General features: G+C 41.9%; 1 protein-coding gene across 2 annotated transcripts; it reads right to left on the bottom strand.

Moving 5' to 3' along the window:
* Window positions 1-42,060: 42,060 nt before the first annotated feature.
* LOC126278124 (low-density lipoprotein receptor-related protein 1) lies at window positions 42,061-730,959 on the bottom strand. Of its 2 annotated transcripts, XM_049978009.1 has the most exons (76): window positions 730,705-730,954; window positions 512,010-512,030; window positions 378,873-378,995; window positions 364,377-364,511; window positions 364,139-364,285; window positions 363,057-363,170; window positions 356,838-356,960; window positions 349,982-350,233; window positions 331,336-331,498; window positions 328,376-328,601; window positions 328,102-328,273; window positions 323,732-323,872; window positions 323,460-323,637; window positions 323,128-323,358; window positions 322,799-323,012; window positions 322,515-322,713; window positions 317,910-318,185; window positions 312,335-312,580; window positions 306,061-306,203; window positions 295,925-296,171; window positions 289,288-289,461; window positions 284,301-284,546; window positions 277,181-277,381; window positions 273,802-274,006; window positions 273,481-273,651; window positions 273,078-273,322; window positions 272,826-272,954; window positions 271,579-271,806; window positions 267,260-267,562; window positions 260,298-260,534; window positions 255,223-255,396; window positions 252,587-252,718; window positions 228,824-228,955; window positions 226,594-226,874; window positions 212,826-212,974; window positions 203,838-204,082; window positions 198,415-198,648; window positions 194,912-195,086; window positions 194,564-194,768; window positions 193,280-193,469; window positions 183,829-184,083; window positions 182,988-183,215; window positions 176,165-176,305; window positions 169,036-169,173; window positions 166,403-166,522; window positions 162,118-162,305; window positions 159,570-159,750; window positions 159,345-159,473; window positions 158,222-158,470; window positions 149,260-149,465; window positions 147,997-148,184; window positions 142,644-142,861; window positions 133,017-133,211; window positions 129,679-129,881; window positions 127,490-127,651; window positions 126,741-126,893; window positions 126,453-126,577; window positions 126,217-126,360; window positions 118,775-119,020; window positions 116,556-116,765; window positions 116,057-116,145; window positions 111,387-111,650; window positions 104,271-104,578; window positions 98,450-98,628; window positions 98,144-98,367; window positions 96,172-96,348; window positions 95,903-96,048; window positions 90,315-90,521; window positions 87,236-87,374; window positions 84,694-84,839; window positions 81,771-81,876; window positions 72,062-72,281; window positions 60,822-61,055; window positions 55,348-55,527; window positions 51,417-51,543; window positions 42,061-44,331 (listed from the first exon to the last, which is right to left on the bottom strand). In XM_049978009.1, the coding sequence occupies exons 1-76, from the start codon at window positions 730,793-730,795 to the stop codon at window positions 44,173-44,175; spliced, it is 14,082 nt and encodes a 4,693-aa protein (XP_049833966.1). In that variant the 5' UTR covers window positions 730,796-730,954; the 3' UTR covers window positions 42,061-44,172. The 2 variants fall into 2 exon arrangements, with proteins under 2 accessions (XP_049833966.1, XP_049833967.1); XM_049978010.1 differs by lacking the exon at window positions 512,010-512,030 and having other exon boundaries at window positions 730,705-730,959.
* Between the last annotated feature and the right edge of the window lie 285,847 nt (window positions 730,960-1,016,806).

The following is a 1,016,806-nucleotide window of genomic DNA, read 5'->3' as shown; positions in this document are numbered from 1 at the left end:
ACACACGCGAGACAGATAGATTAAGGATATCAATCCGTTCCATGGTAAATATTCGCATCTTATGTTTGCAAACATCTCCCATTGAGATACACCCATGCTTACATCATTGTGATCTCACTGCTAGCTCCAGCACTGACAGCTGGTTATTGTATTCTGCAGGATAATTATCCGGGAGACACACTTGTGTTCCACTGTCCTTAAACATCACACCAATCGATTCTCCACCCCATTCATTCATCGCAATGTTCTCAGAACTGTTAGCCTCTTATGCATTGATAAACTTTTAGTGGAGTGGACATTATTTACCGTAACTGTCTTGTTAACATGTTACTTTACATTTGTTGACTTACATTAGTTTGTGTGTGTGTGTGTGTGTGTGTGTGTGTGTGTGTGTGTGTGTGTGTGTGTGTGTGTGTGTGTGTTGTTTCTTCCTGTACACGGTATTCATGTTTATCATAGCCAAACGGATTCCCCTTAATTACCTTGCTATTTTTTAATATCTACAATGTTGTACACTTGTTTTACCAACTGGGACATTGCAAGTGACACTTCCACTGCGTTCAGTTGAGGTAATCTGCTCTTCACGTATGGACTGTCAAAAACCTCATAAAATGTCTTTTATCTCAACATTAACATTGGAAGATTTTTCATGGTCTTTCATTGAACTTGCCCTATTTGGAAACAGATTCTGGCATTTCAAAAGCAGATTCCTTAACTCTCCATTTAGACTTTTATTAATTACTCAAATTCTCTGTACATAAACCCCTGTTTCATTGTTTGATACACTTGTTCCAATATTGATCTGACTATTCTTTCCTTTCTGTGAGGTATTTCTATTGAAAAGATTCAATCATCTCCTTCACGTAGCATTCATTGTGTGATTATTTGTGAGGACTTATTGTAATGTCAATCTTTAAAATAAAGTTTGTACTATTTACCTTCATGGACCTACTACCATTCTCAAAAACATATCCTTCGCTTTAACAAAACTGATACACAGATCTGGTACCACCATGTCGATTTATTGATTGTTAGTCTGATGTCATCTTCAACCATAAACCTCTGTATTGGTAATACAAGTACTCTCTCTGTTTCTTATTTATATACCTGTGAAGTCTTTCTGCATTGGTGCTTAATTTGCTGAAAGTTTCAGGGACTGCTACTGCTTCAATACTGATCATTTAATATTCACTGTAAAATAATAATCCTCTTAACTCTGCTTTCGTCCTATACATGTTTTTTTGACATGGTCACTGTCCTATCTATTACAATGACAATGTTAACTCTTCCCATCTGTATGTTTTCTCTGCCACAATCATTATGTAAGCTATTATCATGCAAATGTGAATTCTCACCCCTGTTTGCTCATTATAAACATTGTTTTGTCTACTATTATGGAAACATGAACCGCTTCATTTCCACATATTCCTTTTCCAGAAAAATGGTCTCTCATTCTTAATTGTGAGAACATTGTTACAGTTTCCATTCCCAGTATCCTTTGATTTCCATGTTGTGCCCTGCCAACTCTTACCCTTCGTTGCTTTTTCTGACAAAGCAACCAACTGATACAGTACCTTCAAAACATATTGGTCTTCTGTCTATTATTCCTGATGTGGCATACTTTTCTTATTTTTTGGAAGGTACCAACTTTTCAAGCAGTGGTCGATATTGCTGACATTTCTACTGTTATAAGGGGTGATCAAAAATTTTACATTTGAAGACTGTAAGGTCCAGAATCGTTATGCGAGCCAGGCAAAATCATTGTGAGTGTTGAGGCAATCATCCCACTAATGCACCACATTGAAGATACTTATTTGGTAAAATACTGTGTCCTTCCGTGTGAAGAAGTGCGTAACTGAATGCTACCTATCTACAACCGACAGGAATCGTCCCTGCTTCGAGGTCTATGTAAAGGGACTGAAGGGGTGATAATCACATGGGGGGAGATGGGGACTTTAGGATGGGTGCATGACTGTCCCCCACTTGAATTAGTGTAACTTCTGCATTAGAACATTTGCGATAGGGGGACCGTGTTGTTATGAAGCAGCAGCAGCCCTTGTTGTAGTTGTACCTTAATTGCACACTTTCTTCAATCTCCACTTGTGTTTGTCTTTCTGTAGCCAAGAAAACAATAACATCATTTTTGTTCTATCTAGAGACATTTAGTAATAATGTCACCATAAATCACACTTCAATATTTACTGCACACACATCGGAATGCCACGCTAATTATTTGCCTACACGTTGGTGCTAATACAGGGTGGTCAGAAACAGTCTCAAAAGCTTCTAAGGGTGTGCAGGGTGGGTTGTGCTGGGAAATGATTGTTAAGAAAAAATGTGATACATTCTGCTGTTCTGAGTTAATTACCATTGAAGTTAGCCAATCAGGGCCATTTAACGTGTAAATTCAAGCAGCCTGCCAGAGATGGTGTCACTAAAAGTATTCTCCATTTGGTTTTGTAAAATTGGACAAGAGAGCGATGTAAAAAATGAACACAAGACGGTAGCAGGGATCAGACTCAGCCATATGCTGACCAGTCCCATGCGCTATCATCTACACCATGAGAACATTTGTTCACATTTGAACGTGTAGGGCCTGACTGGCTAACTTCAGTGCTAAAAACTCGTATACAGTGCAACATACTGAATTTTTTTCTCAACAATTATTTCTCATTGTAAAATTTGTGGGCTTATTGTAATTTTTTTTATTATTATTATTATTATTATTATTATTATTAGTGCAACCCTACTTTTCAATTTTTAATTTAACTTTTTATTTACATTTTCAGCAGAAAGTTCAGTGTCTGTGTTACTAAGATCACTGATCTCATGCCGAATACCATTAACCTTCTCAAACACCTGTTTTGCATTACTGACCCTTAGTTTGCAAAAATTAAAAACATTCTCATCTTCATTGACATATTTATTTTGTTCAGTCGTAAGGGTTTCACTAGTACTCACTTTTTTTTACAAAGTTATTTTTCGTTAACATTTGCTTTACCATGAAACCAGTAATATTTTTTATTTAATTGTTTAAAGTTTTCCTTTCTATTCATAGCAGGTGTGCCTCCTCTCTCTCTCCCCCCCCCACCCTCCCCCTCCTCCCTATCTCTCTCTCCCCCTACCCTCCCCCTCCTCTCTCTCCCCGCCCACCCTCCCCCTCCTCCCTATCTCTCTCTCCCCCTACCCTCCCCCTCCTCTCTCTCCCCCTACCCTCCCCCTCCTCTCTCTCCCCCTACCCTCCCCCTCCTCTCTCTCCCCCTACCCTCCCCCTCCTCTCTCTCTCTCTCTCTCTCTCTCTCTCTCTCTCTCTCTCTCTCTCTCTCTCTGTCTCTCTCCCCCCCCCCCCCCCATTGAAAGCTGCTTCCATTTTTACAAATTTATTTCTAGTGTCCTTTGTGAATGCTCCTTGATATCTTTCCTTATTAGATCAAACGTTTTATTAGTGTCCCTAGAAGATTCTAGCCTTTTTGATATCCATTTTTATTTCATCTAACCCAGTTTTAAATATCTGCACCATTCCCCTTATACTGCTTTCCTGCTTACGTTTCCTCTAGTACTTCCTTATTAATAATTACCTCAGCACTTGTCTCAGCTATGTTATCTCTTGAACCTACAGTTTCTAGACCCATGTCCTGCTCTTTGATTTCTTCTACGGTATTCATTCTAGAGCTCTTTCCCTTCTTAGAGCTCTTAAGCAAATACATATATAACAATATTTAATCAATAGTATTTTGTCCCCTCTCATAAGTAATGTGAACTTTGACTTGCTTTTTGTACGCTGTGGATGATGTTGGTGATTGAAGGCTGCACTGGTGCTGCATCTGCGTACTGACTAGGCCTCTATATGTGTGCCTCAACTACACCCCCTCACTGCTCCCAAGGCAGCTTGAACTGCCTCCCATGTGCTCCCTGCGCGTAGCTATTCTTCCTTGCCATATCTGCTGTCACTGTCTTCTGTCATCATCCTCGTGTTGCCCTCTTGATGACTGAGTGTGATGTCACTTGCAAAATGTGTGTAATCCTGGGATGCAAATACAGTTTTTCAGTGAAGCAATCGTATTACTTCCCATGACACACACTGGTACAAAAAATTGCATAATCAGATTACTTTACATTTAGAACTCTATTTCACTCTTTGCATCATCATAACTTCCTTTGTGGAAATTTTGATCTTTCTAGATGTACCGTGCCTTCCAGCAATATTGTAGTTTATGCTTTGAAGTATTTGTATCTATATATCCCAATACATAATGAAGGAACGAAGATAATTTCAAAAACTGTGGTTTGAAATTTACAGAGAAGATACTGCTCTAAAGTCAATCAACATCAAAAAACCCAGAAGCAACAACTGAGATCCCATTTACTGTGCTAGATGTGCATCAGATCGCCATTTGCCTTTTGAGCATAAAGCTGTGAAGTCCTTCATTCCTCTAAATATTGCACAACTAGGAGTTAGCAAAAGACACAATGTGCTGTGGCACTTTATTGTGTTTTAGCAAATATAAGCTGTATGCTATGGAAGCTGTATGGCCTCTGAAATAGGAAAGTGATAATTTTTCAACATAATGGGGGATGTTTTGTGGTAACAACCCCAAACCATTTCCTTCTAAATGCAAGAATCATCTAGTGTTGTTCTGCAGTTGCAGACCTACTTCAGTAGAAAGTGTGCTATTTTTCAGTAGTAAGTGTGCTATTTAAACATTTTTTTCATGTTCCATATGACAAAGAATGTTCATCAGAAGCAGCAGTCAGGTGAACGAAAGTCCTTCGTGGAATATGCAATGGCTATTCAGAAAGAAACTTATGTTTAGTCACTGCTTGACAACAGATGGCACTAGTGTCTCCTTCTTGAATGTTGGAGCATCTATTGAATTTGTAAGCTTCAGGTTGTAATCGTTTGCAGTTCGTGTTGGCTTTGTTTGTTGTGAATGTTTAAAATGTGTACTGCAATAGAAAATAATCAAGTTGTGAAGTGTGATCAGTGATGAGGTTTTTGTTCACAAAAAGTTGGAATAAACTGAAATTTGTCAGGAACTTTATATGGTGTATGTAAATGACACACGAGCAAAGAACACTTAGTCTTTCTAGAAAGACAGAAAAAATCTAGGAAAATTAGATCACTCAGCATATGCCGTATAATTTGACAAGGAAGATGTATGCAGGCAGTGCAATCCTGTTTATGATCATTCACATCAGTAACCAAACAGTCTGCTCCAAAGACTGATGTGAGCATACAAACAGATACCACAACTACCAGAGTCCACACCTGCACCTGTTAATGTAATTTGTGGGGGCACCACCTTTAACAACACATCAGTGATGGCAAAATGGCAAAGAGCAACAACAAATGTAACGAATGCTGTCCAGGTAAGCATTTTCCCTCAGCAAATAAACAGGCAAGCTCAAAGTGCAGCCAAGCCTCTGACCACCCCAAAACCCTCACAAAATAAAAATGTAGAAAATGGAACCTTTAAATCCAGAAGATCAGCTCCCAAAACTATCTGTCCACGTCTCACTTTTGTTGGCTGATGACCCAAGAAAGTACTCATAAAAAACATGAACTTCATATCAGTGATTGCTCCAGTGAATGCAAAAATCTGACTCAACCAGATATCAGTTAGTGGTTAAAGGAACCATGTACACCAACATGGAAGCCGATGCTGTCTTCAACTCTGGTGGAAAAGGACACCCCACCCAAGAATCAAAATTACATCAGGAGAGAGAAGAAAAATATAAAAGTCAAAGTGATCCAGCAACACCAGCTTTCCCTGCTACAGCCTAACATAAACAACATAATATGAACATTGACAATGCACCCCTCAACCAAGCAGTGCAACAATTTAAATTCTAATTATGATACTGCTTTAGTGGAACTGCCATGACTGTTTCTGCAATTTAACTGAGTTCAACCAACTATCTGTAACCTATTTAATGGTAGATGCACTACAGGAATGAGTTTCCCAGAAGATTATCGTCACATCATCAAAAACTACACAGCAAACCATAAAAACCACACAAATACAGTCAGAGCAACTTGAGGAGAGTGTACATTAGTAAGCTCATACATATTCAATGAAATTGCACTCCCCAGCCACTGACATACCAGGAGCAGTAATGATTTCTGTTTGTTTATAAACAGGATTTAGTGTAGTCATTCTCACAAGCTTCTGCAAAGAAGTGAAATGTATCTCTGAAATGTACCGTGTTGACTAGTGTATACTGCCTAATTCTAAATTTTTGTGCATTTGCCTTGTGCAAGCTGACTCTGTAGTGTAATAGGGGGGGGGGGGGGGGGGTGTAGCAGTGTAGCAGAACAACTTAAGAGTGTGCCCAGTGACTCTTTGAGTTAGTGTTATATTACTTGTGGTTAGACAAAAATTGATTAAAGATGGATAGGGAGTGTGTCTGTTGTGTATGGATCCAGGGAGACTTGGCCACTGCCTGTAAACAGATGGAGGTTGTGTTGGCAGTGGCAAACCAGCTTCAGGCTGCTGCCTTTGGCTGCAGTGGGATTGGGGCAACTCGGAGGAATGCTTTGGAACCTCTGGAACCTATAGTACCACCTGGGATCCGTGATTCCACATCATCTTCCATTTCAGACATCCCAGCCAGTTGATACTTACCTGACAATGAAGAGAAAAAGGTGGTGGCATCACAGATCTCTGGACAGCAGGCAAAAGTGGGTACTGGCCATACGTTTGTCATCCTTTGCTTTAAAATCTAGTTTGAGGTGGTGTCCATCTGAGCCAGCACAGGATGCCTCATGTGTTGGGACTGGGGCTGATCTGTCTGAAAGATCCACCCAAACACAGAGGGTTGGATTACTTGTCATTGGGAACTCCAACATTAGAAAGGTGATGGAGCCCCATAGTGAAATAGCAGGTCAGGAGAGAAGTCCAGTATCCATTGTTTGCTTTCCAGGGGTGGTCATGTCCGAGACGTAGAGGAGGCTTTGCTGGCAGTGATTTGAGTGCTGCTTAAACCATATGCTTAGATGATTCTCTGACAATCTTAGAGGTGGCTTTCGCGACCAATTCTGTCCGGTGGAGAACTGTATGGCACTCTTAATAAGTCAGGCAGCCACTACATGCAGGATAGTGGAGTGTATGTGGTATGCACATGTGGATTTTTTTACTCTCGAGGATTCTCTCCATAAGCCTGATAGATATGTTTTCATTTCTGACAGGGAAGAATATTTTCCAATTTAATTACAGGAAGTAGCATTCGTTCTGACAGATTGAGTAAAGAAAATATTATGGTAGCAGCTAACTGCAGCAGCGTCTGTGGAAAGGTCCCAGCCTTAGTCTTGCTTATCAACAATAGAAATTCACATATAGTACTAGTGAGTGGACGCTGGATGAAACCACATCTTAATGACAACGAAATTCTAAATTTTGATTGGAATGTATATCACAAACATAGACTCAATCCCAATAGTGGAGGGATGTTGATAGCCATATAAAATACAGTTATATCTAGTGAAATTAGTACACATTCTAAATGTAAAATAACTTGGTTGAAAGTGGATCAAACATAGTCATAGACCGCTCCCACAGGAGTAGTGGTGATGGAACATGAAAGGGGAAACTTGGAGAATATTTGACATAAATTACCTAGTCAGGTTATAGTATTAGGTGTAGTTTTCAACATATCAGCTATAGACTGCGTGATTCAAGTGACTAATAACTGCTTTAGTCATAAGGAAGTATCTGAAACTGTTCTTCATGCCTTATACGAAAATTACCTTGAGCAGCCAATCGGAGAACCAACTCGTGAAAAAAACACATTACTCTCCTGGTCACCAACAGGCACAAACTTTTCACTCAGTTTAAAGAACAGGGAATCAGTTGTCATACAGGTGCTGCAGCATCACAGAATACAGCTGTAAATAGGAATATAAAGAAAAGTGAATAGGTATTTCTGCTTAGCGAGTGTGACAAGAAACTGATGTCAAATTATTGAGCACTCCCCAGGAAATTTTCATCTATTGTTCTGACAATGTTGAGTATTGATGGACAAAGTTAGAAAGCAAGAAGACCTGGGTTCGAGTCCCGGCTGCAGCACAAATTTTAATTCATTACTTCTACTTCAATCATTATCGTAGATAAAGTATTGCTGGATATGGTAGAGACAGTTAAGTGCCAAGCACAGTTGTGAGAGATAGGAAAGATCCGTTGTGATTCAACAACCAAGATAGGAAGCTACTTAAGCAAAGAAATGATTACTGCAAATTTTTAAATACAGCCAAAGGCTCACAAACAACAAAAACTGACCGAAGCCAAAATTAGTGTAAGGAGAGCAATTCATGAAGCATTCAACAAATAAAAAAAATCTAATTACTCACCTGAAACTAGTTCAGTCTTATGTTAAATTAGTAAGTGGGTCGAAGTCATCTGTCCAGATGTGCAGCAACCTTAATGGCATTGGAATGGAGGATGACGTGGAGAAGGCCAAAATACTAAACATCTGTTTCCAAAAATATTCCACAGAGAAATATTGTACTGTAGGTCCTCTATAAATTTTCACATGAACATCAAAATGATAGATACTGAAATAAGTTACCACGGTATAGGAAAGAAACTGAAACTGCTGAATAAAGGAAAGACCATTGGATCTGACATGATACGAATATGATTGTTTTTAGAGTATAGGCAAGAACTTGCTCCTTCTTTTAGCAGCAGATTATTAATCCCTGTTATCTATGACCTGTATTGCATCACAGTTGTCTCTGTGCCAGTTGTGGGTAGAACCATTTTGCCTCGCACAGTATGCTTAAATCACAGCAGCACTCGAACAGTTGACAGACTTAAGTTATTTCAGAAATGCTTCCACCCTCATCCCAAAAGCCTATGATCATGCCCTTTTGGGTGTTACATAAAGTGCTCTGTTTCCACATTATGATAATGATTGCACTGTTTTCACCATCCCCTCCAACCCCAAACATTTTTATATACCCTGTCCTGCTAATGCTGCCAAGTGCCATCTGTGAGTTGTTATTGCACATTGACATAAAACACAGGCGGTGGTCATATCAATGTGATTAGACCACGTAGAACTTTGCTTCTGAATGTATGGGTGGAATGGTGAGAAGGAGAATGATGTCTTGTATGGTGATTTTACGTCAGTTGTATTTTCTGATGATGTCAAATGGTGAGCAAGCCACTACAAAAAAGCAATACAGCTCCTGCAAAGTCAGTTGGTGGTTAAGAGACAGTGCTCGTGGCTACTGTGGCAGTTATTGGGAAGCATTTCAAGTGCTCTTGGCCCATGGGCTGGATGCTGCTGGGTTCCAAGACAATGGAAATGACTAACCAACATCAATACAACTGACACATTCCTCAGTATCACATGGCAAAGAAATTCAGTTCATCTGTGAGTGCTGATTTGCACACCAGCATCAAAATATTATTATTACAAGAAAATGTGTTACAGTGAGACAGTAGCTAACAGTAAGTTCTCAATTATGACCACTGAAATTAATCTTTGTTTGCGCGTCTGAAAGAACAGACCTTGTTTATGATCCACGGCTGTATAAAATAATTCAAAATTTATTCACTGACTGAATTCTTTAACATCAGCTGTATTAGATATAGATGTACTAGTAGGTAGGACATCCCTTCCTACCTATTAGTACATCTATATCTAATACAGCTGATGTCAAAGAATTAATAGTCAGTGAATAAATTCCAATTTATTTTGTACAGCTTTGGATCATCAACAAGGACTCTTCTTTGTCTGTTCTTAAACACATGCAAGTAAGTATTACAAACCTAGATTGACATACAGCAATAACAACATTAATCTCGATTTCATGTAGTCTCATTCTCCCTGGAGCAGGAAGCCAATTAATAATGTTGCCGAGCATTAGGTGATGAATATAATGGACTATGGCACAAATATGTAGACAAAGTGACATATGGTGGTTTGGGTCGATGTGGGGAGCATGCATGGATAGCCGAAGTGATTAAGATGACTGCTTGCAATAAATGGGAAATTCAGTTTAAGGTCCCAGTCCAGCATGAATTTTCATGTCGCTTACAAGCAGTACATTTGTATGAAATATTGCTGATGTCAAAGAATTCACAGTCGGTGAATAAACAGAACAGATAATGGCAGCCTACATAGCAGACAACTAGTTAAACCAGAGTAAACTGCAGAATGCTAATATATTAAATAATCTAAGAAAACAAACATAAATGCAAAAGCAAAAACTCACACAAAGAACACACTTACACATTTTACTTCAGTAATCAACTTGCTTCAATTGTGAGTACATGGTGAAAAATTCTGATACTGGCTCAAAGATAGCTTTGATGTAAATGAAATCTTGTGTTTGTTATGTAGGTACATAATGCACAGTAACGTAAGTTAAGAGTAACTTGGTCTATGAAATAATTTTGATTGTATGGCTTTATAAGTACTGATGGACAGTTGTCCAAAATTTATTGAGTTTTATTTGGAGTGTGCTCTTTCATTTTTAGCTAACTGCTAAAAACAAATATAGAACTGAGTTCAAAGGTGGCTGTACTTCTTTTGAAACTGACCCACAAGAAGGATGGTCCAAATATGAAGCCACAGATAACATCTAGATAATATAACTGAGGTCTTGAACAATTGGTAATTGAAGAAAGGCTGACACACACTTACTTTACATGGAAAAAATTTCTGGAAGAAAGATTTGGGCATTAGGGACTGTGCATTTGTTGAATGCTGACTCAAAATGGTCAAAAACAATATCCAGCAACATTTTAAACATTTTAAGTAGGATCAAACTCATTTTGTGTACAGATTTGTTACTGTGGATAAGATATGGATTGACTAATTCATGTCAAAAATTGAACAATAATGAAACTATTTTGTAGAAATTTGGTGACAGTAAACAAAGCTAAATGGGTTGTGACCAGAGTGGTCTGCAATGCAAAACAGATCATCTTGCGAAAGTTAAAATAATAACCAGAAAATATCATGTTAGTGTTTTCAGACCATGTGGATGAAAACAGTACACACAGAGTGTCTGGATCATAAAAGAAAAAAAAAAATCATATTTCATCACAATAATGAACCTCTTGACGGAGCTACTTTGACAATGGTAAAACTGAAAGCTCTGGATTATGAGTTGTTCAAACATCCACCTAATCTCCAGATTTGGCACCTTTTGTCTTTGACTTACTTGCAGCTGCAGAACATTTTGAGTTCAATGAAGGGAATAGTGGACAATTTGTTTTGATCTAAGAGCATTTTTTTTTTATTTAAGAAAGACCACCATTCACTTGCAGACCACAGGCCTTTCCCCTTCACCTTGCCTTTTTATCAACTGATAGAGGAATCTGTGTGTTCAGAATTAGATTTATTTTCTTTAATGATTTTTGTCCTATGTTACGTAACTTCTAGTTATTTGTAGCCATTCACATAAATAAATTTAGTCAAGAAGAAGAGCCAATTGTGTTAGGGACTTACAGTACAGTGAAGCAATCATAGTGTTTTCCAACTCCAAGAACACTCTTAGTTAAGGGGCTATGACATTAGGTGAATTGCTGGAAATCAAACATTATAATTCAGATTGATTTCTTGCTGATTGTTGGCAGTGTTGACTAGCAGACAACACTTTGTCTGAGGCATCTATATATATGAAACCAAAAGTCACACATGAAGTTCACCATTGCTTAAATGTGTGTAACTGAGTTTGAAATCATCCTATTTGTTGTCATATTAAATATATTAAACTATGTGCTGCTTACTAACTTAAATTCGTAGCCACTGGAAAGCATTCAATACTAGTCAATATACACTCATGGAAATTGAAATAAGTACACCGTGAATTCATTGTCCCAGGAAGGGGAAACTTTATTGACACATTCCTAGGGTCAGATACATCACATGATCACACTGACAGAACCACAGGCACATAGACACAGGTAACAGAGCATGCACAATGTCGGCACTAGTACAGTGTATATCCACCTTTCGCAGCAATGCAGGCTGCTATTCTCCCATGGAGACGATCGTAGAGATGCTGGATGTAGTCCTGTGGAACGGCTTGCCATGCCATTTCCACCTGGCGCCTCAGTTGGACCAGTGTTCGTGCTGGACGTGCAGACCGCATGAGACGACGCTTCATCCAGTCCCAAACATGCTCAATGGGGGACAGATCCGGAGATCTTGCTGGCCAGGGTAGTTGACTTACACCTTCTAGAGCACGTTGGGTGGCACGGGATACATGCGGACGTGCATTGTTCTGTTGGAACAGCAAGTTCCCTTGCTGGTCTAGAAATGGTATAACTATGGGTTCGATGACGGTTTGGATGTACCGTGCACTATTCAGTGTCCCCTCGACGATCACCAGAGGTGTACGGCCAGTGTAGGAGATCGCTCCCCACACCATGATGCCGGGTGTTGGCCCTGTGTGCCTCGGTCATATGCAGTCCTGATTGTGACGCTCACCTGCGTGGCGCCAAACACGCATACGACCATCATTGGCACCAAGGCAGAAGCGACTCTCATCGCTGAAGACGACACGTCTCCATTCGTCCCTCCATTCACGCCTGTCGCGACACCAGTGGAGGCGGGCTGCACGATGTTGGGGCGTGAGCGGAAGACGGCCTAACGGTGTGCCGGACCGTAGCCCAGCTTCATGGAGACGGTTGCGAATGGTCCTCGCCGATACCCCAGGAGCAACAGTGTCCTTAACTTGCTGGGAAGTGGCGGTGCGGTCCCCTACGGCACTGCGTAGGATCCTACAGTCTTGGCGTGCATCCGTGCGTCGCTGCGGGCCGGTCCCAGGTCGACGGGCACGTGCACCTTCCGCCGACCACTGGCGACAACATCGATGTACTGTGGAGACATCTACATCTACATGACTACTCTGCAATTCACATTTAAGTGCTTGGCAGAGGGTTCATCGAACCACAATCATACTATCTCTACTATTCCACTCCCGAACAGCGAGCGGGAAAAACGAACACCTAAACCTTTCTGTTCGAGCTCTGATTTCTCTTATTTTATTTTGATGATCATTCCTACCTATGTAGGTTGGGCTCAACACAATATTTTCGCATTTGGAAGAGAAAGTTGGTGACTGAAATTTCGTAAAAAGCTCTCGCCGCGACGAAAAACGTCTATGCTGTAATGACTTCCATCCCAACTCGTGTATCATATCTGCCACACTCTCTCCCCTATAACGCGATAATACAAAACGAGCTGCCCTTCTTTGCACCCTCTCGATGTCCTCCGTCAATCCCACCTGGTAAGGATCCCACACCGCGCAGCAATATTCTAACGCCCCACGTGTTGAGCAATTCGGCGGTACGTCCACCCGGCCTCCCGCATGCCCACTATACGCCCTCGCTCAAAGTCCGTCAACTGCACATACGGTTCACGTCCACGCTGTCGCGGCATGCTACCAGTGTTAAAGACTGTGATGGAGCTCCGTATGCCACGGCAAACTGGCTGACACTGACGGCTGAGGTGCACAAATGCTGCGCAGCTAGCGCCATTCGACGGCCAACACCGCGGTTGCTGGTGTGTCCGCTGTGCCGTGTGTGTGATCATTGCTTGTACAGCCCTCTCGCAGTGTCCGGAGCAAGTATGGTGGGTCTGACACACCAGTGTCAATGTGTTCTTTTTTCCATTTCCAGGAGTGTATTTCAGCTTCTATCGATTCAGCTATTCCCATCAGCCATTTCACCAAGAGTCTTAATAAAGTGTGCAATAGTTACGAGCTTGTCTACTGTAAACAAAAATATGATGATATAATGACCAGAAGTTATATTGTTAAGAGACCGTTTAGTCTGAAAAGTTCAAGAACAAGCTTTTACTGAATGTTTTGTGAGCAGCAGCAGTTTTGCTGTTATACATTTTTATAAGTATACACTGGGGTAATGTTAACTATTGATTGTTTGTATTGTTTCAGTTTTGTTTTAGGGCGCAAAAGCTACTAGGGTCACATGCGCCCATGTCAAAACTGTAGAACACGAAGATGAAGAGAGGAGTTAAAAAATGACTCCATGTCAATTCATATCGATGGAAGAGAGTACGGATAAAAACAGGGACATGAAGGAAGGTCTATAAAATACTCCATAGAGAATCTTGGAGGTCCAGAACTAAAAATTAAATGGCTTTCGCCATACTGCTACAACAGATAAGAAGTAAAACTTGTTTGACAGCCTGCATAGCTTTTGCTAAAATAGCCAATAACTCAGATGGCAAACACGAATAGGATGTAAGCAGTTAAAAAAAGGCATTCCAGACAGTCCAAAATTGAGAACAATGTGCACAAAGTGGTGAGGGAGCACCAATTAACAAATGGTAATGGCTAAAAAGACAGTATGTAGTACGCAATCTAGTTAAAGTGATCTCTTCGCTGCGAGGGGGAAAGAGGATGTCATCTAAGCCACTGGGAGAGTCTTAATAACCTGCACCTTGTTCCCATGAAGGGAGGTCCAGTGGTGATGCCAAAATGACACCACCTGCTGACAGACAGCAACACAGAGATCATTGGAGGGAATTAAGAAGTAGCAGGCTGAAGTGCGAGGATTGCAGCCTTGGCAACAGTTTCAGCAAACTCATTTCCTGTCTGAACGACATGATCAGGAGTGGAGTGTGTACAAGACCATATGGGTGGTGGGCAAGGGGGAGTAGTTATACAGTTTATTTAAGAGCTCAAAGAGATTAGGTAGTGAATAAAATACTTACAACACCAAAATTAACATTTGTGACAAGTTAAAATTGACTGGTCCAATGGTGTACTACCAGCCAATAGTGTCTAATGGGCACAACATTTCACTGATCAGAGGTATTGCCATCTTCAGATGCACTGATGAACTGAGCTCCTGAGGACAAGTAGCTGACTTATACCTCCTACCACCAGAAGCCATTCCCTCTGTGGTCCGCGCCCTACGGCTCATGTTTGCAGCTGCTGCGGAGACGCTTGTGTTGGCGCCTGTGGTAGCATTGATGTAATTGCTTTTACCACCCTGGTTGCCAGATCACTGTTGTGTACTGAGAATCTTCTTAATTAAATCCAGTGTTGGTTCCCAAGTCTTGCTGAAATGTCCACAGGAGATGTCCTCAGAAGCTTAGTTCTTCAGTGCACCTGGCAATGGTGATACGTCTGATCCCCAAAATATCGTGTCCGAGCAACATATATGCTGGGAGAAACAGAAGAATCCCAACTTAAAACTTGTTTCATACAAGCAATTGAACACGTGTAAATATTACTCTGGTCATAAAAAGCAGATACCAGTATCCAAGTCCTGGTATGGCAGAAATTTCAATTTGTGAAAAATGTCCATTGCACTGTATAGTATGCTAATGAGTGAATATATATGTGTGTGTGTGTGTGTGTGTGTGTGTGTGTGTGTGTGTGTGTGTGTGTGTTTAAGTGAGCTGCACACTGTCCGCGAGGTGCAATAAACTTGTTCTTTTTCCTAAGTGCCATTCACACCATTTAATAGATATACCAAGCAGATTAAGTTGCATAGAATATTCGAGACACTGTCAACATATTACAATATCCAGGGAACAAAGTTTTAAACTGCATGGAATCTGGTAACATGGGTGAGCCAAGGAAATAAGCAAGCTGATATTGTGGCAAGTTCTTTTGGAATAGGTAGGATTAACAGAGTTAGTAGAAGATTCAAAGAAGACCTGCATGTTTCATCATGGCCTCAATTGGTCGGCCATAAGAGCATTGTAGAGATTCTCATCCAACTTCACTGGCCAAGCATTGTGAGAGGCACTGGACACCATACATAAGCTTGCTGTAGAAGTTTTGAGCTCTGGTTTCTCTTACTTTATTACTGTGGAATCATAAAAGGATAGCAAGAAGTGGTTAGGAGTGTACAATGAAAATGAATATAGGAAAACCAAAGTGATGAGAATTACATAAAATTAAGTGCCAGTTAACATATTCTTAGACAGAAAGAAGATAGAATGAGTAAAATATTTTCTGTACTTGGAAAGTTTAATGACATGAAACAGAATCTGTATAGAAGAAATAAGGGGGGGGGGGGGGGGGGGGGAGGGGTAACTATGGGAATTAGAGTATTTGAAAAAGTGAAGAAGTTACTAACAGTTAGAAGAATTCCAATGGAGTTGAGGAATAGAACTGCTAATTGTGTTATGTCAGGAGTGTAGTGTTATACAGCAATGAATCATGACATATGAAAAGAAAGAAGAAAGATAATTAGAAATTGTGACTATGGAAAAGAATGCTTAAGGTGTAGTGAACTGATGGACTTAAGAATGAAGAAGGAATGCAAAAAATGGGGAAGAAAGATGAATATTGGAAATGATTAGAAAAAGGAAAAAACCTTGCCTGGGACTGTGTAGCAATTGCTTCCAACACATGATTATAGAGAGAGAAAAGTGGAAGAAATGAAGGGAAGAGAACTGGAATGGTTGATGACATTAGAAATGGACAAATGTACAAACAGATGAAGAAAGATGGGGAACAGGACACAATGGAGAATGTCTAGTTGACATGTGTTATGAGACAGATACAGTGAGGAAGAAGAAGGTGGGAGTCAATAATATACTTTTGGATTCAGATGAGAACCTGGCGATTAACATTTCATGAAAAGAGCTCATCATAACAAAAAATGGCTTTGTTTTAATGACTGCTGCTCCAACTTACATATCATATCTGTGACGCTCTGTCCCTGTATTGTGGCACTACAAAATGAGTTGCCCTTCTCTGAACTTTTTCAATGTCCTTGGACAATAACATCTGGCAAGGACCACACAACAGTACCCCAGAAGAGGAATGACAAAAATAGTGTAAACGGGCTCTTTTAACACACGTGTTGCACTTGGTAGGCATTCTACCAATAACATATAGTCTTTGGCTTGCCTTCCTCAAAACATTTTTTATGTACTGTCATTTCCTTTCCTGCTTCACTTGTGAATAGAGTAAGGGGACTGTGTATATGTAGCTCCCCATCCCCAATTTATCTTATTTTTGATAAGAAGCTTCCTGTGAAGAACAATGTCAAAAGCCTTCTGGAAATCTAGAAATGTGGAATTAACTTGAGATCTCACATTGATAGCACTAATTACTTCATGTGAATAGAGAACCAGTTGTGTCTCACAAAATATTTTGTGAATCCTTGCTGGTTATATGTCTTATTGACTGTTTTCTTCTACATATATGAAAATGTTCAAATGCAATATATGTTCCATAATCCTACTGAAAACTGATGTCAATGATATTTACAATGTAAAGAAAAGACAGCCAATGGCCTTGCCACAGTGGTAACACTGGTTGCCATCAGATCACCGAAGTTAAGTGCTGTTGGGCTGTGCTAGCACTTGGATGGGTGACCTTCCGGTCTACCAGGCACTATTGGCAAGTGGGGTGCGCTCAGCCCTTGAGGCAAACTGAGGAGCTACCTGATTGATGAGTAGCGCTCTAGTCTTGTAAACAGACATATGGCCGGGAGAGTGGTATGCTGACCGCATGCCCCTTGATATCCGCAACCAGTGACGTCTGTGGGCCGAGGATGACACGATGGCCGGTCAGTACCATTGGGCCTTCCAAGGCCTGTTTGGATGGAGTTTAGTTAGTTTAAGTAAAAGACAGCTTGTTACTTACCGTAAAGATGACATGTTAAGTTGCAGACACTTCACATTATCTTGTGGGAAAACCCTTCATCAGAAAAAAAAACCACACAAACACACACACACACACACACACACACACACACACACACACAAAACCACACTTCTGTATACATAACCGCCATCTCTGGCAGCTCAGACTGTACAATATGTTTTGCTGTATGTGGTTAGAAAATGAATTACCCAAAGATTTACGTCAAATTGCATCATCAGTTTTTTATTGGCTATGCAATACAGATATAGAAAATAAGTGTATGATGAAGTTGTTAACTGACAGTTGTTGTGGGAAAAAAATCAAGTTATGATTGCCATGTTTAGAAGAAGTAGAAGTTTATTGTCTCATAACATACAATTGAAGCCACTGACTTAAAAGTACAGGAGACTCGTCAGAACACAATTTTCCTTATAATACAGCAATATAATATACAGTACTGAATAATTACTTAATTAAGCAATTAATAATTTTTCTTCAAAAGTAGCAAACTTTTAAAATCAACAGTCCTAAGTACTTGCTCTCTCCTGCTTAAATTTTCAGGTTGTCATTTATGAATTCTTGTACTGAATAGTAACGTTTCTGCATTAGTTTCTCATATAAGGATTTTTTCAGTGTTTCTAAATTTATGCTGAGCAATTGTCTTCCTTTCACTTTGTTCTAAATTTTCATACCCATACAATGTGGAATTTGAGCATAAATTTTAAATGGTGGGTGGGCAACATAAAATTATTTTAATTTCTGGTGTTGTAATCAAGTTGAAAATGATTTGCAACAAATAAATCAGGGTTACTGTGTACAAAATAATCATTTCATATATGTATAGTGAGGGAACACTTAGTATACTCAGAATTTGTAGGAGTGGGCAACATGATTTCCTTCACCCTACATTGTGCATATTTCTGATGATAGTATTCTGAAATTTTAGTATTCGACACATATGGTTCGAGTTACCCCAAAATACAATTACATACCTTACTGCTGACTCAAAGTAAATGTGATATACTACTTTTCTTATGCCCATAATGGTAGCATTGTTCAATATTCTCATTGCATATGCCAGGCTACTTAATTTATTTACAAGGTATGTGTGACCCCCATGATAGATTTTTATCTAGTTGCATTCCTAGGATTTTTCACACAGAAATCCCGATTTCTGTGACTGGCCAGAATATCATTTAATTTTGCTTGTTTTTTTAAATAATTGCATTAACTGAGTCTTTTCCATGTTTAATTTTAACCCATTTAAATCAAACCAATTATCAAAATTTTCTAAGCTATTTAATCCAGTTTGTGAAATTTGATCTGGAATGTTACTTTCTATGATTAAAGAAAAACATCAACCTCATTTTTCTGGTTGTTGGCCATTCATATATTCCCCATGTGCACATATTTTGGCAGACTGGAAGGAAGTACGTTCAAAAAGCAGTATCTTGAATCTCAGTGACTTTATGTCATCATCGGAAACTTTAGAACAATCTACAAACTTGGATCAGATGTAAATGTTGCTGTGTTAAAAATGCCATAAAACCTCCCCTTTCATTTCACGTCAAGCTTCCAAATAGAATATTAATTAAAAAGAAATATCAGAGCACAATTACTATTCAAGGAGAACAAAATTAGAACACTGGTGCAGGATGTGGTAAAAGTATCTGCAAGAAAGGTAAGTCACGGATGGTCATAAATCCAGCAGAGACAGCTAAAGGTGTTGTGGTAAAAGTAGAAAAGAAATCAAAGATGTAACAGCCACTTTTACAGAATCACTTTGGATCAGGTTATACAGACATTCATGAACCTTTATTTACTCAAGAGCAGATTTGCTGAGTCACAGAAAGGCACAACAAAGACACTGTTACACAATTAGCTTTTGGCCAACAAGGCCTTTCTCAAAATTAGACAACACACACGCACACGCACACACACATGCACGCGACCACAATCTTTGGCAGTTAAGAGCCAGACACGCATTATTACATTTCATCCTGGATTTTCCATTGTTTTGTTTTGCAAAAATATCTTCAACAGCAATATGGACCTGAACTTGAAGAAGAATCTGATTTGAGAGAGCTACATTATAAGGCTTAAGAGCATATCAGTAACTGATATAAAGAAAGCAGTAATCTCATAATAATGTGCTACTTCAATATGAAGTTGATTATAATTGTTCAAGAAAATTATTTACTATGTATATATTATGCTGTTTTTTTTTCTAGTGGTCACTAATAATTTTGTAATAGGAATAAATATTGTGAAAAGTTTGTTATTTTTCATTTGTACCCACAATTTTAAAATCAAAACCTTTCCAGAAACCGTTATGTCCATGTTACATTTCTAAAAGCCATTATGTTCAAAGTACAACATTTATTTTAAATGAAAATTTTGTGGGAAGGATAAATACAGATCCAGAATATTGTCACATAGAGGAAGGTGTAAACAAATGAATGATGAACACTAACTTCACTTAATGAAGGTTTATTCAGCACTTGCACATACAAGAGTGCAGAGCGAACTGCCTCCTATACAGCTACAGAACATTCCAGTACAATGATTCTTGCCATTTATGGAATCTTCTAGAATGTACTTCAACCGAATATAGAAATTAAAATTGCACAGTCCAGGCAAGGTTTGAACTCGCGACCTTCGGTGCAACAGTTTAATATCATATCCACTACACCATGGTACTGCTCAGCTTCTTCTGTGACATTGCTCCCTCCTTACAAGAACATCATCTCTGTGTTATTTCCTCATAGTCCAAGAACAAGTCAGTGGTCCTGCATACTCCGACTCCCAATGACTGATGTTCACCCTGGCAGTGATCTTCTTAGAACTTCCCTTGCCGCTACATTCTTTGTTACCTTTCTGCTTGTTGCCTGTCGCTGGAGCTTCAAATTTACCCTGGGTTGCAGGATCCTTACAGGGCTTTATTCGAAGGACGTGGACCATATCTCTTATCTTTCGTCGTCTCGTGTCGGGGTCTAAATCTTCAACTTCATAAGTAACATCAGACAACTGTCTTACAACCTTATAAGGTCCAAAGTAGCGCCTGAGGAGCTTCTCAGAGAGACCAACCTTCCAAACAGGAGTGAAGATCCAGACGAGGTCACCAGGCTGGTAGACAACAGTGCGGTGACTCGCTTCATACCTTTGGTGATTGTTTTGGCGACTGCTAACTGCCAAGCTTCCTCAGCTTTGGTTAACACCTGGCTGATGTAGTCATCGTCCATGTCATCAGGATATAACGGAAACACAGTGTTTATCGTCGTCGTTGCCTCGCACCCATGCACCAGGAAAAATGGCATAAATCCTGTGGAGTCTTGTTTGGTGGTGTTGTAGGCAAATGACACAAAAGGTAGCACCTCATCCCAGTTGCTCTGCTCAACATTGATAGCATGTTGGCCAAGGTCTTATTAAGGCAATCAGTTAAGTCCATTAGTTTGTGGATGGTAGGCAGTTCATCATGTGATGAGTAATGTTGCACTGATGGTTTACCTCTGTCACAAGATTCGATTGGAAAAACTTTTCCTTGATCCGTAATTAATGACCTTGGGACACCATGTTTTAATGCAATGTCTTCCATGATGAATTTGGCTACCTTGAATGCTTCAGCTGTTTTCACGGCTTTTGTAATGGTATTGCATGTCAGATAATCAGTGCAAACAATAATCCATCTATTGCCACTAGCAGAATTGGTATGAGTCAGCCAGGTAGTTTCTAAGGGACTGCTTTTCTCTTCTGGCACTCTCGACAGTGCGACACATAGTGACAGACACTCCTAAATAAACCTGGCCAGAAAAATCTCTTGCGGATCCTATCGTATGTCTTATTAAATCCTAAATGTCTGGTGTCAGGTGTGTCATGGAATTTCTGTAGAACATATAAGCGCATGTGTTTAGGAAGCACTGGTAGCCACCTCTTTCCAAACGGATCAAAGTTTTTCTTGCAAAGTAATCCATTAACTACCTTAAATTGTGCTTTCAGATCCTCTGTCCGATTTAAGGCAAGCATAATTTGAGGTATCTTGGCGTCCTCCTTCTGCTCAGCAGAGAGATCCTGGAGTGCAGCGAAACAGTCACTATCTTCATCAAAGTATCAATGGTCTTGCACAGGGTTTCTTGAGAGACAGTTGGCATCTTGGTGTTTTCTCCCACTTTTGTACACTATGGTAATGTCATACTCTTGAAGATGTAGCACCCACCTGGTGAGCCACCCTATTGGATCCTTAAGACTTGTCAACCAACAAAGTGAAAGATAGTCTGTAACAACTGTGAATGGCCTTCCATAGAGATACTGTCGAAATTTGCACATCGTCCAGATCACAGCAAGATATTCTTTCTCCATAGTTGAGTAGTTTCTTTCAGCTTTTGTAAGTGTCCTAGAAGCATAGGTTATAACCCCTATTCCATCCGAAATTTGCACCAGAACAGCACCGATTGCATACCCACTGGCATCTGTGTGTAGTTCTGTAGGTGCTCCCTCATCATACAGACCAAGTACGGGGTCAGTTTTCAGAGCCTTTTGCAGCACATCGAAAGAATCTTGTTGAGCCCCCCCCCCAGATAATCTTGGCGTCGGCTTTTAACAACTCTTGATAAAACAACAGTAATAAGAACACAATCCAAGGAAGCTTCTCACATCTCTAATACTTTTAGGAATAGGAAATTCCGTTATAGCTCTCACCTTGTCTGGATCTGGCCGCACACCTTCGTTTGACATGAGGTACCCACGTATTTTGATTTCTTTTGCTCCAAAGAGACACTTTCTTGGATTAAGTTTCAGTCCAGCTTGTTGGAGACACTTAAGAATGGCCCTCAGTCTTTTTACGTGTTCTTCAAATGTCTCTGAGAACACTATAATGTCATCTAATAACAAAGGCACATCGTCCATTTCAGGTGCCTTAGAAGATTATCCATCATCTGTTCAGCGTTACCTTAAACTCATACAGGCCCTCAGAGGTGATGAATGCACTGTTCTCACGATCAGCCTCATCTATTTCGATTTGCCAGTATCCCGAGTACAAGTCCATGGTTGGGAAAAACTGAGCCCCCTTAAGACAATCTAGTGTATTGTCAATTTGTGGAAGAGGGTAAACATCATTTTCAGTTATCTTATTAAGCTTCCTGTAATCAACACAAGAGGGGCCAACTGCCATCCTTCTTCCTGACAAGAGCCAATGGTGACAACCGCGGGCTCTGCAAAGGCTGAATGATGTCATTCTTCATCATTTTCTCTATCTCGTCACGAATTATTCAACGTTCCATTGCTGACACACGGTATGTTCTCTGGCTTATTGGTTGATGGTCCCCAGTGCTAGCCCGGTGCTTCACCGTCGATTTGTCTAATTTGCTCTTCACCTGTGGATTGAAGCATTCAGAGAACTCTTGACGAACGGCAAGTAGCTTCTTCTGTTGTTTCTTATTTAGATCTGGTGATAGTTAAGCTAGGAGATCTTGTCTCGTAGAGGTAGTGCTAATTTCACCCACAGGCTTGGCATGGGAGGTTTTTATGACAATCAGTTGTTCTGAAATTAACGGCTCAGTATTTGCTATGCACATGCGTCATGGAAGAATCTGTGGTTCTAGGTGACAGTTAACTATCCAAAGTTTGCCGACAGAGGATGGGATAACCAAATTATTCTTCAGTGGTATGCTTCTCTTACATTCCACTAAGAGATCCATGGGTTGATGCATGGCATGATACGTGACAGTTACATTTCTAGTGCTGACTGCAGGAATGATTCATCCAGCACACATAGTCTCCACACACTTATATGTGCATCTTTCTGTCCACAGTATCTCATCTCGTCTAGCATAATCTTCGAGCGCCCACAATCTTTTCTTTGCTTAAGAAGCTTTCAAAAAGTCCCATCCTAGAATGATGTCATGACTACAATCTTGTAAGACGATGAATTCTAAGGACTGTGGTTAGCCATTTATACACACATGTATACATGGAAGAAACCTGGAGATACTGACAGGTTTCAGATAAATTATACAATGGTAAGACAGAGATTTAGGAACCAGGTTATAAACTGTAAGACATTTCCAAGGGCAGATCTGGACTCGACCACAATCTATTGGTTATGAGCTGTAGATTAAAACTGAAGAAACTGCAAAAAGGTGGGAATTTAAGGAGATGGGACCTGGATAAACTGACTAAACCAGAGGTTGTACAGAGTTTCAGGAAGAGCATAAGGGAACAATTGACAAGAATGGGGGCAAGAAATACAGTAGAAGAAGAATGGGTAGCTTTGAGGGATGAAGTAGGTAAAAAGATGAGGGCTAGTAGAAATCCTTGGGTGACAGAAGAAATACTTAATTTAATTGATGAAAGGAGAAAATATAAGAATGCAGTAAATGAAGCAGGCAAAAAGGAATACAAATGTCTCAAAAATGAGATCGACAGGAAGTGCAAAACGGCTAAGCAGGGACGATAAATAGTTTGGACAAGAAGAGAATAGAAGCTTTCGAAATGTGATGCTACAGAAGAATGCTGAAGATTAAATGGGTAGATCACATAACTGATGAAGAAGTGTTGAATAGGATTGGGGAGAAGAGGAGTTTGTGGCACAACTTGACAAGAAGAAGGGATCGGTTGGTAGGACATGTTCTGAGGCATCAAGGGATCACCAATTTAGTATTGGAGGGCAGCTTGGAGGGTAAAAATAATAGAACGAGACCAAGAGACGAAAAAACTAAACAGATTTAGAAGGATGTAGGCTGCAGTACGTATTGGGAGATGAAGAAGCTTGCACAGGATAGAGTAGCATGGAGAGCTGCATCAATCCAGTCTCAGGACTGAAGACCACAACAACAACAACCTACATGAATGACACATCTTCCTGTAGGTTTTACATATTTCCCATTAGCCACCTTCAGCAGAGATGTTTTGTTGTCGACGAATATTGTTTTCTGCACCTGGCGACAGTACTTCTCTGAAATGACTGAATACGATGCTCCAGAGTCCACAAGAGCTTGGGCTGGTTGGCCATCCATGAGGATATCAACATAGTTTCCTACCATTTTTGTAGTGATCAACGGCGGAGGGTTTTTCTCTTCAGCAGCCTCACCTCCAAGGAAGGTCACACCCTTTAGTTTTCCAGGTTGCAGCGGCTAGATCATCAGCTGGAGCTTCTAAACGGTGATGGAGACCTCGAGCAGCATCTCCAGCAGCTAACTTGTGGCGATGGTGACCTATGTCGTCCTGCACCCACATCTTATAGTTCATCTTCGTCGTCCCAGAGTTGGCATTGGCTAAGATCGGTCTGCTGTCTTCTGGCACAGGTGTCATCAAATATCCACCACCTCTCTCGACAATAGCAAACCACATGTCCTTGTCGACTGCAGTGGAAACATACTGGTTGGTTATCCTGGGTCCTCCAGACACCAGTCTTCCTTGGTGTCCAAACAATTTCCTCATGCAGCATTGTAGGAACGTAACTTCTCCTGGGTCTTGACTTTTTTTACCATTTTAAAAGGAAATGAAGGATGAGAGATTGGGTTCAGTGTCTGTTCCACTTCCTTCCTTATGACCTCTTGAAGCGTCTTGGTTTTTTTGCTTGTCTTGCAATCCAAGTGCCTTCTGAACTTCCTCTCTTCCTATCTGATGAAGAACACTTGTGAAATCAGTTTCTTCCTCTATCACAGACATCGATACAACATTTGGAAGCCATTCAAACTTCTTGCATGTAATTCTTTTTTTATGCATTGTCTCGATATACTGGCACCATTTTATGAAGTCGTCTGCTGTCAAAACCTCCTTCAGGAGTAGGGCTTAATACATGTCCTCAGCAACACCCTTCATGTAATGTGCAACTTTATCTTCCTCCTTCATTCGAGGATCCACTATTTTACACAGCTCCAAGACGTCTTGAATGTAGGATGCTGTTGTTTTTCCTCGATGCTGTGCGCTGCACTTTAATTTATCTTCAGCCTTGTGCTTCTGCCATCATGTGTCACCGAAATACTTGCACAGTTCTGCCTGGAATATTTGCCAGCTTGTGAACTTCTCCTCATTGTTCTCATAACATTGCTTGACAGTGCCCTCCAAGTAGAAAAATATGTCAGCCATCCACAGTGTCATCCTATTTGTTAAATTTGGCTATACCATCTTATACCTTCAGCCACTTGTTTGGATCTTGGCCATTGTTACCAGAGAACCCAGAAGGATGTCTCATGTGGTGGCACACAGTTTCTGTCATCGTGACGTCCTCTTCTGCTTCTGTCTCTGATAGATTGCGATCTGGTGAATATGGATCAAACTCAGGTTTCTTGCCATGTAAACGGCAGCTCTGTCATGGCCTGATGGGAGTCACTGCGTTGTTGATGTGTGGTACCACATTTCCGATGCCCAGTGTTTCCACCAGAATAATGTCACGTAGAGGAAGGAGTAAGTAGATGAAATATGAACACTAACTTCACTTAACGAAGGTTTATTCACATTTGCACATACAAGACCACAGAGTGAACTGCCTCCGGCCAGAACACATACAGTATATATACAGCTACAGAAAATTCCAGTACAATGATTCTTGCTATTTGGGGATACTTCTAGAATGTACTTGAACCGAATATAGAAATTAAAATTGCACATTCCAGGTGAGTTTTGAACTCACAGCCTTCGATGGAACAGTTTAGTATCATATCCACTACACCATGGTGCTACTCAGCTTCTTCTGTGACAATACAACAAGCAGTGTGATAAACATACAGGTCAAGTAGACTTTTTGTTTAGACAGTTATATCTAAATCAGATAAGTAGAGTTTTTGCCCAGTAATAGGTAGCACATTTAAACAGCAGCTAGTTAATGGAAGAGGAATGAATGTTTTCAAAGCAGCTACTTTGCTCTCTATAGATGAACTGAAAAAAAAACTTTCCATCACTCCACTATCTATCACAGTTGTGGTTTTATTGGAAACATGTATCTTAATATTCTCTCAATCACAGTACATAACAACCTACAGCCACCTGCATATAATGAAGCTGCACCCTCCATGCAGCCCAATACTGCATGATGTGTCTCAGCTGAAACTGGGGCATTGTGGTGTTTGTACACTGTTCAGTATGCTATGTTCTTTGACAGGACATTTTAAGCTTGCACTTTGCATACATTGTCATTTTACAGGAAGGAGGGCTGTCATCATGGAAGTTGCTCACCAAATATGTATGCACTACAGCAACATCAACCACTGCTGTGAGAGAGAAAACACTGAATATATGTACAGCCAAGGCCTGTCACTTTCAATGTAGACCCATAATGTTTATTGTATTTCCATTTCTCATTAACATTTTACTCTCCATACTGAGTCATTCTAGCTGAGTACATGTGTTGCTATGTAAGTGTTACATTGATGGACCCCCGAGCCTGAACAATAATGCAGCCTAATGCACCATTCTTTTAATGAGCAATCAGGAGGCTTGGAAGTGTTAAGAAAACTTCTAAAATCTGCGTATTTTTTGTAATTGTTTGTGACACTACACAGAATACATTACAGCACAAGGCATGTCTGACTTCATATTTTATTTAAACAGTAACCAACTCATATTGTTCACTTATTACAAGAACAATTCATTGATACCAATGTGGCCTTACATTAACAGGCACATATTGCTTTGTTTACTACACTCTTTTTAAAAATATCAACACATTCCCTTTGCTATCTCACAAAACATTTGTAACCATATTCTTCTACCTGTTGCTTTACAACACTGTGTGGATTATCACCTCTTTAACATTTTCCTTCCATTCTGATCATTCATTTATTTTCCTTCTCCATCCTCTGATTCCTAAGATTGTGATGTTTTCTTCCACGTCATCATTTACTTAGTAATACTATCAATCTTCTTCCTGTTGGTTTCCACTGGAAGATTTTTGTAGGTCTTGTGTCCTCCATCATCTGGGTGTGCCACAGCCAGGCTCTTCTTTTGCTTTTTATTAGCTTTATACAGTATCAGCTCCTTGTATGAGACAACCCAATTCATAATTGATTCTTGTTCTCCAACTATCTTCATTATTTTGGATCCCTCCATAGACCTTCTATAGTAGTCTTCATTCAAATATTAAGAGTTGTTATTCATCAGTATTGGTTAACATCCAAGATCTTTTTGAGCTGTCTCATTTACCATCTAAGATGTCATTAGCTTTTGTGAGTGTGTGATAACACCTCTGAAAATATATCTATTAAACAAATAAAAGATTTTAATTGTAATTAAACAAAAACTTTTCTTTCAGTCTTTTAAAAGACTCTTTTGGAGATGTTTGTTTAGAATGTCAGAAAGTTGTTCTTGAGTTTGGCAATATTGTACGAGGGTAATCCTGAAAGTAAGGTCTCCTATTTTTTTTATAAGTACATAGACCTGTTTATTTCTACAATGGTTTACATCAGTTTACAGCTTGAACATTTAGCTATTTTTCGACATAATCACCATTTCTGTTGATGCATTTTTGTAGATGCTGTGGCAGTTTTCGTATGCCCATGTCATACCAGCTCGCCGCCATGCTATTTAGAAAGTTATGAACCTCTTCTTTCACTTCACCGTCAAAGCTGAATCGCTGGGACCACAATTAATGCTGACAGGTACTGTGAGACTCAAACGGGCAATTCAGAACCAGAGAAGAGGAATGTTGAGCACAAGAGCATACTCATTCTCCATAACACTCACCCACAGGTCGCCTGGCAAACCGTCGCTCTCCTGCAACAGTTTCAGTGGAACATAATCACCCACCCACCCTATAGTCCTGACTTGGCACCCAGTGACTATCACCTGTTCCCTGTTAGAAGAACATTTGGCCAGAAAGCGATTCAGCTCCGATGACAAGGTGAAAGAAGTGATTCATAGCTTTCTGAACAGCATGGTGGTGTCATTTCCAAGTTTTTATTCAGCAATTCTTCAGTGAAAGTCTTCAGTACCTTTATCTGTTGACAACATTGAGCTGCAGATATGTCTGGTGCAACCACTCACCATTTTTTGCAACACCAAGTGACTGGAGCATTATTGTATAGAAATCTACTATATATCCTGCAGTACTTTTCCTGTCTTTCCTGTTCCCTGTAAAATCTGTATGAAGTAAGCCGCTATTTCATGTTCTTATTTTTCTGATGAGTAAAATATTCCATTACCCATTGTTGAATTCAGGTATCTTAAAGTTCTCTTCAGATGATATATGTCTGTGTGATTTAGATTACAAATTGATCTGCTTTCATAGTCCACTTTAAATGTCAGGTTCAATCTGTTTTACATGCTAAATTCAATAAACTGCCTATCACTTCACAATATTGAAAGCCTGATTTTGTTGCACTAATTGCTTCAGTTTCTCCTTGTGGTGAAAATGGAGTTGTTATGGTTTTTGATTTTTCTATTCAGTGCCCTTTCATTATTTTCTTAGCATATTTTTGTTGGTGAATATAGATAACTGCTTTTATTCTTTTGATTCAAGTCCAAGACTTCCTGGATGGTAAATATCCCCCTGACCCACAGTTATGGACAACTTTTCCATAATTCTGCCCATTTCCTAAACCTCAATGGTCCTTTGCCTTCATCCCTCTTCCTTGCCCATCAACTCTTCTGCCACAAGAAGGATCAACTGCATATTTCCTAAACTTTTGTACGTGTTTGCTCCTGCCAGCTCTTGTGAGTAGATTTTTGTCTATCCAGCTATACTATATTTTCAAAAATTGTTTTTTTCATTAACATACAGTGTTGGTTCTCCATCAATTGTCAAAATTTTTCTTCAATTTTTGCTTGAGATTTTTTCTTTGACAGATGTCTTCTCCAAATAGAATCCCATCATCAACGTATACAGCAAGATATATTTTCTGCTCGGTATCTGATTTGTAAACACATTGGTCAGATTTCAGTTGGATGAGATTTTCACTCTTAAGAAATTCACACAGTTTTTTATTCCATTGCAAAGGAGCTTGTTTTTTAATCCAAACAGTGCCTTTTTGAGATGCCTCTGGAACTTCCATGAAAACTTGTCCGTTCAGATCACCATTAAGAAAGGCTGCTTTGACATCAAATGTTGTGATTATCAAATCTTCTTGTGTAACAAGTGTAAATAGGGATTTCAGGCTATTAATTCATACAAAAGAAAAAAAATGTGTCTTTAAAATCCAGTTTTCCATTATCCCCTTGACATCCCGTCGCAACTAGGCTAGCTTTTGTACTTTCCACTATCTTTTTTCCTTGAAAATCAATTTTCCTTAGTTATTTCTCTTCCATGAGCAGTTTTTTTTATTTACCAGAGATCACATTTAATTGTTCTTCAATAATGTTTTCTCTTTATTTGTGCCCCCAGGGGCTCAGCATTCACTTGCTGAGTACGGGCTTGGCAACCCCGGGGTCCTGAGCTGGGGACTGGTCAGCTCCACCAGTCTCCTGTCACCGTAACCCCCGGACAAGCTTCAGCAACCACCGTACGGCATGGAGGTGCAATGTTGTGTGCTGCGGGGAATGGTAATCTTGGCTTGACCGCCTGGATTGCGAGGAGGGCCAACCTCTATAAAAACCCCTCAATCTTTCGGTGTGCTCCGCGCCTAGAAGATGCATGGCTGTTGGGGTGGAACAGTCGCAAGCGGGCAACCTCTGGGGCACCTGCCGCACCCCAGTTGTATAAGGCTTACTCAGGCACGTGGGGCTCTGTCTGAGCGGACCTTTAGTTCCCTAGCTGCTAGTGGGACCACAATGGACCCTTCGACCTCTACATTTCCCCCTACCAGTGGCTTGGGTGGGCCACTGGTAGGAAAACACACCCCATCGAAAAAGCGGCTACGTGCTGCGAGTCCTCCAGCACCTGGTGTTGCTAGAGATTTACCAGACTGTCGTAACGGAGCACATGCTGATAATCAGAATGTGTTTTTTATTATTAAATGGAAGGAGGGTAGCTTTGAGAGGGTTTCTTCCTTTTACATCCACAAGGGTCTTGAGGGAATTGGAGGAACACTGAAATCTGTGAAGCGACTGCGCAATGGGACTCTGTTAGTTGAGACTTCTAGTTCCCGTCAAGTCACTTCCCTTCGGAAAGCAATCTGTCTAGGAGAGTACGCTATAGAGACCAAGCTCCACTCCACTTTCAGTTATAGTAAGGGTGTTGTGATGTGTAGGGACTTGGTGGATATCCCCATAGACGAGTTAAAATCTGAGTGGGCTGACGAAGGTATTGTTGACATGCAGCATATTATGAAACGAGTCGATGGGGACCTCGTCAAATCTGACTCGATTATTCCCACATTCAGTTGCTCGAGACTCCCAGAGCATGTTAAAGCGGGGTTCTTATATTTGCCAGTACGGCCATATTTCCCCAAGCCAATGCGCTGTTTTAAATGTCAGCGCTTTGGGCATACTACGTTGGGGTGCAATGGGATAGACACTTGTGGTAAACGTGGTCAGCCTGCACATGACGGAGCCGATTGTTCATCGCCTGTGAAGTGCGTGAATTGCTCTGGGAGTCACCCTGTCTGGAGCCAGATCTGCCCCATCTATCTCGAAGAACGGAAGGTACACGAGATTAAAACATCTAAGTGCATCCCCTATGGTGAGGCCAAGTAGCTCTTTAAGGCCATGCAACCTCCTGTGTTTTCAACATCTTTCGCTTACGCTCTGAAAAAACCGGTACAAATGGCCACTGTTGCTAGGCAAACGGAGATTGCAAGTGTTAGCACTAATACCTGCGTTTGCCAGTGCACTTGTGCTGCTGCGGTTGTTTTGGAACGTGCGGCTCTCCCCGCTACGTCAGACAAGGCTGTGGTTGCTGACATTGGGGTACTTCCTGCCTCTCTCCATATGGCGCCTTCTGCCCAGGCAAGTAAAGCTCCAACTGTTGACAAGGCTCTGCATTCTAAGCCCCCCAAGACAAAGTTGCAGAAGGTGAAGTTTTTGCCACCTGAGGAGACTAGTCAGGGTTGGTCCGATGATGAGGCCATCGTACTGTCTGACACCTCCCGTGGGTCGTCATCGGAGCTTATGGACATTGATGTCGACCGGGGGCGATCTTCTCGCCCCAGGAATAAATCTCCAGCCATTACGGGCTCTCCTCCAAAGCACAGAGGCAGGGTGAAAGTTCAGCCACCCTGATCACTGGCTCCCATATTACAGTGGAACCTGAATGGGTTCAGGATGCATGTGGCCGAATTACAACTCCTTGTACGAGAGTGCCCTTTGTGCTTATGTCTCCAAGAGACACATTTTCTGGCCACTGATGCTTCTTCTTTATGGGTCTATACCGTATATCGAAATGATGATCTGACGGGGGAAAGGGCAAAGGGTGGTGTTGCGGTTTTTGTCCTTGACATGCACCCCTCATCTGAGCTCCCTCTCATCACCGACTTGCAAGAAGTTGCAGTTGACATTCTTGTGGGTTGGAGGCTCACAGTCTGTTCAGTTTATTTACCGCCTCAGGATGCAATAGACTCTGAGGCTCTCACAGACCTTATTTGCCTTTAAATATGTCTGCTTGTGTCTGTGTATGTGCGGACGGATATGTGTGTGTGTGTGCGCGAGTGTACACCTTTTTCCCCCCTAAGGGAAGTCTTTCCGCTCCCGGGATTGGAATGACTCCTTACCCTCTCCCTTAAAACCCACATCCTTTCGTCTTTCCCTCTCCTTCCCTCTTTCCTGAAGAAGCAACCATCGGTTGCAAAAGATAGTAATTCTGTGTGTGTGTGTGTGTGTGTTTTGTTCATTGTGCCTGTGTGCCGACGCTTTCCCGCTTGGTAAGTCTTGGAATCTTTGTTTTTAATATATTTTTCCCATGTGGAAGTTTCTTTCTATTTTATTTACATCATCATTATGCGGGAAAGTGCCGGCAGACAGGCACAATGAACAAAACACACAAACACACACACAGAATTACTAGCTTTCGCAACCGATGGTTGCTTCTTCAGGAAAGAGGGAAGGAGAGGGAAAGACGAAAGGATGTGCGCTTTCCCGCTTGGTAAGTCTTGGAATCTTTGTTTTTAATATATTTTTCCCATGTGGAAGTTTCTTTCTATTTTTTACCAAGCGGGAAAGCGGCGGTAGACAGGCACAATAAATAAAACACACCCACACACACACAGAATTTCTAGCTTTCGCAACTGACGGTTGCTTCTTCAGGAAAGAGGGAAGGAGAGGGAAAGACGAAAGGATGTGGGTTTTAAGGGAGAGGGTAAGGAGTCATTCCAATCCCGGGAGTGGAAAGACTTACCTTAGGGGGGAAAAACGGATGGGTATACACACGCACACACACACACACACACACACACACACACATCCATACTAACATATACAGACACAAGCAGACATATTTAAAGGCAAAGAGTTTGGACAGAGATGTCAGTCGAGGCGGAAGTGCAGAGGCAAAGATGATGTTGAATGACAGGTGAGGTATGAGTGGCGGCAACTTGAAATTAGCGGAGATTGAGGCCTGGTGGATAATGAGAAGAGAGGATATACTGAAGGGCAAGTTCCCATCTCCGGAGTTCGGATAGGTTGGCTTTGGTGGGAAGTATCCAGATAACCCGGACGGTGTAACACTGTGCCAAGATGTGCTGGCTGTGCACCAAGGCATGTTTAGCCACAAGGTGATCCTCATACTACAGTTCTCTGCATTGTAAACTCAAGACATTGCAGAATCATGATAAGTCTTATTAACAAATATTGAATCTAATAGGAATACCACAGGAAACTACTTACCTATGAATTACATCACAAAAAATATAATAAAGACAAATACACAGAAAAAAGGAAACATACATACATGAAATATATAACAGTTTACATGAGTAAGTAAAAAAAACTACAGACAACCTTCAACATACACTACAACACTCAGCATTGCAAACTCATGAGATTACAGAATAATAATACTGAATCTAATGGGACTATTGCAGAAAGTGGGAGTTTTGGGTGGGGACAAACCAAAATGTAACACAACCGCAAAGTCAAACAAATAATAACATACACAAAATGCAAAAATGACAGTACACAAAGTAGCAGAAAATCAACACAGAAATCATAAAAGAAATCACTGCACACACACACACACACACTCACACACACACACACACACACACACACACACACACACACACACACACACACACAATGAAAATTAACTGAACGTGAAATTGACAAGTAGAACTCACCTATGAAGGTCAATTGTAGCTGCTTATTCCAAGGTTTGTTATTTTTTGTATTTTTGCCGTAGGTGTACATCATGCTTTCATTTTGAATTTTGAGTCTTGGTACCATTTTATTATGAAAACATAATTAATTCTTCATGTGTTACAAACCGTCTTTTGTGTAAATTTTGTTGTGTGTAATGGAACAAATATTTTGCTCACAGCATTGCTTCTTCAGGAATTATTGTCAATGACATGGTTCAATGAGATTATTTTCTGTATGAGTTTGCTTGTAATATACAAGAACGTCTCTCAAATATAATCTTGAAACTCCACTGCATAAGGAGCCTTCATCATCATCATCTTGTGTTGGCAAAGGAACAAGCAAATTGCTGTTGTCCATGTCCAAACATTACAATATTTTTTCGTTCTGTCACATTAGAAGATTTTCACCCACAACGCCACAAAACACTATTTCCTGCTTCAGCATCAAATGCTGAAAAGCTACTACAACCACATCCATCCCTCGCATAAGGTGTTGTATCCTTTCAAACTATTGTGGAATTCACCAGAATCTTTTGTCGCCAAGTAGCTGTGTCCTGCTCCACAGGTAATTCTACTAATGTAAACATTGGACCAGTGGCGTGAGATTTTGGTTTTAGCAACTGATGTCAACTAAAAAGTTTGTAAACACATGCAAATAACATGTAGTGTTAACTTTCTCCACGAAAAGGTAATGTCACTCAGGGAAGTTCAAAGCTGATTTTCTCGATAATTTTTGAGACACACATGTAACTGCTTTCACTGGTCGATGTTTGACTTCTGAACTCCAAATACCATAAATATTTAAAAAAATTACAGAAATCCAAGTGTCCTGTGGTCACCTTGTGAGACACTGACTTTTAGCACAAAAAAATTCAAAAAATGAAGGTTCCTCAGGGAGAAAAGGAGGCCCATGTTAGAAATTGCTATTAGAGAGAGAAACTCACCTGAAAACAGAATTGAATGGAGAATATAATGATATTAATGAAAATGAAATGGCGGCAGAGAGACATGCAGCCCTGTGAGTGAATGGTAGACAGACTAAGAAATTTCTTTGCTATATTGCAAGAGACAAGGAAAGATAATATGACAACATAACTGAAGATGGGTTAGGTGACATTAAAAAGCATGCACAATCAGAATGAATTGTATTGCTGAAAAAAGCAATGAAAGGAAAAGTTTAGAGGATACCTTTAGCCAGCAGTGGATGTCAAATGGCTGATGATGATACTTAATTAACGCATAAATTACCATTTGCAGCCTTTGGTGCCCATATAAATCCACTGCTTTTCTTTGGTGTGACCAAAGTCTTTCTGAACATCCAGTGGGTTCATCGTATAATGTTACATTATGGTGCATGTTTTCTGTCAGTAGATGACAGCATAGGATGGATGGTACAAACAAACAAATTCACTTGTGTGCTTTATGATCTGATCTACATCAGAGAAATCTGAGGGTATAAATATTCGGTTTTAAGTGGACCCTTTGGAAGAAATTGTGTGTAAATTGAGGCTATATCAGAAGAAATACATAATATTTATAGTACTTCCAGATGTCTGGTTTATGAGATGAAGTGATACTATATTGGCTGAATGGTAACATCCTTTTATTTCTCTATATCTTTTAAAACACAGGCTGGTTTATGAGATGAAGTGATACTATATTGGCTGAATGGTAACATCCTTTTATTTCTCTATATCTTTTAAAACACAAACTCACAAACATTTCACAACACTGTAAGTGTTTCAACCAGTCATTGGTCATCTTCAGACTACAGGCATTTCCTACATGTGGCTTCTGTTGTATTGTTAACAATGGATCAAAACTGGTTAAATCACTTGGAAATTATCATGGGACTATGTACCAAAAAAATATAAAAAACAAATTGACACTAGTCAGTCACTGATAAACCAAGAAAGAATGTCATTTTTTTCCCCAAAATGAAAGCATTGTTCTGATGAAGGCCTCTATTTAGGATATTTCAGATAAAATGACTCCAAAATTAGTATTAGATAGAAATGGTACTGATGAAACTGAGATGAACTTTGTCATGAAACAAAACCTCACATGTACAAGTTTTTGATCCTACTATCAGTCATTAACCTAACGGACAAAGAGCTTATAATTATACTAATGATTCAGATGATTTCTGGTATTTTTTCTATTGAACAAGAAACAGATTTTATAAACTCTGAATCGACATTCATTTTGTAAACCATGTCAGTCTTATCTACTAAGAGATGGCCCAAACTGTGACAGGCTATTCAGTATTTGTCACTGTACTGAAGTAAAATCTTAAGAACACAGAAATCGAGTAACATCTGTTTGTACCAATTACTTATTCCCTTCAAATTATGTTCTTCACACAAGCAGTTCAAGTCGTGGTAGTGGTGGGGTGAGGGAAACAGTGAGGAAGAAAAAATTCTACACTAATAAGTAGCCACAGAGTTCTGCATGTTTTTGAAATATATTTTGGTAAAACATATGAATCAAGGATTGTGCGATTCTAAGATTGACACAAACAATACCAGGCCACAAAATATAGAAAATTGATTTTGAACCTGTTCTTCCTTTTCAGTTAGACCCTTTAGGATGCGCTCTGAATTTGGATGAAAGTCTCGACGGGAAACAAGCAACCAGTGATATGAAAATTGATGAAGGTAACAATGTAGCCTTTGTTTTACTGTTTGACAATAAGACAGAACACTTCACATACACTTGGTGTTGTACCCTCTGACAATTTGAGGAGCTGGTCAGTGGAGGAGAAACAATACATAGACAAACAAAACTATACAGAATAAATATGAGGACTAAATGGCATTACCTGAAAATACATTCCACCTCACAAACTTATGTAAAATCAATGCCTGGCTCCCCATAAGTGATCTAAACAGCAGAAAGAGTAGCATAACTTTAGATGAAAATACCCAATGCAGTCTTCAGACCAGGAAACTCATCAAGAGAAAAAGTAGTTGTTAGACTAATGAAGCAGATGATGTATTCTATGTCTAATAACGTGTACAGTTCACTCAGCATCAGTCAGTGTTGTAATGTTTGGCTATCTTTGACAATGGCTTTTGCATAGTAACAATAAATAGTGGAGAAAGAAAAGTCATCAATAAGGTGCTCAAAATGTAATGCTGCATCAAGTTCAAATGACATAAAGAAATGTTAGAATGAAGTTTTCCACAGTAATGTTCTTGGATAAAACTTTGAACAGATTTCTAGTCACACCAGACTGGTATGTAAACTTAAGCTTCCAATGACTTCTTCTGTTATCATTGTCAGTACTTATCTATAGACCACATGGGACTTTACTTAGTAGGCTGCGTTATGTCATGCAGACATCACAGAACTTCCACGTATCATCAAGATTGCTGACATCTGTGATGGGGATACATAAGTAGCAGTTGTATGGTGGATACCTCTGCTTATTTCTCTGTAATCTTTCTGTGACACTTTTCCATGCACCATTGAGGGTATAGCCCCTGTCCTGATGAAAATTGTTGCAGACCAAGATCTCAATGGCTTCTTTGATAACAGAATCCCACTAAGCAGATGTAGTAGTAGTAGTAGTTGTTGTTGTAGTAGTCTACTGTCCAAGGACTAGTTTGATGTAGTTCTCCATGCTACTTCTTCTTGTGAAAGTTTCTTCATCTCTGAATAACTACTGCAACTTACATCCTTTTGAATCTGCTTTGTCCTATCAATGGATGGAACACCACTTTAAGTCTGGTGGGAAATATCTCAGATAGGGTTCCCCCATTTCAGGGCATTATGATATGTAATCTAAGCCCTGGTGAAGGTTGTGGTTCAGTTGTTCCAGTTTGGGGAGGTACTGGGTGACAAAGAAGATACTATTTTGTGGCTTGTTCTTAGGGGTTGTTGGAGAATTGGAGGTGTGAGTGGAAATGGTATGGCAGATCTGTTTACAGATTAGGTCTGGGGGATAGTAACTGTCAGTGACCATCTTTGTGAGAGCCACAGCATACTGAGCAAGGGAGTTCTTGTCACTGCAGATATGCTAACCCCAGGTGGCCAGGCTGCATAGGAAGGATTTTTTGGTGTGCAAGGAGTGACAGCTGTCGAAATGCAACAGGTACTGTTGGTGGGTTTAATGTGGACGCAGGTGCGGATGCAGCCATCAGGGAGGAGGAAGTTAACATCTAGGAAGGTGGCATACAATGTTGAGAAGGGCCACATGAAGTAAATGGGACAGAAGTTATTGAGGTTGTGAAGCAATGAAGATATGGTGCCTTGGCCCTTGTGTCCAGATCATGAGAATATCCTGAACGAGCCTCAACCAGACCAGGGATTTGGCATTTTGCAAGGCTAGGAAGGTCTCCCCTAGATGGCCCATAAACAGGTTGGCATAGGAGGATGCCATGCAGGTGGGCATAACTTTTGTGCCGCAAATTTGTTTTTATACCTTTCCTTCAAAGTGGAAGTAATTGTGGCTTATGATAAAGTCAGTAAGGTGAATGAGGAATTAGGTAATGGGTTTGGAGTGTGAGGAACATTCGGAAAGGTAGTGTTCAATGGCAGTAAGACTTTGGGCATCAACAGTGATGAATAGGGATCCAGGAGGTAAAGGAGTGGGGATGGTGGAGATTTGGTGAAGGTGTCTTTGATGTGGGAGGCTAGATTATGGGCAATTGATTCAAGGTGTTTGTCAATGAGGGCTGAAATCCACTCAGAAGGAGTGTAACAACCAGCCACAATGGAACATCCAGGCTTGTTCGGTTTGTGGAGGATGTAGAAAGTGTGTGTGTGAGGAGTCATACAGGTGAGGAGGGAAATGGATTCAGGGGAGGTTACGAATAACAGTGATTACCTGGCAGAAGACATCTACTGATTATCAGAATCCTCCAGTTATGAATTTTGTCCATGAGATTCCATCCCAGAAGTCTAGAAATCTCCTATACCTACTTAAAGCCTTAGGCCTTCCCAAAATCTCTGCCCTGAAGACACCATCATTTCCTTCAGCAACTCTCCACCATCCCTACCCCTTTACCTCCTGCATCCCTACTGGTCATGCCTGATGCCACCTTCCTATACAACCAACATCCCTCAAGCCCATGATCTTACCATTACCGAACACTACCTTTCCCAATGTCCATTAGACGTTTCCCAACGTCCTTCAAACACCAAACTCACTACCTCATTCCTCATACATCTTACTAACTTTATCCTAATCCACAATTACTTTTCACTTGAAGGGAAGGTATATAAACAAATCTGCAGCACAGCCGTCGGCATCCACATGGCACCATCCTTTGCCAACCATTTTATACACCATCTAGAGGAGGCCTTCCTAGCCTCCTAAAACACCAAAGCCCTAAGTCTGCTTCAGGTTCATTCATGATACCTTCATGATCTGGACTCAGGGCCAGGACACCCTATCTTTGCTCCTTCACAGCCACACCACCTTCTATCCCACTTCACATGGTCCTCCTCAACCCAGCATGTCACCTTCCTAGATGTCGATCTCCTCCTCTCTGATGGCTCCATCCGCACCTCTGTCCACATTAAACCCATCAATCGTACCTGCATTTCGCCAGCTGCCATCCCTTTCACACCAAAAAATCCTTCCTATACAGCCTGGCCACCTGGGGTTAGCATATCTGCAGTGACAAGAACTCCCTTGCTCAGTATGCTGTGGCTCTCACAAAGATGTTCACTGACAGTTACTATCCCCCAGACCTAGTCTGTAAACAGATCTGCCATACCATTTCCACTCATACCTCCAATTCTCCAACAACCCCTAAGAACAAGCCACAAAATAGTATCTTCTTTGTCACCCAGTACCTCCCCAAACTGGAACAACTGAACCACAACCTTCACCAGGGCTTTGATTACATATCATAATGCCCTGAAATGAGGGAACCCTATCCGAGATATTTCCCACCAGACCTAAAGTGGTGTTCCATCCATTGATAGGACAAAGCAGATTCAAAAGGATGTAAGTTGCAGTAGTTATTCAGAGATGAAGAAACTAGTCCGCAAAACAGATCTCCCATGCCATTTCCCCTCATACTCCCAATCCTCTCACCACCTCAAGAACAAGCCAAAAAAAGTGTTCCATTCATCACACAGTACCACCCTGAACTGGAACAACTGAACCACATCCTTTGTCAGGGCTTTGACTCCCTATCATCATGCCCTGAAATGAGGGACATACTACCAGAAATACTTCCCATCCCTCCTAAAGTGGTGTTCGATCACCCACCCGACCCCCACAATATCCTAGTCCATCCCTCTGCCACTCACAATCCCAACTCAAGACTTGCACAATTCACCCAGTCAGCACTTCCTATTCCAGGTGTGTCACAGATTTATCCTACCCCATCAGGGGCCACATGTGAAAGCAGCCACATTATTTACCAGCTCTGCTGCAGTCATTTCACAGCTTTTTATGTTAGTTTGACTACCAGCCAGTTGACCACAAGGGTGAATGGCCACCCCCAAACTTTGGCCAAGAGTCAATAAGTCGACTATCCTGTGGCACAACGTGCAGCTGAACATAACATGCTTAATTTCATAGCTGCTCCACCACCAGCTTTTCTGAACTGCATAGTTGCAAGTTATCCTCACAATACATTCTCTGCTCCCATAATTATCCCTGCCATAACCCACGGTGACGTACTGTTCCCACGCCTCCCGCTCTGTGCCAAAGCACCTACCTGTTCTTCCCTGCTCCTCTCCTTTTTAGCACTCCCTGCCCCATAACCTCCTGCCTCAGTGCCTGTTGGCATTCTAGTCCCTGTTCACTCTATCAGACAGTGTGTCTCGCTCCTCACCCAAACACTACTATCCCTTCCTGCTCTCCACCCCCTCCAGACTGCTACTTGCATCCCATGTGATAGTTCCATTCTGGCCCAAGATGCTCAAATTGGCAGTCATGTGAGCATGAGGTGTGTTGTTTGCATGTATGAATGACATGTGTTTCTCTTTTGCTGATGAGGGCTGTGGAAAAAGGCTTTATGTAACTGTATTTTAATCGTGCTTGTCTGCAACTTAACATGTCTTCTTTACAATAAGTACCAATCTATTTTCCCTATATTGTTGATAGTTCTAACTGAAGTTTCCATAGTTTGATTTTGTCAGACCTAGCCTTAATTCCTGACAATGTAATCTGGAACACAGCATTGTATGGCAGTAAATTCAGACAGGGGAAAAACTGAAAAAGAAGAGAATTGAAGTAGTTGACATTTAATGTTACACAAGCAGGCTGAGAATTAATTGGAGCAATAAGGTAAGAAATTAGGATTGGCATGGAAAGAAACGTGAAAAGCATTAAGCAGAAGAATGCACAGAATGATAGGATGTATTAAGACATCGGGGAATACCTGTAGGGAAAGACAGACAGTGGAATGTATTCAACAAATAATTGAGGACACTGTGTGTAAGTGTTGCTCTGAGAAGAGGAGGGGGAGGAGAGGAGGAAGACAAGCAAAACAATCATCCAGTCTCTTTGGACTGAGAGAGATTCACAATGGATTTGCTGTAGTGTTAATAACCCAGTCACCTTCATTCTACTGATGCATGACTCACCTTCTCTAGATCAGTACTTTAGAGTACAATGGAAAAGTAGTGGAAAAGTGAGCATAGCTTCACGACAATATAAGAATTCTAACACAAAGAGAAGGTCCAACGAAATTGAAGTTGTTCCACTGAGTCTTGAATACTAAAATTAGATAAAGCTGATATGGTATTCTTCCTTTTGTTATTCATTATCTTCTTCACCTCAATTCAAAGGCTTTTGTCTCACCAAAAGCAAAAATAAAAACTAGAGTCAGGTATCGCTCCCTGACAGTCTTCCTTTTCTTTTTTTTCATCACAGAGCCAGCTATCATCGCATAATACTATTATTTCCAACAGCTATTATTTTCACAATTCTGCTATTTACTTATATAACAATGATACTTATTTGCATTATTAAAGGAATTGGCACAGTGGTTAAAGTGCTAGAATTATAATTACATTTTCTATGATTCCCTTAGCCTTACTATTGTAAATTCTGAGATGGACCTTTGAGAAGGACGTGTACGAATTTGTTCTCCATCCTTGTCCTAGCCAAGATTGTGCAGCGCTTATAATGACTTCATCACTGATGAGATGTTAAATCCTAAACTTTTTTCCTTTGGATCTTGTTGATCTGTTCAGAATATGATTTTAGGGCAAACACTGTTTTTGTGATTTTCTTTTGCTACTGCAATTGTTTCAGAATTTGCTTGTTCAGGTAACTGTAATCTTTGTTTAATTTACAGTTAATGGAAAAAAGTATCTTAAAAACATACACCTTCTGTATAATGATAGTAACATTTATATACAAAAATATTTTACATATTACAAAACAATTTATATGAATACAAAATAATTCACAGCACATAAATAGTACACCACTCTACTAAACATAAAAGTCAAAACATTGGTAGGATGAGCAACAACAAAATGTACAGCATCATTTTGTAAGAATGTGTAAAGTTTAAAAATTGTATGTTGTTTGGGAAAATTATGCCTATAATAAAATATGGCAAAGGATTCACCTTGGTTATGGTCTTCAACATTGAAGACACTACAATGTCAACATCTTCCAAAAGATATGGATTTATGTTTCTCTTGGTGTTTTGTCCTTTGTAGCTCTTTAGTGAGGTAACTATTGTATTAAACATTTCAAAACACACTCCTCATTCACACAGAATTACTTATATCATATAAATTCATATTTTGTTATAGCAGATATTGTATTGACAGGTCTGTGAAATCAACTCTTCTTTTGACACTGACATGTACAAACTCATTTACATTTTAATACAAACAGGAAGAGTTGTTTCATACACATACAAAAAGATTGCCTGCTTCAGTGGTGCAGTAGCTAGTGTCACTGCCTACTAAAATCAAGACCTCCGTTTCAATTCTTAGAGATCCCATCAGATTCTTCTGAAAATGAATACTTTAGGAGAGGGTCTATGCATTTGGTTCAGGCTCATAATAAAGCAGCAGTGTCACTTGCCTTGAAACCCACTGAATTAGTAACAAGCCAGTGGGTCTGCACAGGGCCGTGAGTCACATGACATTTCTTTATTACAAAAATAAAAAGCAGTATCTGCATATAAAATTGTTCAGATGTAGTTTTGGTATTTCAATGTAATCAGCAAGATGAATGGAAATTTATATACAATGTAAGTCTGTTATAAGAACTCAAAATATATACAACGTGTTTCAATTCTTAACCTTACATCACTACACACACAACACACACACAGAACATTAACTTCTGATCAAAAAATACATATAGATCAGTGAATCATTGGTAGTGAATCACCTCTCTCTCTCTCTCTCTCTCTCTCTCTCTCTCTCTCTCTCTCACACACACACACACACACACACACACACACACACACACACACACACACACACACACACACACACACATTCTTCCTGACACTCACTCACTGAGATGCTCATCAAATGCTGATTTTTGCCCAGTCTTTTCATAATAATGCATAGTCAGATAGTCAGTTTGGTTTATGCGATATGTAAAAGCTATTAATACATCTTGAAACCCCATACTTGGCCCTATATGTGCAACCATTTTTCACTTGCTCTTAATTAGAGAACATCTCACTTGACTCAAGTAAAATCCCCTGATTATGCATTCAATACTGCTAAAAACAACATGCAAAATGTATTCTCATATACATAATACTTATTTATAAGTGTGATTAAAGCTTTATTTGTAACAAAATTGGGTGTTCAGTAAAGCAGAATGACAATATATGTCACTGATATGTTGTTGATATGGCACAGAAATGATGTTGCCTAGTGAACATATAATGGATAGAGTTTTGCACAATGTAAACAGCAGCTTCCATTGTTATGTGAAATGAAGATAATTTCAACAATGTACTTTAAAGTTATTTATCAGTATTTTTTGAACTGACTTGCTGAATGCTGTTCTCCATGGAACACTCTAAATAAATTCAAAACACAGAATATTACCTTATAATTTCAATGGAACAGTGAGTTGGTACACATATTTTCACTTCTTGTCTTTCAGTTTCAACAGTGACTTATCCCCTCCTAAGGGACAAGAATTACTGATAATAAGGACAGTCAAGGCTGATCAAAAGGAAACAAATAGAAATAATTTTATCTCCTCTTTCTGAGCTACTATCAGAAATTGGAAGAGAACATGTTGATGCCATACATACAACACACATGGTGCTTCTTATAACTACTGCATGAAAATGAGAGCATCATGACTGGTGGCAAGAGTGCTGAGATGTATTCGGTATACCAAAAGTAGTTAAAGCTAATATTCAACATTTGTCCACTGTGCCAGTTAAGACAAAGTATTATTTTAGGACATATGCTTTTGGCTTTGGAAAGTGAATTTCAGTTAAAAATGTCCACAGCTTATAGCTTTTCTCTGCTTTCAGCTGCTAACAAATGAGAATCCTTGTTGTATTCATCATTATGGAGTAACCCTGTTTTCTCTTCACTTGCAGCAGTGCCTGGTTCTATACCAGTGCTGCTGTACATTGAGTCATATACCGGATTTGCAAAATTGCCAGTCTGTAAAAAAAAAAAAAAAAAAAAAAAAAAAAAAAAAAAAAAAAAAAAAAAAAAAAAAAAAAAAAAATAAAAAATAAAAATAAAAATGAGAGACAAAATTTGAAATAAAGAAAATATACATCAGATGAATGGTTTTTGCAAATTTACACTAGATAATAATTAAATGAGAGAGAGAGGGGGGGGGGGAGGTGATGGTGGTGGCTTGATTAGGGGTCAATTTCACAAGATGCAACTCTCAGTATGGCTCATAGAAACATATGTGGAAAAATCAAACACTTCTAGCTTTTTCAGCCACAAATCTGCTCTCTGGGTAGAAAGGAGGAAAAGAGTTGGGGTGGAGTAGGAAATAAGAGTAGAGGGTCACTCTCTCATAAACTATATTAAGAGAGATGTAAGTTTATTTTATCAGCTATAGTGAAAAAAAATGAAGAACACATTACTTTTATCATCTGATAGCAGTATCAAGCTTTTAATACCTACAGCTATAAAGAGCAAAAGGACTACAAAAGAAAGGTTTACAAATAAAGAATGGAAAATTATAATGAAGTCTGCTAAGGAAATAAACAGCTTATTTTTATATATACAGCATTGGACAGTTTATATTAAATGTAAATGAATAATTATAAATGAGATGTTGTTTCAATAAAAATGCAGCAGAGCCAAAGGTTTTTAACAAAACTGACATGGCAAGAAATCTGTTGAATCTACAATATAACCCAGCTTTTATGTTCCCAGAATTGTTTTCCTGCTGCTTATGACATTTTTTATCGTTCCTGCCAAATTTCCTATGCCCACAAATTAATTTTCACCCAATTTTGCATCAGCATATTTATAATTTTCCCACAATGAGAAAGTGTTTGTGGAGAAAAAATGTTGCTGGCATGATGTTAGACATCCAATAGTGTTTATAAAGATTACATGGTTAAGCTTCTTTACACCAGAGTGCTATACTCAGCGGATATCAAACGGTAAACATGTAACAGTTGGAACAATTCGTGCCGTATCTCCAGCCACTGCCCAAACTATATTTGGCATCATGGATGATGGAAGTAACTAGATTCGTTTGAATAAAGCTATAATGACCAATCACAACCATTTCCAAACTGTCTCTACTATGCAAACACATTTTTGTAGTGGTTGTGATCACCACGACACCTTTACCGAATCATATTTAGTGTGTTTCAGCTTTTGGCCACTCGCAGTGCTAGCTGACACCGTCATTCACTTTTGCATTGCTCAAATGTTTGTACTTTATAATATAAACACAGTGCTGGTTAAGTAATGTTTTCATGCTGACCAAAACGTGTTTCAAGAATTTGTTGTCAAGTGCAGTATTTATGTATGATTTTTTTGTGATTTTACATAGACAAGGTGGGCGATAATTTGTGTGTGTGTGGTTTTCTACATAACTGAGGAGGCACAGTACCTGATAACCTCAAAAAGAAGACTACAGGAGAGACGCAGAACAACACATGCAAATGCAATGCAAAATACTTGTCTACAATATTTGCACTTGATAATAAGAAAAAACTCTCGAAATGTGCCACGCAAAGCATGAAAAACTACATAACTAGTGCAGTATTTCATTATTTAAATGACAAAAGACAGCTACAGCCTTTAAAAAACATTGATTATAACGTATGAAATTGAGTAAAACGTTCCTACTTTCCAGACAATTGTCAATTCTAGTTACATCAGCAGTTTTTATTAGATAATAAACCTTTATTAGGTAATAAATAAGTCCCTGACAAGTCTTTTGATGCATGTTATGTATGTATATCACACATTAAGTGCAAAAATGCAAGGGGGTATCCTATACATAACTTCTATAGCTTAAAACATTATTTCCCACATTTTACATTTTCCCGCATTTCACACCATTTTTTTAAAGCCCCTTGAAAAGTGGAAAGGTGGGATTTCACAGTATTAATCATACTGAAACAAAAGCACGTGTCACACAAACTGGCAATGGCCAAGAGAGAGGTGTGCTGACTACATGGCCCTCTATATTTGCATCTCGTGACTCCATGCAATGCAGATGTCACAATGCTCAATTGGCTCCTTTGGGCCTTCCGAGGCCTCAATTTAGTTTAATTTAGAAAGAGCTGCAAAAGGGTCCAAGAATCCATACATATTATAAAAATGTACATACATAAGTCTGTGTTTTACACATCTCCTCCTAAATCACTGGACCGATTTTCAACCAAATTTGGTACACATATCACTTATTGTCCTGAAAGAATTGCTATGGGGTAACCACCACTTCCTATCAAATGGGTGGTGATGAAAAAGCAGTGTAGCCCACAACACACTTCATCCATCCATCCAATATTTCAGAATGAGAGCACATATTAACTTCCAACAAAATTTATACATAATTTCACACCTTTACTAAAATTTTTCTTGCTGACAACCCCCCCCCCCCTCCCCCACCCCAAAAAAAATGAAAGAAAAAAAGGTTATCACACACTCCTTTCTCCTGTTCATGCAGTAAAACTGCTGCATGAAGCATGACACTTTTACTTATTATGTCTTTACTACTAACTTTATTTGCCACACACTTTGCAGACAGTATCCACATACATGTCTGAATCTATCTACAAAAATATGTCAGTGTACAACACACAGTTTAGTTGATATGACATCATAAACATTGAGCTACGTGAAAATCAAAGCACAGGGCAAAATTCAATAGAGATACAAGTGAAATTTGTGTACAAATATGTGTGAAATATGTAAAATATATCTGAAATATGTTTGACATTGTCTATACTGTCAAGGGCATGAATAAAAAGCTCATACTGAACCCCTGTAACAGTTTCAACCACATTTGGTACACATATTAGTTAAGATCTGTAAAGAAATATTTTGGGGGTAAGAACTACCATCTTCTTCATGTGGTGGGGTGGTAACATGGAGAGAGAAGGGTGGGAGGAGGAGACAAACAGAGAGGGGGAAGGACATGATAAGAGAGAGAGAGTGGGGAGTGGGAAATGGACAGAGAGAGGTGAGAGGAGGAGATCGACAAAGGAAATTCAGTCATTTTGGACTAAGGAAAGGGGGAAACTGCTACAACTGACGTGGGAGCAATGTTGTAAAATATGTGGTGGAAAGCAATGGTGGAACACAAAAAGGTTGAAGGAAAGGCAGGAAAAAACACTATAAATAAAATACCTTTAAAGGAACTGAATAATACTTCAGATAAGACAAAGAAGAATAAGTGTAGATCACACCAAATCCTAGAATATGAAGCTCTGATTTAAAAGACTTTTCTTTGTTTCAGTGATGCAGAATTATGGTAGACAGGAATTTTCGACTGTTTGTACCATGCTGTCTCGACTGTTTGTACCATGCTGTCACTCACGAAACTATGAATGAGAAATTGTGCTATTAATAAGCATATACATCTTCTGATTCTAATTATTAAATGTTAAAATAAGGACAGATAATTATTGATCTCTCATATAGCAGCATCATAGCTTGCAAGGCTGGGACGTGAACCAGATCCAGATCAAAGTGTTGTGGTAGATTAATGAATGTTGGCCCGGTACACCAACCAGCCTGAGAGTGGTTTCTAGGCAGTTTTCCACATTCAAAGAGGCCTCCAATCCTCACCTCAGAAAATAAGATATATAAACAATTAAAATACGATAATAGAGAGAGGGAAAGAGAGAACACTGTTTCCATCGCTTAGGTAAACTGACAGTTGTAACGACAGGGAGAGCTACCAGCCACAACATAAAATAAAATAAATTTGCCAAATAATGAAAACAGCAGACCACATATGACAGGACAAATCCTAGGATATGAAGAGTACAGGTAATAGTTAACATCAAGTTTGAAAAGCAGCAAAATGGCTTCTGAAAATTCATGTTGAATATTGATAAGGCCTATACAACAACAAATAATAGATAAATAACAAGGATATAGCTTAAAAGTAGTGTATTAAGTACATCAATTCTTGATTTTGAAGCTACAGAGGCAGTAGGTGCTAACCACATATGTATGTGAATCATGTTTATTTACAGAATGAGATTTTCACTCTGCAGCGAAGTGTGCACTGATATGAAACTTCCTGGCAGATTAAAACTGTGTGCTGAACCGAGACTCAAACTCGGGACCTTTGCCTTTCGCAGGCAAGTGTTCTACCAACTGAGCTACCAGGAGTGCTAGTTCTGCAGGGTTAGCAGGAGAGTTTCTGTAAAGTTTGGAAGGTAGGAGGTGAGGTACTGGCAGAAATAAAGCTGTGAGGACGGGGCGTGAGTCGTGCTTGTGTAGCTCAGTTGGTAGAGCACTTGCCCGCGAAAGACAAAGGTCCCGAGTTCGAGTCTCGGTCCGGCACACAGTTTTAATGTGCCAAGAAGTTTCATGTTTATTTACGTCCCACCTACAGTTTGGTCAATGCTCCTTCTTCAAATTATAAAACCGACTAATATAGATTACAATAGCATGGACACACTTAAAAATGGAAGACCACATATTTGTCAATGCGAACTCCTGAGAATTCATTAGAACGAATTTGAAAATTTCGGCAAATGAGACATTAGTGTAACAATGAACCAAAACATAAAAAAGTGCCTAATTATGGTATGGTTACAGTGATGAAGAAAGGCAGGCTAAGAATGTTTGAAGCCAAGGTATGGAACGGATGGACAGGGTAAAAAAGAAAAATGGAAGAGAGGAGGAAAAATGGAGAGGGGAGATTGGAAAGATTGTATAAATTTGGGACTAACAGATTTTCAAACCAATGGCTTCAGAGGGCCATAAAATGTAAGAGGGACATTTTTTTGATGGACATTTCAAAAGTTGGTTTTGTGATTGTTTCTGTAGGAGAAGGTGGTAAACCAAGTGTCATGAACAAATGCCATATCAATCCACATCCATTGCTGGTTCAACAAGACAAGAGGTGCCAGTGAAGGAGGACTGGCACATGTGCAGAGTGCTGAAGAAGAGTAGCAGGAGATTGGCATGCCCAAGGCTATTCAAGTACATGTCACAGTGGCAGACGGACATGTGCTAACAATGACATTTTGAAAAAAACAGGACTTCTGCTGGATGTTCGCGTCATTCTCACACGATATTTTGACAGCATAACTCACTGTCTTTTTCAGGTGCTACATGTGAGTGGTACTTAGGCAGCTCGAGTCCCATAATTATGCCTGTAAAGTGCTCGGCATAAATACAGGACTCGATCCGTCCAAGGACCATTCATGGGTAGCAACTGAAGAAGACAGCGAGCTGTTCCATCGAAATATCATGCGAGAGCAATGTGAACATCCAGTAGAAGTCGTGTTTCTTCAAAATGTCAACAGATCACCAGGAAAGCCTGAAGAATATCATGTACTAACAATGTGATAACCAATGGTAGTGCGTGCTGTTATTCAGTATGAATGGGCTTGAGTGGAACTACTGTGACCATCATCCATAAATGACTACAAACTGTGCATGGTGAAGAGGTCATGTCTTGCCAAATGGTTGGTCACTGTTGTTGCACATTCAGAGAAGGAAGGAAGCTGTTGAGGATGAAGACTGAAGTTGATGTCCCTCCACATCCATAAATGAAAGCAACACTGCTACAATACAGGACACTGCTTTAGAGAACCAGCACGTAATAGTGTCAGATGTGATATCCACACTGCATATTGGCCATGCTCAGGCCCATTGCATGCTCCATGGTAATGTGAGTCCTGAGAAAGCTGACCCTGGATTACAAGAGTGCAAGAATTAGAATCAGCATCAAACACCTGATGCAGTATGTGTGAGAGGAAAATGAGTTCCTTTTCAGAATCATTACAAGTGATGAGATATGGGTGCACCACTATTCCCAGAATCCAAGGCCACCTCAATAATGTGGAAGTATCCCAGTTCATCAGTGAGGGAAAAATTCTAAGTGTCAGCCTTTGCAGGAAATGTTCTGTTCACAATGTTCAAGAATGTGGAAGGTGTGATTTTCCTTGATTTCCTCCAGCAAGAGACCATCAATAAGGCACCCTATTATGACAATCACACCAATCTTAGGTCCACCATTTGAGAAAAGAGACGACAGCAACACAAAACCACACACTGCAAGGCTCACACAAGATCAGATTTATCACTTTGGATGGGAGAGTTTGGGTCACCTGGCCTACAGCCCCGATCATGGCCCATTGGACTTTCACTTGTTCCCTGCATTGAAAGCTGTGCAATTGGGATGTCACTTCCACACCAATGCAGAGATGGAGCAAGCTGTGTGACAATTCTTTGCATTGTAGAGCACTAAAGTTTTATCAGAGTGGTTTCTTCAAACTGATTGCATGCTGTTACAAATGTCTTTATGTCACTGGTGAATGTATTAAAAAATAGTGCAAGGTGTATAGTGCATGATGCCATTGTGTATTTGTTTTTGGCGATAAAGCTTCCATGTGAAAAAGATGACAAAACTTACTTTTGGAACATTCTTTGTACTTGGAGGAAAAGTATCTATTGACCTATTCAGTTAATAGGAACTGTTTATTTATTTATTGTGGGTTGGTGTGGGGGATGTCCTTGCGGAAAGAGTCACAATGTATTTTTAAATTGTGCTGTGTTGAGCAGTATGTTCCCAACTTAGTTGGCTATGGTTGCTGGTCAGCAGAGTTTGCAATTTTGATTCTACTATTGGGGCCTATTTGGTGACTGAGTTACACAGAATACTGCATTATAACAACAGCAGAGTTCATAGGTGATATGGCTGCTTTCACAGATGACTCCAATTGTTGTCCAGTATAAATTACCTAATACAGGTAGAAGGTAGAGGAAGGTGGATACTTGGTATAGTTCCTACACCTGAGTTGCATACAATCATCCATAGGATATCAAGTAAGAGAAGCATAATGAATTGATCACAATAATACACAGATTACGTGAATGACAGAATAAAACTTTCATATCCTGTATCTTGAAAACTATAGTCTGAATTTGAAGTTAGCAAGCAGTATCATTAGCTTTATTATGTGACTGTCACACACACAGCACTTCACATTGAAGGTGTGTAGCAGTTTTTCCTTGTAATTACTGTGATATACTTCTTTTTCTTTTAAATAATTTATAAGGGTAAAACTGCTTACCTTATCTGCATCAAGTGTAAAACTCCTATCCAGAACATCTCCTTCATCTTCAGCATCTTCACGCAAGTACATAGGATTACTTATTTCCACATTCTCCTGCATCCTAGTGTGCATGAATGGCTTTCCACTACGAATAACAGAAATCATAATCATTATTTGTACGCTTCATTATTTGTTACAGACGAGATTACTTAAAGGAATATGTTAATTTCAATGTTGCTAAAATTAGACAATAAATATTTATCATTTATCACAGCACATCAGTGAGCAGTCTGTTCATTCTATTTTGCCATATCCATGGAGAGGAGAAGTATCTAATTATTACTAAGAGTTATAAATCATGGCCTCACAAGCAGTAAAAACACTGCCATTTGTCAGCAACTGGGAACCTAACACAAACAATGTAAAAGAAGACAATAACAGGAGATAAGTTAACTAGTGAGTAAATTAAAGCGTATGCAGTGGGAAATACCAACCTAACAGCAGTAACACAGGTGACAAAACCCTCATAAATCAAAACACAATTACAAGAAATATATATTGCCTACCACTGACTACCAATCTATATTATTTACAGAATTATAGCACGGGAATGCGTAATGGTACAGTTTTCTTTTGATACATCCACAGGTGTCACTGAATGCGGTTATGGAGGGGCATGTGGCCAGCATACCGCTCTTCCGGCCGTATATCAGTTTACAAGACTGGAACCGCTTCTTCTCAATCAAGTAGCTTCTCAGTTTACCTCACAAGGGCTGACTGCACCCAACTTCCCAACAGTGCTCGGCAGACGGAATAGTCACCCATCCAAGTGCTAGCCCAGCCCAACAATGCTTAACTTTGGTGATCTGATGGGAACCGATGTTACCACTGTGGCAACGCCGTTGGTTTTTGCAGTAATGTAGTCATGTGTATTAATGACACAGTATGGTTCCAATTAAAAAGATTTTCATGTGCTTCAGATTGTAATTATCATTAATATCAGTCATTCACAGTCTGCAATACATCCTGTTCTGTTCATAAATCATTGATTATGTTCGCAAGAAGCTTAGGCCTACTGTTTCATACGTTACAGTTTTTTTACACAATAATTTTATTTGCCAATATTAAATTATATTTATTGTGTCTTTTAACAATGGTAGCTATGTAACAGTACACTATTTACATGAATTGGGCAGTTCACAATTGTTGAATATTTCTGTTATCAAATTCTGCTGCTGTACGCCCTTTTCAATTTCTGATGATCTCATCATTAACAACATGTTGAATATTAACCTTCATTCTTTTTACTATTACGTTCTTTTGGCTCCTTACATTTCTTGCTGGTAGCATTATCAAAGCAATGACATCACTTTCATTGGTTATAACAAAATTAAGTTCCTTTTAAGTTCCCATTAATATAAACAAACTTTTGAAGGCAAAGGCCCCTTTGGTTTCCAATTGAGTAGTATAAGCAACCACAATTGTGATTCTGATATAGGAAACCATATTTCAGCAAGTGTCTTGCCTACATATTTTTGTGAATGAAATCTGTTCCCAATCGTCAAAAAATATTTATGAAATATATATTCAGCAGTTCTTTCTCTGATTATTGGTGATCAAGCTTCAACCTTTCTATCAACAAGAGAAGTTTGTTGCAAGAAAGTAATCTGGACTTTACTTCAGCTGAAGCTTTGTTCTTTCTCCATCAACAGATTGTGTAGCCACTGGGATACAAACCACCACCATTAAGCAATAGATTGACATTGTTACAATTGATGTAAGTAAAATATCACATAAGCAATTAAACCAATGTTGGATATTCTACAGTACTAACAAAATCATCAGAGGGTTTATTTATAAAAGCGTTTTTTCTAACTCTTTTTTGGCTTAAAATGACTTGAAAATAAATGCGGGATCCTTTTGTGATCCTTAGAACACTCCTTTCCAACCAACGACACTGTTGCTTCTTCACAGTGGACACATAATATTTTATTTTTCATTGGATTTTAGAAGCATATTATTTACTCTACCTAATTTACACTTGTTTTTAGTGATATCTTTGAAGTGAATGGTGATCTCGATATTTTTGTTGGTAATAAATAGCTTCAATTATGTACTGTTGAACTGGATATCAAAATTTTACTGTTTTACAAAACAAGTTCTTCTTAGAAAGGCAGAAAAAATGTATGTAAATAGTTCCTACATTTCAAATTTTTACAGGCTCTAAAGCCTCTCTCCATATATATCTATTGGCATCTATTTCGGCTGAGGCCTTGCGCTGTGGCTGACTGGATTGCCTCAGAAATTAACCATTAATACCCTCTGGCATCATTACAGCAAACTCCCCTTCAGTTATGAATGACTGAGGGAGATGGTTTGACACTTTTTACTGTCTTTTAATTTTTATATATTTTTATTAAATTTGGCTTTTAATTTTTACATAAGGTTATTTCTTCTCCTTGATCATTTATCAACTTCTGTAGAAATTTATTTCAGTTTATCTCATTTTGGTAAAGTCTAATGCCATACTGATAATGGGACCATCACAGGTCAAGCAAAAGTTCAGATGAAAATTGAAAAAATAATTTGAAACCTAAAACAAAGGAGACTGATTTGAACCTTGAACCTCCTAGATATGAGTAGAATATATATATGCCACTGTGACATCTTCATTTATGATAAGGCAGAGCATGCAACTTGATGTTTCATTTGTTTGTAAATTAAGCAGCAGTGGAATAATTTAATTAAAGGTATGATGTTTTAACAGCTGAACTGCACTTGTATATTAAAGAATTCACTGTTTAAGATAACTGGGATTTCTAGATACTATTCTTTGCAAACACCTGATATTTCACTGTTTTACAACAATACAGTTCATCTAAAATTAGAAATTAATTTCTGCTTCATTTTTGGGTGAACATTTTAATTCAACACTAAAGTCCTATATTCTCTAGGACAAGAAGCTTGTACAGCTGTCACAACAAGACACATAATCCTACCTTAAATGTTATAGAGACTGTGAACAAAGTAAATGGTGCAAATTTATAAATTATCAACAGCTAAAACAGACTACTCAGCTAGCTTTGATGTTACAAATAAGATTTTGTACAAAATGTATCGGAAATGCAGCATTAAAATGTATAATATTTTCCTTTGTTTCATGCAAATGATGGGCTGCAAAGTTTTGAACACAATAGTTTCATTTCCAAATACAACACATTTGTTTATGCCAAGGTACAATATGGTATGACAGGAAATTTGAAGCCCAAAAGTGTACAGCAATTAAAATAAATTGGTAAGTCTTGGAATCTTTGTTTTTAATATATTTTTCCCACGTGGAAGTTTCTTTCTATTTTATTTACAAAATAAAAACGGATGGATGTGTGTGTGTGTGTGTGTGTGTGTGTGTGTGTGTGTGTGTGTGTGTGCGCGCGCGCGCGCGCGCGCGTGTATATACCTATCCTTTTTTCCCCCTAAGGTAAGTCTTTCCGCTCCCGGGATTGGAATGACTCCTTACCCTCTCCCTTAAAACCCACATCCTTTCGTCTTTCCCTTTCCTTCCCTCTTTCCGAAGAAGCAACCGTTGGTTGCGAAAGCTAGAAATTTTGTGTGTGTGTGTGTGTGTGTGTGTGTGTGTGTGTGTGTGTTTGTGTGTTATTTTATTGTGCCTGTCTACCGGCGCTTTCCCACTTGGTAAGTCTTGGAATCTTTGTTTTTAATATATTTTTCCCATGTGGAAGTTTCTTTCTATTTTATTTACAAAATAAATAATAAGGTTCGCTGCATGAAAGAGTAGTAATTGCAGCATCTCTTGAACATTAAAGTTAAACAGAAATCTAAATTAGTAATTTTTCTAAAAAATAATGTATTACTAACATACATTATAATATCTTTTGGACAAAATCTCTTAAAATGCCAAATGCTCTACAGCACAGAAATCTTCACTTACCCACGTCGTCCACGGAAAACAAAAAATGCAGCTGCGGCAGCAATTAATACCAACAGTGTCACTACTACAATCACAATCACAATAATAACAGGCTGCCTATTGTCTTCTGCCTTGCCTGGTGTGGCTGTACCTAAGCTGACTGGTGTCTCACAACGTGCACCTCCAAATTCTGGTGGGCACCTGCAAAAATTTTAACACAACAATTAAAATGCTGTACAATAACATATTAGCAGCATACATTTAGTTTTAAAATGTAAAAGAGAACTAAATTTGCCACTATCAAAATGCAATCCTAGAAAACGAAGTGCTAAAGTTACTACAAATATGTAAGGTATCCATCTAGCATATTTCCATGTGTCTACTCTTTGAATGTGTATTTAACACAGGATGTGTGATTTACGATAGTTGCTAGTAGAGGTCGTGCTTGACGCTTGCATTGAGACAGGTTAATTAATATGGATTTATTAAATGCAGTAAGAATAGTGAACCTGCTACAACAACTCAAAAGAGAAATGATGATGTATTAATGCACCAAAACTTGTGCTGTTCAACAAGCAAGTTAATGGCAATGCTGTCTAGCAAAAGGATAAGTAATGACAATAGTACACCAACAAATGTTAAAGCAGTATGGACAGGATCAGAAGATGACAGTGTGGAAGAAGAGTATAGATGAAAGAAGCTGTTTAAGTTGACCAAGCTCAACAACATGTACTACAACTGAACAGATGAGCTTACAACAAGCAACACGCCAATACACTAAGATCATGGAAGTCACATAGCAGAGGCAAAAAATGCTTGCATGCTTGTGTGTGATAGGTCATCCAGCTTCATGCCCACTGTCACAGGAACTTCTACATTAATAGCAAAAATAATTTGTTGCACCTAACAACAATTTAAAATCAGAGATGGAATAACAATAATAAAAAATAGATAGTTTCTTACTCACCACACACAGTAGACACTGTGTGGCAGACAGGCAATGTGTGTGTGTGTGTGTGTGTGTGTGTGTGTGTGTGTGTTCTTCATTTGAAGGGGAACCGTGTCTGACACTTTATAATATCGAACAGTCTTCTTTTGATGTGTCTGTCTGCCACTCAATGCCTCATCTAAGTGGTGACTAGCAATCTACAGAGAACTCCAAAAACAACCAACAAGAATAGATTAGCACTAGTTGTAATTTGCTGTGAGTATTCTTCACAGAATGAACCTGCAACGGGTGCTTCTGCCCATTAATATGCACTGGAGAAGAAAACTGGCCTGCCCCAGGAAACACCATGCCAATACAGTGTTATACAGCCTCCTGTGCTTAATAAGACCTGAATTCGGTGAGGAAGAGAGACTAAGGCCAATCACTGATGATGAGGTCCTGTCAAGACAGCGAATCGCGGGGATTTAGATTGCTACATTTCACCTGCTCCAAATAGTCCTTCATATTGTCTAAGGGATTAAGTTCAGGTAATTCAGTGGACAATTTGAGGTGATAAGCTGCCCAAGATTTTGTCAGACCAGGAATGTAGTAGTGTGCAGTTCTTTGAACACATCTGATGTCACATTGGAAGACAGTGCAACCCTCTATTTCCCTATTTATATAAGGGTTATCCAGAAAGTAACAGACATTTTGGTCTGTCATGGCAGAGGACAGAGCTGTGGCCACCATCTCAACACCAAAAGTTATCCACTCAGTACGCATCCAGCGGTGGTAGTGTGTAGTCTGTGGCTCTGCTACTTTGCTTTGTGTGACATGTTAAAATCTATGCTGCAACAGAAAATCCTGCCACTTGTGAGGTGTGTTGGCAAAAACTGCAAATCAATTGAAATTTATCATGATGTTTGTCATGATAAATGTATGGTGTGTGTACAGAGATGGGATAATGAGTGAGAGCCAAGTGAGACAATGGTGCATTGGTTTTAAACATTGCTATACTAATTTTCATGATGACTGCAGTGGTAGGTCTGACTTTGAGACTGACAAACTGGTGATGAAAATCAATGACAAAATTCATGAAAATCATCCTTTCATGATTATGGAGCTTTTGCAATATTTTCCCCAAATTTCACATAGTTTGATGCATGAAACTGAGGTAACTTGGTTGCCACAAATTTTGTGCTAGGTGGGTTCCCTAAATCCTAAAGGAAGACCACAAAAAATGGAGACTAGCTGCAGCACTGACCTTCCTCACGGATTACAAGAAAAATGCTAATGAAGTTATCAATTGTATCATAACTGGGAATGAGACTTGTGTGAATCATGCCAATTGTCAAACAAAAAGGCAATTGACAGAATGAAGGCACACAAATTCTCCCAAGAAACCAAGGAAATGTTTGCAAACAATGTCAGCAAAAAGATCATGGCTGCCATGTTTTGGGACTGATTCTTGTTGATTTCCTGGAATGTAGTACAACAATTAACTCAGAGGGGTACTGTCAGCCACTGACAACATTAACATGGGTGATACAAAATAAGCATTGAGGAAAACTTGGCACAAAAGCTTTGTTTTTTCATGACAACACACGTCCATACACTGCCAACCGTATCGCGAGAGCTCATACGGGGTTTTGAATGAGAAGTGTTTGATCGTCCACCATACAGCCTGGATTTGACATGGTGCAACTATCATGTCTTCTCAGCAATGAGGACTTGGCTTGCTAAACAACACTTTGACACTGAAGCCTAACTGCATGCCAGTATAAACCAGTCGTTGCAGTCGCAGGTGGCAGATTTCTTCAGATTGAAAAACTTGTGCCGTGTTATGATATTGAATGGCTCCTATCTGAATGTCGTTTATGTATAAAAATAGCTGAGAGTGTACCTTTATAAAGTATATAACAAAATTTGGTTTTTCCATACCATTATTTTTTTATTTCAAAACATTCATTACTTTCTGGATAGCCCTCGCAGTGCAATGATCGGATGTGGGCATGGAATTTTATTTATTCCTGTATCAGAAGCGTACATATTATACACAATTATGATGATTACCTTTGCCCAAAACTTTGCCAGCTCCAATATATTTCTGTTCCTTGATGAAGTTTATCTTCTGTGCAGGAGGCTGGGAACAGACAGCACTGAAGCATATGATAAACAGTCTGGTTTTCTTCACAGTCACACTGAATATCATCTTGATCAGTGTAGCTCCATCTTGCCAGATTAACCTTTGATCCACCAACTCCAGATCTGATGCATATTCAGGGTCTTCCAACTGTCCATACAGGAAGTTCCCGCTATTGGGTGCTATGGATTGGTCATTCGTGTATTGGATGGTTAACAGAGAGGGCACACTTCATTGCAAAATGGACCTAACCATGTTGCCTAACATACCAATGTGTCTCTTTATTTCAAGAATATTGAAGTTACTCAAATTCACGTGGAAAATGTGTTCCACTTTTGCACCAAAGTTTGCCACTGCTGTATTGCTCCTGTAAATTAATCTTTAAGATAATGACTGTCCACAGTAGTATTTCCCAGTTTACGTGTTGTTCACTGAAGCGGCCACATTCACTAGGGATGGCATATTCAGTCATCACAATGAGCATTTGTGGTACCAGAAAATCTGCACTGTGTGCAGCACCAGACAGCACATTGCTTCGCAGTTAATGTGTGGGCCGTTTTGGTTGGCAACTGCTTAGTCAGACCATAGCTTTTACCATCCCACTTGGCCGCCATGAACAATCAGGTGTTTCTTGAACAGCATAGGGTTCCAGCATGATGAGGTGCCTGCTTATTTTGGACTGGCTGTTCATAGGCATTGATTGTTTGGGCGTGGTGGATCATAAACTCACCAGACTTAACGAGCCTTGAGTTCTTTCTGTAGGGACCCATGAAGCCTCTAATGTATCGCAATCCTGTGGAGTCTGAAATGGATGCCTTCACAAGAATCATCTATGCAGCTGCTACAATAAAAGAAAATTCCAGAATGTTCGAGCACGTCCGGCGGTCAGTGGTCCATTGGTGTCACATACATGTGGTGTCTTATGGTGCAAATGTTGAGCATCTGTTGTAACACTCTAGCTGTATATTCATGTCGTACACCATGGGTACTGACGGGATCCAATAAATATTTCAAATGAATAATTCCTTTCTGATCTCCAACCTCTGCTACCACTTAGCTACATCAGCATCTACATCTATATCTATACTCTGCAAACCATGGTGTGGTGCATAGCAGAGGATACATCCCATTATACCACTTATTAGGGTTTTTTCCTGTTCCATTCACATGTGCAGGAAGAATGATTGTTTGAATGCTTCTGTGCGTGCACTAATTATTTTAATCATCCTTACACTCCATATGTTGTTAACAGACTTACTAAGGATAGTTTATGTCCATCTTCATGGGTCTTCCACTTCAGTTCCTTCAATTTTTCTGTGACACACTGCACTGGATCAGACAAACCTGAGGCCATTAATGCTGCCCTTCTCTGTATACATTTAGTATCCCCTTTTAATCATATTTGGTACGGGTCCCACACACTTGAGCAACATTCTAGAACTGGCCAGACAAGTGATTTGTAAGCAATCTCCTTTGTAGACTGATTGCAGTTCTCCAGCATTCTACCAATAAACTGAAGTCTACAACAGGCTTTACCCACAACTGAACATATGTGATCATTTCTTTTCATATTGCTACAAAGTGTTACACACAGGTATATGTATGGGTTGGCTGATTCCAACAGTGACTCACTGATGTTATGGTCATGGGATACTACTTTTTTCATTTTGTAAAGTGCACAATTTTACATTTCTGAATGTTTGAAGCAAGTTGCCAATCTTTGCACCACTATGAAATCTGATCAAGATCTGATTGGAAATATATGCATTTTCTTTCATACGCTACTATGCCATACATGGAACTTCAAAGTGACCAGTGTGCTCTTTCACAGGACTGACTAATATCCATTCCACATATCTGAGCACTTTCCTTTGCAATGGGATTTATGAAACACAAAAAATATGCAAATGAAAAGATGACAGGTAAGTAATAACCTACATAATACTTAAAGCAATTTGATATTTATTTAACAATATTATGAAAAGAAAAGTTTCAATTCACCTATAGTGGAGATGCTGAGACACAGAGAGGCACAACAAAAAGACAGTCACAAATAAAGCTTTCGGCCAGTAAGGCCTTCACCAAAAATAGACGACAGACACACCACAGTGGATACAGTTGCCTGAGACTGCAGTCATGGATGTGTGAGTTGCATTTGCTTAAGCATATATATATATATATATATATATATATATCTGTGTGTGTGTGTGTGTGTGTTCTCTATTCTTGATGAAGACCTTACTGGTCGAAAGCTTTATTTGTGACAGTCTTTTTTGTTGTGCCTATCTGCGATTCAGCATCTCTGCTATATGGTGAGTGGCAACTTTCCTTTTCAAATATTTTTACATTCCATCCTGGATTTTCCATTGTTTGATATTTATTTATACATTTGTAATGCCAAGTAACATATTTCTTTGTACTCACAAACATGCATGCTGAACGCCGCCTGCCTGAAGATTGCAGGTACCACCATTTAAGCAAAGTCCACGGCACGCAGTTGTTATTTTGATTTCACACCGTAGACCTGTCCATCCAAGTGGACAGATGCATGTTACCTTATGTGTTTCATCTTCTTTTTGACAAGTGCCACCGTTATGGCAAAATTCACTGCAGGGATCAACTTCACGACAGTCTGCTCCTCTGTAGCCTTCGCGACACCTGAAACACAGTGTTGGTTTATGCAGCAGGAAATCATAAATGGCGACTGCTACTATAACAAAAGATACTATAACTTTTTACAGCAGCTGCTTTCTGTCTGGGTTCTTTTATATGTGCACATTAGCTTGTGCAACTACAAATGGTATATATCAGAGTAGTGAAAGTTTATTGTAACCAAACTGCACAGATTTTGTTTCCAACAGCTGCTCCTCTTTGTTAATATATACCTTGACCTGTTTCACATCTAGTCAAGTTTGATGGCAGGAGGAATAGGAGTTCTGGTCAGGTGCATACAGGGGTTATCAATGCAAATTCCAGTAGGGGTAATGCAGGAGTGGGTTTTACAATGAATAAGAAAAAAGGAATGCAGGTAAGCTACTAAGATCAGCACAGCGAAAACATAACTACATCCAAAATAGACATGAAGCCCACATCTACAACAGAAGTATAAGTTAATATGCCAGTTAGCTCCACAGATGATGAAGAGAATGAAGAAATGTATGGTGAGATAAAATAAATTCAAAAATGGCTCTGAGCACTATGGGACTTACCTTTTGAGGTCATCAGTCTAAAAGATAGTTAAGGGAGATGAAAATTTAATTCTGGTGGGGGGCTGAAATTCAATAGCAGAAATAGGAAGAAAAGGAAAAATTGTAGATGACTATGGATTGGGGGAAAGGAATGAAAGAGGGAGCTGGCTGGTAGAATTTTCCACAGAGCATAATTTAATCATAGCTCACACTTTGTTTAAGGATCATGAAAGAAGGCTGCATACCTGGAAGAGACTTAGAACCACTGGAATGTTGCAGAATGATTACTTAATCATAAGACAGATATTTTGGAATCAGATTTTAAATTGTAAGGTTTTTCCTGGGGCAGATTTGCACTCTGACCACAATTTATTGTTTGTGAACTGTAAATTAAAAATAAAGAAACTGCAAAAAGTTAGGACATTAAGGAGATAAGACTTTGATAGGGTGAAATAACCAGAGGTTGTTGAGAGTTTCAGAGAGAGCATTAGCCAATGACTGACTAGCAAAGGAAAAAGGAATACAGTATAAGATGAATGGGTAGCTTTGAGAGATGAAATAGGGAATGTAGCAGAGGAACAAATAGGCAAAAAGACACGGCCTAACAGAAATCCTCGCATAACACAGCAGATATTGAAATAAATTTAAAAAAGGACAAAAGTAAAAATATTGCAAATAAAGTAAGAAAAAGGGAATACAAATGTCTTAAAAAATGAGATGACAGGAAGAACAAAAAAGCTAAGCAGGAATGGTTAGAGAACAAATAACAGGATTTAGAAGGATTTTTCACTAGGGGAAAGATAGATACCACCTAGAGGAAAATTAAAAAGGGCCTTGGAGAAAAGAGAAGCAGATGTATGAATATCAAGAGCTCAGATGAAATCCAGTCCTGAGCAGAGAAATGACAGCTGAAAGTAGAAGGAGTATGTACAGGGTCTATAATTATATAAATGCAAGAGGATGTGAATGGAGATGAGATGGGAGATATGTTGCTGGGAGAAGAATTTGACAGAGCACTGAAAGACCTAAGTCAAAACAAGGCACCGGGAGCAGTCGACATGACGTCAAAACTACTGATAGCCATGGGAGGGCCAGCCATGAGAAAACTCTTATATCTGGTGTACAAGATGTATGACACTTCAAAAGGAATTTAAAAAGTCAAATTCCTAAGAAAGCAGTAGCTGACAGCTGTGAAAATTACTGAACTATCAGTTTAATAAGCCACAGACACAAAATACTAACATGAATTCCTTGTAGAAGAATGGAAAATGTGATTGAAGCTGACCTCAGTGAAGATTAGTTTGGATTCCAGAGAAATGTAGAAATACAACAGGCAATACTGACACTACAATTTATTTTAGAAGATAAGTTATTTGAACAGCAAAGATTTGTTTATAATGTTTGTAGGCTTAGAGAAAGCTCTAAACAATGCTGACTGGAACATTCTCTTCGGAATTCTGAATGTTGAAGGGGTAAAATACAGGGAGCGGAAGGTTATTTACAACTTGTGCCAAAACCAGACAGCAGTTATAAGAGTAGAGGGGTATGAAAGGGAAGCAGTGGTTGAGAATGGAGTGAGACAGCATTGTAGCTTATACCTAATATCACTCAGAATATTGGAATGTAGCTGAATTAAATCACGTGATATTGAGGGAGATAGATAAGGAAACAAGACACTTAAAGTAGTAGATCAGTTTTGTTATTTGGGCAGCAAAATACTGATGATGGCAGCAGAAGGGAGGATATAAAATGTAGACTGGCAATGGCAAGAAAAGTGTTTCGGAAGAAGAGAAATTTTTTAACACTGAATAAAGACTCAAGTGTTAGCAAGTCTTTTCTGAAGGTATTTGTCTGGAGTGTAGCCATGTATGAAAGTGAAACATGGACAATACACAGTTCAGACAAGAGGAAAATAGAAACTTTTGAAATGTAGTGCTTCAGAAGAACGCCAGAGATTGGATGGGTAGAGCACATAATTAATGGGGAAGTACTGAATAGAAATGAGGTGGTAAGAAGTTTGTGGCACACTTGAGTGAAAGAAAGGATCTTCTGTTGCCACCCACTTCATACATTGTATTGCCTACTGTATCAACATCCCACTTCACATCCAATCAACGCAGGATGCCTGCATCACAGGGCATACTTTCACCAGGAAAACCTATGTGGGCTGTGTTGTCACACAAATATTTACTGGCGGCCACAACATAAAACAACACCACGTCTCCACCAAACCAATGGCCACCAGGGACCACTAACCATTCGCAGAGCCTGCAGAACACCTTCATTAGAGGTCACAGCTAGCCCAGGAACTACGTTGATACACCATGCACGTGATCACAAATAGATTCGGCAGATACATCCACTAAACAGGCTTTATAGGGCAGCACACTGCCAGCAAAGTACAGAGTTGCCCCTCCGCCCCCGGCAGCCCCGGCCAGACACCTCTTCTAGGTGGCCAGTCTCTTGCAGATGGACTTAGTGTAGTCGACAAACCTCTTGACATTGTAGAATTGTTTCATTGTGATCTCTCCCTGTCCTGTGAAGAGACGGATCTTTTCTATTATTATTATTATTATTATGTTTTTTTTTTCTTTTCTTTGGGATTAGTTGCTAAAACACATTTTGAGACATCAAGGGATGACCCATTTAGTAACCAAGAGATGAATACAGTAAACAAATTCAGAAGGATGTAGGTTGCAGTAGTTACTCGGAGATGAAGATACTTGTATAGGATGGAGTAGCATGGAGGGAGGCATTAAACCAGTTTTCAGATTGAAAACTGCAACAGCAACAACATGACTTCCATGCACAAAAAATGGTAAATAAGTTGGTCACTACTGTTGCATATTTTACTAAGGAATCCTTTATGCTCTTTATTTTTATTTTTCTTATCTCTCTTTTTTTATCACTGCTCTGAAGAGTCAAATCTATCTACCTCATATTGATTCATGCTATTTTTCTCTTTCTCTTTCTTTCAATCTTTTATGGGTCTTTCTTTCCTTAAAAGCATGTATGAAAATTTACATCATCCACTTTTTTGACATTATTCAGTTCGACCTTAAACCAACTGGGTTCTTCACAGCTTGGGATCTGACGGATTTGCCTCCAGCAGCCCCCCCCCCCCCCTCCCCCTAACCATTTTTCCAACCTACCTAACTAATCCTTCTTTCATCTCTGAAGCTGTTCTGAAAGCTGGGAATATTATTTTCTATTTACATTGCTTTCATCAGCAATATTATGAATTGTACCATCTGAAGGTGGATATGAGGTAGCCTTTCTCACTCTCTTTGTCTGTCTATCTATTTTACTTTCCTCTCTCACTATATTGATACTATTAAGAATGATTGAAATCCTTGCTATCCATGGATATCGTATTTTTAGCTCTTTAGATAACATCTGCTACTATATTTCTTGGTCTCACTGGCACAGCAGCTACATTCAAAGAGTTTTGTGCCCATTATTAATACAGACTATCACGTTTATAAATGAGGAATTTGAGAAGATAATTATTGACCTAAGACTTTGTAGAGGACTCTTCTTTTATTGTTAAATTTTCTTTCCTACTCTAAATACCATTATGTCATGCGGTTTATGCCACCAGTTAATCTCTCAAAGACAGGAATGGCGCAATAGGCATATAAGATTTAGCAAGTCTTGTTACTGCTCATCAGTCTTGGGTATGCTACTGTAATTACAACTTATCTCTTGCACCAGTCAAACTTTTCAAACTTGGTTTAGTTCTGTAGTATTTACATCTGAGATAGGCTCCCCCCCCCCCCCCCCCTCCTCTCACCCCACTCCTACCAAATTTTAAATGACATCAAGACAATGCAGACGTCTATGAGTGTGGAAAAAGTATATTTCTGAGGAAGTAACACTGTATTGGTATTGTTACTTGTTACTTCAGTGAAGGAAATTAGTCAGTTGTGTCACTCATTGATTTGTATTACGACTAGCTGTATTGTGATGATGCAAAATGTTAGTTTTTTTCTGTGAAGGCAGAGAGACTCCAAAAACAGCAATGTTCTAGACTCTGCTCATAAAATGGTTGACGTCCTGGACAAATGTTGTAGGCATTCCTGTTGCAGACAGCACATTGTGCATACCAGATACCATCATTTAAGAACATTAAGTAAGCAATGGATATAGGAAAAACAATGATGCAATTTAAAAGTACTAATTAACTGAACAAATATTTATCAGCATTAGAGCAAATATTTCACACTCAGGAAATAAATTGTGCTGCTGGCTAACAAGGGATATACTTCACGTTTCAATTATAACACAGTGGCATTTCTGTTGGAGAAAAATATGTACAGATGTCTAAAACATGATCCTAATCTGTCATACAGAAAGAGGCATTAAAGTTTTTGAAAAACTCTGGCCTATCTGGCAATTTTGTGAAGAAACTTACAGCCTGAACTCCTAGACCTCCCAAGCTGCAAGGCTTTCTTAAATCGATAAAAAGGAGTCCCATTATGGTCAGAATCAATTTGATCTCTCTTTCTGCTAAACTCCTTTTTGAAGGAACTTCTAGGCAGACTACTTCCCTCCTCAGACTATAAAGTTGTTGTCATCAGATTTTGATGATCATCTACTTTTCACAGAGAGGAATATTTAATGATATGACTAATGATACGGTCACTGGCTTCTCCAGTTTCTCCAACTCTTGCTAACTTAAATTTGGCTCCATTTTGCCCACAACTATTCTGTTGTTATGACAATGATACATTTATGAATTGGCCACATCATGTCAAAGATCTTCACCAGTTTTTTGATAACATGAATAATATGCACATGGCTCAGTTCCTCAGTAAACCATTGGCTTACAGCACTGACATATATCTCACTAAGCAGAGCTTCCACCATCCAGTCTAGAATAATGTGTTTTCAAATAAGTTCAAACACAGAGCTACAGCACCTTGGGTTCTGAGGTAAAACATATTTCTTCAGTGTGAATATAACTATATTGCTCAACAATTTGTGTAATTGTCAAATCTGCAAAGAACACAAAGGGTGCAATAAAAATACAGATTTAATTTAGAAAAATCAGCTACTGTTGAACACTTACTCACAATCATGTAATTATGATTGGTGAATGAAGTTACTCTCATATATCAATCTACTGGGACTGTTGCCAAAGAGACCATAGGGATCAGAAAATGCTACAATGCTTTCAACTTGGACAATGGCCAGGATCTCAAAGGAGGTTGAGGAACTAAAAGAAAGGAAGATCAGGGTGTAAGGTTCATTGACAATAGGGTCATTAGAGATGGGGCATAAGCTCTGGATGTTTCAAGAATTGAAAAGGGAAACTGTGGCGCCCTTTCAAAGGAACCATCCTGGCATTTTATAAGAGCAATGTATGGAAATTGTGGAAAAACCTAAATCTTGATGGCTTGATAGTTGAGAGACTAAAGAAACATTCATAGGAAAACAGGTTGTTACAAGGCCACCGTGGTAAAAATTATGACAGTCAGCTGTCCTGATGAAGACAATGTAGGTAACTGACAAAAACCCAAGCTTTTAGTCTGATTTGACGAGCAATAAGATTGTGAAGATTGTATACAATGATGATGACAGGAGAAACTATGTTCACAAACCATATTTGTTTAAAATTAAAGATTTCAACTCTTCATTTTTTTAGTATTGCATAACATGGAGGGCAAGACAAACTGGCACATGAAGCAAATGTTCGCACACAACTAACAGTCAGATGGCACCCACAGACAGCACATAGATAAAACTTTAGTTTCAGCTGAGAAAACATTAGTTAACACATCTATTCCTTCTTAACATCAAGCTGAAATTTACCAGCCACCTTATTACATTTCTGATATTTCTATAGGGGTCCATTAGTGTCTGTTTTGCTTTTGTTGCTTACAGGTGAACAGTTCTAGGAAGATAGCTCTCACAGCATATGCTTCATTCATTTGTTAGCATATACTAAGAAGCTTCAGTAACAGTAAAATGTATAGAAATATTAAAAAAGAAAGTGTGAAAACAGACCTTCATATACAGTGCCTCAGAGAATGATGTTATGACAATAAAACACAACATGTTGCCAATATATAATTTACCACAGAATGGCACCATGCATATTCAAGATATAAATGACAACAATAAGATATAATGTACGCCCAACATAAATTGCTACTCAGAAGACTAAAAATGTATAGATGAAAGGAAAAGAAACTTGTGTTTTGCAAAAGTACATTTGTAGTCTAAAAACATTCTTACTCTACAAATAATGTACAAGGGGTGATCAAAACATAGGGTTACATGGCTGATATACCTGGAGCTTCATTTGTTACAGTGACATTAGTAATGGGCAGAAACTCTGATGCATGAGGTTGGCAATTGTGCAGAGTGTTTTCAGCCACCCACCACCTACAGTGCTAATTGTAGGTAAACACATATGGCGGCCAATTTGGAAAATTGGTCTCGCAATGAAATCTACATCCACATATATATTCTGCAAACTGCTATGAAGTGTATGGCAGAGTGTATATCCTGTTGTTGTACCAGTTACTAGGGTTCTCCCCATTCCATTCAAGTGGAGAGTTGCAGGAAGGATGACTATTTAAATGTCTCTGGTCATGCTGTAATTAATCCAATCCTGTCCTCATGATTATTATGGGATAGATATGTATGGAGCTGTAGAAAATTCCTAGAGTCATCATTTAAAATCAAATCTTGAAAGTTTATAAATAGTCTTGCTCGAAATAGTTTATGTCATCTTCAAGAGTCTGCCAGTTCAATTTCTCTGCTCAGTTATTCGATTTCTGTAGGTAGTGGAAATTTTCTGGCAACTGGTAGAGGATTACAAAGAGACTAATGTCTTGTAAGCATATTGCAGAATGACATCTTGAAGATTTTGGCTGGTAGAGAAAATGTCATCAACAAGGATCACAGTTGTCAATCCAGCATGGCATCAACAGATGTGAATACAGCTCACAGGAGTAGCTGACTGGCTGATTGAGGGTGCCAGGTGGATCACATTATGGGATATGATGCTAGAATTTTGTCTGGAAGCATCCATGTCATTGTTCACAATCTTCTGCAGTATTGGAAAGTTCATTCCTGACAGATTCTAAGAAAACTGCCCAACCAACACAAGCAGAAGTACGAGGGGGAGGTCTGCAAATTTCCATCAGATCTGCACAGAAGGGCACAGTTTTTTGAACTGCATTGTCACAACTGACAAAACATGAATTTACCACTACACTCCCAGCAGTAAGCAGCTGTCAATAGAGTGAAAACACCCCTTCTCTCCAATGACAAAGAAGTGTAAGGTGATGCCACCTGCCAGGAGGATGATGGCCTCAACATTTTGGGACAGCATGTATGTCAAACTCATGGAGTTTTTGGAAAGAAGATACATAGTGACAAATACTGCAAAACATTGACACAATTTCATGAAGCAATCAGGAGGAAGTAGACAGGATTTTTCAAGATGACATCATCTTCCTTCATGTCGATGCATGGCCTCATACAGCCAAGGAGACCACCACATTGTTGAAGCAGCTTCACTGGGACATCATTGACCACCTTCCCTATAGCTTGTATCTCGCCCCAAGCATCTTTCATTTTTGTCCTTACCTGAACAAGTAACTAGGGGGCCAACGATTTGTTTCAGATGTGAAGCATTTCACAACATGGCTGAACACATAAGGACAGGATTTTTACCAGGAGTATATATTCACAACCTATCCCATGAATAAACAAGTGCCTAAACCAACATGGAGATAATGTTGAAAAAGAACTCATTGTGTGTACCATCAGTTGGCTGTATTGGTTGTACGAAATTAAAAATACATGTTTTGCTGCAGGCTTTGTAACTTAAGTTTCTAATCACCCCTCATAGTAACAAAATCCACAGTGTGTGTTATTTTCACAGAGGGGAGCATACATGACAGTAAAAAACAGCCATTCTCATGTACTGACTTGCAGTTCCAGATAGTTTGAAAAAGTCCTTCAATTGATATGACAGTTACAAACCATTCACAATCAGATGGGTCCCTTCGCAAATTGCTTCTGATAAGTAACAAATAGTTTTAGCTTGTTAAAATCACTACTTTATAACTCCTTTCAATTTGAACATGCACATGATGACTGGAAATTGTTGCTTGAATGAAATTCTTGTTTAATTGCACTATCAGTGCTCAGTCACCAGACTGTCATAGCTATCAAAGTTTAGGAGCATTCACTGAGGACATTTTAAGATGAAACAACTACACAAATCTGATTTGCTGGAAAGGAATATGTTGACATTCACAGGAAGAAAACTAAAAAAGTATTATTCATTCAGAATCCTGACAAAAGTGAGTTAATGAGAAAAATCAGAAATATGTACATTTTATCATGGAGTTGTTTTGTCACTGCAAGAGAATAGCAAAAATGCTCCATAAACTTCAGTGGCAGATGTCAGTGTAAAAAAACAGATGTTGTGTCATTGAAAGGGTCACTATAAGCAGCCATTTCAAGAGGAGTTAGAAAAATAATACTGCCTGTAATACATCTTTTATAATGATAATGCTAGTGAAGTAAAAGAAATTACAGGTTGTACAGAAGAGTATTAACAGCCACTATTCCTGTCAATTATCTGTAAATTGAACAGTTAGGGACACAAATAATACTAGCACACCATGTTCTGACTATCACAAGTCATACACTGGGTTTTATGGTACAAGTGTAAGTGCAGAGACTGGCGAAAAAAATAAAATAAAACAGGTGGGCTCACATTCTATGAATTGACTGCTTAATGCAATGTCACGAGAGCTATTGCACTTTCTTTTGAGTAAGCAATGTTCAAAGCTTAATGCTTCTGAGAAATGCAAGTGACAAAAATTGCAGATTTGCTGGAGTCGTTTAGTTACACTTTTGGCTATGTCATAAATTCAATAAAAGTTTTACCTCTATCATGCAGTGGAAAGTCCAGGAAGGAATAACAACAGTGTGGGAATGGATAGATTGCTACTCACCTCACTGAGGAGGCATTAAACTGCAGACAGTGTACTGACTGCTTCCCACTTCTCCTTATTGATGATGACAAACAGCTAATTCTGCAAGGCTATTTGATTTCACATGCACAGCCACTCTTTGGCATGATAATATTAGTTGCATCAAAACTCACGTGAAAGTATTCATAACAATAGGCAGTTAACAACAGCCAAGAATAATAATAATTCATTATAAAGGCAAAGAAAATTCTTTCAAGTTGTTAATATGTGTGACACTATGTGCAAGTAAGTTGTGTGCCCAACACTATTAATCACAGTGCGTAATAAGCACTATGCTTTGCCCGGCAAAAACTTTTGTGCTACTGAAGAAGCCAACATTACAACACATCTACATAACTAAACAAATTTATGGGGAACATATGCTGACCTTTGACTGAAAATACTACTTTATGTTTTCAGATGGTTCAGTAATCCATTAGTTTATCACCCAGGTTTGTTCAGAGATTATTTCACAAATTTATTTTGTAGCAAGACTTACCAGATTGGAGCATTATGTATTCTCATCACAGCAGCTATTTCAGTTAATACTCTGTTGGTCAAAAAATGATCGGTCTAGCTTTCTCTCTCAAATAACACAAACTCCCCAGCTGTATTTATTGGGTGGAGCTCGTAATATTTGAAGTTAAGCTGTTCGGGTGTAATTGCAGCTGATGGCCACTAAACAACGAAGCTTTAATGGCAGAGCTTTGAAAAGCTAGAAAAATTCTTATTATTCAATTCCATGTCACAGGAGGGAAATGAAGGTAAAGGAAACCATGAAAGCTCGAAATTAACAGTTGATGTATTATCTGAACACATTCACATAATACATACAGCTTCAACAAGATGATAATTCCATCACTTAGTCAGATATGCTAGTACAGCAATGATCTCTGTCTTTCTCAAGAGCAGCAGCCAAATCAGAATGAACAAAAGTTAACACATAAAAGATAAGATTTCGCTGACATTACTTTCAATATTGTGTGATACTACTATCACTGTAACACACCCTTTTTCAGCACAACAATTTACACTGCATTTTATTCAATATTTATCAAATTACCAGGGGACAGTACAACAGGTACAATGAAAAAGAGCACTACAAATGTTAACCTATAAGACTACGCCCTTCATCAGAAGAGGAAAACACACACACATTCACACAAGTCACATACATCACCTTAGTACCCATAGATACCTGTGTCCATGTGTGTGTCATTTATGTGAATGTGTGTGTGTATGTATGTTTTCTATTTCTGGCACTCTTTTTCATAGTGTCTGTCCATGAAGCAATACTTCCTCTAGGTGGTGAGTTGCAACCTATTCTTTCCATGTTGTTATTACCTCTATCAAGATCATATGTAATTACTCGGCTCATATCTGATAATTATTTATTATCTGAAGATATAATCAAAAGCTCTAAAATGAAACTCATAATGAACTGTGAACTGTAACATAAGTGTAAAATACAAACCGACAAACAGTGCGATCATTCACAACAGAACATGTTCCACCATTGGCACATGTACTGGAAGTACACTGTGATACTGTGTTGAATTCACATTCTGGGGGGCATACGCAGTTTTCTTCACCAGGTGAGCAATTGCAATCACATACAGCTTTTTCACATCGCCGTCCTGTGTACCCTGGCTTGCATTCACAGACACTTTCCTTTGCATAAGCACGGCATACCCCTGGAAAATAAATAAATAAACACAAATAAAATAAAATAAAATTTGATATTACACACCATTCACAGAGTGGGCTCTTAATATTAAAAATATTGTAAAATTAATGACACTGACATTATCCTCCAAGTTATTTTCTCCATTAGATATAATGGATGTATGTGTACAAGTTACAATATTACTTGCTTAAGACATTTTTCAGTTAAATTTACGCAAAGGAGGAAGATTTATAAGGAATCTAATTCTTACTTTTTTGTTCTGTTTCAAAGGACTGGGAACATCCTTTTTATTGTTGTTGTTGTGGTCTTCAGTCCTGAGACTGGTTTGATGCAGCTCTCCATGCTACTCTGTCCTGTGCAAGCTTCTTCATCTCCCACTACCTACTGAAACCTACATCCTTCGGAATCTGCTTAGTGTATTCATCTCTTGGTCTCCCTCTACGATTTTTACTCTCCATGCTGCCCTCCAATGCTAAATTTGTGATCCCTTGATGCCTCAAAACATGTCCTACCAACTGATCCCTTCTTCTAGTCAAGTTGTGCCACAAACTTCTCTTCTCCCCAATCCTATTCAATACCTCCTCATCAGTTACGTGATTGATCCACCTTATCTTCAGCATTCTTCTGTAGCACCACATTTCGAAAGCTTCTATTCTCTTCTTGTCCAAACTAGTTATCGTCCATTTTTCACTTCCATACATGGCTACACTCCACACAAATACTTTCAGAAACGACTTCCTGACACTTAAATCTATACTCGATCTTAACAAATTTCTCTTCTTCAGAAACACTTTCCTTGCCATTGGCAGTCTACATTTTATATCCTCTCTACTTTGACCATCATCAGTTATTTTACTTCTTAAATAGCAAAACTCCTTTACCACTTTAAGTGTCTCATTTCCTAATCTAATTCCCTCAGCATCACCCGACTTAATTTGACTACATTCCATTTTCCTCGTTTTGATTTTGTTGATGTTCATCTTATATCCTTCTTTCAAGACACTGTCCATTCCGTTCAACTGCTCTTCCAGGTCCTTTGCTGTCTCTGACAGAATTACAATGTCATCGGCGAACCGAATGTTTTTACTTCTTCTCCATGAATTTTAATACCTACTCCGAATTTTTCTTTTGTTTCCTTTACTGCTTGCTCAAGATACAGATTGAATAACATTGGGGAGAGGCTACAACCCTGTCTCACTCCTGTCCCAACCACTGCTTCCCTTTCATGCCCCTCGACTCTTATAACTGCCATCTGGTTGCTCTACAAATTGTAAATAGCCTTTCGCTCCCTGTATTTTACCCTTGCCACCTTCAGAATTTGAAAGAGAGTATTCCAGTCAACATTGTCAAAAGCTTTCTCCAAGTCTACAAATGCTAGAAACATAGGTTTCTTTCTTCTAAGATAAGTTGTAAGGTCAGTATTGCCTCACGTGTTCCAACATTTCTACGGAATCCAAACAATCTTCCCCGAGGTCGGCTTCTACCAGCTTTTCCATTCGTCTGTAAAGAATTCGCGTTAGTATTTTGCAGCTGTGACTTATTAAACTGACAGTTTGGCAATTTTCACACCTGTCAGCACCTGCTTTCTTTGGGATAGGAATTATTATATTCTTCTTGAAGTCTGAGGGTATTTCGCCTGTCTCATACATCTTGCTCACCAGATGGTCGAGTTTTGTCATGACTGGCTCTCCCAAGGCCGTCAGTAGCTCCAATTGAATGTTGTCTACTCCCGGGGCCTTGTTTCGACTCAGGTCTTTCAGTGCTCCGTCAAACTCTTCATGCAGTATCTTATCTTCCATTTCATCTTCATCTACATCCTCTTCCATTTCCATAATATTGTCCTCAAGTACATCGCCCTTGTATAAACCCTCTATATACTCCTTCCACCTTTCTGCTTTCCTTTCTTTCCTTAGAACTGGGTTGCCATCTGAGCTCTTGATATTCATACAAGTGGTTCTCTTCTCTCCAAAGGTCTCTTTAATTTTCCTGTAGGCAGTATCTATCTTACCCCTAGTGAGATAAGCTTCTACATCCTTACATTTGTCCTCTAGCCATCCCTGATTAGCCATTTTGCACTTCCTGTCGATCTCATTTTTGAGACTTATGTATTCCTTTTTGCCTGCTTCATTTACTACATTTTTATATTTTCTCCTTTCATCAATTAAATTCAATATTTCTTCTGTTACCCAAGCATTTCTACTAGCCCTCGTCTTTTTACCTACTTTATCCTCTGCTGCCTTCACTACTTCATCCCTCAGAGCTATCCATTCTTCTTCTACTGTGTTTCTTTCCCCCATTCCTGTCAATTGTTCACTTATGCTCTCTTTGAAACTCTGTACAATCCTCTGGTTCTTTCAGCTTATCCAGATCCCATGTCCTAAAATTCCCACCTTATTGCAGTTTCTTCAGTTTTAATCTACAGGTCATAACCAATAGATTGTGGTCAGAGTCCACATCTGCCCCTGGAAATGTCCTACAATTTACAACCTGATTCCTAAATCTCTGTCTTACCATTATATAATCTATGTGATACCTTTTAGTATCTCCAGGATTCTTCCATGTATACAACCTTCTTTTATGATTCCTGAACCAAGTGTTAGCTATGATTAAGTTATGCTCTGTGCAAAATTCTACCAGACGGCTTCCTCTTTCATTTCTTAGCCCTAATCCATATTCACCCACTCTGTTTCCTTCTCTCCCTTTTCCTACTGACGAATTCCAGTCACCCATGACTATTAAATTTTCGTCTTCCTTCACTACCTGAATAATTTCTTTTATCTCATCATACATTTCATCAATTTCTTCATCATCTGCAGAGCTAGTTGGCATATAAACTTGTACTACTGTAGTAGGCATGGGCTTTGTGTCTATCCTGGCCACAATAATGCGATCACTTTGCTGTTTGTAGTAGCTTACCCGCACTCCTATTTTTTTATTCATTATTAAACCTACTCCTGCATTACCCCTATTTGATTTTGTATTTATAACCCTGTATTCACCTGACCAAAAGTCTTGTTCCTCCTGCCACCGAACTTCACTAATTCCCACTATATCTAACTTTAACCTATCCATTTCCCTTTTTAAATTTTCTAACCTACCTGCCCGATTAAGGGATCTGACATTCCACGCTCCGATCCGTAGAACGCCAGTTTTCTTTCTCATGATAACGACGTCCTCCTGAGTAGTCCCCGCCCGGAGATCCAAATGGGGGACTATTTTACCTCCGGAATATTTCACCCAAGAGGACGCCATCATCATTTAATCATACAGTAAAGCTGCATGTCCTCGGGAAAAATTATGGCTGTAGTTTCCCCTTGCTTTCAGCCGTTCGCAGTACCAGCACAGCAAGGCCGTTTTGTTTATTGTTACAAGGCCAGGTCAGTCAATCATCCAGACTGTTGCCCCTGCAACTGCTGAAAAGGCTGCTGCCCCTCTTCAGGAACCACATGTTTGTCTGGCCTCTCAACAGATACCCCTCCGTTGTGGTTGCACCTACGGTACGGCCATCTGGATCGCTGAGGCACGCAAGCCTCCCCACCAACGGCAAGGTCCATGGTTCATGGCGGGATCCTTTTTATTATATGTGCTATTTTGATGAATAAAATATTTTACAGTGACTCTGTGTTTTAGCTAAAAGAGGGTAATTTTTAGGTGGTTCAATATGACAGGAATTCAGTTTCGAAATATTGGAGAAACTGTCTTAAGTGCTTTTGAAAATAGCTCACACTGCAGAAAAGTATCAGAGATACTTTCCTACTGTAGTGATGGATGGTAAACATTTGTATCTTAGTTTGATCATGTTAGTATAATACTTACATCATACAGTGTAGCAATCATAAATATTTTAGGGTTGGGATTTCAATTTCCTTCATTGCCTGTTTGACAAATTTTGAACAAGTCCTTCTGATTGGTATTTTAACTTTTACTTTTTAAGTATTTCTATGGAAAAATACAGCTATATAGTCTGAACAGTGGCTGGACCATACTAACAGATCTGTTAGATTATGAATTTGAAAAATGGAGAGTAACACATAAAAAACTGTAGAGGAGTTGCTTAAACTAGTTGTTGCTCGATTTCATTTGGTAAAAAAAGTGGAAATAAATTTAAAAAAGACAAAACACTGGGAAGTGAGGGGAAAGGGACATGTGTGATGAAAATAAATAACAGAAAGAATTTCATAAGGAATTATCACAGACAAGGCAGAAGCTGATGGTAATGGAAAAGAAACTAAAGTTTAATGTGTGGCTGACTTAATATTACAAACTGTTAAAGAAAATTAGAAATTAATATTACATTCGCAAGTCAAGTGTATATTTACCTCTCCTGCAAATTTCTGTGAGTGGCTACAGACAGCATAGTTTGTACTGTGACTGCTAGGTGTCAGCACCAGCTAACACAGGTGCAAAAATTTGTAATTGCTGTAAATGTTTGTTGTTGTTACTTCATAGACATTAACTAGCATATGTGAACCCTATACTGCACCATGAATGTTGAATTTCATTATGATCTTGTGTTTTATGTTTGCTTGTCATGCAAATTGGACAGGAAAGTAATGTAAATAAAAATATTATCTGCTTACTTATGTATTTGAATATAACTATTATTTTTCAATTTATTTTCTTCAATAAATATTACTTAACTGTGCCCAGTTTCAACACTACAAATAACAAGATTGATGTGTTCAAAGGCTGCTGTACTGAGACTACTAGATGTCAGTAGCAACCGACATAGGTGTAAAAATTTGTAACATAATTGTCTTTTGTTGCTACTTCACAGAAATTAACTAGCATACATATACACATTACTGCACTACAAATGTTGAATTTCAAAATGATATTGTGTTATGTACGCTTACTAGTCATGTAAACTGGGCTTGAAAGAAATTTGAATTGAAATATCATCTGTTTACTTATGTAGATGAATGTAATTACTATTTATCAATTTCTATTCTTACATAAATATTACTGAATTGATGTTTCATCTCTGTGTCCAGGTTCAAAGCTATAAATACCAAGATTGGTGTGTTCAAAGAAGGATGTACAAAAAGAATAACAATATTTAGGAAATCCAACTACAGATTTCTACAAACAAGTTATAACTTCTGGAAAAACACAGAATTTATAAAGGTAATGGCAGATACCTACAAGACCAGCACTAAAAGTGTTAAGTCTGGATGGATGGCAAATGCCATGAATATGTTGGAAAGCATGTTTCTATACTCAGAATCGAAAGAGTTTTGTCACAGACAGTGAGGTGGGACAGGGATTTTAACAATGCAAATGATGAAATAAATACCCAGGTGTCTATTACTACCTTGCAAAGTACATACACTATCAGGAAATTAAGTGCTGCCCCTATAAATTGTGCATCCAATGAAATTTGTTTTAACTGAGACATCAGTCTTGTTTTTACCAAACAGCTCCAATGAGGTAGTCGGGGCATTTGGTGGTTTGGGAAGTATGGTAAACTCATCCTGGTGCTCTTTCAACCTTGCATATTTACTGTGAGCTGTGTGACATGTTGCACTGTCCTACTGGCAGATGCCATCGTGCTGACATTAACAAACTGTATGTCGGAATGGACATAGTTCCCAAAGATAAATGCATAAGATGTATTGTGGCTTCCAGAATGATGAAAACGCCCAGAGAATTCCACAAAAACATCCTCTGGTCTGGACCTTCTGACAATTGTTGCACAGTGTTTGCTTTCAGGTGTCTCACGTTGTACATACCAGTGGCCATTTGTACATGTCATTTGAAAAGGCCACCTGACTCCACTCAGTGGATATCCACCTGCAGCTCTGTTACAGAACTTCCAGCCTCTGTTGCTGATGAACAGCAGTCAGCATGGGTACATTAACCGGGTACCTGTTGCAGAGGCCCATATGCTCCAACATTCGCTAAATGGTCACTGAGAAGTCAATGTTGGTAGCCCCTTGGTTCATCTAGTTGATCAGTAGCTCAACAGTTGTACACCTATTCGCTCATGCACATATACATTCCATCATTCATGCTTTCCATCCATGGCCAGTGATGTGCTACTGTTGCCTCACCATTGGTTTCAGATAGTACCAGTCTACCACACACAGTATATTTTAACCACAGTTGCACATGGGTGATTTTTAAACTTAGACATTTCAGAAATGTCTCCACCCTAGGCCCTAAAGCCAATGATCATCCCCTTTTGGATGTCAGATAAGTCACTCTATTTACAATCATTCTGTTTCCACGTTACAACAATGGCTACACGTTTTCCGCATCTTCACCACTTACTTTATATGTCCTCTGTGGTCATTGATGTTGAACATAGGTGGTGGTCACATTAATGTGACTGGACTGTATAGTAAACATGATTTCTCAGTGCAGTGACTGGCTGCTTAGCTGAGTGGTAACGTGCTTACCTACCATGCAGCAGGCCCGGGTTCAATTCCCGTCAGGTCGGAGATTTTTTCCGCTTGTAAACTGGATGTTGTGCTGCCCTCATCCTCATCCTCATCATCATCACTGTCATGCAAGTTGCCCAATGTGGCATCATCTGCAATAAGACTTGCAACTCGGTGGCTGACCCCCCCCCCCCCCCCCCCCCTGAAGGGTTATACGATCATTTCATTTTTTTCTCAGTGCGATTTGGCAGAGGATAGTGCCTGAATGGTGAAGGGATGCTCCACCTTGTGTACACTATTCTGTCTGCTTACATAATTTACAGGCTCACAAAAAATAGCTTCTTTGGAGGCCATCTGATGCTGACAATTGAGTTTTACTCTGTAATTGGTTTTTGTACTAAGCACTTTTGTATTAAGTCACAAGTAGCCTCACACTCCTGCCTGCTTTAGTAAGAGCGAACAAGGTGATGAGAAGAATGCAACCATAGCACTACCATTCACAGACGCACCAGACATGTGTACTGTAGTGGGAAGGAAGCAAGCCAATATATTACTAATATAAATGGCACCTCCATTTCTAAAGTACGCAATGCACAACATTAGATTCATACTTGCTCTGTTTCTGATCTCTAGTATCTACAAATCTACTTCTAGGAATCCTGATTGCAAGAGAACTGCGTGCTGCCTTTCAGATGGCGGTAACTGGGAGGGCCATGTTGACAAGATGATGTAACACTCTTCGCACGATCAACATGTCGTCTAGACATCCATTGTGAACGATAGTACAACCTCTCCACCTCCCCTCCTCTTACCCAGTGATGTACAAAGAAAACAGGTACTGATATACTTTCACTAAACCTGACTCAAAGGTGTCATGATCTCTTCACCCATAAGTGCAGGTTTATATGATGCATGGTGATCATCATAGAAGTGGGTAGGGCAGCAAGGAGCCAATGTACACCTCAATCATGTGGTTTCATGAGTTTAGCAGAGAGGTAGGTCACTCATATTTTGGGCAGTATAAATTACAAATGTTAAGCGCAATATTTGTAACATCAACTTGACTGAGCTTGCTTAGAACAAGCTAAAATTTGCCATGTATCATCACTGGAATCGGCCTCACCTACTTTACAACCTAAGGAGGATTGCCATTAAAGAGTGCAAAGGAGGATTTCCATTAAAGAGTGCAAAAGACTGGCGCAGCAACACCTTCAGCATCTCATGGTCAGCTTAACAGAGTGTTCCAAATAGAATATATGTATTCTGAATGCATATATTTATTAAACAATAAAAGGAAAAGGATAGATTGCTACTCACAATAAAGATGACATGCTATGTTGCAGAAAGCACAACAAAAAGACTTCATGATCTAGCTTTTGGGCAAAGAAAGGAAAGAAAACACACACACACACACACACACACACACACACACACACACACACATTCATTTGCAGATGCAAGCACACCTCATGCACACATAACTGCCATATCCAGCAGCTAGGACCAGTCCGAGCTGCCAGAGATGGCAGTCCTGCATGTGAGGTGTGCTTGCTTGTGTGAATGAATGTGTGTGTTTTCTTTGAAAGTTAAATCATGGTAGTGTTTTCACTGTGCCTGTCTGCAACACATTAACCTTACAGGGAGTAGCAGTCTGTCCTTTTCCTTACACTGTTGATATTCCAACCTGGAGTTTCCATTGTTGTATTTATTAAAGTGTACAACATACAATTATGAAACTTGGAACACATATTTACGAATCTCCAAGTTTAGACTATAGATGTTCAATATGTCCTCCACCAGTGACATGAACAATATCACATTGATACTCAAATTCCTTCCATACTCGGCTAAGCATGTCCATCAGCATGACCATTAACACTGATGTTATGATAGTACAGATCAACTCTTCTACATTCTTTGGTAGTGTCGGTGCATAAACATTGTCCTTAATTAAACCCCACAGGAAAAGGTCATAGGACACCAAATACGGTCAGTGTGGAGACCAGCTGAGAAGTGCTAAGTAACCAACTCAATAGCTAAGAAGAGTTTCATTCAGATATTCACGCACTTGGCAACTCAAGCGAGGGGGTACCCTGTGTAGTTGAAAAATAAAGTTATTCTGATTCAGCCTTGGAAACAACCAGTTTTATAATACTTTATGAAAAGGAAAGTTGCTACTCACAATGTAGCAGAGATGCTGAGTCACACATAGGTACAACAAAAAGGCTATAAGAAAATGAGCTTTCGGTCAACAAGGCCTTTGTTGGAGATACACTCACATAAATGTAACTTGAATACACATGACCGCAATCTCTGGCTTAATAGGCTTGTTACTGACATTTCAAAGCATGCCAAATTGTTGTTGTAAGCAGTTGTAACTCCCGTCGGGCATGACAAGTTGATTTTGTAGGACTATGCTAGAAAGAGTTTGAATTCAAGTGACATTTTTGATGGAAGTATGAGGCAGCCAGGACACTTTCCTTTACATATACATCCTGTGTCTACAAGATGTCAATACCATCTGTAAATGTTCCATCAATTTGGGGGATCAGTTTGGTACCTCAACCTGAAACATCTCTGCATTGTCATCTTGGAATTACATTTTGCAAGCTTGAGAACACAAGATGATTTCTGTTCCAGAGTAGCCATATTGCAACATGAGACCACAGCCAAGCAAGCAGAGGACAACTGAGATCTAACAGTGATACATATAAATTAGACAATGTATTTGCTCCTGCAGAGATGGCAATCAATATGTTTTGACAACATTATACTTCGTAATACACTCTGTACTTTATAAACGAAATGATGGAGCAGCAGATATTGAATGAGACCCAGCAAATTTTGATTTCACTTATGTGCACTTACAAACAGACAGTCTCAATTTTTGTGATTATTTTTTTGGCTTTAACAAACAGGTATCACTTCTGAATTCATATTTGCATGTTGTCTATCTGTGATTACTCCAATCTCTTTTCCCATATTTTATGTCATTTACTTCTGACAAATGTGTTGTGTTTGTTTGTACTTTATCTACTTACTTTCATTTCAGCTGTGTAATTATTAACTTTCTACTTCAGCAAGTGAAAAATCATAATTATGACTGTACTCACCTCCATTCAGACAGATGCCTTCGCAATTAGGGATTTCACATCTTCTGCCAATACGACTTGGTGGACATACACAGCGAGGTTCACTTTTGTTGATAATACATATACCCTGAAAGTAAATTGAAAAAATTATTGATAGAAATTTTGTCAGTATTGTGGATGGAGGCAAAATCACTTTTTTCTAATCTCAGAGTTAATAGGTTTGAACTGAAATGTTTGCTAATTAGATTATACACTCCTGGAAATGGAAAAAAGAACACATTGACACCGGTGTGTCAGACCCACCATACTTGCTCCGGACACTGCGAGAGGGCTGTACAAGCAATGATCACACGCACAGCACAGCGGACACACCAGGAACCGCGGTGTTGGCCGTCGAATGGCGCTAGCTGCGCAGCATTTGTGCACCGCCGCCGTCAGTGTCAGCCAGTTTGCCGTGGCATACGGAGCTCCATCACAGTCTTTAACACTGGTAGCATGCCGCGACAGCGTGGACGTGAACCGTATGTGCAGTTGACGGACTTTGAGCGAGGGTGTATAGTGGGCATGCGGGAGGCCGGGTGGACATACCGCCAAATTGATCAACACGTGGGGCGTGAGGTCTCCACAGTACATGGATGTTGTCGCCAGTGGTCGGCGGAAGGTGCACGTGCCCGTCGACCTGGGACCGGACCGCAGCGACGCACGGATACACGCCAAGACCGTAGGATCCTACGCAGTGCCGTAGGGGACCGCACCGCCACTTCCCAGCAAATTAGGGACACTGTTGCTCCTGGGGTATCGGCGAGGACCATTCGCAACCGTCTCCATGAAGCTGGGCTACGGTCCCGCACACCGTTAGTCCGTCTTCCGCTCATGCCCCTACATCGTGCAGCCCGCCTCCAGTGGTGTCGCGACAGGTGTGAATGGAGGGACGAATGGAGACGTGTCGTCTTCAGCGATGAGAGTCGCTTCTGCCTTGGTGCCAATGATGGTCGTATGCGTGTTTGGCGCCGTGCAGGTGAGCGCCACAATCAGGACTGCATACGACCGAGGCACACAGGGCCAACACCCGTCATCATGGTGTGGGGAGCGATCTCCTACACTGGCCGTACACCTCTGGTGATCGTCGAGGGGACACTGAATAGTGCACGGTACATCCAAACCGTCATCGAACCCATCGTTCTACCATTCCTAGACCGGCAAGGGAACTTGCTGTTCCAACAGGACAATGCACGTCCGCATGTATCCCGTGCCACCCAACGTGCTCTAGAAGGTGTAAGTCAACTACCCTGGCCAGCAAGATCTCCGGATCTGTCCCCCATTGAGCATGTTTGGGACTGGATGAAGCGTCGTCTCATGCGGTGTGCACGTCCAGCACGAACACTGGTCCAACTGAGGCGCCAGGTGGAAATGGCATGGCAAGCCGTTCCACAGGACTACATCCAGCATCTCTACGATCGTCTCCATGGGAGAATAGCAGCCTGCATTGCTGCGAAAGGTGGATAGACACTGTACTAGTGCCGACATTGTGCATGCTCTGTTGCCTGTGTCTACGTGCCTGTGGTTCTGTCAGTGTGCTCATGTTATGTATCTGACCCCAGGAATGTGTCAATAAAGTTTCCCCTTCCTGGGACAATGAATTCACGGTGTTCTTATTTCAATTTCCAGGAGTGTATTTTTAATTTTTTGAATGGGCTTATTATTCAAAATTCATATTCTGACAAAGGCACTGAAGATCTGTGGATGAACAAGAAAGGAAAAGGGGGAAGAAAAGGGGACTGTGATTAGGTGAAAACTTGTTCTTCCAACTGTAGACTAGGCTGAAACATTTATTGGAATATGGATAGACCAGAGAAGAAATGTTGGGTACCAGTAGACATCACAATTAGGTTCTTATCTGAAGCCCATTTAGAAAGACACTGATTTTTCAACATTGGATAAGGAGGAAGCACATTTATGGCAGCTTGACACTCCATACCCATGAAAACTGCATCTTCTGTATGTACCCCTGCCTTGCAGTGTTGCAACAGCAAAGGTCCTTTTCATACCTGGGTCTGAGTGATATGTTCTTCCTTTTTACCTTGCTTGAACAATTATGTTCTGCTTTTCTGTATGTATCAACAATTGTGTCTTGAATGTGACATCATTTTTTTTATGTTGATCATTCTCATTACCACAGCTTCTGTGTAACTACAGCACATATGTACTTGAAGGCTTCTGTTCCTCCACAGTGATGACACGTTTTTCACATAATGAAATTTTGTGAATATTGTGAAAAAGACAGATTGCTAATCACCATATGAAGGAGCTACTCAGTCACAGATAGCCACAATGAAATGCCTGCTGTACATTAAAGCTTTTGGCCAAACGGCCTTCTTCTACAGCAGAAAACACAAAAACACAATCACACAAGCACAACTCACACACTTCTACTTTTCTACTTTAGAAGAAGGCCTTTCGGTCAAAAGCTCAAATGTACAACAGTCTGTTTGTTGCACCTGCCTGCAACTCAGTGTCTCCTCTACATGCTGAGTAGCAATCTACCCTTTCATAATATTGTCACTATTTCAACCTGGATTTTTCATTGTTGACAATTCTAAATTTGTATACAAAATCCTGATTAAAATGCCTTATTTTTCAAATTGTTGAAGTAATTACCCCATCACAGCAGTGAGCACTGCTTGTTATATTTTCTCTGCTACTGACAAATGGACTCTTAAGAAGCTCCAAAATAGTACAATGGAAAATTCTGCCAGTTACAATTAGTTTTTGTTTCCTGTAATATGTGTTGCTCTTTACCTATGCTGTTTTCTTTATCCTGATTCCACATAATCTGCAGATTTCTTCTTTTATGCTCAACAAATACCATTGCCTTTTCCAGCTAAAGAATATACATGTCTGAATAAATACTACATATATTTATATTTCTTATTTTCTGCCTTACATGTTCACAAAATCCAGTACAAGCAGACATCTCACAGCGGGTTCCATTGTATCCTGGTGGGCATATGCAGTGTGGGGCACCGCCTTCTAATGAGCAGACACCAGTGTTCATGCACCTCAAGTTTTCACAGTGTTGACAGTTTGTACCTGTTTAATAACAAATAAAAGGCACTGGAAATGACTGCCACTCACACAAGAACATCAGAAAACAATACAGTAGTGATAAAAAAAACTAAAAAATAAACAACATAGAAGCAGAGCACTTACGTACCACTTGCTGCAACACAAAATAGGATACAAGAAATATTTAATACATGGAGGTGCTGGTGGCAATAAAAAGTCTTTCCAAATACTTTATTAACAGAGATATAAGGTGCAGGGAAGGACAACTGACATTTAAAAAAGTCCTGTCCTATATTTTGCCCCTCTCATCATCCAGAGTTTGGAGACACAATCCTTCGCTCCAAGATATTACATATACTTTTTCTTTGCCACTCTATTTTCTCTGCTGCTGACTAACAGGCTCTTTAAAAGTTACAAATACTATAGAAAGGAAGAAGAAGAAGAACGAGAAGACAGGTGATTACTTACCAACAAATGATGTGGATGCCAGATAGATAACGAGCTTTTGAACTTTCATTCTTTATGTGTGTACAACCAGGTGCTTACCTCTATGATTCATGCATCACTTGATGCACCTTCCCCCCCAATCTCTCTCTCCTCTCTCTCTCTCTCTCTCTCTCTCTCTCTCTCTCTCTCTCTCTCTCTCTCTCTCTCTCTGTGTGTGTGCGTGCGTGTGTGTGTGTGTGTGTGTGGGCGAGCGCGCGCGTGTGCGCGGGGGAGGGGGCTTGCACTAATGCGTGGCTGTGAGTGTGCAACGTATCTGTGCAAATGCCACAAAAGGAAAGAGAATGAAACTCTAAATCTAGCAGATCTCTGGTCCAAATGTTGTTGTATACCCATGTGGTATCCATATTTCATCTTTAGCAGAGTTATTTCTTGTCCTCTTTTGTTGTTGGCAAAAATTAAAACTGTTGACCACATTCCATAATTTGTTGACCTATATGCCCTATTCCATTTGCCCTTGTATGGTGACAGTTAATAGACACTAGATTCTTCTCAAATAGTGACAATAGAGCCCCCTGGAAATGTTATCAACAAAAGAAGTGTATATTAAACAATATTTCTTTTTAACACATCACAATTATGTATATTTGAGCATCGTTAACAGAAATGTGGTGGAGGGGTGGTCTCCATTTCATACACAATAAATTTCATAACATTATAAGTACTGTATTTTACGGACTACAAGATGCACCTTAATTTTAATGGCTATCAGGACATATGACATGTAAGTTCAGGAGACATATGTCAGTTTCTAGACTGTAACTGACTTCTTATAATATTTACTTTATTATGGTGTTTTTACTATTTTTGACAAGTTATATTTTGACATTACTTAATTTCCATATTACATAACCATTTTCATAATAGATGAAATCATACTAATTATTTTATTTTCATTGCTCTGATCAAGTTTGAGGACAAACTGTTTCTAAACATTTGTGTTTTTTAATTGTTGCTAATGATGCTTATTGCTACAGTTTGACTAATTCTGCTGTACCTTGATGTTGGATACTACGTAGACACCACTAGATACTGACTTGGCACCAAAAGTACTCATGATTAAATTAAGAGACAAGTGCAAATGGTGCTGACTTTTTATTCAAAATTTTTCAATTATTTATAACCTTGAAAATTGTTTATTAACGACCAGTAATAACAACAAACAGGTTTACAATAGTGTTGGTAGAAATAGGCAACTAAGTAATGTTGTTTCAGAGAGACACAGCAATGCAAGCTCCTCCTATTCCCAAAATCTTTTCCACGTTTGCAGTAAACAGCTATGGGAAAATAAAAGAGTCACTTAAATTTCAATTTTTGACTGGTTTCTGAATTAATTTTGTCTAAACACAAAATCAGTAACCCTCATATTAAATGCAATTCCTCTTAACTAAAGCTTTTTATAACCTCTGATATATTGTGTGTGACACTAATTTCTGTTATACTCAGCTATAAAACAAGCTAGGTCTCTGTTCTATTGAAGATCTATATCTTTCTTTTTTCTCCAAAACAGCCAATGAATATTTTGGTAAACATCATGAATTCTACAAACAAATGACTACACCTTCTGATCCATATACCAATGAAAATTAAGTTGAGCATAGAATGTTAGAGGCGTGGTGTTCTTCCCAGATACACTAAAATTAACATAAAAAATATTTTAACGTAATGTTGAAAAGTGTGTTTTTGCTTATTGTTCCTTATTTCATAGGGCTAATGAAAATTAATTAAGCCATTGGTTTAGCCAACAAACAGTATGAATGAGCACTGAGGGATAACCACTATAGTCAAATTCAAATTACAAAGTAAATATTATTGAACCTATAGATGCATGCTGTTACCAGTTCTGTTACTGGAAAGAAATATACTGAAAATGATAATGGCAAAATAAAAAAGGACAGAGAAGAAGCACGGCTGACCTGCATATCCTTTGGGGCATCGGCACCCAACAAATCCTGTGATGCTCCATTGACAAGTTCCGTTGTTCAGACAGTGTCCATCACAAGCATTAGCTGGTGTTTCACAACGGTCACCAGTCCACTGAGGTGGGCAGTTGCACTGAAAGTATAGAATAATATAGAATAACATAAGGCATACTTTTTTTACTCAAATAAACACACATTACAATCCATAATGAGATTTTCACTCTTTAGCAGAGTGTGCGCTTATATGAAACTTCCTGACAGATTAAAACTGTGTGCTGGACCGAGACTCAAACTCAGGACCTTTGCCTTTCGCGAGAAAGTGCTGTACCAACTGAGCTACCCAAACACGACTCACAACCCACTCTCACAAGCAGAACTGAAGCTGTGAGAGCAGGTCGTGAGTTGTGCTTGGGTAGCTCTGCTTCTATGTTTTGAAAAACAAAATACTTGTCTAACAACTAGCTGGCACCCAAAATTCTAAAAACTAAATACGGAACAATCAAGAGTTTTTCAATTCAAATATTTAGGCATACTCATTCAGAAACCTAGCCTGGGAAACACTGTTTACAAAATACATCATCATGAAATGCAAATAGCTTTTAGCCTTTCAAAAGATATCTGTAACACAAAATGCATCTCAAAATACACCAAACTGAGAAACTACAATGCAGCGATCAAGTCAGAGTGTCTTTAGGGGCTGAAATACTCATTTTATACAAAAGGTGGGACATTAAAGAAACCCAAAAGACAGAACAAAACATAACCAGGAAAATTTTAGATCCAAATTATACTAAAGGAGAAGTGTACAGACAAAGAAAGTAGAAAAGTATACCATCATTTATTAGGATATCAAAAAAAGCTAAAATTCTGTGATCATATTAAAAGAATGGAGCCAACTACATTAACTAGACATGCTGCGGCATTCTGTGAAACCCACAGTTAAGCTAAAACTGAGACAATAAAACTGATCAGTGCAGTTAAAGAAGAGATAAAGGGAGCAGGAATGACATGACTTAATATACCAGATAGCACAAATATTTGGCGGAAAATTCATGACTGAACAGTTAGCCTATGACGAAACTCCTAAGAAGACTGAAACAGCTTGCTCCGATGAGCAAACAAGAGCCCATTCTAAAGAATGAAAGTAATAAGGGCAAAAAGAAAGCTAAAACAAAAGCCTGAAAATACCCCTTGCTGTACATCACGTGGACTAGTAGGGCCTAAAGATGAATAATAATTGAATTGTAATGAGTGAATCTTGTTCTCTGTTTGCACTCTCAATTGACATTTCATACAGGGTTGAGCAAAGTGGTCAAGGGTGTGACTAGCAATGGGCAGGAGAGGACACTATACTCTCTCAGATAAGTACATTTTATGATAGTAGGTGTCTGTAATAAAGTGGTGGCATTAGTATGTTTGGTGATTAATAAAAACAGTGTTACAATTGTTTGGAGCTTTATTTTGTAAGATAGTTTACTTTGTCTCCCTCCCCCCTCCCTCCTTCCAAAGAACTAATATGAATTCCCCCCCCCCCCCCCCCCCCCCCCCCCCAACCACTCAGCTCAGATCCTGGGTGTGCTCTTGGTTGAGAAAGCTGTTTTTCTTTGTTTTACTGTAATTTCACATTTTTATCTTGCTTTAGTAAGGAGGTCTCCATTTTCATGCACAGCTTTGAACATTACCCATGGGGTGGTTGAAAGTTATAGGTTTCCTAAGTTTCCTTATTGCAGGATACAGGATACATAATAATATCCCACGTCTACTGTAATGTTTTGAAAGTAAATGTTGTCTGTGAAACTGTAACAATTGACTGCACCACTGCTTCTGATGGCCAGTCACTTTTAATCAACAAAAATTATGTTACATTTGGTACACCACTGAGGTTAATCAATTATGTCATCCTGTGAACTAGTATGTTCAAATTATCCTAATTAGTTAAGAGTTCTCTCAAATGTTATGTTAATGACACAAGACAATCAAGTGCTGTAACTGAATGCCTCCTGAACCTCCATATTTGTTGCCTAGCACGCACAGATTAGCAATAGGTTTTCATAATGTTTGCCACAATATGAAACACTGCAGAAACTATCATCCAAAATAAAATTAATGTGAGATTTACCAGAGAACGCAATATAACACTATTCCTGCACCCGACTCTGACATTCTGTTATGCAGTCACAGCTCCTGAGCAATGGAGAAGGGCCAAACAGAGCTGGTGAAGATTAGGTTTAAGACACTACTAGACATGGTTGAGGAGTGAGGCATATGGTAACCTCCTCTCTCTATGGCCTTTGTGAATGAACTGATGTGGTGTGTATGTATCTGCCCAATATAACCTGATATTTCTTCCTGTGTCAGCACTTAAAGGCATCATAATATTTGCAGTGCCTTTGATTAAATAGAAGGTCATAGGAATTAATTGTGCAGCTTCGCAGATGACAATGAACACATAGGGTGCTGTGAGTAGAAGCCAGACATCTATAAAATATTTTGTTCTTAGAGAAACTGGCAAATTCAGTGGAGACTTTGGTGATCTTTCACCTACCAGGGTTATGCATTTGGTTTATGTGCCATATGATATTGTATTCTGGGCTGCGAACATTATGATATATTTGTGACTGTGTATCCTGTATAATGATGCTACAATCTTGGTCACTGATATCTTAATTGCTGGTATATGTTCTTTATCTTGTGGACATCAAGGAGCTCCTCATTGGTTTAGCAGTATTGATGTCTTATCACTTTACTAATTTTATAGCAGATAAGGTCATTAAAATAATGAAGTCAGTGATTTGATCAGAAGAGGGAAGGGAGTAAGGTTACGAGAGGATTGGGGGGAGGGGGGGTGCGGGGGGGGGGGGGGGGGGGGGGGGGAAGGGAGCGTTAGGCACAGGGGTTGATCATCGAAGAAAGTTTGCTACTTTCTTTTAATTATAGTGTGTATCCTATTAAAATCTATGTTTACTACAGGATACAACATGTATGGCACAATTCTCTCAGTAAACAGTTCATGAAAAGTTACCAGCAAAATTAATAAATATTAATAGTGGAGCCATGAGAAGTGTTCTCTTGCCTTTGGTTGTGGTGTCGATGACAAGAGATCAAAATAGCACATGCCCTTGTTGTGGCAGTACTGTGAGCATCGATAATGCTGGCAATGATCTCCATCGTACTGTGGAGGACACACACATTTTGGACCATCAATACCTATCTCACATCTTCCCTTGTGACAGTTCAGATCGCAGGCCTTGTTCCTTGTTCCATTTGATTTGCAGACAGTCTGAAACACAGAGGAAATGTTTGCACAATGTCACTATAACAGATGCAAGTATAATTATTAAACAATAAAGCAAAATTTATCCAAAAATGAGGAATAGTAACCAATCACCTGCAGATGATAAATGAACTGCATTCAAACTTTCGTAACGGCAAAGAAAATTTCAGTTTCTCTACAGCAAACCAAATCTTTGCTTTATAGTTTAAATACCCCTCTCTCTCTCTCTCTCTCTCTCTCTCTCTCTCTCTCTCTCTGTGTGTGTGTTTGTGTGTGTGTGTGTGTGTGTGTGTGTGTGTGTGTGTGTGTGTGTGTGTGTGCGCGCGCGCATATGAAAAAAAAAAAAAAAAAAAAAAAAAAAACTGGAAAGAGAGGAGCAGCTTAGTTGAGAACTTTCCTATGGTGTTATCACTGTATAATTGACACACATCAATTAACTGCAAGTGGGTGGCTGCTTTTCCTCATTTTCACCTATCATTCCATCCTGGAACATCCATTACTCTAATTTAAAACTTTCTATTATTTCAGTAATACTAAAAGCAAATTTTCTTGCTTTTTGCATTTCGCTCATTCTCTGATTACCATTGATTATCACAACTTGGTAAATTTTTTATTAAATTTAGATATATAGAAAAATAATGATATGATATGGAGATCCAGAATTTTGTGGTCTACTGACCAAGCTTATGCTTCCATCAATGAGTTCAAACTGGTACCTGCATATGATCAATGATGTAGTTTACAGATGAAAAATTGGCTAATGCCTTCTTCAGAAAACATAACACACACACAAACACACACACATTCACACAAGCAAGCACATCTCATGCACGCAGGACTGCCATATTCAACAGCTCAAAACCGAATGCAAAAGCCACATTGGACAGCAATCTGTAATGGTACAGTGAGGGGGAGGAATAGCAAGGTATGGTTGGGGAGAGAGAAGAGCACTGTCTGGTGAAATTTTCAGGGCCACATGGAGGCGCGAGAAGACTGACAGATGCAGCATCAGAAGGTTGTACGGCAGAGTGTAGGATGGAAGGTGGGGTGAGGGCCTCTCCATTCTTCCCTAGGTCCATATCTAAGAACACCAACCTTTCAGCAGAAGAAATGACAGCCATACAGAACCTCAAGACAAACCATGACCTAATCATGCTACCTGTAAACAAAGTTTCCAACACTATCATGAATTGCAGTGACTATCTGGCAGAAGGCCTCTGTGAATTATTTGTCTACTCCACCTATAAACTCTGCCAGACTAATCCCATCCCAGAAGCACAATTGAAAGTGCTGGGTGAGTTTGACAGGACTGGAACATGAAATTCTGGGTGTGTGGCATGGGCAGGTCTTGCACCTGGGTCTTCCACAGTGATATGATCCCTGTTGGCAAGGGGCTGGGATTAAGAGTGGCATAGCAATGGACTAGGATGTCGTGGAGGTTGGGTGGGTGATGGAAGACCACTTTAACAGGGGTGTGAAGGATCTTGGATAAGATTTCCCTCATTTCAGGGCAAGACGAGAGATAATCAAAGCCCTGGCAAAGGATATGGTTTAGTTGTTTCATTACAGGATGGTACTGGGTGATGAAGTGAGCATCCCTTTTAGCTGGTTTTAGAGGTGGTGGGATGACAGGGTGTGTGTGGTGAGATGGCACTAGAGATCTGTTTGCAGACTACGTATGGGGGGATACTGCCTGTCTGTGAAAGCTTTGGTGAGGGCCTCAGCATACTAGGAAAGGGGGTTCTTGTCACTGCCGATACACTGTCAGCAGGTGACCGCACTGCATGGGAGGGATTGTCTGGTGTAGAAGGGATGACAGCTGTTGAAATGCAGCTACTGATGGTGGTTGGTAATTTTAATGTGCACCCAGGTGTGGATGGGGTCATGAGAGAGGAGGAGCTCAATGTGTAGGAAGGTGGTCCAATGAGTTGAGGAGGACCAGCTGAAGCAGATGGGAGAGAAGGTGTTGAGGTTGTGAAAGAATGAGGGCTGGTTATCTTCACCGTAAGTCCAGATCATGACATTACCATCAATGAACCTGAACCACTACAGAGGTTTGGAGTTTTTGGAGGCTAGGAAGGTTTCTTCTAGAAGACCCATAAACAGATTGGATTATGGTGGGTGCCATGTGGGTGCCGACTACTGTGCACAGATTTGTTTGTATACCTTCCCTTCAAAGGAGAAGTAGTTTTTGGTTCAAATGGCTCTGAGCACTATGGGACTTAACAGCTATAGTCATCAGTCCCCTAGAACTTAGAACTACTTAAACCTAACTAACCTAAAGACAGCACACAACACCCAGTCATCACGAGGCAGAGAAAATCCCTGACCCCACCGGGAATCGAATCCAGGAACCCGGGCGTGGCAAGCGGGAACGCTACCACACGACCACGAGATGCGGACAGAAGTTGTTTTGCATTAGGATAAAGTTAGTAAGGTATATGAGGAATAAGATAAGTTAGTAAGGTGCGTGAGGAATAAGGTAAGTTGATAAGGTGTTAAGGAATAAGGTAAGTTAGTAAGCTGTTAAAAAATAAGGTAAGTTACTAAGGTGTATGAGGAAAAGGTTAGTGGGTTTGGAATCTGAAGGACATTGGGAACATTAAGTGTTCAATAGCTGCAAGTCCATGGGCATGAGAGATGTTGGTATGTAGGGAAATGGCATAGACAGTGACGAGCAGGGATTCAGAAGCGAAAGGGGTAGGGATGGCAGAGAGTCTGTGAAGGAAGTGGTTGGCATCTTTGGCATGGGAGGCTAGATTTCGGGTAATTGGTTGAAGATGTTGGTCAAAGAGGAACAAAATTCTTTCTGTGGGGGCAAAGTCACCAGCTACAATGCTCTGTCCAGGATTGTTGGGTTTGAGGATTTTGGGGAGCATGTAGAAGATAGGTGTGTGGAGTGTCATCCCAGCCCCTTGCCAACAAGGATCATATCCCTGTGGAAGACCCAGTTGCAAGGCCTGCCCAATCCACCCACACAGTCCTTCCTGTTCCAGTCCTGTCACAGGCTTGTCCTATTTCACCAGAGGCTGGGCCATGTCATACACCAGCTATGCTGTAATCATTGTTCAGCTTTTTATATTGTTATGACTACCAGCTAGCTGTCCACAATGATGAATGGCCACGGCCAAACTGTGACTAAGAGTAAGGCAGACCACCCCATGTCACAACACGCAGGTGAACAAAACGTAGCGTATTTACATGGCTTCTTCACTTTCTGTGGCATTCAGATCCTCCCGTACACCACCAGCGTATGTGAACCGCGAAAATGGGAGTTATCCTTACGACACATCCTCCGCTTCCGAAATTATCCCAGCCTCGACCTACAAAGAACTTACCGCTGCTGCACCAGCCGACCAACAGTTTCTGCCCAATCACCTCTATCTTAACATCCCCTAATCATCATTGTGTGCTGGCCTCTTCCAACACAAAGCTCCCCCCCTTCTCTGCCACACAGCCACCCAACGCTGCACCTGTCAGTCTTTTCATGCCTCCACCTAGTCACTGCACACTCTGTCAGACAGCACAATCCGTACTCCATTAATTCTTCCCCCACTCTGCCCACTACAGATTGCTGCTCAACATGACGGTTGCATTTCGATCCAAACTGATGAACTGATGGAGATGGTGACCATGTGGGTGCGAGGTGTGCTTGCTTGTGTCAATGTGTTTTCTTTTTTGAAGAAGGCTTTGGCTGAGAGCTAGATGTGTAACAATCTTTTCATTGTGTCTCTCTGCAAGTCAACGTGTCATCTTTATGATGAGTAGCATTCTGTTCTTCATATTGTTGATATTTCATCCTGGAGCTCCGTTGTTATAGGCGTTTTCATAGCACATCTATATTTCTGACTGTCTCATATATTTTACACAATTATACAAATGAGCTGGCACATTCCAAATGATAAGAGCAAGATGCCAGAGTGTATTGTTGACTAACAAATTAATACACTGTGACACAAGGAAAATGTTAAGAATAAGTGAAAGTTAAATTTGCAGCCAGTTCAGCCAAAACAAGTTCATTTGGTATCTTTTACAAAGCTTTGTTTATGGCATCAGAAAATTATAACATTCTACATGAACTAATGTGGACTGTCAAGTATTTCCTGAAAATGCATACACACTGCTGGCTGCCAGAATAGTGTATATTCAGAAGTATTTTACAGCAGTAAGGTGTAGTATAATAACTGCTATCAGTCACAATAGAAGGTGATTTTATTTAATGCACGGCTGTTCCAAAAATATCTTGACTTTTTACATGTTAACTGTTGTATTGGAACTTATGCTGGTTTACCTATGTTGGTATGGTTTTATTTTTTTCTGTCTATTTTTATCCATTCATTCATCTAAGTAGTATACAGCAAAGATTAAAACTTAGTTTGCCCGCAGCAGTCAGGCCTGTGGAGCTAACATGAAAAGATGAAGAACACTACTTTTCTTATGTTTGTAAAAACTCCTGTTGGATGTTTTATCAGTCTTGTACCGTCTGCCTTTTCCCTACCATGACAGAGAGAGGACATAGATTTCTGCTTAGTTCACTAAAAATGTGGAATATATTAATTCTCATTGTTCTAGTTCCTTATTTCACCTAATCTATCTACACGCATTGCCAGTATCTGTAATACTTTGGAGAAGCAAGAAATTTAAACAGAGCAAGCTGGACACCACAACATCATTTTAAACAAAGAAGAGCAGGTAAATGAACTGTCATCTAATAATCGAATATATATGTTTGAGACTTTTCATGCATATAAAAAATCATAATCCGGACAGTGGAGTGTGTGTCGCTGTGTGTAAATTAGCTGAGACAAACACTCCTGAGCGAACTCACTATTGTTGCACCTCTTGTGCAGTGCCAACAAGTTCCCATCATAATTATTATTCATAAAATTATTAATTAATCAGTAGATTATATTAGTCACCACTGTAATTATTGGTTACAATGGTGACTAGGTACAATGTTAATTGACACTGCAATTCATATTCACCATCGAACTTTGCTGTGTTTAATTCATCTGACTTCAAGGCCTTCTCGTTTAGCAAAAACTGTGAAACCCCATTCAGATTTAGACAGTCTGGTCAAAATTTAAGCACAACACCTAAACTGAAACAACTTTGATCTAAACATGCATCTAACAAAAGTATTTTATCTTTTATACTGTGACATTTGACACATTACCTCTTTTCTTCATCCAAGCCTCTTAGTAACAACAAGAAACATGTATCCATAGCAACAGTAGTAAAACTGTTTGCAGACATAGCTGCTTGAATACTGGTTTGCATGTTATTGTTCAGTGCAGTAACACACACACACTCTCTCTCTAAATATATCTGAGCAGCACATTTTTCCACATATTAAGTTCAGCTACAACAATAATAGTTTCACTTACATAGCCACTTGTATCATTTACTGTAGTTTTTGTGAATCCATCAGGACAAAGGCATGATGGCTGAGGCTCCATAGTTGTTTGATTCATTCCAATCACACAAAGTGCACTTTTATGGCAAACGAATTGGAAGGCACAAATGTCAGAAACTGAAACAAATTAATTATATGTAAGTTTCAAATACTGACACTGAATGAAGCATTTCAGTTTAGCAACAAATTTCTTCCATTCATAAGAACAGAAGTAAAGGTGGCACACATTGACACACTTACTGTTGTGATCCTGTTTGATCTTGTGGGCAATTATTATGTCAGTAATTCTAAACATGCTCTGCACCATAAATGTTGGGTCCCCATGGCCAAACTTATTCAGACGAACCACACTGAATGGACGGTACATGCTGACATACAGCGTGTCCTCGAACACATCCACTTTATATGGTTTCATTTCTGAAATACAATCAATAAGAATAGAACTGTAAACAATTAATAAGATCAAATTAATAGTTAGAATAAATTAAGATAGAAAAATTATTCAATTTGGTACACTGTTACTGGTTCATCAGCTGTTTCAGCAGAGACTCCTAGTTGGGAGTCAATGCAAACATGGTGTAGAAAATGCTAAGGTGTGAAAGTAAACATGAGTGCTCTAAGAATTCAATTCACAACAGAGCCACAAAGTATCGATGAAACAATAGTAAAATAACATGGAACAACAGAAGAGAGCCATGTTTTCAGTGAACAAGGTACACACACCAACAAAAGACAAAAAAATCATAACAACTGAAGCTGTGTACTGTATTAATCACTACACTTCTTTGTACTTCACAGTCCACTCACATTAATAATGCCACTGCCTATGTTCAATGTTAACGTGCAATAATCGCTCACAGATGGCAGGTGTCAGCACTGGCAGTGTAGGGTATATAAAGCCTGTCAGGGAGGGGGGGGGAGGGGGGGAGGGGAGAATACAATGAGGGATTTATCTGATTGCAAAAGGGTTAAGGGTGGATGCATTTCCAAACCAGCTAATTTTATAAACTATTTGCATGCGGCCATAGCTTATACTGTGCATGGCAAAATGGTGCTATCCAAAACAGGCACTGGGGCAACTGGGGTACACACAGGCCATAGATGAAAGGGATGAATGATGGCAGCCAAGATGTGTACAAGTAAATAGACATGCAACTGTTGAGCAACTGACAGAACAGATGAACTGAGGGGCTACCAACAGTGTACATGGGCCTTAGGAGTAGATGCCTGATCATGAACACTTGCTGATTGCTGTTCATTGGCTACGAAGACTGGAATTTGCACACCAGTACCACTGGAATTTGCACACCAGTACCACAACTGGATGTCCATTGAGTGGCGACACATGACTATTTCAAATGAATCACATTTCACGCTCCATCAGACTGGAAGCGAACACCTTGCAATGATTACTGGAAGGGTCCAGGCCAAAGAACAGAGCGTTGTCGTCTGGGGAATGTTTTCATGGCATTCCCTGGGTGATCTTGTTATTCTGGAAGGCACACTGGATCAACACAAATATGCTTCTATACTTGGGGACCATGTCCACCCCTACATGCAATTTGCTTTTTCTTTTTCCTCATCACAATGCCATTTACCATAAGAACAAGAAAATGTGTCACACTTCTCACAGTGTATGTGCATGGTTTGAAGAGCTTCAGTATGAGTTTAATGTACTCCTCAGATTTAAATATATTAGAGATGCATTAGTTACTGGGATACAGAATGGCAAAGTTCAGTAAAAGAGAACATAAATGATAGTAAAGAAAAGGAAAACTCAGAACTATGGTACACAAATGCTGTAGAGTACAAAAGGAGAACCAGCACAAGTGAAAACGATAAAAAAGGACACTGTAATAGAAGAGATATAACCAAACTAATACAACAAAAATACTGGATGCATAATTGTATACCTGTGTAATGAGTTGTGATGTATTAAAACACTACATAGTGACAGATGCATCCAGGTCCTTGTTATTTTAATGTACAGGACACTGAAAGCTGCATGAGAATAATGCTAATTTAAAAACTTAACACAGTACTTGAACAAAAATGGAGAAGCACATGAGATACTCTTTACGTTCTTTCCAAGAAGTATGAATGAGATGGTAGGGAAGTAGACATGACAAACTTTCTTGGAAGCCACAAAACTGAATCTCAAAATATGGAATGCCTTATTGTAATGATTACCGTACATGTCATAAAAGAATACCTGAGGGAAATATATGGACAATTCGTCGATCATGGCCATACAGATCAACACTTTCTACAGTAAGAGCTTTTGGATCACTCCAGTAGAGGCGACGAGCTGGATAATCAATTGCTAATCCAGCTGGCCATTGCCCAGATGCATCAATAAGAGTGTGGCGGTTTGTTCCATCCATTGCAGCAACTTCTATTCGAGCCTTTTTTCCACAGTCTGACCAGAACATAAGCCTAAAAAATAAGAAACAAAATAAGAATAAGCAATAATAATATCGTCACAGTATCAAGGCACCTCTACATGGGAAATACATACCCAGATTGTGGATCAACAACAATATCATGTGGCTGGTCCAGATCTGTACTGATGAGTGTTGTTCGTTCAAGACCATCAAGTTTTGAAACCATAACAGTGTCAGCTCCTGCATCTACCCAGTATAATCGTTTTGTAACCCAGTCAATTGCAAGACCTTTTGGATCTTGCAAATTCTCAAGCTGTACAAATATTTAAGAATTTTTTTATAATTATCTCATAAACAAATTTTCAATAACTATACATAAGCTATACTAAATTTAAAAAATTGTCATAATTTTCTCTTCAACAAAATCAGGGAGTAACAGAAAACAGTCATAAAGACCATTTGTTGTGACTCACAATACAACACTGTGAGGTTTTAGCTGAAGAACCTGTAGACATTTGTGTTACAGTATTTGTTCATTCATACACTGTTTTCTACACATTCAATCAGCAAAGGAAACATTCAGATACATGGGGATGGCCAGAAGAAGTTTCCACAATGTACTGTTGACTGTACTATAAATTAACTATAATTTATCTGTTACAGTCAGTTCATGTTTAAAACTGCTATAAATGTGAATATAGGAGAAAAAAGTATTTGTTATTTCAGTATTGAGAATCAATATTTCTCTGTGGAAGATTTTTATTATTATGGAAAAATTTTGTAAGGAATGAAGATCAGCAAAATAGATCTCAGCAATATTTGTACTTATCAATTTTACACAATATTTTTATTGCTCATGATTTTAGGATAAACACTTTATTTACTTTGTCTCCATCATTCAGAAAATAATTCAATAGAGCTACTGAAAACATGTTGTTTGCAGATAACAAATTGACATATATTTTTAGGTGTGTAACTCATCATATTTAGCTTCTTGACCAGATCATCAAGGAGCTGATTTTGTTGTCTCTTGTAGTCTATCTGTTAATCAATATTTTTTCACTGAGGATGTCAGTTGTCTAATTGCATCTATTACTGGTACTTATGATCATTTTATTTGTTGAGGCTGCCTAATATGAGATGTGTGGGAAAGAGATTTTAACTGTTTACTGTGAATATTTAAGCTTATACCATCACCCAAACATTACAATTTTCAAACTATTCTTTTTGTTTTTTGGGTGAAGAATTCTGTGGAACATGACAATACACTACTTGGAAAATCACTCAGGGGAGAGGACACTGGCACATGGGCGTGTGACTGATGCAGTACCACGCACTCAGTCACCTTATTCACAGATTTAGAGAAAATTCATTTAGTGCCTTCTACCAAAACCGAAGACATCTTAACAGTAAAAATGATGATATTCTCATATCCATATGGAAAAATGAAAGTACATGGTGACGCAAAGCATCCTTCATAATTTAAAGTTCAAATGAGGGAAAAAAACTATATTAACATGGATGATATACACTGAAGCACAAAGAAAATGGTAAAGGCAGAATACAGTGCTGGAGGAGGCAATGCCTATATAAGATATCAAGTGTCTGGCGCAGTTGTTAGATCGGTTACTGCTGCTAAAATGGCAGGTTATCAAGATGTAAGTAAGTCTGAATGTAGTGTTATAGTAGGCGTATGACTGAAGGGATTTGGCATCTCCGAGGTAGTGATGAAGTGAGGATTTTCCTGTATGACCATTCCACAAGTGTACATCGAATATTAGGAATCTGGTAAAACATCAAATATCCTGCAAGAACAGGACTAACGATGACTGAAGAGAATCGTTCAATGTGACAGAAGTGTAACCCTTCCACAAATTGCTGCAGATTTTAATGCTGGGCCATCAACAAGTGTGAGCGTGCAATCCATTCAATGAAACATCACTGATAAGGGCTTTTGGAGCCAAAGGTCCACTTGCGTACCCTAGACGACTGCGTAACACAAAGCTTTATGCCTTGCTTGGGCCCTTCAACACTGACATTGGACTGTTGATGACTGGAAACATGTTACCTGGTCAAACAAGTCTCATCTCAAATTTTATCAAGCAGATGAACATGTACAGGTATGGAGACAACACAATAAATCAATTGGCACTCCACGTCAGCAGGGGGCTGTTCAAGTTGGTGGGCGCTCTGTAATGGTGTGGGACATCTGCAATTTGAGTGACATGGGGACCCTGATATGTCTAGATATGACTCTGACAGGTGACACATACGTAAGCATCCTGTCTGATCACCTGCATCCATTCATGTACATTGCACATTCTGACGGACTTGGGCAATTAAAGCAGGACAATGTGACACCACCCACATCCAGAATTGCTACAGAGTGGCTCCAGGAACACTCTTCTGAGTTTAAACACTTCCACTGGCCACCAAACTCCCCAGATATGAACATTCTTGAGCATATTTGGGATGCCTTGCAGCGTGTTGTTCAGAAGAGATCTCCACCCCCTCATACTCTTATGAATTTATGGATAGCCCTGCATATGATTTTTGCCTTAAATCACAGTTTAAACATAGGGGTCCCAGAGACCCCACCTCATGCCATACGCTACAGAAATGTCAACAAGTTAACATAGCGATAGGCTGACATCGCGATATCAGAACACCAGCAGCAAAGATTGAATAGGACATTTAATACATATAACTGACATTCAGGTAGTGCAAATTACAATCAGTAATGAATTCCAACCATACTGTGGATGGGTAAGGAAAGAGCTTGCACTGAGGAATCATTTATGGTAAAAGGTTAATCTGTTGTTGCTACTGAGCAGGTTAACTCTCATCATGTAGTTCCAGATCAGAAAACCATTAGCTTGTGTTTATCACACTTTAGTGCAACTGGGATGCATTAATCAACAAAATTTCTGATATTTGAGTGCACGGAAACCTCATGAACTATATGAAAAACCACTGCATAATGATTGTGTTACTGTATGGTAAGCATTTGGAAGAGCCAAGATAATTGATCCTTACTTTTTTGAGCAGATGGTGCTACTGTGACACTCAGCTCTCGACAAGACACTCACATTATCAATACTTTTTTTTGTACAAAGACTCAATGTGCTGCAGATTGACCGAGTCTTTTTCGGTAGGGCAGAGCTACCATTCACACGACTCAGATTTCTCTCCAAATGCTAACATAGATGTTTCCTGGACACTTAATTTTTCACTTGGCAACATCCTCTTCTGGCTAGCACAATCACCAGGCCTTACCCCCTGCAATTTTTTTCTATGGGGTCTGCCTCCAGTAGCTGAGTGGTCAGCGAGACAGAATGTCAATCCTAAGGGCCCGGGTTTGATTCCCGACTAGGTCAGAGATTTTCTCCACTCAGGGACTGGGTGTTGTATTGTCCTAATCATCAACATTTCATCCCTATTGACGCACAAATCGCTGAAGTGGCGTCAAATCAAAAAACTTCCACCTGGCGAACGGTCTATCCGACGGGGGGGCCCGAGTCGCACAACATTTATTTATTTATTTTTTTCTATGGGGCTCAGGTGTCCAAACACTTTCCGAGATCTGTGCCAGCCCAAAGAAATGCAATATATGAAGAAATTGGTCTTATTCCTCAAGAAATGCTCATTAGAGTGGTGCAGAATTTCCGATGTCACATTGATACTGGAGGACACCTCTTGAGTGACACATTGTTTAATAAATGAAGAATTACCACCACATACACTGAAGAGGCATAGAAACTGGTACACCTGCCTAATATGGATTAAGAGAAAGTTTTGATCTGTTGGAAGTTTATCCCATTTCTGTCAAATTTTGCTGAAGCAAGAGAAGAAGGCTGTAGTATGTTGAAGATTTAGGCTGGTGATTGAGGCAGTTTGGGTAGCACAATAAGGTGCACATCATCTGCGAAAGGCAAGTACTCTGGTTCGTGTTGCACTCTGGTGCCAGATTTTAACTAGTCACACAAAATATATACAGTGTAGCTCTGCAATAGAAAAGAAGAACTCCACCTCTAGGTATTTTAGTTTTAGCTAAACTAGGTTCATCCAGTCAGTCAGTTGGTGAGTTCTTGCATCCGAAAGCTTCTGTCTTTTTATCCCATAAAAGGTCTAGTGAGAAATAAAATCTTGCATCAGTGGGTTTTTATGGATACTATATGAACCAGACTTAATGCTTCTGCCAATTAGGTGTGACAGTAACCCAGTATCAGAACCATTAGACAGTGTCATGCATGGTATGGCCAACTGAGAAGCAATGCATCAATTGTATGAATGTGTGAATGACACTTATCTTACAAGTGAATCACTAAGATTCACATCAACACATTCCACAGCACACTACATTGAGGGATCATTGTACAGCTTACAGAGTGACATTATGTCCTCACTGTTATCGATTTCATAAAGACTGATCCCTGGCTTCAGGCTCCTTTGAATTTATGACTATTCTCTATTTACAGGCAGATGTTCATTATTTTCTAATTAGTTGTTTCATTGCAAATTAAAGAAGCTGCAATGAGCTTACCATTATAGCTCTTATGGTGCAGAAAACAGTGACGTAAAGTTTGAACTTTTGCTGGGCACATCATACATCATTACTAACAAATAATACCGATGTTTGTTAGTTACGAGAGTGTAAAGCAGTTGCAGTCTATATGAGGCTATGATAGAACACATTTGTCACACCAATATCTTGCCACTGTAATACATAATACGCACCTATTCCATCTGCAAAGAGCGTCTTTGTTTTCATGTTCCAATACAACAATGTCATCACAGCTAGCAGCTGTGTGTGTGTGTGTGTGTGTGTGTGTGTGTGTGTGTGTGTGGAGTGCAAGAATCTGGCTTTTCAGAAGCAATAAAACTGGAAATTGTGCATGAGCACTAGATATATATACAGCTATGAATAAATGGATGGTGAAATTTTTTGCATATTTTTAATAATAAATGAAAATTCTATCTATTGTGTGCACTGATGAACTCGAGTAAAGGGTTGCTGCATAAAAAACAGGAATGCCTGCACTTCATTTCTCAACTTTTCCATAATGCCCACTACCACTGAAAACTGTCTTTCCACTTGGGTTTTCCTCCTTAAGGTCTTGATTGAAATCTGATTATTGTACCTTTCCTAATACTGATGTAACAAACAGTTGTCTTTACTGAGTGTAGCTCACAACTGTTAGTGCCATGTTCCTTTTCAGACCCATGATAAGCAAGTGCCCTGATAACTATTGGGCTCTCTCTATTCTGATCTGGACTTTCAATTGTTTGAAATGTCAAATTGTTTTAAACTATAATGGTAAATGCTTTGTTTTGACAAGCATTTAGTGTTCCTAGCATACAAAATATAGCCACATAAACTACATGGTGAATCTGACACCAATATCACAGCATTTGTATTGTAGAGCATGACCTTTGACGCAGAACTGTTTATTACCAGTGTAAACTCACTGTTACATGTATTCATCTTTATTGGCAACTCTATTGATCCTCAAGATGGCATAAAGGAGTGAAGCATGCAGACTACATATATAGATGTAAGTTGATGTATCCATTAAGTAACAGGGCAAATGTGGCCTGAAGGATATAAATGACATGGCACATAAATGGGCTGAAAAGCAGCACAGAATCTGGCCATGATATTGTAGAACTACAGGGAGTAGTCAGTAGAATGGACCTTAATTTGACATACGATTTCAGAAAAACAGAACCCTGGCAGACAAAGTGATTATGCATTGCAAATTATTTTGAGATAGAGGATTTACAAGCAAGAAATGATTAGAAAATAACAATCAACTAATACATACAAGATTAAAATTCCTGATTACTGCTAATAAGCAGTTGTTGGTAACTGACAGATAAAAGATGAGCACTCACTTAAAAGATAGAGCAGCAAATAAATGCCTATCTTTCATTTACATTTGCACAAATACTTACTAGTGTTCGTATATGATCTTCTCTTCGTGTTCTCCTGTGACCTGTAGTAGTAGAATCACTACTGCCAGCAGGTGCGGATGGGAGAAGTAAAGGCATGCTTTGTATATGATGGTGTTGATAATCAGACCAGAAAATTGTGCTCTCATGGCCCTCCCATAGAACAGCCACTGATTCAAGCTTGTAAGCATTTAATGTGCCACCATTAGCCTGCTTGACAGTTAAACTATTGCTCCATTCTTCACTTGGTTTATATGCATTTAGAAGACGTAGCTCAGCATCGTTAGCTACAATTAATGTGGGTGGTCCTCCTGTCAAAAACAAGAAAAAGACATTTTTGAACCAAACATATAACAATAATGATGTTACAATGTTTGAAATTTCAAGTACAATGCACAAAGTTCCATATACAGATATGCAAATATTTTAACATGTTGTTCTACAACTAAAACTAAAGAAAAAAGTTCAGATAAACATAGGTCTGCAAATGTTTAGTTACGGAGTTACAGTTAATAAACGATTCTGTCTGAAATCTAGCAACATCGCTAATATGAAGCCATTGCAAAACTGTACGAGGATAAACTAAAGCACGATTTCCATTTATTTTGTTGTTATTGATCTGGTGAATCTAATAAAACATGTCCCAGACATTTATCTGCAGTAGTTTCCAGAACATCCAGAGAAGCAAAGAATTTTGTAAAATTATCACTTTATTAACTGTTGTTGTTGTTGTATTTGTAGTCTTCAGTACTGAGACTGGTTTGACGCAGCTCTCCATTCTACTCTATCCCATGCAAACTTCTTCGTCTCCAAGTAAGTACTACACCCTACATCCTTCTGAATCTGCTTAGAGTATTCATCTCTTGGTCTCTCTCTATGATTTTTACCATCCACGCTGCCCACCAGTACTAAACTGGTGATAGCTTGTTGGCTCAGAACCTGTCCTACCAACTACTTGGCCCATTTTTTAATTTCAGGCAATTGCACTAAGTTTTCAACAGAAGTTGTAGAGAATTTAAGTTTGGAAAAATGATGGTAATAATGTTAACTTAAACTGTATGAACGTGTCAAAAAATGTCTCCATCGAGTTCATTCATTGGTACATGTATGAACAGATTTTGCTGCTCATTACAGTTTTACAGGGTTGTTCTTAATTTTGTCTGTTGCATCCATAATGATAGCAAGTAATACCTCCTTGTATTGACTTTGTCCTCATAAACTATGCCTTTCATCCATCCCCATATACAAAAATCCATTGATGTTAGATCAAGTGATCTGTGCAGCCACAGATGTGTAGCACTATGACTAATCCATTTCTGGAGAAAATCTTCATTTAAATGTGTAGTAATGGCATTGGTGAAATGTGGAGGTGCGCCGTCATGTTAAAAATACATTTGCAATCGCGTAGCAAGTGGAACATCTCCGAGCAAGCAGGGCACTTCTTGTTGAAGGAATTGTAGGTATGTCTTGCCAGTTAGATGTCCTGGGAAAATGAATAGTCCAATAAAGTGTGTGTTGAATATACCACACCACACATTTACGCTAAATCACAGCTGTAAATTGTGTTGTACTATTGCATGTGGGTTTGCTTCAGATCATATGTGCTTGTTATTTAAATTGTTTATACCATCTCAAGTAAACTGTGCCTCATCAGTAAATAAAATGTATTTGTGTAACTGCCGATTAGTATTTAACCAGTTGCACAACTCCAAGCAAAGGGGAGGATCTCCCAGATGTAAATGATGGACTTTTTGTTTATAGTAAGGATACAGATTATTGTACTTCAGTGTACGCCATGCCTTAGATTGTGTAATGCCTAATCGTTGAGGTATATGTCGTGTGCTGGTACCCAGGCTACGTGGAACAGCATCCAAAATATCCTCACCATCATCTTCACGTACCAAATGCTCGTACTGATTATGAATACAAGGTAGAGGACCTGTCTCCCATAAGATTCGAAATACTCCAATAATGGTCGTACATCTAGAATCCTCCAAGATGGGTAATGTAAGCGATATTCATTAACTGCAGCTGTAGCATTACCATCACATTTGCCATAAAAAAAACATCATATCGGCATATTCCTCTGTCATAAATTTGAAAGGCTACCTATTTCATAAATAATCCACAAACTAAATCTACATCTACATCTACATTCATACTCCACAAGCCATCCAACGGTTTGTGGCAGAGGGCACTTTACGTGCCACTGTCATTACCTCCCTTTTCTGTTCCAGTCGTGTATGGTTCGCGGGAAGAACGACTGTCTGAAAGCCTCCGTGCGCGCTCGAATCTCTCTAATTTTACATTCGTGATCTTCACGGGAGGTATAAGTAGGGGGAAGCAGTATATTTGATACCTCATTCAGAAACGCACCCTCTCGAAACCTGGCGAGCAAGCTACACCGCGATGCAGAGCGCCTCTCTTGCAGAGTCTGCCACTTGAGTTTGCTAAACATCTCCATAACGCTATCACGGTTACCAAATAACCATGTGATGAAACGCGCCGATCTTCTTTGGATCTTCTCTATCTCGTCCGTCAACCCGATCTGGTACGGATCCCACACTGATGAGCAATACTCAAGTATTGTAAGCCTACATGGATGGACTACATTTTCTAAGGACTCTCCCAATGAATCTCAACCTGGTACCTGCCTTACCAACAATTAATTTTATATGATCATTCCATTTCAAATCGTTCCGCACGTATACTCCCAGATATTTAACAGAAGTAACTGCTACCAGCGTTTGTTCCGCTATCATATAATCATACAATAAAGGATCCTTCTTTCTATGTATTCGCAATACATTACATTTGTCTATGTTAAGGGTCAGTTGCCACTCCCTGCATCAAGTGCCTATCCGCTGCAGATCTTCCTGCATTTCGCTACAATTTTCTAATGCTGCAACTTTTCTGTATACTACAGCATCATCCGCGAAAAGCCGCATGGAACTTCCGACACTATCTACTAGGTCATATATATATATATATATATATATATATATATATATATTTGTGAAAAGCAATGGTCCCATAACACTCCCCTGTGGGACGCCAGAGGTTACTTTAATGCCTGTAGACATCTCTCCATTGATAACAACATGCTGTGTTCTGTTTGCTAAAAACTCTTCAATCCAGCCACACAGCTGGTCTGATATTCCGTAGACTCTTACTTTGTTTATCAGGCGACAGTGCGGAACTGTATTGAACGCCTTCCGGAAGTCTAGGAAAATAGCATCTACCTGAGAGCCTGTATCTAATAATTTCTGGGTCTCATGAACAAATAAAGCGAGTTGGGTCTCACACGATCACTGTTTCTGGAATCCATGTTGATTCCTACAGAGTAGATTCTGGGTTTCCAAAAACGACACAATACTCGAGCAAAGAACATGTTCTAAAATTCTACAACAGATCGACGTCAGAGATATAGGTCTATAGTTTTGCCCATCTGCTTGACGACCCTTTTTAAAGGCTGGGACTACCTGTGCTCTTTTCCAATCATTTGGAACCTTCCGTTCCTCTAGAGACTTGCGGTACACGGCTGTTAGAAGGGGGGCAAGTTTTTTCATGTACTCTGTGTAGAATCGAATTGGTATTCCGTCAGGTCCAGTGCACTTTCCTCTGTTGAGTGATTTCAGTTGCTTTTCTATTCCTTGGACACTTATTTTGATGTCAGCCATTTTTTCGTTTGTGCGAGGATTCAGAGAAGGAACTGCAGTGTGGTATTCCTCTGTGAAACAGCTTTGGAAAAAGGTGTTTAGTATTTCAGCTTTATGCGTGTCATCCTCTATTTCAAAGCCATCATCATCCCGGAGTGTCTGGATATGCTGTTTCGAGCCACTTACTGATTTAACGTAAGACCAGAACTTCCTAGGATTTTCTGTCAAGTCGGTACATTAAATTTTACTTTCGAATTCACTGAACGCTTCATGCATAGCCCTCCTTATGCTAACTTTGACATCGTTTAGGTTCTGTTTGTCTGAGAGGTTTTGGCTGCGTTTAAACTTGGAGTGAAGCTCTCTTTGCTTCCGCAGTAGTTTCCTAACTTTGCTTGTTGAACCACGGTGGGTTTTTCCCATCCCTCACAGTTTTACTTGGCACGTACCTGTCTAAAACGCATTTTACAATTGCCTTAAACTTTTTCCATAAACACTCAACATTGTCAGTGTCGGAACAGAAATTTTCGTTTTGATCTGTTAGGTAGTCTGAAATCTGCCATCTATTACTCTTGCTAAACAGATAAACCTTCCTCCCTTTTTTTATATTCCTATTAACTTCCATATTCAGGGACGCTGCAAACGGCCTTATGATCACTGATTCCCTGTTCTGCAATTACAGAGTCGAAAATTTCGGGTCTGTTTGTTATCAGTATGTCCAAGATGTTATCTCCACGAGTTGGTTCTCTGTTTAATTGCTCGAGGTAATTTTCGGATAGTACACTCAGTATAATGTCACTCGATGCTCTGTCCCTACCACCCATCCTAAACATCTGAGTATCCCAGTCTATATCTGGTAAATTGAAATCTCCACCTAAGACTATAATATGCTGAGAAAATTTATGTGAAATGTATTCCAAATTTTCTCGCAGCTGTTCTGCCACTAATGCTGCTGAGTCGGGAGGTCGGTAAAGGGAGCCAATTATTAACCTAGCTTGTTGAGTGTAACCTCCACCCATAATATTTCACAGGAACTATCCACTTCTACTTCACTACAGGATAATCTACTACTAACAGCGACAAACACGCCACCACCGGTTGCATGCAATCTATCCTTTCTAAACACCGTCTGTGCCTTTATAAAATTTTCGGCTGAATTTATCTCTGGCTTCAGCCAGCTTTCTGTACCTATAACGATTTCAGCTTTGGTGCTTTCTATCAGCGCTTGAAGTTCCTGTACTTTACCAATGCAGCTTTGACAGTTTACAATTACAATACCGATTGCTGCTTGGTCCCCGCATGTCTTGACTTTGCCCCACACCCTTTGAGGCTGTTGCCCTTTCTGTACTTGCCCGACGCCATCTAACCTAAAAAACCGCCCAGTCCACACCACACAGCCCCTGCTACCCGTGTAGCTGCTTGCTGCGTGTAGTGGACTCCTGACCTATCCAGCGGAACCCGAAACCCCACCACCCTATGGCGCAAGTCGAGGAATCTGCAGCCCACACGGTCGCAGAACCGTCTCAGCCTCTGATTCAGACCCTCCACTCGGCTCTGTACCAAAGGTCTGCAGTCAGTCCTGTCAACGATGCTGCAGATGGTGAGTTCTGCTTTCATCCCGCTAGCGAGACTGGCAGTCTTCACCAAATCAGATAGCCGCCGGAAGTCAGACAGGATTTCCTCCGATCCATAGCGACACACATAATTGGTGCCGACATGAGCGACCACCTGCAGATGGGTGCACCCTGTACCCTTCATAGCAACCGGGAGGACCCTTTCCACATCTGGAATGACTCCCCCCGGTATGCACAAGGAGTGCACATTGGTTTTCTTCCCCTCTCTTGTTGCCATATCCCTAAGGGGCCCCATTACGCGCCTGACATTGGAGCTCCCAACTACCAGTAAGCCCACCCTCTGCGACTGCCCGGATCTTGCAGACTGAGGGGCAACCTCTGGAACAGGACAAGCAGACATCTCCGGCCAAACATCAGTATCAGCCGGAGACAGAGCCTGAAACCGGTTCGTCAGACAAACTGGAGAGGCCTTCCGTTCAGCCCTCCGGAATGTCTTTCGCCCCCTGCCACACCTCGAGACGACCTCCCACTCTACAACAGGTGAGGGATCAGCCTCAATGTGGGCAGTATCCCAGGTGGCCACAGTCGTAATCCGATCGGAGGATGCGTGGGACGAGCTGGCCGTCCCCGACAAACCCCCATCTGGACCCCCGCAGTGATGCCCATTGGCAACAGCCTCAAGCTGTGTGACCGAAGCCAACACTGCCTGAAGCTGGGAACGAAGGGATGCCAACTCAGCCTGCATCCGAACACAGCAGTTGCAGTCCCTATCCATCAGTTACTATGTGGTTTCACTTAAATACATTGTTGTTATTATGTTCTTTCACTAAACAATACAGAAAACTAGCTCACTTGGAGATTAGAAAATGACTGAACCACCTCACTAATGGTTGCCAACAATGACATTAAAGTTTCTACATTTTTAATAGAAAGTAAACAAAATTACTTGTATAACAATCTTTGCTTCTCTGGATATTCTGCCAATACATGCCTGGGACATGTTTTATTAGATTCCTGGGGCATACTTTATTAGATTCATCAGACCAATAACAACAAAATAAATGAAAATCGTGCTTTACTTTAACCTCGTACAGTTTTAATGGCTTCATATTAGCAAAATTCTTAAATTTCAGGCAAAATCTTTTGTTAGCCATAACTCCGCAACTAAACATTTGTGGACCTATGTTTATATGAACTTTTTTCTTTAGTTTTACTTGTAGAATAACATATTAAAATACTTGCATATATTCAAGAATCACCCTGTATTTTCGCAACAATTAAGCCCACATAATTGATGGAAGATATGACTACAATGTGCATTTACTGGGATCTATAATAAAATATGAATATATCTGTGCCTACGCAAAATCACAGAGGTAGTGCTGCAAATAAAAAAGTTGGTTCTCAAATATGTCAATCTATGCTCAACGGTACAAACTTGATCTCACCACAATGATAACCATCCTGTGCAGCTTCAAAGGATGCAACAATTATCTGATTGGAAATAATGATCCACTGTTTCCTTAGTAAAGGATTCTCTCCACGTGAAGAATGTGCTAAACAATGAGACAGTTTCTTAACAGAAAGGATCTTTAAATCTCAAATGATGATGACGTTCGGCTCCTTGATAAAATGTGGAAAAGTTACCTTGACAATGAGTTTCAAAATCTGACACTGAAATTTGTTATGTGTCAACAAATGTGTTTTTGAAACCTTTTCAGAGAGAGTGTGTGAGTTACTAGCTGCCTTTTCAACCAGTGGAACATCTTCCACATACTTACTTTTCTTAAAACTATATAGACAAAACAGTCAATTAATCAACTGCTACTGGTACTTAACAAAAAATGTTATCCTATGGCAAATCAAACAGTAGATAACAATATAAATACCTTCTGCTAAGCAGGTTCGGTTCTTCTCTAATGGGTTTCCAGTGGCCATTGTGTAGCCAGCAGCACAATGGCAGCTGTAATTTCCTGATTTCTTCTCAACACACATTTGCGAACAGGTGCCAAATGTACATGGTGGCTCATCACACCCTCTTTCATCAGAATTATCACCACAATCATTCATACCATCACAACGAAGCACATTGCTTATACAAAATCCATTGTCACAAGCAAACTGCTGTTCCTTACAAATACCAAAAAATTTACCTGAAAAGTTTCAGAACAAATTTTTTTAGAATCAGAGAGGATTAATTAATTAGAATACAAGTTGATCTGGGAATTTTGTAAGCAATATAATGTCCAATTAATTTTAAAAATAATAAAAAATATTGATTAGATATTAAAGACCATCTGTACATGCAAAGAAGCACTGCATATTTCTGTTCAAGCATTGGAAAATCCAGAATGGAATAACAATATGAGTTAGGGCAGACTTCTACTCATGATATAGAGGAAGTGTTGAGCAGCATATACAAAAGTAGACTGTTGGAGGTTAGCTTTCAAACAAAGTACTTAATCAGATGAAGAAGAAACATCTGCACACATTCATGCACAGATAGCTTACACACCCAACTCACACACATATGACCACTGTCACTGCTTGAGGGGTCACAGGTCACAACAACCAGACACAATGGTGGCCGTGTGTGTGTGTGTGTGTGTGTGTGTGTGTGTGTGTGTGTGTGTGAGAGAGAGAGAGAGAGAGAGAGAGAGAGAGAGAGCGCTATGTATTTATAAATGAGTGAATATGTGTTTCTTCTTTATCTGATAAGGGACTTTGTCAAAAGCAAACCTCCAGCAGTCCACTTTTAAATGTGTCTGTCGGATGCACTCAACACCTTCTCTATGTGGTGAGTAGCAATCTCTCTTAATTCATGTTAATATCTGTGATCTTGTAATATTTTTCATTACTAAATTCATTTATTGATCTCATGTAAATTGTACTGCAAGAAGATACTACAAACATCTGTATAGCTGCCAGCAGTACCTTTCTTTGCAGCATCAATAAATACTAAAACACAAATATTTTTTACAATGTTAGTTGTGGATTATGGACCTGGTATGTGATGGCAGTCGGCTGACAAGTACTTGATATGTGCATCATTGCAGACTCTCATGTTTTTGTCTAGGAAGTTACGTGTTGCTAAATAGCACTTTGTTAACTATTAGCAGTTACTGTTATTTCTAATTCCAGTCCCTGTGGTTCACAGCATCTTGAAAAATGTGAAGAGTCTATAAATTGTTCCTCAGTTACTATTTTATATAAGAATAAATATTAGCCATCTTTTGTAACTTTTGCAACAAAATCTAATTGAACATTCAGTTGTAAATGACGTATAATATTTAGTCCTTACCTATGTGATAAACATAAAACTTGTGGTTCTGTGTGTTTAAACTAATTTTTGAAAATCAAAGATCAGAAAATTGCATAAGCTTTTGTTCTTTCACACACACACACACACACACACACACACACACACAGAGCCCCTTATGTTCATCCTCAAATTCTCCTGTGTAGCCTTCCAAAAGAACTTGGCATTTATTACTACTTGACTCTCAGCAATCTTTCCATAAAGACCAACACCTTTTGAATTCTATTGATTCATAATCCTCGTGAGCCTGGTCCTGCATCATCTCACCCCTGCCTGGGAATAACACTATCCACGAAAGAACCCATCTCTCTCATTCTCAGCCACGTCAGTTTAGGCTTGAATATGTGAGGATCATGGCTAAGATTTTTTAATTCTTCTGGTAGCATACTGAAAATGGATGCAGCAGAATACTGCACTCCTTTCTTCACAAGAGTCACAGAGGTGTGATCCAATGTAGATTTGATTTCTGCTACAATTTAATTACGAAGTGACAAACTACTAATAGGAATAAGCGCATACTGTCATTCTGTCAACAACATTTTTATTTTTTATGTTTTAAAGGTCAATGTCAGAATTACCCGACTCCTGAAAAGGGGTCACATATTACTTGAACTGCCCTTTCCTAGACAGGATTACCCTCTATGAATGGGAAGAGTTACCCCAGAATATAATGCCTCACTTCATAAGTCAATGAAAAGCAGTATAAAGTCTACTAAATTCTGTTTGTACTTTCACTTATTGCTGACACTATTCTAGCAGCAGATACAGCAACAGTCAGTTTTTGAACAAGCCCCTGGACATGGGCTTTCTCTGACCACTTAACTTCTATACGAACTGCTAGAAATTTGGATTGTTCAGATCAATCAATCATAAACTCATTCTATTAGTTGAACTGTGTGTTAGAAAATGTAGAAACTGAATCTTACAATGATTTAGCATCAATTTATTTTCTACAAGTTATGCACTAATGTCCTGAACTGCACTGTCTGATACATTGCACTCAGTATCCTTCACTAACAAGTAGTATTATCAACAAATAGAAATATTTTAGAATCGCCCGTCACATTCGACAGCATAGCATTCTTACGTAGTAGAAACAGTAGTGGTCCCAGCACTGACCCCTAAGGCAACCTCCACTTAATCATGCCCCGATCGGACACTATCTCACAGCCATTCTCAGTACTGTGGTGAATGACCTTTCACCATCTGTTCTTAAAGAGTGAGAAAAACCAACTATGAGCTACTCCTATTATTCCATAATGCTAATAGACAGTCATAAAAGGAAAAGTGATAACACTGCCTAACTTTTGAAACTAATAGTACCTTTCTCAGGGAGGAGAGAGCTTTAAGTTGAGGAGGCTGAAAAGGAAGGGTAGGTTCTTCTCTTCACAGTGTTTACATGACCTGCCTTTCCTTTTCAATCTTCCCCAAACTATGCCTCTCTCTTACCCATAAAAGGAACTAAAAGTTCCAAAAGTTAGGAAGTGTATCACTCTTACCTTTTTTATGTGTCTCTCAGCAGTACTACACATTTTGCTTTCTGAAAGTAACTGCTAGCCATCACTTCTGTCATACAATTCGTTAGTTTTATCAATAAACCATTCTTTATTCAACTTAAGTTTACAGTGTCTGCATTTTTTTCTTTTCATTATAACCAAGTTCTGTACAAATCTCTAAGTGATCATGCAATTTTTTAAAGAGCAGTAAGGATCACAATGGAGTGGAAGCATTAAAATGTTTTTATAATAACACAGTATACTAAGTAAAATAAAATAATAATTTCCTACAGGATATGCAAATGTTCAGTTTTTGTGAAAGTGTGATTTGTCAGCTAAAGTTAAAATTTTAATTTCATTTACTTTATAAAATTAGAGGCTTTTGTAGCCACTAACTGACATATTGCCTTTTGGCTTCTGTCTTGGGTTCTTCAGCCAACATTAATTTTACAATTTTCTGGACTTCACACTTCGTAAAACCAAGGTGGGGTACAGATTCATTGACAATACCTTCATCATTGTGGAGTCATGGTGAGAAACTACTCAGTGACTTCCTAAGACACCTCAACAGTCTGCATGTCAACATAAAATTTGCTACGGAGGTAGAAAAGGTGTGTGTCTCGAAAACTGACACACACAGACCAATACCTGCACAAACTGTCGAATAATCAACTGAGCTAGGAAAGAGAAATGATTAACACACTCTTAATATGTACAAGATGAAGAAGTGTGCTGCAGAACCTCAAAGTGAGGCACAGCACCTGGAAAGTGTTCTGACATGCCTGAAGAACAAATGTCGAATATGGCCTTAAATCCCTGGGGTGATGTACAGAATGGGCTGTATATGGTGCAAATATTGTTTAAAGATTATTTACAAACCAACCAGTAAGATCAAAAAGCTTCTCAGACTGGCAAAAAATGAAAGAAACCCACTTGCAGTGTAGGAAATATGAATTCCCTGTGGAAAAGTCAATGCAGATGGGACGGATGGAGAAATTGGTCATGGTGGAGCATGCACCATGTGAGACCAAACAAGTAGCAAGATTCACTGACAAGGAACCTCTTGGTGTTGTGAATAGCTAATATGCCCACTTGTGCAGGAAAGCCAATGAAATCCATGAACTTGATAAGAAAGAGGAAAGTGTTAAATAAATTGACCCTGAATTCTCACCACGCCATGAATGACCATTGCAGGTAGCTATGGGGAAACCATACCAGCAATGACCAGTGAAAAGCACTCAGGCCTTGGCGTGACAGGTACATTTAATCTCGGACCGTGGGCTCAATTCCAGTGTGCCACAAGCAATGGAGGGTGAAGCTTTGACAGCACCAGCCACTCATGCCAGAAAAATCATTGGGCAAACATCAGCCAAGGAACCAGAGACAGGAGCCAACACACAATATGTTCCTTCACCTTCTCAACTTATACCAAACAACTTAGGAGACTTTATTCCCATTTCCTAATGGTATGTTGTACAAATTATGAAATGTGAGGAGTGATACCACAAGCTGGTGTATTTCCTGCCATACCTCTTATTTTGCCTTAAAAGTTGTCTGCATTTAACAAAATTCAACATTTTATTTGGAGGTGACATCAGCAGAAAGCAGCTCTGTATATTTATGGTGTGTTTAATAAACTAAACACCAGATCATAACATGTAAGCTATTATTGCAGGGAAATTGTTTATTCAAGTTACTGCTTATGGGTAGCATTACAGATAAAAATGAGTGATTTCTCACTTACATATTTCAATATCTTCATCAGAATTATCACCACAATTATCATGACCATCACAAACACTTGTTGCAGGAATGCAGACATGATTTTTACACCTGATAAGTAACAGAGATAACCACATTAATAAAACTTGCATTGCTACAGTTATGCAATTTAATAAAGGTGGACTGAGCATTTTAATTGGTTATAATGTTGATTATGTACATTTTAAACGATACAACTTGAGACTATTTCTTTCTTATAACTGCACGTAACAGCCCACTACACCATTGGCAAATACCTAAGCAAAAAAAAAAAAAAAAAAAAAAACTGTTTATGTTTTATAGAACCCAAAACATCATGACCTGAATATGGAAAGATTGTACACACAAGTTTAACCAAATATCCTAAATTTTCATAATCTCATCAGTGGAATCATTTAATATAACAGATATGTTCTCTTAACAATTTGTACATGTAATATGTGGTTAAATACACCAGCTACTTCTCTGCCTGACATACTGACCTGTGTCTTCCTGGAGGGCATGGAACATTTGCACAAAGGGTCTTGGATTCATCAGAACTATCACCACAGTCATCATCACCATCACAACGCCACCTCAGGTTAATGCACTGTTTATTGTGGCAGGTGAACTGCCATGGTGGACAGGTGTCACTACAATTCATTTCATCTGATGCATCACTACAGTCAGCATCACCATCACATTTCCATTCACTAACAAGCAAAGAATGCAATTACATATTAATATGATAGTCCACAAAGAATAATAAAGCACTGAAGACAACAGCTGACTAAACTTTTACTAAGGTTTTACAACATAAATTGTGAGATTTATGATTCAAAAACATCCTTCATGTAATACAAATAATGGAAGGAGTAAAAGTAACCATTCATCATATAATTGAGACACTGAGCAGACCACAAGCACAAAAACAAGATTGGAAACAATGGTGAGATTTAGCACAATGTCCTCCTTCAGAACTAACTTACACAAAACACACACACACACACACACACAAAACCAAAGTGGCAGCCTTGCAGATTCCTTTTCTCATTACATCTGTGTTCAAGTTTCCATGCTTTCACTATTCTGATCTATATATGTGTTAGAAAGAAATATGTTATGATGCAGAATGAGTTTGAAGACTGCAAAGAACAACATCTCTGGCTCACGTCTTCCTGTTGATGATTAAAGATTTATCTCTTCATACAGAACTGATTCTATTCCACATTTGTACATACTTGGTTGTAATTACATTTTTAAGTATTCCTTTATTTATAGAAAGTTTAATTTGCACTATTTCATCTTGTTTAATTATATAAAATATTTTTAAAAGGGAATTTAGAAGGCTATTTGGTAACCTGAGCAGAAACTATACTACAATTTTTATGAAAAAATTATGTTGAATGGGGTGAATGGTAAAAACAAACAAATACATTACACAACTATTACACCTGTTCATAATGGTTCACCCCAGAAATACCAACAGAGAGTAAAAACGAAGACAAGATATAATCTCTTTTACTGTAAATGGGAGAGTTATTCCTCCTTCGTTTCATTCTATGACTTCCTGAACAGATGCAGTGCCACATTCAAAAGCTTTACAGTACGATTTTTTTCTTGTCAGGTTTCAAAAACAAAATGAAAAATTTTCATTTCCTATCATCAATTAACTGGAATAGTGTATATAGTCAATAATTTTCACCACTGTTCTAATCTCAAATTTATTGTCCTACAGAAAGGGCACAAGCAGATGGTGAACCACATGTAGCAGAAATATTAAAACAATGCCGTCATTCTGAAGCTGTTAAGGAATTCTTTGGCACAGAGCATGTATGCAGACAAGTTATAACAAATGTATGGGAAAAAAGTGCATTTCAGGGTGGGTACTCAAACTTAGGGGGGGGGGGGGGGGGGGAATCCTTGAGAATTCCAGGTATGAGAAGATGGTGTCAAGAAGCTCCTTATAAATTAATAGCGAGCAGGGGTTGGTGGGTGGGGGGCAGCATACTACAATAATGACTTTTCTTTCCTCTCAGCTGAGCTTTGTACCAGCCATATGTAGTTATTTAACCACAGTTTTCAAAATCAATAATTTATGTGGAATAATATTCAAATAATGAACTCATTTTGCGATTTTAAGTATTTTAAAATTTGTAGTTTATGAAATTCAATAAAATTCAATTATAATACTTGGTTAAAAACACAGAATTCTCTGGGATTTTGTGAAACTGTGGACTTCACTGAGATTTCCCTGATTTTTCCAGGTAAAATGCAATTCCAAGAATTCCTGTTTTTCCAGGAGAATTGTCACCCTGCATTTGCAGTTATTACAATACCACAACAAAATGGGATAAAAGCACATCTTAAATTTGAAGGACACTGCAGAAGAAGGTACCATATACTGTGAGACTGTTGATGGAATATGTATTCAAATCACAAAAAGATGTGATTTTTGTGCGAAGAGATACTAAGAAGAAGAGAACAGTGGTAAATTTTTTGAACCACTCTTCTGTTACTAACAAGCTGTTGAAAGCATATGTAGGTAATAATTTGTGGATGTTACTATACCATACTTAAATTATTTTTCCCACTGCCGTTTCCCTATTCTCCTCCTCTCACCTTCCCATCAGATTTTAGTAACTTTTAACTATTTAAGTACAACTTTCTCTATGGCTGAGCTCCATGTTTAACTACTTAAATCAACTGTTATTTTGCTTACATGTAGATGCAGTAGTGAGGATTTGCACACTGGAATTCAACACTACTGCAAGTGTTATTGCAGTCAACTTCATCACTATGGTCTTCACAGTGGAACTCCCCATCACATCGCTGACTGCCACGTATGCATCGGCCATTGTGACATTGAAATTCTGATTCACTGCAATTTCGTGGTTTGCAGTCCCTCTCATCAGAATTGTCACCACAGTCATTATCGTAGTCACAGCGCCATCGTCCAGGAATACAACTGCAAAGAAAAAAATAATTTGTATCAATAGAAGTGCATGAACTATTTTTAAAAATGTGTTCTTCACAAAAACAGTATTGTATTTAAGTCATAGGGAAATATTATTCAGTCCCCCACCCCCCAACTCCCCCTTCTAACACACTGACAATACTGCTAAATAATGTCAATAATTATAACTTCGTGCTGGAATCCAGTTTGCATTGAGTCCAGACATGTTACAACTGCTATATTCAAGGCCCTCAGGCAACAAATGAATGAACAAATCTAAACCAAAAACTTCACTTGAAGCCTTAACGATGCAAAATACAGTAATGTACTGAATTCAAACTAAGATTTGATAACAGACTTCAGTACATGAAATAAGCTGGAGATTCAAAAGAATTTTCCAGATATCTGTAGTTATTAATGAAATATTTAGTTTTTCTTCAGAGAAAATGATAAAGATTATACTTATTTAAATGATCAAAATCCGCCGTAGAATGTGTAGTCTGATACACTACGTTGCGAAATTTGTTTGCTATGAAAATAGCATGATCATCCAAATCCAAAGGATCTTGTGTGGCATCCTACACTGCGAGATCCAGCAAGTGGCTACAAAAAGGTGTGTAAACAATGGCACATAATCGTAATCAGGACAATTATGACATGCTCTTCCACTTGAATTCAGCAACAGTCTATGAGTAGCCATGCATGGAACTGCCAGAACATCTGTTGAAGTCATATCTCTTAAGAGATAAAGATCTCCCATGCACATGGAACACTAATAACTGAAACTGATACAAAGTAGCGGTCTGAAGTCACAGGAAGGAGCAATGACAAGCTGTAGTGTTTCGAGAATTTCTGCATAAATTCTAGAACCACTCAGCCTTCTACCATCTCCAACACATGACATTTTACAGGAGAGTGTGGACTGACAGAATCCTACCTACTGCGCGTCACATGTTTGTCTGTGCATGTTTGAAATTCAGTTGTGAGAGGAATCTAGACATGGCAGTCGGACGGTAATGACAAGTACATGTCAAGTAATCCATGGAAGTTTTAGTGAAAGTGTACAGAAGAACCATGGAGATTCTATGTTATTCTTATTTTTATAAGTAGAAAGAGTCTTAAGAGATTCCTGTGAACACTCCAAACACCTAAACCCACCACTAATGAGATCTAGACAACAGTTAAAAAAGAGAAATTTTCCAAAATGCTGTGAACACAAATGAAGTTGTCATTAGTGACACTAGACCATGGACAAGGTTTCATGATCACAGCAATATTTTTTTTGCTCGTTCAAACACTCAGGTGATTGAGATATCAGACAACAGTTAAAAAAGAGAAATTTTCCACAATGCTGTGAACACTAATGAAGTTGTCATTAGTGACACTAGACCATGGACAAGGTTTCATGATCACAGCAATATTTTTTTTGCTCATTCAAACTCTCAGGTGATTGAGATATCAGCACACATAAACCTTGCCTGTAATTTAACCAGAAACTCAGAAGGCTTGACACCTTCTTTCAAGAGAAAACAAATTATACTGTTTTGAACAACAGAGGATTTGTGATCTGCTTTTAGTACTGTACAATATGATGTCAATTTGGATGATAAATATGTTGGACAATACTGCTGTCTGATGTTAACAACTGATGAGTGAACAGATACTACAGCAAGTTATGAGTGCTGAGGCCTTCCATATAGTGTCACCATTTCTAGCATACCACTCTACCACTGGAATGAATAGAATAAAAGTCCAGTTTAAGCTGGAATGACCCTCTAACGTGGATCACATGACAGTGACAACTGGAAGTTTTACAGATATAATCAAATAGGAATGGGAGATGACAAGAGAGGTTAGTTCTTAAATAAATGTACGTGACATTATGAATCGTATCAATTCCTAGCTGTCGCTCATGTCTGCCAATAATGCATGTATGTTTCCTGCCTAGGGGGCTTTAGGTTCACATGCAAAAGAATTGTGTGCCAAGATAAACCAGAATGAAACTCATTACACAGACAGGACACCATAGCATACAAAGCACTGTAATATCATATGTTCACTTTAATGTGACGATTTAGAGAGATAATTATGAAATAATCCTCCTGCTGATCTAGGTACTTAAAGTTGGATGATGGTCTTAAGTTACCATATCATCTGGTCATGAACATGTTTGCTGGTTGATACTTTATAGATTTTTCAGAATAAGGTAACAAATAACCACATTCAATGCATTAAAACAATACTAATCTTGCATAAGTACAGGCATTATCCTTCTGAAATATGGGTTTCAGGAGCAAGTCTAGAAATAGGAAAATAGAGTTGAAAAAATTCTGAATTTGCCACTGTGTTATAGCTGAAGGCAATAATTTAACTTGCAGTCATATATATACACAATGACACCATGCATTCTGAAGACAATCTGTAATGAGAATTTGGTTCTCATGCAAGACTGGACATTTATATGCTTGGATTTCTCAGTAATGTGTATGCAGAGGATTCGGTTTGTCTACCAAGCACACAGCATCATTCTGCTTGGTAAGTTGCTAAACACTCAAGACTGAACTGCCAACAAACCTGATTCTGTGCTGGTATTAATGGGAAACGATGTATTTGGTGACCGAAGAACATCTTTTGCAGTTGATGGTACTGTTACAATGATTCTGTCAACATACAATTTTGCACTGCTGTTACGTCATGGTCAGGAAGAGAGGATATCAATGACCTGCTATTAGTACTTGTCTGACAAACACAGAGATGATTTTATAGGCACCTTTCAGATTTTGATACTGCTGATTTTCTTCATATTCTCTAGCATGCACTGGTATTACAAAGAGTACCCAGGACTGTCCAAGAGGTAACTAATTTACTTAAGTGATCAGCTTGCATCACTGTATTGAACTTGTATTTTCTTTCAAACTTTCATGGCTATTATAAACTACATAAAATACTTGACCAAAGTGGGCTGACATGTCTTCACCCTGTTACATGACTAAATACCCATCTGCCATGGCAACTACAAATCATACAGTACATATTGAACAACACGAATGAAATGTTTAACTCTCATCATGCATAAATGATATCTCCCTCTTATTTGCAGGGGTACATCCTGCAGTAATATGAAAGATTGTCCTGAATAAAATCTTTGTAAACAGCACCTGTAAAGTGATGCTGGAAGAACACATGGACCAAAAAACTGCTGTTGGTAACTAGCTCAAATTCTGTCAGAAGTCCAAGTGCATTCTCTTGTTGTTTCTTGCTAGAATAACATAATTATAAGTAAAAAGCACTATATTGTGTACATTATAATGGATTAATTTATTCAGTTAATCAGTTTTCAGTTTATGAGCCCATTATCATATTTTAACTCACTACTGTCGAAGAAGTTACAATGATTGTAAACTACCTTGGAAAATATGTTACTCATCTAGACCAAGGCACAAACACACAGTAAATGTCATCTTTGAGAGTGCAGCTTTATAAAAGGTAAAAGTTGAATAATAAAAGAAGCAACCAAAGTAAGATACCTTAAGTCAAAAACAGTGTCTACATAACACCATTAAATCAGAAATCCCAGTAAAATAAAATTACTATCTGACAAGACTTGTTGAAGAGGGATTACATATGGAAAGTGATACACAAATCTGTTACACAAAGAGATATGAAGAAATTCTTTGACCTAATTTTTCTGTTGTTGTTGTGGTCTTCGGTCCAGAGACTGGTTTGATGCAGCTCTCCATGCTACTCTATCCTGTGCGAGCTTCTTCATCTCCCAGTACTTACTGCAACCTACATCCTTCTGAGTCTGTTTAATTTTATCACCTCTTGGTCTCCCTCTACAATTTTTACCCTCAATGCTGCCCTCCAATACTAAACTGGTGATCCCTTATTGCCTCAGAATACGTCCTACCAAGTGATCCCTTGTTCTAGTAAAGTTGTGCCACAAATTTCTCTTCTCCCCAGTTCTATTCAATACCTCCTCGCTGGTTATGTGATCCACCCATCTAATCTTCAGCATTCTTCTGTAGCACCACATTTTGAAAGCTTCTATTCTCTTCTTGTCTAAACTATTTTTCGTCCACGCTTCACTTCCATACATGGCTACACTCCATGCAAATACTTTCAGAAACGACTTCCTGATACTTAAATCTATATTCGACGTTAACAAATTTCTCTTCTTCAGAAACCCTTTCCTTGCCATTGCCTCTCTACTTCGACCATCATCAGTTATTTTTCTCCCCAAATAGCAAAACTCATTTACTACTTTAAGCATTTTATTTCCTAATCTAATTCCCTCAGCATCATCTGATTTAATTTGACTACATTCCATTATCCTCGTTTGCTTTTGTTTATGTTCACCTTATATCCTCCCTTCAAGACACTGTCCATTCCATTCAGCTGCTCTTCCAGGTTCTTTGCTGTCTCTCCCTAACACTGCTTCCCTTTCATGCCCCTTGACTCTTTCCAACATTTCTACAGAATCCTAACTGATCTTCCCTGAGGTCGGCTTCTACCAGTTTTTCCATTCGTCTGTAAAGAATTCATTAATTTTTCTAGTAGAACAAGAAAGAAATGATAGATGGAAAGATTATTCAAGTAGAAAATGAATTACTGTCATTACCTGCCAGTGGGTATTGATTTAAATCAATGGGGAAAGTTGAAAATTTGTGCTGGACCGAGATTTCAACCTGGGTCTCCTGCTTACAAGGCAGATACACTGATCGCTACACCATTCGGACACCATAGCCATCTGGCCATTGCAACTGCATGGACTACCCTAGTGAGCCTCCCATCAGAATCAAATTCTCAGTCTATCCACATACTACTGATGCAGTGCCCCTTGTCCTGGTCCTCATTACTCATGGCGTTTCACTGATTTCCATCAGAGTTTGAGTGTGGAAATCAAACAACATGCAATTCCTGGCCATTGCAGTACATTAGAACAATAATAACCAGTTCTTAATGTTATATTATCAACGCAATTCTATAATTGAAGTGATCACTTGATCCTACATACTATGCGGTGTCAGTTCTTTCAGACATGTCCAAAAGAACAGACATCATATATATGGAAATATTATTGGTCAACAGATCATCTAATAGCTACCCTAAAATTTTCACTTATTATGATTTGCAATGGGTTTGAACAGATCTGGAAATTTTGAATAAATCTGGACATTCTGACATTCTTCAAAGTTCAGCCTGCATTGGATTATTTCCTCAATAAATTCGGGATACTTTACAAACCAAAACAACAGTTGCCTTTGGACATAGGGATGATTCCTTGGAGAGGATGCCTGAGGTTTTGAACATACAACCCTACAAAGATTACGATTTATGAGTTAGTTGTTACTTTAGCGTGCGAGAGGGAACAGACTATATCTGCAATATGGAGATTTATACCAGTGAAGGGTAGAAATAGGAAGAATCTGTTCTCATACAGTTCTTGGCCCTTATCTCGGTATGTGGCACCATATCTATCATGATAATTATTACAGCAGTTCCTCTATTGCAGAGTTACTACTGCAAAACAAACCCAAAATTTTGTGGTACTATTAGGATGAACAGAGGTTTATCACAAACTCTGAAAGCCAAAGCATCGAAGTGACACACTTTTCTGTAGAAAAGGTGACATTCTTCTCCTCATATGGAAAGACAAGCAGGATGTCAGAATTATATCAACAATTCATGATACTTCTGTCCCAAGCACAGAAAATAAAAAGAGAAAAACCAAAGGGAATCAATGAAATGGACAAAAAAATAATAACCTATGAACTGTTCAATTTGTTTAGAATTTACAAGTCCTTGAAACCAGAGAAAAAAAGAGTATATGTAGTTTCTCCTTTTGGAGGCAATATATGGGAGAGATGATAATGAAGACTCTCTGGACCCAGAGAGAGATTGGCCCAACCCACCAGCCCATCCCCTAGTGCAACAGGGAGAACACAACTTAAAGATCCAGCTGGAAGGCTCTCAGGTGACATGATGCACTATGAACCAGAGTCCATTTCAAACAACGGAAAAAAGAAATTTCCTACCAGTGCCTGTACAATTTCTGCTGCCTGTCGGGAAAGAAGTGATACGAGATATATTTGCAAATTTTGTATGGTTTTGCTTCACAGAGAGAAATGTTTACACAATACCATACATTAAAAAAGTACAAGAAACTTTTCTTTGTATATAGGCTCTAAGCCAAATAGATTATATGAAACAATAGTAGCTGCAAAGGATGAGGTCTTCTCAACAAATCAAACCAAAAGATTCAGTGATAATATCTGCAGACTGTTTCTGTGCCTGAATGCATTGCTATATGTATAGCAACTATACTAAATTTTATATCAAAGGAACAGGTCAACAAACAGACATTGCAGAAACAGTGTATTTTTGTGCATGTGATAAAAAGCATGTATTGTTATGAGCACTAATGTGATGGATTGTGACAATTATTTTTACATGCAGTTTACAATTACATCATGATTACAGTTTATAAATGTGTTACTCTTATGCATGCATTAAAAATTATTGTTTCATAATGTGGATATGTTCAAACACTGAAAGTTTAAAGTACAAATGATGCAAAGTTGATGAAATATAAATTTTTTTATGGTTGCAAGCAAAAACAAAACAGTTACAGTTAAGATGGCATAAGTCAATCCCTGAAAGCTGCAGAGGACTGAGCATGCCAGCTGCATGCAGCTGCCTTAACCAATAAAGTAATATTTGGAAGCCACATCTGTGGCAACTGGTCAAGTGTTGTCACAGCTCTTTAGATGACTACTGCTTTTGCCAGCAGCCGTTAGTGCTTGCAACTATACTGCAATCTCTCAGGTATGTTGTTATGCCATTTCTACTCAACCAAAAAAATACCATTTTGTATAGTCAAATGACTGTACCGAAAAGAGACAGATGACCTGCAAGACAGTTACATTGTGCAGACTGCATGGAAAACAAACAACGTGCAATTCCCCGCCACTGCAGTACATTAGAACAAAAATAACCAGTTCTTAATGTGTTAACTTATATTATCAATGCAATTCTATAACATTCAATTATTGGTTGCAAACTGCAACTGCTGGATTTTACCTTGAAAGTGATCAATAATTAAAAAAAAATTAAGAACTTTTCCATTTGGATGAAAGGAATCTGCTACCAAAGTTTCTAAATGTACTTTAGTACATTTTGTACTTAAATGCTGCAACAATACTTACGTCCCACTTGTGCATTTAAAGTAGGTTGGGTCACAGCTTCTTGAAAAATGTGTCAAACATGATTCTGGTTCATCTTCTCCTGAAGAGCAGTCCGTATCTCCATCACAGCGCCACGTATTTGGTATACAGCGTCCTGAATTGCACCTGTGCAAAGTAGGTTCTATTTTTTATTAACTCAGAAATCATAACAACATTTATAGCTAATAGGTTTGTTGTCATTAAACAATTTATGTCACCTGAAATGGTTGCTAGGACATACTCTATCCTTGCAATTAACTTTTTCATCTGAGTTGTCACCACAGTCATCATCTCCATCACAGACCCAGACTGATGGGATGCATTTTAAATTGCTGCAGAGAAACTGAAAAGTAATTTTGTATTACAGAAATATTTTCATATGAAACAGCTATTGAATGTTGCAAGCTTCCTGTATCAACAACACTACTGATTAATTATGAACATAGTTTCAACATGATTTGATGTACTCTTCAGCAAGCAGTTTGAGCCAACTGAGTTATGATTACCTGGTTATGTGGACATGTTTTTGGGGGGCAGTTCTGTTCATCTTCACCAGCTAGACAATCAGGATAGTCATCACATTTTCTTGTGAGTGGAATGCAGTGATCACTGACAGTTTCATTGCCTTTACATTTGAACTGGGTGCTTAAGCATGTGTACTGGAAGAAAACAAATCTCACAGTCACAGTAAGTGAAAACAACTTTAGTTTATAATTAACATAGTGCCCCTTTTAAATTAACTAACTTTCAAAAGGTATAGGGCAAAAAACAATAAAATGAGATCACTACCAAATAAATACAAAGTATATATATTACTGCAATACACTTCACAAATTTAGAGACACATGAAAAAACTAAAAATGAAATGAATTAATAAGTCACAACTTTTTCATAAATCAAATGCAAATGAGGCTTAAATTCCACACCTCTGTGATCAACCCCCCCCCCCCCCCCCCCTCCCCTTCCACCTCTGTTTCTCTCTCACTGACTGACACACACACACACACACACACACACACACATTCATTCTGCATTAAAACGCAGAGCAACATAGGTTTTTAAACTGGCTGTTATTCAGTCTGTTTCACTTTACATTATGTCTGAAATAGTTTGCAGTTCTATTTGTTACTCCATGCTTTAAGTTCAACAAAAACAGATTTTTACACGTAACAGAAAATGACAATTTTGTAAGGTGTAAATACATCTGTAAGTAGTTCATCAAGGGAAATATATGTCATTAAGTTTCGTAACTTACATTATTACAGTCTTTTTCATCTGAGTTGTCACCACAGTCATCTTCACCATTGCACAAATATGATGGATGAATACAGCGAGAATTGGCACACTGGTACTGCCCTGGACGACACGAAAACTTTGGGCAGCCTTTGGGTTCATCAGAGCTGTCACCACAGTCATCCTGCAAAGAAGAAATTTTAGAGAACCACAGTTTCAGATACCTTTGTCTTAAAATACAGTATTAACATAAAGAACATGAAAATTTCTGAATTTTTCTGTGACATAAAATGCAGTTTCTTTATACCATTTTTGTGTAACATCCTTACACACCATAATATTGTGTGCTGGTAAGTGCACTCCTCCAATCAAATATGTTTACCTTATGTCACTGATACATTTGTAACTGTTGGCTGAGCCTCCTAATTTGTAAGTCTGTATGTTTCTCTCCTTGCCTAATAAACCTTACATGAAATGTGTTGGGACTTGCAAGCCAGCATACTGTGTACTACTCTATATGTCTATGTTAAATTAATATGCATTAGTACACATATAGAATTACAAGACTGTGATATACTGTAAAGAGTTGCAGAACTGTAACAAATTAGAAACTGCATGAGCCACACTGATTCCTGTTTGTCTGTGCCTTCGATGAAAATGTAGGTAAATGTTTATGGCTGCAACCAGTCATATGAAATTATTAATTCAAATATTCTTATAGTTTGTAAGGGCATAGCTCTATGCATTTCGGATTTTTGCCCTCATCCAGTACCTTCTATGCTACAGTCTAACAGCACAAAATAAATCCTTTCCTATCCTTAACAGTATTATGAAAAGGATGAAGAGCGTTTGTGGACTTTCCACTGTTTGATCTTCCGTAACAATACTTGAAGTAGTAATCTGTTTGCCATTGCTGGTGCCTCTTCTTTGTTTAACAACTGCAGGGTAAATTCATCTCATGTTGCATATTCAGTATAACAAAAATGAAGTCACATTTTTCAGCAATGTCAGTAAAAGACGTCAGAAAAAGCATCTGTCACCACAAATCATGCGGTAGCAGTATCTGGTGTTGTAGCAATGGATCGTTTTTCATCTTGTGATGCGATGTAATAGCATGACACAAACTCTTTTCTATAACATCCATCACTTTTGCAGACTTAAGTATTACAACTTGTTTTTTGCAAACACGTCTTGTTTTACATATATCCACACTTTCCACACAGCACTGTTTTATATTTTGCTCCAAAGACACACACTTTCCTAAACTATGGTAATCAAAGACGTGATATCTGACAGTGTGAGTTAGGTCTTTTTTGGCGTTCTCTTAGAAACACACATTTCTGAGCAATAGAAAAATGTAAACACACAAATGCATTTAACAATATTTGAAGTCACAGTTTTTTTACTGATGTAGATTTTTGTTTACACAGAAAGGTCCTTAAAATTGCTGAAGAAATGACTGCTGCAGAAACTGACTGTTTCATTTACTATTTTCCATTTACAAGAATTATTAGGTACATATATTTCAAGTTCCTCTATCAGGTCTAATTTCTTCCCCCTTTATAATAATGTGAAGTGGCTGGAGGTCATTTATCAAAAGTAGGTGGATTATGTTTTGGATGTAGGTAGTTACTGAAAATTTGTGTGCTTTATCATGTCTGAAGCAGTCGACATGATCTAAGAAGACACCACCATTAAAATATGACTTCAGTCTCATTATCCTGAATTTGCAGCATCAGTTGAATGCATCCAGATGCTGTGAAACAAACAACAGACGTAAGCAACAGCAAATAGACAACTAAAATTAGGACTGATTTCATTTAATTTTATATTGTGGCATGTCAATTTGCTGTGTTAGATTTTAGCAAGTAAGTCCAAAAGCCAAGGTGCATATAGCTACAAACAAATTTCAAATTCAGGCAATGAAATTTTTTTATTAAATCGGAAATACACAACTCTATTTTAGTTCTCTTATCAAGAAGACATCCTTAGCAGTACTGGGGATCACTCAGTCATTCAGTCAATGATTCTCCACATAACAGGTATGCTGAGTTCTTAGTTATGGCTGAAATTGTTATTTTCTTTTTCTAATAGATTTTGTGGCATGTTGGGGTAACTATTACACTAATTTTACAAATTACTAAAGTGACTATGTGATGACATGGTTTTCCGTGGAGACCAAAGCCACACATACTCAAATATTTAACACACCTGTGTGTCACATCGCCACCAAAATGGAATACACTTGTATGTTGTGGCACATACAAACTGAGCTGATGTGCAATTGGCAATGCAACTATATCCATCCTCCGCAAGGACAAAATGTTCAGGGCAAGAACAGCGACGACCTCCATTTGGCGTCAATAAACAAAGGGTGCTGCATCCACCATTGTCTTCACATGGATTATGTTCTACTGCAATATTTCAAAATAAAATTAATAATATTTATATGAAGGCAACATCTATAGATTATCTAACATACACAATTTCATACATGAACTAATCAAAACTTTAAATTAAAAATTTAATATGTTTGTAGATAATAATTCATTTCTTTGGATCCTTTTAGTTTTCTTACTTTATCAGTTTTCCTTCCCCTTCAACCCTTCTGCCAGAAAAAGGAGCCACTGGCTCCAAAAGCTTGCACATTAACTTAACCTTTTGTTTTCCACTGTTGCTGTTTGATAAGTAGATATTTTTTGTTTATTGAATTACACCATATGTTCAAAAATTGATTATATTCATTGATATACATGCCTACCATGGAATTCACACATAAGTGCCAGGCTTAGGGTTCCTCAAACCACCTTCAGAATATATCTCTATCGTTCCACTCTCTAACTCTGCACTGGAAAACTGAACACTTAAATCTTTCTGTACTAGCTTTGATTTCTATTATTTTATTATGATGATCATTTCTCCATGTGTATATTTTGGGTACAATAACAGATTTTTGCATTCAGTCAATAAAGCTGGTGACTGAAACACTGTGAAAAGACCTTGCTGCAATGAAAAATGCCTCTGTTTTAATGATTACCAGCACAGCTCGCTTGTCGTATCCACAACACTTTTTTCCCTATTATGCAATAATACAAAACAAGCTGGCCTCCTTTGAACTTTTCTTATGTCTTCCGTCAATTGTGTCTGCTAAGGATCGCATACTACACAGCAACAGTCTAGAAGAGCATGGAGGAGAGTAGTGTAGGCAGTCTCTTAAATAGAACTATTGCAACTTCTACGTATTCTGCCAATAAAATGCTTTTCGAACACACTTTTCCTTATTCAGAGACAGTTGCCACTATTCGCAGCCAGCAAGTATCATCATTTTGCAATTGGTTTTGATGTTCTGTTAACTTTAATAGAGGATAAATGACACCATCAACTGCAGACAATCTAAGAGAGCTTCTCAGATTGTCCCCCAAATTGTATACAGATAAGGAACAGCAGAGGACCTACAACACTTCATTTGGGATTGCCAGATATCACTTTTGTTTTACTCAATGATTTTCCATTGACTACTATGTACTATGACCTTTCTGACAAGAAATCACAATTTCCTGTCAGAAAGGTCACAGTATGCAGCGTCTCTTGTGAGGAATAATGTCAAAAGCCGTCTGGAAATTTAGATATATGGAATCAATTTGAGATCCCATGCTGATAGCACTGATTACTTTGTGTGAAAAAAGAGCTACTTGTGTTTCACAAAAGTGATTTTTTCTGAATCTGTGCTGACACTGTGTCGACAGACCGCTACCTTGGAGTTGGCTCTTTATGTTGGAACACAGTACATGTTCCAAAAACCAACTGCAAATCAGTATCAGTGATATGGATCTGTAATTCATTGAATTACTCCTATTTCCTTGTGTGCTGGTGTGACCTACATAACTTTTCAGTCTTTTGGTATGAATCTTTCACTGAGTGAGCAATTGTCTATGATTGCTATGTATGGGACTATTGTATAAGTCTACTCTGAAAGGAAGTGCATTGGTATACTATATGGACTGAAAGACTTGCTTTTGTTAAGTGATTTAAGTTGCTTTGCTACAGCAAGGAACCATTTCTAAATTACTGGTGTTGGCAGCTGTCCTTGATTTGAATTCTGGAATATTTACTGCATCTCCTTTTGTGAAGGAATTCCAGAGAACTGTGTTTAATAAATCTACTTTAGTGGCAGTGTCATCAGTAATATTACCTTTGGTACTGCGCAATGAAGGTATTGATTGTGTCTTACCACTGGTGTTCTTGACAAGGAAGCAGAATCTCTTTGGATTTTTTGTAAGATTTCATGACAGAGTTTTATTGTGGAAGTTACTAAAAGCATCTTGCAATCCTATTGAGATAGCTAGCTTCGACCTGATTCCTAACTGAGAATTCATTAAACTTCTGATTGCTTCATGACAGGATATATTCTTCATACCTTCTTGCCCTTGTTCTGCTCTTGTATTCATATTATGAGGGATCATTTGGTTACTGTCCAGTGACTTAGATATTGGGTTACAGTCTTTCATATTGAATCTGTTGAGAATTTGCTCTAGATATTGTGTCAAGCCTATTGACAACCTTCTTTGCAGTTCCTATTAACTGGCATACACAAACAGTTAGTAGCTTCACCATTATCTTTGCATTAGAATTTTTCTCTTAGTCTGTTTTTGAAGATATCTTTCTCTTGTGGATTGTTACTGAATATTAGTATGCCATCCACATAAACAGGTACTATTACATTATTTGAAATCCAGGTTTTTGCAATAGGTACATGGTCAGCTGTTTGATGTTGTGAAGTTTGGATCCTACAGTAGAGAGAGTACTGTCCAGTGGCCACCATGCTTCAATCCGTATAATGCCTCTTTAAGTAAATTAACACCAGTAATATGAACATTTATTTGTGTGGCTTTTTTCAAGCACCTACAAAATATAAAATCCTACAAAATGGAAAACTATTTTTCAGTGGAAGATGCTTTACAACAGAGGCATTTTGGCATTACAAAAGTTTTACATGGTGGGACATTCATCTTTAGGTAAAATGACCACAAAAGCTAAATATATTTAGGGTCTTGTGAACAAAGACAAAAGAGAACCAAATAGATCCTGCAAAGAAACTCTACAAAATCATACAAAATAAAACATTTACATGAACTGAAATGCATAAGAGACTAAAGATGGTCACAATTAATGGGAGGGATATTGGTAAACTGAAGTTTATCTTCGAGGGAGTCTAACAACAAACTATTTGAATTGCTTGTTCTTGATAAAGCTGCATGTTGGATGTTTAATGGCAAATTTTACAAATGGGTGATAATCAGATGGCAGAAAATTAGGACTCTGATGAAATAAAAGATCTTTTTGTCATTTTCTTTTTTGTTTTTGCTTCAGTCTCCTATAAGAAGCTGTTACACAGTGTCTATTCTGAACACAACTAAAAAATTCCAACAAAGTTGTAATGTTTTTCATTCAGTTCAAATATACAAGAGCATCTTATATTTTTTCACAATTCAATTAATTTTCAGATTAACTTTTATAGTTAATACGGAAAGTAAAACAATTTTACTTACAAGGTTGCTGTCTGAATGGATGAAAAACATGAATGTCCATTGGTCGATGTATTAGTGTTTTCAATGTCTTTGTATCATTTCCAAAATATTTATGAGCACGTTCAACTGACTTTGTTTCCCAGTCTGTCCAATATAAGTAATCTTCAAATACAGTAATAGCAAATATATGATGTGGAAGGTTCTTGGAATTACTGTCTGAAAAAGAAATTAAGATACATGAGAAAAAATGACTTATTTTTTGTGAGGAGACAAGATTATTTTATTCCACAACAAAACAAATGGCACTAAAAGATTTATCTCATGTTTTTTGTACATACGTAATTTTAATAGTGTATACGCTTTAGAATTATAGATGTTATTGGTGTAATTAGTCCCTTTAAACTTCTGGTTTAAAATTTTGTATGTTATAATAGTCATCTTTACAGCTAACTATCAATGTTTTCTACATCTACATCTACATGGATCCTCTGCAAATCACATTTAAGTGCTTGGCATAGGGCTCATCAAACCACTTTCACAATCCTCTATTATTCCAATCTTGTATAGCATACCGAAAGAATGAACACCTATATCTTTCCGTGCGAGATCTGATTTCCATTATTTTATCGTGGTGATCATTCCTCCCTATGTAGGTTGGTGTCAACATAATATTTTCACATTCGGAGGAGGAAGTTGGTGATTGGAATTTTGTGAGAAGATTCTGTTGCAACAAAAAACGCCTTTCTTTTTATGATGTCCACCCCAAATCCTGTATCATTTCTGTAACACTTTCTCCCATATTTCACGATAATACAAAACATGCTGCCTTTCTTGGAACTTTTTCGATGTTCTATCGGATAGGTTGGTGTTGGTGGGAAGTATCCAGATAACCCGGACAGTGTAACACTGTGCCAAGATGTGCTGGCCGTGCACCAAAGCATGTTTAGCCACAGGGTGATCCTCATTACCAACAAACACTGTCTGCCTGTGTCCATTCATGCGAATGGACAGTTTGTTGCTGGTCATTCCCACATAGAAAGTGTCACAGTGTAGGCAGGTCAGTTGGTAAATCTGTGTTTGAGGGGATGAGGAAGTGGCTCTGGTTATTTGCTTCTGTATCATGTCGGGAGGGTAGTTGCGGGAAGCGAAAGCTGTTTTCAGGTTGTTGGTGTAATGGTTCAGGGATTCAGGACTGAGCAGATTCGTTTGGCACAAAGGCCAAGGCTGTAGGGAAGGGACCATTTGATATGGAATGGGTGGCAGCTGTCATAATGGAGGTACTGTTGCTTGTTGGTGGGTTTGATGTGGACGGATGTGTGAAGCTGGCCATTGGACAGATGGAGGTCAACATCAAGGAAAGTGGCATGGGATTTGGAGTAGGACCAGGTGAATCTGATGGAACCAAAGGAATTGAGGTTGGAGAGGAAATTCTGGAGTTGTTCTTCACTGTGAGTCCAGATCATGAAGGTTTCGTCAATAAATCTGTAGCAAACTTTGGGTTGGCAGTCTTGGGTAACCAAGAAGGCTTCCTCTAAGCGACCCATAAATAGGTTGGCATACGAGGGGGCCATCCTGGTACCCATGGCTGTTCCCTTTAATTGTTGGTATGTCTGGCCTTCAAAAGTGAAGAAGTTGTGGGTCAGGATGAAGCTGGCTAAGGTGACGAGGAAAGAGGTTTTAGGTAGGGTGGCAGGTGATCGGCGTGAAAGGAAGTGCTCCATTGCAGCGAGGCCCTGGACGTGCGGGATATTTGTGTATAGGGAAGTGGCATCAATGGTTACAAGGATGGTTTCCAGGGGTAACAGACTGGGTAAGGATCCCAGACATTCGAGAAAGTGGTTGGTGTCTTTGATGAAGGATTGAAGGATGGGAGACTGCGTGTAATGGGTCGAAGGTGTTGATCTACGTAGGCAGAGATACGTTCTGTAGGGGCTTGGTAACCAGCTACAATGGGGCGTCCAGGAAGTTTGGGTTTGTGAATTTTAGGAAGTAGGTAGAAGGTAGGAATGCGAGGTGTTGGTGGGGTCAGGAGTTTGATGGAGTCAGGTGAAAGGTTTTGTAGGGGGCCTAAGGTTCTGAGGATTCCTTGAAGCTCCGCCTGGACATCAGGAATGGGATTACCTTGGCAAACTTTGTATGTAGAGTTGTCTGAAAGCTGAGGCAGTCCCTCAGCCGGGAGCGGAAAGACTTACCGTAGGGGGAAAAAAGGACAGGTGTACACTCGCACACACACACATATCCATCCGCACATACACAGTCACAAGCAGACATTTGTAAAGGCAAAGAGTTCGGGCAGAGATGTCAGTCAGATATATATAACGCTTCTGCAATTTTAGAGTTATATCTGATCAGATATCTACCTGTAAAGAAATTTATTCATTTTCTTGATTTGTTTCCCCTGTCTCATTTTTTTACTATAATCCAAATAGTTGTCACCTTGTTGCTAGCAGAGTTTTTTTTCTTTTTAAGTACACACATTTTGAAGCTCTAATGACTTAGCTTGGAAGTTCACAGTATAGTTAGTAATGTGATTGGATCTTCTCACCATTCATGTCCATATATGCCAAGTTGAGTCTTCTCTTAATTTTGCACAATATTCTGATCCCATTTGTAACCCAGGATTTAGGTGCTTTTAATGCCCTGCCACCAATTAATGTCTTCAGAAAACAGTTTTCAAGTAGCCTATGACTAGAACTTTCAAGTAGTAATATTAACGATGTAGGAGAAGACAGATTGCTATTTACTGTGAAGAAGACAGTGCTCTGATACCCATGACAGATCTTTCACAAACCCCACAGAAATTCTCGTCGTATCTAAAGGCTGTTAGTGGCACCACAGTTATGGTCCAGCCCCTGGTGAATGAGACAGAAACTGAAAGTGGGAGTGGTAAAGCAAAAGCTGAAATGCTAAACTCCATTTTTTAAATGTTCCTTTATAAAGGAAACCCCAAGAGAAATGCCCCAAATTAATCCTCAAACCACTGAAAAGATGAATGAAATAAGTATTAGTGTCAGTGGTGTTGAGAAACAGCTGGTGTTGAGAAACAGCTAAAATCACCAAAAATGAACAAAGCTTCAGGTCCCGATGGAATCTCTGTCAGATTCTGTACTGAATTTGGGGCTGTGGTCATCACTCTTCTCTATAATCTATCGTAGATTCCTTAATGAAAGGCCATGTCCAGTTCTTGGAAAAAGGCACAGGTCACACCCGTCTACAAGAAGGGTAGTAGAGGTGATAGACAAAACTACCGTCCAGTATCCTTTACATTGATTTGTTGCAGACTTTTAAAATATATTCTGAACTCCAACATAATGAGGTATTTTGAAAAGAATAACCTCCTCAATGTCAACCAACAAGTATTTCGGAAACACTGATTGTGTGAAACCCAACTCACATTTTTCTCGCATGACATATTGAAAGCCCTGGATCAAAGAACCAGGTAGGCACAGTATTTCTCGATTTCGGAAAAGCATTTGACTCAATAATGCACCTACACTTATTGTCAAAAGTGCAAAATACGGGGAATAAAGTGAAATTTGTGACTGGATCGTGGACTTTTTGGTAGGGAGGACACAACCTGTTATCTGAGATGAAGAGTCATCATTAGATGTAGAAGTAACGTTGGGCATGCCCCAGGAAAGTGTGTCAGGGCCCTTCCTGTTCATATTGTGTATGGATGACCTCGCAGACAATGTTAATAGTAAAGTCAGGCATTTTGCAGATGATGCAGTTATCTATAACAAAGTATTGTCTGAAAGAAGCTGCATATTCAATCAGATATTGATAACATTTCAAAAGGATGCAGAGATTGGCAACTAGCTCTAAATGTTCAAAAATGTTAAAGTTAGCACTTCACAGAATGAAAAAATGTAGAATTCTATGACTACAATATCAGTGAGTCACTGCTGGAATCAGTCAACTCATACAAATACCTGGGTGTAACACTTTGTAGGGATATGAAATGGCATAGTCACATAGGTTCAGTTGTGGGTAAAGCAGGTGGTAGACTTCGGTTTATTGCTCGAATACTGGAGAAGTGTGATCAGTCTACAAAGGAGTTTGCTTACAAATCAGTTGTGCGACCCATCCTAGAATGTTGTTCAAGAATGTGGGACCTGTACTGGATAGGACTGATAGGAGACATTGAATGTATACAGAGAAGGACAGTACGAATGATCACAGGTTTGTTTGATCCATAGGAGAGTGTCACAGAGATACTGAAGGAACTGAACTGGAAGACACTTGAAGAGAGATGTGAGCTATTCCAAGAAAGTTTATTAACAAAGTTTCAAGAACTGGCTTTAAATTATTGCTTTAGAAAAATACTACAACCCCTTACATTTTACTCACATAGGGATCATGAGAATAAGATTAGAATAATTACTGCATGCACAGAGACATTCAAACAAGCATTCTTCCCATGCTCCATACGTGAACGCAACAGGAAGAAACCCTTATAATTGGTACAATGGGGTGTACCGTCTGCCATGCACTTCATAGTGGTTTGTAGACTACTTGTGTAGATGTAGACTTCTTGCACATTGTATGAGGGGAGCTAGATTATATGAAACATAGCTGTAGAATAGGTATGGTCTAAAATTTTAAACTTGAACCTCCACTTAATATTACCTCATTCTGCTTGGGAGTCAATAATACACTAAGTAGCTTCATATATAGCCCAAAATTAGCAGATTGACCCCTGTGTAATGTGATTATTAACTTTGCATGAAAATGCTGAACACTGCAAAATCTATGAGTATCAATGTACTGTATTCACATTTACATCCCTTCCTAGTGTAAGTGACAACACTTCCTTTCTCCAAGCCTGACCTGCAGTAAACGGATGCTAAATCACATCCATCCATAATTAGTATTCCTGTATCTACTGCTGATTTATTTTTAGAAACACATATTGTAGCTGCATGATTCATAGGCTGCAGTTCATCTACACGAGTGGCAGTGCCCCCTTTAAACATACTCCTATCAACCCACCAATTGCACTTGCCCACTCCTGTTCAAATGTAAGCCATGGCTTGTAAATATCCACTTGGTCATAGCATCAATAGAAATTAAACTTATGTTTGATCTGGCAGCTGACAGATGCAGTTGATAACTCCATGTTTACCTGACTCACAGTGCTTTAACACTTTGGTGACGAGTGGCATAGGAGCTATGTGGCATGGATTATACACACAACATGTGATTTGATGTACATTGGCTGCTTCTCAGCTCTGTAAATGTACTTCCAACATTTATACTACTTCTGTTGCCTGTATAAAGATACTTCATGACGCTTCTATTACACACACACACAAACAAACACACATACGCATGAAGAGAGAAAGAGAGAGAGAGAGAGAGAGAGAGAGAGAGAGAGAGAGAGAAACTCAGATGACATAGTTTTTCACATCTACTGGCAGAAAAGGAATACATACACTATCGGATGTTACTTGTTTTGTGGAGTTCACATTCTGCTTCGTTGCCATATGCCATACAAGGGGTTACACAGAGTGCAAATGACAGTTCTTGTTTTCTACACACCTCACATCTATTTTCAAGATGGGCTTACAGTACTGTATTGAAAAATAGGAAAGGGCTAGCTAAAGATCTAACTGCTCAGAAGCTGGATAAAAATGAACTTTCATTCCGCAGATGAGACCATTTGCTGTTTGTGAAATGGGAAGATTCTAAGAGTGTATTTCTTCTGAGGACGAAACAAAAATGAAACCTACTTGTACTTTGGATTATAATAAAAACAAGGCTGATGAGGGCCACATTTACCCGCTAATAGGCTACTATCGGTCTGAGAGGAAACAAACATAGTGGTGGAAGAAAGCTTTTTTTCAGATTTTCATGATGTTGATTGCAAATTCGTATGTTTTATATAAAAAGTCCAAGCCTACTAGCAAACATTTTGTTGAATTTGTCACTGAAATGGCAGTGGCTCTGATGAACAAAGACACTTGGTTGAATGAGTTTGCACTCAATATAGTTCTTCTGTAAACTGAATCTGAAAAATATTCTTAAATTTTTTCAGCTACAGAAATATCAAAATGCCCTCTGAGGAGAAATAACGTTTATGTAGAACAAACCAAGGCAAACTAGGGAAAATGACAAGAAAAGATACCAGGCACTATTGTGAAGAATGTGACATAAGACTTTGTTTTCCAAATTAAGACGAAATTCTTCACACTAAAGCAAATATTTAACTAAGTAATTTTCAGTAAGAAATTACAATTTTCCAACAGTATTGTTTATAGTACCAACCCATTTTTATTCTACATTGATTTAGCAAATGAAACATAACAAGTTTTTGTTGTAGCGAAAATAAAACATTTTCATTTCCATGTAAAAACATGGTCACTGACATATTTCTGTGTTTCTTCTTCACATGCATGGGAAAAAGGCCACTCTTCCAAATGAAATAAACTGACTTTAATCCTGTGCAGTAGAACTTACAACAGAAAACTCAGAAAAACTATGAAAAACCACAGTCTCCACCATATGAGCTACAACCTAGTTGCCCAACTCTCAAAGTGTTAACTGATGACTCTATGAGAAATGCACTTTCTCCTGAGTGAAAATACACTTTTTCCTTGTTAAGTGCAGTGGTGGATACATATGGGGGTGTGCATCCCTCCCTTGTGAGGCCGCCCACATTGCCCCCACTGCTCATGTGCAACTCAACTGGATATGTGCATAAGCCTACCAGCAACTACTCAAACGAACCAAATGAAACCATTGTGACGTCACACCCATTGGAAGCAGTTTCTTGTTATGAAGTATTGCAATGTCTTTGTCCTAAAGCTTTTGACACATTTTGCTGTTGGCAGATGCTTGTGTGTGAACTGTGTTTTGTTACTGTAAATGGCACATTTCCTTTGCAACTTAGGTTCTATTTTGTTTTCCTTGTTTATGTTTTATTGCTGCAGTAGCAGGCTAAAGTAAAATTCTTTGTTAGAGTATCAGTTCTTACCAGCCAAAACTACAAGAATTTAACTGAAAACTAAAACAACAAAAAGTTCCCCAAATTTTAAAAATTCCCATGTTTTTCCCAGTTTTCTGCCAGATGAAAAGATTCCCGGGTTTTTCCAGGATTTTCCAATTGTATATGAGCATATACACCCTGTATCAGTTCCATGCAGGTTGTGAGGACAAGGTTAGATTAATTACAGCACAGAGGCATTTAAACAATCATTCTTCCCATGCTCCATGTGTGAATGGAAAGGAAAAAACCCTAATAACTGGTAAAGTGGAACATAACCACTTCACAGTGGTTTGCAGAGTACATATGTATATGTAGGTGTAACAACTGATGTACACCTCTTCCACAGCTATTACCTAACAGTAGGACTTTCCTCCTGTTTCCCAGTTTTTCTGAAAGCACTGGTTTCCCACTGAAAGTCGGCTGTGAATTAGCTACACTTCATCTACAGGGAACTCTTCCTTAGTTAATGGATAGAGTGGGCCTACGTTACTTTTTGTGCCAGTGACAAAGGTGTCTGGTAATGTTCTTTTCCTGTGGTCCCTGTTCCCTGCTACCACTTCCCATTACCCTTCACCATCCTTAACCTTTCCAATTCCTTTCTAGCACTTTTAAGTTCTGCCTTAAGAGCTTTAATTTTTCCTTCTTTTCCAGCTGTTTTCCTGTCTTGTACATGGACTCTCTAATACCTGGCAAACTTATGTCACCACTTCCCAGACCACTACATTCTCCCAATGAAGCCATCTATCACCACAGCTGCACTGTAACCTAGAAGTAACTTTTCTATGGCAACTAAGGCACTTCACAGTCATGTCTGTTTACGGACAGAACTGAACCTGGGCCATCTAAAAAAAAGTAAACTGTTAAACACTATGGTTATAAACATAAGCAATTTAGTATCTTACATGTACAGTTACCCAGTCACAAGATGAATAAAATGTGGGATAAGGAAATTGATCAGTCTCTGAGCAGTGTAAAATTAGGCCTAGAGATGTGTATAGTACAGATGAAATTTAAAAGATATTTTAAAAAATACACCTCAGAGGAAGAAATCTTTGATCACTCCTGAAAAATGTTGGTGGATGCCGCCACAACTAATTTCTGCTGTCTAATATATGTAGCACTACACAGGCATGCTTTGTAGGCACAAAGATATATACTGGCGCCAAAACCTCTGCGTCAGCAAATAAATTTAAAAAAAAAGGAGGAAGATGAGCTTATTTCTCCGCCCCGAGTTGGACCACTGCATTTTCATACATTATCCAAGGAAGTAAATACAAATTCCGTATTGTTCATCTTCAAATGTAGCAGCATTTCAATGTACTATAAAATCCGACTGGCGAGACTGTTTGGGATGTTTGTCAATATGGGCAACTCTACGTTCTGAATTTGTTCCTACCTGTGAGAAGAGATGGTTACTAATAGCAACTTTTATGAATTGTGAATCACATGCAGTATTCTCTTCACCATAAGAATAATATGGATATCAACATTTTGCCATGTAATGTTTCCTGTTTGCTGCTACCTCATTTAAATCCTGTCTGCCTAATAAACTACGAAACTAGAGTGAGACAACAGCAAACGCGGAAGAATATACATATCATGTCATGTTTATATTTGTATTATTCTTATGCCTAATAGTGATACAGTCAGAAATGAAGCACGGCAATTGACTAGATTTTTAAATCTAAGATGACTAATTTCTGTGCAAAATGTAATGTAATAAATAGGCGCCTGCAAAGATTATCAAACGGAGAAAATTTTTCGCTAAACTCTCATTCAGAACATCATCTATCATACGCAGTCTATTATTTGATTCTTGTTGATCACTATCAAAGAAAGCAGCAGTGTAAGTAACAAAAAATAGTAGTCTCTTGCCATTGTTTCGCTAATGAGACAATTCCTCTTTCTTTCTTTCTTTCTTTTAAATTGTAAGCGGCGGTAGCGTGCACAAAAGCAAGCCATGCCACTAGCGGTGACAGGCCGTAAACATGCACAATCAGAATGCAACAAACAATGCATGACACAGTACAGTAATGCAGTTTAAACTTAGAGTGACATAAACACCTATAACAAAGAAAACGGCGCTTATCAGATCGAAGAAAAATAAGCAACCAATTCAAACCAGATGAAGCACGTGAAAAAGGAAGGGTACTCGTATAAATACAGACGGAGCGCCTGATGCAAAGCAATGGCTACCTGGTAAAGCATAACTGCTAATCTTACGACTCGAACCAAACTCCTGTAGCTGTATCGTCATTCATTCGACCTAAATTGTGTCTCATATTACAATGGACCAACTTTGTTTCGATTTGGAGATGCTGCCAAAAACTTTTATCTCTCCTTGAATTTCGTGTCTCAAATTTCAGGTGTGGCTTAGATTCGGGAAAATTTTTTTCCTTGATTTCGAGTCTCATTTTTCAGGTGCGGCTTAGATTTGAGTGTGGCTTAGATTCGAGTAAATACGGTATGTATAGAAAGCCAAATCTCTTTACATATTACACTTATTAAAAATTCATTTTTAGTGCAGATAAAATCACAGTGCAGACAGTCAAAGGTATCAAATTTCACATAATCATTATTGCTATAACTAAAAAGAAAAGATATGAATGACAGATGAACAAGTTTTTCACAAAAGTGTTTTCTAAGACACAGAAACTTACTGCGACTTATTATAACTCTTCTTTTGTTTCCATTCAGATCTGATACTGCTATATAATCCTCTCTAGCATCAGCCCAGAACAATTCATCTGTTTCAAACGAGATTGTTATAGCATTTGGCCATCCAAGAGAATCATTTATTAAAACACGTGGAGATGAGCCATCCATTCCTGCCTTCCCAATGTGTCTTTGGTCACCCCAGTCAGTCCAATACATATATCTGGGAAAAGAATTTAACTCATTGAGGCTGCAGAACATCAGCACAAAAAATCTTTATACATCATCTTTAACATAATGGAGCACCTTTTTACTCCATCCTCATCATCAGGTACAAATGCATTCAATACTTACTAAATATCACTGTTCTCCAAATGTATGTTTCTACATTTTGTATGGTTACAGATTGTGGATAACAATAGTAAGTGCATGGTGAGGACAAAAATAGTTTTTGTAGTTACAAATTATAGATAAAATCCTTAATAGCATTCGGAAGGTCCATGTTGAAGACAGAAATAGTTTTCAAACAATGGAAAGTCCAAGTAGGAATATCAACAGTATGAAAAGACTTTTGGCCAGAGCTTTCTTCAAAAAAGAAAACATACACACATTCACACAAGCAAGACACATCACGCACACATGATTGCTACCTCTAGCTGCTCTGGCCAAATTCCTATTGTATATTAATGACTTGGCAGACAACATTAATAGTGACCTTAGCCTTTTTGCAGATGATGCAGTTGTCTATAATAAGGTACCAACTTAAAAGATGCATAAATACCCATTCAGATCCTGGTATGATTTCATAGTGGACCAAAAATTGGTAACTTCCTTTAAATGTACAGAAATATAAAATTTTGTGCTTCACAAAAAGCAGGAAAGCAGTATCCTATGGACTATAACATCAGTGAGTCAGAGGTAGAAGAGGTCAACTCAAACAAATACTTGTGTGTTACAATTTGTACAGGTGTTAAATATAATGACCACAGAGGTACATCTGCAGGGTAAGCATGTAGCAGATTTCAGTTAATTGACATGATACTGGGAGAAAACAAACAGTCTATAAAGTAAATTGCTTACAAAACACTTCTACATCCCATAATAGAATACTGCTCTTATGCATGGGATCCACATCAAATAGGAATAACAGGGAGTACTGAATGTATATAAAGAAGTGCAGCAAAAATGGTCACAGGTTTGTTTGACTCTGAGAGAGCATCAAGCAAATGTTGAAAGACCTGAACTGACTGACTCTTGGAGAGAGGCACCAGTTATCCCACATGTAAACTTACTATAAAAGTTTAACAAACCTGTTTTGAGTGAAGAATCTACGCAATCTTAACAAGTAGTACCATGCCAAGTACCCTCTACCATGTTGTTCACAGTTACTTGTAGAGTATTTATGTAAAAGTAGAAAGCTGCAAGAAATTAATTTCTCTCATCTGTACGGCCAGTGCATGTTATCAGGTTCCAAAAATTCTGCTATTTTACAGCAGACTTTCTAGCTAAAATCACCTGTTTTTAGGACAAACAAACTTGAGGCAGTGAAGTTCACTGTGCATCAGATGAGCTGTCAGGTCCAACAGTGCTATAGGTAGTCAATGTTGGGTGGTTGTATGAGACAGCCACTGAATGAGATCCTACAAAAGTAGTGCCAGATGGTATATTTACAAGTGATCTGATAATGCTCCTCACCACACCAAATCTTCCTGACAAAAAATGACCATTTGTAAACAGGTTAACTCTATAGGGGAATAAACATAGCATCTTACAAATTGTGCCATGTATCTGGGCCAATTTATGTAACGATTGTTTGGATCTAAATTCTACAGCACTTGACACGCCTTGTAGTTTTTCTTAATTGAGTATTAGTGGTTAATCACTTGGCCTTGTATTCATTACTGGTCCCAAATGGAAATTTTATGGGGAATAGATCTTTCATTATTATTGTGTATTGATTATGCTCATGAAAGACATAAACAATTAGAAGTAATGTTAATACTTGTGTGCAGGGTTGCCAACACTTGCAAATACAGTATTTGAAGTACCAACTGAATGAATACCACATTCAAAGATGCCATATAGCTATACCAATATTTTACTTATCAACACTGGGAAATGTTTATGGATGAATCAGTTATTGAAAATCAGCGGCATTAATGGTGTTTACATATGGACATCATAGCACAAGTACTTCTTAATTGTTAAATTTTTACTATGACATCTGTATGTAAACATTTAATTCTGCATATTTTTATGTCAGACATTTGACAATAAGTTTATCCCAGACGATGTTCAGGTGTCGAGAAAATAAAATATTGATGCAGATGTACTGTGTCTGTGAATATTACGTAAGTCAAGAAATGTTCGTTCACTCTAAGGGGTTGAGTACAGAAAATGCTTAAGTATTTGTAGCATCACACTCCCCTGGTCAACACGTATTTGTGTTTTTATGTGTGTATAGTTATTTCCTAAATGCACTGAAAATAGAATGTAAATAACATTAAAAAAACATTATTATTCAATTATGTACAAATGAATGGGATGAGGCAAAAGATTTGGCACCATTTATTATTACACTTCAACTAATGGGAAAATTGTATTCCAACCCCTTTACGTGGTAATTCCATTCTTTTTCATCGCTGTTATTTCCACTGTGATTTATCAAATATATGATATATGCTTATAAATCATTTGGTTCAGTCAATGCAGATAAAAAAAAAGTAATTGAAGTTGATCCTTAATAAAGCGCACTGGATAAATCTAGAATAATAAAGTCCTCTGTGTACAGAAACAGTTACATAACACATTTAATACAAAGTCACATCCTGGCAATATAATTAATTCAATGGTCATAAATTCTTCCTCTTCAAGTATTATTTTGGTACCAGAACATTCCATAACATTATTTTTTGTCTTTCAAAGGAAATTAGACATAATTTGGCCTATTAATTTATTGTAGATCTTCTTTCCTAAACAAGGTGATTCAGAATTCATATTACACTGTTATAGGTATTGTACATGTGACTCAGAACAGCAATACTTGGTAATAAACCCACATACAGAAATGCATCCTTGAAAGATAAATGACTGAATGATCAAAGTAAATATACATGACAGAGATCAGTGTCTCATTACAGGTGATGTGCTGTGTGACATCATGATACATCATCAGAGAACAACACAATGAACTGAAGTGCTTGTACATCAGCTGCCACTGAATGATAGAGAAAGACAGAGCATTACAGAATGGCAGAGTACACGTTTTACAAGTATACCAATACGTTGCTCATCTATGGTGAAAATGGACGAAATTTTCATGGTTTACTCCACACTGTGTCAACATTTGGACTTTCCTTGGATCATTATTTTCATAGATGAAGTGTATTTTGCAAACAAATATTTCCTCAACCATCATAACAGCCACATTTGTGATGAGGAAAACCCTAAGGGCACGCATCCCTACAGATTTCTACATCATTTCTGTATTAATGTGTCTGCTGGTATACCGATGATCATCTGATTGACCCATGTATTCTACTGCACCACACCTAATGGGTCAAAGCTACTTGCCTTTCCTGCAAGACATCCTTGTGCAGTATTTGGAGGATGTGCCAGTGCTTATCCATCACACAATGTGGATCCAGCATGATGGTGTGCTAGCCCACTTCTCATGCAATGTCTACCAGTGCCTTTACCAAACATTCAGACACAGTTGGATAGGTCATGGAGGGCCGATTCATGGGCCACCACAAGCACCCAATTTAACACCTCATGACTCTTTTCTGCAGGCCTACATGAAGAGTATTCTTCGCTAGACTCCTGTCAAGTCACAGTATGATCTCTTTGCACATGTTTAATGGTTGCAGTGGAGGTCTTTCAGGACACTCCAGAACTTTTGGGCCATGTATATGTGAATACTGTTCACAAGTATGATTTGTGCAATGAAACTCATGGTCACCACTTTTGAGCATATGCTGTAGTTCACACAGGTACGAGTTGGTCAGTGTATGTGCTGTGTTTCTTTTCATGTTCTTTTAAGGTTGTTTATCTTCCCAATTACACATTTCTGGACATGTGTTTATTACCAAATATTGCTGCCCTGTGTCCCCCCCTACACCTATAACTGCATAGTAAAAATTCTGAATCGCCTTGTATAAAGTGAAGTCTGAGCATATAACTTCAAATAGTGTATAGCGAAGCATAAAATTTTCATTGTTTTTTGTACTGCAATTACAATGAAAATTATTCTCCTCAAGCAATTCCAGGTTCCTGAGTAAAAAGATTATGATTTCAAAGTTATGTAGTGAGTGGTCAGTTAAAAGATATAGATTTTTTTATTAAATAATGGACAACAGAAATCTTCCAAACAGTGAAAAGAATAAAAGTGACTAGTCATCATCATATAGTTGAGGATTAAACAGACACATAAACATACTTGAACTTGTACCTATGATTCCAGACAATATCCTTTCTCAGAACAAACACACCCATGCAACCCCCCCCCCCCCCCCCCCCCCCCGCCCCATACACACATATCCACATAGACTTTGAACTGAAGGCTGGGGTGAGGTGTTGCAGCTGTTGGAGGGGATGAAAAGAACAAAGAGAGTAGAGGAAGGGGGCTGCAAAAGGACAGAAGAGAGAGTGTTATGTAAAGGGAGGGGAAGTAAGGAAACAGGATGGGATGGGGTGCCTGAAAACTTACCTCTTTCTGCAAGCAGGGAAAGTCACATGTAGTATGGCTTTTCTTATTTAAAAAATAATTGGTTTTTGGCATTTTAGTGAATAATTTTGTGAGCTCTGATATTCCTGAACTTAAGAAAAATTAATACACATCTTGCCCTATTAGCTTTTCATATTATTTCCAGCCTGAATATGTTCCTTAAATATGTGGGGCAGTCAATAAGTAATGCAATACATTTTTTTTTCTGGAAGTAGGTTGGTTTTATTCAGTATTCCAATATATCATACCCACTCTTTTGGCTACAAAGTCCAATTTTTCAACAAAATCTCCAATGAATGTGACGGAACTTCACGAAGCTATGGGGGCTGAAGTGGGAATATTCCATGATGTCCCACAACAAATTACACATTTTTTCAACTGAAATTACCTGGGAAAAATAATTTGTGGCATTACTTATTGAATGACCCTCGTATTATGAGATGAACTTTTGTTTCGGAGCTTTTTGAATCAATGTAGGTTAGCATATAACAACAACAAGATATTAAAAAAAAGAGAGGGGTGAGAGGGGGGGGGGGAGAGAGAGAGAGAGAGAGAGAGAGAGAGAGAGAGAGAGAGTTAGAGTGAGTGAGTGAGAGAGAGAGAAAGAGAGAGAGAGAGAGATAACTGCTTACCCATTCCTCGGATCAAGAGCAATAGCTCTAGGTTCTTGTAGACCACTGTTTATTAAGACCTTACGATATCGCCCATCAAGTCGTGAGACTTCAATTGTGTCAAAACCTTTGTCACACCAATATAAATTATGTGCAACCCAGTCAACAGCCAGACCATCAGCATTTCTGAGTGTTGCTGAATGTAAAACCTGAAAGAAGCACAGCAATGTGCAAGAAACATTGAGCTTCGTTAACACTGTGTACATAAATAACTGGAAAAGTAAGGAGAGTGCAAGAAAACATGAAGATGTAGAAGAATTATTTTCATTCATGGTAATTTATTTTTAATCTGTGGATTTGTCCAATCAATTTTAAAATAAATTTATTAAAACCCACTTGGAACATAAGAAATATAAAACTGAACTGTAATAAGCAAGGATCTTACAGACCACTAGTGTTGGTACAATTATTCATAGACTAAAAATTGCAAGCAGATCATCTTGCTAGTTTTTTAAATCTTAATTACTTTTCTCTTTGTTTAAACATTCTGTACTGAAGAAAACTGCATCACAGATTCAAAAGAATTCTCAAGCCCTCAGACCACAAACAGTTGAAACCCAAGGACCAGCCTTCACTGGAATTCCTGGCTGTGACACATTTAAGGTTACAGTTTCCTAGAAAATATCTGGGGTAACTATGTGTTTATTACAAAAGGCTGCATGACAGGCTTCTGACCTACGCAGGTGAAAAATTCATTATACAAAACTATCAAAGACCACAAGAGCTTTTGGTGATATGTAAAAGAAAATGTTTGTCAACTGCTAACAGAAACAGCCTGCACTGAAGCCAGTGATAGAAAGATGAGAGATGAAATTACAAATTCTGTTTAACAGAATACTTTCAGTAATGGAAACTGTACTACAGTTTCTCTGTTACATCGTCCCCTGATGTGAAACTGTGGAACTATCTTTCCACAGAATTAATAAAAAAAAAAAAAAATGGAATTGGAAGATAAAAGTATGAAAACTGGTTGAACTGGATTGTCAAATTTTCTTTGGGCTATCCTGTAGAGCCATCCCCACATCCTGTTTGCAACAGGTTACTCCAGTAGAAAAGACTGTAATAAACTAAAGAGACAACATTTAATTACGTATTTGCATTACTGTTAGCCACAGTCTATAGAAACTGTGCACATCCCTAGTATTCCTTTGTAGTATTGCAATTTCCTCAAACAGGAATGCAGTAAAAGCATCATTCAAATACAAATATTTACATTATAATTACCTCATGAGTGGCGTTTCCTCCAGGACACAATCGCTTTAGACTGGACCCAAGTGGTGTAACATCACTCCAATATATACACTGTGTAGACCACTCAAAATCAAGAGCAACTGCATTTGTCATGTTGTGAACCAGTAGTGATGCGTGTCCAACAAGGTCCATTTCCCGTATGTAATAGCGGTTTGAGAATATCAGTTTTGGCTCAACAGCTGTGCAATATTAAAATCATTGTTATAAATCGAGAACGTTACTATAAAAGTACAATGCTCATTAATTTCCATGTAACTGATGCGTGAAATATACTGATATACCACTAATAGCCACTAACCATCTTCCATCCTTACATTTTTCACCTATGTTACACTCTAAGCAGTGATTTAATTATAGATACTATAGCTGCAATTCACAGCCATCACAAACTGTCTCTGTCTTAAGAGAAGGCCTGGACATAGGCAGGGAGTGAGGGTCAGAAGAGTGGTGGGAGAAGGAGATACACTATCTGGATGGGGAAGGAGTGGTGTGGGCAGAAGAGAGAATGGAAAAGGTAAGGTGAGACAATAGGAAACAGGATAGTGGAGGTGTAGGCAAGAGGCATTGCAAGAGCACAGAATAGGCTGTAGAGACAAGTCCCACCTGCATAGTTCAGAGAAACCTGGTCTACCTTCCAGCACAAGTTTCTCTGAACTACACAGGTGAGAACTGTCTCTCTAGCACCTCTTGTACTCTTGGGTGACCAGATTGTTGATACTATCACTATAGATGAATATAATAGAGGGAAACATTCCACGAGGGAAAAATATATCTAAAAACAAAGACAATGTGACTTACCAACTGAAAGCGCTGGCAGGTCGATAGACACACAAACAAACACACAAAATTCAAGCTTTCGCAACCCATGGTTGCTTCGTCAGGAAAAAGGGAAGGAGAAGGAAAGACGAAAGGATGTGGGTTTTAAGGGAGAGGATAAGGAGTCATTCCAATCCTGGGAGCGGAAAGACTTACCTTAGGGGGAAAAAAGGTCAGGTATGCACTCGCACACACACACACACACACACACATATCCATTCACACATACACAGACACAATGTCTAATTTCCTTGTCCTGTTCCAGACCTCACGCCACCCTGCGTGAGCTAAATCGTGTGCCTTTCGGCCTCCTCTAATAACACGGTGTTGGCTCTTCTGCCAACCACAACATTGGCGACGAGGCAAAACCGCGTTCTTCTCTAAACTGTCCTGATTTACTTGTGTAATGGCTTCGTCACAATCTCCAGATGTACTGTCCGAATTTTATCGCTTACAGAATCAGCAGACGCAGGCCTTACTGGATGCCCTTGGACAACTCGTCCAGGGTCAACGTGCAATGCAAAATGATGTGGCAGCCGCCGCTCCACCACTAACGCAGCCACAAAACACTGTTGCACCCACTTTTCGACCTTTGGATGGTGCACTGGACAGCTCGACGGAGTGATCACGCCAATTTGGCCTCCATCTTGCCGCCTACAGAATTCAAGGTAACGAGCGGCAGCCTTTTTTGTTATCTTCTGTCGGGGTGAAAACGTACCGTGTGATAGTCAAATTACTTCCCCGACACGACGTAGCAACTCTGTCCTATGAAGAAATTTTGTCTGCATTAGATGCATATTTCAAGGAATCAGTCAATGTTGTTGCGAAAAGGTATACCTTCTTTCGCACAAAATGTACGGCAGGTCAGACTAATCGGGAATGGGTTGCAACCTTGCAAGGCCTTACTAGGGATTGTGCCTTTGAGTGTCAATGTGGACTCCCTTATTCAGATACTATGGTACATGATGCAATTGCACAGAATGTTTCTGATGTTGGTATAAGGGAACAGATTTTGAAACTAGTCAATCCCTCCCTTCAACAAGTGATGGACATATTGGATCGGCAGGACACACCTGACTTTGCTCAGGAATCATTTGAAACTTCACCAGCAGTGTGTCAGTTCAACCTGCCCACCGGGTGAGCTGCGTGAAGCAGTAAACAGCCCTCGCACCCAGCCACGCCGCTGCCGCCAGGCTCTCAGCCACATGTGCCGCGCCAGCAAGCAAATGCAGTGATCAAATCATTCCCAGGGTGTGCTACTAAACATTCGCGTGAGAATTGCCTGTCACGCCAAGCTATTTGCTTTTATTGTAATAAAAAAGGACATGTTCAGAGTGTTTGCCAGAAAAAGCTCAAATCGGAAGCTCAAAACCGTTCCAGGCCCTTTGCTTCGCGCCGGAATCGGAATCGAACCAACGATACTCAGGCTCGCGAAACTTTGCCCATGGAAATTCATGTAGTTCATTCTACTCCACCCAGTGACACTCTCTGAAGCAGTGACTGTGTTCATCCCAAAAATAGTGTGCATCAACATCGCCGGAACCCCCGTCAAGTCGCAAGTGAATATGTACCGTGTCAGTTCACGCTGCAGGAGACAGTCGCTCTTGTCATCAGCAGGACAATAAACTTTTTGTAGACTTGGACATTAACGGCAAAGTGATACCATTCCAGCTCGATACAGGAGCTGCAGTTTCACTGATCAATCAAGACATTTACAAACTGCTGGGCACACCTCTGTTGCGTGTTGCAAATGTTAAGTTAACTAGCTATTCCGGTCAAGCGATTCCTGTGTTACGACAGTGCAGCCTTCTTGCAACATACAAAGTACAAACAAAACTTATGTCATTTTACGTCCTTTGTTCTTCTTCTACAGTGAACTTGTTTGTTTTCGATTTATTTCAGTTGTTTTACTTGTCTATAGTAAATCAGGCCCTATCAGTGAACCAGACTGTGCCTTCAGACAGTGTTTCTCATATATGTGAAGAATTTGCAGACATTTTTGCACTCGGCCTCAGTTGCGCTAAGAACTATAAAGCACATTTGGAACTGAAAGTAAACGCGCAACTGAAATTTTTCAGAGCGCGCAATGTTCCCCACGCATTGCGTGATAAGGTCGCAAAAACATTACACGATTTGGAATCACAAGGTGTGATTGAACATGTGCAGGCTTCTCTCTGGGCATTGCCCTTAGTAATTTTGCCAAAACCTTCTGACAAATTGAGACTTTGTGTGGACTTCAAGGCAACAGTGACAACTAGTGATTGCAACTTTTCCTTTACCCCGCCCGGAAGATCTTTTTGACAAACTGTGCCCGGGTAAATATTTTTCGAAGTTGGACCTGGCAGATGCGTACTTGCAAAAACCGGTGGCGAAGAATCCCAGCACGTTTTGGTGGTTAACACGCATCTTGGGTTGTATCAATTCAAACGACTGCCACTCGGGTGTGCATCCTCCCCTGCATTGTTTCAGCAATATCTACAAACTGTTTGTGCGTCGGTCCCTACTGCAGCAAATTATCTGGACAATATTGTGATCTCTGGAAAGACGGAAGAAGAACATTTGGCCAATCTCAGAACATTATTCCTGGTCTTGTGACAAAATGGTCTTCGCTTGTGGAAGGACAAATGTGTGTTTTTTGCTCGGGACTTGCCATACTAGGGACCTGTACTCAATGCCCAAGGCATACATCCCAGTCCCACACACCTTCGTGCCATACAAGATTTGCCGTCGCCGCGGAGTTTGAAACAGCTACAGAGTGTGCTGGGTCAAATTAATTATTATCACCCGTATATACCACATGCTTCTTCCATTTCAGCTCCGCTTCATCGCTTACACCGTAAGGGTGTTCCGTTCGTCTGGACGACAGAATGCGAACACGCCTTTTTCCAGTTAAAATCGGCGTTGCTTTCCAATACTTGCCTTACACCATTCGATCCCCAGAGGCCCCTTTTGTTGATGGTGGATGCATCGGATTTCGGGATCGGTGCTGTGCTTGCGCACAAAGATGGATTGCACTATCGCCCTATTGCCTTCGCGTCGAAATTGCTCTCGTCTGCTTAAAGAAATTATTTACAGATCGATAAAGAAGCATTGGCTCTCGTATTTGTTGTTACAAAGTTTCATGATTTCTTGTACAGTCGTCACTTTACCATAATCACAGACCACAAACCTTTGACATCGCTTTTTCATCCGACCAAGCCTGTACCTCCACATACAGTGCAGAAATTCATTCGTTGGTCTATTTTCCTCTCGCAGTATCGCTACAATATCTTGTATCGGTCCATTGCTAAGCACGGAAACGCCGATGCGTTGTCCCACTTGCCTGTTGTTGAGGATAGGGCATTCGATTCCTCCGAACTTGCTTGCATGTTCATTGATGCAGAAACCAATGATGTGGTCGAATTGTTTCCGATTGATTTTTGTCGTGTAACTACAGCCACAGCTGCTGACCCTGTCCTTCCTCCCGTTCTGTGTTTTGTTGCTACGCAATTACCCTTGTCAGAGTCACGGATCGGGGACCCGTTGGTTAGCCGAGTTTTTGCTCACAAGGAGAGACTTTTTGTACGACGTCGTGTTTTGCTGTTACATTCTGATAATGATCAGTCCAGGGTCATGGTACCACGTTCGTTACAGTCCCCTGTCTTACAGCTTCTCCACCAAGGACATTGGGGTATAGTGAGAACGAAACAACTTGCTCGTCAGCATTGTACTTGGTTCCGAAATGATGCCGCAATTACGATATGTGCTCTTCTTGCATGGTGTGTGCCGAACAACAATCAGCACCACCGTGGAAATTCTTTGCATGGCCAAAAGCAACTTCCCCTTGGCAACGCTTACACATCGATTTTGCTAGTCCATTCTGGAATGCTCGATGGTTGGTTGTGGTAGATTCATTCAGTAATTTTCCTTTTGTTGTCCGGATGTCTTCCACGACGTCATCTGTTGTCCGGATGTCTTCCACGACGTCATCTGCCACCTTCCAAGTGTTAACCGCTATCTTTTACATTGAAGGTCTTCCACAGACTATTTTTTCCGACAATGGCCCACAATTCATGTCCACAGAATTTCAATCATTCTGCAAGGCCAATGGTATTCAACATCTGACGTCCACACTGTTTTCACCACAGTCAAACGGTGCCGCTGAACGATTGGTCAGGAGTTTCAAGCCACAGATGTTGAAGTTCAAAGAGTCGCATTCTCGGGAGGACGCGTTATTGCTCTTTTTGTTCTCATATCGCTCTCAGCCCCGAGATGGTCGCTCGCCGATTGAGTTGCTCCACGGTCGTCATCATCGAACCTTGATGTCTTTGCTACATCCGCCGCATCAGGTTCCTGTGCAGCGGCAGACACCTGCTTTTGCTCCAGGTGACGTTGTCTACTATCGCCACTATCAAGGTTCACGGCGTTGGCTCGAAGGGCACATTTTTCGCTGCCTCGGCAGCGCTATGTATCTGATTTTGGGGGCCGCTGGTGAGGTGCGTTGGCACCTCAATCAGTTGTGCCTCTGTCGTCGCACGGGATCTGCCGCTCGCCGTCTGCTTTCAGCGACGTTGCCGTCTGGTCAGTGCCCCAGGGACCCATCTACTGGCTCACCTCAGCCCCAGGTGTTACCGACGCTGCCTTCCATTTTGCCCTATGGCGACGCCCGAAGTGGACGCGTCGCTGCAACCGATGGGCACCTCCCTGGGTCACGTGCCGCCGATCGCTTCCCGTGACCAGTTGTCCTCCGACATGGAACTCTTGCCCGGTCCGGACCATATGTCGTCTTCGCCCATCGGGTGCCCCAGCCCGACAGAGGTTGACCCTTCGGCCCCTCCTCTCTCTCTACGGGCGCATACAGTGCATGTTGGCGTGCACCCTGGAGCAGGTTCTCAGGCGCTTCCTAGCTCCCCGCAGTCCGAATGGTAGGGTGCGGGTGGCACAGCTTCGCCTGTTGTTAGGCTCCCCACCTCGTCGCGTACGTCAATATGCGGTCCTCCCCACGGCGGGCAGAAGCCTTATGCCACAACCATACGCCGATTTGCGGGGGAGGAATGTGGTGTCACCGCCAGACACCACACGGTAGGTAGTAGAATTTAAATCGGCCACAGCCCGGTAGTATACGTCGGACCCGCGTGTCGCCACATCAATGATTGCAGACCAAGTGCCGCCACACGGCAGGTCTAGAGAGACTTCCTAGCACTCGCCCCAGTTGTACAACTGACTTTGCTAGCGATGGTTCACTGACTTCTATGCTCTCATTTGCCGAGACAATAGTTAGCATAGCCTTCAGCTACGTTATTTGCTACAACGTAGCAAGGCACCATTATCAGTTTCTATTGATATTGTGTATCATGTACCGTCAAGACTGACGTTTGTCATTAATGGATTAAAGTTAAGTATTCCACCAGCTATGTCCGTTGTTTCTAAATTCTAATTCCCTTGTCCTGTTCCAGACCTCACGCCAGGCTGCGTGAGCTAAATCGCATGCCTTTCGGCCTCCTCTAGTAACACGGTGTTGGCTCTCCTGGCAACCACAACAATACTTGCAGTACACTAGGTATTGTGGAGGTTTAGCTAGAAGGAAACACTGAAAACTGATGTACAGTGAAAGTGACATCTAACTTTTGAATGGGTTACCAAAATGGAACCATAAGCTACTCAAGGAAAAGCCATCTTCACATGTCTGCAGATTTGTAACAACCATTAATTCACTGACAAGCCTCTCAGTCAGACACTAATTTTTACACCTACAATAATGTTCATCTGCACAAGATAAATGACACAAGGACACACTGAAGAAAGCACTTCATAAATATTCTGTACAGAGCGAGGCAACCCACATGGGTAACCTTGGCCTGCGTATAAGATTAAACACAGGCTACGTAGTTCAGTTAGATGCGGTAGACAAAAATGATGTAGTACTCAGCTTGGCATGTGGCAAGCACATCTGCAGAATTCAATCAGTTAATCACTTCCATTTCCGCACTGACTGGACACTAAATATAACAAAAACAGTGTGGTGTGTATGTGTGCCACTCATAGTTTCTAAGCCTCAAATTTTATCATCTGTTAAAAGTAAAATTTAACTTATATTTTGGTCTGTCTGTGATGTAATGGTGTACGTAAAAACAAGACCATAAAAGTGACTAATTCAATATGAATCTTTGAAGTCCAGAACCAGTCATGTAGCATCATTAAACAAAGATTTACTCAAATTTGTGAATGGATACTGTTACTAAAGTTAAATCTTTTATATATTGTATACAGCAACATTTCTCAGCGTACCACAAGCTACAACACGATGTGTATTGATGCACTGCTCTTTTTAACTTTATTGGCCTCTAACTTCTCCGTTCCACTCCAACCCATTACTTTTAACTGATGACTTTAAAAACAAATTGACTTCCAGTATCAAATGGATGACAATTTTTATTACAACCAATTTTGTTTTAAAGTCCACTGGGAAGAAACAATTCACTTACACTGATTAGCCAGAACATTATGACCACCAACCTAACAATAGTATGTCCACCTTCGGCACAGGTAATAGCAGTGACACATCATGGCATGGAAGCAATGAGGCCTTGGTAGGTCGCTGGAGGGAGTTGGCACCACATCTGCACACACAAGTCACCTAATTCCCGTAAATTCGGAGACGGGGTGATGAGCTCTGACATCATGTTCAATCACATCCCAGATGTGTTCGACAGGGTTCAGATCTGGTGAGTTGGGGGGCCAGCACATCAACTGAAACTCACCACTGTGTTCCTTGAACCACTCCATCACACTCCTGGTCATGTGACATGGTGCATTATCTTATTGAAAAATGCGACTGCAGTTGGGAAATATAATCATCATAAAGGGGTGTACATGATCTGCAACCAGTGTATCATGGTCCCCTACATGACCTCCACAGGATCCATGGAATGCTATGTGAGTGTTCCTCAGAGCATAATGGAGCCACTGCTAGCTTGTCCCCATCCCACAGTACAAATGTCAAGGAGTTGTTCTCCTGGAAGACGATGGATTTGTACCCTCATATCAGCATGATGAAGATGGTATCGAGATTTATCAGACCATGCAGTGCTCTGTCACTGCGCCAATGTCCAGTGCTGACGGTTATGTGCCCATTTCAGTCATAGTTGCTGATGTCATGGTGTTAACATTGGCACATGCATGGGATGCCGTCAGCAGAGGCCAATTGTTAGGAGAGTTCGGTGCACTGTGTGTTCAGACTCACTTATATTCTGCCTAGCATTAAAGTTTGAGGTTCGTTCTGCCACAGTTTGTGACCAGTTCTATTTTACCAGACTGTCCAGCTTACAACATATGAAATATGTAATGAGAGATGGCCGCCCAGCTCCACAACATCTGGACCTGCTAAATTTTTAATCAACAATTTTACTTAATAACAAAATGTTAAGTGCTATTATATAAATGAGGATTTTTAGCACTCAATGTACCCTCCGCCACACACCGTCAGGTGGCTTGTAGAGTATGGATGTAGATGTAGATGTGGTTTCATCTTCGTTTGCCATGTGTTGAGGACACTCACCACAGTACTCCTTGAACACCCAACAGGTTGTGCAGTTTCTGAAATGCTTACACTGAGCCTTTGGGCCATCACAATCTGCGCTTGGTCAAACTCAGATAGACGGAGGTCCTTCACCATTCTGCACATGCACAGCACACTCAATAATATTACATGCTCCATGTGCTTGTCTGACAAGCAGTCATTCCTCACTAGATTATGCTGCCATTGCCTGGACGAGTTTATACTGATGGTGAGTAAGTGGTCATAATGTTCTGGATGGTAAGTGTACTGGGTAACCACCTACAACTTTCATCTTGTACATATTTCTTTACTTTGTTCCTTGACAGCAGACAATAAAAAATTAAATTTTTAATCAACAATTTTACTTAATAACAAAATGTTAAGTGCTATTATATAAATGAGGATTTTAGCACTGAAAATTCATGACAGATAAAAGTATGGAAGAGCACTGTACTGTAAATGCATACATCTGAGTTCCAGTTCAGCACAGAACATTAAAGTGTCATTAAACTGTTATGCATTTTTAAACTTATAGCTGTTTTGAATCATGGTTTTTGTTAGCCTTAAATGTGAGTTACTTACTAGTATTGGCTTTGCAAGAGTGTTTATCACTGCGTAATATGTAACCATCAGCACAGGAACAGACATATGAGCCCATTGTGTTACGGCATATCTGACTACAAGGACGATCTGCACATTCATCAACATCTGCACAGAGATGCCAATCTTTTTGATTTACTCTGAAGCCTGGGCGACAAGTACATGCATAGCCAACTTTAAGATCAACACAATCATGCATGCAAACTTTAGAATTGGCACACTCATTGATATCTGTAAAAGAATAAAAGAAAAATCTTCATTAATGACACCACATCCATTCTCATTTTATGGGACTAAAAGAAATAAGCTTACTTCTACATCTAAGAAACCCGTTTTTGTACATAACTGCGTCACAAGTATGACAATGAATACCTGTTGTCATATTGTTATTTTTAAATATCATATTCCATGCACAAAAGATTGAGAGGAAAAACTAGATACAATCTTAATTTAGAGCCTTCACAATCTTACATAACTACGTTTATTGGGTCATGGAATGATAACAATAATATATGTACACAGAGAGTAATCATGACTGGAATGCATTCGACAACTAAGTTTGTTTTGTGCTCTTTTTACAACAGGGAAAGATCAGAAAGCTGAACATAAGAAATATAAATGAATATCCACCAATATTCTGGGGGCCAGGGAAGATGTATAACACTAAGAATACAAGAGCCAGTCCATTTGAAAACAAATTTTAAATTCCAGTTCCTTTTCTCTCCCTGTAACTTTGCTGATGGTAACAAAGAAAACACATGTACATTGTCATCACAAGGCTTCCTTAGTAATCTTTCTTTCATACTGTTAACATTACAAGTAATGTTCATACCTGTAAAACCTTTAAACTTCTACCAATGTTTGTTGTGTTTGACATGGTGGCATGAACAGTGGTGTTTCTTTTATAAGCTATTAGCGAAAAGACATAAAATTAGTAGAGACAGAATCAGAAATGAAATCTACAAAAACAATACATGGAGAATTTTGTTTTAGTACAATTGGTCATTACTGCCAATTACTTTCTTCGGGTTAATAATGTAATACACATCACAAAACAGATTAAGTGAATCAAACAAGGAATTTAGCTGTAATTTTCTGAACTTACTGCACATCTCTTCATCACTATAATCTCCACAGTTGTCCTGGCCATCACACAGCAAGGATTCATTCACACAGATGCCATTTGTACATGAGAATAATCCATGATCCTTACATGATATTTCTGTTTCATTTGCTGTAAAAAAAAATATTGTGGTAACTGGATGAAAATTACACAACTTAAGTCAGAGGAGAAAAAACAAAAGGCTATTTAAACAGTTGAATATCTTACAGCATGCCTTTTCTGTCTCGTCTGAATTATCTCCACAGTCATCTGCACCATTGCAGGCCCACGTTGAAAGAATGCAGTTACCATTGTCACAGCGAAACTCATTATTCAAGCAAGTTTTTAAACAGTGCTCATGTTCGTCACTGCCATCTCCACAGTCATCATCACCATCACAGTAAAAAATCTGTACAAAAGAGAACCAATAATTTATATTAACAGGATCTTAACTTAATAGCAGAAAAATAAATGCACAAAAATCTTGTTTATCTGGACCAGGTGGGACGTGATGTCATCCATATCACCGAAAACCCAGATAATCTAGATATATTCTACTAAATCTAATGACTCTAATATGTACTAGAATATACAAACCTTTTATTTTGACATTAATAAGAAAAACTTTTTTGGCACTTATATATACTTTAGTCTACTCATGTTTAATTATTGAAATAGTGTATGTTTCTTTTGTTTCAAAAATGGGTGGCATTTTAGGGCAGCATTATTGTGTAGATACCTCACTAACACCAGTTCGGCAGGAGTTGTTTCTGGCTGACATTCTACATAAACCATTACGTTTTCCAGCTGAGCCATTGCCTCTGCATGCTCTCTTTTCTCACTGAACCAAACAAATAATGCTCCATCCAATGTTTCATTGTTGCTTTCTTCATCATACCGTGGTTCTGCAAATAGTCTTCAGTCACAGTTTTAAAACAGAAGTGTTCAATCTCTTTTCGGTTCTTCTTCCTGTCTGACACAGCTGCTGCCCCTACACCATATGTTGCAGCTGTGTTTTTCAGCATTTCTACTTTGTCTATTGCATTTAGTATTTCCAACTTTTTGGTCACCAAAGAAACCACATTCTTTCACTTCGAAACTATTTCACACATGCTTACTCAAAACCCAAGAACACGAGTAGTACAGTTTCTTAACTCTGTAAGGACGAGATCTACAACGACCGTTACAATGGCAGCTGGAAATGGGGGATTGGCAATCCCTATGCTGCTTGTGGTGCTAAAATAACAACTGTATATATACTGTACCACAGCAACGGCATACTGCACCTTTTCAAGTTAAAAAACAGGAAAGGAAACACACAAACAAAAATAGTGGATGGATCAGAAAAACTTATTAATGAAGGGCCAGGTGAATGAGGCTCATGTGTAGTGCTAATTTCAAAATAAAAGTTTGCCAAATTATAGTAAACTAACAAAGTGTCAAAAAACAGGAAAATATTACATATTGCAGTCCCACAGACAACAAAGTAGTCTGTAAAATAGCAATAGTTTAGAACTATGGTATCCTAGGCAGTGAGACAAGGATATGGAGAAAAAGGTTGTTAACACTTAGCAAATTGAAAAACCTGGACAAGAGAAAGATGACCATTTCTCCCCACTGTGTGATGAATCTGGCATCCACACCATAATGACACCTACTTTGAGATTCTTCTTGTCAACCACATATATTTGGTAACATCCTTGTGTGACACTGCATACTCCTCAAATAGCCACAAAGACATTGCTTTATGACATTGTTGCACAGCTCTTTAACACTAAAGACTATTGATAAGATTTACTCCATTGAAAAGGGCAACCAGAATAAATGTTGCCATATGAAAGTTGCCAACTAATTTCTCAACATTTCCTGCTGTTTGTCTCTTTTTAAATTTCTCACCTTCTCTGCTATAATATATATCATGCAAATGTAAAATTCTGAGAATACTATAAACAAAAGTGTGAGAGAAACCATTTGTCTCTCCATGTAGTGGAATCTGTAAGGACCAGATGGGTAAGTAAACAAAGTGATGAATAAACTGGCTCAGCTTCAGAACTTGGGTTCTTCATCTCACCTTGATGGCAGATAGAAAATTCTGTTTTAATTATTCTTTGTTTCCCATCTTTATATCTTTTTTTTTTTAATTTTATGATCTGTTACTTTTTCTTGTTTTTGTTTCAAACTTCTGCTGTCAACTTTTGATCCTCTCTCCTGTACTGACTCTGTTGCCTCTTGTTCCTATTTGCCTTTCTCTCCTAACTTCACACTCTATTACCTATCCCCTCTAATACATTTCTTTTTCCAGATTCTCAGGTTTTTGAGTATTCAACTCTCTCTCCTCTCCACCTAGTTCCACAACCTGCACCTGACAACTATGTGATATTAAAATAAAATCTCCAACTATTTTATTTGTTTATAGTAATACCATATAATGTTGGGCAGTAATAAGAAAAAAGTCAAGTTTCATTTCGTAAAAATATATATGTGTATATACAGTTTAATTGACCTTCTTCTAAACAGTTGTGTACTGTCTTCTGGACATAAAGCTTGATGGGCACTGCATTAATTTATTGTCATATTTGCATCAATAATTATTTTAGTAACTGGAGAATAATCATCATACTTTTATTTTGTCAATGATAAGTAATATAAAATAAATAATGCTATAAATATTTTATATCTTCCATCTGATTTTATATAATTCAGCTAACACAGTAGTTATTCTTCTTATTTTTGTTTTAAGCATTACGTATTAGTGTCCTTAATGCATTAAACTTACCATGGATATACATTGCTGATTAAGACACTGGAACTCCTGTGATAAACAGGGTGCCTGTAAGCAACCCTGCTCTATGCTTTCATCAGACTGGTCCTTACAATCATCTTCATGATCACATACCCAAGCAAGAGGAATGCAACGTCCAGTTGAATTACATTTATAATCTGTCTCTGGACATTTCCTGTGCCCTGTGTAAACATTATAGATTCATTTGTTAGTGCAGTGTGCATAATGCATTTGCAAATGATGACCCAAATTGAATGCGTGTAATAACATATAAGATATTAAAAACATGCTTGAAACTTTAAGGCACAGGTTGTCAAAAAAACTGTATAGTCAGTACACATTTCATGCCTGGGTACTGTTGATACTAAAAATTATCTTTCATCAGAAACAAAAATAGCCTTAAGGATACTGCTTGTTACTACAGAATGGAGATTCTGAAGCTCAAACTGTGCAACATACTGGCTGTGGTCTGCACTGTAGCTGACTTTTAAGTCAAATTTTGGATACCAAGTCATCACTGTAGGTTACAATTACTGTAAACTCCTTAACAGTGATAGGTACCTTTCACAAGCTAGTCTGAAAACTGTTCAAGAAACACTATTTTTATGTTATATGTCTTAATATTACTCCAAAAATTACTAAGACAACATCAGTGGGCAATTAAGTGTGTGCTCTAACAAAGCAAGCCAACAGGTAATGCTAGTAGTGGCATATCTAAACCAGTGGCAACCCAGATGGACAGACTACATCAAAGAGACCACATGTCCAAGGCAGCCAGGACCTTGCAGTGTGATCAGGCCAGTTTCCAAAAGGGTGAAAACTTTTAGATCAGAGAGAATCAAGTGAAAGCCCTACTATTGGGTTTACAATGAACATCTGATATGCAGTAGGACTGATTATGAGCAGTTTAACAGCCCTTTTAAATTATTACAAATTTTTTGAACAGAAAGGTGGATCAAAGTACTAGTGTGATATGTATGGGTTATGTGTCACAAACAAACAAAATGCAAAAGGAACTACAAATTTTGAAGGTGAACGTCATAATAATTTCAGAAAGTAAAAATAAAGTGATATGATCTGTGGACTAAAAGTGTTCATTATTATATACAACTTTTACATGCATCATTTCCATGGAGTTTCTGCATGTTTTCCACTATCACCTACTAACCTTCTATTAGGCCACCATCTCTTTCCTGTCTTATATTTTGGAATACAACAAATGACTCCTTTTTTACCACGCATTTGCCAGGCTCCATGTCCCACCATTCTCATTTCATTCTCTTTCTGGTCTTAATTACATCTCCAACTGCAGTCTGTTCCCTTATACATCTGTTTGCTTTATGCCTTTCCTATTAATTTCCAAAATGCATCTCTCCATTGCCCACTGAACAAGCCTCTCATACTGAGTGGTTTTAGCATCAAAAATCCATGTTTCAATGCCAAAATTAAAAACTAGTAATACACATAGATTGTAAACTCCCCTTTTCAGATACGTAAGAAGCTTAGTTTGGAAACCTCTATCTACTTTACTGTCTGACCACACTAGAAATATGTTTTAGGTGAATCTAGAGGCAATCTTCAACAGGGGTTTATGATAGTGGCACAGGTGTACAAAATTAAATATATTTACAAAAAAGATAATAGTTATGGGATTTATAGAAGTGAGTTAGTTGTTATTAAAGAAAATGAAAATATTGAGAAATTGTTTTATGGTTACGTTAAGATTTCAATAACACATTAAATGATGACTTCAGCAAATAGGTCCCTAAATTTCAGTGTTTCTAAGGGACAATGAAAATAGAAGCAAGAGATAGGAAACAACGCATCAATTCTAAACAATAATGGCTGTGGGACCACTGCATGTGACTGTAAATGTTGAATACTGACGAATTAAAAAGCTAACAAAATAGAGATAATAGAAGGAGATAAAAAATACATACGCCTGAGAAAGTTAAACAATACTAGCAATTTTAAATATGACTGACAGAATAGTAAAATACAGAAACAAATGAAAGAAACATGCCGCAAGAATAAATGAAATCAGAATACCAAAGTCAATGGTGAACAACAGGCTCAAACAAGGAGAAAGTAAAGATGGACAACCAAATAAATAGGAAGCTGAAAATTTACATTTGCAATAAATGCAAATATAGACGCAAATTCTGCCTCAAAATGCATATTTATGTAATAATTTCTGTTTCACAGACTACTGTATCCATATGAACAATTTTATCAGAGATTGCTGCAATAAATTTTTTTAATACGAGGTTACTGGTTTTGGTCTATTTGAGACCATGTTCAGACTTTGCACAATGCTGGTAGGTGGTCGCTGTGAATGGAGCAGGTGCTACACCTCCACCAATACTATGTGCTAACTGTTAGCATTTATGGAGGCAGGGTGCCTGCTCCGTTCAGAGCCACCATCTGCCATCACGGTGCGAGGTCCGAAGATGGTCTAAAACAGCCCAAAGCCAGTAACCTCATATTAAAAAAAAGTTTACTGTAGTTGTGACTGTTCATATTCATTTTTAAGTAATAAATTAACCACTGTACCACAGAGAGACATATTCTCAAATATTGCTGAGATAAATTTTGATTTCTGGTACTGTGCAATGACTGGCGAAGCTCAACTTGGTAAGAGAATGTGCATAAGAATGCATTTACAAAATAAAGAGTGTACCTGTGCATGAGTGCAACAACGTATCAAAGTGCTTGTACATTATGCTCTGGTACCACGTCAAACAGCGGCTGAATGGTCTCTATGAGATACATACTGCATAATGACAGTGTAGGACTCAGCTGGAAGTCCTAGCATCTTAGAACAAAGAAATGCATACATTTTTGTACAAGCTAAACATGGTACTATGTGAAATCGTGGATACTATAACATAGTGCAGGTTGTTCTGAACTATGGTTGCATGAGACACTGTAGATGTCAGGCCTGATCTACATCATTTATGACACTGCCAATTTCTGCAAGCAACTGTGTAGTAGCCACTACCAAATGCTTTGTGCACTCCACTTTGCTTTACATTATGCATAGCTTGTTGTATTCGTTTCTTATTTTGAAATGAGGGTGCGTATATATCATGCTTATTTTGCCAAAATTTCTTGCTTATTACACCACCAAAAGTAGATTCCAATTTTGCCCAATGTTAATGATAATTTCACCAAAAATATGTTTTAAATTTTCAGGTCCTACAAATAAAAAAAATGGACTAAGATTTTTTGAGATATAAGGGCCAGGAATGGTTTAACCCCAGTTGCTACTGCTATACATATTTTCTACAGTTCATCTTGTCAATATCCATATTTTAAAACATGAACTTTTATTTAAAAAGACCTCTATTAGACTCAGTTAGGAAAGATAACTCTGTCCTAATGAGGTTTCTAAGGACTGATAACTTTTTGTTCAAATGGTCATTTAATAAAAATCAACAAACTTACATACAGAGCAAACAAATACCTCCTACAACGAATAATCTGTTAAAAATAAATAATTGAGTAAACACCATTTGTATGTGAAATGAGAAGGAACTAATCTGTAAAGGGGGAAGAAAGCTCTAATGTTTGCTAAAGAATCAGATGTATACTCCAGAAAAACAACTGTGTTGATACCTAGTCACTATTTGCGAAACAGATTATACTTGCAAAATGTAATATCTCATTTGACAACATTGAACAATCTAGACAGCCTCTTAATACAATGAATTCATCAGGCACTGAAAACTTGAGAATATTGGATCCTTTGTCTCTATTCATGAACTATATCAACATATAAAATCTTAAGCAACGACAATGTCATTCATTTTATATTTTCCAAATTTAAAAAGAAATGATAAATTTCAAAGTTTGATGTAGGCTGCTCTCTTTTATTTAGTATGTCAGGGGGAGGCAACTTTAAAATGTCTTATGGTCTTTTTTTCTCACAAATGTTTTCCTTCTGACAAAGATCATATTTTTAGATAAAAAATTTATGTAATGCAGGGGTTAAAAATATTTTCTGAGAATGTTCTTCAATATGTGTCAGATATAGCTTTTCGACTTTAGTCACAAATTAGTTAAATAAAAGAACAAATAATAGCTTACTATGAGAGGAAAATAGGTTTTCTATAGTCTTTATTGTACACTGTATGCCCACTTGTGAAATACTCATTTCTTCTTTTGTCTTCTGAGGTTTACTAAAATATGTTTGAAAGTAAGAAGGTTACGGAAATGATCTAGAAATAGAAAATGCATAACTATTATAGTATTTGTTTCCATAAAATTATAGACTTACGGCAAAGTTCAGATTCATCTGAATTGTCAAGGCAGTCTGGCAAACCATCACATTCCCATGATGATGGAATACATTCGGAGTTGTTGCATCGAAACTGATCTGAAGGGCAGCTTTGCTGTGCTGCAATAAAAAAATATCAAAATTACGATTCATCCCGATAATGATAATAAATGTAGGTCTCACATTATCAGAACACTTTTACTCACAATTAAGCACATTAAATTAAATTATTTTCAGGATTAATACTGAAGAACCAGTTTTGGGAGGTAACCGAAAAGTTAAACACCACAAACTTGATTCTGTTCTACTTTCAGCAATACTGAAATACTTTTGGGTCTTTCTTAGAAGTATTTAATTCTTTTGATGAGTACATGCTACTGAGTATGATAGTTAGATGGTATTTCAAAACAATTTTCTAAAGCTACTTGTTTATAAGAAACTTAAGATTGTCTCATAATATTCTCCACAGATCATGAAGTGCCATTTTGGTTCTATACATAGCAGTTTCCTTGGTTATTAGTTGTACCTGCAGCAGTCTATCAACATCTTAATTTTAAAACTAAATTATCCACAGGATCACAAAATACTTTTGACTCTTTTTTTTTTTAAATCCACACATATTTTCCTGTTCTTAAACTCAGTTTTCATTGCTAACAGCAAGAACAAAATTGTAACTTGATAAGGGGGTAGGTGGTTTGATTGGAGAGATTCTGTTACGGATTTCTGATAATTTGTTTAGTTAGTGTAGTCTGGAAGTAAATACCTTAGGAAATCAGGGCAATTATTGTGTTTAATACTTTTCTGACATTTCCACTTCATAATAATATCTCTATCAGTGGCCCCAAATACTGTGAAATCAGTCTAAATGATGTATCAGAAATTGTAAGCTTATACAATCATGACCCATTTAAACTCATTCAGTTCTTTATTGACACTCTAACAAGAAATTGGTTAATGTGTTAACACACTGTGTCTACACTTATGTAGGCCTACTCTAGGTTCGAAACTTGACATAACACGGAATCGATTCAGGGAGTTTCAGATACTTTTCACATACAGAGTGCACGTGTAATGGCCATGGTGGTCTAGCAGCTGAGTGCCTTACATCAGCCCCTGAGGTCCCATCTAGGAGCAGGGATTTTTTTCCCATTCCAGTTCCTCTGGCATAGCCCCAGGTCCATTCAGCCTGCTACCAAACTGAATATAGGAGATCCTTTCCAGAGGTAAAACACATACAGGATGATGACTGACTTGCCACATTCCCCCTAGTAGAGTCGCAGCAAACACAAAGACTATGCTCTACATGCAGTCAGGGCAGAAGTCAATTCACAGATTGAGCACCACAGACTTTACCTTACCTTTTTAGTGTATTTGCCTTCCCTTTTTAGTGCAAGTATGATTTGACAGTCTACAGCAAGAATTATGCTGTTAAAGGAATTAATGTAATAGGTACACAGATGTTTGATCGTAGAACTATAACAGTTCATTTTTATCTTTTGTAACTAAATAAGATATTTTGGTCTCTTTGTATGATTTCTTCATAAATGCAGCTCACTGATAGTATGAGATTCAGTTGGCTACTTGCATAGTCAACATCAACATCATGAAGAACATCTGCATGGCCCATGCCATAAAGGCTATTTGTATATCCCATGCCATAGGACAGACAACAAAACAGAAAATATTGGCAACCATGAAACTGATCCAGCTAAGAATCAAATTTTAAACATTTATTTGCTATTGTCAAGTAGTTTCTGATACCACCATTTTACCGTCACAAATTGCAAAAACATTTACATTGAAAGAGAATAATAAAGACCGATTATTTATATATATTTTATGAAATTTGAGTCAAGTGAGCAGAAAAGACTAAAAAGTCGACGCTGATTTATCCATTGTTCTGGTGGTTGACCTGCATTGGCTGCGGATTGTTACTGGAAATACCACAACCAGCCAAATGGTCACTATAGTTCTACAAGTATTTTAAAAAGTTCTTTTTTGTCACTGGAAAGAAATAATATCATAACTTGGAAGAAACACTCCGAAGTGTAAATCGAAATTTTCTTTCATGGAATGAAATGAGTACAAACAACCATACAACCATTCATCACATTGTGGAAGTGTTGAGAAATATATACATACACTAAGAAGAAGTTAAGGAGTGTGTGTGTGAGTGTGTGTGTGTGTGTGTGTGTGTGTGTGTGTGTGTGTGAGCTCGCATGCACGCATGAGAGTGGAAGACATGTATGTGCATGAGTGAGTGTGTGCTCGAGTTTCTTGTTGTTGTAGTTACTCACTGCACAGTGTCACCATTATACCACAGGTGGTTAGTTGTCTTTACTCATTGCATTATTTGGTGTCCATTGAGACACTTCAATTGTATTTTTTTATGCATAGAAAGAAACAGGCACAATTTACTTCTTAAATAATAAGAATTGACTAAAAACAGACTGATACTCTCACTTCCTCTTGTATCATATCAGTGATGTGTGATCCACTCGTCACCCATGATTTCATCTGCAACAACTATGATTACCAGCCATTAACAGAATAGGGTCTCTGATTTCATACTTTATCCCCTTAAGGTTCCTCAGACAAAAGGAAAGTAGGTAAATTCCAGAATCAATACTTACCACAGTTCCTCTCATCTGAACTTAGATTATCTTCACCAACATCATCACAGTCATTAGCATTATCACAGCGCCACTGCAGACTGATACATTTTCCATTTTGGCATCGGAACTGATCATCTCGGCATGCGGAGGTCGTCACTAGAATGTATAAAAAATCACACATTCTTCTTTGCACAGATGTTTAAAATTTCACTACAAGATAAATCCCCCAATTTTTATCACTCATATTGTCTGTTTCTCTATTTTTGTTTGAGGATGAGGTCTTTTTGTGATGAACATACTGAATAAAAAGTACTAAGCTAACTTCCCACAGCACGTAAACTAAGAAGCTTTTATTCATTACTTTTGTTGGCTTGAATTTGAATACTATGCAACATGTACAGTACCAAATTAAGTAAGTATTTGTATGTGACTTCATTTGCCCCTTTCAAATTTATGCTTTCCAGTTCATTTTTATAAATATGAATGCTGGGAGATATCTTACAGGTAACTTTGAAGGTGACATTGCATTATGAGAAGCCAAACAGATTGAATAATATAGGTCATTCCTCTAACTTCAACCAGTTATTAATAAATTTTTGAGGGAGACAGTGTCAATTTTCTATTTCTATGAAGTGCTTGCTTATTGTTCAACAGAATGTCATTTTGCAGGCTGGGATGGGGAAGGGGATTGGAATATTGGGCGTAGAAGATGATTCCATTTAAAACACAAGGAGAGTGATAACAGCAGCTTGGGCGGTAGGGTGGAGGAGAGTAATGAAATGTGGGAACTGAGATACATAATATAGCCTGTACGACAAAAGCGTGAAATACATAGGATGCAAAGAATAAGGACTGCAGAAAAATGGATTGAGGAATAGAAAGACATTAAATCTAGCTAGTATTTCAGAAGCAGAATCTCCAAATACTGCCAGCACAGACACATTTAAAAAAGAGTCAAACAGCTGTTAGCTTTCAGAACAATATATAGGGTATCAAAAACTGTATGTTTTAATTTTATAAAATTTATGGGAGATAAAAAGAAACATATTTTTATTGGACAAAATGTCACAGATGTGTCATTTCTCCACTAGAAGGTTTTGACACTACCGATTTCATGGACTGTTCGAACTGCCATGTGATGAATATTGTTTTAGAGATGTTGCTGATGTCCTTTTAATTTCTTTTTGTATGGGGAAATGAAACATTTTGTGTATGAGACACTGGTAAAAACTGCAGATGAGCTGGCTGCCCATTTGGCTGAAGCTGCAGCCATCGTTCATGACACATCTGGTTGTTTTGAGTGTGTTAGACAATCATTAGCATGCAGATGCTAGATGTGCATTAATATAAATTGACAATATTTTCAACAACATCTCTAAAAAAATATCCATCACATGGCAGTTTGAACACCATCTCTGAACATTACTAATGTCACAACTTCCATGTACCCTAATGGGTACCGGTGTTCCTGTGACATTTCTGTCACATAAAAAATGTTTCTTTTTATCTCCACTAAACACTCTTATAATTTTGTACACATGATTTTTTTATATACTGTATATCTTCTACTGGGAAGGAAGAGGAATGGCTTGTGGGAGGTTCCTTCTCACAATAAATGAATCACTCTTAACTTGCATTTGGAGTGCCCCACACTTGTTAACTAAGGGACGTTATAGAGATAAAGTGGCCTATAGCAAGCACTAGTGGTTCACCAATGTATTTTTTCTGCCAAATAGCTTCCTTATTAAAACTGTTGGTAGGAAAATGTAGTCACCACATTCATAATTTCATGGATTTTATTCAGAGACTTAGCAATGCCAGGCTAAATAGTTCGGATGGTCTCGTTAGTTTTGACATGGTATCATTACATACCAAGGTACCTTTAAAGGAACATTACGGCCTTATTGGAACATGTGTTTTTGTCATCTTATTTTCAGTTTAATGGTGAATTTTATGAGCAGATTGATGGAAGTTCCTATAGAAAGCCCCCTCTCCCCTCTGGTAGCTAATTTATTCCATGGAAGACTTTGAAGGTATGACACTGGACACAGCATGTTTTAAACCAACAGTCTTCTGGAGGTATGTGGAGCATGTTTTAAACCAACAGTCTTCTGGAGTTATGTGGACGACACATTTGTAATATGGCCACATGGGATTCATGTATTACATCAATTTCTTGAGCATTTGAAATCTATCCATGCTAGTATCAAATTTACTATGGAAATAGAAAAAGAATGGCTGCCTCTCCTTTTTGGATGTTGTCATTTGCCTTAGAGTTGATGGTACATTAGGACATGTTGTGTATTATAAACTAACACATACAGTCTATAGCTACATGCCTTTAGCTGCAATCATCCTTCGCAGACCACGGGTGTCCTTAAAACCTTAGAACTTAGGGCGCATTGTATATCTGATAAAGATAATTTGCAAGAAGAGCTCACATACCTCAAGAGTATTTTTAAAATGAATGGATTTTCTCTGTAACAAATTTGTTGAGCATTCAATGTAAAACCTAGAATGCAGGTATATGATGGGGAAGAAGACAGTAATTCCTTCAGATCAAGGGTGTTTTTGCCCTATGTGGCTGCTCTTTCCTCAAAGATAGACCATATTCTCGAGAAACACTGTGTTAATGTGATCTTCTGGCTCCCATGAAGATTGCAGCTTTACTTGGCTCTATAAAGGATGATTTATTGCTTCATAAAGTGGGTGTATATCAGATTCCTTGCGGAAATTGTGAGAAGTCATACATAGGCCAAACAACATGCACTGTTCATGAGATATGTGTGGAACATTGAAGACACACGCTTATCACAGCCAGAGAAGTCATATGTGGTTGAACATCGTACTGATACTGATAATGTAGTTCAATGAACTACAGTGATGTGAAGATTCTAACATCCACCTCTTCCTTTTGGGATTCTGTCTTTAAGGAAGCTATAGAGATTAGATATAGCTAATAATTTAATAATTAGAGATAATAGTTTTAATTTGGACACAGTGTGGAATCCAGCTCTTGGGGTAATTAAACTGCAGAGAAGTCATCATGGTATCACCACCACTAAACATACATCAATGGACGAATCGAATGTCTGTACACCTTCGCTATACGTGGCGTGTGTCTAAGCGTATCTCTTTGCCGCTGACTAGTGACCTTCATGCGCAATACTGCCGTGGTGGAGGATGTAAGGCCGCACTCGGCACCTTCTCATCAGTCTTGCGACTTACTCTGGGGATGGCCAGACAATATGCATCTGAAATATCAGTGGAAGAAATTTTATTTGAGTGGCTGCATGCCCAAAATTTAATGGACTATTCATTATGCCATGAGAAGTTGAAAATGCAGATCAAGTGTGGTTTGGTAGCTCACTGAGAAAGTGACAGATCAGTAACTCAAAGTCTAAAGTTCAGTTCCTAATTTGTCGTAAAAGATTTTCCTGTCATTCATGACTGTGTTGCAGCAATTATCACAGTTCAGACTTTGCAATATGCTCAGATGCATACAGACAAGCTGCCTACAAAATTCTGCTGTTGTGTGCCAAAATACTGCTGGCACAATACTCTACAACAGTGTGTGTCTGCCACAGTGGTGGGCTGGATTTTCACATCCCGTGGCGCAACACTATGCTTCTGTGGTCACACCTGTGACCTAGGATGCACTCCAGTCACAACATAGCTGGACACAATTCTGCCCTTAGCAGCACTTGTATTCATACTACAACTGGTACCTTGACTTCCACCTACAGTAAACACTGTAACAGTCTCCATGTCACCCAATGGCCACATTTAGGCACTTCAGCTTCACTTGACAGTGTAATCAGCCTAGTTAGTGGACAACAAGACACGGTCAGATCTGATGGGTTCTGGGTCTTTAGCCAATGTCACTGAGGGGAGACCTGCGCTAGGGTCTCTTTGTCAGGCACTCCAAGTGACTCCAAGACTCCTGGGTTTGGCACAGGGCATCTTCATGCCAGGCTTGCTATTCGCTGCCACTGCAGGGTAAGCCCACAGGCCACCAGAAGTGCCTACCTCATTTGAATACAGCCAACACGCTGACCTGGGCCTTCTGCTGAGCCAGCACCATTGTCACAGTGTGAATGTGTCACAAACCTGGGAGTCATGCACAGGTAGCAACTATTGCCTGGATTACTACACATGCCACTGAAACCCTGTCATCAATCTCTGTACGGACGTCTTGCACGATAAAGTATGTTATTACTAATTGACATCTCCTGATTCTGCACTCAACATGGTCCTGCCACAATGTAACTCAACATGGTTCTGCCACAATGCAACTCACCACACTACTCACACCATTCTGAGGCAAAATCGACCATTCTGAGGCAGTGTATGGCAATCCCTCTAGCTGTTATTGCCAGTAGATGAATCTTTCTTGTGCTATTTCCTCTTTATTCAAGCAACTCTTCATGTGGCCTCACAAGGTTCAGCAGAGAGCATTCCGGGACTGTAAACTGGTCCTTCTGCATCAAAGGTAGCAATGCTAACCATCTGATAATGAAGTGCTGCTGTCAATAGAACAATACTAATCTACAAAACGTCAGTCATGAAATTTAATGCTTACAGCCAGACAGTTGATTTCTTGCATTAAAACTCCAATTACATACCCTCAGACTTCAAGAAGAATATAATACTTCCAATTCCAAAGGAAGCAGGTGTTGACAGATGTGAAAATTAGCGAACTATCAGTTTAATAAGTCACAGCTACAAAATACTAATGCGAATTCTTTACAGACGAATCGAAAAACTGGTAGAAGCCAACTTCGGGGAAGATCGGTTTTGATTCCGTAGAAATACTAGAACACATGTGGCAATACTGACCCTACGACTTATCTTAAAAGAAAGATTAAAGAAAGGCAAATCTATATTTCTAGCATTTTTAGACTTAGACAAAGCTTTTGACAATGTTGACTGGAATACTCTCTTTCAAATTCTAAAGGTGGCAGGGGTAAAAAACAGGGAGCGAAAGGCTATTTACAATTTGGCAGTTACAAGAGTAGAGGGAGATGAAAGGGAAGCACTGGTTGGGAAGGGAGTGAGACAGGGTTGTAGCGTCTCCTCCGATGTTATTCAATCTGTATATAGAGCAAGCAGTAAAGGAAACAAAAGAAAATTCTGGAGTAGGTATTAAAGTCCATGGAGAGCAGTTTAACGGAATGGACATTGACTTGAAAGGAGGATATAAGATGAACATCAACAAAAGCAAAACGAGGATAATGGAAAGTAGTCTAGTTAAGTCAGGTGATGCTGAGGGAATTACATTAGGAAATGAGACACTTAAAGTAGTAAAGGAGTTTTTTTGGGGAGCAAAATAACTGATGATGGTTGAAGTGGAGAGGATATAAAATGTAGACTGGCAATGCCAAGGAAAGTGTTTCTGAAGAAGAGAAATTTGTTAACATTGAGTATAGATTTAAGTGTCAGGAAGTCGTTTCTGAAAGTATTTGTATGGAGTGTAGCCATGTATGGAAGTGAAACATGGACAACAACTAGTTTGGACACATGGATGATAAATAGTTTGGACAAGAAGAGAATAGAAGCTTTCGAAATGTGGTGCAACAGAAGAATGCTGAAGATTAGATGGGTATATCATATAACTAATGAGGAGATATTGAATAGAATTGGGGAGAAGGGGAGTTTGTGGCACAACTTGACCAGAAGAAGGGATCGGTTGGTAGGACATGTTCTGAGGCATCAAGGGATCGCCAATTTAGTATTGGAGGGCAGCATGGAGGGTAAAAATTGTAGAGGGAGACCAAGAGATGAATACACCAAGCACATTCAGAAGGATGTAGGTTGCACTAGGTACTGGGAGATGAAGAAGCTTGCACAGGATAGAGTAGCATGGAGAGCTGCATCAAACCAATCATCTCAGGACTAAATACCACAACAACAAACAACATACTTTGTAACCACCTTCTGAGTAGAAGACTGTTGCTGTATCCCAGGCATTGTAAGTGACTACTCCCAATAAAAAAAATTTAATTGTAACAGTTATCTTAAAAACAGTGAGATGATAATGAGAATTAAGCATACTAAAAGTGCAAGATTTTGTTACTAAGACCATAGCACCACTAAATAATCTATATCTCTGATACACCATACTGATATCCACTTAAGTAGGTTAGTGGTGGGACAATGCACAACGGCAAGGAGTAATGTATGGCAAGATACTTCAGTCAATAGCATCATTCTGCAGTGTCTGTCTGTAGTGCGCGCTTTGGGTCTTGTATAACATATAGCGTTGATTTTCACGTATGTTCAAGTGGGTGAGAGCACTCAGCCACTGTAGTGTTCATTATGGGGGTCATAAGGCAAACACAATAAGTATTACATTAAGAAGTGACAGCCAGAGTTTTCTGAGCATATACTTTTTTCTAGAGAGAGAGAGAGAGAGAGAGAGAGAGAGAAGCACAGGCAGTGGTCTCACCCCACCATTGTCAGTTAACAGAGTAAGAAATGACTGGAGCATGAGAAAGAGAAAAAGTGTATACTGAAGCTGCTAAAGGGTATTCTGTACTCCTCTCTATGTAGAATACATAATGCAGAGGCGTCTTTACTTGCAAACCACCATAAAATATGACTGTGTCAAAATCCTATATTTCTGGGACTTAATTATTAAGGAATTTGAGAAAATAGGCCTGTTGGTCAATGTAAATCATTTTTATTGTGATATCTGCCTTGATAAATCTGTGTACCTGACCCTGAACATAATTCACTACCACAAAAAAAAAAAAAAAAAAAAAAAAAAACTGCAGTGTAGTTACACAGATCAACAATATAGCATTATTTATGGTGGTGGACACATATGTTTCTAAGGGCTGCAGCCTATGTCACAGAATGTCACACTTTTAAAATATTTGGGTCTAAGGATTAATTTCTATGAGTTTCTCATATCTGTGACATATATGCTTTCTCACTTAATGAGAGCATAAACTTTCAATGTGTGGATACAGCAGCAGTCCCCGCATCATTCAGTACATGACTGCAAGAAATGCATGATACAGAGTATACAACAGAGAAAGTAAGACCAATAAACAGGGAAAATTTAGGACAGAACTGCTACAGAGTCAAGAATTATGATAATATGTGAAACACAAAGATTTTTCCACAAAACAGCAGCACTTACCTTCTGGACAGTTTGCTTCATCACTAGAATCCCAGCAGTCATTTTCACCATCACATATCCATTTTGGGTGAATACATGCAGTCGTTGTATTGCAAGGAATTGTAGGAGCTATAACACCTAATCCACTGCAGTCACGTGGAGCTGAAAGAATTTGTACACACTATCAATTTTCTTGAACAGATGCTGAAATGACAACTACAATCATGTAATAATATCTATATCTTAATCAAACAATGTAATTTCCAGGATGGAATGTAACAATATTATGAGGAGGAAAGTTGCTACTCACCATACAACGAAGATGCTGAGTCACAAATAGGCACAGCAAAAAGACTCTCACAATTAAAGTGTTCAGGCAGTCTTTGTCGACAATTGCCACACACACACACACACACACACACACACACACACACACACACACACACACACAAGCAAACGCAACTCACACACACAACTGAGTCTCAGGAAACTGAAACCACACTGCAAGCAGCAGCAGCAGTGTATGATGGGTTTGGCAACTGGGTGGGGGTAAGGAGGAGGCTGGGGCAGAGAGGGGGAGGGATAGTATGGTGGGGGTGGTGCACAGTGAACTGCTGCAGGTTAGACCAAGAACAGGGGGTGGCAGGGAGGTTGCGAAAGCTAACATTCTGTGTGTGTGTTTGTGTGTTTTATTTATTGTGCCTGTCTACCGGTCCTTTCCCGCTTGGTAAGACTTGGAATCTTTGTTTTCAATATATATATATATATATATATATATATATATATATATATATATATATATATATATATATATATATATTGGTTAGTAGGTTTGATACAGACAGAAGTACTGATGTGCACAATGTCACCTCAAAAAGCTCTCCATCCTGCTCACTTCCTACTCCTGCCTTGGAGTATCACTGTCCACCACCTCTACAACAACCTCCAAACCTCCTCCATGTCCCCTCATAGCTAACAAACCCAGTTTCATAGATCTACTAATAACCCCACCCTCCAAGACTCCCTCCTGCCACCACACAGAATCCAGAACCTAAATAGACCTGCAACACAGTCATGAACTTTTCCTCCAGAAGCCTTAGTGCCACAGAAATGTCAGTCCATACCAAAGGCCTCACCTTTTGCCCCACTCCCAAATTCAGTCATGCAGGACTTGTTGAAGATTTTTTCTCCATACAGTGGAAATGCTTTTTCGCCACCAACCCTACCAATCAGACTCAGCCAAAGACCAATACTGAAACTTGCCTAACTCAGTTCATTCCTCCTTCCAACCGTGACCCATCCCCACTGCCCCCCAACCACCCTGTTAACTTTCCAGAATTTCTTAAACTCAAACCCTGCCTGACCATCATTCCCCAAATCCCACAACATGCCAACTAACCTTTCATGCACAGGAAGAATCGCAGTCCACCATCTAAAAACTGCCGACAAAACTACACCACTTTACAACGATTACCTGGTGGAAGGGCTCTGCCAGCTGTCAGATACTTCCACCTACAAACCTTGCCACAGTGACCCCATTCCAGTAATCCAGCCACTACTCAAATCCTTAGGCCCATCCCAGGACCTCTCCATCTCTCTAGTCACCCCTATCACTCCCCACACTCCTGCTTGCTAAATGCTTCCTAATGTCCATAAACCTAACCACCCAGGACACCCCACTGTGGCCAGTGACTGTGTTGCCGCTGAGAGAATCTCTGCTCTTGTAGAACAACAACTTCAGCCTATTACCCAGTACCTACCGTTCAATATAAAAGATAGCAACCATTTCCTCCATCAAATCTCCACAGCTCATGTGCATTAACAACATGGTGCCCTGCTCATCCCTATTGATGCTATCTCCATGCACACTAACATCCCTAATGCCCATGGCCTTACGACTACTGAACACTACCTTTCCCAACACCCGATCGATTCCAAATCAACAACTTACTTCATAGTGCCATGACTATCTATATCCTCACCCACAATTACTTCTCATTTGAAGGAATTATCTACAAAAAAATCTGGGTTAGATTTATGGGCACCTGCACGGCACCATCCTAAGCCAACCTATTCATGGGCCATTTAGAGGAATCCTTCCTAAAAACCCAAAATCCTAAACCCTTCACCTGGTTCAGATTCACTGATGACATGAAACTTCCTGGCAGATTAAAACTGTGTGCCCGACCGAGACTCGAACTCGGGACCTTTGCCTTTCGCGGGCAAGTGCTCTACCATCTGAGCTACCGACGCACAACTCACGCCCGGTACTCACAGCTTTATTTCTGCCAGTACCTCGTCTCCTCCCTTCCCAACTTTACAGAAGCTCTCCTGTGAACCTTGCAGAACTAGCACTCCTGAAAGAAAGGATATTGCGGAGACATGGCTTAGCCACAGCCTGGGGGATGTTTCCAGAATGAGATTTTCACTCTGCAGCAGACTGTGCGCTGAAGGCCTTTGTCAAAATTAGACAACATACACACACACACTTGGCCACAGTCTCACTGATGACATCTTTGCTATCTGGATTGAAGGTGAGGCCACCCTATCCTCATTCCTCCAGAACCTCAACAACTCGTCCCCCATTCACTTGACCTGGTCTCACTCGACCGAACAAGCTACCTTCTTAGATGTTGATCTCCACCTCGAAGATGGTTACATCAGAACCTCCATACATATCAAACCTACTAACCGCCAGCAATACTTCCACTTCGACAACTGCCACAAGCTCCGTACCAAGAAGTCCCTTCCATTCAGCCTAGCCACCCATGGTAGTCGCATGTGCATGGAGAAGCATTCGCTCTCAAAATAAGCCGAGCATCTCACTGCAGCCTTAACTGATCGTAATTATCCTCCCAACCCTGTACAAAAACAAATCTCCCGTGCCTTTTATTTCAGTTTCCCAGCACCTCCCACAGACCAACCATCCGGCCACAGAGGATCATTCCTCTCGTACATCAGTACAGCCCAGGACTGGAGCAACTGAATTACATTCTCCACCAGGGTTTCAATTACCTCTTTTCATGCCCTGAAATGAGAAATGTCCTGCTCATTATCCTCAAACCCCCCCCCCCCCCCCCCCCATCCACCCAGTGGAATTCTGTCGTCCACTGACGCTACACAGTATACTTGTCCATCCTTACACAAAATCTGCTCCCAATGCCTTGCCACATAGCTCATACCCCTGTAATAGATCCAGATGCAACATCTGTTGGATACATTCTCCCACCATCACCTACTCCAGTATGGTCACTAACATCACCTATCCCAACAAAGGCAGGGCTACATGTGAAAACACTCATGTGGTCTATAAACTAAGGTGCAACCACTGTGCTGCATTCTATGAAGGCATGACAACCAACAAGCTGTTTGTCCACATGAATAGCCACTGATAAACTATGGCCTAGAAACAATTGGATCACCCTGTTGCTGAATACACTGAAAACATGATATCCTTCATTTCAGTGACTGCTTCACAGCCTGTGCCATATGGATTCTTTCCACCAACACCAGCTTTTCTGAATTGGGCAGGTGGGAGCCCTCTTGGCCCCAACCTTCGTTAGTCACTGTCCTCACCCATCCAGCCCCTTCCCTGTTCCCATTACAGCACTGTACAGCCATCATTCCACCATCACACCCAGTCTTTTTACTTCTCTCCTTTTCGCAACTCCCAACTCCAAATCCCTCTGGGCCAATCCCCTTGCTTTCGTTTAACCTGCAGCAGTTCACTGTCCGCCACCACCACCATACTATCGTTCCCCCTCCCTATCCCAGCCTCCTCTTTACCCCCACCCAGGCGTCAATCTCATCATGCACTGGTGCTGCTGCCTGCAGTGTGGTTTCAGTTTCCTGAGACTGCATTCGTGTATGTGAGTTGCGTTTGCATGTGTGTGTGTGTGTGTGTGTGTGTGTATTGTTGATGAAGGCCTTAATGGCCAAATGTTTTAATTGTGAGAGCCTTTTTGTTGTGCCTATCTGCGACTTAGCATCTCCACTATATGGTGAGTAGCAACTTCGATTCTCATAATATTATCTACATCTTAATTAACATAAATCTTCATTCAATGTAAAATAGGTTGTGAAGTACAGATAACTGTGCTTTACATTCCACAGGTTCACTTAGAATATTAATATTTCAAAGATGTAAAATCCCATCCCACATAGGAGTAACACTTATGATATAAGACTTGAGTTTAATTTCCTAGTGGCAACAAGGTCATTAGATCATCATCATCACCACCATCCCACACCATTCCATCTTATTTGGTGGGTCAGCAAAGAAGGCTTCTCCGCCAGTTATGGTCCTCAAACTTCTCTCCTCCTTCAGTGCTATTCCTGATATGTCCTCTGTTCAATGTCAGATTTCGCCATATTCTTTTTTTTCTTTCTTTCTTCTTTTTTGCCTTCTTTTTCTTGTGCCTTTGTCTCATATCAGCACATGTTCAGCATAGTCATTAATGGATTTGGCATTATTAGTTGAAGAGGTGGTCAGATGCCTTTCCTGCCATCACCCTATTACCCTCTGGCATAGAACACACATATGTCAACTGTCTGTGTCTAGTGCTATTCATGTGAAAGCAAGTGAACGTTTTCTAAATGTTTGTGAATCATGTAACTGGGACAGGACTTTAGTGCCATCTGAATATTCACCTAATGAAAGCGGGAAACCGGCTAAGAACTACATCCAGGCTGGCCAACGCACTGTCCCCCATTGTTAATCTACCTGGCAGATTCAATCTGGAGCTGGCGTACCTCCTTGTCCCAGAAATGGTGCTCTAACATGCAAAATTACCTGGGCACGTTACTCTTGGGACTTTATCTATTCCACATTACTACTGATAGCTTGTTAGCTTCTGTGTGTCACATGTCAGTAGAAAATGCTGGACAAAATATGTAGGTCAGTTGATGGACCGCATTTTACATGCGCACGTGCTCGTGCACTCGCACAAGCACACAGACAGACAGACACACACACTAGCCTCTGAACTCCTTTGGCATTATTGTGGAGCCACTGAGTCATCTGTCAAACTACCTGCCTCACTCTATCCCACTAATGTCTCCTTGCCTCCTGCACCCTTCCTACCCCATTTCCACCTCCATCAGCCCACACAACCACTTCCAGTAATTGATAAGCAATAAGCAGTCATGCTGCAGCCACAGCAGTGTACACTTAGGTGTCTGTGTGTGGGAATCTGTGTACTTTTTACAAGAAAAAGAGCAAAAGCTCAGAAGCTAATGTGAATACCCTTTTCTGTTACATGTTTGTATATTCCATACACATCAATCCACTATAGATGAGTGATTGCCTTTCCCTTGTATACAGTATAGTTAAATTTGCCATTTAAAATAGTAAATATATATATTTCAGTATAATTAAAAAGGACAGTTGCTACTCAGCAAATAGTGGAGATGGCTGAGTCGCAAAAAGGCACACCAAAAAGACTGTCACACAATTAGCTTTGAGCCAACAAGGCCTTTGTCAAAATTAGACAACATACACACACGCACACACTCACGCAAGCACAACTCACATGCACATGACCACAGTCTCCGGCAGCTGGAGCCAGAGACTGGTCATTTGCATGTGAGTTGTGCTTGCATGAGGGTGTGTATGTTGTCTAACTTTGACAAAGGCCTTGTTAGCTAAAAGCTAATTGTGTGACAGTCTTTTTGTTGTGCCTTTCTACAACGCAGCATCTCTGCTGTATGGCGAGTAGCAACTATCCTTATAATTATATTGTTACATTCCATCCTGGATTTTCCATTGTTGGAAATACAGATGTTATGATTTTTTGTATAGTATGACGAATGATATGTTTGCAGTAGATGGTGTTGACCTTAAGATGATGAAGTGCACTGTTAAAACTGGTCAGAAAGATACGAAGCCTAATACATATAGCTGAATGTATTATTATTTCACATTATTGCACATGTTCTTATTCATGTTTGTATACCTCCAGCGATATCCTATCACTCATCCCACACAAAATTCACATTTACCCACTATCTAAATCATACTGCAACATCCTGGATGTAACATAAATGATAATTTGAAATAAAAAAGTCCATTTAAACATCTATCGACTCCAAATAGTTCCCCAGATAAACCATTGTAAATATTTATTTGAATTATAAATGGTTCAGTTTTCTTATATTTTTTGTTTTAATTACTATTATTTAGGGCACCAACTCAGTAGTGGACATACTACAGTTTGTTGACTTAATGTGGACGATTGTGTGTATATTCATTTCCACCTCCCATATTTATTTGAAATTAAAGATTTATTCTTCTGAAACTAAGGAGTTAGAAAGATAGGAGATGCAATTAAAGAACAGTATGTAAATACTAGAATATGTCAAATGCTTTCTGACTGAATTAGTCTTCTCCATACACTGTGTCTCCTTTAGTATTTCTATGTTTTCCTGACAAGAGAAAACGTAAGTATTGTTTTTATTTTACAAGAAACAACATTCTGTTTGCAGATACGGTGCCTGACTTATTGCAAAGTATTTTTTTTTTTTTTTTTTTTTGACTCAATAACTTTTTAATTATCACTCATAACTTGTTTTGGCTTTCAAAGGCAATCTTCAGATGCTATGGCAGCATTTGATGAAAACTGTTCATGCATTATAACACATGAGCACTTGTTCATCAAACACCACCTGTAGCATCTGAAGATGGGCTTTGAACGCCAAAGCTGGTTACAATTATGCCATAAAAAAGTGAAAGAGTCAAAAATACAAAAATAATGCCTTATAAATCTTTGCCTGTACTTAATTGTACAATAAAATTACATTAAAATAGAAAGGTTAATCTTCCACAAACAATGACTGAAAGACTTACGACAACCAATCTCATCACTGACATCTGGACAATCCGGATCATGGTCACATCGGAAGTCACCAAGAATGCAATGACCTGAGTTACATCGGAAATAATGATCACCAGAGCAAAGGCAATTTACTTCATCACTTGCATCGCCACAGTCATCCTTATTGTTGCACGTCTGGTTACGGAAGATGCACCTATTATTTCCACATTGGAAATAATCTTCAGGACAAGTGCGAAACTCTGTTGAAAGTTTAAAAAATTGGTTTTTGTTAGGTTATTATAATTATATTTGCTTTTATTGATACCATTATGTAATTGCTTTGCATTAAGCTAAAATAATGGGTAAAAGAACTACTAACCATTAGTGGCAGATTGAAACTGTGTCTACGGAAAAAATCAAGCTGAATATCTGTTCTGGTCTGCCAGTGTTATTAAGCAGAGAGTTATCTGAGCACCTTCATGGCCTATAACATACATTCAGTCTCCATAAATTTCTCATCACTTATGTTATCACTTCAGAGCATAGGCCTTTACTTATTGAGAAACTGAAGCTGTGTCCATGGCTATGAAGTGCAGCACTTATTCATAATGGCTGGGCTGTTGACAGCAGTACACAGTTTAAACCTGCTGCTAATGGTTGATTTCAGTATTCACTTTATTCTTGACTGAAAGGCACATCATTCATATCAGAGAATATTTATTTTAAGCACAGAACAACAGAATTATCACAAAGTCCTTATATTATTCCTAAAAATTTGAAACATATCAACTGTTTGCATGGAAAAGTGTCACAAGAAATGTATGCAAAGTGAAGAAAAATTAAAGTATACTGCATTGTGAGTTTATTACTTACCACACACGGCTGTGTCCTCATCAGATCCATCTTCACAATGAGGAACTTCATCACAAGTTAAATGAAATGGTATGCAGCCTCCAGAAGCACAACTAAACATGTTAGTGTTACATTCAGATTCTGTTACTAAGCAGCTGGCATTGTCAGCCTGCAGTTTCCGGCCAGAAAAACAACTGCATATGACAGACCCTGCCTCATTTAGATCACATTTGTCTTCACAACCACCATTCCTATTGCGGCAGGCATTAGATGTACCTGTTAAAATCACATACAGTTGTACTAAAACTGTATTCCTCACACATAAAATAAATCAGAGAAATATTGTATCTATAAGCTATACTGTATTTCCCTGAGCCGAAGGCAACCCTGAATTTAAGATGGCCTCTCTTTTTTTAAGAGGCTCCTTGAGAAAAATTTATTTTTACATATTTCGACTAATCAAATTTACAAACTATTTAATTGACACAAGCCAGTGGCCTTGCCACAGTGGTAACACCAGTTCCCATCAGATCATTGTTGTTAAAGTGCTGTTGGACTTGGCTAGTACTTGGATGGATGACTGTCAAGTGTACCAAACACTGTAGGGAAATGAGGTGCACTCAGTCCTTGTGAGAACAATTGAAGAACTGCTTGACTGGGAAGTATTGGCTCCAGTTACGAAAACTGACAAGAGCCGGGAGAGCGGTGTGCCCCTCAATATTTGCATTCAGTGATGCTTGTGGGGTGAGGATGACAGCAGTCGGTCAGTACCATTGGGCGTTCACGGCAGCCGGACGTAATTTAGATTTAGTTTTATTGACATGAAGTATCTGCCTAACAAGTTAACAATATACCTAACCTAAACATATGGAATTTACTAGTTGTCTACATTTTGATAACAGAAGGAGAAAAAAAAGATGAAAAGAGATGGTTTACGTAACTTTTTATCTTCACTACCTTTTCTGCTTACTATGCCTGTCATCTGTGGTATCACTATTATTAATCATCATCACTGTCATAATAGCAGATATATGAAATTTATATCTCTGTGGTTACAAATATTTGGGTTTTTCTTTTATATAATTACAATTTCTGAGGTAGCAGTGGAAACTGAGAACACAGCTTCTTTTTCTGAATACGTGGCAGATTTTAGTTCTGTGCTGACATGAGAATGTTATAATGTCTCTCACTTCCAAACATATCATCTGCTCGCTACTCTCTTATTGGCTGTGTAGAACCGGCAGTTGATGCACCCCCTTTGAATCCTGTCATACCTCACCTTGAGCATTGCCAACATTGCTGGAAGAAACATGTAAGTGCACTCCTGGTCCCTATCCACACTTCTATAATCTCCTGCAGAAATATATGCTATTGTTGACCATGTATCCAATTCAAACTACAAATGAATTCATGCAAACTGCAGATTAAACATAGTAGATGTTCACAAAAAGCCAAAGTATGTGGTATATATTTCCATGGTTGGCAGCATGATGACATTTTTTGTCTACGCACCACTCCCTTCCCTGCTCATTCTTCACTAAGCTAGTGTCACTTTTCTTCCTTCGACCCTCCCATAGTGTTGTGCTTGAACAACTGTGAAGTATGAACTGCAATATCTTCTAGGGTGCATATCATATGTAACAACAGAAACTAATACATAAATAAAAGATTGCTGTCATGATTTAATCCTCTTCTCGAACTTTAGTGATGTCTGTTAGCACTATTTTCATGACAGGTCTTACTGCCATAATTTACTCTCTTGACAACAATTAGTTACTTTAGTACGATTTATTTTGTTTATTAGAGATTTAATTCTGGATTAAATTTGATTTCTGATGTCATCTGAGCGTCACCATCTCGTTCTAAAGTTGATAAAAATTTTGTTAGTGTTTTTACCCAGTATTTTAATAGCGGTTCATAAACAGAAAGAAAATTTCTCTTTTGTCAACTACTTGCTAAATCATTATGGTCTCTCCTAACCAAATAAAATATTGATGTGGGTTCAGAATCAAGTAATGCTTTTTGAAGGACATTTTCTCATCTGAATGTTACTCTTACATTTTATAAAAATATAGTATCAATACACGTATGAGAACTTTATTACAAATCTGTTCAACTACAGCATGAGCTTGTAAGATGATGGAATTTCATGATATTTCCTCTCGTGTGAACAACAAAATTGTCAGATTTTAAGGAGAGAAACATTGTTGTAGTGGCTAGCTCACAGTTACTCACGTATCCCCTAGACTAGTACTGCACAAGACAAATGTCACATGACTGTTCAAGCAAAGTCAACACTGTGTGTAGTGCTTAGGCACAACAGGAAATTTGGAGTTTGTTCAAATGTATCTTTTGTCCAGTCCTACCTTTCTGAATTCTTCACAATAAATCTACATGTGACTTGAATATCCAAAGATTTATGTAAGATGAACCCTACAGTAATCAAACAAACAATGCAAAAATGTTGGCCTCAGTAGCAATAGTTTAATCTTTGAATATGACAATCCTGTATTTTTAGAATGAAAAATTTAGGAAAGACGCTCTTCTTGTAATTGGGTAAATACAGTAAGTCTTGAAAGTAAAAATTTAAGATCATTAAACTCTGTTATAATGACTTTAGTGCTCAAAAGTCTCCACAGAATACAAATTTTAAATATCTTTGCTGTACTTTACTTATCAGCTATACCAAGACAATGAAGATATGAAAATATCATCAAGTGCAGTGTATAGTACTGCAAAAGCAAGAGACAAATTTTGGAAAACAATGGCTGTTACCACTTTGTGATACGACATCATCAAAACCTCAGTAGTGAAGCATTAAAGGTTGTATGGTTGGGGACTAACTATATCTTTAACACATTAAAATCAACTGACAATATTTTCTGCAGTTATATATTTCATGTAATTTTTACGGGTGTATTAACTGTGAATCTGAGGTAGTTTCTTAGAAATCATGAAAATTGTGAGTTCCAAGATGTAAATGGATGTGTACCCAATCTTAAGTTCTGCTTGGAAAGTACATTCTGATTTATTGGTAAGAGAACAAACTTCCAAATGCTGCAAACATGGAAATAATATTTATCCATGAATCTTTGCAATGCCTGAATGTAAGCCTTCAGTTGTAGTTCAAATATAAATGATTGGTAGTGCGTTTACTTCAAGATAATTCTCTAGTTTCTGCTCGCAACTCATAATTTCACAGTGAGCAGTTGATTTTACATGCAATTTAGTCCTACAATTATAGCTGGGCCAGGGCAGTTGCTAATATTATCATTCATGTTAGTTCCAAGTTATACATGCATTTAGGGATAAGCCACCACTTAATTTGTTTTCAAAAGGTATCTCCAGGCAACATTTTAACATAATTTGGTAGCAAATTATGAAAATCAGCTCCTTTGATGTAAGGACTTTCTGCTGTTAACTTCAACCTTCTATTACCATATGTAAAACTGTATTACGCCTTACATCATTACTCACTCTGAGTTTGCATTTTTCTGTTTCTGACATTAGTGCCTTCTTTCACTAACAGAACAGTTTCAAACAATAGATAGCATAAAGTGTGAAAATATTAAATCCAGTAAATAGGTTTTGAGAAGACGTTCCTGTTTTCACTTTCACTTCATTCCTCAAGCCTCTCATTTACAGTAAGAAAACCCTTTTCATATTTGTTTTGCAGGTCCTATCCCATGCTACATTCCATAAGACCAGAAAAGACGTACACGGTTTGTCCATAAAGTAATATCACCAATTGTATTCCGACACTCCTGCTGTTTGGTCTATCCACCAGGGCAAGTTGGCAGGGTTTGCTAAGTTTCCTCCTAGCTCCTTGAGAATAAAGACATGTTCCTGCATGATCCTCCATTTGATGGTCTGGTTCCACCTGTGATGCAATGTTCACTTGAACAGCGTGCAATGGATCTGGGAGATGTGTTATTTTCTACCGGATTTGTCAGTACCTAATCTAATGAGGGAGGTTGTAAATTTTTCTTATATTTTTGTCAGAATATTTCTTGTGAATTGTAATTTGCCTTATTTTATGCTAATTTGCTTATATGTTCGAGAGTGAGAGCATATTGATTAATATTAGTAAATGTGACGAATAATATCAAAGAGACTGGTTACAAGTGGAAACTTGTGTGTTGTCTGAAATGTCTTTGATGCTGGAGTCGTCTTTGACCATAGTCAGTCAGCAGTGAACACTCGGTGTGTGATTGTGGAACAATGTATAGGTCCCCGTTATAATAATTTGCATGTGACCAGAAAAAATGAGTTATTCTATCTACTTTTTTATATAAACAACAAGAAGGAAGCACATTCGTAAAAATGGTATTTGAAGCACCAAAAATGAGACAAACGCATTGAACCAGACATTTCCGCAGCCGACTAAACAGCATTAGGAATCATACTTTCACTAGACGACTGAAGACAACACAAAAAAGTCAAATATCATCTTACAAACATCCATGGAAAAGTGAGTACTGTCACGAAATCTGCTAAATTCAAGTGTATAAAAATAGTGAGCATATTTCAAGCGGTATCCAATCAAATTTTTCGTTAAACTTTGGAAATATCATCTTATAAACATCCATGGAAAAGTGAGTACTGTCACAAAATCTGCTAAATTCAAGTATATAAAAATAGTGAGCATATTTCAAGCGGTAAGCAATCAAATTTTTCGTTACACTTTGGAAGTCTATGGCCAAAACATTTCCAGTGATTAAGCAGGTATTTGGGAATAAATGTCTGTCACAATAGTTGGAACAAGACATTTTGGAAGGCCAAGATGGGTCGACAATGAGATTCATTCCAGATGTCCTTCAAAGCTGAAAGGTGACAGTAGGACTCGTGTGTTTGAAATTTTGAACACAGACGATAGAAGAAGTGTTTGTCTGATATTTAAGACTTTGGATATACCCAAAACCATCTTCCACGAGACTGTAGCTGAAGAACTGCAGACGACGAAAGCGTTTACAATACTTGACCTGAAAATTCTGACTACAGACCACAAGTCCACTGGGTCAGCATTTGTGAAGTACTTCTGGAATTGTACAGAAATGATGCTCCTGTTTTGGATAATGTTTTACTCAACACCAGTTTTGGGTTTTTACATGACCCTGAAATACAGAGACAGCCTCAAATGGCACAGATCACAGTCACCACACCATGAGAATGCTTATATGAACAGATCTAAAGTGAAGGTAATACTCATTGTCTTTTTTGCTGCTAGTGGTATAATCCACCACTAGTCTGTACCACCTACAGACTGCCAATACTGCCTTTTATGTGAAAGTGATAAAAAAAAGGGCACTTGCATCAGACCACACATCACTGATTCTTGGAAGTTCCACAAAGGCAATGTGCCTACATCATGTCAGCTTGTTCTATATTTTTACATGTTTGCTTGCTCACATGATCCATCTGTGGATCACAGGCTGGTGCTTTGGTCACCTGTTAGTTGACTCTTTGGTTGTAGTTTCTTGGGGCACATTGTTGACCACATGGGCAGGCAGTCGGTCGCCATCACTGAGTGAGAGACAAGAGGCACATGTGACATATGGTGAGCTGTTCATGGAGCTTACGGATGCATGGTTGTCTAAGCGGCCGGGGGTTAGTAGAGCTGTGTCAGATAGCAGTACTTGGGCCGACTGTCAATGCAGTCAGTTTACCCTGGATTAAAAAGGCATAGTTGCTGATGCGGGTGTTGGGGTGCTTTTCATTTTCTGGTGCTGTCTGTTCTGCTCTTTGGGGGTAAGGTTACTTGATTGACATATGTGCTCCCATATTGAAGTTACTCCCGCTACACTGGATTGCCTGTGGTTCTCCATCACTCTGTCTCAAGCATTAAATTTACCTTTTGTGCCTTTGTTTGAAATTATCTGACTGCCATAATGGATGTGTTTTAAAATTTGTTTTAATTGCAACTTGTCCAATGTCGGCTTATCTTGTCATTTGGGCCTGAAATCAATTGTGTCATATGTTCTAGGCCACCACATGTATTAGTGACCACTGAGGTCAACATTGAGTGTTATTTAAATTGGAAGTTGTTTTTTCCCTGAATGAGGTAATGACTATAAAACTGCCTATGGCCTTCGTGAGCAACACTAGCAGTCCAGTGAATCTTGGCTCAATTGGGTAGTTAAGTTCCATAGCTCTGGTGAGATTTTCCCCCTTAAAAAAATTAATATCTGTTGTTCTAAATACAATTACTATTGTAGTAGTTTGAGTGTTAGCCCTCAAGATTTGCCTGTTGCCTTTTAAGTTACTAAACTTATGTGTTTGGGTAGCCCTGTGAATTCTTGGGTATTAGATTAACTTGTAATATTTTATGTAAGATTAACTGGTTACTCCTCTTAGTAATTTTTATCATAATATTCTTCTTGCAATACATAATGTTTGGTTGGAGCTTTGAGCCACCCTCACACTGAGTTTCTTAATTGTTTTGAGTATTTTTATAAGTTCTATGATTATTATGCTTGAAATTATATGTCTGCTTGTTTGCTCTTGGCTACCTGAGCTGTTTGTTGCATTTGGAGGTGCTGCCCTGGCATGTTATCAGTCACCCACCAGTGCAGTGGGCATATCCTGTCCACATTGGCTATGTACGTGCATGGGGGCAGTGCGCTACTTCCCATCTCACTGTAGCCTCTGATATGTTGCAGCCTCCAAGCTTGCTGCGGCATCCCTCATATGTTGACATTCAATCTCGTAGCAATGTTAATTAAACATGAAGGGCCCGTTATTCTAAACTGTCTTACTCAGAGCTGGCCAGCTGTATCTGACCCTTCCATGTTTTACCTGTTTGAAGTCTGGTTTTAATGTAATAGTTTTAATATTAGTGTAATGCTCAATTTTTTACATTGTATTTCATTATTTTCCATGGCAGTATCTCAAGGAGCTTCTCTGATTATCAAATATTGGATATTTGCCTTGCAAATAGTTCCTGTGCATGTTGCATAAAATAATAGTAACTAACGAGCCTCAGCTCGTCAGTTACTAGACTTGCATAATTTTGTGTTACTACGCTTCTTGTAATGATGATGATAATGATGATGATGATTGGTTTGTGGGGTGCTCAACTGCGCGGTTGTCAGTGCCTGTACAAATTCCCAATCTTTGCTCACTCCAATCTCACCACTTCCATGAATGATGATGAAATGATGAGGACAACACAAACACCCAGTCACTTCGAGGCAGAATAAAATCCCTGACCCTGCTGGGAATCAAACCTGGGACCCCATGCTCGAGAAGCGAGAACGCAACCGCGCGACCATGAGCTGCAGTCACTTCTTGTGAGTTATATTCATTAATGTCAAGCATGCCCTTTGACCAGTGAAATGTTGGAATTGTAATCTTTAGTATCACTGCTGTCACTGTTTGCCCAGCACTAAGCACATGTTTGAGTTATATTTAATGGTACTACTTGCTTGTTAGTCCTTCTTAAATTGGTGCATTTTATTTTTTTAAATTAACTAATTAATTATTATTAGTTTAACTGAAGAAATTTTGGAGTAACTACTTGAATCATTTGTATTTTATTAGTGTGCCTGAGCAATAAAAGACTTTTGGACTCTTGTGAAGAAAGAAATGACTTAGATGACTTGCACCTTTCCCATGCCCACTTAATTGTTTCTTTAGCCTGACATTTCAGTGCCCAGCCACACTGTTCCTTGCTGAGAGATTATCAGGTCAAAAACAGAGTGGAAACACTACCCCAGACCCCCTAGAGTCCTGACCTTGCTCCAGCAGGCCTGACACTACATTCCACACAAACCTTGTACTAATACAAAACACATGGCTCTTGGGGTTTCAGAATTAAGGTACAGTGATATTGCCCTTGATATATTTTGACTGGATGCCCCTCCTCTACCCCCTAATATAACCAACCTGCTGCTTCCACAAAAGTTGGGCATCTATACTGTTCCAGAGTAATGTCAAATGCTAGCATGTCAGTCAAGAACGTTAGACAGAGAGGGCTCTAAGATGATGTCAGCCAATATTATGCAGACCGACCTCTCTCTAGGACGACTGCAAGACAGCAGCGGCCTCTAGGCAATGAGAACATAAGCGCCGCTCTGCCTGGCCGCAGCCCACTGGAATACTAACTAGCCGTTCTACGAATGCAACTGCAGCGACTCATGAACTGTATTGTTTCACTTGAATTAGGAGTTGTATATACTGAAGAGACTTCTTATTTAACTATTGCCAAGTGCTTGTGACATACCATTGTAAATTCCCAAAGTTAAGTATTGTCATTCATCTAACTGTAATAAAAATTCATTAATACAATTTGCTTGAATTGTTGTCAAAAATTTTTATATGATACACTAATAAACATTCAACTAGACATACTGTAGGCTATGTATTTTTGTAAATGAGTATGTTGCATTTATGGCTTATCAGTTAATGCTTATACTACTACTACTACTACTATTACTACGGAATATGAAACTTTGTAATCCTACCCATACACAGATTAAAAATATGCCAAATACTGCTGTTGAAATTACTATCCTCACAGATCCAGCAGCTTGAGAGGACTCTCTCATACCATGGCAATGATCCCAACCAATTTGCCCATCCATTTAAAGCAACTTCAATTTCCTATCAAGGTTTTGTTTGCAATAACAATAAACAAGGCTCAAAGCCGCAGATGGGCAAAGACAGGTGGCAGGAGGTAATGCACAAACAGAGAGCGGGGAGGGGGGGGGGGGGGGGGAAGATGGACAAAGAGAGAGGGAGGAGGAGATGGATACAGAGGGGGGAGGGGGGAGAGGAATTATGAAGTATATCCAATTCCCTTAGATATTTATAACTTGCAGTGCAAGTGGGTATTTTATGGCAAAAGTTAGTTGTGGTGGCACCTACCAACATTTTACAGAACTTCCGCTTACTTTGCACTCGATTCTAAGCTGCAGGCGGTTTTTTGGATTACAAAAACTGGGGAAAAAGTGTGGCTCAGATTCGAGTAAATACGGTAAACACAAAAATTTATATCCAAGTTGTTACTCTCGAAGTGAGCTCTTGCCTTATCAAGAAAGTTTTGAACCCCTTCAGTAAGGCTGACCTCACTGCCTATACAACAGACACTAGATGTATCATCAGCATACAGTGATTAGATGCTTATTATTTAAAGAATTTGACAAAACATGTAGTAACATATGAATAGGACTGGATCTAATATTTATCTTTGTCACAAATGAATTGCTTTTTTATAGCAGAACCTGTAAGAAAGAATATTACTATGTTAAAAATATCTATTTACAAACTATATTCATGTTCTGCAATCTATTTTGGAAAAAAATTAAGGTTAAAGACAGATACACTTATATCATTCATAATTATGACGTTTCCAAAAGTCATCAGTTTTATCATTCTGCCACGAGGCCAATGTTGCTGTTCAATTTAACTACTTTTACTGAATTACTGTATGATACAAGCAAGTGTAATTATACTTGTTGAACTGAAAACTCACAGTCATTTGTATCATTTGCAACTGCAATAATGCCCATTGGCCGAGGTACATCTCTCCTTAGCCATACTACATCATCTCCAGTGTATTTGTTAGCTCTAATGACAGCATGCAATACCCAGTCTGTCCAGAATATGTAATCCCCATACACAGCTATATCAAATGTGTGTTGAGGCTTTACCCTGCTTAAAACCTGTGAACAAACAATTCTGCTACACAAAAACACAGTATAAAATTGCATGAATGCAATACAAGAAAAGACAAAATTATAAGTGGCATTCAAAAAGAAACAAGCCGGAGGCATAATTACATAAATCAGTACCCCAATGTTAGAAGTATTGACCCTGGCTGTTGAGACACTGTCCCACTGTGACACAAGGTGGTGAATGGCTGTCTCATAAAATTCCCAGGGCTGCAATGTTATCCAGTTCTGCACCTGCAGCTGGACGTTGTCGTCCGAGGTGAATCGTGTGCCCCTCAGAGCCTTTTTAAGGGGAACAAAAATGGCGTAATCCCAAGGAGGGTGGCCGAGAACCTACCATTTGAATTTCTGCAGGACTGCCGCGACTATGTTGGCTGTACGAGACTTTGCATTGTCATGGAGCAGAATCACCCCAAGTGTGAGACTGCCTGGTCGTTTTGCTTTGATTGCTTGGTGAAGGGTGGTCCAGATTTGCGTGTAATGCTGGGCATTCACTGTTGTCCTGTGCTGCAGGAAGTGAATCAGACGGGGCCCATCTTGGTCAAAGAAGAGTGTCAGCATAAGGACAAACAATTCACTTCAGATGACAACATCCAGCTGGACGTGGGGAACTGGTTAACATCACAACCCTGGAAATTTTGACAGCTGTTCACTGCCTTGTGTCACAGTGGGACACGTGTCTCAACAGCCAGGGTCAATACTTCTAACATACAGGTACTGGTTTCTGTAATTATGCCTCTGGCTCATTTCTTTTTGAATGCCCCTTACACTTCTGAAATTATTACAGTATATAGTTCTTGTTCTGGGATTTCTCTAGCACATAAAATTGTTATAAAGAACATGTTTAAGGAACATAGATAATTTATCTACCAGCACTTTTAAAGAATTATTAACTATTAAACAAACCTCATTTCAAAATACTGCTTCCTATTTCATGCTCCTTTGGGATGAAGTGACACTTTTAATATAGTAGGTAATACCTTACAAGGCAGCACTGTAAATTAGACTATTACTGTAGGTATTTCTATGTACAAAACATAACATCAGACTCTCATTTTGCTCTAAAGAATGAAGTTGCTCTTTACCACTCTGTTTGTGCCATCATAGTTTGCTCTTTCAATCTTGTCAAATCGTGCATCACTCCAGTACAGCTTCTGTGCTTTGTGGTCCAAGGCAAGAGCATTGGGCATCCGAATGTCTTTTGTAATGATTGATTCAAGACCTTGTCCATTTACAAAAGCCCTTTGTATCGATGGATTGTGCGAATTCCAGTTTGTCCAGTATATACGTCTGCAAAGAAGTGATAGCAGTCAGCACACATAGAGAAGACTGACTTCATGGATTATTGTTATTACTATTATGAAGAGTACACAAGTGCTACTTCAAAATTTCTATAAAAGAAATTTAGAAAACCACTACCAGTAAATACTTACGCTTCACAGCTGTCTACATCAATGCCTCTAGGTTTATCTGTCTGCTCTAATTTAATTACTGTTTTGATAACATTGTTTGTTAGATTGATCTTGCTAATAGTTGGATCATTGTTGCAAGTCCAGTACAGCATGTTGTCAAATGCCTCATATGCCAGGCCTTCAACTAACCCCTGACCTGAAGAAAAATTAAAGTGAAACACTGAATTCAAGAATGAATACAGGGAAATAAAATAAAAAAATGCATTGCAACATCCATAATTCAAGAAAAAACAATCTTGGAAAACTGTGAGGCAAAGGTATTGACATATACTACAAAGAACCCTTCACTCTGCAGTAAAATGTGTACTATGTCTCTTGACATTAAAGCTAACGTTTTGTGTCTGTGTTTGTTTTTAAATAAATGTGTTTTGGAAAAGGAATCTGCCTTGAACAACACAATTTTCTTCTTTTTCAACCCATACATGTTTGAGTGAATAGCATAGATTGTTCAAATAATGACAATATCATGAAAAGGACACATTGCTACTCACCGTATAGTGGAGATGTTGAGTTGCACATAGGCACAATAAAAGACTAAACAAGTAAACTTTTGGACAAAAGGCCTTCTTTCGGAGTAGACAACACACATACACATTCATGCAAACACAGCTCTCACACACATGATCACTGTCTCTATTTGATTTTGCATATGTTGTTCAGTTACATGATCAACAGTATGTACGACTGAGGTACATAATTTGGTAATACAACATGAATAAAGTAACCACTCTCCCAAACCTATAGTATTATTATCCAACATTTTACTTGTTATTTGACAGATAACAAAGAGAAGCCACTGAAATTCCACTGAAACATGTATAGGTGAAGAAATTAAAAAGGTTTGCTAAAGACAGAATGCTTTTCCAAACGATATTTATGTGTAATATTTAGAAACTTCCTGACAGCATGATATTTTGTCCCAGCTGAGAACTAAAATCCGCCTACTTCTTACAGACTGAGCTATCTATGCACAACTCACAACAGCCCCTCACAGCCTCATTCCTACCAGTACCTCTTTCCTACTTTATAGAAGCCCAGTCACATAACCTGCTGAACCAGCATTGTCTGTGAATGGTTGGGTTCTGGTTTGTAGTCCAGATCAGGCACACAGACTTAATCCATTAGGAATTTTCATACTGTAATATTAATTAATCTGATAGATCATAGTGTTATCTCTGGCCATCTTATCTTTCTCAGTGTTACTTTTATCTTCTATCAGAAGATAAATAAAGTGTGGTGGGTAAACAAAGAACGTTCAAAAAAGCAGATAAAAATTTGCTTGATGGCTTCCTGAAAGACAAACTCCAATCCTCCGAAGCTAACATTGTAACTGTAGTCCAGATGTGGCTTGAATTGAAAGAATGAGTATTGACAGCAGTTGGGCGATTTATACCAAATAAATTGACAAACGATGGAGCTGATCCCCCGTGGTACACAAAACAGGATACAACAGTGTTACAGAAACAATGAAAAAAGCGTGCCAAATTTAAACAAATGCAGAACCCTGAGACTGGCAATCTTTTACAGTAGCTTGAAATTTAGCTCAGACTTCAATCTGAGATGCTTATAATAGTTTCCATGTTGAAACGGTGTCTCAAAACTTGGGAGAAAATCCAAAGAGATGCTGGTTGTATGTAATGTATGCTAGTGGAAAGACATAATCAGTGCCAATCCGGGGCAATAGCAATGGAAATACTATTGATGACAGTGCTGCTAAAGCAGAGGTACTAACACAGCATTCCAAAATTTCTTCAGCAGATGGGATGATGTTAATATTACAGATTCGAATCAAGAGCAGCTGCCAACATGAGTAACTTACAAGATGATATCCTCGGCATACTGAAGTGACTTAGATCACTTAATAAATACAAGTCTTCAAGTCCACATTGTATATCTATTAGGTTCCTTCCAGAGTATACTTATGTAATAGCTTCATACTTAAGAATCAGCTTGCTCGATGAAACATCTATACCCAAAGACTGGAAAGTTGCACATGTTACTCCAATATTCCAGAAAGGCTATAGGAGTAATCCCCTAAATTACAGGTCCACATCATTAATACTAAATTACTGGCCCATATCATTAACATCAATATGCATCAGGATTTTGGAACATACACTCCTGGAAATGGAAAAAAGAACACATTGACACCGGTGTGTCAGACCCACCATACTTGCTCCGGACACTGCGAGAGGGCTGTACAAGCAATGATCACACGTACGGCACAGCGGACACACCAGGAACCGCGGTGTTGGCCGTCGAATGGCGCTAGCTGCGCAGCATTTGTGCACCGCTGCCGTCAGTGTCAGCCAGTTTGCCATGGCATACGGAGCTCCATCGCAGTCTTTAACACTGGTAGCATGCCGCGACAGTGTGGACGTGAACCGTATGTGCAGTTGACGGACTTTGAGCGAGGACGTATAGTGGGCATGCGGGAGGCCGGGTGGACGTACCGCCGAATTGCTCCCATGCCACCCAACGTGCTCTAGAAGGTGTAAGTCAACTACCCTGGCCAGCAAGATCTCCGGATCTGTCCCCCATTGAGCATGTTTGGGACTGGATGAAACGTCGTCTCACGCGGTCTGCACGTCCAGCACGAACGCTGGTCCAACTGAGGCGCCAGGTGGAAATGGCATGGGAAGCCGTTCCACAGGACTACATGCAGCATCTCCACGATCGTCTCCATGGGAGAATAGCAGCCTGCATTGCTGTGAAAGGTGGATATACACTGTAGTAGTGCCGACATTGTGCATGCTCTGTTGCCTGTGTGTATGTGCCTGTGGTTCTGTCAGTGTGATCATGTGATGTATCTGACCCCAGGAATGTGTCAATAAAGTTTCCCCTTCCTGGGACAATGAATTCACGGTGTTCTTATTTCAATTTCCAGGAGTGTAGTTGTTCATTTTTTCTCATGTGCTGTTCAAGAGAGGGACGATAAAGAATTAGTGTGAACCCTCTGACGGCACTTAAGTGTGATTTGCAGAGTCGCCATGTAGATGTAGACATAGTGTAGATTTATTATCTTTGTGCCATAATCAAAGACACTTTGTAAAATAATAATAGAAATTTCTGGATGGAGCACGGAAAAGTCAGTCACTCACCTATAGTGAATCGATCAGTGGAGCACAGTAATACATAAAAGAAAAGAGCGTTCATGCTAGTTTTTGAGCACTAGCTCTTTTCCAGCAATAGTACACACCTTCAAACACACAACCTCACAGGTGCTGTCTCTGTGTGGTTGTGTGCATGGATGTGTGTACTACTGCTGGAGAAGATCTAGTGCTTGAAAGCTAGTGTGAGTGCTGTTTTTCTATTATATGTTACTATGCTCCACATAGTGGTTGCCTTTTCTTTTCTTTTACACTTTGAAAAATGATGCTCTTGTGCTGTACATATGCTTACTCCTTTACAGCTCCATATGTTCTACGCAAAAATATGCTTAATATAGCATTTATCATACTTACTGCTTACAATGACTGTATGATTCGTCCCATTGAAGTAAACTGAATTGATGCTCCCTTTATGAATATCAGAGTAAAATATCTTCTTTCTATTGAAATCAAAAGATAATCCTATAGCATTGTGCATGTAATCTTGTGACTGAATGCTTGGAAATGGAGCATTCAAGTTTCTTTCATCAAACATATGAATACTGTCAATTCGTACAACACGTGAGTACACTAAAAAGCTGTCATAATCTGAAAAGCAAAATACTTATTAGTATGATGGAAACAAATAAGAAAAATCAGACGTATGGTACATATCTTCACTTTAGTTCACTAGTATACATTTAACAGGAGAAACAGCCGCAGAATAAAACTTTTTCACACAGAATGCAAGGATTTCAAATAAATGTTCCTTGGAAGTAAGCAAACACACAAGTCAGTACAATTTCCATTTCAACTGTTACCTGTTAAAAATAGATACAGGAAAAAAAAAAATGAATTAATGAGGAAAGGTAATCACTCATGCGTAACATTCACAACATAAGGGTTATATTTAATGGTATTTTTTTCTGCTACTATGTAGTATTATTTAGGGTGAAAATGAAGAAAGCTCTTCTTTATAATGAAATGCCAACTCTGGTAAATGACTGTGCTGAAACGTTTCTTACTGTGGAAAAAATGACACACTGTTCATGGTGATTAAACGATAGACTGATTACATTCTTTTATATCTTTTGTGACATAATCACAAGTAGAATATGTGCCAGGGTGGAACGTGGATGTGTTTGGAAGGAATGTGACAGGTACTGACACAGGGAGATAAGGAGACCTTGTAGTCAGGTACATGTAATACACTGAAGAGCCAAAGAAACTGGTATACCTACCTAATATTGTGTAGGGCCCCTGGGAGCATGCAGAAATGCCGTAACGCAATATGGCGTGTACTCAAGTAATGTCTGAAGAAGTGCTGTAGGAATCAACACCGTGAATCCTGCAGGACTGTCCATAAATCTGTAACATTACGAGGGATTGGAGATCTCTTCTGAACAGCTTGTTGCAATGCATCCCAAATATGTTCAATAACATTCATGTCTGAAGAGTCTGGTGGAGAGCATAAGTGTTTAAACTGAGAAGAGCATTCCTGGAACCACTCTGTAGCAATTCTGGACATATGGAGTGTCACACTGTCCTACTGGAATTGCCCAAGTCTGTTGGAATGCACAATGGCCATGAATGGATGTAGGTGATCAGACAGGATGCTTTGGTACGTGTCAGCTGTCAGCGACATATTGGGGATCCCATGTCACTCCAACTGCACATGCCCCACACATTACAGAGCCTCCACCAACTTGAACAGTTCCCTGCTGACATGCAGGGTCCATGGACTCATGAGGTTGTTTCCACACCCCTACACTTACATCTGCTTGATGCAATTTGAAATGAGACTTGTCCTACAAGGCAACATGTTTCCAGTCATCAACAGTCCAGTGTCAGTGTTGGTGGCCCCAGGTGAGGCATAAAGCTTTGTATTGTGCAGTCATCAAGGGTATACGAGTGGGCCTTCAGCTCCAAAAGCCCATATCAATGATGTTTTGTTGAATGATTCACACATTGTCAATTGTTGATGGCCCAGCATTGAAATCTGCAGCAATTTGTGGAAGGTTGCACTTCTGTCACACTGAACAATTTTTTTCAGTTGTTGTCAGTCTCATTCTTGCAGGACCTTTTTCTGGTCGCAGCGATGTTGGACATTTGATGTTTTGCAGGATTCCTGATATTCATGGTACAATCATGAAATGGTGCACAGGTAAATCCTCACCTCATCACTACCTCAGAGATGCTGTGACCCATAGCTCATGTGCCAACTACAACACCACGTTCAAATTCACTTAAATCTTGATAACCTGGCATTGTAGCGGCAGTAACTGATCTAACAACTGTGCCAGGCACTTGTTTCTTATATAGGTGTTGCTGACCGCACTGCCATATTCTACCGTTTACATCTCTCTGCAGTTGAATAGGCATGCTTAAACCAGTTTCTTTGGCACTTAAGTCAATGTCAAATTTTATGATTGCTCTGATGTATAATTTTAACCAGTCACTGAAATTTGAATGAAGCATGTATTTTACTGCTGGGAAACAATATTTGTTTGTCTGTTGTAAAATGTTTTCTTCCTGGTGATGTGTGACTCTAGTAGCCTAACAGTTGTCTTATGCATTTCAGTGAATATAGAACTGCACCTTGTAATAGAACTAGTTATGAAGTAGTTAATGAATGCTTTGACACCACTAAAAGTTTAGAAGATTGTATATTACCTGATCCACAATATGTAATGGATAAAAGTTAGAAAGTATGGTTTTTCTTAATTTTTATCAGCAAATTAAAATGTATGTTTCACTTATATACTGAATAAACATCATTAACATTATTTCAGATCATTTAACTGTGATTAACATTAGTTAGAAAACCTGATGTTGTGAATTAGCATACTGTCATAAATTTCAGAAAATTTATAATTTCATTTTTAAGATTGCATTATTACATTCCCATAGAAATGTTAGGAGAAATATCTATGTTGTAATTAAACCAACAATTAATTAGAAAAAATCATAAATTTCAATTTACCTACAGACTTTTTTGAATATTTATCAGTCATCTGATGTATTTAACATGACTTGTGCACTTTATGCATTATGTCAATAATGAAAAACCAATTACATCAGTTGTAATTAACTTTTTCATTAACAATGCTCGAACATTCTGATGTAAACACTATTGATTTTCAGTCATTTTGATACTATGAAATTATCATACAGAACTTTAACATAAAATTCTGTTTTGGCATTTCTTACTGTACCTCAGTAGTTGTTAGGAATAAAATCCAACATGAAATAAGAAGTAACTAATGATTTTACAATAGCTAATGTAAGTTTTTGTAACATGATAAACAAATCTCCTCACACAAAGGTCAAAAGAACAATAATTATAAATGTACCTAGAATGAATGATCATTTATTGTCTTTAAATCTGTACTAACAGTTTGTTGTAAATCATCAACTTTGCATTGTAAAATCAGTAAATATAATTATTTATAGGCCAAAGAACAAACACTGTTAAGCTATGGTATGTAATGAGCAGTGCAAAGCACTTGCAGTCTGTCACAGTTTGGCTGAAGTAATAATGCAAAGTCTGTAACAGTTGCTGTTTTGTCCAGTCATGTTGGTAGAAGACAGTTTATGTGAGAACATCTTTGTAAATGCTAATGGAAAATACATCTGTGGTTAAAAGGATACATCAGTGTGTTAGAAAATATTATTTCAGTGTCTAAGGCAAATCTGCAATATACAATCCCTAATGGACTTTACTGGTAGAGGAGATTCAACAGTTCAAAGCTAAGTATTGCACTGCAAAAAACTACATCACTCTCATCCTACAATGAAGCTTTCATAATGAGGAGTATTTCAAGGGGGGACTGCAGTTAAGCAACATTAAAACCTCCATGAAAATTTTGATAACAATTTTAAATAAAAATATCTTTCAATCTTTTTATTATGCATAAGAACCACTTCATTCAAAACATGTCAAAGAACATTAGAAGATCCATTCTTTTGTGATTCTGTATTACATGGTTTAAATAAATAATACAAATGACTTTAATGTCTTTGGTTTTATTCTACATGCTTGATGATCTGCTGTCTGTGTGTCTTTGGAATGAATAGTAAATCAATCCTTCTATAAAGGACAGTTTTGGAGCTGAGTGGGTGATCTCTTACAATGTATTTTCTTTCTCAGGGTTGTTAATTCTGAGGAAGATGCAAGAGTAGTTTCAGGAATTTGAAACAAATATTTCAGGTTAATTCAGCAAGTCGCCCCCCCCCCCCCCAAACAAAATTGAAGGGAGGGGGGGGGGGGGAGCGTGGGAAATACTATACCCCATGGATTTGTCACTCTGTTATATTGTGTAAATACCACAATATTTCTTTGAAGCAAATGTTTGACATCTCTAGGTGTTGCAGCAATTACTACTGCAAAACACAAGAAGAGATATTTACGTGGTGTCATCTAAATCTGACAGAGCCTGAACAGGAAATATGCATGCATGAAAAATTTCTTACACTTTGATGAAAATACTGCTCATTGTGGCCTCAGTCAGGAGCAGAAGATAAGCCTATCTACATGTGCACCATCGGCAGAGATTGTGCTGATGTAAAGTGAAGTGCTTATATGCACAGCAGACAATCAAATCAATATGGATACAGGATTTCAATTGGAATGCAATGCTAGCAGCTCTTAAATTCAAATGGGGAAACATGAATCTCCACTTACAGGTCTGACACAGTGCAATACATGGTTTTTATTGAGCTTGTAACTACGGTATCTTCGGCAGCACAGTCACTGCCGACAGCACATGTACAGAAGGCCTCTCTTTTCCTCCCCGCAAGGAGGCACTATGAGCACTATTTTTGTCCAACTATGAAAGCTTTTGAGTCTCTATGTGATTCTTGCTTCTGGCCTGAATAATTTGGATGCTGCCATACCAATATTCCTGCTCATATCTTGCAGGAGTAGCTATCAAAGGCACCTTACAATCTCTTAACAGTTTGATGAAATATTGTGAGACTTACACAATGTTACCTGGTGTCAAATGCAACAAGAGTATACATAGATCCACTGGGAAAACATGAAAAGTTAAATGTGAAAACTATTTCACTATGTTTGCTTCATATTCACACAATATGGTTCCTCCAGCAATACTATGGTCAAAAATGAGGTATTTCAAAATGCCAGTCAATGATAAAACAGAATGGTGGGTTGTGTAGTCATACTTCAAGTAAAATAATTTGCAGCAATACACAAAGATAATTTGATAACAAAGCACTTACAAATCTAATGCTCATAATATTCACTACATTACAATAGCCAACAAGAAAAAGTGCAAAAATCGAACACAGTGGGCAGATAGGGTTTTTCTATCCTATACATTGTCTTCAGTACTAAAATAACATAAAATCAATAAACTAGCATGGATCATTGCATCCTGGAGAATTAGATATGGAACTTACATTCTTTGGTATACACAAGTTTACTTGATTTTGAACATGTTGCCACTGTAACTACAGGAAATAGTAGGATTATCACAGTAACCAATTAATATACTGTGATTAAAATTCTGTAAAACAGAGTTGATCACAACAGATATTTATTTTGGTTGGCAACTTGTTTCAGTCTATCATTTACATCATCTTCAGACTGCAAGCACCATGATATAGCTGCTATCATGGTGCTTACATCCTGAAGATGGTCTAAATCACAGATCAAAACTGGATGTCAACCAAAATAAACATCCGCTGTGATCGAGACTATTTTACTGAATTTTAATATTTCACACTGATCGCTATTCATTCTCTGTGAAAGGATGTTTTCTAAAATTTTAATATACCTTCACAAGTTTTTCCATCTGCAGAAACTTTACCATGTGCACATGCACAAACTGGATGTGTACCATTAAACAAACAAAGTTCTGCACATCCTCCATTATTTTCAGCACATGGATTTGTTCCCTGCTGCTTATATTTTGAAAAAACTTCAATATCCTTTAGTGAATCACCAAGCCCACGCATCAGCACTGTGTAATCTGAAAGATTTGATGCTTGTGCTGATTTGACACTACCACCTTCATGTGTTCTGGAAAAAAAATTAATTTCATTAGATAATGTACACATAAATAAGATAATATATTTAATATTGAGGATTTCCTTAGTATAATTAAAGCACAATATTGCCAAATAATTAACACAGAAGGAAAAGAAGTTCACACAATCACACCAACATGATTTTAAAAGCTGCTTCTCCCTGTTACAGTTTTTAGACACAAGATATGCACACTGTAACAACATTTCATATATATATATTAATTTTTTTCGGAAAAATTTTTCGAGATTTTTTCGGAAATCTTTTTCAAAACTTTTTTCGAAAAATTTTTTTCGAAACTTTTTTCGGAGGATTTTTTTCGAAATTTTCCTGAATTTCCCCACCCTTTAACGTGTTTTGGAGACAACACAACTACCTAACCTTTGCACCCATTGTTGTTCACCAACCTAAGTTCATTACAGGATCAACATAGCTCATCTCAAACCAACACTTTTTCGACTTTTTTCACACCTTTATCTCTCCCTATATATATTTCTATTTATTTTCACTTTAACCTCATATTACCCTTTCCACCTTCTAATACCATGTCAACCTCACAACATCCCTACAACAACCCCATTAAATTTTATTTACATTCCCTCTGCAAACATGCCTTCACCCTAGCCAGATTACGCTCCCATATTTTATTTACTCAGGCTTGTCTGACATTTGGCATTACCCCCAAAGGCCTCACACTTAAAGTTCCCATCTCTGGCTGCAATCCTTCTTTACATCAGTCCTTATACCAGTTACAAACTGCACAATCCACAGCCCTCACCCGCCTAATCCTTCACTTATACACCGACTCGGCCAATGAACACACCCATCAACTCCTATCCCAAATCAAAGTCCTCAATCTTTCCTCTCCCACATCCACACCGGCTGTTCATAGCATCATCCTACAGGCCAACCGCAAATTAGAACAGCATGCCCCCCTCCACCTTAAAAAACTATCCAATCTCCTGGTTTCCCACCTCTGGAAAGGCAACTCACTCAACCTCCACAACCTTTCCAACAAACCTCAACCTCCTCTCATTGCACACAGAACCAGTCTCTCCCATCTACTCAATCTCCCACTTCCAGCTCCACTCCCTCCAACACCTCAAAATTCTAGTCAACACAATCTGGAACCACAACACCCCAATTCAGTAGTTAACCTTTCCTCCAAACCTCTCTCCCAATCCGAAACCTCTGTCCTATCCAAAGGCCTCACCTTCAGCCCCAAGATTTACTGTCCTACACTCGTAGTCTCTGCTGGAAATATCACTTTGCCACGAAGAAAAATAATCCTGATCCCACTCCTAATGATCCAACTCCCCAAGACACTATCCAAATTGAACCCTGCCTGGAACAGTTCCGTCCTCCATCACAGCGGGACCCACCTCCTCTTCCTCAAAATCACCCTCTCCAAACCTTCCAGGAATTTCTCACTTCCAGCCTTGCCTCTCAATCTTTCTTGAAAAACCTTAATCCTACTCCCAACATCACCACAGCCGAAGCCAAGGCTATCTGTGATCTGAAAGCTGACCGATCCATCATCATTCTTCCGGGGTTCCACAACCGTGGTACTTGATCGTCGGGAGTATGTGGCTGAGGGACTGCGTCAGCTTTCAGACAACTTTACATACAAAGTTTGCCAAGGTAATCCCATTCCTGATGTCCAGGCGGAGCTTCAAGGAATCCTCAGAACCTTAGGCCCCCTACAAAACCTTTCACCTGACTCCATCAAACTCCAGACCCCACCGACTCCTCGCACTCCTACTTTCTACCTACTTCCTAAAATTCACAAACCCAAACATCCCGGCCACCCCATTGTAGCTGGTTACCAAGCCCCCACAAAACGTATCTCTGCCTACGTAGATCAACACCTTCAACCCATTACATTCAGTCTCCCATCCTTCATCAAAGACACCAACCACTTTCTCGAACGCCTGGAACCCTTACCCAGTCTGTTACCCCCGGAAACCATCCTTGTAACCATTGATGCCACTTCCCTATACACAAATATCCCGCACGTCCAGGGCCTCGCTGCGATGGAGCACTTCCTTTCACGCCGATCACCTGCCACCCTACCTAAAACCTCTTTCCTCGTCACCTTAGCCAGCTTCATCCTGACCCACAACTTCTTCACTTTTGAAGGCCAGGCATACCAACAATTAAAGGGAACAGCGATGGGTACCAGGATGGCCCCCTCGTATGCCAACCTATTTATGGGTTGCTTAGAGGAAGCCTTCTTGGTTACCCAAGCCTGCCAACCCAAAGTTTGGTACAGATTTATTGACGAAATCTTCATGATCTGGACTCACAGTGAAGAACAACTCCAGAATTTCCTCTCCAACCTCAACTCCTTATATATATATATATGGCCTAAATATGTCTGCTTGTGTCTGTGTATGTGCGGATGGATATGTGAGCGTGTGTGTGTGTGCGCGAGTGTACACCTGTCCTTTTTTTCCCCCTAAGGGAAGTCTTTCCGCTCCCGGGATTGGAATGACTCCTTACCCTCTCCCTTAAAACCCACATCCTTTCGTCTTTCCCTCTCCTTCCTGAAGAAGCAACCATCGGTTGCGAAAGCTAGTAATTCTGTGTGTGTGTTTGTGTGTTTTGTTCTTGTGCCAGCAGATATATTTTTAGACTTAGTTTCACACACAATAAATGAAGGCAAATTATTATATAATTTTGTTTTGTGGCTACATGTTAACATTTTACAAAAATTGTTTATCCTTGTTTAACAAGTGCGGACCTTGCAACAGGTTAATTAAACTTGGAGCTTTTTTCCAAGCATTCTAAATTGTGGTTCCCTTGGCACGTTTTCAGTGGGAAAGATAATGGTACGCTTAAACAGTACATTTGTGGCTCCAGGCGAAGTTGCAATATGTTAAATTTGAATTACACCACTTAAAGCAACAAGAGCTGAGAAAAAATTAAGAAGCGAAGGGTGAATGGGAGATAATAAGTTATTAACATATCTGAACTCTAGTTTACCAATGGATTTTGTTTGTCATGAGTGCTGGAGAAGGATGAGCATCATATAGATGTAAAGAATATAGGTTGCAGCAACCAATGGCATGAATTGTAAAAATAAACTGGTAGAGAAGCAGCATAGGAAAAGAAGAGTTTTGCTGCCAGTCAGAATTCATGGTGGTGGCAGCAGGCTCAGTATACCAGTTTGTAAAACTTAACACTGGTATCAGACAGGTAATGTCACTTGTGATATATGTGTATGTATTTTTGAAAAGAGGACAATATGCTGGTAGTAGTGGAAGCTCTAAAAAGCATTATGGCTATTGGGGTCAGGTGAAATATGTCTTTTTCATTAAATTCAGTTGGTTAATTCAGTACTGCAGAAAATTAAACTGACAGACTGCAAATAAAACCAGCAAGTTTTAAATCTCTATGGAGTGGGTCTGTCAAGGTTTCAATGCTTCTGCTATTCAGTGAGTGGTCTTCTTTACTCCTAAAACATTTACATTATGGAAAATTTTTGGGAATGAGATGAGGAAAGTACCCATAGAAGATATCACTCTTCCCATTAAAGAGAAAGCAAACATTACAGAAGACAGTTTATGTGCAAAGATATTTACAAAGGATACATACTAAAAGCAGATGAGAAAACTGATGCTGGTGATTCAGAACATACAACAAAACAATCTATGAAGAAATAACGCACAGAAAACTTGGTGAAATAAAAGTTTCAGAAGGTGAAATTGTAAATACTGATGACAGGCTCATTTAAAAACAGAAAAAAACTACGGTTAGCTTGTGTAGCTGTTAGTTACTTCCTCAGGGAGGAAAGATGAAAAGGTCAGAGAAGGTTGAAAAGTAGTGATGGGTCATTCAAATCCAAAGTTGAGAGATACAACAGGTGAACCTGGAGATCTGACAGACCTGCTCCTCCTTTCCTAATTTCCTCAACCTATCACTCTTTCCTCTGTGAGATAGGAACAAACCATCCCAAAGCCAAGGATAGATTCCAGGCTTTAGGAATCGGAGACCCTTTGGCTGCACTGAGACTGCTACAGCCACAACTGTTCCCGTATTTACAGGGTGTGTACGCGGACAAGGAGAAAAAATTCCCAGATTTGTCCCATGTTTGTTCCAGGTTAAAAATACACTTTCTCCCGGGTGAAAGCAAATTTTTTCACTGTTTACTGAAAGTATATTTTCTCTCGGAACTGTATAACTTATCAGTCCTTTGAATGGTTAAGGTTTTCTACAAGGGCGTAGAATTTCCTGGCGCTTTAGAAAACTAAACACAGGGAAAAGAACATGTTTTGGAAACATCTTTGATGTGCAGCAACATGTATGCTGCATATTTTTGTATTACGAAAGTATACATTTGAATTCCACCAAACATTGCATGTTACTTTCCGAAGCACTGAAATCAAAATTGCGACGCATATTTGTAAGTGAGTCATAGCTCATGTCACTTGATCTCGCCAGCTAATGACAGCGGGTATTCAGAGCTTAGGACACGTGATGTAGTCAGCGAATAGCAACATCACTGTTAGGAAGTACGAACATACAAACAGAAAAAGTTAATGGTTTAAATTAATATACCTAGTGTTGCTACACGAAAAGCAAAGCTTTCACATATAATATTGGTCTGTAAGATTAATACGCTGCAAGAGAAAATAAGCTTTCACATATAATGTTGTCTTTCATTTGCGTATTACAATTTAAGATATATGACACAAATGTGGCAGTAAAATTTTTAGTAACGACATAAATATGTCTTCTGGGCTCAAAATTCATCTAAATGGCCCATTATCAAAGAGCTGATTCTTAAATGAGAGTCAAACGCTCTGTGATTTAAGAAATTCATCGTACATTCTCGCACATAGTTCAACTTGCGTAAAAGGAAATTTACTTTAATGGTAATGCTTTTCAAACCACTCTTCAGAATATTTTCCTGCGACCTGTTACAAATAGATTCATTTCTGCAGTTGCCAGAGAGTGCCAGAAGTCAGGCATCACCACACTTGAGCAGCCATTTTGTAATTACAGAACATAATTCATAAAGTACCAATATCAAATGCTTATTAAGCCTACTACAAGCAAAAGGATTTACATTAGGAAATAGTTTCACACTTCATTCATACACTCCAGTTTCTCAAGCATGAGATCGATAAGTAGTAGTACAAAATTTTTATACAAACTTGGAGTCGTCATATTGTTCCTTAATTTGTATGATGTACCCATTTCTTCTCTACCTCGTTCTAACAAAGAGTCTTGTTATCACTAATTCCGTAACTATTCCTGTCAATGTCAAAGCTTATTCATGGGTTAACTTCACTAACTCTGCCAGAATCACCAGTTTACTTACCCGTGATTATTTTCTGGCTAAGCGTTGTTACATATTCATACAACGCGTTTTTTGCCCTTCTTCCAGAATATAACTTAAAGTGGCTGCTAGCCGGGGACTGTACAACTGCCCTGACTAGTATTTTCTGTCAAAATTACATTTTATTGGATACACTGAGAACATAATACGTAATATTTCTTACCTGTTATTCATTTATTTGCACTCCTGTAGTCTGAAGCTATGGATTTCGCTAGTAATTATAACAATGTTCATCATTCGCAAACCCAATCAGCCACACAATCAGACAGCGGTTGGTATTCATCAGTTCGGCCTTACTCTGCTCAGCTCATACAGTCCCGTCCCCTTTTGTCTGTAGGAAAGTTTGTTTCCCATGCGACGAGGATTCCCCTGACAGGGACATCTTGTACACTATGCACCCATTCACAAATCATCTTACGATTCTTTCAGAAATCAACTTTGTTCAAAAATGTTCAAAAAGTGACAGGGATGCGTTTCAAAGTCATATGAATAATCGATATACTAACATACGCTGGATGCTAGGCGCTATGTTAAACAAGGTTTTTTTCCCTCAAGAATATGAATTTGCCCCCCCCCCCCCCCCCCTCCTAGATGCCTGCTGTGCATGCATGAATCTGGCAGCTTGGGCGTAGGCGCTCCAGTAAAATTTTCCCGGTAGAATCTAACTGCTTGCTGTGACTGCTTACACAGCCAACCAGCCAACAGTCACATTTCTGTAGCCAGAAGCAGGAGAAGGTAGTACTCAACTGCGCATGTGCATGATCCCGCTCGTAGCTGCTAAAACAAATCTAATGTAAACAGTTGTGACATCATGCTCACTGGAGACAATTTGTTGTTACAAAGCATTGCACAGTCTTCCTAAAGCCTTTGACAACTTTTGCTGTTGGCAGATGCTTGTATGAGCATTGTGTTTTGTTGCTGTATATGGCGCATTTCCTTTGCAATTTAAGTTTTATTTTCGTTTTTTTCTCTCGTTCATGTTTTATTGCTGCAGTGTTATTCTGCAATAGCAGGATACAGTAATATCCTTTGTTAGAGTATTGGTTCTTACCAGCCAAAACTATAAAAATTTAACCTAAAATGAAAACAATGAAAAATTATCGGGTTCTTCCCGGTTTTCTCCCAGTTGAAAAAATTCCCAGGTTTTTCCCAGATCTCCCAGTTGTCCCGGGTCATATACACCCTGATTTAGCACCATTTGAGTACCCTGTCAAACTTTTTGGGAGCTGGTACGCAATTGTACAGATCATGTTGCACTCCCAGACACTTCTGCACTTCTGGTGCACAAACAGATACCAACATGGTCATTAGAAATCCAACTACTTTACCACTTGTTGTTTTGAGACAGTAAATTTAAGAAGTTTAGGACCCAAAGATAGGCCAGCAGATTTGGTAGAAAAATTAAAAAGGTCAAATGGAATTTAGTACAGTTATAAGAAGTGTGGCAAAAAATGCAGAGCAAACGTAATTAATCTTCCTACCAAAAGGCGGCGTCAGATTCGACATATCTCATTTGTTTTCATTCAACTGTAAACAGTGCTAGTGTGCAGTAGTATGTATTATGTATGTAAACCAAATGAACTTGATTTATAAAGGGAAAAAAAAAACAGATTTTTAGTCAAGTGTCATATATGATACAGTCTTGTGACATTTGTCCTATTCCACCTTGTGGCAGGAAGATTAAAATCAAGACATATGTTTTGCTAGTGAGGAACAGAACATGGAGAAAATTCAGGTTTAGAATTTACTGTAAAAATAAAAAAATACATAAATAAATAAGTAAGAAAAATAATTATTGCAAGTATTGAGGAAAACTCGAACAGAATAGCAGAACTCATTTCATACATAAACAAAAGATATTCCACAGAAATATTCTAGCCTATGTCCCAATGTTCTATCATTCTGATGACGATTCAGGTGACCTCTGTGAAGAGTTATAAAAGCTGAGAAAAGACAACAAATCCCACTACAAAATCTGCTGGATTGGTAAATTGTCACTTATCCATTCATTCATGTAAAAAGATGATAGATTGTTAACACATGAGCTATAAATAAGAGGCCAAAAATTTAGTTTTAACCTTCATCATGAAACGAGGAGAAACAAAGAAGAGATGGAAGAATATTAAGATTTAATATCTTTTTGATAATGAGGTCACTGATATGGTGCAGCAAAGAAGAAGAAACAAGGAAACATCATTTGCAATGTTCTCTATCTGCATCTGATCTTTGGATAACAAACTGGAAGTTGTATCATTTAAAGGCAAATTACCAGAGCCCCATCAACAGGACTATGTATCCCCACTATTACATACAGATTCAAGGTGAGTTTGATGAACATATTGCTTGTGGTAACGTGAAATCTCCCTTTCAAAAATAGTTTCAGAAGTTCTTTGTGTCCTAGTGTAGGAAGTTATTATCCACAGGAAAGACTGGCTGAGTGGTGGGGGGAAGTTTCTACTAAAAACAGAGAGCAAATTCACAACAAAAAGGAAAATTTACTTGTTTCTCAATTTACATGGCAGCTTGCCACCAACAGATAAACATTTTGCAACTTGATCACATAAAAACTCTAAAAAATTATCCGATTATTTTTGTTTCCCCATGTTGCATTTTAAAGATTTATGTCTTGTAGTGTAGGTGGAAATCTTCCTTTTCTTATAAGTGATGATGCACTACAATATGTAAGTGTGAAACTTTTCCTTCTGTATGAGAACCACAGTTGTTACAGTCAGCAGAAAACAACTATAATTTTGTAATATTAGTATATTTAGTTCTGAAACAAATACTAACAAAGAGATAGAGGGGCTAGCCAGTACTTACCTCAGCTCAGTATATGCCTCCATCTTTGCTACCCTCCCTGTTTACCTTTACCTGTTGCTTCATAACCTGGGTTGTGAGTAACTGAATCCACTTTCCCTTCTTCCTCTTTTCCCCCCTCTCTCCTCCCTGACAAAGGAACACAGTTCCGAAAGCTAGGGATGTAAATTTTCTGTTCTGTTTTGTGTATCTATCAGCTGTACAGAGCTGAGGTAAGTACTGGCCAGCCCCTCTATCTCACTGTTAGTATTTGTTTCACATCCTTATATGAGACTTTCCATTAATCATTTGAAACTTTAGTTCTAGTCTACTCAAGTTTTTCAAAAATTGTCACTTTAATTCTTGCCGTATAGTAATCAATAGTTGCCCTTTAACATAAGGATATGTTTACTCAAACAAACCTTGTATATTTCACGACTTAACAATATCTCCAACTGAGAATGAAGGTATGTTCCAGAAATACATAACTGGGGATAAATAATATTGAAGTGAGTAATGGAATTTCTTTTATGACCCAGCACCAGTGAGAAAACTACTTTTTGTTCTTTGAATATCCCTTAAATGAATTATACTTACATATCAATCCAATAAACCGTGTTGTTGTAAACACTAATGGCAAAAGGATTATCCAATGAGTGCTCCAGCAGAACTTCTTTCTCGCTTCCATCATAGTTCATTCTTTGAATGACATTTGTTATTGACTCACACCAGTACAATTTCTTTGCCTAGAATGATCAAACAGATAAAGAGTCAAATTTCAAACATCCTTCGCATGTGCTAAGTAACTAAAATCAATAAATATAATAGAACATTCCACGTGGGAAAAATATATCTAAAAACAAAGATGATGTGACTTACCAAACAAAAGTGCTGGCAGGTCGATGGACACACAAACAAACACAAACATACACACAAAATACAAGCTTTTGCAACCAACGGTTGCTTCTTCAGGAAAGAGGGAAGACATTTTCTGCTTGTGTCTGCGTATGTGCGGATGGATATGTGTGTGTGTGCGCGTGAGTGTACACCTGTTCTTTTTTCCCCCTAAGGTAAGTCTTTCCGCTCCTGGGATTGGAATGACTCCTTACCCTCTCCCTTAAAACCCACATCCTTTCGTCTTTCCCTCTCCTTCCCTCCTTAATGAAGAAGCAACCGTTGGTTGCGAAAGCTTGAATTTTGTGTGTATGTTTGTGTGTCTATCGACCTGACAGCGCTTTTGTTTGGTAAGTCTCATCATCTTTGTTTTTAGATATAAAATCAATAAATGTTATATACAGTTCACAGGCTGAAATAAGTCTTTGGTACTGTGAGTGACTGAAAGAAAGAATTGATAAATGCCTCAATTTTATGAGAATAAATACAAGATTACAAGTGAAAGAACCAGAAGATTGAGGTATTGCAAGTTTACAACAATGTAAGATAAATGTTGGAAGGCTATGAGGCAAATATATCCCTTATGCTCTTCTATTCAGAATCAGTTGTCAAGTTCAGTCCAGGACCCTGGAGGAACCATCGTATCAGTCCTTGAGTCTCTATTTTCAAATCATATTCTACTTACCAGCTTCATTGCTAGGAACAAGAGGAGCATGGCTGACAAAGCCACAAATTACCAAATATTGTTGAAACTCTATCTTCCAGAACCCCCCAAAATCTTGTCATTAGCCAAAAGAAATATATTAGCAACAGAAAATAGAAAGATGGTTATGTGCATATACTGGAAGAACCAATAGCCAGGATTTCAATTCTCTTCAACTAACATTGAGCTGTCAGTAATCAATAGAGCAAATGTGAATGCTAAACTCTAAGCAAATCATGTGGGACAAACAGAAAACGAAGGGCCTATGAAAAGCATGGGAAAGTGAACTGAGTCAGTGACAGAGGATGAGGGCAGTGTTCTGCTTTGATGTGTTGTGAGACAGAGCAATGAGAGTATTCAGCACAAATGGAAATGGAACAATAACAACCACCTTTGAAACTAATATTATGCTCCCCTGCGTAGAAGAAATTTCTTACTGTCCCTTCCTCGTAAAACAGTAGTTATGCTGTAATGTTAATATAACTATCGGGTTTGAAGTAAATTCAGATTCAGATTGTTTATTAGCCTTCACCACATGTAATGGAATGGGCTTCATATCAATGGCATGATCCTATGTCATCCTATATTAACCAGTTGTACAGAATTGTAATCATAATTCCAAAAATCAATTTCTACACTACTAGCATCCAAGAATTCTCTGAAACTGTAGAATGGATTGTTTATTAACCAGTTATATAACTTACTTTTTAAAGTTCTGACTGCAGAGTGTGACAATATATTAAAAATTTTCAAACACTTCACTTCGTGAGGATTGCCTGCTTGAATGTCGATGCTCCTTTTGTTTCTAATGTCATGACAGTGTATGTTCTCTTTGGTGTCAAACTTTGCTATGTTGTTTTTAACATATATCAATGATGAATGGCTATAAAGATTTATCACTGTCATTATTTTGATATTAGTGAATATACGGCAGTGTTTCCTTCGACTGATGTTACGCATTTTTCACAGCATCTTTTTCTGAATCACTAGTACATCATGGACAGAACTGAGTGACCCCATAACAATAGCCTATAAGATGTGTAAGACAGAAAAAGTAAAAAATAAGCTGTCCTAAGAAATTTATTTCTCACTGGATCAGATAGTTTTCATACGGAATAGGACATCCTTAGTACCTTTCTGCAGACAGGATTAACAATGGGATTGACAGTTTAGTTTGAAATCAATATGTGTTCCAAGCAGTTTTACAGTTTTTGCTTCTATGTCTTTAGCTCGTCCCACCTGCAGGTGTTGAGTTTTTTCTGGATCCCACAGTAGTTTATTTGATGAAAACCAGTTTAGTGTTAAGAAGAGAGTGTCCTGTGATTTCTGGTGTGCCCTAAACATATCTCAAATTGTGGTGATTAAAGTTGTGTTGTATTCACAACACATAACTAAATGAAGTGAAACATAATGTGGCAATTTGTTGATTGCAATAATGAACCAGAATGGTCCAAGGTCCAAGGATGTAGCCCTGAGGCACACTAAACGTGACTTTCTTCAGGAAAGAATGCCTAATATGAGTTGACACAAACTGCCTGTGGCAACTCCTTCTATAGTCTCCACTTGTATCAGCAGATGACAAACTGTGCAGACCAGAAACCAGACCCCAACACCCTCAACGATCACTTACACAGGAAAGTTTAGATGTCTACACTTTCCAGATGCCACACATAATCACGTAATGAACAATTGCTAGAGAAGTCTCTTGTTCCGATCTAATGAGGCAACACCTCTTGACCTTGCTCTCGGCAGCTTGGCCACACTACGACATGTAGCTCATGTGTTGTCTGCTGCACTTCACCGGGGAATGCGCAAACGGCATAATTATTACCCCATGTTTAGGGTCAGTGTTTTTTTCTGGTTCATTTAACAAGAGGAGTGCTACCACGTTTTTCCACGCTGACTTTCCGAGCTTCATTCCCTTGAGGTTCTTCTATTGACTATGGGTGTACAAAGCCTGATGCCAGAAGCCTGTTTCTTCCTTCCAAAATACTGCGAGCAGTGTGGTGTAAATATTTCAGTGAATGCAGTGTGTGCCAGGAGTACCAGGTGGGTTTATTATCATTCCATCCTCTGCCATTTTGGTACCCCTTTTGCTCCCAAGTGCGCCACTGAAGCAAGTTTTCTCATGCCTCCATACGACGCCAAACAAAGGCTGTAAGCCATTCATGGTCCACCTGTCCAGAGACTCCGCCCTGGGTGAGGGTCCTCCTTTATTAAGAGATATTAACATGTTAAATTTTACTGTAGCTGTTAGCTTTCAGCAATACTATCTCAGAACCAGTTCAAATGGCTCTTAAAGCATGCCCCATTATTCATTCTCATAATTCTTCATTAGTGCGCCACTTACCTACGTATGCCCCTTAGGAGTATAGAAGAGAACCTAAATCGTTCCTTCATTGTTGACCCCTTTAAAGCAAAGTGCTAAGACTCTTTACCAAAACATGTTGGTTTTTCTTTTTTATTATTCTGACAGCACTACCCATATGGTTGCAAACTCAATTCCCTTTAACTCAGCCAGATGCATCCCACTTGCAGCCTCACTCCCTCCTTGCCTTCTCCACTCCTCCCACACCCCTCCACACATGCCATCTCACTGCATGCATCACTGCTACCCTCCTGCACCCCTCCACCATGCCCTTCCTTTGAGCACAACACACCTCTCCTGCATCCCTTCCCACACCCCTCTGCGATATCCCCCCACTCACACCACCATGCCCCTCGATGCCTCAGCCACAACTGACAGCTGCACACCCAAAAAAGCCACAGTATGGCTTGCTGAACACTGTTTCCCATAACAACACGTAGTAAAGATTGTATTGCTTGGTGCACACCATGCACATCCCGCCTACCTTCTTCTCTGCAATATGTTGGACCTCTGCACGCAACTGTCAGCACTACAGAATTGCTTGATTCAGCTGACCAATGGGGCAGCAGGCCCAGCACAACCCGACTCTTCAGACCACTCCCCTCTGTTACACTGCTACTCACTTGCTCCCCTTCAATGTGAGACCCACACCTGTGGCATGCTTCCATTGAGACAGTTTTCACAGGTTACTGTATAACGAATGATGTAACAAAACTTGGGATGGTTGTCAGTCACCTCAATCCGCTCACTGCCACCCAAGTGTGGGGCGTTATTTCACATCCACATATCTATGGCAGCTACACTAAACTAAAAAAAACACATCATACCTAGCTTTGTGATTCAGGAGCTGCAACAAGCACATAATTTGTTATCATTAAAGCAGTGCAATGAAATGCACCTGTCCCTGTTGCTGGATCACATCTGAACACTCACCAAACTACACACACTCCATGAAAGCCCGTTCCTAAACTGCTGGCTCATGTCACTTCCCACCCCCATATATTCCGTCCTGGCCTCCCAAGCCCATTTATCGTAAGGTGTCACAATGGTCTTGCCCAATAATCTGTACAAAACCCTGAAATCCTTACCCGCTAGGGCTGCAGCAGACAATGCTGCCTAACCCTGTGGCTCTGGCCGGGTATTCACCCAGTCATCCCACCCCACTCCAAGTCGCCACATGTATGATGTCACTCACGCCACCTGTGCACTAACAAGTCTCCAACTAGCATGCAGGGCCCCAACCTCTACCACATTCTGATGCACCTGAGCTCTGAAATGGCTGCACTTATCGTTAGTGTTGCCCACCTACACCTCACACACCTACAACCAGGTGCTTACTGCCCTACACATGCGATAACAGCTCAGGCGAAAATAGCCACTCTCACATGCCCAGTCCTAACCACGCCCCCTGATGATCACAACCACTGTGAACTAGGCATAGCTGGCTGGTACCACCAAAGGTTTGATGAGAATGTCACCAACTGCAGACTTCTGTGCTTCTGGTCCCCAAATCCCAGCAGCCACTGGCGGTAGGCCTGCCTGGTTGCTGCACCACTTCACAGCACCTATTCGTATGGGATGTGAATCCAATAACTCAGCCATCCCTACTTATGCAGTACATACCCTCTCATTTGATCTAGGCTTCTAGCTCGAATTACCATGGACCTTCATGGTTGCAGACATTACCAACCCCATTTTGGGCACCAACTTCCTCGGACATAACAGTCTACAGGCCGATGAAGCAAAGCGCTGTTCAATTGATGGCACCTTTGGTAGGATCATACAATGCAGCTCCCACCCCACCACATGTCTTGCTGTTAAACAGCTGGCAGTTTCAGGCCATATGCCCAGCTCCTTGCACAATTCCCCCTTCTCATCCCCCCCCCCCCCCCCCACCCACAATGTTCAGCATCACACTATGCATCACATTGCCACTACACGTGCTGTCCCCTCCCCTCTTACAAACGCAACATCGCACAAAAGGAGTTCCAAGAGCTCCTTGCCAGTGACGTACTTCACCCTTCCAAAAGCCCTGGGCTTCCGCTCATCACCTTGCCCGCTGAGAAAGATGGTTCCCGATGACCTTACAGCAACTACCGTAAACTCATACCCACATAATCCCTGACCGCTATTCTGTCCCACACCTCCACACCTAAGATTGCCATCTCAGGAGCTACTACCTTCAGTAAGATAGACTGCACTAAATCCCACACATAAATTCCAGTTGCTCTGCTTTCACCTACTTAGATAATATATTCATCTACTCCAGTGACCCTACTGAACACCACCTACACATTACAAAAAATTTTACCACCTACAGAAAGCGGGAGTGATCCTTAATATGGCATAACGCATTTCTGGGGCAAGCAAGGTCAAATTTCTCAGACATTTAGTCTCTGCTGTCGGCTCCTGCCCCCTTCCCTAGACAGTACAGGCAGCAGCAGAGTTTCCACACACTACTATCTTCAAAGGCCACTGGCATTTCACTGGCATGGTCACCTTTTTCTGTTGCAATCTTAAGGATGCCTCTGCCACCCAAAAGCCCTTACCACAGAATTCCATGGTATTAGTCATGAAGGCAACAAGCTGGTCCCTTGGATTCAGGGAATAATTGAGAGCTTCAAAAAAACAAAACGGGACCTCACCAATGCAGCCCTTTTGGCCCACCCTCACCCTAATGCCCCCCTTGCAATAGTGGCGGACATAAGCCATAAAGCTCTCAGGGCCATCTTACAACAACACGTGGACAACATCTGAATGTCCAGCAACCACTCTCCTTCTTTTCACTGAAACTCTCTGAAGCACAACACTGCTTGGGCGCATATGACCATGAGCTGCCCTGACAGTTTACACCCCAGGAGTATATTGCACAATTCACTACCAACATCCAGCATGTTGCGAGCATCAATAAAATTCTGGCAGATTGCTTAGTTGCTCCTGTGCCATCACCCAACCCTTAGACTACAATGCCCTGGCCATTGCTCAAGAGGGAGAAACAGACCTAGCCCATGCCCTTCAGAATGCAGACTCTGGCCTCAACCTCCAGCTAAGATCTGTACCTCACTTTAACCGTAAGATCTGGTGTGATGTTCTCATGGACCCTTCACAACTTGACAGTTGCAAAGATTGCTCCCACCCCTTCCTCTCTTCTGCCTTCTAAAACCGGCATTTGACCACGTCCACAGCCTCGCACACCCAGACATCTGTGCTTCCACCACTCTCATGAACAACGCTTCGTCTGGCCGGGCATCCAACATGACTACAGCAAATGGGCACAGTCCTGTGTTCTGTGCCAGCATGCCAAGATCGGACGGCGCGTTCACTCCCCTGTGGCCGTCTTTCCCCCACACAATACCGGTTCCCATGTGTTCACCTTGACATTTTCAGTCCACTACCCACCTCCAATGGATATCAGGTCACCACCGTCCCCTCCACTGTACCCAATGTGCCACCAGCTGATGATACTCCCGACACCATGTCCAATATGCCATCAGCTGAAACTGCCTCTGATCCATCACCAAATGACTATGTGACTGACCCACTTTCCAATGCCTTGGACCCTGATATTGCCATCACACTACCCTTTTCACAGCCTCCAGCCAAGCAGACAGTGCCCCACCCCACAGGCACCCACCACCACCAACAGAGTATTGTCACCACTGTATTAGCACGTGCACCATGGAAGCAGTGATGCTATTTCACATGCTCCCAATGCCGTGCACAGGAGCTGCCCATGTTCCTCCTCTCGCTGGAAAGCACAGCACAAGCACAGCAGCAACAACCTGTGAATGCCACCCAGCAAGAATCCTATCAGCTTCAAATGACCCTTTGTGCAGTTGGCACCGGTGTCTTCCTCTCAAAAGGGGCAACTGTGTGCTGAGTCCCTTCATAGCCTCCACCTGTAGCAGCACATGAAATGCTGTGCAGACTGGAAACGCAGCCCCCAACACCCTCAATGGTCACTTTCACCTGAGGGGGAGGTTAGATGGCCACACTTTCCAGATCCACGTATGCCAAACTGTGGCTTGAGGCATCTCTTGTTCCACTCTGATGAGGCAACACCTCTTGGCCATGCTCTTGGGAACTCGCCCATGCAATGACACATGGGTTGTATCGTAGCCTGTTGCACTTTGCGATGGTATGTGTGTACAGCAGAATTCCTACCCCATGCTCAGTGTCAGTGTTCTGTCATGGTTCATTTAATGAGAGGTTTGTTGGTGTGGAGAGGGGACCAAACAGTGAGGTCATAGGTCCCATTGGATTAGGGAAGAATATGGAAGAAAGTTGGCTTTGCCCTTTCAAAGGAATTATCCTGGCATTTGCCTGAAACGATTTAGGGAAGTCACAGAAAATCTAAATCAGGATGGTTGGATGCAGGTTTGAACCATCATCCTCCTGAATGTGAGTTAAATGTTTTGACAGGAGGAGTGCTAGCACATTTTTCCACATCGCCTTCCCAAGCTGGGTCCCCTTGAGGTGGTTCTAATGACTATGGGTATACAAAGCACACAAAGCCTGATGACAGACACCTGTTTCATCATCAGCACTTGGAATATTGTATGCAGTTTGGTGTAAATACTGCACTGTGTGCCAGGAGTACCAGGTGGTTTATTATCATTCCATCCCCGGCCATTTTAGCACCCTCTTTGCTGCCAAGCATGCCACTGAAGCAGGTTTTCCATTGCCACCAGATGACACTGAACAAAGGCTGTAAGCCATTCATGGTACACCCTGCCCAAAGACTCCACCCTCGGTGAGGGTTCCTTGATTAAGAGGTATTAACTCATTAAATTTTACTGTAGTTGTTAAGCCTTTGGGAATAGTATCTTAGAACCAGCTCACATGGCTCTTCCACCATGCCCCATTATTTATTATCTTCCATAATTAGCACACTGCTCAAGAATGTATGCTCCTTAGTGGTGTAGAAGGGAACCTAAATCATTCCTTCAGTCTCCATGTTATTTAGGTAAGAATTAATTATTTCTGATGTTATATTACTTACTCCATAATACTGTAGTTTGGCTAGTAAGAGGTCAAAGAAGATACAGTTAAATGCCTTACTAAAACTGCAAGCTCAAGAGAGACCACATCCTTATTTACAAATGCAGTTAATGTGTGGATGATGGCCGACCGGAGTGGTCGAGTGGTTCTAGGTGCTACAGTCTGGAACCGTGCGATGGCTACAGTCGCACGTTCGAATCCTGCCTCGGGCATGGATCTGTGTGTTATCCTTAGGTTAGTTAGGTTTAAGTAGTCCGAAGTTCTAGGGGACTGATGACCTCAGAAATTAAGTCCCGTAGTGCTCAGAGCCATTTGAACCAATGTATGGATGTAGTCTGTCTCCCTTCTTGTGAAGGAGAATAAATAGAGGCTCTCAGTTTGGAGAAACTGTCTCCTTTCGTAATCATTCTATGGAAAATTTTAGTAGTTCCTTTTATATGGTACTAAAGGGAAGGTACCTTGAGATGATTGTGTTTCAAAAGAAATTATGGGAGTGGGGAGAGAGGGGGCTGTAATATCAAAGGAGCTACAAAATTTTTCACAGAATGTTTGCAAAAGAAGAGAATTTCCCTGAACCAGAAGTCTTTAATTATTCTTCTTCACAAGAAGGGAGACAGATAAGACATGAAAAGCAATAGACTTACCAGCCTCCTCCCTGGTATGTACAAGATATACGTAAAGGCCATCAACAATAGTACAAAATACACGTTAGATTTCAATTAGGGAAGGAACAAGCTGGCTTTAGAAGTGAATTTAACACAATGAACCCTTTGCAAATCATGAATGAAATTATAAAATGGAGCAATGAATATGAATTACTACTTTGTATGGGATTCATGTATTTCAAGACTGAATTTTGGCCCTATTTCAACAAAATCCATAAAACTCACATTGATAAAAAGGAATACAAGGAAATGGAACATACATGAACCACCTCTGTTTTTATGTTGTGTACTGTTTGCCTCTGGATCAGATAAACTTCAACAATGAATTAAAGAAATGAATAGAGCAAGTATGAAAGTCAATTACAATAAGACTAAAATAATGTACAATCAATATATTGAAAAGAAATTAACAATGTCATATAACTGGCTGACAAGTTAGTGCATTTTGCAGAGCTGAATACAATAATTAGATGGACAATGTAAGAAATAAATACAGGAATAAAACTGACCTTTTAGTGATTTTGGTACAATAACTGAGGTTTTTATAACTATGCTTCCATTGTGTCTGAAAGTAAAGTTTAAAAATGTATAAATTACTGGTTTTGATTTGTAACAGTGTGGCAAGAAATCTGAATGTGAAAACCAGTGAGTAATGAAGAGGTGTGTGTTGCAACTGCTAGGAGAAACAGGAAAAAAAGCAAATTACATCTGGAAATAGCCTGTAAGGAAAGACATTAGGTTTTTAATAAAAATGAAAATAAATGGGCAGGATTTGCACTCAGGTAAATGTATGATAAAAGTGCCAAGGCAGTTCTCTGCTAGATTCCAAGAAATAAGAAAAGACTGAGGCAACAACATAGTAGAAGGTGAGTGGGTGACATCAGAAAATATGCAAGAGTGACATGGATCCATAAAGCTACAGGCTGTAATACTTGTAAAAGTCTAGAGGTGGCCCTTATCCAACAGTGGATGTCAAACTGCTGCAGCTGTTCATTGTTCATGATTTCTATTCAATAAATGTCCTTAAAGATTATTCAGAGAAATCTAAGTGATATAAAGGGTACTGAAAAATAAGTGTTTCACATTATTAGAGGAGACTGTACTGATCAAAATCAGACAAAAAAGTCCTATGAACACACCTGGAAACAAATGCGCCTTTTTGTTTTATGATAGCCATCTCTCTGTTGACACTACAAAAAGTGTTCAATGAGGTTATCACTCATTCTTGCCTATCTTTTACTGCTCCTCCTCAAGGAACCAAGAACTTGTGCAAAATCACCTGGCTGCCCATGGATTTGGTCACAAGGACGAAACACATGCCCTGATAATGTGTACATTTTGTTGATGGTTGTGGAATATATAAAAGTCTTGCAATGTCCCACAGCTTGAAATCTCACAGGATTATGGTCAGATGAATAGTGAGACCAAGCTACTGGATCTCCTTGAGCAGAACATTGCTCATTAAATGTTTGTTACCATATATCCACAAATCTAATGTGCACTCACTCACTCTCTCTCTCTCTCTCTCTCTCCTTTTATTATTATTATTATTATTATTATTAATGCAGTATTCAGAATTGGGGTGCACATAAGATTCTATGGTGCATTAGATTCGAGAACAAACTTGAATCTATTGTTCATCAGCAAAATAATTGAAATTTAGGTGTTGTTCCTTACATCACAATGCAGTGCTGTGATTTTTAACTTTGTTACATTACCACTGGCTTATACTGCATAGTGTGTTTACATAAGGTAGTCACAAAGCAGAGAACATTGCATGATGCTACTTTCAAATGTAAAGTAAATCTTTATATAAAAAATGGTAACAGGAGGATGGGGCAAGAGGTCAATGTAGCTAAGAGTAACGTCCACTTATGGGAGATATGGAAATTGATATTATTTGCAACTGCTGCTACTAGAAAAAAATTCACTGGCCCTCACAAAGGAATACATCCCGATGTTGAAGTAAAAGTTTTGAAATTTGTCCATGAAAGGAGGAAGAATGGGAAACCTATGACCAGTGACACCATAAGAAACAAAGCAAAAGAGGTGGCTGTAGTTCTTAATATACCAAGGTAAGAGTTTAAGGTTAGACACGGATGGGTTGATCACTTTATGAAATGGGTGGGCTTATTTCCTACGATGCTGTGCCGACAGTATGCCAAAAGCTTCCACAGGGTTTTGAGAAAACATTTTGGAGTTTTTTTTTTGGTTCTTTTTTTTTTTTTTTTTTTTTTTTTTTTTTTTTTTTTTTTTTTTTTTTTTTAATGGGCCAAATCGGCGATGTTGATAAGCGGCCAAATTTGGTTTGATATTCTACATAATTACATGACTGATGTGTAGGAGACATAACAAGTTGCTGTCAAACGATCAGGGAGTGAAAAACACTGCTTAACTGTAATGCTGGCAGTCACAGCAGATGCTGCAAACTTTCCAATTTCTTAATCTTCAAGCAGAAAACAAGCTTCAAGAACTCCAAAAACTGGTCCCTGATGACGCCATTTTTCGAAATCCACGGAGGGTATGGATGACTGAAACTTTAATGATTGACTTGCTCTAAAAATATGGGAACTTCATCCTCACAGGCTTTCCAAATTACCATCAATGCTTTATCTTTATGCATTTCATGGACATCTCCCTGACAATGTAAAAAACAAGATCCACAGCCTACCCAATGATCTTGTTATTATTTCTGGAGGAATGACTTCTGTGTTAGAACCCCCTGGCATTAGTACAAATACACCTTTTAAAGGTTATGGTCAGGAACAGTGCAACAAATGGCTTTGCAAACCAAACCATGAACTGACACTGACATGAAAAATTAATCATGCTGCACCCCACATTCTTGCATAATGAGTTTCAGCTGCTGGAAAAGCATAAAAGCACCAATGATCATAAAATCATTCAAGAAATGCTATATTTTAAATTCCCTAGATGGCAGTGTAGATGGTGTACTCTGGAATAACACCGAGGATGATGCGGAAAGAGGAAATGAATCTGTTTCTGATGCAGACTCCTCAGAGGATATTAGTAATGATGACATTTTGAATAACAATGTCTAATGCCTGAAAATTACAGCAGGTCCGTTTGCATGTCATGTAGGTAACCAAGTTGGGCATTGTTTTATGATAATGATAATGACTTTGTCACTTAACAATAGGTCACCGAAAATTGTTGTTGTTTTGGCTGTTTATGTATACATCCATTGTTGTGTAAAATAAATGTAGCGTACCAGTGATGTGCCAACAAGCTCTTTATTAATGATTTTAATTTATAAAATTGGGGTGCACAATACATTTGATTGTGCATCAGATTTGTGTAAATACATTAGTCACTGCCATATGAGGTGTAGAGAATGAGGTAGTACCCCCACTGTGGACAAAACACATCAGTTGTCTTTCTGCAAGGATAGTGTTCCACCAATAGTGTGAGCAATCTGTCATACAGAAATTGGTTACAACCAGCACATGTTAATTTGTTTGGTAAACTGTGTGGCCTTATGAATCTTTCACCCACAATTCCTGCATACACATTTAAAATAAATCGAACCATATGCTTTGTATTTATGAATGCTTGAGGGGTCTGAATTGCCCATACATGATTTGACATGAATAAAATGTCTGCCCTTACAAAACTGACCAACCACAAGAATGTGGTTTGCATCTTCAGCAACTCAAATTCTTTACAGACTTGCTTCAGGAATTTCTTGACTTGCAAACTGTGCAAAGGCTATCATGATCCCTTGCACTTTTGTGAATAAGCAGGTGTCTGCAAGTCACTCGAATATGCCAAAAATTCCTTCAGATGGAATGTGATATAGTGGATGCTGTTAGGGATGTAAGGCATGTGACTATTAATGAATGCCATTAGCTAAACCACTGCAGAATACCATGCTTGTCATTTCCCACATGAAATAATACAACTCCATTTCACAGTTTACATTGTTCACTCTCCACAGAAACACTAATCTTGCTCTGAGGGCAGCACATCTCGTAACAATAGATATGGAATTCCTGAAGTATGAGACATTTGTTAAGAGCTATGATAACACAATAACAGTTACAGAACTAAACACAGAGAGAAATACACACAATAAGAAATGTGTGAGTAACACCAACAGGAAGACAGCCCACACCATTCAGTATTGTCAAATCTTGACTAAAGCACATTAGCTCAGAGTTCAACAATTATTTGTTTTCACACATATGTTTACATGACTTTTTATGCCAGGTTTGACCAGTAGTATCTCTTGTAAGAATATTGGACATTTCTTGTAAATTTGCTTTATAAGCTCAAGACATAATCCTCCAAACATTTTAAAATAGAAGGTTGTAATTATCTTATTATAAACCCTTTGAATACCTGACAGAGCTTATGAACGAAAGAAGTAACTACATTATAATAAGTTAATTAACTGTTGGCCTATGAGGTTTGCATGTTTCTCAGATATTATGTAGAATAATTAACAAGACAATATGAATAGGATATTGCTATTTGAAAAGAGGCTCTTCAGACAGCTCCTCAAAGAAGCCTTCATAAGTGGACAACTTACTGATCTAAGGACCTAAAAATCACCTACTTTTTATTTTATTTATTCTTGGTAATGTAGTGATTTATCTCCTTGTTCAAAAAGCTAATAACTGTTAGTCTTATAGTACCAACTGTTATCAACTACTTACAGAAGAACTACTCCAATTCATAAACCAAAATACATAACAGAACACATCAACAAACCTGATAATCAATAGCAATATCGTTGACATGGATGGTAGTGTCATTTAAGAGAATTATTCGATCAGAACCATCAAGTCTCGAACGTTCCAACCTTGGTTCTTTGCCTATATCACTCCAGAAAAGGAATCCTGCAACTGGGTCAACAGCAATGGCTGCTGGCCTTGACAGATTGCCATTTATCAAAACATAGCGACATGAGCCATTTAGTCGGGCGACTTCAATTATATTGAATTTTGGATCAGTCCAGTAAAGGTTTTTGCCAATCCAGTCAACTGCCAACCCTAAAACCAGAAGGAATAACTTGTATTACCAGTAAAATAGAGGGAAATCGCCAATAGCAAATGTCTTAAAGAGACAATGAAACACAGTGTTATCTGAAAACTGTTTTAATTATATATATGAAAGAGAGAGAGAGAGAGAGAGAGAGAGAGAGAGAGAGAACAGGAGTGTCATGATAGAGTGTGGATTTACAGATTGTGGTAGCTAAACATTGTCAAGGAGCAATTGCAATAACAAAAAGTTGTGAAAAAATTGTTTAACAACAATTGTTCCAAAACAGTACACTTTCATGTAGCTATTCTCTATTTTTAAAATTACTATTCATAAGAGAAACACCCAATTATAAAAAATAAGGCAGAACAAAATTATTTGAGTGAAAACTTTCTATATTCTAAGAATTTTTACTACTGAATAATTTATTCTTAGCCTGTTTCTGAATGATTTAAGATTATTTAATACAATGCACATGATTCAACATAAAGCCTTGAGCCTTCCAAGATCATTTTGCAGTTTAGGATACTAATGAAAAAGCTGGAGAAGAAAAAGTGCAGAAAAGTACCAGAACAATAAACTCTAAACAGGTGTGGAGTGTCACAAAAACATGTGATGAATGCCTCAACAAAATTCTAAAAACTTGAATGTTTAGTTAGGTTCTGTTATGAAGAACAGAGAGAACTTCCTCCTGATGCCACTTGATAAGTGCTCACTGTTTCAATAAACTTGCAAAGTGTTCAATGCACAACTTTAGAAAAGTAAGTAGCAAAACTATGTCACCTTAGCTTAAGACTTATCAGGCCTTTTAGTTTCAGTGAGTGCCTTCATAATGATGACAGTACCTGATTGTCTGTATCTATCTTGACTGTCATTATAACTCTATAGAGAGTATAATAATGACAGTTTCCAATAGCATGGTCTTACCTTTGGTTATGATGCTTTGGGAAAACTTTACTGATCTCCATTGTGAGTCATCCATACACTTATCAGGAGATTATCTTGCATTAAAAATATTCTGTTTCTTGAATAGCTTTGGTGTCATGAATAATCAATAGCCTTCATATATGTTTCAAACTCAACTGACTTAAAACACCAATGGAACTATCTAGATCACCAAATATGTGCTGGCTATTGTATTGTTTCAGTCCAATATTCTCGACCTTTGCTCTCACTTCTTTTCAAATAGGATAAAACTTACACTGACCAATCTGCAGTTTCTTCTTTTGTAGATGACAAAGCCTTAGGTTCTAAAACCTGGTATCGGCATTGCTTTTTTGTAAGTGTAATTTTTTATGCTACTTAATGAAACCTATGATTTTCCATCTTTATTTAAATGGCTTGATACTACAATAACAACAAAAACATTTACAAATACTGTGCACACTTTTCTTCCACAGCACCTCCACTCCAGTCCAACTGAATTATTCTCTCTCTCTCTCTCTCTCTCTCTCTCTTTATTCTTCTCCATAATTATCTTTCACCCATTTGTACAACATCCAACAGGGCATGAGCCTTTATTTCCAATTGTCTATAAATCCATGACTCTTTTCTCTTTGTATCTGCAGATCAAAATTCTTATTACTGCTGGTTTGAAATCTATAATGTTTAAGGGGCTGCAACGAATCCACAACAGTGCTGCACCAAGTTCTCTTTTTGTAAATAGTAAACTCAAGCTTACAGAAGGTAAATTATTTGTATAGCATTACACTTTTTGCTCAGAAAATTTTTACCATAGTCACTATTTCAATGCACAAAATACTGACTACAATACATCTTCAGTTAGGAAAGAAATACTATTTAAACCTATAAATAAAAATTCTTTTCTGAAGAACTGTTATTTAATGAACTTGTGTATGGCATCTTTCTGAAAAGCAGAAACAAATCCACACAACTAATAGTTTTATAAAGTGAATCATAAAATTAGATAAAGTTGTAAATGCTGATTAAAACAGCCTACCTGATATCCAGTCAATAGGAATATTCTCAATAGATTCAAAGTGTTCCACAACTTCTTCTCTGCCTGTGCCATCACGGCGGATTCTTGTAACTGTCCCATGGTCACTGTCAGCCCAGTACAGGTAATCTTCAGCTGTGAAAATTGAAAAATTATTGACTGTAAACAAACGCCCCCAAAAATGTTTCGTTACAAAATGTCTTCAGATACTAATCATGGAATACTACTGAACAATATGGATAGAATTTTATTGTTACTTCATCACTGGTTTCAGTTTGTACATCATCATGAGACACTTTAACCACTTAGGAGCAACAATGTCACAATAAGTGGGCCAAAGGCACCAGTCAACACTACATACATTTTAAGCAATTGTCCATTATGTATTTTAAACTGTCACATGAGTACAGAACCAAAAGGTTGTTTGCTGAAATAGTTTTCTGGTAGACATAAAGGAAATGTGGTCACTGGGAATACTTAACCGGTCATCTCAGTTAGATAAAAAGATGAACAAGATGGTGGAAGAAATCAAATTATTATTTGAGTGGTTGGAGGAAGTAAAAATTAAAACAAAGTAGAGGACAGACCAAAGTTTGAAGTAAAGACCCTAATAAAATTCCCTGTGCAGTCCTAATAGCATCATTACATTTTGAACATATCTACACTGAAGAGCCAAAGAAACTGAAAGATTTTCCTAATATCTTGTAGGGCCACTATGAGCATGCAGAAGTGCCGCAACAAGACGTGGCATGGACTCGACTAATGTCTGAAGTAGTGCTACAAGGGGGTGGAGATCTCTTCTGAATAGCATGTTGCAAGGCATCTCACATGGATTGATGAGGCAACATGTTTCCAGTCATCAACAGTTCAATGTCAGTGTTGACGAGCCCAGGTGAGACGTAAAGCTTTGTGTCGTACAGTCATCAAGGATACACAAGTGGGCCTTTGGCTCCAAAAGCCCATATCGGTGATTTTTCATTGAATGGTTCACACACTGATGCTTGTTGATGGCCCAGCACTGAAATTTGCAGCAATCTGCAGAAGGATTGCACTTCTGTCATGTTGGATGATTCTCTTCAGTTGTCGTTGGTCCCGTTCTTGCAGGATATTTTTCCGGCCACAATGTGTCAGAGATTTGATGTTTTACTGGATTCCCGATATTCACAGTAACCTCATGAAATGATCATATGGGAAAATCCCCACTTCATCACTACCTCCGAGATGCTGTGGCCCATCACTTGTGCGCCAACTGTAACACCACATTCAAACTCACTTAAATCTTTGTTGTTGTTGTCGTCTTCAGTCTAGAGACTGGTTTGATGCAGCTCTCCACACTACTCTATCCTGTGCAAGGTTCTTCATCTCCCAGTACCTACTGCAACCTACATACTTCTGAATCTGTTTAGTGTATTCATCTCTTGGTATCCCTCTGTGATTTTTACCCTCCACACTACCCTCCAATACTAAATTGGTGATCCCTTGATGCCACAGAATATGCCCTACCAACTGATCCCTTCTTCTAGTCAAGTTGTGACACAAATTTCTCTTCTCTCCAATTCTATTCAATACCTCTGCATTAGTTATGTGATCTACCCATCTAATCTACAGCATTCTTCTGTAGCACCATATTTTGAAAGATTCTATTCTCTTCTTGTCGAAATTATTTATCGTCTGTGTTTCACATCCATACATGGCTACATTCCATGCAAATACTTTCAGAAACAACTTCCTGACACTTACATCTATACTCTATGTTAACAAATTTCTCTTCTTCAGAAACCCTTTCCTTGCCATTGACAGTCTACATTTTATATCCTCTCTACTTGGACCATCATCAGTTATTTTGCTCCCCACATAGCAATACTCATTTACTACTTTAAGTGTCTCATCCTGCAATTGTGGCAGCAGTAACCGATCTGACAACTGTGCCAGACACTTGTTGACTTATAAAGGGTTTGCCAACCACAGTGCCATATTCTGCCTGTTTTCGTATCTCTGTGCTTGAATATGCATGCCAATATCAGTTTCTTTGGTGCTTCAGAGTAAATCTCAAAAGAAATTACGTGGAATAATACAGGAGCTATTCTGCCTTTTGCAACTGTAATAAAAACTTAATTGGACCAGGTATGTTTTGCTGTTTGAAAGCATCTTCAGTGGTCTATTTTGTGGCTCCTACTGACCACTGAAAATGCATTAAATAAAACGAAATGTTTCTGGTCCAAATAAGGCTTTATTACTATTTCAAAAGACCAGATAATGCCAATATTACCTTAAAACTGTGACTGTGGAAGAGAGGCCTTGAAAACAAAGAAATTATAAAGTAGACACGTATAGCTGTGACAACGTGACTATTCTTAAACAAAGAAAATAATATCGTAGACAGTATGCCAGTGGATCACAACTCAAAAAGACATACTTCATACTTGCTTCTACATCTATGTCTACATATACATCTATCAATGTGTGTGTGAGTTGCGTTTGCATGAGTGTGTACGTGTGTGTTTGTCATCTAATTTTGACGAAGGCCTTACTGGCCAAAAGTTATATTTCTGACAGTCTTTTTGTTGTGCCCATCTGTGACTCAGTATCTCCGCTATATGGTGAGTGGCAACTTTCCTTTTCACAAATATTGTTGCATATACATCTAAATACATACTCCACAAACCACTATATTGTGTGCAGCAAAGGGTATCCTGTATCAGTCCTAGTTTTGTCCTTTCCTGTTCTACTCGCAGACATAGCAAGGGGCAAGTCTGTAGGCCTCCGTATGAGCCCTAATTTCTTGTATTTTACCTTTGTGGCCTTTATGCAAAATGTATGTTAGCAGGAGCAGGATCATTATGCAGTAAGCTTCAAATACTCGTTCTCTCAATTTTCCCAACAGTGTTCCTTGAAAAGAATGTCATCTTCCATCCAGGGTTTCTAAGCATCTCCGTAGCACTTGCATGTTGTTCAAACCTACCAGTAACAACTCTAGCAGGCTGCCTCTGAACTGCTTCGATGTCTCCCTTTAATCTGACATAGTGTGGACCCCACACACTTAAGCTGTACTCAAGAATAGGTCACACTAGTGTCCTATATGCAGCCCCCTTTACAGATGAACCACATTTTCCTAAAATTCTGCCAATAAACCCAAGCTGACAATTCATCTTCTGAATCACAGTCCTCACATGCTATTCCATTTCGCTTTGCAATGTTATGTCCAGATATTTGTATGACATGATTACATCAGGCAGGACACTACTAATGCTGTATCCAAATACATGGATTTGTTTTTCCTATATATCTGCATTCATTACATTTTTCTACATTTAGAGCTGGCTGCCATTCATCATACCAACCAGAAATTTGGTCTCTACAGCACCATCAGCAAACAACCACAGATTCCTGCCCACCCTGACTGCCAGATAATTTATGCATATAAAAAATATAGCAATATTCTATCACGCTCTCCTGGGGCACTCCTGATAATACGCTTCTCTCTGATGAACACTCACAACTGAGGACAACATACTGGGTCCTATTACTTAAGAAGTTTTGCAGCCTCTCGCACATCTGTGTACCTATTCTGTATCGCCATATCTTCATTAACAGTCTGCACTGGGGTACCATGTCAAATGCTTTTTGGAAATTTAGAAGTATGGAATCTGCCTGTGCCCTTCATCCACAGTTCACACTATATCATGTGAGAAAAGGGCAAGCTGAGTTTCACACAAGCAATGCTTTCTAAAACAATGCTCATTCATGGACATAAGTTTTTCAGTCTCTAGGAAATTTATTATGTTCAAACTCTAAATATGTTCTAGAATTCTGCAGCAAATCTTTGAAAGAGTCCCAAATGAATTATGAAAATTACTCAGAACATTTAAGAAGCTTCTCATACACATGTCCATACCTACACATATTGTATTCAAGTAGAACTATCACTATACTTACAGAAATATAGTACAAGAGCACATCAGATGCAAAACTAACATGTTTTTACTTATGTCAATGTGATATGTTGTCACCTCTCATAATGAGATGGAAAAATTTGCAATCTTATTCATGTGCTATGAAACTACAGAAACTGCCTCACTAGCTTACCTTAACATATTTATTAAGGGAAAAGTCAACCACTCCCTACATTAGATTGAATAGGGAAGGCCAAATTATATTGTCTTTCATCTTTATTTTTCAACGCATCACATTAACAATAGCACATGGATGGTGTGCTAGATGTTGGCTATTGTGTCTATCAAACAAAGATTTGCAGATAAAGTGAAACTCTTTTTGCAGAATTTCTTCAGCTGTGGATGTAAGTACCCACAATTTCAGCATGCACTACAGTTTAGGACAACTGTAATAACAGAAGTAATCGAAACATAACAGAAAAGACCAAGAACTGCATTACATCTAACTTGCAAAAGGTATAATCTACAAAAATGAAAGCCAAATGAAACATTCAGTATCTGCAATTTTCAATGTACAATCTAACTTTCTTTGGTCACCAGTCCAAACCCTGAAACCAGCAATTATTTACTGTTTAGAATTTATTATTTCTAGAAGATTCCTGAAATGTCTCACATTTGTAATGTTTATATTTTCTGGAATATCTTATGTTTGTATAAATAACAAGATTCTGAATATTTGGTGTTTCTATAAATAACTGCACTCTCTGCCCGTGAAGTCAGCTCGGTTTTGGCTGTACATTGGTGTCAGCAATGAATGTGCATTCAGTTCTAAGTGCCATACTTCATTCACAACGTTGTCTTTGAATTTGGATCTGATCATGGTTTTGACAAGACACTGGTGGCTCCATTTAGGCAATGTAGGGGCAGTTGCCTACGTAGACAGCAGCCAGAGTACAAGCAGTACATTGTTCCTAAGATCCATTTATTCAGGAGACAGATGCATACCAAAACAACAATGCGCACCAGGCATGCATCTGTTTTTCTGAAGACACTGGTCAGGGCCCAACAAAATGGCTGAAAGGAAGCAACTGAGTTGCCAAATACAACAAGTGGGATGACTTGATGTGTTTGGCAAATGTATACATTTACTTCAATGGCACAGCCAAACAGTGGTTCAATAGCTCAATAACTGGGACAAATCACTGGTCAAACTTATGTAAAAATTTGGCAACAATTGGCAGCAAGTCCACTTATCAGAATAACAATTGAAGATCAGAGCCTACCTTCATAACATGACAAAAGCTGATAAAATCACACAATGATTAAAGAAGTCAGAGAAGAGATGTACCAAGCTCTTCTCATCCAAAATGCCACAATAACAGAATAATTCATCAAATGGTGCTAGAAAGTCATGAAAAATCAACAAAAAGAGTAAGATGAAAGATGTATGGCTGACTGATGAATGTGGTCAGTATGGCTGACATTCATGCTCTCACCTCTCTCATAAGTCACAAAGTAAGACAAGAGTACACAAGAGAAAGCAGCCTCGAATGTCAAACTGATGCATCAAGAGACAACAGAGAAAGTCGAAGAAGATGTGAATCAATCTCTACCATGAATCTGTGCCACAAGCTGAATGTGCCTCGAAGAATGGACTCTGTCAACTTGGACTTACACTGTGAATGTGAAACAACAACCCAGCTTCTGGCCAATGCAAGTACAACCAAATTCTGTGAAAAGTAGAATGCCCAACAGAAGAAAAGGCATTTGGAGGACAAAGAATAACCTGCCAATGTGTTTTCATTGTAGATGCCCTGGACACACTGAATGCTACTGCAGAGAAAGTTCTATTCATGTCAGTCAGCCACAGTTGATTATAATTGAACTCTGGGACAAGCTCATTGCTTCATCCTGGACAAAGTCGCTCCCCAATGCTCCACAGCAATTTCCCGTTGCCCTACAGAGGTACCAGCCACTTGCTTGGACTCAGACTTCAGGAAAACTACGTGAGGCGACCACTTATGTAGGTGAGGTCATCAAAGATGCAAATCCTCCATGGATGACAGTCACCAAGAAGTCAAGATATCTCACTGACACCATCATCGATGGCCAACATGACAGGGTGCCAGTCGGCTCAAGAGCTTCTGTTTCTGTAATGTTGGGTGGTTAGCATCCAACTAAAGAAGCGTAAGTTATGTAATAAGAAGGTGATGGAGCTGAAAGTCGCAAATGAAAAATATGTCTAGTCAACAGGAACATGTACTGCTAGAGCAACTATCAATGACAGAACACAGTGGTTCAAATTTTCTGACTTATTGAATTTGTAGTCATAATGTAGTTCTCAGATGGGACTTCTTGTATGCATCGAAAGTATCATAGACTGTGGAAGATCAGAGCTCCAGACTTACTAAACTACTTCAATGAGCACACATAATAGTGATTGTTCTGGGCAGCTGTTTGCTGTTGCACACATTGTTATCATGCCATCATCAGCGAGAAGAGTTTCAGTGATCAACTGAGATGTTTGGTTCAACTGTGAGGATTCTGTCAATTTCAGAAAGCTACTCAGACTTACAAAGAAATTCTATATGCCAATAATGATCATAAGCATCTTACATGGTCAAGTAGAACTTTTGATCACTTAGTGTGATGAGCAGCCACAACTCATCCCTTAAGGTATGATCATAGGGACAGCTGAACCATTCAAGAAAGCACAGCTAAGTGTTACTGATGGAGACTCATATTCCGCTGTCACTATGGGCAACACAGAGCAGAAAGCTACTATTAAACTGCCACTAGGATTTAGCTTGATCGAGGAACACCATCAGTGAATGATAGTTATTCCATGTCAATTTTGGATGCTTTCTGATCCAGAGTGGGGAACAGCCAGTAAAACACCATATCAATACTGGGGATCATCCATCAATCAGCCAGCATTCATATAGTTTTGCCAACTAAATGATGGATAATCTGGAAGGAAGTGGCAAAGATGCTGCATGATGATATCACTGACCCTTTAGAGAGTCCTTGGTCCTTAATTACAGTACTTATAATGAAGAAGGACTGCCTTTATAACTCCTGACAGCCTTTATGAACTCAAAGTTATGTCGTTTTGACTGTCACCTTTGAATGTATTAGAACAGCCTGCTTCAACACCTTAAATGTACGATATCTCGTTGCTATCTGGAAGACATTCTTTTGAACACATTTGAAGAATATCTCAGCCTCGCAACAACCATGTTGAAGTGTGTTGAGACTGCAGGCCTCCACCCAAATCTGGGAAGTGCCTTTCATCGCCCATGAAATAAAGACCCAATGGCATCTAGTGAATGGTGACTCAGTCTGTCCCAATCCAAAGAAAATAAGAGCAGTCACAGACTTTCTGATTACTCAGCACATTCATGATGTGAGACATTTTCTTGGAAAGTGCTCATACTACCAACAACTCATAAATGATTTCTGTATCAAGGCACATCCTTTGCAAGAACTACAGTGGGGTAACACCAAATTTGCCTGGAACAATGTGTAACAAAGATCTTTACTTGTCCTTAAGGTGATGCTACCATCATCTTCAGTCCTAGCATCGTATCACGAGAATGCCGAGGCAGGACCTCACACTGACACTAGAGGAATGGGATAGGTGCAGTTAAGTGCATATTCAGGAGAGTGCTGAAACGATGACAGTTCATGCTTTCAGGGAACTCTCTAAGCCCAAGAAGAACTATTTTACAACCGAGAAAGAGTGCCTCCCAGTGGTTTGGCCAATTAACAAGTTCTGACTGTACTTATTTGGCAAACAATTCACTGTTTACAGGGACCACCTTTCTTTATGGTGGCTAACCAGCATGAAGGATCTGTTGAGATGATTGGCACAGATCCGTTGTGTCGACTGGCAAGTCGGGCACTGAGGCTTAAGCAGTACAATGTCACAGTGGTATACAAAAGTGAATGCAAGCACAATGATACCAACTGACTTTCAAAGAATCCTTTGGCAGAACACAGCAGAGTGGATGAAATCTCAGTCATCACTGCATAAAAGGACATCCTTCTTGAAGAGAAGGAGTACTGAAAACTAGAGGAGGACGAGGAACCAACCAAAGGAAAATTTCAATTATTTAATGGCGCAGCATATAAGAGGAACTATGATCCAATGGGGAAGAAATGGTTATTCGTCCCAGTCCGTCTACTACCAGCTATTCTGGGCTATTTCCACAACACTCTAACATCTGGTCACCTGGGATTTATGGAGACTCTAGACAGAATCAGACGCATTTATTACAGACCAGATCTGTACCAGTCACTTATGACACTATGTAAGCCATTGTAAGGAATGTAAATGATGGAATCAAGTGCCAAAGTTATCTCTGGGGCATCTCATACCAATTCTGCCTGCAGCAACACCATTCAACTGAACTGTATTCGACCTCTTGGAGAGGTTACTGAAGAGGACAAATGACAATCAATAGATAATAGTGTTGACCCACTACCTCACCTGCTATGCTGTCACCAAAGCTGTGCTGAGCGCTGAGGCTCCAGAAACTGAAGAAGACATCATTTTGACGCATGGAGCATCCTTCAGGATGATCTCTGATCCCGGAAAAACTTCGAAATCAGAATTAGTATTAGAGGTAATAATGGATTTTAATACCTACTCTGAATTTTTATTTTGTTTCCTTTACTTCTTACTCAATGTACAGATTGAATAACATTGGGGAGAGGCTACAACCCTGTCTCACTCCCTTCCCAACCACTGCTTCTCTTTCATGCCCTTCGACTCTTAAAACTGCCATCTGGTTTCTGTACAAACTGTAAATAGTCTTTCGCTCCCTGTATTTTACTCCTGCCACCTTTAGAATTTGAAAGAGAGTATTCCAGTCAATATTGTCAAAACCTTCCTCTAAGTCTACAACTGCTAGAAACGTAGGTTCGCCTTTCCCTAATCTTTCTTTTAAGATAAGTTGTAAGGTCAGTGTTGCCTCACGTGTTCCAATATTTCTACTGAATCCAAACTGATCTTCCCCGAGGTCGGCTTCTACCAGTTTTTCCATTCGTCTGTAAAGAATTTGTGTTACTATTTTGCAGCTGTGACTTATTAAACTGATAGTTTGGTAATTTTCACATCTGTAAACACCTGATTTCTTTGGGATTGAAATTATTATATTCTTCTTGAAGTCTGAGGGTATTTCGCCTGTCTCATACATCTTGCTCACCAGATAGTAGAGTTTTGTCAGGACTGGCTCTCCCAAGGCCATCAGTAGTTCTAATGGAATGTTGTCTACTCCGGGGGCCTTGTTTCGACTCAGGTCTTTCAGTGCTCTGTCAAACTCTTTCGTCTTCATCTACATCCTCTTCCATTTCCATAATATTGTCCTCAAGTACATCGCCCTTGTATAGACCCTCTATATACTCCTTCCATCTTTCTGTTTTCCCCTCTTTGCTTAGAACTGGGTTTCCAGCTGAGCTCTTGATATTCATACAAGTGGTTCTCTTGTCTCCAAAGGTCTCTTTAATTTTCCTGTAGGCAGTATCTATCTTACCCCTAGTGAGATAAGCTTCTACATCCTTACATTTGTCCTTTAGCCATCCCTGCTTAGCCATTTTGCACTTCCTGTCGATCTCATTTTTGAGATGTTTGTATTCCTTTTTGCCTGCTTCATTTACTGCATTTTTATATTTTCTCCTTTCATCAGTTAAATTCAATATTTCTTCTGTTACCCAAGGATTTCTAGTAGCCCTCCTCTTTTTATCTACTTAATCCTCTGCTGCCTTCACTACTTCATCCCTCCGAGGTACCCATTCTTCTTCTACTGTACTTCTTTCCCTCATTCCTGTCAATTGTTCCCTTATGCTCTCCCTGAAACTCTGTACAACCTCTGGTTTAGTCAGTTTATCCAGGTCCCATCTCCTTAAATTCCCACCTTCTTGCAGTTTCTTCAGTTTTAATCAACAGTTAATAACCAATAGATTGTGGTCAGATTCCACATCTGCCCCTGGAAATGTCTTACAATTTAAAACCTAGTTCCTAAATCTCTGTCTTACCATTATATAATCTATCTGATACCTTCTAGTATCTCCAGGATTCTTCCATGTATACAACCTTCTTTCATGATTTTTTAACCAAGTGTTAGCTATGATTAAGTTATGCTCTGTGCAAAACTCTACCAAGCGGCTTCCTCTTTCATTTCTTAGCCCCCCCCCCATGAACCATGGATCTTGCCGTTGGTGGGGAGGCTTGCGTGCCTCAGTGATACAGATGGCTGTACCATAGGTGCAACCACAAGAGAGGGGTATCTGTTGAGAGGCCAGATAAACATGTGGTTCCTGAAGAGGGGCAGCAGCCTTTTCAGTAGTTGCAGGGGCAACAGTCTGGATGATTGACTGATATGGCCTTGTAACACTAACCAAAACGCCCTTGCTGTGCTGGTACTGCAAACGGCTGAAAGCAAGGGGAAACTACAGCTGTAATTTTTCCCCAAGGGCATGCAGCTTTACTGTATGGTTAAATGATGATGGCGTCCTCTTGGGTAAAATATTTCAGAGGTAAAATATTCCCCCATTTGGATCTCTGGGTGGGGACTACTCAAGAGGACGTCGTTATCAGGAAAAAGAAAATTGGTGTTCTACGGATTGGAGCATGGAATGTCAGATCCCTTAATTGGGCAGGTTAGAAAATTTGAAAAGGGGAATGGATAGGTTAAAGTTAGATATAGTGGGAGTTAGTGAAGTTCGGTGGCAGGAGGAACAAGACTTTTGATCAGGTGAATATAGGGTTATAAATACAAAATCAAATAGGGGTAATGCAGGAGTAGGTTTAATAATGAATAAAAAATAGGAGTGCAGGTAAGCTACTACAAACTGCACAGTGAACACATTATTGTGGCCCAGATAGACACGAAGTCCATGCCTACCACAGTAGTACAAGTTTATATGCCAACCAGCTCTGCAGATGATGAAGTAATTGATGAAATGTATGATGAGATAAAAGAAATTATTCAGGTAGTGAAGGGAGATGAAAATTTAATAGTCATGGGTGACTGGAATTCGAGAGTAGGAAAAGCGAGAGAAGGAAACATAGTACGTGAATATGGATTGGAGGAAAACTATGGGTGCTATAAGCTATAATGCCAAGTAACAGTTGGGAGGCAGGGTATGGATTTTTGCCTATGCAGAAAGCAGGATTATCAGAAAAGATTTTGGGCTATTGTTGAATCCTTTGGAAATTGTCAGCTCAGCTATCACATATAAAGCTGAGCATTATGAGCTTTCATCAAGATGACAAAAGGGCAAATGTTGTCTACGTCCTCCATATGAAGCCCTACTATAGTCCAAAGTTGCAGATCGATGATGGGAGGTTCGAGAAAACTGAAGACCCACTCAGTTATCACGAAGCTTCAATGGGGAGGTTACATTCAACATTCACCACACTGAAGAGAATGTAACAACATGACTAGAACACATGGATAGACCAGCACTGTCACACAGAGAACCACTGCCAAGATGTAGATCCAGAGTGTTGTAGTCAGCTCCAATGAGAACTCCTGAAACAGCTAGTTGCTGTTTCTTCAGGAGAAAGAGCAAACCCAAGAGCTCTGGTGTGTACAGTGGGCTTCCAGCATAGCAGTTCAAACCATACCACCAGAAATTATTTGTTATTTAGAATTTATCATTTCTGGAAACTTCTTTAAATGTCTTACATTTGGTATGTTTGTATATTCCATAATATTCAATGTTTGTGTAAATAACAGCAGTCTTGAATATTTGGTGTTTGTATAAATAGCTACATTCTCCATCCAGTTCTGTTCTGGCTGTATGTTGGTGTCAGTAAGAAACATGCTATTAGTTCCAACAGTTGTGCTTCACTGGACCCTGCCTTCAGATTTGGACTTGATCAGGATTTCGACATGACAATATTCTGTTTCATTTTCCATTAATAGAAAAGTAAAAGTATTAGGCATTGTTACCATACCAACCAGTTGGTTGCAAATGCAATAATTTTTATCGCTCAGTCACCAACTAATTGATCTGGTGACAATGCCAATATTTTCCTATAGCTCGGAAAATGTATGTTTTCAGTCATGAGTTCTCATTCATTATTATTACTCCAAGTACAAGGCCTCAAAGCGTGCAATGGGAAGAAGAAATATGTATTAAAGTAGTGAAGTTTGAAGATGCTTATAAGCTTTCTAAGCCAACACGTCAATGTTCCATGTTCTGGCTCTGGCTCTACTTGGGCCCACTGATCACTGTGTCATCCACAGCCAACAGTATTATTGGATGTAGTTTGAACAGACAAGTGATCAGCATACCAGTCTCCCATCATTGTTGGGTTTCTTGTCCTTGGAACCTCTACTAATTGGTCAAGTAGATGCTCAGTTATCATCACAAAGCTGAATACCAGTCCTCTGACAAAGAAAAAATCCCTGGCCATACCAGTAATTGAACCTGGCTGCCCAGTGCATGGCAGACAGCCACACTAACTACTTAGCTATGGAGGTGGACAACCATATTAAATACCCAAGACATATCAACACACTTACAACAAATATTGTTCTCAATGTGAGACTCATTCCTAATAAATGCATTACATGTGACACATTCATACAAATGAAATGCTGTTACCATCTACTGCAATAGTAGAATAGTCAGCATTCTGACTGCTATGCAAAGAACATGAGTTCAGTTCCTTACGTTACATATGATTTTTCCTTTGTGGGAACACTGGAACAGTTTACAATCAGACTCAAAGACAATGGCACAGCAGTTCGTTTACAATACATGGTCTGCAACATCTGTTTGAAGAGATGTAAATTAAGTGTGTGAAGAAGGAAGGAACAGTAGTAATGAAATCGAGAGGAAAAACCAGGCAGTATAGGCCCAAACTTCACAGAGAAAGAACTGAAAGTGTAAAAAGCTTCAGTCATGTTGAAACTACTGTATCAAACCAGGGAAATGGTGAGTTAGAAATCCAAAACAGAGTGTCAAAAACTTGCATATCCTTTTACCAAGTGGGAAATCTAGTTGGGATATAGCAGTTCCCATAAAAATGCAAACAAACAAAGAATGCTCAAATCGTAGCTTCTGCCAATCATGACATAAGGCTTAGAGAGCTGCATGTTACCATGAAGAGACATCAACAAACAATAAAACTAAACCCCATCCAAACAGGCCTTGGAAGGCCCAATGGTACTGACCTACTATCATGTCATTCCCAGCCAACAGGCTTCACTGGATACAGGGGAGAGGGGGGGGGGGGGAGGGGGGGGGGGGGGAGGAGGGGGGGCATGTGGTCAACACACTGCTCTCAGCGTCTGTGACTGGAGCCTCTGCTTCTCAATAAAGTAGCTACTCATTTGGCTTCACAAGGACTGAGCAGCAAACTATAAGCATGCAAAATTAGATTGAACAATCTGCTATGCAAAAGTAAGATGAAACTGAATTACAAATGAGTGAATTAAGGATGACTAGCACAATGGAGGAAAGATTATACATTACACAGCTGAAATGGTTTGGATATGTGCAAAAGATGCAAGAGACTAGAACCTCTATACATTACTTGGACATTACAGAAAAAGGTATCTCGACCAAATAATTGAACACCTTTTCCATGAAGGAGCAACACTGCAAGATGTAAAAGGAGAGGAAGTTTACAGATACAGATGAAGGCAAATTTTCCACAATACAGCAGAGGCCCCCCAAATTCAGTACTCGATAACTTGGAAGTCCACATAATTTGGCCATCTGCTCGCAGGGTAGAAAAACATTTTGTCTTGCATCACTCTTCCATTCCTCCACTACATGACTGGCACTGGCACATGCTCAGTATGTCTGGAAGAAGGATATGACAAGTGTGTTAAGTAAATTTGCACAGAAATGTTGAAAGAGGAAAAGTATGAAGGAAAGCAACTTTCATGAGGTAAATGAAGCACTTTACATTTAATTTTGCCAAACAAGAGAGAAGGGAATGCCAATTAGTGGGTCAATCTTGCAAGAGAGGCCTTGAAATTTTATGAATAGTTAAAAAAAACATGATGATCCTAAATTTGTCACAAGCACTGGCTGGCTTGATCATACAACAATATAGTGTCTGTGGGGGGAAAAGTATCTGGTGACACCAAGGGTATGTCTCAGTTTATGGAGAAGTTTCAGAAAATTATTGAAGTTAAAGGTTTGAACAAAGAGTAATTGTACAACTGTGATGAAACAGGGTTGAATTATAAACTGTTACCAGCTACAAGTCTTCCTTTCAAGGAAGAATAGTAGTCCCTGGTTTTATGAGGAGCAAGGAGAGGGTTACAATCCTAGCATGTAGTAACTCATCAGGTGACCACAAACTAAAACTTGGTCTCATTGGAAAATCAAACAACTCATATGCTTTTAAGCATATTGAAGCCCATAAACTTTCAGTTTGGCACCAAAACCAATCAAATGCCTGGATGAGTGGTGCACTTTTCAAAGAATGGTTTCATAAAGTATTTGTCCAATTGCTTGAGCAATTTTTAACATCTAAAAATCTGCCAAGGAAGGCTTTTCTGATTTTGGGCAATGTGTCTTCACACCCAGATACTGAGCAATATTTCTACCACCCAATGTCAAAGTGCCATGCCAACTCACAGACCAAGAAGTTTGGGTTAGTCTCAAGAGAAGATATAGGCACAAGCCATTATCCTCCTCCTCTCTTTCTGCAAATGATGATTGCCAAGGTCCTATCCAGAAATTAAAGAAAATTGACCTATTGGATGTTGTTAGATAGGAAGCAGACTCCTGGAATGAATTAAAGTGTCACTAAAACCGGTCTGTTTCTGAAGAAAACTTCCTGATCATGAGGGGAGTGAGTCCATTGAACATCATGATGAAGAAAATGTGAACTTAATCAACCTCATGAACAAAGTTCCTGGATGTGAAGAGGGCAATGAAACTGAAGTTGAAGAGTGGTTCCAGAATGATACCGAACAAGACATTATGTCCTATGTAGAAATTATTGGGGCTGTTAAAGTTAATGAAGAAATTTACAAAAGTGATGAAGACATTGATGTTTAGTATTCCACTGTACAAGACCCTAAAATATCACATAGTGTAAATCTGCCTTTCAGTATTTTGAACAAGAATGTGCATTGATAACTGACTTACTGTTCCTTCATCACCTTCATGATGAAGCACCAAGACACAGAGTGCAATGTGGAAAACAACAAGACAATACAACTTTTAAAAAGTTGCCTTTTTTATTTTCATTAGAGAAAGCTTCATGCCTTTGTAAAGTAATTTTCTGAACTCTGCCTTATCAGTGAAATTACCATACTCATTGACTTTCATTAGTAAAGTCTCTGTGCCTTCATAAAGTAACATTCCTTCACTATAAGGGTCAACTGAAATATTTGTAAGTTACATTTATATACAGTTCAAGTATCAGGTATTTTCTTAAGTTTATTCGGACAATTTGAGTTTTGACTGATAGCTTTTTTCATAAACTGTTGTATTCCCAGGCAACAAATAAAAGTTTTTTATGATGAAAAATATTATTCATTCTTTTTCTTAACAGTTTTCCTGAAAACCCAACATTTCCAAAAATTTGGCCCCTTTCCGTCCATCGTAGGCCTACCTGACTCGCTTGAGATACCCAGATGATGATGATGATTATGATGATGATGATGATGAAGGAAGGACAAGGTCTGTCTTCTATAGCTTACTTGAGATAGTTATTTGTGCAAGTTTATGTAAATCATAGCCAGCAATATGATGAATGTCAGACACAACGACGTCCAACACCATTGCCTAAATTGTAAATTTATTACAATGGCCACGAATACATGCTAAAATGACACCAAATCTTGAGTAACTCAAGCATATGGAAAATACAAATCAGTCACAGGTTTTATTTTAATAACACTTTCATTTTAATACTGAGTAAAATGACAGCAGCATTTACCTTAGATTATGCAGACTGTAATCACCAACTTCTACCTGTGTGTGCCACAGCTACTAATGTAAGCCCTTCCTTTAGAATAGTGTGTGTGTGTGTGTGTGTGTGTGTGTGTGTACAATACACAAATTTCATTGCCAGGTAGTAACTTTGTTACCACTAGACAGTATGCCTACTTTGAATGGAAAGTCCGCTTTTCTACCACAATCTATCAGATGACAATTCCAGCCATAATATAATATGACACACAAATTCATCATTGTTATCATTATTATCAACACAATCTCTAGCAAATTAAAATCCACTGGAAATAAAAGCCTCCTCACAACTTTTTTGTCTGTAGAGATATACATATAAACGATTCTTTTGCATGTTTCCTAACACCACCTACCTAAATTCCATTATGTCACTGTCTCAACCTATACTTATCTCTTGGAATCTACCAAGAGGAACTTTTGGTCCATCAATCATCCATGAAGTTAAATGTATGTCTTGTTTCCCCTGGGCAGCTGGTGAAGATTTTGCTGAAACAGAGTCTAAAGCTTTCTCAAACCTATGTGCCCTAGATGACAGAATTATACTCACTGCTCCTCTCTATAATTTCATTCACAACTTGCAAATGGCCCACTGCACTAGATCCACTTCTAACACCAGTTTGTTAGTTTGCCTAATTAAAATTTAATGTTTTTACACTCAATTGGTGACAATTTCTGTAATATGTTTTACATCACAGAGATGAAACTTACAGGTCTACAGTTTTGTCTTGTGTGGTATTGCCCAATGATTGCATTGCCAACCAAAGCTGGCAACACATTTTTATACTACAGGCATCAGTAATGTCTCATTGCAATGTGTGATGATGAATGGAAGGTGCTCCTGAAAAGACACACCCTCTCTCGCAGCACTGCTGCATCGTCACATGCAAGTTGACACAAAGCCGAGCATGGACTCACTCTGACCAGTTCGTGATCACTGCTGGAGCAGTCGATATCCTCTAGTCATGACGCCAGTGCTATTCAAGTCTCAGATGGAACTGTACCTTTGTAAATGTTGAACTTTTACTTCAAACATTTGACACACCCCTAAAGTCCTCTCCCAGAGCAACCAAACAACCCACAGTTATGACTGGACGATTGTAGTTTTGTTGGGTCATAACATCTTGTCTGTCTGTGTTCTAGTAAAGGGCACATTTACAGTTTCATCCCAGTATTTGGAAATAGTCTTCATTCACAAAAAAATCAGTGAACCCTTTTGCAACTCAGTTTAGTACAAATTTTCCTCAAAGTTTAAACATTTCTTTAGAAATACCATTATCTCCCGGTGCCTTTCCTTTCTTCATACCTAGAATAGCTTGTATAAACATAATCAGGCATTAATTCTGGAATCTCAATATTTTCATTATTATCCATGTTTCTGGCTCATCTCTTGAGCAAGACTAACCCTTAAAAAAATCTTGGAATTCTTGTACGACTTCTTTTATGTAGCTGTTCCAAGTGACGAAATGAAGTGCCTGCCCAACATAAGGTTCTTTTTCCCTTCCCTTAACCTTCATTGTTTTCAACTGTTTCTCTAACCAAACCTTCACTACAAATAATCTGAAATGATAGTGACAACTCACTAAAAAAGTTGAGGTGTTTAGTAGTTAATAGGCACAAACACACGACTGAAAACTTCGCTAGCATTGGGACAAATCCTTAATAGATTTAAGAATGTTGTCATCCCCCCCCCCCCCACACACACACCTTAAGAACACATTGGGCCTGATAAATAAACAAGTATTAACATTTTTCCAGAACTTACAACACCATAACAAAATGTCAATTGTACCTTCTCGACTGGAATACTCTCTTTAAAATTCTGAAGGTGGCAGCGGTAAAATACAGAGAGTGAAAGGCTATTTACAATTTGTACAGAAAGCTGATGGCAGTTATAAGAGTACAGGGGCATGAAAGTAAGCAGAAGGAAACAAGACAGGGTTGTAGCCTATCCCCGATGAAATTCAGTCTGTGCATTGAGCAACCAGTAAACAAAACAAAAGAAAAATTTGGAGTAGGAATTAAAATCCATGGAGAAGAAATAAAAACTTTGAGGTTTGCCGAGGATAGTTTAATTCTGTCAGAGACAGCAAAGGACGTGAAAGACCAGTAGAACGGAATGGACAGTGTCTTGAAAGGAGGATGTAAGACAAACATCAACAAAAGCAAAACAAGGATAATGGAATGTAGTCGAATGAAATCAGTTGATGCTGAGGGAATTAGTAGATGAGAGTTGCTATTTGGGGAGCAAAATAACTGATGATGGTCGAAGTAGAGAGGATATAGGCTGGCCATGGCAAGAAAAGCATTTCTGAAGAGGAGAAATTTGTTGATATCGAGTATAGATTTAGGTATCAGGAAGTCTTTTATGAAAGTAGTGTAGCATCGATAATAAATAGTTTAGGCAAGAAGAGAATAGAAGCTTTCAAAATGTGGTGCTATAGAAGAATGCTGAGGATTAGATGGGTAGATCATGTAACTAATGAGGAGATAGTTAACAGAATTGGGGAGGAGAGGAAATCATGGCACAACCTCACTAAAAGAAAGGTTTGGTTGGTAGAACACATTCTGACGCATGAAGGAACCACCAATTTAGTACTGGAGGGAATAATGGAGGATAAAAATCGTAGAGGTAGACCAAGAGATGAATGCACTATGCAGATCCATGAGGATGTAGGTTGAAACAGTAACCTGAAGATGAAGGAGCTTGCACAGTATAGAGTAGCATGGAGAGCTGCATCAAACCAGTCTCTGGACTAAAGACAATAACAACAACCATCTCAAACCCTCTCTAAGACAGCTGCAAATAGTATCATCTAATACAGCACACTTTCATCATGTTCCTATTATTACTTGCTTTAATCTTTTGTTTTCTCTACATCTACATCTACAGGGTGTACATAAAGTCTAGGAACACTTTCAATTACTTATTGCACAAGAAACAAACATTGTACAAATACCAATGTGTGTCATTTTGAAGTGAAACCCTGAAAGTTTTTTTCATGTATACCGTCACAGTGTAGTTTTGTAATTTGCTGATAGTCAGCGCTAGTTGCAAACATGGCGAGTACAGGTGCGGAGCGAGCTTTCTGTGTGCTAGAATTCGACAAAAACAAGTGTGCTACAGCTGTTCAACGGATGTTTAAAACCAAGTGCAGTACGAAGCCAGCAACAAGGAAGGCCATTTACCACTGGCTCAACAAATTCATTATGACAGACTGCTTGTGCCCGGCAAAGAGAAGTGGATGTCCGGGTGTGAGTGAAGTGAATGTAGAGTGCGTATGAGAGACATTCATAAGAGTCACTCGTGGTTAGCATATCAAATGTTTGTAAAAAAACTTTAAGATTTTCTCGTCAAAATGCAATATGTATGACATCTATACAATGTTCTTGTGCAATAAATAATTGAAAGTTTTCCCGGACTTCATGTACACTCTGTACATCTAAACTCTGCACATCACCATGACATGCGTGGCAGAGCATACATCCAATTGCACCAGTTATTATGGTTTCTTCCTGTTCCATTCACTTAGGAAGTGTGGATGAATGATTGCTTGAATGCCTGTGTGTGTGCAGTAATTATCCTAATCTTATTTTCACAATCCCCAAGCGAGCGATACATAGGGGATTGTAGTATATTCATAGGGTAACCATTTCAAGATAGTTCTTGAAACTTTGTTAACAGACTTTCTCAGATTAGTTTATATCTATCTTCAAGAATCTTCCAGTTCAGTTCCTTCAGTATCTCTATGACTCTCTCCCACATACTAAACAAACCTATGACCTTTTGTGCTGCCCTTCTCTGTATATTTTTAATACCTCCTGTTAGTCCTATATGGTATGGATCCCACACCCTTGAGCAATATTTTAGGATGGGTCACATGAGTGATTTGTAAGCTATCTCCTTTGTAGACTGATTGCATTTTCCCAGCTTTCTACCAATAAACCAAAGTCTACCTTCTGTTTTACCCACAACTGAGTCTATATGATGATTCCATTTCATATCCCTGCAGAGTGTTACACCCAAGTATTTGTATGAGTTGGCCAATTCCAACAATGACTCATTGATATTATGGTCATAAGATATATTTCTAAACACTTAAAGCAAGTTGCCAATCTTTGCATCACTTTGAAGTCTTCTCAAGGTCAGGCTGAATATTTATGCAGCTTCTTTCAGATAGTACTTAATAACAGATAACTGCATCATGTGCAAAATGCATGATGTTACTATTAACACTGTCTGCAAGGTCATTAATATACAACATGAACAGCAAGGGTTCCGACACACTTCCCCTGGGTTGCCTCATCCAACTTGAGTTTCCCTCTTCTTTTGCATTTTTCATATCTTCAACTACTCGTGCTTACTACATATGTACCATTGTTAAATAACTGCCTCATTCTGTTATTTCTGTATAATCTACATTTTTAATATCCTGACTTTGGGGCTTTTAATATGATACACCTTCCATTTTTTGACAAATTCTATGAATCGAAATTTCTGACTTCCTGCCTGATGAATCTGTTCATTTCTAGCTCTCTATCTATTTTTACTCTAACAAGCCCATTGCCACCTGCAATTCAAAAATGGTATAAGACTGTCACCTCCTATGCAATTACTTTATTATTTGATGACATTTAGTCAGTTTCATATTTAGATCCATTTGAGCCTAAAATTATTTTACTTTAATGAATAAACATAGATACAATTTTACATACACTGGCTGTTCATTTTAACTGAAGTTATTGAAATATCTTGAAAACTACACATCGGATCATAAAAAGTTAGAATTCCAATTTGTTTGTCTTGGAGGGGGACATTCAATGATACCACACTCAGCCCCCCCCAGCCCACCCAATACATGGGTGGCTGGGTGTATCTTTGAAATCTTCAATGAGAAGCCCCCTTTTTTTATATAAAATTATGATTCTATGGCAAAATCTGCATATGTTTTGTCTGAAGCATTTTCTTTTTCATTTCACGACAGATGGTGCTGTAATTGGTGGAACAGAAACAGATATACAATCATAAGTTATAAAATGCTACTCAAAGACCCTTGAATATCCAATGGCCCTTCAGATCCCACGGCCATGTTGCGATGATAGGACAGCCCAGTATTTCATAACTTCTAAAAATTGGAAACCCCATTCGCGATGTTCTATTCCTCCAACATATCGGACAGGGGACACTTGGTGCGTCACTGTGGCCATGTAGCGACTATGACGTATCATAACTGGCAGTACACTGAGACTGGAGCTCACATGTTGTGCACAAGTAAAACTGATTGCAGCTCTAAATGTTATGATATGTGCACAGTGTTTCTTGCCTGCACAACTACCTATCATATGGAGAATAGTTGTGCAAGTGAATGATGAATATTGCAACCAAAAAAGAAAACGCTAAAATGATCCTGATTTATGGAGAATGTAGGAGAAATATTGAGGCTGCTGTTGCCTTGTATGCCAAGTGTCTTCCGCACTCATTTGTTCTTTTACAAGGCTGTGAACACCTTTAAGTCAGATGGCAGCAAATAGAACAACAAAAGGAAATGAAGCAAACATGTACAAGAGAAGCCAGTGAAATAGCCGTACGAGCAGCAGTGCACCGCAACCCACGGACAAGTGCCTGTCAATGCAATTATACCGTGACTCCAGTACGTCTGTAGGTACAGTGAAGAGCCAAAGAAACTGTTACACCTGCCTAATACCAAGTAGGTCATCTGCGAGTGTGCAGAAGTGCCACAAAATTATTTTGCAAAGACTTGACTTGTGTCTGAAGTAATGTTGGAGGGAACTGACACCATGAATCCTGCAGGGCTGTCCATAAATCCATAAGAGTACAAGGGGATGAAGATCTCTTCTGAACAGCATGCTACATGGCATCCCAGATATGCTCAATAATGTTCATATCTGGGGAGTTTGGTGGCCTGCGGAAGTGTTTTAAGCTCAAGAGTACTACTGGAGCCATTCTGTAACAATTCTGGACATGTGGGGTATCGCATTGTCCATGGATTCACAAGGTTGTCTCCATATCCGTACATGTCCATCCGCTAGATACAATTTGAAACAAGACTCTTCTGATCAGGCAACATGTTTCCAGTTGTCAAGATTCCAGTGTCAGTGTTGATGGGCCCAGGCTCTGTGTTGTGCATTCATCAAGGGTACGCAAGTGGGTCTTTGGCTCCAAAAGCCCACATCGAAGATATTTCATTGAATGGCTCACACACTGACACTTGTTGATGGCCCAGCATTGAAGTCTGCAGCAATTTGTGGAAGTGTTGCACTTCTGTCACATTGAATGAATCTCTCCAGTCGTCATTGGTCCCATTCTTGCAACATCTTTTTCTGGCCGCAGCAATTTATCAGATTTGATGTTCTACCGGATTCCTGATATTCACAGTTCACTCGTGACATGGTCGTACAGGAAAATCCCTGCCTCATCGCTACCTCAGAGCTGCTGTAGCCCATCCCTCATGCACCAACTGTAATAAATCACGTTCAAACTCATTTAAATCTTTATAACCTGTCATTGTAGGAGCAGTAACCAATCTAACAATTGTGCCAGACACTTGTCTTATATATGGATTGCCGACCACAGTACCGTATTCTGCCTGTTTACATATCTCTGTATTTGAATACGCATGCTTTTCCAGTTCCTTTGGTGCTTCAGTATAGTATTGCCACAATATTGCATCACCTTAAGTATCATCCATACCAAGTGTCACTGCATCAAGAACTTCATGGCACTAATTTCCATAAGCGGGTGGTGTTTTATGAATGGGCATATCAACAAATGCAAATAACCCCCATGTTCTTTGCCAAGGACCTATTACTGATGAGTCTACATTCACAAACCATGGTAGCATTAACTGGCACAGTATGCATTACTGGAGTGCAGACAATCCCACTGGTTATGGTAAGTTGGCCATTAAAATCCTTTTTTGGTTATTTTATTGACGGCACACTGAATTGATGCAAATACAAAATGGTTTTGGATCAGGAACTACTAGTACAACTGCATGATGTTGCCCTTGACATCTGATAACATATGTGGTTTCAGCATGACGGCTGCACAGCACATTACACAATTGAAACACAGTAGATATTAGTCTGTGTTTACACTGGCTGGTGGATTGGCAAAGCTGGCCCTGTTACTTGGCCCACTAGGTTGCTGTATTTGACATCACAATATTTCTTTCTGTGGGGATATTTAAAAGATAAGGTGTGCAAGCAAGTGCCAAAATACAGTGATGACATGGTTGACTGCATCAGAAACTCCAGTGCTGACATTCCCACAGATATGCTTCTGCCCTGTGCATGGTCATTTGAAAAGCAGACCACTAAGTGTTTTGAAGTTGGCAGTATTATGTTTGCACACTTACTCTAGCTGGAAAAGTAGAGCAGCATTCGCCTCAAGCCACAGCCACAAGCCTGTATGTCGAGTAGTCCTCTGTTCAATAGGTCAGAGGAATACCACATTGCAAATTGAGTTTCCCATTAGGAGTTATGAAATACTGGCCTATCCTATCATCACAGCATGGAGGTGGGGTCTCATGTGTCATTGGATGCTCAAAGGCCAATTAGTAGTACATCATAAATTATGATTGTATACCCATTTCTATTCCTCTGATTACAGCACAATCTGTGGCAAAACAAACATTGTGAATTTTGCCACAAAATTATAACCTACAACAAAAAATGGGGGTTCCCATTGAAGATTTCAATGTTGCCTCACCACTGATGGGTACGGGAGGGGGGGAGAGGGGTGTTCGAGTGTGATCTCATTCAATGTTGCCCTCCAAAACAAACAAACTGGAATTACAACTTTTTTTATCCAATGTGTAGTTGCCGAGACATTTCATTGTCTTCGTTTACAATAAACATCCTGTATATCTTCAGGTTTACAACTGTTTAGAAGACCAACCTGCATAGAAGTCAATGCTTGTTGCAATTGAAACTCGAGAAATTGGCCCCAGTATATCAGTTGTGTTGTCCTCAGAAAGGAGCATCCCTTTGATTTCTGATGTCATTGAGTAGAACAGAAATTCTTCAATGCCTGAAACATAATATAACCAACATAAACAAATAAGTAAGAATTTCACAAGTTCTCTATATAAGGTACTAAAGATGAAAATCTGTTAAAATTATTTACCTCAAAATTTTCCATTTAATTAAAGGTAATTGGATGTGAAGAGCAACCACTAATAATAGAACCTGATAGTAATACCACAATTTGGAGGAAAAGCAGATACATAACTACTATCTGTCCGTGATGTACAAATCTGTTTTTCCCTGTTACAATTTTTAGTATATTGTATACAAACAGCAGTACAGGAAAGAAGCCTGATATTCCTTGAAAGACATGAAACATTGACTAAATACTGCACCAAGACTAGCTAACCAGAGAAGAAATATTAGACAGGTGTCTAGGTTCAAGACTTAGTCTTCCCAATTGTTTCAAGTTGTTATAAACATTCGGAACAAAATATGCTCTTAGATGTTTAAAAATGTGTAACACACTACATGGCAGGAACATAATTCAACAAGGTGCTGGGTTATAAAAATATTTCATTTTAAACCTTGACATATCTCCTGTACAATGAATAAAACAACTTGAAAATTGTATGTAACGGGACGAATAAATCACTTTGTACATTTTCATTTCATTGCAGTAATATTACTGCGTCAAGTACGAGTATCTACTATTTCTTCCTCACTATGGTCTTAGCATCACAATATTTTGGCAGAGGATCTTTGGAGTTTGGAGGAAACTAGTGGAAATTTAAAGCTTTATTGTTCAGTCTGAGGAATGTGTCAAGGCAGATCAATTAATAAGAGCACTGTCTGAGAAAGTATGCATCTAGGACTAAATCCAGTTCTGGGAGGCAATTTTAACTAGTAACAAATATTCAACACAGTACATAAATTGCTAAAATCTGCAGATTCAGTTTCAGCAAAAGCACTGAACTGTGGCTAATACAAACTCTCTGCTTTATTTCTATTCACATAGCATGGCAGGAAAGCCACTGTGGAGTGCCAAATGTACCTGAGTTCATGAGTATTACCCTGCTGGCTCATTTTACAGGAAGGAAGAGTAGGGTTTAACATGCTGTTTGCAATGATGTGGAGATGGAGCACAAACTCAGAATGATGAAGGAAATTAACTGTGTCATTTTCAAAGGTGTTCAGAAGTGGTTATGGCGAAGGGTCTCCACAATGCTCATAAACTACTGCTAAACCTTCTGTGGTGGTAATTTCCTATGGGACCAAACTGCTGAGGTCATGGGTCTAAATCTTCTGTCCTAAGGCATCAGTGAACAACAGTATTAAAGGGTCATGTGATCAGCACATGCTGGGCAGACCACTATTTTAAACATAAGGTTCTGAGCAAGAAGAGAGACGGAGAGGGGAGGGTAGAGGGGGCAGAGAGAGAGAGAGAGAGAGAGAGAGAGAGAGAGAGAGAGGAGGGAGGCAGACAGAACCAATAATTTTTCAGCATTAGCTAATTTAAAAAAATAAAGTCTAAGACTAATTGTTGTAACACATTATATGGTGTGGTTTCCAATCAGTTTGTTAATCATAATTGGTACATGAAGCAGAATGCAGTCATGCTCTAGTTCAGACACCCTAACATTTTTATTGAGTTATTTAGCATTCGAAATAATTACATTTCATTTTTTCTCCTCTCATGTAGACTAAACCAACAACAAAAATATCAAACATGAAATTACTATGCTAAAAAAAAAGGAGAAAATGTCTTGTTTGATGATCTGAAAACATTGAATTAATTTTACAAGAAGTGTAGACTCTGACCAAATCTAATGTGCACTTCACTTGAGTGACAGAACAGCAACACAACAGCACTATGTGAACTTTTGTCAGGAAAAGAAAGAGCACACTCTTAAGTCTAAATACTTTGCCATAAAGCTGGATTGGTCACTGATCTGTATAAAGATTTTAAGAAACACCTAGCAGAAACTCAATAAAAAGAATGTTTTGAATAAATAGCTAGTGCTTCATGGGGAACTGATGCAGCTGTTCTCTAGGCCAGTCCTCCTTGTGCTCTAACACCAATGTACCCAATGATAAGATTGATTTCCATCTTAATGAACACATGATAGCCATTATAGTAACACTGAAGTTAACTCTTATACCATGGCTGCATAACAGGAGTAACATTGTCAGTAATAAATACTTATATCTAAAACTTATAGTTACGACTCACCATATAGTGTAGATGCTGAGTCACAGATAGGTACAACAAAAAAGCTATGAAACAAAGCTTTCAGCCAAACAGGCCTTCATCAGATTTACACAAAACACATACACACACACACACACACACACACACACACACACACACACACACACACACACACATTCTGATGGTTTGTTTGGCTGAAAGCTTTGTCTGACAGCCTTTCATTCTGCCTATGCAACTAAGCATATCTGTTATATGGTGAGTAGCAACTATTCTTTTCATAATATTTTCACTATTCCATCCCAAATTTTCCATTGTTTGCTTATAGTTATAAAATACATATCAGTAATATTACAAACCAACACACTCTTCAGGCCGTTCCGAATGAGCAGTGTACCCAGTAGCACACTTGCAAGCTCGCTCTGTTTCTGACACTGGTAGGCAAAGATGAGCACAACCACCTTTATTATCAGAGCATGGATTTTTGCCAACTTGTTCATTTGGGTCATAGATCCGCAGAGATAAGACATTGGCTGTAATAATGGAAGAAAAATGTTACAAAAAAGTGGGGTGAAACCTCTGTCTTACATGTGCAACTAATACAATAATAAAATAAGTCAAGTTCAGTCCCATTTCCACCTATATATGAGTGTTCATGTGCCCATAAGAATAATATTATCATGTTTCAGCTCTTGCTGATGAACCCTCCTCCCCATATTAATGCCTCAACTAATCAAATATCTATTTAGCAGGCTCTTTGTGCATTTCATTGTATCTATTCCACCAGTATTTTCCTGTTTTGTATTGACGTATAGAAATTTGTATCATTATTCATGCTAGAATATACTATTGAATTTGTAGTTTCTGTCATATGAACTATTACTTGCAAGTTGCAGGAAAAACACTTACACAAACAAATGACTAACAAGCGTCATGATTACATCCATCTTAAGAAATGGCACAATAGGAACAAGAGGTACTATTAAGGGGCTAGATAGGATAGTTACTTGGTGCTACTTGGCAAAGGAGACACACCACAGCAAGATAGAAAATGAATACCCAACAACAGAAAAGATTTGAAAATCCAAAAAATTACAATTAGAATTAATGACAGTTGGCAAGTCAAGAGATGAAGAAATTAAGTACTTCAACATAAATGGAAAACAATCAGAACAAAATTATGATGTAACGCAAACATAAATAGAATTCAATAAAATATGGGGAAAAATTCATGAGAATAGCTAAAATCATGTAATATGCTATTCGAAAGAATTATTTTTGAAAAAAAATATTCAAGTCTAACAAGCAGGAGAATAATATTTCAAATTAAAAAGGCTAATGGTGATTAATGAACGGCAAACAGCCACTGTTACCTGTTAATTTGTCACCATGAAAAACAAGCAGGATTTTTGCCCCATTTCATAGATATTTGTCTAGATGAGAAGACTGAAATTACCTATAATTTGAAATATTACTGTATCTCATTGCTACCTATCAGAAACCCTCGGAGAGCATTAAAGATAAACACCAGTCCTAATTGCCCAATTGTAAAGTGACCTGTTTCCAAATTAGATGCAAAAATAACCACTATTTCATTATACATATAATTAGAAAATGATGCTTTGCTGATTAACATTGTTCTTCTGTGAGAAACATGATATAAATGTGAAATTAATGCTGTAACTAATCGAAAGAAATGTAGCACATCGACAGGATGTACCAGTAAACCTATCATTACAAAATTACTACAGCAATTTAAATAGAACATATAAATAAAGCACATTAATTGAATCTCCAATATATGTTAGCACTAAAATTCAGGCAGTAGTTGGTTTGTCATAAACAAATTTAGAAATGTAATTGTTACTTGTAACATAATTGGTCAGAAAATGTTATATTAACTCGTATCCAAGTTGAAAATAGGTTCACATTGTTCAGCACTGAGATTGTAAATTTCTAGCAATGTGTAGCTCATATTCGGTTTAACTTTTAATTGTGATTTTACATAAAATTGTAAATTTCATTGTAGGTAATTGTTAACAAAAGTACAAATAGAGGCCACAAAGATGCCTTCGGGCACTCGTTTTTTGGCTAGGGTTGCGAGAAAAATGTATTGTAGGCTCACTCGTTTGGTGATTGTTGTGAACTCTGTGTCGTTTGATGTCAACTTTGGATACATGTGATGTAACCGGTACAGTTCACCAGGCTCAGACACCAGAGTCCTGGAAATATATTGGTATTAAAACTGCACTGTACTTTGGAATTTATTTGGGAGTCTTCCGCAATCCTTTTCAGAGGCTGTACAGCGACGAGACATGAATCCAGGAATTTTGCAAAATCCCGAGAACTAAACAACTCTCAATGTTGGTAGAATTGACATGAAAACAACAGTGCATCGACTGGGCATTTCACTCAAAACATTTGCAACACGGAGGTGGGAAAATATGAACATCTCAGATTCAAAGCAATTACTGTGACCTTACATTTCCTTACTTAAAGATAGATTCAATTGAATTGGTGTTCTTATAGTGAATAAGAAAAACAATAATACAGAAAAGACAGACTGCTACTCACCACAGAGGAGGCACTGAGTAACAGAAAGGCACAATGCAAAAGTATGCTAGAAATATTTAAGCCTACAAACAAACCCCTTCCTAAGTAGAAAACTCAAATACGTTCACACAAGCATAAGTCACACACACATGGCCAGTATCTATGGACAATAACGTCTGGAGACAGTGGTCATGTGCATTTTGAATCATGCTTCTGTGAATGTGTGTCTCTTGTCTATTTCTGAAGAAGAACTTTGTCTGAACGCTTAAATATTTATAACATTCTTTTTCATTGTTCATGTCTATGACTCAACACCCCCTCTGTGTAGTGAGAAGTAATCAATCCTTTCCATATTATTGTTATTACATCTTGGAATTTCCATTGTTTGAATAATCAAAACATGTAGAACTGCTTAAATTTAGGGATCACAACAATAAACAGACATTAACAGTTAACTGAGAGTGATAGAATAAAAGCCACTGAAAAATGAAGAGAACTTTTATTTTTAAGACATGTTTGTATTGTACAACTTAAGAAAACTGGAGACTTAAATTTTTTCTAGTTATTTAGTTAACCCCAGCAAAGACAGTGATACTGAAGCAAAAAGACAGTGAATGATGACAAAGAACTAATTCGAAAATCTTTGTCGACAGAAGTGAATGACTAGACACAAAAATTTATGAAGCTTAATATAGTCCTAAAACATGAAATTATTCCATCATAAATATGGTTTTACCTACATCTTGGACCCCTTTACTTATATACCACTTTTTCAGATTAACAAAAAAAAAAAATAATCAGTTTTTGACACTGTAATGTAATTGGAAAGATAAAAAATCCACTTACCAGGACAACACACATATAAAAAAGGTATTATGTATGCAAGCTTTCGGAGCCAGTGGCTCCTTCCTCTGGCAGAAGAGTTGAAGGGGAAGGCAGAGGGGTCGAAAGATAACGACTGGAGAGGTTTAGGACAAGGGGTAGAGTTTGGTAAAGTCACCCAGAACCTCAGGTTAGGGGAGATGTACTGGACGGGATGAGAAGGAAAGACTAATTGTTGAGGACTGCAGCAAATGAGATTTGGAAACCTGAGGGCTTGAAGGTGGAAGATTAGAAAATATGCAAGACAGAGATTACTGCTAAAACAATGGGCATGAGTTAATAAGAGTGAAAATCTCAATGCATAGTAATCTCTGTCTTTTATATTAAGCTGTCTTCCACCTTTAAGCCCTCAGGTTTTCAAATCTCATCTGATGCAATCCTTAACAATCAGTCTTTCCTTCTCGTCCCATTCGGGTATGTCTCCCTTGACTTCTGAGCGACTTTTCTGAAATCTACCCCTTTTCCTAAACCTCTCCAGTTCTTTTCCTTCACCTCTCTTCCTTCACGTTCAACCCTACTGTCAAAGGAATGGACCACTGGCTCTGAAAGCTTGCATACTTAACAGGTTAAGTACTTAATCTGTACCGCACATCATTCTAAACTTATCTGGCTGTTAGCAGTGTCCTATCATATACACACTTTATAAGCACGTATCACAATGTCATAACTTTGATAGTTTCAAAATTTGCACTTTAATTTTAAGATCTTATTGTACAAGATGTGATCAGAAAATTTGTGATTAAAAGTCTAGGAAATGAAGATCATCAATGATCTTAAAATGATGGTGAAACATAGCATAAACCAAGATACTGATTTCCTTAACTTTGGAACTAATCTTCTCATTCAAGATGGGATCAAAGTGATAAGCTGCTTGAAAGACATCAAGGACCTTCAACTGTATTATCTTTGCAGTTCATTACCCTAGTGAAGTAGATTTGGAAAAAATGATATCAGCTTTGTTTTCAAGGTCCTAAATGGTTATTCATTCCATAACTATTGTGTGTTTCACTGAGAAGGGATCTTTGGAAGGAAGGTGGAATCAGTTTGGAGGTGAGGAATTTCTGGAAGATTATCAGCATATGGCTAGGATAAAGGAGCAAAAATCACATTTGGAATGGGTTGGAAGTCTAGGACACAAGATTTTATCCATGCTTTCACTTGACTGCAGTCTATAGGCAGGGTGATACAGAAACGCTTTCACTGAAGAATATGAGTGCCATAAAGCAATTCCTTTACGGCTACTTCATAACTGAACCTGTGTTTTAAACAAAAGGTGAGGACTTTTGAGACAACTGAGACTTCTGAATGGGTCAGGCTTTTCAGAAGATGACCATTTTGAAAGTCTGAGAGGGTATTCAGGAGCAGTGCATTTTCCGGGGGTGAAAGAGGTTTCTAGAGATGTGGGAGATGGAGAAGGTGAACAACACAGGTCTGACAGCTGCAGCTGGTTGACACAGGGATTGTTTGGTACTGACATATGTAGCTGAGATATCTGTTGGGAATGTTGTTTCAGCTGCATGTGTGTGTGTGTGTGTGTGTGTGTGTGTTTGTAGGTAAAATACAAAATGTGAGGTAGCTCAGAAGCTAGTCATGTCTCTACAGTGTTCTGTTTCTGTGCAGCATGCATCAATCATTTACAATTACTAGTATGTAGTTGTCCTTCCTTATTTTTGCTTATTGTTTTCATTTTGGAAATGTAATAATAATGTACCACAAAAACTTGTTTCAATTATGTATTTCCTTTGCTACATCACTTGATTGTTCATTTTTCCTGCATGCTATTTGAGAGTGGAATGGCAGAGAAATACACTGATAGAGGTATGATAAACCCTCTGCCAGGCAATTAAGTGTGAGTCATGTAGATGTAGATGTGAAGCATTGGAGAGAAGGTTTAAAGATATGAATAAGATTACAGGAATGAAGATAAGGTATCAGGACAATTACAAGATCCATATTACTTTATAAAGAAAGTGTCACTGATAAACAAATGTAAACTCACCAGTATTACTACGCAATATAACATCATCCAAGCCAGTTGTCTTATTTGCTATATGGATTGCTGCATCATCTTGATTTGCGTAGTAGATGAGACCATGGTAGATCACAAGGGCTGACTTCTGTCCCGGTTGTAGCTGAATGGTTTCCACAGATTCAGTCTTAAAATCATAATACTGAACAGAATGTGTCATAATATTGACCCAGTACAGTCTCCAGTCTGCCAAATCCATTGCAAGACCTAGTGAAATAAAGTTTGGCTGTAATTTACAATTTCTGTTGCTTTCTGAACATATTAAATCTCAGGATAACAATAATAATAATTATAATAAACACTTACTAATACAATAACCTCTTTCCATGACAATATTCATTCCACTCAACTGATTTTCCAAATCTTTGAAGTCTCTGACAGAATCACAGTGTCATCTGCAAATCTTGCAGTTTTTATTTCTTCCCCCTGAACTCCAGTTCCCTTCCCAAATTTCTCTTTGGTTTTCTTTACTGCTTGCTCAATGTAGAGATTGAATAACATGGGGGAAAAGCTACAACTCTGTCACACTCACTTCTCAACTACAGTCACTCTTTGACTCTTATGGCTGCAGTATAATTTCTATAAAAGTTGTAGAGAAACGTCCCTCACAGTACATTATCCCTGGACTTTCCCTCACAGAACTTTCAAAATTTCAAAGAGAGTACTCCAGTCAACATTGTGAAACACTTTCTCTAAATCCACAAATACTGTGATGATTTTTTAAATCCATCTTCTTTTCTGAAAACCTCTGTCTGGAGTGTGGCCTTGTATGGAAGTGAAATGTGGAAGATAAATGGTACAGACAACAAGAGAACAGAAACTTCTGAAATATGATGCTACAAAAGAATGCTTAAGATTAGAGAGTAGAGGTACTGAATCAAACTGGTGAGAAAAGAAATTTATGCCACAATCCAACAAGAAGGAGGGATTGATGGATAGGATACCCACTGATGCACGAAGAAATCATCAATTTCATATGGAGGGAAGTGTGGGGAGTAAAAACTGATGAGGGAGACCAGAATTTGACTTGAGTAAGCAGATTCAAGTGAATATAGGTTAAAATAGCAATCCATCTTGATCACAAGGATTTATTAAAATTAATCACACATTCAAACGGTAATCAGTTTCAATTTTATCAAAAATCATCTTCAGACCATGTCTCACCAGATGGTGAGCACTTACCAGTGGTGTCCCGCAACACTTATCAATGCTCCAGCTGTCATCTCTGTTCACTGCCTGATGAGACATGGTCTGAAGATGAGTTTTGGTAAAATTGAAACTGATTACCATTTGGATGTGTGATTGTTAATTTTAATACATCCTTGTGTTCAGGACCGATTAGTATTTTAACTGTCTATAGATCACTGATTTTTTCCAGTACTATTTTCAGAAGTTATGAACAGAGATTGCAACAGCTATGCAGAGATGATGAGGCTCACACAGGATCCCACCAAGGAGAAACTATCACTGAGTGCCCAGAAACCACATTTAGCCTTTGAGTTGTGGACCACTAAAACAAAAACTCAATTTTCATGGTTGAGAATGCACAAATCATACCATCATTAAAGTCTCACTAGTAACTTCCCACACATTTATTATAACTATTTTGTAGATGCCCATGAGAAACAATTTATAATATACAAATATGTCCAGAATTAGAATGAGAATTCTATATCCATTCACATGTGGGGGAATGGACAGTTATGCCAAAACTGAAGTTAGTAGAATGCCCGAACATATAAAATTAATGTTAATTTCTTGGCACGAGTGTTTCACACTTGTGTATGTGACTTCATGATTAAAATAAAATAGAAAGAAACTTCCACATGGGAAAAATATATTAAAAACAAAGATTCCAAGACTTACCAAGCGGGAAAGCGCCGGCAGACAGGCACAATGAACAAAACACACAAACACACACACAGAATTATTAGCTTTCGCAACCGATGGTTGCTTCTTCAGGAAGGAGAGGGAAAGACGAAAGGATGTAGGTTTTAAGGGAGAGGGTAAGGAGTCATTCCAATCCCGGGAGCGGAAAGACTTCCCTTAGGGGAAAAAAAGGACAGGTGTACACTCGCACACACACACACACACACACACACACACACACACACACACACATATATCCATCCGCACATACACAGACACAAGCTTGTGTCTGTGTATGTGCAGATGGATATATGTGTGTGTGTGTGTGTGTGTGTGTGTGTGTGTGTGTGTGTGTGTGTGTGTGCGAGTGTACACCTGTCCTTTTTTTCCCCTAAGGGAAGTCTTTCCGCTCCCGGGATTGGAATGACTCCTTACCCTCTCCCTTAAAACCCACATCCTTTCGTCTTTCCCTCTCCTTCCTAAAGAAGCAACCATCGGTTGCGAAAGCTAGTAACTCTGTGTGTGTGTTTGTGTGTTTTGTTCATTGTGCCTGTCTGTCGGCACTTTCCCGCTTGGTAAGTCTTGGAATCTTTGTTTTTGACTTTATGATTATATATATTCTTTACGGATAAAAGGTTTTATGCTGTAAGTTACTGAATTGAGTTAGACACTCAATTAAAAGATCTTTATTGGAAGGTAATTGTAGTTCTCAGTAAAGAAAATAGTGAAAAGACCAGTTTCATAAACAAGTTGATGGTGTTGTCTGAAAAATGTGTCACCACAAAGAAGCATATTAAACCCTGCTCTTTATAGCATATATGCTAATGAATAACAACTTCCGGACTGTGCCAGAATTATGAAAAAGCTCTGGCACTGACAACTCAGGCTAAGTTCTTTGAAGACATGGAAGTTTATCTAACAGATACTTCAAAGAAGATAAGTATTTATTATAATAGTAATCAAGTTTGCCCAAGCCTGTGTTCATCTTAAATACAGATAAGCACATCATAAACTCAGTGTCTCATGGCTAAGAGTAGAATTAGAAGATACACCACACCCAAGATACACCACAGTTGATTGCATCTTGAGATACAGCACACTGCCATAACACAAAGGTGGAAGAGGAATTATCCTTAGGAATGTAGTTGGTAATACATGGGGATATCATCCACTAACAACATTATAATAACATAACAACATTATAAATCTGCTACTCCATGGCAGAATACATATTCCCTGTCTGGTGCAAGTCTGCCCATGCCAAAGAGATCAACAAAGCACTGAGTGAGATGTGCAGGTTTATTACCTGATGTTTGCATCCTACACCACTTTTCATAGTATATCAATTGGTAGGTATTGCTCCTCCAGATATCAATTGTGAGGCTTCCATCACTGTGGAAAGCTCAAATCTGGCCACCAAGTCTAGCCACCCATTACATCATTATGTATCAACTGCCCAGAGATTAAGGTCCATGAAAGTCTTACATAAACCACAATCATCTTAGAAATGATTCCATCTGAAGCAACAACAGAAATAGGGAATGTATCAGCTGTAAAAGATACTCTTTGGCCTCAAACCACTGAAAATCAAGAGAAGTGGACTACTGCTTGTTTTGTGCTGTCAGTTATCTAAGATCTGGAATCTGAAGGTCCAAATGTAATTTGCAAAAATTGGTCTCTCCGGTGACAACTATCAGCCATGAGTACAGAGAAGTGCAAATATAGCACACTTAACCACTTGCTCTGTCCTGCACCAAGCACTAATGCAGATTTACTTCTGGTCTGTCCAAACTTTTTGCAGGATACCTTACTTTAAGTCATCCATGGTGAAATCTTGCATGCTCCTAAACCTGGACTTGCTTACTTTATGTAGTTTGTAGTTTTTCCCTTTGTATTTATACTTCTGATATGACTTTTTTTTAAAGAAAGGAGAAGGAAGAAACCACACAAACGTTTACACAATTTTTTTCCACTTCATACTGACTTCCAGAATACGCTAACAATCTCTGTTCTCCCACACACATCTGGTAGCTACATTTCCCTATAGGTGCAGCAAAGCATTCCAGTCAAGATTGTCAAAACCTTTCTCTAAGTCTACAAATGCTAGAAATGTGGGTATGCTTTTCCTTAATCTATTTTTTAAGATAAGTCGAAGGGTGAGTATTGCCTCACATGTTCCAACATTTCTACGGAATCCAAACTGATCTTCCCCGAGGTCGGCTTCTACAAGTTTTTCCATTAGTCTGTAAATAATTTGTGTTAGTATTTTGCAGCTGTGACTTATTAAACTGATAGTTCGGTAATTTTCACATCTGTAAACACCTGATTTCTTTGGGATTGGAATTATTATATTCTTCTTGAAGTCTGAGGGTATTTCGCTTGTCTCATACATCTTGCTCACCAGATGGTAGAGTTTTGTCAAGACTGGCTCTCCCAAGGCCGTCAGTAGTTCTAATGAAATGTTGTCTACTCCTGGGGCCTAGTTTCGACTCAGGTCTTTCAGTGCTCTGTCAAACTCTTGACGCAGTATCGTATCTCCCCTTTCATCTTCATCTACATCCTCTTCCATTTCCATAATATTGTCCTCAAGTACATCGCCCTTGTATAGACCCTCTATATACTCCTTCCACCTTTCTGCTTTCCCCTCTTTGCTTAGAACTGGGTTTCCAGCTGAGCTCTTGATATTCATACAAGTGGCTCTCTTTTCTCCAAAGGTCTCTTTAATTTTCCTATAGGCTGTATCTATCCTACACCTCATGAGATAAGCATCCACATCCTTACATTTGTCCTCTAGCCATCCCTGCTTAGCCATTTTGCACTTCCTGTCGATCTCATTTCTGAGGCGTTTGTATTCCTTTTTGCCTGCTTCATTTACTGCATTTTTATATTTTCTCCTTTCTTCAACTAAATTCAATATCTCTTCTGCTACTCAAGAATTTCTACTAGCCCTCGTCTTTTTACCTACTTGATCCTCTGCTGCCTTCACTACTTCATCCCTCAGAGCTACCCATTCGTCTTCTACTGTATTTCTTTCCCCCATTCCTGTCAACTGTTCCCTTATGCTCTCCCTGAAACTCTGTACAACCTCTGGTTTAGTCAGTTTATCCAGGTCCCATCTCCTTAAATTCCCACATTTTTGGAATTTCTTCAGTTTTAATCTACAGTTCATAACCAATAGATTATGGTCAGAGTCGACATCTGCCCCTGGAAGTGTCCTACAATTTAAAACCTGGCTCCTAAATCTCTGTCTTACCATTATATAATCTATCTCATACCTTTTAGTATCTCCAGGGTTCTTCCATGTATACAACCTTCTTTTATGATTCTTGAACCAAGTGTTGTGCTCTGTGCAAAATTCTAACAGACGGCTTCCTCTTTTATTTCTTAGCCCCAATCCATATTCACCTACTATGTTTCCTTCTCTCCCTTTTCCTACTCTCGAATTCCAGTCTCCCATGACTATTAAATTTTCGTCTCCCTTCACTACCTGAATAATTTCTTTTATCTCATCATACATTTCTTCAATTTCTTCATCATCTGCAGAGCTAGTTGGCATATAAACTTGTACTACTGTAGTAGGCATGGGCCTCGTGTCTATCTTGGCCACTATAATACGTTCACTATGTTGTTTGTAGTAGCTTACCCGCACTCCTATTTTTTATTCATTATTAAACCTACTCCTGCATTACCCCTATTTGGTTTTGTATTTATAACCCTATATTCACCTGACCAAAAGTCTTGTTCCTCCTGCCACCCGACTTCACTAATTCTCATTATATCTAACTTTAACCTATCCATTTCCCTTTTTAAATTTTCTATCCTACCTGCCCGATTAAGTGATCTGACATTCCACGCTTCGATCCGTAGAACGCCAGTTTTCTTTCTCCTGATAACGATATCCTCCTGAGTAGTCCCAGCCCGGAGAACCGAATGGGAGACTATTTTACCTCCATAATATTTTATCCAAGAGGATGCCATCATCATTTAACCATACAGTAAAGCTACATGCCCTCGGGAAAAATTACGGCTGCAGTTTCCCCTTGCTTTCAGCTGTTTGCAGTACCACAACAGCAAGGCCATTTTGGTTAATGTTACAAGGCCAGATCAGTCAACCATCCAGACTGTTGCCCCACCAACTACTGAAAAGGCTGCTGCCCCTCTTCAGGAACCACACGTTTGTCTGGCCTCTCAACAGATACCCGTCCATTGTGGTTGCACCTACGATATGGCTATCTGTATCGTTGAGGCACGCAAGCCTCCCCACCAATAGCAAGGTCCATGGTAATGGGGGGTTAACTGGATTATATACATGCAAAATTTTCAGTTACTAAGGAAAAGTAAGAACTGACTGACAGAACACTGAAGGAAGGTGAAAAGACACAATCAAAAAAAGAGGAAAAATGACATGACATAAGAAAATAACTACCCTTTTTTTTTTTTAGCAATGATAGCATCAGAATTTCATTTATCTGTATAAATAAATGAAGGGAAAAAACACTGAAACTTGCTACATCTTTTTTCTTTAATCAATGGTGTTTTTTGTTTTTTCCCCCCAATTAAATTAAGCCTGGCACCTCAAGATGGTTCGGTACGAGGAAAAATAAAGTATTTGTGCAACAAAAAATGTGACTGGCTCTCACATTTATTCTCATTGGTCATTTCTATGACTTAAGCATACATATATATTCTCCCATGTCACCCAGTGTGTAGTATCATTAATAGTTTGTAATTTCATTTATTTTTCATTTCTTTTCAATAGTGTTTTATATGAAAGAAATACAGACTGCATGCCATTTCATACATGTCAACAATTACAGAAGTTGATGAGGTACATGAAGATTTGCAGAGAGAATTAATATTATTGTATGAACTAAATGTCTTATTTACTTGACTGAATAAGTATCCTTTACAATGATCAACTAAAGACTAAGAACACAAATAATGAACTAAGAGTAAATATGTCCATAGGCCTATCTCTGAAAACTAGAAACTTTATCCTTAAGCACAATGAAACTAAATGCAAACATACAAAACTTTTTAAATAAAAGTAATTATTAACTTACTTTGAGGTGACACAAGCAGTGGATTTTCCCGTTGGGTAACAATCATTTTCCTTTCACTGCCATCCATACGGCTGCTTTCAATTACATACTGACTATCTTGCATATGACTCCAGTACAAGCCACCTCGTAAAGGATCCACAGCAAGAGAACGTATTTGAAAGACATCATCTGGTCCAACCACAGCAGAAATATATTCTCCTTCAAGGTTGCATACTAGTATGTAGTTATAGACAGCACCCCATGAACTCACAAACATATTTCCAGAAATCCAGTCAATGGCTAAACCTGTTGGCTGTTCAATACCTTGGAAAAATTCAGAGTTGTGAATTATTTATTTGATACTTATCTAAGTTACAACATAGTCTAGAAATGGAAACTCAAAAATTTCCAGTAATATTTTGTTACATATAAATCTAAAAAATAAGAAGACATTTCTTCAATTAAAAATGAAGACACAATGAATAGTGTAAATACTTGAACCAACCTAAAATCCACCCACATTGAAACAATGAGAGGTTAATGTGCATAAACTAGGAAAATATATTAATATTAATGTATTTTTCTCTTAACAAACCAAAGAACAAAGCCAAAGTGCTTCATTTATTCTTATGCTGATAGCTAGTAAGTAGGTACTTGTACTTAATTTTTTTTAACTACCACATATTCATTGATCTGTCATTTATTCCTTAAAATGTCATTTATTTCTTCCAGTGATTTTATATACTCGTTTAATCTTTATCTTACTTGTGCTTAAATTTTTTACATATATGAGACACTATATACGAAGGAAGTTAAAAAGAGATTTTCTGTTAATATGTTCACAACAGACATAAATCCTTCTAAGAAAGTAAATGAGTCAAAATTAGGATAGAAAGCAAGCTAGATAATATAGCAAACACAACTTTACAAAGGATTATGAGAAACCTGAAAGTAAGAAATTAGTGCTGCTATTTCAAGCCCTATATACAAACAACATTGTAGTAATCATAATTTATTGGGGGAAAGTAAGTGACCAAAAACTGCAATGAAAATAATACTTTGAGCTTGCAATTTATATTACAACAAGAAGAAAATACAAAACTATGCAGTGTTGGTCTGAACAATAACACAGCATCCTTTGAACAATATCCACAGAAATCTGCTTATGGGCCCAATTCATGAATTTTTACTTACAAAACTAAGAGCAGTAGTTCAGTATTATTTAGTCAGTTCTTAGCTATCTATGTTTAACTTTTAACCCTGACAGGTGAAACTAAAAATAAAGTGAAAAGAAGAAAAATATTATGTTTATGGTGGATGATGTTGATAATGACATTAAATGAAGTTGGACAATGACAGTAAGGAAAGTACATGTGATTTTGATGAGACATACAAGCATCTGGAAACAAAATCATCATGTGGTGAACCTATGACAGTAAACTGAAAAGTCATTACGTAGGTCCTTAATTACAGATGGAAACTGTTTGCAAGAATGCAAAACTCTGAGCGATGAATCACTTGTGCTTGTCAATTAGTCTCATCAAAGTTAAAAGTGAAATATTCGGAGAGTGGGCTGTGTGAAAAGGTTCAAAATTAACCTGTGACGTTCACTGTTATGTTTGACAAATGTCACACACTGGCATTGGGGAATAAGTAAACCACAGACCCGCTGTCACATTTTTTAAAAATTCATTATTTAGCAGATTATAGAGCTATAGGAGTGTTAAATTAAATGATCCTGTGACATTACGGATCTGGAGACCCCATTTGGAGTTGGTCGACTGTCTGCTGCAAGTCTCTTTCTGACACCACTTCGGCAATATTCATGTCAATAAAGAGGAGATGAAATGGGGGTTGGGCTGTTTGGGGTAAGGGACCAAACAGCGAGGTCATCAGTCTCATTGGATTAGGGAAGGACGGGGAAGGAAGTCAGCTGTGCCCTTCAAAGGGGAACCATCCCGGCATTTGCCTGGAGTGATTTAGGGAAATCACGGAAAACCTAAATCAGGATGGCCGGACGCGGGATTGAACTGTCGTCCTCCCGAATGTGAGTCCAGTGTGCTGGAGATGAAATGATTAGGACAATGCAAACACACTGTCTCCCAGCAAAGAACATGTTTGACCCAGCTGGGAACCAAACCTGGGACCCTGAGATCTAGAAGCAACAATGCTAACCACTAGATCATGAGCTCTGGACTTTTGAGGGTATCATAACCACATATAGCCCACAATATGTGCATGATATCATTTATTTCAGCAAAAGTCTATTCACCTCAAAGAATACCGGCAACACAATTCTCCAAATTGTGAAGTGTATTATCTTTGGCTATTTTTGTTTATTTGTGAGATTCTTGTAAGTGAATGGTAATAATTACAGTGACAGGGTACAAACAATGAACACCAAAGCTGTGATGGAAGAGAAGAAAATTATGAAACTGTTAACATGAATGTTCCTAACAGCAAGACAGAGCTCAGATTGCAACAGAACAGCTTTAATATACTTGGGGCATGGAGGGGGTGGGGATAGTGGAAGAGAGGTAGGTAGGGAGGAGGGAGGGAGAGAGGGGGGGGGGGGGGGGGGGAGAGAAAGAAATAATAGACTGTCATGAGTCACATTAAAGTTGGCATCGTATACTGCCTTATAAATGTTGGTGTTTGTTTCATCAGGGAGAAACCTTGAAAAATATATCCATGTAAATGCATAGTATCTTTTTAAATCATATGGGAGGCTCAACAGCTCATGCTAGTTTCACAGACCAATTGTACTGAATTTAGCAATATCTGCTGCTTCTACCTCTTGGTTTGGATACACTGTAATTATGTGATTATTTTTCCAGTTGTTTCTCTGATAAAAAGTGATGCACATTATGACAACTTGGATATGATTGATGCAAGTGCAAGATTCTTGATGATAGCATAGTTTTGAACAGTGGTTGAATAACAGATCATCTGCAAATAGCTTAAACATGTTGTTTTCAACAAGGTGTCAGAATATCGGTCAGACTTTGAATAATAAAATGTAATTACTACAAAAACATAATTTAGAAAAAACCCACTTCAGCAAGAAGAAAAGCAGGAAACTTTTCTCATTCATTATTTATAAGATATCAGTTTACCAATATCTCACAATGTGCAACAGACTGTTTATAGGAGAGCATCCAATTACGTGGGTACTTCAAATTAAAAAATAATTCTCTTTCTGCAGAATAGCTGTAAAAAAGTAATATGCATGTTTCATTACACCATACATAAGCCATTCAACTCTAATGCATCCTACACTTGCTGAAAAGTAAGTATACTTTGAAGAATGCACATAGTGGGTAGGAAAAATTGGATTGTTCCAGCAATGATTAATTGGCTTTAATTCAAATAATTAAAGAGATAGAGAAGTACTGAAAATGTCTTGTTGTGTCCTTCCAACTACTTATAGGTGTGTCTAGCCATTTGGAACATCAATACAACACTGTAAAGTTCTGAGTACAAATAAAATTGACATGTTGAGTGGTTGATATACACACAAATGACATTTACATTCTTACGAAGTTTTAAAACAATGCCCCAAAACACACACACACATTTCATCCCTCCCCCAATCGTGAGCTTCAGTCCTTCATCCATTTGGGATATCATATTATCTTGCTGGAAGATGCCTCCTGTATCGGGAAAACCATCAGTATGTATGTCTGTATGTTACTAGCAAGGTTAATTTAAACCCAAAACAACTGTGTGTGGTGGAATGGGTGCCATGAATCCATTCACTGGATCATGACAGCAATAACAGAGTTTTTTTATAGCAATGACTCCAAATGTTGTTCTCTGGTACTTCTCATACGTAAAATAACATAAAGCTGTTTCAAGGAAAAGAAAAGAGCACTCTTAAAATGAAGTTACCTTTTATTAAACAAAGATGTGATATTATTTTCACACAGCTAAACACACTGAAGGCTTTAATATTGCTAGATCTTTATTAGGGTACGCAATGTCGATTCAGTTCCTCTGAGGTCCTACAGTCTGAAGTGCAGGCTCTACTGTCGTTTTGTGAACATTTTTGGTAACCCAGTGGTTTATTCTGATTGTGTCTCTAGTTGGTTCATTTGTCTCACAGTGGCTTATGCTTACTTCTCACAATAATTAACTGTGATGCTTACAATTACAACATTGGTTACTTAAAAAATTTTACTCTCGAATAAATAAATATTTTACAATAGCAGTTCACCAATTGGATTAGAAACATGGCCACATTTCATCAAGAAGCCATTAAAATCTCATTTTGCAACAATTATAAATCATCCCTTTTATTTTCAAGGAAACAGGCAAAGTTTTTACTCAATATAGCTTACCTTTGTCTATGATCCTCTCTGTTTCTCCACCAACCAAACCACTTCGCTTCACTTCATTGACTTGAATATCTGTCCAGTAAATCTTGCGTAATTTAATGCTGTAATCTAGTTGTGAAGGTGACAGGACCTGTGGTAAGCTGATTGTCGGTATTGTATGATAGTACGGCATGCCGAGATCCACTCCACGGATCTCGCTAGTGCGGGAGAATAGTAGCACCTGCTCATTGACTGCAACACACAGAAAGGGGACGCCACACACACAAACATAACGCCGAAAAGATTAGTTATATGCTTCAGAATAAATCCACAGATTAAGAAGCAAAATAACAACATATCAGAGAAGCACACTTCAGAAAAATTTCTAGGTTTTAAGGATCGATACTGATGGAATAACATGTGGTCTAACAATAACAAAAGATAAACCTTTTTTTGTAAATGGTGTTGCAAGTGAAAAGTTTACTCATTGATTCTATTCAAATAAAAACAAAGTTCTGCATCAAAGTCCTTCCTGAAGTCAAGAAATATGATATGGACTTGGCTAGTACTACTGATGGCCTTCTGCATCAACAAAAAATGAGAAAGGATTGTCTCATGTCTGTTCTTTACTCTTTATTTACACTTTGTTATTGTATGAGTCATACTCCCCGATAAATTTAAGCACCATTGAAAGTAAAATAATTTGGACAAACTTTTGTCAATGGGGAATGAAATAGACACCACTGCAAAGATAGTCCAGCAGCACTGCAGACCTACTCCAACATACAAAATCCACAGAATAACTTTAAGCTGTCACTAAACAGTTTTTTGTCATTTCTTGCCTCTAGATGTGCTAATCCAGCATGATGTGCAAGAGAGCTTTTGTGAAAGCTGGAAGCACATGACAGAGTTATTAGTTGGTTAAAGCTTTGGTATAAGCTTTATGGTGCAGACAGATAACTCAGTTGCTATTGAGTGTTGCTTGTGGGAAGCAAGAGTCCAGGTGTGAGTCCTGCGCCATTACAGAAACTTATGAAAAATTTCGGGTACTAGCCGATTCTCATAAAATATGGTGTAAATGGTTCAAGTCCCAGATGTCTAGAATGGATGTTAAGCTATAGACAGCGTTGATAATGAGAATTCAAGATCTTAAGTAGCATAATTAAAACCTTTACTGACATGCTAAATTAAAAAGTGGTATTATTATTCATGTACATGTGCTTGCACTTAAATTTTCTTGTTATGAGACTCAGTGATGTACTGCAACTTACCAATGCAAGTTCGATTATCTTCACTGAGCCGCATGACATGAGGACAGTCACATTTGTATGTCCCAAACTGGTTCAACAGACATAAATGTGAGCAGTTTCCATTGTTATCTCCACAGGGGTTGACTACATCTGAAATTAATTATAGGTATTTGGACTATTTTGTGTGAACATACTATATGAAAAGAAATAATTCAAAAATTTAATGCTTTATGACCAAATTTTAAAAAAATAAACAACCAAAAATGAATTTACCTCTTGGCTGTCTGCTGGGATGCATTATCTGTATGTCAAATGGCTGAGTCAACGTCCTTTGTATGACACTTATATCAGATCCATTCCATTTATTGCCTCGAATAACAGCATTTGTCCTCCAGTCTGTCCAGTAAACATAATTTTCATACAGTGCAATAGCAAATGGATGTGACAGTGTTTCATGGCCTCGTATGACTTCATGATGTTGTAAACCATCATAAGTGGTAGTGTGGATTGAATCTGACCTGCACATTGTTCAAGTCCATTGATGGTACCCATACTTTTATACGAAAAATAATCAGTGCAACTGCCAAACCAAACATTAGCTACATGATTATCAGAAAGTAAGCTGTACGCAGATTTATCTGTTGGGAGTGAATTAAGAGGATGGAGAAAAACTCACCTAGCATCAATCCAGTAGATTCTACGAAGCACATAGTCGAGTGTAAGACCATTTGGCCAAGCTCCATCTGTAAGCTGATCAACACGAACAACGACCTTGCGATACTGACCACTCATACTACAACGCTCAATTCGGGGAGAGTTGACATCCCAATCTGTCCAGAACAACAGTCTGTGAAAATCCATAAATGTTAAGGGTAATATCTTACCTATAAATGCACAGTGAATTCACTCCTTAAATATATTTAAGAGGCATGACGCTTTCTTAATCAAAGTTTTGTTAAAAGTCTACCAGCTGAATAAGATTCTGAAATGTATGTACCCATCTCTTGGATCCAGAGCAATGGCCCTTGGCGATTCCAGATCACTAGCTATCAATGTACGTCGGAAACTGCCATTTAAACGAGCCACTTCAATCTGATCCAGGTTACTTTCTACCCAGTACAGATTTTCTCCAATCCAATCCACTGCCAAGCCTTCTGCTGTTGAAAGACCAGTCTGGACCACAACTTCAAAGTTACTGAGAGCTGCAAAAGTACAACAAATTAAACTAAAAATTTAATTAAATTAAAAGCTCTTATAAGTTATGGTATGGGTAATTAGTTAATTATCTATGACTGGTGCCAATTCCTTTTTGTGGTGTGGTGGTAGAAGAGAAAGTTTCTTCCGATAATGGGTTCGACAAGTTGACGCACTAACCCTTTGATGCACGATGGAGGCCTTTAAAGCCTGGGAGTGAATTAATCACCCATTTAATTATATTAAAATTACATATAATTGGACCATATTTTATGTTTACGATTAAGAGAGACAATAAAGTTGTATTTAATGTCGCAAGGATTTTATGAAATCAGTGTTTTCTTAATGCTATGTGCATAAAGCATGAAGGGGGCCTTTCAGGCCTGATGTAACCTAATGCTTTGGCGAGCACTTTTTTCCCAGTTTATGAATGTTAGTACCTAGGATATTTTTATACTGGCAATTGTTGCATGGATCAGAATCCAGTGACAACAATATTGAACTTACTACCTGTTGCAGAAGTTGACCTCAGATATGAAAGAAGACGCTCTTATAGATGAAGTAAGTAATTGTGTTTGTTATTCTCTCTGTTTTCCTTCCTTTTCTCTTCCTCTGATGAAGTAACTATTTAGACTCTTTCTAATCAAGGAACATTCGTTTCTTACACATGGAATCATCCAGTACTTCTAGAGAGAGAGAACACAATTCTGCTGTAAATGCAGATGATCCAAATGCTTCAATGATTATTTCTGAATGGTTGGATGAATGTGAATCTAGTATTCCTTCAAAAGATGGAACTGATCTCGCATATACATCTTTCTCAGACAATCAGAATCTGAAGAAAGTGGTAACCACTATTCTGATGTAAATGAAGTAGGCTTACCAATGAAAGTTTGGCCTGATAACAGACGGCTGCCAGCAAATTCAAATAATGTAGCAAGTACACAATAGCCTTCAGACTTTTTTATTGGGTGCAATGGGACTCTGGGGAGCAAAATACCACCTCCTTCTAGCAGAATACTTACACACAATATAATGAAAATTTCTCCGGGTCCTGTCAAGTGAAGTCACTACAAATACCAAGAGATGCTTGTAGTTACTTCATCACAAATAATATTGTGGATGAAATAGTTCACTGCACAAATCTGGAAGGATGATGCTCAGCAGCCATAAAAGGTCAAACATGGTGTAACGTCACAGACAAGGAAATGAATGTATTTTTTTGGAATTCGTCTATTAGCTGGCAGTTAGAAAAGCTGGGATGTTCCTATAAGGGAATTATTTCGCAGCTTTCTGGCAACCCTGTTTATATGGCAACTTTTTCTATAAACAGGTTTGAAGAAATAAGGTTCGACGATGGACATACTTGACAAGCTAGGAGCCTAGATGGTAATATGGCAACTTTTCACAATGTGTGGGAACTATTCATAAGCAACTGAAGGCAAAGGTTTCATCCAAGAGAGAGCTGCACAATAGATGAGCAGCTAATGTCTTTCAGAGGGTGTTGTAAATTTCTAGAGTTTATTCCAAGCAAACCATGAAAATATGGAATAAGGATATTCTGGATCTGCGACTCTTTGACATCATATGCTGTGGATGGGTTAGTGTACTCAGGAAAAACTCCAGATTGCCCTTGTTAAGCTAACATTGCAGCTCATGTGATAAAGACTCTGGCAAAGACGCTCAGAGGAACCTCAAACAACATCACGATGGACAACTACTTTACCAGTGCTTCCATGCTTCAAGATTTATTGAAGGATAAAATTACAGCAGTCAGCTCTCTTCACCATAACAAACAACAAAATCCACGTAAAATGAAACCATGTAAGAGGTTTTATCTTCAACATTTGGATTCACAGATGATTTGACTATTGTGAGCTAGGCACCAAAGAAAATAAGAGTGTGGTTCTACTAAGTTCCATCATCACAATGCCACACTTGATGAGACTCATAAGCGAAGAAACCACAAATGATTCTATTTTATAACAAAACAAAATCAAGTGTAGATTCTTTTGATCAAAAAGTACATACATACACTTGCAAAAGACAGACAAGGAGATGGTTATTTGTAATTTAGGCAAATGTAATGGATGCAGCAGATATAAATGCTTTCTGTTCATTCATGAAACAACATCCTGAACATAACAATGGAAAATCACATAGAAGGAAGCTTTCCTTGAAAGACTTGGCCCTACAACTTATTAATCCACACATGCAGTCCAGAGCCAAAACTCGAAATTTGCAAAGAAATGTCATATGAGCATTGGCTAGATGTGGGATCAAAAGGTGCCAGGAAATGGATATCAATAACCAAAGAAAAACGCCCAGAAGAAGATGCTTTTGTGCCCACATGAACCGCAAAGGAAAATTGCTCACTACTGTTCAAAATGTTCTAACAATGCATGCAATGAACATAGTGTGCTCCTTTGTGAAGATCGTTTCCAGTGATGTCAAAATTTTGTGACAGGCAGCCTAATCTGTATTTGTGTAATATGCTGTGTATCTCAATTTTCGTGTGCGCATGTTACATGCAACTTAGCCATTTTATTTCTTTCAATTTTGTATCTGGATGCTTTATGCATACTGATTTGCAATGTACCTTTCCAATGTACGATTCATAGTTTATTTGAATATCAATAAAAGTTGTTGCATACAATAATAATACAATTCATATTCATTAAATTAAAACTTATTCCATTGAAATTATGGTCCACACTTTTTCTTTAAATTTTTTTCTAATTAAACTATCTATAGACATGTTTTGTAATAGTAGGACTTCATAATAAATAATGTAATGGAGCTGAGAAATAATCATTTTTATGGAAACCTCAATGCGGCTTCTGAGGCCTCCATCATGCATTAACGTCATTCCAAACACTCTTGCATCCAAGGGTTAAGTACAAATGTACACAATGAGATTATTACAAAAAGCATGAAAGAAAATTTCAATCGAGAAATTACTGGCCAGTAATTACTTTCTCAATTAAAAATGTTAATTACTGCTGACAGGCACATGCAAAAGCAAAAGAGATGGCATTATCCTATGTTTCAGACTATTAGCTTCTCTTTGTGGAGAAGGGAGAGATAGATCAGGGAGGGTTAAAAAGGATGGAGGGGTCACTCAAACACCATGATAAGAGGGACTTACCACTATTAAAAAATAACTATACAGATTTACTTACAGCCACCAATAAGTGTCCCTCTGTAAATTTTGTCATCAATTACATCAGTCCAGAATATAGTACTCGTATTATCTTTATAAAAGAAATCTAATGCTATTGTATTCTTCAAACTCATTATGAGAGCTTTTACATTGAAGGTGTTAAGGTCAACACTTCGTAATTCATGACGATTACTGAAGATCACATATGGAATAGCTGGATCTGCAACAATAATTAAAATGAGAAAACATAAACAGGATGACAAACAACACCTTTAGGCCTTAGGTACCATAAATGCACACAGTTGCTAATAAATCATCAAACAAATTTAAGTTTTTAACTAAATACAAAGTGCAATGGAAAAGTAAAGCAAACAAGAGTTACAAATAAAATACCTTTATTGGCCTCCAATGTAATCACTATTAGCTACAAAACACTTTTGTCATTGGTTGTAAAGATGTTGGAAACTGTCAGCAAACACTTCTTGTGGAATTGCTAGAAACACCATGGTCACGTGCAAAATCTGCTAACCATAACCCTTTCAAGGCTAGTTTAAGCCTGTGAAAAAAAGAAAAGACTGCTGGTGCAAATATGGGGAATAAAGAGGGTGTTGAAGAACAACCACCATATAACTGGCAACAAAAGTGAGCATGCAGATTCTGTGGATATCCAACAAAGCAAGACAATAGTGCTTTGAGCAATTCCACAAGAAGAGTTTGCTGATGGTTTCCAACAGCTTTACAACCAATTACAGAAGGGTGTGGTAGATAATGGTGATTACTCTGGAGGTCAGTAAAGAAATTTTTTTGTAGCTCTTGTTTCTTTATTTTCTGAGACCATTCACAGAAGTTTACACATGCATCTTGTACTTATTATTTTCTGCATGCTCAATGCTCAGAACATTTTTTTTTTATTTTTTTATTTTTTTTTATTTTTTTTTTTTTTTTTTTTTTTTTTTTTTTACTATCAAAAGGTACATGTCTCTCTTAGGATCAATATCCAACTCTATTAAAAATATGTAACATCTTACAATTCACAAATCTTGCAAGTAATGTCTCAGCTATCAAAAATTCATAAGCTGTGTGTAATTTCTCAATGGATTTTAAACATTTTGATGAGAATCTAGTATCTCCTCCTCCCCCTCTCACTGTTTATCTCCTCTGGCTCCTCCCCCCCTTCCCTTCTCTATTTCCACAGTCAAGCCTGTCCACTCACATGCCACCTGGAATGCATTCCAATATTCGGGTGCTCTCCAAGGGAGTATTATTGGACAATTACTTTTTACAATATATATAAATGACCTAATCGATAACGTCAAGTGGTCCATGAGACTTTTCGTAGATGATGCTGTTGTATATAAAGACAAAATGCTACAAAATTGTAGCAAAATGCAGGAAGACCTGCAAACGATCAGCACTTAGTGCATGGAGTGGCAACTGACTCAACATTAACAAATGTAAAGTACTGTGCATACAAAGAAAGGAAACGTAGTTCATCAACAAAGGAGATTGCTTAGAAAATCCTCATTCAACCAATAATTGATTATTGCTCGGCAGCCTGTGAGCTGTACCAAACAGGATTGATAGATGAAATAGGGAAGACTCAAAGAAGAGCAGTGCATTTCTTTACAGGTTCATTTAATTTGCACACACGTGCCAGCCAACTCCAGTGGTAGATGCTGCTAGAAAGACATTCTATAATATGGTATCCTTTACTGGTAAAGGCGTTCTGCATCATGGCATACTGTACTGTTATAGTTTCAAGAGCATACATTCCTAGAAGTGTCAGTCAATTTATTGGTCCCTCCTACATATATCTCGTGGAAAGATCATGGAGATAAAACTAAAGATATTCAAGCCCACGCAGCATCTTGCCAGCAATCGTCATATCAAAAAATCATTAATGACTGGAATAGCAAATGGGGGAAATGTCACTGATGCACAATGTGCACTTCTCCAGTGGCAGCCTCTTTCACACCCACTTTCACCCCTACCAACAGACTGACACAAAAGAAGTTAATATTGTACTGCCATCCAGCCCTGAGTTATGTTTAAAATTTCAGGTTTCTAGCTCATCTGGAAAATTTATACAGAACTAACAGAGAATGACCTTGTGGATGACATCGGAAGTTCACTGAGGCTTTTTGCAGATGATGCTGTGGTGTATCGAGAGTTTGTAACAATGGAAAATTGTACTGAAATGCAGGAGGATCTGCAGCAAATTGACGCATGGTGCAGGGAATGGCAATTGAATCTCAATGTAGACAAGTGTAATGTGCTGCGAATACATAGAAAGAAAGATCCCTTATCATTTAGCTACAAAATAACAGGTCAGCAACTGGAAGCAGGTAATTCAATAAATTATCTGGGAGTACGCATTAGGAGTGATTTAAAATGGAATGATCATATGAAGTTGATCGTCGGTAAAGCAGATGCCAGATTGAGATTCATTGGAAGAATCCTAAGGAAATGCAATCCAAAAACAAAGGAAGTAGGTTACAGTACGCTTGTTCACCCACTGCTTGAATACTGCTCAGCAGTGTGGGATCCGTGCCAGATAGGGTTGACAGAAGAGATAGAGAAGATCCAACGGAGAGCAGCGCGCTTCGTTACACGATCATTTAGTAATCGCAAAAGTGTTACGGAGTTGATAGACAAACTCCAGTGGAAGACTCTGCAGGAGAGACGCTCAGTAGCTCGGTACAGGCTTTTGTTAAAGTTTCGAGAACATACCTTCACCGAAGAGTCAAGCAGTATATTGCTCCCTCCTACGTATATCTCACGAAGAGACCATGAGGATAAAATCAGAGAGATTAGAGCCCACATAGAAGCATAACAACAATCCTTCTTTCCACGAACAATACGAGACTGGAATAGAAGAGAGAACCGATAGAGGTACTCAAAGGTACCCTCCGCCACACACCGTCAGGTGGCTTGTGGCGTATGGATGTAGATGTAGATGAAACTGACCGAACGAAAAGGTATTAAAATATGAAAAACTGTACTTATTGTAATTGATGATTGGGCCATGAGATTTTAGAACAAATAATTCTTTTATTTAAATATTTAGTGAGAAAAGGAAAATGAAGAAGTTACAATAAGGAGAAGATATGGAATTTGTTTTAAAAAAAAATTAATAAAAACAGTTAACAAAGCCAATGTTCTTCTCATATCTACAAGAATTTTGGAGGGATATTATAAGTGTAAATGAGATGAAATAAAATATTAAAATCAAGTGCCAAGAAGAAGAATGGAAAACAAATGAGTCAATGATATAAAGAGATAATTAACAACATAAGGATCTAATGAGATATGTGAGGGCAAGAAGAAAGTACTAAATGGAAAGAATTGGCAACTTGCATAACTGAAAGAATGGTCATCCTGAAAAAGTATGACGTGGCATACAGGATTTGTAGCTTATTTATCATGAATGAGCCAAGATAAATATTCACCGCACATATGTAGCAGTTGATGTAAATGAAACAGATGTGACCATAACAAAGAACTGATGGCCAGGAGAGAAAGGAATAGTTGAAAATTACAGAATGAGAATGCACTGGGTCCATTAGCGAGATGGTTGCAGTATTTAAACAGCTAACAGTGAGACAGTAAAGACATTTCTCTCAGGCTGTCCCTAGTTACAAAAATCCCTTCAGATCCAATACTCTGGAACTATTAACCTTTATGAAGATCAAAGTGTAAAGTTAACTTTGTGAATTATGATAAATGATGCATGCATCTTAATATCAAAGAAATTGTAGAAGAGAAGTTACTCATTAAGGGAAAACTTTGTACCATGTATAAAATTCCTTAGCAGTATTAGAACATTTCCACTAGAAAAATACTTTATGAACCCACGTTGAAGGTAATTGAAATACAAGTTCCTACCTTACAAAACGCCATTTTTTTTTCATTCAAGGCCTTTCTTAGAAGTTAATGTTGGCAGTGCTATTAGTAACATAAAAAAGGAAAGAATATTAGTGGTTAACATCCTTTCATCAAGATCACTGGAGACAGAATACACGTACTCCGATTATGGAAATGCCCTTTCAAAGGCACCATCCCACTATTTGACTTAAGTGATTTGGGAAATCATGGATAACCTCTGATAGGAATTTGAAGCTTTGACCTCACAAATGCGAGTCCAATGTGCTAACCACTGTGCCACTTCACTTTGTCAGCAACATAAGGATGACCTACTGCCTTTCCACACTGTAAAAGAGTGGTAACACAAATGATGTTTCACTACCATGTAGCTCTCCCTTCAGTCACATGGGACATGAATCTAGTTTCTAATTGGGTGAAATTTGGAGAAAGGTGGAAGGAGGGATCAGCTATTGCATATATATTTGGGCCAAAATCTCTCTGAAGAGTGATGACAGAACGTATGATGTCAATCCCTTTGAAGAATCTACACCAGATCCTATTGTAATAATTGTCCTAGCACATGGAGGTGGAGAAGATTATAACTTGTCTAAATTTCAAGAGGAAAGAGGAATTCACGCAGCTGCAGATATATCTATAACACACAAAAACTATTAGTAAATGAACAAGAAGTTAGGACCCAAGAGTCTGATAATAAGGACAAAATAGTTTTTGAATTTCTTATTAGAAAGAACGATGTGAGAGGGAAATTGCTGATTCCTGAAGTAGCTATTCAGTAAGGAAATATCAAATGAGGAATCCGTTTCATGTTCAACAGTACAATTGTTTCCAGAATGAGATTTTCACTCTGCAGCGGAGAGTGCGCTGATATGAAACTTCCTGGCAGATTAAAACTGTGTGCCCGACCGAGACTCGAACTCGGGACCTTTGCCTTTCGCGGGCAAGTGCTCTACCAACTGAGCTACCGAAGCACGACTCACGTCCGGTACTCACAGCTTTACTTCTGCCAGTATCCGTCTCCTACCTTCCAAACTTTACAGAAGCTCTTCTGCGAACCTTGCAGAACTAGCACTCCTGAAAGAAAGGATACTGTGGAGACATGGCTTAGCCACAGCCTGGGGGATGTTTCCAGAATGAGATTTTCACTCTGCAGCGGAGTGTGCGCTGATATGAAACTTCCTGGCAGATTAAAACTGTGTGCCCGACCGAGACTCGAACTCGGGACCTTTGCCTTTCGCGGGCAAGTGCTCTACCAACTGAGCTACCGAAGCACGACACAGGTCCCGAGTTCGAGTCTCGGTCGGGCACACAGTTTTAATCTGCCAGGAAGTTTCAGTACAATTGTTGTTAACAGAAAAAAAAGGGAGGGCGAGGAGTGCAACAGAGATTTTCTTTTGCACATCTCTTATTTTTGTATTAGTGTCAATATATTACGTGTAAATGTAAACAATCTCTACCCATTGATGGTTGACTTTATTTTATTTAAAATAGAAAAAAATGAATTAAGAAATTTCTGTAGTTCAATTTGACATACATTTCATGTCATAAATATCCCAGAAAAATCTCTGTTACACATCTGTATCATTTCTTGTGTTCTCTCCCTCAATTTTAAGACCTCGATTTTCTATCTTCAGCGCACATAACAACAGCCCATGTGTATCATATTTTGGACCAGCTGCGCCATATTTAAGAACTCTGACCCAAAAAAATGTTTTTATTTTTTCTAGTCCACATTTGTAACTTTAAAGACTTAAATAAAACATCATTTTAAAATAGCTTACATTGTCTAACATATATAATTTTCTCTAACAGTTAATCTTTTTCTTTCAAAAATACAGACAATTTTTGTGATTTTGTATCAAATTTAGGTTGCCATACTCTACACTTACAGTTATTTTTCAATATACTTATCACAATGATAGGCATTTGTCTTACCTGTGGACTGGCTTTCCAATATCTTCTTTATAAAATGTTGCTGACAATTAATTAAAATGAGTAACCTAAATGTTCTATAGTAATAGAATATGAAAAAGATTTTGAAACTTCTGGAAATTCCATATACAAAGCACTTACAGTTAACCTACAGCTTTTTCTAAACATTTCATCAACTCAATGAAGAAGGTCCCTTGTATTGACAGACTTGTGTCCTGAGTCCCTTCATCACGCAAGTCAGTTTGGCCATCTTTAACTTTTCAACACCATCCATGCACAAAAATCATCACTTAATATTTTCTCCGTGCACTCAGCTCATTCTCTGAGGAATTTCTGCTGCACTATTCCTTTCTGTTTGCATGAAATGAATAATGCTTCAAAATTCACACTTGTTGGGAGAAATGTTGATGTGATTGTAGCTCAGCACAGACTGATGTCTTGAACTCGGCTGTGACAGAATGTGTGGTGCGGGAGATGTTCAGTTGCATGCTCCACATGCCAAACACCTGTTGTTTCTCAGCCATTTATGCTGTTCAGTTGTATATAATGTACAAGGAGAAAATGGCTATCAATGAACATAATATCTTGTTCCCCAATCAATCAGGATCATAACTGAGTGAGCGAGCAGGTAACTGCCACGTTATCAGCACCATTAACTTTTGAATTATTAAATGTCTCACACTGTGGTCATTGGATATCTACCACTTTCTGCCAAATGTGTATCTACAAAGATTTATTTAATGTGTTATGATTCATAGACATCACACTATGTCTTCTGGAAATTGCTGAGATCACTAACAGTAAATTCTTCAAAAAATAATGCCTTATGCAAAAAATATTTCTCTTTTCATCTCTCTAAGAAAACTGTTGCTTGAACTACATAGCCGCGTGATCTCAGGCATCTTGTACTGTCTGCGCAGCTCCCCCTGTCGGAGGTTCGAATCCTGCCTCGGGCATGGGTGTGTGTGTCATCCTTAGCACAAGTTAGTTTAAGTTAGAGTAAGTAGTGTGTAAGCTTACGGACTGATGACCTCAGCAGTTTGGTTCCATAAGACCTTACCACAAATTTCCAAAAACTACATAAAACCAAATGCAGATTGTTTCTAGATAATAGAAGAATCGTCTGTATGAGGAAATGTTTCCATTCTGGTACACAGGGGAAGAAATCTTTGTTTGCAAGTAATATAACTGAAATTATAAAGATGTGTAATTTGGCTACGTAACTCTTTATCTTTAAGAACAATATGCGTGATGCTTAAATTTCCTAAAAGTGTAACTCACAACCTCATCCTCATATATTTGTTCTAAAGCATTTTGAAACTTACCTGTACTTTTGCATGTGAATCCATCAGACTGCAAAACATAGCCTGGTTCGCAGGAACATTTATGTCTGGAACCATGCTGCTCACAACGCTGAGAACATGTTCCCCACATATCACAAGGATGCCATGGGGAACATGTAGAACCATCAGTTTGTAGATACATTCCTGCAGGACAGGAGCAAACTCTGCCCTCTGGTGCATTATGGCAAGTATGTGTACAGACATGCTGAATATCACACATCCGATCATCTGAAAATATATACAGAAATCGCTCAAGGTGAGAAACTACACCCAGAAAATATGGGATTGGAAAATATAATTGTAAAAAAAAAAAAAACAAATAATATCCACAACCTCAACAATGAACATAAAATTAACCATATACAAAGACAGATCCTGTGTTTAGCCTGAAACTGGAATAATGAATGTCCCTGTACAATAATTTTTGCACCTGAAAATGAGCTCATGAATGTTGAATTTAAACAAATTATTCACTATATTAAAATATGTTATACTGTCCATGGTAAAATATTGTCAATTAATTTTGTGCCATACAATTTAATACTATTTTAATGTTGTAATTCATATAATCAAAGTGAATTCATAAATTTGAGAAGCATTAACTCCAATTTTAAAGTAATTTCACTGAATCTGTAATTTCCTTTTTATGCCATGCCACATATTTCTGAATTTTCCAGCCACAAATTTATCATTAACACTGGAAAAAAAAATATCAGAAAGAAAACAACAGGGGAAGTGACGTTACAAACAGCAAATGTTTTGTTTGTGATTTCGGTGAAACAGTTTGTCTCATTAGCACTGCAACATTAGTAATGCAAATTTGTTAGAAAATATTTCAAAAAACACCTTTGTCTTATACGACAGTAATTGCTGTACACTAGAATGGCTTCAGGGTCTTAGTCTCACCATCTGCTGTGTCTGAAAGTTGGTGTTCTTTTCAACCACAATTTGGAATGTTATTATGATGGTCCACCGGTTACAGAAGTTTGCATGCTAGTTGTTTGGACATGGACATGACATCCTACTACTGCTAGGTAGGCTATTTTTTAAATTATTTCTTCTGCTTTTTAGTTTCTAAATTTCAGGTTTTTTTTTTAATTTTTTAATTGTTCAATGGAGTAGGTCACAAATATTGTTTTACAAAATCAAAGACAGGCTGTACCCCCAGTCTAGCCAACAAAAAATGCTATGTTCCATTCCCCCTCATACCTCCAATCCATCCACCATCCCCAAACCACCCACAAAGGAGTGGCCCTTTCAACGCCCAGTCCCATCCCACACTGGTACAACTGCACCACATCCTTCACCAGAGCTTTGATTATCTCTCATCATGCCCTGAAATGAGAGACAGCCTACCCAAGATGCTTCCCACCCCTCCTAAAGTGCTGTCCCAGCATACACCCAACCCCCTGTCATCCCAGTCCATCCCTACACTAATCCCAATCTCAATCCCTTGGCACAAGGATCATGTCCCTGTGGGAAACCCAGGTGCAAGACCAGCTCAATCTATCCACCCACGACTTCCTGTTACAAACAGGTTTACCTTACCCAACAGGGGACGGGCCATCTGTGAAAGCAGCCACATCATTTAGCAGCTCAGCTGCAATCATTGCACAGATTTTTATATTGGTATGACAACCACCTGGTGTCCACCAGGACAAATAGCCACTGTCAAACAGTGGCCAAGAGTACAGTAGACCAACCTGCAGCAGAATATGCAGCTGAACACAACGCGCTTGATTTCAATGAATGCTTCACTATCTGAGCCATCTGGATCCTTCCCTCCACCACCAGCTTTTCTGAACAGCACAGATAAGAATTAGCCTTACAACACATTCTCTGCTCACGTAATTATCCCAACCTCAACCTATGGTAACATAGTGTCTCCACACCCTCCAACCAACAGTTTCCACCCCATCTGTACTATCATCTCCTCCCCATTCTCATCTCCCATCCTCTCTGTTTGCTGCCCAATGCCACTGCGCCCGCCCATCTTTCTTCAATCCTTTTTTCCTCACTTCCACGATCTCCTGGCACCGCACCAGTTGGCATTTTAGTTCCTGCACACTTTGCCAGACAGTGTTCACCTCTCCCCTCACCCATACAGTACTATCCCTTCCCCTTCCCCGCCTCCTCTAGATTGGTACTTGCATCCCACATGATACTTGCAGTCCGGCCTGAGCTGCTAGATTGGCGGTCATGTGTGCATGAGGTGTGCTTGCTTGTGTGTATGAATGGTGTGAATTTCTCTTTGTTGATGATGGCTGTGGCTGAAAGCTCTATGTATCTTTTAAGTATCTTTTAATTGTGCCTGCCTGCAACTTAACTAACAATTTACTTTAGATCTCAGCTACACCTGATGAAAGGGCTAAGAGCTCAAAATGGCCATGACAATGTTGCAGAACAGTTTTGTATGTCTCACAAATAAAAATGTGTGACCTTTGTATTACTTACATACAATACAATCATTCAGATCTAAGTATTTATCATGTATCTTTAGAAATTGACAAAGTGTTTTTGCATAAAATTCTGATGTCTGAGATTTCCGTCAGCCTGTGACAGCATCTTTAAGTCCTTCATCAGAGTCAAAGTACTGGAGACAAACTTCATCATGTACATATAAAGAGGGAAATCATTGGTCATAAGGAGAAATTTCTCATTTGAACTGATACAACAATTCTTGTGTTTGCGGGACAGAGAGTGGCAGAATATTTTCATGCAAAAACATGACACTAGTAGTCAAGAGACCATGTTATTTCAATAATTGATCCATTTTGTTGTGTCATTTAAGTTCTCAGTTGTTAATGTTTCATAGAAGGCTGCAGAATTGATTTTTCTCCCACATTCTGTAAAATCTACGAACAAAATTGGTTTAGCATAGGAAAAAAAGCAGTTGCATTAACCTTTCTGGCTGAAAAAATATAGCATAGTCTTCTTGGTTTGTTGAGCAAGCTGGTATGACCCACATCACTGACTGCTGTTATGTCTTCACTCTATCATAGGAAACTCTTGTCTCACAACTGGTCATGATTCTGTTCAATAGGACTTCTCCTTCCACATTTTAAAGCAGTGAAGGAAAGCCCAGAGAAGGAACTGTCTTAACATTTATGGCTATCGAGGCAGTGGCAAAGACAGGCTGTGCAGTGAGTGGGGAAAAAAAGGAGAAGAAGAAAATGCAAGAGGAAATGTATGCCTCTCAATCTTCTAAACAGTATCCAGTGAAACCTATTTTAAAAGAGCAGCTGAACTTCAAGTTCCGCAGTCAACAATAGATGATCACATAAAAAAAAAAAAAAATAAATAAAAAAAATGGAAATGAAAGTATTTAGACCAATGTTTAGGAATGAATTATCAGACGACCTCAAGTGGTAGGTTGCTGTGCTCGATTGGCACAATTTCCAAGTGCCACATCTCACACTGTAAATTTATGATCAATGTATGACATATTGCAGTTGACACAGGAAGGATATGATGTTATGTTCTACAGAAAATCACCATTATGTATGAAAATTAGAAAAGACCCCCTCCCCTTATATTATAATATAAATCATTGCAATACTGGTTGGGACCATATTTTTTGGAAGGGTGTGTGAAAGGGAAATCTTTATTTGGACTTGTTACAAACATGGTTAACACCTCAGCTTGCAGACAAAGAAATCATGGATCATGTGTGGCTACAGCAAGACAGAGCTGCAACACACTTTGCTATTTAGATGCACGAGTCCCTAGAACACTTTTGATGGCACTGGACTGTGCATGGTTCAGCAACATCTCCTTCACCACTGAAATGGTCAGCATGAAGCCCCGACCTTGCCATGCCAGACAACTCATTATGGGGAAGTCCTATGTTGCTCAACATCAGTGAAGAATTTTGCAAAACTCTTGAGGAAGCCTCTTGAAGCAAAACTCAGCAAGATGTTAGGTGGACATGGAGATCTCTGAGTAAGACACAGTGGTGCACAAACAGATCCACTGGATATATAGTTCTTACATACAAGTACTACAACATGCAATACAATGTTTTAAGCCAGTGATATGGGGACTTGTCAGACACACTTTAGGATGACAGCAAAAATGTAAATTAAATACACTGAGAATTCAAGATAGCAGATTTCACAACAAAATTCATCAGTTATGAAAGACAAATAAAAGGCACTGGGGTAGCAAACAACAGCTATGTACAATCTCTTCTCTACTATGAACAAGTGTGAAACATGCTCACAACAAGGAAAGAATTTGTTACACCCTTGCAGTAAAATGACTGTATATGTCTAAATGGAAAGTGTCATCTGGACTCTGCCTCTTGGTTCAATAAGACACTGAACCCTGATCTTACTTCGAGTTAATGCTTTTATTCATATTCAAAGCATTCATGGAACAGAAAGGATATTCTATTCCTATTCTGATACTTCTTCTCCATTTTGTGAATCTCATTACTATTTTGCTTTTTATTATAAATTGTTGGTTTAGTAACTACAGTAAACAGTAGTAAGGCATTAATAAGTGCAATGAATTTCCATGTCTTCACCATACTTCTGAAGGATTCAAGTGAGCTCCTGCAGGGTTCAACATTTAATAGAAATATGATGTGCCAAAAGAAAGAAACTGAGATCCTGTGTTGAATTTCTAACTAATCCCAAGTGCAAATAACATTTTGAATTTCACAATATATTCTCAGTCTTCTTACAGTTGGCAGAGGAGAAGAGAGCACACAGTCTACATTAAAACTATGCTTTCCAGAGCTCAAATTATCAACTTTACTGATGACTGTTACTTTAGGAGATACATACAGCAATATCTGCTTCCTTAGTAATTGTGTTCCAGTGAATACAGAACTTCTACATAAATGTTGTTGACACTGAATAACTGTTAGTAGAAGGTTACACCAAAAGAAAAATTCAAAGAAGGAAACATGAAGTTGTTTTCAGAATAAAATTTTGGTACATACATTTTAAATGCTAATACATACCACAACGCATGCCTTCATCTGACCCGTCTTGGCATTGTGTTTTCCCGTCACAGAGCAACTCAACCGGAAGACATATAGTATTGTTATCACACACTCTATTAGGATGTTCACACTCATAGGGTGATCCATACAAACTTGATACAGTAGTAGTAGCTGGAGCCATGGACACATTTCCTGAAATATTTTAAATTTTGGTATGTACATTTTTTTGAGAAATGTTTGTTTATTGTAAAGAAAAGGAAAAAGGGTCATAGCATGAAAAACAAAACATCTTCTATACAAGTGAGGATAGCAAATGATGAATGAAAGAGGTAAGCACAAGGCAGTACAATGCTGAATAAGACACAGTAACATAAATACAATGTACGCATTACAAAGCAGAATACACTTCTCTTTTTTTCCTTCTCCTGTCTCTTTCTACTATCTTACATACATTTAGTTAAATAAAAGTGTTAATAAATATTCAGCTACAGCATTTACACATAGTTAACTTCATAAACTAAAGCATTGGCAGAATCTGGCCAGGTGCTTTACCCAGTTAATGTATTGGTTTATGCATACATTAGGTGCCAAAATTAAACATAATCCCTCAAATTATGAAAGCTATTAAATATGCTATAATTGCACATCATGAAAATGTCATCATTTTCCTCCATATCTTCCAGGTAACTCAAACAAAGTTTTCATTTACAAATTATCAGTGGAAATGCACAGAGATGTTGGCTGAAAATAACATTTAGAGTGTATTATATCCTATATCTTTGCACGCAGATGATGAATGACTTCCATATTTTGGGGAGTTAACATAAGGTACAACACTAATCTAAATACACATGATCATGATTGGATGAATGTCTTGTTATTTAACCAAAAATGGTGGTTTTAATAAAATGGTAGAGCTATTGTGCCAATCAAGATTTTTTTTCTATTCTTAAAAGCTGTAAATCTTTGTTCCCTTAAAATAAAATAAAATGTTATATTAACAAAATTCCTAGACACCACAGTTAATATAAGCTCTTTGCATCGTGACTGTGATAAATCCTCTACAATAGGTGTATTGTAAAAATCAATATGGAAAATAAACAGTGGTGAAAGTCAGAAAATACTGTCATCACCAAAATATGAAGATTGCCTCAACAAATACGGTTTTTAAAAGACACAACAGACAAATAAATGCAGGGAAATGTGCTTTTAGCAATATCCAGATTCATATATTTATGCCAGTAAGCACTGCTCTGTGTTCTGCATACTCTTCATCTCTCAAGCACATTATATCAGTACCTTTGCAAGCATGCCTTCGCTAAAATAGAGTTTGGCTAACACATCATGTTCCTTTAACACTGTGTGTTTCTTGGTATCATTTCTGAGGCCCTTGCTCTAGAAGTATCTTTCTCTAGATCCAACTGTTCAATGTACCACTTTTCACACAGGAAAACTTCTGTCTCTACCCAAAATTCTATGATTATGTGCCTCTCACATTCCATTGGTTGGTTTCCACTTCAGAATCCATAACAGCTTCCAATTAATGGCTACATGTCACTTCAAAACTGTATGAAGTCTCTTGGCCGCCCACTTTCATTTCTTACAAATCTGTCTCAACTAACTCCCAGTACCTCGTGTATTTCTAAGCTGATTAAACTTTGCAACGACAATCCTCTCACTGCTGCTGCCCCTAAATTTTAAATCTGTACATTTTTAAACTGCTTATTGACAGCAAAAGAAAAACTGTAGTTCTTTCAAGACCTCAGAGCTGAAATCATGGTGTGTTTTACTCCAAATAAGTTGAGTACTCTTACTTTTTACCTTCTTTTGAAGATATAGCAACCCAAGTATATTCATCAACCTAGAGCTGTGAATTGTGATTTATTAGTCTCATAACATACACTTACAAATCATGTGATTATGGTGCAAGAGACACATCAAAAATACAAACTAGAATCTAATACTAATTTTTAAAACTATATTAAGTCTATGTAGCAGTGTCTATATTTTCTTATTTTCCAGCATAGGTAAATATCTTTCTTGATAATGGACAATTGTTTTTTTAACCACAATATAATGCTAATTTGCAGTTGGATTCTGCTCAAATTATCAGTTCATCTTCCATGAACTCTTCTAATGAGTAACAACATTTGTGTATAAGAATTTCATGTAGCTTCTTCTTTAGTATCCTTAGTTCCATGTTTAGAATGTTTTTGCCTTTAAGTTTGTTGTAGACTTTCATGCCCATATATTGTGGGGACTGAGCATATAATTTCAATCTATGGGCAGGAAGCATAAAATTATCTTTATTCCTTGTACTGTATGGATGATCAAATTGGTTTCTAATGAACAATTCCGGTTTGTTGTGTAAAAATATTATTACCTCGTATATGTACAGAGAATGGACAGTCAAAATTCTTTGTTTCTGTAATAATGGATAGCATGATTCTATTTGCTGTGCAGTGCACATATTTTGGGTAATTTTCTTCTGGAGCTTCAGTACACGAGATATACACTCCTGGAAATGGAAAAAAGAACACATTGACACCGGTGTGTCAGACCCACCATACTTGCTCCGGACACTGCGAGAGGGCTGTACAAGCAATGATCACACGCACGGCACAGCGGACACACCAGGAACCGCGGTGTTGGCCGTCGAATGGCGCTAGCTGCGCACCATTTGTGCACCGCCGCCGTCAGTGTCAGTCAGTTTGCCGTGGCATACGGAGCTCCATCGCAGTCTTTAAGACTGGTAGCATGCCGCGACAGCGTGGAAATGAACCGTATGTGCAGTTGACGGACTTTGAGCGAGGGCGTATAGTGGGCATGCGGGAGGCCGGGTGGACATACCGCCGAATTGGTCAACATGTGGGGCGTGAGGTCTCCACAGTACATCGATGTTGTCACCAGTGGTCGGCGGAAGGTGCTCGTGCCCGTCGACCTGGGACCGGACCGCAGCGACGCATGGATGCACGCCAAGACCGTTGGATCCTACGCAGTGCCGTAGGGGACCACACCGCCACTTCCCAGCAAATTAGGGACACTGTTGCTCCTGGGGTATCGGCGAGGACCATTCGCAACCGTCTCCATGAAGCTGGGCTACGGTCCCGCACACCGTTAGGCCGTCTTCCGCTCACGCCCCAACATCGTGCAGCCCGCCTCCAGTGGTGTCCCGACAGGCGTGAATGGAGGAACGAACTAAGACGTGTCGTCTTCAGCGATGAGAGTCGATTCTGCCTTGGTGCCAATGATGGTCGTATGCTTGTTTGGCGCCGTGCAGGTGAGCGCCACAATCAGGACTGCATACGACCGAGGCACACAGGGCCAACACCCGGCATCATGGTGTGGTGAGCGATCTCCTACACTGGCCGTACACCTCTGGTGATCGTCGAGGGGACAATGAATAGTGCATGGTACATCCAAACCGTCATCGAACCCATCGTTCTACCATTCCTAGACTGGCAACGGAACTTGCTGCTCCAACAGGACAATGCACGTCCGCATATATCCCGTGACACCCAACGTGCTCTAGAAGGTGTAAGTCAACTACCCTGGCCAGCAAGATCTCCGGATCTGTCCCCCATTGAGCATGTTTGGGACTGGATGAAGCGTTGTGTCACGTGGTCTGCACGTCCAGTACGAACGCTGGTCCAACTGAGGCGCCAGGTGGAAATGGCATGGCAAGCCGTTCCACAGGACTACATCCAGCATCTCTACGATCGTCTCCATGGGAGAATAGCAGCCTGCATTGCTGCGAAAGGTGGATATACACTGTACTAGTGCCGACATTGTGCATGCTCTGTTGCCTGTGTCTATGTGCCTGTGGTTCTGTCAGTATGATCATGTGATGTATCTGACCCCAGGAATGTGTCAATAAAGTTTCCCCTTCCTGGGACAATGAATTTACGGTGTTCTTATTTCAATTTCCAGGAGTGTATTATTGGACCTCCCCCAAGAAAATAATGCCATATTGTATCACTGATTCAAAGTAACTTAGATATGCTACCTTGCGAGTGGACATGTTAGTAGCGCTTGATAATATATGCATGGCATATGCAAAGCTACCCAGTTTGCTGCACAGGTACTCAATATGTGTGTTCCAGTTTAAATTCTTATCGAGGTGTAGACCTAGAAATTTGGCAGAATGCACTTCTGTTAATTCTTCACTTTTTTGATTTATACTATTTTCTTGGTCTCTTGACTGTTTGGTTCTGAATTCAATCAAGTTTGTTTCTGGTATGTTAAGCTTCAGACCATTTAACTGGAACCATGACTCTAGCCTGTCTAGTGTACCAGTGACTCTATCAGGAATCATTTCTGTTTCTTCGCTTTCTATCAAGACAGACATGTCATCAGCAAACAGAACGGATGGTGATTTTATGTTTAATGGTAAGTCGCTGACATACAATAGAAAGAGAATTGAACCGAGGATCGAACCTTGTGGGACACCCTGTGTTATTGTTTTCGTCTGAATGGTAGTTTACACCATTTGAGGAGATGATTGTTCTTTGTTTTCTATGAAATAATTAAGAAGTAAGCCATTGAAGTACTGCACCCTTAATCCCATATTTTTCTAGTTTGTGGATTAGCAAGGAATGGTTTACTTAGTCAAAAGCCTTTGTCAGGTCGCAGAAAATTCCGGCTACTTTACTTTTTTTTTCTAGAGCTGTGCTAATTTTTTCTATGAAATTATTTATGGCATCTGTTGTATTTTTCCCTTGCTGGAAGCCAAACTGATTGCCTTGAAAGAATCAAATGAATATTTCTGATAAATGTTTGAACCATTTTCATTAGCTACTGAAATCTATATGCATGCCCCCTCCCCTTTTCCTCATCCCCACACTTTATCTTACACCAACATCGCATACTTAGTAGCTGCAACTGAACATTTGCTCAGAATGAACACTTCCTGAAAGTATTATAATGCCTTACCTCCTTCTTCCCTTTTTAACTACAAACAATAAGTAATTCACCTTTTAGAGCTTGGCAAACAGATTGCTCACATTGGCAAATAGATTGCTCACATTTACATTGCAACCTCTTCATGAATTTTGTAGACAGGATGTTTCTGGACTTTGGGATCAACAGTCCTTTGTGTTTATGGTACAATGATGATAAATTCAGCATTTGGGATTGTTCTAAATCTGAGTTTCTAATTTTTCTGGAACATCTTAACTCAATTTCAAATGTAAGGTTCCTCAGTCTCACACTACATTTCTAGTTAATGACCCTCATCTTGTCACATCCTACCTTCTGTAATTGATAAGCCTATCAATAAACAACAGTATTACCATTCTGACAACTGCCCTGTTTTGCATGTTAACAGGACACGTCAGCAGGATAATTTGCTAACTCTCAATTCCAGAAGGATTAGTCTCGTCACATTAACTGCTGTGTTTTTGATGCACAATAGATTGGTAATAGGTATTATCATTTGAGCTGCTAGAAATAACTGCCTACTACATAAACAGTTTTATTTTACTGCAGATATGTTCTTGTACTTGGATTTAACCAACATACAAGGTACATTAAGTCAAAATGACACTCTTGTGTGTTGGCACTGTCTTCTGTTGACTGCTTCAGTTCACTACTTCTGTATATACAGCCAAGACATAAGTGGTAAACATGTCTGTATTAATTGTAATTTTCTATACAATTATAGTCAGCTCAACAAAGGCTTTCCTTCTTGAATCACCCTACTAGCTTGCTACTTACAAAACAACAAGTGAATGTATTTCACATTACACAAGGCTATACTTGTTTGGAACTGAAAAGCACTGCCACTATGTAAAAATTGGTCAAGTTATGTGCTACACACAACGACTCCCAGTATTAATAAGCAGTTGCACCAAGAGTAACTTTCAATAGTCCCAAATCTATTTCCCTGAAATATGTTCAAAACTTTTTTGTCTATGCTCATCCATTCAATTTCCTTGATACATTGTTACGACTCCTGCTTCAAAACTTGTTTTGAATGTTCTCTTACAATTGTCTTCTTCAAGTATGGGATGGTGAGAGACACTTCATCAAAGGGAAGGATACTTTTGAGCTGATTCACAACACATACCAGCTGTAGATGCAGTCAAAGCTCAACTTTTAATGTCTTCAAAGCTGCAAGTAAGGCTGAAAAGATATAATAAGACTCACCAAGGATAATAAACAAAAAGTTTTAACAAAATACACTGTGCTGCAGGGTGGCTGTGACCCTGATGTGCCCTTCATTATGCCTGTGATATAATTTCTTGCATCCGATAATCTAAATCCAGAATTACACAGATGAGAAGCTACTTAAGAAGTGTGTTTGGTTCTTAGCATTAAACTAGTCTCTCTTTTGCTGTCAGTTGACATCTCACTCCTACCACAGGATGCAATTTGTCAGTCAGTTCAAGTTCTGGAGAATAAATGGATGTGCCACATTGATGAAAGATATAATATTATGTGACTGAAGTGACAACTCTCCTTAATTCCTTGTCAAGGATATCAAATAATGTAGCATACAACTGAGCTATGGTTCTTATTACTTTTTTTCCAGATAGTAGACAAATTTAATAACAAGTAAATTGTGGGAAAAGAAATTAGTGTTAGACTGTTCCATGAATCTTCACTACATTCAATGTCAAATAATCTACTGTATAAAAGGCATAGCACAATGTACCACAGGAGGCTTCATCTGAAGAATCGGAGCAGTCTTCATGACCATCACATACAAAGGTGTTCCTTATACACAATCCATCATTACATTGGAACTCATGAGCACCACACAAAGGCCTGATGTCTGTTGGATGAACAGGACTGGTGACTGTTGTATTACATCCCTGCTCGTCGCTACCATCAGAACAGTCTTGATGTCCATCACAATGAGCTGAACTTGGAAGACACCGATCATCTCTTCTGCAGTATATCTATAAATTCAAGACTTCATTGAAATAGTAATCATATATTAAAGATTTAGTACAATTACTGTATAACACTGTACACAAATAATTATTAAAAATAAATAACAGTGGAGTCAATTACCAATTTGAGCAAACACACAGTGAAAGACATTTTACTCATATTACTGCATTATTTGTTTTATTTTAAACACTACATAAATAATTATCAAATATTAATAACAGTAAACTCATGACAGGTATAGTCAACACACTGTGACAATTTGCTTATTCATATTATTGTATCATTTGTGTTATTTTAAACTGTCTGTGAAATGGAAATATAAAATCTCTTGTGCAGAGCTGGTACATGATAGCATAATTGGTGTAAATGAAATAGGACACAAGAGTGTGTGTGTGTGTGTGTGTGTGTGTGTGTGTGTGTGTGTGTGTGTTTGGAGGGGGGGGGATAAGGAAGAGGATGACAACATGATAAAAAACAACATTTGGCACAACTTGTCATCCAGGAACACTTCACTATGAATCAGGTACTGGTACAGAAAGGTAATGATGGTGCTTACAAATGTATTTTTAACTAACACTGGTGGGATGTACATCAAATGAAAGTCGATTACAAGCAAGGTTGGGTACAGGTTGGAGGAAGCACTGGAATTCACTAGGAATATCTTAATTAGATAGCTAGTTGAGTACTAGCTATGAGCTTAGTTGAGCACTAGCTATGAGCTGTTGAATGACACTGTTTGGTCACTTTTTTGCCTTCAAACAACTGTCACACACTGATTCTTGCTGATCAAAATCACTAATGTTTTATTTACTGTCCTGCTATTGTCACTTTACAGCACAAGGAACACTCTAGTTCCAGCTACATCTAAAATGGCTTGAAAACACCACAGTGTTGAACTCCATCTGAGAATCTTTGAGATAATATTAAGGACCATTTTATTCACTGGAAACATGAGTTAAATATTTTGAAGAGCACTAATGGAATCTGAGAAAAGAGTTCCTACTCCAAGCTCTTGTCATTCCAGCCAGAGCTCTAAAGATGGGATAAAGCTCTGCATCAAAGGCTGTAAATTAATTTTGTAGATGAACCCTGAGAACAATTTCAGGAGGGCAGCCAAGCAGCTGATAGCCTCTGAATAAAATGTGGTGTTCACCCATGGACATCACATAGATAACTCTTTGAGAAGCTACGCATTTTAACTGCACAGTCACAAAATATATATATATTCAGTAATGAAATTAGTCATAAATAATCCATCACTATTTGAGAAGAACAGTGATGTCAATATCTACAATACTGGAGGTAAAAACAACTTTTATTAGCCGTTATTAAAGCTGGCAGTGGTTCAGAAAGGATTTAAATACGCAGCAACAAAAATCTTTAATCATCTGCCCAATAATATAAAATGTCTGACAGGCAGCAACTCAAATTTTAAATCTAACCTAAAAATCATTTCTCCTGGACAACTCCTTCTATTCCATGGATTAATTTCTGTTTAAAAACTGGTAGCACATTGGGGGAAAAGACCTTTGTTTCTAAGCAAAGTTGCGCGAGAGAGGTGGAAAATATAGTGTGGTCATTAATGTTAACACTAATCATGAGAACATATCCTGTAAACTCACTTGTTGCACATCATTTTAGTGAAAGAATTGTCCAGATGTTCTATGGAACACATAATTGACTGACTAACTACAGCATTCATCTGGTGAAGGACTTAGTCCAATAGCTTAATAATATCCAGCAGCCTGTCTACCACTCAGTGCTTCCTCTGTGAGGTGATTAGCAATCTATCCTAATTCATGTTCTCAAACAATGGAAAATCCAGGATGGAATGTATCAATATTATGAGAAGGAAAGTTGCTACTCCCATATAGTGGAGATACTGAGTCGCACCAGTTGCCTGAGACTGCAGTCGTGTGTGTGTGTGTGTGGTGGGGGGGCAGCGCATATGTGTGTCTAGTGTGTGTGTGAGTGTGTGTGTGTCTATTGTTGACTAAGGCATTAATCGCCGAAAGCTTCAATTATGTCTTTTTGTTGTGCCTTATCTGTGACTTAGCATCTCTGCTATATGGTGAGTAGCAACTTTCCATCTCATAATACTGGTAATTCATGTTCTAGTGATCATTAACCCTTCAACTGTTTTTGACATGAAATTATGTTGAGCTAGCTGATGATATATGTATCTCTGTTTCAACATAATATTACACCCTGGCACATAGCCTTGTATTTTGTTTGTTTTGACATAGTAATTCAATTGGATAGATAAAAAATTCTCCTGATAAAGTAGTAGCAGGAAAAAATATATATAAAGGTTGTGGAAATGTGCAAGCTTTCAGAGCCAGTGGCTTCTTCTTCTGGCAAAATGGTTGACAGAAAATGAAGGAAAGGGGGAGAGTTACAGAAAAGTCATCCAGAAACATGGATCTGGGGAGAATTACAGGATAAGTTGGAAGGACTGATTGTCCCCTGACCTACCTAGTGGGCGACTTTTCCATAATTCTCTCCGTTTCTTAAACCCCATCAGTCCCTTTCCTTCATTCCTCTTTCTTTCCCTTCAATCATTCTGCAGGAACAAGAGACCACTGGCTCCAAAAGCTTGCTCGTTTCCTTATTCTTACACATGTTTTCTCCTGCTGCCACTTGGCAAGTAGATATTTTATGTGCCCAATTATATTATATTTTCAAAAATCAATTATTTTTGTTGATATACTGACAACACAATCCATCACAGGAGAATTAAAGAGTCCTTTGGAGAAAAGAGACATAGTTATATAAACAGCTAGAGCTACGATGGATAGCTAGTACTAAACAAACAAGGGATTGCTGAAAGATGGAATGAATATACAGAGGGGCTCTGCAAGATGGAGTAAACTTGAAAGCAATATTATACACCAGAAATAGAAACTAGCTGAAGATGAGAGGGGAAATATGACTCTGCAAGAAGAATTTGATAGAGCACTGAAAGATCTAAGCTGGAACAAGGCCCATGGAGCAGATGCCATTTTCTTAGAAAATTTGATATCCATGGAAGAGCGTGCCATGACAAAACTCTTCCATCTGGTGTACAAGATATAAAGACACAGGAGAACTATCCTTAGGCTTGAAAAAGAAAGTAAAAATTTCAATTCCAAAGAAAGCACATGCTGAGAGGTGTGAATATTACTGAGCTATAAGTTCAATAAAACATGGCTGCAAAGAACTCACACACATGGAGAAAATGGTATAAGTCGAACTTGGGGATGATCAGTTTTGGTTCTGAAGAAATGGTGGAACATTTGAGGTAATGCTGACCTTACAATCTATCTTAGAAGAAAGGTTAAAGAAAGGCAAACTTACATTTATAGTTTATATATATATTAAGAAAGCTTTTGACAATGTCAATTGGAATGCACTCTTTGAAACTCTAAGGGTAGCTGGGGTAAAATACAGGGAGCAAAAGGTTAATACAACTTGTACAGAAACAAGACAGCAGTTATGACAGTAAAAAGATATGAAAGGGAAGCAGAGGTTGAGAAGGGAGTGAGACAGGATTGTAGCCTATCCCCAATGTTATTCAATCTGTACACTGATCAAGCAGTAATGAAAGCAAAATAAAAATTTGGAGAAGGAACTCAAGTTCAGGGTGAAGAAATAAAAACTTTGTGTTTGCCAATGACTGTCAGAGACAGCAAAGTAATTAGAAGTGCACCTGAATGGGTGGACAGTGTCTTGAAAGGAGGATACACGATGAACATTGTCAAAAGTAAAACAAGAGTAATGGTATGTAGTCAAATTAAATCAGGAGATGCTGAGAGAATTTCATTAGGAAAGTAGTGGACAAGTTTTGCCACTAGGGCACTAAAATAACTGTTGATGGCCAAAGTAGAGAGGATGTAAAATGTACACTGGTAATGACAAGAAAAGCAATTCTGAGAAAAGAAATTTAACACTAAATGTATATTTTAGGGTTAGAAATTCTTGTCTGGAGGTATGAGTGTGTTGTATAGGCTTGTAAAGAACTGAAACATAGATGACAAGCAGTTAAGACAAGAAGAGAAAGAAGCTTTTGAAATGTGTTGCTACAGAAGAATGCTGAAGATTAGATGGGTAGATTGCATAATTAATGTGAAGAAAATGAATGGAATGAGGAATAAAAGAAATCTGACAATAAGAAACTAAAAGAAGGAACTGGTTGATAGGACACATTCTGTAGCCTCAAGGAATTGTCAATTTAGTACTGGAGAGAAGTTTGGGGAATGAAAATTGCAGAGGGAGTCCAAGAGACATGTACAGTAAGCAGGTTCACACGGATGTGGGCTGCAGTAGTTATCTGGAGATGAAGGGGCTTGCACAGGATATAGCAGCAAGGACAGTTGCATCAAACCACTCTTTGAACTGAAGACCACAACAACAACAATTCATCACATGACCCATTTATGAGAGGTGCTGCATTCTGCCCATCATCAAAACTATTTCAGCATTCACTCCACCTCCTTCAGTAGGTAGGTTTATAAAGTACTTATTTAGAATATGGTGACTTAGTAGCTGGTAGGTGTGTGTGTGTGTGTGTGTGTGTGTGTGTGTGTGTGTGTGTAAAAATCTATGGGCTATGAGCTTTGGATGATTCTGAATGTGTTATTTTGTGGCCACAAGCATGTATTGATGAAGAATATATTGAAACATCCAGCAAAAGAAATGAAGCTTGCAGTGGAAGCACGATAAGTAATTCACAGGACAATGAGTTTGACAACTAAGCTGACTGCCTACTTTGTGTGAGCATGTACAGAACTTGAAGTGAATTTGTTTTGATGACATTTGTGCAGTACCAATAAAGTATTCATTTATTGGAGTTTCAGGACTGAAAATTGCAATATACAATTCATAGGATTATTGACAACTAATTCTGAAGTACCAGCTAGGTAAGGAAGACAGATCTGGAAAATGAGACTCCTTGTCAAATGTTGATTATCTTCTCTGTCTAATTGAAAGACATTTTCTGGTATATGTGCCAGCTACAAAGAGAAAGGTGAATGCAATGGGAACTTGCACTGTTAGTGCATCAGAAATATTAGAAGACAATCAATACACCATAGTAAAGAGAGTGATGTTGAACTGTGTGCAGCTACCTGTCTGGAAATCTTTCCATAAATAGAGACAATTTTAACTTACTGGCCAAGTTTTTTGTAATTACAGTGGTATGAAACATCTTTTGAGTAAGTTGCAAAATTTCATGTCTGTAAATCAAACATAAGTTCAGTTATCCTACAACCACCTTGCCCATATTGTTCAAGTCCTAAGAATGGAACACTGGGAAATGCAAATGTGTCTCAAACAGAAACAATGAAGACATTAAAAATTGATAAAATATTTGTGAAAAAAACTAATAAAGTGTAGCAAACATTGTGTACACTATAAATCCAAACACCACCTCAGCCTTACTGATTACCATAGGAGATATTTATTCCATTCTTGGATTAGGATATTCATGTAGACTGGCAATGGCAAGGAAAGCGTTTCTGAAGAAGAGAAATTTGTTAACATCGAGAATAGATTTAAGTGTCAGGAAGTCATTTCTGAAAGTATTTGTATGGAAGTGAAACATGGACGATAAATAGTTTGGGCAAGAAGAGAATAGAAGCTTTTGAAATGTGGTGCTACAGAAGAATGCTGAAGATTAGATGGGTAGATAGCATAACTAATGATGAAGTATTGAATAGGACTGGGGAGAAGAGAAGTTTGTGGCACAACTTGACCAGAAGAAGGGATCAGTTGGTAGGACATGTTCTGAGGCATCAAGGTATCACCAATTTAGTATTGGCGGGCAGCGTGGAGGGTAAAAATCGTAGAGGGAGACCAAGAGATGAATACACTAAGCAGATTCAGAAGGATGTAGGTTGCAGTAGATACTGGGAGATGAAGAAGCTTGCACAAGTCTCAGGACTGAAGACCACAACAACAACAACAACAACAACAACAACATGTTTGACACATTTAGATTTGAGAGCAGCTCCACTGCCTGGATTGCAAGAAGGTCTCATTGTTGCTCTACCACTTAGGAAGACACATTCAGATGCTGTTTGGGCAACAACATTAAATACTGACAATTGTGAGAACTACTGTCCCATGTAATCATATCTCACTGTAAGGAAATTTTTCTACATGGAGACCACTAGTTCTATAGCCTAAGACCTCCATGGTGGATGATGTCTAGCATTCTTAGATAAGGTCCTACTATCCATGATCAATTAGGGCTTCAAAATCTTTAGAGCCCTAAAGTTCTTCTTTTAAGAACTTTTAGGTATATTAGCCAGTTAAATTTCTCATCAAATATATGAGCGAAAATAATGTTTTCAAGTCTCAATGTCATTGCATTAAAAACATGTTAACACATGAAGACAGATTAACACACACACACACACACACACACACACACACACACACACACACACAAAAAAGCTTCATCCCAAATCTCCAGTCTCCTCTGTGTTATTTGTATTTAGTGGGCATTATCATCAATCTCTAGATTGGGGCCTCAACAGAACATTTTAGAATCATCCATAAACAGAAAACAACCAACTAGGCTCCTTATTGTTTATACTATATTGTCTGTTCCTATTCCAAAAAATTGTGACATTTAAGAATCCCCCCACCTTGTTACGAACTCATCATTTGAAGTAGCATTGGCTATGAATAATTGCAGTACAATTGGGAGACAACTACAAGATCCCAATCGTGTTCCTGTCGTAGGACGTTATATTGCCAAGTTGTATAACAGGTTTTATTAAAATCAAGAATATGCCTAGTAACTGTTTCCTGCGTACAAAGTCCTCTTGTTACACAGACTTTAGTAAGGTAAGTTTGTCAAGTGTTGAGTAATGTATGTTGAGCCCAGACTGGACTTGACATAGTAGCTTTCTGTATCCAAGGGCCCACACAAAGCAGCAGATGATCTTGTGCTCAAAGTTTTCCTCATGCATCTGCTGAGAGTCATATTTTTATAGCTAATCAGTTTTTTGCAGTTAGCTTTTGGGTTCGAGAGAGGGACAATAGCTGCCTCTCTCCATGAGTTGGAATTCACCTTCAATCCGAATTCAGCTAGAAAAAGTGAAGAGATGTTCTTTTGAACTATTCCTTAAATCCTTTAATATTCATACATCACTCCACCTAACTCTGCTGGTGTACTGTAGTTCACAGACAATGTGTGTTCTAATGTCCACATAGTGAAAGGGCAATTGTACTTTAACAAATTCAATGAACTCGACTGGGTTTCGATACTAAAGGTGTATAAAATCAAGGCTCATATTTTATGAAAGTCTGTGTACATGACTGGTGGTTTCATAGCCTTAAACATGATAGCATTTGGAGAGGGTGTAGTTCACCAATTAATGGTATTCCTTTGAGTATGATTTATTCAACAAGAAGCATGAGTACCCATATCCACATTACACTGTCAATGTATATCAGCAAAGGAACAGTGTGTGAAAAGTGAAGTCATAGAGAAGCTCTGAACAATATTTAACTTTAATGCATACGGATATTCAGAGGTGTTTGACTGCTTGATAACAGTCATACATAATCAAAACAACATATCTTCCAGCAACCATTTTAAAATGGACAGTAATAAATTTTTTACCCTATCTTATTCCAGGTTTACTTCCTAGATATATAATCATCCGTGATACTGTTTCACACACAATAAGCAGAACAATAAACCAATTTTCTCTAGTTTGTTGCAAAGTAAAATACAGAAATAGCAGGCAAGCAATCATGTAAATTATGAGACAGATCTAATAAAAGCGGAATATCTGACACAAGTTAAGGGGTGGCAATATACTCCTGTGCATTCCACGAATGACATTTAGAAGGAAATATTTGTTACTCTCCATTGGCCACCATATCAGTCATAGTCAAACTGGGCAAAGTGATTTGGAATCTCATTAAAATAAAGACATATAATCAAAATGTGTCAAGCATTGCACTTCTGGAGATGAGAAAAATTATGGTTGATACTTTAGTTGATATGACATTAAAAAACAAGGAAAGCAAGTCACACTTGGAAAATTTTGGCAAGAGAATCAGTCTGCACACTTTCAAATAAAGGGTTGTCATTAGTGTCAATAGAATTTCAATGGCAGATGAAAGTTCCATGGACAAAGGAAACAATGCCTGTTATATCATTGTGGAACATTCACAGTAGTAATGATGCTAGAGAAATGCAGTGAGAGGGTAATGAAAGATAAACGAATGTCTCATTTCTACTCTTGTTGTTACAGCAAAATGGGTATTTGCATCACAGAGTGTCTAGGAATATATTTTGTATGAGACAATTTCACATTTAAGGGAATGGTAGTGTGAATAGTTGCCTTATGACTCCATTGTTCTGATTCGAAAGAGTAACAGTCAAATCCCTGTCCAGTCATCAAAATTTTAGTTCTTTGTCGCTTCCCTAAGTAGATTTAAAAAAAAGTTAGTATAGTTTCTTGAGCTCTGTCTAACAACTTTACGAGATGCATTCAAGTTATAACACCTCTGATTTTTTTTTTTCCTCAGAAACTGATTACACAAAAACTTCGAAATTTGTGTCAGTTCTCAACATAATCTCCCTGCAGCTGTACAAATTTTTCACAATGTTGATTCCATGATTCCAGGCCACTGTGAACGCTCCCCTAGGAGTCTGGTTCGCCCACTGTCTTAGCAATACTGGCATGGTTAGTGGATGTGTAACCAAAGAGTGTGTTTTTCATAATTGAAAACAGCCAGAAGTTGCTAGGAGCTAGGTCAGGTGAGTAGGGAGCATGAAGAAACTATGGCATCTTGTTCGCCTGATAGGCTGGTACATTGTGTTGGTGAAAAAGCACACATGCAGCCTTTCCCAGCCATTTTTCACTCAATGCTGGATGGAACTTGCTCTTCAAAACATCTTGGTAAAATGCATCTGTCACTGTAGTGCCCTTTAGAGCACAATGAATAAGGATTATGCCACTGCTGTCCCAGAACAAAGCCACCAAAGCTTACCCCGAATTTTTTGGTAACATAAATGTGCGTGCTTACACCGAGCTGACTGGCTCGGTTTTCAGGATTTGAAAACAGCATCCATGTCTAACTAATTGTCACAATTTATGAAAAGGAAGTCCCATTCATGCCATCATCATGCATCAACATTACCAGGCAACATGCCCACTTGGAAGACACTTTTGGAACTTTCAGGTATTCATGCAGGATTGTGAGCAGAGAACCCATAGAAATGTCAATTTCAGAGGCAGTGTATTCCATGCTCATTTAGCAATCTTCCAAAACAACTTTCTCAACTAGCTCAAACACATCATGAGACTGGCTGGTGTGAGGCCAAAACTGTCTTAGTTTGTGTCATATGACGATTGGTCTTCTTTGAACTGCTGCACCTACTAATGTACATTAGAGTCAGCCGTGACACCATCACCACATGTCTTACTCAACTGGTAATGATTTTCAATCAGTGTCACACCACACAAATGAAGAAAATTAATGATTACACACTCTTATTGTAATGAAATCATTGCACTTTAAGTATCAAAAACACTTCTCATTCTAGCTGCTGCCACTAGACTTCTGTATGCTGAAATTTCTGTCATGATTTCAAAGCAAGAGCATGCATATTTTAAAACAAATCACATGTTTCTATCTGTTCCCTGTCCTGAGGGAAAAAATAAAAAATAAATAAAAAAAACAGGATGCACTGTGGCTTGAATGCATCTCTTGTTGATGACATGCAAAATCCTAATCTTCATTTCTGTCTTTCTTGGGTGTAAACAGAATGATGCTGCCACTCTGGCTGAAGCACATTTCATAACAATTCTTAACTTATAACAAAGAGAAACTTCCATTCCACCCAAAGCAGTTAATAAAACTGAAGTAAAGTGATCAACTAGTCTGTACCTGATCACCAGCTTGGCACTTGGCACTGCAGTCTGCTTCGTCACTACCATCATCGCAATCATCAGATGAATCGCATCTCAGTTCAAGTGAAATGCACCTTTTGTTCTTGCATGTAAACTCTGTTATACTGCATTTTGGGTAAACTGTAAACAATTCAAGTGTCAATCTATACAATATAAAGAGTACAGGAAATTTCTTAATGTGTATTGGTACATAATCTTTCATTTTATTTTTACAAACATCAGAGATGATTAAAAATAATACTAGCCTTGAGAACATCTGATTTATGAACTTCTTTGCATCAGTGCTTAAAATGGCTGCCAGGTTGGAACTATTTGGAATGTACAGCTTTGGGGAAGAAATGGGTTTACCATAAACACTTCTATACACACTAATGTTTGTGAAAATCACAACATTAATGATACATTTGAATGAAATTAACTTTATAGTTCTTGACAACACACAACTGATTAGAATTTCAAAACTGTAACTGCTCTCTGACAATGAGAATTCAGTATGGTGTGAAGTTCCCAATTACTGCAATTATGAACCTCTAAACCATTTACATGCAGACAACATCCAGTTGTATCTAATGGCCAGTCATGCAAATATTTCCGCTGCTGGTATGAATGACACCATTTGTTCAGTCTCACGATGGTCACAAACCCTGAGTCTTCAACTAAACCCTAAGAAGTCATATGTCATCCTCATACTAAACTGAAATAGTTCCTCCAGCATACCTTGATGGTGTCCGTCCAACTACCCACTGAAAAACAGTAACGGATATTGGAATAATCTTGGATGAGGATCTAAATTGAAGAGAAGGAACTGACACAGCATGCCTCTTGCCTACACACAATCCAAACTATTTAGAAAAATATTTGCACCTTACATAAAACAAAATATATTCCAGTCTTTAGTCCAGCCAAATCTTTACTACTGTGGTGTAGTTAGACCTGCCCAACTAGTGAAAACTCCAAGATGACTTGAGCCAGTTAGGAATGAAGATACGTTTACAACACTCGAGTCTTTGATCACATTAATCCTTCCTATGCTCAGGTTGGATGGGACTGGGCAGGGGACATATTTTTTACATGCTCAGGTTTCTTTATCAGTGTTTTTAGTTATATGTGTCCTCAGTATACCTCCTCCAATATCAAATACCTACCTTCATTCCACAATTACAAAACCAGATCAAGTTGGCAATTTGGTTGCACCTATGCATAACACTAAATCCATGCCCTTCTCCATTTCAGCCATATTCTTAAACCAACTACCCAGTAACATGTGTCTCACACATAACCATTCTACATTCAACAAGAGATTGAAGCTTTATCTGTCATCACTGGCGTAGCTTCCCTCTCGGCATATCCCACCGGTTTCCCATCTGTCCAACAGTGAAGCCATATCTCTGTCACATTGTTAACACTATCCATGGCTTTCTCTTCCCAATCTATTTCTGTTTCCTTCCTTCCATCTCATCTGCTAAGCTCACCATATTATTCCTCCAACTTCTTCTACAAATTTGATTCCCTTTGAACTACTGCCACACATATCTGTTGGATTTCATTACTCACATAAGGCAAGAAAGTAATAACAAAATTGCTTAACACAATGTACTTCTGAAATTTCACATACTTATTGCTCTTATTTATAATCACTTGCTGCTTATGCATATTGTAATGATAATTCAATAAGAATATCTGGTTTGATGTAAGAGAGGGTGTGAAGGACCTCACCTTGCTAAATACATAAATAAATAAATAAAAGAAGACTTGGATACATTCCAGGGGAAACCTCCTTCCACATTGTTGCCAGAGAACAAACAGAAACAAGTTCCCAACCAACTATATCCCAGACATGTTCCGTGGATGGCATGCAAACCAGGAGTCAGCATGACTGCTTTGGCATTCATAGGCTAATTTCGGTCTGATGTGTTTGTAGTTTCTTTATAATCAGAACTGACAAATTGCCTTGTGTGCTACCTGCCCAGTCCACTGCAGTGACATCAAACTATTCATCAACAGGGGCCCACACCCACATTGGTGTTCCCGTGCCTTGCAATTATTGTGTACAAAACATCTGTGTCATGTCATAAGATGTTCTTAATCACAAGTTATGGACACAATAATTGATCCAGTGTTCATTCACTGTTGCGTACAACCTTTGCATGCTTTCACAGTTGCAATTAATTTTATGGTTTTTCATTAATCCAGTTTGTTATAACTCTGATGTTTCTAGTCACACAGCAGAGGACATAGGTGAGTCTCCTCTGGAATGTAGCCTCTTCTCATTGGTGTGCTGATTTACATGTCCTTCCTGTTGGTGTTCGTAATGGGCATTCTTCCTGATGTTGTAATTTTCACAAACATTAGTGTGTTTCAAACAATTGGGTTTGTTTACTGGTATCATCTTTTTAAAAAATAAAAAAAAATAAAAACGAAAGCGAGACTAAGACTAACTAAAAAATATAATAATTAAATTTTGCAGTGTGTAACTGGTGTAACATCAGCTGTAAAAAGCTTCAATGATCACATAGTAACACAGAGAGAGTCTAAAATGAAACAGATCAGTTTATGAAAAACAGCTGATTAAAAAAATACAAAGGGTAACTTGTTTGGGACATTCATAAATCTGTAACATATAAAGTGAAAACTGAATCAGATTGGGTGATGAAGCACATGTTAATCCCCTGAACAGAAATATTAGCTTGTAGATGTTGATATTTGTGAAAAATAATTATAGCTGAAAATGGTACACACTGTCTCCCTTGCTTCTGAAATATGAAAGAATAATGAGTGAAAAAAAGGAGTGAAAATGGAAGTAAATTAGCATACAAATCAGAATACTGGATTATTCAAGAAAATGATCTTATTTAGCAACCTTTGAGTTTTTGTAGATCTCTCATTGTGGCATTTTTCTGTGATTCTATGTGAAAGATATGATTATGTTTGCCCATCACTCACTGACCTGGAATACCTTAAATATGGGGCAGCAAAACAGCAACTAACATAATATTTGAGAATATCCTGTAATGTATTTGGGAGTAACTCTCATATTTTGTTCATCCTTGCCATGTTATTAACTGCTGTGTTGTGATCACAATGTGGCTGATTAGATAACCATAATAGTCATGTCATGGCAATATGAGATTACACAGAGGGTATTCACAGTCATTCTTTCTACACAACATCTGTGAATGTAACTGTGGAGGCTTTTGATAGAGGCAAATGATATAATCTGCAGATAATTTTAGTTTCAGACCCCATACATTTCCAGATAGCTAAGTTTAAATTACTACCAAATAGTAATCTAAATACTCCAATGTAAGCAGAAATATCTTATTGAAAGAAAGCATATGAAACTCCACCTAGCACAATATTTCGACAATTTCCAGTAGCACTTGAGCTCTGCCTGTTCTCTGTAAATATTTATATGTGCAGCTTATTAACTGTAACAACACAGAAGAATTCCCTTAAACATCCCAAGTGCGTGCTAGTACTCCAGTTTTCTTGTGTAGTCTAAAATAAAAACTATCATTATGATCATCAATATCATGTTCTATGCAGACTTACAACGACCAAACAAAAAGTAATTGGGTTTTCAGCAATGCGGAAAGTGTGTACAAAAAATACTCTAATAAAAACATAAAAGAGAGATTTGAAGAACAGCAGCAATGATTTCATCTTATGTTGTATCTATTACACTTTACAAATAAAGTGAAGATTTTATGTAATGTATACCACATCCTACAAAGAAACATACAGTGTGCATCACCTAAGACTTGCACCATAAATATTATTCAAATAAAAACTGCTATTTTGTGCAGTTTTTGCATAATGGATTGGTACTCAGGGGCTCTTACTCTTAGCCAATCAACATGATGTAATAATACTTAGAAAACATACATTTTGCCCAAACATACACTTTTTAAATGAAAAAATGGCTATTGACATTGATGGACTAAAAGTACATTTTCTAGCATCTGTGGACGATGGTCTGCTAGAAGGCTGCAATACTTGTGCTTGTTCAGTGTTCTGTCTATGAAAAACACGACTATGAGCTGAAGGTTCACTATTCCAACATGACATGTCTAGGCTCCATGGACATTGATGTTCCACCTGATGAAGCCAACAGAGATTGTCAGCAGACCAATAGTGCATTGGTAAACCCCATCGTCCACTCACAACCTACAACTTGTTGGACTGTCACACACTAACTGACTAGCAAGTCACAATGCTGTCTAGGAACACAGAAGCACATTGTAAGCAATCATAACATCATACCTAGGAGCCATGCTGGCCGAATGGCACGAACAAGTGTCAACCTAGGTCAGCCTAGTAACTATGCAGGTTGAATGGCACAAACTAGTGACAATTTGGAAACTTTGCAAAGTATGATATCTCATAAATGAATTGCCCTAGAATCATGCAACAATCACCACTGACATTCTAATTTACCCTACTTTTAGTTTGTTAATATCAACAGTCTTTGCTCCATTTTCAAAAAAGTGTATGTTTGCACAAAATATACACTTTCTAGTATTATTACAATCTATTTGTTAGCTATCAGCATGAGCCCCTGACTACCAATCTATTCTGCAAAAACCACAAATCAATACCACATTTCATTTCTGCAATATCTGTGGTGCAAGGTTTAGGTGATCTACCCTGTATATTTTCCTTAGAAAAAATTTATTTCATAATCAAAACTGTATTTAATTGCTACACAGCTATGTTTGTTGAAATTCAGAATACAGAAATAAGTTAATTTAAATATACTTTCTGTCTATATTTGTCATTTTATGTGTCTGATGCCATTAAAGTGGAAGGAACCTCTTTCTTCTTTAATAAGTAATGGTAAGAAATGTAATTATAATTAATTTCATTAAAGAATATACAATAAAGAATAACACTTTCAATTTTCTTTGAAAGAGCACTTAAGTTATTTAATACCTACTTATTTTAGATCTGTTAACTGGTGGGGCGAAAAATGCTTATTTTTGAATTCACAGTGTTTAAATATATTCATAAATATTATAATATTATGTTTAACATAGACTTAATTTTAAAATAAAGAAGTAAATGAAACAGAAAAGCTTCTCTTTACCAATCTGCAACTGGCACAAACAAAAGATAACAACTCTTTTCTTTTGAACAATAGGTTTATTACATCTAGAAAAAGAAAATAACAAACTGAAGGGAGAATTCAACGGTTAGAGAGGATAGTCATACGAAGTTATACAACAAAAGAAAGACAACAGGACACAATAGTGTGAAAATCAACAACTGAAAGCTCACAATAGAAGAATTTTGAATATTTGGGGGCTTAGAAACAACCATAAGGCTAGTCAGAGAACATGGGAATGTTTGGTGAACATGAAATATACATGCAACAAATATTGCCAACTAGAAAAAAATTTAAAAAATCAGGAAAGAACACATTACAGACAGTGATAATTTCGGATACTATTATTGTAGGGAGTGTGAACAAGCTCAGACTGGTGGAGTTGGGTAACAAAATCAACCATGTCCTTTGAAAGGAACCACTGTGGAACTTTCTTAAATCAGGATGGTTGGACAGGATTTTGAAACACCGTCATCCTGAATATGATCTGTCACTGGAAAGAAGGATTTGAAGAATACTTGGTCATTGCCATTTTCAGAGAATGCAACTGAGCAGGATATTATGTATTCTCACTTCTGAGGCAGACACTTCATGACCTCACACCCTTGCTGATAAGTTAATGGTTATTATGAAGACATAGAAAGCTGAACAGTGGCTCCATATCAGCTCATGTATGACATAAATCATCCTATGGGTGTACCCTCTTTTCATAAATGATGCCTTAAACAGTGATGTGGGAAGGAAACTGTTTGAGAAAATGTGTAGTATCTGTGTAGGATGCTACAAAGGTTGACTGGGGCAACAAAAAGCTGTGTCGAGTTGGGGAGGATAACAGTTGGTAGAGTGTATATGATTTCAGATAATTATTCTTTCATCTGTTGCTTGCATCAGTTGTTAATTATGCTCTTTCTTTGCCATGGTTTGTTCTGAGTTCCTAATATTATTGTTACAAAATACTCAAACAGTCCCTCTTTATCCAAAACGTTGTCCTCTTTCACCTGATGAAGGAACCATCAATACCAAAAGTGCTTTTATTTCACCTCGTGTTCTACCTGATATAAAGAACTATTTCCTCTAACAGTTTAATTTTCATTATTGTATTCTCTATTATGCAAAATTGAAAAATATGAAAAAAAGTTTGACAAACCACAGTGTTCATCAGAGTCATCTCCTGGCCCACAGTCATGAGCATGATCACAGAACCAGGCAGCTGGAATACAGCGACGAGACACTTTACAGGTGAACTGAGTAATGCTGCAAGTTTTATTTTTACAGCGTTCTGGGTCTTCATCTGTGGCATCTGCACAATCTCTGTCACCGTCACATACCCAGTGGTTCGTGATGCATCGGTTCCCATCACATCTAAACTGATCCTCACGGCATGGCGTATTCTCTGTCAACATGATATTACAACTGGATAATAATTAATGTAATTTTATTAGATACATGCTAAGTTAACTACTTTCACACCAACTGTGCACAAACACCTATGTGTTACATTATCTCTAACTCAACAATATTTAGCACCAATTAAATAAAAAATTTAATCACTTTAAATCACAGTTCTCTATGAAGGAAAATGTTAATTAGATACAAATGAAAATAAATAGGTTGCAGCTATGCTGAGAATTGAATAATCAGAAACTCAGTCACAGGAAGAAGGTAATACTTCCCACACTTATCTAATACCCTAACCCTTTTTGTTTATTTTTTTATATGGTTCTTTATTCATGGCTACAAGCACACCATAACATGATGAATAACATTTTGTAATGAAGCTCCATGATCAGGCCCCAAGAGGGCCACACAATGTTACTGACTGCAGTTCCAACAACTGCCTAAGGCACTCTGGTCAAGTATTCTGGATGGATATGAGGTTAATATACTGCTCTCACAGCTGTTAGTATCAGTTTCTGAAACTTGAACTATTACTTTCTTTCACATGCATCCTAAGTTGTTATGGTGAGACTGAGTGGCTCTCGTTGCAGTTGTCCCACCAATGAAAAATCATTAGAATAGTGAAGACTGAACCAAATTCTTTGATGTAACTATCACATATGTTAAGCACTCAGCTGTGGATGTGGTCTATACCCTGAAGTACTTCCTCAAATCCATGAAATTCGCAAATGTATCAGTGGAGAACTTTGTGGCATACTGGTGAACTACCAGTTTTCCATTTTAATTCTGTATAATATTTTATCATTATGCTCTGCAACACATTTCATTGGACAACCATGAGCTCAGTTTTATAGTAGTAAATGGTTTGCACATTACTTCACTCTTGTCAAATATAATGTAACATTTATGCCCTTTAATCTAAAATTTGGACTCCATGTTTCTTAAGCTGCAGATATCAGATATCATGTCTACTGATGACAATCCCCAACAAGAAACTGTTTGCTTAAAAAGTTTTGCTCCCACATTTACATTGTGTTGATAATTAGCACCAGTTCATTAATTCATTTAAATACTGAATCACAACTGAGAGCCTTTAGAGACATGGACTGAGATAGATACAAATTTACAAGAGAATAGGTATCAGAGTTACCATATCAACAATTACCTAGCATTAATCTATGGAACACTATTTGTTCTTTTAGAAGAATTTTGAGCGAAAATAATATAACATGCAGAATAGCTTCTATTGAGAATATAAGTACTGCTTTCACAGTTATATTGAATATCTGCTGTATATTATAACTCTTCTTGTTTAATGAATACATGAGTGCATTAATAATCCTCTCAGGGCAATAGTTATTAAAGTTCTATATTAATGGAGTTCTATTAGCCATGATAGTTGTCACAAACATAGTTTTTAAATACGCAAAACTGTATAATAAAATAAATTGGGGGGATGTTTTTAATTTTGTTTTGAATTTGCATTGGTTCTCTCTTTCTAGCTAATGCATGCTGTAATCTTGTAGCAGAACATGGAACTTCACAATAAATGCTAAATAAGAACTCAAAATTTTCATAAATGTTAGTTGTGTATCTTATATAATGGTAACGTGAATATTTATCTGGAGTGGGTTTTTATAACTAGCCAACATACTATTGGATGATAGCGGTCTTGGAAACTGATTACAAGAACGGAATAACCGTCAAAGTGATTCTGCAGTTACTGTTCACTTTTGCATGTATTTGACTGATACTGCAGAGTGTCCCACATAGAACTGGTACACCTCACATAGTGGTTTATCATCTCTAGTCAAATTGCTTATCAAGGAGCAACACCGTCTCGAAAGTTGGCTCCATCAAGAAATGTAAAGAAACGTTTAAAGCAATGTATGCTGGTAGGAAACCCCCAATGATCAGCACTAACCAAGATCTGAACAAGAAATAGAGGGCTGTATGATCCATTCAAAGTGTGCAGAGGAATGGGTGACTGACAGCAAGGACCCCTGAAACTAAAGACATAATTCGCATGGACATTACGAGAAGTCGCAGCAAGTCAATAAGAAGGTTATCGCAACAGGTTGTTGTATCTCATGCATAATCTACTAAAACATATGAAATTAAAAGACTATCATGTGGGTATGATGCAAGAGTTGAAATCTAAGGATCAGGGGAAAAAAAGAGTTCATTATTGTAATTGGCAGTTAATATCATCAACCGCCAGCAGTAAATCGGACCCTTTGCTCTACTTCATGTGAGTTGAGGCCTAGTTTCATTAGTTAGGTTATGTATACTCTGAGGATTGCAGATATTGGCCATAGGAGAACCTACATGTTCTGTATGAAGAACCTCTCCACTCAGAAAAGATACATTGTTTGTCATGTGCATTGTTGGCCCCATATTTTTCAATTACGTCTTTAACAGTGTCAGATATCTAGAGATCTTTGACTCTTTCTATTCACAATTAACAGATGCAGAGAAATTGTATGCAGTATTCCAACAATATGGAGCAACTGCTCACACATTCTACCAAAGTATTGCCCACATCACCAACATATTCCTTGAAGACAGACTTGTCAGTAGAGGCCTCTACCCCCCATCCTCCAACTACCCTGGACTTAATGTTGTGTGATTTTTATTTATGGGGTACACTAAAAAGCAAAGTATATCCTGATAACTCTCGCAAAACAGAAAACAGAAGCTCTTAAACAGAACATTACTAGGGAATGTAATATCATCACACCTGCTGAATTACAGCATGCTGCTGATAACATCATCAAAGTCAGCGATGCCAGGGTGCCCATGGCCACCACCTCCAGTATCTCTTGTAAAGAGGTAACTACATGTTTTTTAACACTATTATTATCTGTTCTTTTTCAGTTAGTTCATTGTTACTTGACTCTCGTGCGTTAGGTGTACTGGTTTTATGCGGGACAAGCTTTAGCTGTGATACTTCAGAGGGTAGCTTGCAAGAAAAATTATGAATGAAAATAATCTACATAAATAAGCATTTTTACCTGGAAGTCAACATAATTAGTGAGGTTCATAGGTGTAATATCTTTCAAGTGTTACTATATTGTATTTGCAGCTACTTTTCACTGCAATCAGATACTAATACAAATTTGAGCAACACTTCATTTTGTCAGATTTTATTAGGATCAACAGAGAAATGGTATTGCGTGCCCTATATCACTAAAAAATGTTAAGAATTCACATTTCATACAGCTGGTTCCTTTATAAGCTAGTTTACATTCTGATTTTCAGTAATTGCTTACTACTCTACTACTACTACTACTGCAATTACTGCTACTGCTACTATAAAGAAGACCAACGAAAGCAATTTGCCTATAGAAATAATAATGATGTCAAACCTTGACATACAAATGCCATCTTCGATAGTATCACAATGGATATTATATATAAAATTAATTTCAAACAATAGCTGCAGCTGTATTTCTTTTGGTGAAAGGGGAAATCAAATCAAAGACAACCTTAAATTTAAAGAAGATATACTGCAGCAACAATGCAGAAAAAAGTGCTGCTGTCACTGAGTAAAGCAGTTTTTTTGTTTTGAGAGAATGGTCCCTATATCCTTTAAAAACAATGATTCTTACATTTTTGGAAAAAAGTTGATGCAATTATTCAAACTGATCGAGAATAATTACCAAATGAATTGATGGTGAACTGGACATAATCAGTTAACAACATTAAAAAAATGTGTCAATTGCACCTCTCAGATGTTAACTGATGACCTCATAAATAAAGAATGTTCATCTGCTTCAAAAATATTGGTGACGTTGATTATTTTCTTGTGTCTAGACCACTCATCTTGTGGTTAAGAAAATCATGAAGTGCCATTCCTCATGTATTCATAGAAAAAAAGTTCAAGACAGTTACACCTGATGTGGCAGTACAATGGAAACAAAGACTTCTGAGCATGTAATGGAAGTTCCCCTACCGCTGTCACCCAAGTGTCACTATATCCCTATAGAGGCAGAAGCTCCATGAAAATTGGGCCTCCACACTTGTTACATAATGCAAGGCTGTTCCAGCTGACGTGCATGCCCACAGGCCATGCCTGACAGAGCGCATGCTGTCGGGTCTCAAGGGTGTCCGTTCCCCATGCAGCAGCTTTGGAACAGCCTGATACACAGGCTCTTAATAACAAGATAGCACCACATCACAGGTTTTGAGCAAAAGAACTATTAGAAGTTGTGCGCGCGGGCTCTTCCTCCTGTGGTGCCACATTGGAGTGTGAATGTATAGTGCAAGAGGACTCACTGTCCTCCCCTTGTTTCCACTCACAATAACTAGACGGAACAAATTGTCTGTTATAAGTGTTTATTACACTAAACTTTACAACTTGCACGCCAACTGCTGCTCCTGGCTTAGCTGGAAGACATACACGCCCGTCCGCTACGGGGTCTTGCAGCTACCTGCCCGGCCGTTACAACGACTAATCCTACCTGTGCGCACAAAGGACCTGGGAGGTCCACTTCTGCACATAGGTTGCAAATTCTTCCGACAGGGAGCAGACTATACTGGACAGTCTGACCTGCCCAGTTTGAAGCTGCCACTAGATGGCAGTTGGAGTGAGTAGCAGAGTCCAAACAGAAGTTTTTTCTTTGTAGTACAAACATTAAGGAATAAAGTAATACAAAGTAAACTTTACCAAAAAAATAAAAGCGAAAGCAGGCTTTTGTGGCACATATTGCTGATGAAATATTCTCAGGCTTCCTACCAGGTGGCTGTGTTCAAATTCTCTCACGTTTTGATAAGTGACATTCTCATCATCTTCTGGTGAAGTGAAGATGATGAGAATGATACTCATCAAAACACAGCCACCTGGATGGAAGCACAATATGATTTCATCAGCAAGAAAATAAAAGTTTCATTTTAAAAATGAAAGATTCTTAATAGAAAATGTGGCTAAATAAAATAAAAAACAAAGTATATAGTAAGTTTTATTTCATTCTCACCTGAAAGTACATGAAATGCCATTTTATTCACAGTATTTTTTTTTTAAGAAAAAAGGATAACGTGTGTTAACTGAGTGCTATTGTTGGCTACATGGATTTAATGAATGATGGAACGGTTCATAACACACTGGAGTAGTACAAGTTTACATTCAATCAGCTATGTGTACCCCTATTGCTGCACACTGATCATGCATAGTACCTTAGGACAAATGTCAACTTTTAAGATAAAAACAAGTATACATGAGAACAATGTGTGACTCAAGGATTCTTCATCAAACAAGATGAGGAATGTTGTCTTCAACATGTTTTTGTGCATGACTGTCAACATCTAGTAAACAATCTACTCACTGCATCCAGAACCAAGACCAATAGTCTCATCAGAACCATCTTGACAATCTGCATCTCCATCACAAACATATCGCTGGTCAATGCAGAGGGCCTTGTTTGTGGGTGTAGCACAGCGAAATTGACCAGGTAAACAGGGAGACATTGAAGAGCTGTTGGCAGAGACCTGCCCACTTCCAATTTTAAGATGGTCATCATGTGATGAGCAAGTGTGGCCATCTGGGAGACTCAGACATAATTCAGGACAAAGATCACGATTCCTGGAGCATTCATTGTCCCCTGTAAAACGTAATGCACATTACCACACTAAAGAACATTCACATCTTAGCTAAATGTTGCTCAATATTTACATTTTTTCTTCAGAGGAAAGCTCTCTCCTTGGTGAGTTCAATGGTATAAGTTACAAATTTCTTAAATATAATACATTTCTTTGGAGACTTCTAGTATGGCTTTGAACTACCATCAAGCTTAAGGTAAATTGATATACAATTGTTACTTTTTCCTCTGCAGAAAATCTCAAGTACTATTCAGTGGATGATGCTTATTTTGATTATTACAAGACTTTCGACAGAAGTTGCACTACCAAATCTGACACTTACACAACACTCATCTATTCAATTTCAAAAGGCATTTTTATTTAATCTGAATTTATAAATTTGGTTGAAACAAAACAATATCTTAAGTATGAGTTAAATTAATACACACCAAATATTTACCAAATAACTGTAAACTAAATATGACTGTCAATGCCTAATATTTCATCATCAATTTGTCGGACTGGTATGTGAGCACATCCTCGTAATAATTTCATTGGTAATGGAAGAAAAGGATACAAAGAAAACCCTTGGACAGTTGTACAAATATTAAAAGTATGCAGACCAGTTATTGGTAATTTTTATCTCATTAGTACCTGCTAAAGGTTCCATAGAACATTACCAAAGATATGATTGCAGATATCAGAAAATGAGCCACTGCAGGTTTTCATGACTGGTGTTTATATTTCATTGGTGACATATAGCTTTTGGGATTTAGATCATGGACTGAGGTTTAGTTTTGTGGCTTAAGTTATTGTCTTCAGATATAGGACACATCAGCACAGATTACAGTTACCTGAACTCTATACCCAAGCTTTCAAGCCGACTTGTTGACATATTGCCTGTTGGCTTCTGTCTTGAGTTCTTTGTGTGACATTTGTTTAATGATTTTCCTGATGTTTTGCCAGCACACGTGATTGGCACACGTTCACCCATTATATCTGTAGCAGACCAGAAAAGAGCTCTTGTCCAAGCATTACATTTACTGATGCATCAACATTTGAAGGCTTTTTCCTGGTTATTACCACTGCGGTTCTCCCCTTGCTACCTGCAAAGATCGTTTGCTGCAGCATGAGAAACCAGGATCTGTTTAGCTTGAGGCTCTCTTCTTCCTTGTTGAATTTATAGTCATGTTTGTGGATTTCTATGACTTTCCTGAACAAACCAGTATGGTGGCTCTTCTCCACAACGAGAACCTCGTGAGTCGGTGAATTTTATTATGTGGTTAGTCTCACAAAGCATGTTCTCTGCCAAGTCTGATTTCTCCTCCTGTCCAAACTTGCAATATACCATTTGTATTTGGTGATCTTGGTATTGATGAATCATCCATTCAGCCCAACATACAGTTTACCACATTTACATATTATGTGATATATTTCCGTCAATGGAAATGGGCCCTTTTGACATTTGCTGATCTGAGACACACTTTGATCTTCTTGGTTGGTTTGTAAACAGTCTTTATGCTGTGTTTGTGCAATTCATGGCCAACTCTGTCTGTCACCTTGGGATGTATATAGCAGAAAGCCTGTATCTAATGTTTCTCCTTCTGACATGCCACTTTGCTAAATGTTACGTATTGTGACACTTCTTATGCAGCAGTTGGAGTACCCACTGCTCCTCAGAGTGCATTCCAGGTGTTGCACCTCACATTCGAAGTACTGTGGTTCACATGTTTGTGTTGCATGTGTTGTGAGCATATTAATCATTCTCCTTTTCAGACTCGGTTGTCAGTTTTCGACAAATGTGTCCCAGGTTCTCATCAATCCTTGCAACTACCAAAGGGCATCTGTTGGTTATTTTTTATCTCCATAGTATATTTTAGTTGGCATGAAACTGTTCAGACATAATAGGAAGTCACTGAACTGTTCCTCACCATGGCTCCAATATATGTGTTCCAGACCTTAGGTTTCCACCACCTATCTTTCAAAATGTTCCACAGAGAAATTAGTAACCACTGGATTAAGTGAGCTACCCATGTGCAGCTGAAGCTGAGGTGCCAAGTGTTTTGCCAGATTATACATTACTGAGGTAGGGGCACTTACAATTTGTCTTAATGGTATAAGATCTTCACAGATTTTTCATAACCCTTACAGCTAAAGTAGTATGGCTTATGTGTTGTGCAGGTTTATCTGTATATTCACCAACAAAGAAGATACCTTGATTAAATGATTTGTATTCCAAGTGATCCAATGCACTAAGTCTGAGCTTAGCTTTTGGTACATTATCAGATCTAACAGAGCAAGTATCACAGTCTTCATCCTTCATATTTTATTACAATGGTCACATTTTCCTTGTTGACAGAGAGTATCAATATATGCTTTTGTCTAAGTTAAGGCTCTTGGTAGCTTCTAACTCTTCTTTTTTCAAGTTGCAAGATGGTAGCATAGCTCTATGTAGTATCCCGCCACTTTCAGTGCATATTTCCTCAGCTTTTTCACAATGCAGGGTCAAGATGACCCCTTTGGTGTTAGCAATGACATCCTCTCGAATTAAAAGTTCTAGGGATGACAGTGACATTCCCTCCTTTTTGGGCAAAGATTCCTTTGAGGTCACTGGTCACTTGCATTGTGTCTGACATGTCAGGAATCAACTTGTCAATCTGTTTACTGCATCTTTCATATTTTTTTCTGCCTCTCGATGCAGCAGTCAAGTTTATCCTGCATGCTCCTGCGAGTGATGCTGTTGATCTTATCCCAATCATCTTGATGCATGTTGCCATGGAATTGATAGAAAATGCCCAAAAGTTGTCCATCAGTTCTTGCCAAGTCTCACTGTGTTGCCTAACTTGCAAAGACCACAGCAATACAATGTAATTTGATTATCTTAAAGTCCACCAAGTCTAATCAAATTGTATCTTGGAGTATTTTCAGTGAACAAATCAATTGTTTATTTCAGATCAAAGGCCACAACATATCTAATTTGAGTCATCGTGTTTTCTTGTTGAATTTGCTCTCACATGAGTGAGTAAACTGGAGGGTTTAAATTAGATAACCTCTTGGCTTGGTTTTAAATAAAGCAAGTAATGCTAAAGCACCTACTGATTTAGTTACAGAACAATATTTGGCTTAACCTGACTGTCTAACACATCATTCAGATGAGGCCGTGGTGTAGTGGCAATTATATAATTACTAATAAAAATGTGTGTGTTCTTGCTAGTCTTACCTGTAATGTATTTGAATTTGTTAGCTGCAATTAACATCATAAAATTCAAGTATCTATTAGAATATCATCTGAAGACATCCTCTGCAATAGGAAATCAAACTAAATGGTGATGATACACATTTTTATTACATACCTGTACACTTTTTGTATAACTGTGTAAAATTCTCTCCCTTCTCTTCCTATTAAAATTTCATTAACAGTAAAAATTCTTTGAATGAGGTAGTAAATTTAAATGGTGAGTACAGTGTTTGTTTCATACTATCTTAAGAGTGATGCTTCGGTATCAATTAGCAATATCTACGGACAACAATGAAGTAAACTTCTAATTCACATGTATTGGATAGCAAATTATAAGAGAGAATAAGACTGCACAGCTACCTGGAAACTTTGAAAAGAAAAAAACTGGGGAGCCTACGTAAACAAAGGAACTTACAGAAAATGGATTAATGAGAGTAGTACCTGTACGATTATACACAGACTTAACTACAGTGCACATCACATTGAAAGGTGCCTCTGTGCAGAGAAGGAGAGCAACAGGGAAAGAGGGAGAGGAGACAAAGTTTGTTTAGGCACAGCAGCAGAGAGGGGCCACAGATGTTGCCAACCTTTACAAAGTACTGATGCAGGCAACAACGAAAATAATTGCATTGCCACTGTAGTGTATGAAGGAGATCATTTATTTATTACTGTTTAGTGCTGTTCACGGTAAGGCATTAAGATGAAGACCAGCCTAATTGGCTGCCAGTAATTAGTAGAGGGGGATGTGAAGAACAGTTCAAAAATGAGACATACACTATATCACTATTTTGTTTAGTTTTGAGGACTGTATGAAAATGGCTTTAATGAAACAAGAAACTAAACAGGTAGCTGAAACTACTTGGAGACTATGCTGCCTGTCTTGTTAGTTTCATTTACTGACAGGATTGAGTATTGTAACTTTAATTATTAAAGCTGCTCTGAAATAGTCTGATACATTATCAGCTTTCATTTTCCCTTTTTCATTACATTCAATTAAGCTCTGGTATGAAACCATTATGACAGATCTCTGTCACACCATCCAAAGAGTAATTGCATTAAAATGAATAAATGAAAAAAAAAAAAATAAATAAATTAAAATGGTGGGAACACTCACCACCTTGTGCATTCTTAGAGTACACCTTAACTTCAAATAATGTTGTTCCTTCATCAATTAACAGTTCTGAAGTTCCATTCCCTATGCGCAGTCGGTGTATAGTGCCCCTCTGAAATTCAGACCAATAAAGTGCGCCATCATGATACACTAACCCATATGGGCGGTCTAAATCAGGATCAGTTTTCTTGTTGAGCACAACCTATTGATAAGAAAAGAAGAGGAAAAAAATCAGATGCTGATAAAAGAAGAAAATGAGATGCAATAGAAGCACAGCAGTTACTTACTTCTGTGGTGGTAGTATCTAATGTTATACTTTCTATAGAGTTCAGGTAAGCATCACACCAGTAGAGCACACGGTTCTGAAAATCAATTGTCAGTCCACTGGCCCATTTGATTCCACTACCTACAAAAATTTCTCTGTTTGATCCATCCATCCACGCACGTTCAATCTGTCCTTCCTTGCTCCAAAAACTGTCCCATTCACTCCAGTACATGTATCTGCAATAAAACAAGACATATTTGAAACAGATAAATTAAGACAAATTTGAGAGAGATGCAAGGCAGAGATAAGCGGGGAAGGGTGGGGCTGATAAAGATTTAAAAACATAATTACCCATTAACAGGATCCAGTGCAATTGACCTTGCAAAGAAAACATTTTCGACAATTAGTTTCCTCTGTTTGGGATTTTCAAGCTGTGCAACACTAATGGAACTAAGTCCAGCATCAGTCCAATAAAGATTTCGTCCTAGCCAATCAACAGCTATACCCAAACAATTGCCAATAGCTTGGTCTATGAAGACAGACCTTCCAGTACCATCAATTTTCTGGCGTTCAATAACATTCCTGTACACAAAAAAGGACAAAAATCATTTCTTTTTTGAGTTTTGAAAAGCAAATACTGAATAAATTTAGTGTGATAAGTTACATTTGCTAAGCTGCTTTACCTGTGACTGTCAGAAAAATAAATGTAGCCTGTGGCCGCATCATAATCTAGGGCGACTACCCGAAGGACATTTGTAACTGGTACCATAACTTGGTGATCAGGATTTTTTGTCATTGGCATTCCTTTGATAACTGATGGAGATTCTTTGCTATAAATCAGGAACTCTGGTAATCTTGCCTCTGATGAAATTAGAAAGCAGGTTTAAAACTAATTAAAAGCAGTTCATTGATGCAAAAGGAAATAACCATTGACACTACGTAATGTTAAGCATACCAACACATTTGGTCCCATCCTGGAGTTTAAAACCAGGCTGACAAAGGCACTGAGCAATTCCTTCACTTTTACTTTCATTTTTCCATGCAGTAATGCATATTTGGTCACAATTTCCATTATTGTTTTGACATGGATGCTGCACTGAAATACAAAACACATAAAACAATAAAATGCAAAGAAGATTTTGCAGAGACTTTGCACACAGTACTGAGCAATGGTATATTAAAGTTCTAGACTTTATCTTTGTCTATATTTATCTCGTAATTTATTTCACCATTCAAAGCAAGTCTCAGTTTCCATACCAGATGGTAGCACTTGCCCAAATAAGTTATGAGGTTGACCACTATTTACACCATAAACTACTTTACTGACTTGAGTAACAGACAGAGAACAGAAATATAAGTTTAGATTAAGGCATCTGAGGAACAATTCTCCTCTTGCATTTGCTTCATCCAAATGTGGATATTAAAATGTACTGGAAACTGTAAAAAGGAATAAGACTTCCCAAATTCTTTGGAGAACAGAGATAAATTTTTTTTGCAGATGTCACAACCATCAGAAATGGAAGCAGAAGGGAGGGGAAAAAAAGCTCTGCTTCTAAAATTCTCCTTTATTACTAGTTACAAGCACAACCAGGTAATTTCCGCCTGCATGGTCATTCTTAAGTATCTTCATCAGAATGAATGTGCAAGCAAAACTTAGGCAATATTAAACAGCACATAGCCCATCCACATGTGAAGGCACCACAGGCAAAATCAACCCAGTCTAAATCTTTATGCCACCATACAGGTTAAAGCACATTTCTACATCTACATCTACATAATAATCTGCAAGCTACCATACATTGTGTGATGGAGGGTATCCAGAAACCACTACCAGTCATTTCTTTTCCTGGTCTGCTTGCAAATAGAGGGAGGGAAAAACAAATGTCTATTTGCCTCCATATAAGCCCTAATTTCTCTTATTTTATCTTTGTAGACTTTCCAAAAAATTTAAGCTGGTTGTAGAAGAATCGTCCTGCAGTCAGCTTCAAATGCTGGTTCTCTAAATTTTCTCAATAGAGATCATCAAAAAGATCATCACCTTGCCTCCAGGGATTCCCATTTGAGTTCCTGAAGCATCTCTGTAATACTTGCATATTGTTTGAACCTGTTGGTAACAAATCTAGCATCCCGCCTCTGAGCAGCTTTGATGTCTTCCCTTAATCTGACCTGGTGGGGATCCCAAAAACTCTAGCAATACTCAAGAATGAGTCTCACTAGTATCCTACGTGTGGTCACCTTTACAGATAAATGACACTTTACAAAAGTTCTTCCAATAAACTGAATGAAGTCAATCATTTGCCTTACGTACTACAATCCTTACATGCTCATCCCATTTCATATCACTCCACAACTTAACACCTAGATATTTAATCAAAGTGACTTTGTCAAGGAGTAGTACACTGCTAACGCTGTATTCGAACATTAAGGGGTTTATGTTTCCCATTCATTTGCATTTAACATAGTGTGCCATAATCAAATCAGTATACAGTAACTTATGGGAGAGAAACACCTTCAAAGCATAAAACTTAACTGCTGTTCTGCTGTATCATCAACCACACTTTATGAAGCCTATGTAGAATCTCCATGCTATTTGTAAAGATTTGCACTTTATATGTCAGGGTTACCGCAAGTGAAATTCCCTGATATTTCCCTTCCTATAAACATGAAAAAAATACATTTCTTCAGGGACTTCAGCTAGTATGAAATATTCTGTATGACCTATTTAAGCTCTGTGACATCATCATCATCATTAAAAAAAACTCAGTCATTGTAAATGTTTTCAAATATCACACCCCAATTTTTCTTAACAGCAAATTCGTAATTTGTTGTTTGTTGGTCATTAACATTTTGCAAAACTCTCTGTTCACTCTTGTGTTTTATTTATGTTGTTGCTTTTAGTTCCTTCAGCCAAACAATTAGTACTTTTGCATGTAGTCTCAATGTACACACATGCGGCAAGGTATGAGCAGTTGACAGTTATGTTTTGAAGTGGAAAAAATTCTCTTGCAAAAGCTGCTGCAAAAACAGGTTTACACATGGCACACTACATGAACACAATAGGTCCTATGTGATAACATATGCTTTTAGACTGGGTTGGCAGTAACTAAGATGGTAACACATGTAAATGGGTTACAGTTTATCAAATATAATTAACATTTTGCTTGTATATTGATTCTGATAAAGATTATTGCAAATGGTCCTGTTGACCGAAACTGACCAGCTGTGTTCATGTTGAGGACAAAGTAAAATATTAGCAGCTGCTCAGACATGAATTAAATAATATACAATTTAACAAATTATAATAACTACAAATTTCAAACAGGAAAAATAATAACATCATTAGAAGAAATGTGCAAGGTGGGATTGGGGCTCATTGGCTTTGCAGTTTATCTTGAACATTTAAAAATAATGAAACAAATTAAAGATCAAGAAAGGAATGAAATGCAAAGGGGGCTGATAACAATGAATAAGTAAAAGGTTCATAAAAATGTCATTAGAAGGAATAGATGAAGTACTTGGAAAATTAAGTTAATTAAAGAAATAAGAGACAAAACTGATTAACAGAGCCCAGAATGATAATGGAGGTTTGCTACATATTGTATTCAATAGGTGTGCTGACATTCGAGAGCAGTTATTATAACACGGTGAAGAGCAGCGGAAGGGCAAAATTGTACAACTGAAAAGACTGTAATTCATCATACAAAATATTGCATTGTGCATTGTGATATGTTTATAATAACAATGTGCCTTTTATTCAGTGAGAGCTGCATCAAATGACCAGATTTCATTATGTACAGTCATTAAGTTACTTTTTAGCATCTGACACTGATGTAAAGGATATTGTATGTCATTTTCACAACAATGTTACCAATAAAGATGTATGAGCAAACTTTCTACTTTTATTTTGTTGAAATGAGTTAGTTTAACACATATATAAAAATGGAGAGAGGGTGGTTGCAATACCATGCAAAAGGAAGACAGAATTTAATAAAAGAATGAATCCTTTTTAAAAAGGATCTATAACATTATTAACCAGCAGAGCTATAAAAATAGTGTCACAAATAAGAGAATTTCCTGACTTACACTGTGGCACATAGCAGCAGAACAAAAGCTTTGGCCACTAAATCAATGGGTTCTTTTTAACTGTGGCACTAAATATAAGGACTACAAAATAAAATTCAGTGGAACACTGGATTTACTTGGGCAAATACTGCAAGCCCCACTGACAGATACCTACTTCAAAGACACTGACAGCAAAGTGATTACCCTTATTGCTGAAAATTTGCAAAGGTAAATACAGCAACATATTAAAATACTGTACGTACTTTCAAAACTAATCAGTCAGTGACCTAAGGTACCACTCCTAAAAGACAAATATGCAGTAGCTGTGTAATTACAATAATGGAGATAATTAACTATGAACTTTCTTTCTGCTGATCCTTCTCATTTTCTCAATAACTTCTTACAAAGTAATTTATGACAGAACAAAGACCCATTTGTACTGTAAGGATCTTTTGGTTTGACTTCTTTAAATGCTTCATTCCAGAAAAAGTACATTTTGATCTCACAATGAAGTTTGGCTGTATTGAACAAAACAAAAAAAAATTATCCTGTATCTTGTATAAAATGGAAAAGTCAATTCATAAAATTGAGAATTCATAGTTAATTTTAAAAAAATTTACTCAACTGAGATTTCCATTTTGTACACGTATATAATTTTAACAAGTCTTTAAACTGAATTTTCTATTTTATAAAATTACCCTGCTAAAATTTTCTGTGATCTTCTCAAACGCTTTCAGTGTACAGATCACAAAATTTTAGTTGAAAGAATTTAATATATGATGTCAATGGCACACCATGTGTAAGGGCAGAATTTTATATACCTAGTAGGAAATAGGATAAAGGAGTAGTAACCCATTCTATAGTTTCTCATAATGTTTTGTTAAGACTAAAAGAAAAAAATTAAACAGTAAGTAAAGGTTCATGCTTATTTCTGTGCCAGTCAGATTAGTGATACTACGGCAGATTTAAGTTCGCAAGGAAAAATGTCTTTCATTGACTAAAAACAGGCATTGGCATTCTACCAATTTTTGTACACTCTAAAAAAGATGTATGTTAGAAACATGTACGTTAGAAACTCAATGTCTGACAGTTCTGTGTGCAGTGCAGCTACATGTGATTGCTTATTCTTAATTCCTATGTTTACTGCCACTGTTAATAAGTTTTTCATTCAAAATCATGGATAGTGATTTCAATGGCTAATCACTTCTGCAGCAGCTTTCATTGTCTGGAAGCGTATGTTGCACTAATATGAAGTATACTTACCAGATGGCTGTCGCTGTCGATGGTAAACATGAATAGTAAATGGTCTTCCAATATCTGAAAATGTCATTTCAGTCTCATGGGTAAATTTGTTTACACGTATTATGCTATAATTTCGCCAACTTGTAACAAAAAGGGAATTTTCAAAAACGGTCAGCCCATAAGCATTTTGTATCTGTGGAATAGGTAAGATGCCAAAATTAAGTACATCATCAGTAACAAATCATTGTAAAAGTCAGAAAACACTATAATTACTGTCTGTAAACATGAACATTACCGGTGGGCCCCTTTTAATGATAACTCGGTTTGATCCATCATAATTAATTCTCTCTACGACATCCAAATAAGTGTCTACCCAATAGACTTGCTGTGTTGGATAATCCACTGTGACTCCATAAGGGTACACAATCTTGTGAGTCACTAATTTTGTACGTTCTGATCCATCTAGCAAGCTACGTTCTAATGCTGCTGGTGAACCTCCCCATATTGTGAAGAACATATAGCTGAAAATTAAAAAAAAATGTTAACATGTAGTTTGTGGTGATTCACTATTATTGTGATTAGACACAGCATTCCCTGCCTAGTTCTGTCATCTGGTAGAGCTATGTTAATTCTGATGTGACAAGAAAATTGTTCAGGCAGAGGTTGTTTGGTTTCAAACGATTGCTTTGCTTGCATTACTAAAAATCGCATGAGCGACATATTCTCAAAAACACAACGGTCATTAGCATTTTTGTAAAATGGGACAATGGTATTTGTGCATTAAGTTAGCAGATCTGTATGAGGCAAACTCAATTATATAACTTATTTGCATACTTGACAAGAAATCATAAAGTAAAAATACACTGAACATCACAACTTTTCTGCTGGTGTTGCAACAGGTTGAATGCCGCATCACGCACACACTTAATGCAACTCTTCACAGTATGTCACACCACCAATGAAAGTGATGCATGATATTCAAAACTCTGAACAGACAGTTATATTAATCATTTATTTTTACTACCCTTAGTGCATGGATACATCTTATGAAATATTGTAGAATCTAACACCAGGGTGTTTGTTCCACATTGATCTCATTTAGATCAGAGTTACAAGTACTGGAGCAGAGATAGTCCCAGACCCAATGTCTCTGTCTCTGTCTCTGTCTCTCTCTCTCTCTCTCTCTCTCTCTCTCTCTCTCAGACACACACACACACACACACACACACACACACACACACACACACACACACAAACATTTTGCCCCCATCCACAACTTGCAGCTCACATTTCTGCTCCTGTCCCAAAACGATACTCTTGATCACTAAGAAGTCTAAATTTTGGAGTCAATTTAACTTCTACTTCTCACTACTAGTGTAAACACTGTGGCCCTCTTTACAGGATTTGTATAAAAAGTATTGAGACTGAGATTTTGAATCAAAATTTATTGTAGATATTGCTACAAGCACTTAGTACTCTTCAATGTGTGATCCTTGAGAGCCAGCAACCTACTGCATGCAAGATTTCCATGCTTCAAATGCGGTCCTGAACACTGAGTCCGGGATGGCCGTCAAAGACCTCACTGTGGCAGCTTGGACCTCCTCCAGGGTCCCATGATGGTGTCCTTTGAAGGAAGTTTTTAGTTTGGGGAACAAAAAAAAGTCTGGCGAGGCCACAATGGGACTGTAGGGGAGCTGCGGAATCGTTGGAATATCTTTCTTGGCATAGCTGTCCATCGTGAAGCAGGTATGATTCGGTGCATTGTCATAATGCAGCTTCCAATCATCGGCAATGGCTGGCATCCTGTGATGGACCTTGGCTTCCAGTCTCTTGAGCACTTCACAATAAAAAGCACAATTGACAGTTTGGCCTTGGGGCTCAAGATGAACCATGCCCCTGACGTCGAAAAACACAATCAACGTGGCTTTCACCTACGGTTTGCTCATGCAAGACTTTTTTGGACATGGGGATGCTGCGGTGTGCCTTTCAGCACTCATGCATTTTGTCCCAAGGTCATACTGAAAAACCCAGGTTTTGTCTCTGATGATAACATTATCTAAAAATTCCGGATCAACTTCAAAGATCTGGAAATTGTATAGGCAGGCATCCACTCATGCTTGCTTTTAAACATCTGACAAAATCTTCTTGGCACAGATCTTCCTCATCGACAATTCTTTGGTGATGATGTTGTGCACTGTCATTTTATCGAGTCTGAGGCCATGTGCTATCATCCTGGCACTCATTCAACAGTCAGTGTTCAATAAAATGCGCACACAGTTGATGTTTTCATCAGTTTAGCTGGTTGGTGGGTGTCTGGAGCGTTCCTCATCCTCAGCACTGTCCCTGCCCTATTCAAAGCTCTTCACCCACCTGAAAACCTGGGTCTTTGACAGCCAACCATCGCCATAGGCTTGTCGCCACATATCCAATGTTTCCGTGCCCGATTTTCCTAGTTTCACAAAAAGCTTGATGGCATAATGTTGCTCTATCTTTTGCTGCATGTTGTGCCATGACTGACAACTTTGCAATGTGTCTACTTAATGCATGATGCTGCTGAAATGAGAGCCCACAGGCGACTGGCACTCCATGCATTTATGGCCAGACACCCCCACCACCAATCACCTCAGGTGAGTATGGGCAGTAAAGTACAGTCATGTTAGCAAAAAAATCAGTCTCATTACTTTTTATACAAGCTATGCTTAACTGTCATGGGATCGTAACAAATGAAGGGTGAGTTCCAAATTTTTGTATCTTAGGCAGTTCCACATTCTTTTAGCTCTACATGATCATAAAAGTTCAAATGTCTGATGAGTACACAAACTCATTTCATACTTACATTTTAACACTTTATGCCAAAAAATGTATTTGAAAGCTCCAAATTTTTAACTGCTGCTCAGATTTTCCAGTAAATCATAACCCCAATGTGTTAAATGTCAAAATTTTTTGCAGATTGTTTCTATGGTCAATAACTCACAAATAATGGTGTAATCATACATAATTAAATGCCACAGAACATCCAATCAAGCTGGTTCTATTTCATTAAGATGATGACATTTACGTTGTATCAGTCAATACCAAGCTTGCAACCACAATGAGTGGTTACACCCGTATATCTTGATATGGCTAGAAGTCCAAGAATAATTCGTTTTGTCATACTATCACAAGATCATGCAAGTTATGTTACAATATCAAGGCAGCACCTTGAAACATTAATCACAGATTTTGTATGAAATATTATAAAGTGGGGTAACATACCCTTTTGTGGGGTCAACTGCTATCCCTTTTGGCTTGCTCAGACTACTATCAATGATAACAGTGCAAATCTTCAACATCGACGTGCATAAAAATATTATTTCACGAGAATCATCAACAAAGTACCAATTTCCAGAGACCCAGTCAAGTGCAAGGTGTGTTGTTGCTGAAAATAAATAAAAATGTTTACAAGCGACAGTCCTGCATTTATTTACTATGGTTCACTTTAAGCATTGACAAGAAACAAATAGTGAAATTAAATCAGCCAGCAATAAAAGCTTTAAAGTTCTGGAAACACCAAATTCCAAGTTAAGAACATACTTCATCTGCTGTATGAAAAGGTTTATTAGAATCATGCACAAGTCTGAAAATTACTCCATACTGAAAAATTTCCTTATGACATTTTAATTTACCAATTGATGGTCGGAAAAAAAAAAATCAGCAATATACTTAAAGTTTGGGTTTTTCTGGACAGGCAATTGGTTAATTTATAACATTGCATGACTAAATTCAGTTGATATCCAGTTATTAAACACAGCTTCCTGTGGTGTAAAAAGAGAGACCGGGAGGTCAGGAATTACTAAGAACTAAATTTTAATTTTTGAAAATATTTGCCACAACCGTTAAATTTCTCCTGATGGTGAAATACAAGTACTTTTGACAATGTCTGCTAGAATTTCAAAGTTTTCTTCCTCGCACCAATGGCTGCACTTCATAAATTGAACTATCAACAATGCTCATATTTTATATGAGGGGCATTCAATAAGTAATGCAACACATTCTTTTCTTTGCCGATTTTGGTTGAAAAAATGCAGAATTTGCTGTCAGACAACACAGAATATTCCTGCTTCAGCCCCCTATAGTTTCATGAAGTCCTGACAGGTGATGGCCTATATGTAGCCTTCAGAAAGGCGACTGTAACAGAGGTGTGTTCCAAGCAGAGGGCTGTCACCGAGTTTCTTTTGCTGGAAAATCAGAGCATTGCAGATATTCATAGGCACATGCAGAATGCCTACGGAGCCTCGGCAGTAGACAAAAACACAGTGAATCGGTGGGTGAGGCATTTGTTGCCTTCGCAACAATGTCGTGCAAACCTGTCTGGCTCCCACGTGCTGACCGGCCACACACAGCTGAGACTCTTGCAATGTTGGAACATCTGAACACTCTCATTCAAGATGACTGTCAGATCAAAAACACCTCGTTGCACATCTCCATTGGTAGTACTGACACAACCAACCACCAGTGGGGTGGGGGGGGGGGGCTGTGCCCGCTGGGTTTCTAGCCACCTAACGGAAGACCATACCTTCACACTACTGGGTTTGGACGAATGAAGGATGCACTCCTTGGGAAACAGTACAGGGATGACGGGGAGATTATCGACACAGCAAGATGTTGACACTGACATCAACCAGCAGAGTGGTAGCATGTAGGCATTCAGGCCCTCTCAGTAAAGTGGTGTAAGGCCATCACACTGAACAGAGATTATGTTGGAAAATAAGGTTTTAAGCCAAAAGAGTGGAGGACTATATGGAATACTGGAATCCTGAATAAAACCAAACTGCTTTCAGAAAAAAATTGTTGCATTACTTATTGGATGCCCCTCGCAGTTGTGAACAGAACAGTATTATGTTGCACACAGAAATAGAGGTCCACTTTTTTATTTATTTCATTTTACAAAGAAAAGATTGATATTATACACTGATAAATAATTACATTAACCTGCAGCCCTGATAATGGCACATTGCAGTGTGGCATGGACTTGGTGAGACACTAAAGGATTTTCATCAATCATCTCTCACCCATTACCTAAAATCACAGGCGCTGGTTGCAGCTCGGTCCTAGACACAGCTATCATTCAAAAACTGGGCTCATTTCATATGAGAATATGAAATAATATATGGACGTCTCATGACATGTACTTTGACAGTTGCTGCCTTCTGTTGTAAATTTCTAGAATTATTTTGAGAGAAACGTTAGCAAATGTAACAGCTGCTGTTGCAAATGGCTGAGCCAGTATTATCAGATTGATGTAATTTCTTGCATGTATGCATTACGTTTTGCAGTTTGCTATAATTCTGCTACAAATATGTCAGGTTTGTTGAGTGAACAAGAAATTTTCAAAGTTCGAGAGGAAGAAATGTTTCAATAACTCATCTTGCTCTCTCTCTCTCTCTCTCTCTCTCTCTCTCTCTCTCTCTCTCTCTCTCTCTCTCTCTCTTAAGGTTAATGACACTTTCTTTCAAAATTATTTTAAAATTTGTAATCTATCAAAGAACTAAAATGAATATGAAAAATAAATCTTGAAGCTTGGTCTTTTTTAGTATGTATTACTCCTGGAGATATATCAATTACATATGTGCCACTAATGCTTTAAATAACAGCATAAATCAATGGTTTTTCTAGGTTTGACATTCTTCTATGTGTTTGATATTCACAGTGTTAAGAGCTCAGTAAGATAGAGGTCAAGTGATCTGGGGGCCACACAAACATAAATATGTTTGCAGAGCAATCCTCACACCATTCTGACACTGTTGCAGTGAGGAAGTGGTGCATTTTCTTTGCATATTACTGAATTGTGCGTCCTCTCATTCACTGGCGAAGGGTAATGGGAAGTATATCATCCTATTGTAAACAACCTCTAGATAAGAATACCTTCACCATCTACCTAAATGGAACCTTGTTGGCAAGTGATATGTACTGCCTCATGTTGTTGTTGACATTCTCAAGCCCTAGCTCCATTGAATACCAACATGCATCATGACTTACCAGAATAGCTAAACATTTTGCAGTGCTTCAAGTGCTCAATGTGAACAAAAAAAAATCCTGTAAACAATTCCTTAGGCTGTTGTCAAGCCATTTCTCCACAACATCCTTTCTTCCAGGTGTGCTAGTTCCACAAGGTATGCACAGTATCACCTCAGTAAAATTTGGAAAGTAGAAGAGAGATACTAGTGGACGTAAAGCTGCGAGGGTAAGTTGTGAGCCATGGTTGGATAGCTCAGTTGGTAGAGCACTTGACCGTGAAAGGCAAATATTCCAGGTTTGACTTCCAGTTCGTAACACAGTTTTAAGCTGCCAGGAAGTTTAACTCAATGTTAATACTCCTAGCTCTTCCTGACTGCTGTGCCCTGGGAAGTGCACTGAGCTCTGGTACACATTCACTAGTATCATCATTCATCACTTGTTGAGCAGGGAACTAATGAGTAATCTCCTGCATTGCTGTCCTTCTATCTGCTCTTACATTTCACAATAGATAATGCCAGCTCTCTCTCTCTTCAATATTTTGTTACACAAGGCATTTGATTCTGGAGACAGCAGTTTTCCTAATACCAATGTACTCATTTTCCACTTTCGATACAGTGTCATTTGTACATCCAAGTGCTTGCAAAACTCCATAGTGGTGTCCTCTTGCCCATCTTGCACTTGACTGTCATGTGAAGAGTCAGCACATAGTCTGACAACAATCCAGTCATGTTGAAATGATACTTTAGCCCAACCAACAAAGACCAAAAAATGTTAACCTGGGGAAAAAATTCGCATAGTTGCAAATTTTTGTGCATTGGTATAGGGGAGTGTCATCAACAACATACTAAAAGTCCTGACCAGTGGGGTGTGAGAGTGGGGACTGTGACGTGTGAAAAGGTCATTTCTTGAGAGCAAAATGTTTCCCAGTACAAAATTCAACTACTTTAAATTTCCTACAGAAAAGATCCTATTCTATTTTCTCTAGGTCTTATAGTTTCCACAATGCAAGAGATGGCAACATCACAGATTATTAAAAATAGTGTTACACTGGTATAGAATTGATGTTTATTGTTAAACTAGCCTTCTGCCTGGGGATTTGTTAGCATATGCATTCAACACACAGACAAACTATGTGATCAAAAGTATCCAGACATCTGGCTGAAAATGACTTACAAGTTCGTGGCACCCTCCATCAGTAATACTGGAATTCAATATGGTGTTGGCCCACCCTTAGTCTTGATAACAGCTTCCACTCTCGCAGGCATGCATTCAATCAGGTGCTGGAATGTTTCTTGGGAAATAGTAGCCCATTCTTCATGGAGTGCTGCACTGAGGAGAGGTACTGATGTCAGTTGGTGAGGCATGGAACAAAGTTGGCGTTCCAAAACATCCCAAAGGTGTTCTATAGGATTCAGGTTAGGACTCTGTGCAGGCCAGTCCATGTTATTGTCATGTAACCACTCCGCCACAGGTCGTGCATTATGAACAGGTGCTCAATCATGTTGAAAGATGCAGTCGCCATCCCTGAATTGCTCTTCAACAGTGGGAAGCAGGAAGGTGCATAAAACATCAATGTAGCCCTGTGCTGTGATAGTGCCACACAAAACAACAAGGGGTGCAAGCCCCCTCCATGAAAAAAATGACTACACCATAACACCACTGCCTCTGAATTTTACTGTTCGCACTATACACAATGGCAGATGACGTTCACTGGGCATTCACCATACCCACACCCTGCTACCGCATCACCACATTGTGTACCGTGATTTGTCACTCCGCACAATAGTCCAATGTTTATGCTACTTACATCAAGTGAGGCATTGTTTGGCATTTACTGCCATGATGTGTGGCTTATGAGCAGCTGCTCGACCATGAAATTCAAGTACTCTCACCTCCAGCCTAGCGGTCATAGTACTTGCACTGGGTCCTGATGCAGTTTGGAATTCCTGTTTGATGGTCTGTATACATGGCTGCTTATTACACATTACGACAGTCTTTAACTGTCGGTCGTCTCTGTCAGTCAACAGATGAGGTCGGCCTGTATGCTTTTGTGCTGTACATGTCCCTTCATGTTTCCACTTTACCATCACATCGGAAACAGTGGACCTAGGGATGTTTAGGAGTGTGGAAATCTCACGTACAGACATACGACACAAGTGACACCCAATCACCTGACCACATTCAGGGTCCATGAGTTCCAAAGAGCACCCCTTCCTGCTCTCTCATGATGTCTAATGATTACTGAGGTCGCTGATATGGAGTACCTGGCAGTAGGTGGCAGCACAATGCATCTAATATGAAAAACGTATGTGGTTCGGGGTGTCTGGATACTTTTGATCACATAGTGTATATTGAATATATCTTCCCCTGACCCTCTCTGTGTCCACATCTTCCTCCCCCTGTCTGACCACCTCATCCTCCCACCTCTATCTGGCTATCTCCTTCTCCAGAGCCCCTCTGTCTCTTTGTCTCCTCCTCTCCCTCTCTTTACCAATTTCCTTAACTCCCTTTCTCTGACCATATCCCACCCCCCACCCCCCTCTCTCTCTCTTTCCATCTCTGTCTCCCTCTTCCTTTTCCATCAGACCATGACACCTCTACATCTTTCACTTGCCTCATGTGTATCCCCTGCTCTTCCCTCTGTCCATTACCCCCTCCTCACTCTGTCCATTCCCTCCTCTGTACATCTCAAACTGTCCCCAGCCATGCTCATCATCAGCACATTTAACCTCTGCAATATAGTTCAAAGAAGGACAGTACTACTTCCTTGATATGTCTGACATGCAGAGCAGGCTACACATTGTGAGCTCGAAAATCATTTAACCGCCCCCAATGTACCGAGCACCATACAAAGCAGCTCAATAAAGCAGGCTGATAGTACTCGAACACAACATACCTTTCATGTAGGGTAGCCTACATGTCAGGCCCGACATGCAGGTGCCTTGCAAAGCAGGTGATCTGGCAGACTGATACTGTTCCTATGCAACATGCCTGTCATGCAGGGCAACATATATACCAGATGCTGGGAAAAAACATGTTTTCAGCTGTATCTGCATATTACTGGAGCCAGGAGGTTATGAACCCCATAGTGCTGGTACTCATGAGGCCTACAGTTTCTGTGCCAAACTTGGTTGAAATCAATTCAGGAGCATGGGAGGAGATCTTAGACATACATACATACATAGAACCTGTTCTACATGTGTAACAGATAAAGCAGGTTAAAAACAAATATTAAATATGTGTATCACATCTAAGTGGAGTAGAACTGTATTAGACGATAAATTGTGTCTTGGGGATGTGATGGGTTTAGATGTGTGATGGAAAGTAGGTCACTAGACTGTGGTCATACACTTCCCTTATTCATATGTCCGCTAAATGATGTGCGAGCAGGCAATTCCTCATTCTCTCTACTGCACTGTATCACAAAAAGTTACTATAGGGTCTATTATGTGTTTCACAAAGTTAAACCGACCTTTATTAATCACCTGGCAACAGAACGTACAGACATGCCTGGATGTATTAATTTTCTACAAAATGGATACAGATATGAACCACTAATCATACAAACACAAGAAAAACATACAGACAGATTCTGTGCAAATTTCTGCACACTTTTCTGCACTGCTATAGAGGAAATTGATTCTTAATCATCCCATACGACAGTTGTAACATTCAACCCAGAAAGGTGACTTCCTCACCATCAGCATTAATCTCTTTTCAGTTTACAGGCAGACTATCTCCTCTGCATTACCTGTCTGGTTCTCTTTTATAAGTAGACTAAATAACTTCACTAAGCTCGTTTTGGTATAATGGAGTTATTTTCAGCTTATTAAGTGAGTACTTATTCACAGTTATTACGTGAGCTTTTGTGTAATTTATGTTCCTTTGTAAGGGCGATGTTGTCAATAACCTATGTAGTGCTGGTAAGAAAGAGATTGGATTGGTAAATGTGGCATCTTGCTGTTGTCTGTTATTGACAGCATATCATAAAACTGTGTAACCATGTTGTAGCCACTTGCTTGTGAATTAATGAATGACCAGAAAACTATTGCAGTTCTCTCGCCCTTACTTATGTTACTGGCACACTGCATAAATCCCTTCCATTCAGGAATTGGTGTCACCTGTAGATTGGGCTGCACTGAGTGGAGCCACTTACCACACATTCACAGTAAATCTTGCAAGGTGGGCGTCAATAAGTCTGGTGAAACACGACTGATCGTGTTGAAATCTGGAAGAATAATCTGCTGTATGTTATTGCTTGACTTGTGTTAAAATATCTGATGTTTCATAACACCTAGATGGTCTACTACTGTTACAGAGGGAACCTATTTAAGCTAATGCTGAGCAAGTGGTTAAGGAAAAATATTGCACTTGAGGCACACTCCTCAGTGTGAAGACAGTTGACAGATCCAGCTGTAAACTGAAAAGCTGACAGCACTTGTTGTGGAGGAACCTGTGTTTCCCTAAAGAATGCTTCAGCTGTCATACATGATGACTAAGTATCAATTTCCCTCTAGCATTGTAGACCAGTGTGCAGAGATTTACATAGATTCTGTCCATGTGACTTTCTTACATTAATATTGTTAGTAATTAATATCTGTATTCCACATAGCATTAACATACTTTGTGGAAGAAAAACACCCCTGGATATGTATTGACACTATGTTGCTGGTAATTCATAAGGTGCACTCCAGCGGTTTGATATAACTTTGTGAAACACCTTGTAGTTGCTATTTGTGATGTAGTGTGGTAGGGAGAATGGGGAACTACCTGCTCACTTGTCATTTTGCAGACCTACGAACGAGGGAATTGCATGACCACAATCCAGCAAATACCTTTCCTCTTGCTTCTAACCTCCACCTCCACTTTTCCACCCTAAAAACACAGTTTATCCCTAACAGTTCTTCTGTACTTAGATGTGATACAAATATGTAACATTTGTTCTCTACTCATATTATTTAACATAACACATTATTTATACACCATGCTATTTTTAATAATCTGTGATTTTTCCATCCCCTGTAACATGCAAACTATTAGTCCTATAGAAAAAAGGACTAGGACATTTTTTGTACGAAATTTAATGTAATCTAATTTGGTACTGAGAAACATTTTCACTAGAAGTCACAGTTTTCAAGATAGACAAGAAAAACATAAAAAGCAACCTTTAAATGTAAAATCAAACAATGGAAAACCCAGGATGGAATGTTAGAATATTGTGAAAAGAATAGGTGCTTCTCACCATATACTGGAGACACTGAGTCACAGACAGAAAGTGAGCTTTCATCCAACAATTACTTCATCGGAAATAGTCAATATAGACACACACACACACACAAATGACCACGGTCTCTGGCTGTTGGTGCCAGACTGGGAACAGCAATGCATGATGGGAGAAGCAACTTGGTGGTGAGGGGGAAGGGATAGCAGGGTACGGATGGGAGATGATCCAAGTGTTGCTTGTGGGAGCATAGAGGCATGAGGTGGAGAGAGGGTAGGGCCGCTAGGTGCAGTTGGAAAGTTAGACAGAGGGCAGGGGTTGGAAAAGAAGAAAAGTAAAAAGACTGTGGGTGTGTTGGTGGAATAGAGGGCTGTGTAGTGCTGGAATGGGAATAGGGAAGGGGCTAGATAGGAGGGTTATGGAAACATACGATATATTGCAGGGAGAGTTCCCATCTGTGCAGTTCAGAAAAGCTGGTGTTGGTGGGGCAGATGCAGATGGCAGAGGCTGTGAAGCAGTCACTGAAATGAAGAATATTGTGTTGTTCGGCATGCACAGCAACAGGGTGATCCAGATTTTTATTAGTCACAGTTTGTTGGTGGCCATTAGTGTGGACAGATAACTAGTTGGTTGTCATGCCCAGATAGAATGCAGTACAGTGGTTGGAGCTTAGCATGTAGATAACATGACTGGTTTCACAGGTTGCCCTGGATATGATGGGACAGGTGATGCTTGTGACCAGACTGGAATAGGTAGTGGTGGGAGGATGCATAGGGGTTGTGTGGGGAAGGATGAGGAAATTGTGTAGGTTCCGTGGGCAGTGGAATACAACAATGGGTAGTCAAAAGGCGGAGTGTGTCATTCAGTTGCTCCAGTCCTGGGTGGTAACAAGTTACGAATGGAATGCCCCTCTGTGGCTGGACGTTGGGACTTTGGGAGGTGGTGGGTGACTTGAGATAGAAGGCACAGGATGTGTTTTTGTACAAGATTGGGAGTGTAATTATGGTCTGTGAAGGCCTCAGTGAGGGCCTCAGTATACTTAGAGATGAACCACTCGCCACTACATATGCGATGGCCATCGGTGGGTAGGCTGTATGGAAGGGACGTCTTGCTATGGAATTGGTGATAGCTGTCGGAATGGAGGTATTGAGATTTGAAGTTGTCAGAGGCACTGATGTAGCCATCCTTGAAGTGGAGGTCAACATCAAGGAAGGTGGCTTGTTGGGTTGTACAGGATCAGGTGAAGTGAGTGGAGGAGAAGGTGTTCAGGTTCTGGAGGAATGTGGATACGGTGTCCTTACCCTCAATCCAGATCATGAAGATGTCATCAATGCTTCTGAACCAGATGAAGTGTTTGGGATTCTGGTTGTATAGGAAGGACTCCTCTAGATGACTCATGAATAGGTTAGCATAAGATAGTGCCTTGTGGTTCCCCATGGCCATACCCCAGATTTGTTTGTGGATAATGCCTTCAACCACAAAAGAAAATGGTATAATAGGAGTACGATCGTTATGAATAGGAGGATAGGGCACAAAGTGTGTTACTGTGAACAGTTCAGTGATAGAGTTGTTGTCATCAGAATCAACAGCAAGCGAACACTGACAATAGTTCTGGTATACATTACGATGTCGCAAGCTGAAGATGAAGAGGGAGAGAAAGTGCATGAGGATGTTGAAAGGGTGATACAGTATGTAAAGGGAGATGAAAATCTAATACTTATGGGGAACTGGAATGCTGGTGTAGGAGAAGGGGTAGAAGAAAAGGTTACAGGAGACAAGTAATGAGAGAGAAGAAATATTAATTCACTTCTGTAATAATTTTCAGTTAGTAATAGTGAATACTCTGTTCAAGAATCACAAGAAGAGGAGGTGTACTTGGAAAATGCCAGGTGATAAAGGAAGATTTCAGTTAGATTACATCATGGTCAGACAGATTCCGGAATCAAATACTAGAATGTAAGGCATACCTAGGAGCACATACAGACTCAGATCACAATGTAGTGGTGATGAAGAACAGGCTGAAGTTTAAGAGATTAGGCAGGAAGAATCAATACGCAGAGAAATGGGATACGGAAGTACTAAGGAATGATGAGACAAGCTTGAAGTTCTCTTTAGGCTATAGATACAGCAATAAGGATTAACTCAGTAGGCGGTACAGTTGAAGAGGAATCTCTAAAATGGGCAATCACAGAAGCTGGAAAGAAAAACAGGTACAAAGAAGGTAACTGCGAAGAAATCATGGGCAACGGAAGAAATACTTCGTTGATCGATGAAAGAAGGAAGTTTAAAAATGTTCAGGGAAATTCAGGAATACATAAATACAAGTCGCTGAGGAACAAAATAAATAGGAAGTGCAGGGAAGCTATCACGAAATGGCTGCATGAAAAAGGTGAAGAAATCGAAAGAGAAATGATTGCCGTAAGGACTGACTCAGCATGTAGGAAAGTCAAAATAACCTTTGGCGAAATAAAAAGCAAGAGTGGTAACATTAAGAGTGCAATGGAAATTCCACAGAGGAGAAAGTGGATAGGTGGAAAGAGTACATTGGAGGCCTCCATGCAGAGGAAGATTTGCCTGATGTGATAGAAGAAGAAACAGGAGTCAATTTAGAAGAGATAGGGGATCCAGTATTTGAATCAGAATTTAAGAGAGCTTTGGAGGATTTAAAATCAACTAACGTAGAAGGAATAGATAACATTCCATCAGAATTTCTTAAATCATTGGGGAGGTGGCAACAAAATCACTGTTTATGTTGGTGTGCAGAATATATGAGTCTGGCAACATTCCAGCTGACTTTCGGAAAAATATCATCCAAACATTTCCAAAGACTGGAAGAGCCAACAAGTTTGTGAATTATCATGCAATCAGCTTAACAGCTCATGCAGCCAAGTTGCTGATAAGAATAATATACAGAAGAATGGAAAAGAAAACTGAGGATGTGTTAGATGATGATCATTTTGGCTCTAGGAAAACGTAAAGGCATCAGAGAGGCAATTCGGACACTGCGGTTGGTAATGGAAGCAAGACTAATGAAAAATTAATACAAATTCATCAGATTTGTCAACCTGGAAAATAGGGATAAGCTATAGGGAGAGATGGGTAGTATACAATACGCACAAGAGCCAAGAGGGACTAATAAGAGTAGACGACCAAAAACAAAGTGCATGAATTAAAAAGGGTGTAAGACAGGGATATAGTCTTCCACCACTACTGTTTAATCTGTACATTAAAGAAACAATGATGGAAATAAAAGAAAGGTTCAGGAGTGGAATTAATACTCAAGGCGAAATGATATCAATGATACGATTTGCTGATGATATTGCTATCCTGAATGAAAGGAAGTAGAATTACATGATCTGTTGAATGGAATGAACAGTCTAATGACTACAGAACATGTATTGAGAGTAAATCGAAGGAAGAGGAAAGTAATGAGAAGTAGCAGAAATGAGAACAGTGAGAAACTTAACATCAGGACTGATGGTCACAAAGTATATGAAGTTTAGGAATTCTACTACTACCTAGGGAACAAAATAACCAATGACGGACGAAGCAAGGAGGACATCAAAAGCAGACTAGCTACGGCAAAAAAGGCATTCCAGGCAAAGAGAAGTCTGCTAGTACTAAACATAGGTATTAATTTGAAGAAGAAATTTGTGAGAATGTACGTTTGGAGCACAGCATTGTATGGTAGTGAAACATGGACTGTGGGAAAACTGGAACAGAAGAGAATTGAAGCACTTGAGATGTGGTGCTACCGGTGAATGTTGAAAATTAGGTGGACTGATAAGGTAAGGAATGAGGAGGTTCTGCACAGAATCAGAGAGGAAAGGAATGTTTGGGAAACACTGACAAGGAGAAGAGATTGAATGACAGGACATCTGTTAAGACATCAGGGAATGACTTCCATGCTGCTAGAGGGAGTTGTAGAGGGCAAAAACTGTATAGGAAGACAGGGACTGGAATACAGCCAGCAAATAATTGAGGACATAGCTTTTAAGTGCTACTCTGAGATGAATGGGTTGGTACACGAGAGAAATTTGTGCCACACTAAAATCAAACATGTCAGGAGAGTAACTACTTTAAAAAAAGGGGGGAGGGAGGAAGGAAAGGTATTGATTGATAGTGCTATGGTCATGGGCATTTGGAATGTAAAGGGAGGTGGCATTAATAGTGATGAGCAGTGCACCATTTGGTAAAGGAACAGGAACTGTGGAGGGTCGGTGGATGAAATGGTTGATATCTTTTATATAGGATGGTAGGTTGGGTGTAATAGGCTGAAGGTGTTGGTCTCCAAGAGCAGAGATTCTCTCAGTGGGGGCACAGTAAGCAGCCACAATGGGGCATCCTGGATGGTAGGATTTACAGATTTTAAGAACCGTGTAGAAGGTAAGAGTGTGGAGAATGGTAGGGATGAGGAGAGAGATGTGCTCTGGGGAAAGGTTCTGGGATGGACCCAAGGATTTGATAAGAGACTGGACATCCTGTTGGATTTCTAGAGTGGGGTCACTGTGGGCAGGGTTTGTAGGTGGATGAATCAAAGCTAGTCGACTCCTTCTACCAAGTAATCCTTGTCATTCAAAACAACAGTAGTGGAACATTTGAGTCTCTGGTCTCATATAACAGCACCTTCAGCCTATTACCTACAACCTACCCTCCTATTTAAAAGATGCCAGCCTCCACTGACTCTCCACAGTTCCTGTTCCTTTAACAATGTGCACTGCTCATCACTACTCATGCCACCACCCTTTACACTAATATTCCTAATGCCCATGGTCTTACAAGTATTTAACACTACCTTCCCAATGTCCGACAGATTCCAAACCTACTATCTCCTTCCTAGTCACCATGACCAACTACACTCCTGGAAATTGAAATAAGAACACCGTGAATATGAATTCATGTCCCAGGAAGGGGAAACTTTATTGACACATTCCTGGGGTCAGATACATCACATGATCACACTGACAGAACCACAGGCACATAGACACAGGCAACAGAGCATGCACAATGTCGGCACTAGTACAGTGTATATCCACCTTTCGCAGCAATGCAGGCTGCTATTCTCCCATACAGACGATCGTAGAGATGCTGGATGTAGTCCTGTGGAATGGCTTGCCATGCCATTTCCACCTGGCGCCTCAGTTGGACCAGTGTTCGTGCTGGATGTGCAGACCGCGTGAGACGACGCTTCATCCAGTCCCAAACATGCTCAATGGGGGACAGATCCGGAGATCTTGCTGGCCAGGGTAGTTGACTTACACCTTCTAGAGCACGTTGGGTGGCACGGGATACATGCGGACGTGCATTGTCCTGTTGGAACAATAAGTTCCCTTGCCAGTCTAGGAATGGTAGAACGATGGGTTCGATGACGGTTTGGATGTACCGTGCACTATTCAGTGTCCCCTCGACGATCACCAGAGGTGTACGGCCAGTGTAGGAGATCGCTCCCCACACCATGATGCCGGGTGTTGGCCCTGTGTGCCTCGGTCGTATGCAGTCCTGATTGTGGCGCTCACCTGCACGGGGCCAAACACGCATACGACCATCATTGGCACCAAGGCAGAAGCGACTCTCATCGCTGAAGACGACACGTCTCCATTCGTCCCTCCATTCACACCTGTCGCGACACCACTGGAGGCGGGCTGCACGCTGTTGGGGCGTGAGCGGAAGACGGCCTAACAGTGTGAGGGACCGTAGCCCAGCTTCATGGAGACGATTGCCAATGGTCCTCGCCGATACCCCAGGAGCAACAGTGTCCCTAATTTGCTGGGAAGTGGCGGTGCGGTCCCCTACGGCACTGCGTAGGATCCTACAGTCTTGGCGTGCATCCGTGCGTCGCTGCGGTCCGGTCCCAGGTCGACGGGCACGTGCACCTTCCGCCGACCACTGGCGACAACATCGATGTACTGTGGAGACCTCATGCTCCACGTGTTGAGCAATTCGGCGGTACGTCCACCCGGCCTCCCGCATGCCCACTATACGCCCTCGCTCAAAGTCCATCAACTGCACATACGGTTCACGTCCACGCTGTCGCGGCATGCTACCAGTGTTAAAGACTGCGATGGAGCTCAGTATGCCACGGCAAACTGGCTGACACTGACGGCGGCGATGCACAAATGCTGCGCAGCTAGCGCCATTCGACGGCCAACACCGCGGTTCCTGGTGTGTCCGCTGTGCCGTGCGTGTGATCATTGCTTGTACAGCCCTCTCGCAGTGTCCGGAGCAAGTATGGTGGGTCTGACACACCGGTGTCAATGTGTTCTTTTTTCCATTTCCAGGAGTGTATATACTCATCCACAATTACTTCTCCTTTGGGGCATTCCCTACAAACACATCTAAGGTATGGCTATTGGGATCGACATGGCACCATCCTATGCCAACCTCTTCATAGGCTATCTTGAGGAATCCTACCCAAATGCCCAGAACCCCCCCACCCCCCAATCCACCACCTGGTACAGATTCACTGATGACATCCTTGTGATCTGGATCAAGGGCGGGGACACTCTATACTCATGCCTACAGAACCTCAACACCTTCTCCCCAATTCACTGCAACCCAACATGCCACCTTCCTTGATGTTGACCTCCACCTCAAACATGACTACATCAGTACCCCTGTTCAACTCAAACCTACCAACCACCAGCAATACTTCCACTTCAACAGCTACCACTCATTTCATAGCAAGAAGTCCCTTTGATAGAGCCTTGCCACCCATGATTGTCACATGTGCAGTGATGAGTGGTCCCTCTTGAAATATACTGAGGCTCCCACAGAGGCCTTCACAGACCATATGACCTTCCCAACCTTGTACAAAAACAAGATGCCTTATCTCTACAGTCACTTGCCACTTCCTAAAGTCCCACCATCCTGCCACAGAGGAACATTCCCCTTGTGACTCATAAACACCCAAGACTGGAGCAACTGAATCACATTCTATCCCAGAGTTTTGACTACTTCTCATCGTGCTCTAAAATGAGGAATGTCCTACCCACTATATCTCCCACCCCACATCCAGCCACAATGGTATTGTGCCGTCCACCAAACCTACACAATATCTTCATCCATCCCTACACAACCCCTGCTCCCAACCCCTTGCCTCATGGCAATATCTCTGTAATAGACCTAGATGCAAGGCCTGTCTCATACATCTTCCCTCAACCACCTATTCCAGTCTGGTCACAAGCATCACCTGTCCCTTCAAAGACAGGGAAACTTGTGAAACCAGTCATGTTATCTACAAGCTAAGCTACAACCACTGTGGTGCATTCTACGTATACATGGCAACCAACAAGCTGTCTGTGTGCCTGAATGGCCACCAACAAAACTGTGGCCAAGAAACAGCTGGACCACTCCATTCCTGAGCACACCGCACAACACAATGTTCTTCATTTTTATGACTGCTTCACTGCCTGTGCCATCTGGACCCTTCCAACCAACACAAACTCTACTGAACTGTGCAGGTGGTAACTCTCCCTGCAATATATCTTATGTTCCCATAACCCTCCTGGCCTCAGCCTTCTTTAATCACTATCATTATCCATCTAGCACCTTCCCTGTTCCCATTCCAGCACTACACAGCCCTCTATCCACCAATGCACCCAGTCATTTTACTTCTCTCCTTTTCAACAAGCACCCCCCCCCCCCCTCCCCCGCACCTTCCGTCTAACTTCCCGACTGCACCTAGCTGCCCTATCCTCTCTCTACCTTGTGCCTCTATGCTGCCACAAGCAGCAGTTAACTATCCACCAACCCTAACCTGCTATTCCTCTCCCTCCCCACCCCAGCCTCCTCCTTAACCCCACCATCCAGTTGTTCTCCCATAATGCACTGCTGCCCACAGTCTGGCCACAGTAGCCTGAGACTGTGGTCATGCGTGTGACTTTGAACGAGTGTATGTTGTCTTTTTCTGAGGAAGGCCTTGTTGGCCAAAACTCACTTTCTGACAGTCTTTGTTGTGCCTATCAATGACTCAGCACCTCCGCTATATGGTAAGCAGCAACTATTATTTTCATAATATTGTAACTTTCAAAGGTTCACGCCACCCCCTTGCTCAGGAGTTTTAGTGGGTTACTCATTACACTTCCCCCAACCACTGTAGAAAACTTGTCCTGGACATATTTTTCCACTAATTTTCCTTTGTTGACTAGACTACTTTCCTCATTATTTATGATGACATGATATCATACAAACTATATCTGTCCATGGCTGAAACACACATGCTCCGAACATGCATGAAACAAACTAGACCAAATGCTACACCATCCATTATATTTGAAAACTTTGATTGGCAAACCTAGATGATTTCTTAGCACTGTCACATTTGTGAGACACTTTTGTTTTGACTCATGAGACAAGATTAAAGCAGTTACTACTTTAATAATAATAACAAATGCTCTGTAGCAATCTAGCTGCATTCAAAAATATTCCAAGGCCCAGACTCTAGATTAGAAATGTACACTGTCATAGTCAATGTACCACTTCCAACTATTTCTCTGGAACTTGTGCATAAATTTTCAAAAATACCAAACAGGGTAACTTCAAAACAATATAGGTTAATGATTGCATTAAAATCAAAGCATCTGAAATTCCAGCAAAAAGAAATACAAGTTATTTAAGGCAATTAAACTTCATCCAGAACACCATTTCTGTCAACAGCCTCTTCAGATAGCTAACAGCTCCCAGTGTAATCAGTGCAAGGCACCTATTGAACAATTAGCTTCATGCATACACTTAGCTGCTACACTCTACTACAAAAACAGAAAAAATTGATAAGCTTGCACACTGGAAACAGTTTCGTGAGTTCCTGTCAGCTTTTTTTTACTGTACGAATACTGTCAATGGCGAGTTACTTCTGATATGGTCAACATGTAACACTATCAAATATCATCTCTGCACCAGAGGAGCCAAGACTGACCTCCTACACCAATAAGGACAGTCTGGTGACTCCCAAATTGCAAATGTTCCAGACAACTCTTAAAACTTTAAAAACAAATTGAGTTTGTTCAGCCAACCACCCCCAAGAAGCATCCTGATTGCCTAAACTTCTGTATATGTTTTCTCCTGTCACTACTTGATTAGTAGGTTTCTCATCTAACCAGTTGTATTATATTTTCATGATAACTCTGCAATTCAAACTTAAGTGGTTAGCAGAGCGTTTGTAGAACCACTTTCAAACTATTTCTCTATCATTCTATTTTCAAAAAGCACACAGGGAAATGAATACCTTAATTCTTCCACACAAGCACCAATTTACGTTATTTTATCATGTTGGTCATTTCCCTCAATGCACGTTGGAGTCGAGCATATATTTTGCATTTGGAAGACAAACTTACTGATTGTTATTTATAAAAAGATCTCACCCCAATGAAAATTGCCTTTGATTTACTGATTGTCACTTCAACTAGCTTTCCTATTTTGTAATAACATGGCATGAAAAGAGCAATCTTACTTGGAACTTTTTAGATGACCTCCATCAATTCTGTCTGGTAAGGATCGCATACCAATGAATTGACTACTGTAGTGTAGTTATCCTCCTTAGTAGATTTGTTGTGTCTTCCAAAACACAGTCTTTAGTTCACCTTCCCTACAGACTTTTCAGTGTGAGTCTTCCTATTTAAGTTGTTCATAACCTTAATCCCTAAGTATTTAGTTGAATTGATAACCTCTAAATTTTTGTGATTTATCAGGCAACCAAAATTTAAGAGAATTTTTTTTAGTATTTATGTGGAGGAACTCACTCTTTTTATGTATAACTTAGTCTTAGCTAAACATGTAACATCACCAGAAAGTTTGTAACGCTTAAATGGGCTTAGGAAACTCAGAACATAACATTCAGCTTGTCCTATTAATCTCTCTTACAGCCCACTTTATGTGGATTTGGGATGATGAACCCATCAGCTACTGGCTACAAACAAAAGAGAGTAAACCCAACCTATTGTCTCTTGTATGTCTCACAGAAATTCATCCACATGCCAGTTTTTTAATATTGACAGTGAATATCACTTTCCAAGGCTGACCATCTATCAAGTTGGACTCAAAGGAATGCAAAATCATTATCTTAATTACAAAATACAGACCAGATAATTTCTCTTTTGACAACTTGTTTCTACATGTTCAGAAATGAAATGTGACAACATGACACACAAAGCTGTTTCATGTTTTTGTCCACATATAGAGCACTTCCTAATCTATGCAACAGGTATCATAAATTAAACCACTCACTAATGTATGTCTTTTGTGTATTATTAACTCGTGTAAGTTCTTATCTGTGATAAAAATGTTTTCTTTGTAATACAGGAACATATATACAAAAGAAAAAAAATATGCCTGTTTCATCATCAAAGTTTGTACCAAATTTAAAAGTTGAGGCTCCACAAACTTTACTATACTAAACTGGAATGAAAGGCATAAAGAAGAATCCAGGCAACATACAAAATGTCTACGGAAGTTATATTGCACTTACTTCCACCAAAAACCTAACTCATTGAAGTGCTATTGGTGGTAGTAATTATTTCACAAAAGAATACAAAAATTTTTTTGGTTTTATGATGATCAACCTGTAAGAAGAAATGACAATAAATTTAACACAGTACAGTTGCTAAGTGGTAATTTGACCTCTTTGTCTTCATGGAGCAAGTTAGGGATTATACAATAAAGTTAAATTGCTAAACAAGTGTTACTCACAGTCAAAAGTGTATGTTGAAGGTGACTCCACAGTCCACCAGTTTTCCAGATTGTCCACACTGGCACAGCGAGGCTCGGAGTGAGGACCATTACGATATATGTAGCAAATGGTACGATTGCGATGATTGAAGTCCAAAGCCAATGTATGCTGATCAAGTTTTGTACCATTCTCATACACAGTACCATTTAGATGGATATGATAGATACTGTAGATGCTGCTAAAAATCAAAGATGGTGGCTCGTCCTCTGGAACTGTTTATAGCCAAATTTAATAAAAAAACTAACAAAAACTTCAACTTAATGATATGCAACAAAAAAATTTGAACTTCTTTCCCACTATAGTGCAAGTAAAGGTATGAGGAAAGGTACCCACTCACTGAATACAAAAAGCAAAGTGCTGAGAAGGAGACTAGCACTTGAATATCTAATTTGTGTATTCATCAGTCCATATGCTCTCTCTCGGTCTCTCTCTCTCCCTCTCTCTCTCTTTCTCTCTCCCTCTCTCTTTTTCTCTCTGTTCTGGCCCCGTTCTCTCTCCCCCTTGATGCAACAGCTCTCAAGCTGTGAGGAGTTGATTCAGGTGGAATCAGTGGACATGTGTGACCGAGCAGTAAGTGATGGTGAGATGGTAAGAAATGGTGAAGAAAGCCACAGTCATGGGCAGTCACAGGCTGTATGCAAAACAGAGGGAACAGGCAGGAGGAGCTAAGAGAGAGGGAAAAATAAATAAAAACTGAGTGTAGATGATTTAGAAACAGAAAAAGAATCCAAGGATTGAGAGACACGCGCACACAGACTACAAAATCTAACAGATATGAAATATGGGTATGACTCAGTGGTTCAGTAGATAAGTGCCTCACAAGAAATCCTTAAGACTGTGATTTGATCCCCAACAGGTCCCTTCTCATTTTCATGTCACTTACCACTTCTTTCAATTTTGGCAATGACATGTTAATGTGGAAATGTTACACTACACTTTGCTTTGGAGTTCATGTAAATGTTAAACTGTAGATCCACCCTATAACTAGCTCGGTAAGTTAATTTCAAAGTCAAAGGAGGGGTAGGGCATACCACCTCCAGTAGGATCACATGTAGTATAGAACAGTGGTGTTCAAACCAACTTTCTGATTGATGACAGCTTTTCCTCTAAAGGTAAAGCTTTGCCTCTAAAGGTAAAGCTGTCATCAATCTGAAGGTTGGTTTGAACACCACAGTTCAGACTGATGATAGCTTTACCTTTAGAGGCATAGAGATATATGAAGCTATATAAAAAGAATATCTAGGAACAAAGAAGTGTTATTGTATGACAGTGTTTTGATCTTCAGGAAGTTTCAAATCGGCGCACACTCTGCTGCAGAGTGTATTCTGGAAATAATGCCCCAGGTGGTGACAATGCCAACTTCTGCAATGTCCTTTTTTTCCAGGACTACTTAGTCTGAAAGCTGTGCAGAGGCACTTCTCTGAAGTTTGAGAGATAGAAGAGAGGTACTGGCAGAAGTAAAGCTGTGAGGAAAGGTTGTGCATCAAACCTGGGGAGCTCCGTTGGTAGAGCTCTTCACCATGTAAGGCAAAGGATCTAGGTTCTGATAGGGATAAAGTACACAGTTTTACCTGCCAGGAAGTTTATATCAGTGTGAATTCCACTGTAGAGTAAAAAGTCATTCTAGCTACTCAGCATTAGTGGGAATCATACTCAGAAAATCTAGGACATTTCACACAAGAAAAAAAAATGGTTATCGTTTACAGTATGCTAATCGGAGAACACTTAAAAGGCTAAGAATTAGCGTTTTTAGGTGTATGAGCAACATGGTGCACTGAGGTCACATTGACAGTAAAAAATGCAAGTGTTGTGTGCGTGTGTGTGTGTGTGAATCCATAAAAGCACAAATAAGTCTATTAGAGTTTTACAATCAGGGATATTCCCTTCTACTGGTGATGGAAACAAACAAAACAGTGAACTATGTAAAATATTTTTAAAATGATATTATTTTTTGAATCAGACTTAGCGGTGCCTGCGTACTGTTTCATTTCCTGCTTCCTATAAATTTTCCTCTGACTTGTTTATCAACCTGTCTGTTGTCACATATCTGTAGTCAGGCTAGTTAGTGCTCTTTAATTAAATGATTGCTACCACGCAATGTACAGTGGCTTGCACAGGATACAAACAATGGTATTAAAATAGGGATGGATTTTAAAAATTGTTTATGGCACACCTGCACTTTGAGTCTCTTTTCACTTAATTTTCTGTGTAATAAATCTTTTCACTTGTAATTTCTATCATGTGGAGCTTTCTTTTCTTTCCTTTCCTTTTTTCTGTGTGTACCTCATCAAATTTTGAATCTGTAGTTTTCATCTTCAAAAGATCACACAATCTTAGAAACAGTCATGTCAGGAATGGAGATGCCAATTTTTGTTTTACAACACAGTCCCCCTTTGAAGAAATTATATTTTCCTCAACATACTGCTCACTTATTTAAACCCTCCAAAAGTAGAAAGTGTCAATCTCCCTTCATAAAATAATATAACAGTGCATTCGGATACCATTTTTATCACGTTTCCTGCAGTTTGCATCACTAACTGTATCATATAGTAGTTTCTGAGTAACTAGGAATCTGTTCTCTTTCTTGTTATCAATCATGGGCCATAGATCAAGCACTAACACAATGAAATTTTCTTGTTAAAAGTGTGGTAATACTGAGGCCCACGTCTACAAAATTTCTCCAACATTTAAGCAACAGTTTCCATTTATCATACATGTGAATTCTCCTGGCATGTTGATTGTCAGTGCAGAAAGCTGTCTAACTCTTCCCTTTAAGCTAATCAGAATTCTACCCTCTGTGAACCATTTTAATTATTTGCTGAGTGCATACAACTTATGGAAGAGGTTTATTACATTTAAAAATAATGTATGAATCAGAACATAGGACACTGTAGTCTGTTTTCAAAATTTGAGTTTGGATTTGTAGCACATTTGTAGAGTGCTTACTGCAGCAAGTGTATGTTATTCAAAGCCTGGTTTACTAGGGCCAGTTGGAAGCAAAAACAAGGAAGTGAGCATTTGCAGTCAGTTCACCAGTGTTCACTAACATTCACTTGTATCTCTGAACAAGCATTTACACAAGAAGGAAGAAAATGAACATAGCCTTATATCAATGTGTTACAGTTTCTTGGCACTATAATCAGCACACAGGATATAACACCATTTAGTATGAGCAATGAAGCAAAATGTTGATTTTTAGAGAGGATTATTTTGCATGGTGAGTGCATTGTTTCTGACAATAAGACTGAAATATAGCTCCAGCTTTCCTTGGCATTACTCCAAAATTATGAACATGTGACAGTTGGTACTTTCCACTGGTTTCTCATTATAACTGAGGAGGAAATATACAAGCAGAAAACTAATTACTGACAACCAAGAGAATCTGATGAAAGTCTACCATTTACAATCTGGTTATTAACAACTGGAGATGCTTCTATTAGTAATGTTTTACATTCCAATAGCTGCTATATCTCAGATAGTTCCTAATGTCTGCAGTGACATATTTGAAGCACTTCAAGCATTTTAATAAAGTACATCAGAATAATTGCATTTTGCAGGGTGGAAAGCATTTTGAAGGAAGAGAGTCAGCGAGGTTCTGGAAGGCACCAGCAGTGATGGGGAGTGATGGCAACTCCAATGCCATAGCCAGCTGCACTATGTTTCTTGTCTGAAAGCCCATCATGCATACAGCCCGATAGAGGTGGCCCCACAGACTCTTGACTGCGTTTAAATTTGGTGAGTACAGTAAACTCATCCTGCTGCTCATCAAGCCATGGAAGTGCACCACAAGTTGTGTGACACGTTGCATAGTCCTGATCGTAGATGACATCATGCCGAGGAAAAACAAACTGCATGTGGGGGTGGACATGGTCTCCAAGTGTAGATGCATACTTGCGTAGATTTATTGTCCCTTACAGAATGACGATATCACCCAGGGAATGCACGAAAACATACCCCAGTCCATAACACTCCCTGCTCTGGCCTGAACCCTTCCGATGATTGTTGCGGGACATCTGCTTTCAGGTGTTTCATGTTGCAACGGCCATTTGTCTGATGGAGCATAAAGCAGAACTCATCCTGAAAGGCAACCTGTCACCATTCAGTGGCAGTCCTTCCTTTGTTACTGATGAACAGCAGTCAGCAAGGGTGCATGAATCTGGCACTTGCTGTGGAGGTCTATGTTGTTGTTGTTGTTGTGGTCTTCAGTCCTGAGACTGGTTTGATGCAGCTATCCATGTTACTCTATCCTGTGCAAGCTTCTTCATCTCCCAGTAGCTACTGCAACCTACATCCTTCTGTATCTGTTTGGTGTATTCATCTCTTGGTCTCCCTCTACGATTTTTACACTCCACACTGCTCTCCAATACCAAATTGGTGATCCCTTGATGCCTCAGAACATGTCCTACCAAGCGATCCCTTCTTCTAGGCAAGTTGTGCCATAAACTTGTCGTCTCCCCAATCCTATTCAGTACTTCCTCATTAGTTATGTGATCTACCCATCTAATCTTCAGCATTCTTCTGTAACACCACATTTCGAAAGCTCCTATTGTCTTCTTGTCCAAACTATTTATCGTCCATGTTTCACTTCCATACATGGCTACATTCCATACAAATACTTTCAGAAATAACTGTCTGACACTTAAATTTATACTCGATGTTAACAAATTCCTCTTCTTCAGAAACACTTTCCTTGCCATTGCAAGTCTACATTTTATATCCTCTCTACTTCGACCATAATCAGTTATTTTGCTCCCCAAATAGCAAAACTCCTTAACTGCTTTAAGTGTCTCATTCCCTAATCTAATTACCTCAGCATCACCCGACTTAATTTAACTACATTCCATTATCCTCGTTTTGCTTTTCTTGATGTTCATCTTATACCCTCCTTTCAAGACACTGTCCATTCCGTTCAGCTGCTCTTCCAAGTCCTTTACTGTCTCTGCCAGAATTACGATGTCATCGGCGAACCTCGAAGTTTTTATTTCTTCTCCATGGATTTCAATACCTACTCCGAATTTTTCTTTTGATTCCTTCACTGCTTGCTCAATATAGAGCTTGAATAACATCGGGGAGAGGTTACAACTCTGTCTCACTCCCTTCCCAACCACTGCTTCCCTTTGATGTCCCTCGACTCTTATAACTGCCATCTGGTTTCTGTACAAACATATGCTGCAACATTCACCAAATGGTCATTGAGAAGACACTGTAGGTGGTCCATTGGTTCATACAGGCAGTCAGTTGCTCACTCGCCCACACACGTCGCTGAAGTCACTGTTCACTGCTGTCATCTGTGGCTCATGGTGCACCACAGTTACCTCAGCACAGGTTTGAATAGCACGATTTTGCAATGCACCATATACTTTAGCCACTGCAACACACGAACAGTATACAGACTTAGCCATTCAGAAATGGTTCCATCCTTGGCCCAAAAGCCAATGATCATGTACTTTTGGACATCAGATAAATTGCTCTGGTTCTGTATTACAATGACTGCACTGTTTTTTGCATAAACCCAATATGCTGTAAACATCCTCCAGTGCTAGTGCTGTCATTTGCCATCTGTGAGTGGTTATTGCACTTTGATTTCTAACACAAGCAGTGACAACTTAAATGTGACTGGACCATGTACATGGATGCCAATAAAATCTGCTGTATATCAGGGCTCATTTGTAACAGTTAGTTACACCTTCCAGTTCCGTTCGGAAAGAGACATTTGTCATAGCACTGTACCAACTTTCCAATACCCTCATCACAGAAGGTAGCCACCTGTGCTTTCTGACAATTTTCTATGCTGATCTGCAGCTTGTAGCCTGTGCCAAAATATTGTCTTCATAGCCAACAGTTCATGTGAATGGAGATGAAAATCAGAGGGAGCTAACTACGCACTGTATGGTGGGTATCGAACACTTCCCACTGATAATGCTGCAACAGCATCCTAAATGCCTTGATGGGAGACTATTTTTCTAGGAGTCTTTACGTGCTCATGGGCACTCAGGATGGTGAAAAGCGATGTGACGTGATCGACAGGCATCCTAGGGACACAGCACAACATATTTACGCAAATCTTCATCTGATTTTCACTGTGGTTTCCACACACAAAGCCAGTGCTTATTCACTCCATTCCTGCATAATGCAAGATTCTAATGAATTTATCATCTTTCTCACATCCCCAGATTAACTTCTGAGTGTTTTGGCAATTTTTTTGGATTCCAGAAGTACCAATGAGATCTATATACTTCTATCAGCAACATTATATTTTCTTCACAGCACTCCATGACTCAAGCAACTCTTGTCAACAACAGATGTAGGCAAGACAGAAGAAGAGAGGTTTCTGTACTGGTAGCATTGAAGCGGAGGGGGCGCAAACTTCCTTTGAAGGTATGTTAAAAGTTAGAATGACAGGACATGAATGAACACTATCAAGTGCAAACCAGACACTACCGAATGCAAGCTCTTCATGCTCACCTACAGATTACACCAGAGAAAACTGTCATTCACTGATGCTTATTCACTTGTGTTTGGTCCCGTGGAAACCAGGCTTAAGGTGTTGTTTATGAAGAACGCACTTCATAAATGCCACAGAAACAAAATATTACAATACTGTGACCAACAAACATGGAGACATGAGTGAAGATGGATATTTGATGCAATATATTGACATGACTGAATGAAGAGTTTGCTATGGTTTACTTATTATGCCTGTTATTGCTCCTGATACAACATAGATCTCTTAGATTGGATACATTTGGAAGCATGAGGATATATTGTATGTGCTTAAATCTCTATGCAAGAAATAGAACTTTCTGTCGCATTTACCATTCACTGCTTCACAATGAGTCCCTTTTTCCCTGTAGCCTTCCACACAAGAGCAGGAGTATGAACCAACAGCATTACTGCAAAGCTGATCACAAGAGCCTTCAATCTGACATTCATCAGCATCTGTGAACAAATGTAACAAAATCAGTGCATAAAACAAAAGGCATTTAATAATACACATTAGCCCAATGTTCCCAAAATATTGCCATTTCTGCCTTAAACAGTACTTTTTGGTATGTGTTAGATCATGCTGTATCTAATTTTCAATCTTCTAAAAGGAACAACTGTAAACATTCAGTGAACACAAGACAGAGAAACTATTTCTAAGTGTGGAGAGCTGCCTGTAACTTCCCTCAGTCAAAACATGACTCGAGCTGGTCATTCACAGAAGTGGATTTTTGAATAAATAAAATAAATAAACAAAAACCAGGTTACAACCAAATTTGATAAATGTAATCCAGCCACAAACATACAAACAAATAATACAACTGGACAGAAAAAAAAAAAAAATTCTACTCGCTCTGCAGTGGCAGGAGAAAAGCCTTGCAAAAATGAACGAAACGTGCAAGGTTTTGGAGCCAGTGGCTCCTGTTTCTGGTAGAAAGTTTGAACGGGAAGAAAGAGGGATGAAGGAATAAGGATGAAGGAAAATGACTGGCATGGTTGAGGAAAAGGTGAGAGTTTTGGAAAGGCCACCTAAAATTCCGGGTCAGAGCAACTTTTCCATAACTCTCCACATTCCTAAACCACACAAGTCCTTTTCTTTCATCTCTCTCTCTTCCCTTTCAACCCTTCCACCAGAAGAAGGCACCACTGGCTCCACAGCTTTCACACTTCCTTCACTTTTATACCAGTTTTTTCCTGCTGCCACTTGGTGAACAGATATTTTTCGATCCAATTATATTATGTTTTCAAAAATTTATGATTTTCTTTCATATACTATTTACTCAGAAATTTATCTATGGAGGAGAAGAATTTGTCAAATATGAATGGTTTCAATTTACGTTTTTTTTTTTTTTTTAACTATCATTGTCTAACAGAGCTTTTAATTCACGAGGGAGGTTATCAAATATCTTTATGTCTGCACACTTTGCTCTTCGCCATGCAAGATTAAGGATAAATGCGAATAGTGGAGGCTGTTTCTGTTACCACTGTTATATTTATGAACACTCCAGTGGAAGACTCTGCACGAGAGACGCTCAGTAGCTCGGTACGGGCTTTTGTTGAAGTTTCGAGACCATACCTTCACTGAGGAGTCAAGCAGTATATTGCTCCCTCCTACGTATTTCTTGCGAAGAGACCATGAGGATAAAATCAGAGAGATTAGAGCCCACACAGAGGCATATTGACAATCCTTCTTTCCACGAACAATACGAGACTGGAATAGAACGGAGAACCAATAGCGGTACTCAATGTACCCTCCATCACACACCGTCAGGTGGCTTGCGAAGTATGGATGTAGATGTAGATGTGGAACACTGCTATTGCTTTCAAGTAGTGCCTGATTCTCCACAGCAAACTTCATAATAGAGTAAATAGCTGCCTACATAAAGTTAAAAATTAAACACTAGATAATTTTTTTGATGCTTTCATTGCCAAAATCAACAATTAAATCTGCTGCTTGCAATTAATGAAGCACTTTGGTCCAGCTATGTTTGTAGCAAGCATGATTACTACTATTAGTGATTTAAAAACTAAGAAAGTACTTTATTAGCTGCATATCTTCATTCATTACTGAGTTATGGAATTATTTTTTGGGGAAATTCAAGTCACAAGGATAATATTTTCAGACTACAGATGCGTGTTTCAATTACATCTGACATTAATTCAAGAACATGCTGCGAAGACCTCTTCAAAGAACTGACCATTCTGACAACTACTGCACAATATATATTTTCATTAATGCCCTTTGCCATAAACAATAATTCTCTCTTCACAAAAAAAAAAAAAAAATGAAAAGTATGAATATAATACTAGGCCATGAATATAACACTAGGACCAAAAACAACCTCTACAAAGACCTCAAGGGGTTAACATTAGTATATAAAGGAGTTACATACATTGGTACAAGAGAGTTCAACAACCTATTAGAGCACATTAAATATCGTATAGATAATGTAGTCAGGGTTTCCACAAGTTTCCCCAAGTGAAACTCCCTGATATTTCCCCGATTTCCAGACAAATTTTGAGATCTGAAGGGTAAGTGAAGATATAAGTTGACACTCTGTCTTTGTGGCTATGGTACAAGAAACAATACTGAAAATGAGGAAATATATATTAAAAAGAAAGAAAGAAACACACACTTGCAAGCAGAAGGCATTTCCTGATGCAAGCAAAAATCTTAAGTACTAACATCAACATTTTTTGTAATGAACTGTTTTTAGATGAAGAAAGCAAGCCAAATGGTATATATAATTCATTAAGATAACTAATGTTTTCTTATTTCAATAAAATGAAACACATCTGGTGACAAAAACACCCATTCCTTTGGAGTCACAAAAGAGGTTTAAAATACCTTCACTGCTTTCACAAATAACCTCAGAAAAAAGTAGACTTCTTGAAAGAAGTGTATAAGGCGAGAAGAATTGTGTAAACCAGCATTGTAGGTGACGCCAATAAAATGTTGGTTCTACTTCAGGTAATGTGTGATTTTTCTTTTGAGAAATATATGAGTATATAGCATACAAACATTCAGCGAGTGACACAATTTTCTTCTTCTTATCATCCATACTTTCTAAAATATAAACTTCTTTTGAAGTGCCAAAATGTACTGGAACAAATAAAATGAATATAAAATGCCACACTGTACAATGCACTTGCAGTGAGACAGTCGTAATTCCTGAAATCCATCGAGCATGGCCTCTGGCCTGCTGAAGAGCACCGCAGTCCTTGGTCCATGGACAAACCATGAAAATCCGCTGCATTATGCCACACACAAACAGAACAGGCCCAGCCTGCGGGCAGATCAGGGAGACTAGACCCGGCGGGCAGGGCCTGCACATTGTCTCTGAGAATCAGATCCAAACAAACTATTCCTCACGCCTCCCTACCTCTCAGTGGCAGCTGCTAGGCTAGCAGCAAGAAGTGACGTCAGCACTGACTGCAAGCTGACGGGAGTGGTAGGAATGGGAGAAGCAGTAGAAATGAGTGCATAGGGGGGCAATGCACCTACTCAGCTGCACCCAGCCAGCAACAATGCATGACACCTCATTAGACAAATCATTTCATCTACTGAGACAAAAAAGTGACTATTTCAGTGGTTTTTTTTTTTTCAAATTTCCCTGATGTGTTTGAAATTCCCTGATTTCCAGAACCTGTGGCAACCCTGGTAGTAGAGTTTAGGACTGCGCAACTCCTAGTACTCCACTGAAGACTAATCTTCGCAAGAACTCTTAAATTTAATGTTTCGGGTTAATTTATAATTAGAATTGGCAATTTAATACATTTCACTGTATTGCACTTAAATTAAATGTACATCCTTGCCTTTTTTCCACATCCCAGAGATCACTCTTCATGGAATCCATGGAACACCATTAATGTAGTAATGTAAAAGAGCAAGAGTTGCTGAACTCTAGCATTCAAGATCTATAACATGTGATTTTCAGTACATGTTATGATTACTAAGCACACCCAGGAATTTCAAACAATCAGTTTTACATATTTTCTTTCCCTGATACAGTACTGTTACCATTTTAATAAAATTTAATGAACAGTTGAAACTTCCTGGCAGATTAAAACTGCGTGGCCGACCGAGATTCGAATTCAGGACCTTTGCCTTTCGTGGGCAAGTGCTCTACCATCTGAGCTACCGAAGCACGACTCCTGCCCGCTACTCACAGCTTTACTTCTGCCAGTATCTCGTCTCCGAGAAAGGCAAAGGTCCCAAGTTCGAGTCTCGGTCGGGCACACAGGAAGTTTCATATCAGCGCACACTCTGCTGCAGAGTGAAAATCTCATTCTTTAATGAACAGTTTTTTCTTTGTTTTCCTAATTTGAGTGACAGGCTACTTACCAAGAATCAATCAATAATACTTTTGAATATTTCATTTAATGCCTATTTAATAGCTATAGCTTTGTTGCGCTTGATTATGATGTTTACCTATCAGCAAACTACACATTTCTGCTTCAGTATCAAATGGAGGGTCTTTTATATATAGCAACGAAAGGAGAGGACACAGTATTGAAAGATGTGGGATACCAGTATTACTTTGCTCCCACTAAGGCGAAGATTCATTCTGAGAGCTGCATTAGCTTTCTAACATGACCCTTTACTTCCCATCAGTTAAATACGAGTTAACCATTTACTCATTGTATCTCAAAAGCTTCCCAAAAGAATGTTGTGATTTCGACAGTCGTATGATTGCCTTACACAGATCAAAAAACATCCTGGTAGGTGAAATCTTGTCACTCAGATATTTTAATATGCAATCTGAGAAACAGTAGATGGCATGTTCCATAGAGAGCCCCCTTTGAAATCCAAACTGTAACTGACTTGGGCATTTTACATATGCAGATAGTCTCAACGATTCTTAAGTGCAGCACATTTTTCAAAACTTTTGAAAAAGAAGTTAATGGTGAAATGAGTCAATAGCTTAAATTCCTCATAATGATATATGAGAAGGAGTGATCTGTGCATACTTCTAAGAAATTTTTTACAGACAAAATTGTGGTCCAAACCATTTTTTATTGACACAATGCACTATATATTTCAAATGAGAAAGTTCCAAGATGAGCTTCACTCGCGAAGTAAATCTAAAAATTGGCATAAATGTGCACTTTCACTATATATTGTGGATTTTAACAACCGACAAGTATCACAAGAATGCTACATATGTAGACATGCCAACATCCACAAAGTGCATTTTTAGCTGTGTATGTATTTACTTGTGACAAATCTGTTTGTAATTTTATTTTTGACCAACCTTTGTGGAATTTGCAATATACTCTCCACTAAAATGTTAACATGGCATGAGTAATGAACTCACTATGGAACTTGACATACAACCAAAAAGATTTTTAAACATCTGAAACAGAGCAAGGTGGCGCAGTGGTTAGCATACTGGACTCGCTTTCAGGATGACAATGGTTCAAACCCACATTGGCCATCCTGATTAAGTTTTCCATGATTTCCCTAAATCACTTCGGGCAAATACCGGGATGGTTTCTTTGCAAGGGCATGGCCGACTTCCTTCCCCATCCTTCCCTAGTACGATGGGACCGATGACCTTGTTATTTGGTCCTCTCCCTCAAATCAACCAACCAAATATCTGAAGATGACTATCTTAGCTGTCGAAACAGGTCAATAAAAAACAGAGTTGAATGTGGATAGAGGCTATAAAAAAATTCTTTAGAACCAATAGTTATTAAGATCTGTCCCACTAACTTTCTTAAAGAACACCTCAGTCTGCCTGGAAAGATGTCTTACGAAAGTGATGTACTAAATATGAGTACAGTAACTATATCAGATGAACATGTTTTATACATTTTGCTTGAAATGTTATCAACTGTTGATAGTTTTCACCATTAAGAAGTTAAATGTTCTCCTGGTTTCACTAGAAGTGATTGAATGCTTGTGGTACTGATTGTCACATAAAGACTACCATGCTTCTTCTTTGAGATGACTGTACTGAATTTCTTGGTTACATTTTGAAAATCATTATTAAAGATGTTTTTTGCTGTGTGTTTGATGTCAAGGAGCATTTGGTCATTATCTTCAACTAGTAGATCATCTTGTTCACGGTTAAGACTTTTCTGTTTCCCTTCTCCATATAGTTTTGATTTTATTTTCAGAATTACAAATCTCTAGCATCACATGCAAGCTTTTTGATTTTCTTGTAAATCTTCTCAATAACCAACAATGCCTTCTGTATAATACAAAGACAGTTGCACACCTGTGCTTATCACTGATCATTAGATATAGTTCTCTCTTTCTGCTACATGAACTTCATCTTTTGTTACCACAATTTCTTTGATATTTCAGCGATGCCATATTTCTCAGTTTTAATCAAGAAACAGCTGTTGAAGGTGGAGAGAAATCTGATTAGAAATTTACGACCACTGCTTAGTATAATTCAATCCACCTGACACAGACTATCAAATGGATAGATTTTTTTCCCTGCTCTAATGTGAACAGGATCCCATTTTGTACAATGAAGTATCATAACATTTCCTACACAAGAAAAGTTTAAGAAGACAACACAACAAATGAAGTAAACTTACCTACACAGTTTGTGCCAACGGGCTTCTCTCCTTCTCGACAATAACATATAGCGCCACTAGGACTGTGTCGACAGGCATGTGAGCACATCATACTGGAACAGCTCACACCATCAGCTGGAAATATACAATAGAAATACAAACTCTCACAACTAACAGCAACACTAAGAACAGTCAACAGGTTTTCTTTGTGCAAGAAGTGAGAGCTTTGTTGTTATTTAAATTACAACAATGTGCAGCAACCACTGCCAGAGAAAAAATATTTTTCCCTATTCTACTTCAGTTATATTTAAAGAAATATAAAAAATACATAGCACAAAGAAGCAACTGGTGTGCACTGTTATGATACCTCTGCTTATATTTTGATTCAGTGAGGGAAGTACACAAAATGAATTGATAAGGGATTGGACAAAGTAGTAAGAAATAAACTCATCTTTCTCTATCATGTTTAGAGGGGCATAAAAATAACAAATAAGGTCTGCAGGGAATTTCAGGAACCCTTAGGTTACTTGTGAAACTGTCGGTGTTTACTGGTGGGTTAGATAATAGGAATTTAAATGGTGAAAAGATAAAGTCTATCAAAGTACAAAATTAAAGCAGTATCTTCTTCTGCTACATATACTTGAAGTAGATTACAAACACTAAGGTGAAAAGGTAGTTCAGTACAATGTCACCAGACATCCATCACCAGCCCAACACTATAATGTTGGGCTGGTGCCTGCAACACACTTCACAGTGGTTTGCAGAATATGTAGGTATGGAAGCTGCAAAGAATGACCATATCATTCATGCCACGTAATGTATGAAAATAATACAAAAGTTATGACTACCTGAAATCTCCTTCTTATAATGTAAATCTAATGATTTCGTGCTGCACTGTTTTTCTTGGTAGAATAATTTGAATATTTGTATGCAAAAGGAAGCATCAGTTCAAACAATGTAATTAGTGTTAATAACAATAAAAATGGCAACAGCAGTAATAATAATAATAATAATAATAATAATAATAATAATAATAATAATAATAACAATAACAATAATAATAATAACAAAGTTCTGAATGGCCACAAATTAGCATCACTTACGGTAAACATAATCTGGTTTGCAGAAGTCTCCTTCGTCTTTTCCATCTGGACACTCAGACGTGGAATTGCAAAGTGCTGACACTGGAAGGCATTCCACTGTGTCAGGACATCTAAATTCGTTCCAGAGGCATTTGTAATTCACATGACCTGTAAAATTTAACTACAGTTATCAAAAGTGTCCACGAACCAACATTAATATTCTGAAGAGTGTACATTTGATGTGGATTTCATCACTTACACCTTTCAAGGTCTTCATCCGAAGCATCATCTTCTGGACTTCCACAGTCAATCTCACCATCACATAGCCATGCTAAAGGGATGCACAGCTTGGATTTTGTGCACTGGAATGACTGGGGCCTACAGGTTTTTTGTTCTGAAAGAAATAAGTTACAATTGTTAATACATACATGCATATTCAATTTACATTCATTGTATGGGGTCAGTCTGGAGGAGTGGGGGGTGGGGGTGGGGGTGGGGGTGGGGGTGGGGGTGGGGGGAATTTGCATCTTACTTCTTTTCTGGGAAACTGTATTCATATCTACTCAAAACATTTTTCTTCAAGATGAATGCACTACTGGAACTTCTCAAACAGCCTAGTGAAGACTCTGCAATGTGCTTTCTTTGTGAAAGTTCAGAGGAAAACACAACTGCTTCCAATGCATATAGATGACTCATTGCACTCTGAAAGGAGCAAGAAATCACAATGCCATGCAAGGACACCCAAATAATAGTTTGTAAGGGGAGGGCAGGAGGGCGCTAGTCCTGGGGTAGGGAGTATTTTTAATATTTTGGAAGACAAATGGTGACTTCCAAGTACACATAAAAAAGTTCAATTTGCCTAATACCAACTTTTAAATCATTTTCTCAAAAGAAAAACACCTTATTAAACTATATGTTTTTCCTTTCCCTGAGAGCTAGGGGGCTGTGGATCCTCCTTGCCCCTGGGTACAGGATCCATTGAGGCAGTCCTCAAGAAATTCTTGTGTTTTGGCAATCCTACAAGTAGGCACACGATTATTTTTGTCAGCACCATCTGAGTTATTCCAAAGAGGTTCAAAAGACATTAAAAAACTTAAATACACAGTTCTGAAGTTCCACAGTAATTACTGTATTTAATTTTTTAATATTTATATTCCTCCAAGTACTGACACAATATTCCACAAACATTACAAAAAGACAATCATTAGCCCATCATTCTACAGATACCATCTCCAAATTTGGCTGTGCTTACGTATCCACTTCCAGCGCAAAAAAGTACAGTGCTTTTTTCTTACACTCTTTACTCTCTCCACTTCTACATAACAAATAACTTTAACAGAGAGTTAGATGAATACCATTACATCTCTGGACCATACTGACAAAAGGAAAGTCATAGTTTTAACCACTATTAACAACAACATCACCACAGATGAAGCGCTACCTTGTCCTAGCATAGGATGGGAAATGGAAATGGCCATGGTTTTGTTGGAGAAAACATTCACCTGAAGTAATTCCTGAAAACCACGTATAATTTACATACAGGTGCTGTACATGGATTTGAGCCTTATTCCTCTGAAATATAAAACCAGTGTCTTAGAAGCTTTCTGAGAGTTTAACTTGACTTGGGACACACTGGTACATCTACATCTTTGATGCATTGGTGAACATTAATTTGGATACCTGAGGAAAAATGTTGAATATGGAATCCAGTGATGTTTGGTACTACGCATACTCCTATTCTTGACACACCAGAGAGAGCCAGGTGAATAGCAAAACAGGATAATAACTAGTTCACAGCAAGCAGTTTAATCTTAATCTTACAAAAACTAATTTTATGCATGCAAAACTAAAATGACTTACAGGGACAAAATGTAGTGGTCAATGTGCAGACACAAAATGACAACTCATGTGTGAAGTTCCAAGCAATCCAGATGGATATCAAACTAAGGCAGCACATGGATAAGTTAACCAAAAAGCCTGTTTTTGTCTGATTTCCACTTAGAAAATGGTGTTATTGTGTTGTCCAGCAGACAGGGTTCGTAGCATATTTTCACTGACTGCTGCCTGAAAGCATAATCTTCTGGGAGAATGCACCTGAAGTCAAGAAAATATTTGATCTCCAGAAGCATGCACTAAGAATATTATGAAAAAATTAAAACCAAACACCTGGAAGAAGTCTTTTCAAGGACCCTGAGATCCCTACACTGACATGATAATATTGAATCTGACTAGGTCAAGGAAAATGAAATAAGCATGGTAATCCCCACCTTAAAAAACAAACACTCATCTGCATTGGATGATATGTCAAGTGCTGTAGTTCAAAAATACATAAAACAAATAGTTAGACCACTAACTTACCTCATAAACTGTAGTATTTTAGACAACATTTATCCTAGTAGTCTAAAAATAAGCAAAGCATAATTTTAGGAAAGATTGTTGCACAATAACTGCAGTTTCTGAATTTCTCCATAGTCCTAGATGAAGGAATGAAGACAATGGACATACACTTAGATCATTCTAAAATCTTAATCTTCTCATTAAGAAACTGAAGGCAAACAACATCAAAGACTCATCTATGCATTTACTGTCTACGTACTTAACAAACTGCAAGTAGTCTACGAAACTTTCATGCAGAACAGATAATGTCATCTATTCCCAGTCTTTTAGAGATACTGTAAATTAGGGGGGGCGGGGGGCACAGGAGTCAATCCTAGGTCCCTTCCTCTTCTTAGCTTATGTCAGTGTCATGACACAATCTGTCAACTCACATATAGCACGCTACATTCATGACACCTCCCTCTTATTTTATGAGAAAGACTTTGAGGCATTACAGTCAGTTGCAATGAAAGGTGTAACTGAAGCAACCGTATATCTTCTACATCAAGGACTATACGCTAACATCAGTAAATCCCAGCTAACAACATTTCAAACAACTGGCTCTTATCAGGCTAATCAACAGTATACATTGTGTTGAATCATAGAAACAGATTAAATTTTTTGGTGTCCACCTGGACAAAAATTTTCACTGGGTAAACCACATTAACTCTGTATGTGAGAAAATCAGCAGTAGTTTGTACATCATAAGCCAACTGGCAAAGATAGTTCCAAGTCAAACTTTAAAAATAGTCTACTATGGAACAATTTACCCATTTCTTAATTATGGAATTGAACTATGGGGCTGTGTGGCAGACCTGTACCTGAATAGAATATTAGTACAACAGAAGACAGTTACTATGTTAATGCATAAACTGAGATCCACTCAATCCTGTATTGAAACCTTTGGTCAACATAAATCATTAACAATTTATTATTTATGCTGCCACAAACTTCTTACATTTGTTGGGAATAGTAAAAACAAAGAAAATAAATGTAGTGGTACACACAATTATGATACTACAAGTAAGGGTAAGTACTTCAGGCAGATGACAAAACTAAAAATAAATGACAACAGCCTTTATATTAATGGGTAGATATGGTTCAATAAGCTGCCGTATACTCTAAAAACTTGTGAAGCAAAGCTATTCCACAAGGAGTTAAAAGCTTTCCTTGTAAATAGGTGTTTGTATTCACTCAGTTAATTCTAAGTTACATGTTCCCTGTTGCAACACATACTATACTTACAATACTAAGATAAATATATGCACAACTACTACATGTAAGTACCGAGCGAGGTGGCGCAGTGGTTAGCACACTGAACTTGCTTTTGGGAGAACAATGGTTCAATATTGCATTGGGCCATCCTGATTTAGGTTTTCCGTAATTTCTTGAAATCATTTCAGGCAAATGCCGGGATGGTTACTTTAGAAGGGCACAGCCGACTTCCTTCCCTAATCCAATAAGATTGATGACCTTGCTATTTCGTTTCTTCCACCAGATCAACCCCAATCAACTATCAGTTTAATAAGTCACAGCTGCAAAATACTAACGCGAATTATTTACAGGCGAATGGAAAAACTGGTAGAAGCTGATCTCAGGGAAGATCAGTTTGGATTCTGTAGAAATGTTGGAACACGTGAGGCAATACTATCCCTACAACTTATCTTAGAAGAAAGATTAAGGAAAGGCAAACCTACGTTTCTAGCATTTGTAGACTTAGAGAAAGCTTTTGACAATGTTGACTGGAATACTCTCTTTCAAATTCTGAAGATGGCAGGGGTAAAATACAGGGAGAAAAAGGCTATTTACAATTTCCACAGAAACCAGATGGCAGTTTTAAGAGTCGAGGGACATCAAAGGGAAGCAGTGGTTGGGAAGGGAGTGAGACAGGGTTGTAGCCTCACCCTGATGCTATTCAATCTGTATATTGAGCAAGCAGTAAAGTAAACAAAAGAAAAGCTTGGAGTAGGTATTAAAATCAATGGAGAAGAAATAAAAACTTGGAGGTTCGCAAATGACATTTTAATGAGACAGCAAAGGACTTGGAAGAGCAGTTGAATGGAATAGACAGTGTCTTCAAAGGAGGGTATAAGATGAACATCAACAAAAGCAAAACGAGGGTAATGGAATGTAGTCGAATTAAATCGGGTGATGCTGAGGGAATTAGATTAGGAAATGGGACACTTAAAGTAGAAAAAAGGTTTTGCTATTTGGGGAGCAAAATAACTGATGATGGTCGAACTAGAGAGGATATAAAATGTAGACTGGCAATGGCTAGGAAAGCATTTCTGAAGAAGAGAAATTTGTTAACATCAAGTATTGATTTGAGTGTCAGGAAGGCATTTCTGAAAGTATTTGTATGGAGTGTAGCCATGTATGGAAGTGAAACATGGACGATAAATAGTTTGGACAAGAAGAGAATAGAAGCTTTCGAAATGTAGTGCTACAGACGAATGCTGAAGATTAGATGGGTAGATCACATAACTAATGAGGAGGAATTGAATAGAATTGGGGAGGAGTTTGTGGCACAACTTGACTAGAAGAAGGGATCGGTTGGTAGGACATGTTCTGAGGCATCAAGGGATCACCAATTTGGTACTGGAGGGCAGCGTGGAAGGTAAAAATCGTAGAGGGAGACCAAGGAATGAATACACTAAGCAGATTCAGAAGGATGTAGGCTGCAGTAGGTATTAGGAGATGAAGAAGCTTGCACAGGATAGAGTAGCATGGAGAGCTGCATCAAACCAGTCTCTGGACTGAAGACCACAACAATAACAACAGTAAGAATATTAACAGGAATCCAATATACATTTCACAAATCATTCACCTATTAAAATCACTACAATAGTAGAGATTACAAGTGTGTAAGGACAAACTGTGGCACGGAATGGAAATGTCAAACTAAACCCATCAATAATGCACCTCCTTCACTGGAGAAAGAAATTCTGTACGCATTTTCTCAATCATAATCCATATACTGAGAAAAACAAACACATAATAACAATCACACAAATAAATTTTGCCACTAATTTTGTTCAGTAAATTTACAATACTATAAAAGCAGTAACTTTAATAATAATTAAGAGATCCTTAGTGACAAAAGCACATAAAAATAAGGGAACTATTACAATCCAATAGTTACCTTCAATTACATTCCCAGCATACCTACACCTTAAAAGCAATGTTCCTTATGCTTAACTTAGTACAATATTAATGTCAGAATAAAATAAGTGGCATAACACAAATAACCACAACCAGCGTCACTGACATTTTGCAGTCAGTATGTCTGCACATCATAGGCTGTTTGTAAGTGCTTCAATGAACTTCATGTCGACATTGTTCCCAGTTTGTTCATTCAGTGTACAAACTGCATCAGTATACTCACAAATGGTTGGTTATAAACATTTCTACAACTTGGGTCGTTGACTCAGTAACATGATACCACACAAAAGCAATCACATAAATGAAGGCTTTGCAATTCACAGATTTGAAAAGTGTTACTACAACATATTCCTCTTGTTATTCGACATGCTTACTCAGCAGATTGTCTCTTAATCTTTTCCTGAGCTCCTTGGTTCACTGGCTGCAATAATGCCATTTATTAGTAATATAACCTGTTGTCCATTAATGAACTTTAGCTTTCTGGCTATCACCAGCATTATTATTTGAACTCTTTATTATGAGTAGATGTGTAATATATCTTCGGTGTGATGTACACTATATGAAACAATGTTGTGTCTACATCTGTTCTCATATCATATTTTGACACCTCCCATATTATGTTGTACACTACATTGAATGGATTAATAAGGATACAATGCCATACCAGTACAGTACGTTGGGTAAGATATTTCACTTTGTCGCCATCAGCCATTGTTACTTCATCATATGGTTAACTTTCTTTTAGAAATTCTTTTACACTTGTCACAAGGACCAGTTTTAAAAAAGTAAACAGTTTATCCAAACATTATTTTGCGAGTTGTAAGACACTAACAAGGAGGGACGATTCAATTGTTTTTAAAGCACTTTGATTTTTTGATTTCCCTATTAAAAAAAGAGGGATTTTGTAATTTTCCAAACACTTAATAGCAAGTCAGTGTTAAGAATCTATTCTTATTACATACTTTTGCAGGATTATAATTTGGAACTTCGTGTCTTATTGGGTGGCGTCTGATAATAAAGGCTTCGTTCGTTGGCGTTTTAAACTTGTCTAAGGAAATGGACAGGAAATGAAAATTTCGATTTCTTTTTTCAGCAGCTACTGTCTCGCCTGAAAGGCTTTCACAATAGTAGTCAGTGACAATTGATAAACCGAACATCACTCTCAATGTTTTCACAAAACCAGACGAAAAGGATATCATTTAGGGAATCATTCTTTGCTTTTTCGGCTGCCCTGCGGCTTTCTAAAGTTTTCTGACACAACGCTGAAACAAAAGTGTTCAATTTTTTTCGGTTATTCTTCCAGTCTGAAACGGTCAAAGTTCCCTACACCAAATCCAACATCATTGTTTCCTATAAATCTCCTTTACTCGTCCTACGCAGTGCATGTAACTTTTCGCCCATGTACAGTACCACCTTCTTTCCCTCGGATGTTATTTTACATCTGCAACAAACGGAGACAATACTGTATTTTCCCACTGAACATTAAACTCGTCTTTCTCTCGGATGACATTTTACATTTGCAACAAACGGAGGCAATATAGTATTTCACCACTAAACTTTTACTCGTTAACTGACACTATGTCATCATCCATGTATGGCAATTGGTTGCCTCTAAATTTAATGATTGTCGTCTACTTATTGATGCCTTTTGTTGCTCCTAGAGTATCTAATTAATACAGTGTAGATACTGAACAAAAATAAATAAATAAAACGATCTGGATAAATAGGAGAGCCTTACTGATGGGGCTAGATAAGCGAGATTCCCCATGTTTTTACTGACTGCTACTTTTTTTTGTAAGACTGAATCTTTTGAATGGTCATCCTGAGTCAGCAGTAGAAGATTGGTGTTACCACAATATTTCCCAAAGTTACTTACGGAAGAGGGTATAATATGATACACAGGATGAAGGGAAATTCGCGCACTCGGGCTTCGTAGCGTAACCCTCACATGCCAGTGATAAAAAAATGTCTCTCACAAAATTTCGTCCGGCGAGTACATCCGGCAGAAAAAGGACTTTAAAGAGTGGCAATCTGGCAACACTGTAACCACATGTATGGTAGCTACTAGATGCGAAAACTGTTTTCTTTGTATCCTCCTCCAATGGTCCCAGAGATTAGTAGAAACTATTTTCTTGCCTCGTTCAGGTCCGTACATTTCGTTAGGGTCTTACATTACCAATAGGACTACCAATGTGCTTAGCGAATAATGTCCAAACTCGGTTACTATTTGTATGTGTTATCACCATGGTCCCATGCATTTCAACACTGAGTCTGGTTACCGAATGCTGTTTAGCACGTATTTCAATGCGTTATCATTATTATTCTGACGATGGGATTGTGGAAACATCACGTCTGTTACCGTTAGGGACACAGAATGTACTTCGAAACAGAACATTTCACAATAGGCGATGTCGGCATGAATCGTGCAGAACAATATCTGTCAGAGGATTAACGCCCATTACATGGACCATGCATCTTTAGCATCTCGAAATTGATATTTTTTTTGTAGTTATTCTGTCCTATGACAGGTCTTTGGCTTCAACAGTCTATTTCTTATGTGTATAACCACGTATTTGTTACGTTCAGAGTTACAAAATGTTGTAAATTTAGGATACATGTGGCGTTAGAAACGGCATATATTACAGTATGAAATGTCAGAATGATATTAACTAATAAAAAAAAGCGCCCAAACCCAGGATCGAATCCACGACCTCCTGCATGCGAACCCAAAACTTTATCCTCTGCACCAGCTGTGCAGCACAACTGAAGTATCCTGACAAAGCTAATTACCGTACATGTGGTTAGAGTGTTGTCATTTTTTTTAATTTTTTTTTTAATCGCTGGGATGTGGGGAGTCGCACTGCGATGCCCGAGTGCGCGAATTTCGCTCCACCCTGAATAACGTCCCTTTAATTTAGCCACATATGAGTGCATATCGCTTAGTCAATAAACTATTGTTATAATAAACCAGTAAACAGCGTAAAGTATCTGATCAAAAGTATAAGAAAACCCCACGCAGTGCGGAGTTGACCGCTAGTTGTCACGAGAAGTGGCCAGTATGAAATGGGGTAAAGAGTACTGTGATGTTAATAGAGAAGTGGTACCAACTGAATGGATAGGTCAGGAAAGCTGAGTGGCTTCGAACGTGGGTAGTCATTGGATGCCACTAAAGTAACAAATCCATTAGGGAAATGTCAACCTTTCTAGTGACCAAGTCGACTGTTGTGATTGTGAAATGGAAACGCGGAAGACTGTGAATTGTAAACGCCAGGTAGACCTTATGACTGACGGGCAGAGATCGCCAAGCATTGTGGAAGGCGCTTGTAACAGTCGCATGAGAGCTGCGGAAGGAATCATTCATGCGTTCCAAAGTGCTACCAGCTGTCCAGTTAGTACAATGATTGTGCATAGGAAGTTACAAAATGAGGTACAATGGTCGAACAGTTACTCATAAACCACATATTTCTGTAGTCCAGGGATTCCCAAACTTTTTCTGAAACGGAAATCGTGGTACTTTGATGGAACACCTCTTTTATTTTGAAGTTCACTATAACTTTAAAAAACCAGAAAAACTTGTTTCTTTCAGTGATTACTTCAATTTTAAACCACAAATAGTAACACTGAAATCAAAATAAAATTTTAAAAATGTTTAAAAAATTAAAGAATATGTCAAAAAAGAAACGGCATTATCGCTTTTTGTGGAGCACTTGCTTCCCGCAGAACGCCCTGTTGTAGTCAGAGCTGACAAGGGAACCTCCCCATCGCACCCCTCTCAGATTTAGTTATAAGTTGCGAGTGGATAGGCCTTGGAAAACTGAACACAGATCAATCGAGAAAACAGGAAGAAGTCGTGTGGAACTATGAAAAAATAAGCAAAATATACAAACTGAGTAGTTCATGGGCAAGATAGGCAACATGAAGGATGATGTGAGCACAGGAGCGCCGTGGTCCCCTGGTTAGCGTGAGCAGCTGCGGAACGAAAGGTCCTTGGTTCAAGTCTTCCCTCGAGTGAATAGTTTTTTTTTTAAATTTTCAGACAATTATCAGAGTTCAGGCACTCACACATAATCAACTTCGCTCTCTAAAATTCCAAGACATGTTTATATTTGCCTGGACATATGCAGGATGTGTTGGTTACACACGTAAAAATTTGAAAACGTTAAAAACATGTTTTGACAGAGCACAGAGAAAACTGTGTGACTATGAAACTGTTGCATTCATTTGTTGCAGTTTATGTGACACAGTCTTATGTTTTCATCACTTTTTTTGGAAGTGATTATCACATCTACAAGAAAACCTAAATCGGGCAAGGTAGAAGAATCTTTTCACCCATTCGCCATGTGTGCAAGATAGGTGGGACGATAACATATTCCTGTCATGTGACGCACATGCCGTCACCAGTGGCGTATAGAATATATCAGACGTGTTTTCCTGTGGAGGAATCGGTTGACCTATGGCCTTGCGATCAAATGTTTTCGGTTCCCATTGGAGAGGCACGTTCTTTCGTCTCCTAATCGCACGGTTTTACGGTGCGGTCGCAACACACATCCACTACAGTGATCAGGGACGTCAATGAACGAACGGACAGATCATAACTTTGCAAAAATAAACATTTCGCTCGTGCGAAGGCTTGAACCAAAGACTTCTCGCTGCGCAGCTGCTCACGCTAACCACGGGACCACGGCGCGCATGTGCTCACATTCTCCTTGACGTTGCCTATGTTGCCCATGGACTACTTATTTTTTCACAGTTCCACACAACTTCTTCCTGTTTTCTCGATTGATCTGTATTCAATTTTTCAAGACCTATGCACTGTGCCAAATTATAACTAAATCTGAGGGGGGTGCGATGGGGAGGTTCCCTTGTGAGCGACGCTTGAGGTGTCGTAAAGAGAGATGCGACAGGACAGTGGATGACTGGAAACTAATGATCTGGAGTAATGGAAGGGTTTGGGTTTGATGAATGCCAGTGGAACGTTATCTACCACCAAGTGTAGTGCCTACAGCGAAGTACGGAGGAGGTGGTATTACAGTAGGGAGTGTCTTTCGTGGTTAGGTTGTGGTCCCCTACTTGCGCTCAAGAAAACACAAAATATCCAAGAAAAAGGATATGAACATTTTATGGCACTGTGTACTGCGTACAGTACATGAACAGTTCAGAGACGATGACTGACTGTAAACGATGACTTATTGTATCAGCATAAAAATGGACCCTGTTATGTAGCAGCATCCGTGGGGGCAATGATATGTAACATTCCTGAAATGGTCTGGCCTGCCCAGAGAGCTGACCTGAATCCAATGGAACACCTTCGTGGTTTTTATTTTTATTTGTTTATTTATTTATGTATTGTTCCGTGGGACCAAATTAAGGAGAAGTCTCCATGGTCATGGAACGAGTCGATACGTGAAATTATAACACGATTGTAGAAACAGATAAAATGAAATATAAGAAACATATTCAGGCGACAAGTCGTAAGTTTAAATAAAGAAAATCAACAATGTAACACTGGAATTTGCTTAATTTTTTAGCTCTTCCAGGAGCTCCTCGACAGAATAGAAGGAGTGAGCCATGAGGAAACTCTTCAGTTTAGATTTAAAAGTATTTGGGTTACTGCTAAGATTTTTGAGTTCTTGTGGTAGCTCACTGAAAATGGATGCAGCAGAATACTGTACACCTTTCCGCACAAAAGTCAAGGAAGTGCATTCCACATGCAGATTTGATTTCTGTCTAGTATTAACTGAGTGAAAGCTGCTAACTCTTGGGAATAAGCTAATATTGCTAACAACAAACGACATTAAAGAAAATATATGTTTTGAGGGCAATGTCAAAATTCCCAGACTATTGAATAGCGATCGACAAGAGGTTTTCGAACTTACACCACACATAGCTCGAACAGCCCGTTTTTGAGCCAAAAATACCCTTTTTGAATCAGAAGAATTACCCCAAAAAAGAATACCATATGACATAAGCATATGAAAATATGCGAAGTAGACTACTTTTCGTGTTGAAATGTCACTTATTTCAGATACTGTTCTAATGGTAAATAAAGCAGCATTTAGTTTCTGAAGAAGATCCTGAACATGGGCTTTACACAACAGCTTACTATCTATCCTAACGCCTAGGAACTTGAACTGTTCCGTCTCGCTTATAATATGGCCATTCTGTCTGATCAAAATATCAGTTCTTGTTGAATTGTGAGTTAGAAACTGTAAAAACTGAGTCTTACTGTGATTTAGCATCAAATTATTTTCCACAAGCCACGAACTTACTACATTATTTGATAATGTTTCAATGTTACACACAAGATCCTTCACTACCAAGCTGGTGTCATTAGCAAACAGAAATATTTTTGAATCACCTTATTGAGTTAGAAGGACGACTTCGCTCCAGACCGCAGCGTAAAACATTGCTACTCTCTCTAGTTTCGGCTCTTAAGAAAGAATGGTCTAACATTCTTCCACAGACTTTTAGATACCTTAGTGAAAGAGTCCAGAGCAGATTTCAAGCCGTTATACACGCGAAGGGTGATGTAACCGATACGAAAATCCCCTAACAGGTGTTCGGATACTTTTGATCGGACAGTGTATGTATTACCGGCACAGCGAACTGGTTACCTGGCCAGTGGGACAGCAACGTCGTTTTTACGCCTGAGAAGCAGGGTGGAGAGATAATGGTAGCATACAGAGAAAGCCTTTGACAATGTTGACTGGAATACGCTCTTTCAAATTCTGAAGGTGGCAGGGGTAAAATACAGGGAGCGAAAGGCTATTTACAATTTGTACAGAAACCAGATGCCAGTTATAAGAGTCGAGGGACATGAAAGAGAAGCAGTGGTTGGGAAGGGAGTGAGACAGGGTTGTAGTCTCTCCCCGATGTTACTCAATCTGTATATTGAGCAAGCAGTGAAGGAAAAAAAAAAATCGGAGTAGGTATTAAAATCCATGGAGAAGTAATAAAAACTTTAAGGTTCGCCGATGACATTGTAATTCTATCAGAGACAGCAAAGGACTTGGAAGAGCAGTTGAACGATAGATGCATACTTGTATTGATTCATTGTTCCTTCCTGAATGATGAGATCACCAAGAAAGCAATTCCCAGACCATAAGGTCCCTTCTTCCGGCCTAGATCCTTCTGACAATTGCCGGCCGCTGTGGCCGAGTGATTCTAGACACTTCAGTCCGGGACTGCACTGCTGCTACGGTTGCAGGTTCGAAGCTGCCTCGCGCATGAATGTGTCTGGTGTTCTTAGGTCAGTTAGATTTAAGTAGTTCTAAGTCTAAGGGAATGGTGGCATCAGACGTGAAGTCCCATAGTGCTTAGAGCCATTTGAACCAGTTTTTGTTTTCTGACGATTGTTGCAGGGTGTTTTCTTTCAGATACCTCACACAGCACACGCCAACAGCTATCTGTCTGATGGAGCAATGAATGTGATTAATCTGAAATGCGCAGCTGTCGCGACTCAGTGGATATCCAGTTGTGACACTGGCGTGTAAAACCCTGCCTTCTTCGCTGACGAACAACTAAATGGTTCAAATGGCTCTGAGTACTATGGGACTCAACTGCTGTGGTCATTAGTCCCCTAGAACTTAGAACTACTTAAACCTAGCTAACCTAAGGACATAACACACATCCATGCCCGAGGCAGGATTTGAAACTGCGACCGTAGCAATCGCACAGTTCCGGACTGCGCGCCTAGAACAGCGAGACCACCGCGGCCGGCGACGAACAACTCAGCATGGGTACATGAAAGAGGCTCCTGCTGTAGAAGCCCATACGTAGCAAACGTTCACTGAACGGTCGTTCAGGAGGCACTGTTGGTAGACACTTGATTCACGCGGGCAGTCAGTTGCTCTACAGTTGCACGTCTATTCGCCTGTACAAATGTCTGCAGTCATCGTTCATCCCTGTCCGTGATGCACCACAGCTGCCTCAACGGCGGTTTTGGATAGCGCCATTTTGCGGTGCACGGTATAATTTAACCACAACACTTTATAACATTATCCATACCAGAAATGCTTCCACCCTTGTCCGAAATACCAATGATCATAGCGCCATTTTGCGGTGCACGGTATAATTTAACCACAACACTTTATAACATTATCCATACCAGAAATGCTTCCACCCTTGTCCGAAATACCAATGATCATAGCGCCATTTTGCGGTGCGCGGTATAATTTAACCACATCAGTTAATATAACATTAGCCATTCCAGAAATGCTTGCACCCTTGTCCCAAAAGCCAATTATCATAGCGCCATTTTGTGGTGCACGGTATAATTTAACCACAACAGTTTATAATATTAGCCATTCCAGAAATGCTTCCACCCTTGTCCCAAATGCCAATTATCATAGCGCCATTTTGTGGTGCACGGTATAATTTAACCACAACAGTTTATTACATTAGCCGTTTCAGAAATGCTTCCACCCTTGCCCCAAATGCCAATGATCATAGCGCCATTTTGTGGTGCACGGTATAATTTATCCACAACAGTTTATAACATTAGCCATTCCAGAAATGCTTGCACCCTTGTCCCAAAAGCCAATTATCATAGCGCCATTTTGTGGTGCACGGTATAATTTAACCACAACAGTTTATAATATTAGCCATTCCAGAAATGCTTCCACCCTTGTCCCAAATGCCAATTATCATAGCGCCATTTTGTGGTGCACGGTATAATTTAACCACAACAGTTTATTACATTAGCCGTTTCAGAAATGCTTCCACCCTTGTCCCAAATGCCAAGGATCACACCCTTGAGCGCCTGGTAAATCGCTTCGTTTTCGCCTTACAACAACGATTACACTCGATATAAAAGTTTTCTGGGTATGGTACTGTGTCATAATGTATAAAACTACTGCTGCTAGAGTTAAGTGGTTAAATTCGGCTGGCAGACCATCAGCCTTACAACAACGATTACACTCGATATAAAAGTTTTCTGTGTATAGTACCGCGTCATAATGTATACAACTACTGCTGCTAGAGTTAAGTGGTTAAATGCGGCTGGCAGACCATTAGACCCAGAAGAAGGCCCCCAGAGATGTTTTATATAGTCTCGACTGACAGTGCTGCCACCTATGAATGTGTCGTGGACGTCGAACATTGGCGCGGCCACATTAGTGTGCCCGCGCCGTGGATGACAGTTGCACACCTGCGCTGTGCGGTTCCCCCGCTACTGGCAAGTCGTTACGAGTAGACAGAAAGAGGAGCGAGGACTTACGGCACTCGGGCGGCTCGTCGGACCCGTCAGCGCAGTCCGGGTAGTCGTCGCAGTGCCACCTGCCCGGGATGCACGCCCCGTATTCGCACTGGAACATACCCGGCGCGCAGCTCTTCGGCGATGCTGCAACAAAGCAGAGGTGGCGGCTCAGAACGGGATGCACCGGCCGTCGAAGGGCTGCAAGACAACGGGACCTGCTACCAACGGTAACATGGCAATGCATAGAGAAAGGCATATACCGGGTGAGCAAAAAGTCAGTAGATATTTGAAAACTGAATAAATCACGGAATAATGTAGATAGAGAGGTACAAACTGACACACATGCTTCCAGTGACATGGGCTTTTATTAGAACCAAAAAAAAAAAAATTCAAAAAATGTCCGACAGATGGCGCTTCATCTGATCAGAATAGCAATAATTAGCATAACAAAGTAAGACAAAGCAAAGACGATGTTCTTTACAGGAAATGCTCAATATGTCCACCATCATTCCTCAACAATAGCTGCAGTCGAAGAATAATGTCGTGAACAGCACTGCCAACCATGTCCGGAGTTATGATGAGGCATTGGCGTCGGATGTGTCTACCAGCATCCCTCGACCTTGCGACTTCAGGTAACCCCAAAGCCAATAATCGCACGGACTGAGGTCTGGGGGCATGGGAGCCCAAGCACGACGCAAGTGGTGGCTGAGCACACGATCATCACCAAACGACGCGCGCAAGAGATCTTACACGCGTCTAGCAATATGAGGTGGAGCGCCCTACTGCATAAATATCGTACGTACTACCAGGTGTTTACCAGCCAGGCTGGGGGTGATGCGATTCTGTAACATATCGGCGTACCTCTCACCCGTCATGGTAGCAGTAAAAAAACCAGAATCACTCATTTCCTCGAAGAAAAAAGGCCCGACCACGGTAGATGTGGTAAATCCAACCCACACCGTGACTTTCTCGTCGTGCAATGGAGTTTCCACGACAGTTCTAGGATTTTCGGTAGCCCAAATTCTGCAGTAGCGGGCGTTAACAGACCCTCGGAGCGTGAAATGAGCTTTGCCGGTCCACAACACGTTACTCAACCAATCGTCACCTTTCGCCATCTTTTGAAACGCCCACACCGCAAATGCCCTCCGCTTCATTAAATCGCCAGGTAACAGTTCATGATGCCGATGGATTTTGTACGGATAGCATCGGAGGGTACGCCTCAGTGCCAACCAAACAGTAGTGTATGGAATGCCGGTGCGACGTGCGACTGCACGAGCGCTGACTTCCCCGTGCACAGACGAACCCGCTACAATCTCCATTTCCTCCTGAACTGTCTCTGCAGCATTACGCCCTGTGCTCGGTCGGCCACTACGCGGTCTATCGTCTAAACAACCCGTGGCTTCGAACTTCGAAATCATTCTCTCCACAGCTGCATTTGTCAACGGACCTTTACCCGTTCGAATCCCCTTCCTATGGCGGTATGATCGTAAAGCTGAACTAGCACATTCCCCATTCTGATAATACAGCTTCACTAAAAGCGCCTTTTCCGGTAACGTCAACATGCTGCGACTGATGACGCATCTGATTCTCTCTCTCTCTCTCATTACAGCTCCTTTTATACACGATTCTCATGCGCAGTCACTAACGTTTTGCTGTCCAGCGCAATTTGTCGGACATTTTGTGAACTTTTTTTTTGTTCTAATAAAAGCCCATGTCATTCCAAGCGTGTGTGTCTATTTTTACCTCTCTATCTACATCGTTCCGTGGTTTATTAAGTTTTCAAATTTATACTGACTTTTTGATCAGCCGGTACATTCGGCAGAATTACTTAGTTTTGACGAGAACATAAATGTATATTTGCAGTCTGAGATGAAGAACGAAAATTTGTACCGAGGTCGGGATTCGAACGCGTATCTCCTGCACTCTAACGGGGATGCGTCAACCACTACGCCACGCTGCCACAGTGGCCTTGTACAACTGCACGGACTTGTCCAGCACGCCTCCCTACTCAGTCCAAATTCCCATTCACGCCTCAGCCCAGTTCATATTCCCACTAATGAGCAGGAGACCCGGGTTCGAATCACAGACTCGGTACAAATTTTCATTCGTCGCTTCAGTCTAAATATACACATCATGGAAGTTTGAGACTTGAAAACGTCTCCGGAACCATACAATCTCACTCGAAAACATACGTATGATAAGAAAACCTAATTGGCATACAGCAAAATTCTAATTTGTAATTCGCAACGCTGGTAAATTGTAGCGAAATTCAGAAGACCTGCAGAGGATCAACACTTGCTGTAGGGATTGGCAGTTAACCCTCAATATAAACAAATGTAATATGCTGCGCATAAATAAACACAGAATTATGTTAACTGATTCTTCAGTCACTTGTTGGCAGAACAACATAATAATACATGAAAAGCGCGATATAATTAGTTTCTCCACGTCTACATGATGCTATTGACGTCACAACAGTTTTTCAGTTTGACTGGTCGAATTTGATATATCTTTGGTTTGCGGGGCCCTCAACTGCGCGGTCATCAGCGCCCGTACAAAGTCCCAGTTTTTACACAGTCCAGTTTTTGAATAATCCAATCTAATCACTGTCACGAACAATGATGAAGGTGATGAAATGACGAGAACAACACAAACACCCAGTCCCCGGGCAGAGAAAATCCCCAACCTGAGCGGGAAATGAACCCGGGACCCCGTGATCCAGAGGTAGCAACGCTAGCCACTAGACCACGAGCTGCGGACGGTCGAATTTGACGTCGCTTCACTACAGCATACTTTTCAGATATGCTTGATAATGGCCTAATATAAAAGCCGAAACCAGTCGTGTGAACCTAATGAAGTTCTAAAAAAAGCAGCTGGAGCGGCATTCTATTAATAAGCAGTATATTATCTGTGTTTTACACGATTAATTTTTCAAGTTGGCCAGATTTCAGCTTACGAGGCCATCATAAGTCTTTAACTGACTATCGTCGTCAAAGAAGTTACAATATTTGTATACTTAGGCAAAGATATTAGTGATCTAGGCTGAGGCACAAGCATCCAGTAAATGCCATCCTTGACGATGACGTGGTAAAAAATTGAACAGTAAAGAAATATAAAGAAGCAAACAGGAAAAACATTAACAGTTGCAGTACAGTAGACTACTGAGACAAAAAGCAAAGGCAACACAACATGTTTGGTTTAACAAACATTATCTGCTACTATTAATGTTTTTCCTGTATAATTTTTTTTAACCTTTTAAATTACATCACCACTGCTCTGTCAAGGATGACATTTACCGGAAGTCTGTGCCTCAGTCTAGATCAGGAACGTCTTTTCCCATGTTGTATACAGACTTTCTAACTTCTTTGTTGATGATAGTCTTGCATGCCGAAAACCTGTTAACTTGAATAAATTAATCCTGTAAGACAAATCTCACATCTCGAAACATCCACGCATTGATAAGGCCAAAAACAAATTGTATTCCTAAATAACACGCTAAAATTGACCTAAAATTTAATACATTTTCTGTCAAAAGTACATTCTGTCCCTATGGTTTCATTTTGATAATACTAAGAAAAGCAGTAGTAAAGACTTAAATTTACTTTGCATTGGCTTTTGTTATAATTAATTTCATTGTTTTGATCTGCGACAATCACGTAGCATAACCTCCACGCCGATTGTTGCTTTGAACGCTATAAGTGACTGCTACAATGTACTACATTCTAGAAGTACCTAGTTGTACCGCTAAAAGTGTCTTCTTTGCAATAGTATCTTTGGTTACACGCGAAAGGCTGTGGTGCTTCAAAAAACAAATTAATAAAATGTTGGTTTCAGGCAGAAACAACTGATCTCGAAGCGCTATATGAGCTAGTCTTCCGGACCATTCGGCGGTGCGTATCTCGCCACTGAGGCGTTCGTCAATCCTATTCTCGAGTACATCTGTTATGGTACGTCACTTTTCTGGATCTGTACATTTGTTTGATTTTCTGTTATCGTGTACGACGATTCTGGCTTAGGATCACATTCTTGTCGTCGTGACGGTCATTGTGTACATTTTCAGCCATCGACTTCGTGTCGATATTAGTTTACACCATCTATAAAAAAAGCAGTTTCTTAGGTCACAGTATTTTTTTCCTAGATACTAAGCCATAGGTGTACTACGATTGATTGAAATGTCGAAGGTTATACTGCCCCACCTTCCTTTGGTATTTTCAATATTATTCCGTTTATAATATATTGCGTCTGTTCAGAATGGAAGTCAAAAAGTGCAGAAGAAGGTACTGAAACATACATCGTCAATCCTAAACTAGTATTCTCACTTGTTTTCATATAAAGAAAGATCTCGCCGGCCGCGGTGGCCGTGCGGTTCTAGGCACTTCAGTCCGGAACCGCTTGACTGCTGCGGTCGCAGGTTCGAATCCTGCTTCGGGCATGGATGTGTGTGATGTCCGTAGGTTAGTTAGGTTTAAGTAGTTCTAAGTTCTAAGGGACTGATGACCTCAGATGTTGAGTCCCGTAGTGTTCAGAGCCATTTAGAAAGGGATCTCGTGACTCTTATTATGTGTGGGCATTGGTTACGTTCCTGCTTTTCGACCACTGCAAGGTGTGCATCAAGCATGACTGACATGAGAAAGAAGAACTAACTTTTCTAGGAAAATATACAATCTCTGTATGAGCCCACGCTGTTGGAAAAGAGAGAACACTCACTGTAGTGTTAAGAAAAATTCCCACGTCTCGTTAACTGCTGAAGCTACTTTACGCGCAGGGCGGACACGCGGGTAGCATATACGTCAGGCTACAACAGGAAGCATTTCGTCTATCGTAACTGCGTCATGCCACCAGCGTGCTGCAGTGATTATTTATTGGATATTTCACACTCTGGAACACATCTAATATTACGCGAAACTTATTCGTGTTTTGACCTCGTAAGAGGTGTATTCAAAATGAGAAATACAAGTTGTTTCAAAAAGAACGTACATACTACAAAGTATTATGTTGTCAAAACTATCGATCGGTGGGCCACAGCTCGGTTACTGGAGGAACAAATACACTGTATGGTTTATATTCATTGCCGCTACATGTCGGTTTTCTGTTTGACTGGTTCCCGTCACAAGACGCAGAATGGCTACTCTGAAGCAGAAATCATTTTGTGTTCTCGAGTTTGGGAAGTGTAATTCTGTGACTACAGTGCAAAGACGTTTAGGGTTGAGGTACCAAACCGACTCTCCGAATGGACAGAACATTCGCAGACGACATAGACAGTTTGTAGACACACGATGTGTATGTAAAGAAAAGAGGCCTGGCCGCCTTCCTCTTTTCCGACGAAAATGTCACGCACGAATTCAAAGCACTTTGCAACGCAGTCCTGCAAAATCGGCTCATCACTACAAAATCAGCTCGTCGTGCTATTCGTGAGATAGAGCCACCTACAACAACGATTTGGCTTGTTTATAGACGTCGGTTGGCTATGAAACCGTACACTTTACAGCAGCTACAGACTCTACGTTATGACGACAAACACAAACGTGCAACACTTTCTGACAAGCTTCAGAATTCTACTGACAATGATAACACTATCACACAACGCATCGTGTTCAGTGACGAAACGACTTTCCGCCTTAGTGGGAAAGTGAACAAACACAATGTTAGAATTTGGGGTCTACAGGACCCACATGCAAGCTATGAACATGTACGCGAGTCACCAAAGTCTGTGTGTTTTGTGCGATATCCCACTCATCTATTAACGTCCAATTCTTCTTTGACGGTAAAAAGGGTTCACGCTCAGCATTGTTTTGCTATGTTGCAAAATTCTTTATTTCCGAGCCTGAACGAGGACAGATTCGTTTTTCAACAAGACGGGGCATCCGTAACTGTTGTTGACAAATGCGTAAATATCTTAAACTCTACCGAGCATTTTTATTGGTCGTCAAACAGATGGCAACTTAGCATTTCGCAGCAAGCCTCCACAGTCACCGGATTTGACGCCCTGCGACTCCTTCCAGTGGGTTTTTTTTATTAATGACAACGTTTGTGTACTAACACTACTACAGAATCCATAAGAGTTGAAGAATCTGATCCGTACTGCCAAAACATCAGTGACGATTGACATTCTTCCCCGAGTACGGGAGGAATTCGAGTACCGTTATATTGTTTATGTTGGTGATGGGGGACATACTGAACATCTAAATCCAAACTTGAGAGATTGGTAAAACGTATATTCTTACTGAAACACGCTGTAACATCTTGTGTTCAGGAAGTATGGAATGTTGAATTCCTTACGTTTATTCCAGCAACGTAAACAATGGCGACTCTGCATTTACAGTTGTAATTAATTTACTTCTTTGAGAAACACCACTGTAATCAAGTAAATATCTAGATCTAGCAGTTTAACATAACTGAGGGAGAAGCATCTTACTGTTCTTGACGTAGTAGCTTTTTCGTAATGTAGCGGATGAAATTCAGTTGATTTTGACTTTGATCCTCACAAGTTTATACTCCGCCTCTGTGGCTAAAACTGACGCCAATTATGAAAGGTTACTGCTGTTTCTCCATTTCTCAGTGGATGGGGATTTCCAAGTAATTCCCTCTCTCTAATCGCAGCCGAAGACGGCACTATGTTGACCTCGTCGCCAGGAACACTATTACTAGCGTTGTATGTAATTAGCAAGCTGTTTTCCGAAGAAAAGCGAATCTCGCTTGGGGCCAGGAAGCAAAACCAAAAACATGTTACTTCCTGAAAACATACCTGCCAACATCAAAATAACACAAGCAATTTCCTTGGAACTCGTCCGGGCAGATCGCCTCAGGTGCACGCTACGCAAACATTCTAGAAACATTCTCTCACGTACGATATACTGTAGATGTAGATGGATGGGGTACACAGATTCCTTCCCGGGAGGTGAATAAGAGACTAATGACCTCAGATGTCTCCTCAAACCCGGAAGCTACAGCAGCAATATCCTTAGAGATTACGAGACACTGCAGATAGTTATGATGTGCACAGACTATTCTTATTGCTTCAACGAAACAAAGTATGGTAGGTAGATAAAGTTTCGCATTCTAGCCTTAGGGTCAATTTGGTCCCATCGACCGGCGTATCATCCTCTGCCAATGGCATCATTGGATGCGGTATGGAGATGTGTTGTCAAGCCTATGTTACGATTCATTTGCTTACATGACGTCTCATTTGCTGTTTCTTACCAACATGGGTGGACACAGAACCAACCTACAGAAATACATTCCCTAAGTATGCAGTGACTTTTGCGTCACCCTGTACAATTAAAAATGTTATAATCTACACTGTGGACACAGAACCAACCTACAGAAATACATTCCCTAAGTATGCAGTGACTTTTGCGTCACCCTGTACAATTAAAAATGTTATAATCTACACTGTACTGGAATTCATACCATTTCTGCTACAAGCCGAATCAATCTGTCGACGTACCCACATGGAAAACCTAAAAACCCGCTCTGGAGAGTGCAAAGAGAGCGACTAACCTTGCGCCTGGCGCTTATGCAGCACTCTTAACCGTCCCGCTCGCCAGGTTCGAGGCAGCAGTTAAAATGGAGTAGAGGCAAGGAAGCACAACTGAAGCAATATGGCAGGGGATCGTAAGATTAGGGTCTAACGCTCGGTCGAGGACGATGTCATTAGATGCAGAGGGGTAGCTCAGATTGTGGGAAGGATCGGGAAGGAAATCAGCTGTTTTCTCAGTAGCCCATTAATGTTGCGTTTATTTGTTACATTGAAAAAGAATTTAAAGAGGAAAAACAATTTTTAGCTTTCTAATGTTAATATAATAAATGGTAGGGCTCAGCAGTAATGAGAGCAAACCACACATTTATATGTCAGGTTACAATTTTTTTATTGAAAGCAAAAAATTAAACACGAGTACAGATTAAATATAAAATACAAGTATAATAAATAGCTTATATGGTAAGCAGCAAAAAACTCAACGTAAAGGAAAAAATCTGTTTGAGTTGCTCTTTCATTTGACATATGACAACATGATTCGTTTAACTTTACTGAACCGAAGAACTGGATAGGCCGCAAGGACCCAAATGACAGGGCTTTCTTTGCATGGCCTCCACGTTCACCAGACCTAACGCCATGCGACGTTTTCCTTTGGGGCTTCATCAAGGATCGTGTGTACGTGTCTCCGCTACCAGCAGACCTCCCTGAATTAAGAACTCGGATTGAAGCAGCTGTTGCTACCATCACTGAAGACACACTTATCAACGTTTGGGAAGAACTCGCTTATATTGATATGCGCCGTGTGACAAATGGTCGTCACATTGAACATTTATAAGGTTCTTGGTAAAACTGTTTGAATTGCTCTTTCATTTGACATATCATTTATAACTGTAAGTATAATATAATAATTATTATAAAGCATTAAAATACAGATATTCATTTATAAACACCTGTATATAGTTCTAATTGAATAATTAGTTCGTGGTTTAATAAAACACCTGTGTTGTTGAGGTCTTCAGTCCAGAGACTGGTTTGATGCAGCTCTCCATGCTACTCTATCCTGTGCAAGCTTCTTCATCTCCCAGTACCTACTGCAACCCAGATCCTTCTTAATCCGTTTAGTACATTCATCTCTTGGTCTCCCTCTACGATTTTTACCCTCCACGCTGCCCTCCAATATTAAACTGGTGATCCCTTGATGCCTCAGAACATGTCCTCCGAACCGATCCCTTCTTCTTGTCAAGTTGTGCCACAAACTCCTCTTCTCCCCAGTTCTATTCAATACCACCTCATTAGTTATGTGATCTACCCATCAGCATTCTTCTGTACCATCACATTTCGAAAGCTTCTATTCTCTTCTTGTCTAAACTATTTATCGTCCACGTTTCACTTCCATACACGGCTACACTCCTACAAATAGTACATACCATTTATTTTTTGCAATTGTAAAAATGCAATCGTTGAAAGAAAATTCTTTGCCATTCTGAAGTGTAATCCTCAGATGGTTCAAATGGCTCTGAGCACTATGCAGCTTAACTTCTGAGGCCATCAGTCGCCTAGAACTTAGAACTAATTAAACCTAACTAACCTAAGGACACCACACACATCCATGCCCGAGGCAGGATTCGAACCTGCGACCGTAGCGGTCGCTCGGTTCCATACTGCAGCGCTAGAACCGCACGGCCACTCAGGCCGTCGAAGTGTAATCCTCGCTAGTGCTGACTATAGTGGGAGATCCGTGGACTGTATTAGAAAATATGTGATTACACTTCAGATCCATTGTGTAATGAGATTCCGACTGTAGAAATAATGTTTGAATTCAATTGGCATTTGTTGCCAGTAATGTACTATTTTTCACAACTACAAGACAGAAACTGAAACACCCCCGATTAAATTCCTTTACTGGATTTTGTGTAATTTATCGAAGCCGCCAAACAGTTACTTATTATGATTATATGACCGTGTGCTTAATGGATGAAAGGCTATCAGTTCTTCTGCTATGGTTTCGGGCGTATTTCAACCGAGTGCGGCTATTTTGCAACTGAATAGTGGAATGATTGAAAGTTTGTCTATCATTAAGGACCACAAAGGTTGCGACGTACAAACTGATATATTTTCTGCTAACAAACAAATTCTGAGGCAGTTGCTACCTTCGCCTTACACGTCTAATTACGGTTATATCTTTTTATTGATTGCTGATTTCCAGTACTTCGTCACACGCAATGCTGATGGTTAACATTCACAACAATCCTCACTGCAATCCATGGTTGCTGCTGGCCGACGCGGTTGACGCGAAACACGTAATTCGGCACTTGTCACTTTCTGTTTGATATCACTCGCGAATCGGTATCGATGAGGGTCCACCCCACGTCGATCAGGGGGACGCGCTCACTCGTCATACTCCGGTGAATTCACTCGACCACCATTCTTGCCCGTCTCTCCAACACCACTGCTCACTCGACACTCTCTATCTAGTACAGTGTGTAAATTTTTAGATGGAAGACCTCTCCCTAGTCCTGAGTCGGTAGAAGTCGGTAAACATCGGGAGGCTTCGGTAGGCACGCAGTTTCGACTGCTGCCAACATTACGTAGCTGACTGTGTTGTACAAGGTAGCCATTGTTGTCTGCTTCGTTATTGTTTTGCGCTGTACTGTTCTGCCTATTTGTATTGTGCAGTTGTGCTAAACATTATCAAAATGAGTGAAGAGCCAGTTGCTGGTCCATCTCGGGAGTCGCCAACAACCACTATCCCTACCGGTAGGCCTACGGTTAGAAGGAAACCGGTATTACGTAGCGATGCTCGAAAAATTACATTGCGTGTGACTGAATGCTGCGAAAGGTAAAAGGGAGCATAAAAAATTGCTTCGCCCCATTTACAAATCTTCAGTGAGAGCTGCTACATACACAGGACAAAGCATGCATAGCACTGGAAGATTCAAACAGTTTTCCAAGAATCATCCTGGTGTATCACCACAAACGCCTGGCAAGAAAAGGTGAGTTTACATTTCAGATATTTTGTTCGCTATCACTTTGAAGGAGCCCCCTATTTCGTCCAAATTACCTTCTATTTCCTTTTTCCTTGTTACCGCATTGCTTTGTATGGAAACACCACTGGTTACTGTATTATTTCGAAACACATTCATGTGTGTGTGGTGGTCTTCAGTCCTGAGACTGGTTTGATGCAGCTCTCCATACTACTCTATCCTGTGCAAGCTTCTTCATCTCCTAGTACCTAATGCAACCTACATCCTTCTGAATCTGCTTAATGTATTAATCTCTTCGTCTCCCTCTTTGATTATTACCCTCCACGCTACCCTCCAATATAAATTGGTGATCCCTTGATGCCTCAGAACATGTCCTACCAACCGATCCCTTCTTCTGGTCAAGTTGTGCCACAAACTTCTCCCCAATCCTATTCAGTTCTTCCTCATTAGTTATGTGATCTATTCATGTAATCTTCAGCATTCTTCTGTAACACCACATTTCGAAAGCTTCTATTCTCTTCTTGTCCAAACTAATTATCGTCCATGTTTTACTTCCATACATGGCTACACTCCATAGAAATACTTTCAGAAATGACTTTCTGACACTTAAATTTATACTAGATGTTAACAAATTTCTCTTCTTCAGAAACACTTTCCTTGCCATTGCCAGTCTACATTTTATATCCTCTCTACTTCGACCATCATCAGTTATTTTTCTCCCCAAATAGGAAAACTCCTTTACTACTTTAAGTGTCTCGTTTCCTAATCTAACTCCCTCAGCATCACCTGACTTAATTCGACTACATTCCATTATCCTCGTTTTGCTTTTGTTGGTGTTCATCTTGTATCCTCCTTTCAAGACACTATCCATTCCATTCAACTGCTCTTCCAATTCCTTTGCTGTCCCTGACAGAATTACAATGTCATTGGCGAACCTCAAAGTTTTTATTTCTTCTCCCTGGATTTTAATGCCTACTCAGAATTTTTCTTTTGTTTTCTTTACTGCTTGCTCAATATACAGATTGAATAACATCAGGGAGAGGCTACAACCCTGTCTTACTCCCTTCCCAACCACTGCTTCTCTTTCATGTCCCTCGACTCTTATAACTGCCATCTGGTCTCTACAAATTGTAAATAGCCTTTCGCTCTCTGTATTTTACCCCTGCCACCTTTAGAATTTGAAAGAGAGTATTCCAGTCATTGTGTCACATTCATATTACAGTATATTGCAATCAGATGAATGGTTTGTGAGCGCATAGTAGACAAACATACATACATTCATTTTTATATATATAGATTTTAATGTACATGAAGATTTCAGTTTCGTTTACGAACAACATTTAAAGCGAGTTTTACTTCCAAGCCTTTCGTCTGCTTTCGTGTAAGCATTTGTAGTGCCAGCACTGCAACTGGTAGGCGTTCCTTCGCCCCCCTCCCAACGGCTCCTCTCCCCTCTCCAGCCAATGCTTGCTTCCTCCTCTCCCCGCACTGCCCTCACAACTCTGCCGTCTTACAGTTAACACACTGTACTACTGCTTACTCGACACTCGTCTCACTGCCCCCTGCAGCGCTCGACAATCGACTCCTGTCTACTATCGACCTGGGCGTCGGATACTAGCATCTATGTTCCTGGGATCACGGATCCCTTACAAAACGAAAGAATACATGTTCAGCAATTGGTTAAACGAGCATAAGAAGATTACAGAAGTTCATCGTTGTCTACACACACACACACACACACAAAAAAAAAAAAAAAAAATCACTAAAAGCCTAGTCCTGTCATGTGTACCGCTAATGTAATGCTGGGTACTAATGAGTGAAAGGAACCATCGCGGCACTTGCTATAAGCGATTTAAGGAACCACGAAAAACACACATCTCGTTGTGCAGACGCATCGAACAACAAAAAGAGTCGGAAGTTTAACCTCTCCTCGGAGCAACGATATAAAATGGTACAAATGGCTCTGAGCACTATGGGACTCAAATGCTGTGGTCATCGGTCCCCTAGAACTTAGAACTACTTAAACGTAACTAACCTAAGGACATCACACACATCCACGCCCGAGGCAGGATTAGAACCTTCGACCGTAGCAGTCGCGCGGTTCCGGACTGCGCGCCTAGAACTGGGAGACCACCGCGGCCGGCTGCAACGATATAATAAATATTATAAAGCGTTAAAATCCCGATATTCATTTATAAACACCTGTATATAGTTCTAATTGAATCATTAGTTCGTGATTTAATAAAACACCTGTGTTGTTGTGGTCTTCAGTCCAGAGACTGATTTGATGCAGCTCTCCATGCTACTGTATCCTGCGCAAGCTTCTTCATCTCCCAGTACCTACTGCAACCTACATCCTTCTTAATCTGTTTAGTATATTCATCTCGTGTTCTCCCTCTACGATTTTTACCCTCCACGCTGCCCTCGAATAATAAACTGGTGATCCGTTGATGCCTCAGAACATGTCCTCCGAACCGATCCCTTCTTCTAGTCAAGTTGTACCATAAACTCCTATTCTCCCCAATTCTATTCAGTACCACCTCATTAGTTATGTGATCTACCCATCAGCATTCTTCTGTAGCATCACATTTCGAAAGCTTCTACTCTCTTCTTATCTAAACCATTTATCGTTCACGTTTCACTTCCATACACGGCTACACTCCTACAAATACAAAATACCATTTATTTTCGCAATTGTAAAAATGCAATCTTTGAAAGAAAATTCTTTGCATTCTAAAGTGTAATCCTCAGATGGTTCAAATGGCTCTGAGCACTATGCGACTTAACTTCTGAGGTCATCAGTCGGCTAGTACTTAGAACTAATTAAACCTATCTAACCTAAGGACACCACACACATCCATGCCCGAGACAGGATTCAAACCTGCGACCGTAGCGATCGCTCGGTTCCAGATTGTTTTGTTTTGTTTTGTTTTGGTTTGGTTTTAGGGCGCAAAACTGCTATGGTCATTAGCGCCCGGTGTGTGACTTAGGAAAAGGTAAAAAAAAAAAATGGAAACCAGCAGCAATGGGAACAAAACTCAAAAAATTGGAGTAACTAAAAGCAGAAGGAAAGCTTAAAAAACCACTACAAAAAGGGGTTGGTTGTCCCCAAAAAGAGCTTCAAATGACTGACGTCATCTCACTGGCACTAATAAACTCGAGAACGCGATCAGCTGAGCGCGTGTCATTTGCTAAAATTGACGATATATCAGGCGACAGCTATAGACGGGCGCGTAACGGAGTAAAATAGGGGCACTCAAGTAAAAGGTGTCTTACCGTCCACAGCTGAGAGCAGTGGGGATAGAGTGCGGGAGGATCGCCGCTTAAAAGATGTCGATGGCTAAAAAGACAGTGCCCTATCCGGAGTCTAGTTAAAATTTCCTCCTCCCGACGACGAGTTCGTCAGGAAGCGGTTCAAGCACAGGGAAGAGCTTTCACGTCCCGCAATTTACTATGGGAAGTGTCGACCAATGTGCGTGCCATAAAAGAGCAACACGACGATATAAAACTCTCCGTATATTGGCGAAGGGAATCATGTGAATAGCTGGCCGAAGACTGTAGCGCCTAGAACAGCACGGCCACTCAGTCCGGCGAAGTGTAATCCTCGCTAGTGTTGACTATAGTGGGGGATCCGTGGACTGTATTAGAAAATATCTGATTACACTTCAGATCCATTGCGTAATGAGATTCCGACTGTAGAAATAATGTTTAAATTCAAATGGCAGTTGTTGCCAGTAACGTACTATTTTTCACAACTACAAGACAGAAATGAAAGAATACATGTTCAGCAGTTGGTTAAACGAGCATAAGAAGATTACAGAAGTTCATCGTTGTCCACACACACACAAAAAATCACTAAAAGCCTAGTCTTGTCACGTGTACCGCTAATGTAATGTTGGGTACTACTGAGTGAAAGCAATTTAAGGAACCACGAAAAACACACATCTCGTTGTACAGACGCATCGAACAACAAAAGAGTCGGAAGTTTAACCTCTCGTCGTAGCCGTGGCACAAAGGAGGAGGTGGGTTTTTAAGCTCAGGGGGAGCCACGAAGGGGCTGTTACGGCACTTAACACTTCTCGGCGTGGCCAATCGCGACGCCTCCCGAGAGCGCTGCTGAGGCGCTCTCATCGGCGTCAAGTGGGAAGCCTCCGGTTTCGTAACAAGAGCCAGCCAGCGCTCAGCAGCAAGGGCCTGCAGAGCCCACAAGCAGCGCCTCTTTCGCTGCTCCGCCTGCCCTAACGACACACCGCCTGACACGTAATTACGCTCATACAAATTATTCTCACCATTTTATTTAAACTTCTTCGCAATTTTTAAATATACGCGGGCTACGTGAGATTTTTAACAGTAACATGCCACCTAAAGTAACACATTAACTACTAGCACCGTACAATGCAAATTACACTACTGGGCATTAAAATTGCTACACCACAAAAATGACGTGCTACAGACGCGAAATTTAACCGACAGGAAGAAGATGCTGTGATATGCAAATAATTAGCTTTTCAGAGCATTCACACAAGGTTGGCACCGGTGGCGACATCTACAACGTGCTGACATGAGGAAAGTTTCCAACCGATTTCTCATACACATACAGCGGTTGACCGGCGTTGCCTGCTGAAACGGTGTTGTGATGCCTCGTGTAAGGAGGAGAAATGGGTACCATCACGTTTCCGACTTTGATAAAGGTCGGATCGTAGCCTATCGCAATTGCGGTTTATCGTATCGCGACATTGCTGCTCGCGTTGGTCAAGATCCAATAACTGTTAGCAGAATATGGAATCGGTGGGTTCAGGAGGGTAATACGGAAGGCCGTGCTGCATCCCAACGGCCTCGTATCACTAGCAGTCGAGATGACAGGCATCTTTTCCGCGTGGCTGTAACGGATCGTGCAGCCACGTCTCGATCCCTGAGTCAACAGATGGGGCCGTTTGCAAGACAACAACCATCTGCACGAACAGTTCGACGACGTTTGCAGCAGCATGGACTATCCACTCGGAGACCATGGTTGTGGTTATCCTTGACGCTGCATCACAGACAGGAGCGCCTGCGATGGTGTACTCAACGACGAAACTGGGTGCACGAATGGCAAAACGTCATTTTTTCGGATGAATCCAGGTTCTGTTTACAGCATCATGATGGTCGCATCCGTGTTTGGCGACATCGCGGTGAACGCACATTGGAAGCGTATATTCGTCATCGCCATAGTGGCGTATCACCCGACGTGATGGTGTGGGGTGCCATTGCTTACTCGTCTCGCTCACCTCTTGTTCGCAATGACGGCACTTTGAACAGTGGACGTTACATGTGTTACGACCCGTGGCTCTACCTTACATTCGATCCCTGCGAAACCCTACATTTCAGCAGGATAATGAACCACCGCATGTTGCAGGTCCTGTACGGGCCTTTCTGGATACAGAATTGTTCGACTGCTGCCCTGGCCAGCACATTCTCCAGATCTCCCACCAACTGAAAACCTCTGGTCAATGGTGGCCGGACAACTGGCTCGTCACAATACGCCAGTCACTACTTTCGATGAATTGCAGTATCGTGTTGAAGGTGCATGGGCAGCTTTACCTGTACACGCCATCCAAAGTCTGTGTGACTCAATGCCCAGGCGTACCAGGGCCGTTATTACGGCCATAGGTGGTTATTCTGGTTACTGATTTCTCAGGATCTGTGCACCCAAACTGCGTGAAAATGTAATCGCATGTCAGTTTTAGTATAACATATTTGTCCAATGAATACCCGTTTATCATCTGCATTTCTTCTTGGTGTGGCAATTTTAATGGCCAGTAGTGTAAATGGAGAGAATGGGCTGGTAGTAAGCTGCGACTCAGTCGCCGGTAAACCAGCTTATTAGCTGTAACCAGCAGTGGTGGATGTGGACCGCCGTGTGGCGCCTCGTCACCAGCAGAGACGCATCGCGGCCCACTCTACCGCCTGCGCTAATGAACGGCGTTGCTTATTAATCCGGCGCCCTCTGTGAGATCCGGCACCCGCACCGCAGACCTCCACTCGTCGATCCACGCTACTATAGCCCGCGTCACGTAGGATGGCGCTTCCGCGCATAGAGGCGGAGCGATAGGGAAAAGTGGAGGGCACGATGTCTGCGCATGCGCGACTGCTGACAGCGGACAAACAAAGCCCACGTTGCCGAACTGTGTTGCTGCACACAACAATGAGGTTCATTTGCCTAAGGTACGAGGGTCACTCGAAAGAAATGCACTCTATTTTTGTAAAAATACAGTTTTCATTCTGCATGTCTGAAAGTTTTACAGCGTGTAGATACATCCTTCCCGCTGTGTTTGAAACTTAGTTCAACCTGTTCCCGTGAGTGGCGTCGTCACAGCATGTCTTCAAGATGGCTGCTACGCTTAACGTTCGTCAGAAGCAACGTGCTGTCAGAATTCCTGTGCTGTGACAACGAGACAGCGGGATCATCCACAAGAGGTTGAAAAAGGTGTATGGAGATGATGATGACGATCGCAGTACAGTTAGTCGATGGGCAAGCATGTTACGTGATGAAAGCGAGCACGGCAATATTGAGGATTGTCCTCGCAGCGGCACGCCTCGTGCTGCACACACTCCAGAGAACGTGCAGAGAGTTAACGAATTGTCACGCTACGTTGGGATAGGGGAAGGAAGTGGTTGCTGAATACTGGAAGTGTTGCCGTTAAAAAAGGTTTGTGCCAGGTGAATTCCCAGGATGTTGACAGTGGCACACAAAGAAACAAGAAAAACGGTATGCAGCGAACTTTTGGAACAGTACGAGAATGGTGGAGATGAATTTCTTGGAAGAACTGTGACAGGTGATGAAACATGGCTCCATCATTTTTCACCAAAGATGAAGAGGCAATCAATGGAGTGGCATCATGCAAATTCACCCAGGAAAAAAATTCAAAACCACACCTTCTGCTGGAACAGTTATGACTATGGTGTTTTTCGATTCCGAAGGACTGTTGCTTGTGGACATCGTGCCAAGTGGAACCACCATAAATTCTGATGCATATATGACGACACTGAAGTCGTGTTCAACCACATCGGCAAAAGCAGGATGTTTTGCTGTTGCACGACAATGCACGGCCCGTGCCAGTCAAAAAACCATGGAAACGATCATAAAAATCGGATGGTCAACACTGAAATACTCGCCTTACAGTCCTGACCTGGCTCCATGTGACTATCATCTCTTTGGGAAACTGAAAGACTCTCTTCGTGGAACAAAGTTTGAAGATTACGACTCCCTTGTGCACGCTGCCAAACAGTGGCTCCAACAGGTTGGTCCAGAATTTTACCGTGCGGGTATACATGCGCTGGTTCCAAGATGGCGTAAGGCAGTTGAGAGGGATGGAAATTATGTGGAGGAATGAAAATATTGTTCCTAAAGGATGTATCTACAAATTGCAAAAACTTTCAAACATATAGAATAAAAGTTGGATTTATAAAAAAAAAAATAGTGTGCATTTCTTTTGGAGTGACCCTCGTACATCGTATTATACGTTCCATTCCAAAGGGGAATAATAAATTTTAAAACCAATTACGATCAATCGTCATGAGAGAAATCTTACTTCATGTCTTCACGACGTTGCTCCACTACTCCACAGCGTTAGTCCGTGTGACATCGGAAGGAGAGAACAGCTAACACAGCTCTGTGAAGATGTCAAGTACAATTTTCCTCAAAAGTATAGTTATCTAACGGCAAGCTTATTGAAACTGCTTGCATTAAGTGTCATTTATTGTGATTGGGACTGTATTATAAGAAAAAGAAATACACAATACAAAATTAGGTTTAAACACAAACCGAAATCATTATATTTGCATGCCAATTGCTTCTATTCCGAGATGTTTTTAAAAATATTTACAATGCATGTCTGACGGAGTGTTTGACTGCAGTTAAGTGTAATCACTGTGCGTAAAAAAATATATATTGGTAGAAAAGACTACTGCAAAAGACTATCGCAAAAATGGTCAGTATGTTGTCATATTTTTCGCTGTCAACGAGCACGACGAGTATAAATTAACTCGTTCGATATTACAGTGAGAGATCGCGTTTATAAGCCACTGAACAAGCAAACAATTAACCATCTTCTGCGAGTAGTTTGCAAGAATGCTGAACGGTAACGATGAAAACTATCGGCATTTCTTAGACCAGGAATCCTCAAAACTATGAAACATTATTACTTTACTTTGTTCCAAAATCTACACCGTAATACCACAGTCACTGCTTTCTCAGTCTGTGTCCGAACCATCTAATTGTAAATTTACGATGATAGGTTCAAGGCTTATATCCATCTTCACCTCCCTGTAAATATCTCCTTCCAGAAGCCTCTCAGACTGTGCACACGCTGAAGGGGGCATGTTCCGTGTTGCTTCTTGCACAAGCAATTCAGTTTCTGTTAACCTGAATTTTTTTCACATAGTCTTTAACCTTTGTCCGAATCAGTTCCATGAGATTAAACTGACAGCGATATGTGGATAAACGCAAAACTGTGTCACCACATTTACGTGCAAGAAAGTTGAAGTATGTACGTTCTGTTGCGTGACTTGTATAAACTAACGATCTCCTGGAGTTCGCCACGAGTCTGGTTTATACGGTGAGAAATATTTTTATTTTTAAACCGGAGCACAACATCCGATTTCCTGGTGTTCGTACTCCATGATTTATTTGTAACAGCTGAATGATAACTGTTGTTGTGTTGTTGTGGTCTTCAGTCCTGAGACTGGTTTGATGCAGCTCTCCATGCTACTCTATCCTGTGCTAGCTTCTTCATTTCCCAGTGATAACTAGCATGGTAAATTCCATTGATCGACTTCGAAGCAAAGTATGGCAAGAATTGTTCAGTGGACCAATACTTGCTACTGACAGCGTTCATTTCCGAATGCTAGTCATTGCTGTTTTTCTTAGATCTAAATACAAGTTTACTCTCAGGAATGAAACCAGAAAGAGAGCCACTGTACAGTAATAATCCGAGAAACTATTCCTATCGGAACTTTAAAACAGCTAGAAGAAACCAGTTATTTTCCAACTGGTAATCCTGGAATGATTCTGATTCATCCATGTTTGATAAACGTAATACGCTGCTGAAATGCCTCCATCTCCTGTTCCATGCATCTTTATAAGGGATGTGGTTCGTTCTGTACCTACGTCACCTCTTTCAACTAAAAACTCTCTTTTAAATGCATCGTGGGAGCAGACAGTGATCAATGTTATTACTGATAGTTACTATTAAAATCATTCTTGATCACAAATTTATTTATTCTGGTAACCGGTTTCGACCACGCCTCTTGTCATCTTAAGACCAAAATGCTGTATGGACAGGAGCCTCATTCTGGTGGTAAATCAGATGACGTCCACCGGGCATTCTGCATACCCACACACTGCCGTCGAATCGCCACATTGTGTACCGTAATTCGTCACTCCACACAACATTTCTCCACTGTTCAATCGTCCAATGTTTACGCGTCTTACAACAAGCGACGCGTCATTTGGCATTTGCCGGCGTGATGTATGGCTTATGAGCAGCCGCTCGACCATGAAATCCAAGTTTTCTCACCTCCCCCCTAACTGGAATAGTACGTGCAGTGGATCCTGATGCAGTTTGGAATTCCTGTATGATGATCTGGACAGATGCCTGCCTATTACACATTACGACCGTTTTCAACTGTCGGCGGTCTCTGTAAGTTAACAGACTAGGTCGGTCTGTACATATTTCTGCTGTACGTGTCCCTTCACGTTTCCACTTCAATATCATATCGGAAACAGTGGACCTATGGATGTTAAGAAACGTGGAAATCTCGCGTACAGACGTATGACACAAGTGACACCCGATCAAATGACTACGTTCGAAGTCCGTGAATTCCGCGGAGCGACCCATTCTGCTCTCTCACGATGTCTAACGACTACTGAGGTCGCTGATATGGAGTACCTTGCAGTAGGTGGCAGCACAATGAAGCTAATACGAAAGACGTATGTTTTGGACGTGTCCGTATACTTTTGATCACATAGTGTACCTTCCAGAACCTCGCTGACTCTCTTCTTGCATGTCAAATGTGGTTCAAATGGCTCTGAGCACTATTGGACTCAACATCTGAGGTAATCAGTCTCCTAGACTTAGAACTACTTAAACCTAACTAACCTAAGGGCATCACACACATCCATGCCCGAGGCAGGATTCGAACCTGCGGCCGTACCAGCCGCTCGCCCGCAGCAACCGGCAAAAGTTTGTTATTCAGGCTTTTGACAGGTGATGAATTAATGTGATTGGACATTGTATGGCCGGCCGATGTGGCCGAGCGGTTCTAGGTGCTTTAGTCTGGAACAGTGCGACCGCTACGGTCGCAGGCTCGAATCCTGCCTCGGGCATGGATGTGTGTGGTGTCCTTAGGTTGGTTAGGTTGTTCTACGTATTAGGGGACTGATGACCTCAGATAGTAAGTCCCATAGTGCTCAGGGTCATTTGAACCATTTGGACAGTGTATGTATCAACGAAGTAGCAGGCTTTTCAGCCGCCTGTTGTTTCATTCAGACGCCCGATCGGTTTAATGCTGAGTTTCTCTCTGTACCGTACCTTGTATAATTTTCGTAAGAAAGGTTCTTTGTTCTTAAGTAATTTTTAGTGCCACACGAATATGAAGCTGTGTGACGAAACGCGTTACTAAAAATCGAAAGTCCAAGACTATCATAGTGCTTCCGTTTTCTTAATGAACCGATGAGTCCTAAATACTCAAGTGATAAACAGCGCAAATTCTCTTTCTGAGGCATGCCTCGAACGTGATCTACGTATTCTGAAGGAGAATGAGGTATTACAGACTTACGGATCGAGTGTCGCGAACAGTTTTTCTCATCCGTGAGGTACAAGTTTTGGCAACTGGCAATTACGCCCGCAGCGCCGTCTGTTTACAAACCTCTCCGGTACGGGTAGGCCTCCACACACACCGAGATGACCGCTTCCTCATTATGGCGTTCTTGCGGTGACGGTGTTTTGCTGCCGCTTGCGCGCTGTCATTTTCCGGCGACAAGGAAAATACATTACAGGGGAATTTCTGCTTCCCACGGCCGTCAGGCAGAAATAATGGATGCTGGTTGGCGGCTGGGGCGACACGAGACTCGCAGGGCGGCGTGAAATATGTAGGGGCGTCTGCTCTCTCTTTTTTTTGTGGGGGGGGGGGGGGGGTCTGGTTGTCCGTGGGCGACCCTCCCCGACGGTACGATTTATGTGGAGGGCCGCGTCACACTGCCCGTCCGCCAATTAAGCTTCGCGCCACGGGATGGATACGGGACGCAAATTTACGCCCCATCCTGGATGTTTGTAGCTGCGACGCACGGGTGCATGGCTTTGGCAGTTAAATGAAAGAAACTATGGTTCTCAATCAATATTGTCCCTCTAAGAACCAACGGAGATGATTGGTTTGGTGGTTAGCACAAACGTCTCAAACATGAGATCGACAGGAAGTGCAAAATAGCTAAGCAGGGATGGCTAGAGGACAAATGTAAGGATGTAGAGACTTATCTCACTAGGGGTAAGATAGATACTGCCTACAGGAAAATTAAAGAGACCTTTGGAGAAAAGGGAACCATTTGTATGAATATCAAGAGCTCAGATGGAAACCCTGTTCTAAGCAAAGAATGGAAAGCAAACAGGTGGAAGGAGTATATAGAGGGTCTATACAAGGGCGATGTACTTGATGACAATATTATGGAAATGGAAGAGGATGTAGATGAAGATGAAATGTGAGATAAGATACTGCGTGAAGAGTTTGAAAGAGCACTGAAAGACCTAAGTTGAAACAAGGCCCCAGGAGTACACAACACTCCATTAGAACTCTGTTAGCCTTGGGAGAGCCAGCCCTGACAAAACTATACCATCTAGTGGGCAAGACAGGCGAAATACCTCAGACTTCAAGACAAATATAATAATTCCAATCCCAAAGAAATCAGGTGTTGACAGATGTGAAAATTACCGAATTATCAGTTTAATAAGTCACGGCTGCAAAATACTAACGCAAATTCTTTACAGGCGAATGGAAAAACTGGTAGAAGTCGATCTCGGGGAAGATCGGTTTCGACTCCGTAGAAAAGTTGGAACACGTGAGGCAATGCTAACCCTACGACTTATCTTAGAAGATACATTAAGGAAAGGCAAACCGACGTTTCTATCATTTATAGAATTAGAGGTTTCGACAATGTTGACTGGAATACTCTCTTTCAAATTCTGAAGGTTGCAGGGGTAAAATACAGGGAGCGAAAGGTTATTTACAATTTTTACAGAAACCAGAACGCAGTTATAAGAGTCGAGGGTCATGAAAGGGAAGCAGTGGTTGGGAAGGGACTGAGACAGGGTTGGAGCCTATCCCCGATGTTATTCAATCTGTATATTGAGCAAGCAAAAAGGAAACAACAGAAAAATTTGGACTAGGCATTAAAATCCACGGAGAAGAAATAAAAATTTTGAGGTTCGCCGATGACATTGTAATTCTGTCAGGTACAGCAAAGGACCTGGAAGAGCAGCTGAATGGAGTGGACAGTGTCTTGAAAGGAGGATATAAGATGAACATCAACAAAAGCAAAACGAGGATAACGGAATGTAGTCACATTAAATCGGGTGATACTGCGGGAATTAGATTAGGAAATGAGACGCTTAAAGTAGTAATAGGAGTTTTGCTATTTGGGGAGCAAAATAACTGATGATTGTCGAAGTAGAGATGATATAAATTGTAGACTGTCAATGGGAAGGAAAGCGTTTCTGAAGAAGAGAAATTTGTTAACATTGAGTATAGATTTAAGTGTCAGGAAGTCGTTTCTGAAAGTATTTGTATGGAGTGTAGCCATGTTTGGAAGTGAAACATGGATGATAAATAGTTTTGAAAAGAAGTGAATAGAAGCTTTCGAAATGTGGTGCTACAGAAGAATTCTGAAGATTAGATGGGTAGATCACACACCTAATGAGGAGGTATTGAATAGAATTGGGGAGAAGAGGAGTTTGTGGCACAACTTGACAAGAAGAAGGGACTGGTCAGTAGTTCTAATGGAATGTTGTCTACTCCTAGGGCCTTATTTTGACTCAGGTCTTTCAGTGCTCTGTCAAACTCTTCATGCAGTATCGTATCTCCCATTTCGTCTTCATCTACATCCTCTTCTATTTCCACAATATTGTCCTCAAGTACATCGTCCTTGTATAGACTCTCTATATGCTCCTTCCTCTTTTCTGCTTTCCCTTCTTTGCTTATAACTGGGTTTCCATCTGAGCTCTTGATATTCATGCATGTGGTTCTCTTTCCTCCAAAGGTCTCTTTAATTCTCCTATAGGCAGTATCTACCTTACCCCTAGTGATATATGCCTCTACATCCTCACATTTGTCCTCTAGCCATCCCTGCTTAGCCATTTTGCACTTCCTGTCGATCTCATTTTTGAGACGTTTGTATTCCTTTTTGCCTGCTTCATTTACTGCATTTTTATATTTTCTCCTTTCATCAATTAAATTCAATATTTCTTCTGTTACCCAAGGGTTTCTACCAGCCCCCGTCTTTTTACCTATTTGATCCTCCGCTGCCTTCACTATTTCATCCCTCAGAGCTACCCATTCCTCTTCTACTGTATTTCTTTCCCCCATTCCAGTTGATGGTTCCCTTCTGCTCTCCCTGAAACTCTGTACAACCTCTGGTTTAGTCAGTTTATCCAGGTCCCATCTCCTTAAATTCCCACCTTTTTGCAGTTCCTTCAGTTTTAATCTACAGTTCATAAGCAATAGGTTGTGGCCAGAGTCACATCTGCCCCTGGAAATGTCTTACAGTTTAAAACCTGGTTCCTAAATCCCTGTCTTACCATTATATAATATATCTGATACCTTCTAGTATCTTCAGGATTCTTCCGTGTAATAACTCAAACACATCTCCTAAAATGTTTTGACTCGCGCCTGGGTCGAACCACAGCGGCTGAAAGCGAAATGAAGATGCGTGCAGGCAGCATCCGAAACCGGCCGCGGTACAGTACTGTAGTGGGTGGCGGCAGCGGCGGCGCGCTACAGTTCCGCTCATGCATAATGCAGCAGCCAGCGCCAGGCGACGTCCGAGCCATCAAGATGGCTGCAAGTTGCCGCCTCTGGGCCGAGTTAAGAGGCCGCCTCTACACGCCCCCTGGTGATGCGGCTGCAGAGTTTCACCAACTTCGAACCGCTGGAGCGAGGGCAGAGGCAGCAGCGAACCGCGCGCCCTAACCCTGCAGACCCATCACTCTAGTTCTACACAGGTCCACCACGTTGGTTCTTTCAATAATAGTTTTTTTTTCCTTTATTGAGTTTCGATTCCCCCCCGAAGAGGGCGGGCTGGCAGAACCTTACAAGGGAACCTCCCCATCACCCCCCCACCCCTAAGATTTAGTTAACAACTGAACACAGATCAATCGAGAAAACAGGAAGAAGTTGTGAGGAACTATGAAAAAAATAAGCAAAATACACAAACTGAGTTGTCCATGCGCAAGATAGGCAACATCAAGGAAAGTGTAAGCTCAGACGCGCCGTGGTCCCGTGGTTAGCATGAGCTGCTGCGGAACGAGAGGTCTTTGGTTCAAGTCTTCCCTCGAGTGAAAAGTCCATTTTTTTTATTTTGAGACAATTATTATCCGTCCGTCCGATGCGATCACTTTTTTGGGAGTGATTATCACATCCACAAGAACACCTAAATAGGGCAAGGTAGAAGAATCTTTTTACCCATTCGCCTAGTGTACAAGTTAGGTGGGTCGACAACAAATTCCTGTCATGTGACACACATGCCGTCACCAGTGTCGTATAGAATATATCAGACGTGTTTTCCTGTGGAGGAATCGGTTGACCTATGACCTTGCGATCAAATATTTTCGGTTCCCATTAGAGAGGCACGTCCTTTCATCTACTAATCGCACGGTTTTGCGGTGCGGTCGCAAAACACAGACACTAAACTTATTACAGTGAACAGAGACGTCAACGAACGAACGGACAGGTCATAACTTTGGGAAAATAAAGAAAATAATATTTTCACTCGAGGGAAGACTTGAACCAAGGACCTCTCGTTCCGCAGATGCTCACGCTAACCATGGGACCACGGCGCGACTGAATTCATACTTCTTGATGTTGCTTATCTTGCACATGGACTACTCAGTTTGTATATTTTGCTTATTTTTTTCATAGTTCCACACAACTTCTTCCTGTTTTCTCGACTGATCTGTTTTCAGTGTTTCAAGGCCTATCCACTGTGCCAACTTGTAACTAAATCTGAGGGGGTGCGATGAGGAGGTTCCCTTGTTAGTATGCCGCTCTGCAGCCTACAGATGTTTAAAACAGAAGAAGAAGATAAAAAAGTGACTTAAATTGTAAAATGGCGGAAAATTGTGGAAGTTAAAACACAAAATAAAACAAAGGGTTGGCGATGCTAATAAAATACACGGGAAACAGACAGGGAAAATAGTAGACAGACAATTAAAAAAAAAAACACGGCGACAGTCTGGTTTCTGTTAGCAAGAGATATAAAAATCACACCCAGCAGTGCGATTTCTGCTCGCAACACTTCGGAAGAGATGCACAACACTTAACACTCATTTAAAACACTGCACTAAAAAGTTGGCATGAAGATGATGCACCACAGCCAAGGGCAGATGGGGGGGACCTGGACAGATGAGGAAAAAAAGGGGGGAAGGGGAGGAAAAACCAAGTGGGGGGGAGGAGCCGATGGAGGGAGAGGACTCATAGGGGGGGAGGGTCAGGGCAAATGCGAAAGGGAGTGGGGAAAGGCAGAGGAGGGGAACGCAAAAGGACTCAGAGGAGAGAAGGGAGGCAGAGAGAGGGTAGGTCGGGAAATAACAGGATGGAAAGGGCGGGAGAAGGACCCCGGGAAAAGGCAGAGGAAGGGAGAAAGGGGTGAGGATCAGAGTTGACAGGAGGGAGAAAGGGCATCAATCGGGAACAGGAGTCGATGGAAGCCACCTTGGGAAAGGAGATGAAGGGTGTAGATGTGGAGGGTATGGGGGACACAATGGTGCAGGTGTGAAAGAGGGTGGGGGTTGGAGAGGAGAAGAGCAACCAGGGGATGAGGGTGATCAAGGCGGTGGGAGATGTAGAGGACGTGGATATGTTCGAGGAAAAGGAGCAGATCAGGGAAAGGAATCAGGTCATAAGGATCCACATGGGGGATGGGAGGCGGAGTGCATGGTGCTCGACGCTCTGAAGGGACTTATAGATTGGGCGGGGGGGGGGGGCATATTCAGGCAGAAATGGCATAACAGATTAAAGATTTGTACATGTGAAGGATGGTAGAGGGGTTCAACCCCCATGTCCAGCCAGAGAGGAGTTTGGTGAGTCAGAGGTGGTTGTCGGCTTTGGACTGGATAGAGCGGAGATGAAGGATCAAAAATGGTAAAAATGGCTCTGAGCACTATGAGACTTGACTTCTGAGGTCATCAGTCCCCTAGAACTTAGAACTAGTTAAACTGAACTAAGGCTAAGGACATCACACACATCGATGCCCGGGGCAGGATTCGAACCTGCGACCGTAGCGGTCGCGCGGATCCAGACTGAAGAGCCTAGAACCGCTCAGCCACACCAGCCGGCAACGTACTTTGCACTAATATATAAAGTCTCCAAACTCTTCGTCCAGTTCTATCGCAAGCTGTTGCAAAACATTGTGAAATAACGTGTGAGACTTCAGAAATGTTACTATTTATAGCATCAGTTTCTTCTCGTGGTGCATGCCTGCAAATTTAGCACAAAATGCTTCTTGATGGCTGACCAATGTACAGTATCCCGTCTGCCGATCGTTGTAATTTTTTTTCTCTTTATTGTCGGCTAAAACTTTAAATTCTTTCTGCATGGTATTGCAGTATCGTTCCACAGAAAATTTGCAGTACCCGTCACTTATGCAACTGCATAACAGAGACTGAGAATTCTCGTCCATCTCTTGTGTCATTCCCATTCGTTTTAAAAGGCTTGTCATGATACACTGCACAACTGCCTCTTTTTGTGCAAACAGCCACTGGACCTGAGAACGTTGCAACTACGAGTTTCAAAATCCAATTCTTTCACGGCTGAAGGCCTCCAAACAAGAAATCTTAAGGTGATCAAAAAGTCAGTATAAATTTCAAAACTGAATAAATCACGGAATAATGTAGGTAGAGAGGTACAAATTGACACACATGCTTGGAATGACATGGGGTTTTATTAGAACCAAAAAAGACAGAAGTTCAAAAAATGTACAACAGATGGTGCTTCATCTGATCAGAATAGCAATAATTAGCATAACAAAGTAAGACAAAGCAAAGATGATGTTCTTTACAGGAAATGCTCAATATGTCCACCACCATTCCTCAACAATAGTTGTAGTCGAGGAATAATGTTGTGAACAGCACTGTAAAGCATGTCCGGAGTTATGGTGAGGCATAGGCGTCGGATATTGTCTTTCAGCATCCCTAGAGTTGTCGGTCGATCACGATAAACTTGCGACTTCAGGTAATCCCAAAGCCAATAATCGCACGGACTGAGGTCTGGGGACCTGGGAGGCCAAGCATGACGAAACTGGCGGCTGGGCACACGATCATCACCAGAGATCTTTCATGCGTCTAGCAATATGGGGTGGTTATAATAAAACCCCATGTAATTCCAAGCACGTGTGTCAATTTTTACCTCTCTATCTACATTATTTCGTGGTTTATTAAGTTTTCAAATTTATACTGACTTTTTGATCACCCGGTATATTTCTGGAACTCTTGAAAATTATACAATACTCGAAACATGACTGGTCGTACGTAAATAATGAACTAATGAAATCAGCGTGCAGCAGAAACTGGATAAACGCGTACTGCGTCATACACAAACTTACAAAGAAGACTACGATGCTGGTTAACGTCCTCGAATAGCTAAACAATATTTGCTTAGTAGATCATTTATTTTGCTTCTACATAAAGAGGTATCGGTCAAGAATAAATGGGACACACCGTATTCGTGGATGTTGTTACGAGCGCATGTTGGCCTGTGTCACATACTGAATAAGCAGGAGCAGGGTCTGTGCGGCGTGCATCCACAATTGGTAAGTCTGCTACGAATACAGGGAGCTCGTCCGCGTCAGCACCTCCCAGCTGGTAGCCATCCAAGAGCGAGACCTGCCTAGCGTTCACAGAGCAGCTTCTCCGGCGCATTCCTCTCCGAGATTCAGACGTCAGCGAAGCGGCGACAACGACGCATTATCTGTTCACGCAGTATGCTCCTGGCAGCTGCGCATCACGCAGTTTGTTTGCCGTGAACCTTCTGCCTCCGTCTGATACAGCGCCAGAGCACAAACTTCAAGTCAGTGAATAACAAAAATGGCGGTAGCGTCTCTTATCTCGTAAATCGGCGGTCTGAGTTCTGCCCTGGCGACAGGCGACGTGTCGCTTGCAATTACACACTGCCCATTAAATTGCTACACCAAGAAGAAATGCAGATGATAAATGGGTATTCATTGAACAAATATATTATACTAGAATTGACATGTGATTACATTATCACGCAATTTTGGTGCATAGATCCTGAGAAATCAGTACTAGGAACAACCACCTCTGGCCGTAATAACGGCCTTGATACACCTGGGCATTGAGTCAAACAGAGTATGGATGGCGTGTGCAGGTACAGATGCCCATGCAGCTTCAGCACGATACCACAGTTCATCAAGAGTAGTAACTGGCGTATTGTGACGAGCCAATAGCTCGGTCACCACCATTGACCAGACGTTTTCAATTGGTGAGAGATCTGGAGAATGTGGTGGCCAGGACAGCAGTCGAACATTTTCTGTATCCAGAAAGGCCCATACAGGACCTACGACATGCGGTTGTGCATTATCCTACTGAAATGTAGGGTTTCGCAGGGATCGAATGAAGGGCAGAGCCACGGGTCGTAACACATCTGAAATGTGTCCACTGTTCAAAGTGCCGTCAAGGCGAACAAGAGGTGACCGAGACGTGTAACCAATGGCACCCCATACCATTGCGCCGAGTGATACGCCAGTACGACGATGACGAATAAACGCTTCCAATGAGCGTTCACCGCGATGTCGCCAAACACGGATGCGACCATCGCGATGCTGTAAACAGAACCTGCATTCATCCGAAAAAATGACATTTTGCCATTCGTGCATCCAGGTTCGTCGTCGAATACACCATCGCAGCCGCTCCCGTCTGTGATGCAGCGTCAAGGGTAACCGCAGCAATGGTCTCCGAGCTGATAGTCCATGAAGCTGTTCGTACAGATGGTTGTCGTCTTGCAAACGGCCCCATCTGTTGGCTCGGGGATCGAGACGTGGCTCCATGATCCGTTACAGCCATGCGGATAAGATACCTAGTGATACGAGGCCGTTGGAATCCAGCACGGCGTTCCGTATTACCTTTCTGAACCCACCGATTCCATATTCTGCTAACAGTCATTGGATCTCGACAACGCGAGCAGCAATGTCGCGATACGATAAACCGCAATCGCGATAGGCTACAATCCGACCTTTACCAATGTCTCCTCCTTACACGAGGCATCACAACAAAGTTTCACCAGGCAAAGCCGGTCAACTGCTGTTTGTGTATGAGAAACCGGTTGAAAACTTTCCTCATGTCAGCACGTTGTAGGTGTCGCCACCGGCGCAAACCTTGTGTGAATGCTCTGAAAAGCTAATCATTTGCATATCACAGCATCTTCTCCCTGTCGTTTAAATTTCGCGTCTGTAGCACGTCATCTTCGTGGTGTAGCAATTTTAATGGCCAGTAGTGTAGTAATGAAATTAGATGAGAAATGGTTGCAGTTGTGTGAGCATTATATAGCGACAAGTCATTGACAGATGTAGGAGTACCATCAGACGAGCCAAAGGGAAGTGTGTAAGGACCTTTATTGTACATCCGTACTACTATATAAAGACAAGGCATAGTTTAATGTTGTTACCAAAAATCTCTAGAAGTTCTTGATCGATTTACTTCAAATTTTTACAATGCTCATTACTAAATGTTCGGACGGACAGAAACTACATATTTCTTAAAAATATAATGTGTATAAAAATATATGTAATATTTAAAGGGTGCGCGGTTTGAGGCGCCTTGTCAGGGATTGCGCGGCCCCTCCCGCCGGTGGTTAGAGTGCTCCACGGGCATAGATATGTGTGTGTTGCTGTTAGTTTAAGTAGTGTGTACGTCTAGGGACCGAGGACCTCAGCAGTTTGGTCTCTTAGGACTTCGCACACATTTGAACATTTTGAACAATATTTAAGGATGAAATGTTGTTAGCAAAAATCTTGAAAAGTTCTTGACGTTCTACTTACACATAATTTTAAAGAATATTTGCATCACAACAATGTGCTGTTTCGTTTCATTCCACTGAAACAGGACAGTTGTCTCTTCGGCTTATCGGCTTTTGTTACGAAAATACTACGAAATCTAAACCATCTGAAACTTTGTAATCCTACCAGTTTGTAGATTAAAACCACGCGAAATACTGTTGATGAAGCTAATGTCCTCATGGATCCAGTAACCAGAGAGGTCTCTCTCATACCTAGTATATGAATAATCCCAGCTGATTCACCCATTCATTTTAACAGACTTCTATCTCCTATCAATGTTTGGTCTGCAACACTGATAAACAAGACTCAGAGTCAGGGGTGGGGAGAGCGGAGGTAGACAGGGGTGTGGAAGGAAATAAACATAGAGGGAAGGAGGAGATAGACAGAACGAAGGGATTGGGGGTGGGGCGGTGGGACGACAGAGAGAGGGAGGAGGAGGCGATGCACAGAGAATGGAGAGAGGAGGAGGAGAAGGACAAAGAGAGCTGGAAGATGTGATGGATGAAGAGAGGGGAAGAGGTGGAGATTACAACGTGCAGCCAATTCCTGCACATATTTAGCAGTGGCCAAACATTGCCGGTTAACTAGAACTATACAGCGTGTTACAAAAAGGTACGGCCAAAATTTCAGGAAACATTCCTCACACACAAATAAAAAAAAAGATGTTGTGTGGACATGTGTCTGGAAACGCTTAATTTCCATGTTTTCCTCGCTAAAGGAGGACATTTTGAACATTTCCTGTAACAAAGTGATTGAAGTCACGCTGGTACGTTCTGTTGCTCATTTTAGTTTCGTCAGTATGTTCTTCCATTTACGCTCAATGGAGCACGTTATCATTATTTCATACGGGATACTCTACCTGTGCCTTTACAAGTACGACACAACATGTGGTTCATGCACGATGGAGCTCTTGCACATTCCAGTTGTACGCTTCTCAACAACAGGTTCGGTGACCGATGGATCGGTAGAGGCGGACCAATTCCATGGCCTCCACGCTCTCCTGACCTCAACCCTCTTGACTTTCATGTATGGGGGCATTTGAAAGCTCTTGTCTATGCAACCCCGGTGCCAAATGTAGAGACTCTTCGTGCTCGTATTGTGGACGGCTGTGATACAATACGCCATTCTCCAGGGCTGCATCAGCCAATCAGGGATTCCATGCGACGGAGGGTGGATGCATGTATCCCCGCTAACGGAGGACATTTTGAACATTTCCTGTAACAAAGTGATTGAAGTCACGCTGATACGTTCTGTTGCTGTGTGTTTCCATTCCATGATTAATGTGATTTGAAGAGAAGTAATAAAATGAGCTCTAATATGGAAAGTAAGCGTTTCCAGACACATGTCCACATAACATATTTTCTTTCTTTGTGTGTGAGGAATGTTTCCTGAAAGTTTGGTCGTACCTTTTTATAACACCCTGTATATTAACGACGTGGCTCACAATGGTAACAGTAACCTGTAAGCATTTGTGCTATCAGACTGACAATTATTTCCATTGGCAGCTTGTCAACGAGTTTTATAGCTGTGAATTTCATCTTTTTATAGGCAGAGTTAAAAAGACGTTGTCTCGCATCTTGTTTTGGTTGTAGGGCACCACTACCCCAAGGACGTTTCGTCAGGTGGGGAAACAAAAGGCGAAATCTAATGTAAAACGAGAACTAGCCTTCTGAAGATGAACATGTCGGTTCGAAACCGGTAACGGAGCTGTTTAAATAAATGAATACCATCGTAAAAACTGGTTGTTTGCTGTAATCTTCCGTGTAAGAGTGAACTTAAAATTGCGTCAAAAATGGCTGCCTTCACAGGACCCGAGGTTTGAAGAATCGAAATCGGCGACAACAGTTCATCGTAATTTCCGCACCGAATACGCTAAGGATCCTCCTAGTAGGCCTACAGTTTATGAGTGGCATAAATGTTTTGTAGAAACAAGGTGCTCGGTAAGACATGGGAAATCATCAGGTCATCCAAGCACATCTGACGACATCTTTTAGCGAGTGAGACAACGTTTCGTCAACCGTCCTACAAAATCGACCCGGCGTGCACCTCGCGAACTGCAAATCCCACATACGACTGTTTGGTTTGATTTGAAAAATAGTTTGCATTTGAAACCGTACAGACTGACCATCGCACAAGCAATAAGAGACACTGATAAAATTGCTCGCAAGAACTTCTTGGAGGATATGTTAAATCGATTACATGAGGATGAACGTTTCTTGGACAAAATCATAATTTCTGACGAGTCGACTTTTCACTTAAGTGGCAAGGTTAAAACATAGAACTGTAAGATTTGGGGCAGTGAAAATCCACACCAAACATTGCAAAATGTTCGTGATAGCACTAATTTGAACTATTTTGGGCATTGAGCAAGGACAAAGTGTACGGTCCCTTTTTTTCCTTGAGAGAACCATCAACGGGATAATGTACCTGGATATGTTACAACAATTTACGATACCACAGATCGAGGAGGATAACCAAGAACGAGATGTCTGCTTCATAGAAGATGGTGCACCACCCCACTACCTGGCTGACATCCGGGATTTTCTTAGTGACCGCATTCCAAACAATGAATCGGCCGTGATGCGCCGATTGCATGGTCCCCACACCTGACACCACTCAATTTTTTTATGGGGATTCATCAAGGATATCGTGTTTGTACCTCTTGTGCCGGCTTCCCTATCTGAAGTTAGAGCAAGAATTTATGCAGCCACTGAGCAAGTTACACCTGCAATGCTACACCGAGTTTTGGAAGAAATTGAGTTCCGATGGGATGTGTGCAGCATAACCAACGGAAGCCACACACAACGTCTTTAATTTAAGGTAAAAGAAACTGATGTGTTTCCTTACAAAATAACACTAAACCAAGGTCTATATTTTCTTTTCATAAATTTAAATGATTTTTTAAAGTTGTTAAATCCTTTTTGAAACACCCTGTATTGTATTTGTTAATATCTCCATTACTCTCAAACTGCAAGTCCTGTGAGACAGTGGTTAATATTTCCAGTTGCCTTTTAGATGCACGTGTGCCAACCTTACGCGTAAGTCTAGTCTCTTTTGTAATAATGAATGCATTTTGCTTAAGTATTGCAAAATACTATACTGTATGATGCCAGTCAAGGGATCACCAATTTAGTATTGGAGGGCAGCGGGGAGGGTAAAAATCGTAGAGGGAGACCAAGAGATGAATACACTAAGCAGATTCAGAAGGATGTAGGTTGCAGTAGGTACTGGGAGATGAAGAAGCTTGCACAGGATAGAGTAGCATGGAGAGTTGCATCAAACCAGTCTCAGGACTGAAGACCACAACATGATGTCAGTGAATGACTTACTGATTTATATTTCCAAATTTTATCATCTAGTCTTTCGGTAAAACCAGCTTGACCTAAACCTTTTATCAGGTCTAGTACTGTATATGGTTTTCCAAATGGCCCTGAGCACTATGGGACTTAACATCTGAGGTCATCAGTCTATGGTTTTCCAGTCTAAGTTTTTATCAATATGCACACTCAGATCCTTAGAATTTTTTACCTCTTTTATTAGTCTTTGTTGACACAGTGCATTAATAGACGGTAAGGTACTTTTGGTAAAAAAAAAAAAACAACTGGATGAGCTGTGGTTCCCTTTCATCAAATTTTAAATCGAGTCTATTCCCACAAAAACAGTTAATAACTTCAATAAAAAAACATCTTTTCCTTGTCAACAGTCATTGCTTCTTTTCTTAGCTTGATAATAATCCTTGTGTCATCTGCAAAAGAGATGAATGCTGCATCCTCATTCACAACTAGGGATCGAGCCCGTATTCAGACCTGCCCACGAAGCCACACCTACAAAAGACAAAGAATGAGAAAGAAAGAAAAGCAAGTGCTTGCGTACATTACAAGTTCCTAATAATTAAAATAAGGAGAGAACAACGAGGCTCTGCAACCTGCACACTTCAAAGTGAGTATCGCTGCCGGCAGTGTAGGGGTATGTCTGTAAGACATACAGTCTAAAGAAAAAAATGAAAAAAATACACGACGCATCACGAATGGGACGGAAATAGGTAGATGTGATGTACATGTAAAGACAAAAAAAATGATTACAATTTCAAAAAAATTGAATAATTTATTCAACAGAAAGAGCTTCACAAACTGAGTACGCCAATAACGCGCTGCTCCGCATCTGGTCCTTTTGCAACCAGTTATTTGGCTTTCAATGACTGTTACAGTTGCTGGATGTCCTCCTGAGGGGTAATGTGCCAAATTCTGTCCGATTTGTGTTTTAGAGCGTCAAAATCCCGAGATGGTTGTAGAATTCTGGAACACGTATTATGTTCGAGTATAATGACTTTTCTGGAGACTAGAAATCTACTTCGTAGGAATCAGCATGGGTTTCGAAAAAGACGGTCGTGTGAAACCCATCTCGCGCTATTCGTCCACGAGACTCAGGGGGGCATAGACACGGGTTCCCAGGTAGATGCCGTGTTTCTTGACTTCCGCAAGGCGTTCGATACAGTTTCCCACAGTCGTTTAATGTACAAAGTAAGAACATATGGACTATCAGACCAATTGTGTGATTGGATTGAAGAGTTCCTAGATAACAGAACGCCGCATGTTATTCTCAATGGAGAGAAGTCTTCCGAAGTAAGAGGGATTTCAGGTGTGCCGCAGGGGAGTGTCACAGGACCGTTGCTATTCACAATATACATAAATGACCTTGTGGATGACATCGGAAGTTCACTGAGGCTTTTTGCGGATGATGCTGTGGTATATCGAGAGGTTGTCACAAAGGAAAATTGTACTGTAATGCAGGAGGATCTGCAGCGAGTTGACGCATGGTGCAGGGAATGACAATTGAATCTCAATGTAGACAAGTGTAATGTGCTGCGAATACATAGAAAGAAATATCCCTTATCATTTAGCTACAATATAGCAGGTCAGCAATTGGAAGTAGTTAATTCCATAAATTAACTGGGAGTACGCATTAGGAGTGATTTAAAATGTAATGATCATATAAAGTTGATCGTTCGTAAAGCAAATGCCAGACAGATTCGTTGGAAGAATCCTAAGGAAATGCAATCCGAAAACAAAGGAAGTAGGTTACAGTACGCTTTTTCGCCCACTGCTTTAATACTGCTCAGCAGTGTGGGATCCGCACCACATAGGGTTGATAGAAGAGATAGAGAAGATCCAACGGAGAGGAGCGCGCTTCGTTACAGGATCATTTAGTAATCGCGACAGCGTTACGGATACAGTTGTGATTGCAGGAGAGACGGTCAGTAGCTCGGTACGGGCTTTTGTTGAAATTTCGAGAACATACCTTCGCCGAAGAGTGAAGCAGTATATTGCTCCCTCCTACGTATATCTCGCGAATAGACCATGAGGATAAAATCAGAGATTGGACCCCACACAGAAGCATACCGACAATCCTTCTTTCCACGAACAATACGAGACTGGAATAGAAGGGAGAACCGATAGAGGTACTCAAGGTAGCCACACATCGTCATGTGGCTTGCGGAGTATGGATGTAGATGTAGATCCTGCCCATAATGCTCCGGACGTTTTAATTGGGCAGAGATCCTACGACATTGCTGGCCAAGATAGGGTTTGGCAAGAACGAAGACAAGCAGCAGAAACTCTCGTCGTGAGTGGGCAGGCATTATCTTGATGAAACGCAAGCTCAGGACGGCTCGCCATGAAGGGCAACAAACTGGGGCGCACAATAACGTCGACGTACTACTGTGCAGTAAGAGACCCACGCGTGGCACCGAAAGGAGTCCTGCTACGAAAAGAAATGCCACCCTAGACTATCACTCCTGGTCACGCTGGTACCCCACCGCTATCCAGGTATTCGCTGGTCGTCGGGGCTCAGTGCGAAGCAGGACTCATCCCTGAGGACAGTTCTACTCCAGTCGACGAGATTCCATGCCGAAGAAGTGTCTCCAGATGTCCTGGACAGCGTTGGAATACCAACCGACTTTGGCCCACCATACTGCGCGATAACTACTGGTCTGAAGTGCTATTTCTTTTCATAACAGAGTGCTCTTACAACGCAGCGTAATGTCCACGATATTCTATCCTCCGCTTTGTTGACCTTACATTTAAGCAACATAATGCCTGCCTGCACACGGAGAGTGTTTCTACAGCTCATCTTTGCGATAGCCAAAACACTGCCTTGGCTAGCAACATCGCCGGATCTCTTCCCAATTGAGAACGTTTGGAGAACTATACGAGGGGCGTTTGAAAAGTCCGTGCAAAGTCCGATAGATGGCACCGCCGGAGCGTATCGAGGTCATATTTAGTTAGTAGCATCTTTGGAAAGATCGCACAGCAAGTTTCAGCCCTTTGGTCTATTTCTTTGTGTTTCGCATTCGTGTGAATCAAGGAAGTCGAGTGATTGTCAAAAAATGGACGAAAAATAATTTCGTGCACTGACTAAACATTACTTTATGAAAGGTAAAACGCCTCAGAAAACCAAAGAGAAGTAGCTAAAAGTTACGGTGGCTCTGCACCTTCGATTGGAACAGTTTATAAGTGGTTTCAAAGTTTTCGGAGTGGCCATATGGGCACAAGTGATGGACGCCCTGTGGACGTTACGACTCTAGAAATCATTAATAAAATCCATGATATAGTGATGGATGACAGAAGAGTTAAGGTGCGTGAGATTGCTAGTGCTGTGGGCATCTCGAATCAACGGGTACATAATATATTGCATAAACATTTGGACATGAGAAAGCTGTTCGCAAGATGGGTTCCGCGATTAGTTACGCTTCAACAAAAACGGAATCGTGTGAAACGTTGCAAGGATGGTTTGCAGCTGTTCAGGAAGAAGTCGCAGGACGTTAAGCATCGTTTCGTCACTGTAGATGAAACATGGATACATTACTATAATCCTGAGACCAAACAACAATTTAAACAATGGGTAACCAAGGGAGAATCTGCACCAAAAAAGACGAAGACCATCTACTGATTAGCGTCCCATTCGTTTCGGTTACATCCAGAAGGTTTGTGCGCCGTGTATGGCTAAAGGCACCACAAAGAGTCAGTATATCTGAAGCTTGAGAGCATTCGTTGTTCGTTTTAACTCTTCAGGTTTCTTTCGCTTAAATATATCAGCGTCTGCGAAGTGCAGTAGCACAGGAAAGCGATCCCGGCAAACGGAATTGTATGTAAATGCCCAGTGAGGAAGAGTATCGTCGAAACTGGTGGAGCAATAAAGATCCGAGCTGAACAATGGTCCATCCTTGCGGTTCGCTGGGAATGAAGCACCCCGCAAACCTCTGTTCTGTTGACGAAGGAGCAGAGCCTCGCTATAAAGAATAGTTCACGCAGAACGCCAAATATTTGGCGCAGTGCCCGAGTCATCACAGGAACTCTGCCAATGCAGCTTGGTGATGTCATGTTATCTTGCTTCAACAAACACAGGGTGTTCCAAAAAGGTCTGCCTGACTTTACGAGACTATATCTTCTACATGAATAAAGGTAGGAAGTTAGGGTATATTTTTAACTTACGCATCGAAGCTAACAGCTTACCTTCGAACCAGTTGTCAAGTTGCCGGTTCTACATTTACATATATACTCCGCTAGCCACCAAGCGGTGTGTGGCGGAGGGCACAATTCGCGCCAAAATCATATTCCCTCCCCCCCCCCCCCCCCCTCTGTTCCACTCGCGAATCGCACGAGGGAAAAACGACTGTCTGAACGCCCCAGTACGAGCTCTTATTTCCCTTATCTTTGAATGATGATCATTGAAAGATTTGAAAGTTGGTGGTAATTATATATGCTCTACATCCTCGGTGAAGATTGGATTTCGGAATCGGCTGAGCAGCCCCTTCTCTTTAGCGCGTCGTCTATCTGCAAGTGTGTCCCACTTCAAACTTTCTATGAGTTTTGTAACGCTCTCGCGATGGCTAAATGTACCAGCCACGAATCTTGCCGCTCCTCTTTGGCCCTCAATTTCTTGAATCAGGCGCAACTGGTAAGGTTCCCATACCGACAATACTCTGAGACTGGACCAACTAACGTATTGTATGCTACTTCCTTTGTTGAAGGACTTCATCGCTTCAGGATTCTACCAATAAACCGCAATCTAGAGTTCGCCTTACCCGTTACTTGGGTAATTTGATCATTCCATTTGAGATCATTTCGAATAGTCACGCCCAGATACTTGACTGATGTTACGGCTTCCAAAGACTGATCATTTATTTTGTACTCTTACATTAATGGGGATTTTCGCCTTGTTACACGCAGTAGGTTACACTTATTAATAGTGAGAGATAACTGCCAGTCATTACACCACCAAATCGATGTCAGTGAAATTGGCTGGTAATTACGTGCATCCGATTTTCTACCTTTTTTTATAGTTTGCTATGACCTGGGCCTTCTTCCAGTCCCGTCGAACTTCCCGCCGGTCTCTGATAGATGACGGATAAGAATGGTACTATATTTGTAGCATAGTCAACATAAAGTCTTACGGGGACACCGTCTGGGGAAGATACCTTTCTGGCGTCTAAGGATCTTAACTGTTTCACAATCCCAGACACATTGAACACTACGTCAGCCATTCTTTCGTTTGTTCGATAATTGAAAGGGGGAATGGTGCTGTAGTCCTGTACCGTAAACGAGTTTTTGAAAGCTAGTTTTAGAATTTCGGCCAGTTGTTTATCATCATCAGTTATATTACCCGTACTGTTAGCAAGAGAAGGTACTGAATTATTTGTAGCGTTCATAGATTTTACGTACGACCAAATTTTTTTGGCGTTATTTTTAGAATCTTCAGATAAAATATTGCTTTCAAATTAGTTAAAAGAGTGATGATAAGATCTCCTTTTCGCTCGCTCGTTAAATAGCACACTACCCAATGTGCGATAGTACAGCAAAAAAAATGAGTTTTTCGTTCTGCATTTTAATAGGTGTAACTGAATTACAACAATGCGGTGCGGTTTTCGTCGAGAGTAGGCACTGCACATACAGCTCAAAAGCATGTGACGGTCAGTTTCAAGACACTGAAATCAAAGAGATGATCCCGTCTAGGTATTTTCGCCACCCAGAGCAAGACTTTTAAATTTGACGCCACTTCGAAACTGACTTGTCGAATTTTCATTCTCTTTATTAAAGATTAAACGACATTCGAAGCGCCGCGCTGGGTAGCCGCGCGTTCTAGGGCGCCTTGTCACGGTCTGCGCTGCTCCCCCCGTCGGCATGGGTGTGTGTGTTGTCCTTAGCGTAACGTAGTTTAAGTTACATTAAGTAGTGCGTAAGCTTAGGGACTGATGACCTCAGCAGTTTGGTCCCTTAAGACCTTACCACAAATTTCCACATTCGGAACTATATTGGTTCTCTGCTCGTTTCTTTTTACGCCTGAACTGCAACTGCTCACATCTTTGCAAGTTATTTGGACCATCTGGCTGGAGAATGCCGGTCAAGTTTAATGCGCCGGTAAAGCTCTTGTCCCGCATTATCGCTCAGTTTATGTGGGAGTAACACAGCATAAATACGTATCTTTAGGATCGTACTTCACTGTACTGGACACAGCTTAGCTTCCGTTTCACGTAAAACGAAATCCAATGAGATTCAAGCAAATGCGGATGAATACATGGCGCAATGTTTACATCAGGTTTATTCTTGCCGAGCGGTCTCAGGCGCTGCAGTCATGGACTGGTCCCGGCGAGAGGTTCGACTCCTCCCTCGGGCATGGGTGTGTGTGTGTTTGTCCTTAGGATAATTTAGGTTAAGTAGTGTGTAAGCTTAGGGACTCATGACCTTACCAGTTAAGTCCCATAAGATTTCACACACATTTGAACATTTTTTTGTTTATTCTTATGATGAACAGAGTATAACAGTACGCCGTGGACCTGTGTGTTGTGTCCTGTGTGGGATCGCGGATGCGCCGGTGCTTGGCACTGCCGGATGGAACGGAAGTACGCAGTCTGCGTGTCTGCAGTCAGCGTGTGTTATCTCAGCACAGACTGAAGGCACCTCTCAGGTGCAGCTTGTGGAACAAGCTATTGCCGATAGTGAGTGGAACGCGGCCAGCTTTGGATGGGCCTCAAAGGGAACGGTGCGCCAAATGATTTAGGTGCTATTTAACAATATTTAAATTTGCTAGTGGTTGCTGTTATTCCATTTTGCGAATTAACTGTGGGTAGTAAAATGTGGTGTCAGCAGTTGGTTATTGCAGACTTGTTATTTGTAATTGCTAAGCTATCCTGTGCAGCTGTTGATCAAAGCTCTGGTAACGCATAAGGTGCTTCTGGCGATTAAATTAAGCATTGTACTTAATTCTGGGCTCCTTTTCATATTAAACATTCTTGGTAACTTCAATTCATGGTTTGATATTAAATGAAGTAAGCATCAGTTAATTATGCCAAGCACTGATGGTTTTAAGTATCAAAACATTCTATGCTCGCCGGCCGTTATGACCGAGCGGTTCTATGCGCTACAGTCTGGAATCGCGCGACCGCAACGGTCGCAGGTTCGAATCCTGCATCGGGCATGGATGTGTGTGATGTTCTTAGGCTAGTTAGGTTTAAGTAATTCTAAGTTCTAGGGGACTGATGACCTCAGCTGTTAAGTCCCACAGTATTCAGAGCCATTTGAACCATTCTCATTCCAGGTTTTCTTGTATTGTAAGTGATTAACAGCTTTTATGTTGCAGGAGCTATCACTAAGTGCTGAAGTTTCTACTACTAAGTAGATGTAAGGCCTACTTGCCTGCCTGAGAGGTGGAATGTATAAGTGATGTGAGCAGGAAGCTCAATCTAGCGTTAATGCTGCCATGTACACGGCATGGATATGAAGCGCCATACTTCCATCTACATGACTACTCTGCAATTCACATTTAAGTGCTTGACAGAGGGTTAATCGAACCACAGTCATACTATCTCTCTACCATTCCACTCCCTAACAGCACCGGCCGCGGTGGTCTCGCGGTTCTAGGCGCGCAGTCCGGAACCGTGCGACTGCTACGGTCGCAGGTTCGAATCCTGCCTCGGGCATGGATGTGTGTGATGTCCTTAGGTTGGTTAGGTTTAAGTAGTTCTAAGTTATAGGGGACTGATGACCACAGCAGATGAGTCCCATAGTGCTCAGAGCCATTTTTTCCCTAACAGCGCGCGGGAAAAACACCTAAACCTTCCTGTTCGAGCTCTGATTTCTCGTATTTTATTTTGATGATCATTCCTACCTATGTAAGTGGGCTCAACAAAATATTTTTGCATTCGGAACATAAAGTTGGTGACTGAAATTTCGTAGAAAGATCTCGCCGCGACGAAAAATGTCTTTGCTGTAATGGCTTCCATCCCAATTCGCGTATCATATCTGCCACACTCTCTCCCCTATTACGTGATAATACAAAACGAGCTGCCATTTTTTGCACCCTTTCGATGTCCTCCGTCAATCCCACCTGGTAAGGATCCCACACCGCGCAGCAATATTCTAACAGAGGACGAACGAGTGTAGTGCAAGCTGTCTCTTTAGTGGACTTGTTGCATCTTCTAAGTGTCCTGCCAATGAAACGCAACCTTTGGCTTGCCTTCCCCACAATATTATCTATGTGGTCTTTCCAACTGAAGTTGTTCGTAATTTTAACACCCAGGTACTTAGTTGAATTGACAGCCTTGAGAATTGTACTATTTATCGAATAATCGAATTCCAACGGATTTCTTTTGGAACTCATGTGGATCACCTCACACTTTTCGGTATTTAGCGTCAACTGCCACCTCTGCCACACCATACAGTAATCTTTTCTAAATCGCTTTGCAACTGGTCTTCGGATGACCTTACTAGACGGTAAATTACAGCATCATCTGCGAACAACCTAAGAGAACTGCTCAGATTGTCACCCAGGTCATTTATACAGATGAGGAACAGCAGAGGTCCAAGGACGCTTCCCTGGGTAACACCTGATATCACTTCAGTTTTACTCGATTATTTGCCGTCTATTACTACGAACTGCGACCTTCCCGACAGGAAATCACGAATTCAGTCGCACAACTGAGACGATACCTCATAGGCCCGCAGCTTGATTAGAAGTCGCTTGTGAGGAACGGTGTCAAAAGCTTTCCGGAAATCTAGAGATACGGAATCAACTTGAGATCCCCTGTCGATAGCGGCCATTACTTCGTGCGAATAAAGAGCTAGTTGCGTGCACAAGAGCGATGTTTTCTGAAACCATGCTGATTACGTATCAATAGATCGTTTGCTTCGAGGTGATTCATAATGTTTGAATACAGTATATGCTCCAAAACCCTACTGCATACCGACGTCAATGATATAGGTCTGTAGTTAGATGGATTACTCCTACTACCCTTCTTAAACACTGGTGCGACCTGCGCAATTTTCCAATCTGTAGGTACAGATCTATCGGTGAGCGAGCGGTTGTATATGGGTGCTAAGTAGAGAGCTATTGTATCTGCGTAATCTGAAAGGAACCTAATCGGTATACAATCTGGACCTGAAGACTTGCCCATATCAAGTGATTTGAGTTGCTTCGCAACCCCTAAGGTATCTGCTTCTAAGAAACTCATGCTAGCAGCTGTTCGTGTTTCAAATTCTGGAATATTCCATTCGTCTTTCTTGGTGAAGGAATTTCGGAAAACTGCGTTCAATAACTCCGCTTTAGCGGCACAGTCGTCGGTAACAGTAGCATCAGCACTGCGCAGCGAAGGTATTGACTGCGTCTTGCCGCTTGTGTACTTTACATACGACCAGAACTTCTTCGGATTTTCTACCAAATTTCGAGACAATTTCCAGTTACAGTCATAGTGGTCAGCCTAGCTTTGAACTTTCATCTTTTTTCCGATTCATTGCAATGCTTTACTTAAATTTTGAAATCCTTAATATCGAAGTCGTCGTCATCAGTATCGAGACGAAATTATCGATACTTACTTGTATCAGGAACATCGGAACGTCGCTAACGGTGAGTGCGTAATCTGTATTGATTGTTACAGAGGAGCTGCTCGGCCTTCTGAGTAAGTCGTCATTTCCTAGTGAGACTAGCGTTCGCGGTGTTTTTTTTTCCCTAACAATTTTTTTTATTCCACAAAAACAGTAACAAAAATAGCTAGCTTACAATGAAATGACGTAAATAAGGTGACAATTGCAGTCATAAATTTCAGGATTCAAAGGATGAGGAATGATATTCAGTGTTTAGCAGTAGCACACATTTATCACCTCCACTGTCACCTACGACTGGTGGCAGTCCATCATGCACATTTTCTTCTTCTGCAGCCTAAGGTTCCTCATCATCATTTCCCAGACCCAAATTAATCATTCAGCAAATCCTTGATGTGTGTTCCTTCCAGGGCTTCCAGGGTAAATCAGGTGGACAGAAGAGCAGTCCCGAACAGTGACATTGCAAAGCCCTTCACTGCCGTGTTATTTTAGTCAGCTCCAGCCCTCTAAACGCATCCTTAGGGACTTCAAGATCTTCCTTTATAACAGACACCAGATGTTTGCCGTCATATTCTTCTATCTGCTCTACAACTGATTTATTTTTCATGTGTGACTTGCAGGCGAGGATAGGGTCGGGAACGTGACACAACCCATCACCTCTCCACGAGGAATCCAGTTCCTAACCTATGCCCACTCTGTTGAAGACAATTAGGAGCATGTTATCATATTTCTTATTGTGGTTCTGATACTTAAGTGTTTTCTCGAATTAATTTTCCATAAACATGTTGTATTCAAAACCCGCCAGATTAGCCGAGCGCGCTAACGCGCTGCTTCCTGGACTCGGGCAGGCTCGCCGGCCCCAGATCGAATCCCCCCAGCGGATTAACGACGAGAGCCCGTGAGCTGGCCAGCTTGGATGTGATTTTGAGGCGGTTTTCCACATCCCTCTAGGTGAATACAGGGATGGTCCCCACGTCCCGCCTCAGCTATACGGCTTGCAGACATCTGAACATTTTCGCCCTATTCCATGGATTACACTCGTCGCAGACAGTTGGGGTACACTAATTTCTTCCCCGGGGGGTACGGGGTGGCAGCAGGAAGGGCATCCAGCCACCCATTCAACTAACATTGCCACATACGATTAACCGTGGCGGCCCTGCGTATCCGCGGGAAAAACGGCACAGTAAAAGAAAGAAAGAAAGAACACATCTTGTATTCAGTATGTTCATCGCTCCCAATAATGTTAAAAACGTAACTTGTTTATTTGCCAATTAACTGCGTTATTTGTTGCCTGAGGGTAGTAACTTTCTTCTGGTCTGAAGAAAACGTTGGTCGGTACATTGTTTGCTGAAGTTCTTGTTATTTGAGCAATTTTCTCCCTGGTCCACCTACAGCTGATAATCCGATCTCCAAATGTGTAACGATGAGGTATACTACCAACGAGGTTGCGTTTGCTGCAGAGTTTAGTTTCACTTAAACTGATGGCAAAGAGACGCTCATTAGTGCTGATGATGTTATTGACTTCGTTGTGCCACGCTGTTCTCGCGTCAGACCAAAGAGCATCACTACTGATGTTTTTCCAGACCAAATTCCATGCTATTCCTGCATATTTAGTTTCTATGTTATTTTTCCTTTCATGTTACCGTCTTTCAGCTTTTCTGTAACGTTTTCGGAATTTAAAAGCTTTTTACTGATAGCTTCTTAGTTCAAGATAGTACTCCCTACAATGTTTTAGTTTCAAACTCATTTTTTGCATTTATCAGCTGCTCTACAGTTTCTGGCCCTGACAATGTTACATAGTTTTGTGTCGCAGCAGAACGACAGTGGGCGTCTGTGTGAGGGCTGTTCGCGTCAGCGGCGCAGGTGAAGAGCCGCGGGAAGCCGCGCGCTAATGAACTGCGGCTGCCTTGCCGCCGGGGGTTCCCCCACGCGAGAGCCACGCCACGCCACACCACAGCGGGTCCAGCCACCTGCAGCACAGCAGGCGTACCAACCGCGCCGCGCGGCTTCTGTTTTACGTTAACGGCAGAGGCGAACACGGCCCTTACATTGCGGAGCTAAATTAGGTATCCCGTAAACAACCTACCACCGGGCGCCAGCGCTGCACGGGTTAACCCGAAGCTCTGTTCTTTATCACAGTTTTCCTTCCGCATATTTTAATATGTTTGTAAATATATGCAGAAAGCCGTCTACAATTTTACTGCTCCTCTATTTTCCCCCCTTTGTCAACATGCCTTTATTTACAAAGTCTTTTTCATTGTCATAAACAACTTACAACTTTAGTTCATAGCAACTGTTCAAAATTGTGAGCCAGTCTCTGTGTATGCATTACAATACAGTCCACCGACACAACTGAACTCTGGGTTTAAAGTAATCGGCCCCATTCCTTGCATATGTTCTGATGTGCCAAAAAGTTGCGTAACGAATACACACCGTATACTATTCTTCGATATGTACATTTACAGAAGCCGACGCAAGTATTCGAACATAAAAAGTTTACTAGTTCTATAGTTATGGGAAGAAAGTAGACACAAACACAACTGATACAAAATACAGTTGAGTCTTCTACTAAGCACACAATCTCAAGAAAAATTAGTGAAAAATATTCCCACTACCAGAAACAAAGAAAATAATTTGTTTACATCTGGACATAAGTATTCGAACAGAGAACGGCTACTAATTGGTTATCAAGCTCTTCCTATGATGCCCGTGCGGTTCTAGGCGCTAAAGTCTGGAACCGCGAGACCGCTACGGTCGCAGGCTCGAATTCTGCCTCGGGCATGGATGTGTGTGGTGTCCTAAGGTTAGTTAGGTTTAAGTAGTTCTAAGTTCTAGGGGACTGATGACCTCAGCAGTTAAGTCCCATTGAGCCATTTGAACCATTTTTTCGTCCTATGAATTACTGCCGGTAGTCTTTTAGACATGGACTGTACATGTTTCTGTGACTGCAGAGCCCTTACTTCTCAACACTGTTTGGAGATCTTCTTTCAGATAGTCCTTACTTCTGATGTGATGATGCCTAACACATTCTTCGAGTACATTCCAGGTGTTTTCTACAGGATTTAAATCTGGTGATGAGGGCAGTGTCTTCAAAGTGTGAGGAGAACTGCACACGATCCAAAGTTTCTCAATTTCAATAGTATGTTTTCGATCACTGACCTGCTGCAGGAAATAATTATCGTTTCCTAATACCTGACTCTCTGCACTACTCGTAAGATTGTTTCTAAGGGTCTCTTGTATGCTGTCCGCTCGCTTAGCTAGGTGGTAAGCCGGCACTGTAGCTCAGCGTGTTCGGTCAGAGGGTTTAGCTACCCTCTGTAATAAAACTGAGTAAACGGATCAACGAAAAAACTGAACGAGTGTCATTGGACGTCCGCCACGAACAAATTCAACGAACAATATAGAACAAAATCAGATTAAAAAATAATAATAAAAAAATGGTAACGTGCTCGCCTCGCCTCCCGTGTAATTGGGCCCGTGTTCGAATCCCGGCCGGGGTGGAGATTTTCTCCGTTCGAGGACGGTGTGTTGTGTTGTCCTCATCATCATTTCATTCTCATCACCAGCGCGCAATTCGCACAATGAGGCGTCGAATGAAATAAGACTTCAACGTGGAGGCCGAACTTCCCCAACTAGGGGCCTCCCGGCCAACGATGCCATACACTCATTTCATTTTTTTCTTGTTTGCAAACTTGTCCATGATCCCATCTATGGGCTCCACTTCCCCATCGCCTGATCAAGCCGTACAGCCCCATACCACCACACTATTGCCTCCATGTTTCACTGCAGCTATCATATTCTTAGATTCCCATTAATATTTGGTAGCTTCCACATTGTAATTCGTCTGTCACCACTGTATAAGCATAATTTGCTCTCGTTCGACAAGAGAATGTGACCCCCCAGAACTCTGTTGGTTCCACCAATTACTGGTTTGCAAATTCTATTAAAACCCGTTCAGCTGTTCTTGTGTGAACCTCAGTTTAGAATATTGTTGGAGGCTTCCTCTAACCTCTAACCTCAGATACCATCATTCCTGGATTCTGCTTTACAACATTTTATTTGCCTCCTGCCTCTAGTAGTAAGTTAAAAAGTAGCTCCTGATCTCTGCTTGTTGTCAACAGAATTTGTCTGAAGCACTAAATGGTGAGCATCGCAGTTTTGCTTCTGTTGACTGCACTGGCAATTTTAGAGATGGATTTGTGTTGTTTGTACAGATTAATTACAAAATTTCTCTCTTCGACTGCTGCCTCCCTCCCTTAGGCCTCATTTTACTTGTGAACTCTTACGAGTACACTACATCTGTGAGCGAATGTTGCAACTTGTGAGGCACAGTATGAACACAACGGCTGTGTGACGGATGCGTAAACCATACATGCAGTCACGTGTCACCCTACTGATTTGTGTACGTTCGAAACTTGTGTTGTCCTATAAGTGTGACTGCACGATAAATACAGTACAGATTGTGTAATAAGTACGTGAATTATGGTATTTTCAATATAGTTTCTGAAACACACAATGATATGGTTTACAAATTCACCACTACTACATAAATACTGCTGTTGTTGTGATTTTCAGTCCGAAGACTGGTTTTGTGCAGCTCTCCATGGTAATCCATCCTGTACAAGGCATTTCGTTGCCGAATAACTACTGCAACGTACATCCTTCTGAATCTCGTTAATGCATTCGTATCTTAGCCTCCCTTCACGATTTTTTCCCTCCCCTCTCTCTCGCTAAATTTCCCTACAGGGATAAATCGGTGATGCTTTGATGTTTCTGAATGTGTCCTACCAATCGATCCCTTCTTCTAGTCAAGTTGTGCAACAGATTTCTTTTCTCCAGTTCTGTTTGGTACCTCCTCATTAGTTAGGTGATTTACCCATTTAATATTCAGCAGTAATCTACAGCACCACATCTCAAAAGCTTCTTGTCTAAACTTTTTATCGTCCATGTTTAACTTCCATAAGTGCCCACACTACACAGAAATACTTTCAGAAAAGGGTTCCTCATGTTTAAATATACGTTCGATGTTAGCAAATTTCTCTTCTTCAGAAACGCTTTTCTTGATGTCTACATTTTATAGCCTCTCTACTTCCGCCATCATCAGCAATTTTGCTTCCCGAATAGTAAAACTTATCTAACACTTTCAGAACCTCGTTTCTTAATCTAATACCCTCAGCATCACCCCATTTTATTCGCCGACATTCCATTACCCTTGTTTTGCTTGTGCTTATGTTAGTCTTATATCCTCCTTTCAAGTCACTGTCCATTCAGTTCAACTGCTCTTCCAAATCCTTCGCTGTTTCTGAAAGTATTACAGTGTCATCGGCAAATCCCAGGACTTTAATTCCTACTCCAAATTCTCCTTGCTACCTTCACAGTTTCAAAGAGAGTATTCCATTATAAATATTACGTTGTATATAATACATATAATGTAAAATACTATATTATTCGAATTCCTCTTTCGGCCTCTCCACCTACCAAGTTGATGGACTGATGATTATTATTTCATTTCTTCGTCCGACAGGGCGAGGATGGGCTGCCAGCGGTACAACGCCGAGAACGTTAATTTTATAAAGCATACCGAACAGGGGATGATCATGGTTTCTATACTGAGGTAGGTTACGGAATTTACCGATTTGAGCTATGGTGCTTACAGCATTTATGCCACACTTCAGTCCATGTTTTATAATACAGTCTTTTAAGATTCACGCTGCTGTAAGTTAGCAAACAGTCAAGATCGGTAGACCTAGCCACTCCGCAAAGCGCCAGATGGTCGTCAAGAATGGGAACTGTGTGTGAGTAGAGGGAGTTGCAAAAGTATTCGTCTAACTGTACATGTTTGAAAACAGTAAATCTGCGGCAAGTAAAAAGAAGCTAATACAAAATGTGGAGAGCACCTCAGCAAATAATTTTTTGTTGAAAAACAAGAAACGACATACATACATAACCATCAAAAGTTAACAGAAAAGGAAATTTCATACAAAAACTGCTTCATAATGAACTCGTCCATCATCTGAATATGCTTTGAATTCGCGCCCAGGGGCGAAACTTGAATGCTGATTCACGGCACACTAGAACATCATCCGTCGACCACAACATTCTGCCATTTGTTGTTTTGAGGGTGCAGGGACTGTGCAATTTGCAACTCGAGCCGTGAGGATAGTGAGACCCTCCTAACTGAAAGAAAATTTATCCTACGCTTGCATATTTTTGGGTCATAAATCTTCTGACTGGTTTGATGCGGCCCGCCACGAATTCCTGTCTTGTGCTTACTTCTTCATCTCCGAGTAGCGCAACCTACCTCCCCAATTATTTGCTGGATGTATTCCAGTCTCTTCTGTCGTCTGCAGTTTTTACCCTCCACAGTTGCTTCTAGTACCGTTATTCCATGATGTCTTACCAGATGTGCTACCAACCTGCCCCTTCCTGTCATTGTTTTCCATACATTCCTTTCCCTGCTAATTGTGCCCAGAACCTCCCCCAGAACACCCTCATTGCATACTTTATCAGTCCACTTAATTTTCAACATTCTTCTGTAGCATCACATCTCAAATCTCTTCTATTCCTCCGGCCGGAGTGGCCGTGCGGTTCTGGGCGCTACAGTCTGGAACCGAGCGACCGCTACGGTCGCAGGTTCGAATCCTGCCTCGGGCACGGATGTGTGTGATGTCCTTAGGTTAGTTAGGTTTAATTAGTTCTAAGTTCTAGGCGACTGATGACCTCAGACGTTAAGTCGCATAGTGCTCAGAGCCATTTGTACCATATTCTATTCCTGTTTTCTCACAGTACATGTTTCACTACCATTCAATGCCGAGCTCCAAACCTACATTCTCAGAAATTTCTTCCTCAAATTAAGCAATATGTTTGATAAGCAGACTTCTCTTGGTCGGGAATGCCCTTCTTGTCACTGCTAGTCCGCTTTTAATGTTCTCGTTGCTCCGTCCGTCATTGGTTATTTTGTTGCCTAGGTAGTAGAGTTTCTTAATTTGGTCTACTTGGTGATCCCCATTTATGATAAGTTTCTCGTTGTTCCCATTTTTGCTGCTTCTCATTATTTTCGTCTTTCTTTGATTAACTCTCCTATTCTGTACTCGTTAGATGGTTCATTCCATTCAGCATATCATGTAATTCTTTTTCACTTTCACTCAAGATGACAATGTCATCAGCGAATCACATTACTGATATCCTTTCTCCTTCAATTTTAATTCCACTCATGAACCTTTGTTTAATTTCCAGCATTGCTTCTTCGATGCACAGATTGAAGAGAAGGGGCGAAAGACTGCATCCCTGTCTTACACCCTTTTTATTCCGAGCACTTCGTTCATTATCTTCCAGTCTTATTGTTTCCTCTTGGTTCTTGTAAATGTTACCCGTCTGTTCCTACAACTTACCACTATTTTTCTAAGAATTTCAAATATCTTGCACCATTGTACACTGTCGAAAGCTCTTTCCTGGTCGACAGATGTTATGAACGTCTCTTGATTTTTCTTTAATCCTGCTTCAATTGTCAACTGCACGTCAGAATCGCCTCTCTGGTGCCTTTCGCTTTCCTAAAGCCAAATTGACCGTCATCTAAAACATCCTCATCTTTTGCATTCTTCTGTATGTTATTCTTGTCAGCCAGAAATTTGGATGCATGAACTGTTATGCTGGCTGTACGATATTAATCGCACTTGTCGGCTGTTGCCATCTTCAGAATTGTGCAGATGATATTTCTCCAAAAGTCAGATGGTATATCGCCAATCTCATGCGTTCTACACACCAGTTCTCAAATACTGGATGACTACAGTCTGCGAAATTTGCGCGCCGTGTGTTACAATGTCTCAAGTCATATACACAGTCTCTATCTGTAATTCTTACCTACTTGTGTTACATCTTTAACGTAAGATTCTATTTCTTAATGAGTAGATTCTAAGACAGCATTTTAAAATTCTAAATTCGATCAATAATTATATGGAATATTGAAATTCAAATTTTTGTTCCCCTTAGGAACTGTTTGATAGGCAACTTCAGTTGGGATTGAGTATTGTTTTAGTTGTTTCAGTACCATACAGGGTGCCCGCCCGGTTAGCCGAGCGGTCTAACGCACGGCTTTCAGGAGCGGGAAGGAGCGCCTGGTCCCCGGCACGAATCCGTCCGGGGGACTAGTGTCGATGTCTGGTGAGCCGGCGAGTCTGTGGATGGTTTTTAGGTGGTTTTCCATCTGCCTCGGCATATGCGGACTGGTTCCCCTTATTCCGCCTCAGATACACTATGTCGGCGATTGCTGCGCTAACAAGTTCTCCACGTAAGCGTACACCACCATTACTCTACCACGCGAACGTAGGGGCTACACTAGTCTGGTGTGAGACGTTCCCTGGAGGGGTCCAGCGGGGGCCGGACCGCACAATATCCTTGGGTTCGGTGTGGGGCGGCGGAGGGGTGAAGTGGACTGCGGTAGTCGTCGTGGGGTTGTGGACCACTGCGGCTGCGGCGGGGACGGAGCCTCCGTCGTTTCTAGGTTCCCAGTTAACATACAACATACATACATACAACATACAGGTTGTCCCTGAAGCGTTGAAACAAATTTCGAGGAGTTGACGTCTTGAGGAACAAATCGAGGGTAGAAACCCGTGTCTGGTAACGTCATCCAACGATGGTACCGAACGTCGAAGTTATCGGCGCCGGTGTCTGCCACTAGGTCAGTCCTTCGGAAGCAAACGTGACTTCGTACGCTGACACGGCCCGTCTCGCAATGGCACTGTTGTTTGTTATTCGGTGACCGCGACTGGTTGCCACGACCGCCAGTGGAGAAGATGGAACTATCTCCTATGTAGATAGGCTTTGTCTCCTTTGAATGCGATGCTCTGTTGCCTTGGTGGATAACAGTTTCCGATACCGGTTTCAATGTGCAGTTTATTTTACTCTGTAACTCTCTAAACTCTACAATGTTTTCCGCTATACAGGAGAAAAAGGCTCATATACAGATTTAAACTTTTTACTATACGTCCTCTTCATGGAAATTGGCACTGAAGCAGTCACATAGTGAGTGCGCGTACAGCGAAGAAGACTCAAAACTATCTTGCACTAGATAGTCCGTAAAGGTGTAGATTTGTATGTCATGTAATCATGACCGTAACTGAAACTCTACAGTATTGTACACAATATGTGCTTATTCTGTCAGTTTACTTTAACTCAAATGTTGCTATTAAGCTGTCGATGTTGCATAAACCAAAATAAATAGAGGATCAAAAAATGTTCATTTTGTATGGGGTGCCACAGTTGCTGGAGACTGTACCCCCTATTGTCTGTAATACGATGTGGTTTTTAGTACTACGCAATTTTTTCCACGTGCATGAGGTGTGCAATACACAGGAGACTCCCAACAATAGTTTCACGTTGTTTTTCCCTTCTTAGTCATCACCTTACGTCGTTCGTTCCACTCGTTAGAAGACCGGCACCTGAAGGTCACGGCACAGTTAATTACTTTCGTGCTACTTGTTTCGTGCGCGCATAATCCTGTTATACGCCCGGACGTTTGGAAATAAGCCAACGTCCGAATAACATGACTTGCCATTACGACGAACAAATCCCTGGTCACGCTGCGGCCACGGCCACGAACAGAAGGCGAGGCCCTGGGGAAATCTCCAGAAAGCGCACTCGCTGGGGGGGCAGGCGCGTGCCGAAAGATTCTCCGGCGCAAAGTAAATGCTTTCAAAGGATTGAAGACAAAAAAAGATAAGCTTCTGCAGTAGAGAGTCGTACCTCTTGTTATGATACTCCTTACCCAATGCTACGGTTAATAAACCTCTTCATTTCTGCAGCCGCCCGTGTTCTTTAGAAGGAGGAGGAAATTGCAGAGTTTGATATTAAACAGCCACGTAAAAACCACGGATCACTAGAGGGATGCAGGTATTTTGTGAAATGGAAAGGAAAATGTATCTGTTGGCAAGAAAAAGTAAAGATCCTGCAGAAGTTACACACTGCGAAAACTAATCAAAATTACTAATAAAATTTATTAAAAAGTCAAGAAACATGCTCATTTTGTCAGACATATTACTAATCCCGACGGCAGACTATGACTATAAGGAATGTAGTGAAAGAGTCAAAGGTAGCAGGTATTTCTAATAATTATTTCTTAAGTGTAGTAGAAAATATAGGGACAAACTGTTCAACAGGAAAATCACAGCAGTGTGCTGAAAAAGCAACACGCATAAAATTCGATAATATGAATCCAACTTCTCCTTCTGAAGTTAAGAAAATTGAACATTCTTTAGAAAATAAAAACTCATCTGGATCTGAGTGAAAAGTGACATTGTAAAACCCCTCTATATGAAATGTGATAGGAGAGATGCCAATATCTACTCACCTAGTTCACTACCAACACCGTTTTCCAAAATTTTTGAGGTGTTGTGTTACAGAATAGTATCCAACCCCAGCAACAACAGTACCACCACTAAATCACAGTTTAGATTTCAGAAGTGTTGCTCTACTGAGAATGCTATTTACACGTTCATTTATCAAATTTTACAAGCATTAAATAACAAAACAGCACCGGTTGTGATTTTCTGCGAGGTATCTAAGACATTTAACTATGTGAATAGCAATTATCTTATAGATAAACTGAGGTTTTATAGAATTGACGGTATGGGCAACCAATGGATAATGTCAAATCTAACCAATAGACTGCAGAAAGTTATACTTTGTAATTCAACCTATGTAGCCAGGAGAGGTTATTTTGACCGTGGAACAGTCACGTATGCGGTTCCCCAAGGTTCAATCTTACCTCCACTATTGTTCCTCACATATATAAACGATCTTCCGCCTAATATGCAACAAGCACAATTAGTTCTTCTTGTGGATTACACTAGTATTGTAATCAACCCAAGCATACGTACAACAGTAGAAGAAATGCTAAACAATTTTCTCAAAAGTATCAAGTGACTGGTTTTCTGCGAAAGGTCTCACTCTCACTTTCAAAACGACACCATATATTGAGTTATGCACATCTACCGGTACTACACGTGGCGAGGAACAGAGGAAACTTAAACAGTTTTAGATTTTCATATTGATGAGAATTTAAACTAGAAAAAGCACATTTTGGAAATCGTAATAGAACTTACTTAAGCCATAATTGTACTTGTACTTCGTCATTGCAAGTCTTGGGAAGAGACAAATCTCTAAGTTCGCGTTTTATGCATATTTTCATTCAGCCACCTGATACGGAATAATGTTCTGGGGTAATTCATCTTCAAGGGAAAGTCTCCATCCCTCAGATAGGTGCTGTAAGAATAATCTGTAGTGCTCACACACGATCACTTTGTAGACATTTGTTAGAGTTGGGCATTCTGATAGCTGCTTCACAATATATTTATTCACTCATGAAGTTTATTGTAAATAACAGAGTGCAGTTCAAAAGTGACAATTATGTACGTAGTTCCAATACCATAAGGAAAAAGGGCATTCATCACTCCACGTTAAGTTGAATTTAACACAAACGCGGTGCAATATGCTGCATCTAAAATTTTTGATCACTTACCCAGTGATAGAAAATGTCTGACACACAGCAAAGTAAAGTTTGAATACAAAGTAAAAAGTTTCTGCTTTTATTCTCTAGAGTAATTTCTGTTGCTGTAATGGGTAAATTGTTGTGGGCAGAAATACTAACTGACAACTGTATATTAACAAACATTTGTAAATGGTCCGCATGTAACCAAATTTAAGAATTTATTTACGATGTGTATGTAAAATGATTCGATCGACATCATTGCTACACTAAAGGGCCATTAAAATTGCTACACCAGGAAAATGACGTGCTACAGTCGTGAAATTTAACCGACAGGAAGAAGATGCTGTGATAAGTCAATGATTAGCTTTTCAGAGCATTCACACAAGGTTTGCGCCGGTGGCGACACCTACAACGTGCTGACATGAGGAAAGAACCGATTTCTCATACACAAACAGCAGTTGACCGGCGTTACCTGGTGAAACTACGTTGTGATGCCTCGTGTAAGGAGGAAGAAAAATGCGTACCACCACGTTTCCGACATTGATAAATGTCGGATTGTAGCCTATCGCGATTGCGATTTATCGTATCGCGACATTGCTGCTCGCGTTGGTCGAGATCCAATTACTGTTAGCAGAATATGGAATCGGTGGGTTCAGAAGGGTAATACGGCAGGCCGTGCTGTATCCCAACGGCCTCGTATCACTAGCAGTCGAGATGACAGGCATCTTATCCGAATGGCTGTAACGGACCGTGGAGCCACGTTTCGATCCCCTAGTCAACAGATGGGGACGTTTGCAAGACAACAACCATCTATACGAACAGCAGCATGGACTATCAGCTTGGAGTCATGGCTGCGGTTACCCTTGACGCTGCATAACAGACAGGAGCGCCTGCGATGGTGTACTCAACGACGAACCTGGATGGACGAATGGCAAAACGTCATTTTTTCGGATGAATCCAAGTTCTGTTTACAGCATCGCGATGGTCGCATCCGTGTTGGGCGACATCGCGGTGAACGCACATTGGAAGCGTGTATTCGTCATCGCCATACTGCCGTATCACCCGCAGTGATGGTATGAGGTGCCAATGGTTACTGTTACGACCCGTGGCTCTACCCTTCATTCGATCCCTGCGAAACACTACATTTCAGCAGGATAATGCAAGACCGCATGTTGCAGGTCCTGTACGGGCCTTTCTGGACACAGAAAATGTTCGACTCACCAATTGAAAACGTCTGCTCAATGGTTGCCGAACAACTGGTTCGTCACAACACGCCAGTCACTACTCTTGATGAACTGTGGTATCGTGTTGAAGCTGCATGTGCAGTTGTACCTGTACACGCCATCCAAGCTCTGTTTGACTCAAAGCCCAGGCGTATCAAGGCCGTTATTACGGCCAGAGGTGGTTGTTCTGGGTACTGATTTCCCAGGATCTATGCACCCAAATTGCGTGAAAATATAATCACATGTCAGTTCTAGTATAATATATTTGTCCAATGAATACCCGTTTATCATCTGCATTTCTTCTTGGTGTAGCAATTTTAATGGCCAATAGTGTATTTAGCATGTAAATTTTGCATGGAACATGAAATTAACTAATTGACTCATAGTTTTTTAGGTTAACTTAAATGTCAATGAATAAAAAATGCGTGCGAATTTAGTGCTGCTCTATTTGTTATTAATACCTAATGACAGTATGTCATCTGCAATGATTTGAGCGGCAGTCATAAAGAAAATATATGAAAATGTGAATTTACGTGATTTAGCTCTATACTGTTTTGAACTGCGCTTGTTTTGTGGATAGAGTTTTGATGGGCAATACATTATAACCTAATCTCTCACGAATCACTTACCTTGGTAGTTTGAGGAAGAAATTAAGAAAAAATTGTCTTGCATCAAGACAGACCTACAATCCCATCTTATTCTACAGTTGTTGGCGAAGCTTCCAGTTCCAATCCATAAGCGGGCAGTGTCCTCGATAAATTATGTAGAATCAACGTCTCTCTCTTTCTTTAAGGGCAGGTAATCGGCCGATCGATCGATCTTCCCTTAATTGTAGCTCGCGACGGGGATTCCCCTGGACAGCTGTGAAACAAGCGATACCTAAATAACGATAAATCTTTCACATCGACAGCCATTAAGTGTTTCCAAGTGACCAGTGGTGTTTCTTGCACCTTTGCGAGGCTCCACTACACACTCCTCGGTGGGTATTTACATGGCATTTGCTTAATAAGCACCACTTACCGTATGTGACACGTAAATGAGCTGTATCTGCACAAATTAAGAACGCAAAGGACGATAAATTTCCGAGTTATTCTGCAAATGATCTTCGTCGATGTGAAAGACGGCCAAACCGATTGGTTATAATTCATTGACTGTGTGTCGAGTGATGCAGTGCGGGCTGTATGCATTGCAGGCCGCTAAAACATCGTAGATATGTTCAGTAATCGGTGCACTCAAAGAGTATGCTCGAAAAAAAAAATAATAGTTGCACTTTCTGCCACCAGGTGAACATACGGCGCTGTAAGGAGTCAGAATATGAAATTTTTCCTGTTTTGACGGCAGTATGTCGTTTGTCGCTTGGCGACATGTGTTGACTTCTTTTGTGAAGCGACTGTAGGTACATAGAGTTAAGAAGGTTGATGTTTTCCGCAAGAAACGCAACGGCTACTGACAAGGGGAAATGGGAGGCCACAACGTTTGGAAAGCGTATTTAATTCAAACTTCGTACACTCGTAGTACTGCATGAGGACAACAAAATGTGCAACAGTAGCGCGTACTTCTCAAGCGTTACTGAGAAAATCGCAAGATAATTTCGGTCGTCAAATATATATATACCATGAAGCGGCAGTAGACCAGTGGTGCCGGCACGGTAGTTCAGCGTGTTCGGTCAGAGCGTTAGCTATCCTTAGTAATAAAAAAAGTGAACGAACGGATCGACGAACAAACAGAACGGGTGTCATCGGACGTCCGCCCTAAACAAATTCAACGCCCCGTAATCGCTGGATCTAGTCCCATTCGTCTGTTTTTTTTTTAATTATTATTTTCAACACTGCCATTTTTTTTACAATTTTTATTACAATTGATATAATGGGAAAAATACGTGTAATCGGATGAACTTTTATTAAATTTACAATGTTATTTGGCGGTCTACTAATTTTTATTATCACAAATAATATAATATTCATAACTATCGACCAGTAAACGAACAAACGCATAAAGTGATACTGAAAATGTACGCTCCGTGATTTGAGAAGTCCCTTATACCTGGAAGGAGCCCGAAATGACTTGTTACCTCCAAGTTTTGACCGGCACAGACTGCTTTCGAAAGATGTACAATTAATCGTCGTTTTCGACATTACGAGTACAAGTTGCAGGATGGTATTTTTCGTAAAAACATGGAAAACATTAAGTTAAACGGCACCAGCTGCATTGAATAAATGCTATGTTTCCGCATATGCAAGGTCTTTTGAGGTTTTCCAGGGAAAAAACAAACCTCGTTAACATTTTCAAAAACCTCTCATTCAGACGATAAATTGGAAGCAAACCATGGATAACGCAGTACTTCCTAAAAAATCAGCGCTGATAATTGGTTATGCAGTATCGAGTGTATTTTAATAGCGTCTTCCTAGAAGCAATTTCTCTTTCTCTTTCGATTAAATACGGACAAGCATACATTTTCAGTATCACTTCACGCATTTGGTCGTTTACTAGTCGATAGTTATGAATATTATATTATTTGTGATAATAAAAATTAGCGGACTGCCAAATAACGTTGTAAATTTAATAAAAGTTCATCCGATTAGGCGTATTTTTCCCATTATATCAATTGTAATATAAATAGTAAAAAAAATGACAGGGTTGAAAATAATAATTAAAAAAAACAGACGAATGGGACTCGATCCAGCGAATACGGGGCTTGGACGCTAAACATTTGGCTGCCACCGCTCATGGTAAAAATGGCCACCGCTCATGGTAAAAATGGCCACGCACAGGTATATATTTGACGACCGAAATGATCTTGCGATTTTCTCAGTAACACTTGTCCTCGTGGAGTACTACGAGAGTACGAAGTTTGCAGTAAATCCGCGTTCCAAACGTCGTGGCCTCCCCTTGTGCAAGGAAGACCGTGCATTTTGGTAAAGTTGTCTTATCAGAACAGCAGCAGCAGCACCGCTGCATTGCGGGAATATCGAAGACAGGAACAGCCTATGGCAATAAATGAGCTAAAGAACATGATCTAGAAATTTGAAGAAAAAAGTGAATTAGGCGGTGCAGCAGGGAGAGGGAAGGGCCATTCCAATGGCATTTGTTGATGGAGTTACTGTAGCTCAGGCCGACCACGCAGCACATGCCTCAAATTCTGCAGTCAATGCTCGAGCTGTATCACACGAAGTATCTCCCCCATAGTCAGCAGCTCAGAAGATTTTGCAGCACATTTTACACCGGTCTCCCTACAAGATTCAGAATGTGCACCAAACGAAGTACCAAGATAGGCTTCAATCCTATGACTCTGCCTTACGTCTCACGCGTGGAAATGGATGACATGTGGCTGGGAAATGTTCTTTGGATGGACGATACACATTTTACTCTGCATGCTGCTGTGAATGCAGAGAACTGTCAAATAGGGGTTCTAATCCACATGTTGTGGAGGACCACCCACTGCACTCAGCTTAGGTGACTGTGCGGTGTTATTTCACAAGACCCTTTCTTCTCGGTTCATATTTTTGAGGAGACGAAACCGCACGAGCCTCCTGGGTGTACAGTGCCATCTGCACGTTATAAGGACTTCCTTACGCAACATATGATCCCAGCATTGCAAGAACGCATCTGAGTCCACACCAATATTTTCATGCAACGTGGAGTAGCAACACATGTAGCTTGCTAGCTGAAAGACTTGCTTCAAGAAACCCTCGGTAACGGACCGTATCATCTCTAGGCAATTTCAAAATATATGGCCTTCCAGATCTCCCAACCTAATTCATATGGCTTCTGCTTGTGGGGATAACTGAAATATCATGTCTATCAGGGATGTATCCGATCTGAAGGATAGCATACGATGACATATTACAGCTGTCGACCATGTCGTGTTACGGATGCAGCATGTTGCTGAACCGGGAGACCATACTGAACACAAGTTGTAGCTTGTGACCATATCCTAATAAACGTGCCAGTTCCATCGTTATCATGTGCTCCATTGTTCCTCCCCTTTTCCTGCAACCACACCACATTCTGACTACTTACAGCGCCATATTTTCACCTGGTGGCAGAACGTGGAAATATTACTTTTTTCTGCACACACCACGATCGTACCGATTACTGGACTCATCTACGACCTTTCAGCGTCTAGCGATGTATGCAGCCGCATTGCAGCACTTGGAACATTACAACCACTCAGTATAAGGGACTTATTTTCAGGTGTCGTATCTGTTCGATGATTACATATATCTGAACAACATTCCAACGATTGACCTTGTCACGTTAACGGGTACTCTGGAGGTTAGCCTGTGTCGAGCTCTCTAGTCGATCCCTTCCAGACGGTGTAAACCCGACGGTGTTTTCTCGTTATATCAGACACCAATTTATGTCCTATTTTGTTTTCGTCCATTTAACAGCTACCATGTTCTGGTAATAACGCTAAACAAACCTCCGACTATTGTCGTTGTTGTTCGTCTTCTTCTATTCGTTAGCTCTTAACCAATTGCAGTTACGGACTGCGCTACACTCGGAGAATTGCTAAACTGTTTTCTGTGTGGGGTGGTATTTTAACTGTTTGTGTACCGTATGTTCTGAGGTGGAAAGTGGAGGCCGGAGCAGAATTTGGCTAAACGTACATGGGAAACCGTCTAAAATCTAAATTCAGGATGGCCAGTGCACCAGCTAAGGTCGTTAGTCCGACGCGTGAATTCGATTCCTGTCAGGTGGCTGTCCTTCCTGTCACGTTAGCTAGTGCTTTACGCGTCCCCCTTCGTTATCAGGTTACTAATGCATTATATTTAAGTAAAAAAGTCATTACACATTTATATTTTTCCATTAGACACAGACACATAACGTGATCCATTCTTCGCCTGTTTCGGCTATACATTTTCCATTTTCAGAATCCTTATGCCACAAGGTGGCGTATGGAAAGAAAACACCCAGAACATCGTTTGTGGCTCCGAGCCATCTGCTAGCAACTTTTCAAACTATTTCGAAACTTTTGTATAGCTTCTATAAAGAGTTACGCTCTACCAAAACTACGGTTCGGTAGTTCGGTAGTTTTGGTAGAGTACATAAATAACATAGTAAATGACAGGATCACCGCCAGCACTGGTATCACTCGTAAGGAAAGAAAAGTAAATAAATGTGAGAGAAACTGGGAGCTGACGAATTCACCTTTTTTTTGTTTGTTTGGTTCTTTGTTTTGCACATAATTAGAATCACACATCATTTAGTGTCATTCCACTGTGTATTTTATACCCTTAGAGAATATTAATTACAGTTTGTACGTAATAAAAATTAGCTGATGGGGTAACTTCTGCTCCTTTATGTACCCAAAGCAATTACTTTTGATGCGAGTACCATTTACGTAGACAAACATACCTTACTGTTGTTACTTTGCCGGCCTGGGTGCGCGGGACCGCAGGTTCGAATCCTGCCTTGGGCATGGATGTGTGTGAGGTCCTTAGGTTAGTTAGGTTTAAGCAGTTCTAAGTTCTAGGGGACTGATGACCTCAGAAGTTGAGTTCCATGGTGCTCAGAGCCATTTTGTTACTTTGTACTCAACAGAACGTTATTCACATGATGAAAACCAAGAGTTTCCTGTTATTACCGCTAAATGTGAAAGTTGTTTATGAATAACAGAAACGTGTTTTATATATGTCCGACGCAGAACTGAAGCGATTTTTGATATTTTTTGTTCTGCGGTTTTTTATTTTACATTTCTTGAGGAAATTGCGTTTTCTAGTGCCATATGATAAATCAACGATTTTCGAATAAAACCTGAATTAAACTTTGAAAATATCAATTTTACCATAAACACTGCTCATATTTAAGAAACAGACAGGAGGATAACTATATAGAACAAGTATGTTCCGTAGATTATGCAGCCCTTTATACCGTATAGCCTCACACATTTTCTAGACGATTCAACGTTGCAGGCGTCTGTGAGACACTGTTCGAATACGTTAGGAAAGCGATCACTATGAGGAATGCCCGATAGATATGTAACACACCTAACGTACAGGTAACACGGTTACGATCTTAATTGAGCAAAGCTACTAGGAAACATACCGTAATTTACGCTAACTTCTGGTTGTCTATGGTGGTTTTACAACTCTACTTGGGTTTAAAATTCCTACAGCTTCCCCAGTTCATTTAGCTTTGAAATCACTGACTGCTTCGCCGGAGATGTACTATGCCCATATTTCCTGAATTTATTAAAGCCAAATGGTCGCCGTTTGCTGGTTTATGCTCGTATTCGAAGGCAGGCTGGGGAACTGAAGTTAGCACAACAGAGTAAAAAGTGTCAGCCCCCCCCCCCCTACTACATACATGCGCGCGCGCGCACACACACACACACACACACACACACACACACACACACACACACACACACGTGCGTGCGATGTACAGTGGCAACTGCCACTACGAAAACTGGAATCTGCCCTGCCGTCCTGTGTGCATTCCAGGGAGTCAGGCAAAGACGGACAAAAAAAGAGAAGCAGGGCGCAGTGTAAACGCGACGGACGATGAGTTCCCTTTTCCTTTTTTTGTGGCGCGGCCCCGGTATCCGGGCTCGGGCCAAAGGTCGGCGGGTGAACTGGCGGGCTAGCGCGTCTGCCCAGGCCAATTAAAAGCGGATATTAAAACCCGCCTCTCCGCCATACATATTTTACTACGTCCGAAATTGCGCAGAGGCGATAGCACTCGCCCGGAAAGAGATAACACCACTCCAAAGGAAGCGCAGAGGTGCCGACCTCGGTAATGAGACGTGCCACATCTCTCTCAACACGACTCCAGCGTATCCGGTTTTCCCGCGCACGCTTTTTAGACGGTTGCTGTACTAGGAAACGTACTAATCCTGGTGGTATACGAAACCGCGTGGAGTGCTTGCACGCAGCTTCGTCAAGCAGTCATTGAGGCCGTCATAGCAGGGTTTAGAAAAACGCCGATCGTGGGTTTTCACTAGCACAGGAGATTCTTTTTTTCCACCGATTTGATCGTTCCTGTAATATCAGTGTCTCAGTTGCGTTCTTGGGGGCACAATTTATGTTTCTCTCGCGGTTGTTATTACACACTAGCTGAGCACCATCCATTGCCTGGGTATGCACTTATTCCAATCTTCTAGTCCACCTACTCCTTCCCCCTCTCTATCTATCTCCCCCTAACACCTCTCCTCTCTCTCTCTCTCTCCATCTCCTCCTCCCCTTTCTCTCTCCATGTTATCACACTCAACCCAATAAATCATAAATAACGTAAGTACGTATATGATACAATATGTCTTATCTATCTCATATATATTTAATGTATTTCACATGTATTTGTTCCTATATTTCTCCTGTATCTCACTAAGTTTCATTTTCAAGCATTTCAATATTTATGACCTCATATCTCGTGAACTACACTCCTGGAAATGGAAAAAAGAACACATTGACACCGGTGTGTCAGACCCACCATACTTGCTCCGGACACTGCGAGAGGGCTGTACAAGCAATGATCACACCCACGGCACAGCAGACACACCAGGAACCGCGGTGTTGACCGTCTAATGGCGCTAGCTGCACAGCATTTGTGCACTGCTGCCGTCAGTCTCAGCCAGTTTGGTGTGGCATACGGAGCTCCATCGCAGTCTTTAACACTGGTAGCATGCCGCGACAGCGTGGACGTGAACCGTATGCACATACGGACTTTGAGCGAGGGCGTATAGTGGGCATGCGGGAGGCCGGGTGGACGTACGCCGAATTGCTCAACACGTAGGGCGTGAGGTCTCCACAGTACATCGATGTTGTCGCCAGTGGTCGGCGGAAGGTGCACGTGCCCGTCGACCTGGGACCGGACCGCAGCGACGCACGGATGCACGCCAAGACCGTAGGATCCTACGCAGTGCCGTAGGGGACCGCACCGCCACTTCCCAGCAAATTAGGGACACTGTTGCTCCTGGGGTATCGGCGAGGACCATTCGCAACCGTCTCCATGAAGCTGGGCTACGATCCCGCACACCGTTAGGCCGTCATCCGCTCACGCCCCAACATCGTGCAGCCCGCCTCCAGTGGTGTCGCGACAGGCGTGAATGGAGGGACGAATGGAGACGTGTCGTCTTCAGCGATGAGAGTCGCTTCTGCCTTGGTGCCAATGATGGTCGTATGCGTGTTTGGCGCCGTGCAGGTGAGCGCCACAATCAGGACTGCATACGACCGAGGCACACAGGGCCAACACCCGGCATCATGGTGTGGGGAGCGATCTCCTACACTGGCCGTACGCCTCTGGTGATCGTCGAGGGGACACTGAATAGTGCACGGTACATCCAAACCGTCATCGAACCCATCGTTCTACCATTCCTAGACCGGCAAGGGAATTTGCTGTTCCAACAGGACAATGCACGTCCGCATGTATCCCGTGCCACCCAACGTGCTCTAGAAGGTGTAAGTCAACTACCCTGGCCAGCAAGATCTCCGGATCTGTCCCCCATTGAGCATGTTTGGGACTGGATGAAGCGTCGTCTCACGCGGTCTGCACGTCCAGCAAGAACGCTGGTCCAACTGAGGTGCCAGGTGCAAATGGCATGGCAAGCCGTTCCACAGGACTACATCCAGCATCTCTACGATCGTCTCCATGGGAGAATAGCAGCCTGCATTGCCGCGAAAGGTGGATTTACACTGTACTAGTGCCGACATTGTGCATGCTCTGTTGCCTGTGTCTATGTGCCTGTGGTTCTGTCAGTGTGATCATGTGATGTATCTGACCCCAGGAATGTGTCAATATAGTTTCCCCTTCCTGTGACAATGAATTCACGGTGTTCGTATTTCAATTTCCAGGAGTGTATGTGTTAAACATGGTATAATTTTGCATGTACATCCAGTGGTACACGTTGCTACTGTCCACAAAATCAGAAGTGAAAAGAGTTAGTACTAAATAAGCTACACATTAAAACGTCATGCGACAATGTTTATAACGTGATATCAACGGTGGTCTAGGGGTCACCGGCACTGTAGCTCAGCGTGTTCGGTCAAAGGGTTAGCAGCCCTCTGTAATAAAAAAACTGAGTTAATCGGTCAACAACGAACTTAAACGGATGTCTTACGACGTCCGCCCCGAGCAGATGAAACGAACGAAAGAAGGAAAAAAAATAGCGTGTTCGGTCAGAGAGTTAGCTGCCCTCCGTAATAAACAAACTCAGTTAATCAATCAACGACTAACTGAAACGGATGTCTTGCGACATCCCCCCGAGCAGTTAAACGAACAAAATAAAAAAAGGGGGTAGCGTCTCTTGATTTATAATCAAAACGTCTTCGGTCACGGGTTCGAATCCCTCCGCTGCTTAAATTTTGGTTAATAATCGGCACTGGCGACCGAAGATTTCTGGCTTAAGAAGTCACCCTCATTCTGCCAACGGCCTTGTCAAAGAGGGCGGAGGAGGGGACAGAGGTTCAGCGCACTCTCTTGTCCTAGAGGTGGGAAACTGCCCCTAAAGGCGGAAGAATCAGCAATGATCAACGGCATGAGAATGCAGAAGGTAATGGAAACCACTGCATTAAAGACGCGTAGCGCGTATCTGTAGGACATGTGGCCTGTAACTGAAAAAGTGTCATGATGATTTCTCCATTGGCAAAAGATTCAGAAATAGTCCCCCCTTAGGATCTCCGGGAGGGGACTGCCAAGGGGAAGGTTACCATAAGAATAAGACTGAATGATCATCGAAAGGATAACGTTCTACGAGTCGGGGCGTGGAATGTCAGAAGCTTGAACGTGGTATAGAAAATCTGAAAAGGGAAATGCAGAGGCTAAATCTAGATATAGTAGGGGCTAGTGAAGTGAAGTGCAAAGAAGACAAGCATTTCTGGTCAGATGAATATAGGGTAATATCAACAGCAGCAGAAAACGGTATAACGGGAGTAGGATTCATTGTGAATAAGAAGGGACGGCAGAGAGAGTGTTACTGTGAACAGTTCAGTGACCGGGTCGTTCTTATAAGAATCGACAGCAAACTAACACCGACAACGATAGTTCAGGTATACAGGGTGTTACAAAAAGGTACGGCCAAGCTTTCAGAAAACATTCCTCACACACAAAGAAAGAAAATATGTTATATGGACGTGTGTCCGGAAACGCTTACTTTCCATGTTAGAGCTCATTTTATTACTTCTCTTCAAAAACATAATCATGGAATAGAAACACACATCAACAGAACGTACCAGCGTGACTTCACTTTGTTACAGTAAATGTTCAAAATGTCCTCCGTTAGTGAGGATACATGCATCCGCCCTCCGTCGCATGGAATCCCTGATGCGCTGATGCAGCCCTGGAGAATGGCGTATTGCATCACAGCCGTCCACAGTACGAGCACGAAGAGTCTCTACATTTGGCACCGGGGTTGCGTAGACAAGAGCTTTCAAATGCCCCCATAAATGAAAGTAAAGAGGGTTAAGGTCAGGAGAGCGTGGAGGCCATGGAATTGGACCGCCTCTACCAATCCATCTGTCACCGAATCTGTTGTTGAGAAGCGTACAAACACTTCGACTGAAATGTGCAGGAGCTCCATCGTGCATGAACCACATGTTGTGTCGTACTTGTAAAGGCACATGTTCTAGCAGCACAGGTAGAATATCCCGTATGAAATCATGATAACGTGCCCCATTGAGCGTAGGTGGAAGAAACTAAAATGAGCTCTAACTTGGAAACTAAGCGTTTCCAGACACATGTCCACATAACACCTTTTATTTACTTGTGTGTGAGGAATGTTTCCTGAAAGTTTGGCCGTACCTTTTTGTAACACCCTGTATGTGCCGAAGTCGTAAGCTGAAGATGAAGAGACAGAGACAGTGTATGAGGATATTGAGTGTATGGGGATATTAAAAGGGTAATACAATATGTAAAGGGGGATGAAAATCTAATAGTCATGGGGGAATGGAATGCAGTTGGAGGGGAAGGGGTAGAAGAAAAGGTTACAGGATAATATGGGCTTGGCACAAGTATTGAGAGAGGAGAAAGACTAATTGAGTTCTGTAACAAGTTTCAGCTAGTAATGCGAATACTCTGTTTAAGAATCACAAGACTAGGAGGTATACTAGGAAAAGAAGAAGGTATTTTTAGAAATATCGAAACCTATGTCGAGAGCTAATAAACCTTTGTTTTGCGACGGGTTGGCTGATTTCTCAACCTCTTCAAATTTACACAATTGCTGTTTCGCGACCATGTGTAAAGTTTTGAAATACACGTTTTTACATTGCGTTTACACATTACTAACGAGGAGGTATTGAATAGAATTGGGGAGAAGAGGAGTTTGTGGCACAACTTGACAAAAAGAAGGGACCGGTTGGTAGGACATGTTTTGAGGCATCAACGGATCACAAATTTCGCATTGGAGGGCAGCGTGGGGGGTAAAAATCGTACAGGGAGACCAAGAGATGAATACACTAAGCAGATTCAGAAGGATGTAGGCTGCAGTAGGTACTGGGAGATGAAGAAGCTTGCACAGGATAGAGTAGCATGCAGAGCTGCATCAAACCAGTCTCAGGAATGAAGACCACAACAACAACAACATTGCGTTTACTTCAACTTGCTCCACGCGATGACTGCGTGATGTGCCGAGTGCCGTGATCGACTACAGAAGGCGACGCGAGGAATCGGTTTCCAGTGAGGGAGGGTGATGACCCTCAAGGCAGCAACCTGGTTTCGCTAGGACGCGAATAGCCAGCTACTGCGCAACTCGAACCTCCGCTACGCCCGGCAACCGGCGCGCCGGCCCCTTCTGGCTGCGTCCGAAGGGAAGCCACAGCGGCACTGGGTTCTCTTACGATACCTCACCTCGCTCTGGCCCCTGGCCGCGTGGGAGCACTCCGCATTCTTATTTTTCTCCTCTATCTTTATGAAGACGAAAAGCAGTTAAACTTCAGGCTGAAGAAATAAAAACATTAAGGTTTGCCAGTGACATTGTAATTCTGCAAGACACATCTAAGGACCTGGAAGACTAGATGAACAGAAATGACAGTGCCCTGACAAGACACTTTTAGGCCGGGCGGTAGTCTGAGATACTTGCCGGACGACACGCAGACAGCGAAATCTGACCACGTCTAACGCTTCTATCCACCCATTCGTCGACCAGTCTGGTGTAGCAGTGGAAAATAGCAACAGGAAAGACGAAGATTCAAATTTTGCATTTACGAAATCGCCCACGCAGGAGAATCGTACAAACATACTGTCGTTTGACCACCGCGAGACATTCCACGTGGAAGGCATAGTGCTGGCCGCTGTGGCAGAGCGGTTCTAGGTGCTTCAGTCCAGAACCGCGCTTCTGCTACAGTCGCAGGTTAGAATCCTGCCTCGCACATGGGTGTATGTGATGTTCTTAGGTTAATTACACTACTGGCTATTAAAATTGCTACACCAAGAAGAAATGCAGATGATAAACGGGTATTCATTGGACAAATATATTATACTAGAACTGATATGAGATTACATTTGGTGCATAGGGTGCATTGGGTGCATAGATCCTGAGAAATTAGTACCCAGAAAAACCACCTCTGGCCGCAATAAAGGCCTTGATACGCCTGGGCATTGGGTCAAACAGATCTTGGATGACGTGTACAGGTACAGCTCCCCATGCAACTTCAACACGATACCACAGTTCATCAAGAGTAGTGACTGACGTATTGTGACGAGCCAGTTGCTTTGGCCAACATTGACCAGACGTTTTCAGTTGGTGAGAGATCTGGAGAACGTGCTGGCCATGGCAGCAGTCGAACATTTTCTGTATCCAGAAAGGCCCGTACAGGACCTGCTACATGCGGTCGTGATTTATCCTGCTGAAATGTAGGGATTCGCAGGGATCGAATGAAGGGTAGAGACACGGGTCGTAACAAATCTGAAATGTAACGTCCACTGTTCAAAGAGCTGTCATGCGAACAAGAGGTGACCGAGACGTGTAACGAATGGCACCCCATACCGTCACGCCGGGTGGTACGCGAGTATGGCGATAACGAATACACGCTTCCCATGTGCGTTCACCGCGATGTCGCCAAACACGTTTGCGACCATCATGATGCTGTAAACAGAACCTGGATTCATCCGAAAAATGACGTCTTGCCATTCGAGCACCCAGGTTCGTCGTTGCGTACACCATCGCAGGCACTCCTCTCTGTGATGCAGCGTCAAGGATAAGCGCAGTCATGGTCTCCGAGCTGATAGTCCATGTTGCTGCAAACGTCGTCGAACTGTTCGTGCAGATGGTTGTTGTCTTGCAAACGTCCCCATCTGTTGACTCAGGGATTGAGACGTGGCTGCACGATCCGTTACAGCCATGAGGATAAGATGCCTGTCATCTCGACTGCTAGTGATACGAGGCCGTTGGGATCCAGCACGGCGTTCCTTATTACCCTCCTGAACCCACCGATTCCATATTCTGCTATCAGTCATTGGATCTCTGCCAACGCGAGCCTCAATGTCGCGATACGATAAACCGCAATCGCGATAGGCTACAATCCGACCTTTATCAAAGTCGGAAACGTGATGGTACGCATTTCTCCTCCTTACACGATGCATCACAACAACGTTTCACCAGGCAACGTCGGTCAATTGCTGTTTGTGTATGAGAAATCGGTTGGAAACATTCCTCATGTCAGCAAGTTACAGATGTCGCCACCGGCGCCAACCTTGTGTGAATGCTCTTAAAAGCTAATCATTTGCATATCACGGCATCTTCTTCCAGTCGGTTAAATTTCGCGTCTGTAGCACGTCATCTTCGTGGTGTAGCAATTTTAATGGCCAGTAGTGTAGATTCCTCTAGCCCATTACATTCGCCAAGACATTCCGTATAATCTACAACCAATTTTTGCAAGATGTCTGGCATAAGTAAAGGAAGCTGTGTTTCACACGAATGCTTTTTTTCAGAGAGGTCTGTTTCCTCTGGGAACGTCATAATGTTTGAGCTCGAAATATATTCTAGGATTCTGCAGTAGTGTCCTTTTTTTTCATTTTTTGGTAGTTAGTTTGTAAATGCATGTATTCTGCAGAATCTTAATAAAAGCATATAACCAGAGAAAGAAAGAGGCATGTTCTTGTCACAGCCGTTGACTGAAAATCACTAGCAACGTTGCAGTACTTCTGTAACTCGCCTCAGGACGCTAAAATACGAACACGATCAGTATAGAAAGTGAGAGCAGAAAGAAGACGCTGTAAAAAGGCTTATTAATTTTCCTCAGAATCAGTAATGCTATGAATTATCTCTCAGGAAGCGCTGCAGAATGCCGTATTCGAGCTTCGTTGCGCGGCGATCTCGGTGTACCACTTACAGCTGAATAAGTAGCATTTCACGCCATCAATTTGCACACTTTAGTGACACATGACAAGAGGTTCACAAAAACTAATGACAAGCAGTAAACAAGTGTGACGGAGTTTCACTGGCGCCCACGGTCAGACATTCTCCAGGCAGCTCACAAGGACCCGAGCAGCAAAAAACTCTTGACACGGCACGTAACGAAACAGTTAGCGAAGTTGGTAGTCGGCGTGGGCGTGCAGCGACCAGCCACCGCCCGCCGTAGATGCGTACGCAAAACGGTCAATCTATACTGACAGGCGTAGTTGTGGCTACGCAGAAAACATCAGTTAGTTAATTATGTAGTATGTTTGCGGCAAGGCTTTTAGTTCCCGAACACCCTGAATAGTCACAGTGTTTCAGATAGGCCTTTCTACAGTTGTTGACTTACTGTCACAAACTCACGCGAGTCGAGAAAACTGAACTCCACACGTAAACAGCCATACTCACCTGAAACAAACGAAAGAACAGTAACATTAGGATCACTAAAGATGTGGCTAAAAAGAGTATTTGGTACAACATATAAGTAGATATAACTAACAGTTACTCGATGTATTTATTCTTATTGTTACTTATATACATTCTAAATTTGTTCTATAGTACAGTAGTTTGTAAATATAAGGAAATGTAGGGAAAAAATCACTGACAAAGGATTCATGGTGTCGTCGGCGGAACGATGTGTTGTCTCAGAATAGGAGTCACAGGCACTTTTCTCGTACGTAACATGTCACTCACCCCTCCCTTCATTAACATATTTCACAACAAAATACTACGCAATAAAACAAAACCTCATATTACTCATCGTAGGCAGTATGGAGTCGGAGAAGTAGAACAATAAATGATAATATAATTTTTCTGTCAAGTAATACTACTGATACGGTATAACTACTGCACAACCAAAGTGGTTTTTGGAATGGCTGGTTCAAATGGCTCTGACCACTATGGGACTCAACTGCTGAGGTCATCAGTCCCCTAGAACTTAGAACTACTTAAACCTAACTAACCTAAGGACATCACACACAGCCATGCCCGAGGCAGGATTCGAACCTGCGACCGTAGCGGTCGCGCGGTTCCAGACTGTAGCGCCTAGAACCGCTCGGCCACTTCGGTCGGCGTTTGTGGAATAAAACTGAAACGAAGTTGCAGAAATGATGCAAATTTCAATAATTAATCTGTGGCATTTACAGGATTTTGACTGTGTCATTTCTTGTGTTTCTGATTTACTGTACTTATCTTGTCTAAATGAGCAGCATTCTAGCATTTTTTCATCGCACTTAGTTACAGATTGTTACATTATATTGAACGCTGACAACGGTTATTTAGACCAGTTTAGGGAGTTTGGGTTTGTGTAGTAAGGCTTCGATGTGCAGTAACGCATTTGGTTTATGGTATACATGAAAAAATCATGTAAGTACACTGTATACGGTAGTGATCGTTTCAGACTGATTTCACGCGAGTAAACTGCCTGTGAATTTTTGACTATCCCAATAAATACAGAGACGGACTTCGCTTGATTTTAGTTTACCGTTGCATCTCATACTGAACAATTTTAGTTGTTATCGTGGACGAAGGTTGCTTACGTGTAAGAGACCTGGGACGCCGAAAAATTTCAGAATGGAAATACAGAGGCTTATAAACCAGATTTTAAACTGCAAAACATTCACATGGACAGGTGTGGGCTCTGACTACAATTTATTTGCTATGAACTGAAAGTTAGAATTTAATAAATTAGTGAAAGGTAGGTAATTAAGAAAATATGACCGGTTAAATTGAAAGACGCAGAAGTGGTGGAGAGTATCAAAGGAAGCAGTATGTAACGATTGACTGAAACAGGGGAAACAAATACAACAGATAACGACTGGGTAGCTTTCAGAGATGAACTAGAGAGTATCTAATAGGCAAAATGGCACAGCCCAGTAGAAACCCATACAATACAAAAGTATAGCAAATGAAGCAGGCGAAAGGGAATACAGACGTCAAGAAGATGAGATTGACGGCAAGTCCTGAATAACTAAACAGGAATGGCTAGAGGAGAAATACAAGGTTGCAGGAACCAGGGGAAAGGTAGACGCCATCTGTACGAAAATTAAAGGGATATTTGAAGAAAAGTGGAGCTCACGTATGAATATTAAGAGCTCAGGTGGGAAGCCAGTACGAAGCAAAGAGTGGAAGGTTGAAAGGAGGAAGTATTACACAGAGGGGTCTGTATCAGGAAAAGGAACTTTATGAAAATATTATAGAAAGAGAAGTAAAGTAAGACAAGATGAGAGATATGATACTGCGAAAAGTGTTTGGCAGAGCACTAAAGACCTAAGTTGAAACAAGTCACGTGGAGAAAAGGACATTTCTTCAGAATTACTGACATTCTTTGGAAAACCAGTCTATCCTGTATACAAGGCAGGCGAAATGCCCTATGACTTCAAGAAGAATTTCTTTTTCAGAATAGGTAGATACAGATATGTGTTAATGTCACCGAAATATCAGTTTAATAAGTCATGGCTGCAAAATACTGTAACGAATTACTTATACAACAATGGAGAAACTGTTAGAAACCGACCTCGATGCAGATGAGTTTCGGTTGCGGAGAAATGTAGGAGAACACGAGGCAAAACTGATTCTACCACTTACCTTAGAAGATACTGTAGGTTAAATTAAGGCCAACCAACGATGAAATCATTCGTAAATTTATAATTCCTTTTTTTTTTTTTTTTTTTTTTGAGTATGCCGACTGAAATACACTTCTTGAACGGGTAGCAGGGATAAAATTGAAGGAGCGAAAAGTTATCTACAACTTGCGCACACACCAGATTTTATAGGAGTCAAAAGCACGAAAGAGAAGCAGCAGTTGAAAAAGGAGTGTGACACGGTAGGAAATTATCGCTGATGTTATTGAATCTCTGCGTTGAGCAAGCTCTCAAGTGAAAATTTGGGCCGGCCGGTGTGGCCGTGCGGTTCTAGCCGCTTCAGTCTGGAACCGCGTGACCGCTACGGTCGCAGGTTCGAATCCTGCCTCGGGCATGGATGTGTGTGATGCCCTTAGGTTAGTTAGGTTTAAGTAGTTCTGAGTTCTAGGGGACTGATGACCACAGAGTCAGATAGTACTCGGAGCCATTTGAATCATTTTTTTTTTAATTTGGAACTGGAGTTGACGTTCAGGAGAACAAAAACGTTTGCAGACGGCATTGTAATTATGCCTGAGATTGCAAAAAACTTGGAAGAGCAATTGAAGAAAATGGATAGTGTCTTGAAAAGCATTTGTAAAGTGAACAATAATAAATGTAAAACAAGAGAAAACTAGATTAGGAATTGATATATTGGAAGTAGCAGATGGGTTTTATTATTTAGGCTGCGAAATATTTGATGGTGGGTGAAGTAGAGGAGATGTAAAATGCAGGCTGGCTGTGGCAAGGAAAACATTCCTGAGATAGAGGAATTTCAGCTGCTGAGAATTCTTCCGGGTTGTATGGCCGTGGTCCATGGAACTCTTCTATCCCTGACGTTTCGTCCAAAGCTACCTTGGACATCTTCGAAGGTGCTCCTGGTTGTGCTGAGTCTTCCAAGCGAACCCCGATGGCACTGTCGACCGTGCAAGTCGATGCTGTGGCGTGAGCGGAAGATGGGCTAGAGGTGTGCGTGTCTGTAGTCGGACTGCTACTAACCGGTTCGCAACAGTTCGGGTTGACACATCTGGGCTCGCAAGCCCCTTTATCCGTGTGTGGTAGCTGTACGTCCTGCCACTGCTGCCCGTACAATACGACGATCCTGGCGGGTGTCCGTGCTGCGTGGACGTCCAGAACCTCATCTAAAGCCGTCGGCACACGGACCGTGCTGTCGAACGTCAACGTTCAGCGTGCTAAGTTCAACGTGCTGCTGAACGCCCAGGAACGATGCGACTTCTGCATACGGTACGTGGGCCCCAAGGCGGTTCACGCGGTCGCAACGCACTCCGGCGGCAGTTGCGGGAAGTTTCTGGTTCGTAAATCACACTGTTTACTAAACGGGCGCGCGTAAAATTCCCACGTTAGCTCTATTAAATCGTACATTTCCTCCATTGTCCAAAGGAAAGTACCACGTCCAATCAACAAGGACACAGGGTTATAAAAGTTCCATTACAAACAGTGCGGTGCAATTTTGGAATACTTCTCCGCATAAGATAAACATTATTTCATCACTCCCACATTTTAGTAAAACTCCAAGGTCAGTCTTGCTTGATCGCTGTTCCTGCCTAGTTGCAGAATCTTTGCAACATGTGAATTACGAAGCGTAAAAGAAAAAGGAGCAAAATATCTTTATACAAATAGCGCAAGCTGTCCTATAGATTAAGCCAATCGAACGAAGTCACCCCTCAAAAAGAGGTGAACTTATATTTACATAACGTCAAATATTACAGTATATACTTATATTAAACTAATAATAAAGTATCAGCACCTAATAAAAACGCCAATGTTAGGAAAAAAATTGACAATGTCGAGACGTGAACCACCGCCATAACCAACATTTAATTAACGCACAATGACGCTGCTCACTACGCTAAACCAACATCAGACCCCTAGCAGCTACTGATATTATGTTACCCTTGCTGGAAACCTTAATCGTAGATATGTTACCAATTGAAATTTAATTATAACAAATTGTACCAAGAACAATGCGTTTTGGGTGGATCTTCAGTGTGTGGCGACCTTCAAATAGCCCACTCTCATAATACGCAAGTTACAATAACTCTTTTGCCACGAATATGATGTTTCTCATTATTTTATTGGAACGAATCACACAGTTAACAACGGGTTTTTCAGTGATTCTCAATTTGCTGGTGCTCAGAAACGACATATGTACGTGTAGGCTTGAAATGAATGCCAATATGGCGCTTCACAACTTTGTGCTGAAGGGAGATGGCGTGCATGTGACGTAGATGGCGTTGTGCCATCTCATTGGTCAACGCTCAGACGCACGGTCAGAATATCTGACATGCCAGATATTGCTCTGCACGTTCGGAAAGACTCCCGAACGTGCTATTCCACGCTATGACGTCAGAAACTCGGCACGCTCAACGTTCAACGTTCGGATGCACGGTCCGTGTGCCGACGGCTTATGGGTGTGGGAACGTTCACGTGACCACTGATGCCACAACCGTTGCACTACTCTCGCAGCACGTCCAACTTGTGCGGCAATTCTCCGGAAGGTCCATCACGACACTCTAAATGCTGCAGTTTGACCCCTTTCAGTTTCACTCAGTTGGTTCAAGGAAACACGAATCCGCCTCCGTAGGTTAGAATTGCTTGCTTCACACGTGTACACTACTCTGGCTGTGAGCATGCCCTGTTAATGCGTAGACATAGATGGCGTTCTGGTAGCTATGCCACTACGCTATCTGTTGGTGGACGACGTTGGAACCATAATCAGTAGTACATCGACTATACCCCAGATACACTCCTGGAAATTGAAGTAAGAACACCGTGAATTCATTGTCCCAGGAAGGGAAAACATTATTGACACATTCCTGGGGTCCGATACATCACATGATCACACTGACAGAACCACAGGCACATAGACACAGGCAACAGAGCATGCACAATGTCGGCACTAGTACAGCCTATATCCACCTTTCGCACCAATGCAGGCTGCTATTCTCCCATGGAGACGATCGTAGAGATGCTGGATGTAGTCCTGTGGAACGGCTTGCCATGCCATTTCCACCTGGCGCCTCAGTTGGACCAGCGTTCGTGCTGGACGTGCAGACCGCGTGAGACGACGCTTCATCCAGTCCCAAACATGCTCAATGGGGGGCAGATCCGGAGATCTTGCTGGCCAGGGTAGTTGACTTACACCTTCTAGAGCACGTTGGGTGGCACGGGATACATGCGGACGTGCATTGTCCTGTTGGAACAGCAAGTTCCCTTTCCGGTCTATAAATGGTAGAACGATGGGTTCGATGACGGTTTGGATGTACCGTGCACTATTCAGTGTCCCCTCGACGATCACCAGAGGTGTACGGCCAGTGTAGGAGATCGCTCCCCACACCATGATGCCGGGTGTTGGCCCTGTGTGCCTCGGTCGTATGCAGTCCTGATTGTGGCGACCACCTGCACGGCGCCAAACACGCATACGACCATCATTGGCACCAAGGCAGAAGCGACTCTCATCGCTGAAGACGACACGTCTCCATTCGTCCCTCCATTCACGCTTGTCGCGACACCACTGGAGGCGGGCTGCACGACGTTGGGGCGTGAGCGGAAGACGGCCTAACGGTGTGCGGGACCGTAGCCCAGCTTCATGGAGACGGTTGCGAATGGTCCTCGCCGATACCCCAGGAGCAACAATGTCCCTAATTTGCTGGGAAGTGGCGGTGCGGTCTCCTACGGCACTGCGTAGGATCCTACGGTCTTGGCGTGCATCCGTGCGTCGCTGCGGTCCGGTCTCAGGTCGACGGGCACGTGCACCTTCCGCCGACCACTGGCGACAACATCGATGTACTGTGGAGACCTCACGCCCCACGTGTTGAGCAATTCGGCGGTACGTCCACCCGGCCTCCCGCATGCCCACTATACGCCCTCGCTCAAAGTCCGTCAACTGCACATACGGTTCACGTCCACGCTGTCGCGGCATGCTACCAGTGTTAAAGACTGCGATTGAGCTCCGTATGCCACGGCAAACTGGCTGACACTGACGGCGGCGGTGCACAAATGCTGCGCAGCTATCGCCATTCGACGGCCAATACCGCGGTTCCTGGTGTGTCCGCTGGGCCGTGCGTGTGATCATTGCTTGTACAGCCCTCTCGCAGTGTCCGGAGCAAGTATGGTGGGTCTGACACACCGGTGTCAATGTGTTCTTTTTTCCATTTCCAGGAGTGTAGCATATGCCATCATCCGATCAAAATCGACATCGTCTTTCCAGACGGACTAATTTTTTTCCGGCAGTGTGTGAGACATAAATGGCCGCATCTTTTGATTACATTGACTTGGAAGCTTGCAATTTTTACACCGCAAAGGAATCATAGATATTAGCATGTGACACAAATTTGATACGCCAAACTGTTCCACAGAAAAAGTATCTTAACAGACAGATGGATAAGAAAATGACATAAATATTTTTTGTGTTATATAATCAGAAATTGGCAAGTTTCGGATTTTTTTCTTTACTTTTTCTGTGAAGAGTAAGTTTTCGAGTTCCAAAATATGCAGCATGAACGGCCTTTTCTTTTGAATGAATTGACTTAGTCGCTTAAAATTTTTACACCTCCAAGCTACCATTGTATTGTATTTTATCTTAACTGGGGGCCTATAAACGACGGAGAGGCCCGTCCCCGCCGCAGCCGCACACAGTCCCACGACGACTACCGCAGTCCACTTCACCCCTCCGCCGTCCCACACCGAACCCAGGGTTATTGTGCGGTTCGGCCCCCGGCGGACCCTCCAGGGAACGTCTCACACCAGACGAGTGTAACCCCTATGTTTGCGTGGTAGATTAATGGTGGTGTACGCGTACGTGGAGAACTTGTTTGCGCATCAGTCGCCGACATAGAGCAGCTGAGGCGGAATAAGGGGAACCATCCCGCGGCAGATGGAAAACCGCCTAAAAACCATCCACAGACTGGCCGGCTCACCGGACCTCGACCCAAGTCCGCCGGGTGGAGTCGTGCTGGGGACCAGGCGCTCCTTCCCAATCCAGAAAGCCGTGCGTTTTTTTTTTTTTTAAATCTCATTTTGTTCGTTTAATCTGCTCGGGGCGGACATCGTAAGACATCGGTTTAAGTTCGTTGTTGATCGATTAGCTTAGTTTTTTTTTTATTACAGAGAGTTGCTAACCCTCAGACCGAACACGCTGAGCTACCGTGCCGGCTATGTTAGACCGCACGGCTAATTGCGCGGGTCAGGTACCATATACCTCAATATGGGACTTTATACGTTTCCACATTACTGAGAAAAAAGGTTCTTAACAGTCGGACATACAGACAGGCAACTAAGTGATCATATAACGGTTCCATTTTTACAGGCTGAGACACGGAACCCTAAAAATCGACACTCCTACAGGGTGTCTACGGGACAACCGGGAGATCCGGGAAAAACCCGGGAATTTCATCCAGGAGAAAACCGGGAAAAACCCGGGTATCGAGTTCCGGGAAATTTTCATTGTTTTAGTTTTCAGTTAAATTTTGATGAGTTTGACTGGTAAGAACCAATACTCCAACAAAAAAATTTACTGTATCCCGCTTCTGCAGAATAAGACTGCAGCAACAAATCATGAACGAGAGAAAAACAAAGAAAATAAAACTTAAGTCGCAAAGAAAATGCGCCATATACAACAACAAAACACAGTGCTCATACAAGCGTCTGCCGACAGCAAAGTGTGTCAAAGGCTTTAGGACGACTGTGCAGTTCTTGTTAACAACAAATTGCCTCCAATGAGCGTGACGTTACAATTTTTTACATTAGATTCGTTTTAATGCAAGATCTTTTGATGTTTCACACGTACGAACATGCCGGCTTCCTGCGTCGTCGTAGCTGCGCAAGTGCAGTGACGCCTGTCATCTGGCGCTCTGTGGCAACTGCTGAAACGTACCTTTCTAGTAGGTCACGGAAAAATATTGCGAATATTGCTTTGAAAAGCGTTACTTTCAAAGTAAATTTCCTTTTATGTAAGATAAACTATGTGAGAGAGTGTACGAAGAATTTCTTAAATCACAGACCGTTTGACTCTCATTTAAAAATCAACTCTTTGCGGACGACCGTATGAAGAATTTCGAGCCCAGAAGATCAGACATTCACGCCGTTATTAAAAAATTTTACTGGCACATTTATGTGATGTATGACACGCAAAAAAGATCAACAATATATGTGGAAGCTTAGCTTCTCTTGCAGCGTATTAATCTTAGAGACCAATATTATATATTATAGCTTTTCTTTTCTTGTAGCAACAATTGTACATTAATTTAAGCCATTAATTTTTCTTATTTGTGTGTTCGCGCTACATAAGAGTGATCTTGCTATTGGCTGACTACATCACGTGTCAAATGCTGTCATCAGCTGGCGAGATCAGGTGACATGAGATGTGACTGGCTTACAAAAGCGCGTCGCAATCTCCATTTTAATGCTTCACAAAGTAACATGCGGTGTTTGGTGGAATTCGAATCTATACCTTCGTAACACGAAAATATGCAGTGTATATGTTTCTGCACATCAAAGATTTTTGCAAATCATGTTTTTCCCCTGTGTTTCATTTTCTAAAGTGCCGGAAAATTCTACGCCGGTGTATAAAACCATAAAAGGATTGGTAAGTGCCGAGAAAAAGTAAACTCTCACTTAACACGGAAAAAAATGTATTTTCACCCGGGAGAAAGTGTATTTTCAACCGGGAAATCCGGGAAAAATCCGGGAATTATTTTTCCTTGTCCATGTACACACCCTGTCTAGCAATAATAAAGATTTTACTAGCAGCATGATTTCTACCTAGTGTCAGTCAGTTTCTCTAATACTTGCGGACGACGGGGTAGCTCCGTTCAGCGTTTCTGATTACGGCCCTAAGGAGAAAGCAGACGTCGGCGGTCCCCCGTGGAGTCGCGCAGGCAGACAGGGAGTCAGTGACCGAGGCAGGAAGCTGGCGCCCCCCCCCCCCCCCCCCCAATCAAGTGATGGCTGCTCATTCAATGCTAATGCTGCGCTGCAAGACGGCCACGTAGGTCACGCATCTCCCTGGAGCAAGTGCCACCAGGGGTTGGAACACAGCGAGACACACCCACAGTTGCACACTGATTGCGGCGCTTGACAAAAGCTTCCGGAACGTGCCTACACGGCTATTTCAACGCAAGGAATGTTGCATTACAATTTGTTTTGAGAGTTCATGGTAAACGTTATTTTAATCCGTACCCTGGTACAAAGATGTATAGGGGTAACAGAGGACTGATTTGACATAACACAAGACGGAAATGGAACACAGGATACACAGTGGTAGTATACTATAAAACTCCCACTGGAACCACAATAAGAAATGATAAATCGCCGTTTGTGCAGATTTGGGATATTTACAATTCAATCCATATTAATCTCTAGACTAAATTAACAATAAAATGTTCTAGTATGTCCTGTGAGAATTATTTGAAAAGCTGCGGGTAAAGAATGAAAAATATTTGTGCAGATCTACAAGTACCATCTAGACAGAAAAGGAGAACAGTTTGCAAACTCCAGTTTCTGTATTACAGCCACACGTACAGACAAATGGTTCAAATGGCTCTGAGCACTATGGGACTTAACTTCTGAGGTCATCAGACCCCTAGAACTTACAACTACTTAAACCTAACTAACATAAGGACATCACACACATCCATGCCCGAGGCAGGATTCGAACCTGCGACCGTAGCGGTCTCGCGGTACCAGCCTGTAGCGCCTAGAACCGCACGGCCACTCCGGCCAGCACGTACAGACACATCAGTATTCAGACACATACACTATGTGATCAAAACTATCCGGACACCTGGCTGAAAATGACTTACAAGTTCGTGGCGCCCTCCATCGGTAATGCTGGAATTCAAAATGCTGTTGGCCCACCCTTAGCCTTGATGACAGCTTTCAATCTCGCAGGCATACGTTCAGTAAGGTGCTTGAAGGTTTTTTGGGGAATGGTAGCCCATTCTTCACGGAGTGTTGCACTGAGGAGAGGTATCGATGTCGGTCGGTGAAGCATGGCACGAAGTCGGCTTTTCAAAACATCCCAATGGTTTTCTATAGTATTCAGGTCAGGACTCTTTGCACGCCTGTCCATTACAGGGATATTACTGTCGTGTAACCACTCCGCCACAGGCCGTGGATTATGAACAGGTACTCGATCGTGTTGAGAGATGCAATCCCCGTCCACGAATTGCTCTTCAACAGTGGGAAGCAAGAAGGTGCTTAAAACATCAATGTAGACCTGTACTGTGATAGTGCCCCACAAAAGAAAGGGGTGCAAGAACACAACCACTCCCCAACACGACCGCCTCCAAATTTTACTGTTGGCACTACACACGTTGACAGATGACGTTCACCAGGCATTCGCTACACCCACACCCTGCCATCGAGTCGCCACATTGTGTACTGCGACTCGCCACTCCACACAACGTTTTGCACTGTTCAATCGTCCAATGTCTACGCTCCTTACACCAAGCGAGGCGTCGTTTGGCATTTTCCAGCGTGATGTGTGGCTTATGAGCAGCCGCTCGACCATGAAATCCACGTTTTCTCATCTCCCGCTTAATTGTCAAAGTACTTGCGCTGGATCCTGGTGCAGTGTGATGGTCTGGATAGATGTCTGCCTATTACACATTAAGAGCCTCTTCAACTGTCGGCAGTCTCTGTCAGTCAACAGACGAGATCGAACTGTACGCTTTTGTGCTGTACGTGTCCCTTCGCGTTTCCAGTTCAGTATCACATCGGAAACAGTGGACCTAGGGATGTTTAGGAGTATGGAAATCTCGCGTACAGACGTATGACACAAGTGACACCAGATCACCTGATCTCTTTCGAAGTCCGTATGTTCCGCGGAGCTCCCCATTCTGCTCTCCCACGATGTGTAATGACTACTGAGGTCGCTGATATGGAGCAGCTGGCAGTAGGTGACATCACAATGCAACTGATATGAAAAACGTATGTTTATCGGGGTGTCTGGATACTTTTGCTTACATAGTGTACATATAGGATGCAAATAGTGACATTTAGAGACTGAGTGTTCCATTTTGTGCAGAGTAGCACATGGTGATATAGTTATTGAGCTTTTGGTCTTCCCTGATATTGTAAGTACCAAGCCCGGTAGTTCGGCAGCGCAGAAAGCTATCTCTTGATATTGGCACTGTTGACGAACTCGTACAGAACTTTTACGTTGCTATATAGTTGAAGCCTAACAAGATTTGGAGGCTGCTTGGAAACTGAGGACAAAGAGCCTGAAGATTAACCGTAAGAACATTTATGACATATGTGTTCCGGGGACATTTAGAAATATATGGTTTGGAGCTTCTTCCTCACAGCAAACACATAGAGGGGTGGCGCTTCGGTTGAGCCGATGTAGGTGTTTATTGAATTTCCAATGACTAAGTTTCAGCCGTGCTGTAACTGTCGTGAAGCTCCCTCCTGTCTGTGCCTTATTATACTGAGGTACTCTTGGAATCGTTGGATGAACTAGTGGGTAGTGACTACCTTTGATTTTAGATGTTGCGACAATTTATCTTACCAGTCCGAAGACAACTGCTTCCTGAGCAAGGATATCATATCTGTGAGAGGAAGTTTATCATATGTAATAGCACCATGCAGAGATGCCTGCTTTGCTAGGGCATCTACTTGCTCTAGATATCTGAGAGTGGTCTTTCATTAATACCATCACGATGTTGCGACAGTTTTTCTGCACTCAAAACACAACGTCGATAATTGCTGCAACTACTATCATGGACTCTAATCAGTTGTGGGGCTGATATACGTATTATCAGAGACGATGACTATTGTGTTTTCTTTGGTCATCTGTGCGAATGGTACTGCTTCCAAAATGACAATCATCTCGGCCGTCGTAATAGTGGAGTGTGGCTCAGGCTTGTTGTTTGCTTAGGGGTACCCCATAAGCCCCACCAGCCTCTTCACAAGACTTGGACCTATCTGTATACACGACGCACAGACAGCATTTCAGTTGCTGTTGCGTTAGTTGTGTCCTGGCTCTGACATACTACACTGGTCCTCCCAGAAATCTTGTGCCAACGACGTGCCAATGGGTTACGGACCTGCAGTGGTATATAAAGATTTAATCATCACCTCAAAAATAAACGTTACGTCCTGGTACACACTGAAATCTCCACACCACAGTACCACAGCAGCACGCCAGTAGAGAAGCTAGAAAGAGCACACAGCAACCCTTTAACACTGCAGACACTGCCAACGCCATGATGATACAGGATAAACACAGAGAAGAAGAAAGATGAATCAAACTCTCAATCTTTCCAATAATACCTTTTCCCTCCTCCCAACCACTTCATTGTTTGTCCTTCATTACTGCCGTATGTTCTTTCCGTTCATCCCTCTCTCATTTCTTCCCTCGCCTCCATTGCTGATATGCCCACAGTGTACATACACCACAAGTAAATTAGCTCTATTTATCAGCTCTTCACAAACTAGTATTAACTGTGTTTGTTTAGTGCTTTCGGTCTCTTTCTAAATGATTTCACACAGTAAATGTAAGACCTAATGTACTGTTATCTTGTAAAGAACAGACTTAGGCTCTCAAATTTCACAGTAAATGTATCTTAGGCTAAGGCTGATCTCTGAACGAATGCTGGTTTTAACGGTGCGTTGAATGGTCTACTGGTTGTGATATTTCCTAGCCTGCCTTGTAAGTAGGCTGTTTAGGTTTTTATGTTGGTGACGCCACGTACCGCTTTGTATTAAAACCACTTGCTGTGCTGTGTGCAGTCTATGGCTGGTTGGACTCATTCTTGGATTATTCGCAAGTTTAGTGTTGGACAGTTGGATGTGAACAGCCCATAGCGTTGAGCAGTTCGAAATGAGCCGCCAGCAGTGGTGGATGTGGGAAGAGAGATACCAGAGTTTTGAGATGTTAATGTGAGCTGACGTTCTGGACGTGTTTCCGTCAGAAAAAGGAAATTTGTATTAAGGTAAATACATTGTTTGTTCTCTATGAAAATCCTTCATTTGTTAACTATATGCCTGTCAGTAGTTAGTGCCTTCAGTAGTTAGATTCTGTTATTTAGCTGGCAGTATTGGCGTTCGCTGTATTGCAGTAGTTCGAGTAACGTAGATTTTTGTGTGGTAAGTGATTCAGGAAGGGTATAAGTTATTGTTAGTCAGGGCTATTTTTTTGTAGGGATTATTAAAAGTCAGACTGCGTTGCGCTAAAATATTGTATGTTAGTTTAGAAATTATCAGAATGAGTAAAGAGGAAACTGTCTGAGTACGTTCAGTTTTACTCAGCTGTTTCAGTATCAAATAACGTAAATGTTTATTAGCACAGTCTTTCCTTACATTCAAAGGGTAAGTTTTATAACCTCTTTCAAGTGACTCATCCAGTAACTTAAAGACATTTTTCACAGCGAAAAGCTATTGCCAGATGAGAAGAAAGTGACCTCTGTAGACTTGTATGACCTCTGTAGATACGTAAGGAGCATCCACGAAGGTGTCGGGTAGCAATAAACGCTCACGGAGGGCACTCTTGTTGTTGAAGCTCACAAAGTCCAATGGAAAGCACCCGGAACGTTGGGATGAATGATTGTTTCCACTTTTTTTTTACACCTGTTGGGCATTTCAGTTGTTTTTATGTAAATGATTGAGGATATGATGATGTTTTGTTACATAAATAATTTGTGAATGATGTGGTAGAAGTTGGTAACATATCCATCCAGTCCTCAATTACCGCTCAGTGGAGTATGACAGACTCCCAGAGTCATGTTTACCTAATTCTTTTGAGCAGTATGTACCACATATCGCTGAAAGCCGTAGTTTTCTAATTACACAAAAAAAACCGTAAAAAAGTGACCTTTAAATGCATTTTTCTTGAATAGAAAACTATGGCCACTGGCAAAATTTAACTACATTAAATTTCCTACAAAAAGGTTCGCTTTGTTTTTCTGTAGGTCTAATAGTTTGCTCGTAGCGAGCGAGGGATTTTGAAAATCTCTCGGGTGGATTTTGATGACACTGCGGGTTGCATAAAACCCGTAGGTATGGGCAGCTGAATAACACTGTGTCAAACCTGTATGTAGGTAGTTGGCTTATGAGGAGTTATAGGTAGCTCTCGCGATTCACTGAGAATCGCTTCATCACTCTGTCAAGAAGGTTGTTAGAAAGAAGCAATACAAATTGTCTCATTGACTCGTTACTTCCTTTTTTAATAAAACACAAAAAATAAATGTCATTTACCTTTCTCTGTTTCAAAAATAAAAAGTTTGAAAGAAAATTACTTTTCGTTCTAGATTTTAGTCCGGCACTAACGTTGATTAATAGTGCACGGAGCGGGGCGGGGAGAGGGGGTTACTAGGTAGTACCTGATTGCACTCAGAGATAATGGCCTCAGAAAGGCTGGGAACCACTGCTGTAAAAGAAGACGGTGGCCAAAGCGAGCTGCTACCCTGAGTTCCGCAATTCCACTAGCAAGGACACAGCCTGCAGTGCAGTGTGGGCAGTCTGTCACGATCTTAACACATGCGCAGAATGCGTACACACTGCAGAGAAACTGCGCGAAGGGGAAAGTCTTCGTCAGTCTTAGATGCCTCAGCTGAGGACGAATGGCAATATCATGCACTGAACGACGACCGGCTGCAGGTCCGAAATGTCTTTCGATATTCCGTTCGCCGGGGAAAAAAATTTACAATTCACAATGAACCAACTAAACAAAATGCATAGCGTCGTGAAAAGAAGTTATAAATTGAACATCAACCAATAATAAAACAAGGTTCATGAAATGTAGTCGAATTAAATCAGGCGATGCTGGGGGAGTTAGGTTAGGAAATGAGACACTAAAAGTAGCAGATGAATTATGCTATTTCGTTAGCAAAGTAGCTGACGACTGCACAAGTAAAGAGAATATAAAATGTAGACTGGCAATAGGAAGGAAACGCTTCTGAAAATGAAAAAAAAATTAACATCGGACATAACAAGTGTAACAAAATATTCTCTATAGGTTCTTGACAGCACTGTAGTCTTATACGGAAATGTAGGGTGGACGATAAAAAGTTCAGACAGAAAGAGAACTTAAACTTCTGAAGTGTGGTACAATACAAGACTTAAGATTAGAGGGGTAGATCGGATAACTGATGAAGAGGTCCACAACTGAATTGGAGGAAAAAAATAAATTTGTGGAACAACGGGAGTAAAAGAAGGGATTGGTTGGTAGGACACAGCCTGAGTCTTAAAGGGATTGCCAATGAAGGGAAGTGTGGGGTATAAACGTTGAAGGAGTAGACGAAGGCTTTGCTTCAGTAAGCAGCTGCAAACGGATTTGGGTTTCATTAATTATACATGCAGTGAAGCCCTGGCTAACCGAACTCGGGGCCGGCCTGTGTGGCTGAGCGGTTCTAGGCACTTCAGTCTGGAACCGCGCGACCGCTACGGTCGCAGGTTCGAGTCCTGCCTCGGGCATGGATGTGTGTGATGTCCTTAGGTTAGTTAGGTTTAAGTAGTTCTAAGTTCTAGGGGACTGATGACCTCAGATGCCAAGTCCCATATTGCTCAGAGCCATTTGAACCTAACTCGGGTCAACCAAAACACGACTTACACGAAACGGCTCCAAAAACAGCTAATCCAAAAAGTAATGTTGTTCTGCACGGAAATAATTCGAGGGTGTGAGCGTTCGGAACTATAACTAGGGGCAGAGGTGGGCGCCCGAATCTGAGTTGCTTCCCCAGACACCGACTCACCAGTCTAGATACAACTATACTGCCAACAATAGTGCATTTAAGTGGGTCGTTTAGTTCCACTACGCGTGTATTTTTTGTGCTATGGCGATTAAGCGGAAGTGTGTTGCGATTATTTTCGCTGAGAAATCATTTGCTGTCAAAGAAGTTGATGGAAATTATGCGTTAGGAGGGAAGCGTCTCAGGTTAATCCGTGCAGTTGTGCAAAGCCACGAGCCGGCACGGTAGCTCAGCGTGTTCGGTCAGAGGGTTAGCAGCCCTCTGTAATAAAAAAAAAAAAGAAAAACTGAGCTAATCTATCAACAACGAACTTAAACGGATGTCTTACGACGTCCGCCCCGAGCAGATGCAACGAACAAAATGAGATTTAAGGGGGAAAAAAAAATAGTGGTTAGTGCACTTGCTACTGAGCGGGAGACCCGGGTTAAAATCCCGGCCTTGGTACAAATTTTCATTCGCCGCTTCATTATGCAAATAAGCTTCACAGATGTTAGAGATCATAAAGATCTCCGAAACCATATAGTTTCATTGATTAAATCACCCATGCCTGGGTTTGACGAAAGATCTCCCGTTTCACTAGATGTTGAGACGCTATTCTGTAACAGCTGGAAAGGCTCCGCAATGCTGTTCGAGTTTAGGGGGGGGGGGGGGGGGGGAATACCGAGTCGGCTGACGCGTGAATGGGAATTAAGATTGTGGAGGGAGGCATGTTAGGGTATTGATGGAGTTGCCAGTTGACATGGGAACGGCAGAATTGAAGGTGAGCTGCAAGGTGTTATCGAGACAAGCGGGCTACTCGAACAGGACATCTGCGTCGTAAGGATCTTCCTCGTAACCTGTCCATTACTGCCTGATCGGACACAGCGGATCCAGTGGCTCTTCCGAGTTCGTCTTGCAGTGCTCTGGCGATATACGTACGACGCCTCAACACAGGGATGGGCACATACCGATCTTCATAGAGGGTTTCAATGCATCGGCGGCGTTGTCTATCTCGCCTTACTTAGCGACCTATCTCCCTGTAGCGTGTCCCCAACCTATGTCTGACACATGGAGATACAATGACATCTGCAGCAACGCACCGAAAATCCATCCTTTTTTGGGTCAGGCGGACAGCCCTTACAACTTGCATTAAGATGTCGCATTGCATGTGCTTGGTTCAACACAAGCTTCAGAAATGACAACTATCATCCAGGTAGCCCACTTGAAAGCACTGGGACACCGGTACTCACTTTCTTTCTTCTGAGGGGTCACCTGAAACTAATGCATAACACAGCCTGTTATGTCGAATGATTTTAATAGTTGCCTACATTGAAAGCGAAGATCTCAAACCATTCAATAAGACCACAGGTACAGTATGTCTTAAAATAGATTTAACGTACCAGACTTTGATATACGTATTCCCGAAATTCTTCTGAACAGCGTACATTAGAAAGTACGAGTATGTAAGTGGACTGTGTGAGTAAGATGTTTGTACTGTCGCAGCCACAGAAAACAGCCAAGTCTTATAGAAAAACAGTAACAAATGGAGAATAATAGTAAGTCTAGAAGTCTTAGGGCGTGTCAAGAAAAAGTCCCTGAGCACCTAGCGGGCCAATCAGGTGCCAGCATGTCGGGTATCCACGTATAACGGTATAAACTATTAACACAGAGTGATCCGCGAACACTGTAGAGTACCAGTGAGAGGCATAGCTCCAAGAGCACAATATACACTCCTGGAAATGGAAAAAAGAACACATTGACACCGGTGTGTCAGACCCACCATACTTGCTCCGGACACTGCGAGAGGGCTGTACAAGCAATGATCACACGCACGGCACAGCGGACACACCAGGTACCGCGGTGTTGGCCGTCGAATGGCGCTAGCTGCGCAGCATTTGTGCACCGCCGTCGTCAGTGTCAGCCAGTTTTCCGTGGCATACGGAGCTCCATCGCAGTCTTTAACACTGGTAGCATGCCGCGACAGCGTGGACGTGAACCGTATGTGCAGTTGACGAACTTTGAGCGAGGGCGTATAGTGGGCATGCGGGAGGCCGGGTGGACGTACCGCCGAATTGCTCAACACGTGGGGCGTGAGGTCTCCACAGTACATCGATGTTGTCGCCAGTGGTCGGCGGAAGGTGCACGTGCCCATCGACCTGGGACCGCACCGCAGCGACGCACGGATGCACGCCAAGACCGTAGGATACTACGCAGTGCCGTAGGGGACCGCACCGCCACTTCCCAGCAAATTAGGGACACTGTTGCTCCTGGGGTATCGGCGAGGACCATTCGCAACCGTCTCCATGAAGCTGGGCTACGGTCCCGCACACCGTTAGGAAGTCTTCCGCTCACGCCCCAACATGGTGCAGCCCGCCTCTAGTGGTGTCGCGACAGGCGTGAATGGAGGGACGAATGGAGACGTGTCGTCTTCAGCGATGAGAGTCGCTTCTGCCTTGGTGCCAATGATGGTCGTATGCGTGTTTGGCGCCGTGCAGGTGAGCGCCACAATCAGGACTGCATACGACCGAGGCACACAGGGCCAACACCCGGCTTCATGGTGTGGGGAGCGATCTCCTACACTGGCGGTACACCTCTGGTGATCGTCGAGGGGACACTGAATAGTGCACGGTACATCCAAACCGTCATCGAACCCATCGTTCTACCATTCCCAGACCGGCAAGGGAACTTATTGTTCCAACAGGACAATGCACGTCCGGATGTATCCCGTGCCACCCAACGTGCTCTAGAAGGTGTAAGTCAACTACCCTGGCCAGCAAGATCTCCGGATCTGTCCCCCATTGAGCATGTTTGGGACTGGATGAAGCGTCGTCTCATGCAGTCTGCACGTCCAGCACGAACGCTGGTCCAACTGAGGCGCCAGATGGAAATGGCATGGCAAGCCGTTCCACAGGACTACATCCAGCATCTCTACGATCGTCTCCATGGGAGAATAGCAGCCTGCATTGCTGCGAAAGGTGGATATACACTGTACTAGTGCCGACATTGTGCATGCTCTGTTGCCTGTGTCTATGTGCCTGTGGTTCTGTCAGTGTGATCATGTGATGTATCTGACCGCAGGAATGTGTCAATAAAGTTTCCCCTTCCTGGGACAATGAATTCACGGTGTTCTTATTTCAATTTCCAAGAGTGTACATATCGACAGTAACAGTCAGGCCAGTATTTCCAGGCTAGACAGAAGTTAGACGAGACGGATAGAGATGGAGGGTCTTTGGTAGGAACACGGATACATCACGAAAAGCCAATGGCAGGCTAAGGGCACAGTGTGTTACCATATAGGGAGGGACGCCTCTTTGCCTCCACTCAGCATCGTATAAACTATTGAAAAGCAGTGTAGAATTAGAGCCAATGAGGTGACGAGACGTCTTGGGAGTCACGTCGTGTCAAGGACGGTCGGGGACGAAGGCGAAGGGGAAAGCCAAATACAACTAGGAAGCTGTGAGTAGTGGAAGGAGACAGACAATGAGAGAGTAAAGGGAAGTTAGAGAAACAGAGAAAGCAGGTGAGTAGTCAGGAAGGGCAAGGCAGAAGTAGCTGCAGTAGCATCAGCGCAGTTAATGAAACCATGGCTGGGACATCTGTGTGTCGTATACCGGGCGCGGGCTCAGTTAATACCGACACTCTCATTTCAAAGCACACGGAAAAGTGCTATCCAGTCACTATCTCTGTACTAAGACTTGTCCTCCTCGTTGCTACAACTCTTTCAAGGCAAGTAGAGCAAGAGTTGAAACTTCCTGGCAGATTAAAACTGTGTGCCCGACCGAGACTCGAACTCGGGACCTTTGCCTTTCGCGGGCAAGTGCTCTACCATCTGAGCTACCGAAGCACGACTCACGGCCGGTACTAACAGCTTTACTTCTGCCAGTACTTCGTCTCCTACCTTCCGAACCATCAGCGCACACTCCGCTGCAGAGTGAAAATCTCATTCTGGAAACATCACCCAGGCTGTGGCTAAGCCATGTCTCCGCAATATCCTTTCTTTCAGGAGTGGTAGTTCTGCAAGGTTCGCAGGAGAGCTTCTGTAAAGTTTGGAAGGTAGGAGACGAGGTACTGGCAGAAGTAAAGCTGTGAGTACCGGGCGTGAGTCGTGCTTCGATAGCTCAGATGGTAGAGCACTTTCCCGCGAAAGGCAAAGGTCCCGAGTTCGAGTCTCGGTCGGGCACACAGTTTTAATCTGCCAGGAAGTTTCATATCAGCGCACACTCCGCTGCAGAGTGAAAATCTCATTCTAGAGCAAGAGTTGGTTTTGTGAACAAATTCAGAAGTTGCAAAGTACTTCGAGTTGAGGATATTTGAAGTCACTTTGCAATCCTTACCTTTTATAATAAGGTAATTATTCCCAGGTCATGACTCCCATCCACACAAGCCAACCAGCTAATTTCCTTATCATGAACCATGTCGCCCAATCTCAGACAATACGAATAAGACGCGGCAGTACATTTGTTTTTCAGCCTGTAAGCTCCGAGACGTTGTGTCACGCGTAGAGTTGCACTATACAGAAACTATGGTTCGGTAGTTAACCGTACATGAATGATGTAGTAAATGTATTTCCGGTAGCATTTATAGCGTTGGCAGGGAAAGAAACATTAATGAATGTGTGGGAAGAAAGTGGGAGCCGACAACTTATTTTTTTGGTCTGTTTCTTTGTTTTCCACATAATTTCAACTGCACATCGTTCAGAGTCAGTGCACTGTGTAGCTTATATCCTTACAAAATGTAAATTGCATTTTATAAGTAGTAAAAATTAGTGGGTCGCGTAACTTCTGCGCTTTGATGTAACCAATGGTTTACTTTTGATCTAAGTACAGTTTACACGCTCAAACGTAAAAAAATCTATTTACTCATGGTTGTGATTTTGTACTAAATAGAATGTTCTCCATCAAAGGCTAGAGTTTCCTGTTATTATTCATAAGTGCGAAGGTTGTTTATGAATAACAGAAGCACGTTTCATATAAGCTCTACAAAGTATTGAAGCGATATTTTTTCTTTTGCCTTTTTTTTAAAAAAAAAATTACCTTTTTTAAGGAAATTGCGGTTTCTAGCACTATATGATAAATATTTCTTCTTTATTTTTACTGAAATATAACTCCGTTCCACATTACATATCAACAATTTTCGAATAAAACCTATTCAATACCTCCTCATTAGTTACGTGATCTACCCATCTATTCTTCAGCATTCTTCTGTAGCACCACATTTCGAAAGCTTCTATTCTCTTCTTGTCCAAACTAGTTATCGTCCATGTTTCACTTCCATACATGGCTACAATCCAAACAAATACTTTTAGAAACGACTTCCTGATACATAAATCTATATTCGATGTTAACAAATTTCTCTTCTTCAGAAACGCTTTCCTTGCCATTGCCAGTCTACATTTTATATCCTCTCTACTTCGACCATCATCAGTTATTTTGCTTCCTAAATATCAAAACTCCTTTACTACTTTAAGTGTCTCATTTCCTAATCTAATTCCCTCAGCATCACCCGATTTAATTTGACTACATTCCATTATCCTCGTTTTGCTTTTGTTGATGTTCATCTTATATCCTCTATTCAAGACACTGTCCATTCCGTTCAACTGCTCTTCCAAGTCATTTGCCGTCTCTGACAGAATTACAACGTCATCGGCGAACCTCAATGTTTTTACTTCTTCTCCATGAATTTTAATACCTACTCCAAATTTTTCTTTTGTTTCCTTTACTGCTTGCTCAATATACAGATTGAATAACATCGGGGACAGGCTACAACCCTGTCTCACTCCTTTCCCAACCACTGCTTCCCTTTCATGCCCCTCGACTCTGATAACTGCCATCTGGTTTCTGTACAAATTGCAAATAGCCTTTCGCTCCCTGTATTTTACCCCTGCCACCTTCAGAATTTGAAAGAGAGTATTCCAGTCAACATTGTCAAAAGAACAAAAATATTCTGTAGGTTACGCGGCCCTTTATACATCCTCACTCAGTTTCTAGACGTTTCACGGAATCTGGTAAGACACTCTTGGGGCGCGCAAGCGAAGGGATCTAATTGAGGTAACGACTGATAGGTACGCAACACATGTAATGGGCAAGAAATGCTGTTACGATCTTAATTGACTGAGGCTACTAGGAAAACTGCCGTAGTCTAGGCTTACTTATGATAGTCTACGATACCTTAAGATAGTTTTACAACTGTAATCACGCGTTAATGCTCGTATTTGAAAAATCTAACTGCTCGTAACTTACGTAAGCAGTATTATTACATTCCTATGAAAGAGTGCTAACAGTAATGAAGTTTTAAAAGATTTTAGTTTCGTGACAGTTTTGACCCCTCATGAACTTGCATTTTATCCGTCAGGTGGTATTTAACCCCAAATTAGGAACCACTCGTTTAGATAAAATCGTGAATACGATGGGGCTCCTCAAATTTTCAATCTGGTTACCCGCTATCTTGCTTTTCTTGTTATTGGCAGTCTGAATCTTTCACATTCACCTGCTAATCAAAGTGACTCCTCACATGACAACTGTATCAATTGGTAGTAGGAGAGGGAAAACAACTCCACTTTTGTAGCAGTAATGTCAAAACTATAAAAAGGAGGGACATCCGATAAATTAAGCAACATTTTTTTTCCGGAAAGCAGGTTCGTTTTATATAGGATTCCTATAAACCATATTATTACCCACTCTTTTGCCTAGAAAGCTCTATATTTTTCAACATACGAGGGGCGTTTGAAAAGTCCGTGCAAAGTCCGAGAGATGGCACCACCGGCAAGTACCAAGGTCATGTTTAGTTAGTAGCATCTTTGGAAAGAACGCACACCAAGTTTCAGCCATATTGGTCTATTTCTTTGTGTTTGGCAATCATGTGAATGAAGGAAGTCAACATTGTCAAAAAATGGACGAAAAAGAATTTCGTTTGGTGATTAAACATTACTTTGTGAAAGGCAAAACGCCTCAGAAAACTAAAGAGAAGGTTGATAAACATTACAGTGACTCTGCACCTTCGAATAGAACAGTTTATAAGTGGTTTCAAAATTTCGACTGCTCACACTTGACCAAAGACGGAATCATGTGAAGTGTTGCAAGGATGATTTCCAGCTGTTCAGGAAGAATCCGCAGGACTTTAAGCGTCGTTTCGGCACCGTGAATGAAACGTGGATACATCACTATACTTCTGAGACCAAACAACAACTTAAACAATGGGTTGCCAAGAGACAATCTGCACCAAAAAAGGCGAAGACCATTCCTTCGGCCGGAAAGGTTATGGCAGCTGTCTCTTGCGATTCGCAACGTATAATCCTCATCGACTATCTGGAAAAAGGATAAAACTATTACAGGTGAATATTATTCGTCGTTATTGGAGCGTTTGAAAACCGAGCTGTAAGAAAAATACCGGCGACTGGGCCGCAAAAAAGTCCTTTTCCATCACGGCAATGCACCAGCACACACCTCAGCAGTTGTGGTCGTAAAATTAATGGAAATAGGATTCCAACTCGTTTCACATCCCCCCTATTCTCCAGACTTGCCTCCCTCGGACTACTATTTGTTCCCATATCTGAAGAAATGGATGGCGGGACAAAGATTTTATTCAAACGAGGAGGTGATTGCAGCAACTTACAGGTATACCTATATTTCAGACTTGGACAATTCCTATTATTCTGAAGGGATCAACAAAGTGTACAAGTCTAAAAAGAAGCTAGTCGAAAAATAAAAATGGTCTACTCCAAACAAGTAAGTAGTTTTCATTTTTGCACGGACTATTCAAACGCTCCTCGTAATCCCCGTTCAATGCAAGGGCCTTCCGCCACCTTAGTAGGAGGGTCTGTATGACCGCATGGTACCAATCTAGCCGTCGACGTCTGAGCCAGCGTCTTTCTGCATCGATGTCCTCCCCGTCACCCACGCACTGCCTCCCGCAGAGTGCATCATTCACTGGGCGAAACAGATGGAAGTCGGAAGGTGCGAAATCCGGGCTGTAGGGTAATCTACGCCATTGAGTACACCAGCTGATGGACGATTGTGTCAGCACTACCAACAGAGACGTCCAGTTGTGCTGTGATGTGTTCGATTGTGATACGTCGATCACGTCGAGTGAGAGTGTCCGCACGTTCCAGCATTGCAGGAGTCACAGCTGTGTTCGGTCGGACGGCAAGCGGGAGATTGGACAGGTGGTTTGCATGACGTTGTTGCGATGATGACAAATGCCTCTCCAGACGAGTCACCGTGCTTTTGTTCATTGGCATATTTCAGTAGATATTCTGCAACCGTCTGTGAACATCTGCAAAGTTCTGGTTCTCCGCCAATAGAAACTCAATGACAGCTCTCTACTTGGAACGCACCTCAGCTACAGACGTCGTTTTGAAGGCTGTATATAACGCCGTCAGCTACAGGAACTTCATGAAACTATAGGGGCTGAAACGGGAATATTTCACGATTTTCTACAACAAGTTCCGCATTTTTCAACCGAAATTTAGAGAGAAAATAATGTGGTGCGTTACTTGTTGAACGCCGCTAGCAACTGAGTGCGTCGGCCGTAGTCGTATACTTACGACACTCGAGACAATGGCCCGACTGGGAGAAACCAAGAGCCTCTATGTTCTCTTTGCCTGCTCCGGACTGTATTAAACATTGAGTGGCGGCCTCTTACGGGGCTCGGATAGCCGGCTGGGTCGGAACGTTTCTCGAGGCGTAGGCGTCCCTGCGGTGCAGCAAAGAAACAAGTCCTGCGCCGCATGCCGTCTGTTGCTCTGCACAATGCAAGACGCGCTGTGTTACGGCCGCTGTGAGCTCGGGCCGTTCCTCTTCCCGTACTTTAAGAAGAACAGCGGCTCTGGAGAAAGCGGACGACGCTGGGCATAATGAATACATACATGCGGAACGAGAGGCCGTGCATTGGAATTAATCAAAGAATACACTCGTGTGATATTCACGGTAATGGCAGCTGCTGGCAAAGCGGCGGCGCACGCATGGGTGAGCCTTTTGGAGCAGAGGTTCTTTTCTTCAGCTTGGGGCGCGTACCGAGTAGGATTAACAGAAGGGATAGACAAGGATAACGAAGAGCGGAACGTTTCGTCACTGGATTGTTTAGTAAGCGCGAGGGCGTAACGGTGATAATCAAGAAACTACACTTGCAATCATTACGAGGCGTAGTCTATCACTGTTGAAATTCTAAGGACGTACTTTCGAAGAGGAGTTTTACAAGTAAAAACGTCTTCTGTGTCAAACACTTATTTATTTTTGCCACTATGCGTTTCGACAGTTCACACCATCATCTTCTTGTGGAGAACTGTAAAGTTAAGTAGCTGGTGTTTGTGAAGAATACAGACGACTTTCCACAGCAGCAGATCAAGTGCAAGGTAGATATGCTGCGTCTTTTGCTAGTCATAAAATCGTCTTTTTAGAAAAGGCACTGCTAAGTTAAAAAAACAAGAATTTGTCAGAGTAAAGAGTACTTATAAGGGAAGTAGTTGAAAAAAGATTCCATACTGCCACTTGGTGCATGCGTTATCCATTATGTTTACACTGTCACTGGTGTTACACACGTTGCCTACGTCCGATACAAATACACTTTCACAATTAAGACAAAAAATGATGCACCACGAAGGAACTATCCTAATAGCACGGAAATCAACAGATTTTCTGGACATGTACAGACAAAAAAATGATTAGAATTTTATGAAAATTGGTTGATTTGCTCCAAGGAAAGAGCTTCATAAATTGAGCAAGTCAATAACGCGCTGTTTCGCCTCTATCCCTTATGCAAGCAGTTATTCGGCTTGGCAGTGATTGATACGAGTTGTTGGATGTCCTCCTGAGGGCTTTCGTGCCAAATTCTGTCCAATTGGCGCATAACATCGTCAAAATCCCAAGATGGTTGGAGGCCTCTGCCCATGATACTCCAAACGTTGCCACTTTGGGGAAAGATCCGGCGACCTTGCTGGCTAACGTAGGGTTTGGTAAACACTAAGACTAGCAGTAGAAACTCTCGCCGCGTGCGGGCAGGCATTATATCGCTGAAAATGTAAGCCCAGGATAACTTTTCTTGAAAGGCAACAAAATGAAGCTGTCTTGTGCAACCTTTAACACCTCTAAGGAATTTCATTTCTTGTGCCTGAATCCTGCTTTCTTGCATCTTAGTAATCACTCATGTCTCACTTCCATAGAGCAGAGCGGGGACTGCAACAGTTTTGTAAAATTTAATTTCAGTGTCTTTTCCGGTTTTCTTTTTTAGGCTTCTGTTAATTGTTCAACACACCCGGCTGTATTTACTAAGCTTAATTTCAATATCTCTGCGGTAGCCATATGTCATTTTACTTCCGAGATAGTTGAAAAGATGTATCACTATCTTGGTTCTGATTGGTTCTTTTCCCATGAAGGCCATAGTCTTAGTTTTTTCTTTTGAAATTTCCATTTTAAATTTTGCATTTATTTGTTTTAGCAAGTAGATTCCTTTCTGAACGTCATCTTCCTTATCTGCTAGGATCACTGCGTCATCGAATTATAGCAAATTATTTAAAAGAATGTTCCTGTCTAGGTAGATGCCTTCCTGAAATTCTGATTTCCATATATGTATTATTTCATTAATGTAGATGTTGAACAACGTTGGAGAGATGCAGCAGCCTTGTAGTACCCCTTTGTTAGTTGGTACCTCATTAGATGTGTTACCATTGAAATCTAGAGTGATATTTGTATCTTGATATAAACTTTTTATCTCATTTACTAGATGTTTTGGATATCCATGATTTGTCATTATTTCCCAAAGTTTCTGTCTATTGAGATTGTCAAAAGCTTCTTTAAAGTCAATAAAATCAATGTGTTTTACTTTATTATACTCTCTCCGTTTTTCTATTATTTGCTGTAGAATAAAAAGTGGATCTATTGTGGAGCGTCCTTTCCTAAAACCCGTATGTTCCTCATGCAGTACTGTTTCATCTATCTTTTTAAGTCCTGCATTTAAAATCTTAGCATACACCTTGTGTGCAGAAACCAGTAAACTTATTTCTCTGTAATTTCTACATAGGCTTTTACCTCCTTTTTTAAAAACTGATGTCACTCTAGCTGTTTACCAGTCTTTGGGAATACTGTTCTTCTTCCAACAGTCGTTGAAGAGATGTAGCAGTCGTCCCTGTAGCATCATTTCTCCATAATTTAATAATTCAGCATTAATGCCGACTTTTCCTGTTGCTTTTCTGTTCTTAAGTGATGTTAGTGCAGATGTTAATTCGTCAGACTGTATTTCATCTAATCCTTTCTCGTCTAGTTGTTCAATTTCAGTTTTTTGTGCTGTACCACAATTTGCTCTAATGATTTATCCATCGTTCTTCTTCGAAACTATTGATTGGTATCTTCTCTCTTTCTGTTGTGTATAAGGTTTTTAAAACCTTATATGCCAATTGTTGTCTTCCGTGGATATCTTGTTCGATATTAGAGATAAACCTATCCCAATGTTCCTGGTATGCTTTCCTTAGCACGCATTTAGCGTTATTTCTGTTCTCTTTATAGTATTGTTTGTTCTCAATAGTTGGGTTGCTCAAGTATTTTATATATGCATCCCGTTTTTCTTTGACAGCTTCCACTATATACTCACTACAAATTTTTAGGCCTTTTCTTTTCCGTATTCTTTTCTTTTTACCGAGAGCTTCTCCACCTACTCTGCATACAGTATTCTTCAGAGTTTGCCATTCTTCTGCTGTATTGTCTTTAGTTTGAAAGTTTGCTAGTTCTTCACTTAACCTCCTTTGGTACAGGTATCTAATACTGTCCTGCTATGAAAAGAAATACCAACCCAGGCCATCGCTCCCTGTTGTTGGACCGTATGGTGGGCGACAATCACGTTGGTATTCCAATGCTACCCGGAGCGTCTCCAGACACATCTTCGGTCTTGGAGTCTCAATTGACTGGAGCAGAATTGTCTTCAGTGATCGGTGCCGCTACGAACTGTGCTCCGTACGTGTCTGGAGACGCCCCAAACAGCGATTGGACCAATGTGACCGCCGGCCACCATACTGCCCGACAACAAGGATTGGTGATGTGGGATGCCATTTCTTCCCGTAGCGGGACCGTTTTGAGTGTCATCCGTGGCACCCTTTTTCTCTTAAGGGTTATTTTTATAAATGATCGGTGAAAGCTGGTGATAGTCAAGGGAAGGCAGGAATCGGTTATGATTGTCGACGAGGCCGTAATCAGTTACTATTGCTTGCCTTTTACAATTACACACGATTCATTTTAAAGCAGTACTTCCAGACTCCACAATAAATAAAAAAAATGTCACACGTTATTAATCAAGGAATAAACAACAGCATACATAACAGTGTTTTCAGTGAGCTATAATTTAGCAAATCACCATTAAATACAAATACAACAGATATCGTAATTCTTCAGTTTCTCCCGGCGTATTTGTTGCCCGAACAGTCCACGGGTATACTGTCGGTTCACAGTGTCCAACGGTCACAATATTTCGGCGATCAGACATGTCGCCATCGTCAGGTGCGCTGACGAACTGAGCTCCTGAGGGCGGCCGGCCGATTTAAATCCCCTCCCCCCGCGGGCCGCTCTCTCCGCCGTCCGCGCCCGCGCGCCGGTGGTCGCGAAGACGTGACCGTCGGAATCTGTCGTAGCGTCGATGAGCTTGCTACGTCCGCCCTGGTCGCCAGTTCGTACTTCTTGCTGAGAGTCTTCTTAATTACGTTCAATGCCGGGTCCTAAGCCTTGCTGAGATTGTAGCCGCAATCTCGGTTGATAAGATCTTCCCTGGTGCGAATTTCGATAGCCTCCCTTATAACGCTGTCCCAATATTTTGAGGTCTGAACTGTTCTTGGTACGCTCATGATCCATCTCGTGTTTCTCGGACAACAGTGCTCTGCTACCGCCGACTTACTTGGATATTTCAGTCGAGTGTGCCTTTGATGTTCTCGGCAACGATCTTTGATTGTGCGTACTGTTTGTCCGATATATGTCTTCCCACACTCACAGGGAATGTTTTAAAAGCAAGCCACTGTGATCTTGGCAGAAGGCCCTACACGCCAGGAACGGCAATAAATTAAAAGTTCTTTAAAACTCGCTGCAATCTACAAATTACAGGTATTGAAATACTAAAGGCAAGTCACCACAAACACAGCAGACGGCATCAGACGCCAGCAACGGCAGTAAACAAGGTTTTAAGGCCTACTGATAAAATATAAGTATCATATTAGAATTTTAAGGCAAATGACCACAATCACGGCTGAAGATCTTACACGCCAGGAACGGCAATATATATGAAACCTGCTGTAAAACAGCAAACACAATAGCAAAAGTTAATTAAAAAACAAGCAACTGATGCAGACGATGTTCCAGGAATCGACCTCTGAGAAGGTCCGGCAACAAACACTTTCGCGAGCAATGAGATGGGAATCCAAGAGTTGCATTCACTTCACAAAATGGTAACTCACACTAGTGGCAGTCTAACGAATGACTAAGGATAATCGTGCTGAAGCTACCTGACTTCCGATAAATAGATAAACCGGAGTACTCGTTGGTATATAGTCCGATGGAACAATACGCCAAAGCTGGAACCGGCGGTCAGCACTACGTCCCCATAATGCTGTGTTTAGAGCGCCCGGAACGAGAAAGGAACCAATACCACCAGAGTAGAAAGCACTCCACTCGCTGCTCTTCGTCTCGGCGACACAACGAGCAGCAACACGAACCCAAGTGACTGGAGAATCGCGAGATCTCACAGTGGTGGAGGTTTCTCTACGTGGATTGAAATGCCCTCATCTTAAAGCTTGCTGGATCCGGTTTATGGTGAGGTCGTGCACCCTCGTGGCCACAGCCCTCCCATCCGGCAATCCATGCGTGCCGCCAGCAGTCCCGGCGTGTTCCCGTACTGCGCGGATCTTGCTCCTCCTGAATCCCCAGCCGAACTGGCCCACTCACACGACCCAACGACGTCGCCCCAAAGATAGGCAACAGTTACTACATATCGATAACCGCCGCTGCTGCCACTAGCGGACAGGCAACTCTTGTGAAACCGAGTGGCCTCAGTCAACACGAAAAGAAGACAAACAACCGCAACCATGCCAACTGAACTATACCGCCTGGCCTCCAACAGGGGGCGGAAACCTACAAAACAGCACCAACGCGAGCCGAAGCACGGCTCAATCGGCTACCCGAAAAATCAGTTACTCAAACGCCGTCCGCCCCCAGTTGCTCCGGACAATTGCTGTATGCGGGCGAGGTATGCACAGCGTATCACTTGCTAACGGAGATCATCCACCGAGACGTGCTGCAGCTAATAGCAGAAACCATTGTGTCCGCGCACGTGATCACACGTGATTCAATTGGCTATGTGGTTGGTTGCCCAAGCGGAAAACATTTGTCTGCTGTACGCGGTGGCGGATGTAAGCAATTCTGATACCAATGGACTGGTGTTCGTCTTAACAGCATGACGAGCCGAATTCGTGTGCTCATTGCTGACACAGAACAAACATCTTTGAGGAAGCGAGTAAATAAAGAAAACGCAGCGCCAACAGTTATGATGAAGGTGCGTTGCGTCACGATTCACACAGAACAGCGTTAGTCAAATTTGACAACCAAAGTGAGAGAACAGTGACATACTCTGAAACATGAACACCTGAGCAAACTACGAAAATGCAAACCTGGAGGAGAAACTGTGTATAAGACAGTGCATTGATCTTGACTCGTGCGGTAATAAAAGGCAAATGACTGGTTGCTGACGTTGCCTGTACATAACAACGGTACTAAATGCGGAACCAAGAGTCTGGCAACTTTTTCGCAATCCAGCGGAGATACGCGTTCTAACACTCGAGGAAAACTAACCCCTGGGTGATGGGGTAGCGAAGTGGTACCAGGATGCGCCAACGACTCTAAAGACTTGTTGCGAAACCTTGTGCGCTTCACGACTCATCAGAAAGCCATTTGGGTTGTTTGAGAACTTTGGAGATTAGATTGTATCGACTACATCTGCCGCATCTCCTGTTATTGTAGCCTTTTCTCTTGTGTGCCATGCACCTGGTCCCTGCCTACACAACTGGGATAAGCGTAATAAGCAAACTGTGTAAGCCGCTGTTACGCTACATAACTTCTCTTAGTTAACCGATATTGAAACCTGTCATTTGGCTTCGGAATCCTCTGTATGGAGAGTCATACCATGTACTTCTTTGAAGTTTATACTGATAGTATCCATAGATACGGAGCCTAAATCGGCCGCTTCCCGTAAGTCAGATGGTATTTGTAGTCGAACCTCTGGTGTACACCTTTCAAGCACAATAAGGTGCCACAGGGAGGTCAAATGTCGAACTGTGAAAGTTAAGGCACCTTCAAATAGAAAGAGAAATTTATTGTGCGGAAAGAAACATGAAGAGCTCAGGAAAGACGAGCCAGGTGTTTAGTTTGGTGTGTGGCAATCTATGGAGTCGAAACACGTACACTGAGAAGGGAGGACGAAAGAAGGTCGCAGACATTTGAGATGTGAGTGTGGAAAGGATTAGTTTGGTACATAGAGGAACTAATGAAGACGTTCGGGAAAGAGTAGGGGAGAGAAGAAGACTATTTGAGGGAGGGCAACCATGTGAAGACCTGCCTTCTGGCAGAAAACATAATAGTTTTTAGTTTAGTTTTAGTTATGTCTTGTTCCGTATATCATTTTCCCGATTATTTTATCGATATGATGTGGAACAAGTCAGATTACAAGATATATATACACACATGAATAGTACTAACATTAATATTTCTGAAATTTTTAGTTCTACGCATACAACTACATTTAGAGGTACATTTTATTTATTTATTTATTTTTACCATTTCTGCGACAGAAACTCGTCCATGGAGGAGAAGGAGTTGTCCAAAAGAAATGATTTTAAGCTGGATTTAAAACTTGATCTGCTACCTCCCAGACACTTTATGTTGTTGGGCAAATGACCAAAGATTTTTGTTGCTGAATAATGAACTCCTTTTTGAGCACCTGACAGGTTCAATAACGGATAGGAAAGGTCATTTTTCCCTCTAGTGTTGTACGTATGAACATCACTGTTCTTCGCGAATTGAGATGGAGTATTTGTAAAGAATTTCATTAGCGAGTATATGTACTCTGATGGCACAGTTAAAATACCTAACTCCTTGAAAAGGTGCCTACATGACGTCCTTGGGTCAACACCATTAATTATGCTCACTGCTCTCGTTTGTGTATTCAGTATTTTATGACTAAGTGATGAATTACCCCAGAAAACTATTCCATAAGACATTATTGAGTGGAAATATGCAAAGTACGTTAGGGGGCTGATCTGTTTATTACCAAGACCAGCAGAACTTAGTTGTTTGAGAAGCTCAGTAATATGCTTCTTCCAGTTCAAGTTGTCATCAATGTGAACACCCAAAAATTTGGAGAAATCTACCCTGTTAACTGAGCCCTGTTCATATGCTACATCAATTGTCGGTATGACTCTGTTCGGTGTACAGAACTAGATATAGTGAGCTTTTTCAAAATTAAGGGAGAGTCCATTTTCTGAGAACCACTTAAAAATTCTTTCAAAGACATCCTTAACAATATCTCCAGCTGCTTTTTATGGAATGGGATTTATGATAACACTCGTGTCATCTACAAAATGTACTAGTTCCGCTTGCTGAACGTTAAGTGTCAGGTCATTCACAGGAACAAGGAACAGCAGAGGACTTAAATTGAACCCTGTGGGACTCCCTTTGTGATAACTCCTCATTCACTAGAATTTATCACCCTCCCAACATTATTTGTGCTTTTCAGCACAACTTTTTGCTTTCTGTTCATTAATAATAATAATCTAACCGCAGACACATTTAATATCTTCGATACTGCATATTTTTGCGTTGTAAAATGAGACGCACTGAAACTAATCGTCAACACTTTCAAAAAAAAATTCTATTGCGTTCTGATTTAAGTTTTTCAAATGCGTCTCACATCATTCCTGACGAAAGCCAGGATAGTTCTTCCCAATATACCATGGCCGACACACACCTTTCCCTGCCTCGCGAGATTTGCAAAACCAAATAAAATTCTCTACTGAAAGTTTCTTACTATCATTATCAAACTCAAATCATTCTGGCGTTTCATAGTTACTTATGTCAAGCGGTGAGACGTAACTCCTTCTTTGAAACAATTAAGACTGAGATGATAAAACTTGCTGCAAGTAAGTCTCGTCGCAATTATACAGTTTAGATGAGTTGTGTAAAACAGATACTGAACTACTTATTCAATGTCTTGGTAATCTTGACAAGCACAAGATCGTAAGAATTAACATGAATGTGCAATTTGACTTGAAGTAACAGGCACACATTTATAAGACATTTTTCGCAAACAACTGTTCAATAGTGAACATCGAACTCTCCACTCATATACTTATATACACTTTCGAACAATGACGCCGTTGTTGATTTTACAGTTGTCAGTAAATACAACTGAAAAGTGTTTCATCAAGTCAATTTGACATACGTGCAGAATCAGTATAAACGCTACTCTCTGTTTCATACATACAGATTAGCCAGAAAACAATAACAACACTTAAATTTACATGAGATACGCGGAATAAACAAGGACTTTGACAATTTTATGAATTACACAATAACAAAATTAAGTACTGTGTTCCTATCATGTTTTCCACATATATTTTAACAGAGCTTTCAGATAACATTTACTGTAATTTAGTATTTTACACAGACAGTATCTTCTGACGATTTGTTTACATGAGCCGGCTGCTATGACCGAGCGGTTCTAGGCGCTTCAGGCCGGAACTGACATACCATACGTTCCAGCAGCTTACAAAGAACGTTGGTGAGGCTGATGAGCCGATAGCTATCCACACCAAGCGGGTTTTAACAGGGTGTGGGCACCGGAATTATGGTGCTCTGCCGCCATTGAGATGGAAAGACGCCATCGTACCAGATCCGGTTGAATATGACGAGGATATGTCGCTTGTCGTCAGATGAGAGATGTTTAATCATCTGACTGTCGATCCTATCACGTCCAGGAGCTGTGTCAGGGCAATGTGCAAGGGCATTTAGGAGCTCCCACTCTGTAAATGGGGCGTTACAGGATTCACTGTGGCGTATAGTGAACGAGAGGACTTTCCCTTCCAGTCGCCGTTTGATTGCGAAAGGCTGGGGGGTAATTCTCCGACGTAGAGGCTCGAGTAAAGCGCTCAGCGAAGTGTTCGGCAATCACGTTTGCGTCGGTAGATAAGACGTCATTTATGTTAACACCGGGAACACCTGTTGGGTTCTGGTACTCGAAAACACGTTTGATCTTTGCCCAGACTTGGAAGGGTGACACATGGCATCTAATGGTCGAGACTTACGTCTCCCAACATTCCTGCTTCCGTCTTTGATAAGTTGACAAACGCGGGCACGGAGCCGTTTAAAGGCTATGAAGTGCTCCAGGGAAGTGTGCCGCTTATGTCGCTGTAGAGCTCGACGACGCTCCTTAATTGCTTCAGTGACTTCCGGCGACCTCCGAGGGACTGCCTTACGCCGGAGGCACCCTAAAGAGCGAGGGATTGTGTTTTCAGCAGCAGAAACAATTGTTGTAGTCACCAGCTCAACCATTACATCGGTGTTACCGTGTGGGTTGAGATTCAACGGTGACACCAGAGGTGAAAGTTTCCCTGTCGCCTTGTTTAAAGCCCATATGGGCGATTGGTTGCGGGATCAAATCCCGGTCAGACCATGGATTTTTCCGTCTGCCCTTTGACCTAGCATACATCTCTCATCGATGTGGAGATCCTCGAGAAAAGACATGTGGTTCGGATTCCACGTTAAACTGTAGGCCTCCTTTCTCATGCTGGATACCTGGGATATATTATCATAATTACTTATTATTCTTTTTACTATGATGTTCCGAAAATGTTTTGACGTAAAACGTAACATTGTAACTGACACAGACATATAATAATAAAAATAATGAAATTTGGTGTCTAGACATCTATAGTGGGCCGTATCTATAAAACAGAAAAATCAGTATTAATTAGCACTCTGTCTGTGACCTATAGATTTTCAAACAGTTTCTGATTAGATATCAACAAAATCCAAACTAACATCTCTAGAGAAACACGGCACTTTTTCAAACTGTGTGAGTAAGTGGAAGAATATGAACGTCAACGCTACAGCTTTCGTTAGGCTTCATCAGGCCAGTGAGAAATTTGGATCTGAAAATGTTTCCAGATCCTTGAACTCAGGACAACGCATACATGTTCCTGGTACTGATGATCACCGTCGGTTTTCTGAAATCGTTGTACAGCTTGACTCCAGTCTAGTCTACGCATGGTGTACCGTCATTAATCGTCAAAACCGACACGAGTGAATTGTAACGACAATACAAGCAAGAAGGTTCCACTAAAAATGGGTCCACAAAATAGCTGTTTGCGACATAATTGGGAAGATCTGGATATGAGCTGCGACTGATTTCACTATGAAACATTCTACACACTAGGTGATATACTATTGGCCATTACAATTGCTACACCAAGAAGAAATGCAGATGATAAACGGGTATTCTTGGGACAAATATATTATACTAGAGCTGACATATGATTATATTTTCACGCAATTTGATATACCTGGGCATTGAGTCAAACAGAGCTTGGATGGCGAATACAGGTACAGTTGCCCATGCAGCTTCAACACGATGCCACAGTTCATCAAGACTAGTGACTGGCGTATTGTGAGCCAGTTGCTCGGCCACCATTGACCAGACGTTTTCAATTGGTAAGAGATCTGGAGAATGTCATGGACAGGGCACAAGGCGAACATTTTCTGTATCCAGAAAGGCCCGTACAGAACCTGCAACATGCGGTCGTGCATTATCCTGCTGAAATGTAGGGTTTCGAAGGGATCGAATCAAGGGTAGAACCACGGGTCGTAACACATCTGAAATGTAACGTCCACTGTTCATGCAGCATCAACACGATACCACAGTTCATCAAGAGTAGTGACTGACGTATTGTGACGAGCCAGTTGCTCGGCCAACATTGACCAGACGTTTTCAGTTGGTGAGAGATTTGGAGAACGTGCTGGCCAGGGCAGCAGTCGAACATTTTCTGCATCCAGAAAGGCCCGTACAGGACCTGCAACATGCGGTCGTGCATTATCCTGCTGAAAAGTAGGGTTTTGAAGGGATCGAATCAAGGGTAGAGCCACGGGTCGTAACACATCTGAAATGTTCAAAGTGTCGTCAATGCGAACAAGAGGTGACCGAGACGTGTAACCAATGGCACCCCATACCATCACGCCGGGTGATACGCCAGTATCTCGATGACGAATACATGCTTCCAATGTGCATTCACCGCGATGTCGCCAAACACGGATGCGACCATCATGATACTGTAAACAGAACCTGGATTCATCCGAAAAAATGACGTTTTGCCATTCGTGCACCCAGCTTCGTCGCTGAGTACACAAACGCAGCCATGATATTCGAGCTGATAGTCCATGCTGCTGCAAACGTCGTCCAACTGTTCGTGCAGATGGTTGTTGTCTTGCAAACGGCCCCATCTGTTGACTCAGGGATCGAGGCATGGATGCACGATCCGTAACAGCCATGCGGATAAGATGCTTGTCGTCTCGACTGTTAGTGATACGAGGCCGTTGGGATCCACCACGGCCTTCCGTATTACCCTCCTGAACCCACCGAATCCATATTCTGCTAACAGTCATTGGATCTCGGCCAACGCGAGCAGCAATGTCACGATGCGATAAACCGCAATCTCGGTAGGCTACAATCCGACCTTTATGAAAGTCGCAAACGTGATGGTACGCATTTCTCCTCCTTACACGAGGCATCACAGCAACGTTTCACCAGGCAACGCCGGTCAACAGCTGTTTGAGTGTGAGAAATCGGTTGGAAACTTTGCTTATGTCAGCACGTTGTAGGTGTCGCCACCGGCGCAAACCTTGTGTGAATGCTCTGAAAAGCCAATAATTTGCATATCACAGCATCTCCTTCCTGTCGGTTAAATTTCGCGTCTATAGCACGTCATCTTCGTGGTGTAGCAATACCATAGGCCAGTAGTGTACAATTCTATTTACCCCCACTAACTGGGCTCAGAAATTTCATTTAGATGTCACTTTCGATGCTAACAAAAACGGCTTCTTAACTGTATACCAAGAACGAGCAGAGGAGCAACAGCCAAGTCAATCGCTGCTTCATGGAAGGGGATAGTATGAACCACTGTTCAGTTCAACTCAGTAGCTAGCCGTCTGGCTGCTGACGGCCTTCGGGTGACGAAGAGAGGGATGTAGGGGATGGCGGTGAAGGCCGGTAAGGGGGGAGGGCGGGGGGAGAAGTAAGGACGCGCCTCATGTCCTCCGGCTCGGAGAAGGGATTAGGGCCAGCAGGGTTTCAGCTGCTAACAGCTGCCAGTGTGCACACACGTGTCGACACAGTTGCTAGTACTGTCTCTCCCTAAAGACTCAACTCACTCTAAGCCAGCAGTCAACTGAAGAGTGCATGGAAAGCACTGATTTCTCAAGCAGTTCAGTCAAATACACTCCTGGAAATTGAAATAAGAACACCGTGAATTCATTGTCCCAGGAAGGGGAAACTTTATTGACACATTCCTGGGGTCAGATACATCACATGATCACACTGACAGAACCACAGGTACATAGACACAGGCAACAGAGCATGCACAATGTCGGCACTAGTACAGTGTATATCCACCTTTCGCAGCAATGCAGGCTGCTATTCTCCCATGGAGACGATCGTAGAGATGCTGGATGTAGTCCTGTGGAACGGCTTGCCATGCCATTTCCACCTGGCACCTCAGTTGGACCAGCGTTCGTGCTGGACGTGCAGACCACGTGAGACGACGCTTCATCCAGTCCCAAACATGCTCAATGGGGGACAGATCCGGAGATCTTGCTGGCCAGGGTAGTTGACTTACACCTTCTAGAGCACGTTGGGTGGCACGGGATACATGCGGACGTGCATTGTCCAGTTGGAACAGCAAGTTCCCTTGCCGGTCTAGGAATGGTAGAACGATGGGTTCGATGACGGTTTGGATGTACCGTGCACTATTCAGTGTCCCCTCGACGATCACCAGAGGTGTACGGCCAGTGTAGGAGATCGCTCGCCACACCATGATGCCGGGTGTTGGCCCTGTGTGCCTCGGTCGTATGCAGTCCTGATTGTGGCGCTCACCTGCACGGCGCCAAACACGCATACGACCATCATTGGCACCAAGGCAGAAGCGACTCTCATCGCTGAAGACGACACGTTTCCATTCGTCCCTCCATTCACGCCTGTCGCGACACCACTGGAGGCGGGCTGCACGACGTTGGGGCGTGAGCGGAAGACGGCATAACGGTGTGCGGGACCGTAGCCCAGGTTCATGGAGACGGTTGCGAATGGTCCTCGCCTATACCCCAGGAGCAACAGTGTCCCTAATTTGGTGGGAAGTGGCGGTGCGGTCCCCTACGGCACTGCGTAGGATCCTACGGTCTTGGCGTGCATCCGTGCGTCGCTGCGGTCCGGTCCCAGGTAGACGGGCACGTGCACCTTCCGCCGACCACTGGCGACAACATCGATGTACTGTGGAGACCTCACGCCCCACGTGTTGAGCAATTCGACGGTACGTCCACCCGGCCTCCCGCATGCCCACTATACGCCCTCGCTCAAAGTCCGTCAACTGCACATACGGTTCACGTCCACGCTGTCGCGGCATGCTACCAGTGTTAAAGACTGCGATGGAGCTCCGTATGCCACGGCAAACTGGCTGACACTGACGGCGGCGGTGCACAAATGCTGCGCAGCTAGCGCCATTCGACGGCCAACACCGCGGTTCCTGGTGTGTCCGCTGTGCCGTGCGTGTGATCATTGCTTGTACAGCCCTGTCGCAGTGTCCGGAGCAAGTATGGTGGGTCTGACACACCGGTGTCAATGTGTTCTTTTTTCCATTTCCAGGAGTGTAGTTTAGAAGACCCGATACAGTAAATTTCATAAGCCCCTATTACTCTGCAAAATAACATCTTCGAAGATTTTTCATAAAATATTAGCCAGTCGACTGGGGTACTTTTGCGATTACATTTCTCAGTGATCAGGAACATCGATATAGTCTCAGACTGCAGTTAAACGCTCTTCATTTTATTACAAAATGATAATTAAACATGCGAACTGCTTTCCCCTCAGCTTCATCAACGGCGGAAAGTTTAAATAAGGCCAAAGATTCTTGACAATGTAACACGGGCGATAGTAGTCGTTGAAGCAGTCCCCCCACCCCAACTTACCTCTGGCGCCACTAAACAAGTGTGCACACCTACTGTTTGCTGAAGTGCATTAGTAGTCTGTCTTCGTTCCGCGCTCTCTTTTCGGTATTCTTTTTCTTGCCGATCGAAATCATAGTCCAAAATTTTGAAAAACACTGCCCTCAGTCGCGAACACAATTAATTTGTTTCCTAGGTTTCGGTGTGACAAGGGACACCTTCTTCGGACAAAATTACAACTAAATGTTACAGCATAACGTACCAAAAAATACGAAAGCTGCGGTCATACCGGACAGCGTCAGATAGAACTAAAATAAAATGCAACAGAGGTGCAAGCCACTAAGGGCTGCCATTTGTTCTCTGCTACAGTCAACACAAAACTGAAACATCATGTGACTTGTGCGCCACGGCAACTTCAAGACAATACCGCCATCTGGTGGCGAATTGGTAAAACAGGCTATTTTGTAAACATCTCTCGTAACTGCAGAGAGGGAAATAAACGATCACCTGAACGATGTACATGAAGTAATTACAATAGTGGGATACAGCATGATATAAAATACAACTAATGAATGACTGACTGTAGTAAAAAATTCCAGAATAAATGCATGAAGAAGACATATACGAAATAATCCATTAAATGCCATTACTGCTTCCCATAATAGATACGTTATAAAAACCAAAAAAGTTTTTTAATTTACATATGTGAGCCATGTAAATGCTTGAAAATTTCCAGCTTCTCCAAACTATCAAGTTTACGCCCTTTTTTTTCCCCTATGCAAAATTTCCAACTTCTCAACCCCTTTAGGAGAGCGCACTGTGATAAAAGGTGATCTGCAAAAGAACAACGTGTGACACCGAAACCTAGGTCACAAATTTATTGTGTTCGCGACTGAGCCGGCCGCGGTGGTCTAGCGGTTCTAGGCGCTCAGTCCGGAACCGCGCGACTGCTACGGTCGCAGGTTCGAATCCTGCCTCGGGCATGGATGTGTGTGATGTCCTTAGGTTAGTTAGGTTTAAGTAGTTCTAAGTTTTAGGGGACTGATGACCACGGAACCGTGCGACTGCTACGGTCGCAGGTTCGAATCCTGCCTCGGGCATGGATGTGTGTGATGTCCTTAGGTTAGTTAGGTTTAAGTAGTTCTAAGTTCTAGGGGACTAATGACCACAGCAGTTGAGTCCCATAGTGCTCAGAGCCATTTTGAACTGATGACCACAGCAGTTGAGTCCCATAGTGCTCAGAGCCATTTGAATTTTTTGTTCGCGACTGAGGGCTGTGTTTTTCAAAATTTTGTGTTATACAACAGTCGCTCATTGACAGCCATGTTAAAAACCTTGAAATCATAGTCGTTGGGGCAATGAAACGACGTTCAAGAAGGCAACTGTTTACGTACAACGGAAGTGTTTTTGGAAAGTGAAATGTTCCGTGCATAAAAATAAAGCAGCCAAGGCAACCGAAGTTGCTACATTAAGAAAGGCATCACGAATAACAGGAAAGTAATTTACCGAAGTTAAATGCATCAGTTTAGGAAAACAGAACATTTTACTTCCCTCGTCGGAAGAGTTTTGTAATATTCCTTGAAACTGAATCAACTAGCAGGAAGGTATGGCGCTACCTGCAGTTTGGTGCTCTTGTTATGACTTCCCTTAGGTAAGCAACGGTGCGCTGGATTTCGCCTTGTACTTTTTCCAGTAGAAAACTGAATAATATTATTCTGAGGCCTTCAGCTCCAGGTTCTCTAGTAAGTAAATTAGATGCTCCATTCAAATCTCTTCAAACGACCCATTCTCATGCTCATCTTCATTGCAGTGTTTAAAGATGGTTAGAAATCAAACGAAATGTGATACTGTTCTGCGAGGAGCCACAGGAGACCACGAGTTCCTCGTACCAGAATACTCATGAAATTTCCGTGAATAACCTCCGAAGCGTTGTGCACTTCGTATCCACGGGTATAATACCACTGGCTTCGCCACCGTATTGTGTATCACCATAGCGAGTGCAACGGTGAGTCCAACTGACGGTTAAGACCTGAGATATTATAACCATTATCATCAGGTCTAAGAGCCGGCTACACGGCTTCTACCGCCGACATTTCAACTCTTGTGTGTTCGTGCCTCGGGCCTGATGGATGGGTATAAGGCACTGGTGAGTCACAGTTTTTACTCAAGGATCACATTATGTCTTCACACACACCTGCAGCTACACATACTAAACACCCCCTTCTTTTTGATTTCAGTGTTTGAAAGACCGCTTATCTACGCGGATCAGAAAAAGGCTCTAAGCACTATGGAACTTAACAGCTGAGCTCATCAGTCCTCTAAAATTAGAACTACTTAAACCTAGGCCGGCCAGTACGGCGCTTCAATCTGGAACATGGAGACTGCTACGGTCGCAGGTCCGAATCCTGCCTCGGACATGGATGTGTATGATGTCCTTATGTTAGGTTTAAGTAGTTCCAAGTTCTAGGGGACTAATGACTTCAGATGCTAAGTCCCATAGTGCTTAGAGCCATTTGAACCATTTGATCCCAACGGCTTCGTATCACTAGCAACCGAGATGACAGGCATCTTATCCGCATGGCTGTAACGTATCGTGCAGCCACGTCTCGATCGCCGAGTCAACATATGGGGAGTTTTGCAAGACAATAACCATCTGACGAACAATTCGACGACGTTTGCAGCAGCATGCACTATCAGCTCGGAGACCATGGCTGCGGTTACCCTTGACGCTGCATCACATACAGGAGCGCCTGCGAAGGTGTACGCAACGACGAACCTGAGTGCACGAATGGCAAAACGTCTTCCTTTTTTCGGATGAATCCAGGTTCTGTTTACAGCATAATGATGATCGCATCCGTGTTTGGCGACATCGCGGTGAACGCACATTGGAAGCGTGTTTTCGTCATCGCCATACAGGCGTTCCCCCGGCGTGATGGTATGGGGTGCCTTTGGTTACTCGTCTCGGTCACCTCTTATTCGCATTGACGGCACTTTGCACTGTGGACATTACATATCAGCAGGATAATGCTCGACCGCATGTTGCAGGTCCTGTACGGGCCTTTCTGGATACAGAAAATGTTCGACTGCTGCCCTGGCCAGCACATTCTCCAGATCTCTCACCAATTGAAAACGTCTGGTCAATGGTGGCCGAACAACTGGCTCGTCACAATACGCCAGTCTTGATGAATTGTGGTATCGTGTTGAAGCTGCATGGGCAGCGGTACCCGTCCACGCCATCCAAGCTCTGTTTGACTCAATGCCCAGGCGTATGGTTCAAATGGCTCTGAACACTGTGGGACTTAACATCTGAGGTCATCAGTCCCCTAGAACTTAGAACTACTTAAACCTAACTAACCTAAGGACATCACACACATCCATGCCCGAGGCAGGATTCGAACCTGCGACCGAAGCGATCGCGCGGTTTCAGACTGAAGCGCCTAGAACCGCTCGGCTACAATGGCCGGCGCCCAGACGTATGAAGCCGTTATTGCGGTCAGAGGTGGTTGATATGGGTACTGACTTCTCAGCATCTATGTACACAAATTGGGTGAAAATGTAATCAGATGTCAGTTATAGTATAATATATTTGTTCAATGATGCTCGTTTATCATCTGAATTTCTTCTTGGTGTAACAATTTTAATGGCCAGTAATGTAGTTTATATTTTGATTTTATTCAAGGTGGTCCCACTCTTTTAATTTGGAGGCCTCTGTCTTTTTATGTAGGTTCTGCTCTGCGGAAGCTTTCCCGCAGGCTTACGAATTGAGAGGGTTGTTTTATGCTATGTGCCAGAGATGTACTATATTAATCTAATTTAAACCCTGTTCAAATCAAATGGCTCTGAGCACTATGGGACTTAATTTCTGAGGTCATCAGTCCCCTAGAACTTCGAACTACTTAACCCTAAGGACATCACACACATCCATGCCCGAGGCAGGATTCGAACCTGCGACCGTAGCGGTCGCGCGGTTACAGACTTTAGCGCCTAGAACCGCTCGGCCACTCCGCCCGGCTTAAACTCTGTTATTCGACTTTTATGGACTTACGTTTTATGTACATTGTTTTTTTTTCTCTTAAGAGTTGTAGTATTAGTTCTGTTTGATTGTCTTGATGCGTCGATTTGGATAGGCGTCATTTATTTGTAGCTTTGCAGATGCACCTGAAGATGGGCCACAGGTCCCAGAACCGGGTTGTGCTTTCGTTTTTAGGAGTTGAAACATTTAACGACAATAATAGATCTCATTACGAATGATAAATAACCCGCCAGGGTACTCGAGAGCGCTATCGTGCTGCTTCCTGGGCTCGGGTAGGCTCGCCGGCCCCGGACCGAGTCCACCTGGCGGATTAACGACGGCGGCCAGTGTGCCGGCCAGTCTGTATGTGGTTTTTAGGTGGTTTTCCACGTCCTACAAGGTCAATACCGTGCTGGTCCCCACGTCCCGCCTCAGTTACTCGATTTGCAGACATTTGAAACACATTCCCACTCTTTCACGATTTACACTGGACACAGACAGCTGGGGTACACTCCTTCCATCCTGGGGGGTATGGGGTGGCGGAAGGAAGGGCACCCAGCCACCCCTTAAAATTAACCATGCCATATCCGTACTTAACCCTGCCTACCCTGCGTGATACAGGCAGTAGAAAAAGAAAGAAAGAAAGTAAGAATCACTGATGATAAATATGAACGGACGTGGATGCCCTGTCAAGGGATCATATGCTGTATTAAAAAGTACTGATATGAGTAGGTTTCGATACTTTCGGGGTACTTACATGATTAGGTGTCGAAACTTTGATGATGTTGGAACATCTCTGAGGCCATCTCGAATATGTTAAGGTTAAGGCACATCTTTGCATCATAGGCCAAAGCAGACGAGATACATCGGCAGGTTCAATACGTCCCATGTATGAAGTGTTTTCTTCGTCTCTCTCTCTCTCTCTCTCTCTCTCTCTCTCTCTCTCTCTCTCTCTCTCCCCTCCCCCTCACTGTCACTCTCTCTCTCTCTCTCTCTCTCTCTCTCTCTCTCTCTCTCTCCCCCCTCACTGTCTCTCTCTCTCTCTCACACACACACACACACACACACACAAACACCGACCGTTCTATTAGCGACAACGCGGCACACCTGATGCGGAATTCGCCGTGCGGGCGGCAGTGGTGATAAGGGATGGAATCCCGTCAGAACGCCGCCTCGCGCAGCGCGCGGCAGACTGCCAGCAGTTTAGCTCCGCCCACGGGCGGCAGGAATTCGGCTTATCTCTGCGACCTCGTTACCCCGCTCTCCCTAATAACAAACGCCGCTGTTTGGCCCTCCCTGCCCAGCTACACGGCCGCTCGTCCGTGTCGCCGACACAGCCAACACTACATGTACACTGCTGGCCATTAAAATTGCACTCCAAGCAAGAAAGTAAATAACATAATTTTGTTTCTTGGAAGAATTCATGATTAAATTTTTGGGGTGTAAAATTTACACTACTGGCCATTAAAACTGATACACCACGAACAAATGCAGATGATAAACGGGTATTCATTGGACAAATATATTGTACTAGAACTGACATGTGATTACAGTTTCATGCAATTCGGGTGCTTAGGTCCTGAGAAATCAGTACCCAGAACAACCACCTCTGGCCGTAATAAAAGCCTTGATACGCCTGGGCATTGAGTCAAACAGAGCTTGGATGGTGTGTACAGGTACAGTTGCCCATGCAGCTTCAACACGATACCACAGTTCATCAAGACTAGTGACTGGAGTATTGTGACGAGCCAGTTGCTCGGCCAACATTGACCAGAGGTTTTCAATTGGTGAGAGATCTGGAGAATGTGCTAGCCACGGCAGTAGTCGAACATTTTCTGCATCCAGAAAGGCCCGTACAGGACCTGCAACATGCGGTCGTGCATTATCCGGCTGAAAAGTAAGGTTTCGAAGGGATCGAATCAAGGGTAGAGCCACGGGTCGTAACACATCTGAAATGTAACGTCCACTGTTCAAAGTGTCGTCAATGCGAACAAGAGGTGACCGAGACGTGTAACCAATGGCACCCCACACCATCACGCCGGGTGATATGCCAGTATGGCGAAGACGAATACACGTTTCCAGTGGCGTTCACCGCGATGTCGCCAAACACGGATGCGACCATCATGATGCTGTAAACAGAACCTGGATTCATCCGAAAAAATGACCTTTTGTCATTCGTGCACCCAAGTTCGTCGTTGAGTACACCATTGCAGGAGCTCCTGTCTGTGATGCAGCGTCAGGGGTAGCCGCAGCTATGGTCTACGACCTGACAGTCCATGTTGCTGCAAACGTCGTCGAACTGTTCGTGCAGATGGTTGTTGTCTTGCTAACGTCCCTATCTGTTGGCTCAGGGACCGAGACGTGGCTGCACGATCCGGTACGTCCATACGGATAAGATGACTGTCACCTCGATGATACGAGGCAGTTGGGATCCAGCACGGCGTTCCGTACTACCCTCCTGAACCCACCGATTCCATGTTCTGCTAACTGTCATTGTATCTCGACCAACGCGAGCAGCAATGTCGCGATACGATAAACCGCAATCGCGATAGGCTACAATCCGACGTTTATCGAAGTCGGTAACGTGATGGTACGCATTTCTCCTCCTTACACGAGGCATCACAACAACGTTTCACCAGGCAACGCCGATCAACAGCTGTTTGTGTATGAGAAATCGGTTGGAAACTTTCCTCGTGTCAGCACGTTGTAGGTGTCGCCGCCAGCGCTAATCTTGTGTGAATGCTCTGAAAAGATAATCATTTGCATATCACATCATCTTCTTCCTGTAGGTTAAATTTCGCGTCTGTAGCACGTCATCTTCGTGGTGTAGCAATTTTAATGGCCAGTAGTGTGTTACACAAAACCAGCAAATCTGGCAGCAAAAATTGGACAAACCCAGCTTGGAAGCGACGATATCTGTGAGCCTGAATGATAGATACGGTTACATCACTGCATGCTGCATTCGCCAGTCGTGGTGGCGGTGTACCGATCTCTCGACAACCGATGCCCAGCTGTTTTCACTGCGTGACATATCCGGAGAACGTGCTGGCCGGGGCAACATGCGAACTCCCTCTGTATTGAGGTCGGTCAAAACAACACGGGTAACACGCGGTCTTGTGTTATCTTGCTGAAATGCAATGTTGCGGAGAACTCGAAGACAGTGCACAGCTACCGGCTCTAACACGTCAGAAATATAACGGCTAGTGTCCAAATTATCGGCCATGCGAACCAGGGGTGATAGTGTGGGCATCCAAGGGCACCCCACACCAGTACAGCAGGCATTGGGCGGTCTACAGCTGCATTCACGTGAACTGCCCGACACAAGTTTCATGGAACCACTTTCACATTATTTCTCGACCTGTCGAACAGCGAGAGTCAGAAACGTACACTGTGTTAGCTCTGATTTATTTTATTGCAGTCATCATTTGTCCCTATGTAGTTGAGTGTCAATTACATTTTTTCGCATTCGGAAAATGAAGCTGGAGGCTGAAACCTCGTGAGAACGCCTCGCCGCAACGAAAAACCCCTTCCTTGTAACGACCGCCACCCCACTTCGCGTATTATATCCGTGACACTCTCTCCCCTATTTCGAAACAGTACAAAAGCAGCTTTGAAGTTTTTTGATGGCGTCCGTCAATCCTATGTGGTGATGAGTCCACAGTGCGCAGCAATACTCCAAAAGAGGACGGAATAGTGTAGTGCAGACAAACTTATTACGTTTCCTAACTCTTCTGCCAATGAAACGTATTCTTTGGTTCGCCTACCTCAGGACGTTATCTATGTGGTCGTATCAATTTAAGATGTTCGTCACTATTATCCCTAGGGATTTAGTTGAATTAATAGCTTTCAGATTTGTGTAATTATCACTGCAACAGATTTTCTATTTCCAAGAGTAAAAATGGCGGTAAGGGACATCATTCTTAAACAACACAGGATGTTCAAAAAGCTTTGACGAGGGTCTGGGAGGATATTACAGAAGATGAGTTCCAGAAATGTTACTATCAGTGGCACAAGCGCTGGAAAAAGTGTGTGCAATCAGAAGGGAACTACTTTGAAGGAGACAACACTAAACTTGACTAAAACGGTAAGCAACATTTTTTTCACATCAGTCTCATTACTTTATTGTCACACATTGTACTGCTCCATACTGGCGTAAAAAAACACTCTGCAACAGAGTATGTTAGACACATGCATTCGTTTTTCCATTTATACTGCATTCCATTGTAAATAGTGACCATATGTTTTCATGTTTACATTTACGCCGGTCAAGTATTTTACATTTTAACTCTCTTTATCACAATCATCACAAAAATTTTCTATATTCATTATCGCAGTGGTTCTTTAGCCTTTCGTTTGTCGAAACCGATTTAGGTAGACGTTCTGCATACCGGGCACTACGTAATTTCTCACACAACATATGTAAATTTAACTGGAACAGTAGAGATTAGTTTCTGGCTAATTAATTTGTCGCCTCATCGCGAGAGCTACTCTGGTTCTTTTCGAGAACATGCTACTGGAGAGGTTTTCTGCGTAGGCATTAGGGCAGCTGTTAATCTCCCGCCAAAAAAGAAATAAATGAAGCAGATTAGTCTCGCGTGCAGTGCGGATTCAAATGCAAAAAAGTAAATTAAATTGCAGCTGTTGTTTTAAAGAGATTAGTTCAGAGCGTGTTGACCGTTAATTAATTAGCATCCACCTGGCACAAAACGGAGCTCCGTATAATAGGATTACTTCGAATACACGGAAACGCAGAAAGAGATGACGACAAAGTGCGGAAATTCTATGAGAGTTTACGACATAAAATTTTAAGGAACGATGAAAATTGTGTAAGGACTGGTATGGTGCACCATCATCAACAACAAGTTGACATCCATAGCCGAATAAAGTCATAATCTCTACTTTTTGAAGTATTAGAAACTTTAGTTCTTTCTGTATGTTTCTTAACGTCATACATCCAGTTTTTACTAGGTCTTTTCTCGGTCTTTACTTATCCCTTCGGGTATAGCAAGATGTTCCTTGAACCTTCTATACCTGATAGTCAAATGAAAACGCGATAGGCCGGCCGGAGCGGCCGTGCGGTTCTAGGCGCTACAGTCCGGAACCGAACTGCTGCTACTGTCGCAGGTTGGAATCCTGCATCGGGCATGGATTTGTGTGACGTCCTTAGGTTAGTTAGGTTTATGTAGTTTTAAGTTTAGGGGACTGATGGCCTCAGATATCAAGTCGGACAGTGCTTCGAGCCATTTGAACCATTTGGAAAACGCGATAGTTGGGAAAAAAGTAAGTAAACTGTTTAATTATTTCAAAAGTAATAGCCATTTTCGTTAATACATTTATCCTACTGTAAGACATGTTGACCAACGCGTTTATGGAAAAATGTTTGCAGTTGCCTACGCAGCCATGATTGTGCCCTGGTGTGCACCTCTTCGGCGGACAAGCAAATCCAGGCCACGAATGTCTTTCTTCAGGGCCCGAAAAATCTGGAAATGGCCTGTGGAGAGATGGGGACTGTACGAAGGACGTGTAAAGGCATCCCAGCGAAACTTCCGCAGCTTAGTCGAAACGACATGAAAAAAAAAAGCCGCCATCCTCCTCCACATGGTGCGGCGCTGCAGAAGTTTCGCTGGGATGACGTTACACATCCTCCATATGGTCTCCATCTCTCCCCATGCGATTTCCATATTTTCGGAGTCCTGAAGAATGACATTCGTCGCCGTTGATTTGCGCGTGCGAACGGGTGCGATAATTGTTCACGTTGGCAAACATTTCTCCATGAATGCACTGACAGGTTGTTTCACAGTGGACTGGAATAGATGTGCGATGTATTAACAGCTATGGCTATTACTTTTGAAATAAAGAGATTTACTTACTTTTTTTTCATCTATCTCGTTTTCTCTTGACTGCGCCATATTCCACGTGTTCGCTTTGTTATATGTCCCGCAAAACTCTGTTTCACTTTCATTACAGTCACAATCATGTCATTCCCTTTAATTTGTTCCTTGGTCCGTCTGATTGTTTCCCCGTCTCTCCTGCTACTACCCAGCATGCATAATGATCAGCCGAAACATTATGACCACTACACATCGCTACGTTGGATGCCGCCTTGTGGCGTTGCGGGCATGTGACGCGGTAACTCAAGTATGTAAGCGGAGAAGACAAATGGTTCAAATGGCTCTGAGCATTATGGGACTTAACATCTGAGGGCATCAGTCCCCTAGAACTTAGAACTACTTAAACCTAACTAACCTAAGGACATCACACACATCCATGCCCGAAGCAGGATTCGAACCTGCGACGATAGCGGTCACGCGGTTCCAGACTGAAGCGCCTAGAACCGCACGGCCGCAAAGCGGGCGGAGTAGACACGGACGGGGGATCACGCTAGCGAAGACATGGGCTGCAAAACGGGAAATCCATTGAGACTAGCGACTTTGACAAAGGGAAGATTATTATTAGCCACAGCCTGTGAACGAGTATCTCGAAAACGGCGAAACCGGTCGAATGTCTTCGTGTCGATGCGTGAAGAGGCAGAAAGACAGTCAAACTACTATTAGGCGCTAAATGGTTGGACGTCCCCTACTCTTCATTGACCGTTGAGTTTGGAGACTTTTTTGCTCTGTAAAGTAGGATAGATGGTGATCTGTGGCATCTCTACCGAAAGAGCACAACGTTGGTGCACGCACAAGTGTTCTGAAGCACACCGTTCACCGTACATTGCTGAACATGGAGCTCCGCAGCAGACCACCCCTGCGTGTACAAATGGCTCAAATGGCTCTGAGCACTGTGGGACTTAACATCTGAGTTCATCAGTCCCCTAGAACTTAGAACTACTTAAACCTAACTAACCTAAGGACATCACACATATCCATGTCCGAGGCAGGATTCGAACCTGTGACCGCAGCAGTCGCGCGGTTCCGGACTGAAGCGCCTACGTGTTCACATGTTGACTCAATGAAATCGTCAATTACGATTGCAGTGGGTGTGGGGCTATCGGGATTAGACCGTCGATCAATGGAAACGTGTCGGCTATTCGGGTGAATCACGTTTTTGCTACACTCGGTCAACGGCCGCCTCCACAAACGCCGTCATCAAGGTGGACGGCTGCTAAAAGGTATAACGCGCCACGGACGCGTTCTGGTGGGAGCAGTACTATGCTATAGGTCCTGTGTTAGTAACCGAAGACAGGATGACAGCTGCGAACGATTTGTATTACTTTATACGCCTTCCCCGACGGCGATGTAATATTTCAGCAGTGTCTCGGAGCTAGAACCGTGCTACAGTGGCTTGCGGAGCATTATAGTGAACTCACGTTGATGTCTCGGCGTATAAGTTCGCCTGATGTAAATTCTGTGCAACCCATTTGGGTCGCTATCGGGCGCCATCACCGCGTAAGCAAACCAGCGGCCCGTTACTTATGTCAGTTACATGGCCTGTGCGTTGACATCTGATGCCGTATACCTCCACAAACCTACCAACAAACTTTCGGATCCCTCACACGCAGAATCAGTGATGTTATTCGTTCCAAAGACAGACAAACAAGTTATTAAGCAGGTGGTCATAATGTTTTGGCTCATCATTGTACATATATCTACCTTGCTCGCTGAGCTACTACTACTACAACCACCAGAACTCGGCTCTACAGCCCTTGGAGGGCCTTGGTCTGCTCACTGAGCTACCTTTGGTTATGAATGCTGGTTTTGCATTAAATTTACATTTCTCACTGCCAACAGCAAAAAAATATATAATGGCAGGGTAAAATACAGGGAGCTAAAAGTTATTCACATCTTGTACAGAAACCAGAAAGCAGTTACAAGTCGAAAGGCATGAAAGAGAAGCAGTAGTTGGGGATGGAGTGATACATGGGTGTGGCCTGCCCCTGATGTTATTCAGCACGCACAGTGAGGAAGCAGCAAACAAACCAAGGAGAAATTAGGAATGGGAATTAATGTTCATATAGAAGAAATGAAAACTTTGCGGTCTGCCGATTGCATTTTAATCCTATCACAGATATCAAAGAACTAGTAAGAGCAGTTCAATAGAATCGACAGTGTCTTGAAAAGAGGTTATAAGAAGAATGTGAACAAAAGTAAATCAAGAGTAATGGAATGTCATCAAATCAGATGATGCTGACAGAATTAGAGCAGGAAATGAGAGACTATCGTTATTTGGATAGCAACCGACGATGGCCGGATTAGAGAAGAGACAGTACGAAAACTGCCAACAGCAAGAAAAGCGTTTTGGAAAAAGAGAAATATGTTAACATCGAAAATAAATTTGGGTGTTAGGAATACTTTTTTATGATGTGTGCATGCTGTATAGCCTTCCCAGTAAGTGAAGCATGCACAATAAGCAGTTCAGAAAAGAAGAAAATAGAAGATTTTGACTTATAGTGCAACACAAGAATATTGAAAATTATATGGGTAGATCGAATGGAGAAGAAATAAAAACTTTGAGGTTCGCCGATGACATTGTAATTCTGTCAGAGACAGCAAAGCTCCTGGAAGAGCAGCGGAACGGAATGGACAGTATCTTGAAAGGAGGATATAGGATGAACATCAACAGAAGCAAAACGAGGATAATGGAATGTAGTCGAATTAAATCGGGCGATGCTGCGGGAATTAGATTAGGAAATGAGAGTCTTAAAGTAGTAAATGAGTTTTGCTATTTGGGGAGCAAAATAACTGATGATGGTCGAAGTAGAGAGCATATAAAATGTAGACTGGCAACGGCAAGGAAGACGTTTCTGAAGAAATTTGTTAACATCGAGTATAGATTTAAGCATCAGGAAGTCTTTTCTGAAAGTATTTGTAGGGAGTGTAGCCACGTATGGAAGTGAAATGTGGACGATAAATAGTTTAGACAAGAAGAGAATAGAAGCTTTTTAAATGTGGTGCTACAGAAGAATGCTGAAGATTAGATGGGTAATCACATAACTAATGAGAAGGTATTGTATAGAATTGGAGAGAAGAAAAAATTGTGGTTCGACTTGACTAGAAGAAGGGATGGGTTGGTAGGGCATATTCTGAGGCATCAAGATCACCAGTTTAGTACTGGAGGTCAGCGTGGAGGGTAGAAATCGTAGAGAGAGACCAAGAAATGAATACACTAAACAGATTCAGAAGGATGTAGATTGCAGCGGGTACTGGGAGATGTGAAGCTTGGACAGGGTAGAGTAGAATGGAGAGCTGCATAAGACCAGTCTCAGGACTGAAGACCACAACCGCAACGCATCGAATAACTAATGAGGAGGTGTTGGATCGAAATGAGGGAAAAAGGAAATTTGTGGCACAACTTGGTTAAAAGAAGGGATCAGCTGATAGCACACATTGGATCTACGTGATGTATGTGCCACTCTAAGATGAAGTGGTTGGCCTAAGAGAGGAAATCGTGATGGGTTGCATTAAGCCACTCAGAAGACAGATGAGAATTTACAAAAATTAGTAAGATTTCACTAAGAAGACATTTGCACTTCCTTGACAGCTAGTTATCCTCACTGGAGGTAAATTGCTATGAAATGTGGATATAAAAATCACTGTTGCACGTTGTGATTAGTATCTCAACAATGGAGTCATCAAGAAAGAAAAATACGAATTTGAACATAGAAAGAAGACAGTTGTAAATGATACTCGTGTTTTATTGTTACTGGTGGCTGTAATGTTGGCTGTGTACGGAAATCTACTCTGGAAGAGTCACAACAGCAGAAACATGAGCCTTCCGTCAGCAGCAGGTGGAGACAGACGTGTGAGTCAAAGGGCAACGTTCGGCGTAAAAGCTCAGATACGAGCCCGAGTCAGCACTAGCGTATGACAATTATCGTCTGCATTGTTCGTGTAGTCAGATGTGTAGACAGTGTGTGTATTCTGCCTAACCCGTGGCTGCGAACGGATCGGAATCACAAACGCAGCCTGTCAATTAACAAATACACTGATGAAGCAAAACATTGTATTCACTGCCAACCGCGAAACTGAATGCTGCCTAATGGGAGTCGTGGGATCTGTCGTGGTAAGAAAAGAATAAGAGCGGGGTAGAGATAAACTGCAAATCATTTTAACGACGATAAGAGCCACGAACGGGGTAATCCACTGACCAGGTTCCTCATAAGCTGGAGTTAGTCTGCTGGAAGCCATATTTTGCCTTTCTTTTCTTTTTGCCGAGTGCGTTGGTTTTTTTTTCCGAGATTCACATGCTCGACATGACCTTTTTGAACATACTCTTATGGCCTTGCCTCTCCCAGCGGATCTTGCAGTTTAGAAACTAGTGAAATAAAATGGTTCCGCCATAACCTTTCGCTTCGGCTTTTGGCAACGCAACAGAGACAATATGTTTAGTTGTCTTCGTATGTGAAGTAACTCGTCTACATGTTTTTGATCATTTTTCGCCTCATCGTTTAGCAGAGGCCAAAAGAAAGTGTGCCTTTACTGTTAACCTGTAACAAGAATACAAGTTTTTGAAATTACGTAATGCCAGTAACAATGAACTTTACTGCAGATTTTGTGCTGCAGAGTTTTCTGTTGCATATGAAGTAAAGGGCAAGGGAAAACAGCTAAACATAAGAGTGCTATTAATGCTAGTGTATCACCAAACATAAAAGATTTTTAAAGCCAAAAATGGGACTAACAGTGATCTGTAGTGTTCTACTAAACAGGCTACGTTTTAATACCACACTGCTAAACACGAACACAGTTTCAAAACACCAGACTACTTATCTAAACTGGTTAATCATCATATGATAAAACATATTCATTGCTAGATCCAAAACTAAGACAGTTAAAGTTATTTCACAATTTATGTTTGATAATGTGTTGCGTGTTTTGGGAAATATTAATATGTAAGAATAACGACGGACAGCTCTAACAGAAGTGAAATGTTCCGGTTGTTGTAAGGTGATTTCAAACTGGAGAAATGAATTATACTCTGAACTTCCTATGAAGTGTCAGATGAAACTGCTCAAGAAAAGTTAGCTCATTATACTGCTGATAACATTAACTGTAATTTTAATGGTGCGAAGCCACGTCTAGTGAGAAATGCAATTGAGTAAATAAAGGTTAATGTCTCAGTACACTGTTTACACTCATAAGTAATTTTTAAAAAAATGTCCTGTGTTCGATCCAAAAAAATGCGGTAAGCCTACCAGTGACAAAACCGACTTTGACAAAGGGCATCTCGGAAATTCCGAAACTGGTCGCTTGTCTACGTGCTACTGTCGTCGGTATGTATGGCAAGTGGTTGAAGGACGGTGAAAGCAGGAGTAGGCGACGAGGTGAAGGATGTCCACGGCTCATTACGGAACAGTCCGCCCCGATAGCTGAGTGGTCAGCGTGACGGATTGCCGTCCTACAGGCTCGGGTTCGATTCCCGGCTGGATCGGGGATTTTCTCCCCTCAAGAACTGGGTGTTGTGTTATCATTTCATCCCCATCCGGCGCGCAGGTCGCCCAATGTGGCGTCGAATGTAATAAGACCTGCACCAAGGCGGCCGGACCTGCCCCGTAAAGGGCCTCCCGGCCAATGACGCCAAACGCTCATTTCCATTACGGAATAGAGAGGATGTCCGCGCTGTGAAGCAGGATTTGATTTGTGGCGGACCTGACGACAGAGATCAATGCTCGTGCAGGACCAACTGCTTTGGCGCACACCGTTCAGCGCACATTGTTGAAAAAGTGGCTCTGCAACTGATCACCTCTGTGAGTTCCAGTGTTGAGCCAGCGACATCAACAATACTACGTTCGCAATGGGCACAATAAAATAGAGAGTGAAACGTGGAATAGTGTCACCTGGTTGGATGATTACGTTTCTTGTTACGCCAGTTGGGTGGTCATATCTGGATACACCGATTGCTCGAAACATACACTGAGCCAATTACGCACCCCTAGGGGAAACATTCATCTGGGCTTCCACGGAGCCTTTGGTAGTAATCGAATACACCATGACACGAGCGGACTACTGAAAATTACTGAGAACAACCAGCGTCGCTTCATGCTTCCCCAACGGCAATGGTATCTTCCGACAGGACAACTGTCCGTGTCACAGTGCCAGAATCGCGCTGCTGTGGTTTGAGGAGCTTCATAGACGCCTTGGACACTAAATTCGCCTGATCTGAAGGCAATGGAACATATGAGGGGCGCTATTGGGCTCCAGTTCCACGCCCAGAAACCACCGTCGGAAGCGGACTAAGAAACCGTCCAATCGATGGCAAGCACAATCGCAGATACCCTTCCAAAGGCGGGCCAACACGAAATTAAGCAAGTAGTATTTACGTTTTGGCTCATCAGTGTATAATAAATAAACACCGTCTCCATCACTTCTTTTATTACCAGTTTGAATCTGCGCTGAAGATCAACTTCAGGTCTAGTTGGAACAAGAAATCGAGGCAACAACAATAAAAATTACAAACGCGTGACACTACAAACATTACGATCAGAAGCTACACAATTAACAACAAAACATTATGAGACCAATACTCATACTATAGTAGATAGCGCACTCTAGCGGCCACTCTATTATATTTCTCACACTAGGCTGCCCAAAATCATTAGGGGAACAGGACTCTGGGCGTCTGCATTATTCCACTGAGCAATAAATGACGACTGGATATGTTACCAAATCATGCCTTCATCATTCAAAAATTAAGTACACAGCAAAATATCATTACATCCTCGATCGCTTACATAAACAGAACTTAAATGTTCAGTAGTAGTCGAAAACAAAATGGAAAGAATTTTGAATTCCGTCATCCTAGGTGCTTCTCATTGGACATTGCGAGTTTCAACACCGTGTGGACCGTCTGTGAGCGTTTGTCTCTGCCAGGCACCTATACAGCATAAGTCTATAGACTAACCTGTTACCGTTCTTCAATGAGATCACCTGGAGAGCCTGTTGTGAAACAGGACGCCCACGAACACGTCTTTCAAGCTTGTCCCACATATGCCTGATGGGATATAGCTCGGACTCACCGTCGATCACTCCATCAGTTAAATGTCGAGGTTTCGCAAGATGTCTGTGCTGTCGCCCGCCACATGGTCCCTGGCATTAGAAGGAATCAGGGCCACCAATGTAAGCAGCATCCACCACATAGTCCAACACAATCTGATTCAATGTGCGACCTGGCAGTAAGGCGACCAAGGACAGCGACAAAATCCGTACAGCTGTCAACACTCACGCCTCCACTCACCATCACAGAACCTTGTCCGAATCTGTCGATTTCATGGGCAACATTTGCCAGGTACGGCTCACCACACACGAAGATGGCCATCACCTTGCGTCAGAGGATGTCTGGACTCTGTAAATGACACGTTTCGTCAGTGACGACGTTTCCAGTTGGCACTGGAAAGCCGGAAGTGAAGGACAGCTGCGACATGTCATGCCACGATGGGTACTCAGACTGCACGTGTTGGTCGTAAGGTGCTTTTTCGTAACCTATTGTTTACAGTCTGACACAGCGGCTCCAGTGCCCTTTTTGAGACCGTCCTGCAGTGCTCTGGCGGTAGCCACACAACGCCGCAACGAATAGATGGCCAGATACGGCTCTTCGCGTGTGATTGTAATACGTCGGCGATCTTGTCCAACTCGCCTTGGATACTATCTTGTCTCCCTGTAGCGTATCCACAGCCCATGGATGATGCTGGTATCAGCAGCAAAGGGACGAAATGTCTATCCTCCTCGGATCAAACAGACGGTCCGAGCAATTTGCATAATTAAGATGTCGCATTGCATGTGCTTGGTTAAATACAGCGTCCACAAATAACAACTGCCGTCTGTGTACTTCATTAGAAAACAGTGGGAGACCGGTACTCATTTCCGCTTCAGGGGTCACCTGACAATGTTATGCATAACACAGCCAGTAGATAGCGAATGATTTTAATTGTTCCCATAATTCTTTTCAACAATATGTTATCATTAAACGCTTTCGTAGTGCGTAGTATTTGAAAAAAAAACTATAGTTATTTTTCTACTTGTATTCTCCCTCTCCCGTATTTAGCTTGCAGTAATGGTCCTCAGTATATTTGCATTCTTCTTCACTAAAATGAGGGCCAATTATTAGTTGCATTTAAACACATGGAAGACTCAAACTATGCTAATTAAATGTTTGTTAATTTTGCACTGTCTTTTAAAGTGAGCCGTGGTCCACCCGCACCCACTGTATTTTACGTTGATTGATAATATGTTCTTTGTGGCTCCTGGTATGTGTACTTTGCCATAATGTTTTGTTGTTAGATGTCCAGCCTCTGAGGATGTTGTTTGCAGTGTCACACTTTTGTAATTTTTATTTTTGTTGCCTCGTTTTCTTGTTCTAACCAGACGTGAAGATAATCTGCAACGCAGATTGAAATAGGTAGTCGGTAATAAAAGGTGATCCAGAAGGTGTTTGTTTATTTATTTTAAAATGGTTCAAATGGCTCTGAGCACTATGGGACTTAACATCTGTGGTCACCAGTCTCCTAGAACTTAGAACTACTTAAACCTAACTAACCCAAGGTCATCACACACATCCATGACCGAGGCAAGATTCGAACCTGCGACCGTAGCGGTCAAGCGGTTCCAGACTGAAGCGCCTTGAACAGCACGGCCACACCTGCCGGCTATTTATTTTAACACTAGAGATATCGGTTTATGGTGTCAATTACAGATTCATCAGCATATGTTGAGCTGTAAATAGTGATAGGCGTTGCGGATTGCTAGGAGTTGGGAACTTGTGTAGGCCCAGAAGTTTTTTCCGTTACATGTTGATGTACAGCGACCGATGACCCAATATAAGGACTGGACGTTCGCCATGGCGTAGCTTGTGTCCTTCCTGCCGCCATGGAGGCAACCTCTAATACAAGTGGGATTGTGAGAGTGTAAAACAAGTGTTAAATCATTGCTGGTCAGTAAATCTTTTAAGTAAATATTAAAATGACGAAGGTTCGATCCTATAGCCTGACAAAAGGCCTTCCGGATTCCAGAAACAGTATACATGTGCCTGAGACCGCAAACTTGGCGGCATGTGTTTTGAAGAACAGTCCAATAATAAATTTTAAACTCGTTATGCAGAGGGTAAAAACAGATTGTTGTTGTATACTCATGTAGTCGTGTCTAACCTTCGACGCAAGCAGAATGTAAGGATCTTGATCTTAGTAAGGAATTATGTGGAGGTCTATCAATTACGTGAGCCCAAACCGGGGGATGAGGGGTCTCATTTAAAGGAGGGAGCAATGAAAATCTGATGATATCTTTTTAATTCAGAGAACGCATTTTATTTCAACGGACAACATCAGTCTTTGTGGCCCCTCTGAACTGAACTGAATGTTTTACGTGTGGGCATACCCGAGATTTTCCGATTTAAAAAAATGTTCAAATGTGTGTGAAATCTTATGGGACTTAACTGCTAAGGTCATCAGTCCCTAAGCTTACACACTACTTAACCTAAGTTATCCTAAGGACAAACACACACACCCATGCCCGAAGGAGGACTCGAACCTCCGCCGGGACCATCCGATTTGAGACAAGGGCCGCACAAATAACAGATTTCATTCGAGGAGATCCCTCCCGCACCGGTCGAAATCACTGCGGGTCAGTCAGTGAGTTAGTCGTGAAATTCTGTAAAGGATACAAAGCCGATGTTACTGTGTTCGAATGAATTTTTTATCAAAACTTTTAGAATGCCTATGCTTAACGGCATGCCGACAAGTCGAAACAAACCCGCCTGCATGAAGCCAGTGTTTGTGGAAGGATGTTATGTTGAAGGTCACCGACAAGAATTCTCTAGTGATCGTCTCAAGGAAGAGATTGAAAAGCAACGTAATCATACCGTTCATAGGAAGTTACAAACAATGCTGTCTTTCATCTGCGAAGTAGGCGAAGGTTCAATGACTTTTAACGTACATAATAAATAAAAACTAAAGTTTTTAGGTCTCCGTCAAAACGTTCATACTACGCTGCGACACATGATTCCTTAGCAATGCGAACGATTTTCCTAGCAGACTTCGTAAGTGGCGTCGTATACTTACAGGGTGTTTCAAAAATGACCGGTATATTTGAAACTGCAATAAAAACTAAACGAGCAGCGATAGAAATACACCGTTTGTTGCAATATGCTTGGGACAACAGTACATTTTCAGGCGGACAAACTATCGAAATAACAGTAGTTACAATTTTCAACAACAGATGGCGCTGCAAGTGATGTGAAAGATATAGAAGACAACGCAGTCTGTGGGTGCGCCATTCTGTACGTCGTCTTTCTGCTGTAAGCGTGTGCTGTTGACAACATGGTTTATTCCTTAGAACAGAGGATTTTTCTGGTGTTGGAATTCCACCGCCTAGAACACGGTGTTGTTGCAACAAGACGAAGTTTTCAACGGAGGTTTAATGTAACCAAAGGACCGAAAAGCGATACAATAAAGGATCTGTTTGAAAAATTTCAACGGACTGGGAAGGTGACGGATGAACGTGCTGGAAAGGTAGGGCGACCGCGTACGGCAACCACAGAGGGCAACGCGCAGCTAGTGCAGCAGGTGATCCAACGGCGGCCTCGGGTTTGCGTTCGCCGTGTTGCAGCTGCGGTCCAAATAACGCCAATGTCCACGTATCGTCTCATGCGCCAGAGTTTACACCTCTATCCATACAAAATTCAAACGCGGCAACCCCTCAGCGCCGCTACCATTGCTGCACGAGAGACATTCGCTAACGATATAGTGCACAGGATTGATAACGGCGATATGCATGTGGGCAGCATTTGGTTTACTGACGAAGCTTATTTTTACCTGGACGGCTTCGTCACTAAACAGAACTGGCGCAAAAGGGGAACCGAAAAGCCCCATGTTGCAGTCCCATCGTCCCTGCATCCTCAAAAAGTACTGGTCTGGGCCGCCATTTCCTCCAAAGGAATCATTGGCCCATTTTTCAGATCCGAAACGATTACTGCATCACGCTATCTGGACATTCTTCTTGAATTTGTGGCCGTACAAACTGCCTTAGACGACACTGCGAACACCTCGTGGTTTATGCAAGATGGTGCCCGGCCACATCGCACGGCCGACGTCTTTAATTTCCTGAATGAATATTTCGATGATCGTGTGATTGCTTTGGGCTATCCGAAACATACAGGAGGCTGCGTGGATTGGCCTCCCTATTCGCCAGACTGTGACTTCTTTCTGTGGGGACACTTGAAAGACTAGGTGTACCGCCAGAATCCAGAAACAATTGAACAGCTGAAGCAGTACATCTCATCTGCATGTGAAGCCATTCCGCCAGACACGTAGTCAAAGGTTTCGGGTAATTTCATTCAGAGACTACTCCATATTATTGCTACGCATGGTGGATATGTGGAAAATATCGTACTATAGAGTTTCCCAGATCGCAGCGCCATCTGTTGTTGACAATTGTAACTACTGTAATTTCGAAAGTTTGTCTGCCTGAAAACGTACTGTGTCCCAAGCATATTGCAACAAACGGTGTATTTCTATCGCTGCTCGTTTAGTTTGTATTGCCGTTTCAAATATACCGGTCATTTTTGAAACACCCTGTAAGTCCCCAGTACACCTCTGAGCAACTAGAGATACTAACTTTCATGTTATCGCATCTCGTATACATCCAGAGTTCTGAAGAGAACTGGCACAGTATCGAATCTTCGCAAATATCGTTGGTATGGAAGAAAAACCTTTCATTACCGTATACTGCTTGACTTTTGGTGGATTATTTTGGCGACCTCGTCATGACTTTTCAAATACTGTGTGTGTACCAGGACATTATATCTAAATACGGGGTGTTCAAAATGTATCTCCGCAGTGCCGTATGATTGTTAACCAGGCGTCCCGTATGATTAGACGAATTGAATTGTGTATTCAACAACAGGAGGGACAAAAAAATGGCTCTGAGCATTATGGGACCCCCCCCCCCCCCCCTAGAACTTAGAACTACTTAAACCTAACTAATCTAAGGAGATCACACACACTCATGCCCGAGGCAGGATTCGAACCTGCGACCGTAGCGGTACAAATGAATATTCAATAAATTAATAACTTGTATTTCACTGAGTTTCACTTCGGTATATTCACTACGGCATACTGCACGCCGGCTAACAATCATACGGCACCGCGGAGAGCCTTTTTGAACACCCCGTACCATGTGTAATACGATCTCCTTTCGATACCCGCACTTTGTCCGGGGCTTTGGGAATATTTCGGATGTTTCTTCCAGACTGAGTGGTGTTTAAATAAAATGCCAGCAGCCACTATCGCTTTACGAACTGATCAGCTTGTGATTTAAAAGTATTGCTTCAAAGTTGCTTTTCGTGCAGTTGATCAGTTAACCTCCTGCATCGTTTCTCACATGGAATAGTCACCATGAATGAAACACTAAATAAATAATCAGTTCGTGTCAGTGTAGAATGGCACTGAGCACTATGCGACTTAAGTTCTGAGGTCATCAGTCGCCTAGAACTTAGAACTAATTAAACCTAACTAACCTATGGACATCACACACATCCATGCCCGAGGCAGGATTCGAACCTGCGACCGGAGCGGTCGCTCGGCTCCAGACTGTAGCGCCTAGAACCGCACGGCCACTCCGGCCGGCTGTCTGTGTAAACTACTGATACTAAATATCTGATCCACGTAATCCGTACACTTGTGTAGACAATCTACGAAAACAGATCTCCTTATGGAAGTTAAGCTAAAGTGTGTGTCAGCGTGATCTATAAAGTTTATGGAGAGTGGGTGAGGATACTTAGCATACATATAATCCGAAGATGATATGACACGAAACAGCAGCATAACCGATACATGCAGTTTTTGTTACTTATTATTGGTTTAGAGCAGCAAGAAGGTATGTCTTTGTTTTCGCTATTGGAACAGGGTACTTATGGAGCTAATCGTATACAAGAAATTCACCAGGTGTGATACAGTATGAAAATCTAGGCAGTCACCTGTAAAACAGGAGTAAATCCATTTACTTACTGGCATCTGTGCCTTCCGAATCTGCAAAAGAGAAGAGCAATTATTATTAACACATCGGTTGCAAATGGGCTTCAATGTTACAGCTCAACAATTTAAAAAAATATAAACCTACATGTTTTGATATATAGTCTGTTCTGTGACTAAGCTGAAGTGCTCAGTGATACAAATTTACGTGTGCAGCGATAGAAAAGTGGTGGAAATGCATTCAGTGACAAATCTGAAGAGCTGAATTATGCAAGTTTGTGTGTGCAATGATGTGATGCGACAAACGTTGTCTGCTGGACGAAAATTATGAAAACAAGTACTCCAAACCGACATTTCATGTGACTGACATACCCAATGCAAATCTGTAACTCAACCATCTTTGTGACGTGCTTATAATTATGAATTATTTATATTTTAGGATATCTAATCAGTAAAAACCGCAGCACATGTTGTAATGAAATCATGAAAGCCGGCTGACGATGAATCTGAATGATTCGAAATCGGTAACGGTACCCTTTGAATAAAGGAACTTAAAATAAATTTGTGGCTGGTTGCTGTCTCAACACCATCAACACTCTACGGTTTCAAAGAAAAGCGTTCCAAAACAAATTTCAGCTCCGTTTTATTTAGATTTATTTCTCTCAAATATTGGTCGATTTTTGCACATCACCTGCCACTGTTACTGCAGAAAGTCGTTCATTTTCCGCAAGTTGCAAGTTGCCGGCCGTGGTGGCCGACCGGTTCTAGGCGCTTCGGTCCGGAACCACGCGGCTGCTACGGTCGCAGGTTCGAATCGTGCCTCAGGCATGGATGTGTGTGATGTCCTTAGGTTATTTAGGTTTAAGTAGTTCTAAGTCTAGGGGACTGATGACCTCAGCAGTTACGTCCCATAGTGCTCAGAGTCATTTGAACCATCAAAACCGTGGTCGCCTACGCCAAACAAGATTTTGTTGATCGTCAGTTTAACTATAGTGTAATCAAGCAAACGCACAGCACGGTCAACAATTTGTGTCGGGCACAGTGCACCTAAAGATCTTGTGACGCAGCTAGAATTACGCCCCACTTTAGTATAAAATATTTCGTTGCTCCGCAAGGGCGAATGATACAACTGCACACTAAAGCATTCAAGGAATTCGCCGTTTTTTACCACCAGTTCCTGCGTTAAATGTTTCTCGCGCAGTTCTTGTTACAAAGCCTTGCTGGACGGTCACTTCCTGTATAGCCCGTCACGCTCACGTGGCCCCTATCATAAGGGCTGTGAAAATGCGTAAAGTTGCTTAATACTCTGCATACATAGGCGCGGAGAAACCGTAAACTGATTTCAGATATCCGCACAATACTTCCGCAAAACATGGACCATCTAACCGCAGCTATACGCTACATAGCACGCTTTATTTTTCGCCGGGAGGAGACTGCAATGAGATAAAAACAAAAACATGATTTCGTACCGCAACGTTTTCCATCGTGTTAAACTTACGAAGAACACAGTATATTTATGGTACCTTCATTGGTACGGCCATTTCACACGGAGAGATTCAAGTTCATTACATATTGCACACACGTATATACACCACTGGCCATTAAAATTGCTACACCACGAAGATGACGTGTTACAGAGGCGAAATTTAACCGACAGGAAGAAGATGATGTGATATGCAAATTATTAGCTTTTCAGAGCATTCACACAATGTTTGCGCCGATGGCGGCACCTACAACGTGCTGACATGAGGAAAGTTACCAACCGATTTCTCATATACAAACAGCAGTTGACCAGCGTTTCTTGGTGAAACGTTGTTGTGATACCTCGTGTAAGGAGGAGAAATGTGTACCATCACGTTTCCGACTTTGATAAAGGTCGGATTGTGGCCTATCGCGATTGCGGTTTATCGTATCGCGACATTGCTGCTCGCGTTGGTCGAGATACAATGACTGTTAGCAGAATATGTAATCGGCGGGTTCAGGAGGGTAATACGGGACGCAATGCTGGATCCCAACGGCCTCGTATCACTGGCAGTCGAGATGACAGGCATCTTATCCGCATGGCTGTAACGGATCGAGCAGCCACGTTTCGATCACTGAGTCAACAGATAGGGACGTTTGCAAGACAACAACCATCTGCACGAACAGTTCGACGACGTTTGCCGCAGCATTGACTATCAGCTCGGAGACCATGGCTACGGTTACCCTTGACGCTGCATCACAGACAGGAGCTCCTGCGATGGTATACTCAACGACAAACCTGGGTGCACGAATGGCAAAACGTCATTTTTTCGGATGCATCCAGGTTCTGTTTACAGCATTATGATGGTCGCATCCGTGTTTGGCGACATCGTGGTGATCGCACTTTATAAGCGTATATTCCTCATCGCCATACTGGCGTTTTCCCCGGCGTGATGGTATGGGGTGCCACTGGTTACTCGTCTCAGTCACCTCTTGTGCGCATTGACGGCACTTTGCACTTTGGACATTAAATTTCAGCAGGATAATGCACAACCGCATGTTGCTTGTCCTGTACGAGCCTTTCTGGATACAGAAATTGTTCGACTGCTGCCCTGGTCAGCACATTCCCCAGATCTCTCACCAACTGGAAACGTCTGGTGAATGGTGGCCGAGCAACTGGCTCGTCACAATATGCCAGTCACTACTCTTGATGAATTGTGGTATCGTGTTGATGCTGCATGGGTAGCTGTACCTGTACACACCATCAGAGCTCTGTTTGACTCAATGCCCAGGCGTATCAAGGCCGTTATTACGGCCAGAGATGGTTGCTCTGGGTAATGATTTCTCAGAATCTATGCCCCCAAATTGCGTGAAAATGTAATCACATGTCAGTTCTAGTATAATATATTTGTCCAATGAATACCCGTTTATCATCCACATTTCTTCTTGGTGTAGCAATTTTAATGTCCAGTAGTGTAGATTTAAGAAATCTCTCTACAGTGCTGCGAGTGCGGTAGGCGGCTTCCGGAGACGCAGGTGTTTGACGTCTCTGTTGGCGGCGATTCGTGGCGTGAACCGTTGGACGTGCAGCCCTTTGCGGCGGTACTGCAACGTGCCGGTTAGGAGAAGGCTGGACGAACGCCTAGCTTTACGATCAAGCTTTCAGAGGAAACAGTATCGAACGATGCTCTTGGCTATGTCAAACACGTTCTTGCCCCTCGGTAAAGTCAATACTGTTCTGATAAACATGCAGGTCCGTGAGGGCGAGAGGCTGCCTGTGTGTGTGTGTGTGTGTGTGTGTGTGTGTGTGTGTGTGTGTGTGTGGGCGCGCGCACGCTAGTGAGAGAGAGAGAGAGAGAGAGAGAGAGAGAGAGAGAGAGAGAGAGAGAGAAAGAGAGAGACGCGATAAACGGTGACGGACCGAAGCACTGTTCATGAGAACCCGGAACGAATCGTTTTCTACAGTTACTTGGTCGCAAAAACACTCTGACGAAGGGAACACGGCAGGTGTCACAACGCAATTTCCCTGAAACTTCGCTCGGTGCAACAGGACTAAAAAAATAGGCGAACACATGTCCCGGCTTACCCGTTGATAGTCTATAGTTTCTGAAATGTTTTTGACGTACTTTCCAAGTACTTTTGTGCTTTTTACCGCGTGATGTCAGACGAAATTGTGGCTATGTGGTTAGTCATCGCCTTCTGAATCTTGCGCCGCGTGTTCCTAGCCTGACTGCTACTTTTATTTTTGTTTTTCATTTATACAGAGTGATTCAAAAGTAACTCTACAAATTTCGTGTGTGTAATGTATGCATGAAAATAGCGGAAAACGTTAAATAAAGTTTCGTCTTAAATTACTTTAAAAAAGGTTCAAATGGCTCTTAGCACTTTGGGACTTAACTTCTGAGGTCATCAGTCCCCTAGAACTTAGAACTACTTAAACCTATCTAACCTAAGGACATCACACACATCCAAGCCCGAGGCAGGATTAGCACCTGTGACCGTAGCGGTCGCGCGGTTCCAGACTGAAGCGCCTAGAACCGCTCGGCCATAAATTACTTTATTTTATAGTTATGCGGCAGAGTAGGGATCACAAGTGCGACACAAACAACAAAATGGTTCAGATGGCTCTGAGCACTATGGAACTTAACATCTGTGGTCATCAGTCCCCTAGAATGTAGAACTACTTAAACGTAACTAACCTAAGGACATCACACACATCCAAGCCCGAGGCAGGATTAGCACCTGTGACCGTAGCGGTCGCGCGGTTCCAGACTGAAGCGCCTAGAACCGCTCGGCCATAAATTACTTTATTTTATAGTTATGCGGCAGAGTAGGGATCACAAGTGCGACACAAACAACAAAATGGTTCAGATGGCTCTGAGCACTATGGAACTTAACATCTGTGGTCATCAGTCCCCTAGAACGTAGAACTACTTAAACGTAACTAACCTAAGGACATCACACACATCCATGCCCGAGGCAGGATTCGAACCTGCGACCGTAGCGGTCACGCGGTTCCAGACTGAAGCGCCTAGAACCACTCGAACACCACGGCCGGCCACAAACAACACAAAATTAATTGTGCTCAGAAAGCAGCGACACGAAGGGTCCCGAAATTCAACACAGCTACGTACCGAACAGTTACCCTGAACATGTTTAAAATGATGTCGGTGTCGACGGCGACAGTGACGTGCAACACATCTTACGCTCTCGGAACGTTGCAGGCTCCGTTTATCTCATTCTGCACAGTGGCACAGCCATTTCCATTTCGCTGCTCTAGTACTGCTACATTCTCAGTTGCAACACCATACACGAGCTCTTTGACCCTGCTCCAAAGGTCGACGTCCAGAGGTTAAGATCCAGAGATGTGACGGTCCAAGCAACTGGTCCCCGCGACCTATCCACTTACCGGGAGAAGCGACATTGAGAAGCCGTCTTGCTTCCCGACTGTGGGAGTACAGCCATGCACAAACCATAAGTTGGTTCGTATTACGAGTGGGACGCAGACAACCCAATTCATGTTCCAAAAACTGTCGACACACTCTGCCAGTCAGGCGCTGTGGAATAACGTGCGGTCCGAGTAACTGATTGTCCACGATACCATACCAAATGTTCACTGCAAAACTATGTTGATATTCTCGTGATGCAGTTAACTCCAAGAGTCTCATACGCCCACGCCTGCATTTTATGAGCGATCACGAATGGGCTCTCATCCGTAAACAACGCCCGACGACTTAACAGTGGATCGTCAGCATGACACTCGAGTAACCACTGACAGAAATTCTGACGTATGGGGCAGTCTACATGTGTCGGCTCCTGTACCTTATACAAGTGAAACAGCTGGAATTGCTGTTTCCGAAGCAGGCGCCACACGGTTGATTGAGGGACCCCTACAGTGGCACCTATACGGCGGGTACTTCCGTTCAGATCTTCATCTACTATTTTCAGGATTTTCTGAACACCCACTCCATCCAGCTGAGGCCGTAGAGCATCACGGATGCCACACCCCGTTCAACGTCTCTCGACAACTGTGAAAGTCTAATGGTTTGATTCTCTTCTTTTTGGAAACATATACCGTCATCTTGCTGCTCTTGCATTGCCTTCTGCTGAGCCCCACAGTTGGAAGAATATCAATCATGGATAACTTTCCAGCAAGATGGAGCAACCCACCACTGGGCATTGATAGTGCGTGATTTCCTGGATGAAACATTTCCGGATCGGTGGACTGGAATAAACGATCAACTCCCTGGCCACCCCGCTCTCCAGACATTACGCCCCTTGACTTTTCTGGAGCTGTATCGAGGGCAGAGTCTTCGTCACACTAGTTGCTGACGTCGACGAACTGAAGGCTAGGATACAAGCTGCTGTGGGTACTGTGACAGAACACATGTTACGAAACACCTCGCGGGAACTGGAATACCGCCTCGACAATTCTCCGATCTACCAATGGGGCACACGTTGAGGTTTACTAACGTAAGTATTCTTAAAAAAAAAAACTAATAACACTAACCTATGTAACGGCATCAAATGTAAATTACTATGTTTTACGCTTTATTATAATCAGGGCAAGAACCGGCCGCGGTGGTCTAGCGGTTCAGGCGCTCAGTCCGGAACCGCGCGACTGCTACGGTCGCAGGTTCGAATCCTGCCTCGGGCATGGATGTGTGTGATGTCCTTAGGTTAGTTAGGTTTAGGTAGTTCTAAGTTCTAGGGGACTGATAACCTCAGCAGTTAAGTCCCATAGTGCTCAGAGCCATTTTCAGGCAAGACTTTGTGCTCACCCTGTATATTGTACTTAACTGGTTGTACAGGATTCTTCTTGGCTGCATACATATGATTATAAACAGATAGCTATTGAGGCCTCACTTAAGCGCCTTGTTAGAGGTTGCTTCCTATCAGCTGAAGGCTATGCTACTTTACTGCTTGACGTTCCGAGCAAAAGTGGACGAGAGTTCGTCAGAAACTTGATACAAGCCGCGGAACGGCGCTAGCGGCTCTGGTTGCGACTCGCGGGTCCAACTATACTAATACGGACTGCAACCCCTAACAAGTGTGGTATCGAACGTTCATACCAAACATAAGATAATTGTTAGACTATTGTAGCCACGCATCTTTAAATAAAAATAAAATAAACATACTTTACAGCACTTATTTACAATTATTGCATCACAGCACAGAATTTGTACAGAAGTCAGATTGTACGCAATATTCACGTTATGTGATGTTACTAATAAATACACGCATCAATCGGTTCTGCTAATAAATTCATCAATGGAGTAGAAGGAGTTGGCCACCAATAAATTCTTTACACTCTTCTCGAACTGAACTTTATTATTGGTTAATCTTTTTGTGGCTGCTGACATGCCACTGAAAAAGTTTGGTGCTGAAGAGTGGACACCTTTCTGAAAGAAAGTAAGTGACTGTCGGAACGCACCATTCTCCGTACACCTCGGATAGTTCACGTATGCTCTCACATCTTTGGCGAGTTGAAGAAAGACAAGCGTGGATGTCGGTTTCAGTCGGACGAGAACGTGCAAGAGTGAGGGCGGTTGTGAATCCGTCAGCGGCCCACCGCGTTTTACGAAACAGGAATTGATCATCTCGTCTCACAATAGGATAAATATCTTAACGCCGATGGTGATTACTTCTGAGTGGAACCATTCCATGGTCGAGTTGTGACAAATGTTCGGGTTTCATTTGACTGCCACTCTTATTTCGCCTGTCTTGTATATCTTGCATAGCAAGTGGAAGAGCTCAAGTATGGTGGGGAAACGCTGTGAAAAACAATTCATAAAATAATACTGAATATCTGGCAAGAGGAGAGCATGCCAAAGGAGTGGAAAACAGCTATAATGTGCCCCATACATAAAAAGGAGATAAATTAAACTGCCAGAACTATCGAGGAATCTCCCCACTAAATACTACGTTTAAAGTTTTCTCCAAGATTCCAACCAGCAGGCTTACTCCATATGTGGAAGAGAGAGTTGGAGACTATCAGAGTGGCTTTAGAAGAAATAGGCCACATTGCGCATGCTACTTGAAAAATGTTACGAACATCAAATTAACATACACCAGCTTTATATCGACTTTAAACAAGCCTATGATAGCATCACAAGAGTGGCATTGAAGAATGTAATGGAAGAGGCTGGAATACCCAAGAAGCTCATTAAACCTTCTATGATGACGCTCAGCGAAACCAACTGAAAAATAAACATACAGGGCGAACTCTCCAGAGAAGTGGAAATGAAGAAGGCACTTAGAGTGACAATATCTCCTCATTGCTATTCAACCTTCGCCTCGAAAAAGTCATAAGTCAGATAGAGTTAAATAAAGGAGGAACCTTCTTAAATCGTTCACTGCAGTACCTAGCGTATGCTGACGATGTGGATAAAAAATGGCCCTGACCGCTATGGGACTTAACTTCTGAGGTCATCAGTCCCCTAGAACTTAGAACTACTTACACCTAACTAACCTAAGGACATCTCACACATCCACGCCCGAGGTAGGATTCGAACCTGCGACCGTAGCGGTCGCGCGGTTCCAGACTCTAGCGCCTAGAACCGCTCGGCCACTCCAGCCGGCTGACGATGTGGCATTACTCGCACGAAACACTGCTGTGCTAGGCGAAGCCTATCAACAACTGGAGAAAGGTGCAAGGGAACTTGGCCTGACAGTCAACATCAACAAGACCAAGTGTATGGCAATGACCAGCCAACAAAACCTACCAAATCTCAGGATAGCCGACAGGGAGTTTGAAAGGGTGAGACACTTCCAAGTACTTTTGGTAGACTATCACTGAGACAAATGACATTGGCCGTGAGGTGAAAGCCTGAATAGCAGCAGGTAACAGATGCTACTTTGCCGCATTAGCCATGCTTAGGAGTTTTCTTCTATCACGAAAGTCCAAAATCCTCATTTACAAAACAATTATAAGACCAATTGTTAAGTATGATGCCGAAACGTGGGCCACGACTGTAAATGAGGAAAGGATCCTTACCATACGGGAGAGAAAAGTGCTACGTAAAATATATGGCCCAGTATATGAGCAAGAAGGTTGGGGCATTTGTACGAATGAAGAACACCACCACCTTTTTGAAGAACCTGACATTGTTACTATCATTAAAATAAGAAGACTGTGGTGGGCAGGGCACGTGGTCAGAATGGAAGAAGACAGAGCATGTAAGAGCATTTTTGATGGCAAGGCTGGAGGCAGACGGCAGAGGGGACGCCCCAGAAAGAGATGGGTGGATGGAGTCGAAGAAGACATGAAAAAGCTGGGTGTCAGAGAATGGAGACGGAAAGCCACGGATCGGATAGAATGGCAGGATATTGTGATGCAGGCCAAGGCCCTTGAAGGGCTGTAGAGCCGAGGAGTAAGTAAGTGGAAGAGCTTTGGTTTGACATATTCTCTCAAAGGTTTAATAATGCCGAGAGACTGTCGCCTACTCCAGGTGTCTTCTTTCAAGTTGTGTGTCAATTATGTCCCTTGCGAAGAAAGACAGGACACGGCGTACTGGAGCTTTACATATTAAGCTGTCCACGAGGGAAACAGGGCCCCGCCGACAGTAATACATAACGTGTAACAGGAAGCGGTTCCTTGAGGCTCTCGGGTTTCTTCCTCCCCGCTGTGGCTCGGGAAGGGCCGTGGTGCCTATCTTATCCCGGAATGCGCGCCTTTGATGTGGGGTGGACTACCTGAGGCTTTGTTGGCGCACTGTGTGCCGCTTGCAGCCTCTCGGAAGCCAGCCAGCCCTAATAATCACCTTCAAAGGGCCCCCGGCCGCCCTTCAACACGTCACACTACTTCCCAGCAACTGATAAAAGGAGCTTCGCCTCTGACTCAGGAAGGTCGCAACTACCGAATGTAATTGCGCCTCCGGCTCCGGCAGTTTTCACGGGGAGACTTTATCGGAGGTTAAAGTTGGAAGTTTGAACTTCAAACTTCACGTATGAAAGTGTCAAACAGTAGCAACAACGCAATTAAAGGTGCGTTCAGACCAGTGCGTCTTTCTCGGCACGTATGCATGCGCGTCTTCATGCGCACCTAAACAGAACCACGCACGCGCTTCCAGGGATCAAGATGTCCTATTTGCCAGTAGGGACTGTCGTCGCAGCCTGCACATTTTGAGACAAAGACGAAGTCACAGGAACAAGATAAAGTACTGGGGTAATTACACTAGTGGCCATTAAAATTGCTACACCAAGATGATAAACAGGTATTCATTGCACAAATATATTATAGTAGAACTGACATGTGATTACATTCTCAGGCAATTTCAATGCATATATCCGGAGAAATCAGTACCCAGAACAACCACCTCTGACCATAATAACGGACTTGATACGCCTGGGCATTGAGTCAAACAGAGTTTGGATGGAGTGTACAGGTACAACTGCCCATGCAGCTTCAACACGATACCACTGTTCATCAAGAGTAGTGACTGGCGTGTTGTGAAGAGTCAGTTGCTCGGCCACCATTCACCAGACGTTTTCAGTTGGTGAGAGATTTGGAGAATGTGCTGGCCAGGGCAGCAGTCAAACATTTTCTGTGTCCAGAAAGGCCCGTACAGGACCTACATCATACGGTCGTGCATTATCTTGCGGAAATGTAGGGTTTGGCAGGGATCGAATGAAGGATAGGGCCACGGGTCGTAACACATCTGAAATGTAACGTCCACTGTTCAAAGCATCGTCAATGCGAACAAGAGGTGACCAATGGCACCCCATACCAACACGCCGGGCAATACGCCAGTATGGCGATGACGAATACACGAATGTGCGATCACCGCGATGTCGCCAAACACGGATGCGACCATCATGATGCTGTAAACAGAACCTGGATTCATCCGAAAAAATGACGTTTTGCCGTTCGTGCACCCAGGTTCGTCGCTGAGTACACCATCGCTGGCGCTCCTGTCTGTGATCCAGCTTGAAGGGTAACCGCAGCCATGGTCTCCGAGCTGATAGTCCATGCTGCTGCAAACGTCGTCGAACTTCGTGCAGATGGCTGTTGTCTTGTAAAATTCCCCATCTGTTGACTCAGGGATCGAGACGTGACTGCACGATCCGTTACAGCCATGCGGATAAGATGCCTGCCACCTCGACTGCTAGTGATACGAGGCCGTTGGAATCCAGCAGCCGTTCCGTATTACTTACTGAACCCACCGATTCCATATTCTGCTAACAGTCATTGGATCTCGACCAACGCGAGCAGCAATGTCGCGATACGATAAACCGCAACCGCGATAGGCTACAATCCGACCTTTATCAAAGTCGGAAACGTGATGGTACGCATTTCTCCTCCTTACACGAAGCATCACAACAACGTTTCACCAGGCAACGCCGGTCAACTGCTGTTTGTGTATGAGAAATCGGTTGGAAACTTTCCTCATGTCAGCACGTTGTAGGTGTCGCCACCGGCGCCAGCCTTGTGTGAATGCTCTGAAAAGCTAATCATTTGCATATCACAGCATCTCCTTCCCGTCGCTTAAATTTCGCGTCTGAAGCACGTCATCTTCGTGGTGTAGCAATTTTAATGGCCACTAGTATAATATCTTTTGCGTAATGTATGTATTGTCATGGTTGTAAAGATTCAATAAAAGGGTCAAATGTTACTGACATACGAAGTGTCATGGACGCTATAAAAAGAATAGAACCTTTATTAAGGGGAGATTCTGGGGTCTTAAAATGATGAAGTATAGAATTATTTTTTCATACAAGTACTTGTTTTTATTAAATTTGGGGTTTAAGCATCTGTACTACACATATATTTAAGTATGAAATCCACCTCCTTAGCCGAGTGGTCAGTGCGTCTGACTGCCAGGCAGCTGGTCCAGGTTCGATTAACGCCCTGGTTGGAAAGCTTCTCCGTTCGGGCACTGGATGTTGCATTGTCCTCATCTTGATTTCATCATTATTAACACGCACATCGCTCAACGTGGGGACAGCTGAAAAAACTTGCAACTCGACGGGTGAGATTTTGCGGTTGGGGACTCCCTGCCGTCAATGCCATGCGATCTCATTTCATTTCATGTGTATGAAAAAAGTTTTTTACCTCATAGCACACTAAAAATGGCGGCTGCAACCGTTTTCGAAGTATATGCCTCGTAGCACATCCTGGGTTGCTCACTGCGTTCAGACTGGTGGCTACTTCTGAAACCCACAATAATAGAAAATACCTAAAACTGGAAGGCATTTCGGTAGGTGTGGGTGTAGGTGGAGAGGAGGGGGCATCACGAAGGGATTCTGAAAAGCACCTTAAAATAAAATGGCAACTACTTGAAAAATATGTCAATTTATTGCCATGATTTTCTAATTTCAAATGTTTAAAACAATTATTTGAAATTCAAGTAAAAAAAGGCTCTCGCTGAGCCCCCCTAAATCTTTCATTTAAAGTAAAAATCAAATGAATTACTTACGCTGTCGAAGTTCTGCAGCGCTTCGCTCGCTAAAAAATACTGTTTCGAGAAAAATGCATTTAAAGTTTGGAGATAGGAAAAAAAGGTCGTTTCAAAATGTACGGTTAATCTGCGATCCCAGGACCATACAGGCACCCTTTCTCTTTCTCAAACACGCTCTGGTTCTGAATTTGGAGCCTTCTGGGCTCTTTTAAGGAACTGAGACATTCTTTACTCCTTGTTCCGCGGTAGCAGAACGTTTCCTGTCAGATTTACATCTACACCTACGTCTACATCTACGTGATTACTCTGCTATTCAGTAAAAAGTGTCTGGCAGACGGTTCCATGAACCACTTTCAAGCTCTCTCTCCACCGTTCCACTCTCGAACGGCGAGCGGGAAAAACGAGCACTTAAATTTTTCGGTGCGAGCCCTGATTTCTCTTATTTTATCGTGATGATCATTTCTCCCTATGTAGGAGAGTGCCAACAGAGTTTCATGAGAAGATCCCATCGCAACGAAAAATGCCTTTGATTTGATGATTGCCACTCCAGTTCACGTATCATGTCTGTGGCACTATCTCCCCTACTTCGCGATAATACAAAATGAGCCGCCCTCCTTTGAACTTTTTCAATATCATCCGTCAACCCCATCCGATGCCGAACCCACACCGCACGGCAATGCTCTAGAATAGGGCGGACAAGCGTGGTGTAAGCAGTCTCTTTAGTAGACCTGTTGCACATTTTAAGTGTTCTGTCAATGAATCGCAGTCTTTGGTGTACTCTACCCACAAAATTATGTATGTGATCGTTCCAACTTAGGTTATTTGTAATTGTAATCCTTAATTATTTAGTTGAATCTACGGCCTTCAGATTTGTGTGACTTATCGCGTAATCGAAATTTAGCGGATTTCTTTTAGTACTCATGTGAATAACTTCACACTTTTCTTTATCCAAAATCAATTGCCGCTTTTCGCACCACACAGATGTCTTATCTAAATCATTTTGTAATTCATTTTGGTCATCTGATGACTTTACAAGACGGTAAATGATAGCATCATCTGCAAATAATCTAAGACGGCTACTGAGATTGTCTCCTATGTCGTTAATTTAGATTAGGAACAATGGAGGGCCTATAACACTTCCTTGGTGAACGCCGGATATTACTTCTGTTTTACCCGATGACTTTCCGTCTATTACTGCGAACTGTGACCTTTTTGACAGGAAATTACAAATCCAGTCGCGATATTCCATAGGCACAAAGTTTGATTAGAAGACGCTTGTGAGGAACGGTGTCGAAGGCCTTCTGAGAATCTAAAAATATGGAGTCAATTTGACGTCGGCTGTCGATAGTCCTGATTACTTCATGAGTATAAATATCTAGTTGTGTTCCGCAAGAACGATATTTTCTGAATCCGTGCTGATTATGTGCCAATAAATCGTTTTCTTCGAGGTACTTCAATAATGTTCGAATACAGATAATTGCTGTTCGTCTGTCTGACGTTTCCTGACGTGTGCATGGTCTTCAGAATAGATGGAGACCTTTATTTCAATACACCTGCAGCTATAAATGCTGCTCTTTCAACAGTTTTCGCCCCGCTATGAAGATGTTCTCGGCACCAGTTCCCAAATGCAGACGTTGAAGCTCTTGCACTCACTTCGTGTGCTGGCCCTGGTATACCTTCTAAGCAGATCTTCTCTAGACAGAAATTCGTAAACTGGTCGAATCATTTTTTGCACTAAGTCTAGTGTCTATAGCTGTACATATTTCGGTCGAAGCATGGTCCCATTCGACACACTGTAACTTCTAAAACACTTTCATGATCAAAAAATTCTTTCGCAGGCGTAATGTGTATACTTCATGGACGCAAATCATGTAAAAAAAATCAATTGTTTCATCAGTCTCGACCAGAATCTTCCCTTAATTGGTAAGGCAAAGGCATGAAGCTGGAGATACAGGTTGCATACGGCCAGTGGGAAGCAGGCCAAGCGAGCGCAACTCCTTGCACACCCTAGGCGAAAGCAGTATGCTGTTGCAGTCGTGGTCAATACGGGGTCGAAAACATGCTGTAAGCAATAGACGTAGCCGCAAACAGCTGACATAGGCAAAATCAAGGTATTACTGGCACAGTTGGGACGTTTCTAGTCTGTTTATGGAGGTTTGAGAAACTTCGAGAAAAATTTTGGTCATTAAAAGAACCTCTGCGGAGGAAGCAAGAGAAAACAACACTGCCAGAGAAACTCTTCCAAGGCCCTGAAAAAGCAGTATATAAACGGCAATCAGAGATAGTCTTGTCAGCAACAGATGAGTTAAGTACTGAGAGAATTAGCGAATGAGTCGCACAGTCAGAGCCACAGTCATCACCAGGGAGCAGCTGAGTCATCGGCGAAGTGACAGCAAACCACGAGAATGTACACGTTCGAGGGAGGCACAGATTTTGCAATGAGTAACCAGCCACAGATCTTAGACTGAGTTTTCTGCCAGAATAGAGCAAGCTTCGTTACAGTTTGTCTCTAGAAGTAGAAAAGAATAATAACGTTTTTGTGTGTCAAAATATACAGAGGAACAAGCGGTGCCTTACGCTTGTCTCCTGGTGTGTAGTTGTATGAATCTCAACAAGGAACAGCTGGTAATTTTCTGTGTGCAGGAAGGAACGAGCGCTGTCTCGCACTCGTTTCTTCTGTTGGTTCGAGCTTTTGGTAGTATCATCAGAACGAGTCGTTAGCAAAGCGCTCGTCTCTGATAGTAAAAAGTAATAGGGAAAGGTGGGATAAAGAGGCCAGGGCGGCAAAACCGGCCGTTGCTTATTTCTTGCCCTGAATAGTGCCGCTGCCTAAGGACTAGTTCAACAATGCACCATCTCTGTGGTCAGTGAGTTTCACAAAGGAAGTTAGCTCCGTCATATTTTTCTGATTTTCAGCCGTGTGATGATGTAATGTAAGTAAGTTAAGCTAGTCCTGTTACCTCACTTATATTTAGAGTAATACTTTTTTACCATATCAATGTCTTTTGGACTAAAAATGTTGTCCCTTGTTGTTTGTTTCTGTTTAGACAGTTTCATCTGTGAAAATACCGGCATGGTGCCCGATCGGGAAAAGTGGCTCCATTACTCGTCGGGAAAAGTGGCAAAGTTCTTTTCCCTGGTAAGGGTTAATTACTTCCATACATCACGCATAATACAGGGTGATTCAAAAAGAATACCACAAATTTAGGAATTTAAAACTCTGCAACGACAAAAGGCAGAGCTAAGCACTATCTGTCGGCGAATTAAGGGAGCTATAAAGTTTCATTTAATTGTACATTTGTTCGCTTGAGGCGCTGTTGACTAGGCGTCAGCGTCAGTTGATGCTAAGACGGCGACCGCTCAACAGAAAGCTTTTTGTGTTATTGAGTACGGCAGAAGTGAATCGACGACAGTTGTTCAGCGTGCATTTCGAACGAAGTATGGTGTTAAACCTCCTGATAGGTGGTGTATTAAACGTTGGTATAAACAGTTTACAGAGAATGGGTGTTTGTGCAAAGGGAAAAGTTCTGGATGGCCGAGAACGAGTGATGAAAATGTAGCACGCATCCAGCAAGCATTTGTTCGCAGCTCAGGAAAATCGACTCGCAGAGCTAGCAGACAGCTGTAAATTCCACAATCAACTGTATGGAGAGTCCTACGAAAAAGGTTAGTTATGAAACCTTATCGTCTGAAATTGGTTCAAGCACTGTCTGCAGCTGATAAGATTAAAAGAATCGATTTCTATGATTTTATCCTTGCTCAAATGGAAACAGATGAATCTTTCGTTTCAAAGATTGTGTTTAGTGATGAAGCAACTTTCCACACTAACGGGAAAGTCAACCGTCACAATGTCTGTATATGGGGCACTGAGAATCCGCGGGAAACAACTCAGTAACAACGTGACTCGCCTAAGGTGAACGTTTTCTGTGCCATTTCAGCCAATAAAGTTTTTGGTCCCTTTTTCTTCGAAGGTGCTACTGTAACTGGACTACAGTATCTGGAGATGTTAGAGAATTGGCTGTTCCCTCAGCTCGAACAACAAGCACAATAATTCATATTTCAGCAGGATGGAGCTCCACCACATTGACACTTATCTGTCCGTAAGTACCTGAACGTCAACTACCCGAGGCGATGGATCGGCCGCCAGGCAGCCCGTGACAGAGCACTTCATCACTGGCATCCAAAAAGCCCTGATCTTACCCCCTGCGATTTATTCTTATGGGGGTATGTTAAGGGTATGGTATTTCGGCCACCTCTCCCAGCCACCATTGATGATTTGAAACGAGAAATAACAGCAGCTATCCAAACTGTTACGTATGATATGCTACAGAGAGTGTGGAACGAGTTTGAGTATCAGGTTGATATTGCTCGAGTGTCTGGAGGAGGCCATATGGAACATCTCTGAACTTGTTTTTGAGTGAAAAAAAACCTTTTTAAATACTCTTTGTAATGATGTATACCAGAAGGTTATATTATGTTTCTTTCATTAAATACACATTTTTAAAGTTGTGGTATTCTTTTTGAATCACCCTGTACTTATAGGTCAGATTTACTTCCAACCACTTTTATATTAAAAGATATCGCCTGTCATTCTATCGCCTGAATTCATGTACATTATTTTAAACCGTCTCCGTTCTATGTGGCCTAATACAAAAATACAATAGAAAATGATCTTGTCAAGGCGCTTGGTATTGTTTCAGGTACTGGTACATCAAGATGCCTAGAAAGTATGTCCAAAAATCAGAACAACAAACATGGGAGCCTGCTGCAATGTAACTGACCACATTACACCCCTAGGTGGAGAAAAGTGGCCACTTAACGAGCCTTCGGAAAAATGCATTTAGCTCCTACATATCATTTCCCTTTCGCCTACAAATGTTTGGTGTCATACCTTGTAATAATTCAAAAAGCGTAGGGGTAAGCTTCAATTGGAAAAATTCAATTTACCCCACACTCCCCTATTCAGGAACTTATGGTTGCTGGAGTGGTAGAGTGTAATCACTGTTGGGTAAAAAGCCACTTTCAGACATCTCTCTGAGTGGTAAGGACTAATTATTGAAAAATAAAGTATTCTTAAATTGTATTTGGAAGCGTTTGCAGCCTTATTCACTTCCTACCAACTTCTCCTTCCCGTTCCTACATCGCTTCTGCTTAAGGTCCTAGGAGACGTTCACATCTCACTCCATTAAAAGGAAATTAGCATATCTCAGCCCACAGTGTCACCATCTTGGCTGCGACACGCCAGCTACATCTTCATACCAGCCTGGTGGGACGGAAAAGTATCAGCGTGATGGAAGAGAAAAAAATGGCAAAGAGAATTGTGTTTAAATACCGCGAATTCGAAGTAACCAGTAAACCCCGCGTCTTTGCCTTTTCGTGCTGCTGTTTATTTTATTGCCGGCTGCGGTGGTCTCGCGGTTCTAGGCGCGCAGTCAGGAACCGTGCGACTGCTGCTGTCGCAGGTTCGAATCCTGCCTCGGGCATGGATGTCTGTGATGTCCTTAGGTTAGTTAGGTTTAATTAGTTCTAAGTTCTAGGGGACTGATGACCACAGCAGTTGAGTCCCATAGTGCTCAGAGCCATTTGAACCATTTTTTATTTTATTTAATCCATACGCGTTTCGCCTTCTACTGTTTTAAGGCATCACAAGGGGGATCTATAATGAAACAATTTTGTTACTTATAGATTATCAAACAGTTCACTTCGCGATTTTTTGTAAGTAATTACATTTAATACAAAAAATCGCGAAGTGAACTGTTTGATAATCTATAACTAACAAAACTGTATCATTATAGATCCCACTCCTGATGCCTTAAAACAGTAGAAGGCGAAACGAGTATGGATTTAATAAAATAAATAGCGGCCAGTATCAGCTTGTGAGTGTAGATCTGTCAGTTCCTGGTTTCTTTGATATCTCCAGTCCTGTGAAGGGGTCCCTCTTGGGGCCAAATATTTTCTTTAATATTTTTCTCTCGAAGACGCTGTTTCTGTTAGCCTGCCCTTCTTAACGTAAGTGTTGCACACTTGTATCGTGCTATCGGCAGAATTACGTTCTGCTATAGCTTGATTTTAAAACTTATCGAAGCGACTCCACTGGACAGCATCCTTGCCTTCACTTCAATTTCCGTTCTACTCTGTTCGCTAAAGGTGATTTCAAATATTTAAATGTGCCTATTATTTTAGAAGTGAATTCGTCAACTGGCAATAAGGTAACATTATTCACTTTCATTTTTTTTGTGTTCCCTGTCTATCTTATCTCAAATTATATTACAAATCTTGAAAATAATGCGTCTCCTTGTCGAAGTCATGTTCTGACTTCAAAATGCTGTGACAGTCCTGTACTGAACTTTACTCTGCAATAGGTTACCTGCAAACAATGATAATGAAGGAAAATAGTATAGACAGAGACACTTCATCAATGGCGGCAGATTAGCTCTGACTCTACGAATTCTTGCTACCGGGAATAATAGCAACTGCATTTGTGATGGAGCATGCATTTCTCACGGTGTTTCCATATGTTTGCACAACACTTGTCTATTAATCTAGGTTTTTAACCATTTCTATTTTTTTGATGAGGAAAACAAAAGACTAATTTCACGCGTAACGTTTACAGTCAGTAGTCCAAAAATTTGAGAATGTGTGTTTATTTCTGAACTTACGGAAGAAAAATGCTGAACGGATAACACTTTTCTGTTTACACATAGATCAGTCCAATTCCATTAGCGTTAACAATGGAAGCAGCTTTTTCATGTAGAAGCAAGATTTTAGTGTCGTTTTATTTACTCTTTTCGTCACGAACTATTTGTGAATCAAAGTGGTTCGTAAATCAGCCAGGACGGCTTCGGCACGTCAGTGGCCGAGAAATACCCCTCTTCTTTAACATGTATTCGTCGGTATTGCGAGCGAAGAATTTTTATTTTGTCGTTTTACCTCTGCCGTTTCCAGGTTGGTTTTATTTGTGAAGAACTGTAGACAGTCGTTTCGTTTCACAATGTCCGTTTAACCCGCCCAACTAACCAGAGACAAACAAGGAAATGTACGATAAAGCTCGTAGGATTCCGTGCGTTTCTCGCCAGCCATCTCCGCCAAAGTGGCAACACAAAGGGAAATGCGTGGGAAAATCTTTAATTTTTAAACATGAAACGTAGCAAAATAAAGTATCAGACACAAACACGGAAAGGCGAACGACTGTTGAACGTGTCTCCCCGCCTGGAAGAGGTTCTTACGCCTGCTGAATGTGCGCCACGGGCACCAATCAGAGGCAGGCATGACTTTGCACCTCTGCATACGAGCCATTGCCTGTTACTGCAACCGCCGCAGTCGTTTAGTGCGCACAGAGTTACACTGGTGTAAACGGAACAGTGTGGCCGTAATGGCCAACTGTAGATATAGTAGGCAACTGAGAAGAACGCTTGCATGGTTGAGGGGTGAAAGCGGGGAAACAGTTCTTCCCGTCGCCCCCTTCCCTCCACCGCTGCTAGTGCTCTGTTACTGATCGTTCGAAAAACACTGCCTTACCAGTAGTCGCCTTTCTCAGCCTCCTTACGTTCCAATTATCGTCGTTTATCGTTTCCCATATCTTTTACACGGTCCAGTGCCATTAATGTGACCACCGTGTATTTTCTACATCTACATCTACATCCATACTCCGCAAGCCACCTGACGGTGTGTGGCGGAGGCTACCTTGAGTACCTCTATCGGTTCTCTCTTCTATTCCAATCTCGTACTGTCCGTGGAAAGAAGGATTGTCGGTATGCCTCTGTGTGGGCTGTAATCTCTCTGATTTTATTCTCATGGTCCCTTCGCGAGATATACGTAGGAGGGAGCAATATACTGCTTGACTCTTCGGTGCAGGTAAGTTCTCGAAACTTCAACAAAAGCCCGTACCTAGCTACTGAGCGTCTCTCCTACAGATTCTTTCACTGGAGTTTATCTATCATCTCCGTAACGCTTTCGCGATTACTAAATGATCCTGTAACGAAGCGCGCTGCTCTCCGTTGGATCTTCTCTATCTCTTCTATCAACCCTATCTGGTACTGATCCCACACTGCTGAGCAGTATTCAAGCAGTGGGCGAACAAGCGTACTGTAACCTACTTCCTTTGTTTTCGGATTGCATTTCCTTAGGACGCTTCCAATGAACCTTAGTCTGGCATCCACTTTACCGACGATCAACTTTATATGATCATTCCATTTTAAATCACTCCTAATGCGTACTTCCAGATAATTTATGGAATTAATTGCTTCCAGTTGCTGACCTGCTATTTTGTAGCTAAATGATAAGGGATCTTTCTTTCTATGTATTCACAGCACATTACACTTGTCTACATTGAGATTCAATTGCCATTCCCTGCACCATGCGTCAATTCGCTGCAGATCCTTCTGCATTTCAGTACAATTTTCCATTGTTACAACCTCTCGATACACCACAGCATCATCCGTAAAAAGCCTCAGTGAACTTCCGATGTCATCCACAAGGTCATTTATGTACACTCCTGGAAATGGAAAAAAGAACACATTGACACCGGTGTGTCAGACCCACTATACTTCCTTCGGACACTGCGAGAGGGCTGTACAAGCAATGATCACACGCACGGCACAGCGGACACACCAGGAACCGCGGTGTTGGCCGTCGAATGGCGCTAGCTGCGCACCATTTGTGCACCGCCGCCGTCAGTGTCAGCTAGTTTGCCGTGGCATACGGAGCTCCATCGCAGTCTTTAACACTGGTAGCATGCCGCGACAGCGTGGACGTGAACCGTATGTGCAGTTGACGGACTTTGAGCGAGGGCGTATAGTGGGCATGCGGGAGGCCGGCTGGACGTACCGCCGAATTGCTCAACACGTGGGGCGTGAGGTCTCCACAGTACATCGATGTTGTCGCCAGTGGTCGGCGGAAGGTGCACGTGCCCGTCGACCTGGGACCGGACCGCAGCGACGCACGGATGCACGCCAAGACCGTAGGATCCTACGCAGTGCCGTAGGGGACCGCACCGCCACTTCCCAGCAAATTAGGGACACTGTTGCTTCTGGGGTATCGGCGAGGACCATTCGCAACCGTCTCCATGAAGCTGGGCTACGGTCCCGCACACCGTTAGGCCGTCTTCCGCTCACGCCCCAACATCGTGCAGCCCGCCTCCAGTGGTGTCGCGACAGGCGTGAATGGAGGGACGAATGGAGACGTGTCGTCTTCAGCGATGAGAGTCGCTTCTGCCTTGGTGCCAATGATGGTCGTATGCGTGTTTGCCGCCGTGCAGGTGAGCGCCACAATCAGGACTGCATACGACCGAGGCACACAGGGCCAACACCCGGCATCATGGTGTGGGGAGCGATCTCCTACACTGACCGTACACCTCTGGTGATCGTCGAGGGGACACTGAATAGTGCACGGTACATCCAAAGCGTCATCGAAGCCATCGTTCTACCATTCCTAGACCGGCAAGGGAACTTGCTGTTCCAACAGGACAATGCACGTCCGCATGTATCCCGTGCCACCCAACGTGCTCTAGAAGTTGTAAGTCAACTACCCTGGCCAGCAAGATCTCCGGATCTGTCCCCCATTGAGCATGTTTGGGACTGGATGAAGCGTCGTCTCACGCGGTCTGCACGTCCAGCACGAACGCTGGTCCAACTGAGGCGCCAGGTGGAAATGGCATGGCAAGCCGTTCCACAGGACTACATCCAGCATCTCTACGATCGTCTCCATGGGAGAATAGCAGCCTGCATTGCTGCGAAAGGTGAATATACACTGTACTAGTGCCGACATTGTGCATGCTCTGTTGCCTGTGTCTATGTGCCTGTGGTTCTGTCAGTGTGATCATGTGATGTATCTGACCCCAGGAATGTGTCAATAAAGTTTCCCCTTCCTGGGACAATGAATTCACGGTGTTCTTATTTCAATTTCCAGGAGTGTATATTGTGAATTGCAACGGTCCTACTACACTCCCCTGCGGCATACCTGAAATCACTCTTGCTTCGGAAGACTTCTCTCCATTGAGAATGACATGCTGCGTTCTGTTATCTAGGAACTCTTCAATCCAATGACACAATTGGTCTGATAGTCCATATGCTCTTACTCTGTTCATTAAACGACTGTGGGGAACTGTATGGAACGCCTTGTCAAGAAACACGGCATCTACCTGGGAAACGGTGTCTATGGCCCTCTGAGTCTCGGGGACGAACAGCGCGAGCTGGGTTTCACACGATCGTCTTTTACGAAACCCACGCTGATTCCTCCAGAAAAGTCATTATTCTCGAACATAATACGTGTTCCAAAATTCTACAACTGATAAGCGTCAACGTGCAGGAACCCCACCAGACAGGAAGTAGCGGGCCTAGCATTGGAGGGTATATGAATCGTGTCGGGGACGCGAAAAAGAACAGTGCAATCGCTGTCGTAATGCAGAAACGGAGCGTTTTGTCTGGCGCCCGAAAGGGCATCATCATTGGCTTTAGGGCCAAGGGTGGAAACATTTCCGAAACGACAAAGTTTGTAAACTGTTCGCTTGCTATCGTGGTTAAAGTACACTGCGCGTGGCAAAATACGTGGTGCATTCAAGTTCTAAGGCCTCCGATATTTTTTTCTCCGGACTGAAAAGAGATAGAAACATGCGCCTTGTTTTAAAATGAGGCCACGTTCATTGTCAATACGTTCCAGAGATGGCAGCACCATACGGCAGATGGAATTTTAGCGCCAGCGGCGAGAATGAGAACTGTTTTAAATACTTAAAATGGCGACGTTTTACTTACTTGAACAGCGTGCAGTTATTCGTTTTCTGAATTAGCGAGGTGTGAAACCAATTGAAATTAATCGACAGTTGAAGAAGACATGTGGTGATGGAGTTATGGATGTGTCTAAAGTGCGTTTGTGGGTGGGACAGTTTAATGAAGGCAGAACGTCGTGTGACAACAAACCGAAACAACCTCGGGCTCGCACAAGCCTGTCTGACGATATGATAGAGAAAGTGGAGAGAATTGTTTTGGGGGCTCGCCGAATGACTGTTGAACAGATCGCCTGTAGAGTTGGCATTACTGTGGGTTCTGTGCACACAATCCTGCATGGCGACCTGAAAATGCGAAAAGTGTCACCCAAGTGGGTGCCACGAATGCTGACGGACGACCACATGGCTGCCCGCGTGGCATGTTGACAAGCAATGTTGACGCGCAACGACAGCATGAATGGGACTTTCTTTTCGTCTGTTGTGACAATGGATGAGACGTGGATGCCATTTTTCAATCCAGAAACAAAACGCCAGCCAGCTCAATGGAAGCACACAGATTAACCGCCACCAAAACAATTTCGGGTAACTGCCAGTGCTGAAAAAATGATGGTGTCCCTGTTCTGGGACAGCGAGGGCGCAATCCTTACCCATTGCGTTCCAAAGGGCACTACGGTAACAGGTGCATCCTACGAAAATGTTTTGAAGAACAAATTCATTCCTGCACTGCAACAAAAACGTCCGGGAAGAGCTGCGCGTGTGCTGTTTCACCAAGACAACGCACCCGCACATCGAGCTAACGTTGCGCAACAGTTTCTTCGTGATAACAACTTTGAAGCGATTCCTCATGCTCCCTACTCACCTGACCTGGGCCCTAATGACTTTTGGCTTTTTCCAACAGTGAAAGACACTCTCCGTGGCCGCACATTCACCAGCCGTGCTGCTATTGCCTCAGCGATTTTACAGTGGTCAAAACAGACTCCTAAAGAAGCCTTTGCCGCTGCCATGAAATCATGGCGTCAGCGACGTGAAAAATGTGTACGTCTGCAGGGCAATAACGTCGAGAAGTAACGCCAGTTTCATCGATTTCGGGTGAGTAGTTCATTAGAAAAAAATATCGGAGGCCTTAGAACTTGAATGCACCTCGTACAGCTCTCCAAACCGGGGGACGAGGCAACTGTATTGGACCACGGGCCACAGATGCTGAGATGTGTACGAGCAACTGTTTAGAAAGTATGTAAGTCTGCACGCTTTATCCCGCTAATAAGAATGACGAGGAACGGCCTTCTCACTCCGTCAGGTTACCTTTCGTTTCTGGGGTCACTGACCGCATAAGCAGAATTTTAAGGAAAAATGGTTTTCAGACATCTTTCTTTAGTAAAAAAAAAAAGACATTTCCGGCGGAAAACGAATGCACCTGATTGCCTCCACAATGCAGGCGTCTATCAAGTAACATGTGGCTGAGGCAAAGTGTATATAGGCGAAACGGGAAGAACTGTTAAAGAACGCATTACGGAACAAGAACGGCACATGCGGCTGAAACAAAGTGCAAAATCGGCAGCAGCGGAACATCACGAGAACTGTGGCTTTGACATCGATTTTAATAACGTACGTGTACTGGCTAGAAGGAATAAAAACGCTGAGGTTCGCCGATGACATTGTAATTCTGTCAGAGACAACAAAGGACTTGGAAGAGCTGTTGAACGGAATGGACAGTGTCTTGAAAGGAGGATATAAGACGATCATCAACAAAAGCAAAACGAGGATAGTGGAATGTAGTCGAATTAAGTCGGGTGATGCTGAGGGAATTAGATTAGGAAATAAGACACTTAAAGTAGTAAAGGAGTTTTGCTATTTGGGGAGCAAAATAACTGACGATGGCCGAAGTAGAGAGGATATAAAATATAGACTGGCAATGGCAAGGAAAGCATTTAAGAAGAGAAATTTGTTAACATCGAGTATAGATTTAAGTGTCAGGAAGCTGTTTCTGAAAGTATTTGTATGGAGTGTAGCCATGTATGGAAGTGAAACATGGACGATAAATAGTTTGGACAAGAAGAGAATAGAAGCTTTCGAAATGTAGTGATACAGAAGAATGTTGAAGATTAGGTGGGTAGATCACATAACTAATGAGGAGCTATTGAATAGAATTGGGGAGAAGAGGAGTTTGTGGCACAACTTGACAAGAAGAAGGGACCGGTTTGGTAGGACATGTTCTGAGGCATCAAGGGATCACAAATTTAGCATTGGATGGCAGCGTGGAGGGTAAAAATCGTAGAGGGAGACCAAGAGATGAACACACTAAGCAGATTCAGAAGGATGTAGGTTGCAGTAAGTACGGGGAGATGAAGTAGCTTGCACAGGATAGAGTAGCATGGAGAGCTGCATCAAACCAGTCTCAGGACTGAAGACAACAACAACAACTTGCTTAAGAAACAAACATTTATAGAAGAAAGGTCCAAGAAGCGGTTGAAATTTCTAAGACTTCATCTAATTTCAATAGAGAGGACGGCTATAGGTTTCCGGCATCGTGGCTCCCCGCCATCAAGCAAGTAAATACGCGGAAGCGGTGTGTGAGCAGCATAAACAACGCGCTGCAAGTCACCTAGGCGGACAATAATATTTTGGGTAAATATTCCCCCTATCTTGCTCTGTCCGTTTCGAATCTAGCCACTGATGACGACCAACCAGTAGCGGTAGCAGGCATTTCAACCAATAACCCTTCTCCAGCTTAAGTGTGGAACAGTGCCTTTCTATCCAATGACGATAACCGCCAATGTTATCCACAGGAGATGAGCTACCAACGCCCTTTCTTCTGTATTAGCGTATGACTATGGCCCACCAATGGTAGCCACATGAATTTTAACCAATACTATCACTTCTCCAGCACGAACGCCAGAAAATTTTCCCTGTAAAGGTGGACACGACACTCGTCTCTGACAGTGTTTTAGCAGTAGTGGACACCAAAAGATCCCGAAGAAGATCCCAGCAGAGGGGTCGAAACGTCTAACATTTTAGAAGAATCATGACGCTGCCTAATAACCCAGAAGATTTTAACTTCACTGTTTAGAAAGTGACCACTCAGGTGAATCAAGGAGCTACCAACAGTGCAGTACAACTGTTCATCAAACGTCGCTGTCTACTGAATATTTGCTTTCAGTCGTTTCACGCCATACATGCCAACGGCCATCTGTCCGATGAAGAAAAAACATGGTTCACTTCCTCTCAGTGGACGTCCAGTTGCGTTAGTGGTGTGCAAATTCCAGCCTTCGACGCTGATGAACAGCAGTTAGCACGGTTGCATGAAGTAGGCGCCTGCTGCAGAAGCCCATACGCAGCGAAGTTCACTGAACGCTCATTGATGAAGCAGTGTTGTTAGCCCCTTGGTTCACTAGGCAGTCAGTTGTTCAACAGTTGCACCTCTGTTCGCTCGTACACATCTCTGCAGCCGCCGTTCACCCCTGTAATCCATGGTTCACGGTGGGCCACAGTTGCCTCGGTGTCCGTATTGGATAGCGCCAGTTTGCCAAATACAGCGGCACTCAAACAGTTTACATCCTTAGCCTTTTCGGAAATGCTCCCACCCTTGGTACGCAAGCCCACGATCACGCCCTTTTGGAGGTCTGTTGAATCGCTTCATTTCCGAAATACAGGATGTCCATAAAGCCCCTTTACAACTTCAAAATTTTATTACAACGGCAGTTATCGAAATATTTTAAGAGGGGGTAGGACCCCAAACGGGCCGACTTGGAGCAGGAGAGGCACCACGGGACATTTTAATTTCCATTGTCTGTACTTTTACAAATAAGTTCCTAAAACTTTGTCAGTATGACCAGGAAGGATTCACGATTCACACTCATAGCGGTGGAAGTTCAAAAGCATAACAAAGTAAATTTTTTTACTTGTGAAATTTCATTTCTTCACCTACTTTTGGCTGCATTTGTTGCTATAGGTACACGTTTCTTCAGAAGTAAGAGAGATGTTTCAATGAATTTTGCACAGCAAACAAACCATACTTACAGGTGTACGAAACTTTACAATTTTCCAAATATATTAGAAACTGTGGCAAAAATTAAGGTAATTAACTATAAAATTTGAGTTTTTTTCTAAATATGAAGTATAAAATGTAACAGCTCATTCATTTTTTCATAAATTAAATAAGTTCTAGAGTTTCATACACCTGTAAGAGTGGTTCGTCTGCTGTGCAAAATTCATCAAAGAATCTCTCTTATTTATGAAGCAACCTATAGCAACAAATGCTGCCAACAGTAGGCAAAGAGTGATGAAATTTCACGTGTACAAAAAATTTATTTTGTTATGTTTTTGAGCTTCCACTGCTATGAGTGTGAACCCCGAATCCTTTCTGCTCATGCTAACAAAGTTTTGTGAATTTATTTGTAAAATTATAGACAATGGAAATTAAAATGTCCTGTGGTGGCTCTCCTGCTCCAAGTCAGCCCGTTTGACCTCCAACCCCTCTTCACAAAATTTCTTTTATTGCAATCACTGTTTACTAAAGTTTTTATATATACTAAAATTTTGGGTTTCAGGTACTCTGTTGATGGAAGGAACTGAACCTCTATAAAATCTAACGCCTAAAGAGAAGGCGCAATGTGTGTCCTGGTTTATCGAGACAAAATCGGATGTTCAGGCTCAACGAAGCTTCAAATCGAACTATGGAAGAGATCCACCATCGCGCCCTGCAATCCTTGCATGACACAAAAAATTTATGGAGACAGGGACAGTGTTGCATAAAGGGAGGAGCGGGCGACCAAGAACATCCGAGGAAAACATCGATCGCGTTTTGCACGTCTTCACTCGTTCACCTACGAAGTCCATCCGCACTGCTGCCAGACAGTTGCAACTACCACGTTCAATTGTGCGTAAGGTCCTTCACAAGAACTTACGGCTGTACACTTATAATGAGCAACTGTTACAGACACTTGAGCCAAATGACAAGCCAAAACGGACAGAGTTTGCACTCAACATGCTGGAACGCCTTTTGGAGGATGAAGCATTCCTCAAGCGAGTTTGCTTCAGTGACAACTTTTCATGTTCCTGGGACATCAAACAGACACAGTATGAGAATGTGGGGATCTGAACACCCTCATGTGACTAGGGAGCTTCTCTGGGATAGTCCATAAGTGAAAGTGTGGTATGTAATCAAGTGAACCGAATAATTGGTCCATTTTTCTTCAACGAATCAACAATTACTGCAGATATTTACCTCGACCTTCTGACCGAATATGTAGCACCACAACTGATTGACTTACAACCAACTATCATTTTCCAGTAAGATGGTGCACCACCACATTGGAGACTGCGTGGTCGTCGGTTCCTCAATGAAACATTTCCGGGCAGATGGATTGGGAGGGATGGGTCAATTCCTTGGCCACCGCGTTCGCCAGGGACTTGTTTTACGGAAGTATGTAAAAGATATCGGGTATCAAACACAGATATGGGAGATTGCTGGTCTGAAGCAAAGGATTAGTAATGCCATTGCCACCACTGATAACGCTATGTTACAGAGAGCATGGCAAGAAATCGAGTACCATCTTGATGTGTTTCGTGCCCATATGGAGGTCTATTAAACACTATGAAAAAATCTTTTATAAACACTGATTACAATAAAAGAAATTTTAAAATATTTCAACAACTGCCGTTGTAATAAAATTTTAGAAGTTGTAAAGGGACCTTACGGACACCCTGTACTACAACGGATACACTATTTTTCCGCGTCCCCCAGACATGCTGTACATATCCTTCACTGCTAGTGTTGCCCCCTGCCGTCTGTGAGTGATAATTGCATCTTGACGTCGAACATAGGCAGTGGTCACATTAATGTGCCTGGAACTTGTGTTTAAGTAAGAAGCATGGTGTCAGAGAATTTTGCCACTGTTGGCAGCGTATGTACAACGATGCACACCCCTCGCCAGGTACGAAGCAGTTCCGATCTCTCGCCACAGAGATGCCACTCAAACAGGAACCGTTTTATGCTTCGACCACAATACCAGAAAAGACTCCACTCCATCCGCCAACTGTTTTATGTCAGCTGTCACAGGGGGGCGCTGCACCAGGAACTACTTTCTGCATCCACCATCGAGTCTGCAGATGCACATTCCTCCGCCATTCGCATACGCAGCCACACTCGGCATCTGTCGCCTGTATCAGTTCCTGTCTGCAGTAAAATCGCCAGGCAACGCCTATCAACAGCTGATACCGTTACAGACAACTGCTATAAGCGGGTGATCGTCGGACAGTACACGCTAAGTGTCGAAGTGTTGATCAGCTGAGAGCTTGAACTAAATAGCTGCTGGTTACAACAGTCTACACTGAACATCTATACATTAGATAGCTCTGCTTCACTGTGTTGGGTTACATTAATGTATAGGACTGCATCGCTCAGTGCAGTCTTGGGCTGTGCGGCTGGTCCAGTTGGAGGTTCGAGTCCTCCCTCGAGCATGGGTGTATGTGTTAGTCCTTAGGATAATTTAGGTTAAGTAGTGTTTAAGCTTAGGCACTGATGACCTTAGCAATAAGATTTCACACATTTGAACATTGCTCAAAGCTGCGTACTTCATTGTAAATAGTAACAATAAACGATATTTTTTTCTTATCATTGCCATGTTCAAATGGCTCTGAGCACTATGGGACTTAACTGCTGAGGTCATCAACCCCTAGAACTTAGAACTACTTAAATCTAATTAACCTAAGGATATCACACACATACATAGGCAGGATTCGAACCTGCGACCGTAGCGGTCGCGCAGTTCCACACTGTAGCGCCTAGAACCGCTCGGCCACTCAAGCCGACCATTGCCATGTATTCTGCATTATAATAAATAACGCCTTGTGAAACTTTCAGTTACTCCGAGGTAAAAAAAGAAACCTTAGCACAGAGACGATTATTCTGTGGTAGGGGGTTCGCTGCCTTGTATGTAAGGGAGAGACCTGTTCTGGTGAATAAAACCTCACTTGCGTTTCCAATGGTTCAAATGGCTGTGAGGGGTATGGGACTAAACATCTGAGGTCATCAGTTCCCTAGAACTTAGAACTAACCTAACCTAACTAACCTAAGGACATGACACACATCCATGTCCGAGGCAGGATTCGAACCTGCGACGTAGCAGTTGCGTGGTTCCGGACTGAAGCGCGTAGAACCGCTCGGTCACACCGGCCGGCTCACTTATGTTTCTAACACGCCATCCTGTTTACATAAATGCACACAATGACTTGAGTAATGTAAACAAAACAGAAAATTTTTTTGTCACTGATTATGTTTATTTTTCTGTTCATCTGTGCAACCAAAGACTTCTAGAAAGCTTTGAGACTTACTCCAAAATAGTGTTTTGCCTTTGCCACTGTTGGCAACATTATTATTTTATATGTTATTTGCACTTAATAAATTCTAGACACCATCTTTGCCCACTTCTGTGTTAACAAAGTGCATGTGGGGATGTATGTGATGTAAAACGACAAAAAGAGGAACCTTTGCTCAGCGGAGGTGTTTTTACTTTTGCATCTATACTTCAGTTCATTTTTTCAAGGAGGCCCACAAAACTGCGAGGCTTTTTCTAAGATCGTGTTTTGCTTTCGATATCTTCCTCAAGACGGAGCCACAAGTTACATCAAAGTCGTAAACGCAATAGTTACATGATGTATTAATTGACATAAATCCACCTCACTGTGAAACCTCTGAAACGTGTAGTGCACATAAATTAGCTACTACTGCAGATGGCGATGCTAATGAGTATAATAACGCCGAAAAGTGTTCGGGAAAAAAAAGTTGAGGTCTTTGCTTGAAATGAGTGTTACTTTCCTGCATCATCTTTACCTTATAAAAAAAACATCAAATGTAAACCACATACTTGAGGCTAGACCTGACATAAGGAGTGTTATGAAGTGCAGTGTGCCACAACGATTTTTTTAAAAATGTGTGTGTTGTTTACAATGCAACACGTTGTGCATCGTTCTGAAATGGCGAAAGGACCACATCAACACGAAATGCCGTTCACCGCAACATGTGTCAGTGTATATAACTATTTAACTTTATATCTTACCAAATTGTTTTTGCTACATCACAACTCACACGCGCGGTTCACACTGAGACCTTAGGATACGCGATACGATGCAGAAGCAGTCTTCATAAGAGGAGCGCAGAAAAACGTAATGGGGGCGACTTAACTGGTTCTAGGCGCTTCAGTCCGGGACCGCGCTGTTGCTACGGTCACAGGTTCGAATTCTGCTTTGGGCATGGATGTGTTTGATGTCCTTAAGTTAGTTAGATTTAAGTAGTTCTAAGTCCTAGGCAACTGATGACCTCAGATGTTAAATCCCATAGTGTTTAGAGCGATTAGAACCATTGGTTTACACTGGGACGACACCGGTACGTGCCTCCGTCGTATCTCCTGGTGCAACACGGAGTGCTGGCCGCTCCACGCAACTCGTGTCGTACGATAGGCGCGGAATGAAATTTCAAATCATCCGATTTGTTTTAAAAAATGTTTTACGTAGATGAAGCGAAGTTACATCCGTCCCTGTAGTTACTTTCTCACTAAAGCTTTTACTTTCCGAATAAAAAAAAATCCTGTTTTGAAATTCGCGCGTGTTCGCCGCTACGAAGTGTTTCACATTCGATTTTGAGGCAATTATTGGGTTATAAAATAAAGAAAAAAGCCCACTCGTCACAGTTTGACAATGCACTGGTTTGCTGTTCGTTATTGCCAGTAGCCTGTTGTGATGCATTTTAAAGTACAACACCGGGCATATTTTGAAAAGTATGAGTGAAAAATGTAGTCTCTGCCCTTTTCACTTTTGGTGCATTTACGGTACATATTGCTGCGTAAGAAATGTACTAGGTCTACAATTTTGCTTCCGCCGTTTTTTTTCTCGAAGTTCGGGGCTTTATTGTGAAAAACTTACAAAAAAATTATGATTCATAATATTGCCCATCGCCGGCCACTACATTCTCCCATCTTTCGGATAGCATACGAATGCCGTGGCGGAAGAACTGGGCCTCTTTTGTGGGGATCCATGAATCAATTCAATTTTTCACTTACTCATATGGTCGGAAGTACTGGTCAGCCAGACTGTATGCCCCTGATCGAAAAAGGTGGTAGGCAGAGAGGGCAACGTATGGAGAATACGGCGGGTGGGATAGGACTCCTCATTTCAACGTTTCCACGTATATTTTGGGGGGTTTTGCGACATCAGGTCGAGCACTGACCTGCTCCAAAATTATCTTTACGTGTCTATCGCTGTATTGTGGCCGTTTGTGTTTCAGTGATGGGCTCGAAAGCATCAATTTGCTTTCGATAATGATGTCCTATGACTGTTTCAGCAGCTACGAAAACGCCGTGCCTTCCACCGCCATGCCACTCTTCGTCATCAAATTCACCGTTCTTTACGCATTCAAAACATTCTCTGCACGTTCTTCCACTAATAGTTCCCTCATCATTGGTCTTGCCAAGCATTTTAAGAACCACACCCGCAGATTTCTTCACGTTAAAGCAGAAAATTAAAACTTCCAGCAAATGGCGAGAAATGAGTACGTAATTTGACGTACCTAATCGAGAATAACCTTATGATGCAATCACAAATCGACTAATATTTTAATGGCATTATGTTTACAGATGCCTATGCTTATTGTATTACACCTATGACCAACCACCTGAACCACACTTGCCGCTACTGCCGTCTATTGCAAAACGTCGGAAGCAAAGTTGTAGACCTTATAGCTAACACGCGTAAGTTGTTTTTAACGCTGGAAGGAAGGCCGCACCACTTTACAGCCTCGAGTAAACGCGTGATACATGTTGCCGTATGGCCGCGACGACATGTGACACGCCGCACTCGATGCCATCCGGGAGCGTCGAGCTGTGTGGAGCTGCCTCGTGTTGCTGACGATGCAAGCCGAAGCAGTCGGTCGCACGTGTTCTTTCAGGCAGAAAGTCGTATTGACCTGTGCTGCGCACTTCTTTCTGTGTTGCGTATAGTCACCATGTCGTCCAATAAGAGGGCTGTTCGAGCATGATACGTTTCGCCCAGCTTGTTGGAAAAAAAAAAACCTTGTCTGTGGGATTACACTACGAATCATATTCGAGGACAGATGTGACTAGCTCGGCGCACAGAATGATAGCAACGGAAATGAAGCAAACAGGTAATAATCTACTGTGTAATATGTACCATCCTTTTTAACTCATTGCTGTTCCTTTATTCAGATGACAAACCTACCGCTTTGGTCAGTGATGGTAAAATGTTATTCTAAAAATTACTTAATAACAATTTGTCCCTTTTATTTGGGCTGTTGAGCTCCGTGGCCGTGGATAATGATATTTCACTGAAAAAATACGGCAACCAGCCACTTTTAATGCGTTTTTTATTTACGCCAATATGCAATTCGGGTTTGCACCCATCTTCAGCTGGCAAATTACATGGATCTTCAGTTACTACAGTAGTACAATCTCGAAAGCACAGGCCTTCTGCAGCATCCAAACTTTTGTCGAGATTGTACTACTGTAGTAACTGAAGATCCATATAATTTGCCAGCTGAAGATGGGTGCAAACCCGAAATGCATATTGGCGTAAATAAAAAACGCATTAAAAAGTGGCTGGTTGCCGTATTTTTTCAGTGAAATATCATTAAAAATTACTTCATTCGAAACTGAAATGGAGGAGCTCCTATTTAAAGCTCTGGAAATATTAATTGCAGGAATATAAAATGAGCAACCTTCAGTTTCAGTACATTCAAACATACAGCTTCGATCAAGAATTATCTACATCTACTTGGACGAACAGATGAGGCTACAGTTCAAGTTATCACTTTGGCTGCCATGACGGCGTATAAATTATAATAAACTTTTATAGTATAACCCAACAGAAAACGACTCACAGGAGGTACTGCCTATACCGGACAACCGTGAATTATTTAAATAGTTTTTCCTTTTTGCTCTTTTATTCCAGTGGAAGAACCTCGTCAGTGTAAGAACAAAAAGATACGATGTAATTTGCTTTAGTGTGTGCCCAGAGGATGTAGAAGGGTAATGGAGAAATACAGAAACTCACTTCCGTATTTTAAAAAAAAATGTATTTTAGCTCGGTAGTACGATATCACATAAGTGAGACTGGACTGCTGCCTTTTTGTTTATCATAACGTAGGTTGCATCGGGCATCGTATCGTCACAGAAGCAATGCGAGTGTCGACCCTACCTGTACACAAGCGTGGCGTGATGCGATCTTTATTACGACGAACTGTATAGAATGTCGTGTCGCCAAAGTGTGAATAGCGCCATAAAATGGAGCTAAAGCGCAAATATTGTCGTGCAGTACAGGAGCTGACGGCATGCTGCTGAGACGAAAACTTTACTGTAATTGGAATAATTAGCCATATAATTTCATCAGAAATAAAAAGATTTCAACTTAAATTTACCCATGTTATCTGGGCGTTACTTGAGGGTGCGACTGTACTGTAAGATTTTTATGCAATAATGTACACTGGAACAGTCACTTGTTATTAACACGGCACCTTTCGGCATCATGCTGCCATTGTCAGGCGGATTTATAGTCAGTTTTGTAATTAATATGAAGTGACGTTAGTTTTCTGTGTTGTGTGTGTCACTGAGGTTATGTATCGAAAAAGGCGTCTGTTCAGGACGATAAGTATGTTATAGTACGTACATTATGTGATAAGTGTGATTAGTCATTTTATTAGTGCATTTACTTTCATTTTTAATGGTAATTTCGGCGTCTGGCACGTAGAGCACAGTAACAAGTACACCACAACTAAACACTTTCACGATTATTTTTTAATGGTAAATATTTGAGGAATAGTTGGTGAAGACTTTTTTACCATTGTCAGTGTAATAGGTAGCAGTAGCCACCCACATAAGAAACACAGGTCACACATTCCATAATATTGCGCATGATCTTCATACATTACATAAAATGGGCAGGGGACACCAAACAGACTTTCATGATGAATTTGAAATGTTCATTTGTGGCATAGTGTATGTGGACATGTTGCTAAATTTTGAAGTTGAAGGCCGGCCGTAGTGGCCGAGCGGTTCTAGGCGCTACAATCTGGAACCGCGCGACCGCACGGTCGCAGGTTCGAATCCTGCCTCGGGCATGGATGTGTGTGATATCCTATGGTTAGTTAGATTTAAGTAGTTCTAAGTTCTAGGGGACTGATGACCACAGCATTTAAGTCCCATAGTGCTCAGAGCCATTTGATAAACTTGAAAGTAATAACACAACTTCTTTAAAAACTTCTTCAATGTTGTATGCCTTTTTAATAAAAAAAAAAGACCTTACCAATAACTCACGTGATATTTGCAATGATGTAAATACACGTAGATATGAATGTTTCACCTTCATCGTACACTACCTTTGTAGCAATACAAACTATTTCATCTTGGCTTTTAAGACTCTTTGGAAGATGTAATACAAACGATTGTGCAAGTGTTAAGTTGTGACGTACTTGTTACTGTTCTCTGTGTGCCAGATAAGAAATTACCAACAACAATGGAAGTAAATAGACAAATCGTGATTACCACTTACAGACTGTAACATATTTATTTCCCTGATTGGGCGTCTTTTTCGACACGCAACCTCAAAGGCACACACAGCACAGGAAACTAACCTCACTTCATATTAACGACAATGTAAAAGCAAGTATAAATGCACCTGGTTATGGCAGCATGCTACCGAAACGTGTCGTGCTAATTAAATATTAGTAATAAATGACTGTTGCTGTATATATTATTTCATAAAAATAAAAATGTTCAAATGTGTGTGAATTTTCCTAAGGGACCAAACTGCTGAGGTCATCGGTCCCTAGACTTACACACTACTTAAACTAACTTAACGCTAAAGGACAACACTCACACCTAAGCCCGAGGGAGGACTCTAACCTCCGGCGGGAGATGCCGCACGATTAGCAACATGGCGCCTCTAACCGCGCGGCATAAAAATAAAAAAGATTAGTTGCTGATGTAGTAAGTGGCACCGAATTCCCGTAATATAAATGGCACTAATTTCATCAGGTCACGATCACAATTCTCGACTCGACAGAGCATTGCGTTGAGAAGCCGTTGGTCGCGGAGCTTGGTATGTCCCACGTTGGCGTACGTCTCTGAAGGGGCCGATAGATACCGGGAGCAGGGCGAGGGCAGCAGGTTTGATTCGGCGTTGCCAGTGCAGCCCCGATCCACACAAAGGAGGCACCCGAGACCGCAGCACACCTGCGTTCCCAAGGCGCGGGCTGAGTCGGCCAAAGCCGCTTGCCCATCCGAACACACCGGGGGGGGGGGGGGGGGGGGGGGGGGGGGGGCAGCAACTCGTGCGTCGCTGCCGTAACTAACACGCTATCCCGCGTAGTTGCAGTAAAGGACGAGTTTACTGTATGAGGCGGAGGTGCAGATGCAGGCGAATACCTTCAGGTTCTATATCAGCTAGCGAAAGCGTTAAAGTGTAGAAAACATTAAAACGTCTTCATGTGCAAATATGAAGTTTAAGGACGCTTAAAACTGAGATGTTAAAATGCCGATTACACACATTTCCTGCATTACGAAAGCGGTCCCTAGACTAATATTGGGAGAGAGTATTGTTCAGTATATACAGGGAAGCCGTATTGACGCAAACTGTGAGTGAAATCACGGAAATGAAAACATGGCGGATACAGACGGCGACTTATTTGACTCATGGGCTGGCTTTGTGCTCGTCTAACGAAACTAGGGAGCATAGATGGATGCTGGGGCATTAAGATAGCGAATAAAAGATAAGTAGGCCAAATGATTATCGAAATTTTCTGAGTTTGGACGCTCGCTCATTTGATGTAATTTTGTTGACGGTCAGGGTCGTAAGCATATCACCAAGCTTCGTCACCTATGATGATTTTTGAAAGAAAATTTGGATCGTTTCAGGACTCTACTTTCAAAGCACAGCATGCCTCCAAGCGAGCTTGTTTTTTGTTAAGCAGTCGTTGCACGAGTTTGGCAGCCACCGTTTTCATTCCGATATCTTCTGTCACAATTCGCACAGTGAACTCCAGTTCACTACAGACTCCTCTACAATTTCTTCAGTGGTCTGTCGTCGATCTTCGCAGATAGCTGCGTCCAACACTTTCAAGCGTTCCTCTCGTGGAAGGACGACTGGAAAAAGGTTTGTCATCAGATGACATTTCACCTTTTTTGAAACTGGAAAACCACTAAGACACATGAGTTTTCACCATAGTAGCATCCTTCTACATTGTTTTTAACATTTCAAGAGTTTCTATTCCATTTTCTGCGAGTAAAACTAGAATTTCACCGTCGCATGCTGCACACGAAACTTAGCCTTTGTAAAAACGACAATCACACAAAAAGTTGTCATCATAACCTCTGACGAAACTGAAACTTCTTGGGAGATTAAAACTGTGTGTCGGATAGACTCGAACTCGAAGCTGTGAGGGCGGGTCGTGAGTCGTGCATGGGTAGCTCCGTTGGTAGAGCACTTGCCGGCCAAAGGCATTGGTCCCGAGTTCGAGTCTCCATACGGCACACAGTTTTAATCTGCCAAGAAGTTTCATATCGGGACACACTCCGCTGTAGAGTGAAAATTTCTTTCTGCCGAAACTAGTCCTAGCCTTCTCCAGCGAAGGCATTCGGTTTACTGACTCTTTACGCGCTCCTGGCGGCAAACTGACGTTATAAAAAAAGCTCTGGTCACCAAAAATTTGGTTCGGCTTTTTTTGTATACCCCTCGTATTTCAGTTACATTAAAAAAACTTCTTGACCTTGCAAATAGGGCGGGGGATCAAAGAACCACACTTTGGCCTACAGTAACTCTTTAGCATCAACCATGCTTTTCAATACACTCGTAATTCCTTTCAGTTCTTTTCTATAATTTGTCCGCAATAAATTTAATTTCTTTACTAACTGAAACTTTAGTGCTTCCGAGTACATTTTCCAATATCTCTACAACAAATAATAGTACTGTTCCGTTCTTTTGGCGATTACTATACTCGTTTCATTTAACACGCCATTACGCTGGCAAAACCCTATATATTTCCAATAATTTCAAACTTAACTTGTGTTCCGCTGAGTTCGAAGCCATCGGGCAAAATACAGTTCAGCATACGCGATTGAGCTGGCTAACTTATACGGCACAATATTAGCCAGACAGTATACAGTCTAGCCAGTTTGCACAATAAGAATCTAGTTTCAGTACATCTATCAATCTCCCATTAAATTTCTGACGTATAGCCGCATAAATTCAGCTTCTTCTTTTAATATTTCGGATGAATAACGTCCAGATATCTTTGGCCGCATACGCGGTAGTTCGGTCCTCGAGTTTCAAAGGACGGTGTAGTCACCTCGGCTCACTCTGAAGATGTCTGGACGGTATTCAGCCGAAATATTAGAAGAAGAAGCTAAATTTATCCGGCTGCACGCCCGAAATTTTATGGAACAGTCTTTACGCCGCGAAAACATGAAGATTCACATCTATAACTCTTATCTGTAGGTAAGTAATATTGAACACTGTATAGGTACCGCTTTACATGCTATGGCTGAAAAGGCAATACTGTCGAATCGCTAGTTCGAACCTCAATGAATCAAATTTTTCCATAAATAGAGCTAGTTGTCCGATATCGCGAAAGAACCTCGATAAATCCAAGAAACCCTGCGCGTTTCAGTACACTCGTAAAGCCTAAATGATTGTCAGGACACACTGCTTCGCAAAACACTCTTTATATTTCGAAGTTAGCGCCTATCTAACACTTGGTAATTTTGTTTCGTCAGTTGTTTCGGTACCTGTTTCATCACTCAGCTCTTCGTGTCAATCTTTTTTTGTTTTACTTAACAATGCATAATGTACTACAATACACAAATCAGTTGGAAAAAAAAACCAGAGCAACTGTTGGCATCTCTTATAAAAGAAGCATGTTCTTGAAAAATGGCATCCATATCTTGGTATTTTGCAAGGTGGCATAACTGGCGAGGATTATGTTACTATTTTGGATGGTCAAGTCCATCCTACGGTACACAAATTTGCTCCCCAATGATAACGCTGGATTCCAAAACGACATGCCCCAGTTCACAGAGCTTGCATCGTCCAGGACTGGTTTTGTGAGAACGAGGAAGAATTGCCGCATCTACCTTGGTCATCAGAGTAGCTAGATCTCAAAATATCTGAGGCTTTGTGGTCTACTTTGGAGGGAAGGGTGCGTAATCGCAATCCACCTTTACCATCGTCACCAGAAGTTGCCACTATTTTGCACAAAGAATAAGATTCCCTTGAGAACAATACAGTTTCTGTATTTATCCATTGCGAGATGACTAGAAGCTGTTTTGAATGCCAACAGTTTTCATTAACGCATTTGACATGGTAGTGTGTTGTATTTGTTGTGAAACTTCCTGGCAGATTAAAACTGTGTGCCAGACCGAGACTCGAACTCGCGACCTTCGCCTTCCGCGGACACGCGCTCTTTTCGGTCCTTGTTAAGTTATTGTAATTAATGTAAATAAGTAATTAAATAAGTAAATTTCACGTTGCATCTTCGCTCCTGAAACTCACACATTACTACGACCGCCACGAATCCTGAACCATCTTTCACCGCAATAACAATAGCTAGGAATTCAGAAGATTTATCATCAAAATGAAACCAAATGCTTCCCGGTAGGTTCTGAAGAACAGCTACCAACGACATGTGAATAAGATTTTTTTTTAAAAAAAAGCGCATATATTTTTTGAGCAGATTTCGTAAATGTAGATGTTAGCCTTTCGTCGCCACACATGTGAAGTGCGGTCAGACACAAATAACGCTGAGTGAAGCGATCGACGTAATTAAGAACTCGAGAGGCTGCCGACACTCCCATTCATGGATCTGCCCGTGATACATCCTTAAGTCACAGCTATTCTGGATCAGCCGAGAAGATACTGACGCGACTTTGTTTAGTCCTTTTTTTCGTTTTCCCATCTCCTTAGCGTATCAGCTGCTCTATTAACACATTAAAGTTTCTCCGCTCGAAAGCTTTATCTTCGTTGTGTGACCCTTTGACCCAGACTAGCCCGCGTTGCGCACAAAAGCGACAGAACAGAACAAAATAAAGTCTTCCTTTTCCGTTCCTGGAGACGAATTCATTCGCGAGAGCAGTGAGCTAACAGTACAGACATAATTATTCATAATCATAAGGATTTCCAGATCAGTATAGGATGCTGATTGAGTTAAAATCTGATAATGTTCAGTTCATGATTTGACTGGTGAATATTTATCAAATTATTTGTTTTGTTCTGCTAATAATCAAATTACTTATTATTTCTTAATTTAATACATTGCTACTGATTTCGAGCATATTCTGCCATTCTCGGGCTATTGTATAACATGTACGAGAAAAGAATGATTACTGAAACGACGTAAAATTAACCGTTTACGAACTTTGTCCAAGAACCGCGTAAATCGTACATAAAGCACATCTTGGTAGAAGAATTTCATATTTAAGGTTGAAAAACAAAATGCCTTTCATACAACTTGTATAGTTCAATTGTGTGTTATTTTATTATGTAATGTGTTCGATGTTATTCGTTTTGTAAATTACTATTTAACACTGTAAATAAATATGTGAGGTGCATAAAACGAGTTTTGCACATTCGATTTGACATTTATCACCTAATGTCATAACCAAAGACTCTATTGTGTAGTAAGCATTTGTTTCTGATATTTGGTTTCCTAAACACTAGAGCCGATTGTGAACTCTACTTAGTTGTTTTCTGACAATGACAAAACAAGCTACTAGAACAAAAAGTCAAGTCTGTTTATGTTTCCAATCTTAAGCACCCTACACACGCACCAATTCATCGGCCGACCTACCGACCAATTTTGTGGCAGTCTAAGCGCTGCACGACCCAATACGTTCAGTGCTTCATTCGCCGCCTGTTCCTATCGCAAGTTGGCAATTGTTTATCTTGCGGTTACTGAGGTTATGTACTACGAGATGGTGCTCTTCATTAAACAGGCGATTTGCCTTGGTTGTTTTGGTGCCAACAAGGGCACAAGAAAGCTAAGAGGAAACAGTGGGGAAACAAATGGCTAATGCACCTATACTCTGTTACTTATGGAAGTGGGAGGGGATGATATCTGGAATTATTTAAGAATGGCTGAAACATGCTTTCAGAGCTGCTGATGGTCATCAAATGTTATTTGACGAAAAAGAAATCAGTCGTCACAGGAGCTGTAAACGGCGAGGAGGGGCTGTTAGCTACATTACAGTTTACAGCCAAAGGCAGGAGTTACAACGTTTTCAAATACGGTGCAGATTTTGCCCCATAAGTATGATCAGAAATGATTCCTGAAACATGCGACACGATGTAACGTTAACACAATGGTAAAGCAAAACAAATAAATCAAATTAAGTTGATGTAAAGTTCAGCCGGCTGTTGTTGCCGAGCGGTTCTAGGCGCTTCAGTCTACAACCGCGAGGCAACCTGCCTGGGGCACGGATGCGTGTGATGTCCTTAGGTTAGTTAGGTCTAAGTAGTTCTAAGTTCTAGGGGACTGATGACCTCAGATGTTAAGTCCCGTAGTGCTCAGAGCCATTTGAACCATTTTTTTGATGTAAAGTTCGTGAATTTTTATGAATTTGGTTCAGAAACTGCAAGTTAAGAAACTAATTTCAAATTAAAAGAAGAGTTAGAACAAACGATGGTGGCGCACATCGTGTAATAAATACAGCAAAAGATGCATAGGAAATGATGTACGTAGCAACTCTTCATGGCAGAAGGTGTGGAGGCTGGATTTCGTTTACACTCGTAACAAAGAGGTAAATATATTTTATGGACACAAGACCGTCAATTGTCTTTCTTTCGGCCTGTAGGTTTTATTTCTTATGTGTATCGGACACGAAATCTAAAATCTAGGGTCTGTATTTCAATTTTTAGATTTCATTTTCGATAAGTAACGGAAGAAAAACCTAAATATCTATAGCCGCAGGACTTCTTTTTCATAAAAGTCTATATGTTGTTCTACATATGTGTGCCACACGAAACCACAGGGATGCGTTACAAATGAGACAGGTGATCCATTTCTTGCATGCCTCTTGCTATACACCTCGCACGACGTTTCCCACAAACGCCTAGTCTTTAAACTTATCCAGAAACTGCCATCAAAAGTATTTGCCACCTCGCAACCACTCATGTTAACCACATTTGAACAACGTTTAGTCCCACGCACAAGAATCAGAACACGAAATTTTGTTACGAGGCCGGCACGACAGCGCTACATCGGGCACAGTTTGTTGGGCTAAGTGATGGGGGTCCGGTTATCGGGTAGCAATACCCAATCGACCACCCGACAGACAAGAAAAATCTGTCGGTCGGTCTGTCGGCCAACAACCCCACACAAATACAACTTGTCGGTCTGTCGGCTGATAAACTGGTACGTGATTATGGCCCTTTAAACGTAGGTAAAACATCTGACATAAAGAGAGAGAATAGTAATAATTCGTGTAAAACACTGATGCCAAAATGACCAGCATGCCTCCAACAAAGACATTTTTACAATCAACAAGATGTAGCTCAACCTGGAATCAACAACAACATAACAGTTCACGTCACTTTCTCGACTAGCTACTATGTAACGTATTCAAATGACCTGATGCTGACGTGGTAATAAGCCTAAACTGATATAATTTTTACTTGCCCGCATAGCCGCGAGTGTTAGTACGCCGCTACCAGGATTCGGGAGGCACGCCGACTCTGAATCAAGTCCGCCTGGCAGATTAACGACGGCCTGAGTGGGCAGGCATGGATGTAGGTTTTAGGCGGTTTCCCAAATTTGTCCCAGTGAACACCGGGCTGGTACCCACGTTCCACATCAGTTACACGAAATCTTCGCACAACTGCACACGGATAACACTATACGCTGACAGTTGGAGTACATGATTCCTTCCAAAGGGGGGAAGGGGGGAAGAGGGCGGAGGGAGAAGTGGAGTGGGGCCAGAAAGGGCGTCAGGCCACCCTTAACATTACCAATGCTAATCCGATAATAACCATGCCTACCCCGTGTGGATACGGTATAAAAGCAAAAGAAGAAGATAATGATACTGCTTTTGTGACCTGAGGCTGAAATACGCAGGGTGTAAACGATAATTGTTTACAATGAACCACAGTGTGTAGAGGCGGTCTAGACGAACAGTCGGATGCAGGTCATTTACGGTCTAACAGGATACAACCATGAAATGGCCTACAGAAAATCACCTAAGCAAACAGCGTATGCGCGGGGTGCAAGATTTTCGATATTCTGTCGCTCTCTGCGCACTAACTACAGGTCCTAGACAAGAAATGTAGTGTAATTTTGCACCGGAACACCTTTCCGCTAGACGCCGCAGATTTCGAGTAATTCAAGAAAACTGTACAAAAGTGGCCTTCAAACGTACCCGAGCCCTACATTCACTCCCCACTGCTAAGAATTTTTGTATGTTGTTCATGGCACTCTCTTCCACCACTGAATAAAATTTTGCTAGTAGACGGCAAGTGTTTTATACGCCCGGCTCCTCAACTGAGTAGTCAACGCGTCTGACTGCCATGCAGCTGGCCCGAGTTCGATTACCAGCCGGGTCGGACACTTTCTCCACTCAGAGACTGGGTGTTGCGTTGTCATCATTTCATTATCATCGATACGCAAGTCCCCCAATATGGCACACACTGAAAAGGCATCTCGGCGGCCGAACTTTCCAAGATGGGGAATCTCGGTCATCAATGCCATACGATCATCATCATCATGATCATCATCATCATCAATGTGTTACATCAAATTGTTGGTCCGGACTTCTTATACACCACTGTGATGAATAATAAACAATTTTCGTTTGCATCCAATACAATTAAAAAAACCTCACGGGCGATCACTGTCCCTAAAGCCATCGGCACACGGACCGTGCATCCGAACGTTGAGCGTTGAGGGTGCCGAGTTTCTGACGTCATAGCGTGGAACAGCAGGCTTTCCGAACGTGCAGAGCAATATCTGGCATGTCAGATATTCTCAGCGTGCGTCTGAGCGTTGACCAATCAGATGGCATAGCGCCACCTACGTCATACGCACGCCGTCTCCCTTCAGCACAGAGCTGTGAGGCGCCATATTGGCATTTAGTTCAAGCCTATACGTATATATGCCGTTTCTGAGCACCAGAAAATTGAGAATCCCTCGAAAACCCCTTCATTAACTGTGTGATTCGTTGCAATGAAATAATGAGAAACGTCACATTCGTGGCAAACGAATTATTCTAACTTGGGTATTAAGAGAGTATGTCATTTGAAGGTAGCGACACACTGAGGATTCACAAAAAATCCATTGTCCTTGGTAAAATTTGTTATAACTAAATTTCAGGTAGCCAGCACCGTAGCTCAGCGTGTTCAGTCAGAGAGCCGGTTGGCCTCTGTAATAAAAAAACTGAGTGGAAGGATCAACAAACGAACGGATGTCATGTGACGTCCGTCACGACCAAACACAACGTTAAAAAAAAAAAAAAAAAATAGTGAGTAGTGTCAACGATCCACGACCAGATTGGTGATAGAACGATGGTTCGTGTCTCGCTAAACGTATTTAATAGGTTTTGATGCTTTATTATTAGTTTAATGTAAGTATATACTACATATTTTATGTTACGTATATATAAGTTCACCTTCTTTTGAGGAGTGAGTTTGTTCGTTTGGCTTAATCTACAGGACAGCTTGCGCTATTTGCATGAAGATATTTTGTTCCTTTTTCTTTTGAGTTTCGTAATTCATGTCTTTTAAAGATTTTGCTACTGGGTAGGAACAGAGATCAAGTAAGGCGCACCCGTTGAGAAAGTGATATACGAATACAAAAAATCCCACAACTGGCGCTGGAGTGCGTCGCGATCGCGTATACCATGTTGGGACCCACGCAACGTATGCACAAGTCGCATCGTTCCTGAGCGTTCAGCAGCACGTTGAACTTGGCACGTTCAACGTTGACGTTAGACAACACGGTCCGTGTGCCGACGGCTTAAGGCAGTATGTGTACAGTGTGTAATTTAAACGAGACTCATAGTTGTTTTCTACGTGATCAGTTTCTGGAAAAATGAGATTCGTGAGCACGCAAACCTGGCTACCAGCTCACTTTCGAAAGTAAAACGCCACGAGCGCAACGCTTTTCGCAGTAAAAGGAAGTAATCTTTCTGCTGCGCAATGGCGGCTATCCGGGCTGCAGAGCCGTGCATCCCGGCGTCAGGGGCAATGAAAAACGCAGGGGCCAGCGCTATGTCCGCCATTTGTCGGCGGCTAGGGGTGCCCCTGCGGCTGGGGTGGAACCCTCCCCTAACGGCGACTCAGCCCCTCCCCACGGCTTCACCCCCTGCGTGACAAAACTTTCCATCGTCTCTCGACAACAGGCTTTTCACGAAGCGTTCACCTCCCTGCTACTGTAGATGAAACGCCCGTAAGATTCTTCTAAATATCATCCATAAAGGCCTGAGAGCCTACTTAAAAAAATATCACCAAAGCAAGCTGGGTTTGTGCATAATAAAGGGACAAGATAGAAATTTCTCAGCGTCATTCTGCTAATTGAGGAATGCAGAGAATTCAGTACCCTCTTAGCTCTGATTATACAGAGGGGTCCAAAAAAAATGTATCCACTGTTTAAAAGTCCATAACTTGCAATCTAATTGACGGAGTTGTTCATTTTTGGTGAAAGTGTAGCTTAAAGTCCAACTTAAAGATATGACTGTAGGTGTTCGAAATGGTCACCATTAACATCCACACACAAACGATGCCCCGAACTGCAGCACGAACTACTGACTGCATCGTGTTCAGTTTGATATTTGCACATGAATGTACGATGGATTCTCGAAGTTCGTCCAATGTGCGTGGCTTTTGTCGATAAACGACGTCCTTTAGTGTTACCCACAGGTAAAAGTCCAGATGAGTTAGGTCTGGAGAACGTGGTGGATACTCCACATCACCTCTACGGCCTATCCATCTTCATGGTAGATTTTTGTCGAGATACGCCCCAACACGATTTTGGTAGTGGGCTGGGGCACCATCTTGTAGACTCTTCCGTCTCCATACAAGTCTCGGATGGCAGGTACAACGTGTGTCTGAGGCTTCTGAAGGTACACCTCACCAGTAACTGTGCCGTCAAAGAATAGTGGCCCAATCAAGCCCCGGTTAGACAACGCACACCACACATTTACTCCTGGCAAATTCACGGCTTTGTCTACATGGACAATCGGATTTTCAGCGGCCCAGTAGATGTAATTGTGGCGATTTACTGTACCATTGAGTTTGAACTGTGCCCATCACACCACACAATCATCTTTGCAAACTCTTCATCCTTGCGCACCATTTTAGTAAACCACGCGCAGTACTCCATTCTATGATCTGGGTCGTCCTCGTTCATTGCGTGTAGCAATCGTGGGATGTAGCACTTCCACTTTGCTGTCTTCAAAATTCGCCGAACACTTGAACGAGTCGCTCCAGTTTCACCGGCACAGTCTCTCACAGACCTCTGAGGTGAGCGAGAGAATTGTTTAACACACGACGGGAGTTGGCTGGACTTGGTACTTTTACAGGTCGTCCAGATCGTTGTTTGTGTACATCTTTAACACCGCCTTCCGCTTTAAATTTGTCTCGAATGCGACGAATCGTTAAACGTGTCGGTGGCTTTGGTTGATTATCATTTCGCCATTGCCGTTGAACCTCACACAGTTAAAATACCACTTCAAAACTGACTTCCTTTCATCGAATGTAAGCCTTGTGCCAGCCATGTTTACTCGTTGTTGTTGTGGTCTTCAGTCCTGAGACTGGTTTGATGCAGCTCTCCATGCTACTCTATCCTGTACAGGCTTCTTCATCTCCCAGTACTTACATACATCCTTCTGTATCTGCTTAGTGTATTCATCTCTTGGTCTCCCTCTGCGATTTTTACCTTCCACACTGCCCTCCAGTGCTAAATTTGTGATCCCCTGATGCCTCAGAACATGTCCTGCCAACCGATCCCTTCTTCTAGTCAAGTTGTGCCACAAACTCTTCTTCTTCTCACTTCTATTCAATACCTCCTCATTAGTTATGTGATCTACCCATCTAATCTTCAGCATTCTTCTGTAGCACCACATTTCGAAAGCTTCTATTCCCTTCTTGTCCAAACTAATTATTGTCCATGTTTCACTTCCATACATGGTTACACTCCATACAAATACTTTTAGAAACGACTTACTGACACTTACATCTATACTCGATGTTAACAAATTTCTTTTCTTCAGAAACGCTATCCTTCCCATTGCCAGTCTACATTTTATATCCTCTCTACTTTCGACCATCATCAGTTAGTTTGCTCCTCAAATAGCTTAACTCATTTACTACTTTAAGTGTCTCATTTCCTAATCTATTTCCCTCAGCATCGCCCGACTTAATTCAACTACTTTCCATTATCCTCGTTTTGCTTTTGTTGATGTTCATCTTATATCCTCCTTTCAAGACAGTGTCCATTCTGCTCAGCTGCTCTTCCAGGTCCTTTGCTGTCTCTGACAGAAATACAATGTCATCGGCGAACCTTAAAGTTTTTATTTCTTCTCCATGGATTTTAATACCCATTCTGAATTTTTCTTTCGTTTCCTTTACTGCTTGCTCAATATACAGATTGAATAACATCGGGGAGAGGCTACAACTCTGCCTCCGTCCCGTCCCAACCACTGCTTCCCTTTCATACCCCTCGACTCTTTATAACTGCCACCTTCAGAATTTGAAAGAGAGTATTCCAGTCAACATTGTCAAAAGCTTTTTCTAAGTCTACAAGTGCTAGAAACGTAGGTTTGCCTTTCCTTAATCTTTCATCTAAGATAAGTCGCAGGGTCAGTATTGCCTCACGTGTTCAGTGTTTCTACGGAATCCAAACTGATCTACCCCGATGTCGGCTTCTACCAGTTTTTCCATTTGTCTGTAAAGAATTCGCGTTAGTAGTTTGCAGCCGTGGTTTATTAAACTGATAGTTCGGCAATTTTCACATCTGTCAACGCGTGCTTTCTTTGGGATTGGTTTACTCGAGTAACTAGGTGCAACTAAGAACGAAACACTACCTGGCGATTGTCATCTGACAAAAGAAACAACGCAATACAACGCTTGTGTGGGGTTTGCCGGAACTACAAACTATTACAGTACCAAAGATGAGAACTCCGTCAATTCGTTTGCCAGTTATGGATTTTTAATCAGTGGATACAGTTTTTTTTTTTCCCATCTGTATAAGGGACGATCGAAAAGTTTCCGTTTCATGGCTTTGCTTCAGCTAATATGCAATGTAGTGTGACTCCGATGCGGGTGTATACGACATATAGGCAACGATTTAGTGTGGCACTCGTGTGTCTTACCGGCGTGCGTGTGGTAAATGCGGAAACGTGACATGTGGATGCACTTGGTAATAATTTCACCAAAGACGACCAGCAAGCTTTTATTCTTTTCTCGGCTGCCGAAGAACAAACACCGGTAGACACCCGTCAAGAAAGAACAACTTGTACGTGGCAGCAAGTATGTCGAAAACCTCCTATGTGGAAAACTGCGACAAGGGCGCTGCTGCTGCGTGATAACGCAAGTTGCCGTACCGCAAATGTCGAAACGGACAAGTTACGCCAATTCGGGTGGGAGACAGTCGAGGACCCGTCCCACAGTCCTTGAAGGGACGTTGACTTCTGTCGGACGATGATATGCGGTAGGCGGCTATGGATTTCTTCGGACAAACAGTTCTACCAAACGGGTATCCTTGACCAGGCAGGTCTGCTTGATCGGCATACCGCTTTTGGGCGTGCGCTCTTCGAACGGATACTTTTTCATCGCTCGTATAGCAAGGTTTTCGGCAGTGTTCGATGGAAAGAACCGTGGAGTGCGCTAGCAGAAATGGGCGTTTCGGGTCACCTTATTGCCCTTATCAGAAATCTCTACTCTCATTGCAAGGCAGTAATTGGGCTTGATGAGACAATTTAAAGTCCTTTTCAACCATGTAAAGTAGTTATACAGGGATATATTCTGTTGTGTTGACAGAAGAGCCGACACCGTGTTACTAGTGGAGGCCGAAATGCACGCGTTTTAGCTCACGCAGGCTGGCGTGAGGAGGAAAGAATTATACTGATGTGAGGTCTGGAACATGACAAGGAATTAGAATTCAGAAAGCGGACGTAATTAGTTTGATACTTAGCTTTAATCCATTAATGATGAACGTCACTCTTGACGGTACATGATTCACAATATTATCTGTTCAGAATACAGTCCTGAAGTAAGTACTTATACCTGAATATGGAGCATTGCTAGGTCATAGCAAATGACGTAGCTGAAGGCTATGCTAAACTGTCATCTCGGCAACTGAGAGCGTATGTAGACAGTGAACCATCGCTAGCAAAGTCGGCTGTACAACTGGGGCGAGTGCTGGGGAGTCTCTCTAGACTAGACTTGCCGTGGCGGCGCTCGGTCTGCAATCACTGATAGTGGCGACATGCGGGTGCGACGTATACTAACGGACCGCGGCCGATTTAAAGGCTACCACCTAGCAAGTGTGGTGTCTGGTCGTGACACCACATATTCTATCACCAGTTCTTCGTTACATGTGCCAAGTATATTTTACGAGAAAAAGTCTTGATGGCTGGACTTTAGGGTACCCGAATTGGAAGACGAAGATTCGCTGTTGATACCATACTGTGCTCAGAATCAAAAGTGGGAATACACGAAATACTGAACAGAGTTAAGAGAGAAATTCGTGTTTTTATTAAATAAGAGAATGACTAAGATCCTGATAATTGAAAGACCTAAGTCATTACTAGCTACCAGTGTACTACCGGAATAAGAAGAATTGATGTCTTTGTGTGTCTGGTTCAGGTTCAGAAAGGGGTTTGTAATAAATGTGACATTTGCACGGAGACCGGGGCTCTTCCGGACTGACCGTTTCTCACAGGTGCACGCACACTGAAAAGTTTAGCATGCTAGCTGGCTCGCGCTAACACCACAGCAGTGAGCAACCATGTTTGGCTTCAGGGCGACTCAGTAACACGTCTCGTAGCCAGTTTTTTTTCTTCCTTTTTTACTTTTCCACGTCGAGTTCCCGCTGTTCATCTTCCAGGTGACCATAATCTTTTGCATGCAATCTATTGTGAAGTTGTTGTAAGCTTAATTTTTTCGTTGTGTTCAAAGTTTTGAAGCAGATTAATAGAACACTAAACGTATCAAGGTACAATCACATACTATAAACTTATAGACTAGGTACTCTGCACTGATACGTTGACGGTAATGTGTCTGGCCGCTTTGAATTTTCTAACCCAACCATCATATTACTTTTCATCCCTTTCAAAACAGCTACCCTCCGTTCTAAGGAGAGAGTGAACCCTAAAACGTTAGTTACAAAATGATGGCTATTTCACATCTTTAGAGTGTTTACTCTCAGAACCCAAAGCGATTTGGCAGATTCGAATTACAAGAACGTCTAAGAAATGTTTGGAATATGGATTGCGTAAGGCGATGTGTCACAACAAAAGGTGCTACAGATAATTTTTGGTTTCTGTCACCTCAAAAAAGAACTACCATTACTCCATATCTGCATAAATTCAAACTGGGAAAATCAAGTTGCAAGATTTCTAAGAAAACTGAAGCGAAACAATTGGCAGCCAGTCGCTGCAAATCAATTGTTTTGTCTGCTAACTGTGTAAAAATAAATTAGGGAATGCACTGAAATCCTGTTCAGTACAATCAAAAAGCTCCAAGAAAACAGCCATTGGCTTGCAATCTGATATCAACTACCACTGCATCTCTTCAAGTGGACTGAAAGTAGATTTTTATTTAGAAAATTCAAGAAACAGGTTATCCTGATCTTGAAATTACAAGAAGCAGCCTCACATAAGCAGGAAGGGAAAGCGTTATGATGCCGCTGATTTTTAATGTGTATGTTTCTTGTAGTAACATTTATTTTTTGTATAAAATGTTAAATTTTCCCAAAAGTTTGTTTTTCTAAGCTCAGTGGCAACTTTTTTATCATAAATATTAACCAGTATGAGATTTTTGCAAGAAGTAGTCTTGAAGTATTTGCATATTTCTATCCATTAATATTATCTAAAATGTAAGTCGTTTATTTTATTATCTCATTTATGCACCGATAATTAAAGAAAATTTGCGGTTTAAATTGTAAAGAAACGCTGAAAACAAATTATTAATATTTCTCATAATATGAATATACGGAACCCTTGAACTATGTCTTGTGAATGTACCTACAAAATGGGGTATGTGGAAATTATAGTGTGAGAACAAAAAATTGGTTTTCGAGAATATCATTAAAATCATATTAAAAAACCAAAACTCGAAAAACAGTGACGTTATGGATTTCAAAACTTGGGTACTTTTGAAATTTAGTTGCTATCCGCAAAGTAGAAGAAAGTTAAATTTTTGTGTGGAGTCTCCCCTTAAGCATTGCGCCTGTATGGTCACTCCTATGAAGGCAGAACATTGTTCGTACTTCCGTCCATTTTACAGAGAGGGCCCAACCAACCCAGGCGGCGGACGAGCTTGAGCGCTCTTGCTGGTCTTGGTCGCATCCTCAACAGTTTACATATGTTGAAAAGTTGCAAAACTGTATCCAGTCACCTTTTTATGATTTATTTCGTCTTTGTCAGTTTCCCGCTGGTTTGCACAAAGTATGGATTTTATTGCATATCATTTGCCTGCGTTTCCGCTGCAAAGATTTTCTATTCGGTGACCGCCACACAGATTTTGGTTCCAAAAACCTCTCAAGCAAATCTTATGAATATTCCCTAGAAAGGGCTTGGCCTTTGAGATTTGTTGTCTTCATTAGGGGATATGTCGCAAATTTTAATTGGCATTTAGTCGACTTTGTGTCGTTTCCAGGGAACACCATGAAAAGGTAGTCCCTTTCAGTCCCCCATTAATTTTACTTACAATATTTACGTGACTGCCAATGGTTACATTAAACTACATTTCAAAATTTACAAATTTTTCAATAAATCTGACATTTTATTCGTTATTGTAATTGCTATGCGTAGGCCACACAACTCAGCAATGTTTTTAAGTATCCCTCACTATGGATTTTCTCTAAAGCCTTTGAAACCGTTTCGTCAGTCTTCATAGCTGACTTCTTTTCCTTCCTTCTCTCACTTCCCACCAAACTTTAAAATCAGTCGGTCACACTTGTAGCCATGATACTTACCTTCTCGGAGATTTTTCACTAATCAGAAACATGTGGATGAAATTTTGATATTAATGTGTTTGTTCTTCGGTTCCATCCTTCAGAGACGTTATTAGTGCGATGGCGACTTCCACTGAAGTTTCACATCTCTCTTGCCATATATTCTTTATCGAGCCATTGATCCAAAAAGTCATAAATCTGTCGGTTTTCAGGCGTTCTGTCTTGAATACACAGCCAACCATAGTCTCAACATTTCCAGAGAACATGTGCTAGAACAGTACACATTCTTATCTGACAGCGTATTTCCTCGTTTTCCTTATAGGCTGAAACGAGGCCGCAACACTGAACCTGTTTCCACAAACACGATTGCAACTAGTAATCTCTTTTCCAGGAAACAAATTATTAGCTGCTAGACAATGGCAATTTTGAAGCCCTCATTCGAGATACAGGGTTCCATCCAGACACGTTAGTTTTAACAGCTTTAAAAATGCTCAAAGGTTTTTCATTTTTTATTTGGCAAAACTGGAATGATGTTTGTTTCCTCTAAAGAACTATTAGTCAAATTGGTTCAAACGGCTCTGAGCACTTGGGACTTAAGTTCTGAGGTCATCAGTCGCCTAGAACTTAGAACTACTTAAACCTAACTAACCTAAGGACATCACACACATCCATGCCCGAGGCAGGATTCGAACCTGCGATCGTAAGAGGCGAGGAGTATAATCAACTATCCAAATTACTTGCTAGTAACACTTGAAAGTTCCATCCAGAAAGAATGTTTCAAAGTTTGTTAAACACGTTTTTCATTTTTCGCTGGCAAACATCAGTATTCTGTCACACGGTACCCTGTTATCATCCGCAAGCAAAGAATTGTTACCATAATTAATTGTTAAATTATTTTCGGTAGTATATTCTTTCAGAATCGGTGGGTTGGCTTGTTAATTTGGGGGAGGGGACCACGCAACGAGGTTATCGGTCCCATCGGATTAGTGAAGGAAGTCGGCATCGCCCTTTCAAAGGAACCATCCCGGCATTTGCCCCAAAACGATTTCGAGAAAGCATGGAAAACCTAAATGATAACTGCCAGACGCGGGTTTGAACCGTTGTCCTCCCGAATTCGAGTCCAGTGTGCTAACCACTGCGCCACCTCGTTCGGTGAATCGGTGGAATCTTGTCTAGATCACATATACTTTCGCCCAATGCAATGTAACGATTGTTTCGCCCTTCTGTTTGATAGTAACGATATTACTAAGTCGTAACTTCAGTCGAAGAACTGCCCTACTTCTGAAGCGTAAACTGATGAAAGTATCGTGTCTGTTTCTTTTGCCCCTTTCCTTGCGCTGACAAAATGTTTTCGCACTTCATTTTCTGTTTCTCTGGAATACAAACGTGGCTACCTTCTTGTAATACTATGTTGTTTTTTGTGGATAGACTTCCCTTGCATTTATTCTTTTTAAAGTTTAGACATTGAGTCACTTCTTGCTTGTTTGTATAGTCCACTATACACTGACGACGAATGTAAATCGAAAAGGCTTCCCTTTGGTGGTCTCGGTGAACTTAGTTATATCAGACCTAAAACACAGAACATTACTTGCCAGTCAGAGGTCAACTGCAGTACTCAACTCTGGGAGAAAGCCACGCACACTACTAACTGGTGCACGCACATGGAACTCTGTCAGAACATGAGCTTTGGCCTTCTCCAGAACACGTCATAGGTAGCGGTGGAGAGGCCGGTGCATCCTACAGTGTCCTGGATTCCGTGCAAGTGTCAACACATTCCATCAGCTTACAACTGTCATTCTGTGAAAGTGTCATAAACGCTTCAAAAAGAGTGTGACTCTTCACAAGAAATACAGCGTAGGACTGTTCTGGATGGGGGCGCAGCATCTAAACTGACAGTAATTTGGAAAGACCGAACCCTAACCAGTCATGCTAAATTGAGAGTGCCGAAACGCGTGGTGTTTCAATTTTTCCCTTATGGGGCTGACAATACTGGAGGAAGAATTGATGCCATTGAAATGTGGGCATACAGGCGGTTGCTGAGAATATTATGGATCAACAAACGAACCAACAAATCAGTTTTTAAGAACTCACGGTGGAGAAGATGTCCAGTAACTGTTTAGCAGTTGACATTCTGTATTGTTATGTATCTCACTCCGTCCAACGACACCAGCTTACGGCCTGAAGATGGTCTAAATTATAGATCTACAGCGATTGCCAAACGCGGGCCTTTTGTGGCAGAGCGGTTCTAGGCGCTTTAGTCTGGAACCGCGCGACCGCTACGCTCGCAGGTTCGAATGCTGCCTCGGGCATGGGTGTGTGTGATGTCCTTAGCTTAGTTAGGTTTAAGTAGTTGTAAGTTATAGGAGACTGATGACCTCAGATATTAAGTCCCTTAGTGCTCAGAGCCATTTGAACCATTTGGTTGCCAACCATAACACATTAAGTTTTTATATGTCTATCCTTGAGGTTGATGGCCTGCGGGACTTCAGCTATTCACTTGCGTAATAAAATGAAATATCTACAGTCGATGTTTTGATGTTATCAGACCATACTTCAACCAGTTTTGGTGGCTGAATACACCATCTTTAGGTCTTAGTTGACGTTGAGGGCGTGGACTCCAATCGTAAACACGATTCCATCAGAGACTACATCTATGAACTGGTTTCCGTAGAATACTGTAAAAGCGATTTTGTGTTCGTAGTCATCTACTACCAACTTAGGAACGCGGCGAATGCAGCATTTATGAAATACATGAAATGTATTCGCAGTTGCGAATAAGAATAACCGTCAGCTGTATAACAGAACGACGACAATGAAAATTTTTCCCGGGCCGGGACTCGAAGCGGAATTCGCCATTATGCCCTCACGGTCAGATCCAGACTTCCATACGTCGTCAACCATGTGTCTATAACCAGTACTCATACAGGGTGTTTCAGAAATGACCGGTATATTATAAACGGCAATAAAAACTAAACGAGCAGCGATAGAAATACACCGTTTGTTGCAATATGCTTACTTTCGAAATTACAGTAGTTACAATTTTCAACAACAGATGGCGCTGCAAGTGATGTGAAAGACATAGAAGACAACGCAGTCTGTGGGTGCGCCATTCTGTACGTCGTCTTTCTGCTGTAAACGTGTGCTGTTCACAACGTGCAAGTGTGCTGTGGACAACATGGTTTATTCCTTAGAACAGAGGATTTTTCTGGTGTTGGAATTCCACCGCCTAGAACACAGTGTTGTTGCAACAAGACGAAGTTTTCAACGGAGGTTTAATGTAACCAAAGGACCGAAAAGCGACACAATAAAGGATCTGTTTGAAAAATTTCAACGGACTGGGAACGTGACGGATGAACGTGCTGGTAAGGTAGGGCGACCGCGTACGGCAACCACAGAGGGCAACGCGCAGCTAGTGCAGCAGGTGATCCAACGGCGGCCTCGGGTTTCCGTTCGCCGTGTTGCAGCTGCGGTCCAAATGACGCCAATGTCCACGTATCGTCTCATGCGCCAGAGTTTACACCTCTATCCATACAAAATTCAAACGCGGCAACCCCTCAGCGCCGCTACCATTGCTGCACGAGAGACATTCGCTAACGATATAGTGCACAGGATTGATGACGACGATATGCATGTGGGCAGCATTTGGTTTACTGACGAAGCTTATTTTTACCTGGACGGCTTCGTCAATAAACAGAACTGGCGCATATGGGGAACCGAAAAGCCCCATGTTGCAGTCCCATCGTCCCTGCATCCTCAAAAAGTACTGATCTGGGCCGCCATTTCCTCCAAAGGAATCATTGGCCCATTTTTCAGATCCAAAACGATTACTGCATCATGCTATCTGGACATTCTTCGTGAATTTGTGGCCGTACAAACTGCCTTAGACGACACTGCGGACACCTCATGGTTTATGCAAGATGGTGCCCGGCCACATCGCACGGCCGACGTCTTTAATTTCCTGAATGAATATTTCGATGATCGTGTGATTGCTTTGGGCTATCCGAAACATACAGGACGCGGCGTGGATTGGCCTCCCCATTCGCCAGACATGAACCCCTGTGACTTCTTTCTGTGGGGACACTTGAAAGACCAGGTGTACCGCCAGAATCCAGAAACAATTGAACAGCTGAAGCAGTACATCTCATCTGCATGTGAAGTCATTCCGCCAGACACATTGTCAAAGGTTTCGGATAATTTCATTCAGAGACTACGCCATATTATTGCTACACATGGTGGATATGTGGAAAATATCGTACTATAGAGTTCCCAGACCGCAGCGCCATCTGTTGTTGACAATTGTAACTACTGTAATTTCGAAAGTTTGTCTGCCTGAAAATGTACTGTTGTCCCAAGCATATTGCAACAAACGGTGTATTTCTATCGCTGCTCGTTTAGTTTGTATTGCCGTTTCAAATATACCGGTCATTTTTGAAACACCCTGTACATCCATTATGTGTATTCCCGTACAGAGGAGACATTTTACTTCAACCGTACAGAAGAGATATTTTACTTCAAAGCTGCTTGCCTGGTGGCTGCGGATAAACGCGATATTGAAGTGCCAGTGTTACTCCGAATTACGATGACAGGAAAATTGCGTTGTTCTTAACACAGACATAGTAGTATCGTATTTATCCGCCGAGTTTCAAGTCAGATTCGCTCCTGTGCGGGAAAGTACGTAATGGATGTGAGAGCACAGGCTGTAAACACATGGTTGACAACATGTGAAAGTTTGGGTCTGGCGTTGAATATTCGGATATCCTGGTGCTAGCCGGCATGGTAGCTCAGCGTGTTCGGTATGAGGGCTAGCTGTTCTTCGTAATTAAAAAAAATAAATAAATAAATAAAATAAAAACCTGAGAGAACATATGAACGATGGACATGAACAGGTGTCATGAGACGTCCGCCTCGAACATATGCAACGAACAGTAACGAACAGAATGGTATTAAAAAAAAGCTAAGGCGACCGCTCGCGATAAGAGGAAAGTTCGGATTCGCGTCCCGGTGCTGCACAACTTTTCATTGTCGTCATTCCATTATACAGGTGATGGTTGTCGGTGTTAGCAACTGCGAACACATTTCGTGTGGATCAGCATCAAGCGTATTGCATTTGTAGTACTAATATTTTGTACTTACTGTAAGTGGCGAAGAAACATGAGCAAGTCGCGAATACTCACCTGAAACAACAAGAAAAATTAAGTGTAATAACAGCTTTGCTAGCTACTAAAAATTACATCGTCTGTATGCTACTTAGTGACTAGGTCTTGTATGCAAGATTCGGCTTAGTGACTACGTTATGCATTCAAAATTAGTGTACGCCTATTTTCCTAGTATTCCAGAGACCTGGGCAATATCGACGCTTTTTGGTACACGTACTGGCAGGTGAGACTCAACATAAAGAAATGTTACGTATTACTGCATGAACAGGTAAAAACACCCATTATTGTATGACTATACGATTGCCTAACAACCACTCGAAGCGGCCACTGCCGGCCGTTGGTGGCCGCGCGGTTCTAGGCGCTACAGTCTGGAACCGCGCGACCGCTACGGTCTCAGGTTCGAATCCTGCCTCGGGCATGGGTGTGTGTGATGCCCTTAGGTTAGTTAGGTTTAAGTAGTTCTCAGTTCTAGGGGACTAATGACCTGAGATGTCAAGTCCCATAGTGCTCAGAGCCATTTGAACCATTTAGGTCCGAGTACTGCGTCCAGGAACTTTGTAAAACACCAGGTCCAGATGTTACTGTGTGTGGACGCATAACGTTGCATGGGCTTACTGAGCTTAAAATCTTTGAACACGGCACACTCACAAGTCAACAACATTGTGCCACAGCCCGCCTTTCCCATGTGCTTCTTCTCAGGGGTTCGTTCGACCATGAGTACATTTTCATGAATGATAATCCGCGACCGGGATTCAGAGAGCATGCAGAAGGCTACTGACGCTGATAACAAGCAGTAAATTTCTTGCAACGTACCGTATAACTGATCGATGCTCCTCAACCTTCTTTAAGGAGGAGCGTACAAGACAAGATTAAGCAAGCTGTAGGAGATCCAACAGAGCTAGAAATTGAACTATTGTAGTACATTAAAGACCTTGAAACCAGGCTATGTCTACTTACATTCAATGATGTAAGGAAACTGACATTTGACTTAACCAATAGATCGATTCAGCTAGCAGACTTGGTGGCAGGAAAATACTTATTTACACTACTGGCCATTAAAATTGCTACACCAAGAAAAAATGCAGATGATAAACGGGTATTCATTGGACAAATATATTATACCAATACGTGATTACATTTTCACGCAATTTGGGTGCATAGATCCTGAGAAATCAGAACCCAGAACAACCACCTCTGGCCGTAATAACGGCCTTGATACGCCTGGGAATTGAGTCAAACAGAGCAAGGATGGCATGTACAGGTACAGCTACCCATACAGCTTCAACACGATATCACAGTTCATCAAGAGTAGTGGCTGGCGTATTGTGACGAGCCAGTTGCTCGCCCACCATTGACCAGACGTGTTCAATTGGTGAGAGATCTGGAAAATGTGCTATATCCAGAAAGGCCCGTACAGGACCTGCAACATGCGATCATGCATTATCCTGCTGAAATGTAGGATTTCGCAGAGATGTAACGTCCACTATTCAAAGTGACGTCAATGCGAACAAGAGGTGACAGACGTGTAACCATTGGCACTCCATACCATCACGCCGAATACACGCTTCCAATGTGCGTTCACCGCGATATCGCCAAACACGGATGCCACCATCATAACAGAACCTGGATTCATCCGAAAAAATGACGTTTTGCCATTCGTGCAACCAGGTTCGTCGTTGAGTACGCCATCGCAGGCGCTCCTGTCTGTGATGCAGCGTCAAGGATAACCGCAGCCATGGCCTCCGAGCTGACAGTCCATGCTGCTGCAAACATCGTCGAACTGTTCGTGCAGATGGTTGTTGTCTTGCAAACGTCCCTATCTGTTGACTCAGGGATCGAGACGTGACTGCACGATCCGTTACAACCATGCGGATAAGATGCTGTCATCTCGACTGCTAGTGGATACGAGGCCGTTGGGATCCAGCACGGCGTTCCGTATTACCCTCCTGAGCCCACCGATTCCATATTCTTCTAACAGTCATTGTATCTCGACCAACGCGAGCAGCAATGTCGCGATACGGTAACCCGCAATCGCGATAGGCGACAATCCGACGATTATCAAAGTCGGAATCGTGATGGTACGCATTTCTCCTCTTTACACGAGGAATCACAACAACGTTTCACCAGGCAACGCCGGTCAACTTGTGTTTATGTACGAGAAATCGATTGGAAACTTTCCTCATGTCAGCACGTCGCAGGTGTCGTCATCGGCGCCAACCTTGTGTGAATGCTCTGAAATCTAATAATTTGCATATCACAGCATCTTCCTCCTGTCGGTTAAATTTCGCGTCTGTAGCACGTCATCTTCGTGGTGCAGCAATTTTAATGGCCAGTAGTGTAATTTAATCAAACAAAAATAAGTTGTTGTTGTTGTTGTTGGGATGTTTAAGGGGGACTAAACAGCTAAGGTCATCAGTCCCCCACAAAAAATAAGTATTTAATGTCCTACCAATAATTAGATAAAGCACAGTTCTGTTATGTTTACAGGTAACGTTTGCAAATAAAAGTGAATATCTAAAAAGACATCAGTGTGCGTTATTTTGTCCAACGACACTCATGATGAGACACGATGTAAGCTTTCTAATAATACATTGCAATAATTATATGAAGTGCAATGTACTTTTCTTTCACGAATAGCTGTGTGGTTAATAGTTTTTAATGTTAGCTTACATAAAATAAACCTTATAATTGATAAAATGTACCCACAGTAGTGATTTTCCCTTGTGGTATATGACCTTAGGACACCTTCCCTATGTACGTGCAATATTTAGGGTGGAGTAACATGTACACTCTTTAGCTGTAGTGATTTTTGTTTATTTCTAATCAGTTTCAGGCTTATTGCACCATCTTCAGCAAACAATTGACTAGAGGCTGAGAGGGACACAAGTAAGTAGGTAACCAAAGATTACAAGCAAAGACACTCCCACTCGTATGGTGTGATGCGCATACCACTTGTTTATTAACGTTGAAATTACACTTTACACAATGAGTACTGTTAAGCATAATCAGTAGCTCCAAAAGGAAAAAAAGCTAAGTCTGTTACAATCATTTGAGGTAGGTAGACTTCTAGATCAAAATTCGCAGCTGGTTCTAAGTAACCAATTACAGCTGAGCGCATCTCCACTTTTAAGCTTCATGTGACGGAATCAGTTAACCAGCCACATACCCACAAACCGCCACAACGAGACACACAGCAACACAAAATTAAGACACAACTGAATTTCCTATTCCTTACCTTGCTTATCCTATATACTTCAGTACTTTAATATTATGTATTTTTAACCATGTACTGTGTTCAATACTGCCCATTTCATAAAAATGTAATCTACATTGTAAAACACGTTTGTCGCAGAACATAAGTTACTAGTACTCAGACAGTTCTCAGCCAATGTCACGACCTAACAAACTATGGGGTCATAACCAGATAACTTGTAATACTGCACAACTGTGCATTTCCGACTGCTAAGGACGCAGGTTCGAATCCTGCCTCGGGCATGGATGTGTGTGATGTCCTTAGGTTGGTTAGGTTTAAGTAGTTCTAAGTTCTAGGTGACTGATGACCACAGATGTTAAGTCCCATAGTGCTGAGAGCCATTTTTTTTTTTGCATTTTAATTATTTTGTCTAATACTGACCATTGTCTAAAGTTCACAGTGTTAGAAAAACATGTTTGTTGCATAACATGAATGACGAGTGCTTAATTCAACAGTCTCTCAGCCAATGTCAGGAACGCACAAACTCACCTTTATAAGCATTTATCCTCTAATATTGTGTACTTTAATTATTTATTATGCCTAACAGTGTCCATTGTTTACGATGTAAGTTCGACGTAGAAAAACGAGTTTCATGCAAAACAGTCTATGCAGGTGGATTGTTTCCTTGTTTATTATGTTTAGTTACCTAATAACTAATCTCCTTTTCAGACGATAGTCAGTTGTTTCCTGCAGATTGCGCAATAAGCCGAAAATTAGTTTGAAATAAGCAAAAATCAGTAGAACAAAGACGGTGTACTTGTTATTCAACCTTAAATGTGAACTTGTACTACCAAGGAGTAACGGAAGAATCCATAAATAAGATCGCGTGCATAATTATGTGAATCCTGCGAAGAATTACTCACAGCTATACTTCAATAGAAAACCGCAGCGCAACACAGCGTAACAACCACACAGAACGATTTGTCTGCGTAAACACTGTCTGTACAGGTGAGGCGATGCCAATTTTCGAGCGCGTACAGGGTCCTTAACTGTAACGACGGAGCCCATGCAGAACGGCATGGTCGCTGACCTGGCTATGGCGCTCGCGCTATGCTAGGCGGCGGCGCCTCTCTCTCTCTCTCTCTCTCTCTCCCCCCCCCCCCCCCCCCCTCGCCCAACCACCCACAAGTCGGGCTATGAATGGCAGCGTCAGACGGCCGCCTCCTAAGCGGGAAGCGGGTCGCCCTTTCAGCGGGTCACGCCGCGCCTCGTCGCCAGATAAGAGTCGTCATCCATGAAGCGTGCACGTACTCTGCTTAATGGCGCGCTCACAATTCTGCTTAGTGCGATGACGCGGCTACGCACTCATTAATACAACTTTTTTTTTTTTTAAATACAAGTTCCACTGCTCTACTTTATTACGAAGGAAGAGCAGAAAGTAGCGCACAATAATTTTATTACCAAAAAAATTTATAGAACCTAACAAAACAAAAACAATCACAAATGAACTTACATCTTTTACCTACTTCTCTACACAGTCACCAACGTTCTCAACAAATTTCTCTAACCGTGGTAACAGTTTCAATATGCACTGATCGAAAAAGTCCGTTTTGTTGGGGTATAGCCATATGCGGACTGATGATTTCACTTCCGCATCTGTCGCAATGTTGGCCGGCTGCCAGTAATTTCTTAGTGGGACAAAACACATGAATGTTCTATGGTGCAAGGGCAGGACTGTATGATGGATGCTGGAGCACCTCCCACCCAAATTTGCCGATTTTCTCACAACAACAACAATGGAAAATTGTACTGAAATGCAGAAGGATCTGCAACTAATTGGCACATGGTGCAGGGAATGGCAACTGAATCTCAATGTAGACAAGTGTAATGTGCTGCGAATACATAGACAGAAAGATCCTTTATCATTTAGCTACAATATAGCAGGTCAGCAACTGCAAGCAGTTAATTCCATAAATCATCTGGGAGTAGGCATTAGGAGTGATTTCAAATGGAGTGACCATATAAAATTAATCTTCGGTAAAGCAGATGCCAGACTGAGATTGATTGGAAGAACATAAGGAAATGCAGTCCGAAAAAAAGGAAGTGGGTTACAGAACACTTGTTCGCCCACTGCTTGAATACTACTCACCGGTGTGGGATCCGTACCAATTAGGGTTGATAGAAGAGATAGAGAAGACCCAATGGAGAGCAGCGCGCTTCATTACAGGAGCATTTAGTAACTGCGAAAGCGTTACGGAGATGACAAACTCCAGTGGAAGACTCTGCAAGAGAGACGCTCAGTAGCTCGGTACGGGATTTTGTTGAAGTTTCAAGAACATACCTTCACCGAGGACTCAAGCAGTATATTGCTCCCTCCTAGTACACCTCGCGAAGAGACCACGAGGATAAAATCAGAGAGATTAGAGCCCACACAGAGGCATAACGACAATCTTTCTTTGCACGAACAATACGAGACTGGAATAGAAGGGAGAACCGATAGAGCTACACCGTCAGGTGGCTTGCGCAGTATGGATGTAGATGTAGAACAGGAGCAACAACATGAGGACAATCATTTTCATGAAGAAGCTTGACACCGTCAACATTAATGTTGTGGCGTTTGTCACAAAGGGCACGGCGCAACTTAATCGAACTTTTAATGTAGGCTGCAGTATTCACACTGATCCCGTGTTCAGCAAAGTCCACCAATGACACACCATGTATATCCCACAATACTGTCACAAGTACCTCCCTAGCAGACTGAGTCACTCTGAATTTTGTTTCGCAACTGACCAGCATGTTTGCAATCCATAGAGGCCTGCTTGGTTTCAGGCGTGTAGTTGTACGCTCACGACTCATCACCAGTAAAGATTCCTTCCGGAAAGTCATGCCCATTTGCGGCGTAATGTGTCACGTGATCCAAGTTTGCCATCATTTGCTGGTCCTAGCGGTTGTCCTCAGATTCTTAGACACCCAGAGAGCACTAACTTCACGAACTTCCAACGTGTCCTAAACAATATCGTACACCGCACCATAGAAAACTTTGAACTGTTGCGATAATGTTCGCAGTTGCACACGCCGGCCGTTCAAAATTGCTGCCTCAATGGTTGCGACATTCTGTTGGGTTGCAACTGTTACCGGCTGTCCGGAGTATGGCGAATCACAGTCCTCTTGGCAGAATGTGTACTACCTCGAGACATTGCTACGACTACCTGGAGACATTGCTACGGCCCATACAGTTACCCCAATACACGTCGCGCATGCCCCTGTTAATTTCATTCGGTTTATGCCCTTTAGCCCACAAATATCGAAGTACACTTCACTGCTCCTCACAAGTTGATGACAGTGACATGGAAGCCATTTTAGTTTCGTATTTCAGGCTTCACATGAAAACATAATACCCTCTGTAGAGCACACTTCATACTATAGTGTCGTGAAATTTCAGCATTACAGCACCAGGGGCGAAAAAAATTGTGTGTTACTTTCCGATTCTCTCTCGTACTTTCATTTACAGGCTGTTTCACAATTCCTATTGCAAGCTTCTAAGGGTTATACAGGGTGCCCCAGGCGGAATGGTAAGTATTGAGGGATATGACAGGTACTCTCATCTGAAGAAGAAGAAAAAAAAAGAAAAAAACTCGGCCTGTCGGCAAATGCCTTATTCCGAATGGTTTTCGAGATAGAACACATTTAATGTATATTTGTTTCTGGGCTAATGGTGGGAGCGTGAGTGTTGTCCGCCCAACTTCTTTGACGCTTTATTCTAGCCTATCCTATCTCGTTGCTTTCAACCTCTTTGCTAGGCATATCGTTCTGTCATTAAACGAGACCGTTGAATGCGCAGTTGTTCGTGGTGTGCTGTGAGTGAACCAGTGCCAGCGATATAGAGTTTATCACAGAGAAGCACCCATTAACTGTGTTTGTACACGCGTTGGCTAACATGCATACATCTATGCCAAAGAAGAATATGCAGATACGGTGTATGCAACAATTTGGTACCCAAAATTCTAAAATACAAATAAGGGAAAATCGAGAGATTTTTTCACATCAAATATTTAGGCGAAGCCGTATAGGGAACTGGATTTGTACAGTATTGTTACGAAATTCGTTGTGACAAACTGGAAACAACTTTCAGACTTACAAGAGACATCTATAACAAAATATGCGTCTCAAAATACACAATACTTGGTTACTATAACACATTTATTAAACCAGAGGGTCCTTATTGCGATGAGGCGCTCGTTTTATACAGAAAGAGAGAGAATAAAAAAACCGAAAGAGAGAGCAAAAGTAATCCAGAAATGATTTATACTGCCAGCACTGTCGAGACATCATGTACCAATCTATTTCATGTGCCTCGAAGATAGTAATCGAAGCGCGCGATGAAATTAATAAAACGTTTATGGTCCAGGCAAATCAGTTATGTAAGTGAGACTATAATCAATGCATCTCATGTTGCATTCATATATTTTTAGAATGAAAAGCCCAGTCATCAAGGCCAATTATCGACGCCACCAGACTGGTCATAACAAAAATCCAATACTTATATCACTGAGGAAGAAAATGTAACCAGCCACACTTTTTTGTCACCGTGACTAGTGTCGTGCCTTGAGTCGTTGTCAGACAGCAGCGAGATTTCCAGGACTAATCACATATTTCTGTCTTGAGGAAAGTCTTTGCTACACAATTTTATAAGTTCAGCCCATGGTTCAGCATGTCGCATACCAATGAAGCAGACTCCTGTTGTGTGACGCTTGTAGCAAAACTTTGCGTTATCAACTGGATTTAGGTCTGATGCAGTAGGAAGCCAATGGAGAAGAGGAACCTCATTCTGTTCTGAAAACCAATCTCGCACCATCACTGACATATGTATAGCAGACTGGTCCTGCTGGAAACAGTTTACTCCCTCAGGATATAGTTGTCACCATGATAAGGCCATAATATTTTTCACAATATGAGTATACTGGGTAGCATCAAGTCGACCATTTATTTTGTGAGGCATTACAAGTCCACGGGAACATAACCAGCTGCAAAGTGTCACAAACATCGGACTGCTGCAAGGTGACTCATGGATGTACGGACACCTTGGGGCCTGTATGCTTGTGCTGGACTATCATTCGTTGAAAACAATACCGATTCTCCGAAAAATATCACGTTCCGCCATTCACGATTGGCATTGTCCTCGGAAAATTCTTATCGGTAGAGCCGATGATCATCCTTGTTGGCCGTACGTTTGCTAACTAATGCGGTCACCCGAAGTCTGCGCCGAACCGTAATCCACTGGCCTAGGAAACACAGTAGTAGGTTTGAGCTGCACAACGGTTAAAGAAGGATTTTGTTGTGACGTGCTGACAAGTTCATTAAGATGAACAGGTGTTCTTTCACATCAGAGTCGAGTACCCACATGCTTATTGGCTTTTACGATACCTCGATAAAATTTTATCCTTCGTCGCGCAGTGTGCTCAGAAATACCTACCGTATCCTGGCCTCCACAAGAGCACTGACGCGGTTGAAGCGGTCACAAATGGCTTGTTGACGAAGAGGCACGGCGCACGAATACTGTGATTCAAGTCGTGCAGGCGTCTGGCCTTGCTCGTATAATGACATTGGCTATTATAAAACGAATGGCGCCCTTCCAGCCCCAAGTCACCGTGACAGACTGCCAGTCTGCTGCCATCAATGGAAGTGTGTGAATAATTACGCGTCAAATAGAGATAGTAAATTTAATTTTTCGACTCCAGGGCAGTCATTCCCCATCAAAAGTGACTCTCATCTTCTCTGGGAGATTACCTGAACATCATCGAAATGTGTTTCATATAATGCAATGGAGGGCTTCACAGACAACAAATCGTTGAACCGGAAGAATGTGTCTCTTATGGCAAAAAAATTCTCTCAAGGATTCGAACAAGGGACACTATTCTCGTACATATAAAGGCTGCACGTTGTTCATTCAGCTGTATTGACTAAAGGACAAATATGTACTCACTTAACAAGCACAGTATCTATTGATAATACCAGCATATTCTGTTTGCAGAAAAGATTTTGTGCCTCCTAGCAACGGGTCTGCAATACTGACAAGATCAGTTTCCGGTAATTTTCGAAGCAATATTTTCTCGTCCGAATATTGCCAAGGTAAACAGAAAAATACGGCATGTTGTGTTTGTTTCACATCAGTACAGTACCGAATTTTAGCTCTGACTATCCCCGGCGGCCAAATTTTGTGCCGTCAAATGTACACTGAGTAACAGATTGTAGAAATGCAGCATACACTGGAGCCCTCCGTGCCCCCTCTTTTGTCTGGTCCAGTTAAAGCCCAGTTGAAGAACAGAGCGAAGAGGGCGTGCACTGCTTGTAGGATCAGCTCCGTAGACGGTACGTACCAGCTTAAGACTCAAATGCATCATGACATTATCGACGCCAAAGGGTAGAGTCAGACACACTAGTTCTCGTAGGCACATAACAAGGTGGCGTGTGCAATACCAGTGCATAATGACAACCGCTTGGAGCTGTAGCTGAGCACCACACAAAAAATAGGAAAGAATTATGAACTACGGACAGTTTCGTAACGCAATTACAAGACTGTAGAATTTTCACGGTGATACCAGTGGAAACCTGACAGCAAAGTAAATTGAGCTACGCCGTTTAAAGCGCAGTTTATACCTGGAACCAAATGTAATTTACTACTGTTTACCGTGATAAACGAATGTTTTTCAGGGGAAATTCATAGACAGCGAAGCCGTCTCGTTCACGTTTTTACCAGAAATCACTGCGAAGGACAAGGAGGAGGGTACTAATGACTGTCACAACGTTAAATGTTTTTCCTACTCCTCCGGTTGATGAAGCGTGGAGGATAACTGATTAAATGTCTCCCAATACTGTATTTTCCTGAAGCCTACGTGAGTAATGTGTTAGGGAGAAGTAGATAATGCCAACATTCTTCAATGAAGACATATTCCTGAAATATGCAAATTCAGGCTGATAAACTGGCGGCGTTAGAAAACTTAGTTCAATTTCTGTGAAAAAAACGTAAATAATAACAATAATAATAAGTTATATTAATTGTTACAACATGCATAATACCTTAGCAGTACATAACATTATTATTATTATTATCATCATAATAGTTCAAGTACCTATATGGCCAACGGCCTTGCCGCAGTGGTAACACTGGTTGCCGTCAGATCACCGAAGTTAATCGCTGTCGGGCTGGGCTAGCACTTGGATGGGTGACCATCCGGTCTGCCGAGTGCTGTTGGAACGCGGGGTGCACTCAGCCCTTGTGAGGCAAACTGAGGAGCTACTTGACTGAGAAGTAGCGGCTCCGGTCTCGGAAACTGACATACGGCAGGGAGAGCGGTGTGCTGACGACATGCCCCTCCATATCCGCTTCCAGTGACGTCTATGAGCTGAGGATGACAAGGCGGCCGGTCGGTACCGTTGGGTCTTCTTGGCCTGTTCGGGAGGAGTTTAGTTTTTTAAGTACCAAGACGCGGTCCTTGAACTTACTTTGGGAGAAAAATACCATAAGGATTTCGCGTACAGAAACTCAAGAGGTCTCATGGGAGAAGTCAAGACATCTGCAACTAAAAATGTCTGTACACACATACAGAAATAAGGTACTGCCACACAGTTGTCAGACCCGAAGCCCTGCACTCCTGCGAAACTCTCACACTTCGGAAAAACTACGACATGGAAAACATCATGAAGACAGAAATAGAAAATGATGATGATGATGATGATCAGCCCAAGCGGGGTGGATGGCGAGAGACGAAAGTCTGACAAAACAAGGCAAAAATTATCCCACCTCGCGGCAGTTACATGAAAAAGAACAAAGTTTTGTGGACGCGTCCAGAGGACCCAGAAAAGATATTTATGTTCAAAATTTTAAGATGTAAGAGAGTACGAAACACTATACCCTGGGCTCAGCAAGTCAAAAAAAGATTTACAAACGGGACAGATAAATTTCTCAGCAGTTCTACACAGGAACTCGTACAAATGGGAAGAGCACATAGAGAACGAAACAGCGAAGAAAACCGGAACTAAATGGACTAAAAAGAGAGATTTCACGAGGTAAAATTGAGAACTCTATGGAAAGTCGGAAAAATGAAACGTAAAGTGTTGCGTGATCCCATTCCAATCGCACGTAACAGTAATAATGATGTAGTAATGGTAATAATAAGACTAGTAATTAATGTGTGGTATTCAAGTAATTGTGCTGAGTTCCCCATTACGTTCTTGTCGAAAGCGAGTAGTGAACTCTAACAGAAATGTGGAGAACCTGGCCGGCCGCGGTGGCCGAGCGGTTCTAGGCGCAACAGTCTGGAACCGCGCGACCGCTACGGTCGCAGGTTCGAATCCTGCCTCGGGCATGGATGTGTGTGATGTCCTTAGGTTAGTTAGGTTTAAGTAGTTCTAAGTTCTAGGGGAGTGATGACCTCAGACGTTAAGTCCCATAGTGCTCAGAGCCATTTAAACTATTTTTTGGAGAAGCTGACTCGTCGGGGAAACAGCAAGATATAACAGGGTAAGATCAGTAGATGAAGTTGAATGAATAAAGCAGCGATAGTCAGACGTGAATAAAATGTAGATAGTGTCGACAGAGATACTGGTACAAAACTGGACACAATGAAAACAGCTAGGATACGCCGAGAGAGAGGTTTCCGAAGTTGCACCTATCAGTTTTTATGAGTCACCAAGTTCAAAATGGTTCAAATGGCTATAAGGACTATGGAACTTAACATCTGAGGCAGGGTTCGAACCAGCGATCGTAGCGGTCGTGCGGTTCCAGACTGAAGAGCCTACAACCGGAGAGTCTACAACTGGAGAACAGCATTGTATGGAATTGAATCATGGGCAACGGAAGACTGGAAAGCGTGTGCGATGTTGTGTTACGTAAGTTTTTGTTAGTGAGACACTGAACGTCTGTTTTCTAAGTTTCGATGTAATGATGGCAGTAGCCGACACAGCGTTATAAATAAAGTAGAGAGAGAGAGAGAGAGAGAGAGAGAGAGAGAGAGAGAGAGAGAGAACGAACTTGTTAGAGGTTTTGTAGGGCGAAAACCCGACTGCAACAAAAATACATATCCGAGAACTTCCGCAGTTCCTGTAGCATGCATTAGTATGAAATATTTCTACGAAGCGGACGTTTGTCAAGAACAAATAGGGCAGTGATTAATCTGCAAAACTATCAATAGTGGTCTTCTAATACTTAGCCGCAACCCTTCCGATGAGCATATTTTCTTTCGTAGGCCTTCTGAACGTCTGGAAAAAGTATCCTTAATTACCCTGACACGAAACTTTGACGCCTCCGAAACACCCAGATTATGTGGCACTGAAAGGCAAATCTCCTGATATCGTCGCCGTGTAGTGATTACTATTTCTCACTTTAAGCTCTCTGGTTTCTGCTGCCAGTTAGTGAATCACCTCCAGGGCCGACGTCTATCTAAAATCTTGTTTACATCTTGGGTGGCGCGTGAGAAAGCGGAAGAGTGACTCTGCTAACAAACACAAAGTACGCTGCCAACGACATAACATCGTGAGTGGAAGGTTGAAAATATTTATACTGCTCCTGTTTACTACCGTTTCTCCACTCTTGTGCCTGTCTAGTGTGGCACTAATGTACTGCTGACGGGCTAAATAATTTGATCCTGTTTTATGGAAAACAGCGTCTCGCGTGTACATTTTAAAATTTTGTGTAACAAACATTCGAAGGCCGTACACTCCAGATCGGTATGCCAAGCAGGCCACAAGCATTCATGCAATCGTCTCACCGACGCGAGAAGTTGATACTCGTTTGATAAAACAGGTCCAGCCGCGTGAAGAACTTCATAATTGCTTGCTGCGCCTCCCAGGCCGACAGGAATCGTCGACCTCTGAAGGCCTTTTTTAAGAGAGAGAAGGCGTGATAATCGCCTGGGGAGAGATCTGGACTATAGGGCGGATTCTCTAATGTCTCCCACTTGGGTTGGCGTAACTTGCGCGTTACGACTATTGCGATACAGGGACATGCTTTATCATGAAGCAGCAGAATCGTTTGTCGCAGTTTTCAACAGACATGCTGGTCAATACACATTCTTCATTCTCCGATGGATGTCTACCGATGTTCTCCTTCGGCGGCCAAGAAAAGTGTGGTGTCACCGCCAGACACCACACTTGCTAGGTGGTAGCCTTTAAATCGGCCGCGGTCCGTTAGTATACGTCGGACCCGCGTGTCGCCACTGTCAGTGATTGCAGACCGAGCGCCGCCACACGGCAGGTCTAGAGAGACTTCCTAGCACTCGCCCCAGTTGTACAGCCGACTTTGCTAGCGATGGTTTGCAGAGACGACAGTTTAGCATAGCCTTCAGCTACGTCATTTGCTACAACCTAGCAAGGCGCCATATTCAGTTACTATAATCTGAACAGATAATATTGTGAATCATGTACCGTCAAGAGCGACGTTCATCATTAATGGATTAAAGTTAAGTATAAATCTAATTACGTCCGCTTTTTGAATTCTAATTCCTTGTCATGTTCCAGACCTCACGTCAGTATAGTACAAAACGCGTGCCTTTCGGCCTCCTCTAGTAACTCGGTGTTGGCTCTTCTGCCAACACAACAAAAAGAATAACAGCACGTTTGCCCTGATTGAACGCATTTAGTAACAACATCGCCATAGTTCATGTTCAAATGGCTCTGAGCACTAAGGGACTTAACGTCTGAGGTCATCAGTCCTCTAGAACTTAGAACTACTTAAACCTAACTAACCTAAGGACCTGTCCGAGGCAGGATTCGAACCTGCGACCGTAGCGGCCGCCGGTTCCAGACTGTTGCGCCTAGAACCGCTCAGCCACCCCGGCCGACGAAATCCATGACGCCCGCGGTTACTAGAATAGATTAGGATAAACTAACCCACCTCCTTTATTCCGCTAAAAACTGGCGGAGTAGTAGTTCGAACGCACTGTGACAAAGATGTCGACCGGCCATATCGGACATCAGGTGACGGCGACTAACGTTCGTTGCCGGTGCTACTACGAACGTAGCCTAAGGCTCGATGCTCAGAAGCGATCTATTATCGCGAGCTCGCAGCGTAATTTTCCCGCGCGTTTCAGCAGCGCACGTGAAACAATGGAGCCGCGCACACGCTGGCTGTGACGCAGCGAAAGAATTGTGCTCGCCAATCACGGCCGCATCGCAGCGATATAGCCGATGACCGCGGAGCGTTCGCAACTCCACCAACATCTGCTGTCAGTCGCCTTGGATGCACGTGAAACTGTTTACGGTCGAGGTGAAGAAATACCATGCAACAAGGGATACATCTCATGAGTAGTCATGACAGGATATGGAACAGAGCCACATCGTTTCAAGTGTGCGAAAAGTTTTGAGAAGGCTTTGCTGCGAAACCGCATCAGGAGCAAAATGATATAGGTATCACTGATAAACTAAAATGTAAACGTCGTGTGACTAGGGCGTCCCGTCGGGAAGACCGTTCGCCGGGTGCAAAGTGTTTCGATTTGACGCCACTTTGGCGACTTGAGCGTCGATGGGGGATGAGATGTTGATGATTAGGACAACACAACACCCAGTCCCTGAGCGGAGAAAATAATCCGACCCAACCGGGAATCGAACCCGGGCCCTTGGGATTGTCATTCTGTCTCGCTCACCACTCAGCTACCGGGGGCGTACACTGATAAACTGTTAAACAATTTTATGTTTGTGTTCTAGTGGTGACGTTTCTGCTCGAATGCGGCCATTCAAAAGTGGAAATTCCTTACTGGCGGCAGCCCTTTCAGCTGACTGAACAACTCTTCAATTTAAAGCAAATTCTGTTCAAAACTTCAAGTAATTTTTGCTTTTATTCTATTGGTGCCATGAAATACGTAACTGTACATATTGAGGTATTTAACATAGTTGTCTATCAGCGACTCTTGTTTAATACAAAATTTTGAAAAACACAACCTTCAGTTGCGAACACAATTAATTTGTAACCTAGGTTTCGGTGTCACAAGGACACCTTCTTCGGACAAAATTAAAACTAAATGTTACAGCATAACGTACCAAAAAATACGAAAGCTGCGGTCATACCTGACAGCGTCAGATAGTCAGAATTAAAGTAAAATGCAACAGAAGTGCAAGCCACTAGGGGCTGCCATGTGTCCTCTGTTGCAGTCAACACAAAAGCCCCTAGTGGATTGCACCTCTGTTGCATTTTGCTTTAATTCTATCTGACGCTGTCAGGTATGCCCGCAGCTTTCGTATTTTTTGGTACGTTATGCTGTAACATTTAGTTTTAATTTTGTCCGAAGAAGGTGTCCTTGTGACACCGAAACCTAGGTTACAAATTAATTGTGTTCGCAACTGGGGGCTGCGTGTGTTTCAAAATTTTGTGTACGTGTTGAGTGCGACTGTTACAGAGCAGACTGACATACATTCGTTCTGGGATGGTACTTTGCCAGCACTGTCTGTAAAATAATGAGCGAAAACATTACTTCCACTGTTAAATGAACTTCCTCCTTGACGGGATTTCGCTGGAAACGCCATGTGACTAGGGCCCCCCGTCGGGTAGACCGTTCGCCTGGTGCAAGTCTTTCGAGTTGACGCCACTTCAGCGACTTGGGCGTCGATAGGGATGAAATGATGATGATAAGGACGACACGACACCTAGTCCCTGAGCGGAGACAAATCACTGACCCAGCCGGGAATCGAACCCGGGCCGTTAGGTATGACATTCCGTCGCGCTGACCACTCAGGTACCAGGGGCGGACGGGATTTCGTTGTCCAGGTTACATAGCCCCTGTGTGCGTAAGGCGAGTTAAAAGTTAAAGCCATCTCTGAAGCGGCAGTAGTTGTTAAGGACACAGCAACACTTAGTAATGCTAACGGTAAAGTTCGACTTAACATTGCCAAGTCTGAAATATTCTCTATTTATTGGGTGAATGCTAAATGCGCACTGCGTGTATCCTGGGTCACGATGTATACGTTAGTTACAGATCCGTTTCCAGTAGTAGAGGAAAATTCCGGTGAACAGACACATTCAAAATTTAGCATATTAGATTCGGAGGTATTGAAGGCCTGACCGCATAGATCTTTCTTTTTACGGATTGCAATTTTACTGCTAATTCATCAAACTACTGTACACTCATTCGAAAATAAAGAATTTACTTTCGTCTTCTCTCAAATCTATGGGAAGCGAAACGAAAGCTCCTTTCACTAGCTGTGAACTAACCAGCGCCTGAGTTGAGTTTCTTAATGTATTCATAAACGAAACGAGCAAACGCTGCCTCCTCCTTTCTGCGTGCGTCCACAGTGATTGGCTTCCAATCCAGTACTGCCTCGCGATTATCGCTGCGTAGGCGCCGTGTGTGAGCTGGAACGATTTCTGATGCCGCGATCTCGGTGCGAGCACGCGACTCGCGTGGTATGAGTTGCACGCAGATGGTTTCATATTTGACTGTAGACATGGTGAAACCAGTATACACTTCAGTTTCGTCGTTTTGTGGGTTCCTGAGTGGTGTCTGAAATGAAAGTTTTGGCAGCTGCACGTCGCATGAGTTGTGATGGAGTTCAAGCATGTTGTGTGGAACCGCTGCATAAGACAAAAATGGAGAAAAGACGTCAGATCGGTTGCTCAGCATCCCTGCTGAAATAATTTATAATGGAAGACCCAAGAAGTTCTTTTAATTATCTTAGAATGTCACCAGAACTGTTCACGTTTCTTCTAAATAGAGTTAATTACGCGATAAGGAATAACGATACTGTAATGCATGAACCACTGCCGCCAGAACTGAAATTACATATCGCATTGCGTGCATTACAATCGAGAACACTTGGCGTGCTATAAGATGCGGTTTTAGTTGCTGATGACGCTTTTTCGAAGTTTTATATAGATAAATATTGGATGAAACATGCAGCTTCTTGATTTCTGTAGCCTTCCCTCCTGTCACCAATATCCCTTCCAAAAAAAAAAAAAAAAAAAAAAAAAAAAAAAAAAAAAAAAAAAAAAAGTCGGCAAACTCGAACGATGAGATTTTAATGTTGTAGACGAGAGGATTTCCACTTCTTGAATTACATTTACTTGTATTTTTCTTAATGAAGTTGTACATGTGCTCCTAATTCAATAAACTTTGCCCTGCAGCTCTGTGATTTGATCGCACGTGATGGTCAGAGGGGCAGCAATATGTTGCTTATTTTTGTAATCAGCATTGTAAGTAGGCTGTTTAGGTTTTTATATTGGTAGCGCCAATTAGCGCTCTGTATGAAATTCACTGGCTGTGCTGTGTGCAGTCTGCGGGCTGGTTGGCATTGCTGTCATATTCGCTATTGTAGTGTTGGGCAGTTGGATGCGAACAGCGCGTAGCGTTGCGCAGTTGGAGATGAGCCGTCAGCAGTGGTGGATGTGGGGAGAGAGATGGCGGAGTTTTGAGAGCGGATGTGTCCATCACAGCCAGTAAATTTGTAAGACTAGATGTCATGAACTGATATATATACACTCCTGGAAATAGAAAAAAGAACACATTGCCATAGCGAGTCTGCTTTTGATGTCCTCCTTGCTCCGTCCGTCATTGGTTATTTTACTGCCTAGGTAGCAGAATTTCTTAACTTCATTGACTTCGTGACCATCAATCCTGATGTTAAGTTTCTCGCTGTTCTCATTTCTACTACTTCTCATTACCTTCGTCTTTCTCCGATTTACTCTCAAACTTGCACATTTTCCAGGTATTTCTACGCTTGGCACTGACGATTTTTGTCAAGTTTCACGTTGGCTTGCAGCACAAGACATTCCTTGACGCAAAACACAACAAAATACACTCCTGGAAATGGAAAAAAGAACACATTGACACCGGTGTGTCAGACCCACCATACTTGCTCCGGACACTGCGAGAGGGCTGTACAAGCAATGATCACACGCACGGCACAGCGGACACACCAGGAACTGCGGTGTTGGCCGTCGAATGGCGCTAGCTGCGCAGCATTTGTGCACCGCCGCCGTCAGTGTCAGCCAGTTTGCCGTGGCATACGGAGCTCCATCGCAGTCTTTAACACTGGTAGCATGCCGCGACACCGTGGACGTGAACCGTAATGTGCAGTTGACGGACTGTAAGCGAGGGCGTACGGTGGGCATGCGGGAGGTCGGGTGGACGTACCGCCGAATTGCTCAACACGTGGGGCGTGAGGTCTCCACAGTACATCGATGTTGTCGCCAGTGGTCGGCGGAAGGTGCACGTGCCCGTCGACCTGGGACCGGACCGCAGCGACGCACGGATGCACGCCAAGACCGTAGGATCCTACGCAGTGCCGTAGGGGACCGCACCGCCACTTCCCAGCAAATTAGGGACACTGTTGCTCCTGGGGTATCGACGAAGACCATTTGCAACCGTCTCCATGAAGCTGGGCTACGGTCCCGCACACAGTTAGGCCATCTTCCGCTCACGCCCCAACATCGTGCAGCCCGCCTCCAGTGGTGTCGCGACAGGCGTGAATGGAGGGACGAATGGAGACGTGTCGTCTTCAGCGATGAGAGTCGCTTCTGCCTTGGTGCCAATGATGGTCGTATGCGTGTTTGGCGCCGTGCAGGTGAGCGCCACAATCAGGACTGCATACGACCGAGGCACACAGGGCCAACACCCGGCATCATGGTGTGGGGAGCGATCTCCTACACTGGCCGTACACCTCTGGTGATCGTCGAGGGGACAGTGAATAGTGGACGGTACATCCAAACCGTCATCGAACCCATCGTTCTACCATTCCTAGACCGGCAAGGGAACTTGCTGTTCCAACAGGACAATGCACGTCCGCGTGTATCCCGTGCCACCCAACGTGCTCTAGAAGGTGTAAGTCACCTACCCTGGCCAGCAAGATCTCCGGATCTGTCCCCCATTGAGCATGTTTGGGACTGGATGAAGCGTCGTCTCACGCAGTCTGCACGTCCAGCACGAACGCTGGTCCAACTGAGGCGCCAGGTGGAAATGGCATGGCAAGCCGTTCCACAGGACTACATCCAGCATCTCTACAATCGTCTCCATGGGAGAATAGCAGCCTGCATTGCTGCGAAAGGTGGATATACACTGTACTAGTGCCGACATTGTGCATGCTCTGTTGCCTGTGTCTATGTGCCTGTGGTTCTGTCAGTGTGATCATGTGATCATATATATATGTAACTTTTGAACACTATTAAGGTAAATACATTGTTTGTTCTCTATCAAAATCTTTCATTTGCAAACTATGCCTATCAGTAGTTAGTGATTTCAGTAACTCGAATCTTTTATTTAGCTGGCAGTATCGGCGCTCGCTGTATTGTAGTAGTTCGAGTAACGAAGATTTTTGTGAGGTAACTGATTCATGAAAGGTATTTGTAGGGATTGTTGAAAGTCAGATTGCGTTGCGCTTAAAATATTGTGTGTCAGTTTCTTGATGATCTGAATAAGTAAAGAGAGAAATGTCTGTGCACGTTCAGTTTTGCTCAGCTGTTTAAAAATCAAATCACGTAAGAGGTTTACCTGCACAATCATTCATAAAACACCTATACAAAGCATAGACCTCCAAAAAGCAAACGTTATTCTCCTTTCCTCACTTCATATTTCAGTTTGTTTACACTCTGCGAACACACATAGCCTTAAAACTCATGCAACTAGTTTCGCCAAAGTTGGAACTCTCCGAAAGTGTTTAGTTTCACCGATAAATTGCGCAACTCGCGGCGCGCATGCGCAGTGGCCGGTAGCGCAGTTGCCTGCAACCTAGTGTCGTCGTGTAAACTAGGCGTAAGAGTTGCGACAGTTCTCTAAAACACGACGGATAGCGTACGTGACTTCATCCACAGCGACAGGCGCTAATGTTGGAAAACTTGTTGGCAGTTCTGTGAAAAGGGAGGTGAACGCTTTACAGAAATGGAAGCAGGCCGGAGCTGAGAAGCAGTTCGACGCGGCGAAACAGCTGTCTATGTGGTGGTCTGCGCTGCGCACAAAATTCCCGTCGCCGCAGGATGGATGACCTCAGCTCCGCCTGCGGGCTGCTGAAACCCACGCAGTGTGCCAACAGCTTTTGCGGCCTACACGGCGCGAGCTTGTCTGCTGCCCGCAACACGCGTCAATTAGATAAACACCGTCCACTGGCCTGTTGGTGCTGCAGCAACGAGCGCCAAACAGCCCTCACTTCATCTGCTCCACAGCTCAATGCAATTGAGCCAGTACTTTCTGCACACCCGCAGAAGGGGTTTCTTGTTAAGGTAGTCCTCCTGGGCTATTTGTACAAGGTGACACGCAATGAAAGTGGGCTATGTTTGTTGAAGACGAGCAAGCACCTGGCATACAAGGTGACCCTAGGGACCCTACGAATTTCCCTTCGACAATTTGATTCTTACCGGTAGGGTGTGGAGGCACGACTAGGGCTTCAATATATGTAAACCAGGAAGACTCGACAGTTTTCGAGAAGATCGGTTTGAAAGTTTTGGTGTGCTTACATACGAGGGCTACCCACAAAGTACATTACGTTTTGGAATTAAAAATAAATAAAATATTGGAATTTTTTAAATTATATACAGATGAAAGCCACACTTAATACTACTTTTCTACATAGTTGCCATTTAAATTAAGGCACTTAGGGAGCGATGGACGAGCTTGGAAATTCCTTCGTCGTAAAATTCGGCCGCTTGCACGTTCAACCACGTGGTTACCTCTTCTTGAGGCTGTGATTCGTCATCAAAACGCTGCATAGGCAACCATTTCTTCATTGCTGGGAATAAGTGGAAGTCGCTCGGTGCCAGGTCGGGACTGTACGGCGGATGAGGAAACAACTCCCACTTAAAAGATTCGAGAACTTCACGAGTGGCATTTGCCGTGTGGGCCTGGGCGTTGTCGTGAATCAGCAAGATCTTTGAGCCCAACTTTCACCTGCGCTTGTTTTGTATTGCTCTTCTGAGGTTGTGCAGAGTTTGGAAATACCTTTGAGAGTTTATTGTAGTACTTCTTTCCAGTAAATCCACAAAAATCACACATTTTCTGTCCCAAAAGACAGTCATTACGTGGTTGAAGGCGGAGGCGGCCGAATTTTACGACGAAGGAATTTCCAAGCTCGTCCATCGCTACGATAAGTGCCTTAATTTAAATGGCAATTATGTAGAAAAGTGGTATTTAAGTGTGGATTTCACCTGTATATAACAAAAAAATTCCAATATTTTATTTATTTTTAATTCCAAAGCGTAATGTACTTTGTGGATAGCCCTCGTACATTGAGGTGATGCCCGCAGCTCGTGGTCGTGCGGTAGCGTTCTCGCTTCCCACGCTCGGGTTCCCGGGTTCGATTCCCGGCGAGGTCAGGGATTTCTCTGCCTCGTGATGGCTGGGTGTTGTGTGATGTCCTTAGGTTAGTTAGGTTTAAGTAGTTCTAATTTCTAGGGGACTCATGACCATAGATCTTAAGTCCCAGAGTGCTCTGAGCTATTTGAACCATTGAGGTGATAAAAGTAATGGGACAACGATACGCACATACAAGGATGGCAGCACTATCGCGTACAAAAGGTACGATTATAATAGGACAGCGCATTGGCGGAGCTGTCATTTGTTCTCAAGTCTATGCGGCTGGTCCCGGCAGAGGTTCGAGTCCTCCCTTGGGCATGGGTGTGTGTGTGTGTGTGTGTTTGTCCTTGGAATAATTTAGGGTAAGTAGTGTGTAAGCTTAGGGACTGATGACCTTAGCAGTTAAGTCCCATAATATTTCACAAACATTTGAACTTTTTTTTTTTTCTAAAGTGATTCTTGTGAAAAAAACACCGACGTGGTTATAGCCGCATGACGGGAATTAACAGACTTTGAACGCGATATGGTAGTTGGAGCTAGAAGCATGGGACATTGCATTTCGGAAATCGTTAGGAAATTCAGCATTCAGAGTTACACTGTGTCAAGAGTGTGCCTAGAACACCAAATTTCAGGCATTACCTCTCACCACAGATTACGCAGTGGCCGATGGTCTTCACTTAACGACCGAGAGCAGCGCCGTCTCCGCACAGTTGTCAGTGCTAACAGACAAGCAACATTGCGTGGCATCAGTGTCGGACGTACGACGAACGTATTCGTTGGAGCAACGCGTCGAAATTTGGCGATAACAGGCTACAGCAGCAGACGGCCGACGAGAGTGCCTTTGCTAACAGCACGATACCGCCTGTAGAGCCTCTTCTGGTCTTGGGGCAACATTATTTGGTCCTTAGTCATTTGGACAACCGTGATGTGGGCAGATGGGTCCCGATTTCAGTTGGTAAGAGCTGATGGTAGGATTCGAGTGTGACGCACACCCCACGAAGACATGGACCCAGGTTGTCAAGAAGCCACTGTGCAAGCTACTGGTAGTTCCAGAACGGTATGGGCCATGTTTACATGGAATGGTCTGGGCCCTTTGGTTCAACTGAACTGGTCACTGACTGGAAATGGTTAAGTTTGTTTACTTGGAGATCAACTGCAGCCATTCATAAACTTCATGTTCGCCGGCCGGTGTGTCCGTGCGGCTCTAGGCGCTTCAGTCTGGAATCGCGTGACAGCTACGGTGGCAGGTTCGAATCCTGCCTCGGGCATGGATGTGTGTGATGTCCTTAGGTTAGTCAGGTTTAAATAGTTCTAAGTACTAGGGGACTGATGACCACAGATGTTGTCCCATAGTGCTCAGAGCCATTTGAACCAAACTTCATGTTCCCAAACAACTATCTCATGTCACCGGGCCACAACTGTTCGCGAATGGTTTGAAGAACATTCTGCATAATTTGAGGAATCCTCTACTATTAATACTGCTATTTATTTAAGTAAATTGCGCCATAACCGGTTTCGAACAGGCAAGTTCACATGAATTGCAAGATACACTTGACATAATCGTCAGTTTTCGATTTTTGTTCTTCCACTGTGGCGAAATATGCTTGATATGTTGGTAGAAAACAGTGTTAGAAGCGCCCTATGCGAACATAACTAACCTCCAAACGATGAAATAAAGAGTAAATAAATATGTGAGGTTAAGTAGTTATGGTACTTACATCGAAAATTCCGCGCGATTTTGTTGCTATGTTGCAGAATCGTATTTTTCAAATATTCCAAAATATATCCAGCACTTATGTAATTTGTACATCACCATATTGTGCAAAGCACCACGCACGCACACACACACACACACACACACACACACACACACACACACACACACACACACACACACACCAAAAAGTATTTGCCAGATGTGAAGTTATCAAAAAGATAGCAGATTTATAAATACAGCAGTGTCAGAGACGTTCTCTCTCAGAGACACTAAAATACACAGATTGCTTTCATTTCACAGTATGATTGTTTTTAAAGAATATACATAACATAATGAAATTTAAACACATTAATTGTACACAGCCACTGTCAGTTTTAGGCAAAATAGAATTTGAGGAATGATTTGTTCACCCATATCGCCAGACATGTATCCCTGGGGGATAATCGAGAAGTCAGTTCGTGCACAACATCCTGCGCCGACAATACTTTCGCAATTATGGACTTCTATAGAAGCAGAATGGCTCAACCTTACTGCAGGGGACTTCCAACGACATGTTGAGTCCATGCCACATAGAGTTCCTGCACTAGGCCGGGCAAAAGGAGACCCTACACCATATTAGGAGGCATCCCAAGACTTCTGACACCCAAGTGTATTCTATATGGTCCCAAATGTGCAATCAGTTCCAGCCGAGTGACTAAGCGCGTAGTTTCAAAGAGCGCCGTTTCTGGACGGAATCTTGCTGCTGGTATATTTTTCACTCCCACGCAATTCCAGCAAAGACAAAATTTTTTCTTCAGAAGATTGGAACTAAAACGGGTACATAACAAGTGACAAGTATAATGAATAACCTGTAGAGTACTGCTTGAATCGGGATGATACTGATAATAGACACGTGAAAAACAATTATTCAGAGGTACAGCACGCTTGAAGAACGCCGAATTTCTCAGTGTGTCTATTGCAAAACAAACATGGTTTACTTTCATAGAAGGTTCTTCGTCATCACACAATTTAGCGGCGTGCCACGAATATCTAAGCGTCACCGAATGTTGAAGCAGGCGGCTGATGGTGTGCGACTGATTTCATTTTTATGCAGTCTTCTCTAGAATCTACCTCGTTATGCTTCCCGATGATGTACGCGCATTCTGTAATCGTTTTATAAGGTTCCACGCCTGCATGTAAATATTAACGTCAAAGGCTGCACCGGCGGAATAGAATTGGGAGACATTACTTTAATACTGCACGTTGTCAGAGTAACGTGGGAATGAAAAAGTGTACCGGTAGCCAGATTGGATCCAGGAAACCGCGCTTATGGAAATAACTGCTTTCTTGCTCGGCTATGAACTCCTTGAATGCTACAGACCGTTCAAAGTATATAAGCAGGCGTAGCGATTTTCGCTTCCTGTTTACATATGTTGAAGTCCTAGTTGAGCACTACGCACCCTGTCAATATGAATAAAATAACAAAACTGTGAGGTCATTCTCATGAGTGTTAAAAGGAATCCGTTAAACTTCGGTTACACGATAAATCAGTAAAATCTAAAGGCCATAAATTCAACTAAATGCCTAGGAACTACAATTACGAAAAACTTAAATTAAAAGCAACACATAGAAAATGTCGTGGAGGAGGCAAATCAAAGACTGCGTTTTATTGGCAGGACACTTAGAAAGTGTAACAGATCTACTAAAACAGACTGCCTACAATACTCTCTTAGAATACTGCTGCGCGGTGTGGGATCCTTACCGGGTAGGATTGACGGAGTACATCGAAAAAGGTCAAACAAGAGCAGCACGTTTTGTATTGTCGCGAAATAGGGAAGAGAGTGTTACTGAAATGATACAGGATTTAGGGTGGACATCATTAAAACAAAGGCGTTTTTCGTTGAGGCGGAATCTTCTCACGAAATTTCAAACACCAACTGTCACCTCCGAATGCGAAAATATTTTGTTGACGCCGATCTACATCCGGAAAAAACGATTACCATAATAAAATAAGGGAAATCGCAGCACGTACGGAAAGATATAGGTGTTCGTTGTTTCCGCGCGCTATACGAGATTCGAATAATAGAGAATTGTGAAGGTGGTTCGATAATCCCTCTGCTAGGCTCTTAAATGTGATTTATAGAGTATCCATGTAGATGTAAAGTTCGTAGGGTTTCCTTGTTAGTCCTTTAAATCTTTCAGCCTCTTGTGGCTGAAAGTGTCCACTTTTCTGGTATTTCCTACACCATCTATGTCAATCTTATCCGCAATAATACAAAACCTCTTATAGTATTATGTTTGTCATGTACTTCAATAGATATGTTCCGTTTTTGTTCAACAAGTTTTTGTTTCTAGCTATGACGCTATCAAATCTAGTAAACAGATATGAGGAATTTTTTGAAAATAAATCCCTTGTTTCAATTTTGAAATAAAATGTAAAATGTAGGTGTGTGTTTATATTGCGAACATCAAATGTTACCGCTGTGACAAGTCATATATTGTCTATCAAAAGCTTGGCGTAGAAGCGACGTCCGTAGTGTAACTACGGTGGCAGCGTAAGCTAAGAAATGTAAACAACAGATGTGCATTCCACCAGCCAGTTGTGGGCAGGCAGTGTTGAGTAGTGCAAGGTCTCAATGGAGAAAAGAAGTGAGCGTCCGGAAATAAAGTATTCTAATACGTTCTCCAGACATTTGGAACGAGTTTAGGGAGCGTACGGGTGGGGAAACAATATTACCATCCTCAAAATGGATTTTGTATCCCACCTTCTTTGTTAGCTTAATCTGTAATTTCCAAATACATTATATGTCACCGTTCAGGTTCCAGCAGGTTCAGCGCTTAACAGCATTTCTAACACTATGCCCTGCGAGTGAAACCATTCCAGCAGCCCATCTGCCTCGGTTTATTGACTTATTCCAGAACGAAGTAGATTACGGACGACGAGAAAACGTACACTTTATCGGCTTCGCCGAATAATGTGTTGGTCTCTGGCGTGAAAAATTCTGTCTTTAGAAGCCCCAAGTCGCAACGGATGCCGGTGCCCGTTCGTTTCTCGCACGGGCTAGCCGCTAACGGCTTTGCAATTTTCTGCCTCCGATTCCAAAAATCCCCGCTCCACGAAACTCGAGGAGAAAAAGAGCGCTTAACGGCTGGGTGCTGCTGGGAGCGGAAATTTCAAGCCGAGACGCAGAGGTCTCGAGAGAAATCGATCGTGGACTTTTCTCATTAAACAGTCCCATTATTATCCCCGCTGGCCACTCCATCCTCTGCAGACTGCGACTTCTTGTGCTTGCTTCAGACGGCCTTTGCCGAACGAGAACAAGGCAGTATTCGCTTCTAAGCCGGCCCTTATAGTCACCGGATTTACTTAATCTGAACGTCACACTCTGTTTCCTGCTAAACTCAAATTTACGTGCACTTTATTACTTTTTAAGATAATCCAACTCTTGAAAAGCTCTCTAACAGGTTTGAAATCAAGTACGTCACTAAGTTTAAACGCTTCGAACTGAAAATTAATGCCGTTATTGTGGGATTATTTAAAGTGTGCTGCTTTAACAAAAAATCTCTTTCTCTGCGTAACTCTGAATTCGCAGCAGGTTGAAGGAGCTCTTCACATGTCATTACAAGAGTTTATTCGTGCCTGTTACACCGCATATTGATGTTCGTTATGACCATAATGACGAACATGAGCTACAAATCGAATTAAAGTTTAATGATTTAATATCCATTATGTAAAGAACATCTGAAACTTAGGTAGCTATTTCACTGGCGCTTGATAGCATTATACACTGCCGGAAAAAAATTAGTATTCTTGGAAAGACGACGTCTATTTTGATCAGATGGCGACCTATGCCACCTGGGGGATAGCAAACTACCGGCCATTAAAATTGCTACACGACGGAGATGGCGTGCTACAGACGCGAAATTTAACCAACAGGAAGAAGACGCTGTGATATGCAAATGATTAGCTTTTCAGAGCCTTCACACAAGATTGGCGCCGGTGGCGACACCTAAAACGTGCTGACATGAGGAAACTTTCCAACCGATTTCTCATACACAAACAGCAGTTTACCGGCGTGACCTGGTGAAACGTTGTTGTGATGCCTCGTGTAAAGAGGAGAAATGCATACCATCACGTTTCCGACTTTGATAAAGGTCGGATTGTCGCCTATCGCGATTGCGGTTAATCGTATCGCGACATTGCTGCACGCATTGATCGAGATCCCATGACTCTGAGCGGAATATGGAATCAGTGGGTTCAGGAGGGTAATACGGAACGCCGTGCTGGATCCCAACGGCCTCGTATCACTAGCAGTCGAGATGACAGGCATCTTATTCGTATGGCTGTAACGGATCGTGCAGCCACGTCTCGATCCCTGAGTTAACAGATGGGGACGTTTGCAAGACAGCAACCATCTGCACGAACAGTTCGACGACGTTTGCAGCAGCATGGACTATCAACTCGGAGACCATGGCTGCGGTTACCCTTGACGCTGCATCACAGACAGGAGCGCCTGCGATGGTGTACTCATTGACGAACCTGGGTGCACGAATGGCAAAACGTCATTTTTTCGGATGAATCCAGGTTCTGTTTACAGCATCATGATGGCCGCATCCGTGTTTGGCGACATCGTGGTGAACGAATATTGGATGCGTGTATTCGTCATCGCGATGCTGGCGTATCACCCGGCGTGATGGTATGGGGTGCCATTGGTTACACTTCTCAGTCACCTCTTGTTCGCATTGACGGCACGCTGAACAGTGGACGTTACATTTCAGATGTGTTACGAACCGTGGCTCTACCCTTCATTCGATCCCTGCGAAACCCCACGTTTCAGCAGGATAATGCACGATCGCATGCTGCAGGTCCTGTACGGGCCTTTCTGGATACAGAAAATGTTCGACTGCTGGCATGGCCAGCACATTCTCCAGATACCTCACCAATTGAAAGCGTCTGGTCAATGGTGGCCGAGCAACTGGCTCGTACAATACGCCAGTCGCTACTCTTGATGAACTGTGGTATCGTGTTGAAGCTACATGAGCAGATGTACCTGTACACGAGATCCAAGCTCTGTTTGACTCAATGCCCAGGCGGATCAAGGCCGTTATTACGGCCAGAGGTAGTTGTTCTGGGTACTAATTTCTCAGGATCTATGCACTCAAACTGCGTGAAAATGTAATCACATATCAGTTCTAGTATAATGTATTTGGCCAATGAATACCCGTTTATCATCTGCATTTCTTCTTGGTGTAGCAATTTTAATGGCCAGTAGTGTAGATGTACTGATAATGGTTTCAAACATCGTCTGCCAACAGACAGCATATTGGCACAGCTACCACATTGCCATCTGTGTCTACCCTTTAATAGGCCAAAAGGCTCAGAGTGGCGCATACGTGTAGAACAACTATGTTGATCACCAGACGAGGTTCTGGACGTCCATGCAGCACAGACGTCCGCCAGGATCTCTGTACTGTACTGTAAAGGCAGCAGTAGCAGGTCGTACACCTACCATAGCACAGATCCTATGATCTGGATTGCGAAAAGTACAGACTGTCCTATATATATATATATATATATATATATATATATATATATATATATATATATATATATATAGTAGTTCAAATGGCTCTGAGCACTATGGGACTTAACTGCTGAGGCCATCAGTCCCCTAGAACTTTGAGCTACTTAAACCTAACTAACCTAAGGACATCACACACATCCATGCCCGAGGCAGGATTCGAACCTGCGACCGTAGCGGTCGCGCGGTTCCAGACTGTAGCGCCTAGAACTGCTCGGCCACTCCGGCCGCAAAGTCCCTTACAACGTCAAAATTTTATTACAACGGCAGTTGTTGAAATATTTTAACAACATTTCTTTTATGGGCGCCTTTAGTTGTACCAAGCACATCAACACGGTACTCGATTTCTTGCCATGTTCGCTGTAGCATAACGTCATCAGTGGTGGCAATGGCATTATGAATTCTTAGTTTCCTGTCAGTAATGTCCCGTATCTGTGTTTGATACACGATATCTTTCACATAACCCCATAAAAAAAGTCCAAGGGAGTGATATCTGGCGAACGCGGTGGCCAAGGAATTGGCCCATCCCTCCCAATCCATCTGCCTGGAAATGTTTCACTGAGGAACCGACGAACATGCAGTCCCCAATGTGGTGGTGGTCCGCCGGTGGTGGCCGAGCGGCTCTAGGCGCATCAGTCTGGAAGCGCGCAACCGCTACGGTCGCAAGTTCGAATCCTGCCTCGGTCATCGATGTGTGATGTCCTTAGGTTAGTAAGGTTTAAGTTGTTCTAAGTTATAGGGGACTGATGACCTCAGATGTTAAGTCCCGTAGTGGTCAGAGCCATTTGAACCCCCCTTTTTTTTTTTTTTTTTTAATGTGGTGGTGCACCATCTTGCTGGATAATGATAGTTCGTTGTAAGTCAGTCAGTTGTAGTGTTACATATTCGGTCAGAAGGTCGAGGTAAACATCTGCAGTAATTGTTGACACGTTGAAGAAAAATGGACGAATTATTCGGTTGAACATGATTCCACACCACACATGCACTTTTCGACTATCCCGGTGAATCTCCCTAAGGGGGGGGGGGGGGGGTGTTCAGGTCCCCACATTCTCACACTTTGTCTGTCTAATGTCCCAGGAACATGAAAAGTTGCCTCGTCACTGAAGCAAACTCGCTTGAGGAATGCTTCATCCTCCGAAAGGCGTTCCAGCATGTTGAGTGCATACTCTGTCCGCTTTGGCTTGTCATTTGGCCCAAGTGTCTGTAACAGTTGCAGTTTGTAAGCGTACAATCGTAAGTTCTTGTGGAGGACGTTATGCACAGTTGAACGTGGTAGTTGCAACAGTATGGCCGCAGTGCGGACGGGCTTCGTAGGTGAACGATTGAAGACGTTTCAAACGCGATCGATGTTTTCCTCGGATGTTCTTGTTCCCCGGCTCCTCCCTTTGTCCAACACTGTGCATTATCCTGCCATGCACAGATTGAAGGGCGCGATGGTGGATCTCTTCCATTCTTCGATCGAAAGTTTCGTTGAGCCTGAACTCCTATTTTGTGTCAGTTAACCAGGACACACATTGTGCCTTCTCTTGACGAGTTGCCATTTATAGAGGTTCAGTTCCTTCCATCAACAGAGTATCAGAGACACAAAATTTCAGTACCGTATATATATAAACTTCAGTAAGCAGTGATTACAATAAAATAAATTTTGTTAAAGTCTTTCAACAACTGCCGTTGTAATAAAATTTTGAAGTTGTAAAGGGACTTTATGGACACCCTGTACAACTCCCGTTCGCCTTTCGTGTTTGTGGAGGGGACGCTGATTAGCGCCCAGCACATGCAAAATGTTGTTCTTCCTTTTCTTGCAACAGGAAGGTGATGGGTTGTTCCAGCGGGATAATGCTCGCTCACACACTGCCCGCGATACTCAACGTGCTCTGCAAAACGTGCAGCAGCTATCCTGCCAGCACGATCCTCGGACTTGTCTCCAATCGAGCACGTGTCTGATACGAAAGGACGAGGCGTGACTCGTGCTACTCGTCAGCTAACAGCTCTTACAGAACTGCGTGAACAGGTCGAGCCAGAAAGACTTTCGCCTCGCACTCTGTGGAGAGATTTTGGATCGCACAAATGAGAACTAGACTTTCCTTAAGAGAATCATAAATGGTGATGAGACGTGGGTCTACGGTTATCATGCCGAGACCAAGGTTCATATTCACAATGGGTCGGGAAAGGTTCTCCAAGACCAAAAAAAGCTCGTCATATCAAACTTCCTGCCAGATTAAAACTGTGTACCGGACCGAGACTCGAACTCGGGACTTTGCCTTTCGCGGGCAAATGCTCTACAAAGAAGGGAAAGCAGAAAGGTGGATGGAGTATGTAGAGGGTCTATACAAGGGTTATGTACTTGAGGGCAATATCATAGAAATGGAAGAGGATGTAGAAGAAGTTGAAATGGGAGATATCATACTGCGTGAAGAGTTTGATAGAACACTGGAAGACCTAAGTCGAAACAAGGCCCCGGGAGTAGACAACATTCCATTAGAACTACTGACAGCCATAGGAGAGCCAGTGCTGACAAAACTCTACCATCTGGTGAGCAAGATGTACGACGCAGGCCAAATACCCTTAGACTTCAAGAAGAATACAATAATTCCAATCCAGAAGAAAGCAGGCGTTTATAGATGTGAAAATTACCGAACTATTAGTTTAAAAAGTCACAGCTGCAAAATACTAACGCGAATATTTACAGACGAATGGAAAAACTGGTAGAAGCCGACCTCGGGGAAGATCTGTTTGGATTCCGTAGAAATGTTGGAACACGTGAGGCAATACTGACTCTACGAATTATTTTAGAAGCTAGATTAACAAAAGGCAAACCTACATTTCTAGCATTGGTAGACTTGGAGAAAGCTTTTGACAATGTTGACTGGTATACTCTCGCAGGCCGGGTGGCCATGCGGTTCTAGGCGTTTCAGTCTGGAACCGCGAGACCGCTACGGTCGCAGGTTCGAATCCTGCCTCGGGCATGGATGTGTGTGATGTCCTTAGGTTAGTTAGGTTTAAGCAGTTCTAAGTTCTAGGGGACTGATGGCCAAAGAAGTTAAGTCCCATAGTGCTCAGAGCCATTTGAACCATTTGAAGGATAATGGAATGTAGTCAAATTAGTCGCGTGATGCTGAGGGAATTAGATTAGGAACTGAGACACTTAAAGTAGTAAAGGAGTTTTGCTGTTTGGGGAGTAAAATAACTGATGATGGTCGAAGTAGAGAGGATATAAAATGTAGACTGGCAATGGCAAGGAAAGTGTTTCTGAAGAAGAGAAATTTGTTAATTTCAAGTATAGATGTAAGTGTCAGGAAGTCGTTTCTGAAAGTATTTATATGGAGCGTAGCCATGTATGGAAGTGAATCGTGGACGATAAATAGTTAGGACAAGAAGAGAATAGAAGCTTTTGAAATGTGATGCTACAGAAGAAAGCTGAAGATTAGATGGATAGATCACATAACTAATGATGAGGTATTGAATAGAATTGGAGAAAGAGGAGTTTGTGGCACAACTTGACTAGAAGAAGGGATCGGTTGGTAGGGCATGTTCTGAGGCATCAAGGGATAACCAATTTAGTATTGGAGGGCACAGTGGAGTGTATAAATCGTAGAGGGAGACCAAAGAGATGAATACACTAAGCAGATTCAGAAGGATGTAGGCTGCAGTACGTACTGGGAGATGAAGAAGCTTGCACAGGATAGATTAGCATGGAGAGCTGCATCAAACCAGTCTCCGGACTGAAGACCACAACAACAACAACAGTTCTGCAAGGTTCGTAGGAGAGCTTCTGTAAAGTTTGGAATATAGGGACGAGGTACTGTTGCGTCCTGAAGGAGGATCATCTCTAACTTCCGTCCGGCATTTTTAAACCGTGTGAACGATTTGCAACATGGAGTACGGCTTCAGCACTCATCACAGTAGGCTTCCTGCATCATCTGGTGTGTCTCCGCAAGCGTTTTCTTGAGTTCCACGCAAAATGTAATGCAGTCGCGTTGCTCCTCTAACTCTGCCATGTCGAAATTCGCAAATTATGCGGCACAACTTACTACTCAATACAGCACTAAACCATAACTGCGGTAGTTATACATTAAACACAGACGTGTGCATGGATGCCAACACACCACTGCGACAAATCACAGTTAAGAATAACAGATCCTGAAAAGTAGCATTAACAGAAATCACTGCTATCGGAAGATCACAGTCTAGCCCATCACTAGTACGTATAGTGTACTCGGCATGTGCGGGGAGCAGACAGTCGCCCGACTAATCTCGGAGTGGCAGCACGGACTAGCTGCTGCACAAAGGCGCGCACACCCGCGGCCAGAGGGAGGTGAGTCACGCGCGTGCATTACGGCTGATGCTTGATATCCGCAGTCGGCCATCCAGCTGCAGATTGAGCACCGGCGGCCGGCGTGCGCTGCCCAAGAGGGAAGTGCCCACTTTATCGCATTGTCAGCAATCTGCGCGGGGGGAGCGCCTTCCCCAACCCTGCCATTGGGCTGGAGAGCAATCCCACGAGCACTGCCGCTGCCTTTGTTCTGCTTTCCAATGCCGCCGTCGTTTCCCCCGTGCTGCTCCTGCTGCTGATGGGGTCAGTCGCTGAGGGACGAGCAACAAAATCTTTATAATTAGAAGGAAAGTCAGCATTCGCCGTATTTTTGATCATTTGTTAACAGCAAAATCGATTTTCGATCACATAATGATCACCTTCAGTGCTGGAAGTTAAACATTTCATATAGCGATCAGTGAATAATAAACAAAAGACCACAAATACACATGAGTATAAACCAACTGTTGGTAAGCCCGCCCGGTTGCCCGTCCGGTCTAACGCCCGGCTTTCCGGGCGGGAAGGAGCGCCTGGTCCCTGGCACGAATCCGCCCGGCGGACTTGTGTCGAGGTCCGGTGAACTGCCCAGTCTGTGGATGGTTTTTAAGTGGTTTTCCATCTGCCACGGCGAATGTGGGCTGGTTCCTCTTATTCCGCCTCAGCTATACTATGTTGGCTATTGCTGCGCAAAAAAGTTCTCCACGTACGCGTACACCATCATTACTGTACCACGCAAACATAGGAGTTACACTCGTCTGGTGTGAGACGTTCCCTGGGGGGTCCACCGCGGGCCGAACCGCGCAATATCCCTGGGTTCGGTGTGGGGCGGTGGAGGGGTGAAGTGGACTGCGGTAGTCGTCGTGGGGTTGTGGACCACTGCGCCTGCGACGGAGCCTCTCCGTCGTTTCTAGGCCCCCGGTTAACATACAACATACAATTGTTGGTAAGAACATACCTTTAGCGTGCAGATTAAAGCTCGTAGGCACTGGTGTCTACAGAAGCTATGAAACGATCGAAATAACTGAAGCCGCTGTTTACATTCACCTATACAGCAGACTTCGGTGTGACAGGGGCTTGGAAAGCCCTCTATGTGACATTTCATGTGAAGACTTAACATTTCTTTATTTGGCAAGAAATTACCACAAAAATACCAAATGTGCACTTGCAAATCATTAACTGAATATTTCAAATTTAAAATTGTACATTAAAAACGCATAGCAAAAAGGTAGGGGGAAATGCACCTCTTGCCAACATACACTGGAGTGTTATTTTCAAAATAAAAAAGAAACATGGAAGAATAAAAATCAAATTATAAGGTGTCAGATAATAGGACTATCCCGATCTGAGTCCTCTCCCTTCGTGCCCCCCCCCCCCCCACTGCCTTTTGTTTTTTTCCTCTCCTCCTCCCCTTTTTCTTCCCCCTCCTCTGTCCAGGTCCCCGCTCCCATCTACCCTTGCCTGTGGAGTGTCACTTTCGTGCCGACTGTTTACTCCTCCAGCTGTCCTTAAGATTTTATATTTATTTAGCTACTAGTTTCGACGTTGCGTCAAATCCATCTTCAGGCTCATACACTTTGTCGAAATCAATTGTGTGTGGTTGAGTACTAGAAGTTGTTAAGTCCCATAGTGCTTAGAACCATTTGAATTGGCGTGCTTTGTGCTACATTGCCTCAAGACACATACATAGTTTCTAAGTTTAATACTTCACTTCTTGTGTTATACCTTTAACGTAAGTAATCATTTTGAGATTGAAGCTCTTCTGTCCGTTTTTGATTACAAATAGATCTGTTTTTGAAGATGTAACATCCTGAGGAAAACACAGTTTTTATTTCCACAAAATTAGTTCAAATGGTTCAAATGGCTCTGAGCACTATGGGACTTAACATCTGTGGTCATCAGTCCCCTAGAACTTAGAGCTACTTAAACCTAACTAACCTAAGGACATCACACACATCCATGCCCGAGGCAGGATTCGAACCTGCGACCATAGCAGTTGCGCGGTTCCAGACTGAGCGCCTAGAACTGCTAGACCACCGCGGCCGGCAAAATTAGTTAATGTAAGGTGTAACCATAATACGCCCACTCGCAAATTTTCGACGCAAATAACTTTCCTGCAGTAAATTCTGTATTGTTACAGATGACTAACTGTGAAACAAAACAGCTGCATTAAATTACATAAAATCCAGGGAATCCACAGCATGTGGTAACAAGGTATATGTACAAAATTTTGTCCGTTCTTCAAATATGTAAATACTGTCTTAAAAACTCAAATTTATATGTGTGCAAGTACTGAAAAGTATTTTTACTGTTTTGTAGAAGATAACAAAAAGCCACAGAAGATGCTAAAACTTCAGCGGAACATTTCTGGGAAATAAAAAGTGTTTTTCTCAAGGCGGACCCTCTCCAAAAACAAATCTTTAACTAAAGATTATACCTCTTAATAAGTAGATTATGACAGCATTTTAAATATTTAAATTAAACCAGTATTTATACGAAGTACTAAAAATTAAATTTTTCTTGTCCCTGGAAGCCGTTAGATAGGTAAATTGCAACCAGTGAAAAAATGCTCCGGTCAGAGCACAAAAAAAGGGAATATCTTCTTCTTCGAACTGTAAAAGACGGGCAGAAACGTACGGAATGGAACAATTTGCTCAATCCTCATTCCGCCTTCCTCGCCTAAGATTTTGGCATCTGAACTTACTGTTTTTTTTTTTTTAACACGAAACATTCTAAATACTTTTACGCAGAACCTGTCTGTAGTTATGCCTTCGTTCTCAGCATCGCCCTCTTACTGCCAGTGTTTATATGTCTCTCTCCTGACGTCTCCTTTTTCTTCCATTTATTCACAGCGATAGTGACCACCTCTTTCACTTAGACTATCTCCCGTCTTTCTTTACCACTGCTACTGTCTCCACCACACCTCAGCAGCTCAAAAATTCTAGGCGGTCCAACTTATTATTGCCCCTATACCAACGTGTTTGAAGTAGGTCCAAAATGCGCTCTCGCCTGCGACTCATCGTCTCCTTCTCACTGTCGGTTTCTACATGTCTCTCTCCCGCTGTCCTATGTGTTAAACTTCGCCGGTCTGGGAGAGTCCAGGACCCCCAGCCTATGTATGCTCTTCTATATTTTTCATTTCCTGTGCCTCCTCTCTCCTACGCTCCCACTGCTTCTATCTCCACATATCTCTGGTTTCCTTTTACTGCCATTGTCTCTCACTGACCATGTATGCCTCTTCTTGGTTTGGCTATCAGTGCTATTGCCTTAATTCATCTTTCTTTCTCTTTCACTGCCACTTTTCTCTCCCACCATCAGTCTCCTTTCTCTGCCAATTTCAGTGTCTCTAAGCTATTCTCTTTCAACACAAGAAAGCCAAAATACATTCGCATATACATTAGGTTGACAAAAAATCGTTTAATTTACATTTTTTCTGAATATTTTAGTCTTCGACCACAATTCATCGAAAACGCCAGCTTATGATTTGCATCCTGAAACAGTAAAAATTATATTATAAATATTTTACCGATTTTGCAATCTCTCGAGTTGTACACAATTTTTGGCAATCATTTTGAGTTCTTTTCAGTCAAGTTAAGATTTTTTTGCCCATTTTTTGTCACTGCACTACCACTTTGGGCATGTATGTATAGTCGTGAAGTGCCCATTACAATGAAACAACCCGTCAAAGTTCTTTGGTGGTAAAAATGCTGACTAGAACCATAATTTGGTGACCTCAGAATCCTTGTTATGAGTTCACTACTTCAGTTAATACCGCATTCACGCCTCAGGCCGGTTTTACGTTCATATTTTACTTGCGTAAGTACGGTAACTTTGAAGCCCTGGATCTTACATTATGTCATAAAAGAAACAAGACATTAGAGGACACTCCAAGAGCATAGGAATTTTGTGAACTATACTAAAATGCATAATTCGGCTTAAAGTGCACATTCGTATGTCCAGATTCAGATGTAAATTTTCTTAGGAATACCGGTACTGTATTATCTCATGTTTGGTTCTTCATTAAGGCATAATGTCACATGTGTTAGAAGATGAAAACGTGAATTTGAAATGCAGCTAACAGTTGAAACTAGCCAACACTGTGGAATAAACACTTCATTTCAAATAAATTGACTGCCTCAGCAGAAAAGATTAATAAGTCAATTTTCTTTAACAAACAGACAAAAATGACTTCATTGTTCTGCAAGGCGATTAACGCTTGACTGTCAGAAAGGTGGAAATAAAATAAAATCTGAAACTAAAAACATATTTTAGCCTTCCGTAATTATGTGAACGTATTTTAATTCACTTGATAACTCCCGACCAAGATATCCGTTTTGTTTTCATTTGACGTGAGAGCAATAAACCAAGAGGAAACAGCAAAATCACTTAACATAAACACGGGTCACGTGGAGACCACCACCTCCCCACAACAACTCAAGACTGCTCTGTGCATCAGGTCTGGATCTACGATATTTCCGAACCGGGGCAATGTTAGATAGTGGCCTGTTAAGTCCTAGTTTCTTTTTTCTCTCTATAATCTTGTCACAGCATATAAATGCGGTACTTCCCTTTCTGGGAAGGAATCTTTTACCACATCGAAATTCGTCAACGTTTTGCTACATGAAAAAATGTCGTTGTCTAATACTAAAAAAGCTGTTAAAAACAAATTGTACCCAAATGGTTCAAATGGCTACAAGCACGATGGGACTTAATGTCTGACGTCATCAGTCCGCTAGACTTAGAACTAGTGAAACCTAACTAACCTAAGGACATCACACACATCCAAGCCCGAGGCAAGATTCGAACCTCCGACCGTAGCAGCAGCGCGGTTCCGGATTGAAGCGCCTAGAGCCACTCGGCCACAGCGACCGGCAATTTCTTCTCCCTGAACTTTAATTCCTACTCCAATTTTTTCTTTAGTTTCTTTTACTGCTCCCTCAGTGTACACACTGAATAACATTAGAGACAGCTACAGCCATGTCTCACTCCCCTCTCAATCGCTGCTTCCCTTTCATGTCTCTCGAATCTTGTAACTGCCATCCGGTTTCTGTACAGGTTGTAAATAGCCTTTCGCTGCAAGTATTTTACCCCTGCTACCTTCAAATTTCAAAGAGAGTATACCAATCCAAACTGTCAAAAGCTTTCCGCGATTAATATGTACACTCCTGGAAATTGAAATAAGAACACCGTGAATTCATTGTCCCAGGAAGGGAAAACTTTATTGACACATTCCTGGGGTCAGATACATCACATGATCACACTGACAGAACCACAGGCACATAGACACAGGCAACAGAGCATGCACAATGTCGGCACTAGTACAGTGTATATCCACCTTTCCCAGCAATGCAGGCTGCTATTCTCCCATGGAGACGATCGTAGAGATGCTGGATGTAGTCCTGTGGAACGGCTTGCCATGCCATTTCCACCTGGCGCCTCAGTTGGACCAGCGTTCGTGCCGGACGTGCAGACCGCGTGAGACGACGCTTCATCCAGTCCCAAATATGCTCAATGTGGGACAGATCCGGAGATCTTGCTGGCCAGGGTAGTTGACTTACACCTTCTAGAGCATGTTGGGTGGCACGGGATACATGCGGACGTGCATTGTCCTGTTGGAACAGCAAGTTCCCTTGCCGGTCTAGGAATGGTAGAACGATGGGTTCGATGACGGTTTGGATGTACCGTGCACTATTCAGTGTCCCCTCGACGATCACCAGAGGTGTACGGCCAGTGTAGGAGATCGCTCCCCACACCATGATGCCGGGTGTTGGCCCTGTGTGCCTCGGTCGTATGCAGTCCTGATTGTGGCGCTCATCTGCACGGCGCCAAACACGCATACGACCATCATTGGCACCAAGGCAGAAGCGACTCTCATCGCTGAAGACGACACGTCTCCATTCGTCCCTCCATTCACGCCTGTCGCGACACCACTGGAGGCGGGCTGCACGATGTTGGGGCGTGAGCGGAAGACGGCTTAACGGTGTGCGGGACCGTAGCGCAGCTTCATGGAGACGGTTGCGAATGGTCCTCGCCGATACCCCATGAGCAACAGTGTCCCTAATTTGCTGGGAAGTGGCGGTGCGGTCCCCTACGGCACTGCGTAGGATCCTACGGTCTTGGCGTGCATCCGTGCGTCGCTGCGGTCCGGTCCCAGGTCGACGGGCACGTGCACCTTCCGCCGACCACTGGCGACAACATCGATGTACTGTGGAGACCTCACGCCCCACGTGTTGAGCAATTCGGCGGTACGTCCACCCGGCCTCCCGCATGCCCACTATACGCCCTCACTCAAAGTCCATCAACTGCACATACGGTTCACGTCCACGCTGTTGCGGCATGCTACCAGTGTTAAAGACTGCGATGGAGCTAAATATGCCACGGCAAACTGGCTGACACTGACGGCGGCGGTGCACAAATGCTGCGCAGCTAGCGCCATTCGACGGCCAACACCGTGGTTCCTGGTGTGTCCGCTGTGCCGTGCGTGTGATCATTGCTTGTACAGCCCTCTCGCAGTGTCCGGAGCAAGTATGGTGGGTCTGACACACCGGTGTCAATGTGTTCTTTTTTCCATTTCCAGGAGTGTATTTCCAATGATGAACCCAAAAACTTACTCTAGTGGAAAATGACTGGCAGTTATTGACATCATCACCCTAAGAATAATAATTTTTTGTGTTATTTTGGAGTGATAACCCGCAATTAACGAACAATGAGATATATCTGAAATTTACGCTTAACGCAACGAATGAGTGTGTAACTGCAATTGTAAATATATTAAATAATAATACGACTGGCCAATAGCTAGGCAGCTGGAGGCCAGATAAATACAAAAAGTGTATGTTGATATACAGTAAAGGCGCTGGTGACCATTTGGCTGAGCATTCTGAGTCCGGTATTATCGTCATCACCACCATCATCATCCCCTCATCCGCCTCCTCCTCCTCCTCATCATCATCATTATCATTGTCATCATCAAATGGAGGATTCCACGAGGCTATGAACGGTTGCGCTCTTGATGTCGGAGGGAGAACCGATAGAGGTACTCATGGTACCCCCCGCCACACACAGTCAGGTGGCTTGCGGAGTATGGATGTAGATGTAGATATCTGTTCGTTTTGCCGGTTATCCTTTTCGCAAGTTCCTAATTTAACGGACACGGGCCACAGCGAAGTTCCTGGCTCTGGAATCTCTCTCCAAGACTGGGGAGCGTCGTTTGTCCGCCGGCCGAACACAATACACAAGAACAATCGAACGGGGAGAGATGTGGCGTGCTCTGTATGTAGATACAAAGGCACCTGCCACGACCGCCCACACAATGGCGACTTCGGATGCGGTCTGATTTAATACGTTCCGCGACCGACTAGCAACACATACAAACAGCCTAGGCAACCAAGTCCCCTCGCCACAAAGTAAGCATTAGCGGCAACCAACATAACTCCCAACGTGTATTCATTTTTACTACTGCAAGGACACTGTGAATTAAGGGTGTAGTTTATTCTCTCATATTAATTCCAGTATATCAAAAAAGTTCCTTGTCGACGTTTTCGATATGTTGAAGTCGAGGTACACTCAAGATAAGAAAGCATCTCTTATAAGTGATTACGGTTTCAACCTCAAGAAAGACGCTTTTGGGAATATGCGAATAAGGAAAAGAAATCGTCTCCTCCCATTCAACACGGACATATTAAACTCACTTTTTGGACTTTTCAGAGACGTGAAAAACGTCAGGCAGCCTACATCTTGGCTGCCAGATTGAATCAAGATTGTCTTGTAATTTTTTTTCCAGAACCCGTGGTCTTGGTGCTTTTTATAATAACCCCATGCCCTTCGAGGGTAAAAACAGAATTCACCTACTAACGCAAACTATCAGTACGACAGATATACTTTTGTCCCTTGGCGGTTTCATTACAGGCGACACAGATAAAAATTCTACTAAAAGAAGCGGAGGGCGTTTTAGAGAATTTTATTTCTAGTGAATTGTTTAATACAGTAGTTGACACGTCACGACACGATACTTCAGATGAAGATTATTTGCCTCCAGATTGCGATCTTAGTGATTCAGCAAGCTCCAATGAAGACGTTAGTAACGATGCCTTGAAATACTTGGCAGGTTACATCACATTCACGTACAAAAACATCGATAGTTCATTAGGAAGTACAACAGCTGCTCTAGGATTCTCCTTTGAGGATCCATGGCGCCAACACTGTGTTCTATGTAGTCCCACAGATTCTCAATTGGGTGTAAATCCGGCGAGTTTGGTGGTCAGCGGAGAACGGTAAACTTATGCTGGTGCTCTTCTAACCACACATGTACACTACGAACTACATTCATGCTCATAAATTAAGGATAATACTGATACACGATGAAACAGCGCACTGGTGGGCGGTTTGCGGGTTTAAATCACCTCGGGGTATGACCATATGGTGCATTTGACCTGCGGTCGTCGAACGGTGGCGCTGGCGCCAATCCACATACACAGAGGTGTGTTGGTGCAAGTCAGAGTACGGTGCAGCGAGTAAGTGTGCAGACGTTTTCAGACGTGCTAATGATGACTGTGTGTTGAAAATGGTTCAAAGAACACGTATTGATGACGCTACAGTACGGGACGCCCACAGTGAAAACACCACAAGAAGACTGATATCTCACCATCAGTGTCCGCAGACGGCCACGGAGTACTGAAGGTAGCGTTGCTCGGGACCTCACTGCAGCCACTGGAACAGTTGTCTCCAGACACACAGCCTATAAATGACTGAACAGACATGGTTTATCTGGAGACGGTGCAGTCCACTGACCCCTGGTCACAGGAGAGCCAGTAAAGCTTGGTATCAAGAACAAAGTACATTGTCATTGGAACAGTGGTCCCAGGTTATAACCACGGACAAGTCCAGGTATAGTCTGAACAGTGATTCTCGCCGAGTTTTTATCTGGCGTGAACTAGGAACCAGATACCAACCCCTTAATGTCCTTGAAAGGGACCTACCTGTATGGAGTCGTGGTTTGATGGTGTGGGGTGGGACTATGATTGGTGCACGTACATCCTGCATGTCTTTGGCAGAGGAACTGTCTGTAACAGTTCAGATGTATCGGGGCGTCATTTTGCACCAGTATTTCCGACTTTTCAGGGGTGCAGAGAGTCCCACCTTCCTCCTGATGGATGATAACGCACGGCAATCGTGGAGGAGTGCCTTGAAACAGAAGATATCGGGCGAATGGAGTGGCCTGCATGTTCTCCAGACCTAAGTCCCATCGAGCACGTCTGGGATGTTCGACTTCATACCCCTACGACACTTCAGAGGCTCAGACAGGCACTGGTGCAAGAATGGGAGGCTACACCCCAGCAGCTGCTCGACCACCTGATCCAGAGTATTTCAACCCGCCGTGCGGCCTGTGTACGTGTGCATGGTGATCATATCCCATATTGATGTCGAGGTACATGAGCAGGAAACCGTGGCATTTTGTAGCACAAGTGTTTCGGGACGGTTTTCTCAACATATCACCAATATTGTGGACTTACAGATGTGTGTCGTGTGCGTTCTCTATGTTATTAGCACCAGTTTTGTGTAGTGCCACGTTGTGTGGCACCACATTCTGTAATTTTCCTTAATTTATGTGCATGAGTGTATGTGACACGTTGCATTATCCTGCATGTAGATGTCATCGAGCCGAAGAAAAATAAACTGCATGTAGGGGTGGACATTGTCTCCAAGGATAGAGCCATAATCGTGTTGATCCATCGTGGCCGGCCGAGGTGGCCGAGCGGTTCTTGACGCTACAGTCTGGAACCGCGCTACCGCTACGGTCGCAGGTTCGATTCCTGCCTCGGGCATGGATGTGTATGATGTCCTTAGGTTAGTTAGGTTTAAGTAGTTCTAGGGGACTGATAACCTCAGAAGTTAAGTCCCATAGTGCTCAGAGCCATTTGAACCATTTCATCCATCGTCCGTTCCAGAATGATGAGATTACCCAAAAAATGTCACAAAAACATTCCACAGACTATAACGCTCCCTCCTCCAGCGTGCACGCTTTGCTTTCAGACGTTTCACGATGTACACGACAACGGCCAGCCGTCCGATGGAGCATAAAACGTGATTCATCTGAAGGACCAACTGTGGCCACTCAGTGGACGTCCAAATGCAGTACTGGCGTACAAATTCCATCCTTCGCCGCCGATGAACAGCAGTCAGCATGGATGCATGTGCCAGGCACCTGCTGCAGAGGTTCACACGGAGCAACGTGCTGAACGATCGTTGATGAAACACTCTTAGTAGCGCCTCAGTTCATCTGGTTGGTCAGTTGCTCACCGGCTGCAGGTCTATTCGCCATGCACAGTATACGTTAGAAAAAGGCGGCAAGGGAACAGTTCACAAACTTAGGCGTTTCAGAAATTCTTTCCGCGTTTGCCCGAAAGCCAATGATGATGCCCTTCTAGACGTCAAATAAATCTCTCCAGTTCTGCATTACAACTCCACTGTTTTCCGCTTGCCCCTGACACGCTTTACATGACATCCACTGCTAGTGTTGACACCTACCGACTGTGCGTGGTTATTGCACTCTGACGTCGAATGTAGGCGCGGTGGTCTCACTAATGTGAATGGAGTTTGTAGTCTGGCTAATCACACCGAAGTCGATTAGATCAGTCACACTGAGTGTACAGTTCTTGAAAGGTGATAGAAATATGAACTACGAAACTTTGATCCGAAACTGAGGAATTTCATTTTATTTAATTGACAAAGATTATTGGATGTGAGGTCAGTTAGTTATGCAAAACACAGTTTTTTCTCAGTATCCAAACAGGTTTCGGCACCACTGTGCCATCATCAGTGGCACTCAGGCCACAAGTGGCCCCTCGGGACCATTCGATCGCCGTGTCACCCGCAGTTGAGGATGTGGATAGGAGGGGCAGCACACCGCTCTCCCGGTCGTTATGATGGTATTCTTGACCGAAGCCGCCGCTACTATTCGGTTGAGTAGCTCCTCAATTGGCGTCACGGGGCTGAGGGCGCCCCGAAAAGTGGCAACAACGCATGGCGGCCTGGATGGTCACCCATCCAAGTGCCGACCACGCCCGACAGTGCTTAACTTCGATGATCTCGCGGAAACTGGCATATCCACTGCGGCAAGGCCGTTGCCTCATCATCAGTGGGTTTTCGTTTTTATTTATTCTGTAATGTGAACATCTTTGTTAAATGATAATAAAATTATGTGCATCTTTAGTTCAAACAATAGATCATTTCTTTTTGTAAATACCATCACATTTGGTGTGCATGAATTTTCGGGATCACTGATGATGGCACAGTGGTGCCGAAACATGTTTGGGTACTGAGAAGAAAACGGTGTTTCGCATAACTGGCGGACCTCACATCCAAGAATCTTAACTGCAAACACGGCCAACACAAGGAGCAAATCAAAAAGATGAATATTAATTGACGAAGTACGAATGAATGAAATATCAGGCCAGTTTTGTGAGCGGATTGAAGAAATGCCAGCAGGTAGAGCACGGGACGTGATTCTCAACGGAGAGAAACGTTCAGATGAACTAGTCGGCATCGGGCGCACCCAAGGGAGTGTTACAGGAGTGAGACAAGGCACTGGATAACGTCGGAGGCTCCAGTAGGCTGTTGCATACAGACTAGTCGCACAACGAAAAAACAGATACGTAAATTTTACGCATAAATATGCAGAAACTCCCTTTACTGTATGATTAAAAGACTGCTGAACAATCGCCGGGAGAAACCCCATCCATTAAATATCTTTCAGTATATCTGTGGAGCAATTTCAAGTGGAACGACCTCATAAAACTATCTTAGAATACTGAGATATCAGAGTGAGAATCACAGGAAAAATCCTCAGGGATTTTAGTCCACCCACGAAGTAACTTGCAAAACCATCGTTCGGCCAATCATTAAATACTGCTCGTCAGCCAGGGATATGAACCAGTTAGGACTGATGGAGAAAATAGACAAGGGTAGCACGTTTCGTCACAGGTTAATTTGGTAAGCGGAAAAGCGTCACCAGATTCTCGGCCAACTCTAGACGTTCCTAGAAAAGACAATTAGTATATCACTTCTTTCTTCTGTATACAGGGTGGTCCACTGATCATGACTGGGTCAAATATCTCATGAAATAAGCTTCAAACGAAAAACCTACAAAGCACCAAACTTGTCTAGGTTGAAGGGGGAACCCAGATGGCGCTAAGGATGCTTCGGCCAATCATTAAATACTGCTCGTCAGCCAGGGATATGAACCAGTTAGGACTGATGGGGAAAATAGACAAGGGTAGCACGTTTCGTCACAGGTTAATTTGGTAAGCGGAAAAGCGTCACCAGATTCTCGGCCAACTCTAGACGTTCCTAGAAAAGACAATTAGTATATCACTTCTTTCTTCTGTATACACGGTGGTCCATTGATCATTACTGGGTCAAATATCTCATGAAATAAGCGTCAAACAAAAAAACTACAAAGCACGAAACTTGTCTAGGTTGAAGGGGGAACCCAGATGGCGCTATGGATGGCCCGCTAGATGGCGCTGTCATAGGTCAAACGGATATCAACAGCGGTTTTTTTTTAAAGTAGGAACCCCCATTTTTATTACATATTTATGTAGTACGTAAAGAAATATGAATCTTTTAGTTGGACCACTTTTTTCGCTTTGTGATAAATGGCGCTGTAATAGTCACAAACATATGGCTCACAATTTTTGACGAACAGTTGGTAACAGGTAGGTTTTTTAAATTAAAATACAGAACGCAGGTACGTTTGAACATTTTATTTCGGTTTTTCCAATGTGATACATGTACCTTTGTGAACTTATCATTTCTGAGAACGCATGCTGTTACAGTGTGATTACCTGTAAATACTACATTAATGCAATAAATGCTCAAAATTATGTCCGTAAACCTCAATGCATTTGGCAGTACGTGCTGCGACGACCAATCCACCTGTCATGAAATATGCTATTCAATATCGCTTCAACCGCACGCGAGCTATGTGCCGGACATCCATCATGTTGGAAGCACATCGACATTCTGTCATGCAGTGAAACATCTTGTAGTAACATCGGTAGAACATTACGCTGAAAATCAGCATACATTGGACCATTTAGATTGCCATCGATAAAATGGGGGCCGATTATCCTTCCTCTCATCATGCCGCACCATACATTAACCCGCCAAGGTCGCTAATGTACCACTTGTCGCAGCCATCTTGGATTTTCCGGTGCCAAATAGTGCATATTATGCCGGTTCACGTTACCGCTGTTGGTGAGTGACGCTTCGTCGCTAAATAGAATGCGCGCAAAAAATCTGTCATCGTTCGGTAATTTCTCTTGTGCCCAGTGGCAGAACTGTACACGACGTTCAAAGTCGTCGCCATGCAATTCCTGGTGCATAGAAATATAGTACGGGTGTAATCAATGTTGATGTAGCATTCTCAACACCGACGTTTTTGATATTCCCGATTCTTGCGCAATTTGTCTACTACTGATGTGCACATTAGCCGCGAAAGCAGCTAAAACACCTACTTGGGCAACAAAATTTGTTGCTGTCGTGGTTGACGTTTCACATGTGGCTGAACATTTCCTATTTCCTTAAATAACGTAACTATCCGACGAACGGTCCGGACACTTGGATGATGTTGTCCAGGATACCCAACACCATACATAGAACACGCCCGTTGGGCATTTTGGTCGTAATAGCCATACATCAACACGATATCGATCTTTTCCGCAATTGGTAAACGAACCATTTTAACACGGGTAATGTATCACGAAGCAAATACCGTCCGCACTGGCGGAATGTTACGTGATACCATGTACTTATACGTTTGTGACTATTACAGCGCCATCTGTCACAAAGCGAAAATAGTGGTCCAACAAAAACATTCATATTTATTTACGTTCTACAAGAATATGTAATAAAAAAATGGGTGAACCTATTTAAAAAAAAAACGCAGTTGATATCCGTTTGACCTGTGGCAGCGCCATCTAGCGGGCCAACCATAGCGCCATCTGGTTTCCCCCTTCAAGCTAGAGGAGTTTAATTTTTTTTTAGTTTTTTCGTTTGATGTTTATTTCGTGAGATATTTGGCCCGGTCACTATCAAAGGACCATCCTGTATATCTCGCGAAAAGACCATGAAGGTAAAATTAGAAATATTCGAGCTCTCACGAAGACTTAACCAACAATGGTTCTTCACTCGCACCAACCATGACTGGTACGGGAAAGGGGGTAGGTGTAGGGGGGGGGGGGGGGGGGGGTGGAGTGACCATAGGCTCTGCCGCAAACCATATGGTCTCTTACATAGTATGGCTGTAGATGTACGTTGCTTTGCACTTGAATTTGTACTACGTCAGAAATTACATATGGAGCTCGGAAACGCGTAAGGTTGCACGTGTATAACACAGTCGTCTACTGCACAAATAACGTCTTCTGGATACAAAGCCAGCGGAACAATACATGCAGTACTAAATGTAACAGCAGCCTGAAAACAACGGCGAGGTAAATGCGGGCACCTGGAAAACAGGTTAAACAGGTCATAGGGCAGAAGCCGTCCAGTGACGTCTAATAAGTTAACATTTGAAGCGACTGGCAAAGAATAGATTTATGTGGCAAGGACTTCTGCACAGAGATGGAGATACACGCAAATGTGTTTACCCGTCGAGCAATCAGACGTAGTGTGTGGAAGGTCAGGAGATCATACACCACTCTCAAAAGTATTTTCTCCACATGCTATGATCAGTCTTCAAGGTAACCCTTTTCAGTCGACAGCTGGCAAGTTTAGCACACTCAATAAGTAACATGTTTGTGTTACAATACATTGCTGCACAGTACCCAATATACTCAAAATCAATACACGAGTCCCTTTTGAGGATCATTTATTGCAGCACAGTTATTCATTTTGCCAATGTTCTGTTAGAAAAGAAAACAAAAAGTGGCCTGGTTTGCAATGAAGTACCAATAATAATAACAATAATATTTTCCATGTTTTCGCAAAAAACCTTTGAAATTATGAAACAGTCGTACAAAGAAATATCCATACTGTGCAAATGTACAGTATTCAAATTGAAAAACACAATCCTAGCCAGGTTCTGTACGCTCGGCGCAGCTGCTTCGCATGTAGACAACGCGACTTCGTAAACGGCTCTATGGCAACGCCTCTTCATACCTCTATAGACGGTTATCGTTTTCGCCTATAGACGTTTACGCTTCGCAGTTGAAAGTTGTCAACAGCGCTGCCAGATACCATGGATTTCTGTAAGTTGACTCGGCTGTAGCACTGCCTTAGTAGTAAGAAAATAAATGTATTAAGACGTCATGTTTGATGCGACAGTTTTTCACACGTCTCACTATTTATTACGTCATATTTCCTAATATATGTTGGCACAACGATATACATTTGTAGGTGCTTTTAGCGGCATAGGTGAATACTGCCTGCGAAATTTATTGCAAATACATTTGATGCGATCACCTATCTTCAGTTAGCGTTATACGTATTCGAGTCTTCAGTCAGTACATAGTTTTACAACATCGTTAGCAGATTAGGCACTGCACCTGGTGTGTGCAAAATAACAATTTTGTTGCCTACTACACTTCGCGAGTTGTATATTTACTATATATTGCTGTTTGGGTGAATTTACTTTCTACTCTGCTTGTCATTACTGCGATTTTCGCCTTTATGGTTGCGTCACAAACACGTTTTTATTTCAGTTTTACACAAAAAGAGCCCGGCATTCGCTATGTTGCCGACTTATAACTTTGTTTGCATCAGAAAAATACATCTCTGTTCAAAAGTTATATCTGCTTGCAGCTTCTGCTATGATCAAAGTTATATTTTGCTTACAGATTCTGTGTGAGTACAAACAAAACGTGCTGAGTACTCTATATGGCTATTAAATATGTGCTTTAGTGACTCGTTAATTAGATTACATGGAATATTCTATATCCGAATCCCGCTCCAGCTACTGCCGGGTCTGGGTGTTGACGAGTCCTCTCCATTTGCCTCGGTCCTCCCACCACTTGCTGCCAGGTCACACCCTCCTTTCTACAGATATTCTCACTCCCATTTTCCACAGTGTTTTTGGGCGCCCTCTAGGTCTTTTCCCATCCATCTTTAGTTCTTCCAAATTTTTGGGGAGTCTCTGTCCATGCATCCTCTTAATATGCCCATACTATCTTAATCTCTTTCTTTCAATTTCTTCTCTCGTACTTTCTGGTTTAGGATTACATGGAATATTATGAAATAAAGATAATATAGTATATTTTCTGTAGAGGAATGTACAGCTGTTGTTCCACCTTTATTGTTTATAAATCACATGCCAACTGTGAGAGAAAAATGTAATATTAATTATTCTATATAAAATTTACTATATTATTTTTATTTTATAGTATTCCATATAATATAATTAAACGGTCACTAATGCACCAATTAAGTACCCATAAAGTGTTCTCTGCATCTTCGTGCTTAACAGTTTATCCTTTGTCATACAGAAACTGTAAGCTAAATATAATCTTTGACCAAAGATGTATTTTTCGGATGTAAACAAAGATGTTAGACAGCAATATGGCAGATGATGGGCTATTTATGCGCAAAACAGTAGTAAAGAAATTTTGTGCCACACCCGTAAAGGCAAAAATCGGAATGATAATAAGTAGAGTAGGAAATAAGTACACCTAATACATCGTAAATATACAACTCGCGAAGTTTAGTAGCTAACAAAATCCTCATTTTGCACAAGCCAAAGGCAGCATCCAATCTATTGATGTTGTCGCTATTACGGAATGAAGAGTCAAATACACTACCGGCCACTAAAATTGACGTGCTACAGACGCGACATTTAACCGACATGAAGTAGATGCTGTGATATGCAAATGATTAGCTTTTCACAGCATTCACACAAGGTTGGTTCAAAATTGTTCAAATGGCTGTGAGCACTATGGGACTTAACATCTATGGTCATCAGTCCCCTAAAACTTAGAACTACTTAAACCTAACTAACCTAAGGACATCACACAACACCCAGCCATCACGAGGCGGAGAAAACCCCTGACCCCGCCGGGAATCGAACCCGGGAACCCGGCCGTTGGAAGCGAGAACGCTACCGCACGACCACGAGATGCGGGCTCACACAGGGTTGGCGCAGGTGGCGACACCTACAACGTGCTGACATGAGGAAAGCAGTTGACCGGCGTTGCCTGGTGAAACGATCTTGTGATGCCTCGTGTAAGGAGGAGAAATACGTACCATCACGTTTCCGACTTTGATATAGGTCGGATTGTAGCCCATCGCGATTGTGGTGTATCGCATCACGTGCTCGCATTGGTTAAGACCCAATGACTATTAGCAGAATATGGAATCGGTAGGTTGAGGAGGGTAATACGGAACGCCGTGCTGGATCCCAACGGCCTCGTATCACTAGCAGTCGAGATGGCTGTAACGGATCGTGCAATCACGTATCGGTCCCTGAGTCAACAGATGGGGATGTTTGCAAGACGACAACCATCTGCACGAACAGTTCGACGACATTTGCAGCAGCATGGACTAACAGCTCGGAGACCATGGCTGAGGTTACCCTTGACGCTGCATCACAGACAGGAGCGCCTGCGAGGGTGTACTCAACGACGAACCTGGGTGCAAGAATGACAAAACGTCATGTTTTCGGACGAATCCAGGTTCTGTTTATAGCATCATGATGGTCGCATCCGTGTTTGGCGACATCGCGGTGAACGCACATTGGAAGCGTGTACTCGTCATCGCCATACTGGCTTATCACCAGGCGTGATGGTATGGGGTGCCATTGGTTACACGTCTCGGTCACCTCTTGTGCGCATTGACGGCACTTTGAACAATGGACGTTACATTTCAGATGTGTTACGACCCGTGGCTCTACCCTTCACTCGATCCCTGCACCTACATTTCAGCAGGATAATGCACGACCGCATGTTGCAGGTCCTGTACCGGCCTTCCTGGATACAGAAAATGTTCCGACTGCTGCCCTGGCCAGCACAATCTGCAGACCTGTCACCAACTGAGAACGTCTGGTCAATGGTGGCCGTGCAACTGGCTCGTCACAATACGCCAGTCACTACTCTTTATGAACTGTGGGATCGTGTTGAAGCTGCGTGGGCAGGTGTACCTGTACACGCCATTCAAGCTCTGTTTGACTCAATGCCGAGGCGTATCAAGGCCGTTATTATGGCCAGAGATTGTTCAAAAAATGGTTCAAATGGCTCTGAGCACTATAGGGCTTAACATCTGAGGTCATCAGTCCCCTAGAGCCTGGAATTACTTAAACCTAACTAACCTAAGGACATCACACACATCTATGCCCGAGGCAGGATTCGCACCCGCGACCGTAGCGGTCGCGCGGTTCCAGACTGAAGCGCCTAGAACCGCTCGGCCACATCGGCCGTCCCAGAGGTGGTTGTTCTGGGTACTGATTTCTTAGGATCGATGCACCCAAATTGCGTGGAAATGTAATCATATGTCATTTCTCGTATAATGTACTTGTCCAATGAATATCGTCTGCGTTTCTTCTTGGTGTAGCAATTTTAATGGCCAGTAGTGTATGTATTACGGTTACTAAAGATTTCATGCAAGCACGTAAAGCGTCTCAGCTTAAATAAAAATACATAACAAAGAGGCTGGTCACTGTATTTATTAAAATAATTCCACCACTGTATACTGAACGCCGAGTATCCCCTTTTGCTCCTTCGCAGAACCTGTAAGCTACCGTTCGCGTATCCTAGTAGACCACGGAGGCGGCAGGAATGCAGGCGTCGTCGTTCCCAAGGCAACAGGTAGGGGCGGGCGGCAGTGTTTGCGCGAGCTATCAGCAGCAGCGGCAGAAGGCGCCGCGCCCTGGCGCGCGTTATCTGGAGCATCTCATCCGGCGGCGCGCAGCGAGGCAGCGAGTGCGACTGCACCGCGTTTTAGGAGCCGAGGTCCTGTGCCTGGCCAGCCCGGCTGCTGCGTTGCCACCCCGCAGCCAGCAGCAGCAGCACACCTACCCTGTGCGCTGCTGTGCTCTGCCCTCCTGCTACATTGCCGCAGCGGGCCGGCTTGGCTGGGTACCTGTTGCCGCTTTCTGCCCTGGCCTGTGCACACACACACACACACAGCCTTTGTTCCACACGACAGGCTCCCGACACGGCCAGCTACAGTCACAGCTTACTGTGTCGCTACCACCACACACACACACACACACACACAAACACACACACAAAGAGAGAGAGAGAGAGAGAGAGAGAGAGAGAGAGAGAGAGGATTTCTGTTACTACTATTGAACCCACAGGCGATTCGTTTCGTTTTGTTGTTATAAAGCCGGCCGGAGTGGCCGTGGGGTTCTAGGCGCTACAGTCGGGAACCGCGGGACTGCTACGCTCGCAGGTTCGAATCCTGCCTCGGTCACGGATATGTGTGATGTCCTTAGGTTAGTTAGGTTTAAGTAGTTCTAAGTTCTAGGGGACTGATGACCTCAGAAATTAAGTCCCATAGTGCTCAGAGCCATTTGAACCGTTTTCTTGTTGTTATAAAACATCGTAGAGGCGGCATTTTTACGTCCGATTATCGTTTACATCAGAAGGCGTCGACTGTTTGCAAATTTTTGAAGTATTCCTCCGTTTGGCAAGAATTTCTTTGGCGGAACCTCATATTCCTTTGCAACACGACACATTTTTCTGAAGTGAAATACGACGCAATACGGAGACCAGCCTGTAAACAACGGCAAAACCGTCGACACACTGACCACGCATTCGAACGAGAACGTCCAGCCGAGTTTCTGACGTCACAGTGTAGAAATGGCACGTCGGGGAGTCTTTTCCGCACAGCAATACGTAGAATGTCAGATTTTCTGATCGCGCGTTTGAACGTAGAGCAATGAGGTGGAAGAACGCCACCTACGCACAGACACCGTATTGGCTTTCAGTGGAAGCCCATATGTAATGGATTTGCAAAGCACCAGCAATTTGAGGCTCTCTCGAAAACACACAGTTTTTGTTCTATTTGTGCTAATAAAATGACGGGAAACGCCGTACTGGTGGTCAAAGTAGTACTGTAATTTCAGTATTATGAAAGGACGCCGTTTCAAGGCAACGGCACATCCAGGGTGCATCAAAAACGCATCGCCTTTGTACAATTTGTTATAACTAAATGTCAGTGTATAATATATCTATGATAAGATTTTCAGGAAATGGTAAGCTGCCAAATTAGGTCATACATTATTTATGGTTCGTGTAACGTAATAACTAGAGATGCAGAATTGTAAGGACAAGGCGTCGTATGTTACTGGTTCGCGCCCTACTACACCCATTTTTTTTTTTTTACTTACCTTCACGTTTTCTAATAGATTCCCATAGTTTTTTATTAATATAATACGACGATGTTCTGTCTGTAAGTGCGCTCCCTCTGAGCACCAGGTTTATCCGATTCGTTTTATCTAAAAGACAGTTTGCATCACTTGCAATAAGATATTCTGCACTTTCTTTATTCAAAGTATCGTATTTCACATGTTGTACAGATCCTGCTACTGTATAGGAAACTTGATCAACCAGGAACGACCTTAGTTGTACTAAAAAGTGAAAACGATGAGATAATTTTTACCGTATGTGGAGAACTATTGTAAATTTGTATTGCATTATTTGTAATGGAACTTTTATAAACCAATATCCTTAGTGATTGGACATGACTCTTTCCTTTTTGCCTTATAACATTTTCATGGATACTGCAGGTTTTATTGATATAAGCTGCAGAGAGAACAACATGACTAGCAAATGGACGAAATATGTGCAAAGAATGGCAACTTGCCTTAAATTTGAACCTGTGAGGTAAAATAAAAAAAAATCTGTCGACTCATAAAAATATCTGCGGGTAACAATTTTCGGGGATATGAAATGGAATGATCACAGGTGTAGGGCCAAAGCAATTGGCAGTTTTCGATCACTTAGGGGATATGCTTGCGTTTCGAAAGTTTATTCTCATTTCCAGGAACATTTGTTTACATAAATATTTTTGATGATGAAACTTCCTGGCAGATTAAAACTGTTTGCCGGACCGAGACTCGAAATCGGGACCTTTGCCTTTCGCGGGCAAGTTCTCTACCGCTGAGCTACCCAAGCACAACTCCCGCCCCGTCCTCACAGCTTCAATTCCGCCAGTACCTCGTCTCCAACCTTCCAAACTTCGCAGAAGATCTCCTGCGAACTAGCACTCGTGGAGGGAAGGATATTGCGGAGACGTGGCTTAGCCACAACCTGGGGGATGTTTCCAGAATGAGATTTTCACTCTACGGCGGAGTGTGCGCTGATATGAATCTTCCTGGCAGATTAAAACTGTGTGCCACACCGAGACTCGAACTCGGGACCTTTGCCTTTCGTGGGCAAGTGCTCTACCGACTGAGCTACCCAAGCACGACTCACGCCCCGTGCACACAGCTTTAATTCCGCCAGTACCTCGTCTCCTACCTTCCAAACTACACAGAAGCTCTCCTGCGAACCTTGCAGAACTAGCACTCCTGGAAGAAAGGATATTGCGGAGACATGGCTTAGCCACAGCCTGGGGGATGTTTCTAGAATGAATTTTTTATGATGTTTGCGTGTGTGATATTATCTGTCTCTTGCGCTCTAGCTATCTTTTTGGAATTATAACCCTCAAAAGAGAATTACAGCTCAAGAGAGGCAGAAAATCACACATGCAAACATCACAAAAAATATTTTTGTAAGCAAATGCTCTTGAAGATAAGAATAAACTCTCGAAACCTATTGCGCTAAGCAAGAAAAGTAACAGGCGCAATTTTTCATTATTTAAATCTAAACGTTTCAAGACCCAGTGTGTAATGACGAATCTGTGAGTATAGCACAGCAATCTTCGTAGCGCTCCCATTGGAATCTCGAAGACTAGACTAATTACAACTCGCAGAAAGACTACCATATTTCCTGTGCTCCATACGTTTTTGCCACGGTAAGAAGTGAAAATACGTCCTCTGTCTTCCACTTCGTAGTTGTTTGCTACGTATGGACACAACTGCGTATTCTAAACGACCACACAAGCTTGCCTTACAACCTCCACTGCGGAAGTAGGTAGTTTCACGTTAAAGGAACGGATCCAGTTTTGCATGGTTGGGACTCTACGAAAGTCATTGAAGACGCACAAAGTTGGTAATGCTGTCTTCGCTGGGCAACCTGAGCCCTTAACACGCGTGCTAGGGACGGGATGCACTCAACCCTTCAGGAGGAATGGAAACAATAGGTTTGGTAGTAAGAGATAGGTTCAGTAACGCCTAATACACGATACCGTGTCAGCTTGCGCGCTGTGGTTAGCAGCGTAATAAGCGAGGGTACCGCGCAACAAAGTAGAAAATTACATCCGCATTTAGCCATGATCTGAGGGCAGGGCGCAGCTCCCACACTGCGCGTTGTACAGCTATTTAGTAGGCAGTGCTGCAACACGCCATCTGTCCATGAGACAGCAATATCTCCCCAACAAGGCTCTCGGGCGCTAACGGGGTCCTTAATAGGGCTGTTGCATATCGTACGTACCCGTTACGGAGTAACGACTATCCCACGAGCCTGGAAGTATCGTTTCGTTAAGCCGTCGCCACACGGAACGTGCTTTCCAACGTCAGCTCTGAGAGTGTATGGTCCAACGCGCTGCTGAATACTCAGCGACAAAGTGAGTTTTGCCTATGGTGCGTGCCTCAACGTAGTATATGTGGGCTGGGCTGGATTTCCGGCCGGGTCGGAGAGTTTGTCAGCCTCTCGGGGACCGGGTGTTATGTTCTCCTCACGTTCGTACCATCATAATTGAAATTTCGCTATTAAGATGGCTGTATGGGAACGTCCCGGCAAAAACCGTAGAATACGCGCTCTAGCGGTAATTATTATTAGCTGTATATGGGTCGCAGATCGTTTACGAAATGGACGGGCGTAAAATTCTTAAGTTAGCTCTATTAAAACGCACACTTCCTCCTTATCCATACGCTAGTCATGTTGTTCTGTCTGTAGTAAAGATAAACAGGCTTCAATATTCACAAACATGTTATAAGGCAAAAAGAAAAGTATCATGTCCAATCAATAAGGGCTCAAAAATAGTTCAAATGGCTCTAAGAACTATGGGACTTAACATCTGAGGTCATCAGTCCCCTAGACTTGGAACTACTTAAACCTAACTAACCTAAGGACATCACACAAATTCATGCACGAGGCAGTATTCGAAACTGCGACCGTAGCAGCTGCGCGAATCCGGACTGAAGTGCCTAGAATCGCTCGGCCACAGCGGTAGGCTCAGTAAGGGCATCTGTTTTAAAAAGTTCGACTACAAACAGTGCGAAACAAATATACGATAGTTCTCCACATAAACTCCGTCCGAACAGGCCTTAGAAGGTACCGACCGGCAGCCGTGTCATCCTAAGACTAAAGGCATCGCTGGATGCGGATATGGAGGGACTTGTGGTCAGCACAGAGCTGTCCCGGCCGTATGTCAGTTTCCGAGGCCGGAGCCGCTACTTCTCAACCAAGTAGCTCCTCAGTTTGCCTCACAGAGGCTGAGTGCATCCCGCTTGCCGACAGCGCTCGGCAGATTGGTCATCCATCCAAGCGCTAGCCCAGCCCGAGTGATATGACGGAAACCGGTGTTACCACTACGGCAAGGCCGTTGGATCTCCACATGAAATAAAAATTATTTCAACATTCTCAATTTTTAGTAAAAACCCTATGATCATTTTATCACTGTTCCTATTCGGTAGCAGAATCTTCACATGTGAAATATAAAACTTGAAACAAGAAAGTGCAAAATATCTTACAGCACGTAGTGCAAGCTGTCTTGTAGATAACGCCAATCGAACAAACTCACTTCTCAGAAAGAGCGTCCTTACATTCACATACCATTGAGTATTATAGAATATGAGATGTGTGAGAAAAGTAACAAAACTGACAACACTGTGAGCCATCTGACAACGCTGTGTTATTCTACTTGTGTGGACCGGTGTGTTCATCCCTTCCTAATGTTCAGTCCGAGTTTCAGTTCCGTACAACCATTACGTGATTTTTGAGAGCGCCATCAATAATGTTATGTTTTTGTTGTGTGTTGCGAAAATGGAACAACGACATTTAAAGCAACGTTATGCTGTCTAATTTTACATTAAACTTGAGGAAGCCATGAGTGTGATCTTTGAATGGTTGAAACAGGTCCATCAAGTTATCAAGACCACACTTTTTTCGCTGGCTAAAATTATTTCTGGAAGGCTGAGAACACGTTAAAGCTCGAAAGGGAAATAAAAGATCAAAGCAATGGTGATTTGCTTTTTCGACCGCAGGGATATCGTACATAAAAAATTTGTTCTTCCAGGATAAACTGTCAACCAAATATTTTACAAAGATGTCCTTGAAAGGGTCAGGAGAAGGAAAATCGAGTGAGATCGAACGTCACGGACCAGTGGATTTTGTCTCACGGCCACTTCCACCAAGGTATTTTTGGACTCTAAAGGCATTCCTCTTGTTTCACAGCTCCCTGTGGCTTTTTTCTGTTCCGAAACGAAAACTGTATTAAAAAGACGTCACTTTGGGACTCTGGAGAACATCCAAAAGAATGTGAATGACATGTTAAACGCCCTATCAGTTGCAGCCTTTCAGTGCTGCTATCAAGACTGGGAACAATGACAGCCGGTGTATAGCTACCGAAGGGAACTACGTTGAAGGGAAAAATATTGTTTTAAACACAATCTTTTGGTAGATAAAAAGAGTCAATAATTAGTTTTCTCAGATAGCCTGTATGCTTCTGCTACACTAATAAGGAAATATGAGAAAACGCGAACGTTAGAAAAAAAATTAAAAAAATTAAAAAAAAGTTTGGATCCAGTGAGACGCGAACCAGCTACGCATAAGCTATTACATGGGAATTATGCGTTTCTATTCATTAAGCTACACCGATCAGGAATGATTTACGACCATACTTCGCACATTACCGTTTCCTGAAAGCTTTAATCGTAGACGTGTTATTAACTGACATTTAACTTTATCATATTGTACCAAGAACAATCCGTCTTTTGATGGATCCTCAGTGTACCGCTGCCTAGCAACGGTACACTTTCATAATACGCATTTTTTGTCCCCAAATATGTCGTTTCCCGTTATTTTATTACGACAAATCGTAGTGTGAGTGCAAGAGAGATGTACAGAAATGTTTCCATATGTAATGAATTAGGTCAAACAAGTGAGAAAGGTTTAATACTGATTTTATTATTATACCATTGCTTATGCAATTTGTTCAGTATTAACCCTGGAGACGTCGACGAGGTAACGTACAGCACCAGATTTGCACTTGGTGGACACAATTGGAACTAATTTTTTTCGAGCGTAAATCGATTCCACATTAAAGCACTAGCATATCTACAAAGCTTCCCTGCCATAAGATAATTAGAGCACACAGCGGACCTTTGGGAGTAGCACCACTTTAATTATAACCACTCGGTACAATTAAGACGCTATGACGTCAGAAGCTCGACATGGTCAACGTTCGGATGCACGACCTGTATGCAGACGCCTGAATCGTTTCGTTACTTGCACGTTTCCTTCGCGGTTCTCGGTATACTGCGCTGCAGCAACTGCATGTATGCACCTGAACGCCAATATGCGCTCCCCGAACAATTGCCACAACCTCGACTTCATTTCACACCATGTGCTGGTGACCTGCAGTTACCAAACTTCGATCCACCAGTTGACTAACTTTCTCCCCGAAGAGCTCATTTTCTAGGTAGACTTTTTATTGGAAAGAATGGTAGTTCACATTTGTTAGACGAGGCTGCGACCATTCGAACTCCTCTGCTTTTGTAAACGTTCAGTGTCCTCCATTAAGTCACCGTAATACAATGAGGAATGAAGTTGCAGAAGCGGAGTGCGAGGTGCGTTGGGGAAGAGAGGGGGACAGAGTGAGTGAGAGGGCGGGAGGGGGGACAGAGGGGGAGAGAGGGTGGGTATTACCGACACAGTGGCGCGACGCGCGTACCCGCGGCCCATTCAACCTCCGGGGCGGCGCGTTGCCATGGCAACCTAGCGTACGCCGCCGCTGCCCTGCCGCGCTCGCAGGATCGCATCGATCCGCCGCCTGGAGCCTGATGTGCACACAGGGCGCCGCGTTCGCCGCGACAATCTCCCGATGCTGATGGCACAGTGCCCCTGGCTCCTCGATGTAAGATCGGATCGCCTTTGTGACAGCATTCCTACATCCACGGACAATGAACTGCTAGTAAACAATGAGGGTTTCAGCATCCATCGCTGCATTTCGGAACCACGGAAACACGTATTTGGGAAAAACGTATCAATAAGTCTCCAAATCCGAAGCAATCGGCTACATACCTCATTTGTGTGTCCAGATGTCCATAGTATCTTTACAATGGAGGGGACCGGTGGAAGAAAGTGTTGACTCGCAGTTTGAAAAGATTAGTTTCAACAAAAATCTATTGTGTTTTCGAATGCACGACGTACTGGTAACAAGTAGTTCTTTATGTACCGTTAGAAAACACTATCTACTACAATATCTGATCAAAGGTACCCTGGCACCCCTGTTTAACGCGGAACTGACTACTAGACGCCGCGACTAGTGGACATGACAATATGAAAGAAAGCAGGTGAGTATTTTGTTGTCCGTAGAGTGGAAGTAACAGCAGAATGGGTCGGTAATAAGAGCTTCGAACGTGGGCTAGTCATTGGACGTGAGCTAGATAACAAGTACATCAGGGACATTTCAACCATTCTAAAATCACCCGAGACGAATCTTGATGAGATTCTGAAATGGAACTCGAACGAAGAACCGCAGCAAAACGAAAACGAAGCAGACTTCGTATACTGATGGACAGAGGCTGTCGAGCGTTGCGAGAGTGCTTGTAAAATGTCGTATGAAATCAGAAGAAGGAATCACCCGTGAGTTCCAAAGTGCTCCCAGAATTTCAACTAGCACGATGTCCGTGCGTAGGAAGTTACAAAGAATCGGGTGTAATGGTTGGGCAGCTCCCCGTAAGAAAGACATTTCTGTAATCAATTTTAAGCGACGCTTGTGGTGATGTAAACAGAGACGCCACTGGACAGTGGATGACTGGAAACGAGTGATTTGGATTCATGGATCAAGCTATAGCCTCTGCCATACCGATGGAAGGATTTGGGTTTGCCGAATGGCTCGAGAACGTTACTTGCCATCATGTGTAGTGCCTAAAAGTACAGAGGAAGTAGTGTTGGCGGGCGGTGTAGCCTTCCGGTTCTAGGCGCTTCAGTCTGGAACCGCGAGACCGCTACGGTCGCAGGTTCGAATCCTGCCTCGGGCATGGATGTGTGTGATGTCCTCAGGTTAGTTAGGTTTAAGTAATTCTAAGTTCTAGGGGACTGATGACCTCATATGTTAAGTCCCAAAGTGCTCAGAGCCACTTGAACCATTTTTTTTGAAGTAGTGTTACGGTATGGTTGCGTTTTTGATGGTTAGGGTGTGGTCCCCGTTAGATAATGCAGAACAATATAAATACATTTTACGGTCTTGTGTACTGCATATAATAGGGGAATCGTTCCCGATACCATGATCGTTGGTATCAGCATGACAACGCACCCTACCGTAAAGGAGCCTTTGTGAGGCTATGCTTTGTGGAGAATAACTTTCACGAAATAGACTGACCTACCCAGAGTCTCGATCTCAACCCAATGGAATACCTTTGGGATGAATTAGAGCGTCGATTTCACTTCAGACTCCAGCATCCGACATCACTATCTTCTCTGGTTTCAACTTTTGATAAAGAACGGGCTGCAATTTCTCCTCCAACATTCAGGTACCTCAATGAAAGTGTTCCCGTGAGAGTTCAAGACATCATAAAGACGAAGGATATAAACTTTCATATTAATGCCCACTAACGGGTATCCCGATACTTTTGATAATATTTTACTCTGTCTTATTGCCTTTCTCTTCTTGTCTTTGAATTTAACCAAACTTGAATTTAGTGAAATTTGTAACATGCTGTAACTGCTGTTGTAAGTTAACAGTTTCTTTCGCCGACCTATTCAATTACTAAAAGTATTGTTTGTGGGCTAATTTAACGTTGACTTTCACCATTACACATTTCTTGACGTTGCACCACTAGTGGCGAAATACACTCCTGGAAATTGAAATAAGAACACCGTGAATTCATTGTCCCAGGAAGGGGAAACTTTATTGACACATTCCTGGGGTTAGATACATCACATGATCACACTGACAGAACCACAGGCACATAGACACAGGCAACAGAGCATGCACAATGTCGGCACTAGTACAGTGTATATCCACCTTTCGCAGCAATGCAGGCTGCTATTCTCCCATGGAGACGATCGTAGAGATGCTGGATGTAGTCCTGTGGAACGGCTTGCCATGCCATTTCCACCTGGCGCCTCAGTTGGACCAGCGTTCGTGCTGGACGTGCAGACCGCGTGAGACGACGCTTCATCCAGTCCCAAACATGCTCAATGGGGGACAGATCCGGAGATCTTGCTGGCCAGGGTAGTTGACTTACACCTTCTAGAGCACGTTGGGTGGCACGGGATACATGCGGACGTGCATTGTCCTGTTGGAACAGCAAGTTCCCTTGCCGGTCTAGGAATGGTAGAACGATGGGTTCGATGACGTTTTGGATGTACCGTGCACTATTCAGTGTCCCCTCGACGATCACCAGAGGTGTACGGCCAGTGTAGGAGATCGCTCCCCACACCATGATGCCGGGTGTTGGCCCTGTGTGCCTCGGTCGTATGCAGTCCTGATTGTGGCGCTCAACTGCACGGCGCCAAACACGCATACGACCATCATTGGCACCAAGGCAGAAGCGACTCTCATCGCTGAAGACGACACGTCTCCATTCGTCCCTCCATTCACGCCTGTCGCGACACCACTGGAGGCGGGCTGCACGATGTTGGGGCGTGAGCGGAAGACGGCCTAACGGTGTGCGGGACCGTAGCGCAGCTTCATGGAGACGGTTGCGAATGGTCCTCGCCGATACCCCAGGAGCAACAGTGTCCCTAATTTGCTGGGAAGTGGCGGTGCGGTCCCCTACGGCACTGCGTAGGATCCTACGGTCTTGGCGTGCTTCTGTGCGTCGCTGCGGTCCGGTCCCAGGTCGACGGGCACGTGCACCTTTCCCCGACCACTGGCGACAACATCGATGTACTGTGGAGACCTCACGCCCCACGTGTTGAGCAATTCGGCGATACGTCCACCCGGCCTCCCGCATGCCCACTATACGCCCTCGCTCAAAGTCCGTCAACTGCACATACGGTTCACGTCCACGCTGTCGCGGCATGCTACCAGTGTTAAAGACTGCGATGGAGCTCCGTATGCCACGGCAAACTGGCTGACACTGACGGCGGCGGTGCACAAATGCTGCGCAGCTAGCGCCATTCGACGGCCAACACCGCGGTTCCTGGTGTGTCCGCTGAGCCGTGCGTGTGATCATTGCTTGTACAGCCCTCTCGCAGTGTCCGGAGCAAGTATGGTGGGTCTGACACACCGGTGTCAATGTGTTCTTTTTTCCATTTCCAGGAGTGTATTTTGTTGTGTTTTGCGTCAAGGAATGTCTTGTGCTGCAAGCCAACGTGAAACTTGACAAAAATCGTCAGTGCCAAGCGTAGAAATACCTGGAAAATGTGCAAGTTTGAGAGTAAATCCGAGAAAGACGAAGGTAATGAGAAGTAGTAGAAATGAGAACAGCGAGAAACTTAACATCAGGATTGATGGTCACGAAGTCAATGAAGTTAAGAAATTCTGCTACCTAGGCAGTAAAATAACCAATGACGGACGGAGCAAGGAGGACATCAAAAGCAGACTCGCTATGGGAAAAAAGGCATTTCTGGCAAAGAGAAGTCTACTAATATCAAATACCGGCCTTAATTTGCGGAAGAAATTGCTGAGGATGTACGTCTGGAGTACAGCATTGTATGGTAGTGAAACATGGACTGTGGGAAAACGGGAACAGAAGAGAATCGAAGCATTTGAGATGTGGTGCTATAGACGAATGTTGAAAATTAGGTGGACTGATAAGATAAGGAATGAGGAGGTTCTACGCAGAATCGGAGAGGAAAGGTATATGTGGAAAACACTGATAAGGAGAAGGGACAGGATGATAGGACATCTGCTAAGACATGAGGGAATGACTTCCATGGTACTAGAGGGAGCTGTAGAGGGCAAAAACTGTAGAGGAAGACAGAGATTGGAATACGTCAAGCAAATAATTGAGGACGTAGGTTGCAAGTGCTACTCTGAGATGAAGAGGTTAGCACAGGGGAGGAATTCGTGGCGGGCCGCATCAAACCAGTTAGTAGACTGATGACCCAAAAAAAAGACTACACTTCTAGATGGAAGCATCAGTCAGGCAAAAACGCTACCAGTGTCAGTGTTTTAAATCAATATAATAAATTCGCAGTTTTTAGTAGTTACAAAAGCAGATTTCAAGTACCTTACGTAACTGGTACACACCTCAAATATTTTTGAAGGGTAAAAAACGACAAAAGGGGGAAGGAAGATTCTAAAGTAACGTCCCGTCGACGACTAAGTCATTAGAGATAGGATGGGGAGGCGTAAGGGAGGAAATCGGTCGCTTCCTTATTTAGGGTTCAAAAATGGCTCTGAGCACTATGGGACTTAACATCTGAGATCATCAGTTCCCTAGACTTGGAACTACATAACCTAACTAACCTAAGGACATCACACACATCCATACCTGAGGCAGGATTCGAGCCTGCAATCTGCGCGTTTCCAGACTGAAGCATCTGGTCTTAAGAGATTTAGGACGGATAATAACGGAAAAGATCAAACTGGATCGCCCGGCAATGATCCAAATCCCAGTCGCCCCCTCCCCACGAATTCGCCTCAACTGTCGTACCACTGCTCCACATTCCGCTCTATTCTTATGGAGAGACGATTCCAGCCGCCGTTGCCTGTTCGATTATCACTCTGGAAGAGTAATTGGTCTGTTAGAGATACGTTACGGAATGTCGTCGTTGAGGACAGGAAGTAAATTTAAAAAAGTGTGATCTCACCACTAAAGAAAACGTATGGTCTGATATGCCGTTCGGCATAGGTGTTTACCAGTAGACCTAAGGTAGCTTGCCCGACTTCAGGGGTAAAACGCTAATTAGAACTGAGTACTTAATGGGTCTTCCTTTGTAAAAATTGGCGCTCTGCCAGTTTTTATCATCGGATCTGGGGGAGAAATGTTGAATAGAACAGGAAACCACTGAAAGCTACCTGATCTATGTCAGTAATGGTCTCAATGGCCTATTTTAGTTGTACATCCATCTTATTTATTTGTGCCCTGTTTTTCTGTTCAGCAGCTCAACACAATAGAGGAATTGTAGCACTATGTATCATATCTGAAATCACTCCCCAGTTGTTTCCGACTATCTGCCGCGTCCTGACATAGGATAAAGAGAAGACAGGGGCTTACAGGCCAGTCTATAATTCCCGAGTGGTTAGTAGCAATTACAGAAAGAGAAACTCCCAGTGATGATAGGTTGACTGCTTGGGTCAGCACCATCAGCACCTGCGAGAAGCGCGGTTTTTGGGACTCGATAGGACGCTCCCAGGGATTTGAATAAAATTGATTTCCACTCAGACTAGCTTTTACACTGAAGGATAATTCTAAACGTTAGAAAAAGCAAAGTATGCAACTGGTTGCACAAAAGAAGTCAGAGCCTGAGTCTCGGCAGTGAGCGCTAATAGAAACAGCGAAAACTAGCAGCACTGTAAAGTACAAACTTTGAGACCGGTACTCAAAGTGAGAAAAATAGACCTCTCGGAGCTTACCCCAGGCTAGCGACAAGCGACACGAAGTTGGTGTCACAATGGTCTTACTGAGTACTCTACCGCATGCAAAAAACTTGGGGTTTTAAAAGTTTGTGGCGGCGCAGTATTTCTCCCTGTTTGCAGTGGGCCCGCCAGTCCACTGGCACTTTACAGGCATCGGCCAATGTGAGGAAGGGCCATGTACCTCCCTGATGTCTCTGGCTTTTCGGTCCTCCCCTCCTCTTACTCCGTAGGTGGGGATGTTTCTGAATTTACAATAACAAATTCCAATTTCCGTAACAACATCGTTGCCGGCCGCTGTGGCCGAGCGGTTCTAGGCGTTTGACGCCGGAACCACGGTGCAGCTACGGTCGCAGGTTCGAATCCTGCCCCGCGCATGGATGTGTGTGATGTCCTTACGTTAGTTAGTTTTAAGTAGTTCTAAGTCTAGGGGACTGATGACCTCAGATGTTAAGTCCCATAGTGCTTAGAGCCATTTGAACCATTTTGAAGAACATCGTTCAGCTGAAAGGTAAACCTCACTGCCATTCATATTATGGCTAGCACCATCAGTGTTTTACGTCATTTGACTAACCCTGAGGCCTCTCATAAGGAGGGACCAGTGTTCTAACAGTTTTCCCATTTCTCATTTCACTCCATCCTGTATAAATCAACTAATGTTGCTGTTCCCAGAAAGTATCAAGCTTGCTGTCTCTACTAAGACATGCCTGTCTGTGGTCATCTTCTACTGTGACGCCTACAACAGCGTCTAGCCGATGGATGGGATTACTAATTAATTCTCAGCAGTGAAATTTCTCCCCTGGGACATCTGCACAGAGCGTCTGCAATTCCGAGCGCTCCAGCGTTGCTGTTTACCTCCGGTAACCTAAACAACATCTAGCTGCTCTCTGCATTGTGTCTCCGATTTCCCATCGAATATCCCCCTCGCTGGCTTCCAACTGTCTTAAACTTAACAACGTAGAAGTCAATATACGAGTATGACGTATTTTGTGGAGTAGACTTACTGCTGAGTCACGGCTATTCGATAGATCTACGCAGTGCTGCTTAAATGACAATGTCCGATTGAGGGTGACATATAGCTGCGAAAGCACTTCTGGGAAACTTCGACCCCTCAAGTAACATGGCTAACTTCCTGTCTAGCTGTTTATTATGGAAATGAAACGCTGTGACCTCTGTTTTACTTGTGTTTGGTTGGAGCATGTCTGTTCTTACATATTAATACCAGGTAATCTGCATACTCTTTGATGTTAGAAGTTGCCCTATCGTGGACATACAACCTAAACAGAATGGGAGCGAGAATAGCTCCTTGAGGCATACCACTGTTCAGAGTTCGCCAGTTGCTAGCTTTTCTACTCATAAGAACTAGAAGACATAAGAATATTTAATACATGCTCAATCTGTATGTTAAACAGCATCCTGCTCATATTATAAACAAACATGTATTTCAGTGACCATTTGGGAAAAAAAGCTAAGATCTTCCCAGCACTGATTACACATTTTCGCAGATGTCGAAGAATTTGCTGAATTCAGCTGTCGTTGGACTCGGTTCGCTCGTTGAAGAGCACGTTCGCGCTTTGAATTCTAGTATGCGCAACTACAGGATTATGTGATGCAAATGAAGAGCAACAGAATTCTGCCTAACGACCATTATCAGATGCAAATCTGCCGGGAAAATTACTTTCACTGCACGGTTTTCGTGCAGCGAGCGCGGCTTCTACATATTAATGACGCCGTAAGTATTGATCATGACTAATACACCGCGCTGACTCCTGAGGGAAAAACGATCGGTAAACATGATTTATTGAAAGGCTGGTGTCAGCTCCAGGAAGCTACCGACAGACTGACCGTGAAATACGGCCGGCGCTTTAACTCAGTGGTAATGAATTCCAAACAAATCTTTTAAGCTACGAAAGGGTCGTAGTGGTTGCAGAGTAAAGCTGATTCTACGAGATATAGAAAACTGTTGACACATCCAACTAAATCCCTAAAAGGGATGTTACATATTTTTATTTCCGTTAGACGAAACCACAGAACACGTTTAAAATCGTTACCAGTTCCAACAGTACATTGGGCATCTTCAGACTCCATACGTCGTAGATGGGATATGGAGAGCAATGTGTCCACTTTGTCATATTCACCCTTATTACGGATGTTTTATTTGCCATATACCACCTATGGCAATGGATTCTAATGATGACCACTGTATGGCGGAAACAGGTAACAATTGTAAAAGTTTTAAAAGGGTGAAAGTTATTGAACTACACTGAAAAACGGCAAATTAGTTACAAACTACGGCGGCGTGCACACACTTTACTAAACATGTAAACGTCACTACAGGTATTCGGATGTTCGATGTGCCTGCTATCATTGGTGATGATGTGGCACACAGGAGTAGCGGAATTCTGCATGCCCCGCTGAAATGTCGGAACATCGATGCTGTCGATGACCTCCTGAATGGCTGTTTTCAGCTCAGCAATGGTTTTGGGATTATTGATGTACATCTTTAATATAGCCCCACAAAAAGGAGTCACAGTTGTTCAGATCCACAGAATATGGCGGCAAATCAAGGCCTGTGCCAAAGGCCTCTGGATACACCAGAGCCAGAATGCAGTCCCCAAAGTGCTTCTCCAGGACATCAAACTCTCTCCTGCTTCAATGGGGTCGAGCTCCTCCGGTCACGAACCACACCTTCTCGAAATCAGGATCACTTTGGATAATGGGGATGAAATCATCCTCCAAACCTTCATGTACCGTTTCGTAATCTCCGTGACTGGACATTGCACACGTTGCAGTCACCCACTGAAGGTGAAGAGACTTCTCGATCGTGAAATGAAGATTCTCAGTCCCCGAAATGCGCCAGTTTTGCTTATTGACGAACCCATGCAAATGAAAGTAGGCTTCGTCGCTAAATCAAACCAGGCATGCGCATATAATTTCCATCATGCCCCACGGCAAACTGGGCAGTTTGACCGTAATAACGCAAACTGTTCAGAAGTTAGATGATTTTATTTCATATAATTCCATCTGTCATCCCGTACGTGATCTCGCCTAAAAGAAATGTAATGTACGTCAACAGCAGGACACTTTGTGGCTTATTTTCGAAAAGATATTAATAGCCGTGACGAATAACAATAATTACTCAATTTAGATCTGGGCTGCTTTGTGTTTCTATACCATTTTCAATTATTACATCGATAGTTTACGAGAGTTTAAATACGATATTAAAAAGTAAGGTAAGAGTATATGGGTTAGAATTTGGTGTCGAAAAAGACGACGGAATCATTAAATGGGCAGGGTAAGCAGTGGGAGGGTAGGATAAAGATACCGGTCATGGCCGTTTTAGTAAGGAACCACCCAAGCATTCGCCTTAAGTGATTTAAGGAAACCGAGGAGGACCTAAGTCTGGATCTTCACTTAAAACTTTCGATCTGACAGGCCGTGGCCGCTACGTAAAACTTCCCTTACCGTTTCATCTCCGGCCGCGGGAGACATCTTCAGAGGTTAAGCGGCGAACTGCTATCAGAACTGAATATATAGGCCATAAATAGGGCACCACTGTCCATCGCGTGACACTGGCTACTGGAATATCTCTGGTTGTGTCATCACACTGGATTAAAGTAATTGATCGTCATTCTGTCGGTGCAAAATCGATGTCCATATTTTATCTAATTAGACACCTTCCTCTTCTCTGTTAAAATTGTTATGGTCTTTATAAATCTCAATAGCTTCTCTATACATGCTGGCATGGTAGTGCGATGTTTTTGATATGACGCTCGCCTCACTGAGTTTTAATTCATGATTACCCTCTTGGTACACATGTTCCGCTACTGCCGATTTATCCGTATGTCCCAGACGGAAATTCCTCGTACGTTCAATTAAACGGGCATTAACACTTTTTTTGGGGGTACCAATATACCGGGTGATCAAAAAGTCAGCACAAATTTGAAAAGTGAGTAAATCACGGAATAATGTTGATAGAGAGGTACAAATTTACACACATGCTTGGAATGGCAAATGGCTCTGAACACTATGGGACGCAACTGCTGTGGTCATCAGTCCCCTAGAACTTAGAACTACTTAAACCTAACTAACCTAAGGATATCACACATATCCATGCCCGAGGCAGGATTCGAATCTGCGACCGTAGCAGTCGCACGGTTTCGGACTGCGCGCCTAGAACCGTGAGACCACCGCGGCCGGCGCTTGGAATGACATGGGGTATAATTAAACAAAAAATAATAATAATAAAAAAATATACAAAAGTTCAACAAATGTCCGACAGATGGCGCTTCATATGATCAGAATAGCAATAATTAGCATAAAAAAGTAAGACAAAAGAAAGATGATGATCTTTACAGGAAATGCTCAATATGTCCACCATCATTCCTCAACAATAGCTGTAGTCGAGGAGTAATGTTGTGAACAGCACCGTAAAGCACGTCCGGAGTTATGGTGAGGCATTGGCGTCGAATGTTGTCTTTCAGCATCCCGAGAGATGTCAGTCGATCACGATACACTTGCGACTTCAGGCAACCCCAAAGCCAATAATCGCACGGACTGAGGTCTGGGGACGTGGGAGGCCAAGCATGACGAAAGTGGCGGCTGAGCACACGATCATCACCAAACGACGCGCACAAGGGACTTTTCACGCGTCTAGCAATACTTCGTTTCTTTTGTTTCTAATATAACACCATGTCATTCCTAGCATGTGTGTCAATTTTTACCTCTCTATCTACATTGTTCCGTGGTTTATTAAGTTTACAAATTTATACTGACTTTTTGATCACCCGGTATATCAGCTCACAACTACGAGGATTTTTACAGGGTTCGTTATTATGACCACAGCCTATGTTCAACGTCAGCGCGCAGTAACCACTCACGGAGTGCTGGGGGCAGCACTAGCAGTGGAGTTCATAAAGCGTGTCGCAGGAACACGGAGAGCACTGCTGTCGTTGTCGTAATGCCGAAACTGAGCAGTCACCTGACGTCCAAAAGAGCGTGATCATTGGTTTTCGCCCCAAGGGTGGAAGCATTTCCGAAATCACTAAATTTGTAAACTTTCACATGCCGCCATGGTTAAAGTTTACTTTGCATGGCAAAATGACTCTATCCAAAACCGACGCAAGGGCAACTATAGTGCACCACGGGCCATGGACGTGTGGGGTCAGCAACGACTGTGGAGATGCGTACGAGCGAACAGACGTGCAACAGTTGAGCAACTGACCGCCAAGATGGACAAAGGGACTGCCAGCAGTGTCCCATCAACGGCCTTCAGCGAACGCTGCTACGTATGGACCTCCGTAGCAGGCCCCTGGTTCATGCACTCACGATCATTGCTTTTCGTCGCAGACAAAAGCTGGAATTTGCACGCCGAGACCGCAGCTGCACTTCATTGTCTGGCGATTGGTGGCCTTTTCAGATGAATCTCGTTTCTTCCGTGTACGGCGTGAAACGTCTGAAAGCAAACGCCCTGGAACAGTCTCGAGAGGATCACGCCGGAAGCGGGAGCGTTGTGGTCTGGAAAATGTTTTCGTGGCATATTCTGGGTGATCTCGTCATTCTAGAAGGCACAATGGATCAACAAGAAAGTAAGCATCTATCCTTGGAGGCCATGCCCACCACTACATGCAGTCTGTATTCCCTCGGCACAAAGGCATTTACCAGCAGGACAATGCAACGTGGTACATAGTTCGCATTGTACGGTAGTGGATCGAAAAGCACCAGGATGAGTCTAACGTATTCCCTGACCACCAAACGCCCCAGATTTAAACTCAAATGGTTCTGAGCACTAATTGCTGAGGTCATCAGTCCCCTAGAACTTAGAACTACGTAAACCTAACTAACCTAAAGACAGCACACACATGCATGCCCGAGGCAGGATTGGAACCTGCGACTGTAGCGGTGGCGCGGTTCCAGACTGTAGCGCCTCGAATCGCTCGGCCACTCCGGCCGGCATTTAATCTCAATCGAGAATTTGTGGGACCCTCTCGATCGCGCTATGACTCGTCAGCCGAGAAACAGCGCATCTAGCCACGGCACTGAAGTCAGCATGGCTCCGCAATGCTGTCGGTACCTCCCAGAACCTCGTAGACATTCTTTCTGCACGTCTCGCAGCGGTCCGCGCTACAAAAGGTGATTATTCAGGCTCTTGACAGGTGGTCGCATTAATGTGACTGGACCGTGAATACAGGCTATATTTTTGACATCAGATCACGCTCCAAGCCTGCACATTTCACGAAGCTTTGTGAATGTACCTAGTACTGGTCTTGAAAGCCAATTGTTTAAAGTAATTGAGTCGTGCTGCGCCTGACATTGGTGCTGTTTGTAGGACCCCTCTGTTGGGGGTCAGGAGGTGTCGTTTAGTTGTCATGGTTGCTGTTGTTTGTCTTCTCCTCCTGTTGACTGGCGCCACTCGCTTTCACAGTCGTTGCCTGTCTGCGAGTGGCAGCACCGGCGGTTATCGATATGTAGTAACTGTTGCCCTATCTTCGGGGCGACATCGTTGTTTTTTGGGTTAGTGTGAGGGGGCTAGTTCGGTTGGGGACTCAGCAGGAGCCGGGTCCGCGCAGTGCCAGAACATGCCTGGACCGCTGGCGGCATACATGGATTGCCGGATGGGAGGGCTGTGGTCACGAGGGTGCACGACCTCGTCGTAAACCGGATCCAGCAAGCTTTAAGTTAGTGAATTTCAATACACGTAGAGAAACCTTGACCACTGTGAGATCTCACGATTCTCCAGTGACTTGGGTTCGTGTTGCTGCTCGTAGTGTCGCCGAGGCGAAGAGCAGCGAGTGGAGTGCTTGGGGAAGGCGGATCTGATTCGATTTCCTCGACTTCCTATTACTATTTACTGCGTTCAACTTGTTACAATTTGTCAAGTTCAACCAGCGGTAATTTTTCTTGCTTTGTGGCCGCTAATGCCCCAGTTACCTGCCCTGGGGGGCCGGCTGGTGATTCTTCTTCCTTTCTCGTTCTGAGCACTCTAAGCACAGAGTTCTGGGGACGCGGTGCAGACCGCCGGTTCCGGCTTTGGCGTATTGTTCCATCGTAGCATTTGGTCTATCGGACCTCGGGTAGCTTCAGCAAGATTGTCATTAGTCATTCGTTAGACTGCCACTAGTCTGAATTACCATCTTGTGAAGTGAATGCCACTATTGGCTGCCTATTTCATCACTCGCGAAAGTGTTTGTTGCCGGACCTTCTCAGAGGTCGACTCCTGGAGCACGGTCTGGATCAGTTGCTTGTTTTTTAATTAACTTTAGCTATTGTACTTGTTGTTTTACAGGTTTCAAATTTTTTTTTAATATTATTGCTGTTCATGGCGTGTAAGGCCTTCAGCTGTGATTGTGGCCATTTGCTTTAAAAATCTAATTCGGTATTGGTATTTTAGCAGTAAGCCTTAAAACTTTATTTACTGCCATACCTGGCGTCTGATGCCGTATGCTGAGTTTGTGGCGAATTGCCTTTAATATTTTAGTACCTGTAGTTTGTAAGTTGCAGCGAGTTTTTTGCAATTCTTAATTTATTGCCATTACCGGCGTGTAAGGCCTTCTGTCCAGATCACAGGGCTTACTTTTAAAACATTATCTGCTGTATCTGTGTTTCATGGTGATTTGCTAAATTGTAACTCACTGAAAACACTATTATTTACACTTGTTTATTCCTTCATTAATAACGTGTGGTATTGTTTTATTTATTGTTGAGTGTGGAATTACTGATATAAAATAAATTGTGTGTAACTGTAAAAGCAACCAATAGTAACTGATTACGGCCCCGTCCACAATCGTAACCGAATTCTGCCTTCCCTTGACCACCAGGTCACTGTAATATTGCTAAGGAACGTATACAGCTTTTTAGTGGCTTCTTCTAAGCGCAATGCAGATCTGTGTGAAACGCACGTAAGCCTGTGCCAATGCCGCTTATTCCACACGAATCTTCTCTGGCCGTAAGGAATTTAAACTTTCTGAATAAATTGTCACGTATTTCGCAATTCCGTGTCGAAGCACGCTGGTCTATGTTCGTGTAAAACGTAACTGAAATTTCGCTGCCTTGCAGGTAGAGAAAAATGTGAGGTGAATGCGGTAGGTTCAGATACAGTATTGTGCGGGCTGAAAGAGCACCGCCTTATCTGTATGCAAGGTCGCTCTAAGGCTACAGGTACGCAAACAGAGTGTTCATCGCGAAATGGGACGTGCGTGAAGGCAACAGTCGAGACTGGCGCAGGAAACTTCTTGTTATTGAAGCGTGCTCTTGCTGTGAGGAAAAACAACACGCTACCCTTGTGTTTGTAATGGAGAACTGCGTGAAATGTCTGTCGGCTGACGTGAAACAGTTTACTCCCTTTCTTCCAACGTCTACATCTATACTCCGCAAGCAACCTTATGATGTCTGACAGAGGGTACATTATTTATCACCGCCACTTCCCCGCCCCCCCTCTCCACCCTTTACTGTTCCAGTAGCGAATGGTCTGTGGGAAGAACGAATGTTACTAAGCCGCCCATAGTTAGTTAATATGTTACATGTTCCATAGCTCGTTTGAACGATTATTTTATCGAAATGATGTGGAGCGAATCGCTTTACAGGATATATATATACATCGAGCCCCGTTCAATAGCTTTTCTGTCCGTCTTTCGAACGAAATATATCACTGATTCTGCGTATCAGGGTCTGACAGTTTGTTGGTAGGTTCTGCTGTAAATGAGTTTGCACTTGGTTGTGGTTCACAGCAGATCGCGAAGCACGATTTGCACCTAGATCAGTATTGTAAACAGCATTTTAGCATGAAGATTTTTTAATTAAAAAAAAGCCTTTGAAAATTATATAACATTCACACAAGTAAGGAGGTTTCATCCAATAAAAAGGGCGGCTGTCACAAGTGAAGTTCCTAACTTCAAATCATCATCATTATCGCCAAACACCACCACCACCAGCACTATAGATTTAACATTCACCTCCACATGAAGGCATCACCATGAAGCAAACAGTACAACGTCCGAGATAAAACGAAGGTGTCTGACGTATGTATCAAGAACACGAACTTCATCGTAGTTCCTCCTGTTCAAAACACTATAAGCTTTCAGTAGAACTTCTGAGGGCACTTTTGTCGACAAGTACTACTCTGTTTTGCTCAGTCTTCTTTAAATTCTCAATTTCCCATTAATTTTGATCGATAGAAAACTGAAAAGCAGTCAGAATATTTCCCGTTTCAGTCGGAGTAGTGTTGTCAACTCAAAATTATCAAAAGCTGGACGGTACTTCACAAAAAGCCTGACAGCTTATTTTAGAATCAATCAAACTACAATATCTCGAATGGAGTTATTGTGTACGACAGTTACGAATGCGACGTTTCTCACAACTACACAACTGGTAGCGAACCTCGTGACAAAATATATGACCATCGTGTGCAGCTTATGATTCAGTCCAATTACACTACATTGAAATTCGTCAGATGATGAAATGTGACTTCGTTACCAAAAAACCGGACATTTGCTTAAATAGTAATAATAATAATAATAATAATCCAGCCCGCCATAAAAAAAAATTGAGACGCCGGACAATTCCGGAAAATGCTGGATGGTTGGTAACCCTGAACTGGAGAGGCTTGGCCGTGTGGAGGATTTTTTTATACAGACTGACGACAGTGACTGCTGAATGCGGCTGTTCCACGTGGGAGTGTAACAGGTTCTGCCTGCTCTTGGACGACGCGACGGTGGCGCTCCTCTCGGCGGCCGTCGTAACCATGCTTGGGCAGCTGCGGCAGCGAGCATGCGGGACAGGTCCCGACTTTGCTGTACTCACCTGCAACAATAAAGAGAAAACGTTATTGTTACCAGATATAATGAAGGAAAACAAAGCGCCGAAGCACGCAATGCAGCTAGCATCATTTGGGACTTCAAGCTTTCTTGGTGAATTTCATTGAAGACAACACGACTGCTCAACTCGGCTGATAATAACCCGAAAAGGTTTCATACAGCAAACGCCTAGGAAGCCGGCCGCTGCCTCGGGCATGAATGTGTGTGATGTCCTTAGGTTTAAGTTGTTCTAAGTCTAGGGGGCTCAGAGCCATTTGAACCATTTGAGTGATGGAAGATCGTAGGCTTCCGATAGTCTCTCTCGTTGAACTGTTACAACTGTGACGTTGCTAATATGTTACTTGTGACAGGCGGCTGCCCATACGTTTATATAGCCTTGCTCCATTAATGTAACAGGATGTGTGCAAGCTGCCCGGTGACAAGCCGACAGCGAATGTTTTGCTTGGCTGGAAACCCGCACGACAGGTGCAGCGGCCACATGTCGGCTTCCGGTCGGCGTCTACCGGACGTCACGAAGACGGTTGTGCGGACCTACTGCAAGGGCAGGATTTACCTTCAAAAACAGATCGTACGAAGGCAAATTCAGAGTTATGGAAACTGCACATTTAGAGAACGCTTTTCACAACATTGGCTGGGACACAGTGTCTGGGACGCTTTATCAGGGATAGGATACAAGGAGCGAAAGGTTATCTACAGCTTGTACAGGCAGCAGACTGCACTTATGAGAGCCAGTTAACAAGAAAAGGGAGCTGGACCGCGTCGTAGCATATTTCCCATGTTATTCATAGAAGGCTACGGTTCTGCAAGCAGTGAAGGAAAATAAGCAGACATTTGGAAATGAAGACGAAATAGAAGTTTTCGAGGTTTTCTGATAATATTGTAATCGAGACAGCGAAGAGTTGGAAGAGCAACTGAACGGACTGGTTAGTGTCTTGAAAAGAGATTGTAAGATGAACAGTAAAATTAGGACAAGGGCAATGCAGCCAGCCGAATTAAGAAAGAAGACGCTATAGTAGACAATTTTTTTGCTTAGAGAACAAAATGAATAATGGCCGAAATAGAGAGGATACAGAGTGGAGACTCGGAACAGAAAGTAAAACTTTCCCGTAAAAGAGAAACTTCTTAACACCCAACATATATTCAAGTGTTTTCTGAGAGTATTTATCTGGAGTGTAATCATTTATGGAAGTGAAACGTGGACGATAAGCAATACAGACAAGAAGACTACAGCAGCTCTTGAAATGTGGTACTACGTGCTAAAGATCAACGGGTAGGGTGACAGGAAGGGCATTCGTCCACTCTGTACCACTAACCCTGCCAAGTCGACATTAACATGCCGTCTCCGTGAAGATACAGGATGAAGACCAAGAAAAAAAGGCAGTATACACTACGCTAAAGTGTAAGAATTAGCAAGCCCAATATTTTGTAATTTCACTGCATCCTATTTTTTGTTGAAACTTTACGTTCTTTAAATAATGTACTTCCTTAGTTATAAACAGGGATTTATAGGAACTAAACTTTAATATACGCCAATAAACCTTCGATGTAGACTTAGAGAAAGCTTTTGACAATGTTGACTGGAATACTCTCTTTCAAATTCTGAAGGTGGCAGGGTTAAAATACATGGAGCGAAAGGCTATTTACAATTTGTACAGAAACCAGATGGCAGTTTTAAGAGTCGAGAGACATCAAAGGGAAGCAGTGGTTGGGAAGGGAGTGAGACTGGGTTGTAGCCTCTCCCCGATGTTATTCAATCTGTATATTGAGCAAGCAGTAAAGGAAACAAAAGAATTCTGAGTACGTATTAAAATCCATGGAGAAGAAATAAAAAAAATTGGGGTTCGCCGATGACATTGTAATTCTGCCAGAGACTGCAAAGGACTTAGAAGAGCAGTTAAACGGAATGGATAGTGTCTTGAAATAAGGATATAAGATGAACATCAACAAAAGCAAAACGAGGATAATGGAATGTAGTCGAATTAAGTCGGGTGATGCTGAGGGCATTAGATTAGGGAATGAGACACTTAAAGTAGTAAAGGAGTTAAGCTATTTGGGGAGCAAAATAACTGATGATGGTCGAAGTAGAGAGGATATAAAATGTAGACTGGCAATGGCAAGGAAAGCGTTTCTGAAGAAGGGAAATTTGTTAACATCGAGTGTCAGGAAGTCGTTTCTGAAAGTATGTGTATGGAGCCTAGCCATGTGTGTAAGTGAAACATGGACAATAACTAGTTTCGACAAGAAGAGAATAGAAGCTTCCGAAATGTGGTGCTACAGAATAAAGCTGAAGATTAGATGGGTAGATCATATAACTAATGAGGAGGTATTGAATAGGATTGGGGACAAGAGAAGTTTGTGGCACAGATTGACTAGAAGAGGGGACCGGTTTGTAGAACACGTTCTGAGGCGTCAAGGGATCACCAATATAGTATTGGAGGGAAGCGTAGAGGGTAAAAATTGTAGAGGGAGACCAAGAGATGAATACACTATACAGATTCAAAAGAATGTAGGTTGCAGTAGGTACTGGGAGATGAATAAGCTTGCACACGATAGAGTAGCATGGAGAGCTGCATGAAACCAGTCTCAGGACTGAAGATCACAACAACAAATCTTCGATTTTTAAACCGAACTCCCATGTGTAAAACAGCAAGAAAAAGATTAGATTCGTTATGAAATTACACTAAGTTTGTTGTAAGTCGCTAAGTACTCTCATTACAAAGCACTGGATGTACAGGGTGTTTCAAAAATGACCGGTATATTTGAAACGGCAATACAAACTAAACGAGCAGCGATAGAAATACACCGTTTGTTGCAATATGCTTGGGACAACAGTACACTTTCAGGCAGAAAAACTTTCGAAATTACAGTAGTTATAATTGTCAACAACAGATGGCGCTACGGTCTGGGAAACTCTATAGTACGATATTTTCCACATATCCACCATGCGTAGCAATAATATGGCGTAGTCTCTGAATGAAATTACCCGAAACCTTTGACAACGTGTCTGGCGGAATGGCTTCACATGCAGATGAGATGTACTGCTTCAGCTGTTCAATTGTTTCTGGATTCTGGCGGTACACCTGGTCTTTCAAGTCTCCACAGAAAGAAGTCACAGTGGTTCATGTCTGGCGAATAGGGAGGCCAATCCACGCCGCTTCCTGTATGTTTCGGATAGCCCAAAGCAATCACACGATCATCGAAATATTCATTCAGAAAATTAAAGACGTCGGCCGTGCTATGTGGCCGGACACCATAAACCACGAGGTGTTCACAGTGTCGTCTAAGGCAGTTTGTACCGCCACAAATTCACGAAGAATGTCCAGATAGCGTGATGCAGTAATCGTTTCGGATCTGAAAAATGGGCCAATGATTCCTTTGGAGGAAATGGCGGCCCAGACCAGTACTTTTTGAGGATGCAGGGACGATGGGACTGCAACATGGGGCTTTTCGGTTCCCCTTTTGCGCCAGTTCTGTTTAGTGACGAAGCCGTCCAGGTAAAAATAAGCTTCGTCAGTAAACCAAATGCTGCCCACATGCATATCGCCGTCATCAATCCTGTGCACTATATCGTTAGCGAATGTCTCTCGTGCAGCAATGGTAGCGGCGCTGAGGGGTTGCTGCGTTTGAATTTTGTATGGATAGAGGTGTAAACTCTGGCGCATGAGACGATACGTGGACATTGGCGTCATTTGGACCGTAGCTGCAACACGGCGAACGGAAATCCGAGGCCGCTGTTGGATCACCTGCTGCACTAGCTGCGCGTTGCCCTCTGTGGTTGCCGTACGCGGTCGCCCTATCTTTCCAGCACGTTCATCCGTCACGTTCCCAGTCCGTTGAAATTTTTCAAACAGATCCTTTATTGTATCGCTTTTCCGTCCTTTGGTTACATTAAACCTCCGTTGAAAACTTCGTCTTGTTGCAACAACACTGTGTTCTAGGCGGTGGAATTCCAACACCAGAAAAATCCTCTGTTCTAAGGAATAAACCATGTTGTCCACAGCACACTTGCACGTTGTGAACAGCACACGCTTACAGCAGAAAGACGACGTACAGAATGGCGCACTCACAGACTGCGTTGTCTTCTATATCTTTCACATCACTTGCAGCGCCATGTGTTGTTGAAAATTGTAACTACTGTAATTTCGAAAGTTTGTCCGCCTGAAAATGTACTGTTGTCCCAAGTATATTGCACAAACGGTGTATTTCTATCGCTGCTCGTTTAGTTTTTATTGCCATTTCAAATATACCGGTCATTTTTGAAACACCCTGTATATAATATGGGAAATTTGCGCTTCAATTTGAGCGGAAGCAAACTGTTCACCCATCTCAATGTTTATGACGTCATGACTCCTGAAGAATGTGTTGTAGAATGATATAGTTTTGCAGGTACATTCACTGATTTGTGTGGATACTGCCTGGAAACTGTGTTGCCAAAATGGCTCTGAACACTATGGGACCTAACATTTTAGGTCATCAGTCCCCTAGAACTTAGAATTACTTAAATCTAACTAACCTAAGGACACCACACACATCCATGCCCGAGGCAGAATTCGAACCTGCGACCGTAGCAGTCCCGCGGTTCCGAACTGTAGCGCCTAGAACTGCACGTCCACCGCGGCCGGTTTTAACTGTGTTGCGAATAGAGTCGATAGTAAAGAAGTAATAAATTAAAACGTCACGCTTCATGCTGAAGTTTTACTCCATTAACAGCGAAAATGTAGTAGGCTATAAACTTTTTTCCTTTCATCTATTTGTGGAGGTATCAGTGAACGTTGGAAGTTGTGTGTATAGTTTGTTGGAAGTTGCCAAGTGCTCTCATTCTCACACTGTTTCTAACTTTGATTGTATTCAGCACTTACCGTAAAATTATATTTATTAAAGAGTGGGTTATGTCAGCAGTTTAAAATTTTAAATTCGGTCAATAATCACGCGAAATACTGAAAATCAAGCTTTTGTTGGCCCTGCAAGCTATTAAGAGAGGTAACCCGCAGCTAGTACTGGATTCTGGTATAGCGATTTAGTAATATAGAGTGAATACGAACCGAGAGAGGAGGCACAGTGGTTGATACACCGGACGCGTATCCACGTGCACGGCGGTTCAAATCCCGGTCTGGCCATGCAGATTTAGGTTTTTCGTCACCCCAATGAGAATGCACGGATGGTTCCTTCGATAGGCTCCCATTCTACCTTCGACAACCTCGTCGTTGGCTTGACGTTAAACCATATCTTAATCCATTCCGGTAGAAAGGACAATGGACGCTGCGGCCAAGACGAGTAATCATCGCGCTTCGCGGAGGAAGACGCTACACTATACACTGTATGGCCTGCAGATCTTTTTTTTTTTTTTTTTTTTACTTGATCAAATTTTTGTGTTGTTCACAAATTGCAACATCTTCCAAGCTGTAATTAACGCCATATAAATATGCTCTTTTCCGAGTGTACTTCTGACCAAAAAGCGATTCTGGTATCTGAAGTGCAAATGTTTTTGTTAAACATGCCTTTTGCGCTCTTGTGGAGGTATTTCCATAACAACTTCCATCCCCTAACAAATATTTCTTCATACCAATTTCCATAAAGTTAGCTTTAATTTTTTTTTTCTATTTAATGAAAAATTTTCATCCCCTATCGCACTCCCTCAGGGGTTGAATTTCCAGAAACACTGAAACACGAAATTTTGTTAATTTCTGACCGAGAAGTCAAATGCCAGTTGTCACAGATCCTTTAGTAGTTCTTTTGTAATTATTTATCTTTAAAAAACGTACACTCACTATTTTATCCCCTTTGTGGTTGACTATCCAAAAACGGTGAAATACGTATTATTTATTTTCTGACTGAGGTACCAACTACCAGATTTCGTAGTTCTAGCTCCAAAATTCCCTTAATATCGACATACTTTCAAAAAGCCTTTCATCCCCTATTTAACCTCCTCTGGAGTGGAATTTCGGACAGTCCCTTCTTAAACGATGCCTATACATCCCTCCGAAACTTAAGTTTCTATCCTTAGCGGTTTGATTTGGACGATGATTGGTCAGAGAATCTGTCTGATCCTACTTCACTTCCTTAGGGGTTGAATTTTAAAACACAGTCAAACACGTATTTTTTCATCTCTAACCGAGAAGCAAAACCCTAATTTTCATAGATTTAGCTTTAAAAATGCTTTCGCAATGACATATTTTCAAAAAAAACTTTCACCCGCTATTTCACCTCCATAGGGTTAAATTTCCAAAAATACTGAAATACGAATTTCTTAATTCTGACCGAGAAACCAAATAACAATTTTCGCAGGTCAACCTTCAAAATTGCCCTAACAGGAACATAAAAAAAAAAAATCATCCCCTATTTCACATGTTAAGGCTGGAAGTTCTAAAAATCCCTTCTTAAACGATGCGTATAGTGTAAGATCCACACCTTTTCCAAATTTCAAGTTGTTGTTCTTAGCATTTTGGGCTGGGCGATGAGTCAGTCCGGAAATTGCCTTTTATATATAGGTGTGTGTGTGTGTGTGTGTGTGTGTGTGAATTAGGAAGTTTACGGAGGAACAGCATGGCGCGCACTTGGCGACACATGGCTCACGGGCGAGTATTGAGAGGAATTTTATACAGTGTGCTGTCAGTCTAAGGGCTCGTGCTAAATCGACCTTCCCAGGAAATTTAACAGACACGAAATCTTCTGTTGTTACTGTGGGAGGAGCGTGCCTACGACACCAGTGCCGGAGGCTGTCTGGAAACAAATGCCGAAAAAAAGCCAACGGATGTCGAGGTAGAACAAGAGGTCACACGTAGACGAACACTGCACAGACGAGACGTCGTGCACCCGCCTCCAGGGTGGATGAGCCCCCCCTTCCGAGGACGGGTCCGTACGGCACTGAGGTCATTAGCGCCGCAGCAAACCACGTTGCATTATGCAGGCAACCTCTCCGTGTGTAGCCAAACCCTGACGCAATTGTTCCTCTGTTTTGACCCACGCTCACCCCGCTTCGTTAAATCGTTTCGGGTAGCCAGCCAAAACAGTAAACTGCGTGTTGCTATCTCCAATCATCTTGCATCTCTGGAGTAGATCCGAGGTCGAAGCACTGTTGTCCGCAATGTAAGCAATATGGAACCGATACCCACTGATCCAGAGCAGTTCCGTCTCGATTAATTTGCTTGTGTACTCTTTCAGATGAATCCGAAATCAGGTACTGCATTGTAAGGCGTATCCAGGGTCAGATCACAATTTAATAGTCATGAAGAGTAGACTAAGTTAAGAGAATCGTCCGGAAGAGTCAGTGTGGAAGGAAGTGGTACGCTGCAGTACTGATGAACAATGAGACGCGTTTGAATTTTGCTAAAGATGGCGGTAGTGTGACAAGGAATGCCACAATAGAATTCAGTTGAAGAGGAGGTGGCATCTAAAAAGTCACACATGTTGGGCAGACCAATATAGGCAGGAGGAAGGTGGAAGAAATACCTCAACGGATGAAAGAAAGAAGTACAAAAACGTCCAGGGAAGGACAGCAATACAGCAATATAAGTCACTTAGAAATGGAATAAACAAAATGGAAGTCAAGGCGAAATGGCTGCAAGAGAAATGTGAAGAAACCGTAAAGGAAATCATCGTCGTTTGGACCCACTCAGCATATAGAAAAGTCAAAGCAACCTTCGGTGAAATTAAAAACAAGGGTGGCAACATTAATATAAGGCTGTAACGGAAATGTTACTGTTAAGCGCAGAGGAGGAACCGGCTTGGTGGAAAGAGTACATTGACGGCCTCTACGAGGCGGACAACTTGATAACGTGACAGGAACAGGAGATGGAGTCGATATAGAATACATAAGGAATCCAGTATTAGAGGCAGAATTTAAAAGAAGTAGAAAAAGAGGATAGATAATATTCCACCTGAATTTCTCAAATCACTGGGAGAAGTGGCAACCGAACGACTATTCACGCTCGTATGTACGAGACTGGTGACGTACCATCAGACTTTCGGAAAGATACCACCCACGCAGTTTCGAAGAGAGGGAGGTAAGTTCGGAAACAATCCCACAATTAGGTTAATCGTTCATGTATCCAAGCTACTGACATGTATATACAGGGTGTTACAAAAAGGTACGGCCAAACTTTCAGGAAATATTCCTCACACACAAAGAAAAGATGTTATGTGGACATGTGCCCGGAAACGCTTATGAGCTCATTTTATTTTCGTCAGTATGTACTGTACTTCCTCGATTCAACGCCAGTTGGCCCAATTGAAGGAAGGTAATGTTGACTTCGGTGCTTGTGTTGACATGCGACTCATTACTCTACAGTACTAGCATCAAGCGCATCAGTACGTAGCATCAACAGGTTAGTGTTCATCACGAATGTGGTTTTACAGTCAGTGCAATGTTTACAAATGCGGAGTTGGCAGATGCCCAATTGATGTATGGATTAGCAAGAGGCAATAGCCGTGGCGCGGTACGTTTGTATCGAGACAAATTTCCAGAACGAAGGTGTCCTGACAGGAAGACGTTCGAAGCAATTGATCGGTGTCTTAGGAAGCACGGAACAATCCAGTCCATGACTCGCGACTGGGGAAGACCTAGAACGACGAGGACACCTGCAATGGACGAGGCAATTCTTCGAGCAGTTGACGATAACCCTATTGTCAGCGCCAGAGAACTTGGTGCTGTACAAGGTAACGTTGACCACGTCACTGTATGGAGAGTGCTACGGGAGAACCAGTTGTTTCCGTACCATGTACAGCGTGTGCAGGCACTATCAGCAGCTGATTGGCCTTCACGGGTACACTTCTGCGAATGGTTCATCCAACAATGTGTCAATCCTCATTTCAGTGCAAATGTTCTCTTTACGGATGAGGCTTCATTCCAACGTGTGCCCGCATCTCGTGGTCGTGCGGTAGCGTTCTCGCTTCCCACGCCCAGGTTCCCGGGTTCGATTCCCGGCGGGGTCAGGGATTTTCTTTGCCTCGTGATGGCTGGGTGTTGTGTGATGTCCTTAGGTTAGTTAAGTTTAAGTAGTTCTAAGTTCTAGGGGACTGATGACCTAAGATGTTAAGTCCCATAGTACTCAAAGCCATTTGAACCATTCCAACGTGATCAACCGCCAGCAATGGAGGCAAGGCTGAAGAAATATCAAGACACGCTCGTTGACCTAGAAACAGCGTTCGACAGTGCCAAGTGGTACAAGATGTTTGAAACTCTAAGAAAAACAGGGATAAGCCCTAAAGAACGACGAGTAATATACAATACGCACAAAAACCAAGAGGGGACAATAAGACTAGAAGACCAAGAACAAAATGATTGGATTAAAAAGAATATAACACCAAGATGGAGTCCTTCGCCCCTATTGTTCAATCTATACACCGGAGAAGTTATGACGAAAATAAAGAAAGGTTCAAGAATGGGGATTAAAATTCAGGGTCAAAGGATATCAATGATAAGTTTCGCTGATGACATACCTATCCTCAAGAACAGAATGAACAAAGTAAATCGAAGAAAGGCGAAAGTATTGAGAAGTAGCAGAAATGCGAATAGCTAGAAACTTAACTTCAGAATTGGGGATCACGAAGTTAAAGGATTTCTGCTACCTAAGCAGCAAAGTAACCCATGATATACGTAGCAAGGAGGGCATAAAAAGCAGGGTAGCACAATCAAAGAGGGCTTTCCTGGCCAAGAGAAATCCACTAGTATCGGATATAGTCCTTAATTAGGGGAAGAAATTTGTGAGGATGTACGTTTGGAGCACAGCATTGTGTGGTAGTGAGACATGGACTGTGGCAAAACCCGGAACGGAAAATAATCTAAGCATTTGAGATGCGGTGCTACAACAGAATACTGAAAAGTAGGTGGACTGATAACGTAAGAAATGAAGAGGTTCTCCGGAGAACTGGTGGGGAAACGAATATATTGAAAACACTGACAAAAAGCGGGGACAGGACGATAGGGTGTATGTTAAGGCATCAGGAAATAACTCCTTGGTACTAGAGGGAAGTGTAGAGTGTAAAAAGTGTAGAGGAAGACAGAGATTGGAATGCATCCAGCAAATAATTGAAGAAATGGGGTGCAATTGCTAATCTGAGAGGGACAGATTTGGCGGAGACAAATTTATGGTGGAAAAAAGGAAGCGCAGAGCTAGATCAATCTTGCGACTGTGTTTCGTTCATTAATTTCATGCAACGATATAGGCTCGCTCACCGATAGATCTGTACCTACAGATTGGAAATTTGCGCAGGTCGCACCAGTGTTTAAGAAGGGTAATAACAGTAATCCATCGAACTACAGACCTATATCTTTGACGTCCGTTTGCAGTAGGGTTTTGGAGCATATACTGTATTCAAACATTATGAATCACCTCGAAGGGAACGATACGTAATCAGCATGGTTTCAGAAAACATCGTTCTTGTGCAACGCAGCTAGCTCTTTATTCGCACGAAGTAATGGCCGCCATCGACAGGGGATCTCAAGTTGATTCCGTATTTCTAGATTTCCGTAACGCGTTTGACACCGTTCATCACAAGCGACTTCTAATCAAGCTGCGGTTCTATGGGGCGTTGTCTCAGTTGTGCGACTGGATTCGTGATTTCCTGTCAGGAAGGTCGCAGTTCGTAGTAATAGACGGCAAATCATCGAGTAAAACTGAAGTGATATCAGGTGTTCCCTGGGGAAGCGTCCTGAGACCTCTGCTGTTCCTGATCTATATAAATGACCTGGGTGACAATTTGAGCAGTTCTCTTAGATTGTTCGCAGATGATGCTGTAATTTACCGTCTAGTAAGGTCATCCGAAGACCAGTATCAGTTGCAAAGCGATTTAGAAAAGATTGCTGTATGGTGTGTCAGGTGGCAGTTGACGCTAAATAACGAAAAGTGTGAGATGATCCACATGAGTTCCAAAAGAAATCCGTTGGAATTCGATTACTCGATAAATAGCACAATTCTCAAGGCTGTCAATTCAACTAAGTGCCTGGGTGTTAAAATTACGAACAACTTCAGTTGGAAAGACCACATAGATAATATTGTGGGGGAGGCGTGCCAAAGGTTGCGTTTCATTGGGAGGACACTTAGAAGATGCAACAAGTCCACTAAAGAGACAGATTACATTACACTCGTTCATCCTCTGTTAGAATAATGCTTCGCGGTGTGGGATCCTTACCAGGTGGGATTGACGGAGGACATGAAAAGGGTGCAAAATAGGGCAACTCGTTTTGTATTATCACGTAATAGGGGAGAGAGTGTGGCAGATATGATACGGGAGTTGGGATGGAAGTCATTAAAGCAAAGACATTTTTCGTCGCAGCGAGATCTATTTACGAAAATTCAGTCACCAACTTTCGCTTCCTACATAGGTAGGAATGATCATCAAAATAAAATAAGAGAAATCAGAGCTCGAACAGAAAGGTTTAGGTGTTCGTTTTTCCCGCGCGCTGTTCGGGAGTGGAATTGTAGAGAGATAGTATGATTGTGGTTCGATGAATCCTCTGCCAAGCACTTAAATGTGAATTGCAGAGTAATCATGTAGATGTAGATGTCTCACAAGGAGACCGACAAAGGGTGCTGTGACAAGGTGATCGTGGGAACATTGAAGTTGAACGTGTCATTCAAGTCAGAAGTGAACGATTACTACATCAGTACGTGACGTACCAGAGACAAAAATTTCTGCCAAGACCCGGAAACAAACCGCTCTCACGCACCGAGTGTTATCGCACTATCCCGCGTTATGACTTAGTTTAGTGCTACTGTGCGACTGGAGTAACTGCGGGAACGTACAGCCTACGTCTTTAACCTCCATCAGAAGAAGTGGTAAGATGCGGGCCGCAGGTGCGAGCCGGGCAGGCGCCTGCCGCAGCGCGTCACGGCAGATGCACGGCTCTCCCATTGTGCTAGCGTTCACCCATCTCCCCTGCCCCCGCTCTGTACTGGGGAGCAAAAGAGCCACAGGCGATCAATAGGGCCTCACGACGCCTTCCCAAATGAGACACGCCGCGGACGACCATCTGTCCTCGCTCGACAAGTGCGTTCGCTTTGTCCCGGCAATTCGGCATTCCTCACGACCCTCCACGTTTCCTCCTGTCCAATGGCCACCCCAGTGACGCGCAGAAACCTCTTTTCACCGTCCCACTGGACCCTTGTGTCATCCTCACCTGGAACGTATTTCCCGTGGCGAAGCCTTGCGTGGCTGGTCTAAGTTCAGAGATGACCTGGTACCTCAAATGGAATGAGCTCCTTAAAACTGATTCGCGACCCGAACGCTCTCCAACGGCGGTTGTAGTCTCTATGTGGCGCACGAGACACAGTTTGTTTACAAAAAACAAAAACAAAACACGGTTCCGTAGAAACGTAATTATATATGTAGACAGCACATCCATCCCAAAAATGCAGGCTCTAGATTGTTTTTTGCGTGTTATCGACATTGATACTGGCAAGAAGTCGGTCCCGGGAATTCCATACTTTCGAGAATGTTTTAATGCCTGAAGTCACATAACAAATGACTTTTTTTTCGTACGATACAATTACAAATTAACAATTTTGCGACATTTTCCTTTACTTGGACTGAGAAACCTTTCTTCTTCCAAATTTCTTTTTGGTGAGTCAACAGGAAGTACCCTACAGGTTTTAACGACTGAGTTTGCGAGTATTAAGAAATGACATAAATGGCCGTATCTTTTAATTGCATAAACTCAGAAGTTTCAATCTTTTAAACCGCCAAGGGACCGTTGACTTTAGTATGTGACATGAATTTCAACTTGATACGTCCACGCGTTGCTGAAAAAAAAAAAGGTTTTTTAACATTCGGACAGACAGATGGACAACGAAGTGATCATGGAAGGATTCCACACAAAAAAATAGCTGTTAGCGATCGTCGAAAACGAGCGGAGAAAATCTGTGAGAGCTCTTATTCATGTAAGCTGATTCGAAAGTTTGCACACAAGGAGCTGGCAGAGGAATCGAAATACAACTACGGGCTAGGGACTTATGTCCTGCAAGTAATCGTGAATCACTAAAAGTTTTGGAATTTTAGCAACTACAAGGTCAATCAACGCACACGAGCCTTGTAAGTTCAACAGATATAGAGTGCTGTTTACTCCACAATATTGTACTTGAGATATGACGTACAATATGGTGACCATCACATTCAGCACAGGCGTGACATCTTCGTAGAAAATTCTGCCATATTCTACCAAATACACCAGGTACGGCGCGAACCTCATCAGACGCTTCAAATACCTAGGCGATATATGTTTAACTAGCTGCGACATTGCCGTGAAAATGCAGTGATCCGTATATATGTAATGTACGGGAGTGAGACAGGGTTGAAGCCTATCCCAGATGTTATTCAATCTGTATACTGAGGAAGCAGTAAAGGAAACAAACGAAAAATATGGAGTAGGAATTAAATTCCAAGAAGTAGAAAAGACGTTTGCCGATACATTCTAATTATCTCAGAGACAGCAAAGGACCTGGAAGAGCAGTTGAACGGAATTGACAGTGTCTTGAAAGGAGGATATAAGATGAACATTAACAGAAGAAAAACGAGGATAATGGAATGTTGTCGAATTAAATCAGGTGATTCTGAGGGTATTAGATTAGGAAATGAGACACTTAAAGTTGTAGATGAGTTTTGCAATTTGGGGAGCAAAAGAAATGACGACGGTCGAAGTAGAGAGGATACAAAATGTAGACTGCCTAAGACAAGGAAAGCGTTTCTGAAGAAGAGAAATTTAACATTGAGCATAGATTTAAGTGTCAGGAAGTCTTTTCTGAAAGTATTGGTATGGAGTGTAGTCATGAATGGAAGTGAAACATGGACGATAACTAGTTTAGACAAGAAGAGAATAGAAGATTTGGTACTGTGGTGCTAAATAAGAATGCTGAAAATTAGATGGATAGATCATGTAACTAAAGACGGGATACTGAAGATAATTGGGGAGAAGAGGAATTTGTGGCACAAATTGATTAGAAGAAGGGATCGGTTGGTAGGACACGTTCTGAGTCACGGGATCACCCTTGAAGTGTTGCAGGGAAGCGTGGGGGGTTAAAACGGTAGAGGGAGACCAAGAGATGAATACACTAAGCAGATTCAGATGTATGTATCTTGCAATAGTTTCTTGAAGATGAAGCAGCTTGTACAGGATAGAGTAGCATGGAGAGCTGCATCAAACCAGTCTTTGGACTGAATACCACAACGACAAACACAACAAAACACAAAAATAACAAAAAGGTTATAGAAGCTCTTGAAATGTGGTGCTACAGAAAAATGCTGAAGTGTGCAGAATGTACGCTGGTATGAAACTTCCTGGCAGATTAAAACTGTGTGCCGGACCGAGACTCCTATTCGGGACCTTCGTTCTCCGCGGGGAACTCTCGGTCCGTCACACAAGTTTAATCTGCCAGGAAGTTTCACATCTGCTGAAGATTTGATGGGTAGAGCGAAGGAGACACTGCATCCAACTGTGCACAACTCGACCAAAATTCGGTTGACAAGACACGCCCTGAGGCTTCAAGGCAATGGAAAAAAATTGGAGAGGGCGGGGGCAAAAATTGTACAGTGAGCCCAAGGTTTCAATACAGTGAGCACGTTCAAATAAATGCTGGTTGCGGATATAAAGATGAAGAAACACGTAGAACTGCATCAAATTAGTCTTCGGACTGAAAACCACAGCAGCCGCAACAACAGAAATTACGAACCATAAAACTGTGATAAGAAAGCCAGATGTTATGCACAAACCGCTACTGAATCGAAGTCTGTCAAAGAAGTAAACTTTTCGTAGAAAAACATCCTCACTCTCAGTACCATTTCTCTTCGAGATCTCAATGCAACGTCTTTCTCTGCAGTACTGTGAACCTAGAGATTTTTTTTTTAACTTCCTCCGATGCTGCCTGCGGCCTAAACGATTTTAACGTGCATCGTATTTCGTTTAGTGCTGTTTTAGGTTTGTTCCTATTATGATAATCTTTTCTTCGAATGTCAAAAAGAAACTGCTCCAGATCAGTTAAAACACTCACATGTTGTTTGCACCAAATTCCCATATTCAACCTTCATTTCTCTTGAAATCACTTTGTCAGCGCAGCGTGGGAGCTGTAAAGTGCACAGCTGTAGACGTTTTCCCCGCGTCAAAGCACACTTGTGAGTGAAAGCTTCGGCTTCCATCGGTAGCATTCGCGTAACGTCATATGCGCTTTCACTCATAAGTATAGACTGGCCTATGATTCCGTACAGCATCCAGTAGCGGCTTGCCGGGGGTAACGGGTTTAGCCAGGCGGCACAATCCCCCGAGGACTCCTGTTGTGCGCTGAAAGGAACGCGTTAATTGGCACTAAATCAGCCGACAGCTACGTGCATCATCGATGACGCCGATGATCAGTTGGACGCTCGCTCTCCAGGGCTCGGTACAGAACAATTGCATTTAGATTTCATTTCTAACCCCCATTTGATATCTGTGTTTCACTGATAATACCTGTACAACAAAGCAAATGTCGACGGTGTGCGCTGCTTGTCTTTTTGGTAAACAAACTCGTTCCACTCCCTCACGGTACCTGCTGTTGACAGGAGAATGGCCACTTTACTCTTCGCCGTGAAGCCCGTATTCAGTGCTACCCTCTTCTGTCTCGGATTTGTTTCTCCGACAGCGTTAGTTATTCATGAACTGTATACACATTGCTGTGGATAGGTTTGTTAATCAAGAGTTAAGTCGTCCTCAGACGGGACGTGTTTCCATCGCGGTTGGTGCACGCTCATCAACGAGGAGGAGCAGTACAGGCAATTTGCTCCTCATCCTGATTTTCGACAGCAGCACTCTCCAGAGGCATTTGGCTATGTCTGGCTGCAAACAAGGGTTCACAGGTAGATGCCGTGTTTCTTGACTTCCGCAAGGCGTTTGACACAGTTCCCCACAGTCGTTTAATGAACAAAGTAAGAGCATACGGACTATCAGATCAATTGTGTGATTCGATTGAGGAGTTCCTAGATAACAGAACGCAGCACGTCATTCTCAATGGAGAGAAGTCTTCCGAAGTAAGAGTGATTTCAGGTGTGCCGCAGGGGAGTGTCATAGGACCGTTGCTATTCACAATATACATAAATGACCTGGTGGATGACATCGGAAGTTCACTGAGGCTTTTTGCAGATGATGCTGTGGTGTATCGAGAGGTTGCAACAATGGAAAATTGTACTGAAATGCAGGAGGATCTGCAGCGAATTGACGCATGGTGCACGGAATGGCAATTGAATCTCAATGTAGCGAAGTGTAATGTGATGCGAATACATAGAAAGATAGGTCCCTTATCATTTAGCTACAAAATAGCAGGTCAGCAACTGGAAGCAGTTAATTCCATAAATTATCTGGGAGTACGCATTAGGAGTGATTTAAAATGGAATGATCATATAAAGTTGATCGTCGGTAAAGCAGATGCCAGACTGAGATTCATTGGAAGAATCATAAGGAAATGCAATCCGACAACAAAGGAAGTAGGTTACAGTACGCTTGTTCGCCCAATGCTTGAATACTGCTCAGCAGTGTGGGATCCGCACCAGGTAGGGTTGATAGAAGAGATAGAGAAGATCCAACGGAGAGCAGCGCGCTTCGTTACAGGATCATTTAGTAATTGCGAAAGCGTCACGGAGATGATAGATAAACTCCAGTGGAAGACTCTGCAGGAGAGACGCTCAGTAGCTCGGTACGGGCTTTTGTTAAAGTTTCGAGAACATACCTTCACCGAAGAGTCAAGCAGTATATTGCTCCCTCCTACGTATATCTCGCGAAGAGACCATGAGGATAAAATCAGAGAGATTAGAGCCCACACAGAAGCATACCGACAATCCTTCTTTCCACGTACAATACGAGACTGGAATAGAAGGGAGAACCGATAGAGGTACTCAGGGTACCCTCCGCCACACACCGTCAGGTGGCTTGCGGAGTACGGATGTAGATGTAGAAATCATACATGAATTGACGATGTATACAAAGCGCGTCACATATGGTATAATTTATTTATAACTAGCTGACAAGCCTGACATGTCGGGTACTCGTTCTGCCAATTTCCTACTAGAGACGAAAAAGAATAATTGTGTTCGTAGTGTAAGATCGAAAAAAAATAATCATTTCCATATATTCGTGAAAACGCCATTCAAATAATTATGAGACAGTCGTACAAAGAAATATTCAATGTACAAATTTGTAAGTACAGTACCCAGATTACGAATGCGAAATACAAATTCTCTATAATGTTTATTTAGGCTTGAATTTGATTATAAACAATATTTCTAGTACATGTCCAGGTTGCTGAGCACGTCTGCTTAGCGTGTCTGCAACGCGATATTGTAAACGTCTCTATGATAACGCCTCTTCATAGTTCTATAGATGGATATTGTTTTTCCTTAAAGCCGTTTGCGCTTCGCATTTGAAAGCTGTCAAAATCGCTGCCACATATCAGGGATTTCATTAAATCGACTGTACGAGTGTCTTTGTAGTGAAGAATAAATGCATGGAAACATCTTGTATGATGTGGCAATTTTCATGCGTCTCATTGTTTACGACGTCATATCTCCAGAACTATGATAGGTATGTGGTTGTTACACCCCCCCTCGCTCCCCACCCCCTCCAGCGATTGTTGCCTTACAGGAAGGGATATGTGTACCAAGTTTGGTTGAAATCAATCCAGTGGTTTAGAAGGAGACGAGGAAAACACACACACACACACACACACACACACACACACACACATACACACACACAGCCATTTTTATGATACATACCAGCTAATGACATATCGGTAGTTAACACAGTTGGAAAATATTAAGATCAACATCACAGACTTAGTTAAAAATTTTTAATTGTAGTGCAATGGGCAAAGTTATGGACTGTGAGCAAAAAGATGTTCGGTTCCAGCGTTCTGCAATTGTCTTTCATCATCCCTTAGTTTTCAGAAAGATCCTGGGTCTCTGTTGCGAATTTCAGAGAAGTATGTTCTAGCATGTCCGACTCCGTAACTGAGTGGTCAGCGAGGCTGATTGCCGTGCGGAAGTCCGGGATTCGATTCGGAGTACTGCCAGGGACTTCTCTTTTCTGCCAAGGTCTCTCTAATTTTCCTGTAGGTGGCGTCTGTCTTACCCCTAGTGATATACGCTTCTAAATCCTTCCATTTTTCCCCTAGCCATTCGTGCTTAAGTCATTCTGCACTTCCAATCAATCTCATTTTTTAGACGTCAATATTCCCTTTCGTGTGGTTCATTTACTTCATTTTTATATTTTCTCCTATCATCAGTTAAATTCAATATCTCTTGTTTCTACTATCCCTCGTCTTTTTACCTACTTGATCCTCTGCTGCCCTCACTATTTAATCTCTCAATGCTACCCATTCGTCTTCTACTGTATTCATTTCACGTGTTCTTGTTCCCTAATGTTCCCTCTGAAACTCTCTACAACCTCTGGTTCTTTCAGTTTATCCAGGTCCCATCTCCCTAAACTCCATAACCAATACATTGTGCTCCGAGTCCACACCTGCTCCTGGAAATGTCTTGCAATTTGAAATCTGGTTCCGAAATCCCTGTCTTACCATTATTTAACCAATACCCTCCGCTGTCTCCAAGTCTCTTACACGTATAGAACTTTCTTTCGTGATTCTCGAATCAAGTGTTAGCTACGATTAAATTATGCTCTGTGCAAAATTCTACCAGACGGCTTCCTCTTTTATTCCTCCCCCCCCCCCCCACTCCATATTCACCTACTATCTTATCTTATCTTCCTTTTCCTACTATCGATTTCCAGTCCACCATGACTATTAAATTTTCGTCTCCCTTAACTATCTGAATAATTTCTTTTAACCCATCAAACATTTTTTCAAACTCTTCATCATCTGCCGAGCTAGTTGGCATATAAATTTATACCACAGTGGTAGATGTCAACTTCGTGTCCATCTTGGCTACAATAATGCGTTAACTATGCTGGTCGTAGTAGCTTACTCGCGCTCCTGTTTTTTTATTCATTATTAAACCTACTCCTCCATTATCCCTATTTGATTTGGTATTTATAACTCCTTACTCACCTGACCAGAAGTCTTAGTTCCTTCTGCCACCGAACTTCACTAACTCCCACTATCTATTCCCTTCCTTTCCTTTTTAAATTTTCTGACCTACCTGGCGATTAAGGGATCGGGTAATCCATGCTCCGATCCACAGAATGCCAGTTTTGTTTCTCTTGGGCAGTTCCAGCCCGGAGATCCGAATGGAGAGCCTCCGAAATATTTTACTGAAGAGGATGCCATCATCATTTAGCCATACAGTAGAGCTGCATGACCGCGGGACAAATTCGTCTGTAGTTTTCCCTTAATTTCGGCCGTTCGCAGTACCAGCACAGCAAGACTTGATATTACTTGTACAAGGCCGGATCAGTCAATCATCCAGACCGTTGCTCCTGCAACTGCTGAAAAAAGTTGCTGCCCTCTCATGAACCACACGTTTGCCTGGCCCGCTCAACAGATACACCTTCGTTGAGGTTGCACCTACGGTATCGCTGAGGCACACAACTCCCCCCACCGACGGAAGGTCCCTGGTTCTTACCTGACTGTATATTGTCCATGTCCCATTTCTGTATAAGACTGCACTCTATACAAATACCTTCCGAAAAGATTTCATAACACTTAGTCTTATATTAGATGTTAAGAAATTCCCCTATTAGAAATGCTTTTGTTGCTGCTGAGTAATTATAAGCATATCAGTCGGTGCTAGGGAAAACGTCACAAGAATCATTTAATACAGTGTAATTCTGACTCTCGACTGGTAAATGCATTCGTTTAGGAAGTGAGTCCACAAGACTGTGCAGGAACGTCGCATCCCTGCTAAGTCACTCGCTGAGGATTTGATCGCGCAGTTCCACCAAATTGCAGGGATGCTGATGTCGGCGTTTTACCCGCTGTTGATTTTGCATGCCAGTCGAGATATAACAGGGCGGGGGAGAGTCCGATGAATTTTCCTATTGTCGTCTTTGTGTGCCTATATGAGCAATGGTATCTTGAGAGGTGACAGACACCAAATGCCATTACATGCACTCCCCGTCGCAATGTATTCTTGTTAAAAGGTTGGGATGGGCCTTCATTCACAGCGTGCGGCAGTTCCTGTCGGGTTTGGAAGCGATTTTGATTCACAAGCCATGAATTTTCCGACCACAATTCCGATGTCGCGTTTCATGGCCACGTTTGTTAACCCTAGAACACTAAAGTGGGAACACGTTACATTGTTAATAAACAGTCGTAAATTTTATTCAAAGAGTGTCATAATATCTAGGATACTCAATAGTTAATTACCAAAATTACCTACTGAAATGAATTTCTTATAGTCTATTGCAATCGTGAATTTTACGAGGTTGTGGTAATACAGGGTTACAACAGTGTTTGTAGACACGTTGAAAAGTCGTCACGAGAACCCCAACAGTTCCAGCAACTTCACACACTGTACGGCCATGGCGGGGTCATACGCGACTGCCTCTTTTTGCCACTCGCACGTCCCCACATTTATCCATGTTTACGTACAATGTCCACTTGAAACATGTCTCCATGATCGCTAGTGCCCTATGCTCACGTAAAGGCAGTGGGCGCACGGGTGAATCACATGACTCGATCGCTGCGCCATCTGCAAAGGCTTAACGAATCATCTGCGCGTCCGCACCGGAGTGATTAATTTTTTGTCGGTTGGGCTTTCCTTGGTCATCCTCAATTAATTTCTAAACGACTGTTCAGCCTATGAAAGAAGCTATTTTCGAAGAAATTTCAAGAATTCGCTCTCCTCCCATCTGCTATTCCCCTTTTTCACCCACCGTGACTGTTTTTCTTCTTTCCGTGTTAACTGCCGCGGCGTATAATACAGCGGCCGCAAAGAAAGCAAGAATTGCTATTTTCTTTTTAGCACTCGACGCTCTGTGCGTGTGCGACTGACGTGCGCTCCTTGGCTCGCGTAACGATACAACACTTCTTCAGTTCGATTTCGCGTGCGCGTGGCTGCACTCTTTAAGGAACGTGTAAATGAGCACTGGCACGTGCTGTGCACCCACCAGTAGTCGCTTTAACCAGAAAGTCGCTCGTGCGACACGGGTCTACTGCCTCGGCCGTGGGGGCAGCAGCGGCGGCTGGCAGACTCATGAAGACCCCGCGAGCTGCGGCTGCCAAGAATGCGTGTCCTCCCAGCAGCTGGCTCTGCACGAGGTCGCCGCTGGCGGTGCAGCGGAGCGTCAGAAGCGCGAGGCAGCCACACTGCGAGGGCGGGAAATGGAGCCTGGAATTCAATGCTGGTTTCTGCAGGAGACCGCTGTCGTAAGCGGTGCCTCAAATTCACGGGTCATAGCAGTGCCGTGGGGTGATACTCTAAAGTGCCTTAGTGCGAAAGTTGCACCGTCGCCTGATCTGCAAGCACCCGGACACACCAGGAGCATGGCAACAACGTGGCTAATAGAGATCAAAAACGGCGCAAGCCCAATGTTAAGGTTTGCATAAATTAGAAACCATGGCGCCGCTGTTACCCTGCTGCTATAATGGCTTCTCTGCTTTCCACTGTACTTCCGCGGGTATGACGAGAACGATGGTGCTGTGATTGCTTCGTAATCGACTGGTGCGTGCAGGGCTGTGTCACCAGCGGCGAGTGTCGTGTAACACCAGCGATTCTGTTGTTGTCGTTGACACGGTCCAGTCACTACCGCCTACGTTTGAAGACAACGTGAAGTAATCACTCACGGATGGCATGTGGCAGCACTAGCAGTCGAGACTGTATCGTCCAAAATGGAATGACCATTGGATTCTTGGCAAAGGTTGGAAGCGCTTCTGAAGCGGCTAAGTTTTTGAAATGTTCGCACTACCCAGAACCGGCTCTGAGGCATCTACGTCACATCCCGCAAGCCACCTAACGGTGTTTGGCGGAGGGTACTTTCGGAACCACTATATGACCGCTCCAACACTACCGAGCGAGGTGGCGCAGTGATTAGCACACTGGACTCGAATTCGGGAGGACGACGGTTCAATCCCGCGTCCGGCCATCCTGATTCAGGTTTTCTGTGATTTCCCTTAATCGCTCCAGGCAAATGCCAAGATGGTTCCTTTGAAAGGGCACAGCCGGCCTCCTTCCCCGTCCTTCCCTAATCTGATGAGACCGATAACCTCGCTGTTTGGTCTCTTCCCCCAAACAACGCAAAGCAACTCTCCAACACTGTTCCACTCGCGAACAGTGCGTGGGAAGAATGATTGTCGGTGAACCTCTGTATTGGTTCTAATTTCTCGAGTTTTCTCGCCGTGGTCAATACGCGAGATTTATGTGGGGGAGAAGTAAAATGTTGTCCGACTCTTCCTGAAGAATAATGTCCCGAAATTTCAATAGTGAATCTCTCCGCGATGCACAACGCCTTTCTTGTAGAGTCTGCCAGTGGAGTTTGTTTAGCATCTCCGTAACGCTCTCTCGCGAGCTAAGCAATCCCATGACGAAACGCGTCGCTCTTTGTTGGATCTTACCTCCTCTATCAGTCCCACCTAAAAGGGATCCCAGGTAGATGGATAATATTCAAGTACCAGGCAAACAAGCGGCTTATAAGCCACTTCTTTCGTGGATGAGTTACATTTCCTTAAGATTCTACCAATGCATCTGAGTCTGCTGTCTGCTTTTTCCATTACCTGTTTTATGTGGTCATTCCACTTAAGGTCGCTCTGGATAGTTACGCCTAGTTATTTTACGGCAGACGCTGTCTCCATCAGTTTGTCATCAACAGTGAAGCTGTACAGTATTGGGTTCCTTTTCTATGTATTCGCAATGTGTTACATTTACTTACGATCACGCTCTACCACCAAGGGGCTGGGGTGGCGGGCTAATTATAGCACCAGCAGATGTCCCCCTCGAAAATAATCAACTTTGGGTTCTACACATTTTACAGTACGAAGCTTTTTTTATGAGTTATTCTGGTTTGTCAACTTTAAATTTACACCCTTTATATTGCAAACAGCAACGGTCCTATCACACTTCCGTGTGATACTCCGGATATTTACAACCGTCGATTTAGTTCCGTTAAGAGCGAGGTGTTGAGTTCTATCAGCAAGGAAGTTTTGAATCCAATCGCAAGTGTGCTACGATCGTAAGCTCGTATTTTTTTCATTAAACGGCAATAGGGGACGGTGTCAAATGCCTCACTGAAATCAAGACACACGGCATCAACCTGAGCGCCGTTGTGCACTGCGCTGTGGATCTCATGGTGGACTGGCGTGCACCATGGGCCATAGATGAGACAACTGAACGACAGCTGTGGAGATGTGTACGCGCGAGTGCACAGACGAACCATGCGGCTACCAACAGTATCTACACAAAGATCGTTCAGCGAAATGGGCCTCTGCAGCAGCTCGTTGATGTGCCCATGCTGACTGCTGTTCATCGGAAACGAAGGCTGGAATCTGCACGCCAGTATCACAACTGGAGGTCCACTGAGACGAGACAGGTGGTATTTTCAGGTGAACCACCTTTTATGCTTCATCGGACAGAAACCAATAACCGTGCAACAATTGTCGGAAGGGGCCAGGCAAGACGAGGGAGTGTTGTTATCGTCTGGGGAATATTTGTGTGGCATTCCCTGGATGATGCCGTCGTTCTGGAAGGTACAAGGGATCAACGCAAGTACAGCGTGCGTCTATCCTTGGTGCCATGTCCACCCCTACATGCAGATTGTTTTTCCTCGGTATGATAACCTCTACCAGCAAGCAACGCAACGTGTTACACAATTTGCAGTGCTCATGCGTGGTTCGAAGAGCAGCGGAATGAGTTTACCGTACTCTCCTGGCCACAAAAGTGCTCGGATTTCACCTAATCGAAAATATGTGGGATCACCTCGATCAAGCTGCGTGCGCCATGGATGCTCAACCGAGAAAACTGGCACGGCCAAGACACTGGATTCAGCATGGCTCCACACCCTCTTCAGTCTCTTCCAGAACGTCATCGACTCTCCTTCTCCAGATCCTGTAGCCGTCTGGGCTACAAAAGGTGGTTATTCACACTTTTCACAGGTGGTGATTACTCGCCATTAAAATTGCTACACCACGAACATGACGTGCTGCAGACGCGAAATTTAACCGACAGGAAGAAGATGCTGTGACATGCAAATGATTAGCTTTTCAGAGCATTCACACAAGGTTGGCGCCGGTGGCGGCACCTACAACGTGCTGACACGTGGAAAGTTTCCAACCGATTTCTCATACACAAACAGCAGTTCACCGGCGTTGCCTGGTGAAACGTTGCTGTGATGCCTCGTGTAAGGAGGAGAAATGCGTACCAGCACGTTTACGACTTCGATAAACGTCGGATTTTAGGCTACCGATATTGCGGTTCATCGTATCGCGACATTGCTGCTCGCGTTGGTCGAGATCCAATGACTGTTAGCAGAATATGGATTCGGTGGGTTCAGGAGGCTAATACGGAACGCCGTGCTGGATTCCAACGGCCTCGTATTACTAGCAGTCGAGGTGACAGGCATCTTATCCGCATGTGTGTAACGGATCGTGCAGCCACGTCTCGATCCCTGAGTCAACAGATGGGGACGTTTGCAAGACCATCTGCACGAAGTTCGACGACGTTTGCAGCAGCATGGACTATCAGGTCGGAGACCATGGCTGCGGCTACCCTTGACGCTGCATCACAGACAGGAACGCCATCGATGGTGTACTCAACGACGAACCTGGGTGCACGAATGGCAAAACGTCATTTTTTCGGATGAATCCAGGTTCTGTTTACAGCATCATGATGGTCGCATCCGTGTTTGGCGACATCGCGGTGAACGCACATTGGAAGCGTGTATTCGTCATCGAGATACTGGCGTATCACCCTGCGTGATGGTATGGGGTTCAATTGGTTACACGTCTCGGTCGCCTCTTGTTCGCATTGACGGTACTTTGAACAGTGGACGTTACATTTCAGATGTGTTACGACCCGTGGTTCTACCCTTCAAATGGTTCAAATGGTTCTGAGCACTATGGGACTTAACTTCTATGGTCATCAGTCCCCTAGAATTTAGAACTACTTAAAGCTAACTAACCTACGGTCATCACACACATCCAGGCCCGAGGTAGGATTCGAACCCGCGACCGTAGCGGTCGCGCGGTTCCAGACTGTAGCGCCTAGAACCGCTCGGACACCCCGGCCGGCCTCTACCCTTCATTCGATCCCTACGAAACCCTACATTTCAGCAGGATAATGCACGACCGCATGTCTCAGGTCCTGTACGAGCCTTTCTGGATACATAAAATGTTCGACTGCTGCCCTGGCCAGCACATTCTCCAGATCCGTCACCAACTGAAAACGTCTGGTCAAAGGTGGCCGAGCAACTGGCTCCTCAATACGCCAGTCACTACTCTTGATAAACTGTGCCATCATGTTGAGCTGCATGGGCAGCTGAACCTGTACACGTCATCCAAGCTCTTGTTTGACTCAATGCCCAGGCGTATCAAGGCCGTTATTACGGTAAGAGGTGGTTGTTCTGGGTAATAATTTCTCAGGATCTATGCACCCAAATCGCGTGCAAATGTAATCACATGTCAGTTCTAGTATAATATAGTTGTCCAATGAATACGCATTTATCATCTGCATTTCTTCTTGGTGTAACTATTTTAATGGCCAGTAATGTATTAATGTGACTGGGCAGTTTCTTTGTTAAGACGCGTTGGTGTGGTGCAGAGTCAAATGCAACAGCTTCTGGAAGTAAACGCCGAGAATGCAGTTTGTTAAACGGTTGGAGTGCCTGTAATTACCTTGTTTGCAACCGTCTTATAATTGGTCTTTTATGGTAACGGAGAGCAAGCTACTGGAAGGCGATCACCATGCGTCCTTGTGCCCCATATAGCATCGTACGTGGGGCGCCATGCTCCGCGGCGAGCAGCAGACGGGACGTATCCGCGGCTGAGCGCAGTGCAGCGTCGCCGTGACGCTCCGTTTGCTGCCAGCGAGCCGGCGAAACAGGAGACTGGACACTCACTCACTGCAGATAAGGCGCCGCCGAGCGGCACGCTTATCGTGTGCGCGCACATCTACACGGAGGCTGCCGACTGCTTTAGTCAACTTATTTCTGGGCGAAGAGGCTGTGTGGCGCATTGCCGAAACAGTTGACCTTCGCTCCGTGAACCGCCTGTGTTACTGCTCGACCTTCCCAGGTGGGGACGACCAGTGAGCTTAAGACAAAACTGAGGGAGACTACTCCACGAAGTCAAGCCCTGACGCAAGACTTTTGCGAATCAGAAAGTCTTTGCCCCGCCCCCTCCCCTATTGTTGCCGAATCCTGGTCAAAGTGCGAAATCAACAACGTCCTTTTCCAGCGGGGTACCTTTATTGGTCCAGCTCGGGCGTATCTGCCGGTTGCTGCTGTCAGCTGTTGAAGGCGTCGGTTGTGCTTCACTTGCTCAAGGTCCTACGAGCAACAAACTGTGATTCGTTTTCTATAGGCCGAAAGCCCATCGAAATCCACAGAGAAATGCAGCCCACGTATGGCGAAAAGTGTCTCGCTTGGAGGAGCCATGTGATGGTGGCGGTGGTGGTGGCGGCGTTGGTGTTGTGAGTTCGCAAAAGGCCGTGAAGACTTGCAAGGCAATGGGCGCTCTAGTAGACGCGTTCGTCGCTGACTGGCGAAATTTCCTTCGTTGACGTAATGATGAAAGGAGATCGGTGTGTGCACCCCAAGGACATTTCCCGGGAACTTGGCATTTGGTATGGGAGTGTCTACGGCGTCATTCAGAGGTCCTTAGGGTTTCGAAGGTTTAGTGTCAGTGGGTGCCTAAGCAGATGCATGACATGTGAAAAGCATAAAAAGTTCTCGGTTTATTTGCCGCGTCAGATTTGGATAAAACCCAAGCTTTCGACGACCACCTCCGTCATCTTCGTCAGGGGTAAATCTGACTCTCATGGACCACTGAGGCTTCCGCTTTTATAAGCAGTCGACGGCTTCTTATTGGCTGTATGACGTCATGGTGAAAACGGCGCGTACAGAGGTGGCGGCCTCTATGTCCATAGATTTTGTTTGCGCGGTTTATCCAGCGCGTTGCTTGCAGCGCCATCCATCCCAACAGGCGAAGAACTGCGAGGAATGTAAGAAGTCTCCCTCTGCGCTCTTTCTTTATCAATTGCGCGCTTCCATGCATTGCTGAGAGCATATCCGGAGTCTCTGCTGAAATTATCGTCAAAGAGTCTAATTTCAACTGCTTCCCTGATGACAGAGTCGCAAGAGTTTGAAGCGTAAGCAAATATTCTTGTTTCATCGAATAAAATCTTATGTTTATTCAACCAACTGTGCTCAGCCACCGCTGATTTTTCTAGATACCTGTTCTTCACGTGACGCTGATGTTCCACACAACGATCTGCAACAGTTCTTATAGACTGGCCCACATAATTTTTGCAACGCAAAGAATGCTGTAAGTTCCCGGTACTCTCAGGCCGACATTATCCTTCACGAGTCGCAACATTTCCCTAATCTTCCGTGGTGGCCGGAAGACTAGTCTGATTCCCTGCCGGCTCAGGACTCTGCCGATCTTGCACTTTTACCCCTGACGAAGATGACGGAGGTAGTCATCGAAAGCTTGGGATTTTATCCAAATTTTACGCGGCAAGTAAACCGAGAACTTTTTATGCAAGGACTCCGTCGCTAAAGACTTCGTAGTCATATGTGAAAAGCAAGCGAATGATTGCTTCACTGAATTATCTGCAATGGTTACAGTTTCTTGTAGCGGTATTGTTGCTGGCGATGAAACTTGGATAATTCGTTTCACGCCGAAATCGAAGCACCAGAGTAAGGTGTGGCAACATTCGGATTCGCCTATGAAAAAAAAAAAAAAAAAAAAAAAAAAAAAAAAAAAAAAAAAAAAAAGAGAGAGAGAGAGAGAGAGAGAGAGAGAGAGAGAGAGAGAGAGAGAGAGAAAGAGATCCGTTCAGTTTCAGCTGTTAGGAAAGTGATATTAACGGTCATATGGGATTGTCGCGGACCGCTTCTGGGTTTCATGCCACTAGGTGCAACCACCAATGCAGGAAACTATTCTTCCACACTGTCCCTTCTGCGGGCTGCCACCAGAAAGAAGCGCCGAGGGATTATCGAGGAGGACAATGTGGTCACCGTCGACGACAATGTATATATAGGGTGCCCTCCTAAGAGTTGCCAGAAGCATTTTCTCTGGTGTTTCGGCCGATATTTGCAATTCTATATTTACAATTTTTAGCTAGAGTCATCCTGATCAGATACTGCTAATCACGTCTTTCACGCGACGCCCAGTCTCAAAGAAAGGCGTCCGTTTGTTTCCTGCTACAAACAAAATAATTTTTAAAGATGAATTTTACATGCTCATTCAATAGTGTGGTCCCAAATTAGTCTAATGCGATATTCGATTTATCTATATTTATTAACAGGGGCAGTAGAACAACGAAGAATATCCAGTACTCCAGCAAAGGCTGAGCAGCGCTGCTGTGTGGCCATAGCAGTAAGCGTGGGCCACGGCGGTGCTGACTCTGCTAGGGTACTGGTTATTCTTCGTGTTGTACTGTCCCTCTTAATACATACAGATAAAACTAATATCGCATTAGACTAATTTGGGACCGCTCTATCGAATGAGCATATAAAAGTCCGTTTAAAAAATCATTTTGTTCGTAGTGGGAAAGAAACTGACGCTTTCCGTCGTGACTGAGCATCGCACGAAAGACGTGATGACCAATATTTGCATGGAATGACTCCAGCTAAACACTGCAGAAACTGAACTGAAAACATCTGCTGAAACGCCAGAGAAAATGCGCTTGACGTCTCTTAGGAGGGGCAGTCATTTCTCTGCTGTCTCCACTGCTTCCGGAAGTCTTCTGAAACCTTTCCGCTCGAAGAACCACTGACTCTTGAATGTGCCTGTGAATCCAAGTGAGCCGTGCGGTACTCCCGTCTCGTTTCTTATTCGATTTACTGGCGTCACTAAGTTGCTGGCTTGCCTGCCCGTGAGTGGCAGCAGCAGCGCTTATCGATAAGAGCACTGTCGTACTATCTTTGGAGCGACCGCTAGTATCTCTGGGTCGTCGTGTGTCGGTAGTTCAGTGGGGACGGAGCAGCAGTGAGTTCCGGACAGCTATGACTTGCCCGACCGTTTCCGGCACACATGACTTCAGTGGGGACGACCTTGGTTTGGTCGGTCGTCTCATCGGACGACGTGTATTTGGTCGCTGACCGCTTCCAGATTCTCTGTGTGTGTCGACTTGTGATTCCTCCAAGCTGTTCCACAGTAACTGGTTTTAGTATTGTTAGAGTTGTTTGTGAAAGTGTTTCGCCGAGCCGTGTGTAGCTTGTGTGGTTTTGGCTGAGCAGTTATTTTAATGCTGTCTGCGTGCCGGATTGAGGGGAGGAGCAGCGAGCAAGTCTCCGTGTCGCGAGCCCAGGCCGGGACCGTTGGTGGCGTGCAAGCGATGTCGGATGGTGAGGCGTTAGCTGCAAGAGCGACGAAGTTCGTTGCCCACCGAACCTAGACGCTGAAGTTGAGTGATCAGTTAACTTGTTATGAAACCTCAACTACTGTGACACCTCTTCGTTCATTTGCGGGTTGTTACTCCCTGGGCCGTTCCGTCTAGCAGCAACGTATGATGTGTTGGAGTCGGCGAAATCTTGCAGCCGTCTGCATGTATTGTGATTAATCATTAAATTGACTGTCACTTGCAAGTGAAGTGCACCAGCGGTATTTTCTGCCATGTGGCCGTTAACGCCCCAGTTACCTGCCCCGGTCGTTAGCGTAGTTTTCCGGCAGTGTGCCTTTCCTCGTCGTGTTGATGTTGTCCAGCATGGCGTGTAGTTCAACAGCCATTTAAGTTGTTTGGTTCATATTTTGCTTAGAGTGGTTATTGTTCCCTTGCCTGTTTTCAGAAGCCAATTTCTGAGGAAGTAGTGCTGTTCGTATCCTCGTCCTCGGCCGATATTTTCCATCGTTGGGCCGTTGGTCGGACCGAAGGGAATTGGTTAAATTGCTGGTCGGTCCTTTGACCATCCCTGGTTTGGGCTGCCATCTGATTATTGAACTCCAACTCTTGGCTGCCTGTCTCACCTCACCTTACGTTTGAGCTACCTTCTCAGACCGACCATTGGAACACTTCTGAGCATCACTTAATCTGTTGGTTTTAGATTGTGATTTTCAGTTTAGTTTGAAGTATTGTGTGAGGACTTCGGCCGTATATTAATTCTGTTCTTTTTAAATTTTACATAAAGATCTTCCGCCGTGTAAAAAATTTTGAAGATTGATTTTATTTTAAAAAAGAAAAAAATTCTTAAAATTGGTTCTATCTGAAATTGTTTGTAATGCAGGCCGTAAACCATTAGTTGTTCGATGTGTTATGTGTGGCCTTCAGCCGAGGATTTGCGAGAACCCCTTTTAATAAGGCCTTCAGCAGTGTGTATTCTTTCAAGGAAAACTTTTTATAAGAAGGAAGGGGGTTTATTTTAAATTGTTTGTCTGACTTGTTGTTCAGGCCAGGAGCCGTTGTTTCAAATTTGTTTGTGGCCTTCAGCAGTGCAATAAGTTAATATTTCTGTAATTAGGCTTTCGGCCGTTATATTGTAAGTTTAAAAAGAAATTTCTTGGTTAGAAACAACTGTTTATTAATGTGTTTTAATTATAGTTGTCCTCCAGACGCGTAGTGTACGCCTTCAGCCGCTAATTGTTTTCAATTACATATTTAAAAAAAAAAACAACAAAATACCTTCTATTTTTAATTGCTTTTGATTTCTAAGCCAGGCCTTCAGCCGTTCTTGTTTTTGGTGTGGTTTTGGACCTCCAGCCCAGAAAGCATCTCAAGTTCTTTAACTATACCTTCAGCTGTATTGTTTAGTAGTGATATTTTCAAACGGTTCAAAGGGCTCTGAGCACTATGGGACTTAACTTCTGAGGTCATCAGTCCCCTAGAACTTAGAACTACTTAAACCTAACTAACCTAAGGACATCACACACATCCATGACCAAGGCAGGGTTCGGACCTGCGACCGTAGCGGTCACGCGGTTCCAGACTATAGCGCCAGAACCGCACGTCCATCCCGGCCGGCTGTGATCTTTTAAAGCAATGTGTAAATGAGTGGTTCTTAGAAAAATAAAGCTGTGTGTTTGATTGCGCAACTCACAGTAACTGTTTACGGCCCTATCGACTATCATAATCTTATCCTGTGCGCGCTCTACCTAGCAACAAGGTTTCACCCAAGTGATTCACGTATGATCTGGAGAGAACGAGTAATCTTGTGGGTGTTTAATAGGAAGGAGATGGATAGCAAGATGTTATTGGCTGTTGGTCTTCATCCGCTACGGTCGCAGGTTCGAGCCCTGCCTCGGGCATGGATGTGTGTGATGTCCTTAGGTTAGTTAGGTTTAAGTGGTTCTAAGTTCTAGGCGACTGATGACCTCAGAAGTTAAGTCGCACAGTGCTCAGAGCCTTTTGAACCATTTGGTCTTCATCTCGCTCCAGGCCACCAGTCCACGAGAATTTACTATACAATGGCGACTCCGGATATCGAAGAACACGTGTTGCCACTTGCTTTCCCATCGCGTGCAGTTAAAAAAGGGTTATTGACTTCTTGACAAGTATCGATTGACTTCTTGACAAGTATCGCCGGTAGCTTTTTGAACCATTTGGTCTTCATCTCGCTCCAGGCCACCAGGCCACGAGAATTTACTATACAATGGCGACTCCGGATATCGAAGAACACGTGTTGCCACTTGCTTTTCCATCGCCTGCAGTTAAAAAAGGGTTATTGACTTCTTGACAAGTATCGCCGGTAGCTTTTTGAACCATTTGGTCTTCATCTCGCTCCAGGCCACCAGGCCACGAGAATTTACTATACAATGGCGACTCCGGATATCGAAGAACACGTGTTGCCACTTGCTTTTCCATCGCGTGCAGTTAAAAAAGGGTTATTGACTTCTTGACAAGTATCGCCGGTAGCTTCCTGATTGTATCGAGCTCACGAAGCACGAACGCTCGGAGATTCACGAAAGTAAAACTCTTGGAAGGCATTAACAGAACGTTTCATGACCGCAGCGGCATCAGAGGGAAAGTTCAATTCACAGAATACTGCGTTCTCCGTAGCATCGTCCACTCGGAGCTTTTTATTGTCGATGTGAGCTGCATGAAGCAGTCAGCAACACTGTAATAACTGCCTCTTCCCTGAAAGTAGCAGAAATCGAAATAATTTGTCTCATTTGACAACAAAGCTTAGCTTCTAACTTGCTTCCAACACGAGTTCCCGAAGTTCAGTTTTACACGACGCAGGAGCGAGGTCACGCTTATTGGCCAGTTTATACGCCACATATAACTCAGTGATAACACTTTGACCCATTCAGATCTGCATCTCCTCTACAACGTTCTTTAACATTGTGGTTTAACAGTGCATGCTACAGCTGCGCAGTGCGAAGATATTAAGGAAATAAACTTGTCGCACTGTGTAAACTTTTTTACTTTGGTGATATCCTTTTCCGGATATCTGTCAGTGCTACACGTCTTGACCTTTTGGTTAGTCGATTGTGCGACTGTCAAGCAAGACTATATGGTTGTGTCAGACTCACGGCTTCCCTGACACAAAACTATGTATCTGGACAGTTAAGTTGACAGGTCAGTGCCACACACTATGCCAGGAATATTTTAGGCTACCCTGCTCCCACTTCTTATGCCCTGCTCTAAATTCTGACATTACGTTGTTTGGATGACTAATTCAGCTCCAAAGTATCATCACGTTAGAGTAATAACTTGTGACATTTATTAAACATCAGAATAGCGACATATTATCAACGGCATGTCAACACAAGAAACAATAATAGAAGTATGAAGATAAGTAACAGTTCTCGAAAGAGCAGATTCCATTGATGACCGTGTAGCTTCTCTTGAATAAATAATAATTAATTGAAACTGTCAGTTGCCGACAGGTGGTGTACATACCTCGATGGGGACAGCCGAAAATGTGTGCCCCGCCCGGGACTCGAACCCGGAATCTCCTGCTTACATGGCAGGACACAGATGAATAGCGCGACTGCAGGGACTTATCCCTTGCGCGCTTCCCGTGAGACTCACATTCCCAACTGTCCACAATCTACATACGTAACGTTCCTAACCGATACTTTGCCATCCACTAATTACTCGCGCACACTAAGGTGACGATTCCCGTAACAGTGTCCTCGGTGGCTCAGATGGATAGAGCGTCTGCCATATAAGCAGGAGATCCCGGGTTCGGGTCCTGGTCGGGGTATGTACAACACCTTCGGCAGCTGAGGGTTTCAATTAATTATCATTTATGCTGGAGAAGCTGCACGGTCATCAGTGGTGTCTGTTCTTTCGAGAACTGTTACTATCTTAGTATATAGTTAAATGGCTGCTTGACCATTGATCTTCGTCTGTGCACATGCGCACAGGTTGCCCGAACTCTTACACACACCCATGCCCGAGGGAGGACTCGAACCTCCGCCGGGATCAACCGCACAGTCCACGACAGGAAAATTACTCATCCATAACGTAAAATACACAAACATACAACAACAGTGGATTGTACAAAGTGTCGTGCCCTAGTTGTCCTGCCTACTATGTAGGGAAAACAGGCAGAAACTTCAAGACCGGTTTTCAAGAACATGTAAATGCTTTCAGGCTCAAAATTTCGAAAAATCAGTCACTGCACAACATATGTTGGAAACTAAATATGTCATCAACAGTCTAGAAAACAATTTGGTAATACTACATAACGAAGCCAATGGTAAGACCCTAAGTCTGTTAGGTATAATTAGTTCTATGTCTAGGGGACTAATGACCTCAGAAGTTAAGTCCCATAGTGCTCAGAGCCATTTGAACCATTTTTGACATTCGTGTGCAGATGTGCATACAGTTAAAGTTGATGTTAGAGGAAGATCCGAAGTTTCTTTCAAATGCAATCACAGCTGACGAATCTTTGTTACATCATTTAAATCCTGAGAGCAAACAGCAAAGCTCTGTGTGGAAATCTCCTTCATCACTAACCCCCAAAAAGGAAAAGTGGTTGCATGTGCTGGCAAAGTACGTCCATCAGCTTAAGATGAAAGTAATGAGGTAGATCAGCAACCAAAAGTGAGAACTATCAGACAAATAAATCGAAATCTGTCTCATTCGTGTAATGTCATGGAATCTATTTAAGAATTCACAATGAAATGTTTCGATTACGCATAGTTAGTCCTGTATGGTCCACAAATGACTGCCTTGATTTACGAGAAATGTTCCACGTTATTAATCTGACGCTCATTTTTCCACAGGATTACTTTTTGTTTGACATCTATCTCATCCGCCCTGTCTGTTAACAAATGATTCTCCTCTTAATGAATTCAAATAATTGCTGTTGCCGACCATGAAAGATGGTTCCAATGGCTCTGAGAACTATGGGACTTAACAACTGAGGTCACCAGTCCCCTAGAACTTAGAACTACTTAATCCTAACTAACCTAAGGACATCACACACATCCATGCCCGACGTAGGATTCGAACCTGCGATCGTAGCGGTTGCGCGCTTCCAGACTGAAGCGCCTAGAACCGCTCTTCGACTGCGGTCAGCCAGTAAAAGATGATTTCACCACTCTATTCACTCATAACTCAGTTTTTTCTCTAATGGCTGCCATTAGTTTAGCTAGCAATTCCCACTCGGCACTGAGTGATGTGGCTTCTCCATCTTTTTACTTTGTTTTTGACAAGGGCGTGGAACAGTAGTACTCCCAACGCAGAACGTATTAATTCGACGGCAGCAGTACTGTCAGCGAACTGCTTGACGTCTAGCAAGGTGAATGCTTTGTTCCAATGGATTCGGGCTGCAGCCTTCATTTTCGTCTTCCTCGTCACCCCTCATGACCGTTTGCCGCTGCACGCGCAGCGCTAGGCAGGAACGCGGCCGGCGCGATTACACTCGAGGACCGCTGTTTGGCCAGGCTTGTAGTAAAGCAACTAGATCGGCGGCGTTTCGACCGACTTTGTAGCGGTCCCCTTCAGGACGGTTCTTGTATGCTTGTGTATTGGCCACAGAATTTGCCTGATCTGAACCCGATGGAACACAAGCGTGACGATGTTGGGCGTCACCTCTGCGGCCACAAATTTAGGTAAATCGCCTAGACATTTAGTTAAAACATAACTCCGGAAACCTACCGAGAAATTGTCGAATCACCATCACACAAAATCGTTACTACGTTGCATTCCAGAGGTGGATCAACAGTTTATTTACAAAGTGGTCATAGTGTTGCGGCTCAGATGTGTATTTTAAGTGCGTCCAATTTCGTACACTAAGTTTATGGTTTGTGCGCCAGTAATAGCCAATAACTGCCGCTGTAGAGCGCTGCGGCCGCAAATTATGTGCCGATAAGCGTGTTCCGTCTGAGGTTCAAATGGCTCTGAGCACTATGGGACTTAACTGCTAAGGTCATCAGTCCCCTAGAACTTAGAACTGCTTAAACCTAACTAACCTAAGGACATCACACACATCCATGCCAAAGGCAGGATTCAGCGGTCGCGTGGTTCCAGACTGTAGCGCCTAGAACCGCTCGGCCACCCCGGCGGGCCCGTCTTAGGTATTAGCTCGTCCCCGTACGTGCAACGACCACGCTGGAAGGTATGCTTGCGTCCTTCACGTTTAGAAACGCGTCCTGCATAACGATGCCTTAAGCCGCATCGATCGGAGATTCGTTATCGAAGGAGCGGCCGATTGCGCAGGAGCGTTACCCACTTCGTAACTAGTAACCGCGTTGCTATTGTGCTGCCACAGAGGCATAACTGCCGCCTGAGATCATCTTGGCGGTCAGACAAGAGGCCTATAGCGCAGATGGCTCAGTAGTCAGTACAGATGCAGTGGGCGCGTCGCGCGCGGCTGGACGCCGGCAGCATTCTGCGAGTCTGCAGGCGCACCGGGCAGCATCACAATGCCGGCGCGGCCTTTGTGTGCTGGGGCGAAGCGACTCTGCCCGGCCGCGTCACCCAAGACTCCGTTCGCTCCGACCAAGGACGCGCCTACTCGGTGGCCACCCGCAATAGGAAATCATCAAGGGTATACACCACAGTATGTTACGAGCGACAGTAGCGCTCCAAGTGGCCTGACAGTGAACTTTGAATAGAGATGAGTGTGGCGCGAAAATCGTCTCCTTGCTCTGCGATGATAATATTTTTATATATTTTAGGAATGGGCCTGATAGGTGGCAAAGTGTGTAAAGTGCGCGCAAAATGCAGTGACCGCTAGATGCACAGTCTGCTGGGTTTGCTGGTGACAGCCGTAGTGGTGGACGTCACTCACAGCGCTGTAGGGGAAACGTTGAGCACTGGAGGGAAGTTTCGTTCTTAATTGAAGTGCACGCTTTTTTTTTTTTTTGTAAATATTAAGTGGGGCACCTCCACGTTCAGGCAACGGCCTTGCCGCAGTGGATAAACCTGTTCCCGTGAGAGCTCCGAAGTTAAGCGCTGTCGGGCGTGGTCGGCGCTTGGATGGGTGACCATCCAGGCCGCCATGAGCTGTCGCCATTTTTCGGGGTGCACTCAGCATAGTGATGCCAACTGAGGAGCTACTCGACCGATTAGTAGCGGCTTCGGTCAAGAATACCATCATAACGCATGGGGGAGCGGTGTGCTAACCCCACGCCTCTCCTATCCACTGAGGATGACACGGCGGTCGGATGGTCCCGGTAGGCCTCTCGTGTCCTGAAGACGGAGTACCTCCACATCCACACTTCCACATTAAAAATATCTACGGTCACCTCTGCTTTCGTTAGTATCTAAAGCGAATTCCGCCGGAAATGCAGCGATTTATTATTTTCACCTGGCTTGTTAGCCACTTTTAACTTTCAGAGAAACGTCATGAGTGGCGAATTTTGAGTGAAACCTGCACATTTGTCTGGTTGCCATTTCAAAATTTGCATCTTTTGCCAAAACACACTGTCTTGCCTCACTAACATGTTGTGCAGACACAATTTCGAGAATATTCTGAAACAGTCGTTTATTAAGTGAGGAACTGAGGAAAAGTAGAGTCTGTAGCTTATGAAAAGCACATCCTCGGTACAAAAAGAAAAAAAAAAGTGTAATGCCTTCACATATTTTGATCCAAAACTCATAGCATTTCTCGTTTCACCAGCTATTGATGGCCCTTAAAATTTACATTCTTCACCACAAGAGTCTGTAGTTGTTGGAATAGCATGACACATAACGAAGTTTTACATAATAACGATATAGTAAAATACTCTCCTCTTTGCGTGCTATCATTTGCCGAAATCTCGTTTCGATATCGGATACCGTTTATTAAATATGAGGAATGTTGTGGATATTTCACTCTGGCTTTATCGCTGGCGAGCCGGCCGCGGTGGTCTCGCGGTTCTAGGCGCGCAGTCCGGAACCGTGCGACTGCTACGGTCGCAGGTTCGAATCCTGCCTCGGGCATGGATGTGTGTGATGTCCTTAGGTTAGTTAGGTTTAAGTAGTTCTAGGGGACTAATGACCACAGCAGTTGAGTCCCATAGTGCTCAGAGCCATTTGAACCATTTTTTTATCGCTGGCGTGGCGTGATCGCAAAAGTGTGCTCTACATCAGTTCAAGTTTCTCGAGACTGTTGGCAGACAAATATCACTACCCAAGTCTAAAGAAGAATTTAATAAATTAGATAAATTCCATTGATGACTCCGTCTTAAGTATAGTGCAATTCATTAAAGAGAATTTTCCACCAGACGCGTTTCGCTTTTATTTACAGAGACACCTCTGTGGTCATTCTGGAAATGCGGATACATGCGTTTTTGATTTTGATTGTTATAGATTAAAAACAGTATTTCTTTATAAACTTGGCGTGCAGTTTATTTCCGGTGTTTCTGTCTCTTGTTCACATATCCTGCAAACCACTGCTTTTTCCTTCAACAACATATTATTTTTCATTGCACACGTTTCCGACATTCGCGCAGTGTCTTACTTTCACATAAATATAACAATAAGTTTGACCATTGACGAAATGATAGGCACATCATCATAAACCTGACGTATAAAGCTATACGTAAAGCATAAATGATTTTAACGGCTGCAGCGGAAAATGGTCAAGAAAACAAAGCAAAGTATGGAATCATTTAATCAACTCGATATTACAGATGCGAGCAGAAGTCGAGCAGAATACGAGCAATATTTTCACAATGGAATTTCAAGATTGCATTACACACACGAGGTAATGAGGTAACCAGCTTCTGTTTCAAGTGAAAGCAAAACAGACTTTAATCAGCCAATAAGAAACCAAGACGATGGACTGATAAACACGCAGCGCTCCAAGTGGCCTGCCAGCGAACCAGGGTCGTCTTATCGGAATCCGTAAATGAGTGTCACCCCTATTGTATATTCTGTTTATTTAACACGAAATCTATGTACTTCCCCCCGTTTGTTGTTGCCTTACTGGAACCTCCTTACAGCGCAGCGTCGCGTGTAATTCATTATTAAACCGGCCTGTAGACGGTCAATATTTTCGATTGTGAAATGATACTGAACGAGTGTGAGTTAGTTTGGAAGATTGCATGATAATACTGAACAGACCAAAAACTTTACGAGATAAACATACCAAAACAAGTCTAATAATCTGTTTAGTGTTGACTCTTAACTATTTCTCCGCACCTATGTTCATTACAGATCTCGAAGAAGCTTCACAAATTTTCACAACACATATGCACGACAAAACCACACGGCCTTGGGACAAAGAAAGGGATTGTTCAACGACTTAAATATTTAACTCGGTGACTGCCCAAAACGAAGAAGACTTTCAATGCTTTGGAATGCCAAATTGTCTTAGATTCGTTGGAATAAGGACGAATTAACTGATACGTAACTAAGGCCTGATTCCAGTGGCACTTCGACGATCAATCGCGGAGCGTAAAGACCGGGCAATTGTTTACCTTTTGCGGGAATTAACAAGTAGTAACGGTTTTGCCCCTGCTGATGAAATACACTGAAGAAATTTCTTTATTTTACCTTTGAAATCTGCTAGGTTATTTCCTGTAAGTAAGAACTTACGATGAGGAAAGTATGGATTTCAACGACGCAGGAAATAACCTAGCAATTTCAACGGTAAAGTAAAGAAATTTATGCAGTGTATTTCATCAACAGGGGCAAGACCGTAAACAATTACCCGGTCTTTACGCTCCGCAATTGGTGTCGAACGAAGTGCAACTGGATACAGGCCTTACTTACGTATCGGTTAATTTGTTCTTCCGATGAGGAAAGTATGGATTTCAACGACGCTGGAAATAACCTAGCAAATTTCGACGGTAAAATAAAGAAAGTTATGCAGTGTATTTCATCAACAGGGGCAGAACCGTTACTACTTGTTAATTCCCACAAAAAGTAAAAACAGCAACCAGTCGCAGCTAATATTGCTATTTATTTAGAACAAATAGTGCCGTTATCAGTTCCGGACCTAAATGTTGATCTAATCACGACTGTAATTACGCTTACTTACGCTGAACGAGAGATTTTGGTTGATTTTAGTTGTGGCGAAATTTCTTTGGAGTGGTGATGTTCGAAATATGACTACTTTAGTTAAATTGAACTAACAATGCACTGAAACAACATATTTAAATAAGTTTCAAAAGATAGGAAGTGAAGTTTGGTTTGTGCTACTTATATCGTACGTGCTGTGTTATTTTATGGCACTGTTGATTGTTTTTGAAAAGATTAATAAATCGCATAATAATAACTTTTCATAATTTTGGAGATCCAATCAATGCAGAGTATCACACACCCACACACAAATATTTTTTTTTGCAAAGACGGTAATTTACGAACAGTGTCAGCGCTTTTTAGTTCATCGTTGAACAACTAACCACAAACCAAAAACAGTCAACATGTCGTTTTCACGTTAAGCTGAATTAAACTATAAATGTGAACAGTCGTCAGTAATAACGGCATTATTTGTTCTTAAGGAGGAGATATCCGCTTCCTACTCTTGTCCTGGAGTAAATTTTTATTTCAAGTATTTAGCGGTATGCAGGATCCTGGTCATCCAAAATGTTTTACCATTAAAACAAAATTTTATTTTTTCGGCTTTACTCGCTGCTTCACATTGAAGAACACACTAGCTCGTAGAAACTTCTCTGTATTGCCTGGCCGCCGCCAAAATATCTGCGTTAATTTACAAGTACCTGGAAACTCCTTCTTCAGAAAGACATTTGCACAGCCACACATACAGTCCGGAGCTTCTGGGACGATTCTCAGGTGGCATGGAGCTTGGACGCGGAAGAAAAGGGCGGGATTGTGTAGAGGCGCTGCGCGTGGCGCTCTTGGCATGGGTTGGACGCGAGCCAAATGGAGTACCAACAGCCTCATAAATCGATCAGCCTCGTGGATTCTCGCCGTTTAACACTGTCAGCGCCACTTGCTACCCGCCGTAGCCCAGGCGACGAGTTCGATCGAACATTTAGTCTCATCATGCTACCCTGCAAAGATACTGCTTATCATCTATGTATCTGCCTATCTGTCTGTCTATAACGCTGCGTAAGCCACATGAAGGATAGTACATAGTATTAGCATTATCTGTTTTCTTTTCTACCCCATTCGCATATTGAACTACGAAAAAATAACTGTCTACATGTCGTTGTACGCGTCCTAATCTTTCTTTTCTTTGTCTACTAATCCATTTAAGAGATACACAGGGTTTAGTCGGAAATACGGAAACACCGTGCTACATGGATGCTTGAATATAAATGCAGAAGTTAGCCGCTGTTGTACGAGGGTGAGTCAAATGAAAACCTTAATATTTTTTAAAAAGATTATTTATTGTCCAGAAGTGGAACAAAGCAGTATCACTTTTCAACATAATCTCCCCCACGCCCAATGCAAGTCCTCCAGCGCTTACAAAGTGCATAAACTGCTTTAGATAAAAATTCTTTTGGTAATGGTTCAAATGGCTCTGAGGAAAATGGGACTTTCGTTAGACACTGGACTCGCATTCGGGAGGACGACGGTTCAATCGCGCGTCCGGCCATCCTGATTTAGGTTTTCCGTGATTTCCCTAAATCACTCCAGGCAAATGCCGGGATGGTTCCTCTGAAAGGGCACGGCCGACTTCCTTCCCCATCCTTCCCTAATCCGATAAGACCGATGACCACGCTGTTTGGTCTCCTTCCCCAAAGCAACCAACCAACCAACTATGGGACTTAACATCTCACGTCATCAGTCCCCTAGAACTTAGAACTACTTAATCCTAACTAATCTAAGGACATCACACACATCCATGCCCGAGGCAGGATTCGAACCTGCGACCGTAGCGGTCGCGCGGTTCCAGCTGAAGCGCCTAGAACCGCTCGGCCACCACGGCCGGCTTCTTTTGGTAGTCCGTGCAACCACTCATGCACCGCGTGGCGTACCTCTTCATCAGAACGGAACTTCTTTCCTCCCATTGCGTCTTTGAGTGGTCCAAACATGTGGAAATCACTAGGGGGCAAGATCTGGTGAATATGGTGGATGAGGAAGACACTCAAAATGCAGGTCTGTGTTCGTTGCAACTGTTGTACGGGCAGTGTGTGGCCTTGCATTGTCATGTTGCCAAAGGGCACCTGCTGACAGCAATACACGTCGCTTTGATTTGATTGCAGGGCGCAGATGATTTTCTAAGAGATCTGTGTATGATGAACTGGTGACAGTGATCTCTCTAGGCATTTAATGCTCTAAAATTACGCCTTTTTCGCCCCAAAAGAGAGTCAGCATAACCTTCCTTGCTGATGGTTCTGTTCGAAACTACTTTGGTTTTGGTGATGAGGAATGGCCCCATTTTTTGCTCGCTCTCTTGGTTTCCGGTTGGTGGAAGTGAACCCAGGTTTCGTCCCCAGTAATTATTTTTGCAAGGAAGCCATCACCTTCTCGTTGAAAACCTTCTTCACAAGCATCAACACGTCGTTCTCTCATTTCAGGAGTCAGCTGCCGTGGCACCCATCTTGCAGACACTTTGTGAAACTGGAACACATCATGCACAATGTGGTGTGCTGGCCCATGACTAATCTGTAAACATGATGCAATGTCATTCAGTGTCACTGGGCGGTTTTCCTTCACTATGTCTTCAACTGCTGCAATGTTCTGTGGAGTCACAACTCGCTGTGCCTCGATCTGGACGAGGAGTATCTTCCACCGAAGTCACCCCATTCGTAGACTTGCTGCTGTGACAAAGATGCATCATCGTACTGAACCTTCATTCGTCAATGAATTTCAATAGGTTTCACACCTTCACTACGCAAAAACCGAATAACAGAACGCTGTTCTTCCCTGATACATGTCACAAGTGGGGCAGCCATCTTTATACTGATAATGCGGCGGTATGTGTGCATCTGCACTATGCTGCCACCATTCCGCAAGCTGTTCGTAGCACGCTTACCAACTTACAGGATAACGGCGCGAAATTTCGATTTGTTATTACAAATTTAAGGTTTTCATTTGACTCACCCTCGTATTTGACCACGAGCAGCATCTATGCAATGCCGGAAATACGTTGAAGTGTCATTCGTGGTCTTCCGCTAAGTAACAGCGCGGTCGCAAGTGTGTGTTGCGAAACTGTGATGGATTGTCATTGAAGAGGACTGTGACGAAAAATAAGAGAACAACAGCTGCGAAAGTCACAGCAGAAATGAATGACGCACTGGCGAACATTGACGACACCAAAACAGAACGAAAAGGGCCGCGTGAGCAGGAAATTGCAGGGCGTGCTGGAATTTCACAATCATTATCAGTGAAGAAAATGCTCGTGACAGGAAAAAGTAGAACCGAGAAGCCATAAAACCTGCACTTTTTGCAGCAATGGAAGAATGTCATTTGGTCTGATGATTCCTGTTTTGTACTGTTTCCAACTTCTTCCCTAGTTCACTCCTACGAGTGAAACATGCTGGGGGTTCAGTGATGATTTGGGCAACCATGTTATGTTATCCCCTGGGCCCCATGGTTACTCTGAATGGTCACAGGTCTGCCAATGATTGTGTGACCGTTTTCGCTGATCAGGTCCATCGAATGGTACAATGTCTGTTCTCTAGTGCTGATGCTGTCACAAGGCAACAGGGCACCATTTCGCACAGCTCTCACCGTCCAGAACTGTTTTTGTAAGCACCATGATGAATTGCCACACTTTACCTGGGCGCCAGAGTCACCAGATCTCAGTGCTATTGAGGCTTTGTGGTTTACTTTAGAGAGAAGAGCGCGTGATCGCTACCCACTTCCACCATCATTAGGATCTACTTCTACGTGTCACTACTTTGTACGAAGAATTGTATAATATTCTCTTGAAAGCCACACAGGAACTACACTCCTGGAAATGGAAAAAAGAACACATTGACACCGGTGTGTCAGACCCACCATACTTGCTCCGGACACTGCGAGAGGGCTGTACAAGCAATGATCACACGCACGGCACAACGGACACACCAGGAACCGCGGTGTGGCCGTCGAATGGCGCTAGCTGCGCAGCATTTGTGCACCGCTGCCGTCAGTGTCAGCCAGTTTGCCGTAGCATACGGAGCTCCATCGCAGTCTTTAACACTGGTAGCATGCCGCGACAGCGTGGACGTGAACCGTATGTGCAGTTGACGGACTTTGAGCGAGGGCGTATAGTGGGCATGCGGGAGGCCGGGTGGACGTACCGCCGAATTGCTCAACACGTGGGGCGTGAGGTCTCCACAGTACATCGATGTTCTCGCGAGTGGTCGGCGGAAGGTGCACGTGCCCGTCGACCTGGGACCGGACCGCAGCGATGCACGGATGCACGCCAAGACCGTAGGATCCTACGCAGTGCCGTAGGGGACCGCACCGCCACTTCCCAGCAAATTAGGGACACTGTTGCTCCTGGGGTATCGGCGAGGACCATTCGCAACCGTCTCCATGAAGCTGGGCTACGGTCCCGCACACCGTTAGGCCGTCTTCCGCTCACGCCCCAACATCGTGCAGCCCGCCTCCAGTGGTGTCACGCCAGGCGTGAATGGAGGGACGAATGGAGACGTGTCGTCTTCAGCGATGAGAGTCGCTTCTGCCTTGGTGCCAATGATGGTCGTATGCGTGTTTGGCGCCGTGCAGTTGAGCGCCACAATCAGGACTGCATACGACCGAGGCACACAGGGCCAACACCCGGCATCATGGTGTGGGGAGCGATCTCCTACACTGGCCGTACACCTCTGGTGATCGTCGAGGGGACACTGAATAGTGCACGGTACATCCAAACCGTCATCGAACCCATCGTTCTACCATTCCTAGACCGGCAAGGGAACTTGCTGTTCCAACAGGACAATGCACGTCCGCGTGTATCCCGTGCCACCCAACGTGCTCTAGTAGGTGTAAGTCAACTACCCTGGCCAGCAAGATCTCCGGATCTGTCCCCCATTGAGCATGTTTGGGACTGGATGAAGCGTCGTCTCACGCGGTCTGCAAGTCCACCACGAACGCTGGTCCAACTGAGGCGCCAGGTGGAAATGGCATGGCAAGCCGTTCCACAGGACTACATCCAGCATCCCTACGATCGTCTCCATGGGAGAATAGCACGCTGCATTGCTGCGAAAGGTGGATGTACACTGTACTAGTGCCGACATTGTGCATGATCTGAGGCCTGTGTCTATGTGCCTGTGGTTCTGTCAGTGTGATCATGTGATGTATCTGACCCCAGGAATGTGTCAATAAAGTTTCCCCTTCCTGGGACAATGAATTCACGGTGTTCTTATTTGAATTTTCAGGAGTGTATATTTACCCATTTCGAGACGACTGGAAGCTATTTTGAATGTCAACGGTTTTGCTACACGATATTGGGCATGGTAATGTGTTTTCCCCCGTCCCCTGTACATTAGTGGCAGCGTAATAATCGTACAGTCAGCTACGAATACAGGTTCTCTCGATTTAGAAAACTGGATTTCACAAGAACTACGGTGTTTTCTCTTCCCAGGATCCCAAGATACACTTACTGAGCATTTCTCTTACACTCTCGTGTGGGCTCTACCGAATTGTAATGACCCTAGCATAGCATCTCTGAATTCGTTAGGTGTCTGCAGTCATGCCTACTTGATAAGGACGCCAAATGCAGAAACAGTATTCAAGAATGTGTCGCACTGACGACCGTTGACTATTGTTCACATAATGTCTTGACTTAATTCCCTTCCTTTCTCTAAAGCTTCAAATGAAAGCTTACAGGAGAACTCGATATGTGCGATAAAATCATGACATGATCCCATAAAGTTGAAACTGTACTCTTACATTTCGTGTAGCTTTAACGATATTAATAAAGCAGTTTATACACTTGTATCCAAAATGTTTGTTCAAACACGAATATAACGTAATTGACACTAATTTTATTATTTATAAATACCTTAATTATTTTTGATATTCTACATTTATTTCACAAGTTAATTATTCAATATTAGTTCCATCCGAAATCAAGGACACTAAAATTGTTAGTTATACTTTAAAAATAACTTGAAAAAAAAAAAATAACAGATCAGTAACTAGTTCGTTGTGTACAAGACGAGATAAACGTTTAATCTTTGGTTCAAATGGCTCTGAGCACTATGGGACTTTACATCTGAGGTCATCAGTCCCCTAGACTTAGAAGTACTTAAACCTAACTAACCTAAGGACATCACACAGATCCATGCCCGAGGCAGGATTCGAACCTGCGACCGTAGCAGTCGCGCGGTTCCAGGCTGAAGCGCCCAGAACCGCTTGGTCACAGCGGCCGCCGTATAATCTTTGTTCTTCTTCGTTAGTAATTGGAGCTCGTATGTTGGTGGGAGTGACACATAGTGGCTGGCGCATACTAGGATGCTGCACGTTTGCAATTTCAAGATTTAATAGCTGGAAGTTAATTCAAATGAATTTGTATGATGAAAATTGCGAGTGTAATTACGCACCGGTGTATTGTTTTATTTACGTAAATTTATTGTTGAAGAGGATGTACAACTTTGATTTGTGGAACAAATTTGACTGACTATAATGAAACAGTTCTAAATTTGAAGATAGTGTGGAATCATGAGAATTGCTATATGTGAAATGAAGGCAATAAATCACAGATGAACGCATTTTAACCACACGGTGATGTCGTCTGAAAATCAGAACATGGATCACACTACATTCTTCGGCGAATCATCTTTTCGACGAGGAACTACAAGAAACAGATGGGTAATACAGTTTATATTGTGCGACCTTCTTTCTATGACATTTTGACCGCACGACACTAGCGTTGCCACCTGCACCCGATACAAACAACAATTTAAAACATTTTTAAAGTTGGTTAATTTCTTTTATACATTAATAGAGAGGAGGATGCTACAGCAAGGTACAGTCTTTGATCAGGCTAATGCTCGTCTTACTGGTATTAAACTGTGTGTGTTTCGAATGTTGCACTAGTTTATTCATTAATGCTTCGTAAATTTTGAGCACTCCTGTGGCTCTGAGCACTATGGGACTTAACTTCTGAGGTCATCAGTCCCCTAGAACTTAGAACTACTTAAACCTAACTAAACTAAGGACATCACACACATCCAGGCCCGAGGCAGGATTCGAACCTGCGACCGCAGCGGTAGTGCGGTTCCAGACTGCAGCGCCTAGAACCGCTCGGTCACCCCGGCAGGTGAACACTCATTTAGGATTATAGTGCATTTGTATTCAAGATTCCAGTGCTTCTATTGCTTGTCAGTGAAGTCTCGGTTTTACATCCTACTCGGTATACGTTCCGGTCATATTTTCAATTTTGCTGAACGCTAATATAAAAAAAAAACGGTATCTTCGTCTTCGTATGTTTCCCTATGCTGCAAGGCTGTTACTTGCTGTGGATTTCCATTTGGAATGAAAGTGAGGCGGCAACACATTTCCTGTGTTTATCAAGCAACAAAAGTTGAAGATACCCGCATGCTCCCGATAGACAAAGTCTATAGATGTTCTACGCAATCAAAGTCAATTTCCGCTTAGGTATCACCAAGTGTTGTGCGCACGTCTCAGCCAACAAGCCGGGATCTCTTTCTGTATGATTTTCATGTTTTACTGACCAACTCTATATAGATAATATGAAATAAAGAGGAAATTCGAGACAAAATATAAAAACACCCACAGCCGTCCTTATGATTTTATTTTATTTTGTCGCACAAAATAAAATAAAATCATAAGGACAGCTGAAGGTGTTTTTATTTTTTGTCACTATAGTAAACGTCCGTCCTGCTAAAAGGCTTGGAAAAAAGAGGAAATTAGTCTTACACTTAAAATTAATTGAAAGCGCAGTGCTTTATTAGACGTGGTTTAGCCATCGGTGGTGAGTTGCATCGTGCCTTTTTCTAACCTGAGAACTGACTTATCCATACTGTTAAGAGAGCAGCTACGGAAGGGGTCCTGTACACTTGCAGGGTTTGGAAATTCTAAGTTCGAGTCACTGTTCGTCGCACAGTTTTAACCTGGTAGGAAATTTCACTTTCCACCACAGTATGCGCTGCTATAAAAGATTATTCCAGGGGAGCAACAGCTGAATTTGGAATAGGAACCAGGTTGCACTTGGGATGTTTGTTTAAGAGTAGAAGGGTGAATGTTCAACATACTGACACATAGCATTTTGTCAACAGAACATTCGCAACTGTGCTGCATGGTCAGATTGGAAATATCCGCTTCAACTGCGACTGTGTTATGGGTGTTTTTTTTTCACCAAGCATTATTATATTTGTAGTCATACGGCATTAGTACTAGTAACTCATAGCCAATTTAGCACCATTAGTAGTTTTTGTACTATCAATCCCTTTACTATGACACTATAGTTTTACTACCTTTTATAATCTTTTATATTTTCACCCTCATTTCAATCCTTAACTTTAGTTTTAGCTATTTGTGAACGCTCGGGCTAGTCGGCAGTCGTAATTCTTCATTCCCCTCTCCCGCCACTCTCCGGGTTCTCAGACTGATCGCTAGTTTACCTTCTACGGCATGCTACCACCTCGCACCACAGTAACAAACCTTCACGTCCTCCAGTTCCGCAGTGCAGTCCGGTGTCTACGGCGTGCGATTATGTGAGTTTCTCGGTCTATTATTCGGTTTTAGTGCTTTCAACTTTTGCTCGGTTTTCACTCAGGTACTTAGACATTGCCATACAACTGATTTCCAATTTCCGTATTCCCTCTTTTCTAAACTTGCTAACCCGGTCGCTCAAAAAATGGTTCAAATGGCTCTGAGCGCTATGGGACTTAACTGCTGAGGTCATCAGTCCCCTAGAACTTAGAACTACTTAAACCTAACTAATCTAAGGACATCACACACATCCATGCCCGAGGCAGGATTCGAACCTGCGACCGTAGCAGTCGCGCGGTTCCGGACTGAGCGCCTGGAACCGCTAGACCATCACGGCCGGCCCCGGTCGCTCATTTTCGGTTATTTTTGTAAGTGAATTACCATCGGTACTTATTTTTTTCGCAACTCCATGTATACTACTCGGACTTTTACCCGATTTTCTCTCTCGTTTCAGTAAATCTGTACACCTGAAGATGGAAATGTAATTTTCACGAAACCGTGTTTATAATAAAACAGAGCAACAATTGAAGCGAATATTTTCCACCTCACCATAGTGACACAGGTGGTCAGCAACGAAGTGGTACAGAAAATTCAGGAGTGGAAACTGAAAACGTTTTAAGTGCCAAATCTGCTATTGGTCAGGAGACTGAAAAAGCAATGTACCTCTGTTTGTGGGTAACTGATGTGTGTCCAAAAATGTGAGAAAGTATTCTGATACCACACAATTATACTGCTCACTGCACCATTTCAAAAAATGAGAAATTAGAAAATATATCTTTTATTAAGAACGTTCTAAATGCTATACGAGGAAACTGACTGGTTCTAAGTTTTTTTACAAGTTGATGTTGTTGTTGTTGTTGTTGTTTTTGTTGTGGTCTTCAGTCCAGAGATTGGTTTGATGCAGCTCTCCATGCTACTCTATCCTGTGCAAGCTTTTTCATCTCCCAGTACCTACTGCAACCTACATCCTTCTGAATCTGTTAAGCATATTCATCTCTTGGCAAGTTGATATTCGCACAAATAGTGCCGTTTCCGCTATCGAGGATTCCCTACAGCGATTGTTCACGTTTATATTACATTAATTATTGTTATATTGGTTGTCGGCTGTTTTTGTCCAAAAACAAGAATACAGCTCTGCATCACAGAGAGGTTTGCTGTCAAAATGCTGAAATAGTGCGTCCTCTGGGGCAGCCGGACGAAGTATCACGTCCCCTCAGATATGTCTTGCCAAATGACCTCAACGAGTACTTTCGAGCTAATACAGAAGTTGACCGGCCGTCATTTCTCTCACGCTGCATTCGTGAATGGAGCAGGGAAAGGGGGATAAGTTGACACCAGAGGTACTCTTCAGCACAAATACGGATTACTGATGCAGACTTAGACATGATGAAATACAGAGGACGGAGAAAAACTGATACACTAAGATCGTAAAACATTACCACGCCTAATACGGAGTAGGAAAACCGTTGGCAATCAAAACAGCTTCTTATTACCTCGAAATGGATAAATACACGTCCTGTGTGGTTTTCAAGGGGATATTACGGCATTCTTCCTGCAAAATAGTGGCAACTTCAGGTACCGATGGTCGAGGTGGAAAGCGATCACACACCCTTCTCTCCAAAGTAGACCACAGAGGCTTAATAATATTGGGATTTGATTAGTGTTGTATCCGGGGATGATGCGGCAGTTCATCTTCGTGCGCCGAACACCAGTCCTGGACGATGAGAGCTATGTGAACAGGTGCCGTGTCAACTTGGAACGCAGTATCACCATTGGGGAACGAATAATGGGATGGACCGGATCAGCGAAAATGATGGCGTAGGAGTAATGCGATCTAGCGGTGTAGCCCGGGGCCGATGGAATACCAGTTTATGGCTGCCCAAATCATCACGAAATGTCCGCCATGTTCCTCGGAACGTAAACTCGGTCAGTAGTTGGAAAATGTTTGAAACAAGTCTCACCCGAACAAATGACATTCCTATATTGCTCCTTGGCTCAGTTTTTATGGATTCGGAACCACGGACAATTACATCACTGATTTGTGGTTTTGGAATTCGAGCTCGCCTTGCAATTGCTCATGGAACTCGTTAGTGTTCTTTGGATCTGACACCTAGTTCTGCAGTGACTTTTGCTGTTGTCGTCCTGTTTTTTTCTTTTTTTCTTCCATCACAAGCCTCTTCAATGACCGTCCGTCACGATAACTCAACACACGGTCTCGTCCGTCCTGTGAGTTAGCAGATGGTGTGTTTTTTCGTTTCCTCTGTATGCTGTATAAATTTTCGAGAAAGGTGCCTCTTCAAACAGATCACCTCGGCTCCCTTGGTTATGGCTGCACTCACCATACGAGCAACAACAATTTGTCGAATTCACTTCGTTCCGATATAATGCACTCACAAGTACATCCGAGCTAGGCAGCGCAATGGTTACCACGCTGTACTGGCATTCGGTAGAAGGACGGTTCAAACCCGCGTCCGGCCATCCAGATTTGGGTTTTCCGTGATTTCCCTAAAGTGCTTAAGGCAAATGCCGGGATGGTTCATTTGACAAGGCACGGCCAATTTCCTGCTCCGTCCTTCTACATCTACACTCCTGGAATTTGAAATAAGAACACCGTGAATTCATTGTCCCAGGAAGGGGAAACTTTATTGACACATTCCTGGGGTCAGATACATCACATGGTCACACTGACAGAACCACAGGCACATAGTCACAGGCAACAGAGCATGCACAATGTCGGCACTAGTACAGTGTATATCCACCTTTCGCAGCAATGCAGGCTGCTATTCTCCCATGGAGACGATCGTAGAGATGCTGGATGTAGTCCTGTGGAACGGCTTGCCATGCCATTTCCACCTGGCGCCTCAGTTTGACCAGCGTTCGTGCTGGACGTGAAACCGCGTGAGACGACGCTTCATCCAGTCCCAAACATGCTCAATGGGGGACAGATCCGGAGATCTTGCTGGCCAGGGTAGTTGACTTACACCTTCTAGAGAACTTTGGGTGGCACGGGATACATGCGGACGTGCATTGTCCTGTTGTAACAGCAAGTTCCCTTGCCGGTCTAGGAATGGTAGAACGATGGGTTCGATGACGCTTTGGATGTGCCGTCCACTATTCAGTGTCCCCTCGACGATCACCAGAGGTGTACGACCAGTGTAGGAGATCGCTCCCGACACCATGATGCCGGGTGTTGGCCATGTGTGCCTCGGTTGTATGCAGTCCTGATTGTGGCGCTCACCTGTACGGCGCCAAACATGCATACGACCATCATTGGCACCAAGGCAGAAGCGACTCTCATCGCTGAAGACGACACGTCTCCATTTGTCCCTCCATTCAGGCCTGTCTCGACACCACTGCAGGCGGGCTGCACGATGTTGGAGCGTGAGCGGAAGACGGCCTAACGGTGTGCGGGACCGTAGCCCAGCTTCATGGAGACGGTTGCGAATAGTCCTCGCCGGTACCCCAGGAGCAACAGTGTCCCTAATTTGCTGGGAAGTGGCGGTGCGGTCCCCTACGGCACTGCGTAGGATCCACGCTGTCGCGGCATGCTACCAGTGTTAAAGACTGCGATGGAGCTCCGTATGCCACGGCAAACTGGCTGACACTGACGGCGGCGGTGCACAAATGCTGCGCAGCTAGCGCCATTCGACGGCCAACACCGCGGTTCCTGGTGTGTCCGCTGTGCCGTGCGTGTGATCATTGCTTGTACAGCCCTCTCGCAGTGTCCGGAGCAAGTATGGTGGGTCTGACACACCGGTGTCAATGTGTTCTTTTTTCCATTTCCAGCAGTGTACATGGTTACTCTGCAATTCACACTTAAGTGCCTGGCAGAGCGTTCATCGAACCATTTTCATACTACTTCTCTTACATTCCACTCGCGAATGGCGCTTCGGAAAAAGGAACATCTAAATCCTTCCGTTCGAGCTCTGATTTCTCTTATTTTGTTATGATGACCATTTCTCCCTACTTAGGCGGGTGCCAACAAAATATTTTCGCATTCGAAAGAGAAAACCGCAAAGAAAACCGCCTTTGTTTCAGTGACAGCCACCCAACTCGTGTATCATATCAGTGACACTCTCACCCCTATTGCGCGATAACACGTAACGAGCTGCCTTTATTCGCACTTTTTCGACGTCCTCCGTCAATCTTATCTGGTAAAGATCCCACACCGCGCAGCAATATTCCAGCAGAATACGGGCAGGTGTAATGTAGGCTGTCTCTTTATTGGGTTTCTCGCATCTTCTTAGTGTTCTGCCAACAAAGCGCAGTCTTTGTTTCGCCTTCCCCACAATATTATCTATGTGTTCTTTCCAATTTAAGTTGTTCGTAATTGTAATTCCTAGGTATTTATTCGAATTGACAGCCCTTAGATTTGTGCGATTTATCGTATACCCAAAATTTTACGCTTTTCTTTTAGTACCCATGTGGATGACCTCGCACTTTTTTTTGTTTAGTGCCAATTACCACTTTTCGCACCATACAGAAATTCTCTCTAGATCATTTTGTAATTGGAATTGACCGTCTGATGATTTTACTAGACGGTAAATTACAGCGTCATCTGGAAACAATCTAAGGGGGCTGCTCAGATTATCACCTAGATCATTTATGTAAATCAGGAACAGCAGAGGGCCTATGACATTACCTTGCGGAACGCTAGGTATCACTTCTGTAATTCTCGATGATTTACCATCTATCACTACGAACTGTGACCTCTCGGAGAGGAAATCACGAATCCACTCACACAACTGAGACGATACTCTATATGCACGCAATTTGATTAATAGTCGCTTGTGAGGAACGGTATCAAAAGCCTTCTGGAAATCTAGGAATATGGAATCGATCTGAGATCCCTTGTCCACAGCACTCATTACTTCGTGGGAATAGAGAGCTAGCTGTCTTGCACAAGAACGATATTTTCTGAATCCGTGTTGGTTATGTATCAATGAGTCATTTTCTTAAAGGTGATTCATAATGTTCGAGTACAGTATATGCTCCAAAATCCTACACCAAATTAAGGTCAATGATATGGGTCTGTAATTCAATGGGTTACTCCTGTTTCCTTTCTTGAATATTGGTGTGACCTGTGCTACTTTCCAGTCTTTAGGAACAGACCTTTCGTCAAGGCAGGGGCTGTCTATGATTGCTAAGAAAGGCGCTATTGTGTCTGCATACTCTGAAAGGGACCTGATTGGTACACCATCTGGACCGGAAGACTTGCCTTTCTTAAGTGATATGAGTTGTTTCGCAACACCTATCTACTTTTATGTCACTCATGCTAACAGCTGTTCTGGTTTCGAATTCTGGAATATTTATTTCGTCATCTTTCGTGAAGGAATTACGGAAAACTGTATTTAGTAACTCCGCTTTAGTGGCACCATCATCGGTAACATTTCCATCGCTATCGCGCAGAGTCGTTACAGACTGTTTTTTGCCACTGGTGTATGGATACGACCAGAATCTCTTTGGGTTTCCTACTATATTTTGAGACAACGTTTCATTGTGGGAACTATTAAAAGCATCTCGCATTGGCGTCCGCACTAAATTTCGAGCTTCCGTGAAACTTAGCCAGTTCAAATGGTTCAAATGGCTCTGAGCACTATGCGACTTAACTTCTGAGGCCAACAGTCCCCTAGAACTGAGAACTACTTAAACCTAACTAACCTAAGGACATCACACACATCCATGTCCGAGGCAGGATTCGAACCTGCGACTGTAGCGATCGCGCGGTTCCAGACTGTAGCGTCTAGAACCGCTCGGCCACACCGGCTGGCACTTAGCCAGTCTTGGGGATTTTGCGTTCTTCTGAATTTGGCATGCTTTTTTTCGTTGCTTCTGCAACAGTGTTGTGACGTGTTTTGCGTACCATGGTGGATCAGTCCCGTCTCTTATTAACTTATGCGGTCCGAATCTATTCATTGCTGTCGATACTTATCTTTGAATTTGAGTCATATCTGGTCTACACTTACATAATTAGCTTGGAAGGAATGGAGACTCTCTCTTAGGAATGCATCAAGCGAATTTTTATCTACTGTTTTAAATAGATATATTTATACTCCATCTCTAATCCTCGTTGCCAACGGAACGTTAAACATGACTCTCCTCTTCTCAAACACACACAACATTGTTATGACCACAATGACACTTACAACGTATTTAGGGCATTGCACAGGTGCCGTTCCTGGTCAGCTACAACTCGCCACACGTGCAGGCTTACCTAGCATCTGCTTTTATATTCAAGCACGCATATCGCGTCGTTTTCCCTATTTCTATCAAACCCCCGTATGTGTAAAATACCTAGTAAATATATGTGAACTATGTGTAAGATTTGTATTAGAAGGTGAAGCAAAGGGCAAAAAGCTACTGTCTAATAAATCTGCTTTCGCCATTGCAATATTTAATTTATAGTCCAAGGAATTTACTTTCCGAATGATTCACGCATGTTCTTGCGTCTGCTGCGCCACGCCGACTTTTCCCTTTCTTCGCAAATGCGAGGACCGGTTTTCCAGTCACGGACTCAATAGAAGGCAACGAACAGAAGACAAACAGCGTCATTCTCTGGACTGCTGCCATGGCATGCCAGCGGAGCAGCAGAGGTTCTATCCGCGTGTCACTCTCGTGATTGAGCCTCGTTGAGCCAATTGACAAGAGAGCTCGGCGGCCACCCGAATTGATACAAGCTGTGTGTCTGTGCTGCCGAGGCGGGCAGCTGCGAACACGTTCAGACGACACCATACGCGCAAGCAACACAACTCGTTTATGGCTTCCGTATTACGAAGGGCATTCAATAATTAATGCAACACTTTTTTTCTCGGACAATTTCGGTTGAACAAGTGCGGAATATGTTGTGGGAAATTCCGGAATACTCCCGATTCAGTTCTTATAGTTTCGTAACGTTCAAATAGGTTGCGGCGCTCTACGAGGGGCGTTAGAAAAGTCCGTGCAGAGTACGAGAGATGGCACCACCGGCGCGTATCAAGGTCATGTTTAGTTAGTAGCATCTTTGGAAAGAACGGACACGAAGTTTCCGCCATATTGGTCTATTTCATTGTGTTTGGCATTCGTGCGAATTAAGGATTCGAGTGATTGTCAAAAAATGGACGAAAAGAATTTCGTGTGGTGATTAAACATTACTTTACGAAAGGCAAAACGCCTCAGGACACTAAAGAGAAGCTCGATAAACATTACGGTGACTCTGGACCTTCGATTAGAACAGCTTAAAAGCGGTTTCAAAATTTTCGGAGTGGCCATATGGGCACTAGTAATTCCGAACGTTATGGGCACCCTGTGGAGGTTACGCCTCCAGAAATCTTTGATAAAACCCAGGATATGATGATGGATGACGGAAAAGTTAAGGTGCGTGAGATTGGGAATCTCGGATGAACGGGTACATAATATTTTGCATAAACATTTGGACGTGAGAAAGCTATCCGCAAGATGGGTTCCACGATTGCTCACGCTTGACCAAAAACGGAATCGTGTGAAGTGTTGCAAGGATGGTTTGCAGCTGTTCAGGAAGAATTCGCAGGACTTTCAGGTTCGTTTCGTCACTGTGGTTGAAACATGGATACATTACTGTACTACTGAGACCAAACAACAATGTAAACAATGGGTTACCAAGGGAGAATCTGCACCAAAAAAAGGCGAACACCATTCTTTCGGCCGGAAAGGTTATGGCGAATGTCTTTTGGGATTCGCAAGGGATAAGCCTCATCTACTACCTAGAACAGGGTAAAACTATTACAGGTTTATATTACTCATCATTAATGGACTGTTTGAAAACCGAGCTGCAGGAACAACGGCGGCGATTGGACCGCATAAAAGTCTTTTTCCATCACGACAATGCACTAGCACACACCTCAGCAGTTGTGGTCTCAAAATTAGTGGAAATAGGATTCCAACTTGTTTAACATGCCCCCCCCCCCCCTATTCCACAGACTTGGCCCCCTCGGACTACTATTTGTTCCCCAATTTTAAGAAATGGCTGGCGGAAGAAACATTTTATTCAAACCAGGAGGTGATTGCAGCAACTGATAGCTATTTTGGAAACGTGTACAATTCCTATTATTCGGAAGGGATCAACATATTAGAACAGCGTTGGACGAAGTGTGTAACGAGTCTATGTCGAAAAATAAAAAAGATTTACCCAAACACGTAAGTGCCGGCCGGAGTGGCCGTACGGTTCAAAAAATGTCCGACAGATGGTGCTTCATCTGATCAGAATAGCAATAATTAGCATAACAAAAGTAAGACAAAGCAAAGATGATGTTCTTTACAGGAAATGCTCAGTATGTCCACCACCATTCCTCAACAATAGCTGTATCGAAGAATAATGTTGTGAACAGCACTGTAAAACATGTCCGGAGTTACGGTGAGGCATTGGCGTCGAATGTTCTCTTTCAGCATCCCTAGAGATGTCGTTCGATCACGATACACTTACGGCTTGAGGTAACCCCGAAGCCAATAATCGCACGGACTGAGGAGGAGGCCAAGCATGACGAAACTGGCGGCTGAGCACGATCATCACTAAACGACGCGCGCAAGAGATCTTTCACGCGTCAAGCAATATGGGGTGTTTTTTTATGGTTCTAATAAAACCCCATGTCATTCTAAGAATGTGTGTCAATTTTTACCTCTCCATCTACATTATTCCGTGGTTTATTAAGTTTTCAAATTTATACTAACTTTGTGATCACCCGGTATGTGTGTGTGTGTGTGTGTGTGTGTGTGTGTGTGTGTGTGTGTTGTGTGTGGGTAAAATCACAGCTAGGCGGAAAGCTTCAAGGCAAAAGTGGTTAAAACTATCACATACAAGGTGCAATACGAAGGTCTGAAGGCCACAAGTGAATTTCAAAATTTTAAAATATATTACCATAACCTTTTAAGGTAGAAGGTCGCAATGTTTTAAGTGGAAATTTTCAGAATAAGGCTATAAGCGGCTGAAGACCCACAGTTGATTTTCCAAAAATTCAAAAATACCTTAACCTCTAAGTTTTCATTGGGCGAACCCACACTACATGAAAAAGCAACTCAAAAACAATAACTAAATTTAAGAGTAAGGTTTTAAGCGGCTGAAGGCCCACAATTGATTTACAGTTGTGGGTGGTGGAAGGGTGGGCCTGCCCTCGAAACATTAACGTTCACTTAGGTGGGACAGGTGGTGAACGCAACTACACTTGATACGCCGGTAATCCAACCAAGAGACAGTCGCGGACCGACCGACCAAACGACTCGCTAGACACGAATCAGTAGATAAAAACTAAAAGACCAAACTGTTACGGACGTAATTGTCTACAATGAAATATGTATTAAGCTGTCAAAACTACACACCATGTTGGACAGCGACAATAGGTGAGGAAAGGACTCTGCCTGATATTACGTTAGTGACCAGGGCAGGAAACCCGAACACTAACGACCACAAGGCAGAAAATTCCGCTGGTGAACTTGAATTCTAGTGAACCAATATAGTTAAATCCACCGGGAGGGCGGAAGAAGCTATTGAACAGAGGGAAGGAGGAACTGATGGACAGGGAGTTGGAGGTGGAGGAAGTGGATAGAGAGAGGGGATGGTGGGAATGGACGGAGAGGGGGAGGAAAGGGTGGTCGAGGAAAGGGGGAAGCAGGAGATGGACTAACAGAAGACTGGAATAGACAATGTTGGGTACTCAGCTAGTCTTCCAATGAACTTGAGTCTGGCACTTGCTGCCCCACGGCTACATTTAAGAGGTCGACCTATTTTAAGTCGTTCCGACAGATACACCTATATATATGACGCTCGGAATCGATTCCAGTGACTGATGATTGATCCCACAGCTACAGGAATGTGATCTTTTCCTGTATTTGAGCACAGTACATAACGTCCAATTATGCTGAGGATTAGCTACCAATCTTTGAGCATTTGATGATCATTTTCAAACATCTATAAAATTCATAACTACTTTCTAGCGACGTCACCATCTGGTTGACTACCGCGTCGTACGTCAACAACTTCAGAGGTCTAAAAATGTTACAGCCGGATTTTTCATTTGCTATGTATCATGAGCAGTAAGGACGCTGACAAGTGCGTTAGACGATCAGCAAATGCTGCTTCTGCTTTTGACAATGCCTCTCCATCAACGACTACTTCCTGAGTATTAAAATTAACTTCCTGAGTACTATTTGCTAGGAAGTCTTCAGTCAAACCTCGGACCTTTTATGGTATTTCATACGCGTGTCTAGTTTGCTTATGGCTGCTGTAGCCGAGCAATTCTAGGCGCTTCAGTCCGGAACAGCGCGACCGCTACGGTCGCAGGTTCGAATCCTGCCTCGGGTACGGACGTGTGTGATGTCCTTAGGTTAGTTCGGTTTAAGTAGTTCTAAGTTCTAGGGGACTGATGACCTCAGATGTTAAGTCCCATAGTGCTCAGAGCCATTTGAACCAATCTGCCTCGGGTATTGATGTCTATGATGTCCTTAGATAGGTTTAAGTAGTTGTAAGTCTAGAACTGATGATCTCAGATGTTAAGTCCCATAGTGCTCAGAGCCATTTGAACCATTTGTTGAAATGTTTGCTAGGTGACGTTGCTGAACGGCGTCAAAAGCTTTCTGGAACATAAACCTGAGTTCCGCCCTCTACTAACGCCGGGATCTCGTGGACAAGTTGGTAGACAACACCAGTCAATATAGTTGACAGCTACTTCTTTTTTTTTTAAATTAAGCTCCACAGACATCCTCAGAATCTGTCAGATAACAAATATAAGAAATGAATAGTAGTTTTCCTGCAAATAACAGACATAGGATAAGACGGATACGTACCATACCACATTCAAAATCTCGATACATCGTATCTTATCAGTTCTCACAAAAAATGGTTCAAATGGCTCTGAGCACTATGGGACTCAACTACTGAGGTCATCAGTCCCCTAGAACTTAGAACTACTTAAACCTAACTACCCTAAGGACATGCACACACATCCATGCCCGAGGCAGGATTCGAACCTGCGACCGTAGCCGTCTCGCGGTTCCTGACTGTAGCGCCTAGAACCGCACGGCCACTAAATATTGACAAATATGTTGATAAAAGAAATTGGCATATGGCTTAAAACACACAAGGTAGGGCTTTCGGAGCTTTTTCCTCTACTGTAAAGCAGGTGTAAGTTACCGAGCAACCACTTTTTGCTTTTTGCGAACTGAGGACATAAAACAGGATGAATTTATTATTAAAATTCTTAGCAAGGATAAAGAAATTGGAGCTTTAGACTCCTGTATCGTCGCTATCTCAAGGCTAATGTGTTTACTTGTGGTGTTGACGCTGCAAACACGGCCACATCCGCCGCGGTCCGCGGCCGACACGTACACGATGGCACGTACCGTCCTCGACTCAGCCCACCTCACTCGCTTATAGAAATACAGCGTGTTTCAAAAAGAATGACCTGATTACAATACTCCATATTTATTGGTGAAAACATGCTACAACATGCAACAATTTGCAAAATATTCAGAAACTCTGTATTTCTACAAATGCTCTGTGTGTCCACTAGCAGGAGCACAAACACAATCTAGGCATAGCTACACTACTGGCCATTAAAACTGCTACACCAAGAAGAAAGGCAGATGGTAAACGGGTATTCATTCGCCAAATATATTATACTAGAACTGACAAGTGATTACATTTTCACGCAATTTGGGTGCATACATCCTGAGAAATCAGTACCCAGAACAACCATCTCTGGCCGTAATAACGGCCTTGATAGGCCTGGGCATTGAGAACAAACACAGACTAGATGGTGTGTACAGGTACAGCTGCACATGCAGCTTCAACACGATACCACAGTTCATCAAGAGTAGTGACTGGCGTATTGTGACGAGCCCGTTGCTCGGCCACCATTGACCGGAACTTTTCAATTGGTGAGAGATCTGGAGAATGTCATGGCCACGGCAGCGGTCGAACATTTTCTGTATCCAGAAAGGCCCGTACAGGACCTGCAACATGCGGTCGTGCATTATCCTGCTGAAACGTAAGGTTTCGCAGGGACCGAATGAAGGGTAGAGCCACGGGTCGTAACACATCTTAAGTGTAACGTCCACTGTACAAAGTGCCGTCAATGCGAACAAGAGGTGATCGAGACGTGGCACACCATAACATCACGCCGGGTCATACGCCAGTATGGCGATGACGAATACACGCTTCCAATGTGCGTTCACCGCGATGTCGCCAAACATGGATGCGACCATCATGACGCTGTAAACAGAACCTGGATTCATCGGAACAAATGACGTTTTGCCATTCGTGCACCCAGGTTCGTCGTTGAGTACACCATCGCAGGCGCTCCTGTCTGTGATGCAGCGACAAGGGTAACCGCAGCCATGGTCTCCGAGCAGTTAGTCCACGCTGCTGCAAACGTCGTCGAACTGTTCGTGCAGATGGTTGTTGTCTTGCAAACGTCCTCATCTGTTGACTAGGGATCGAGACGTGGCTGCACGAACCGTTAGAGCCATGCGGATAAAATGGCTCTGAGCACTATGGGACTTTTTTTAACATCTATGGTCATCAGTCCCCTAGAACTTAGAACTACTTAAACCTAACTAACCTAAGGACAGCACACAACACCAAGTCATCACGAGGCAGAGAAAATCCCTGACCCCGCCGGGAATCGAACCCGGGCGCGGGAAGCGAGAACGCTACCGCACCCATGCGGATAAGATGCCTGTCATCTCGACTGCTAGTAATACGAGGCCGTTGGGACCCAGCACGGCGTTCCGTATTACCCTCCTGAACCCACTGAATTCATATTCTGCTAACAGTCATTGGGTTCTCGTTCCAACGCGATCAGCAATGTCGCGATACGATAAACAGCAATCGCGATAGGCTACAATCCGACCTTTACCACACTGGTACAGCATCATACGTCAGTTTCTCAATGACACTCTGGCTCAATGCTGGATAGAGCGCACTGGACCTCGAGGCACTGCCCTGCTGCACTCTTGGCCCCCGAGACCGCCAGACGTGACTCCATGCTATATTATTATTACTATTTTTTTGTGGGGAAATGTGAAGGAAAGTTTGCTCATTTTCCCTTTCCCTCGCATAGGAGAAGTGGAGAACAGAGTATCAGCCGCCATAACTTTTGTGAAACCAGTAACATTATGCAAAGTTTATGTCGAATTTAGCTATCGTCTAGATGTTGTTCGTGATGGTGCTAGTGCACGTATAGGGCATTTGTAATAGCTTAGCTAGAACGTTAAGATTCTGGAGTATTTTGCGATTAATCCCATGTCTGTAGTTTTTTATCAGTGAATATGGAGTTTTAATATCGTGCCGTTCTTTTTCAAACACCCTGTTCCACTTCTCTTTTGTTATCTGACAGCCTCTGAGAAGGGCAGTGGCCGAAACGCGTTAACGTGAATAGATAAAAATATTAAAATAAAAATAGCGACCAAGACGCACAATTATGTTGAAGAGGGAGATCATTTTCATACGAATACGTTCAAATGGCTCTGAGCACTATGAGACTTAATTTCTGAGGTCATCAGTCACCTAGAACTTAGAACTAATGAAACGTAACTAGCCTAAGGACATCACACACATCCATGCCCGAGGCAGAATTCGAACCTGCGACCGTAGCAGTCGTTCGGTTCCAGACTGTAGCGCCTAGAACCGCACGGCCACAACGGTCGGCTACACGAATAGGCCGTTCTAAATTTTCCAATGCCTTGCACATTTTTTCTAGGTGAGTTTCATATTTTGTCACCACATTTTCGAGTGTTTGGCTACATATACATACGTAAGAAGACAAAAAGCAACATATTTGTGGCGAAACAGGATAGCGTCCTACCGCCAAAACTGAAAAATGGCTCTGAGCACTATGGGACTTAACTTCTGAGGTCATCAGTCTCCTAGAACTTAGAACTACTTAAACCTAACTAACCTAAGGACATCACAAATATCCTTGCCCGAGGCAGGATTTAAATCTGCGACCGTAGCGGTCGCGCGGTTCCAGACTGTAGTGCCTAGAACCGCTCGGCCACTCAAGCCAGCTGCCGAAACTGAAAATCTACAATGAAACACGCCGAGCTGCTGGGTGACTCATAATTTACATACAAGGAATGTATAGCGTTGTTTTTCTTACGGGCCCTACAGAAGAACAACGGATTTAACCGATCTGTCGCAAGGTCGTGCTATGTATCTGCAGATGGCAAGTGCGTGATCACATCGCAGATAGCAGCGATCTAACGCAGAACGCTCGGAACTTCCACGTAACTCCTTCAGTCAAATTAGAAGAGTTACGAAAACCACTAGTGCTGATATTGATAACATCTCCACAGACACGAGAAGACTGAAAAACCATTGTGTAAATACCTACAGCTAAACTACCAGACTAATGAATGAAAAAAGGGATTGCATTAGCACGCTTGATAGATGTATACAACCGAGTTCACGCTAATGGAACGTGACTTACAGTTCCCAAGAGAAGCGTTTCCAAACACGTTTCATATATATCAAGGCGCGTTTTTATATTTATTTAATTTTCAAATACGGTGAACAACTGCCACTTATGTTAAACATAACGGTTCGTTTTGCAGCAGCATATTGCCGGCGCAGAGCGCTCGTATAACTGGATGAAATTGTTTGATAAATAGCTCATGTTTCACGGAGTCGAAACGAGCGACCTATTGCAAGCGATTTCGTTGGTGATGCCACCAGCGCTCCGTTATTATATTAGGACCCTTTATTCTTTCTTTGAAATAACCGTGGCGTATACTGAAATTACACTTTGTCACAAAAATGGCTTTAATTTTAATTGTGTATCTCATCATGTACTTACTCTTTATTTTGAGGGTCTGATATGTCTTCGTGCATGATTAACGATGTTTTGACTGTAGCCGAAATTTTTACACACATTCATTTGATACACTATTCGCAAATGTGACTGATTCTGTACCTCTTTACTACAGTGTGGCGTAGGAAGTGAGATCTCGCTTTTGACTCGCTGCATTTCACGAGATTTGACGTTCAGATCGTAGTCTCTAAAATGAAAGCCCGAAATAGCGGTTCTCCACACTTTCTCCTCACTGCAGTCAGTCACTGCGCTAATTGGTCTCGGCTACATGAATGTGTATCCCACGACGCGGTTTCTTTTTCTGTAGCTGCAATGAAAGGTTCCGCAGACAGCCGAGTGGAAAAACAATATATTTCCGTGTCCTGTAGTCAGTCATTGCATTAGAATGATGGGGCAGTTTCATAGACAAGACATGATTTATGTGTGTGAATGCAGACGGTAAACCTGCGGACATGTTTATGAACAGTTCTCGTATTTACTGCTTGGCGAGGACGTCGAGATTCAGCGATGTTTGACGAGTGTCACACCCGTTATCTTTCCGCGAAATACGTCCAAGAATTCCAACAACGATCAAAACCCGAGCGTTTTTCATCGTCGGGAAGTGTTAAGTTCTTGTTTTATCGCAGTTTTTGTACAGCCATGGTTCTTTCTGTAACTACTTTGCCGTCGATGAGAAAGAGGGCATCTAGAGAGAGAAATGCTCCTGCCCATATATCAGCATGGATTTCCCAAGAAGCGCTAGTGTGAAACACAGCTCGAGTTTTACACTCACGATATCCTGCGAATCACGGATGCAGTCCGACAAGCATATAATAACGAAGTTACTAAACGGGTAAACAGATGCACGGTTTCAGTTGCAGGTTGCCTATGTAACGACTTCTACGGGCAAAAATACTCATATTTTCAGTATTTCAAATAATTACTTACCGAATTTGAAAATGTAACATGCTACCGCAGTTACATCCTCTAAAAGATATAACCTTCCGTTAAAGGTTTAACACTGTAAGTCAAGTGTCACAGCTAGAAACCGTCTATATGTCTGGAGGCATCGTAGCTCACTATGGACAAATTACCGAGACTGTGTTAGTCTAGTATTCGAACAAACTTTAAACATGATTTCAATTCTTGACGGAACTATTTCTCAACGGCACCCTTCACAATATAATGGAAAGCAAGTACTTCACCACTTACTTCACCTTCGCTGTTCATGCAGTAAAATTCCAGCATTAAGCGCCGAGCGGGGTAGCCGCATGGTCTAGGACGCGTTGTCACGGTCCGTGCGGCTCCCCCCGTAGGAGGTTCAAGTCCTCCCTCGGGCATGGGTGTGTGTGTGTGCGTGTGTGTGTGTGTGTGTGTGTGTGTGTGTGTGTGTTGTCCATAGCGTAAGTTAGTTTAAGTTAGATTTAGTAGTGTGTAGGCTTAGGGATCGATGACCTCTGCAGTTTGGTCCCGTAATACCTTACCACAAATTTTCTATTTCCGGCATTAAGTACGACAGTGTCCACATATACCTCTGAATGTATGGGTGAAACATAGTTCAGTAGATATAACGTCATAAAGACCGGGCTGTGTGACAGCGTAGCTTTTCTTAGCACGAAGCCGTTTTACACAAGGTAATTTGATTGTTTAAAGAACTATACGCGCCCGTGTGTGTGTGTGTGTGTGTGTGTGTGTGTGTGTGTGTGTGTATTTGGGGGGGGGGGCAATATCAATTGACCAAAGTATCAAAAAGATTAAGGCAGTACCAATTAATGGCAAAATTTGACATTACTGCACCGTAATGTGACCAGAGGTCCTATACACTGCAGAATGCCTTGCTATGAATAAAAAAAGTATGATCTAGAATTTAATAATGAGAGAAAGAGATAGCGATCAAAGAAAATGGTGAATTCAGGAGATAAAGCATCATGGACTTCATGATGATGATGATGATGATGTCCCATACTCCTTGACAGAGCGTAGTGGAACGATGCGGGGACCCACACCGCCGTCCTAGGCAAGGTCCTAGGAGGTGGTTTGCCATTGCGTTCCTCCGACCGTAATGGGGATGAATGATGATGATGAAGACGACACAACAACACCCAGTCATCTCGAGGCAGGTGAAAATCCCTGACCCCGCCGGGAATCGCACCCGGGACCCCGTACTCGGGAAGCGAGAACGCTACCGCGAGACCATGAGCTGAGGACCTGGACTCCATACCCACGTAGAATAAACCACAGACAACATTCGAAGGAGTCCCAAAAGTTTGAGCGATCGGATATACTATTACGTTATTAACAAAAAAAAAAAAAAATCAAAGACGGGTGGTTCACCGAGGCAGAAAAAGGCCTACAATACGCGGCGCTAACATTGGAGGATATCCATATACTCATTCCGCTCAAGAATAGACACCAAGAGCATCTTGGTTTCAAAGGAAAGTCAAAACTTACAACAGTTAGGACGTGGACTGAAGCGTGGAAAAGACTACGGGAACAACGAGCAACAGTTAAAGCCCAGGAGCAAGCAAAACGAAAAGTGCAGTTGAAATAGCGTGGTCTGGGGACGGCCAAAATGAAAAGAAGAAGAAGAAAGACATAAACAGCATTAATACTTCAATGGATAAAAGAAAGCCAGCAAATTTTGCGTAATATCACCTGACAACAAACATGTTTCGATGCCCTGAACGGTTTTTGGGAAACTATTAGCGTCCACTCGTCATAAACAGGTTCCTCGTTGATATGCGCTGGAAGGAGAGTGAGTAATCCTGTGTACTGTAGAACATAAGAAGATTCTGAGGACCAATTTATTAAAAGGCTCCTTATTCAGAAACAAATAACGATTGAGTGTCGTGTAGTATTCATTGAAAAGTGCCACGGAAGTATTAATAACGCGACGACCTAGAGCGTTCCCTTTACTAATGCGCCGCTGTGGTCGTAAGCGATCAATGGCAGTAGTTATCGATGCATTCCTGTCAAGTGCTGTCACGCCGACCATTAATATAGTTGCCGATAATAACGGTAGCGGCCGGATTTATTTTCGAGCGTGGCGAAACGTGATGTTTGTAGCGGCGGAATGAGGCAAATGTCAGACCGCGAGTTACGTCAGCTTGCAAAATGGAGCGAGATTTCTTGCGTGTCTCTGGTGACCGGCCGGTGCTGCGGTGAAGCCGAATGGACTGCCGGCGGCAAGAAGCCTGACGGATGGCCGATAGAGCTAGGAACTGCCGTCCTCACTGTTTTATGGCTAACATGGCCCGCTGTGTCGCACGTCCGTGGTCTGTTACCATAATGCTGTTCCGTTCCGGGTTCGTATCGTAACCGATGTGGAGGCACGACGTTCTCAAGGGCGTTCAGGAGATCTGCAGCTGAAACATGGGGCACAGTCTCGTGTCAAAATGCAGACATTAGAAAACGTTAGAGGCGCAGTCAAAACGAATAATTTGTGGCGTCTATTAAGAAAATGTCAGAACGTTGTTGTTGTGCGCTGTTTAGTCCAAAGACTGGTTTGATGCAGTTCTCCAAGCTAATCTATCTTGTGCCAGCCTCATCATCTTTGCGTAGCTTCTGCAACCGACATACATTTGAATGTGCATACAATATTCGAGCCCTGGGTTTCCTTTACAAACTCTACCCCCCCCCCCCCCCCCCAACATATACATTTCCTTCCATTACCAAATCAAGATTCCTTGGTGCCTCTGAATGTGTCCTGTCAACGCTTCCCACCTTTTTGTAGAGCTGCTCCATACATTTCTTTTTCCCCAATTCGATTCAATATCTCTTCATTAATTATTCAATCTAACCCTCAGCATTCTTTTAAACCACTACATTTTAGAAGCTTCTAGCCTCTTCTTGTCTGAACTGCTTATTGTCCACATTTTACTTGCGTACAAGACCTCATTCCAGACAAATAACTTCTGTATGAAAGGTTCTACAAATGCATAAGTGCTGCTGCTGCCATAATGTGTGTACGTTGGCCACATTGTATGAGTGACTATGTGCGAGATAGAGTACTATTTGCAAAAGACAGTCGGCCGCTGTGGCCGAGCGTTTCTAGGCGCTTCAGTCCGAAACCCCGCTGCTGCTACAGTCGCAGGTTGGAATCCTGCCTTGTCCCATAGTGTTCAGAGACATTTGAACCATTTGCAACAGACAGTCCAGTGCTGCGTGCACGCTGTGTACATGGTCCCCAAGGTTAGAGGCATACTTACGTTGATCCACTCTGCCTTTAAGAACCACTAAATCACGCAGGGAAAGCCACGAAAATATCCCCACGACCCCTCCAACCTGCCGTTTTCGACGGTTGTTTAAGAGTGTTTGCTTTCAGTTGTTACACGCCGAACACGCCAATGGCCGGTCTGTTGGAGCATAAAACGCGATTCATCTGAAAAGGCCACCTGTCGCCACTCAGTGGAAGTACAGTTGTGACACTGGCGTGAAAATTCCAGCCTTCATCGCTGACGAACAGCAGTCATCAGAGGTGAGTGAATACGGCACCTGCTGCCAAAGCCCATATGTAGTAGAGTTCGCTGAATGGTCGTTGAGGAGGCACCATTGATAGCCCCTTGGTTCCTGGTTCACTATGGGACCCAACGTCTGAGGTCATCAGTTCCCTAGAACTTAGAACTACTTAAACCTAACTAACTTAAGGACATCACACACGTCCATGCTCGAGGCAGGATTCGAACCTGCGACCGTAGCCCCTTGGTTAATCTGGACAGTCAGTTGCTCAACAGTCTCAAGTCTCGTACACATCTCCGCAGCTGTCGCTCACCATTGTCGTCTATGCCCCCGGTGCACCACAGTTGCCTCGGTATCAGCTCCATAAGTGCCATTTTTACCATGCACGGTACTCTTTAACCACGGTGGCACACGAAGAGTTTACTGACTTAGCCGTTTTGGAAATGCTTCCTTCCTTGGCCAGAGAACCAGTGATCATGACCTATTGGGCGTCAAATAAACCGCTCCGTTTTCGCATTACGAAAACGACTGGACTATTTTCCATGCCGCCCCAACACTTCATACAGCCTCCACTGCCACCTGCCGTCTGTGAGTAGTTAGTGATCGTCGGACATAGGTGGTGGTCACATTAATGTGGTCCTAGGCGCTTCGGTCCGGAACCGCGCCGCTGCTTCGATCGCAGGTTCGAATCCTGCCGCGGGTATGGATGGATGTGTGTGATGCCCTTAGGTTAGTTAGGTTTAAGTAGTTCTAAGTCTAGGGGACTGACGACCTCAGATGTTAAGCCCCATAGTGCATAGAACCATTTGAGCCATCACTTTAAGGTGTCTGGAACGTGTATGCCTGAAATGCTAGATGAATTTAGTGGGAACTATTACGCGGCAAGTTGCGTGCACCAGACGAAGACAACGTATTCGAGCTGTGACAACTTTTCTCTGTAGAGAAGCCTGATCTCACACAAAAACCGGACAAAAATTGGTCACCCTCCCAGAACACACCATGCTAGCTTCAATAACTGCCTCAATTACACGATGACGACGATCCAAAAATTTCTCCAGGTATGCTACATCCAGCTGAAGCCAATCATTCGTGGTCAGATCCTCATGATGATGATGATGTCCCATGCTCCGAGGAGCGTAGAGGACGAAGCGGGAGAACGGCACCGCTGTGCTGGGCAAGGTCCTAGCGGAGGTGGTTTGCCATTGCCTTCCTCCGACGGTAATGGTGATGAATGATGATGATGACACAACACCATCCACTTATCCCGAGGCAGAGAAAATCCCTGACCCCGCCGGGAATCGAACCCGGGACCCCGTGCACGAGAAGCGAGAACGCTACTGCAAGACCATGAGCTGCGGACCAGATCCTGAAGAGCTGCCAATTTATGGGGATGTTGAACACTACGTTAACCCGTTGTTCAAAATGGTCACAGACATTTTCTATGTGTTTCTCAACTGAAGACAAAACCTTTAAACGGTTACTCGACCATGTTTCGCACTTTGTTCTTACATGTACTTCTTGAGTATATATGCTATACACTTCGTAAATGCCGGTTTGGGTTACTGTCATCATCACATATGTACCAACACAACATGTACTGGGTGTCGAAAAGTCAGTATAAATTTGAAAATTGAGTAAATCACGGAATAATGTAGATAGAGAGCTACAAATTGACGCGCATGCTTGGAATGACATGGGTTTTTACTAGAACAAAAAAAAAAGACAAAAGTTCAAACAATGTCCGACAGATGGCGCTTCATCTGATCAGAATAGCAATAATTAGCATAACAAAAGTAAGACAAAGCAAAGATGATGTTCTTTACAGGAAATGCTCAATATGTCCACCATCATTCCTCAACAATAGCTGTAGTCGAGGAATAATGTTGTGAACAGCACTTTAAAACATGTCCGGAGGTATGGTGAGGCATTGACGTCGGATGTTGTCTTTCAGCATCCCTAGAGATGTCAGTCGATCACGATACACTTGCGACTTCAGGTAACCCCAAACCCAATAATCGCACGGACTGAGGTCTGGGGTCCTGGGAGGCCAAGCATGACGAAAGTGGCGGCTAAGCACACGATCATCACCAAACGACGCGCGCAAGACATCTTTCACTCGTCAAGCAATATGGGGTGTTTTTTTATGGTTCTAATAAAACCCCATGTCATTCCAAGCATGTGTATCAATTTTTACCTCTCTATCTATATTATTTCATGGTTTATTAAGTTTTCAAATTCATACTGACCTTGTGGTCACCCGGTATTTTTCTCGCATTAGTATTTTTCCTACTGGTGTTGTTTTGGTGCTGATAGGGTTCGCGAGTGTGACACTGTTGTGCATTTACTTTGCAGCTGTTGTCCCCTTTCGTCACAACACTCTTGGATGACCGGTCGCCACGACTACTCAACACAACACTTTCGTCCGTGATGTGACTTAGCGAATAATGTTCTTCCGCTCTCCATGTATGCAGTATAAATCTTCGATATTGTGCCTTTAGAACACCAAACACTTGGTCTAATGTTGGTTACCGTAGTAGCCGCCATAAGAGGGCCAACAATTTGCCCACGTTCGAATTCATCAAGGTATGATATAATAGACTCAGAACTACACAGAACACTGTTCACTTGCTACGTATTGAGGACACTACACAGATGGCAATCGTCGTCCAATACAACGGCGCATCTTGCAGGCTTTGCTTGTATCTGCATTTATGTTCAAGCCTGCATATGTTGTAGAGTCTATACATTTTTGTCCAACCCCTGTAGATATGTAAATAGCCACCGTGTGTGTGTGTGTGTGTGTGTGTGTGTGTGTGTGTGTGTGTGTGTAAATAAGATGTCAGCTGCACAGCTGTTAGCCTTGTCCAGACTGTTCAGATTTACCGGCACATCTGCGTTCCCCGAAAAAAATAACAAACTCCGAGGCAAGGACAACAGGAGAAGCAAGCTGGGCGATACGTGAGAGCCCGACGGGCACAGAAAGTGAATTGCTTGCCTTGGAACGCGCCAAGATTGCTCGCATTACGAGCACGTGTAACACGTCGCTAGCGGGAGCAATGGCCTGTGTCTCTGTCTCAGTCTTTCACACACACACACACACACACACACACACACACACAAAATACTCATGATGAAGCTACAGTGGTGTTCTTCCTCCCCCCCCCCCCCCAATATCTCTCTCTCTCTCTCTCTCTCTCACACACACACACACACACACACACCACCGTTGTGAGCGCTTTAATGAAGCTACAGCGCTTCGACAAGGTGTTAGTATTTGGGACGTCTTTCACAGTGACATACTCCCAGTACATCAAGATATTCATGCCTTCCTGAATCGTCGACCTTGGTCCACAAGCTTATCCATCGTGAAAACACACACACACACACACACACACACACACACACAGCACAGAACCAACCTCGACGTGCTGGTTTTGTCTGTGCTCTCGTAAAGATGAATGAGTTAAACGCTATTAAACAAATATAAGTAAACCACGCATATGATGTCAGTATGGTGAAAACTTTGAGGTTTGCAGATGACATTGTAATTCTGTCAGAGACAGCAAAGGACTTGGAAGAGCAGTTGAACGGAATGGACAGTGTCTTGAAAGTAGGATGTAAGATGAACATCAACAAAAGCAAAACGAGGATAATGAAATGCAGTCGTATTACGTCGGGTGATGCTGAGGGAATTAGATTAGGAAATGAGACAAAGTAGTAAACGAGTTTTGCTATTTGGGGAGCAGAATAACTGATGATGGTCGAAGTAGAGAGGATATAAAAGGTAGACTGGCAATGGCATGGAAAGTGTTTCTGAAGAAGAGAAATTTGTTAACATCGAGTATATATTTAAGTGTCAGGAATTCGCTTCTGCAACTATTTGTACGGAGTGTAGCCATGCATGGTAGTTAAACATGGCCGACAAATAGTTTGGACAAGAAGAGAATAGAAGCTTTCGAAATGTGGTGCTGCAGAAGAATGCTGAAAATTAGATCGGTAGATCACATAATTAATGAGGAGGTATTGAATAGAATTGAGGAGAAGAGGAGATTGTGGCACAATTTGACAAGTAGAAGAGACCGGTTGGTAGGACATGCTCTGAGGCATCAAGGGATCACAAATTTAGTATTGGAGGGCAGCGTGGAGGGTAAAAATCGTAGAGGGAGACCAAGAGATGAATACACTAAGCACATTCAGAAGGATGTAGGCTGCAGTAAGTACTGGGAGATGAAGCAGCTTGCGCAGGATACAGTAGCATGGAGAGCTGCATCAAACCAGTGTCATGACTGAAGACCACAACAACAACAACAACAACAACATGGTGAATCGCCTTATCCACAGGGGAAGGGGAAGCTAAAAGTAGAACTAGCTATGGACAACAAATTCATTACCGTAGCATATACTGGCAAAACCACATAGTGATTGGCGAATATACACACGACGCACCACGAAGGAAATATCAAAACGAGGCTGGAATCAGTAAGTGTAATGTACATGTACAGACAAATAAATGATTACAGTTTCAGAAAAACTGGTTGATTTATTCAACACAAAGAGATTCACAAACTGGGCAAGTGAATAACCCTGGCCCTTATGCAAGCTGTTATTCGATTTGGTATTGCTTAGTATAGTAGCTGTACGTGCTCCTGAGGGATATCGTGCCACATACTGTCCAACTGGAGCGTTAGATCATGAAAATACCGAGCTGAGGGCCCTGTCCATAATGCTCCAAATGTTTTCATTTGGGGAGAGATCCAATGACCTTGCGGGCCAAGACAGGTTTTGGCAAGCACGAAGAAAAGCAGTAGAAACTCTCGCCATGTGCGGGCGGGCATTCTTGCTGAAATGTAAGATAGGATGGGTTACCGTGAAGGGCAGCACAACGTGGTACAGAATATCTTCGACGTACTGCTGTGCTGTTAGGATGCCGTGGATCGCAGCCAAAGGGGTTCTACTATGAAAAGAAATGGCACACCAGACCACCACTTCCGACTGTCGGACCGTCTGGCGGGCGATAGATTTATAACCCAACACGTCCGGTGGGTATCGGGCACCTCTTCACTGGCCATCGGGGGTCAGTTCGAAGCGAGACTTATCACTGAAGATAAGTCTACAACAGTCAATGAGATTCTAGGCCGAGGACGTCTTAGGAGAAGCTCCGGACAACTCTGGAATAGCAACCTGGCACACTTGGGAATTTCACGATCTAACGCGCCAACTGGACAGAATTCGATATAATATCTCTTAGGAGGACATCCAGCAGTTTTATCAATCAGTGCCGATATGAATAACTGTTTATATCGGGGCCAGAGGTGCACCAATGCGTTATTGACTTGCTCAATTTGTGAAGCTCTTTCTCTTGAATTAATCAGCCAATTTTCTGAAACTGTAATCATTTCTGCGTCTGTAGATATGTACACCACATCTAACGATTTCCATCCCATTCGGATAATTCCTTCGTGGTGCGTTGTTTGTTTTGTAGAGTGAATTTAAAGCGTGAAATGTCTAGATGATATTCCAAGCGAAAACCTTAGATGGGGCATGACGTCGGAACGGGAAAAGTAAACCGGAACAAGAGGGTTTCATAAAATATAGCGATCCTCGCGTGACGCCGACGTTTTAGGACAAACATAGAGAACATTTTGGACAAGTTATGAAGAGCACAGAGCTTTCAGATGGACAAATACCGGTAAATCTACGATAGCCAAACACGTATACAATACAGGCCACCTTAGAAAAGGCACCGAAGAGGATTTAGAGGTGGTGCACGTGGCAAAGGAAGGAAGATTGATACACGTGAAAAACGTGCAGGAATTGCACTGGAATTTGTGTTGTAGTGGAGGTATGAAAACACCAACGCATAGAAACTAATACACACACACACACACACACACACACACACACACACACACACACACACACACACAGCCGGCCGCGGTGGTCTCGGAGTTCTAAAGCGCGCAGTCCGGAACCGAGCGACTGCACGTTAGTTTACACTCACTAACATCACGTTACGTTTGGTTATCTGCGAATTGTACATGGTTTTTATCTCTCTGTGCAATGATTCAAATGGCTCTGAGCACTATGGGACTTAACTCCTGAGGTCATCAGTCCCCTAGAACTTAGAACTAACCTAAGGGCATCACACACATCCATGCCCGAGGCAGGATTCGAACCTGCGACCGTAGCGGTCGCGTGGTTCCAGACTGAAGCGCCTAGAACCCCTCGGCCGCACCGGCCGGCCTTTGCACAGAAAACCTCATCGTTCCACACCTAGTTGTACCACGGTAATTTGGTGATATCTTCACTACTATCAATGTTTTCCAAAAAAGTGAATTGTTTGTTGGCAGAGTAAATGTATTTTTCCCTGTTGTACATTTCTCAGACTAAGATTAATGTGAAGCTATATATAAAATGTTCCACCACCGAAAGAATTACTATAATCAGTTCTTGCTGATGCTATTCTCGTATTTTGTGTAAAACTTTCAAAAACACATGACCCCCATTATTTACAGTCAACTGCGCTATCAGTTGCGCCAGCGAACTCCTGCTGGACGCAGTGTCTCTGCTAAGTGTCTGTTATAAAGAAAACACCACTAATGTTTGTCAAGAATAATCGTATTGTACTTTTAGTCGTAGCCCATGACTGATAGTGGACAGTTGGTTATAATATACAGACCCATTTTTAAACGTTTCACAATCCCTTAGTTTTGAGCGAGTTTAATGATGTTGGCAGTGAGCTGAGAAAAGAATGTCCGTCGTACATATCGTCGCTGTAAACGGATGGAGCATAAACGCATCAAATTTCGCTAGGTTTCCACCATCACCACAAAATTCCTTTCTATTGATACTTAAAAGTTGTGATTGGTTTTCCATCACTAAGTAGCTAAAAAGTTTGCAGAAAAAGTGCCTAAAAACCTCGTCATTTCGGCGAACACTCCTATTACACAAGTATAGCTGCTTCTTTACTCCTAATCTGTGACGTCACCAAAGCATCAGCCAATAAGTGTTTTCGGTCACGTTACCAAATCTTGATCTTTAATTATCGTTGAGCTTTAATTACATGAAAATAACACATACTTTATGAGAATATTGACCGTACATGTTATTTAAATGTAATAATCAACCAGAATAATAACACTCCGAACCATATTTTCAACGTAAGAAAATAGCCTATTCATTCTCGAGGACAATCTGCGTAACCTCTCAGTCTGCGTCTTCAATATCGCGTACGAAGTGCGAGAACGATTTCTAAACGTTTGCATAGTGTGTATCAAAGATGGAGCTTGGGTACCAGCCCAGTACTCACCTAATGGGATGTGGAAAACCGCGTAAAAACCATTTAAGCTATCTGGCTCACCAGCCCTCATCATTAATCTGTGAGGTTCGACCCAAGTGAGGTTCGTCCCAAATGACCTGGAAGCGGCCCCTTAACGTGCTCCGTTATCCGGATGAGTACGGAACACCATCAACACTAACACGTGCCCTCCCTTCAGGAGACACTGCTGCGAGGTTTGTAATTTAGTCCAGCGCACAGATGCAAAGACTAGCTATCAGGGACTTTACGCCACTACATATTCCCTCCCCCCTTCCCCCTAAAGACAAAGGTAAAGCAGCCAACCGAACATGGTGTACTCAGGCGGCTATCCACCCACGTACTGACCGCGCCCGACGTTGTTTAACTTCGGTGATCTGACGAGAATCCTTGTATTCAATGAAGTAAGCCGTTCGCTTATAGGTTCGTCGATGAAGAGTTGGCCGATGTGCACCTCGTGTATGAATTTTACTACATACACTACTGGCCATTAAAATTGCTACACCACGAAGATGACGTTCTAAAGACGCGAAATTTAACCGCCAGGAAGATGATGCTGTGATATGCAAATGATTAGCTTTTCAGACCATTCACACAAGATTAGCGCCGGTGGCGACACCTACAACGTGATGAAATGACGAAAATTTCCAACCGGTTTATCATACACCAACAGCAGTTGACCGGCGTTGCCTGGTGAAACGTTGTGTTGCCTCGTGTAAGGAGGAGAAATGCGTAACATCACGTTTCCGACTTTGATAAAGGTCGGATTGTAGACCATCGCGATTGAGGTTTATCGTATCGCGACATTGCTGCTCGCGTTGGTCGAGATCCAATGACTATTAGCAGAATATGGAATTGGTGGGTTCATGAGGGTAATACGGAACGCCGTGCTGGATCCCGACGGCCTCGTATAACTAGCAGTCGAGATGACAGGCATCTTATACACATGGCTGTAATGGATCGTTTCAGCCACGTCTCGATCCCTGAGTCAACAGATGGGGACGTTTGCAAGGCAACAACCACCTGCACGAACAGTTCGACGACGTTTGCAGCAGCATGGACTATCGGCTCGGAGACCATGGCTGCGGTTACCCTTGACGCTGCGTCACATACAGGAGCGCCTGCAATGGTGTACTCAACGACGAACCCGGGTGCACGAATGGCAAAAAGTCATTTTTTTTCGGATGAATCCAGGTTCTGTTTACAGTATAATGATGGTCGCATCCGTGTTTGGCGACTTCGCGGTGAACGCACATTGGAAGCGTGTATTTGTCATCGCCATACTGGCATATCAACTGGCTTGATGGTATGGGGTGCCATTGGTTACACGTCTCGGTCACTTCTTGTTTGCATTGACGACACTTTGAACAGTGAACGTTACATTTCAGATGTGTTACGACCCGTGGCTCTACCCTTCATCGATCCCTGCGAAACCTTACATTTCAGTAGGATAATGCACGACCGCATGTTGCAGGTCCTGTACGGGCTTTTCTGCATACAGAAAATGTTCGACTGCTGCCCTGGCAGCACATTGTCCGGATCTCTCACCAATTGAAAACGTTTGGTCAGTGGTGGCCGAGCAACTGGCTCGTCACAATACACCAGTCACTACTCTTGATGAACTGTGGTATCGTGTTGAAGCTGCATGGGCAGCTGTACCTGTACACGCCATCCAATCTCTGTTTGACTGAAAACCCAGGCGTATCAAGGCCGTTATTACGGCCAGAGGTGGTTGCCCTGGGTACTGATTTCTCAGAACCTATGCACCCAAATTGCTTGGAAAACCTAATTACATGTCAGTTCTTGTATAATACATTTGTCCGTTGAATACTCGTTTATCATATGCATTTCTTCTTGGTGTAGCAATTTTAATGGCCAGTAGTGTAGAATGAAGCAACAGCATAAGACGCAATCCTGAGCTGTTCCTGCTGCGTTTCCAACCACATGACAGTACTTTCCTGAGAGTTACTGCATTACTCTGTTTAGAATTCTTTGTTTTCACAGAAATAAATGTAATTTGGGTGATAAAGTAGTATAAGTTACTATCACATTATTACAGTGAAGGTTCACTAGAGACCACGAGTTCCATATACAAAAGTCACAAAATTTTCCTAAACAATATCCGAAGTTTTGTCGTTGGAGTTCGGTTTTACCCTGTACGTTCGTAAGTACAAACATGACGTAAGTTACAGAAGTCGCCACATGCTACAAGCACTGCACAACAACTGTAGTGTGCTATCAAAACAGACTACACGTTCCGGGTTTCCTGTAGAGACAACTTTGCTGCGGTGCGGATAACAGGTGCTTAACAGGTTAGGAGTGAAGCGCCGTGGCAATTGAAACCGTACGCTCGCCGTTATGGCCGAGAGGTTCTAGGCGCTACAGTCCGGAACCGCGCTGCTGCTACGGGCATGGATGTGTGTGATGTCCTTAGGTTACTTAGGTTTACGTAGTTCTAAGTCTAGGGGACTGATGACCTCAGACATTAAGTCCCATCGTGCTCAGAGCCATTTGGACCATTTTAAAACGTACACCAAAGTTGAAGTCTGTGGGATACTATGATTCTTGTGGGCAAAACGTCTAAATTGCGCACGGATTCACCACGAAATTCTGGCGGTATGAAGATTAAATGTGGTGTCGCTTCCAGCCATCGTGAAATAGTGCCAACAGTTTCGGCAAGGCCGCAGAGATGGATGTGGCGGCGATCGGGTATTCCAGATCTTGCTCCATGCTTTTCTGCAAGCTGAAGGAACGTCGGTGGGGAAGAGACTTTCCAACGATGAGAACGTTCACACCATGGTCTGCCATAATAATGTGTAACTTACTTACTGAAGTCACCTCGCTGGCCGTTGTGGCCGAGCGGTTCTAGGCGCTTCAGTCTAGAACCGTTATTCTCCTGCATCAGCTTCAGTGGAACACAATCACCCACCCACCCTATAGTCCTGACTTGGCGCCCAGTGACTATCAACCTGTTCCCTAGGTTAAAAGAACATTGGCCGGAAAGCGATTCAGCTCCGACGACGAAGTGAAAGAAGAGGTTCATAACTTTCCGAATAGCATAGCGGCGAGCTGGTATGACATGGGCATACAAAAACTGCCTCAGCGTCTACAAAAATGCATCGACAGAAATGGTGATTATGTCGAAAAAGAGATAAATGTTCAAGCTGTTAACTGATGTAAAGCATTGTAGAAATAAACAGTCTATGTACTTATAAAAAATAGACCTTACTTTTGGGATAACCCTCGTAGTAGGTAGTTATTCGGGTTTTTGATAGTTGGACACATTAATGTGTCTCGACAAAGCAGAAGTTTCCCGCACTGAAACGGAATCGCACTGCGTGCTATTGCGTCGCCTACATGAGAATGTATAGTCCCAAACCGTACGGAAAACAATGGAAGGCTTAATTAATTAAAAAATAATTAAATGTGTTTTCGTGGGCTTACGATACTCGAACCTTGACGCTTTCTCTACGGATAGTGTGACAGGTAGAAGTAGATGGTCACTGATACAACAGACACCCAAAAATCAGCCACGCGCAAAATGGCTCTGACAAGGGAATCTCCCCATCGCATCCCCCTCAGATTTAGTTACAAGTTGGCACAGTGGATAGGCCTTGAAAAACAGAACACAGATCAATCGATAAAACAGGAAGAAATTGTGTGGAACTATGAAAAAATAAGCAAAATATACAAACTGAGTAGTCCGTGCGTAAGACACGCAACATTAAGGACAGTGTAAGCTCAGGAACGCCGTGGTCCCGTGGTTAGCGTGAGCAGATGCCGAACAAGACGTCCTTGGTTCAGATCCTCCCTCAAGTGAAAAATTTATTGTTTTTATTTTCGCAAAGTTATGATCTGTCCGTTCGTTCATTAACGTCTCTGTTCACTGTAATAAGTTTAGTGTCTGTGTTTTGCGACCGCACCGCAAAACCGTGCGATTAGTAGACGAAAGAACGTGCCTCTCCAATGGGAACCGAAAACATTTGATCGCAACGTCATAGGTCAACAGATTCCTCCACAGAAAACACGTCTGATATATTCTATACGACATTGGTGACGGCATGTGCGTCACATAACAGGAATATGTTGTCGAATGGGTAAAAAGATTCTTCTACCTTGCATGATTTAAGATTTCTTGTGGATGTGATAATCACTCCCAAAAAAGTGATGAAAACATAACGGACGGCCAGATAATAATTGTCTGAAAATAAAAAATTAAAATTTTTCGCTCGAGGGCAGACTTGAACGAAAGACCTCTGGTTTCACAGCTCTTCACGCTAACAACGGGACCATGGCGTTCCTAAGCTCACATGCGTATCTTACGCATGGGCTACTCAGTCTGTATATTTTGCTTATTTTTTTCATAGTTCCACACAACTTCTTCCTGTTTTCTTGATTAGTCTATGTTCAGTTTTTCAAGGTCTATCCACTATGCAACTTATAAGGGGGCGGTGAGATGGGGAGGTTCCCTTGTGAGCACTATAGGACTTAACATCTGAGGTCATCAGTCCCCTAGAACTAAGAACTACTTAAACCTAACTAACAGAAGGACACCACACACATCCATGCCCGAGGCAGGATTCGATCCTGCGACCGTAGCAGTTGCATGGTTCCGGACTGTAGCGCCTAGAACCGCTCGGCCAGCGCGGCCGACCAGCCACGCGCAAGGCTCGTCCTTCAGTGAAAAGGGAGAAAGAGGGAGACGGAGAGAGAGAGAGAGAGAGAGAGAGAGAGAGAGAGAGAGAGAGAGAGAGAGAGAGAGAGAAGGGGGGGGAGAGCGGACGTGAGTCACGCGTTTGCCGGACATCTCCTCACATGAGTCGGCAGGGCAGCGGAGGCGTCGTAAAAACTGTGGAAGACGCTGGAACCGGTTGGGAGCAGGTTCCAGTACAAAGCAGACCGAACAAGGACGCCCGTCCGAGCCGGTGTGTTGGCCTCTGCTCGGGACGCACTGAAGCTGCGCCCCACTGTCCCAGCGAAGAAGAGCGGGATGTGAATGACATTTGTATCGTCTGAGAGGTCTATTCACAAGCACCATTGTAGCCTCCCGTTCGGCTTTTCACTGTCGTTTATCGCGGTAAGTTCGTACTAGACTTGGCCACTGTTTCTATGTTTCGATACAGTGTATCGATACGTGGAACTGTTTCAGTGTTTCGGAACGGCTGTGGTTCACTGATTCGAAACAGTGGTGTTTCATTCCGCCCCTGTCTCGGATAACCGGACCAAATTCGATCTCGAGCCAGACACAGAAACTGTATCGTTGTTTCAAAATAAGGCTGTTTCAGTCCACCTGTGCTAAGAGCGGGCGAGATTCGGGCGCGGCACAGGTACTGAAACACGGTATACCACTTCGTGAAACACTTTCAAGACTGTCGAAATCTTTTTGACAAGCAAAAACATGAAGCTTAAGATATCCGAAAATAAAGCTTCGTTTCTAGCTGACTGTCCTATTCCGAAATGGCGTAACATCTGCTTTATAATCACTAACCAAACAATAAAATAACGCATACTATTCACATTCAAAATAATAAATATGTGAAAATCATTCAGTTAAATAACGCTTTTTTTATAACATACGCTTCTCTGTTCATGTACAGTAATCATATTAAGAAACGGAAGTAAGCCTACAACATTTTGAATAAAAAAAGGCGTAGAGTGACAGTTATTAGACAGATACATAAATCTGATGTAGGTATAATTGCAAGCAATCTGTTTGACATATCACTGATAGTGTAATGGTGAACAGGAAGGGCTGGGAAGCATGTTGAATTTATAGTAACGGTTCGAAACACCTTGCAAGACAAAAAATTTTTCTGTTATATTTTGTTATTTATTCGAATTATTTGGCGTTATTTGTGAGTCTATAGTCACTGTGCCTATTATCCACAATGATTCCCTTTGTGTGCATGGAAATTAGCAGGATGGGTATATTACCCATACTAACGGAATGTGGGAATCCCAGTAGCATATCCGTTGTTTCTGCAGTTTGCTCCCATCTCCAGTTCCGTTCGTGATGGTTCTGCTGTCTTCAGCTACGGCTGTCCTCAACCAATTGAAAAAGTATGAAAGTCACACGACACGAAAGCAGCGCATTTGCTGCAGGAAATTACGAAATTGCCAAGACGCCTAAGTGATAGTTTCATACTTTCTGTGATATGATTAGCGCTCTCGCACCTCGTTTGTGTTTGTATGGACCTACTTTTACAGTACACATTCAAGAAGATAAAATGTGTAGGTTTATTAGATTACAAAACACAAACTGTTTCACTGTTTCGAAACAGCGTATCGAAACATTTCATTGTACTGTTTCATTTGTTTCGAAACAGTTACGTGTTTCAGTTTGCCCATCTCTAGTTCGTACGGACTATTGCAAGGGCCCCTTTCCTTTCAGACCCTTAAAGTAAATGATCCACCTCAATAAATCTGACAATAAGCTATGGAAGGAAGTGTTATGAAGTGACGAGTAATAAGCTGAATGTAATAGTAGAGATAATCATTCTGTGCATTTTTCATTTTTTTTAATAGTCTCTCTGATATACAGAATGGTATGTATTGGAACCCTGTTTTGATCCGTTTATATCACGTGAAATAACATACAGGAGAGATTGGCAGTCTGGAAACTGACGGTGGAGACATGCAAGGAGAACTAGCGTTGCGTCAATTCTGCTTGTGAACATCAGATCGTTCCAATATTTCCGCCCAGGTCGAAATATTAACGAAGTCGCGGTCAATCAACGAAAATAAACGCATACGTAATTAAAATGCTACAGGGAGACAAAAGGTATGGCTACAGGAAAACAAGTTCAAATGCAGCAGTTATACGGAGATGAAGGTGCTTTCACATGGTAGAGTAATGTCATGCGTTGCATCGAACTAGGCTTTGTTTTTCACTTTTCATTGCCTTAAAAGAAAATCCAGTAGTGAGAAAACTGCATTGTAGTATGTGTGTCATTAGACATTAGACTGAGAGACGAGAAATCTTTTCACTTATAAAGCTTACAAAACGGCTAATCTGGTATAAAAAAAGACAAAACTACATTTTTACCGTATGTGGGAAGTGTGTGTGTGTGTGCCACGAAGGCAAGAATGATCGGCGTTATTCGCTATCGAAACTGTCGGCGTGGAATAGCGGTGTATTTTGATTATCCTTCACACTTCGACCCGCTACAAACTAAAGGCCGCCTTCTGTGACCGAGCGGTTCTAGGCGCTTCTGCCTGGAACCGCGCTGCTGCTACGGTCGCTGGTTCGAATCCTGTCTCCGGCACGGATGTGTGTGATGTCCTTAGTTAGGTCTAAGTAATTCTAAGTCTAGGGAACTTATGACAAAAATGGTTCAAATGGCTCTGAGCACTATGGGACTCAACTGCTGTGGTCATTAGTCCCCTAGAACTTAGAACTACTTAAACCTAACTAACCTAAGGACATCACACACATCCATGCCCGAGGCAGGATTCGAACCTGCGACCGTAGCAGTCGCACGGTTCCGGACTGTGCGCCTAGAACCGCGAGACCACCGCGGCCGGTGAACTTATGACCACAGATGTTATGTCCCATAGTGCTTAGAGCCACTTGAGCCATTTGAACAAACTAAACTATTTCTTCACGCCTCTGTATGCGTCCCTTCAAACGATCTATTTTTTTTAGCCAAGTTGCGCCATAAATTCCCTTTTTTCCTCAGTTATATTCAGTACAACATCTGTTAATCGATGTACCCTTCCATTCTTCAGCATGCTTCTGTAGCACAATATTTCAAAAGCTCCTATTCTGTTCTTGTCTGATACGCCTATCGTCCAAATTTCACTTCCGTACAGGGCAATATTCCAGAAAAATGCTTCCGGCAATGGTTTCCTAAGGCTGAAATTTATCATATATATTACACGTTTCTTTTTCGAAAACCTAAAACTCTTACATCAAAACACGGAAATAAATAAATGCAGTATTATAGAACTATATCAGTCCTAATTCTGCTGCGCGGTTCTGAAAGACTGGGCACCCACAAAGCTAGTAAGAACAAAAATGTGGCGAGTAGAATGGTCAGAACGTGTAGTCTCTCAGATCACACATCAATTAATGACTCACGGAAATAACTAAATATACAGCCACTGCTATCGCAGAATACAGCCATTTCATTTGTGGCCACTTCTGTTGCAACTTTAATCCTTATCACGAATACTCTCAAGTGTACAACTGAACCTAAATGGAGCGAACGCCCAGTATTTCAACCATGTGGAAGACCCTCTGAAGAAAAATCTCGATGAAAACATGTAACTTATCGATACCTGACTTCCAGCAGTCGTCCAGATGAACTCGTACTAACTGCTAGTCGATCTAGGTATAACATTTTAACAATCCATGATTAGCTTTGTAATGGGATCTCATTTCGGATAAAGTGTTCCTTGGTACACATTCTGCGCGGAATTACTCGTAGCTGGAAATGTCTAGTCATAGGCCCGAGAACCATTGTGAGTCCAGAGTTTAATGAATTATGGACTCACAATAGTGTGGACTACAAAAAAGGAAGGAAGATTATGGTCTAACGATCCATGGACGTTAACAGAAGGAGCATAAGATCAGACTGGATGAAAAAAAATACACATTATCCTTTTCGAAGGAACCATCCTTTCATTTACCTTAAGCGAATAGGAAATCTATGGGAAAGCACAGTATGGATGGTCAGACGGAGATTCGAACCATGGTTCACATAAATGCGAGTCCCATACGCCAACCTCTGAGTCACCTTCTCGGTGTGAGGACTTAAGTTCAAATCCAACAAGCCATCTAGTTTCAGGTTTTCCCATAAATTTCTAAAACCACTCCGAGAGGGAGAGCGAGACAGTTCCTGTAAATAGGTATGGATAGATTTTCTTCCTGACTTCATCCATTCAGTTTTGGCGTCATATGCTGCAGTATTATTTATTTTACAAACTGGTTTTCGGCTGTTACGCCGTGATCAGGCACAAAGATAAGTATGTGGCACAGTGAAATTTTGTTGGATCAAAGATTTTGAATTACTATTGTATAGAGTATCTCCTTTCCAGAGATAAAAAACTTTAACGCTAGGTCTAGGAATAAAACAGGAGGAATTATTTCAGTGTAATAATCCCTCTTGTTTTATTCCTTCATCTAACGTTAACATTTTTCACTTCTGGAATTGGGTTGGGTTGATTTGGGGGGGAGAAGACCAGACAGCGAGGTCATCCGTCTCATCGGATTAGGGAAGGAAGTTGGCCGTGCCCTTTCAAAAGGAACCATCCCGGAATTTGCCTGGGGTGATTTAGGGAAATCACGGAAAACCTAAATCAGCATGGCCGGACGCGGGATTGAACCGTCGTCCTCCCGAATGCGAGTCGAGTGTCTAGCCACTGTGCCACCTCGCTCGGTTCTGGAATTGGAATACTATGTATGTACACTAGTTTAAAATATTTTACCCAACAATATTTCACTGCACCACATACTAATCTTTGTACCTGATTATGGCGTGACAGCCAAAAACAGATTTGAGAAATAAATAATAAATATTGTTGAATATTACACCAGTGTTGTGTGTGTTTTCATTCAAAGTGTATAAAATATCCTACCAAGAAGCACGGAACAGTCAATGAACGCAACTGTATTTGTTTAATTTATGAAACCTGTAATACAATACGTGATACAAACGATACAGTATGACTACAATGAATAAGTGGGTTTCGAGGGACAAATACTAATAAAACTTAAATAAAAAATTCTGCGTTCATAATCGATTTACTTAACAACATTGCCGGAAGGTGTGGCCGTGCGGTTCTAGGAGCTTCAGTCTGGAACCGCGCGACCGCTACGGTCGCAGACTCGAATCCTGCCTCGGATGTGTGTGATTAGGTTTAAGTAGTTCTAAGTTCTAGGGGACTGATGACCTCAGATGTTAAGTCCCATAGTGCTCAGAGCCATTTGAACCATAACAACCTTGGAATACAGAGGTTTAATCTTAACTTCACTATGGCAAGTGTAGGCTACCAAGACGCAAAACTCAGATTGCCAACGAATCGTTGGCAATTAAAGATGGAAGGAATCGCGGACAGATGGGGAAAAAAAAAAAAAAGAAGTCGCGATATTTGTTCTTCTTGGTCTGTTGGGTTCGTGAAGCTACAGTTTGACTGCAGCTCGACACTGAGATACTACGAGGATGACATTGGAACAGACTGCCCATGTCCTTATCAGCACCTTGAACAGACTTTTAGTATCGCTCAAATTTGAGAAACACAAGATAACTTCTGTACTACATCCGCTGATAAAGGGTTCAGTACCATTTTTCCCTTCTTTTCCTAATTTATATCATGGCGAGTATACAGTTGAGTTTTTTTTTGTGGCAAAAATGAACTAGTTTTTCTTTTTACATTTATTCATCCACCACTTCTTTTTAATTTCTACGCCATCACTGTCAGGTGGAAACAGTGAAAAACGCTATAATATCATATCAGTAACGCATAAACACAAGATTTAGTAGCATGCAGCATCCCCTGGATCTTTTTCATCTTCCAAGACGACAAACTACGTGGTGGTCACTTAGTGGAGTTACAAAAATCGTTTACACGTCACCGGTTACAATTTATATTATCCACTTCATAACGATGATGTGAGCATTGAAGCTCATAATGAACTAATTAATTGTTGTCCAATGCATAAGATTCAGCCTCCGTTCACAGTCCTTAAAATGCAGTTAACTACGTCTGAATCTATTACAAAACAGTACCACAGCAGTCATCTCTGTGCATCGGTGTGTACTACAGGAAATTCTCACTGAATGGTTCGTCTTCGTCTACCAGTATTTAAATAGTAAATTTAAAGAGTGCACCTTATTGTTGATGCCAGTCTGGAACTGACGACGCATAATGAATCCGTTCGCGACTAAATGACTGCCATCAGTTCACTAAATATAAATGCGATTATTTCAATTCATTGTTGAAATGGAAGTTAAAACAACGCGCAAAGATAGGGAATGAACGCTGGCGAAGCCAAAGGCAAGCCATGCAGATTTAGACACCGTAAAGGCTAACAAAGCAACAATATGAACAATCATAGTTCGTTCCCAGTCTTTTCAAACGTGAGAAACGGATTTTTACGGAAAACGCAGCACATTAGAAGGTGAAAGTGCATCACCCAACGGTTACGGCTACTGACCCACTGTCCCGCTAAACAGCTACTTCATTTTTATCCTCTCGACTCCACTATTCATATCGCCCCATAACGAAGCACCTTCTCCCGCTTTCACTTTTTCGTGCCAACTAAGTGCTTTATGCAGATTTCAGAAGTAGTGCAAGTGTGGAAACTATGCAGAAATGATTTTCACGTGAAATATCACAAGCCACTTCCTTGGTACGCTTCGAGGCATACACTAAAACAAAATGCTGCGAACTTTCGTATTGCGGCACAAAATATGAGCGTATGCATCGTAACCAGAATACACAAACGACTCTTTGACTGCACCACATTACCGGATTATTTAATACAAATAGAACAAAGTTCCACTATGCTCTGATGGTTTCGAATTTAAATCCAAATTACTCCTGCTTATTGTGACGTTTTTAAATACTTTTGTTCTGTATTTACATTGCATTCTTGATCACTTATTGGGCGTGAAGCAGTACTTGTCCACCCACGAGTCTCTTGCTCCGTTCATAATGACCTCGATGTCGACAGACAATGAACTCTGAACTTACTGTACCAGTGCGCCATCTCTGATGACCTCGCTGTCACCACACTTTAATTTCGTAACAAAAGTTATAATATTTCGTTTCAGAAACATACAGAACGAAGGCTCTGCTGTACGCGAATAGGCGTCCTACATGTTCATTGCCGGAGCAGGATTTTCTGACACCAGTCGTACTTCACAGATCTCATGAGAACCGTTAAAACGTTTACTGAATATGAAAAATTTATATGAAATGCTTTGCTTGGCATATATTTGGTATTAATATTGGTCCACAAATTATTTCCTTTGTAAACAAAGCTTGTTTTTTTTTCTTCTTGAAACCAGTATACGGTTTCGAGGTCTCGAAAAGTGTGCGATAAATCGTCTTAAATGTGAATCTGAACGATTGGGGCCTAGCTTTGACTCGTCCATTCTATAGCGCACACATCCGATTTCAAGTTCAAACACTGCGGAACAAACGTCAGACGAATGGCTCTTCTCAGGTGCTACAATACAAAACAAAGCATCTTACCGTCATGATGCCTTTCTCGCAGAATTTAAGTACTGAAAGTAGTTAAGTATGGTTCAACTGTGCCTTTCCTAAGATACCTCAGCAAATAATTCACAACTTATTTCTTTACTGATCACCACAGCCAACAGTGAAAATATCTATACGTCTGTGATGTCGCAGCTCGACATATTCTATACGAACAGCAAGGAAAGTGGGAGAGAACAAAACATATCACACGTTAATTAATACTCGCAGTTTTGCTCTATCGGCCATGGCTGTAGGTACCATTCTCGCAGAAACAACCAGCACTTCAATTCCAAACAAATCAAGCAATTACTTGAAAAACAGCTAGTTTCGTACCGGTGTATGGATGAGACGAAGTACAAGCTATAGCAAATTTCACAATATTTGAAACTCAACAATCGAAACTTTCGTGAGTTAAACACATTCATCTGAATTCGGCGATACTTACAATCGTCATAATGTTGCTGCCATCCACGATGTTGGTCGAAGCAAGCCATCAGCACAAGTAAAGCACCCACACAAAGTACGTGATGCCTCATTTTCGTTTTCTTTTTTACCAGAAAACGAACAGCAGTATTTTATTATTTCCAATTGCTGCTCTACACTATGATAAACCGGGCATTGTTCGGTTACGAAAGCGAAACAATCTACACTCTCCTCTCAACGACCGTCCGCGACGCCGTCCGCGGAGCGACTGAAAGGCTCCGGACGCGACTAGCGTCCAGCGATATTACGTACAGCGCCAGAGATGTTAAGCGCAGCACCGATGACACAACGCGCCGCTGTAGCGCACTTTGCGCTCATTTTCAAAGATGGTGTTTTACTGAACATGCTGTCTTTCGTAGCAGATAAATTGTTTATGATTATATTTACAGATTCGAGTCAGATGGTAATAATAATACATCATATGTGATAGCTGTATGTTTGAGATTCTTGCAGTGCTCAACATATTTTGGAACTAAATTCCTTTTTAGAGGGTTTTCAGCACCAAAATGAATCAGGCATCAGAAAAACAGTAGGCGCAATGCTACTGAATATGATTTACACCATTATTAAATAAGTCTCGAAGCTATAGTCGTGTCGCAGACTAAAATCTCACTCCGCGAACAGACGTTAGGGAGAAGATGTACTAGGATACGAACAGCGTGAAGTGAAAAATTATTTCCTTTAGCACATTGGTGCTTTGGATCAGTCTCCAGGGGCAGGCTTCGTGAGGTTATTTACATGCTGATTTTATGTGTTTCTATAAATATGTAGAGCGGCATAAATTTAATACTGCAGGTAAGTACACAACATCCTCATGTTTAATACTCACCTGTACATGACTAAGTATAGAGTGTGAATCATTTAACACCAGCACCGCAGATATTTCAGACGTGGAAGGCGCTATCGAAATGCGGTTTTCACATAATTGAATTGTAAGTAACGGTACGTATTTACAATAAATACCAAGATTTTGGGAAGTTTCTGAAAGTGCAGTTAAGTCACAAATATTTAAATGAACAGAGTCTATTGACAGAAAAATCCTAAGAGTGGCGTAAAAGAGAATGTCAGAGGTATATGTCGCGGGAAGCTTGTGGAAGTAGTTTACGAATTAACGTATTGTGAACACTGCAGACACCGACAGCTGTTTATTCCATTGTATTTCTTAGATGCTAGGCGAAGGCGAGGACGTTATGCGTTTTTACGAGTACGTTGTGTTGTATGTACACTGCGATTGCTTTGCGACGGTGCTGTCAGTTATTATCTGATAGTGTACACAGTAGGACGTGCTTGGAAGATGGTATTTCCCAAAGCGGACATGTTCATGGTTTATGGTGAATGAAATAAGAATGCCGTTCGTACGTGTAACGTGGGCACCGAAAGATTTCCCAATAGACGTCAACAATTGCTAGAGTTATTTGCGATCCTCTACAAACAATGACGTGCAATTCGTGGTGTAACGCCTAAGACACGTAACAGAACGAAACGTTTGACTGTCCGGGAGGGTGAAATTAATGTTCTGATTGCTGTAACAGCAGATCCGCAAAGTAGTTCTCTTGCGATCGCACGATGAAGCGGCATGCCACAGGCAAGTGTATTACGTGTTCTCCATCGTCATAAGTTCCATCCCTATCACGTCTCTCTCCATCAAGTGGTGTCTGGAAACGATTTTGCGAATCCTGTGAACTTCTGTGTATGGGCTTTAAGGCATGATACTCTGGACGTGTCGTGCATCTTGTTTACGGATGAAACAACATTTACTAACCATGACCAAGTAAATCTCAGGAACATGCACTACTGTCTGTTGAATATCCCCATAGGCTTCGTCAGGCGGCCAATCAGCTTCCATGGTGTTTAAACGTGTGGTGTGGAACTGTGTAACATTACCTCATAGGTCTGTTGTAAGTAGAGGCATCACTGTATCTCAACCTCCTAATGGACAGTCTTCCACAGATATTAAACGTTTCCCTTTATACGCCTACTACGGGGAACCCGTGATATCATCATGACGGTTGTCCGGCCATTAGTGCACGAATTACAACTGCGCACCTTCAGGGATTGTTTTCATATCGATGGATTGAACGAAGAAGACGTGCACGTTAGCAGGCCTGTTCCTCGGATCTGACACTATTACTACTGCCTGCAGTGCAGTTTCCGCTTAAATGTTAGATCTTGTACAGGAATAGTTGCATGTCGGACTGCAAGCTTGTATTGACTCTGGTCATGGTCATTTTGAGTCCAGTCTTTGAGGGAACATTAGTTCTTTACGTGTGACTGCACAGACGTACTGTATTCACCTGTGCTTGGCTTTCGTTTGCCCTAGGCAATGTACCATTTTACGAGGTGCATTCAAGTTCTAAGGCCTTCGATTTTTTTGTAATTAACTACTCACCCGAAGTCGATGAAACTGGCGTTACTTCTCGACGTAATTGCTCTGCAGACGTACACATTTTTCACGACGCTGACGCCATGATTCCATGGCAGCGGCGAAGGCTTCTTTAGGAGTTTGTTTTGACCACTGGAAAATCGCTGAGGCAATAGCAGCACGGCTGGTGAATGTGCGGCCACGACGAGTGTCTTTCATTGTTGGAAAAAGCCAAAAGTCAGGTCAGGTGAGTAGGGAGCATGAGGAATCACTTCAAAGTTGTTATCACGAAGAAACTGTTGCGCAACGTTAGCTCGATGTGCGGGTGCGTTGTCTTGATGAAACAGCACACGCACAGCCCTTCCCAGACGTTTTTGTTGCAGTGCAGGAAGGAATTTGTTCTTCAAAACATTTTCGTAGGATGCACCTGTTACCGTAGTGCCTTTTGGAACGCAATAGGTAAGGATTACGCCCTCGCTGTCCCAGAACATGGACACCATCATTTTTTCAGCACTGGCGGCTACCCGAAATTTTTTTGACGGCGGTGAATCTGTGTGCTTCCATTGAGCTCACTGGCGCTTTGTTTCTGGATTGAAAAATGGCATCCACGTCTCATCCATTGTCACAACCAACGAAAAGAAAGTCCCATTCATGCTGTCGTTGCGCGTCAACATTGCTTGGCAACATGCCACACAGGCAACCATGTGGTCGTCCGTCAGCATTCGTGGCACCCACCTGGATGACACTTTTCGCATTTTCAGGTCGTCATGCAGGATTGTGTGCACAGAACCCACAGAAATGGCAACTATGGAGACGATCTGTTCAACAGTCATTCGGCGATCCCCCAAAACAATTCTCTCCACTTTCTCGATCATGTCGTCAGACCGGCTTGTGCGAGCCCGAGGATGTTTCGGTTTCTTGTCAAACAATGTTCTGCTTTCATTAAACTGTCGCACCCACGAACGCACTTTCGACACATCCGTAACTCCATCACCACATGTCTCCTTCAACTATCGATGAATTTCAATTGGTTTCACACCGGGCAAATTCAGAAAACGAATGATTGCATGCTGTTCAAGTAAGGAAAACGTCGCCATTTTAAGTATTTAAAACAGTTCTCATTCTCGCCACTGGCGGTAAAATTCCATCTGCCGTATGGTGCTGCCATCTCTGGGGCGTATTGACAAAGAACGCGGCCTCATTTTAAAATAATGTGCATGTTTCTATCTCTTTCCAGTCCCGAGAAAAAAAATCGGAGGCCTTAGAACTTGAATGCACCTCACGACACGACACCTCCGGACACGTATTAACATCCGTGTAGGACAGCACATACACACCCATGTCTGATACATTCTTTTCCGCTACCACATGGAACAAACAGCTATCGGTGATTACTATATCTTGTAAACTACTTGAACAAGGCTCCTCCAACATTGACATTGTAATCTACTGTACTTCGATTGTGGTACTGTCAATAAGCTTCGTTCCATTGAAATGCCTGTACCATTTGTAAATAAATACACACTAGAAACTGATAACACTCTGTGTATGCTGTAAAGGCGGGGCCTTGCCAACCATTCTAACCAGTGAAATCAACACATTAATGGCGTCTTCCATACCTGAAATATTTTCGGTGCAAAATTTCTGAGATTCACCCTGTATGTTGCAGAATATGATTAATGTGCTATACTTTGTTAATCCTAAGTTCCATACAGTCGTAAACATTGCAATATGTTTTGTCACGTTTGTTGTTACCTCACTGGGGTCTCCTTCTCGCGGAGCGTAAATCACAACCATATGGTATGTGTGGGCTACAGCCTCGCAGCTCAAAGGCATCGTTTGGATTTGTAGTCTGACACAGCGAGGGGCAAATTTTTAAAAATATCTATACATACTGTACACAAATATATGAATGATATCGATATTTACGGAAATTGTAGATAGTGCAGACTAAAATATCAATATTTTGATATATCGGTCGAACTTTTTCAGATTTACAGGATTTAAAAAATTGATCAAAGCCACAGAAATGATTACCAAACATTTAATAATTGAGAAATACTTTATTAAGTATATTAACACTATATTAATCCATAAAGACAAACAATCTACTATAAAATCACTTATAACAAATAACTAATTAAGGAAACAAACAACAATCAGCGACAGACATCAATAGAACTCTTAGTTTATGTTCACTCTGTCAGTCTACTTCTGTTATTTGGCGCAACTAAATTTGTTAAGGGAGCCATTCTTTCGGACTAAACGGAAGAGTCTTGGCATTTTAAGTATTTCTGAGCGTTTTCTGACAAAAGAAGTGCGAAATGACGAGTGTCAATCCAGATATGGATGTTCTAGATTGTTCGCCGAATCGTCAATAGACGGAATGCACCATGCTGTATGCTAGACTGAGTTGCGCTGTTCTTGTGAATACTGCTCGTGCCAGAGATGCCTGACATACGACGAGTCAGCGGAAGCGAAATTGGTTACACAAAAGAAACGTCGCGAGTGAAACACTTTTGATATGTGTTCTGAGCGTAAAATAATGTATTTACTATAATTATTTCAGACAACAGAGCCCATTTTCCATTAAATACCAGTGCGATAATGTATGAGACTTTTCTGTCGAGTCCATCTTTTGTTGATACAGGCATTTACATTTTGCCTCACAGTTGGGAGAAGAGAGCGGTAATTTCCACGATTCTCGTACAGAGCTGTCACCAAGCGTATGTGTTTTGAGCCTCGTCCCTGTTCATTTGCAACGTAGATTAGAAATAACAAACAATTAAGAGCCTTTCATCAATATGCAGTATAGATATATTTATGTTCAAATCTGGTTCTCATTTTAAGCACTGAACAGGTAATTAAATTAAGTCCTTTGTAAGACATTTACTATGAGATTGCAAAGATCACTAGTAACTGAAATGAGCAAGAAATCTGTCGATGAGAACTATAGTGCCTCTAAGTCAAGAAAAGAGAGACAATAAAAATATCGCTTTTGATATTTATTTATTTAATATACGAGTAGATGATTCAGCACATAGATAATTCAATTACGACGACACAAATCGATTATACTATGGAAAAAATATCGATATTATAATATATCGATGTTCTTGCCCATCCATAATCTGACATTTATTTATACAGATGCTGGCAATCCGGGTATATAAAACTACTGTGCAGTAAACATAGATGTTGCGTTACTGCAACGGCTCAGCAGTTCAAATTCACACTGACTGAGAAAGTTAACTGCACGCACAGATATAATCTTCTTGTTTTTGGGTGTTTAAGAACGCGAAACCACTGCAGTCTGCAGACGTCGTCTTTGTAGATTCAAAGTGCGCTATCTTGTTTGGATGCAGTAGTGGTTCACGCAACAAGCTTATTTTAAACATCTGCGAATGCAGTAAATATAATACTGCGAAGGAACCAACAGAAAGGTACCAACCTATGGAACAGGAGACTTAAAATCAGATTTACATAAAAAATATAATGCTTTTGAAACCACGAGCAGGCAGATGTAACTCTCACGTTTACACGCAAAAATGAATGTTGAAGATTAACATGTCGTTGACGACTCGGTGATTAGAGACGGATTACAGGCTCGGACTGGACGAATAAAAGGAAGGAAATCGGTCGTGCCTCTTTCAAAGGAACCATGATGGCGTTTATTTACCTTAATCCAATTAAGGCTACCATGGAAAATTTAAATCGGAATGGACGCATGGATATCGTCCAGAATTTCAGACCGTTGTCGGTAAAAGGACGAACAAGTAGTATGGAAATACCACCACGGCTTCAAAACACAGAAAAGCATCAACACTGTAAAAAGAAATAAGATGATGGAAAGCGTTATATGGATGAAGATAAGCTACAGTGGCAGACGGACCATCCACAACATAGGGTGCCCGATAAATAAAAAAAAAGGGAGGGAGAACACCCAGAAGGGGAGGAAGAAAGTAAATGAAACTCCGTAGGTTGAGAGGGTTGTTGAAGTAATTTCAGACATTAGAATATCGCTACAAATTTATGAACAAATTCGCTGTGTGAGACAAAAGGAACCATCGCGGCATTTGCCTGATGCGATTTACGAAAATCTCTGGAAGCTAAATCTAGATGGCCGGACGGGGATAATGAAATGCGAGTCCAGTGTGCCACTTTACTCGACGTGACGCCAGCAGTAATCTCGCTGTGTGTCCGCAAAACATTGTACTATCTCTGGTCTGTATGCATGCACTGATTCGCTTGAGCAGGGTCTCAATAAGCCGTTGTATCCTCTTCTGTGACAAGATGGGCCACAACTGTCGCAACTGATCCCTGGCATCCTGTGTACTGGTAGTGAGAAGGGCTTGACGTGTGAGTTGTCCCAACGCGTCCTGTCTGGGTATGTTGCTGACCACTCGATGCCTCAACATCGCAAAGACTGAGCACAGCCCTGTGTGGACTGGCATTGTCGTGTTGAACAATGTCACCACGATACTGTCACATGAGGACGCAGGATTACCGCGACGTACCATTGTGCCATAACACCAGGACAAAAACGAAGATTTGACTTCAATGTTGGATCGACAATGTGGGCATTAGAGGTGGAGCACAAGCTTGGAAATATGGAGAAGGAAATTAGCCATGCCCTTTTCAGAGGAACCATCGCGGCATTTGCCTAGAGCAGGGCCGGCCAGACGCTGCACAGTGTGCAGACGTGCGGAAGTGCTGCACATGTGCTCACGTGTGCGACAGCGACATCTGTTATTAGACATGTGTCCTAAATGAACGGCGGCGGCTCCACTTCCCTGTTTATTTGGTACAAGCAAGAGCGCAACATACCCAGTCTTGTTTACCCCTGGTAGCCGTAACCTAAGCAGAGAGGTACTGAGAAATGGCAGGTACTGTGAAAAAGAAAAGGACGGGAGATCTATGTTCTCAGTCATTTAAAAATGATTGGGAACTGCAATTCTTTTTTGTAGCCGTTGGTGAAAACTTACAGTGTTTGCTATGTCGCCTAATAATAGGCGGCCAGCGTAAGTTTTCAGTTGAAAGACACTACAAGTGTAGTGTACTCAACAGTGAAGAACGGCAAGCAAAATGAAATGTCCTTAAGAAAATGGATGAGACACTTTAACTCGATTATCATTTCTCATGACCAGTGATAAACGTGTCTGGATTTATTCCTTTCATAATTAAAAATTATTGTTTACTAACTGTGCATTATTGCCTCATTCTGCTCCATATTACATTATTATCAGGAAAGTTGGTCATTAAACCGATTGTTCCAATGTACACTCAGTCGCAAAAGTATTCGGACAGTGGGAAGTTTCGTAATGATAACTCGAGAAACACTGACTATGAAACCCAAACATATTTATTAGCAATATATATGTGTAACAACATTAATTACAAAATAATTATTGTATTATTTCGTTTCCAAAACATAAATAACAGAAAAATTCACAACAAAAATGAAACATCCTGCACACCCTGCTGCTACAAAAGTATTCGGACACTGTCCAATAAATGTTCATAAGTTGTACGACGAAAATGTTGATACCTTGTGGGTCCAACTTTCGTTTTCAATATGTCCTCCAATCTCGTAGGCATACTTTCCACGAGTTTTTTCGTGAAATCTGGGCCTATATGTGCCCATTCTTGGCGCAGTTTCTTTTTCAAGGCCTCCTTCGTATATATGTTGTCTGTGCGGAGGGTTCGTTTCAATTTATCCCGCAAATGTTAGTTTGGGTTAAGGTCTGGTGATTGGGGAGGGGGATGCAATACTTTCGGGCAATCGAAGAGCAACCACATTTGTACAATATGCGCGGTATACTTGGGATCGCCGGCCGCGGTGGTCTCGCGGTTCCAGGCGCGCAGTCCGGAACCGTGCGACTGCTACGGTCGCAGGTTCGAATCCTGCCTCGGGCATGGATGTGTGTGATGTCCTTAGGTTAGTTAGGTTTAAGTAGTTCTAAGTTCTAGGGGACTGATGACCACAGCAGTTGAGTCCCATAGTGCTCAGAGCCATTTTTTTAATGCTTGGAATCATTATCTTGATAAAAATGAAAGTTGTCGCAATACCTAGATGTCGTGCACTCTGCTTCAAATGTCCTCGCAGTATATTCAAATACGCTTCCTTGTTCATCGTATCATCAATGAACACTAAATCACCCACACCACTGCCGGACATGCATGTCCACACCATGATGCTCCCACCTCCAAACTTTACTGTTGGTTTGAGGTTCCTGGGATTGAGCTCTTCATTGGTCTTTCGCCACACGTTTGCCTTTCTGTCGCTTTGCCATAACGTAAATTTACATTAGTCGCGAAATATCAGCCGATTCCAGCAAGCCTGATCGTATTCGGCGTATTCCCTCGCAAACTGCATACATTTCTTCTGGTTCACTGCATTTATTAATGGCTTTCGCTGTGCCACTCGACCATCGTACTGCGATCGTGGTAGTACTCTCCTCACGGTTTCGGGATGAACTTCTATACCAAGGTCTCCCTCCACCTCACTTGCAATTCGTGTGGCAGATATTTTCGGATTCTGTTGTACCTTTCGCAGAATCACACGTTCATCTCTCTGTGAAAATGTCCGTGGTCGTCCTGTACAGTAACGGAATTCCAATCGGTCTTCTTTCTCGAATTGTTTAAAAAAGTCGTGAACTGTACTTTTCTTCATGTTCACTACTGCGGCAATTTCACATCAAGTTTTCCCCTTCGCGTGATGATAAACGACAAGTTGCCTTTGCTCGAACGTAGAACACTTCCCTCTGCGTCCCATCGTCGACCCGCACAGGCTCGCGATACGTGTTTACTAATCATCGCTATCGTCTCGCGGAAATGTCGGGCACACTGCAGTCGCTTCACCCTCTGTGCGTCTCGGAATGAACTATTCTCTCACGTTGTCCGCCTTCGTCCGAATACTTTTGTTGCACCTTCCCATCCCGTTTCCTGGAAACATTACGTAACAGACACATATCCAACAACAATTTTTCGTATTTGACACGTGTTTCACGTTGCGACATCGTTCCCAGAGTCCCAAATACATTACAAAGTGCAATTTCTGTATTTGTTCATGCGGAAAACTGCAAAATTACGCGCCGTTACGTGCTGTCCGAATACTTTTGCGACTGAGTGTATACTTACATTTAGCGTTTTCTTTTAACGCGTGAAGGGCTACGCTCAGCTAAAGTCGATAAAACGTAACATTCATCTAATTGTCGGTTATTATGCAGATTTCAGACGGAACTGATGAAAGATATAGTAATAATTGTATTGAAATAACAGGTGATCATCGAGAAGTCTGCGGTTATCATTCTGTTCAGAGGTAAGCGAGACAGAAATTATGTGGGTGTAACTGAGGGCATCGAGAATAAGTTTAATGTTATTAGAAATCATGAATAAGGTTCGTTGGAAGTCGCTAAGTGCTCTCTTTCTTAAATACTAGATCAAAAACATTACGCGGTTCTAGGCGCGCAGTCCGGAACCGTGCGACTGCTACGGTCGCAGGTTCGAATCCTGCCTCGGGCATGGATGTGTGTGTGTCCCTAGGTTAGTTAGGTTTAAGTAGTTTTAAGTTCTAGGGGACTAATGACCACAGCAGTTGAGTCCCATAGTGCTCAGAGCCATTTGAACCAAAAACATTACGCACATTTACGTGCCGTCAGTCAGGCTGCCTTAATAAAAACCCACGGTTGTTAACTGTATTACTTGTCTTACTTGGTTAAATTGTTAACATAAAAGTAGACATCGCAATGAGTAGACTGTGACAGTATTTTAAATGTTTAATACGCGAAATACCTTCCCATGGTTGGCTTGCAAGCTGTGGAAAGAGCACTAGAATGCTCCGGTATAGAGTATCCCACTAAATGGGTAAAGCGACATCTGTGCGTAGAAACATGCACTACAGGAACGCTGACGGCTGCGGCGTGCACACTGTGACCCGGAAATTGCACATGTGTAGGAGCACCGCACGCGTGCCGAATTTCTGGCCGGCCCTGGCCTAGAGTGATTTACGAACATCTCTAGAAACCTAAATCTAGATGACCGGACGGGGAACTTGCGATTGAGATGGTTGGTTGGTTGGTTTTTGGGGGAGGAGACCAGACAGCGTGGTCATCGGTCTCATCGGATTAGGGGCGGATGGGGAAGGAAGTCGGCCGTGCCCTTTGAAAGGAACCATCCCGGCATTTGCCTGGAGCGATTTAGGGAAATCAGGGAAAACCTAAATCTGTATGGCCGGACGCGGGATTGAACCGTCGTCCTCCCGAATGCGAGTCCAGTGTCGCGATTGAGAGACCAGAGTGCCACTTCACTCGATATGACGCCAGTGGTAATCTCGCTGTGTGTCTGCAAAACATTGGAAGCAGTTGACCTTCCCCCAGGTCGCCGAAAGATTCGCCGACGATGGTCATACAGGGTAGTGGAGTAACACGGTTAATTGATGAACACGGTACGATGCCATTTATCAGCAGTCCATGCTTTCTGATCATGGCATCACAACAAAGGCAGTCGTTTATGTTGTGGTGTTAACGGCAGTCTACCCATGGAACAGTCATTCCCTAGTCCGACTGCCGTTAGACTCCAGTCAATGGTGCGGATGTCGCAGGGAATCAGTTACTTGTCCCTGAGTGGCAGAAGAAGATGTGCTTTGTGCACAATATGGCGATCCTCCCTTGTAGTGATCGAACGTGGTCAACCTAACTGCATGCTTCATTTATCCATGCAGTCCAACATTGCGCCAGTGTACCATTAGAAAACACCAAAAATCTGGATATTACAAGGTTCAGCCAGTCATCCAAATGGAGATACACGAACTCGGTCAGGTACTGATATCGCAGTCTCACACGAGTGCGCAGCAACTCCACGTTCTTCACAGCGATCACTCAACAGCTGACGCTGTTGATGCCACCAGGCTGGGTAGCTACACCACATTCGATCAAACCCCATATACTTTGGTGCCCATTCTGCCTGTTTCAGAGAACATATATCAGTTACGAAGGTGTACGTGTGAAACAACGCTGCGAGGCAGCTATCGTAGAGGCATAGCATGTGCAACAAAAAACTTAGGTAGGCCGTCGTTCCTCGGGAGTAACAGGGTTAGCTCGCCAGTGTCTGGCAGTGTCTGTTGCGATGCTCTGTAGTGGGCAGTTGCTTAATATTAAATATTCAGTGTAACTACGTCAGTGTTGTGTATTAATGATTTGTGGAGAGTTGAAGTAAAATTAATTAAGAAAATATTACTAATATTATTCTGAAATTTTGATGAAGAATTTTTCTACTTATTGTTACATAAATCTAAAATAAGGTAATCAGTATTCATATATTTATGAGCTTTTGCTGTAGAACGAATTAGAGTGAGACAAGCTTTGTATGTAACCCCAAGTTTTTTTATTTTATTTTTTCGTAAAGATCATTTATTTGTGTAAATGTAGTTTTTATGATATGCCTTGACAATTGCAAGTCAGTTTCACAGTATTGCTAGATTTTCAAGTAAGATATTACAGTCATTCTCGTCGACCATGTTCAGTTCCCAATTCCAAGTCGTTTTTATTTAAACAAATTCTAAATGTATCTCGGTCAAATATCTTTCTTTTTGGCTTTTGCAACTGTAGTTAATTTAGTAATGCTGACAGCAGAACAACGCATTATCCAAGGCGGCACCACTACAAGGTAAGAAATTTATTTCGCACAGTTTATGGATTTTCGCTCAAGGACCACTTTTGTACGTATTACAGGGCCGCAGTAAGATCGAGTAGATCTGAATGTACTTACCGCTAATTTGTCATTATCGCGCAAAGGTTTTAATTAGTTTGGGTTTACTGGTATTGCTTTCTTGGTAGGTGGTATCATGCCAAGGAGGAAACAAACTGCGTATGAGGTAGGACATGGTTCAAAATGGTTAAAATGGCTCTGAGCACTAGGGGACTTAATATCTGAGGGCATCAGTCCCCTATAACTTAGAACTACTTAAACCTAACTAACCTAAGGACATCACACGCATCCATTCCCGAGGCAGGATTCGAACCTGCTACCTAGAGGTCGCGCGGTTCCAGACTGAAGCGCGTAGAACCGCTCGGCACGATGGCCGGCTGTTGGACATGGTCCCCAAGGATAGAGACATACTTGTGTTGATCCACTGTACCTTCCAGAACGAAGAGGTTACTCAAGGAATGCCACGAAAACATTCCCCAGACCACAAAGCTTCCCTCCTCTGGTCCAAAACCTTCCAACGACTGTTGCAAGGCATACACGCCAATTCCATTTGCTCACTGGAGTATAAAACGTGAGTCACACGAGAACTTCTCTTGTCGCCACTCGGTGGACGTCCGCTGTATTGGTATGTAAATTCCAGCTTTTGTCGCCGATTAGCAGCAGTCAACATGGATGAAAGAACCAGACTCCCGCTGCAGAGGCCCATACTCTGAACAGTCGTTGAGCAGACACTGTGACCAGCTGCGTGTCTATTCGCCCATACAAATCTTTGCACCCATCATTCACCACTGTGATCTACAAGGGTTGAATGAAAAGTAATGCCTCTACCTTCGTTAATTGGGTTTGGAGGGGTATATTTTAATAAATCAAACGCAGAAATATCTTTAGAATGTGATCTTTTATTACCAATATCCACTTTTCCGCATAATCACCAGCCAGTTGGATACATTTCTGACAACGAAGAACAAGTTTTCTGAAGCCGCCACGGAAGAAGTCGAAAGTCTGTTTCCGCAACCCCACTCTCACAGTTCTCTCAACGTTTTCATCAGAAGCATAATAACGTCTCTGTAGATTGTCTTTCACTATCGAGAACAGATTAAAGTCAAAATGGTTCAAATGACTCTAAGCACTATGGGACTTAACATCTGAGGTCATCAGTCCCCTAGACTTAGAACTACTTAAACCTAACTAACCTAAGGACATCACACACAACCATGCCCGAGGCAGGATTCCAACCTGCGACCGAAGCAGCCGCGTGGTTCCGGACTGTAGTGCCTAGAACCGCTTGACCACCACAGCCGGCAGATAAAGTCAGACGGTGCTAAATCTGGACTGTATGGAGGATGCCGTACGGTGGTGAGATTCAGTCTCTGAAGTTCTGCTGTGGTGGCACGTGAAGAGTGTAGTTTGGCATTGTCATGCTTTAGGAAAACATTTCCCTTTTCCTTTTGGACCCTTGTTAGCCGTCATTTCAGAGTTCGCAGCGTTGTGGTGTAACACTCTGAATTTATTGTTGTTCCACGATCAAGGAAATCCACATGGATAACACCATCTGCGTCGCAGAACACTGTGGCCATGATTTTTCCAGCTGAGGGCTGCGTTTCGTCTCCGGGTCGTAATGGCGTACCCACGTTTTGTCTCCTGTCACAATTGGATGGAGAAAGGTGACACCTTCTGCTGTCAAGAATTCAATGACTGTACGTTGCTCAAACGCATTGACGACCGTCTGTACAGTGTTCCATCTTTACAATGTAACAACACAGCCGATCAATGCTAAGGCTTCCCGCCAACTGGAGCTGTAGAGAACAGGCTACGGAGCACCCCAGTACCTGCCGCATACCAACGCTGCCAACTGTTGAAGAGTTACGAAGGTGGAGGGATTACTTTTGAGTCAACCCTAGTATGATTCTAGGTACACCACTGTTGCTTCGTACCAGTTTTGGATAACCTCATTTTGCTACGCATGGTATACTTTAACCACAGCAGCACAAGAATAATTGAAAACTTAGCCGTTTCGGAAAGCCAATGTTCATGCCGATTTGGTCATCAGATAAAGTGTTAGATTTCCTCATTACTAAAACTACTGCACTGTACTCCCGTGTCTCCCGACACACTTTATATTCCCTCCACTGCTATTGCTTCCATTTGTCCTCTGTGAGTGTTTTTACACGTCGGTATCAAACATATGCAGTGGTGATATTAGTGTGGATGGACCGTGTATGACACAACATGTAGGGTATCTTACAGTGATGACTGAAAGTGAAAACATCATCTCAGACACACAAGGATTTTACGATGAGTTTGGTCTAGTGGTGTTTAGAAATGTTGCGTTCATCGCATTCTCCGACGCCAGGCAAGTGTTAACGAGGTATTTCACTATCATCACTTCACCCAAGCCATTTAGCTCAGAGCGCTGTGCTAAAACTCGAAAAATTGTTGTGGCTGACACCATTTTACCATGGAAATTGCTGGTATGATGATGGGGATATGGTGCCATCGCTCCAGACTTGTGATCATAAACACGGCATAGTATTGTGTTATATGGAATTGGGGACGTAAAAACGACGGGGAGGCTTCGTCCCCACTGTTGCCCTCAGTGGTTCACAACCCCACAACAGATTACAGAAGTCCACTCACCTCACCGCCACCCCACACCGAACCCAGGGTTATTGTGCGGTTCGGCCCCGAGTGGATCCTCCGGGAACGTCTCACAACAGACGAGTGTAAGCCCAATGTTTGCGTGGTAATTATGGTGTATGCGTAAGTGGAGAAAGTTGTTGCGCGGCAATCGCCGACATAGTGTAACTGAGGCGGAATAAGGGGAACCAGCCCGCATTCGCCGAGGCAGATCGAAAACCGCCTAAAACCATCCACAGACTGGCCGGCACACTGGACCTCGACACTAGGCAGCCGGGAGGATTCGTGCCGGGGACCAGGCGCTCCTTCCCACTCGGAAAGCAGTGAGTTAGACCGCGTGGCTAACCGAAAGACGGCATAGTTTACATCATAGGTCGTGGGAAGAAGTCTTGGTTTCAAGAAATGTGTAGAAGAGTATTCAGAATCTCGAAACACACAGATGTCCTGCCCTCAGCTAGCTGCAGAAGAAGATATTTAGACGACATGAGCTTATGGATGCTTCAGAGTTTTACCAATAAATAATTCTTCTTTTTTTAGGTTTGCGATTATTCACTTCATATTTTTTACGTCCTCACTTGAAGGCTTGAGATAAGTGTTTAACATTCGTTCTCTGTACCCCTCATGAAGAATAAGAAAGATAATTTTGGAGACTTCACCTATAGCAGCAGTAGTTGACTGCTACTTGCATTCAAGAGTCCTTATGTGCCACCTTGTATATGGTACAATGCCAATCTCCCAATATCTGAACTGATGTACACACATCATCTGGAAAAAGATTCTTTTTCTGCCGTCATGTCTCTTGCGCCAGTAGGCCTGAGAACATGTGGTGCTGCTGAACCTGGTACACCCTTGGCCGAGGTGTCTCTGGTCATGTTGCACTGCAGGTTGCGATTTTCAATCTGTGTACATGTCGACATTTGTGGAATTGTACGACGTCATTGTTTCACCAGAATCATCTACATGTGTGCAATAAAAAATATATATACTGTATCGCGAGGACATAACATTTACTGGTACACAGTCTTGGGAAACTGTGTGATGTCAATGTTTTTCCGTAGAATCGCTTTCCATGTGGGCATGGCCAGTATAAGCGACACGTGAGCGGAAAGAAAAATCTAACACAACAGTTATCAGAAGCACCGTACAGCGATTTCCACAGAAACGCACTGCTGGAAGCGGCAGCTTGCTTGATGATGAAATCATTTTTCTCGATACACATGTACACGTGACTGGATGCACAAGCATCCTGGCTGCCGCCTATATGTGATCAGCACTGAACAGCTCCTATCCATTTGAGTTTGAACAGCATCATGGAATGATCAGTACATATTGATGGTGATGGAGCAAATAAGCACCCCTTCTCAACGATTTATTATATGTGGAATTAATGAAATATGAGGGTACTGCATATATGCAACAGTTACTTTATGTGTGCGTCTAATTTTTTTATGCTTGTTGATGTTATGTTGTTTTTATGTTTGGTTGATAATTTTTCGATGAGTCTCACAGTAATTGACTCAAGGACCATATGTAATTGATTCTGGTGTGTAATGTATATAGATGTGTGTTTTCGAACTACTTGTGTGTGTGTGAAATCTTATGGGACTTAACTGCTAAGGCCGTCAGTCGCTAAGCTTACATACTACTTAACGTAAATTATCCTAAGGACAAACACACGCACCCATGCCCGAGGGAGGACTCGAACCTCCGCCGGGACCAGCCGCACAGTCCATGACTGCAGCGCCTGAGACCGCTCGGCTAATTCCGAGCGGCTCGACCTACTTAGACAATGACGGAGTCCGTTTGCAACCTGTGGCTGTACAGGTATGAGCCGCCCTTAGAGGCTCGCCTTCACAAACTCTTTTTGAATGTTTGTGACTAAAGCCCTTCTGGCTCATTATTTATGTTATACTTGACATGTGAGTTCTCTCTATGTATAGTATTGTTAGTCAGTGTAAGGTGGCAGATTTTAGCGCCTTACATGATATGTATTCAGAAAATAATACGTGACAGATACCACGCGGACAGAGAGAGCCATTTGACAGAACGACACTAGTATCGACATATCAGAGTTAATACTGGAACGTAAGATTTTAGAACCGTGCATATTATCACTGGGAATTTGGTTTGGACGGACACAGGAAAGAGTTGTTTGTGATGTCGAACAAGCGAGGTGGCCGGCAGCTGGCAGGTGCTTCACACAGCTTCTGCTTTGTCGGTTGATTGGCACACGTGACCACAGGGGGTACTGGGGGAGCCGGAGACCTCACAGGCGGAAGAAGAGAGAGAGAGAGAGAGAGAGAGAGAGAGAGAGAGGGCGTACCTGCGGGACAGAGAGAGACTGTTTCCCGCCGTTGCGGCTAACGGGACACAAATACGGCGCACCCATAAAAGGTGGGAGACCTGCGCGAAATATCTGTCCTGATTGGCCGAAAAGCGTAGGAATACATGTGCGAGGAACGGCAAAGTTTGGCGGCAACAAGATAGGGCTCTGGTCTCGGCGGTGGTGCTAGCAGGACGCTCAGGGTCTGCTCCGCAAGAGCTCTCACCGGGGAAACGCGATATCACACTGGTGCCTGCCTTAATCTACGTGGTGAAGTATGGTGATATTAGAGCAAACGTCTGGCAAAGGAGGGCACTGTAACAGAAATTGCGTGCGCGTTCGACTAGCTCTTTGCTTGAGGTTGACAAACAGTATTTTTAACGCAACGCAATCTGACTTTGAATAATCCCTATGGCCCTGACTAACATTAAACTATACCTTTCACAAATCACTTACCTCACAAAAATCTTCGTTAGTCGAACTACTGCAATACAGCGAGCGCCACTACTGCCAGCTAAATAAATGATTGAAACTACTGAAGGCACTAACTACTGATAGGCATAGTTAACAAATGAAAGATTTTGATAGAGAACAAACAATGTATTTACCTTACTAGAGTTCAAAAGTCATAATTATATAGCAGTTCATGACATACAGTCTTACAAATTTACTGTCTCTGATGGACACACGTCCAGATCATCCGCTACCAAAACTCCGCCATTTCTCTCCCCACATCCACCACTGCTGGCGGCTCACCTCCAACTGCGCAGCGCTATGCGCTGTTAACAGCCAACTGCCCAACACTACAATAGCGAATGTTACAACAATGCGAACCAGCCACAGACTGCACACAGCACAGCCAGTGATGGAGCCGAGCGACCGCTCCGGACGCAGGTTCGAATCCTGCCTCGGGCATGGATGTGTGTGATGTCCTTAGGTTAGTTAGATTTAATTAGTTCTAAGTTCTAGGCGACTGATGACCTCAGAAGTTAAGTCGCATAGTGCTCAGAGCCATTTTTTTATATTCGCTGCGTTAAACAGAGCCAGTAAGTCAGATAGCAGTAATGAAATCTTGACGTTCTATAGACGTTGCATCAGTACTTACACTTTTTTATATATAAAATTTTTTTCTTCCATAAATTTGTAATTATATTATAAACCACTTTGTATGTCTAAATTCTGATGAAGGCACTCTTAGAAGTGTTGAAACTGGTCAATAAGACTAAAAAGAGTGTGACCGAGGGCTCATTTGTTTCATTTCCAATTAATAAACGGTCACTGAACCAAGCAGCCATATTTGAAATTTTGGGATTCAGCGGATGTAGAGACTTGGGGACCAGCATCGAAGGCCTGCTCCTTAACCTCGTGCCGTACATCGTTCCCAAGTGTCAATGCCGATACTGCAACAACCGCGTCACGGAGCTCTTTCCAGGTTAAAGGCTACTTGTTGTTGTTGTTGTGGTCTTCAGTCCTGAGACTGGTTTGATGCAGCTCTCCGTGCTACTCTATCCTGTGCAAGCTTCTTCATCTCCCAGTACCTTCTGCAGCCTACATCCTTCTGAATCTGCTTAGTGTATTCATCTCTTGGTCTCCCTCTCCGATTTTTACCCTCCACGCTGCCCTCCAATGCTAAATTTTTGACCCCTTGATGCCTCAGGACATGTCCTACTAACCGATCCCTTCTTCTAGTCAAGTTGAGCCACAAATTTCTCTTCTTCCCAATTCTATTCAATACCTCCTCATTAGTTACGTGATCTATCCACCTTATCTTCAGCATTCTTCTGTAGCACCACATTTCGAAAGCTTCTATTCTCTTCTTGTCCAAACTATTTATCGTCCATGTTTCAATTCCATACATGGCTACATTTTGTATCCTCTCTACTTCGACCATCATCAGTTATTTTACTTCCTAAGTAGCAAAACTCCTTTACTACTTTAAGTGTCTCATTTCCTAATCTAATTCCCTCAGCATCACCCAATTTAATTTGACTACATCCCATTATCCTTTTGTTGATGTTCATCTTATATCCTCCTTTCAAGACACTGTCCATTCCGTTCAACTGCTCTTCCAGGTCCTTTGCTGTCTCTGACAGAATTACAATATCATCGGCGAACCTCAAAGTTTTTACTTCTTCTCCATGAATTTTAATACCTACTCCGAATTTTTTTTTGTTTCCTTTACTGCTTCCTCAATATACAGATTGAATAGCATTGGGGAAATGCTACAACCTGGTCTCACTCCCTTCCCAACCACTGCTTCCCTTTCATGTCCCTCGACTGTTATAACTGCCATCTGGTTTCTGTACAAATTGTAAATAGCCTTTCGCTCCCTGTATTTTACTCCTGCCTCCTTTAGAATTTGAAAGAGAGTATTCCAGTCAACATTGTCAAACTCTTTCTCTAAGTCTACAAATGCTAGAAACGTAGGTTTGCCTTTTCTTAATCTTTCTTCTAAGATAAGTCGTAAGGTCAGTATTGCCTCACATGTTCCAACATTTCTACGGAATGCAAACTGATCCTCCCCGACGTCCGCGTCTACCAGTTTTTCCATTCGCCTGTAAAGAATTCGCGTTAGTATTTTGCAGCTGTGACTTATTAAACTGATAGTTCGGTAATTTTCACATCTGTCAGCACCTGCTTTCTTTGGGATTGGAATTATTATATTCTTCTTGAAGTCTGAGGGTATTTCGCCTGTCTCATACATCTTGCTCACCAGATGGTAGAGTTTTGTCATAATTGGCTCTCCCAAGGCCGTCAGTAGTTCTAATGGAATGTTGTCTACTCCGGGGGCCTTGTTTCGACTCTGGTCTTTCAGTGCTCTGTCAAACTCTTCACCCAGTATCTTATCTCCCATTTCGTCTTCATCTACATCCTCTTCCATTTCCATAATATTGTCCTCAAATACATCGCCCTTGTATAGACCCTCTATATACTCCTTCCACCTTTCTGCCTTCCCTTCTTTGCTTAGAACTGGGTTTCCATCTGAGCTCTTGATGTTCATACAAGTGGTTCTCTTCTCTCCAAAGATCTCTTTAATTTTCCTGTAGGCAGTATCTATCTTACATCTAGTGAGGTAAGCTTCTACATCCTTATATTTGTCCTCTAGCCATCCCTGCTACTACTAAGGCTACTTATGGAAGACAAAATGCGACTTACCCGCCGCGCGCATTCCCCTAATAATCATAGACACCAATTCTTGTTCAGGCAAATCAATCAACAAGGCCAAAGAGGCGGTCTGAACTCTATCGACATACTGATAAAACTTGTCCTTATCGCGCTGCATTTCTCAAATGTAATGACACTCAAGCTGTTTTCGAACTCCGGCGGTAAACCTCTGCCTAATTACGAGCTCCGTCAATTGCTGAAGGAGAACCCTTCTGCCATGGCACGCGAGAGGAGGATCTGCAACTCACCTCTAGTCAGCGGGTATAACAGTGACAAAATTACTTGGTGCGGAACGAGAAGGGCAGCCGCGTGTTGTTCAAGGCGAATCAACAACCACAATAATTTCTCGATCTGTTCAAGTCACTCCACAACCAATTCAGTAATATCTCAGAAGAAATACGTTAGAGGATTAGGCAACTTGGTAAAAATTGCGTCTAACTTGACAGAGGATGTAACAGTACCACCCCCGGACAGGCTTTCGCCCTCTCCCTGACACAGCAAGTCTTCTTCCCATCCAACTCTAAACATGTAAGTTTAAACTGTTATGGGCTAAACAAAGCTCCCAATTCAACTGCTAGTTTATTTATGATGATCTATCGGATTAGTTAAATGCGTTAACTGCGTCCGCATCCTATTCAGCTGACTGTCACTAGCTTGTTCCTTCCAAAACACGGCCTCTAACAGCCTTAAACAAATATTCAATGGCCGCTCCTGTCTCACCCACCACCGCCGGCGTGACGTCAACCGGATGAAGAACGGCAACGCGCAAACGAGCCACTAAATCCGGAACACTGCCCTCAACAGGTTGGCGCCTTATTGCCAACTCGTAAACTAGATGGTCCTTCTTGAGCAGGCCTGTCCCTGGAGACTGTCTGACCGCCATTAGAATACACCTGAATCAATCAACCACCAAAACAATACGGTGCCACAGAACAGAAACAAGGGTGAAACTGACAGTAACTGGAATGGCAAGCACAAACGTAACCACACTCTGCTACCAGTGAAACGCCTGGGATAGCAGGTCAGAGCGGATTAGTTTGTGGGAAGGGGCCAGACTGAGTCCCTAGCAGTTGCGCTCAACATACAAACTTTATTTATCAACACACAATGTTACAACAAGGATGAAAAACATTCAGAACTTTAGTCGACCTCCTTTGATTAACTTTAGATCGGCTGAAGGTCACATTCAAAATCCAAGGCACAAGGCTTAAGCAAAATTGAAATACAAGGTTCTTCTGGAGGTTCCACAGAAGAATATTTTCTAAATCTTCAATCTAATCGGCTGAAGGCCTTAGCAATTTAATTTTAACGGAACTAGGCTGGAGGTAGCATATTAAGCAATAAGAGGAGTTTCAATCGAAAGGCAGAAGGCCTTATCTTAAAACATTTTATGCAAATTGGGCTGAAGACCCCATTCAAAAGCATAACAATCTTATGCCTTAAATGCAAGAAAAGAAGTTTAATTTAAGGCATATTAAAAATCGGCTGAAGCCCGCTGAATAACAAATGATTTAACGGCTTAAGCCCTAGATAGAAGAGTTTCAATTTTAAAGGGCAGAAGGCCGTATCTTAAAGCATCTCATATAAAATAAAGCGGTTCTAGGCGCTACAGTCTGGAACCGCGAGACCGCTACGGTCGCAGGTTCGAATCCTGCCTCGGGCATGGATGTGTGTGATGTCCTTAGGTTAGTTAGGTTTCGGTAGTTCTAAGTTCTAGGGGACTGATGACCTCAGAAGTTAAGAGCTTCAGAGGTGGTGGTCTAGATTGCTGTACACACCGGTATCTCTAATATGTCCACTTGCATTAATGCATGCCTGTATTCGTCGTGGCATACACACTATCCACAAGTTCATCAAGGCACTGTCAGTCCAGATTGTCCCACTCCTCAACGGCCATTCGTCGTAGATCCCTCAGAGTGGTTGGTGGATCACGTTGTCCATAAACAGCTGTTCACAATATATCCCAGGCATGTTCGATAGAGTTAATGTCTAGAGAACATGCTGGCCACTCTAGTCGAACGGTGTCGCTATCCTGAAGGAAGTCATTCATAAGATGTGCACGATGGGGGCGCGAAATGTTTTCCATGAAGACGAATGCCTCGCCAATATGCTGCCGATATCGTTGAACTATCGGTCGGAGGATGGCATTCATGTATCGTACAGCCGTGACGGCGCCTTCCATGACTAGTAGTAGCGTACGTCGGCCCCACATAACGCCACCCCGAAACAGCAGGGAACCTCCATCTTGCTGCACTTGCTGGATAGTGTGTGTAAGGCGTTCAGCCTGACCGTCTTGCCTCCAAACGCGTCCCCGACGATTGTTTGGTTGAAGGCATATGCGACACCCATATGGGGTCTTTTTAACGTGTTGTTGCACACATCTGTACAGCGTTGCATTGTGTCGTGTTTGGAAAGATGGACCTCGCGTTGGACGTCTGGAGTGAAGTTGCGCATTATGCAGCCTATTGTGCACAGTTTGAGTTGTAACACGATGTCCTGTGGCTGCACGAAAGGCATTATTCTACATGGTGGCGTTGCTGTCAGGGTTCCTCCGAGACATAATCCGTAGGTAGCGGTCATCCACTGCAGTAGTAGCTCATGGGCGACCTGAGTGGGACATATCATCGACAGTTCCTGTCTCTCTGTATCTCCTGCATGTCCGAACAACATCGCTATGGTTGACTCCGAGACGCCTGAACACTTCCCTTATTGAGAGCCCATCCTGGCACAAAGTAACAATGCGGACGCGAGCCAACCGCGGTTTTGACCGTCTAGGCATGGTCGAACTACAGACAACACGAGCTGTGTACCTCCTTCCTGGTGGAATGACTGGAACTGATCGGCTGTCGGACCCCTCCGTCTAACAGGCGCTGCTCATGCATGGTTGTTTATATCTTTGGAGGGGTTTAGTGACATCTCTGAACAGTCAAACGGCCTGTGCCTGTGATACAATATCCATAGTCAACATCTATCTTCAGGAGTACTGGGAACCGGGGTGATGCAAAACTTTTTTGATTCTTGTGTTTAGGAAGTAACAAGATGTGAAGACCTTTAGGCTGAATTGCTGATGTTTTCTCTTTCGGCACTTTATCAATGTTTCAGGATTGTAAGGATTGTTAGAGCAAAACGTTTCAAATTCCCTAACTCATTTGTGGCATTATTCGTAGCCGGTTGAACACAGAGCGCCCACTAGCCATCGGCAGCGCCTCTTCCATGTCTCTAATGGTTCAAATGGCTCTGAGCACTATGGAACTTAACTTCTGAGGTCATCAGTCCGCTAGAACTTAGAACTACTTAAACCTAACTAACCTAAGGACATCACACACATCCATGCCCGAGGCAGGATTCGAACCTGCGACCGTAGTGGTAGCGCGGTTCCAGACTGTAGCGCCTAGAACCGCTCGGTCACCCCGCCCGGCTCCATGGGGGACGCCAGCAAACATAGCGAGTGCTCACTGGCATTCTTTTCTGTCCTGCCTCATATATATTCCCCTGAGGGGTCAATTACCTATCTAACGCTGGAGGTCGCAATGATTCTCATACCTGTCCTCTGCACTTGTTCGGGTTGGGTGGAAAAACGGCCGCTGGCCCGGCAGGAAAGGCACCCCTTACTGGCTCAAAAGTGTTATCAGCACTGGGTAGCAGCTCTTACCTGTTGCTAAGGCGTAAAGAACCAGCCGTGCTGCCTGTTCCCTCCTTTGCCTTCCGCCCAGTGACACTGTCCGCCACTCACTACCGATAGAAGATGGACCGGTCAGATGCTGTGTCTCTGAAGGCGCAGCGACTACCAGGGAAAAGTCCAACAGCACCAAACGGGTTGCAGGTCTCATCAGTGGCGACCCGATGGCGCCGCAGCTATGCGCAGTAGCCAGGAGCCTGTCGCCCGGGGCCAACACAGCTTCCAGCTGTTTGCAGACGGCAGACCTCCTTGTGGCCACCCACAACAAGCACTCTCCCTACCCGTATCGTACTGAATAACAAAAGTGAATGAGATCTCAAGAAATACAAACTGTCTACTGTACTACAAAGTAAGCTCATTCAACACAAACAATCGGAAAATACGTTAACTCACACAACAAAAATAAATAGTTACTTAGATTAGAATCCATATGATCCTGTCGTGCGCAGTGATCATTTAATGTAGACAATGGAGAAATGAATTGCAATTGATCGCAAAATCCTTCCTTTTATTGTACTATTTCCATGCCTTTAATTAATTTATTTGTTGACTTTTGATGTGCCGCTGGCTACCTTCATACCCTTCGACATTATAATGCTGCTTTATTCCACATGTTTACCCTATAAGCCCAGAGATGACACTAATTTATTCTTACGATGTGTATGACTTTAGTTTATTCCCAGAGAGGACACACTACATTTTATAGTACTATTTCCATTCATTTATGATTTAATTATTTTGATACGTTGTATTTAATATTGCTTTTTCCTGTTGCATGGAAATGTAAATGGATATTCTACCATTTGTTTATAATGCAAACCTACATTACATTTATTGGTTTTAAGAGTGCTATACTTACGGCCCCAAATATGTGAATTATTTTCAGTTGTTTAACAGGTACTTGTGGTTTTATTGTTCAGCACAATACAAATTTTTTAAATTTTTCTAAAAATTATGTTACTTCCCCGTTACTTAATTGTTCGTCAGTGTCTCAATAGTTGGCACCACAGATCTCTGACGTGACATATTCTTCCTGTTCAACGATGTTAGTAACGGCTCCAGTTCATGTTAGACTCTTGTAAGTGTAAGGACTAATGTCACCTGTTGTTATATGGCATGTAACTGTGTGGTGCTTAAGTCTGCACTTGCGGTTCGTTGTTAACTATCTCATATTTGTTCTCGATTCTCTTGTTTTGTAATTTTTAGCACCAGAGGTGGCTACGTGATAGCTGAAGTCCAGATCTGTCGCGATCGATTACAGCTCTTTTTTCCATTGCTAAAAATAAATGGCATTACTAGAAACAGCTAAATAATCAGCCACTGTTCACTTCCACCCAGAAGTAAGTTAGGATACCAGTAAGTTAAACGATGTATACAAACTGAGTACAACAGATAAGCTGCTCCTGATTTTCTCTCTCTCAGGAGGCTGGAGCTCTTATACTTGAGAGCGTACTGCTGTCCGCAGATCAACAGGTTTTAGAAAGCACCACACGGGCGAAACACAGCTTGCCCTTTTCTCACATGATATACTGCTTTTCTCACATGTTATATTGCGAGCTGGGATGAAGGGCAGAATAACGAATATAACAGCAGTATTCAGAATTATAGACCTTATGATGTGTTTGATTCTGCCAGGTTGTTTAATGCAACATTCATAATGTTACTTGAATTGGCTGTATAGTAAGTTTATCAGGTATGAGTCCATGGAGAAGAAGTTGTGCCTAGCGACTGTGGTTACTTCAAGTAGTAAAAGAAACAGCAGTCAGTCGCAAATAACGTTTATCGCACTACCAAATTTCGGGCACGTGTGGTTACCTTCATGGCAGAAAATGTAATTTAAGACACTGAAATCAGTTATATATGCGGGCAGTCCCAACTGGACTGTTCATGTCAAAGGCTGAGTTCACACATGACTGAACCTTTGATATGAATATTTCCGTTGGGACTGTGTACTTACGTAAGTGATTTTAATATTTTAACTTACATTTACTACACCGAAGATGGCTACATAGTGACCGAAATGACGATATCCAATGAACAACATTTGCGACTGATTGCGGTACCCTTTATTTAGCAGCGTCCGGCAAACACCATACGGTGGCTTGTGGAGTATGTACGTGGATGCAGGTGTAGATGTAGAACCACATAACTGCGAAGAATCTGCTTTTGATGGTGGTACAGTGCCCAATGCCTTTCGGAAATCTAGGAAATCGGAAACTACCTGTTCTCCTGGTTCCAGTGGCTGCAAGATGTGATTTTCTCCTAAAATATCGCTCTGATTATTTTTAGAAAATGGGGTGTATGCAGGCAAGGGCTTTCTGTGGCGTACGCGGCTGCATCTCAGAGGCGAGGGAACAGCAACGTGTGATTCGGCCGCCCTTCCACGCGAGTGCACGCGCACGCACACGCATTCACACACACACACACACACACACACACACACACACACACACACACACACTGCCCTCGGGGCTGGTAGGCTGCGAGCGTTCAGTCGGCTGTTCTGTTTGTTTGGACGCGCCTCTGTGGAGCCGTGCGATCGAAGCTCTCGGTTGCTCAACTCTCTGGCCCGGACGGCTCTGCTCGGGAGCAAATACGGGTGCGCTACACACAGAGGCGGTGCCCGGTCTCTGCTTTGCTCTTAAGCCTCCCAGATGGACCAGCGTTTCGAGTTTCTGGGAGCGCCTATGCAGCCGAGAACTGACCGAGCCGCGCTCCACTGAGGACGTACCGGAGAACACAGGCCGCTGAACTGCGCTTGTAGTGAAACTATTGGCGCCAACGCACATTTTATGTACAGAACACGGAAACAAGGGATCGCACGGAGGCATATAGTAGGTAGCCATTTTTTTCTTCGCTGAACTTGCGAGTGTAGCGGGAAAGGAAATGATTAGCAGTGGTGGTACAGGGTACCCTCCGCCACGCACCAAACAAAAAAAAACAAAACAAAAATTCTGTCCAACTGGAGTATAGAAGTATACAGGCCGATGACTGGCGCTTGTAGTCGGCCGCTGTGGCCGAGCGGTTCTAGGCAATTCAATCTGGAACCGTGCGACCGCTATAATCGCAGGTTCTAATCCTGCGTCGGGCATGGATGTGTGTGATGTCATTAGGTTAGTTGGGTTTAAGTAGTCCCAAGTTCTAGGGGACTGATGATCTCAGATGTTAATTCACATAGTGCTAAGAGCCATTTGAATCATTTGGCAATTGTAATCAAACTGGACGATGCCTCGTTTTCAGGTTAAGTTCACAATCCGGTACAACAGTTTTAGTATACAACCTGATACACATACACTGAGGTGGCAAAATTCATGTGATACCTCTAAATATCTGGTGGGATCTCCTTTTGCCCAGTGTAGTGTAGCTATTCGACGTGGCATGGACTCAACAATTCATTAGAGGCTCCATGAGGAAACAGTAAGCACGCTACCTCTAATAGCTGTCCATAATTGCGAAAGTGTGGCCATTACAGGATTCAGTGCACAAACTGGCCTCTCGATTATGTACATAAATACTCTATTCGATTCATATCGTGTAATCTGGATGGCAAATCATTTCTGTAAATTATACATGTACCCATCTCTGGCTTTATGGACTGGCTCGATCCTAAAAACTATGTGATGGAGTGCAGTATTTTACACAGGTTGATAGTCAGTACAACATATGAAAAATACGGAGGTTACGCATGCGGAAACTGACCTGTCCTTACATTCAGTTTAAACCGAAAAGAAAACTCAATTGAGTAAACGAATAACTTCTACTATTTAGTATGTACTTCAGATAGTTGTACAGCAATGTGCATTGTTCCTCTGTCACCAATTTGCTGTTCAAGTCATAGATGCGTCTATAATCTTCTTAGCTATTTTCTCAGCTCTTCTTCGACAATCGCTAACAGAGTTAACGCTGCTACACTACTGCCCATTAAGAAGTGCAGATGATAAGCGAGTATTCATTGGACAAATATATAATACTAGAACTGACATGTGATAACATTTTGACGCAATTTGGGTGCATAGATCCTTAGAAATTAGTATCCAGAACGCAGGCCGGAGTAACAAGCGGTTCTAGGCGCTACAATCTGGAACCGCGCGACCGCTACGGTCGCAAGGTTCAAACCCTACCTCCGGCATGGATGTGTCTGATGTCCTTAGGTTAGTTAGGTTTAAGTAGTTCTAAGTTCTAGGGGACTCATGACCCGGGAAGTTAAGTCCTGTAGTGCTCAGAGCCATTTGAACCATTTGAGTACCCAGAACAACCACCTCTGGCCGTAATAACGGCCTTGATGCGCCTGGGCATTGAGTCAAACAGAGCTTGGATGGCGTTTGCAGGTACAGCTGTCCAAAAAGCTTCAACACGATACCATAGTTCATCAAGAGTAATGACTGGCGTATTATGACGAGACAGTTGTTCGGCCACTATTGACCAGACGTTTTCAATTGGTGAGAGATCTGGAGAATGTGCTGGCCAGGGGAACAGTCGAACATTTTCTGTATCCAGAAAGGCCCGTACAGGACCTGCAACATGCAATCGTGCATTATCCTGCTGAAATGTAAGGTTTCGCAGGGATCGAATGAAGGATAGATCCACGGGTCGTAACACATCTGAAATGTATCGTACACTGTTCAAAGTGCCGCCAATACGAACAAGAGGTGACCGAGACGTGTAACCAATGGCACCCCATGCCATCACGCCGGGTGATACGCCAGTATTGCGATGACGAATACACGCTTCCAATGTGCATTCACCGCGATGTCGCCAAACACGGATGCGACCATCATGATGCCGTAAACAGAACCTGGATTCGTCCGAAAAAATGACGTTTTGCCATTCGTGCACCCAGGTTCGTCGTTGAGTACACTATCGCACGCGCTCCTGCCTGTGATGCAGCGTCAAGGGTAACCGCAGCCATGGTGTCCGAGCTGATAGTCCTTGCTGCTGCAAACGTCGTCGTCGAAATGTTCGTGCAGATGGTCGTTGTCTTGCAAATGTCCCCATCTGTTCACGCAGGGATCGAGACGTGGCTGCACGATCCGTTACAGCCATGCGAATAAGATGACTGTCATCTCGACTGCTAGTGATACCGTTGGGATCCAGCACGGCGTTCCGTATTACCCTCTTGAACCCACCGATTCCACATTCTGCTAACAGTCATTGCATCTCGACCAACGCGAGCAGTAATGTCGCCATACGATAAACGGCAATCGCGGTAGGTTACAATCCGACCTTTATCAAAGTCGGAAACGTGATGGTACGCATTTCTCCTCCTTACACGAGGCATGACAACAACGTTTCACCAGGCAACGCCGGTCAACTGCTGTTTGTGTATGAGAAATCGGTTGGAAACGTTCCTCATGTCAGCACGTTGTAGGTGTCACCACCGGCGCCAACCTTGAGAGAACGCTCTGAAAAGCTAACCATTTGCATATCACAGCATCGTCGTCCTGTCGGTTAAATTTCGCGTCTGTAGCACGTCATGTGGTGTAGCAATTTTAATGGCCAGTAGTGTATATTCAGAGCGTCCATTTTCGTAAGGAAACTGTGTTTTGCGAGCCATATGAAGTCGACAACAACCACTGGAGAGCGCTGAGAGCCCAAATCATGTTACCCTGCTCGTCCCTTCAGGGGGAAAGAGCTGTCTTTCGTGAGGTCGGATGCCCCGTCTGCGTCCACGCCGACATTAGCTGCCTCATCCCGTGCGAGGACGGCTCGAGGAAGCGGGGCAGGGATTAATTCTAGCGACGATACGTGCCGCAAATAGGAGAAGTTTCATTAAGGTAAGTGGTTTCTTTCTATTCCGTTCCGAGAACATCAAACTACCCTCGCAGGTGCGATGATGCATTTAGTGGGCCCTTAATCAGATAATAGGTTGCATTTCATACCTATCATTCTTCCGTTAAAGCTCGGATGGGCTGAGCTTGCTCCGGACGGAGGCTGCCGGGGGGTGTAACATCTCCCCAGCTAATGGTCTCCAATAAAAGAGACGTGTACGTAGGGACCTCAGAAAGTACCACACTACGACCATTGTGTGACAAGAATGGCACATTGTGAGAAGAAAGAACGTGTTCCACGTTTTCTGAAGACACAGATCTGCTACGATACGGATAACAGCTGCCTAGCACTGTACGATTAGAATGGGGCCGTAAGTGGAAACGTACTCCGAAGGTGAAATACATGGGACAGTACGATTATTGTAAGCAAAACGTCTAAATTGCACACAGACTCGCTGTGAAATTCTTGGCTACATGGACCAAATACAGCGAAGCGTCCATCCTTAGTGTAACGATGCCAACGCCTTGATCCAGGGCCACACAGGCGTGGCTGACGCTGTTCGGCAAGTCCACATCTTGTACTTTCTGAGCTTTCGATAAGCTGAAAGAACATCTGGGGGAAAAAGATTTTCCAACTATGAGGAGGTTCACACAGCGATTCTGGAATGGGTTTCTATCGTCGATGAATTCAGCGATTGGTAGATGTTACGGCCGTTATTTACACAGACTATGCCTATGTTGAAAACTAGTGTTACGTGTGTGTCACTTAGCAGCATTCAACCAAAGCTATTTGGCCTGCCATAATACACACACACACACACACACACACACACACACGCACACACACACACATACATACACACAGCTAACGTGACGTCACCGTTAGTGGAATACTGCGCTGGTATGAAAAAAATGGTTCAAAAGGCTCTGAGTACTATGGGACTTAACTTCTGAGGTCATCAGTCCCCTAGAACTTAGAACTACTTAAACCTAACTAACATAAGGAAATCACACACATTCATGCCCGAAGCAGGATTCAAACCTGCGACTGTAGCGGTTCCATACTGTAGCGCCTAGAACCCCTCGGCCAGCCTGGCCGGCACTGGGATCACAGGTACACTTGTGAACACATGGTTTCGGGGCCCTCGCGAAATACGAGCACCGCAACCAACTTCTGACGTCACTCTAATCACATTGTCTGCGATATTTCGCGAGCGCTCGGCAATTCAATATGTCAATGAAAAAATACTCATTGAAGCTGTTAATTTTTTCGTGCGCTGTCGAGAACATGCATGCATTTAAACCCGCAGTTAAGAATTATTAAGCTTGTCTGAAATAATTACTCGCCCCAGCCGGAGATGAGTGCTGGCACTCGTAAGACATGCAGTTGCAAGTGCTGTGACGTACACGCCGTGGCCTGCCTTTCTTGTGGGCCTCGACCTGGTTTTCGGTGACGTCACTGCGGTAATACCACTTCTTGCCATGCCATAAAACATTCAACTCGATTTTACTTAGTGATTGAACTAGCCGTTCTACACTTAACAGCACTATTAAATTGCTCCCTGGTGATCACATTTCGAAACACCGGCATTCTGCCCCAGATTTCATGGAATAACTCCTCTTACGGTCCATTCAGTTTCAGTAATTTTTCTTTTTCTTACTGTAGAAAAGTCGAAAAATTGGTTCGTAAGTACAACCTCGCTGTTTCTTGAATTATATGAAGAGCGACCGTAGTTTGTTGTATGCACCAAATGCATTTCGCTTCAAATATGTAAATATGATGGGAAGGAAACCCCATATCACCGAAAGTATGAGGGGCGTTCAATAAGTAATGCAATACTGGTTTTCTCTGTCTGTTTCGGTTCTAAAAATGCGGAAATTGTTGTAGGACATCGTGGAATATTCCCATTCCACACCTTATAGTTTTCTGAAGTTCCGACAAGTGGCGTCTCTGTATTTGGGTATCAGAATGGCATCTTTAACGGAGATGTATTCCAAGCAGAGAACTGTCGTTGTTTCTTTTGACGGAAAACCAGAGCATCGGAGATGTTCATAAACGCTTGCAGATTATCTACGGAGATCTGACAGTGACCAAAAGCACGTTGAGTCGTTGAGTGAGGCGTCTGTCGTTAATGCAACAAGATCGCACAAACCTCCGAGGCGGCCGGCCGCACCCAGCTGTGACTCCGACAATGTTGGAACGTTCAGACACTCTCATTCGAGGTGATCGACAGACCACAGTCAGACACCTCGCTGCACAACAGGACGTCTCTGTTGGTAGTGCTGACACACTCTTCCACCAATTGGGGTACTGAAAAGTGTGTGTCTGCTTGGCTTCTCGGCGCCTAACAGAAGACCATAAAGAGCAACAAAGGACATCTGTGTGAAATTGGCCCAATGAAGCATGCACACCCGCAGGAAATAGTACATGGATGATGGGGAGATTATTTATGCAGCAAAACGTTGTCACCGACGTCGACCGGTAGAATGGTAACATGCAGGCATACAAGCCCTCTCCGAAAGGTGCCGCGAGGTCATCGCAATGAACGGAGATTATGTCGAAAAACAGGGTTTTGAAGCACCTAAATAAAACCAACCTGCTTTCAAAAAAACTGTGTTGCTTACTTACTGAACGCCCCTTGTAGTTGCTGTTCTGAAGTGTCTTGCTTGCACGCAGCGACTATACAGAGTCAAATAGCTTTAGCCAACATCCACAGCAAAATATAGCAACACAGATTAGCAACAATTTACAATGATTTATTGATAGCAGTTTAATAAGTCATGGTTGCAAAATTCCAACACGAATTCCTTACAGAAGATTAAAAAAAAACTGGTAGATGCTGAGCTCGGGGAAGATCACTTTGGATTGCGAAGAGATGTAGGAACACGCGATGCAATACTGACCGTAAGACTTACCGTAGAAGATAGGTTAAGGGAAGACAAAACTACGTTTATAGCATTAGTAGACTTAGAGAAAGCTTTCAACAGTGTGAATGGAATACTCTCTTTGAAATCCAGAAGGTAGCAGGAATAAAATTCAGGGAGCGAAAAACTATTTACAACTTGTACAGAAATCAGTTGGCAGTTATGAGAGTCGGGGGCACGAAAAAGAAGCAATTTTTGAGAATGGACTGAGACAGGGTTATAGCGTTACCCCGATGTTATTCAATCTGTACTTTGATCAAGAAGTAAAAGAAACCAAAGAAAAAACTTGAGAAGGAATTAAAGTTGAGGGAGAAAAAATAAAAAAATTGCGAGATTTACGGATGACATTGTAATTCTGCAAGAGACACCAAAGGAGTTGTAAGAACTGTTGAACGGAATAGACAGTGTCTTGAAAGGAGGATGTAGGAGGAAAAGCAAAACAGGGATGTTGGGATGTAGTCAAATTAAATCAGGTGATGCAGAGGGAATTAGATAGGGAAACGAGACACTTAAAGCAGTGGATGAGTTTTGTTATCTGTGCAGCACAATGACCGATGATGGCCGAAGTAGAGAGGATACAAATTGTAGACTGGCAATGGCAAGAAAAATATTTCTGAAGAAGAGAAATTTATTAACATCGAATATAGATTTAAGTCTTAGGAATACCTTTGTGATTTAAGCCTTAGGAATTCCCTTGTGAAAGAATTTGTATGGAGTGAAGCCGTGTATAGAAGTGAAACATGGACAATAAACAGTTTAGACGGGAAGAAAAAAATAAGCTTTTGAAATGTGTTTCTACAGAAGCATGATGAAGATTGGATGGCTAGACTACGTAGCCCATGAGGAGGTACTAAATATAACTGGCGAGAAAAGAAATTTGAGGCACAACCTGACTAGAAGGGATCTGTTGATAGGACACATTTTAAGACATCAAGGAATCACCAGCTTACTTTTGGACGCAAGTTTGTTGGGTAAACATCGTAGAGGGAGACCGAGAGATGAATACAGTAAGCACATTCAGAAAAATATAAGTTGCAGTAGTTACTGGGGGACGAAGAGGCTTGTACAGGAGAGCTGCGCCATCCGCCTTCGGACTGAAGCACTTACATGAAGCGTGAAGATTGTCCGTGCTAGTGTAGTTCACTGATGACTTGCACTAATATGGTATTAAGCACTGTTATAGTCTAAAATCCAGTGGACCCAGTGCCTTATATTATTTGTGCAATGTCCGATTTGGCTATTCTTGCCGGCGACTGTAGATGAGTAATGACACTTTTGCTGAGATTTTGTCGTGAGGTACTGTTTGATTAACTGCTTAGTGGACTGCTTGTCTGCTTACGTTCATGTTAGGTGGATGGATGTCAACTTGGGAGCTATTTGTGTTATATAAGGCGGGTGCGTAACATTGTCCATGTCGTGTGGGCCATCTCTAGGAGTATAACCTAAACTATGTCGTACCTGAGTGGCAGGCAGCTCGGCAATCTTTCTATGTAGGCTGTTTGCCGTGTCTTCTGGAAGACACAGGATGCTTACCGAATCAAAATTCGGGTTGTATAAAGATCTTTTTAGACAGATCAAGCACTACTAGGAACTGTGAGTAATAATCGGAAAACAGCCCCAGTACGTGACGTCACAGCTGCGAAAGTAAAAACTGGAAGTACTCGAAATGCCTACGTTAACAATTACGGTGAAACGCCACGACCGCAAAAAAGCGTTTCGTCTGGAGGCGCCACCTGTTGATTGGTTTGCCACAGCAGAAAGCATTTTCGAGTGTTATTTCTTTTATAGGGATGTTCGTTGCCGTTATTTCATACCTCGATGATTTCCATTTTTGGATCTAACATTTGCGTTCTCTGTTTCTTGTGTTGAAATCTTGCTTCAACTCTAATGCCATAACCAGAGTTGTAGAATTAATACCCACGCGAATATAGTTTGAGAGTAAATTGAAAAACAACGAAAGTAATGAGAATAAATATAAATGAGAACAGCGAGAAACTTAACATCAAAATTGGGGAGCGCGAAGTCAAGGAATTCTGCTACCTATGCAGCAAAATGACCCATCACAAACGAAGTAAGGAGGACACAGAAAGCAGACGAACACTGCTAAAGAGGGCATGCCTTGCCAAGAGAAGTTTATTAGTACCAAAAAAAGGTGTTAATTTGAGGAAGGAATTTCTGAGATAGTACGTTTGGAGCACAGCAATCTATGGTAGTGAAACGTGGTCAGTGGGAAAACCGGAACAGAAGAGAATTGAAGCATATGAGATGTGGTGCTACAGAAGAATGTTGGAAATTAAATGTAGTGATAAGAAATGAGGATATTATCCACAGAATCGCTGAGGAAGTGATATGTGGAAAATACTGACAAGAAGGGACAGGATGGTAGGACATTAGCTACAACATGGGGGAAATAACTTCCTTGGTATTAGAGGGAGCTGTATAGGGTTTTGAAAGAAAGAGATTTTACTACATCCGGCTAATAAATGAGGACGTATGTTGCAATCGGCGCTTCAGCATGCCACGAGCTGTGGCGACACTTTAGTTGCGTGTCCGAGACCGGCTTTAGGAACGCCGTCACCGCAAAGCAAGTCTGTCCCAGTAATGTTTCCTACGAAGCCTAATCTATACCTGGAATAGCTATGGAATCTTAGAGGCCCCAGTAACACCGAGGCTATCTGTGAACAACAAACGAATGTGGGCTGTTAACTGCAAAGTGTTGCCGGCATTTTCAGGATTTTTTTTGTTGTCTTCAATTTTTATTGAGTCACAAGCTCAATGGGAAACTAAAGTTTTGTATGTATGAATTTTTCCTTTCATACTAGACTGGTCTTTCACTTTATTGTCTTCATTGCTGTTAACATACAAGGACTGGCTGGTGCGTAATGAAGAAATACCAGATAGTGGATGTTGGGTTTGCAATTCTATTTGCAAATCAAAAAAGATTTTATGGACGCTCATTTCGGTTAGATTTCAACGTTCTTTTGTTTACTCGCGTCGACGCAAGTTATTTATGAAACAAAGCGGCTCTTAAAGCAAGTAGGACGGCTTCGTCACACAAATGGCCCCAGAAACACTCCTCTTCTTCAACACATGTTCATCAGAAAAACGAACGAGGGCTTTCCATTTTTTTATGGTTTACTTTTGTTGTTTCTATGATATTATTATTTGTGAGTGACTGTAGGCGGTTAATTTTTTTTCTCCGTCTTGCTAATACACGGGTTTAACTAGATAGAAAATATGAAATATGGGGTAATATTGTTCAAATACTTTGTGCTTCTCGTTGGACAACGAAGCCAAAGTGTTAACGCAAAGGCAAATTTGAATACGTGCGAAAAACTGAATCTTTCGACAATGTCACGTAGTAAAACAAAGAACCAAACGGAGAGATCCGCGGACAAGGCTATTAGCCGCTGCACTTGTCTCCGCGTCTAGGATGGGTAGATTCCTGCACCTGCGCAAATTGGGCCGTGCGGAACAACCACAGTCAGGCGTGACTTTGCACCGGCGCGTGCGCCACCTTGCCTCTTCGTGCAACGGTCGTATGCGCCAAGTGCGCAATAAAAGCTGCACGGGAGTAGACGCACTTTAATCTAGGCTCCACAGCCTATTAGAAGTAAACATCCTCTCTGTAGCGAAGTGGCTTGAATTACTCAACAAAGGCAAGGCCTCCGTTCCAGACTGTATGCCAGTCACTTTCCTTTCAGTAGCTCCTTGCTTAGCAGTCATGTACAACCGCTCGCACGTCGAAAGATCCATGCTCAGAGGTTGGAAAGCTGCACAAGTCGTATCAATATTCAAGATGGGAAATACAAGTACACTACTGGCCATTAAAATTTCTACACCACGAAGATGACGTGCTACAGACGCGAAATTTAACCGACAGGAAGATGCTCTTATATGCAAATTATTAGCATTTCGGAGCATTCACGCAAGGTTGGCGCCGGTGGCGATACCTACAACGTGCTGACATTCACAAACAGCAATTGACCGGCGTTGCCTGTTGAAACGTTATTGTGAGGCCTCGTGTAAGGAGGAGAAATGCGTACCATCACGTTTCCTACTTTGATAAAGGTTGGATTGTAGCCTATCGCGATTGCGGTTTATCGTATCGCGACATTGCTGCTCGCGTTGGTCGAGAACCAATAACTGTTAGCAGAATATGAAATCGGTGGGTTCAGAAGGGTAATACGGAATGCCGTGCTCAATACCAACGGCCTCGTATCACTAGTAGTCGAGATGACAGGTATCTTATCCGCATGGCTGTAACGGATCGTGCAGCCACGTTACAATCCCTGAGTCAAAAGATGGGAACGTTTGCAAGACAACAACCATCTGCACGAACAGTTCGACGACGTTTGTAGCAACATGGACTATCAATTCGGAGACCATAATGCGGTTACCCTCGACGCTGCATCACAGACACGAGGGCCTGCGATGGTGTACTCAGTGACGAACCTGGGTGCACGAATGGCAAAACGTCATTTTTTCGGATGAATTCAGGTTCTGTTTACAGCTTAATGATGGTCGCATCCGTGTTTGGCGACATCGCGGTGAATCCACATTGGAAGCGTGTATTCGTCATTGTTATACTGTCGCATCGCCCGGAGTGATGGTATGGGGTGTCATTGGTTAGACGTCTCGGTCACCTCTTTTTCGCATTGGCGGCACTTTGAACAGTAGACGTTACATTTCAGATGTGTTACGACCCGTGGCTCTACCCTTCATTCGATCCCTACGAAACCCTACATTTCAGCAGGATAATGCACGACTGCATGTTGCAGGTCCTGTACGGGCCTTTCTGGATACATAAAATATTCGACTGCTGCTCTGGCCAGCACATTCTCCAGATTTCTCACCAATTGAAAACGTCCTGTCAATGGTGACCGAGCAACTGGCTCGTCAGAATACGCCAGTCACTACTCTTGATTAACTGTGGTATCGTGTTGAAGCTGTTTGGGCAGTTGTACCTGTACACTCCATCCAAGTTGTATTTGACTCATTGCCCAGGCGTATCAAGGCCGTTATTACGGCCAGAGGTGATAGTTCTTGGTACTGATTTCTCAAGATCTATGCATCCAAATTGCGTGAAAATGTAATCACATGTCAGTTCTAGTATAATATATCTGTCCAATGAATACCCGTTTATCATCTGCATTTCTTCTTGGCGTAGCAATTTTAATGACCAGTAGTGTAATTCGCTGAATTACAGACCTATATAAGTCGATTTGCAATAGAATTTTAGAACGTGCACTGTGTCCGAACATTATGAATTACCTCGAAGATAACGAATTATTGACAAATATCCAACACGGATTCGGAAAATATGGTTCTTGTGAAACTCCGCTAGCTCTTTATTTTCACTGGGTAATGGGGGCTAACGACAGGGGATGTCCAATTGATTCCATATTTTTAGATTTCCAGAAGGCTTTTGACACCGTTCGTCACAAGTGACTTGTAATCGAATTGCGTGCACATGGAATATCTTCTCAGCTGTGCGAGTGGATTCGTTACTTCCTTTCAGGAAGATCATAATTCGTAGTAACTGACGGAAAGTCTTCGAGTAAACCTGACGCCCCCCCCCCCCCCCAAAAAAAAGCGTTATACATCTACATCTACGTGATTACTCTGCTATTCACAATAAAATGCCTGGCAGAGGTTTCAATGAACCACTGTCAAGGTATCTCTCTACCGTTCACTCTCGAACGGTACGCGTTCATAATGAGCACTTAAATTTTTCTGTGCGAGCCCTGATTTCTCTTATTTTATCGTGATGATTATTTCTCCCTTTGTAGGTGGGCGTCAACAGAATTTTTTCACAATCGGAGGAGAAAACTTGTTGATTGAAATTTCATGAGAAGTCCCATCGCAACGGAAAACGCCTTTGTTTTAATGATTGCCATTCCAATTCACGTATCATCTCTGTGACTCTATCTCCCCTATTTCGCGATAATACAAAACGATAGTACAAAACGAGCCCTCTGTTGTTCCTGATGTAAATAAGCGATGTAGCAGCCGTCTTAGATTGTTTGCAGATGATATGCTATCATTTACCGTCTTGTAAAGTCATCAGGTAACCAAAGCCAATTGCAAAATGGTTTGGACAAGATATCTTATGGAGTGAAAAGTGGAATTAGATCTAAATAATGAAAACTGTGAAGTAAATTTCGTTTACACGATAAATGACACAAATTTAAAGACAGCAAATTCAACTAATTACTTAGCGATTACAATTACGAGTAAACTAATTTGGAACGATCACATATATAATGTTGTGGGGAAGTAAATCAAAGACTGCGGTTTAATGACAAACACTTACAAAATGCAGCATGTCTACGAAAGTGAGCCGGCCGTAGTGGCCGAGCGGTTCTACGCGCTTCAGTCTGGAACTGCGCGACCGCTACGGTCGCAGATTCGGATCCTGCCTCGGGCAGTTAGGTTTAAGTAGTTCTAAGTTCTAGGGGACTGACGACCTCAGCAATTAAGTCCAATAGTGCTCAGAGCCATTTGAACTATTTTTACGAAAGTGACGGCTTACACTACTCTTGTCCGCCCTCTTCTCAAGAATAGCTTCGCGCATTATGATTGATGGAGGAGATCTGAAAAGTGCAAAGAAGAGCAGTTCATTTTGCATTATCGCGAAATAGGGAAGAGAGTGCCAGGGACATAATACCCACATTGGACTGGCAATCATTATAACAAAGCCGTTTTTCGTTACTACACGATGTTCCCAAAAAATTTCGTTCAGTCACTTTCTCCACAGAGTGTGAAAATATTTTGTTGGAACCCTCCTTCAAGGGAGAAATGATCATCATACTAAAATAAGAAAAATCAGAGCTCGCACGGACAGATTTAAGTGCTCATTTTTCCCATGCCGTGTTCGAGAATGAAACGGTACAGAAATAGCTAGAAGATGGTGCAATAAACCATCTGACAGGCACTTAATTATGAATGGCAAAGTAATCTTGTAGATGTAGTTTCTACAGCCCCTCAGATGGTGACTTCTTACTGTTAATTCGTCACTGGCATTCACTCCGCCAGTCAGGGGGTTAGATACTACTTTACGTGAGATCGGACCTGCCGTATGCCAGAACACTAGATGTTCATAGTCCATATTCCATCGACTGTCACGTTGTTGTTGTTGTGGTCTTCAGTCCTGAGACTGGTTTGATGCAGCTTTCCATGCTACTCTATCCTGTGCAAGCTTCTCCATCTCCCAGTACCTACTGCAACCTACATCCTTCTGAATCTGCTTAGTGTATTCATCTCTTGGTCTCCCTCTACGATTTTTACCTTCCACGCTACCCTCCAATACTAAATTGGTGATCCCTCAATGTCTCAGAACATGTCCTACCAACTGATCCCTTCTTTTGGTCAAGTTGTGCTACAATCTCCTCTTCTCCCGAATTCTATCAATACCTCCTCATTCGTTATGTGATCCACCGATCTAATCTTCAGCATTCTTCTGTAGCACCACATTTCGAAAGCTTCTATTCTGTTCTTGTGTAAACTATTTATTGTCCATGTTTCACTTCCATACATGGCTACACTCCATACAAATACTTTCAGAAACGACTTCCTAAGACTTAGATCAATACTCGATGTTAACAAATTTCTCTTCTTCAGAAACGCTTTCCTTGCCATTGCCAGTCTACATTTTATATCCTCTCTACTTCAACCATCATCAGTTATTTTGCTCCCTAAGTAGCAAAACTCCTTTACTACTTTGAGTGTCTCATTTCCTAATCTAATTCCCTCAGCATCACCCGACTTAATTTGACTACATTCCATTATTCTCGTTTTGCTTTTGTTGATGTTCACCTTATATCCTCCTTTCAAGACACTGTCCATTCCGTTCAGCTGCTCTTCCAGGTCCTTTCCTGTCCCTGACACAATTAAAATGTCATCAGCGAACCTCAAAGTTTTTATTTCTTCTCCATGGATTTTAATACCTACTCCGAACTTATCTTTTGTTTCCTTTACTGCTTGCTCAATATACAGATTGAATAACATCGGGAGAGGCTACAACCCATCTCATGTGGCACACTGAAAAGTCACTGTCGTATGTCATGCACCGCGTCTGCCAAGCGCAGCCTCTGCGTTTGACAACATTATCTTGTTTTCCGAGTCGGCTAACTCAAAGCGGCGCTTCTGTTTGTGATAGTATCTGAAATACAGCTCACCCAGAGTTTGTTTTGGAACACTCCGCGACTCCCCACAGCACTCTGGACGGCATGTTATCTCTGCTTACACAGAAGATAAATCATAGTCAGCATTTGCAGATGGTCTTTCCTGAGTCATCCTTGCCGTATTTTAGAGATGCGAATAACGTTGCGCATACGCGACAGTAAGGCACTGGAAGCGTCAGTGCTCAGAGAAACTGTAGTCCTATAAATCACTTGTGCAGCTCGCCTCAGAATATTGCTCAAGTATGTGGCATATGGAGTCATACCAGATAGGACTATCAAATGATGTTAATCATGTACAAAGGAGGACTGCATGAATGGATACAGGTTTCACTCACTAGAGAACATCATGGATATATTGAAACATATGGATCGAAATGTCATACTACGGCTGCAGATTTGCGCTGTGAATTTGTTCGTAGATTTTGTGTGTAGTTCATTAACTGCATTGCTATTGAATATGTGCTCTGTAGTATAAGAACTGTCGATTAATGCTTACGTCTTGAAAATGGCACTTACTTCCTACTTTTTATTTGTGCAGTGGTTTTTTGTTTGTATGTTCTAATTTGACTCCAAAAGAAATTTTAGTGAGAGAATCCGCGACGTGCAGTACGGTTCAAATGGCTCTGAGCACTACGGGACTTAACATCTGAGGTCATCAGTCCCCTAGAACTTAGAACTACTTAAATCTAACTAACATAAGGACATCACACACATCCATGCCCGAGGCAGGATTCCAACCTGCGGCCGTAGCGGTCGCGCGGTGCCAGACTGTAGCGCCTAGAACCGCTCGGCCATCACGGCCGGCCCTGAAGTGCAATACTCGTACTTATTGCTGAGTTCAGAATCTCATAGTTTTTGTATCAGAAAGTGTGTCACGACCTGCCTGCATTACGAGATTTTATCCCGAGCGAAAATCTGTTCTGTTTTCCGTGCAACTTGGCAAAGAGCCCTTGTTGAGTACTTTGCTTCTTTCGTCGTGACGTTTTGTAGGAAGATGATGAAATTAAAGTGAAACCCACACTTAGCACCAGCTGCCAGACGAGGTCGACTTTTACAAGAAATCTTCTGACCCAACTCTATAGCGATCTGGGATGAACGAGGTCGCAGTGGCAGGCTTTAGAGGCAGCAGAGTCAGTGATACTAGCCAGCGGTGCCTGCGAAACCTCCGCTGCAAGCTATACCACTTTTTATTTGGTCTTGAGCTGCAATGTTGTAATGCTGCGATGCCACATATTGAAACGTCCTTTTAGAAAAATTAATGAATTACTATGCTGATAAATCTCTTACAATATTTGATTTTCAAACAGCTGAGCAAAACTGAACGTACTCAGACATTACTCTCTTTACTTATTCTGATCAACACTAAACTGACACAAGTATTTTTAGGGCAACGCAATCTGACTTTAAAAAATCCCTACAAAAGAATGGCCCTGACTAACATTAACCTATACCTTTCACAAATCACTTACCTCACAAAAATCTTCGTTACTCGAAGTACGGCAATACAGCGAGCGCCACTACTGCCAGGTTAATAGTGTTCAAAAGTCATAATATATATAGCAGTTCATGACATCCAGTCTTACTCTTACAAATTTACTGTTTCTCATGGACACACGCCCAGATCATCCGCTCTCAAAAATCCGCCATCTCACTTCCCCACATCCGTCACAGCTAGCAGCTCACCTCCTACTGCGCAACGCTACGCGCTGTTAACAGCCAGCAGCCCAACACTACAATAGCGACTATTCCAACAATGCCACCCAGCCACAGACTGCACACAGCACAGCCAGTCATTTTCATACAGAGCGCTACGTGGCGTTACCAATATAAAAAACTAAACAGCCTATTTACAAAATACACTCCTGGAAATTGAAATAAGAACACGGTGAATTCATTGTCCCAGGAAGGGGAAACTTTATTGAACATTCCTGGGGTCGGATACATCACATGATCACACTGACAGAACCACAGGCACATAGACACAGGCAACAGAGCATGCACAATGTCGGCACTAGTACAGTGTATATCCACCTTTCGCAGCAATGCAGGCTGCTATTTTCCCATGGAGACGATCGTAGAGATGCTGGATGTAGTCCTGTGGAACGGCTTGCCATGCCATTTCCACTTGGAGCCTCAGTTGGACCAGCGTTCGTGCTGGACGTGCAGACCGCGTGAGACGACACTTCATCCAGTCCCAAACATGCTCAATGGGGGACAGATCCGGAGATCTTGCTGGCCAGGGTAGTTGACTTACACCTTCTAGAGCACGTTGGGTGGCACGGGATACATGCGGACGTGCATTGTCCTGTTGGAACAGCAAGTTCCCTTGCCGGTCTAGGAATGGTAGAACGATGGGTTCGATGACGGTTTGGATGTACCGTGCACTATTCAGTGTCCCCTCGACGATCACCAGAGGTGTACGGCCAGTGTAGGAGATCGCTCCCCACACCATGATGCCGGGTGTTGGCCCTGTGTGCCTCGGTCGTATGCAGTCCTGATTGTGGCGCTCACCTGCACGGCGCCAAACACGCATACGACCATCAATGGCACCAAGGCAGAAGCGACTCTCATCGCTGAAGACGACACGTCTCCATTCGTCCATCCATTCACGCCTGTCGCGACACCACTGGAGGCGGGCTGCACGATGTTGGGGCGTGAGCGGAAGACGGCCTAACGGTGTGCGGGACCGTAGCCCAGCTTCATGGAGACGGTTGCGAATGGTCCTCGCCGATACCCCAGGAGCAACAGTGTCCCTAATTTGCTGGGAAGTGGCGGTGCGGTTCCCTACGGCACTGCGTAGGATCCTACGGTCTTGGCGTGCATCCGTGCGTCGCTGCGGTCCAGTCCCAGGTCGACGGGCACGTGCACCTTCCGCCGACCACTGGCGACAACATCGATGTACTGTGGAGACCTCACGCCCCACGTGTTGAGCAATTCGGCGGTACGTGCACCCGGCCTCCCGCATGCCCACTATACGCCCTCGCTCAAAGTCGGTCAACTGCACATACGGTTCACGTCCACGCTGTCGCGGCATGCTACCAGTGTTAAAGACTGCGTTGGAGCTCCGTATGCCACGGCAAACTGGCTGACACTGACGGCGGCGGTGCACAAATGCTGCGCAGCTAGCGCCATTCGACGGCCAACACCGCGGTTCCTGGTGTGTTCGCTGTGCCGTGCGTGTGATCATTGCTTGTACAGCCCTATCGCAGTGTCCGGAGCAAATATGGTGGGTCTGACACACCGGTGTCAATGTGTTCTTTTTTCCATTTCCAGGAGTGTACATCATCTGCAGGCGCATTGTCTGCCACTGGTACCGTAGCCGTTTTGAATTGTAAATTATTATCGACAGCAGTGCTTTTATGCCACCAACTGCTAATATACAAAACTATCACCCATAGCACACGACCTTGACAATCATTTGAGACATTCCGTTGAACATTAAAACAGCTTGTGTACTTGTTTCATTGTTTTACTGGTAATCCTCACGTCTTTCATTCGCCCTCGACGTTAGATCCCAAATTTCATTTTTTTTCAGTACTTTGCTGACACTTTCACGTCATCTGTCGTCGCTGCCTTCACTGATACTATCCGACTCACACTGATTGTATCGGCCGGCCGCGGTGGTCTCGCGGTTCTAGGAGCGCATTCCGGAACCGTGGGACTGCTACGGTCGCAGGTTCGAATCCTGCCTCGGGCATGGATGTGTGTGATGTCCTTAGGTTAGTTAGGTTTAAGTAGTTCTAAGTTCTAGGGGACTAATGACCACAGCAGTTGAGTCCCATAGTGCTCAGAGCCATTTGAACCATTTTTGATTGTATCGCAGGCTGTGATCTCGTGAACAGCGCTCAGGGATGACGGCGACAAAACATGCACTTTTCGAGTGGTCGCCGGAGATGTGAAACATTCTTTTGAACAATTCCTCTCCTTACGGAATTTTTATAAACAAATAGCTACATCAGCCCAGGTCTTTCCCCCTCGTCCTCTACAAACTATCGCATGGGCGCTCTTGCTAGCTGCGTCCGGAGGTTAAATAATATATACACTCCTGGAAATGGAAAAAAGAACACATTGACACCGGTGTGTCAGACCCACCATACTTGCTCCGGACACTGCGACAGGGCTGTACAAGCAATGATCACACGCACGGCACAGCGGACACACCAGGAACCGCGGTATTGGCCGTCGAATGGCGCTAGCTGCGCAGCATTTGTGCACCGCCGCCGTCAGTTTCAGCCAGTTTGCCGTGGCATACGGAGCTCCATCGCCGTCTTTAACACTGGTAGCATGCCGCGACAGCGTGGACGTGAACCGTATGTGCAGTTGACGGACTTTGAGCGTGGGCGTATAGTGGGCATGCGGGAGGCCGGGTGGACGTACCGCCGAAATGCTCAACATGTGGGGCGTGAGGTCTCCACAGAACATCGATGTTATCGCCAGTGGTCGGCGGAAGGTGCACATGCCCGTCGACCTGGGACCGGACCGCAGCGACGCACGGATGCACGCCAAGACCGTAGGATCCTACGCAGTGCCGTAGGGGACCGCACCACCACTTCCCAGCAAATTAGGACACTGTTGCTCCTGGGGTATCGGCGAGGACCATTCGCAACCGTCTCCATGAAACTGGGCTACGGTCCCGCACACCGTTAGGCCGTCTTCCGCTCACGCCCCAACATCGTGCAGCCCGCCTCCAGTGGTGTCGCGACAGGTGTGAATGGAGGGACAAATGGAGACGTGTCGTCTTCAGCGATGAGAGTCGCTTTTGCCTTGGTGCCAATGATGGTCGTATGCGTATTTGGCGCCGTGCAGGTGAGCGCCACAATCAGGACTGCATACGACCGAGGCACACAGCGCCAACATCCGGCATCATGGTGTGGGGAGCGATCTCCTACACTGGCCATACACCTCTGGTGATCGTCGAGGGGACACTGAATAGTGCACGGTACATCCAAACCGTCATCGAACCCATCGTTCTACCATTCCTAGACCGGGAAGGGAACTTATTGTTCCAACAGGACAATGCACGTCCGCATGTATCCCGTGCCACCCAACGTGCTCTAGAAGGTGTAAGTCAACTACCCTGGCCAGCAAGATCTCCGGATCTGTCCCCCATTGAGCATGTTTGGGACTGGATGAAGCGTCGTCTCACGCGGTCTGCACGTCCAGAACGAAAACTGGTCCAACTGAGGCGCCAGGTGGAAATGGCATGGCAAGCCGTTCCACAGGACTAGATCCAGCATCTCTACGATCGTCTCCATGGGAGAATAGCAGCCTGCATTGCTGCGAAAGGGGGATATACACTGTACTAGTGCCGACATTGTGCTTGCTCTGTTGCCTGTGTCTATGTGCCGGTGGTTCTGTCAGTGTGATCATGTGATGTATCTGACCCCAGGAATGTGTCAATAAAGTTTCCCCTTTCTGGGACAATGAATTCACGATGTTCTTATTTCAGTTTCCAGGAGTGTATATATATATTTTTAAAAAAACCTCTTGAGCGCGAACCACTTGCGGTGCAGCAAATCGCGCGACATCGGAAAAACATCAAATTTTGAGATGGTGGGAAAAGGTGACAGAATTCGTATCGCTCGCAACTCACTCGTTTAATTCACGGAAATGATTTTTAAGCGACCGTGTAGCGAATGAAAAAAATATTCCAGAAACGGGACTAAATAATTTCACGACTGTTAGCGATGTACTTAGTCCGGGAAGATCATACATAATTGTCTCGATGTGTATGGAGAGTCAAGAAACGACAGCACTCTTCTCTCCGAACAACGTTCCGAGACGTATTGTTCTCTGTCTAGCCGGTTGGGGTTTTGTGACACTAGATATTAAGCGTCAGTGTCAGAGGGTTGCAAAGGTTATTATTTTGACAGGTTTGGCGGGAGGGAAAGCGACACTTCATGGGCGGTGAAATGGTTTCTTTCGTTGGCTCAGTGCGTGAAGTGTGGTTCCACTATCAGTCATTTACTGACACATAAGAGCCTTCAAACAGAGTAATACATGCGTTTTAGCTCGCTCGATTCCTTGGAGGAGCAGTGCTGCGCAGAATCGTGGCGTGCAGATTTCAGTGACCGCTGATGCCGCGACGGCTCATGCTGCAGCGGGGCGCCAGGCTGTGTATTCTTGCATTCAGTACCGTACCTCCTGCGGCAGTGGCACTGTCTTATTCTTGTGAATTCGCTCGTTGCGTTATGAACAAGCGGCTATGGTGTGGTGCGGAATCGAACCAGCGACCTTCAAGTTCTTCTGGCAAAGTTCATTAAACTATAGGTTCACAATTGACCCATTTGGTGAGGCTGCGAGTTGCCGGGGCTAGAAGTGTATTTAACACTAGATTCTTCTAGAATCTTCATATGGAAATGATGCTCTAAGCCCCCCCTCTCTTTTCTAACTCTGACTTTGGCCGTTGCACACGGATTAAGAAGAAAAGCGAACTGACTGTAATCGACCCTGCAAGTGGAGTAGAAAAGAGTATGGCACCTGCAATAATTTAATTTTATAGAAATTAATTTGACAAAGTAAAGTTTTATTAACATAGTGAGAAATGAAAGGGTTGCTGTACCAATCTACACAATGAAAGGTCTGTCCAAAATAACAATTTGATTTATTATGACTAAACTCAAAATAATAAACAAAACACATGAAACTTTTACAATACATCAAATTGGATACTCAAATAAATGCTGTGAAGGTGAATTTGTCCATAAACTAGCTTGTGACATTTATGACCAAGTGGTATGGGGAGCCAATTCCTTGCAACTCAAATCTTAAGAGAAACACCCAGCCAACCCAACATTAAATGCTGTTACAGTAGTGAGAACTCAGACAATGAACGGCCAAGACAGGACCACGATAGAAAAGACGGGAACAGGAGCGCTCTGCTGAGCTCTGATTATCACATAGCAAAGTTCCCTAATCTGCCAGTGCTGCGGACATGCATTACCAAGCTGTCTTCTTAACTGCAAGGACACGATCTGGCGTACCGGAGGCGATGGCTGGTTGCTACGACGTGGTGATGATAATGTCGCGAGTATAGCCCGAAACAAATTATCCTGGTCTGGTTGTCCCAGACTGAAGACTTTCTAGCAATTCAGATGCGCCTCTGAGGGAGAGGAAGAAGGCTCACCACACTATCACTGACGGCACAGTGATTTATTTTAACAAGCGAAGTCGCACAGTAACTCCAATACAGTCAACTTTAGCCAAAACTGCTCAAGACGGACAACATAGGCCGCTTGTACGCAGAACGCTCAATTACCAACTGTACTCGGAAAGTTGCGTTGAAGTACAAACTTCAGCAACTTCGTCGAACAGGTACAACTAAATGAAAGTATATTAGACAGCTAACGGAAGGCAGGTTGTCCAGAGCACCGAGAGCTCAATCTTGTAACCTACCCCGACCAAAAGGTGAGACTCGACTTTAGCAAGAGCACCAGTACAAGCCGAGCACAGGACATTACCGCCCCCACCATAGTGGCCGTGATTAAACGTGTCAATCAGCAACTCGAAAACCGGTGAAAAATTCCACTCTATTGCTGAAACATTACTATTCCACAATGGAGATACTTGGCGCCCATTTCTGCGTCGAGTTTGGCTACGTCATGGAGCTATCCCCTGATCAAGCCAATCACTGTTATGATTTTGCAGAAAACTTGGGAATTTGCCCGCCAAGACTGCCTGGGAACACAAGTCATTCCCACGCCTCGCTGGTAGCCCGTCACAAAGCGTTTCTACTAAGTTTCTGTGAAGTAACGGAATCTCTAACCCTGGCCGCTCCTTCAGGCCCCTGTGGGCGTGTTATCCCCGCTCTTATGACAATGTCGGCGTCTGGACAGCATCCACTCGACTCCCTCACACCCGTCGGCATAACCTTTTCATGATCAGCAAAACCCGCCTGTCACCGGACCACCCGGGTGACAGACGCTGCATGGGAAGTTCGCATGTGAAGGAATAGCAACTTTTCACCGCATGCAATTAGAGAGGAAAATATGCAAATCTTTTGAGCTCTGAATACTAGCCTTGTAATGACCATATTCGGCTATACTTCCCCAAATCGAAGTCACTGTGTGCATCGTAAAGGCATACCACCTCTCAAGGCAGCAGTCTCCCCATCCTCACCAGCCACCTTGGTAGGTGCCATGCAAGCTTCTTTCTGGCAACATCTCGGATGGCATCTTCTGCTTTGACCTATTGGCGTTGTACTGACATCTTCTTCTGTCGAGCAGAGTAGCAGCTAAGTCGTTGCAGAGAAGCATGACGTATCGTGAGTAACAGGCTCACATGAGGACCGCCTCTGGAAAATGCTACCTTCTTAAGGCTGTAAAATCCCATCCCAATAGTAGATGGGGACGGGGTGTCGGTGATTGGGGTGTACTATCGTGGTTAGGACACGCTTAAGTAAGGAAATGGTGCGTGCCTTTTTTCTAAGAACCAACTTAAGGAAAATTTAGAGAATTTATTTTTAGATGGGGAGGATGGGAGATCCGAAATACCCTCTCCACCCCCTTCCCGTCTTCCCCTCTCCTGAATACGAATCTAATACTTAACCACTGAATTACTTGACTTGGTAGATATAGCACTGTAACAAGTTTCTTAACTGTAAACTGAAAAGTAATTGTTCCTAGGGCATTCGACTGATTGCTGTGTAAATAACTTCATCTGCTGGGCACCTGATTCGCGTTTACAGATATTCCATGCCAGATAATTTGCTTGTTTCTATTTTTTAAGCCATTAGTATGTTTTTCTGTTCTTTTTATTGTTCCAATTCTAAGCTAAGAAACGGAAGAAATGGTTCTGCTTTGTAGCAAAGACCAAATGACGATGGCTGTTTTAGCTTCAGTTCTCTTCCTCTTTCTCTCTATCAAATATTATTGGGAATCTTGTTTTTCTTAGAGAAACATCAATACAAGGTACTTCTTGAAACTTCACACGCTACCGGATTGTCTGAGTTGGTGCAAAAACGAATTCTGTGATAACAGAGTCGTTACGAAGTTGGGCAAAAACTCGCGATTGCTATCGACCTACAGACGATTTGCTTTTTCTGAGTATATAAAAGCATTCCTCTGTGATTTTGTTATTCGGAGATGCAGATACGTGCCACAGACAACATTGTCTTTCCTAAACTTTCTTCGTACTACTGTGACCCCGTTGTTGGCTAAATATATCTGCGTTATGTTCTGTGTTTCGTTGTGGAATATGAGACGTGTGTGTGGTTGTTGTTCTGCTTTTGCAATAGTCACTACAAGCTTAAATAAGTGGCAACATGCTGGAATTATTAATCATAAATACGTGTAAAACATTTCAAAGAATTACCGTCTCCAGGTAACATTTTGCCTTCGTTATTACTGGAAGGGTGGGCAATAGTGCTGTAGCAAAAGGATGGTGTATCTAGGAACACACGCTGTTTTTGTCAGTACTTCGGTCTAGCGACTGATTTTAGCATAAAATGAAGGAGTGTGCAATAGAACCAACATAAGCAGTTCCCAACCATTTTCTACAGTTTTTATTGTTTTAGAGCTGATGTGTTTGTTACAATATTTGTAGACGTTTAACATTCATCACATTTAAGTGCTATATAATATATTACAGCCATTTGGAGTATATTCTTAATTCGTCATGTACACAATTTAATGGTTAGAAAAATGCTATATTTTTTAGAACCATTTTTGCAACGTGTGGACACTTAAGCCACACTTCGTCGGTTGTGCATCATCTTGTACCCTGAACCAGGAAAGGCCTTCTACCTTGCAACATGTGATACTTGCAAATGAACTGAGTTTCTTTAACATCTTAATAATTTTACCTGTCTTGAAGCTGGAAATTTGTGTTAGTTTCCAATAGTTTCTTTTTCAAGATGTATTTAACTTGTAACTGGTATTTAATAATACTCCAGCTTAATTTAATTTCACTCACTGATTATTGGCATGTATTTGCGCAGGGGCGGCGAAGAATTTAGCTCATGAGCCGTGCACTGGCATGTGTGCCATAGCGCTCAGCCTCGCTGCACATTTCCCCGACCGCCACGCCTTGTTGTCCGAGTGCGAATGTGACACATTCGGATGGTAGGGCAGTCGTACTGCATATGACTTGGTTCTATATTTCACACTTGTCAACAACATATATAACAAACGAAGCAAATTTTGAGTATTATTTGATTCTCTGGCGCACTGAAGATGTTATATAATTTTTATCTAGTACAAATTGTTGGCATACGGACAGACGTAGACAGTTTCAGCGATATTTGCACTCGGATTGCCTTGCAATCGTGGCTTATTTAGTTCCACAATCAAAAAAAGTTCTTTCCAACTAACCTGTCTATCAAAATATTTTAGCACTCAGTATGGAGATATGGAAATCCACCTGAAGAAAGCAACATAGACATCCTTGAAATTGTTAACGTAAAAGGATTTGTCACTACAACGGGAACTATTTTTCAGGTCAATCAGTTATCTCTGCACATGCACAGAGGCGCCTTAAACTGAAACGGCGAACGGTCTCGAAAACAGCCGTAAAATTGGCGAGTCCTGAAAACGTTTAGTAAACTCTCCTTGTAATTCTTTCCAGGCCACTATGAATTCATCAAACCTTGCGATTCCTTTAACGCTACTGACCTTAGGTAATTGGACTGCCTTTGTCAGACTGTGTCCCTTCTACAGTGCGATCTTCTTTTTAAATACATCCCCGTAAAATCAGAAAGAAATTGCCTTGCAATGTCTTACTGTGGGCAGTACATGCGAAGTATGCAATCCATTCCAGATGTTCTAATTTTCGTTCCTGCACTCCTTTATCCCTCATAAATTCAACACGAGCCAGATTTAAATCATTGCAGGCATGCCCTATGACTTAAACATCGCAGTTTGAAGTAATATACACTGATAAGCCAAAACATTATGACCACTGCCCACATTAATGTTTCGGCGACCTGACCTATACGGGGAGCTATCGGGCGCCATCATCGCATACAAAAATCAGGGGACGGTTATTTACGCGAATTACTTGACTTGTGCGTAGACATCTAGCGCCACACAACTCCACGAACCTACCTGTGAACTGTTGGATCACTGATATGCAGAATCAGTGATGTATATCGTTCCAAAGATGGACAAACTAGCTATTAATCAAGTGGTCATAATGTTTTGGCTCATCAATGTATAAAGTCTCCATACCTTTAGTTTATTTCCATTGAAAATTATTGTAACTGAAAACGGAATAATGGGTGCGACTTCAGAAATTTTACTACTCGTACCACCAATATCTTCAAGTGCTCCTTTCTTTCTTTCACTTACGCCATAGTCCCGCAGCTATCGCAGGGTCGGTGTGATTACAACGGATTTGGCAAGGTTAGTGTTAGGGATGGCCGGATGACCTTCCTGCCGCCACCCCATACCCCAACTGTCTGTGTCTAGTGTAAATCGTGAAATAGTGCTGACGTGTTTCAAATGTCTGCATCGCGTGTAACTGAGGCGGAACCTGGGGATCAGTCCGGTATTCACCTAGCGGGATGTGGAAAACCGCCTAAAACCACATCCAAGCTGGCCGGCAAACTGGCCCTCGTCTTTAATCCACCGGACGGATTCACCCGGGGCCGGTGCGCCTATCCGAGTCCAGGAAGCAGCGCGTGAGCTCGCTCGGCTACCCTGGCGGGTCAATATCTTCAAGTGACCCATACCTGCAAATTTAGCACGAAGTGCTTCTTGATGTACGGAGCAATGAATCCCGCCTGTTGATCATTGTACATTTTTGCCCCTTCACTGTAGCCTAAAAATTTAAATTCTTTCAACATTGTACTGTAATGCTGTTTCATAGCAAATAAGCAGTACCCTTACTTATGTGAACTGAGAATTGTCATCCCTCTCTTGTCTCATTCCCATTCATTTTAAAGGATTTCGACGACAGATCGCTAGATTGCCTCTTTCTGTGTAAACAGCCACTGGACCTGTGAACGTCCTTCATAGTATGAACAAATAGCGAGGGGTAAACAGCAGTGACACCACGATTCTCCCGAACTCAAGAGAGTTGCGTCGACCGAAAAATGCCGTACGGCGGCACTAAATGAAATGTTGCGTTCTGCCGGGTACTTCCGAGGAAGAGCGAAAAAGCCGAGAAAAGCCGATTCTCGAACCGCACGCTCCCAGCAAACCCTGCCCTTGAGGGGTTTGGCATGCTGTGGCTGACCGTCCAGTACAGTACTAATGTAACAGGTAGACGGTGAAATACAACACTGACAAGATTTTCTCGGCTACAACGGTTTTATATTTCAATAGCATATTTGCTCGTAGATGCGTGACCATACTGTGCCCTGGAAAATGTTATCCCATTTGTAAAACATCTTAGTACTACTAATTCTAATAATATCAGAAAAAGACTGCATCCAGAAACGCAAATAGCTTATAGGCATTGCCTAACATTAATCGCTCATTGAAGACGTCTGCCCCTCTTAGTCCAGTCAACGAAGGAAAAGTTGAGTATAAATTGTGTAGTTGCAAATTTCTGCACAGGAGAGTGTTCTGAATAACGTACCAAAAATCCTAACTGGAGGGGGGCGAGATGTGTCTGAGCGTCCTGGAGGGGTTGGGTTCATAGGGCAGTTTTTTTATGATTTCCTCTTTAGCTAGAAAATTGTGGCTCCAAGAGAAAATCTTTCCTGGTACAAAATTAATCTACATTAAATTTGCTACAAAAAGGTCTTATGAATTTTTTCTCTATGGCTAATAGTTTCCTCGTTCAATGGATAGGAGAATCGCATATTATTAAAAACGTTGTTATAATAGTATAAAATTAAGCTTTATCTTTAATGAATATTTTTGATGGCATACATTTTTAATTGTATAAAATTAATGTTTACTGTTAAATGAAGTGAGTTACAAACAAATATGAAATGTTTGTACCACGTCTAAGTGTAGTAGAGCCTCATTAAGGGATAAAATGTGTTCCAGGGGTTTAACACGGTTGAGGCGGGAGATGTATAGGATAGCCCCGCGAGGGAACGTAGATTGCTGGATTGTGTTAATGAAAATTCCACGGACATATTTGTGCACTGTGCACTGCGTCACCAGTGATCCATAAATAGCGCTGCACAGGGTCCGTATAACTTTGTGAAACATCCCGTAGATGCCTCTAGTGGGGAATCACCCATTCGATCTTCAGTGTGCAGACCTATGAAGGAAGGGAGTACATGAACATACTCCAGCAACCTGGTCCCCTCCCCACATTTCTACCCTACATATCTTCCCCCTCCTTCCTGCTATACCCTTCAAATACAATTATCCCTAAATCGGTTCTGCTGCACTTAGACATGGTTCACACATTTCATTTTTTTTACCCACTTCATTTAAAGACAAACAGTAATTTTACATAGTTAGAGCAACATTTTTAATAATGTGCATTTTTCCATCCCCTGAAAGTGTATACCATTAATCCCAGAGAAAAAAATGAATAGCGCCTTTTTTTGCAGTTATTTTAGACCTTAACTCACGTGGTGACTTCCCTGTAACATACAGTATATTACGACGTATGGTCTCTAGGACCCCCTGTTTAAACTGAGTTTTAAGGGGTAAATCACTTGAAAATTTTAATGTAAGATACGTAACATTTATTTTCACTGTTATTTAAGCATTGTTTAAACGCTTGTTGAATTTATTGCACTAAATAAAGTCTGTAGTATTTTACTTTTTGTTGCACAAAATCACATATTTTGAGCAGTTTTTTTTAAATAGTACACATAAACTAAATTGTTAGAGCAGTGAATCTTCAATTCTGAAAAACTATAGTATGTTTTTTAGCGTGTAAATTTTCGCATAAGATTAAATTCCAAAGTTTAAACATGCACCTAACAATAGCACACGATTGGTATAAAAGAAAGTCGGCACAATTGATACTCAGTACTGTGACCTACATTTTTTTTGCCACCACTCAGAACTTATTTAATTTTAACAAACAATTTACTTTGTTGGAGAAACAATATCGTTATCTTTTTCATCTATTTCTTGAGCTGTATCACTGACAGTTATCATTAACAGTTTCATCAAGCTTGGCATCGTCAAAACTGTCACATTCCAGCAAACATATTTTGTATTGTACTGAGGAAAATATGTATGTAGTCCACGAGGGACGGTCTAGGAAACCCCAACATGTGTTAACAACAAACAAATAATGAAATAAAACATTGTATGACTGGAGGGGATAGCGTCTTTGATTGGTAATCGAAACATCCTTGGTCCCGGGCTTGAACGTCGCCACTTCTTAAATGTTGAACAAAAACCATCGGTACTGGCGACCGAGAACTTAAGGCATATGAAGTCACCCTCATTCAACCGACGGTCTTGTCAAGGAGGGCGAGGAGCAGACAGATGTTTAGGTCACTATCTTGCCCTTGGAGTGGGAAAATGGCCCTAAACACGGAAAAGTCAGTATGAGGGTACAGAGGACAATGGAAACCATTAAAAACATAATATATATCCACAGGATATACGGCGTGTAATTGAAAAGTGTCGTAATGATTGCATTGGCAAAAGTTTCCGGACTAGACCCCCATTTGGTTTTCCGAGAGGGAACTGCAAATAGGGATGTGATCATAAGAATAAAATTGAGTGACCAACCGAAGGATGACGTTACACGAATCGAAGGGGGGGGGGGGGGGATGGAACGTTAGAAGTTTCAAGGTGGTAGGAAAGCTAGAAAATCTGAAAACGGAAATGCTAATACTCAATGTATACATAGTAGGGGGCAGTGAAGCAAAATGGAAAAAAGAGACAAGCATTTATGGTCAGACGATTATAGGGTATTATAAGAAGCAGCAGAAACCGGTATAACGAAAGTAGGATTCGTTATAAATAAGAAAGAATGGCAGACAGTGAGTTACTGTGAACAGTTTAGCGATAGGGTTGTTATCAGATTGACAGCACCCAACACCGACAGCAATATTTCACATATACAGGCAGACGTCGCAAGCAGAAGATGAAGAGATAGTGAAATTATATGAGGATACTGAACGGGTAATTCAATATGTAAACGCAGGTGAAACCTAATAGTCGCACAGATTGGAATGCGTTGATGGGGGAAGGAGTAGAAGAAAGAGTTACGGGAAAATATTCCCGTAGTAGTGAGAACGAATGAGGACAAACACTAAATTAGTTCTGCAATAACTGTTTGGGGGCAGAGATTCCGAAATCATGTACTGGAATGCAAAGCATATCCAGGAGCAGATATAGACTCAGATCACAATTTAGTAGTGATTAAGAGTAGGCTACAGTTTAAGAAACTGGTCAGGAATAAGAAATACACAAGTAAGTGGGATACGGAAGTCCTAAGGAATAAAGAAACACACTTGAAGTTCTGCGAGGGTATACACTCTGTGATGATGAATAGTTCAGCAGGGATTACAGCTGAAGAGGATTGGACATCCCTAAACGAAGCAATCACAGAAGTTGGAACGAAAACCATAAGTACAAGGAAGACAGTTGTTATGAAACGATGGATAACGGATGAATTACTTCAGTTGATTGACGAAAGAAAGAAGTACAAACATATGCGGGGAAATTCAGAAGTAACAGATATACAAGTGACTTGGGAACTAAATAAATAGGAAGTGCAGAGAAGCCAAGGCAAAATGGCTGCATGAAAAATGTGAAGGCTTCGAAAATGAAATGACTGTAGGAAGGACGGATTCAGCATATAAGAAAGCCAAAACAATCTTCGGTAAAATTGACAGTAAGGCTGGTAGCATTAAGGGTTCAGTGGAAATTAAACTGTTAAATGCAGTGGAGAGAGCGGAGAGGTGGAAAGAGTACATTGAATGCCTCTATGAGGGGAAGTACTTACTGATGACGTGATAGAAGAAGAAACAGGAGTCGACAGGGAAGAGTTAGGGGGTCCAGTACTAGAATCAGAATTTAAAAGAGCTTTGGAAGACTTAAGATCAAATCAAGCAGAAGGCAACTGCTGAGAAACCATGGATGATGAAATACTTCAGCTGATCGACGAAAGAAAGAAGTAACATTCCACCGGAATTTATAAAATCGTTGGGGGAAATGGCATCAAAACTAATATTAATGTTGGTGTGTCGAATATATGAGACTGGCGACATATCATCAGACTGTTGGTAAAACATCATCAACACAGTTCCGGAGATTGTAGGAGCCGACAAATGCGAAAATTATGCACAGTCAGCTGAACAGCTCTTAGATCCAAGTTATTGGCAAGAATAATGTACAGAAGGATGGAAAACAAAATTGTGGATTTATTAGATGACTATCAGTTTGGTTTCAGGAAAGTTAAAGGCACCAGAGGGGGGATTCTGAAATTGCGGTTGATAAGGGAAGCAAGATTAAAGAAAAATCAAGTCACGTTCATATGATTTGTCGACCTGAAAAAAGCGTTCAGCCATGAAAAGAGTGCAAAATGTTCGAAATTCTGTGAAAAACAAGGATAAGCTACAGGGAAAGTCGGATAATATACAATATATAGAAGAGGGAAAATAAAGCTGAAAGAGGAGAAACGAAGTTCTCGGAATAAAAAGGGTGTAAAACAGGGATGTAGTTTTTCGCCCCAAATGTCCAATCTGTACATCGAAGAAGTAATGAGGCAAATAAAAGAAAGTGTTAAGGATGGGATTAAAATTCAAGGTGAAAGGATATCAATGATGTTGTTTGTGTGTTGTGGTCTTCAGTCCTGAGACTGGTTTGATGCAGCTCTCCATGCTACTCTATCCTGTGCAAGCTTCTTCATCTCCCAGTACCTACTGCAACCTACATCGTTCTGAATCTGCTTAGTGTATTCATCTCTTTGTCTCCCTCTACGATTTTTACCCTCCGCGCTGCCCTCCAATACTACATTGGTGATCCCTTCATGCCTCAGAACGTGTCCTACCAACCGATCCCTTCTTCTGGTCAAGTTGTGCCACAAACTTCTCCCCAATTCTATTCAATACTTCCTCATTAGTTATGTGATCTACCCATCTAATCTTCAGCATTCTTCTGTAGCACCACAATTCGAAAGCTTCTATTCTCTTCTTGTCCAAACTATTTATCGTCCATGTTTCACTTCAATACATGGCTACACTCCATACAAATACTTTCAGAAACGATTCCTGACACTTAAACTTAAACTCGATGTTAACAATTTTCTCTTCTTCAGAAACGCTTTCCTTGCCATTGCCAGTCTACATTTTATATCCTCTCTGCTTCAACCATCATCAGTTATTTTGCTTCCCAAATAGCAAACCTCCTTTCCTACTTTAAGTGTCACATTTCCTAATCTAATTCCCTCATCATCACTAGACTTAATTTGACTATATTCCATTATCCTCGTTTTGCTTTTGTTGATGTACATCTTGTATCCTCCTTTCAAGACCTTCCATGTCCTTTGCTGTCTCTGACAGAATTACAATTTCATCGGCGAACCTCAAAGTTTTTATTTCTTGTCCATGGATTTTAATACCTACTCCGAACTTTTCTTTTGTTTCCTTCACTGCTTGCTCAATATACAGATTGAATAACATCGGGGATAGACTACAGCCCTGTCTCACTCCCTTCCCAACCATTGCTTCCCTTTCATGTCCCTCGACTCTTATAACTGCCATCTGGTTTCTGTACAAATTGTAAATAGCCTTTCGCTCCCTGTATTTTACCCCTGCCACCTTCAGAATTTGAAAGAGAGTATTCCAATCAACATTGTCAAAAGCTTTCTCTAAGTCTACAAATGCTAGAAACGTAGGTTTGCCTTTCCTTAATCTAGCTTCTAAGAAAAGTCGTAGGGTCAGTATTGCCTCACGTGTTCCAACAATTCTACGAAATCGAAACTGATCTTCTCCGAGGTCGGCTTCTACTAGTTTTTCCATTTGTCTGTAAAGAATTCGCGTTAGTATTCTGCAGCTGTGACTTATTAAACTGATAGCTCGGTAATTTTCACATCTGTCAGCACCTGCTTTCTTTGGGATTGGAAGTATTATATTTTTCTTATTCTCTCATTATAACGAAGGAAATCTCACTGTTGTGAAATAAATTGACTTAGCAAATGACATGGGATATTGGGGAACAGACGGCGCAGGTGTGTTGTATGCCCAGGACACGCCCCCTGTGCCAGCTGCCGTTGTATTGGAGAGAAGTGGTTGCGCAAGAGATTTGTGTAACATGCAACGTCGTTGCCTTTCGAACGGGTTACTGTGCTCGGTGCCCCACAGATAGGCTCTTCGATTTCGTCTATTGTGCAGGAATTCGGCTTCACTCGTTCAATCGTGTCCAGTGTGTGTTGTGAATGGTTGAATGAGGATGTCACAGTGCACAACAGAAAAACTACCCGCCGTCCAGCCACACTCGGTGACAGTGACATCTGAGACGGACCGTCGGTAGTAACCTAAAAGCAACACTGCAACAAATCACGGGTCAATTCAACACAGCCCGTGCTAGACACGTCTCCCACTTGACAATCCATAGAGACATTTCCAGGGGGATGTGTACCTGCGCCGCACACGGGTGCCACTGTTAACCCAACGTCATCATCCACAGCGGATTGTATTTCTCGCCAGTCACCAGGGACGGACATTGGAACAATGGTGCAAGGCCATATGGTGGGACGAATCACGATTTCCACTGCACCATGCCGACGGGAGGCACCGTGTGCGATGCACGCCACACGAATCGGTGGATCCCGCCTACCAAGGTGTGGTCCGAGGCTGTGGTGTCTCTGTTATGGCCTGGGGTGTATTTTCCTGTTGTGAAATGGGCTCCCTAGTTGTTCTGGAAGGGAATTTGAATGGTCCACGGTGTGTTGAGCTGCTCAGAGACAATCTCAACGAATTTTTGTCCTTCTGACACCATGACGGTTCAACGGTGTTTCAAGACGATAACGCACCGCCACATCGGTCCCACGTCACCTGGTAGTGGTTCCAGGAACATGTAGGTGAGGTTAGAGAAACTGAGATGGTCATCCCAGAGCCAAAATTTCAACCCCATTGAGCGTATCTGGGATATCATGTGTAAGACGTCGTGGTCTCCTGACCTTCAGTGCTTACATATTCCGCCCTCATAATCATGTTCCGCACATCGAGACGCTTCATTCGAACCCAAATTCGATAAGATAAAGTCAATGTTGTATGAATTCATGTAAACAATATGCAACTGACAAGTGACACGACGGTCACAGAAGCTTTTAGTTCGGGAGAGAGGCCACACAACGGTACGCCAGGCCCTTCAGAGGACGACCCAGCCTATGTCGGCCAGTGACCGCCCGTAGCGAACAGCATGGGCCTGGGTGGAAAGGGGGGAACAACCCCGTATTCGGCTAAAAAGCAAATTCCGCTACATTGTGTGGGAGCGGCCAGCCTATGCATTCTTTACACATAGCACGCAGTTTCAGAGATTTTCACAGGGAGACAGCAAACGCCAAACGCCAAAGCTACAAGTTTCTGGATTGGTCGCCTTAAACGAAACGTCATTCCCCCGTTTTAGAAGAGCAATGTTGATTGGCAGACGATATTTCTGACTCTTTGAGCTGAAGGAATAATGGAAGAGACCGAAAGATATACCCCTTCACGTCTGGCGTGAAGAGGCGCCGTTCTATTGTCGCTCTTGGAGCGAGAACAAGTAACGAGAGCGTGTGCGCTCGTAAGTGTTCTCAAAGAGCGAGGAACAAGTCTCTCCTCAGTACTTCACTGGGAGAGCACCTCTGTAGAGAGCGAATCGGATTGCGACTCTATATTGAGTCATTGCGATTAAGCGTTGTTCACTGTGTTGGCCGACACACTTATTGTGCGGTGTGAAGGGACAGAGTTATAGTTAAATGCCTGCGAGTGAATTTTGATTGGTATCGTGGTGGACGGGTTATCTGACCGGTGTACCACGCCAATAATTAGACTAGGGGCGAATAGGAATCCTTGACTTCCAGATAGAACGAGAGTTATCTTATTTGTCAGCAGCGAGCGGCGCAGACAACAGTAATCGCAGCTTACGGTATTGGGCGCTACAGCTATTGCGAGCCTCATATTTCCTCCACAGTAGTACACTTCACTGCATTTCACACGCGACAGCCTCGACCATACCTAGCAACATTCTAACGGATGATTATTCAAGTTGAGTAGGGGCGCCTCTCAGCCATTCTGCCAAGGCAACAAGCATCTTAAACTTTGTATAGAAATTTAATTAGCGAATCCTATCCTTGAGAGGTAACTTCACATTCCGAAAAAACCCGGTAATAACTTGTTCAGTTCATAACTAAAAGTGCCATTGTGATTTCTCAGAATTCTGGAAAATAAATAATAACTTTCGTTAGTTTCATGTTTTTCTTACACTAACTAGCACTACTCCAGTACCCAGGCATCCCACTAGTTACAGAAGAAATGTTGTGAATTTTTGTTTCATTTCCTTACAGCGGACGACTGCAGAAGACATTTATGGTGAAAGTTTTTCAGGCATTTCTCTTTAGAACGTTAGGAGCGTCTGTCTGACTTCTGTAGTAGTGTGGGGGTGGAAATTGCATCTTGCAGGAGCCACAGGGTAAAGGGTACATCTCAGATCAATCCGTTGCGCAGAATAACAGAATAGCAGATCAATCCCACACACTCAGACATGGAACGCAGGCTTCGTACGATGGATCCAGCATCCTCGGACAGACCAGATTTGGCTGTTGCTCTGCAAAAGATTTGGTGTCAGCTGCATCCAAAGGAGTTCCAGGGATTTGAAGACTCACTTCTATGGCCTCTCACTGGAGTCCACTGTGTCATAGGAATATAAATAAAACTTACTGAAGTCCAGGCGGAAGATATTCTCCTTTCTGAAATACTGCAAGACTATGAAAGACAGTTAGCAGAAAATAAGTCTCCAATATAAATGACATCCACACTTACTGGGTGTCGCAAACCACTAAGGTCAGTATTATACAGACGGAACCAATGGTCTGAAATGATTTCGACGTCTTGAACAATCAGCCAGTATAGCCGCACTTGCTGGCAAACCGCTTCTGCGATTCTTGGAGGCGCGCTGGCTCCAGATAGTATCCACCCAGAGATTAACGACGAGGGCCGATGTTCCAGTCAGCCTGTATGTGGTTTTTATGTGGTTTCCCACATCCGAATAGATGAATATCGAGCTGGTACCCACGTCCCGCCTCAGTTACACGATTCGCAAAGATTTAGAAAACGCTCGCACATTTCTGCATGGGATAAAGTTAGATGCAGACTGTTGGGGCACAGAAATTCCATCCTGGAGAGGAGAAGAGAGGTGGGTGGGGCGGAGGTGTAGAGGAAATGGAAGCGGTGGCGACAATAAGGGTATCAGACCACACCCTGCCAAAGCCAATAAGTAACATGTCGATTCCATGAAGACGCTTGATAAACGGCAGAAAGAAATTGAAGAAGCACAGCCCAGTCAATGAAATTAAAAAAATGATCGATTGGGGAAAAAACTCATGAAGTCGCAAATTTTTGCACAATGCTAGGACAGAGTGTCCTGAACAACATGCCAAAAATCCTGACTGGTGGAGTGTGAGAATTGGGGAGGGGTGGTTTAGAGATCACATTTTATGATTTCCTAGAATAGCTGGTAAAACGTGTCTTCTAGCTAAAATGTTTCCCAGTAGAAAATTAAATTTCTTCCCGATGTTATTCAATCTGTATATTGAGCAAGCAATAAAGGAAACAAAAGAAAAATTTGGAGTAGGAATTAAAATCTGTAGAGAAGAAATAAAAACTTTGAGGTTTGCCGATGACATTGTAATTCTGTCAGAGATAGCAAAGGATTTGGAAGAGCAGTTGAACGGAATGGACAGTGTCTTGAAAAGAGGATATAAGATGAACATCAACAAAAGCAAAACGAGGGTAACTGAATGTTGTCGAATTAAGTCGAGTGATGCTGAGGGAATTATATTCGGAAATGAGACACTTAAAGTAGAAAGGAGTTTTGCTATTTGGGGAGCAAAATAACTGATGATGGTCGAAGTAGAGAGGATATAAAATGTAGACTGGCAATTGCAAGGAAAGCGTTTCTGAAGAAGAGAAATTTGTTAACATCGAGTATAGATGTAAGTGTCAGGAAGTCGTTTCTGAAAGTATTTGTATGGAGTGTAGCCATGTATGGAAGTGAAACGTGGCCGATAGATAGTTTGGACCAGAAGAGAATAGAAGCTTTCGAAATGTGGTGCTACAGAAGAATGCTGAAGATTAGATGGGTAGATCACATAACTAATGATAAAGTATTGAATAGAATTGGGGAGAAGAGGAGTTTGTGGCACAACTTGACAAGAAGAAGGGGCCGGTTGGTAGGCCATGTTCTGAGGCATCAAGGGATCACCAATTTATTACTGGAGGGCAGCGTGGAGGGTAAAAATCGTAGAGGGAGACCAAGAGATGAATACAGTAACCAGGTTCAGAAGGATGTAGGTTGCAGTAAGTACTGGGATATGAAGAATCCTGCACTGGATAGAGTAGCATGGAGAGCTGCATCAAACCAGTCTCAGGATTGAAGGCAACAACAACAACAATGAGAGCATTCCATTTTATGTCGCTCTGCAGTCTTTACCCACACATCTCGTCTGCTTAGTATTTGTGTCTTTCCTTGTGCAGCGACTGTTCTGAGGTAACTGGCTGGTCCCGTACCGCAGCGCCGGCCTTCACTCCTGGCCTTGAGGCCTGGCGGACCCTGAACTCTGCTGGTCACTCAACCGCCGCTGGATCAGAAGCGATCGCCCATTCAGCCGTGTCAAAAGACCAATACTCGCTCTGCGGGCTACTTCTCAATTCCTGTTGGAGTCACAGCCTTCACAGTTCACTGTGGATCCACGTCACCGTTGTTGCGCCCTTCCTCTTCGTTTCGGCATGGTAACACCGCAATGGCACAAAGTTTTTATTTTTTGTCGCTGATTACTTGCTGGAAATTGCTCCGTGGCGTACAGATGATAAGTTTTCTTTCACTCTCATAACACTGATCTTAAGATGGTGAGTTGAAAGTCGTAATCATATAATGCGAATGAAGAACAGTAAATTAAACTGAATAAACGAGTTATAGCACTGACGTAAAGAAAAACTAAAGATCACTTGAAACGTCCCCTTAGAAAAATAAATGAATTACTGTGCTGATAAACCTCTTACATTATTTGATTTTCAAACAGCTGAGCAGAACTGAACGTACTCAGACATTTCGCTCTTTACCTATTCTTATCAACACTAAACTGACATACAATATTTTTAGCGCAATGCAATCTGACTTTTAATAATCCCTACAAAAGAATTTTCCTGACTAACAATAACCTGTACCTTTCATGAATCACTTACCTCACAAAAATCTTCATTACCCGAACTACTGCAATACAGCGAGCGCCCATATTGCCATCTAAATAAAAGATTCTAACTACTGAAGTCACTAACTACTGATAGGCGTAGTTAGCAAATGAAAGATTTTGATCAAGAACAAACAATGTATTTACCTTCATAGTGTTCAAAAGTCATAATATATACATCAGTTCATGACATCCAGTCTTACAAATTTACTGTCTTTGATGGACGTGATGACTGGGTGTTGTGTGCTGTCCTTAGGTTAGTTAGGTTTAAGTAGTTCTAAGATCTAGGGGACTGAGAACCATAGTCCCATACTGCTCAGAGCCATTTGAACAATTTTTTTTTATGGACACACGTCCAGATCATCCGCCCTCAAAACTCCGCCATCTCATACCATAATCTCTACTAGGACCACAGTGGGTCTACTCTGTGATGACCTACCTACCAATATTCTTCAAAACTTCGACTGGCTCTAGTGTGGGTTTGCTCTGTAGTGGCCCATTACCTGTCTGCATGTCAAGAGTCAGCACTGTCTTTCCGTTGGAAGGACTGCATGGAAATCCACTACTTCTGTGTGCATATTCTTTTACTGCGCCTACTTTGAGAAAAAAACACTGCAATTTTACTGTGATGAATGATCAGGACTGTCTTTATGGACTGTGAGAAAATGTTAGCTTTTGACCAACATTGTATTGATAAGTATGCGCATTTGGTATGTTTGTTAGCGTTAATATAATTTTTTTTTAACCAATATGTATTAGCGAGTGCCCAAAACAATTTGTACAATTTTTTTTTGTGGGGAGCATGGGGGTTATGTAAGTAGGCTGTTTAGGTATTTATTTTGGTAACACCATGTAGCACTCTATATGAAAATCACTGGCTGTGCTGTGTGCAGTCTGTGGCTGGTATGCATTGTTGGAATTTGCAATTGTAGTGTTGGGCAGTTGGTTGTGAACAGCGCGTAGCGTTGCGCAGCTGGAGGTGAGCCGCCCTCCAGCAGTGGTGGATGTGGAGAGAGAAATGGCGGATTTTTGATAGCGGATGATCTGGACGTGTGTCCATCGGAGACAGTAAATTTGTAAGACTGGATGTCATGAACTGATGTATATATTATGACTTTTGAACACTATTAAGGTAAATACATTGTTTGTTCTCTATTAAAATCTTTCATTTGGTAACTATGCCTATCGGTAGTTAGTGCCTTCAGTAGTTAGAGTCTTTTATTTAGCTGGCAGTATTGGCGCTCGCTGTATTGCAGTAGTTCGAGTAATGAAGATTTTTGTGAGGTAACTGATTCATGAAAGATATAGGTTATTGTTAGTCAGGGCCATTATTTGTAGGGATTATTAAAAGTCAGATTACGTTGCACTAAAAATATTGTGTGTCAGTTTAGTGTTGATCAGAATAGGTAAAGAGCGAAATGTGTGAGTATGTTCAGTTCTGCTCAGCTGTTTGAAAATCAAATAATGTAAGAGGTTGTAAGTAGGCTGTTTAGGTTTTCTTATTGGTAACGCCGCTTAGCGCTCGGTATGAAAAATCACTGGCTGTGCGCATTCTGTGTTTAGTTTGCTTTGTTGTCTGCCATTGTAGTGTTGAGCAGCGGCAGCTGGATGCTAACAGCGCGTAGAGTTGGGCAGTTGGAGGTGAGCCGCCAGCAGTGATGGACGTGGGGGGAGAGATGGCGGAGTTTTGAAATTTGTAAGAATTGGTGTCATGAACTGATATATATATATATATATATATATATATATATATATATATATATATATATATATATATTATGACTATTAAGGTAAATACATTGTTTGTACTCTATGAAATTCTTTCATTCGCTAACTATGCCTATCAGTAGTTAGTGCCTTCAGTAGTTTGAATCTTTTATTTAGCTGGCAGTAGTGGCGCTCGCTGTATTGCAGTAGCTTGAGTAACGAAGATTTTTGTGATGTAAGTGGTTTGTGAAACGTATAGGTTAATGCTAGTCAGGGCCATTCTTTCGTAGGGATTTTTGGAAGTCAGATTGCGTTGCGCTAAAAAATATTGTGCGTCAGTTTAAGCACATTCGTGTATAATTGTTCAAAGAGGACGTTTCACATAGAACAGTCTTGTATAATTGTTCAAAAGGGACGTTTCATATGTCGACCCTTAGCCGAGGATACCTCACTGGAATCTTCTGATTTTTTTGTTGTAGTTTGTGTAATTAGTGTAGATTTTGTTTATTGCTAGCGTGTAATCATAAAGAGAATCTCCTTTGTAGTCGTAGTTTTTCATTGTTGTACAGTAAAACAGTTGTGGCATACATGTAGATTTGCACCAAGTATTTCGCAGCTTCGCTTGCAGTTAACTAGATATTATTTTCAGTGCTATGTTAATGTGTTCTCTTATTTTTGCTTTTCAAATTGTGCTTTTTTGTGTTGTCGTGTGAAATATTGTGACAATAATGGCGTGTGAAAAACGTAATACTAGGCTCCAAAGTAAACTGAGAAATGACAGTGAAGACGAAAGCAGTGTGTTAGCGCCACCATGTAATGAATTAACTAATGTTCAAAGTAGTAATGTGGTAATTGTGTATAGGGAAATGGAGCTGGTTGCAAATAATGGTGTAGGCAGTGAAACAATTAGTGAACAGGAAAGCGTTATCGATCGATCGGTCGGCAACAACTCGCCTCAGGATTCCGAAATGACAGGACACAATCTTGCAAATACTGTAGATTCAAGTTTTTCGTCCTCACCATTTTCTCAAATAAGTCAAGACACATTTTCTGTTTTTCAAACTGCGAATATTGCTGGTGCAAATGCATTGCCAAATAGGACTAAGGAACATGTTTCAGACACCAGTGCATTGTTATTACAATTAATGCAACAAATGGGACAAAAGCTTCAAAAGTTAGACACAATGGAACAAAATCTTCAAAAGTTAGACACAACGCTTGAACAAAATCAGAAACAAATGGGACAGAATCTTCAAAAGTTAGACACAATGGAACAAAATCAGAGACAAACACAGCAACAGTTGGACACAATGGAACGTAATCTTCGGAAGTTAGACACCACACTTGAACAAACACGTGAAGATTTAACTACTGAGTTACATAACATTGAATCGAAATGTCAAAAAATCTGTAATGACGTAAAAACACAAATTTGTGAGCATTTTCAACCTATTTTTTCGCGGCATGAAAACTCATTACAGAATCACGAAGCAGCCATAAAAGAATTGCAAACTGTTGTTCGTGAAAATCACGACACCTTGCAAGCTAAAATGGACTCAGTTGCATCCACCGATTCGGTTACGCAACTTGCAAGAACTCAGGTAAACTTAAAGGACACAGTAGATTCGATTTCAACACAAATGGACACTCTGAAACTTGGTTCAGAAAAACACACTGAGGAAATGTGTTCACTATCGGAGAAAGTAGCCGAACTTTCGGATCAGTTCACTAATTTATCTGCGAAGGTAGATGATAATCTGAATGATACAAAACCGGTAGTCTTTAATGACACAGAAGAGTTCGAACAAATTAGGAAATTCAAACAAAACCAGAATCAAATTAATACGAAACACCAAAGAGAAATCCGGGAAGTACAAGATCAGTTGACACAGGTAAAACAAGAATTACGTATTTCAGAGGACACTTGCACTCCAATACGGGAAGAGGGACATAAAAATACGAAACTGCCACAAAATAACAACACAGGGCACTTTGGAGATTATGAAAGAAATTGACTAAGTACTCCGAATTTTGAGATGGAACAGCCGAAACGACGTAACAATGACCGATATGCGACCCGCCGACACGATGATTTTGACTATAAGCTGTTCATTACTACACGTAAATTCAAAACATTTAAGAATTCTGGCAGCGACATTCATCCACAAGCGTGGCTCCATCAATTCTCTCATTGTTTTCCTCCCAACTGGTCACTAGAGCACAGATTAGAATTTATGTGTGGCTACTTAGAGAATGAACCAGCTGTAAGAATGCGATCGGTCATTGACGATTGCCACAGTGAAGGAGAATTTTACCATGCCTTCCTCTCAGCATATTGGTCCCAAGCCACACAAGACCGAGTAAAACATGGCATCATGATGATGAAACATTTCGAACAATCTGAATTTTCCAGTCTTGTGAAATATTTTGAAGACATGTTGCACAAGAATCAGTACCTGTCAAACCCATACAGCCCGTCAGAACTCATCCGCATTTGCTTAATCAAATTGCCTGAACATTTACGACGTATTATTTTGGCAGGTCGTTGCAAAGACAACATTGAAGCTTTTCAGGGACTCTTACAAGAATTAGAAATTGACACTGACAATCGCGGAACGCGAAAACAGGAACACAACAATTACAGGTCACATCCATCGCAATTCCGCAATGAAAGAAATAATAACTGGACACGACACGGCTATTCTTACAACGCAAATCGTGACCAAAACAGACACCACCCGTATGACAACCACTGGCAGAGTAATAGTTACAGAGAAAGATCGTATTTCCGTAGTAATGAACAAGACAGAGACAATCATAGAAACAGACAATATGGCAACCACAACTATTATTATCACGGGAGACGGAATAACTTCAGACGCAAGGGTCCACCGCACAGTGATATTTCAGGAAGAAATTCTCCACCACATGACCGACAAACAAGAAATTACAGGAACTACCGACATGACGACAGACGATATGATCGTAATGACAGACCTGAATTGCAGCAGAACTGGCGGGAATCAAACAGAGCAGGGCCCTCTCGACAAGGTGAATTTGTAGAAGTTAGGTCTCCAAATCCCAATAACGACGCACACCAACAAAGAAACAGACAATGACTCGCACCCCAGGCAGCCGCGTGCGCCGGCTGGCTCAGAGAGAAATAACATAAGCTAACCTTGAGCAAAATTCCAGTGTTCTTTACTGCCGTATACCACATGATGATTGACTTCAAGTTGATTTGCTGCATACTGAGGAAGAGTAAAGGTTTACACCACATTTCACATGTAAAACCGTTTATTGAAATATAATCTGCTTTTTAACTTTGTCTTTGCCGTAAAATTTTTCACTTCACGCTACTAGTACAATTTGTCAGACTTAGAATCTGTTAACATGCAACCATGTTTGAAGTTAAATATCCAGTCAAGAACCAAGAGAACTTATTTAAACAGAAATGAACAGTGCATTGTTATAGTTAACAGACGTCACAGTGTTATTGTGTGTGTACATTCTTGCTTGTTAGTTGCACGATTACGTAACGACTATAAGGCTTACATACTTAGAACATTTACCAGTATTGCTACTGAGATTTTAATGCAACATTTTGGTTTACTTGAAAACACATTCTTTATTTGAAGTTCATTCAGTGAGATTAAAGATGACTTAGCATTTGGTTTCTCTAATAGCTACACGATTATATCACGATGCTACTAATATGTGACATGATTTACATTGTTGCTTTTGCAGTGTATCTGTTTTATATCTGCACAGATTTTCTGTATTATTCTGGAAAGTAAAACATGTTTTAGTAGTAACGTTTGTGGTATAGCTACAATGAGACAGCCTTTACTGTAGCACAACAATACGTACAGTACAGTACTTACTTCATCACAGCAATAAGCGTAATAACTAAGATATCTATACGCAAAGCATTTCAATTTCGTTTATAATGAGGTAAATACACTCCTGGAAATGGAAAAAAGAACACATTGACACCGGTGTGTCAGACCCACCATACTTGCTCGGGACACTGCGAGAGGGCTGTACAAGCAATGATCACACGCACGGCACAGCGGACACACCAGGAACCGCGGTGTTGGCCGTCGAATGGCGCCAGCTGCGCAGCATTTGTGCACCGCTGCCGTCAGTGTCAGCCAGTTTGCCGTGGCATACGGAGCTCCATCGCAGTCTTTAACACTGATAGCATGCCACGACAGCGTGGACGTGAACCGTATGTGCAGTTGACGGACTTTGAGCGAGGGCGTATAGTGGGTATGCGGGAGGCCGGGTGGGCGTACCGCCGAATTGCTCAACACGTGGGGCGTGAGGTCTCCACAGTACATCGATGTTGTCGCCAGTGGTCGGCGGAAGGGGCACGTGCCCGTCGACCTGGGACCGGACCGCAGCGACGCACAGATGCACGCCAAGACCGTAGGATCCTACGCAGTGCCATAGGGGACAGCACCGCGACTTCCCAGAAAATTAGGGACACTGTTGCTCCTGGGGTATCGGCGAGGACCATTCGCAACCGTCTCCATGAAGCTGGGCTACGGTCCCTCACACCGTTAGGCCGTCTTCCGCTCACGCCTCAAAATCGTGCAGCCCGCCTCCAGTGGTGTCGCGACAAGAGTGAATGGAGGGACGAATGGAGACGTGTCGTCTTCAGCGATGAGAGTCGCTTCTGTCTTGGTGCCAATGATGGTCGTATGCGTGTTTGGCGCCGTGCAGATGAGCGCCACAATCAGGACTGCATACGACCGAGGCACACAGGGCCAACACCCGGCATCATGGTGTGGGGAGCGATCTCCTACACTGGCCGTACACCTCTGGTGATCGTCGAGGGGACACTGAATAGTGCACGGTACATCCAAACCGTCTTCAAACCCATCGTTCTACCATTTCTAGACCGGAAAGGGAACTTGCTGTTCCAACAGGATAATGCACGTCCGCATGTATCCCGTGCCACCCAACGTGCTCTAGAAGGTGTAAGTCAACTACCCTGGCCAGCAAGATCTCCGGATCTGTCCCCCATTGAGCATGTTTGGGACTGGATGAAGCGTCGTCTCACGCGGTCTGCACGTCCAGCACGAACGCTGGTCTAACTGAGGTCCCAGGTGGAAGTGGCATGGCAAGCCGTTCCACAGGACTACATCCAGCATGTCTACGATCGTCTCCATGAGAGAATAGCAGCCTGCATTGCTGCGAAAGGTGGATATACACTGTACTAGTGCCGACATTGTGCATGCTCTGTTGCCTGTGTCTATGTGCCTGTGGTTCTGTCAGTGTGATCATGTGATGTATCTGACCCCAGGAATGTGTCAATAAAGTTTCCCCTTCCTAGGACAATGAATTCACGGTGTTCTTATTTCAATTTCCAGGTGTGTACATTGACTTCCTCAGAACTTAGCTTTCGGAGGACAATAACTACGACACTTCCACTGAGATTGTCTTACAGCAAGACACACATTTAGCGCTACAGGTCACGCATTAAAGTATTTATTTTTCAACACATTTGAATTAGAAAGAAAGTTTTCCGTGATACATTTCATTCCATTGCTGTAATCTGTAACACCTGAGGATATAATTACATTATTCCTCAGGGGGGTACATGCTTACTTTGTGTACCATGTGTTGGCAAGCACAAGGAGCCCTAGCTAATATGGTATTTGTTTATACAACTTTACACATCGGTACCATATTTCTCTAACACATAAATTACACTGCTATCTGATCATTTAACTGAGAGAGACAAACATTTACTTTACTACATCAGTGACAGATGTTTACGTAATTACACCATTGGATAACTTCACACTAATAAAGTTGTATTTTGTCTGTACTTTGTGAACTGCTCATATTTTTTCAGAACCATTGTGAAACTATGAGAGCTTTGAATGATGTATTTGGTATGGGGTCATGATTTTTAAAGTACGTTTGAGGTAGATGACACTTTTGACATGAGCACAGATCTTTTTTTAGGTTTTGAAATAGGAAGCCACGACGATTTTGAGATTTGGCTGAGGTTTTATGATGTTATGATGACGATGTGTATTATGCTGTTGTGGTATGTTTATGATCAATAGGCTGATGCTATGTGAGAAATTTTATTATGCTATGTATTTCTTATGATTAAATATTGAAGAAGTGTCGACAAATATGTATATGTGTAATAAAGCAAGGAATAATGAGTAGTGGTTAGGGACTCTGGTTTGTGCAAAAGGTTGTTGAAAACCAAGAATCGTACTTTAAGAGTTATGAAATGTATGTAAATGCGTGAATGTATTACAATGCCGATGAAAATTTTTTGGACACTATTATATTTAAAGGATTTTGTTTCTTCAGATTTGTAACGCAAATTCTCAACCTGTGAAAATATTTTTATATGTGACTGTCACTGTAGCGGAAACTGCTGTCGTAAATTTTTCAGTAAGAAAGGTAAGTGACCACCTGCACGTAATGCGTCGTGGGCACCCAGCTGCGCGACAACCACCTGACAAAAAGAAAGCCATTAGTGTGTGCCTTTCAGAGGCACAGGTAAAAAAAAGAGGCCATTATCCTCGCTATTGACATTCCTTCGTAGAAAGCACTGAGAGAATTCTACTAACTTATGAAATGTTACATGACTATTGAATGATATTTTTATGCTTTGTCCATAGTTGCTTATTTCATTTGATATCTGTTTTCCAGCTGTGTTGCAGCATTGGTTTTATAAAATTAAATGCATTTGCTAATGTGAACACTTTCTGTCGACAGATCTATTAAATAATTATTTTATGATCCACATTCTTCGATAAAGGAGCTCTTGGAATGGAAAGAGCAATAAGAAGCGACTAATAACAGTAACTGTATATATAATTTTCTTTTCAAGTACTTGGTAATTTGTTGTAGCGTTAGTTTTAGTGGTGCACCACTTTAATTGCATAGACATTAAGATGTGAATAGACATTGTCCTTATCTGCATTTTTGTCTTTAGTGTGCTATTTTTTTCTGCTTGTGGGTTTGTCATGTTTAGGTATAAGTTATAGCATTTGCTGCGGCTGTTTGCCATTCATAGTGCTACTGAATGTCACTTTGTGTTACTAGGTTAAGCCAATTTTATTACTGATTTATTTTTCTTGTTTGCTGCGCATTACCTTATATTAGTTGTAATATTGCTGCCTTTTTTGCCAATTTCCATTTTTTTTATCATTGCTGTTTGTGTAAATTGTTTAGTGCTGCTGCATTGCCTCGTCCCTTAGTTAAGCATCTGAGCTCAGTAGATTTAAGTTAGCTTAAGAGGGGGTAGCCTGTATAAGAGAAAGAGTTGTGATGGATTTGAAGAAATGCACTGAGAGGTTATATGAGGAATGTACAGAAAGCAGGTATAGATAGGACTTTTTGGAAATAATGAAGAACGAAGGGAGATCTCCGAGAAGTAAAGAAAGTTTTGTTTGCAAAATACTACAGTAAAACAAACCCTGTCCTTTCCTTTTGTGTTATCCCACTATGTGTTTGTGTACCCTTGTGTATTTGTTTTCTTCCTGTCTCTGGGTGCTGTTTCATAGAATTTTCCCTCTTCTAATACTATGCTACATTCACTATGATGAGGAATACTGTTATACTCAAATATAATTTGCGTTAATAGCATGTTATTTACTTCGTAAAGATGTTTACACATTATTTATTCTGTTTTGTTCTAATGCTCATGTGTGAAGTTGATGTTTCAAAAGTTATTATGATCTTTTATGTATGTACTTATGTCGTAATTTTTGTAACACTGATGTATTTGCTATTTCGATTCTTTTGTAAAGCCTGTACTACTGCAAATGTTATCTGTATTGTTATGGTCTTTAAAGATGTATTTTGTACCTTTGTTATTGCATTCTTATGTTATAAAATTGTAACTGACACTAGTTCATCAAATTAAGTAACTTCTAAATTACATTTCACTGCACACGTTTCTGTTGGTCATAGTATATGAACAATATGTGAGAAGTAGGGACTGATAGCGTTTGCACGTGTGTTAATAATTCAGTAAGGGACTGGATAACAGCATTGCTGGTTGTAAGGACATTTCAAAAACAATTTTTGTGAGCACAAGTTGTGGTTATGGACTTGCTATATTATCCACAAGACTCTTCAATGGTGATTGTGCGCCTGCACAGTCAAACAGATGGCTGCTGGCCATCTCTACAAGGACTACAGTGGGTCTACACCTTTGATGACCCACCAATACCATTATTTCTACAAGGACTGCAGTGGATCTGCACCTCTGGTGGCCCACCAATAGTAATCTCTACCAGGACTACAGTGGGTCTGCTCTGTGATGACCTACCTACCGATAGTCTTCAACGTCGACTGACTCTGCTGTGATCTATTACCTGTCTGCATGTCAAGAGTCAGCACTGTCTTTCGTTGGAAGGACAACACTACTTCTTCAAGACTGCGTAGAAATCCACTACTTCCAAGTGCAATTTCTTTTATTGCTCAGCCTTTGAAAAAAACACTGCAATTTTACTGTGATGAACGATCAGGACTGTCTTTATGGACTGTGAGAGAATTTTAGCTTCTGACCAACATTGTATCAATAAGTGTGTGCATTTGATATCTTTGTTGTAGTAATTATGAAAAATTTTATCAAATCATTATTGGCCACTGCCCAAAACAATTTGTAAAAATTTTTTGTGGGGAGCATGGGGGCTATGTAAGTAGGCTGTTTAGGTTTTCTTATTGGTAACGCCGCTTAGCGCTCGGTATGAAAAATCACTGGCTGTGCGCATTCTGTGTTTAGTTTGCATTGTTGTCTGCCATTGTAGTGTTGAGCAGCGGCAGCTGGATGCTAACAGCATGTAGAGTTGGGCAGTTGGAGGTGAGCCGCCAGCAGTGATGGACGTGGGGGAAGAGATGGCGGAGTTTTGAAATTTGTAAGAATTGGTGTCATGAACTGATATATATATATATTATGACTATTAAGGTAAATACATTGTTTGTACTCTATGAAATTCTTTCATTCGCTAACTATGCCTATCAGTAGTTAGTGCCTTCAGTAGTTTGAATCTTTTATTTAGCTGGCAGTAGTGGCGCTCGCTGTATTGCAGTAGCTTGAGTAACGAAGATTTTTGTGATGTAAGTGATTTGTGAAACGTATAGGTTAATGCTAGTCAGGGCCATTCTTTCGTAGGGATTTTTGGAAGTCAGATTGCATTGCGCTAAAAAATATTGTGCGTCAGTTTAAGCACATTCGTGTATAATTGTTCAAAGAGGACGTTTCACATAGACCAGTCTTGTATAATTTTTCTAAGGGGACGTTTCAAGGTTTATCAGCACAATAATTCATTAATTTTTCTAAGAGGACGTTTCACACCGACAATAATAGTAAAACAAGTAGGACGGTAGAAACATACACACCAAAAGAAATCCACTACTGTACAACTACAGTGTTGATGATAAATTGGTGGAAAAAGTATTACTGCAAAATGTCTCGGAGTAACTATCCAGAGCGCCCTTAACGGGACTAGTTCGTGAACACAGTGGCCAAACTTGATAAATTTTTTAGTCTCCAAAATAGCTCAAAGAGTAACAGTTGTAAGACCTTGTAATGCTCGCCATCTTTTAATTGATGCTTTGGGAACAAGCTGACGTATGAACCACAGTTTTAGGCCTCACACTTTTTTCTGAATTGTATTTATGTTGCAAGTGAGATAAGCATGTTCATTATTTATGTACAAGAGGAGTACACATATTTCGAAATACAAACAAAGTAGAAACTTCGTTTTTTGGAAGTTCTCTACAATTATAATTAAAGTAGACTTTTAAAAATACGTCTCTGTCATAAATAATCGTTTAAAATTTTTTTAATAGTGAGTTTCGAAAATGTCAGTAATTAATTCATTGGTTTCCTTTAAAAAAGGTCTTTAATTTTCAAATTTAAATCACAAGAGTAGTCGCTGTTTAGCCAAGTACTTTTTAAGAAATTATAAAGAATTTCAGCCCTCTAACTAGAATATTTTATAATCAATGTGTACCAGAATACCAAAAAAGAGAACTTCCGGTAAATTCAAGTTAAAATTAAACCTTGTTTCTCTATCCAATTGCATAACACTAATGCATCGCAAGTCCATACGCATCTTGTTTCTGGTTTTGTTCTCATCCTTTTTCTTTTTCAGACTACTACTTCCTTATTTGCTTCTTTTGTGGCTTCCAACACTGATTTATCTGCTTCGAAGCGTTTCCTGCGGTTAATGACAATGAAAGTTCTTTGCGTATTTAGTCCACCAGGCACTCCCAACAATTCCATAACCTTTACTCATGACACTGCACAACCACTGAAACGTAGCAGAGCATCCACCACACCTATTTTTAAAGTACTTTGTCCTACCAGAACAATTTTTGGCTTCCTTTCCCATATACAGCTGTTAAAACACTCCTTTGGGCATTGGGTCTTCTATGTATACCATGTTATGCTAACAGGTGAAAACTCGCCAAAAATTTTGTTTACTCCCAGAAAAATTTTTGTATTTTACCATGTTAATTGGTGAAAGTATAGCTGTAATTTTGTTTACTGCCAATAAAACATATTTGAAAATTTTAGAAGTGTGTTTTGTCTACTCTTTACTGTGTTCTTTGATATAAGTAAACGTGCCCCTGTAGGTGCGTTAACCCGCCCCATACCCAGGGCACGTTTACGAACTCGACTTGAGCCTATGTGAAATTATTTTGCACTCTTATATGTAATGTTGAGTTAGAAGTTTGTATACGTTAAACATTAATAGCCATGTTATAAAACCAAGCAGTTTTAAATGCGATAAATCTAATCAAAAGAATTTAATAAGGGCCCAAATAGAATCTGCGTGAATGTGCCCCAGTGTCTCTTACGTTATCAAAATGCGTTAGATGACAGAATGTATGAGGCAGTATGTATGTGAAAAGGGTGCAGATGCAGGATGTACACAGCCTGACAAATAAAGTGAAGCACGCTGAAGCGGAGAAGGGAACGAAATGCCGCCCCACGGGTTGAGATGGTATGGGATGTTATGTCAATGATGACAAAATCGAGCCAAATTTACAAACAAATTGGTACGCTACTGGCCATTAAAATTGCTCCACCAAGAAGAAATGTCGATTATAAACGGGCATTCATTGGACAAATATATTATACTAGAACTGACATGTGATTACATTCTCACACAATTTGGATCAATAGATCCTGAGAAATCAGTACCCAGAACAACCACCTTGTAAGTAGGCTGTTTAGGTTTTTTTATTGGTAACGCCGCCGACACGTAGCGCTCTGTATGAAAATCACTGGCTGTGCCGTGTGCAGTCTGTGGCTGGTTTGCATTGTTGTCTGCCATTGTAGTGTTGGGCAGCGGCACCTGGATGCTAACAGCGCGTAGCGTTGCGCAGTTGGAGGTGAACCGCCAGCAGTGGTGGACGTGGGGAGAGAGATGGCGGAGTTTTGAAATTTGTAAGAATTGGTGTCATGAACTGCTATATATATTATGACTAGTGAGGTAATACATTGTTTGTTCTCTATTAAAATCTTTCATTTGCTAACTATGCCTATCAGTAGTTAGTGCCTTCAGTAGTTTGAATCTTTTATTTAGCTGGCAGTAGTGGCGCTCGCTGTATTGCAGTAGCTTGAGTAACGAAGATTTTTGTGAGGTAAGTGATTTGTGAAACGTATAGGTTAATGTTAGTCAGGGCCACTCTTTTGTAGGGATTTTTGAAAGTCAGATTGCGTTGCGCTAAAGATATTGTGTGTCAGTTTAAGCACAGTCGTGTATAATTTTTCTAAGGGGACGTTTCATATGTCGACCCTTAGCCGAGGATACCTCACTGGAATCTTCTGATTTTTTCTTGTAGTTTGTGTAATTAATGTAGATTTTATTATTGCTAGCGCGTAATCATAGAGAGAATTTCCTTTGTAGTTGTGGTCTTTCACTGTTGTACAGTAAAACAGTTGTGGCATGCATGTAGAGTTGCACCAAGTATTGCGCAGCTGCGCTTGCAATTAACTAGATATTATTTTCAGTGCTATGTTAATGTGTTCTCTTATTTTTGTTCTTCAAATTGTGTTTTTCTGTGTTGTCGCGTGAAAAATTGTGACAATAATGGCGTGTGAAAAACGTAATACTAGGTTCAAAAGTAAACTGAGAAACGACAGTGAAGACGAAAGCAGTGTGTTAGCGCCACCATGTAATGAATTAACTAATGTTCAAAGTAGTAATTTGGTAATAGTGTATAGGGAAATGGAGCGGGTTGCAAATAATGGTGTAGGCAGTGAAACAATTAGTGAACAGGGAAGCGTTATCGATCGATCGGTCGGCAACAGCTCGCATCAGGATTCCGAAATGACAGGACACAATCTTGCAAATACTGTAGATTCAGATTTTGCGTCCTCACCGTTTTCTCAAATAAATCAAGACACATTTTCTGCTTTTCAAAATGCGAATATTGCCGGTTCAAATTCACTGCTGAGTAGCACTAAGGAACATGTTTCAGACACCAGTGCACTGTTATTACAGTTAATGCAACAAATGGGACAAAGGCTACAAAAGTTAGACACAACGCTTGAACAAAATCAGAAACAAATGGGACAAAATCTTCAAAAGTTAGACACAATGGAACAAAATCAGAGACAAACACAACAAAAGCTTCAAAAGTTAGACACAATGGAACAAAATCGGAGACAAACACAGCAACAGTTGGACACAATGGAACATAATCTTCAAAAGTTAGACACAATGGAACAAAATCAGAGACAAACACAGCAACAGTTGGACACAATGGAACGTAATCTTCGGAAGTTAGACACCACACTTGAACAAACACGTGAAGATTTAACTACTGAGTTACATAACATTGAATCGAAATGTCAAAAAATCTGTAATGACGTAAAAACACAAATTTGTGAGCATTTTCAACCTATTTTTTCGCGGCATGAAAACTCATTACAGAATCACGAAGCAGCCATAAAAGAATTGCAAACTGTTGTTCGTGAAAATCACGACACCTTGCAAGCTAAAATGGACTCAGTTGCATCCACCGATTCGGTTACGCAACTTGCAAGAACTCAGGAAAACTTAAAGGACACAGTAGATTCGATTTCAACACAAATGGACACTCTGAAACTTGGTTCAGAAAAACACACTGAGGAAATGTGTTCACTATCGGAGAAAGTAGCCGAACTTTCGGATCAGTTCACTAATTTATCTACGAAGGTAGATGATAATCTGAATGACACAAAACCGGTAGTCTTTAATGACACAGAAGAGTTCGAACAAACTAGGAAATTCAAACAAAATCAGAATCAAATTAATACGCAACACCAAAGAGAAATCCGGGAAGTACAAGATCAGTTGACACAGGTAATACAAGAATTACGTATTTCAGAGGACACTCGCACTCCAATATGGGAAGAGGGACATAAAAATACGGAACTGCCACAAAATAACAACACAGGGCACTTTGGAGATTATGAAAGAAATTGGCAAAGTACACCGAATTTTGAGATGGAACAGCCGAAACGACGTAACAATGACCGATATGCGACCCGCCGACACGATGATTTTGACTATAAGCTGTTCATTACTACACATAAATTCAAAACATTTAAGAATTCTGGCAACGACATTCATCCACAAGCGTGGCTCCATCAATTCTCTCATTGTTTTCCTCCCAATTGGTCACTAGAGCACAGATTAGAATTTATGTGTGGCTACTTAGAGAATGAACCAGCTGTAAGAATGCGATCGGTCATTAACGATTGCCACAGTGAAGGAGAATTTTACCATGCCTTCCTCTCAGCATATTGGTCCCAAGCCACACAAGACCGAGTAAAACATGGCATCATGATGATGAAACATTTCGAACAATCTGAATTTTCCAGTCTTGTGAAATATTTTGAAGACATGTTGCACAAGAATCAGTACCTGTCAAACCCACACAGCCCGTCAGAACTCATCCGCATTTGCTTAATCAAATTGCCTGAACATTTACGACATATTATTTTGGCAGGTCGTTGCAAAGACGGCATTGAAGCTTTTCAGGGACTCTTACAAGAATTAGAAATTGACACCGACGATCGCAGAACGCGAAAACAGGAACACAACAATTACAGGTCATATCCGTCGCAATTCCGCGATGAAAGAAATAATAACTGGACACGACAAGGCTATTTTCACAATACAAATCGTGACCAAAACAGACACCACCCGTATGACAACCGTTGGCAGAGTAGTAATAATTACAGGGAAAGGTCACCTCTCCGCGGTAATGACTATCACAGAGACAATCAGAGAAACAGACAATATGGGAACCAAAATAATTACTATCAAGGGAGACAGAATAACTTTAGACGCAACGGTCCAGCGCGCAGTTACGATTCAGAGAGAAATTCTCCACCACGTGACCGACAAGAAAGAAACTATGGAATCTACCGACATGACGACAGACGATATGATGGTAACGACAGACCGGAATTTCATCAGAACTGGCGGGATTCAAAAAGAGCTGGGCCCTCTCGCCAAGGTGAATTTGTAGAAGTTAGGTCCCCTAATCCGAATAACGGCGTGCGCCAACAAAGAGACAGACAATGACTCGTACCGCAGGCAGCCGCGTGCGCCGGCTGGCTCTGAGAAAAATAACATAGACGCTAACCTTGAGAAAAATTCCAGTATTCTTTACCGACGTATATCGCATGATAATTGCGTTCAAGTTAACTCTGAGCAGCAGGAAGAGTAAAAGATTGCACCACATTTCACATGTAAAACCGTTTATTGAAATATAATCTGCTTTTTAACTTTGTCTTTGCCATAAAACATTTCACTTCACATTTCTAGTATGGTTTGTCACACTGAGAAACTGTTAACATGCAACAATGTTTTTAAGTTCACTATCCAGTCTAGAACCTAGGGAACATTTTTAACCAGAAATTACGAATGCATTGTTATAGTGAACAGACGACACATTCTTGTTATTTGTACATTCTTGCTTGTTAGTTGCACGATTACGTAACGACTATAAGGCTCACATACTTAGAACATTTACCAATACTGTTAATGAGATTTTAATGCATTATTTTGGTTTAGTTGAAAAGACATTCTGGATTTAAAGTACTTTCTGTGAGATACCAGATGACACAGTGGTCAGTTTATGTGACAGCTACACGATTTTATCACGAAGCTACTAATGAGTGACAATTTACAATGTTGCTTTTGCAGTTTATCTGTTTTATATCTGCACAGTTTTCTGAATTTTTCTGGAAAGTAAAACATGTTTTAGTAGTAACGTTTGTGGTATAGCTACAATGAGACAGCCTTTTCTGTAGCACAACAATACGTACAGTACAGTACTTACTTCATCATGGCAGTAAGCGTAATAACTAAGATATCTATACACAAAGCATTTCAATTTCGTTTATCATGAGGTAAGTACATTGACTTCTGCAGAACTTAGCTTTCGGAGGACAATAACTACGTCACTTCCACAGAGATTGTCTTACAGCAAGACGCACATTTAGCGCTACAGGACAAGCATTAAACTATTTATTTTTCAATATATTTGAATTACAAAGAAAGTTTTCCGTGATACATTTCATTCCATTGCTGTAATCTGTAACACCTGAGGATATAATTACATTTTTCCTCAGGGGGGTACACGCTTACTTTGTGTACCATGTGTTTGGCAAGCACAAGGAGCCCTAGCTAATATGGTATTTGTTTATACAACTTTACACATCGGTACCATATTTCTCTAACACATAAATTACATAGCTATCTGATCATTTAACTGAGAGAGACAAACATTTACTTTACTACATCAGTGACAGATGTTTACGTAATTACACCATTGGATAACTTCACACTTACGAAGTTGTATTTTGTCTGTGCTTTGTGAACTGTTCATATTTTTTCGGAACCATTGTGATACTATGAGAGCTTTGAATGACATATTTGGTATGGGATCACGATTTTTAAAGTACGTTTGAGGCAGATGACACTTTTGACATGAGCAGAGAATTTTTTTTAGGTTTTGAAATTATTGGAGGAAGCTACAGAGATTTTGAGAATTTGACTGTGGTGTTATGATGTTATTATTACGACGACGATGTGAATTATGCTGCTGAGGTATGTTTAAGCTGATACTATATGAGTTATTTGGTTATGCTACGTATCTGTTATGATGAAATATTGAAGAAGTGTCGACGAATATATATATGTGTAATAAGGTAAGAAATAATGAGTAGTGGTTAGGGACTCTGACTTGTGAAAAAGGATGTTGGAAACCGAGAATCATACTTTTAAGAGTTATGAAACGAGTGTATATGCGTGAATGTATCACTATGCTGGCAATAATTTTTGGACACAATTATATTTAAATGATTTTATTTCTACAGATTTGTAACGCAAATTCTTGACCTGTGAATTTTTTTTATATGAGACTGCCACTGTAGCGGAAACTGATGTCGTAAATATTTCGATAAGACAGTTAAGTGACCACCTGCATGTAATGCGTCATGGGCACCCAGCTGCGCGACAACCACCTGACAAAAGAAAGCCATTAGTGTGTACCTGTCAGAGGCACAGGTGGAGAAAAAAAAAAAGAGGCCATTATCCTCGCTATTAAGATTCCTTTGTAGAAAGCATCGCAAATACTACACGCCCAAACTTGAAAACATATGATTACACTGTGGAGTTCTTAATTTATGATATTTACTAAAATGCCTAATGAAACGACGAGAAACATTTCATGGCTATTGTCCTGCTAGTTGAGAGAAATGCCATGTGGCTTGCTTTATGCATTTATTTACTCATTTTGTTTAATATCTAGTTTCTAACTGCACTGAAGCATTGGTTAAAATAAATTTTATGGATGTACTAATATAAATATTTTATGCCTACAGATCCAGTAAATAATAACTTTATGATGTACTTAAAAAAAACGAACTAGCACAAAAAGACATTTCCCTTCACAGAAATTGCAAACAGTTTGTCTTTTCAAGTACATGGTAATATTTTTTTACAATAAATTTTTGTGGTGCACCACTTTAATTGCATAGACATTAAGATGTGAATAGACATTGTCCTTATCTGCATTGTTGTCTTTAGTGTAACATTTTTTCTGATTGAGCTTTGTCATGTTTAGGTATAAGTTATAGCATTTGCTGCAGCTGTTTGCCATTCATAGTGCTACTGAATGTCACTTTGTATTACTAGGTTAAGCCAATTTTATTACTGATTTATTTTTCTTGTTTGCTGCGCATTGCCTTATATTAGTTGTAATATTGCTGCCTTTTTTTGCCAATTTCCATTTTTTAACATTGATGTTTGTGTAAATTGTTTTGTGCTGCTGCATTGCCTTATCCCTTAGTTAAGCATCTGAGCTCAGTAGATTTAAGTTAGCTTAACAGGGGGTAGCCTATATAAGAGAATGATTTGCGATGGATTGGAAGAAATGCATTGAGAAGTTATACGAAAAAAGTACAAAAATCAGGTATAGATAGGACTTTTTGGAAATAATGAAGAACGAAGGGAGATCTCCGAGAAGTAAAGAAAGTTTTGTTTGCAAAATACTGCAGTAAAACAAACCCTGTCCTTTCCTTGTGTTATCCCACTATGTTTTTGTGTACCCTTGTGTATTTATGTTCTTCCTGTCTTTATATGTTTATCTGATAAGACTTATGTTGCAGAATTTTTCTAATACTAAGCTACATTCACTATGATGAGGAATACTGTTATTCTCAAATATAATTTGCATTAATAACATGTTATTTACTTTGTAAAGATGTTTACACATTATTTATTCTTTTTTGTTCTAATGCTCATTTGTGAAGTTGATGTTTCGAAAATTTATTCTGATTTTTTATGTATGTGCTCCTTTCATAATTCCTGTAACACTGATGTATATGTTATTTCGATTCTTTTGTAATGCCTGTACTACTGCAAATGTTATCTGTATTGTTATGTTCTTTAAAGATGTATTTTGTACCTTTGTTATTGTATTCTCATGTTATAAAATTGTAATTGACACCTGTTCATCAAATTAAGTAACTTGTAAATTACATTTCACTGCACACGTTTCTGTTGGTCATAGTATATGCACAATATGTGAGAAGTAGGGATTGATAGTGTATGCAAGTGTATTGATAATTCAGCAAGGGACTGGTTAACAGCATTGCTGGTTCTAAGGACAATTCCAAAAACTTTGTGAGTGGACAAGTGGTGGCTTATGGACTTGCTATGTTATCCGCAAGACTCTGCACAGTCAAACAGATCGCTGCTGGCCATCTCTACAAGGACTACAGTGGGTCTACACTTTTGATGATCCACCAATACCATTATTTCTACAAGGACTGCAGTGGGTCTGCACTTCTGGTGGCCCACCAATACCGTAATCTCTAAAAGGACTACAATGGGTCTACTCTGTGACGACCTACCTAACAATATTCTTTAAAACTTCGACTGACTCTGCTGTGGGTTTGCTCTGTTGTGCCCATTACCTGTCTGCATGTCAAGAGTCAGTCTTTCCATTGGAAGGACAACGCTACTTCTTCAGGACTGCATGGAAATCCACTACTTTCGTGTGCATTTCCTTTTACTACTCAGACTTTGAGAAAGCACTGCAATTTTACTTTGATGAATGATCATGACTGTCTTTATGGACTGTGAGAAAATTTTAGCTTTTGACCAACATTGTATCGATAAGTGTGTGCATTTCATTTCTTTGTTATTGCAATTATGAAAAAAAATTTCAAATCTGTATTGGCCACTGCCCAAAACAACTTGTAAATTTTTTGTGGGGAGCATGGGGGCTATTTAAGTAGGCTGTTTAGGTTTTTTTATTGGTAACGCCGCCGACACGTAGCGCTCTGTATGAAAATCACTGGCTGTGCCGTGTGCAGTCTGTGGCTGGTTTGCATTGTTGTCTGCCATTGTAGTGTTGGGCAGCGGCAGCTGGATGCTAACAGCGCGTAGCGTTGCGCAGTTGGAGGTGAGCCGCCAGCAGTGGTGGACGTGGGGAGAGAGATGGCGGAGTTTTGAAATTTGTAAGAATTGGTGTCATGAACTGCTATATATATTATGACTAGTGAGGTAATACATTGTTTGTTCTCTATTAAAATCTTTCATTTGCTAACTATGCCTATCAGTAGTTAGTGCCTTCAGTAGTTTGAATCTTTTATTTAGCTGGCAGTAGTGGCGCTCGCTGTATTGCAGTAGCTTGAGTAACGAAGATTTTTGTGAGGTAAGTGATTTGTGAAACATATAGGTTAATGCTAGTCAGGGCCATTCTTTCGTAGGGATTTTTGGAAGTCAGGTTTCGTTGCGCTAAAGATATTGTGTGTCAGTTTAAGCACAGTCTAGTATAATTTTTCTAAGGGGACGTTTCAACCTCAGACCGTAACAACGGCCTTGATACGCCTGGGAATTGAATCAAACAGAGCTTGGATGGCGTGTACAGGTACACATGCCCATGTAGCTTCAACACGATACCACAGTTCATCAAGATTAGTGACTGGTGTATTGTGACGATCCAGTTGCTCGGCCATCATTGACCAGACGCTTTCAATTGGTGAGAGATCTAGAGAATATGCTGGCCAGTGTAGCAGTCGAACATTTTCTGTATCCAGAAAGGCCTGTACAGGACCTGCCACCTGCGGTCGTGCATTATCCTGCTGAAATGTAGGGTTTCACAAGGATCGAATGAAGGGTAGAGCCACTGGTCATAACACATCTGAAATGTAACTTTCACTGTGCAAAGTACCGTCAATGTGAGCAAGAGGTGACCGAGACGTGTAACCAATGGCACCCCATACCATCACGCCAGGTGATACGCCAGTATGGCGATGACGAATACACGCTTCAAATGTGCATTCACCGCGATGACCCTAAACACGAATGCGAGCGTCGTGATGCTGTAAACAGAACCTGGATTCATCCGAAAAAATGACGTTTTGTCATTCGTGCACCCAGGTTCGTCGTTGAGTACATCATCGCAGACGCTCCTGTCTGCGATGCAGCGTCAAGGGTAACCGCAGCCATGGTCTTCGAGCTGATAGTCCGTGCTACTGCAAAGGTCGTCGAACTGTTCGTGCATATGGTTGTTGTCTTGCAAACGTCCCCATCTGTTTACTCAGGGATCGAGACGTTGCTACACGATCCGTTACAGCCATGCGGATAAGATGCCTGTCATCTCGACTGCTAGTGATACTAGGGCGTATGGATCCAGCCCGGCGTTCTGTATTACCCTCCTGACCCTACCGATTCCATATTCTGCTAACAGTCATTGGATCTCGACCAACGCGATCAGCAATGGCGCGATACGATAAACTGCAATCGCGATAGGCTACAATCCGACCTTTATCAAAGTCGGAAACGTGATGGTACGCATTTCTCCTCCTTACACGAAGCATCACAACAACGTTGCACCAGGCAACGCCGGTCAACTGTTGTTTGTGTATGAGAAATCGGTTGGAAACTTTCGTCATGTGAGCACGTCGTAGGTGTCACCACCGGTGCCAAACTTGTGTGAATGCTCGCGTCTGCAGTGCGTCATCCTCCTGGCGTAGCAATTTTAATGGTCAGTAGTGTAGTATGGCCCAGTTATCAGTAAGATGTTGCAACCCCTCTGGCTGGATACACGCATTGACTCGGCTGGAAAGGATGTCAGGAAGCCGTCGTAACCTCTACTGAGGCAAACTGGTCTACAACTATTGTAGATGTGGGTCGAAGTTAACGGCTGAGCTGATTCCACACCCATTCCATCGAGGACAGATCTGGGGATCTCGTTGGCCGCAGGGGTGCCTCAGCACTACGCAGACGGATCATATAGACACGTGCCATGTATAGTCGAGCATTATCCTGTTGAAACATGACATCTCGATACTGAGATACCGTCACACCAGAGGTAATGTGTGAGGATGTTGGATGTCCGTGGTGTACCATTGCCCTGTCAGAAATCCGTCAACCACTACAATCCGATACCTGAAGCCATACCCGACGACTTACACATCACGCCAGGAGTATCACTGCTGTGCCTCTCCCATGTCGCCGCCATACTTGCTGACGATGGCTATCTAGGGCAGTGGAGAACTGCGATTCATCGCTGAACACAATGCGACGCTACTCATCAGCAGTCTCTCATTCCCGGTCACAGAACCTCTCCGAATGTAGCCATTTGGGGCGGTGATTCCCTAGACTGGCTATTGCTAGTCTTCGAACAAGAATTTGATGGATGATACAGAATGTCGCAGGCAGTCTATTCCTTGCTGGATGGCAGGCGCAGATGTGCAGGAGTTACGACATGCTTGGTAGGGAATACGGCGAACCTTTTTTCCGGTTGTCAGACGTTGCCATGTAGTCCAATTTCGGACCACTGAAACATGCGAATGCCCCAAAAATCTGGATTTTGCACAATTAGATTCGTCATCCTGCGAGGTGCCGGGGTGGAGAAGAGTTTGTACCTCTTTATTTCAGACGAATTTTGCACGAGAACGAGACATGCACTCGACTCCCTCCCACCTAATTAATTATGTGTACAACGGTAACGGAAGAAAATGATGGTGGACCAGGCTAGTTGGTAAAATAAGGAGCGCACACTCACAATAATATAATAAAAATCGTTATCTACTCAGAAAAGGTGAGAACTTTATCATAATAAACAACAGGAAATCGGATTCTGCATATATCTACGAAATGATAAGCGGATTAAATATTACAATGAGACTTATTATGCATAAGAACATAAATGCACATGATTGTCAACACACACAGTAGGTTAAAGGATAGGGTGTCTTGAAATATTATAAGAGTTGGCTCGAGAACAAGGGGCTCCTACTCTCTGTGATGCAATAGATTGATGATAAAGACTGGAGGTCCTAATGAATCAAATCCCCCGACTATATAGCAGTATCGCAATTAGTAGTGAGAGTTCAAATGGGATCACATGGAGGAACAAGCAAGGTGGACATGTAGCAAAGGGAACGCGCGTTCTGAGGAGGTATTCAGTATAAAATTGATAAGGTCCTACAATGCCGGAACCGCAAAATACGGTACCAGTACTGAAATCTGTAGCACGTCGTCGGTAGGCAGCGTCCTGATGATGTAGGCTCTGACTTCTGCCGTGCAGAAATTCTGTGTCAACCCCTGGCCGCGAAGGATGTCCGAGAATTCTAAGTTCTTCCGAAAACGAGCGACCAAGTCGCAAGACTGTCTGACTCTCAGGAAGATCGCATCCTGAATTCCCTGCCCACGCAAGAGTGAGGCCAACATTGCGCCACTCCGTACTCTCCTCGAAAAACCGCGAATGAGCATCCAGTTCTGATTCCAAAATTCCCCCACACAATCTCAGAACATCATTCGCGCCAATAGCGACCGTTCCCTCCAATTTCGAGCAGGGCTTTATGATGTCAACTAGCCTCAGTTTAAGTTGACCAATCGTTCCTCTGCTATTCAGCTGAGGGCACTGAACTAGCCGTTTGACCGGCTACGAAAACAACCTGCCTAGACCACCGGCCATTCGGTGCCAGACAGTCGCACTTAGCAGGGCACAGTCCACAAGTTTTCTCCGAATCAAGAGGATAATGCATTCAGTCGGTTCAGGAATCTTCGTTCCAGACGCGCCGGAACGGTAAAGACATAAACTGCGGCGACACTGGGGCATCTCGCAGGTCGTTTCGCCGTGCATACAATAGGTGAAACTCGACCGACTTCAGTCGTTCCGCCAGGCGCTTAAGCCTATTGTTCAAACCCCTCAGAATTCAGGGAAGCGCAGCCCCCAACCGGAAAATCAGTGTGCCGCGTCCTCCGATGCTTGCCTCGCACAAGCAACCCAGGGAAGTAAAACTACATGTTTAGGAATCGAGTGAAAAGTATTTTTTGAGCTCTCAGTACCAATACTCTCATTACAATAATCTTATTCGGTCTGTTACTACCGTGCAATGACATAGAACATTAATAAAATTGATGAAAATGAGAGGCGACATGCAAAAGAGGGCATGGAACCTCTCAATCCAAATGGAGTTTCAGAACGACTCCTGTTTAAAACTGTTTCAGGTGCTGATAATGTTGTCAAAAGCGAGTATGTGGCATCTCCATGTCCTTCACAGTGGGCATTCAACATATGACACTTTCACGACCCTGATATACTTTACCAGGCCTGGTAACTACGCTAAACCCCAACAACACCAATTTCCTCTTATGGCCGTGATAAATGTTACAGAGAATATGAAATCATTATCATTTACATAACCACCGATGATGGGTGCGTGCACGAAGTTACATTGACATCCGATCATGTCTTCCGGGCATTTCAATCTTTTGTTTTTCAAGCTGTGCATAATTTCTAATTATATGACATGTCAAGTTATTCTCAAATCGGATTCTACCCTGCAAAAGAAGGTCAAAATGATGGGTGTTTTTGTTGTTTTGGTCTTTAATCAGGAGGCTGGTTTGACGCATCTATCCGTCCTACTCCATCGTGTGTAAGCACTTTATCTCTGAATAGGTACTGCAACTTACAACCTTCTGAATCTGCTTACTGTATTCATCTCTTGCTCTCCGTGTACAAATTTTAACCCCAACACATGCTAATCATAAGAAAGTACAACAGTAACGTAAATTACGTGAAGATGCATTTTTTAAAGGTAAAGAACCAACGCAAGGGGCCAGCCAGATGTTTCTCTCCGTTCTATACTGGACGACAGCAGCCTTTAGAGTTAGTTTTGGGTCAAGTGTGGGGGAGCGAACGATTATGAAGGGCTCTGCCTAGTAAACATTTTAATTGAAACAAAGCTGCGGTTGTTGGCAAAATGCTAATTGCTGGAGCTCGTTATACGAAAGTTAGTCCTGCTGATGAAAGAGAAGCGCTGTAGCAAGTGCAGAGAAGCTGCATTGTGGGCGGGGGAGTGCAGTTTGCCTTTTCTGAGGACAGCGTTGGAGAGACGTGCTGCACGGAGAAAGGCGACAGGTTGGGTGAAGCTCATCGCAGATTATGACTGTATTTTGCGTTTAGGGTTTCATTTACCACATTTAGCATTGCTTTTCATGTTATGGCAGACATTGTGAGGCTATTTAGCTATTGAGGATTTCAATGTTGACTGGAATATACCCTTCGAAATTACGAAAGTAGCAAGGATAAAAACACATAGAGCGAAAGATTGCGTAAAACTTGTACAGAAACGAAACTACAGCTACGCTAGTCGGAGAAAATCAAAGGGTTATAGCAGTTGGGAAGGGGTCGTAGTGGGGGTGGGAAAAACCGACTAGTTAAAACCGATACGGGTGTTTTAGTTATGAATAACCAAAATTTGTTTGGTGTCGGTTACAACATGTGTTTTCATGTTTTTATTTTTTACTGTTAACCGCCGGCCGCTGTGGCCTAGCGGTTCTAGGCGCTTCAGTCCGGAACCGCGTGCTGCTACGGTCTCAGGTTCGAATCCTGTCTCGGGCATGGATGTGTGTGATGTCCTTAGGTTAGTTAGGTTTAAGTAGTTCTAAGTCTAGGGGACTGATGATCTCAGGTGTTAAGTCCCATAGTGATTAGAGTCATTTGAACCATTTGAACTGATAACCAGATAAACCGATATATCAGTTGGCCATAGCAGTGGTTCTAAAATTTCAGTTTTTAAATAAAACGTTTTTTTTCGGATTTGGTAGGAAGTTCTGTGGCTTCTGAAAGATTAGTATCGTCTTTAAATGATATTGATGAAAGGAGTCAACATAAAGATAAACAGATTATAGAGCGAATATGTATGAACAGATTGAAGAATAAGTATTGAGCAATGGGTTATTTTATTAACGAAATTTTAACTGTTGTCATGTAATTGTTACTGATAAATACTGTGTTTTGTCTACTATTTAGACTGTACAATAGAATTTTTTGAAAAAGCTTTTTTGGCTCCGTCAATAAAAATTTATTTGTATTCGAAATCGTATAAAATGTAAGATAAATATTTGAATAATAAAAGAATTTTCATTCGAAATAATTGAAGAAAAGAAAGCTACAAATTTAACCTAAAAGCTCGTTAATTGTCCGTCATTTCTACGAAATAAAAGGAAGTTACGGCAATAGTAGCGAATTAAAAACTTGACAACTCATTCATAACTTACAATAAAAGTATAAAGTAGCTGATCTGTTACCTGTGTCTTCATAATATCTCTTTATATTCCTGCAGTCTTTGGAAACGGACAACTTAACACGAATAATAGAATTCTCCGACCTCAGTTTTCATACTTTAGCACTGACTGATCGTTGTTGCCAAATACTGGTATGATCCTCAATTACAACACGATTATTGAGCAGAGGTTTAAAAAATTTGTATCAGTAGGAGAATATTGGGGATTACTTTTCTAGAAAAGGATGGATCGGTACACGGATTAAGTTTTCTTTTATTTGCCATTTTATTTGATATTTTTATGTTACATATCTATCTTGGAACGTGTAGCACAAAAGTCTGAGGGGGGGGGGGGGGGGGGGGGAGTCATAGAATTTTTCAGTCTTTGTTCGCTGTCTACTTTTGGTGCTGGAAGGAACTGCAATAAAAACCGAAAATCGGTTACTTCAGAAACTTATTATTTAGAGTGGTGTTAACAGTCAAGTTACATTGGAAATGGAAAAAAAAAACTGGTATAACCAAAAAGCAGTTGTTTGAGCGATAACCGTATCCTTAGGTTGTAGCCTGTCTCCGATGTTATTCGATCTTTTACAACGAACATGCAGTAAACGAGACCAATGAGAAATTTGGAAAAGCGATTGAAATTAAGGAGGACAAATAAAAATTTTGTTGCTTGTCGATGACACTATATATCTGTCATAGACATTAAAGCTATTGGGAGACAAGTGCAACGAAATGGAAAATGATTTCAAGGAAGGCTGTAAGATGAACTTCAACAAAAGTGAAACAAAGGTAATGGAACATACTCGAATTAAACTGGACGATGCTGAGGGAATTACATTCAGAAATGGAACGCTATATGTAGTACGCAGGTTTTACTATTAGGAGAACAAACTACTTGACAGTGGCTGAGGGTACAGAAGATGCATACTTGAAATAGCAAGATAGAGCTTTTCCGAAAAAAAGGATACGTTAATGGATAACGTAAGTAAGTGTTGTGATATCTTTTCTGGTGGAATTCGTCTGAAGTGTAGCTATCAACGGGAGTGAAAGGTAGACGATAAACTTGACAGACAAGAAGACAATAGAAGCAAAAGAAGAATGCTGAATATTGGACGAGCAGATCGGATAATTAATGACGAGGTACTGAAGTGAACCAAGAAGAGAAGAAATTTATGGCACAATTTGACTAAAATAATGATAGAACACGTCCTGAAGCATCAGGGAATAGTTAACTTGATAAAGGGAAGAAGTGTGGAGGTACAAATCGAAGAAGGAAAGCAAAATGAACGAAGCGTGGCTGCAATACGCATGTTTAAATTGAGTAGCCACGCAGATACCAAAAGACTCGAGATGGACTAAAGTGGAGCGCTACATCAAATTACACTGCTGGCCATTAAAATTGCTACACCAAGAAGAAATGCACATAATAAACGGGTATTCAATGGACAAATATATTATACTAGAACTGACATGTGATTACATTTTCACGCGTTTTAGGAGCATAGATCCTGAGAAATCAGCGCCCGGAACAACCACCTCTGGCTGTAATAACGGCCTTGATATGCCTGGGCATTGAGACAGAGCTTGGATGGCGTGTACAGGTACATCTGCCCATGCAGCTCCAACGCGATACCACAGTTCATCAGAGCATTGTGACGAGCCAGTTGCTCGGCTACAATTAACCAGACGTTTTCAGTTGGTGAGAGATCTGTAAAATGTGCTGGCCAAGGCAGGAGTCGAACATTCTCTTTATCCAGAAACGCCGGTACACGACCTGGAGCATGCGGTCATGCATTATGATGCTGAAATGTAAGGTTTCGCAGGGACGAATGAAGGGTAGAGCCATGGATCGTAAAACATCTGAAATGTAACGTCCACTGTTCAAAGTGCCGTCAATGCGAACTAGAGGTGACCGAGACGTGTAACCATAGGCACCCCATGCTATCACGCCGGGTGATACGCCAGTAAAGCGATGACGAATACACGCTTCCAATGTGCGTTCACCGCGATGTTGCCAAACACGGATGCGACCATCATGATGCTGTAAATAGAACCTGGATTCATCCGAAAAAATGACGTTTTGCCATTCGTGCACCCAGATTCGTGTCGTTGAGTACACCATCGGAGGCGCTCCTGCCTGTGATGCAGCCTCAAGGGTAACCGCAGCCACAGTCTCCGAGCTGATAGTCCATGCTGCTGCAAACGTCGCCGAATTGTTCGTGCAGATGGTTGTTGTCCCCATCTGTTGACTCAGGGATCGAGGCGTGGCTGTACGATCCATTACAGCCCTGTCATCTCGACTGCTAGTGGTACGAGGCCGTTTGGATCCAGCACGGCGTTTCGTATTACCCTCCTGAACCCACCGATTCCATATTCTGCTAACAGTCATTGGACCTCGACCAACACGAGCAGCAACGTCGCGATACGATGAATCGCAATCGCCATAGGCTACAATCTGACCTTTATCAAAGTCGGAAGCGTGATGGTACGCAATTGTCGTCCTTACACGAGGCATCGCAACAACGTTTCACCAGGCAACGCCGGTCAACTGCTGTTTGTGTCTGAGAAATCGATTGGAAGCTTTCCTCATGTTAGCACGTTGTAGGTGTCGCCACCGCAGCAACCTTGTGTGAATACTCTGAAAAGCTAATCATTTGCATATCGCAGCATCTTCCCGTCGGTTAAATTTCGCATCTATAGCTCGTCATCTTCGTGGTGTAGCAATTGTAATGGTCAGTAGTGTAGTTTTGGGACTGAGGGCCACAACAACACTGTTCAGTGTGGTGACACAAGTAAACACAAGTTTTACACTATCAAGCACTGGCACTGGTAACAGATTGTGAGTTTTTATTTCAGCTACGTCTGCTGCTATAGATGTGCGTGTCGGAAGAGAGGGGCAGATTTGCCACTCCATATGACTGGCAGCCACTCTGACCACAGAGTGTGGAAAAGTTTCATTCGCTACAGGACTTTGGACTTAAGCTAAGTCAGACAGCAGAAGTTCTCATACAAAGCTGGCGGCAGTATGCATACCTGTAAATAATAATAGTTAATAAATTAGTATTTCAATTAATAAATAGCTTATTAGAAAGCTAATCTGACCACGCTGGAATCCTCACTCATACTGGCTATTCATATTTACACTAGTTATTGAAAAAGTTTTTCGGAAGACAAACAAATGAATCAAACTAATGATCGAATGTCGGCAAAGATGGTCGATGCAGGTCTCTGGAGAAATATGCACTTGTGAGTTTTCTAGCTTGTTTTTCATATTCAATGAAAGTGAAGTGAGGTCTCTTTTTATTCTATGCGTCATATTTAATATCTTTGCACTGGATATTTAACAAACAGAATCACATCACACACAATTTGATCAAAAGTATCCGGATACCTGGCTGAAAAAGACTTAAAAATTCGTGGCGCCCTCCATCGGTAATGCTGGAATTCTGTATGGTGTTTGCCCACCTTTAGCCTTGAGGACAGCTTCCATTCTCATAGGCATACGTTGAATCAGGTGCTGGAAGTTTTCTTGTGGAGTGGCAGTCCATTCTTCACGGAGTGCTGCACTGAGGAGAGATATCAATGTCTGTCAGTGAGGCCTGGCACGAAGTCGGTGTTTCAAAATATCCCAAAGGTGTTCTATAGGATTCAGGTTAGCACTCTGTGCAGACCAGTCCACTACAGGGATGTTATTGTCGTGTAACCACTCCGCCACTGGCCATGCATTGTAAACAGGTGCTCGATCGTGTTGAAAGATGCAGTCGCCATCCACGAATTGCTCTTGAAAAGTGGGTAGCCATAAGGTGCTTAAAACATCAATGTAGGCCTGTGCTGCGATATTGCCACGCAAAACAACAAAAGAAGCAAGCACGACCACATCATAACACCACCGCCTCCGAAATTTACTGTTGGCACTACACACGCTGGCAGATGACGCTCACCGGGCATTCGCCATACCCACACCCTGCCATCGGATCGCCACGTTGTGTACCGTGATTCGTCACTCCACACAAGGTTTTTCCACTGTTCAATCGTCCAATGTTTACGCTCCTTCCACTAAGTGAGGCGTAGTTTGGAATTTACCGGCGTGATTTGTGGCTTATGAGCAGACATTCGACATGAAAACCCAGTTTTCTCACCTCCCGCCTAACTATCATAATACTTGCAATGGATCCTGATGCAGTGTGGAATTCCTGTGTGATGGTGTGGAGAGATTTCTGCCTATTACATATTCAACCCTTTTCAGATGCTGTCTGTCTCTGTCATTCGACAGACGAGGTCAGCCTGTACGCTTTTGTGGTGTACGCGTCCGTTCACTTTTCCGCTTCACTATTACATCGGAAACAGTGGACTTAGGGATGTTTAGGAGTGAGGAAATCTCGCTTACAGACTTATGACACTAGTGATACCCAATCACGTGACCACGTTCCAAGTCCGCGAGTTCCGCGGAGCGCCCCATTCTGCTCTCTCACGATGTCTAATGACGACTTAAGGTCGCTGATATGGAGTACCTGACAGTAGGTGTCAACAGAATGCACCTACTATGAAGAACGTATGTTCCTGGGGGTGCCCTGATACTTTTGATCACTTCGTGTACATTAAGCCTGAACAACTGTGTTCCGCTAAGTACAATGCGGCAACACACAATTAGAAAATAATACTTTCTTGAGAAGATGGCGACAGAAACTGAATTTACTGAACAATGCAGAAGAGAATAGCACTCGAAAACCGTATTGTGAATTATGAACCTCATTCCTTAACAGTTACAACAATCTTTAAAACTTTATTTAGTATTAAAAAATATTATTCTACTGTATAATAATAAAAGAAAACAAGCAAACACCGTTCGAACAGGCATTGAAGGTCCAGCGCTACCGACCGGCCGCTGTGTCATCCTCAGGTCTTAGGCGAAACCGGACGCGAGTACGAAGGGGCACCGCTCTTCCGGTCGTTGCGTTTTCGTCACCGTCTGCCATATAATGTTCTTGTTGTTGTGGTCTTCAGTCCTGAAACTAGTTTGATGCAGCTCTCCATGCTACTCTATCCTGTGCAAGCCTCTTCATCTCCCAGTACCCACTGCAACCTACATCCTTCTGAATCTGCGTAGTGTAGTCATCTCTTGGTCTCCCTCTACGATTTTTACTCTCCACGCTGCGCTCCAATACTAAATTGGTGATCCCTTGATGCCTCTGAACATGTCCTACCAACCGATCCCTTCTTCTGGTCAAGTTGTGCCACAAACTTCTCCCCAATCCTATTCAATACTTCCTCATTAGTTATGTGATCTACCCATCTAATATTCAGCATTCTTCTGTACCACCACATTTCGAAAGCTTCTATTCTCTTCTTGTCCAAACTATTTATCGTCCATGATTCACTTCCATACATGGCTACAATCCATACAAATACTTTCAGAAATGACTTCCTGACACTTAAATCTATACTCGATGTTAACAAACTTCTCTTCTTCAGAAACGATTTTCTTGTCATTGCCAGTCTACATTTTATATCCTCTCTACTTCGACCATCATTAGTTATTTTGCTCCCAAAATGGCAAAACTCCTTTACTACTTTAAGTGTCTCACTTCCTAATCTAATTCCCTCAGCATCACCCGACATAATTCGACTACATTCCATAATCCTCGTTTTGCTTTTGTTGATAGTCATCTTACATCCTTCTTTCAAGACACTATCCATTCCGTTCAACTGCTCTTCCAAGTCCTTTGCTGTCTCTGACAGAATTACGATGTCATCGGCGAACCTCAAAGTTTTTATTTCTTCTCCATGGATTTTAATACCTACTCCGAATTTTTCTTTTGTTTCCTTCACTGCTTGCTCAATATACAGATTGAATAACATCGGGAATAGACTACAGCCCTGTCTCACTCCCTTCCCCACCACTGCTTCCCTTTCATGTCCCTCGACTCTTATAACTGCCATCTAGTTTCTGTACAAATTGTAAATAGCCTTTCGCTCCCTGTATTTTACCCCTGCCATCTTCAGGTCAGTATTGCCTCACGTGTTCCAGTGTTTCTACGGAATCCAAACTGATCTTCCCCGAGGTCGGCTTCTACTAGTTTTTCCATTCGTCTGTAAAGAATTCGTGTTAGTATTTTGCAGCTGTGGCTTATTAAACCGATTGTTCGGTAATTTTCACATCTGTCAACACCTGATTTCTTTGGGATTGGAATTATTATATTCTTCTTGAAGTCTGAGGGTATTTCACCTGTCTCATACATATTGCTCACCAGATTGTAGAGTTTTGTCAGGACTGGCTCTCCCAAGGCCGTCAGTAGTTCCAATGGAATGTTGACTACTCCGGGGGCGTTGTTTCGACTCAGGTCTTTCAGTGCTCTGTCAAATTCTTCACGCAGTATCGTATCTCCCATTTCATCTTCATCTACATCCTCCTCCATTTCCATAACATTGTCCTCAGGTACATCGCCCTTGTATAGACCCTCTATATACTCCTTCCACCTTTCTGCTTTCCCTTCTTTGCTTAGAACTGGGTTTCCATCTGAGCTCTTGATGTTCATACAAGTGGTTCTCTTATCTCCAAACGTCTCTTTAATTTTCCTGTAAGCAGTATCTATCTTACCCCTACTGAGATAAGCCTCTACATCCTGTAAGTAGGCTGTTTAGGTTTTCTTATTGGTAACGCCGCTTAGCGCTCGGTATGAAAAATCACTGGCTGTGCTGTGCGCAGTCTGTGTTTAGTTTGCATTGTTGTCTGCCATTGTAGTGTCGGGCAGCGGCAGCTGGATGCTAACAGCGCGTAGCGTTGCGCAGTTGGAGGTGAGCCGCCAGCAGTGGTGGACGTGGGTAGAGAGATGGCGGAGTTTTGAAATTTGTAAGAATTGGTGTCACGAACTGATTTATATATTATGAATATTAAGGTAAATACATTGTCTGTTCTGTATTAAAATCTTTCATTTGCTAACTATGCCTGTCAGTAGTTAGTGCCTTCAGTAGTTTTAATATTTTATTTAGCTGGCAGTAGTGGTGCTCGCTGAGTAACGAAGATTTTTGTGAGGTAAGTGATTTGTGAAACGTATAGGTTAATGTTACTCAGGGCCATTCTTTCGTAGGGATTTTTGAAAGTCAGATTGCGTTGCGCTAAAAAATATTGTGTTTCAGTTTAAGCACAGTCTTGTAATAATTTTTCTAAGGGGACGTTTCAATCCTTACATTTGTCCTCTAGCCATCCCTGCTTAGCCATTTTGCACTTCCTGTCGATCTCATTTTTGAGATCATATAATATGTTACTCAAATAGTAAAGAAGTGCTTAATCTATAACTCTGAGTCCAAGCAGTGTGAACAGATAACTTTGTTTAATCACGTCTCGACAATCAAACTAACTGACCGGAATAAATAAAGGACAAACGTGTCATATATTCGCGCTTCTCAAACTCATTATAAATTACGCGTGGGCATGCAATGCAGCGACAATATTACTTGAATTTCTTCACACTTTTCAAATCAATCTTTATAGATTTTTATTTCCAAAAAGTAGTATCATCTGTATTTGCGTCTCTGTTTTCCACTATTTACTGCGAGACTGTACGGCAAGGTAACCAACAGCCGACTCCTTCACTTACTTCTCACTGAATGCAACACTGGCATCGACAGTGCTGCTGACAACCAAAGATTACATCGCCCATACTCAGAACCTTTGCGGCGTAACTTATCGACTGTTGGAGACTTCTGTTTGTAAAATATCCATTATACGGACATGAAGTTTGACTTATCGAATAAAAAGAGAATTCACACTACTTTCACTGAATACCAAAAATAAAACTTTACACTCTGCATGGGCAGGTGAGAAACTGTCATTAAGCGTTTTAGCTCGGTGTAATTTATAATTGCAATGGTGCTCGATATTGAGTAATCGTAACACAGGAATTTGGATTATCACTGCCTCTTATGCGTATTCATTTTTACCATATCACCAAATATACGCTGACGAGCCCAAATATAGGTGCAAAGCAGTGGGCTCAAGATCATCTAGAATGGATCATAGGTCAATATAAAGTGTTGATTGGTCGAATGAATCAACTCTCTTGTGACAGCAGGTCTATGGACGTATCTGGATACATCATCCTGCATACGAATGGCAGCCTGTTGGGGCAATATTACGATATTCAAGACTTTCATTTGGTTTCAATCAAATGCTCCATGACAACCGTGAACTACATGAACATTATTGTGGAACACATGAATCCCTTTAGGTCTGATGAATTCTCCAACGATGACGGCATTTTCCACCAGAATAGCTGTCTATGACATAATGATTCATTCTACGTTGGTCTGAGGAGCATTACAGTGAACTCATATTGCTCCCTTGGTCACCAACTTCATCAGATCTGAATCCGATGAACCCACCTGGGACCATATCTAGCGCCAGCTCCGCCTTAGTACATTTTGGTGTACACGGTCCAGTCACATTAATGTGACTTCCGCTTATGTACGATATCGGCGTGCAATAACTACTAGCACACGAAAGGTAGCTGCACAAGTAGTGGAGGGTATATAAAGTGGAGGTGGGGGGGATGCGGAACACTGTGCACTCGTTGTCTTAATAAGGAAACAAAGCAATATATCTAACGTCAAAAAGGGCATTATCATTGGTTTTCCAAAGCACTTAACACTGTAAACTGTTTCCACGCTACCATGTTTAAAGTATACCGTGAATGACAAAGTGGTGCTACCGAAACTGGCACCGAGACCGTTGTGTACACCACGGGCTGTACGTGACGGGCGAACGCCGACTGCGGAGATGTGTGCCGGCGAACAGACGGGCAACTGTTGAGCAATTGACAGCCCATATGAACTAAGGGGCTACCAAAAGTGTCTTCTCAACGACCGTTCAGCCGCGTATGGACCTTCGGAGCAGGCGCCTCGTTGATGTGCCCATGCTGACTGCGGTTCATCGGCGACGAAGGCTGGAATGTGCTCGCCAGTACCACAGCTGGACGTCCACTGAGTGGTGACATGCGGCCTTTTCAGATGGATCACGTTTTAGGATCCATCGGCCGTTGGAGTGTGCGGCGTAAAACGTCCGAAAGCGCTTAAGGAGAGTGCCTTATGGTCTGGAGAATGTTTCCGTGGCATTCCCTAGCTGATCTCGTCTTTCAGGGGGCACAATGCATCAACAGAACTGTGCATCTATCTTTGGGGACCATGTCTACTCTTACATGCAATTTGCCGGCCGATGTGGCCGAGCGGTTCTATGCGCTTGAGTCTGGAACCGCGCGACCGCTACGGTCGCAGGTTCGAATCCTGCCTAGGGCATGGATGTGTGTGATTTCCTCAGGTTAGTTAGGTTTAAGTAGTTCTAAGGGGACTGATGACCTCAGATGTTAATTCCCAAGGTGCTCAAAGCCATCTGAGCCATTTTTTGAACATGCAATTTCTTTTTCCTCGGCACGATGACATCTACCGTCAGGACAATGCAACGTGTCACGCAGTTCGCAGCGTAAGTGCGTGTTTCGAAGAGAACCAGGATTATCTATTTAATCGCATGGCTAGGACCCCCCGTGGGGCAGGCCTTTCGCCGCGTGCGGGTCTTACAATTTGACGCCAATTCGGCGACCTGCAGTCGATGAGGTTGATTGGATGATGGTGAAGACAGCACAGGCGGAGGAAATTCCCCGACCGAGCCGGGAATCGAAGCCGGCCCAGAGGATTGACAATCTGTCACGCTGACCATTCAGCTACCGGGGGCGGACAGCACCAGAACGAATACATCGTACTCCCCTGGCCACCAAATCCTTCGGATCTCAACTCGACAGAAAATCTGTTGCGCCACCTCGATCTGTTCGCGTCACGGATCTTCAACCGAGAAACCTAACGCAGCTGGCCACTGCACAGGAGTCGGCATGGCTCCACATCGCTGCGGATGCCATCCACAATCTCACTGATTCTCTTCTTTCACGTCCACATTGCAAAAGATGGATACTCAGGCTTTTGACAAGTGGCAACATTAACGTGACTGCACAGCGTATCTTTTACAATGAAATGAATACCCCTAACTGCATACAAGCGTTGATATAAGTTAACGGGGACAGTGAAAATGTGTGCCCCGACCGGGACTCGAACCCTGCATTTTCTGCTTACATGGCAGACGTCCTATCCATCTGAGCCACAGAGGATTATGTGACTGCAGAGACTTATCTCTGTCACGCCTCCCGTCAGACCCACATTCGCAACATTGCCAATTGGCTCTGAACACCATGGGACTTAACATCTGAGGTCATCAGTCCCCTAGACTTAGAATTACTTAAACCTAACTAACCTAAGGACATCACACACATCCATGCCCGAGGCAGGATTCGAACCTGCGACCGTAGAGGTCTCGCGGTTCCAGACTATAACCGCTCGGCCACCCTGGCCAGCTTTATTTTATGTGAGATGCTTTAAGATACGGCCTTCTGCCCTTTAAAATTGAAAGTTCCAGACTGAAGCGCCTAGAACCGCTCGGTCACATCGGCCGGCCAACTTATTGTTCCGCACTACATTCGTAGTGCCCCTGCCCATTATACTCATTGCTCGCTGCTTTACTGCCGATTCCCGTAAGAGTTCGAGCACTGTTTGTGCATCCGCACAGAAGAAGATGGTCAAATAGCCAGTGAGCCTTAACGATATATATATATGAAGATGGTATCTGTTCTCTCGGACATGTCCGAAAGAACAGATACCATCTTCATATATATACCGTATCTTTTCTTCGCGGAGCATTTATGAAATCACTCTATGACTGATGCTGTACTGAATTTCGAGGAATGAGTCTTATTTTGATCTGGCTGTAGCACAGGGTAATTCAGCTAAGCTCTTCACCTGAAATATTTACAGAACCGTTTAAGTGTGTCAGATTCAAAATAAATAAAGTTCAGGTTTACGCCGGCGGAAAAAAGACTTCAAATTGTGCTTTCATGGAAATTAAATTGATTTTGAAAAATATAGTGCAAGGCACAAGGACAATATTTTATCTCTAACAGCTGAAATCTCTTTTCTGTTGCTATTTTCCCTGTTTCAGTAAAAACTTATCCGCATTAATTACTTTCGAAACTGACCCAAATAAAACATCTGTTAATTTGAATCTGACAGGAGATCTGGTCCCTATTATAACAGAAAATCGCTGTTCACATGGATAGGTGCTTCCAAACATGGAGATATTGCATATGTATATTTTATGGTATTTTCAAACATGGTGGCCAACTATTTATAAAATTCCTTCTTCAGATATGGATTGCACTGGAGCTCAGTTAAATTCATTGCCATGAGAGACAGTCAAACCCACCACAACGGGAACATGGAGCGGTACCATTCAAAAGTAATCACCACACCCGTTCGAATATTTATTCACATGGGAGAAGAGACGATCAATCCCTTTTTCATAGAACGCCATCTGCTGCTGACAGACCCCCAAACGCACCTTCTCTTGCATGCACTCGTACGATGGAATCCGACGTCCCAGCATACATTTCTTCATGTATCAAACATGTGAAAATCACACGTGCAAGATCCAGGCTGTGCGGATGATGTTTCAGTGTTTCCCAACCAAACCGCTGAAGTGTAGCCATCGTCGGATTGGCAGTGTGGGGGCGGGCGTTATCATGCAACAGGATGATTCTGTCCGAAAGCAGTCTTGGGCATTTCTAACTTTGTGGCACGTCGCAGTTTCTGCAAAGCTGGAGGAACTCGATGAGCGAAGGGTCCCTGCAGGTGAAGAAGGGAAGTAGTCATGACCTTACCTGAACTTGTGTGAACATCTTTGGAGTTCTTTGGCGGGGGAGATGTGGGATGTCTCCACTACTGGCTTTGCCTTTTGCCCTCGGATTGTCGGAATGTTGTCGGACGGAATCATCGTGTTGCACGATAACGCCAGCCTCCACACTGCCAATCGGACGAAGACTACGCCTCAGCGATATGGCTGGGAAACACAGCAACGTCCTCTGTGCAGCCTGGATCTTGCACGTGTGATTTCCACACATTTGGCGACCTGAAAAAAGACCTGCATGGACGTTGACTTCACTTGGACGAGGAAGTGAAAGAGTGGGAGGAGTTGTGGATCCGTCAGTGACCGACCACTCTCTACGGAACAGGAATTGATCTTCCCGTTTCGTAGTGGGATAAATGTCTTAACGCGTGTGGTGATTACTTTTGTATGGAACCCTTCAATGATCCGATTATAGAAGCTGTTCGATTTTCATTTCATTGCCCGTCTATAATAATTTCTGTTTCTATTTCTATAGTCGTAAGAGAAAGCAATTCTACAGCTTTTCACTGTTCAAAATCCGATTACAAGTGTTGGAATAATTACAGATTTTACAACTTAGCATTTATCTTTTTTGGACAGGTGTCTTATGCCGATTATGTGTTTCAAGCCCAAGTAAGGAAAGACTTCACGTCAGACAAAGGGAAACAGGCTTTTACAACTCCACTATACCGGTATAAAAGGAGCACAGAGGAAATACAGTTTCGTTCTATCTGTTTCATTCACCTGTGTCAAGTGCTGTTTAGTCTGAAAAAATGAACGTTTCTTCTAAACCGAGAGAAAGTAGCTATGCTGCTTCTTTGAGGAAAATGGAGAAGGAATGAGAAGAGGTTAAGTTTAGGCTCAACAGTGTCCCGCCGTGAGCTGTCGAACAGGAATGAGAATTCAGCTAATTTACAGAAAATTGCTATTGGAAGGCACTGGAATACTATTCAGTGGGTAAGGAGCAAACCTGAACGAACGGAGAAAACGAAATACGTAGGTGTTCTGACAGCAGTTGCTCCAAGTTTTAGCCCCAGAGAAAATGCAAGTGGCTCTGGAACAAGTCAGGGCAGCATCTTTTTCGCATTTTGTGCGCAAACAGCAGCCGTCCCTATGATGTGTCACTTCACCAGGAGATCAACCAGCGTGATTACGGAAGGCGAATGGAATTCTGTCACTCGTTGCTGATACTACATTAGCGCAATAGATTCTTTCTTCAAAGAATTATCTTTACCAATGAAGTTTCCCTTATAATCACGGTACGCTGAATGTAACTGAAAAAGTGTCATGATGATCTCTCCATTGGCAAAAGATTCCGAACTAGTACCTCATTCGGATCTCTGGGAGAGGAAAGCCAAGGGAGTGGTGAACATGAGGATAACAATAATCAGCAGTGGACCGAATGGGAGACACGTGGGACGTGCTCGACGTCTCCCGCATCCCCGTGTCCGAACCCTCACAGCGATGCCCCTTGACAGCAGCCTCAAGCTGTGTGATGGAAGCCAACACAGCCTGGAGCTGTGAGCGAAGGGTCACTAACTCAGCTCGCATCTGTACACAGCAATCACAGTTCCTATCCATTACTGCAGTCACTCCCGTTTGAAGCTCTTATAAATATACAACAAACGAATGGTTTACTCGGCTTATTAGCAGCAGAAATTAGAAGTGCTCTGTCACTAATGGTCTAAGCGACACTGAGCTACACTAATCGAAACAAACAAAAGTTTGTACGATCCGAGGGTCGATAGCAACGGCAGCAGAGTACGCTACACTGTAATTAAAATAAAAGCTTGTGCCTAGTAGGCACTCGAACATGCAAGAAATTACTAAAATAATTAATAACTTATTATTTGTCAATCTTTATGTATCAATTCCCTTTTTTACAAACCTATTCAGTTTATCCGTGCACTTTTCTTGCAACGCTCTGACAGAAACAAGAGCAGTACTGTTACCATAGTTGTCTGATCAATCATCGTTAAATGCCACGTCCTTTCTCCTTTCGGGTAATTTGTCGGTCGAAGCACATATAGCCAAGTGTGATTAGGGTAAACTTAAACTTGAACTTATCCGCACTTTTCCACTGTGTCAAGCTGGAGCGCCTCAGTAACCTGACGCTAGAGTTCTGCATAACAACACGAATTTCCGCATTTGATAGGTATGGTCTCGTTTTAAAAACTTATAAATCCTATGTTCTAAATACGGTAATTTCTCCGAAACTATTAATCGTATTTTGAACAGTGAAGTGCGTTCATGCGGTCTGTCACGAATTTCTCTCTTTTGCCAAACTTTTCCTAAAAATGGTTCAAATGGCTCTGAGCACTATGGGACTTAACATCTGTGATCATCAGTGCCCGAGAACTTAGAACTACTTAAACCTAACTAACCAAAGGACATCACACACATCCATGCCCGAGGCAGGATTCGAACCTGCGACCGTAGCAGTCACGCGGTTCCGGACTGAGCGACTAGAACCGCACGGCCACCGAGGGCGGCCCAGCTTTTCCTCTCCGGGTTGTGTAGGAACATGGTGAAAAGCCCCGCGGATATAGTAAAGTTAAAATTTATTAAAAACAAAAAGTGAAACAGCGATCTACCATAAGCGTCGGCAAAGACATTAATTACGAATGAGCGGTAAGGCGCAGACAAATGACAAAGAAACCGTCATTCATTTTTCTTTGTACGTGATTTTGTTTCTCACTCTCTAGCATGTAGAAGTTCTGTTAAGATGTGCAGCACGCAGTATGCCGAACTACGAGTGTTTTGTATCATATATTTTTCGAAATAAGAGAAGACTTGATATCAGTTCAAGTTTTTTTTATTGAAGTGAAGTGGAACCAAGTAAGGTGGATTTTCTTATTTTTGACGCGCACTGATGTCCTGTCGGCATCTCCAATTGAACTGTAAGAGAGGAAATCCGATTAGCCCAAATTCGGACAAGCAGAACACTCCTAATAACGCAGTTATATTAGCCTTTAAATGTTTTTCAATGTATATGTTCTTTTGTAATTATTATAACACAGAGTAGAGCTTACAGCCTACTTCCTCAGTTATTTGTTGGATGTCTCCCAGTCCTCGTCCTCCTCTACAGCTCTCTCTACCACCATGGAAGTTATTCCCTGATGTGTTAACAGATGTCCTATCACGCTATCCTTTCTTCTAAACCTCTCAGTGGTTTCCGTATATTCCTTTCCCCGCCGATTCTGTGCAGAACCTCCTCTTTCCTTACCTTATCAGTCCCTCTAATTTTCACCTTTTTGCTAGTGCTAGTCTACTTTTGTTAACATCGAGTATACATTTAAGTGCCAGGAAGTATTTTCTGAAAGTATTTGTATGGAGTGTAGCCATGTATGGAAAAGAAACGTGGACGATAAATAGTTTCCACAAGAAGAGAAAAGAAGCCATCGAAATGTGGTGTTACAGACGAATGCTGAACATTAGATGGGCAGATCACGTAACTAATGAGGAGGTACTGAAGAGAATTGGGGAGATGAGGAATATGTGGCACAACTTGGCTAGAAGAAGGGATCGGTTGGTAGGACATGTTCTGAGGGATCAAGGGATTACCAATGTAGTTCAAAAATGGTTCAAATGGCTCTGAGCACTCTGCGACTTCACTTCTGAGGTCATCAGTCGCCTAGAACTTAGAACTAATTAAACCTAACTAACCTAACGACATCACACACATCCTTGTCCTAGGCAGGATTCGAGCCTGCGTTCTTAGCGGTCGCTCGGCTCCAGACTGTAGCGCCTAGAACCGCACGGCCACTCCGGCCGGCACCAATTTAGTACTGGGGTCCAGCGTGGAGGGTAAAATTCGGAGACAAAGAGAGAAAACACTAAGTAGATGCCGAAGGATGTAGTTGCAGTAGTTAGTTGAAGATTAAGAAGCTTACTCAGGATAGAGTAGTATGGGGAGCTGTATCAAAAATGGTTCAAATGGCTCTGAGCACTATGGGACTCAACTGCTGTGGTTATTAGTCCCCTAGAACTTAGAACTACTTAAACCTAACTAACCTAAGGACATCACACACATCCATGCCCGAGGTAGGATTCGAACCTGCGACCGTAGCAATCGCACGGTTCCGGACTGCGCGCCTAGAACCGCGAGACCACCGCGGCCGGCGAGCTGTAGCAAATCAGTATCTGGACTGAAGACTACAACAGCAACAATAGTCTGTTCTTTATGTCCTCCTTTCTCTGTGCGCCGTGCGTTGTCTTGCTGACAAGATCGCAGACTTCGTTGACTTCATTTACTTCGTGATTACCAATACCGATTTTAGGTTTCTCACTATTCTGATTTCTGCTACATATCATTAATTTCGTCTTTCTTCCATTTACTCTCAAATCATTCTCTGTTCTCAGTAGACTGTTCATTCCGTTCATAATCGTGTAATTCCTCTTCACTGTCCCTAAGGACAGCAATGCCATCAGCGAATCTTGTCATTGATATAGTTTCATCTTTAATTTTAATGCTACTCTTGAGTCTTTCTTTTATTTCCGTCATTGCTTCTTCCGTGTATACATTGAATATGCCTACATCCCTGTCTTACACCCATTTTAATTAGAGCACTTCGTTCATGGTCATTCGGTCTTACTGTTCCTTCTTCATTTATTATAACAGAATTACGATATCTTAAACAGCTCATAAAATACACTACTGGCCATTAAAATTGCTACACCAGGAAGATGACGTGCTACAGACGCGAAATTTAACCGACGGGAAGAAGATGCTGTGAGATGCAAATGATTAGCTTTTCAGAGCATTCACACAAGGTTGGTGCCGGTGGCGACACCTACAACATGCTGACATGAGGAAAGTTTCCACCCGATTTCTCATACACAAACAGCAGTTGACCGGCGTTGCCTGGTGAAACGTTGTGATGCCTCGTGTAAGGAGGAGAAATCTGTACCATAACGTTACCGACTTTGATAAAGGTCAGATTGTAGCCTATCGCGATTGCGGTCTGTCGTATCGCGACATTGCTGATCGCGTTGGTCGAGATCCAATGACTGTTAGCAGAATATGGAATCGGTGATTTCAGGAGGGTAAAACGGAACGCCGTGCTGGGTCCCACGGCCTCGTATCGCTAGCAGTCGAGAAGACAGGCATCTTATCCGCATGGCTGTAGCGGATCGTGCAGCCACATCTCGATTCCTGAGACAACAGATGGGGACGTGCGCAAGACAACAACCATCTGGACCAACAGTTCGACAACGTTTGCAGCAGCGTGAACTATCAGCTCGGAGACCATGGCTGCGGTTACCCTTGACGCTGCATCACAGACAGGAGCGCCTGCGATAGTGTACTCAACGACGAACCTGCGTGCACGAATGGCAAAACGTCATTTTTTTGGATGAATCCAAGTTCTGTTTACAGCATCACGATGGTGGCATCCGTGTTTGGCGACATCGTGGTGAACGTACATTGGAAGCGTGTATTCGTCTTCACCATACCGGCGTATCACCCGGCGTGAAGGATTGGGGTGCCATTGGTTAGACGTCTCGGTCACCTCTTGTTCGCACTGACGGCACTTTGAACAGTGGACGTTACATTTCAGATGTGGTACGACCCATGGCTCTACCCTTCATCCGATCCTTGCGAAACCTTACAGTTCAGCAGGATAATGCACGACCTATGTTGCAGGTCCTGTACGGGCCTTTCTGCATACAGAAAATGTTCGACTGCTGCCCTGTCCAGCACATTCTCCAGATCTCTCACCAACTGAAAACATGTGGTCAATGGTGGCCGAGCAAGTGGCTCGTCACAATACGCCAGTCACTACTCTTGATGAACTGTGGTACTGTGTTGAAGCTGAATGGGCAGCTGTACCTCTGTAGCTCTGTTTGACTCAATGCCCAGGCGTATGAAGGCCGTTATTACGGCCGGAGGTGGTTGTTCTGGGTACTGATTTCTCAGGGTCTATGCACCCAAATTACGTGAAAATGTAATCACATGTCAGTTCTAGTATAATATATTTGTCCAATGAATACCCGTTAATCATCTGCATTTCTTCTTGGTGTAGCAATTTTAATGGCCAGTAGTGTATCTGCATACTCTGTATATGTGAGAATTGAACGTTGACAATGGGATGTTTATTTCGTAGTTACTACACACGTAAACTAATACTAAGCTATACCACGCCTCTTAGTTGTCAACACGTAAAACATTGTGGAGAATTCTTCAGTTTGCTTCTCGGTCGTTGTCGTGTAGTCTCTGTACGGTATTTTATCTTCCTGGACTGAATTTATCCGTACAGATGTTCGACGTCTGCGATGGACGCCGCAGAGGCCCCGAACAAGGCTGGGGGAAGCTCGCCACCGGCAAAAAACTGTGGGCACGACAGAGGCGGGGCTCCTCCTTTTTCCTCTTATTTGCGCCAGCCGCCCCTCACATCTGAGCGGGCGCGCCTTGCCGTGTCCTGTCCTTGCTGCAGCAGCAATTAAAAACAGCGGCATTGAACCCGGCGCTGCCGCTGGCGCACTTGGCGGCGTGTTCAGCTTTTTGTGCCCAGCCGCGGTGAATCGACGCGGACAGCAGCGAAAGAGAGAGAGAGAGCACAAAACAGCGACCCCCGGACTCCGGCCTTGGAAGCTGCAGCAGGCAAATCACGGATGTTAAGCAACGGGCTTCTGCAGGGGTACTCCCGCCCAACACGTGCTCGCTGAAAAAACTCCGAGGACGAGGCACAAACAATTTCTGCCACACTCGGCGTAAAACCTTTGCATTACCTACGACAGTCTTCCCCGTACGGCTTACCGCGTACACAGTAACTTCTTCTGTGTCATTATCGAAATAGGGTTCTACTTTGAGCACATACAATTTTCTGCTTTAATACCTGTACGTGTTTCGTCAAAGTTTCACCATCGTCAGTCACTTAGTCTGATTTTCTGCCGAATAGAGGCAAACATTTCATGCATGACATGAGGTTACAGTTTAACTTTAATCATACCATCGTAATGCTGTAAAGAGCTATCAAAAAGTTTCTTTTCATAGGCTGTACAGTCCAGAATCGATATGCCAATCAGGCAATATCACCATGAGCATTGAGGCAATCGTTCCACCAGGTTGAAGGTACCCATTTGGTAAATAATAAGGTTTTTACCATGGCTGTCAATCAGCGACTGTTGTATAATACAAAATTTTGGAAAACACAGCCCTCAGTCGCGAACACAATTAATTTGTAACCTAGGTTTCGGTGTCACAAGGGACACCTTCTTTGGACAAAATTAAAACTAAATGATACAGCATAACGTACCAAAAAATACGAAGGCTGCGGTCATACCTGACAGCGTCAGATAGAATTAAAATAAAATGCAAGAGAGGTGCAAGCCACTAGGGGCTGTTTTGTGTTGACTGTAGCAGGGGACACATGGCAGCCCCTAATGGCTTGCACCTCTGTTGCATTTTATTTTAATTCTGACAATCTGACGCTGTCAGGTATGACCGCAGCCTTCGTATTTTTTGGTACGTTATGCTATATCATTTACTTTTAATTTTATCCGAAGAAGGTGTCCCTTGTGACACCGAAACCTAGGTTACAAATTAATTGTGTTCGCGGTTAAGGGCTGTGTTTTTCAAAATTTTGCATTTGGTAAATGACCGTGTACTGCTGCTTGAAGAAGTACACAACTGCTGCTGTACATCCTCGTCCAATAGGAACTGTTGAACCTCCAAGGCCTTTTATAATGGACCGAAGGAGTGATAATCGCATGGCGAGAGATCAGGACTATATGGTGAGTGGTTGAGTGTTCCCACTTGTGATGGTGCAAATTCTGCATGGCGACATTTGCGATTTGTGGACGTGCGTTAAAATGAAGCAGCGGAACCCTTTGGCGCACTGATCCACAATGATGGTTTTCGACAGATATGCTGCCTTGCACACATTCTTTATTCTCCGATGGATATTTAATGGTGTTATTCCTTCGGCAGGCAAGAAAGAAATAACAGCACGTTGGTCCTTTTCGGACGCATTTGGTAATAACATCGCCCTAGTTCATGTTTCCACATTTGTCGTTTGCACGTCGGAAAGACAAATGCCTCGTTAATCCCTTGGCTACATGTCGGGGCTTATAAACCAGAATCGGAGTCGCGCTACGTTGCATATATGCTGCAGCAGTGTCATATTAAGATCTGAGTGCGGTGACCTTTGTGATGAACAGAAATCCCCACTTAAGATCATCTGAATAATTAAAGTCACGCGGCGTGACCCATCTATACACAAAATTTGGGTGCCATAGCTCACATAGGTATAACGAGTAGGGTTTCATCTGCGTGGCGAAATAAAAGATCACAATAAAGCCCTGTTTATTGCTAAAACGCATGGACTTCACTCCGAACACTCAATCGATAATACAAGTAGCTATTTTGCGGGAAGAGATTCAGATAGATTATTAAACGTACATGAAGCACCTAGGCACAGGTGATCTGAATTGGAAAGGAAGTTACAATAATGATGTATAATTACATGCTTCCATCTAAACAGCCAGTGATTGCTGAATTAGCTAACAGCTTGAAGGGAAGACACAGAGAAGTACATATGAGCACCAGTTCCCTTGCCTAAGCGCATGTTGATTTCAACTAGCCGGAGTAACACACTAACTCGAAACAAATGACTTCATATCTGCCTTGTCAAGTCATCCGCAAGTTCTGCACATTCTTACCATCGTTCTAAAGCTGAAAAGCTGAGAATGGCTGCAGTGGTGGCTAAAAGTTACAAGTGTGACCTCACCATCGATGATCGGCTCGGATATGCTTCATAATTTTTAAAGGTTTGCATCACTCCAGTTCCCAGAACTCCTGAAGGTAGACATTGAATGTGGATATTGTATCACAGACACAGTCTCTTTCACGTGAAAAGTGGTGCACGGAAGTATACATGCGACTGAAACAAATACCAATGCTGACCTATGATTTTAATAAGTACTCCTTCACTTCATTCTTAGACAGTGGTGAAAGCTTTGAATATCCTTTCCGTGAACTGAATACGCTAGCTGACTGTGAGAACACGAGGGCGACGACAGCAGAATAACAAGAGATGTCGCCAGCCGGAGTGGCCGAGCGGTTCTAGGGGATACAGTCTGGAACCGCCCGATCACTACTGTCGCAGGTTCGAATCCTGCCTTAGGTTAGTTAGGTTTAAGTAGTACTAAGTTCTATGGCACTGATGGCCTCGGAAGTTAAGTCCCATAGTGCTCAGAGCCATTTGAACCATTTTTGAACAAGAGATGTCACTAAATCTGCCCAAAGTTGTAAGCAACCATGCATGAGCAGTGTCTATTAGAAAGAGGGGGTCCGACAGTCGATCAGTTCCAACCATTGCACCAGGAAGGAGGTACATGGCTCGTGTTGCCTGTAGTTCAACCATGCTTAGACTAACAATATCGCGGTTCGATCGCGTCCGCATTGTTACTTTGTGCCAGGAAGGGCACTCAACAAGGGAAGTGTCCAGGCGTCTCGGAGTGAACCAAAACGATGGTGATCGGACATACGAGGCGATACAGAGAGACAGGAACTGTCGATGACACGCCTTGCTCAGGCCGCCCAAGGGCCACTACTGCATGCATGACCGCTATCTATGGATTATGGCTCCGAGGAACCCTGACAGCAACGCCACAGTGTTGAAAAATGCTTTTCGAGCGGCCACAGGACGTTGTGTTGCAACTCAAACTGTGCGCAATAGGCGGCATGATGCGCAACTTCACTCTCGACGTCCATGGCGAGGTCCATCTTTGCAACCACGGTGCCATGCAGCGTGGTACAGGTGGGCCCAACAACATGCCGAATGGACCGCTCAGGATTGGCATGACATTCTCTTCACCGATGAGTGTCGCATATGCCTTTAACCAGACAATCGTTGGAGACGTGTTTTTGCGGGCAATCCGGTCAGGCTGAACGCCTTAGACACACTGGCCAGCGAGTGCGGCGAGGTTCCCCGCTGCTTTGTGGTGGCATTATGTGGGGCCGACGTACACCGCTGGTGATCATGAAAGGCGCCGGGACGACGGTACGATACGTGAATGCTATCCTCCGACCGATAGTGCAACCATATCGGCAGCATATTGGCGAGGCATTCGTCTTCATCGACGACAGTTCGCGCCCCCATCGAGCACATCTTGTGAATGACTTTCTTGAGGCTAACGACATCGCTCGACTAGAGTGGCCACCATGTTCTCGAGACATGAACCCTATCGAACATGCTTGGGATGGATTGAAAAGTGCTGTTTATGGACGACGTGCCCCACCAACCACTCTGAGGGACCTACACTATCGCCGTTGCGGAGTGAGACAATCTGGACCAACAGTGCCTTGATGAACTTGTGGACAGTATGCCACGACGAATACAAGCATGCATCAGTGCGAGAGGGCGTGGTACTGGGTATTAGTGGTACCGGTGTGTACAACAATCTTGACCGCTAGCTCTGAAGGTCTCGCTGTATGATGTTACAACATGCAATGTGTGGTTTTCATGAGCAATAAAAAGGGCGGAAACGATGTTTATGTTGATCTCTATTCTAATTTTGTGTACAGGTTCCGGATGTCTCGGAACCGAGGGGATGCAAAACTTTTTTTGATGTGTGTTGTCGACGTCAATAAACTAGTCGTTTCAATCGATCCCACACGTGTTCGATTAGGTTCATGACCTGGTAGCAGACGGGTCATTCCATTCTGGTAATAACTGCACGCTGATGGAACGTGTCCAGGAGCAGCTCGATGAGCACACAAATTATCATCCATGAAGATGAAACTGCCTCCAAAATTTTGGCGTTACTCCTCCACTACCGGTTTGCGGAATCTCGTCCCAACACCGTAGAACAGTGGGATTTTCCTCAACGATCACAAATGGCGTGCGGTGGCCCTACCTAACGTCGTCCAAAACATCATTCCACCACCACCTTGTTGCACCGGAAGGACATAGAGTTGGGCGTGTTGCATTTTACTAGGTTGTTTCCATATACGTTGTCTGCGATTATCAGGCTACAAACAGATCTGAGTTTCGTTTGAAAAGAACACCTGACGCCAACCCGGAGGCCTCCATTCTGGATGATTTGTTGCTCGTCTGTAACAGAGTCCATGGTACTATGGTGTTCGACGTGATGCTCGCCTCGGTGGTCGGGAACGGAGAGTCGCGCCATGCTATCGTCTTCTAACAGTTTGATGCAATACATAACACCCTGTAACCTCTTCGAACGCCGAATTCAGTTTTGGAGCTCTCAGTCCACATTTCCTTTGAATAAAAAGTCGTAGATCTCCATCATCCTCACATCACTGTGACTGCGGCACTGACGACGAGCAAATTCCCTGTTTGACAAACCATCTGCGTGTAACCTGATGGTGCAGAACCGAACAATGCTCCCGATCGTCATTTATGGGATGATGAATGGTAACTCTAATGTTCCACAGACGTCTCTAATGCACCACTACTTATGCTTCACTTTCAAGTGAAAAGCTGCAGTCCAATCGAGTGCAGCGTTCTACCCGTAGTTAGAGCTCGTGGTAACTGTGTGTATATTTATAACTTTAGGGGTGACGTTCCGATCGATGCAGGAACAGTGACAGTTGCAACACAAAGACACAACAGATCGGGGTCAGGCAAAAATTTAGTTGACGAATGTATATACAGTTTCAGGTTTATAATATGTACATTCATAACATTATCAGCAATATACACGCCTGGAAATTGAAATAAGAACACCGTGAATTCATTGTCCCAGGAAGGGGAAACTTTATTGACACATTCCTGGGGTCAGATACATCACATGATCACACTGACAGAACCACAGGCACATAGACACAGGCAACAGAGCATGCACAATGTCGGCACTAATACAGTGTATATCCACCTTTCGCAGCAATGCAGGCTGCTATTCTCCCATGGAGACGATCGTAGAGATGCTGGATATAGTCCTGTGGAACGGCTTGCCATGTCATTTCCACCTGGCGCCTCAGTTGGACCAGCGTTCGTGCTGGACGTTCAGACAGCGTGAGACGACGCTTCATCCAGTCCCAAACATGCTCAATGGGGGACAGATCCGGAGATCTTGCTGGCCAGGGTAGTTGACTTACACCTTCTAGAGCACGTTGGGTGGCACGGGATACATGCGGACGTGCATTGTCCTGTTGGAACAGTAAGTTCCCTTGCCGGTCTAGAAATGGTAGAACGATGGGTTCCATGACGGTTTGGATGTACCGTGCACTATTCAGTGTCCCCTCGACGATCACCAGAGGTGTACGGCCAGTGTAGGAGATCGCTCCCCACACCATGATGCCGGGTGATGGCCCTGTGTGCCTCGGTTGTATGCAGTCCTGATTGTGGCGCTCACCTGCACGGCGCCAAACACTCATACGACCATCATTGGCACCAAGGCAGAAGCGACTCTCATCGCTGAAGACGACACGTCTCCATTCGTCCCTCCATTCACGCCTGTCGCGACACCACTGGAGGCGGGCTGCACGATGTTGGGGCGTGAGCGGAAGACGGCCTAACGGTGTGCGGGATCGTAGCCCAGCTTCATGGAGACGGTTGCGAATGGTCCTCGCCGATACCCCAGGAGCAACAGTGTCCCTAATTTGCTGGGAAGTGGCGGTGCGGTCCCCTACGGCACTGCGTAGGATCCTACAGTCTTTGCGTGCATCTGTGCGTCGCTGCGATCCGGTCCCAGGTCGACGGGCACGTGCACCTTCCGCCGACCACTGGCGACAACATCGATGTACTGTGGAGACCTCACGCCCCACGTGTTGAGGAATTCGGCGGTACGTCCAGCCGGCCTCCCGCATGCCAACTATACGCCCTTGCTCAAAGTCCGTCAACTGCACACACGGTTCACGTCCACGCTGTCGCGGCATGCTACCAGTGTTAAAGACTGCGATGGAGCTCCGTATGCCACGGCAAACTGGCTGACACTGACGGCGGCGGTGCACAAATGCTGCGCAGCTAGCGCCATTCGACGGCCAACACCGCGGTTCCTGGTGTGTCCGCTGTGCCGTGCGTGTGATCATTGCTTGTACAGCCCTCTCGCAGTGTCCGGAGCAAGTATGGTGGGTCTGACACACCGGTGTCAATGTGTTCTTTTTTCCATTTCCAGGAGTGTACAATGGCAGTTATCAAGATTTGAGTGAGTTTGGACGTGGTGTTATAGTCGGCTCACGTGCGATGGGACACAGCATCTCCGAGGTAGCGATGAACTGGGGATTTTCCCGTACGACCATTTCACAAGTCTTCCGTGAATATCAGGAATCCGGTAAAACATCAAATCTCCGTCGTCTCTGCGACCGGGAAAAGCTCCTGGAAGAAAGGGACCAACGACGACTATAGAAAATCGTTCAAAGTAACAGAAGTGCAACCCTTGCGCAAATTGCTGCAGATTTCAATGATGAACCATCAACAAATGTCAGCGTGCGAACCATTCAGCGAAACATTAGCGATATGGGCTTTCGGAGCCGAAGGTCTCCAGTGCGCCAAATCCGATATCTGGTTGAGGGCTGAAAGACTCAGTATGATGAAGTGGCAATTCGGGGATAGTTCGCAAATGCAAAGCTGCCGCCTTCTTAGCTCAGCCGGCACGGTAGCTCAGCGTGTTCGGTCGGAGGTTCGTTTACCCTTGATGACTGCGCGACACAAAGCTTTATGCCTCGCCTGGGCCCGTCAACAGCGACATTGGACTGTTGATGACTGGAAACACGTTGCCTGGTCCGACGAGTCACGCTTTAAATTGTATCGAGGGGATGGACGGGTATGGAGACAACGTCAAGAATCTATGAACCCTGCATGAGAGCAGGGGACTGTTCAATGTGCTGGAAGCTCTGTAATGGTGTCGGGCGTGTGGAGTTGGAGTGATATGTGACCCCTGATACGTCTAGATAAGACAGGTGACATCCTCTTGAATCATCTGCATCCCTTCATGTCCACTGTGCACTCCGACGGACTTGGGAAATTCCAGCACGACAATGCGTCACCCCACACTTCCAGAATTGCTACTGAATGACTCCAGGACCACTCTTCTTAGTGACGCTGGCCACCAAACTCCCCAGACATGAACATTATTGAGCATCTCTGGGATGCCTTGTAACGTGCTCATCAGAAGAGATGGTTCAAAAATGGTTCAAATGGCTCTGATCACTATGGGACTTAACATCTGAGGTCATCAGTCCCCTTGAACTTAGAACTTCTTAAACCTAACTAACCTAAGGACATCACACACATATCAATGCTCGAGGCAGGATTCGAACCTGCTACCGTAGCGGTCGTGCGGTTCCTGACCGAAGCGCCTGGAACCACTCGGCCACACCGGGCGGCTCAGAAGAGATCTCCACCTCTCTGTACCCTTACGGATTTATGGACAATACTGCACTTTCGTGGTGTCAAATCGCTCCAGCCCTAGTCCAGACATTAGTCGAGTCCATGCCACGTCCTGTTGCGGCCCTTCTACGTGCTAGCGGGGGCCCTACACGATGTTAGACAGGTGAATCAGCTTATTTGACTCATCACTGTATCTGGAAATATGTTATACCTAAAATGAAAGTTTTCTTTTTGAGCAGATGTCTTTGACTAAATCAAACAAATATTCTACTGCTTGTACACGGCTTGGAACACACACATAGAAGCCACGCAAAAGTCAGATGAACATGTACATTACCCCGGTCCTACTACATATACTAACAGGCTGCCCCTGCCCCCCATATATAAATACTATTTTTCAATTCATACGTTCTGGTATACAGTACAAGAACCGGAATACAGAAGGCAGAAGGAAGTTCTATCCTGATGGTTTAAGAAAGCTGATATTGAGAGAGTGGCTGCAGGAAGTAGACTGCAGTGGGCAGGACATGTTTTCCGAGCAGAAGATACTCTCCCTAACAACGTATTAGTACATCAGCCAACTGGTACGCGTCCAAGAAGTCGTCCGCGAACGAGGTGGAAAGATAAAACTTTAGTGATACTGGAAGTAGCAGATACAACATCCATCCGTTTTATTATTTTGTCAAATTTCGAAAGAAACTGTGCTATTACAACGTGTGCAATGTGTTAAAGATGAAAAAAATTATTTGTTTTTTGATTTCAGATCAGGTTTCCAGACTGCAGAACTTCCGTTGTTGACATACATCGTTGTTGGACAGAACAGATTTAGCTCCTCGGACGGTGGGCGTAATGATGATTGAATTCCTTAAAAAAAGCAGAAAATGGTGTCCAAGATTCGATAAATTGTTACGGAGTAAAATCAAGCTCTGGCAGGCCAATCGGGAACGTTAATGCGGAGAGGGCCGTGAAGAAGATGCCAGCCAATTGCACGCTGGCCGACCCCTCTCTAGGACGACAACGCGACAGCAGCGGCCTCAATGTGAAGAGAACGTAAGCGCCTCTCCTGGCTGACGACTTCTGCAGCAGCATTGAGATTTGGCACTTCAACACCGACGACCTAGATAGAAGCATCCACTGTATTACTTCATTTTTCCTGGAATCGTTATACTGGAGGACACTGATTATGCTGCATCTCGCCCTTTGCTTGCGACACATCTATGTATTTCTCAAAGTTAAGTATTGACATTTATTTTCTATAATAAAACTCATTAACACGACTTGCTTGAATTGTTATCTAGCGATCCGAGAAGCGGGTTTGCTAGACACCCCATGTATGATAACTAGGCAGGACACAACATACCGGGTGATCAAAAAGTCAGTATAAATTTAAAAACTGAATAAATCGCGGAATAATGTAGATATAGAGGTACAAATTGACACACATCTGATGCCCTTCATCTGATCAGAATAGCAATAATTAGCATAACATAGTAAGACTAAGCAAAGGTGATGTTCATTACAGGAAATGCTCAATATGTCCACCATCATTCATCAATAATAGCTGTAGTCGAGGAATAATGTTGTGAACAGCACTGTAAAGCATGTCCGGAGTTATGGTGAGGCACTGGCGTCGGATGTTGTCTTTCAGCATCCCTAGAGATGTCGGTCGATCACGATTCACTTGCGACGTCAGGTAATCTCAAAGCCAATAACTGCACGGACTGAGGTCTGGGGACCTGGGAGGCCAAGCATGACGAAAGTGGCGGCTGAGCACACGATCATCACCAAACGACGCGTGAAAGAGATCTTTCACGCGTTTAGCAATATGGGGTGGAGCGCCATCCTGTATAAACGTCGTACGTTCCAGCAGGTGTTTATCAGCCAGGCTGCGGATGATGCGATTCTGTAACATATCGGCGTACCTCTCACCCGCCACGGTAGCAGTTTTGCTGTCCAGCGCCATCAGTCGGACATTTTGTGAACTTTGTTTTTTGTTTTTTTGTTATAATAAAACCCCATGTCATTCGAAGCATGTGTGTCAATGTTTACCTCTCTATCTACATTATTCCGTGGTTTTCAAATTGATACTGACTTTTTGATTACCCGGTATATAATGTGCCGAAAGATTTATGTTGACTGCTTCATTACTTTAAAAAAAAATTGTGAAAGTCTCTCATATAACAGGCTGATTGAGGAGAATGGGCCCTTAAGAAATTTGATTTTGAAGTACGACACCTTATGTGCTGATCATCTCACTTCCCTGATTTGAATGTAGTTGAAGAGTTTGTATGGCATTTTGGAGGATAAGCTGAGGAATCTATTTCCTGCTCAGAGGACACGTTCTGAATTGGCATGCGTGTAACACCACAGTCGTGCAGTTGGCAGACGCGCTGAGTACTCGGGACAGTGAGCTTCGTTCTGACTCTGGATAACTTGCAGCAGTTACTGAAGGAAGACAGTTTTTCACAGAAATTGGTTTGCAGTGGCGCATCGTCATAACGTGCGTGTTTGAGGCACAGAACATCCACATTACATTGTGGAACACATTCGTGATCCACTTAAAGTAAATGTCTTCCGTGCCGTATTTTCTTCAAACGTTTATGTGACATTTTTCTCTGTGGGGGAACTCTGATTTCCTGCACCTGCGTACGCTGCAGCACTGACTTGCGTCACGGTTTCAGCGAGACAACGGAGACTTCATTTCGCAACAAGACGGCACTCCAGCACACTTTCTTCGAACGTTCGTGCTTAGCTCAGTGCCCAGCTGCCACTGCGTTGGACTGAACGTGTTTCTCACCACAACTCTTCTCTGCTTCAGTGGCCCTCAGAGTCACCCCACTTAATTCCATGTAATCTCTTCTTGTGGGATTAAGTCAAAGATCGAGTGTTCCTGTCTCCATTGGCACTTTATTTGGAAGAGTTGTAGGGAAAGATAAGTAATACAGTCGCTGACATCGACCGTGACGTTTTGGGACGTGTATGGCAACCGTTTGACTATCATAGCGACAAATGCTGTGTCACAAATGCTGCCCACATTGAGGACCTGTAATATAAGTTAAAAACTTGGAGAGATGCTCCATGAACTGATATGTTTCTGTTTTTTCTGCGTCTTTTAGTACTCGTGCAGTCGTTTTCTGAATATCCCGAAGTACTTATGCATAACCCTGTATGCACAGGTGTTTGTTGATGTTTGCTCTGAACAGTCCAATTGTTGTGGATTTCCCCATCGTGCGTGTGGAAACTCTGCAGGAAAGAGGTAGTCTGTACAGTAAATAGAAGCAGAACAAGAAAATCTTTTGCTACCTGCATGCACTCCTGTACTATGCACCATGCACATCTAAGCCAAAAGCAGTCTGCAATTTCTGGATGTGTGTTGCTGCACTAAGTGTAATACGTGAATTTCACAGTCATAGGGGTTTATGTAAAGATTCACCTTTTTCATATCTCATAGCGATGCAGAAGTTTGAAATTTGGCTCAGAGATGCCCATAATCTTGGGCTCGACGACGCTTCAAACAGCAAAGTCTGGATACGTAAAAAAAAAAAAAAAAAGCCAGAGCCCAGATGCACATGGGCGGTGTAACGTCGATAACTCATGTCACAGTGGCACCAAATTTCACCACAATTCTGACCAACGACATCGCGGACTTGCCACAGGATGGGAAGGTCATCACACCCTCTCATACCGCATTTCACGCCTTCTTTTGAGCCATGCCATGGTGGTCAGAACGGTGACGCCCTGCGCTGTAATCACGCGACTTTTTTATAAGTGGCAGAGGAAAACAATTCAGACACACCTCCGCTCAAGATCGACACGAAAAGGCCTCGGGGCGGAGGGGGGGGGGGGGAGGGAGCATTAAAGGCCCTTTTGAGTGCAGCGGAACCACAAGTTTTGTTCTCGAGTATAGGTTGGACCATTGACGAAATCTGAACGTGATCTGAAGCACCAAAGGTTGCTTATGGATTTTCAGCCCTCCTGTTTCAAGTCCTAATATGGCGTGATTATGGGCTGTGCGACGTTGACACATGCATGAATAACACGAGAAAGGATTCTTCTAAGACTCTCCTGTTAGTAAAAACCTCGGTGGCACCAGCCTACTTTTATTGAGAATTTTAAAAAGGAATGTACAAGATCTTCTCTAAAACCCTGCAAAATAGTGTCACCAGACAGCTAGACTCCAAATTAGGTGAATACCGGGCTGGTTTCCGTGCAAGTAGGTCCTTCACAGATCAGATTCATAACCCCAAGACCATCCTCTCATATAGAAGCGGAGGGGGACACCCTTGAGTAGCCATTATGGTAGACTTCCAAATGGCATATGACTTAATAGATCGACAGACCCTCTTCTCTACTCTGTGGGGACTAGGCCTAGATTGAAAGACTAACAGACTGGTTCAAGCTACCCTGAAGAACACCACCTCCGAAGTCAAGTTAAGGGGTGAACTCTCCTCGAGCTTTTCCATCCAGTCAGGCAGAGGGATAGACCCTCTTGTATCCTCTTCAACTGTGGTCTGGAGATAATCGTCAGAGAATGGACTTCCACATTGTCACCAGAAGCAGAACTGAAGCTTGGGTGCAAGAAAGACAACCTCAATGTACCCTGTCTAGCATTTTCATGGCCAGCAGCATGGAGGAGACTACTCACCAACTACAGAGCCTCTGCAGTATTGCAGCAAAAACCGGCTTGAGGGTCAACATACAGAAGAATGAGTTCATACCAATATCAAGCAGGCTGCTTGTACAATTCCATTAGGAAGCAATTCTATCTGTAAAGTTCCTGCAGTCATGTACTTGGGAGAATGGATCTCGGCAAGCGAGAGCGAAATCTTGGCCATAGACGCCTGGTGCACCAAGTTAGAGAGGGCCTATCATTCCTGTAAGAACATCTATACGTCCAACTACCTGTCCAAGAACATAAATCCGAAGCACTACAGTCGGTAATAAAACCCTCCTCACTCTATGCCTCTGAGTGCCTCATGATGAATCGAAAAGGCCCATTCAGGAAACTAGAACTTAAAGAGAGGAAGATCCTGAGCAGAATACTGGGACCTATAAGAGAGGAAGATGGTGCCTATAGAATCAGGCACAATAACGAGCTCTAGGAAAATCAGGAAGACAGGCACATGTATGAGGAAAAGGCGACTGACCATCTATGGACACATGACTTGTCTGAATCACTCCAGGCTCACCAACAGGATCCTCACAGTGACAAGTAGGGGAAAGGCGTCCAAAGCCAATTGGATCGCCTCTGTTAAATCAGACTTAGAGGAACTGCAGATCCCATTAATGACAGCCGAGAACCGAATGGTTCAAATAGGTCTAAGCACTATAGGACTTAACATCTGAGATGACTTAGAACTACTTAAACCTAACTAACCTAAGGACATCAGACACATCCATGCTCGAGGCAGGATTCGAAACTGCCACTGTAGCAGCAGCGCGGTTCCGGACTGAAGCGCCTAGAACCTCTCGGCCACAGTGGCCAGCCTGAGGACCGAACTCAATACCGACAGGCCAACCTGCAGGTAGTCTTCCCACTGTCTCTTACAAGCAAGAAGTGTACAGGCACCACCAGACCTAAGTGCACGGATGAGAGGGAGCTGGCTCACAGCCAGGAGATGAAGACATACTGGGCCAAGAAGAAGCAGAAGACCCTAGCTGAGAGTTAAGACGAGCCCCGTGGTTCCTAGTAGGCCGAAACGAATTGAGAAGAACCCGTACATAGACGAACTGATTGGTAGCCCTAGGCACCTGTGGTTAGGCAGCTGGAATCAGAGGGATGACAAAGGATTGCCTGCTTGCAGGCGACTAGGACTGCTTTAGAAGTTGTCATTTTTAAAATTTTTAATGAAGTTGGGTGGGTGCTACTGAGGAGTCTGCCGAACAGGGGTGTCTTACATAGACCCATGCATACGTGAACGTCGCACTGTCCGTGATCTCGCCACATTAGGACGTGAAACAGGAGGTCTAAAGGAGCTAGGTATCCTGCTTCGGATCATGTTCAAATTTCTTCGATGGTTTTTAAAAAGTTCCCAGGCTGTTCATCATAGCAAAAATGGCGGTATGATGTACTCCAAAGGGGTGCGATCACATTTAATGTGGATGTAGCACTATGTCGTCCTAAGAGAAGGGTTGAAACGTTCACATGTGTCATCAGTGTCAAATGTTGTCAAGAACGTCGTCCTGTCGCTCATCACACTACCAAGTATCGTCTTCGATCGTGAAATGTCTGGGAATCAGAGGTGCAGGGAAAGGGTTGGTTCCACAGACGTCCCTTACGCCACGCCCTGAGGCCTCCCGCGTCGAATCTGAGCGGCGGTGTTCTGGAAAGTTGTCCTTGGCCACCCATACCCAAACCGGTTGATTTCAACGCTAGACGTAGCGGTTCTGACCACCATCGCAGAGGCGTCAAAAGAAGAGGTGAAATATGGGCGGTGTTGGGCAAAATTATGATGAAATTTAGTGGCAATGTGACATCATTATCCCATCCCACAAGTCCCATGAACTGAGCTCTGACACTATTTTCGCATATGTCCACATCTTGCTGTTTGAAGCGCCGTCGCGCCTGAAGGTGACGTCTCAGGGCGCCACGTTTTTGCATCTTTACCGAAGAAGACTCTAGGCACCTTCGAGCCAAATTTCAAATTTCTGTGTCGCAGTGGGAGACAATTACGTGGCTTCGAATGAGTGATCCTTTGATTCTGTAGAGTAGTCTACAACGATGAACACTACCTTTGACAGATACAGCTGAACGAAAATCATGACAAAAATAAAAAGATGAACAGAAGTACAAGTGAACTAATAGCTGAATACGATGGCATGCTGGTACATCGCCTACCCAAAGGAAGGAAAACAGCTGCAAGAACACTTTAAAGTCATGCATATCTGTTGACATGCATGTCTGTTGAAGTCATAATATCTGAAGTCGTTAAGGTAACATTTTACTTTCTATTATTAAATTTTTTTATTCCCTCTTACTTTTTACCAATATCTCACTTTGTTCCTTGTACTTTGTTTATCGTTGTTCCCATTTAACAGCAAGAAATAGCACAACTGTAACATTTTTGTAATTCAATGAATGACAAATGATAGCATAGTTCACACAACAGGAAATAATATTTAATTTTATGCCATTTATTTAACAATTTTCCTGCAAAAATTTATAAATAAAAAAGTATCATGGGAAAGAAGAAGAATCCCGTCAAGAACTTTCAAATTTAATTTTGCTATCTCTTCATCGTTTAAAATTATTCGTTAAACGACCAAAAAAGCTTGTAACAACATTATTCACCCCTTTCTGTACTACTGACTTTTTAATTAAGAGCAGTAAGGGGCACTTTTTCTTCTAGTATTGTAGTTAAAGATATAATTTCTTTTCATTGTTTACAAAAACTCTTTGTGGAAAGTACACTCCTGGAAATTGAAATAAGAACACCGTGAATTCATTGTCCCAGGAAGGGGAAACTTTATTGACACATTCCTGGGGTCAGATACACCACATGATGACACTGACAGAACCACAGGCACATAGACACAGGCAACAGTGCATGCACAATGTCGGCACTAGTACAGTGTATATCCACCTTTCGCAGCAATGCAGGCTGCTATTCTCCCATGGAGACGATCGTAGATATGCTGGATGTAGTCCTGTGGAACGGCTTGCCATGAAATTTCCATCTGGCGGGCTGCACGATGTTGGGGCGTGAGCGGAAGACGGCCTAACGGTGTGAGGGACCGTAGCTCAGCTTCATGGAGACGGTTGCGAATGGTCCTCGCCGATACCCCAGGAGCAACAGTGTCCCTAATTTGCTGGGAAGTGGCGGTGCGGTCCCCTACGGCAATGCGTAGGATCCTACGGTCTTGGCTTGCATCCGTGCGTCGCTGCGGTCCGGTCCCAGGTCGACGGGCACGTGCACCTTCCGCCGACCACTGGCGACAACATCGATGTACTGTGGAGACCTCACGCCCCACGTGTTGAGCAATTCGGCGGTACGTCCACCCGGCCTCCCGCATGCCCACTATATGCCCTCGCTCAAAGTCCGTCAACTGCACATACGGTTCATGTCCACGCTGTCGCGGCATGCTACCAGTGTTAAAGACTGCGATGGAGCTCCGTATGCCACGGCAAACTGGCTGACACTGACGGCGGCGGTGCACAAATGTTGCGCAGCTAGCGCCATTCGACGGCCAACACCGCGGTTCATGGTGTGTCCGCTGTGCCGTGCGTGTGATTATTGCTTGTACAGCCCTCTCTCAGTGTCCGGAGCAAGTATGGTGGGTCTGACACACCGGTGTCAATGTGTTCTTTTTTCCATTTCCAGGAGTGTATTTATGAGAAATAGTAGTAGACCTAACACAGCATCTTGCAGAATTTCAATAATAGTTTTCCTCCTGTTAGAAATGAGCAAATTTCTTTTTTACAGAAGATGAACTAATGACGGAATTGCATTATTTTTGTTCAGATGTTAACTCTTAGCGATCTATGCAATCAATTCTATAAAATATGTTTCTTTACAGTATGTGAGCCACACAAGAAAATGCCTATGGTGTGTAGGAGCAAATACTGCCTAATGTTGACTTACTACATAATCCTTATACAATTTGATGAACAAATATGTCTCAAAACACAAAATTTGTTTATTGAACACATTATTATCATTAAGATAGAATACTACAATAATTACCCAAAATTTCAGAAATTAGTAGAGGTCGGTGTTGTGTTGTTATTGTCACAAGTGGCAACTGGGAGCAACATTCCTTCTTTTCTGCATGGCTTCAAAAGACAGAAAAGCCACGGCACCATTTCACCAGCTTGCGAGAATCAGTTGTATTCACTAAATTTGGTTCAGCCAATAGTATTGTTTCGCTCTGGACAGGGTTCTTGGCGCATAAAGCTGATCAATCATGGCGATACTGCTCTGGCTGAATGCTGACTTCATGTTAAAAAAAGTGCATCTTATACGCAAAAGAAGGGAAGTTGCGTGTGCGTTCCCGTGCTTTTTCATGGAAGTAGCAACAATTCTCCCCTGTCACATTCGCAACAGCATCCCCTCCATGTAGAGTTTGGGAGAGCAGAGATCTTAGGTCCATGAGCTTGTATTCTTGGCACTCTGCTGGGCTGTGGAGGGGCATTATTTCTGCTGTTCGGTCATGGTTGTCGTACACCAACTGCTTAACTGGATGTAAGTATCGCAATTGCAGAGGCAGTCCATATTCCACGCAGCATGATATTACTTGCTTACTTTGCCGCGCAACGTTTTTTGTTCGCTTCGCTAATATTCATGGCTTTTTGTTCTAATATGTTCCTCGATTATGTAAGCTGCCGAGATAAGCAAATCGTGCTTGCTAGCTCCCTACAGTGTTGCACAGCAATTTTTTTCTTTTTTTTTTGGTACGTCGCACTGCGTTAGCATCGAACAGGAATCCAATTTTAAATAGACATTATCTCTCTGTTAATTTCATAGTGACTCATGCTTATCATTACAGCTAATAAAGAATTGTTAATCTCAGTCCTGACTCACATTTCAAGATCCTTCAACTCGTCCTGGTTAAGCGAACTTTTAAAAATAAAATATAACCGGTTATATTTTCAATGGGTTCACGTCGGTGAGTCGGTATTAATATTGCGCACAGTGACCCACTAATATACTGTAAAATACACGACTGTAGCATTCGATCGCCTTGTATCGATTTAGTTGTTGTAGGGATTATTTTGTAAAAGCAACGAGCATTGTTTCGTTCGTTTTGTATCGGTACGAGTTAATTCCTCCTGATATTCCTTATCACTGCAACGAACATTTAATCACTGGTCCTGTGTCAATATGCCGTACGCTAGAGTGGTGTTATGTGAAAGATGCAAACACTGCACACAGCTGAACTTGCACCACCAAACACACTCAGGATGCGTATGAGGGTTCAGTAATATTAACAATATTTATAAATAATTTGACAGTTGTCCTGACTTAGCGATGTATGTATGTATGTACGTATGTATTGAACGGGAGACCCAGGAACGACGGACAGGCTTCGTTTCCGCCGAAGCCCTCAGTGGTTCACAATCCCACAACAGGCTACAGCAGTCCACTCACCCCACCGCTGCTCACCGAACCCAGGGTTATTGTGCGTTTCGGCCACCAGTGGACCCCCCCTCCCCCACCCCTCCGGGGATGTCTCATTCCAGAGGAGTGTAACTCCAACGTTGCGTGGCGATGATGGTGCACGCGTACGTGGACACAGTGTTTGCGCAGTAATCACTGACATAGTGTAACTGTGGCGGAACAAGGGGAACCAGCCTGCATTCGCTGTGGCAGATGGAAAACCGCCTTAAAAACCATCCACAGACTGGCCGGCACACCGGACTCGACACTAGTCCGTCGGGCGGATTCGTGCCAGGGACCGGCACGCCTTCCCGCTTGGGAAGCAGTGTGTGAGACCGCTCGGCTACCCGGGTGGGCGGACTTTGTGATACTTTACGCAGTCAGAACTATTTTTTATTATTATTTGACATGTCTTTAGTATTTTAGTAGCAATAACAGGAAATGTAAATTTGTATTATTTCTGAGAGAGTTCTTTATACCCTTAGCTTAGGATGGGGAAGTGGGTGAAAACGCCAGATCAATAAATTTTATGGAATTGGCGTTATCAATATGCTACCTTGATTTTCCTGTCAAACTCCTTCGTCAAGAGTATTAAAACACCTGCGATCTGTGGGATATAATCCACGAAATTTCCATTCAAATTAATAAGTATATACCTGTGTATTTAGTTCTAAGATAAACGTCTAACATTCTGTGTGGTGTCTGTTTGTTCTATATCGTGTCTCCATACCACTTTCGCGCAACGACGCTCTCTGTGTGTTTTTTTTAGGGAATTGACTAGTTTGAACCTGGGACCTGTTGCTGGTAAGGAGACGTCAGCCCACACATGACATGTAGAGTTCAGAAGAGTTCAGTGAGACTAGCGATGATATAACTAAATACTTAATGATTTCAGCGTCAGCTCCACTGCACTCTCTGTAAAAGAATCTTAATACTAACTAAATTTAGGGGAAGGGGTTCAAGGCTTTCCTATTTTTAGTTAGCTGGTAAAATAACGTCGAAAAAGCAGTTAAGTTTACCATTGGAAATTTTATTCTACTTACAAAACATTGTTTATAAATTGCACTATTGATAAAAGGAAATGTTTTAATACAGGATGGTAAAAACCAACTTCGTTCAACAAAAATGTGAACGAATATTCCCTGAATGGGTTTCCAAGTTCTACAGTGGATTGAAGGGTGACGTATGCCGTACCACTTCTACAATCTAGGTTTAAATTAAGTTTCACAAAAGAGAAAACTATCAAAATGGTCTACAGTGAACCTAAATTACTTATCTAACTTGTCGTAAATTACAGTGGCCGATGTGGCTTCTCAATAACTATATAACAAAAAAATTATCGCGTTCCAGATTTTTACTTCAAGTGGCAAATGTGAACACCATGAGCTTTAATTGACATTCGACACTAGTATTACGCAAAATGGGGTGTGTAACAGATGCGACTTCTGCAGTTCTGAGTGAAGCCTTATGCGCTGTTATGCGGCATCGCGTGCGTTCATTACCTTGTCGGTGTTAGTCAGGGGGCGGCGGGCAGCACAGCTCCGCTCACCTCGCCGTCTCGGAAGCAACTGTCTCCTAACTTCTCCATACTACAGTTTACCGAAGTTGGTTTAAAAAAACTATCTGGCTGTGTTTTCATCTGGCCAATCAGGGTCTCAATGTTAACCTTAAGCTCCGCCTACAAAAATTCTGTCTATCCAATGAGAAACATTATACTTTTCGTGGTGGGGCAATGTTTTTAAAGTTTGCAACGTAAAAGAGACGCGAAAAAGTCTCACTCTAAAACTTGCAGCTGGTGTGGTCCTTTTGGTGTTATCGTAAGATCTATACTGTTCTTCTGGAGGGCTATTTCTTTTAACATGGGCTGGGGCGTGGTCCCGATGTAACAGAGACGCGAACAAGTCTCACGCTAAAACTTGCGACTGGGGTGGCTCTTCCTGTGTTATCGTAAGATCTATACTGTTCTTCTGGAGGGCTCTAGCTTTTAACATGGGCTGCGGGGGTGGTCATAGCGGTTAGCTGGAGACGTGGGTGCCCGTCCCTTATCGTAGGGCCTTCAGCTTAACACGGTTCTGCTCTCGGCTTCTGTTCTCGTTTCTCCCCTCGGAACTGCGCCTGTCTCACGGTGGGAAGGTGTGACATTTATTTAGGCATTCTTGTGTTAGTCTGTGGTATTCAATTTGCTCACTCGTTACTCGTATTACTTTGGTTAATTTAATGTCACGATTTATTCGGAGCTATGTGACATACTACTGGATTTGCTTATCATGTCAGAGTTTTTATGGAAGGTGTTGGATATGCCTGACACCTCACAAAGTACAACTCTGTATTTTTTGTTTTGCTGCATACTATATGTACATTTCACTCTATTATTTGTATTACTAATTTAAGATCTAATAGGCATGCTACTAGTTTTTTTAATGATTTTTGTTAATAAGTTTGGGTTATTTTTTGTAATGTGCAAATATAACACGATATTGACTTGTTCTTGATTACATGTAACTGTTCTTGTTTCTATTTACAAGATACTCCATACCACTAGCGAACCATGTTTGTATATGTATTTTTTATGTTATTTATAATAATTTCCTGCGTATGTATTTTGAGATTATCGTGAAAACTTACAGAATCGATTAAATTTGTTACTAGTATCTCTGGGAGCTTAATCACAGACCGCGTCTGCAAATTGTTTTTAACACATTTTGTCTCTGAGGCATTAATAATCCTAGCTGGATACCATAGTGATGTTACGTTACTTGATATGAACAGGTTGTTTATTTTATCCTAATCAAATTATTTTAAACATATTTTGTCTCTGAGGCATTAATAATCCTAGCTGGATGCCATAATGATGTTACGTTACTTGATAAGAACAGGTTGTTTATTTTATCCTAATCAGCTGTTCAACATAATTTGGAAGTCTATTATCTACAGAGAGCATATATATTTGCTTGCTTTGATCTTCAATTACGAAGAGAATATCTAGTGGGACTCTACTATGTTCATCCAAACAAACTGGAAGAATAATTACTGAAATCAAATCATATGATCAAAATAATGTTTATGGATAATTACTATAAGAATCCTTACGAAAATCTGTATTGAACTTATCAGAGACCACTAGATACTTTCGTTTATGGTCAGTTAGATAGTATAGCAAAAAACCGAGTTGTCTACCAAACAGCTCCATGTTTCCTCGTAGGCACCTACACGAATTTACAGCTATAAATATTATTATTAACTCGGAAGCATGTGCTTCTGTGTCCTGATCTCCTAAAAATTTACTTTTTAAACTTTTAGAAGTTAAACTGCCATAAGCAAATCGGTGTTATTGTGCAAAGATAACCGGATGTTGGACGAAGGGCAGATATTCGCTCAGAAACTGTACTAGAAACATGTTTTTAATTATGTCACTTAATTATGTCTGTGCTTTCTTAGAATATGATTCGCTTCTTTTGATGGCATGAATAATTTATCATTTACGTTTCCTGACATTCGTTAGAAACCTGTGGTCTCATTTGCACACAGTCATACACTACTGTTACAGATGTGCTGCTATTCATAGTTTGCTTGCCAGTTATTTTCCAACCTTTAACTCGAAGTTCTATCACATATGTTTCTCTTACCCATTAGAGTATTCAGAGACGACTCATTTGAGGATAAAATTGTGTCTGTTATATCAGCAGCAACTGCTAAAGTACGGTTGGTGACGTCAGCTTGTCTCGTGGTGCTCATTAATCCTAGTGAACTGTGCCACTCAGACACGGTCCTCATTGGGTGGTGGAGTCAAGGTACCACCGGTACGCAATGGAAATGTGCCGCTGACAGTCGCAAGCTGTCTCTCGAATTCTAGGTCAAGAGCGAAACACGCCTCGCGCCTCGCTTTAAGCTAAACAACATTCACGCAGAACGAAACAGGTCACGCAATCTAACGCTGTGGATTCTGTCACTGGTAGTCTAGCATCTGAGGCGCTTTGAACGGGAAATGGTTACCAGTGTACGAGAGGCAAGGCTTTGGCCCATTATCAGGACCAGATAAATCTGTTGTGATACTGGGTACTGTGGCGTTCTGTATCAAGACAAGGCATTCAGCGACACCCCTAGCATCCACCCAGTGAGTTTAGATTAAAGTGATGCTACGGCGTCGATCCTAATGCCAAAGGCATGGCAACAGCGACGACGTAAGTGCAATGACGAAATCCACTCTCGAGCACCTACCCAGTGCCTAACTTGAGACGTGTAAGACGCTTACACAGTGCTCACATCCCATTCATGAAATATAATATGTACCATGTAGTAACCTTATTGATATTTATACCAGACGAATCTCGGTTGAAGGTAGAATAGAGGTTGATTCCGTATTTCTAGATTTCCGGAAAGCTTTTGACACCGTTCCTCACAAGCGACTTCTAATCAAGCTGCGGGTCTATGGGGCGTCGTCTCAGTTGTGCGACTGGATTCGTGATTTCCTGTCAGGAAGGTCGCAGTTCGTAGTAAAAGACGGCAAATCATCGAGTAAAACTGAAGTGATATCAGGTGTTCCCCAGGGAAGCGTCCTGGGACCTCTACTGTTCCTGATCTATATAAATGACCTGGGTGACAATCTGAGCAGTTCTCTTAGACTGTTCGCAGATGATGCTGTAATTTACCGTCTAGTAAGGTCATCCGAAGACCAGTATCAGCTGCAAAGCGATTTAGAAAAGATTTCTGTATGGTGTGTCAGGTGGCAGTTGACGCTAAATAACGAAAAGTGTGAGATGATCCACATGAGTTCCAAAAGAAATCCGTTGGAATTCGATTACTCGATAAATAGTACAATTCTCAAGGCTGTCAATTCAACTAAGTACCTGGGTGTTAAAATTACGAACAACTTCAGTTGGAAGGACCACATAGATAATATTGTCGGGAAGGCGAGCCAAAGGTTGCGTTTCATTGGCAGGACACTTAGCAGATGCAACAAGTCCACTAAAGAGACAGCTTACACTATACTCGTTCGTCCTCTGTTAGAATATTGCTGCGCGGTGTGGGATCCTTACCAGGTGGGATAGACGGAGGACATCGAAAAGGTGCAAAAAAGGGCAGCTCGTTTTGTATTATCACGTAATAGGGGAGAGAGTGTGGCAGATATGATACACGAGTTGGGATGGAAGTCATTACAGCATAGACGTTTTTCGTCGCGGCGAGACCTTTTTACGAAATTTCAGTCACCAACTTTCTCTTCCGAATGCGAAAATATTTTGTTGAGCCCAACCTACATAGGTAGGAATGATCATCAAAATAAAATAAGAGAAATCAGAGCTCGAACAGAAAGGTTTAGGTGTTCGTTTTTCCCGCTCGCTGTTCGGGAGTGGAATAGTAGAGAGATAGTATGATTGTGGTTCGATGAACCCTCTGCCAAGCACTTAAATGTGAATTGCAGAGTAGTCATGTAGATGTAGATGTAGATCCTCCGATGCCACTGCAGAGTATATAAGCCTTGAAAGACGATGACTTATATCGTCCTCCCCCTTCCTTACCTGTGCAATGAATTTAGCGAGTATTGGTCCACTAACGTAATTTTTATTCTAAATTTTATCTAGTTTTTATTAATTTCTTTTCAATTAATATTTTAGCCTTTATTTTAACATAGTTTACTTTTATATCAGCTGCAGTTTTTTCTATAACATATTGTCCTTACAGGTAATACATAGAACACCAAAAAATAATTAATGTAGAGTAATGAAATTTCGGGAATATGTTTGTTTACGTATAATACGAGGTGTGATTGGAAAGTTTTAAGAATAGACTTGTGACTGTACATGTTACTGTGATGCATCTCCTTCAAAATAGTCCCCTTCTGACTGGACACATCGACTCCAACAGTGTTCCCACTTTTGGAAACATTACTGGAAATTTTCTTACTGAAGTGTGTTAAGGACACTCTCCATATATTCCTGGACGTCTTCAATCGAGAGAAAATTTCAGTTTAGGAAGCAGGTAGAAGTCCGCAGGGGCCAAATCAGGGGAATATGGCGGTTGTAGGAGCACAGGAATTTTGAATATGGTCAAACGATGGGGAAGGCACTATGAGCCAGAGCATTGCCATGGTGTAGCACCCAACTCCTGTCTTTCCACAATGCAGGTTTTTTCTTCCGCACCCTTTCGCGCAAACGCTCAAGGACACATTTGTAGTATTCCTGATTAATCGTCTGTCCTCCAGGGGTAAATTCATGATGCACAATAACGGTAGAATCGAAAAAAATCGCCAACAATGTCTTCACCTTCGACCGACTGCGCCGTGCTTTTTTCGGTCATGGTGAACCTGGAGTCTTCCATTGCGAAGACTGCACTTTGGTTTCAGATCCTATCGATATATCCACGATTCGTCACCTGTAATTACCCTATTTAATAAATCTGGGTAATTTTTTGTTCGATTAATCAGTTCTTGGCACACTTCAAGTCGGTATTGTCTCTGGTCACTTGCAACGCTTTTGGAATGAATTTTTCAGAGCCGGCCGGTATGGTCGAGCGGTTCTAGGCGATTCAGTGTGTAACCGCGCTACCGTTGCGGTCGCATGCCTCGGGCATGGATGTGTGTGATGTCCTTAGGTTAGTTAAGTTTAAGTAGTTCTAAGTTCTGGGGGACTGATGACCTCAGATGTTAAGTCCCATAGTGCTTAGAGCCATTTGAACAATTTATTTTAATTTTGCAGACACTCGATGCATGTTCAGATCTTCAGTTAAAATTTATTGAACTGCATATATACTTAAATTAAGTTCATCAGCTATCTTCCTAGTGCAAGTCTATGATCAGAGCGCACTAAGTCGCGAACTTTCACAACATTTTCATTCGTTTTTGAGGTGGAAGGACGGCGTGTCCGTGGTTCATCTTCAAATGATTCGCGGCCATTTTTAAATCTATTGAACCAGACAAAAACATTTGAATGGCTCATACAATTATCTCGTAAAGCTGTTGTTAATAGTTCGTAAATCTAAGAAGCTGATTTCCAGGTTTTAAAACAAAATTTCACACAAACTCGTTGCTCCGTTTTTACGTCCATTTTCTTGCAGACAGAATCCGGCAACAAGCCCTAACAGACCCGCACTCAACCAGGTACCACAATGAACTGAATAAAGGAAACGCAGTTTCCTGTCAGAGGGCGTTCAAGAAGAAGGCAATGACTCACTCCCCACCCTCCGTGTACCTGCCCACCAAACCAGTAAGCAATAGCAGAGCCGGTCTTAAAATTTTCCGATCACACCTCGTATTTAACTGATTAACTCCGCAGGTTGAAGCACGAGTTAAGCAACTGCAAATGTGAAATGCTGGTACGTTAATAACGGATGTAATTACCAGAATGTTGATTGCAGCACGGAAACGTGCATGCATTGTGTTGTACAGGTACTGTGGGATGGAGTCCCATGCCTGTTGCACTTGGTCGGTCAATACAGAGACGGTTAATGCTGGTTGTGGATGACGCTGGAGTTGTTGTCTGATAATGTGACACTTGGTTCCAGAATCATAAAGGGAGGTTGTATACATGGAAGAAGCCTGGAGGTACTGGAAGGTCTCAGATAGATTATATAATGGTAAGACAGAGATTCAGGAACCATGTTTTAAATTGTAAGACATTTCCAGGGGCAGATGTGGACTCTGACCACAATCTATTGGTTATGAACTGTAGATTAAAACTGAAGAACCTGCAAAAATTGAGGAGATGGGACCTGGATAAACTGAAAGAACCAGAGGTTGTTTAGAGCTTCAGGGAGAGCATTAGGGAACGATTGACAAGAATGGGAGAAAGAAATACAGTAGAAGAAGAAATAGTGAAGGTATCAGAGGATCAAGAAGATAAAAAGACGAGGGCTAAAAGAAATCCTTGGGTAACAGGAGAGATATTGAATTTAACTGATGAAAGGAGAAAATATAAAAATGCAGGAAAAGAAGCAGGCAAAAAAGGAATGCAAACGTCTCAAAAATGAGATCGACAGGAAGCGCAAAATGGCTAAGCAGGGATGGCTAGAGGACAAATGTAAGGATGTAGAGGCTTATCTCACTAGTGGTAAGACAGATACTGCCTATAGGAAACTTAAAGAGACCTTTGGAGGAAAGAAAACCCAGTTCTAAGCAAAGAAGGGAAAGCAGAAAGGTGGAAGGAGTATATAGAGGGTCTATACAAGTACGATGTTCTTGTGGACAATATTATAGAAATGGTAGAGAATGTAGATGAAGATGAAATAGGAAATATGATAGTGCATGAAGAGTTTGGCAGAGCACTGAAAGACCTAAGTCGAAATAAGGCCACGGGAGTAGACAACATGGCATTAGAACTACTGGTAGCCTTGGGAGAGCCAGGCCTAACAAAACTCTACCATATGGTGTGCAAGATGTATGAGACAGGCGAAATACCCTCAGTCTTCAAGAATAATATAATAATTCCAATCCCAAAGGTGTTGACAGATGTGAAAATTACCGAACTATGAGTTTAATAAGGCACGGCTGCAAAATACTAACACGAATTCCTTACAAATGAATGCAAAAACTGGTAGAAGCCGACCTCGGGGAAGATCAGTTTTGATTCCGTAGAAATGTTGGAACACGTGAAGCAATACTGACCTTATGACTTATCTTAGAAGAAAGATTAAGGAAAGGGAAACCTATATTTCTAGAATTTGTAGACTTAGAGAAAGCTTTTGACAATGTTGATTGGAATACTCACTTTCAGATTCTGAAAGTGGCAGGGGTAAAATATAGGGAGCGAAAGGCTATTTACAACTTGTACAGAAATCAGATGGCAGTTATAAGAGTTGAGGGGTATGAAAGAGAAGCAGTGGTTGGGAAGGGAGTGAGACAGGTTTTTAGCCTATCCACGATGTTATTCTATCTGTATATTGAGCAAGCAGTAAAGGAAACAAAAGATAATTTCGGAGTAGGAATTATAATCCACGGAGATGATATAAAAACTTCGAGTTTTGCCAGTGACATTGTAATTCTGTCACAGACAGGAAAGCACTTGGAAGAGCAGTTGAACGGAATAGACAGTGTCTTGAAACGAGGATATAAGACGAACATCAACAAAAGCAAAACGAGGATAATGGACTGTAGTCGGATTAAATCGGGTGATGCTGCGGGAATTAGATTAGGAAATGAGACACTTAAAGTAGTAAGGGAGTTTTGCTATTTGGGGAGCAAAATAACTGATGATGGTCGAAGTAGAGAGGATATAAAATGTAGACTGGCAATGGCAAGGAAAGCGTTTCTGAAGAAGATAAATTTGTTAACATCGAGCATAGTTTTAAGTGTCACGAAGTCGTTTCTGAAAGTATTTGTATGGAGTGTAGCCATGTATGGAAGTGAAACATGGACGATAAATAGTTTGGACAAGAAGAGAATAGAAGCTTTCGAAATGTGGTGCTACAGATGAATGCTGAAGATTAGATGGGTAGATCACATAACTAATGAGGAGGTATTGAATAGAATTGGGAAGAAGAGAAGTTTGTGGCGCAACTTGACTATAAGAAGGGATCGGTTGGTAGGGCATATTCTGAGGCATCAAGGGATCACCAATTTAGTATTGGAGTGCAACGTGGAGGGTAAAAATCGTAGAGGGAGACCAAGAGATGAATATACTAAGCAGATTCAATAGGATGTAGGTTGCAGTAGGTACAGGGAGTTGAAGAAGCTTGCACAGGATAGAGTAGCATGGAGAGCTGCATCAAATCAGTCTCTGGACTGAAGACCACAACAACAACAATGTAACATACGAAGTTGACAGGAGAGAGATCAGGTGATCGAGCAGGCCAAGGCAGCAGAGCATATTTGGTTACAAGAACGATATGGGGCGAGAGTTATCCTAGTGGTAAATAGCCCCTGGCTCGTTGTTGTCCTTGAATTAAACCATTTTTAACGGTTTGTTGTCTCATTGCGATGGCAATTGCTGCTCACATTGCTGCTGCAGTTGCGGTACGATGCTCCTGAGCCGTACGTGGAACACGGCCTTCCCTCCTGGTTGTGCCATGTGGTCGCCGAGAACCCGGTTTCCTTGTGACCGTACATTCTCGTGACCACCGATGTCAACAATCACGTACATTGGCTGCATTCCAGGAAAGTCTTCCTGCACTATCACAGATGAAAAGGCCAGCTTCTCGTAGCCCTGTCATACGACCTCGTTCAGATTCATTGTGGTGTTGGTAACGGAGTCTTTGTCGCGTTAAGGGCATTCTTGAGTAATATCAACTCACTACGACCAATCTCAAATGTAACTAAAGCACATGACCGTTGCAGCGTATATTAAAAGCACACCCTGATTGTGGCACTACTGGGACCACTCTTACGGGACTGATGCGAGATTTGAATAGACTTCATGTTTCCGATCTAGAAACAAGCCTACCAGCTTTCGTTGATGTTACACAACTCCTTTTTGTGTGGCTTTTTTCTTCTTTCAGTGTATAGTGAGTGGTAGGACATAGACACCAAACTGTGATATGCAATAACTATCCAACAACGGGGACAGACACAATCTAGCGAGTGTGCCTCTAAACGTACGTAAGGTGGAATTGGAAGTATGTACGGAACGAGAGCTCTGGTTTTACTCACATAATGCAAAAAGTTCTAAAATACGAGGGTGAGTCTAAGGAACCCCTAAATATTTTTAAAAATATTATTTATTGAGCAGAAGTTGTACAAAGCTGTATCACCTTTAAACATAGTCTCCCCCATGCTCAATGCAAATCCTCCAGCGCTTACAAAGTGCATAAATTCCTTTAGAAAAAAATTCTTTTGTTAGTCCTCGCAACCACTCATGCACCGCATGGCGTACCTCTTCATCAGAACGGAACGTCTTTCCTCCCATTGCGTCTTTGAGTGGTCCAAACATATGGAAGTCACTTGGGGCAAGGTCTGGTGAGTATGGTAGATGAGAAAGACACTCAAATTGTAAGTCTGTGATTGTTACAGCTGTTGTACGGGCTGTGTGGGGCCTTGAATTGTCATTTTGCAAATGGACACTTTCTGACAGTAATCCACGTCACTTTGATTTGATTGCGGGCCACAGATGACTTCTAGGGATCTCTGTATAATGCACTGGTGACAGTGGTCCCTCTAGGCATATAATGCTCCAAAATGACGCCTTTTTTGTCCCAAAAGAGAGTCAGCATAACCTTCCCAGCTGATGGTTCTGTTCGAAACTTCTTTGGTTTTAGTGATGAGGAATGGCGCCATTCCTTGCTCGTTCTCTTCGTTTTCGGTTGGTGAATGTGAACTCAGGTTTCGTCCGCAGTAACGATTCCTGTAAGGAAGCCAGCACCTTCTCGTTCAAAGCGCCGAAGAAGTTCTTCACAAGCATCAACACATCGTTCTCTCATTTCAGGAGTCAGCTGCCGTGGCACACATCTTGCAGACACTTCGTGATACTGGAGCACATCATGCACAATGTGGTGTGCTGACCCATGACTAATCTGTAAACATGCTGCAATGTCATTCAGTGTCACTCGGCAGTTTTCCTTCACTATGGCTGCAGAGTTCTGTGGAGTTGCAACTAGTTGGGCCTGACCTGAATGAGGAGCATCTTCCACTGAAGTCACACCATTTGTGAACTTCCTACTCCATTCGTAGACTTGCTACTGTGACAAACATGCATCACCGTAATGGTAATGAACCTTCGTTCGTCGATGAATTTCAATAGGTTTCACACCTTCACTATGCAAAAACCGAATAAAGCTGTTCTTCCTTGGTGCAAGTCGCAAGTGGGGCAGCCATCTCTATACTGGTACTGCGACGGTATATGTGCATCTGCACAATGCTGCCAACTACAGGCCATTCTGCATGCTGTTTGTAGCGCGCTTACCAACTCACAGGATAACGGTGCGAAATTTCGATTTGTTATTACAAATTTAAGGTATTCATTTGACTCACTTCCGTAATTATGACGTTATTGCTGTTTAACCTTGAATACTACAGGTTTATGTTTGAAGCCAATGCCACCCTTCCACTGATTTGTTTCTTAACCGATTTAATTGTTCCTAAGAATTTTGTACCTTTTGCTGAATAGATTAACTGGTTTTTCCAACAATTCCCTAATCGGTTCCAGATTAGTTTCATTGGATTGGTTTCTTTCTGTTTGTGATACAATATTTTTGCTTCCATTATTATTGCTAGCCAAATGATTACATAACCATAAACATACAAACACACTGCAGTGTTTTCCCTTCCAGAGGTAGTGTATTTAAATTACAATCACCGTTACTTTTTAATTCTGAACTGCTGCTTCTTGATTTAATGTTCAGATAACCGTGAGGTTCTTCTTATCGAGGATGTCTTCTCCATTACAATTATACATGGGCTGTAACTCTTAAAACTTTTATCTGTTTCTAACTTCCTACTAATTAATACAATGAGATAACACTTCATAAAAACGTAAATTCATACATGAGCAGTGATGTTACATGTGCTGTGTTTAACATTAATATATGACAGTTTCGATCTGACAGATAGAATCAAACTTCTTTTCTACTGGGACGTCGTCCGCAGCTCGTGGATCTCGCGGTCGCGTTCTCGCTTCCCGAGCACGGACTCCCGGGTTACATTCCCGGCGGTGTCACGGATTTCCATCTGCCTCGAGATGACTGGGTGTTTGTGTTGTCCTCATCATTCCATCACCATTCATGAAAGTGGCGTGATTGGACTGAGTAAAGGTTGGGAATTTCCGGGCGCTGATAACCGCGCAGTTGAGCGCCCCACAATCTAAAACATCATCATCATCTACTGGGACGTCACTCTTATTTTCATCGAAGGCGCTGACCCATGGTGTGCTTCGGTTCCCTGAGCCAGGACGTGATCGCAAGGAGAAACTGCTCCGCCAGCAGCTATTACAATACGTAGCAAAAACTACCACTATCGTTCCATTTTGAAGAGGCACAGTGTCCATCGGTACTAGAGTACATGCACTAATCATAATAAACATCCCAGCAGTTTATGTATCTAAAGTAATTAACGAATAATCATCCTTCATCGACCAGTTAGATGTTGAGTAAACTCTGCTTTACGAATGTGATAAGTTATACCACAAAACACATACACACGTGTCTGCGCACAAGTTCCCAGTTCCCAATAATGCTGAGGGCACGCCGTCAACTCCAGGGGCCGTGTATCCAGGTCTTTCAGTGCTCTGTCAAATTCTTCTCATGTGTCATATCTCATCTTCATCTATTTCCTTTTCCCTTTCTATAATACTGCTTTCTAGTTTGCTTCTTTTGTATAGGCCTTCTGCGTTTTCCTTCCACCTTCCAGCTTTTTCCTCTTTGCTTAATAAGGGGATATTATGGAGCTCCTGATATTCATACACTTGTGTCTATTTTCTTCAAAGGCATGTTTCCTCTTGAAAATTCCCTGTTGATTTGGCACATTCATTTCTTCCCACTGAATTAATATACTCCAAGACCTATCTTCGCCAAATTCACACATATCCACCATCATCAGCGATACATGCACTGTGAACAACCTCATTGCATTTTCGCTGTAGCAATTTCATATCTTTTGGACACATTTTGTTCTTCAACCAAAAGGAAGCTTTCACGTGTTACAAGCCACGAGGCTGATCGCCATTCTTTCCTGGTCTGATTCGGTATTCGTTTCGGTGTTTTTTCGCTGTGAGTTCTGGTGTGGAGGTAGTCTGTTCTTTTGGAGAGAGGTAGGTTATTTTTGGCACCGTTTGTCCACGATTACTCAAAGATTAGTACCGGGGCAGTATTCTTGCACAAGGTAAAATAGAAACTCTTATGTTGTTCATATCTGACTAAATGGAAGCTGATTATAGTGCGCTACAATTTTTTTTCACTTCATAGTGCTATGAATTCAAAGTTGTCACCTTCTCCTGAATTATGAAATAGGTTTTGCTTCGTTAAACCATGATCAGGAAATAATCATTTGAAATTTGCTTCTGTTGTTTCAACTTTCAGGAGTAATCTCAGTGTCCAAATCCAACAAAAAAATGGGAAACCATTCACCATATCTCTAACAGTTCTCTATCAAGTACCTAATTATCAACACATGGAATACTACTGGTCAAGTTTTTTCTCAGTATTATAGCTAGCATCAAAATCAGGAACTTAGTGAAAGAATACAATACATAAAAATACTTAAAGTTCAAGGAAATACCTCTGCAGAAATGAAATATTTAACAGAATGGTGCAAAACCCCAAACAGTCCTATGTCTCTGCCTATGTGCTCATCAGCACATCAGGTTCTCTTCCATATATGAGAATTTTCAAGTCCCAAGTATGTTCCTTCTAGCTGAATAACTAAATAAATGACGCAAATTGCATATGTTCAAGTGCTTTAACATCTCTTAATGATCTGGAAAAGTATTGTCAATAGACTCTGTACCTAAGTTTTTTCACCATAAAAAGGATGGAGGGGAACTTCTCGCACATCTGCACATCAAGTTACAAAACTATTTCTTCAAGGAAGATTATACCTCTGAGTATCTCATAACACTATTAATTTCTGTGTCAGATCGATGGAGTTTCACACGTAGCTTTCCTTGTTAACTAGTGATTCACAGAACTGAATAAAGTGGACAACAATTTCAAAATTTTTCTTAATCAACAACATAAACTACAATTAACCAATATCAATGTATGAAATAATACATCTCTTACAGCAAGAAACATAACTGGAAAATAAAATCACCGCTGGAAAAACTTCTACCTTCAAAGTACAAAATTATTGTTCTAACACACTGCAAAATATTTATCACATAAACAGAAAGAAAATTCACCCAGAATAGAGCATATTTTTACGCCCTAATCATTGGAGGGTAATATACTTGCTGAAAACTGTACTTTCACGTAAAAAACAAGTTTCCACTGTAATTTAAATATGAGCCAAAATCTTCTTTACACCTGAACGTCACAATACGTCACCAATTCTCCATACTGTATTAGTTCTCAGGGTAATACCAATAAATGATCACAAATAGCATGCACTCTTCTTCTGTATCACACATGAAAGTTAATTGTCCTCGACTGTAATTCACCAGTATAGCATAACTTAACCGTATCATATTCATACATCAAAGTATAGATAAGAATGTATTCAGTAAATATTTTACAGAATATAAATGTAAATGGAAACTTCTGTTTTTTAATCACAAGTAGGAATATCGCAAAGCGAAAAATTTAGTCACAAGACTGATAAGTATTGCAATTAAATTAAAGAACTGTCGTCAAAAAAAATTAATAGGACCCTCATATTCTATCCAGGACGGGTTGACCAAAAATTAAAAATTTTGGATGATACTGATATGAAAACATTACATTATTAGAAAGAGACAGTGTCGCCATTACTGAAATCAGAAAGGAAACACTGTATTGTAATGTTTAAAAGAAACAGTGGCAGACACACACACACACACACACGCATTCGTAATACCGCACAACTAAGAAATGGGCTTGCGTTGCTGACATTTGCCTATTAGACAGTGAGTATTGATTCATCAAATTGAACGAGTGTTAGCTGTCTGCTGACAGGGTCAAGCTATGCATCTGAGGATGTCTACTCAGTTATGTAATCATTGACTTTACCTTCTAAGAATAATTAAACCATCTGAATGTACATATAAATTCTTAATATCATATGTACATAACATCATAGTAATGTGGAGACCTTGAAAGGTGGCTGTGCTTTGAAAGAGCCTTCATTTCACTTCCCAGAATTTGTTTACGTTATTTTTTCTATGCAATTATTATTCAGTCAATATGCCCTCACAGAAAGGTGATAACTAGGAATTCAGATGGGAATATTTGGGATCAGGTCACCCTAATGGAATGACTGGGGTCACCGATAACTGCTCCAGTATTCTTCATGCTTTAACACATAACTTACCATTATTAATGTCGAACGAGTTTTAAAAAAAATCAACAGTAAAACTGAGTGAGCAGACTGTAGAAAAATGACTTTGAAGCAACTGCCACTAATTATGAGCCAACAGCCATTAAATATACACTAAAAGAACAGGATTTTAAAAACAATTAACTACACTCAGCAAAATCAATGAGAAGTTTTTTCAAACTAAATGACTTTTAAACAGCTGCCATTAATTGTGAACCCACTGTCATTCAGTAGGCAGTGAAGGCACAGGACTTTAAAAAAGAGCCACGCGGGGTAGCCGCGCGGTCTGAGGCGCCTTGTCACGGTCTGCGCTGCTCCCCCCGTCGGAGGTTCGAGCCCTCCCTCGGCCATGGGTGCGTGTGTTGTTCATAGCGTAAGTTAGTTTAAGTCAGATTAAGTAGTGTGTAGGCTCAGGGACCGATGATCTAAGTTGTTTGGTCCCATAAGACCTTACCATAAATTTCCAGTTTCCAATTTTAAAAAAAGAACTAACAGTCACTGAATGATTGACTACAGTTAACCAAAATTTTCTGATCAGATTTGAAGCAAATGATTTTTAAACAGCTCTTATTAATTATGAATCCACTGTCATTCAGCAGACAGTAAAATATAGACCTTTTTTTTTAAAAAAAGGAAAAAAACAATTAAAAGTCACTGAATAAGCAGCTACAGTTATCCAAAATTCACTAATCAATTTAAGCAAATGACTTATAAACAGCGAGCATTAATTATGAACCCACTGTCGTTCAGGGCACACACAAGGTATAGAATTTTAAAACAATTAACAGTCACTGAGTATTCAGCTACCGTTAACCAAAATTCACTGATCAGATTTTAAGCAAATGACTTTTAAACAAGTGCTATTAATTACGAATCCATTGTCATTCAGTAAAAAGAAAATAGAGAATTTTAAGAACAATTAACAGTCGCTAAATAAGCAGCTGGAGTTAGCCAAAATTCACTGATCAGAGTTTAAGCAAATGACTTATAATCAGCAGCTATTAACAATGAGCCCGTTGCCATTCAGTGCAAACACAAAGTACAGAATTTTAAAAACAATTATCAGTCACTTAACAGGTAGCTACGGTTAGCCAAAATTCATTGATCAGTTTATAAGCAAATGACTTGTAAGCAGCTGCTATTAGTTTTGAGTAATGGTTGCATAAACCCAACGGGGGGGGGGGGGAGGGGGAGGGGGGGGGAGGGAAGAGCGAGAGGTAACGACTTACAAGGAAGTTAGTTAACTCGGACAGAACAGAAAGGCCGCCATCCTTCCACTCCTTAAGCCTGCAAGAGACCGGATGTCCTTCACTAGCGTCGAACCGGCCAAGTAACCTCCTAGTCGCTCAGGTGTTTCCAAAATATCATGACCACTCACAGGAACTGCTTCGCAGGGCAGGCGATAAGCGAAAGTCAAAACTAGGCTCGGTGCCTTGACAGGAACCGATTCGTTCTCTCGTGTACTATCGGGCACTCCAAACTTCTCACGCCCCCAGTCGACTCACACCGCACACCACCCACTCACTCCCCAAAACCTTCCTACTTCGTGGCTTTTGTCCCCATTGGTGACGACACCAGCGTACGTGTGAAGTTATCCAGACGACGTTTATTGACGAGGGACGAAATCGATAGAAGGTCGAGCCCACACTGTCCAAAGGTTAATAGCAAAATATTTTAATACGAGGCTGACTGTGTTTAGTGTACATTAAGTAGCATATACTCATGAGTTAATTTTCTGGCTGGCCATAACTTCTGTCGGCTGTAAATTCACTAACAGGCAGTGGCCAGCCACAGAGGCAGAGAGGACAGGTGGCTTTCTGGAGCATCGGCCGTGCCAGTAGTAAGGCTGTACAATAGCCCCGCCACACGTACGTCACACTGGTGCCGCACCCATTATGGAAGATAAACCTGTGAAAGTACACTTTGCAGACGGCTGTGTATTTGGTAAGAGTATTTGCAACTTAGTAGTTAGGGAGAGTAGAATGTTAGCTCACTGTCTGACGAGAGTTTATTTCCACAAGTTTTGAGTTGAGCAGACAATTATTGGTAAAACGTTTTGTCAGTTCACAGTCATAGTCAACTTTTGAATTCTATTTACAGGCACAGTGCATTATCCAAAATTTATATCCACGGATAGTAAGGGGGTTATTTCCATTCTTATCGCACCTTTGCCATTAATAGTTTGGGATTTTCTATTTATGTACAGAAGTTATTCTCACTGATTGCATGTTTGTTTAATTGTTTGTGTTGTTCATTCTGGTCTTTGGGACAATAAAGGCTTTCGTTAAGCAGTAGCTAATGTTTGATTTCAGTAGTATAAAACCTTTGATTCAATATTTTCGATTTGTTTAATATTTTACTCATTGATTATCGCTACTGGCGAGAACATTATTAAATTGTGTATATTACACTACTGGAAATTAAAATTGCTACACCACGAAGATGACGTGCTACAGACGCGAAATTTAACCGACAGGAAGACGATGCTGTGATATGCAAATGATTAGCTTTTCAGAGCATTCACTCAAGGTTGGCGCCGTTGGTGCTGACATGAGGAAAGTTTCCAACCGATTTCTCGAACACAAAAAGCAGTTGACCGGCGTCGCCGGGTAAAACGTTGTGATGCATCGTGTAAGGAGGAGAAATGCGTACCATCACGTTTCCGACTTTGATAAAGGTCGGATTGTAGGCTATCGCGATTGCGGTCTGTCGTATCGCGACATTGCTGCTCGCGTTGGCCGGGATCCAATGGCTGTTAGCATAATATGGAATCGGTGGGTTCAGGAGGGTAATACGGAACGCCGTGTTGGAACCCAACGGCCTCGTGTCACAACAGTCGAGATGACAGACATCTTATCCGCATGGCTGTAACGTATCGTGCAGTCACGTCTCGATCCTTGAGTCAACAGATGGGGACGTTTGCAAGACAACAACCATCTATACGAACAGTTCGAAGACGTTTGCAGCAGCATGCAAATCAGCTCGGAGACCATGGCTGCGGTTACCCTTGACGCTGCATCACTTACAGGAGCGCTTGCGATGGTGTACTCAACGACGAACCTGGGTGCGCGAATGGCAAAACGTCATGTTTTCGGATGAATCCAGGTTCTGATTACAGCATCATGATGATCGCATTCGTGTTTGGCGACATCGCGGTGAACGCACATTGGAAGCGTGTATTCGTCATCGCCATACTGGCGAATCACCCTGCATGATGGTATGGGGTGCCACTGGTTACACGTCTCGGTCACCTCTTGTTCGCAGTGACGGCTCTTTGAACAGTGGACGTTACATTTCAGATATGTTACGACCCGTGGCTCTAGCTGTCATTCGATCCCTGCGAAACCCTACATTTCAGCAGGATAATGCAGGACCGCATGTTGCAGGTCCTGTACGGGCATTTCTGGATACAGAAAATGTTCGCTGTTGCCCCGGCCAGCACATTCTGCAGATCTCTTACCAATTGAAAACGTCTGGTCAATGGTAGCCGAGCAACTTGCTCGTCACAAATCGCCAGTCACCACTCTTGATGCACTGTCGTATCGTGTTGAAGCTGCATGAGCAGCTGTACCTGTACACGCCATCCAAGCTCTGTTTTACTCAATGCCCAGGCGTATCAAGGCTGTTATTACGTCCAGACGTGGTTGTTCTGGGTACTGATTTCTCAGGATCTATCCACCCAAATTGCGTGAAAATGTAATCACATGTCAGTTCTAGTATATTTGTCCAATGAATACCCATTTATCATCTGCATTCCTTCTTGGTGTAGAAGTGTTAATGGCCAGTAGTGTACTAAATGTTTTTCTGGGGGAGAGGGCAGTAAAGTGTAGTATCGTACCCCAGGCGCCAGTTATGTTCGCTACGCCACCGGTACAGTTAATTATTGGGAGGGGCCATCTATAGTTAGCGTTATCCTTGCATAGAGATCTCTGTCGGTTTCTGTTCTGAAGCGTGCCAAAGTTAAATTCTGGGGCAGGAAGTGGTAACACGTATGCACGGACTACCTTTACATTGCACTCTATACAAAGGGCAGCCATTGGCAAGATCGTGCCTTGCAGCGTTTGTAAAAGAAAAGCTGTCGCTCTTGAGCCGACTAGTCCACTTACAATTTCTCCTCCCACCAGGGTTTTAGTAAGGCCGTTAAGGGTTTTAGTTTTCAATCACCATGATATTTAACAAACAGCACTTGGCGAAACGGCACCCGTCGACCTACTTGATCTGCAACTGGAAGCTTTTAGCGTCCAAGGAAAAACTTCTTATTACTAATATATTGTGACTGCAATTTAATGGAGGCCGCTGTGGCGGAAAAACTTCTTATACTAATATATTGTGACTGTAATTTAATGGAGGCCGCTGTGCCTGAGCGGTTCTAGCCATTTCAGTTTGGAACCGCACAACCGCTACGGTCGCAGGATGTGTCTGATGTCCTTAGGTTAGTTAGGTTTAAGTGGCTGTAAGTTCTAGGGGACTGATGACCTCAGATGTTGAGTCGCATAGTGCTCAGAGCCATTTGCAATTTAGTGCTTGATTTCTGATGCGCCAGAATATTCATGGCTATAGTACAATGTGGCACCACATTATGCATCAGTAACGAAGAAGGATGAGCGGTAAATGAAAATAATTCTGAAAGAAGTAGGCTGATAATCTATTACACCATTACTGAACACAAGTAACTGATTTAAGTCACACATGAGTACTGAAAACAACAGGTGCGATATTCAGACTCACTTTAAGTAGTCGGAACATCATGATGTCATCTCACGGTTTTCAACAAACTCAGGATAGAGTGACAACTTTAAATTTACAGCACGTTGAAGTGAAAAGAGAAGTACGAGAATCTTACAGGTTTCCATTTTACCACGTTCAAGCACACTGCTCTATTCCTTATCGCGGAGTAATCACCGCCAAGTGACGACAATATAACTTAACCACTTGAACTGACCTTCACGACGGCAGCTAATTGACATGGCCTCACACAATTCGTTATTCATTTTGGATTCTTCGCACCAGTACAGATCACCACCAGACAAAGGCAGTATCCTCTGAAAAAGAACGCAGAACAGAACAGCGTCAAACCTAATACTGCGCCACAACAGAAAATAATTAGGAATGCTCTTTCAGACGCGATCAGCCTCGTGGTTTGTAACCAGCGAAAACGTTCTATTAGTTTGAAAACAAAGTGATTCCTAAAGATACGAACTGCTACAGTAAACATGCACAGAGGTTGCTATCGTTTTATTGAAGCTGATCATAGTGGATATGGGTGAAGTTTTGCAAAGATAGCTGTTGCTATGCATTAAAAGCAATATATAGTGGCAAGGAATGAATGTTTCGAATGAACAGGCAACTTTCACTTTTTCCTCTAGGCATCATCTGTCTGTCTCTTCAACAGCTTTATATTGCCATGTAGCCATTCCTGCATATACATTTCGTTTTTTCTATCAGTCCCGTTTTTTGGGCGCGAACAACGTCTACACACACACACACACACACACACACACACACACACACACACACACACACACACTCACACACACACACACACACACACACTCACACACAAACCTATTTATATTAGTCTTGGGTGGTTTAAAAATCAGACTGGAAAGCGACGTAGTGGCAGCTGATAGACTATCTCTGTATTCTACATCAACATTTGTATTGCACAAAACATTGAACAATACGTGGCGGACGGTACATGATAACAATACTACTGAATTTCTGCTATTTTTATATGTATGTGAGGACCGTGAAATGTCTAAAACTAAAGCAAAGGCCACTCATTCTGAGTCAAAGGTCCAGTCTGAAAGAAAAATGTTTTAGAAAATCAGTTTGCAGAGTAAGCATCATCATTCAGCTATTTTGATTGTCAAATCAGATTTGAGACAAATAAAAATTCTGAAATAATCACTGCCAGATTTGAGCATATCCGTATGTTGTACTGTCCTTAGCGCTATGAACAACACCAAGTAGAATACAAAGCCCGGAAGCGCAATTTCTAAGAAGAACGAGAGGTTGCTCTAGAACAGAACGTACAAGAAATGAAGCAATACGACATAACTGTTGGTGGAGCTTATCCAGGGGGAAATAAACGTGTACCGTTACAGATATATGCAAATGGCGGACAATAAATGACTTCCTAACTTAGCTTTACATCAAAGACATAATGGGAGTAAAAAAACACTGGAATTCCTAAGAATAGATGGAATAGATGGAAGGATTTGGTGAAGCCATTAAAGGCTTAAATGAGTAATCCAGGAAGTGAATAAGAAGAAGATGAATTGTAACCTTACTGTATCGATACAGAACTCGTGGGCTGTGTATTCCATCGCAAAAGCACACACACAACACGTTATATATATATATATATATATATATATATATATATATATATATATATATATATATATATATATATGCATACGACTCTTAAGCTATAATATGCTGGGATGCAATTTAGTATTAATTAGTATGTTAGCCGTTATATAAATTGCCACTGACATTACCTGAAACATTATCAGTCCATAAAACATGCTGTCTACGTGGGCGCCTGGTACACAATGAGCATAGACCCTAATTACCTCGAATTGCAATAACATCCAGGAAAACTCAGAGGGTAGCTAGACACCGAGGCCTGTAAGACTTCTGGAAGAACAAAAAATTAGTTTTAAATCCTCGGCAGATTCGGTCCCACTTGTACGCTACGGTATGTTGCGGGTTCCCTCTCCACTTCTGCTTAAGTGCTTTCCCACATACGGTCAGACCAGGGGAAAATTTCCCATTAGCAGGCGAGTGCTGCACTCTCATCTCTGAACATCAAAGGACGGCCGCCGTCACAGGGACTCCCAAAACCTTAGCCTGTCGGCTCTGGACAGCCTAATACCAGTGTAGTTCTAGGGACCTCGTGCATTTACACCCTACTAAGTCTCGAAATCTAGCAACCCAGCAGCTAGATTTATAATTTTCCTACTTTCTCTGGATTTTGGAATTCATTTGATTCTACTTTCAAAGAATAGTAGTTAATTTAACGGTGGTCACGATAAACGTCAACAGTTGCCTACAGAAAAGAAAAACTCACAGCTAGGAAAAATTTAAATTACTGCTTACTTAGTTGCTACTAAAACTTGTGAGCCAAAAATTTCTGATCCCTGTTGAGATGTTTACTTTTCACCTCCGCGTCGTTGTCGATTTCACGGTTCAGCTGATCCACCTCTGCGTTGCAAATGTTTTGAGTGAAATGCCCAGTCGATGTGCTGCTGTTTTCAAGTCAATTCTACCAACATGGAGAGTTATTTAGTTCTCGGGGTTTTGTAAAATTCCTGGATTCACGTCTCGTCGCTGTGCAGCCTATGAAAAGGATTGCGGAAGACTCCCAAATAAATGACAAAGAGCAGTGCAGTTTTAATATCAATTTATTTCCAGGACTCTGGTGTCCTAGCCTGGTGAACTGTACCGGTTACATCACATGTACACAAAAATTGACATCAAACGAAATAGAGTTCACGTCCCAAATGTCAACAAACGAGTGAACCTACCATACATGTGTTCGCAACCATAGCCAAAAAGCGAGTGCCCCTGAGGCGCCTGTGCGACCTCTACTTTGCTAATAATTACATACAATGAAAATTACAATTTTATGTAAAATCACAATTAGAAGTTAAACCGAGTATGAGATACACATTGCTAAAAATTTACAATCTCAGTGCTGAACAAGGTGAACCTATTTTCAATTTATTGTTAGTTTACGGGTTATTATAACATTTTCTGATGAGTTTTGTTACAGGTAACAATTACGTTTCTAAATTTGTTTACAACAAATCAACTAGTGCCAGAATTTTAGTGCTAACATATATCAGAGATTCAATTAACGTGCTTTATTTATATGTTGTATTTAATTTGCTTTAGTAATTTTATAGTGATAGGTTTACTGGTACATCCTTACCATGTGTTTGATTTCTTTCGATTAGTTACAGTATTAATTTCACATTTGTATTGTGTTTCTCACATAAGAACAATGTTAAATGCTTTTGGTAGATTCAAAATACACACTTTGGCTTTTACGCATTTGCTTTCAGCAAAGCATCGTTTTCGAATTATATGTATACTGAAATAGTGGTTATTTTTCATGTAATTTGGAAACAGGTCACTTTACATTTTGTTCTTTATGTCGAAATGACTGCATTTGAAACAGTTATCTAGTTATTCACTTTGGACGATTAGGACTGGTGTTTATCTTTAATGCTCCCCGAGGGGTTCTGATAGGTAGCAATGAGATACAGTAATATTTCACTGTCCACAGAATTATGTCTGGTAACGTTGTTAGCAACGGACGTGGAATGGAATGTATTTCAGACGGAACAGAGGGGAATGCAGAATCGTCTAGAATTGGCGTCTAGTAACGATCATATCGGAAACAGCGGAAGAGGATGGCTGTGCATGAGCAGCTGTCTTCAACATCTATGGAAACTAGTTGAAGAACTGTGAAACTGCAGTATGTGACGAGATGTTGGAAGTGCAAGCGTCATCTCGCGGTAAATCTAAATCTGGATGGCTGGATGGAGATTTGAACCCTGCCACAACTGATTGCGAGTTCAGAGCTTTAACCTCTCTGAGCTCACGTCCTTGGTCTGCTCTAGTACAGAGTTCAGATACCGTGAACCAGTAAATCTACCGACGTACAATAATGCAATAATATCAAGCAAAACAAGATGAATATTCAAATAGTTCTATACCTTTCAGAAAATAACACTCGTATATAAGCAGTGGCATTCTATTCCGAAACGGAGTCCACTCTCCTGTTCCAGGGATTTCAGTGCTTATATAATTAGTCTAGTCTTCGATCTCAATTAGATCACTGCTTATGAGCTGTACTCAGGCCAGTTTTCTATCCTACTGACTTCATTGCTTATAAAGTATACTCAGCCCAGTCTCCAGTCACAATGACATCACTGCTCATGAGGTGTAATTTACCGTCTAGTAAGGTCATCCGAAGACCAGTATCAGCTGCAAAGCGATTTAGAAAAGATTGCTGTATGGTGTGTCAGGTGGCAGTTGACGCTAAATAACGAAAAGTGTGAGATGATCCACATGAGTTCCAAAAGAAATCCGTTGGAATTCGATTACTCGATAAATAGTACAATTCTCAAGGCTGTCAATTCAACTAAGTACTTGGGTGTTAAAATTACAAACAACTTCAGTTGGAAGCACCACATAGATAATATTGTCGGGAAGGCGAGCCAAAGGTTGCGTTTCATTGGCAGGACACTTAGAAGATGCAACAAGTCCACTAAAGAGACAGCTTACACTACACTCGTTCGTCCTCTGTTAGAATATTGCTGCGCGGTGTGGGATCCTTACCAGGTGGGATTGACGGAGGACATCGAGAGGGTGCAAAGAAGGGCAGCTCGTTTTGTATTATCGCGTTATAGGGGAGAGAGTGTGGCAGATATGATACACGAGTTGGGATGGAAGTCATTACAGCATAGACGTTTTTCGTCGCGGCGAGAGCTTTTTACGAAATTTCAGTCACCAACTTTCTCTTCCGAATGCGAAAATATTTTGTTGAGCCCAACCTACATAGGTAGGAATGATCATCAAAATAAAATAAGAGAAATCAGAGCTCGAACAGAAAGGTTTAGGTGTTCGTTTTTCCCGCTCGCTGTTCGGGAGTGGAATAGTAGAGAGATAGTATGATTGTGGTTCGATGAACCCTCTGCCAAGCACTTAAATGTGAATTGCAGAGTAGTCATGTAGATGTAGATGTAGATGTAGATGTACTCAGGCCAGTCTCCTATGCCGGTGATTTCAGTACTTATGAGATATAATCAGTTAGTCTCCTGTCCCAATGACTTCACTGCTGAAGAGCTATACTCCTGTCTGAGTGGCTGACGAGGTATACTCACTGCAGCATCCTATTCCTATTTCTTATGAGGTGTACTCAATCCAGTCTCCTATACCAGTGTGTTTAGTGCTGATGAGTCCAGTCTTCTACCCCCAATGGCTTCACTGCTGAAAGTCTATGCAGTCAAGGCCTGCGAATTAAGGGACAGAGGAAAGTGGGCAGAGACAAATTTTTAAGATGCTGGAAGTCAAAAATAATTTTTTTGTATGCATAATGCGTAGATTAAAACTGAAGAAACTGCAAAAAGGTGGGAATTTAAGGAGATGGAACATGGATAAACTGAAAGAACCAGAGGTTGTACAGAGTTTCAGGCAGAGCATAAGGGAACAATTCACAGGAATGGGGGAAAGAAATACAGTAGAAGAAGAATGGGTAGCTTTGAGGGATGAAGTAGTGAAGGCAACAGAGGATCAAGTAGGTAAAAAGACGAGGGCTAGTAGAAATCCTTGGATAACAGAAGAAATATTGAATTTAATTGATGAAAGGAGAACATATAAAAATGCAGTAAATGAAGCAGGCAAAAAGGAATACAAACGACTCAAAAATGAGATCGACAGGAAGTGCAAAATGGCTAAGCAGGGATGGCTAGAGGACAAATGTAAGGATATAGAAGCTTGTCTCACTAGGGGTAAGATAGATACTGCCTACAGAAAAATTAAAGAGACCTTTGGAGAGAAGAGAACCACTTGTATGAATATCAAGAGCTCAGATGGAAACCCAGTTCTAAGCAAAGAAGGGAAAGCAGAATAGTGGAAGGAGTATATAGAGGGTCTATACAAGGACGATGTACTTGAGGACAATATTATAGAAATGGAAGAGGATGCAGATGAAGATGAAATGGGAGATATGATGCTGCATGAAGAGTTTGACAGAGCACTGAAAGACCTGAGTGGAAACAAGGCCCCCGGATTAGACAACATTCCATTGGAACTACTGACGGCTTTGGGAGAGCCAGTCCTGACAAAACTCTACCATCTAGTGAGCAAGATGTATGAAACAGGCGAATTACCCTCAGACTTCAAGAAGAATATAATAATTCCAATCCCAAAGATAGCAGGTGTTGACAGACGTGAAAATTACCGAACAAACAGTTTAATAAGCCACCGCTGCAAAATAATAACGCGAATTCTTTACAGACGAATGGAAAAACTAGTAGAAGCCGACCTCGGGGAAGATCAGTTTGGATTCCGTAGAAATACTGGAACACGTGAGGCAATACTGAACTTACGACTTATCTTAGAATTTAGATTAAGGAAAGGCAAATCTACGTTGGTGGCATTTGTAGACTTAGAGAAAGCTTTTGAAAATGTTGACTGGAATACTCTCTTTCAAATTATAAAGGTGGCAGGGGTAAAATACAGGGAGCGAAAGGCTGTTTACGATTTGTACAGAAATCAGATGGTAGTTATAAGAGTCGAGGGACACGAAAGGGATGCAGTGGTTGGGAAGGGAGTGATACAGGGTTGTAGCTTCTCCCCAATGTTATTCAATCTGTATATTGAGCAAGCAGTGAAGGAAACCAAAGAAACATTCGGAGTATGTATTAAAATCCATGGATAAGAAATAAAAACTTTGAGGTTCGCCGATGACATTGTAATTCTGTCAGAGACAGCAAAGGACTTGGAACAGCAGTTGAATGGGATGGATAGCGTCTTGAAAGGACGATATAAGATGAACATCAACAAAAGCAAAACAAGGATAATGGAATGTAGACGACTTAAGTAGGGTGACGCTGAGGGAATTACACTCCTGGAAATGGAAAAAAGAACACATTGACACCGGTGTGTCAGACCCACCATACTTGCTCCGAACATTGCGAGAGGGCTGTACAAGCAATGATCACACGCACGGCACAGCGGACACACCAGGAACCGCGGTGTTGGCCGTCGAATGGCGCTAGCTGCGCAGCATTTGTGCACCGCCGCCGTCAGTGTCAGCCAGTTTGCCGTGGCATACGGAGCTCCATCGCAGTCTTTAACACTGGTAGCATGCCGCGACAGTGTGGACGTGAACTGTATGTGCAGTTGACGGACTTTGAGCGAGGGCATATAGTGGGCATGCGGGAGGCCGGGTGGACGTACCGCCGAATTGCTCAACACGTGGGGCGTGAGGTCTCCACAGTACATCGATGTTGTCGCCAGTGGTCGGCGGAAGGTGCACGTGCCCGTCGACCTGGGACCGGACCGGACTGCAGCGACGCAACGATGCACGCCAAGACCGTAGGATCCTACGCAGTGCCGTAGGGGACCGCACCGCCACTTCCCAGCAAATTAGGGACACTGTTGCTCCTGGGGTATCGGCGAGGACCATTCGCAACCGTCTCCATGAAGCTGGGCTACGGTCCGGCACACCGTTAGGCCGTCTTCCGCTGACGCCCCAACATCGTGCAGCCCGCCTCCAGTGGTGTCGCGACAGGCGTGAATGGAGGGACAAATGGAGACGTGTCGTCTTCAGCGATGAGAGTCGCTTCTGCCTTGGTGCCAATGATGGTCGTATGCGTGTTTGGCGCCGTGCAGGTGAGCGCCACAATCAGGACTGCATACGACCGAGGCACACAGGGCCAACACCCGGCATCATGGTGTGGGGAGCGATCTCCTACACTGGCCGTACACCTCTGGTGATTGTGGAGGGGACACTGAATAGTGCACGGTACATCCAAACCGTCATCGAACCCATCGTTCTATCATTCCTACACTGGCAAGGGAACTTGCTGTTCCAACAGGACAATGCACGTCCGCATGTATCCCGTGCCACCCAACGTGCTCTAGAAGGTGTAAGTCAACTACCCTGGCCAGCTAGATCTCCGGATCTGTCACCCATTGAGCATGTTTGGGACTGGATGAAGCGTCGTCTCACGCGGTCTGCATGTCCAGCACGAACGCTGGTCCAACTGAGGCGCCAGGTGGAAATGGCATGGCAAGCCATTCCACAGGACTACATCCAGCATCTCTACAATTGTCTCCATGGGAGAATAGCAGCCTGCATTGCTGCGAAAGGTGGATATACACTGTACTAGTGGCGACATTGTGCATGCTCTGTTGCCTGTGTCTATGTGCCTGTGGTTCTGTCAGTGTGATCATGTGATGTATCTGACCCCAGGAATGTGTCAATAAAGTTTTCCCTTCCTGGGACAATGCATTCACGTTGTTCTTATTTCCATTTCCAGGAGTGTAGATTAGGAAATGACACACTTAAAGTAGTAAAGGAGTTTTGCTATTTAACTGATGATGGTCGAAGCAGAGAGGATATAAAATGTAGACTGGCAATGGCAAGGAAAGCGTTTCTGAAGAAGAGAAGCTTTCGAAATATGGTGCTACAGAAGAATGCTGAAGATTAGATGGGTAGATCACATAACTAATGATAAGGTATTGAATAGAATTGAGGAGAAGAGGAGTTTGTTGCACAACTTGACCAGAAGAAGGGATCGGTTGAAAGGACATGTTCTGAGGCATCAAGGGATCACCAATTCAGTATTGGAGGGCAGCGTGGAGGGTAAAAATCGTAGAGGGAGACCAAGAGGAGAATACACTAAGCAGATTCAGAAGGATGTAGGTTGCAGTAGGTACTGGGAGATGAAGAAGCTTGCACAGGATAGAGTAGCATGGAGAGCTGCATCAAACCAGTCTCAGGACTGAAGACCAGAACAACAATAACAACAACAATGCAGGTACCTTAGAACAGGTGTGCAGATTCAAATGACAAACAAATCTTACATGGGAAATGCTGTCGATTCGTACAGAGCTCCTTTCAAACATGGCGAAACTGCCCTAAGCATCGATTAAGACTTGTCATCGAGTAAAACAGAAGTGATTCCAGCGTTTCCCAAGGGCGTTTTATAGACCGTCTGCTGTTCCTAATCTATATAAACAACAATCTGCCTCCTTAGACTGTCAACAGATCATGCTGTTATTTACCGTCTAGTAGAATCGTCAGTATATCAAAAGTAGTAGATGGAAATGGCTTTCACACGATTTCTGTAAGGTACCGAAAGTGGAAGTTTTCTTTGAATAAAGAAAAGTGTGATGTCATCCATATGAGTACTGAAAAAACCCATTAAATTTCGGTTACACGTAAAATCACACAAATTGAAAGGCTTCGACTAAAAACCCAGGAATTACATTTACAGACAATTTCAATTGAAACGATCACATATATAATGTTCTGGGGAGGGCAAAGCAAAGACTGCAGTTTATTGTCAGAATGCTTAGAAGATGCAACAGATCTACTCAAGAGACTGCCTACACTACGCTTGTTTGTCCTCTGATGTGTAGTATCAGTTCTTATGAGACAGGACTGATGTAGGACATAGAAGAAGTCCAAAGAAGGGCAGCTCATAGTTTGTCATTGAGGAAGAGGGGAGAAAGTGACAAGAACATGATAATCGAGTTGATGTAGGTTAATTCTTACAAAGAAGAAAACAGCAATCAGCCACTATAGTGACTGGTTGCTTATTTCTTCTTTGTAAGAATTAACCTACATTAATTGTATACAGCCATGGTCTCACCATGACAGTTTTAGACAAAATAGCATAAGTGAGTTGGGTTGGCAATAAAGGTGTGTTACACTGCGGCAAGATCTCTACATAACATTTCAATCATAGACTTTCCCCTCTCATATGTCGCCAATATACATAGGGAGAAATGATGTCATAATAAAATAAAATAAATCAGTGCTCATACAGAAAGATTTAAATGTTAGTATATAAATGGTTATCTTTTTTTTATATAAATGGTTACGTTATGTGTACTAAGCCAATACTTTCTTTAAGATTCAATTATAAAGACTTCATTGGGGCTCATATTACAAGTCACTGGTGATTGACTGATTATTAGTTCATTATATATTTTTGTGAATTTTTTGTCTATAAGTTAGATCCAGTAATTTTCAAGATCCAAGGTATTAGCTCACTATTCCAGTGTTTTGCTGCATAAGCTATAAAATATATATAAATTGTATAGTATACATTGTATTTGTGTACGTTCATATTTTCTGTCTGTATGTTATCTTGATGATGAAGATAACTACATATCTTAATTAATAGGGCAATGAAATTAAATGATGTGAATTGGTTATGCAGTCTGAATGGAGAAGAAATATGTATCATTTATGAATATTATAAGTGATAAATTAGTATGTAAAGTTTATGTTTAAGTTAAGCATTCTTAAAATATTCTCTGTTCTTTTCCATATTTTTATCTTTCCCTTTATCATTTATGAATACTACAAGTGATAAATTAGTATGTAAAGTTTATGTTCATGTTAACCATTCTTAAAATATTCTCTGTCCCTTTACATATCTTTATCTTTCCCTTTTTCCTCCCCCTTTGATTACAGAAGTTATTTTAATGTTTCTTTAACCACATTACATTTACCAGGGTGTTCTTCACAGATTTCAGAAGTAATAGCAGGTAGATAATCTGCAGACAAATTATCTTACACAATGATTTTTATTTTATGTGCTTTGTTTTCAATCTTCAACTCTACTCCTTAATGAATGAAATACAAAATATCATTTGTAATAAATAAAGTTTTTCAGTTAAATAATGAAACACAAATAACTTTAAACCAAATACCTAAATTTAGGTTATAGTTGTTCTTGCAGAGAAATTGAAATATATTTGCCATAGCTGCTACAGCATTATATGTGCTTGAGATTGCTGTCATTTAATAGAAAACATTTTTATTAGGAAAAATGTTTTGAATCTAATGATATTCTAAAACAAGGGCAGTATCACATGTTATCACAGTATATTCTAGAGTATAATTTTTAATGAATCCAGTAAACATGTTTTTCGATAGATTTACAGTGTCTGATATTCTGGAGGCTGAAGTACCATAATGAATAAAGCACAAAATATCATTAGGTATCAATACATTCTTTTAATATTCATAATTCTTCGTGGGAACAATTAGATTCCACTGTAACATTATGTAGAATAATTAAAATATCATCTTTAACCATAACATTTTTCTCTTCATATAATGGAAACCAAATATCTTTGAATAAAGTACTTAAAATTTAACTCATTGTTGTTATCATAAAAGAATTCAATTATGTTCGTAATAGGTGCCAAAGCATTAGGTGAATTCCCTCCTATTATAAAGAACTAAAATTTATTAGACGAAATAATTTGTATTATTTTTAATTCTTGAATAATTTTCAGCCACTGCATCACATCCTCTGTAAACGCTTTTTTCTTATTTAAAAAAATCTAATAAATTGAGAGCTTAAAATTAAGCGAATTAAAAGCCAGTGCAAAAGAACTAGGAACTACAGCATATTTCAAACTGAGAAAACAATAATTTATTGACCTTATTAAGAAAAATAAACCACTGGTCAGAGTGGCTGAGCAGTTCTAGGCATTACAGTCTGGATCTGCGCAACTCCTACGGTTGCAGGTTCGAATCCTGCCTCGGGCATGGATGTGTATGATGTCCTTAGGTTAGTTAGGTTTAAGTAGTTCTAAGGTCTAGGGGACTGATGACTGTAGCAGTTAAGTCCCATAGTGATCAGAGCCATTTGAACCTTTTTGAACCAAGAAAAATAAAACCAATGAACATACGAATTATACCATAAAAGCTGAAGAACAACACCTCATTCAATTGACTCAGTTTATGTCTAAAAGTATAAATTTTGAACGATTACATGAGTTGAAAATAACAAATAAATTATATGGAGATATAGTTGTTGATTATATTAAAAAGAGTATTCCATTTACTGAATTTCAATAGAAACATCTAATATCAAGACCTTATAATTTATCTGAAAATCTGAGATAAAATAGATTTGGAATATGTATAAAAATTTGGTAACTTATCTAAGAAGTTCATAAGAGACTGTCAGGATAAATTAGATTGGAATAATATGCTTATATATGAAAAATTATTTGAATTTTTTATGAAGGAATATGTTTCATAATGTCAAAAATCGATTGGAACACAATACCATTCAGAAAAAAATTATCTGAAAGCTTCATAACTGAATTTGCAGATAAATTTGATTGGTATGGTTTATCAGCTGAAAAAAACTATCTTAAGATTTTATAAGAGTATTCCAAGACAAATTAGATTGGGTTACTATGTCAGTGTTCCAAACATTATCTGAAGATCTTATGAGAGGAGTTCAGGAAAATATCGATTGGGTTGATATATCAACTGAACTAGTATTGTCTGAAGATTTTATAATAGAACATAATGGTAAGTTAGTTTGGATACTATTCAGGAATATGTCATCAATATAATTGATTTTAACAAATAAGACCTTCAGAAATAATGACTTCTTCAGGGCTGCAACAATATTATTTTGTATGTTTAATCGATCAAAATTATCAGTTTGTCAAAAAAAATTGTGATCATGTTTTCATACACACTGTATTGATTAATGCTTAACAGAATATAACTACATTTGCAGATTAAATATTAAATCCTAGGATCTGATGAAGAGTGAATATATCATTCATCAATTCTTCTTGTGTTTAATCACCCAAAACATAAAAATAATTATGATAGCAAACAATGTGTAAATTTTCTTTCATTTTCTGGTACATGTTTACTAAATTATTATTGTAGCTGCGTCTTAATGTTTTTTTTTTCAAAAGCTGGGTGTGAACCTCTAGTATTACTAAATTGTTTTTGTAGGCTTCATCTTTGAGTTCTAATGACATAATAACAACATTAATTGTCATCATAAATAATTTTAAAAGAACAAAAGCTGGTCTAAAATCCAGATTAAATCTTTGACGAACAACTGGAGGTAATTATATATCTATTTCTCTGTTTTTGTCTCATAATACTTCTAAAGTACTATCAGTCAACTCAGTTAAATATTCTAAATGTTCATATCTAATTCCAATTCCATTTTATTTAAATTATCCAAGTGAGTTATAAGATCATGATACATTTGTTTCTCTTCATTTTTAATCTCATACTCGCCATGTTTATGAATTGATGTAACCCAGATTTTGGATTCTTGGCCTCTTCTTATTTCTATCTTAAAATAGATGAGTATAAACTAGATTCATTAATAAATATTAATGATTTTTCATTACCTCTTAATGTGTCTGCCATGTATCCTTTATATTTTCGTTATGGGTTAGAGGAGACTGGCAGTCTCCCATGATATTCTTCATTATTCTTGCATCATATTGATCAACATTTTTCTGATCACTTCTTTTGTGTTTTCATATTCTAAATTTCAGCTATAGCTTTTTCTTTAAAACAATGATTTTTCTTTTCATCAATAATCACTAATGTTTGCTTCCCATTACATGCAGCCATGTTCATGTTTTTGATGAAATCTATGAATGACTCTATTTAATAGGAAAACATTTTTATTAGAAAAATATTTTTTCAATTTATAAACCTTATTTATTGACAAACACTGAGTGATGAAAAAGTTAGTATACATTTGAAAACTTAATAAACCACAGAATAATGTAGATAGAGAGCTAAAAATTGACACATGTACTTGGAATGACAAGGGGTTTTATTAGAATAAAAAAAACAAAGTTCACAAAATGACCGACAGATTCCGATGGACAGCAAAACGTCAGTGACTGCGCATGACAATCGTGTATAAAAGGAGCTCTAATGAGAGAGAGAATCAGATGCCCCAGCAGTCACAGCATGTTGACGTTACGTGAAAAGGTGCTTTTAGTGAAGCTGTATTATCAGAATGGGGAATGTGCTACTTCAGTGATACGATCCTATCGCCATAGGAAGGGGATTCACATGGGTAAAGGTCCTTTGACAAATGCAGCTGTGAAGAGAATGATTTCGAAGTTCGAAGGCATGGGTTGTTTAGATGATTGACTCTGTAGTGGCCGACCGAGCACAAGGTGTAATGCTGCTGAGACATTTCAGGAAGAAATGGAGACTGTAGCGGGTTCGTATATGCATAGGGAAGTCAGCGCTCATGCAGTCACACATTGCACCGGCATCCCATACACTACTGTTTGGTTGGCACTGAGCTGTACCCTCAGTCCGTGCGATTATTGGCTTTGGGGTTACCTGAAGTCGCAAGTGTATCGTGATCGACTGACATCTCTAGGGATGCTGAAAGATAACATCTGATGCCAATGACTCTCCATAACTCGGGACATGCTTTACATTGCTATTCACAACATTATTATTGAGGAATGATGGTGGACATATTGAGCATTTCCTGTAACATCATCTTTGCTTTGTCTTACTTCTTTATGCTAATTATTGCTATTCTGATCAGATGAAGCGCCATCTGTCAGACATTTTTAACATTTGTATTTTTTTGGTTCTAATAAAACCCCATGTCATTCCAAGCATGTGTGTCAATTTATACCTCTCTATCTATATTATACCGTGATTTATTCAGTTTTCAAATTTATACTGATTTTTTATCACCCGGTATAGTATTAGGTTGTCATTCGAGGGTTCATTTTTAATAGTAAACCCCTTTAAGGTCAGCAAAATATACTAAAAGTTCAGCAATATTCTTAGCTTTAAGCCAAGAACTATTCTTTTTGTCAGTTATCATAAATGCTTGTTTCCTATTGTGAATAACTTGTCGATCATAGCTAAGAATGACTTCATTTAATAGGAGACCTTTTTTATTGGAAGCATTTTTTTCCATTTCAGAATATTTTTAATGAAGGGGACGATTCAGTCCTCATTAATTTTCAAAATTAATACCATACTTTTTTTAACATGGTCACGAACAATCTTAGGATTTTTATATTCGAAAATTTCAACTATATCTTCAGCTGTAAACCAACAATTATTGTTGTATCAGTAATCACAAGCACTTCTTTATCATTACATAACAATCCTGTTGTTCTTCTGAATAAATTCATATATATTCTCTCTAATGATAGCGACTCCATTTTAAAAAAATGGTTCAAAAAAGGTTCAAATGGCTCTGAGCATTATGGGATTCAACATCTGAGGTCATAAGTCCCCTAGAACTTAGAACTACTTAAACCTAACTAACCTAAGGACATCACACACATCCATGCCCAAGGCAGGATTCGAACCTGTGACCGTAGCAGTCACACGGTTCTGGACTGAAGCACCCAGAACCGCTCAGCCACTGTGGCTGGCTTTAAAAAAAAGAAAATAATAACTTTTGTTAGAACCACCAGCTGTTTCAATCACATTTTTTAATAGTTTAGGTTAATATTAATGAAGGTACTATTGTTCGTGAAAACAGTAGACACAAGTGACAGAAGTAAAGCAATAAAATATATAAATGATTATGATTACTTAGATATTTCGTATGATACAAAACTCAATGAATTGAATAATGATTCATTAAGAGATACATTAAAGATACTTCAGTTAAGACACAATTTTGAGATATCTGTCGAATTAAGTGAAGATACTATAAATTTTACGGATAGTCCTAGATGTGTAAAACAGCCAGTCATTAACAAATGTACTAGTATGTATAAATAGGATTAAAAAAAATAAAATGAAATTATGAAGGGACAAATTAAAAAAGTATGAGAAGTAAGAGAGGCAGCATTTCGTTTAGGAAAAAAATATTATTCTATTCAGTTTGTTCATGAAACCAATAGTCCTGATGTTTTAATACAGGTCAAAGAAGAATATATATAATGTAGCAGGCCAATGATGTTTATTGGATCTAGATGGAAATATTCATGCACTGGGTCATGCAGTTTTCCCAAATATGATTAATGAAACAGTAGAAATACATGTAGGTAAAGACAAGACTTGGTACCTGAAAATTGATAGAAATACACCACATTATCAAACTAATCTATTTGAAGTTTTGGTTCATGAAATTGGTCATGTATTAGGTTAATGGCATATAGATGTTCATGGAGTAATAACATATCCATACTATAATGGTCCACATTTAGAATAATCTCAAAATGACATCAACGATCTTCAAAATGTATGGTAACACAGAAAATAACCGTATATGCCAAACATACTCTAGATGTACCATCTATTCCAAATGAAAGAGTTAAATCATTATTTCAAATTAGAAATTTTGATTACTTACTATTTTTGAATGGATTTTAATTAATATTTTATCACATGTGGGTGTGGATAGGTAATAATATGAAAACAAAGCTAATATATAATTGGATAAAAAAATTTTCACAAGATTAACAGAAAATAGATGGAGTGTATCAGGAACTAATTAGTGAGGTTGTATTTTTGTTGATAATATGATGTATATGACGGATTTTCTTATATTACAATTAATTTGAATACATAGTAAACCAATATCTAAAATTCCACTACTTAAAAATTATCTGTTAAATGTTGTAGTCGACATATGTACAGAAAGATAATTTATATTCTTAAACGATCTGTACTATGCAGAACTGGATGAGGGTGACTTTAAATTACATGGTGAAATAACTAGAGAATACCAGAATGAATTCTACATTTAGGCACATTACTGGATTATTGTATTTTCTTCAAGGATGATACTTTCTGCAAATATTATGAATTCACAGGAGAGAATTTAGAGCAGATACAACTGATCTATCATCATTTTATATTGATGATTCTACAACATTTATGAAGGTAATGACTGTATTAAAACGTACTTTACAAGAACCTGAAAATTTTTTTTCTTTATTACAATTTTTTCTCTATAAATGGAAGCAATCACACCTAAACTATGTAAATGTTATGGAGATGAATAATAAATTGCTAATTTTACTTCAGAGTAATATGCAAAAGGTGGTTGTGTTGCAATATATAATTGAATATCATATATTAGTAAATGAATTCCTTGTTTCTGTGGAAAAAATGTTTCTATACATTATTATAAATATCACTTACAACGACTTATGATTGAAGAACATCTGAAAATATTGCTGTGAACGAAAAAGTATGAGCAATAGATTGAGACTGATAACACAAAATATGTACTGATTTTCAAGAAATTAAGGATTCATATTGGTTTGAGCCAATCCATCGTCAAAAGCTAAACATACAAGCAAATGTAAAAAAAAATTACTCGGGAATATATATATAAAATGAAATCTGACTGAACCTTACAATTCCTAAACAATTTTTTTGTATTTAAACAAAAGTCTATATTGAATCAATTTACAACTGTTCAACTTCATGATTATTGAATAAGAAATAATTTGAGATGATGTAATAAGTTAAATAGAGCTGGCCTAATTATATTTGCTAATAGATTTGGAGGTGGAAGCATCTGGAAACAATTACTGTCTTTTCATGATGAAATTTGATGATAATAATCCCACTTTCTAGCAATGTACAAGGGAAACAGTTAAAGGCTATTTACTTAATAGCATTTGCAAACATACAGCAACCTATAAATTTCGAGCACAATGTAAACGTGCATGATCACAATATCTTCTTGAACACATTGAAGCCAAACGTATTGAAAACTGTGGAAGATAATCTAAAAACATGTCTTGGCCTGAAAGTAACATTTAACCTTTTTATGAGTAAAGAATGCTGTAAAATAGAAATACTATGGAATTTAAGTTCAAGATGGAGATCTATGGAAACAACAAATTTTATCAAAAATGACAAACTTTCAAACATGGGTTATCTGGCTGTCCATTAAATATAATTATTGGTTTACACTTAGGAATTAATAGATATTATTCACTAAGAGGATCATTATATATCATATGACTAGAAAAATAAAAAGCATATATTCATAAAAAATAATGATCAAAATGTTTTTGTGGACTATAAATTCAGTATATATTCTGTAAATAAAATTGCTGAAAGTGTGAAAAATATAAAGATGTTTGTTTTGATCTGACACTGCACAAGAACTGCCAGTGCACCCAGCTGACTGCAACACATGGAGACAATTTGCCTGGTCCGCAGCAACCAACCGACTGCCCTCAGAATGTTGACAGCATCTAAAATAGTCGTCAGAAGAAATAACGCCAACCACACACAACGTGACAAACTCTTTCCCGAAGACCTGTACAACGGCAACTAAACACCCACGAAGACAAATCGGGAGTCGATGCACGCACACACACACACACACACACACACACACACACACACACACACACACACACACACACACACACAAACTGACTCATGAATGATCAGCAAGCCAAAACGCATCGCCCAGTGTGACGACCAACCGACGATCCACCAAGACCATGGCCCAGCTCAAGTGATGGGTGGCGGCAATGTTGGGTGAGCCATGTCGATGCAAACTTCACAGCTCCAACCTGACTGCACTAGTGCCACATTGCAACTCCCCAACTGGCAGGTCCAGACTGTGCTCCAGACATGTTGCAACTGACTGGCAGACCCGAACTCGCAATCCCAACTCCCTTATGACCGACAACGACCAAGCAGTTATAGCAGTTGAGCAGAGATACTACGAGAGGGGATATATTGATACGCACTGCTAGCGTTGCTGATGTCAGGCAAAGCAGTGACTAAGTGGGAGTAGTAATTTAAATTAATGTAGTGAGGTGGAATTACATTAAAAACAGGTTGTAAAATACATGATGGTGGGAACACGAACCATGCATGGCTCATTATCAAATGCATGAAATAACAAGCTGAAGAAATTGGAGGAATTTATTCTGAAATTGAAGAAATGAGACTATGAGCATCAGAAGAAATCTAAAATATGTTCATTATGTATGTGCCACTTCCCAAAAAATAATAAAAAAGTTTGTTGTTATGATCATTTAACAGGAAATTATATAAATCTGTTATGCAATAATAGTAATCTAAAACTCAAAAATTCCAGTTTTGTACCAAATTATTTATATAATTTATATGGATACAATTCTCATTTGTTTCTAAATGAACATAGATTTTAAACACAAGAATTAAGAAAGATGTATAGTCTTGGCAAGATGATAGAGCTGGTCATAGGTTGTGCTTCAAAAATGAACAGCATAGAGACAGAAGTGATGACACTTTCTGCAGGACCTGACCATAATTTTTCAGGACAATGCTCAAGCACATACTGTGCAAGCTGTTACTGATTTGCTTGACTAATGGGGTCCTAAGTGCTATACCACCTACTGCACTCCACTGACTTAAGCCCTCATAAGTTCAACTCGATTTCTAAACTGGAGGAAACAATTCACGGCATTCTTTCAGAACTGCTACAAATTCGTCGGGCAATAGACTACACAAATGGCACTACTAAGAATATCCTACAACTTCCACATTGCTGGCAATAGGTTCTCCACAAAGCTGGTGACTACTTTTAAGGTCAATAAAACATTGAAACTTGTATCTATTTTGTATGGGCTGTAAATGAATAGTTTCACTATTAAAGTTCCCACCCACGTATCCACAACAACAGACTGAAGATTTTTATGAAGATATTAAATCGATGATTAATTACATTCATACAAATGACCATCCATCAGATAATATACAGCATATTCCATAAGTAAGTGAGAGAATCTTAGGAAAAATAATGGAAGAATTTTGTGGTTTGAATGCAAAAATATATGTTGATAAAGTTGGTGACAAGGAGGAGAAAAAGTCTAAAGGAGTGAATAAATGTGTTATTAAAAATAGAATAACTTTAGAAGACTATAGAGATTGATTGTTCAACAACAGAGAGCACTATCAGCATGATAAATATTATTTAAAGTGAAAAACATGGAATTTACACAATCTAGGTAAGCAACAAAACTTTAAGTCCTCTTGATGGTAAAATATATGTTATGGAAAAAAGAATAAATACATCATGGGCAATGTTCAGCAGTATAGTCTTCATATTCATAATCTTCTTTTAAAAATAAATACTTTAATTCAGGTATATTATCTCTTCAAAAGTATAAATCCTTAAATGTTTTTCATTGTTTTTAATTTACATACAATAAAAAAGAAATATTAATAAAAATTTATTCTACATGAATGGAAGCTCTAGTCAGGAAGCTCAATTCTAGCAATTCGACTTTGTTAAAAAAAATTGAGTGGCAAGTAAATTAAACATATTATAGTATGTGAGTAGTTGAAAACTGGATATGGAGAGAAAATGTGTTTGGAGGTCAGTAGTAAATTTAAAATTATGTTGTCTGATATTATAAATTAATTACTGCTTGGGATTTTAATTATTTTGAAGATAGAGTATCATCCTGAGATACAAAAGAATGAAGAAATTTAAAATAATTATGAATTTCATGGTCTGGAATTTCTAGTTTAAAAATTTTATTTTTCCTAGTAATATCCTTTAAATGAACAACAGCCGTCAGTAACAGGAATGTAGTCAGTGTATGGATTTAAAAAAAAAATTGGACAGTTTCAGAAAGATAGGTATCAAAAAGATCGTACTGTAATATATGCAAAGAATGTAAAAGTATTACCATAAGAGATAAAAGGATAAAAATTAATTACATGTGAATGTGGTAGAAGTGTAAGCAAGTTTACACTCAAAGAAGAATGAAGGATCATTAATTCGTAAGAGTCTAATGTCAACTAAAAATTCTGAATAATTCATTGAAATAAAATTCATTGAAATTACCTCTGGTTTACCCCGTTTCCCTTTTTTCCTTAAAGTCGATTTGCTTTCTAATAGGGAAGCATACGAATGAAAAAAAAGTATAGCTAATTTTATATATGTGTAGTAGAATTTTCCTGTAGGTTCAACGTAATTTTTCGCGAGTGAAAAAAAAAAGCATATAAATTCCAATAATTTGTATTCTTGTTTTACGATTTGAGAAAAGTGAACCAGAACGTACAGAAAATCTGTGCTGAGGACGGGTTTAGGCGGCAGGCGTGGACGGAGCGTGGCGTGGGCAACGGCCGCTTCGTTAGCGAGGGCGGGGCGGCACGGCCGGCGATGCCGGGTCACGGCTTAGGCGGCGCCGGGCCGGCCACTGCTCGTTATACCGACGCGATAACATCGCCAGCGTTTCCCCGAAATCGCCACGCGCATAATGCAGCGGCCCCTCTTCATTAACGAACAGCCTTTCTATCTCGCATTGGGAGTGCGTAACTTCGCATGCTGACATCTTGAGGACAGCCAGGCAATTTCGAACACAGGTGTCTCCGAAGGTGACGGTTCTGAACTCAAACGATAAATAAGACAGTGCATCGAGTCCTCAAATACTGTACATTGCATTTTATTAATACAAGATCCAGTCACATTAATGTGACCGCCGCCAATGTCCTATGTCAGGGGTCTCCAAACGCTTTAGTTTGCGGGCCACATTGATTCCTCCACGAAGTAATAAGAGCCAAGATCTACTTAGTGGGATTAAAAATCCATAGCACTCCATGATCACCGTAATGTAAGGTCAAAGAAAAGATGAAATCGCAAAAATCTAAGGTTGTGGAAATAGCTAACACTGAAACGAACTACGATTTTTATTTAATTACATTATTTTGATTGGTGGACGTACGTGACCGAATTTCTGGATTATTTTATTCTGGCGAATGTCACCGACAAAAAAGTATGTGGCTGCTCATTCTTGACGAAAGCGTCCTGCAAAGTTAACCAAGTTTCAAAATCATTGTTAGCAACGCTATTACTACAAGACGAAACATAAGTAGAGTATGACAACGCATTGTTATTTCAAGCTGCGCAACAATAAGTTTAGTTATGTAGTCTTGTCGCGAATAGCAGTGCCAGAGCATATATTTGATAGTTCTGTTGCGTGATTGTGTCTATTTTGCGAGTGTCTCACGAGTTTTTAGTGTTTTATGCGCTGTACTAGTAGGTGTGGGACAATTCAAAGTTTGAATTCGAAGAGACAAGGAAAATCTGAAAATCGAAGTACATAAAGAAAGTGAAAGCTTGCTTAAGAAACATCTTCCATGATTGATTACTGACTTGTGAGTAGAATAAAATGCAAAGAATTTTTTTACTTAAAACCTTTTTTTTCACTATCGCACAGAGAATAGTCTGTCTGTTTATTGTGGATAGCCACAAGTTTAACCATGACCTTCCGCTTTGTAAAGATAGAGCTCCGACAATGTCGCGGTGTATTGGTCGCGATAGGCCTCGAACTCAATTGTTGGCAGTATAGGTACCACCTCATGTATTTGGCGGGCCGGATACCAGGGATGTCCGGCCGGCTAACGCGGGCCGGTTTACCGGCCCTTGCGGGCCGGTTTCGGCCCGCGGGCCGTAGTTTGGAGACCCCTGTTCTATGTCAACATGCATTAACGACTGATAGGTAGCAACACTAGCGGTAGAGGTCGTATAAATTAACAATGTGCAAAGTCGTTCATCCTTGGGAACTAGTTCACTGGCGATGGCTCTATTTTGGGAACCGTTCATTTTTACTCGTTCGCCGTTCATTGTCCTTGGTATATGGTTCTTATGAAAAATTGAAAGCCGGCCGCTGTGACCGAGCGATTCTAGGCGCTACAGTCTGGAACCGCGCGACCGCTACGGCACGCATGGATGTGTGTGATGTCCGTAGGCTAGTTAGCTTTAAGCAGTTCTAAGTTCTAGGGGGCTGATGACCTCAGATGTTAATTCCCGTAGTGCTCAGAGCCATTTGAATCATTTTTGAAAAATTGAAAATTAGTGGCATAGGTGACTGAAGGATGGAAGGCGCCAAGAGAGGACATTTACCTCTCTCCAGGAGTACAGAGTTTTTATTCATAACAGAATTCTCACACACTTGTAATTTTAGTGATTCTCCAAAACATGTCGTTTGGCCAACTGTAGCGTTATGTGGGTGATCGGGGTAAAGTAACATAAGGTGGCGTACGAAAAGCCGGCACCTAGTACAGACTGCTCGCCAATTATGCACGTTTCCTTGACCGCTACCAGCAGAATAGATAAACATCTAATAATTAGGCTGCAAAGAGATAAAAAAATAAGCTGATGAAAACAACAACTTCGAAGCATTAGATGACGATTGGTGGGCGACAATGAGCAGTCTACTACTCTGAGCCAATTTTTCGTGCGCAATCCTGTACCATTGAAATTATATTGTAGAAGTTATCATATTCTCTTTACAAAATGTGACAGCAGACACTCGATTACGAGCGTGGGCTGCATTCGTTTGTAAGTCGGTCTGCCTTCCATAACAATGAATATGCTCTTTTGTCGTGGATCAAAACAGACGGAAAATGGCCACTCGTGTGTGCCATGCCCACGTCCTTTGCATGTGTAATAACAAAAAATCTTTCCTTTTTACAACTATTTCTTTTGCTGTCTATCGAAATAGTGAAGTAAGCTGATACGCCGTTTTGTTACATATCACGTAATTTTTATGTAGTTTACGTAATTATAAAATACAATTTAATTACCCGTCGTGGACGCTGAATAGAATACGAAAAGAACCAGAAGTTCAGAGTTCGAAAAAGTTTTGAAATAGATCTAGAAGCGAAGCGAAGCGAACAAAAACTCGATACTGAACTAACTAGGAGCACATCGCTTAACACTTCCGGGCTGAAATGCAGTGGTCCACACATAAAACTCTCCCCTGACGTTTCGCCTTCGACTGCGGAAGGCATCCTCCAAGGACAAGCGGCGAACTGCAACGAGAGTGTGAGTGAGCGCCGTATATATAAGCCATCCAGAGGGCGCCACTGTCAATCACGTGATGTAGGCTATGCTATAATCTCTGATATTGCCAACTTTCTCAATTGAAATTAATCGATTGTCACGCTGTTGCTGGAATGTTGACATCCATATCTTATCCAGCCTAATGCCTTCATCTTTCCTATTAAAATTATTGCAGTGTTTGGCAATCTCAATAGCCTCTCTGTACATTCGCACATAATGATGCGACGTCTTTGCTGTGACGGTCGTCTCACTAAATTTCATTTCATGATCACCTTCCTGAAACACATGATTCGCTACAGCTGATTTATCAATATGTCCGAAGCAATAATGAAACACAAGGACCAGTACATAAGTTCCTTAAAGGGTACGGAGGCAGATTATACACGCAGAAGGCGTGGGCTGAAGGAGCGTTACACTGAACTACTGGCCATCAGACCTCCTTTTAGAACAGAAATGTCTCACAAGAACCAAGGGGGGCACAGACGGTGCTCCAGAAATCGACCTCTGAGCAGGCCTGGCAACAAACACTTTCGCAAGCGATGAGATTGCCAGCCAAGAGTTGCATTCACTTCACAAGATGGTAACTCAGACTAGGGGCAGTCTAACAAATGAGAACGATAATCTTGCTGAAGCTACCTGAGATCCGATAAACCGAATGCAACAATGGAACAATACGCCAAAGCCGGAAACGGCGGTCTGCGCTACGTCCCCGAATACTGTGCTTAAAGCGCCCTGAACGAGAAAGGAATCACTACCACCAGAGTAGAAGAATCACAAACTGGCTACAATCAAGAAAGCTGTCAAAACAACACGTCTTACCGGGCAGCAGCGGCAAGGCGAGGAAACGTACACTGCCGTTACATACACTAACCCCAGGGCAGGTAACTGGGGCGTTAGCTGCCACCAGCCAAGAAAAATTACTGCTCGTTGAACTTAACAAATTGTAAAAAGTTGTACGCAGTAAATGGTAATAAGAAGTCGAGAAAAGCTAACTAGATCCAGCTTCCCCATGCACTCTACTCGCTGCTCTTCGCCTCGGTAGCACAACGAGCAGCAACACGAACCCAAGTTACTGGAAAATCGCGATATATATCAATGGTGGAGGTTTCTCTACTTGGATTGAAATGCCCTCCGGTTTACGACAAGGTCGTGCATCCTCTTGACTACAGCCCTTCCATCCGGCAGTCCATGTGTGCCGCCAGCAGTCCCGTCGTGTTCTGGCACTGCGCGAACCAGCTTCCTCCTGAGTCCCCAACTTAACTGGCCCACTGACACGACCCGGAAAAGCAACGACGTCGCCCCAAAGATAGGGCAACAGTTACTACATATCGATAACCGCCGCTGCTGTCACTAGCGCACAGGCAACGCTTGCGAAACGGAGTGTCGCCAATCAACGCGAGAAGACAAACAACCACAACCATGCCAACTAAACTCTACTGTCTGGCCTGCAACAGAGGGCGGAATCCTACAAACAGAACCAACGCGAGCCGCAGCACGGCTAATAGCGCTTGTAGATGCTGCTGTGTTCTAATAAAAGAACGTCCTGTACTGATTGCAGAATTCACGACAGAGTGTCTGACTACTGATTCCCAATTAACATGTGCATTTAGCTGTACCCGCTAATTTACTGCTCTGTCAACCCATATTGCATACCAGAGGTTTATGATTGCCAAAAACAAATGGTTCATATAGGCAACTGGGGAATTCAACAGACCTGAAATGAGACAGAGCTCATAAAACTTGCCTATAGTCTCGCAGAAAAATACATGGAAATGTGAAGCAGCCGGTTACAAGTTAATTACGACTTATTCACGCACAGTTGACCATCCTAGACGGAAAAGCCATGAACAGCCACGAGAAAGCGATTGACACGGCGCCCTACTGCAGACTGTTAACGGAGGTCCTCGTATACAGTTTCGGTTCCCAGATATGTGAGTGGCTCCAAGTTTTTTGTCATCAGAGATAATGGTATCGTTAGTAGTCTTCCAGGGAAATCTCATAAGACTGCTTTTATTCTCTGTACATATAAATGGTTTGACGAGTAGGGTGAGCAGCAATTGACGGCTGTGTGCTGATGACGGTACGATGTTCGGGAAGGAGTCGTCTTTGAGTGAAAAAAATGGTCAAATGTGTGTGAAATCTTATGGGACTTAACTGCTAAGGTCATCAGTCCCTAAGTTTACACACTACTTAACCTAAATTATCCTAAGGAGAAACACACACACCCATGCCCGAGGGAGCACTCGAACCTCCGCTGGGACCAGCCGCACAGTCTATGACTGCAGCGCCTGAGACCGCTCGGCTAATCTAGCGCGGCTGTCGTTGAGTGACTGTAGGAATGCACAAGATGACTTGGACAGAATTTGGCGTGACGAATGTCAGCTTGCTCGAAATGTATCGAAATGTGGATGTGTAGGAAAAACAATCCTGTAACGTCCGAATACAGCTTTAGTCGATGCAGATTGACACTGTCACATCGAGTTGATGTTTGAGCGAAACGTTGCAAACGGATATGAGATGGAATGACCACGTCAAGTTGGCAGTAGGGAAAACGAATGCTGGACTTTGTTTTATTGCGAGAATTTTGGGAAAGTGTAGCTCATTGGTAAAATACTCTGCGTGTAGAACGCTGGTTCGAGCCATTCTTGAGTACTGTTCGAGTGTCCGGGATACCAAAGAGGTCGGATTAAAGAAAGACTACGAAGCAATTCACAGGCGTGCTGGTAAATTTATTAGAGGTAAGTTCGATCAGCACGTTAGTACTACGGTGATGCTTCGTGAACTCAACTGGGACTTCCTGGAGGAAAGACGACACTCTCTTGGCAAGGCACTACTGCGGAAATTTGTAGAAACGGCGTTTGAGGCTGATTGTAGAACTACAGCCGCCAACGTACGTTTCGCGTCAGGACCACGAAGATGAGATACGAGAAATTACGGAGTCTTTTAGGTAGTCGTTTTTTACCTTACTCTATTTGGAAGTGGAACAGGAAAGGAAATTATTATTGGTACGTGCTACATTCCGCCGTACCCCGTAAATTGGTTTGGGGAGTATTTATGTAGATGTAGAGATTGAATTGAATAGAGTGAAGACGAGGCAGAGCAGGACAAAGTGCCATTACTAAAGCATGGCTACCTTCATCGCACCCGCCGACTGGGATCAAACCGTTGCATTTCTATGAATTCACGAACGAAATAATCGCGGCCGCATTACAGTGAACACGAGACAGCAGTGATATGAGTTGTGATGTGCATGGGTGTTTCTAACAACAGTAAGCATGCACAAGGACATATAAATATCCGCCAGACCTGCACTACTGAAGATCACGAATCAGACTCTTACCAAGAACTGCAAACGACTGTGGTCAACCTGAGCAGGTTGAGAGAGAAGACTTTTCAGGTATCGTAAGGCCTGGTTCTTGGAGTGGATACAGTATTTCTACAGTTGGAGTTTAGAGTCTTTAATCATTTGTGATAATTTCTTGAGACTAACGTGCAGTTTCCGAAGTACCAGTTTTTATATAATTGTTTCAAGTGGAAGTAATTTTCTTCGTCTCCAATATGAAACACTACTGCGATTCAATTCGACAATCTAAAAGTATGTTTTAATATTTTAAATAAAACCGTGTCATAGCAAATCACTTATAAACCTCATTTCGAAGTGTTAAATACAATTATTAAGCCACCTAAGAATTTTGAACTAAAACTCAGTTCAAAAAATTCGATCTCAGGAACAAGATTTTAGTTTTGTTTGAAATTCGTAGCACGAAAACGAATGTACGCCTACACTGCTATTTTGGGCACAATCTGAGGGCAACGAACGCTTTCTTCCTGTTTAGAGACTAGAAAACGTTGGCTATTATTTGAACAATTTGGGGATAAAGACCGACCTAGAGAAGTCTGCGCGGAGACGGACCACCTAAATCCATCCGTCAGCCGGTTGTGCCCGCAAATCTCCGATGGCCGCATATCTCCGGACACTCGTACTATGGAGATAGATTGTGAGACATGCAAAGATGTGTTTCATCTCAACATTCGATAATTTAGAGGGTGGTGATATGCTAAAAACACATTGCCTTCTTTCACATTCAGTGCTGACCAATGTGACCTAAGTTTGGTACATCAAACAATTCGTATTGATTTCGAACACTACTGCAACTAAAATATTGGACACATCGTAATGAATAAGTTAGGTGTTTGAACGAGGGAGATGTCCAAGGTAAGTTGTTATTTTTCATTTGAAGCTCTATTTGTCGTAATTTGTAGTGGGAAACGACGGCCTCCTAAGTGGCCACAGGGCCGGCCGGAGTGGCCGAGCGGTTCTAGGCGCTACAGTCTGGAACCGCGAGACCACTACGGTCGCAGGTTCGAATCCTGCCTCTGGCATGGATGTGTGTGATGTCCTTAGGTTAGTTAGGTTTAAGTAGTTCTAAGTTCTAGGGGAATGATGACCTCAGAAATTAAGTCCCATTGTGCTCAGAGCCATTTGAACCATTTTTGAAGCATAGTTACCTCAATATATGGTCCAATATAAGGACACTACCGAGTGACCCCCTCCAAAATGTATATATTCTAACGTCAGGCACTCCACAAGATCGAGATTGGTCTCCTTTGCATACAAAGTAACAATGTAATGGCCTTGAGACACAGGTCTGCAGTATATACTGAAACAGACTGGTTACTACGTGAACCACATATCATTCAGCCACTGCAGCAAAGACACAACCTAGAATGGTTTTAATTTTAAGGCTGAATTTTAAGAGAAATAGTAGATCGTAATTAATCACCCACTAAACATGCATTAATGAATAAGACTACGTTAGTCGGGTTACATAATTTAGTGGTGACATGTCAAACCAAAGCCAACCCAAATATGAAAATTCATCCCACTAAAATAATTGGGCACAGGACAGAATGTATGTATTATTTCGCGAAACGTGGTTGAGACAGACACGAGAGTCGTAATTTGAAGTCTCTTTAAACACCAAGCTGTGTTACCAAAATGGCCTGAGGGGAGAAAGATGGCACGTTTAAGAACAAAATAAGAGGCACGGCTGCTTAGGAACCTCCTCCTTTCAAGATCGTTTGACATCAATTACAGGCCAGTAAAATAATCGAGTAAAATAATACAAATTCATACACGTGACATATCAGGACAATACCTCCGGTGTAGAACTTAAAAGTCTCACAGAAACAAAATTCAACGGCCCTTAATATCAACTCGCTCTCTTTAACTACAGGAAAGCCACTGCAATCTATCATCATGGAGACGAGAAAAGCCACGAATCGAACACATCACAAAAACAAGCCTCTGACTGCCAGGTACCTCCCTCGTAACCAACTTCACGCTCCTCGAAGATGCTGAGCGATGAATACCAGGTTCCTTCAGGCCACGACGTTGCGAGCCTTTTCCCCCTACTGTACCGACAGACCGGACACTCCCAGAAAACTTTTTTTTTTATTTTGCTTCACAGTCCTTATTCCTCGACCAAAGACAACCAAACCCATTTTCACCACGGACCCACCAAAAGGACCACACTCGTTTCAAAGCCCTGTGGTGAACTGTGAGAGGCGACTACTGAAGTCTTTTTTTGTCACGTTTTTCTTTTGGGTTAACTGCTGCTTCTAGAATTCTTTTCAGCTTTTCGGTACCAGGTCAGAAGCGAAAATTTCTGATGAAAAATGTACTCCCCCCCCCCCCCCCTGTCACTTTATCAGAATAAGCTGCAACCTCAACATGCATGGTATAGCCTATTACAGATCCTAAAGAAGTTATGAAACTGATGATGATCTTGTTAAGAAAAACTGTTTACCTTATTCTTCTTAGAGACCAGTTCATCCACAAGAAATGTACAAGAATATGAAGATGAACACAATGGTATCAAGCTTGGTTAATGTCTGTATAAAGTGTTTGAATATATGTTGCTGTCCATGTAAGTGATGTTTTTTTTTGGAAGGGGAGAGGGGGTTGATCATTAGTGCTGGCATATTTTTCATTCAGCTGTAAATGAATCATCTGGGGCAGGACACTTTAAGTAAATACAGTGTTTTGGCATGTGTAGTAAATAGTGTCTATTCACTAGAAGTGAGTAGCAAGATTATCGTGTAAAGCGGATAACCACACATTGTACAGAATGCTTTTTTAAGGCTCTTGGAATTTATTCTTCCCAGTACCTGTAGTTTTTAATGGTTTCACCTACTGACAAAAAGAAAAAGAAGCTGAACTGTGATGTACTTAATATACGACAATCAAAATCATTTTCATGTCCACTTTGCATTCTTACCCAGTGCTCTGATAGGAGTAATGGATTCTACTGTAAAGGTATGGTAATCAGCAAACTCCCATCTAACATAAAGCAAGAAATTGGGAATTTCTACTAATTCAGCCACTTTTTTTATTACTTGAAGATCTAGAGTCAATAATTGAAGTTTTGTAGGTTGCTTGGTAGGTACGAATGTGTGTTGTAAAGCTATATGTTGAAAAATACTGCACTGCAAGTAAGAGTCAGTATTTGCAGCTAAAATAACTGTTTTGTTTGAAAAATTCGAGTGTAATAAAATGTTTATTAAGCTACCAGTGGGAGACGAACAGCACGTATTTAGTGTATCTGTGGATGGAGCAGCTTTTTTCGAAGTAGTAACTTTCCTTTATTACTTTAATTAACTAGCTGCTGTAGGTATGAATATAACTATGCAGTACAGAGATAGGAACATTAGTGTTAATGCAGACTATCTACAATTTGCTTGTTACTGTAGATCTTGACTCATCCCATATCTCTGAGGGTTCTCCATCTACAGCGTAATTTTGTTACAGATTAAGTTTTGTGTTTTGTATTGGAAGTATAATTAATGACCTTCATGTGCCCAGAGAAATCTTCTTTCGACCCTACACATTTCACAAACGCAAGAAAATCTCCATTGTGAAAGGGAATACTGCTTCAAAATCCTTGCAGAGGTATTTCCATGAGTTAAAAGTTAGGATGGATATTGGCCCTTGGATGTAAAACTTGAAAAATTACTAAAATTTTGATCTGACATGTTGTTAATATCCAGCTCACTATACAAGTATAATCAGCATATTCCGCTTCCTATTTTAATATAGTTTCGGTATCTGTGCTGGATTAAGCAAAAGTCAAAAACTTTATCCGCTTATCGTGTTTAAATACCTGATATTAAGCAGATGAACGAATTTCCTTTCTCGCTAAAATATACTAAAACATTTCACACATTCTTGTGGATTCGTTAGGAAGCTTATGATTTAAGCGAAATTGTTATTTTGTCTTCCACTCCTGTGGTAGCGATGAGCTACCAGGATTCTCAGTAAAACAAAAACAAAAAATCACTAAAGAACACTGATTCAGTAGCCTGTTAAAAAGAACGGTCAATAAGTTTCAACCTGACCACATGTAAAAACGATAACCATTGCTTTATTAACAGGAATTTTGGAGAAACTAGGTTAAATGCACTACTACATCTGGAACAGTAGTATTACAGTTCGTTGAACTGTCAAAATCAATGCCTGATTTCAGCTATAAATGAGAAAAACTTCACACAGCGCTTAATGACAAGAACTCGGCTTTCTGCTCCGAGTCACGTGATTTGGCTGTTTGTTTCAAGCCATAACACAGCTGAGATAACGACATGCGCAGTTTGTCTTATATATGGTCTATGGTTAGCTTCACCGACGATTGTTAATGTTAAAGCCTATGTGTGGAATATGCAGCGCCGTAAATAATCGATGGACGAGTTGTCAGACATGCGTCAATCATCAATCTCAAACTATATTCAACTCTCCACAGTAATTTTCAATCAACACAATTAGAAAAACATTCTGTTTGATATTATAAATAATCACCAAATGCGTAACAGTTCTTAGCACTAAAACGTCAAACAGTGTACTGACTATAATCTCATTACATGTTATAATCCGATCCACGAACAATGGCGATTGGCACAGGTAGAGACAAGGACGGGTATTGCATTGTGGCCGGTTCCAAGCGACGGTTGCGATAGACTCATACACGTTCCTGCAACAAATGGAATACAGATTCACCAAGTAACTCGCTACGATCTTGTATAATGCTTGTATTGCATACAACGTGCATGACAGAGCGCTGAGATCACTACTGAACTCGCATTCGCTGTCGAAGAACGCGTGACGTAGTTGCGCAGAACAAGCCCAAAATCGACCGCCATCGTTTGTGTCTCAAACTACAGTCAATTAAAACAACGATATTTATTTACTTTTCAAATACAGTGTTTTTCGCTGGTCAGTGTGGCAGGCGTCAGTTTATATCTGGCGGCAGCGACGAAGATGCTGTGTCGGTGCACTGCGACACTCTTCCTCAACACATGAAACAAACAGAAATAAACATATATGTAAAAAACTTACAACATATTTAAATAAGAAAACAAATTTGGAATCTAATAACTTAATAGCTATCGTACCCTTATCTTACCTTCTCACCTACACACACTGGGGCGGTGAGAATCCTGGTACAACTGCCTCTAATTTCCGCTGCACCACACTATTCCCAATTTCTGCCAGTTCAGAAGTAAGAAGACTTCTGGCTGCCAACGCTTTGTGTCTCACCATTGCCAGTAAATAATAGTGTTATTAATAATGATAATAACAGTAAAAGCACCTACAGCAATGTAATAGCTGTTATACAGCTACTGTTCTGTTTTGCTGTCAATTAGTACGTGTATCTGTTGCCAAGTGAATAACGCAGCAATTTTTTGTCCACTGTGGGAACCTAACCTACAAATAGGAGAAGCCATTTTCATGAAATACTTTGGCACATACGCTGTGTATATCTCAATTTTACTGTAATAGCTATGTGACACAAAGTATGTACATAGCAGGTTGTAACATTATGTGATTGCCTTATCACTTTAAATTATTCACTAATCGAGCAGTCGCTTGGCAACAGCTACAGTTAGCAAATAATGTTGCGAGAATGTAAAAGGTGAACGACCTGTGACGTAACTTGTTTATTGTCGAAGCGCCGTCAGAGATGCAGTGAGTTATTGACTTTGAAAACCGCGGCGCGAAAAACGGACAGAAGAAGAACACTTTTACACATTTCTTTTTTTTATGTACGAGATATTCTCGATGAACAGTTACTCATTCTTCTCTTGTCTCTTGTAACTTGTGTCGGACGCGCATGTCTTGCCGCCGTATTATTATCGTTAAAAATAATATTATTTTGGTGTAAAGTAAAGTGCAATACTAAAAGTGCAATACTGCATAGCAGTAAATTTATTGAGCGACGTGTATGTGAAAATGTCAAAGGAATTATTGTCATTACTAGAAGAGAAGCGCCAGTCAAAATGGCATCCATGTTAAATTTTTCATTGCAGTGTAAGTTCTTCTATTAATTGCCATAAATGCAGATTTAAATGGAATTGGTGTATGGACTATTTATTTAGTGTAGAGTCTATGTCTCACTCCTTCATGAAGTTATTTAATTTTCTTTATGTTTCTGCCAAATAGAGTGTTCACAGTCACGAATTCTTTCGTCGAAATCGGACGGAAGTTGTATGCGGCGAAATATTTTCTCCGCGCCACATTTTACTGGTAAATGCATGATAAACTACGGTCCCTTAGGAAATTCATGTTGAGCTATCCAAAAGTAATTATATTTTGAATAGGCATTTACTCTCCTCTGCAATGCAACTTCCGACTGATCAGACAATCCAACAAGAGGCAGCCGCACACGGTCGGCGTTCGCAAATATATTTCCACCGATGATTATAGCTATATGTTGCAGCACAAAAGAAACATATTGTTATAATTAGCGACTACGAACGGGGACGTTTATAACGTATGTTTATGTATACACATTATGTAAACATATCGTTATAAGGTGAACTATGAGAGGAAGGTGTTGTTCATACATTTGTTTCACAAGCTTGTAAGGGGATATATTCGGTTTTTCTTATCTATGACTGAGGACAACTGTGTGAGTTGAAAAGACATGTTTAATGTTTCAATATTTGCGTAGAAATACACACTTTTACACAGTTTACAATGTGACAATGTTAAAACAGTTGTCAGGATAACGTATCTCATCAACATAAAAAGTGAAATACTCCTAAACACAACAATATTATCGTCATTTTTAACTGTTTTATCCTTTAGTTGCTTTAAATTCGTGGAGTTATGTGCCGTCTATGCAACTAAATGAAGGCAGTTTGTTTGTTGCCATACGCGTTTATTTGGGAAGCATCATCAGTGGCCTGAAATACATGTTTCTTTTTTATATATACAATAAGCGTATTATCTGCTAGATATAATCTGTTGATACATTACATTTTGTCGGGTTTTTTAGGTTAGAAGCAACTTTTGTAGCACAAGTTCCATAAAATGATGCATCTTGCGTTTTACTTACTATTTCCAGCACTGCTAACACATATATGTGTTTCTGGAGATGTATTTGCTGGTCTTCATGCTCCAGTTAGCCGAATCAGGTGTTGTTTAGCCATTTGTCACATCACATTTCACTTTCACTGCCATTTGGCGATCAACATACGTGTGTTTGCAGTGTGTAGTGTTGCCAACTGTTGTTATGTGTTTGTCTTTTGTTTCTGTTGTGTTTTGTGGTTTTCATTTGTTGTGTGTAATCCTCTTTTTTTCCCTTTAATCTGTGGGTTCATGTATTTGTCTGTGAGTATGTGTGTGTGTATGGGGGGGGGGGGGGGGTAGGAGGGAGAGAGAGAGAGTAGAAGGGAAGGATATTCATTAATTATTTATCCTGGTTGCACTTCAGTTTGTTATTGTTATGGTGGCTAGCATGATCGGCGAGTTATTGTTTATATGGATTTGGTCATTGAGTACCTTCTTTTCCATTGCAATGGCTCTTTGTATGTGGAAGTTTTCTTGCAATGTCAGGAGGTTTTTGTTGTGATTATTCACCCTGATAACTGTCATGTCACATTCCATGTTAGATGGTTCATGTCCATGTTTTATCAGGTGTTCGGCAAAGGTAGAATGACTGTTCTCATATTTCCAACTTCTTTTGCTGAACACGTGATAAAACATGGACATGAACCATCTAACATGGAATGTGACATGACAGTTATCAGAGTGAATAATCACAACAAAAACCTCCTGACATTGCAAGAAAACTTCCACATACAAAGAGCCATTGCAATGGAAAAGAAGGTACTCAATGACCAAATCCATATAAACAATAACTCGCCGATCATGCTAGCCACCAAAACAATAACAAACTGAAGTGCAACCAGGATAAATAATTAATGAATGTCCTTCCCTTCTACTCTCTCTCTCTCTCCCTCCTACCGCCCCCCCTCCCCCATACACACACACATACTCGCAGACAAATACATGAACCCACAGATTAAAGGGAAAAAAGAGGATTACACACAACAAATGAAAACCACAAAACACAACAGAAACAAAAGACAAACACATAACAACAGTTGGCAACACTACACACTGCAAACACACGTATGTTGATCGCCAAATGGCTGTGAAAGTGAAATGTGATGTGACAAATGGCTAAACAACACCTGATTCGGCTAACTGGAGCATGAAGACCAGCAAATACATCTCCAGAAACACATATATGTGTTAGCAGTGCTGGAAATCGTAAGTAAAACGCAAGATGCATCATTTTATGGAACTTGTGCTACAAAAGTTGCTTCTAACCTAAGAAAACCGACAAAATGTAATGTATCAACAGATTATATCTAGCAGATAATACGCTTATTGTACATATAAAAAAGAAACATGTATTTCAGGCCACTGATGCTTCCCAAGTAAATGAAGCGAAACGCGTATGGCAACAAACAAACTGCCTTCATTTAGTTGCATAGACGGCACATACCTCCACGAACGACAATATTAATTATTAACCCCCAGAAAGTTAAATTATCCTAAACACCACAATATTAAATTTTAACCTATAAGTTTCTTTACAAAATTGTTCTTACGATTTTGTTATGGTGCTGGTCAGTACTATGATAAATCATCCGATTCCAGTTCAAAGTTCGGTGCTATTTTTAGGGTGACAATCAAGTCTACAGTGGATGGTTAGTAATGCGATAATTGAGCAAAAGATTACCCAAGGCCGCTCGACTTTACAGTAGATGCAAGCTGGTGGACCAACAAGTTTACGCCTCTGCACACGGTATTGACCTGAAGCTACGATGAGTTGTCTTCTGCTAGGCTGCTCTCTCCTCTGAAATTCCTATAAAAGTAATTAAAACCTTTTCCGAATTTTTTTCAGCATAAACTCTCCCTCTTTCTCGCTATGCGAGAAAAGATGTACTCATCTCTAGTCTTGGAATATGGCTATATACACGCGCATGGCTGGAGCGACGTGCATATTATAATGCCCTCTCAGTTCTCACAAGAACAACTAACTAATTGGCTGGTTCGTTTCTCCACAGTTGGAGGAGCTAAACGATGCTACAGTTAATTTCTAGCTGGATCTCAGCTGCTGTGAACGCAGTGTTCACACTAATTAATCCTCTGCATCGTACAGACCGTTATGCGCTCCATTCTGCACTAGATGCCAGTTCAGAGAAGACTCCCCTCAAAATCTCTGTCTTGTCTCTCTCGTAGCTGAACTGCCTCCCCACCTGGGTTCTTTTGTTCTTCACGTTACAGTTTTTTTCGACCAATGTGAGCGTTCCTTTTATTTTATGGAAACTCTCTCTACCAGTCGCAAGGGACCTCCCATTAAATTGTGTTGAAACTTTGGCTCTTTACTCTTCCTAGTGCGTTTCCGCCAATCGGACGTTTTGCGCCCGCGCCAGACGTCAAAACGTGTACCACTCGCTGGACACGTGATCAAAAATGCGTCACTGGTCTTGTTAGTATCCATTTGGAATTCTGAAACGCAGTTTTTTAAAAGCTTTCTTTTCTGTCCTCCCCCAGGTGGCCCGTTAACTCGGTCTCCCCTTCTGAGTCACCTGGTCGGTCGTTGACCTGGCTTGGGACGTCTCTTTAAGTGATTTCCGTTGTACCTCCCATTGCGTGGCCTTGCCTCAACTCTCGCCCCTCTGAATTCCAAACTAAAACTCCTCTCGCTGCTTGTTGCACCTTCTGCTCATAGACATGCACTGTATAGGAATGGTGTGTTAATTACTGTCGATTGAATGTCATCCCTTTTTGCATTACATACTGATAGGCAAATTTTCTCATAACCGCCGAATTAAGTTAGGTGTCGTATTCATCTTCCCCTTGTGATGTATAAAGCTCTCACGTAAGCTTCGAATCTGACTTTCATTTATTATGCCACCTTACAAGCTGTAACAGAGTGTTGTACGTTAATGCTAGTTTCTGAAAAAATATAATTATTTGTATCTTATGTAATCGTACTCAGTATGACAGTGTTATGATATAGTGATAGTAGTAATGATATTTTAAAAATAATTTAGTTCTCTGACCAAAACACAATTGAACCCTTTCGTTTTTTGCGCAATGAAAATTTCATTCCCAGGTTGGGAGCCATTGATATAAAGCGTAACACAGTCTGGGAAACCGATGACTCTGTGATCGTCTCTGTATACGATTACAGAACTAGATAGAGGGCTTAGAGGAGATAATGAAATTTTTGTTGAAGATGGTGTATCGTCTCGGAGCTGTGGTCATAGTAAATCTTAATGCTCACGTCGATGATACGAATTTTTAGGAAATAATGAGAATACAAGGTGAATTAGTTGCAGAGGAACCATTACCCTGGAAACGACTGACAAGGGAAGCTTCCCATGGCAGCTACCCTCAGATTTAGTGGTAAGAGGGGCAGTGGATGGCCCTCTAAAAACTGAAGACAGATAAAGTGTGGAAAGAGGAAGAAGGTGTAGTGAACTGTGAAAAAGAAGCAAAATAGAAACAGTTAACGTTCCAAGCTCAAGATATGCAACATCGAGTAAATTGTGATAACCACCGCATCATTACTTGGCCACGGTGTTGGCGTGCGAAGGAGGAGGTCCGTGCTCAAAACTTCCGCATGCTCCACATTTTTTCCACAAAATTACGAACTGTCCGCCAGCCCATTGACGTGTCTGTTTTCTGTTTCAAATTTGTGTGTGTGTCATCGTGTAGTGTTCGTTTGCAACAGCGCGATGTACGGAAGGGACCTCCAGACGTACGAACTCCTATTTGTTCTACTGAAGTACCACATGCTATGACACTTGTGTTTCATTTTGGAACCCAGATCCTATAACCAGTGTGTAGTATTATAATTGTTAAGACTACAGAAGGAGAACAGACACCGTTCTCTTTCTATTCTGCTTCTTTTTTCACGGTTGAGTACTAATTCTTCCTGTTTTCGTGCTTGATCTGTGTTCAGTCTTTGACGGGCTAACTGCAGAGGCATTTTACCACTAATCTGAGGGTGGGTGGGGGGTGGCGATGGGGAGTTTCCTAGTGAGTATAAGTTGCAAGTAATAGTATACTTATGTTTGCAATTATATCCAGGCATTAGACGTAGCGTTGTGTATCCTTGGCATTAACTATGCACTTGTCTCATCTATCCTTGTTTTGATGCCCGTGGACGAGATTGATCGGATTAGGATTATTTACACACTGATTTATTTGAAGGCGTTGCAAATATATGACGTAGATGTGTAATGACAAACACTCAACATGTACATTTGTTTCACAATTTCCAATCTGGGCACGAGGACCAACTGATGGCAATAAGAATCACAAAAGGGTCAAAGAAAAATTACACCTTAACAAAGTTATAGCTCAGAACTTTTGAACACACAAACACGGACCAATACATATTACAAAGGCTGGTGCTTGTCGAAGCTCAACCAGGGAATGCAAGAGTCCAAACCACGTGCTCTACTATTGTGAAGAAAACAAGTACTGACAGACAAAATATGGTCTCTACAAAAGTGGCGTGTTGCACCTGCATAGATTCGAAATGACTCGCGGCGCCTGGATGCTAAAGTCCGTAAGCCCAGGATGTTGCGATTCACATGGGTTTCTCCCTCCCATCCTATGTGGACCTGGCCACGTGTGGTTTAAAGGTTTCAAAAATCTTAGGAAATTCCCTTGCAGTATAATGTACTGAAAACTCTAAAGTGACTGAAATGAATCATCTCTCTGCGTGATACTGCCTCGCCTTTTCGACACTGCATGCTGATACGACCCAGTTCTGGGAACGAAGTGGCCTGCTATCTCGCCACGATAACCTAAGCGTTAACGGGCGGAAGCGACTGATCACAACTGCGAATGACTCTCGCTTCAAAAAGATTAATGAGCCAGAGGACTAGTTGCCAAAAGCTCAGAGACAGAAAGTCATCTAGATTCAATTTGTGGAAAGATGTGAATTATTTTATTTCTGTATTTAGTTAACCAGTTCTGATTAGGGCTCTCTCTTAAATCAGATAAGGGTTTCACACGTACAACACCTTCTTTTACAGCAAAGTTACATTAGAAATAATAATTTTAATACAGCAGATAGTATTAAAATGATCTGAGTGTCCATAGCGACAGTGTGAGTACGTAATACTGACTATCAGCTAGTAATATTAATACTGGCAGTACTTCTCCTAGTACTGCGGCTGCCAGTAAAAGTGATAATGACAATAATATTAAAAATGATAGTGATAGTGGCAGATGTACAAAGACTTTATAGACGTACAATATAGACGTTATGCGATATGAAATTTAAGAAGATTGCATGAGATAGGAATACTAGGAAATGAGAACAGTCTGGTTGGAAAGAGGGACGTACAAGAGTAACGAGAGCGTACACGTCCGATGGTGATAATTATTGTTGCTTCAATAGATACGTCATTAACTGTCTGCTGTAACTGGAGATGTCATTCACTTCTTTAATTTAATGCAGAAGGTTGTTCCAGAATCATGTTCCTGTTACTGAGAAGGACTTCGAGAAAATGGTTTAATGATGAAGTGCGACAGAAAGGATTTTGCTCTGATAGGAACAGGTGTTTCTGTCATGTTGTTCACATGAGAGTATTAGGGCCGAGGAGAGATACGGGAGGAAGTGTACTCTGATAAGACAGTAGAGAAGACAGAGAATATGGAAATTCTGTGCTTGTCTGCATGCAGCGAATATAGAGGCTCACACGATGGTGAAATGTGATCAGACTCGAGGATCAGCCGGCCGGTGTGGACGAGCGGTTCTAGGCGCTTCAGTGTGGAACCGTGCGACCGCTACGGAGGCAGGTTCGAATCCTGCCTCGAGGATGGATGTGTGTGATGTCCTTAGGTTAGTTAGGTTTAAGTAGTTCTAAGTTCTAGGGGACTAATGACCTCAGATGTTAAGTCCCATCGTCCTCAGAGCCATTTGATCCATTTTTCGAACATCACAGATATAACGAACTCCAGCATTCATAATCAGTTCCAGGCACTGTGAGACTTCCTGAGAAAGGTCTTCCAGGATGACGTCTAAACTAAACTCCGCCAGAAGAGGCCATAGAGGTACCGACCAGCCGCCGCGACATCCTGAGACCACAGGCGCCACTGGATGCGGATATAGAGGGGGATGTGATCAGCACACGGCTCTCCCGACCGTATGTCAGTTTACGAGACAGGAGATGCTACTTCTGTGACGTAGCTCCTCAGTTTACCTCACAGGTTCTGAGTGCACCCCGCTTATCGACAGCGCTCGGCAGACCGTATGGTCACCCATCCAAGCGCTAGCACAGCCCGACAGCGCTTAACTTCGGTAATCTGACAGGAGCCGACACTGCGGGAAGGGCGCTGGCCCAGGATTATGTCGCTGTAGTTCATAATTGAAAGTTGAAATGTACAGGCTGAGTTTTCAGGTAAAGAGGTTAGCGTTTCTTTATATTTTTGTAGGGCTTGGGGAGATGCTGATACCCTTTTTCACATTACAGTTAACTTGATCAGTCCAATTCAGATTTTCATCTTGTTACTCCTAGGCTCTTTTCTGAAGGAGAGAAGATATTTGTCCCATTTAAGGTTAAAGATGGAATGACAATGACAAGGAGGAATCGAAAATGTCATTTCAAGCTACGAAATCAAATATGTTGCAGAACAACTCTTGCACTGGAATACGAGAATCCTACAAATCGTTGTTTGCACGATGTAGTAAACTGATGTATTGTGTATTTAGTTGCTAACGCTGTAAGGTAGGGAAAACCTGGTCAACTTATAAGGGTCGATCACGAAAATTGGCGACGAGAAATGCCATTAATGCACTGCGTAGGGCGTGATTTGTAGAACGGCATGTAAAGGTCTGTAAGACTGTTAAGAAGTAGAACTATATAACCCATCAGATCCAGTGAAATGGCATGTACTCATTTAGGGGAATAACAAGTAAAGCTCTCATTAACCTAACGGATGAGTTAAACATCACACAGCTTTACTGGGCGTAGACAATCCTTCGAGATTTGAGCTTGTTCAATCAGTCAGTTATAAGGGTGCTGCAGTTCAGCGTGAGCTTTAAACCATTTAGCATTTTCACATACACACACAATTGTCAGAGGTGAGAGGAGCAATAAATGACGAACAAAAATGTAGATCCCAGAGAAAATTAAATCCTTAACCTTTGGATTTGTACTCCGATGCTTAGATAACCACCAAATATACTACGATCGTCTATAGAGTCTTCTATATGATAACATCTTTTTTAGTTTGGGAACATTGCTTCATCTACAGCTACAGCACTACTCAAGCTGTTCCTTTTTCAATGTACGCTTGTTTATAATAGCATTACTTTTTTAATGGCAAAACGATGTTATGTGACAAAACGTTCTTCTTCTGCAGACAAGATATTAAAAGTCAAAAGAACAGCGAAGTGTAATCCAACAATCTCTAAATACTAATGTATATTATTAATAAGTCTAGCCTGAGAGGCTGTCCATGTTCTACGTAACTAGGTTTTTCTTTATTTTTTTAAAGCTGATGTTCTAGATTCAATTGTTTTTTAATTACTCACTTATCTTTTTTCTGTCGGTTTGTACGAGAAGCAATATGTAAGTCTTTTGTCTGAATATTTACGGAATAATAAATTAAAAATTATTTACGTAACTGTGTTTCATTTCTTAGGATCGGATGATACACCTTACTGAATTGATATTTTCTGAATCGAATGTATTATTACGATTTTCAGATGTCTTCAATAGGATGGAGCCGGACTGTTCAACGACCATACGATTCGAGCATCATTTGGTCTCTTTCGCTACTCATTTTCTTAACCAGGGAGAGAACCTATCTTCATCGATATCGAAGTCCGATTATCTTAATTCGTACATTATTTTACGAAACTTTTACGTTCGAGGCAATGACGGCAGACAATCCAGACACGTTGGCATGAGACGGTAATCATTTTTTTCCTCTCCAGCGGTGGGAGTAATTAATGATATGTGTTATATTTTCACATCACGAATGATTGCTTATAAAAGTTACTAATGCCGTTTATAGGACAAAAATGTAATACCATCGCTGTTGGACTGTGCCTTCTGGACAAAAATACGCACGCTAAACTTTGAATCATTCGCATTTTGTAATATCGTTTAGCAAGAGGATTGTTGCAATGTACAATTTTCTCTATCGAGAACTTACATTTTAGTATGTTCGTGAAGCGGTGCGTGAACTTCCACAATTAATGCAACTTTTTCAAAACATTACTTACATACACTTAACACCAAAGATCTGCTATTTAGAAGCTCTCTCTACCTTCGCTTTCAGGGAGAGGCGACTTCTTTGGTTACAGAGCTAGGGAGCGATGATATAACTTGTAAAAATTATGGTTTTCACGCTGATCTGTAAAATAGCCTAGTGTATTCGTGACATGTTCCGATGATCTGGCTTGCCTGTGTCACTGCAACTTAGAGCTGCTATTAGCTAGAAGAGCAGCGATCGTGGGGTCTGGCTGGTGACCCCGTGATACTCTGCGACAGCTGTGCTCCGCGGCTTGGTCCCTATGCTCTCTGGCGAGTTCACCGACCGACCCACTTGCTGTAAATAGAACACGCTTGCCAGAAACTGGGAGGCCGACACGTGAGGCTCCCAAAACAACACGAGTCTCCCAGCCAAGCCACGGACCCAGGCGTGTCCCCCTTCGTTGCCAACCATCAGTACTGTCCAACCACTCGGTAGCTTTATTTACAAATTGTACTTCAATATAGTATTAGCACGCAATTACATAAAGATAAGGTGTAAGCAGAGACCTAAAAGCTCTACACCTACATATAGTTATATACTCCGCAAACCATCGTGCAGCGCGTCGTGGAGGGTATCCTGTACCACTGCTAGTCATTAATTTTCCTATTCCACTCGCAAACACGGCGAGGCAAAACAAACTGTCTATATGCCTCTGTATGAGTCAATTTACCTTATCTTAGAACTACTTAAAACTAACTAACCTAAGGACACCACACACATCCATGCCCGAGGCAGGATTTCAACCGGCAACCGCAGCGATCACGCGGTTCCAGACTTAAGCGCCTCGAACCGCTCGGCCACAATGACCGGTTAAGTACGTTATTACAATGTGGTGTATGAAGACAGACGTTCAGGCCACTCTACAGTTCTTCAGGTGGGAAACTGTCCATAAAGGCGGAAGAATCAGCAATGGTCAACGGCATGAGCATGCAGACAGCAATGAAAACCACTGCATTAAAGAACATAACGTATCCACAGGACATGTGGCTTGTAATTAAAAAAGTGTCATGATGATCTCTTCATTGGCAGAAGATTCCGGAATAGTACCCCATTCGGATCTCCGAAAGGGGACTGCTAAAAGGGAGGTGACCGTAAGAAAAAGATTGAATAACCAGCGAAATGATAAAATTATACGAGTCGGATCGTGGTATGCCAGTAGATTGAACGTGGTAAGGAAGCTAGAAAATGTGCAAAAGGGAAATGCAAAGGTTCAATTTAGATATAGTAGGTGCCAGTGAAGTGAAATTGAAAGACGACACGGATTACTGGTCAGATGAGTATAGGGTAATATCAACAGCAGCAGAAAACAGTGTAACGGGAACAGGATTTGTTATGAATAGGAACGTAGGACAGAGAGTGTGTTACTGTGAACAGTTCACTCACAGAACTGTTCTTATCAGAATCGACAGAAGGTCAGTATTGCCTCACGTGTTCCAACATTTCTACGGAATCCAAACTGATCTTCCCCGAGGTCGGCTTCTACCAGTTTTTTCATTCGTCTGTAAACAATTCGCGTTAGTATTTTGCAGCTGTGACTTATTAAACTGATAGTTCGGTAATTTTCTCATCTGTCAACACCTGCTTTCTTTGGGATTGGAATTATTATATTCTTCTGCAAGTCTCAGGGTATTTCGTCTGTTTCATACATCTTGCTCACTAGACGGTATAGTTTTGTCAGGACTGGCTCTCCCAAGGCCGTCAGTAGTTCCAATGGAATGTTGTCTATTCCGGGGGCCTTGTTTCGACTCAGGTCTTTCAGTGCTACATACCGACTTCACAAGCTGAAGATGAAGACATGGAAAAGGTATATGCGGATATCGAAAGGGTAATACAGTATGTAAAGGGAGTTGAAAATCTAATAGTTATGGGGGACTGGAATGCAGCTGTAGGGAAGGAGTAGAAGAAACGGTTACAGGAGAATATCGGCTTGAGACAAGGAAGTGCGGAGAAAGAGTAATTGTGTTCTGTAATAAATTTCAGCCAACAATAGCAAATAAAATCACAAGAACGGAATCACAATAGGAGGAGGTATACCTGAAAAAGGCAGGGTATTACCGGAAGACTTCAGTTAGACCACATCACGGTCAGACAGATTCGGAAATCAGATACTGGACTGCAAGGCGCACCTGGGAGCAGGTATAGACTCTCATATCACAATGTAGTAGTGACGAAGAGTAGGCTGAAGTTTAAGATATTAGTCTGGAAGAATCAACAAGCAGAGAAGTGGGATACGGATGTACTAAGGAATGACGAGATACACTTTATGTTCTCTGGGGTTATAGGTACAGCAATAAGCAATAGCTCTGTAGACAGTACAGCTGAAGATACATGGACTTCTATAAAAAGGGCAATCACAGAAGTTGGAAAGAAAAACATAGGTACAAAGAGAATAACTACGAGGTAACCACGGGTAACAGAGGAAATACTTCAACTGATCGATGACAGAAGACACAAAAATGTTCAGGGAAATTCAGAATACAGAAATAGAAGTCGCTGAGGAATGAAATCAACAGGAAGTGCAAGGAGGTTAAGGCAGAATGGCTCCATGAAAAATGTGAAGAAATCGAAAAAGGAATGATTGGTGGAAGGACTATCCCAGCGTATAGGAAAGTCAAAACTACCTTCGGTGAAATTACAAGCAAGAGTGGTATCAGTAAAGAGAGCAACGGGAATTCCCCGTTAAATGCAGACAAAAGAGCGGATAATTGGAAGAGTACAATGAAGGCTTCTATGAGGAGGAAGACTTGTCTGATGTGATAGAAGAAGAAACAGGAGTCGATTTATAAGAGATAGATGATCCAGCTTTAGTATCAGAATTTAAGAGAGCTTTAGAGGACTTAAGACCAAAGAAGGTATAAGGAATAGATAACCTTCCATCAGAATTCCTAAAATCATTTTGGGAAGTGTCAACAAAACGATTATCCTCGCTGGTGAGTGGAATGTAAGAGTCTGGGAGCATACCATCAAACTTTTTGAAAAATATCATACACACAATTCCGAAGATATCAAGAGCTGACAAGTACGAGAATTATTGCACAATCAGCTTAAGAGCTCATACATCCAAGCTGCTGATTAGACTAATATACAGAAGAAGAGAAAAGAATATTGAGGATGTGTTTTAATGATGATCAATTTGGCTTTAGTAAAGGTAAACGCGCCAAAGAGGCAAATCTGACGCTGCGGTTGATAATGAAAGTTAGAAACGTAAAATGGTGCAAGATGTTCGAAATTCTCGGAAAAATAGGGGTAAGCTATAGGGAGAGACGGGTAATATACAAATATTTATAAGAGCTAAGGATATAATAAGAATAGCAGACCAAGAACGAAATGCTCGGATTAAAAAGGGTAAGACAGGGATGTAGTCTTTCGCCCCTACTGTTCAATCTGTACGTCAAAGAAGCGCAGATGGAAATAAAAGGAAGGTTCCTTTGAAGGTGAAAGGCTATCAATGATACGATTCGCTGATGACATTGCTATCCTAAGTGAAAGTGAAGAAGAATTACGGGATCTGCTGAATGGAATGAACAGTCTAATGAGAACGGAATATGGATTGAGAGTAAATCGAAGAGACGAAAGTAATGAGAAATAGCAGAAATTAGACCAGCAAGAAACTTAACATCATACCGTGACCGAAACAGACGAAGTCAAGGAACTCTGCGACCTAGGCAGCAAAATAACGATTGACGAAAGGAGCAAGGAGGACATTAAAAGCAGACTAGCACTGGCAAAAAAGGCATTCTTGGCCAAGAGAAGTCTCTAGCGTTAAACATAGGTCTTAATTTGAGGAAGAAATTTGTGAGAACGTGGAGCACAGCATTATGTGGTAGTGAAACATGGACTATGAGGAAAGCGGAACAGAAGAGAATCGAAGCATCTGAGATGTGGTGCTATAGACGAATGGTGAAAATTAGGTGGACTGATAAGGTAAGGAATGAGGAACTTCTCGACAGAAAGGAATATGTGGAAAGCACTGGCAAGGAGAAGGGGCAGTATGATGATAGACATCTCTTAAGACATGGAATGGCCTCCATGGTACCAGGGAGAGCTGTAGAGGGCAAAAACTGAAGAGGAAGAAAGAGATGGGAATAAATCCAGCAAATAATTGAGATGAAGAGGTTAGAACAGGAGAGGAATTCATGGTGGGTCACATGAAACCAATCATAAAACTGATGACTAAAAAAAAAAATAGTTGACGATCAGTACTACCTTCATATACCACTTTATAATAACATACCGATGATGATCTCTGCTCTGAGACAACACGAACACTAATCAGATATGTCATTTACTATACTAGACAGAACATTACGACCACCAACCTAATAACCGGTATGTTCATCTTTGGCACGGATAACAGCGGCGACGCGTCGTGGCATTGAAGCAATGAGGCCTTGGTAGGTCGCTGGAGGAAGTTGGACCACGTCTGCACAAACAAGACACCTAACATCCTTAAATTCCGGGAAGAAGGGCGATGAGCTCCCACGCAACGTTCAATCACACCCCAAATGTGCTCGATCGGGTTCAGATCTGGCGAGTTGGAGGGCCAGCACAACAACTGGAACTCGCCACTGCTTTCTTCGAACCACTCCATCACACTCCTGGCTATCTGACATGGCACATTATCTTATTAAAAATGGCACAGCCGTCGAGAAACATGATCAAAAAAATGGCTCTGAGCACTATGAGACTTGACTTCTGAGGTCATCAGTCCCCTAGAACTTAGAACTACTTAAACCTAACTAACCTAAGGACATCACACACATCCATTTCCGAGGCAGGATTCGAACCTGCGACCGCAGCGGTCGCGTGGTTCCGCACTGTAGCGCCTAGAACCGCTAGAAACATGATCGTCATGAAGGGGTTTACATGGTCTCCAACGAATGTGCGATATTGCTTGGACGTCATGGGCCTTGAACGAGCTCCACTGGACCCATGGATGGCCACGTGAATTTTCCTCAGAGCATAATGGAGCCGCCGCCAAGTTGTCTCCGTCCTGCAGTACGGGTTTCAACGAACTGTTCCCCTAGAAGACGAGGGATTTGCACCCTCCCATCGTCATGATGAAGAAGGAATTCATGAGACCACGCAACGCTCTGTCGTGCAGTGCTCATTTAGATCTTCGTTGCCGATGTCTTGGTGTTAAAATTGACACGTGCAAGGGTCGTCGGCTGCAAAGACCTATCGTTAGAGGAGTTCGGTGTACTATGTGTTCAGACATACTTGTAATCTGCGCAGCATTACAGTCTGATGTCAGATCTGCGAAGGTTCGCCGCCTGTCATGTTTTGCCAGTCTGCCCAGCCTATGACGTCCGTCATTTGTAATGAGAGGTGGCCACCCGACCCCACTACGTCTGAACATAGTCTCACCGTGGTTTCGCCACGTGTCGAAGACACTCACCACAGCACTCCTCTAAACCGAACAAGTTGTGCAGTTCCCGAAATGCCTCCGGACCATCACAGCCTGTCCTGGGTCACACTCAGACCGATCGCGCACCTTCCCCATTCTACACACCTCAGATGTTAATTCCCATAGTGCTCAGAGCCATTTGAACCAATAACGTACTTATGATGATCTCTGCTACGAGACAAACAAATACTGTCCGCATCTCGTGGTCGTGCGGTAGCGTTCTCGCTTCCCACGCCCGGTTTCCCGGGTTCGATTCCCGGCGGGGTCAGGGATTTTCTCTGCCTCGTGATGGCTGGGTGTTGTGTGATGTCCTTAGGTTAGTTAGGTTTAAGTGGTTCGAAGTTCTATGAGACTGATGACCGTAGATGTGTAGTCCCATAGTGCTCAGAGCCATCTGAACCAAACAAATACTGATCAAATGTGTCAGTTACTATATAATGATTTAGTTCTATGTTCTTCGTTGTGATTGATTGTATATGAACAATATGACAAGTTATTCCACCTATACAGTCTGACGATGTTCTCACACCAACGTTATGTGATGTGTTAAGCCGTTATAGCAATTAAATGATTCAAGACTGTTTTTTATGATCTGAACATTGCTAAATTAGTAATCACAATAAAGCTGAAATTAAAGGTTTTAAATAAAAACAGCCTGCGATCGCATGTAAGCTATTTGTTAGATGACCAGTTTCGATTATGTTACGGTCATTATCAGATCATTTAAAATCTATGATGAGGGCTGGAGAGAGTGGGGAGGATCAGCTCGCTATGTAGCGAAGATAAAGGCTGCTCCAAGTGTTTTTATTTTAAAACTTTTATTTTAACTTTTGGTATATGTTTGCCCAGAAACAATATTCCAAAAGAAATTTAACAACAAAATTTCTGTGGGATCTTGACTTCGAGGGCTTTTAATCCTTAATAAGGAAAAAATATATTGGAGTGCTTCAAACCCTGTTAATGAATAACCTAGAAACTTACGGAATTTTCTATGCGTTATGTGAATGTCCTGATAATTAATTGTCATATAGGAGCGGAATAGGTTGAAAGCTAGCTAAACATCGAGTAAGCTTTTGCGAATATCATAGAAACACGGAAACTGACACTATATACAAACGTCGGAAGAATATCACTCATGAAATCCCGAATATAACAACTGAAGATAAAAGAGAGAAGTATCCTAGATTGAAATTGGCAACCCATGACGCAAGATGTTAACTAGAATAGTATGCAAATCAATAAAATAATATTGTGGATTTGTTCGATGAGAATAGTTTTTGCTGTAGAAAACGTAAAGACAACTCTACCATACAGCCTGTTTATGCAGAAGAAATGGTTCAAATGGCTCTGAGCACTATGGGACTTAACTGCTGAGGTCATCAGTCCCCTAGAACATAGAACTACTTAAACATAACGAACCTAAGGACATCACGCACATCCATGCCTGAGGCAGGGTTCGAACCTGCGACCGTAGCGGTCGCGCGGTTCCAGACTGTAGCGCTAGAAACCGCTTGGCCACTCCGGCCGGCCTATGCAGAAGATATGAAAGTAAAACGCGTCCACTAAATCTTAGCTGAGTCGTTTCATATTTGTAAAGTTTAAAACCTTCAGCTTTTCTAAAAAAAGACTAAAAGTACAAAAATAATGGAAATAACTGATATCTGCTGGTAGATAGCATCTTCATAGCGCCAACTTTCTGTCGGTTTGAAGTAGTATTAGTTATGGTAATGAGTGATTATCTTTCAAAATCTCACCATTTGGCTATGGGTGTACGAACAGGCAAATCCTTGATTCGGTGTAGGCAGAGAGATCACTGATCAAAGGGATCGAGTGGCTTTTTTCTTTTAACAGCTGAGGTTGGAAGAGTCACCTGTTTTGCATAGTAAATTGATGCTCTTTGAGTGGAGGTCGGGATGTGGGTGGGTGGCGAAGGTGGAGGGAGGGAGCAAAAGAGCAGGGTTTCTATCTCCAGACCAAGGATGTGAGGTTCCATAGATGCAGTTAACGATTTCATAGCATTTCACTCTTTAAATCTGCTTCATCAGTGTTTTTGCTTTTTCGTCGGTACAAGCAATTTTAATTCTCAGAAGTTTTCAACGAATCTTTACAATTACAACCATGTGCAGCCAGATGAGTGCTTCATACTCGGTACAGTAATTGTTAACTAACGTTTGCACAACAAAATTGTTCAAATGTGTGTGAAATCTTATGAGACTTAACTGCTAAGGTCATCAGTCCCCAAGCTTACACACTACCTAACCTAAATTATCCTAAGGACAAAGACACAAACCCATGCCCGAGGGAGGACTCTAACCTCCGCCGAGACCAACCGCACAATCCATTACTGCAGCACCTAAGACCGCTCGGCTAATCCCGCGCGGCTTTGCACAACATGTCTGGTATTTCATTATCTAGATTTTTGCATCTAACTGAGGGTTTCTTCTTGTAAAACTGTATGTGGTACTAGTCGGATCTCACGTAATTCAAGTCAGTAAAATCATCTCCCCTATGTTCCTTCCTCAATGTAAATTATTTCAATGATGCTTTCTAACTTTACAGTGATCTTCATTCGTAAATTCTCACAATGAAATTTCTTTCCTTTCTTATGTGATGGTGTTAGATAACATTTTTAAGTAGCTTATGATACCATATAGTTGCTCAAAAATTCCCTGATTACTTAAACTGATTAAAAAATCAATCTAAATTGTTTCTAGAGATATTTTGTGTGTGATTTTAAATGTAACTGTCATAATTTTGCCAAACGCGCTACCATATGTTTTTATTTCGTGTGGGTACAAGCAGTTGCGTTTCAGTCCTTCAGTTAATTTTGGTGCGCTCTTCAGAGGTCGCCCACAGTGAATTACGGTTAGAATTTATTGATTTTTGTGGCCTTTCATTTGTGTGGAAATCACGTGAGACAAATTAAGGCTACCTACCAATCGATTGCCAGTATTGTACTATTAATTTCCTTGTATGTCTCCACTTCCCGGTAGAATGAATAGAACAGTGCACTTCCACGTAGACGTGTGAATAATCGAGTCACACAACGAACCTTTTGTCGTCTGTCACTCTTTGTCCCACACATGAACGATTAGAAGCCGCACAGTGTTAAACCTGTTATTTCCTTCTGCAGCGAAGACCGAGTTTGAAATTATAATATTCCTGATGAAATTTAGCGTATCTACAGTTGCACTTGAATAAATTTTGAATCATTGGGACTCACATACTTTCATTAAATTTCAGACAGCTTTTCCATCTCCGTTGATTTGAGGAGTAAATTAAATGTGTGAAGAGTTGGACCCGTTATTCTGGTACCATAGGACATATCAGTGGGGGGAATCTACTGGTTTTTCGTCGTGTATCAAGCACAAAATGAAGATACGGCCAAGGCTCAAACGACCTCTTGTAAAGAAAAGAATAGAAAGGTTGAGAAGTGCTATTAAAATGCCACTAATGAAAAGATGTCAGTAATAAGATTCACATATGACATTGATATCATATGTGAGAAACAACCGCAGGACATTTTGACAGAAAAAAGCAGCCCACTGAGAAAAGAATATGGACTAAGGAGCAGCAGAAATGAGATTAGCGAGAAACTTAGCATCGAATTGGGGACCACATAGTAGATGAAGTGAAGGAGCTGTCATAATTTAAAGGCAAAATATCAGAGGTATCGGAGAGGACTTCCGACTTTGAAAACTCGTGTTAATTTATTCAGATAACAGACATGTTTTTGGTGTTATTTTACAGCAAAATACGAGTACATAACGTATTTTACCTCATACCTAAACAAATTGAGAGTTCCATTGGTTATGCGGCACACATCTCATCCGAAGCCAATTTCTTGCTACCTCACTGCACCATATCAGGCGTCACTTGTTCAGTTACGAGGAAGATTATAGCACTGAGATCCGGTGCAGAAGCCGATAAGGGTGGAACGAACACGGTAACCTTGATCAATCCCAAAAATAAAAGGTCAAGAGGTGTCAGCTCAAAGAACGTGGGAGCCGCGCAAATGGTACAAATGGTTCAATTAGCTCTGAGCACTATGGGACTTAACATCTGATGTCATCAGTCCCTAGATCTTAGAACTACTTAAACCTAACTAACCTAAGGACATCACAAACATCAATGCCGGAGGCAGGATTCGAACCTGCGACGTAGCGGTCGCGCGGTTCCAGACTGTAGCGCCTAAAACCGTTCGGCTACCACGGTCGGCGCAACTGGCACACCTACGCCCGTCCATTTACGTGCAAAGCGGAAATCCAGTTCCAGTATGCCATACATAAATCGTAGGCCTACTAGAATGATTTTTGCCATACTCTGTACGAAAATTACGTTGTACATATGTCGCAGACTTTGACTCTAAAACAAAACACACAGAAAGGCGCTCGGGATCGGCGAATGCAGCCCTCTCTGCTGTAACTGCCGCTATCGTTTGCAGTGGTGCTATTGTGAACTAGCGTACCATCTGAGTCAAAACTTTATCTATAACGAACCTAAGGACATCACACACACCCATGCCCGAGGCAGGGTTCGAACCTGCGACCGTAGCGGCCGCGCGGTTCCAGACTGTAGCGCTAGAAACAGATTGGCCACCCCGGCCGTCCTATGCAGAAGAGATGAAAGTGAAACGCGTCCATAAATCTTTGCTGACTCGTTTCATATTTGTAAAGTTTAAGACCTTCAGCTTTTCTAAAAAAGACTAAAAGTACAAAAATAATGGAAATAACTGATATCTGCTGGTAGATAGCATCTTCATCGCGCCCACTTTCTGTCGGTTTGAAGTAGCATTAGTTATGGTAATGAGTGATCATCTTTCAAAAACCCACACTAATACTAAGACTGTATGAAAACGTTTCTACGAACTTTCAAAGCTATAAACTCCTTTTTGATACAATTTAGTTATACAGAACCCGCCAGAAAAATGTACAGACTCTTTTTCAGGCTCTATCGAGATATCGATATTGTCGTTCGATTTGAGTTACGAGTGTCTTGTAGTATGGCCTTTGGCTCAACATATGTTAATGATTTTACATCGGTATTGAGAAAACAAGATGGCTGGGGCACGCTTGACCTTCGAGCAACGTAAATATATTGTGAAGTGGTGTTTCAAGGTTGAAAATGTCCATGAAGTGCAACGTCAGTGGAGGCGGGAGTTTGAAACAGAACCACCAACCCGCCTCACAACTGAATGCAACACGGACAAATTTGAATTGCATGGAACGATTTGTGATATTCACAAAGGAAGATCAGAAAGACAGCGTACAGCTACAAGTCCTGCTCCTTCGGCTCTCGTGTGGGAAACGTTTGTTAATTCTCCACAGAAGTCTGCTACACAATGTGCACGTGAAGTGAGGGTTAGCAGTACAAGTGTACAACGAATTCTGAAAGTTAAGGAGTGGAAAGTTTACATTCCACGATTACTGCAGCTTTCCTGGATGAAAATTTTCTGGGGCATTGGACTGAACGAAGAGAGCCCATTGAATTTCCTCCACAGTCGCCAGATCTAAAACCTATGGACTTTGCCGAGCGGATTAGGTTGTGAAAAGCGGCCAAAATACGTTACTGTTAGCTTCACTCAACATACAAAGTTTATTCATCAATACACAATATTACAACAAGGATGCAAAACACTCAAAACTTGAATCGACCTCCTTTGATTAACCTTAGATCGGCTGAAGGCCACACTAAAAATCCAAGACACAAGGTCTAAGCAACAAATTGAAATATAAGGTTCTTCTGAAAGTTTCACCCAAGAATATTTTCTAAATCTTCAATCTAAACAGGTTGAAGGCCTTAGCAATTTAATTTTAATGGAACTTGGGTGGAGGCCGCATATTAGCCAATAAGAAGAGTATCAATCAAAAGGCAAAAGGCTTTATCTTAAAACAAAAGCATAACAATCTTATGCACTAAGGGCAAGACAAGAACATTAATTTAAGAGACGTTAAAATTCGGCTGAAGACCACACATCAATGAAATAACTAAAAGCCAGAGAGGGAAATTACTATGTAACACACAAAGAACGGCGCGCAGAAATTTCCAAGGGTCGGCGTGGGATTGAAACACTAATGCCCGTTTAGGTGAGACAGGCAGCCTGTCCAACGACTTCTTAATCTGAAGGCAACCCAACCGACAATCAGCCGACTCACCAAGCTCCACGCAACCAGCAAAACGACCATAAGATTTCAACACAACGACACACAGAATATTGGCACCCACAGCGACCGGCAACACCTTAGCTGTCGAGCTACACGCCTTGCTGGACAGCAACAAAACGCCTAAAATTGCGTCAACGACCAGGGCAGGTAACCGCAACGTCAATGGGCACAAGCCAGAAGATACCGCTGGTCAACTTCAATAAGAGGGAATAAATTAAGTTAAACTCCACAGGAAGATGGTTGGAATCTTAGTCGACTTGAAAACACACATGTTGTTGCTCGCGGGTATGTCCCAAAAACGACAACCAGGATCAAACGAATAAATGTAAACAGCTGAGGCTCGATAATGGGTTAAGGGAGGACTCAACTTTGATGACCAAGATGGGTGGGTGACGAACTTCGTAGCACTCGCAACCAGCACCACACACTCCAACTGCGCGTGCACGCCGACAGCGGATCCGGCCCAACTCCTCGCGACGAGGACTTCCTTGTTGCTTCACGCCAACCGACCGACTGCCCAGACTCGGAAACGGTGAAGGAGTAAATATATGTCGGCGGATGAGACGACCAACCGACGGTCGTCCAGCTCCAATCTCCCTCCGTTGGACAGTTCATGTGTGTCGTCAGCGGTCGGCGAACACTGGCTGTCCCCGACTTCACTGCTGGTCTGTCTCCAGCTAACTGCCAGACACACGACAACCCGGAAATACTATCGGTCGCTCCAGAGACGGTACGACAGTGTACTTATCGATACGCGCTGCTGCTGCTGCTGATCACGGGCGAGTTAGGCAGGAAGTTAGTGAAGCCAGTAAATGGAATAAGAAAACGAGGCGGCAGTAACGTAATAGAAGATGACAAACAATAAATGCCATGAACATGAGCCGTGCACGGCTTATGTGGCTTGGCAGGAGTTTTTCGACCATTGAACCCCTTCTTTTCAACTCAGTAGCGCGGTTGCAGCGCTTTATGTATCACTTTGTAACTTATTGGTGATTCCTTCTGTTAAAATAGCACGATTTTGTAGAAACACCCTCTGCAATGCTTGATGGTCCCTGTCCTTTAGTACTTGAGGTCTGCATGGCCACGGTTTAGCTCTGGTTGTTTCTTCACGTTTCCACTTCACAAGCACATCACTTGACTTGGGTAGCTTTATAATGGCCGAAATGTCGCTGATAGGTTTCTTACTCAGGTGACACCAACAATACTTCGCACCTTCTTTTGTATTGGCGATTCCGCCTCTCGTGACATCTCGTTGTCAATTTCGCATTACACTGAGGTGTCCGAATAATTCTGATCACATATTTTATACATAAAATACACTCCTGGAAATGGAAAAAAGAACACGTTTGACACCGGTGTGTCAGACCCACCATACTTGCTCCGGACACTGCGAGAGGGCTGCACAAGCAATGATCACACGCACGGCACAGCGGACACACCAGGAACCGCGGTGTTTGCCGTCGAATGGCGCTAGCTGCGCAGCATTTGTGCACCGCCGCCGTCAGTGTCAGCCAGTTTGCCGTGGCATACGGAGCTCCATCGCAGTCTTTAACACTGGTAGCATGTCGCGACAGAGTGGACGTGAACCGTATGTGCAGTTGACGGACTTTGAGCGAGGGCGTATAGTGGGCATGCGGGAGGCCGGGTGGACGTACCGCCGAATTGCTCAACACGTGGGGCGTGAGGTCTCCACAGTACATCGATGCTGTCGCCAGTGGTCGGCGGAAGGTGCACGTGCCCGTCGACCTGGGACCGGACCGCAGCGACGCACGGATGCACGCCAAGACCGTAGGATCCTACGCAGTGCCGTAGGGGACCGCACCGCCACTTCCCAGCAAATTAGGGACACTGTTGCTCCTGGGGTATCGGCGAGGACCATTCGCAACCGTCTCCATGAAGCTGGGCTACGGTCCGGCACACCGTTAGGCCGTCTTGCGCTCACGCCCCAACATCGTGCAGCCCGCCTCCAGTGGTGTCGCGACAGGCGTGAATGGAGGGACGAATCGAGACGTGTCGTCTTCAGCGATGAGAGTCGATTCTGCCTTGGTGCCAATGATGGTCGTATGCGTGTTTGGCGCCGTGCATGTGAGCGCCACAATCAGGACTGCATCCGACCGAGGCACACAGGGCCAACACCCGGCATCATGGTGTGGGGAGCGATCTCCTACACTGGCCTTACACCTCTGGTCATTGTCGAGGGGACACTGAATAGTGCACGGTACATCCAAACCGTCATCGAACCCATCGTTCTACCATTCCTAGACCGGCAAGGGAACTTGCTGTTCCAACAGGACAATGCACTTCCGCATGTATCCCGTGCCACCCAACGTGCTCTAGAAGGTGTAAGTCAACTACCCTGGCCAGCAAGATCTCCGGATCTGTCCCCCATTGAGAATGTTTGGGACTGGATGAAGCGTCGTCTCACGCGGTCTGCACGTCCAGCACGAACGCTGGTCCAACTGAGGCGCCAGGTGGAAATGGCATGGCAAGCCGTTCCACAGGACTACATCCAGCATCTCTACGATCGTCTCCATGGGAGAATAGCAGCCTGCATTGCTGCGAAAGGTGGATATACACTGTACTAGTGCCGACATTGTGCATGCTCTGTTACCTGTGTCTATGTGCCTGTGGTTCTGTCAGTGTGATCATGTGATGTATCTGACCCCAGGAATGTGTCAATGAAGTTTCCCCTTCCTGGGACAATGAATTCACGGTGTTCTTATTTCAATTTCCAGGGGTGTAATTTAGAACCCTTGTTTAAGTTCTACTCTGAGGCGAAGATATTGGCACAGAAGAATAAAACATAACAGATCGCCTCAAACCGGTCAGAAGAACTAGGACAAAGAAAATTGTTAACATTTTATCCGATGTTGTTTGTGTAGACACTGTGCTTGTGACTTCTCTTGTGATGTTAAAGTGTGTTTTCGTGAATAACAAATGCTTTTTAACGTAAGGAAACGCATTGTCACTGGCACAAGTAGATGAAAATCCCACTGAAGTTCGAGGAACTTTCGTACTATCGAATGGTATTTGAAAAACTACTCATGTTTATGTTCCGTTTGCTCAGTCATGGTTCACGGCTAACTCTTTAAGTAGCAAATCTTTCATCTGCCACTGCGCTCTCAGACAAAATACTGAGATTGTGTCTTTGAAAGCCTTGTTATTTTTCTAGGTTGCCGATATCAAGTCACTATGTGTGAAGCGGAAAGGTCATCTGTTTAACGCAGCGAAGCTGAGCAAGGTCACGGATCACGTAGAATGTCACTCCACGTCAGCAGCTGCTGTCTTACGGCACGGCTCAAAAGAGACCGGCTCCGGTCTGCTCAGTTTAGAGGCTTTTAAACGCTTTGCGATACCACCCATTGTCTTGGTCCAATCGCATCATGTCGTCGATATTTCAGAATGAATGCCCTTGGAACATAACTGTTAACTTGGAGCGTAACGTGCTGTAGTTTATTGTGGAGACAAGGACATAAATTATTTGATACGTTATTATCTCTGTTTCTTGATCGAACACTACAAAACGAAAGCAGCAATAGTAACAACCGGTATTTGAGTTTGAATTGGCTAACGCACTTCGGAGCGGTGGCGCTCGATTCGGAGGTACTCCGCTTCGAATGCTGGTGGCGGAACATTTTTCACTGGCAGTATTTGGCCGCCAAGAGGAGGAGAGGCCCTGGCTCAAAGTTCCTGATCAGCAGTCTTTGCTCCAGCGTTCTGGATTAAATTCCAAACCTTTCCACAGCGTCTCATGAAGTGAGGGCATACGCCACTGGTGATAGCGGTCCTTCCGGCATGTGGTGCCGTTAAAGCTCAGTGGCCTCCTTCGTACTACTCAAAAGGAGTAGGCTATTTGCCGATTCCCTCCCTCCATCCATAAAAACACAAAGCCAGCACATGCACTGCACACGCAGTCATCACAGTCAGTCATATGAGAGAGAATACACAGTTCATACTTCATAAGAGGACGGAGGAAGGCAATGCCAAACCACATCCTTTAGGACTTTGCCAAGAGCGGTGATGCTGGATTCCTACATCTTCTCTCTTGCCCCCTTTCACTGGGTATGGACTACGCTGATTTAATTTAGCTTCATTAATCAATATTTGAAGAATTTGAATCTCTCGTAACAAATTACTTTTCAAGCAAAATACTTTGTTTGCATAACAGTTACAACAGAAAAAGAAGATGTTTACTTACATTGTTACAAAGGTTTGCAGTTAACTGTTTGAGTAGCTTTGGAAAATCCTAGCCACACTCATGGACATTGTTAAGTATGTGCTAAGGAAAGGAGAATGTTGAAGCAATAGACTGTGTGGCTGGTCCCGGCGGAGGTTCGAGTCCTCCCTCGGGCATGGGTGTGTGTGTTTGTCCTTAGGATAATTTAGGTTAAGCAGTGTGTAACCTTAGGAACTGATGGACTTAGCAGTTAAGTCCCATAAGATGTCACACACATAACAGCCGGCCGGGGCGGCCGAGCGGTTCTAGGCACTACAGTTTCGAATCCTGCCTCGGGCATGATGTCCTTAGGTTAGTTAGGTTTAAGTAGTTCTAAGTTCTAGGGGACTGATGACCTTAGAAGTTAAGTCCCATAGCGCTCAGAGCCATTTGAACCATTTGAAGCAATAGAAATTATAAAAATTATTCTCCTGGGAAAATATACATTACTCAATATTTCTGAGATGATATAAGAAAAAACTACTTGCTGCCTGGGACATGTACGAGAAACAATCATATGTAAAATTCACTCTCCATGTGGAGATTTAAATTTCCGACAGACATATAGTGAATGGTGGAATGGTCCTCCCGTTTTCCTGTTACAATGGAAAGTATTGAAACAAAAGTTAATTAACAGAAAACCACAGAACGTACTATAGAAACATGAGATACAATTTTCCCAGTTTTATGGTGAAGAAAGCTGAGCACGCTTTCTTTTAGTCGAGTCGATACGGCTTCGACGTTCCGTCTTTTCTGATGGACCGGTAATCTTTGGGTACATGATTGATTTCTAGTTCCAGGAAAAACATCACATATTTAAAAAAGTTCTACACTTACCCATGGAGAAAGAAATGTTTATTTTAGAAGTTACCCTCAGGCTATAACTAACCCATTTCTCCGTGATATTCATTTTCCCAGAAGTACTAGTAAGGTATGCAGGGGCGCTTCTATGCAGCTCTGAAAATTGAGTAGAGGCGTTGGGAGAAGTGAAGTTGCGAGGAAGTGTTGTGGAGGAAAGGTTATGGAGGAAAGGTTACAACGAAGACTTCCAACTGCAAAGTGCCGGCCGAACCAGTCGTGAATTTGAGAATCTGATAAGTGTCCGCCCCACCTGGACCAGCGTTTAACGGATGGCTCCCGTGAACACAGTTGCCTATACAAGATGCGCAGCTAGGATCGCTGATAATTTGTGAATGAATCTAATGGTACAATGATACCAAAGGAGGGCCAAGTAACTGGTTACGCTGTTGGCATAAGCACAAGCAATCTTTTCTTAAGCTATTGAAACGGTTCCCTAAATACAAAATCATTCAGGACCCAGTTATCGTTGTACATTTGTTAATGTGCGATTAACTGATAAGGGTCAAAAGAAAATCACTACAGTGAGGAACGGAATGTCAAAAGGGAACTCTAAAGTCACCAGGACTCACTTCGGAATGGGACTCATCACTGAAGGCAATTTTACTACAGTAGAGGAGATTCCAGGCCGAAGCTGTTTCTGGGGACGTCCCAGACAGTGGTGGGTACCAAACTGACTGTCGCCCGCCATGCAGCCCGATAACCATGAGTGGTGGTCTGGGGTACCATTTTTTTTTTCATAGCAGGACCCATTTGGTTGTCACACGCGGCATCAATGAAGCACAGCAGTTCGTCCACAATACTGAAGACCACAACAACAAAATTTTGTTGCTCTTCATGGCAGACTAGCCTCGGCTTAATTTCAGCAAGATAATGCCCGCCGGCAAACGACGAGAGAGCTTCTACCATTTGTCTTCGTGCTTGCCAAATCCTACCTTGACCACATTTCTCCCCAGTTGAGAACCTTCGGAGCATTATGGGCGGGGACCTCTAACCGATTTTGACGATCTAACGTGCCAACTGAACAGAATTTGGCACGATATCCCTTAATGCCAAGCAGAATGACTGCTTGCATAAGGACTAGAGGTGGACCAGCTCGTTATTAACTTGCTCAATTTGTTAAGCTCTTTCCCTTGCATAAATCATCCAACTTTTCTGAAGTTGTAATCATTTGTTTGTCTGTACATGTGCATCACGTCCACCGATTTCTGTGCATTTTCACGACGCATTGTCCCGTTGTACAAGCTGTATGGACGCACCTGTGCCGTGCGTCAGAGAGACGCCTTTTGGAACGCCGAACGGCTTTCCAGACAACAGACTACCTGCTGTTCAGGGTGTCTGCTCTTCAGACGGATAAACATACCTTCCCTTCCTCCAGCCAGGGTTCTCCTTAGCTCATCCATAAAACGCTTTATGAAATCATGCTCTGCAGTTACGCAAGAGTGTAAGAAATTAATAAATTTAAATGAAATGACGGTGCCATACTGTCACGCATCCACTCGCCGATACTCGTGAATTACTTGTTTCGTTACTGCAGTTATCATATTATGACGCAGAAGAAGGTGTAATTGGATGAATGACTAACACTTAACGAAGGTTTATTCAGCCCTTGCACATACAAGAGCGCGGAGCGAACTGCCTCCGGCCAGGACACATACGGTACATACTGTATGTTCACTTACAGAACATCCCAGTGCAATGTTTCTTGACATTTGTGTACTGGAACCCAAAATAGAAATTAAAATTATTTGGCTCTGGGGAGTTTTGAACTCACAACCCTCCATGCAAGTCTTGCATCATAACCCCTACACCACATTTTTTTTATCATTCTCATTTTGTTCGTTTTCGTTCGTTGTATGTGCTCCGGGTGGACGGCTTAAGACATCCGTTTTTAAGTTCGTCTTTGAACGGTTAACTCAGTTTTTTTTTCTTTTTTTTTTTTCGGAGGGCTGCTAACCCTCTGACCGAACACGCTGAGCTACCGTGTCGGCAACATCCACATTGACTATGCTACGCAGCTTCTTCTGTGACAAATTGCGAGTATGAAAGGAAAGAGATTAATAATTCGGAATAAGCAGGTAGGCCATAGCTGACAACTCTCATACTAGTAACACGGTTTTAGTGTCTGGAAGTTTTAAAATTGTTGCGTTAGAATAGCTAATACAGTATATAATCTCATTTTCCAGGCATTCCGCCTACCGAAGACAATATATCTGTCACCATGGAGCAGAGTAGAGCACTGTAACTATCAGTCTGACGCTTTCCTATGATTTGTCTCCATAGTCAAGAGATGAAGAATGTACATGTGAAGAGGCAAAATAACGTCTATAATAATGTAATTACTGTAGCTGCGCGTTGGTAGCAGTCGAGGACCACAGTAAAATGGTATCAGCAATGGACATAATAAAAGGCGATGAAAAAGCATATTTCCATCCGTCGTAGGCAATCGTATTAATGGCAAAAGGCTGTACAAATTTTCGAGGGAAGAAGGGGAAGCGGGCAAGCGCAGCAGAGTAGAGATAGATATTCGGACATAAAAGTAATGAAATCTGGATTCGCTGAGCAGAGCCGATCAGGTTATGGTTGTGTAAAAAGAAACCAAAATGATTTACTATCAGTTGGACAAAACACACAAATGTTATTTTCCTAAAAACACTTAATTACAATATTCCCTTCAAAAGATTCAAAATAATATAACTGAAAGCCCGAACACAAGTTATTACAATTGCTTTAAGGAATACATGTGGCTGAAGACCTTACTAAAAAAAGTATGTAAATACTCGCCTGAAGGCAACACACTTAACCCAGAACAGTTCCAGGCTGGATAATAATAATAATTTGAGATAGAGTAGAAAAGTTTAAAGTATTTTAAACAAGTAAATTTTCAAATTTTAATTTGAGACGGCTGAAGGCTTTATCTTAAAATATCTCACGTAAAAGCTCGGCTGAAGGCCATATACTGAACATACACTCCTGGAAATTGAAATAAGAACACCGTGAATTCATTGTCCCAGGAAGGGGAAACTTTATTGACACATTCCTGGGGTCAGATACATCACATGATCACGCTGACAGAACCACTAGCACATAGACACAGGCAACAGAGCATGCACAATGTCGGCACTAGTACAGTGTATATCCACCTTTCGCAGCAATGCAGGCTGCTATTCTCCCATGGAGACGATCGTAGAGATGCTGGATGTAGTCCTGTGGAACGGCTTGCCATGCCATTTCCACCTGGCGCCTCAGTTGGACCAGCGTTCGTGCTGGACGTGCAGACCGCGTGAGATGACGCTTCATCCAGTCCCAAACATTCTCAATGGGGGACAGATCCGGAGATCTTGCTGGCCAGGGTAGTTGGCTTACACCTTCTAGAGCACGTTGGGTGGCACGGGATATATGCGGACGTGCATTGTCCTGTTGGAACATCAAGTTCCCTTGCCGGTCTAGGAATGGTAGAACGATGGGTTCGATGACGGTTTGGATGTACCGTGCACTATTCAGTGCCCCCTCGATGATCACCAGAGGTGTACGGCCAGTGTAGGAGATCGCTCCCCACACCATGATGCCGGGTGTTGGCCCTGTGTGCCTCGGTCGTATGCAGTCCTGATTGTGGCGCTCACCTGCACGGCGCCAAACACGCATACGACCATCATTGGCACCAAGGCAGAAGCGACTCTCATCGCTGAAGACGACACGTCTCCATTCGTCCCTCCATTTACGCCTGTCGCGACACCACTGGAGGCGGGCTGCACGATGTTGGGGCGTGAGCGGAAGACGGCCTAACGGTGTGCGGGACCGTAGCCCAGCTTCATGGAGACGGTTGCGAATGGTCCTCGCCGATACCCCAGGAGCAACAGTGTCCCTAATTTGCTGGGAAGTGGCGGTGCGGTCCCCTACGACACTGCGTAGGATCCTACGGTCTTGGCGTGCATCCGTGCGTCGCTCCGGTCCGGTCCCAGGTCGACGGGCACGTGCACCTTCCGCCGACCACTGGCGACAACATCGATGTACTGTGGAGACATCACGCCCCCCGTGCTGAGCAATTCGGCGGTACGTCCACCTGGCCTCCCGCATGCCCACTATACGCCCTCGCTCAAAGTCCGTCAACTGCCCATACGGTTCACGTCCACGCTGTCGCGGCATGCTACCAGTGTTAAAGACTGCGATGGAGCTCCGTATACCACGGCAAACTGGCTGACACTGACGGCGGCGATGCACAAATGCTGCGCAGCTAGCGCCATTCGACGGCCAACACCGCGGTTCCTGGTGTGTCCGCTGTGCCGTGCGTGTGATCATTGCTTGTACAGCCCTCTCTCAGTGTCCGGAGCAAGTATGGTGGGTCTGACACACCGGTGTCAATGTGTTCTTTTTTCCATTTTCAGGAGTGTAGAACAACTCAAGGCTTAAGGCCTGAGTAGCGACGATTTCCAATAGAGCAAAATCTCCTTTCTTAAAATAAGTTTTAAACAAATCAGTGTTAAAACCTCAATTTAAGTCGGCTGAAGGCCTTATTTTAAAATTTAAATAAACTAAATTAATAAACTGCTAAAGGCCTTCACAGTACTTAAGACTAAAAGAAAATCGCAATCTAAAAACAACAGAACAATGATGCTCAGAAGTCTTCCAAGGGTCGGCCTGAGGGTTTATTCTAACATAAGTTTAGATGAGACCGGCAACCAAGAGTAAGACTAAATAATCGTATGGCAACCTGTGCCAGGGACGGGTGAAGGACGACCAACAAGCTAATCAATTCTCTTCCGTCCGACGAATGGCACGACAACGGAAACTGGGTGCACCCGACTGCAAATTGTTGCTCATGTCAGCACCAATGACTCCTGCCGTCTGGGTTCAGAGGTCATCCTCAGTTCGTACAGGCGGCTGGCGGAGTTGGTGAAGGCGGAAAGCCTCGCTCAAGGGGTGGAATCTGAGCTAACTATTTGTAGTATCGTTCCCAGAACCGATCGCGGTCCTCTGGTTTGGAACCGACTAGAAGGCTTAAGCCAGAGGCTCAGACGATTCTGCGGAGATCTGGGGTGCAAATTTCTCGATCTCCGCTATCGGGTGGAACAATGTAGGGTCCCCCTGAATAGGTCACGCGTGCACTACACGCACGAAGCGGCTAAAAGGGTAGCGGAGTACGTGTGGAGTGCACATGTGGGTGTAATAGGTTAGAGAATTCCCTCCCTAGGCCCGACAAGACGCCTCCTGAGATGCAGCGAGGTAGGAGTAGGCAAAATGCAACAGGGAATAACAATATTAATGTGCTAATAGTAAACTGCAGGAGCGTCTATAGAAAGGCCCCAGAACTGCTCTCAGTAATAAACGGTCACAATGCACACGTAGTACTAGGGACAGAAAGTTGGCTGAGAGCAGATGTAAACAGTAATGAAATTCTAAACTCAAATTGTAATGTATACCGCAGAGACAGGCTGGACAGTGAAGAGGGAGGTGTGTTTATAGCGATAAGAAGTGCAATAGTATCGAAGGAAATTGATGGAGATCCGAAACGTGAAATAATTTGGGTGAAGGTCACGGTTAAAGCAGGCTAGGACATGGTAATTGGATGTCTCTATAGGCCCCCTGGCTCAGCAGCATTTCCCCACCCTGTTATAGTTCTGGGTGGAGATTTTAATTTTCCGGATATAGACTGGGTGGCTCAAACGTTCATAACGGGTGGCTGGGACAAAGAATCCAGTGAATTTTTTTAAGTGCTTTATCTGAAAACTACCTTGAGCAGTTTAACAGAGAACCGACTCGTGGCGATAACATATTAGACCTTCTGGTGACAAACAGACCCGAACTATTTGAAACAGTTAACGCAGAACAGGGAATCAGCGATCATAAAGCAGTTACTGCATCGATGTAAATATTAAAAAAGGTAGGAAGATTTTTCTGTTTAGCAAAAGTGACAAAAAGCAGATTTCAGAGTACCTGACGACTCAACACAAAAGTTTTGTTTTAAGTACAGACAGTGTTGAGGATCAGTGGACAAAGTTCAAAACCATCGTACAATATGCGTTAGATGAGTATGTGCCAAGCAAGATCGTAAGCAAAGGGAACTTCACAGTAAACATAAACATAGCCAAAGACAAACAAAAATTACGCAAAGCGAAATGTAATGTAAGGAGGGCCATGCGAGAGGCGTTCAATGAATTCGAAAGTAACGTTCTATGTACTGACTTGCTAGCAAAAATCCTAAGAAATTTTGGTCTTATGTCAAAGCGGTAGGAGCCCGCATCTCGTGGTCGTGCGGTAGCGTTCTCGCTTCCCACGCTCGGGTTCCCGGGTTCGATTCCCGGCGGGGTCAGGGATTTTCTCTGCCTCGTGATGGCTGGGTGTTGTGTGTTGTCCTTAGGTTAGTTAGGTTTAAGTAGGTCTAAGTTCTAGGGGACTGATGACCATAGATGTTAAGTCCCATAGTGCTCAGAGCCATTTGAACCATTTTCAAAGCGGTAGGTGGATCAAAACAAAATGTCCAGACACTCTGTGACCAAAATGGTACTGAAACAGAGGATGACAGACTAAAGGCCGAAATACTAAATGTCTTTTTCCAAAGCTGTTTTACAGAGGAAGACTGCACTGTAGTTCCTTCTCTAGATTGTCGCACAGATGACAAAATGGTACATATCGAAATAGACGACAGAGGGATAGACAAACAATTAAAATCGCTCAAATGAGAAAAGGCCGCTGGACCTGATAGGATATAAGCTCGATTTTACACAGAGTACGCGAAGTAAGTTGCCCCCCGTCTTGCAGCGGTGTACCGTAGGTCTCTAGAAGAGCGAAGCGTTCCAAAGGATTGGAAAAGGGCACAGGTCATCCCCGTTTTCAAGAAGGGACGTCGAATAGATATGCAGAACTATAGACCTATATATCTAACGTCGATCAGTTGTAGAATTTTGGAACACGTTTTATGTTAGAGTATAGTGACTTTCCTGCAGACTAGAAATCTACTCTGTAGGAATCAGCATGGGTTTCGAAAAAGACGATCGTGTGAAACCTAGCTCGCGCTAATCGTCCACGACACAGAAGGCCATAGACACTGATCCCCAGATAGATGCCGTGTTTCTTGACTTCGGCAAGGCGTTCGATACAGTTCCCCACAGTCGTTTAATGAACAAAGTAAGAGCATATGGACTATCAGACCAATTGTGTGATTGGATTGAAGAGTTCCTAGATAACAGAACGCAGCATGTCATTCTCAATGGAGAGGAGTCTTCCGAAGTAAGAGTGATGATTTCAGATATGCCGCAGGGGAGCGTCGTAGGATCGTTGCTATTCACAATATACGTAAATGACCTTGTGGATGACATCGGAAGTTCACTGAGGCTTTTTGCGGATGGTGCTGTGGTATATCAAGAGGTTGTAACAATGGATAATTGAACTGAAATGCAGGAGGATTTGCAGCGAATTGACATATTGTGCAGGGAATGGCAATTGAATCTCAATGTAGACAAGTGTAATGTGCTGTGAATACATAGAAAGAAAGATCCCTTATCATTTAGCTACAATATAGCAGGTCAGCAACTGGAAGCAGTTAATTTCATAAATTATCTGGGAGTACGCATTAGGAGTGATTTAAAATGGAATGATCATATAAAGCTGATCGTCGGTAAAGCAGATGCCAGACTGAGATTCATTGGAAGAATCCTAAGGAAATGCAATCCGAAAACAAAGGAAGTAGGTCACAGTATTGCTCTGCAGTGCGGGATCCGTACCAGATAGGGTTGATAGAAGAGATAGAGAAGATCCAACGGAGAGCAGCGCGCTTCGTTACAGGTTCATTTACTTATCGCGACAGCGTTACGGAGATGTTAGATAAACTCCAGTGGAAGACTCTGCAGGAGAGACGCTCAGTAGCTCGGTACGGGCTTTTGTTGATGTTTCGAGAACATACCTTCACCGAGGATTCAAGCAGTATATAACTCCCTCCTGCGTATATCTCGCGAAGAGACCACGAGGATAAAATCAGACAGATTAGAGCCCACACGGAGGCATACCGACAATCCTTCTTTCCTCGAACAATACGAGACTGGAATAGAAGGGAGAACCGATAGAGGTACTCAAGGTACCCCCCGTTACACACCGTCAGGTGGCTTGCGGAGTATGGACGTAGATGTAGATGTAGAAATTAATTATGTTAGGCCTACCTAAACATTTCCAGTTATAAAATTTTGAATTAAATAACTTTCTACATTATATTTTATATGGTTCCAGGTGACAGACTGAAAGGAAAGCAAATACAACGCTAAACATAAAATAACAGGAAAACTACAGCATATAGTAACATGGTATATTTGTACAAAACTTCGTCAGTTTTTCAAATTTGTAAATAGTTTTTTTAAAATTCAAAGTTATAAGATCATTTTTCCTGTTTAAAAGAAAGAAAATAAAAGCCGACTGATATTGCTGAAACTTCAGCAAAACCTGTCTGGGTAATAGAACAAAAGAAAAAAAAATTGCTCAGTATGGACCCTCTCCAATTCCCCTTCTGACTAATAAATCAAATATCCACCTCATCTACTTCAGTAGCCGACGGCGGCGGCGGCGACTACCTACCATAAACTTTATGAGTTCCGGAGGGGAACTCGAGCAAAGAATCTCGTATTCCGTGGGCAATCAGAGGACTCTGCTAGCAACCAATTGCCTACCACGCCGCAGCGGAGAAGTGAGGCATCTGTTCCCGAACTGAAAGCCTCCATTTGATATAAAGAACAAATAAAAGGATGTTTACTTCACAATTACTACCAACTAATCAAGTCTGTCTTAAACGAATGAAGTTTTCAAGTTTCCTGCACTAGGTCTCCATCACAAGACCGAAAGTTATAAATATTCAAGAATGTAGGGTTCATTTTTTACAAGTAGAAGCGAAAATGCGTCAGGTTGTCGATTCAAAGTAGAAGCATGAAACTAACGAAGAAGATGATAGTAAGACTACGTTTTTCACTTTCGGTTCCTACTTAATAATTACTGGCCCATACTCTGCGTCTATTTTTTGAGTTTATTTTCCAGTCTTTAATTTATTTTCGTGTGGGATAATTTTATCGTTCTCCCCCCATGAACCATGGACCTTGCCGTTGGTGGGGAGGCTTGCGTGCCTCAGCGATACAGATGGCCGTACCGTAGGTGCAACCACAACGGAGGGGTATCTGTTGAGAGGCCAGACAAACGTGTGGTTGCTGAAGAGGGGCAGCAGCCTTTTCAGTAGTTGCAGGGGCAACAGTCTGGATGATTGACTGATCTGGCCTTGCAACATTAACCAAAACGGCGTTGCTGTGCTGGTACTGCGAACGGCTGAAAGCAAGGGGAAACTACAGCCGTAATTTTTCCCGAGGACATGCAGCTTTACTGTATGATTAAATGATGATGGCATCCTCTTGGCTAAAATATTCCGGAGGTAAAATAGTCCCCCATTCGGATCTCCGGGCGGGGACTACTCAGGAGGATGTCGTTATCAGGAGAAAGAAAACTGGCGTTCTACGGATCGGAGCGTGGAATGTCAGATCCCTTAATCGGGCAGGTAGGTTAGAAAATTTAAAAAGGGAAATGGATAGGTTAAAGTTAGATATAGTGGGAATTAGTGAAGTTCGGTGGCAGGAGGAACAAGACTTCTGGTCAGGTGACTACAGGGTTATAAACACAAAATCAAATAGGGGTAATGCAGGAGTAGGTTTAATAATGAATAGGAAAATAGGAATGCGGGTAAGCTACTACAAACAACATAGTGAACGCATTATTGTGGCCAAGATAGATACGAAGCCCACACCTACTACAGTAGTACAAGTTTATATGCCAACTAGCTCTGCAGATGATGAAGAAATTGAAGAAATGTACGATGAAATAAAAGAAATTATTCAGATAGTGAAGGGAGACGAAAATTTAATAGTAATGGGTGACTGGAATTCGAGTGTAGGAAAAGGGAGAGAAGGAAACATAGTAGGTGAATATGGATTGGGGCTAAGAAATGAAAGAGGAAGCCGCCTAGTAGAATTTTGCACAGAGCACAACTTAATCATAGCTAACACTTGGTTTAAGAATCATGAAAGAAGGTTGTATACGTGGAAGACCCCTGGAGATACTAAAAGGTATCAGATAGATTATATAATGGTAAGACAGAGATTTAGGAACCAGGTTTTAAGTTGTAAGACATTTCCAGGGGCAGATGTGGACTCTGACCACAATCTATTTGTTAAGACCTGCAGATTAAAACTGAAGAAACTGCAAAAATGTGGGAAATGAAGGAGATGGGACCTGGATAAACTGAAAGAACCAGAGGTTGTAGAGAGTTTCAGAGAGAGCATAAGGGAACAATTGACAGGAATAGGGGAAAGAAATACAGTAGAAGGAGAATGGGTAGCTCTGAGGGATGTAGTAGTGAAGGCAGCAGAGGATAAAGTAGGTACAAAGACGAGGGCTGCTAGAAATCCTTGGGTAACAGAAGAAATATTGAATTTAATTGATGAAAGGAGAAAATATAAAAATGCAGTAAAAGAAGCAGGCAAAAAGGAATACAGACGTCTCAAAAATGAGATCGAAAGGAAGTGCAAAATGGCTAAACAGGGATGGCTAGAGGACAAATGTAAGGATGTAGAAGCTTATCTCACTAGGGGTAAGATAGATACTGCCTACAGGAAAATTAAAGAGACCTTTGGAGAGAAGAGAACCACGTGTATGAATATCAAGAGCTCAGATGGCAGCCCAGTTCTAAGCAAAGAAGGGAAGGCAGAAAGGTGGAAGGAGTATATAGAAGTTTTATACAAGGGCGATGTACTTGAGGACAATATTATGGAAATAGAAGAGGATGTAGATGAAGACGAAATGGGAGATACGATACTGCGTGAAGAGTTTGACAGAGCACTGAAAGACCTGAGTCGAAACAAGGCCCCCGGAGTAGACAACATTCCATTAGAACTACTGACGGCCTTGGGAGAGCCAGTCATGACAAAACTCTACCAGCTGGTGAGCAAGATGTATGAGACAGGCGAAATACCCTCAGACTTCAAGAAGAATATAATAATTCCAATCCCAAAGAAAGCAGGTGCTGACAGATGTGAAAATTACCGAACTATCAGTTTAATAAGCCACGGCTGCAAAATACTAACGCGAATTCTTTACAGACGAATGGAAAAACTGGTAGATGCAGACCTCGGGGAGGATCAGTTTGGATTCCGTCGAAATGTTGGAACACGTGAGGCAATACTGACCTTACGACTTATCTTAGAAGAAAGATTAAGAAAAGGCAAACCTACGTTTCTAGCATTTGTAGACTTAGAGAAAGCTTTTGACAATGTTGACTGGAATACTCTTTTTCAAATTCTAAAGGTAGCAGGGGTAAAATACAGGGAGCGAAAGGCTATTTACAATTTGTACAGAAACCAGATGGCAGTAATAAGAGTCGAGGGCATGAAAGGGAAGCAGTGGTTGGGAAAGGAGTGAGACAGGGTTGTAGCCTCTCCCCGATGTTATTCAATCTGTATATTGAGCAAGCAGTAAAGGAAACAAAAGAAAAATTTGGAGTAGGTATTAAAATTCATGGAGACGAAGTACAAACTTTGAGGTTCGCCGATGACATTGTAATTCTGTCAGAGACGGCAAAGGACTTGGAAGAGCAGTTGAACGGAATGGACAGTGTCTTGAAAGGAGGATATAAGATGAACATTAACAAAAGCAAAACGAGGATAATGGAATGTAGTCAAATTAAATCGGGTGATGCTGAGGGAATTAGATTAGGAAATGAGACACTTAAAGTAGTAAAGGAGTTTTGCTATTTAGGAAGTAAAATAACTGATGATGGTCGAAGTAGAGAGGATATAAAATGTAGACTGGCAATGGCAAGGAAAGCATTTCTGAAGAAGAGAAATTTGTTAACATCGAATATAGATTTATGTATCAGGAAGTCGTTTCTGAAAGTATTTGTTTGGAGCGTAGCCATGTATGGAAGTGAAACATGGACGATAACTAGTTTTGACAAGAAGAGAATAGAAGCTTTCGAAATGTGGTGCTACAGAAGAATACTGAAGATAAGGTGGATATATCACGTAACTAATGAGGAGGTATTGAATAGGATTGGGGAGAAGAGAAGTTTGTGGCACAACTTGACTAGAAGAAGGGATCGGTTGGTAGGACATGTTTTGAGGCATCAAGGGATCACAAATTTAGCATTGGAGGGCAGCGTGGAGGGTAAAAATCGTAGAGGGAGACCGAGAGATGAGTACACTAAGCAGATTCAGAAGGATGTAGGTTGCAGTAGGTACTGGGAGATGAAGCAGCTTGCACAGGATAGAGTAGCATGGAGAGCTGCATCAAACCAGTCTCAGGACTGAAGACAACAACAACAACAATTTTATCGTAATTTTTTTCAGCTAGCTTGCAGCTGAACAATTTTAATCTTCAATATAACCTTAACTAAAACTAAACGGAACACCGACCGAACAGGCCATGAAGGCTCAACGGTAGTGACCGGCCGCCGTGTCATCCTCACCTACAGGCGTCACTGGAAGCGGGTATGAAGGTGCATGGGGTCAGCCAACACCGTCTCAAAGGAAGGCCTCGGCGCTTGTTGGTGACGTCACGTCAGCTAGGCACGGCGAACGCCAGGACTGTTGCAGGCAGACACGCCTCGGGGTGCTTATCACTATAAATCTCTTATTTTGGACAAAATGTTTGGTATTGTTTTGGATTCTGCAGTTTTATTTAGATGAAAGATTTTCTTACTATCGTAAAGCTGCATATGAAGATCATAGTTCTGTATTGCTGAATCCTGTCGAAACAAACGTAGATCAATATGAGAAGATGCTTTGCCCCATTGCAAGCTTGGGAAATTGTACATTCAAGTATTTATATTTACTTGATCCACTTTGTTATCGAAACTTTTCCCAACCCTCTTACAATGAACGCGTGTCCTTTGTTATTTATTTTCGTTTGACATTGTCACTGAAAATGTGAACTAATTTACATGTGTAAATGTCCAACTGTTGCCAGTCATTAGATTACAGTCGTTTTCAACGAAAGGTATTCTAAACAGGAAACACAATAGCTTCATATATCGAAAATACTGCTGAGCTTAAACTTTTTTAAACATGCACGTTAGAAAAGATATAATTCCCCTCTTGCAACTGAAAAGAGAGACTTTATAAGACAAAAAGTTTTATTTGATAAAACAAGTATCTCTCTTTTGCCTCTTCTTCTGTCCCCCACACCCTCTCCCAATGTGCACAATCGCAAAAGATATTTCATTAACATTTAGTGCTCCTCACCCCATAGTCAAACAAGATACTTAAAGAAGAGCACCAATATGTTCACAGTTTCTTGTAAAAGCAACCCAGTACTCAGATTTACAAATAAGGTGAAGAAGCACGAATTCTGTTGCTGCTGGACCATGAAGTCTTTTTTTATGCTAATCCTTAAAACAGGTGGAAATTTAAGTTCAGGAATACATTATTTGCTAAGAAGTGCAATGAACTGCACAATTAATTGATTGCAGAAATCTCTCAGAACAATGTGTGTTGGTCAACTACCGCCAATAGTTTCACATTTTCCTGTGTCATAGAGGGACACACCACCATTATGAGTATGCTTGCAACAGACCTGACGTTCGCCGTGCCTAGCTGGCGTGACTTCACGAACAAGCGCCGAGGCCTTCCTTTGAGTCGGTGTTGGGTCAGCACACCGCTCTCCCGACGGTATGTCAGTTTACGAGACCGGAGCCGCTACTTCTCAGTCAAGTAGCTCCTCACTCTGCCTCACAAGGGCTGAGTGCACCCCGCTTGCCAACGGCGGTCAGCAGACCGGATGGTCTCCCATCCAAGTTCTAGCCCAGCCCGACAGCGCTTAACTTCGGAGATCTGACCGGAACAACCTTAACTAGCCACTTCATTTTTACACTTTTTATTTTTTAACAATAAAGATACAGAGTTCTTAAGATATTTATTTGTATCTGTTAAGTCATTCTACATAAAACGTTCTACTAGATGTTTGACATCATTCATTAAGTGCAAGCACAGCGTTGAATATGGAACCGTTACAGTAACGTCAATGAGCCCTTTAGTAAGTCTATGCTTGCAACCCTGAGAGAAAGTGCACACTCCGCTGCAGAGTGAAAGATCTATTTTGCTGCCTACCCGTTTGAAACCTAGAAATCGGACAAATATTCGTACCCAATATTTGATGGCAAGGGACTCGTTGAGCAGACTTGTTGTTGCGAAAACCCTCTCTGCAGTGTCCTCAAATAAATGTCCTATACCTCTTGGAATGAAAGCATGGTAGCCTACATAGCAACATTTTAACACAGCCTTTGACCTATCAGATGAATACGTTAAGTGTGTAATGTGTGCACTGACACAGTCAGTCACCAGCGTTACTGTAGTTTCTTAAACCCCACCGTCCATGATGTCCACCGGAATGTTAGTGGGGTTCGACTACACTGAAACATTGTCGTCTAAGTACATAATAAATTACACCACTAGCCATTAAAATTGCTACACCACGAAGATGACGTGCTACAGACGTGAAATCTAACCGACAGCAAGAAGATGCTGTGATATGCAAATTATTAACTTTTCAGAGCATTCACAAAAGGTTGGAGCCGGTGGCGACGCCTACAACGCGCTGACGTGAGGAAAGATTCCAACCGATTTCTCATACACTAACAGCAGTTGACCGGCGTTGTCTGGTGAAACGTTGTTGTGATGCCTCGTGTAAGGAATGCGTACCAACACGTTTCCGACTTTGATAAAGGTCTGATTGTAGCCTATAGCGATTGCGGTTTATCGTACCGCGACATTGCTGTCGCGTTGGTCGAGATCCCATGACTGTTAGCAGAATATGGTATCGGTGGGTTCAGGAGGGTAATACGGAACGCCGTGCTTGATCCCAACGGCCTCGTATCACTAGCAGTCGAGATGACAGGCATCTTATCCGCATGGCTGTAACGGATCGTGCAGCCACGTCTCGATCCCTGAGTCAACAGATGGGGACGTTTGCAAGACAACAACCATCTGCACGAACAGTTCTACGACGTTTGCAGCAGCATGGACTATAGCTCGGAGACCCTGACTGCGGTTACCCTTGACGCTACATCACAGACAGGAGCGCCTGCGACGGTGTACTCATAGACGAACCTGGGAGCACGAATGGCAAAACGGATGAATCCAGGTTCTGTTTACAGCCTCATGATGGTCGCATCCGAGTTTAGCGACATCGCGGTGAACACACATTGGAAGCGTGTATTCGTCATCGCGATACTGGCATATCATCCGGCGTGATGGTATGGGGTGCCATTGGTTACACGTCTCGGTCACCTCTTGTTCGCATTGACGGCACTTTGAACAGTGGACGTTACATTTCAGATGTGTTACGACCCGTGTCTCTACCCTTCATTCGATCCCTGCGGAACCCTACATTTCAGCAGGATAATACACGACCGCATGTTGCAGGTCCTGTTCGGTCCTTTCTGGATACAGAAAATGTTCGACTGCTGCGCTGGCCAGCACATTCTCCAAATCGCTCACCAATTGAAAACGTCTGGTCAATGAGGCCGAGCAACTGGCTCGTCACAATACGCCAGTCACTACTCTTGATGAACTGTGGTATCGTGTTTAAGCTGCATGGGCAGCTGTAACTGTACACGCCATCCAAGCTCTGTTTGACTCAATGCCCAGGCGTATGAAGGCCGTTATTACGGCCGGAGGTGGTTGTTCTGGGTACTGATTTCTCAGGATCTATGCATCCAAACTCCGTGAAAATGTAATCTCATGTCAGTTCTAGTATAATATATTTGTCCAATGAATACCCGTTTATCATCTGCATTTCTTCTTGGTATAGCAATTTTAATGGTCAGTAGTGTACTTACGTTACACAGGCAATGACTTGTAGGAACAGATTGTCATATTCCACTACCAGAGATATTTGACATGTTTAGCTTCGTACAGTAATAATCAGTTATTTATGGAATTTGATTCCTGATCTAAAATTTATGTATTTGTCTTTTTCACGACCCATGGAAGTTACTATTATCGTGAAGTGCACGTCCCCGGGTTGGGCACACTGCACTTCGCCAGGCTCAGGCGGCCGCAGCCCCAGTCCAGCGCAGCTCTTGTGAGTTTGAACAATGCGAGCAAGCTTCTTGTCGTCTATACGCTGTTCATGGCAGATACTCTGACAAAAAATGAAGCATTCAGAAGACATGATCGAATGTCATGCAGCTTCGTACGCGTACGCACGATCGATGGTATGCAAATGCCTAGAGCTCCAGCTCTGTGTGACGGGAAGGCTACCAGGTAGATGCCATTTTCCTTGGCTTCCGGAAGGCATTCGATACAGTTCCGCACTGTCGCCTGATAAACAAAGTAAGAGCCTACGGAATATCAGACCAGCTGTGTGGCTGGATCGAAGAGTTTTTAGCAAACAGAACACAGCATGTTGTTCACAATGGAGAGACGTCAAAGTAACCTCTGGCGTGCCACAGGGGAGTGTTATGGGACCATTGCTTTTCACAATATACACTCCTGGAAATTGAAATAAGAACACCGTGAATTCATTGTCCCAGGAAGGGGAAACTTTATTGACACATTCCTGGGGTCAGATACATCACATGATCACACTGACAGAACCACAGGCACATAGACACAGGCAACAGAGCATGCACAATGTCGGCCCTAGTACAGTGTATATCCACCTTTCGCAGCAATGCAGGCTGCTATTCTCCCATGGAGACGATCGTAGAGATGCTGGATGTAGTCCTGTGGAACGGCTTGCCATGCCATTTCCACCTGGCGCCTCAGTTGGACCAGCGTTCGTGCTGGACGTGCAGACCGCGTGAGACGACGCTTCATCCAGTTCCAAACATGCTCAATGGGGGACAGATCCGGAGATCTTGCTGGCCAGGGTACTTGACTTACACCTTCTAGCGCACGTTGGGTGGGACAGGATACATGCGGACGTGCATTGTCCTGTTGGAACAACAAGTTCCCTTGCCGGTCTAGGAATGGCAGAACGATGGGTTCGATGACGGTTTGGATGTCCCCTCGACGATCACCAGAGGTGTACGGCCAGTGTAGGAAATCGCTCCCCACACCATGATGCCGGGTGTTGGCCCTGTGTGCCTCGGTCGTATGCAGTCCTGATTGTGGCGCTCACCTGCACGGCGCCAAACACGCATACGACCATCATTGGCACCAAGGCAGAAGCGACTCTCATCGCTGAAGACGACACGTCTCCATTCGTCCCTCCATTCACGCCTGTCGCGACACCACTGGAGGCGGGCTGCACGATGTTAGGGCGTGAGCGGAAGACAGCCTAACGGTGTGCGGGACCGTAGCCCAGCTTTATGGAGACGGTTGTGAATGGTCCTCGCCGATACCCCAGGAGCAACAGTGTCCCTAATTTGCTGGGAAGTGGCGGTGCGGTCCCCTACGGCACTGCGTAGGATCCTACGGTCTTGGCGTGCATCCGTGCGTCGCTGCGGTCCGGTCCCAGGTCGACGGGCACGTGCACCTTCCGCCGACCACTGGCGACAACATCGATGTACTGTGGAGACCTCACGCCCCACGTGTTGCGCAATTCGGCGGTACGTCCACCCGGCCTCCCACATGCCCACTATACGCCCTCGCTCAAAGTCCGTCAACTGCACATACGGTTCACGTCCACGCTGTCGCGGCATGCTACCAGTGTTAAAGACTGCGATGGAGCTCCGTATGCCACGGCAAACTGGCTGACACTGACGGCGGCGGTGCACAAATGCTGCGCAGCTAGCGCCATTCGACGGCCAACACCGCGGTTCCTGGTGTGTCCGCTGTGCCGTGCGTGTGATCATTGCTTGTACAGCCCTCTCTCAGTGTCCGGAGCAAGTATGGTGGGTCTGACACACCGGTGTCAATGTGTTCTTTTTTCCATTTCTAGGAGTGTATATAAATGACCTAGTAGATAGTGTCGCAAGTTCCATGCACCATTTCGCGAATGATGCTGTAGTATACAGAGACGTTGCAGCATTAGAAAATTGCAGCGAAATGCGGCAAGATCTGCAGCGGATAGGCACTTGGTGCAGGGAGTGGCAACTGACCCTTAACATAGGCAAATGTAGTGTATTGCGAATACATAGAAAGAAGGATCCTTTACTGTATGATTATATGATAGCGGGACAAACACTGGTAACAGTTAATTCTGTGAAATATCTGGGAGTATGAGTGCGGAACGATTTGAAGTGGAATGATAATATAAAATTCATTGTTGGTAAGGCGTGTGCCAGGCTGAGATTCATTGGGAGAGTCCTTAGAAAATGTAGTCCATCAACAAAGGAGGTGGCTTACAAAACATTCGTTCGACCTATACTTGAGTATTGCTCATCAGTGTGGGATCCGTACCAGGTCGGGTTGACAGAGGAGGTAGAGAAGATCCAAAGAAGAACGGCGCGTTTCGTCACAGGGTTATTTGGTAAGCGTGATAGGGTTACGGAGATGTTTAGCAAAGTGAAGTGGCAGACTAAATCGCGGTGTAGCTGGCTGTCCAGGTTTCGAGAGGATGCGTTTCTGGATGAGGCATCGAATATATTGCTTTCTCCTACTTATACCTCCCGAGGAGAGCACGAATGTAAAATTAGAGAGATTCCAGCGCGCACGGAGGCTTTCCGGCAGTCGTTCTTCCCGCGAACTATGCGCGACTGGAACAGGAAAGGGAAGTAATGACAGTGGCACGTAAAGTGCTCTCCGCCACACACCGTTGGGTGGCTTGCGGAGTATAAATGTAGATGGAGATGTAGATGAAGAACGGCCATCAGAGGGCATTACTGACGTTCATATTTAGTGTTCTTACCAGGCCCGGTAGGGTGTGTAAGGCGACCCTTCGTACTTGGGTGGGATTGGGTTGTCAGCATCTGACAAAGTTCGAAACGGACCTTGCTGAGGGTCTCCTTTTAGTCTTTTAGAATCTTACAGTGTGATTTGTGGGGCGTTCGAATGTGCAGTGGCCCGATGATGGACTTCATGGGAACTTGAGGGCAGTTGTGCTCCTCGGCAAGGTTCCAGTCGACAACGTTTGACCTCCACATGAGAGGATCAACGCACTGTGCACAAAGCACATCGTAACCCCTTCACATCTGCGTCCGCCATCAGAGAACAAATAATGGACTCTCTCCAACATTCTGACATCCCGCGCCATCAGCCCGAGACTAGCAGCAGCCTCTCTAGGGGATTGCCGTCTCACGCGCAAGCTGCATTTAACACCGCAACCCGAAAGGCTGCCTTTGGAGCGGTGCCATGAGCGGGAAACATAAACTTCCGATGAATGGCGTCGCATTGTGTTCAGTGACGAATCACGGTTCTGCCCGGAATCACCATTGTCGGCGAGCTGGGGGTGATCTGGAGATAGGTCCCATTCTTCCAGTAATTTGGAGAGCAGAATGGGGTTACTCCTGGCGTAATTGTGTGGCGTGCCATTGGGAATCAGGTCCCCATGTGTTGCTTCTCATGTGAGAGCAGTGTGATATCGTTATTTAACAGGAAGATACACGTCCACACAGGGCAGTTGGTTCTATGAACTGCTGCAAGATGTTCAGCAACTCCTGTGACCAGCAAGATCTCCAGAACTTTCCTAATAGAACGTATGTGGGGCCAGCTCGGGCCTCAGTTCCGTCCCCGTACCAGTATGTAGGATATCAAGGAACAATTGCAACCGTTGTTGGCTCAAAAGATATTTCGGCTTCACGATACCCTTTCAACGGAATGAGTGCATGCATTCAGGCCAGAGGGGGTTGCAACATCAAATTGAAAAGTGGGCTCAGACTGCCAAGTTTTTCGTAAATTTGACCTGATGTAATGTAAGATGTGTATATTTCTATCGTCTATTGTCAAACCACAATTTATGAAAGGTGTTTATATTTTATTAATAGGATTAAGTAGGAATAATTAATATTTGCCATGTTGGAAATAATTGTGGTAGCAGGGAATGTGTGCACCAAAGTATTGTCCGCAAGAGAGACCGCACTCTGATATAATTTTAAAAAGGGCGGGAGAGACCGTGTATGGATAAATTTCAAGGAAAGAGCGGGAAAGACCGCGCATTGATACATTTTTTAATAGTAGCATGGATTGTCTGCACCAGAAAGCATTGTTGGCAGGAGAGACCGCACTTTAGCGTTCGTAGGAAGTCAGTAGTAAGCGAGATGTGAAGCGAGTCGGTAGCAGGTGTGAAGCAAGAGGTTGAGAGGAGCGGTGTGCCTGTACAGCCACTAGCTATGATTTACAAGACATTATAAACGGATGTACAGAGACATCAGCTAACTATTATCATAAGAGGAACTAACATTGTTGAATTAATTTTTTGAGAAACTCAGGACTACTGAAGGTATGTTTGCGCATTGCTAGTTGTAAGATTATTCTAAAAATTAAGTCCGATTTGAACGTTTGGAAAATCATTTCATTCAGAACATAATTAATTTTTGCCAGCAATATTGCATTACTGATTATAATGCATCCCAAAAATCATCAACGTAAAACTTTGCAAAATTTTATTATTGTCAAGAAAACGTTTAACTATGAATTACGTAACTTCAGTCAAATTAATTAAAGAATAACGTTAATTTTGCTATTAAAGAATAATGTCAGCTTTGGTAATAAATACAGCCATTTTTATGACACCCCACCAGCAGCTAATAGAGTATAGTAAAACAGAGTAAGTAAATTAATGTCGCAGTTCGATGTAGCAGTCAGATGGCGATCCAGTAATAGTAGAGAACGTAAGGAACAGTTTTGGGTCATTGCAAATAACAACTGAGGGCCACGACTACGACACATTCTATGTTTCGTCAGAAAATAAATTTTAATAAGCAGCATTTAAAATTGTATGCGAAGATTGAGAAAGAGAATTAGTTTCAAAGGGAAGACTTCATTTGTTATTATTAAGCAAGAGGTAGAAATCCTAAGGGAAGGTTTCATAGATTATTGTAAAAGGGAAGGTTGCGTAACAAAAGAGATATAGAGGAGAATGGAAGGTTTCAATAATCACTGAAATAACATCATAGCACGTTAACATGTGAAGTTTGTTTTCATTTCCTTCTTATCTTCTGGGCGCTTCAATTTTTTTTATGTATATCACGAGCGTATTTTGATTATCCCCAAGTTGTGCGCGTAGTTCTGAAAACTGATAACTACATCCTCTGAAATGCCGAAACACGTCGACGTTTCAAATTCTTCTTGGAAGTACTGTACATTGGTGAGCTTCCTGATACCTCTCGGTATTGGTTAGTGAGACGGCTTTCAGTAGGTAAATTTCTAGGCACGGTTTTCCAATTAATGAATCTGATCTAACTATTCCTGCAAGAAAATGAAAAATCTTTGCCCTAATCGAAGATCCACAGTGGTTGTTAGGTATGGCTTTTATTAGGATGTTGGTCTGCGTTTAAAGACATTAAATGCATCATTAGAAGGAAATGAAAACTTATTACTGGTACAGCGCAAATGTGTTTAGGTTTCGCAACAAATTACGGTTTTTCGGAAAGACCTTAGGATTTAAAATTTGCTCACTTGAAGTGTTTGAAGAAAATCAGTGAAACCGCTCCCGGTATTCCAGTGAAAATAGAAAAATATTTACGTAACTGGTCTGACCTCGCTAAAGAAATAAACAGTATATTTAATCATTTGAAGACATTTAGGCTTCGTATTCATTCCTGGCAAAATCATTTGTTGTTGTTGATGTAAGTGATGGCTGTCACGTTTCACTACCAATTACAAAGGGTTCAGAGCTCTAGATTTGAAGCAACAGGAATTGCAAGAGACCGAAACACTAGAAGGACACATACGAAATAGTTGTTCAACTACTGAAGTTTGGAGGAAGGTTCCAGAAGAGAAATGCCCTCTAGCAGAAGAGTGTGCCAAGACACCTCAATGTAAGGGATCACTTTGTGTGAATCACTATAGTCAAAAGGCAAGTTCATTAAATCTACATATCGATTTGTGCTAACTGATGAAATTGTAGGTGAAACTATGTGACCGGTGTTCACCAGTTATCAGTGACATTTCATTCAACTCAAGGGAATATGAACAATTGGAGAAACATATAGGGTAAGTAGCTTCTTATTTTTTGTTGTGTAATGAAGCGTTGCTAATGATATTAGTTGTAAACGTTTCTGCGTTAATGGTAATTATTAGTCAGTAAACAATGCGGATCATGTCGAATCAGTTACACAAGTTTGAGACATTCAAAGGTAAGGATAATGGCCACCCCTCCCACATATATAGGACCAGGAAGTATGCAGTACACAAGGTTTGTAGTAGCAAGCGCCAAATCCCAAGGAGGCAGAGTAAGAATGTTGTGAAAGGCCCAGACTGTGGAATAGTGTTACGGGCTGCGTAATTCTAGAAGCGTGGGATGACCAGAGACGTTGCGGGCGAATCTGGTCTGGCTAACCTGAGACGTTTGGAGGGGGCAGGGGGAGGGCTCTGGGGAGGAATGCACACGCACGACTAGCTGGTCGCCCTTTATCTGTTCCCGGTTTTCGTCGATACTCCACCAACTCAATAACTTCAGAAGGACGCTAGACATCGAAAAAAAAACTTTTGATATCAGTAATAATTTGTGTTAATAATGATGTTCGTTCATCTCTACTGATTTAAGTGATTAAGCACGGTAAAAGCTTTACGTAGCGCATGCCATAATATGACGGCGAATTTCATATTCGTGAAAATCTTACGAGGTGGCAGACGCTGATACAGCAAACAGACATGAATGTAAAATAGATTATGGCAGCTAATTTTCTCTTTGTAGACTAAATGAAACGTGCTGAAGACAATGGATTCGTGCTCGGGGTTTTCTGCGAGTTCCTAAATCAGCTGTGGTGAAGGCTCGGAGCCCCGTGTGGTCCAAGCTCGTTGTCTGCATCTCAGCACCTCCTCTCAGCGGAACGTTCAATTTACACTTTCTTTCCTTTTAAATTATAGAAAACAGATGGATAATATTTTGCCGATGTTGGGGAGAGTGTAACTGAGGTAGTTAACCTGAATATAAATATACTATTCTCCTACCTCAAAACATGCCCTATGAATAGCATAGTTTAATGATTTTTTATCGTACTTAATTGCATCGAAAGTAAAAGGGCTACAATTACAAGGCTTGTAGAAAGTATCTTCTAGTGTATTCTGTGATAATACCGGTTGTTAATAAGACACTGCACTGATATTTATTGATTAATAATAGAGCATGTAAGCACGGGAACTTATTTTTGCTATTTCAGCTTAGTTCACCAATAACTGTTTTACAAAAATCGCAAATGATATACAAAATATTCTCCTGATCCAAACATTCAACAAGCGCCCAACCTCTACTAGTCGTACACACCATCCAGTCTTCTACAAATGGTTCCAAACACGTAATGCATTTTTCACCCTCTTGTACTGACCAATTTTTACAGTAAATTCCAGTTTTCCTTACCGCATTTAATTGGCTTCCCATGGCCACCCTTTGCGTGTTTATTTTAATTTGGAACACCTGAATTAAGCTTTTCAATTGTCTTTCAGACTTTATTTTTTCTGATTTTAGACTCTTCGATGGCTATCTTTTTCTTAACTAATTGTTGAAAACGCTTCAGCTGCCTCCCTCGCGGTCATGTTGCTAGACATAACTTTGCTCAAAGCCATTTTTATACACCCTTCATTTCATTTTCCTCTTCCTTTCCTCTCATTTTTTGCCATTTTGATCTGAAAAGAAGTAGGAAGAAGAGAATATAATTTGAAAGTTGAAATTATTTCTAGCCTGGCCGAAAGACAATAGAGTGGTCGGTACTGCACGACAAGCGCTCAGTAGAATTTAGTCAAATTGCATATTATACGTTCTTTTACAGAAATCATCACGAAACATTTATTATGAGTCATTCCTTATGTAACATAGATAAACGAAATAGAGCAATGACATTAATCACTTACCTCCTAAACGGGTACCAGAGGCCTCAAAATATCTGCCGTGTGCTGATACCGTCAGCATTACCGTCAAGCACTTAGAGCAGATATAATAATGAAGAGCGGAAGGAGATATCCGACGCCAGTGCGCATAAATACAAATGTTGGTTCTGGTTACTGTACTCTTCTGCTATTTGGAGGCGGAAAGGGCAATCATGGTAGTGACCAGTACTGTAAGCCAGTCGGTACTGCAACACATTACAGCTCCAGAGACCTTTCAAGTCTCAAGCATCCATGATGTATATACACAGACTGAAGCGATGAATGAAAATTTGTACCAAGGTCGGGATTCGAACCCGTGTCTTCTGGTGACTACGAGGAATACCAAGTGGGTTGAGGCGTGAATGAGGAGGAAGGAGTGCGGGGGTAATCCGTGCAATTGTGTAAAGCCACTGTGCGAGGGGGCGTAGTGGTTAGCGCATCTGCCTAGTGAGCCGAAGACCGTGGTTCGAATCTCGGCCTTGGTACAAAATTTCATTCGTTGTTTCATTTTGCATATATACATCTCCTCCACACTGATAAAATTTTCTCGGGCTTCCATCCACATCCAGTGGTTTAAAATCCACGAGCTTTCGGACAAGTTCTCCTCGGCCTTTGTCAAGTGGTGACTGTCGAATGATTGCTGCTGGCGTTCTTATATAGCCGCATTGTCTTCAGTGACGTCACTGGTGCTCGCTCCGCGCCATATATGGTAATGTGTTCATTGCGCGCTTGCCGCACCCGGTTCATCTTTCGGATGGCCGGATTCCAAGCTGTGCTTAGCTGCAGGTCACGGTCTTTATTGAGGGTGTTGTCAGAAATTTTTAACTCCATCGCTTTTTTTATAACACTGTCCCAAAAACTACTGTCGTGGGCAAACCCAATAGGGTGCCCATTTTCTAAAGCATATTCTGCCACCGCTGATTTCTTAGGCGTGTTCCACACGGTGCTGTTCAATAATACCTACAGTCTGTCCGATATAGAACTGTCCACAGCCATACGGTATTTCGTATATTCCTAGCGTTCTGAGTCCAACATCGTCTTTCACAGGCCTCATTAGCTGACGAATTTTAGCCGGTGCTTTAAAAACCGTTTCAATTTTATGCTTTCGTAGAAGCCGGCTAATCTTTCCTGTTATTGAGCCACGGAATGGCAAGAACACAAGCTTCTTCGTGCACTCCTCGGACGTCTTCTGTTTACGTTTCTTCGGCAAGATGGCTTGCAAAATCTGGCGGTTGTTGTAGCCGTTTTCTTTGAAGACTTTCCGTAAGTGCCTCAGTTCCTTCGGAAGGCTTTCAGCGTCTGAAACGGCCTCCGCTCGATGCACCAATGTCCTCAGAACAGAATTTTTCTGCGAAGAGTGGAGATAGCTGGTAGCATGCAGATATTGGTCAGTGTGGGTGGGTTTCCGATAAACACTGTGACTGAGACACCCATTTTCTTTGTGGTGGACGAGGTCGTCTAGAAAAGGAAAGGCACCATCTGTCTCTACTTCTATCGTGAATGTAATGCTATCGTTGTTGATGTGCTTGAAAAATTCTCCCAGCTTTTCACGCCCATGAGGCCAGGCAACGAATGTGTCATCTGCGTAGTGCTAAAACGAGGCTTTGTAGGAGCCGTGTCCAGGGCGATGTTCTCAAAGTACAGCATCACCTGACAATGGCCGAGGAGAACTCGGCCGAAAGCTCGTGGATTTTAAACTACTGGACGTGGCCGGAAGCCTGAGAAAAATTTTATCAGTATACATCGCCGCAAAACTATACATTCGTGTATCTCCCCCTTAGGTTCACAGTGGTTTTGCTCTTTATCTGTACAGTGTGTTATCAGCATACACGTCACGCTGATGAACCAGACACGAGACTGAACCACGTCTGGTGGTGTTTCGGTTACGTGGCGCGGTCTAGAAGTGCAGCAGAGACGATTGCAAGCGACGATACATGCCGCTAATGGGGAAAACCACTGAAGTAAACGAGTTTGACAAAGAGCAGATTGGTATGGCCTGGCACTTGGAACGAGCATCTCGGAAACAGCAAAGCTAGTGGGGTGTTTCCGTGCTACTGTAGTGAGCTTCTACGGACAGTAGATGAAGAACTGTGAAGCCACGAGTACTCGTAAGTAATCAGATGTGGTGCGCCAAAGCCTCATCAAAGTGCATGGAGGTCGGAGGTTTGCCTGCTCCGTAAACGATGAGAGACGGTGATATGTGGCAGATCTCACTACATGGTACAGGTGTGAGTGTCCTGTAGCACTTGGGGCTCCGCAGCAGTGAGTAAGGGACCATCGGGGTTGGAGCGTGTATCAATGGAAACTTGTCGCCTGGTCGAATGAACCATGTAAGAGGGTTCTGTCACTAAGCTGGTCGTAGGCTGTGCTCCAAAATGAACAACATAGAGAATGAAGTGGTGACACTTTCTACTGAACCTGACCATCATTTTGCAGGACAATGCTCAAGCACGTACAGTGCAAGTTGTTACCGATTTGTTTGATAGGTGGGGAAGCTAAGTGCTATACCACCTACTGCACTCCCCTGACTTAAGCCCTCATGAGTTCAACTCGATTTCTAAACTGAAGGGAACACTTCATGGCATTCGCTTCAGAACTGCTACAAATTCGTCGCTATATAACGCGTCGGTCGAACTGTCAACACAACTGGCACTGCAAAGAGTATCCTACGTCTTCTACATCGTTGGCAACGGGTTATACACAATGCTGGTGACTACTCTGAAAGTCAGTAAAACTTTGAAACACGTAGCTATTTTGTAAGAGCTGTAAATAAGTAGTTGCCACTATTAAAGTTCCAACCCTTGCATTTTTTACATCAGGTCGATGATCCTGTAGGATACGCCGTCATCCAGGAGTAAAGCGTTCAACGAATTCGAAAATAAAATTCTGTCTGTCGACATGACAAAAAATCCTGAATGGTTTTAATCATATGTTAAATCAGTAAACAGATCTCCACCTCTCCAGACACTCTGTGATCATAATTGCAGAGAATCGGAGAATCACACAGAAAAGCCCGAAATACTAAACGTCTTTTTCCAAAACTATTTTACATAGGAAGATCGCACTCTAGTTCCTCTTCTAAATGGTCGCACAAACGGCAAAATGTCTGATATCGATATAAATGACCATGGAATAGAAAATCAATTAAAATCACTCAATGGAGATGAAGGCTACTGGACCTGACAGGTTACATGGAGTACGCGAAAGTACTTGCACCTCTTCTAGCAACAGAGAACCCTAGGTCTTTGGAGGAGCGAAGTCTAGCTGTTGACTGGAAAGCAGAGGTCATTTCTGTTTTCGGGAAGGTTCGTTGAACAGACGCTCAAAGCTAATAGGTCTACATCTCTGACGCCGGTCAGTTGTAGAATTTTGAAACATGTTTTATGATCGCGTATTACGGCATTTCTGAAGGCCGAAAATTTCCCCTGTAGGAGCCAATATGGGTTTCGAAAACGATCTTGTGAAACCCAGCTCGCTCTGTTCGCTCCAAAACCCTTAAAGCAGTAGGCAGAGACGCCCAAATTGACACCGTGTTTCTTGACTTCTGGAAGGCATTCGATACGGTTCCGCACTGCCGGCTAATGAACAAAATAAGAGGGTACGGAATGTCAGATCAGCTGCGTACTGAAGTTTCTAGGAAACAAAATAACGCCTGTCATTCTGAACGGAGAGAAGTCTTTGGGCGTGCTCCATGAGAGTATTGCAGGACCACTATTTTTCACGATATATGTAAATGACATAGCAGATAACGTCGGGAGATCCGTGACGCTTTTCACAGATAACCCTGTTGCACAAAGAGAAGTCGCGCCGGTGGAAAAACTAGTGAAATGCAGATAAACCTACACAGGATCGACACTGGGTGCAGGGAGTGGCTGTTGAATCGCAAAGTAAACAAATGTAGCGTATTGCGAATGCATAGTCAGAAAGGCCCTTTATTGTACACACATCAAAAAAAGTTTTGCATCACTTCGGTTCTGAGAGTTCCGGAATATTTACAGAAAATTGGAAGAGAGATAAACATATACATCGTTTCCGCCCTTTTTATTGCTCATGAAAACCACTCATTGCATGTTGTAACACCATATAGCGACACCTTCAGAGGTGGTGGCCCAGATTGCTGTACACACCGGTACCTCTAATACCCATTAGCACGTCCTCTTGTATTGATACATTCCTGTGTTCGTCGAGGCATGCTATCCACAAGTTCTTCAAGGCATTGTTGGTCCAGATTGTCCCACTCCTCAACGGCGATTCGGCGTAGATCCTTCAGAGTGACTGGTGGGTCACGTCGTCCATAAACAACCGTTTTCAATCTATCCCAGGGATGTTCGATAGGGTTCATGACTGGAGAACATGTGTCTGGAGAACATGCTGGCCACTCTAGTCGAGTGATGTCGTTATCCTGAAGGAAGTAATTCACAAGATGTGCACGATGGGGGCGCGAATTGTCGTCCATGCAGACGAATGCCTGACCGATATGCGCCGATATGCTTGCACTATCGATCGAAGGATGGCATTCACGTATCCTACAGCCGTTACGGCGCCTTCCATGATCAACAGCGGCGTACGTCGGTCCCACATAATGCCCCCCCCCCACCCTCCAAAACAGCAAAACAGCAGGGAACCTCCACCTTGCTGCACTCACTGGACAGTGTGTCTAGGGCACTGAGCCTGACAGGGTTGCCTCTAAACACGTCTCCGACGATTGTCTGGTTGAAGGCATATGTGACACTCATCGGTGAAGAGAACGTGATGCCAGTCCTGAGCGGTCCATTCGGCATGTTGTTGGGCCCATCTATACGGCGCTGCATGGTGTCGTGGTTGCAAAGATGGATCTCGCCATGAACTTCGGGAGTGAAGTTACGCATCATGCAACCTCTTTGCGCACAGTTTGAGTCGTAACAAAACGTCCTGTGGCTGCACGAAAAGCATTAGTCAACATGGTGGCGTTGCTGTCAGGGTTCCTCCAAGTCATAATCCGTAGATAGCGGTCATCCACTGCATTAGTAACCCTTGGGCGGCCTGAGCGAGGAATGTCACGACAGTTCCTGTCTCTCTGTATCTCCTCCATGTCCGAACAACATCGCTCTAGTTCACGCCGAGACGCGTGGACACTTCCCTTCTTGAGAGCCCTCCCTGGAACAAAATAACAATGCGGACACGATAGAACCGCGGTATTAATCATCTAGGCATGGTTGAATTACAAACGACCCGTGTACCTTCTTCCTGGTGGAATGACTGGAACTGACCGGCTGTCGGGCCCCCTTCGTCCAATAGGAGCTGCTTATGCGTGGTTGTTTGCATCTCTGGGCGGGTTTAGTGACATCTCTGAACAGCCAAAGGGACTGTGTCTGTGATACAATATCCAGAGTCAACGTCTATCTTCAGGATTTCTGGGAACTGGGGCGATGCAAAACGATTTTTGGTGTATGTATGATTACACAATTACACAATCACTGGAAACAGATACTTCCATAAAATATCTAGAAGTATGTGGGTGGATCAGTCAGTTTTGGATCCGTACCAGGTAGAACTGAGAGAGGAAATAGAGAAGATCCAAAGAAGAGCGGTTTTTTTCGTTACAGGTTCAGTACTAAAGCGTCACAGCAATGCTCAAAAAACTCCAGTGACACTGCAACAGGGACGTTCTGTAACACGGTGTGATTTATCGTAAAAGTTTCAAGATCGTATATTCCTAGAAGACTCAACAAACATAAGGCTTCGTCCTATGTAGCCTGTATCTCGCGAAAGGACCATGAAAATAAAATCTGAGTGAGTCGAGCCCGCACGGTGGCTTGTTGGCAATAGTTCTTCCCGCGAACTATTCGCTACAGGAACAGGAAAGAGGAGAAATGACAGTGGTAAAGTAAGCACACTCCGGCACACACCGCATGGTGGCTTACGGAATATAGATGTAGACTCCTCGGAGCATGCACTACGCCACGGATGGAGTCGAGTGGGGCCAGCTGTCAAATAGGGAGGAAGTCAGTTAAGTATAGCTGTAGGATAGGTGCGCCCTAAACATTTAAATCAAACAGCCAGCTTAATGTTATTGCGATGTGCTCAGAAAATAAAAACTTTAATAATGTGTCTAGTTTTTTCACAACTAACACAAAATCACCAGTTGGAGCCCATATACTATGAATTTCTAATTCTACAGCACAAGCTTCAGAATGTTTACTCACTAGAAAATATTGAGTATCAGTGTTTCTAAATATCAGTAGCAACACTGTTTTCATCTTACCTTTTCAGAGAGGTTAGTGCTGCCTGAATAATTATACTAGTAAATTCTTGCGTGAAGTACGTAATATGGACACAGCTAAACGAAAGAAGGGCGCACAAGGAAGCTTGTTAACTAGACAAACGGGTCGCAGCCAGTCTGCCATACTGCCACGCATGCCATAACCACCCTAAGCGCTCCGTCAGACTGGGCTACTTCATCTCCCGTCAACAATGATGCCTCATGCACAAGACAGCAGCTTGTCTGACCTGAAGTACAAGAATCACATTAAGCTGCCTCCTATTTACATGAGCGGGATTTAACAGTCTGATCATTACCATGACCAAACTACTAACTCAAAACTCTAGGAACTTTAGTACTAGGAACTTGATTACTATCAATTTTGACCACAATTTTGGGAAACTTTGTCACTGGCGTAGCATCCCAATTCCTACCGCAAGAATTGCACCTTTCGGGACTTCTGTGCCCCCTAACTAATCACAAACCGGTGCCTCGTAATCTTATATACACTCCTGGAAATTGAAATAAGAACACCGTGAATTCATTGTCCCAGGAAGGGGAAACTTTATTGACACATTCCTGGGGTCAGATACATCACATGATCACACTGACAGAACCACAGGCACATAGACACAGGCAACAGAGCATGCACAATGTCGGCACTAGTACAGTGTATATCCACCTTTCGCAGCAATGCAGGCTGCTATTCTCCCATGGAGACGATCGTAGAGATGCTGGATGTAGTCCTGTGGAACGGCTTGCCATGCCATTTCCACCTGGCGCCTCAGTTGGACCAGCGTTCGTGCTGGACATGCAGACCGCGTGAGACGACGCTTCATCCAGTCCCAAACATGCTCAATGGGCGACAGATCCGGAGATCTTGCTGGCCAGGGTAGTTGACTTACACCTTCTAGAGCACGTTGGGTGGCACGGGATACATGCGGACGTGCGTTGTCCTGTTGGAACAGCAAGTTCCCTTGCCAGTCTAGTGATGGTAGAACGATGGGTTCGATGACGGTTTGGATGTACCGTGCACTACTCAGTGTTCCCTCGACGATCACCAGAGGTGTACGGCCAGTGTAGGAGATCGCTCCCCACACCATGATGCCGAGTGTTGGCCCTGTGTGCCTTGGTCGTATGCAGTCCTGATTGTGGCGCTCACATGCACGGCGCCAAACACGCATACGACCATCATTGGAACCAAGGCAGAAGCGACTCTCATCGCTGAAGACGACACGTCTCCATTTGTGCCTCCATTCACGCCTGTCGCGACACCACTGGAGGCGGGCTGCACGATGTTGAGGCGTGAGCGGAAGACGGCCTAACGGTGTGCGGGACCGTAGCCCAGCTTCATGGAGACGGTTGCGAATGGTCCTCGCCGATACCCCAGGAGCAACAGTGTCCCTAATTTGCTGGGAAGTGGCGGTGCGGTCCCCTACGGCACTGCGTAGGATCCTACGGTCTTGGCGTGCATCCGTGCGTCGCTGCGGTCCAGTCCCAGGGCGACGCGCACGTGCACCTTCCGCAGACCACTGGCGACAACATCGATGTACTGTGGAGACCTCACGCCCCACGTGTTGAGCAATTCGGCGGTACGTCCACCCGGCCTCCCGCATGCCCACTATACGCCCTCGCTCAAAGTCCGTCAACTGCACATACGGTTCACGTCCACGCTGTCGCGGCATGCTACCAGTGTTAAAGACTGCGATGGAGCTCCGTATGCCACGGCAAACTGGCTGACACTGACGGCGGCGGTGCACAAATGCTGCGCAGCTAGCGCCATTCGACGGCCAACACCGCGGTTCCTGGTGTGTTCGCTGTGCCGTGCGTGTGATCATTGCTTGTACAGCCCTCTCGCAGTGTCCGGAGCAAGTATGGTGGGTCTGACACACCGGTGTCAATATGTTCTTTTTTCCATTTCCAGGAGTGTATTATAGGAGCATCATATTTTTGTGCAGTAGCTTACATCTGTTTGCCGATGTTTGCATGTCATTTAGACTAATATTCGTACGAGTATATGAACGGTATACGTTGTGTGACAAATATAATAGCTGCTGCAGACATATGCATCAATCTCTCAGATATCAGGTTTATACGGTTTTTGGATTATCCTTGCATTATTTTCGCAATTTTTTGGAAAAATAAGAACAACGAGGTTTCAGGTATTCTGTGATAAAAAGGAAAAAATATTTTCGTTTAAAATATACAATTATGTATGTTGAATCTTTTATTTAGATCTGACTTTGCTTATTTCGTATTTGGAATTTAAACAAATGGGAGTTTTGTGGGTGCTTTTAGCCGTGCTTATCAGAGTACTTGTAACGTACTGCACCTCCAAAGTGACTAGCTGCAATCTCTATCTAGGATAACGCTTGTATGCTACTACTCTGAACGTATAACTCATCTATACTTTTCGGTGTATGTACGGTTTTATTGTAATAATTGTACATAATGTCCCAGTGTTAGTGGAAGCAAGACATTGATTCCGAAGATCAATACTTGCCGATGGAACATAGATAATTCCAAACTGATCGCGACTGCACGAGTCTCTGTTAGTGTGCAAAAAGAGCCGACAAGTCCGAGAATTATAGCTCATGCGTCCAAGTTGCTGACAAGAAAAATATATATAAGAATGAAAGAGAAAGTTTAGGATGTTTTAGATGACGAACAGTTTTGCTTTATGAAACGAAAGGCACCAGAGAGGCAATTCTCACGTTGCGGTTGATAATAGAAGCAACATTAAACAGAAATCAAGGTATGTTCATAGGATTTGTCGACCTGGAAAAAGTGCTCAACAGAGTCAAATGGTGCAAGATATTCGAAATTCTGAGGAAAATAGGGGTAACTTACAGGTAGAGACAGATAATATGCAATGTGTACAAGAGCCAACAGGTAATATTAAGAGTGGAAGACCAAGCACGAAGTGATTGAATTGATTTTGATGTAAGACGGGGAGGTAGTCTTTCGCCCTTACTATTCAATCTATGCACCGAAGAAGCAGTTATGAAATAAAAGAAAGTTTCAGGAGTGGAATTAAAAGTCAAAGTGAAAGAAGTAATACGATTCGCTGATGACATTGCTGTCCTCAGTGTAAGTGAAGAATAATTATACGATCCACTGAATGGAACTAACGGTCTAATGAGTGCAGAACATGGATTGAGAGTAAATCGAAGAAAGAAGAAGACCGACTACCGCTTTTCATTTATTGCAGACGAAAGTAATGAGAAGTAGCAGACATGAGAAGAGCGAGAAATTTAATGTCAGCATTGATGGTCACGAAGTAGATGAAGAAATTCAATTACCTAAGCAGCGAAATAATAAATTAAGGTCGGAGCAAGTAGGACATAAAAAACAGACTTCCAGTTGCATTCCTTGCCAAGAGAAGTCTGCTAGTATCAAACAGTAGCCTTAATTGAGGAAGAAATTTCTAAATGTAAGTTTTGAGCACAGCATTATATGGTAGAGAAACATGGACTGTGCGAGAACCGGAACAGAAGAGAATCGAAGAATTGCAGATGTGGTACTACAGACTTATACTGAAAATTAAATGAACTGATAAGGCAAGGAATGAGGAGATTCTGCACAGTATCTATGAGAAAAGGACTATATGAAAGAAGACATGAAGAAAGGACAGAATGCTAGGACATCAGTTAAGACACAGGGAATGACTTCCATGGTACTAGAGGATGCTTAGAGGGTAAAAACTATAGCGGGTAAAACTATAGAGCAAGACAGAGATTGGAATATATCCAACAAATTACTGAGGATGTAGGTTGCAAGTGCTACTGAGATGAAGATGCTTGCACAGGAGAGGAATTCGTGTCAGACCACTTCAAACCAGTCAGAGGACTGATGACTATAAACAAAAAGGTTGAAATGGCAGTGAACTAGTTTCAAACCCATTTCCATTATTCTCCGGCTTATGTCTGGTATGGAAAAGTTTTGACTTTTTATCATTCAACTAGCGTCATGAGCAAATATCACCGTTTTTAATGAGTGCTTTAATATCCCAGTTTGACCATGTATGTATGCCGCGAACAAGTGTGGGCTATGCACTGAAGCTTTCAGAGATCTAATTTTGTGTTTCCTCAAATTGGATTTAGACTACGCTCCACAGCTTATGGCTCAGCATGGTACCTACACTGCAGGAAAAAAAATGCAGCTCTCTCAGAGACTAAGTTCAGTGGCAACAGAGTATATTACGTGCATAAAATGAGAAGATGTAATGTTAGTGATTCATTTGTCAGTCTTCAGGTTTCATGTGATGCTCACGACGTCTGTCTGGGTGACCTCTGTCTTGACTTCGCATCAGTAACGGTGCTGAGTTTAGAGATGAACAGTGTGAGATTCATGCTAGGGTTAACTGTGCCCTGCCAACGAAAACGTACTCTTGTTGAACTACTCCGACCATTTGAATGGAGTCTCAATGTGGGCCCGTGGGAAGATGGATGGAGATAAAAGCGGATTTTTGTGTGTCACTGTTTCAGCAGTTGTCTGTTGATTATCACACCAGTAGACGCGGTATTGGATACATATAAAGATTGACGTACTATGCGAGCAGCAGTGGCCGACTATCATCCAGGGACGGAATCGTGACACATGCTGTACCTACTGTGCCACCAAGAACCACTGGGAATCGTCCGCTTGCAGTAAGTTGAAGGTGACGTGTGCCTCTGCTCAGGTCACCACTGCCACCACGACACTGGTAGTCTGGTGTCATGAAAGCGTCGAGTGGAGGGTCAAATGGCGCTCTGTTGCCTAGATGAGAAGAGGTGCCGTCTGTATGCGAGTTATGGACGTACATGTGTATAGCGTAGATCTGTTGAGCGGCCTATTCTGCAGTGCATTCGTCCGAGACGCACAGTCTTGAAGGTGGCCAACAGTTACACCTCGCAGTCACATTTGGTGTTTCTTCAGGCTAAAGTAACCACTGGCCGCTGCATTGGACCGGTTGTTATCTCTGTGCTACTGCCATTTCTCCGATAGGAAGGTGACGTGATTTTTCGGCAGGACAACGCACGTCCACATACAGGTGATGCGGCTCAACATGTCCTTCCTCTTGCTCAACATCTGTTTTGCGCAGCAAGATAGATCTCTCGCCTATCGAACAGGTATGGGAAATGATTAAGTGGGAAATTACTCGCTCTCCATACCCTGCAAGATCCATTGCCAAATTGTAACAAAATGTGCGAGATGTTAGCTATCGTAGGATGCCAATCGCTATCTTTATTATGTTTTGTGCATGCGAGAATACACACTTTTGTTGCCCCCCAGAGAGGGATATACTGTGTACTGATGCGACTACATGGCCACGCTTTACTGCGACATGTGTCTTTCATTTGGCCTGAATTTATCATATACTACTGCAACGGTGAACTACCTGTTACCTCACTTGTCAGTAAAGTGACCTTGTCCTTGAGGGAGTTGCATTTTTTTTTCCAAATGGTTCAAATGGCTCTGAGAACTATGGGACTTAACTTCTGAGGTCATCAGTCCCCTAGAACTTAGAACTACTTAAACCTAACTAACCTAAGGACAGCACAGGATTCGAACCTGCGACCGTAGCGGTCACGCGGTTCCCGACTGTAGCGCCTAGAACCGCTCGGCCAACACGACCGGCGCATCTTTTTTTTCTCCGGCAGTGTATAAATAAAGCAAATCTCTGTATTGTGAAGGGTGAAGAACAACTTTACCCCAACACAAAAACATATTGAAATTTGTACGACAAAACCTTGCTGCCATCTGACAGAGGGTCTAGACCGAAAAGTAGTCGTGGCGAAATAAATCATTCATGCAAAAAGTGTGGCAGGTTGCCGTTTATTCTGCTGTGATTTTTCCGAAAATAACTGCGGTGCCTTAAGGCTATACTGGTTAAATATTTTCTTAAAAAATCTCCCACCAAAAGTGGCATCGTTTTTCGAAGGAGAGCACTTTTCTGCGTGGCAGTGAAGTGTCTATTATTGAGTAGTATTTTGCAGTCTGTGTTGTAATGGTTCTTGCATTCTCTTCACCAATGGGGCGATGGTGACTGTAGCAGACGATCGTCTTCAGTAACGTTGCAGACAACGTCCAAGTTAAGGAATTTCATTAGCAAGTGCGCCTCTGCCGGAACTGAACTTAGCCACAGATGAGTTGTAATTACTTAGGGCGGTAACGACAGAGTTGCTGCGAGAGCCACTTTCAGCTGGATGGGAGGTCGACGTTAGTGGCAGCTAGAACTTACGCGAAGTGCTCCTGGGCTGATGGGTCGAATGCCACAGGTAACTCAGCACAATACGGGGTCAAGTCGGGTCTGTATCGACGCAACTTTTGTCTTATTCTTTGCGTCTCTCAGTTCACCAACTTTTTATTTTTTATGCAGACTGTCTACATGTGCCTATATTGGATGCACTCGAACTTCGCCGACAAAATTTGGAACATTGCTCCGGAGATTTTCTGACTATTTTCGTATCAGGGACCTGTGGTCCATGGTAGCATGTTACAGAGTAATTTAATTTCGTTTTACTTCTTTGCCCCAGATGAGGTGTGATCTGGGGTAGAGGATGTCACGCTATTGCGATATAATTCTGTTTAACTCGCCGTGCATTTCCAGCAACCAATCGAATTATTCCAAATCTATTGCTTCAGACGGAAGCTGCTTTGTTCGGTACAACGTAAACTATACGTAATAAAAGTTGGTTGTGGCATGGAAACTTCGGCCTTCACGGAGAATTACCTGAACTTATCCATCCCTTCCAACATTGGTCTTTTTCTATATTCTGGGTTGCTATAATTAAAGTGCAGCTACTCACAGAGATCCAGTGTGGGCTGTAATTAATGTATGGCAGCGACACTTTGTAGATATTCCAAAGCGGAAAAGATTTGCACTGAAAAAAATTAGTTTAAAATTTGGCTACCAGGTGCAAATCTGGCGCTGTACAGCCTCTCATCAACGTCTCCGGATCCCATATCCAATAAATTGTGTAAGCGGTGGTTAACAGTAATATCAACATTATGCCTTTCTCACTTGTTTGACCTTTTCTGCCCACCTCCTATTCCTAATTCATTACATATGGAAACATATCTTTACGTCCTTCTTGCATTCGTGGGGTACGACATCCATCAACAAATGCTCATCTTTATTTTGAGGCTGTTTAAAAAAAACCTATGAAAGTCGTTGATATAAAAAGATACTATAAATGATTCATTCGTTTTCAGAATTCTATATTTTCCAAAGTATTACGTGAAACAAAGATGACATCCATCAACAAATGCTCATCTTTATTCTGAGACTGTGTTAGAAAAGCCTATGAAAGCCGTTGATATAAAAAGATACTATAAATGATTAATTCGTTTTCAGAGTTCTATATTTTCCAAAGTAGTACATGAAACAAAGATGACAGGTGGATGAATATAACAGTTTACTCACCGAGTTTGTCCTCGACCACCAATCGTCGTAACGAGTGTAATGCCTTGAAAAAAAATGGGGACAGAGCTGTATGGACCGTTTTTATTCCTCTGAGAAGATTGGCGGCTACCTATTATCTCGATATCTTGCAGCTGTGTTTGTTTCCACAACTGACTCCTGATTCCAAATCCTCATTAAGGCATCGATGCTCGTCGCTATGTAAACGACATCGCAAAGAACATGATGTGACTATGTTCCTTTCGCCAGCCAGATCGTCTAACGTTACGCCGTTTGAATTTTTCCTTTGGGGGTACATTAAGCACCGCATTTACGTACCCTGAGAACACTGCAGTTGTTCAGAGAACACACCAATGCTGCTGTGATGACCACTGGCAGAATGTTACTACGTAAGGTAACTTCACTATCGCTTGGACGTGTGTCGTAGACCAGAGGGAGCTCATAGAATATTTTAGAGTGCTGAATCTAAATCTAGGGAGTTCACGGTTTTATTCATGTATAATTATAATTTGTACATGTTGTACTATGGAAAATTTAGAGCTTTGAAAGCGAATGAATAGTTTACAGTTGCCCTGTACTTTAGTCAAGGCACGAGGCCAAAATACCACGATCCCGATAACAAGAAGAAGTTTTACTTAGTATTAATTAGTTACAAATATCGTTTAAGATACATGGATAATTTTCGTGTACTTCGTCTAGACAAAATTCAGTTTCAATTTCGTAAGCCTCTTATCAAACGGAGTCGTTTCATATACATCACGATAACCTCTAGTTTAATTTTTATTTTGACATTTTTCCAGTAGTTTTAGTTTTTGCATGTTTTTGGCGCTTTTCCCCTCTTCCAATCCGGTTCAATCAGTATTATTATAACAACGATTTGCATGCGAACATAACTGAAATTTGTTTGAAGTCCGATTAAAAGTTCTTGGAAGATTCATTGCAGAAACAAAGCCTGGAACGGTCCAGTAAGAGTCAATGTTGACATTGATAAAAATGTTTAAGTCTGGCAAAGCTGAATTAAATACAAACCCAGAAATATTTGAAGTCCGCTGGCCTTTCAGAATGTCAGGGAAGCATCTTCTTCTGGATCTGCGACAAAAGGAGTGGCTTGGCGAGCAATGACAATCTAGTGACGGCACCAGATTGAGCTGCTGATTCATGAAATATATAAGCATTATCTACCTCTCCCAAGAAGCCCCTTCAGACTGAACTGGCTGCACAGTGTCCATGTGCCACCCCTCGGCGCCAGGATGTAGTCGGTCTTGCCAACTGCCCACGTAACTTGGGTTTCAGGCAAAGCTGACGTAAGCCCACAGTACTGCATACCTCCCACTATCTCTAACGGTGGGGGTGATAGAGGAGGATGGAGATGTGAATTGCTCTTCCATGTTGTAATGTGTCCTCTGGAAACACTTCTGGGAGTGCAGAAGAAGGGTGAGTCTGACTGGCATGCATATCGTCCAGGCTGGGAAGCTGAGAAGTTCTCGCGTTTACAGCAGAAAGAGGGAGGTAAACGTGAGGACTCAGAAATCGGACTTCGATGAGGCCACCCTTAATTCACATGGTTCAAATGGCTCTGAGCACTATGGAGCTTATTTTCTGAGGTCATCAGTCCCCTAAAACTTAGAACTACTTAAACCTAACTCACCTAAGGACATCATACATATCCATTCCCGAGGCCATATTCGAACCTGCGACCGTAGCGGTCGCTCGGTTCCAGACTGCAGCGCCTAGAACCCCTCGGCCACTCCGGCCGGCTGACTCACATGGTTTCAGTGGATGGTGCCATGTGAAAATTGTATTTACATCCTAGAGCGTCCCAGGAGTCGGCAAAGCAAGGCAAGAAGCCAGTTTTGACACCTCCTACGAAAAAAAACAAGGGACAAACAGGACTGTAGATATATAATTGCGTAGGCTTCCGCGGCCAGTCAGTCGACATAAAAGTTTTCTGGGTTTGGTACCGCGTCATAATGTAAAAACTACTGCTGCTATAGTTATGACGCGGTACCAAACCCAGAAAACTTTTATGTCGAGGACTGTAGACAGTAAACTTATGACGACCTGAATGCCGAGAGCAGGATGGGACCAGAATAGGCAGAGAAATCGGTGTAACTGAAACCAAGGCGAGGACATATCTGGTAAGGGAGAGACGTGACATGGTGGAACCGGTTGACTGATCTGACAGGTTGGACAGGCCCTGAACATGCATGACTGCTACGGTCGCAGGTTCGAATCGTGCCTCGGCCATGGATGTGTGTGATGTTCTTAGGTTAGTTAGGTTTAAGTAGTTGTAAGTCTAGGGGACTGATGACCTCAGATGTTAAGTCCCATAGTGCTTACAGCCATTTTGAACCTGAACATGCAGGTAATGGCAGCATCCATTCGTCTCAGAGCTACAAGTCAGTGAGCCAAGCATGTCGTGAGAACCACAACACAGTGAACAAGGTGGGCTAAAGACAAAATACGCAGCTCGAGAATAATTGGGATGATTACCATTGGACAGCTGCCGTCCCTTTGAATTAAGAGGATTCCACTGAATGTGGACAGCCTGGGACAGTGATTCTAGTACACCAGGACCTCGGGACACTGCAGGCACCGATGATCCTGAGCCTTGCGTGATGAATCAGGAGGAGAACTTTCCTCTGTGATGGCGTCCGTGGTCCAGTGGCCATGACTGTGCGGTTGGTGTGGGTTGAGTGTGGTCCCCAGTTTGGATGCTAAGCCAGGGGCCAAAGTCCGAAGTGAAGTTCGGAGGGGAGCAGCCTTGTAGGGTATCTCCGACGCTGTGGAGAACCTTCCAACAGTTCCAGAAGGTGTTTTGCATAAGCCAGCTGTCGCATAGTAAGGAGAAAATAATAGTTTGGTTCGCAGCATCAGTTATACTGTGGGGGGTATCAGATGCATTGTTTCAAAATAGAGGTACACAAACGCTTGAGACTGGTGACAGAAGCTAGTGTCTGACAGTTACCGAACGATACACAAGATAATGTCCACTGTGTGGTCAGGAAGTGTGTGATAAGTTTAGTTCCAGGGAGAGGACATCGCCTACAGCTGTGGGACGAGAAACAGTGAAGAGTCACTACAGCCACATCACAATGAAAAGAAAACAGATGAAAAAGCACTGTTAACTGTGGGCTGGAAGCAGGTACATAAGCACTGATTCGCATAAACTATCCAGTCTTCGTCTGCAGCTGAAGTATCCAACACACATTGTCGAAAATTAAGTGCCCGGGAATAAAACGACACCAAGTTCATGTGAATTAAGAGAACACAAATTTCCTTCCTGGAAATGAATCCTGAAACAGTCATGAACAAAATAAACTCTTCTAGTATGAAAACAAAAAGTAATATCAGGCAGAAGGCCTGGTAATGGAATAAAAAAGTCGAAACTAAAAGATCTTGCCACACCTCATGTAGAAAGTGAGTCTGATTAAAAAGTTCTTGGCACACCTAGTGCAGAAACGAAGTTTGGAAGGGACCAGTCAGAGTCAACGTTACAGTGAGAAAAATGTCAAAGTCCAGCAAATCCGAATTAAAAACAAACTCTGAATAAATATGAAAATCTATTTGGTCTGTCACTACATTGGGGCCATGTCTTCTTCTGGATGGCTGCGTTGCAGGATCTGGGATGAGCAGGCTGGCCCGGACAGTGGCGACAGTGTAGTGACGGCTCCTGAGTGAGCTCCTGACTGAAGAAATAGACAAGCATTTGACATAAGGCCCAGGAAACCCACTGAAAGTGAACTCGCTGTTCAGGACCCATGTGCCGGCCTAAGTACAGCTCTCGGCGCCAAAGTACAATGGGTCTTGCTTCCTGTAACGTGGCTGACGTAGAAGAGAGGTCCGAGGGGCCTGTGACCTCTTCTGGCGCTTCGGTAGCCATTTTATGGCCGTGTGTCATGCGGGAGCTGTCGAGTGTCGGCTGTAAGGAACTGGCTGCCCATATAACTTGGAAGTAATGTGGTTTGCAGGCAGTGTAGACATAAGCCCACAATAATGCATATGACTTGTAATCCTGCCATAGGGCGTGTCTGAAACTATGGTAGTGTCGTCACAAGCCAATAGAATAAGAGCAACAGCCCTTGGCACTTGGGCAGTGTGCTGACGCTCTTGACGTAATATCGTCCAGTATAGCTATCAGACGTATTGCCAGCCACGAATCTATCCAAGTTGGCGGTGTTTTGATTTTGCCTAGGGTGATGGTGGCAAAATTGACTCACTGAGCAGCGAGGTATATCAGTGCATCGATCTTGTGTTATTATTTTTACCCAGAACGACAATAACGAAACGTTATTTTAAGAATCTGCATGTTAGTTATGAAATTAAAAAATATCTCAATCAGCAAGTAAGCAACAGACCTGAAAACATGGACAATAAACGACTAGAAGATAAGTACACTCCTGGAAATTGAAATAAGAACACCGTGAATTCATTGTCCCAGGAAGGGGAAACTTTATTGACACATTCCTGGGGTCAGATACATCACATGATCACACTGACAGAATCACAGGCACATAGACACAGGCAACAGAGCATGCACAATGTCGGCACTAGTACAGTGTATATCCACCTTTCGCAACACTGCAGGCTGCTATTCTCCCATGGAGACGATCGTAGAGATGCTGGATGTAGTCCTGTGGAACGGCTTGCCATGCCATTTCCACCTGGCGCCTCAGTTGGACCAGCGTTCGTGCTGGACGTGCAGACCGCGTGAGACGACGCTTCATCCAGTCCCAAACATGCTCAATGGGGGACAAATCCGGAGATCTCGCTGGCCAGGGTAGTTGACTTACACCTTCTAGAACACGTTGGGTGGCACGGGATACATGCGGACGTGCATTGTCCTGTTGGAACAGCAAGTTCCCTTGCCGGTCTAGGAATGGTAGAACGATGGGTTCGATGACGGTTTGGATGTACCTTGCACTATTCAGTGTCCCCTCGACGATCACCAGAGGTGTACAGCCAGTGTAGGAGATCGCTCCCCACACCATGATGCCGGGTGTTGGCCCTGTGTGCCTCGGTCGTATGCAGTACTGATTGTGGCGCTCACCTGCACGGCGCCAAACACGCATACGACCATCATTGGCACCAAGGCAGAAGTGACTCTCATCGCTGAAGACGACACGTCTCCATTCGTCCCTCCATCCACGCCTGTCGCGACACCACTGGAGGCGGGCTGCACGATGTTGGGGCGTGAGCGGAAGACGGCCTAACAGTGTGCGGGACCGTAGCCCAGCTTCATGGAGACGGTTGCGAATGGTCCTCGCCGATACCCCAGGAGCAACAGTGTCCCTAATTTGCTGGGAAGTGGCGGTGCGGTCCCCTACGGCACTGCGTGGGATCCTACGGTCTTGGCGTGCATCCGTGCGTCGCTGCGGTCCGGTCCCAGGTCGACGGGCACGTGCACCTTCCGCCGACCACTGGCGACAACATCGATGTACTGTGGAGACCTCACGCCCCACGTGTTGAGCAATTCGGCGGTACGTCCACCCGGCCTCCCGCATGCCCACTATACGCCCTCGCTCAAAGTCCGGCAACTGCACATACGGTTCACGTCCACGCTGTCGCGGCATGCTACCAGTGCTACAGACTGCGATGGAGCTCCGTATGCCACGGCAAACTGGCTGACACTGACGGCGGCGGTGCACAAATGCTGCGCAGCTAGCGCCATTCGACGGCCAACACCGCGGTTCCTGGTGTGTCCGCTGTTCCGTACGTGTGATCATTGCTTGTACAGCCCTCTCGCAGTGTCCTGAGCGAGTATGGTGGGTCTGACACACCGGTGTCAATGTGTTCTTTTTTCCATTTCCAGGAGTGTATATAGCATGGAGTTGTGGATATCGAAATCTACATATTAGTAGGGGCTCGAATTAATGCCATTTATAGTAAACTGTAGCTAGACCTTCCCATACTCCCGGCGCTAAGTACATTGAGTGAAACATCCAGAAGGGCAGGAGGAAACAAAATTAGAATTCAATTTTTTTTTCAATTTCAATTTTTTGCACATGCAATGATTTATATTTTGTGTGTAGTAATAAATTATGTTAACAGCATCTACTCGTAATATTAATCTAGAAATAAAATGGGATACTGAAATTGAGACTCAGTTAAAATAATATAAAACAAGAGGAACTACCACGAGTTCCAAGGTAATAGTTTGCAGCTTATATTACTCGATACGTTAGTGGGAGCCACGGAATAACCCGAGGTTTGCTGACTAACTACAGTTGTACCTGCTTCTAAACCTATTGTTGCTATCCTATTGCCATTGACCACACTGGTATTTGCGTGCCTAGGCAGTCCTCGAGTCCACGCCTTCTTTTCTTCTTTCCTTCTTTGCTCCATTTTCAAAAAGATGTTTCTTATTTTTTACATATATCTGAATGTTAAAAGTTTCTATTAATTAAATTTATATGTGCTTATCATTATCTATAATGGAAGAAACCGTTCTTGTGATCTGTTGAAGTTATTTTAATATTCGGGGCGTTCACATGATCTTATGAATTGAAATTTAGGTCGCCCCCTTTTGGATCTCCTATGTGCAGTGACTGTAGTCCACATGCTTTCGTCACTTACAATTGTTTTCAGGTCTCCATCAAATTGTTTGCTCATCTCCATCAAATTGTCTGCAGTCTTTCTCTCTACCTGAAAAAAAAAAACGGATAACTGAAAACGCCAAGACCGTCGGAGCCTTCCTCTCCACATTCATAGGCTGGTGTGCTACTGTATCCCACTCTATTGAATGTTTGAGATATAGATCGTGAGCCTCGGCTAGGGGCAATATCGCGTGATTTGAGCCTGTTCCTGATTCTTGGAAATATATTGAAAATCCGCCTCGCATACTTGTAGTGTCCCAGTCAGACTGCCATTCATCTAACTTCCAGGATCGTAAATGGCTTTTATCAGTAATATGAGTTCCTGTGATCTCGTACACACGATCATATTGTCAACGTCCCAACCAATACAGCGCTGCCCTGTACGTACCACGATATCCATCGGGCATATCCCGAGAATCACCAGTAATTCCTCGACAGGTGTAGTGCGAAAGACACTGCCGAGCCTCAGAAGTACGCTACGCTGAATTCGTCGCAGCATTATTTTGTTGCTGCCTAGTCTAAGGCGATGCACCCAGACGCTGGCACCGGAGCCCACAATGCCGCTGAAAATAACTCCATGATATGACCGCACAACACGCAACGGTAATTTTATTGTCAGCAGCAACAGATATGGCAATCTTATGCATAATTTTAGTCTCTTTCTAAGTAATTGAATTTACGTGTTCTAGAAAGTTTCTCTTACAGAAGAATGTCTGAATATTTACAAACAATGCTGGTTTTACAGGGATCGATTTCTGGTAAGAGAAAGTCTTGCCTTCAGAAGTATGTATGTGTTTTTATCAACAGCTATAGTCCGTTTGTTATCCTTGCACCAATGGTGCATCTGAATAAGCACACCATTCGTCTTTTCCTCGAGACTCGCTCTGGAGTCTGCACAACTACAAGAATGACGTATGCGCTTGCAACACCTTCAGTAGCACATACCCCGTATAATAGGGTCTCAATAGTAAGATTACAGAACAATGGACCACTTATGGAGCCTTGAAGATAGCCCTTGATAACTTTTTGATTACCTTGCGCTGCACTGGAATCCACTGGTCGCTACGTTCGCTAATCTACAAACCTCTTATATAGACAGCGAGATCTCGGAAGCGTGCAAACATCGCAGGCCACTAAAGATTACCGAATGCGCCTGTGACGTCAATCACTATGGCGACTGCGTACTTCGCTGTTGAATTTTATGCAATCTGAAAAGCTCGGTTAACCATATCGCCTATACACTTCCCTTTTCTGAATCCTTACTGACACTGTGTTAGATCCAAGAACTCCCACTGCGTCTCCAGCTGGTCAAGGAGCAGACACACTCTTGACCTATGGCCAAGACGTTAATAAGCAAATGGGGTTATGCTAGGTCTTCATACTTTCTCTCTTTAAGCACTACTGCTGTAGCTGAAATCCTAATATTCGCAACGCCTCGTTTAGTAATACTGTGAAACATGGCAGTATCAGTGGACCTACCATCCACACGACCTCAGCGTAAACGCCTTCAGGACCAGGTGCCTTTTCAGTTTTAAGCTTGGAAAATATGATAGCAACTTCTTCTTGAGCGAAAGGTATCACCAATACTTGATTATGCTATTTGTTGTCCAGTTCACTTCTAAGTTGAGCGTATATTTCAATATCTGCATCATTGTTACCATGAGGCTGTTGGGCAGTTAGCAGGTATTCTGCTGAGTCCCTCCACTGCCGTTAGTGAGCCATCCTGTTTCCGAACTCTGGACATGACAGTAGGTTACTTAACTGTTTACTGTCAGTAGGTTATGTGGTATTCCCCATAAGCCAAATTTCAGTGGCCTTGGTAGAAACTTCTCCCAGTGTATTCTTTTAGTTTTCTGAAACAATGTTGTCCTCTATTCATGGAGCCTTACGGTGCTCTTTGATTTCCCTAATGCACGTTCATAAGCTGCTCCTCTTGATCTTACCCAACGCCTCAGCGTGGAAAGTTCTAAGTTCCAAGAGACTGTAGCCCGACTTCTTACAATTTTCTTAGGGATTTAAATGTCCTGTGCTCTTTGGAAGAGTTCAGTTTGTAGCTGCGTACCAAAGTCAACATGTACCGGAAGTGATTCCGTTGTAAATGCTATACTAGTCTGTTTTCCTGACGTCTAACTCAATAATGTATTCCTCTGATTATGTCTCTCTATTACTGCCACTTCCCCTTCGATGGCAAAGGCATTATTACGGTTAGTGGATGTTAGATATTAGAGCACTTGCCAACTATTAATCTTAACTGTTGCAATGCGGTTTGCCAAAGTGGTGTCTATGTTAGTGGCAACACCTGTTCGTACCTCGAATGTACTCGGCAGACCTTCTGGACATAAAAGAATGATGACCGCTTCTTGTATTGCGTCCTCTAGTTCCCGCCTCGTTCGTCAGTCTGCCAAATTCAGTGATACAACAGTTGTAACGCTACAGTAGGGCGGCAAATTTGTGATGGTTGTCAAGTGAATAATAAATAGCCCAATGAGTGTGTCTGAACACGAATAACCGTATAAAATGTTTTCATATAGCTTACGTGTATAACTATATATAGCTTACGTGTATAACCCCCTCCCCCCCATGAACCATGGACCTTGCCGCTGGTGGGGAGGCTTGCGTGCCTCAGCGATACAGATAGCCGTACCGTAGCTGCAACCACAACGGAGGGGTATCTGTTGAGAGGCCAGACAAACGTGTAGTTCCTGAAGAGGGGCAGCAGCCTTTTCAGTAGTTTCAGATGCAACAGTCTGGATGATTGACTGATCTGGCCTTGTAACAATAACCAAAACAGCCTTGCTGTGCTGGTACTGCGAACGGCTGAAAGCAAGGGGAAACTACAGCCGTTATTTTTCCCGAGGGCATGCAGCTTTACTGTATGATTAAATTATGATGGCATCCTCTTGGGTAAAATATTCCGGAGGTAAAATAGTCCCCCATTCGGATCTCCGGGCGGGGACTCCTCAAGAGGATGTCGTTATCAGGAGAAAGAAAACTGGCGTTCTACGGGTCGGAGCGTGGAATGTCAGATCCCTTAATCGGGCAGGTAGGTTAGAAAATTTAAAAAGAGAAATGGATAGGTTAAAGTTAGATATAGTGGGAATTAGTGAAGTTCGGTGGCAGGAGGAACAAGACTTCTGGTCAGGTGACTACAGGGTTATAAACACAACATCAAATAGGGGTAATGCAGGAGTAGGTTTAATAATGAACAGGAAAATAGGAATGCGGGTAAGCTACTACAAACAACGAAGCCCACACCTACTACAGTAGTACAAATTTATATGGCAACTAGCTCTGCAGATGACGAAGAAATTGAAGAAATGTATGATCAAATAAAAGAAATTATTCAGATAGTGAAGGGTGACGAAAATTTAATAGTCATGGGTGACTGGAATTCTGTAGTAGGAAAAGGGAGAGAAGGAAATGTAGTAGGTGAATATGGACTGGGGCAAAGAAATGAAAGAGGAAGCCGCCTGGCAGAATTTTGCACAGAGCACAACTTAATCATAGGTAACACTTGGTTCAAGAATCATAAAAGAAGGCTGTATACATGGAACAAGCCTGGAGATACTTACAGGTTTCAGATAGATTATATAATGGTAAGACAGAGATTTAGGAACCAGGTTTTAAATTGTAAGACATTTCCAGGGGCAGATGTGGACTCTGACCACAATCTATTGGTTATGGCCTGTAGATTAAAACTGAAGAAACTGCAAAAAGGTGGGAATTTAAGGAGATGGGACCTAGATAAAATAAAAGAACCAGAGGTTGTACGGAGTTTCAAGGAGAGCATAAGGGAGCAATTGACAGGAATGGGGGAAAGAAATACAATAGAAGAAGAATGGGTAGCTTTGAGGGATGAAGTAGTGAAGGCAGCAGAGGATCAATTAGTAAAAAGACTAGGGCTAGTAGAAATCCTTGGGTAACAGAAGAAATATTGAATTTAACTGATGAAAGGAGAAAATATAAAAATGCAGTAAATGAAGCAGGCAAAAAGGAATACAAACGTCTCAAAAATGACATCGACAGGAAGTGCAAAATGGCTAAGCAGGGATGGATGATGACAAATGTAAGGATGTAGAGGCTTATCTCACTAGAGGTAAGATAGATACTGCCTACAGGAAAATTAAAGAGACCTTTGGAGAAAAGAGGACCACTTGTATGAATATTAAGAGCTCAGATGGAAACCCAGTTCGAAGCAAAGAAGGGAAAGCAGAAAGGTGGAAGGAGTATATAGAGGGTCTATACACGGGCGATGTACTTGAGGACAATGTTATGGAAATGGAAGAGGATATAGATGAAGATGAAATCGGAGATACGATACTGCGTGAAGAGTTTGACAGAGCACTGAAAGACCTGAGTCGAAACAAGGCCCCCGGAGTCGACAACATTCCATTGGAAGTACTGACGGCCTTGGGAGAGCCAGTCCTGACAAAACTCTACCATCTGGTGAGCAAGATGTTTGAGACAGGCGAAATACCCTCAGACTTCAAGAACAATATAATAATTCCAATCCCAAAGAAAGCAGGTGTTGACAGATGTGAAAATTACCGAACTATCAGTTTAATAAGTCACAGCTGCAAAATACTAACGCGAGTTCTGTACAGACGAATGGAAAAACTATTAGAAGCCGACCTCGGGGAAGATCAGTTTGGATTCCGTAGAAATGTTGGAACACGTGAAGCAATACTGACTTATCTTAGAAGCTAGATTAAGGAAAGGCAAACCTACGTTTCTAGCATTTGTAGACTTAGAGAAAGCTTTTGACAATGTTGATTGGAATACTCTCTTTCAAATTCTGAAGGTGACAGGGGTAAAATACAGGGAGCGAAAGGCTATTTACAAGTTGTACAGGAACTAGATGGCAGTTATAAGAGTCGAGGGACATGAAAGGGAAGCAGTGGTGGGGAAGGGAGTGAGACAGACTTGTAGTCTCTCCCCGATGTTATTCAATCTGTATATTGAGCAAGCAGTGAAGGAAACAAAAGAAAAATTCGAAGTAGGTATTAAAATCCATGGAGAAGAAATAAAAATGTTGAGGTTCGCCGATAACATCGTAATTCTGTCAGAGACAGCAAAGGACTTGGAAGAGCAGTTGAACGGAATGGATAATGTCTTGAAAGGAGGATATAAGATGACCATCAACAAAAGCAAAACGAGGATAATGGAATGTAGTCGAATTAAGTCGGGTGATGCTGAGGGAATTAGATTAGGAAGTGAGACACTTAAAGTAGTAAAGGAGTTTTGCTATCTGGGGAGCAAAATAACTAATGATGGTCGAAGGAGGGAGGATATGAAATGTAGACTGACAATGGCAAGAAAATCGTTTCTGAAGAAGAGAAGTTTGTTAACATCGAGTATAGATTTAAGTGTCAGGAAGTCATTTCTGAAAGTATTTGTATGGAATGTAGCCATGTATGGAAGTGAATCATGACGATAAATAGTTTGGACAAGAAGAGAATAGAAGCTTTCGAAATGTGGTGCTACAGAAGAATGCTGAAGATTAGATGGGTAGATCACATAACTAATGAGGAAGTATTGAATCGGATTGGGGAGAAGAGAAGTTTGTGGCACAACTTGACCAGAAGAAGGGATCGGTTGGTAGGACATGTTCTGAGGCATCTAGGGATCACCAATTTAGTATTGGAGGGCAGCGTGGAGGTTAAAAATGGTAGAGGAAGACCAAGAGATGACTACACTAAGCAGATTCAGAAGGATGTAGGTTGCAGTAGGTACTGGGAGACGAAGAAGCTTGCACAGGATAGAGTAGCATGGAGAGCTGCATTAAACCATTTTCAGGACTGAAGACCACAACAACGTGTATAACTTACACCACAGCTGCTGATCATCTGTTTACACGCATGCCTAAAGTTGCGTTTTTTATGGCAGACAGGCTGTATTCTCCCTCTTACATCCCTCCCCAGAGTGGTGAAAAAGTTTTCTTACTTGCTTTTAGCCGCACCTCGCAGTCCACCGAGGTCGAAACTAACTTATGGCTGACAATTTATATTTCCGTCTATTGATATCTATAGGGCAGAAATATTGCCTCTGAGATCATTAAAATTTGAAATAGAAGTTACATGGATTCAAATTTATATCCCCGGATCGTAGCCAGATTTCTCCATACACTGTGTTTAAAGTCATATGTAAACCTTGATTGCACATTTGCAATACCTACTTCTTTTTTCTATTGTAGTTTATATTCTTCCTCTATGGCAGTTGTCTTCGCAATGCACTCAATTTTTCGTGTTTTGACTTCTATGTCCTCCATTTCGGCCTGGAATCTCGTTGACTGGAGTACAATTGTCTTCACTTATGAGTCCCACTTCGAACTGAGCTCCGATAACAAGCATAAACGTGCATGTAGTGTGGAAGGTAGGAGACAAAGTACTGGCAGAATTGAAGCTGTGAGGACGGGACGTGAATCGTGGTTGGGTAGATCAGATGGTAGAGCACTTGCCCGCGATAGGCAAAGGTCCAAAGTTCGATTCTCGGTCCGGCACACAGTTTTAATCTGCCAGAGTTTCATGTCAGCGCACACCTCACTGCAGAGTGAAAATCTTATTCTGGAAGCATAAACGTGTTTGGAGATTCTCAGGACACCAGTGGGAACCCGACCTGACTGTCGCTCGCCACATGGCCCATCAACCACGAGTGACGGTCAAATGGTTCAAACGGTTGTGAGTACTATGGGACTTAACTTCTGGGGTCATCAGTCATCTAGAATTTAGAAGTACTTGAACCTAACTAAGCTAAGGACATCACACACATCCATGCCCGAGGCAGGATTCGAACGTGCGACCGCCAACGGTGGCGCGGTTCCAGACTGAAGCGCCTAGAACCGCTCGGCCACAGCGCCCGGCAGAGACCGCCTGGCGTGCCATTTCAGTTCTTAGAAGGACGCCTATGTTTGTCATCCACGTTACGCTTACAGCACAGTGGCTCGTCAACGATATTCTAAACCTCGTTTTGTTGCCCTTCATGACAAGCCTTGCTGGGGTTTCATTTCAGCTATATAATGCACACGTGGCGAGTGCTCCTACTGCTTGTCTCTATGCTTGCCAAACACTACCTTGGCCAGAAATGTCGCCTAATCTCTCCCCTGCTGAGTACGTTTGGAGCATGATGTGCAAGGCACTCCATCAAGTTCGGGATTTTGACGATCTAAGGCACCAATGGGACAGAATTTGGCACTGTGTCCCACAGGAGGATATCCAATAACTCTATCAATCAAAGGAAAGTCGAATTACTGCTTGCATAAGGACCAGAAGTGGACCAAGTCGTTATTGACTTGCTAAATTTCATCATATTTTTCTGGAATTGTAATTATTTTTTTGCCTCTAGATATACACTACATTTGCCGATTTCAGTCCCATTCGGATAATTCCTACGTGATGCGTCGTCCTTTTTTATCTTAGATTGTATTCACTCCCAAAACCTTCAGAAACATCAATACTCTGGCTGACAAATGATATGCCCTTTTACTGAAGTAAGTGACATATTTTGTAAAGTATTTTCTTTCCAGATCAACTACGTTGAGAAAGAAAGCTTTTGAAGCGAATTGCCGTATAGCATGGAGCTTATAGCCGCCAAATATTCGCGATTTACGACATCAGTACGCGTCGTTATTTTTATACTGCAGTGCTTTTAACTCCATTCATTAGTACCATCACCGAGCTGTTTTGCACATTCGCCGAACGTCTATAGCACATCCTGCGCTACTACCGAACGTGAGGGGGGCTCCGGGGTCCGCCTCGGCGGCGCGGCTTCGAAGCATGGTCTTTCCAGTCGAGCAATCAGCAAGAAAACATAGTCTTCATCACATCGGCGACCCATGGATTGGGCGTGCCACGTGTCTCGACCTGCCCGACGAGTTTCACTTACCACCAAGTTTTGTCGCTGTCGTATTACCGTGGGCCGGTGTCGGCTCAGTTGGCTTATATGAAATGGAGCTCACGTGTATTTTATTTTTAAAAGGCCAGGAACTTGTTGGGTGTCGAAGGCACTCTGTTAAGGGCGTCCTATAAACTTCGGCACGGACACGCTTTTTGTACAAATGTTTTCTGTTAATTATTGATTACTAGTCGTACGTTCGATGTTAACTTACGTTTCCATTTGAATGGCAGCTGTTGTGTTATTTCCTAAGCCTGCCTGTCATAAATGGTAGGTAGCCATCCTTATTGCTAATGTTTTGAGCATTGAGTATTCTGGGTAGTCCTATTTTGACTATACTGGGTTTCTTAAAACTTTTTGGCGATTACTGTTTGAGTTTGATTTCATTTGAAAGTAAGTACCTCGATTTGAAATTGCAATCTGTGTTATGCAATAGTTTTCAAAAGGCAAGTGTAAATGGTGAGATTTTTAGAGTATTTTTATTGGGGCGTGGCAACTGACTGGTGGGAGGATTAATTCTGACAGATTTCTGTGTAAGTCAATCTGTTCTCTGTTTTCTTTTAATACCCGTGTTTTGAAGTTACTATAAGGTGCTAATTGTAACTAGAGAGAGGGAAAGGCGGAGGGCGCCTCTTGATTTTGATCTTTGAGTTTTTGTGTTATTTATCAAAAAGTTTCATGAATGTTGTTGTACACCCTCAGCCTCGCATCATCACGCGTAACTACCATCAAAAGATCAGAATTTTACGTAGGTTCAACCTGTGTCTCAATTATAAATGTTGAAACAATTTGACCGTTCAGTTGATGATATATTCGAACGCTGATCTGATTGAACAACTAGTGCTTGTGCAGAATTGAACCCCCTCCCCAGAAGAATAAATTATCTCTGTTTTGGCTTGTTTCCTTCTCCAAAACTTGTCCCTACACCTTATCGGCAGAGTTCTCTACATTGATTTTCTTCTTGCCTAACAGCCACCTCATACATTTCAGTCCTCTACTCTCCCTCCATCCATTCTACTTTTGATAATACTAAACATGGATTCAAATGTACGAAGCTAATTCTAAATGCCTCTTAGCACAACAACTACTACTACTACTACTGTTATTATTATTAGTGTCAGTTATTATAATCAATATTGTTGGGAAGATTTTGTAATATCCGTAGTATGTGTTACTCCTTGTGAGATGTAAATAAGCACTTACTTTTAAGGGCTTATCCCTCTTCAATAGTTGTCCTGTATTCCCATTCATCAGGTTCACTCGATCATGGCAATCTTCCTCTTTCAAATTTCTCTTCCTCATAATTCCAATTACTCCCGCTCTCCATGTTAATCTCGGCCATCCACACTTCTTCCTTCCCGGCGGCGACCATTCCCGGACTGCTTTTGGCCATTGTTCTTGCTCTGTTCGCCACACCTGGCCATACCATTCAGGAGCTCTATATTCAATTCTTTGTACGACTCGGCGCTCCATATCCATTACCTCCCTAATTTCCCTATTTCTTCTCCGCCGTGTCCTGGATATCCTGGCTGCTCTCCTTATTCCAGCCATCTCTACTGCTTACTCTGCTTCTCTGTCGCTCCCCCAGAGTCCATCCTTCTGCACCATGTTTGCAGAACCCTCTTCTTTGTTTCTTTCCATATTTCCCGGCTCCACAGACCTCGATTTAGCATTTTAATTGCCCATCTTGCCTCCTGGATCCTACGTTCCCAATCTGCTTCACAGCTTCTGGGGGACTGGATAATCGATCCTGAGCATTTAAACCGCTTTACAGATTTAATAGCTGCCTGCGCCATTACTCTATTCCTTTCATCTCCTCCCACTGCTACACAATCTGTTTTGCTCATGTGTATTCCAAGCCCGCCTTATTCAAATGCTTCCAATAACTTTTCTATAATAAATTTGACGTCCTCTAGTTTTTGCTATCAGTACCTCATCATCGGCAAATAAAAATGTGTACATAATACCAAGCTGGAAAGGAAATCCCATACCTCCGCATTACTGATTCCACTGTTCCAATGCGTACTGCACACATATTTTAAAAGGGTCGACAATATACTGCAACACTGTCGAAGTCCTTTCGATGTTTGGAATGTCTCACTAAACTTCCTCCCTACTTTAACTGCTGAGGACGATAGTTGATATATTCCTTGAATTAGGAATGTATGTTCACAGATATTAGGTGTACTTCCTGACCCTTAGAATACGCTTTTTCACTATTCTCTAAGGTTAAAAGTATGATCCACACAAGATCGTTCCACTGTCAAACCTGCCTGTTCCTCTCGTATCTTTCCCTCTATTTCATTCTACAACCTGATTTTCAGTACAGCGCTAAAAGTCTGCGGATAGAAGCCGTAACACTAACTACTCTATAATTATTTTGGTGCTTCTTTTGTCCTGTTTTGTAGATCGCAGATATGTATGATACACACCACTCTGTTGGTATTTCCTCTCGCTCTCCACACTGAATGAACAATTTCTACATAACTCTAACCATTGGAGGGTGCTCAGATCTCCATAATTGCGTTAAAACTCCTCCCAGTCCACTTGCCTTTCCATTTCTTGCTTTTTTCAGCATATTTTTTACATCTACCTGTAGTAGAGGTTCTACAATACCTAAGGTACTGCTTTTATTGTAGACTTCTGTCACGTGATCTCTTCTTTTTGTACTAGAAATTCTTACAAGTGCTTTTTCCAGTGTCCAGATAATGGCTGTATTGTGGGTGCGGGATTGCTAGCCATTTTCAATTTTTTGTTATCATAGCTACATGCCTCAGCCGATCTCCCATATGCAAGCCAATACTCTATTTCGCCACATACTCTTTTCCATTCGGCGTCCTTACACTTTTTTATTAACTTCTTAGCCCTCTTTTATATACATTGTACCTAATCCAGTCCTCTATCCTGCTACGTCTTAACTATATACGACATACTTTCTTCTTTCCCTCAACCACGTCCAATGACTGGTCATTCACCTTCAGTTCTCACTCTTTTCTCTCTTTCCCTTCCTAAAGCCTGTTCCGATGGTTCCTTAGTTGACTGTATGGCTCATTGGCACTCCAGTGTTCCTCCACTGCATTCAATCTTCGATTTAATGTTTGCTGATACGGAGTTTTTATATTTTATTCTTCTAGGCGATGCATCCGATATTTTGGATCCTCTATTTCCAACCTTTTCCTCTTTCTTCTCCTGTTTCAACTTGATTTTGAACGTAAAAGCACTTTTTGAAGTAACTATAACATGATCGGAGCCACACTTCATACCTCTTCTTACTCTTACATCTTGCACCTTAATTACTCGCTGCCTCCACACTATTACATCGTCTCTAATTGATTTATGCTGGAACTGGCTATTCATAAGGGTACACGGAAGCACGGAAGTTAATCAACTTATTTCCGTTATCATTTTCTACATTCCCTCCCTACGCTCCTACAACGTCATCATTTAATCTTTTCCCACTTCGTCCACTTAAGTCCCTCATTATTAACAATTCACTGCCATGTTGACGTCCATCAGCCACTTCTTGTAAGACATCGAAGACATCCCTCTTCTTCTCGTCACGCGTTTCTCCGTTAGGTCCATACATACCAATTAATTCCAATTTTATTCCACGAATTTTTATTATGACACTGATTGTCCTTCCATTCTCTTCTTTCCGATTAATTATTCCTTGTTTCCGTTTTCTTTTTGTAAGAAATGCTACCCCCGATTTCGCTCTTTCAGTTTTTTAGACTCCACTCCGAAACAGGTCTCCAGTTACTTCTTGCCCAGATCCTTTCTTTTTCGTTCCTTTCATTACCAGGATATCGATTTTCAGTACTACCATTTCTTTAGTTATGTTCTCAGATTTTCCTGCTAACGCCCGTACATTGCATGTTCCACTTATTAGAGATCTTGTTCTTAACCAGAGCCCATGGATTTTGATCCATCCGGCCTTTTTATTTTTGTTTGGAAAAAGTTGGCAAGAACTGGTGGGATGCCAAATCCCTGCCGAACCCCCAACTTGCAGAACGAGTATTTTTCCTGAGTTTACTCCCCTAGGAAGGCTGCCTTCTAAGAGTCCCCCTACCCTATGTTACCACTTAAAGAAAGGAAATGGCAGGATTTTAGGTGGGTAGTCCCAAAAGTAAGGTCTCCTTTTTTTTTATGAGTGCATGACTCTGTGTGGCAGTTGGTAACACTGTTATGAAGAGTACTGCACGTGCTGTGTGTGAACATGCGCACACCGCGCTGAGGCGCTGTCTTGCCTTGGCAGCCGTTGAGAATAGAGCTCCCGCCAAGTACGAATTGCGTGCAGTTATTCGGTTTTTGAACGCAAGGATCATTGCGCCGATTGAAATCCATCGCCAATTGACGGAAGTATATGGTGAGTCGTTCATGGATGTCCAAAATGTTCTCAAGTGGTGTAGAGAGTTTGCAGCTAGTCGGGCCCAAATTCACGAAGAACAAAGGAGCGGGAGATCGTCAATTTCTGAGGAGACAGTGTTGAAGGTTGAGGCACTGAGACCACAATTAACCCTGAAAGGTACTGTGACACTCTGAAAAAAAACTCAAACGGGCAATTCAGAACTGAAGAAGAGGGCTGTTGAGCAAAGGCGTGCACATTCTCCATATCAACGCTCGCCCACACATAGCTCGGCAAACTGTTGCTCTTCTGCAACAGTTTCAGTGGAACATAATCACCCACCTATCCTATAGTCCTTGAGCCGTGGCGCTCGTTACTGGCGCGCCAGTCTCTTGGATGTCCATTATCGATCTTTCGATGTTTCTTATCTTTGCTTGCCTTGTTGTTTTCCGCATTTGCGGGGCGAGTGGCAGTTGACGTTTGCTCGGGCCACCTGCTGAGACGCCGCGAGGTACGAGGTGGAAGCAACCACGTATATGTGGAGCTGGTTGTACGCGGTCTGCCGGTTCAGCATGGAGGATGTGTTGGCTTCCTGCCTGCCTGCTCTCCTGATTTTGCTCACCGTGCCTTGAGACCGCCTAGCTTGGGTTGCTGCCTGGTGTATCCTACACGAGCCATACCGGATGTCCAGAAGAAGCCAGCAAAAGTTAAGCAGGCTTGTGTTTCTTTAAAGAAAAGGAGAAAATGTATAAGACCTTTTGTAACCAATTCTGGTGGCCTCTTAAGTGTGGCTTTAGCGTTTACACTGCCTTTGGGGAAAGCTAATTCTTTTAAATTTAAATAGGGTTCCCTGTCCTTTATAATCTTTTGGGGGTTTTATTTGAATTTTCTCTTTGGGGTTCCTTCCTTGTGCTTGGTTAAATGTTTACTCGTATAGCGGAAAGTGACTCGTGGTTAAAACTCGGAGAAGGTGTTTGATGTTACTGCTGCTTCCGGCATTTGTCTTTTCAATTTAGTGTTGTCATACCTTCGAGCGACCTGGTGTCACTCCTCGTTAATTAATGCTGGTTTATGTGTGCTTAATTTTGAATTGGCCATTTGAATTAATATTTTGGACCGCAGTATAGCACTAACGCAACCTCATTGTATACCACCTTGTGCTCCGGTCTGGTACCTTAATTTTCAGTGGCACGAGTTAGCTACAGTACCGGTTTTACTGATGTGCTCCCTGCAAAATCTTGTCTTGTATAAGTTTACCCCATGTGTGTCTGGGAACACAGAGATGAGCTTTAGTGTGACTTCAGTGCTAGTCAGTTAATGGAATCTTCATTTTGGCTTGGCTTCCACTGAAGAGTTTGAGTGGATCGTAGTGTGTTTGATTCGTTATTCATTTAATTACTGTAAGTTTATTTATTTAATGGGGAGCAAGACATTTAAAGACTGTTGGTATTAACTCCCCTAGTTTCGGGGTGTTGCTAATTCGTTCCAAATGGCCACTACTAATTCAATGGCAAGGCTGTTGATTAGTTGGTTACTGTGAGTACAAATTCACGCTATTTATTTGTTACCGACATTGTTGAAGTGTCTGTGTCGTGATTCAATCACTATCTTACATTGCCTCCTTAAAATTTGTTGCCAACAGAAACCCTTAAGACAACTAAGTTTCGTCACTGCTTATGATAACCTTTACTGGGAGCAATATTTCATGTAGTTAAATTTTGTCATAAAATGTGTATTTCTGTTATGTAATAAACGAGTGATAAAAGAAAAAGGCAAAGGAGCCTGGTCCTTCGCATTGTGTCCGGTTTGTAACATGCATCAGTCCTGATTTGCCGCCCAGTGATTTGCACCTGTTTCCTAGGTTAAAATAACATTTGGCCGGAAAGCGATTGAGCTCCGACGACGAAATGAAAGGAGAGGTTCAAAAATGGCTCTGAGCACTATGCGACTTAACATCTGTGGTCATCAGTCGCCTAGAACTTAGAACTAATTAAACCTAACTAACCTAAGGACAACACACACATCCTTGCCCGAGGCAGGATTCGAACCTGCGACCGTAGCAGTCGCACGGTTCCGGACTGCGCGCCTAGAACCGCGAGACAACCGCGGCCGGCAGGAGAGGTTCATAACTTTCTGAACAGCATGGTGACGAGCTGGTATGACATGGGCATACAAAAGCTGTCACAGCGTCTACAAAAATGCATCTACAGAAATGGTGATTATGTCGAAGAATAGCTAAATGTTCAAGCTGTAAACTGATGTAAACCATTGTAGAAATAAAAAGGTTTCTGTAGTTATGAAAAAATAGGAGACCTTTCTTTTGGGATTACCCTCGTGTTACATCTACATCTACATGACTACTCTGCAATTCACATTTAAGTGCTTGGCAGAGGGTTCATCGAACCACAATCATACTGTCTCTCTACCATTACACTCCCGAACAGCGCGCAGGAAAAACGGACACCTAAACATTTCTGTTCGAGCTCTGATTTCTCTTATTTTATTTTGATGATCATTCCTACTTATGTAGGACGGGCTCAACAAAATATTTTCGTATTCGGAATAGAGAGTTGGTGACTGAAATTTCGTAAATAGATCTCGCTGCGACGAAAAACGTCTTTCCTTTAATGACTTCCATCCCAACTCGCATGTCATATCTGTCACCCTCTCTCCCCTATTGCGTGATAATACAAAACGAGCTGCCCTTTTTTGCACCCTTTCGAAGTTGTTGTTGTGGTCTTCAGTCCTGAAACTGGTTTGATGCAGCTCTCCATGCTACTCTATCCTGTGCAAGCGTCTTCATCTCCCAGTACCTACTGCAACCTACATCCTTCTGAATCTGCTTGGTATATTCATCTCTTGGTCTCCCTCTACGATTTTTACCCTCTACGCTGCCCTCCAATACTAAACTGGTGATCCCTAGATGCCTCAGAACATGTCCTACCAAGCGATCCCTTCTTCTAGGCAAGTTGTGCCACAAACTTGTCATCTCCCCAATCCTATTCAGTACTTCCTCATTAGTTATGTGATCTACCCATCTAATCTTCAGCATTCTTCTGTAACACCACATTTCGAAAGCTCCTATTCTCTTCTTGTCCAAACTATTTATCGTCCATGTTTCACTTCCATACATGGCTACATTCCATACAAATACTTTCAGAAATAACTGTCTGACACTTAAATTTATACTCGATGTTAACAAATTCCTCTTCTTCAGAAACACTTTCCTTGCCATTGCCAGTCTACATTTTAAATCCCCTCTACTTCGACCATAATCAGTTATTTTGCTCCCCAAATAGCAAAACTCCTTAACTACTTTAAGTGTCTCATTCCCTAATCTAATTACCTCAGCATCACCCGACTTAATTTAATTACATTCCATTATCCTCGTTTTGCTTTTCTTGATGTTCATCTTATACCCTCCTTTCAAGACACTGTCCATTCCGTTCAGCTGCTCTTCCAAGTCCTTTACTGTCTCTGCCAGAATTACGATGTCATCGGCGAACCTCGAAGTTTTTATTTCTTCTCCCTGGATTTTAATACCTACTCCAAAATTTTCTTTTGTTTCCTTCACTGCTTGCTCAATATACAGATTGAATAACATTGGGGAGAGGCTACAACCCTGTCTCACTCCCTTCCCATCCACTGCTTCCCTTCCATGCCCCTCAACTCTTATAACTGCCATTTGGTTTCTATACAAATTGTAAATAGCCTTTCTCTCCCTGTATTTTACCCCTGCCACCTTCAGAATTTGAAAGAGAGTATTCCAATCAACATTATCAAAAGCTTCTCTAAGTCTACAAATGCTAGGAACGTAGGTTTGCCTTTCCTTAATCTAGCTTCTAAGATAAGTCAGTATTGCTTCACGTGTTCCAACATTTCTACGGAATCCAAACTGATCTTCCCCGAGGTCGGCTTCTAATAGTTTTTCCATTCGTCTGTACAGAACTCGCGTTAGTATTTTGCAGCTGTGACTTATTAAACTGATAGTTCGGTAATTTTCACATCTGTCAACACCTGCTTTCTTTGGGATTGGAATTATTATATTGTTCTTGAAGTCTGAGGGTATTTCGCCTGTCTCAAACATCTTGCTCACCAGATGGTAGAGTTTTGTCAGGACTGGCTCTCCCAAGGCCGTCAGTACTTCCAATGGAATGTTGTCGACTCCGGGGGCCTTGTTTCGACTCAGGTCTTTCAGTGCTCTGTCAAACTCTTCACGCAGTATCGTATCTCCGATTTCATCTTCATCTATATCCTCTTCCATTTCCATAACATTGTCCTCAAGTACATCGCCCGTGTATAGACCCTCTATATACTCCTTCCACCTTTCTGCTTTCCCTTCTTTGCTTCGAACTGGGTTTCCATCTGAGCTCTTAATATTCATACAAGTGGTCCTCTTTTCTCCAAAGGTCTCTTTAATTTTCCTGTAGGCAGTATCTATCTTACCTCTAGTGAGATAAGCCTCTACATCCTTACATTTGTCATCATCCATCCCTGCTTAGCCATTTTGCACTTCCTGTCGATGTCATTTTTGAGACGTTTGTATTCCTTTTTGCCTGCTTCATTTACTGCATTTTTATATTTTCTCCTTTCATCAGTTAAATTCAATATTTCTTCTGTTACCCAAGGATTTCTACTAGCCCTAGTCTTTTTACTAATTGATCCTCTGCTGCCTTCACTACTTCATCCCTCAAAGCTACCCATTCTTCTTCTATTGTATTTCTTTCCCCCATTCCTGTCAATTGCTCCCTTATGCTCTCCTTGAAACTCCGTACAACCTCTGGTTCTTTTATTTTATCTAGGTCCCATCTCCTTAAATTCCCACCTTTTTGCAGTTTCTTCAGTTTTAATCTACAGGCCATAACCAATAGATTGTGGTCAGAGTCCACATCTGCCCCTGGAAATGTCTTACAATTTAAAACCTGTTTCCTAAATCTCTATCTTACCATTATATAATCTATCTGAAATATGTCAGTATCTCCAGGCTTGTTCCATGTATACAACCTTCTTAAATGATTCTTGAATCAAGTGTTAGCTATGATTAAGTTGTGCTCTGTGCAAAATTCTACCAGCCGGCTTCCTCTTTCATTTCTTAGCCCCAATTCACATTCACCTACTACGTTTCCCTCTTTCCCTTTTCCTACTACAGAATTCCAGTCACCCATGACTATTAAATTTTCGGCTCCCTTCACTATCTGAATAATTTCTTTTATTTCGTCATCTGCAGAGCTAGTTGGCATATAAACTTGAACTACTGCAGTAGGTGTGGGCTTCGTGTTTATCGTGGCCACAATAATGCGTTCACTATGCTGTTGGTAGTAGCTTACCCGCATTCCTATTTTTTTATTCATTATTAAACATACTCCTGCATTACCCCTATTTGATTTTGTATTTATAACCCTGTATTCGCCTGACCAAAAGGCTTGTTCCTCCTGCCACCGAATTTCACTAATTCCCACTACATCTAACTATAATCTATCCATTTCCCTTTTTTAAATTTTCTAACCTACCTGCCCGATTAAGGGATCTGACATTCCACGCTCCGATCCGTAGAACGCCAGTTTTCTTTCTCCTGATAACGACGTCCTCTTGAGTAGTCCCCGCCCGGAGATCCGGATAGGGGACTAATTTACCTCCGGAATATTTTACCCAAGAAGACGCCATCATCATTAACCATACAGTAAAGCTGCATGCCCTCGGGAAAAATTAGGGCTGTAGTTTCCACTTGCTTTCAGCCGTTCGCAGTACCACAACAGCAAGGCCGTTTTGGTTAATGTTACAATGCCAGATCAGTCAATGATCCAGACTGTTGCCCCTGCAACTACTGAAAAGGCTGGTGTCCCTCTTCAGGAACCACGCGTTTGTCTGGTCTCTCAACAGATACCCCTCAGTTGTGGTTGCACTTACGATACGGCTATCTGTATCGCTGAGGCACGCAAGCCGCCCCACCAACGGCAAGGTGCATGGTTCATTGGGGGGGGGGGGGGGGGGACGACCCTTTCGGTATCCTCCGTCAATCCCACCTGGTAAGGATCCCACACCGCGCAGCAATATTCTAACAGTGGACGAACGAGTGTAGTGTAAGCTGTCTCTTTAGTGAACTTGTTGCATCTTCTAAGTGTCCTGGCAATGAAACGCAACCTTTGGCTCGCCTTCCCCACAATATTATCTATGTGGTCTTTCCAACTGAAGTTGTTCGTAATTTTAACACCCAGGTACTTAGCCTTGAGAATTGTACTATTTATCGAGTAATCGAATTCCAACGGATTTCTTTTGGAACTCATGTGGATCACCTCACACTTTTCGTTATTTAGCGTCAACTGCCATCTGGCACACCATACAGAAATATTTTCTAAATCGCTTTGCAACTGGTACTGGTCTTCGGATGACCTTACTTGACGGTAAATTACAGCATCATCTGCGAACAACCTAAGAGAACTGCTCAGATTGTCACCGAGGTCATTTATATAGATCAGGAACAGCAGAGGTCCCAGGACGCTTCCCTGGGGAACACCTGATATCACTTCAGTTTTACTCGATGATTTGCCGTCTATTACTACGAACTGCGACCTTCCTGACAGGAAATCACGAATCCAGTCCCACAACTGAGACGATACGCCATAGGCCCGCAGCTGGATTAGAAGTCGCTTGTAAGGAACGGTGTCAAAAGCTTTCCGGAAATCCAGAAACACGGAATCAAGCTGAGATCCCCTGTCGATAGCGGCTATTACTTCGTGATAATAAAGAAAAGATAAGCAATAAATATGTGGCGGTGTGGCTCAGTAGTTCGCGACGAGTTGAGCCGCCGTGGCGCAGGTGGCCATTCCAGGTGACCCCGAAATGACGCTGAGCGGTGTCGCGTAACGAAAGAGAATGCGCGACAGAAAGAGGGCGTATTGTGAGCCGGCAGCCGGGCCGCGCTGCGCTGCGACAGACAGCTTTAATTAAGGAGCGAAATAACCGCCGCCCGTGCCGCCGGCTGCCGAGGCGAGCCGCCGGCGCGTAATGGGTCGTGTCAATGGCAGAGCCGCGCCGGCCGACGCCCGGTACAGCGGCGCCGCGTAGGAGGCGGCCGGCCGGGCCCGAAACCGGTTCTCGGCGTCGCCGTACCGGGCAGGTAGCCGCTGCCCGCTAGCCGCTGGCCCTATCGTGGGAAACGGCTTCTAACCTCACTGCCTGCTCCTCATCTGACCTTCGGCAGAGACCCGCTGCAGAAGATTCTGCAGGTATGGCTACTGGAGAACTCCGCAAAGTATGGTCACCGGTATCTTGATCTGGAGTAATTGGTAAATCCCCAATACTTAAAAAAAACCAACTCCTGTGGACAAAACACCTCCAAACCTCTTATTACTTTGAATGTGAGCTAATTTGTTAAATATTTCACCTTGAATTACAAAACAAAGGAATTACAGTCATTGGCTGCCATTGGGCGCTGATTTACTCAATATGGTAGGTCGAACATTTTTACTGGACCGGAATTCGAAGCCAGATCTCGCGCTCATTTCGTTCGTTATTGTTCATTCTATTTGTTCGAGGTGGACGCCCCATGACGCTTGTTCAAGTTCATCGTTGATCCAATAACTCAGTTTATTACAGAGCGCAGCTGACCCCCTGACCGAACACTGAGCTTACCGTGTCGGCAGGACGCAGTGGTCACCGTAACTGCTCGGAATACCCCAGCACGCCTCCCGTCAGACTCAAATTTTCAACTTATCCATACACTTATTTTGTAATAAATAAGCCCTCAGTCACAAATATTAAGTCAAAAATTGATCTCGTTTCGACGCTACTATGAGCGTCGTCTTCAGAATTAGGCTAACTGTACTAAAACATTAGGTATATAGTACATTAATAAAATTAAAGTTTGTACTGACCCGAAAAGATGCAGTACTTACAAGCATATTAAAAAAGATCTCAGCCGGAAAGGCGACGTCATGAACACTTGTCAGATGGCGAGTCGCTAACGGCTGCTCGTACTGTGGACAAGGATTGCAGCAAGAGTCGACCAATGATGTCTTCAGAAGTTATCCCGCGTTTATTGTCAATTATCTTAAGAGCGTTTTTACCATGACTCCACGAAGTTGGCGTGTTCCTGGGAATGCCGGACATTTGCCACGCCGGACATTTGCCACGCCAGACACTTGCCACGCCGGACATTTGCCACGCCGGACATTTGCCACGCCAGACACTTGCCACGCCGGACATTTGCCACGCCGGACATTTGCCACGCCGGACATTTGCCACGCCAGACACTTGCCACGCCGGACATTTGCCACGCCGGGCATTTGCCACACTTGCCCCTCCCTTCGCCAGGTAGCTTGAGTAGCGATCCCTCAGGTAAGAGACGCCCTTCCTCGTACTTCTTCTGTCCGCTTTCAAACCGCCGTCTCCACATCTTACTCGATACAACCAGTACGTAAGGGACCTTCTTCTTCGACTTCTTGGCCAAATACAGAGATTCTTTTCCGAAATCGAAATATTTATATTTTTTGGAAAACGAAAGCAATACCGACGATCATGTCAGTATGTAATTAGTTTTGCCAAGTATAAATATAGATTTCTCTGTCTGTATCGTAACTTGCTTTCACGCTTACTGATTGCGAACGAAGCAGTCCATCGCCATGGGCGAAACAAGAAAGGATCGATGTAACGGGAATGCGAATGTACGCTAATCATTTCTTTTTGATCGCTGCATTTGTGCCTACTTTTATTACTACAACTGCATGCCCAAAAGACAACAAGGAAAGAAGAAGTGGGTATGTGAATGTTTGAAAAGAAGAACGACATACTCCATATTAATTTACTCTCTAAAATACGATATCCCTTGTGGCGAAACATTAGTTAATAAAGTGTAGCGGGACAATGTTCAAAACACGACTGAAAAAACGTTCACTATAGAGATAAGAACTTCTATGATTGAAATGTCATCTAAGGTCGACGTACAATTTTAAAATGTTAGAAATGAGGAAATGAAGTAATACAGAATGCTATACTTGTAACGTACGTCGTTCTACATTGTTTAGCTCTGGTATTTACAGGCTCACAGAGAAAGCATCCTACGTTTTGGAGGGAAAAGCCGTAATTGTAATGATCTGCACTACAACAGAAACAAGAAGCACAACTTAAGGAAAAATAATGTAATCTGTGTTCCAGCTCACAAGTGACATTGAAGCATATAATTCCTGTGACTTAGTATGGGCAGAGGCTATTTTCGACAACCAGAATAAATTAATAACTGGCTGCTTTTACCGACCCCCAGTCTCAGATGAAACAGTTGCTGAACAGTTCAAAGAAAACTTGTCTCATCACAAATGGGTATCCTACTCATACAATTACAGTTGGCAATGACTTCATTCTACCTCCTGTATGTTGACAAAAATACATTATAGACTGAAAACAACTTCCATAATTGTGCTAAATACTTTTTATAAAATTATTTTGAACAATTAGTTGACGAGGCTACTCAAATTGTAAATGGTTACGAAAACACACTTGACCTCTTAGCCACAAATAATCCTGAGCATCACGACGGATACAGGGATTAGTGAACACACAGTCGTAGCGAGGCTCAGTTCCGTAACAAAGAAATTCACCAAAACTGAACGCGAAATACATCTATTTATAACAGCAACTAAAAATTCGGTTGACGTGTTTCTAAGAGACAGTCTCCAATCCTTCCAAACTATGTAAGCGAAGACCATATTTGGCTTAAATTCAAAGAAACAGCATCTACAGCACTCGAGAGATTCATACCAAATAAATTAATAAGAGACGGAACTCATCCCCCATGGTACACAAAACACGACGGAAAGCTGCTGCAGGAGCACCGAAGAAGGCACGTATAATTTAGACGAACGCAAATTCTCCAAGATTGGCAAAATTTTACTGAGGATCGAAATTTGGTGCGGACTTCAATGTGAGATGCATTTAATAGTTTCCACAACGAAACTCTCTCTAGACAATTGGCGGAAACTCCAAGCAGATTCTGGTTCTACGTTAAGTAAACCAGCGGAAATGCTCAGTAAGCGATGGGGAGGGGGAGGGGGTGGAGAAGGAGGGGGAGACAAGGGGCCCAACTCTTCGGAGCAGGTAAAATCGGGGCAAATGTCCGGCGTGGAAAATGCCCGCACACCCTCCTCATCTGACCTTCGGCAGAGACCCGCTGTGGACTCTGCACTGTCGAAGATGCTGCAGGTATGGCTACTGAAGAACTTCATAAGTCAAAGTATCGTCACCGGTATTTTGATCTGGAGTAACTGGTAAATCCCCGATTCTTTAAAGAAACAAACTCCAGTGGACAAAACAGCTCCTAACGTCTGATAACTTGGTAAATGTGTTAATGTGTTAAGTATTTCACCTTCAATTACGACACAATGGAATTACAGTCATTGGCTGACATTGTGCACTCATTTAATGAATATGAAAGGTCGAAAATATTTACTGGACCGGAATTAGAAACCAGATCTCCTGCTTACTGGACAGATGCACTGACCACTGCAGCTGGCCAGAGTGGCCGTGCGCTTCTAGGCGCTACAGTCTGGAGCCGAGCGGCCGCTACGGTCGCAGGTTCGAATCCTGCCTTGGGCATGGATGTGTGTGATGTCCTTAGGTTAGTTAGGTTTAATTGGTTCTAAGTTCTAGGGGACTGATGATCTTAGAAGTTAAGTCGCATAGTGCTCAGAGCCATTTGAACCATTTTTGTGACCACTTCACCATTTGGACACACCGGTCTCCTTCACTACACGGAATACCAGAGCACGCCTCCCGCCAGACCCAAATTCTCAACTTATGCACGCAGTACTAATGTAATACCCCCTGCCCATTATACCCAGTACTCGCTGCATTTCGCCGAGTCCTGTGATTTCGCGCCTGGCGTGCATCTTCACAGAAAAGATCATTGCTCGTCTCGCCTTAATTAGATATACATGTGGTATCTGTTCTGTTCTTTCGGAGATCTCCGAAACAATAGACACCACTTACATGTAATTAAGTCGAGACGAACATTGATCTCTTCAGAAGTTACCGAGCGTTTATCGCTAATTATCTTAACAGCGTATTTACCATGCCTCCACGAAGTTGGTGTGTTCCCGTTCTGGCAAGTGCCACCTGATTAGGAACGAAACACGTGCCTACACCTTTGACTCGGCCGTCTGCCATCTTTTATCACCTTGAGGGGTTTCCAGGATTTCGGATGATCTTATTACCGTAGCAGCCGGTGACGCTAATATAAAAAAGTAAAAAATAAATAAAAATAAACGTAATTAAAAATGAGAAACAAAAATAAAAAATAATTAATAAACAATAATTAATTAAAAAGATAGATGGTTTCTACGTTCAAGGCACTGAGAAATTGTAATTAATTTGTCACTTGAATTCCTTTCTGTCTCAATGTTCAAATGCCTCTGAGCACTATGGGACTAAACACCTGAGGTCATCAGTCACCTAGAACTTAGAACTACATAAACCTAACTAACCTAAGGACGTCACACACATCCATGCCCCAGCCAGGATTCGAACCTGCGACCGCAGCGGTCACGCGGTTCCAGACTGTAGCGTCTAGAACCGCTCGGCCACTCCGGCCGGCTGTCTCAATGTCTTCGGACACATTCTAAAGAACAGACACCACATATATTGTGACTATGAGTATGTAAGAGGAAGGAAGGTTTAGAAAAGGTTTTGAAATTATGATTAAGGCTGTTTAGAAGTCACTAAGTGCTTTCATTATGAACCACTGTGTTGCTTGGGATTGGGTGACAGGGTTTGGGAAGAAATGAAATACTCGTTTGGCCTAACCTGACTGTCTTTGCGGTCTTCAGTCCAGAGACTGGTTTGATGCAGCTCTCCATGCTAGTGTATGCTGTGCCAGCTTTTTCAGCTCCAAGTAACTACTGCAGCTTACATCCTACTGAGTCTGCTTGGCGTATTCAGCTCTTGGTCTCCCTCTACGATTTTTACCCTCCACGCTTCCCTCCATTAATAAATTGGTGGTCCCTTGATGCCTCAGAACGCGTCATACCAATCGATCCCTTCTTCTTGTCAAGTTGTGCCACAAATTCCTTTTCTCCACAAATCTATTTTGTACCTCCTCATTAAAGACGTGGTCTGCCCATTTAATCTTCTTTAGCATCACATATCGAAAGTGTCTATTCTCTTCTTGTCTAAACTATCATTCATGTTTCACTTCCATACATGGCTACACTCCAGACAAATATCTTCAGAAAAGAATCCCCAACACTTAACTCTACATTCGATATCAACGATTTTCTCTTCCTCAGACATCCATTCCTTGCCATAGTCTACATTTTATACCCTCTCTACTCCGACCATCATCAGTTATTTTGCTCAGTAAATAACAGAACTTATCTACTACTTTAAGCATTTCATTTTCTAATCTAATACCCTCAGTATCACCTGATTTAATTCGATTACATTTCGTTATCCCCTTTCTGCTTTTGTTGCTGTTCATCTCATATCCTACTTTCAAGTCACTTCCATTCCGTTCAGCTGCTCTTCCAGGTCCTTGGCTGTTTCTGACAGAATTACAATATCATCGGCAAACCTCAAAGTTTTTATTTCTTCTCTCTCGAATTTAATTCCTGCTTCAATTTTTTTTGTTTTCTTTACTGCTTGCTCAATACACAGATTGAATAACATCGGGGATAAGCTACAACCCTGTCTTACTCACTTTTCAACGACTGCTTCCTTTTCATGCCCCTCGCCTCTTATAACTGCCATCTGGTTTCTGTAAAAATTGCAACTAGCGTTTCGCTTGCTGTATTTTACTCCTGCCACCTTCAGAATCTGAAAGAATGTATTCCAGTCGACATTGTCAAAAGCTTTCTCTAAGTCTACAAATGGTAGAGACGTACGTTTGCCTTTCCTTAACCTGGCTTCTAAGGTAAGTCGTAGGGTCGGTATTGCCTAGCGGGTTCCAACATTTCAACGGAATCCAAACAGATCTTCCCCCAGGTCGGCTTATACCGGGTTCTCCATTCATCTGTAAAGAATCGTGTTAGTGTTTTGCAGCCACGACTTATTAAACTGGTAGTTCGGTAATTTTCGATCCTGTCAACACCTGCTTTCTTTGGGATTGGAAGTACTAATTCTTCTTGAAGTCTGAGGGAATTTCGCCTGTCTCATACATCTTGCTCACCAGATGGAAAATTTTTGTCACTACTGACTTTTCCAAAGCTATCAGTAGTTCTAATGGAATGTTGTCTACTCCCGGGACCTTCTTTCGACTTAGGTATTTCATTGCTCTGTCAAATTCTTCATGCAGTATGATATGTCCCATATCTTCACCTACGTCGTCTTCCATTTTCATAACATAGCCCTGAAGTACAATGCCCTTGTATAGACCCTCTATATACTCCTTCCACCCTTGTGCTTTCACTTCTTTGCTTCTGAGCTCTTGATGTTCATGCAAGCCGTTCTCTTTTCTCAAACAGTCTCTTTAATTTTCCTGTAGGCAGTATCTGTCTTACCTCTAGTGATACATTCTTCTACATTCTTACCTTTGTCCTCTATCCATCCCTGCTTAGACAGTTTGCACTTCCTGTCAATCTCATTTTTGAGATGTTTGCATTCTTTTTGCCTGCTTCATTTACTGCATTTTTATATCTTCTCCTTTCATCAATTATATTCAATATCTCTACTGTTAGCCAAGGATTTCTACTAGCCCTCTTCTTTTTACTAACTTGACCCTCTGCTTGCTTCACTATTTCATCTCTCAAAGCTACCCATTCTTCTTCTAATGTATTTCTTTTCCCCTGTTCTTTTCAGTCGTTCCCTAACACTCTCTCAAACTCTCTATAATCTCTGGTTCTTTTGGTTTATCCAGGTCCCATCACCGTAAATTCCTACGTTTTTGCAGGTTCTTCAGCTTCAATCTACCGTTCATAACCAATAAATTGTGGTCAGAGTCCACATCTGCTCCTGGAAATGTCTTACAATTTAAAACCTGTGTCCTGAATCACTGTCTTACTACACTCCTGGAAATTGAAATAAGAACACCGTGAATTCATTGTCCCAGGAAGGGGAAGCTTTATTGACACATTCCTGGGGTCAGATACATCACATGATCACACTGACAGAACCACAGGCACACAGACACAGGCAACAGAGCATGCACAATGTCGGCACTAGTACAGTGTATATCCACCTTTCGCAGCAATGCAGGCTGCTATTCTCCCATGGAGACGATCGTAGAGATGCTGGATGTAGTCCTGTGGAACGGCTTGCCATGCCATTTCCACCTGGCGCCTCAGCTGGACCAGCGTTCGTGCTGGACGTGCAGGCCGCGTGAGACGACGCTTCATCCAGTCCCAAACATGCTCAATGGGGGACAGATCCGGAGATCTTGCTGGCCAGGGTAGTTGACTTACACCTTCTAGAGCACGTTGGGTGGCACGGGATACATGCGGACCTGCATTGTCCTGTTGGAACAGCAAGTTCCCTTGCCGGTCTAGGAATGGTAGAACGATGGGTTCGATGACGGTTTGGATGTACCGTGCACTATTCAGTGTCCCCTCGACGATCACCAGAGGTGTACGGCCGGTGTAAGAGATCGCTCCCCACACCATGATGCCGGGTGTTGGCCCTGTGTGCCTCGGTCGTATGCAGTCCTGATTGTGGCGCTCACCTGCACGGCGCCAAACACGCATACGACCATCATTGGCACCAAGGCAGAAGCGACTCTCATCGCTGAAGACGACACGTCTCCATTCGTCCCTCCATTCACGCCTGTCGCGACACCACTGGAGGCGGGCTGCACGATGTTGGGGCGTGAGCGGAAGACGGCCTAACGGTGTGCGGGACCGTAGCCCAGCTCCATGGAGAAGGTTGCGAATGGTCCTCGCCGATACCCCAGGAGCAACAGTGTCCCTAATTTGCTGGGAAGTGGCGGTGCGGTCCCCTACGGCACTGCGTAGGATCCTACGGTCTTGGCGTGCATCCGTGCGTCGCTGCGGTCCGGTCCCAGGTCGACGGGCACGTGCACCTTCCGCCGACCACTGGCGACAACATCGATGTACTGTGGAGACCTCACGCCCCACGTGTTGAGCAATTAGGCGGTACGTCCACCCGGCCTCCCGCATGCCCACTATACGCCCTCGCTCAATGTCCGTCAAGTGCACATACGGTTCACGTCCACGCTGTCGCGGCATGCTACCAGTGTTGAAGACTGCGATGGAGCTCCGTATGCCACGGCAAACTGGCTGACACTGACGGCGGCGGTGCACAAATGCTGCGGAGCTAGCGCCATTCGACGGCCAACACCGCGGTTCCTGGTGTGTCCGCTGTGCCGTGCGTGTGATCATTGCTTGTACAGCCCTCTCGCAGTGTCCGGAGCAAGTATGGTGGGTCTGACACACCGGTGTCAATGTGTTCTTTTTTCCATTTCCAGGAGTGTATTATATAATCAATCTGATACCTTCCAGTGTCTTCAAGCCTCTTCCACGTAAAAAAACCTTCTTTCATGTTTCTTAAACCAAGTGTTAGCTGTGATTAAGTTACGCTGTGTGCAAAATTCTACCAGGCGGCTTCCTCTTTCATTCCTTACCCCCCAGTCCATATTCACCTACTACTTTTTCTTTTCTTCCTTTCCTACAATCGCATTCCAGTCACCTATAACTATTAAATTTTCGTCTCCCTTAACTATCTGACTTTTTTCTTTTAACTCGTCATACATTTCTTCAATCTCTTCATAATCTACGGAGCTAGTTGGCATATACACTTGTACTACTGTGGTAGGCGTGAACTTCGTGTGTATCTTAGCTACAATAATGCGTCCACTACGCTGTTCGTAGTAGCTTATCCTCGATCCTATTTTTTATTCATTATTAAACCCACTCCTGCATCATCATTATCTGATTTTATATTTATAACCCTGTCTTAACCTGATCAGGAGTCTTGTTCCTCCTACCACCGAACTTCACTAATTCCCATTGTATCTACTTTAACCTATATATTTCCCTTTTTAAGTTTTCCAGCCTACCTGCCGATTAAGGGATCTGACATTCCACGCTCCGATCCGTAGAACGCCAGTTTTCTTTCTCCTGATAACGACATCCTCCTGAGTAGTCCCCGCCCGGAGATCCGAATGGGGGACTATTTTACCTCCGGAATATTTTATCCAAGAGGACGCCAGCATCATTTAACCATACAGTAAAGCTGCATGCCCTCGGGAAAAAATTACGTCTGTGGTTTCCTCTTGCTTTCAGGCGTTCGTAGTACCAGCACAGCAAGGCCGTTTTAGTTAGTGTTACAAGGCCAGATCAGTCAATCATCCAGACTGTTGCCCCTGCAACTACTGAAAAGTCTGCTGCCCCTCTTCAGGAACCACACATTTGTCTGGCGTCTCAACAGATATTCGTCCGCCGTGGTTGCACCTACGGTACGGCTATCTCTATCGCTGAGGCACGCAAGCCTCCCCACCAACGGCAAGGTCCATGAAATGACAAACGCTATGTTTTACATCATCTGACTTTATTCAGAGAACAGCATCATCTCATTGTTCTAAGGGAATTATACCTACGAAAAGACCAAGTAATTACACCAAGACAGTAACTACCTAGCACTGTTCCGGCTACTTCAAATGAAACTGTCCATAGATAAACTGCTAGAATTTTGTCAGCTGTCCTGCAACTACTGCAGATATCTCTATTTAAACCTGCGTGGACACTCGCTTCGGCTGCCTCTGCTGATATTACTACCAGCCATCTACTCTGAGTGCAGTAGCCCCATGGGAGCGTCCAGCTTCTTAGTTTTATTCAGTTTTCTCCTTCGCGCCTGCCATTCCCTGACACCGCGAGCTGTCGATGCACCCTCACCATCTCATTGCCTCTAATTGTTGTGCATTATTCTTCGGAGGCTAAATGGAGGGACGGAGGCGTCCGTCCTTAAATCATGTCTTAGGCGTGCTACAGGCTCTTCAAGACGCATAAGTGTACCTTCCAAAGACTATCTCCCTTTATCCCTCTCTTGTCTGCAGTTATATCTCTCTTTCCTCTAGTGTTATCACTACAAAAAAAGGTGCAAATGGCTCTGAGGACTATGGGACTTAACGTCTAAGGTCATCAGTCCCCTAGAAATTAGAACTACTTAAACCTAACCAACCTATGGTCATCCCACATATGCATGCCCGAGGCAGGATTCAAACCTGCGACCGTAGCAGTCGCACGGTTACGGACTGAAGCGCCTAGAACCGCTCGGCCACCGTGGCGGGCTGTTATCACTACATGCGAACCCTGAGGCCTCTGGTCATATTTTCTCCAATGCGTTTGAAGCTTGTGTCATTTAATGTAAAATCTCTCCAAGTACTGCCTGTTGTCTCGCTTGACTTGTATCCCTTCTCTCGTAACTTTCTCTTTGTTATATTTCGAACTCCAAATACTTGACCTTTTCCCGTAGGTACTGCAACTGTATGAAAATAATCCGGGTAATTTGCGCTCCATTTCAAGCGAAAGTACGTTTTTCATAAATCTAAGTGTCTTTGATATCATATCCCCTGAACTATATGTCGTACAGTGATATAAGATTGCAGGTACATGCTGTAGCATACGTCGATAGTGCCTACAAACAGTCGCAGATAGCGTTGGTTGTAAAGAAATAATCAATTAAAACGTCACGCCTGATGCTGGAGTTTTACTGCATGAACAGTGAAAATGTAGTAAGCGATAACCTTTTTCCTTTCATCATTTTGTGAGGGGTGTCAGCGAGGAAACGTTTCATAGATGTTTGAGATAATGTGTGATGTTTTTTTCCAGACGCTAAGTGCTCATATTATCGTTGTCAGTTACTTTTCCAGTGAAGACAAAACACACAGTTTTCATTTGTACTACTAGTCTACTTTTAACGTCAGACTATACCTCTTAATCAGTACGTTATGACAACATTTTAATTTTTTAAATTCGTTCAATAATTATGCGAAATGGTGGAAACTCAGGTTTATTGTTGGCCCTGTAAGCTTTAGACAGGCAGCCTGAACAGATATTTTGTTTTGGATTCCGTGTACAGCTATACTCACTTAGCAATAACGTGTGTGCCAAAAGGAATGGTCAGTATTCAGGGATATGGCAGGAACGACCATTCGAAGCAAAAAATATCTGGTAAACATGGGCCCTAAATATACAGGGTGGTCCATTGATCATGACCGGGCCAAATATCTCACGAAATAAGCGTCAAACGAAAAAACTACAAAGAACGAATCTTGTCTAGCTTGAAGGGGAAAACTAGATGGCACTATTGTTGGCCCACTAGATGGCTCTGCCATAGGTCAAACGGATTACATATTCGCGTAGTACGTAAAGAAATATGAATGTTTTAGTTGGACCACTTTTTTCGCTTTGTGATAGATGGCGCTGTAATCGTCACAAACTTGTGGCTCACAATTTTAGACCAACGGTTGGTAACAGGTAGGTTTTTTAAATTAAAATACAGAACGTAGGTACGTTTGAACATTTTATTTTGGTTTTTCCAATGTGATACATATACCTTTGTGAACTTATCATTTCTGAGAACGCATGCTGTTACAGCGTGATTACCTGTAAATACCAAATTAATACAATAAATTCTCAAAATGATGTCCGTCAACTTCAATGCATTTGGCAATACGTATAACGACATTCCTCTGAACAGCGAGTAGTTCGCCTTCCGTAATGTTCGGACATGCATTGACAATGCGCTGACACGTGTTGTCAGGCGATGTCGGTGGATCTCGATAGCAAATGTCCTTCAACGTTGCAGGTTCGAATCCTGCCTCGGACATAGATGTGTGTGATGTCCTTAGGTTAGTTAGGTTTACGTAGTTTTAAGTTCTAGGGGACTGATGACCTCCGCTGTTCAGTCCCATAGTGCTCAGAGCCCCCGGTTCCCGGTTTCGATTCCCCGCGGGGTCAGGGATTTTCTCTGCCTCGTGATGACTGGGTGTTGTGTGATGTCCTTAGCTTGGTTAGTTTTAAGTAGCCACAGAAAGAAATCCGGGGACGTCAGATCCGGTGAACCAATCTACCTGTCATGAAATATGCTATTCAATACCGTTTCAACCGCACGCCAACTATGTGCCGGACATCCATCATGTTGGAAGTACACCGCCATTCTGTCTTGTAGTAACATCGGTAGCAAATCAGCAAACATTGCACCATTTAGAGTGCCATCGATAAAATGGGGTTCAATTATTCTTCCTCCCACAATGACGCACCGTACATTAATCCGCTATGGTCACTGATGTTCCGCTTGTTGCAGCCATAGTGGATTTTCCGTTGGCCAATAGTGCATATTATGCCGGATTATGTTACCGCTGTTGGTGAATGACGCTTCGTCGCTAAATAGAACGCGTGCAAAAAATCTGTCATCATCCCGTAATTTCTCTTGTGCCCAGTGGCAGAACTGTACACGACGTTGAAAGTCGTCGCCATGCCATTCCTGGTGTACAGAAATATGGTACGGGTGCAATCGATGTTGATGTAGCATTCTCAACACCGACGTTTTTTAGAATCCCGATTCTCGCGCAGTTTGTTTGCTACTGGTGTGCGGATTATCCGCGACTGCAGCTAAAACACCTACTTGGGCATCATCGTGAGTTGCTCGTCGTAGTTGGTGTTTCACATGTAGCTGGACACTTCCTGTTTCCTTAAATAACGTAACTATCCGGCGAACGGTCCGGACACTTGGATGATGTCGTCCAGGATACCGAGCAGCATACATAGCACACGCCCGTTGGGCATTTTGATCACAATAGGCAAACATCAATGCGATATCGACCTTTTCGGCAATGGGTAAATGGTCCATTTTAAAACGGGTAGTGTATCACAAAGCAAATAACGTCCGCACTGGCGAAATGCTACGTGATACCGCGTACTTATACGTTTGTGACTATTACAGCGCCATCTATCACAAAGGCAAAATGTGGTCCAACTAAAACATTCATATTTCTTTACGTACTACACGAATATGCAATAAAAAATTGGGGTTCCTCTTTTTAAAAAAAAACGCAATTGAAATCCGGTTGACCTATGGCAGCGTCATCTAGCGGTTTCCCACTTCAAGCTAGACAAGCGTTGTTCTTTGTAGTTTTTTTGTTTGTCGCTTATTTCGTGAGATATTTGGCCCCGTCACGGTCAATAGACCAGGCTGTATACGTTAATCGCTGTGAGAATTTCTTCATCTTCGATTCGTTTAAACAAATCTCTTCTTATGCAAGCTGTTTGCTTTCCATATTTTGAGATGGAGTAGTATGGACCAAAACAAGAAATATTTGTCTAGTAAACATGGCCCCTAAATTGCATACCTTGCGAGCTATGAGCACTTGTTCAGTAGAAGAGATGTTTCACAGTAGCGAAGGCAAACAATTGCTTACAGCTCTTAACGTATACACTTCAGAGCCCATGGTTTACTGGACTTTTTCTTTGTTTTGGTCCATACTACCACGTATGAAAATACGAACAACAAAAACGTTGCATTAGAAGATATTTATTTTATGCTATGAAAGATGGAGTGCTCATAGGTCTAGAATCAATGTTTGCTAGACTTTTCACTTCGAATGACCGTTCCTGTCACACTCCTTAATTTTGACTACTCGAGCAGGACAACCAGTACAGATCGGATTAGCTCATTTGGTTCGCTTTACGTAGATATACAGAGACTTCACTAAATCACGTCAAGCCTCCACTTTCTTCACCTTGAGCTCTAATGGCCCTCTTAAGGACAAAATTTTAAAATATAATCTCCTTTCCTTCGCTAAATCTATTTGGTTTGCGCTGAACTGGTCACTGGTGGAAATTTGTAACTGTTTCGAAATACTTTTTGGCTACTTTTCACTGTGTACATCTGATTGCTTTTTATCTCGTAATAAAGTTTCACCTGATATTCCAGGCAAAAGGAGTAACAGGTATTTTTTTCCGGTGACCTGCTAACTAATTTATTAATATGAGATTGAGAAAACGGTATATATGTAAGTTTTTAAGGTTTTTCCATTGTTGTTACGTTATACATGTCGATCCTTTAGAGTGAATGAACACTAATCGACACATCCACATCACAAAGAAAGGATCCTAAGAAAGAGTTACGCGAATATACACTTTGTGATCAAAAGTATCCGAAGATCCCCAAAAATATTCGTTTTTCATATTAGGTGCATTGTGCTGGCGCTTTCTGTCAGGTACTCCACATCAGCGACCTCAGTAGTGATAAGACATCGTGAGAGAGCAGAATGGGGCGCTCCGTGGAACTCACGGACTTCGAACGTGGTCAGGTGATTGGGTGTCACTTGTGTACAGGCCGACAGTTAAAGAGGGTCGTAATGTGTAATAGGCCGACAGCTATCCAGACCATCACACAGCAATTCTAAACTGCATCAGGATCCACAGCAAGTACTATGACAGTTAAGCGGGAGGTGAGAAAACTTGGATTTCATGGTCGATCGTAAGCCACACATCACGCCGGTAAATGACAAACGACGCCTCGCTTGGTGTACGGAGCGTAAACATTGCACGATTGAACAGTGGAAAAACGTTGTATGAAGTGACGAATCGCGGTACACAATGTGGCGTTTGATAGCAGGGTGTGGGTATGGCGAATACCCTGTGAGCGTCACTGCCAGCATGTGTGGTGAGAACAGCAAAATTCGGAGGCGGTAGTGTTATGGTGTGGTCGTGTATCTCATGAAGGGGGCTTGCAACCCTTGTTGTTTTGCGCGAACTATCACAGTACAGGCCTACATTGATGTTTTAAGCACCTTATTACTTCCCAGTGTTGAAGAGCAATTCGGGGATGGCGATTGCATCTTTCAACACGATCGAGCACCTGTTCATAACGCACGGCCTGTGGCAGAGTGTTTTCACGACAATAACATCCCTGTAATGGACTGGCCTGCACAGAGTCCTTATCTGAATCCTTTAGAACACCTTTGAGATGTTTTGGAACGCCGACTTCGTGCCAGACTTCACCGACCGACATCGACACCTCTCCTCAGTGCAGCACTCTGTGAAGAATGGGCTGTCATTCCCCAAGAAACCTTCCAGCACCTGGTTGAACGTATACCTGCGAAAGTGGAAGCTGTCATCAAAGTTAAGGGTAGGCCAACACCATACTGATTTCCAGCGTTACTGATGGGGGGTGCCACGAACTTGTAAGTCGTTTTCAGCGATTTATCCTGTTAGCTTTGATCATATATACATATATATATGAGGGCTACGCCGAAAGTTTTTAGTAGAATGTGTGAAAAAACATTATTTGAAGAAAAAGTTTACAACTTTTCAAAATACTCTGCATTAGCATGTATACATTTTTCAATTTTCTGAAACCATTTAGAAAATGTGTCAGTCCAAGCTTCTTTTGGGATGTTAGTGCACTGTCGTACGCTGCAATGGCCTCTTCATCTGATGAAAACCGCTGCCCTCGAATTTTTTCCTTAGTCTTAGGGAACAGAAAGAAGTCACAGGGGACCAGGTCAGGTGAATACGGGGGATGGGGTAACACTCGCACTTTTTCCTTCTCCAGAAAGTCCATCGTTCTGGCAGCCCTGTGCGCAGATGCATTGTCGTGATGCAACAGAAGGTGCCCATTCTTGGACTTTGGATGCTGTGACGTCGATGTGGCGATGACTTCTGGAAGACAATCGTTCACATACCATTCAGCATTGACTGTGCGGACTGTTTACAGGTCACAGAGGTGAGATGTCCGATCTTTGTGAAAAAAGTTGCCACCATCTTTTTTCCAGAGCTCCGACTTCGTGGAACTTTTGTGGGTGGTTCCTCCCCTGGAAAGCACCAAACAGAAGACTGTCTCTTCATTTCAGGGTCATATTGGTAGACCACTTTTTATCACCTGTGACGAAATTGTAGGTGTCTTAGGACTTCCCTCCATTGAATTTTTCGAGCGTGGAACAACACCAGTCCACTCTCCCTCCTTTTGGCTTTCTGTCAGGTAATGTGGCACCCAACGGACACATCTCTTAGTAAGGCCTACGTGACTATGAACGATGGTCTGTGCTGCTGTTGATCCAATATTTAGGGTCCCTTCAATGTAGCAAAATGTAAGATGTGTATCTTCTTTGATCGTTTTCCTCACAGCATTAATGTTTTCAGGAGTCACAGCTGTTGCTGGCCGACCGGGACGAGATTCATCTTCAATTGACTGCCGACCCCTCGAAAACTGTGGCCCTAGAGGG

Source organism: Schistocerca gregaria, chromosome 6 (assembly GCF_023897955.1).
Source record: "Schistocerca gregaria isolate iqSchGreg1 chromosome 6, iqSchGreg1.2, whole genome shotgun sequence".
In the NCBI taxonomy this organism is placed as follows: Eukaryota; Metazoa; Arthropoda; class Insecta; order Orthoptera; family Acrididae; genus Schistocerca; species Schistocerca gregaria.
The sequence above is the reverse complement of the archived record's forward strand: the minus strand, read 5'-3'. Positions and strand labels throughout refer to the sequence as shown.

Coding starts and splice junctions, on each gene's coding strand:
- LOC126278124 (XM_049978009.1), bottom strand. CDS start 730,795: ATGAGGCATCACGTACTTTGTGTGGGTGCTTTACTTGTGCTGATGGCT. Junction 312,581..317,909: donor TGGTCTTGGTTCTGGATGCA/GTGAGTAGATTG, acceptor TCATGTTGACAG/AGAATACGCCATGCCGTGAG. Junction 226,875..228,823: donor TCCTATTGACTGGATATCAG/GTAGGCTGTTTT, acceptor TTCTGGTTTTAG/GGTTGGCAGTTGACTGGATT.